This window comes from Castor canadensis, chromosome 13, assembly GCF_047511655.1.
Source record: "Castor canadensis chromosome 13, mCasCan1.hap1v2, whole genome shotgun sequence".
Taxonomy (NCBI): domain Eukaryota; kingdom Metazoa; phylum Chordata; class Mammalia; order Rodentia; family Castoridae; genus Castor; species Castor canadensis.
Genome location: NC_133398.1, coordinates 53,057,049 through 54,129,938, shown reverse-complemented (window position 1 = coordinate 54,129,938; position 1,072,890 = coordinate 53,057,049). Strand labels below are relative to the sequence as shown.

The window sequence follows — 1,072,890 nt, the reverse complement described above, 5'->3', positions numbered from 1 at the left end:
ATACCATGTGATTTACTTTTATTTTATTTTATTTTTGGAAGCAGTGGAGTTGATCTCAAGGCCTCACACTTGCAAGGCAGGTGTTTTACCACTTGAGTCATTCCCCTACACCCTGGCCACTGTATGATTTGATAAAGGCCAAACCAAGATTCATAGGTTCTGAGACTAGAGTCAGTTCTTCTGATTCCTGCTCCAAAGCCTTCCTCTGTGACACGTTTCTAAAATTAGAGTTTAAGACTATGGAAAAACAAGTTTCATTTTCCAAAATACTCTTTATGTACCTCTCTTCAACAGGTATGACACTGAACAGTGACAATTTGTGACTTTGGTTATTTGGAGACTACATCTAGTACAGAATAATCCAAACTCATTCACTAAGAGACCATTTGTTCTTTATGTCAGGGAAAAAGCAGGAGCTCTTAAGACTGGAACCATGGGGCTTTCCAGAATGGAGATAGCAAATTGGGGAGGCCAAATAAATGTGAGGCTGAGCAAGCAGGACAAGCCATGCCCTGTGAATCTTTGGTATAGATTAGCTCATAACTGTCCTGTACATTACAGTAGTGAAAATCTTAGGTACAAGTGACAGATACAAGTGACAGGAATGTAACACACACTAAAACAAAGGTAAAAATTGGATTTGTTGGTATGAGTTGGTACATGTGATCAGTAGGCTCAGAGATGGAATTCACCTCAGGCAAGGAGAGATGTAGAGGCTAGGCAGTGCCATTGGATCTTTCTGTCCTCTTTAGGTGGACAGAGCCCCACGATGATCCCAGATTTGGTAGGAGGAACTCAGTTTTGGGATGGAGAAGCTGCAGCCCCCAACTCAAAGAGTAAAATTAGATAATTTTTTAAATTGGTTGTTGTTGAACCTACCCTTATAGTCAATCTCAAACTCTCTCAATTGTTTTCTTCCTCTTTCCCCTTTGGTCTAGGTCCCAACTGTTTCTAGATCTTGGTTCTCTTTACCTTTTATAATTTCATCTGTTTTTGGTTCAGTGTTTATATTTGGTCCCCCTGATGCTTGAGTCTTGGTTGCACTTCAGTGATTATGGCTCAGATATGCTCCACCACTCTGCTTTGGACAACTGCTTGAGTAAGATTTCCTTCTTTGGCCAACCTTAAATCATTCTTTTGCAGAGCATCCACAAACTGCATTGCATGGCTATGGTTTTGTTATACACATGCCTAACATCCTCTTTGTTTCTAGTAATTTGAGAGCTAGATCTTGAGTTCTTAGCAAGAAAACTCCTTAATGTGCTTTTTCACTGGGAGGTGTTTAATCTTTGACAGGTTATCTGTTTTTGTGATTTTGACGTCCACTGATCATTCCTTGTTGATACTCAGCTTGCCCCTGTTTCGGCCAGTGTGAAGCATTACTGGATTCAACTTGAAGTCTGACCTGTTTTTATGCCACCCTAGGTCTCTCTCCTCATATCCTTGCTTTCTGGTGAGGTGAAAAGTAGTAGGATCTACTTAATTATTCTATTACTGTCTACATATAATATGTAATATGTAATATAATATGTAAGCTCTGAGTGTTACTAATTCCATGAAGAGGCTGTATAGATTTTTAGGAATTCTGGAGAGTATGTTCAACAGTATGGATGTAGCATTTCCTCCCCATTGCCTTTGGAAGTCATTGGGGGCTTCTCCCAGATCCAGGCTATTATTCTTCAACAGAGCTGAAGCTGTGTTCTGATGAAAGGCCCAGGGGACTACTGATCACATGAGATTTGCTAAGTATACAGAGAAATCAAGCTGTGCTTTCAAATATAAGCCTAAAATTGACGTTACTGGACCAGATGCTTCATATTTCAGACATTGACTTGTGTGAGCAAGGCATTTCTCACATGGGCAGCCCTATATAATAGGCCTCAGGAGGACTAGTAGCAAGGATTTATTTATTTAACGATGGTTAAACATTCACTCAAGCAGTGTGGGATGCCAGCCGGTAGGGAAGCTATTGCATAGGCTGCAAGTCCATACCATTCAGTCTGGGTGTTCTTTGTGTAGGTGAGCTGTGCATTTGAATCTCAGCCTGTTTAACCTGTTTCAGCTACTGTTCACTGTAATGCTGAGCTTTGCTGTGCTCCAACAGCTTGATGCAATTATTTTCTCATTGGGAGACTTCCTATTAGGAGGGCTGGGATGCACCCTTTCCCCTGGTCAGGCTCCCCCTTCCCTGGACATTTGGGAGACTGGGAAAGTTGTATAAAGAGCAAGACTCCTCTTTCAACATGAGTTAACTCCATCACCTCCCCTTTCAAAAAGATTGCATTTTATGATGCAGCTTGACTAAAGACTCCTGGAATCTTTATCTGGGAGAATTCTAGGCCTTGCACTCAGCATTTGTTTAAATGCATGACCACTTTGAGTGGCCCTTGTGCACACATCTAAAGACATTGTTAACTTTGCTTTCCAAGATTGAGTCACTTCCTTCTTCTGATCTGAAGACATACAAAGGAATCTTCAGAAGGAACAACAGATTTATAGAGCCAATTGACTTCTAGGTAAGAATGACAGATAACAACTGCATGTTTGGGCTATTATCAGGAGAAACTAAGAATATGGAGCGACTAAATGCAAATGATCGTAGCCCCTGAGATAGTGTGACTTTGTATGCTTTACCAGCTAATGCCAAAGCAATGCAAATCCTAAGTAGTGCCAAGATCATGTTTTAAATCCTCCCCAGCTCATAGCACAAGGCGGCATATTCCTATGATACTTTTGTGGAGGAAGTTTGGCTAAGAGCATTTACCTGTGGGGGGAGCACCTAACTTTCACCTTAGCTACTTTTTTCACTTTCTGTTCTATGGAGGAAAGGCTTATTAGGGTCAAAAGATGGCCCAATTGGGCCACCATATGTAAGAATGGAATGATGTTCTGAATATCAGATGGGGCTGGAGGTGGACAGGAAAGGGGAATTCCAACCAGTAGTGGGACCCAGATGGTACCCTGGGGGATGCTGGGTTATTTGATGTATCTAACGATGTTGACACCCCCCTCCAAGTCTGTGGGCTCCCACTCTTCTCCAAAGCACACCAGGCCCTGCAGGCTTGAAGAAAGACCATCTTGGAACTGGAGAACATCATCTTAAGTGAAGTTAACCTGACTCAGAAAGCCAAAAACTGCATGTTTTCTCATATGTGGAATACAGACCTAATACAAATGCAGCAATATTATGAAAAACAGGTCACCCTAAGGAGTGGTCACACATGGGAGATGGTAAAAGAAGGAAACTAAGAACTTGAATATGGCTGATATATTCTCTATACAAGAATGAATATAGAAATGCTAAACTGGCTGAAAGCAGCATATGAAAGGGACTTTGGTAGAATGAAGAAAATTAGAGGGGATAAACCATTTGGGGTTATAATACATGAATGCATGGAAATACCACAAGGAAATTCTCTGTGTAGCTACCTTTATTGCAAACAAGCTAAAATGTCATATTTTTCTTTTCTCTTTTCTCTTCTACAAAATCAGAGAACGGGAGGGAGGAACGGAGGGCTGTACTAGTAAGAGGGCAAGGTGACAAGGAAAGAGGTTAGGAGGGTGCAAATGTGTACACATGTATGCAAATGCAAAAATGATACCTGTTGAAACTATTCCAAGAATTGGGGAAGGGAGAATAAAGAACATAGAGGGGGTGAATTCAAAGATGATCTATTTGATACATTGTAAGAACCTGTGCAAATGCCACAATATACCCCACCCAGCATAACACTAAATGATAAAAAATGTTTCATTATGCTATATTTCAGAGAAAAGTAAAGAATGTCCGTCTCTGTGGCAACTGCTGTGCTTAACAACTGTAGTGTTTATTCAGATGTGTTGATACTGTGCTCGGACCCTTGCATGATCCTCAAGAAGCTGAAAGCCCCGATATTGACTGGGATTAACTTTTCCTTCAGAGTTGGATTTCAGGTGCTCTAGAAGGAGTTGTGATCTGGATTTATTTGCTGGGTTCATGGCTACAACTCCCTGTATAGAATACCTCACCCCATCAGACATCTACCTCTCTCAGACCTCTACCCTACTCCCTATGATGGTGCTTTTTCTTTTTTATCAATATATAAACATACTCAAGCTTCCAACATCTTGAAAAGACACCCTTGTCTGGGCCCTATGTACTCTCTAAATGTCCTTCAATCTTTCTTCTTCCTTTAATAGGTATCTTCTTAAAAGAAGGGTTGACTTATATCAACCCTTCTCTTCAATTAACTCAGTCTGACTTCTAAACTCAGTGCTCCACAGACCCATCTTGGCAAAGGTTATGAAGATGTTCTTCACTGATGCTATTTTATCTATCTCCTCTGAAGCAGGAAGTTTCCTTCTGGAAGCTTTGTGTCTTTGCCATTGGAGACACTTCATTCTCTTTTCTTTCTCCTTTTGCCATTTGGAGTCTCTATTGTGGCTTTTCCTCCTGTCTCTCTGTCAATGTTGTCATAGGAACTCTTCTCCAGTCTTCTTCCCATGTCTCCCTCTCTGTATGTGTGATCTACATTCATGGCTTCAATTACTGTTACATGTTGATACATTGAAACTCTTTAACTTTAGTCCAGAATTTCTGAGCTCAAGATAGAAAATTTGATGTTTGCTGAACATCACTTGTCTCCTCAATCCCACTGTGTTATAAACTGAATTCATCATTTCCATCCCATTCTTGACCTGGTCCTTCTCCTAAATTCTGTGTATCAAAAAGTGACCCCATCCACTTATCTCAATACCCAAGTCCCAGACCTGGGACTCATCCTTGATTCTTGTTCATCCCATCTACTAGCTCTCACCATGATTAAATGAATCCTGTCCATTTTACTTCATGTATATCCTATCTATTTCATTCCTAGCAGTTAAAATGTCAGGTCCTAATTTCTCCTCCAGCCCCTATGGCATTTATACCTTTGTAAGGACCCTAATTGGTGCTTGCCTCTTGTACTCTTTCAATTCATTCTCTGCTTGTTTCAAGCCACATCTTTCTGAGATGTATATTTTATTTGTTATAGCCTTTCTTAAAGCCCTCCACTGGTTCCTCATGCCATAGAATGTAAACATGTCAGTAAGTGTGCATTGGCTACAAAGAACAGAATACTTAACTACGAGTGACTTAAGCCAAAGGGTTATTTTTTCCCTCACAACCAAAAATCCAGATGTAGGGGATCTTGGGTAGTTCAGCAACTCTACTGTCAAGGGCTGCCCTCTTCACAGCATTGATAATGTCTCCATTCATGGTCACCAGATGGCTATGACAGCATATTCACACAGTGACTTCAACAAGAATATTGGAAGTGGTGGGATTTCTTTGTAGGTATCTGCTTTTCATCATGGAAAAAATTGTATCTCAGCTATCCCTCTGGCAAATGTCCCCTTATAAGTCATTGATCAGAATTGGGTCACATGGCCATCTTTAACCATCAAAGCAGCTAGGAAAATCAGCATCTGTCACTGTAAACCACCAAGAGGAAAGCGAATTAGCAAGGAAAGACAGATTGGAGAATGGTTATTGAAGAGGCAGTTAAAAGTAATTGCTCCGACTTTGAACACCTGGACCCCCATACACACTCTCGCTCACCTCGTTGCCTCTGCAGCTGTGACTCCATCATACATACATACATACACATCACATTCATTACATAGATGCATCATATGAGGAGCGCCTCATATGGCCAACTCATGCTCCCTTTTCAGTCCTTAGCTCAGGCATCACCTCATCCCCCTACATGCTGAATTATACGTCTATCTGTGTTCTCAATTGTGTCACTCATCCTATTCTTTTGTGATTCCAAATTTTTCTTCCTCATACCAATCTTCAGTCCTGAATATTTTCCTTATTATAGCAACAGCCCATTTTCTTTGAAGGGACTGGAATTTTTTTTTGTTTTAACAATTCCATTGATGGATTTGAATATAAAGCAACTTCCTCTCTGTGATTCCCTCCACCATAACTTTATTAGCTTCCATGGCCAGCAGAGGGCACTGTGGCCCTTAGCTAGATTGTCTTTCAGATGTAAAACTATTCCTGCTTTTATTTTTTCTAAAGGAAGTGCTGATTTTGAGTTTCTTATTCAAATGGTTGAACTCATGCATTATTTATGTAAAGTTAGATTTGCTTATCTATTGCACCCATGAACTATATTGCGGTCAGAGTGATGGCATACCTTCACTTACTCTTCTGGAGTTCATTGCTGAAATGAAGTACACTTTAAATTCCCCTCTTTAGACAGAGTAGGTGCAGCTACTCTGAGAGTAGCTAAGAGTGGCTGAAGTGGTCTGAAGAGCACAGTGTGGTATTTTGAAAAGGAACTAACTTCTTACCTGCTCCAAGCCCATTCCATTCCCTCCCTTTGTGGGTAAGGCTGGCTTGGCCCCTGATGTGGATATAAAGGCAAGTGTTACTTACAAGCTGGAGGGGCAATGAGTCTGGGTTAATTAGAAGATATTGTGTCATTCAGCCAGTCTTTCATGTCTTTAGTAAGTATTTGTGAATCTACTACGTGTCTGACATTATTCTAGGAACTAGGGCATAGAAGTTAAATGGAACAGATTCAATCCTTGTCTTCATGGAGCTTATAGTCCATGGAGGGAGACAAACAAATAAAAAAAACCATATAATAATATTGCAGGAAAATCCTATGCGGAAAACATAACAATAAAACATGGTAGGGAGGAGAAGGGGTTAGAGTACCTCAGAGGACAGAATATTCTAGACAGAGTTTAGCAAGTGCAAAGACCCTACACAGGAGAATTCTGGCAATTTGGAGGGACTGCAAAGATGCCACAGGAGCAGGAGTAAGGGAGTGAGAGGCAGACGAAGATGAGGTCTGAGAGATAGCAGGAGTGAACAAGGGAGGCCTGGTAGGTCCATTAAGGAATGGGATTTTTGTCACAATGTGTTGGGAAGTCTTTGAGCAGCAGAGTGACTTGATTTGATTTACTCTGCAAAAACACAGTCCTGGTTGACTGTGTGTGCATGGGGAATAGGTAGAGGAGCCTGTGGTCAACAGTGGAAGCAGAGGCCAGCTAAGAAGTTATCGCAGAGTTCAAGGCAGAGGCACTTGTAGTAGGACCTTGGTGGCAGTAGTAAGTGTCACATAATGGTCAAATTAGGTTGAACATGAAAGACTTTAAAGACAGAATTGCTGGGAGTTTTTTGACGGATGGTTATAGGAATTGTGTGAGAGAGAGTTGCCAAATCCAGAGTGTCAGTTTTTTCTATCTTTTCTGGGGGTTCACTTTAAAAAGAGGGTAAAGTAGCCATTCATCTTAAGCTCTTTTGTATCTCTAATGCCAAACCTGGCACCAATCACTAACAATGAGTAGCTCCTACATTATTCCTTGATGGGAAGCACCCTGTTAGGTTTGGTGGATCTGCAAGATGTAACTCAAACACTAGGGACATGACCATTCTGTAGTGTCCTTTGCCTGCCCCCCTCCCATCACTCTCTTTTGCTTTTTCATCTGTAATGACAGTTTCATTTCATTAACTGAAACAAGCCACTTTTTAAATGTCTATCCGTATGACCCAAGGAGGAAATACATTTTCTATCCTCTCTGAGGAAGTGCAATGTAAACTCAGTGTGGCATTTTGTTATTACTCCTAGACAGTTGGCAGAACCCCTTTTCAGGGCAGATTAATACTCTGGGTCCCATGCTTGTAATTCAGGGAGTTGCCACCAAGTGGCGCCTGTAACGTCTAATGGAGGAGGCCTTCCTAGGTTTCAGATCAGAGCAAGTAGAAACAGCACAAAGTCCAATGGATTGTTAAATTAATTTACTTTTGTTAAAAAAAAAAGCACGTTACAGAAATGAACGCCATCAAGAATTATACCAAATACATTGGGAAGAATATCTGTGTAGAAATTCATGATAATAAAGCTTGTCTTTTCACTTTTTCCTGAGTCACCTTCTCTGCTCACTGTCTTGCTACCTCTTTTGCATCTCCTCCTTCTCCTATCTCCTCCATTTCTACTAATCTTGGTTTCCTAATCACGGCTCTTTCCTCCATCCCCCCTCCAGTCCTTTTTTTCCTCCACTTCCATAATGGTCTTCTTAATCACAAGTTTGATCACATCACTCTCCAGCAAAATTTTTGCTCCTCTAGTCTACAGGATAAAATCTGAAATTTAAAGTCCTTCATAATCTGGGCATGACTGCCTTTATATTTGGATCTTCTCCCACCCTGTTTTTTTCAACCCCGTGTTCTCTGAACACTGGATATAGTTGGCTTGCTTTAGTAAGGAGGCAAGTTCAAGCCTTTGATTTTCTGTGTTGTGCCTTCTGCCTGGACCTCTGTTTCCTGTCCCCTTGGAATATTCTTCCTGCTCTTCCAATGCTCAGATCAGAGCTTATAGTCTATGGAGGGAGACAAACAAATAAAAAAACATATAACAATATAGCAGGAAAATCCTATGGGGAAAAGTAACAATAAAACGTAGTAAGGAGAAGGGGTTAGTATACTACAGAGGACAGAATATTTTAGACAGAGTTCAGCAAGTGCAAAGCCCTAACACAGGAGCTGCTCTGTCCCTTGTTAGGTCCTCCCTGTGCCTCTGTTTGAGCACAAGCTGGTGCTGTTTGTTAACATATTTCTGTGTCAGGGCCTCCTTTAAGCCTTTTGCATTTACAATAGTTGGAATGCATGTTTTCCATAAGAGACTACTTAAGATCAAGTTTTGTTTACATTCTGTAATTTTTCAGGGTTTAGTAATGTACCAGAGGCATATTTCATGCTCATATACTTCCCACTGAATAAAAAACCAAAGATTTTGTTTTTGACTTTGTTGGCTCTCAAGGACTTCCTGATGATTGTAAGAGTTCCTATATTCTATGACAGTTCCTATAAGAATTCTGAGAAGACAAAAATGTGCCCCTTTTCACTGGATGAGGTTTTGGAGAATGCTTCATTTCATAAACTATGAGCTATACTGCAATTTACGACAGATGGTAAATCAAATCACCCCTACCTTCTATCAAGAGCATTTCTGACTTTCTGGCATTAATTGCAGATTTAACATGCTTTGGATAGTAAGATGAAATGTAATTAAATTACCCAATATGCTGTAAAGTTTTATTCACATATGTGCTAAATAAATAACTCAGTTATTGTCTCTCCTTCCCCTTCTCCCTTGTGCAATTGTAAATGTTTTAGTAGTTCTGGTATAAAAATTGAGAGCAAGTGAAATATTTTCCCTGTACTCTGAAAAGTTTCAAGGGTTACTAGGAGTTTCTATGATACTCTGTTGTAATTAAGAATTTTATATAAATAGAGAATTGTATGGATTCAGCTTTCTTCTACTGCTGCTTTGTACTCAGGAGAGAATAGCAGCAAACACTTGCTTGGTCTTGCATCTATAGGAGGAGGAGGCTGATGTACCTGCTAGCAGGGCTATAAAGGAATGTTTTTCTTCTTTTCTTTTTTTTTTAATTTTTATTTTATTCCTATGTGCATACAATGTTTGGGTCATTACTCCCCCTTTCCCCCACCCCTCCCTTACCTCCCACCCCGTCTTTCTGCCCCCCACCCCCTCGCTACCCGGCAGAAACTGTTTTGCACTTATCTCTAATTTTGTTGAAGAGAGAGTATAAGCAATAATAGGAAGGACCAAGGGTTTTTGCTAGTTGAGATAAGGATAGCTATACAGGGAGTTGACTCACATTAATTTCCTGTGCATGTGTGTTACCTTCTAAGTTAATTCTTCTTGAACTAACCTTTTCTCTAGTTCCTGGTCCCCTCAGTTGCTTTAAAGTATCTGCTTTAGTTTCTCTGTGTTGAGGGCAAAAAATGCTAGCTAGTTTTTTAGGTGTCTTACCTATCCTCATATCTCCCTTGTGTGCTCTTGCTTTATCATGTGATCAAAGTCCAATCACCTTGTTGTGTTTGCCCTTGATCTAATGTCTGCATATGAGGGAGAACATACGATGTTTGGTCTTTTGGGCCAGACTAACCTCACTCAGAATGATGTTCTCCAATTCCATCCATTTACCAGCGAATGATAACATTTCATTCTTCTTCATGGCTGCATAAAATTCCATTGTGTATAAATACCACATTTTCTTGATCCATTCATCAGTAGTGGGGCATCTTGGCTGTTTCCATCACTTGGCTATTGTGAATAGTGATGCAATAAACATGGGTGTTCAGGTGCCTCTGGAGTAACCTGTGTCACAGTCTTTTGGGTATTTCCCCAAGAGTGGTATTGCTGAATCATATGGTAAATCAATGTTTAGCTTTTTAAGTAGCCTCCAAATTTTTTTCCAGAGTGGTTGTACTAGTTTACATTCCCACCAGCAGTGCACTCTTTCCCCCACATCCTCGTCAACACCTGTTGTTAGTGATGTTGCTAATGATGGCTATTCTAACAGGGGTGAGGTGGAATCTTAGTGTGGTTTTAATTTGCATTTCCTTTATTGTTAGAGATGGTGAGCATTTTTCATGTGTTTTTTGGCCACTTGAATCTTCTTTTGAGAAAGTCCTATTTAGTTCACTTGCCCATTTCTTTATTGGTTCATTAGTTTTGGGAGAATTTAGTTTTTTAAGTTCCCTATATATTCTGGTTATCAGTCTTTTGTCTGATGTGTAGCTGGCAAATATTTTCTCCCACTCTGTGGGTGTTCTCTTCAGTTTAGAGACCATTTCTTTTCTTGAGCAGAAACTTTTAAGTTTTATGAAGTCCTACTTATCTATGCTATCTCTTAGTTGCTGTGCTGCTGGGGTTCCATTTAGAAAGTTTTTACCTATACCTACTAACTCCAGAGTATTTCCTACTCTTTCCCGTATCAACTTTAGAGTTTGTGGTCTGATATTAAGATCCTTGATCCATTTTGAGTTAATATTGGTATAGGGTGATATACATGGATCTAGTTTCAGTTTTTTGCAGACTGCTAACCAGTTTTCCCAGCAGTTTTTGTTGAAGAGACTGTCTTTTCTCCATCAGGAATGTTTTTTTCCATGAGAGAATGACAAGGCAAATTATCTAGATATTTAGATTACATACATATATATGTAATGTGTGTACGTATGTGTGTGTGTTTTAATACATGTTATATATTTTTTTCTAACCCTCCAGTTCCTGGATTATGACACAAATAGTGTTGAGAGACCAAAAATAATGCCTGCCTCTGGGCTGAGTTCCCTGGTTATACAAAGATGGCCTCCTGAAGTACAAAGTGGGTATGCTGTAGTTCAGGGGAAAGTAATTCCTAATGTAAAACTAGGTAATACCATTCTGATGTCTTTCAAACACACCCCAGGAAACTTGGGCCTAAATTCCTCAAGACAGAAAGCTGAAATACTAGCCTAATAAGGGGCCACAAATACTGCCCTGACAGGAAGCCTTCCCCCTCAGTTCTCAAATTGTAGTGGTAGAAGTGAGTCAACAGCAGGTGTCAAAAGAATCCTCCCAATGGACAAGCAAAAAATAACATAGTGATCCAGAAGCACCTGGATGGCAGCTTTGAGGGAAATGAAACTTCACTAACCTGGGAGGAGCAGAGCTTCAGGCAACTTGGGGTTCTCATCTTAGTGGGTATCCAAAAGAAACAGAAATTAGGTTCCTTATTTAAAGATTAAGGAAGATAGGAAATGCAGAAAAGCACAAAGCACAGGAAAACTTCTGCATAAGGCATGCTGCCCGGTCTGTTCTTGCTCAGGCTTGGTTTGTCGTCACTGGTGTGGGGTGTGTGTGCACTGGGGAAGGTGGAGCAGGGCATTTCCTTTATCTTGTGTTCCATGCTATTTCCTGTGTTGGTCCATGCTCTGCTGCGTGTACATCTTTCTCTCTTGCCAGATCATGAACTATTTGTAGAAACTATTGTGAACACTTTTGTAGAAAGAAGTATGTGTTGTTCACTTTTCTACCTCTGGATTCTAGCTAGAACCTGGACTGCTGGTGAATGAATTAATTTAAGCATGAATTTTAGGTGAACAGATCAGGAAGAGGTTTGGCTCTCCCTCTGCCACTGAAACCTGATTCCACATGCTGCTTTCTAAAAAGCATTTTAGGGGTGTCTGAGAGAGTTTACCACTAACGTAGTCCTCTGCATTTTAGAGATGCAGGATTAAGAATAATTGCTTATCTATGTAGGTGGGGGTGGGAAGATCTGATTCATGGTTGACAGGCCCTTTCAGCAGTCATGACTTTTTTTTTTAAAGACTATTTCCAAAAACACTTTCAGGACTGTAGATGCAGCCCAGACTCATGGGCTGTCAACACAGCCCATGATACTGCAGCAAGGCACCGCATACCTCTAATTCAGCTATTTTACCCAGTACTTCATGTACTTTTCAGGCTCTGAGAAACAGGTGAGCCTAGGAAGTATGAAGAAATGTGTGTTCAAAAGCATGCAATAATTTCCTGCATGGAATTATAGACATCTATATAAAGTACAGTTGAGATTAAGCAAGTTACTAGTATGTTCTTATTTTGATGTTATTTGCTTTGTTTTATTATAAGCTTCTCCTCTTTGTCCTTTTCTTCTTCCTCTTCATCATCATCATCATCACCATAATCACTGCAATCATCAATCAACACCATCATTGTACTTGTGAGGGAAAATTAGGTTTAAGGCAAATTCAAAATACAGACATATAAGAGAATTCAAAAGCAGATAGTTGGTGGAGGTAATTTACACAGTCAGACCCAATGATGAAAATTAAATGAAGAGAGTTTGGGAGAAGTGTCTTTTCATAATGAGCATCGCTGTATCTCCCAAGTAATGTGGGAAATAACTTACCTTTTTTTGGGTGAGCTATGGGGAAATCTTGAATGAGATCTTTGTTGGCAAAAAACCAGCAACAACAAAATCCCACTCTTATTTCTAGGATAATTATAAATTAGTTGACAAATTTTTCTGATTCCAAAACGATGAGAACGTTTTACCACACTGCAGTTACTTTGTCATGTGCTACGGCAGAATTGTTTTAGCCTATAGCTGTTTTTCAGCACATTACAATTTCCCCACTAGGCTAGATTGCTTTAAAAGTAATTGGGTTTAAATGATTTAGTAGTAGTGATTAAGGTGTGCAAGTCTTTAACATCTAAGCTTCTAGAAAACACCGTGAGGCTTGCATCCTGTGGAGAGAGACTTACAGTTGACCCTGAAACTTCAGAACCCATTTGGCCTCTGCTCTGATCCCCCAGCACCTGAGGGAAGAGAGAGCAAGAGGACAGGTGAAGGACCTGCTGGGCCCTGACCTGGTGTCAGGCTAGACTGGGTTCAGAGTCTCACCGGGAGTGCACTGGCCTAAGGTCTAGGGGAGATGCCTTTCCCCAAGAACATATTGAAATCTCAGGTATTTGAAGCTTATCCTTATGTGACAGGCACAAGCCCAAAAAGTGCTCTAAGAAAGAGAAGAGGGCTGAATGCTTCCTGAAGCTTTTTAAACAAGAGATCTCATTCATTTGAAGTCTGATGAGTCAGGGCACAACCTAAGAAATCCACAGAGCTGCTAGGGTGGTGGGAGCTGACACCAGAAAACACTCACTTCCCCAAATTCTGTCTTCAACTTTCAGCCTACTTAGAAATTTATCTATTGCTAAAGAAAATAAACACACATCTTATCACACTCTACTGTTGTCAATAGCTTGAGTTATAATGAAATATAGAAACCCTACCTCACTTTACATCCATTTGCCCTCTTCTAATTATAATTGTGCTAAATAATATTAAAAATTTAGAAGAGGGGAGAAATTACCTAAACATTGTATGCATATATGAATAAAAGAAAAAAAAATTTAAAAACTGTCTACATACATTGACAGCCAAGCCAGAGAGGGTTTTAATTTTGCCTCATTATCAAGCATAATTTAGAAAACTCAAAGAGGAAAAGTAAAATTTTTCTTTATTCATATTTGTGTTCTTTCCATTGTTCCATCTTTCTGGATGCTCGGAGATTCCTCTTTTATCATTCCTTTCTGTTAGAGAAATTCCTTTGCCATTTTTTTAGGGTTGGGCTACTGGTAACAAATTCTCTTAGTTTTCCTTCAACTGACAGTATGTTGTTTTCTCTCTCATCCCTGGAAGATTTTTTTTTTCTGGATGTAAGGTCCCATTCACCTTTTTTTCCAGACTTATTTCCTCTATTGTTCAGAGTGGGTAATTTTATTTTTCTGTCTTTAAGTTCTGTCAATAAGTTCCAGTCAATAAGTTTCTTATTTGAATGATTGTATTTTTTGTTCTAAAATTCTAATTTGTGGAATACATTTCTTTGCTGAGGCTTTCTCTTTCTTTGCACAGACTAGTTTTTCATTTGTTTCAATAGTACTCCCAATTTTTCATAAAAGTACTTTTATGATTGCTGCTTTAAAATTCTTGTTAGATAATTCTAACATCGGTGCCATTTTGATGTTGGCATCTATTCATTGTCTATCATTCAAGTCAAGATTTTCCTGGCTTTTGGTCTGACAAGTGATTTTCAATTGAAAGCTGAACATTTTAGTTATTATGTTATGGATGTTGGATCTTATTTAACAGCCTCCCTGACACTGCTGCAATGGGGAAAGAAAGGTGTGACTTGTTGCTGACAGGTGGACAGGGAAGTCCAGGTTACCCAATGGCCTTCACTGATACCCAGAAGGGGTGGTGCCTCTTCGTTACTGCTGGCTGGAGGTGGCAGATTAGGATCCCCACTTTGCCTCTGCTGACATCATGAGTATCAGTGTTGTGCTATGTTATTCCTCATGGTCCTTTGCCTGCCTGCCTTTTGCTCCCTGCCTTTCAGTTTTCTTGGATTTCTTTCATATATAGTTTCCAGGATTTTTAGCTATGTTTAACAGAAACAATAGGGAAAAAGTGTGTCTACTCATATTTGCAGATGTGGAGACCTCAGAAATTATTTTGAACTTAACTTGTCAGAATTTGTGAGAGATAGCTGAAACAGTAGAGGAAAATATATAGCCCTAAAAACTTAGGGAAAAAAAAAGATCTACAATTGGTAAACTAAACCTCTACCTTAGAAAGCTACAAAAGAAGAGCAAATTTAATGTGAAAGTAACTAGAAAGAAGGAAATAATAAGGGCACAATAAATGAACCAGAGAACAAAAGAATAGAAAAGATGAAAACAAAAGCTTTGACAAGAATAACAAAGTTGATAAATCTCAATCTACACTGATCAAGAAAAAAAGGAGAGGAGGAAAAAATACCTTATTGGTCTATTCTGGTATTATATTTGCTTTGAAATACAAATTCTTTTCAGTGCAATTCATATGCCAGGAAATGCCTTGATTATAATGCATCTTCATGTATGCTCATGTATGATTTTATATGCAACAAACACTAGGTAAGTGCAAAAAAAACACTGCACCAAGATGAGCCAAGCCATGTAATATACACAAAATGCACACAGATACACATATCAGACATCTCCAAGTTACCCCACGTCACCGACGGTCTGAAGAGTTGGGCTGTCTGTAACGGGTGCAGAGGTTTTCCGTTCAGTTCAGATGACCTTGCTTCCCACCACTTTGACGCTCACTTTCATAGGCAGAATTCAGGTCTTTTTCAAGGTTAAGTGCTCTATTCATTGCAACACGTGTGTATTTCTTAGCCATTTCACATTTATGAAACTGTACTGCTGTTTTAGTAGGAGTCTAACTCTTCCTAAAAGCATGTCATGGACAGAATTTTTGAACCTTGCACTTGTAATCCCATTTCCTCTAAGCCTCATGGTTTATATTGTGCAATTTTGCATAGCATAGTAACTTTAAAGAATGTGTATGTGGCATAATAGCAGAACTTCAAATTCAGTGTCCCTAACAGTATAGCCAAATATCATATACCTCTGGATATGATGCAATATGAACCATACATTATCTATCACCTATGAATATTTTTTTCTGAAAATCTTGAAGCTGAATCTAACCAAGCCTTTAAGGTAAAGAGAAACAGAAGCAAGGTAAGTTAAAAGACACCAAAGGGAAACAGAAAAATGCAAAATGCTGTAGTCATCCAGACAGTTGGCTTACTAGTAATCAAATCTGATTTTAAAGAAATTAACAATAAAACCTATTTTTAGTACACAGGATAATTGACCAGACATCAGTGTGTTTTGTTTACTGAGGAATTGCGAATTTTAAGAATAACAATGTTATTGCTGTTATAAGAATATTCTTATTTTTGGAAATAAAAACTTAAATATTTAGAAATGAAGTGTCCTGATGTCTGTAATTTCCTTCAAAAGGCTTCAACAGCACACACACACACACACACACACACACACACACACACACACACACTCTTAACTCAGGCAGCCTGTGCCCATCTTCAGGATTCCTTGCATTCCTTTAGAATACTTCAGAATATAAACCTCCCATTGTATTCCCTTGTCTAGCTCCACAAGAGAAAGAGAGCATAACTTTCTTTCTTACTTAGATTTTTTTTTTTTGAGAAAAGGAGCAATCAGATCAAGGCAAAATCTGAAAAAGTAAATAGAGTTATACTTAATAGTCACCAAGAGAAGAAATGATGTATTAGAAGTTTGGTTTTAGGGGAAAAGAACCAAAGACTTTAACATGTATGAATAGCCCAAGGGAGAAGGCAGAGCCTGGAAAATGATTCTAAAATGAGTATGCCCAAAACCTGCTTTCATGTAAAACTAGGCACAACTCTCCTAACCTCTTCACAATTTGAAGATGCTGAGTCTGAGCCAGGACTGAAGGAAATAGACACCAGAGTATACTAGAGATAGGGACAATTCATGTGTGCACACTGTAGTAATAACAGAGAAGTCTTAGGTGAAAAGGGGGTAGAGACAGGAATCCAGGATCAAGGGAAAGAGTTAAGGACATTTAGAAATGTCCTTTTTCTCTTCTTTCTGTGTTTTTTGTTTTTGCATTTTTGTCCTTTATTTTTTTCACTGTAAGGGATGATTAACTGTTACCCATCCAGAAATAGTTTAAGCTAAACATAGCAAAGTTGGCAGGCATTGTTATAAAATAGAACTTGGGTATGGGAATGCTGCCTCTTAGCTGTAATCCTTCTCTTGTGCAAAGCAATGTCAATGCTGTGAACTCAAAACAAGGTCAACCTTGAGAATCATGTGCAAAGATATTATTATTTTACTTCAGGAGGAAAGTTCATTCTCATAGATATGCACCATAACCATCAATGTTTTTTATAGGTGGAGGAGACCATTTTTACTGTTTCTAAGAAGATTTCAGATTCCTGAATTTTATGGCCAAGAACTATAGAAGTAAGTTACCCAAATTCACATAGCTAGTTGGTGGTGGAGGTAAGACTCCCAGTTCAGTGCTCCTCCCTCTACAGCATATGGTTTCTATTAATTTAGCATTCTTTTCCCACTAGATACTGATTAAACATGAACACAAGCAGATTATGATTAAAACCCATAAGAGATTATGATGGCCCAGTTGAAACCTTATAAAACTTTGGTTAGGGTCTTGGGGGTCAGGAGAACACTGAAACTGGAGAGGGGACACAATCAGCAAAATAATCAGAGCCTTTGTTTGTGGCAAGAGCTGGGCTTTCCACCCCTTAGGTGGTGCGGATCTCTGGGGATGCTCAGAGATGACTCCAGGTGTGCCATCTGGGCATTGAATGCTTGGGTGCACAGGCAGGTAGGGACAGGGAACCAGTGTTCCCTGGCCATATGCATTATGGAATTAGGCCAGGAAACATTAGGAAAGTAGGAAATATGGTTGGGAAAAATCATCACTCTGGACCTACACTGTGTATGAGCAAAAAAAAAAAAAAAAATCTCTTCGTCCTTTCAGCTTTTCTCCAATTGGTTCTCTATGGGATTCTATGCAATTACTTTTTTTTTTTTTAAAGTACTCTCTGGAAATTTTCTATTTATTTATTTTGAAATCTTTAAAAAGCTTTGTATTTTGAAATGATTTTTGATTTGTATAAAGATTGCAAAAATGTCATGGAAAATTTCCATATGCTTTTAGCTGGGATTCCCAAGATATTAATGTTTTAATTTATCTTTCTCTCTTTCTGAATCATTGGAAATTGCATTTAAGATAAATGCCTCTCTATGCATAAGATTTTCAATGTGTATTTCTTGAAAGAAAGGTATTCTTTTACATAATGGAAGCACAGTTATTAAAACCAGGAGATTAATATTCATACAGCTATGATTATAATCTACAGACCTATTCAAATTTTACCAATTGTCCCAGTAATGTGCTTTATAGCAAAAGAAAGAAGTATTTTCTGATGTAGGTTCCAGTCTAGGAGAGCATGATGCGATGAATTGCCTTGTCTCCTGAGTTTCCATGAAGTTCCTCAGTCTCTTTCGTGAAGATTACTGGCCAGTTAATTTTTCATAGGGCCTTTTTTGGGGGGGCCTGTCTGATGCTCCTATATGATTAGATGCAGGCTATGCTTTTAGGAAGCAATACTATAGGAATAATGTTAAGTTGTTCTTGGTTTTTGCATCATTTCAGATATTTATTGCCCATTATAGGTTATATTAACTTTGAAAATTTGGGCAAAGTAGTGTCAGGGAGGTTTCTATACTGTAAAGATAGTATTTTTTTTTTCATAATTTGTTACCAGTCTTATGAGAGACACTTCCTATCTAAAAATCCTGCTTCTCATCAGACTTTGTCTTAGTTTTGCATTGATGGGTGATTCTTGCCTACAATAGCTATAACTATCATGGTTGCCAAAGATGATTTTTTTCTAATTCTACCACTTTCCTACATTTATTTTGATCAGTTTTTCTGTAGTTGGATTTCTTTGTCACTTACTTATTTACATATTTGCACAATATAGACCAATGGATTCTTAATGTATCCTAGAATTATAATCTATACTATCAAAATTTAGTTTTAGGCTCAAATTATCCCAGGTTGGGCCCCTTGTCCTTTTGACATGTCCCTAAATTCTGTGAGCACATTTATACTTTCTGGCCTAGAAAAATGTTTCAGGCTTATCTTGGATTTTTCCCAGCTCCATCCCTGGAATCAGCCATTCTTCAAAGAACCCTGGTTCCTTTTAGTGGAGAATGGTATTTAAATTTCAAGATCTGGGTGTTAGGCGTACTTATCTGTATTGAGAATTCTCAAATTAACACTTTTGCAAGCACTGCTTTTGTCATTTCCCTTCTAAGAAACAGTCTGGGCCTCTTTCTGCTAGTAGAGTCTGCCAGAATCCAGTTTTCCACCAAGACTAGTCCCATGTGTTGCCTCCTGTCTTCCTGGCAGAATCTTTTCTCAGCCTTTTCTTTGCTCAAAGTAACATCTCTTTTCCCAGTGGCTACAAAGGGAGATGATAGCCTCCCAGAACCCACCTTTCTAACCAGGCCCTATAACAACCATGTATTCTGAGACCCAAACTAAGAAATTATAACACATGATATTCTACATTTAAATGTACTTGTGGGTAGAATGAAATAAGGTAATTAAAAGCAAGGTTTTCCAAGAAATTGTGTCCATCAAGCACAAAAACTTATTCTCCTTCTTAAAATGGGGACAGAGACATGAAGAGACAAAATTGATAAATGTGGATAGAGCCCATTGTTTCCAAAAATTACTGACATACGTGTTACAGCTTGTCCCCTGGACTGTATTTCCCAGCCATATTCCTGAATAGGTTTAGGGTGAGTCTCTGCCTCTTCTTTAATTCCTGGTAGGAAAGCTCATAAATCTTGCTCTCTTTCTCATTCTAGGCATCTCAAGCCTAGATGACACAAAGCATTAGCTCTCCATATATATTTCCTAATGCTCTGAATATCAACCCACCATAAGATGACCAAATAGTGAGTGATGTTGGAAAGGAAAGGTAAATAGCATAACACACACATTTCATTTCTCTACTTCTGAAGGTTTGCCCTGGCCATGGCTGGCATGTTTATTATATCTTAATGTCACACTCTGCCCTCATTTCATTTATAAACACATGCTTTCTTTTAAACATGTATGTTGGTTGATGCCAGTAGTATATCCTGAGACATCTTCTTGGAGTGATAGTAGCTTTTATTAATTGCAAGAACTGTGGCCATTTCTAACTCAAGGGGAATCAGAAGCACAAAGGAGGCTTGTCAGAGCTGACTTCTGACACAGGGCTTGGTTGCACTGCAAGTTAGCAAACCGTGCATGCTGTGTACCATTTCTACTGCTGCCACCATCCACATAGTTACTGCAAGAGCTAGGAAAGGTACCTGGAAGGTCTCCACTCACAAGTAATTGATTGGTTACATTCACTCACAGTTCATTAGCCAGAAGTAGTCACATGACTACTCTCCCTCACCAAGTACCCAGTATGAAGGAAACATTTGTCAACAAGACTGATGACAACTAAATATCTAATAACTGGTTCTATCTTACAATTAGCAGTATTTTATCATATTAGTTGTATGTAAAATAATAATCCTATTATATTAAGACTCTTAGATGCCATGAAATCTGGTAGCTTTTATGGATGGTTTGAGAATATTATTCTGGTTTCTTTACCAGCCAGAAGGGGTAAAAATCAAAGTCTATGGTCATAAAAAGACTCATAGCCTGTAAATGAACTCAGAAGTTCACAGGAAATCCTTGCAGGAACCTGTGCCAAGGCTATGCCACTGGAATGTGTATGGAGGAGTTACATCCTCTGGCCATCACTGCTGTCACATTCTCTCTCTTTCCCCGTGTTCTTCCCTATCCTGTGGTCATTTTAACTGATGTTGCATGACCTGGGCCCAAAGTCAGTATAACTGTTTTATTCTTTTACTCCTGGGGGGTCTCTGTGGCTCTTGCCATGACTACTGCTTCCTTTAGGGACTTGGTCAAGTCCATGACCATTGGAACTAATTTTTCATGGTCCTGAGAGTCAATTAGCTCTGTTTCAGACAAGAATTGCACTTGCTTGGGGTCTGGACCTGATTGGCTCTCATGTCAGCCTGAGCCTGAGCCCTGTTGTGAGGCTGTCTGTCCCCTATCCTGGTGCTGGAACCTGAGCCCAATGCTGGCTTCCATCTAGTTAGGTTAACTCAGGAATTCTGTACCTTCACTATACAACTTGCTTTGCTCCAGCTGCAAACACCTGAACTACCTAGCAAAAGGTCCTGTTCTTAAGCATCCACGATGATGCTGAAGACTCTGTGTCTCCAGCTCCAGGCTGTTAATGTGCTTCTTTTAGGGAACAGAGTTCAAATGAGAGAGTATGTGGAGTACGAAACCCCATGCAAGGCTTAGCACATGCCCTATGAACAAATCACTTACTCTCCCCTCAGACCCACCTTAAACACCGCTGTGCTTGTATATTATAGTCAGCCATACTAAGCAGTCTGCAACTACACACTCTCCAACACACCAGGCTCTCTCACTCCTCTGGTATTTACATAAGTCTTCTGTTTATACTTTGTCCATTTGCTCTTACTCTAGCCCACTAATTCTTATACATTCTTCAATGTCAGGCCAAAGGGCTACCCCTTCTCTTGTACCTTCACCATTTTCTGCAGCCTCAGCCTCCCTCCAAATCCCATAGGCATATTAACCTATCATTGCATCATTTTACAACTGTGTGTATATGTGTCTTCACTATGACCTTGGAGGGGCAAGCCATGTTTTTGCATTTCTGTGAATCTGACTCTCTAGCACAAAGCCTAACATATTATAAAAGCTTGGTAAATGTAAAATGAATGCAGTTCCATATTCTTGATGAAGAGGGTGAAACAAAAGCCTTCAGATACTCAAACTTAAACGCCTTACCCCTGGAAGTCAGGGTGAAACCAAACCTTGAGACAGAACTAATTTCAGCCTCCTTCAAGTATGTTAAGGAGGGAAGTGATGCCAAACAGGGAAGATGGGACTTCTCCCAGCCACCAGTGTGTGTTAAGTGTGAGCTGTAGCAGCATTCCAGTAAGACAGTAGCCTCAGCCTGAAGGGCCCACTCTGTCTACAATCAAGATCAATTAGTGTACACCAGTGCTGTATTCCTAGCTGCCCACTGGATACTTCCTAGACATCACTGACTTGGGATGCCCAAAGTTGAATTAACTACCCTCCACACTTGGTGTACTTCCTCCTTCGTAATGGTACTACCACACACCCAACTTCTTGAGCCAGAAATCCAGGGTCATTCAAGATGCTTCTCATGCCCGTCTTTACACAGCTGACCCACCATCAAGACCTGTCAGTGTCTAGCTTGAGTGTCTTTGGATTCTGATTGCCAAATGTCTTTGTATTCCATCCTCTTCTCTCCACTATTGTGTCCCTTTCTTAATTCATACCACTTTCTTCTCACAGACTTGGCACTGACACAAGGATGGTAGAACTTCTCTCCTTTTTCTGAAGATGTTACTTCTCACTGTTGACAGGATGAAATCATATTGACTTAGCATAGATTAAGTCACTTTCATGATCTGACCTCTTCTTCAATGTCTCAGGCTTTATCAGTTAAGATTTTTTTCACCCACAGGTGACAGAATATCTTGATACAAAAAGGTCTTAAAAAGAATTAACCTAGAAGGTAACACCCATGCACAGGAAATCAATGTGAGTCAACTCCTTGTACAGCTATCCTTATCTCAACCATCAAAAACCCTTGTTCCTTCCTATTATGGCTTATACTCTCTCTACAACAAAATTAGAAATAAGGGCAAAATAGTTTCTGCTGGGTATTGAGGGGGTGGGGGAGAGAGGGATTGGGCGGAGTGGGTGGTAAGGGAGGGGGTGGGGGCAGGGGGGAGAAATGACCCAAGCCTTGTATGCACATATGAATAATAAAATAAAACAACAACAACAACAACAACAAAAACCCATAAATCTCCAAACTGGCAAACACACACAACTTGAGTGTGCACAAAATGAGCTATTAGAGTACAGAAGAAAATATTAGAACTTATTCTTTCCTAAAATGAAAAACCAAAATGTACTAATATTTAGTATAAGAATTGTATTAAATGTAATGCTATTATATTTAATATAATTATCTACTAGTGGATCACTCAGTCCTTATGCCACAGAATGGCAATTCTCCTATATAAGAGATAGCTTGAGGGAAGAGGTGAAATTCCAAATTGGGGAAGAGTTGACATAGTGTAGCCTGTATGTGCCTGACTAAGTGAATTTATAAAATGTATAAAAGTACATTTTGTGGGATTTCTTTGATTTTTGGAGGAAAGGAGGTTGGTGAGGACACTGAGATAATTTTCCCTTTAAATGTCTTTATTGAAGTATAATTTGTGAAACCAAAATAAACATTGATTAGTTTTACTTTTGCAGAATTTCTTCTAAACTTCATATTAATGGAGTCAAACAGAATACAGTCTTTAATGTTTGGCTTTCATTTTGCTCACTATGGTGTATTTGGGATTCATGTATGATGTATAATGCATATATTTTTGATTTCCTAAGGAATAGCCAATTCATTTTCCCAAGCATTGGTACTGTTTTTCACTCCCAATCAGCAGTATGTGATGGTTGAAGTCACTCCATATCTTCCCAAAATTTGATGCCATCATACATTTTAGATTTAGTTATTCTAATGACTAATTTAGTTAAATAGCATTTCAATAGAGTTTAAAATTCAATTTCCCTGATGACTAATGATGTCGAGGATCCTTTCATACACTTATTAGGCATTCATATATCTCTTTTTAAAAAGTGCCTTAAGTCTTTTGTTCCTTTAAAAATTTTGGCTGACCTTTGTCATTAATGTGTAGGAATTCTGTAAGTAGTACATCAGCTGTATTTATTGCAAATATTATCTTCTAGTCTGTGATTTGGCTTTTTATTCTGTTAGTAGTGTCATTGGATGAACATCCTTGAGTTTTAGTAAAGTAGAACTTGTATGTTTTTTCTTGTGTTACTTTTCATATCTCATAAAAGAACATATTGCCCAATTCTGAAGATACTCTTATGCCTTATTCCAGTGTTGACTGAGAGTAGAAAGGTACATAATCTCTCAGTATTGTTATGAAATTAGTTTGAATTTACAGACTCACTGAGGGTCTCATGGTAGCCAGGTCACACTTTGAGAACTTATACTCTGCATCTTTACGGATATTCTTTGTCTACTGTTCTTTTTCTACTGTTCTATCAGAAGTATGAAAATCTCCAACTTTAATAGTGGATTTCTCCCTCTTTAATTTTGGTGTTTTTTTTTTTTTTTGCTGTCATTTTTGGTAACTTCATGCTCCTTTCATGGAGAATGGTAAGCCAGAGGCTCACTCTTACAGTTTTTAGAAATGTTTATAAATTCTTCTAACTCAGGGAGCAGGAAACTACAACCTCATAACCTGGCCTACAGCCTGTTTTAATTCTACCAATGAGTGAAGAAAAGATAGTTTTTACATTTTTAAAGACTTGGGGCATGCAGGAGGAGTGGGAGGCTAGTTTTACAAATGCTTGATGCCTTTAAACTCTATGGTACATGTGCATTTGGCATTTTTATGTTTCTTGATGGATTAACCCTTTTACATGTCTTTCTTTATCTCTGACATTGTACTTTGCCTGAGAGTCTTATTTGTCTATTTCACGTATGGTACTCTAGCCTTTCTTTACATAAATAGTAATTGAACAGAAAATAGTAATTTTTCCCATCCATTTACTTGTAACCAATCTGTGTTAAAGTGCATTTCTTGTAGACAGTATGTAGTTGGACTTGCTTTTTTTTTTTTTGAGTATCAGTTGATCACTTTTTAAAGTTGGTGTTTAGTTCATTTACATTTAACATAATTATTGACATGGTTCTCCTGAAATACACTCTTGCTCTTATTTTAGTTCTTTTTTTCATATATAACATAAAATCTTTAACAGCATACTTTTATTTATTTATCTTCTGTACTATTTATTTTATCTTATTTTGTGTATGTTATATACCACACAAAGCATTGCTTTGTTCATTATACATATAATTATGTGAACCCTTTTACTATGCAACCACAGATTCATATTCAGCTCAGAAATATTTTCTTTTATGATTTAATTATGTTTAACGATGGCCTTACCTCTCTATCTTCTTTTTTTGCCTTTTGAGATTCATTGTTTCTCAAGTTGCCTCAATTGATTCTCTAGGCCTTTTATTTCTTACCTAATGAATTTTGAATTTATGTATTGTTATTCAGTTCTGTAAACCTTTTTCCCATGGTGTGGCTTGTGATTATTCTTTTGTCAATTCATGGTTTGAACTTTTAATTATCAATCCTGTTTCTTAGCACTGAGTGGTATTTTTGTATTGTCTTTAACCTTTATAGTAAGTGTTTCCCTCTCCAACCCATTGACATTCTCCTCCAGCAGCTCTCCTGTTGATTGACACACACTCTCATAACTGCTATTTCATTTTTCTGCTCATTTAGGCTCGTGTTTAACTGCTGATATATCTTAAGTGGAGTTGTCCCATGAACAATGGGAAACTTGGAAGCCTCTACTACTTTGAGCCAATGATGGAGCAAGAGGCAGTTTTTCAACTTCTGTTGACATGTCAGTATTAGGAAGAAACCTATCTGTTTCCCAGACATTTTAGGTTCATTCACCTTAAGAGGAGAGGGAAGAAAGTCCCCCTTTTTGATTCCTTTAAAGCCTTCCAGGGTCAGAAAGCCAGGTACACTTGTACAGGCCTAATTGCTCTTTTCTTGGTGTGACTGGGGTTGTAGTTGGCATTGCCCATGGATCTCAATGGGCTAAATTCTCCTTCTGAGGCCATACCTATTATAATCCTTGACTTATGGTCTCCTTGACCTTGACTTAAGGTCTCCAGTGCTACTTCCAGGTCCTTACCTTGCTTTGGTGGAAAATCTCTCACACACATAGTAATGTCCATCATTACCTTTGCCAACTACAACCATGGTAGTGCCTGACTTAGGAGAAGTAGCTGCATTAGAGAAGGGAATGAAGACGAACAAGACACACTCAAACTGCCATATTACCAGAATTCTCTACTGTAGGGACCATTGCTAAGCAAAGGAAGACAAACCACAGAGATTTCTAAACATCATGTCTCTATTGACTGGTCTGTAAGCAGTATGTGTCTGAAAAGAGCAGCTCTGGAGTCTTCCAGCCCTGAGTTGATATTCCAGCTTTGTCACATGCTCATAGTGGGCAAGTAACTTAAAATCTGTGAGCCTCACTTTTCTCCTTTGTAAAACAGGAAAAGAAGTGGCCCTTCAAAGAGCTGCCAAAATTAAAACAGTTGATACATGTAAAGCCTGTAACATATGCAAAACAGCACCTTGTAGTTTTCCCTTTTCTTTTTAAACCTCTTTCTGCTAACTTTTCCTTACTGTCACATCTCATTTCTCAGCTAAAAGATATATTTCATTGCTCAGAACAGGAGTATCTGTAAGATCTCAGCTCCAGTGCAACTTGTCCAATTTCAGCATTTTCCCAGGTGTATAGTCATTATATGCTCTTGTCCTGTGGACACCTGTGCATCACACTCAGGGTGTCCTGAAATAGGAAGAATTGACACTTTACAAGAAGCAAGGCTTGAGGTGATCTTTCCTCCAGCTCTAGACTTACATCTGGATGTAATATGTGAAAAAAAGTCATGTCTGGGGGCAGAGTGAGAGGAACCAAAAGCATGAAAGAGAATGGAAGATGACTTGGGACTGGTAAAAGGACAGAAACAATGGAGAGAGAGTGACTGGAATCAAGGAAGGAATGTGGAGCCCAGATGCTTTCCTCTGAACAGGCACTTTAGAGCATGCATGTACCTCAAAGAGAGCCTGGGCACAGTACCTGTACCCTGTGCCTGGCACACAGGCACAGTAGGCTACTAGCCGATGGCCAGGTTTCCTGAAATCTGTAAGGCTACCAGAACATGCCTGGTGAATCCCGAAAGGCAACTTTTGAACTAAGTGGAAGTGTTCTTCACCTGCTTTACTTTGCTCCCCATGTTCATATTTGCCCTACCCCTCATCTTTGTCTTGTTTCCTGTTGTTAGCTCTGCTCTTGACCTTGGTGCTCACTAACTGAATTTGTTTCCATGCATTGGCTTTAATACTTAGTAAAGAGTCTTAAACTCCTGACAACAAGGAACCTCATACCAGCTTTGGCACCTGTTTATGAAATGGGGGTTGACTATCAGCCTGATTAAAATCAGCTTTCCTTCCCAGTGTACTTGTTTATATTTCCTCTGCTCTTCCATGATTGAAAAAATGTCTTTGTTTTAGAGCCCAATTTTTCTGAAATATACTTCCTTTATCACCTATATCACCACCACCACGATAGGGATTGCAACTACTTTATATTTGGTTTTTTATTGTTACTTTTTTATGGTGCTGGGCATTGAAGCTAGGGCATGTTATATGAGCTGTACACACAGTCCAGCAACTACTGCTTATTGATCATTTACATGTGTCACTCATTATTTGTAGAACTTAGCAAAAATAATATTCTATTATATTACCAGCAACAATTGTTCAATCAGATTAGCTAATCTATCAGTAAGTCAGAATGTGGGTGGAAGGTAGGATAAAAGTTTCAAGAAAAGTCTGAGAATTCATGTAATTTAAAGAAGACAGCATTAATAGGTAAGAGAGGTTTTATGAAGTCCCATTTATCTATGCTATCTCTTAGTTTCTTCTGCTCAACAAAAAAAATGGTCTCTAAACTGAAGAGAACACCCACAGAGTGGGAGAAAATATTTGCCAGCTACACATCAGACAAAGGACTGATAACCAGAGTATATAGGGAACTTAAAAAACTAAATTCTCCCAAAACTAATCAACCAATAAAGAAATGGGCACGTGGACTAAACAGAACTTTCTCAAAAGAAGAAATTCAAATGGCCAAAAAACACATGAAAAAATGCTCACCATCTCTAGCAATAAAGGAAATGCAAATTAAAACCACACTAAGATTCCACCTCACCCCTGTTAGAATAGCCATCATTAGCAACACCACCACCAACAGGTGTTGGCGAGGATGCAGGGAAAAAGGAACCCTCTTACACTGCTGGTGGGAATGTAAACTAGTATAACCACTCTGGAAAAAAATTTGGAGGCTACTTAAAAAGCTAGACATTGATCTACCATTTGATCCAGCAATACCACTCTTGGGGATATACCCAAAAGACTGTGACACAGGTTACTCCAGAGGCACCTGCACACCCATGTTTACTGCAGCACTATTCACAATAGCCAAGTTATGGAAACAGCCAAGATGCTCCACTACTGAGGAATGGATTAAGAAAATGTGGTATTTATACACAATGGAATTTTATGCAGCCATGAAGAAGAACAAAATGTTATCATTCGCTGGTAAATGGATGGAATTGGAGAACATCATTCTGAGTGAGGTTAGCCTGGCCCAAAAGACCAAAAATCGTATGTTCTCCCTCATATGTGGACATTAGATCAAGGGCAAACACAACAAGGGGATTGGACTTTGATCACAAGATAAAAGTGAGAGCACACAAGGGAGGTATGAGGATAGGTAAGACACCTAAAAAACTAGATAGCATTTGTTGCCCTCAACACAGACAGATTAAGGCAGATACCTTAAAAGTAACTGAGGCCAGTAGAAGAAGGGGACCAAGAACTAGAGAAAAGGTTAAATCAAGAAGAATTAACCTAGAAGTTAACACACATGCACAGGAAATCAATGTGAGTCAACTCCCTGTGTGGCTATCCTTATCTCAACTAGCGGAAACCCTTGGTCCTTCCTATTATTGCTTGTACTCTCTCTGCAGCAAGATTGGAGATAAGTCAATAGCTATGCAAAGTAGCAGGATATAAAATCAACATAGAAAAATCATTAGCATTTCTATACACTAACAATGAGCAAACGGAAAAAGAATGTATGAAAACAATTCCATTTACAATAGCCTCAAAAAAAAATCAAATACCTAGGTGTAAACCTAACAAAAGATGTGAAAAACCTCTACAAGGAAAACTATACACTTCTGAAGAAAGAGATTGAGGAAGACTATAGAAAGTGGAGAGATCTCCCATGCTCATGGATTGGTAGAATCAACATAGTAAAAATGTTGATACTCCCAAGAGTAATCTACATGTTTAATGCAATTCCCATCAAAATTCCAATGACATTCATTAAAGAGATTGAAAAATCTACTGTGAAATTTATATGGAAACACAAGAGGCCACGAATAGCCAAGGCAATACTCAGTCAAAAGAACAATGCTGGAGGTATCACAATACACAACTTCAAACTATATTACAAAGCAATAACAATAAAAACAGCATGGTACTGGCACAAAAACAGACATGAAGACCAGTGGAACAGAATAGAGGACCCAAATATGAAGCCACACAACTATAAGCAACTTATCTTTGACAAAGGAGCTAAAAATATACAATGGAGAAATAGCAGCCCCTTCAACAAAAAGTGCTGGGAAAACTGGTTAGCAGTCTGCAAAAAACTGAAACTAGATCCATGTATATCACCCTACACCAAGATTAACTCAAAATGGATCAAGGATCTTAATATCAGACCCCAAACTCTTAAGTTGATACAAGAAAGAGTAGGAAACACTCTGGAGTTAGTAGGTATAGGTAAGAACTTTCTCAATGAAACCCCAGCAGCACAGCAACTAAGAGATAGCATAGATAAATGGGACCTCATAAAACTAAAAAGCTTCTGTTCATCAAAAGAAATGGTCTCTAAACTGAAGAGAACACCCACAGAGTGGGAGAAAATATTTGCCAACTATACATCAGACAAAGGACTGATAACCAGAATATACAGGGAACTTAAAAAACTAAATTCTCCCAAAACTAATGAACCAATAAAGAAATGGGCACGTGGACTAAACAGAACTTTCTCAAAAGAAGAAATTCAAATGGCCAAGAAAACACATGAAAAAATGCTCACCATCTCTAGTAATAAAGGAAATGCAAATTAAAACCACGCTAAGATTCCACCTCACCCCTGTTAGAATAGCCATTATCAGCAACAACACCACCAACAGGGGTTGGCGAGGATGCGGGGAAAAAGGAACCCTCTTACACTGTTGGTGGGAATGTAGACTAGTACAACCACTCTGGAAAAAATTTGGAGGCTACTTAAAAAGCTGGACATCGATCTACCATTTGATCCAGCAATACCACTCTTGGGGATATACCCAAAAGACTGTTACTCCAGAGGCACCTGCACATCCATGTTTATTGCAGCACTATTCACAATAGCCAAGTGATGGAAACAGCCAAGATGCCCCACCACTGACGAATGGATTAAGAAAATGTGGTATCTATACACAATGGAATTTTATGCAGCCATGAAGAAGAACAAAATGTTATCATTTGCTGGTAAATGGATGGAATTGGAGAACATCATTCTGAGTGAGGTTAGCCTGGCCCAAAAAACCAAAAATCGTATGTTCTCCCTCATATGTGGACATTAGATCAAGGGCAAACACAACAAGGGGATTGGACTATGAGCACATGATAAAAGCGAGAGCACACAAGGGAGGGGTGAGGATAGGTAAGACACCTAAAAAACTAGCTAGCATTTGTTGCCCTTAACGCAGAGAAACTAAAGCAGATACCTTAAAGCAACTGAGGCCAATAGGAAAAGGGGAACAGGTACTAGAGAAAAGGTTAGATCAAAAAGATTAACCTAGAAGGTAACACCCACGCACAGGAAATCAATGTGAGTCAATGCCCTGTATAGCTCTCCTTATCTCAACCAGCAAAAACCCTTGTTCCTTCCTATTATTGCTTATACTCTCTCTACAACAAAATTAGATATAAGGGCAAAATAGTTTCTGCTGGGTATTGAGGGGAGGGAGAGGGAGGGGGGGAGTGGGTGGTAAGGGAGGGGGTGGGGGCAGGGGGGAGAAATGAACCAAGCCTTGTATGCACATATGAATAATAAAAGAAAAATGAAAAAAAAAAAAGATTGGAGATAAGAGCAAAATAGTTTCTGCCTGGTAGCGAGGGGGTGGGGGGAAGAGGGAGGAGGTGGGGTGGGGGTAAGGGAGGGGGGTGGGGGGAGTGGGGAGAAATGACCCAAACATTGTATGCACATATGAATAAAAAAATAAAAAAATAAATAAAAGTAGGTAAGAGAGGGCTCTAGAAAGACACAATAGTTGTTTTATTTATGTGGTATGTTGCTTAGGTCAGGTAAGACTCAATGCTATGGAAAAGCTTTTCTTTTTATCATATTCTGGTTATTAATACATGAATAGTTCTTCAAGTTATGATGCTTCATTTTCTAAACTCCAAATTGTCCCAAGTACAAATTGTGTTAAAATTACTTTGTGTACACCAAATAACTTAAATTTTCATGTTAAGTAATAAAAAAGTGAACTCAATCCAAAGTAAGCAGATTAGAAATAATAAAGACTACAGCAGAAACCAATGAAATGAAAAATTAAAAATCAGATAAAATCAATGAAAATAAAAGTTGTTTCTTTGAAAAGATCATGCTGAGGTTTGAATATATTCCTCAAAATTCCTGTGTCAGAAATTTAATCCCCTGGGCAACAGCATTGAGTGGTAGGATTGAAGAGGTTACTAGGTCACAGGAGACTACCATCATGAATAGATTAAGGCCATTGTTATGGAAGTGGGTTATTTACATAAGAGGGGTGGCTTCAGTACCCTTACCTCCTCTTACTTGTGTGTTCTCTAACACTGTATTACCTTATGCTGTGTTCTAATGCAGGTGACATTCTTAGACTTCCCAAGATTCAGGATTGTGAACCAAATAAAATGTTATAGTAATTTACCCAGTCTGTGTTATTATACTATAGCAGTGAAAAACAGACTAAGATCAACTTTATCTAAACCACTGGCTATCATCCAGTCGTAAATGGGCCCCTCACAGGGGACATTTGTCAATGTTCAGGGTAATTTTTATCTGTCATACCTTGAGGGGGGTGTGTGTGTGTGTGTGTATTTGACTGATATCAAGTGTGTGGAGACCAGGGATACTGCTAAACATTGTACAATGTATGTAGCCCAAATACTGGGCCCAAATATCTCAGTAGTGCTGAAGTTGGGAAACCTGATCTCGTTAATCAACACAAGTAAGAAGACAAAACTACCAAAATCTGGAATGAAAGAGGAAACATTACTGACAACTTTTCAGAAATTAAAAGGATTATAAGGACATGTGTACAATGAATAAATTTATGCTAATTAATTAGGCAATTGAGATAACATGAAGAATCATAGAATGATAAAAATTAATGAAACTATCTGAAGAAATAGAAAATCTGCATAGGCCAATAATAAGTAAAGAATTTGATTAGTAATGGAAAATATTCCCTCATGGAAAAGCAAAGACACAGATGAAGTCTATAAAACATCAAATTTTCAAAACATTTTTGTTATGGTTTGAATATGAAATGTGGCTCACATGCTCATATGGTGAAGGCTTGGTCCCCAGCTTGTGGCACTGTTTTGAGAGGTGGTGGGAACTGTAGAAGGTGGGGTCTGGTTGGAGGAAGTAGGTCCTGGGCAGAGTCCCTTTTGAAGGGTGTATCTTGGCTTTGAAACTTTCCTGTTACTCTCTCTGCTCTGTGGTTGCCATGAGGTGGAAAACTTCTGCCATGTGTTCTATTGTCATGACATTCTGCCTCTTCTCAGGTTCAAACCATGGATATAGACAACCTTGGACTGAAATCTCTGAAGCTGTGAGCCAAAATAAATCTTCATCCCTTAACTTGTTATCTCAGGTATTTGGTTATATCAAGGAAGAGCTTATTAACACACTCTTCCACAAAATATAGAAGCCAACTTCCACAAAGATGTTATTACACCAAAATCAAAGCCAGACAAAAAAAATCATAAGAAAACTACAGACCAAAATTCCTCATTACTGTAATGCAAAAATTCTTAGTGAAATAGCATAATGAATCCAGCAACACACACACACACACACACACACACACACACACACACACACACACACAAGAATTATACACCTTGCCAAAGTAGGATTTACCCCAGATATATATGGTTGGTACTATATCTAAAATCAATCAATGTAGTATCACATTAATACAGTAATATGAATAAAAAACAAAAGACATGGTCCATCAGTGGATGCAATGCAAACCATTTGACAAATGGAACACTCATGACTAAAAAACAATCACTCAATAAACTAAAATGGAAATGAACTTTGCCAACTTCATAAAGTAACTATGAAAAATCTGCAGGTAGTGTCATGTTTATTGGTGAAAGACTATTTTCCATGTAAAATTAAGGAAAAGCTACATATTATAAAATTTCATTGATTTGAAATGTCTTACAAAGTAAATCTATAAAGGATTGAAAGTGGTTTAATGTTTGCTGTGTTGGGAATACAGAGTTTTCAGGCATGAGAAATCTTTGTAAGGTGATGAAAATGTTCTCAAATTGGATCGTGATGATGGTTTCACAACTCTGTAAATTTACTAAAAACATCATACAATTAAAATGGGTAGAAAATGAGAGGAATAATAACATCACTTTCCTTTTTTTAGTTTCTATACATTAAAGACTGCTTAAAGGGGATTGAACAAAGCTCTTTAAAACATCACTACACGTAGGATGTGCGGGGTGAGTATATGTGTGTGTGCATATGTGGAAATGATCAGAATTTCTGATGGCTTTGTTCCAGTCCTGGCCTTATCTCTAATTAGCACCTTAGTAAAATCCTTAGCAAAATCACTTTATTGTTCTAGTCTCAGTTTCTTCATCTATAAACTGCAGGGGCAGGACTGCTTGATTTCCAGATTGCTTTTCCAGTTCTAACATTCTATGCATTTCTGTGATTTTTTGTGAATTGTGGCTCATGGGCCAATTAACTAAGGATTCTATGGAAGGCTTCAGAGAAAGTGGTTCTTATCTGCTTTAGAAAGTAAGTTACTACCAGGATGGGAGAACATCTTGGAGAAAAATTTGGGTTAGGTTACCTTCTTTACCATATGGGTAGAGACATTGATTAGATGACTTGTCTAAGCCAAAACAGCTTCTTAAATAGTCCAGTTGGGATTAGGATTCGCTTATCAGAACTCTTCTCCCACCCCATGTCCGCATCTCTTTCAGGGGAAAGTTGTCCTTTTGTGTTTCTTTTAGTAGGAGTTTATGGAGGGTAAGAATGGGAGAAATTGTAGGCAAGAAAGGAGTCTCAAGTGGTCTATGTGTGTGGGTGATGTCTTCATGCAGATAGATGTGAGCCAGAGTTGGAGGCGACTGTGGATGGGTGGGAAGGGTGACACTGTATGTATGTCCATGTTTGTCCAGGCTCTGCCTTGCATGACTGTAAACACATGCTTCCCTTTTCTCACCATATGTTCCCACTTGTCTCTCTTTCATGGAGTAATGTCAACAAAAGCATAAACTTTCAGGAAAACTCCTATGTATTTGACAAATATTTTATTAAAAACAAATATAAAAGCCAAACAAATAAAGTAACTAATATAAAATACTGAAGCACAGAAACCTCCGATGAATCCATGGCCTGACTTCACAGCTCCACCCTAATTTGTTTCTTGTAATCACATGGCTTCAGGATCAATTCTTGCTCTCCTTTCATAGTTTACTGCTCCTCTCCAGGCTAGGTCCCAGAGAGTAAGTTGGAGTAACAGTATGTTTGCCACTTTGTGGTTAGAAAGATAAGCATGGAAAGTTTACATTTGACTATCAGGGTAACAAAACCCCTAATATTCATGATTGATGTTAAGAACAGGTGTCATTTATTAAACACTGTCAAACAGAATGGGAAGCTCTCTGTATGCATTAATGCATTTAATTTTCAAAACACCATGGAGCAGGGACTGTTACCTGCATTTGCTGATGAAGCAACTGAAGCTCAGAAAAGTTGAGTGCTCAGGCTTCCATAAAATGCCTGGGCAAGGCCCCCAGATGTTTCTGTTTCTAGAACTGAGCTCTTAGTATAACCATCACACCACTCTGCCTCAAAATTTATCTCATCCCAGTTCGATACCATCCAATGCTCACATCTCTTTATCACACCGCTCTTTATAGTCCATGTATGGACTTGACTTTACTATGGCAGGAAACTCACTACTGCCGAGGTGCCCATTCCATACTTGAGTGACTTCCTGTACCTTGTACCCAGTATTTGCATTGGAAGTTCTATACAGATAAGTTAAAAGTTACAAGACAATCACCCTGCCACACCCATCCCCACAGTACTGGGGTTTGAATTCAGGGCTTCTGGCTTGCTGGACAGGTGCTTTACTAGTTGAGCCATACATCCCCCAGCTGTTTCTTTGCTTTAGTTATTTTTCAGACAGAGTCTTTAAGTTTTGTTTTTTGCCTGGGGCTAGTCTTAGACTGTGATCTTCCTACCTATGCCTCCCAGTAGCTATCATAGGCATGTACCATCATGCCCAGCTTGTTGCTTGAGATGGGGTCTTATGAACTTTTTGTCATGGCTGGCCTTCAATTACAATCTCTGGATCTCCACCTCCAGAGTTGCTAAATTACAGGCCTGCGCCGCCTCACCTGGCCGAAATCATATGGGAATCTTTAAGAAAAATAAAAAAGGCATCATGTACTTTTGCCACTTACCTTACCCCACCCTTACCTAAAGCAGTCCCAGTTCTTGAACTGTTGCTACATGACAGATTTTGAATCTTCCTTCCACTCTAGATTGTTTCCTTTGAACATGGCCTTGGTTGTCACTATTCCCTCTTAAAGTGTGGTGTTTGGAATGCATAGCACAGAGAAATAATATCCTTACTTTCCTCTTTCTAGTTTCTCTACTTTCATTGATGCCCAAATTTTGTTTAGTTCTTTGATGGTAACATTATTTGATTAATTACCTTGGTATGTTCATTTTTCATCTTTGCATTGTTAAATAACGTAGATTTAGAAAGGATGGCTGTATATACCTTCAAGAAATATTTGTTAAGTGATATTCTGTATTCACTCATTTTTTGTTATTAACTTCTCATTTGTTAATTATTTAAATTATTTAAAGAATTTAATTTTTCTTTGATTTTTTTATTAGTGTACAGTAATAGTACAAGGAGTGTCATTATACTATTCGTAGATATGTACTTGAACACATCTCCCCCCCATTAGCTTTCCTCAGCCCAACTTCACCCTCCCTTTCCAAACGGTATCTGGTGGTTTTCATTGTGCTACCTTCATATTTACATATAACGTACGTCTATCCTTTTCACCTCCCAGGACCCTTTATTTCCCCCCTCCTTCCTACTGATGCCCTAATTCCAGATTAATTGAACATCTCTATGTCTATATCCACCTACGATTGCTGATGATTTTATTTGTCAACCTCATAATCGAAATTTGGCAAATCAAATTTGCTCTTTTTTTTTTTTTTAAAGAAAATTGCCCTTTCCCTTAGAGGAAAAAAGAGACAGACCTCTTTACCTCTTTGGGAAGAGCAGGGCTGGGTGGTGTGTGTTTGCTGAAGCAATGAATGCTGGGTTTATCTCTTTACCAATCACCAAGCTATGTATTTGATGGCAGAAGGTGTTGAGCTACTGTGCCCACTCCAAGTTTAGCCTTGATCTTGTTGAGCAGCAAAAATACTCTGCGTCAATGCAATGGCAAAAATGACCTAATCAGGCTCTCTCCACCCTGCCTGCAATTTCCATCATTTGTTTATCTGTAGTAGGAGGAGATCGTCTTCCAAAGTGGGCCCAAAGCAGACAGATTCAGCTCTATCCCCCACTGAGGCAAAATAATTTTCTAAATCTGCCTGGGACTCAAATTAGTTCTGGATGCTCTCCTGTCATTTGGGTAGAAGGCGCGTCCCCAGCATCAATAATGATGGGAGATATAAATATTACTCCTTATCCAGTTTTTAACCAGTCTATAAAGTTGAGTTTTAAGACCTACAAAGATTTAAAAAAAATAAAAACCAACAAAATTCTTTCTAGTTTCTGTATTTCTTGAAGCAGTCAATCAGTAGGTCCTCTCTGATGCCCCTTGGCCTGTAATTCCACCTGAAAGCAACGCCATCTGAGTTTGAGGTTGCTGCCCTCTTCCTAAGGACCAGGCTGAAGGTGATTCAGCAAGATGAAATCTGAGCCTTCCTGGCACGCCTGATTTTTAACACATGTCTAAAGCACATATTTAGCTGTCACCAGGAGATCTGACAGTTTATGGGAGAGGTGCTATGTACAAAAGACCAGCAGTGGGCACTTCCAGCACACACCCATGTAGGACATGCTGTGATCTGAGCTTCCCCTCTCTCCAGAGCCAAACACACAGAATGGAAAGGCGCTTGAACCACTGCAATAAAAAACAACCCATTTACAAGCCACTAGACTAAGCCACAGTCATAGCTTTCTTTTGGGACACCCTACAAAGATGCAGGTAGAAACAAGTATATGAAAGTGAGTTTGCTTGTCAAAAGTACATTTTCATGTCTTGGCTTAAAATGGTGCAAGGAATGTTTGATTCCAGCCATCATCAAAGGCCCTGGAACTTGAGCTACTTGGCATGGGATTTCTCATTTGTTGGGCTGCATCTGGGCTCAGCTCTAGACTTGCTGCCTCCTGCTGTCATCAAACTCTTGACAGGTACCATTCTTTATAATCTTATTCAGTCTTCAAAAACACCCTACCAAGTAGGCACTGTTAACCCCCTTGTAGAGGTAGGATAAATGAAGGACAAAGAGAAAAGGATCTACCCCAAAGCCACACAGCTAGTGATCAGGAGAACCTAGAAAGTGGAAAAGCAGCTGATGAAGCCTGAGCTCTCCTCTAAAAACCCCTGTTCCTTACTGCTATGCTCTTCTGCTCCCAATGGATCGTCTCAGTTCTGTGCCCTATCTCTATTCTGCCATGCCCATCCCAATTTAATGTTAGGATTACCCTAAATCACCTAATACTACTTCCCCAGAAATATACTGAGCTCTAAAAATGAATCTAAGTGTTGTGTCTGAGAAAGGAGACACTCTATCAGGAGAGAGGTGATCACTCAGTTGTCAGCTCATCCAGCCTTTCCCACTTCAGTTACCTACCTGGCCTTTAGGTGACAGCAGCCCTCGTTTGCCATCTGCCTACAGCTGCCCGGGTGGTGCCCTGTGAGAATTGCCCACCTGAGCCCATCAGTCCTGGAATCATGGAAAGAAAACTAAATTGTCGTTTTAAGCTACTGTGTGTTGGGAAGTTTGCCATGTGCCAGTGGGTAATCAGAGTACTACTTTTATGAATTGATACTTCATTTCACTTAGCCTCCAACAGTACTTATTGCCTAAAGTAAGGAAGTCTATACTTCCACTATCCAAAACAACTTTTAAAAACAAGTTCCAAACCTACAAAAGACCCTTATCTACTCAATTAAGTGTTGTGGTCATTGAATTGAGGGATGCTAATGACAACTTTTAAAAATTATCAAGCTTCCTATAATCCCAGATACCTGGGAGGCAGAAAACAAGTTCCAAACCTACAAAAGACCCTTATCTACTCAATTAAGTGTTGTGGTCATCGAATTGAAGGATGCTAATGACAACTTTTAAAAATTATCAAGCTTCCTATAATCCCAGATACCTGGGAGGCAGAAATCAGGAAGATTGGTATTTGAGGCCAGCAATGGCAAAAATGTTAGTCCCCATCTAAACAAATAAGCCTGGGGTGGTGGTTCATGCCTGTAATATCAGCTAGGCCAGAGACAGCGGTAAGAGTATCATGTTTGGTGGCTGGCCCCAGGTAAAAATGTGAGACCTTATCTGAAAAATAATGAAAGCAAAAGGGTTGGGGATGTGACTCAAGTGGCAAAGCACTTGCCTAGCAAGTGCAAGGCCTTGAGTTCAAATTCTAGTTCTGTTTTTAAAAACCAGCTTTTTACTCCTAGGTTGTTATTTAATGCAATAGAACAGGTCTGGTGGAGGTAGAAATAGGATAAGGTGGTCAAATTCAAGGTCCTTGTTTGTGTAGTTTATTACATGACATTTATACTTTTGAGATGTACCTTCAAACTTGATTTTCCTAAGGATTTACTAGGACTACTAAAGAAAAATTCACATGGTACCTCTCAGAGTAACTACATGGGACAGCAGTGGACAGAAAAAGGAAGTGTTTTACAAATGCTTCCTGGTGCACAGATATTACCTGTATGCCAGCAAGCCTGGGATGTCACCTTCATGTCCATGGGGAATAGGGTAACTTCTAGTTTTGCAGCTTGCTGGGGACATTGCTCAGGGTTATAGTTCGCTGGCTACCATCATATTTCCTGGTGTTTGGACATTTAGAGTAGTGTCCTAGATGACCTTGTCTCTTCCTTCACAAGAAATCCAAGGGCTTTGCGTATGAAGGTACTGATCTGTATGGTATCACTAATCTACTCCCTCCCCACCCTATAATTCTTAGACGTGTATAAGAGCATAAGCTCTTATTCATACAGGACACAGTGGTTCAATAATAACTATCAATTTTTAAAGAGATGTCAAAGAATGGTCCCTACCCCCAAGGAGCAGAGGAGGCAGCAAAGACCTCTTTATATGGCAAGAGGTGAACTTACTTGTTATAGCAGAAAAATCCGTTACGGCTTAGATGTGCAGTTACTCCATAACTGAGTTGGATTTCTTCTGATGGCCACTTCAAGATAGCATAGTCACTTACAGTTCTAAATATGGTCAGTTGTGAATTTAATGCTTTTAATTCAATCTAAATTCGTAGTGACTCTCTTGGCTCTGTTGACTGTTGCTGGGGCGACTCTTCCCTGCGAGGCTGTGCTGCAGTTTTCTGCTCCCTCTGCTAAAGTGTCTGTAGCTGGCACTGTTTTTGCAACTCATCCTGAGCCTCCATCTGCACCCTGCAGCCTCAGCCTCCTTTTGCTCTCAGTATTGCTCACTGTCACCTGGAGACCTGACTCAGCTCTCATCTAGTCCCTCAAGGTTGTGCCATGTCACTGAGTTTCCCAGTGCTCAGGCTGGAACATTGACTTCCTTCTACCATGGAAACTGCAGTGCTCATTAGTGCTGCTCAACAAATATCTGTGATTATACTTCCTGGGCCCCTTATGGGTGTTTAGGACCATGGGATTTCTTTGACCAATTAACAAAACTGAAGTGAGTGAAGCTAAACAGCAGTTGTAGGGTAGCATTCTCCAAAATCTTCTTTCCATAGCAACCTGCAATGCTCAAGATAGCTGTTACTCTATCAGCCTGGATCCCCGAGTATCCAAGATGAGCTGACTTCCTGCCATGTTTTCTCTTCTCTGGCTGCCCTAGGGTGCCTGAAGCAGCCTGTGAGGTGCTGCCATTCCCTAAACCTATTGAGTGTTTTTTATCCTGTCCTCCTCCCCTCCCTTCTTGGTGTTGACCTTGAGGAGTGAGGCACAGAGCAGACTCCCTCTGCACAGTTTTCTGTCTGCTAAGGAAGGAATTTTACCTCGTGTGATGAAATTTACTTGAATATAGTGTTCTGCCTCCTTCCTGTGGCTTCCTCCTGTCACCAAGTGGATGATTTCGTAGGCCTGTGCCCTAGTTTTAGAGGCCCTGGCTCATGTCTTCCAGCTCAGAGATTGGAAATTAAAAGCACTTGGGCTTCAGACTTGCCTTAGCCAGAGGCTGAGGAGCTGCATCATGGAGCCGAGAGCTGTCTTCCCGCTGAAGACTTTCAACTGAGTGTAGAAAGGCATCTGCAGGTAGAAGGAAAGAAATGGAAAATCAGCCATTATTCAGTATTATGACCTGCAACCCCTACATCTGCCCACCCCGCTTGGGCCAGCACCCTTCCCTGACAGAGCTCTGGGCCCAGCTTGGCCTTGCCCCTCACCCTCCTCCCCTATCTGCAATTTCTCCCTCTTCACTGCTTTTGTCATCTCAACAGTTAATCGTCTTTCCCCCAGCAAAACACTCAGTGAAATTCCTTGCTCGATTGTATGCCCTTTTCTATCACTCTCCTCCTTGGGTTTTTCAAGGAGGAACATACTCGCCATTCTTTATTTATTCACACCTCACTCCTTCCATTTAGGCTTATAAATCCACTGGGCTTATGTCAGCCTCACCTAACTTGACAGCTCAATTGCATTTATTCTTATGGTCACTAGCTTCTTTAAATTCCCTGCTCCTCTGGCGCTGCCTTTCCTGATGTCCTCTTACTCTCCGGCCAGTTCTCAGCCTCTCATCTGAGCACCTTAGCCTTTCCATGTTGCTGTTGTGTGTGCTCTGTCTGTGGCCCTCATTCCTCCTTATTTCCCCTCTCAAGTGAACTTGCCCACCCTCAAGGACTTAGGGACACCTCCTGTGCAGCTTCCTTCCAACTCTATAGAGTTTCTTCTTCCTCTCCCAGGAACTGGACTCTAGACACACACCTCCTTCACTTCCTGATGGAAAGCGGGCTTTCAGGGGGCATGTGGTGTGGAGGGAGGGATGGTGCTTCGTGCCTGGACAGTGCTTCATCCTCCCTGCACTCTCAAATGCTGGTGGAGTTTACTGGCATAGGTGTTCTCTGTGCTCTGGGGACCTCTGTTTGTCCTGAGCACACCTTTTCCCACAGCTTCTTGTAGGAGTGAATATATAGTCTCTTCAATTGTACACTCCCTGATGGTAGGAACCTTGCTCTTTCTGATATACAGGGGAGCTTAGGTGGTGAGGGTCCTTGGTCCACTCTTAGATAGAAATCAAAGGCAGACTCCAGCAGCAAAGGTCACAGAAGTTTTATTTGTAGAGAAGAGAAAGGAAATACTGTATGAAGTCATGCATCCGGAACTGGAAACCTGTGGCCCACTGAGTCAGGTTGGAAATTGGGTTTTATAGCTTTTTTTATTGTTCGAGGACAGAGATTTTGGGGGATGGATGTCTAAGGAGAAGTGTCTCCTTGATATGAATAGATGTTTCTTGGGAAGGAGAAGGGGCGTTTTTCCCCCTGGCTAATTGACACCTTTTGAGAATATGTGTGCCTCCTGCAGTCCACCCTTCAAGTCCCAGCTCTCAGTGACCGCCCTAACTGCTGTTAGGAATAGGGATAATGACGTCTATTCAGTGACTGCTTCAGGCTGATGGGGGTGATGAAGGGGCCTGCAGCATCAGGGTTGACTATGAGAGGGGTTATGGAAGGGACCCCATAGTAGATCGTTTTTATCTCCATCGGGGTATCTGTAGTTTGCTGGATTCTAGGCAAGAGGAAACAAACTTGACAAGTAAGTTTAAAATGAATGCAAGGCCCAAACCCAAGTAAGAGAATAATGGCAACTGTAGGCCCCAGAAAAGGTAGGAACCATGTCCTGGAGGGGAGCCAGGATTTTATTTGATCCCATACCTGTGTGGATATCTGTATTTCGAGGGACTGTTCTGAGAGCCACTTAACTTTTTGGAGAATGTAGTCTGCACGTTCCTCTACAATGCCTGAGTGTTTATATATGTGCAATAGGAAGTATTGGTGATGTCACATACCGCTCCTTGTTTAGCCCAAAGAAAATCTAGTGCCAGGTGGTGGTCCATGACCATATAGGCAAGGGATGACAAAGACCTTTGCATGTCCTTGATGGCAAGGCCTAACTGGTCTGAGGTGCCCTCTACTACTTTGGTTAGTTTTTTTTGTAGTTACATCATTGGCAGTCACCCCATAGCTTAGTCCAGCTAGGGCTGCAATCAATGCCATTATCCCTAAAACAGTAAGTTGAGAGTTTTCCAATCTAACAAGCAGAAGATTCTTTGTTCTCTGGGGTATGTTGGAAGATAAAAATTTAGCATATTATAATACTAGAGTTTTATTTTGAGCATGTAGATATTCAAAAACAGGGCAATTCACAGCAGGAGGTGGTTCAAGGCTCCCTGAAAAGGGCATGAGAGAATGGCTCTCATAGGGTGAATATGGAAGCAAGACAAAGAAAATGTTAGATTGGTTAAAATGGAACAGCATCTTTATTTGTATCATTCCAGTAGAAAGCCTGTTAGAGTAATTGGAGGTAATTTGGAAGCTTTTGATGGGTCAAGCTTAAATTTCATTTGCCTAGAAAAAGATAATGGGTTGGGTTTTTGTTTTGCTTATGTAGAAACTCAGGGCACCGGAACTGCCTTAGTCTAATGGTCTCCCAATTCATTATTTTAATTAGTCTCACCCATTTCTTTCAGAGAGCATTATAGCATTTGCCTGAACTTTTATTCTAGAAGCTCCCTCTGTCTGTAACACTCTTTCCCTTCCTAACCTACCTTCTGCATTTCTGTTCAAGTGTCACCTTCTCTGACCACCTTACCCAGCATCCCCCCATTACTTTCCATGTCCTTCACCTGGGTTTTCCCTTTTTTCTTAGCAAATATCACTATGTGAAATAGTTTAATATATTTGGCTATTCTCTTCTGTGTTTTAGAATGTAAGCTCAAGAAGGCAGATATTTTTTGCCTCTTTGCTCAGTGCTGAATCTCTAGTTCCTCAGTCAGAGCCTAACTTATTCAATACATATTTGTTGATTTGTAATTCAGTGCAATAGATTTTATTTTTTTTTTTGTTGAAACATTTTCTTGTGTTACATTATACAGATTTTCCATGCATTTTCTTCCACAGTGATTTTAAACTGCCTTAGATAAGCCAAATCAGAAACATGGGATTCACCACAGACTTTCCTCTACCCAACATTGTGTTCTTTCTGTTCAGTGTCTCTGAACTTAGCTCCAGTCTCTGCCTTACTTCCAGTTCAGATCCACATGTATTTCATCAGGTTGTAACTCTCTCTGATTTTATTTCCTCGCCCTCCACATCAGCCTTCCCACTATAGCCAGGGCGTGTTTCCAACACAAAGCTGCTAATGGCACTCCCTAGTTTAAAAGACTTCAAAGTCTTCCTGTTTCCCCCAGGGTAAACCCAACCTCTTTTTCATGATTTACCCTACTCTTAACAATCTGGATTCCACTTAAGTCTGTAGTCTCACCTGTAGTAGCTTTCTCCTTGGACTCAGAGCTCCACCCACCTACCCAACCTCCTTCACCTGGTTCAAGAACCAGGACATTCCAGAAATGCAGAGAAGCTTGGACTGGAAGGGCCATTCTGAGATGAAAGTCTCCATAGACTCCAAAACAAACAAAACACATCCCAACCCCCAGCCCTGTTTTATATTCACATAGGACTCTGTGTTTCCTTTTGCTAATTATGTAATTATAACACTTCATTGTAATTGTCTGCTTATTAATCTTTCTCACCCACTAGACTGTGAGCTCCTATGGACAAGATCTTCTGATGTTTATTTGCTCAGGGCCTCAAAGGGAGACTAGCACGTGGTAGGCATAGAAGAAATGTTGGTTGAAAAGTTGATAAATGAATATCATTTAAATAAACACATTAATTTCATTTATATAAATTGAAAGGAAAATTCAGTAGTCTTTTAAAAATGGGGAAAAAAACCCAAATTGTTTAAAGATAACCTCTTTTTTATTTAAACAATTTTCATGTTTTTCTTAAAACTTTCTCCAGGGCACACAGTGTTATTGAAAATATTATTTTGTAATTATATATCTACATGACTTTACAAGTGAATGTTTTAGTACAGAGCATAACTTGAAAGAAGTCATCCACATTGTGCAAAGACATTTAATTTGGAGGCTTTGAAAACTGAAGTGTGTTTGGTGTTCCTGATGCAGGTGTGGGGCCTGTGGGGCAGCCCTTTCTCTGGGCCACCTCCCCAGCATCCCTCCTTCCTGCCCTGGGTTGATGACACTTAGAAACAGAAGTGGTTGTACAGTCTCCAAGGTCTATTTAATCTTTTGCCTAGTTACTGAATTTGCCAAAAAAGAAAGGCAATTAGTTCCAGGTGTGATGCGGGGCTCTCTGATGTAGAACTTCCCTATTGGGAGGTTGGCTCACACCTGCCTGAAAATGGCTCCGACATCATTACCAAGCCTTTCTTTGCCTATAGATTGGGAAGGAAACTCTGTTCACTTGTTTTATTTCAAAGTCAGTGTCCCATATCTCCTTGAGAATCAAGAATGTATTTGGTAATGTTCCTTCCACAATGTGAGAATTCAGTGCTATTTAGGTCACACAAGTTACAAGTTAAGAAATTACCCTCTGTGAGATTCGATCTCAAAGCTTACTTTTGTTGGAAAAGAAAAAGTGTTTTCCCTTTTTTACTAGTTCAAAAGACATCTGTGTTGATGAAGCTGGTCTTGCCTCTCATTCATGGTGTGGTTCTTTTTTGCCCAAATGGGTGATTTGTCCCTAGGGAGAATTATGTAACAGTTTCTTTCTTTATGAAGGAGCATAAAGAGAAACCGTGCTGAATTTCACATACTGTAAACCCCTGCTTAATGCTTTCCAGCATAGAATGCTCATCTTATACACCCTTGAAATGTTCCCAATTACAGTGTTCTTTTGCCAGCCCCTGGGAAAACCAATTTTACTATTAGTTATACACACTGTGGATCCATGTTTTCATTCTCAACCAAGAATCATGGCAAATTCTCAGCAGCTGATGTATGTATGGGGAACTAACATTGTTCATTCTTTAAAAAGCTCCCTGTAGTATCAGAAGTAATACAAAATTCATGGGGGCAAGAAGGCAGCCCCAACTCTCTAAATGCCTATGGCTCACTTCGTTCATCCCCCTACTCCTGCCAGGCCCTCCATCCCTGTGGTTTAAACAGAGGCCTGTGACCTCAGACTTGAACCTTGGGGAGATTGTCCCCACCCAGATATAAAGAAAATCTATGAGGAGAACATGAGGATTTGATTAGAAAATGTGTTCAGGAGGTTGGACAGCTATGTACCAAGAAATGTACTCTCATTCTTATGTAATGCATAAAACTAGTGAACAATTTAGGACTGATTAAGAAATATTGGAATTCTATAGCATAGGATGTGAATTCTTTTCAAATGGAAACACAAAGTATCTTAATTGTACCACAAGAGTCTAAGTTAAAAATAAATCAAGCATATTTATAATTAGAGTGAGGTAGTTGTGCATTTTCTGCTTCTTAAAGATGACAGTTCTTACCCAGGTACTAATCTTAAGTAAATATTGATATGAACTCTAAAGACCTTATCCTTATTGGAGCTCAGGTACAACTGGACTGTTTTCATAGCATCAACAAGGAACAATGTAGCCACATCTTCTATTCTGTCCAATGTATTTACTTAGGGCATCAAATTTTCTAAAATTCCCTAAGTCATTGTGTGAAGCATGCTTCCGGTAAAGTAACACTGGAATAGAAGAAGATAACACAAAGTATAAAACAATATGACAATATTTCTGAGAGAAAAGAACTCCCTTTAGAGATGGAGCTTGCCTTACTCCATTCCTAAGGGTATCACAAAATACCACGGACTGGGAAACTTATAAATAACAGAAAATTTTTCTCACAGTTCTGGAGGCTGGAATGTTCAGAATCAAGGTCTGATAAAGGCTCACTCTCTGCTTTCAAGATGACATGAATATGCTTCACCTCCTTTGAAGGAGAGGAATACTGTGTCCTCAACAGAAGGGGCAGAAAAGAAAACAGTTCCTTAAGCCTTAAAACAGACACTCATCCCATTTATGTGGGTAGATTCCTCATGGCCTAATCACCTCCTGATGGCCCCACCTCTTAATAGTGTCACAGTGAACATTGAGTTACACGATGAGTTTTGGAGGGACTCAAACATTCAAACTATAGCAGTGCAAACAAATGAAGATGGCCAATTCACTAAATAAAATATATTAGCTTCTATTTCAAGATAAATTCAATTCAGGAAAGTTAGCATTTGGTGCTTTGTAAACTTCTTTTGATGAACACTAATCATAACTGATAAAATAAGATTCTTTTACCTAAACATTACTGAGAGATTAATTACAGATGGCAAAGAAAATTATCATTTATATTATCAGTGTAGCTCTGAGCCCATGGGAAATTCTGGGAAGAAAATGATCAGAACGATAGGGAGGTCAGTGCCATTCAGTAGTTCTTTCAAAGGCACTTGAAACTAACTCACTTGAAAGGCTTGTGATGTAGGTCTAGCATGTGCAAGGCCCTGGAGTCAATGCCCAGCACTGCAAAAATCAAAAATAAAAAAAAAATCAATGGAAAGATAGTATTTCAACATTCCCCTTCTGTTAGCAACAGAAGTCCATTGTTTCAATTGGTGGGTGCCACAGATTTTGGAAACTTGACTTCTTGGTTATGAATATCAGGGAAAACAGTGATACCTGTATTATGAGAGATTTATCTCACAACTACATGCATTGTGTGTATCAATGCACAATGATTCCAAAAGAATCTTTTGGAATGAAGTAGAGTGTGATATTGTTTAATAAAATACTAAGGCATAATTGAACAAAGATTTTTTTAAACATGTATAATTGATTTTAGGAAAATACTTTGATAACATTTCTAGATTTCTATTTATTTTTAGTTTTGTTTACTAGTGAGATTTTTTTTTACAACTTCTATTGCAGTAATTGAATTAACAATAATCACCCTAGTTATTTGGGAAATGTGATAGACTGGAGTGATTCCCTATAGGAATACAGAAATGTCCCAAGTATTTAAATTGGACAATGTGTCATAAATTATCCATGGATAATTTTAAATTCTCATCTATTTGAACAAATGTTGTCTTCATTTTAAATGGCCCTATGATTAATGGATCAGTAGAAAGCAAAGGTGTTTTCAAACACATTGGATAAATTATTCTGTGTATGTCATGCCCATATGCATTTAAGTGTCAGGAAAGATCTGGAAATTATTTATTATATCTTGCATTAATGTGCACTTGTTGGTCAGAAAGATTTTCTTAAGTTCAGATCTGTAATTGACATTTTTACTACTATCTGTTTATTAACACATTTTCTTGCTGTGTTGTTGTTGCTTGCTTTCTTTAGCCTTCTCCCTGAACAAGAGTCTGTCTGGCTATAGAATCCTACTAGCTACAAATCTTCTTGCTAGCCTTTTGGATATCCTGTTTCCTCCCTCTTCAATATTTCAGACCCTTCCTTAGCAGTCTCTTGGTCAGACGGCCACTTTACATGTTGGAGAGGAAGACAGAGTATGCTTCTCTTTGTGTTGGAGGTAAACTGAGAACAGTCTTCCAGCAAATAACTCACTCTCAACTTCTTCATCATTTTCTGAGCATCTCCTTTCCAAAAGCAAGAGTAATAGTCCATAACCTGGCAGGTACACTATCTTAGGACTTAAAACCTTTCTGGATCTGTGTTAAGGTTTGAATCTGAGATATCCCTGGTAGGCTAATGTGTTGGGGACTTGGAGGCCAGCAGATAGGCTTTGGGGAAGTGACTGGATCCTGAAGGTTCTGATCTTATCAATAGATTAGTTCCTTGATGAATTTATAATATGATGGCATTATTGAATGGCTGTGAAAAGTAGGAAGAAGGGCCCAGTGGGAGGAAGTAGGTCACTGGGATTGTATTCTGGAAAGATATACCTGGTCCCAGTCCTTCCTGTTTTCTCTCTCTGCTTCCTGGATGCTATGAAGTGAGCAATTTCCTCCACATCCTCCCACTGTCATGATGTTTCTGCCTTGCCTTAGAACCAGAGCAATGAAGCCAGTTGACCATGAACCAAACCTCTGAAACCATGAACCAAAATGAATCTTCTCCTTTTGTTTTTTTAGGTATTTGCTACAGCGAAAAAAAAACCCAAACCACTCTGTATTCCAGAAACTGATGTACATTAAAAGATTGCACTAGGAGCCCTCAAAGAAAACTCAAAAGAGAAGGAGCATTATCCAGGAGCCTCAGCTGGTAACTTTATTGATTGCTTCCTCACGAAGCAAGATGGCCTCCTTCCTCCCTTTGACCTAGGCTGGAAAATATCCCCAAGAATTGTGATGGAACTGGAGACAGAGGAGTACTTTTACCAGAGATTTGGAGTTAACTGTGCTCAGGGTTGGGAGCAAAAGAACACTCAGACCTCATATTATTGTTGGCCTGTGATTAGTTACATGTCTCTATAGAGGATGCTGGGGATTTTCCATAACTAATGTGGCATAGATAGAGTCCAAGTAGAGTGTGAGGGAGCTGTCAAGATACCAGGGAGGAATTGCTCCCTGCTGCATTCAGGTTCATGATGCTCTAGTCAGTCTCACCGAGATCTCACCCAAATGAGTGGAAGAAAAGGAGAAACCACCAGACTATAGGAGCCATGCCAACGTGAACGAAGGCTGTAGTCTTGGTCCATTTGTGCTACTATAACAAAATTTGCACAGCCTGTGTAATTTATGAAGAACAGGAATTTATTTCACATAGCCCTGGAGGCTGGAAAGTCCAAGATCAAGGTGCTGGGGTTTAATTTCTGGTATAGGCTCTGTATTTAAGGTGGCGCCTTGTTGCTATGTCCTTATATGGCAGAAGAAAACAAACAAACAAACAAACAAACCAACAAACCAAACCAAAAAGGGTGAATGCCCTCATGATTTAATCACCTTCTAAAGGTCCTCTATTTTTTTCCTTTGGATATGTTCTCACTCTTTTGCCCAGGCTAGTCTCAAACTCTTGGGCTCAAGTAATCTTCCCACCTCAGCTTCCCAAGTAGCTGCGACTACAAGGGCCCCGGCACGGCACCTGGCTGGGTCCCTCTTGATAATGTAGCATTGGTGATAAGTTTCAACGCATGAGTTTGGGGGGAAATTCAGACCACAATAGCTGTGGCAGGAGAACTGATACAGCTGTGAGTTGAAGTTCAAATGTTCCATTTCCCCACCCAAAATCAGTAACTCCCCTATTACGATGACACATGCTCCTGAAAATTATGGGGACCTGAGAGAGATACAAATTTTATTACACAAAACATTTTAAATATTTTTTGAGTGGTAATGAGATATGTATTCACTAATATTTGGCATTTTTGTGGCACTATTACAAAAGTGACTGTATTTCATTAGTAAAAGTGATAAATGCTAATAATAATGATAGTAATAATAAGCGCAAGCAACAAATCACACCAAATAACATCACTTGGACATAACCTATTGCTATAGTTTGGACTTGGTATAATTTTTGTTGTTGTTGGTAATGGGGTTTGAACTCAGGGCCTTACACTTGCTAGGGAGGCACTCTTACTGCTTGAGTCACTCTACCAGCCCTTACAGTTTGGATTTGGAGTGTTTCTCCAGGACCCATCTGTTAAACACTTGGTCCACATGAAGGACCTAATGGAAGGAAGTTAGGTAATTGTGGGCATGCCCTTGGAGCAGATATTGGGACCCTGGCTCCTTCCTGTTTGGCTCTTTGTTTCCCAGCTGCCATAAGGTGAATAGTTCTCCTTCACCATGTGTTCCTGCTATGATTTGCGTGCTGCCACAGGCCCAATGTAGCAGGGCCAAGAGAATGTGGGCTGAAACCCCTGAAACCATGAACTAGAACAAATCTTTCCTCCTTTGTTAAGTGGATTACCTCTATATTTTGTGATAGACAGTGAAGGAACGCTAACTAATACACCTATATTAATATCTGGTAAACCTCATTCTAGCTACTTCTGTATAGGAAATCAAAGATAAAAGAATGTAGGGATAAATAATTTTATTAAAACAAAAACAACTTTATCTATTATACTTACAAGGATTTATGCTTAATTTTTACTTATTAAAACAGTGTTTTTTGTTTGTTTGTTTGCAGTATTGGGGTTTGAACTCAGGGCCTTGTGCTTGCTAGGCAGTAGCTCTACCACTTGAGCCATGTCCCCAGTTGTTTTTATTTGCTTCATTTTCCAACTAGGGTCTCTTGTTTTTGCCCAGGCCAGGCTTTCCACTTATGCCTCCCACATAGCTGGAATAACAGTTGTGTTCTGCTATACCCCAATTTTTTGTTTAGATGGGGTCTTGCCAACTTTTTTCCCTGACATGCTCTTGAACCATGGTCTTCCTGATCTCTGCCTCCTGAGTAACTAGGATTATAGGTGTAGGTCACTGTCCCCAGGCAACATACATGTTTCTTTGTCACGAAAGATACTAGTTTATATAAAATTCTTTGAAAGTTAAGGAAGAAAAAATTAAGAGGTTGAAATTATTACATTTTGTTTATAACAATATCTTTTTACTTTATAAAGTATAAATTGATTCCCTATGGAAAAGATGAGATTAATATTTTTGTACTTCCTCCAACTCCACTTTCCCCAAGTCCCATATTGAGTTAAAGTCTCATCTCAATGACTACAGGTTTGATCGTATTACCTACTTTGGCCAATGAATTGTGACTGGACATGCTGTTTGCCTCTTCTGAACAAAAGGTTTCAATATGAATGTGTGCTTTGGCTTGGGGCCAACTAGTTTAGCATTCTGCAATGAAAATAACATATTCTAAAGAGAGCTATTCTTTCAGTCTGAATTGAACAGGGAGAAAATAAGTAGAGATGGACCCACCAGAGCCTGCTCTTTCTAATGTGAGCATGATAAAAATACTTATTTTAATCCAGTAAGATATTGGTTGTGTTTGTTTTAGCATCAAGGTAGTGTCATATTTGAAACATCATGTATTTATATTCTGTCCTATATATACAATTTCTCCATTTTTATTTATATATTTAAATGTATTTTTATTTTTACATTTAAAGGAATTTGGTGGTTTGTACCAGTCTTTTACTTTGGATTTTTCATTTCTGAATGATATATTTTGATTCATTTCTTAATTAGCTAAATTTTATCATCAATGTCCAGAAAGGTTCTATGTTTTGAGAGTTTTTCAAATTTGTGAATATATTCTTTTGGCCCATCTTTATTTGAATTCCATCTTGACTGTGTATAGTGTTGGTTTATAATTTCTTTAGAATTTTGACAAAAATGTTAAAACTAGGCTGGGGATATAGCTCAATGGTAGAGCACTTGTCCAGCATTCACAAGACCCTAGGTTCAATCTCCAACACTGGAAAAAAAAAAGGATAATGAGTTAAATAATACTATAGAAAAATTCAGGCTCCATACTGACATACTTTCCTTATATATAACTTTTTCTTTTGCCTAAATGTCTGATGCATTATTTTACTTCTTTGTTTGAACTTCAATAAAAAAAAAACTAAGGTGTCTTTATAGAAATCGATATGTATCATTTTTTTCCAAATTTGTGTCTAATTCTTTTATTTCATGGAATTTTTATAGCTCTGAATGCTTTTTCAGTTTTATTAATGGGATCCTCTACCTAAAGAACACTAAATTGTCCATATTTGACTCATTCATTCTCTAAAAATGTTTACTTTTTAATTGTAATAATCATACCAAATTTTACAATTTTATCAGTTTTTAAGTGTACACTTAAGAAGCATTAACTACCTTTACATTGTTGTGCAACCATCTCCACTACCATCTCCATAAATTTTTTCTCACAAAACTGACACTCTTTTCAACAATTTCCCATTCATTCTTCCACACATCCCTGTTAGCTATCATTCTGTTTCTTGTCTGTGAATTTGACTATTCTAGGTAACTCATATGGGTAAAAATCCTCCATTATTTGTCATCTTGTTACTGGCTCATTTCACTTAGCATAATGTTTTCAAGCTTTTTTCATGTTACAGCATGTGTTAGTATTTCCCCTTTAATGTGAACAATATTTAGTTGTATGAATCTACCACATTTTGTCTGTCTCTTCATCTGCCAATGGGCACCTGGGCGGCTTTTACCTTTGGCTGTTGTGAATAATGCTGTTACGAACATGGGTATTCAAATAGCTACTGGAGTTCCTGCTTCCAGTTCTTTGGAGTATATACCCACAAGTTGAATTGCTGGGAAACATGGCAGTTCTCTTTAATTTTTGGGGGGAAGCCATGCCATTTTCCAAAGCAGCTGCACCACTTTACATTCCCACCAGAAATACATGAGGATTACACTTTTTCCATAGCCTTACCAGCCCTGACTTTCTGCTTTTTGTTTTGTATGATAGCCATCCTAATGCACCAAGGGAATTATTTCTTGGTCTATTCTGTGTGTATACATAGCATCTTTTTCTATTTGTTATAATCACTTTATAATTCTCATGTTTATACACTATAATAAATGGAAGTCTTTCTTTTAAATTAAAAAATTAACATTATATTGTAACCAAACACAGTGTGTTCACACCTTGGTAAGTGCAAAGCCCAAATAAGCATGGCCAAGAAATAAAATAGTGAAGAAAATTTTATTATCCATAGCAGATAAGGCGAGCACAGGAAGTTCTTTCTAAAGCAATGCCCTCTTTAAATAAAGGAAGCATGGATATTTTATTTGGGGAGCCTACACATAGTCATATAAGAAAGTACTTTAGGGACCATGCACATTCCTGAGTATTCTCAGTTTAAGGTTATAATTCAAGGAGGAAATTGGTAGACACCTTTGGGTATGTTTAGCTCAAGGTCATGGAGCACATGTTCAAAAGGTTAATATGGCAGCCAGAAACACTTTTGGGCATGCTCAGCTAATAAAGTTTTAGTTGAAAAAAAAGGAAAGGACTTTTTGAAGGTGCCCCTAAAGGTGCTCACCTTACTTAGTAGCTATATATGTATAATACAATAATGTAATATAAAATATGTATATATTATATAGTACAAATATAATATCTATTTAACTATAATATCTATTTAATTAACAATCTCCGTTGTTAATTTCTTATTTGACATATCAAATTCTTATGTTCCTGTTTTGGTAATGTTAGTTTTCTTAGCATTTCACTGTATATTTTCAACTCTTTCTGTAGTTTTATTTTGTTTATAGAATTCAGTTATTTAAAAAAATTACATCCCACTCAGAGCATCTCAGATACTCCCCAAGGAGTATCATTCTTTTTCTTAGGACAGATTTTTTTTTTGAGACTAATTCATTATCCATCTTTTGCCTGCGATGGATTTCAAGTTCCTATAATTTGTGTGGAAACTATGAAGTTGAGTTGAGGATTTCTCCCTTTTGTTACGTTGGGGATCCTCCTCATCTGCTTCCTTTCTCTGGTGACACTATTTTTCATTTTCTTTTCTTTTTTCCTTCTATGTATGTTTGCAAGTTTGCCATGCTCTGCTCTGCTGGTTTATATTTAGTGTACAATGTAGCAGAATAGATAGGACAAGATGACAGGAAAATCAGGAAACATCTGAAAATAAGTTAGTGACAGGAACTAAAACTGAAAGCAGTTACTAAAAGATTTAAATATTTTATATATGAATAAAATGTCACACTATAACACTCCATTGGGAGTTATCGTGGCAAAGTGACTTTTGATTCCCCTCCCTTTACCCAGCATTCTAAAGTCCATAGCGAAACCACATCTAAATGATTAATATGTTAACTGCTAAATAATATTTCTGTTATTTTTTGTAGTAAAAGTAATAGTAAAGTTTATTAGGAAAGGAATTTAGCATAGCAGGATAAAAGTGGGGAGAAATGGGAAAAAAGGGAGAAATGTTGCCTGCTTCCCATGCAGGAAACGGGAGTAGAGATGCCTAAATAATCTTCCTTTTAGAGCAGCAAAAGTTACATTGATCCTTTAAAGAAAGTACATGTAGCCATTGTACTCTTTCTTTTAAATGTTAAGTGAGTTACAATCTCCTTAGAAAAATAGTAGGACCCTAGAAAAAAAGTTGTGCCTGGTGAATTAATTCTTAGATGGAAAGGAATGCTCAACATCCTAAGAAGCATCTTCCTATGTTGCTAAACCCATTGTCCCCACATTTGGGTAATAGTAAATTACCCTATTACTCATTGTCCCCATGTTTAGGTGATAACATCAAAACAGGAACTTAGAAAAATGCTTAAAGGTTACCAGGTGACAACCACTTATTTGGGAAAGGTTTTAACTAGAATTTCCAGCTTTGTCTAGAAGGTATAAATACAGCTTAGACAAGGACCATCATTTTGAGCCCCTCTGCTCCCACCCCTTCCAAGTCTATTTCCCCTTAATTTATCCTGATTTTCCAAATAAGTCCTTACTAAACTTCCATCTTGTGATTTTTCCTATTTGTGAAACCCCTTGAAATGCTTTTTGTCAGGTATTTCAAGTTCCTGTGATTTGTCCGGAAATTGGGAAGTAGTGTTGAGGATTTTCCTGCTTCTGGTTCATTGGGGATTCTCCTCATCGCTTTCCTTTCTCTGGTGATAATATTTTCTTTTTTCCTTCCATGTATGTTTGTGAGATTGTCATATCTCTGCTTTTTTGTTTATATTTAGTATACAGTGTGAGCAGTGCTAACCCATCTTCTCTTTCATTGGCGAGATGACTCTTACTTTTAGACATTCTTCTTTATTTTTCTAAGCTGATTTTCTTTCTTAGCTGCAGTTTGAGGAATGAATTTAGATTTCTGTCCTCTTTTCTGTAGCCTGAAGGCGTTGAGGTGAGGAGGAAAGGAAAGATTACCTTTGTCAGAGGACATGAACTCTGCTTTAAGAGACCATTACATGCCCTGTAGGAGATCTCACCTATCCAGAAATGTGCTCCACTCCAAGGCCCAAGCAGCACTTTTCTATCACAAGCTTGGATCTTTCAGGCATGTAGGGTCTTCTAACCTGAGCAGGTATTATTCCTGTCAGGTTGCCCTTGTTCAAACTGAGAACTATTTCTAAGAAATGCAGAATTTATATATTTTCTTGGTATAATTTCTAGAAGTGTGGGTTAGAAAGTCATCTGCAAAGTAACCTTTTTTTTGTTTTTCTTTCACAGACATTTTCTTCACGAGGCCTAAACCCTTTTTACTCTTGTGGCTGTTCATGGTTGTCTATTTGGTTATTAATTGTTAATGTATTTTTTTAGGTAGCAGAAATAGAAGGTTCCTTTTAATCAGGATTTGTTCTAATGTCTTTACCTGAAGTTCAATATATCTTTTAAATTTCTGTACCAAGGCCATGGAAAGCCTTACCTCCACCAAATACAAAGCAAAGTTTGTGGCTCTTTGACCTGAAGGGGACATTTCTTAGAACTCATTCCAGCTACACTGAACTTACATTTCAGTTACTGTGAATTTCAGTAAACTTACACCCTCTCCACCTACAGATTGCAAGAGGCCTACCTATTTCATTTGAATGCTGACCTCCTACATTTGCTGTGCATTTGGAGAGTGACTTTTGTCCCACTGAAATCTGGACTTCTATAGAAGGGGTGAGTTGAAGACAAGTTGGGTCAGGAGGAAATCTGGCTTTAGGATCTAAATTTATTTATCAGGTTGAAGTGTGGGGAAGCTGCTCCAAGATTCTTGGCAAAGGGATAGGAGATGTGGGAGGAAAGGTGGTGGGCTCTTATTCATGATGGGGTGGTATTGATTAAGCTAGATTTCTGCTGGCCTGTCTTCTGTATAAAACAGAAGTTGCAAATTCTTACTGAATTTGTCATCCTTTCATACCTGCCTTGTTGCTTGTCCCCACTGTTCCTTTGCTTTTCCAGTTCTGCCTCATTCCATATCTAGCTCCACTAGAAGTTTTAATTCCATAGTAGGCAATGAAGAAGTAGGATCCACCTCTCTCTCATACTGGATCTCGGCCTCATACTTGCTAGGCAAATGCTCTACCATTTGAGCCATGCCCCCAGTCCAGAAATAGATCATCTTTTTATTTGTATATTGCTATATATCCACTCTTTTAAACATCTTATTCTCTTAAATGGCTTGTGATGATTGGATCTGGGTGACTTATAAACAAGAAAACAGAGCATTTTGAATTCATATTCTGTTCAAACAATAAAACTTATTCACAAACAACTTAAATATCATAAATGCCAAAAGCCACCCAACTTATCATAGGAAAAAATGATAAAAATCATTCTGGTATGGGAAAAAAATAATATACCTGGGTGATTGATCCAATAATGGTATTTTGCTATTCTATCAGGTCTAAATTATTAATATCTTTTAGCATCATAAGTAAATAAATAAGTTTTGGATGTGCTGGAAGAGGTCCAGAGTCCTCAAAAATCTATGGAAAAGTGAATAATCCCAGGTCCCACTTGCTTGGGATTGGTTGTTGTGCTGGCCTTGGCTGAGACTGGCCAGATTGGTGCCTGTCAGACCTGGCCTCCCAGGATGACCTTTAATGATCCTATCCATTATTTCATTTGACTACATCTTGAGACCTTCCTCTGGGTGGCCTGGTGACTGCACAGGTAACACTGAGCTCGTTTTTCCTTCTGAGTAGTGAGTGATTCTTCCAAGAACTCAGATTTTGGTCTCATTCTTGCCTCTCTGCAGTGGGGACAGTGGGACCCTTAATAGGTACACAGGGTCAGGATGAAAGGCCTTGGGGAATTGAACAACTTATCTGTCCTGTGCTGGCTGAGAATTTTCTGAGGAAGATCTGGTGGCCTGGTGACCTTTTCTTGGATTCTCTGGTGGGACACATCATTTTTCAGTTCCTTTCTCTTAAAATGTAGTTTTGTGTCACTCAGGTACCAACAATGTGATCATGACTGTGTGTTTATGGTTCCTGAAAACTTCCATACCTTCTTGGTATCAGTAGTGAGTATCTCATCCCATCATAGCATAGAGGTGGGATAAAGTCAAGGCTAGAAGTTTGGACTATTCTATGATTCTAATAATAATTATTATCATCATAAAATAATCCAGTGAGTATGTTACATGAGGATTAAATTGAAACAATTTATGCAAAGCACATAGCATAGTTCCTGGCATATAGTATGCATTCAATAACAAAAATAAACAGGGAGTCTTGGAAAGTCACTGTAACCAATACATGTGCCTATAAGAAGGTTATTGGTTATTTTAATTATCTAACAAGCTAACCAACATCAAATTTGCATGGGAGGATTTTTTTTATTGTTGTGCTGGGTGGGGATACATTGTGGCATTTATAAAAGTTCTTACAAGGTATCAAATATAATCATACTTGAATTCATCTCCTCTACTGCTCTCCTTGATCTCCTGGGAGGATTTCTTACACCAATTATATAGACTTGCATCTTTCAACAATTCATAGGAAAGAAATACTACATGGGGCAAAATATGTTATATTTTATAATACATAATTATATAATTATTTTGAATAAACAAAATACATTGTATATAAATGAAAACATTTATCATTACTTAGTAATCATTTAAAATATAGTTCACCTATATAGTTCTGTCTTATGCCAGGTATTACACAAAGCATTTTATTTTATTTTTATTATTCATTTATTCACATGTGCATACATTGTTTGGGTCATTTCTCCCCCCTGCAACCCTCTCTCACTCTCTTCCCACCCTCCCCCCTCACTTCCAGGCAGATCCTGTTCTGTCCTTATCTCTAATTTTGTTGAAGAGAAGACATAAGCATAATAAGGAAGACAAAGCATTTTTGCTAGTTGAGTTAAGGATAGCTATACAGAGAGAGTCCTATTGCTTTCATGTACAAATGTGTTACAACCCAAGTTGATCTCTAACTGATCTTTACACTGGTTCCTGATCCCATTCTCATGTTGACCTCTGTCACTGTAAGGTTTCTGTATTAGTTCCTCTGGAGTGGGGCCACCAAACACTTTCATGTTTTGGGTTTTCTACCTATTCCTATATCTCCCATATGTGCTCTCCCCTTAGCATGTAACCCAAGTCCAACAACATTGCTGCATTTGCCTTAGATCTAAAGTCTGCATATGCGGGAGAACATATGATTTTTGGTCTTCTGAGCCTGGCTGACCTCACTCAGAATGATGTTCTCCAGTTCCATCCATTTACCTGCAAATGATAAGATTTCATTCTTCTTCATGGCCGAGTAAAATTCCATTGTGTGTAAATACCACATTTTCTTAATCCATTCATCGGTAGTGGGGCATCTTGGTTGTTTCCATAACTTGGCTATTGTGAATAGTGCTGCAATAAACATGGGTGTGCAGGTGCCTCTGGAGTAATCTGTGTCACATTCCTTTGGGTATATCCCCAGGAGTGGGATTGCTGTATCATATGGCAGATCTATGTTTAATTTTTTAAGAAGCCTCCAAATTTTTTTCCAGAGTGGTTGCACCAGCTTGCATTCCCACTAGCATTGTACAAGGATTCCTTTTTCCCCATATCCTCGCCAACACCTGTTGTTGGTGGTGTTTTTGATGATGGCTATTCTAACAGGGGTGAGGTGGAATCTTAGTGTGGTTTTGATTTGCATTTCCTTTATGTAAATGGTGAGCATTTTTTCACGTTTTTTTTGGCATTTCTTCTTTTGAGAAAGTTCTGTTTAGTTCAGTTGCCCTTTTCTTTATTGGTTCATTGATTTTAGGAGAGTTTAGTTTCTTAAGTTCCCTGTATATTCTGGTTATCAGTCCCTTGTCTGATGTATAGCTGGCAAGCATTTTCTCTCACTCTGTGGGTGATTTATTCAGTTTAGAGACCATTTCTTTTGTTGTGCAGAAGCTTTTTAATTTTATGAAGTCCCATTTGTCCATCCTTTCTCTTAGTTGCTGGGCTGCTGGGTTCTGTTGAGGAAGTCCTTGCCTATACCTATTAGTTCCAGAGTGTTTCCTGCTCCTTCCTGTACTAACTTCAGAGTTTTGGGTCTGATATTAAGGTCCTTGATCCATTTTGAGTTGATACTAGTACAGGGTGATAAACATGGATCTACTTTCAGTTTCTTGCAGATGGATAACCATTTTTTCCCAGCAACATTTGTTAAAGAGGCTGTCTTTTCTCCATTGTATATTTTTGGCACCTTTGTCAAAAATGACGTTGATATAGTTGTGCGGATTCGTATCCAAGTTCTCTATTCTGTTCCACTGGTTCTCTATTCTGTTCCACTGGTCTTCATGTACCATGCTGTTTTTATTGCTACTGCTTTGTAATATAGTTTGAAGTCAGGTATTGTGATACCTCCAGCATTGCTCTTTTTGCTGAGTATTGCCTTGGCTATTTGCAGTATCTTGTGTTTCCAAATGAACTTTAGGGTAGATTTTTCAATCTCTGTGATGAAAGTCATTGGGATTTTGATGGGAATTGCATTAAACATGTAGATTGCTTTTGATATTGTAGTCATTTTTACTATGTTGATTCTACCAATCTATGAGCACAGGAGATCTTTCCATCTTCTGTAGTCTTCCTTGATCTCTTTCTTCAGGGGTTTGTAATTCACCTTGTAGAAGTCATTCACATCCTTTGTTAAGTTTCCTCCTAGGTATTTGATTTTGTTTTTTTGAGGCTATTGTAAATGGAATTGTTTCCATATATTCCTTCTCAGTTTACACAAAGCATTTTAACAATGTAATCTCAATTCTACCTCAGCTCTTCTGGGTAGGAACCACTGATATTTCTGCTTTATAGATGAGTTAATGCTCTGTGTGAGTGTGTGTGCATCATATGTATTTCAGTGCTTCAGGGATCTTCCCTGTGCTCACAGGGAAGTGGAATAATTAGGATTTGAACCAATGATAGTGCTATGATTCTCTAAGCATCACTGATTCTTTTCTGGTTATTTATTTGCTGGGGTAATCTCCAGGCCATCACTTACAGATTCTCCACTCCTTTTAGGAGTTTTGATGTTGACTATAACTCTAAATGTTTGTTTTTTCCATCTTATTTATTCCTCTTAGCGACTCTGCGAAGGTAACTACTACCAGCACCATTTTACAGTTGGAGAAACAGAGACTGAGGGAGATTTCATCACACAACTTTTAAGTGGCAGAAACAGAATTGACCATGAGTCTGATTAAAGTCCTTCATCTTCTTTCCACTTTGCCACAGCTACACCACCCAACTACCACACACCCTCCAACTGGGATACCTCTCCCCTGTGTAGGCAGCAGGAAACCAGCAGAGTGAGGCTACCCCATGAGCTCCAGCCTCCTGGTCATGTATGTTCTGGAGTTTAATTGAAGAGGAAGAGGACCAACCAGTGAGTCAGTGGTATGGCTCTCTGGGGATGCCTGCTTTTTGACCCTCTGCTCCAGCCCAGCCCTACTAAGCTCATTAGCCCTGACAGCCCCAGAGCTGGAGATGTGGCCAGTCTGCCAGTGGCCTGATTGATGATATTTGTTATAGTCCTAACACTGGGTGTTATTGTTTTAGCACTTCATCTGTTTCCCTTTAGATGCTGGTGGTGAAGATTTTCATCATTGTCTTTTGATTAACCTCACGTAAAGAAGCTAGCAAGCACCAAACATGTTTGGAAGGATTTCAACCCCAATTAAGTGTGTACTCTAGCATGATGTGATCTGTGGGACATACATAAGGAATTCAGAATAAAGCATATCTAACATGGAACTGGGGACTAAACTTAGTTAGGTGCTTAATAGCCTTGAATATATGGTTTCCCAGCCTAAAGTTTCAAGCTGCTAGTGTTGTCTGATTCTCCAGATGTTCATAGACACTCTAAAAGTTTTCTTTTTTTTTCCCTATTGAACAATGAAAATAGGAATCACTATTTGGGCTCCCCTACTTCTATGCTGAAAGAATTGTAAGGAGGTCTGTTGTCTATACCCTGAATACAGTGTGCTGCCTCCATGCAAAGTAGCACTCCCTCTGTATTGCAGCCTACCTGCCTTCCCACCTGAGCCCAGGGAAAGCTCCAGGCCTAGTCCCAGGGTTCCTGAGGCTCCCCAGTTGGAGAGGTATGTGTTGAGGTATCCTATTTATACACATTGTGTCTGTTCTTTCTTTACATTCTCTTCCTTCACCATAAGGTGTAAAATTCACCAATATGAAATAGAAAACACAACAGTTTCTTCATTTTTGCTCCAATGAAGAACTCCACAGTTCTGGACAGGTTCTAGCACTGTCTGTGTTCTCTTTGACCTCTCTCCTGAGCACCTAGTCTCTAACTCATTTCATTTCTGGTGTCAGTTTTTCATTATTTATAACATAGGCTGAAATTCTGCTATCAATAGTTTCTTGGCAGTCCCTGTCTTTCCTACTCATAATTCATTTTCTCTTATTTGTTGTTTATGATTTTAGCTTCTTCTCAATAAGGTTTTTGCTCCTTTGTCTTCTTACTGAGGGTGAGATGTAGTTTTCTAAAATTTCCTTCTGGTTACTTTTATAAATCATGTTCAGATTTTAGTTCACCCTGTACATCTTTAGTGTCAGAGTTCCTTTTTTTGCTTCAGCATTTTTATAGGCCTGATGATACTCCTGTCCTCCTCATTTTTAAGAAAGGAGAGATACAGTATTTTCTAAAGATAAAGTTTGTGGTTTGTCTCCTCATTCTTCAAATGAGCAACTGACAAGCACAACATTGAGACCCATTCTCAAACTTTAGACTGTGGAATCTCAAGCGTATGTGCTAGACTGACAACTATCATTCCCCCTCTTGACACTTTGACCTTGATGGAAATCCTAGAAGTCTGCCATCATGAGTATGTGCGGTTCCTTGAGAAGTTGCCCAGCCTACTGTGATTTACTTTGGGGGATTGTATCTTTCATCTACTTTCTGGGAATTCCCATCTCTGCCTGGATATAAACAAAAGAGATGTGGGCGGGGAGGAAAGAGAATAAAGATGGCAGGAGGCCTCAAGGGCATCACCCACAGGGTGTTTATTTTGGGGGTGCTGGGAAATGGGTATAGCATAAAGATCATGGATTGTGTTTTTAACCCCATTTTCCCGGTCTTTCAGTTAAGGAAAGTTAATCCTACATTCTGAAAATAAGTTATTTAGTTCCAGTTTTGTTGGTAGCATAAGTTTTCATTTTTAAAAAATTTCTTTATAAGTATTTTATTGAGAGAGGCTGACTAAGAGAGCCTAAACCAGAGGCCATTTAAAATCTAACTTTATTCCAGTCTTTATTTCTTAAAAGTAGAAAGCCCTGTATTTCAGAATATGGTTATGTTGATGTCCTTGTAGATAACGCATCATGTACATGACAAGAAAGAAAGGCCTGTTCAGCTGGGACCAGTTCTCTAAGGCAAAGAAACATCTGATGAGGACTAAGTTTCATGTAACAAAGTTCCTCATTGTCTGGAGAAGCTGCATTGACCTAAAGACTACATTGATGAAACCATCTGATCTTTTAACCCATCCACCTTGTGTGGATGGATCTTGTAAATTATAATGATCTAATAGCAGAACTTGGAAACACCTGAATGGAAAAGACCCTGCAGCCCTGAGCACAGACTGTGCGTTCCCCGCTCAGGGGTCAGTTACTGTGGGATGCTGCCCAAGTCCCCTGTCTCTCCTGAGGATTGGTGCTGAAGTTCATTTCAAGCTTGTGCATTCAGCCCACTATGACTTCATTACCAGGGGACACTTCCCATATGTGGGATGGGAGGAGGAGTACCTTCCTCTAGTCACAGGGATGTTGACAGAGCTGAGTCTTTGCTGCAAGGGAACAGCGTGTGGACAAATGTTTGGCACTGGAACGGGGCTCGGGCTCCAACATTTGAGCTGCTGAAGCCCAGCAAAGTCCTACAGCCAAAACCACAGAGTTCTAGCAGCTTGCTTGACAAAACCCAAATTTAACAAAGTGTCAGTCTAGGCCAGTTTGATGGACTGCCCTGCACACTAGCTATTTCATGGCAGGGCCTCAGGATGAGTATGGTTGAGAGGAATAAAAGGGTGTTTGTGTGCTTGTTCCCACTGACCTACCTCTCTCTCACAAGAGCTTGAGGACTCTTAGCCAGGTTTTACTAGAACAGTTTGGTTGAGAGGAAGGGTCAAATAAAAAAATTTGAGGTATCTTTAAAAGTCTTTTTTTTTTTTTTTTGCCACATACTGGTTGTTTTTGTTTGCGTTTGTGATTTTTGGAATTAGGCAGATCACATACTGATTTTTACTTATTCTTTGTAGTACTGGGGTTTGAACTCAGGGCCTCACACTTGAGCCATTCCACCAGCCCTTTCATTGCTTTAATTATTATTCAGGTAGGGCCTCACATTCATGCCCAGAGTTGGCTTCATACCATTATCCTCCTTCCTAACCTTCCTGCCTAGCTGGGCTTACAGACATGAACCATTATGCTTACCTTATTTGTTGAGATGGGGGCCTCATTAACTTTTTGCTCAGGTTAACCTTGAACTGTGACCCTCCAGATCTCTTTCTCTCTGGAGTAGCTAGGATTACAAGCATGAACCAAAACACCTGGCTCCACATACTTATCGCTGAATGCTTAAAATAAGCATTAGATATTGCAGTTATCCTAGTGAAAAGGTGGTGGTAATCTATTTGCTCAGTGATACTCTATCATCCATACAGTTCTCAGTATAGAATTAAATATGTGAGAATGCTAACTAGACCTTGGCATTGATTGCACGGCCTGTAATTAAAACAAAGTTGTCATAGAAATCATTTGTAGGAGCAAGGACATGTGAATGTTTGCTTCTGTATGTGCGAAGGGGTTCTGAAGGACCCCTCATTTTTTCAGTCCAGTTGTCAGCTTTGTGGGCTATCTACGTACTTTTCATTTTCCTGTGTTTTTTCTTATATCCATTTTAATCTCCCTTGTCCACATTAAGAATGGGGAAGAGAAGGGAAAGCCTACAATCAAATCGAATTCTCCAGTTTGTTCCTGGTGATTACCATCTCATCAAGAACAAAGTCTTAAAACAGCACTTATAGAGTTCCCACCATCTCCTGGGAGGCTGAGCCCTGTGCTGACATGATGGAAAAAAGTCAGGCAAAAAATTCTGCCTCTGATTTGAGGCAACCAGTTTACTTCATGTTGGTTCTGGAATTTTCCCTGATGTCATTTGAGTTTCTCTGGTGAGACTTAAACTCTTGGTTGGTCTAAAAAATTTTGAAACCATGCTTAACAAAACTATCACAAGTTAGGGTTTTCTGTGGTATCAACCAACCTCAAACTCTCAACCACTTACCACAATAAATGCTTATTTCTCACTCCTGGTTTGATAAGTCAGCTGCAGCTCTCTGACTTGATTGGGCTCAGCTAGAATTGCGTCTGGGCTATAAGCTTGGTTCACATCTGCTTCATGTATCTTCTCATTCTACCAACCAAGCTAAAAGGGCAGTTGTAGTCTACAGCATGTTGTCCTGAGGGACGAGGGTGGAAGGACAGCAGGAGTAAGAGAAAACACTCTTGTTTGTCTCTGTTCAAAACTGGCATGCTGATGCTACCAGTCATAGTCCATTGGTCAAAGCAATTAATTCACAAGGCAAAGTGCAATGTCAATTTTGTGGAGGTGTGTACACTACCTACTAAGAGGTATGGGATAGATCAAAGGGTTGAAAATAATAATTCTGTCCTACGACACCAACCATTTAATGAACCATTAAATGTTTTACCATAGTTTACACCTATTTTTATTAGATGTTCTTAGTTTTCACGTAATATAATAGGCAACATAAAAGCAGAAGAGTACTTAGCTCAGTCATGGCCTCTTTTAATTTAGTCTTGTAAAGAACTAGAAAAGAGTTCTTGCACCAATCCCCACACCTAATGTCCCCATCTGATCATATATATATATACACTAAAGGACATATTTATTCCATTATGGAGGGTTTATTGTTTTTCTTCTCTGATGAGATATGTAGTGGAACTAGTTTGGGATCTATTTTCATACATATATGAGTTTCAATACAACTTAGGAACTTACTAGCTAAGAATGATCTTGGGTCATTTATTGGCCCTCCCAGCTCTCCATTTCTTTGTATATAACACAAAGGTCAAAAGACCTCATTTACTTAATTGCTCTGCAGGTTCAATGAGATGTATACATTATCTATTATGACTTCTGCAAAAAATTAATTTCATTTTCCTTCTCCTTAATCTTTTCTACCATCCAAGGGGAAGTGTATATCCCAATGACTTTTCTAAACCATCTTTAGTGTCCTCCTAAATTCACTGTGCTCCTTCTCTTATGAACTCTTATAGTTCTGTAGGGAAAGAATCCATTAACTAACTGCTTCTGGGTTCATGAATGAACACAAGAAGGTCATGGACTACCCCTTTCCCCTTTGGAATGACAGTAAAATGTGTGAATGAACCATGTGCATCTTTCTGGCAATAAGGATTTAGAAAAATACAGTATCATACCCACCAGGGGTAAATCCAGTCAAGCATTTTACAGCACACAGAGAAAGAAATCATTAGGAACAAAAGCAAGCAAAAACTTCTGTTGGCAGCAGAGTCAGTCTTTGGTCATATTCTGGTCTTGGCTGAATGGTGCCAACAGTCCTTTGTACCTTGTCCTATAGTACGTAATGTGAAAAGTTGCATTCAATGCTACAAATTGAAACCCTCCTCTCTTTAATTTCCTATTTTAGTGTTTATGAGTATGGCCACAGGTTGGAGCAGGGAAAGTGAGGGTATTGGAGAAGGAACATTTGATAGTATGTTGGAATAAAGCACAGTACTATTAACATACTCTTAGCTCTCTTCTTAAGAGGAGCCTCTCCCAATCAGGTTGATGTTTGGGTTCAAATATAATATGAAAAAAAGGAATAAAAGAAGAGATGAAGATAAAGGAAATTGGTGCCTGTTCTTTTTCTGTGAAACAAAATAAATATAGGGCTGATACCATGGACAGGATTGATAAAACCCACCTAAAGATATTTTTTTAGAAATTTAATTTTGAAACACTAAGGACCTTTACCTTATCGGAAGTACCAAGTAGGTAGGTTTGGAGAAGAAAGTATGGTCAGGAATCTGCAGAAAATGTAAGCATGTCATCAGAAGTCAAGGTGCTCTTGTTGATCCTATGGTTCCTTCTTATTGGTTATGACATTCAAGAGTCAAGTCTTTGGTTCCACAAGATTTTCAAAATGATTTCAGGGGAAAGCATCATCAAATGCAGTGTGGCCGTAGAACTCATGACACATTTTCTACATAAAAATTCACAAGCATAATATTCTCAAGTCAATCCTCTAACACTTTTGGAGGGCCAGATTCTTTGTGCCTAGCAACAATTCTATTTTTTGTGTGTTTTATCCTTCTTCTCAGCTTCCTTGCTAGGCTTTAGGGAATTATCAGGACTTACCACCAATTGGATTGCAGAGCTTTTTGGCCTGGAATGAGGCTTGCTATCATCAGGTATGTAAAATCTTGCCCAGTATAGTCAGAAGTTAAAATCAAACCATCATAAACCTGCAGGACTTATGACCCCAAAAGCCCAAGGGGAGTTTCCTGGACCAGACCTCAATGGAACTTTGCCCAAAACCCCAAATGGGAAATATATATGAACTGATTCCGTGCAGTGTGAAGGCTGAGGCAGCAGCAGAATGCTTTTATAGACTGATACAATGATAGATTAGCACACATTTAATCCTAGGCTGGGGGTTTGGAGTCCTCAGTCTTCCCAAACCCCTCCTCCCTCTTTGTTAATGTTGACAGTCCAGAGTGCTGGGTTTACTGGTAATGGGCATTTTTCTTTTGTGACACAATTGTTTTATATTGAAGCCAATTAGAAAGTCATTCCACAAAGAAAGGAAGTGCCAATAGGACACTAGTGTGGCTGAAATACTATAGGATTTTAGAGTTGGAAGGAGATTATGGGTAGTTTAATAGTTATTTAATGACAAAAATAAATACCATAACATTTTCAAGTATCTTAATATCACTGACTTTAACAAAGCTCACATACAAACTTATAGAACAGATATATTAGAGGCTATTATTTATAGGATAGATTTTTTGGCTAGCATTACTATAAAGGGTAAGTTTTTGGTTACATTTACTATATATTTGATTTTCCAAAAGCCAATGGGTTGGTGCATCAAGAATTTACTTAGTGTGAAGAACAAGCTACTTTGCAATAGTATTAGAACAAAAAAATTGCCATGTTGGAAAATAGTTAAGATGTAAACACAAGTTCTTGGCCATAGTTTATGGGGGAGATAGGATTTATATGGTTTCTTGAGAAAAGCTGAAGAAACAGACCCATGAAGCTGAGTCTGTTAATCTGATGTGAAGAATGTGCACCTAATGAGGTATTTTCATCATGGAAATGGCCTGGCCACACAGCCTGAATAGGAAATCCATAAGACACCAAAACTGTAGAATTTAGCTATTTTTGTTAGATTCCATATCAAATTCTATATTTCATCAAAACTTAAGCAAAAAAGTAATAACAAAAAACTAAATTCTAATTCCCTGAAGGAGACTCAGAAACCTCCTTTAGAGAAAAAAACTTATTTCTAACAATGAAAAATGTCTCTAAGACACCCAACAAACCCATACATTGACTTCTAGATATTTTAAGTTGTAAGAAGCATCAAACATCAGCAGTTACAGCTGAAGACTTCTACTTCTGTTCCCATGCTAATGGAAAATGAGAGGTAAATATAATTACATAGACAGTGGATGTTCCAGAAGAACTAGAAGCAATGACCCTTCTCCCTAAGGCACTGGGAAATTGCCCAGGGATCTATCTAATAGAGGAATGCTGGCTGCCTCAAGGCCTGCCATTTACCTGATGTTTTTTCTTCTGAGAGTTTTTTTCCCATCTCAGAGAAATGTTCTGGAAGTCATTAAGAGGAATGAAGTAAACCTCAGGACTCTCACTTAGTGACAGTGAGAGTTCAGAGTACTCTGTTTAGAGAGCAGACCCAGGTTTTAGCTCCTGGCTGGATCCAAGATTGCTATTTTCTTGGGTTAATTTGCCCTTTACGATTTAGATATGATTGGTATGAGCTCCGTGAAGAATCCAATGGTAAATGTGGAGTCTTTTCTAACATGCCTCTCTCTCTCTCTCTCTCTCTCTTTTTTTTTTTTTTTGCAGTACTGGGGCTTGAACTCAGGGCCTTCACCTTGAGCCACTCCACCAGCCCTATTTTTGTGAAGGGCTTTTTGAGATAGGGTCTTAGGAACTATTTGCCGGGCTGGCTTCTAACCGCAATCCTCCTCATCTCTGCCTCCTGAGTAGTTAGAATTATAGACATGAGCCACTGGCGCCCAGCTTCTAACATCTCTTGAGGCTCTTAGTGGTGGTGATGGTAGCAGTGAACAGAAGTGTGTGTCTGGGGTGAGGGTAGCTGGGGGGCTTTCTCACAGCTATCTGGCTCTGCATTCTTGGAATAAATTTTCTGGGGCATTGCGGATGTTCCATCCTGTTCCTTTCCAGCATCATGTCATCTCACTGGGTGCAATCTTAATCTCTCCTTATCAAAGTACACTGACTAGGTAGGGGAGTCCCACTAATGGTTGGGGGTTAGGAGTGCACAATACAAAAATCAAAAATGAAAACCTGACATCTTTCTTCTTAAAGTATTGTGGTGATCCCAGAAATCAGGAATTTTTGCTCATCCATTTTTCTGTCTCCAACTCATTCATCATTCTTTCTTTCTCCAGTTCACTTCTTCCCTTATTCTCTTTCCCATAAAATTCATATTTATTTTATATAGGGATCAATTTAACTAATTCTAAGTCTCAATTCCAAACCATCTTAAGCTAGGGTTATAGCTCAGTGGTAAGTGCTTGCCTGGCATAGCACATGGCTTTTGATTTGATCCCCAGCACCACAAAAGCAAAACCACAATGTCTTACTTGTCCTTAATTGCATTCCTAGATAAACCCACGAAGTCTTAACAAAAATGGTTCTGTTCTCAAAAAAATTCTACTGAGCAAGAATTAAATAACTGTTTTCAATGGATTATCATTTTCCAGCGTGGGCACACCTATGGTTCAATCTGTAAAGTACTTTTTGAGCACCTCTATGAGCCAAAATCCTGGGTCCTTTAAACTCTTGTTCACTTTCTCTGTGGACCTATAAGAACAGAGGCCCTCTCTCAATGAACCACACTATGTGTTCTGTTGGCATTTTTTTGTTGTTGTTGTTGTTTGAGTAAACCATATTGAAATTCTATTCTGGTTAAGTTTTCCAGCAGGCTCCTGGATTAACTTTAGGCTACAAGACTTGATATTGAGGGTAAGTGCTCCATTTCAAAACTCACTTTTGCCTATGATACATAATTAGCATTCCTAGTTGAATCTCTGTTCTGAGATGAGCCCATTAACCCCATGCTAAGGGCAACCAGTTTCTTTCCAGGGGAACCTCCTTCTTCTCAGGTACTGGGAGTAATTTACTCTGACTTTCTTCTTCAAGTGTCTCCATTTGTGCCTTGTTGGGGAGTGGGGAGAGGAGATGGAGTGGCTGTTATCAACATTTCTGCTGAAGTTTCCTTTTTCTCATTTCTGGGAGGCTCAGATACCTTGGTGCATATAACTTTCCTGGTGGCCAGAAAGCTTATCTTAGAGTTCCCAAGTTTAAATTCCAGTTTAAATTCCTCATCACAATCTTCGCTAGAGTGATAAGAATTAATATCAGGACTTGAAAAGTTATTCCTCCATTTTTCTCTAGACCTCGGTTATGCCACTGTTTTTCCATTCCAGGGGAATCACAGAGAAGGTGGGAGTGGAGGAGCTAGATATGATCCCAGATTAAACCTTGACTTGGACTGTTTGATACACTAATGGATCTCAAAAGAGCTCTGTTCCACTAATTTTATAGGATTTTGCCCTATAACTTAACCCAAAAGATGCCAAGTCTTTCCAATAAATGGTTACCCTGGAAACTCAAGGAAACCCAGGATAAACCCAGAGTATGAAATCATTGTTTAGAATGTCCCTGGCCTGCTCTTTCTAATTCTCTGTTAACACTTTTTGGACAGGCTCTTTGTTGCTGAGGAGGAGGTCTGAAACTATGCGTTTTATAAACAAATGGGAAGTCAGAGTGTTTCAGAGGCTACCCAGTTATCAGTCAATGCTTCTTGCATTGAACTTCATTAAACTGTCTCATTTAGATTTAATTTCATACAAAATAAAATTCAAAGTCTGCCTCTCTGCTGTGTACTCTCAGCCTGATACTTACTAACATTCTATGTTCTTTACTTGGAGAGGTGAACATTTGTAAGATCAATTTTGCTTGTGGAATTTTTATATGACATCCCATCATGAAAACAAGAAAGAGAGAATAAGGAGACAGCTATCTGCATCTGTGATTAATAGCATTTCCATGACATTTTTGTCATCCTTTTATTTTAAACTTTTTGTCTTTACATTAAGATTTATCTCTTTTTGTGGACAATATATAGTTGATGTATGGAAATCTCTGCCTTACTGTAGGTTGCATCATTCACAATGAAGGTGATTATTGATCCGGTTTAAATCAGCCATCTTGCTGCTTTTTAAAATTTATCACATCTGTTCTTTACTCTTTGTTTTTCCTCATCTTCTGCCTTCTTTTGGAATAACTGGGAATTTTTCATGATTTCATTTTATGGCTACTAATTGCTTAAAATCTTATTAGCTAGATGTTATTGGTTTAGTTTTAGTCATTTATCTAGGTTTACAACCTTCTTAAAAGTTTTTGCTTTCTATTTTTAAATGATATTATGCCATTTTGTATATAATGAGAGAATCATACAATATATTTCATTTATATTATTTGTACTTTGACTGTTGTGATCATACATGTTATAAAACCTATAATACATTGTTCTTATATTATTCATTTTAAATATACATATGTCATTAATCATACAATATATTGTTACTAATTTTGTTTCATCTTTTAAGTAAAATAAAAATAGAGAATAAACATTTATCTAAATACCTACCATTTCTGGGATGCTTCCTTCATATTTTTGTTAAGATCCAAGTTTCAATCTGGCATCTTTTTTCCTAGCTCTTGAGAAACTCCCTTTAACAAATCATGTAATGAATAGTGGCTGGAAATGAATTGTTTTTGCTTGTCTAAAAAAGTCTTTTTCGTCATTTATTGAAATATAATTTTGCTGGATCTAGAATTATAGGTTGTTAAGTTTCTCTCTCTCTTTTTTTTTTCCTTTTCAACTTGCGGCACTTTAAAGATGTTGCTCCATTGCCTTTCGGCTCATGTGGTTACTGCCAAAAAATCTATTATAGTTCTTACGCTAGTCCTGCTTAGATAATGTGTCGTTTTCTTTCCTGCTTGCTTTCAATATTTTTCTTCTGTGTCTGTTTTTTAAGAAAACTGATAGGCCTTGAGTAGACTTTTGTTTTGGTACATATTCTCCTCTGGGTCCATTGAGCTTTGTGTGTCATCAAATTCAGAAAAAATTAGCCATTATTTTTTCTGAAATTTTTATTCTTTCATTCTCCTTTCCCCTTCTGGGATGCCAAATATGCATAGATTATATCACATGCTTTTGTCTCACAGATCGTTGCATCAACATCCCACTTCATTTGGGTAATTTATATTACTATGTCTGCAGTTTCACTAATCTTTTCCTTTGGATGTCTAATTTTCCTCAATTTAGATATTGTGGGGTCTTTGGAAGTGCTCTTCTTGGTTTATTTTCATGTTTTCCACTTATATTCTCACTACGTTTGTGTATTTTGTTTAATAGTTGAATGTAGTTAAAGTAGTTATTTTGATGCCTGACAGCAATTTTGCCATCGCTATCATTTGTGGGTCTTTCTTACTGAAAATATTTTATCTTGGTTTTGAGTCACATTTGTTATATGTTAGACATTGTGACTATTGTCTCATCAACTCTCTGGGTTATTTTATTTTATTTTTGGCAGTACTGGGGTTTGAACTCAAGACTTCACACTTGCAAGCCAGGAGTTCTACCACTTGAAGCACTATTCAACTAACTCATTTTGTGCTGGTCATTTTTGAGATAGGGTCTCACTTTTTGCCCTGGACTATGATTTTCCTATTTATTTATTACTTATTTTTGGTGGGCCTGGGTTTTGAACTCAGGGCTTTGAGTTTACAAAAGCAGGTGCTCTACCACTCAAGTCACAACTCCAGCTTATGGTTTTTTATTTTAATCTTCTGGCTGCCCTGGGATAACAGGCACATACCACCATGCCCAGCTTTTCTCTGCTGAGATGGGGGTCTCACAAAGTTTTTTGCCCAGGCTAGCCTGGAACCATGATCTTCCCAAACTCAGCCTCCTGAGTAGCCAGAATTATAGGCATGAACCACCAGGATCCAGTTTCTCTGGACTTTATCGTCACCCTTCAAAGACTGTTAGTTCCTCTTCTGCTATAGTCCCTCAGTCTGCTATTCATTTTGATCCTCTTAAGACTTTTTATGACTTGTATTTAGGTGATTGTAGAATATCCTATATACTAGGGAGGTTTTTAACCTTCTGGGGTTTCTGCTAAGTGCCTGGAGTACTTGAGACTCTTTACCAGCTCTGGTTGAGTATAGAACGCCTCTTAGCTATGAGTGAGCTTTGTGAACCATTCAGCCCATAGCTGCTGAGCTGTTTCTGCCTGGTCTACTGAGTTCACACCCTATACAAACAGCTATGTTCAGGGAGGGACCCCCCCCTAGGTGGGTTTTGAAACTATTTTTTTTGCATAGGTCCCTTCCAACCCCTCAGAACTTTGCCTTGCAAAGTTGTAGGAATTATCTCTCTTCTTTCCCTTTACTCGGAGACCTAAATCCCTAGTTTTCTAGTTATCTATTTTGGGTAGGAAAATCAAATCTTTGCTTGAATTAGGTTTTACAGCTGTGATAAGTTCAGGTTCTTGATGCAGAGAGCTCAGTGTAATCACAGGTATCCTTTACATATGAGAGAAAGAGGTAGGAGAGTCCAAGTGAGAGAGGAAGATGTGATGACAGGAGCAGACATTGGAGTGGTGCAGTCATGAGAAAAGGAATGTCTGCAGCTTCTAGAAGCTGCAAGAGGCAAGGAACAGATTCTTCCCTAGAGCCTCCAGAGGAAGGCTGCTTTGCCAACACCAAGATTTTGCTCCTGTAAGATACATTTCAGACTTCTGCCTTCAGAGCTGTGAGTAAATCCATTTGTGTTGCTTTAAGTCACCAAATTTTTATAGTCTTTGTTACAGCAGCAGTGGGAAGCTAATATAATTCTGAGGAAGGCTTAGTCTCTATATTCACGGACACTATTATTAATGTTTAAATATTCCCAGTAAGCCTATTTTAACCATTCTCAATTGTTGTTTTTGTGTCCCATTAATATTTCCTAATTGCCAAGTATCTGTGCTTCACCATCATGACTTTTTAAAAAAATTATACCTTTACATCGCCTGCTACTATACCTGTAACTTTGGGGATTCACATCAGATGAATCACTATGTGCTACCAGCATCAGCTTCTCTCTAAGTAAATATGTTTGTAAAAATCACAAGATTGCAATACTAATTATATTCTTTTTGAGTGTGCCTTAAAAGATGGTCATGTTCATCACAATTAGTCTTTTTTTTTCTTTTTTTATTATATTCATATGTGCATAAAATGCTTGGGTCATTTCTCCCCCCCTTCCCCCCACCCCCTCCCTTACCCTTCTGCCCCCTCCCTCTCCCCCTCACCCCCTCAATACCCGGCAGAAACTATTTTGCCCTTATCTCTAATTTTGTTGAAGAGAGAGTATAAGCAATAATAGGAAGGAACAAGGGGTTTTGCTGGTTGAGATAAGGATAGCTATACAGGGAGTTGACTCACATTGATTTCCTGTGTGTGTGTGTTACCTTCTAGGTTAATTCTTCTTGATCTAACCTTTTCTCTAGTTCCTGGTCCCCTTCTCCTATTGGCCTCAGTTGCTTTAAAGTACCTGCTTTAGTTTCTCTGCGTTGAGGGCAACAAATGCTAGCTAGTTTTTTAGGTGTCTTACCTATCCTCATACCTTCCTTGCATCACAATTATTCTTGAATATACACTCCGTACTTACTTTACAAGCTGTCAATGGCACATCAGTATTTTGGACACCTAGTCCTACGCTGCCGAGCATTTAGCAGGATTTTCATGTTACAGAGCTTTACGTTGTGTCGAGACTGCAACTTGCTTTGATTAGGTATGGGTTAACCAAAGTGGCTACCAACCCATATAGCAGCAATGATGAAAAGATGCCAGGAACTTGGTTCCTTGCTGGCCTTTGAGGCTATTAGACATCAGTATTTAATCAACTCTCCTGAGAGGTTAGAGATATACGTAATTTGGAAAAGGAACACAATGCTTTGAAGTGTTTTAAACCCTCTGTCCCACAGGCAACTTCTCTGTCACTCCACATTAATACTTTTCCTGAATGAAGAATGATGAAAAATAAAAACCCACATTTTTAATAAACTGACTTTATGTCAGCATTCAAACTCCTGGAAATTGGTGTTCATTTAGGTAAACTTGCCAAATTTTGGCATGTCTTAACTAAACCAATGCACTAGAGACTAGAGAACAATGCACTAGAGACACAGCCCAAGTGAACACATGAGGCAATCCACTCCAAATTTTCTGCAGTCTTGGAATGAGTTGGAACTGTATACGGGAGGCTGTAGATTGTAGCTTCAGAAATTACACAGTTGATGAGACCAACCCAAGTGAATTTGGCAGGGTTTTGAGGACTGTGGTTTTTTAAACCCCTCCTTCTTTTATCCCCACAGAGCAAAATATTCTTGGACAATTTCTGATCTGCATGTGCCATACTTATTTTTCTGCCTCATGGACACAGAACGCTCTTCTTCCTCATCCCCAATGTATTGCATAGCAACCACAGTGAGGAAGACGTCATGTTTCCCCATACTGATCCTCCTGGTCTATTTTGGCAGAAAGAAGACAGGAACCATAAAATACAGATTACATGCCAAGTTTGGTCACATCCTCACTATATGAATTTAAGAAAGACCCTAAACTTTTGTGACCCTTTCTTCCTTTATCTATAAAATGCCAATAACAATACATTAGATTGCTTAGAGTTCAAATAAAGTTATACCAAGAACAAAAGGAAAATTCATGTGGAAAATTCATGCTCCATTGCTGTCTTGAAACACATTGTCCTCTAGTGTCTCTTTAGACAAATACTGTAATTAATAATTTCTTTACTTTCACAAAAGTGGGGGAGAGTGGCATAGCATTAGCTCCTATTGTTCCCGTCTTAAGTATCTTAATAGTTTCCGTTCTCACTTCAAATCAGCATCATCTGACCACTGCTTACCTCCCTGACTTTACTTCCCTTTGCCTTATGCCTTTCCAGCTACACTAGCTTCTGATATTTCCTGGACCAGACCAGAGGCTAGTCATTTCCATTTCCTAGCCTTTATGGCTTATAGTTGCTTTGACTGGAATGCTCTTCCTCTTGTACAACTGGTTCCTGTTTCTTCAGATTGAGCATGAACCTGACATTCTCAGAGTTCCTTTCCTCTATCTAAAGGGAGTGCATAATAGTATGTTCTGAATTTCCTTCATATGACTGCTGATATATTGTAATTAATCTGCATGTCAACCTGACAGCCAGTTTATTGTCTTTTGGCAGTAAAATGTAAGCTCCATGAGGAAAGGGGTAGACATTATACCTCTTCAGATATAAAAAATAAAGCTCAATGGATTAGGCATTGATTCCACCAAAAACTACCTAGGTGCTTTTGGGAAAGGCATAATAGCGTGCTAGGGGTGAGTTAGCAAAAGATTTGAGCCCTCTTCTGCATTTCTGTTCAGGAGAATGTGGTCTTCTAGGGAATATGTGTAGCTAACATTTTTTTATTGTTTATTCATTTACTGATATGTGCATACATTGTTTGGGCCATCTCTCCCTCTGCCCCCTAGCCCCCTCCCCTCCCCAACCCTCTTGCTTCCAGGCAGAACCTGCTCTGCCCTCTTCTCCAATTTTGTTGAAGAAAAAACATAAGAGATAATAAGAAAGACATAGCATTTTTGCTAGCTTGACACAAAGATAGCTAAACAGAGAGATTCCTAGCATTGCTTTCATGTACATGTGCATTACAACTCAAATTGGTTCATCTCTATCAGACCTTTTCACTATTTCCCAGTCACCTTTCCATAGTGGCCTCTGTCAGTTTAAGATTACTTTATTCGCTCCTCTACAGTGGGCACATCAACCACTTTCAAGTTTTGGGTTTTGTACCTTTCCCTATTCCTCCTGTATGCAATCTCCCCTTAGCGTGTGACCCAAGTCTAATAATATTACTGCATTTGTTTTAGGTCAAAAGTCCGCATATGAGGGAGGACAGGCGATTCTTGGCCTTCTGAGCCTTGTTAACTTGGCTTAAGTTGACGTTCTCCAGTTCCATCCATTTACTTGTGAAAGACAAAATTTCATTCTTCTTTGTGGCTGAGTAAAATTCCATTGTGTATAAATACCACATTTTCTTAATCCATTTGTCAGTAGTGGGACATCTTGGCTGTTTCCATAACTTAGCTATTGTGAATAGTGCTGCAATAAACATGGGTGTGCAGGTGCCTTTGGAATAACCTGAGTACATTCCTTTGGGTATATCCCTAGGAGTGGGATTGCTGGATCATATGGCAGATCTATGTTTAGTTTTTTAAGAAGCCTCCATATTGTTTTCCAGAGTGGTTTTACTAGCTTACATTCCTACCAGCAGTGTATGAGTGTTCCTTTTTCCCCGCATCCTCACCAACATTTGTTGGTGGTGGTGTTTTTGATGATGGCTATTCTAACAGGGGTGAGGTGGAATCTTAGTGTGGTTTTGATTTGCATTTCCTTTATGGCCAAGAATGATAAGCATTTTTGCATGTATTTTTGGCCATTTGGAGTTCTTCCTTTCAAAAAGTTCTGTTTATTTCAGTTGCCTACTTCTTTATTGGTTCATTGATTTTGGGGGAGTTTAGTTTTTTGAGCTCCCATTTCTTTTGTTTTGTGCAGAAGCTTTTTAATTTCATGTAGTCTCATTTGTCCATTCTTTCTCTTAGTTGCTGAGCTGCTGGGGTTCTATTGAGGAAGTCCTTGCCTATACCTATTGCTTCCAGAATATTCCCTGCTCTTTCCTGGACTAACTTCAGAGTTTCGGATCTGATATTAGGGTCCTTGATCCGTTTTGCGTTGATACTAATACAGGGTGATAGACATGGGTCTAGTTTCAGTTTTCTGCAGGCAGATAACCACTTTTCCCAGCAACATTTGTTGAAGAGGCTGTCTTTTCTCCATCGTATGTTTTTGGCATCTTTGTCAAAAATAAGGTGGGTATAGCTGTGTGGATTCAAATCCAGATCCTCTATTCTGTTGCACTGGTTTCATATCTGTTTTTGTGCCAATACCATGTTGCTTTTATTGCTATGGCTCTGTAATATAGTTTGAAGTTGGGTATTGTGATACCTCCAGCATTGCTCTTTTTGCTGAGTATTGCCTTGGCTATTCACAGTCCCTTGTGTTTCCAAATGAACTTTAGGGTAGATTTCTCAATCTCTGTGATGAATATCATTGGGATTTTGATGGGAATTGTGTTGAACAGGTAGATTGCTTTTGGTACTATAGCCATTTTTACTATGTTGATTCTACCAATCCATGAGCACAGGAGATCTTTCCATCTTCTGTAGTCTTCCTCAATCTCTTTCTTCAGAAGTTTGTAGTTCTCCTTGTAGAGATCATTCACAACTTTTGTTAAGTTTACTCCTAGGTATTTGATTTCTTTTGAGGCTATTGTAAATGGAATTGTCTTCATATATTCTTTCTCAATTTGTTCAATGTTGGTGTATAGAAACCTAATAATTTTTGTATTTTTTATTTTTTATCATATTTTTAATGTATTTTTGTTGATTTTGTATCCTGCCAAATTGCTGAAGCTGTTTATGGTGTCTAGGACTTTTTGGGTAGAGTTTTTTGGGTCTTTGAGGTATAGGATCATGTCATCTGCAAATAGGGATATTTTGACAGTTTCTTTACCTATTTGTGTTCCTTTTATTTCTTCCTCTTGCCTTACTGCTCTGGCTAGGAATTCCAGGACTATGTTGAATAGGAGTGGGGATAGTAGACACCCTTGTCTCATTCCTGATTTTAGGGGAAATGGTTTCAGTTTTTCTCCATTAAGTATGATGTTGGCTGTAGGTTTGTCATATATAGCCTTTATAATGTTGAGGTACATTCCTTCTATTCCTAGTTTTCTTAGCGTAGCTAACATTTTATTCTTTCTCAACATACTCAGCATCTAGCACAGCCTGACACACAGCTAGGCCTCAGCATATTTTGGTTTGTACAGAATGACACATGCCTATTTTTAGTAATGGACTGCCCAGCAAAGACATCGCTGTTCCTCTGGTTCAAGAGAGTGGTCTCCTCACGTTGGCCTCTTTGCCTACCTCAGCCTCTCATCATTTGATTATGCTCCATTCCTAGGATGACCTTTTTCTTCTCATTCATGCTGGTTTTTGCCAACTCCACCTAAGCCTGTGTAGTAACTGCAGGGGGTTCCCATCTTTTATGTTACTTACCAAAGGGGACACGTAGGCCAGCTTGTTAAAAATGAAAACAATTGCTGATAACACTCACAACATGAACTAAAACATTGTGTAACCAGGCACTAGTCCAAGAATTTTGTACATATTAATTTATTTAATCCTTACAACAAGCTTTTCTGAGGCAGGTTACAATTATTCTTCCATTTATAGCTGAGAAGACTGAGAGACTTATCAAGTGACTTGTCAATGACAGAGTTTGGACACAAGCCTGGAGCTTGACTTGATGGACTTTGGCTTAGCTATTCAGCTTTGAACATTGCAATCCTTCAATGCAGATCTTCTGGGCTCATCATTGACCTTCCCTAGGTCATATGGCATACTTAGCTTTTAACTGAATGTTTAATGTTTTATTTACATAAGCAATGCATGAGATAAATTCTTGTGTAAAGCAACTAAGAAATTCAGATGGTCCCTTTGGACCATCTTTTATAAACCCAAATGCACCGTTTTCCTCCAGGGATGGCCACTGTACCTAATTTTGGGTATATCGCTTCTAGCAGTGCTCTATGCATTTACATGTACCTATGTACCAATAGAAAATGCAAAATATTACTATGGTTTCTGTTTTAATCATACATATATAGTAACACTTACAAATAATTTTTATTTGTAAATTAAGCCCCTCCTCTGACAACACACACTAATATCTTCACTACCATAGGACCAAGTAATCAAAACCTCAGATGCATTGTGGGGTTGCTATTCAACCCAACAGTGTAGCCATGCCTGTAGCTAAAATTCTAAAACATTTCTGTATCATTTAGTGAATAGATCCTGCCATTCTCCAAGAACCAGAACCAGAACCTAAATGCATTAGGCAATTAAGACCCATGGAGCATCCAGAAACTCACAATATTTTAATTAAAAAAAAACTAAAAGAAAAATGAATATAGTATTAGTGAATATTAGTCTCCTGAGCCCTCTCCCTATGTTTAGACTGGTGTCCATTAAAACTCACCAATATCATTATATAGCTATGGATGAAATTTTTGAATATTGCTCATAACCATCTGAATTCTGAAGTACTAAGTGAGCTGCCTCATGCAGGGATATTTCTGAAGCAAGGATCAGAAATCTACACAGATGACCTTAGGCAAAGCTAGATGTGTGGAAACCTGAAACAGGACAGCCAGGCTACATGGCAGCCTGGAAAGGTATTAGAAAATTTCCCAAAAAGTCTCTTTCCTTCCTTGGACTGTGTGGCTACTTTTTGGACAAGGCTGTCACTCTTCCCTTAGGGTTCTGCCATTAATGAATTTGTCTTTCCCCAAGAGTTTTGGTGCTTCTCATTTCAAGTTCTAATGTAGACAGAGTCTACTGGGATGGCTTAAGGCAGATGTTTCCCACTTATCTGAGAAGTCAGAGCCAGGGGCAGCAGAGGTAGACCTAGTGGGACTTGCTTAGGTCCCACTAGGACCTAAGATGTCATTGTTATCCTGACCTTTGATTATCTAGTCAACACAACCTTCTGCCCCCACATATAATGCCACTGATGTCCCTGCCTACATATCGGTCAACCTTTTCAGCACATTTCTGAATATACCCCCTCTAATCTCAGGGGCAGCTACACAAGCCCTTCCAACTGATGCCTGCAGAGATAATGGCACAGCTCTGAGTCCACGATCTCCTGATGATGTTTACTCCTCAGTCCAAATTAACTACTCAGCAACTGATTAGCTAAATGATAAATGTGACCACCATGTGTAAAGTAGAGGGGGAAAAGAATTTAAACTGTGGAAATGTGAAGTATGTGGTCAATCTTTGTATACTTTATCAGCAAACATAGGACATGTAGAGATGATAGACCTACCCTGTGGGGAGCTGATTTATGAGAAGCCTATGAGAACTTGTCATAAGCACAGTTGTGCTTAATGATCTACAGGCTGAGTTTGGCATGGACCCAGCCGCAGAAGAGAGGAAGAAGGCGAAATGTAGCTCAGCTGCTTTTCCAAAGTTGTTTGCATTCAGAGAAGTAGGAAGGCAGGTTTCTCTTGTTTCAATGTCACGGCTCTCCCTGAAAATTGTAGCTCCACCTTCTTGTTTACCACTGGATATAAAAGACTCATTGAAGGAGGACTTGAGGTTTTTTGATGAGAGGTGTTTTGGTGGGGGATTTTGATTGGCTGCTGCTGCTGCTGGCTGTTGCTTCTCCACCGGAGCAGCTTTCTGCATGGAGAACTTTATACATATGCTTTAGAAAAGCTAAGCTAAAGAAAAACTAAAGAGAACAAGGGACAGTGCAAGTCTAAGGACTGAGACTCAGACATGAGAGTTATGCTAATGCAGTTTTCAGGTGCGGCCGCTGTTTTTGCAGGTCTGAGGGCAAAGACTTTAAGAGAGATTAAAGGGAACATGGGACAAAGTGAGTCTAAGGAAAGAGACTTTAAAGAATAGAAAAGAAGACTTTAGAAGCAACGTTTTAAAGAATAGTGAAATAAGGTTTTAAAGAACAGACAAGAAAAAAGACTTTAGAAGCAAGGCCTTAAAGAATAAAGATAGAGAAAAGAAGCAGAGTAAAGAGAAGAGAAGTAAAAAAGCAATGAGGCTGTTGTGTGTCTCCATCTGAGTGCCTAGCACACCTGGCCCCAACTTTCTGCATGTCTGTCTATCATTTGTCCTTTCTGCATCTCCCATCACCCCCAGTTAGGCCCAGTTAGGTCAGTAGTAACAGGAGTGAGAGAAAGCTCACTCTACTACCCTAAGTGGTCATAAGGATCTGGCTAATAATTTCAGTGAAAAGGAAAGAACTATAAATCAAAGAATGTTATAGAAATCTGCCTTTAGAAACTTTTCAAGTTTGTCTTCAAAATGGTAAGCAATCAATTGCTCTGTCATAGAGCTGATTTTTTTCTTTCAAAGTTCTTTCATGTCTTCCTTGAACTTGCTTTAGCTTAGCCTGTCTTAGGAGGCACTGTAATTTGAATTCTAAAGCCATCATTTTGTCTGGTTAGTGGCTTGAAGAGTCACTAATCTTCTTACTACCTTAAAACCAAATAATTAAAACCCCAGTCGTTGCTCTGGGGAATCTGTGGTTTATTCTAAGCATCTACTCAGAAAGAAGGGAGAAGTAACCCGACGTAGGAGACATGACCTCCTCTGACAGATGGGGAGACTAAAGCTAATAAATCAAAGGTGAAAATGGGACGAGTGTTAAATAAAGACAACATACAAGTTTGGAGAACTCAGTTTCTAACTATAAATAAAACCTGGGGAGTGGTTCAATCTGTTTGCAACATTTAGATAACTGGAATTATTTTGTTAACTGCCTATGAATATCTGAATATAATGCCATATTTTAAGTGAGGAAGAAATTTATGAGATAAAACTTGAAAATATTCTAATTTAATAGTTTATGGAATCTACAACTTAACCAAAAAAGATAAAGATAGCACTTACATATAATTTTTAAACTTTCATCCAAATAATTTTCCATTCTGATCATGAACTATTTGTATATACAAATCATGTTACAAAAACCAAAGAAGAAAAAAAAAATCCCAGCATGTCCCCACAACACAGATGGTACCACATAACTCTGTAATGAAGGTTAATGTTTTAGGATAAAGTCTTGGCGGAAGTATTCTTTTTTGTTTTCCCATGAGGATGGAAGAAATATGGGAATGTATGTAACGTTGTTATGAGACCACATGGACTGCAGCAACTTGGCACAAGGCAGCTGGCTTACAGGTGCTCTGGCAAGTGGTGCTGGGAAGGCTGCTTTTTTTTCTGCATCTCTAATATCATGTGCACAAAATGATTTTAATGTGCTTTTTGTGCTGGAGCATATACTGCAGGCATTTCCTTGAGCTGAGCCATTTGTCTTTGAGTGTGGGTTTCAGAAACAGGTGACAATTGCATTTTCTTTCTTAGGAGAATCCTTTGTTCTGGGTGGTGCAGGGATGCTAGCTGCAGGTCTCTTTTCCTTTCCATCAGAATGAAAGAAGGGAAAATTAAAGACAAAATGGGCCAAAAAGTTACCTTAGAAAAGATAAGCTGAGCAATGCAGTTCGAGAAAGTTATTTGAGGCCAAGACACATGGGTCATAAAAATTAGCAAATCTTTTATAAATGATGAAGCAATTAAACACATTGTTAGTCTTTTATTCAGAGTATTTCAATGTTTGTTTTTGAATCAAATGTACACAGCTTTTGCTGCTGGAATGCAGTCAGTCTGCTGGAAGAAGAATGATATAGACATCTAGGGGAATGTAGGGAAAATGTTTGCCTTACCTGGTTGCCTTGCTGTCCTGTCTAAAATGTTTCTGCCTGGAATATAGACAGCTAATTGCTGATCTTCAAGCATGTGAAATAAAGGAGAATAATAGCTACCCATACAACCGTACTGAAGTAGAACTGTTCTTCGTTAGATTCTGACCATTCCCCATTGTGCATTTTTGTTTGATGATGTAAAGTTGTTCGGGTGTGGGAAGTAGTACCATGAAGCACAGGAAATAGCTTAAATCTTTGGAAATATTTTTAAGGTTAAATAAATGGGGAAATGACTATAGTTAAAATTACCAACCACTTTAGAGTAATTTTGACTGACAGATTTTTTTTTTTCATTGTCCGTGTTCCTTTGAAAATATATACAACCAAGGTATACTGGGATGACCTAATCCATGGATATAGGACATGCTTTTTAAAAAGGTGGGTGTCTATTCTCTGATTTCTTTCAGACTCAACTCAGATGTAGGCAGTTTTCTGGGATGCTGATCACTAATTAGGCACATCTGACTGATCTGAAGGTGTGACTGGGATGTCTAGATGGATGATGAGGAGCTGGTGAGATTTTAGGGGTTTTGGCAAATGTCTATCAGTTCATTAAATAAAATCAACAGATACAAGTCTAAGCTACTTTAGTGGAAATCTTACACTTATTTTGTTAACTATTCAGATGTGATAAATGCAAGGAAATCCTGGAAAACTGGTTTTAATGACAAAAATCGGAATTCAAATCAAGTCAGAAAAAGAAAATAAAGCTCATGGGCTAAAATGCTTGAAAAGCTGTACCACCCTCTAAGGCAGAAGTAACCAATATGCTTATTTGCCTAATGATTTGCATGTGACCCTCATGACCACCAAGCCTTGAGAGTGTAGGCGTGGACAAACCAAGCTTCTTTGTGCTCTTCCTTTCCTTCAATATCCTCACATTTGATTGCTTGATCTCCAAAGAGTGGGGCAGGGAAGGCAAAAGCATTAATTTTAAGTTATAGTTGGTTATATTTCAGATTCTTAACTGGTGTTCTGCAACCGTCGTTAATCTTATTGATGGCACATATTACATGTATTGATCCTACTGGTCTGCTAATTCCTAAGGGGCTCTCATTCATGTTGAACTTTCTGTTTTCAGTACCCAGAAGGTTGCGTATAAATAGCAGGCTCTTAATGTTTGTTGAACAACTAAATAAAAAGTAAAAGCTAAATATAAGGTTAAAATATGGCTGGGTATTTGTGTAAGCCATTTACTCTGTCAAGGTATCTTCTTAAAAAACAGCTTTGACAGATACTTTGCAATTCATAAAATTCACGTTTTCAAAATGCGCAATTCAGCAGTTTTTAGCATATTAGTAATGCTGTGTGACAATCACTACTAATTTTAGAACATTTTTACCATCTCAAAATGGTAAAATCTCCTACCCATTAGCATTCATCCTTTTTACCCTTCTCTTCTCATGCCCTAGTAAACATGAATGTACTTTGTCTCTATGGATTCACTATTCTGGACTTTTTTCAACTATTAGAATCAAACAACATGTGTTTTTTCTCAGTTCCTTTCATTTAACATGTTTCAACTGTGTTGTACATGAATCAATACTTTATTTTTTAAAATATGGGGTCTTGTAATATAACCCTGACTGGCCTTGAACTTATAGTCCTTCTGTCTTGCCTCCCCATAGCTGAGATTATAGGCATCCATCACCACTCCTGGCATTCCATTCTCTTTTATGGCTGAATAACATACCACTGTATGGTATGTTATGTGTATGGATATGCCACATTGCGTATACATTCATCGGTTCATGGATACTTTGGGTGTTTTCACCTTGTGGCCATTATGAATAATGATGCTATAAACATTCAAATGTAGCATTTTAGATGGACACATGTTTTCAGTTCCCTGGAGCATAGACTATGAGTTTATTTTGACACAAAAGACCACATGTCATATGATTTAATAGTATGAAGTGTCCAGAATAGGCAAATCCATAGAAACAAAGTAGACAAGTGTTTGCTGGAGCCTGGGAGGAGGAAGCCATGGAGATGAATGCTAATGGATACTGGTTTCTTTTTGAGATAATAAATCACTGGGTCAGTTGGTAACCTTTCTGAGAAAATGCCAAGCTATTTTCCAAATAGCTGCACTATTTTATAATCCCATAAGCAACGAGGATTCAAATTTTTCCACATCCTTATCAACACTTGTTAATATCTGTATTTTTTATTATGGCTGTTCTATTGTGTGTGAAGTAGTATATAATTGTGATTTTGATTTGTATGTCCCTGGTTAATAATGATGCTGAACGTATTTTCATGTACTCATTGGTTATTTGTATATCTTCTTCAGAGAAATGTTTAATAAAACCCTTTGTCCATTTATAAATTGGCTTGTCTTTTTATTGTGTAGTTTTTTTTTTTTTAAGTTGTTTCTTTTTTTTTTTCATTTTTCTTTTATTATTCATATGTGCATACAAGGCTTGGTTTATTTCTCCCCCCTGACCCCACCCCCTCCCTTACCACCCACTCCACCCCCTCCCGCTCCCCCCCTCAATACCCAGCAGAAACTATTTTGCCCTTATCTCTAATTTTGTTGTAGAGAGAGTATAAGCAATAATAGGAAGGAACGAGGGGTTTTGCTGGTTGAGATAAGGATAGCTATACAGGGCATTGACTCACATTGATTTCCTGTGCGTGGGTGTTACCTTCTAGGTTAATTCTTTTTAATCTAACCTTTTCTCTAGTTCCTGGTCTCCTTTTCCTATTGGCCTCAGTTGCTTTAAGGTATCTGCTTTAGTTTCTCTGCGTTAAGGGCAACAAATGCTAGCTAGTTTTTTAGGTGTCTTACCTATCCTCACCCCTCCCTTGTGTGCTCTCGCTTTTATCATGTGCTCATAGTCCAATCCCCTTGTTGTGTTTGCCCTTGATCTAATGTCCACATATGAGGGAGAACATACGATTTTTGGTCTTTTGAGCCAGGCTAACCTCACTCAGAATGATGTTCTCCAATTCCATCCATTTACCAGCGAATGATAACATTTCGTTCTTCTTCATGGCTGCATAAAATTCCATTGTGTATAGATACCACATTTTCTTAATCCATTCGTCAGTGGTGGGGCATCTTGGCTGTTTCCATAACTTGGCTATTGTGAATAGTGCCGCAATAAACATGGATGTGCAGGTGCCTCTGGAGTAACAGTCTTTTGGGTATATCCCCAAGAGTGGTATTGCTGGATCAAATGGTAGATCGATGTCCAGCTTTTTAAGTAGCCTCCAAATTTTTTTCCAGAGTGGTTGTACTAGTCTACATTCCCACCAACAGTGTAAGAGGGTTCCTTTTTCCCCGCATCCTCGCCAACACCTGTTGTTGGTGGTGTTGCTGATGATGGCTATTCTAACAGGGGTGAGATGGAATCTTAGTGTGGTTTTAATTTGCATTTCCTTTATTGCTAGAGATGGTGAGCATTTTTTCATGTGTTTTCTGGCCATTTGAATTTCTTCTTTTGAGAAAGTTCTGTTTAGTTCACCTGCCCATTTCTTTATTGGTTCATTAGTTTTGGGAGAATTTAGTTTTTTAAGTTCCCTGTATATTCTGGTTATCAGTCCTTTGTCTGATGTATAGTTGGCAAATATTTTCTCCCACTCTGTGGGTGTTCTCTTCAGTTTAGAGACCATTTCTTTTGATGAACAGAAGCTTTTTAGTTTTATGAGGTCCCATTTATCTATGCTATCTCTTAGTTGTAGTGCTGCTGGGGTTTCATTGAGAAAGTTCTTACCTATACCTACTAACTCCAGAGTATTTCCTACTCTTTCTTGTATCAACTTAAGAGTTTGGGGTCTGATATTCAGATCCTTGATCCATTTTGAGTTAATCTTGGTATAGGGTGATATACATGGATCTAGTTTCAGTTTTTTGCAGACTGCTAACCAGTTTTCCCAGCAGTTTTTGTTGAAGAGGCTGCTATTTCTCCATCGTATATTTTTAGCTCCTTTGTCAAAGATAAGTTGCTTATAGTTGTGTGGTTTCATATCTGGATCCTCTATTCTGTTCCAGTGGTCTTCATGTCTGTTTTTGTGCCAGTACCATGCTGTTTTTATTGTTATTGCTTTGTAATATAGTTTGAAGTCAGGTATTGTGATACCTCCTGCATTGTTCTTTTGACTGAGTATTGCCTTGGCTGTTCGTGGCCTCTTGTGTTTCCATATAAATTTAACAGTAGATTTTTCAATCTCTTTGATGAATGTCATTGGAATTTTGATGGGAATTGCATTAAACATGTAGATTACTTTTGGGAGTATAGACATTTTTACTATGTTGATTCTACCAATCCATGAGCATGGGAGATCTCTCCACTTTCTATAGTCTTCCTCAATCTCTTTCTTCAGAAGTGTATAGTTTTCCTTGTAGAGGTCTTTCACATCTTTTGTTAGGTTTACACCTAGGTATTTGATTTTTTTTGAGGCTATTGTAAATGGAATTGTTTTCATACATTCTTTTTCCGTTTGCTCATTGTTAGTGTATAGAAATGCTAATGATTTTTCTATGTTGATTTTATATCCTGCTACCTTGCTATAGCTATTGATGATGTCTAGAAGCTTCTGAGTAGAGTTTTTTGGGTCTTTAAGGTATAGGATCATGTCGTCTGCAAATAGGGATATTTTGACAGTTTCTTTACCTATTTGTATTCCTTTTATTCCTTCTGCTTGCCTAATTGCTCTGGCTAGGAATTCCAGTACTATGTTGAATAGGAGTGGAGATAGTGGGCATCCTTGTCTGGTTCCTGATTTTAGAGGGAATGGTTTTAATTTTTCTCCGTTAAGTATAATGCTGGCTGTAGGTTTGTCATATATAGCTTTTATAATGTTGAGGAACTTTCCTTCTATTCCTAGTTTTCTTAGAGCTTTTATCATGAAATGATGTTGGATCTTATCAAAGGCTTTTTCTGCATCTATTGAGATGATCAAGTGGTTTTTGTCTTTGCTTCTGTTAATGTGGTTTATTACGTTTATTGATTTTCGTATGTTGAACCACCCCTGCATCCCTGGGATGAAGCCTACCTGGTCGTGGTGAATAATCTTTTTGATGTGTTGCTGAATTCGATTTGCCATTATTTTGTTGAGGATTTTTGCATCAATGTTCATTAAGGAGATTGGCCTATAGTTCTCCTTTTTGGAGGTGTCTTTGCCTGGTTTTGGGATAAGTGTAATAGTGGCTTCATAAAATGTGTTTGGCAGTTTTCCTTCCCTTTCTATTTCATGGAACAGTTTAAGGAGGGTTGGTATCAGTTCTTCTTTAAAGGTCTGATAGAATTCAGCAGAGAATCCATCAGGTCCTGGACTTTTCTTTTTGGGGAGACTCTTGATTGCTGCTTCAATTTCATTTTGTGTTATAGGTCTATTCAGGTGATTAATTTCCTCTTGGTTCAGTTTTGGATGATCATATGTATCTAGAAATCTGTCCATTTCTTTTAGATTTTCAAATTTATTTGAATATAGGTTCTCAAAGTAGTCTCTGATGATTTCCTGGACTTCCATGGTGTTTGTTGTTATCTCCCCTTTTGCATTCCTGATTCTACTAATTTGGGTTTTTTCTCTCCTCATTTTAGTCAGGTTTGCCAGGGGTGTATCGATCTTGTTTATTTTTTCAAAGAACCAACTTTTTGTTTCATTAATTCTTTGTATGGTTTTTTTGGTTTCTATTTCGTTGATTTCAGCTCTTATTTTTATTATTTCTCTCCTTCTATTTGTTTTGGGATTTGCTTGTTCTTGTTTTTCTAGGAGTTTGAGATGTATCATTAGGTCATTGATTTGGGATCTTTCAATCTTTTTAATATATGCACTCATGGCTATAAACTTTCCTCTCAAGACTGCCTTAGCTGTGTCCCATAGGTTCTGGTAGGTTGTGTTTTCATTTTCATTTTAAGAGTTTTTTTATAGATCCTGGATATCAGTTCATTATCACATATATGATTTAAAAATATTTTTCCCAATCTGTGAGCTGCATTTTCACTTTGTTGATGATGTCCTTTAAAGTACAAGTGTTTAATTTTGATGAAGTCTAATTTATTTAGTTTTTTATTTAGTTGCTTGTGCATTAATTGTCATATTTAAGAACAATCACCTAAATTGAGATCATAAATCTCTCTCTATATGTTTTCCTTAATAGTTATATGGTTTTACTCTTAAATTTATATCTATAATCTCAATTTTGAGTTAAGTTTTTGTATTTGGTATGAGGTAAGAATCATTTTTGATGGTCCAACTTCATTCTTTTGCATATGGATATTCAGTTGACCAAATAAGTTTTTAATTATAAAATGAATATATTTATAGAATTTGAGTAATATTTGAGATTATAATAAACTCAATAATTCAGATTCTACTGTAGTCAAAATGAATGGTAATTTGTATACTTTGTGTTACTTACAGACTTTACCAAGGAAATTATTAATAAACAGAATTTCACAGAGAAATATTATTATATAGAGAAAATTCTTCTGTAAATCCATCAAGTGCATCCATTAACTTTCAAGATGTAATTTATAATATTTTACTCATTTATGTTAAAATTTGTTGAGCACTTTGGTTTACATGGGCTCTTTGAGTTGCAAAGAACAGAGATGTTCTTATTACTCCTTAATAAAGAAGGAGTTTGCTGTAATAAATTGAAAAGCTATCAGAGTTCAAGTCCAGTTGCCCATAACCGTGAGAAGGCATTTTATTACTAAGTTCAAGTTTGGGAAGGAAAGGAGAACTTTTTGATACAATTAGATGTAAAAACTATGTAGGAAGGATATTATTCTGCATTTGGCCCAATGTCCTATTTTTCTTAAGAAAACTCATTCTGAAAGTAGAGTGTTTTATGCAAGGGAAAGAAAGAAAATGGATACAAATAGGAAGGGAAGAAGTAAAATTATCCCTATTTATAGACAATATGATCCTATAACTGAAAGATACCACCAGAAAGTTCTTAGATCTGATAAACATTTCAGCAAAGTGTCAGGATACAAAATCAACATACAAAAGTCAGCATCCGTTTTAATATACCTACAATGAACATGATGAGAAAAGAAAGAAAAAAAGTAATCTGATTCACAGTAACCTCAGAGTATGTTCCTAAGAATAAACCTAACCAAGGAGGTGAAAGACCTCCATAATGCAAATTATAAAAGAAATTGAAGAAGACACTGAAAATGAAAAGACTTTCCATGTTCATGCTTTGGCAGAATTAATATTATAAAAATGGTTTTATTACTGAAAGCAGTCTACAGATTCAGTGCAGTCTCTATCAAAATTCCAATAGCATTCTTCACAGAAATAGAAAAACAATCCCAAAATTCATATGGAAGAACAAAAGATCCAGAATAGTCAAAGAAATCCTGAGGAAAAAGAACAATGCTGGAGGTGTCACCATACCTGATTTTGAATTATACTGCAGAGTCATAGTAACAAAAGCAGTGTGGAATTAACTATCTTTTGTGACTTTCCTGTTTCATATAAAGCTCCTTCATTTTCTCCTTGCTTCCAGCATTGCCCATTCTCTCTTCTTTCTATGTAATTTCTGTAAATTATACATTCTGCATACTTATTATAATTTCTGACGAGGCTCTTGCTTGGTACAACCCCTGTTACTCTTGATTCAACTTTATAGTGCCTCTGCAGTCTTTCACATTCAGTTCCTGTGGTCATTTCAAATTCCTGAAAGAGGAAATTGGGTTGGTCCAGCTTAGTCTTTTGTACCAGGTCAAAAGACTCACCAGTTTTTTGGGGGGTTGGTATAGAGATTAAACCCAGGGCCTCACACATGACCAGATTTTAGGTTGCTTGTTCTTGGTTTTCTTGCTTACTCAGCTGTGGCTATCTATTAAGCTTGCATGGCCATCCAAAGGCCAAGGGTAAGGGTTAGCCTAATGACTTTCAAATCTAGTAATTGCCTACTATAGAATGGAAACTAAATATGTTTAACTTCTGGGTAAGTATGTATAAATGAATGTGGACATATTAATTTCATTTAAAGTTTAAATATTAGTAATTTGATCATCAACTTTACTAATTCAACCATTTCACGAATTACCCCATTAGTCAATTAGTGAGACTTTACATCTTTAAGAGCTTAATTATTTTAACCAACCATATTCTTTAATATTACAGGAGAATTGGTACTTTGTCTTTGCTATTTTTCTCACTTTTACCTCCTCTCTATGTAAGGGCATTCTTTTAGGGATAAAAGTGTGTTATGGACTAAAATGCCTCCTCCCCCACCCATTTTTTTGTTGAAGGCCTAATCCCCTATGTGAGTATATTTGAAGGTAGGGCTTTTAGGAAGATAATAAATATTAAATGGAATTCCTAAGAGTTTCCCCATAATCCTATAGGACTAGTGTCCTTATAAGAGAAAAAGAGATATGAAGTGCTTTCCTCTATATGAACAAAGAAGACAGCCATAAAGACATAGAAAGAAGTTAGTCTTCTACAAGCCAGGAAAAGAGGCCTGCTATGGTATGCAGTTTGTTTCTCCCCAAAATTCATATGTTAAAACCTAATCACAAAGCAATGGCATTAAGAACTGGCCCCTTTAGGACATGAATCGGTCACGAGTGCTCTATAAGTATCCCTATAAAAAAGGCAGGAGGAGGGGCTGTCTATCCTTCCTGTCATGGGATGACACATAGGAGACAATATCTATAAAAGAGGAAACTATGACCCTCACCAAACACTGAATCTGCTGGTACCTTGATCTTGGACTTCTCATCTTCTAGAACTGTAATAACTTTCTGTCACTTATAAACTACCAAGCCTAAGGTATTTTGTCACAGCAGTCCAAATGGAGTGAGATGAAGTCTCACTAGAAATCAACACTGAGGGCACAGTGTTCTTGGACATCTATGCTTAAGAACTATTAGAAAATAGCAGAGCTTGTCCAGGCTCTAGAAAACTAATAAAAAAAGGTGAAGCAAAGGCTGATAGAATCAATCTTAATCCTCCCCTACTTTGAGCCCAGTTTAACTTTCTTCCTAGGACTATCTGTAATGAGCTTGTTTAAGCATTTATTTTCATGTTTGCTACCAGTCCCTTTTCTATTTATGATGTAAACTCCTCATGGATAGGATGTGCCTATTTTGGTTACCAATATATTCCCAGACAAGTAGTAAGAAAAATTTGTATTTACCAAGTGAAAGCATTAGTTATAGAAACATTTTGGTATACATTTTGAATAAGAACACATGAGATCTTCCACCCAACCAAGTATTAGTATTTGACCCAGAAAACTGAGTCTTTCTTATGAAGTTTTCTACATTTGGCTTTTGGGAGAACAAAATGCTTATGATTTCATCTTTTGCCTAAAGAGCTGCTCCTTCACCATCTCCTTTGCCTGCTCTTCTTCTTTCTGACATGAAAATATTGGAACTTCAGGTATCAGTTCTGTTCCTACATCTTTCTTCAATGATGCAATATTAAATAGTGATTACAGTTACAGATTCTGAAATCAGATTGATTCAAATTCTGGCCCTATTGCTTAACTGATTGCTTGAAGTTGGGTGAGTGAATTAACTTCTCTGGACCTTATTTGTGCAATTACTTATAGGTACCTCAAAGCATTTTGAGAGTTAAATTACTATCTATACATATTACTGAATATATAAAGCACTTATAAGGATAATTGGTATATAGAATGCACTTAAGTATTAGATATAAGTGATTTTTATATTAATGCAGTTCTACCTATAGTCTACCTATTTTATCTAATCTCACAGCCCTGAATTGCCACTGAACTCTAGTCTTGTATAACCATCTTCTAATCAACTATAGTGGGGGAGGTTCTAATATGATCTCCAAGATTCCTGCCTGCTGGTATACATACCCTCTATAATCTCCTCCCCTTAATTATGGGTGGAATTTGTGAACATAATATCTCCTCTTATTAAGTTACTCATCAGCTAACTTGGAGATAATAAAAGGAAATTATCTTGAGTGGGCCTAACAATAAGCTGAGCCTGTAAAAGAAGGCAAAGCAACAGAGAGATGTGCTCCTGCTGATCTGGAAGAAATCAAACAGCTATGGTGTGAACTGCCCATGGGAGTCACATGGCAAGGAACTGTGAGCAGCCTCTAGGAGCTGAGAGCAATCCCTGTATGACAGCCAGCAGGAAAACAGGGACCTCAGTAATACAGCTGCAAGGAAATGAATTCTGCCAACAACCAGTGATTCTGGAAGAGGACCCCAAGCCTCAGATGAGAATCACAGCCCTGGCTGATACTTTAATTTCTGCCTGGTGAGACCCAGAGCAAATGACACAGCTTTTTCATGCCTGGAATTCTGACTTACAAAACTGGGAGATAATAAGTGGGTGTTGTTTAAACTGTAAGTTTGTGACAATTTGTTACACAGTAGTAGAAAACACATACACCAACTGCCAAGTTTACTTCTGTTTGTCAAGATCTAAAATAGGACTCTCATACTCTGCACATCCGGAAAGAACTCTCAGTTTTTCTTTGCTATCCTGCATTTTCCTTTTCTCTTCTCAGTAAGGCTCTTAGACCTAAGAACTAGAATCATCCTTGATAATTCTCCCTCCCTCAGATGCGACAGATGTTTCATCTGCAAGACATATAGGCTCCATCGTCAAAATACAGTCTGTATCTGGTCACTTCTCACCACCTCTCCTGCTGCCACCCTGGTGCAGGCCACCTCCATCTCCTCATGGACTTATGATAGCCTCCTAACTGGTTTCCTCATTCCATGCAGGTTATTCTCTTTCCTGCAGTCATAGCCAGTGGATGTTTTTATGTAAATCAGGCCATGCCACTGTATATAAGATCCACTAATGACTTCTCGTGGTACCCAATAAAATCTAGAATGTTTACTATGACCAGATGATTTGGTCCATGGTGGTTTAGTCCCTTCCATGCTATTGTAATAGGATACCAGACTGGGAAATTTATAAATAATAGAAATTTATTTTTCATAGTTCTGAAGGCTGATAAGTTTTAAGATCAAGGTTCTGACAGGTTTGGCTTCTGGCAAGGGCTCAGTGTCAACTTCCAAGATGGTGCCTTGAGAGGGTAGGAATGCTCTTGCAAACATAACAGGAGAAGAAGGGGTGAGAGATAGAAAAGAGAGAGAGAGAGAGAGAGAGAGAGAGAGAAAGAAAGAGAGAGAGAGAGTAATAGAGAAGAGAAAAGAGGGAGAGAAGGAGAGAGAGAGAGGAGAGAGAAAATGAGAGAGAAAGATGGAGGAGGGAAAGGGAGAGAGAGAGAGAGACAGAGAGAGAGAGAAAGAGAGAGAGAGAGTGAGCTAGAGAGCGCAAACTTACTCTTTTATAAGAACTCACTTCCTGGATAATGGCAGAGTACTCACAGTCTAATCACTTCTTAACAACCCCCCTCTTCATACTGTTAACACAGTATGAATCACATTTCAACATGAATTTTGGAGGTGTATTAAAATCTTAGTACTAGGGTACCTCCCTGACTTCATTTCTGGCCAGTGGACCTTGCAGTGTTTCAGCAACATGGGCCTTTCTGAGTTCCCATCATGATGCCAAGTAAGGTTGAATTCTAGGACTTTCCTTTGTGTTATTCCCTTTGTCTGCAATATACCATCCTAAATCATCTATGACTTCTTCCTTTAGTTCTTGAAGGTTTCTTCCCAAATCTTATTTCCTGCAATAGAACTTCCTGATTGTTTTATGTAAAATAACCAACCTCCCAGCGCTGTCTCCATTGCAGTTAGACTTCTGGCAATTTTGTATGTGTTATATTCCCTCTATTTTTTTTTATTTGTTTATTGCCTGTCTCCAGTGTTAGAATATAATTTCCATCAGGGCAAGGACTGTGACTTGATCATCACTCAATCTTCAGGCCTTAGGCCAGTCTCTGGCACCAGTAAGCATGCACTTAAATAGTCTGCATTGAATTAAGACCTTAGAGAAATATTTGATAAGTTTACATTAGATGCAGAATTGTAATCTCTGTCTTTTCAAAGAAAGTTGTTATCATGACATGAGTTAAAAGCAGGAATTGAGAAATCATACTGTATTGAATTGAGAAATGTTTGTGCTATCGAGTTACATGGTGTTTGGAGTAGTTTAATGCTATTGAAACAATACTAATGGTATTGCTGATGCAATTCTTGCTGATGTAAGGTTATGGGGGTTGAACTCCAAGACATGATGTTGTTCTCATGATGACTTTTTTTTCTCATTTTGGCAAGGAAAAGGTGATTTTAGTAATCTAAATGCTGAAATGTAAATTATAGTCCTGATCAAGACAGACATGAAAATAGGGCTGTGATGAGACTATGTCCTGATCAAATACAGCCTTGCTAGTCAATAGCAAATAGAGCTAGAAAATATCTGAAATATATGTGACATGGAAAATGAAGTTGTTTAGAGTTCATCTCATTTTTTAGATATCTGGATAGATCACAAGTTCAAAATTTCAGCACAACAACTAGATGCTATTACAATGAAGTTGATATTTTGGACAGATTTTGTGATCACTTAAGTGATCCAAGATGTATCAGTTTTCAAGACCAAATTTCCAGGTTTACAGTGACCATCTCTTAAATGTTCATACCCTTTCCTCCTCACAATGGAGATTGTCTTCAAAAAAAGTGAATAAGTAGATTTAACTAGGCCAGTAATGATTTAGCTCTCTGAACTATGGAAGATAGCAAATTAATGATGAAGAAAGCCAGTGCTTTCTCAGGGTGCTTTTTCAGGGTATACTCTCCTCCATATGATATCTTGGCTTTCCACTCTTTCAAAACCATCCTATCAACTCAAATAATGCAATAATGCACTTCTTTTTCCTAAACAGGTCATCTCTTTTGCCAGCTTAAGACTTTTTACAGCAATGTAACTATCACTGAATTTCTGAAAGGAATGTTTATTCTAATTTAGAATGGCTGAATCAAGCAAATCAAGTTCAACTTCCTTCTAAATTATCCTCAAAAGAAAGAAACTTTAAATTTTTAGATATGAAAATATTTACTGTTTACTCAAAAGGGCCTATGTTGAACTCTAGTCAAGTATGGAAGTATGCTATGAATTAAAAATCTGATCTGATAAAATGACACATAAATATTTTAGTAGGAATTTTGGTCCTTATGCCCAGGAGATGGCTGTAAATCTGCCTGTAATACAAAATTCTCTTTTGTTGGACAATTTCATAGAGCCAACTATTTGGGTATTAAAAACTCCTGCCCAGATTACTGTTAATGCTAATCCTGATGGAATCACTTAATAACTATGATTTTTATTCATTTTAGAATGTCATCTCTGTATAACTATTATATAGCATATCTCCCCTCTGACTGAATTCTGGCTTCTTCCATTGTACATGTTATGGTTTGAATGTGAAATGCCCCCCACAGGCTCATGTGTTGGATGCTTGGTCCCTAGCTGGTGATACTATTTTGGGAAGTTGTGGAAACCTTAGGAGGTGGAGGCCAGTTGGAGGAAGTATGTCCCAGGGGGCATAGTTTTGAAGGTTATACCTGGTTCCCAGTCCCTTCCTTGCTCTCTGTTTCCTATTTGCCATGAAGCAAACAGTTTTCTCCTTCATATGCCTCTACCTCCATATTTTGCCATACCCACTGGCCCAAAAACAATGGAGCCAAGGATTATGGACTGAAATCTTTGAAAGTGTGAGCAAAAATAAATATTTCCTCCTTTAAGTTGTATTTTGGTCACAGTTACCTAAAAGTAACTAATACAGTACACATGGTGAAAAATTATGTTCTGTTTCTCATGAAGATGTGTTTAGTTCTAGTTGAGTGAGTTATTTCTAGTGGGAAGAGCTATTTATTTTCAGTGAATGTCAGTGTTGTGTGTATGACTTAAAATATTCCTAGATTTTATTTAGACATAGAGTCAGGTTAATATTTTAACATAGAGTCAGGTAAAAAAATTAATGTTGAACAGAAACATACTTGGTTCAAATAACCAAAGCCTTAGTTAACAAAGTGGTTAAAGGATAAGGACTATCTAAGAACTTTCTAGATTGCCTTCACACCACAAAATAGCCGTTACCATTCAATAGATGCAAGCAATACAGACTTCCAGGAACTATCAGGCTACAATGAAATGTTCACAGACTGACCAACAGGTGATTTTTAGTGATTAACCCTTTCACCTTAGTATGCCCACACATTTCTTGGATGAGTAAAAAATTAGTCTTCATTCTACCTTGCTATTTGTCATGAGAGGTCCTATGACTCTTATTTAGGCTGCAGGATTCTCTGTAGTCTAGTCACATTAAATATGTTCAGTGATGATGAGCTAAAACTAGTGATCTACTGTGTTCAAATGGAATCATTAGCTTTAAATACCTTAAAACCTTTGTACTTTACTTTTATTTTCTCATCAATCTTCATACTACTGTGGGGGGGGGGTTGAATCTGTGATTTCCATTTGATTTAAACAGACATGGACACAAGAAGTGAGCTAAGGATATTTTAAATATTGGAAAAGCATTCAGGTAGGAATACTTTGTTCCAAAGTAGAACAAAAATATTGATAGACAAAAGAATTCAGAAAAAGATTTGACTATAGGGCTAGTCCCCACAAAATATATTGGAAGCAGCTATTTAGAATAGGGAATTGGTTAAGTAGCCACAGTTCATTCACAGATTGAAATATTAAGCCTTTTAAAGCATATTGTTCCTTGCTACTTCACAGCCTCTCTAGAAGTGAGATGAGATCTCTCCAATTACTGCCTGTTTCTCCACCAGGCATGACACAGGAAGTGTTTGGATGTGAATTTCTATGGGAGCTCTTCCTGGCATGGTAGAGCTTTTATGTAACACCCCTTTCCACTTCCTGTTCAGTGCTTTCTAAGAGCTGTAATCTTTGTTTGGTAGAAAGGTAGTTAAGAGGAAGCAAACAAGCACTCTCTTGTCTCCCACAAAAATAGTAATCCTTTGGAAAAGGATAGTTTGCCAGTTTTGTGCTTGGATGGGATATACAGGTCTCTCCAGGGACTGACAGTGGGTAACAGAAAAATGGCCCTGTGATTCCCCTAGCTCCAATGGTCTTGTACTTAGGACAACTATTTTTCAAATTCTGGCAAAAGCTTGACTGACGGTACTGATTACTATACTAACATACAGAACCAACATAGTTGCTGGTTTTCATTTAAAAATTTTTATTTATTTTATTTTTATATAAATTTTATTTTAAAATGTTATTTATTTATTTAATTAGTTATCTGGTTGTACTGGAATTTGAACTCAGGGCATTATGCTTGCTAAGCAAGTTCTCTACCACTTGAGCTATGCAAAGAGCCTTTTTTGCTTTTGTGGTAATTTTTTAGAAAGAGTCTCATGATTTTGCCTGGGCTGGCCTCAGACTGCAATCTTCTTACCTCTGCCTCCTGTATATGCAACATATGCCACCACACCTGGCTTGTTCTTTGAGATGGGGTTTTGATAACTTTTTGTCTGGGATGGACTTGAACCACAATCTCCTCCCTAGTAGTTGAAATTGCAGGCATACAATTCAACCACTATGCCTGGCATCATTGATTTTTGAGGAAAATCTGGGAAAGCTTTTTTAGGGACCTAAATTAACACATCTTACAAGATGAGAAAAATTCTTAGGCTGGTTATTGATTCTCTACTTTACCATAGTCTCTGCCATTTCCCTACTTTCTTATACATGATTTATTCATCTATTAATCTGTCTGGTCATTGATGTTTACCATCAGTGTTTACCATCTCTGTTTTATAAGCATAACATAAGTAGAAAAAGTATCACTTGGACAGATATTATGCTGCCATCAGGGATTTTTAACATTTCCAACTTAGAAGTCAGTAGACACTGACAATAAATTAATAAGGAATCACTTAATGTATCCTGAATGGATTCCTAGAAACAGGGAGGGAACTTCCCTGGTACCTGCAACCTTGAATGAGAGAAAGGAATGTAGGCCTTGCAGAGTTGATGTATGAAAGGATTAGCAAATGCAAGCTATCAGGAGTGACATGTCATGGGAATCTTGCCAAGTAATAAAACACTCACCTTTCAAGCCAGGCACTGGGCCCAAACCCACTAGCAATCCTTCAGGACTCAGATCCTCTTCATTTGGTAACTCTCCATCTTGCTAGTCAGCTCTGATGCTTTCCAAACATCTAGATACTGGAATGTAATCCCCCAAAGTGAGGGATTTCCTCTGGGCAGCCACCCTGATCTTGGAAAGAAATAAGATTTCAGACTCCACAGCCTCTTCCAGGAAAGTCCATTTCAGATTCCTTTCTGGTAGCCTAGGGGAATGCAGATGACTTAGGGAAGACCTAAGCCCTCCTATCATTCACTGGAACCCAAAACAGTGACCTCTTCTGTTTTCTTTTGGGAGAATTCATGTTCCATTGAAGTATCATGGGAGTATAGAGGAATCTATGATCTATATTGATTACATAATCCATTTTAATCCAAAGTATTTATGCCTTTTGTTTAAAAATATTAAAACAGAGAAGGGAGGTACTTAGATGTGAAGAAACACAGATTGGATTTAAAGGCATTAGGCAGTACCTGGGAATGTGCACTTTGCACAGGCAGGCTAGGTGATTCAGATGCAGATGTTCTAAGGACCACACTTCAACAAGCAGTAAGACTTTATCCACAGCTGAAATGCATCTTCAGACTTTCCACTGCAAAGTTTCAATTATTCTTATTTACAAGGTTATTAATAAATATCTTCTAATTATTTAGAACCTTCACTTCAGTCATTGATTCCAAGATTTTCCCAAGTGTCCATAACATGACAGAAGGGACTCTCCGGCACAGCAAAAGGAAAGAAGGGAATGTCATTGATAATCAAATGGAAGATCAAGTCAAGTTCATAGATGAATTCAAATTAGAATTCATCTTTGGGTGTTAAGCTTTTAAAGGCACAAAAACTCACACCAGAAAAGTCTTTTTATTGACATGTGATTTAATTTGGGATTTTCTCAGTGGAAAAAGAACACAAGAAAATCGTTATAAAATTAGAAGAACAACAGCAAGAAATGCTACTTGTAGTAAAACTTGAGGGTTATAGTGATTATATGAAATAATTTACAGAAATATGAATATACAGTTGCCAAATTGGCAAGTTCAATAAGACTGAAGTTTTGGATATAAATGATATTAACATGGTGTAGGTTATAATTAATAACTATTTCTTTGGAGGAGATTTTTCTCAGTCTGTGGCTTGATTTTGAGGTCTTAAGGACTGAGGTCAAAAGGAAAATTGACTCCTGTTAAAATAAAATGTATGTGGAAATGTTTAGAAAAGTGCAAATGTTGCATAAATGAGCAAATTCCTGAAATAATTCACAACTTTTAACTTTTTATGAAGTATTCTTATAAGCCATATACTTATTTTCTCAAGTCTAAAATTCACTTAAGATGATTGTTAGTTAGGAGCTATCTGATAAGACATCCAGACTTTGAAAAGATTCCAAATGTGGTTTCATCAGTGACTAAAGTAGTATACCTGTTTGCACAGCCAACACTGTATTTTGTACATGTAGTTTGATGAATACATTCATGTGCTCTTAGTGGCAGAATCTGGAGCACAGGGACTTCAGGAGGTTCTGTTTGCTCTTTATGTTTGCTCACAAATTTCTTTCTTTATCCTCTGGAAAGAGGATGGTGTTAGGCACATATAACAGTTACTACTAAAGTTTCTACATATTATAGTTAAACAAAGATTGCTATGCTTGTTCTATGTTCTTTCTCTATGTTTTAAATTTATTTTTGCATAGTGGCATATAATGTAAAAGCTTACTTGGCTGCATTTTTTTCTTTCTGTTTTTCTCCCAAGTATAAAGGCATTTAAAAATGTGCATTTATCACATTTTTTGTGATTTTCCCATCAATATATTTTCCTATACAACTGAAAGATTAAGGCCAATCTTTATCTTCCAAGGTTTAGCAAACTTCTGAGTTCTTGTGTTTCTCCTCTCTCCATTTTTCTTTTCATCTGCCCCTTTCCTCTCTTCTCTAACGAAAATGAATAAAAGCTGACTATGTGCCAGGCACTCTTCTGAGACACTTGGGGATACAGGGTGAGAAGATCTATTTCTTGCTCTTAGGGTACTTACAGTGCAGTGTGAGGTTTAAGGAAGTAGACAAGTACATCACAGTGTGTAATGACTGACCACTTTTTTAGGGGTAGTCTGAGAGGGAGGTACACACTGAGCGAAAGCGCCTGGGAGGATAGGATGTCTAACTCAGTCTTGTGGAGGAAGGGCAGATCAGATGAGGTTCTTCTAAGAATCTCCCTTAGGCTTTTGCTAATCTATGACCCTTTCTATTTTTAACTTTAAATTGCTTTTTACAGAAATATGCAGTTTTCTGATGTTCCCCTGACTGAAAGGACTTTTCATGTGTTTTCAGTCACCATTCTGTTGGCCAAAGTTTACCTTAAACAGCTATTGTTTCATGCTACAGAGATTTTGGGATTAATCTGTTCGTGGAGGTTACAATTTGCATCCCCAATCCCTAATTGATTCAGGACAGCTGTGTGTCCCAGCACCATGTTTCAGAAGCTGAGTTCCATGGAAATCCCATGGAAATCCCAGATTAAGCTAGAGAAGATAATCCCTCTCTTCCCTCCATTACTGAGCCCTCCATCCAGGTAACAATTTGTATCTCCTATGTACCCATTCCTTCTCCTGACTTCAATTCTGAATTTCCTCCTGTGATTCCTTCATGTCTTTTCTTCCCTTGGAAAAGTTTAAATGTGTAATTTAAAGAGGAAAAATACCTGGTCAAGAAATTTTGCTGCAAGAGGTAGACACTGTGAATGACAATTCACAGTGATATAGTTTCCTTTATCAATTATTTTTCTGTAGCACTTTCTGCTAATAATTATTATATGCTAATAAACTTCAGTGCATGTATAATAAAAATCTGAGCAAAATAAAAGACAACTGGGAAATTTTTCTGAATTCTGTCAAGGCCTGTAATTCTTTGTGCATAGAACCAGTGCACTTTTTCTTTGCATGATGGGCACTGCAATTTATAAGGTTTCATGACTCTTTGAAAGTTAAGAGCCAAATCTGTGGTTGTAGTTCTTTATGGAATGTGCATTTCTATTAAACTCATCCCTGATTCAAATTTAAAACCATATCCTTGTTTTTCTTTCTCATCCAACTTCTTTTCAAAATGGAAATATCTTTATTGCTTTATTCAATTATGAAATCAATTCATGCTCCAAGTAACAACATTCAAACAATACCAAAAAGCAGAGAACTTGAAATATCCCAATAATCCCCACACTGACACAGAGAATTCTAATGTTCTCACCTATTTTTAATTAGATGTCTTAATGTACATTTTAAAACATTTCTTTCAAAGTTGCCTTGGCTTCTTCTGGGACATATCATTTTAATCTCATGATTAAATATGAATAAAAGCATTCTTAATAGTGCGTCACAATTTACAAAGCATTTTTTATGTTCCAATTCAGTTAATCTTGCAAGCAGAGATCAACAGTATCTTTAAAATAGGGTCATTTTATTTTTGCCAAAATTTTGTTGATTTTGTAGAATTTTATTTTCTTGACAGTGTTTTGTTTGTTTGCTTCAATGCTCTGGAACATGCAGTTAGGAAACAAGTGTAAGTCATGCTTTAAATTTTATGCTTACATTCTTCTCAGTGAATGTGAGGTCATCAGTAGTTACATCTTTGAATAGGAAGAACAACACATAAGGATGCATAGTGCAGTGGAATAGGTAAAATTGCATCAGTCATACTTGGGGACAAAAGTAACAATTATTTTCAAATTTTTTATTCCATATCACAATTTATTTTAATTCTGATTCTGTGAAGAATTGTTGTACTCACAAGAGTTCATGAGAAGCATAAGTAAACCAATGCCTATGCTCTTAGTTTTTATTTTCAGGATGCTATTTTCTAGTACATTCCTGGAGACTCAGTGTTGAAGTTCTGATTGTTGTAGCAAAACTGTATCCACATATACAAGCTGGTCTTTCTTTAAAAAAAAAAAAAACAACTGGCAGTGTAATATATGTCACTGCCTTCTATAAAAGCCTGTAAGGAAACTGAGGTTGATACTTCAGTTCAATCTGTTGTTTGTTTCACTGATTTCACATAAATAACACAAGGTGATTATAACAAGCAAGCACAAACTGTGTCTCCAATCATAGGCGACAAATGAAAACTGGAATGTTGCTTACAAGATAGGTGAAAATAATTTGCCTTTGTTGTATCATTTTAAAGTGATTTTATAAGACATGGAAATCTAGCGTGAGGGAGTTATTTTGGAGGTTCTGAAACACAGTTAAGGAACTTAAGGAGCTGTATTTGGAGTACATACTATACTTACCCACCAGCTTCCTAGGGATGCTGAGGAACAGAGAGAGCGGAGACAGCTACTGGACCAATGATGGAATGAAGCAGACCATACCAAACCTCAAAAATATTTGGATTTCAAAATGGCATTCTTCTATGTGAGAACAAACTCCTATAATAAATGTCAAACTGTCTAAGATTTACCTCCTAAACCGCTAGTATTTTTATATCACATTTTGTCTTAGGGCCTACCACATCAACATGCTTTGTAATAGAATAAGTGTTCAATGCAGTTCATCAAATATTTATTGAGTGACTACTGTGTGGCAGGTTTTGACTGTGGAAGGATACCATGCTCTCAAGTGCTTATACAAAAATGAGAATTAATATTGTGGAGATATATGTATTTTGTGAAAATTGTTCATTTTGAAAGAACAGGGATCATATATTTGACTTCTTTTACATACTTTCAGAATGGTTAACAGAAATTGGGAACTTAATATTTTGGTTGACAGACTAACTTAATTATAGAAAAATTGTTGCCAAGTTCAGGTAAACAGTTTCTAAGGTCTCCAGAGCAGATGACAGAGTTAACATGTCAGCTCCAAATGTAATTTTGTGTTTCCTTTATAATCTCTGTTGTTCTTTGCTGTTTTACTTGCACAAATTCTTCAACACATGGAGAAAGAATGAGAAATTTTTGAAAAAGTTATTATTATATAAAATTTTTTGTGTGATGAAACCACACCCAATGGGCCTCACCCAGAGGAACTTATATATGTTATTAGACTCAGGAATGTTAAGTGTGTTAGATTCAGTCCCTGCTGGGCAGTCATATGACGCAAAAGTGACTCTGAAATGAAGCCATAATATATGGTTTAACCTCTTAACAGTTTGTGATGTCATTTTTTATGTGGTAAGAAAAACAAATGCTGTCACATTTTATACTTGAGACTCCAGCAAGCCAGCATCAAGAGATTAAGTATGCTCATTACGAACACACTATCATCAATGCAGTCAGATGGATGCCAGGAAATCACTGTGAGCTCAAACACTCCTCAGTAACTCCGTGTTACAGAACAGAAAGATAAGTCTGTTGATACGCAATAACCCTCAGGAGACATTACATTTTCCCTTAGAAGGGAACAAAGCACTTAAAATATTTTGATCTGAATGTTAATTCATATAACTATGTTTATTGAGGATTAGCTAATCTTTATGCTTACAGTATAAGAATCCAGCAATACAGTAGTCGAGACTAAAGAAAAATCTGTATGTTCACATAAAAGACAGAATTAGAACACAGATTAAATTGGGGCAGAAAGTAAGAAAAAACACTGGGTTCCAATGTTTGTTTTCTTGAAATATGGGTCTGAGTCATTTCTGTGCGATATAAACATACTACTTTATGTTTCCTATCATTTTTTATTATGCACATAATTTGACAGTTTGTAATAGCTGAAGCCACATGTCTCTGAGGACTGGTATATTATTGAAATGGCTTTACTCAAGGGAAGACATTTTTAACTGTATAATTTAGGTATGTATATTTTCTTTGAACAAAGCATGTGACACTCAACTTGTCTAAAAGGAACATTTTACTTGACTGATCAGCTTTTCTCTGTGTTTTCTTGTCTACTGAGGCAAACAAAGGCTGACTTGAAGGGCATTTACAGCTAGTTAAAGACCAAGAGGGGAATAAGATAGGATTTGAGCTAATTATCAGAAATTTCCTTTCTTGTTGAATATTACAAAATATAATGTACACATCATACTCATTAGAGATAAGTCTGTGGACTTTCTGGATATTTATTTTACATTATTTCTTATTTTCTTATTACTGAAGATACTTAGTTGATAACGAAGAACATAATTGGTTCTATACCACACACCTTTATATTTGTTAGAAGAAGGAAGAGTTGGCATGTTTTACTATCTATTTAAGAACTATATATAGTCCTATGGATTTTTGTTGGAAGCTTGTCTGGGAATTTATGTAATTAGGTAATCTCTTACTATGCTAGTAGATTCTATCCATTTATTTAGTAAGTCCTCCAGTCATGTATTTTGGAGGACCTGCTATGTTCCTTGGACCATCAAAGGTACAAGATAAAGAGAAATAGCACAGAATGCCTGTTCTTAAGGAGGTTTCCATCTGTATAGTGCTTATTGGTTACCTTTCCAGATCAGCCTCCTGAAACATGTGAGATACCAATTTATCAATTTACGAATTAAACAAATGTCAATTTTGTCAAACTTGGACTAGGTAGATTTGGGGAGTACAATGGCTAATTGTTCTCAGAATTTACAGCTTAGTAAGATAGGATACACTTTGTTAATTAACTGCATTAATACAAGTATAACCACATATTAAAATATATTATTTGAAGGAAAAGAATATAGATATATTAGTTCATATAAATACAAAATCAGAGATCAGTCATGAGTTAATTGGATCAGAGGATCTAGAGGTAAAGTGGCAGCACCTAAAAACGTCACGTTCCTAGGAGTAGCATCTGAGCATCTGAGCAGCCAAGGGAGGAGAATGTTTCAAGAAGGCAATAATCAGCTATATTTCATGATTTTGTGAGAAGGAGGAAGAGGACCATGCAATGTTTCTTGATGTGTTGCATGGAGGTGACTAGTGACTAGAGCAGGTTCTATTTTAAAGGAGTGTTGGTGACCAAATTATGATTGGAGTAGATTGAGGATTAAATAGGAAGGGAATAGGAAGTATAAACAAAACCTTCAAGAAATGTGGTTGTGACAAGAAGAAGAGGTGACTTTATTGAAGGAAGAATACTGTATTTTTTTTTATACATGGAAAAGGATTGAGTGTATCTGAACATTGGGAGATAGGATTCAGTGGAATATACTGTGCAAGGGAGGGACATTGTTAAATATACTGTACAAGGGAGAGAAAATTTGTGGTGCATTTCTTTATTAGATGAAGGTGAGATAGACTCAGAACATTCTAGAGGGACTACCCTCAGAGAAACAGAAGGGCAGGATGGTCGTGGATAAAATAGATTTGGTAGGAAAAGGTAGAAGTTGAAATTGTTCCCATGAACTGATTTAGTTTTCTCTGAAAAGTTGGAGCTCTGTATGTTTAAAAGGAGGCTGGGGAGAGGAAGAGTTGGACATTTGTAGAAAGTGGAAATGGTTTGAAGTAGTCATTGTAGTGGGTTGGATGATGTGACAGTGAAGGGATGGTGGAAATGAAGGATGATTGGTGGGCAGTGTTGGCCTGGTGAGAACAATGTTATATGACACTTATCTGTCCATTTGTCCTGTTCCCCTGCAATGGTCGTTGCTTTAGGGCAGGCACTGAGAAAGCAGGAAATTAAGTTCATTTTGGGTTAAGACATGAAGAAAAAGGATGGAGGGGATGTGGGCAATTGTAGGAAGGGATGGAATGTTGCTGAAATGATGGGCATTGAGAGAAAAGATGCTGGATAAAAAGGGACAAGAAGTGTGGGCTGAGGGAAGGATTGGAACATAGTGAGTAGTTAGTGCAGTAGAAGTACCACTGAGAAGAACAGGAAGAATCAGAGCCAGCCTTGGCATCCTGAATTGCTATGTTTCAATGGAGCAGTTCTTCTGCAGGTTAATGTTGCACGTCTCAGATGGAAGAGCTTGTGGTCCAAAGCAGAGGCTCTGGAAAGATTGGCAATGGGATGAAACAAAGAGCCATCAGGTGGCTGAGTTTTTCTGACACTCCATGTGGATCCTGGGATCTGAACAATGTGACTGACGTCTCTTAGTCTGCCTTGTGTCACGGTGAGGTTATAATGCTGCTAAATAAAGATATCTGTTTTAATGCATCCTTACATTTTATCAAGGATATTTGATCTTCAGTGTGCAAGAATAGTTTCTGCCTTCTCATTCAGTCATTTGTTAAACTATCAATGATGCATATTGATTGAAAGGAGTTTAAAACCTCATAGATTTTACTGGCTAGGGATGTAGCTCAGTTGTAGAGCACTTGCCTAGGATGCACAAAGCCCTGGGTTTGATCCACAGTATCACACACACACACACACACACACACACAAATACACACACAAACCCCCCACAGCTTACAGATTATAAAGAAAATAATGAGCATCCAAGACCATCAGCCTATTTGTTAATATTTGTGTCTGACACAAAGACTTGGAGTTGGACACTCAAAGGAGTTTCTATCTCCTCATATTATCAGTGGAAACAAGGCTGGGCTTTTCTGACACCCACTACCCAGAGTGCATCTCCTGTCCTGGAAGTCTTTAGGGCTTTTCTGACACCCACTACCCAGAGTGCATCTCCTGTCCTGGAAGTCTTTATCATCTTTCAGTTAATGTCAGCATTCTCCTAGCTGGTCTCTCCCCTTTGGAACTTTCTACCTTTTTTTTTTAACCCTATACTTAACTGTCCTATTACTTAACTCTAAATTTCTGTTGTCTTCTGTTACCTCATTGTTTAAGGAATAGAAGCAGCTCACTCTTTCCTAACCACATTAAGGTAGAAATGAATCCATTTGCCTTAAGATAAATGAGACATTTGACATGTCAATTTCCTGGGCCTTACTTTCTTTATCCATTTAAAAATACAAGGGTGTCTATTGGAATAGATGACCAAATTCTTTGGGGTTTGGAGTATGTGTTTGGATTTGAGCTCCCTCTCCACCCTGAAAATCTGTTTTTGTGTTCCCCTCCAGTGCCTCGTTCCAGCCTTAGAAGCTCCAAAGCCACTGAGCCGCTGTGTTCTTATGACAAGGTGGGATAAGCTACACCACTTTGAGGGTTGTTTGAAGATTTCATTCAGTTAGTGTTGCCTAGCACTACTTTCTTCCTTTCTTCCAGAATGGTGCTATAGCTGTCCCCCACCCACATGTTAGGACCACCTATCTACACAGCACAGCATTGCCTTTTTCTGATAAAACCTGTGGCTTTGTCACAGGGTTGCAAGACATTTGCAATCCTCCATAGGAAGTCTTTCCTGTTTCTAGCCTCTACTCTTTGTTCTTGTGTGTGTGTGTGTGTGTGTGTGTGTGTGTGTGTGTGCTGTTGTTAAATTTTTTAAATGTCTTGCTCTTTCCTCCATACCAATTTAGATTTAAAAAATTGGCCTAAAGCCCCTTTTTAAAAACAATCTGTAAGAAAACGTGGCTGGGAGGGATGCAGGATGGAATTAAAAGTGTTGACTTCTGAACTTTAACTTTCTGAGATGCTAAGCTCAAAGGGAAATTTCCCCCTACTTCTGTTTTTTTCTTTCACACTTTGAGAACTCAATAAATATGAGCATTATGAGCCCATAGGTGAGTTTTGAGTAACAGCCTCCTTTACCACACACAAGCACAAAACTTCATTCTGAACACAAATGATGTGGGGGCATCTAGTACTCATTTCCTCTAGGCACTTTGGCCCTGACTTTGCCTCTCATCTGTCAGCAGTTTGCCTCTGGTCTCTTTATCAAATTAAAATGCGCAGGATGAGTGTTGGTCTCAGTTGCTGACGGGCTACAAAATTTAAGCTTTTCATCTGGCTTGTAGTCAGAATTTAGGAGTGTGTGGATTGAGTGAATGGTTGCTAAGGAGTATGGCGGTCGTTTAATTTGATGTTGGGTTCATCCCAAGGAACGCACGTGGGAACTTCACAGAAGTGATTTCACGCGCGCGGGGCCTGAATCCCCTTATCTAAGAGTTTACTGAAGTGGGGCCAGCTCCCGCCTCTTCCAGTTTTGCTGCCAAAGTTAGAGAGGGGTGGAGTGGCCTGGAAGACGGTTGGAAGAGGGTGGGGATTTGCTTTCTTATAAAGATGCTTTGGGGGACTGGTTCTGGAGCACCAGGTTTTCAGAAAGAAATGAGCTTGGGTCCCAATGGCAAAGACCTACAATAGGGCGCGAGGTTTGTTTTCTGTTGCAGAGAAAGTCCAAAAGCCTTAAGTGTGATAAAAGTCGTGGCCCTAAGCAGAGGAGGCGCCCTAATTTCCCCGCTAGCCCTCGGTACAGAAAGACAACCAGCAAAGTCAGCCTCACTCAACCCATTTCTTGTGTTCCCAGCTGTGCATGGCTCGGATTCCTCGTCACTATTTCCCTACCCAACTGTCATGGGTCCGCGTTGCTCCCGAGCGCGCGGCTCTTTTTCCAGACTCAACTCCATGGGAGAATGTCTATGAGCGTCCCGGGGACAGGTCCTCACGATCAAACACATAATGTTCAGTTCTGTACCATTATGCGGGGTCATGCATTTCTTACTCATCATCTCCAGCCCCTGGAGGGTCTTGCGCAACACCCAGGGCAGCGACAGTCCCTGGAGCTCCAGGGAAAGCGCTCGGGGAATGACCCTGGGGATTCTTACTCAGGAGAGCGCCAGCATCCCAGGAGAGCTTTTCTTAGCTCTTGAGTTTGGCATTCAAAACTCCAGCAAGGTGGGCAGCGCGCGATCCTCCTTTAAACAAGTATAAATAAACAGAAGGCAGCGAGCAGCCCCGCTCGGGTTTCCCGAAGCGCGCACCGCGGCCGCTGGCGGGGCGACTGGGTGTCTGCGCTCCCCGCCTTCACTGGGCTGACACCGGAGGGGAGGAGCAGGAGCCGGAGGGGGTGCTGGGGCGGTGTGGGGGGGGTGTAGCTCGAACCATCCTGAGCCAAGACAAGCGGCACATTCACAAATAACGCCCCCACCCCCAGCGCACGCGCTCCCATTCAAAGCGGCCGGGCTCTGCGGCCACACAGCTGCTCCGGCGACGCACCGCGACCCAGGCGCAGCCCTGCCCCACGCGGCGCAAGCCCGGAGCTCCAGCTTCCAGCCAAGGGTCTCGCCGGGGATCCCCGCTGATCGCCGTTGGGGATCATGGTACGGGTGGTGGTGGCCCAGCGCTCTGGATTACTGGCTCGCCTCCTTGGCACCTGGTGTCTGCTCTGTGTCGCCGGACAGGTAGTGTCTTGCGTCCTTCCCGAACTTTTCTTGTAGTCTGTGCTGTAGCGGGGAGAGTTTCAGCTTGGGGTGTGCTCGGTTCCGCGAAGGTCGTCCCCGGGGTTGTGCTGCCACTCGAGTTGGGACAGGTGGCGCAGAGTTGAAACTAAAGTGAGCCCTGGCGGCAAGCTTCCCGCTGGTGGGGTCAGGCTCTGGGACCTTGTCCGGGTTTCTTGCCTGCGCCCAGATCTTGCTTCCAGCTGGGCAGATTGGGGCGAGAAGGCGGCGCCTGGGCGGGGAGCTGTCATCTCCTGGGAACCCGCGACCCCCACCCTTAAGGACTCCTTCTCTGAGCCCCTTTTCTCGCTCGGGCGCTGAGACACTCCTCCTCACTTCCGCGGACCCACTGAACTTCTGACACCGTCATCCCAAGGCCACCCGCCTAAATGTGCGTCCTAAAGTCTGAGAACCGCAGACCAGGTGGGCTCCCCGGCGCCTCCGCGGTGAAGTGGGCTGCGCTGGTGTGTAAGGAGGATTGGTCTGGACCACACCCCCTCCAAACACTGCAAGGGCTTCCCCCCTGGCCAGTCAGGGTGTAGAAATTGGGGAGTCCTCAAGATGAATAGACTGGCCCTGAAACAGAGTGTCTAATAGTTCACAGCTGGTGGTGTAATACTACAAAACCTTGGAGCAAGCTGCCTGAGGAAAAGGTCCAGTCAAAGTAAAGATGTGTGTGGCCTCCTTGGCTTGCTTTCCGCAGTCAGGTAACTTTTGATTAAAACCCACGATTTAGGCAGCGTGTCCGTAATTTAGCCCACATAGATTTGCTTTTCACAGGATTATTTAGGTAATTCTGGGAAAATGCCCAAAATACTCTTGGCGGGAATGATAGTCAGATAGCCTTCCTTTCCTCTGTTTTGCTTATGGAGACTTGTCCAATTTGGGGGATTTCCTTCCCTCACTTTACTTAATGTCTTGAAACTTGTTTTTACATCTCTATTTTAATGGTCACTTTCATGGCAGTTGTACACTTCTACAGGCTGAGGATCCAGAATGGATGCACAGAAGGGACCAGAGCCAGCTAGAATCTGAGGAGCAGTGGTCTCCCTAGTCAGTGATAGTAATTTCCAGCAAAGAACACCTGCCTAGATTGGAGTACAACAATTGGAAAAGTTTGTCTTAATTGTCAGCACATTTTATTCCCAGCATGCCTTTTTCTATGGCAGGACTCTTGAAACCTCCATTGCTAGGGTCACATCCCAGGCGGATTACATCAGAATCCTGGGGGAGGCTGGGATATCAGTACTTCCAAAGCTCCCAGGTGATTCCAGTGTGCACCTAGGTGGAAAACCACCTGAGAAAAATAACTTGTCTTATGGTGACCTGTTTTTACAGAATCATGGCCCCAAAAGAAAACAATAAAGAGGGCCTGAGGCAGAGGCTCAGGAGTCTTGACATGTAGCTTTCAGTCCTGGCTCTCTCCCCTACCAGCTGTGTCATTTTGGTCAATGCCCTTAACCTTCCATTTCCTCATCTGTACATTGAGGGTGTTCACCTGTGTTCTCCAAGGTTCTGCCAGTTCCAACACCACCAGACAGGTCCTTGTCACACCAAATCAAGGTGTTTGTCATTTGATGGTTAAATTTCAACAAGGGTTAGAAATTTTACCGTATCCTTAAGACGTCACTAAAATATCTGTTAATATTAAATCCAGCAAAGATGCTAAAGAAGAGCTTAATGTAGTTTCTTAGAGCTGTGTGTTTGTGTTTGATGGTTTCCTGCTTTGCCTGTTCAAATCTATTTTAAGTCATTTGGGGCTGTCTTGGCATCCTGGATAAACTGATTTTCCTAACATGACACACTTGTTCTTTTTTGCTCTGCTTCTCACTCATTTCTTCTGGATGGAAATGATGAAAGCAGAATTGGGCTTTGTATGTGTTGGAAGTGGTTTAATTCCAAATGGGTCTGTCTTATTCCACTCTTCAGGGCTACTCTCCACAGGGGAGGAGCCAGACTACACTTGTCAAGGAAGGGTTAAAAAAGAGTTTAGATAGGCAGATGGATTCCATATCCCCAGAATGCAAGACACCTTTGAGCAGTTGGTTAACTTGGTCAGGTGTTTGTAAGAGCCGCTGATCTAGTACTTAATGTGTTCACTTTTTTTTTTAAACCACATGGGCATTATAACTAATCATGGAATTAAATCAGACATTTGAGGGTTCATAATATCAAATCAAGAGGAAATCAGTCTACAACTAATAGCCAGTGCTAGATGATTTGAACATTGTTTGGAATTTATACATTATACATCCCTTATACTGCTTTTTAAACAAAATCACTGAACACAAAGGTAAGGCTTCCAGTGTTATCAGACCGCTCTTGTATACACACACACACACACACACACACACACACACATACATATACATACACATATGCTACAGTAGGCGGGGTGTGAATAAGACCTTCTGCTACCTAAACTGAATTACAAATAATTCCCAGTTTTAATGCAAATGAAAATTGTTTGGGAATCCCAGAATTTCTTTATTCTCACTGACTTTCTGCCTTCAGGGGTTATTCACCTTTCCTTCAGTTCTAACTAAATTACTTTCCTCTTCAGCTCACCCCTTAGGTTCTTATGAAACTGATTAATTTCTTAATTTCAAGCCAAACTCAAATTTATCCCATTACTCCCACATAAGGAAGTGTATGATGGTTTGGTTTTAATCAATAGGTATTACCATTGACTTAAATGATGTCGCCCTCCTGACTGCAGCAATCCATTGTACAATGAATGAGGTTGGTCAAGAGGCTGTGTTGTTAGATCAGCACTCATTCACTACTACTGTTTAAAAATGTCACTTTGTGGCAAATGGTGTCCTGTAGGTAGTACATCAAAGATGGCTCATTCAAATAAAAAGATTGAGTATTCTTGCTAAGAATTTAGTAGTGAAATAAATAGTTCCACAATGGCTGGAAAGAATTTGTGATTTTATGGATACATTTTCAGCTAAGGACCTTGAAGAAGACTTGCTTGTCTCATGTTATACCCTGGTATGTTCTTGCTGTTATTTTATTTATTGTCATTTTTACCATAATAATAACTATCATAATAACAACTATGCAGTTAAAAATAACTATCATAATAATAACTGTATGGATAAAAAATACTAAGGACTTAGAAATAAACAGCAATGTCTTGACCCAATGTTTTTCCTAAGCTCAGATGCCATGCCCAGAAACAACCATTTCTGTTTGCTCTGCATTATTTTGAGATATAATTGGTTCACAGTGAACTGTTTTACATTTGCAGTGTACAACTTGAGAAATTTTGATGGATATATATATACACAGCTACAACACCATTTTCCCAAAGTTTCCTCATGACCTGTTAGAATGTCTTCCTCTTACTTAATCTTCACATCCAACATCATCAGGAAAATAAGGATCTTTCTGTTACTATAAATTAATTTAAAAACTCTAGAATTTTATGTAAATGGAATCACTCCCATCTCTTTTACAGTTTGGCTTTTTTTACTCAGCATAATTATTTTGAAATTATCCATGTTGTAACATGTATCAAAATTCATTGTTTCTTATTCCTGAGTCATATCATATGGATAATCCACAGTTTGTGGTAAATCAACTTTGGCCTGTTGGTGGATAGTGTTTCTTTTCATCTTTTGGCTGTTGTTAGCCATACTGATAGTAGTAGTTTGTGCTGGGTTTTAATTTGCATTTCCCAAATGTGCAACAATGTTGAGCATTTTTACATGAGTTTATTTAGGCTCCATATAAGTCATGCAATGCTTAATGCTGGAGAGACATCTGAGAAATATAACAGTAGGGGACATTGTCATTTTTTGAACATATTATAGTATTCTTACACAAATAGGATTGCTACAATGCCACTAACCAATAAAATCTTACTGAACCACCATCAGATATGCAATCGACAATTGACTGAACTCCTCTTTGGTAAAATTTCTGGTCAAATATTTTGCTCATTAATTTTTTTCCTGTGGAATTTGGGGAATTCTTTATATATTCTGGCCATGAGTCTTTAATCAAATATATGATTTGAAAATATTTTCTCTTAACCTGTAGAATTTCTTCATTTTCTTAATAGTGTCTTTTGATGGGTAAGAATTTTAAATGTGGTGAAATTAGATTTATAAAATTGTTTCTTAGTGGGTGGGATTTTGCTCTTGTTTTGAAGAAACATTTGTGTGCTCCTGATCACAAAGGTTTTCTTATAAAAGTTTTATAGTTTTAAATTTTACATGTAGTTTTAGGTTCTGAGTTAATTTTTTATATGGTGCTGGATACAGTTTAAAGTTCGTTTTTTTGCTTATGGATATGCAATTGTTCTAGCACAGTTTTTGAAAAAATTATCCTTTATTCACTAAAATGCCTATGTATCTTTGTCAAAAAAGATTAGTTATCCAGATATGTGTGGGTCTATCTTTGGATCCATATTATAATGTCTATTATCTTAAATGCAGGAAGTGTGATTCCTCCAACTTTGTCCTTAATTTTCAAGGACATTGGTTTGGCTCTTTCATATAAATTTTGTAATTTGTCAGTTTAAGAACAATGTACACATGCTGGCCGGTTAGCTCAGTTGGTTAGAGCATGGTGCTGATAAGAACAATGTACACAGAAATCTACATCTAATTATAATGTTTTTTTCCCATTTTAGTTTATTAATATGGTGAATTACCTTCACCGATTTCTTAAATAATTTGATGTGTCTGAGTATATTTTCTATGCACTAGTTGTATATTTGAAATTCCAGTGCATCTACAATTTTGGTTCCTGTTCAATCACAGAATATTATAATCTTGGTGAACCTCTTTGTAACTATCATGAGGAGATAGTAAAGTTTATAAAATAAATAATAATTCACAATTGCTTCACTGATTTTTTCATATTAAACCCACTGTGTCTGCATGAGATTGAACTCAACTTGATCACAATGTTATCCTTCTTAAATATTATTAGATTCAATTTATTAAATTCTGTAGAATTTTTACAACTATGTCTGTGAAGAATAATGTTCTGTAGTTTTCTTGAAATGTCTTTGTCCAGTTTAGGTGGTTTGTAATGAGCAAGGAAAATGTTTCTTCCTTTCAGCTTTTTAGTAAAGTATTCATATGATTTTTTTTTCTTAAATGTTTCAGAATTCACCAGTGAAGTAATCTGGACCTGGTACTTACTTTGTGAGAAAAATTTGAACTATAAATTTTATTTCTTGGATACATATGGGGGTATTTTCTGGTTGTTTCATTTTGAGTTAGCTTTTTAAACTTATGTCTTTCAAAAATTGATCAGTTTCATCCGAGTTGTTGAATGTATTGGCATTCAACAACTCATAATGCTGTCTAATCAAATTTAATGTTGGGATATGTAGGTATGCCACCTGTATCATTCCTGATTTTGGTTATTTTTTCTCTGGATCAATTTGCTAAGTAGTTTTTTTAAAATCTATCTCAAAGAATCAGTTTTTGATTTAATGAATTTTTCTCTGTTATTTTTGTTTCTATTTCAGTTATTTCCCCTCTCATCTTTATTTGTCTTATAGTATTTTCTTTGTTCAACTTGGTCTTATTTTTTCTAGATTCTTAGGCATATGCTGAGGTCATTAATAGAATATGCTTTGTGTTCAAACATAGGTGCTTGAAAAGATATAAATGTTCCTTAAGTGATAGTTTAGGGCATACCATAAATTTTGACATGTGTTTTCATTTTTCTTTAGTTCAAAATGGTCTCTTATTTCCCTTTGATTTTTTTCTTTGATGAATTGGCACTTAGAAATTTCTTGTTTAGTTTCTAAATATTTGGGGATTGTCCAGATATCTTTGTGTTACTAATTTCTAATTTAATTCCAGTTTGGTCATATCTTTGAACATATCTTGTGTAACTTGAATCAATTTAAATTTATTGACACTTGTTTTAAGGCCTAGAATGTGGTTGATCTTAATAAATCTTCCATGAGTATTTTAAAATAATTAAATTTTCTACAAATTTGTACTTTCTGCCTTTTCCTGATCAGTATAGCTGTTGTTTGGTTAATATTCTGTAAATTTCAATGAGGTCAAGTTGATTGGTAGCATATTTCAACTCTTCCATATACTTACTGATTTTCTTATATACAATTATTGAGAGAGGTGTACTGAAATTCCCACCTATGGTGGATTTGTCTGTTTTTACTTGAAGTTCTGTTGGTTTTGCTTTATTTATTTTAAAACTTTGTTATTTGGTACATAAATGTTTAAGATTGTTAAGTTACCTCAGTGAATTGAGCCTTGTATTATTACTAAATGGCCCTCTCTCTGCCTGTGCTTCAAAATATACTTTGCCTTTGGCTATATTAATATGACTATTTTTAATCCTGTGAGTTTTTATGATAGTTACTTCCATAGCTCTTGCAGTATACCTTTAATGTAATTTATTGGTATAACATTTTAAAATTCCTATTATTTTGCGATTTCTGAATTCTATTACATTTTCATCATCCTTTTAATTGTCTCTTATTAAATTAAAAATCAATGGTTTAATATTAATGTCTTATAATGACTACAGTCTTCTATGTAGTTTATTCTTATTCCGTTTTTCAAGTACATTCCTTTTTTTTAAAAAAAAGCTTTATGCAATTGAAATTCATATACCATTTAAGGTGTACAGTTCCATCAATTCACCCATTTAAAGTGTACAGTTCACTGGCTTTTATTATATTCACAGATATGTACAATCATCACCATTGTGAATTTTACATTTTTGGTACTTCCAAAAGAAACCCTGTTCCCTTTAGCTAATATACTTTCATGTTAGCCCTAAATGACCACCAGTCCACTTTCTTTCTTTAGTCTGGGTTTTCATATGAGATGAAACTTATAATATGGGACTTTTGTGACTGACTTCTTCCACTTAGTATAATGTTTTTAAGGTTCATCCAAATTGTGGCATACTTCAGTATACCATTTTTATGGCCGAGTATGAATATGCCACATTTTATTTATCTATCTGTTGATGGAATTTTTTTTGTTTTTTGCCTTTTGGCTTTTGAATAATATATTGAATAATGCTACTGTAACCACTCACCCACAAAATTTCAAACAGACATATTTCCGTTTCTCTTTGCATATACCTAGAAGCTTAATTGGTAGGACAAATTCTAACTGTATGATTAATCATTTGAGGAACTACCAGAGTGTTTTCCAAAGTGACAACACCTTTGTACATTCCTGTTGCAGTGCCTGAAGGTTCCAGTTTTCCACATTCTCACCAGCACTCATTACAGCTGTTCTGAGTGGGTATGAAGTAGCATCTCTTTGTGGTTTTCATTTGTATTTCTCTAATCACTAATGATGCTGAGCATCTTTTCATTCACAAGATATCTTTTTTATTGGCATTAACAATTGCCTTTATTGAGTGAAAAGTCCTTAGTTAATATACCTCTCACTTTTTTTCTGCAGTTCTACTATAGGCCTTTCACGTGACTGGGAATACCTTTTCCAGATGCTGAGGGACACTGCCAGCCTCATTGTCCCTTTGCTTTGCTAGATGAGTTCTTTCACAGTCTGCTGTTGTCTTCATATTTGATTGCTTTCTGCCATAGCCACCCAAAGCTGTCAGATCAAAACTTCCCTTAGCTTTTCTTTTTAATCTGTTAAAACCCTTATTTCATGGATTCCATAACCTCCAGTAAAGAAAATGAGTATGGAGGTAAAATGTTAAATGATATTTGTGTCTGGAAGATTACTCCATTCTGACTTGATGATGCTTGTTTTATATGGCTTACAGTACTAGGTTAAAAACAATTTTCCTCCTTGCCCCCACCCTGCCCCTGTAAGTATTACTGCATTCATTCTCTTCAACAATCTCATTTTGCCATTGAGCATGCTGTGTCATTTGTAACCTAGTTCCTGTGTCTTCAGTCTGATTTTTTTTTTTTGGACTCTGGAAACTTCTGAAATATTTATTTTAAATCCCTTGCTCTAAAGCAGCAGTTGGTGAACATTTTCTGTAGATGGGAATATAGTAATGTTTTATGCTTTGTGGGCCATACTCTCCATGTCTCAGCTACTCAAGAGCCATGATGATATGAAAGCAACCATCAACAACATGTAAATGAACGAGCAAGTCTGCGCTCCAACAAACTATGGCAAAACCAGGCAATGGGATGGATTTAGCCTAGGAGCCACTGTTGGCTGACCTATGGTGTGGGTTATTTAAATTCATTGTTCTAGGTTGTTTGTAGGCCTTCAACAGATCTGTGTCTCTTAGTTTTGGGAATATTTGTTTTTATAAATCTTAGATAATTTTAGTCTTTATTTCTTTATTATATTATACTTTCTAAAAGGCTTTTTAAAAAAAATTTCAGTTTCTAACAGTCTTCTTTACATAGACTTTCAACCAATATTCCTAGTTATAGCCAAATTTTACCTCCCCCCACATTCCATAGCACCAGGTACCTTCACCTGTGAAGCATTTCTGAAGTTTTGCAAGCCAAATGCTCTTGCTTCTCATCATTCTGTCTCTCTACAGGCATAATTCTGTTAAGTCAGTTGCAATTCCTCCACCAGTTTTCCATATTCCAAAAATTTATTGGCATCTTTTTTCTGCTGTTGTCTCTATTCCAGTTCTCTTGTCATCTTTATTTATTTACTGTTATTTTAACAGACACTTGGAACAGAATGGAGAAAATATGGTGCTCAACCTGCCATGTTTAACTGGAAGTTAGCACTATTTATTCTCTTTCATTATTTCTATTTTCTTATCCTGATCCATCTCCAAATCCCATTATTACTTATTCTGGATATAATGCTCACTTTTCAGAGACTGATACCCTTTATTTCCCAGAATAAGTAAGACTTTGGTCAGTATTACAAAGCGAAAAGAACCTGGAAGGTAGACCTAGAGATCTAGGACCTGGTTCTGAATGTACAGACCCTCTCTGGAACTAAGAGAGTTGCAGAAGTTTTTGCAAGGAATGGAATTGTTGCTTACTAACTGCCTTCTGGTTGCCAAACACAATAAGAGGTCCTTTCTCCACCCTCATTTTTGTGTTTTAGTTTTCAGTTTTTCAGCAACTGTCCACTTCCCATTTTCTGCTTTAATAAACAAAGGCTAACTTATTTGCTGAGAGATGCAGCACAGAAATATGTTATTGTTTTACAAATTTCGGCATTCATATTTGGAAATAGTTTTATGAGGGAATGTGGACTTACCATGATGTAAAGATTTGGCCTTGAAATATCATACATGTATTAAAATGTATTCTCCAAGGTGTGATTGACATTCAGGCTATTTTGTTGTGGAGAATGAAGATAAGGTGAAATGAATGGGGAACTAGTTTTGACTTGTTATTAATTTCATATCAGTCTTAATATTTTGTTTTGCACTAGGGTGATCTCTAAGTAGAGAATTGTGCATTTTTTAGGTGGGAGCAGTAGACTGGGTGGTACAAGAGCTACACGTTTCTCACCTGCTCATGACCATGTGATTGTGTAGTTGGAGGAACTCTCAATTTCATGGTCACAGACCTCACTGCGCATGAGTTATTTCTGTTACATTGCACAATTCCAGAGGCCACTACAAAAGAGGGCTGTGCAAGTAAAAGTTGAGAAGCATTTTATGGCTGGTTCCTGGGCCTCTCAGAGATTCTGATTCAATAGGACTGGGACAGGCCTAGTAAGATGCCTTTTGGCTCAGGCACCTCCTCATCCTCTCACACACTACCATTCAGAAACCCATTGGCCCACAGACTGTATTTGGAGAAACACTGATCTGATATGCCTTATTTACAGAGGGGGGAAAAAAAAAGTCCTAGGAAATGGAGTGACTTGTCCCCGTTTGATGTTGGGAGAAGTGGGAGTGGGCCACATGTAGAGCAGACCCTATTATTTTAGTGTCCAGTTACATCATGAACTAAAGATATGAACCACCAGCTTAAAGTGTCTTTATTTGTAGTAACTCACTTCTTTTATAAATGGTTTTCAGATGTTTGAGAATAGCTTCAGCTCACAGTCACTCTGCAGCAGAGGAAGGCTCAGGAAAGGCAGAGAAAGCCCTCCCCCCTGGCCCCTTACTAACCTGCTGGAAACAGCTTCTGTGTATTTTCTGCTCCAGGCATCATGCCCCTGGGAGATTAACAGATACTGATTTAGAAAACAACCCCAAGCCTGCAGGAACTTGACACTCAAGGAGAAGGGGTACGTGCTGCTCAACACCTTCTCCCCGCAAGTGCGATGTAGCAACTGTTGCTGCGTTCCTGCAAGGGAGAAGGAGATATTTCATGTGCTATCATTTAGAATGTTCTCCCCATCTTTACTATAAACCAGCCAAACACAATACACATATGCACTCCCCAAGGAACAGAGTCATGCACAGTTGGTGGTGTCAGACTGCAAGTGGAAAGGAAAGTTTTGCTTACTGCTAATCGTCATTGTTATAACCCTGTACATTTATGAAGAAAACTCATTGTGAGCTTTCTTTCAGAAAAAGTTGCAGAGAAATGAAGGTTGTTTATTATTAAAGAGAGTCTTTTATTAACGTAAGCTGAAATTCAAATTCTGATATTCTAATGTTCCTTTAAAAACTCTGTGTTAGTTGGGATGGGCTAGATGACATGGTAACTAACATCCCCCAAGCCAAGATGGCTTGCCACCACCTATAGTTGTTTCCTCATGGGGCTACACCTTCAGTGCTGACCTTCAGGGTATGTGGTCTACAGTGTAACTTTGGGAATTGATGTTCACAGCAGGCAGCTCCATCCCAGCCCATTCTTCCATGGGATCCAGGGCAGGGAAGAGAGCATGGGGCTTCACCTAAACACTTCACTGAGGTCACAGAGGCTACTTCTGCTCACCTTTTACTGGTCAAATCAAATTCAAGAGGGTGCTAAGTGTAATGTCATAAGCCCAAAAGGCACATTTCCTTGCTTTGGTCTCAACCTTATCAGCTTTTCTGAAATTTTAGGCTTCTAAGATGTGGTCTAGGTTTCCTGACTGTGTGTGTGTACTTGGGAACACAGGTTTTCTATTACAGTGAAACCACTTAAAATTATTTTTGACTTACTCATTTAATATTTAAAAAATTATAATTGTGATAAAATATACAAAAATTATCATTTTAACCATGTTTAAGTATACGTTCGGTAGTGTTAAGTGCATTGTTACACACTCATCACTACCATCTGTGTCCAAAATTTCATCTTGCAAAATCGAAATTCTGTACCCACTCAATAACAACTCCCTGTTCCCTTTCTTAGCCCCAGGAAATCACCATTCTGTTTTCTCTGTCTAGGAGCTTGATTATAATTGGCAACTCTGTAAGCAGAATAATACAGTACATATCTTTTTGTTACTGTCTTATTTTGCTTAGCAAGATGTCCACAAGTTTTATCCATGTCAGAGTATCCAGAATATCCTTCATTCTTGAGCTGCATAGTATTCCATCACACACACACACACCCCACATCTTGTTTATCCAATCATTTATTGGCAGATGCTTGGCTTACTCCCACCTTTTGGTTACTGTGAAAAGTACTGCTATAAACACTGGTGTTTCACTCTTTGAGAACTTCTTTTTCTGTATAAAAGAGAAGCAACACCTGCCCATGTAGACCTTGAGCTTCCTATTTTTGGGGAAACCTAGGAGACAAATATTTTCATTTAAATATGGACATAATTGATAGGCCATCTTTGGTAATCTTCTACTAATGGTTTAAACCAAAGTCGGGCAAGATTCCAACCCACTTCTTATATAGATTCAACCAAATCCATAGAGCCAAGGGCCTTTTTTTTTTTTTTTGGTGGTACTGGGTACTGGGGTTTGAACTCAGGGCTTTGTTAGACAGGCACCCTATCACTTAAGCCACTCCAGCAGCCCTTTTTTGTGTTGGGGATTTTCAAGATAGTGTCTCTATTTGCCTGGGCTGTTCTCAAGCCATGATCCTTCTTATCTCTGCCTCCTGAGTAGCTAGGATTACAGGCATGAGCTACCATGACCCAGTTCTAAGGGTTTCTTGTATTTAATTCTTGTATGTAACCTATTAGATAAGGTACAATATGGGGCTAGGACACTATTTTTCCTGTAAAGATTCAGGGTCATGGCAAAATGAAATTGCATTATATTATATTCTTTTTTGTGCATGTGGCCTGCACTGTGTGAAGGGAGGTCAAATAGGAATGAACATGTAAAATGAAGACATGTAAACTAATTGCATGAGTAGCGTAACGTGTGAATGAACAGGGCAGAATTCTGGGTAGAGTGCTGAAAGTAATGGCAGGAGACCAAGATCCAAACTCTACTTACTCTTTGCTAAGTAAGTCAGTTATGTAGACTTCATGTGATTTTTAAAAAATCTGTAGAAGGAGAGGCTTGTCATACATTATCTAGTGGGTTAATATCAATTAACCATAAAGTTTTAAATGATGAAGAACAGGAATTTCCCCCTATTTGTAATATAAAATCTCTTTCTAATTTGTTTTAATTGGCATATCTGTTACCTTGGACATATGTCTTTGTGTTGTGCTGGCATCATTTAAAATTCTCTCTGCTAACTATTTTGAAATATCCAATCAATCATTGTCAACCACAGTTATCCTACTGGGCTACAGTACACTAGAAATTATTACTCCTATCTGACTGCACCCTATGTGCATTAACAACCCCTGCTCTATCCCTTCCTCTCCCACATCCTTCCAAGGTCTTGCTAACTACCATTTTATTTTCTAGTTCTTTAATATCATTGTTTTAATTTGTGCATGTGAATGAGAACATGCAATCTGTCTTTCTGTGGCTGTCTTACTTCACTTAACGTGCCCTCCAGTTTCATCCATGATGCGCAAAATGACAGAATTTTTCTTTTTTTGACTTTTTTTTTTTTTTGAGAGAAGGTATCATTACTTAGCTCAGGATGGCCTGGAATTTGTGATTCTCCTGCTTCTGCCTCCCAAGTGCTGGTATTTTAGGTGTGACCCACCATGCCAAACCAGGATTTCACTCATCTTATGCCTGAATAATATTTTATAGGGTGTATAAACCACATTCTCTTTTTCCATTGCTCCGTAGATAGACACCTAAGGTGATTCCTTATCTTGGCTATTGTGAATAGTGCTGCAAGAAACTTGTGAGTGCAGATGTCTTCTGATTTCAACTCCTTTGGATATTTACCCATATATGGGATTGCTGGGTCATACAGTAGTTTTATTTCTAGCTTTGTGAGGGACCTCCACACTATTTTCCATAATGGCTCCACAAACTTACATTCCTACTATCAGTGTGTCACAGTTCCCCTTTCTCTGCATTCTCACTAGGATTTGTTATTTATTTATTTTTTTGGTCTTTTCCAAAGTAGCCATTCTGACTAGGATGAGATGATACAGAAAGCCTGCTTTCTTTGTGGGTTTGTGCAGTTTTGACCAGGATAAAAAAGAAATTTCAAAAATAAATTTTAAATTCCTGCATGCATGCTCTGCGGTTCTCAGTTCATATATTATCATCAGTTGTATTTTAATCATTGTGTGATCTGTTGAGTGTTTCCCTGCTTTAAATTTTGTGAAAATCTGCCCCCCAAAAGAAAAATGGTGCCCCCAAGCAGGGTGAAAGTCAACGTGCTTAACGTTAGTGATAAGTCAAAACTGTAGATTTATTGAAAAGCAACAGGTCTTTAGAGGAAGTTGGATGGTATGTGGGAAAAATGAATTAAACCTCCACAGTGCAGCTCTGAACGCGGTTTTTCCTCAGCAGTGGCCTCTTTGGAGCCATATACCCATGGATACCAAGGTCTACCATATCTCCTTGTGGTTTTAATTTGCATTTCTCTGGTGATTAGTGGTGTTGGACATTTTTTCTTATGCTTGTTACCATTTATATATTCTCTTGAGAAATATCTATTTTCAGGACATTTACTGGGCTTTTGCTATTGTTTGTTTGATTTTGCTGCTGAGTTGTTCAAGTTCCTTCTATGTTCTGGAAATAAAGCCCTTGGCAGATGAATAGTTCACAAATACGTTATCTCATTCTGCAGGTTGTCTCTTCACTCTGTTGATGGTTTCTGTAAAAACGTTTTAGTGTGATATAATCTCATTTGTGAATTTTTGCTTTTGTTACCTGTGTTATTCGGGTCATACTCAAAAAATATTTGCCTAGACCAATGTGCTGATGAATTTTCCCTGTATTTTCTTCTGGCATTTGCAGAGTTTTAGGTTTTACATTTATGTCTTTATTCACTTTGAACTCCTTTATGTATAAAAAGTGAGAAATAAGAACCTATTTCCTTTCATATGGAAATTAAATGTTCTCATTACCATTTATTAAAATGGCTGACCTTTCTCCAAAGTATGTTCTTGCTAACTTTGTCAAAAACTAGTTGGCCAAGGTAGGCATGTTGGTGCACTTCTGTAATTCCAGTACTTGGGAGACTGAGGCAGGTAGACTGCAAATTTGGGGTCAAGGTGAGCTATTATAGTAAGACCCTGTTTCAAAAACAAATGAAAACCAAAAATTGACTTATTTCTGGATCCTTTGTTCTGTTACAGTTATCTATGTGCCTGTTTTTCTGCCTATACCTGGCTGTTTTGCTTACTATTCCTTGGAGGTATGTTTTGAAGTCGGGAATTGTAATGTCTGCAGCTTTATTCTTTTTTGTTCAGGATATAGTTGGCTATTCAGGTCTTTTGTGGCTCCATACAAGTTTTAGGACTTTTTTTGTTTGTTCTGTGAAGAATGTCATTGGTATTTTGGTAGGAATCACATTGAATCTGGAGATTACTTGGTATAGTATAGACATTTTAACAATTTTAATTCTTCAAATCCAAGAACAGGATATGTCTTTTCATCTTTTTGCATGTGTCCTCTTTGATTTCTTCCATCAGTGTTTTAATTTTTTACTTCCTTGGTTAAATTTATTGCCAGGAATATTTTTTTATGTATTGTGAATGGAATTCCTTTCATACAGTTTTAGCAATTTCATTATTGGCTTGTAAAAAAAGCTAACTAGTTTTGTATGTTGATTTTGTTTCCTGCAGCCTTCTGAATTTATCACTTCTAACAGTTTTTTGGTAGAGTCTTTAGTTATTTCTATATTTAAAATTACATCATCTGCAAACAGGGACAACTTGGCCTCCTCCTTTTCTATCTGGATGCCCTTTATTTCTTTTTCTTCTTTCATTGCTTCAGCTAAGAATTCCAATATCATCTTAACTAAAAGTAGTGAAAAGTGGACACCTTTGTTTTGTTCCTAGTCTAAGATCAAGAACTGCCTTCAGCTTTTTTCCATTGAGTATGATGTAGGCTGTAGGCTTGTCATGGATAGCCCTTATTATATTAAGGTACATTCCTTTTATACCTAATTTTCTGAGGATTTTTACCATGAAGGGATATTGAATTTTTTCATAAAGATAGTATAATGCTTTTATTAGGTGGTCCACCTTTGGCTTAGCCTCTTATGACACTGAGAGCTAGGACTATTCTAGAAATCAGTCCTATGCTTCGATGGTCAGGAGTAACTTCCAATAAACAGAAGTAACAGAACACTACATACACATATTCTCCCAAGCTATATTACTGGCAGGTAGTAACCACTAAGTGTTTTCTGGATAAACTAATATACATTTGAATGAAGGATACAGATAATTTAAAACACACAGGTACTTTATAGAGGCATTACTATTGAGAACACTTGGAACTTTCCCTCTCTTTAACTGTTACATTCAAGGCAATGGCAGTTGTACATCTTGATGGAGGTTTTAATTATCTTCAGATAACCTCAAAAGATTAGTGAAATGTCCAATTCTTGTTAACTAGGAAGAAAACTCCCTCACCTCACTACACCCTAAAATATAAAAGCTCACAGTTAGCCTTTTGGGTTTCATTATGGATGTATTTCCATCCTTCACTTTCTGAACCCATTGCCACTGCCCTGGACTGCCATACTCTCCAGACTCTTCATTTTCTTCTTTATTGGTAAGAGTCACTGAAGAAGTCCTTTTCTTGGATTCTGAACATTAGAAGGGCCTGGCATTTCTTCCTACAGCTGGATAAAACTGTGGAAAATCTTTACTATTATTTTACTTGGGTCTGCTTAAGGGTGTTGAAGTATAGGATATCCATGTAGAATCTTAAATACATGTAGTTCTTGTTGTGTTAGACAGGGGTACCCTGTGGCATTTACAAATATTCTTAAACATACCAAATACATCGTAGTTGAATTCACTGCCCCCTCCATCATTCTCTTCTATTCCCTCTGACCCCATTTGTGGTACAGTATTTTATCAAATATTTTTTTCTTCATCTATTGAGATGATCATATGGCTTTTAATTCTTCATTCTATTGATATATTATACTTATCAGTTGGTACATGTTGAACTACCCTTGTATCTTTGGATTAATCACCCTTGATCATGGTGTATAATCTTTTTATGTGCAGCTGGATTCAATTAGCTAGGATTTTGTTGAGAATTTTTCTATCCATGTTTATTAGGGATATTGGTCTGTAGTTTCCTTTTTCTTGTGTGTCTTTGTCTGGTGTTGGCATCACAGCAATGCTGGCCTGGTATAATGAGCTCACCAGGGTTCTTTCTCAATACATTGAAATAGTTCTATGAAGAATGGGTGTTCTTTAAAAGTTTGATAAAGCCATTTGGTCTTGAATTTTTTCTTTAGGTTTTCTAATTTGTTGGTGTAAGGTGCTCAAAATAGTCCCTAATGATCCTTCATATTTTAGTAGTATCAGTTATACCATCTCCTTTTCATTTCTGATTGTATTTATTTGGGTCTTCTCTTTTTTTCCCTTGGTTAGTCTAGCTAAAGATTTGTCAGTTTGTTTATCTTTTGAAAAGCTTAATTCTTTCTTTCATAGATTTTTGGTATTAAGTCTCTTTTTTGTTTACTTCTACTCTGATTCTTGTTATTTTTATTCTTCTACTAATTTTGAGTTTTGTTTCTTCTTGCTCTTCTAGTTCCTTGAGTTACATTGCTAGGTTGTTTATTTGGTGCAGGCATTTATTGCTAAAATCTCCCTCAGTACTAACTCTGCTATTGCTACTTTCCATAAGATTTGATAGTTTTTAATTTTTATTCAAGAAATGTTTAAATTTCATTTTTTTCTTCATCAACACATTGATCATTCAAGAATGTTATTTAATTTCCATATGTTGGCACAATTTTTAAAGTTTCTTTTATTTATTTCTGGTTCATCTATGGTGGTCAGAGAAGATACATGAATGATTTCAGTTCTTTTGAATTCGATGAGACTTTTTTGCAGCCTAACCTGTGATCTATCCTTGAGAATGTTCCATATGCTGTTGAAAAGAATTCTGTAGCTTTTGAATGAAATGTTCTTTAGATGTCTTTTATATTCATTTGGTCTATAGTATAGATTAATGCCAGTGTTTCTTTGTTTTTATTTTTTGTTTTGGGTCTGGATGGTCTGTCCATTGGTGGAAGTGGGGTGGTGAAGTTGCTAGCTATTATTGTATTCTTTTACATGTTGTTTGAGCTAATAATGTTTGCTTTATGTAAGTGGGTACTCCAACATTGAGTGCATATTCAGTTATAATTTTTGAATTGATCTCTATATCTTTCTTTTTTCTCTCAAGGAAGATTCTCATTATTCTGCCCACATTTACCTCAAACTTCTAGGCTCAAGCAGTCCTCCTCTCTCAGCCTCTTGTAGTTGAGACAATAGTCACATTTTGCTTGCTTGGCTTTGTCCCTATATTATTACATAATGACCTTTGTTTTTTTCTCTTTGTACATATTTTTCAGTGATGTGGATTGAACTCAGGAATTTATACATATTAGGCAAGCATTCTACATTGAGTTGTACATCAAGTCCCCCACCCCATTTTTTTTTTACAGTTTTTGATTTAAAGTCTATTTTATCAAAGTGTAGCTATTCCTGCTTGCTTTTAAGTTCCATTTGCATGGTATATCTTATTCTGTCATTGGTTTTGTTTATGTATGTCTTTACTGGGGAAGTGAGTTTCTCACAGGCAGCATAGTTTTGGATCTAGTTTTTAAAAATCCATTTAGCTAGTCTACATCTTTTACCAGGGGGATTAATCTATTTACATTCAAGGCTATCATTGAGAAGTAAAGACATATTCCTGTCATTATGTTAATTTCTGAGTATATATATATGTATATGTTTTTTCCCTCCTTTTTTTCCTCTCTTCTTGTTCATCTTTGTGGTTTTGTGTTTTTCCATATTAATAGGATTTGATTCTCTTTTTCTTTCTGTATGTGCTTTGCTGTTGTTTTATATTTTCTTGTTTTGTCATTCTTTCACTTCTAACTGTACTTATAGTTTTGTTTCCTTTTTGTTTTTGCTGAATTTATTATTTGCATTATGAATTATCCTAATTTTATTGAATTTTCTGTCTGTACTCTTGTAGCTCATTAAGTGTCCTTAAAAATCATTCTTTATCAAGGAGTACATTGATTTCCTTTGCTTTAGGGTTTCTTGCTAGAGTATAATTATGTTCCCATGGTGGTATCATGTAATCTTGTCTTTTCATGCTTCTTGTGTCCCTATATTGGTATTTGTGCATCTGGTGGGTCAATTTGCTTCTACCAGTTTTAGAGGGTGGTTTTCATAACAAAGAGTTTCTGTTGGAAATCTGTCTCAGGGTGTTGTTTGCATATGCTACTTTAGCTTTGGTTCCAAGTGAGCACATTAATGTCTATGTGACTTTTTAAGCTATAATTAACTGGGATTGCTGTAGGCATCTCAGTGCCCTAGGCAGCAGATGTTGTGGGATTGTATCACCAGGTGAGATGCAGCTTCCTCAGTTGGGGTGGGATCATTGGTAGCTCTTGGTGCCATGCACCTGGCTTTGGGTGTTGGTTGTGTGGGTATCAGTTTTCATAGTTGTGTGATTGTGGGACCACCCCACGGACCCTGATGGGCATGACACAGCATGACTTATAACAGGGTATGGTGTCTCTCTGATACCACTTAGATCTCAGGTGGGGTACTTGTAAGTATCTGAAGGTTGTGTGGGTAACTTATGTGGCCTCCAGGAGCTGACTTGCTCAGAGAGATTTGCCAGCTGCTTCCTAGGGTGGAGAATAGGTGGGTGGGATTATGTTCTTGCTTCTGTGTGGGCCAAGTTTCTGAGCATAGGCTGTTTAACTGCTTTTTCAGGCTACAGGAGGTTGGGAAGGACCACCTGTTTGCTTTTCTGGGGCCTCAGCAGGAGAGGCCACTCTAGAAAGACTAGGGATCAGCAGTTGTCTGGCTGCTTCACAGGACCTGGGGGAAGGCTTGGGGGAATGAGACTCTCATGATTGTACTATGCAGCAAGGGCCTGGGTTGGAGGAGTATATGATGTGGGCTGGGCTCCTCCTAGGAAATACAGTACTGTGCTCACCACAGTAGCTGCGTAGTGTAGTTTCAGGGCCACAGGGTTCTCCAACACTGAGTGCCTCAGGTGTCTGTGGTGTGAGTAGTCTGCTGGGGGTATGACTGTGCAAAGCTCCTTTTGGTTCAAAGTTGATATCCAGGGTATAATGTTAGATGCTGTGGGCTCAATTCTTTTCTTTATGAGGCCATTGTGCATCTCTATGCTCTGCAGTGCATATGTGGCATGCCCTCTGCACTCAATGCTTTGCCTCAAACACTGCAGTGCAATAATTGTTATTTTTTCCTCATTTGGGGCCTTTGTTGTGAAGGAAAGCAAGCCAGGTATCTCTAGTCAGCCATGTTGGTCAATTAACTTATAAAATGTTCTTAACACACAAAACCACGAATACTTCCTGTTTAATGGATTTTTGTGAGATCAACATTGGATTATGGCACTCTGTTGCTTAGTCTTCAGTAGCTTCCTGTTGCTTTTGGACCATTATTTCTTAGCCTTGTTTCTCATTATCACCACCTTAAAAAAACACTTTAAAAATATTTCTCCAACCCGTTCCCATCCCCATGAAATTTAATTCCGTAGATACACTGTTCGTTAACATGTGCTGTGGCCTTTTGTAGGCTACAAAACATTATATTATGTAAGTTCTCTCCTCTCTACTCACAAGAGCCAACTTTGCACCTATTTGGGGGACCGTTACTCCCATTAGGAACAGATACTTTTGTTGAATAACACTAATAGTCCTTACTGTGAACATCAAGATCAAGCCTCTGCCCACATCTGCACATTCCCTCCTTCTCTTCTTCCCTTTTCTTCTCCCTTTTCTTCCTCTTCTTCATGCTCACTGATGTTCATCTTGCTTTGAAGTCTTAATTCTTTAAGGGCATCAAGTTCATTCCTACTTCATGAACTTGAAACAATTTATTCTCTTCCTGGAGTTTTCTTTTTTCTCTTTCTTTTCTTTGTCCTTTCCTTCTCTTCTCTTTCTTTCTTCCTTTCATTTTGAGGTATGAGGGTTTGAATTTAGGGCCTTGTGCTTGATAAGCAGGTACATTGCCACTTGAACCATGCCCCCGATACTTTTTGCTTTAGTTTTTTTTTTATTAGCCTATATTAGTTGCACAGGAGGGTTTCATTGTGACCTTTACATATGTGCTTAAGGTCTTGTGTTTATGCCAGTGCTAGAAGGAACCATGATCCTTCCATTAAAATGTCTAGTGTGTGTGTGGGGATGACAGGCACGTGCCACCATGCCCAGCTTTTATTGGTTGAGATAGGTTCTAGCAAACTTTTTGCCTAGGCTTGGCCTGGAACTGTGATCCTCCCAGTGTTCACCTCCTGAGTATCTAGGATTATAGGCATGAAACACCTCACACCTGGCTCTTTCCTTTATTTTAATTAATATCTGCAGCTTAAATATCACTTCTGCAGGAAATCCTTTATCTCTACCTGTTGTACCACAATCTATATTAGATTACTTCTGTCATTTTCTCTTACAATGCCTAGTTTCCTTCATGTACTTGAAATTATTAATTATATACTTGTTTGTATTTTTGTTATATCTGTGTATGTTGTAAATTTGAGGACAGAGATTGACTTACTCCTTACTTTATGTATGTCACCTCTAACTAGGTGCCTGAAATTGTTGAAACAAGAAATAATGGAGTGTTTTGGGGGAAACTATGCTGTGACAAAACTGCCCTGATGTTGACATGGCTTATAAAATGAATGAATACATTGTTAATCGTGGCAACACCTATGTTTATGCATTAAGTAAAGAAACATTAGCTGGTAAGGCAAAAAAAAATCCTGAAATCTCAGTTTTAAGAGAGTTATTTATTCCTCATTCACCTAAAGTCCAATTTGCAAGGCTTAAGTGGAGATCATTCAGGAATCTGGTTGATGGAGGCTCTAACATCCTTAACTTAAGGCTACTTGGTACCTGGTATGTATGATAGATGGAGGAAGTGAATCAGAATGAATCGCTTCTCCTGACATTCTTTTTTTTTGTTGTTCAAATAGGATCCCAGACCTCATTGTCCCATCGCAAGAATTCAGTTCCATGGCCACACTTCCCAGCAAGAAAGGCTGTGAGGATATGTGTGAGCTCAGAAGATTATACAAGATAGCCTCTTCTACAGTACACTTGTCACACTTACATGTGCAAATACATAGTTGACATCTGGATAAAAATGGAGTTGCAAGTCACTTTCAAGAATTTAGGAGTCCTATAGTAGTTAGTCCAAGACTCAGAATGGAACCACTGAAAAAGGGAGTGTGTGAGTTTTATTTTAGAAGAGGTTTTTGCTTGCTTCATAGGGTAGAGGGAAAGGGGTTAGAAACACACTATATGTGACTACCTGAACAAAAGAATTTGTTGCCATGCAACAAAGTAATCTTCCCAGGCTCTTCTTGTGTAGCTGGTTCATGATATGCACAGATTAGAATCTTGTTAGCTGAATGTAAGCCCAGGTGGGGTTCTGGTTGGGCTGCCGGCAGCATTGTCCTCAATAAAATGGGCCCTTTCAACCAATGGACTATTTTCAGTGCCCAAATCACCTGATAAGTCCTAGTCTTTTGATGAACTACAAATTAAAACCAGTGTTTCATCTCATGGGGCTGTTAATAAAATAGAGTCTGTTTAAAGAAGAAAAAAGACCTATTGCATGTCTGCTTCGTAATACAACAGGCAATTGTAACTGGCCTGTGAAATCATGATATTGTACCTTTGTCTGAGCCAAAACTTACCTGGCTATCCTTCAGGTTTGCCATTCTTCCCTATGCTAGGGGAAGAGAGCAGAAATTTGAGCCTGGGTGTTTCTTTTTGCAGTTTGTGAGGCTCTCTCTTAATTTCTTAGCAGAAAACCATAATTCAGAGGTTGGTGGGTTTAGGTGGGTAAATGTCAGCTTTGCTATTTCTATTTCAACGTTGTTGACGAGCTTTTGAGACTTGCTCATTTCTTTCCCCTGTGTCATCTATTTAACTCTTTGAGCTAGCTGTTCTTTTTGAAAAGTTGGGGGGAAACCCATTGGAAGACAATATATAACTGTCAGTTAGAAAAAGGATACACATTTTAAATTCTAAAACTTTAAAGAAGTTAATTTGTACATTGGATGTTTGCCAAGAAGTCCATCTTCTGCCCCTTTCTGCTGTCATTTGTCTTTTTTTTTCTTTCGAGTAAGATGTGGTTTCAGATCAGCATTGTCCTATTTTTACTTCATCAAGAATGATCCTGATGAAGCTGTAAAGAGTTTGATTGACATTTATCAGAAAGTTATGGCAGCTGTAAACGTAACTCCAAAAGCATGTTGGTAAAGTCACATGGGCACCTTTCCTAATGCCTTAGTACATTAGTAAAGAGGTTTATGCTGCAATTCCACTGAGGGTCAGAGCTAGACAATGAGGCAGGTCCAAATCCAAGGACCTACAGCTTGGCAAAATCTTTATATAGTGTCACTGATCTGCAACCAGTTAGTGGATAATCGTCATCCCCTGTGTATTATGAAAAACGGTCTCATTTAGAACGAGGCCACAATATAGAGTCTGGGCAGAAAAGGCTCAGTGAAACCTCTGCTGTTTGGAGTACTGGAGTTCTATTTTATTCCAATCCACCTGTGCATAGCTTTGGATGTCCCTGTGTTTAGCAATGTACCATTGCATGCTAGCTTTTGTTCTATGTCTTCCCAAGCAGATCACCATTGAGAGGAATGCTAGTTGGGTGGTATTTTGGGAGTCTGTCAGCCAACCATGAGCTCAGACAGTTCTTCCTTGCAGCTGCCACTGTTAACGAGTCAAGAGGCACATCTGCTGAGAGCAGGGTGGTACTTTCAAGGCGACTGGCCACCTTTCCATCAGCTGCTCTAAAGAGGTTCCAGGGTACGGAGCAGATAAGGAATGCTGGGAATTTGGTTCTTTAAGGTGGTTTTTTTTGAGGTGGTTTTTGACACACAATGAGAAATGATCGAATTTGATATTGAGTGATTAGGTACTTAAACTTTATACTTAGGCTTTTTGTGTTCTGGTTGCTTTTCTTTCAATTATAAGATCATAACATTAAATTCATTTTGTTGAAAGTGTGCTGGAATTCTGTCCAGAACTGTAAAGGCTTCTTGGGCGATTTCTGATTTCTGAAGCTGGGATTTAGGAACAGATGGCAGGAAGCTTTTGCAATGTTTATTTCATTCATTTTAAAGTCTTTTTTGTGTTGGGTGGAGATAAATGTATTCCCTTTAGTACATGCTAAAGGGAATGTTTTCATTTTGCATACAGTGACCTAAATACTCAGTTTATTATTCTCCATGTTTACCTTTTTTGAAACAAATACAAACATGCTGCAAGATTATCTCTTACCTGGATGACTCCTATATGGTGAGCTGATACACAATCCATTTCTTCACATTCTTGACTTCTAATTTCCTGGATTTGATTGACCAATTCTCTCAGATCAAGTAAATTGGATTGTTAAGCCTTTGAGGACAGGACTAAACCGTATCCATGTTGGGTACAAAGTATGCAGCCCAGCACTGTGCATGGTAGACACTCCTTAGATGGAGTTGTACATGTTTCCTGTGGCTGCTATAATAAATTGCCATAATTTATTGTAAAGTAGCTAAAGAATTGTTCTCTTAAAGCTCTGGAGTGAGGAAATGCAACCTCCAGTGTCAGCACATCCCATGGCCCTGGCAGAGATTCTTGTCCCTTCTAGATTCTGGTGGCATACAGCTTTCCTTAGTTTTCCTTATCTTTGTGGTCACATCACTCCAATCTCTGTCTTAATGTCACCCTTTCTTCCGGGTGCATCAAACCTGCCTCTTGTGATGGACTCACCTGGTTGACCTAAAATCCTCAGCTCATGTAAAGACCATTTCTAAGGTAGGGTGTGACATCTTTGTGAGAGTCACAGTCAGTCTACCATGCCCATAAATGATTCTGCTTGGTATTATGGCCAGTCATTATCTAAAGCACTAAAGCTCAAACAGAATTGCTTCTGTCTTATTTTTGGTGAGCTGTTTGCCTCAAGTCACTTCTGCTTTAATATCATATTCTTGGTCTTTATTCTATTGTTTTTACAATATCAAGTTATAGCTTCGATATCAGCAGACTGTGACATTAATAGTGAATTTTCTATGCTATGGGGGACAGTGGAGAAGGCACCATTGAAACCCCATCACATCAAAAGGCAACTCAGTTATTTATGTGCTCAGACAAAGCACGGAAGTTGTTCTTGACTCCTTTTTCTCTCAATCCCACATCTGATTCACTGGCAATGCTCTTGGTTCTGCCATATGTAAGTATAAAGGCAAGGAAGGGACTTCGTATATCTCCAAAACATGGAGAATGATCAGCAGACTACTTAGGTCACAGTATCCAAAATGAGAACATTTTCCAGGATAGTCTGCACTAAAGGGGAACCTACTTAATTTAAATGATCTACATCTTGCTTGGATCATTGAAAAGTGCTATTCAACTGGTGTCAGCTTTTGCTCTTTTTCTCTGTTCAGAGTTCAGGTGGTCAGGTAATGTCATCTAATAGATACCCTATCTATCTGACCACCTCTGCTCACAGAGGTGAGTCCTACTGGTGCTCTTTTACTAACTGTTCTCCAGCCACACTGGCTTTTGTGCTGTTTCTCAAACATGGTAGGCACACTGCCTCAAGGCTTTGCGTTCAGTGTGTATGTATGTATGTATGTATGTACATATGAATGTATTTATTTGCTTATAGACAAGATCTCACCATGTAATCCAGACTGGTCTTGAACTTGCAATCCTCTTGTCTCAGCCTTGCAAGTGGCAGAGTTGCAGTAGGCATGCATCACCATGTGTAGTCAGTATTAACTCTTTAAACAAAACACAAATGACGTCTTCCTTTACTCTATTTCCACTCCCTGATTTGGAAACAAATGCACATGTGTATGTGGTATTTTTTTCCTAAGCACAAGTTCTGTGTTGTTTGCAAAGTAAAAATCATTTTTATTGAAATGAATTTACATATAAGATCATTGTGCCTTATTTTGCAAACTTGTTGTCTTCCCCTTTTGTGAGTTGAAATTCTCATTTTCTGTGTCTTTTTAAAAAATCATTGCATCTCATCTCATGCTCATGATTCTTTTGTCTTTCCTGTTGGGGTACACGCGATGTTCATTGACACTTTAGAGGTCAAAGATTAAAATTAGCCCTAACATCAGTAGAGGGTCACAGATGACAGGGCCATGATGAAGACCAAGTCTTTTCTCACTCAGGGTCTTTGGGGAGGGGACACAGGCTGAGTCCTACTACACATAACGGGCTGTGCACCCTCAGACCAAGCCATGGAAATCTCTGCAAGCCTTTGCTGTCTGTGAAGGGAAAGGGGGTTGAACAGTTATCTCCCAGGCCCTTTCCAGTGCATTATAACACACTGTGAATGTGAGCAGGGGCTCTACTCAGGCCATAAATACCTGGTAGATTATATTGTGTTCACTCCCTTTTCTTACCTACTCTTTGCCAGTTTTCATGTTAAATTTTTCCACCCAAAAAGAACACTGGAGGCAAGAGGCTTACAGCAGGTACCACCCCTGCTTACTGCCAGATACCTCCCCAACCCAGTCATGACCTACATGGATGGGCTTTTGCCAGAATTTGGACTGCTTTAGTCCCCTTCCTCAAATAAATTTTAAAGTACTCCCTTGAAGAGCAAGAAGTTGCCAGTATTATTGGCAGTGAGTTTTAGAATTATTTTTTGATGCTTTCCATGTGACATGTGATGTAAGGGTAGTAGGTCAGGGTTGGTTGCATGAAGGGGTTTCCTGTGGACATGCTTGATGCCTGTGGCTGTGCAGAGTGTGGGAAGCTCCTTGTTCCCTGGCCTTCTGCCAGCTGCAGTGTATACTGCCCGCTGTCTCTTCAGCTGTAACCATTACCAGCCATGGTTTGTGCCTCATTCATAGCTGCTGTGAGGAGAACCTCAGCTGACTAAGTTTAGACACACATTTTCCCTTGAATGGTGTTAGGAATACTGATGAGGAATGCCCATGACACCACATTGTTGTGGGCGTGGCTCTTTGCTGGCCTCGCCTTTCATTTCACAACGGCACTTCCAGAAGATACTTTATCCCCAGGAAAGGGTTGAGCTGAATGTGAACATAGACCTCCTGTCTCCACAGAGGTTGTTCTTTCTGCTGCTCCTCACTGCCTCTTAGTTATAACCAGACTGAGGTCCCTTGAGGTTAGTTCCATTTTGATGGATTGATCAGGAAATTAGATACCAGTTTTAGAACTTTGTTTTGGCAGTAGTAGAATTTGAACTTAGGGCCTTGAACTTGCTAGGCAGGTGCTCTACCACTTAAGACCTTTTTGCTTTAGCTATTTTTCAAATAGGCTCTTATGCTGGTTGCCTAGGGCCAGCACCCAGACCTTGATCCTCCTAATTACACTTCCCATGTGGCTGGGAGGACAGGCATGCACCACCACATTCAGTTTATTTGTTGAGATGGAATCTTTTACTCTATCCTCCCAATCTCTGTTTCCCAAGTATCTGGGATTATAGGCATGAGCCACCATGCCCAGCTGAATTTAGAACATTGTTTCTAGTGAAGAAGTGGATTCCTACTTTTAAACAAACTTATTTGGTAATGTTAACCTTTTGCAGGTAGAGGACTCTTTGATGTACTTGTTGATTTTAGTTCCATTTCTTGCTACTCTCAGGCACCACTTATAACAAATGATTAAGACAATTGAAATAAGTTGAGAATTGGCCTACTGTATATCAATGGCTGTATTAGGCTCCCTCGTCTGTTTATTGCTTAAAATAAAAAGCAAACATTATGCCACTAACAAAATAACAACTAAAAATTAGGAAAAGAAGGCTCTGCTACTATCCTTCAAGGCACATGGATCTTGAGGTTTGACTCAAAATGCTAGTGTTTTAGAATTCATGTCTGTTTGTGACCTGGTACACCTTCTTGCTCTTAAGAAAAGAAGCAGTAGAAGTATAAGGAGGGGAAAAGTGACATGGATACTCAATAACTCTTGTCTAGTGGTATCTTGATGAGTAGAGTATAAATGAATCAGAAACTGATGAATATTTTCCCCTTGAAATACACATGGGTTTAAAAACCAAGGAAAAATATGCTTGGAAAAATGTTCTTTGTTAAAGTCAAAATATTTGAGTTATAATTTAAGGTTCTCATAGGTTCCAGCAAGTAGTGTGCATTCATCTCTAATTTTGATGGGGTGTGTGCACGAGCTGAGTATTCAAGCTTTTCTGTGGAGCTGCTGTCAGGGAGGCGGAACAGTCCTGTAAAATGACATAAGGCACCAGGGCCCTATGTGCAAACTCGTTTCACATGGGTTCTTTGGTATTGAGTAACATGAGTTTCATGTAATTTGACTCTTGAAAATTTCATAAGGTTTTACCTCAATCTTTGTGTATGAAAGTAGAAATGGTTTCAAAGGGATACCTGCAGGTGCATCTTACTCTCTGTCCTTCTGCCAGAGTGGGGAGTCACCTCCAGGCTCTTGTGCATAATTGATCCTCTGTCACTCCTTCAGGTTTGTTTGGAGCTTATGGTCCCCATGGTTTGTTCCACCAGCTGCAGTTATTCCTAGGAACATTGACTTGACTTTGACTTCTTTGTAAAAAAAACTTCAGGAGGCTGTCATTTGGACATCCGTAAAGCCCCTGATCACAGGACAGAGAAGCTTGAAGACACATTCCTAGTCCTCCTCTCTGACAGCATCCGTTACTATTTGTTCTGTTGTCTTGTCCTGGGATCTTTGAAGAAAAGAACAACATTATTTTTTTAAAAAATTATGAAGCTGTCAATTCTAAGAACATCTATAGTTTGTCTCCTCACTTTCCATTGCTTTTTCCTCAAATTTCTGGCAGCTTCTTGCCCCCGTTATAAGTTGGAAATAGAGAAAACTTTTTTGTGGCAAATTATTAAACAGCTTCTCTGCCTAATGCCTTTATCCTTGATGGGAGAAAAATTCTCTGTCCCTATAGGAATCATTTCTTGGCAGTACTGAGATTTGAGCTCAGAGCTTCTTACTTGCTAGGCAGTACTCTACCAGCCCTTTTTGCTTTAGTTATTTTTTGAACAAGGTCTCACGTTTTTGCTTGGACCACAATCCTCCTATTTATGTCTCCCACATAGCTGGGATAACAGGGCAAGCCACCATTGCCAGCTTTTAGGTTTGAGATGGGAGTCTTTCTAACTTTTCTGCTCAGGCTGGCCTTGAACTGTGATCCTCTTGATCTCTGTCTCCTAAGCAGCTAGGATTACATGCTTGCACTACTCATGCTTGGCAAAATCCTGCTATTTCTTTCTCTCAAATGTCCATTGGTTCCCGTTTTTACTTTCTGCATGTATCATAATCTGATGCTTTATGTACGTAGCTTAGATATATAGCTAAGTAAGTCATATGACTACTTTGCTCTCCTTCCAGCTCTGAAAATTGTCCATCTACAAATCTTTTTCTTGTGTTTCTTATTTGGTCTCTTTCTTTTCTCTGGTTAACTATTGTTTCTTTTAGTATAAAAGTGAAATTAATTAACCTTGCAAAGCCTCCCTCTATTAGATGTCTTTTTTTTTAACTCTAATAACCATTGTCTAGTTTCAAGTTGGTTTCTTTGGTTCTAACCAAATGAGTCTCCTTTTGAGTCTATTTCTTTTCCTTTTCTTGTTCACGTTTTATGTTCTATACCATTGCTAGTGTCTGAACATTAAAAAATCTTTAAGATTCTTTAAAAAATAATGTGTACTTACTTGGTAACAATGATGAATGACCTGATATATCAAATTTCACCTGAAGGGAAACTTTATCTTATTTAGTAAAAAAAAAAAAAAAGATTCATTGACAAATGAACCTTTATGGGCTCTTCTTCATCTAGTTTTTGATGTGCAGCATTCATTCATCCTCTTACTCATGTAGAGGACATACTTTGAACATACTCTGTGTTAAACACAAAGGATAAAAGTACAAATAAGATGTGAACTCTGCCCTTGGAAAGTGCATAATCTGAGGAAAATAGACATGTATAAATTCTATTATAGTAAAGTGTGTTTATTGTGGTGAATGCTTTAACACAGCCCTGTGGGCATATGGAAAGGGAGACATAAAGTTAGCTCAAGCAAAGGAGGGTGCCATGGAGGAGTGAAATCATGCTTGAGTCTTCTTGGCTGAGTAGTGAAATGGTGAGATCTAAGGTATTGGTGGATAACAGCACTGCAGAAATATAATACTGAAAAAGGAAGGTGACTGGTGGGAAGATAAAACAGTAGATGTGTTTAGAATGTGGAGTGTAGTAGGGGCAATTGCAGGTGGTAGGTTAGACCAGATTGTGAAAACTCGTTGAATCATGGCGCTTGGATGTTAGTTTAGTTTTTGGAGGTTTTCAAATGCATGTGTGCATGTGCATGTATATGTCAGTTTTTCTTTAGGATAATGGATGATGTAATTTGGTTTTATATCATGGTGGGGGATCAATTTGAGAAAAGACTCCAATTGGAGAGATGACTTGAGAGGGTATTCTGAAGATCTGAGTGAGTGATGATGAGGGCTTAAAGTAGGATGTGGCAATGGAAATGGAAGGATAGATTTCTTTTCGTAACAGAATTTGCTAGCAGATTGAAGTCAAGGACCAGTAGACAGAAACAACTAATGACTCTCAGTTTACTGTGTTAGGAATACAGGAAGAAAAGTTAACTTGGGGCAGATAGAGTTTAGTTGCTCACATGTTGAATTGAAATTGGCTGGGAGGTATCCAAGCAAAGCTGTCTAGCTGGTAATTGGCAATGCAAGATGGGAGTGCAAAGGAGGGACCATGCATTAAAAGTAGCAACCTGTCATGTCCTGAGACTCTCATGGCCTGAACATGGCGTTTTTTTATATTCACTGAAAGTTATAAAAGACAGATTTTACTTATACTCACATAACTCTTATTTCCCTCAGCTATTTTTGAAATTTCTTGAAAATTTTCCATGAAGAGCTCTGACTACATGTTTTGATGCTAATCCTTTATTTTTGTCTGTTTTTTATACGAGTTGTGATTTTTTTTTGCTTTAACTTCTGCTCATTTAGAGATAGAACAATTTCATTTCTTTATGCCATTTCAAAGTTGTACTTTCTTGACTAACCATGTTTTTTCTGTGTCATAAAGTGAGAAGTGGAGCATGGTGTGGTTTTGTTTTCTGTTTTTGTTTATTTAGATGTTCCAGGCAGGTGATTTCACAGTTGTGATCTCCTGGACATCGTCCCATTCTCCTTATCTCACTGGGCAAACTTGAACCTTTCAAGGTATGTTATTTTCAATTTGTAGTTATAAAAATTTATGGTTGACTTGCCAGCTGAAGAAACCAATGTTGTAGTTAGACAGCTTGTTTGAAAAGGCTTTGAGCATTAATCTAGTGTTTGAATATTTAGTTTATTCCCTATTTGAAGAGGCCACTTTTTACACAGTTTCAGTATAGAATCTATAATTCTTTTTAGTTGTTACAATTTCCAACATTTGTCCTCTAAATGGAGAAAATATCCTGTATTCTGCTCTCAAGCAAGTCAGGCCTCATTTTTCAAAAAGCTTTTGAGTATGGAGTCAGTATTTAGGATCCTAAATACTTGCCTGTATAGTTATATGTACAGGTAAGTGTGTGTGTTTATTAAAAATACATTGCTGTCTTAGTCTGTTCAGGCTTCTATAACAAACTACCATAGGTTGACCTATGAACACAGAAATGCGTTTCTCACAGTTCTAGAGGCCAGGAAGCCAAGACATGACAGATCCGGTTGTGGTGAGGACCTGCGTCATTGCTCACAGTAGCTGTCTTCTCTCTGTGTTCTCACATGATGGAATGGGCGAGGGAGTTCCTTAGGACCTCTTTCATAAGAGCACTAATCACCTTCCTAAATCCTCTATCCTCATGCCTTCACACTGTAGGGTAGGATTTCAACATACAAATTTTAAGTAGACATAATCATTCAATCTTTAGTAATTACCTTGCAAATGTTGTATGGGTCTACCCACCCTTATGAGGTACATAATGGGCAAATTAATAGAGATAAAAAGGAGAAAAGAGGCATGAGGGGCTGGGAGAATGGAAAGTTATGGTTTCATGGGTATAAGTTTCTGGTTGGGACAATGAAAATGTTCTGGAAATGGGTAGTGATATGATAGTTACACAACATGTGAATGTACTTAATGCTTCTGAATTTTACATTTAAAAATATGCCTTATGTCATCAGGATAAAGCATAAATGTACATCACCAATACTTCTTAAATTATCCATTAAACAACTTAACTCATTTCTAAGTTATTTGTTGATGCTTAGGAATTGTTGGTGTGATCTTTGGTTGATAAACCCTGTCTCTGTCTAGACTCTGATATGATACAAGGAACTGCATTAAACGCTTCCACATTCTTCACTCAATTGATGGTCAGATAGGCGTCTGACATTAGTGTTTTGTTACACTTAAAATCTGATTTGGGGACCCTCATCTGGAAGCCAGTCCTTCCCACATGGCCTGAAAAGAATCTATACTTTGACCTTCACCAAAACATAGCTTCCTACCTTCCCATTGTCATCGTCACATGCATTCTGGAGCACATGGTGCTGCCAACACCTAGGTCATTTCAGCAGCCAGTGGAAGCCACTCACATTTGTATTGGCAGTGCTCCAAAGTCTGTTACCTGCTTCTTTGGCTGCCACTGGATGACATAATTAGGTAGCTTGTAGTCTCTATAAACATTGGATTTTTCTTACCAACTGCTGTGTAAGCATTTCAGTACTTTAACCATCAGTACATGGTACATACCATCTGAATGTCAATTCTGAATACGTATGACATATGTCCCATTAGAGAGTTCATATTAATAATCATGAAGAACAGATTGAAATGGCTTATTCCTCAGAGCTTTACACTGTATGGCTGGACTTGACTTAGATTTTGTGTTGAAGTTTTGCATTAGAATCATTGTTATTGATTTGGAGACAGGGTAAAGATTCCCATTTCCTCATATTAATACTGAGAGATCATTTTTGACTTCCTAAATAATCTTTCCGGAATCTCATGACAAGGGTCTCGTGACCTGTGCGAGCTTGTCCTAGAAATCTAACTGGGAGTGATGGGAGATTAAGAAAGGACAAAAGACAGAGACAAACATGCAGAAAGCTGGGGTCAGGTGGACTGGGCACTTGGATGGAGACGCACAACAGCCTTGTCCACCTCCAGTGAGTTTAGTATATACAGTGGCAAACAAGAAGGTGGAGCAACAGTTCTTGATGGGGGACGGTGTGACATTGTAGTTATTGGGAACAGGAGGAACCTGTGATTACTACTCTCTGCACGTAAACATCTTAGGAAAAGCAGCTGTGCTGCATTTTGCCCTCACCCCCTTCTGTGGCTGGGGCTGTGCCAACTCAACCTGCAGGTTATTGGGCATAGCTGTGCTCACTTCCTTCTGCAGCTGGGGCTGTGCCAACTCAGACTGCAGATTATATGACATAGCTGTACTTATGTCAAGTTCTCATAGGCTTCTCATACTCCTCTCCCCAACATCTGCCCCTTTTTTATTTCTTAAATGTTCCCAAAGAAGCCTGTCCCCCAGTCCAAGGAGCTGTCTTTGCATGGTGTAGCATCTGACTGAAAGAACAAGAAAACAGATGAACATTAACTCACTTATTCCTGCCAAATATCAGAAGGAGTACTTTATCAAGTTAAATGGATTGAACCCCTTGAATTCATTCAGGATAGTTTTTTACATTAGCTGGAGAAACAACATCATCATAAGCCTTTTGCATGGCCAATATTTGTTGCCTTAGTTGCCATAATCTACAGTATTGTTACACCAGATGTTCTGAGGAATGACCTCCCATGTGCACCATATCATTACTAAAGATAGGTACATAGTGACTCTGCCAAGTGATAGGATGCATGATTGGCAGGTTGGACATGAAAGTCCAATATGCATTGCCCTGGACAACACCCACCTGAATTGTGATTATGACCAATGCCACCAGCAATGTGACTATGGGATTCCCAGCCATCCCCAGGCTATTGGTTACCATTGTCGACATGTCCATTAGTTTCTTAATTTGACCCCAGGTGGGTGGCTCACTGCTCTGTGTCTGTCTCACTGGCAGCCTTCTCCTTTGCCTCACTCTGGTCAATCTCAGAGGTTCCCTGTCCTGGGGAGAATCTTCTAGTCTCAGCCTCCTTATCTTCTGGACCAGGGGGTCCATGAGGCTTGACAAACCATGATGGTACCCACACTTGGTGTTCTGCATCTTCAGGAAAAACACAAACCTGCCCTTAACCTCACATAGCCCAACAATGAGCGCTGACATGCTTAGTGGCCTCACCAGGTGTGTAGAGGCATAGATATAAATTGCCTGTGCAGGGCTGAAGCCTTTTGATGGTACAAAGCATGACTTAGGCAGCTTCCACGGGCGTGGCAGTTTGTGTGGGCAAACCTAAGGCAAGCCCAGAGACCAGGTTATCTGCCTGGGCACTATCGTCAGCCAGTGGGCCAGAGAGATTAGAATGTAAGCACAAATGGCTCACAAAACAAGGATAGAGGTGGGTTTGCACAGACTATGCAGCTAAAAGATAAGATTAACAACAGCATAAAGCTCCGCCTTTGAGCAGCAGCAAAAGTCTTGTGGCAATCTTTGGTGTAATAGGCAGCAGAACCACGCCCAAAAACATCAGTGAAAATTGTGAAAGCCTCGGACAGAGGAGAGGATAAAATAATTTTTTTTCATTTTTCTTTTATTATTCATATGTGCATACAAGGCTTGGTTCATTTCTCCCCCCTGCCCCCACCCCCTCCCTTACCACCCACTCCGCCCCCTCCCTCTCCCCCCCAATACCCAGAAGAAGCTATTTTGCCCTTATTTCTAATTTTGTTGTAGAGAGTATAAGCAATAATAGGAAGGACCAAGTGTTTTTGCTGGTTGAGATAAGGATAGCTATACAGGGCATTGACTCACATTGATTTCCTGTGCGTGGGTGTTACCTTCTAGGTTAATTCTTTTTTTTTTTTTTTTTCATTTTTCTTTTATTATTCATATGTGCATACAAGGCTTGGTTCATTTCTCCCCCCTGCCCCCACCCCCTCCCTTACCACCCACTCCGTCCCCTCCCTCCCCCCGCAATACCCAGCAGAAACTATTTTGCCCTTATCTCTAATTTTGTTGTAGAGAGAGTATAAGCATTAATAGGAAGGAACAAGGGGTTTTGCTGGTTGAGATAAGGATAGCTATACAGGGCATTGACTCACATTGATTTCCTGTGCGTGGGTGTTACCTTCTAGGTTAATTCTTTTTGATCTAACCTTTTCTCTAGTTCCTGGTCCCCTTTTCCTATTGGCCTCAGTTGCTTTAAGGTATCTGCTTTAGTTTCTCTGCGTTAAGGGCAACAAATGCTAGCTAGTTTTTTAGGTGTCTTACCTATCCTCACCCCTCCCTTGTGTGCTCTCGCTTTTATCATGTGCTCATAGTCCAATCCCCTTGTTGTGTTTGCCCTTGATCTAATGTCCACATATGAGGGAGAACATACGATTTTTGGTCTTTTGAGCCAGGCTAACCTCACTCAGAATGATGTTCTCCAATTCCATCCATTTACCAGCGAATGATAACATTTCGTTCTTCTTCATGGCTGCATAAAATTCCATTGTGTATAGATACCACATTTTCTTAATCCATTCGTCAGTGGTGGGGCATCTTGGCTGTTTCCATAACTTGGCTATTGTGAATAGTGCCGCAATAAACATGGATGTGCAGGTGCCTCTGGAGTAACAGTCTTTTGGGTATATCCCCAAGAGTGGTATTGCTGGATCAAATGGTAGATTGATGTCCAGCTTTTTAAGTAGCCTCCAAATTTTTTTCCAGAGTGGTTGTACTAGTCTACATTCCCACCAACAGTGTAAGAGGGTTCCTTTTTCCCCGCATCCTCGCCAACACCTGTTGTTGGTGGTGTTGCTGATGATGGCTATTCTAACAGGGGTGAGGTGGAACCTTAGCGTGGTTTTAATTTGCATTTCCTTTATTGCTAGAGATGGTGAGCATTTTTTCATGTGTTTTCTGGCCATTTGAATTTCTTCTTTTGAGAAAGTTCTGTTTAGTTCACGTGCCCATTTCTTTATTGGTTCATTAGTTTTGGGAGAATTTAGTTTTTTAAGTTCCCTGTATATTCTGGTTATCAGTCCTTTGTCTGATGTATAATTGGCAAATATTTTCTCCCACTCTGTGGGTGTTCTCTTCAGTTTAGAGACCATTTCTTTTGATGAACAGAAGCTTTTTAGTTTTATGAGGTCCCATTTATCTATGCTATCTCTTAGTTGCTGTGCTGCTGGGGTTTCATTGAGAAAGTTCTTACCTATACCTACTAACTCCAGAGTATTTCCTACTCTTTCTTGTATCAACTTAAGAGTTTGGGTCTGATATTAAGATCCTTGATCCATTTTGAGTTAATCTTGGTATAGGGTGATATACATGGATCTAGTTTCAGTTTTTTGCAGACTGCTAACCAGTTTTCCCAGCAGTTTTTGTTGAAGAGGCTGCTATTTCTCCATCGTATATTTTTAGCTCCTTTATCAAAAATAAGTTGCTCATAGTTGTGTGGCTTCATATCTGGATCCTCTATTCTGTTCCACTGGTCTTCATGTCTGTTTTTGTGCCAGTATCATGCTGTTTTTATTGTTATTGCTTTGTAATATAGTTTGAAGTCAGGTATTGTGATACCTCCTGCATTGTTCTTTTGACTGAGTATTGCCTTGGCTATTCGTGGCCTCTTGTGTTTCCATATAAATTTCACAGTAGATTTTTCAATCTCTTTAATGAATGTCATTGGAATTTTGATGGGAATTGCATTAAACATGTAGATTACTTTGGGGAGTATCGACATTTTTACTATGTTGATTCTACCAATCCATGAGCATGGGAGATCTCTCCACTTTCTGTAGTCTTCCTCAATCTCTTTCTTCAGAAGTGTATAGTTTTCCTTGTAGAGGTCTTTCACATCTTTTGTTAGGTTTACACCTAGGTATTTGATTTTTTTTGAGGCTATTGTAAATGGAATTGTTTTCATACATTCTTTTTCTGTTTGCTCATTGTTAGTGTATAGAAATGCTAATGATTTTTCTATGTTGATTTTATATCCTGCTACTTTGCTATAGCTATTGATGATGTCTAGAAGCTTCTGAGTAGAGTTTTTTGGGTCTTTAAGGTATAGGATCATGTCGTCTGCAAATAGGGATATTTTGACAGTTTCTTTACCTATTTGTATTCCTTTTATTCCTTCTGCTTGCCTAATTGCTCTGGCTAGGAATTCCAGTACTATGTTGAATAGGAGTGGAGATAGTGGGCATCCTTGTCTGGTTCCTGATTTTAGAGGGAATGGTTTTAATTTCTCTCCATTAAGTATAATGCTGGCTGTAGGTTTGTCATATATAGCTTTTATAATGTTGAGGAACTTTCCTTCTATTCCTAGTTTTCTTAGAGCTTTTATCATGAAATGATGTTGGATCTTATCAAAGGCTTTTTCTGCATCTATTGAGATGATCAAGTGGTTTTTGTCTTTGCTTCTGTTAATGTGGTTTATTACGTTTATTGATTTTCGTATGTTGAACCACCCCTGCATCCCTGGGATGAAGCCTACCTGGTCGTGGTGAATAATCTTTTTGATGTGTTGCTGAATTCGATTTGCCATTATTTTGTTGAGGATTTTTGCATCAATGTTCATTAAGGAGATTGGCCTATAGTTCTCCTTTTTGGAGGTGTCTTTGCCTGGTTTTGGGATAAGTGTAATACTGGCTTCATAAAATGTGTTTGGCAGTTTTCCTTCCCTTTCTATTTCATGGAACAGTTTAAGGAGGGTTGGTATCAGTTCTTCTTTAAAGGTCTGATAGAATTCAGCAGAGAATCCATCAGGTCCTGGACTTTTCTTTTTGGGGAGACTCTTGATTGCTGCTTCAATTTCATTTTGTGTTATAGGTCTATTCAGGTGATTAATTTCCTCTTGGTTCAGTTTTGGATGATCATATGTATCTAGAAATCTGTCCATTTCTTTTAGATTTTCAAATTAATTTGAATATAGGTTCTCAAAGTAGTCTCTGATGATTTCCTGGACTTCTATGGTGTTTGTTGTTATCTCCCCTTTTGCATTCTTGATTCTACTAATTTGGGTTTTTTCTCCCCTCATTTTCGTCAGGTTTGCCAGGGGTCTATCGATCTTGTTTATTTTTTCAAAGAACCAACTTTTTGTTTCATTAATTCTTTGTATGGTTTTTTTGGTTTCTATTTCGTTGATTTCAGCTCTTATTTTTATTATTTCTCTCCTTCTATTTGTTTTGGGATTTGCTTGTTCTTGTTTTTCTAGGAGTTTGAGATGTATCATTAGGTCATTGATTTGGGATCTTTCAATCTTTTTAATATATGCACTCATGGCTATAAACTTTCCTCTCAAGACTGCCTTAGCTGTGTCCCATAGGTTCCGGTAGGTTGTGTTTTCATTTTCATTGACTTCTAGGAACTTTTTAATTTCCTCTTTTATTGCATCGATGATCCATTCTTCATTAAGTAATGAGTTATTTAGTTTCCAGCTGTTTGCATGTTTTTTGTCTTTACTTTTGTTGTTGAGTTCTACTTTTACTGCATTGTGGTCAGATAGTATGCATGTTTCTATTTTCTTGTATTTGCTGAGGCTTGCTTTGTGCCCTAGGATATGATCTATTTTGGAGAAGGTTCCATGGGCTGCTGAGAAGAATGTATATTGTGTAGAGGTTGGATGAAATGTTCTGTAGACATCTACTAGGTCCACTTGATCTATTGCATATTTTAGATCTTGGATTTCTTTATTGAGTTTTTGTTTGGATGACCTATCTATTGATGATAATGGAGTGTTAAAGTCTCCCACAACCACTGTGTTGGCATTTATATATGCTTTTAGGTCTTTCAGGGTATGTTTGATGAAATTGGGTGCGTTGACATTGGGTGCGTACAGATTGATGATTATTATTTCCTTTTGGTCTATTTCCCCTTTTATTAGTATGGAATGTCCTTCTTTATCTCGTTTGATCAAAGTAGGTTTGAAGTCTACTTTGTCAGAGATAAGTATTGCTACTCCTGCTTGTTTTCGGGGGCCATTGGCTTGGTAAATCTTCTTCCAGCCTTTCATCCTAAGCATATGCTTATTTCTGTCGGTGAGATGAGTCTCCTGTAAGCAACAAATTGTTGGATCTTCTTTTTTAATCCATTTTGTCAAACGGTGTCTTTTGATGGGTGAATTAAGTCCATTAACATTAAGTGTTAGTACTGATAGGTATGTGGTGATTCCTGTCATTTAGTTATCTTAGTTGTTTGAAGGTTTGATTGTGTGTACCTAACTTGATGTTACTCTCTACTGTCTTGCTTTTTCTTATCCTGTGGTTTGGTGCTGGCTGCCTTTTCATGGTTAAGTTGGGTGTCACTTTCTGTGTGCAGGATCCCTTGCAGAATCTTTTGTAATGGTGGCTTTGTGGTGACATATTGTTTTAGTTTCTGCTTATCATGGAAGACTTTTATTGCTCCATCTATTTTGAATGATAGCTTTGCTGGGTAGAGTATCCTGGGGTTGAAGTTATTTTCATTCAGTGCCCGGAAGATCTCACCCCACACTCTTCTTGCTTTTAATGTTTCTGTTGAGAAGTCTGCTGTGATTTTGATGGGTTTACCTTTGTATGTTACTTGTTTTTTCTCTCTTGCAGCCTTCAATATTCTTTCCTTAGTTTCTGAACTTGTTGTTTTAATGATGATATGTCGTGGAGTAGTTCTATTTTGATCTGGTCTGTTTGGTGTCCTGGAGGCCTCTTGCATCTGTATGGGAATATCTTTCTCTAGATTTGGGAAATTTTCCGTTATTATTTTGTTGAATATATTACGCATTCCCTTCGCTTGCACCTCTTCTCCTTCTTCGATGCCCATGATTCTCAAGTTTGGTCTTTTGATGGAGTCAGTGAGTTCTTGCATTTTCTTTTCACAGGTCTTGAGTTGTTTAATTAATAGTTCTTCAGTTTTTCCTTTAATTACCATTTCATCTTCAAGTTCTGAGATTCTGTCTTCTGTTTGTTCTATTCTGCTGGATTGGCCTTCCGTTTTGTTTTGCAGTTCTGTTTCGTTCTTTTTTCTGAGGTTTTCCATATCCTGGCTGTTTTCTTCTTTATTGTTGTCTATTTTTGTCCTGAGTTCATTTATCCATTTATTCATTGTGTTCTCTCTTTCACTTTGGTGTTTATACAGTGCTTCTATGGTTTCCTTTATTTCTTCTTTTGCTTTTTCAAATTCTCTATTTTTATTGTCTTGGAATTTCTTGAGTGTCTCCTATACATTTTGGTTGACCCTATCCAGTATCATCTCTATAAAATTCTCATTGAGTACTTGTAGTATGTCTTCTTTTAAATTATTCTTGTAGGCTTCATTGGGTCCTTTGGCATAGTTTATCTTCATTTTGTTGGAGTCTGGCTCTGAGTTTCTGTTCTCTTCATTCCCCTCTGGTTCCTGTACTAATTTTTTGCTGTGGGGAAACTGGTTTCCTTGTTTTTTCTGTCTTCCTGTCATTGTCCTTGGTGTTGTTACTGTCCCTGTTCTGTGTGTAATTAAGTATTTTCTAGCTTGTAATAATAACAATGGTAATATTTAGAATGGAAGAGTGAGCTGAGATGGAAAGCAAGAAGTTAAAGAAAAGGGGAAAACAAATATACAGACAAGAGGGAGAAAGCAGAACAAGATATCAGACAAGAGAGTTTCAAAGGTATAAACAGGGAGTGTTAGTGTACTAATCGACAGTAAGCTGAACAGACAATAGAGTGACAGAGAGAGGATTGAAAATCAAAGATAAAAAAATAAAAAATAAGTATATGAAAGTAATATCTATTTATAAAAATGAATTAAAATAAAATGGAAAATAGAAAATTAAAAAAAAAAAAAACAAAAAACCAAAAAACTTCCAAGTTTATATGCAATGCAATTTCAGTCTTAATAATTTGGATGTCTGTCTCAATCTCCAGTCCTGGAGTTGGTGCCTCAGATGTTCTGTAGTTGTCTCATCAAAGGGGATGCATAAAGTAGAACAAAACTACACTCACATACACACAGAAGAAAGAAAAAAAAAAAAAAAGCCCCACCAAGTGTCCCCAGTTCAAATGCAATACAGTTTCAGTAAGTTTTTCGGCTTGCAGGTGTAATTCGGTTGTTCTCTCATCAAAGGTAGGGAGAAAAAGAAAAAAAAGCGTCTGGAGGCAGTTCTGAGAGTGGTATCTGCAACTGTGGCTTGCCTGCCTGCTGCTCTCAGCCTGTAGCTGGCGGTGTTATTTATGCAGATCTCTGGGGTGAGCTAGCACTCACCTGGTCCCACAGGCTTTGTTTGCTCAGAGTTCTCCTGTGCGGGGGGGGGGGGCCTCTGCCACAGGCTTTCCCCTTTCCAAGCACTGGGAAAGGTGCCACTGCCCCGCGTTGTCAGGCCTGCGTGTTTATTTACAGTTCACGTGGGAAGTGGGTCTTCCCTCCTCTCACAAGCGTCCCCGCTCCTGGCTGCTGGGCACGCCCCGCTCCCGCCAGAGCCTCTCCGGCCCACCCGGCTCGTTTATTTACAGTCCCGGGAAGGCTTCCCTTCCCCCAATCTTCAGCGCTCAGGGCGCCCCACCCTCTTTCCAGCGTGTCTTAACTGTTCTTATTGCTTAGTACTCAGTTTCTCTTTTTTTCCCGGGTGGAGGTCAGTCTGTCCAGGGGGCTATGCTGCTCTGGCCCAGGCTTGTCTGTGGGGGAACCGCGGTACCGCAAAGTTCACCTGGTCCGCGTCTTCCCAAGCCGTATGGGCGCCGGCCACTGGCGGCCCCGGGGGCCTCCTCGGTTCTCCGTTTAACTTTCAGTGGAGATTCTCTGCGCCGGCTGAAGGTGTGGAGGAGTCAAAGTTATGCCTTTTCTCGGTGATTATGCCTGCAAAGTGTGTCTCCAGCGTCTCTCCAAGATTTCACTATAGGAGGGTCGCTTTCTGCTTCCTACCTCTAGCCGCCATCTTGGAATTCGGTTAATTCTTTTTGATCTAACCTTTTCTCTAGTACCTGTTCCCCTTTTCCTATTGGCCTCAGTTGCTTTAAGGTATCTGCCTTAGTTTCTCTGTGTTAAGGGCAACAAATGCTAGCTAGTTTTTTAGGTGTCTTACCTATCCTCACCCCTTCCTTGCGTGCTCTCGCTTATATCATGTGCTCATAGTCCAATCCCCTTGTTGTGTTTGCCCTTGATCTAATGTCCACATATGAGGGAGAACATATGATTTTTGGTCTTTTGGGCCAGGCTAACCTCACTCAGAATGATGTTCTCCAATTCCATCCATTTACCAGCAAATGATAACATTTCGTTCTTCTTCATGGCTGCATAAAATTCCATTGTGTATAGATACCACATTTTCTTAATCCATTCGTCAGTGCTGGGGCATCTTGGCTGTTTCCATAACTTGGCTATTGTGAATAGTGCCGCAATAAACATGGATGTGCAGGTGCCTCTGGAGTAACAGTCTTTTGGGTATATCCCCAAGAGTGGTATTGCTGGATCAAATGGTAGATCGATGTCCAGCTTTTTAAGTAGCCTCCAAATTTTTTTCCAGAGTGGTTGTACTAGTCTACATTCCCACCAACAGTGTAAGAGAGTTCCTTTTTCCCGCATCCTCGCCAACACCTGTTATTGGTGGTGTTGCTGATGATGGCTATTCTAACAGGGGTGAGGTGGAATCTTAGCGTGGTTTTAATGTGCATTTCCTTTATTGCTAGAGATGGTGAGCATTTTTTCATGTGTTTTCTGGCCATTTGAATTTCTTCTTTTGAGAAAGTTCTGTTTAGTTCATGTGCCCATTTCTTTATTGGTTCATTAGTTTTAGGAGAATTTAGTTCTTTAAGTTCCCTATACATTCTGGTTATCAGTCCTTAGTCTGATGTGAGCTGGCAAATATTTTCTCCCACTCTGTGGGTGTTCTCTTCAGTTTAGAGACCATTTCTTTTGATGAACAGAAGCTTTTTAGCTTTATGAGGTCCCATTTATCTATGCTACCTCTTAGTTGCTGTGCTGCTGGGGTTTCATTGAGAAAGTTCTTACCTATACCTACTAACTCCAGAGTATTTCCTACTCTTTCTTGTATCAACTTAAGAGTTTGGGGTCTGATATTAAGATCCTTGATCCATTTTGAGTTAATCTTGGTATAGGGTGATATACATGGATCTAGTTTTAGTTTTTTGCAGACTGATAACCAATTTTCCCAGCAGTTGATAAAATAATTTTTAATCATTCCAACACATACCCCCTGCAGTTGCCAGAGTGCTCCTGTGGCAGTGGCTTGGGAATGGGGCCAGGCCTGGCGGAGCTGAGCTCTTTTAGGAGGTGGGTCCAATGCCATGGCTCCTCCACTACCCACCATGACTCTATCCCTCTTGGCCCGCCTGTTCCCAGCAGTAGCACCGTACTCCACAAATCCCATTCCTCCCCACTAACACCAAAGGCATATGTTGGGGAGTCAAGTCCTGGGCCCATTGGCACCAGTTGTTGGCCTGGCAACAAATCCTGAGATACCTAGCTGTATCTTCTCCTTGACTCTTAGTAAGAACAGGAAGTCCCTTAGCCCTTGGAGATAATGCCAGGTGCATGGTTCCCAGTACTTGATGGGCCAGAGTGTTCTCATGACCCTCCTCATCTGACACAATCAAAATCAGAATCATCTTTGGATTGAATTTTAATTTTATGTTTGCAGTATTAGCTGGTATCCTCATAAAGTGGGGCTGATGGTTCAGCAGCTCCACCACCTGCAGCATTTTATTCCTTCAATGGATACTGCCTCTCACAGTCCTGGGTGACTATTTGTAAGGGGTGATTCCACATCCTGGCTTGAATACTGAGGAGGAAAATCTTTGTTTATGTGAGTGAGTAGGCACCCCACAATGTCTAATTATAGACCACAACCCGAAAGTAACATAGATCTATTACCTTATTTCATATTTCTATTACCTTACTTACCTTACTTCTTCTCTATTACCTTACTTCTACTTCTAATATCTTACTTCTTTTATCTTCTCTTCTATTATCTTACTTCTTTTTTCTATTACCTTACTTCTTTTCCATTCTGTTCTATTACCTTATTTTTTTTCTATTACCTTACTTCTTTTCTATTTATGCGCACACTTCTTGGAGAATGTCTCCTCATTTCAGGCTTTAAGTTCCTGTATGGAATCTAAAAACTGCATTAGTATAACTCTCAAAGTCTTGGTCCTTAGACTCACACTGTCCCATTTTTCTTTAGCATAGTTTTTTGCTAAAAGCCTATATTCAGAGTTCTCGATCCTTTGATCTGTACTGTCCCACATTTTTACATCTCACTGTATTTAACTCACTCTCCCCCTCACCTTACTTATTTTTCTATTCCTTGCTTATTTTTCTATTCCTCACTCATTTTTCTATTCCTTACTTATTTTTCTATTACATGAGTGCTTCTTGGAGAGTGTCTCCTCATCTCAGGCTTCGAGTTCCTCTATAGTTAGGTCCCTGTTCAGGCACCACCTCTTGTGGCCTGGTGGGTCCCTGTTTAGGTGCCACCTCTTGTGACCTGCAGGAGTGCATCCTAGAAATCTAACTGGGAGTGATGGAAAGTTAAGGAAGGACAAAAGACAGAAGACAAACATGCAGAAAGCTGGGGTCAGGTGGACTGGGTGCTTGGATGGAGACATACAACAGCCTTGTCCATCTCCAGCAAGTTTATTATATACCATGGCAAACAAGGAGGTGGAGCAACAGTTCTTGGGGGTGGGGGTGTGACATTGTAGTTATCAGGAACAGGAGGAACCTGCAATCGCTACTCTCTGAACATAAACATCTTAGGAAAAGCAGCTGTGCTGCATTTTGCCCTTGCCCTCTTCTGTGGCTGGGGCCATGCCAACTCAGCCCGCAGATTATTTGGCATAGCTGTGCTTATGTCAAGTTCTCATAGGCTCCCCACAAAGGGTAATGCCAGAACCCCTGTTTAAAGTGATTTCTATCCACCTTAGCATAGACATGCATGTATGTCCTTTCTACAGGGGTACAACTCAAATAGCTTAGAAGTTGTGAGTGTGAACCATTTTAAGAAAGCAAAAATGAAGGAATACAAATAGGTAAAGAAACTGTCAAAATATCCCTATTTGCAGACGACATGATCCTATACCTTAAAGACCCAAAAAACTCTACTCAGAAGCTTCTAGACATCATCAATAGCTATAGCAAGGTAGCAGGATATAAAATCAACATAGAAAAATCATTAGCATTTCTATACACTAACAATGAGCAAACGGAAAAAGAATGTATGAAAACAATTCCATTTACAATAGCCTCAAAAAAAATCAAATACCTAGGTGTAAACCTAACAAAAGATGTGAAAGACCTCTACAAGGAAAACTATACACTTCTGAAGAAAGAGATTGAGGAAGACTATAGAAAGTGGAGAGATCTCCCATGCTCATGGATTGGTAGAATCAACATAGTAAAAATGTCGATACTCCCCAAAGTAATCTACATGTTTAATGCAATTCCCATCAAAATTCCAATGACATTCATTAAAGAAATTGAAAAATCTACTGTGAAATTTATATGGAAACACAAGAGGCCACGAATAGCCAAGGCAATACTCAGTCAAAAGAACAATGCAGGAGGTATCACAATACCTGACTTCAAACTATATTACAAAGCAATAACAATAAAAACAGCATGGTACTGGCACAAAAACAGACATGAAGACCAGTGGAACAGAATAGAGGATCCAGATATGAAGCCACACAACTATGAGCAACTTATTTTTGACAAAGGAGCTAAAAATATACGATGGAGAAATAGCAGCCTCTTCAACAAAAACTGCTGGGAAAACTGGTTAGCAGTCTGCAAAGAACTGAAACTAGATCCATGTATATCACCCTATACCAAGATTAACTCAAAATGGATCAAGGATCTTAATATCAGACCCCAAACTCTTAAGTTGATACAAGAAAGAGTAGGAAATACTCTGGAGTTAGTAGGTATAGGTAAGAACTTTCTCAATGAAACCCCAGCAGCACAGCAACTAAGAGATAGCATAGATAAATGGGACCTCATAAAACTAAAAAGCTTCTGTTCATCAAAAGAAATGGTCTCTAAACTGAAGAGAACACCCACAGAGTGGGAGAAAATATTTGCCAATTATACATCAGACAAAGGACTGATAACCAGAATATACAGGGAACTTAAAAAACTAAATTCTCCCAAAACTAATGAACCAATAAAGAAATGGGCATGTGAACTAAACAGAACTTTCTCAAAAGAAGAAATTCAAATGGCCAGAAAACACATGAAAAAATGCTCACCATCTCTAGCAATAAGGGAAATGCACATTAAAACCACACTAAGAATTCACCTCACCCCTGTTAGAATAGCCATCATCAGCATCACCACCAACAACAGGTGTTGGCAAGGATGCAGGGAAAAAGGAACCCTCTTACACTGTTGGTGGGAATGCAGACTAGTACAACCACTCTGGAAAAAAATTTGGAGGCTACTTAAAAAGCTGGACATCGATCTACCATTTGATCCAGCAATACCACTCTTGGGGATATACCCAAAAGACTGTTACTCCAGAGGCACCTGCACATCCATGTTTATTGCGGCACTATTCACAATAGCCAAGTTATGGAAACAGCCAAGATGCCCCACCAGTGACGAATGGATTAAGAAAATGTGGTATCTATACACAATGGAATTTTATGCAGCCATGAAGAAGAACAAAATGTTATCATTTGCTGGTAAATGGATGGAATTGGAGAACATCATTCAGAGTGAGGTTAGCCTGGCCCAAAAAACCAAAAATCGTATGTTCTCCCTCATATGTGGACATTAGATCAAGGGCAAACACAACAAGGGGATTGGACTATGAGCACATGATAAAAGTGAGAGCACACAAGGGAGGGGTGAGGATAGGTAAGACACCTAAAAAACTAGCTAGCATTTGTTGCCCTTAACGCAGAGAAACTAAAGCAGATACCTTAAAGCAACTGAGGCCAATAGGAAAAGGGGAACAGGTACTAGAGAAAAGGTTAGATCAAAAAGATTAACCTAGAAGGTAACACCCACGCACAGGAAATCAATGTGAGTCAATGCCCTGTATAGCTCTCCTTATCTCAACCAGCAAAAACCCTTGTTCCTTCCTATTATTGCTTATACTCTCTCTACAACAAAATTAGATATAAGGGCAAAATAGTTTCTGCTGGGTATTGAGGGGAGGGAGAGGGAGGGGGGGAGTGGGTGGTAAGGGAGGGGGTGGGGGCAGGGGGTAGAAATGAACCAAGCCTTGTATGCACATATGAATAATAAAAGAAAAATGAAAAAAAAAAAAAAAAGCAAAAATGCTGTTGAAGCTCCTCAAATCATTGTCCAGACCCCTTCATCAGTTCACAAAGATGGGCTTGGACTGTGCTGTTGCACACTAAGCTGATCTTCATCCTTTTGAAAATCAACTTCTGCCACACAGGATTTTTTGTGTTTAAAACTATATTGAAATATAAGTTCCTGTGTGTGTGTGTGTGTGTGTGTGTGTGTGTGTGTGTGTATACAGGTATACAAGGAAAAGGAAGTAAGTAGCATCACTCATTAAGTATTTTTTCATGAATGGTGTTCTGTGCTGATAATCAAATCCACATGGCTTATTTTATTATAATAATGATGATGAGTTCTAAGTTCATTTATTGAGTTAGCTGTTATGTTAAGCTTTTTAAAATTAGTTGTTTCTGGGGTAATCATAACATTTAAGGCTCAAAATAGAAAACCTTTTTGTGAGTGAAAATAAACAGTAAAAAATTTTTACTCTAATGTATGCTCAGTGGTAGAGTGCTTGCCTTGCTTGTGCCAGTCCCCAGGTTCAATCCCCAGCATTGCCAAAAACTCGTAGATTTTTACTGAAAAAATTTAATGAGCAGATTGGTTTTATTATGTTGATTGATCTATTTAAAAATTTTCTTAGGCACTCTAAAAATAAAAATAAGAAATTAAGAACTTTAAATTTGTTGATGTTGTGTTATGTTATGTGAACATTAAAATAACAGATGTAGAATAATTTTTCTTAAAACATATGCACAGAATTTAACTAGTTACCTTGACATTTTTGTTGCTAAGAATATAACTCAGGTATTCTTCTAAAGAGTACATTTTTTAAGGAATAGAATTTTATATATAAATAGTTGCATGAAAATATTTGTCAATTTCTATTTCATGGTTAATAATTTTGACATTATTGATGTTATTTTTATGGGCCTTAATATTTTTGATAGAAAACATATTTTGTCAATTAGTACTCAGGTACTTAAGTTAGAGAACATCCTGTTAAATGGAAAACAGTTTCAATTTCATAGATTTTTTTTCATAATTAATTCATAATTAAGTTACTTTAGCCACAATGAACTTTTTATTTTTGAAGCTCCATTTCCTTTCTTTCAATACTGGAGTTTGAACTCAGGACAGGTACTCAGCCACTTGAGCCACACCTCCAATACTTTTTTCTTTTGTTTTTTTTTTTTTCAATCAGATATGGTCTTGGGCTTTTGCCTGTGCTGGTCTTGGCCCATAATCCTCCTATCTCTGCCTCCCAAGTAGCTGGGATTACAGGTGTGTAATGTTTATTTTTGGAGATAGGGTCTCCTAACAAACACTTTTTCTGGGCTGACCTTGAACCATGATCCTCCCAGTCTCTCCCAAGTCCTTGTGTTTTATGCATGAGCCACCATAACCAGCCCTAGAAGCCCCTTTATTGACAAACTTTTTACAATACAAATTCCTGCCAAGTTATTTGCCTCTATTAATGATTTTTAATGATTATCTTAAAAATGCTTTGCAAATTTAGATTCTATGAAACTTTAGGCCTCTGAACTTTCTTTCATTCCATTCTTGAATGTAAAATTTCCAATTAGGGATAGGAGTTCTGGAATTCCATTAAGATACTCTTCCCACTGGTGTACCTAATCAAAGTAATGTAAATATTACTGTTTAATATTTTTATATGATAAAAGTTTCAATGTCTTCCTGTTTACAGGTTTTGATTTCATAATTGCCATTTGCTAAAATCTTCAAAAGCTTAACTGTTTGGCATTTCATTTACTGGTACTTTGTCTACTTTATTATTTATTTTGAACAGAATGCTATAATTTTATTGGATTTTTTTTTACAAAAATAGTTCAGTAACCTTGTAGAATACCAGGGCTGATTCACAACATAGTTGTACAAGTTTCTCATTCTCACTGACAATAGAGAGCAAGGAGAGAAAACAACACACAAAGATTTGTCACCAAAGTGTTTGTTTCTAGTTGCCTAATTATGTATGTGCATAAACCATGTAACTGTGTGTGTGTGTGTGTGTGTATGTGTGTGTATAGTTACTATATATTTATAATTACTTGGCTATATAACTATATATAGTTATATGATAATAACATATATAGTTGCATATATAAAATGGTGAAACAGTATCTGTAAAACTATGTGTGTGGTGCAGTCTCACCTTTCCCAGTGTGCTTGGAAAGGGGAAAGCTGTAGCAGCAGCTCGCACCCAGGAGAACTCTGAGTAAACAAAGCCTGCGGGGCCAGGTGAGTGTTAAGCTCACCCCAGAGATCTGCATAAATAACGCCGCCAGCAACAGCAGGCTGACAGCAGCAGTCAGGCAAGCCAAAACCGCAGATACCATTCTCAGAACTGTCTCCAGACTCTTTTTTTTTCTTTTTCTCCCTACCTTTGATGAGAGAACAACCAAATTACACCTGCATGCTGAAAAACTTACTGAAACTGTATTGCATTTGATCTTGGGACACTTGGTGGGGTTTTTGTGTGTGTGTGTGTGTGTGTGTAGTTTTGTTCTACTTTATGTATCCCCTTTGATGAGACAACTACAGATCAAAATCTGAAGCACCATCTCCAGGACTGGAGACTGAGACAGACACCCAAATTATTAAGACTGAAACTTCATTGCATTTGAACTTGGAGGTTATTTTTTTAAATTTTCTATTTTTCATTTTATTTTAATTCATTTTTATATATAGATATTTCTTTCATTTACTTATTTATATTTATTATCTTTATTTTTTTTATTTTTGATTTTCAATCCTCTCTCTGTCTCTCTAATGTCTGTTCAGCTTACTGTTGATTAGTACACTAATGCTCCCTGTTTATATCTTTGAAATCTTCTTGTCTGACACCTTGTTCTGTTTTCTCCTTCTTGTCTGTGTATTTGTTTTCCCCTTTTCTTTAACTTCTTGCTTTCCATCTCAGCTCACCCTTCCATTCTAAATATTACCATTGTTATTATTACAAGCTAGAAAATACTTAATTGCACACAATACAGGGACAGTAACAACACCAAAGACAATGACAGGAAGACAGAAAAAACAGGTAAACCAGTTTCCCCACAGCAAAAAATTAGTACAGGAACCAGAGGGGAATGAAGAAAACAGATACTCAGATCCAGACTCCAACAAAATGAAGATAAACTATGCCAAAGGACACAATGAAGCCCACAAGAATAATTTAAAAGAAGACATACCACAGTTACTTAATGAGAATTTTATAAAGATGATACTGGATAGGGTCAACCAAAATGTACAGGAGACACTCAAGAAATTCCAAGACAACAAAAATAGAGAATTTGAAAAAGCAAAAGAAGAAATACAGGAAACCATAGAAGCACTGTATAAACACCAAAGTAAAAGAGAGAACATGATGAATAAATGAACTCAGGACAAAAATAGACAACATTAAAGAGGAAACCACCCAGGATATGGAAAACCTCAGAAAAAAGAACGAAACAGAACTGCAAAATGAAACGGAAGGCCAATCCAGCAGAATAGAACAAACAGAAGACAGAATCTCAGAACTTGAAGATGAAATGGTAATTAAAGGAAAAACTGAAGAACTATTAATTAAACAACTCAAGACCTGTGAAAAGAAAATGCAAGAACTCACTGACTCCATCAAAAGACCAAACTTGAGAATCATGGGCATCAAAGAAGGAGAAGAGATGTAAGTGAAGGGAATGCGTAATATATTGAACCAAATAATAACGGAAAATTTCCCAAATCTAGAGAAAGATATTCCCATACAGATGCAAGAGGCCTCCAGGACACCAAACAGACCAGATCAAAATAGAACTACCCCATGACATATCATCATTAAAAAACAAGTTCAGAAACTAAGGAAAGAATATTGAAGGCTGTAGGAGAGAAAAAACAAGTAACATACAAAGGTAAACCCATCAAAATCACAGCAGACTTCTCAACAGAAACATTAAAAGCAAGAAGAGTGTGGGGTGAGATCTTCCGGGCACTGAATGAAAATAACTTCGACCCCAGGATACTCTACCCAGCAAAAGTATCATTCAAAATAGATGGAGCAATAAAAGTCTTCCATGATAAGCAGAAACTAAAACAATATGTGACCACAAAGCCACCACTACAAAAGATTCTGCAAGGGATTCTGCACACAGAAAGTGAAACCCAACTTAACCATGAAAAGGCAGGCAGCACCAAACCACAGGATAAGAAAAAGCAAGACAGTAGAGAGTAACATCAAGTTAGGTAAACACAATCAAACCTTCCAACAACTAAGACAACTAAATGACAGGAATCACCACATACCTATCAGTACTAACGCTTAATGTTAACGGACTTAATTCACCCATCAAAAGACATTGCTTGGCAAAAAGGATTAAAAAGGAAGATCCAACAATTTGTTGCTTACAGGAGACCCATCTCACCGACAGAAATAAGCATAGGCTTAGGATGAAAGGCTGGAAGAAGATTTACCAAGCCAATGACCCCCAAAAGCAGGCAGGAGTAGCAATACTTATCTCTGACAAAGTAGACTTCAAACCTATGTTGATCAAATGAGATAAAGAAGGACATTCCATACTAATAAAAGGGGAACTAGACCAAAAGGAAATAATAATTATCAACCTGTATGCACACAATGTCAACGTACCCAATTTCATCAAACATACCCTGAAAGACCTAAAAGCATATATAAACACCAACACAGTAGTTGTGGGAGACTTTAACACCCCATTATCATCAATAGATAGGTCATCCAAACAAAGAATCAATAAAGAAATCCAAGATCTAAAATATACAATAGATCAAATAGACCTACTTGATGTCTATAGAACATTTCATCCAACTTCTACACAATATACATTCTTCTCAGCAGCCCATGGAACCTTCTCCAAAATAGATCATATCCTAGGGCACAAAGCAAGTCTCAGCAAATATAAGAAAATAGAAATTATACCATGCATACTATCTTATCACAATGCAGTAAAAGTAGAACTCAACAATAAAAGTAAAGACAAAAAACATGCAAACAGCTGGAAACTAAATAACTCATTACTTAATGAACAATGGATCATCAATGAAATAAAAGAGGAAATTAATTAAAAAGTTCCTGGAAGTCAATGAAAATGAAAACACAACCGACCGGAACCTATGGGACACAGCTAAGGCAGTCCTGAGAGGAAAGTTTATAGCCATGAATGTATATATTAAAAAGACTGAAAGATCCCAAATCAATGACCTAATGATACATCTCAAACTCCTAGAAAAACAAGAACAAGCGAATCCCGAAACAAATAGAAGGAGTGAAATAATAAAAATAAGAGCTAAAATCAATGAAATAGAAACCAAAAAAACCATACAAAATGAAACAAAAAGTTGGTTCTTTGAAAAACTAAACAAGATCGATAGACCCCTGGCAAACCTGACTAAAATGAGGAGAGAAAAAAACCCAATTAGTAGAACCAGGAATGCAAAAGGGGAGATAACAACAAACATCATGGAAGTCCAGGAAATCACCAGAGATTACTTTGAGAACCTATTTTCAAATAAATTTGAAAATCTAAAGAAATGGACAGATTTCTAGATCATCCAAAACTGAACCAAGAGGAAATTAATCACCTGAATAGATCTATAATACAAAATGAAATTGAAGCAGCAATCAAGAGTCTCCCCAAAAAGAAAAGTCCAGGACCTGATGGATTCTCTGCTGAATTCTATCAGACCTTTAAAGAAGAACTGATACCAACCCTCCTTAAACTGTTCCACGAAATAGAAAGGGAAGGAAAACTGCCAAACACATTTTATGAAGCCAGTATTACACTTATCCCAAAACCAGGCAAAGACACCTCCAAAAAGGACAACTGTAGGCCAATCTCCTTAATGAACATTGACGCAAAAATCCTCAACAAAATAATGGCAATCTGAATTCAACAACACATCAAAAAGATTATTCACCATGAGCAAGTAGGCTTCATCCCAGGGATGCAGGGGTGGTTCAACATACGAAAATCAATAAATGTAATAAACCACATTAACAGAAGCAACAACAAAAACCACTTGATCATCTCAATAGATGCAGAAAAAGCCTTTGATAAGATCCAACACCACTTCATGATAAAAGCTCTAAGAAAACTAGGAATAGAAGGAAAGAACCTCAACATTATAAAAGCTATATATGACAGACCTACAGCCAGCATTATACTTAACGGAGAAAAACTGAAACCATTCCCTCTAAAATCAGGAACCAGACAAGGATGTCCACTATCTCCACTCCTATTCAACATAGTACTGGAAGTCCCAGCCAGAGCAATTAGGTAAGAAGAAGGAACAAAAGGAATACAAATAGGTAAAGAAACTGTCAAAATATCCCTATGTGCAGATGACATGATCCTATACCTTAAAGACCCAAAAAACTCTACTCAGAAGCTTCTAGACATCATCAATAGCTATAGCAAGGTAGCAGGATATAAAATCAACATAGAAAAATCATTAACATTTCTATACACTAACAATAAGCAAACAGAAAAAGAATGTATGAAAACAATTCCATTTACAATAGCCTCAAAAAAATCAAATACCTAGGTGTAAACCTAACAAAAGATGTGAAAGACCTCTACAAGGAAAACTATACACTTCTGAAGAAAGAGATTGAGGAAGACTATAGAAAGTGAAGAGATCTCCCATGCTCATGGATTGGTAGAATCAACATAGTAAAAATGTCGATACTCCCAAAAGTAATCTATATGTTTAATGCAATTCCCATCAAAATTCCAATGACATTCATTAAAGAGATTGAAAAATCTGTGAAATTTATATGGAAACACAAGAGGCCACGAATAGCCAAGGCAATACTCAGTCAAAAGAACAATGCAGGAGGTATCACAATACCTGACTTCAAACTATATTACAAAGCAATAACAATAAAAACAGCATGGTACTGGCACAAAAACAGATATGAAGACCAGTGGAACAAATAGAGGACCCAGATATGAAGCCACATAACTATAACCAACTTGTCTTTGACAAAGGAGCTAAAAATATACAATGGAGAAATAGCAGCCTCTTCAACAAAAACTGCTAGGAAAACTGGTTAGCAGTCTGCAAAAACTAAAACTAGATCCATGTATATCACCCTATACCAATATTAACTGAAAATGGATCAAAGATCTTAATATCAGACCACAAACTCTAAAGTTGATACAGGAAAGAATAGGAACTACTCTGGAGTTAGTAGGTATAGGTAAGAACTTTCTCAATGAAACCCCAGCAGCACAGCAACTAAGAGGTAGCATAGATAAATGGGACCTCATAAAACTAAAAAGCTTCTGTTCATCAAAAGAAATGGTCTCTAAACTGAAGAGAACACCCACAGAGTGGGAGAAAATATTTGCCAATTATACATCAGACAAAGGACTGATAACCAGAATATACAGGGAACTTAAAAAACTAAATTCTCCCAAAACTAATGAACCAATAAAGAAATGGGCACATGAACTAAACAGAACTTTCTCAAAAGAAGAAATTCAAATGGCCAAAAAACACATGAAAAAATGCTCACCATCTCTAGCAATAAAGGAAATGCAAATTAAAACCAGACTAAGATTCCACCTCACCCCCCTGTTAGAATAGCCATCATCAGCAACACCACCAACAACAGGTGTTGGTGAGGATGCGGGGAAAAAGGAACCCTCTTGCACTGTTGGTGGGAATGTAGACTAGTACAACCACTCTGGAAAAAAAATTGGAGGCTACTTAAAACACTAAACATTGATCTACCATTTGATCCAGCAATACCACTCTTGGGGATATCCCCAAAAGACTGTGACACAGGTTACTCCAGAGGCACGTGCACACCCATGTTTATTGCGGCACTATTCACAATAGCCAAGTTATGGAAACAGCCAAGATGCCCCACCACTGATGAATGGATTAAGAAAATGTGGTATCTATACACAATGGAATTTTATGCAGCCATGAAGAAGAATGAAATGTTACCATTCGCTGGTAAATGGATGGAATTGGAGAACATCATTCTGAGTGAGGTTAGCCTAGCCTGAGAGCACACAAGGAAGGGGTGAGGATAGTTAAGACACCTAAAAAATTAGCTAGCATTTGTTGCCCTGAATGCAGAGAAACTAAGGCAGATACCTTAAAAGCAACTGAGGCCAGTAGGAGAAGGGGACCAGGAACTAGAGAAAAGGTTAGATCAAAAAGAATTAACCTAGAAGGTAACACACATGCACAGGAAATTAATGTGAGTCAACTCCCTGTATAGCTATCCTTATCTCAACCAGCAAAAACCCTTGTTCCTTTCTATTATTGCTTATACTCTCTCTACAACAAAATTAGAAATAAGGGCAAAATAGTTTCTGCTGGGTATTGAGGGGGTTGGGGGGAGAGGGAGGGTGCAGAGTGGGTGGTAAGGGAGGGAGTGGGGGCAGGGGGGAGAAATGACCCAAGCCTTTTATGCACATATGAATAATAAAATAAAAAAAAACTATGTGTTTGTATAATTTTAAAAACACATAACAGTATAACTAAAAGATACAAGGCATTGACCTTTTTGACCTCATAGAACGTACATTCTCACACATTGCACTTCACTGTTGGTAATTTTATACACTAGAGCTACTTGATTGGTAGACTATTAAAATTTGGGCACACTTTTAAGTTATTTCAAGTATATTTCTTTTCTATGTATTTCTTAATTTAGTAAAGATATGGTTTTTCACCAGGATGCTATATGTTGTACTAAATTTGTGTTTGTGTTTTACATCACAAAACAAATACATTTTACTATCAATGTAGAAATTGAATTGCCTGGAAGCAAGGGGGTGGAGTGAGAGGAAGGGGGCCGGGGGGGCAGATGGGAGAGATGGCTCAAAGAATGTATGCACATATGAATAAATGAATAAATAAACAAAAAAATAAATTGAATTGTCAATAGCAATCACAATAGTGTTAGCTGTTTCCCTTAAGACAGACTGAACTTTCCAATGCTTCATCCTGTTTTAGGAAGCTCAAGAAGAGTCAAACGGTTTTCAGCATTTATTTATTTGACTTCCCTCTCTTTCTCTTTTTTGGTGGTACTAGAGTTTGAACTCAGGGCTTCGCACTTGCTTGGCAGGCACTCTACCACTTGAGCTATATCTTTAGCCCCTATTTGACTCCTCCTTGAAACATGTAATGACATAATGAGCCAAGTATTTAGGTAATGATATGACTTCATTTTTCTATGTATACAAGGAATCAAAATAAATGAAATTTGAGGAACTAATTTCCTAAATGAAAAGTCATGCCTCACAGAGCAATCCATAAACACATTTTTTGGTTGCATGTACTACACCATTATCTTCAAACATCATCTTCTCAATATGCCCATTTTCTTTTTCTATTTTTTATTGACATAAATTAATTGTAAAAGGATTTTATTGTAATATTTACAACTTGAGTATAATGTACTTTGATCAAACTCACTCCATCTAAATTACTCTTTCTTAACTGCCCTCCCTCCATCCCCATCCTTTTTAAACAGTTTTTGGAGGGTTTCATTCTGCTACGCACCTATAATGTACTTCTATACATGAAGAGTGACTCCTGTCACCTTTCCTCTCCCCCTCCTCCCACCCAGTGGTTCCCACCCATCAACAGTACTCTGTTACAGTCATATCATATTAAAATACCCCTTTTTGAAGTAGCTAGTGAGGCTTCTTGGCAGATTTGTATCGTTTAATCTTCATTGTGTCAGTGATTCATTGTGGCTTCATTGGTGGGTGGCAAATGTCCACAAACATTCTACTCAGGTTACATGGTCATCATAAATTTTCTTTTTAAATAGAAACTCAGAACTTAAAATTTTACAAAATGTGCATTTTCATTTTTTGAGCTCATTGCTGCCCAAAGGATTCATTGCAAAATTATACACTATGACAAAAAATAATGGTATCTTTCCACCAAAATGAATGATCGAAGCATGGTTGCAGGAGTGTTCAGTCTACTCTCTGCATGTGCTTCAGCAGCCCTGCTCGGTCATTATTTCCTATAGACTCTTCTCAAATACCTAATTTATACTTCTTACAATTTTCCATTGTCCCTACTGACTGGTAAATTAGCAGCTTTGTACCTTTAGCGACTGCATGGAGTGCAGCACAGCTGACCACTGCACCAGCTGGCTTCCTGACAAAGCAATTTAGTGGACCCACAGATACTCAAGACCAGAAGTAGTTATCTGAAGCCACTGGTATTAGAGCACACTTTATTAGTGTTACTGTCCTTGAGAGAGAAATATTTATTGTATCAAGAGAAGACAACAGGCTAGTTAAATATTGGTTGTCTCTAGATTTTACCATACATTACAGGGAGAACTCTCTTGATTGCATGAGTGTCTCACTTGCTAGATAGATCCATGGCAGAAACTTGAAGTACAAAGTGGTCTGTTGCAATATCAGAAGAAACTGGAAACTAGTGAAATCATCCTTGTTGAGGTTAATGCAAATATTAATAAAAATTCTTTAAAAACGAAAGCAGGAACACTAATAAGACAAGTGTTCTATTGGAAAGGATGCCAGGACAATAGGTGTGACCATGACTGTCCATACCAACTGGGACCTGTGACTTTGCTAATTATCAGTAACCCTCTCCCCATGGACAATATTATCCCTAATTACCTGGGAATAAACTGAAGCTCAGGCAGTTTAGCACCTTCTCCAGAATCATATAGCTAGTGAAAAACCATCTGTATGATTCTTAACTGTTCTCCTCTGTGTTACTGCCATATGTTAAACAATATATGAAAATCACAGTGTATATTATATTACAATACACTTACTTATTAACCATTATATTTGTGCAAGACAGTTACATACAGATTAAGTTATGATTGCTTTTCCAAAGAGGGCTTCTCCAGTGTGATCCATCAGGGACAGAGACAAAGAGGTTGTCAAGCCTGGGTGTGAAAGGACTGAGTGGACTCAGAGTGTTTGCCATACAAGTTTGCCCATCAGGCACTGATAGGTCAACTGGTCAAAGGAAAAACCAATTAGGGTATTTCTACATAAAGCAAGCAGGGTTTTGGAAGGAGAGTAAAGATCTTGTATTCAGTAGGAAGACATCCCAGTGCTCCAAGGAGAGGGCTCACTGGGGTTTTGTGTTTCTCTTTTATTAATCAGCATATTGTAACTATTTTAGTCCTTCATGTCTAGAATCCTGGCTCCTTCAAGTCATACTAGCCTTGTTGTCAGGACATAATGGTACATTTCTGACTTAATGGGCAGCATGGTGAATATCTGAATACGTTTTTTTTTCCTGCGACAAACATAATCCGTCTGTAGATATGTCTTGTGTGCCTCTCATAGGAAAACACATAGTCAGCATAGGACATTTGCTTCTTTGTAAAGATGGCCCCATGTGTTTTTAAATCCATTATGTGATTAATTGAAATGCTTCTAGATATGTACTGACTCCTCAATTCTACACTAAAAGATGGAAAACCAAAATTTCATTATATGCTGTTACCATGTTTTTGTTCTCGGATTTTTTTAGTGATACTTTAAAAATTATATTTAAAAATACAAATGAAAAATAATAGTAAGGATGAAGCCACAAAATGCTTATGTACAGACTATCTACATTTAATGTGAATTACATCTTGTGTACATTTCTTCTTATTTTCTAAAGTATTAACAATAGCAGGGAAATCCTCTTTCCATTCTTCTTCCTAATCTGTCCTTTCCCAAGAGCAACTACTAAGGTGAATTTCATAGGTTTCCTTCAATCTCTCTCTCTCTCCTTTTTAAGAAGTTTTAATTACTTTAGTAGAAAATAATTGGATTAAATGACTTTTACAACTTATGAATGATTTCCAATTCTTACCTTTTCATAAAAGATGTGTATTAAGACACTTCCACCATATATATTAAATTAAATTAAAAATTTATATGTACATATAAATAAATTTAATTAGTTCCATTTAAATTTAAAAACTGAAAAGGTATTCAAAACTTTGAATACTTTGACTCAAAAAACACTTTAATGAAAAATTATAACTTTGTTTTTGGTTTTTTGTTTTGTGATGTTAGGGCTAGAACCCATTGCTTCATGTATGCTAGGCAAATACTCTACTACTAAGTTATAGCCCCAGCCCAACCATTGACATTTTGGTGCTCAAATTGAGATGTGTTATAAGAACAAAGTAATTACCAATTTTATGGAGTTTGAATGAAAAAAGTAATCTAAAATTTCACTTCAATGCTTTTAATTTTGATTATATATTAAGTTGAAGATATTTTGGATGTATTGAGTTAATTAAAATATGTTATTAAAATTAATATCTTCTATTTCATTTTGCTAATCATTAATATGGCTACAATCAAATTTAAATATACTTGTGAAAAGATGTACTTGTGAAATTGTGTTTTCATTGGAAAACATGGTCAAAGGCATAAAGTCAACAAAGCTCCATGTCTTTTTTTGTTTTCTTTTTGTTGTACTGGGGGGTACATTGTGACATTTACAAAAGTTCTTACAATATATCATAGTTGAATTCACCCCTTCCATTATTCTCCTTTCTCTCCCTTCCCTTATTCCTAGACTATTTCAACAGGTCTTATTTTTCCACTTTCGCACATACGCACATAATTTCCATCATATTCACCCTCCTACACCCTTTTCTTATATCTGCCCCCTTTGGTGCCAACCCCCAGACAAGACCTGCTTTGTATTCATCCATAATGAAGAATGAAGATTTGTCATTTGCAGGTAAATGAATTGAACTACAGAACATCATCTTAAGTGAATTTAGCCAAATTCAGAAAGCCAAAGGCTGCATGTTTTCCCTCATATGTGGAATATAGACCCAATATAAATACAATAAATATGAAAAACAGGTCATCTTAGGGGAGGTCACTAACTGGAGAAGAAGGGTAAATGAAGGAAGTTAAGAAGGGGAACATGGCTGATGTACTTTGTATACATGAATGAATATAGAGTTTTTATTTTTTTTTCATTTTTTCCCCATTTTATTATTGTGCTGGGTGGGTGGGGGTACATTGTGGCATTTACAAAAGTTCTTATAATATATCAAATATGAATATAGAGTTTTTAAACCTGTTGAAATCATCATAAGAAAGGGGACAAAGGTAGAAGAAAAAAAATAGAGGGGAAGAACCAATTTGTGTTATAGTACATATATAAATGGAAATGTCACAATGAAACTCCCTATTTATCCATCTCTCTTTTTATACTTCTGTCACATATGTATTTTCAAATTCTGTACCATCTCTCTTTTTATACTTCTGTCACATATGTATTTTCAAATTCTGTACATTTACATACATTATGTATATTATACTGCCTGAACAAATCTGTAACTATTTTATGTTACACTGCTTTTGTGATCTACTCATATTGATACAAAGGAGATACGGTTCATGAATTGTAATGGCTGTATAATATTTCCATTACATGAATTCATTATAGTTTATGCATTTCTCTACTGATAAGCATATAGCTTTACATCCACCAGAGTCACAATTGAAAGCAGATGGCACACTAACATTCGGTAATTGGGGAGAGTTTAATAAGGGGACTGTTTACTGCTATGTGGGCAGTGTTTCAAAATACAACAAAAGAGGGTGCACATCACACAGAAGCAACATATTACCAACCCTAGCCCCCAACCAGGGTTATTGTTCCCCAAAGAGAGAGTTGTCTAGAAAAGTTCAAATGAACCATGTCCTTTATAGAGATGCAGCCATCTCCTTCATCTCCCATCATTCCTCTAAAAGAGAGAAAGGAATCAAGTACCTTGACTGTATTGTTTTCCTTCCTTTTCTTCCCCAGTCTAGTGGATCAAATCTAAGACCTTTCACATGCTAGGTAAGTGCTCTGCCACTGAATTAAACCCCCAGCTCTCGTTTATTGAGATAGGGTTTCACTATATAGCCAGGTTATACAGCTCAGGCTGAGCTTGTATACAGCCCAGGTGGCCAAGCACATGAGATCCTCCTGCATCAGCATCTTGAGTGCTAGGAGTATAGGCCTGAACCACCATGGACACCTTGTTCTTTCTTTCTGACTTCATGTTGGGGCTTCCTTCCCAATGGATGAACTCAACCGGAAGACAGAAGACAATGGAGTCCATTAAGTTTAGCTTCCCACATCTTCATGGAAAAGGGTGGACTGTGGCTCGGGAAGGATGAAGATGATATATGCAGCACACTATTGCTTTCTTTGTTATGCTATCACAGACAATGCTGTCGGGACATCTTTGTTACTCATCCACAGCCACTTATCTGGAGTCTCTCTGGGTACACATGTAGCCATGGAGTTGCTTAGTCTGTGGATGTAGATTTTTTTTCCTTTCCTGCATGTAGTCATCCTTTCCTCTGCAGTGGTGAATTCTCACCATCTCTGAATAAAGGCTCCTTTGTCCCATATCCTCACCAGCAATTGACAGGTTGTTGTTGCCAGAATGATGATTTTTGAGATGATATCTCAACACATTTTTATCACATCTTTTTTGACTACATGGGTTATATATCTTTCTCTATGTTAATAGATATTCTGATTTCTTTTTCTTTGTTTCACTGTTCATGGCCTTTGCTCATTTTTCTATTGAGTTGTGTCTTAATGATCTGCAGGAATTCTTTATGTCATGTGGATTCTATTCCTTCTGACATTTTTTTTTGTGACACTGAGGATCAAAGCCAGGGCCCTGAGAATGCTAGACAAGCATTCAGCTAGAGTCCTCCACTGAATCTGATACAAATATCTCTTTGTAGTATTTGGGTTATCTTTAACGTTGTTTATAATGTTCTTTCTCTAATATTTTGTATTTTTATGTGGTCAAAGGTGTATTGTTTTCCTTTGTGAAACATTTTGAGTCATGTTTCTGAACAAATTATGACTCTGGAGTCAAAATATTCTCATAAAGCATTTTTCTAAAGGTTTTATTCTTTTACTTTGGTCCATGTGGAATTTTTTGTTTAGTGTGAGGTAGATATATAATTATTTTTTTTCCATGATAAACTCAGTTTTCTCAACACAATTTTCTGACTAGTCTGTTATTGGCCTCCTGACTTCTGATGTCTTTGTTCTAACATCCAAATTCCCATACAAGTATGAGACCATGTGTGTTCTGCTCTGCTGAATTGATCTTTCAGAATCTTCCTGCATAGATACCACCAGGTTTTAATGACTACAATTTAAATCTATGTACTGTGATGAATTAAATATTGTCTGGACAGTAATTTGCTTCCATCTCCTCCCTTGCATCCCATCCTTGTCCTCTCCTACCTCTATTTGTACCTTTACACTTTCACATGAAGTTGATAATCAGTTTGTCTATTTTCACAGTTTTTTAAAATGGTACTGGTGGGTTGAGTCCACCAAAAATCCCACAGAGCTTTTCAACTATACCGACTGTCTACATTACTTTGGGTAGAAATGACATTTGTGATATTGAAAACCAGAGTTGCCTTTGGAGAAAGCTTCATCATATGACACTGCACTGCTAGACGTTCAGGGTGTTTTTTCTTATGCTGTAGAAGCTCAGTGGTCACAAGTACATTTGTGTCTTCATTTATTTGTTCATTCTACAATTTTTCATTAAACAAGTGCATGTTTTAGGCACTATACCAGATGTGGTAGCCTTCATGATAACTGAAGTAGAAACCTTATGGTTAGGGGATTCACACTGTGTTGGCAGAATCCATGGGAGATATCACAGAGAAGCAGAATCTGAGCTCTGCCTTATGTATTAAAAAATAAAAGTTTCCAAGGGAAGATTAGAATACCTGCTTTAAAACAGTGAGGTACTTATTACCTAGCAATTTCATTTATAACAATTTATTCTGCATATGTACATATGCAAAAATCTTTCACATGTGGATATTCATTGTTTTTAAGAGAAAAATAATGATCATTATCTAAATGTATGTTATCATGGGACTCATTTTATATTCTGCAAACTATACTAAGTATATAGGGCAGTGTACCCTGATTTAGAAAGCTATAGAATTAGATTTGAAATAAATATGATACAAGGCTCATGTAGGAAGAAAAAGGATGATACACGATATAGAAAAATTCCAGACAGACACTGTTTTAATTACCTGTTGTGTAAAACAAACCACCCAAGGATTACAAAGAATCAGTTTTGTGAGGAAGAAATTTGGACAAGACAAAGTTAGGAAGATGTGCCTATGCTTCATGATAACAGGGCTCTCAGGTGAGGTGGCTTGAGTGGATGACTTGCTTAAAGAGGCCGTATTTCCAACTGTTAGTTGGGTCCCTTGGTCCTTTTCTACACCACACCCATGTTTAATATGGCCACTTACTCACAAGTCTGGTGCCTAGATGGGATAGTTGGAAACCTTGTGTCTGGCTTGGGTGTTCATTTTCTCTTCCCTCTCCTCTCCTTGCCTTGCCTCATTGCTCTGTCTTCCTGTGTGCCATCTGCATGTGGCTAGCCTGTGCTTCCTACAGCATGGCAGTTTCAGGGTAATAAAACATCCTATAAGGTCTCACTGACTTTGCTCAGATGAGCTTTCCAAGAGGTCATATGGATACCACATAAGGCCTATGACCTAATCTTGGAGATTCCAGAACATGACTTCTGTCATATTTTATTATGGTGGTCACATTCTTAGTGATCATATAAATTACTAAGGCCAGTCCAGATTTAAGGAATTAGATGCCATTTTCATCTATCTTTAACCTGACTTAGGTAAAATGTTTATTAATACTGTAATTGTCTTGGAGAGAGACTCAAAGTCCAGTGTATTGGGGAGACTTAGATTTCATTGTGTTCTTTTGGTTTAATTATTTAAAAAGTCATCATCATACCTGCATGACATTTTCAATGGGAAAAACAGCTCTAGACCTAGTTATTGATAAAAAGCTGAAGGGGACATGAAATTGGATGGCTTGGTGAGGCATGGCAAGAAATTCTGCTCACTGTTTAATTGTTCCTTAGTGTGCCCATGAGGCATGTGCTCTCTTTCTCAAATGAGGGGCTTTGAATCTGAAAAGTAGAGACCCAGAGTTTTAGTCTGTTAACAACCTTAAATTCTAGAAGGGAAAACAAATTAAACATGTTAGGTAGTTTTCACTTAAAATGGATATCACTCTATACAGGAAAGATTCATGTTATGTGAATTTCTACTCCTTCCACTCAGCCTTTGATGATGGGACCATCTTGAGTCTGTCAAGCCAAAGGTGAAAAGGTACTGGACTGCTTTTTAGCTCCTGAGGCCCCTTGGGAAATGTTACAGCAGCACTCACCTTGAAAGACAGGAGTTAGACACAAATAGTGTGGCCCCAGTGAAAAATAATGAAGAACAAGGTAAATATACATATACGTGTATATGTGTGCATATTATGGCATACATACGTATGATTATGATTATTATGCACATCGAAAGGTACTCGGAGATCTAATCTGACACCTTTCGTTCATGCCATGACTTGTATTTGATAATACAGAAGGGCCTGTTTCTCATGTGACTTTGAATCCTGTGTTTGTTACCTGTGTTCTTCCAGTTGTTGCCAGCCTTTCAGGCTGTGCATCACCAAAGTGGTTCAACCCTTCCTGGGACCCAGACTACTACTAGTAATATACTGCCAGAAAAAGGAAAGAGTGGGGGCTTTGGTTTTCTTAATTTGCTTAGTTTGCCAAGGACTGGGTCTTAAAAAATTCCAAATTTAGAATTGTAGATACAATGTATTTTGGATTTCTAATTTTATGTTCCTTTATTTTCAGTTTAGAAAATCTTTTATTTTTAATCTGAGTGCTTTTAAAGGTGAAAGAATTTTATAATTATTTACTGAAATTTTTATAAATTCCAAATACCATGGAAAAATCCAAATAGTTAATATTAAATCAAAATATATTGTTATCCATGGGAATAATATTTTGCAAATCAAATGTTTTCTTCAACAGAAATTTGCATTTTTCCTCAATACATTTTACCTTGCAGTGCTGTGTGAAGTGGTTGTCTTTTGTGGAGACACATGCCATCTGAGGTGGTCCTTGTATTATAATCAATCACTTACATGTAAAGAATAACATCAACTTTGGAGGACTGGTGGAGTGACTCAAGTGGTAGAGCACCTGCCTAGCAAGTGTGAGGCCCTGAGTTCAAATCTCAGTACTATCAAAAAAGAATAATTTCAACATTTTGACAGGTGTTTGATTGTTTGTTTGACTGTAATACGTGGAACTAATAGTATTGATCACAATATTGATAGAGTATTGATAATATTGGTGGAGTGGGCAATATTCTTTGTAGTGTGCTCTTATTTTGACAGGAAATCATTAGAAAAACCTGCTGAGATTTCATTTGGTTGCAGTAAATGACAGACTTGAAGATGACATCAAAAACTGTTTCACAGTGAACCACTTTACCTGTGGGAAGCTGAGTGGCTGTGGCCTCTATTTCAGTAGTCTGGGTGCTAACATGCCTGAGTGTTCTCACAATGACTCAGTGTTCTCGTTCAGTTTCTCAGACTGCTGGAAAGCCTTCTCCATGAGCTGTTATTCTTGCTTTGGATTGACATTGAAGTTCAATATTCTGTTCACAGCTGTTCTTTCCTCATGAACTTTCAACAATTAAAAGCATCTAACTTTGGTACCCCTTAATTGTGACCAGGAACATACATGCTGAAATTGCATAGCTGTCAGATGATCTAGAATGTATATTTAATTTTCCTAGGATTTTGTCAAAATTAAAACAGATTTTAAAATTTGCAGTGTTCTGAATTTTAAATAAGAAAACTAGTATTAGAAAGGTTGCAATTCAAAAGACAAATGGACATGTATTTAAACTTACAAAAATCAGTAAGTTGTTCCAAAGTGCTTGCAGATTCATGTACCCCAAATCGTAGCAACACTGCTGGGGAATCAGAACTTAGAAGAGCTTCTTGTCTCCTCCCAGGGATGCTCTCCAACTGAAAATACTGTTGTTGATGCCTCTGCTCATCCTTATGACTGCAAGTCCTCTTTATCAGCATGCCTTAGATGCTAATGGACCCTGACCCATTCCATCACAGGGCATGGCTGTCACTCACTCACACCTTTAGGAGCTTCTGACACCTCCACTGCTATAGTTAAGATCTTTATTGTGCCCAAAAGTCTCATGTATTGAAGGCTTGGTCACCTGCCTGTGGTCCTATTGGGAGGTGGTGGAATGATTAGGAGGTGAGGCCTAGTGGGAGGAAGTTAGGTCATTGTAGGAGTGCCCTTGAAGGGAATTTTGGGACTACAACTCCCTTCTCTGTGACTCTTTGCTTCCCAATGGCCATAAGGTAAACAGGCCTCCACTGTTACATTCTCCCATTATGGTGTGTGATGCTGTTGTAGGCTCAAAGCAAGAGAGGCAGATGACCATGGACTGAAACCTCTTGAACTGTATGCCAAAATAAACCTTTTTTCCTTTTAACTTGCTTATCTCAGCCATTTTGTCACAGTCAAAGAAAGCTGACTAATATATCCACCCTCAAGTTTGCTCATCTCCATGGCTCAGGTCACTACTTTTCTCTCACTAGCCTAAGTCTTGCCTCTCCATAGGTTCATCTCCAATGGTCAGGGAAGTTGTAAGTCAGATGGGGGTCTTTGTTTCCTACTCTACTAGGTTGAATGGTCTCTCTCCAATTTTAACTCTACTTATAACCTTAGAATGTGACCTTATTTGGTAAAAGGGTCCTTGTAAATGTAATTTGATTGACGTTATTCTAAATTAGGACATAAATCTAATGACCACGAGTTCTGATAAGAGGAGAAGACATAAGAGACACATAGAAGAAGGCTAGATGAAGATGGAGGTACTAATTAGAGTGATGTAGCTGCAAGCTACAAGTCAGGTTACATCAAGGGTTGCTAGGATTTACCAGAAGCTAGGAAGAGTCAATGAAGGATGCTTTATAGATCCCTCAGAGCAAGTGTGGCCCTACCAACAATTTGGTTTCAGACTTCTAGCCTCCAGCACATATGACAGTCCTAGATAACTAAAATGCCCACCTACCTGAATATAGTGGTCTCACTGTGTTTTACTTTTCTCTAGCATCCCCCTGGAAACTGTCTTTTCTTTCATTCTTCCTTTTTGCATCTTCAGTTATTTCACCTCCTTCCATTCAAACCCCAGTAGTTAAGAAAGGGTGCATATGTTTGGCTGGAGAGGGTAAGCCATCCTTTTACACCAAACTGTCTTCCGAGTTCCTATTAACAGCAGTGTGGTATTTCACAACTCAGGACAACAGAGCCCAGTAAACGATGTCATGATCTGTTTTTCCAGTAGATGCTCGGATGAGATAATGGGGAAAAGAAGCAACTTGCAGAAACATTCCCTCCATCTTGGGAAATATTTAGCAGTCTTGTTTATCGAAGGCACAACTTTTGTGAGCAAGTTTATCTCATTAATTTTTATTACAGGAAGATTTTTTTTAGTTGACTTTTTTCTTCCAAGAAAAATTCATGGAGTGCTAACAATGTCTTAGACTAGATTTGAAGCCAAAGTAATTTGCTTACCCCTAGATGAGGAATGGCTCATTAATTGGGCATTGAACAAAATGTTCTTTTTCTCTCTTTGTCTTTAATTATATTAATTAGCTGTGATTTCTGTGGCATTGCATGCTTTATGTATAATATATTCCAGGGCAGTTCAAGTAAGGTGATTTAAAGCTTGGATTTGTATATCAAAACCAAAACTCACATTTCTTCCATGCCAAAGAAAGGAAAACAAATCTTAAAAGTTACATTTAAGACCATGTGAGATCTTGCCTGACATAAACAATATGTACTTAAATTCCTTCAGGCATCAGCTGAGAAGAGAAAATCACATCGGTTAGGTATGAATACTGTCATACTTTATGCCTAGTCAGAATTTGGCTTAGCCTTGATTAAAAAAATTTTTTTTTTAAATCAGGCCCCTAAAACTGTTGAGTATCTTACAAGTATTTCCAGATTTTGGACACTCTTTGAATGTATGTCTTATCCTATAATCCAACTTTTTCTAACTATGGGAATATCAACTTAAAATAGTTACTATTATAATGCATTATAATACTACTTTCAATTGCCAACAAATTCTCTACATAGTTTAAAATATGAAAAGGAAACTTGAAAGGCTTTATAAATATACTGATAGAAAGAAAAGACAAACTGAGAGAATGTCTCAAATTCCACAAATGACTAACAGTGTGGTCAGCCTTCCGTGAGACACCTGCTCTGGAACTTGGGTTCTACTTGTCTCTCATGTAAGCATGAATTGATTTCAACTTCATGAGCAGCACTGTGCTCTGTATGGAATGGAGAGAGAAGCATAGAATGCTGTCCTCTTTCTTAAGGTCTAATACTCCAGTGCATGAGAAAATATGTCTTGTTTCTCCATCTCTGTGTTCATCTCAGTCTTTTTAACATTTTAGTTCATCTACCCTAATACTCCAGTGCATGAGAAAATATGTCTTGTTTCTCCATCTCTGTGTTCATCTCAGTCTTTTTAACATTTTAGTTCATCTACCCATACACTTGATGAATTTAATTTACTTAGAGTCCTTCATTTCCATTCTCCACCAGTTGGTTGTGTAGTGCCTGGCATGAAGTAAATGCTCAGAGGACAAGTGGCTATGTCAGGCCTCTGGACTGTGCACCCCTTTTCCTTTCCTAATCCTTCATTAATGTGATTTTGGCTCAATTTTCAAAATATTTTGCTAAGTGTATATAATTCTGGAAACCAATAGTTCAGTTATGCTAGAAAATAATTTTAAAGTATACCTTAAACCATCTATCTACCTTTGAATTGAAATTTTTGAGGCAGCTTAGTTTAATGCATTAAAACTTTGCTATTATTTGGTCCTAGGTAAAAAGTTCATGTAGTAACTTTGCCTAGTTACTACATGAACTTGGACAAGTTTTCAAGTGCTCTGAGCCTCTGTTTTTCCATCTTTCTAATGGGTAATACGACTTCATAAATATTGTGATTATTTGTAAAAGAGATAGTGAAGGATGGAAATGAGCTACACTTGCCATTTTACTGTTGTTTTTTTGTTCCAACACTTTTCAATGAATATGTTAACCTTGCTGATTTGGCTGATTTTGCTTTGGAGCACCATTTGTAGTTGGGTGACTCACCAAGAGAGGGGCCGTACTGGGGTAGCTCTCTCGGTTGTTGGCAGCTCTTTCATCTGGAGAACTTTCCCATTTCCAACTGGTCTAAAGGGCTTGCAGGGTGGACCAGTGTGAGTGTGTTCTCCCCAGCGCTGGCACATCTTGAGAACCACAAGAAACTGGGTTCCTTTTCAGAACTCCCTGGAGAAAACAATTAGCTTTCACGCTAGTCCTAGAAATAGTAACCTAAGTTTATATAAAGTTTTATCATGTAAGGGACATAGTCCTTCCCAGCATTGAGGCTTAGTTATATTTTCTGTGCAGATTAAGAAAAAAGGAGATTTTTAGAGATTTTCCTACCCCATGACACAATGAAATGAAGGGCAGAGCCAAGGATGGGACCCAGGGATCCTGATGGTCACCTTGACTTCCAATTTATTGATCTCCCAGCTGACCAGTGTAGAAGGCCAACACAGGCAGTGTCTTACCATGGATACTTGGTGCCTGAGGGCTTTAATGAAATTGCACTCTAGGGCTGGGAGAGCGTGGAAGGCTTGACCCAGAAATTTACAACTGACTGTGCGTTAGCTTCATTATGTCCATAACAGGATAATTCTGAACAGTTTCTGGCCAGACTGTATGCAGTTTTTATCTTTTTGTTCTTTCATTCAATATTGAGTTATGGTCTTTGTCACTAAAAATAGACCTCGTTAAAGTTAATTTTTTATATTTCCCATTTGTTAGTACTCTGTTTTACCCTGTACATCAAATGTCACAGAAAAATCCTAGGACCAGAAGGATATGTATAAAGAAAGTTTCTTATGGAGAATGTTATCTGAATTATTAATGTGATCCTGGCACCAGCATGCTTAGAGTTTAGAAATTCTGAGTTCTAGGTATCTACTTATGATCTTCTTTGTGGAGATTCCTTACAGCAAGTATTCCCCCCTAGGATATTTTTAAAGATGATGATTGTTGATATAGGTGTATGTTTTCAAATTTCAAGTATGTTTTCATCTATTTTCCTTAGCACGTTCAATTTTTTTTCATTTGAAGACAACTCTGCCCAGCATGGAGTTGTTTCCTGGGTTGTGCAGTGACATCATACTGAAAGTACACAACCTTGTTGCCACGTTTCCTGGTGAAGTCAATGTCGGTTGGTATTCAAAGAACCACATCAGTTGAAACTATTTCTCATGATGTCAGGGCTGAGGTGCAGGAGATAGGATTCCCTCTGACCTTCAAGGCACTGAAATGTATAATTAGCTACCTTTTGGCAAAATGCCTTGGAGATAAGTAAAGGAGATTAAGAAGTCCATTTGAACAATTTTATTAAAGTCTGTTTTTGTTTTCAATCTATGATAATTAGCTCAGTTGTTTTCAATTCCCTTTCTGAGGTTGCAGTTTATTTTTTCAGAGAAATTTTAAACATACAGAATAACCAAAAGAATTATACTGTGAAAACCTGTGTATCCCTCTATGGATCCTACAAATAACATTTTTCTCTGTTTGGTTATCACATATTTGTTCATCTATCTATTCCTCTAAGTGGATGGAATTCTTTTTTTTTTTTCCCTTTTGTGGTGCGGGGGATGGAACTCAGGGACTTGTGCTTGCTGGGGCAAGTGCTCTATCACTTGAGCCAGGCCCTGGTCATTTTGCTTTTAGTTTGTCAGTTTGTTTTTTTCAATAGAGTCTCACACTCTTCCCTTGACTCCATGCCTCAGACTGTCATCCTCCTACCTATGTCTCCCAAATAGCCAGGATTATAGGCACAACCACTATGCCTAGTCTTAGGTGGAGTTTTTAAATACCACTGGATACTAAAGAAGGCTGGCTATTAGATTGGGTTCATTTGGAAAGTTTAAGAAAAAAATTAGATCATGGTTAGAAATCATTCAAGAACACATTTCATTAGAGAAAGAGCTATTGAGAGATAATTATTGTTCAAGTAATAAAATTTGGCACCAGTACCAGTCAGGTTGAGATGAAAGGTAAAAAGGAGTATTCCATGTTACAAAAAGTTGGGAATTAAGAGAAATCGCTGCCTTTCAGAAAGTTTTACACTCTAATGTAATGTTGTTGACTAAAGGCACACATGTTCAATACAGGAGCACAGTTCTGGTGGCTTCCTGTCTTTAACAATATGGTCACTTCTTTATGCATCATCAAGTAGTCCAGGATGAGATCCAAATGGAAGGGCACTAAGGCTGTCATGACCTTTATCCCTCTGGCCGAACAGAAATCCTTGCTAATAGATTCTTTCAACTTTACTGTTGAAAGATTCCCAGGAATAACAGAATTCTAACCCTGTCTCCTCATTTTCCTACCGAAGAGCCAATTTTTTTTTTTCTTTTTAAAGTAGCTGGAATAGACGTGCTGGCTCTCACTTTTCAATTCTCCTTAGTGATTGTTAGTTGTGCCTTTGACATACTATTAGATTTGTAGCTCTCAAATCGCTGTTTCTTTGTTAGTGGAATATATAGCTTAAAAATCAGACAAACTTTCACAAAAAAATAAAAAGACAAAATGGTGAATACATACTCCCCTAACTACCATCTTTGATAAGTGAGCAGAAATTTCACCAAGTTAAATATTGCTGGCACATTATACATATAGAAATAACTCATTCTGGGTAGTAAAAACATTTTCTCAGACACTTGACATAAACTTGTGTGCTTTAGGTGGCTTCAGTTAAAAATGGCTGCTGTCTTTTCGTTAATCTATGTCATCCTTGTATCGTCTCTTCCTAGATTTTGCCTATGACTTTAAATTTCTTTTACCAGGACTTCATATTGTCAAAATCCTAAAACCAATATTCCATACTGTAATATTCCATTGATACAACATCTATAAAATGATAAAATTAAGCAATGGAAAACAGACAGTGGTTCCTATGGCCAGGGAAAAGGAAGCAGATAGGGGGTGGGTCTGGCTACAAAAGAGCAGTGCAAGTGGCCCCTGTGTTTGTGAAACACTCCTGTGTCTTCACTATAATGGTGGATAAAGGAACATACATACGTGACAAAACTGTATGGAACTACATACACACAGACTGTGCCACTAAGCTTTCCTTCACTGTAACAGATAGCCAAGTAAAATCAACTTATATAGAGAGAAGGTTTATTTTGGCTCAGAGTTTTGGAGGTTCCCAGCTATGTTTGCTTTGGGCCTAGGGAGGCATATCATGGTAAGAGTGTGTGGTAAAGAAAAACCACTTACTTCATGGCTGGGCAGCAAAAAAAAAAAAAAAAAAAAAAAAGGAGGGAAAGGCAAAGAGCTGGGCTTCCACAATATTCTTCTGGCCTGCTCCTCAGTGACCTGATGGCTTCCCACTGGGCTCCACCTCTTAAAGGTTCACCACCTGCCCATAGCACCACTCCGCGAACAAGCCTCTAACACTCGGGCCTTTCGGGAACATGTAAGAGCCGCACTACACATTCTCACAACTGAGCAAAAGAAAAACTGGAAATCAGACTCAGGTGGATTATGTCAATATCAATACCCTATAGAGTTGTGAGAAACTCATGTTTCCACTGAGGCAAAATGAGTCCAGGAAGTACAGGATGCTCTGCCCTGCATGGGAATCTACAATGATCCCAAAGTCGAATTGGTTACTTAACATTTTTTATTCAGTGACTTTCTTTGTGGGGAAGGGAATATTTTTCTTATTCAAAAACAGCATTCACTGCATCTGGCAGTTTTCAATCTAGCATTTTGACAAAGACGTTGATGTGTTGAACAACTTGAAAATTAAATGGAATAGACATAATTTGGGGGAGGGGGAGGATTGGAGGCATGGCATTCTTAGTAAGTGTGAGGTTCTGAGTTCGAACTCTAGTACTTCAAAAAAAAAAACCCTTCAATTGTTTTTCAACCTAAGGGTAGTTTTTACTTCTTTTCTATTTCCTGGTATATATTTCAATATAAGAGTCCTAATTTAAACCTATGAACATTACACAGAAGAAAAGTTTTATAAAAGTGAGCCATTTATTTTTGCAAAAAGAGAAATATGATATAACCTAAATTTAGCATATTTTGTATTTTGTACCTCTAGAGAATATACTTATGTTAAATGCTGATGAATTATTCTACAGCATAAAGGCATGCATATTGATTTCTCATTGACTAAATACTGCTTGTGGCACTGTAGAATAAAAATATTCCATCAATGCTGATTACTAACTGATGTCCTATTTTTATCCTGCTTTAAAAAAATAAAGCAATCACACCACTTATTATTTTAAGTTTATCCAATCATTAGAGACAAACCAAAAAGGTACCCTTAAAGAAAATGACATTAAACATAGTAAATTGGGGTATGGATGTTATTGACAATTTCTATAACTAAAATGACATTATTTCAAAATTGCAATTCAACAATGCTTGAATAATTGATTCTGTAAGAGTTTTAGGTAAGTATCCATTCAAGTACCTATGGTTCATCTGTCTCTGTGTTATGGGAATACTAGATAATTTGCTCTCCTCAGAACTCTCAGATACCTTGGTCCTCTGGGTGATCCAATCCTACATCCAGAAGTAAAGTGAAGCAACATTTCTTTCTGATTACTGCACACTTATAGCCAGGGACTACTGCTGGCACAGGTGTTGTGTCCGCTCTGCTTTCTTATTATTCTGCCAAATATTAGACTAATAGAAAGCAGCACACTAATCTCTTGTTACTGAGAATCAATGCAGAGGCATAAAAGTTGTTAGTTATATTGTTCTGAATCTAGTTTGAAGTATATATATTTAGGAATGCTGAAGTCCAAGAGCTTCTAGGATAGATCCAGATTAAGTTGGGTTCAGGAAACCTTCTGAAACTAATGGATGAACTTCTCAAGGCACTGTTCATGCCTTAAGGAACAAATCCATAGGGAGGACAAATAAGAAATAAGTAATTATAATTAGTACTACATCATAGTACTATGATAAAAGAGGTTAATTTTATTTACTTACTCATTTTATAAAGCTTTTTACTGTAAAATAAAATACAGAAACACAAAAATCAAATAACTTGTTTCAATCTTCTTGTCAATGCAATTTGCAATGATTTTCCATTTTTATGTTTTAATTTAGATTTCTTTCTAAATTTCTTAGTATATCTGTAATCCTCTAAAGATGGATAATAATATAATAATAACAACAACTACCATGATGTAGGTATACTACACAGCACTTTATCCACATTTCTAAAAGCAGTTACTAAAATATCATTATGTCAACTTTATAAAGACAAAATGAGGTTTCGAGGAGTTAAGTGCTCCAACATAGACTTTACATGTACTGTTGGGTTTTAACTTATCATCCCACTTTATTTGATGTTGTTTGATATTTAACCTTTGCTTTTTTCTTTATAGATTTCTGTTTCTGATTTAGAGATCTTTTTGTATCCAATTAAGGATGCCAACTGGTTTTCTGAAATGTTCTTTTGGTTCTAACAGTGAATAATTCATAAATGTATGCACTTTCTACATTTTTTCAAAATGTTGCCTAATTTTCTTGTTTTGTCCAAGGTTTTTTTTCTGTTTATTCATCCTGGGATAATGAAAAGTCTATCCAGATTTGGTGTTTGCCAATAGACAGGGTGTGTAACTTGCTCTTGGCCTTCCTCATTGACCACTTATGAACTGAAACACCTCATTATCTGTTTTACAACTGGAGGGCAAGTTGCTACACACAGTTCTCATTCCAGTATTTGTTGAACAGACATTTGTCTAATGTCAGTAACTCTCTTCCTGGGTCTCTGAACCTGAATCCATTGATGACATAAAAAACTACAAACCTTAGTGTGTAGTGCTACCCAGTGTCTCAGGTTCATCATATCTTTATCTTGCATCTCATGATACTATAGATAATCTATACCAACCAGAATGCATCACACCACTAGCAGTTCCCACACTTCTTCAGAATTCTATGCATGTGTGTGTGTGTGTGTGTATTTTCTTCCTAAGTATAGTTTCTAAGTACTCATCAAAAGTGAAGAACTGAGAAGATAGGATGATAACTGTCTGCAGTGTGCTGGCTAATTCAGATGGCTTGCCCATTCTATGAAGGACTGGCTGCCCAATTTTCTGGTTACTTCAGATCTCCCATCCAAAGACTAGGCAAATGGGGGCAGATAAAATTATATCCCATATTCATAAAGATTGGTAAGTGTGCTTTGTTTCATTTGGTAAAGTAGGCCTTGGCTACCAGGATTTTTTAGTTTAGTTCCATAGGAAATTTAGTTAGTGTAATTTTCTCCCAGATTTTGGCAATGTGTTTTCTCTTCTATTGGAGGCTTTACCTGTTTGATTTCATCTACTTCTGGATCTTTTAAGAGAATTCAGTATGATGTTGGGAAAGGTTTGTTACATACTAGCCAGTCCACGTATTTGGAAATCAATGTCATGACTGAAAAATTCTAACATTGATAATCCTTCACTGAGTTTTTAAACATAATTTCTCAATCTCATTTTATACAGCTTTTTTTTTCTATTCCAAGTATCTCTAGTCCTTATAGTTGCATTGGCCCCTTTCCGAATCTTGGTTTGACCATTCATATGACAAAACTCTGTGCTTCCTCTACAGCTTTAGGTCTTTTTGTCTTCATGGAAATCTATTACTCATTACTTAGGATTTTTTTTTCTTTCATAAAAAAATGTGTTGGACAGTAAAGCTTCACTTGTTCTATTGATTGACTGATTTATTGTAGTACTGGCACTTGAACTCAGGGCCTAACACTTGCTCGGTAGGTACTCTACCACTTGAGCCACTCTGTCAGAATAGGATGTTTTTCTTTATGTGATTTATTGAGCCTAATTTGTATAGAGACACTGGCTTAAACACCAACCTGTAGAAACATCAAAGACAAATAGAACAGAAATAGATTGTTTATGAGGTTACCAGTTAAATTCTGATTTCTCTATGCTATTAGAAGAAGTAAGTTTTATAGGACATAAGAGATGTGATATTAGGGAACATTTCTTGGACAATTTTATCCCTTCAGAAGAGAGGACAATGTGATAATACTTCTTGGAAGAGGTAATGTGACCGAGTCTCAAAGAATAAAGCCCTGAGTAGAGGAGGCGGATATTGTCTTTGTGAGGTGTCTGGTTTCAGATACCTCATCCAGCCATATTTTAATAAGCAAAAAGGAATTATAGTCAGTAAATGCACAGCCTTTCATAGAACTTAAGGTCATATGCAGTGATATTTTTTCCTTTTAAATATCTTACCTTTTTTTTCCGGAGCTAAGAAAATATACATGAGTACTGTTGAGTGTTAAATGTTCTTTGTTCTCTATGAAATGAGATCAGAAGAAATATTTGAACAGTATACTAAATGAGGTAGAACACCTAGTTGTAGATTAAAGACATATGTCTTATCTGTACATTACTATTTTTTGAGAATGTTTTTAGAGAGTGTTTTAAATAAGTTTGATATTAGGTAATTTTTTGAAGTTTAATACTTGTAGTTAACAATAATAAAATAGAAAATAATTTTATAAAGGAAGAACTTATTTTAACCTTATACAAACTTTTGTTGATGATGAGTCCATATTATATGCTATATTAAAATATATAATGAGCTCCTTTGAAAAAGTAAAATCATAAAAGTAATCAAAAAATAATTCATAGCACCGAGATGAAAAGTCATAGTGATGAATATTGGCATACGAAACAAGTGCTTCACCCCATGGGAAAACTACATAACTTCAGGTAAAGCCTAATCAAGGCTCAGTTTGAATTAAAGGGACAATCAGATAAACTTTAGTGTCTGGACTTTGGAAAACATAATAGAGTATCATATTATATTATATTATGTGATTACATTATAAAGTACTTCAAATGTATGAACATTTTAAAGAGAATCATTCGATTCCTATTCCCTCAGATGCCCTTGTTAATATCTTCTGGCTTGAAATGTTATGTAAATTCAGAGACCTGCTCAGTGTATCCTTGGTATAATTGCACATGATAAAATAACAGGTAGCTCTCTTGCTTATATGATAAAATAAAAGCTTAGGGAAACATGTAAAAACAAAGGTAAAATAACTGGGACTTTCATGTAGGCCATATATTTTGTGCATATATACATATGTGTATATATATATATGTGACTTTGTATACAAAAAAATAAGTGATTTGGGGTTTACCTATGTGACAATATATAAATGAGAAGTTCTTTTGAAAATTTATTTTCTTTAGAAAAAGAGGGGTATGCTAGAGGAAGACATTTTGGCCATATTTGTCTCTTATGTTCTCGTCATGGTTTCAATGCAGTCAATGACATGGCAACTTTACTCCTCTCACCAGCCAGGCAAAACAGTGTCTTAGCTGCTGATTTATATGAGTGAGTTTACAGCCTCCTGGGACTTTAACTAAGTGTCCTCCTTTCTGATGCTAGCCTCTCCTTCTTTCAAAGTTTGCCCCCAAGTCCTTCCTTTTTATCTACCTACAAACCTAGAGGGAAAGAATTGAATAATCACAGACCACTGTTGTAATTGCACCCTATGCCTCTCAGATGATCTCAGTCATCAGCCTTAACACTGTGGCTGATCTTCAAGTGCTGTATTTGGATCCCTGATCTACATTTCAACTTGGGATTTAGGAACCACTTTCCTTTCTGTGACCTCATCTTCCTGCAGTTCCCATTCTAGATAATTAGTATTCCTACATCGATTAATATTCTACCATCCATTCAATTACTGCAACAAAAAACATGGGCCCTGTCATAGATTCTTCCTACAAGGACCAATTATATGTTACCCACAAACCCCTCAATACTGCCCCCTTCACTCTATCCTGACTGCCTTGCTGGCTGTTACTTGGCAATACCCTCCTTACCAAATTATTCACATGAGCATTTTCCTGTTTAAAACCCCTCAGTGACTCACCATTCCCCTCAGAGTCAGATGCAAGCGCTTGGATGTGGAATGTAGGCCTCTTGGCGACCTGGTGTGCCCCACCTGGACAGCCTTTCCCTTTTCCTGCCTCACCTGCAACTTGTTGCTCCAGTGATTCTTCAGCTGGGTGTAGATGTGAGGGCTGCAATAATGACCTCCCTTGGGCTTTTGATGTTTCCCCTGTTCAGAATATTTTCCTTCTCTGCTCACCCTTCTCCTCTCATGCATCATTTTCTCCAGGAGCTTACCTGCCTGTGTCCCATCAACCTCTTCAGTTGGATTTTACCTCCAACCTTCACGGATGCTGCATGCTTACTCCTGCGTACATGCTTACTCCTGCGTACATGCTTGCTGTGTGCCCCTGTGGCATTGTGCTTGCCAAAACTCTTCTGCTTGTGTGTCTTTCCTATGAAATTCTATATTTTATGGTAGCAATTGACTGGGTGCAGTGGCTCATGCTGGTAGTTCTAGCTACTTGGGTGTGGAGATTGGAAGAATTGCAGTTCCAGGTCAGCCAAGCAAAAAAAGAGCGAGAGTACCTCTCAGTAAATTAGCTGTACATGGTGGCATGTGCTTCTCACCCCAGCGATGCCAGAGCCATAGGTATGAGGCTCTTGGTCTGAAGCTGAACTGGATAAAAGGCAAGAGACCCTATTGAAAAATAACCTAATATACAAAGGGCTAGAGGCATGGCTCAAGTGGTAGAGAGCACAAAGCTTGGATTTCATATACATGCCACTATCAGCTCAAAAGAAACCCCCAAATCTCTAATGTGTCTACTGTGAATTTATATGTATAATTATAATATACCATGCTTTAAATGATAGATTTTTTCCTAAACAACATTTCTATATATGTTTGCTGTTTAGTAAATTTGGTCATTAGCACAATTGGTTTGCACACATAAAATATACATACAAACAGTTTATTATGGTTATGCATTAAAACTTTGATTTCTGAAATGTGGTCATTATTTTTTGATAAGGAGGGTCAGCTATGAGTAAATAAAAAATAACATCAGAACACTTTTTTTTTCAATAGATTTTTTGGGGGGAGATAAAGTAAAGGTGTCAAAACCATCATCAAGCAAATGGGCAACATCTTTTGAGAATTAAAATGAACTCCTTTGCTGGAGCTACTGACTTTGCAAAAGACTTCATTGTCTTTCTTCTGACAGAAGTAAATTCCTCAGGACCTGCCAACTAGGGAGGAGCTTTGTGACTTAAATTTGTTTTGGCATGTTAGTCTCTAAGTGCCTGAAAACTCGCCATGCTCCTTTAATTCTGGTTTTAAATGGACTTTTAAATCTAGGACACACATAGTCATAGTTAATTAGAAGTCTTAGAATTGGTATATAACAAATTGAACTTATGAGTATAAAATTTGAAAAGAGAAAACAGTCTTTAATCCACAAAATACTTGTGCTATTATTGGAAAAGTAAACATTTATATGACTTTATTAAAGTAATTTTTTCCATGTCAACAGCTGTTTTAAAAGTGTGGCCAAATCTAAGTAGCTCTGCAAATTTAACTAAATGAGGCTTTTGTTCAATTTGATTTTATAAGCTTTAGTTATGTTTTAGTGGTTCTTCTGCCTATTAAACTTAATATGATTGTCCACAGATATATGGTTAATTGCTTGAATGTGAGCATTGTCTAGGAGGAAATCATCCTTTCTATTTTCTGAGGGGAAAAGTCAATTTAAAGTACTCTTTTGTGTGCATTTTCCTTCTGCAATTCTAATCAGAATTAGATAATACCTTCTCTCTATTTTTTTAATGTTGAAATTTTAATTTTTTTCTGCTTTATTGGTGTATACTATGTTTGCTTAGGATGCATAATTTGATGGAGCTTTTTGGCAGTACTGGGGTTTGAACTCAGGGCTTTGTGCTTGCTAACCAGGTGCTCTACTGGTGTTCTACCATTTGAACCATGCCTCTAGCCCATCAGTGTGGTTTTTTAATGATTTTATTAGGATATTATAGTTGTACAGGGGGATACACTGTGATACTTACATATGCGGTTACAATATGTCTTAGTTACCTTTACCCCTTAATCGTTCTCCATCTTCGCCCCTACCCCCTTCTTAGAACAATTTCAACAGGTTTTATTCTTCTATTTTCATACATGATACAAACACATCCACTATATACACCCTCATTCTCCCTTTCCTTTGTGCCCACCCCCCTCCTAATGGTACCCATCCCCGGGAAAGATTTATTTTTCCTTCCTGCCTTTCATTTTTTAGAATTAAGTGTATTTTGATAGTCCAAGGAAGTTTTGCCTTGGTACTTCAGGTCTGTATATATTGTGTTTTTATCAAGTTAACCCGTTCCCCTCAATTACTTTCTCATTCTCTATCACCATACTGAGATCTTTTGACATAAGTATACATTATAAAACGATTACCACTTTTGAGTGAGTTAGCATATCCTTCGCCTCACAGAGTTAACTTTTTGTGCATTTGGTGAAAACATTTAAGTTCTTCTAGTCATTTCCAAGTATACAATACAGTATTATTAAGAGTCATTAGCCTGTACAGTGCGTCTCGAGAGTTTATATGCAAACTGAAACTTTGACCAACAGCTCCCTACTCTCCTACCCCACTCATCCCTGATAAACCACCATTTTATTCTCTGCTTTTCTGAGTGTGACTTGTTTAAATTCCACATATAAATGAGGACATGTGTATTTCTTATGCTGTGCCTGGTTTATTTCATTTAGTATAAGGTCCTCTAAGTTCATTCATGTTGTAGAAAATGATAGAATTTTATTTTTAAAGCTGAATAATATTCCATTTTATATGTATGTATGTATGTATGTATATATCATATTTTCTACATGTAGTCATCTGCTGATGGACATGGGTTGTTTTCAAATCTTGATTATTATGAATAAAGTACACTAAATATGGGAATGTCAGTAAATCTTTGGGAGAGCAAAGGTATGTCAAGAATTTTCTTCATATATATATATTTTTATATATAAATATACATACAAAGATAACTTTGTATAAAAGATATAGACATAAAATTATATATTTATATATACATATTTACACTCAGAAGTGGAAGTGACAGATCATACGGTAGCTCTACTTCTTACTTTTGAAGAACTCTCATATTTTTCCACAGTGACTATATTAATTTACATTCTCACCAAGAGAGCAAAAGGGTTCCCTTTCTTCCACCTCCTTGCCAACACTTACCTTTCATGTTTCTGTTAATAACCATCAGATATGAAATGATATTTCATTGTGGTATTGATTTCTATTTCACAGAATTAGTGATCTTGAGTACTTTTTAATATTCCTGTTGGCCATTTGTATATCTTCTGTGGAAAAATGCCCATTCAGTTCATTGGCCCATTTTTAAATTGGATTATTTTTCTTCTACTGTGTTGTAGGCATTCCATATGCATATTTTGCTACCTGGCTGTTTGGGCTTGTATAATACAATGTTACAGACTACATATTTTGTAAAGTACAGAAATTTATTTCTTATAATTGTAGTGACTGAGAAGGCACAATTAGATTTGGTGTCTCACCAGGGCTTGTTCTCTGATTCATAAGTGGCACCTTGAACTGTGTGTTCACATGTGGAAGGGGAATATGCTGAGGGCGGAGCCTAATTACTTCCCAAAAGGCCCTAACTTGTAATACTTACCAAAAGGGGGAGTAAGTTTCATCATGTGAATTTTGGGGTGATACAAATATTCAGGCCACAGTTGATATTATCCTTCTATCATAGAAATCTTCTTTCATTCTGTCAGCCTTCATTCTATAGGTCATTTAATTGACTTTCTTTGCTACTTATTTTTTTCTCTTGTAGTCCCAGTTTTTAGTGCTATTATCAAAAACCATTACCCAGACCAGTGTTAAGAAACTGCCCTATGTTTTCTTCTAGGAGCTTTACGGCTTCAGTTTCAGTCTATTTTGGGTTGATTTGTGTGTGTGTGTGTTTGGTGTAAGAGTCCAATTTCATTATTCTGCATGTGGATATGCAGTTTTCTAGCACCATTTATTGAAGGGACCACTCTTTGCTCAGTGTGAGTTCTCGGTAATCTGTTGTCCAGGTGACGCTGTGTGCTTGGATTTATTTCTAGGCTCTCCGATTCCCATGGCCATGTGTCTATTTTTATTCCAGTACCAGAATGTTTTGATAACTATAGAGTTGTGGTATGACTTAAAATCAGGAGGTGTGATACCTCTGGTGTTTTTTTTTTCTTGGTAAATGTTACTTTAGCTATTTGAGGCTCTTTCATGGCTCCATATGTATTTAGCATTTTTTTCTATTTAAAGAGTCATTGAAAATTTCATAGGCATTACCTTGAATCTGTAGATTATTTTGGATAATATAGGTATTTTGACAATATTGAATTTTCCAATCCATGAACAAGAGAAACCTTTCCATTTATTGAAGTGTCATCTTCTATTTTATTCTCATCAATATCATATAGATTTCATTATATAGATATTTCATTTCCTTGGTACATTTATTCCTATGTATTACATTCTTTTTCACCCAATTGCACACAGGATTATTCCACTGGTGTCTTTTTTTGGATAGTTAGTTGTTGATGTATAGAACCACAATTGTTTAATATATTAATTTTGCAAGTTTACTGTGCTTATTAGTTCTGATTTTGGGGTTTATTTTTAGTGGTGTCTTTAGGGTCTTGTTTATCTATAAAATCATGTCATTTGCAAAATTTTACTTCTTTCTTTCTGATTTGAATATCTTTTTTTTTCTTGCCTAATTGTTCTGGCTATGACTTTCCATACTATGCCGAACAAAAATAGCAAAGTGGTTATTCTTATCCTCTTTCCAATCCTAGAAGTAAAATTGTCAACTCTTCAACGCTGAGTAGGACGTTAGCTTTATGCTTATCAGCCATAAGCTTTGTTATATTGAGGCACATTCCTTATGTATCCAATTTGTTGAAAGGTTTTATTGTTCCAGAATATTGAATTTTGTCAGAAGCATTTGCTAGTGTACTACATAGCATTTATTAATTTTCATAGACTGAAACATCTTTGCATCTCAAGGATAAATCCCACTTATGTTGTATGATCCTTCTAATATTCTGTAGAATTTGGTTTGTATTTTTTTGAGGATTTTTGCACCTGTATTCATCAGGGATATTGAGCTATAATATTTGTCTTATAGTGTCTTTGTCTGGATTTGGCACCAGAGTAATTCTAGCTTCATAAATGAATTTAAAAGTGTTTCTTCCTACTACAGTTCAGATATGCTTTGAGTGTGTCACTCATAGCTTCCTGAGCTGTGACTGTGGCCCCTAGTGTGGTTGTGTTGAAATGGTGGAGCCACTTGGTACCAAGAGGGGTACCATTCTTGGAAGGCATTAGTATTGTTCTCACAAGATGAAATTAGTTCCCATGAAAATAGTTTGTTATAAAAAGGGCAATCCCGTGCCTCTCCCTCGCATATGGCCTACTGTCTTACCTTTCAACCTGTTCTGCACATGGTTGGCTCTTGCTAGGATGCCAACACCATGCTCTTGAACATACGAATCTGTGAGACAAATTAGTTCTTTCTTTTTAAAGTACTCAGCCTCATGTATTTTGTTATAGCAACCAAAAACACAAAAGACTAAGACATGTACTCTCCAATTTTTTGGAAGCGTTTGAGAAAGATTGGTACTAGTTCTTCTGTAATGTTTGGTAGACTTCCTCAGTAAAGCCATCTGGTTCTGGGCTTTTCTTTATTGGGAGAATTTGTTATTATTGATTCAACATCCTTACTCCTAATTAGTTTGCTAAGATGAACTCTCTCTCAGTGATTTAGTTTTGCTTGCATGTTTCTAGGAATTTTTACATTGCTCCTAAGTTATCCAATTTGTTGGCATACAATTGTCTCTTTTGATCCTTTGTATTTCTATGGTACTAGTCATAATGTCTTTTCTTTCATTTATGACTTTATTTGAATCTTGTCTTTTTTCTTAGTTTACCTAAAACTGTCAATTTTCTTTACCTCTTATAAAACCCAGCTCAAATTCATTGATGTTTTATATTGTTTTTCTAGCCTATTTCATTTATTTCTTCTCTGATTTTTATTATTTCCTTCCTTCTGCTAACTGTGGGCTTAGTGTATTTTTTAATAGTTCCTTGAGGCATAAAGTTAGGTTGTTTATTTGAGAGGTTTCATTTTTCTTAAGGTAGGTGTTTATTGCTTACAAACTTTCTTTTTAGTTTTTGCTGCATCCCATAAATTTTCATTTGTTGTGTCTATTTTTGTTCAAAGATATTTTTAAATTTCCCTTTTGATTTCTCCTTTGACCAATTGTTTATTCTGGATTGTGTTTAATTTTCTGTGAATTTTCCAGTTTTCTTCCTATTATTGATTTCTACTTTCATATCATTGATTTTGGTAAAGAGGATTGATACAATTTCAACTCCTTAAATGTACTAAATTTGTGATGGTTAGGCCTAACATACGATCTATTATAGAGGATGTTTTGTGTGCTCCTGAAAAGAATGTGTTTTCTGCAGCTGGATACAATGTACTGTAAGTCCGTCAGGTCTATTGAATCAAAAATGTAGTTTAAGATCAATGATTCCTTGTTGATTTTCTGTTTGGAAGCTATTCATTGTTGAAAGTGAGATATTAAATCTTCTATTACTGTGTTTCTATCTTGTTTCTGACTTCAGTTCTGCTCATTTTTGCTGGGGTACTGGTGGTAGTTGCATATATATTTATGATGATTATATGCTCTTGGTGAATTGATTATTGTTGTATAATGACTTGCCTTCTTTCTTGTTACAGATTTTACTTGAAGTCTATTTTGTCTGATATAAGTAAAGCTGTACTCCTTTTCTCTTTTGGTTTCTATTTGTATGGAATATTTTTTCTGTCCCTTACTTTTAGCCTACATGTGTCTGAAAAGCTGAAATGAGTCTCCTGTATGCAACATGTAGTTCAGTTATTTTGAAATATATTCATTCACCTACTCTATGTTTTCTGATAGGAGAGTTTAAGCCATTTAAATGTGAAGTCATTCTAGGATAAGGACTTCACATTGCCTTTTTGCCAATTGTTTTCTGACTGTTCTGCAGTTCTTTGTTCCTTTCTTCCTCTTTTGCCATCTTCCTTGTGATTTGATGGTTTTTGGTAATGGTATGCTTTGATTTCTTTCTCTTTTGAATATCTATTAAAGGCAAATGCTTTGTGGTTACCATGGGGCTTACATAAAGTATCTTAGAGTTGTAACAATCTATTTTGTGTGTGTGTTGGCAGTACTGGGCATTGAACTCAGGACCTCATGCTTACGAGGCAAGCACTTTACTGCTTGAGCCATGCCCCCTAGCCCTTTTGCTTAAATTTTAGTTTGTTTTTCAGTTAGGATTTAACACTAACTTTGTCAAGTCATTTCTTTAGGCTAAGTTACTGGTACTTTAACTTGTTTCTTTCATAGTGTTTTGTTTTCCTAGTTATCCATGATACTTGTGGCTTTTGTTTCTGTGCATTGGAAGAAATAGATCCCTTTCCCAAATGTTCTAGACTGGATTCAGCTGATCCCTTCACAGTCAGCCTATCTGGAGATTCTGGGTGGACCAGCCAGTAGCATCCATGTGGCAGTTCAGTGTTAAAGTCCTTGGGTGGGCCAACTGGGTGCTTAGGTGGCTGAACTTGAAGTTTGGGTGAACAGGGCAATTGTAATGTCTAAGGATGGGAGCACTGGCTTGGAGAGTAGGGTTATGGGGGCTGCTCTGAAGCTCAGATTCATTAGGGTGGGTCTTCTGCTATGGTTAGCAGTGAAGTCATGTGATCACTTTGGTCTTCTACCCCACATGGAAGGTTACCTCTTTTTGTACTGTAGTGCATAGGCTTAGAGAAGGGTGACATGGGAGTGTTTCACATTCCTTCTCACCTTCTTCAGTACATCTTATTTCTAGGTTCCACTCCGGCACTGTAATATCTTCCCTGCATTCATTAGCTTTTGTGAAGATATTTTTTGCTTGTGGACAATTGTTCAAATTGATACTTCTTTGAGGGAGTGAGTTCAGATAATTCCCATTGTACCACCTTGGTGGCATCTCTTTCTTTCTGTCTTTTCCTTATTGTCTATCATTTTTTTCTATGTCACATTCTGGACTGGTTTTGTTTGTTTGTTTTTGTGTTTGTCTTCAAATCCATGAATTCTCATTTCAGTTACTATACATGGAAATTTTTTACTTTTGGTAATTATATTTTTCACTTCTAGAACTTGCATTTGACTCTTTTACAAATCTTTATGTCACTGAAACAGATGACTGAATGGTTGTGTTCTTCCAAAGTTCATGTGTTGAAATCCTAACCTTCAGTGTGATAGTGTCTGAAAGTGGGGCCTTTGGAAGAAAACTAGGTTCTGAGAGTGGAGCCGTCATGAGTGGGACCAGTGCCCTCATCAAAAGAAGCATGACAGAGATGCTCTCTTGGCCATGTGAGGATACAATGGGAAGATGATGCTCTGCAAATAAAAAAAGAGTACCCTCACCCAGACACCATGATGTGCCAATGTCATAATCATGGGTACTGCAGCTCCAGAACCATGAGGTACAAACATTGTTGTTTAAGTCACTGTTCGTTTTTCGGTTACAGTAGCATGGATCGGCTGGGATTGTTACATTTTGTGATTTCTTTTCTATGTGGATATTGATAAGGTTGCCATTTATTTCATAAATATGCTGCTCATAGATATTTTAGTAATTTCAATCTCCAAAGTCTCTACAGGTCCCTTTTTGCCTTTTTTCTGCTAGTTCTTGGTCATGTTGCCTTATTTCTTTGCTTATCTCATTTATTTTAACTGCTTGCTTGTCATCAATTAAAAACTGTGTGAATCATTCATATGTTTTAGGTTGAATGTGGCATGATTCAGAAATGCTTTGCATTTTCTTCTGCCAGAAATGAGAGTATTACCATTAAAAATCCCTGTAGACTTATTGCTTGAGGATCCTTGGTATGCAAACTTGCCCATCCTTTGGTTGTAAATCTTGTCAAGGTTGAGTCTATGACCACAGATCCTTAGATCATTTGTACTTAGTTCTGTTTGTACTTTTTCTTCTTCTTTGCTCTTCACCAAAAGAACTTTCTCTGTACTCTCTAAATGCTGACTAGTGATGGAGGAAAGTTTAATTATAGGTCACTCTTACCATTAGGATGTAGCCATTTAGGGCAGTCATTTAGTATGTTTTGACTTTTGTTAAGTCAATTGACAAACACTCAAGTTGCTGGCATTGGTAAATGCCCTTGGGGCAAAGGTGGTTTATGCTTAGATGCTCCTGTAAAGAGAAAAGACACAATTCATGAATGAAGCACACTACTTGCTTATGCATTTTCTATAGGCACAATCATTTAAACGCTGGTATGTTTCCATATTATTTGACAGTTTCCCTTCCAGTTACACACGTTCATTACTAACATGATATGACATTAGTTTTGTGGTAAGGCCATGAAAATTACATAGCATTCAATCAAATATCATTCAAGTATTTATGACTTGTGGCCCTGTCAGACATGAAGACTATAACTAGAATGAAGAATAAAATGAGGCAGGAAATAAGACTATCAAACAGAATATCTGAGTTTGCAGGCTCAATTTAAGTGACAGAGAAAATTAATGTGTAACACCCCTACATAGGTAAGGAATGACATGTTTAAAGGGACTTAGACCTGAGTTTCATAAGAAACATTCTTATCATGGCCAGCCTTTAAAGCTCCATCAGAATAAGCAAGCGTCCTTAGCTTATAATCACTTGACACAGGATAAGCTCCTGGTTGGGATGGTATCATTTTCTTGGAGCAGAGGTTCTCAGCAGAGGGTGCATGTTACCATCACCTGAACAGCTTTGAGGGAAAAACAGCATCCTCAGAGGCATTGGCACGAGGCCTGTGATAATCCTAGCCCCCTCCCCACACCTTGAAAGAGTGTGTCATTGCGATTGAGAACCTCTTCCTTATTAGGCGTGCCCTTGACGTTTTATTATTAAATTCGGCAAGAAAAATAAATTACACACATTGCATTAAAATTTTGTATTTCATTTGAGAATGAACTCTATATGGCTAGTTTTAAAACTTTCTGTTTATATTTAAGATATTTGATGTTATGTAATTGACTAGCTTCGTGATTCCAATCTAAAATGTATAATTAGTTTTAGAATTTGAGATTTTTAAACTGAAATGTATGAGGTAATTTGGTTAAATTAATAGAATTGGAACCATATTTTTGTCTAATCGATCAGATTCATTTGGTTCTGTAACCCAGGGGCATTTTGTTTGTTAGGTGTTTGAAGTATTTTTTGTTTTTAAATTCCACATTTTAAAAATTAAAATGTGGTTTGAAATGTTTAGATGGGTTTAATTATCTAATTTTGTAAATGAGACCAAATGCTAATCAAATCTGTCCTTGAAGATGACTTTTGAGGTATATTGCTCGGTTTATAAATGGATAATGAGATCTATAACTTTAAGTGCTTAAATTTAAAGTGCTTAAATACTAGGTTTTTTAATTTATAATTTTAGTTAATTAAATATTCAGTTTCCATAGATGTCTTTTTTCTTTCTTTCATTTTTATGTTTAAGAATCATTCTCAGGATTGCAAAAAGCTGGGCTGAAGGTATAGTTCAAGTGGTTGAGTGCCTGGTTTGCAAGCTGGAAGCCTTGAGTTCAAATCCCAGTCCCACCAAAGGAAACAAAAAGAATACAAGAAACTAAGACTCTGACAACGGTCAGGTTCTTTGATGATCTTCTTTTTCTATGTTAAAATAGTTTTTTTCCTACTTATAAAAGTGACACAAAATTCAGAGTGCATAAAGATGCAAGGAATACAGCGAAGTTCACGCAACACCCAGGCTGCAATTGTGAACATGTGGCGAACCCATCACAATGATTGCATGCTGACTGATGAGCTTACATAATCCATGTTTATCTGTCATTTATTAATGTTTGATTGACTAACTGGGAGATATTACACGTGTTTTTTTATTTAGAAATATTTGGGTTTTTTTCCCTTTATTAATCTCTTTTGGATGTGTTTTTCTTATAAAATTTAGCACTAAGGATTGTACTCTATTCCATTATGGGGATTTATAAAAGTTTATATGAGCAGTGTACAATTGATAAGTTACTTCCAAACTTTTCTAATATAAACGTTATGAGGAACATGTATGACTATTTCCAGAAAATTTGTTTCTAGAAGTGGAAACAGCCCTCTGAGTTATTAATTTTTACATGTAATATGGAATTATACTTTAGAATGTATATAGCCCTGCAGGATTCTGAGAAATGAACCTGTTCTTCTGATGGCAAGTATTCATTTTCAGATTATTTCAATCTTTTCCTCCTGTGAAATGAATTGGTGCCTATACTCTAGTTCTGATTTGGGCTGTGCCTTAGTACGATAAGATTGGAGGTCTGGATCAAAGCCTGACCTTAACCTCATTTACTTTTGTAATTTTAAATGTTACTTAAGTTCTCAAAATCAATTTGATCATTCCATAACACTCTTGTTTCAGTGTTCCTCCAACACTGATCAAGACTCACATTGAAAGGTCAAGAATAATGAATGGTTTTAATTATCCTGAAAATTACCAACATGTGAAGGAAAATTCAAAATAAATTGAGGTGTGTATGGAAGTAGATGCTAGCAACTGAGTAATGTCCACACAGTTTTCTTCATCCTTGGATAGTACCTGGAGGCTCTGAGTTCACATGCAGAAAGGTGTTCAGGAGTATTTTAAGGATGTTTGCAATGTCAGTCCCACATCCCACTAAAGTAAATCGGTTTTTAGATGTGCTTCTCTTTTTTTTTTTTTTTTGTTCAAAATAAAATCTTTTTTTTTCATTTTTCTTTTATTATTCATATGTGCATACAAGGATTGGTTCATTTCTCCCCACTGCCCCCACCCCCTCCCTTACCACCCACTCCGCCCCCTCCCTCTCCCCCCCCAATACCCAGCAGGAACTATTTTGCCCTTATTTCTAATATTATTGTAGAGAGAGTATAAGCAATAATAGGAAGGAACAAGAGTTTTTGCTGGTTGAGATAAGGATAGCTATACAGGGCATTGACTCACATTGATTTCCTGTGCGTGGATGTTACCTTCTAGGTTAATTCTTTTTGATCTAACCTTTTCTCTAGTAATTTAATGGCCCAACTCAATGACCATTGTTCTTGGGATTTAGCTGCTGGCCCTCTGTTTATCCAGGTACAGGATGACCCATCCATTCAGTCCAGTTGCCCACATGGTGAAAGTCTGGGACTTTTAGAAGAGATTCTCAAAAGAAATAGTTTTAAATATGTCCCTAAATAGGAAGCAGGGGACAAATGATGGGGGGTGAGGCTCAGTGTGAACAAATACCAGTAAACAACAATTATCTGTATCCCATTGTCATGGTGTAAGTAAGTGTCCTTATGTCCCCTCCCTTTTTTTTTAACCTATTGTTTTCAAAGATAATATGCATGCCCAACTTAAAACTATGTTGAGTTTAAACAAGATAGGCAAGGAGACCTGTATAAAGTTCTGTCTGTACAGATATCTGAGTTTTCAGGTAAGCCCTCACCTTTTGCCCATGCTAGCAAATCCTGAGAGCATGGCATTGCAGCACAATAACCTATTTCAAACTCCAGGTGTGTATGCAGCACCAGTATTTGGCCTTAAAAAATTTATTACAGATGTCTGGAATTGAGACTGTTGACTAGGTGCAAACATTACCTCATACTCCATTTGACACTTGCACAGTTGGGGGGAGATTATAAAGGTAAATAAAAATGTGCTAAAATGTAAACTGTGCTATTTCTTCAGCAAATTGGGTTTTCTTGTTATAGCCATTTCAATGTTTTATGAGTCAGATAATAGAAATCCTGAAATTAAGTACAGATTTACAGCTTGTTAGGGGAACAGTTTCCACTAATCCCTGGGTTTTTTCTTAGTGTGAATAACATCTTTTATATCATGTCTCTTTGAGAGTTTTCAGAGTATCTGTAAATTTTGATTACAGACAAAGGATTTAGTGTCTGAAATTTAGAAATACAGAGTAATGACAGTGGCTGTTAACACAATAGGACAGCATCCATGCCTTGTTTCCCTAACCTGATGCTAAGTGTCTAGTGTTAAGCACCATATTGAAATTGACATAGCTCTCCTTTATCCACAGGGGAGAAGTTCCAAGACTCCCAGTGGGTGCCTGAATTCTCAGATGGTACTGACCACAAACACTCAGATGTGTTATAGATTTCCTATATATATACCTGTAACAAAGTTTACTTTATAAATAAAACATAGCTAAGAACTAATAGCAATAACTAATAATAAAGTTAGTTATTTGAAGCTTATAAATTGTTTATTTCTGGAATTTTCTATTTAATATTTTGGGGCCTTGGTTGACCATTAGTAAGTAAAACTGCAGGAAATAAGACCTCAGCTAAATGGGGACTACTGTATTTTGGAGGGCCAATGAGGCAGAGCAACCAGAAAAATCAGTTAGACCATCATCAGCAAAAGTGGTCATAGGGAATCAAGAATTATGAGAATGTGACATTGCTGTTTTATTACACAGGTTGAAAACTACCACACATATCTGATAGGTATGGTAAAGCAAAAATGATTTAAAAGTTTATGTTGAGAGGATAAGTGTTTGCATCATATTGAACTTGCACTTAGCATGGTCGAAAGCAGTTGTTTAGCAGCCTTTTTGAAAGGACTAGGCACGGGGAGCTATCTAGACTAATGAAGCCACCTGAAATATGCCTCTGATGTACTTGGTAATGAAAACATTGATTAACCATCAAGCCCTGCCCTGTTTTTGCTTATGAGCCATTAGCACCTTTTCCTGTCTCTCCTCCAAAAGTCAGTAAAATCAGGTTCGCTAGTGTGTGGCTTGACTGCCAGAGTCGAGTGCAGGTTCAGTCATCAGGAGATGAGACAAAGAACTCATGTTTAGTCATGGCTCTTCAAAGAACTCATGTTTAGTCTGTCATCTCTGTAATACCCTCAGGCATTCACACTTGTCCTTACTAAGACCCCACCCCAGAATCCAAGCTTACTTTTGCATCTTTCTTTGAATCACATGGGCTATGACAAGTATGTTTTGGTCTATTAAAATAGTAATTAAGAAAATGAACACTTAATTTAGTGCTGTGATTTTTGAATGCATGTTGCCAGGTGTTGATTTCTGATTACACTATTCTGACATTGATGGCTGTGTTTCATCTTGAAAGCCATGTATACTTGTGTCTGGGAGCTGGCAGATGTAAGAAAAGAGTAAGTGAAGCTTTATTGGCATTGTTGTATTTCACAAGATTCCTTTAAGAAGGTAAATTAAGAAATGTTGACTAAATTGGAAAGACAGGAATGTTCAAGCCTGTTAAAAGTAGGGCCTGATTTTAGTTCATATTTTACCCTCTTTAGATCTCATTGCTGTAGTGACAAATCTAATATTGGGTATCAAATACCTAATAATTCTTTTCCTCAATGAATATAACCAGTTAACACAGAATTAGAGAACACATGACCTCTCCATGAATATATGATAACTTTCCCTAGGGATTATTACACTGATGTGAAAAAAAAATCATGAGGATTCATACTGGACCCATGTGTGACTAGTTATATGATTATTTTGTATCCCTTTGTTCTTAAAAAAAGAAAGAAAGAAATCAGACTAGGGAACATGGTTCAAGTGATAGAGCTCCTGTCTAGCAAGCTCAAGGCCCTGAATTCAAACCCCACCATCACTAAAAAGACAAAAGAAAAGAAAAAGAAAAAAGAGGAGAAATCCATTTCTTGGAGAAGATGACAAGGAGTACCATCATCTTAAAGTAAAATACCTGATTTCACCTGCCAAGAGGAGCCAGTTTGCTATGAAGCTCTGTAAATGATCTTGCTTTTCTTTTGCTCCTGTCAGCATACTCATGCTGGTTCTGCATTCACTTGCAAGTGAGATCTTTGCCTTCTTTCAGAAGAAGAGAGTATATTCAGAAAATATGTTGGGATAATGCTTTCGGTTTGTTATAAATTATAATTTTATGCTTTACGTAAAAATTGGTAACAAAATTCCATTTGGTCTGGTGTAGTGTTTCTCAACATTTTTTTCATTATTGCACTGTAAGGAGCTATTTTTAGACTTGTTTTTAAAAACCCAATTGCTCTCATTTTCCCCTGCATGAAATTAAATACTAAGAATAAAATGGTTTGTCACAAACTACCAAGAACCAATTTTTACCTTTTTGGGGAAGGTTGTCCCTGCCACCCACTGAAAATGCATGGCTTATATAAAATAAACTTACATAGTAAACTACATTAATTTTTAAAGTTTCTTATTTGTTAAAAAATGTTCACTGCCAAAAATCAGGGTGTGCAATGTAAAGAGAATATAAAATACTCTATAATCACATCCATACAGATATAGTCCTTGATAATCCCTTTATGTATTTATTTATTTGTGCATTCTCATCTTGCTAGAATGTGTGTTTAGAATTTTAGACAAATAAAACAATAGATTCTATTATATATAATGTTTTTTAATTTGCTTTATTCATTTAATATTCTGTGGGATTTCTTTTTAGGTCTGCTTTTATATAGAATTATATAAAATCATATAAATCATTTTTACTGATTGAATGTTTGATTGCTTTATTATAATTTATTTAACCAGCACCTTATTTGATAGGTAGGTTGTTTAAAAAGTATTGCATTAACTAAAAGTCATTATAATTTCCTTGTAACGAAAGTTTTTTTCACATTAATTCTTTTTTTTTTAAATATAATCCTTTATTATTTTTTCTTTTTTTTTTAAATTTTATTATTCATATGTGCATACAAGGCTTGGGTCATTTCACATTAATTCTTTAAAAGATTTTTTTCAGAAGCAGATTTAAAAGTCATGCACTTTTTAAAGACTTTTTACAAGAATTTTGACTCAATATACATATATATTCTCAGCAGAATTGAGAGTGCCTATTTTCTTACTACTTCATCAACAGAGTATTATTACTTCTAGAATATTTACAACTTGATGGGCTAGCTACTTGATTTAATAAGCTTATTTAATTGGTTTATGTTTAGAAAGGGTGATCATTTTTTCATCTGTATTGGCCATTGATATTTTGTTTAGTCTTTTTCTAAATTAGAAAATGAGCATTTGAATTAGTGCAAAGGAAAGCTAGTGGGTTTTATATGTTGATTTTCGTATTCTCTACTTTGCTGGAATTGCTTATCAGATTAAAGAGTCTTCTGGTAGAAAAAAAAAGAAAATGAGCATTTGATTCTTTCTTAGGATGCAAGTGTGCAAGGTGATTGTAAAAATCTTCCTGATACGAGGACAGCCAGTTCCTGAACAAAAGTTCACATTAGGGCAAAACAAGTATTTGTATTTCAGACACAGACCCATTAAGTGGGATTAAATAAAACTTTCTTTGGAATAGGAGAGGATTAGGGGAATCAAGCAAGAATGACCCCCAAATTTAGGGTTTATTTAAATAAGTAATTTTCTCAAAAGACAGTTTGGAAATTGTAACATGGTACAGAAATATTATCTTCAATCTTAAGTCTGTAAGCTTACCTTTGACCTTTGAAGAGAGAAAAATAGCTCTTTTGGTTGGGATAGTTTGTAAATAACCATTGATGTACTTTAGCCTGTATCACTAATTATCAAAATCTTACATACATACTCATTGGGATATTTTGACTCCTTTCCTTTCATTTTTGGTCAACTAAGTCAACTCATTGACACAAAATAATTAGTTTATGCTGTGATTCTTCATGGCCATGACCAATTGCTCCACAAGAGGAAATCAAGGTTGGTGACTCTTTCACATTGTTCACGGTGGATTTATGTTGCAGAGTATGTTATAGCACACATTTTATTGGTTTCCTCTTGCGTTGAGCTCATTAAATTGTCATATTTAAATATTAAGGACCACTTTTCAACAACACTAGAAAGAGCCCAGAAAGCCATATGATTTTTAAATGAAATATCTAGACCATGACGTGTAACCATTGCTTTTATTTCCCCTTAAGCTGAGCTATGTCTCTGGGTGGTATTGTTTTGATTTTGTAAATTCTTCCTGTCCCAAACGCAATGATATCAGGTATTTACTCTTTCACAGAGGAGATTTTAACTGCTCTGCCATCTTTACCTAGTAGGAAGGTTTGAGTTTAAAAAAATTTGCCATTTATCTTTAGTTGGAATTTTTAAAAACTATTTTTAATAGAATACATTAGTAGTATATGGAGTTAGGGAGTTTTATTGTGATGATACCATGCATACATATGGTGTACTTTGAACAACTTTACCCCCTTTATTATATTCCCTTAACTCTTCTTTCCTTCTTTCCTTCCCTGTTTCAAATTGTGCTTGTGGGTGTTTTTATGAAAAATCTCAGAGACAAGGCAGCTAGTACAGTAAAATAGTGAAAACATTAAGCTTTGACAGGAAATGCCAAATACTACTTAGGTGCATGAATGCTTTTGTCAGGACTTGGTTTTAGATTTTAGTAAAGGATAGTGGGAAACTGTATGGTGTTCACATCTAAAGGTGCTGCCTTTATCCCTAGATGCTGTGCTGGGAGTTCACTGGGAATGATTTATCTTCACAACAATTTTATGACCCCCATTTATAATATGGGGGAATTGAAGTTTAGTGGGGATTGGTAATGTTCAGTTTTACGAAGACAATTTGTGGCTGGTGTGGAAGTAGTGTTGATTGTAAACATCTGTTCTTTCTAAGACTGTCTTTGCAACAGATGGAAATAGATTATTCTTATCAAAGCAATGGCCGGTGTTACATGATTATATATAAGAAGGTGGCTCTTCGAGGAGCCAGGGAGAGAGGTTCTAATCCTTTGACTGATTCAAGGACAATGTGGACACCAGTAGAGCACTACTATGATCCCATTGCCACATGTCACCCTTTTCTCAGACTTTCACAATGCCAAGTTTTCTAAGGCATAGCTTCTATCTTCAAGCTTGCCATTCTGGGTGGCCTCTGTTTGAGTAATTCAGGTTCCTACTTCATTTCCTCAAGTTGCAGCAAAAAGGATAAAAATTAACTTTAAAATCCTTGGTTTTACTCTTAAATGATTTCACTCTCCTAGGAAATCTAAAAATTGTGTCATAGCTCTTTGGCTATGAAGGTCACTCTCCCCTATGCAGACACACCTCTGTGACATCTGCTAGCTAGCTTTACATCATATAACAATCTAAAGGGAGAAAAAAACCCTGGATTTTCATCAAGTCCTTCTCCTGTGCCTGCTGTTTTCATATTTTGGTATTCCTTAGATTTTTTGGTTACACATGTGTTTTACTTTACATGTAAAGTAAAGTAGGCAAAGAGAAGTTTAGTCAATCATTCACCCAACTCACAAGAATTTCTTGCTTTCATTCAAAGGTTCTTCCATGAGAGCATGAGACATGGCTCTGTATCCCCAGTATGCTGGCCCATTTTCTGCTGCTTTCACAGAATGCACAGACTGAAAAATTTTGAACAATGGAAATGCATTTGACTCATGGCTCTGGAGGCTGGGAAGTCTGAGACTGAGGGACCACATTTGGTGAGGGCCTCTTGTTACAGGGTAGAAGTCATCACACATAAGGGCATGCACTCACACAAAGTGGTGAGGACTAAATTCCTTTTCATACCTAACCTACCCTCCACTCTTTTAAAATTCATCCACTCATGAGATCATGGCCTTAATCCATTCATGAAGGCAGAGCCTCTCTGACCTCTTAAAGATCCCACCTCTTCACACTGTTACAATGACAGTTCAATTTTTGCATTTGTTTTGGAGGGGACTTCCAAACAATATCATCCCCCTTCTCCATTTCTCCCTTCAGTAATGGAGGTCCCCAATTACCTTCTCTCATACCAGGAGGGATCTCGGACATGTGGTGCTATTTTCTGCCCTGCTTCCCATTCTACCTTACTGATGTTTATTTTTGTTCATTCTATGGGCATGGGGCCCCACTTCCTCATAGGCTGTACAAAGTTGGGGTAGACTGCATCCTATACAGGTTATCCTTTTCTGGTTAAATTCCAAGTTCCTGGGGAGAGGCTGGGGAGCACCAAACACTATGGCCAAGGTGGGCACCTCTGACTCGTGAAAGACTCTCCCCCCAAAACCTATTGTCTATAATTCTCATGAGCTGGGTATCTTCTAATATTTTTTGCTTGTAGAATATATTTAATATCATTCATACTGTTTAATCTCAGCTATCTCTATTTTCAAATGATTTTTAGAAAAAATTCATCAATGACAGTTTTGCTTTCTTTTCATAAAAATGCTTGTACTTGATCCCTTTAATATCTGGGAATTAGTTGCTAATTCCCTTATGATAAGAAAACTGAGAAGTCATATAACTAGAGAGCAAAGACAAGATTGAAACCAAGGTTGTATAATTCCCAACTTATTTTTGTTATATTATTTATGTTACTAGCCCATGTTATACATGACTATCTGATGAATTTGAAAATAAAATGGATTATAAAATGAAAATGTGGAGAGAAGACTTTTCAGCTGTTTGTATTTGATAATAAATTATCAGAGTAAATAGTCAACTTATGGTTTATAAATAATATAATCTATCCCAGTGCTGTATTCAAAAATTCACAGAGGCAAGTAATATATCCTTATTAGTATGGGATTTGCTTCTCTAGAGATTTAAATAGCAGCTCTTCATGCAAAGAAGAAAAATTGTAAAAACGCTGGTAGGTTATCTTGTCGGGTGGAGTTGTAAGAATCATGAAATCATGCAGAAGGGTGTGGCACACATCTGGTCTTTTATGAAGTTAGGGGAAAGTGTGACATTCATTCCTACTCAACACGTGAAACTACATATTTGGTCAGGACTTTTTCTCCCTAAATTGAAAGGTTTTTCTCTATGTATGTTTTCTAAGAATAAATGGGTCCCTCTAACACACTGGTGACAGTAATGACTGAGCTTCATGCCTTTCAGTTTGTTCATGGATAGTATAAAAAGTCTTTTGTAACTGTTTGCATAGAAATTCGTTGTCTCTTGGAAATATGTTTACATTCAAGTATTTCAGTCATAAATTTCCATTTTCCAGAAACCTGTTCCAATCCAATGATTCTGTCATTGTCAGCAATCTCAACTTAGCTATACTCAGCCTTCCTTGGAGGTATTTTTGTTGCAGGAATTATATAGCTGCTATTAATGGTGGTAAATTGAGGGATGGCTGACATTTTTCTAATATGAAGAGTTTTTGATCACTTTTGTTAATGAAATAGACTATTATATTCTGCAAAGTTTTGTTTGTATTCTTTAACATTTACAAATTTCTTCTGTTCCTGAATTTTGTAAATAAACTTGTATACCCAGATCTTGTGGGATTTAAGTATATTAGTAGGAATCTTACCTCCTTACCTTATTTTGTGTGTTCTCTGAGATATCAGAGAGATCTTCCAAAATTAACCCATATTTCTTAAACGTTTTTTCTTTTCTCTTTTTTGTTTTTTCAGCACTGGGGTTTGAACTCAGAGTTTGATAGGCAGGCACTTTTACTTCTTGAGCCACTTCCAGCATCCCTTTTCTGTGAGGGGTTTTTTTGAGATAGGGTCTCTCATACTATTTGCTTGGGTTGACTTCAAACCATTATCCTCCTGATCTCTACCTCCTTTGTAGCTAGGATTATATGCATAAGCCACTGGCGCCCAACTTGTTGAGGTGAGATATATATATCTATATATATATTTGACAGTGCTGGGGTCTTAAGGTCCTGTTCTTGCTAGGTAAGCACTCTACCACTTGAGCCATACCTGCATCCCCCTTCTTGAAGTTTTTAAAATTTGATGCTTCCCCATTTGGGGCCATTAGTAATATTTCACTGTGTTTCTCTTCATTGCAGATTCTCTCTCCACTTTGGCAGAAATAGTCCTTTTCTGTCATTCCATGTGGTCATCAGGGTGATTCTTAAAATATTTTGTTACTGGTTCATCAAAGGCACTGACCAACCAGAACAGACCCTCTGGCCAATGGCAGGGGACCCTATACAGATCTGGAATGGCGATGTCTATGTATTAGGGTTGTAAAGTGGTTGCTGGTTGAGCATCTGTCTCATAACTGTTTTGCCATTTTTGCGTTTTAGTAACTGTGAAGTCAGTATCATAGATCATTGAAAATGTTGACAGAGAATCCATAGCAATAATCATTTAAAGTGACATTGATGAGGATCAATTACAAAATAGCTCCTGTGTCATTTTTTGTATGGAAATGTAATAGTAAGATGGTTCAATGCAATTCAGAAATGCATTTATTAGATTTTTGGGTATATTCAGTTCTACTTTTGTGTTATCTTCTGCAAATGTAACAGAATTCACAAGTATTAATTCTGAGTACTATACATAATATCTGAGAATTAACTACCCTGTATTTAAGATAAAGTTGGCAAGGCAGAGAGATTAAATCTGAAAGCTGCCAATTTAGGTTCAATCTGAGGCAGTTTACTTAGAACCTTGATCTTTTACATTGCTCTGAAATCCAGGCATGAGCTCTTCTAGGTATATAGAATAGTTTGCTAGACATTTTAAAGGGATTTATTGAAGTGGATGCATCAGTATTTTCTATATGCATGAAATCCTTGAGAGATTCCACAATTAAAAAGGAAGTAGATGAGGCCTCACCCTTTACAGTACCAATATTCCCTTTGGCTCAAAGCAGTTTTGGAGGAAGAGATTGACTGTTTTTTAAAGAGGCATGCAGCCTGTTTATGTTTATTTCCCTTTGTATAACAGAGATGCCTTCTCATGTTAGAATGTGTTGCTTAGCATTACCTAGGGAATAACGAAATTTTCTACCTCCATTTTTTCTCTTTCCTTAACAGAACTTAAGCGCCAGCAGTTACCTTTTCTCTTAGCTACCCTTTGCATTAGCATTATATCTCCATGTCGGAATCAGATTCTTTTGTATTCCTTCCTGATAGGCATGGAAAGGGGAGATGAGACACACTGACCTCACAATTTACTATTGGTCCATTGAAGGTGTGAGGAATCATATTTCTCATGGGTAATAGGAAAATAGGGATGCTTTGGATAGGTAGATGATAAAGGTTGAGCAACCCTAATCCAAAAATGCTATGAAATCTGGAACTTTTTAAGCATCATCATGACAGTCCAAAGGTTTTGAATTTTGGAGCATTTTGCATTGCAGATTTTCAGATTTGGGATGCTCAGTCAGTAAAGTCTATGCAAATATTTCCATATTAAAAAAATTCCAAAATCTGAAAAACTTCTGGTCCCAAGTATTTCAGATAAGGAATACCCAATCTGTCTTAAGAAAAATGCTGTGTTATCTTTGCTGGCAAAAGAAGGTGCAGCTATGAAAGGCAAGGCAGCTAGTTTAAAGTGAAACCATATCGACACGAAAGACTCAATAAGGAGAAAATTGCATGTTTAGACTAAAGGAAATTAAATGTTCAATTGAAACAGGGTCACAAAAGTTCTTTACTTTGGGTTGATTAGGAATAATTTGGAGTAAATTAATGAAAAGATTGAAGAGTAAACTTTTAAGTAACATTATCTGTATTATTTAAAAATTGTAGTGATTTGTTTTAATTCTAATTTTTTATTTTTCTAATTCTTTGCCAAATTGTTTCATAACAGAAGTCATGCAGAAATGGGTCCTGCTAAGATTACTTATATTAATAGAAGAGATACATTTATAATTAGTACTATTTCTATAACAGGAATTTGAATGACACAAACTTATACGTACTGTATAATTTGTGGCACAGTGGATGAAACTGCTGGTTCTGGAATGATATGACCCAGGTATAAATTCTGGCTCTGCTCCCTATTGGATACTGACTTACAGTTTATCTGCCCCAATTTCTTCATTCTAAAATAGTATCTATAGAAAAGCCAAGCGCTGTGCTAGTTCCTTAGAATAGTGTCCAGTGAGTTGTGATTACTGAGTAAACATAAGACTTTTAAAACTGCTAATATTTTCATCATTTCCATTCTCATGAATAAACTTGTCTCATCTATGCTAAATGACCACATTTAAAATGACCGGTGTTTAGAGAGTGGTTTTAGTTTAGTTTTGTTTCTGAAAATCTTCTGTAGATTTCCTATTATTTTTAGTCCCTCACTCTCTCTCTACCCACTCCCTGCCCCTCAGCCTTCATTAAATGACCAGCTTCGGTATGTATTTTGATGATATCATAGCCTGTGACTTGTTTTTCCCTTAGATTTGTTCACTTCCTTGGCACATAGACCACGAAGTTAGACAAGATGGATTTGGGGATAGCTGAGACCCTTTCAGCAGAAGGTGGAGATGAGACTGATTAAGTCACAATACTATATTCAGTCCAGTAACAACTTCTTTGTTATTTGTTCACGATGAGCACTGAGGCAAAGATTAAACACAGGGGGATCCTTGGACAAGGCAGAATTAATTCTTGGAGAACTTTGTAACACACTGCACCATAGTTTGGAAAGGTCATCAGAGTGCTACTTAATGCTCCTAATGTAGTGGGTATTGTTTTCCGTATTGAATCCCAAAGTGCTTTTAGTGGCTTGCTAGTTGCCAATGGAACCAGAGTTTTTGAACCAGATTTCTCTATTCCTCTCTCTCCCTCAGTTTTCCCACCCCACAGCTCCTAATTTTTCTTTCTTCTAGATCTTTGTGTTCCACATTTAATTTCCTTGGTAGAATTACTACCCCTCCCTCTTACTACCACCTCCTTTTGCATTTTTATGGCAAATAAAATAATTATATCATGTGATCCCACTCGGGCAGCACAGAGCTTGTTTCTGCATATCTTTTGGGTAACGTAAGCCACAGAAGGATGATAAATACCCTTTTATTTACAAACAATATACAAGTAATTCCACTTAACTGGAGATAACAGCTTAGGTTGCTTTCTGACATAACCTCCTTGCTATTTCAGATAAGAACCTACATAAGCTTTCATTTGAGCAGGCATTTTGCCTAAAAATTGACCCTTTGATAGTGAACTATCCTGGGGTACTTCTGCATTCACTGGTGCCATTAGCCTTAGTACGCATGTTGAAAAGTAGCCTGTAGAGTTGGCTCTATCCCAATCTGTTTGGAATGTGGCTGAAACCTGTTCAAAGACAAAAACAATTCAATCAAGCCAATTGCTTTCAAAATACGTTTTCCAATTAGAATTTGAGGATTGAGGTTAAGGACCTTCCATTTTTATATTAATTGTATCAAAGTAGGGTGTTGATTACAATACTATAATGCCCAATTATCTTTCTGAATAAAGAATGAAGCAGCATTGGTTGTGATTAAAATTTATGGTGTCATATATGTGGGTGAGGGAATACACATGTATTATATTATAAATGAGAACATTTGTCCCTGCTAAATGCTCTAGCCAGGAAATTAATTCACTGGAAGTCTTATTTACACATCTGTTGGTAACATTTATTACTTGTTAATTCTAAATAAGTGCTCTACTTTCATTAAAGACAAGTTCCTGTTGAGTACTGACCTTTATAAGTAAGGTGCTGGCTCTGAAATTAATGTATCATTATTCCTACATCGAGAAAAAGGAGTAATAGTACTTACCATGAAGGGTGCTTTTAAAGATCATACATGTAGCACATCCAGTACATGTCACATGCTAGCATTTCACACATACCAATTAGTATTATTTTAAGAAAACAAATTTCCATACATATGGACATCAGTGGAAAAATCACGCTTTTCTTACTGGATCTCCTGTTTTCAAGCAACTGATACCATAATTTATTTATTGCCTCCAAGTACTGTCCCCAACCAAAGAGGCCAAAAGACTGTGACACTTTAATGTTATTTGGATGACTGGCCCCACTGTAGTCTCCATTAATAAGAATAGAAGTGGTATTCTCCATTAATAAAAATTTCTATTAAATACTCTCTATTAGTAAAAATTGGACCATTTAGGCATCTCATCTAGTGCTAGCTTTCCATTCTTATTAAGTCAAATAAACAAACCAGTCAATTTAACCTGATAAGTGGAAGCAGGCATTTGGTAAAAGAATTCATATTTAATATATCCACATATACTTACAAGTGTATGTACATACAATTGTGGAAATTCAAGCACTATATCATTTATTAGTATCTCTAAAGAAGTCAAAGCATAGTACTTGAAAACAGTGGAAGTGAGAGGCTAGGAGAAGAATCTGGTTAATATACTTGTGTTGGAAGATTGGGAGTCAAGGACTGGAAAGCAGGGCTGGTATACAGGGGAATGCTGAAGATAGAGACTGGCTTCTTAGCAAAGTAACCCTATGCTGCTGGTGCATGATACCAAGAAAAGTACAGAATTGTTAGTAGATTACAGGTAAAGCTACATTCATTGAGCAGCCTTTCTTAAAAGAAAGGAGAAAGTTCTTGAGCAGGCTGTAAGAATTTCAGTAACCTCACAGTATATTTAGCTATATATGATTTTTTATTTTAATAATAATCTGATATTATGAAGTCATCAAGGAAGGTAAATGATTTGGGAAGGGAAGTGGTAATGAGAGGGAAAAGTCTTAAAAGTCAGACTATGAAATGGGTTGGTGGTTTCTTTATAAGTATTTAATTTCCTGTCTGGAAGGTAGATTTCTGACTTGGTATCTTACTGGTGAGGTGACCTGTCAAGCATTTGCTGTGCTGTCTGCTGCCTTCCTGCCTGTTTTATCTCTTGGATGCCTGAGCGATCTGAGAGGAGACAACAGAAAGCAAGCATATGTTCAATACAAAGGTCCCATGAAATCTGTGAGCCTGCTGTGCATCAAGTCGATGTAATTCATTTGTTTTTTTAAAGTGGTGATGATACACTCTTTCCTTCGGATGACAAATTACAGAGCACATCTGAAAAGCCTTCTCTGTAGGGAAAACATTCTGCCTCTTTTTTTTGTTTTCTGCACAGTGTCTTTATTATGTATGATGAATAAAGAAAAAGTAACATTCGCTGAAAACCCAGAAAGAGAAAAAAACTTATAAAAAAGTAAAATTGAAAGTGTGATTATAATAATGAGCACAGAGGTAAACAAATTGTGCATATGTGTATAGATTGTAAATATAGCACAAAGCTAGGAGCAGCAGTGCTTTTATAGTTTTTTTTCAATTGTCTAAAATATGAGTTATGGCTAAATCCTATCATCTTTTCTTTGTATTTTTGCCAAAGACTAAACTAGTTAAGCCCATCATAGTAGAGTCCAGTTCATCTCTGTGGGGTCGAGTGAGTTAACTGCAAATTGTGATACCTCCCCAAGAACTATACCAACAGAATGGCTTTAAGTAAAGCCTCAGAGAGCTCCTCCTCAGTATCACTGGATTTTTGTTAGACATTGCAGATCTGAGTGATACTTACAATGGGAAAGATTTACCACTGAGGTTTTAATGTTACGATATATTGATATCAGTCTTCAAGCTTCCCAGTGATCGTCATCATCTTTGTTTACTTAATGAGCTCCCCAGAAAATCATTTCAGACTCATTTTCTATCTCCATAAAATCCCCTCTGTCCCTTCTCCCACCTAATAAAATTCAAAGACATCCCCCGTGATCACCCTCATTGGTCTTTTCCTTAACCTATCTATCTTGTGGAAGGGAAAGGGTGTCTCTTTTCTGAGCCATGTCTCTTTGTCTAACATAACTTAGACCTTCTTTCTTTATGCCCCAGGGGTTTTTCTGTTCATCATCTTGCTTTCTAGTGCATGGATTATTCTCTCCCAATTCTTCCTGCTTCTAGGGATTTTTAGGTCCCTTTTAACGTGGAAAAATCTTCCCTTTGACTCAAATGTTCATTAGTTATTCATTCAATAAACATTTAAATACTTATATGTCACCCAGAGTTGTTTGGTTGTAAACAACAGAAACAGACTTTGGTTACTTTGAATGAAGAAGAAATGTATCTGAAGGCTGTTAGTTGGCTCATGAAATGGGTAGAAAAGACTAAAGCTCTGACTTTGGCCGGTGCAGCTGAGGAGAATCAAGGTGACAAGCACTAAGGAAAATCTCTTTTGGGATAAGTCAAAGTTTAACCACTCTCACTGGCTGTATCACTCTTCTTCAAATTTAAATTTCAGGGAGTAACTCTCTGACTTTGGACACATTCCTGCCACTAGACATGGATTGAAAGTCCTACCAATCCTGCAGCTAATGGGGGAAATGGTGGTTCCCAAAAGAAAAATCAAGATACTATTGCTAGGAGAAAGAGAATGGGTGTCAGAGAGGCAGAAAAAAATGACTATCCTCTGTAGCCAACAGTATGTCAGGCAGTCTCCATCCTGGCCTTTGGAGTAGACCAATACAGGAAACTATGTTTACTAAAAAGAAAAAAAATATGATGAAAATGGTAGAATTGAATGTGAGATTATAAAAAGCCAGAGGATAAAAACAATTGTACACATACCATAAGATAGCTATATAGGAGAAATAGTCAATTTTCAAAGGAGAAAGAAACAATTGTCAAAACAACAGAGGGTGTCTTGGCCCAGTCACCCTGTCTTGTCTCAATGCTTGGACAAGAGACTGAAGCTGCTCCTAGGTTAATAAGATAGTACCTGTCCTCAAGGAACTCATAATCAGGGTGGAAGTCTGATGCAGAACAAGTAATTTTAAGAAAATTAAAAAAAAATAGAAAGATCTTGATATCATAGGACACAGAGAAAATGTGTATAATTTTAAAATGGTGGACTGATTCCAAGGAGTTTCAGGATGGAAAACTATCTCACTGGAATTTAAGAAGGAATTGTCTGTGGTAGAAGGAATGGTGTAGGATTGGGGTGGGGGACATTCTAGGAAAAGAGAATTGGAAGCTGAGAGACAGAGAAATAGACAAAAATGTGTAAATGAACTGGTAATTGCATGGAGAATGGGTTGGAGGGGCCAGAGCTTGGAGGTAAAGAGCTCCGGGCACTATCACAGCCTTTGAGGATCATAACAGATAAGGGCAAGAGGGTGGGGAGGGAAAATGTCTTTAGTTTTGGCAAGGAGGAAGCAGTGTACTATGGGAAAGAACAATTTGAGTAGGGAAGACCAGGCAGAAAGGAGATGCTAGTGACCCAGTAGTGGATAGGAGTTAAGGAAGCCGAAAGGAAGTAGAGACTCGTGCAGAGAGGAGTGAAGGGAGGTTGGCTCACAGCTGGGGGCTTGTATTTGTATATTTTGAAAGATGAAGTCAATAGAAAGGAAGTGATGAAGCACCAGAGGGAGAGTAACATCTGAAAATCAGGTGAAAAGGAGGCATGCTGACTGTTGAGTACAAAGATAACTTATTAACTGATACTAGAGTTGAGACATAAGAGTAGCTGTCAATTTCTAGAAATCTTGGAGTGGGAGGGAGAGAATGTTGATGGAGGCCATCATATATAGCCCCTGTTTTGTCAAAGAAATAAAAGACTAAAACATACTTTTGGATCAAGAAAAGAATATACCCATTTTCAAATTCTAGTTCCAGTACTGACAACTACTACCCCGACCAAAAAATGTCAAATTCTGGTTCCAAAATATATAAGCTGGGTGACCTCATCTGTAGAATGGAGACATTATAGAAGTAATTTTAAAGGGTTTTGACAATACCAAGTAGTATAATGTCTATTATTAATAGCATAAGTATATGGGGACATAGTATTTGATGGGCTACTTTATACTATGCATGATCTCATGTTTAAGAGTAGACTCTGGAGTTAGTGAGTCCAAGGTCTGTCAGTTATCATCTATGTGGCCTTGGAGATGATCATAGTATTTACCTTATAGGGTTATTGTGAGGACTAGTTAATTCATATCAGATACTCAGTGAGAATTCTATAAATGTTAGCTACTATTAAGAACTTTTATTTTTATCCAAGGCTCAAATGAGCCCCTCATAGTACATATTGTTATCTCTATTTTGTGGGACAGGGAGTCACAACACAGAAGAATTATATAGCCTATTCATTGCTCCATAACTAGAAAATAGAAGAGTTGGGTCAAAACCCAGATGCTTTGTGTCTCCAAATTCCATCCCCTTGTTTTTAGACTGGGACTGCTGACCCACTGCCAGCTTTGGCCTTTGACATCTGTCCACCATACTCTTAATTGCTCATCATTACATCCTCTGTGTGTTCATTTTGACCTGGCATGTCCTAGAGTCCAGCTCAGTTCCATCCTGACTGTTGTTTCTTGTCCTGCCTTTGTGACATGCTTGGCAAGCTATAGGTTCTCTGCACGTACAGGAAGAAGCATGGGAGCAAATAGAGATCAGATTCACCTAAGGGTTGTTCTGTAAGTGCATGATGAAGCTACAGATACTTAAGAAAGGTGATATGGATATTGTAATGCCTACAAATAATAGGTAATTACATTTATATCTGTAAATGTGCTGAAGTACATCTGGTCTGACCAGTTCCAGTGGGGCTGCACATCAGGGTATGTTCTACCCACTTGTCTGTCTCCTTTCTTATCAGCACAGGTAGTTGTTTTAGTGCAATAAGAATCAGCACTTTGGAAACACCCAAACACTTACTATTTAAATCGAAGCATGGATTCTAGCTAGATGATAAAAGTCTGACTCTATTTCTACACTTGCAGCAGACCTTGTGGAACTCTCCATTCTAAATGTAATACATCATGACTTTTTGCTGAAGGACAGTGGTATAGCAAAGAGATGTACTTAAACATTGACATTCAGAACATTCAAGCTAACCTTGTTCTTCATAACAGCATTAGGAGGAAGAATGGTCCTTCCATGTAATCTAACTTTACCATGTGAAAGAAAACTTGCATGAAAATCAAACTCTCCATATTTAGAAATGAGGTTCTTTGGGGTCAGGTTTTATTTAATTTAAATATACTTAGGTTTTACATTCATATTGTTTTCCCACTTCATGGCCTTAAACACTCAAATATTAAACTTGGAAAAAGAAATTCTAATAGTGTTTTAAAATAATTAAGCTGCACAATGTCAATATTTGGACACCTAAAAAGAAAATATTTCCTTTAATGATTGTTAATATAATCACTTATATTCCAAAGAAAGGGCCCATATGGGCCATTGAATTCATTAATGCTTTAAGAAAAAGCAGTTTTCATTTAACTGTGGAGGAAATGTTTCATTTCAACTAGGAATAAAAGGGTTTTATATACAAATGAAATGATTTTACAATGTGGGAAGGATTTGGAGAGGAAAAGAACCTTACAGATCAGAACTGTTAACAAGAAAGGGTAGGAGAAGGATGAGATGAGGGAGGGCAAGGTGGAGGGATCCATCAGCAGGGAAGGGCGGGGCTTCTTTTTAGCACTCTGACTGCATCTGTGGGGAACAAACCTGCTTCTGTTAGTGGCAAGCCAACTCCTACAGAGAGCCCAAGTCAGCCTCAGACACTGATGTGAACCCTGCAAAACACAAAAAGCAAAGGCCCCAAATGATGGGGCTGGTAATCAGGGGAGAGCCACAAGCCAGGGCCTATGGGAAAACAGAAAGGTACACACAGGTAAAGCACATGTGGTAAACCAGATGTTTGTTATACTCAGTTATCTAAACACCAAATGGTAGATGCCAATTTTAATAACTTAAGGCCTAGGATTTGTTGACATCCCCTCTAACACAAGTAGGAAACTGACGTTCATTAATCTCACAAGGGGATACAGAGTGGTACCTTTGGTTCATCGCATGGTCTGACTAAGGATAAGAACTTGGCGCCTACATTTTCTTGACTAATGTGGGAAGCTAGGATCATCTGTTGGAAGAAGAAATGTTGAGACAACAGGACTTACAAAATCATTGATAGAAGGGGGATAATTGAACAAAAAACTTGGTAACAAAAAAAAATAATGTACCAAATGTAAAGAATGGTCTAAAAAGTTCTAGTAAGATATTCATTTATCTAACAAATATTTGAAAAATACCTACAGTGCATTAAACACTGTCCTGGGCCCTTTGTGTACACTGGGAAGCAAGACAGACATAGTCCCTGACCTCACTGATTGCACAGGTAAAGAAGGAAGCTCTGACAATGAACTTTGAACTGTGCCCTTATGAGAAGTTACTCTCTTTTTTTTTAATTTTTCTTTTATTATTCATATGTGCATACAAGGCTTGGCTCATTTCTCTCCCCTGCCCCCACCCCCTCCCTTACCACCCACTCCACCCCCTCCCTTTCCACCCCCCCTCAATACCCAGCAGAAACTATTTTGCCCTTATTTCTAATTTTGCTGTAAAGAGAGTATAAGCAATAATAGGAAGGAACAAGGGTTTTTGCTGGTTGAGATAAGGATAGCTATACAGGGTATTGACTCACATTGATTTCCTGTGCGTGGATGTTACCTTCTAGGTTAATTCTTTTTGATCTAACCTTTTCTCTAGTACCTGTTCCCCTTTTCCTATTGGCCTCAGTTGCTTTAAGGTATCTGCTTTAGTTTCTCTGCGTTAAGGGCAACAAATGCTAGCTAGTTTTTTAGGTGTCTTACCTATCCTCACCCCTCCCTTGTGTGCTCTCGCTTTTATCATGTGCTCATAGTCCAATCCCCTTGTTGTGTTTGCCCTTGATCTAATGTCCACATATGAGGGAGAACATACGATTTTTGGTTTTTTGAGCCAGGCTAACCTCACTCAGAATGATGTTCTCCAATTCCATCCATTTACCAGCGAATGATAACATTTCGTTCTTCTTCATGGCTGCATAAAATTCCATTGTGCATAGATACCACATTTTCTTAATCCATTCGTCAGTGGTGGGGCATCTTGGCTGTTTCCATAACTTGGCTATTGTGAATAGTGCCGCAATAAACATGGATGTGCAGGTGCCTCTGGAGTAACAGTCTTTTGGGTATATCCCCAAGAGTGGTATTGCTGGATCAAATGGTAGATCGATGTCCAGCTTTTTAAGTAGCCTCCAAATTTTTTTCCAGAGTGGTTGTACTAGTCTACATTCCCACCAACAGTGTAAGAGGGTTCCTTTTTCCCCGCATCCTTGCCAACACCTGTTGTTGGTGGTGTTGCTGATGATGGCTATTCTAACAGGGGTGAGGTGGAATCTTAGCGTGGTTTTAATGTGCATTTCCTTTATTGCTAGAGATGGTGAGCATTTTTTCATGTGTTTTCTGGCCATTTGTATTTCTTCTTTTAAGAAAGTTCTGCTTAGTTCACGTGCCCATTTCTTTATTGGTTCATTAGTTTTGGGAGAATTTAGTTTTTTAAGTTCCCTGTATATTCTGGTTATCAGTCCTTTGATGTATAGTTGGCAAATATTTTCTCCCACTCTGTGGGTGTTCTCTTCAGTTTAGAGACCATTTCTTTTGATGAACAGAAGCTTTTTAGTTTTATGAGGTCCCATTTATCTATGCTATGAGAAGTTACTCTCTAATGAAGGCAAAGATTCAAGAGCACCTGAGTTCATAGAGTTTCACATAGGGCTTCTTAGGAGAAGTGATACTTGTGTGATAACTGAAGGAGGGAAGAGAGTGAGACAAAGAGAGGGGAGACAAGCATAATGGGACATGAGGACAACAGTGACTGGGAGAGCTCACCAGAGAAGTCAGCAGAGAAGGCAGTCTGCTGCTGCCAAATGAAGCGGAAACATAGGAAGTAGCATTTATCGAACCCTACAATGAGCCATGCATTTTAAGCACAGTGTCATGTTTAATTGTCCCAAGTAGATTTTGTTTACATGACATGGATGAAAGGTAAAGAAGTATAAAATGAATAAGTAACTTAGCTAAGCTAAGGAAACACAGTTTACTGCCTATCTGTCTAGCATGCAGCCTCGACTTGTCCCTTGGCCTTTTCATCCCTACCCCATATTACCTTACCTCCCTTGTTTTTTCAGTACTGGGTCTTGAACTCAGGACCTACACTTTAAACCACTCCAGCAGCCCTTTTTTGTGAATGGTTTTTTCGAGATAGAGTCTTGTGAACTATTTGCCCAGCTTGGCTTCAAACTGCGATCCTCCTGGTCTCTGCCTCCTGCATAGCTAGAAGTATAGGCATGAACCACTGGTGCCCAGATACCTCCCTTGGTTTTAAGGAAATAATAGCCTATCTTATGAAAATGGGTATTTAGATGCTAAACTAAATGGGTCTTCACCTTTAAGCAATTCCATACCTTTTCTTTGAAGTTTCATGTCTGGTACATTGTTAGTTAACAAATGAGTGATAAGCATATGGATCAAAGTGACCAGAACATGGTAGAATCAAAAATGTCCATAGTTTCCTATAGACATTTTCAGCATATCATCTGAACATTAAGTGTCATCATGTGATCATGGATAGGACTTTTGTCTTGTGGTTAGTTTTGCACAGGTCTGTGAAAAGCTTCTAGACATAAAATCTGGCTATAAGATTGTGTATGTGTAAATTTCTGGTCTTACTGTGTACTGTGGTAACGTACATTCCATGTATATTAGGTGAATGGAGTAGCAAAGTAGTAAATGTTTAATAACCTACCTATGAGGAAAAAAATCCTTCTTTGTACCATTTACCAATTTTCCGAGTGCAAACACTCACCTGATTTCAAGTTAACAATGTGATATCACTGAGTATGGATTTGGGAAGAGATACATCAGAGCATTCCTTCATGTGATGTTTCTGCTGTCCCCACATACACTAGATCTAAGCAACCTCAAAAGCATAGAAATGCAACAAAATAATTAGGATGTGCTGTGTTTTGATGCTTACTACCTTTAATTTCAGTACAATATACTTCATATAAAAGTTTACATAACTTAATTTTTAATACTGGCCATGTTTAACAATTAGCTTACAAAGTTTTTGATATTTTAGCAATTAGTCCTTTGGAGCTTGTAGCAGCTGACTCTAACACACCATGGAATCACAATTGTCTGAGATTGGAAAGTTCTTGTGTTCATCTTTGTGTTTTTAGGGCTTAATATAATGGCCTGGAGTTTAGAAGTTTTGGTAAATCAATAAATTGATGAATAAGACAATGAACAAAAGCAAATATAAAACCAAGTTCCTTATGCGTATGAAGATCTTGGATCTATTCTGTGGCCTCTTGTGGCTCAGTTTCCTCACCTGTAAGGTGAGGAACTTGGATGGATTTGATTGATACCTCTAGATATCATATTCTATATATTGTATTGATCAGAAACAAATTCTATGATTAGATCAACTATTTTCTTAGTCATATGCTTATATTGTGATAACAACATTTTAACTACCTCATTTGGGACTTAAATACTAAATGAACAGGACATTCAAAACTGATTTACTTTATCTTGATCAGAAATGAAGATTACTTAATTCACTTTTTTTAACTGTTGAATAATCGGAAAATTTGTCTAATGGTCTGAACACTTGCTAGATTAGGCATTATCATAAGGACGTATATATTTGGATTTAATGAAACAATCTGGCTATTTCTTAAAGAAAATAACAAAATAGAGAAATTCCTCATTTTCAAATGCTTAAAATTTAAATGTCAACTTTTTGGAGCTGTGAGCCTAAGATTAGTTTTGCCAAGTACTTCCTTTGAAGAGGAGATTGGAATAAACAATAGTTCATAACACAGTTTGAGATAGGTTCTTCAAACAAACCCCATTCCCCTAAAGGTTAACTTTGTGGAACTCTAGTGTTTCAGGGGATATGGTCTGGAAAATGCTGATTTGAATGCTTCTGTCTAATAAATAACCATAAAGTCAGTAAAAATTGCTTTTCGGAGATGCTTATATATGTGGAATATATCAACATATATAAGTTTATATCTTTTGAACAGTTTCATTTCTAAATTACTACTGTAGAATTCTACCTTTCCAGGTGCCATACTACCAAATCACTTACCCACTGTACAGTAGAAGGAAAAACCGAATGGTATATTAGAGCCATCTGAAAGTAAATGTAGACTCACTAAGAAACATTTTCCTCATTGATATTTCCTGAGGATACCTCATGTAATTTGCCACCTCACTCACCTTATTTGTAAAAATGAAGCAGGTGGATTGGATAAGCCCAAAGGTTATGATTTACATATTTTTATTCTTCCAGACTCCAAGTCTATGATTTATACCCTCAGTCCATGTAACCTGCAAAGAATACTCTGGAAAGGGAGGACTATGATCCTGAAGCCTTGAACATAGGCAGAGTGAAGGGGGAACCAGAGAGGAGTTTAATTAAGCTAAATGTTCTGATGTTTGAATGTTGACACACTCAACCACATTTAGATCCAAGAGATTTTTTTAATAACAAAAATTCCTGTGGGGAGAATAGGGTTGATTTACATGGTACTTCTTTCATTACATTCAGTGAAGCCTGCAAAACTTGCTAATGAAGGAAAATTATGAAGTATTCTGGCTCAATTTACTTGCTCTTTCCAAAATAATTTGGCCTCAGACCATCTGACACAGAATCTGAAGTAATTAGGTTTCAAAGAAATTAGTCCCTCATTTTTTAGCTTAAAATTCAAAGAAACATGTTTGTGCTTATCAGAAAGATTGAGAAGATACGGTAAAGGTGGATGGGTAATTTTGTTTCATTGAAAGACACTGAGGTTAGGTTAGACATGAAATTTTAATATAGTCTTAGATATCATTTAAGAGCTTTCCAATTTTTCTAGAGCAAGTTACTGCTGTGCCAGCCCCAGAAATGAGGACTAGAGTAGGTGTTTCACCAGAGGATGGAATGGTTAAATAAACCTGTGCTGTTCAGGAATGTGAAATTTTTATGGGGGGGCTCTTCTAATTCATTCTGAACTTTTCCATCAGAGCAATCAATATTAACATGCAAACCAGATTAAAACACTGCTTAAATCCCTTTAAAGAGATCCCAGTGCTCTCAGTCTGAGATACAAAGTCCTTAGCAAGGTTTTTAGGTCTTCCATAAATCAGTTTTTGTATGCCTCTCTCATCTTAAGTAAGTTAGGACAAGCTTTACATTTTGGTAAATTTTTCCTTGGTGTCAACAGCCCCAACTGTCAGGAGTTCAATGCCACGTAGATCACTCAGCACCAAGAACAGCTCAGGCTGCTGTGGAGACTCAGTCATTGTAGTCCACTCAAGGATTCAGCCCTGAATCTCTTTCATGAATGTTGCTGCTTGTTCCACCTGTGGCACAAAGCTCTAAATGTTCCTACCTTAGAAATTTGGTGCTGTGGCCTGGAAGTGACACTTTTGCTTTCAACTCATGGCCATCACCAGTCACATCACCTTATCCAACCATCAGGGGATCAGGAAGACAACCAGAGGGGGAGAAGAATGGAGAAGGGTAAGCAGTAGGAATGACTACCATAAACTCTATTGCTGGTTCCTCTTCCCTACAGATCTGCCCTTTGGCTCTATTTTACACTGTTTTTGTTTCACCATTCACTTGTCATTCTTGTCCTTAACCATTTAACTAGGTTAAACAGCCAACTCATCCATCTCCCCTACTTTTTATTGATGCATGGAGTACCCTTCCTCTTCTTTTCATCCTATTAGTTTATCTTCTGTCTTCTTTTACAGCTCGGTTTTTCTATCACTGCATCCAGGATCATTCTCTGACTGTCCCAAGAGAACAGGTTGATCAGTCTTTCTTTGGTCCTATAAATTTGGTATTCACTACTAAAATAAATCTTAATACGCTGTACTATAAACATTATATTTATCTATCTGTGTCTCACATAAGAGTGCAAACTTCTTGATTTGGGCACTGTGTACTCCAACTACTTTGGTGCCTGGCATTAAGTCAATTAATAAGAATTTAGTGACTCTTTTCTATTTGAATATATTACTTACAAGAGATTCTTTGTGAAGAACTTAGCATCATTATGTATTTGAGAAACTCCTTGTGGCTCATTTGTAGACTTACTTCAACTAAAGTTATCTGCTACAGGTCTGCTAGTTTTATTTTGATGGCTGAAAATATAGCTAGCCACAGAACCTAATTGTATAGGAAATGTGACTGAGTGACAGCATGCAAGATTAAGCTTAAATTCAAAGAATATTCTTTCTTAATGGACCTTGAAGCAAATGATCATCAAGCAAGCCTTTTTCTTAGGATCCAGTGTAGCAGGTAGAGGTACTCAAACACAAACATGCCAGTTTTCTTTATCACACATTTTCTTTCTCTGAACACTTTAGTAAATATTCTAAAGGAGAGAAAAACTATAAACATTTCTTGCTCTTAACTTCACAATCTTCAGAAACTTTCAACCCATGCAACAATGATATGGGAAATTTATACTCAATGTAAGACTAATGCTTTCTCATTCCACAACTGATACTGTGTGGGATAAATTACCCATTGGGGAAATTTCAAATACCAAGTGCCGTGTTTTAAAATTCAGTCTCATAATTTGCCAAGTTTCTCAGATGAAGCTCAAGCAACTCTAAGAGTTAACACAATCGTTAAAGCATATTCTTAAAGTATGAGCCTTAGAGATTAACTCTGAGATCTGCATGGTGGAAAAATGGCAGAAAATTAGGAGGGTAATACCATAGAAGTAGAAGAAAATTTTCCAACTCCCCACACCATGCCTACCTGTTTATATGTATATTAAATGCTTTAAAAGCTGGAGAGATTGCTACTAGAACATTAAAAACTCTAGTGAATTGTTTTATGGAAAAAGAACACATCCAAACTGAACATTAAACAACAAATTATTTAATTCTGAAAAAATAATTCACTTGATTCTGAAGACCTGTCTTGTTTTCTCTCAGAGCCAGAATTGGGAGAGATTAACTGTGAACTGGAGTGAATAAGTCCTCAGCCAAAATTCAACACTTGCTGAAGAATTAGTGTCAATTCCATGGGATATTAGGGAAGAAGGAACCACTAGACATCTTCAGTGCTGCCTCTTTGCTTTCTCAGCCCCAGAAATGGAAACAGCCCCAACAGAGTGGGTGGAGAGCTCACTAAGCCAAATAGGACTCTCAGGCCTACATTTATTCCATTTGGTCAGTGTAATTTTAGACCTAATGGTATTCTTTGCATAATTGCAAAACCCAAGCACCACTTTGCAATGTACTTCAGGACTCTTAACTTTGTATGCTATAAGTAGAGTGTATAATTAATTTCGATTGTGATTTTATGGAATCATTGTATTTTGATATAGTTATTTTATGTACGCTTGTTTAGATTAATTTCACAATTAAATTATTTGATAATATATTCATAATAATTTATAAATTGGGTTATTTTGTAATTTCTTTAAGTGGCCAGTTTCTGAAAGAAATGAACCTTGTGGCACTTGTAAACTAAAAATTCTGTTATAACATGGTTTTCGATATGTTATGGGTGATAAAAATCTGACCAGAAAAGTAATGGAAAATAAACTGTTCATAAAATGAGGTGAAAAGATTGAAAATGTTCTCAAAACTATATAGTCTAGAGCTAATGTTTGATCTTGGAACAAAACATATATAAGTCAGAAAAGATCTTTTATAACTATGGAAATAAATTTTAGGTACTTTGAAAGCTAATATTTATGACAGAAAAGCAATAGCTACACTTTTCTTTGAATTATTGTCATAATATAAACCTCATCTTGGTGAAATATTACCTAAGGATTTTAACAAAAATAACATTTAATATCTTAAATAAACTTTTGCTGGACCAGGGATGGGGGTAGGCAAATAACTCTTGTACTCGGTGGTCAGGAATGAATATTTACCCCTGAATGGGGTGCAGAGCGTCCCATTCATGCTCATGGGAGAAGGATGCAGGATAGGCGGCTGTTCTAGTGTTGGCTTAGGTTCTCATATTAAGAGGAGGTCACTCTGCAGTTTGCCTCCTACTTCTCTTGAGTCTTTTGCTAGATGCTCTTGAGCTACAGAGTTTAGGACTTACAAAAGCTTCAAAGAGGAAATGACACATGAGTTTTTGAGGCATCAAAAACTCAGTGTGTTAGAACTCAAAGAAATGGTAAGACCAAAGAGTCTACTGCCTTCATTTTACAGATGGGAAACTCAAAGCCAAAAAGGGTCCTTGCCCAAGATCACAGCAAGAAAGAAAGTCAAAACCCAGGCTCTTGACTTCAGCCTAGTGTATTTTCTATGACACAATGCAACACATGAGTCATCTGGAGAGAGGAACCTAGAATTACAAAGGTGGGGCAGCAAATGAAGAAAGATTTAGGTATGTAGATCTGGCACAGTTCTCCTTCTTAGAAAAAGAAGCCATTTTATGGAAAATGTCCCCTGTTTTAGCATTCAGAATTCTGAAATGCCCATTGGGATCCTTAGCTGTCGTGGTAAGTAGGTTCCTTCCTTTCTTGATAAGGAAATTGGCTTGTTCTGATAAAAGTCCAAGCATTGTAGGTGCTGTTTGGCCACATTCACAAATACTCTCCTTAGCTCATCAAAGAGAATCCCACTGAAGAAGAGTCTCCCCAGGAACTCTGACCTTCAGGCCCCCATGGCCTATAAGGAGGGTGACTGTGGGAAGGGGTGGTGCCGTCTAACAGATGGCTCCCATCTGACCACCAAGTCAGAACCACTTTTATGAAAAGACTGCTGCTTTCCAGGGTTTCTGGCTTGGCATTTCAAATGGATCAAGAACATCTGGAGAACTTGGAGCCAGCAACTCACTTAGGTCATGGCCTCTAGGCAAGCGATCAGCAAACTGAGTCATTGAAATCACTCTTTTATGAAGCATTAGCTGTAGGTCTGGAAGCAGCACCAAGGCAAGCCTGTGTAAGTGGAGTCTCCTTCTCTCCACCCATTTCCCTGGGCTGGGCTTGTATCAGAGCCCAAGTCTCATATGTGAATGCTGTGTTCAAGGATGGAATTTAAAAGCTTGAGAAAGAGAATGGTGATAGATTTGTAGGGAATTCTGAGACAGGTGGCAGAAGACCCAACCCTGAGCTCTTACGGTGTCTGTGGTGGGTATTAGAAAGGCACATGTGGGAGTGCGGGCTTCTCCCAAGAGATAGAGAGACCACTGCAATGTTTCAATTCTCCACAACATCTTTCACAGTTGATTAAAGATCATGGAGTAGGGGCTTTATCCTTACTCTTCCTTGTGTATTCTGTACCAGTTAAGAAAAAAATAAGAGAATGACAGGAAATTTAATGTGTGTAATATAAATTTTACTCAGAAACGGCATTTAAAGAAAACTATCTTTATGGTTAGAACTCTCCCTACCCCACCACCACTTATTCACATAACAGTTACCATTTTAGCACATTTTATTTTGTAACTTTCCATTTTCTTGCCTTTCTTATCCTTTAATTCCAAGAACCTTAAAAGTATTATTTTATGATCACCCATCCTGTACACTCAGCACCTGGAATTATACTTAGTGAAAGACCAAAAGTAATTATCTAATAAAACAAGAATGCTAATACTGGTCATAGTTATAATAATTATTCATGTGTAGCATTTTATACATAGCCTTGCAGACTGCTTTCACATATATCATATCATTTCACATTTGAGTAACCCTGATAGAACTTTGACTGTAACCCAAGTTTTTTGTCTCTAAATCAGGTGTTTTTAAGTGGTCAGGATATCTAGGCTGTATACTACGCCATCATCACAGCACAGACAGAAGGACAGCAATAGCTAATATGTATATACCATGAGAAATGGAGGTATGTAGAGGTCTTAAGTAAAATTTAAGTGTGTAAGTAAAATTTTAGAGTAACGAAATTTTATGTTTTTAAATGAAGGAAATTTATAATAGTAAAGATTCATTTCACAAACCAAACTAATAACAAAGACGCAAAGTGACTCTAAAACCTTAGATGAGAAAATTCCTGAGGCAAAATGCAGTTTTTTAGTCTCTGTTTCTGGTCCCAGTGCAGTTTCACTCTTGTTTATACCACATAAATAATTATTAATTATTCCCATCAGAGGAATAATGGGGTTGAATAAAATGGTGCCCCTGTCACTTGCCATGACAAAATTCCATGCTTCAGCTAGTCTAATTAAAAGAGTTGGAAAGTAAGCATTTAATCAAGTCTTGCGTTGCATAATGATTGTCAGTGATGGACCATGTATAACAGAATTTCAATTAGATTACATCCCCTGATTACACAGTAGCTCTTAGTTCAGTAACTATGTTTTATGATGCTCACATGATGATGAAACCACTTTCTACAAATTGATCTGAATGTCTTCCTTTCATTAAGCAAGGCATGTCTGTACCAAGCCTAGTGCTGGTGTCTAGTGGGACAATTATCCTGCATAAAGTTACTGAAAATGGTGCTAGCTAAGTTCCCCATCTACAGAATCATTTAGAATTAGAAGTCAAGGTTTGAAAGGTCTCTTTTCATTAGTCTGTTCACTATGGGAAAATGGAGAACTTGGGGGTCATGTTCCTGAAGCTTTTGAAACTTAAGGTTTCTCATGTTACCTTCCACAGATTACTGCTAGGTAAGAACACAGCCAACCACCTTTGGTAAAATTGCTCTGCAGATCATATTCCGAAATTAAGAAGTCCATTAAATACACATATTAACATCCTATTTATGCTGCAGCCTCTCCTCAACTCCAGGACCTGTGCCTATTGGCTGTGTGCCCCTCTTGGCAATCACTTTAAGGATGACACCTGAAAGCAGGACCAGTGCTCCACTGGCAAGTTGCAGAACCAGTAAATCACACATGGAACCTGAGGTCCAGTGCCATGTGAAAATTCAGTACTGTTTCCACAGTACTGTTTCCACATCGAAGTATAATTTGGAAATGGAAATCTTGCTTATTTAGGAAATGTAAGCATAATAGTTGTTCTTTTTTATTATAATTTTTATTAGATATATTCATTATACGGGGGGGATTCATAGTGACAATTTTGACTAGACTTATATTGTACATTATTTACATTGCCTCCATCATCCCTCTGCCTCAGTCCCCTCCTCACCCAATTGAAAGCAATTGAAAGAGGTTTTTTCGTTCTGTTTCATATAGGTATATGAAGTCCATCTACCTTAATCTCCTTCCTTCACTCTCCCCCCTCTGATTAGTATCCTCCCCCACACTGTGCCTATTTTACAGTCCTGGTTTTCATTATTAATATTTAAGTTGATGTTCAAAGGGGTGTCTCAGTGCATGCCCACTGTGGGTGTGCTTTACTTTGGTCTGTTTAATCCCTTCAAATACTCTCCTTTACCCTTCCCTTTACCTTTCACCCCCCGTGTTTCAACAGCTTTCAATACATATCCTTGTATTTACCTTCATATCTTATGGTATGTGATACTACTGATGCTCTATCATTCTCTTTTCCTTTCTCTCCTTCCCTGAGTTCCACAGAGTAATTCCACTGTTACAAACATGTTTTCATCTCAGTTTGTATATGATCATGCTTGTTTTTGTATATAAGTTTCTTGAGTATCTTCCACATATGAGAGAAAACATATGTCTTTTGTGGTTCTGATTCTGGCTTACTTCACTTAACATGGTGTCCTCCAATTGCATCCACTTACTTTCAAACCCCATGTGATTATTTGTTGTGGCTGAGTAATACTCCATTGTGTATATATACCACAATTTCATGACCCATTCATCAGTTGTAGGGCATCTGGGTTGTTTACAGAGCTTGGCTATTGTGAATAGTGCTGCGATGGACATTGGTGTATAGGTGTTTATACTGTATCCTGTTTTATTTTCTTTTTGATAAATGCCCAGGAGCGGTATCACTGGATCATATGGCAGTTCTATCTTTAGTTTTTGAGGGATCTCCATACTGCTTTCCATAGTGGTTGTACAAATTTCCATTCCCACCAGCATTATATAAAAGTCCCTGTTTTGCTATCTCCTCACCAGCATTTGTTGTTGTTATTACCCTTGAATATGCCCATTCTAACTGGGGTGAGATGAAATCTAAGTGTAGTTTTGATATGCATTTCTTTTGTAACCAGGGAAGCTGAACACTTCTTCATGTATATACCGGCCATTTGTACCTCTTCCTTTGAGAATTCCCTGTTTAATTCATGTGCCCATTTCTTCATTGGGGCACATTCTTTGGGGGCTGAGTTTTTTGAGTTCCCTGTAAATTCTGGATATTAGTCCTTTAATGAATGAGTAGCTGGCAAAGATTTTCTTCCATTCTGTGGGCTGTCTCTTGAGTGTGGTGACTGTTTCCTTTGCTGCACAGAAGCTCTTTAGTTTGATGCAGTCCCATTTGTTCATTGTTTCTCTAACATGCTGAGCTTTTTGAGTTCCATTTGGGAAGTTGTTCCCTATACTTGTCTTTTCCAGTGCATTTCCTATGGCTTCTTGGAGTTGTTTCAAAGTTTCAGTCCTTATATTAAGGTCGTTGATCCACTTTGAGTTGATTTTGGTATAGGGTGAAAGACAGGGATCTAGTTTCAGTCTTCTACTTGTGGATATCCAGTTTTCCCAGTAGTATTTGTTGAAGAGGCTCTCTTTTCTCCATAGTGTGTTTTGGGCTTCTGTGTTGAAGATCAGTTGGCTATAGATGCGTGGGTTTATGTCTGGATCTTCTATTATGGTCCAGTTGTCTTCCTGTCTGTTTTTGTGCCAATACCATGCTATTTTTATTGTTAAGGCTCTTGCAGTATAGTTAGAAGTTGGGTATTGTGATGCCTCCAGCATTAGACTTTTTGCTCAGAATTGCTTTGGATGTTTGAGGTCTTTGTGTTTCCATATGTATTTCATGATTTTTTTTCTATTTCTGTGCAGAATGTCATTGGAATTTTGATAGGGATTGTGTTGCACATGTAGATTGCTTTTGCTAGTATGCCATTTTCACAATGTTGGTTCTACCAATCTATGAGCATGGAAGGTCTTTCCATCTTTTGATGTCTTCTTTGATTTCTCTCTTCAGTGGTTTATAGTTTTCATTAAAACTATAAAACAATCTTTGCTTTCCTTTGTTAAATTTATTCTGAGGTACTTTGTTGTTTTTGAGGCTACTATAAATGGAATTGTTTCCCAGATTTCTTTCTCAGTCTGTGCACTGTTGATATTCAGAAAAGCTTCTGATTTCTGTATGTTGATTTTGTATCCTGCTACTTTGCCAAAAGAAGTTTATGATTCTGGTAATTTTCTTGTAATGTTTTTGGGGTTTTTTAGGTGTAGGATCATGTCATCTGCAAATAGGTATAGTTTGACTTCTTCCTTCCCTATTTGAATCCCTTTCATTTCTTGTTCTTGTTTTATTGCTCTGGCTAGGAATTGCAAAACTATATTTAATAGGAGTAGAGAAATCAGCCCTGTCTTGTTCCTGACTTTAAGGGGAACAGTTTCAGTTGTTCTCCATTTAGTATGATGTTGGCTCTAGGTTTGTTGTATATAGCCTTTATTATGTTGAGGAACATTTCTTCTTCAGGGCTTCCTAGTTTTGTCTATAATTCTCTTTTCTGGTTACATCTTTATTGTGTTTCAGAATGAGTGTAATACTGGCTTCACAGAATGAGTTTGGTAGTGTTCTTTCCTTTTCTATTTCCTGGAAAGGTTTGAGAGCATTGATGTTAGTTGTTCATTAAAGGTTTAGTAAAACTCAGCCATGAATCCATCAGGTTCTGGGCTTTTCTTTGTAGGGAGACTCTATTACTGCTTCAATTTCATTGCATGTAATAGGGCTATTTGGGTGGTTATACTTTCATGGTAACAATTTTGGTTGGTTATATGTGTCTAGGAATTTATCCATTTCATCTAGATTTTCCAGTTTACTTGAATATAAGTTTTTGAAGTACTCTCTAATGATTCTCTGGATTTCATTGGTATTTGTGGTTATTTTCCCATTTTCATCTCTAATTTTATTAATTTGGGTCTTTCCCCTCCTCCATTTTGTCATGTTGGCTAAGGGTTTGTCGATCTTGTTGATCTTTTCAAAGAATCAACTTTTTGTTTCATTGATTCTTTATATTGTTTGTTTGGTGTCAATCTCATTAATCTCAGCCCTGATGTTTATTATTTCTCTCTGTCTGCTGGTTTTAGATTTGATTTGTTTTTGTTTTCTAGAAGCCTAAGGAGCATCATTAGATTGTTTATTTGAGAGGCCTCTGTTTTTTAATGAAGGCACTTATAGCTGTAAACTTTCCCCTTAGGATGGACTTTGCTATGTCCCACAGATTCTGGTAGGATATATTTCATTTTCATTGGATTCCTGGAACTTTTTGATTTCTTCCCTTATTACTTTGGTTACCCACTGATTTTTTCAGCAGTGTGTTGTTCAGTCTCCAAGTGTTTGAATATTTTATGGGGTCTCTTTTGTTGTTGAGGTCTAGTTTTATTCCATTGAGATCTCATATGATGCAGGGGGATATTTTGATTTTCTTGAAATTGTTGAGACTTGCTTCATGTCCTAAAATATGATCTATTTTGGAGAAAGTTCCATGAGCTGCAGAAAAGAATGTGTATTGCCTAGTTGTTGGATGAAATACTCTGTAGATATCAACCATACCTGTTTGGTCTAATGTGTAGAGTAGCTCTGAAGTTTCTTTGTTGAACTTTTTTTCTGGATGACCTATCTATTGGTGACAGTGGGGTATTCAGGACTCCCATAATCACTGTGTTAGTATCTAGCTTTGCTGGTAGGGCCATTAGAGATATTTTATATAGATGGGTGCCCCTGTGTTTGTGCATATATGTTAAGGATTGATATTTCCTTTTTCATTAACATGGAGTGACCTTCAATGTCTCTTCTGATTGATTTTAGTTTGAAGTCTACTTTGTCAAATATGAGTATTATTACTCCTGCCTGTTTAAGGGGTCCATTTGTTGGAAAACTTTTTTCTAGCCTTTGACTCTATGCCAGTGTCTATTTTTTTTTCAGTAAGATGAGTCTCTTGTAAGCAACATATGTTTGGGTCTTGTTTTTAACCCAGTTTGCTATTCTGTGTCTTTTGGTTGGGGCATCAAGGCTATTTACATTCACTGATAATATTGAGAGGTTGTTTCCAGTCATTCTTGTTCCCCTGTTTTTTAGTTTTACCTATTCCTTGTTTCCTGGTCTGCTTGCTCAAAAGGGTTTATTCTTTCTTGAGTCTGCCTGTCTCACTCTAGTGTATTCTATATGTAAATGTCCTTCAAGTATCTTCTGTAGTGCTGGCTTGATGGTTGCAAATTCCTTTAATTTTTCCTTGTTGTGGAAGGTTTTAATTTCTCCTTCAATTAGGAAGGATAGTTTTGCTGGATAGACAAGTCTAGGTTGACAGTTGCTTTCTTTCAGGGCCTGAATTATGTCTTTCTTTGACCTTCTTGATTTTAGAGTTTGAGTTGAGAAGTCTACTGTTATTCTAATAGGTTTGCCTTTATATGTGACTTGTTTTTTCTCTTTTGCAGCTTTTAGGATTCTTTCTTTGTTCCATGTGCTGAGTGTTTTGATTATGATGTGTCTAGGGGTGTTTCTTTTTTGGTCCTGATGGTTTCATGTTCTGTAAGCTTCCTGTATCTGGGTGACTCTTTCTTTCTTGCGGTTAGGGAAGTTTTCTGCTATTATTCTATTGAATACGTTGTCAGTGCCTTTAATTTGTATCTCCTCTCCTTCTACATCCATGATTCATAGGTTTGGTCTTTTCATGGTGTCCCAGATATCTTTCCTTCCCTCTGTGGGAAATCTGGTGTTCTTGCTCTTTGACAGTGGAGTGAGGGCTCTCTTGCTGTCAAGGACAGTGGGGAGTGCTTGGCTTCCATGCTCTGTGGGGAGGGAAGCCTCCTGGCATCGGCAGAGGAGCAAAGCCTGGAGCCTGGGGTTCACTTAGGTGTGTAGTGGCAGGCTCCTTGCACTGAGTAACTAGTTGAGTGTACTCTTGGGCAGCAAAGCCAGCAGGCTTGTACCACCTGTTGCCCCCAAGGCAGCAGAGGTCCTGGGGATCACTTATATTGGGGTGTGGGCTTCTGGGAGCCACAATAATTGCTGCAGGCATGGGGTAACCAAGTCCTTGGGCAGCAGGAGCTCTGAGGCTCCAGAGGGATATAGCAGTAGTGCTGCAAGCACAGGGGAGTCAAGCCTTTGGGTAGCAGGAGCCCTGGGGCCTGATTTCCTACATGGGCTCCAGAGAGCACAGTTCAGTGGTGCTGCTGCCGACTTGGGAAAATCAAGCTTGTGGGCAGCAGGAGTTCTGGGGCCTGATTTCCTGCACAGGCTTCAGGGAGCACAGTTCTGTGGTGCTGCTGCCATGGGAACAGAACTTGCTGGTTTGTGCCTTCTTTAACCAATGGAGCAGCGGGAGCTGTGGTCCTGCTTACACAGAGGCACTGGTTTCCCTGGGGTTTCAAAGAGAAGGAAGCAGGTCATGTAGTAGGTGGGAGTATGGAGCTCTGAGTTGCTGTGTGTGCTGAAAAGTAGGACCTACTGCTGAGGGTGTGGAGACTTCTGGGGCAGGGATCAGGAGTGGGAATGAGTCATTCTTCCTGTGTTTAGTTGCTTCTCTATTTGCAGATTCAGAGAGGGCTTTGCTTCTCACTGGTTATGGAACACTGTGGGTGCCTTTTGAGATTCTCTTATCTTCCTTTTTCAGGGTAGTTAGTCACCACTGGGATATAGGAATATCAATAATCTGTCATTTTGCCCTCCCTCCCTTTTACTCCTAGAATCTGTGACCTGGATCAGAGCCAAGGATTTGCAGCCTTGTGGTAGTGCCTCCTCCCAATAGTTGTTCTTGTTCACACAGAAATTCTTAAAGGATATCTGTTTAACTCTGCTAGAGTGAGAACCCAGAACCTAGAATTATTCCAATAATAAAACTAAAATAAGAGCTATTGTTTGAGTATGGTTTGAATGTGTCCCCACAAGCCTTCATGTGTTAAATTTCAATCCCCATTATGAGGAATTAAGGTACAAATTTAATCCAATTATATGGGTTGAGGTGAGTCCTTTGAGAGGTGATAAGGATTAGATAAGGTGATTAGGTTGGAATCGCCATGATTGAATCTTGGTGGCTTTATAGGAAGAAGGAGAAAGACCAGAAGAGTCACACCCATACCTGCACTCTTCTTATCTCTTGACATGGAGTGCCCTCTACCACCTGGGACTCTGCCAGTAAGAAAACTACCTATCATTACATGTAGGCCCTTGACCTTGGACCTCCAGAACAATGAGAACTTTTATTCTTTGTAACTCACCTAGTATAACATACTTGCAATAGCAAATAGAATAATACAATAGATTAATGAAAAGGAATTCACTAAGAACTTACTTTCAAAACTGAACCAATTTTAATGCAAGTTGGGTATATGTGAAAGACCCAGAAAACTGTAGTCCGAAATCTTACTGTGTCCATCTCTTCATGCAAAGTATTTTTTAACTGTGGGTTTCAAAGCAAAGTTGTTAATGCTGGAGGATCATTTTGGATCAGTAGGACTTGCTTGCCGAGGAATTGTAGGGAGGCCAAGACAGTGGAGACTGTTGAAAACTTGGGTCTGAATCATCCATAATAGCCTCAGCTGATGTACCCAGAAACAACAGAATCATTTTCTCTTAGTTTTGGACTCATTTCTGAGAGTTCATAGAACTTGTGGAAAATCACACTATGAGATCTCCCTTCTCTACTAACATTTTTATTGAAGAAAACCCAAGTACAGTGAGCACCAAGAAAAAAAAACACGATAGAATTAATCTAGAGTAGAGATATCATGAAGAGTCTGTGGGTGACAATGGAAATAGTAGCAGTAATAACATATTGCTGTTAAAATATATCGAGAGATAACATGTATTGAGAATTCCCTATGTTGAGGAAAGCACAGTGAAATCTTATTTCGTTCTCACAACCACCATACGGGGTAGGTGTTAATGGCTCAATATTATTGAATTGTGGAACTGAGCATTGGAGAAAAGAAATAGTGTGCTCTGGCACACAGGTGTGCCTCTCTTCTGGTAGGCGGAATCTAATCAAAGGAGAGTAAGTGGCCTGAGGAAGCTTCTTGAGTAAAGTAGGGAATTTATATGGTGGTGATGATCTCACTTCATAGGGTAGTGAAAACAGAATGAAATTTTATCCTCTAGCTATGAAAAGATCCCTTTTCCTTCTTCAATTCCTGCCATTGCCTTGGGGGTCACCCAAAGTATTGAGCGGAGGCACCTTGAGCCTAGAGGGCATGTTATTTAGTGCTATTCCGAACTGTGTGTGCCCTAAAAATTGAATACCCACTGGACATGCAAAATTGCTTTTAACCTCGCTATGACCTAGGTGGGTATTCCCATTCTACAGTTGATAAAGCAGTCTTAGAATACTTGAGTAATTTTTGCAATGACTTGTATTTAGTAAGTGATAGAGCAGGATATAAACTGAGGACTGCCTATGTCTGAGATTTTTTTCCTCCAGGGCCAGGCTTCTTATCCAAGGCTGCTCACTGGAAACACCTAAGACTTCAAAAATTAAAAATGCCTAGATTCCTTCCCAGGCCTATCAAAAATATTGAGATCAGAGAGGATTGTCAGTACTTTTGAAAGCTCTTCAAGAGATTCTAATGCATGGTCAAGACTGAGGACTACTATTGTTTGCTGCCTCCAGCTATCTTGTCTTTTTTTTAAAAAAGGCTTCATAATTAGCTTCTTTGGGCAAGTGCTGTACTTGTTAAACCTCACCGCAGCCCTTTTTGGTCTTTTTGTATTTTGATTTTGAAATAGTGTCTCACTAACTTTGCCCAGTCTTGCCTCAAACTCAAAATCCTCCTTACTATATCTCCAGAGTAGCTGGGATTACAGACATGCACCACCTCATCTGGATGAATAGCTTCTTTTAGATACTGCGATTGACTTGATCACCTTTCCATAGCTTTATATGCTAGGTAAGCAAATTTTATCATTGATAGAATAATACAATAGATAGACAAAATCTGTTAAATTATTATAGAATCTGAATAGGCAGGGATTCTCCTGATACAGAGAAAATAGAGAGTGAGATATGTACTGAATATCCACCTATCTCAATGGCTGCTTCATCTTTCTAGTAGCGATAGAAATGAGATTAGTAGCCTGTGAATTCACTTATGTCCCTGTGATATCAGAATATCCCCCTCCCACTATGCTTACAAGGATGCTGAGGTAGCTGGAAAGTTCTTATCATTGTCCTGACCATTTGGGTCAATGAATGCCAGTACCTCTTTTCATGGTTTCTAATACCATTCATCTTTCTGCAAGATGATGGTCTACAGAATATAGTGGTGTAGTATAGACTTATTTATACTCATGACACTAAGAAACATGGAACAGAGTCCTGTGGACAAATATTTTCCCCAACATTTGCAAAGCACAGAGACTCTAATCTGTATGATATTCTTCTAGTTCTTCATCCCTAGCCCTGATTCCCCTTCCCAGACTCTAGACACATAGTAAATAATTATGGAATGGAAAAAATATCTATTAAAGAAGGAGAACTCAGTTGTGTTTTTAGATTCCCTAAGTATCAAGGTGTAAAAATATCTACCTAATGATTTGTGTTGGTAATGATGATGTTACATTTTGACATGGGTGAGTGGACAAAAGAATATGGTCTCTGGATTTAGAGGATCAATACTCTGGGTCAAGTTTTAAGTCAGGGGAAGCTGACTTTGCAGTTGAACTTGTGACTCAAATGATAATTGTTTTCTGAGAACTAACTATAAATAAGTTGAGAAGATAATAGCACTGCATATTTTCCTACTAGTTGATTAGCAGATACTTAGTATATGTGCCCCTAGTCTATCCTCCCATGCCCCTGGAGGACATTACTCATTGACCACTGTACTTTTTCCTCCTTTTTCTGGCTAAACACAGCCTGGGCTCAAATGTTTTCAACACTGGGACCCATACAATGACTACCAATACATCATATTTGGCTCAATGTCTAAAATATCTTTTCCATCCCTACTGTAGAGAGGTACATTTTATGGATGATATTCATACCCAATATCTTGGTAATATTATTCTTTGCAAAGTTAAAAGCCCTATAAATCACAAGGTTGTGGTGATTACATGGAAGATAGCAGGGTTCCTCATACTCATTTTGAATATTAGGCACATACTAAAGTGAATTTCTAAAATATTCCCCATGTTCCTAAATCTAGCGGGAGGAGTATCCTGTTTTCCCAGACCCACTTTTAACACCTACTTAGCTCAAAGTGCTGATGTTTTATTTTATAAACCCTCCCAAACTGGAGGAGCCAGTTGGCAAGAATCATGTTGAGGCCTTATAGGATAGATCTAAGAAATGAAAGCTTAATTCCCCTCACAACACATGGTGTTCACCTCTCATTCTTCTCTTGGATTTGGCACCACAGTCATGTTTAGCTCTGATGTGGACCATCAGCATTTAGAAGAAAATTCTGTCTTTAGAATTTAACATAAAATCATGATCAAATTTTCTCTTGATTCCAATAGTTCACATAATCCACCACCCCATATGGAATAGCTATATATTGACTAGGTTTCAACTTAGTCCACCCTAGTTGATATGGTTCTCTAGCTGCCCCATCAAAGCTTTGTTGGTAAAGGAAGATTGTGGCATTCCTTATACGAACAAGCTGTCTTTTCCTGGCATGTGAAGTGATGTCCCTTTGCTAAATGGCAGATCACACACAAGTAATGGGATCATTTATAATATAATGATTACAGTTTTCTTTGTTGCCCTCAAACTGGGCAAATCATGACCTGTGTGTTCATTTGATCCAGCTCTCATGCTAAGAATGGGTTTTATATTTTTAAAGCACTGTAAAACAAACAAAACCCCAAATAAAGCATATAGAAGAATATGCATTTGTGTTGCAAAGCCTCAAATGTTTACTACAGGCCCCTTTTTTATTGTTCCGGGTAGGGGTACATTGTGGCATATACAAAAGTTCTTATAATATATCAAATATATCATACTTGAAATACCCCCTCCATCATTCTCCTTTATCACCCCTCCCCATTCCTGGAATGATTTCAACCGTTATCATTTTTCCATTTACATACTTGTGGACACAGCATTTGTACCATATTCACCCTCCTGCTGGCCCTTTGTAGGATACATTTGCCAACTCCTGCTTAACATGGCATTATTATTACTAGTAGTAGTAGTAGTAGTAGTATCCACTTCTATTGACTAAGTAATATTTTAAACACTCTTTATGCTAAACTTAGTTAATCTTCACAGAAACTCTGTGAGATGGTGTGGTGGGTACTTTCTTCTGGCATTCATGGCTTTTTGTTTAATTCCTTCCCTTCAAGTGTAGGGTATATTTAGTGATTCCCTTCTAATAAATTGTGATTTCCTTCTAATAGAATATGGTATGGCATATAACATGTATGAAATATGCTTATGACATCTCACCAAGATTAGATTGTTAAAGACTCTGGATTTCTTCTCCAGTACATTCTCAATCTTACTCTGCCATTGATACATTGCTCTAGAAGAATCCAACTGCCATTTGGAGATGTCCATGTGGTAACAGATCCATGCTTGCCCTTTAACCCTATATGTGAGTGAGGGAGAAAATTCCTTTCCCCTTCACCTCAGCTGAGCCTTCAGAAGAGACTACAGCCCCAGTTACTGACTTGAATGCAATCTCAGAGAGACCTAGAGACACCCAGCTAAGTTGCACCCAGATTTGTGACCCACAAACCATAATAATAAATGTTATTGTTCTAAGCCACTAAGGTTTGGGGCAAATTGTTAAGTATCTACAGATAACAGATTTTGGTACCTAGAAGTGGAATACTATTAATAACAGACACATGAAATGTGATATTGGCTTTGAAATCAGGTAGTGGGCAGAGACTAGAAAGACAAATTTTTAGGAGAATGTTAACAAAAACAGAGTATCTGAAACACATTGTTCATAGAATTTTGAACTCTGAAGACACTGAGGTGATAAATTGCAGGGAAGTGAAGAAAATACGATTGGAAACTAGAGGCAGGAGGATCTTTATTCATGTAGAGGCAGAAAGCTTAGCAACACTGTGGTCTGCATGTAGAAAGTAAAAATTGTCCAAATGCACTGGGTGATGTTCAAGGAATGTGTTGATGATATTTCCTGTTTTTTTTTTTTCCTGGTAGAGGAAAATATGAGAGGATACAGATAAACTGGAGGAAGGAGTGTTAAACAAAAAGGAATTAGGATATGATCGTCTCAAAATTCTCAGCCTCACTGGCAAATGATGTTCAAATTAAGAAATAGCTCTGAACAAAGATCAAATACAGAACACTGTCAGGAAGACATTGTCTAATGTTAAAGTTAAAGGGTGTGACTGTAAACCTTTGTTAAGACTTCAGAGAGGTCACAGGTAGTAAGTACCACAGTGTACTTTTCAGTCACTCAAAAGGGTCTTTAAAGAGATAAATTTTATTCCTCACTCATCCTCAAAATTAAACAATAAGGTCTATAGAAAACTCAAGACTGTGAGTCTCATCCATGACAGTAGGAACCTGAGGTAGAGGAGAACTCACCCAGAAGAAATTTGCAGGTATAACTTTTGTATAATGCAAATAAACTCTGGTAGATTCATGGGAGACCCATTAAGTTCTTATAATAATTATATACACAGATATTGAACTTAGACTTAGGGGAATAGGGATAGTACAGAATGGAAAGAGATCATTGGATTCTCAGAATTCCCAGACTGGGAAAGCTGTTCTGCTGCAGATACATGCCACTTTTCATTTTAAAAAGGAAAGATGATTTAGAGAGTAGACCCCAAAGCCCAAACAGCATAGCTGAGCTGGGCGTCAGGCCTTGAAATGTGATCAGAGTACCTTAAGATGTGATTAGCTTGACTTTAAACAGAATTCTTATAGACCAGTGATCCTCTGTGCTTCTCATTTCCCCCTGTTTGAATAAGAATGTGTACTATCCTTTTGGGTATGTGTGGAGAGGGAACTTTTCCTTGTAGTTTCACAAGTCTAGAGTCTTCATGTGATCCACTATGCTCAGTAACACTTATAAAGTGAATTATCTGCACCTGGGTCTGATTTACATTATATGATATCATTGTGTGAAACAAGTAGGGGCCTTGAAAGTGGGTAGATGTAACTTCCATCTGGAAGGGCTGTGAATCATTGAGGGCCAGAAAGAGAGCTGTACTTGGCAGTTTCTAAGATGTTCTCTATCTACTGACATTCAATATTGAGTGGGAACAGGATTTAGTGGTTCATTTTTAAGAAATAGAGGATTACAGAAGCTATGGGATGTTACCTCTTATCTTAGGTTATAAAAAAAATTATGGCTTTTATCCTGAGTGATCTGCTTTTATTCTCTTTTGGCTGGCTTGCTCTGGGGAAAGTCAACTTTTGTGAGGAAGCTCTAGGTAGAGGGAGCAAAGTTTTGAGAGAGCCTAAGAGCAGATCTTCCCCTCTCCCTGCTCTCCCAGTCAAGCCTTTGGATGAAACCATAGCCCAACAATTTGTAGACAGAAAAGAAGATAGATTTATAAGCTAAGCTGCACCTGGAATGTTGACCCACAGGAACTGTGAGATGATGATTTTTTGTTTTATGTTGCTAGATTAAAAAACTAATACAGGTAGGTACAATTATTATCCACATTTTATAGAAGAAATTGATGCATAGAAACCTATTTAATTTCATGCCACTAACAAGGCTTAGAGCTCATATATGTACTCGGGCAGTCTTGCTTCAGAATCTGTACTTTCAGTCATAAATATCACAAAGAGACAAGTAGACAAGTCTTTCCATCTGTTGAATGAGTAGAGCATATAATCATTCAGATTCTCTTTGCTGGTATGTGTGAATGGGCATTTGAGCACACAAGTGTACAGATAGATTCATTGTGAACATTCTTAAAGAGTAGAGATGATATTTTTTAGAACTTACCCTGTTTCTAGGTGGTGCAGGGCACATAGCCTAAACAGGTCCTTTGATTTAAGCCATGCTATCTGAATACCCAGACTAGCTTTCTGCTAAAACCTGGGAACCCTAGAAGAGACTTTGGCCTCAAGCACTCAAAATTTAGGGCGAGTAGATGGGAGCAAAAGTGCTTAAAAGAACTGAATAGATCTAATAGCTCAGGTTCCCTCATCCCCACTGTTAACATTTATGGTAATGTACACATTATGAGTAAAACATAGATTTCAAAATGCTAATTGAAGTAACTTTTTGGCACGTGAAAAGGGTGATTTTCATGAAGTTTTGTGGCTCACATAGATAGGGAAGTAACAACATTAATCACTTTTGTGTTTTGATTAAACTAATATCTTTAAAAGTTTTAAATAGACTTTATTAGAGCAGTTTTAGTTTCACAGCCAAACTGAGTGGAAGGTACAGATGTTTCCCATGTACTCCCTGCCCCCTTCCACGCATGGTCTCCAAATAACGCCTTGTAAAAGTGGAGCAGAATCACCAGATTATCACTGAGATATCTCCAAAGGTACGATCACATACAAGTAATTTAGTCAGTTCTTCAGGGATTAATGTGCCAGGGACACATGTATTTATTTGGCTGCAGTAAACTACAATAAACTAGTAAGTGATATCTTCATTTCAGAGAATTTACCAAGCCTCGTTATTTTTATTTGCTCGTGCCGATCCTCTCCCTTTCTGTACAAGGTTCCACCATGAGAACATGATGCTGTAGGTACAGGGAAATAAATAGGTGCACACCTCCTATTTACTCAGTTCCCTTACCATAAAGAGGTGGGAGGAGAGGGGTTCTGTGATGCGAAGGAAGAGGGACTACAACTGATGGCTAAGGGATGCTGTCCCTGTCAGTCTTCTGATATTTAGACTTTCCTCAGTGGTTGGTGTGCTTTCCTGAATTCGCTAGAGTGGGTGACATGGAGGGGACCCCTAAAAATGTGTATTCACCTCACTGGTGTCACCGAACATCAATTTTGCTTGCATTTTGGTTAGCCATTGTTACAAGAATGAGCAAAGCAGCAGTAACTGAACCTCATTTTTCAAAGCCAGGATCATATTAAGGATAAAGATATAGATATCCAGCTAGGGTTGTAGTTCAGTATAGAGAGCTTGCTTAGCATGCCCAAGGCCCTGGATTCAATCACCAGCACCACAAAAATAAATAAGTAGATTAAATAAAGAGATTAAATGAATAAACAAATAAATAGATGCAGATGGCTGTGGTAGCCATGGTAGTATAAACTTCAACACCATCTTTTGTTCTGAAAACTTTGAGTGATTAGGGCTTGACAGTTCCAGTGCTATTCAAAAGGTGATCTGCACACAATTGTATCAACATCATCTGGCATCTTACTAAAATGACCAATTCTTGGACTCCTCTCCAGGTGTACTGGATCAGGCTCTTGGGGGCTCGGCTATGAAATTTGTGCTCTAACAGGTGCCTCTTATACACGCTATAGTTTAAGAAGCACTTGTGAGCCTGGACTCCAGTCTGATGGACTTTGTTGCAAATTTATAAAATCTGAAATACAGAGTTTTAGTGTTTTTGGCAAGAGTAACTTTTTCACAGTGAATTTTTCTCTTCACACCTCATTTTTTTCTCCTACAGAGTAGTGATATTTGAAATGTGGTTTGTAACAAATCACTTAAAAAGGGGAAATTCCTTAACAGAATAGATCAATGCTCGCATATAGCTATATTTTCCCTTCTTTGATCCTTCTGTAATTTTTGGTTGTCTGAGATCACTTTCTCTTTTCATTTGAAAAGTACTGTTAGCATTAGTAATTATAACAGCTTCAAAATTTAAGTTTGTTGTTGGAGCTAAAATATCTATTCTTAAATCTCCTCTTTTCAAAACAAGTGACTGTTGCCATGGTTCCAAAGGACAAGCATAAACTCCATGCCATTAGAAAACAATTATTAGCAAGTTTTAATAACCTCTTATTATAGATAAAAGGTTACTTGGTTATATAACTTCTTAGAGGTTGCTATTTAAAGGAAGATCACTATCTCCTTATCTATCTTGGGGTCTTCTCATTAATCGTCAGTTGAAATATGCCAGGAAGTTATCCTGCCATTTATGTACTATTTTAAGCTTATTGCACATGGGGAGCAGCATGTCAAGACTGGAACATTCTTAATCTTTCCTGTCTCCTAAAACAAGAAGATAATAAACACTTCTGACAAACTGTAATCAGAAACTGACTTGATATTAATGAATAGGTCAGAGGTGGCCATCAGGGATGTTTCTGAGGAATGTGCATAATGAAAGCTTATTGGCTTAAACCTATGGCTCCATGGAAGAGGTGATAACAGGCATTGGCAAGGAGAAGGAAGATTAAAGAGGGAATGGACTCCATGGCCTTCAGAATTCAGTCTTTGTTTTTCTCTCATTTTGTTCTCCTAATACTGAGTGAATCTGGGACATGTCTGAATCCCCTGAAATCATTACTACCTTGTAGAGCTACACTGACTTTTTGTGCCCCATGGAAGACTACCATACTTGGAGGAAAGAATCTGAAGTTGCATTCAGGAACTCCCTCTGCCTCACATTGATCTTGAGGAAGTCAGATATTTGAGCAACTCCTCTGGAAGGGATGTAGCACTTATACCCAGAAGAAGGCAAAAACTTTTCTTCTGTTTCCCTGCTCAGTTCTGTGAGCACAGATAACCCATGTCTTTCTCCAAGTGTACTAACAAAGCAGGAAGAAAGTCATAAATCCTCCAGGAACTCTTGCCCCCTTATCCACTTCCTCTAGGTTATAGCATAAAAATAAAATGTATCTTCAGGATATGAAACAAGGTCTGTGGATTTCAAATATGTTAATAGAAACAGTCACTTACTTAGTGATGCCATAAAGCAAAACAATTTCTAAAAATGTTAACAGCCTTTACACAACACAAATATAAGCAATATTATGAAAAACAGATCATGCTAAAGGGAGGTCACATACGACAGAGGGAGAGTAAAAGAAGAAAGTTAAGAAGGTGAATATGGTTGATGTATTTCCTATACAAGAATGAATATAGAATTTTTTAAACCTGTTGAAATCACCATAAAAAGGGAATTTATTTTTCTTTCAAAAGCAGAGAACAGGAAGGCAAAGCAGGTCCTGTCTGGGGGTTGTTATCAGTGGGAAAGGGGAGGACATAAGGAAAGGGTATAGGAGTATGATATGGTAGAAATATTATGTACTCACGGATGTTAATGGAAAAATGAGAACTTTTGAAACTATGCCAGGAATGGGGGAGGGGGAATAAAGGAGAATGATGGGGGAAGTGAATTCAACTATGACATACAGTAAATGTCACAATGTACCCCCAGCACAACAACAATAAAAAAAAATGTTAACAGCTTTTGCAACCAAAATACACACAGAAATATGGTTTGTGTATGAACTATGTTATTCTTTCCCATGTGAAATTTAAACCAGAATCCAGTGTTTTCTATTAGTTTTTACTTTGAAAGTATTTACTTGGGCATCTATTAGTTGATTATTTTGGTTCTGGGATGATCATAAATGATTTGATCCTTGAACTCTTGGGTAGGTAGAATTATCAAGGTCACTGGCTCACTAGTCTTTCTTCCTATCCTCCTTTTCCTTCTTTTTTCACTTTGTGGGTTCCTCTTATCTCACGCCTTTCTTTTTCCTTTCTTCTTCCTCTTTTTCCTTAAACATTTCTCATGTACTCAGTCTTTTAGGGACGTGCCTGGTTTGCAAGTCATTATGAAGTTGCTATTTCCTGTAACTACTTAAACATTATTTCTAGATTTCTATTTCAGGGCAATTTACTCTGTGTGTGTGTGTGTGTGTGTGTGTGTGTGTGTGTGTGTGTGTGTGTGTGTGTTTTAGCAATTTGGTTAGATCAACTGTTCTCAGATTGTAGGTTGCATTGGGATCAGCTAGAGGGCTTGTTAAACCAGGTTGCTGGATCCTACTCCCAGAGTATTAGATCTAGTAGATCTGGAATGGGCTCAATAACTTACATTTCTAATAACTCTCCAGATGATGCTGCTGCAGCTGTTGTGGAGACCACACTCTGGACCACTGACCTATTGTATTGCTTTAGGGGCCATTGGTTTGTTGATTTGTCTGTCTTTGTGGAATTACTAAAGGGAAAAATAAATTTATGGTAGAATATTTCCTGAGGATGAATGACCAGATGGGGTTAAGAACCCCCAGATCAGCTACTTTCTCCAGACTGTTTTTAATCTGCAGGAAATGCCCTGTATCTGGCTCGTTAATATTTAAACTTACATTCCTGTTGATGGAACCAGGGTGGTTGTTAGCTTGGGAAGTTTTTTTCATTAAGTGCAAATGGGGTAGCATTATGGCTTACATCTTCCTGAGTTTCTAGTATCCTGCAGATTGTGGTCATCTGTGCATAATATTCTAGGTTAAGACACATGTAGTTTTTTGTGTGTATCTGTGTAAAAATTCCAAGTAACTGTTCTTATGTCTCTTCAAAGATTATTTTAAAGACTGCAAGAAAACATAAAACTAGCTAAATGATTTGGGCAAAATGAAGTCATATAGAGACTTCAGAAGAAAATAGTTTGATAAAAGTTAAAATTGCTAAGGAATTTCAACTTATTAAACTATTGTATTCAGAAAGAAAAATGAAAAAATTACTTTTTTTATATTGAAACTTTCAATCAAATCGCTTTTCCTTTGAATTTCTTTATTCAAATGTCTTTCACCTTTCTAAGATGCTTCCTTACCTACCTTCTCTTTTTCTATCTTAAACTATCATTTTGTATCTGGTAACATCTTAAATTGTTAGTCTATTGCTTAATTTTCTATAGGTAAAAATGGAATGATAGTGTTTGTTGTTTGTTCTGATAATTATAAATATTCTACAATCCCTTTAATTATTAAAATAAGTAATCTTGTTAAAATTAACACAAAGGGACAATAGAGTATTAAAATTGTACTAAAATTATTGTTCCCTTATACCCTATGATAAATAGGTCTCTCTATTCTTCATGAATTATTTTTCAACATTAATGGATAGTAATCTTTCACTTTGAGTTAGCTAACAACAAGGTATTTTTTGTGTGTGTGTGTGTGTGTGTGTGTGTCAACAAGGTATATTTTTATGAGACCACTTTAATAAATCACTTAGATCTTCTCACCATGAAGAAACGATAAGTATGTAATATAATGAGTTTGTTAATTAGCATGATTTAGTCATTGTACAATATATGCATTTATCAAAATGTCATGTTGTACACTATAAATATACACATTTTTGTCAATTAAAAAATAAATCACTTTCTAAAGCCAACAGAATGTTGTAAATGGAATTTTAGCATATGGTCTCTACTTTTTTCCATGTTGTGAAGTTCGTCTAGTTGTCCAAAATCTGTTTCAAATAGAGATACTCATCTATGAATAAAAACACAAAAACAAAAAAGGTGGGGAGTTTAAGGAATATCCCGCCTGTTTCCTGGACACAAGATTAGAAGCATGACTCTGATGGCAAACATCCTCTAAAACAAAAATGGAAACAATCTCTCAACAAGGTGTCCCAATTTTGAACTTTGAGGCAACTGAGTTTCCAAGTTTCATATTCAGTCTGCAATTAACTCTTGCTGTCACTGTCCACCCACGTCAGTTCCATCTTTATACTTGTACTGTAATAAGCCTATGCTGAGGTCAACCCTTGGCCTAAGTCCTTAGGGGAAGAGAATCCCTCTTCCGAAGGTCTATGCTCCCCACACAGCCCATCGGAGGAAGGGTTTATATGTTCTCATTGGTTATTTTCTTCTCTTCAGTTTTGCATGTGTTTTAAAATCTTCCTCACTAACTCATGTTCCATCTATGTTCTCATTCCTGATATTTTCTTGCCCTCCTCCTCTCCTTTCTCAGAATAAGAGGTAAAAATCAAAGTCAGCTCTCTTTCAGAGTATAGTTTTCTCTGGTGTTCAGAATCTCTCTTGCTCCTTCAATTGCTTCCTTATTTCTCTCATTATTTTCTATAGGTGTATCTTTCTGTTTCTCACCTTGAAATAACCACAAAAACTTTTCTTCAAATCTCTAGCCCCTGATTTAGCATTCTGTTTCTCACCCTTCTCATTAACAACCTTCTAGAGAAAATTGCCTTCTCTTACCCATCATCTGTCCATTCTCTTCCAAACGTTTTTATAGCTGGGAATTTTCCATGTGGCTCTACTAAAACTATTCTTTTCTAATACTAGTCTTCCTAATCTCCAAACTGGAGCCTTGTGAGCCACCCTCCTTTTTCATACTCTTCTCTTTTGATTTCTTTGGCATAGCATTGTCTTGCTCCTACTGCTATCTCGACTAATATTCAGTTTTCAATTTCCTTGTCACCTCCCTTTTATGTTATTTAAATGTAGATATTCTCCAGACTTCTGCATCCTATCCATTTTGCTATTTCTTTCTACTGTCTTCCATTCATTTCATCTGCTCCCATCCCTCAACTTTCATGTAAATGATTGCTACATCTTTATCTCAACCCCCTAATTTTCTACCAAGCTGTTCTATGTTTCTCTCTGGTTCAGAAATATATACTGGTTCTTAACTTAAGCATGTATAAACATGAACTCATCATTTTCTTTCTCTTCTCAAATTGATTGGGCTGAGGATGATTAAGAGGAGTTGGCCAAGAACAGGATGACAGAAAAAGGAGATCTCTTTCGGGCACAGTTAAAATTACTAGTTCAAGGAATTGCAAGAAATTCAAGTGGCTGGAAAAAAATAGAAGGAAGACTAGTGCTAAAAAGAGGCAGGAAGGAATTTTGAAAGGCCTTTCTAAATTCTTCTGTGGAATTGTTACTTTTGCTAAAGGCCAAGAAACTCTCCATACGCTTTCTACTATCTCATGAAATAGGATGCATTTCAGAGTATGTGCTCTTCAAAGCACTGGAAAAATACTTTGTAAAGAAGCATGTATTGGGTCAAAATAATTCTCGGTATAATATCAAAATTTTACTTTTAGTATTGGTGGTTATGGAGCAGTCTCAATTCTGACCATGGTGTGTTTGACATTAACCAATGGCTTATTGTTTAAGTAATATTCAGATCTTTGCTTAAGACTGCATAGCACATTTTAGCATTAATCCCTAGAGTAATCAGATCAGTTGTATTAACTGGGGAAGAAATAAAATAGTTTTAGTATATGTCAAATACATGTTTTTGTTAAGAACCTATAATGAATGGTCTGGTTAATTGTGTGTTAAATCACCCTGCTTTCAGAATAAAAAGCAAATCTCAGACCACGTTGTTGAGATGAACAGAGGTTTGTTTTAAGACCTTCTCTTGATATGCCCTCTTACTTCCCTCTCCTTTTAGAGTTTCTTGGTGGACACATGAGTGTCTTTCTACTTTCTGGTTACTAGAGGGACAGCCTAGCCATCATCACTATATCATTACTGGAATTTTACCTCCTAAATCTGCCAATAAAAACTATAAAACTCACCTCTGTTCCATTCCATTCCTTTTGGGTCATACTAGGTCATGTATTATCCAATCTCCTGTGGTACTAATTTAGCCTATCTTTGTGACTGCCACACCTCTTTGAAGTATTTGCCTTTTAAATGATGGAGGCACCATATTAATTTATACTCATGCAACTTCAAGCTTCACCTAAGCTGGGAAAATCTTATTTTCCTTATTTCCAAGGAAAGCATAAGAATGCAAGGTAGGACTTATGGTCCTTTTAATTTGATGCAATGTAGCTAATATTTGGTCTATTTTTAAGGCTTTTGGTTTCCATGGAACCTATATTGAAAACCAAATGTCACAGGATCTTTATGACTCCTGTTTGTGGCTGATTGCCCTTATTTGGGAGATAGTGCTTGGCTGTTCAGAGTAAAAAAAAAAAATCAGTGTTACAGGAAGAGAGTGCTTGGCTGTTCAGAGTAAAAAAAAAAAGTCAATGTTACAGGAAGAAGACCGAGCTCTGGTTCAAGATAGTCATAGAACTGGACATGTTATCTGACTTGTTGGAGGCTTTTTGTTTGTTTTTTGAGACAGGCTGCCTTTGAACTCACAATCCTCCTGCCTCAGCCTCCAGAGTGATGGGATTACAGGTGTGTATCACCATACCCTGCTCTATTCCATGCCCTTTTATAAAATGCACTTCTTTCTCTAGAGAATTAAATAAGAATTAGATGATTGTCAAAGTATCGCAAAACTATGAAGTGTGTACAAATAGGAGATATAATTTAAATGCTTCCTTTAGAGTTCTGAATTTTTATTTGTGCAAGATTTAGGGTATGCTGAAGGTATTGCTTAAGGTTGTAATTGGATAGCAAGCACAATGCCTAGAATTCAATCTTCAGTTAACTCTCACCCCCCAACCAAAGTTTTAGAGTAGCTGCACTGAAAAATTCTAAGGTATTGGAACTTAAATACTGATATATGTAAATTAAAGTTTAAAGTCTTATGCTTAATATGTATTTAACTAGAACTCACAGTTATAACTACTTACTTGACTGAAGTAAAATTGTTCCTCATAAGAAAAATGCATCCTCTCCAAATAGAATGTGCAGGAATAGCATCTGAAGATTTATTACAGAAATGAAACAAATGGCACACAATTAAAATAGGCATGTTCTCCAGGAAAAATGTCCCCAGCAGGCCTCAAAACCCTGACTCTACTTTTGGATTTGTCTGGCCTGGCACATGTACTGAGAATCTAAAGTATTTTAGGATGACACAATCTTTTATTTTAATGATCATGATGATACAAAAATCAAAGGGCACTAGGGATAGTATGATTCAAAACCTGGCCTAAGGACAGGCAGTATCTGTGGATGTCATTGACCTGGCCTAACCCAACCTTTGGGTTGTTGCCATTATGGGTTTCAATTTTGCCTGTCTGTCACAGGCAATGTCAGACATGCTTGTCACCAGGTGCTCTGTCTGCATAGGCTACTTCTTCAAGTGTGAGCCTTGGTTGTTTATTCCAGAGTGGCTGTTAATGGGGCAGTGGCATGGGGATGTTTCAAAGTGGCAGTTTTGGCTGTTTTCCACCTCTGGGGATCTTAGGATAGTCCATTCTCCATACACTCCAAAGCCAAAATCAAAATCAAAACCAAAACCATCCTGCCAACATTTCAGTTAGGGAATCAAGAAGTCCCCACTCACCTAAAAGATTGACTTGGCAAAGATTTTTTTTCACTCTAAACAAAAGCCTGATTTTTGAAAGTATTAAACACATTGACAATTCTAATAGTTTTCAACCTAATGGAGATTTGATATTGTAACTGTTATATCTGGTATTGTACATACATAAAATATTTCAAAGGGTGTACAGAAAAAACGAAGAATAGAGAAATAGTGAAGTAGCATGATGTAGGGGAGAAAGTAGTGGTCTCTCCCCACCTGGCTTAGGTTGCATTCCTGCTCCCCTAGATACTCTCTGGATGATTTTAAACAACTTACCACTAACTTTTCACATGGACTTCTGGAGAGGATTGCTTGGATAATGAATATAAAGCACCAAAAGCAAGGTGCAGAATCTGTGTTAGTACCACTTCTTCATGGGAAAGCAAACATCATGGGGAAACCATTGTTCTAAATGTACTGATACTGTATCTTACCATGTAGTTTAAAGTCAGATTTCTGATAGTGAGTACCACTGAAACAGGTGTGAACACATAAGTTAAAGAATGAGTGGATCTCCTGCTATAAAACCTATACACTTCTTTTCATAGGAATAATAAATCTAGATATTTGTGAAATAAATATGGTAGCCTAGGACCTTCAGGCATACTAGCATCAAAAAGAAAAGAAGAGAGAAGAAAAAAAAGAAGAGAGAAGAAAAAAGCTAATACCAGCTGAGAAAGAATTTTGCAGGCAAAAAACTTGACATCAAATAGTCTGGGCCATTATTTTAGGAACAAACTGTGTTGCAATACAATGATATATTGTGCCATTAAGAGGAGACTGAATTATGTTTGGTATATTTATTTTATAATACTATTAAGTGATTAAGATTTGAACACATAGTAACCTTTCTGTATCTGGAAAATGTTATCTTTTGGAGTATCACATTGGGAGATTAAGGGTGTTATTATTGTTTACACCTCTTAATGATAATGATAGTATCTTTCTGTAGATTATCTGAAAGATAATTTCCCTCTCAAAGAACCAAGTAAGCCATGTCTTCTGGTAATTTTGGTGGGCTCAAGAATTGGCATGAGTATATTACTGGTGTATTCTTACTTTATGAACTTTTCTTGTTATGGGGTAAGCTTTTTTGTCCATTGAACAAACATTTCTCACAAGGAATATTTCTTCTCACAATACATTGTGCAAACCAAGTGATTTTCGAGGGTTATTACTTTTGAGAATTTGGAAAATTTAGACTGGAAAAACTCAAACTTACTTGGACATGTACACACAAACATCCACAACAAAATGGTCTGTTTCAGTCTGTTTCTCATACTAACTACCATATGAGAAATAATATTGTTGAAATTATAATCTTAGGGCATCCATTTTTAAACATTATCTTTATTCGTAAGACCAGGTAAAGCCTGGGTAAAGAAAGAAGGCTGATTGTGGACATATTTTCATACTTAACTACTTAATCATATATCTGAATTGTCTCTTTTATCACATAGAAATTGGCAATTTTCCTTTTTCATGTCTATGCTAATATCTATCTATCTATCTATCTATCTATCTGTCTGTCTATCAGGATTTACCATATAGCTTGGTTTTCCCAAGACATTCCTTGTTCGTGCCTTATGTTTTGGCATTTTATCTGGTTTAGAATTTATACAATATTATTTTATTTTTAAATTATTATCATTAATGTAATAACCCAGGTTGGGTTCTACCATAGTCTCATTTAGAGTTGTGAGATGCATGTGCAACAAGAAGTGACCTTTCATTAAGTTATGATTACACTAGAAAGTGATAACTTGCCTCTTTATTCCCAACCCTTCCTAGAAGCAAGAAGACCAACATACCTCCTTCAAAGACAGTGTGTTCTCTTATGAAATTGCAGCCTAGGTTGGAGCATGGCTCAAGTCGTACAGCATCTGCTTAGCAAGTGCAAGGCCCCAAGTTTAAGCTACAGTACCACCAAAACAAACAAACAAACCCCAAGAACCTTCTTGGAATTGAACAAACAGGGAGAGCTAATGGCTCTGGTATTAAGTGGTGGGGGAAGAACTTGATGTGGTGGTCCCTAGTGGCTCCTTGACTTTCTGGCTAGTTGGGCTGTAATCCATGCATGCAAGATGTCATTATTTGTTCTGTTATTTTTAATACTTAGAGTATTTTAATAAACTTGTTTGACACCATTGAACTTTAAAAATATTTATTTATTTTTATTCATTTATTCATATGTGCATACATTGTTTGGGCCTACCCCTTTCCTCTCCCCCAGACCCCCCTTGCTTCTAGACAGAACCTGTTCTGCCCTTTTCTACAATTTGGTTGAAGAGTAGACATAAGCAATAACAAGAAAGACGTAGTGTTTTTGCTAGTTGAGATAGCTACAAAGAGAGATTCCTAGCATTGCTTCCATGCACAAGTGTGTTACAACCCGAACTGATTCATCTCTACCTGACCTCTTCACCACTTCTCAGTCACCTTCCCATATTGACCTCTGTCATTTTAAGGTTACTGTATTAGCGCCTCTGCAGTGGGGACATCAAACACTTTCAAGTTTTGGCTTCCTACCTTTCCCTGTTCCTCCTGTATGTGTTCTCCCCTTATGGTGTGACTCATGTCTAATAATATTACTGCATTTATTTCATATCTAAATCCGCATATAAGGGAGAACATACAATTTTTGGTCTTCTGAGCCTGGCTAAATTTGCTTAAGACAATGTTCTCCAGTTCCATCCATTTACTTGCAAAAGACAAAATTTCATTCTTCTTTGTGGCTGAGTAAAATTCCATTGTGTATAAATACCACATTTTCTTAATACATTCATTGTATTAACATCTCGGTTGTTTCCATAACTTGACTAGCACTGAAATAAACATAGGTGTGCAGGTGCCTCTGGAGTAACCTGAAGTATATCCCCAGGAGTGGGATTGCTGGATCATATGGCAGATCTATGTTTAGGTTTTTAAGAAGCCTCCATATTGTTTTCCAGAGTGGTGGCACTAGCTTGCCTTCCCACCAGCAGTGTACGAGGGTTCCTTTTCCCCCACATCCTCGCCAACATTTGTTGTTGGTAGTGTTTTTGATGATAGTTATTCTAACAGGGGTGAGGTGGAATCTTAGTGTGGTTTTGATTTGCATTTCCTTTATGGCTACAGATGGTGAGCATTTTTTCATGTGTTTTTTGGCCATTTGAATTTCTTCTTTTGAGAAAGTTCTATTTAGTTCAGTTGCCCATTTCTTAATTGGTTCATTGATTTTGGGAGAGTTTAGTTTCTTAAGTTCCCTATATATTCTGGTTGTCAGTCCTTTGTCTGATGTATAGCTAGCAAATATTTTCTCCCACTCTGTGGGTGGTCTCTTCAGTTTAGAGACCATTTCTTTTGTTGTGCAGAAGCTTTTAAATTTCATGTGGTCCTATTTGTCCATCCATTCTCTTAGTTGTTGAGCTGCTGGGGTTCTATTGAGGAAGTTCTTGCCTATACCTATTGCTTCCAGAGTATTCCCTGCTCTTTCCTATACTAACTTCAGAGTTTTGGGTCTGATATTAAGGTCCTTGATCCATTTTGCATTGATACTAGTACAGGGTGATGAACATGGATCTAGTTTCAGTTTTCTGCAGGCAGATAACCACTTTTCCCAGCAACATTTGTTGAAGAAGGTATCTTTTCTCCATTGTATGTTTTTGGCATCTTTGTCAAAAATAAGGTGGGCCTAACTGTGTGGCTTCATATCTGGGTCCTCTATTCTGTTCCACTGGTCTTCATGTCTGTTTTTGTGCCAATACCATGCTGCTTTTATTGCTATTGCTTTGTAATATAGTTTGAAGTTGGGTATTGTGATACCTCCAGCATTGTTCTTTTTGCTGAGTATTGCCTTGGCTATTCACGGTCTCTTATGTTTCCAAATAAACTTTAGGGTAGAGTTTTCAATCTCTGTGATGAATGTCATTGGGATTTTGATGGCAATTGCATTGATCATGTAGATTGCTTTTGGTAGTGTAACCATTTTTACTATGTTGATTCTACCAATCCATGAGCACGGGAGATCTTTCCACCTTCTGTAGTCTTCCTCGATCTCTTTCTTCAGGGGTTTGTAGTTCTCCTTGTAAAGGTCATTCACATCCTTTGTTAAGTTTACTCCTGGGTATTTGATTTTTTTTCAGGCTATTGTAGATGGAATTGTTTCCATATATTCCTTTTCAATTTGTTCATTGTTGGCGTATAGAAAAAGTAATGATTTTTGTAAGTTGATTTTGTATCCTGCCACCTTGCTGAAGCTGTTTATAGTGTCTAGGACTTTTGGGGTAGAGTTTTTTGGGACTTGAAGATATAGGATCATGTCATCTGCAAAAAAGGGTAGTTTGACAATTTCTTTACCTATTTGTATTCCTTTTATTTCTTCTTCTTGCCTAATTGCTCTGGCTAGGAATTCTAGGACTATATTGATTAGGAGTGGAGATAGTGAGCACCTTTGTCTCCTTCCTGATTTTAGGGGAAATGGTTTCAGGTTTTCTCCATTAAGTATGATGTTGACTATAGGTTTGTCATATATAGCCTTTACAACATTGAGGTACTTTCCTTCTATTCCTAGTTTTCTTAGAGCTTTTATCATGAAGTAGTGTTGAATCTTATCAAAGGCTTTTTCTGCCTCTATTGAGATGATCTTTTTGTCTTTGCTTCTGTTAATGTGCTGTATTACATTTATACATTTGAGTATGCTGAACCACCCCTGCATCATGGGGATGAAGCCAACTTGGTCATGGTTAACAATCTTTCTGATATGTTGTTGGATTTGGTTTGCCATTATTTTATTGAGGATTTTTGCATTGATGTTCATTAAGGAGATTGGCCTATAGTTCTCCTTTTTGGATGTATCTTTGTCTGGTTTTGGGATGAGTGTAATACTGGCTTCATAGAATGAGTTAAGCAGTATTACTTCCATTTCAATTTCACAGAAACATTTAAGGAAAGTTGGTATTAGTTCTTCTTTGAAGGTCTGATAAAATTCAGCAGAGAATCCATCAGGTCCTGAACTTTTCTTTTTTGGGAAACTCTTTATGGCTGCTTCAATTTCATTTTGTATTATAGACCTATTTAGCCTCTTGGTTCAATTTTGGATGGTCATAAGTATCTAGAAATTTGTCCATTTCTTCAAGATTTTCAAATTTATTGGAATATAGATTCTCAAAGTAGTCTCTGATGATTCTCTGGATTTCCACGGTGTTTGTTTTTATCTCTCCATTTGCATTTCTGATTTTACTGATTTGGGTTTTTTCTTTCCTCATTTTAGTCAGATTTGCCAGGGATCTGTTAATCTTACTTATTTTTTTCAAAGAACCAGCCTTGAACTTTAAAAACATATTTCAATGAAAACTCATTTCTCAAATGACTGATAATCAAAGGGAAACCTATAGAAAATGCTTATTGACATTTGCTATCAAGCAGAATCTAATAATACTTGGTTATTTTCATTCAATTTTTGGAATAAAGGGGAAAATTTGGAAACAAAGTCTATTGAAGATAAAACATTTGATACCATTATAAATGCTGTTATAGATTTAGTTAAAAATTCAAACAAAGTGGTGAGATTATTTACTTTTTTTGTGGAACTGCAGTTTGAATTCAGAGCTTTGTGCTTACAAAGCAAGCACCTTACCATTGAGCAACACCTCCAGTCTGAGATTATTTACTTTTGCCATAATATAGTTATACATGGTGGAGTACTGAACCATCAAAAATGTTTTAATAAACTCACAAGACTAGAAAGCACAATTAAATGAAATTGGTTGTGGTATGCATGTAATTCATAATTATGTCCAAGTAAACTGATAACCTATCAATTATAGTCTACCAATTGTTATGGAAATGATAATTTTCAAAATGTATTTTGATTAAGAATACAGATTAAGAATAAGTGATTACCAAAATTAACTGATGTCGAGTAAAAATTAAAACCCAAATAAAAAAATTCAACACCTCATATAGAATTACATGTTTTCTTTCTTTGATGTCCATATATAACATTTTATAAATGTTCAAAAATTTGAAGAACCTCTTTGCATACCAACTTGAATGTCCTGTAGTTATGTTGAATTTTTTAGATAACTGAGTACTTTAAATTTCAATTATATGTTGCTCAGAACCAGTTGTGAGTAATGTCTTCGAGTAAATTATCCAATGCATGAAATGCCAAAACTTTTACTTTTGAAGTTTTTAGTTAATTGCTTTTACTGAAATGAAAAATCTTATAAACAGTAAGAAATTGAAATTAGTTTTTCCATAAACATGGGAGGTACTGGACAAATTAAATCATGGAGTTTAAAAAGATATACAAATTATAAAGTTTAGAATAGTTAACATTCATATGAAAGTCTAATGACTTGATTTAAGAAAAATTTCTTTACTTACCAAATACTAAAAAATTAAAGCTCTAATTGAACTTAGCAAAATCAATAAATTTATACCTCCAAGGAAACTTACGTATTTACTATTTCTTCTATACCAGCAACTCTTTAGAGACTATCTCAGTAAACCCTCATGGGAGCGTTCTGAGATGGCTTAAAATGATCTGTTCTCTAGATGAAGAGAGGAGGGGGTAGAAGCTAGGTCACTAGTTGAAGACCAATATTAGTTGGGATCTGAAACCAATATTAGTTGGGATCTGGAACTTGATAATAAAATTCCTCTCTTCCTTAATCTTTACGGCTCCATATAGTCAGATTATATAAGAGACATTCAAGAAAGGTCTTAAACCCAGAATAGTTCACTGTTACACCTTTTATTAGCTTTTTGTTTCTAAAAACCAGTTGAAATGGAAAGTTGTATTTTGTGGAGATTAGATTTATGGAAGCCTGGAGTTACACCTTCTACCCAATAGTCAAAGAATGCCAACAAGATACCATCAGAAGTCTTGCAACTCAGTTTAAGTCATGACTAACATTTAGTATAGAAGGGTGGAATTATGAATAGATACTCTCCCATGTTTGGGATGGTTAATAGCTCTTTAATCTTAGAAATTTGTCAGCCAGGAAAATATCCACAGGGCCACCTGTGTGATAGTTTCGTGGTAAGGAGTGGCTGAAGCCAATATAATATTGATAGCTGGATAATTAAATGAGGATTCTTCTGTAAGGCAAAAATAAAAGAAAAGAAAGTCACCTTGACCAAAAAACTTGAAAGGCTAACAGTGTGATATGTATCATTTTTCAAACCCGCCATGTATCAGGCCAGAATTCTCCCAAGCAATAGGAAGCTGCTATTCTTTGGTACTTAGGAGAAAAATTTTCTTGAGAAAGTGGTTGAATTCCTTAAAAATTTGTGCATGTTATGTGTACAGACATTTGGGCTGTTTAGAACCAGAGAGGCTTATAAGTAACTAGCCAGTTCAACTTTTCTTGTGCTAGTGGAAGCAAAGCATGCTTAGGTGATCTTGGCCTACTCAACCTCAAGGCTTGCTCATGGAAGGGCATGTTCCCCAGACAATAGAAGGAGGAGTTGGTCAGAAGTAAAGAGCAGATGACTGAATTTTACATTTGTAAATACATAAAAAATTACAGTAAATTGTTTAATGCCAATCCTCATGTAATCAGCTGTTTTCAGCTTATCAATAATAAATTACTTTGTTCAGTAAAAATATAATTCCATATTTTAGTGAATTCTTCTAAATTATACATTAAGATGATGAAAAGGGAAGGCATACACTTTAGATATAGTGAACAATTTTACTGGAACCAACTCTAAGTAATTTGATTATCATCCTGTCTCTTCATTTCTTTCATGTTCTTGTTCCTTATCCAATTTCTAGTCAACTTCTATCATGTTATGCCCCTCCTCATGAATAAATGCCCTCCTACCCAGTAACTTTCTATAATTTCTTCCTTTTGTCACCCTTGGAAACCATTGTTATCATCATGATCAACAACAAATATTTATTGAACACCTGCTATGTGTAGGCTATTGCCCTAGGCATAAAAATAGGTCTGTCATATTTCCTTTATGGAGTAGACTTTGATCTAGTTTGGGAAGTGGGCATTTGCCAAGACCAAATGCCAAGTGGCTGAGAACCAAACAGATGGTTAGAAAGGACTCGGACTAGGCAGATATGTGAAATAGTTGGGGCACAAGTTGAGCCTGGAAGTAAAAATGATGACTTCAGTTAACAGAAATAAAGATGGTATTGAGGTATCAACAAAAGCCCAGAGTAAGGAGAGGTCCTAGTGTCTCTAGGAAGTAGTGAGCAGACTATATGGAAGAATGATTGGCCTGTTTTTCGTAAGGAGGAGGGTCTGAGCTAGAAGTTTAGAACTGGGCTTCACAGCTCTTGGCCTATGTTTTGATGCAAGGAGTTTTAGGTGGAAAACAATATTAGTTATTTACTCATTTGGTTGGATTAACGTTTTATTTCTCCATCATTTCCTCTTTATTACTTCTACCACTTATTAGAAGACAGGGAGGACACTGAATATGAATAAATTTGAATTCAAACTGCCAAAGAAGTCACAATGTTATGGTATTCAGACATCTCTCTCTCAATTCTAGAATCATAGAATCAGAGACTATCAGGGTCTCTTAAGAGTATTATTCAGTCCTTTAATTTTACATTATCTGGATTTATCCAAGTCAAGAGAAAATTATTAGCAGTATCATACCTGGAGTGTAAATCAAGTGACTCCCAGTTTATAGCTCTTTCCTCAGCAAAGTGTGGCTTTCCTGAACCATGCAATATTAGAAAGTTTTATTCTTTTTTGATTTCTAAAACATATCTAATTTGAAAGAATTTGGCTAATTTTTACTTCTAAATTTCAATCTTGATCTTTTTCTGCAAATGAGTGGCAACCAGAGGGAGGAACTTTGTAGTGAGTCTCAGGGTCCTGGGTTCTCCTACAGACTCTGCCTGTGTGTGCTAGCCTGTGGTGACTTATGTAAGATCTCTTCATCCTTCTGGGCCTCCAGTTCCTCAGCAGCTAATAAAGGGTGTTATTAGTAGGTATTTAAGTACCATGAATCTTTATTTGCTCTGAATTTGAAAATAGTCTTACTTTTCAAAGTAAGACTATTATCACAACTGAGTATAATGTAGTTTGAGAATTTTAGAATTTATTTTCTTCCTAAATATATACTGATGTGGTTGGTTATTCTACTACCATTCAAGTATTTTTTAAATCAGCAGTTGGAGTTCGTGTTAGTGACGGGGAACCAATAAGTGTAGCTCTGAAGTGTTAGCACAAAGAGTGATTTTGCCTTCTTTTGCTGACTCTAGGCAAATTCAGAATGAAAGAAAAAATCTGGAGATGGCTGTGACTAAAGCTTGGCATTATGTTGTAAGTCCATCCACAAAGCTGCCCATTCATGATCAACGAATGCTTGTTAAATGGGATGAATGGGTAGATCCCAGAGGGAAGTTCACTGCCCAAATACAAAAGCCTGTCCTTCCATAGAAAATTTCACATATAGTGAAAGGTTATAGTTTTCTGCAGTGAATTTAACTCTACTTTATCCTCATATTCTCTAGTCATCTTCTTGATGCGTCAAACTCTCTGACTTAAAAAATAACCTTGGATTTATTTCCTTTAAGGAAAGGTTGTGTGTCTTTTTCCTACCCTTATGTTTACCTTATTTTCTGTGTCATATTGACACAGGTAAGTTCATATATATTAACATTCCAATCTCAGTCAACAATTTTGGAAGAAAAAAATTTCCTTATTTAAAGTAAATAGAGAAAAGAAAGGGTAGCTAGATATTGGAGAAGCCATTGCTATTTGCAATTAAAATTAAATTCCCTGTACCTAGGAATGAAAAAAAAATCTGTTTATAGTTGTGAGAAACTCCCTTGTTCCTGGATAATTTATTTTGTTATTTCTTAGTATTCAAGTTCATGAAAAAACACAGTATATTTTTAAGAAAATGTCAGGTTGAGGGGTATATAAGGGATATGTACTACATAGAATATAACTGTTATAATGGAGACTCAAAACAAGAGTAGCTTATATAAGATAGCAATTCATAGCAAAGGTCTTATATTGTGAGTTCTTGTGGTTGTTCCACAGTACTGAGGGTCTGGACTTTTTGCAGCTTGTTGACCTATTACCCTCAGTGCATGGTTTCCATCTGTTGGTTCACCTATGTGCTCTAGGCAGCACATAGGTATGTCAGTTAGCAGGAAGAAGAAAGGAAAAAAGCAGGTAAGCTCTTTCATGTTAATGGTTTGACCCTACAGCTATGCTATTATTTCAACTCACATCTAATTGTCTAAAATATGGTCACATGTTATGCTAGTTGTATATCTGAGATATGTAGTCTTTAGCTTGGTCACTATTGTGCCCAACTAAAAATCATTAGCATGTTAGAAAAAAATTGCAGTCTCTGTCACACAAAATAAAATTTGTTAAAATCTTACCTGGTGCACTTAACTACTTGCCTTAATAATCGTGGGCATTATAATAATAGTAACACAATCTTTTATTTATTAAACTTTTCTTGCTCCATTACTTCATGTAAACTTAAAGCTTCTATAAGTTAAACAGTTATTTTACAAAGAAGAAAATTGAGACTCACAAAAGGTAATTGATCAGCTTGCCCAAAATACATAGTGAATAATAATTTAATACCTTTGGAATTATAGAAAAATTCTCTGATTCCTGGAAATCTCTACAGACCAAGAGGTCTGGATTTTCTTTTTTAGGATGCCAGCAACTGTACTGAAGACAACCTGGTGAAAATCAGATTAGGAATGTGTTTTGGACTCAAGAAATATTGTAATGTGGAGAACTGGAGAGGAGATGGCTTAGAAGAAGACCGCATGGGATTATGGGACCTTAGAACAAACTGAATGGCGAAGACAATAATAAAAGCACAAAACAGAAGGTATTACTATAGAGCATTGCAAGGGTCCAGCTAGAAGACACAACTTACACCAGTTATTTGAACAAGGAAAATCTTGTTATGAAGTAGTGCTAAGTAGGTATAAAATCAAGTAGGAAGTGAAAGGGATGGAAAATACAACCCAAGGCAGTGATTCTTAGCCTTGAGTGATTTTGACATCCTGGAGAGCCTTTGGCACTGTCTGGAGATGTTCTTGGTTGCCATAAATTGGTAGGGAAGTGTTACTGGCTTTATAGGGCAGGAATGCTGGGAAACATCTAAAATATACAGGACAAGTCCATAGCAAAGAAACCTCCAACTTCAAATGACAATAGTGCTCAGACTGAGGAAATGTCCCAGAATTTACAGAAGGTATCGAGCACAGGGATCAGCAACACTTAAATGTTAGGAGATCAGAGGAAAGGCCTGTGCTGACACTTCACCCTATGCTGACTGGCTGGGCCTGATGTTTTGGGAGTGGGGCAATGAGACTAGTTTAGACAAATGTTTGAAAAACTACAAACTGGATCTAGCAGGTTGAGAGACTTTAAATGGGCAAACTAGTATACAGTCAGATACGGAGTGCAGGCAAAAAGGGAATAAAAAATTACTTTGAGGGCTAATGTTCTGTTACTGAGGGGAATATTTCCCCAATTACTTGATTTGGACAAAGCTGAAAAAGACGAGTTCTGTTTTAGATTGTTGACCTCCAGATGGAATCATGCAGCAGGCAGTGGAAGCGGAAGATTTGTGTAGAATCAAGGGTAGGATCTCAGTCCTCCACCCAGAGGTCAGCTCAGACTTGAAGCTCTGTGAGAAGATGAGGTCAGCGAGGGAGAAGCTGTGTGGCAAGAGGAGCAGAGGGCCGAGCACATAATTGTCAGAACTGGCCCACTTAGGAACAGGGAGTGTACACTTGACATCTTGCTTCTGGCATCATTGTCTTGGAGGAGTTGTTAGGCTTTTTATTTCGAAATGTTGCAGTTCTGACACTGAGATTGTTCTCTTGTATCACGGTATTTGCCAGGTCATTGTGGCCCTCATCTTTGGGCTATTCTTGAACAAAAACTTATTTTTTCATCAACCTATGTTTTTGGTTTTGTGAATCCATTCTACTCATGTTCCCTTTATACCAAAATGAATACACAATTTTACAATCTTTATAATTCTACTGCTCCATTTAATAAAGAAATTTTAAAAGATGAAATTCCAACCGATTTTTATGAACAATGACAACTGTTACATTCTGAAACAGAGGAAGACATTAGGTAAAAACTAAGAAAGTTTTAATAGAGTATGGACTTTAATAATGTTTTATGGAAACAAAGATGCCATATTGTAAGATGTATCATATAAATATTGTATAGCACAGCATGTAAAGGTAATTTATAAATTGTGAGTAATAGGGGAAATTGGGTGTCAGCTATATGGGAATTCTGTAGTACTTGAAAATTTTCTGCAAGTCTGAAGCTTAGGGAACAGTGCCTCAGGACCATGTGTCCAGTCCCAGAGGGTAGATCCCTGTGTCCATTTTCTAGGGTTGTGTAATGAAGTACCACACACTAGGTGGCTAAAAACACAAAAGCTTATTCTTTAACAGTTCAGAAGGACAGAAGTTCTAAGATGAAAAGTATCATCAGTATTGGGTCTTTTTGGAGGCTCTATGGGAGAATCCGGTCCATGTTTCTCTCCTAGCTTCTGGAGGTGTCTAGCAATCCTTAATGTTTCTTGACTTGTAGATACATTGTGCCAATCTCTGTAACCTTCTCTGTGGCTCTGATTTCCCTCTCTTTTCTCTTGTAATGACACCAGTCATTTGATTTAGGGCTCATTGTAAATTCAAGATGATCTCATCTCAAGATCTTTAACTTAATTACATCTGAAAAATCTCTGTTTCCAAATTTATTGCACTGACAGTTACCAGGGGTTAGGGCTTGGACCTATCTTTTTGGTAGAAATGATTTAGCCCACCATATCTCAGATGGTTGCAGTGATTCCACTCATCCTCCACCAGTAGTCATTTTAACATGGAAATTACTCAAAATTTTAGTAAATCAGATGGAAAGGAAAGTTTGGAGTATTCTTGCTTTTGTTTTTTGTGGTACCAGGCTTTGAACTCGGGGTCTCATGCTTGCTAGGCTTGCCTGCCTAGATTTCTTGCTCTCAAAAAAAGTAACACATTTCCAGAACCACCAAAAAACGTATCAGAGGGTAAAGATAAAGATTCCCTGTTCTTTCTTTGGACATTGTTATGTTTAGACATAATACCTAGAATGACATGGCTATGCAGACACCTATCCATTGATAAAGCTATTACATGGAGAAGGGCAGAGCCAAGTATAGAAAGAAGGACCCCTATCCTCACTAACCCTGAAGCCTCCTATATTCAGACTTCTTATTCTGTGGGATGAAAACGTCTTCATTTTATAAAGCATTTGGCTTGGAAGCTTCTTCCACTTGAAACCAAAGGAAACATGAGAGCTACATTATCTGTGTTTATGTATGTCTTTCAAGAAGATTTAATGACTCAGTCATCTGATGGATAATTTGAGATAGCATTTGAGTTTTCTTATAATCTAGTATGACAATGAATATAAATTAAGTTGTATGGTGTTAAAATCTCATTATATAGACTACATGAAATATCCTGCTTCAAGTATTGAAGATTAAAGTAAAAAAATGGTCTCTTAAACATTAACTATTATATTTTAATATAGCAAATACTTTTAAGTTTATTTTTCAATTTAATACATAGGTGATCCTTTCTAAAAGCAAGTGTAAATACCACTAGAGTTTATTTTTTACTTAAGTTAGATATCTGTATCAAATTGTTGAATATTTGTGTTAGAAGTCAGCAATATGATACCTTCCAAAAGTGACTTTTTAAATAAAAATTTCCCTAGAGGAATAAAGAAATCATTATCATCTGAGGAATTGTAGCTCAATTCAGATATAAATTTCTAAGTTGATACACTGCTTCTACATTGGAGGATCTCCTTATTTCATCAAAACAAACTCTGTTTGAAATAATATTGGAGCTTGAAATATATTTTCTGTAAGTTAGATGGTTGTACAAACTAGTGTGAGAAGTATAAACATTTGTAAATTGATTTGAGCACTGATTTCCAGACATTTACTGAAGTGTGAGCTTTCTGTTACATGTCACTCCTATTGAGACTCTGAAGAAATGCTAAAGGGACAGTGCCATTAGTGGTACACAGGTCAAAGCCTGACTCACCTCATGGAATGGGGAGAGTGAGTGATGAGGCTGATTGCCTACCACAGAGTGATTAGAGTGCCATATTTCCATGTCAGAAATCTGATTGGGGCAAAACAAGGAAGTCCTTTTGCAATATTGGTGTAAGTGATAGTGCATTTCAGTTGTGATGTGGTGTTTCTTTACACATCCTGGAACCTTACAACAGTGCTGGTAAAATCCCTTCTAATCAGTGGAGTCCTTTAACTTAATCCTTACGATATCTGTACCAAAACACTATCTACTGGGCATTTACTATGTTCCTTATGTTGGAGCTGATGCACCATATAGGAGGCAGTTTTCCATGAAAGGGTAGTGAATACTTGGGAAATCTGGACAAGGCTGGGTCTCATGGGGTCTTTTGTATCCTTTTGTTCTACTTGGCGTAAACCTCAGAATTGGGTTCTATTTGAAGAGTGAGAAAGGTGGAAGTATACAGATAACTTATAATTTAAAAAATATATATCTGGAACTCCTGCATTCTTAAAATATAATGAGGCTATTAATTTTGTATTTCCTATTTAGATGACACATGCTTCTTACGTCATTGTCCATATAGTAGTCTTCCTTGTACATGAGCAGAATGGATGAGAAGAAGTACTTGTTTTGAAGCTTTGGGGAGGAAGGGTCACTTTGTCAGAATTTGGGTCATCTCTATATTTTAAGATGGCTCTGCTGTTTCTGTGTTGGTAATTTTATTGCACCTCGTGTGCTTAAACAGGTCCTCAGTAGACCAAAGCAGCTACATTCTCACCTCATTAGCTGTCTATGCTCTTGATGGAGGCAAGCATCATGGAGTAGTAATTTTCAAATTATTCCTCTCACTAAACTTTCTCAAGACATCTTATGAGGAATTTCAACATACAGATGAATAAAGTGGAGTTCTTATTTTAGAGCAGGCAGAGTACACATGCAAGAGGACCAAGAGCATTTCACCCCCCAGGTTGAAAATCAGTTGCTGTAATTATTAAGTCAGTGAGCCAGGAAACAAATATTTATCCAGCAATTATATTTCTTTGCAGACAAGGCCCTTGCCTGTCTGGAGCTTAGTACATGAATGAGCACACACTTTACCCACTGAGGGACATGCCCTGAAGAAAAGGAATGAGTGCTGAAGCAAGAGAAGAATGGGATGCTTCCATTAATGCTGTTGAGTGGGTGAGTGACCAAGAAGGCTGTTTGGAGGCAGTGACAGTCAAGCTGAGACTGAAAGACTAAGTAAGTGTTGGGCCCATGGAGAGCAGGAGTTCAATGCTCCAGGTAGAGGTCCCAGGTAGAGCTTTGAAGCCCTTGAAGGGAACACATTTGCTGATGTTAATACATTGGAGGTTAGGCTAGCCTGGCCTAGATGTCTAGTTCTGTGCGTGATGGTTCTATAGTAAGGATCAGAATATCTGATGGTCTGTGCTTCAGGGTTTTGGCTGGAATGTGAGGTCAATAGTGAGCCTTTGCAGTCTTGTCCTGAGAACTAAAGATGACAACAGCTGTGTGTAGTAGAAACTGTACTAGCAGCAGCACCATTATTTCTATTTTACTTTTTTAGAAGTCTTTTTATTACGTTATTTCTAAGTTAATTCCGTTGTGTTTTTTACTGGGAGTGGGGTGACACATTTTTGAAAGTCAGAGCAGGGATCTTTTGAAAATTATTAGAAAACAAAGTAAACGATAGTGAAATCAGCTCTACCACTTAACCATCATTTCAGTGACTAGTAGGTTTGAACATGGGACTTTAATTGGGAAACATTTTATCATTCTTCAAGTTTTATCCCTTCTGTTTCCTCAAATTTATTATTTCTTTAAATCTTGCCTCAGTAAAGCAGGGTCAAAATCAAAACCTGTAAAGCTACAGAGATAGCAGGCATGCAGTTCTGTTCTTGCACTTCTGAGGGGAAATGGATCTCAGGACTGACGGGCATTGTGCTAAGACACAGGCTAGACTGTGTGAGCAGGGGCTTTGAGATGGGGCAGGCACATCTTGGGTCAGCACTGTCCTGAAGAGCACGCTCTCTGTTCCTGGTTTTGCCTTAGAGTGAGACAAAGAGGACAGGATAGGGAGGAGGTGTCTGTGTCATTGCTCATTATATTATAATTTTATTTTCTCAAAAAAAGTTCTATTGGGAATTAAAATTTTTCATGCTCTTTCATAGTGAGCAGATGAATTTATTTCCAAAAATTATAAGAAAATTGGTTCAATATGTTTCATACGTGACACTCTCTTAATTTTCAAAAATGAAGGACATATTCTGATTTCATGAAAAATTGTATATTGTCATAATCATATAATGTACTCCACCTTCTTAATTATCAACCATTCTTGTCTCATTCTGAATGTATCCTGTTGACCATTGCATGTCCAAATCTTTTTGTTAAGAAACAAAACAAAACAGAAAGACTGAAAACCATTATGATTATATGATTATCCATCGTCCTTTTACATTCATTTGTTAATTATTTGGACAAATGTTTACTGAGCACTTGCAATGTATCAGGCTCTGAGAAGGTTTCAAGGATAAACCTGAATATGACAATGGTTGTTTTGGTCTGTATCTTCAAAAACCTCACCATTATCACACAGGGTCCTTTGTAGCGAAAGTGTCTTTTTGGTCTTTCTGTAATAGTCAGTATTCAGCTTTAGTGATAATATGTAGGCCACTGTTCTGGTGGTGTTAAAAGTACTGCAGGATAGTTTACCACTTTTCTCTTTCATGATGTTTCAGTAGCCTCTATAGCTCCAGATAGAAAAGGACACAGATAATTATTTATTATAGAAACTGTCCACAACTTTTGTGAGGTATATTTTTCTGTTTACATAGGAAACATTTACTTATGTGTGTGAATTTATCATGTCTGTGTATACACAATATGTGTATGTGGATATACACACAGTGTAGAAAATTGAGAAACTAGAAAAGTGCAAAGAATTAAGGTACATTCAATCCTACTTCCAGGAGAAAAATCTCTCTTAACATTTGGGATTATAGTCATCCAGTTTTTTATAATATATCAGATGTGTGTTGGAGAAAGGTCATGTTTATTGAATCTTTCTCATATTTAAGATGCCATTGGGGGTGATAATGCCATAGATATATATTCCACGTATATCTAAATGCTTGGCAAGATATGGGTAGAACTAGAAATTGACATTGTTCTGTGTGCTGGAGGGTGCTTTGTAATATGTGAGGTTTTTTTCCCTTTGATTCTTTTTACTTAAGGAAGCATTTAAAAAAAATCTTCCTGTAAAACTTGTAAGTGAACTAGTCCAAATAGTTGCTTGGAGCTTTTTACAAAGTTCTGAAGGATATTTGTTTTGATGTCAGAGTACATGATCCATCCCACTGGCACTGTCAGAGGGAAGGGAATGGATGTGTGGCGTGTGAGGTGCTATACAACAGTGTGGGGCTGAATGGGGTGGGCAAAGGAGGCCCGTCTTACTCTGGGTGACACAGCACTGTGCATTCTGTGACTGGGCTGTGATACGCACATGGCTTCTCCCAAGAAGTTTCCCTAAAAAAGCAAGATGAAGGAACAGGACTCCATATCTCGATCAAAAAAGTAAGTGGTAACAGTATCTTTTTAGCACCTATTCACAGTGAGTTTCCTGAAAGCAGCCATACAGTTATTCTTACAGACTGAGTTGTAAAATACAAGACTTTGGTTCTCACAAGCACAGGTCAGTTTTATGGCTTTGTTTGCAAAGCATTTGTTTATAATCATCATACTTGTATTACCTTTTTTTTTTTTTTCCAGTAGTAAGTGCTGCCACAGGCCTGTCAAAGGAAGTGTGTAAAAGTAGGGTCAATCTCATTGTGTTTTTGTGGATTAAAGTTTTCTCATGGAAACTATAAAGGCTGGTCTAAAAAATCCTTCTATAAACTATAAATAAGCCCATAAGACCTACTTGAATGTCAATATATTAAATGCTAAATACACATACAAAGAGCAAAGTGATTCTTGCTTTTCTGTGATTCTTTCCTAAAATTCCACAAAGTCTTTCAAAGTAAGAGCCACACAGAGCCATAAGCTCATGCATCATTGGTATGTCACCTAATCGCTGGGGTATTTTGTCTTCCAGCATGTTCCACATAACATCACTGAATCTGCACGTGCCTGTGGCACTTTAGGATATTTACGATGGAGAAGAATAATGGGGTAAATCAGGATGGAGCTCTGGCTTTGGTTTTAAATTTCCAAGATTTTACAAGTCCAAGTCACTGGATTGCTATCCTCACAAGGTTTAATATTCAAAATACAGGCTTGAAGCTCTTGTGGGGGCAATCAGCTATTAGCTATGCTTTCATGTTTAGTTTTTTAAAAGTTTAAAAATATGCTCATTAATTTGAATTGCTACTATTGCAACACACACACCCACACACACACACACATATACATATATTTTTTTTTTGGAAAATTTTGCTGTCTGAGCTATTGACCAGACAACTCCAGGTAAAAGCACTCTCCTACCTAGGATCTGTTATACAAATCATGGGCCCCCTGCACATCTCACTCAGTTAGGGACAGGGGCCCCAGATTTGTAGGAAGGGTGACATTTTTCTCCTCTCAGCGTAAGTGTGAACTTTTCCCTTCTGCCCTTTTCCTAAGATTTCAATATATGAGAAAGCAGTCTTTTACTTTTAAGAAGAAAAAGAAAAACAAAACAATTTTTTCAAGTTATAAATGTTGATATGGAAAAGGAATTTCCAGTGAGGGAATCTGAATTTCTGCTTTTATGATGTGGAGGCAGGCATGGGTTCATGTGGTCTGTGCTGGCGTGACTAAGGCTTAGTTCGCATCTTTGACTCTTCAGGCTTGGCTCAGCCAGGACTCAGGCAGCAGCAGCTCAGAGGTTAATGTTACCCATAGCTCCTTCCAGATGAGTAATTCCACCTTCAGAGGGTGACCTGTTGGCACTTCCTCACATATTCTTGATATAAAGAACACATAGGCAGTGGGTTATTTGTTGGCAAGGTATTTTCTAGGGGGAGGGGAGGGAACAAAAAAAAGAGGCAATAAAAAGATACTTAGACAGTTGAAAACTACAAATCTCACCATGGCAGCAGTTCAGAGCATAGTAACTGGCCAAGAAGAATGAACTGAATTGCACAAGCACTCTTCTAAGATCTAGGACCCTCCAGGTAGAGCCACAGTGGGGAAATGTCCTGCTTCCTTTTATCTGTCACATGTTCTAGACCCACAGGGCAACTCTGCTGGGCTTCTGCTAGACCTCTGCTTATGGTGTTATTCTCAGTCCTCACTTTTCACATATCGCCCATTTTCCTTCAAGGCTGGAGCCTTAAAATATTTAAACCTCATCAGGGTTACAAAGGAATAATAGACATACCATTCTTGTCTGAGTCTCCCTTCAACCAACCAGGGCTCTTTCATGATGGAAAGGCTTTAAGGGGCATCTGGAAAGATCTGCATTGTCCTAATGGAGGTGTTTTACCCCGGCAGACTGGGGCAGCCTCTGGAATGTGGTCTTTCTGAGAGCTTAGAGAACACAGGCTTTGTATCCTCCACTTTGAAGAATAACTGTGCACTTAGTTTTCCTAGATGTGGACTGAAGTGAAGCATTGGGTTAAATGAATTCTCTCTCTCTAATGGAAAGAAAGTCTTCTAGAAATAGCCTAACAGGAAACTTATTTCCCTAACAAATTCCTTGTAGGAAATTGGTAATGGGGTGTTAGCTTATGGAATGATTTTAAAAATATTATTCATGAGAAAATAAATATTTTTTTAAGTGTAAAAATGGTTTTGTTCTCCCAGCACAACTGTTAGAGCATATCAGTGAAATACCTATGAAGACCCATAGTAAGTTGGTGACAGGTAGACTTGCATATTTCCTTACCTTACCTGAGGAACATATGTGACTCAAGTGTTAGAAACTAAAGAAAAATTATATATGCAAATTGAGTACCTGATTCCTTGACACAGAAATTAGTTTTTATTTAGAAATGAACATCTGACTGTGACCTGCCCATGGCCTGTAGGTCCGGTGTCATTCGGGCCCAGTCTAAATTAACTTCTTGTCACTACTACCACATTCTCTGGGTGCCAGCTCCATTTGGTGAACCCATCAAGTCTTTTCTTCCTCAGAATCTTTACACCTTGCCTTTTCTCCTCCTTTGTAATAGTCTTCCCAGCACTCTTCATTTGACTAATTCTTATTTTTAGCATAATTACTTTTTCATGCAGACCATCAAATAATATCATAAATAGGATTATGTGAACCTTAGTATTTTTTATGTCCTCACATTATCCATCTTAATTGTATACAGTATTTCTTTCTTAGAGAACTTATCACAAGTGTAACTGCATAGCTGTCTGCTTGGTGATTTATCATTGTCTCCTGGTTAAGCTGTAATTTATAAGGCCAGGGAAATTGGTTTCCTTGTTTATGGTTTTTTTCAGTACCTAGAAAAAATATGCTACATGGAAGTATCTATATGAACATTTATTGAATGATGGGTAGAATAATGGAATAGAGTGAAGAATGGAGGCATGGATAAAAATTGCAAAGTGTTTAGAATAATATTCTTTTAGCTTTCACACAGCTATCAATCTAAGTCTGATCATCTTAATTAAAATCAGTAGATAAACTCCCTCATCCCTAGAGAATGTTCTGCCAGACTAACGGTAAGTCTATCTGCTGGATGCCTGAAAATAAGATACCTACCAAGAGAAGACACCATATGGGAATACTACTTTTCTGGAGCCCATTGCTTAAGATATAACTCCCCCCATTTACTTTAGGCTTTGTCTAATAATAAGATTAATCACTGAAGACACAATATTACATCTCATTATTATGTAATCTATTTGCTATGGGTCAGAATATAATGCTCTAATATTGTACACATTGTGAACATGTTCCTTTTCCAATGCATATAAGTATAAATGAAGATATGGGGATGTGAATTTCACTCATACCATATAAATGCTGGCATGGCTCACATAAGGAAAACTGTAAAACCTCCACCTTTGACCCATGAAATGAGTCTTGCCAAGTCTTTTCAGAACAGAGAACTCACTTTGTCCTTATGTTGTGAATGCACAGAAAGACTATATTAAAGCATTTTTGTCTATATATCTATTGCATCTCTACATCGTTTTCTTTTATGAATAAGCCAAGGAGGAACGTTTGCCTCTCATAAATCTTTTACAAGAACAATTCCAGAAAAAGAAACTGCAGATGTAACTGCCAGTTTTAAGTTTCTAACAAATTATTCTGCCAGCCCCATGTGAGCTTCTAAGTTGAAAGCTTGCAATGCTTAGAAGTTTGGTGGAGATTTCTGCATTTTAACTTTGGGATGAAGTTTGCCAATTATAAGAGCACTTATTTAAGTCCAAGAAGTTATGTGGAGTTTAATTTTTACTCAAGATTGACCTCTACTCCTCTGGCCCTATTCACTGTCTTGCCCTTCTTTGCTTTCTTCTTTACAAATGTCCCCAATTTTTCATCAAATCCTGTGCTTTAGTGGTTTTGGAGGGTATCACAAACACAAACCCCTGATAGCCAATGTGTATGTATCACAGTTCCCCCTGAGGAAGTTCATTTTACTCCTGGACTGTCAGCTCCTTACAAAGATAAAATTAGTGTCACCCGGTGTTTGTAAAGCACCTACTGTCTTGATGCTCAGTCAATATTTGTAGAATTAAGGTATACTAAGTATCTTTTGTTGTTGTTTCTAATTCATTTGTGGTGCTAGTTTGATATGATACATTTTGTGAAATGTTGGATTGTATAGAAAATTGCCATTTCTTAATATAGTAGGGAAAATGGTGACATGGAAACTGACAGATTCAAACTTGGTAATATTTTGGTATATATGACCTATATTACAGAAAAATTAATGGTGCAACTTTGAGAGGTTTCAGGGGGGAGTGAAACTTTTTTCTCACAGACAATGATAATGAAGTGGGAGGCTTTGCACCCACACAACATGCACACACATGCTGTTAGGTTTAGGACTATGGATAAAAGCAAGTACAGGATCTACTCTTGAATGATTACTCTTGACCTTGTAAAAACTTATACCTGGATGTTTTTGTGTTCACTGTTTTTATTATTTTTAAGACATAAAGTTGGATTTTTAACCTTATCACATTAAATTTTGAAATTGAATAGCACTAGAGAAAGGAGTTGATTTTTCAGCATGTATTATAAATCTTACTTTGGTACCATTTTAAGATTTCTTTTTTGTTGTTGTTGTTCATTTATTCACATGTGCATACATTGTTTGGGTCATTTCTCCACCCTGTCCCTCTTCTCCATCCTTCCCCCCTCCCCTCCTCAGTTTCAGGCAGGTCCCGTTCTGCCCTTGTGACTGATTTTGTTGAAGAGAAGACATAAGCATAATAAGGAAGACAAAGCGTTTTTGCTAGTTGAGTTAAGGATAGCTATACAGAGAGATTCCTACTATTGCTCTCTTGTACCCATGTGTTACGACCCATGTTGATTCAACTCTAACTGATCTTTACATTGGTTAAGATTTCTTTATATTCATTTGTCCTACTGATATAAAAGTCCTTTTAAAGTTTCTTTTTAAAAGAAACAAAAAAAACCCCACATTCTTTTTTATTTATTAAATAGGGAAATTAATCAGCTATTACAAAATTTAAGAGGCACAAAATATTATAGTAAGTGTCCTTTCTCACTGTTGAACTCTGGCCCTGCAGTTTATCTCCTTGGAATTAACCACTCTCACGACTTATATATGCCTCCAAATTAGTTTATACTTACACGTGCTTACACACTCATATATTCCATATATATGACAGTGTGTATTTTTAACATTGAAGTGGTAGCATTCCATATATCATACTTTGCTCTCAGTTTCACTTTATAGAATATGTTTAATCCTGTAACCTGGGTCAGATATTTATGTTTACAGTGACTTTTCATCCATAAGTTCATGTAAATGTTTGCTGCAAATATGTTCAGTTACTGTTGTATGTCATTCAGATAATCCATAAAATGACCCTATGGGCTAAGCCACCTGCCATATTTTGTTTTCTTCATTCAAAAATGCCTACAAATTTGGCTTCTATCCATTGAGGGTCACAGTCTACATGATTATCCTTATTACCAGTTTCAGCTTCTGACATGTTGGGCAAGACTAAACACAAAACTGTTTTAGTAAACTGCCTATAGAAATTTGGCAAAGAAATAAGAAATGCTTGACATTTACTTCTTATTATACTCTGCCGGCCTAAAAAAAATGTTTTATTTTCTCTCCTGACATGTCTACCCTATTGACTTTAGTCAGGTTAACTCAATAATTCTTATTATCCCACCCTCAACTTTTAGAAATTCTCAGGTGTTTTTTTGTTTTATGTGCTCAGAATATGCTTTTTGACTTATTAAGGTTAAGAATCAATGTCATCGATAATCTTTCTGCATATTTTAGTATAGATAAACATACTATCTTGTTAATGATTTGCTTTGTCCTTGCTGAATCAGAAAATGTTAGTGATGGTAAATATGTACATATGTCTTTTGGCTCCTTTTTTCTTTACAACAACATTAAACAGATACTAAATCATTTAACTAAAAAAGTAAGTCAAACTGAATTATAAAATAACTCTACCTTGTAGGACTTGGGGACATGTTAAGGGGAGAGCACATACGGGAGGTATGGGGATAGGTAGGAAACCCAAGATAGGAAAATGTTCAATGTCCCCACTGCAGAGGAACTAATGCAGAAACCTTAAAGCAACAGAGGTCAATATGGGAAGGGGATCAGGAACTAGTGAAAAAGGTCAGGTAGAGATGAATCAAATGTGTTGTAACACATTTGTACATGGAAGCAATGCTAGGAATCTCTCTGTACAGCTATCCTTATCTCAATAGCAAAAATGCTTTTGTCTTTCTTATTATTGCTATGTCTTCTCTTCAACAAAATTAGAGATAAGAGCAGACCAGGTTCTGTCTGGAAGCAAGGCGGGTGGAGGGGAGAGGGAGAGGATGAGGGGGCAGCGGGGAGGAAAGTCCCAAATAATGCATGCACATGTGAATAAATGAATAAAAAATTTTTTAAAAAGGTAGTTTTCTGTGATTCGTACTCTTTTGCAATGAGAAGTAGTTTTAGTGGCCTTGTGTCCTAACAATGAATGTCTTGCATTTTGTTGTTTAGAAAAATCCAAATTTTGTATTTGTCAAGGGAGAGGGTGGGAGGAATAGAAGAAAAAGTCTTGATTTGGCTCTCAGACATGACTTGATCAAAACTAAATAGTTGTACCTAGGGCATCTAGAGGTATGACATTAGGTATTTTAGCATGCCTACTGGTGGTATAAATGACTAAGCAAAAATGTATATGAAATGCTTTGATGGTTAAGGTCTAGTAAGTTTTCTTTCATATAGCTTTCCTCTGTTTCCCATTGAGTTCTCATTTTCTTCTGTATTGTGCTTATATCTATTCACTGCTACCACAGACTATGATAGTCTTCCTGTGTAAAGTGATACAACTATGTTCCTGATTATGTCACCAAATTGCTATGGCGATCAAGCAAGGATAACATGTGAGACTGTGCCTGAAAACTTCAGATATACAAAATCAATGTGCTATTTTCTTGCATGTGGTCTGGAAATTGACTCTAACTGCTTCTTGTAGACAAATCTTGTTACCTCAAAGAATCCCAGAAAAGCTGGGATTGTGTATTGTGTACTGTACTCATTGCATTTCGTTCTTGTTGAAATGAATCTGTCTGAAGTTGATATCATGTCATTTAAAACAAGTTCCACCACTCTGTCTGTTGTAAATCATTCTGATTTTTTTTTTCCTATTTCAAAGACATCTGTTTATGGTCAGTTTGAGTCTATTTAACAGATAAAGTTCAATATGGATGACATTATTGCAGAATTTTAAAAAGTTTTAAATCATGGGTATTGACTGTTAAAATAACATCACAATAGTGAGTAAAATTATTTACAGAATCTGTTTCCACAGTTTAACAAAGTGCATGAGTCTTCATATGCAAGCTAAATTGGTGCCATCTTCACCTTTAAAAAATTGTTTACATTGTTTCTAATTTTGTGTATAAAGTAAGCCCAATATTTAATTGACAAAATTGTATATACTGTGCAACAGTGTTTATATATATATAGTGGAATAGCTAAATCAGGCTATTTACAGATACATTCCTTACTTAGCATTTTTTGGTGAGAACATGTAACATCTCTCTTAATTTTCAAATGTATGATATTTGAATTTTCAAATTTTCAAATATATGTTATTAGCTGTAATCATCAGCAATGTACAGTAAATGTCCTGAATTTATCCTTCCTGTCAAGCTGCAATTTTTGTTCTTTAACCAATATCTCCTCAATCTCTCTATTGTCGGCCTCTGGAACCCTCATTTTATTTTATGACTTCAAGTTTTTTAGATTTCTTGTATAAGTAAATGTACAGTATTTGTCAAAAAAAAAAACAGATAAAGTTCATTGGCAATTTCAAAATCTCCAATAATAGAAATATTGTGAATCACCAAGTGGCATATTCAGTTTTCAATAGAAAAATGACTGATCATTCATGCACAGAATCTGAAGATCAGCAAGACCTTACAGTGTTTGCTTTGTCACTTACTTGAAAACAGAACTGAGGAAATACAAGTTACAGTGCAGTGAGTTGGGTCCATTCACTAGCTATGTGCAACTATCTGACCCACTGGTTTAGGGGCACATCAATGCTGTGTGGATTTTTAGAAGCAGGAAGAATAGATGTTTTATGAACCATATAAGTTCTCTAAAGAGACATAGCTAAGGCCTGGATGGATGCTGGAAATTTAGAGAAATATCAATTATTTCATCTTTATTTCAGCTAAATGATTCCATTTCTGGAACATTTCAGGTTTACAACATTTTGTTCCGATTGAGAAATTTTATGATTGATTTGTATATACAATGAGAATTGTTCATTTTGTGTAAGTTATTTTCAGATAAAGGAACAGCAACACTGAGTTAAAGTTACTGAGTTACCAAACATTAAAATAATTTGCAGGATATCACAGAAAGCACTTGAATTCTGTTGTTAAAGAGTGAATAAACACCATAAGAAACACCTTTTATTTAGCAAATAGTTATTTAATGTTTGCTATAGATAGGCTACACAATGTGTTTTAAGCAATAAAGCCTTAATTGTGAATGGGTTGAAGAAGAAAGTTAGAAATTAATGAACAAAATAAGAAATCATGTGTGTGTGTGTGTGTGAGGGGATGGGGGTGGAGGGTTGAACCCAGGGCCTGACATACGCTAACTATGTATTCTACCTCTAAGCTACATCCCCAGCCCGAGAAGTCATTGTGAATGACTATTCACTGTAAGGAGACCAGTGATAACTTAAATATTTGGATTTAAGGAATTATACAAGATTCTAAAAATTTAAAGTATCTAATTGAATAATGGTACGATATCCATTCAATCTGTGGGGTGCAGTGATGGCAGGGAAAACAATTCTAATAACTTTAATTTTTAAAAAATCCTTTTGACTTCTTCCCTCTGATTTATGGTTAAATACTTTGAGAAGCCTTCCATTAAATATACCTGTGAACAGTGCCTCTGTCTTGGATTTTCTAATTTCTTTAAAGATAGTATCACTTTATTCCTTATGTTGTTGAAAATAAAATGTTTTGTACAGCATATTATGCCAAGAAAAAAATCATTTCACTAAATAGACTCGAAATATAATATATTCCTATCATATAAGATTTCATATTTTTCATAAGAAGGGGACTAATGTAGAAAAAAATAGAGTTGATAAACCAATTTAGGCTATAATACATATATACATGGAAATATCATGAGGAAACTCTCTGTCTCTGTATAGTTATCTGAAACAAACAAAGATGTCATCTTTTTTTTCTTTTACAAAATCACACAACAGGAGGGCTGGTACCAGTGGGAGGGGGGAGGATGTGTGGGTGTAGGAGGATGAATATGGTGCAAATACTGTGTACACATGTATGTAAATGGAAAATGAGACCTGTTGAAACTATTCTAGGAATGAGGGGAGGGGGTTTAAAGGAGAACAATGGAGGGGGTGAATTCAAGGCTGATATATCTGATATAAGAGCTTTTGTAAATGCCACAATGTACCCCAGCACAACAATAAAAATAGATTTCATATTTTTAAAAGTTGGTGTATCTACTTATTGACTTTGGAATATTTAACTAAGGGCATTCTTTTGTAATCAAGAGGAAAACATTATGTTCTTAAGAATATTAGACTCTTAAATCTATTTTCTCTTTTATCTAAACATGTTTGTGAAGGGCCCATTTTTAGTCTTGGGAGAGACTACAGGGACATTACATATTCAGTGAGTCATGATTTAGAGCTCTTTTCTGGTGGTGAAGCCAATATAGGGAAGGGCCAAGTTGTTGGAGACACATTGCAATTGGGGGAGTGCAACACCCAGGTCAGCACAGTGAGACTTAGCTACTGTGCCACAGGAAGAGCGCCTGGATAATTCATGGGATGTGCTTTGATTGGGTTTATTTCAATAAAATGATTGGAAAAAGTAAACTAGGGTCATCTTTTGAATATCTGACCACACATAAAGGTATTTGGGCTGAGTGACTTGGCTGCCACCAAACATCCTCTTTTGGATTTTTTTTCCTCTTGCTGTGGCAGAACATTTGGCTCCAGGCCTCCTTCAGGAGTGAGTGTTCTGCACGAGAATCAGGACTCCATTTTCCATGCAGATTCAGAATCAGCAATCATAGGAATCATGTTATCTCTAATGCCTATTGTCTCTGCCCTCGTTATGGCATCATGTACATTTTTTAAAATCTTCTCCCCTTCTCAGAGTTAAGAAAAAAGAAATAGGTAAACACAGATGCTCCTTCTGTAGCTCCATATGGAAACACACTTTCTAAATAAGCAAGTTGTAGATCTAGGAAGTGCTTTGAGTTGTCTTGAGCTTTACCCCTGAGAGTGTGCAGCTGGAAGAGATTCTTTATTCAAAAGAGCAAAGGAGAAGGGTGTGCATGTTAGGGGCATTCAGTGAAATGATCAATGTAGTCTGTGGGGATATGCATGGAGAAATCTGTACAATGTTTATCTCCTTTACTTCAGATGAAATCTCATCCTCTCCAGCTATAAGTCGACAGTAGCTGTCTACAACAACTTGGAATTTGAGAGCTTGGATTAAGTGAACTTCTTGGCTAATTTTTTTTTATCATTTACAATTTAGGTGTTCTATCTTGTCAGGATTAATTTCAAAAGGCTATCTATAGGAACATAAAGGGAACATCTATTGCTCCCTTCTTGAGCCATACTTTCTATATTCACTTTTAAGAATCAAATAGATTCATATAGATGAAAGGTCTTTGAGAACAGGAACAAGCTCTCCCTTCTTTTTGGTCTTTTAACATAAATCTAATAATGTGCACATGAATAGGTTTATGGGTTGATAAAAGAGAGATTATACATAATTTAAAACTAGTAATGAATGACTTCTTTCTGTGAAAAACATTGGCCTTGCTTCCTTTGATTTACAGATTTTAAACCTCTCTTGAGGTTATACATGCGTAATTAAAATTTTATATATATTCTTAGAAAATTTCATTAATATTAGGTAGCTTAATATTTTCTGGAGATATCTTTGATTGAATAAGTTAGAGCAAAATATCAAATATGATGTGACTCCTTCCAGTAATATCACACTGGTATTCCAAGATTGATTCTCACAGCAATATTTGGTATAGATTTTTTTTTTTTTTTGGCAAGCTTTGGGTAAATCTAGTAACAAACAGAAGATTGAAAAAGATACCAGATTTTTAAAATTAATATGTTTAAAGCTGTTCAGAACCTTGGAGAAAAACAACTTCAAACTTCCAAGAACTTTTCTGCAGTTGGGAAAGTAAATTCATATAAAACTTTTCTCATGCTTAACTCGAAAACATGAAGGCTGGTCTACATACACATTGGTTTGTGTCTTACCCAGAGGGACACAGTCCCATCTGTGGGGTTGTACCAGCAAGGATTTTTGTACCCAGGGGATGGAATAAGCTATTCCCTTTGCTGGCAATTTCTAGTAACAGAATAAGAAGACTGCACATCTTTAAAGATTTAGCTATTCACTCTTAAAAACAGTAGATTAATTCATCATTCCCTTCTTAAAGATCAAACATTCACATGCACTTCTTGTAAGTTTTCCACTTTCATGTGCTATCATGGTTTTGATACATTTTATCTAATCAGCTTATTTGTAACTCAGTTAAAGGTAAGCTTTATATCACTATCAAAAGTAACTATAAAATAAAAGAAAGAAATTAAGAACGTGAATATGGTTGAAATACTTTCTATACAAGAATGAATATAGAAGTTTTAAACCTGTTGAAATCACTGTAAAAGGGGTACCAAGGTAGAAAGGAGAAAAATAGAGGGGATGAATCAATCTGAGTTATAATACATATAAATGTGGAAATGTCACAACGAATTTCCTATATAGCTATCTTAACAAACAAAAATGTCTTTTTTTCAAAAACGGAGAACAGAAAAGTAAAACAGGTCCTGTCTGGGGTTGGTACCAGTGGGAGAGGGGGAGGATATAAGGAAAAGGTGTAGGAGGGTGAATGTAGTGGAAATTTTATATACTCATAGAAAAATGAGACATGTTGAAGCTATTCCAGGAATGGTAGGAAGGAGGATAAAGGAGAATAATAGAGGGGGCAAATTCAACTATGTTATATTGTAAGAACTTTTGTAAATGTCATCACATACCCCCAGCACAACAATAATATAATTTGAAAATGTTTAAAAAATGAAGAAAACAAAATGATGTCTTTAAATTCTTAAGGTCTGTTCACTCTTTCTGAAATGGGAGGTTTTTCAGGTGTTATAAATGAATTAAAGAATAGTACTATTGCAATAACCTACTATCCTTCATCTAATCAAAAGAATTTAAACAGATGAGAAAAGAACTAAGCTTATATTTATGTGATGTAATGTGATTTAATACAATGTCACTATGTTCTTTCAAATCATCTTGCATACTGTCCACAACAATTTGGGTGTACCCGAAATCCCAGGTACCATCAGTGCTGATCCTCAGTCTTGGGATCTCTGCTTTGTAATAAAGTAAGAATTTTAGCACAGATGCTGACGTGGCAATAATAAAGCAGTAATAAATTTATGTAATAACTTTCTCATATCTCTAGGATGCTAACATCACCAGTTTTAAGTCACACAGGGAAAGAGCTTTACAAATGTTCATGTAACATAGATTCATAAGGTAGGTTTATTTAATTCTGGTTAAATATAAGTTAACATTAAATATCTGAAATAATAATCTTTTGATCAAGTTGAAAATATACTTCTACATAATATGTACCTATATGGTGCTCCATGTGTGTAATTATTAGAAGACTGGCTCTTTACTGATATATAATTTCTGAATCTAGATAATCAACAACCACTCTTCTCACTGAAATATTTTGTTAAAATATTTCATTAGTGTTTGTTCCACTAATTCAACACCAATTCTTGGGGAGATTTAAAACTTTTTATGGCTATAAGGTCTTAAATAAAGGTTGTAGAAATAGATTATATAAACAAGTCCTTAGAAGCCAATGTGGTTGAGAGTTAGCCAGGCTCTATATCCCAATCCCACCTCTACTGTTTACTAATTTTGTAATTTCATGGTCAAGTTATTTAATCTTTTTATGACTACTTTCCTCCTGAAAATATTCCAATAAGAGTAATCACAGGGCATACTTTATTCATTTTACTTTACTTAAAAAATTAATGCATATAATATATAGAACAATCTCTGGGACACAGTAAACATTCAAAAACATCAGCATGTAAAACTGTAGCTACTATTTATCTCAGATAGGCTTGGTCATGATTTGAGGTGAGAAATATGAAAACATAAAGTGCCACATGTGCCAGACACAGGGGCATACACCTGTAATCCCAGAACTCAGGAGATAGAGGCAGGAGAATTGTGAGTTCAAGGCCAGCCTGAGCTACATAGTATGACTTGTCTCAAAACCAAAACCAGTAAACAAACCACATGTGCCATATTTTAATGAGTTTCAATAGTAAGCAATTTAAATTTAATACAAAAGTCTTCACATTTTAAGAATTACTGTCATGCTACTTCATATTCCGTTCTTCTTGAAGGCATTATATAATAAGCAGGGCTATTCTTCACAATAGATGGAGGAGCAGCGTAATTCTGGGCTCACAGAGCTGTCAGCTGTGCTAAGCTTTACTACAGCAGTAGGATAGAGGAACTTGGAGAGTCTCGTCTGCAGGCGGTGATTAAAAGCTTGTAAAATAAGATCTATGGAGGAAGGCAAAGAAATTTGGATTGCTTACCCAGGAGAAGAGAAGACTTAAGGGTGATTTAAAGTTGTTATTGAAGCATAAGAGGGGTTCTTTTCGAGAGCCTTGTGGTAAGCTTTCCTGTGGCTCCCCTGAGATTCGCGCAGGAGTGGGTGGACTGACAGCACAGTGAAAGGATTTAGAGTGGGTAGGAAGTTTTCAACAAGGGATTTTAAAAAACAATTTTAAGGGAAACTGTATAAGTCCTGTTTGGGGGAAGTTTTAATAACAAGAGTTATCTGAAGTAGGTTGATCTGGTTCTGCCTTGAGGCGTGGATATGGGTGTATTATCCAAGATGGCCCCTTCTGCAACTTATCCCATCAGAACAATGTAGATACCTGAAAATAGCAAATCCCACAGGGAAAGCCTAGGTTTATTATGAAGAAATACAAAACTATCAGTCCTGGGGATTGGGGTTTTTAGCTCAAGCCATAACTGTCTCCTCGGATCCATGTTTTCCATATTGAGAGTCTAGAAAACTCTCTATGTAGCAATAACTGTGATATGTTCTAAGGAGATAAAAGCAGGTAAGACACTTTCTTTTCCCTTAAGAAGCACCCATTCTCAGTAGTTAATGCAGCATGTAGAAGCACAATTGCCACAATTGTTACCATGTTTACTTAGGAGCATTTTGTTCTGAGACCCTAGAGGAGGGTAACTAACTTGACCTTGTAGAGTGAGGGAAGTGTCCAGAGGAGGTGGCCTTTGAAATAAACACAGAAAGATAAGTATGAATTTACCATATGGATTTAAAAACAAAGCAGTTCAATGGAGGGGTTTCAGGATTAGGCACAGGCATGGAGGACGAAAGCAGAAAGAGCACTGAGGTAGTTAATAGGATAGGTACTCAGACCTGTTCTATCAATACGTCACTACTGATGTGAATGTTAGGCATTTGAAATGCACCTCACTTAAGACGTGCTTTAATTATAACACATACACCAGATTTCAAAGACAGAAACAAAACAAGAATATATCTCTTGGTTTTATATTTGTTTCACGTTGAAATGATATTTTGAACGTAGTGAGTTAAAGCAAATGTTACTAGAACTAATTTTATGTGTTTCACTTTGATTTTTCTAATGTGGTTACTAGGACAAATTGAAATGTATATATGTTCACATGTTACAGTAAAAAGTGAATAGTACACTGCAATCTATTCCATCCATATTATAGAAACATTAAAAACTGAAGCAAAAAGGTCGTAAGTTTGCCATTATGCTTTGCAATGCACTCTGATATTGTCTATCCTATTCTAATTTTTTTTTACAGTACTAGGGTTTGAACTCAGGGTCTTGCCCTTGCCAGGCAGGGTCTCTACCACTTGAGACATGCTCCCAGCCTTTTGCTTTGGTTATTTTTGAGGTAAGGTCTCACTTTATGCCAGGCTATACTGAACTATGGTCCTCCTATTTATGCCTTCTGTGTAGCTGGAATGACAAGCATGTGCCACCATACCCAACTTTTATTGGTTGAAATGGGATCTTGTGAAATTTTTGCCTGAGCTGACCTTGAACTGTGATCCTCCTGATCTCTGCCTTCCAAGTAGCTAGGTTTACAGATGTGAGCCACAATGCCCAATCTATTTCATAGTTTTTAATGTTGGTTGAAACTCATTAAATTGATTTTAAAACTCATTAATTGGTGACAAACACTGAGATACTGTCCCATCACTAATCTTGACTTTATTCTTTAGCTGCTAAGCATGTGTTTGTTTTATCAGTACAATTATATGATTGGATTTATCTTTAGAATCTGTCAAGATGTGGAGGGCAGAATTGAGATGACTAGAAGAAAGACATTGAGTTGAAACTAACAGTGGATGAGAATGCTCACTCGAACACTGTAGAGTCTATAGTCAAGTCTTTGGTGTCTGGTTTGAGTGATGAGATGGACATGATGTCATTTGCAGTGACAAGAATACTGACAGAGCCTGTTTGGGGAGATTAGGAAATCAGATTTAGATGTCCTAGTTGAAGATGTCTATATCATCTCCAGTGAACCACTGAGTCAAATTGTTGATGTTTAGCTTACATATGACCAGACAACCCAAGGACAGGGTGTGAAAAGAGACTCAGGAGAAGGACTGAATTCAGAGAAACAGGAACATTTAAAGAGTCAGAAGAGTGATAAAAAGGACTGAATGTGGCAGCATGATCAAGTGAAGACAAGAGAGGAGAGAGTATCAAGCAGGAGTGTACAATTAATCATTCCACAGAGAGACTGTGCTGAGAAAGGGCCATCTGAAGTGATCTACGGAGTTGTCAGTATGAGGTACTTCACAGCAGCCTGGCAGAGGACTGCAGCTGGTTGGGAAACAACTAGAAAGTAAAGAAATGTAGATGATAGACTCTTACACAGTTTTAAAATAATCTTGGCTAGGAAAGAATGTGAAATACAGGAGAGAGGGCATATATAAGTATTATGTATATACATATATGCATACATATGTGTATATGTGTCCTGTTGGAGGAGACTAGGGGAGGAGGAAAAACAGAAAAAAATAACAGAGTGAATAATTTTGAAATACATTACATCTGTGTAAGAACAAGACATACCAAAACACACTGAAACACACAGAAACCTTCCTGCAATTCAGAACTTTCAAGGTCAACAAAGGTTCATTCTGTGCCAAATAGGCGTTTTCACCTGAAATGTTGAAACACATGTTTCTCTCACAAGAAACTCTCTGTGTTAGACGGTCCATCGCATAGAACATTATTTACCTGTGAGGGGAAAAGGGGGAAGGAAGAGCAATAGAGGGCAGATTGACTAATTAAAATATAATATATTTACAGGTAAAATACCAAGGCAAAACCGCATTGAACAATGAATGGCAACAATGAACAATGAAGGACAGAACTGTAAAACAGGTTATGACGAGGGGAGGGTAATAGTGAGGGGGGAGGGTAAATCAAGAGGTAAAGGAGAGTGAATATGGTTGAGATACTTTCTGTACATGTGTGAATATAGAACCTTGAAGTCATATTAAGAAAGGGAGTGAGGGAAGTGGGAGAATAATGGAGGGGATGAACCAAATAGGGACACTGTATATGTACATATGGAAATGTCATAATGAAACCCCCTATATAACTAGCATGTACCGATAAAAATATTTTAAAAGGGATGCATTAATGAATGAATGAATGTTAGAAAATGGAGGACAGAACTTTGACAGAGTGTCTCAGCTACTGCTTTTATTTTTTAATTTTTAAGAAGAGAAAGATTTGGGGTATCCTTATAAGCTTGATCTAAATGAACCAGCAGTGAGGGTGGGTTTGATAATATAACTATGGAGAGAATAATAAAATAAAGCCCATCAGGAGATGGAGGGGTATATCAGAAGCCATGAAACTCACTGTGACTAAATGAAAAGTGAAGAGGAAGGGGTTGGGTGGAAGAGTCGGGAAGATGCATGATCAGTTGCTAAGCTGCAGAGAAACACCCCCCATCACCACCACACTAGGGATCAAATACTCTGTCTGGCTTGTGGCTTCAGATATATGGGACATGTCTTTCTCTAACAGCACTGAGCCGCGCCAGCTTCAGGGGCAGGGAAGGAAGGTTGTGAGTTGATTCAGGATCAGGTTTATGCCAAAGCTGTAGACCCTGAGCCAGACAGGGCAAGAAAGAAAACAAAGCAAGAAAAAAATAGGAGGAGTCAGGGGACAAAAGACCTTAAGAAAGTCAAAGATCAAGTGGACTTGGAGGAAGAAAACAGAAAGGAGAGGAGATAGCATCTGGATTTAAGGTTTGAGATCAGTGTTTAGAGACAGAACCATTGTAGGGAATGGCACGTACTCAAGTTAATGATATTCCCATGAAAATACTGAGTAAGATCTAAAACTGCAGGGTTTTTTTTTTCCGCTATCAGATGTTTGCAGGTCCAAAATAGTTAAAGATTTGGCCAGAGAATATCCATGCGAAAACTTTATTTGGGGGGAAACAAGAACAATTTGTGTGTGTGTGTGTGTGTGTTTTCCTCATTCTGTCAAGATATTTAGAATGACAGGGATTCCTGCCTTTTTTAAATGAATCTCCGTGGTGAAGAAAAAGCTAAGTGAATCGTAGTTCAGGATGTGGTTAAAAGATTAGTAAGCAATGATTATATTGTTTTTCCAAATTCTCAAATGTGAAAAATGTTTTATAAATTATTAAAATATGGTAAAAACGTAAGAAATGCTAATGGGAGAGAGTGTGAACTGTCTTGAGCTGCTCCTCTATCAGATGTTTCCTTAAAAGACCTGGATGATGATCCCTCAGAGGACAGCCACGCTGTGTTTCCTGGTGACCGGTGCTTGGAAATCAGTGCTGCGCAGATCCTATGAAGGGTGATAAACAGTGAGAACGATCAGCTGCACTTCCCTTGTGCCCTTGACGTTGATCTCCATCCCAATTTGAGAAAAAGGACTCTAAGTTCTATTTTAATATGGGACAAGCTTAGCGGTTCCAAGTCTTTAACAGTGCCAGAAACTTCCTAAGATGCTCAGCTATTCTGGCAAGTTAGAACAAGAACCTTGCCCTTCATATGGCCAAGCTTGCATTTTCCGGGTGGTCTAAAAGCCACAGACCATGGGGACCTCATTTTTGGACCATTTTTGTCATTTTTCTTGTTTTTTGGGGAGATGATAGTTGCAACAGCAAAAACTTGGTTGGCTGAAGGCCTCTCCAATTTTTTTTTTTATTACTTTCAGGGGCAACTGATGGTTTGTATGTTTGTTACTACTTTTTATGCAAAACATGATTTTACATGATAGTCATATTGCCAGATTTGGTAAACCAGGAAGAAAATAAAAGTGGCCTCAAATGGGACTCATAGGAGAGCAGCCCAGACCTGGAGAGTATTGCTTACCTTGCAGTCTTTGACCTCTTATAGATGCTCTTGGATTTATATTTGAGGAGCTATGTACTGCTGATGTTGACCCATTCTGCAAAGCCAATGCAATTTGTTGGTGTATAATGTGAGTTGTTCGTAGGAACTCAGTTTAGTGTGTTTTTGTTTTGAAAGTACCAAACTATATTTTCTTATATACAATGTGCCTTAAACATTGGTGTTGCTAGAAATTGACCATCAGCTGATAGTTAGAATTGTTCATATAGGAAAACAATCTTAGATCACCTGTATTTTTTTATCCACTTGTATATTGTCCGCTTCTCTTTGATGAGTTGGTAGCTGTTATGCTGACAATTTTCACTATCCACGGAAGATAATGAAGAACATAGCATAATTCCCTAGTTCAGACTAGGCAGATCTGATATACGAAACTCTCCTCTTGTTGTAGGCAGTCTCGTCTTTCCAAAGACAAAATAGTTTTTTTCCTTTCTAGTAAAGATTAGGCCTGATATCCATTTGTAGTGTAGGGTCAGCATTGAAGATGTTTTTGTATATTTTCCACTTCAGTGTTTGCTGCCTGTTTAGGAAGTGAGGCAATGACTGTGATGTTGAGATTGTCTCTCTTTGGGTAGATTAATAGGGTTGCCATCACACTGTTATCTTCACCAATGAAGCACATTCAAGTTCATGACTTTATAAGAGACACAGAACAAGCTCACCATGCCTGCCATATGGTTCCTTCCAAATTCCAGGATTCCTTGGAATTTCTGAATTAAATACACTCACTGTCAACTCTTCAAAGTTGCCTCCTGAAGTCCATGACACAAAGCAATTCATAGCTTGAGTTGCGAGCTCTGCGAGTGGACTGTGGAGATAAGTGATTCAGCCATGTGGATGCCCAGCCTGATGAACACCCACATCTCAACTGGTTTTGCTGCTTTCCACTATGGTCATGTGAGTGCTCATGAAAAGCTGCTTTATAAATCAATCTAGATAATATTTATAGAACCATTAAGGGTATGTAGAGGTCATGTGTACTTTGCGTTTGTACTTTATACATTTGCAGAGGAAATTCCATGCCAGAGTGGTGTTTATGACTGGGAATTGGTAAAGGACTTTGGATGGGGTCATTGTGTGTGTGCAAAAGCAGCACAACTCAGGAGAATCAGGGTGCTCTCTATTCTGAGTGAAATATGGATGCTTTTATGCATAACTAAATCATGTTACTGACATTCGAGAAACACGTGCTCATTTTTATACCCATGGAACTGTACTAAGATGAGAGACAACATGGTGAATTTGAGGGAACCCTGTAAAGGAATTAAAAAATAATAGATTCTAACTTCCACTAAATGTATAACATGTAACATCTTGGAAGCCACCTAAATGTCTGGAGACTCAGTGTCATTATTTGTGAAGTAAGGTAGCTTGGCTATAGCTTCAGAATGTCATTTGGAAGTAGTTATTTTGTATAGGAATCTACAAGCCCTAATTTTAGCTAATGTTCTAAGAGTTAACTTCATATAAGAGGTTACCAGTCTATTTTATGCCTTGCTTTCATAAAACTCTAAACTTCAAACCCTTTAAAAGGGGGTAAGCATCTAGGAGGAGGCAGGTTTGTTTAATTTTCAGCAAATGGTCTATGTTTTTAGGCTTTTTTCATGGAGCATCTCAGAATTCTCCAAACTTTGAGCATTGGAGATATGAAATTACAAATCAAAGCCCTCTGCCATATTGCAGGTCCAAGGTGGCAACCAGCTAAGCAATATCACTTCTGCTTTGCTGAGCAGCAACTAGGGTTTCCCTTTGGCTTATCCATTTTTCTAAATTTCTGTGACTCATTTCTTTTAACAAAACTGTAAATGCAATGTAGGAAGCACCATTTGGGATGCCTGTGCCTTGTCAAAAGATGTGGTGTGGGGAACAGAAATGCCTGAAAATAGGGGCAGGTTAAACAGAGAAACAAAAAACAATGCTGTCTGTTGTCAGGTGACTGTGGAGGAAAGCTCACCAGCAGTTTTAAAAGCAGAGTGAAGGGAGTGCAGGAGAGTCTCAGGTTTTCAGAGGAGGTGTTTGGTGTAACATGTACATCCTGGTGAGGTTGTGTTCTGGAGACCCCTCTGAGTTCAGGCAGGTGGACTCAGGGTCTCCTGCTCTGCTGCATGGAGTTGTGTCCCAGGGAGCTGGGTTCAGATTCAACTTTTCTGTGAGTTTTCTGTGTTCATACAAGAAAGATTCAAATGTGGCAATAGCTTCAACCTTTCATATGCCTTCTTTTGCTTTCCACTTTGACCATTTTTTATTTTGCAAATGTATTCATTTGTCCATCATCAGAAAAGGGGTGATATTGTTGGTCAGGGAGAATGAATTTATTTGGAATGAACCTCCCTCCCTCGTTCCCTCCGTTTCTCTTTCCCTCCCTCCCCCTTTTTCTCCCTTTCTTCAATTCTTACTTTATAAAAGTTTTGTGGGAAGGAAAAAAAGCTTCTTACCCCGAGCCCTAATGCAATTTGTTTTACCACAATGACAATTGACATTTATATAATTTCTTATTTATTCTAATGATAATCATATAATAGTAGTTATTAAATTTATTTAAATTTCTATTCATGAAGAGGTATGAAAGGTACAATTTGTAAGCATTTTTTAAAACTAAACCCCTAATCTGAGGTGAGAGTTGATGTCCAAAAGAGTTTTATTTGAAGCAAAAAGCCATGGTAGTTAGACAATTGAAGCACTAAGGACTTGGGATTCACTCCACCCAATCCCACCCTTCTGAAGCTGTGTAGTTTGATTACTGTGTAATAAATGAAATATAATGTGTGTAGTTTGAAGAAGTCAGTTTCAATCTAAAGGTTTTTATAAAAGTCAATTTCATTGCTTTGTAACACACCAAAATCATTTAGTTCTGGCATGTGCCCTAGCTGACTACATTGATTTATCCAAGAAGAAACACAACTTCAGTTTGAAAGGAAGAAAAGGAAAAAGTCATAGCCAGCATCAGAAAATGGATCAGGGAAAGAAAGTAACCACCTTGGCCGGGTGACCCTGGAAAAGCCTGGAAGGAGGCCAATGCTCTTGTGGGACATCTCCAAGCTGAGAGTTGAACTAATATGGGGAAATGCCTGCTGAGGGGCAGCCCATATCTACTAATCAAGCTATTAATTAAATAACAAGAGTACCAATCTGGCTTTCAATTCATCTGAATTCCAAAAGAAATAGTGTAGTATCTACATAAATAAACTCAATCTGAGTAATAGTGCTGCACAACTTATACTTTCATCAAGTTGAAACCTCCATTCAAGAATGAGGATATTAGTTCTTCTCTTTTATTAGGTTCCTGTTTGGCTTCCCTAAACAATGTGGCATTAAACAATCATGACTTTCTCAAACCCTTCCTTCTACACAAAGGTTTATTCCTGTGGTTTAACCTTTTATTTTGTTCCCTTCCTTTGTGTCGATGGCTTAACCCCATTAAAGTTATTGCTGTATATGGGAAAGACCTGGGATATTTTGTGAAATTCAGATCGTGACCATGTTACTGTTATGCTACCATACTAGTACATTTCTTCTGCACATTGACTGAGTTCCTTCTGTAGGCTAGGTTTACATCATTTCTGTGGGGGTGGACACAGGTAAAAGTCAGTAACATATTTCTTATATTTAAGGGTCTTAAAACCTGGGGGAAAATATAAGTGAGCAGACCCATGCATAATCACAAATGGTGGTAAGTGCTATGATAGAAATCACCAGATGAGGTAGAGAACTGGACATGAAGTAAATGGTAATTTTGTGAGAAACTGGATTGTGAAGAAAAGCTGAGAAGTAGAAATATAGCTGGTAGGTGACGTGAGGCCCTGCTGACTGTGACAAAGACTGTGCTGTGATGGGACGATGAGGAAGGCCTCTCGTAGGAGCTGTGCACTAGGAGCTGAGTCTTGGAAAAGATCAGAAGCACCTGTGTTTGTACATGAGCACTTGGAATGTGTACTAGTCCGAGAGAACAGAACGTCTAAAGGCCTCTTAGGAGAATGTTCAGGCAACTGAGGTTGGCCATTTTGGTTACACTATGTGAGCGAGGAGATAAGCTAATGGCTGGGAGACAAAATTTTAATGAGTTCTTTGAGGGGCTTCTGTGTGCGCAGGGGTTGGGGATGATACTTACATTGCTGGAATTTTACTTTGGATAATGTGTGGAGGGTGGTATGGAAAAAAATAAGAGGCTTTTACACTAGGCCAGGTGAGATATATGAGGTAGAGATGGAGAGAAATCGACTAACTTAGAACGCACTTGGAATTACCAGTTGAAAGATGGTTATGGGAGATGAAGAGAAAGAGGGACACAAAATGATGACACAGGTTCTTGGTTTCTTTAAATGGTGGTGACATTTATTGACATGGAATGGGAGAAACAGAAACAGTCTGGGAGGAGAGGGGGAGGGTGGAGACTTAGTGGTGTATTTTGGACCAGTGGAATTTCTCATGCCTGTGAAACATCTAAACCAAGGTATAAAATGAGTGACTGAATATAACAGTCTGAACTTCCCAGGAGAAATTTGGAATGGAAATATAAATGTGGTAGTTATCGTATACAGATGACATTTAAAGACACAGAAAGGGACATTTCATGTAGAGAGAAAAGGAGGGCAGAAAACAAAGACACAAAGGTATGGGGGAAAGCTCTGGACTCTTCCCACATGAAGCGGTCCAGTGGAGGAGATAGCAAAGAAGAATGGGAAGAAGCAGCAAAATTCAGGAAGAAAACTTGGGTAGAGTAAAATCATGTAATCAGGAATAGATTCAATAGGGAACTGTGATATTGAGGTAATGAGTCCCATGATCAAAAAAGAGTGCCTTGGAATTAACAAGATGAAGTCATTGGTGATCTTGTTAAGCAATTTCAAAGAAGGGAGTTGTGGTTGGAGGCCACAGTGGAGGGTTGAAGAGTATGTGAGGTGGTGAATTACAGGCATGAAGGGAATGTAAGAAGCTAGATTGTGAAGAAAAGCTGAGTTGTTTTTACAATGTGTGTTTGCATGCCAGTAGAATGGGTAGGTGCCAGATACTGCTGATGGTGGAGTATTAGCTTTTGACAGAGGGGTCTTCTTTGGCTATAACAGAAAAGATGGGCCAATTCAGGTACTTTCATGATAAGAAGGATCACCATCTTGGAGTTTCTGGAGTCTCAGTGATGTCTGGCATATGTTTATCTTCTGAAAGAGAAATGATGGGAAGGGAAGGAAGTGGGATATTGGAGCTGAAAGAAATGATATAAAAGTCATACAGGAAAATGGTGAGAAAACAAGCCTAACAGAGAAATGTAAGAAAGCAGCCCTGCTAGGCTAATTGAGGGTTCATTTGGGGCTTGTGAATGTGGAATTCATGTGATACCAGTTTAGTCAGGACTTTCATATGCATGACTCATAATTCAGAGTAAGAATCAAACCATAATTTTTTCCTGTTGTCCTTTTTATAGTTGTGCATTGAGGAAAGTTTTCTCTCTGCCACAAGTTGAAAGCCCTGGGCAATCCCTATGTCTCCTAGGAAATAGAAGGTCCGACTGTGGTGGGAAGTTGAGCAAGAGTCTGTACTCAGAAATATGAGTGCTGAGTTCCCTCTTTTGTTATATTTCAGTATTCATTGAAAGGTAAGACTTCTTCCTGCTACTTCCTTTTGTTCCTATTTCCAGCCACAGCTTTGTGGGCTGTGACCTTCAGGTTCCTCCAAGGTTGGTGTTCAGGGAGGGAAAAGAGGAGAGAGGTGTATGGAGATTTCTGCTGGGTACAGGCTCTTGGGGGTTGTGGGGGGAGTGTATCATTTTATCTTGAGAACTTTTGTGGGCTTCCTAGAATCATCTTCTAAGCTCCATCCAATTGAAGCTCTTGCAATTTAGACATATTTTACCCTCTGGCTACCAGTCCTTTTTCAGTTTCTAGTTTTCTGGACACCTGATTTACTGATATTCTTCATTCAAGAATCCATTTCCCTGCCAACTAGTTCTCACAACTACAATCAAAAATGCTTCAAGCTGGTGCTCTTCTGTGGGACCCATTTCTGGTCTCAAGAACAATTACATTTCCTTTGCTCTTACAAATTGCAGGGTAGTGGATTACACGTAGCCATCTCTCTTTGGCTCCCACAGCAAAGCAGTATACCAGTTCATTTCTTTTGTCCTCAGTGTTTTTCAGATCGATTGGTATGATGTATTGAGGTCTTTTGACACGGCCCCCACTTAAGGGTGTGATATCCCCAGATACCTTTCTGTTGGTAGTGGGTACTAGGCATTCTAGTTGTCTTTATCTTCAAATAAAACCTTCCTTTATTTTATTACCATCCTTATAGATGAAGGGTTTTTAAGTGCTATTAAATTGCTTTCATTCTTTTCCTTGAAGATTTGCATTCTGGTTAACATTTCACATTGAAATTTAATTTCTATCCTGTTCTGGTACTTCAAGTCAAAATCTCAATTTAACATCTTTTTAAACTCCTTTATATAATTTTTAAAGTGAACCTTAGTACATATCCAAGAAGTAGCATGATGCAAGCATCCAGACCTAGTTTTTTCAGACAAGTACTATAGGCACATAAGAGTTGGATGTGTGACACAAAAGAAAACTGGACAGAAGAGGACTGATGGAAGTGAGTGAATCAGAAGTCATTTTGAGGTTAGAGAATTGTCATGGAAGTACTTTATTAGGTTTGCTAATAAGGGAAGAGCAAGTGGCGGCTGGAATGGATTGTTTACTGGAGATGAAAAGGGTCTAAATATAAATATAGAAGAGCATGGCAGAGGTGGAATGGAGAAAGAGGTAACTGGAGGTCAAGGAGAAAAAGTCAGAGTAACAGATGGTTCTTCTGTGCAAATGCTGACTGAGTTGAGAATACAAGGGAATACTGAACCAGAAGCCAAAATGCTAAGGAACAGAGTGCACTGAATGGCAAAGCTGGTAGAAATACACAAGAGATACAAGGTAGAGGATAGAGTATTTGGATGGAATGGGGCTCAGAGGAGCGGTGGGTTTCTTAAGGCTTGAAGGGGGGAGGATGGTATGGGAGAAAAAAGGACAAGCTAGGTGATTTTCTAAAGATGATTCTAAAGCATAATCTTAAAATGCCATTATGCACTATGAACTCTGATTATATCTCCTTTTTAAAGAATGGCTGGACAGTAAGAATAAGTAAGGTACACTGCCTTAAAACGGGCCATAAACAACAACCAGAAAGCAAATTGTGGTGTCTTTACAAATAACTAGCTTTGTGATCAAGAATGAGTCATTTAACTCTGGAAGTCAGAGCCACACATTGAAAAAGCAACATACACAGAATGTGTAGGATTGTTTATAAGAATACATATCCTCTGTGTCAACATTATTCTTCCTTTCACCATGACAGTAAGTCCAGGAGCATTAAATGACTTTTCCCAGATAGTGCAACTAGACTTAATTGAATGTTTTCCAGGTTCCAATTTGAGCGTCATTTCTACTTTATAATCATCCATCACTCTGGAATGGAAGTACTCATCTAGACTCATAAAACTTGCATTTTGAGTTTTAAAAATCCTCATTGTTACATCAGCCATAAAATATTTTATTAGTGGGTATTAATCTTACAAATGCTAGGCCATTGTGATATTTTCATACATGCATATAATATACTTTGAAATGTCCCCCTTTATTATCATCACTTACCCCTTCTTCCCCTTTCCCCCTGTTCCCTCCCTACAGTTGGTAGTTCCCTCTACTTTGATGCTATCTTCCCTGGACTACCCTCAATTCTATATATGAGAGAATACATGCAATACTTGTCTTTCTGAGTCTGGCTCATTTCATTTAACATGATGATCTTCAGTTTTATATATTTTCCTGCAAGTGACATAATTTCATTCTTTTATATGGCTGAGTAATGCTCCACTGTGTAGATATACTACATTTTCTTTATCCATTGATCATTGATGGGCATTTAGGCTAATTCTGTCAACTGGCTTTTGTGAATAGTGCCATGATAAACATGGCTATGCAGGTATCTCTACTGTATGCCAACTTTGATTCCTTTGGATATATACCCAGCTGTAGGATAGCTGGGTCACATGTTAGGCCTAGTTCCTAGTTTCAGTTATTTGGAGAGCCTCTGTACTGATTCTCATAGAAGCTGGACAAGTTTACATGCCCACCATCTGTGTATAGGGTTCTTTGTTCCCTGCATCCTCATCACCATTTGTTGGTTTTTGTTTTCTTGATGATAGCCATCCTAACTGGCCTACCAGGGAATCTTAATGTAGTTTTGGCATGCATTTCCCTGATAGCTAAATATGGTAAACATTTTTCTGTAGTTATTGGCCATTTGTATTCTTTTGAAAACTGATTAGTTCATTTACCCATTTATTTGATGGTATTGCATGTTCTTTTGGTGCCTATTTTTTTTACATTCATTGTATATTCTTGATATTAATCCTCTGTCAAATAAATGGCTGGAAAAGATTTTATCCCATTTCATGGGCTGAATCTGTTGATCATGTCCTTTGCTGTGCAGAAGCTTTTTACTTTAATGCAATCCTATTTCTCAATTCATGCTTTTGTTTCCTCGGATAATTAGAGTCCTGTTCAGGCAGTCATTGCCAATGCCTATATCTTGAAATGTTTCCCTTTGAAGTATTTCCTCTAGTAGTTTCAAAGTTTCAGGTCTTATATTTGAAGTCTTTGATCATTTTGAGTCTATTTTTTATGCAGGGTGAAAGATATGGGTCTAGTTTCAATCTTCTAAATGTGGATATACAGTTTTTTTCTCACCATTTATTAAAGAGATGATCTTTTCTCCACTGTATATTTTTGGTACCTTTCTCAAGAATCAGATGCCTGTAGATACTTGGGTTTATTTTTGTGTCCTGTAGTCTATTCCATTGGTTGATACACCTGTTTTTATGCCAATAGCATGATGTTATTGTTACTTTAGCTCTGTAGTATAATTTGAAATCAGGTATTGTAATATTTTCAGCATTGCTCTCTTTGCTCAGAATTGTTTTGGTTATTCATAGTCTTCTCTGCTTCCATATGAATTTTAGGTTTTTCCTATGTCTGTGTAGAATGTCATTGTTATTTTCATGGGGATTTCACAAAACTGTATAAAGGCATGACTTCACAAACATGCCTTTGATAATATGGACATTTTCACAATAATATTTCTGCCAAACCTAACCACCTTGGTTTATTCCTGGGCACTTTATCCTTTTTATACAGTAGTAGGGATTGAAGGCAGGGCATCGTGCTTGCTAGGCAAGTACTCTACCACTTGAGCCACACCCTCAGCCCTTTTGATTATAGCTTGCTATTCAGATAGGATCTCCTGATTTTGTCTGGATGTCCATGATCCTCCTACAACTGCTCTCTGAGTAGCGGGGATTATAGGCATTAACCTCCATGCCTGGCATTATTTTGTTCAGGCTATTGTGAATGTGATTATTTTCCTTATTTCTTTCTGAGTGAGTTCATTAATGGTATATATAAAAAGATTATTTATTCTTGTATATTGATTTTTGTATTTTGCTACTTTGCTAAATTTGTATATAAAATGTAAGGGCTTTTTGGTGGAGTCTTTAAAGTGTTTTAAGTTCAGGATCATATCATCTGTAAATAGGGATAATTTGACTTCTTCTTTTCCTATTTGTATTCATTTATTTATTTATTCATTGTATTGCTAAGTTTTCAAGCATTATATTGAGTAAGAGTGGAAAAGGTGAACATTCCTGTCCCTATCTTGGTTTTAGAAGAAATTCTTTCATGTTTCCCTCTACTCAGTATAATATTCACATGGGTTTGTCATATATAGCCTTTGTTATGTTGAGGTATAATCCTAGATTTTTCAGAAATTTTATTATGAAGTGTTGTTGAAATTTGTAAAATGCTTCTTTATCTATTGAGATGAGTGTATCATTTTGTAACTAATTCTATTTGAGTGGTATAATTTGCTTATTGATTTTAAATGTTCCTTGCCACCTTGGAATGAAACCAACTTGATCAGGGTGAATGATTTTTTCAAGGTATCATTGAATTCAATTTGCAAATGTTCTGTTGAGGACTTTGTCTATATTCATCAAAGATATTGGTGGTTTGAGATGCGTCCTTATCTAGTTTTGGAATCAGGGTAATACAAGATCCAACTCTTTGCAGCCTGCAAGAAACACACCTCATTTGCAAAGACATACATAAACAGAAAGTGGAAGGATGGAAAATGATATTCCAAGCAAATTTATTCCAAAAGAAAGCAGGAGTAACTATTCTTATCTCAAACAAAGCAGACTTCTAGCCCAAAATTAACCAGAGGAGATAAAGAAGGTCATACATATTTACAAAGGGAACAATATAAAGAAGATATAATGACTATAAATATATATGCACCAAATGTTGGTGCACCCAACTTCATAACAAACACTACTGGACATGAAGTGACAAGTAGGTGCCAACATAATAATACTGTTTGACTTCAATACCCCACTTTTATCAATAGCTAGACCACCCAGATCCTTCCCCCACCCCCAAAATCAATAGAGGAACTTCAGAATTAAATTACACTATAGGTCATATTGACTTATCGGATGTTCTACCTGACAACTGCAGAATACATGTTCTTTCCAGCAGCTCATGGAACTCTCTTCAAAAATATTTCATATTTTAAGACATAAAGGAAGTCTTAAAAATACAAAAAAAATGACATAGTCTTGTATCTTATCAGATCATAATAGAATAAAGCTAGAAATCAACAGCAAGAGAAACTACAGAAAATATACAAACACATGGAGATTGTATAATACATGTTTGAATGATCATCAGGTCATTGAAGAAATCTGGCAGGGGTGTGAAAAAATTCCTAGACTCAAATGAAATATCAGAATTGGTGTGATATAGCAAAGGCAGTTTTTAGAGGAAAGTTTATAGTATGAGCGTTTACATTAAAATATCGGAGCATGCTCAAATAAATAACTTAATGGTGTGTCTCAAGGTCTCAGAAAAAGAAATACAAGCTAAACTCAAAACCAGTACAAGGAAAGAAATAATAAAGATGAGCGCTGAAATTGCTGAAATAAGAGTCTTAAAGAACAATGCAAAGAATCAATAAAACTAAAAGTTGGTTCTTTGAAAAGATAAAAAATATCAATAAATCCTTAGTGAAACTAACCAAATGAAATAGATAGAAGACCCAAAATAATTGAATTAGAGGTAGAAAGGGGGCTATTACAACAGATACACTGAAATCCAGCTGATCAGGAAGGAATATTTGGAATAACACATATTCAGATACACTGGAAAATCAGGAAAAAAATGCATGGATTTCTAGACACATGTGACCTACCAAAATTGAACCAAGTATCCTGGAAACATTTGCAACAATAAAAAGATTCCAACAAAGAAAAGCCCAAGACTGGATGGTTTCACTGCTGAACCTTACCAGACATTTAAGGAATAATGCACCTCAAATTGTTCCATAAAACAAAAAGGAAAGGAATACTTCCAAACTGATCCTTTGAAGCCAGTATTACCCTGGTGCTAAAAATATTTTAACTGGATTTTTGAGTTAGTTTAAAAAATATTAATTAATTATTTATCTGGTGATATAACACCAACATAGAAAAAGCATTTCTAGTTCCTTACACATAAACATGACTTGGTATCTTGAACTAATTACTCTTCTGGAAAAAAATTGTAGAGTGTGTTATTATTTCTGCAGCTTGCAACTTTGAGTGGTGGAAGACTTTGGGGAAACTAGTATATCAGTTCTAGTCAGTAAACAGTGCAGTTCCAGATATGGCAAGTTGCTCACTTAGTTCCAAAGACTACTGAGAAAATGGCATCTAATCTAATGCTTGTAAATATAGTACTTATTCCTTAGCACACATTTATTCTTGATTTAGTATGAAAGGGTTTTTTTCAAGCTTGTAATACAAATATTTTTCCATTGTTTTTTTCTGTCTTATATTGCTCTCACTTTATAAAACATTCCCAATTTTAGAACAGTTAATCATACTACAGCTGACCCTGCACGCAAGAGTACTCAGCAGTCCTGTTAAACATTTAACAAGCCTTCATGAAAACTATACACAGGTGGATCAGGGCAAAACTCTTTTAAAGTCAGCATATCTGACTGACTGTTTTACAAATTCCTCTAGATTCAGTGCCTGTTATTTGCTGAAGCTCATCTTCTTGAACAACCTAAAATCAGGAACAATTTAAAAATGAAAAAATGAATTTCTTTCTCATTTTTTCCTACCTAATCCAAACCAAAAAGCAAAAATAGAGTCCCTGATTTCCATTTATTTATATTTTCAATATAATTTTAGTAGCTAAATTTATTATGAAAGAAGAGTATCTAAATAGTACCTGTGTTGTTTTAATCAATTGTTTTAATAAAACGAAAGCAAGTTATTATATACCTGTGGAAATAAAAGGGTGTATCTGTCCTGAATAAACACTGAAAAAATTCTTTAGATGATTTTATGGTGTAAGTACAGGTAAATACTGATGAAGATCTTTATTATATGACAATAGTTATGAATGGTAGCTTCGTATGTATTAAACTGCTTTTACTTTCCTTTGAGTGAATCACTCTTTGGAATATATTCTGTTAAATAAATTTATAAAACTAAGCTTATTTTCACTACCATTATTTTTAATGTTGAAAATTTTAGTTCTTATTTTAGCTCAGCAGGGTTTCACAAAGGCATAGCAATACCTTACTTTTGTCAATAACACACAGAGGACATATTGTATAGAATGATATATGTGCCTATATTAAGTTTTGAAGCAGTAGAAAATATAAAGGTGGACATTTGCTTTCTGATCATTTTCATTTATTTAGATATACATACCAGTTTTAGCTTCTTAAAGACACCTTATGGCACATATTATTTGACTGTCTCCCCACTTAGCCACTCCCCAAACAGGTCGAGTCCAAAGCTATCCACCTGCCTCTTCTGGATGGCTCCCTGCTGTAGACTCAAGCAGATACTAGAGTTGTTTATCCAGCATCCTTTTGGTACTGATGTGAAGGAGCCCACAGAGAAAGAAGCTGAAAATCAGAAGAGACAGAGGAAGAAAGAAGAAATAGAGAGGTAAAGGGACCAAGGAATAATGTCTGGCTACTATTACCTAAAGTCCTTGTGTTGGTGAGGATGCGGGGAAAAAGGAACCCTCTTACACTGTTGGTGGGAATGTAGACTAGTACAACCACTCTGGGAAAAAAATTTGGAGGCTACTTAAAAAGCTAGACATCGATCTACCATTTGATCCTGCAATACCACTCTTGGGGATATACCCAAAAGACTGTGACACAGATTACTCCAGAGGCACCTGCACACCCATGTTTATTGCAGCACTATTCACAATAGCCAAGTTATGGAAACAACCAAGATGCCCCACCATTGACGAATGGATTAAGAAAATGTGGTATCTATACACAATGGAATTTTAGGCAGCCATGAAGAAGAACGAAATGTTATCATTCGCTGGTAAATGGATGGAATTGGAGAACATCATTCTGAGTGAGGTTAGCCTGGCCCAAAAGACCAAAAACCGTATGTTCTCCCTCATATGTGGACATTAGATCAAGGGCAAACACAACAATGGGATTAGACTCTGAGCACATGATAAAAGCGAGAGCACACAAGGGAGGGGTGAGGATAGGTAAGACACCTAAAAAACTAGCTAGCATTTGTTGCCCTTAACGCAGAGAAACTAAAGCAGATACCTTAAAAGCAACTGAGGCCAATAGGAAAAGGGGAACAGGTTCTAGAGAAAAGGTTAGATCAAAAAGAATTAACCTAGAAGGTAACACCCACGCACAGGAAATCAATGTGAGTCAATGCCCTGTATAGCTATCCTTATCTCAACCAGCAAAAACCCTTGTTCCTTCCTATTATTGCTTATACTCTCTCTACAACAAAATTAGAAATAAGGGCAAAATAGTTTCTGCTGGGTATTGGGGGGGAGAGGGAGGGGGCGGAGTGGGTGGTAAGGGAGGGGGTGGGGGCAGGGAGGAGAAATGACCCAAGCCTTGTATGCACATATGAATAATAAAAGAAAAAGAAAAAAAAGTCCTTAAATAACTAGCAACATGGGAAAATTATAAGAAGAATAGGAAAAGCTCATACTTAGAGGTAATAACCAATGTGACCAAAGATAAATGAAAGTAGTATGTCACCACTGATACTGCTATGGATTTGGATTCTGATATGAACAATTACTATGCAAAATATTGGACATGGTTAGGATAAATGGAGAAATTAAAAGTACATCTAAAAAAATAAAGTACATCTTTATTGTAATAGCATTAGAGAGCCACATACAAAACTTAAGACTTAAGACAAAAAAGTATTTTATTTTGAGGATTTGGGACCAAACATGAAACTTGGTGTATAGGTTTGAATTATTTGAGGTAATAATTGAGGCCTTAAAACACTGATAGGCTGACAAACTTGTACTGGGAAGATAGTGGTAAAGTAAAGATAGGTACAGGCACTTTAAAGCAAGTTTGTCTTATTTGACTTTAGGTTTCAAAGTTAGAACTCTAACACTCAAAATGAGTATCTTGAGATACTCATCTTAAAAGGTCATTAAAGAAGAGGTTATGTTGGGTAATCTATCAGTATCACTGAGACATAGGCTTCTCTGGATAAGAATTCTCATAAGATTGACTATGGCGTACATCACCCAAGAAAAATCTATGCATGGTTCCACTGTTGACATAGATGGCTTGGTTCAGATGCTGTAGGTAATTTCAGGCTTAAACCTTTGCTTGTGTAAAGCTCTGAAAATCTCAGAGCACTTAAGAGTTATATGAAAGACAGGCTTGCAGTCATCTGGAATTCCAGTTCTGAACCTGGTGCAACCAAGGGCTCTTTATGAGAAGCAATTTGCTGTTTTGTGCCTGCTATTCAGAATTGTGTGAATAGTCCTGTCCATAAGACATTCAGTTTAAACAATGTTCTGGATATACTGCATAACTTGCAAATGTTATTTCTGTCATAATGTTGACACATATTGCCCCCCAACATTCTTGCTCCAGCCATAAATTTTGGGTTATTTATACCTTTTAAGTGGTTTGCTACCTTAGAAAACCTTTTTTAAAAAAACCATACAAAGAATTAATGAAACAAAAAGTTGGTTCTTTGAAAAAATAAACAAGATCGATAGACCCCTAGCAAACCTGACTAAAATGAGGACAGAAAAAACCCAAATTAGTAGAATTAGGAATGCAAAAGGGGAGATAACAACAAACACCATGGAAGTCCAGGAAATCAATAGAGACTACTTTGAGAACCTATATTCAAATAAATTTGAAAATCTAAAAGAAATGGACAGATTTCTAGATACATATGATCATCCAAAACTGAACCAAGAGGAAATTAATCACCTGAATAGACCTATAACACAAAATGAAATTGAAGCAGCAATCAAGAGTCTCCCCAAAAAGAAAAGTCCAGGACCTGATGGATTCTCTGCTGAATTCTATCAGACCTTTAAAGAAGAACTGATACCAACCCTCCTTAAACTGTTCCATGAAATAGAAAGGGAAGGAAAACTGCCAAACACATTTTATGAAGCCAGTATTATACTTATCCCCAAACCAGGCAAAGACACCTCCAAAAAGGAGAACTATAGGCCAATCTCCTTAATGAACATTGATGCAAAAATTCTCAACAAAATAATGGCAAACCGAATTCAGCAACACATCAAAAAGATTATTCACCACGACCAAGTAGGCTTCATCCCAGGGATGCAGGGGTGGTTCAACATATGAAAATCAATAAACGTAATAAACCACATTAACAGAAGCAAAGACAAAAACCACTTCATCATCTCAATAGATGCAGAAAAAGCCTTTGATAAGATCCAACATCATTTCATGATAAAAGCTCTAAGAAAACTAGGAATAGAAGGAAAGTTCCTCAACATTATAAAAGCTATATATGACAAACCTACAGCCAGCATTATACTTAATGGAGAAAAATCAAAACCATTCCCTCTAAAATCAGGAACCAGACAAGGATGCCCACTATCTCCACTCCTATTCAACATAGTACTGGAACTCCTAGCCAGAGCAATTAGGCAAGAAGAAGGAATAAAAGGAACACAAATAGGTAAAGAAACTGTCAAAATATCCCTATTTGCAAACAACATGATCCTATACCTAAAAGACCCAAAAAACTCTACTCAGAAGCTTCTAGACATCATCAATAGCTATAGCAAGGTAGCAGGATATAAAATCAACATAGAAAAATCATTAGCATTTCTATACACTAACAATGAGCAAACGGAAAAAGAATGTATGAAAACAATTCCATTTACAATAGCCTCAAAAAAAATCAAATACCTAGGTGTAAACCTAACAAAAGAGGTGAAAGACCTCTACAAGGAAAACTATACACTTCTGAAGAAAGAGATTGAGGAAGACTATAGAAAGTGGAGAGATCTCCCATGCTCGTGGATTGGTAGAATCAACATAGTAAAAATGTCGATACTCCCCAAAGTAATCTACATGTATAATGCAATTCCCATCAAAATTCCAATGACATTCATTAAAGAGATTGAAAAATCTACTGTTAAATTTATATGGAAATACAAGAGGCCACGAATAGCCAAGGCAATACTCAGTCAAAAGAACAATGCAGGAGGTATCACAATACCTGACTTCAAACTATATTACAAAGCAATAACAATAAAAACAGCATGGTACTGGCACAAAAACAGACATGAAGACCAGTGGAACAGAATAGAGGATCCAGATATGAAGCCACACAACTATAAGCAATTTATCTTTGACAAAGGACCTAAAAATATACAATGGAGAAATAGCAGCCTCTTCAACAAAAACTGCTGGGAAAACTGTTTAGCAGTCTGCAAAAAACTGAAACTAGATCCATGTATATCACCCTATACCAAGATTAACTCAAAATGGATCAAGGATCTTAATATCAGACCACAAACTCTTAAGTTGATACAAGAAAGAGTAGGAAATACTCTGGAGTTAGTAGGTATAGGTAAGAACTTTCTCAATGAAACCCCAGCAGCACAGCAACTAAGAGATAGCATAGATAAATGGGACCTCATAAAACTAAAAAGCTTCTGTTCATCAAAAGAAATGGTCTCTAAACTGAAGAGAACACCCACAGAGTGGGAGAAAATATTTGCCAACTATACATCAGACAAAGGACTGATAACCAGAATATACAGGGAACTTAAAAAACTAAATTCTCCCAAAACTAATGAACCAATAAAGAAATGGGCATGTGAACTAAACAGAACTTTCTCAAAAGAAGAAATTCAAATGACCAGAAAACACATGAAAAAATGCTCACCATCTCTAGCAATAAAGGAAATGCAAATTAAAACCACGCTAAGATTCCACCTCACCCCTGTTAGAATAGCCATCATCAGCAACACCACCAACAACAGGTGTTGGCGAGGATGCGTGGAAAAAGGAACCCTCTTACACTGTTGGTGGGAATGTAAACTAGTACAACCACTCTGGAAAAAAATTTGGAGGCTACTTAAAAAGCTGGACATCGATCTACCATTTGATCCAGCAATACCACTCTTGGGGATATACCTAAAAGACTGTTACTCCAGAGGCACCTGCACATCCATGTTCATTGCAGCACTATTCACAATAGCCAAGTTATGGAAACAGCCAAGATGCCCCAGCACTGATGAATGGATTAAGAAAATTGGTATCTATACACAATGGAATTTTATGCAGCCATGAAGAAGAACGAAATGTTATCATTCGCTGGTAAATGGATGGAATTGGAGAACATCATTCTGAGTGAGGTTAGCCTGGCTCAAAAAACCAAAAATCGTATGTTCTCCCTCATATGTGGACATTAGATCAAGGGCAAACACAACAATGGGATTGGACTATGAGCACATGATAAAAGCGAGAGCACACAAGGGAGGGGTGAGGATAGGTAAGACACCTAAAAAACTAGCTAGCACTTGTTGCCCTTAACGCAGAGAAACTAAAGCAGATACCTTAAAGCAACTGAGGCCAATAGGAAAAGGGGAACAGGTTCTAGAGAAAAGGTTAGATCAAAAAGAATTAACCTAGAAGGTAACACCCACGCACAGGAAATCAATGTGATTCAATGCCCTGTATAGCTACCCTTATCTCAACCAGCAAAAACCCTTGTTCCTTCCTATTATTGCTTATACTCTCTCTACAACAAAATTAGAAATAAGGGCAAAATAGTTTCTGCTGGGTATTGCGGGGGAGGGAGGGGACGGAGTGGATGGTAAGGGAGGGGGTGGGGGCAGGGGGGAGAAATGAACCAAGCCTTGTATGCACATATGAATAATAAAAGAAAAATGAAAAAAAAAAGAAAACCTTTTTAGTAGCTCTCATTTCTATACCTAAACCAAGACTGTTACTGTCCTATATTGTCAATATTGAAAGCATTCTAGATGGTTGTCAGTAAATATACTGACATTCTGAAAATTAAGAGTCTGATTAAAATATTCACCATTTCAAATATTTTCTTCTGTTCCTAAGAAAGAGAAGATTCCCTTCTCCCCAGTTCCTATTGTAAACAAGCTTTCCTACTTCCCAAGCCACCTCATAAAGCAAGCCCCAAGTGCTGTGTTAACTGAAACCCAAGACTTTTATCTGAAATTACTGCTTCTCACGCAGATTAGGAGAGTATGTATCTGAAGTCAGATTAGAGGTGGTGGTGGGGTTCTCCTAGGGTTTGTGTGTGTGTTCAGTTGGTAATTATTTCTTATGCTCTGAATAAAACTGATTAATTACAATACACAGCTCTAGCTCCCACCCTTGTCTTCCCCTTTTACCCATCCAAGTGCTAAATTCTGTTCTACATGCTAGAGACCACAGTAGACAAAAAAGAAAAACTCACTACTGGAGAATTTACATAATAGTGAGTCACAGAAATACTCCCAAGTAAAAAGCATACATTCTCAGGTGTTGCTGTTAGGGATACAAATAAAGCATACAAGGGAGTTAGAAAAGGAAGGGAAATGAACTGCAATTTCACCTAGAGCGGATGAGTAAAACTACAAATAATCTGGACATTTGAGAAAATCCTGTGGGTATCTAGAAGAAGAGTGTCTGAAGCTGAGGAAACAGTAAGTGTTAATATGCAGAGGTGGGAAGATGTGTGCAGGGAAAATAGAAAGGAGGTGGTGAGACGATGGGAATTTAGCAAGCAAGGAAATTAGTAGGTGTGTGTGTTGAAAGAAGGACAGATTGCAAGACTTTATAGACAATGTTTCAACTCTGAGGCAGGCAAGAACCCCTCCAGTTAGCACTAGAGAAACTAATGCCCCAATTGCCTGCATTTGAATCCCAGCCTTTCCATTTACCAGCTGTGTGACCTTGGGCACAATTCCTAATCATTCTGGGTCTCAACTGCCCCCTTTGTAATTAGAGATTAATAATAGCCCCTTCTTTGTAGAACTTCGGTGATGATAAAATGACTTAATATAAATAATACACTTTGTAAAGTATCTGATACAAAATAAACCATATATACATATTTGCTGGACTTTGGAAGACTTGCTCTGGTTGCCATTTAGAGAACTGATAATAGTGGGATGGGGATAGGAATAGGAATGACCCTTCAGAGACAATGTCAAATGCAGGCAAGAGATGACAGTGGCTCAGACCAAGGCAATGGCAGTGGAGGTGGTAAGAAATGGTCAGATTGTCAGATGTATTTTGAAAGTAGAATCCACAAGAGCAGCTGTAAGTCTGGATGTGAGATGGGAGAATCAAGGAGGATTCTGGGCCTTTTGTCCTCAGCAGCTAGATGACTGACACTGCCATTTACTAAAAGGACAGGAAGAATATGGGGGAAACAATTTTTTGAGGGAAACTATAAGTTCAGTTTTCCAGCATGGTAATTTTGAAGTGCCCATTGGTCATCTCAGTAGAGTTGACTTGTAGAGGTTGTCATTGTCACAGAGTGATGCAGGCATAAGTTGAAATCTAGACTGGAGGAACAGCGGACTTGTACAGAGACACTGGAGCCTGTGAGCACTCACCGATTGTGATTCCAGTTTAGAGAAATATAAAACTAATCTTAAATCAAGCAGAATGACTAGTGATTTGAATTCTGTTGCTGGACTTGGTACAAAGTAATTTATAATGTATAAAACAAAATAATCAATAGCCGAATTCAGTTTCTTTAAGAGCTATCATCTAATCCTCAAATGTTAAATCAAAATCTCCCATGTGCTGCTTCCCAGAATTTCAAGAGTAGGATAATTAAATTCTTCTACCTTCTGATTTCTTTCTATAAAAATAAAACAGATATTATTAAGTAGTAAGATAAGAACTGTACTGTACACTCTGATACAACAGCATATTTAAATTAAAGTCTTAAGTTATCAGTAACTAAGTCGCTTTGGCCAGTTGATTTAAATATGGTTTAGAAAGTGTTGAAATGATTTTATAAAAGCGATAATAGCTGATTAAAATAAAGCTTGTCTCTTAATGAAGGATGACTAAATTATATTTTAATTTTTCAGATGTATTAACTTTCTCTTTTAAATTTTTATTTCAATGCTTTAGAAACATTTTTTCATTTTTAATGAGAAATATTCACTATTTAGGATTTCAGATTTTGATGATGTATAATTGTTCATTACTTTAATTTTAAGAAAACTCAAACCTCGATCTATTATGTAACTCTATAATCAGCTACTTTTGTAAAGTTATCACTCAAATAAAATTCTCATGAGACTGAGTTAATTTTGTTATTGGATATTCAGTTCTTGCTTTGCTTGACTTGAGTTAGATAACCACTTTATTGCATTACTTTGATATTTTTGCTTTTGTTTTTCTAATTTATCACACATTGTAGTTAATGTCAGTCATAATCTTGTCTTCATTCCCTCCCTGAATACTTTTTTAAAAATGCCATCAGCCAGAAATTTGCGTGCTTAATTTAATCTCAAAGCACTGTCTTCTAGAAAATGTTAGCAAAGCTTATTTAGGAATGGATATATTTTATAGAAAAAAAACTTTCCATTTTTAAAGCAATTAAATTTTAGAAGTGTATAATTTTTGAATTATGAATTATAGGTTGGAAATATTCATGTGTTTAGCTAGTCTTTAATGAGGCATTCTTCTGGATCATTAAAAGATAAATAATATGGAGTGGTTGAGTTCTAAAAATCAGGTTGAATTATCGTAATTTTTTAAAGTTTTTATGTACTTCATGAAACATACTTTCTTATCAATAGATCTAGAGCTGTGTGGTTATATAGTTTTAGACTTTAGGATTAAAATTTTAAAGTTTTGGACTAGTAATACTAATAATAATCTGTGGTAATTAAAATGGTAAGTAGTAGCATATAAACACATATAGGGGCCAGTGGAACAGAATAGAGAGCTCAGAACCAAATCCACACATATATGGTCAACCAATCCTGGCAGAGGTGTCAAGAGTACAATGAGGAAAGGATGATCTTGTCAACAAATGGTGTGGGAAGAGTGGATAACCACATTCAAATAAATAAAACTGTACCTGTATCTTACACCATACACAAAAATTTTTTAAAACCAATTCTGAAAGTATTGAAGACTTTAATATAAACTCTAAAACATAAATAAATCTAGAAAAAAAACATAAGGAAAGAGCTTCATTAGATGAGTCAGACTACATCAAACTAAGGAGCTTCTGCACAGCAAAGGAAATAATCAACAGAATGAAAATGCAATCTAAGGAATAGGAGGAAATACTTGCGAATCATTTATCTGATAAAGGATTAAACTCCTACAACTCAATAATAATTTAAAAATTGGTTAAGGATACATGGAAATGTAATGAATTGTCCTGTATAGCTATCTTAAGCAAACAAAATATCTTTTTTCAAAATGAAAGACAAGAAGATTAAACAGCTCCTGTCTGAGGGTGGGTAACAGTGGGAGAGGGGAGGATATAAAGAATGGGTAAAGAAGGGTAAATATGGTAGAAATATTATGTACTGATGTTTAAGAATGGAAAAATGAAACCTGTTGCAACTATTCTAAGAAGGGATGATAGGGGATAAAGGAGAATGATGGAGTGGTTGAATCTAAGATATATTGTAAGCACTTTTGAAAATGTCACAATGTACCCCCAGTACAACAAGAATATGTTAATAAAAATAAAATTGGGAGCACCCTTTCTTGGGAACTTCCCCAGTTCTGGGGTTCTACTTTCCCACTTTACACTTTTCTATTTCAATAACCTCTCCCACTTTACACTTTAAAAAATTAAATTAAATTAAAAAATAACAAAAATTGACTATGGACTTGAAAAGACTTAAAGATAACATACAAATGGCTAACAGGTATATTAAATAATGGTTAAAAAATTTGCTCACTAGCCATCAGGGAACTACAAATCCAAACTACAATGAAATATCACTCATACATGTTTGGATAGCTGTTTTCAAAAGAAAAAACAACAATGAGTGTTGGCAAAAATGTGAGCAATGGGAACCTTTATACATTGTGGGCAACAAGACAAAATGGTGCAGCCACAGTGGAAAAGAAAATGAAGATTCCTCAAAAAATTAAACAGAACTATCATATGATCCAGTTGCCCCATTTATGGGTCAAACCATTGAATCAGAATGTCAAGATGTTAGTAGTGTTGTGTTCATTGCAGCACTATTCCTAATAGTCAAGATGTGAAACAATCTGAATATCCATCAAGGATGAATGAATAAACACAATATGGCATAAACACCTACAATGGAATATTGTTCATCTTTAATAAATAATAATATACAACAATGGAATAACCTTGAGGACATTACACTGGGACAAGTAGTACTGCATGGATTCACTTCTATGAGATATCAAAATAGTCAAACTCATAAGAGCAGAGGGTAGAATACTATTTTCCAGCGCTGAGGGGAGAGGTTAATTGGGAGTTACTCATCAATGTCTATAAAATCATAGTTATGCAAGAAGTTCTAGAGATATGCTGTGTATTATTGTACCTATGTTTAAAAATATTATATTTTACACTTAAAAATCTGTTAAAGGGCTAGGATTCATATTATATGTCATTGCCACAATAATAAAATACATAAAAAGTAACTTTTAAATGTTAATATTGGTAGAATATCAAGAAGTTACTAGCATATAATGGAGGGGGTGAACTTGTTCAAGTCTCACCATACACATGTATGAAATTATCACAATGAAACGCTCCCATATTAGTGATAATTTAAAATTTAAAAATAAAGAGTACCATATCAGAAAAAGTTACTTCAGTGTTTTCAGTATTTGATAATACTTTCATCTTCACTTTGAATACTCTTCATTTAAAAACTAATTGTCACACCTTTATGTGACTACAATAAAATACTTGACGCAACTAACTTATAAAGAAAACAGCTTATTTATCTTAAAGTTTTGGAGTTTTAAAGGCATGGAGCCTGTACAGCTCAGTTCTGGCATGGGCTGTGGATGATGATATGTCATGGGAGGAGTGCATATAGGAGCAAAATAGTCATCTCAAATCAGAACACAGAGAAAGAGAATAGGCAGGGTCCCACATTCACTTTCCAGGGCATGCCCCATGTAACCTAAGCACCTCCCTTGAGGCCCCATCTCCTAAATCCCATAGCATCACACAATAACACTGCCTGAGGGCAAACCTTTAGCATAGGGACCTTTGGGAGACACTGTACATACTTGAACCACAGCACATTATTAGGATGACTGTTGTAAAAAAGAAAAAGAAGTGTTGCTGATTATGTAGAGAATTTAGAACCCTTATTTGTTGCTGGTGAGAATGCAAAATGTGCAACTGGGAAGCAGTATGGTGGTACCTAAATAGTTAAATTAGAATTATCATATGATCCATCAATTCCAAGAGAATTGAAAGTAGAGATTTGAACCTATTTCTATACCAATGTCCATGGCAGCATTATTTACAATAGGCAAAAGATGGATGCAAAGTGTCCATTGACAAGTCAATGGATACAAAACTGTGAATAAACATATGATGGAATATTATTAACCTTAAAAAAGAAAACCTGACTGCCTCACGATGGATGGGCCTTGAAGATATTATGATAAGTGAAATAATTTAGTCCAAAGGCAAATACTGTAGGATTCCAGTTATATGGGGTACTTAGGCCAGTCATATTCTTAGGCAGTAAGAGCAGTGGTTTCTGGGTACTGAGAGGAGAGTGGAAATGGAGAGTGAATGTTTAATAGGTACATTGTTTCAGTCCATAAGCATGAAAATGTTCTAGAGATAATCATAAAAGAAATTCTACTCCACTCCAGCTTTACATTGGAGAACCTTTCCAATTTTATCCCAATCTTTTATCCTTCCTGCCTCTGGGGTGTAAAGATGCATTCTTGGTGTTCCTCATAACCACCTGACCCTGACCTTCTGGGTTTTTTTGGCTTGTGGACACCAGGAATGCACTTCTGCCTCTCACCTCCCTTCCAGTATCTGCTCAATGCCATAGTCTCCATTAGCATTTCTCTCCAACCAGAGAGAATCTCTTGTTGCACAGGTAGAACTCTGTATGTATTAATATACCTAATATAGAATCTGACAATCATTGATACAAATTGGATACCAAGCATTATCTTCACTGTACTCAGTTTTTGTTTGCTTGCTTATGTGTGTGTGTGTGTATGTGTGTGTATGATCACTGACCTAAGTTTTCACTATAAAAATGATTTCTTCTCTAAGCTTATACAATATCTTACCTACCTCATTTTTTCTATACTTTGTAAAAGGCCATACTAAAGTGTTGTGATAGTGAATTATCAAAGAAAATCAGGAGGTGAATCTTTGAGTTAATAAATCTATGTAAAGCCTTGAATTACTCAGGGATTTGAGAGTCAAAGTTATATGGGTGCTGATTCTAGCCTTGTCCTAGCTGGGTAAACTTGCCCAAGTCCCACAATTTTCTTTATTTTTAATTTTCTAACTTGCAAATGTAGATAGCTACTACATTAAACTTAGAGAAACATGGCTAAGGGAGATTGGTAAACTATAAGAAAAGAAAGGCACATTCTAGTTATTAAGGGATCGTCCCATCCAGGTAGTAAAGAGATAGCACTGTGCCTAAGATGATAAGAGCTACATGGGTGCTATGAGTGGCATGCATAGCACATGCTGGAGAGGTTGGAAAATGATAATATGGTACAAGACAAGCTTTTTATCTTTTTTTATTTTTACTGGTGGTGCTGGGGTTCTTCACTCAGGGCCTCCTGCTCCCCCACCCCGGTCTTTTTTGCTTTAGCTATTTTTCAAATAGTGTCTTGTGGTTTTTGTCTAGGCAGGCTGAACTGTGAGCTTTCTATTTATGCTTCCTTATAGCTGGGATCACAGGCCTGTGCCCCTACAACCACCCAGTTTATTTATTGAGATGGGATCTTGCTCTTTCTTCTGGTGGCTGGCCTTGAGCTGTGATCCTCCAGATCTGCACCTCCAGAGTACCTGGAATTATATATGTGAGTCACTGTGCCCAGCAAGCTTTTTATTTAAAAGAACTTCATGAACTCCCCTCCAGTTTGAATTGTTTGGGGAATAGTCTATATTGGGTTTTCATCCCATTTTGATATTTTTGTTTATTCTAAGATATTTCTCAGATACCTTCCCCCAGTCAGGTTGGGATTAGTGGGGGAAAAAAAAATTCAGCGTTTTCTAGGCATTGCTTGAAAGATGAATTAGACATTGCCTTTACCCCATGGATCAACCAGGTCAGTTGGGGAGGACTGACACATGAAAGGAGTGTGGTTTGCATAATGCAGGTAAGAATGCATGGAGACCCCCAAGGCTGTAAGAGTGCAGACTACAGAGATGAGACGCTGTCCCTGGGAAGGCAAGGGAGGCTTCACAGGGGAGATGATATTAATAGTGACTCATAAATAATCAGTGGATCTTGTTAGTTCAAGGAGGATGGCATATATTTCTAGGGAGGGAAAATGGCTTTAACCCCAGAGATGAGTCAGTGAAGTGGGGTGTGGGGCCATATACATTCAATCCAAAATCAAACACGAATACTTTGGGAAGTTATCTGCTGTCTTTGGTCGTCTATTGGCTACTTTTTTCTTAATGTGGATAGTAAAGAAATAATGGCAAAGGAGGTTTGGGAAGAAACTTGCACTTTGGGATCTTCCCAGTTTTTCCCCACACTCATGATCCAATGGGCTCCTAGGAAGGAATTTTTCATTTGCTCCAGAATCCCCCAGTTCCACCTCCCACAAAGATAAGTTTGGTCAGGATACTTTGGGGCCACCAGCAGAATAGAAAGTTGCCAAAATAAATGTTTTCCATCAAGATTTCACACTTGCACTTAATGAAATAGACATTTTCCAAACTGTTTCTTTAGAGCTAAGTTTTTCTTTAAGATTTGTAATGAAAATATTTCATGACCTGTTGACATATTCATATGGTGATTTTCAAAAGGCAGATTTCATTTACAAAACGGACTTGGCAACAGGAGGAATATCTGGGAAGTTGAACATGGCTGTTGACAGGGGAAATTAGGGCTGAATCGTGACTGACATTGTTTTGCAGCTGTGCCATATTTTGGCTGACCAATGGGACAAGGTTTATGGAGCCCTCAAGGCAATAATGCTGAGACTGGCAGGTAATGACCATTCATGGTGGAAGTGCATAGGTAGCAGCTGACAAGTACAGAATAGACATTCCCATAACTGAGTTTTCTTGGTGGGAAGAAGAAATGATGACATTTCAAATAAAGACAGTAGAGAAATCTATAATACTTTATAAAGAAATAAATAAAAGCACCAGAAAATATTCTTTATATTCTTTTCCCTACATTGTATCATTTGTTTTTTCCTTTAGATAGCTCTTTGGTTGATAAACTAGGTGACTAACAGACATGAAATTTAAATTTTTAGATGAAAGGCAGTTTGGATAGAATATATGCTGTGGATCTTTGCTCCAGTAATTGAAATCTCCAGACTGCATAAGACAGCATTGAAAATAGTTTTGGACATTCATTAGTTTCAAGTCTTTTTTTAGTTTTACGAAATTTATATTAGATCTATCACCATGTTCCCAAGTTTTGGCTCCTCATATCAATAAATTAAGAAATATAAGAAAGTATAAAGATTATTACTTAGAATTCCTTAGTGACAGACACAACTACAAGAATCTAATCAAATTCTCCAAGAACTGAGAAATCGGCTCTCCTAAAGTTTTTAGACATACCTGGCAATGGTATCAAAAGATTTTGGAAAGAACATGTCACTTGAGCTTTGGCCTTGGAGAAAAAAAATCACTTTTCAGTGAGGATTCAATCACAGAGGGTTTCTTGGAGAAGGTGGTATTTGAACCAAGCTATAAAGAAAAAGGTGGGGCTGGATGAGGATGGAGTTCACCTGGAAGAAAAATGTGGGGGTCATTGCGCAAAGAGGCAGCTCCAAGAAGAAAGGAAAGAAGGTAGGTGACTGTAAGTCAAACAGGGTAGAGAAAGGTAAGAGGGCCACACATGGAATTCTAGGAGTGGGAGTTGGTGTGTTCTTTTATGTTTTTCAGACACAGGAGATCATGGAGAAGGTAGTTTTGATTAGGCAGTGTAACCAGAGTAGATTTCAATGGCTAGAAACCAGAGACTAGAAAATCTAATGAATATTATCAACAGTTATTGTCTATTAAATGACATTCATTGTGATACAAAGCTTTTATATGTTTTTGCAAAGACTTACAAGAACTTGCCGCCATCTTTCAGATGAACAGGTTAAGGCTCAGAGAGAGAGTAAATCTCTTCTCTGTGATCACTCAGCCAATCGACAGGCTGAGACCAAGCAGATTTAACTCACATCAAATAGGTGATGCTTCCCCTGATCGCAGACCAGCTATCTACCACTGTGATATATGCTTAGTAATGTAGTTCTCTACCCTCATCCTTCCTTCTGGATTGGTTATCCATTTTGTGTGTAGAGAATTTTGTGTACAGCGTCTGTGTAGTCACAGAGTACTCTGTCTTCAGAATATTTTCTGACTTTCTTAAAGATGTCTCTACCTCATTTTATCAGGTCAAGTCAAATGCTACTCGTATCCAACTAAAATTAGAGTTGCCTCTGAAAGACACAAGTAGAATTAGGAAATTATTTCTGTTTTAAAACTAATTATTCCCAACCTGTCTCTTTATGCAGTCAATGTTAAAGCAAGAACCTTGCTACTAAACAGATGGTTCACAGACACAGTTTTCAGTGACATCTGAGAGTTGGTTGGACATGCAGGTTCCCAGACCCCGACCGAGAACTTCTTAGTCAGAACCTATCTTTTAACAAGATTTTGGAGGAATTATGCATGCATTCAAGTTTAAGAGCACTACTTCAAAATAAAAATCAAATACATGTATGTGCATGTTAAAGGAATGGGTTTAAGTGTCTTTGGTGAGTTTCAATCAATTTTAATTATCATAGTGTTGAAAGTTCAAATCATCACGAAAATGGCCAGGGGAAGCATCACCTATTTGATGTGATCTTGGTTATCTCTGATAACTTTCTTACTGCTGGTATAATAAATTATATTTCAGGCTCATCTTGTAGATTTCATGCCCTAGTACTGGAATTAGGCATTTCGCCCAAGAAAACCATGATTTTCTGGAGTGGGAAATGATATTTTAGACCTCAACCTGAAAGCTAGCAATGACTACTGCTGCTCAGTTGCTCATTGTATCTAGGTTTCCTGAATGTAAACTATGAGGTCACACTGATACTTTCAATCTTGATACAGGACCATGGGACTTTTTATTTTGTCTCTTCTGTATGAAAACCAACTGAGCCACTTGGTTTTTTTCTCATATGTGGAATATAGACCTAATACAAATGCAAGCAATATTATGAAAAACAGGTCACACTAAAGGGAGGTCACATATGAGAAAGGGAGGGTAAAAGTAGAAAGTTAAGAAGGTGAATATAGTTGATGTACTTCCCATACAAGTATGAATATAGAATTTTTAAACCTGTTGAGATCACCATAAGAAGGGGACTAAGGTTAGACAGGAGAAAAATAGAGGAGATGAGTTGATTCAGGTTATAATACAGATATACATGGAAATGTTGCAAGGAAACTCCATGTACAGCTATCTTAAACAAATAAACATGTCAGTTTTTTCTTTTACAAAATTGAAGTACAGGAGGTCCTGTTTGAGGAAATTGGTACCAGTGGGAAGGGGTAAGTGTGGGAAAAGGGCATAGAGGGTGAATATGGTGCAAATACTGTGTATACATGTATGTAAATGGAAAAATGATGAGGGCATGGAAGCTAATGGAGAATGATGGAAAGGGTGAATTCCAGTATGATATATTTGTTATGTAAGTGTCACAATGTACCACCAACACAACAATGAAAAAAACTGTGAATTATAAAGAAAAAATTTACAAATATACCATACATATTCAGTTGCACTATAAATATAGTAATGGAATATATGGTAGTTACTTACTATACTTCCTTTATCTATTTAGAATCATTTATACTAATAGATACATATTTAATGCTTACCAATAATCCTTGTTTTAGCATTTCTCTTCATTGCATTGTCCAATAACTTTCTTCGGTGGTGGAAATATTCCATGACTGTGCTATCCAATGTGGTAGCCACTGGCCCATGTGCCTGTTGAGTATTTGAAATGTGACTAATGGAACTGAGGAACTGCATACATTAGGAATTCACTTTGAAGGAATAAAATGGATGTGAAATAAATAGTGAAATACTGGGAGTGGAACCAGCAGAGGTGGGAATGAGAAAGAGAGGGTGAAGGGGAAAAATATGATCAAAGTTCATTGCATGACTTATGAAAAGGTCATGATGAAACCCATTGACAAAATTGCAAGAAAGATTTTAAAGGAAGGGGGTGGAAGGAGGGAGGATAAAGAAAAGTAATGGGTAAAAATGATTGAAGTATACCATGTGCATGAAATTTATAATGAAGTGCCCCCCATTGTATAATTAATTAACTTTAAAGGTTTTGACAAATATATACATTGTATCATTACTGCTGAATAAATATTAGAACATTTTCATCACCCAGAAACTTTCCAAGAACCCCTTCCAAGTTAGTTCCCCCTTATTCTGCCCCATATATCCGAATTCATTCACCCTTTTGTACGTCAGCTCTTTAACTCAGCAGGTTTTTAACAAATTTTGTTGAAATATAAGGTACATACACATTGTGTGCGTGTGTGTGTGTTCCTAGGTATTGAACCCAGCACCCAGCACATGAAAGCAATCATTCCACAAGGCGTTCATTTTAAGTATATATTTTAATGAGTTTTGAAAAATGTTCCCACTTTATCATGAAAAATATATTCCGGTTATCTACCTTCCCAGTTCATGACCCAGCTCCACTCCCAAGCAAACAGTGACTTGTTGCTCTAAACTCTAAATTAAATTGGTAATACAAATAGAATCCTGTGTTATATACTCTTGGCAGTGCTCCTTGGCACAATATAATATTTTTGAATGTTTATTGTTTTACTATGTGGCATTCCATTATAGACAAACACCATAATTTGTGTATCCATTCACCTGTTGCTAGATGTTTAGTGTAGTTTCCTAGTTTGGAACCATTAAGAGTAACATTGCTGTGAACATTAGTTTACAATACTTTGGTTGCTGTATATTTTCATTTCTCAAATGCTTAGGAATAGATATGTTAACTATATATTTAACTTTATTAAGATCCTTCAGGAGTATTTTTAGTGACCATACTTTTACCATAAATGTACAAAAGTGTAGTCACTTCATTTCCTTGTTAATACATTGTATGGTCAGTCTTTTAAATTTTCAGTCTAAAGAGCAGGTAGCATCTCATTACGGTTTAAGTTGGCATTTTCCTGATGAATGATGCTTAACATTTTTGCACATGAATATTTGCCACTTACATCTTCTTTTGTGAGTCTTTCATAGATTTTAAAATCTTCATTCCTACTATTAAGCTGTAAGAGCTCTTTATATATGCTAGACACACCAAATATATTTTCACTAAATGTATCTGTTCCATTTACCTCTTTTTCTTTTATATTTAACTTTTCTTTGTGCTTTGAGAAATTTTTACATACTTGGGTGATTATGATTTTCTCCTATGCTTTTCCAGAATTTTTATAATTTTAACTCTTAGATTTAGGTCTGTGATCCTTTTTGAGTTAATTTTTATATGTGATGCCAGGTAGAAGTCAAGGTTTATTTTTTACCTCCAGATTTACAACAGCATTTATTGAAAAGATGATTCACCCCACACCCGCACTGAGTCATATTAATGCCTCAATAAGTGAGTGTTTTCTGAATTCTATTTTGTTCTGTTTATTTATATGTTTATCTTCATTTTAAAGATTTTAAACATTGCCTTGGTGAATACAATTTTGTAGTAAGTTTTGAAAGCAAGCATTGTACGTCCTCCATCTTTGTTCTTTTATCAAAATTATTTTGACTATTTCTAGTTCCTTTGCTTTTTCCTATGATGTTTGGGATCAGTTGTAAAGTTACTCAAAGTCCTTTTGAGATAATAATTGGGTTTGTTAAATATAGTCATCAATTTAGAAGAAAAGGAAATCTTTTCAATTTTGGGTCTTTTAACTGATGAACATGATATATATTTTCTTTAATTTAGATCTTTAACTTCTCTCAGCATTGTTTTATAGTTTTCAGAGCACAGAATTTGGATATCTTTTGTAAAATTTATTACACATCATTTAACTTTTTTATTACTTTTTAAATATTTAGAAAAATTTGCATTTTCTAAAGATTGCTGCTAGTCTAAAGGCATGCAGCAATAGATTTGTAAAATATTAAAATTTTCAGTGCATATTAACTGTGCAATACAAGAGACTTCATTGTGATATTTCCATGTATTCGTATAATATACTTTGATCATATTTGAAATTTCTCTTTGTATAACTGAGAGTTTCTCAAATTTATATGCATGTGTGCTCATATATACATATACTATAGAGTATATATATATATATATTTATTTATATGTATTGAGAGCCTATGAAACTAGCTGGGAGTGGTGTCTCACACTCATAGAGGTAAGAGGATTATGGCTTAGAGGCAAGCCTGGGCAAAAAGTTAGTGAGAACCTAACTTAAAACAAGCTGACCATGGTGGTGCATGCCTGCAGAACAAACTAAAGCAGAAAGGGCTGGAGATGTGAATCAAGTGGTAGAGTGTAAGTGTAAGGCTCCAAGTCAAATCTTAGTACTGCAGAAAGAAAGAAAAAAAAGAACTAATGTTTAGAATATTCTTTAGGAGGCTAATTGTTCAATCTCTTCATGTTATGGTAAGCTGTGGCCTAGGAAGATTTATCAACTCTCTCAGGTCACACAGACTTTAACAGTGTTGTGTACCATATCTCCCAACTCCCAGGCCACTTTTCTTTTCAGTGATGTATACAGGTTAAACCATCAGCAGTGTTGTAACTATCCTTTTCCATTCACTCTCATTATTATAAACTTCTCTTCTATTAATAAACTTTTTACCCAAGTAGAAGGATGAAGTCAAGGATAAGAAGTTCCATCTCAATCACAAAGCCCTGGACTTCATTCTACCAGGCTTCACACTAAAAAGACTGAAGGGTCCATCATCTCCATGTTGGTTCTTTCCCTGACTCTCCCATTTCTAGTCACCAGTTGTGGTTCCTGTGACCTGCAGGTGACCATAGTCCAGGTATTAGGCTGTGTATTTGAAAAATGCAATCATTCAGACCTCCACATTCTCTTTGCAAGTCCCCCATATCCTATTCTTTCTTTGTCTTCTCTATGCCTCTTGGTCATGTTATCACTTACATGATGCTTCAAACTAAAGGTGAACATGAGAAAAGTAAGACAAATTAAACTTGAAAGCGTGAGTCAGGGTTTTCTCATTAAGTATGCCCTGACTATGAGCACATGATAAAAGCGAGAGCACACAAAGGAGGGGTGAGGATAGGTAAGACACCTAAAAAACTAGCTAGCATTTGTTGCCCTTAACGCAGAGAAACTAAAGCAGATACCTTAAAGCAACTGAGGCTAATAGGAAAAGGGGAACAGGTACTAGAGAAAAGGTTAGATCAAAAAGAATTAACCTAGAAGGTAACACCCACGCACAGGAAATCAATGTGAGTCAATGCCCTGTATAGCTCTCCTTATCTCAACCAGCAAAAACCCTTGTTCCTTCCTATTATTGCTTATACTCTCTCTACAACAAAATTAGAAATAAGGGCAAACTAGTTTCTGCTGGGTATTGAGGGGGGGAGGGGGAGGGGGCGGAGTGGGTGGTAAGGGAGGGGGTGGGGGCAGGGGGGAGAAATGAACCAAGCCTTGTATGCACATATGAATAATAAAAGAAAAATGAAAAAAAAATTAAGTATGCCCTGAAAATATTTATTTTCGGGAGAGAGATCAAGGTTATATGTTTTAATTAATTAACTAGGAACCTCTAAACATAATCTATAGGGGAGAATGACCAGAGGAATAAATATGACGAGTCAGAAACAATTCTGTTCTAATCTCTTCCCTTTAGTAGATGTGTAAATTGGTGCAAGAAACATCCTCTTGCATCCTGGTTATCTTACCTGTAAAACCAGTGAGCTACATGTTATCTTAGTTTCATTCTAGCTCTAATTTTCTGTGAGTCTATGATCTGTGAGTTTTAATTATCTGTGACTTGATCACTTGGATAATTGGGAGTTAGCTATACTTGTTTTGTCTGATAGCATCCTATAAGAATGACCTGGAAAGAATAGGAAAATCCAAATTTTCTTGGGGATTTCTCAGAACTTTGCCTAATCAATGACAAGTTTATGTTTTCACAGCCTCTCAAGCTATACATTTTATTTTTTACTTAATACTATAAAATTGAAATCACCTTATTGTTTATAACAGGGTATTTTAAGCTCCTTATTTTAAAAGACATCATCTTCTCAATTTTTTGGAGTGTTCTGACCAAGAGAGAAAAATATGGTACTTGAAAGAATATTACTATAGTGGGGAAATCACATAGCAACAAGAAAGTTGAGAGTAAACTGCCCTCATAAGAGTACGTTGAAGACCTTATCTGTAATGCCAAATGCAATAAAGGACCCAGGCAATTTTCATGGGGTAGATGTTGTAGAAAGACACAACCTCATTAGAATGTATTCACAGACATAATTCCATTTAAGTTAGTGACATCTTATACTGTATAATCATTTTTCCTTTTGGGAAAACCACACTGACAAATTAGTCAAGTAATCCTCCCTGGAGAGTAGATCAAAAAACACCAACCCTCTGTACCATGTCAGTGTTCCAGAAAACTAGGAAGGCTCATCAAACAAATTCACTGCAGGATAGGTTAAGTTACAACTGTCAGATGCTCCATTCTGTGACTATTCTGCAATATCAGTGAGGAGGGTCTTTGTTTATTCTCTATACAGATGTTTCTTATCTTGAACTTCGAGGGTGCTCTCATCACCTCCTTTCTTCTCTGTGAGCTCCTTGCACAGTTAGTTCAAAGCTATGGAGTCTACCACTAGACAGGCCAGTGACTGCAGGAATATTCTTGAGGCTAAGTGGAAACACACTGCTTAAGGCAAACATCTTACTTTAGACCCCTTACTCATTGTCTTGTTCTCCCAGCTTCTGAATGGAAGTAGCTAGCTAGGGGAGAGGGTGACACACACGCACAGGAAATTAATGTGAGTCAACTCCCTGTATAGCTATCCTTATCTCAACCAGCAAAAACCCTTGTTCCTTCCCATTTTTGCTTATACTTTCTCTACAACAAAATTAGAAATAAGGGCAAAATAGTTTTTGCTGGGTATTGAGGGGTGGGGGGGAGAGGGAGGGGGCGGAGTGGGTGGTAAGGGAGGGGGTGGGGGCAGGGGGGAGAAATGACCCAAGCCTTGTATGCACATATGAATAATAAAATTTAAAAAATTAAAATCAAAAAAAAAAAAAAAAAAGAATAGACACTTGTTTCCAGATCCAACGCTACATTAGAATTGCTGGCCCATGCCGTTTTGCATCAGCAGATGCTTTAAGAATGCAGTGAAAACATCTTATAAAGTGAAAACCTATCATTTGTAAAGCTGCAAAGAGGGAGCTTTGTTTGCCCACACAGCATTTCTCAATGCAACCCTGAGGCAATGGGTTTTTCAGGACAAGTTTTAACTCTGCTTAGCACATATTTATTGTGCTAAAGAGAAAAGGGCCAAATAAGCAAGACATACTATTGTGAGTCTTGTAAAGACTGCATGTGTTTGAGATCTCTGGCTGGATGTCTTTAAATTAAAGCCAATTCACAATTATTCATGACCAAAATGAGAGTGTAGATAAATGAAACTGAAGTCTGGGTTATCTCTTTTTGATGTTGAAAATGTCACCCTCACCTTCACTTATTAGTTATTTCTAACAGCATTTTCAGAACAGCTAGCCAGTAGTGACAATTATATATTTGACTTTTGTATTTTAGATGAAGTTCTAGCCAAGCAGATAAATGCTGTCAGTTTAGATGATAAAAATAAGCCTGGGTGTTTAATCCCTATATAATCAAGTAAGACTGCATTTTGCTAGAGCCATATTTTAAAAGATATTTTAAAAGATCTTGCAATCCCAACATTAAAACTTACCTTATTGGCAAATAATAATAGGATGTAGATTAGATTAAGTTGAGTTTTATGTAACTTAATTCAGCCTCTTTGGAATTTATCTCATTTTTGGTTATTCTTCTTCTCTACTCCCTTTTCTAGTCTATTTTTTATTAAGGCATACCTAATCTTTCTCACATGCCTGCAGAACTCTATCTTGTCCTAAGAGTACAGTGAGGCTGGATTAGATGTTTGTAAATTGCTTTGGTAATTTGGAGATCGAAGTGATTCATACACAGGTCTCTGATGGTTTTTATCTTTTTTCAGAATCTGTGGGCTTGATGCCTCCTAATTCAGTGATTGTTGCATTGACTAGCTCCATGTATGTAAAATGTGCGGTTTCAGAATCCTAACGCACATTTTAATTGTTAGTACCAGAATCCTTCTGCTGAAGCTCTCCTCATATGCATGAAGCCACAGCAAAACTGCCTGGATGCAAATCCAAATGCAAGCAGTATTTCGCTGTGATGCAGAGCATGACAGACAGTACTCTGGGCAACAAGGAGCTGAAGTTCCAGATGAATATGGAAATAATGTTATTTACAACCACTCTCCAGGACTTGAAAAGAAAGGAAGTGGAAAATATTGAATGATTTGGAGACTTGAAAATAGTCAACATAAAAATAAATCAAAAACCAAATACCCATTTCCTCAAAATTTAGACAGAAAGATCCATGAAGTCCAGATTGCTTCATGTGCTGCCTTTTCCCCAAATATTAAATCATCTTTGCAAATGTGATGTCACCTGTGTGCCTTTAGACATTCACTAGAAAGCAGATACATAACCTGGTACAAACAAAAAAGCTACATCTTCAGGAAGCCTGGTTCTTCACGCCCATAGTTCTAAGCCTTCAGTGGTTTCCTGCCGCCAAAGCACTCCTGATTTCTGGTGGGCAAATAGAATAAAATGATGCCTGAGAAAATCCTCTCTTTAAAATGTAAGGACAGTTTATTAAACTAAAGGTTTAATAAACCTTTATTAAACTAAAGGTTTTCCAGAGTAACAAGCTCTTTTGAAGAAAGAATTTGTGATGTTTGCCTTCCTCCGAGGCCCAAGAATCTTATATTTGAGAAGAGTGGCCAAAAAGTATTTACATTAACTCTTAAAGGTGAGAGATTTGAGAATTAAGATTTTATAGGCTTTTTTGAGGCCAGATCATGAAGACTGTTAAAGTGCAAAGTATTGGTTGGCTGCAGTAAATAGGAGGTTGGAGAGTTCCTGGAATTCTCTTCTAACTTCTTGCATTTATTTTTAAAAGACCGCATCTTCAATTTCAAGGGTGGTGTTTATCTTACCCCTACAACATTAAGTTTACCCAAATATTTAGTAAATCTTAGTTCATGGAATGAGACATTTAACATCCCCTAGTAATGCCACGGACCTTGGATGAGAGGTCAGGTAGTCCTCCCACAGGTAATTATCTCCTGAAATGAAACTCCGTAGTATTAACATCAAAATTATCGGAATATTCCAGTTCACTAGCAATTACCCATGAAAGCGTTGTTGTATGCAAGGTGGAGGGGGGTTCCATTTCATCATTGTTACTGATGGTAGTATAGAATTATTAGATATTTGAGGCCATAATGAATTGATAGGCATTACTTGACCCTCCAATTTTTTCACAATCTGCCACTAATTCTGTAAAATGACTGCAAGAGATAGTAGCTATCAACTGCAGTGTAAACATCACCAATTTGGAACTTGTTGCATGTAATTTTTTTGTGTTTTGACAAGTCTCTGTTCCTCTCAGAATTTGCTATTAGTGGAGGAAAGAAATTTTCATTATAACCGTCCTTCTCTTCATTCCTTTGTGTTGTGCCATCTTTGGGATTTTTTTTCCTCTTTCATTATAAAGGGACAAGGCTCACTCAGAAACATCCAGGTGTTTACTTCTAAACAGAGGTCATGTAGGAAGAGTTTGGAACCTGTGCACGAAAGCCCAGGGCATAGTTTACCTCAGGACTTCCTTGCATCATAAACTTGGCTACTATGGGGACAGTCTCAAAAATATTAAATGCCCCAGACTATGAATCATACTCCCGATATCTGTTATCTAACTTCTACTTTGGAAGTTAGATCTGCAGACAGAGCAAAAGTAGGTGGTCTTTTGCCTGTGTCTTTAAAATTCAAAGAGTATGACTAAAAAGAGGCCCTTGTCTCAGAGCTTAGACCCTTCAGATCCATGCATGCATCTTAAATTTGTGTTGAACGGTCTACTTCGCCAAAAATGTGTAGTCTAATTCTTAGATACTATGAACTTTATGTTCCTCTGAATTCTTAGCTGTTGACAGCATGGTACCCCTGTTGCAATTGTTTAGTACCTGACGTTCTCTGACATTTCTGTGGGAGTGATTCATAGTCACACTCCTGATTCCACTTGCCTCTGCCTGTAAAACTAAAGAGATCAGAGAAAAGAAAGACTGATACCATATTTTCTTTCATTAACAGTATTATCTTTCATAGTTCTGTACAAATTAGTTTGGGAGAAGAAAGAAGTAAAGAGTCATCCAGAAGCCAGAAGGTAGAACACAGGCAAAGGAGGTGTGGTTAAATGACTCCTCAAGGCCCAACCACTTAGGGATGATGTGAGCCCTGGCTTCCAGATGGTTTTGTTTATTCATTATTTCTTCGTTTTCCTCTTTCCTTAGAGACTAGTTTCGGTTGCTCAATTTTCTTTGAATTAAATTCTCCTTGTGGGTGCCTAAGGGCCCCTGTTCTCTGAATAATTTATATAGGCATTTGTTATTTGTTTTTATATCTGAGGGTAGTTGGCCATGGAGGGTGTTATTCTCAGTTTTTAGGCATCTGAAGGCTTACCCATAATCACTCAATCATTTTCAATTCAAGTTTCAGTTCATGTCCTTGAAAAAGAACTGGTTTTGTGAGCCTTGGTTCACAGAGAATACTGCAAGTAGGGAGGGCATTGGATTAGGCAGATTTAGTCAATCTGAAAATTCAGGCCACCAGGGACTAGGACTAAACCCTCAGTTCAAGGGATGAAGCCTATAGATAATAAACTCCTGTGACTCACCTCCTTAGCGATGCTCTTTGAATCAAATGCCACAGCTCCTATCAGCACACCCTAGGCTAGATGCTTCCAGGATCCTGATATGAGTCAACTGCTCACTGTCTCTTTTGAAGAAGAAACATGAGCCTGGCACCAATGGCTCATGCCTATAATCCTAGCTACTCAGGAGACACATATCAGGAGGATTGTGGTTTGAAGTCAGCCCTGGCAAATATTTTGTGAGACCCTATCTCAAAAAAGGGAGGACGGGGAGGAGAAGAAGAAGAAGAAACACCTGTGGGTAGAATTGCAGCTGCTTCTGTCCTTTCCATGGTGACCAGAATTTTGACTGTGACAGGAAGGCTTTCTAAGCTAAATGGAAATAGGCTCTTTATAATTCTAGAAAATGTGACTAACATTGACAAAGGGTCTTTAGCAAGCCCTAGGAACAGGTTTTTGTTTTGTTTTGTTTTTCTTTTAATCCTGCTTTGCTAATTACTTGTATGTGATAGGTAAGAAGCAAAAATTAAATCTGGCTCCACATGAACAGTATGAGTTAACACAACCCTACCTCTCCTATAATAAGTTGCCTCAGGGGAGCACACTTAGTTTTTGGGTTTTTTGTGCTAGAAATTGAACCCAGTGTGGCATGCATGCCAAGCACAAGCTTTACCACTGAATTATGCCCCAGCCTCTAAAACATAGTTTTTGTTCATCTTCAATGAATTTAAGTAAAGCAAATACCTTTCTTATCTACCTTTAAGCCATGCTTTCATTTTAGATGTGTAAAAAGTAGCAACAATTTCACTCTCTAAAACAATGCTCTTTCTGTGTGTTTATTCTTCAGAGTGATGCACAAAAGTGTTCTCTAAGCTTGTGAAAGATAGCAGTTAGAAAACTGACCTTTTGTTTTTAAATGATGTTGAAGAATTTTCTCCATCCAGGTTCAAAACTGTGTTCTCATAACCGTCTATACTATCTTCCCAATCATTAGATGACGGGCATTATTTTATAAATCAAGGGTTTATGTTGAAGCTGGACACATTGAATTGTAATTTGTTTTAATATCCTAACTAAAAATAATTTTGCAGTGGGCAAAACCCCAGATGTGTTTTGTCCGTCTCTCTTTCACTTAATGTCTAAAGCTTTATGTATTAAAGGAAAATTTTACCCATGTGTTTCTCATTTATTTACACTTAACTCATCAGTATGTTTAGTATGAGTTATTTGATGTCCAAGAAGCCATTTTAACCATTTTATGTACTTATTTTATGTGCCTGTGAAATGGGAAGTCATTTTATACCAAAAAGCAGACTGTATGAAGCCTGTCACCATTGTTCAGAAAATATTTACCCCTAAGATTTCAGATTTAAAAAACCTAAACAAATTTCTAATTCCATTCTACATTGACCAATAGAAAACTTACATCTATTGTTGACAGACAATCTTATATGTCCAGTCCTCTGCTAATTAAATACAGTCTTAAATAAAAAAAAAGGTTTAGGATCAGGGTCTTCATAAAGATATAGGTCAAGTGTTGATCCCAAGAATTGCCAACTACCTGCTATTTCCATGCAACTCTTCCTGAAGTATTGGGGAGTCCACTTCATCAGTACTGTCTCTACCAAGTCCCTTCCTAATATGGACAATAATTAGAAATAAATCATCATTTCAGGCATCTAGTCAGTGAGTTTTATATCTGGTATTTTACCAGAAAATTACTTCCTCAACAGTTGATCCTTTTTAGACTTCAGTGTTTCAAAACATAAAAGGGACATGTCACAAATATTTACTTCAACATATTGATGTGGTGGAGGTTTATCCATTCATTCAGCATGGTCAATCTGCCCCAGGAGCTCTGGCAAGTTCTATGGGCAGTGCATACTTGTGTGGTGCAGATGTGTAGTAGAACTGGGATGTGTAGATGTTATTGAGACCTGTCCTTCTTGCTTTGACCAAGCTGAGTTCACCTGTAGCTGGGCACATTCAAGAGCACCCTGGAAATGCCCTGGAGTGAATGTTCCCACAGAGCCATGGTCTATAAAATGGGATTAGATGCTTCAGCACTCATACTTTCTGTGTGGAAATATTGAGGTATGTTCCACACAGTTTCTAGAGACATGTCAGGGGGACTGAGCTTGAGTTGCCCATAGTAGCTATATATTCATGAGCACACCCTTTATTGGGTTTCTTCTCTTCTTTTTCTCACTTTTTATCACCTGTGCTTTCAAGATAATCTCTCTAAAAACTAACTGCACCCAAGTTCTTGTCTCATCACTTCTATGTGGGCTATTCCTAAGCTAAAGTACACAGAAAACTGATAGTTGCAGTACAGTGATATAAGCTGCAACAGAAGCCTGTACAGTAGGAGGGGGCAGTACTAAAACATAGAGTTGATATTTCATTTGATGGGGATTTACTAGCTCAATATCAATTCCCCTTCTTCAGTGTAAGCCTTATGAAGCCACAGGTAGTAGCCATTCATTGCTGTATCCCTAGAGCCTGGTACAGGGTCTAGTATTTTAGAGTTTAATATATATTTGTTGAATGAATGATAAATCTTTGTCAGAGGAAAAACAGATTGGAAGGGAATGGTCACTGGTAAGGTTAGTCAATCAGTATTGACCAAGCTGATACCGAATCCCAGCAGTTCTAATGTCTAGTCCAGGGATTATCCCCAACTCACTCTAGAAGCATAAGAAGTTAGCTAGAATGCTGTGGGGATTAGGAGTGGAGTCGGATGTACTAAGGCTTAGTTCTGAGTGAGTATGGTATATTTTGCAAAATAAGTCGTTTAAATATGATTGTAAAGGACAAGTAAAAGGTGGCTGGAAAAATAGTCATTAGAGGCAATACATAGGGTAATCAGGAAGACATGATATACCACCTAAGGAATTTGGCTTCTCATGGACTAATGACAGTAGTTGTGGTAGTGGGAATGTAATGTAAGGTTTTCACTGGGGACATCTTAGAAAGAAAACTCCAATTGCAAGTACTGAGGCTAGATAAGATTGGGCAAGTTTGGAGATGGCAGGACAGAGTCCAAACATTTCTAGAAAAGAGAATTAGCAGAGGTGATGGTGAGGTACGTAGGTTGAGGCTGAAGAAGTCAAGGTACAGGGTACCTGGCTTGGGCAAGTGAGTGGTGCCAATTCTAAAGACAGAGCGGGTATACAGAAATTGTAATGACAGATGATAAATCTTGTGGTATTCACAGAACATCCAGGTGAGGAATTGTGCTAGTCAGATTTCTGTCACCATAACAATATACCTGAGACAATTAACTTATATACTTATAAAGGGAAATAGGTTATTTTGACTCACAGTGTAGAGGATCTGATCTGTGATAGGGAGTGGAGAAGGCATGCCTTTAGGCTTCTTGTGGGTGTGCTGAATGCAATGGCATGAAGCATGTATAGAGCAAACTTCTCACTTCATGGCCAGGAAGCAAGAGAGAGAAAGAGGGAGAGACCAAAGTTCCATATCCTCTTTGAGGACATGACCCCACGCGAGAACCTTCCATTAGGCCCAACACCATACAATAGCGCCACCCTGGGAACAGCCTTTGACACTCAGGCCTTTGGGGGACATTGGACACACAAACTGAAAGAGATATGTAAATTCTAGAGAGATCTTGGTTGGAATGTGGATCTGGAAAACCATGAATATGAGGGTGGTTATTGAAACCATAGGAGCTGAAAAAAATTTAAATAGTGCTTACCTCTTGCTAACACTGTTCTGAGTACTTATGAATATTCTAACTGTGAAGCATACCTCACACTAATTATATTCATAAGAAATGCTGAATAACCATCAAGATAACATGAAATCAGCATCTAGTTCAGTATTCTTATGAGGTAGATACTGTTATTCTACTTTGTAGATGAGGAAACTGAAGCACAGAGAAGTTAAGTAGCATACTCACATTCACGTAGCTACGGATGGTTTAGTTGTGATCCCCTGTTGGGTAAACAGAGAAAGAAAATGCAGATGTCATAACTTCTAGGCATGGAGTGGGAGCTTGGGCAGATTAAGACCCATAAGAAGCATGGAGAGATAAGAAATTAGGAAAAAGGTAGAATTCTAGGAGATCAAAGAGGAAGAAGCTTTAGCTGGGGGACATGCCCCTGAGAGATCAATTAAAAGGAAGAAAAAGAGATATTCATTGGATTTCAGGTTGAAAAAGACCTTTATGACCACATTTTAATGAAATGATGGAGGTCAGCCATTCAACTCAAATACTATCCAAGGATCAAGAAAAGTGACTACAGACAAAGCTATACAAACCAAACAGCTTAAATAAACAGAAGGAGTTTTTCTAGAGAATGAGTTTAAATTGACAAGTTTGTGCCTCTGTGTGTGAGGAAATTTAAAATGAGCCAAACTTTGTGGAGGCTGCAGATATATACTCTGCCATAAGAAGACACTAGTCTTAGGTGGCAATAATGCTAAAAGGAAAGGAAAGAAAGGAAAACCTGAGTGAAAAACACAGTAAAATATAAACGTTAAATTTTTCTAAACAGTGTTTGCAGAAAGGGAGAGCACAGAGAGAGAAATGGGAGTATCATGGAGGGGGTGACCTTGTTCAGGATGCACTGTACATGTATGGAATTATCATAATGAAACCTCCTTATATTATTAATGTATGTTAATTAAAAATATAATAAAACAAATTTTTAAAAAGATTCCACCATAAAGAATTTTCTCAAAATTCTTGAGACTTAAATGCTTTGCTCATTCATGAAGAAATAAAAGTGTTAATATCAGGCTCTGGAGCTCAAAATACGAAGCAGTAGAAGAAAGAAGAAAGATTCACATTAAATCCCTTGCTGATGAATATTGGCAGTTTACAAGGAGCATGTGGGAGAAAGTTCTCCAGCTTCAAGTTCAAGTGCAATGACTTTTGCACATGCAGGAAAAATCATGTCCAAAGATAGTGGTGAAGTCTGAAGGGAATGTGGGAGTCAGAAATTGGTAGAGGCCTAGTGAGGTGGAGACAATTCTTTCCTCAGTCATATTGTAAGGCAAATCAAGAGCACTTGGATATAAACTGCTATGGTCAGCTTTCTCTGAAGGGGACTTTTGCTGATACCTGCTATGAATGCGTTAGTTGTCAACGATAATTGAATCAATTCAGGGTGTTTGCCTGGAAAGGATTCTACTTTCGCTCAAACTTGCCAGGTTTTAAAAAAACCAAACTCTAACTCGGTCAACTGAAATTGGTTTATGAATTGCTAGAAATCCCTGGACAGATTTCCATCAATTCGAAACATCACAGACAATCCTGTATTTGCAACGGGCTTTGAGTTATTCATGAAATCCTATTGAACATCTTTTTTGCATTAATTTAGTGATATTTCTCACTGACGTCAAGGTGATGAAAAATAACACTAAACCTTACTTGGCTGGGTACGGAGAACTTGGAACTCCACCAGGCATGCTGCAGGCAATTTCTGGAAGGCAGGCAGGAAGGCAGGCAGGGGGACCCGGCATGCCTCAGAAACTACCTCAGAGATGAGCTTGAGAGGGAAGCAAGTCTACAATTATGGGAATAAAACTCAAAAACATTGAACTGCTGCCAGAAGTTTCTTAAAAGCTTTAAAAAAAATATGAAAAAAGCATGTACCAATCACAAGAACAAGCAGGAAAAGGTATACTTTAAAGGAGAAAATTTAGTATTTTATATGTTCACTAAATACTTCTGTAGATTTTACTGTGTTGTGAACACTTTTCTAATGACTTCAGGAATATTAATGCATTTAATATTCTTGACAACCCTGGAGTGAGCATTGTTATCTTCATTTTACAGACAGTGATGGTGTGATACAGAGTGGTTAAGTAGCTTACTCATGGTCACACAACTGGTACTGAGCTAGGATTTAAACCTAGTTGAGTCTGGCCCCAGAGTCCATGCTTTTTGCCACCATCCATGCTCTCTCTCATAAATGAAAGCAAAGTGAATATATTTCCTTTCAGAAGTATAAACCTGTTATCTCTCATAATATTCAGAATGGCATTCTACATGGTACCCTCTCTTTGATGCTCATTTTACTAAGTTGTGCCTTAAAAAAAGCATTCTTTGATGTTGTGGAAGTGGCCATAGAAGCCACAGAACATGTCGTTCAGCATCGGTAGAGGAAGCAAGACACACGTCACTGGTGTGGTGTTCTGGTCTTGACTCCAGCACATGTTAAACTATAATAAACAGAAATCATCTCCAGTCTGTAAACTGTGGTTGTAGGCATTTATGGACAATTAATGGGCTACATCATTCTGATGGATTGTCTTCAAAGTAACTTCAAGAACGGGGAGAAGCAGAAGATGAGGAGGAACATGCAAAGAGCTTTCACACAGGATTTTCTCTTGAGACATACATTTTTGGGAACAAAACCATTGTGTTCACATCAGTTATAATGATTATTTTGAATGAGACTTAATGTTTCAGACATAATGGCTCTTGGTTCCTAGGATCTCATTTTACACCTTAATGTCAGGTGGAGATGTGGCTTAGAAATACTGTTCTGTGTGTGCTGTTATCAGGAACTCTTTCTTCCCATCATTTTTTTTCAGCCAACAAGTCATGTGGTTCATTAAGGAGAGGACTTGCCCTTTGCACAGTGGATGTCTTAATTGATAGCCACAAGAATAAGCCATTTTTATTAAAATGTCCTATCTGCAGTCCAAACTTCTGTCATTAAGACTCTGCTGTCCAGTTGTCTTCTTGACATCACCTCTTAAACTTCTAATGATCACATAGAATTTAAATGTCTAAAATGACCATCTTCCTACCTGCACCTTTCCCCCATCTTATCTGAGGAAACTCCAGCCTTCAAATTGCTGAAATCTACATCTCACAGTCATTTTGAATTCTCTCCTGTTCTCCTATTCTTCATCCAATTCAGCAGTGAATCCTGACTCTACCTTCAGAATATGTGCAGAATTCAGTCAGTCCTGTTTTGCTTCATGCTACCTCCTTTTTGAACCACATTCTTCTCCTTCTTGGATCACTGTAAGAATCTCTATGCTAATTGTTTTTGTCCCTTTCCAGCAGCCAAAGCAATTCCTAAAAATGTGTCAGCCAGTGTCATTACTCTGGTAAAATCCCTGTCATAGGCTCCCTTTCAGTGTGAAGTATTCAAATGGCCTCTATGGCCTGACACCATCTGGCCTCTACTACTTTCTTTCCTGCTACTTTCACCTTCACGTCCCTGGTTCTACCACTCTGACTCAGTGTTATAGCTTATCTACAGGCATGTGGATGAGCTGTTTTCACCGACTGGAAAGCTCTTCTTCCAGATATCCCCAAGACACATTTCCACAACTTTTTAATCTTACCTGAACTCACTTTGTTAAGGAGACTCACTATCTTATTAAAATAGGACTCCCAGGATTCCCAATACCATTTTTTTCTCCATAGTTCATATCATCTAACAAATAACAGAATTTTCTGTCATCCTTCAGTGTCTTAGGGAATTAGTTCCAGGACCCCTCACAGATAACAAAAATCCAAAAACATTCAAATCCCTTATATAAAATGTTGTAATATATGCATGTAACCTATGCAATCCTCCCATATACTTTAATTTGATTCTGGATTACCTATAATACCTAACAATGTAAATGCTACAGAAACATTGCTATACTATATTAGTTAGGGAATAATGACAAGGAAAAAGATGCGTACATGTTCGGTACATATGCAGTTTTTTCTCAATGTTTTTGATCTGTGGTTGGATGTGGAGGGTCAACTGTATTTATTTATTATATTTGTTATTTATTGTCTGTCTACCCTATTTAGAAGGTATTCCGATTCACTAAGACATTCTAAGTGCCTAAAATAGTGCCTGACACATAATAGATAATAAATATTTGATTGATATTTGTTTACAAATAAAGAATGAATTTTAAAATGCATGTTACATTGGCCCTCTCTAATAGCACCATCTTTGGCTATTTTGCTTCTCCATTCACCCATGACTAGCCACAGAAGTGGTACAAATTTGTGCTAACTATGTGTTTTGCTTTAATGCTTGATTATTTAAAAATTGACATTCTTTAAACTTTCTTTGAATATCTGTTTACAAGGTAGTCCTAAAAATAGCTTCGGCCATTCCAATGAAATCCATCCTGAATGTATAGTTATCTAAAACATAAAAATAAACTCATGTAGAAACATCTGGTAGATGGAGCTGGATTTGCTATCACTTCATGAGTTTTGTAAATTGCCTTTCTATTCTGAGAATTGGAAATGATCATTTGCATCTTGGTTAAAATAAAAAAAGAGCTATCCAGAAACAGAAAAAATGGGCAAAAATTCTTGTTCACTCAATGATTCTTAAAGAACAGACTTGTTGCCAAAGGATTCCTACCTTGCCTAAGGAGACTGGTACTGGAGACGGAGGGCCCAGTGTGAAATCTTCTTCTATTTTGATTTAATATACTGAGCAATAAACAGTCCTTGAAGCTACCAGTATCCAAGGACACAGGTCTAGTGTTTTTCACCTTGTTTGAATGTTCAGTTTAGGCAACACATGGCAGCTGGACTCAATCCTGTTGTTAGGAACATCCCTAAATGAAAGTGCCCGGTCATTACTCATGATCCAATTTGTATGCTTAGAGAAGTGGGCCAACCAGCTTTCAGCCTAAGATCGCCTTTAATGGGGGAGAGCGAGAAAACTTTGGAACCAAGAAGCAGAAAACAAAGATAAACATAGAAACAGCATGGCCAAATGTTAAAATTACAAAATGTAGATGGGACAGTTTTATACTTCTATGTTCAGCCATGGATTAGGTGGGACTTAAAAAGCTGTCCTGTCATCTGCACTTTCAGTTTGACACAGAGTGGAGCCAATTGCTCACAAATTCATCTGCCTTTATACAAAATTGTAGTTCATTTGAAGGTGGTATTATTCCCGAGGTGACTAGGAAGTTGTATATTTTATAACTGAGAGCGCAAATAACTCAAAGTCTGTCATTTTCACTTAACCAGTCCACTGACTTTTGAATTAATACTGTTTTTAACATAGCAGTCATTGACTATTTATGTGGGGCAGTATAGTTGAGAGCATGGAGTCTGGACTCACAGTGGTCCCATCACATACTTGATGGTATAACCTTAAACAAGTTAACTAACCTCCCATTTCTTCATCTGTGAATGGGAATAATCACTGAATCTGCTCCATGAATACATGAGAACATGAACCAATATATAAAAAAGTTTCAAAACAGCAATAGAAAACATGTAATCAGTTGCTGTTATTGTAATGAACCATTCTTGTCATCACAATGCTCTTGTTTTGGATGTAGGTTAGACACTGATTTTTACCTAGAAATTATGTCTCACATTTCTACGTATCTTTAACATGGGGTTGTTTTCCTTCTTTGCTGTGATACTGTGGAGAAGCAGGACTGCTTCTTCCTACCACTTTAATCACTGTTCAGTTTCTGGAGGAGGCCAGGTTGGGCTGCTGAACTGGAAGAGTTCATAGTGATAATGATGCCAGGATGGGCACTCAGGGTGTATGTGAGAAGGTACTGGCTCCATGTTCACCCTCTTCCAACACTGCTCTCTGAGTGACCTACAGAGACAGAAAGCTTAATAAATCATCCTGATCCACTGCACCACAAGTTCTTTCAACCATGGGAGATCAAAAATTCTATTAGAAAAAAAATCTCATGAGTTCTAGAGTCAGACCAGTTTTATATGAACCATTGCTTTCTCTCTCAATAGTTTTGCCCATGTGTTTATTATGTATTGTTTGTAATAAATCACCCACAAACATGGCAGCTTAAACAAATAAACTTTTGTGAACTCCTAGTTTGTGAGTCAAGAATCTGGAAACAGCTTGGCAGGGTGGCTCTGGATCAGGCTTTCTGTAAGGTTACAGATGTGGACTAGTCTGCAGTCTTGTTGTGACTTAACTGTGCTCAGGGATCCTCTTCCATGTTCACTCATTTGTTTGATGGCAGGAAACCCCTTTCCCTCAAGCCCTGATTCCTCTCCATAGGACTACTCACAACATGGCGGTTGGCTTCTCCCAGAGTGAATGAACCGATGAGAGCATGCAAGAAAGCCCAAGATGGAAGCCACAGTATCTCTTATAAATTAATCTTAGAAATGGTATTACATAAGTATTGTTCAATCCTATTAATCACAATCCCTTGTACAATATCAGGTGGGGGGTGGTGAATTGGTAGAGTATATAAATCCTAGACATAGGAATTATTTGGGGGTCAACTTAGAGGATTGGCTGCTACAGCCATATTTAACTTTTTTGGGGGGTGCAGTACTGGGGTTTGAACCCAGGGACTCCTGCTTGCATTCTAGTAGACACGCTACCACTTGAGCCATGCCTTCAGCCCCCTGCTGCTTTAGTTATTTTTCAGATAAATAATTGTCCAGGACCTGCCTTGGACCCTAATCCTCCTACCTATGCCTCCCAGTAGCTTAGATTGTAGGCAAACAGCAACAAGCCTAACTTGGTTGTTAAGATTGAGGTCTCACTAACTTTTTTCCTGGGCTGGCCTCAAACCATGATTTTTCCCAAACTCTGCCTCCCAAGTAACTAGGATTGAAGGTATGTACCACCAGACCTGACTGGTATTTAAATTTTCAATCAAGAATTTATGTCTTCATGTCTACAACTACAGAACAGTCTGAATTAAAATTAAAATGATGAAAATTATGTACACTGATGGGTATTATTTATTAAACTTTGTGATTTTGTCTGTATATGTATAATTTTATTGAATGTATATGCATACATACTTATTAGGGATACAAAATATTAGTTCTGTGCAAACTTACTGAATCAGAATGTACATTTTAAACAGATATTCAGAAAATTCATATATACATTAAGTTTGAGAAGCACCTGTGTAGATAGAATATATGTTGAACTTTTTCATTCATAAAACTTAGGAGAAGCTGAAGAGTAACAAAGGAACAGAGCTAACAAAACCACCTATCAAATTAATGTTTGATATTGAAGTTCCCTACCCATGGCCTTCCAAGACTCCTTCACCCAGCCCATTTTCCTACCCAGACTCTACACGGAAATGTGGTCTGGGCTTCCAGAATGTGGAAGTCAAAGCAAAGCTCTTTCTGTCTTTTCTTTTTTTTTTTCACAAGAAAATAGGTGGAGTTCTGCAATGACATTTCGTAAAACCATGTTTTAAGATAAGGTTTGTTTTTATTGATGGCAGATGCTCAGAGACTTCCAAAGAATACAGTTGGCTCTAAGAAAAAGAAATAGTTTTGAAATCATCAACTGGTATTTGGAAAATGTCATCAGGAACTTTTCTCCCCCTTCTAAAACAAATACAGACAATTCTACATAAAGAGAAAGCCTGTGTATAAAATTTAGCCATGTGTTTGAAATGATGCCATTTTTTATAAGACAACTTAAAGTACCATGACAGCTGTGCGGAAAAAACTCATACTACTTCGTTTTATGATATTAATGAATCTGTATTGTCTTGTTGGCTTTGAGATTAAAATACCCACCCAGACTTTCATTATAGGGTCTGACCCTAAAAGGGAAACTGAAGTAAAGACAATTATACATCCTGTAACCTATTAAACAAACTACTAAAATATGTTTCTCTAACTATGAAATTAATATACACATATTGTATAACATTTGAAAAATACAAAAACCTGTAAGGAAAATAGTTATATGAAATTCCAATGAAAAGGTGATAATTTCTATTAATATTTTGACTTATTCCCCATCAGTCTTCTCCTGTCATGTTCCTCAGACATGTATCATACAAGAGGAGATTCCTGCATGAGGAAATTAAAATAATGGTATGTTTTTGCTATGCAAATACAAACTTGGAAACAGGTGAGTTTCTTAGAGACTTTTTCTGCTCTGGAGCTACTATCAAGTTGACCTTACCTACAATACTTGCAACCATCATTACTCTTAAAACTTTTTAAAATACCTTATCGCCTGGATAAGAACTCCTGCACCATTTAGCTGTCATTTATGCTCTCCTTCTCCTGGATCCTAGTAACCACCTATCTGCCTTTATGGAGTTGCTTATTCTGAACATTTCATATAAAAATAAGTGTATGATGTATGACTTTTTGTGTCTGGTTCCTTTCACTTAAAATGCTTTCAATTTTCTTCTGTGTTGTACCCTGAATCAATATGATGTTCCTTTTTATGGTTGAATACTATACCATTGTTTGAATATACCATATTATATACGCATCATGAAATTGCAGAGATATGGATTGTTTCTGCTTTTTTATGACTGTACTTTTTTTTTTGCAGTATTGGAGGTTTGAACTCAGGGCCTCACACTTGCAAGGCAGGTACTGTACTACTTTTGCCACTCCATCAGCTTTTATGACTATAAATATTGATTCTGTGAACATATGGACATAGGTTCTAAATTCTTTTGAGTATATGCCCAGAATTTTAATAGCTATTTTGTATGAATGCTTTAGTGGACTCCATGTTAAACTCCATGTTCAACTTTTTAAGAAACTGCCAATACAATGAACCACTTAGACCAAGTACCCTAGAATTTCTCTCCCAAATCCATTCTTGTCACTTACCCTTCTCTGTAAGCAGCCAACTCCTTGAAGATTTCATTCCAGCATTACCTTCCTCCTTGACATCCTTCTCAAGTCTTCCATTTAGGACTCAGTACTATTCTGTCTGTTTCTGAAGCCCTCAGGCACAGTCGTTGTCACACTGTGTTGTGGCCTTCTTGTTTTTGTGTCTGTCTCCCTATTTTTGTCTGCATCCACTGCTCATGGCAAGTGCCCGTGCCCACCATTTGTAATAGGCACCCAATAAACCCCTGGGGAGTAAAATCAGTTGATGTCATTTGGAGCATGCAGAGACAGCAACTGTTTAATTTTAAATGTTATAATACTTCAAAACTCTTAAAGCAATGGTATTTTGGCATACTAGCATAGAAATGGAAGAAGGCTGAATAAATTCACGATTAGAGTAAATCTAACATTGAGTAATTATCCAAACAACTCTGTGGATTTTAATTAGTTGTCTCTGAATCTTTGTAAAAACGTGTCTATGCTTATGCCTCTGGATGCAAAAACAATGTGTTGAAAACTTAGATTGCAACAAATAGTTGCAGTGTGAGAAGACAGGGAGTTTCCTACACAACATATTTCAGTTTATCATCAGCGGCATGCATCATCTTAACCAGGGTGCTTTCTGCCAACCTGGGTGGGGAAGGAAAAGGGACAATGGAGACCTTCTAAACTGTATGTCTGTCAGGACATGATGCAGCCAGCAGGGAGGCATCTAGGAGTTGCAAAGACGCCACTTCAGTATGTAGCCAGGGACTCATTGTTAACCATGTGTGACACATGGCACAGCTGTGAGGGTTTTGTGCGAGGCAGGGTGAGTTAGTGTGAAAGCATGTGGAGGCCACCAGCCTATTTAGGAAAGCTGAAGGAAACCTGTGCTGCTTACTAGTAGGAAGAACACAGATGATAAAGACACTTTCCTTCACAGCATAGGTAAATAACTTTGTGATTCATGAGCTAGACCACCAGATGGATTGCACTGTAAAGCATCCCTGAGACAGCATTGTCTAATGTAATAGTCATGTAAAGTGGGTATAGACGAATGTGAATAGAATGGGAGTGGATTGGGGGAAATATTAAAGAGAATTTTAAACAAATGTAGATGTGGGAGGTGTGCACCAGAATGTATGTGAATATACACATGTGCACACACACATACACACACATGCACAGAGTTAACAGAAGGAGAATACAAACATTTTTATCAGTGCCAAAATATTCCTCTAGCTTGGTGGGCTTGAAAAGTGATACAGTCAGTTTAGACTTTGGCATGCTGTATGTGGAACATTTTCACATTTTGTCATCCTTGTTTTAAAGGAGTCTTTCCTGTCAGCACAGAGAAGCTTAGCGACCTCAGGATTGGGTGGGGAGAAAGGAGAGATGCAAGTCCTTTTGGCAGCCTACAGATAATCAAAAATGGCTATCAGGAAAATTGCCATGGTCTCAGAATGCTGTTTAAAGCAAAGACTAGCAGCATACTGTCACTTTTATTTTGTGTTCCCCTCACAGCAGGAGTCCTGTGTTTCTCTGGAGTGTCTGTACCAGTGATGTGGCAATGCAGCATATTAAGACTGGCCCTTTACCTTTGTTTAGAAGGTGTGTTTACAAGTAGATTAGGACTGACATAAATGATCATTGTAGCCATTCTTCATTAAAAGGTGATAGGTTGCTGAGTTCTATGTGCATTTCGGTCTAAAAAACGGCTAGTTATATCAAGTGTCAATCGGTTTGTATTATACCATGTCAATATTTTTAGTTAGGGAAAGAGACATTTTGCTATACAAAGTCTCAAATCTAGGTGAAATTGGAGGAGAATTCTATTAGATTCTAGTTTTAGAGAGATACAACAATAGAAAATCAGAAAACTATATTCTGTTTCCTTTCAAGCTATTAGTGGACTGTAGGTAATGAAATCTAGATTTATAACTATAGCACCAGTGTCAGTATTTCTGGATGCCTTCAGTGTTGGTGGGAAAAGTCTCAAGTTTTACAATATGAGCTAAGGTATTAAATGTAGTACATAAATTACCACCTGTAATAAAGTGGAGATTCACTAGGATTCTAGAAATTCATCTATGAAACAGAAATTAAGGATATCTCTTTCCCTCTCTCCGTGTCCCTCCCTTACTCCTTCCTTCCTTCTCTGTCCCTTTTCTCTTCCCTATTTGCATCAGAAAATAAGAAAGAAAATAAAGTTATTCCAGTTATGAACAACACTAGAAAGAAGGTAACCATAGAGACATTGTGGGTCTTATTGAAAGAATACCAAGGTACAAAATTATTACCTTTGGAAAAGAAAGCAGCTATATTTTGAATGCATTATAATAAAAACATGGAGACAATCTATAAAGTCCTCTATAAAATATATTCTGATACATTAAGAGTTTAAGTATGTCTCCCTCCTATTTTTCTAAATAACTTAAAGAAATCTCTCATTTTAATAACATGGTTTTGCCAGTGGCATAAACTGTTTCATATCTATGTCTAGTGAAGAATAAACTTTGGCCAGCTTAGCATAATATTATGATTAAAGGAGACAAAAAGCCCACCTGCTAAATATAGCTTTCCCTCCTACTAGTATTAAACCGTGAAATCCTAAAAGCCTTTTTTGAATGCAAATATTCTTCCTAGGAGTCTTATGTTGTCATATGAGTGAAGTTCAGAATCATAGACTGATAGAGTTGGACAAGAATTTGTGAGCATTTTTCACTATATTCCTTTTAAAGATGAACCTATTTCAGTCCAGAAGGGAACAATGGCTCTTCCAAGGTCGCATGGTTTATTGGTGTTGAACTGGGACTGGACAAAACTTTCCTGAAAGAAGTGAAGCACCCATGTTGTTTCCTCATTATCTTTTCAGTTTCATCTCTTTTTTTTATGGGTTTGTTTCTTTTAATTATATCAATGTACAGATTAGATATGAGCCCAGAAGTAATAAAACATGAGAATATATAAACTTCTTAGACTTCTGTATTTATTAAATTAATTTGATATTGAAGTAACTGGACCATGAGAGTTGGAACTTCCTTAGTCGAAGAACTCATAGCTAATGAACTGTTTGGATGTGGGGTCTAGCTGGAGGAAGTAGGTCACCTGGGGCAGGTTGCTGGGGGGCATGCCTATGAAAGGTACATCTTGTCTCTACTTCTCTCCTTCTCCTCCTCCTTCCCTTCCCTCTTTCCTTCTTCTTCTTCCCCCTTCCTGCTCTTCCTCCTTCTTCGTCCTCTCTCTCTCTCTTCCTCCTTTCTTCTCTCTGTCCCTCCCTCCCTCCCTCCTTCCCTCTTTTCCCCTTCCCTATCTCCCCTTCCTGGCCACATGAGGTGAACAACTTTGCTCTGTGCCATGATGTTATGCCTTACCCTGACCAATAAACAACAGAGCCAAGTGACCATGGACTGAAATCTCTAAAACTGTAAGGCAAAATAAACCTTTCCTCCTTTAAGTGATTTTCTATCACAGTGATTAAGAAGTGATTAGCACAGATAGTATCTGTTATGTACACACAGCCAATAAGAAGTAGCCTGAGGTCCAGAAATCTTCCCTTCTTCCCCAGGGAAACGAGGAGAAAAGGAAATTTTACCTATTACCCTATAACTGGTTCTTGTAAACGCCTGTTCATCTGAGTCACTCAGTGCCAACCCATGTAACCACTTGTAGTGGGAGTCTTGGTAAGGCAACATCTCTGATCTCAGGGTGCAAGCACTCTTACCATACCCCAGGGTACTGGCAGAAAGAGAGAGAGAAATGCAGGGCCCACCTCCTATGGAACATTTGGGCCTCCTGCTGACTTCTGGATCTTCTTTCAACTTTCTCCACAGGTCACTCTCACCTCTTCTAGGAAGGCATGGAGCACTGTGGCCTTCTTGCAGCTATTGCTTTCTGACCTGAAAAAAATTATTAAGATTCAGGCCATGTTCTTGAAATGGAGAAAGGAAGTATTTCAAGGAGAACAAATGTAAATTAATATTTAATAAGCACTGCTAGTGCACTCACTTATTTGCAGCTTTTATTTCATTAATCCTATTAACCAGTTGTCACACTGACATTTCTTATGAAAACTGGGCCAATCACGTATACACATTTGTCATGCCCTTCTGAATAGAATCAAGCTGGCGGCAGCTGGAAAGGAGTGTTCATTCAGTCATCAAATGAGAGTCAAAGCTTTCAAAAGCCTGTTGCACAATTTCCTTTATTTTGTAGATAATCTTTTCAGAGAGAAGATTGCAAGTTTTTAAATACTGTGAATAAATATTTTAGATGGCCATGAAAACACATTATTTATGTATCTAGAGCATCTCAGGAATACAAAGTACTAAATAAGATATAAAACCCACTATTACAACCAGACACATAAGGGACATTTTTCTTCCAACAGACAGTTGTCTCCTACAACTCCCTTAAGATACAATGAACAATCCATTTTCCTACCACAGCTTCAGATCATAAGCAGTCACAGCACATAGAAAAGGGCAGTCCACTTAAGGTTTGGCAGCTGAAGTATCCATCATCAACTTTTCTGGACTTTCTGTAAAAGTAGTTGCCATTCCTGGCTAGTGGTTTTACTCATCAGAACTAAAACCTGGGTGGGCTGGAAGCCTCACAAGCAGGTTAGGAAGCCAGAGAAACCAGGGTCCCTAAAGAGTAACCAATCACAGAAGTAGAAATTGTCTTAGGAATGGAGCATAGCCCAACTCCTGCTACCCTGGAGAAAGGCCTCATTTGGCTCCAGATCCCATGCTCTTTCTACAATACCACTCACCTAAAGCATAAGCCTTAATGTCCCTGGCTATCTTTGGGTCTCATTTATTTTGACTAAGTTATTTAAGTAAGCTTCAATAAGTTAAACTTTTCTCCCCACATTTTATGGTGTAGTAAATCATTTGGGGATTCTCTGGGAACAAAACCCCAAATTATACCAATATTTCTATGGGAAATTTGTCTCTGAATAATATTGTTTTAAATAAGGCTGACATCTCCAGGAATACAACCATAGTGTTGTTAAAGTAAAGTTACATGAGTACAGAGGGTCCTGAGAAAGAGGCGTGGTCAGTGTGAAGGTTTCTTGGAGAAGATCAATCTCAAATGAAGTTGCCAAGTGGCTGGGAGAACTAGTAGGAATGAAACTGTAGGTAATTGTCCTAGCTTTCACTTTGAGCTTCCAAGATCATTCGCTTTTTTGAAGCATTCTCTCCTATATTCCATAGGTGGATCCACAAAGGACTCTCACTTTTCCTATGTTTCACTTTACTCTCTTGTTTGCAGTCATCCTGTAGAGTAACTCATAGCTCTCATCTTTTCTCACTGTCATTTTCCCAGGAATTTTTGTATATATAAATCTAGGTAATAACTCCTGAGTCATTAAAATGAAGTTGAAAGACTACTGAGTTGGACTTTAGGAAGCCTAATTCAGCCTTCGGTTGACCTTGTATGAGCCACTTTGAGTCCCCAGGCTTGTCTACGGCCATACCACCCTGAACGCGCCCGATCTCGTCTGAGTCCCCAGGCTTGGTTTATTCTCTGAAAAAAAGAACATGTGGTATCAGGTGATCATAGTGAGTTCTTCAGGAAGAAAGTGAAACACTCATCTCTGGAATTCTATTTTGTAACATCAGCAAGTCTTCCTGAATTTATAGAATCCCTTATGACTGTCAGTCAAGGTCTGGTCTTCATTTCTATCTACTAAGTATTTGTCATTTTTCCTTATGTGTCCTTCCAGCCCTGGAATGCAAAATGTCTACCGTAGTAACCATATCTCCATCAAAAAAGATCTCTTACTTCACTCCTGCTTTCCAAATGTGCTATTCTTGGGCACTCAGGCCTAAGCCCACATGGTTTTCTTTAACCAATCTCTTTCCTTCATCACTTGAGTCATATTATATTCATGAGTCATAAAATATTTCATATTTTAATTTTGAAGGCTGTGTATCTTCCCTGTCTGTTCTATGTGTGTGGCAAATTATATTTAACACAAAATTTATCATTTTACATGCACAGTGTTTTCAGCCATCACCATTTCTCATGATCCCAAGCTGAAAGAAACTCTACCCATTAAACAGTATCTCCCTCCTGTCTACTCTCATCTGGCATGTTAAATATCAGAGTTACATGAACTCTTCAAGATAATCTACCAGAACCTTTTATTTCACAGGTTATATAAGGCAATCACACTATATACTCACCAGGACTTCATTTAACTACTTCTAGATTATAGAAGCACTCTCTTAGCTTCTTTACCTTGGCTTCCTCTAACTTCCAATATTTCACAATTATTGCTTTGATTTTATCATATTATACTCTTATTTTTTCACTCTATGCTCAGAAACTGTCAGTCACTGGAAAGTTCACGGTCAAATTTTACCCAAACTCCCACCATTTTTGGTCTTTCTGCCATTTTTGTTGCAGATTTTGTTTCTACTATTTCAGATTAGTATTCCCCACCCCACACCTTTCTGTGCATACATGATTGTAACATTCTTATTTTTCTTCCGAGAGTCAGATAGACTCAAGAATTTGCCCACAATTATAGAGCAAGGGTTCAGATCTCTCTCAAGGCCTAGGTTTGGCCTTCTCTGCAGTGAGGGTAGTGAGATCAGCTATGAGGGACACCTCAGCCATCTTAGCTCTAGCTTGCCATTTTACATGCACAGTGTTTTCAACTATCACCATTTTGCCAGTTCCAACTCTTGTCAGTGTTCTCTTATCTCCTTCTTTAGCAACAATCACCAGCATTATTGAATGGTATGGACCAGAGACTGAGGTGACCCTTTTCATTGAATCTCATATTTATCTCTACTTTACAAATCTGACAACTAAGTAACACTAGTGATTTTTAATTTTAATCAAACATTAAAATCATCTGGATGCTTTTAAAATTACCAAAGTCCATTCAGGCATTAGCCCTTGACCTTTTGATTGTGTTGCCTTGGGATAAGATCTGGAAGTTAAAGACTTATTCAAGTCACACAGTCAGTAATCTGTGTAACCTCCATTCATACTCTGAACTCAGGGGATCTTAACCCTATTTGTAGAGTGGAATCACCTGTGAATCTACAGAAAATACATATAAAGGGAGATGCCTGAAGAGGGCAGGAGGTATCTTCAATATTAAAAAACATAAAAAAAAAATCTAGGTAATTCTGTGGATAACTAGAATTGAAATGATGGTTTTAACCATTAAACCATATTACATCTTTTTTGGACCTGATTCAATGAATGCATAACATCTTATCCATTAATAAAACACGGAAAGGGGGCATGTTTGGAAGTGTTGGGGGAAGATAGAATAACAGTAACAATATTGTATTGTTGAATTTTCAAGAATGAAAATGAAATATGTAATTCCTTAACCTACATTTGTAAGCCATTATTTAAAATAAACTCCCATTAAACTGTTTCTGTGTGAGACAAACTTGGCCCAGTGCAATCATGCCATTTAAAAGGAACTTCACATATGGAAGTAGGTATCCATAGTGAAAGGAAAAGGGACTCTGAAAGGCTTTAGTGTAATGGTTTGTGGATGCTGTGAATGCAAGAACTGTCAGGGATATCCAGTATACTGCTACTTATTTGAACTTCTACAGAGAGAAGTTTGTTATTGATGCATGTCTTTGGAACCACTCGATTAGTAATATCATTAAGCTAAAATCTTGGGAGCTTAGCCATTATCTTGATTTTTCTTCAAGTTCAATTTTGGTTATAGACAAATGGTTGAATGGGGGCACAGGTCGATTTTGCTGTAAGAAAGAAGCCTTAAGTATATAATGTCTCTAAGGATCCTATAAAAACGGGCAGTTATATAATTTGTTGAGAAGAGTTAAGTGGTAATCATCCTCATGTTTGACATTTACAAATTCTTCCCATCATACTCTAGACATTGAACTTAAGCATATATTTGACACTGGAGAAGTACTGTTGTATGCAATGTACTCAAAACTTGCCAGTGGGGGTGGTATTTTTTTCTTTAGAGTAAACAGCTGCAGATTTACTAAAGCTGTAGATTTACTAAAGTCATTATAGAATACATGGAAATGAATTCACTAGAAAATAAAACCTAACCATCTGAAATGATACTTTGATCTTCAAAATAGGAAACAGAATGGCAGGGTTTGTTGTGGAGACAGATACTTCCTTTAGCAATGACAGCAAGGACATCAGCCAATATTAAAGACTTGTTGAGGACAACCAGGGGACTAAACATGCCACAGTTTTAACTTCTGTTTGGGAGGCAGTATCAGTACAAAAGTATACGATATTCCATCCAGGTAATCACACTGGTCTTTTCATTTACAGAAAAGTCATAACTCTGGGGGAGTCAATGCCATCTAGTCTTTCCTTTCCTTATAGTTGATGACACATGGTTTTTACCTATAGAATGCTCTATCTCTGTTTATTGTTTAGTTAAATAAGATATTTGAATATTGCTAATAATAAATATATAACTTAAACCTAGCCTGCATGTATACTCTATATATGGACTCTGTTCTAATTAAGTGAATAAGATAATACATTGCAGTAGGGAAATAGGCCATAATTGAATTCCTATAACTGAGTGTTCCATGCAATATTCATACAGATCAAATTGTCAAGGATAAATAAACTCAAAAATAGTACTCAATAAGATTAATGAGACTATTAGGAAAGTAACTATTGTGAAATATAAGTCCACAGACTCAAAATGTAAAATGCCTTTCAACAATATTTACTATGAATTGTATTATTGAAAGGAAATAGGGCTTCTTCTTCCACTAACCACATAGTGGAGAATTACCATACCAACTGCTTAATGCATCAAGAATATAAGTCTCTCTCTCTCTCTCTTTCTCTCTCTCTCTCTCTCTCTCTCTCACACACACACACACACACACACTGCATATTATATATGTCACACAAGTACATAATATGTGTATATTATATATATCATATGCATACTCACAAACACCACCCACAATGTCTCTGATAATTGCTCTGTGAACAACCAACAGAAGAGAAGCCTGGAATACTCAGTAGGAGACTTGATGACACCAGCAATGGAGAAAGAGGACATACTTTTTGTTAGATTAGTGCATTTCTAAAAGTTTTTTTTTTGCAGATTATGATGTTATAAAAAATTTGAAAGGAGTCACCATGTTAACATTAAGATGAGCTATTGTTCAGAAGTTCTCTCTGATCTTTTAACTGTGATGTTGAAGTTCTGTCTCTGTAGGAGGGGTGCACTCCACTTGTCATCAAGTCTTATAGTAAAGCAGCATCCTCTGTGCAACAGGTACTGTAAGGGCTTTCATCAGGGTGCTCTTCACTAATCCTCAGCAACATTCCCCTGAGAGATATGACACTTCTCTCATTTAAAATGAGGAATCCAAAGTGCAGATTCATTCATTTATTTGTCCAGCTTCATGTAATTAGGATGTACAGAGCCAAGATTCAAACTCTCTCTCCCTGCCTCCTGAACCCACACTGCCTCCCTCTCAGTCTTATATTACTGATGTGGAAAAAAGGTAGGAAAAGCATTTATAAAACTCAGTAAATTAAGTTGCATACTGGTTCCCAAACTTGGCTGTACATCACAATCACTTGGGAAGCTTATTGAAAATAAATATTTCCAAAGAATTCCTCAGAAAGTCTAATTAGGAAGGTCAGACATGTGCCTTGGGAGTCATTTTCCTAATTTCTCCCAGATGATTTCAATACATGCAGTCAACAGAGCATTTGGAAACTACTGAATTAGATAATAGACGTAAACAACATGCATTTATGTAAAAGGAGGCTGTACTCTCGAACAATACTTTGTTGATGGTATGCAGGTATTAGGGCTGTAAGGAGATAAAGGGGTACAAATAGGTACCAGAATGCAGAGGAAGCAAGAGAATCAATCACAGGAAAATAGCACAGGAGAGGGACTGCCTATGTTTGAGGGAGTCAGCAAAGACCTCACACAGGGGGTGGTATTTATGTGGAACTCTGAATTGTCTCTATAAATAAAGAGAAGGAATGGCATGCAAAGCAGAGGAGGCTATAAGAGCAAAGGCTGTGAAGCAGGAAATAGGACAGATATTTGTGTCTGGACTTTCTAAACTAGTGTATGAAATGATGGCATCCACTTTTCTAGGGAAGATCTGTTGTTGCTGGAGATGGTAATCCGAAACTTTCTTTCTATTTTACTGGCAGATTCCCTTTCCTTTTAAACAAGAAATGAATCAATGTAAGTCTGAAAACAAATGACAGTATAAATGACTTAATTTTTTTGAACTAATTATGTGCATAGAAAGAGAAGTGTGGTTCTTTATAATTTTAGTTAGGCTAAGTTGGGACTGGTTGAAGCCTTGAGCCTTCAGTATTCCTCTCTGGAAAACACATGAGGATCTTTAAAACATTAAAAAAATAATTATGATAGACTAATATTGCAAGTACCGGCTCCATTAGTCCCAGTGGTCAAACTTAAATCTCCTAACATGTAAGTCTTTCTGTAGTTGCTTTCCAGTAATAAAGTGGGTGATGGAATTTTTAAGAAAACATTTTATGGTTCTGCAATAGATGAATTTTTCCACTGGGATTTATATAATGACTTTGGAGAAAGCTAAAACAATGTATAAAATAAAACCCTGTGGAAGAAAAAATAATTATAAAGAATTCCCATCTGAAATGGTGGAATGCCTGTAGTTGTGGAGTTCTGTATTTTGTTTCACTATCTATTTAATAATTAAAAGTCCTTTTAGCAACCACAAGTTTCACTTTAAAGTACTTTTTTTCAAGGGTGCTAAGAATTCCATTGGTGGACAGCAATAACTTTTTCCAAATGTGGGAAGAGAAACATTCAAGAGAGAGGCATCATTAACCTAAGGCTCACTCAAAAGAATCTGGACAGGAAGTTCGTTCTTGTGGGTGATGGATCTCTTGAGTAAGAATCACCTGGACCAAGAATCAAAAAGGGCTGAGATGAAAAACTTTGGTTCTGTCTTTGAAAGGCCATAGAGTTGAGTTTAGGTCCCTGTTACGTCACTTGGTTACTCCATGTTCTTAGGCAAAACTTTAAACCGGATTTCACTTTCTTCCCTTGTAAGATAAGGGTGCTAGAACTTACATCATGGGAACATGGTGAAAACTAATTATTAAAATGAAAACAGATAATATGTGTTCAAAAAGCTCTGTAAACCAGAGAGTTATATAATTGTAATTATTACAATTTTAGAATTTTCTTCAAATAAACCCAAGTTTCACATTGTAATCCAAGTATGTGAATGCATCTCATGTTTTTCCTAAACTGGTGACTACCGGATTACTTCTTCTTCACCTACATACCCAACAGTTAAGGTTTTCAAGGAAGAGCATACTACTCTTAAGGAATGATGAACTCGAGGCTCTAGGTTTGTGTTATTTGCATTTGTAAGATGAATGATTTGCAATTATTAACACAACTAGCAATTGCCAGCTCTGTAGCCACAAAGTAGCTGGTGTGCTACCATGGGGTGTGGCTGTTGATACGAACCATAGATTTTGCCATGGAATTCCATCCATGGAAAGCTGATTTTGAAAACAAATGTTTTCATAATGTGACTGCTCCAAATCTACATAGATGAAAAAGGAAGCACTGTGGAGAGATACACCAGGCCAGTTTTAGGTGTCCCAGAGAACAAAGGCAGGTAAAGAAACAGAGGGTGGAGTTGTGCTTTTTATAACATCTTCATTAAGCCTTCCTGGAGCATCAACATTCCAATGAAATTCTTAAGCTTCAAGTGTCAGTGTCGTAGGTGGTCAAATGTCAAGATCTTGATCTCTCTGCCTCAAGTGGATTTCACCAAAGCCATGAGTCTCTTACGTCCCTGTGTGTATGTTGTGTACGTATCAAGTGTGTGTGAGAATGTGTATCTGTGCTTGTACAAGAAGACTGAGAATATGGGGCATGCATTCTGCTCTGATATCATCACTAAGGGACTATGAGTAATAAGAGGAGAGATCAACTCATCTATTTAAATTTAATTTCTCTATCCCAGAAGGTAGGGATTAGATGGGATGTCCTCTAAGATTTCTTCCTCTACATTTAATGAGTCAGTGTTGTGACCAACATCGAGTCACTAAACCTTGGGCCTTAAGATATTGTCATTTTAAATGCAATGCTGGAAGGGATATCTTTTGTCAACCTAGTTTCTGTTTCAGTGTTAATGAGGAATAAACTTTTTCTAAATCCAGGTTAGATTTTCTCCTCTTCCTCCTGAGGCAGTAGCAGTCATATATATCTAATTCTGCACAGTCCCCTACACCTTCAATAAAACTGATAACATCACTCATTAGATTTAATACCATCAAGAACATCTCCATTTGTGATGAATGAAAGCACTCTCAGTTGGCGAGGAGGAGCAAGCAAAGAAAGGGGAAGCCAACTTTCTTCAGTTGTGTTCTACCTTCTGCTAACTGTCCTATCCTGATAAGCTTCTGGGAAAATCCATAGAAGAGTTTTCAATCCCTCTAGCTTGGAAGCCTCCCAAGGAAACAAGTTCTGTCCAACTTTTAGGTAGTCAGGAAATCATGAATTAATAGATACTCAATGTGTGACATGTTACAAAACCTTTGCACAAAATGACAAATAAAGCTATCCTATGTGATTGCTATTTGGATTATATTTTAATCTTATAAACTTCACAAGTCAAGGCAAGATATAGACATGAAATCACATTTTTCCCTAACTGATACTGAACAACTAAAGTTTGAAATTTGAGTTTTACATTAGCAAATTTCAAAAGTATATCTTACAGTTCTACTGCTACATTAAGTTGTGATTCTTTCTTGTTTGTTTCCTGTGCTCTCAGCCAATCATCAAAGCTTATGTCATCTGTCTTTATAGGCTCATGGGGTTTGGGGATTCTGGAGGTTTGGAAAGTATTACTGTTCTCACAATAAGACAAGTCAAATAGAGGGTAGATTTCTCACAATAAGACAAGTCAAATAGAGGGTAGATGAGATGTTTGAGCCAGGCATTGTAATTGAGAGAAATATCTGAGTGACAATAAACCCATGTATTAGGTGTATTCTATGTGTAAGACATTGTACTGGGTGATGCAAAGTACATTATGCCCTAGCATATTGATGACCTAAAAAGGAAGTTAATCTTGGACAAAAAAATGACCAAAATACAAAGTAAAAAGAGCTGAGAGCACAAGAGAAGTACAATTGAATTAGGACAAGTGTGTGAGATTTTAGAAAAGCATCTTTGGGCTTACCTGCAATGTTGAGAGTTCCATTACTATCCTCAGGTTCACTAATTTGCCAAAACTCATAGGACTCAGCAAAGCTGAGGTACAAAATAAAATCAACAAAGGGAAATGGTGCATGTGCGAAGCCCAGGGGAAACCAGGAGCTAGATTCTGAGGTTCCTCTTCCAGTGGAGTTAATACAGGTGAGTTGATCTCCAGCAACAAGCTGTGAAAATGCAGATGAAATGTCATCCACCAGGGAAATCTATTGGAGACTCAGCATTTTGAGTTGGGGATAGTCACATAGGCACCCTCTGCCTTGTATATCACCAAATTTTAGACTCCTAGAAGGAAAGCAGGTATTAATCATAAATCACATTGTTTGTACAAGCAGTTGAGGCACAGGGAGATACTCTTTACTAGCTCTCAGAATTATGGGAACACTACTGAAATCCAAGTTCCCAAGATGCCAGACAAAGACCAACCCAGTAAGCAGGGCTGTCCAAGGACAGCAGTCTCTGGTCTGACATGGTAACTATTTTTTGTACACCATCAAAAATTATCAAAAACGCTAATGGAAAAATGGGTCCCAGTGTAGTTAATTTAATGTAATAGAGCTTCCTAAAAGTAGGCATTTGAGACACAATCAAAAGAGGCATAATTAAATACAACCATTTCATTCATCTAGTCATTACTGTGTCTGCATAGTATATGGTAATCTCTGGGGAAAAAAAAGCTTGAAAACAAGGATTTTGATTTACTTAAATCCACCATGAGTTAGCATCCTGGAATCAAAATGCTATTTCACTTAGAAATTCACAAATTTTCATTGAGTGATGGTTCTCTGCCAAACGCTGGACTAGGTATTGTCAGCATGTACCAGTCAGAGCAGATTCATGTCCTCCCAAAGCTCCCAGTTCAATAATGGTCAGCTCAAGCAGAGAAAAAAGGTTTGAACTCCTCATCAGGTACAGAGAACATGGTCCCCAGGGGACTGTAGGGTAGGAAAGAAGGCTCTGAGTAAACAAATCTGGACTCCATCAGTACTGTGTCCTGCCCTGGACCACCAGACCAGGCTTTCTAGGACACAGAGTCACTGGCCTCAAGGTTAAAGCAGTTAAAATAAACACCATGCACACAGTTAAAGAATTGAGAGAACTCTCACTCCACTCCAAGCAAACAGATAGAAGCAGGACAGTGGTGCCTAGCAGCCCAATTGCACAGAAGTGGCTAGCACTGTCTCCTGGTGGCCCTCTTTCTCCAGATTGGTAGCCTGTTCCTTGTGGAGACCTTTCTAATTGGACTGGAGAAATACACAACATCACTGGCAAATTCCTCACCACAGCTGCCCAACAGTATTTCCAGCAGATCAGATATCCTGGTAGCTCTCCATCACTGACTCCTTCACCAGCGGGTGTTACTGAGAAAGAAGTTACTATTCCAAACTTAGGGAACTTGCCAGGTCTTACATCTCCCCATTCATGTGCAGCAGAAAGTGAGGGATTTGACCTTTCTAAGTAGCCACCTCTACACTGAGACAAGATGATGCTTCCCAGGGCCTCTGATAAAGTAGGTAAACTCAGTAAGTGGAAATTTCATCCCCTTTCTTTGCAGTGGCTCATGTTGGATATTAGAGACACTGCTGAATCTTCCTTTAACTTTAGAACCACAGGATGAAGGAGTACACAGACTCTTCTGTTCTCCCACCTGTAGTGTCTTCTTGGTTAAGTTATAGAATAAATCTGGGGAGAACTATTATTTCAGTAGTTACACACACACACACACACATACACACACATACACAAACCTACTAGATACGTAAGAATAGTTGATGTTAAGGTTTACCTATGTTCCTCTCCCCAGTTATTTTTTCACCTTCCTTCTGTCTTTGTCTTTGCTAACAAAGAAAAAATTGCTGGATCAGGAACAATGAAATTAAGCTAGACCCTTCTTTTCATAATGATATGGATGTTAAATTATTTGTTTATGTAGTTATTGAGTGTATTTTAAAGACTGAAAAAATAAACCCTCTTTTTCATCTAACCCCTGTTACTCTTCCTTTGATCTCCATGGTCCAGCCGTCATCCTGACAACACTGCTAGCATTGACTTCCGCCACAAGTGCCACTGACACAACCAATCATTCCCTGATCAGAGATGTCATCCTAGTTAATTTCCCTTAGGTAGTTCTTCAACTCACCCTGAGAAGTAGGTTGGATCTTCAAATATGGTATTAGACAAGAATTCTTATTCAAAATTGTTTTGAAGGAAAGCGATACTATGTTAGAAAGCCAAACTGGTAATGTTTGTGAAGCTACATGAATATTTACTTTGGTTATGATAATAGGTATAATTAACAAACTGGTGTGAATTATTTTCGGTTCATATCTTGACTCTGAAGCAACAAGTATATTCTTACATGGATATTTTATTTTTCCCCTCGTGATCTGAAGAGTGAATGACTATTCTCAAACAAAGCCAAGAATGTACTTAAAAGAAGAGTATGACTCAAGGGGAAGAGGAGCAGATTGAGAATTGGGAATTATGGGTTGTGTTTAGTCTAACTATTGATTTAACCTCTGGGCAAGTTACTTAACCTCTTGTTCTCAGACACTCTTCCCCAACTCTTAAAATAATTCTTGACTAACAGATGTTTTAACAACAACATAAAAAATTGGCAAGATGATTGACTGGCTCCAAATTGATTGGCTGTGTCCATAAGCACAGCTCAGAACCATCAGGACTTAAAAGCAATAACATGACAGGACAAAAGAGCTAATGCTGGCCTCATTCCACTTTGTAAAATCTGTGCTTGTTGTAGTGCACCATGCTTCTCCCTCCTAAAGCAATGGGTATCAGGAAATGATTTTCATACTTTGTTATTACATATCCCTGTTTCATCCTAAAATAAACAATATTAGTAAAAAATGAGTATCTTCTACAGGCTAAATACCCCTCTAATAACTTGTCATTTAACATCAATTCTAGCCTCAAAACAACTTGTGAAATAGGTACAGCTGAAGAAACTGAGGCACAAAGATGTTAAATAACTTGCCAAAATTCCATAGCTAGCAAAAGACAGAGCTCAGATTTGAAACGAGGAAGCCCTAGAAGCTATGAACTTATCAGCTATACCATCCTGATTGTCTAAGAATGAGAATGGCCTTCAACAGGAGGAAACTAAACCAGGGTCACATCAAAACATCAACTTCTTAGCAAGTGACCCAGGCTATGTGTACGTGCTATAGTTCATATGAATGTTAACAACTCCCCAACTTTGGAATTGGAATGAGAGAGCCTTGAGCTCAAATCCTGGCCCAACCAGATTTTACTCCAATCTTTCTGAGCATCAGTTTTCTAGGCTATAAAATTGGATGAGTAATGCTTGATTTTTGGTATGGTTTTGAAGATTAAGTAAACTATAGGAATCACCAGTCTAGGTTTTGTAATCCAGTAGGGAGTCAGTAAATATTAGCTGTGATGAGAATGGAGAAAATCTATAGGTAGCAGTTTTGCTCTACCCTTGACTGGGTAAGCATTAGGCCTAGACAAAGTAGAATTGATTGATGTTTAACATGGTTGTAATTGTAGAGTTTACCCACCATCCACTCTCTGCTGCCACCTAGGAAAGTGAAGCCTGAGCCACAGGGTACATTCATGCATTTCCTCCAAAGGGTTGTGAGGAACCCCATGGGTCCTCTGGAGCAAATTCCTTCTCCTTCATTTAGCAAATACATATGAGCTCTAGTCAACAGTCTGTCATTGAAGAATTTTGAAAAGTGGGTTTGCAGCTTCTCTCTGTGTAGAGTGTATCTTCCTTTCCCACAGTCAGTAACTTCTAGTTCACTCCATAACAGTTGGGAATAGGGGTTGGGAGCAGGGCAATGTTGCTTAGCAGCGAATCTCAGAGCTTCTGTGTGCTTTTGTATGTTTTTTTTCAGCCAGGGCTTTTGTCATTCTGCCTGATGGAATCATATTGGCACCCTCCTTTGTAGGAACCCTGTGGGTTAAGTGTAGGCGTGTGCATGCTTTATAGATGGTTCCCCATTCCTGCCTGGTGCCTGCTCAAGCCGATGTTTGCTGCTGGTTTTGTTTAACAGACACTTCATGCTGCAAATTCTCAAGTGCAAATCACCTTTTGTTTCTTTTATCCCTAGCAATAATGAAGGGCTGTACTGGAGCTTAAATAATTCTTTCAATGAATACATTAAACAGGCTCTTTCATTATACATGTTAGAGGAATGAAAATAATTTGCACAAAGCCACATTTCCTTCACAAAGTTTTAAAAGGGCTGAGGGAACTGCCATTGAGGGAACAATTAATTTTGTTTCTGTAGGAAAATGGGGAGCGGGCAGATGAAATATGTTTCAAGACTTTCAAAAAGATTTCTGGTGGGAATGCTTAACAACTGAGTAAAACATTCCCTAGGGAAAGACAGTGCTTTTGGATCTGTGTTTTTGTGGTAGTTTCTTATTATCTTTAGAGTGGATGAGAATAGAATTCTCTCATTGAGAGTTAAACCTTCCTATAAAGACAAATAATTTTGAGAGTGATGTTTCTGTGAAGGCTATGGAAGGCACTTAGCACATCATAATGTTATATATCTCTTTATGGTTGAACTTACACAAATACAAAATTGGGTGATTTAGAACCTCCTTCTCCTATTTCAATGCCTCTTTCATCCTTCCTACTGTTTTCTAATTCCCCAGGTGCCTTTTTATTATTTATCTTCAATTTTAATTTAATTAAAACTGATTTTTGTAAAGATATTAGCTTTTTAGAAGCAGAGAACTTTAAAACTTTATCTTAAATGAAAGAATTAAGACATAGAAATAAAACAGCGCCACTCAGTTTAGATTGTACATTGATATCTTTCATTTAGGCCAATGCTTCTTCCAAGCTATGAGACCACTGATGTTACTCTGTTTCTCAAAACATTGGGACTGTGATGGGGGTTTCCAGGAAATGAACTCTGGACACTATGAGGAATTTGGAGCTGTTAGGAGTTCAACATCCTGCCCTTTAAAGATACAAACTCACAGATACAGACAATAGAAGTGTACAAACAGTGGCTGTGAGAGCAGCCATTAGGGTTAGAGAAATGAAGTGGCTTCGTTCTAGCTAAGTGTCTACAAGACCATGTATTTAGGTATAACCTAATCATTCTAACACCTAGGTAGATGAAACAACTCATAGGGTTTTTTAATGTTAAAAATAGACTGGTAAAGACAGAACACTACAAAAGCCAAAAAAGAAAAAGAAACCATAAGTAACAGAAGAGATGAGCCTTTAGAAATAAAACTCTATACATACCATTTATTCTATGTAATATGCCCAATTACAGCCACCATTTGTTTTTAGTTTTTTAAGGACTATGCAGTGATTTATCTGGTAACTTATTTGGTAAGTTCTACATCTACCGAGTCCCAGTTTCTTGCCTTTGTTAATGACTTACATTAATAAACCCCAGTGCTATGTAAACCTGAAAGCATTTTAATTACCATGTTAATTTTATTCTCTAAGCCACAGGTAACCATAAATAGCCTACAATGTTATTATATTCTACTGACATTAAAATTGCACATTTGTGATGCCAGAACTATTGGATATCCATATGCAATAAGATAAACTCACACACGGATATTTATACCTTACACAAACATTAACTCAAAAATGGAGCACAGACCTAAATGTAAACTGCAAAAGTATAAAACAGACTAAAGCATAGGAGAAAATCTCTATGACCTTGAGTTTGGTGATGAGTTTTTAGATATAACACTAAAAGCATTGTATGTGAAAGGAAAACAGCGAAGCCGGACCTTATTAAAATTAAAACCTTCTAGTCCGTGAAAGAAACAGCTATAAGAATGAGAAGGCAAGACACAGACTAGAAGAAAATATTGACAAGATACACATTTGATAAAGGACTTCTATATAACATATGCAAAGAGCTCTTAAAATTTAGAAGTAAACAAATAAATGGAAAAAGTCCTGAATACACATATCACCAAAGAGAACATACACATGGAAAATAAATATGGAAAAATATACTTAACATGATCTGCCATTAGGGAGATGCAAATTAAAACCAATGAGGTTTTATGGTTTAACTATTTAATAATTCAACAGTAATTAAAACCACTACATACCTTTTAGAATGACTGAAATCCAGAAACCTGACAACACCTATTCCTGAGGAGGACACAGAGCTAAAGGAACTGTCATTCACTGCCAGTGGGAATGCAAAATATTATAATAATTTTGAAGATACTTTGGCAATATTTTATAAGGTTAAACATAGTACAACTATATGATCCAGTACTCATTCTCCTAAGTATTTACACAACCAATTTGAAAATGTATGTCTACAATATTTCCTGCAGTCAAATGTTTATATATTTATTTATAATCATCAAAAACTGGGAGCAAGCAAGATTTCCTTAAATGAATGGAATACTATTCAACAATAAAAAGGAAGGTGATTTTAAGCCAGAAAGACATTGATGAATCTTAAATGTATATTGACAAGGGAAAGAAGCCAATCTGAAAAGGCTGGGTATTGTAAGATTCCAATTTTATGGCATTGCAAAAAAGGCAAAGTTATAAAGACAGTAAATAGATCTGTGGTTGCCAGAGGTTTTCAGAGAAAAGGAAAGTTTGAGTAGTTGAAGCAGAGAGGATTTTTTTAGAATGCTACAACGAGTCTGTATGATACTGATAGTGAATATGTTACACTAAGGAATATATATTTTTTTCATTTACATGTTATCTATGGCGTGTGTTCAAGAAATATTTGTTGAGCATTTTGGTTTATATGGATAGTGGTAGTGTACTCTTGTAAAGAACACAGGGCTTAAGAGACTTGTGGGGGGATGATAGTGGGGTTTGAACTCAGTGTTTCACACTTGCTAGGCAGGAACTCTACCACTTGAGCCACTCTGCCAGCCCTTAAGAGACTTTTATACTCCATGTTATCAAAAAAATTTACAAAAATGCCTTCATGCATTCATGTATTTACATGTTAAAGCATGAAATTTATTGTGTATGCTTTGTGTGATTTAGTGCAAATACAAAGCAAATCCATTATCCCACATTTGTAAGTAGTTACTACCTTTTCACCCTTCTCTCTGTCATTTTAGATTATATGTACATTTGAGAAAATGGATCTGATCTCTGAATTATTTACAGCTTATGCCACAGGGTTTTCATGTTTTTAGGTACTCAAGAATATCTATTAATACAACATATGTCTTAACTTTAAGAAAACACAGTCTTGGATTCAAATTCCAAGCTTTATTGTTGGAAAGAATATGGAACCTCTCTATAATTTAGTTTCATCAACTGTAAAAGATATAGTGAATTTATCTTGCTGATTTGTGAGAATTTGATTCTAACTCTAGATCACCTAAATTAATTACTGATATAAATTAGAGATATAATAGCTTTGGCAAAATTGATGGCTACAGATTGATGGAAAGAGATGGCATGATATTTCAATTAATCAGGAAAAAAAGGGTCAGCAGCAAGAACAAAAAAGATGTTGGCAGGTGGTACATTGAGGTATTATGTTGGCTCATTATCCAGTGTCTCTTCAGCATAGCCTTAATTTCTATTGGCTTGATCATTGCTTAGGACTGAGTTACAGCCAGTCTATCTGCATTATTGAATATTGGGCATAATTTGGAGGAATTCCCTCATTGTTGCTATTGGTAACAGTGCTAAAAGTGTCCAAGAAGTGGGTACCATATGAATCTAATTTTCACAGCCACTGATTAAGCAAAAAACTTTTCACAGAACCTTAGTATAAAGCTCAATGGCTATTTACTAATTGACCTATCCCCTTCTTCCAAAACACCAACACAGCCAAATTGCTTGTTATCTATAGGCTGATCCATTCTATTGATTGGGTTTTCCCTGGAGTTACATATAAGTGGGTATGAAAATGGACATGGATAGTTGCAGTTCTCACTATACATGTCATTATCTTTTGCAAGAAAGTGTATCTTACTATTCCTTGCAGGTGCACAGCAAAGAGCGTGTATCTCCATAGAGAAGATAGGACTCTCATTTTAGCACTGTAGGAAGCTGTTACCTTCCACTCTTTCTCCTATTAAACTGTAAAGTTGTGGAAGCCATATTTATTTTTGCATCTACTTTCCTCATCACTTGTCACAATTCTTATAACATGGTAGTAGTAGTGGTAAAGGCTTAAAAACCTTAGAAACACAGTAATGTTTTGACAACAGAAAACCTAAAAAAAGTTTGAGTTTAAAAAAATCAGAGTTTTGTAAGTAAAGGGAGTGGGCTTTTTGGAACTGAAAGGGAAATGCTCACATTTTTTCATGTCTACATAGTATAAACAAATGTAACATCCTATTTTCAGTTTGAGTTTGAAAAAGAATGTTTATTTAACATTCAGTCACCTACACTTCACTGACAGCCAAAAAAAAAAAGGCTGATTAACAGAGTACAGGAATTTATTTGGTAACTATAAAACAGAAATATCTCTTAAAGTCAAGATCAGATACTAAAGTTGAGCCAAATAGGAATCTTCAGATATATAAATAAAATCTGCAATATCCATGAAGAGTAAGCAAAATGCTGGAAGGATCCATGGATTCTGTTGAGGAAGTACAAGAATGCACAAATTATAAAGTGATAAGGAATCTTACCTTTAATATCTATTTTTTTCATTTTTCCCAGGGTATTGATAACAGTTGATGAGTAGGTTCCAGGCAATGAGGCTATAAAATTAATAAGCAGGACCTTCAAATGACTCATTAGCTAATCCTTCATTATTATCCATTCTGTAATGGGTGACACATTTAAAACATTTAGTAATATACTCAGGGGTACATTTAAATGGAAAGAGTTTGGTGAAGCAATTTGAAAAACATGCAAATATTTCATTAGTATTAAATTTGCCTAAATTCCTGTTTGTTAAACATAAGATAGTGTCTAATTCTGTATGTAGTATGTATATACATTGTATGCCTTTTCCTCATCTACTCCCACTTTGGTCTTCAACATTAAAAAAAAAGCTGCAAGACTTATCTCACTGAAATTCTTTGTTTTATGGTTATTAGCCAGCATGTTATATACTACAAAGTATTTATGGAGCACTGGGAATATTTAAGGGGGTTATGCTATGGAGGAATAGCTAAAATACCAATTCATCAAAGTTTGGAGACTACCTTGTCTGACCAGGATACTCTTCTAGAGTTAGGACTTTGGGGATGGGAAACCAGATTCTTCTCTCAAGGAGCTCATGCTCTGCTAGGGTAACAAACTTGTGAAGGTAGAGTTGTCCTGAGTAGATATTAACCCATAGGCTTCTATAGGTGGGCGTGCAAATTATATGGGACAGAGAGTTTAAGGCATAGAGGAGCAGTTTGTTTGGACAAACCATTCAGTGTTGTGAGAACATTAGGAACAATGAAAGAAAGGCTGGAGGAAAGGCTGCAGGGATAATACAGGCCCAATGAGAAAGGTGTTGGAGGTCTTTTAAAGGAGGTTAAGATATAATCTATAGAAACTTGTTACTTAAATGTGGTCCTTGAAGCACAGCATCAGTATCACTAGAGTATGAGTTAGAGATCCATCATCTCAGACCCCAATCCAGACCTTCTAAATCATAAATGATATTATGAACCCCCCCAGTTGACTCATATGTACACTAAAATTTGATGAACGTTGCATGTAGAGGTGACGTGTTATTGAAGCATGTCATGTCAGAAAGAGATATGATTGGAATTGTTTTTTAGAAAGCTCACTCTAGAAGCAAGGTATTAGACTGAAGAGGGAATAAAATTAGGATTAAAAAGACTACCAAAAAGAGGGCTATGGGAATGAACCTGAGGATGGATCAGATAAGTAGGAAGGACATTCAGGAGGCAGCAGTGCCAGGATTTAGCAATTAACTTAGAGACAGATTCTAGGCAAACCAACAGGTTTCTGGGTTGGATGACATGGGAGGGTGTGGTGCCAATATTGACAGAGTTTGCAGAAGGAAAAGCACATTTGGAAGGAATGAGCAAGATGAAGAATTCAATTTGAATTATTCAATTGGGTATAACTGAGATGTTTGGATCCTGAGTGAGCAACTGGGTGCATGTGTTTAGAATTTGGGCCAGAGATACATGGATTTAAAAGTTATCTTATCAATCCTATCTTAAACCATGGTCATGGAAAAAATTTTTAGGAATAACTTGTAGAATCAAAGAACAGTAGTATAAGGATGGAGCACTAGTGAATAACAAAATCTAAGGGGTTGCCAAAGGAATACCAAACTATGGGGGATATGGAAGAGAATCTGAAGGGTGTGGTGTCATGGGAAAGAAAGCAGAAGATGGTTTCAAGCAAAAGGGAGTAGCCAATTGGGTCATGATTCATTCATGTAAAATTAAGACTGAAGAATGCCTCTTATTTTGGTACCTAAATTTTGTTGTGTGTAATTTCATAAATTTAACCAGGGAAATTTCAGTTGAATGATGATATCAAAAGTCAGAGCTGCTGTCTGCTGAACTTGTGGAATTATTAAGTATACAGAAGACTTCTTCCTAGAGAAGTAGCTATGAAAGGAAGAAAAAAATGTTGGCTACAAGGTACAAAAGCACAGACTCAAGGAAAGGTTTCTCTCTCTCTCTCTCTCTCTCTCCCTCCCTCCCTCTTTTCCTCTCCCTCTCTCTCCTATATGAAGACATGAGCACAGAGAAAAGAGTCAATAGAAGAGAAATAATGACAACATGGGGAGAATAATAAATAATGGGACAAGATCCTTTGAGGACAGCGGGTGAATGGAATTCAGAATGCAGTTGGAGAATATTTTCCTTTGCCAAGAGATAAAAGCATACTAACCTGTGAGAGACATGTAGAAGCATGAGGACAGGAGCATGTAAGTTTGAGGAGGTAGTAATCTTAGAGCATTTACAGCTAAGAGATTCAATTTTTTTCTGTGAAATGGGTGACAATGACATTCTCATAGAAGGAAAAAGGACTAGTAGAAATGGTAGCCCTGAGGGAGCGGGGAGAAGGGAGGAGAAATGACCCAAACATTGTAAGCACATATAAATAAAAGAAATTTTAAAAAAAGAAAAGAAATGGTAGCTTTGGAGAAGAATGAGGAAAGAAGCTGACTGGAAAAGGCAGTGGGTCTGGGCAACATTTAAAACAATTCAATTCAGATTCTTGATTCTGGACCATGTATTATGGTAGTTTCTGACTCCAATGCATGGTCAAAGAAACTATTATTCAGATACCTAAAAACTAGACAGAGCCCCAAAGATCCTAAAAACACACAAAAAGACATTTGCACAACTGTGGTGTAGGGAAAGTAAATGTTACTCCCAGTTACTGAACATCTGTTTCTGAATCTGCTATTGTAAAGGAGGTGGGGTATGACAGTATAAGTAATAGCAATAATTTTGGCTAATTAATCCTAAGGTTCTCAGAGTTGGAAAGACTCTTAGAATTCATTTAAATGCTTTCTCAATTTCTGTGCTGCAGTCTTTCTCACCTACTTAGTAGCCAACTTCATGCTCAAGATCCCATTGCGGGGAAGAGGTCAGGAGGAGGTGGGAGGGGCAAAAGAGAGGGTATAGGAAAAACATGATTGAAGTACATTACAATGTGTGCACATATGAAAAAGAGAGAATGAAATCCATTTAAAAAATTCTAAGAAAGTTAAGAAGGGTGTTGGGGAATCAGAAATAGTAGTAGAGGGGATAAATATGATCAAACTACATCATATATATATGTGTGTGTGTGTGTGTGAATTTCACATGAAACCACTTACCTACACAATTAATATATGCAACTAAAATATTTTTAAAAAACAACATTCAAAAGATCTATTTTATCAGAATAAGGAGCTGATTTCCACTTCTCTCAAACTGAATGTGCTAAATTTATTTTAATTAAATTCAATGAATAAAAGTATATATACTAAGTTTAAAGTATTGTTCTTGGCCTTAGAGTGTGATCAGTAGGTCAGGGTCCTTGACCTTGTTATCTTTACAGCCTAGTAGTAGAGGTAAGACAAGTTCCCAGATGACTGCAAGAGAGATGAAAATACATGCCATTAAAGAAATAATAATATGCCATGCTTTTTTGTTTAAAAATGAGGTGCCAGGAGTCATATCTCAATAAATTATGACATGTGTTTCCTACACCCCCTCCCCAGTGCTATTTACATTGGAATGTCCACATGTTTTTCTAGCCAAGTGAGTCACTCAGGATGGAAATACCAATTAATTTGAGTGGACATGCTCTGATAGCTCATGATGAAAAAAATCCTGATGTTAATGATATTAAACTCTGTATAGCACTTTATTAGTTTACACATCACTTTTCATAATTATCCCAACTTTGTAAGGTAATTATTGTTGTTCTTCCTCATTTGCACATGGAAGATACACTTTAAGTAATTACCCAAATCACACAGCAGAGAAGTGGTGACCTTGGACTTGGTCCTATATCTCAGATCTCACTAGTACAACAGGACTTCTATGGATTCAGTGAGTGGGAAATTGTAGGTGCTCTGAGGGGCTCAGGAAGATGCATAGAAGAAGCAACCTTTAAGGATTGATGGTATTTCAGTATCAGGAGATATTAAGAGTGCATACCAGCCAGAGGACATAGTAAAGTTTAGAATATGTATGCAGGGATTTTGGAGATGCTCATGTAAGAGCCACAGTTCATATGGATTTGGGAATCATCTACCCAGAGGAGATGACTGACTCACTGATATCTGAAAAGAACTGCATGCAAGAAACAATAGAAGGCCAGATCTGGTGGTGTGTGCACATCTATAATCCCAGCTACACAGGAGGCAGAGAACAGAAGGATCACAAATTAGAGGCCAGCCAGGGCAAAAGTTAGGCGATGCTACCTCAGAAACAAAATACAAAAGCAAAGAGCTCAGGGCATGGCTCAAGGGGTTAAGTGTGAGGCCCTGGGTTCAATCCTCAGTATTGCTAAAAAAGAAAAAGAAAAAGAGAGAAGAAGAAAGAAAAAGAAACAGTAGAAGAAAAGATGATCGTGAACAGAGTCCTGGGATCACATCTAGTTACTGGTGAGAGCCAGAGGAGGAGCCACAGACGAGAAAGTGAAGGAAGGCCAGAGAATCAGTATCCTTTGCAACTATTCCAGAAACCAAAAGGTAGGAACTTTCAAGAAAGCGGATGTGAGCAACAAGGGAGTATGATGGAGGACCTGTGGGTGAAAGATGACTCTTAGTCAGCTTGGGAAAAGCAGAGAAGTGATGTCAGAAGTCAGAATGCAAGATGCAAATACATGAGAAGGAACTGAAGGGCAGAGGTGGGAGGAAGACAGTGGCAAGGAAGCCAACTCTCAGAGGTACCCTGAAGACAGCTCTCACATATTGTCACTTTTCCCTTTCTCAGGCAGAGTGCTCTTAACTTGGCTGATTGTCATTTGCTTTTCAGATAGTCACCATCCTTCTTTCTTATTAGAAAGTGTTGGTTTGTTAGTTTTCCTTCTTAAGTTTTGGCATCAAAAAATGAACTTTCTACCCCATGTTTACGGCCTGTGGAGCATAGAGTAGAAAAAGGCTATCTTATGTTTTGTTTTCTACACTGTATTTGCACAGCAGCCCACATTTATATTAGCCACGTTTCACTGTTGATTCATTGAGCTTACAGTTAGCTGTGATTTCACATCATTCACATCTTATACTTGTCAACTAGTTGTAGAGACAACCCAAACAAGTGATAGGGACAATGGAGCCTTGTGGTACAGAGGTCATACAGCTGGCATCAGGAAATCTGTGCTTGAGTCTGAATGCTGACACTTTTTAGATATACACACTTGGGAAAGTAAGTCTGTTCTCTCTGGGCTCCAGAGGGAGCTAGATTGGATAAATTCTAAGCCTCTGTCTATCTCTAAAAATTCTGAAATTAATAACTGACAGCACATGCCTTTGTTAATTCACTACTGAGATATTTATAAAACTCAATCCTGTGCCAGTCACTGCTAGGCTTTCAGAGTGCAGTGGTGAGTAATCACTATGTCAGTGGTGGTGGCCTGATCCATTGAGCTTGATTCCAAAGCCTTGTGGTGTCACTGTGAGGGTAAAAAATACTTGGGTAAATGAAGGGAAGAATGACTAAGGACCAAAAACTTGGAGAGTGTCCCAAAATCATTTCCTGCTAGAGAGTGGAAGGGTAGTAGTTTTGAGGACTGTCAAAATACTGAATGAAGAATAAAGTCTTACATTTATAATTATATACCAAGAAATAATAAGTTTATGTTTTTTCTTAGCTATCAAGTTTATATATGGAGCAACATTCTAAAGAATAGCTAGAATTCTTTTTCCAGAGACCTAGAATTTATAGGAACTAAAAACACTTATACTGAGGAAAAAGATGTTAATAGCTACACCATCCATGATATGACAGTATAATTACCTGGCTTCTACATTGTCTACCTGAAATGGAAAGTTAGTGAAGCATGTAAGAATATTCTAGCAGCAAGTAATATTGAAATTTATAGTACAAGACATAAAATCAGAGGGACCTACTAAAAGACTGTCCTTCCTTAGTTACCAGCTGAACATCCATCAGTATCCATGAGGATTTAAAAATTCTATTATTCAATAAATATAGACAACCTAGAAGGAAAAACATGCCCAGTTCTGTGGTTCTGAAAGCAAACATGGACTGTAAAGATGAATTTTTTCCTTTACCCCCTTCAACATATACTACCATAGTGCTTACCTATTGGTAGATTGTAAAGCAACCCAAAACTAGTAGTTTAAAGCAACACCTATGTTAGCCACAAGTCTGATGCCTTCATGTGGACAGCTAGAAAGCTGGATCAGTTAGGAAACTGGAATGTCTGAATCTCTGAACAGAGTCTTAGGACATCACCTTTCCCATGGAGCCTCTCCATTTGGCTACTTTATAAACATAGATAAGTGCCTAAAACATGCTTTCCTTTTGATACAAATACCTTGCTTCTCTAACAGGAAGAAAATAGTGTAAATGAGTTACAAGATAAAAATACACAAATATATTCAGAATTACTTTCTCTTACCCACAAGAAAGTGTAAGCTGAGTTTCAGAAATCACCTGGGAGTTGAAACACAGGTTTTGAAGAACTAGCTACCATCTGTACGAAGTATATCAAGAATGGAAGAAATAGGTGTGGAGGGAAGAGTGGAGATTTAAGAATTCTTGCTATGCATGAAGGAGGAACCTACCCCTTTGTTGGATATTTTCTTGAGATTCTGAGTAAATATTTGAAATTCTTTAAAGTACATATACAATTTAAATATTGATGCACATTCTCTTAATTTTGTGTGTTTACATTTTTTAGAGACTGTGACATGGAGTATGTTGTGGGGCTGATGATGGTACTGACCTCATGTGTATCTGAGTTACACTACTGTTATACTAAAACACATAGAATTGTGCTTTGAACATTGTTTTCTTTTGGTGGGGAAGGAAGAAGAGGGAGTGATACTGTGGCAAATTCCTTGAGTAATCTTCAGCTTGATTCAGAATGAGTGATACTCTAACTTCCAACTCCTCTTAGCTAAGTAACTTACTTTAGAAAAGCTTCAATAATTATGTTAATCTATATAAACATTTGTCAACCAAAAATGTTGATTTCTCTCATTGCACGTGCATGCAGACATTTCTATGTTCTTCCATTTTTCCTTCATCTTAACATTCTCCTTTAACTACTCAACTCTCTTGCTTAATTCTTTACATTGCAAGTGTATTTTATTTTACATGCAACATTAAAGCATATATATAAACACATATATATGATTTGAAGACTATTTGTCCTTTTCCTTAGATGTGACAAAAATGTCCCCATCCATTGAGGAGTGGAATATGAAAGATTCCACCTTTTCTGTCTGTCTGTCTCTCTCTCTCTTTTTTTTTTTTTTTTTTGCTATCAAAATGTAGAGCTGAACCACAGCTTTTATCTACAATGCTTTCTTATGTAGAGTGTCTTTAGAGCTTTAGAGCTGTGTGGAAACTGCACTGTTCCCCTCTCAATAGGAGTATGGTATAATACATTTCTAAGTATTTGAGAAAGATAACGAAGAAGAGAATTGGCCATAAGTTTTGGAAAAGTTGTTGCCTTTTTTTAGTGAATTAGTGGCTTTGCCATCTTACATATGTCAAGGGCAATAACTCAAAACCATGTTTTCTCTGTCCTACATCCTCAAAGGCAGCTTACGGATTGCTCATAGGAAAATGTGATAGTGTTGGAAAGCTGTCTCTGAAGGTTTCCCTAATGCTTTCATTCCAGTGCTTGTGTGATAGCAAGTTACAGAAATACACTAGCTTATTACAGATCAGCCATTATACTCAATGAAAACCCTCAGAGGGGAATTCTTTCTGCCACTTTCCCTTTACAGATTGCTCTGTAAATGTAAACCCTACAAAATTACTGCTTTTGATTTTATTGTTTTGTTTTTAGAATTCTTGTCTTGTAAAGATAGATATCTATGATAAAGATAGGTAGATATTTCTTTAAGTAAAACTGTTTATTCCCACATAAAGGTTACTTTGCTAGGGTAATGGAGTTTCTTTTCATTGACATTCTGGGACAGATCTTTAAATTCAGCTACATCTGGTCACCTTGCCTCAAACCATATTATAACTGTTCCTTTAAATCAGACCTGAACTAAGCAGGAACATCTGCACCAAGAATTATGAGGCCCAGCTGAACATTTTGGACCAGCATGTTCCATCTCACTTCTTTTAGCTCTAACCTTTTAGCAATTATCTTTACAATCCTTAGAAATGGTAATTAAAGTTGGTAGAAGAACAAACAGAATACTGAAATGTTTTTAAACTCCACACACCAGGTATATAAATGTCAGTGGCTTAAATATGGTTATAAGAATGCTTTTATTAACTACCCCCACCAATCTTGGGAATCATATTTAGCCTTTCCTTCAGGGAGTATAACACTGCTAATCAGCTTGCATAGTTGGCAGGCATTAGCTGGGGACACCTGAAGCTACTTCATGCATCATTCTACCCTCACTGCAGAAATCCTGCTATAGTGGTAATAGGCATGCTATATTGACATTGCGGTCTCTGTCTAAACAGCCAAACATATTTTGGAAGGTAAGCAGATGGTTTTCCAAGTGGACCCTTGCAGTACTGAAAGTAGGTTTTTTTGTAACTCCATCTCCTGCTCTCTGTATAAATGGCTGGTTCATTGTAAAGCTGGTTACAGGTTTGGGTGAGTTTGAGTGCATGCAGACCAGAGTTGCTGACTCTTGATAGGCTGAGTCTTTGGTGACTATGAGTTTGCAGACATTCACAAAATTTATTAGTTTGGTAGTTATTAACCTCAGAAGTACTTCTCCTACATTATAATGAAGGAATTTCTTTAGTATGATAAATGCTTTTGATTTTTTCCTATCCTTCCTAATTGTGCTTACTGCTCATTCATTTCCTCATTTCACTACACTAGAATATTCCAACCAGAAGTGGGGTTTTCTGGATTGGTGGGAAGTGGGCCACTGAGGGTAGACTTGATTATCCTTCATGGCATTTGGGCCCACTAGGATATTCCTGCAGGGAAAGGCTATCAGCTGTTAAAAATAAGGATACATGTTATCTACAAGTGGAATTGACTAATACTAGGCATTTGTTACTAAACAGCACAATCATTATTAAGGTTAAAAAGATCCATTTGTATTGCTATTTAGAATCTACTTGTTAGAAAATTTAGCTAAATTTATAAACTTCATTTGGGCCTGTTCACATTTTTGGCTTAGTGTAGCAATATTTTAATCCTTTGTCTCAGTTTCCTTCAAACTAGAACTTACTCACACTTTCACATTGATACAGAACCTCTCTTCCTTCCTTGGTTTCTGAAGCACTTTGATTTTAGGCCTGGGTGGAAGCAACATAGTGTGGTAGGACTGAACTGGGCTCTTTGGGTCCATGGAAATTCTCATCACTTCCTCCTATTACGTAGCAGTCATTCTCAGAACCAGAACAGGAGATGATTGTTTTGGCTCCAAGAAAATTTTCTGTTGAGTTATTTATCCAATAAATATTTGAATGTGCTTCTTGTGCCAAGAGCTCATAGCCCAATCACTGGCATTTAATATGGGTGCACATTCAGATAACACAGTGGCCAGTTACTAATTGCTTAAATCATTACTCTAATTCACTGAGAATGTATAGCTCCACTATCTTAATTCTTAGTAAACTATGAACTAAAGATGGGCATAAACCTACTTTGTAAAATCCTTTTGGTAGGAAAAAAAATTTAACAGTGTGGTTTTCAATGCTACATTTTGTAAGTAATGTTGAAACTTAAATCCTACCCATGGGATATAAACTTGGATACCTTTCAGTTTTCACAGAAAAAATGCGTGAAGGAAGAAGAACAATAAACTGATAATTTGAGGGCATGTTTGTATGTTTAAGCTTCAATTAATTCTCCTACTCTTCCTCCCAACCTAGAAGAAAGGGCAACCTCCCCCAGAATTATAAGAAAATTAAAGCTGCATGAAAGTTCCAGCCATAATCAGCTCTCATCATAAACATTACAATTGGTATAGAAATCATGATTCTTCTTTAATGATGGTAGATTCCAAAATGTGAACCAGTTGCTGTGCATTTCAACTTTCCACACTCCAGTCACAGCTCTTGTAGCAAGCTTATTGCAAATAGGAAAATCCGAAAGGGAAGATTTTTATCTTTTCTTATAACAAATATGTTAATTGTTAGCACATGAGTCATAATCCTAATCAGTGTTCTTTGGAGCCATTGAAATCCAGGTAAGTTATGATAATGGGAAATGTGATGGAGAAGGAAAAAGTATATGTAGACATAGTTTGAACGTCTGCCAGCTTCCTGAAGCTAAATGCGAAATGTTTTCATATTATCCAGTGAGTTTTTCTATATTTTTTTAGTATTAAATTATCTATACCTCTTTTCCCTTTAAAGTAGTACAGAATAGAGAGCTATTTGAAGCACTCCCCACTTTCCTGCATTTATCTACATCCTTTTCAAATATCAAAATATTCAAAATATGGTTGATTGTTGGGTCTCATTAAAGAGAATATGTACCACAACAATAAATTGCTTCCATGCCTTCCTCTGTCTAATAGGATTCTACTCTGAAAGCTGGTGTTTCTGCCTTCTTGGGTTCTTCAGAGAGTACTTTGGTGTGCCAACAGTCAGAAAGAAAGGAGTCACTGTTTGAAGCAGGAAATAAAACTGTAATGGACAAGCATTCTTCTTCTCAGGGTATTCTTCTTGCTCCTGTAGAAGAGTCCTGAGAAGTCTATAAACCCCATCAAAACAGACAGATGTTTCATAAGGATTATGTGTTCCTTATACAATTCCTGTGGGTAAAGAATAGAGCTTGAATCCAGCAGAGATTTGAGTTTTTAAGAGGTAATGTCTTCAGTCCCTATTCCTAACTCAGTCATTGGCCAAGCACACAATTCCTCCATTTTTCAGATTTCTGTTATCTCATCTGCAATGCTAATGCCACTGAGCCATAAATCCCCCAAAATTATAATTTTGATTCATTTTATGATATGCAAACTATGTTATACACAGTGGGTTTTTTTGACATGTCAAATATAAAGTATCCACATTTTCCAATCCAAAAATAGTCTGAGGATGGGAAACTGAATTTTTCAAATATGAGTTTATTCTGGAAAATATCAAAGTTCACTCAACATTTAGTTGAATTCAGAAGCTGGGAATTGATAGCCCAGTGATCCGTGCTCTCCTTGCCAGCAAAAAAGCTATTGCATGGTCATTAAGGTGTTTTAATAGCTAGTGGAAGGAAGCCTAAAAACCAAAGTTAACATGAGCTGGGTTCTCCTTGTTAATATTTTCTTTTGTTACAAATGAAATGGTTCCATGTTACATGTTAAATATCAGTGTGCCCCAGAGTTCTTATCTCAGCTCTTATGTCTTTTAACTCTCCATGCTTTTCCTTGGTAAGCTCCTTCACGGCAACTATTATCTACTCCTTATGCAGTGCCAATACTTGCGTAGCAGCTCCAGCCCAGTCTTTTTCTGGTACAACACCTGCATCTTTCACTCTCCAGGCACTTCAGATTCCACTTCTTAGAGATGAAATTCATGATCTAACCCACATACTTGCTCCTCTTATATCTTCTATTTTGTTGTGCATGCTATATCTACTCTGTTCAGGCAGAAAACAGATTTTTTTTTGATGTTCTAGAAATTAGTTATATATTTCTTTTTCTTTTATTATTCATATGTGCATACAAGGGTTGGGTCATTTCTCCCCCCTGCCCCCACCCCCTTCCTTACCACTCCGCCCCCTCCCTCCCCCCACCCCCTCAACACCCAGCAGAAACTATTTTGCCCTTATTTCTAATTTTGTTGTAGAGAGAGTATAAGCAATAATAGGAAGGAACAAGGGTTTTTGCTGGTTGAGATAAGGATAGCTATACAGGGCATTGACTCACATTGATTTCCTGTGCTTGTGTGTTACCTTCTAGGTTAATTCTTTTTGATCTAACCTTTTCTCTAGTTCCTGGTCCCCTTTTCCTATTGACCTCAGTTGCTTTTAAGGTATTTGTTGTTAAGGGCAACAAATGCTAGCTAATTTTTTAGGTGTCTTACCTATTCTCATCCCTCCCTTATGTGCTAAAGCTTTTATCATGTGCTCAAAGTCCAATCCCCTTGTTGTGTTTACCCTTGATCTAATGTCCACATATGAGGGAGAACATACGATTTTCGGTCTTTTGGGCCAGGCTAACCTCACTCAGAATGATGTTCTCCAATTCCATCTATTTGCCAGCAAATAATAACATTTTGTTCTTCTTCATGGCTGCATAAAATTCCATTGTGTATAGCTAGCACATTTTCTTAATCCATTCATCAGTGGTGGGGCATCTTGGCTGTTTCCATAACTTGGCTATTGTGAATAGTGCTGCAATAAACATGGGGTGCAGGTGCCTCTGGAGTAACCTGTGTCACAGTCTTTTGGGTATATCCCCAAGAGTGGTATTGCTGGATCAAATGGTAGATCAATGTCTAGTTTTTTAAGTAGCCTCCAAATTTTTTTCCAGAGTGGTTGTACTAGTTTACATTCCCACCAACAGTGTAAGAGGGTTCCTTTTTCCCTGCATCCTCGCCAATACCTGTTGTTGGTGGTGTTGCTAATGATGGCTACAGAAAACAGATTTTAAAAAATACAACTTAAGATGTATCTTCTTCTTTCATTTGGCTGCCAAGTCTTCTAATCCTTTCCTTCCTCACCAATCCCTCAAGGCTTCAGAAATTCTCATCTGATTACTTGCAATTATCTAAAAACCTTACTTCCAAGCTCACTGCCAGCCAGCTACCAGACTACTCGTCTCACATACAAGTCCCGTCAAGATTCTGTCTGCTCAAAATCTTTTAGGGACCCTGATTCATAATGTGACCTTGCCCCCTTACAAATTCAGCTCCCAGTACTTGCTCTTAGGTACCCCTTATTCCTGTCAGGCCAGAATTTTTAAAATACACCAAAGCAATAATGATGCCTTCCTTTCTCTGCCAAGGCTGTTCCCTCTTCCTGGGATAAACAAGTCACTTCATCACTCCCATTTTCTTGTCCAGCTGGTAAATCACTACTATTCCTTTAACTCCATTTTAGAGCCTTTTTTTAAATTTTAATTTTTTATTAGGATATATTCATTATACGAGGGAGAAGGGATTTGAAGTGACAGTTCCAATCAGACTTATATTGTACATTATTTACATTTCCCCCATTGTCTCTCCCCCTTAGACCCCTCCCCACTCCACCCTAAGTAAAGACTTTTATAATCCTTCCAAGTTGAATTAACACTCTTATTATATATTTTAGTGGCTTTTGTACTCATCTGGAATTTCTCCTTGTAATAATTAGGTTAGCCACAGTAACAAATAATCTTTCAAGTGGATAATGGCTCAAACATCGTAGACCTTTCCTGCATGATCAGTTAGTCTCAGTAAAGTCAGTAGTTCAGGAGTTTATGAAGTAGCCTCCTGCCTGCAGTCATTTGGAGAACAAGGCTAATGGAGGACCTGCTATTTTAATCATTGACTCCATGATTTTTCTGAGGCTATCTCCATCTCAGACGGAGCTGAGGCCAAAAGAACATAGAGAAGGGAATGTGGGAAACATTTAATGGGCCAGAACGAGTAGCAGCGAACATTTTTTCCACCAGCTAAAATCAATGTCAGTCACATTAGCTGTAAAGGAGGCTAAGAAATGTTACCCTGGTGTGTACACAAGAGGAGATGATGGAAGCTTTGGTGAGCAACTATCAGTCTCTTCCACATCCTTATATGCATTAGAATGGCTATGCCATGAAATATATTCTGTAGTGTTGGTACTTGTTAGGATTTAGTAAATGTGTGTACATAAGAATGAATGGAAGAATGAAGGAGTAAAAGCACTGCTTTAAAGAGTTTTTTTTAATTAGCTTGAATAGAAGTAGAAAATTTGTATATTTATGTCCCTTGATATCTCTCCTTCATTATAACAGTATCTCTAAGGCACACAAAAATGATTATCATTTGCTGTTAATAGATTCAGATACTGAAAACTAACTAAATATTAACCAAGTTAATTTAGGCATTTTAAATTGCTTAATTAGTAATAATATTCATAGGGTTCAATTACATTGAAAACTGATATGTACAAGCCATCTATAGGGGAAAATTATAGTAATTATATTCATTTGATATATATGTTCTTATCTATTCTTAGGGTTAAAATTGAATTTTAATATAATTAAGACCTTTTATATTGGTATCACATAAAAGTATTGAACGGTACTAACGGTACTTGGTAAATAAAATTATTTACCAAGTTGAGCATCTTGGTAAAAATTATAAGATATGTTAACTTTATTAGGAAGTACAAACATGAAGACGTCTTTCTTAAACTGATACCGTTATGACTGAGAATTAAAATATAAACAAGACAGACTATGATAAGCATTGGTAAGACTGAATACTCACTAATATCCTTCAGTTGTTATAAACATTAATGAGTATTCTGTTTCTATATATGACTTCTTACTGTCCCTTTTGGATAATATTTGAGTAATTTTTGTCTACTTCCTTAATCAGGTGACCAAAAGAAAGACAAGTTTACCGTCTGCACAAAAATTTTCTCAAAGAGAATGCACTGTTTTCTTTTAGCTTTTACAAACTCTGGCATTGAATAACTATACAGAGCTGACATTTTGGATAACAGACATAGAATTCAAACTGCAGGTGGAGTTTTAGAGAAATCATTCATAAAGTGTGAGATTCGGGAGTCAGCAGAATAAGTTAATCCTTTTGGAAACCAATAAAGTGGAAGCTCTTTAGTACAGGTCACCGTAAACTCAGTTATTTTTGTTTTTAGCTAGGTATTCAAGTGTCACTTCTCCTTACCTAGAACATGAAGTCCCTGACCTTGGTATGTACCCAGCAGGAAGTGAAACAGGAAAGAATGAATCAGAAAAGCTTCAGAGCAGGGAAGTTAGAGGGGTAAAACAATTTCCAAAGTGTATTTAACACATTCAAAGAACCATTGACTCTATGAGAAAAGAACTAAGAGAAAATGAATTTTAAACATAGCAGGAATAATTTAGGTCAGCTAGAAGATATTTTTCCAAGAGGGACTTTTTGCAAACTTTGCCTTTGCATATTTAATTTCAATTAGTTCTTACAGAGTGAAGGTAGACGAAACAAAATAACCTTTCATTGTGTCCTGCCTCTTAATAATTGCATTAGTTTGCAACTGATGCTGTAACAAATTACCACAAATTTAGTGGCTTAAAACAACACAAAAATATTATCTCACAATTTCTGTAGGTCAGAAATCTGTCAAGGCATGCTTGGATTCTCAAAGTCTCACTTGGCTAAAATCAAGGACTAGTCAATGAGATATCTGGGACTCCTAGAGCTTGGAGGCCTAACCAGGTTCACTGGTCATTGGCAGAACTTATTTTCTTCTCACACATTCCCTGTGCTCTCCTCTGTCTATAAGCCAGCAATGGCAAGTCCCTTTGCACTTTAATCTCTGTGACTTACCCCTCTGCCACATCTCTGCCTTTTGAACATTTGCTCCATGACCTTGAACTGAACATTCCCACCATCTTTCCTTGAACTATGACCTTAAACTGGCACACTGAGGAATGTCTTACTTAAATTGAGCATGCTGTCAAATATGACAGCCCCTAACATGTTTCCTCTGTGAATATGTATAGATTCCTCTGATAAAATCTGCATATTTCCTTTGTTCAATGACAGAATTGCTTTGGAAGTAACTCCCATTCTCTCCCTATCTGTCACAGGTAACAAATCTTTCTCTGTCCACCCTTTTATCTCTTGGTTGTAGCTTATTTATTTATTTATGGAATTCTTTTCTCCTCAAGATTTGAACCTATTGCATTTTGTTACACTTGTATCAAAAGTCCCACATTGTTATATTGAGTCCACCTAGATACTGAGATACTAACTCTATCTTGAACCTTAATTATATCTGCAAAGTCCTTTTTTCAAGTGAAACAACATATTCACAAGAGTGGCACCATGGAGGGAAAGTCTTGAGGGGCAACATTTTGTCTACCACATGAAACTGTCTACATTGTACACTAGAGACCATCACATATAAATTATAGGAAGTTATACTTTCCAAAAGCCTGAGGTTTAAAATAATTTTATTATGTATTATTTCAGACATTCAAGAAGGCATGAACTAAAATGAACACTCACATATTCATTGCTAACAATATTATAAAAAGGTATGAAATTCAAAAATTATAAAAGTTAGTAATTAAAAACACTATGATGGATATCTGTATACCCATTTTAAATATTGCTAATATGTTTAAAGAACTTCATGGGTGTTAAAAACTTAGATTTTTACTTTTTCCTTGAGTAGAGTATGCTTTTGACAATAATAATGGCTTTATTTACTGAAAATTTACTAGGTGCAGAGACTTCATTAAGCATGGTGCACATATGATCCATCTTCTGAGCAATCCAATAACATCGTAATCATTTCTGTCTTAGAATTAAGGCTAAGAGGCATTTCAAGGTCTAGGCACAAGGATCATCCCTTGAGTTTACAGGAGCTGTTTAACAGTTTGTACCTCACCAGAGGAGACTTGAGCAGCTCAGTAGCAAAATGATAGAATGAAAACATAGTGGGTTTAGTGTCAGACCTGTATTTGATTGTTTATTTCAACACTTGCTAACTTGGCAAATTCCTGAAATCCTCTGTGCCTCTAGTTCCTAATTTCTAAAGTGTGGCTAATAACAGACACCTCATGGGACTGTTGCAAGATAACATGTGTAAAGAACCTCATATGTGATAAGCTCTAAATAAAAGTTTTACAATTCATCCTTCCACATCAGCTAATGTGCATCTGGTTCTAAAGTACTTGAATAGCTCAGGAAGTCAGCTCAGGCCAGTTCCTCCTTATTTGGTAGACATTTAACAGAAGATCAGGACCAACTCACTGCTCAGATCTGTTGGATCCTTGAGGGTCCAAGCCCCCTAAGAGGTTCATATATATGGAGAGCCCATTGGAATGAATCTAGGAGCCTAACCCAAAGGACCTGGCCACAGAGATAATCTATAATCACTGAGTTTAAACATCATGTAGACACCAGCAGGTTAAGAAGTACCAACTTAGCAGGGGACTTTTCTGGCATCTATAAGAGGAACCACATGCTAGAATGTTCTAGTGGCTCTTGCATTAATATGTATTTGTGTGCATTGTTTTTGATTGCTCTAATCAGAATTGAAATGAACCCAAGAGGTTTTTACAACTCTGAGACATTAATCCCTCAGTGCCCTTTCCCTCCAGACTCTGTCTGAAGGCTTAATTCAGCTACCTTGTCTCTCTAGGTATGTGGAGACCAAAGCCAAGGGGCTGTTTTCCTGAGAGAATTTACACTGATTCGAAGAGAGAGCCTTCATGAAGATTTCCTGTCTGACCACTTGACTAGTCACAAAACTGAAGACTTGGTACAGTGTCTCTTCTATTTATTCATTGAAACGCAGGGATTCTGTGGCTAATCCTGACTTGCATTTTGTTTTGTTTTGTTTTTTAACGAATCTGAAGAGGTTTGGATGGTGTTTTCTCAGATTTATGTGAAAGGAGAGTGAAGCTAAATGGTAGGGCAGTGAGCAGGCTGGATGGGGGCAACTCTCTGATTTTTCCCAGATCTGGCAAGTTTTAAACATTTTGCTTAAGTGTTGAAGTTTGTTTGTGGCAGCCTGTGGGAGATTCATTTTTAAATAACTGATATTTTGCCAATAAGTCTGAATATGAGATGATAATAATTTAAATAAGTGAAGAAAAAAGATTTACATGTAAAGCTGAGATTGTTTCATGGGTCAATGGAAATTCCACCATCTTCCATTCCTGGCTTCTTTGTGGTTATTTTTATCTCAAAGTGTTAGTCATATTTATTTTATAATGGTTTATTTCTCTGATGGTGCTTTTGGGGAAGAAAATGGAAAAAAAAAGTCTAGCAAAGGAACTCTCAAATGAAGCAAGTAGTATAGTTGACTGGTAATGTCAAGATACTAGCCCCTTTCTTTTTGCAAATCAAGCTATGATTTGTAGTTGGTACTATACTGTAGAAGTTGGACTTCTGAACACTGTACATGTGGCTTTGTATGGCATTACCTTTGCACTCAGAAGTGTTCACTGGAATTAGAGGATATATGTATACAAACCTGTGGGGTTTTTGTACAACCATAAAATGGTAGGGTCACAGAAAAACAATACTTTAGAACACCTTCAAAGCAAATTTAGACACTGAGAAAATTTGTTCTCTCAGTAGCCATTCATAGGCCACCCTTTACAGTGTTTTTTTTTTTTTTTACTTATATCTTCTCCATGATGGGCATTTACACTTTTTTCAACTCTTGTACCCCAGTATGGGAAGGAGCAGTGGTGAAGGTTCCTAAGTGTATTTAATTAATTTTCATATGATTCATTTTTTTCCCCAGCAAATTCTAAAGATGTGGAACTTACCTTTTTATCTTTTGTCATGTAATCAAAGCTTTCTTTGTGACCTAATGGTACATACACATTGCCACCTAAATTTTATTACTGCTTCTTATGAACAATATCTTGCAATTATATTTTAACATCCCATTTGAGGTCATACAAACTGAAATGTGTGAGCTCATTTAACATTTGGTTTATGCAAAGTTTTGGCAAGTGTTGTAATGTGGATACATCATGAAAACATCATGAGCAAGACTCATTATTACATCACTTAAACCATAAGAAATTGAATAACATGAATTAATTATGAACATAATGCAATCAGTCATAGTAGTTCTACTAAAAACAATTATAGTCACTTGGAAAGCATTGAAGATTATCGCAAATATTACTAATAGATAGTATTACATTGATTTCCATCATAAGAAAACTTCATCCTTAGTCATATACTGAGGTCATAAGTAATCCAATGGACAGAAACATTTAACCTGAACAGGCATTGCCTACCAACACACGTAGCTAATGCTAGGGTTGTTACAAGAAAATGGGAGGGAAAAAAAGATCAAAGCTTCCTAAATACCAGACACTAATTTGGTCTTCTTAGAAGTTTATGAAATTCTAACAATTTCTGTGGGAGGTGTGTCTCTGTTCCGGGACTTCATCTGGCCCACAAAATATGAAACACTGTGAAAGTGTAACTTCACATTCTAACTAGATATTAAAAGATGAAGCAGTATAATCTCTGTTTGTTCTTGGGGAAAAATTAAACCTGAGTTTTCACTTGTACAAAAAATGATTATTACTTTCATCTTCCTTATTTTTGAGTTTCTGTCTGACAGCAGGGAACATTTGCAGCAGAATGGGGGGAATCTACAAGAATCCTTCCTGGTACAGATCACAAAACCTCTTGGCAAAGGCAGGTGCCAGAGAGGGGAACTATGGTTGAGCAACATAATCTGTACAATTCTATCTGCTCTTAAATAAATCCTTTCTAGTATCCCAGACATGTATGCCTCTATTTCTCCTCTCCTACCAGGTCCTTAGCTCTACTTCTTAGATACGAAATTCATGTGCTAATTCTCACCTCACTAGCACCTGGCCTAGCATTTCTTGTGATTGTACTCAGTTTGAGTGTATGTTTGTTGATAAGGAAAACCCACTATGACTGTTCTCTAGTGCCCTGTTGTTAGGAGCACATACTGAAAACACTCTAAGGATTCCAACACAGAATATAAAGAATGTATATTCTATTAATGTGAAAATCCTTCTAAGTACAAAGCATTCTTGTTAAAATCATATGAACAATTTCAGTTTTTAATGAGGTGATAAAAGAACATTTCAGATTATTTGCCATGATGCCCTTTCAAGCTGGTATATAGGTTTATCATAAATAACATAAATTCAGGGATGTTTGTCATCTGGAAATCCATAATGTGGAAGTAAGAAACTTATCACAAATATGTAGGCTCTTTGGACAGAAGTAGGATTAGCTGTAGGAAATACCTTGTTACACTTCTGGATAAAATTATTGCTATTCACTATTAAAGGGTATTAAGTTTTACTTTGTTTTAATTTTTATTATCTAATACCCTTTCTTCTTTTTTTTTCTCATACAAAAAAATTCTTTTAGAAAAAAAATCTTGTATGCACATATGAATAATAAAACAATAAAAAAAAAAAAAAGAAGACTACAGACGGTGGAAAGAGCTCCCATACTCATGGGTTGGCAGAATCAACATAGTAAAAATGGCTATACTACCAAAAGCAATCTACATGTTCAATGCAATTCCCATCAAAATCCCTATGACATTCATCACAGAGATTGAAAAATCAACCCTAAAGTACATTTGGAAACACAAGAGACTACCAGTAGCCAAGACAATACTGAACAAAAAGAGCAACCCTGGACGTATCACAATACCCGACTTTAAACTATACTACAGAGCCATAGCAATAAAAAAAACCAGCATGGTACTGGCATAAAAACAGGTACGAAGACCAGTGAAACAGAATAGAGGACCTAGATATGAATCCACACAGCTATGCTCACCTTATTTTTGACAAAGTCACCAAAAGCATATGATGGAGAAAAAACAGTCTCTTCAACAAATGTTGCTAGGAAAAATGGTTATCTGCCTGCAGAAAATAGAGCCATGCCTGTCACCCTATACTAGTATCAACTTGAAGTGGATTAAAGACCTTAACATCAGACCTGAAACCTTGAGGTTAGTACAGGAAAGAGCAGGGAATACACTGGAAGCAATACATTTAAGCAAGGACTTCCTCAGTAGAACTCAAGGAGCCCAACAACTAAGAGAAAGAATTAACAAATGGGATTACATGAAACTAAAAAGCTTCTGCACAACAAAAGAAATGTTCTCTAAATTGAAGAGACCACCCATAGAATGGGACAAAATCTTTGCCACCATACACCAGACAAAGGACTGATAACCAGAATATACAGGGAGCTAAAAAAACTAAACCCCCCAAAAATCAATGAACCAATAAAGAAGTGGGCAACTGACTAAGCAGAACTTTTACAAAGGAAGAAACCCAAAAGGCCAAAAAACACATGAAAAAGTGCTCACCATCCCTGGCCATAAAGGAAATGTAAATCAAAACCACACTAAGATTCCACCTCACTCCTGTTAAAATTGCTACCATCAAGAACACCAACAAGAATAAATGTTGGCGAGGATGTGGGGGAAAAGGAACCCTCGTACTCTGCTGGTGGGAAGGTAAACTAGTACAACCACTATGGAAAACAATATGGAGGCTTCTTAAAAAACTAAACATAGATCTGCCATAGGATCTAGCAATCCCACTCCTAGGGATATACCCGAAGAAATGTGACTCAGGTTATTACAAAGGCACCTGCCTTTGTAAACCTGAATGTTTATTGCAGCACTATTCACATTAGCCAAGCTATGGAAACAGCCAAGATGCCCTCTACTGATGAATGGATAAGAAAAATGTGGTATTTATGCACAATGGAATTTTATTCAGCCACAAGGAAGAATGAAATTTTGTCATTCGCAAGTAAATGGATGGAAATAAAGAACATCATCTTAAGCGAAGTTAGGCTCAGAAGGCCAAAAATCACATGTTCTCCCTCATATGCAGATTATAGACTTAAAACAAATGCAGTAATATTATTGGGCAAGGGTCACACACCAAGGAGAGAACATGCACAGGAGGAATAGGGAAAGGAAGGAAACCTAAAACTTGAATGTGGTTGATGTGCTCACTGTAGAGAAGCGAATATAGCAATCTTAAACTGACAGAGGCTGCTATGGGAAGTGGACTAGGAAGTAGTGAAGAGGTCTGGTAGAGATGAACCAATGTGGATTGCAATACACAAGTGCATGGAAGCAACACTAGGAATCTCTCTGTATAGCTATCTTAATCTCAAACTAGCAAAAAGGCTATGTTTTTCTTATTATCTCTTATCTTTTCTCTTCCACAAAATCAGAGAGCAAGAGGGCAAAGAGGGCAGAAAAGGTTCTGCCTGGAAGTGGTGGGGGGGAGGTGGCCCAAATAATGTATACACATGTAAGTAAATGTAAAAATGATAAAATAAAATTAAAATTAAAAAAATAGAGAGTGGGAAGAAATCAAAGGTACCTGCTTGCAAGGTTCTCACTGAAAAGCTGTCATAATTTAGACATTAAATGATGATTAAGTAATAAAAAAAATTCTTTTAGAACAAAAATCCTTTTAAAACTTCAAATAATTTTTGTAAACCAGAATAGATAAACATATCTTGTTGTGGAACTCCTTTATCAAAAAGCTTTATTTATTTTGACCAAAATAAATGGTCATGTTTGACCTTCAAGTGACAGTCCCTTAAACTTCTTCTCATCTGGAGCCTTTGGCATGAATTGACTTTTATGCTTTGTTAGAAAATCTTTCTAGCTGGCTTTCAACTGTTTGTTGCTAGCCTCTTCTCTGAGGGTGACTTCGGTTCTCCACACTCTAAGAAGCAATCAAAGCAGCTGATTTGTCCAAAAGGTATAGCAGGGACTGGACTTCTAGTCATTGCCTCAAACCCTGCTTGTGTGTGTTAGTTGCATTGTTTGCAGAGAAGAAATAGCTGGAAGGGTGGAGAAACAGAACACACTGGTTTTGGTTGTCAGATGGATACAACATCAGGATAATGATTAATATTAAATTCATTGCAGAATGTGATTTTCTTCAGTATGTAGTTAGTGAAAGCCTCCTCTGCCTATAGCGTTATGGTTCACAAAGTGGTTATTTAAACCACTATTACAACATTGGTAGAAAAGAAATGTTATTTAAATATTTATACCAATTGACTGACGATACAGTGTTCCTGTGAAAGACTGGTAACATAGGGGTGTCTTTTGTGCAGTAGTGGTGGGCATTTAGAGGGCATCTTCAGAAATGCTTATCTTAGGGCAAAATAGTTTCTGCCAGGAAGCGAAGGGGTGGGGGTGGGGGGAGAGAGAGGGGACATCAGGGTAAGGGAGGGGGTGGGGGTGGGGGAAGGGGGGAGAAATGACCCAAACATTGTATGCACGTATGAATAAAATAAAAATTAAAAAAAAAAAGAAATGCTTATCTTTAGTTACTGTGTGTGGAAAGAAAAGTTTTTTTTTTTAACAAAGTCATTAATTCACTAAAGTTCAATTGAGACAAAAATGCAATCTATTGACAATAGCTCTGTTTTCATGTAAATTATATTTTCTCTCTTAGTTGGATGCAGGGCAGAGAACTAATGGGGGGGAGTATTTCTATGAACTTAAAAAGTAGTTTAACAAACATATTTATACTTAAGTGCAGTGGGTTAAAACTATTTTCCTGTGCTTTTGAGATGTTCACCAACCTCTTTTCCAGCCCTGCTAAGGGAAAGGAAACAGCAAGTGTTAACATCTGAAGATAATAGTTTAACTCGCTGAATTATATTTCTAACTTGGCTGCTATGTTAGAATATTTAGTGGACTTAAATACAAGGGAAGTAGCAAGATGTCAAGAGCATTTGGGTTACCAGAGAATAACTCACCTTGTTGCTCTCTCAGCATCTTCCCACCTGAATCCACTCAGCATACTCCTAACAGAATAACATTTTCCCAAAAATAGAAGTTTGACCTAACTGCCTCCTCTATAAGTATTTGTGGAATAAAGAGAACCAACGTTAAATGTAAGTGTTCAGGAGCAAAGAACTAGCATTAAATGTAAGTGAATGCATGCTCAAAGCTGTTTATAACCTCAGAAAACATTAATTAATTTGTTATTTCATTAATTTAATCATTGTTAATTAATTAGAGTGACCACCGAGTGACCACCATGCTTTCCTTGATTGATTTTATCCAAGTAAAAAAACAATGCAATGAAGGGGCCAGATGTTTTAAAAGTGAAAGTACATTCCAATTCAACCTTTCCTATTTGTGTCATATTCACAAGCATAACTTGAATTGGCTACCAAATTCCTCGTTGGGTAAATACATAGAGCCAAAAAGAATAGATTTGGTTTATAGGAAATTTGGTAGATTGAGTTATATATGATTCCACAAAGAAAACAATCAGAACACCCTGCATAGTATGTAAAATACATTACCCTGTGGGGTTTTTAAATGTTATTATCTACTTATGTTTGTTAAGACTTATCAAATGGGTTATGAACTTCATAGTCATGAACTGTATATATTAGAAAACACCCTTTAAGTTCTGTACATAAATATTTTATGAAACTTCATATTTTGTAATTTTTGTATTCTAAACTAATACTCTATATCATTTTTACATTTATTTGGAAAGGATAAAAGAAGCTGAAGAAAGCCAACTGTATATAAGGAATTTATACCTGTACAAATATGTACAGGGATTTATACATATTCCTTACAACAACCTGAAGAAAGCAATAAACAGCTAAATTTTGCAATAGTAATAGCAAATTTGAAATATAATTTTAGAAAGATCCCACTTATAACAGTAGCAGAACTCTAAGAACTTAGGTCTAAAAGAGATACAAAATCTAAATGGAGTATCAATGAATAACTACGCAAAGATACACAGTTAATTAAGACCATTCTATCTCCTTGTGAACAAATGAAGCCAATGGAACCAATACTTAATTTCATCTAAGAAAGGCAAATGGGTTTAAATAAGAGAAACCTTAAAGAGGGGAGAGGCTGGTTGCCAATGGTTCATGCCTATAATCCTAACTATTCAGGATCCTCCTAGAGATCAGGAGGATCACAGAACTAAGACAGCCAGAGCAAATAGTTCTGTGAAACCCTATCTCAAAAAAATGCTTCACAAAAAAGGGCTGGTGGAATGGCTCAAGGTGTAAGCCCTGAGTTCAAACCCCAGTACTGAAAACACAAAAGGAGGGGAGAGGAAGAAGCAACATGATTACTTGAAATAGTTTGTTTTCACTTCTTTACTGTTTGAAATAGTAAACTGCTGATTCTCTAGCAGTTACCAGAGGCCAGCCAGTCTTCTACCTCTGGGAGACTAAATGGGTCATCTTATTTATTCTCTGGGAAAACATGAATGTTTTATTGTGATGCATACATGACAGGCTATCACTATACAGTGTTAGTGTCTCCATTTTTTATGCCAGGAATATATTACACTTATCAAAAATTTTCAGAATAAATCTATAAATCTTTTTGGAAGTATTAAAAAATTAAATGGAGAGCTATACAGTGTTCATGGATGGGAAGTCTTGATTTTATAAGGATGCCAATTTCCCCACAAATTCACCATTATATCCAGTGTGGTCAGAAAACTTTTGAAGAAGAAAAAGGACCCTTCTTTTAAAGAAAGATCCTTCTCTGCCAATATTGAGGCATATTATGAAGTTATAAGAATTAGAACAGTATAGTATTAGAACATAGACAAACAGAACAATATAGATGAGTAAAGACCCTATAAATAGACATACACCCAGAAGAAAACTTAGAATAGGACAGAAAGCTGTTACAAATAATTGGTAACAGAATTTAACAAATACATGGTCACTATACATAAAAACAATTTCCAGATGCATTAAAACTTAATGGGAAAAACATGATCTTCAAACTTGTCAATGAGAATGTATAATTCATTTATGGTCTTGCAGTTCAGAAGATTTTCTTTTCTTTTCTTAGTAGTACTAAGTTTTGCTAGGCAGGCATTCTACCACCTGAGCCAAACTTCCAGCCTTTTTATTTTCTTTTTTTGAGGCAGAATCTCACTATATGTATAGCCCAGGCTGGCCTTGAACTTGCTATATAGTCCAGACTGGCCTCCTACTTGTATTCTTCCTGCCTTAGTCTCCCAGGTACTGGAATTATAGGCATGTACCACCAAGCTTAGCTCAATTTTATTAATTAAGACATAAAAAGCCCCAACCTCTAAAGACAATATTGATACTTTTACCAGCATTAAACTTTTGACATGTTTTTAAAAACTCCTTGGACAAAGTAAACAGACTAGATAAAAGCTGAGAGATACCGTTTGTAATATATAATGAACAACAGTAATATTTACAATATGATATATATGATATAATATGATATAATTATAAATGATTTTTAAGAAAAGCAAAGAAACTAGTAGGAAAAAGTGGATCCCATTAGAAGAAGACATGCATGTCTAATATAAAGAGATGTTCACCCTTACTAGCTATCAGGGATTTACAAATTAAAATAACAAATCTATCAGGTAAATGGGTTAATAACAAGTGATTTATTCATATAAGAAAATACTATATAAGCAATTAAAATTAATAACTAGATCTATAATATTAACACAGGTGAATTAAAAAAATATGGTAAGGAGAATTGGTATGATTTTTACAGTATGATGCTATTTATATCAATTTTAATGTCACATAAATTTTTGCTAGATATTTAGAGAAAATTCTTATGTATATAAACACAATGGGAAAATATGCTCCAACTTTGGAATGCTGGTTACCCTCTGGACAGGGAGAAAGGAAAGAGAATTGAATTGAGACATTGTGGATAGTATACTTTAGCCACATTTATAATATTTTTAATAAGGAGAACAAGGTAAACTATTAGTATTTGTTTAAAGAGCTAGTGGTTACACAGATGTTTGTTTTATTCTCTATACCTTTTTATGATTGACATATTTTATAATGCACGCATATTAAAACCTTCAGGGTGATGTCTGACAATTAGCACAGCATCAGCAATGGGACTGGAAAATGATGAAACTTCATGTGATGAAAATCAGTTCCCAAGATTGAGTGTATACAGCATTCACATGTTTGTCTTAAGAAGTAATTAAGGAAGAGTCGAAAATATGACAGAAGAGCACAAGATCATGGGGCCTCCTATCAGTTCATGAACTGCTACTCCAGTAAATAATGTCAGGATGATGAATCTCAGTATTTAAGGAAAGAGACTTTTTTTTTTTTTTTTTACACATGACCTTTGGAATTAACGAAAACCATTATCCTTTAAGGGAGAAAAAAGATTTTTTTTTCTCTTTTCAAGTTGTAAAGGAAATTTCCTTACAGCTTATACAGACCCTATCTGTTGTTTATGAGATTTCTACCATTTGCTAGAATTCTGGCCTTTATTCCAAACAACAAATAGATATGAAGATTAATGATCAAAAAGACACTGGAGGTAATAAAATGTGAAGCATTAAAAATGCCAGTGCTAATGCAAACAGATTTTTAAGATCAAACAACTTCTAGAATATAAAACAAAATTTTAAGAAAATGTAACATCAGTTAGAAATATATAAATAACGTGTAAATTCTGGGACTCCTTTTTGAACATGTTTTTGTTTCACATTGTGAGACTCTTTCGAAACAGAACATTATCAATATGAAATTTTAATATTAAGTAAATCCTTGCTAGGTATGAGTTCCAACTTTGTTCATTAGTTTTCAAATTCTTGAGAACTTTCCTACTATAGTTATCCTTAAGAAAACTAGAGCACTGAAAAGAATTGCAAAAATTTTTATTAAAAGTTATAAATATAAGGAGGTGAAAATTTCCTGCTTCATTTTGTTTTATTTTCTTTTATTCTTTTTTTATTCATATTTGCATACAATATTTGGGTCATTTCTACCCCGTTCCCCCACCCCCTCCCTTACCCCCCCACCCTCTCCCTTTCCCCCCTCCACCCCTTGCCACCAGGCAGAAACTATTTTGCCCTTATCTCTAATTTTGCTGAAGAGAGAGTATAAGCAATAATAGGAAGAAACAAGGGTTTTTGCTAGTTGAGATAAGGATAGCTATACAGGGAGTTGACTCACATTAATTTCCTGTGCATGTGTGTTACCTTCTAGGTTAATTCTTCTTGATCTAACCTTTTCTCTAGTTCCTGGTCCCCTTCTCCTATTGGCCTCAGTTGCTTTAAAGTATCTGCTTTAGTTTCTCTACGTTGAGGGCCACAAATGCTATCTAGTTTTTTAGGTGTCTTACCTATCCTCACACCTCTCTTGTGTGTTCTTGCTTTATCATGTGATCAAAGTCCAATCCCCTTGTTGTGTTTACCCTTGATCTAATGTCCACATATGAGGGAGAACATACTAATTTTGGTCTTTTGGGCCAGGCTAACCTCACTCAGAATGATGTTCTCCAATTCCATCCATTTACCAGCGAATGATAACATTTCGTTCTTCTTCGTGACTGCATAAAATTCCATTGTGTATAAATACCACATTTTCTTAATCCATTCATCAGTGGTGGGGTGTGTTGGCTGTTTCCATAACTTGGCTATTGTGAATAGTGCAGCAGTAAACATGGGTTTATCTCTTAGTTGCAGGTGCCTCTGGAGTAACCTGTGTCACAGTCTTTTGGGTATATCCCCAAGAGTGGTATTGCTGGATCAAATGGTAGATCAATGTTTAGCTTTTTAAGTAGCCTCCAAATTTTTTTCGAGAGTGGTTGTATTAGTTTACATTCCCACCAACAGTGTAAGATGGTTCGTTTTTGCCCGCATCCTCTCCAACACCTGTTGTTACTGGTGTTGCTAATGGTGGCTATTCTAACAGGGGTGAGGTGGAATCTTAGCGTGGTTTTAATTTGCATTTCCTATATTGCTAGAGATGGTGAGCATTTATTCATGTGTTTTTTGGCCATTTGAATTTCTTCTTTTGAGAAAGTTCTGTTTAGTTCACTTGCCCATTTCTTTATTGGTTCATTAGTTTTGGGAGAATTTAGTTTTTTAAGTTCCCTATATATTCTGGTTATCAGTCCTTTGTCTGATGTGTAGCTCACAAATATTTTCTCCTACTCTGTGGGTGTTCTCTTCAGTTTAGAGACCATTCTTTTGTTGAGCAGAAGCTTTTTAGTTCTATGAAGTCCCATTTATCTATGCTATCTCTTAGTTGCTGTGCTGCTGGGGTTCCATTGAGGAACTTCTTACCTAAACCTAGTAACTCCAGAGTATTTCCTACTCTTTCCTGTACCAACTTTAGAGTTTGGGGTCTGATATTAAGATCCTTGATCCATTTTGAGTTAATGTTGGTATAGGGCGATATACATGGATCTAGTTTCAGTTTTTTGCAGACTGCTAACCAGTTTTCCCAGCAGGTTTTATTGAAGAGACTGTTTTCCTCCATTGTATATTTTTAGCTCCTTTGTCAAAGACAAGTTGGTTATAGTTGTGTGGCTTCATATCTGGGTCATCTATTCCATTCCACTGGTCTTCATGTCTGTTTTTGTGCCAGTACCATCCTGTTTTTATTGTTATTGCTTTGTAATATAGTTTGAAGTCAGGTATTGTGATACCTCAATCATTGTTCTTTTGACTGAGTATTGCCTTGGCTATTCGTGGCCTCTTGTGTTTCCATATAAATTTCATGGTAGATTTTTCAATCTGTTTAATGAATGTCATTGGAATTTTGATGGGAATTGCATTAAACATGTAGATTACTTTTGGGAGTATAGACATTTTTACTATGTTGATTCTACCAATCCATAAGCATGGGAGATCTCTCCACTTCCTATAGTCTTCCTCAATCTCTTTCTTCAGAAGTTTATAGTTTTCCTTGTAGATGTCATTCACATCCTTTGTTAGGTATACACCTAGGTATTTGATTTTTTTTGAAGCTATTGTAAATGGAATTGTTTTCATATATTCTTTTTCAGTTTGTTCATTATTAATGTATAGAAATGCTAATGATTTTCCTATGTTGATTTTATATCCTGCTACCTTGCTATAGCTATTTATGGTGTCTAGGAGCTTTTGAGTAGAGAATTTTGGGTCTTTAAGGTATAGGATCATGTCATCTGCAAATAGGGACATTTTGACTGTTTTTTAAAACTAATTGTATTCCTTTTATTCCTTCTTCTTGCCTAATTGCTCTGGCTAGGATTTCCAGTACTATGTTAAATAGGAGTGGAGAGAGTGGGCATCCTTGTCTGGTTCCTGATTTTAGAGGGAATGGTTTCAGTTTTTCTCTGTTAAGTATAATGCTGGCTGTAGGTTTGTCATATATAGCTTTTATAATGTTGAGGTACTTTCCTTCTATTCCTAGTTTTCTTAGAGCTTTTATCATGAAATGGTGTTGGATCTTATCAAAGGCTTTTTCTGCATCTATTGAGATGATCAAGTGGTTTTTGTCTTTGCTTCTGTTAATGTGGTTTATTTTGTTTATTGATTTTCGTATGTTGAACCACCCCTGCATCCCTGGGATGAAGCCTACTTGGTCGTGGTGAATGATCTTTTTGATGTGCTGTTGAATTCGGTTTGCCATTATTTTGTTGAGGATTTTTGCATCAATGTTCATTAAGGAGATTGGCCTATAGTTCTCCTTTTTGGAGGTGTCTTTGTCTGGTTTTGGGATAAGTGTAATACTGGTTTCATAAAATGTGTTAGGCAGTTTTCCTTCCCTTTCTATTTCATGGAACAGTATAAGGAGGGTTGGTGTCAGTTCTTCTTTAAAGGTCTGATAGAATTCAGCAGAGAATACATCAGGTCCTGGACTTTTCTTTTTGGGGAAACTCTTGATTTTGCTTCAATTTCATTTTGTGTTATAGATCTATTCAGGTGATTAATATCCTCTTGGTTTAGTTTTGGATGATCATATGTATTGAGAAATCTGTCCATTTCTTTAAGATTTTTGAATTTAATTGAATATAAGTTCTCAAAGTGGGCTCTGATGACTTCCTGGACTTCCATGGTGTTTGTTGTTATCTCCCCTTTTGCATTCCTGATTCTACTAATTTGGGTTTTTTCTCTCTTCATTTTAGTCAGGTTTGCCAGGGGTCTGTCGATCTTGTTTATTTTTTCAAAGAACCAACATTTTTGTTTCATTAATTCTTTGTATGGTTTTTTTGGTTTCTATTTCATTGATTTCAGCTCTTATTTTTATTATTTCTCTCCTTCTATTTGTTTTGGGATTTGTTTGTTCTTGTTTTTCTAGGAGTTTGAGATGTATCATTAGGTCATTGATTTGGGATCATTCAGTCTTTTTAATATATGCACTCATGGCTATAAACTTTCCTCTCAGGACTGCCTTTGCTGTGTCCCATAGGTTCCGGTAAGTTGTGTTTTCATTTTCATTGACTTCCAGGAACTTTTTAATTTCCTCTTTTACTTCATCAATGACCCATTGTTCAGTAAGTAATGAGTTTTTATGTTTCCAGCTGTTTGCATGTTTTTTTGTCTTTACTTTTGTTGTTGGGTTCTAGTTTTATTGCATTGTGATCAGATAGAATGCATGGTACAATTTCTATTTTCTTATATTTGCTGAGGCTTGCTTTGTGCCCTAGGATATGATCTGTTTTGGAGAAGGTTCCATGGGCTACTGAGAAAAATGTTTATTGTGTAGAAATTGGATGAAATGTTCTGTAGACATCAAGTAGGTCCATTTGATCTATTGTATATTTTAGATCTAGGATATCTTTATTGATTTTTTGTTTGGATGACCTATCTATTGATGATAATGGGGGTGCTAAAGTCTCCCACAGCCTCTGTGTTGGAGTTAATATATGCTTTTAGGTCTTTCAGGGTATGTTTGATGAAACTGGGTGCATTGACATTGGGTGCATATAGGTTGATAATTGTTATTTACTTTTGGTCTATTTCCCCTTTTATTAGTATGGAATGTCATTCTTTATCTCATTTGATCAATGTACGTTTGAAGTCTACTTTGTCAGAGAAAAGTATTGCTACTCCTGCCTGTTTTGGGGGGCCATTGGCTTGGTTAATCTTCCAGCCTTTCATCCTAAGCCTATGCTTATTTTGTCGGAGAGATGGGTCTCCTGTAAGCAACAAATTGTTGGATCTTCCTTTTTAACCCATTTCATCAAACAGTGCCTTTTGATGGGTGAATTAAGTCCATTAACATTAAGTGTTAGTACTGGTAGGTAGGTGGTGATTCCTGTCATTTAGTTGTCTTAGTTGTTTGAAGGTTTGATTGTGTGTACCTAAGTTGAGGTTACTCTCTACTTTCTTGCTTTTTCTTTTCCTGTAGTTTGGTGCTGCTTGCCCTTTCATGGTTATGTTGGGTTTCACTTTCTGTGTGCAGAATCCCTTGAAAAATCTTTTGTAGTGGTGGCTTTGTGGTCACATATTGTTTTAGTTTCTGCTTATCATGGAAGACTTTTATTGCTCCATCTATTTTGAATGATAGTTTTGCTGAGTAGAGTATTCTGGGATTGAAGTTATTTTCATTTAGTGCCCAGAAGATCTCACTCCAAGCTCTTCTTGATTTTAATGTTTCTGTTGAGAAGTCTGCTGTGATTTTGATGGGTTTACCTTTGTATGTTATTTGTTTTTTCTCTCTTACAGCCTTCAATATTCTTTCCCTAGTTTCTGAACTTGTTGTTTTAATGATAATATGCCGTGGGGTAGATCTATTTTGGTCTGGTCTATTTGGTGTTCTGGAGGTCTCTTGCATCTGCATGGGAATAGATTCCTCTAGATTTGGGAAATTTCTGTTATTATTTTAATCAATATATTATGCATTCCCTTCGCTTTTACCTCTTCTCCTTCTCAATGCCCATAATTCTCAGGTTTGGTCTTTTGATGGAGTCAGTGAATTCTTGTATTTTCTTTTCACATGTCTTGATTTATTTGACTAACAGTTCTTTGGTTTTTTCCCTTTAATTACCATTTCATCTTCAAGTCTGAGATTCTGTCTTCTGTTTGTTCTATTCTGCTGGATTGGCCCTCCATTTTGCTTTGCAATTCTGTTTCGTTCTTTTTTCTGAGGTTTTCAATATCCTGAGCCATTTCCTCTTTAATGTTGTCTATTTTCGCCCTGAGTTCATTTATCTCTTCATTAATCATGTTCTTCATACAGTGCTTCTATGGTTTCTTTTATTTCTTCTTGTGCTTTTTCAAATTCTCTATTTTTGTTGTCTGGGAATTTCTTGAGTGTCTCCTGTACATTTTGGTTGACCATATGCAGTATCATCTCTATAAAATTCTCATTGATTACCTGTAGTATTTCTTCTTTTAGATTGTTCTTGTGGGCTTCATTGGGTTCTTTGGCATAGTTTATCTTCATTTTGCTGTAGTCTGGATCTGAGTTCTGTTTTCTTCATTTCCCTCTGGTTCCTGTACTAATTGTTTGCTGTAGGGAAACTGGTTTTCCTATTTTTTCTGTCTTCCCATCATTGCCCTTGGTGTTGTTATTGTCCCTGTACTGTGTGCAATTAAGTATTTTCTAGCTTGTAATAATAACAATGGTGATATTTAGAATGGAAGGGTGAGAGGAGATGGAAAGCAAAGAAGTTAAAGAAAAAGGAAAAAACAAATAAACAAGCAAGTAGGACAAAAACCAAACAAAGAAACAAACAAAAAAATTTTGAAAGATATAAACAGGGAGATACAGTGTACTAATCAACAGTAAGCTGAACAAGCATTAGAGAGACAGAGAGAGGATTGAGAAAAAATAAAAAATAAATAAATGAAGAAAAAATCTCCAAGTTCAAATGCAATAAAGTTTTAGTCTTAATAATTTTGGTGTTAGTCCCTCAGCCTCCAATCCTGGAGATGGTGTCTCAGAAGTAGTTCTGTCATTGTCTCATCAAAGGGGAAAAAAAAACAAACAAAACAATACAAAACAAAAAAACACCACAAAGTGTCCCAAGTTCAAATGCAATACAGTTTCAGTAAATTTTTCATCATGCAGGTGTAGTTCGGTTGTTGTCTCATCAAAGGAAGAGAGAAAAAAAAAGAGTCTGGAGACAGTTCTGTGAATAGCTATCTGAGGTTGTGGCTCACCTGCCTGCTGTTGTTAGCCTGCTATTGCTGGAGGCTTTATTTATGAGATCTCAGGAGTGAGCTTAACACTCACCTAGCCCCTCAGGCTTTGTTCACTTAGAGTTCTCCTGGATGCATCAGCCACTGCTACAAGCTTTCCCCTTTCCAAACACACTGAGGGAGGTGACACTGCACACACTTTCTCAGGGCTGCATGTTTATTTACAGCTCACATGGGAAGTGGTCTCCTCTCCTGTGGAGTTTTCCTCCCACCGCCACTTTTACAAGCTTTCCTGCTTCTGGTTGCTGGGCATGTGCTGCCACTCCTGCCTTCTCCAGCTGGCTTGTTGTGAGGGATTCCCCCCTGCCTCAGCACTCAGGGCACCCCTCTCTCTTTGCTACGTGTCTTTTTTGTTGTTATTGATTATTATTCATTTTTATTTTCTTTTTTCTCGGGGTGTGGGTCGGTCTGTCCAGGGGGCTATGCTGGTCTGTCCAGGGGGCTATGCTGATCTGGCCCAGGATTGTCTGTGGAAGTACTGCATACTGCTTAGCTCACCTTGTGGTCTGTGTCTTCCCAAGCCATCTGGGCACTGGCATCTGGCAGTGGCACAGGAGCCCTCCTGGTTTCTCCATTTAATGTGGAGTGGGGATGCTATGTGCAGACTGGAGGTGTGGAGGGGTCAAAGTTTTGTCTCTTCTTGGTGATTTTTCCTGTAAGGTGTATCTCCAGCGTCTCTCCAAGATTTTACTTTAGGAGGCATGCTTTCTGCTTCCTCCCATTAGCTGCCATCTTGGAATCTCTTCCTGCTTCATTTTGGAATTGCCTTTTTTGTAAAAGCATACCCTAAATCTAGAGACTACAATTTAAATTACAACTCATAAAATCACTTGAGTCATCAAAGAATAATTTACTGCTTATATGTATTAAATGCCCTTAATATAAAGAGTTAATTTAGCTCATGGGAATGCAGATATCTGTCAAAGGAATACCTTACTTGTTCATAAGGTAGTGCTAAAACTTAAAATCTGTGTGATAAGTGCTTATCTCCAATAGGCCACTCAATACTTAGCGATGTATGGCCACACCATGAATCAGTAGTTGAAGGCAGCTAGCCAGGAATAGTTGGTAACTTATTCAGTAGACAAAGTCACTGACACAAGGGGTTTGCACATGGAAGTTCTGAATGAATTAGAGTGGTTGACAGTCTGATGGAATTCTGTAACATAGGGTCACATTACTGTCACCTGAATTTAAGAAAATGTAAGAGAATACTTTGGGTCATGAGCGCTGACAAAATATCCCTTTCGCACAGTACATCCTCTCTAAGTTTATGTTTTCATCTTCTATCATAGATAGACCTATTTTGGTTGTCTAGAGTAGGTGCTATTTCAGAGTAGGCAGAATGTAATTAGGTTAGCCAGTTGAAGCAAAGCATTAAAAACGTTATATATATATATATATAATATATATATATATACTAGAAAGAGCTCATCAAATAATTTCTAAATGTTGAATACAAAATTGAAATGATTTTCCTGTTAGTAGTCACTTTTAAGTGAGAAGAATAACATCTTACTTTCATTCAATTTTTAAAATAGTGGCATTATTTCAAGAGAGGGTCTTATGAAGTATTTTCCCAGGCTGGCTTTGAACCTTGATCCTCCTGATCTCTGTCTCCTGAGTAGTTAGGATTACAGTTCAACTTGATTTTGACAAAGAGGAAAATGAATCCAAGGGAAAGAATCAAGATCTATATTGCTTAACTATATATATGTAATTTGATAAGAGAAAGCACCTATATCTGTAGTTAAATTGTATTACCACAGCTAAAATGGGATTTTCTATCATTGTTTCTTTAAGCCAAGGAGTTGCTTAGGGGTTAAGTTCAGATAAATAGTATGACCTCCTGAACTTTTTTTCCTAACCTTAAAAATAAGAATGATCTTGTACCCTTAAAATATTGTGCTTCAAATTGGATATTTAATGGAAACCTTAAATTCCTTGGGCTGCTATTTGATGAACCTTTCTTATTTCTACTCAAAAATTGTTTTTCTATTAATGGTTTTAGGTGAAATCCAACTGATCTGAGAACCTTAAAGCTGACCTATAGTAGACTGACCTTCCTCCTTAGTTCTCTGTCAACATCAGTTAGCTGTCCATCCATTTCTACCTGTACTTTTAGCAATGTAATACTGTTAACAAACAATATCGCTTTGTAATGGGTACTTGTATGTCCAAGCCAATTACGTGTTTCAGCAAAGTTCCTCAAACACAATTTAACATCAAAATATGGTCTTCTGAGCTCTGCTGTACTCCAATCTTGATCTGACAATATCCACTTAGACATTTTCTTGCTTCAGTTTTCTGAGGCTGTTCTTTGCTCCCATGAGTGATATCAGCTTAGCACTCTGCTCCTGGGGATTCTTCTGCCTGGAATGTCTTTCTTCCCTCCTCTCTAGATCTTCATTTATTAACCAAACCCCAGTCCCATCTGCTCCAGGAAGCCAGCCCTTACCTTCATCCTCAGGGGGAGCTCCTCCCTCTGGACTCCTGGCTTGGTACTAGCTGGTGCCCTGCTTTTCAGGCTGCCCAGAGGACCTGACACAGATGTGAATGCCTTAGGGCAGTCCATTGCCAGGCTTTATCCTGCAGGGGCAATCTGCTAAAAGTCGAATATAAATTCAAGTCTGGAGAAAGAAGCAGAACTGTTGAGATCTGAGAGGGTAGCACATTGTAGAGGGAAAAGAGGAGGCAAAAAAAGACAAGAGAAGGCTTGGTAGAGGTACAGTGACAAAAAACTCAATCTAGCAATAATTTCTGCAGTTCTGCTCTAAGAATGCTATTCCTTCAATATAGCATCCCTGTTGGGGACAGTCCCTCCTGCCTTCTGTCTTCATTCACCTTCCAAACATAATAATGTTGGGCCCTGGCAAACCTCTGAGTGAGAGCTATGTTTTTTTTTTCTTTTATTCATATGTGCATACAATGTTTGGGTCATTTCTCCCCCTTTCCCCCGCCCCCCACCATTACCCCCCACCTCCTCACCCCCTCGCTACCAGGCAGAAACTATTTTGCCCTTATCAAGAACTATGTTTTACAATACTTGTTTTTCTTACTCACAGAACAGGAGCTTAAGTACAATAATAATAATTGCATAACAATAAGGGCAGTAAAATGCCATGCTAACAACAACAACAGCTGTCCTTAGTTACTTTGCACACAAAGCTCATTAGTTCTAGAGGAGGTAGGTTTTATACCTTTCTAACAGATGAAGAAATGAATAAGAAAAGTAACTTTCTCAAGGTCACAAAACTGACCTGTTACATATACAATTAACATAATGCACATTTAAAGAATAGTGAGTCAACTTGACAACCTTTTACTGAGCATCAGCTATATTCAACACACTAGTCTAGAAACTCCCGGGGGAAATAAATGCATGTTAAACCGTCTATGCTTTCCAGGAGTTTAGAATATTAACATTTAAATTCAGTAGATGTTTTCATTTTTGGGAAAGTTCACTGTGGTAGTGGTGGAGTGCTTAGACTAGAAGTACTATTAATTTAGAATGCTTCATCCTGTTAATAGGAAGGTCTTCAGCATTTTATTTTATTTTTTTTAAGCAATTGAACTTGATTATATATGAAACGGTTTCGAAGGAGCTAATGCACACACCAAATTTCAGGTGGACCTTATTTCAGCTATATGCCTTGCAGACTCTATCGCCTTTAATGGAGTTGAGTGTTGATATATAAATGCTCAGATGGCTTCTTACCTCTGATTTGAAAGTACAAAGATATGGATTGGCTTGAAACTATAACAAGTTACCATGGTCAACCTTCCATGTTTCTATGGAGACTGTTGAACTTTATATATTATACATACCTCAAAGTATGAGTGCGAGTATGTGGAGAGTATATAAAGAAGGATAAGTTAAACAAGTTGCTGAAAACTATCCCGTTCTGTACTTAACTACCAATTCAGTATAATAATCATTAATAGCAGGAGAAATTGTCATTAACTTTGCAAGTACCCTAACACTTTGGCAATTTAAAATGCATGTCACTGATGGGAAAATGAATCAATGGTCATTATTTAATATTAAGTCCACTGTATAACATGGAAACATTCCCGAACAGTGGCATAAACATAACCATTTGGTACAAAATTGCAAATCACTCAATTGTATACTTAAAAGGGTGAATTTAATGAATTACATCTCATTTTTAAAAATAATCCTGTAGTCTCTAAAGTTGAAATCTAAGAGAGAATGAAAAAGACAGAAAAACCTTTACATAATTACCAGAATGTAAGGAGCATATCTCAAAAAGAGAGAATGAAGGTTCTTACAGCCTGACTTGGTAGCTCTGTTTCATAAGGAGAGTGTCTCCCCAGTGCTATGGTTGATCTTGGACTGTAGAGGAGAGGGTAGGACTCCTGGCCAAACCATGGAACAGCTTGTGGTGTAACACTAAACCGTGATCCATGAAAAAATAAGGGAGAAGCTGGCCATTATTAAAATTGAGAACTTCTGGGGGTGAATCCAAGTATGATATATTTAATACATTGTAAGAACTTTTGTAAATGCCACAATGTACCAAAACCATCACAACAGTAAAAAAATTAAGCACTTCTACTCTGTGAAAGAGAATGGCAAGAGAATAAGAGGCCACACCAAAGACAGTAAATATTTGCAAAAGGCATATCAGAAAAAAACCTGTTATTCAAAATATACAAAGACCTCAAACATGTTGTACATACTATATACAAAGTTTTCAATTAAGCAATTTTTTAAAACCTTGTAAAACTCTACAATAAGAAGACAGACAAGTAGATTAAACACTCAAAATTCTTAACAAGCCCCTAAAAAGGAAGATATATAGATGGTAAATAAGAATATGAAAAGATGGGTTCAATCTTCAGCACAATAAAAATAGTATGAAAAGATACTGCACATCACATATCATCAGGGAAATTTAACTTAAAATAGTCATGAGATACTGTTACATACTTATTGAAATGGTAAAATTAAATAAAGAACACCTTCATTCATTGTTGGTGGAAACGCAAAATGGTACAATCACTTTGGAGGTGGTGTTTCTTACACAATGAAACCTATTCTTGCCATATATACAATCCAGCAATCATGCTCCTGGGAATTTGCCCAAGGTAGTTGAAAACTTATGCCCCCACAAAAACTTGCACCTGGATGTTTATATGGTTATTCATAAGTTCCAAAACTTGAAAAAAACACAATGTCTTTTAGTATGTAATGGATAAATTGTGGTAATCCAGACAATGGAATATTATTCAGCACTAAAAAGAAATGAGCCATAAGCCATAAAAAGACATGAAGGAAACTTACATTTAAATTACTAAGTACAGAAACCAGTTGAAAATTTCACATACTGTATGATTCCAATTCTATGATATTCTGGAAAAGGAAAAACTATAGCAACATTAAAAATGTTGGTAGTTGCTAGGAGTTTTGGGGAGGGATGAATAGGAAGAACACAGGATTTTTGAGGACAGTGAAACTTACCTGTATGATACTATAATGTATACTATAATGTTTACATGTTATTGTATATTTGCCCAGAACCAACAAACGCACAATACTAAGAATGAAGCCTAATGTACACTGTGTAATGTGGTTGGTAATAATGTGTAAGTGTAGGTTCACCACTTGCAGCAATGAACCGTTCCAGAGAGAGAGGTTGATCACAGGAAAGGCTTTGCATATTTCAGCAAGGTGATAACTGGAAAACCTCTGTACCTTCCTCTTAGGTTTTCTGTAAACCTAAAACTTCCTTAAAAATTTAAGTGCTTATAAAAAAACACATTTAAAAAAATTTACCATAAGATGCCAATCTAGAAACATTTGGCTCACAGATTTGTGTTTGTGTTTTTATTTTTTAATGACAGAAATAAAGTCTCATTGGTTATAATGGATACATGCCATTGTACATTTGCTCAAAACCATAGAATACATAATACCAAGAGTAGTTATGACACTTTACTTTATAAACAATGAAAGGACTCTTTGACTTTGGCAGAAAATGTCACCTTCTTTTATGGATTTTTGTGATTTTTGTGATAATATATATATTTTTAGTTAAATTTAATTATAGTTACTGAAGTGATTCTATGAAGGACTAGACATATCCTACCCCAGAAGTGCATCATTCATTTTCACACTAAAAATGCTGTACCAGGCTAATCAGTGACATGATGTCAATTAACAAGCCACACATGGCTAAAGATGGTGATCTGCCACATAAAGCTTGCTTTAATTAGATATTTAAAGCACATATTTCTTTTGTCAACCCTAATGTGATGCAATTAGTCAAATTTCTTCCATTTTTTTTTCTTCTAGGTGCTCCCATATTGTCCTGGTAATTGTATGGCTCACTTTTGACAAGCATCTTAAAAAAACAAAACAAAACAAAACCTGGATTGAAGTTTGCAGTTTTCTAACCATTTAGGGTATAGATGTTTATCTCACTCTTATTCCTGTAAGTGAAAAATACACATGAATCTAAACAGTTTGTTTTTCAAGGCAGTTCAAAGCTTGGACTAGAAATATTCTCTTTCATATTGTGTGTGCATGGAACACTTCTGCATGTAACACACGCTGTGCACAGAAAAGTACATATTCGCAGGAGGGTAACTTGGAGTGAGGGTCCTCTTTACGTGGAGATGACTTTGTACTATGACAGTACATAAGTAAAGTAAGATGCTTTACTTATGACATCTGATTGCATACCATCACTTTAGTCACCCTGTGAATATATTAGGGCAAACAGAAAAAAAAAATTCCAAATCTAATAATTGCAACACTCAAAGTCACACACAGAGATATACAGAAGGATGGTTTTCATGGAAAGACAGTAAAACTCTTTACCTGGCTTCTTAAAGTTTGATGAATGTCCTTTATTTCCAAAGAAATGGAACTTATTACACACCTTAATAAGCGTTTTTAAAAGTTCTTCAGAATTTATGATTTTGCCTACCCAAATACAGATTTGGTGATTACCAATGTACAAAAGAGTGATTTTGTTTTCTTTTTGGTGATACTGGGATTTGAACTCAGGGCCTCATGCTTGCTAAGCAAGCACTGTACCACTTAAGCCAAGCCTCTAGCCCTTTTGGCTTTGGTTATTTTTCAGATAGGGCATTGCATTTTTCCCCCAGGCCAGCATGGACCACAATCCTCTTATTTATGCTTCCTACTCAGGTAGCAGGGATTACAAATTGTTTACTCTTTATAATCAAATTTCATTTTTGATTCACATGTTCCTCCCCACCCCCCCACATATGGCCGATACATGAAGTTACTTTAGTTCTTTTTAGATAAATTTAGTCCTAATTAGTGATAGAGGCCCATGCTTCATGAAGCAGGTTCCTGCTAGGATATGTGCAACCCTTGTCCATCTGATAAAGCACTGACAAGAAGTAACATTCTGACAGAGGCCAAATTTCCCCCTGATAATCTTTGAGTCCATCTGCAATCCAAAGGATATATTATATGTGTCTAAAACCAAGGGAAAATAGAGTTGAGGGTGTGGGTGTGTGAATGTGGAATCCCTTGCCATTTCTTGCCTACAAAAGTATGCCATGTTACTATTTCTACACTGGCCATCCATGGCATGGAGGACTTTTCTCTAAAACCTTATGTGTCCATCTACTAAGACAAAATAAGCAATGCCTTTTCTGAGATCAACAAATGTAAAACTTAAAGTTGGGTACACTGAGCCCTTTTTATCTGCCCTTCTAGGGGACAAAAACAGTATATAGTGTAATTTCTAAACATGTCCAACTCTCTTGAAGTCATTCCATATTTTACTCCCAAGTTTCTATAGAAAATTCTCATCCTTGAAAGGAGTTGGGAAAATAAAACATGGAGGTGAAATGCTGTTCTAGACCACCCTATTGCCTAATAATTCATCTTTAACCTGAACCTCAGCATTTGAACTCAGAGCACAATAATTGAACTTCTACATTCTCTGGCCTGATCTAATATCACTTACTTGAGAGTTAATGGTGATCCCATGTCTTATTGAGCAAATGAAGATCAATTAATATACACAATAATTGTTATTCTGCACTAACTTAGGTCTAACGTTCAGAGCAAATTATGTAAAACTGAATAAACAAGTCAGATTGGTAAATAGACATAATTTTATTACTGTTGTAGTTTGAATATTTGTAAATAGCTGTATTTTTATTTATTATTATGGGATTAAATTTTACACAGTTTCAATAGCATAAGCTAAGTAAATATTGTGACTAGGGGAAAAAGTTTCACTTGTGATTTAAACTGTAAGACATTGTTTTTCAAATAAGATTTGGGCATAGTAAAAACTAACCATGTCGCCTCGTTTCCCAGAGCTGTCTAAAAGAGGGAGAGATCATTTCATCATCTAACAAATAACTCCTAAATGTAACAAATGCTGACAGAAGTGACAAGCATTTGGTTTACTTTGAATGGACTCCAAAGTTCATGTACTTGCTGCACAGGTTTCTTGTTCTCCAAATAACTGCTCAAAGGACTTTAAAGTTTGCTAGCAACTTTGGTGTAAAGTAGTCATTCACATTAAGTATTTTGCCTATGACCTCCACCTCATGGTACCCAAGGAGGTATAGGGAGCTGATCTTTTAATGCCTTCAAAGGGAAACAAAGTTAAACAAGTTTCAGATTGGCAGATACAATGAAGAAGATATCAATTTTATTTTAGTATTTCTATGTGTAACTCACAATGAGTTTTTAAAGATTATTACCATAATCAAAATATTCCATAGGCAAACTACAGTGTTTAGGAGTATAAGCCTGCTTTCCGGGAGTGAGAGAATAAGGGAGACTTTTACTTACACATTGTCTTCTATCCTGGGAATCTCAGCATAGGCAAATGCCTCACCTGGCCCACTACTGGGGTAGCATCCTTTAGTAACTGAGCATTAGCCAGAGACAGATTCAATTCACATAGAAACAAATTGTTTTAATGTAGCAATGACAGTGAATCAACCAATATAATCATAATGCCTCCAGAAAAGAAAGAAAATAGGAGGCAGAAATGTTCTTGAAAGTATTGACCTCTGGCTTAAGAGCTCATTCATCAATCTAAAAATCAAGTATGAATACCTGGACTATATAGAACATCGCCAATATTGTGAAATTACAAAAGTACTTAACTAACTACTTGGGCTCTTATTTTGGGTCTGTTACCTCTAACTTCCAATTTGATACTAAGTAGTTTGATGAATTGGAATGGCTTACAGACTTGAAGGTGGCTGCTAGCATATCCCTACCACCTGGTGTTCATAGTCTGGTTTTATAATTCTTTCCCTTTGAGGTTAGACAGGACCTGTGACTAGCTTCTAACCCATGGAACACGGAAAAGGCATGTTGTTCCCGTGATGATGTTGCTTACTTGAAGACTTGCATGAGGATGGGGCTTTCTCTCCAGCTTTGAAGAGGCAAACAACCGTAAATCCTTCAGACACAGTAATGAACTCTTCAGCAACTAGTAAGCTCAGAGGTAGACCCTTCCTATGTGAGTCACCACATGAGATCTCAGCTCTGGCTAAGACTTTGAATCGTTCCCAGACTCCTGACCCAGGAGACTGTGAGATAATAAATATGTGATGCTTATAGTTATTAAGTTTGGTATACATGCATTATAGAAACTAGACAATTGGTGTCTTAAACTATAAATCAGAGGTATTGCTACTTGAATCAGGTATCAATAGTGTCAGGAGACAGCTGACGAGTAAGGACTCAAATATGTCATATAAACAAAAGGTAAGAGCTCAAAAAAGGATACAGGTGCCTGAAGAAATTAGCATAGAAACCAGTAGACTCCTACACCAGGATGATCTTGGCAAGTATAACTGAACAATAATAAATGCTTTCACAATTATGACTCCAAGTCCATATCCATTGGCTTATCATGTAGAATGTGTTTTATGTAAGAAGGCGCAAGTCTACGTAATACTACTGTGAAAAAAGTTGCATAATCATTGATATGACATCAAGAAATGTTTGGTCATGAACCTTGAAATGGTTTGAGAATATGACACTTGTCCTAGGATTAAATCGAAGATATCATAAAATGGGTAAATATTTACGGCAAAAGAATTACATATGCCAGTGTAATGTGTCAGAATTTTTATTAGCATTTGAAGTGAGAATGTTAAGTTCTAAATAAATAAGAATGTAAGCACCACTTACTTCTGTGCACTCTGCATACAACTCAGCCCTGTTTCCCAGTAGAAAAGTTTCCTGAGATTGGAAACAATAAGGAATGTCTGGTGAGGTTCATGACCCAAAGACTGGCTTTTCCTCTGGAATGCAAGGTATAGGAAGGAGATAGGCTTCTAGATCTATAAAATAGCTGTAAGAGAAATAGTTACCATCTAGTTCTTATTTTTAAACATGTTAAAATTTGAATTATATGTAAAGTCTCCCCATAAGCCTGCTTGAAGTTTGTTTTTCAGTCTTTGCATTTCATGGCCCTTAGAGTAGAACAGTATCTTGTCAGAAAATATTGAAAATGTCTTGAATCAGGAAGTTGAAGCTATGTTATCAAGTTCTGGCTCAAACATGTCCTAGTCATGTTATCTGAGACTTAATTTTGCCAAATGTAAAATAGGAATATAATTATTTACCATAAAAGTAGAAATTTACTTCAGCCCACTTGACAGAACTGTTTATAAGAAAATTTTGTTGTCATAATTTTGTTGGGGTGGTGCTGATTAAAAAGGAAAAAAAAAAGCTGTTTGGTGTGTTTATGAAATCCCTAAGATGAAGAATTTGGGAGGAATCTCCTTATGTAATTTGAATTTGGTATTACAATTGAATTTGGTTTCACAGTTCTTGCATCCCATCACTGGTGGTTCTTGGTAATGGTGGGAGATGCGATCAGCTTGTGCCACCAGTGCCTGCTTATCTGTATTATCGCTTACTGACGAATGGAGTTATCTGGTTTAGAGTAGAACCCAGAATTGAGACTTGAACTGTTAATTCTAAATCCACATCTAACTCTGGAATATTTCAATGGAAAGATATCACTTACTTATAAACATGTGTTTCTGGGTCACCGTGCTGACTTGTCATAAGCAACTGTCAAATGTTCCCAGTAACTGAGTCACCCTTGGAGCCATGCAGGAGCTCAACCACAGACCCAACTAACTTTTCTCTGTCAATGCAGAGTTCAAGTAAACAAGGAAGCCTTGCCTTCATCTTCTTTCCAGATTTTCTTGCCATCAGAGTGTACTTCTCAGAGAAGATGGTAAAAATGTGGTCTTTTATTTGCATTCCTGGCATCCTGCAACTAGGTAACTCCATTCACAGTATTGTTCCTCTCTGAAAAACTGCATCAGAATATAAATGAATAATGAAAGTTTAAATACAATCTGTGCATATTGAGGATAATTCAATCATTAAATGATATATTTAAAGATCTAAAGGATTTAAATATGTAAATGTAATAGTACTACGTTAACTAATAACATTACATAGTAATACATGTGATGTGGTCCCTGACCTGGAAGGAAAAGAAAGAAAAAAAATTTATGTATGTGTATACATTTATGTGAGGATAGAGAAATGTGAAAGAGGAAACCAGATTATTTGTTTTCTTAGGTACATAAGAAGAAAAGGAATTTATTGATTTCTTTTTTTATAGACCTCTGGGTTTTCTTTATATTAACAAAGATCAAGTAGTAATTTTGCAATTGAAATGGTGGAAGGAAAGAAGAAAGTAAAAAAAGGAGGAGGAAAGGAAAATGAAAATTATTCTCCCAGCTCACATGGGAGACATTTTTTGTTTGTCATTATGAAGGAAATAAGAATATGCTGTGTATAATTATGTATAATATTTATCCTTTATCTCAGTCAATTGGTTTAATTACCTTATATATTTTTGTGACATCTATTCACTATGTTACTGAAATTTAAGAACATGAGGCTTTAATGGACACTGTAGAGTGTATAAAGCATGTGATAAAGCCACATATGCATTCATTCTGAGACCTGTGTGCAGGGGAACAAAGAGTGAACAAAATTATCTTTCCTACTGTGAAAAAAAAAAACCCAGAAGAGCTCACTGGTGGTAAATGGTGGGGACACCAACCACCTGCATTGCGCCATCCCAGCCTCCAGCACACACACTCCTGTAAAAGACTCTAACTGAGTATGTTGGTTTTTCCTCCAGTGCCCAAGTGTCCTTCAGATTCCCTCTCGATATTAGGCACCAGCAGTGATGGGAATTTGGTCGTCATTGGCACTGGCAGTCAGTGTTTAACAGAGTTCAGAAGTTCTTAGGAATTTGAATTCTATAGAGACTTTCTACCTGATGTGCTGTTGGTGCTTTGTCATTGGCAAATGAAATCAAGAACTGTGCAGGTGACTTCTGGTGAAAAAATATCTGGGAGTACAGTAATTGTCTTCAATAGCTTTATGGTAGACGATGAATTTGATTTTCACTAGATGAGAAAAAGGACAAATGAGTGAAAAAACCAATGGAAGATGACATTTTGAGGGTTTTAAGACTAATTTCTATGGGGGAAACTGCATAATCATCAGAGCACCACAGGAGGTTGTGAGTTCTTTATTGCCAAAGCTATTTGGGTGGATTCTGGCAGGGGAAAATTGCCAGGGATGTTATAAAGGGGAGATTAACCCTCGGTGTTTGCACTGTATCTTGTACATACCTTTTGTGTTGTCTTTATTTCATTTTTGTGATTTATTCACTTATTTTCTCATATTTTAGATGTCAATGATGACAAATTTGTTGAACACTGTATAGACCAGATAACGTTAAATGCTGATAGCATAGTTCTTCATTTAATATTCACTGTATCATGTACAAATGAGCCCCAATCAACAAGTGAAGAAACTGAGGCTTTGGAAGGTTTAGGAACTTGCCTAGGTCACAATGTTAGCAACTTTGTGCTCTTCAGCAATGCATGGACCAGTTTCCCAAGACAATTAGTGGCTGAATGGTGCTTGGTTGAGAATGGCAATAGGCTTGAGTAACTGGGGAAAGCTGTCTCTTAAGTAAATCATTTCTATTTCCCACCAGCTAATTGGAGACAGGCGTTAAGAGGAAGGAATTAGTTCCACTCCACAGTTGCCAGGCAGAGTTGTGTACTGCTTCCAACAGAGGTTGGGGGTGGAGGGTACAAGAACCTTGTTCTAATGAAGATCACAGAGAAAATTTCTCTTGAGATGGCAGTGAACAGCCACACTGAAAGTTTATTTGATATGATTTCACTAATTTACAAAGCTTAATCCTTTGGTAGATTTTGTCATTGTCATTCACAGAACAGCAAACCCTAACTGATCTGCTTGTTCTATAGTTGGCTGGCTATGTGGTATCTTCATTTTTCTCAAGATCACTGGCAACCAAAACAAGCCTTTATATCAAGCCTGGTCTTGAAAACCTAACAAGTCTTTTTATGTTTTTCCAGGGGACAGGATTTAATGCCCTCCTTTCCTAATTTCCTAAAATTAAGTTAATAACTAAAACAGAAAAGTTAAGGAAGTATCATGGACTGAAATTTGTATACCCTTGTCATTCCCCCTTCACACAGCTAGCTCCCTGCAAGTATAAAGTACAAAGCCTGATGTAAACAAATTTCTCTTAGGAATTGACTTTTACAGCTCCCCAAATTAGTTAGAACTGTGTTTGACAAGATGTGAATTTTTTAAGCTCGTTAAGTTTCTTTCTTTTATGCAAACCAGTTTTGTGGACTTTTGAACTGAATACGGCCTTTTGAAAAGTTTTGTGCTCTCTCTCTCTCTCTCTCCCTATCCTGTATTATTCAATAAATCATTCTCAACAAGTAAGTCAAATAAGCATATTAGTCTATGTGCTGTATTTAAACAGTCCTGTTAAACTGGCTGCATTTTGGCAGTTTGCCCAATTAAAGGCTGTCATAATGAATCTATCTAAAACAGGAATGAACCTGGTCCGGTTTCGAATTAAATGTATGTTTTTGTATAAGTAACCTCTAAAGGGACCTGACTCTGCAAATTGCATAATGTGATACAAAAGTCACAGAAGCTCAGAAATTCAGGGGAATGATGTGTAGCATAGTCCCCCAACTATGTCATATATTAATCAAAATGGTTTAGTGTCAGCTTTTGCTTTCAAATTCCAGTGACTAAGAAGACAGCTTATTTTCATAAGGATATCATGATGTGTATGTGTATTTTAAGTGGAATGTTACATGAATAAGTTACGCTTGTCTAACCAACTCCTTTTAATCCTTGACCATTTAAATGGAAAATCCATCTAAGCTGACTTTATTCCTTGGAAGTCACTTTTCAGAAGGGGAGATTAGGAACTGTCATTGTGACCAGCAGGCTCTTGCATTTTTCAACAGAGGACTCTTATTATGCTTGTCTGAATTATGTCCTTTATTTTGTTAATTAGAGTGGCTATTTTCAACCAGATTTCAAGCCAGGCTTTTATTGATTGTTCCCAAACAGGGAGAGAATTCAGCTCTTTACAAGATAAGCATTAATTTCTGGCACTGAATCTAGTGACAGCCTTCTCCAGATTTGAACCCATCAAATTAAGGGGGGGTTTTACTGAAGAATTACAGTTGTTATTTGAAATTTGATTTTAAGAAACTTATTGCATATTAATTTTTAAGTGTTAAGTTTACTTTATTCAGTTTTCTCCACTGCACTCCGTAATCAATCTCTTTGGTTTTATGGCTATTTTTCCTCAATATTCATAAATGCATAAAGACCAGAAAGAACAGTTCTGACCATGTACCACTAGGTGGCGCTATGCTTTTTGTCATTTCAGGGTACAGTCTTCTCCATCCATGGAGAAGAAGTTCCAAGACCTGTGAGGATACCAAAATCTATGGGTGCTTGAGTCCTTTCTATGAAATGGACTAGTATTTGCATATAACCTACATACATTCTCCTACATGCTTTAAATGATCTTTGAGATTACTTATTACAGGTAATAGAATATAAATAGATGTTATCCTGTACTGTTTAGGGAAAAATGACAGAACAATAAAGCTCAGTATAGATATTTTTTAAAAATTTTTTTCTTTCAAATTATAGTTGGTTGAATCTGTGGATGCAGAACCCGTGGGTGTAGAGGGCTGACTGGGGTGGGTTTTGATCTAACATACCTCTGGGGCAAACAAGCCTTCCCATTTTCTTGCTAACCTAACTGCAGGTGTCAAAATAATCCAAATTTCCACATGAAATCTAGGATGCTGTTACAAATAATCAGATGAAAATTATCCTCTTATAATCGTTTTTACAGTGGTAAAGGGAGCAGGAAAGGACTCCAAAAGCAATATTTAGGTCATACATTTCTGCTGGAAGGTGCCAGTGAGAACTGGGTTCTGTCAGGCATGCTTATGAACAGGCCTTGATAGTTTGGTCTGGTGGCTGCCTGCCAGGCAGTTATTAGCCTGATGGACAGGGATGAGGGAAAGAAGGAATTGGCTTGAGTGCTTGTCCTTTCCTGCCATGTGCCCTTAGAAAATCTGGTAGTCAGTGCTTTCATTGATGTACCTTAAAGTTTCACTTTTATCAGGCCATCCTCAACCACAGAGGCTACGAGAATCCCCAGACAGCGTGGTGGGGGACGGAGGGCATGTCAGGCAACAGAAGTTAACCACGGTAGGCCACCTCCTACCACAGTCACTGAACACACAAAGCTCTGTGAAGGAGTCTGGCAAGTTCAGTCCATGGTCTCAAGAGAGACCTGTTACCTTGGACAGGTCTGGGCTCTTAGCTGAGCCTTAGAACCCTAAGCCCAAGAAGGCTTCTTAAAGAATCTAAACTTGGCACGAGGCTTCTTCCCTGAACCTAATTACCAGCTTAAAGTTCCCACTTGTCAGCCTAGATTCCCAGCTTCCGTGAATTTCCAGGCCTGCTTATTAAGATGTCACTTAAGACTGTAAATAACTGTAGTAACTGGCATCCATTCTTAGAGGGTTTTGTGTGGCTTATTATTCCAGAGACTTGTTTTACTTTGTCTCTTGAAATATCTTACCATGCTCATATTCTTTCTCTAATTTTTGAAATTATGACACACCATTTGAAAGGAGGCATTAAAAGAAGGGAATAATAAAAGGGGCTCTTAGGACCTCGCAATGGAAACTTTAATGTTATTTTAGTCAGAATTGAATAACTGGCCTCATGATAAATATGGTTAGGATCTGCTTATGATGAAACAGACTGGGTATGATGGTCATGATGTTTGATTTGGGTGGTATAGTGTCTGTGAAAGTGGTGCATTTAAGGATTACTTTACTTTCTCATCTTGCTGTCTTCCATGCTTAAAATCAGTTAAGTCTATTCTACTTTTCTAATAGAAATATTTAGATTCTTGGTCTTTCTAATCATATAATGACTTATTCTATTATATTTCATCCTTCCATCATTTTTTCTCTTCTTACATTAATAAATCAGTAATGGTGTTCCTATTAGATCTGTTTGCCCACGTTTTATTTGCTATTGAAAACACCACTTGGAGCATATTAAGAAGGCCAAATTCTAAATGCAATTGCAACAATTGTTTATATTTCAGTTTCTTCAAACCCACTAAAAAAATAATACCAAGTTGACTGTCTGGATTTTGATTATAAACAGATCAAACACAATTCAACTTAAACATATGATGGAGGAACCTATAAATTCATCCTGCTGTGTGTGTGATATGGAGTGGTGTATTAAGCTTATTGAACCCTTTTATGATTTAATTTTCAGAATGGTTTTTGTTTAAAAGAAATAAGATTTTGGAAACTGTAGAAGTCACCAGTGTTCTTCCACGATAAATGGTAGTGACATGTTGTAGAAAAGACATTTCTAAATTCCTTTTACCATATAATTTATGGATCACTTAGCAAATGTTCAGTATTAGATTTTACTAGACTAAGAAAACATTTATAGCACTGTTTTAAAGAATAATTGATGGAGAAGAATTTGTGAAAATACATATAAGTAATGATTGCAGGGTTTTAAATAAAGAAGAAAAGATTTGGCTGACTTTCGACATTTATATCTTTTTATTCCTTATAAAGTTTTATTTATTCAATATACTGAATATATTGAGAAGCTTTTACCTCCAGCACCATAGAGCTATAAACACAAACTTCAAAAGTAGATTATTGATTATTTCCACTTTCAACAATTCCTATTTTAACTTTATGTATAATACACACAGGAATTATCTTATCAGAGAAATAAAGAATATTTAGACCACATGTTCTGATAAAGTTAAAGAGCATGCTAATTGGCCACTGAGTTCTACCAGGCCTGGAGTATCTTTTTCAGGTTTTCCAATTGAGCCAAATAAATAAATAAAACTATGTTTAGTTTTTTCTACTCCTCTCAGAAACATCACCAGAAGATTCAAACAACTTTTAAGGTTAGATTCAATCCTCAGGCATCAGTATGGATTTGTTAAGTCACAAAGGATGGAAGTGGTTTTAAATGGTTCAAAATGACTAATTCTGCTAGCTGTGAGGTTAAGACAGATGTAAGATGACCAGAAATGGGGAAGAATCATGTAGAAACAATGTTATCGCAGATGAAGCAGGGAGACATGATGACAATACCCAGAATGAAGAGGAGTAATTGTGAACAGCTCCAGCTTGATGAGACACTGACGGGAAGTGGAGCTGCCAAGAAAACCTTCTTGGCATTGGAAGAAGTCTCCCCCACCCTCCCTCCTTCCCTCCCAACACTTTCTTTTCTTAATCTATTAAACTCACACATGGCTGTAATGTCCAAATGCAAATGTCAGGAACTAAAGGAAGAAGGGCCAACAAACAGAAGAGATAGGAGGAAAGAAGGCAAAATAGAATTCTAATCTTCCACACACATCAGAAGAAAAGGATCATGCTGTTTATGGTAGACAGCCCCTCACTTAGCAATCTGCAGAGCATCATGGTTTCCCAACACTGTTTGGGCCTCTGGATGGAACTGAGAATTCAGCCTCTGTCTCTGTCTCTGTCTCTCTGTCTCTTTCTCTTTCTCTTTCTCGTCTCCTCGTCTCCTCCCTTCCTTCATCTCTCCCTCCCGCCTGCCATGGTCCTAGGAGCTCAGGGTGTGTGTGGGGTGGGGGAAGGCAGGGAAAGACTTTCCTTCTCCTTTTCCTCTCAGTATCTTACTGTTTCAATCTCTATATTCAGTTTGTGTGCATTTGTTGATTATCTTTTTCTGTGAGAAGAGGAAAGTGTCTTATAATTCTTTGCTATGTCTCTTAGCCTCATACACTACATTGAATGGTATTCAGTGGCTTCTTATTACTATGGATTATAATAACAATTGTACTTAGAATAGAAAAGAGCTATTGGGTTCAGTTGGGAAAATGTGATTGATAGACCTCGTGAAGAGGACAATCTGAGCAACAATGAAATTGAACAGATAAGCAATACATATTTGTTAAAAACCACACTTTGATTTTGATCTTTTTCTGGGCTAGAGATTTGTGGTGAGATATTTTGTCATGATGTGAGAATCAGGGTCCGTCATATGACCACAAGGGGAGGCAAGGATTCTCTATAGTACAGAGTGTTGAGAAACTAAGGTGTTGGGCAGGTTAGGTGAGATGCACCCTCAGCATATGATATTTTCAACTTGTGATGGGCTTATCAGGATGGAACCCCATAGTGTCTATAATTGGAAAACGTTAGAGTGCTAAAAAGTGAAGTGGGGGGGGAAGAAAAAAGAAGACCCAGAGTTTAAAGTCAGCTATTTTATGTCTTTGGGTTCTTCCTTAGAACTAGGGAAAAAGAAAAATAAACACTGAGAACTAAAGAATGGTAGAGTCAAGTGATTTTTTTAATAAAAGATTTCAATGTATATATTATTGGGGTTTCAGCTCAAGGTCTTGTGCTGACTGGACAAGTGCATAACCACTTGAACCACACCCCATGCCCTAGTTGTTTATGAGATGGGGTTTTGCTAACTTTTTGTCTGGGCTGGCCTTGAACCACAATCCTCCTATCTCTGCCTCCTGAATAGTAGAGTATAGGCATGGCCTAAAGTTTGACTATATCTAAAGGCAGAAAAGAAGAGAAGAGATATGAAATGTTGACAGGAGGGTGGCGTAGTTAATAAAATAGAGAGCACAGAGAATAGAAATTTAACAAAGACACTAAGTGCAGCCTCTGAGAGTACTGGTATCATCCTCTGCCCTCTGTGTCTTGGGTTCCCCTGCACTGCTCCCCCTAGTCAATCGGGTCAGTCATCATGTTGGCATGCCTTACTTTCCAATCCCACCTGATGAAGGAGTGGGAAGCCTCTCGGCAGAGAGCTCAGAGTCCCAGGAGCAAGGATCCTCCTTTCCTGCTACAGATGTTACCATCCCTGTCTTGTTCTTCCCCAGGCTTTTTCATCAGCCATGGCCATGTACACACCTCTTTCACCCCTCCCATGCCTCCAGTCCACGCTGCCCACCTAGACTTCCCTCTCACCCACATTCTTCAGGTTCACTCTCTCCAGCTGGGGAGTCCTCTGATTAAAACACTTGACATTGTGGAGTGGGTGACACATGAGCTTAATCTTCTCAGAAGTTATTAGTTCTACCAGAAATGGCATTGCTATAATGTCTAATTTATCATTGAATGGCTGGAAATCAGTTAGTCCTCCTTTAATAACAGTCTCTGGAAGACACTAAGTAATGTGCACAAGCACTTAATATGATGTCTGACATATGGAATGCACTCAATAAATATAGGTTGTTATTTATCCTATTATTGTTGTTGTTGGAGGAAGGAAGGGTCATATTCATGTTTGTCCAAAATGTTCAATATGTAGTCAGCATACTTGAATTCACAGTTTTTACCACTGAAGTGGTTCTACCCTCCAGTAATCCTTGTCTAGTCCTTCCTAGGGTGGGAAAAGATAGTATTCACCACCTCTGATGGTGAGGGGAGGCCTTCCATGTGCCAGGCCCATGCCAGGCACTTGTCTCCTTATTTCACCCTATCCTCCTGACAACCTGAAGGACAGGTTAACAGAGTACCATTTTACAGATGAGGGCCTAGTGTCTCTGCTGTAAAAAATGTGACCACTGTAGCCTACCAAACTGAGCAAGGGGTCATCTCTGGGTTCCTATGAGAATCTGGTTTTTTGTTTGTTTATTTTGTAGGAAAAGCCTCCTGATCAAGCATAAATGCAGAGAACCTGAGATTGGCTGGTCTCTCCAGCCTTCACCAGTAGGCAAGAATGATCTATTTGGCAGAGCCAAGGTTGGCAGTGTTCTCCAACTTTGAGGAGCTATCCTTACTTTTCAAGTTCCTGTTTCTTCCCAATTCTTATCACAGTCTCCAAGCTCTGAACTACATTCCATGCATATCTGCATGTCTCTGTTGTCTCACACCTCTCCTCCTTGCTCACTAACTCTAGTCCATGGGGTCCTCTTTTCAAGCCCCTTCTCACCTCAGAAACTTTTTCCCAAGCTGTTCCCTCTGCCTAAGATGTTTTCTGCACCCACCTCCAGCTATACTGACCTCCCTTTGCCCTTGGTCTTCAGCAAGGGTGTCACCTCCTCAAAGAAGCCTTCCACGACTACCCAATCTGTGACAAGTCTTTGCACCTCTACCACCACTTCACCTGGAAAATAATTGTCCTCACCTCATGCTCCTTTCTCCCAAAGTGCTTCTAATACATTTGGCAGTTGCATTTATTTGATCACTTACTTGTGTTTTCCTCTTTTTCTTTTACCAGTGAAGGTGCTAGGAAGACAGGGACTGTGACTATACATAGAATAATTGAGTGAATGAGTGAATTGATGAATGAATGAATGAATGAATGGTTGAAGAAAATACACTTAAATGCAGCTAAAACATAAATCTTATTGAGAATATGTATTCATCAAATGTATAAATCTTAACTGATTACTAGATGTAGCAGTGCATTTTTCCTTCTATATTAACTCAAGTGTAAGCTTTTTCACAAATAATACAGGGCAATTAAAAAAAATAAGTCTTTAGAAAGTGACCTATAATTATAAAACTATTCATATTTTGACATTTTGATCTTTTTCAATTTAAATGCTGTTCAATAGCACTTGAAATTTAAAAGTTACACACTCATGACTGAAAATTCATTGCTGAATAATATCTTTTGTTCTGAGTGTAAACATGAAATGAACCATGCTTGCTGTGATAGCTTAACGTTGGTAGATCTGTTTCTCTGGTTTATTTCTTTGCTTAGAGTTTTAACACATAAAGATATATCCTAAACCTTCAAAGTTGTTTGGTTTATGATGTAAGATTTGTGATTTCATCATTGTTGGTAAGGACCTAACTTAGGTATATGATCTTCAAAAATAAGCTTGCAGATAAAATGTTCCACATATTTGCTAAGTATTTTCCCTATTAGATTCAGAATCTGCAGTTTTGTCTTAAGCCTTGTAGAAAACAAACATATGATAAATATTGTGGTAGCTAGTTTTAAAGATGGACCACCAGTGAAACCATGCTCCCAACCCCAGAATCACATCCTGTTCAATCTCTTGACAGACTTGGTCTGACTCTTTATCTTGCTTTAATAATCAGAATGTGGGAAGGGTGCAACTGCCTGACTTCTGAGGCTGTGCAGCTCCTACTTAAGTCATTTAGAACTCTGTTCTTGGGACGGTTCCTCTTGGAACCCAGTCATCTCACAGTGAGAAGCCTGGACAGCACAGAGAGGCCATACGTAAGGCACTAATGGGCAACACTAGCCCAGCCCAAAGGGTGAAACTTCCAGTCCAGCTAAGTCCCCAGACGAATGTAGCCAGTGTTACCCAGAGCAGAAGAACCACCTGTCAACCCATAGAATTGTTGTCAGTCAGTGTTCTGATATATTTTTTAAAACATCAACAGATAGCCAGGAGTAACAGATTTTGGGAACATGGGAAATTTGGACCTTTGGATGTTTGGAGGGTTTAGTTTCTTTGTTGTTGGTTTCTATTTATTTCAATGTTTAAGTCTTTCATTGTTCATTGAGGAGGAGATGTTTTTGGATCCAAGTATGTAGCCCTGCTGAGTGAATGAGAGATATTCCTTTCTATCTGACAGATTAGGATGCATTATGCCCTTTCATTGACTTTGCCTTCTTGAAAAAGCATCCTAGATGACTCAAGCATAATCTTCCCAGGAGTGACTATTCTGGTATGCTATAATAACCATGAGTCTGAGAATTTAAAGAAGTGCTATGTCTTTAGAATGAGTGAAATTTGAATATCAAAAGAAGACCAACTGAAGTTTAAAAGCCTGATACTGCTAATGACTGAGATCTTTTTTGTAATGTCAATATAAGATGAAATTACTGACTACACATAGCCTGTGTTTTCTCACACCCCATCCTTGCCCTTTTTAATAGGACTGCATTATAGGGTTGGGTCCTGGTTAACTGAAATCATGTTTCAAATTGGATGCTGAGTCCCAACCAGACTAATTAGAATTTTCTGCTTTAAAGTTATTTTTATTCTTTTGGCTTTAGAAACTATAGTTGAAAACCTAGGCAAGACTGGGCATTGCATTGCACCCCTGTAATACTACCTACTTAGGTGACAGAGACAGAGACATAAGGTTTAAGGCCAGCCTAGACAAAAAGTTAGCAAGATCCTATTTCAAAAACAAGCCAGGATAGGTGATTCATACCTGTAGTCCCAGCCTATCTAACATAGCAAAGTTAGCATGAGGCCCTATCTAAGAGACTAACTAAAAGCAAAAGGACTGGGGGGCATGGTTCAAATGGTAGAGTACTTGCTTAGTAAGCATGAGGCCCTGAGTTCAATACCCAGTATCACAAACAAAAACACCTGCACAATACCCATGAGTGTACCATAGTTATTTTTTATATGTTGAGAAGCTATGTATATGTTGAGAAGTATGGCTCATATTTTCCTTGCAACCTTGATGGCCCTCAGTTAGATTTCCCCAAATACATCACTCTTGTTGAGAGAGAGGAGGAACTTGAACTAAAAACAACCCCTGTAAATGTGAGAATTATGTAATGTGCCACAATTCAAAAATGAACGGTTCTCTGTGGCTGTCTGAGAATCAGCCACCATCATGAATGACACAGTAACTATCTGGACCAGGAAATTCATGACCAACCAACTAATTCAGAGGAAGCAAATAGTCATCAATGTCCTTTATTCTGGGAAGGCAACAGTATCTAAGAAATTCATGAAAACCTAGCTAAAATGTATAAGACTACAGCACATATCATTTTTGAATTTGTATTCAGAACCCATTTTGGTGGTAGACAACTAGCTTTGGCATGATTTATGATTCCTTGGATTATGTGAAGAAAAATGAGCCCAAACACAGACTTGTAAGATGTGGCCTGTAAGAGAAGAAAAAGACTTGAAGGAAACAGTGAAAGTAAAACAAAAATAGGACGAAGAAAGTCAGGGGATCACAAAGGCCAGTGTTGATGCTGGTGAGAAGCCTAAGGAATAAAGATTCTACAATGACGTTATCTGCCACAATAGTGTGGATTTTTCATGAGGATTAATATACTGTAAACACTTCAAAAAAGTGCACTTGTGAAAGCAACCAGCAAATCAGAGAATGTGATTCTGTTTCTTACTGTTTTGTTTTGATTAGTATACTCTGCTTCTCTACTGATCTGATTCTCTTTTGGAACTTTATAGAGAAAACACTTTTTTTCCATTTGAAATCCCAGAGGGATTATAATGTTTGATTTAAGAAGAATTACTAAGTAGGAAGTTTACTGCATGACTCATTGCATCCCAGACAAACTCATCTTCACCAAGGAAAATGAGCCTGAGCACCTTTCTTGGTCTGTACTGTCACTTAACTTGCAGCTGCAAGTGTGGGTTCATGTGTGCGTCACTTGACTTTGGTGTACTTCAGTAATTGTTCACTCAGGTAAAATATTTCGCTTCTCGAACTGCTCTCTTCAGAGAAACATTGCAACAGATAAATAAACATAAAGGAATTATGTTTAGGTTGAAATTAATAGGTTTAATATATATGGGAATCATCACATATCTCCTTTTCTTCTTCATGTGATCCCAACAATGGAATAAAAAAGTAAACAAACTAGAAGATCAAAAGAGAAACATTCATGATGTCTTCTTTCAGTGTGTTTTTCTAGTAGCAGAAATAGGCTGGTAAATCTCAGAATCATGTAGTTTGTGTGGAATAGTTAGAAAACCATGCAATCTCCAATGCTTCAGTTCTAATCTTCACCTCTACTAATGTTTTTCAGCACTGAAGAAGCATCAAGCTATGAAATAGTTAACCTGGAAAAATTCCTGATTAGGTCCTTTTGAAAATTCATCTGTGTTGCTTGGTCACTATAACTTAAGATGCAGATTTATTTTAACTGAAGCATAGACAGTTTATCAAACAGTGTTTTGGAATTAGAGGAAAGAAATAGATTTCCCAAAGAGAGTGAAATGTAGTCCAGAAATGAATTCAGCACATTGACTTTGTTAAGGAAATGCTTGCCTGTATTCATTTGGGAATCTTTCGAAGCAATAAATTTGATGATCCTAATGGTGCACCTTCCAGTATGTCTACTGTGTTGGATAATGTTGGGTTATCTCTGATGATGGGATCATGCTTTATTATGCTATGTTGCTTTCATTGTTATTCATTTTTTGGTTCTTTTCATGTATTTTCCTGATATTCTATCTTAATAATAAGAGTCTACTTGGATTTTGTCAAATAGCTTTGGAAGGCTTCTAAGAACATTATTCTTTCACTTTTTGTCTTCCCTACCTTCCCCACTACACAGTGTTATGTCCTTAGAAGGAGCAATGGACTCAAAGCTTTTCATCTTGGTTATGATAAGAGCAGGATTTTAGGAGAATACTCCAGGGCTTGTGTATATAAGACTAATAAAATAGTAGAAAGAAGTTTTTTAACTCTGTTCTGGTCTTGTTCTTACAGCCTATATGTCAGAGCATGGTGTTTGAGATCAAAAAGAACCTCATCTGAATACTATGAATCTGTAGCTTATTGCCTGGATGACTTTGGATATGTTATCAAGCTCTGAACCCTTAGTTTTTTCATCTGAAAAATAGGAATAGTAATGTATATATCATTGTTTTGCTTTGCTAACTTACGGCGTAAAATATACATACATATAAAGCACTTAGGAATATTTGACATTTATCAATTTATATCACTTATCATTTATTTCTTTTAAAATCTCATGTTAAACTTATAAACCTCTCAGATAGACTTTTTATAAGAAAATAATTCAGTGTGACTTGCTGTTACCATACCACCATATTCATCATATATTTATACATATATATGTGTGTAAAATATGCAATGATTATGTAATAGATATGATAATGAAATAAAGTGAGTTTATAAAGTAATAGAAAAAATTCCATGTATTTTTCAGGTAAACACAACATGTAGAAAAACAACATGAGCGTAGAGTCAGAGAGAACTGGATTAAAATTCTGCTTATAACATACTAAACTTGTGTGACTAGAGTAATTTAGACAGGCTTCTTGGCTTCTTCAATTGGAAAGAACAAAAATAAATGAGGCTATATAATACTCAAGTATTGTCTTGAAGATAATGTTTGTTAAATACCCAAACTAGTATTTAAGACTCCATACATAAGTCAGCAATGTGAGTGTTGACATCTCAGTTTATGTTAACGTTCCTCCCGTGTATCTACTCGATCCTCAGTGGAGCCAGAATATAGTTCTATAAATGATAATCTCAAGAATATTTTGACTATCTTTCAAGGTGATCACCTCATCGTACCTTATTACTTTATGCCTCTTTGCCCACTGAAATATTATTTTGTCTCCCCAACCTCTTTTCACACTCAATTTGTAGATCCTTCCTCATCTTTCAAGAGCCAGGTGAAGGCTTTCCTGACTTCTTCCAGAATAGATGACGACTGTTGTGTGTCTCCACATCACCCTGCACCCACCTCTACCCACCACCTGTAATACTTCTGCCCCCTTACTTATTTGTATATATGCTTCTGTCTCTGAGGCTAGATGGACTCCTTGAAAGCTGGGATCACAAACTGCTTGATTTTTTTACTCTTTCCATAGAGAATGGAAGGATAAGAAAAATAAGCACATTATCAGATAAATGGTCTAAAGACCTTTTTCCAGAGTGCCTAGAAGTTAGAAATTAGTTGACTAGAACCAGGGGTGCTGTCTCCTTGCAGGAATGGCTATAGACAAATTCATTTCTCATGAGACACAAGGCTCTGGAGTTACCAGTGTCTCTAGGTGTCAGGTAGCTTCCTTTTCCAGCTCTTTCCTGACAAGGCTGTATCTAAGCTCAGACTTTGGTCCTAAAGCAGCCCATAGATCCTACAAGGCCATGTCCATGCTTGCTTTATACATAGATAGCAGAGAACTCTACTGTGGGTCCCCTGCTGAATTCTAGAATTATCATGCATTCAGCTGCACTTCAGCCATAGACTGCCTCTAATGAACTACTGAGGGAATGGGGACCTTCTGCCCAGACATGAGTTCCAGGTTGTACCATGGTATTGGTGTTTTCTTCAAGTTTCTTTAACAGAATATGGACATGCCAATTTGATTTAAACATAAAATTAAATCTATTACATAGTAATTAAAGAGTATAGGGTCTATGTAATGGAGGAGATTTACTGATAGAGAAAGGTAGGCAGATAACCATATGAAAGAGATTAGACAAGCAAAGAGCTGGGTATATAGCCCAAGGGTAAAGAGCTTGCTTAACATGTGCAAGGTTCTGGATTCATCCACAGCAACAAAAGCAGAACAGATAATGCACTGGATCAGAAATTGAGCACTAGGCTTTCAAAATCACGTGGTCCTAGAATTGATCCCATAAGAAAAAAATCCTGTTTGATTATGCATGTGTATGTATATACATGTGTATTTACAAAGGGGTTGAGGCAATTTATGAATTCACATGCATGATAAGATAGAAAAGTGAAATAATAGCAAATCAAGGACAAGTACAGGCTGTCCTGAAAGGTTAAGACTAGAGGAAAGAGAAATGAAGTTATAGATATAGATATAGATGATAGATGATAGATAGATATAAATAGATAGATAGATACCATGAATGCAGATGTGGGTAATGCAAGTGTGCTCAGGTTGGCCCAAGCCTCATATACAAACACTGTCAGTAGAAGAATCTACTCAAAAAGGGGACTTGTCCCTATAATTCTGTGTTAAAAATAATGTTGAGAAAGGAAGGGAACCTCATTTCCTACATGGTTGCCAAATTAGCAAAAGAAATATAGCTAATTGGTGGGGGTGATAGGAAGAGGTGGTGTAACTTGCTGAACTAGTCCATGGATGAAACCAGCAAATTCTGAGATTCTGCATCTTGAGGTGAGTGCTACATATCATCTTTCATTCTCTTAATGACATATGATAATTCAAGTAATGCTACTTAGCATCTGCTGTGGGCTAGCTGCTTTCTTGGAATTGTCTCATGCAATCCAGACAACCTTATGTGACAGAAACAATATTCACCTGTGAAAATGAAGAAGTAAAATTAATCTCTATGCCTTGCAAATAGATTCACACAGTTCTGTACGACATTTAAACATCACCAGCATTCCATACTTCTTCCAGAAAAATCCATCTGAATTCCTAATTTCTAGAAGCCTTATATTGTTGAGCATGATATATGTGAGTTTAACCTGAAATTTAAGACAAGAAAATCTATTGGCTGTGGTAAAGCAAAGGGTATCCACTGTACATTATGACATTTATAAGCACTGAGTGATTGGATTGAGTTTAGACCTGAGCATTACAGCTGACAAATGGCACGAGTACTATTACAACAAATCTTTCACAAGTTTGTCATAGCCTGAGGAAGAGCATCACCAAGTCCATAGTGCAGCCACCAGCTTAATGGACATACCTGTGTCTCCAAGCAGGACTTTCTTCTAAGGAGAGATCAAGTGTGCACTGTTTTGTTTCTGGCAGAATTATTGCCCAGAGTGACATATAAACATTGATCTTACTATTTTAAAACAGTTAAAAAATCACCAAAAAGACTTTCAGCATCAGTTATGCTTATATGCATGTAATGCTCTTAGGAATTCAGTTTGTCAATTTAATTGAACTCAGAACTAAGAAAGGTGAAAATGAAAATACACAATAACTACTTAGGATATGATTTTATAATTCTCAGAATTTGTATTTCCAAAACAAACATATTTTGTAGTTTACATTACCTTAAAATGAATACAGTAGTGGACTTCCATTCTTCCTTTCTTTTTGAATAAAAAAAGTTCTAGTGTCCTTTAGATTTTGTCTCTATTAGATGATATATATGTCACTACTGGGCTTCACTCTAATGTGGAGCTTGACAAGTAAAACGCTAGCATTCTCTTTTGAAATTGCAGTCTCATGAGACTTGTGATCAAAAGACAAAAGTCAAGTATTCATATTTTGACATGGAAACCTCCCCACATTAGTTTTTTGTGATCCTCTTGTTCAGTATGGATTACCTTTTCATTGCAGAAGTCACAAGTCAGAACCTACAGCCAGAAAGCTGTCCCTTAGAAGCAGATACACTTTTTTGTCCTTCTTCCTTGCCTTCTTTGATTTGAGGCATTTGATTTACTTTCTTAAGCTTGGCAAGTAACATCATGGAGCAAAGGGAGCTGGTTTCCTGGGGCCTGTTTTCTAGCTGCAAGTCCTGTACTACCCTCCTCTGTCTTTAATAAGCCATCAGTGAGAACTTGAGTCATTGGTTCTCTGTTGACTTCATTGAGTTCTTATAGTCTCTACTGTGCTTTTATGTTATATTTTCTAATTATTGTATGCTTCTGAAATGCCCTGTAGACATTCTAGCCCTGCAAGAACCTTATTGTGTCTAAATTATCTAGTTGCCAGTGTCTTTTTTTAACATGCTTTATCCTTTCCTCATATTATAGGTCTTAAAAATGTATTTATTGACTCTTCACTAAGTATACAAAGTTCTTAAAAAAAAAATAAGGAAGAAGCCATTGCCGGGTGACAATGGCTCATGTTGATAATTTTAGCTATTTGGGAAGCTGAGATCAGGAGGATTGGAGTTCAAGGCCAGCCTGGGCAGATAGTTTGTAAGACCCCCATCTCCAAAATAACCAGAGCAAAATAGACTACAAGTGTGGCTCAAGCTTCAGAGTGCCTGCTTTGCAAGTGTGAAGCCCTGCACTCAAATTCCAGTACTGCTGAGAAGAAGAAGAAGAAAGAAGAAGAAGAGGAGGAGGAGGAGGAGGAGGAGGAGGAGGAGGAGGAGGAGGAGGAGAAGGAGGAAGAAGAAGAAGAAGAAGAAGAAGAAGAAGAAGAAGAAGAAGCAGCCATATTTACTTATTTTGTATCCCTGAATTTTATACTGCTAAGTAGAGTTGATCTCTTAAAAATATATAGAGAAATCTCTTGACTTGGACAGAATTAAAATTTATCCTGTAGGTAACCAGTATCATCTTAACGTGCAGGACCCTCCTAAAATGGGGGGCAGAGTTAAACTCTCATGTGGGGAGAAATACAGGTCATGGTCCCAGGCAGTCATTTTACTTGCCATTCTAACATGAAATTCTTAGATTAACTTTGGATCTGTCCTCATCTCCATTTTCTGTCTCTGGTTTCCATCCTCTCTGGGAATTTTTATTTAGTTTGTATATTTGCATAAGCAGTCTCAAGTCTTTTAAAGCAATACAGAGTTTAAAAACACAGGATAAATATATCAGATACAATTTGGCTTTGGGAAAATGTAAAGTATTAAAATATAAACCAAAATAGGGTAAATAAATACTGTACAGCATAGCTCTAGGATGTAGTAATGGCTTGTTTGAGCGTAGGCTTTGGAGAAAGACAATACCTTTGAACCAGCTCAGTGGTGGTTTTACACCTACTCTGTGTCTTTGGATAAGTTGATAAATTACTCAGGGTCTCATGAGTTCTTCTTGAACTATAATATATACATATTGTCCCAGGTTAGAAAGAGCATATGAGTCCTCTCTGTCTTTGGATAGATGGCCATGAATTTATCCAACAAATGTACAGAAGGACGGAGTCCTCTGCTCCCTGGGACAGAATTCTGGGGGTGAGTGTGGGCATTGGTGATGAGCAGCCTCTGTCTTTCTGCAGCCTCTGCATCATCAGGTATGTGGAGACAGCAAATATCCAAAGAGAGCTGGGTCCTCGGGAAAATGTTTGCATTGCTAAGCTGAAAAAATTTAATTTTTGTACTATCTGCCACATGCAGTTTTAAGTGCTTTATAAATATTGTTACCTTTATGACAATGTTATGAGATAGGTGATATATTGATATCTAATTTGCAGGAGAAGCCATAGAGAAGATCAGTAATCTAATGCTATCACAGCCAGCAAGTGATGGACTTGGGACTCTCACTCAGGCATTATGGAATATTTTTATTGCAACAATGAATGAAATACCATAACCTTTTATGTATGTAGCTGAGTTATGTCTTGAGGCTGAAGCATGAAAAATAGAAACCAAAGATCTTGATTAATGTTTAGTTTTACTTCTTTTAAGTTCTGTGACCACAAACCAGACTTCTAACCTTGATTTCCTCACCTGCTAAATGGGGATGATGACAATGAATGACCTTGCAGGGATTCTTGAAGGTTGTATAGTCAGAGATGTGCTATGAATTGTGTCATGCTAGATAGAGGAAAGTATTACCTTCTGTTTGGAATTTAGGAATGAAATGATGCCAAGATATGTACATGTAGTCTGCATGTGTTGCAAATTCAAATCTCTATCGTAGAAACTGTCAGGAACATTACTTGTCTTTCTGAAATGTTTGCTATGTGTTTTGCTACTGTCAGAAAAAACTTTGAAATAACAATGCACATAAAATTCATATCAGACAGGCTTGATTGTGGTGACTTGGGCTTATTTTTGTTGGTGATATCAGTAGAGACTTCACTATTGTTCTGAATATAGCACATTTGTGGATTTTTGTTTACTCTGGAATGTGTAGTATAATGTTTTGTTATAGAACCTGTACCTATTACTCAGAGTTGTGAACATTCGTTGGATACCTATTACAAATTTAGACCTAGAATCCCAAACCAGATCCTGCTCAAACTTTGCCCAGAGTTAGTAAATGGAACTTAACTTCATGAAGCTATGTAGAAGCCCCAATCTAATTAACTTTATATCCTAGTAAACCACCTGAATTCACTCTAATTATCTTGGTTATTTCAATAAGTAAGTCGGTGATCTTTAAAAACTTTAAGTTTTAAGGGCCAGGCATGGTGGTGCATAACTATAATCCCAGCTACTGGGAGGTAGAGATCAGGAGGATTGCAATTCAAGGCCAGTCCTGGTTAAAAAAATATTAGTGAGGCCCCACCTCAACAAATAAGCTGGGCGTGGTGGTTCAAGACTGTAAACCCAGCTATGTGGGAAGCAGAGGTAGGAGGATTGGAGTCTGAGACCAGCCCTGGTCCAATGCATGAGACCCTATCTGAAAAAGAAAGTTGAAGTTAAAAAGGGCTGGGGACAGGGGTTCAAGTAGTAGAGTTCCCTGCTTATCAAGTATAAGACCCTGAGTTCAAACCCTAGCACTGCCAAAAAAAGAAATGTAAGTTTTAGGTTTGCTGATTTAATTTTTCCCATTAACAGATATCCATGTTCGTGTCAACATATCTCTGATTAGTGCTTGCCAAATAACACTGCCTTTCCTCCCTATTGCTTCCTCTTTGCTCTATCTGAGTGACTCCACAATGGAGAATTCGTTCATTTTGGTACATGGTGACTCTGGGATCTTCACGTGACATGTGGCAGCCTGCACGTAGGCAGTGAAAAACTGCACTGTCCTCTGAGTTATCTCAGCATAGCTCAGCATTTCTGGACTGTAGATCTTGAAACTGGGTGTGCTGGCCAATGTACAGCACATGGAAGGAGCACGTCCTGTTTTCCCCGTGTTATATTTCTGCTTCTGTCATTTTTAAAACAAAGTCCATTTTAGAAGAGGACAATATTGCTGTCCTGTGTTCAGTTCATGAAATGGATGCCTGCCTTCTCTCTCCCTCATCAACCTCCTTCTCTTAACACAACCACACAAGGTCACCCTGTCCCCAAGAACAGGCACATGTACTTTCCAGCTCAGGTGCCATTTTCCTTCTTCTTTTTCTCAGATTGGGGCTGATATTTAAAAATATAAAATCATGATTCTTCTACAAATATATAAATGAATACAAGTCAAAGTTTATAACTCCTGAATTAAGGAGGAGGACCTATAAAATGTTATAAGTGGTTTTATAGGGAACTCAAATAACACAGACATATAGTGGCAATCAGGAATGCTGAGAAGAATTAAATAGGTGCAGAATTAGTGTCACCAGAACAATCATCACTTGCACAGTCACCAACATTTGTTTGCATTTCTATGGATTCAGATTTGGCATTATCATCAGTTTTCTACAATTTACAGGGAAGTAAAGTAACTCAAAGGCTGTAAATGGCTCAGGTAACTCAGTAGGGTGCACAAGACAGGACACCTAGTAACCTTTTTTGCCCATGTTAAGTCCTTCACAATTTTTCTTCCCTTTCTTAAATACTAGTTGAGTGAATTACATAGTAATCGTTGACAAAAGTAAAATTTGTCACCATAAAGCTTAAAGCCCACTTACAGACAAAGAAAGAGACATTAGGAAAACATAAATAAATATATAAGGATACATTGTGGTATTAGAGATGGAACTGGATGCTAATCTCTGCAGCAAGATTTCTTTCTACTGTATTATGTTCCTGTGGTGTTCTAATTACAGATGAACAAACTAGAAATAAAGAGGAATGAAAGTCACTAAAATATTGGAATGGTAAAGAGTTTGAGAGCAAAGAGCCCATGATCTGATAGCTTTTCTATAAATGTCCAGCTTGGGTTTCTAAACTGAACATTCAGAACAATTGCATAGAACAATTCTATATCCCATGATCAAAAATTCAACCTTAATGTTGAAAAATCTCTGATATGGGATTCTTAGTTCCAACTATTCCATAATTTTTTCAAATTTCTTGGATTAGCACTTGCTTTTCCATCCTCTGGGGCCTTCTATGTTTGCCATTCTACTGGACAGCTCCCAGTCCATCATTCAAGTTCCAGCTCAGAATCTTCCCCAGCAACACTAGAATCCCCCATTGACAGTTCTTCTACCTCATGGTAATAAAAAGGACCCTCAGAGCTTCCATAATCTTGTATTTTAAATTTCTATGGACAAATCGACCCCTGTTAAGAATTAAGATTTCTGAAAGCAGGAATCAAACATATCCCCTTATCAGGGGAGGGTGCAGTGAGATGAGAATCACTAGGCCCAGCCCTTACCTTCTCCAAAGGCCTCAAAAGGTATTGCCATCCACTATTTGTTTATGTGCCCAGCCACAGAGACACACAGCAGAACAAAAAAATGTTTATCACATAACTGCCAATCTTCATCCTTTTACTAGGCCATATGGCTTATATAGTATTATAAAGTAACTTTTTTTCATATATTTGATAATCATTCTACAAAAATGCACAACCATATTTCATTGTGGTTTTGCATTAATGGCATTAATTTATGATAGATAAACATTCACAACATACTATGGTTTGGGCATTATTTTTTCATTCATTTTTGAAAATATACATAGAATCCAAAAAATAGAAGTGAGCTAGATCATTGCCCACCTCTGAGAGGTCTAGTTTTTAGTCTTCTCATTTTTATGTCTCCAGCACCTAATAGAGTAACTACAGATGTTGTTGAATGAGTCAGTGAATAAATGATACATTGGGCAGGAAGTAAGGATGGGTGCAAGACAAAGAAACATGCATAACATAATAACATATATGTAACATATGTGTTATAACATATGTTATATGTTTTATAACATAATAACAATGCATACCCTCTACCTTCATGACAACTCGTCTATGCTGTAAGACCATGGTTTCACCATCTGTGCCAATGTTTCTTGTGTGACATGACTAAATTCCAAGTGCCAAGTGTTCCCATGATCTTAAACTTTGTAAAGCCTTAGTATAGGTCACGTTTGACAAACGTATTTATTATTGGTTCCTGTTGACCTAATCCCCAAAAAAAACTTTAAAGAAGAAAAAAAAATTATCATTTTTTCAACAGCCAGACTTATCTTGCTGGTCTTTGATAAGATTGGGTTGACCAGGTTGAAATTTAGTGTTAACCATTGTAATCACCCCATGTGATCTTGTCTTTACAATTGATGTACAAATGCATAAGCAAATTTATATTAGTCCTTTAAAATGTATACATTTCAAAAGTATGACAGGTTACCACTAAATTATGTATTTCCTATAATTTTGTATTTAGAATTGGAGGTATCTTCCATCCAGAGGCAAGACAACATCTGGTGCTAGAGCAAATTTCATCTTTTATTTATTTTATTATTTTTTGTGGACAACCCTCGGTCAGGCAATACTGAGACCAGACCAGACACACTTCAGCATGCCAAAGAAGACAGTTCCCATTAGTTGCAACACTAAAAGATTTAGATAGAATGACATTTGAAAGGCATTTTAATTTTGCCTTTTTAAGAGAATATTCAGTTCATGGTTCTAATTACATCGTTCTAATTATATTATAAATATAATTTATAATACAATCTTTTACTGGTTGTATTTTAAAACATCAACTCATCCTCATTTTGGCAGAAATTCTCTCCTTCTCTCCTCTCTTCTTAACTCTCTTCTCCTCTCCTCCCTCTCTCTGTCTTCCTCTCTCTCTCTCTTACACACACACACACAGTCCATACCACACCACAAATCCTCTCCCCTGCATGATTTGACAGAAAGAAACAAATTGTATGCTGCTAGTTCTGTTACTGTTTTATTTGCTCTCCTTGGAATCTATTTAAATCTTTTTCAACTGGTTGGATGATAGACTATTAGCCCACGTGAGCCAGTGAGATGTTGTTAAATTCCCTTTCGAGTTCAGGTAAAATAGATCACTAATTTCAGCATCTTGCTTCCTTGAAGCTGTGATGACAAGGGATATGTTCAGACTCTGAACTGGAGTTGGCATCTTTCAGATAAATACTTGCTGGTCCTGGCTGAGGAGCCAGGAGTTGCAAGCAGCTAGCGCCCTCTGGCGTTATTTTCCCTGAGAACTCTTCACGAACCAAGGCTTTGATGGGACCTTGCTGAAAGGGAGGTTGACACTGGGACTCTTGGGTCCACTTGGGTCCAGTGAACTGACAGTAATGCAGAAGGGAGTCTTTTTATTTTCTACTGCTTCGTAACTGTAACTAGAAAACGAGTGCATTTTGTGTCTGAATTCTGATGAACAAACAGTCTGCGCTATGTTTTCAGGGACTTGGAGACCTTCGTGGTAGAGCAGTTTTACCTGACAGGCCTAAAATGCAGCGTCTCATGCTAAGGAAATGTAATCATAATTTTTAAAAAATGTATGTAACATATTTTGATTATCAGATAAAGCAGTCAGTTCTTGGTGAACTGTAGATTAATTTTTCACATTAATTTTTTCATGGATTAAATTATCATCCATTATTTCCATCTTGTCTTTCTAGCAACCATCTTCCTCTACTCCGCCCATCAATAGCACATAACTGCACTTACAAAGTAAATTTTAAAATTTCTTTTTAAAGTAAAAACTAATGAGAAGCATAGTCGTGATACATGTTACCATAAAATATATTCCAAAGTCAAATAAAATTTATTTTAAAGTAGCTTACTTATATTTACTTAGGACAGGGCTAATGGCACATGCATACAGTCTCAGCTACTTGGGAAGCAGAGATTGGGAGGATTGCAGTTTGAGAACAGAACAGCCTGCATAGAAGTTAGTGAGACTCCATTTCAACCAACAAGCCAGGTGTGGTTGTGTACATCTATAATTCTAGCTATACAGGAAGCATAGGTAGAAGGATCACAGTTTGAGGCTGACTCCAGGCAAAAAATGTGACAGCCAATTGAAAAATAACTAAAGCTTAAAAGGGCTGAGGGTGTGGCTCAAGCGGTAGAGTGCCTGTTTAAACAAGCATGAGGCCCTGAGTTCAAGCCCCAGTGCTACCAAAAGAAAAAACTACTTAGGACATTTGTAACTAGGAGGGGTGACCTCCAATGTGCCCACAGCAATGCCAGTCTTTGGAGCAATTCAGAAATGAGGTACTATTTTCTGTACCTGCTCAAATACGGAACATTTTGATAAAACACATCAAAATTGACCTTAGGGACACCTTATGGCAATGCTAACTAAATGTTATTAAAATATTAAATCAAAACTGGGAAAGGTGTGCAGGAAAGGTATGTGACATAACTGAAGATTCACGGAGAAAGTTCAAATTAGTCTTTGCAGAAATTAATTTTGAATTTATATCATCCCTGGTTATTTTGATGTAATTATTATCTGCTGTTAGGTTTACAAATGCTTTATTTCATAAAGCCCCCCAAATATAAAAATATGGTTGCCTCATTCAATAAAAGTCTTAAAATATTTTAAGATGTTTTTAGAGAAAAATGATTTATTAGATAGACATTGTGAAACAGCACGACAAAAATGGCATTGCAGTGAATAAGCACTGTTAGCTGGGGGACTTATGTGTAGTATAAATTGGTTTCAAGTTCACTACATGATTTTGCTGTCATGGAGGTATATTGGTCAAGGTGGGAAGCTGGAATAGTTTATGTAATGGCTTATTAGCTTGATTTATGGCCTTTTAACCACTTAGATTTGTGGCCTTTTAACCACTTAGATTTGTGGTGTGAGGGTTCCTGTGGTTCCCTGTCTCTGTTCTCTTGTCTCTGCTCTCACACATGTTAAGGCTGACCTGTAAAGTAAAAGTCTAGAGACTCCAACGCAGAAAGATGGCACCAAGAACTCTGATTCACTGTTATCCATGGTGGACAGCAGCAGTTAGGAGGAGAACAGTGTGTCAGTTTTGTCAACTCATCAAATGTTTGCTGTTGACCAAGCATCAGTGAGAACAGACTTAGGGTCTCCAATCTTCTTAAGTACTAGAAAATAGTCTGATAAAAATCCTGTGATGAATCATCACATAAATTAGAAAAACTATCTTAATTTATAGCTAAATGCATTTTCCCAATATATTCTGTTGATTACTCAAACCAAGATATGTCTCTGTTTGGTGAAAAGATCTTCAAAGCAAGTACATCCAATAATGATGGTGTCACACTAAAATACTAGGCTTGTGTTAAGTGAAAAAATGATAGCAAACATTTACTATTCCTTTTCAGGATGACTTATACAACAACCACCCTGGGTGTGTTCTGCTTAAGACAAAGGATTTGCCTTTAATCTCCCATTAGGATAGAGCATGCAGTGTAGGGCTATACTATTTCGTTTTAGGCAATTTGCAGTTAAGGCCAGAAAGAGAAATTCTTCCCGAACAGAGTTGTTGATCAAGCAGCTTTTAGCATGACTAATTCTTTTACACTTGCATTAGATGCCTGTAAAACAAACACATATAAAAAAGAAGAATTAGCATACATGTGAGAGGAGCCAACAGAAGCAGTTTAGAAGGCTGGAACCATCCAGCTCCCTTTGACAGGTAAACCCCTGGAGCCAAGGCAGGGCAGCCAGGACAAGCCAGTCCTCACAGGACTGATTCTGGCATGCACAGGACGAGCCACTCATGCCCTCCTGTCATAATCCAGCAGGCCTTCCTTTTTTTTCATTTCTTTCATGATGACAAGTATTTCATAATTCTCTTGTTTTCCTTTAGTCTTGTTTTCTAGTCCCTTCTTTGTTTTTAAACTCAACCAAATTGGACACAATTATTGCTGTTACACACACCAGTGTGACCAGGTGTACATTTATATAAGAGTCACAGTGTTTCTTATGTGTGAGAATTTCACTACTTTCTTTGATCCTGGAGAATTCTCAGCCATTATGTGCTCAAATATTGTCCCTTCCCCATCCTCTCTATTTTCTTATTCTAAAAGTACTGTTTACATATATGCTGAAACATTTGTCTTTCATATATTCTGCCTTAATTTTCCTTCTTTTTATCTTTCTATATTGCTGCCAGTTTAGTATTTAGTGCATCTTGTTTCAGCCTTATAGTATGTTGTTAATGTAAAAGTGTATCTATAAATTTTTCACTAGTAATTCTTGTTTGATTCTACATGTTTTGATATGTAGTATTTTACTATTCATTTCTAAATATTTTCTGTTTTCTATTAAGACTCCTTATTTAAAAACAGGTTTATAAATTTCTAAACATATTAAACTTACCATTCCGTTCTTAGCCTAGTACATGGCAATTCTATTTTCCAGTTATTGTTGTAGTGTTCTGTGTGAGTCCTTTAGATTAGCGGTCTTTTATTGTTGGTAGTGATGTTTGTCATATCTGTATCCTTGTCATTTTATTTATTCTGCTTGCTTTATCAATTTGTCAGGCACGTTAGAATTTCCCATCATGTTGATAATTTATAATTTTCTTCTTTAAATTTCCTTCAACATTTACTTTTTATATTTTAGGCTATGTTAATAAGTACATACAAATTTAGGATTGTATTTTCCTGATTAAAACTTGTGTACATATTTAAACTCTTTTTTAGTAATAAGTTTGCCTTGAATTGTGTTTTTTTCCACAGTAATATACCTATATTGGATTTATTTCAGTTTGCATTTTCTGCTTAAATTATTCTATCCTTTAACTTTCAATGATTTGTTTCTTATATTTGACATGTGTCCCTTGAACACAGCTAATTTAATTTTTGTTCTTTTCTTAATCTGGTTTGATCAACTTTTTAAATTAGTCAGTGATGTTTACTGTTGTCATCCTGATTCATTTATATTTCATAATTTCTATTTTTCTGTTATTTTATGTTAATTTTTCATCCCTTCCTTTGGGTTGGTTTAGTTTATTTTATTTGCTTCATTCTGGGTATTCCTTTAGTAGTTTGGAATTTACAATCTCTACGTTGTAGTTATCTTGAAAATTATACATATCTAAATTTTCAGCATCTGAAGTTAATAAACATCGTTACTTCATAAACAAGGGCATTTGTTTTTGTTTTTTTTAAATTTTATTTATTTATTTATTTTGGTGGCACAGGGGGTTTGAACTCAGGACTTCATGCTTGCAAAGCAGGCACTCTACCCCTTGAGCTACACCTCCAGCCAAACAAGGGCATTTGTAATACTTTACTTCTGATCTTCCTCTCCCATTTTGTTTGCTATTTTTTGTGAGACATTTTAGTCCTGTCTTGATTTTATTTTTACCCATGAATCAGTTATTTATACTATACACGCCCACTGGCAACTGTTTCAATTTACTCATCTTAATTTCTTGCTATTGCTTCTTTCTACTTAAAGCTAAGTTCTGAGATAATGTTCCTTCCTCTTGCAATATATATTTTAGAAGTTCATTTATTGAGTGAGTATGGGAGAGTGATGCATCCCTATTTGTTTGCCTGTAGAAATCTTTGATTTACCCTAATTCTAGAGCAATAGTTTTCCCTGGTGGAGAATTCTAAATTGACTCATTTGCTCTGCAGTCTTTAGATGTTACCATGCTGTGTTATATTTCCTTTTGTGGTAGTTGGTAATACAGTTGACAGCTTAACTGTAGTTCCTTTCTAGATAATCTGCCTTTTCTCTATCTACTTTTAAATCTTTTCTTTGTTATTGTTGCTTTAGTTTCACTGTGATATTTCTAGATTTACATTTCATTTTTATTAATTCTTTCTGGGATTTCTTTTGGACTTCTTAAAACTAAAGATTAGTGTATTTCATCAAATTCTGACCAATATGTCTCAAAACCTGCTACTTACCCAATATCTTTATTTTCATGTTTAAGAACGTGAATTTATAGATCAGAACTTTTCATCTTATTTCCTATGTTTCTTTACCACTATTTGCTTCTCTTGCTGCTTTTGATTTAATGGGTATTTATCTTTCATTCTATTCTCAAAAGTCTAATGTGTTCTTCAATCAAAAATCTGAGTTTTTAATTTGGTTAGTTTTCAAATATGCTTGGTCAATTCTGATCATATCTTGTTACTTCTTTATAGTTCTTTTCTTATTACTTCTTTTATTTGCTAAAGAATTTTGCTTTATTCCTTTAAATACAGTAAAAATGTCTATTTTATGCTGAAATTTCTAGAATATGTAGTGTACCTAGTTTTAATTCTGCAGATGTTTTTTCTGCTACCTCTCATTCACGGTGGCTTATTTCCTCATGAGTCCAGTGATTTCTTTCAGCTGTGAGTCCATTTTCTTTTGAAATCGCCTGTAAATTTTTGAGGCTAGGATTTAAAATGTGTTTCTCCATCTAGGTTGTATGTTTGCTTCTGCTAGGCATTTGGGAGTGTTCCTTACCTAGAACTCTGTTGTATTAATTTTTAAAAACCAGAAAAATAATATGAATGCAGGTTTCAAACCAGTATGCATAAAAGCTTGTGATTGGTGGTTTTTTTTTTTTTTTCTTCCTTCTACTGTTTCAGCACCAAGTCAAAGGCTGGAACATACATATTCCTCAGAAGTCCGGAATTTTTCCTGCTTTGTCTGTTGAGCAAGGGACCATTTGGGCAGTGTCTTAGTTCATTTCTGGAGCTATAACAGAATATCTCAGACTGCATAATTTATAAAGAATAGTAACTTATTTTTCAAAGTTCTTGAAACTGGGAAGTCTAAGATTAGGCACCACCAAGTTGCATGTCTACTGAGGGTCCCAGCTCTGCTTCCAAGATGACACCTTGAACTCTGAACCCTCTAGTGGGGCAGAATGCTGTGTCCGTAAATAGCAAAAGGTGGAATGACAACAAAAACAACAAAAAAGGCAATGAACTCTCTCCATCAAGCTCTCTTCATATCAGCATTAATACTTAACATTTACAATGAACACTTCCCAAAAGGCTCTCTCCTAACCCTGTTTCATTAAGGATAAAATCTCAGCAGCATGAATTTTTGGAGAGGATAACATCATTAAAATCATTCTGACTTTGCCCCACCCCCAAATTCATGTCCTTTTTTATAAAATGCATTCATTCCATCTCTGTATCTCCAAAAGTCTTAACCCATTCCAGTATCAACTTTAAAAAGCCCAATGTCTCAATTAAATAATATCTGGGTCTCCTAAAGGGCTACCTTTGTCACAAATAGCCATTTTTCTAATCTCATTTCATTTGTATATGGATTTTCTTATTATAATGTCATTACCATAGGTGAGAGTAAAATGCAGACATAGTTACATTCTTACCTTTGGAGATTTGCTTAGCTAAGATCTTACTATACTGAACAAGCTAGAAACCTACTTCTTTCATTTAATAATATGTGCCTGAAGACTATTAATGCACAGTCATTTTAACAAGTATATAGAGTTCTGTCACACTGGTATATTCTGTAATTTATTTTCCATTCTTTTCTTGCTAAAATTTCCCCGATTTTTTTTACTATTGTAAATATCTTATTATGAACAACTTCATGCATAAAGCTTTTTATAAGTTTCCTGTTTTCGTAAGTACATAAAATCAGCCCCATAAACTCTTCATTTTATGCATTTAATTGCTCTGGGATAGGAAACTTGATAACCAAGCTTGTTAGAAGCTAACGAAAGTTAAAAGTTAATAAGCTGTGAAGAAAGGTTAAATCTATGGACATTGTGATATTGCGGAAAGTCTTTTGTGTTTTTTTCCTTACTTCCAAAATGGTCCATATGGTGGGTGTGGGCTAAGAATACCTTCCTGAAAAGGAATGCCCTAGACTCATTAATGCTCAGACTTGGTTGAAAAGCAAAGGACTTTTGTGGTTCAGGTTGTTAATGTAGTTTACAAGAAGCCTAGCCATATAGTAAAACCTCATTTGTGGAGATCCCATTTGGTCATAATGTTAGGCAAAAACACACCTGGTCCTAATGAATAAATTAGGAATTAATTTATTAATTAATAAATTAATGGAAATAAATCATGTAAGCACTTTTAAAATTTAGTGTTTCTAAAAATACATATATATCTTTGTTAAAAAAACCTTCTAGCAGGCAATGCCTTATTAACATAGTTTGAATTGTTTTTCATATTTGAAAGCAGTGCAATAACATTTCTGTAAAATATTTAAAATTGTGAACTATTACCCATTTAGATGATCTTCAATTATTCTATTTACCGAGTTTCTATAAATTAGCTTGACAAAAGTATTGTTCCACTCAGAAGCACTTTTAGTGATGCTGAGGATAATTAATGCAGAAGGAAAAATTGAATTTTGCCCCTGGACAGTTAAAATTATGCATAATAATTCATCAGATATAATTATTTTGCTTAGTTCAATTGAAATCCCTAGATACGTATACTATATATTAAAATAACAAAAGCCTTCATGAGCTAAAGACATATTTTACTTCTGTGTATGTCTGATTAATCTTCTCTATCTCTGTAATTATTTGCTATCCCAGATGGATGGGTGCTAGTTTCATGGTAAAATTTATTTTTTAGAGGCCACCTTTGTGTTTGGTGGGCAGATAGCTCTTTTTAATTTAGTCATGCTTGCGTTTTTTTAAAGATAGTGGTGAAAAGGTGAAACTAGCAGCAGATAAAGAGTGTAATTTTTGAGGCAACCTGTATTGCGTTTCAGAGCTTGAAAAGATGTTATTTATATCCTTCATCCTAGACAACCATCTCCATCTCACCCACTCTTCTTTTTCATCCTTTTCACCTCCCAGCCTTCATGTTCTTCTGGTCAGCCAGGTTTGAAATGACAATTATTTGCAACCTTCCCTTCTCTCCGCTATTGAGACTGATATAAATTCTTACGGGTGCTACTTCCTTCATTTCACTTCTGTCCACTCTCTCTATACTCTCTAGAGTATGAAGATAAGTACTAGATGAAGGTCTTTTCATCTTTCCTGGATGGTGGCAGTCATACTCTAGCTAGACCTACTGTTTCCAGAACCTTCCTCCTCTTTCCAGATACAGGTTGAACATCCCTAATTCAAAAATCCAAAATCCAAAATGTTCCAGAATGTGAAGCTCTTTGAGTAATAACATGGTACCATAAGTAGAAAATTCCACACCTGACCCCATGTGACACATCACAGTCAAAATACGGGTACACTGAAAATATTGTACACAATTACCTTCATGCTGAGTGTATAGATATATAAGAAACATAAACATATTTCATGTTTAGATATGAACCCTATCCCTATGATATTTCATTATGTATATGTAAATATTCCAAAATAAAAATAAATAAATAATCTGAAAAACTTCTGAGTTCAAGCATTTTAGGTAAGGGATACTCAACCTGGATTGTCTTTTTCCTAATTTATTCACTTATTCACATGTGCATACATTGGGTCATTTCTCCCCGCCTGCCTTCTGCTCCCACCTCTTCTCCCCTCCCCCACTCGCTTCCAGGCAGAACCTGTTTGGCCCTTATCTCTAATTTTGTTGAAGAGAAGACATAAGCAATAATAAGAAAGACAAAGTGTTTTTGCTAGTTGAGTTAAGGATAGCTATACTTTTCTAGCATTGCTTCCATGTACAAATGTGTTACAATCCAAGTTGATTCATCTCTAACTGATCTTTACACTGGCTCCAGATCCCCTTCTCGTTTTGACCTCTGTCCCTTTAAGGTTTCTGTATTAGTTCCTCTGGAGTGGGGACATCAAACATTTTCATGCTTTGGGTTTACTACCTATCCCCATACCTCCCATATGTGCTCTCCCCTTGTCATGTGACCCAAGTCCAACAACATTGCTGCATTTGCCCTAGATCTAAAGTCCATATATGAGGGAGAACATACGATTTTTGGTCTTCTGAGCCTGGCTAGCCTTGCTCAGAATGATGTTCTCCAGTTCCATCCATTTACTTGCAAATGATAAGATTTCATTCTTCTTCATGGCTGAGTAAAACTCCATTGTGTATAAATACATTTTCTTAAGCCATTCATCAGTAGTGGGCATCTTGGCTGTTTGCATAACTTGGCTATTGTGACTATCGCTGCAATAAACATGGGTGTGCAGGTGCCTCTGGAGTAACCTGAGTCGCATTCCTTTGGGTATTGCTGGATCATATGGCAGATCTATGTTTATATTTTTAAGAAGCCTCCAAATTTTTTTCCAGAGCGTCAACCTGGATTTTCATGTCCATGCTTTCTTCTCAGACTGATCTTGAGAAGGTCTTCCTACTCAGGTGTTCTCCTGACCCCTTTCCACTTTACTGTGGCATTTAAAGCTCTCCTCATGTAGCCTTAAGCTCTCTTTCCAGACTCATTCTCTCCTACTCCATTGGGCCAGAGGGCCAATTTATCTATTAGGTCTGACAGCACAGTGCCTCAAGCCCAGTACGTTTCTAGTTGTTCATAAAAATGTTCTCATTTTAATGCATTTATTCATTAAAAATGAATATAATAAAAATAATGTGTAGTGATCATGAATACAGCTCAAATACATTTGACTTTATACCAGCACTGTTGTCAAGTATAATTAATATTTTGCAGTGGATAAAGTGATGCACAAATGTAAAAGTGCCTAGGATCCATGAGTTGTGCTGTGTTTCTATTTATATACAATAAGTCCTAGCCCGGTTAGGTTTCTCATTATCCCTTACATTCCTCTCCTGCCTTCTTGTTTTCATCATTGTTTCCTTTACCTATAAGTCATATCAGACTTAACCTTTGCTTTCCATAACAGAACTGTACTTCAATGCACAAATAATTAGTTTCCCTCCAGTCTTCCTTATTCTCTCACATGTTTTATGTTTCACTCTAAATCACTTACATTTTGCATTGTCATTTATTTTAACCTGAGTGATTATTTATTTACCATCTACCATTTGTTAGCTTCTATGCAAAACTTTGTGGAACCAAAAAAGAATAAGAATCAAAGAGGAATCCGTTAGTAGATTTTCCCATTAGAGGAAGCAGAAAGGTAAGAAAACAATTGTTAGAGTATCTTATGATAAACCTATAGTACAGGTACTTCCACGGTACGGCCTATAGATTGTAAACTCGCTGAAGGGACGTACAGCATCTTATTCATTAATGTACAAATGGCCCTTACCCTAGACACAAGCTGTATTTCAAGTTATTTTTAAGTCACAACCTCACATACTTCTAGGCCCCTACCCTATGGAAGACAGCCATCTATCCCCTGGATGGATAGCAAACCTCTGTGTCACTTCCGTGCAGGCTGCTCATCTAAAATGGTCCTCAGGTCCTTTTCTATTGAAGGCTTGGCTTAACCACTAAGTCTTGACAGTCTCTAACACTCCAGGTGGCCTGATCACTCCATCCCTTAACTGCCATAACACTTTATAAGGCATGCATTATGATGAATCACATCATAATTGCTTCAGAAGTGAAGAAGAAAGTGGCTTAGTTGGTAAGAAACTTGTGTCTTCATTTTGAATCATAAAGTCTGGCTTATAGAAGGTGCTAGAGGCATGTTCATTAAGTAAGCTGCTGAAGGAATAATAATGTCAGTTCTTTGGAATTCAGAATGTATTTTTCCATTTCAGTTAAAAACATAAAAGAAGGAAGTTAAGAAGGTGTAGTTTCTATATGAGGATGAAAATAGAATTTTTAAACCTGTTGAAATCACCATAAGAAGGGGACTAAGGTAGAAAGGAAAAACTAGAGAGGATGAACCAATTCGGGTTATAATACATATATACAAGGAAAGGTCACAATGAAACTGTATAGCTATCTTACACAAACAAAATGTCTTTGTTTAAAAAAATGGGGAACAGGAAGGTAAAACATGTCCTGTCTGGGGGTTGGTATGAGTGGGAGGGGGAGGATATAAGGAAAGGGTTTAGGAGGGTGAATGTAGTGGAAATATTACGTACTCATGTATGAAAATGGAAAAATGAGACCTGTTCAAACTATTCTAGGAATGGGGGAAGGGATAGTTAAGGAGAATGATGGAGGCGGTGAATTCAACTATGATATATTGTAAGATCTTTTGTAAATGTCACAATGTACCCCCAGTACAACAATAATATAATAATTTAAAAAAATTTAAAAACAAAAGAAACATATTATCCAAGGAGTTAGAACTCTCAGTCCATTATAAATGATTTACCAATACCACAACTGGAACAGATGTACAATAGCCATGTTCCACCTAAACACTACAGACTGTGTAGTATGTTTATATACAAAAATTAATCAAAGGATACCAAAACTCTTCTTCACTGGAGAACTCTGGAAATTGCTATCTGATAGAAGTAAGAAAGTCTTCCAGATCTTAAGGCTTGGCAATGATTCCTGTGAAATCTTGATCTCAAACTCCTGTCACCTTTCTGTCACTATGACACAATACCTGAAATAAATCAGGAGGAAAGAATTATTTTAGCTTCTGGTTTTAAAATTTTCAGTCCATGATTGTTTGGCCCTGTTGCTTTGGGGCCTGTGGTGAGCAGCACAGGATGGTGAGAGTGTGTGGCAGAGGAAACAGCTCACCTCACAGCTGCTGGGAGGTAAAGACTGATGGAAGAGGGGCTGGGGTTCCAGTATCCTTTCAAGGGTGTGCCTCCAATGACCTCACTTCCTTCCACTAAACCACACCTCTTAGAGGTTCCAGCACCTTTTAATAGCACCACAGTATGCTAACAAAATTTTAACACCCCAGCCATTGGGAGGACACTTATTCAAACTATAACAGCAGGTTATGGGCACCCGGGCACAGAAGGACCAGAGCTCTAACTTTGAGGAGGAGGAAAGGTGGAATCAGATCTTCCATTGATTTAGCACTTCTTCCTCCACACATCATCAGCCCTAACCAAGGCAAAGGCCACAATGTCTCATCCTGCTTGAATTTGCTTTCTCATACAAAAATAAATAATTTTACTCCTCTCTTTTTATATTCTTCTTCAGTCAGAAAATAGAAATATAATTGGAATTTCAATTCTATAAAGTATATGTGATCCTTATTTTATCACTGAGAAGAACACTGAGATTCAGAGTTTGGGGAGATCTTCTTTTCTATAATTTGCCCAGGCTTACACAGCTCAAGCTCTGTAGTCTCATGCATTTTCTATAGATGACATTCTTTATTCTCACTGAGATTTTGGGTTCCCTGCTGCCTCTCTGGTTATTGTTTTTAAGTTTTCTTTGATTATTTTTACTCATGCCCTTGATATAGACTTCCATTTCTTTTAAAGACTTCCATTGTAGCATCATCTAAGACTTAAGAAGGGTAATGATAAGGTGCCCCCTTTGCATAGGTACAGGATAGAGAAGGGTATGTCACAGTATATGTGGGAAAGAAAACACAATTGCTTCCCATAAATTGTCCTGGAATCATTTTAAGATGAAGGAAGCAGATCTGAGTTTCCCTGGATCATTGCATTCCATTTATATTCAGCATTTCAAGAAGACTATATAGATCAACTGGTTGCTATTTAAGGCATAAGAAAATATGATGTGGAGATGGTGCATTTGTCAGTGTGAAGTTGCATTGAACAATGAATTGTAGACATTTATGGTGGAGATGAGATGGCCAAGAGGATATGATTGTGGTCTTTAAATGCCTTAAGGGCTGTGGTGTGACACTAGCTTTACATATTTTGAACTCTCCTCACTCCACTCCCATTCCAGGAAATAAATATAGGAAATAGATTTTAGATCAATGGAAAGAACTTTCTATAAGAAATTGATGTCTAAAGAATTAAATCTTACTGGAAATTTTAAGACATGAACTCAGTGATTTTTTTGCCAATATGTTATGGAAGGAATCTGGGACATTAAAAAAAAAAACAACTAGACTTACTAAAACTACCAAGATTTTTTCCTACCCTTAAAGTCCTATAATCCTGACTCTTTTCATGCAATTTTTTATTCAACCAACAAATAGCCTACCACCACCCCCAGGGAAGCACTTGTAAGTAATATAGAATTTTCCACCCTGAAATAAAAACCACCATTTCCTGGGAAAGGCATTTATGGAGTCAGGGAGACAGTAGCAAAGACATAAGGACATCTTTGCCCAGGCTCTTCTCAGTCTGCTTGGAGCTCTTCATTTCTATACTTGCTGTTTCAATTTCACACACCTGTAGCTCTTTGTACACTTTTTCTGCATTCAGTATGTTACTGAATTTACGTGAGGGAGACTAGAATTTTCAGAGAATTCTGTATTGGAATTCTAGTAGAACAGACTGGGAGCAGAGAGTGGGGAAAAGGCCCTCTGGGCTTTGTGGAGCTGAGGAGCAATCTGAGCAAAGATCTAGAAGCCAGAGAGATAATGTCATACTTGGGGCAATGCCTTTGCATGGCTGGAATGTAGAATCCAAAAGAGAAAAATAGACACAGATGAGGCCCTGGTACATAATGTGTGTTTAGTAAATATGGAACATATGAATAAGACTGGAGAGAGAAGATGTACTATGAAACTTGCCTTCCTAAAACCTACTTGGTAATTATTGTAAGAAAAATTCTTAGGGCCATATGAGTATCAAATGTTGTCTCTATACTGGACAGATAATACAAAGTGTCTCAAGTATTCATGCACTACTTTTCTTTCCAAATAGTGTTTTGATTAATAAAACTCAAATTCAAATAAAAGGGTTAGTAAACTCATGATAGCTTTTTGTCATACAGTTTTAGGCACTAGATATTAAAATTGCATGTATTCTCTTGCAAGTAACTGAAAATATATATTATATTAAATGAGAGTTGAAAGACTGAAATTTGCCAATCTGGAATATACATTTGTGTCTACATTCTCTTCCTTTGGGGACATTTTTCTGTTCTCCAATCAGGGCCTACATCTTGAGCCACTCCACCAGCCCTTTTTTGTAATGGATTTTTCTGAGATAGGGTCTTGCAAACTGTTTGCCCTGGCTGGCTTCAAATCATGATCCTCCTGATCTCTGCCTCCTGAGTAGCTAGGATTACAGACATGAGCCACTGTGCCCTCTGACTCAATTTTGTTTAAGTCACAGTTTGCTTAGTGTACCACTTCCTTTCTTATGGGAAATGAAGCAGAGCTTTCTTATGTTGGACTTCCCAGTCCCTCACACTAGCTGTAGTTTCTTGATATCCTTTTGGAAATTTCTAGACATTTCACCCCTACTTCTTCAGAGGAACAACTTAGAAGCTACTGGTGCCCATTCTACCTGCTCTCTCACTTCTCTGTACCTAATGGTAACAAAACCTTTCAAGTATGTCCTGTGTTTTCTGCTTCCATTCAGACATTGGCCTCCTAATGGTTTCCACACTTTTACCCTTACTCTTTCCCCCCAAATTGTCCTCAGTATAGCAGTCAGAATGTAACAAAGTGATATGATCAAATCAGAGCATGTTACTCCTTGGCTCTCCATTTCACTCAAAGTAGATGTCAAAGTCAGACCAGTGGCTCTAAGCCCCCTAGGAGCACATCTGCTATTTACTCCCTGACCTTTTCTTTCCTCCCAATTCTTCCCCTAGCTCACTCTGCTCTAAGCACACTGGCTCTCTTGTTGTGCTCTAAACATACCTGCCTGGATCCATTATACTTTCTTTTCTCCCAAATATCCACAAAGTTTGTCCTGTTACCCAATTCATTTTTTTTCTCAAATGGCATAAGACTTAGTAGATCGTCCTTTGTAAGACCATATTTTGACTGCAATATTTAAAGAAGTTTTATTTATTTATTTTGTGGCACTGGGGTTTGAACTCAGGGACTCATGCTTGCTAGGCAGACGCTCTTACCACTTGAGCCACTCTGCTAGCCCATGACTGCCATATTTAAATCACAACTTCCTATCCTTGTTCACAACTCTCCCTCTTCTTTCTTTCTTTATGTTTCTCCATTTATCACTTGTATATAATTTATACAACTATCTTGTTTATTCCATGAGAATATCATATTTGTTCTTTTTTGTTTTCCATTGATGTACATGTAGGGCTCACGAATGTGCCTGTGCATAGTTAAAACTCCCATAAGTGTTTATTTATTGATTGATCAAATGATTAATTAAAGGATAAGTGAATTGGGTGGAATGAGTATCTATAGCTATACTTCTAGAGTTTGACTCATTTAAGTTCCTTCTATTTCTACTCTGAGTCACTTTGAAAAATAGAATGATTGGGTCACTAAACCTGTCTGTCTTTCTGAATACACATGACAGTAGTAGCATTGTTATCCTAATGTTAATAGGATCCTGCATCCTGCTCGTGTTTAGTGTAATAGAAAAATCACTTTGGTTATAGACAAAAATCTGCATCATACTTTACAATATTGATATATTTTTTATAAATGTATTTTCATCTCTTCTATACATTTTAGAAGAATTTAGGCTAGACTAGAGGAAGATCTTTCTAGATAGTAGAGCTATATCAGTAAATAAGGAGATCTAATCCCCTTCTTTCCAGGAACTTACAAAACTTTGAGGTCAGAGAGCAAATAAAGAGATAAAAAATTATATAATGGGGGAACTGCTGTGAAGAAAGTGAACAAAGAGCAATAAGCCATCGAGAGCCTTATTAGAAGGGGTGAAGAGAAGCTATCAGTCTCCAGCTATGGGCAAGGCTAAGGCAATAGTGCTGCAGACAGAGGGCAGAGCTCATGCACACTTCTTTGTACAGAAATAACATCTGTGTTTGAGGGCAAAAAAGGTTCTGCTGGCACTAGTGGGAGCAAGGATACCATGGATAGGGATTTGACTATTCCAAAATTTATGAGGAGTCTGTGAAGTCTTTTAAGTATGAGAAAACGGCCAGCTGATGGCTTATGCCTACAATCCCAGCTACTTGGAAGGTGGAGATCAGGAGAATTGTGGCTCAAGGCTAGCCCAGGCAAAAAGTTACCAAGACCCCCATCTCAACAAATAAGCTTGGCATGGTGGTGTATACTTGTCACCCAGCTACTCAGGAGTCATAGGTTGGAGTATCACAGTCTGAGGCCGGCCTTGGCAAAAAGCAAGAACATATATAAAAGATAACTAGAAAGCAAAAAGAACTGACAATGCGGCTCAAGTGGTAGAGTGCTTGCCTAGTGAGTACAAGGATCTGAGAAAGAAAGAGAATGACACACTCTGATTTATGTTTGAAAACTAGTACCCCAGGAAATCAGTGGGAGATTGACTGTGAGAGGCAGAGAGGAAAATTGAAAGACCTATGATTGGGGCAAGTTATGTGGATGTCTGGGGAAGAGCAGGTGGAACAGGCTGGCAGCAAGGCAGATGAAGAGAAGTGAACACACCTAAGAATTACCTCAGTTGGGAATGTGGCATATACTCCTTGGGAGGTGGAGGCAAGACGCAAAGTAGTGACACCCTTTCTCAAAAACAAATCCAAACAAAAGGGCTGGGGGGTGTGTGGCTCAAGTGGTAGAGCACCTGCCTAACACACACTTGAGGCCTGAGGCTCAGTCCCTAGTACCACAAACAAAATAAAGAACTATCTCATAGGTCCAAAGGACAAGTCCTTCTGCAGAATTGGATGTGGAGGCTGAGAGTGAGTAAGAGGAAGAAAACATGCCTCCTACATTTCTGCCGTAGTGGCTGGATGCCTGGTAGGCTGGAGGTGCCATTTTGTAAATTGAGGAAGTCTGGGAGGAAGACGTGTTGGCAGGGGAGCATTGGGTGAGAGATGTGAGTTTAGTTTGAAATATGTTACATTTACCATCTCTGGGAGACATCAGGCAGAGATGTCAGAGAGGCACTCAGGCAGCAGCAGCTGAAAATAGAAGTAGTCAACAAAGAAGAACCTGACATTTCCTGAGCATCGGCTGTTCTAGAGGCTGCTCAGATGTTCTTTAATATGCCCATGTCTTTGGGAAAGAGGTATACCTGTTTTAAAGACAAACACTCTGAAATTCAGAGTGTTACGGGGACTTATCCTAAATGGTAATAGTGGGAGTACCGGGGCCAAGACGTGAATCCCACTTTGCCTGACTTCAAAATGTACTCTTGGTTCCCATCAAGACTGGCAATTGTTCTCATCTGTTTAACATTTAACTGAGCTAGAAATGTCCATATGGGCATTCAATTAATAATGCTTAGAAATATTTAAGGATACACCAGTATATTCTTCATTTAATGCAACAGGTTTTATGATATCTGCCTATGGCCGATTCAGAAGCAGATTTGTCCTCAATCTCACCATTGCATCTCTAGTCTTCTATTAAATATCTCAAATATGTTGCCACTGTAGGTCAAATAACAAATTTTTATGGAGCTTATTTTTAAATAAACATTTTATTTTGGAATAGTTTAAGGTTTATGGAAATGTTGCAAAGTTAATACAGATAATTCACCTATACTCTGCAATCAGATCCTCCTGATTCATACCTGACATTATTATAGTACACATGTCATAACTAAAGAACTGACATTGCTCCATTGCCATTAATGAAATTTTAAATACTATTCTGATTGCACTAGTTTTCCCCTAATATCTTTTTTGGTTCAGAGCTCTTTTCTTCTATGACAGAGTCTCGGATCTTCCTGGCTCTTCATGACCTTGACATCTTGTGGACTGTCTGCTATTTGGGTTTGTCTGATGTTTTTATCATGACTAAACTGACTTTAGAGGTTCTTTGAAGGAAGAACATGGAAAAGAAATATCCTCTTTATCACATCACATCAAGGGTACCTGATATCAAACATGACTTCTTGATGATGTTAGCCTTGATAACTTGGCTGAGATAGTATTTTCTAGGTTACTTCACTGTCCCCTATGGAGCCTATTTTAATTGTTTAATTTTCTTTGTGTGTTTCTAGAGCTGCCATGTTGCACCTGCATAAGTATGAGCTCTAATAATGACTGAACACTGAGCATCTGCAAGAGTCAGACATTGAACTAAGGGATTATTTTGAGATAGCACCATATGTAGGACTAATAGTGTCTCCATGTTGAGAGAAGTTACATAATTTGCTCACAGTTGCACAGCTCTGGGACCCCAGGCAGTGTGATATCCATTTTTTAGCAGTGCTGATGACCCCTTCATTGATCTCAGCAGAGCCCAGAACACCATGGAAAGGCCAAGCCAGAGGCCCTGATGCGTTTGCTCTCCTCCTGGGAATTTTGCTTTGCCTTTGGGAAGGTCTTTAGCTTTCAACATTCTATTCCTCTCCTTTTAGCATTTATTTTTCATGACCACATTTCTAGAAACTAAGAAAAAGTTACATTCATGGAGGATATTGTACTTGTACCAGGTTACTGCTCTTGGAATAGAAACGTCTAGAATCTTTCATTTTCATAGCTTCAGTGTCTAATGGAAATGATTGTTTGAAGCCCCACAATGAATCTTGCTTTTCGTTTTAAATTCCAAATAATCAGTAACTGAATGCAAAATCTGCCAGTGGTGTTTTGACTATGCCAATGACACACTGTTTTGTCTAGCTATGTCTGTGCACTTCAGATTCCAGAACCCAATTGAATATTTCTGGATGAAAAGGCTCATGCAGTTCACATCAAATGCTATTTCATCCTCAGTAGTGCATGGTCCGGCTCCACTTTCTAGTGATGATGATGACGCAAAATGTAGGCTTGCACTTCTTATCAGAGTTGAGGAAAAATTCGACCTGATTATTATTTTTAGGCTTCTATAAGAGATATGAGGCTACAATGTTCTCTATTAAATTCAATACCGATGCATACAGCCATGATTAGATCTATTACGTTAATTTATTTCAGAAGCATGGAAATCAAATTAAGCCTTTGATAACTTTTCAGGGGACTGTGAAGAAAAATACACATCTCATTCGTATATATCCTCTTTGAAAATGCAAAATGAAGTGCAATGCAAACCATCAATATTATTGACATTCCAATGCTATTCAGTTTCCCATAATGTAATAAATGTCTTATCTTTAAACATAAAGGACTTGCTTCATGAAACTTCCAGATTTTATATGCATCTAAAATTACTGAAATAATCACACATTTCTAAAATTTTTTATATCTACTTCATTGTCTTTCAGAACTTTTACACAGATAATCCCTCTTCCAGAGCCTGACACTTGCCCTACACATTTTATGCTGCCTAATATTTAGTTATATTTTTGTGTCTCCAAGTGAAAGCAGATTCAGATAAATAAATGTCATATTCTATTCTTTAACTTTACATCCCATAGAATTTCAAAGAAGATGTCATATATCGGAATGTCGACCTCACTGTGGGAAAGGGGCCACCTGCCTGGTTACATCCCTGTAATTACCCTATGTGTCATCCATCTCCACATCCTCAAGCAGAGTGATATGGTTTGGCATATCTGTTTCATAGCTAGGAGTGACAACATGGAAATAGTGTTTACAGACATCTAGGGGCACTGTGTGCAGAGTGAATTGATTTACTCCATGTCAGCCCTTTTAGATCCATTTGCATCTGTGTTTTCATCCTTATTTTTTTCACTTTTCTCATATTGCATGCTCTTATTGTTTACCTGAATTGTTTTTGGTGTTTTCAGAAGGGCTTTGATATTCTTTATGTAAATGTTGTGGGTAACGCACTTTGAGCTCTTCAGAGAAAAGTCACTGTACAAATCCATTAAATCTACAATGTGTTCTTCTATATAAACCTAATATAGACTGCCACAGAGGCACAAATACTTGATTTAGCTCTTCTATGTCATACAAATGAAACATGGATATTTAGGAAATCTTAAGTAATCAACTGAATCTTTTCTGTTGCATTCAGAAAGATTTCATAACCCCAGGAAGTGGTCCTATTCATATATAAAGCATCATCATTGTCTCTTAAGGTTTCCTTCCTTTGTTAATATCTTTTTTATAAACACTGCATTTTATTTGAGGACTAATCAAATACAATGTATTCTGATAAAATTCACGATTTTCCCCCCTCATTCATTCTTTGAGCCTTTCATGTACTAGACCAGGCACACAGAAAGCATGTGGGACAGATAAACGGCATCAGTCATTGCTCACACTGTATTGCCCTCTAGTGGCAAGTTGAAGGAACTTCAATCCCCTTTCTTGAAAATCTACTTTTTATTTGAGTACTAAATATTTCTCTGAAGAAAGTCACTTTTCACTATAATTCCAATATAAAGTCAGAGGCCTAGCAGATTTTAATGGTGTCTTCCATTTAGATAAATGACACACTGTTTTCCTCAGGAGTCTGTGGAAATTTCTGTGAAATGTTCAAGGGTCTCACATGAAATTTTGATTTTTTAAATTTTATTAAATTTTTTTATTATTATCATATTATTGTTGTGTTGGGGGTACATTGTGACATTTACAAAAGTTCTTACAATATGTTCTAGTCGAATTCACCCCCTCCATCATTCTGCTTTACCCTTCCTTCCCCCCCATTGCTGGGATAATTTCAAAATGCCTCATTTTTCCATTTTCATACATGAGTACATAATATTTTACTACATTAGATAAGGTAATAGAAAAGAAAAGGAAGTAGGACCCTCTTCTTACACTGACTGTGATCCCATCTTGTACTGTGGCAGTGACTGAGAGACTCATTTGTAACCCAGCACCTGTGGGAGGAAGAGAAGATGCCAAAGTCACAGCACATCCCTCCATGCAGGTGACATCTGCTGTGCAGGGAGCCGTGCACATGGCTCACTCCATCCTGCGCTCTGCTATTACTCAGTTGGAATGGGCTTCCCGTCTGTGACGTGGGGCTGGCATGGGGTTGTTGGAATGGTAGATGAGGTCAGTCAGTACCAACATGTGATAGGTACCAAAAGTGAATAGCTCTTTCTCCCATCCCTTCTCTGGTACAGTAGAAGAGGAAGGAGCAGAAGAAGTCAAATGACATAACTCTTCAGTGAGGAGAAAGGGGAAAGGGTCAAAAGCTTCCTAATAATCATCCTGAGATGATTTCATTGAGGATCTAGTGTTTGAAGAGAAGTTATGATGTCTCCAGTAAGGGAAAACATTTATTCCAGATAAATTTGGTTTATCGATACTGTTTCCTTGTAACTTGTTTGTGTTGTAGACTATTCAAGTAGTGTGAAAATTTCACTGAAATTAAACTTTTTAAATTCCTAGTAGAGATAACTTTAGGCTTCAGGTAGGACTAACTCTCAATGTTCTAACATAAAGAAGAAATATACTTCTTCTTTGTATGTATGTATGTATGTGACAGTTCTGGGATTTGAACTCAGGGCCTCACATTTGCTAGGCAGGTACCTGAGCCAGGCCCCCAGCTCTTTTTGCTTTCAGTTATTTTTCAGGTAAGGTCTTATTTTTTTTTTCCTGACTGGCTTGTACTATGATTCTCCTGCTTAAGCTTCCCGTGTGTAATTGGGATTGCAAGTGTGAGCCACTGCACCCAGTCCATAGAGGAATATATCTTATTGGATTTAAGGGACCATTCAGAAGTTCTCAGTCAAAAAATTGGTGATAATGATTGACTTTGGATTTTTTTTAGTGCTTTATTGTAAGAGCATGTTTTCTGGAGGAGCCAAGCAGCTACAGTAATGTTGGCTAAGGCCACCTTAAACCCTAATACAGTAAGTGGTGGTGCCAACAGTAAGGTTTTAAGAGGACCAGAAAAAACCTCCTTATTCTAGTATATCCTCAACTTAGGTACGAGAGTTATTTCCATTACAGTCATCCCAGGAATCTGTGTCCTTTTGGTATGCACTAAAATGCAACAATATCATTAAGATTTTTTTATCTCATTTACAGTGAGTCATTACTGATTTTCCAATCCACATTCTTGCAGAAGGTGACATTGGGATAAAAGATAGTGCATCTCTCTTCAGAGATAAAAAGAGTTAAAGACATCAAGATAACAAATTTAGAGTGAGATATGATGGATCAAACAGGATGTAAACCTGTCTGTTTTATCAGTAAAAGTGTTTAAATAATTTATCTTACTTATGCTTAAAGAGGTAGCTAATAATAATAATTTCACTGAGTGAATTTTGTTGTTTTTACTGTTAGCAGAAAGATTTTTTTAATCCCAGTATTTTGGTTAGTAAAACATGCTTGGTGGGAAATTGAGGAGAAGGCTTTATTCTGATAGCATTTTAATTAAGTAGTGCTTAAAACAATCTTTAGGTCATAAATTTGCATTTTCAGCACTCCTCATATCCCAGATGTATAATAGTTTTGTTAGCATGAAAACATGAGTAGTAACTGATTTTAAGATAAGTTTTCAAAGTAAACACAGTGGTAAGGGTTAGACCATAGATATGCTAAGTGAATATCGAGGCTTTTGCAACTCTAAATGATTAATATTATACACACTTCTCAATCAGTATTATGTGGCCTCTTACAAAGTTCCGTAAAATAGACTCCCTTTCTCCCATTGTGGGGTGTATTTCATAGAGCCTGTTCTTGACAGTCTCTGAACCCAGGTGTCAAGTGTTTTCAGGGACTCGGGTTAATTACTGAACATGTGTTCGGTCAGTCATCTGCACTGGATCGCATGAACAGGACTGGGGTCTTGAGTCAGGCTGAATGGCCAGCAATTTCTGTTATCAGAATGAAGCCATTTAGAAGACTGATATTTCCAGTGGCCAATAAATATATTTCCCATTTTCTTAGAGATTCTTCATCTAAAGTATTATACAACAATACTAGATATTCACAATGGTTTGCTCATTCATTCCTTTATTCAGCAAACATTTTTCTAGCTCTTTCTGTCTGCCAGTTGCCACGATAGAAGACACAGTTCAAACTCCTTAAGACTTCATATAGCAGTCATGGGCCTAGACTTTGCACCTAGACGGGCCTGGACTCTAATCTGAGTTTCCCCATTCATACAGTGACTGGTAAGAAATTATTTACCTGCCCTGAGTTGCTAAATAGTCCTATTTACTTATTAGTTCTTTCTTCACTACTGCCTCAGAAGGTCCCTCTTCTGACCTTCTTTACTTTCATCCTGCCTGTGACCTTGATCACATCAACTGAAGTGTCCTAACTCATGTTCCATCAGTGAAACTTAGTCTAGGTTATCATTAATCTTGCCTTTTGTAGTGTAGAATTTCTTTTAGTTTACTAATAAGCCTTTCTCAAGTCTTCAATAGACTAAAAGAGCCAAAATGCATTCTTTCTTTGTTACCAAATTTTCTTATGCATATTTAAAGTGTACAACACTATGTTATGGGATACAGACAAACAAAATTGACAAATCCTTAATTAGCCTAACTCAGAAAAAAATGAGAAAAGGCTTAAGTAAATAAAAAAAGTGAAAGTGAATAAATTACAATAGATGCCTCAGAAATAAAAAAGACCTTAAGAGACTATTATGAGTAATTATATACCCAAACAAATGGATAGCCCACAGGAAATGGAAAATACCAATAAAAATACTACATACCTATATATATTCATAGAAAAAAATTCTACTTCCCAAGATCAGGAAGAAATAGACAGCCTGAATACAGCAATAACAAAGATACTGAAGAAGAGATTGAACAAAGAAAGGCCAACTACCAGATGACTTCATAGATAAATTCTACCAGACATTCACATAAGAATTAATACCATTGCTTTATAAACTCTCCCAAAAAAATGAAGCTAGAGGGAATACTTTCAAATACTTTTTATGAGGCCAGCATCAGTTCAATACTTAAGCCAGAAAAAGACATGACAAGAATAGAAAACAACAATCAAATTTCTCTGATGAACCACAATGCAAAAATCCTCAGTAAAATATCAGCAAACCGAAGTCAACAACACATCAAAAGGATTATATGACCAAGTGGGATTCATTCCAGGCATGCCAGATTGGTTTAATATACTCAAATCAATCGATCATATTAACAGAATGAAAGATAAAACCTACATTATTATCTCAATTGACACAGAAAAAAAATTTGACAAAGTCCAGCCAAAGGCATTATAGGTTAATATAAAGACTGAATTCATACTTGAAACTATGGGGATGCCCCTGGTGCCCTGGTTGAGAAACAAGGTAGGAGAAGCAAGTAGAGGGCAAGCATGGGCTCAGCCTGAGTATTTGTGTCACAGTTTATTCCAAAATTGCTGTAGTGAACACAGAAGAAGCTCATTCAAGTTTTGAGAGCCAAGGAACAAAATAGATCCTAATATCTGGTTCCAAAGTCTCAGATTCATGAGTACTACAATGCCTGTCTTTTGCTGGAAGGTTAAAACAATTCAGTAAAGATCATCTTGGAAACTTAGAACAAAGGATATTTACAAGGAAACTTGGCCAAATGTTTAGTTGGCTTGTTGACTTTTAAAGAAGGATTTACTTTTCTACTTAAATTACTTATTTGATGGCAGACATATTTACATATAGGTCAAATTTAGGGAAATTAAATCTTGTTAAGGGAAATAACAAATATTCACTGATATTCTTTCCCCCTACCCCTTCTTTGGAAGTCCAGTGAATACCAGTACTTACATGGGGACAGACGATGTCTACTTTGTTCTCTGTCAAGTCCATAGGACCCAGAAGAATATCTACCACAAAGTAAGAGTAGTCTTTATTTTTTTCAGCGAATGAATACAGTTAACAAGGGGCAAAGGAGCAAGGTTTTTATTCTCATAGTATTTTGAGCAGCAGCACTGGGTGCCCCTCTGAGTCTTCAAACGTTCAATCAAACCTCTGTGTGCAGAATTTCATTCCTGTCTTGTCCTTTGCAATCAATTAGTTACCACTTGAAAAACCCAACTATCATCACTTTTTTGGCCTTTCTTGAAATCCTTAAATATTTTAGACAAATTAGCAGGGACTATTGTTCTGAAAAAATTGGCAAAATGTTGCTGTTACCGTAAATTAAAATATATTCTGCTCCTGTGTCCCTCTACCAGTTGGTGTCGATAAATTACAGACACAGATTAGACACAGATTCTGCCCTTGGGGAAACTATAAACAATCAAGGCTTTTATTTTTTTAAATAACCATGTCACCCCAGAGCCATCTGGTGTACATTTAGTGTAATGTAATTTCTGCTGTAGCTTCATGATACTGATATTATGCAGCAAATATATTGCCATTTTGAAGAATAATTGGGTTAATTTCTGCATGTAATCCAACAGTGATTTAATCTTTCTTTCTGTGTGAACCGCAATAAATTCTGAATTAGTTCCATTTTTAGAAAAGTCAGAGACAACAGGGAACACTGAAAAGCTGGTGTGTATTACTATATGGAAGTTAAAGGTGGTTTTTTAAAATTGTTCATATATTAGGCTGGTCTACAAAAACCCAAATAAGAGAGAAATAGAACATTAAATAAAAGAAAAGTGGTATCTAAATAAGAATAATAAAAATCATTGACATTTGCTGATTTCTTATGTCAGGCAGGCTGTACCAGAAAGACGTTACCTACATCTTATTTCTTACAACAGTGATTTTTTGTTTTACTTTGTGATTTCAGTATGCTTTTTTTTTTATTATTCATATGTGCATACAATGTTTGGGTATTTCTCCCCTCTCCCCCCACCCCCTCCCGAACCCCCTCCTGCCCCCTCCCTCTCCCCCCACCCCCGCGATACCTGGCAGAAACTATTTTGCCCTTATCTCTAATTTTGTTGAAGAGAGAGTATAAGAAGAGAGAGTATAGGAAGGAACAAGGGTTTTTGATCGTTGAGATAAGGATAGCTATACAGGGAGTTGACTCGTGTTGATTTCCTGTACATGTGTGTTACCTTCTAGGTTAATTCTTTTTGATCTAACCTTTTCTCTAGTTCCTGGTCCCCTTCTCCTATTGGCCTTAGTTGCTTTTTTTTTTTCTTTTATTATTCATATGTGCATACAAGGCTTGGGTCATTTCTCCCCCCTGCCACCACCACCTCCCTTACCACCCACTCCGCCCCCTCCCTCTCCCCCCACCCCCTCAATACCCAGCAGAAACTATTTTGCCCTTATTTCTAATTTTGTTGTAGAGAGAGTATAAGCAATAACAGGAAGGAACAAGGGTTTTTGCTGGTTGAGATAAGGATAGCTATACAGGGCATTGACTCACATTGATTTCCTGTATGTGTGTGTTACCTTCTATGTTAATTCTTCTTGATCTAACCTTTTCTCTAGTTCCTGGTCCCCTTTTCCTATTGGCCTCAGTTGCCTTTAAGGTATCTGCTTTAGTTTCTGTGCGTTGAGGGCAACAAATGCTATCTAGTTTTTTTAGGTGTCTTACCTATCCTCACCCCTCCCTTGTGTGCTCTTGCTTTTATCATGTACTCAAAGTCCAATCCCATTGTTGTGTTTGCCCTTGATTCAATGTCCACATATGAGGGAGAACATACGATTTTTGGTCTTTTGGGTCAGACTAACCTCACTCAGGATGATATTCTCCAATTCCATCCATTTACCAGAGAATGATAACATTTCGTTCTTCTTCATGGCTGCATAAAATTCCATTGTGTATAGATACCACATTTTCTGAATCCATTCGTCAGTAGTGGAGCATCTTGACTGTTTCTATAACTTGGCTATTGTGAATACTGCTGCAATAAACATGGGTGTGCAGGTGCCTCTGGAGTAACCTGTGTCACAGTCTTTTGGGTATATCCCCAAGAGTGGTATTGCTGGATCAAATGGTAGATCAATGTCTAGCTTTTTAAGTAGCCTCCAAATATTTTTTCCAGAGTGGTTGTATTAGTATACATTCCCACCAGCAATGTAAGATGGTTCATTTTTGCCCGCATCCTCGCCAACACCTGTTGTGACTGGTGTTGCTAATAATGGCTATTCTAACAGGAGTGAGGTGGAATCTTAGTGTGGTTTTAATTTGCATTTCCTATATTGCTAGAGATGGTGAGCATTTTTTCATGTGTTTTTTGGCCATTTGAAATCCTTCTTTTGAGAAAGTTCTGTTTAGTTCACTTGCCCATTTCTTTATTGGTTCATTAGTTTTGGGAGAATTTAGTTTTTTAAGTTCCCTATATAGTCTGGTTATCAGTCCTTTGTCTGATGTGTAGCTGGCAAATATTTTCTCCGACTCTGTGGGTGTTCTCTTCAGTTTAGAGACCATTTCTTTTGTTGAGCAGAAGCTTTTTAGTTTTATGAACTCCCATTTATCTATGCTATCTCTTAGTTGCTGTGCTGCTGGGGTTCCATTGAGAAAGTTCTTCCCTATACCTACTAATTCCAGAGTATTTCCTACTCTTTCCTGTATCAACTTTAGAGTTTGTGGTCTGATATTAAAATCCTTGATCCATTTTGAGTTAATCTTGGTATAGGGCGATATGCATGGATCTAGTTTCAGTTTTTTGCAGACTGCTAACCAGCAGTTTTTATTGAAGAGGCTGTCTTTTCTCCATCGTATATTTTTAGTGCCTTTGTCAAAGACAAGTTGGTTATAGTTGTGTGGCTTCATATCTGGGTCCTCTATTCTGTTCCACTGGTCTTCATGTCTGTTTTTGTGCCAGTACCATCCTGTTTTTATTGTTAATGCTTTGTAATATAGTTTGAAGTCAGGTATCGCGATACCTCCTGCATTGTTCTTTTGACTGAGTAGTGCCTTGACTATTCGTGGCCTTTTGTGTTTCCATATAAATTTAACGGTAGATTTTTCAATTTGTTTAATGAATGTTATTGGAATTTTGATGGGAATTGCATTAAACATGTAGATTACTTTTGGAGTAAACATTTTTACTATGTTGATTCTACCAATCCATGAGCATGGGAGATCTCTCCACTTTCTATAGTCTTCCTCAATCTCTTTCTTCAGAAGTGTATAGTTTTCCTTGTAGAGGTCTTTCACATCTTTTGCTAGGTTTACACCTAGGTATTTGATTTTTTTGAGGCTATTGTAAATGGAATTGTTTTCATATATTCTTTTTCAGTTTGTTTGTTATTAGTGTTTAGAAATCCTAATGATTTTTCTATGTTGTTTTTATATCCTGCTACCTTGCTATAGCTATTGATGGTGTCTAGGAGCTTTTGAGTAGAGATTTTTGGGTCTTTAAGGTATAGGATCATGTCATCTGCAAATAGGGACATTTTGACAGTTTCTTTACCTATTTGTATTCCTTTTATTCCTTCTTCTTGCCTAATTGCTCTGGCTAGGAATTCCAGTACTGTGTTGAATAGGAGTGGAGATAGTGGGCATCCTTGTCTGGTTCCTGATTTTAGAGGGAATGGTTTCAGTTTTTCTCCAGTAAGTATAATGTTGGCTGTAAGTTTGTCGTATATAGCTTTTTATAATGTTGAGGAACTTTCCTTCTATTCCTAGTTTTCTTAGAGCTTTTATCAAGTGGTTTTTGTCTTTGCTTCTGTTAATGTGGTTTATTACGTTTATTTATTTTTGTATGTTGAACCACCCCTACATTACTGGGATGAAGCCTACTTGGTCGTGGTGAATGATCCTTTTGATGTGTTGTTGAATTCGGTTTGCCATTATTTTATTGAGGATTTTTGCATCAATGTTCATTAAGGAGATTGGCCTATAGTTCTCCTTTTTGGAGGTGTCTTTGCCTGGTTTTGGGATAAGTGTAATACTGGCTTCATAAAATGTGTTAGGTAGTTTTCCTCCCCGTTCTATTTCATGGAACAGTTTAAGGAGGGTTGGTATCAGTTCTTCTTTAAAGGTGTGATAGAATTCAGCAGAGAATCCATCAGATCCTGGACTTTTCTTTTTGGGAGACTCTTGATTGCCGCTTCAATTTCATTTTTGTGTTATAGATCTATTCAGGTGATTAATATCCTCTTGGTTCAGTTTTGGATAATCATATGTATCTAGAAATCTGTCAGTTTTTTTAATTTATTTGAATATAGTTTCTGATGATTGAAGTAGTCTCTGATGATTTCCTGGACTTCCATGGTGTTTGTTGTTATCTCCCCTTTTGTATTCCTGATGCTACTAATTTGGGTTTTTTCTCTCCTCATTTTAGAAATGTTTGCCAGGGGTCTGTTGATCTTGTTTATTTTTTCAAAGAACCAACATTTTTGTTTCATTAATTCTTTGTATGGTTTTTTTGGTTTCTATTTTATTGATTTCAGCTCTTATTTTTATTATTTCTCTTCTTCTATTTGTTTTGGGATTCGCTTGTTCTTGTTTTTCTAGGAGTTTGAGATGTATCATTAGGTCATTGATTTGGGATCTTTCAGTCTTTTTAATAAATGCACTCATGGCTATAAACTTTCCTCTCAGGACTGCCTTTGCTGTGTCCCATAGGTTCTGGTAGGTTGTTTTCATTTTCATTGACTTCCAGGAACTTTTTAATTACCTCTTTCATTTCATCAATGACCCGTTGTTCATTAAGCAATGAGTTAGTCAGTTTCCACCTGTTTGAATGTTTTTTGTCTTTACTTTTGTTGTTGAGTTCTAGTTTTATTGCATTGTGATCAGATAGAATGCATGGTATAATTTCTATTTTCTTATACTTGCTGAGGCTTGCTTTGTGCCCTAGGATATTGATCTATTTTGGAGAAGGTTCCATGGGCTGCTGAGAAGAATGTATATTGTGTAGAAGTTGGATGAAATGTTCTGTAGACATCAAGTAGGTCCATTTGATCTATTTTATATTTTAGATCTAGGATTTCTTTATTGATTTTTTTGTTTGGATGACCTATCCATTGATGATAATGGGGTATTAGAGTCTCCCACAACCATTGTGTTGGAGTTATTATATGCTTTTAGATCATCCAGATTATGTTTGATGAAATTGGGTGCATTGACATTGGGTGCATATAGGTTGATAATTGCTATTTCCTTTTGGTCTATTTTCCCTTTTATTAGTACGGAATGTCCTACTTTATCTCATTTGATCAATGTAGGTTTGAAGTCTACTTTGTCAGAGAAAAGTATTGCTACTCCTTCCTGTTTTGGGGGGCCATTGGCTTGGTAAATCTTCTTCCAGCCTTTCATCCTAAGCCTATGCTTATTTCTGTTGGTGAGATGGATCTCCTGTAAGCAACAAATTGTTGGATCTTCCTTTTTAATCCATTTCATCAAATGGTGCCTTTTGATGGGGAAATTAAGTCCATTAACATTAAGTGTTAGTACTAATAGGTATGTGGTGATTCCTGTCATTTAGTTGTCTTAGTTGTTTGAAGGTTTGATTGTGTGTACCTAAGTTGAGGTTACACTCAGCTTTTTTGCTTTTTCTTTTTCTGTAGCTTGGTGCTGCCTGCCCTTTCATGATTATGTTCGATTTCACTTTCTGTGTGCAGAATCCCTTGAAGAATCTTTTATAGTGGTGGCTTTGTGGTCACATATTGTTTTAGTTTCTGCTTATCATGGAAGACTTTTATTGCTCCATCTATTTTGAATGATAGTTTTGCTGGGTAGAGTATCCTGGGGTTGAAGTTATTTTCATTCAGTGCCCGGAAGATCTCTCCCCAAGCTCTTCTTGCTTTTAATGTTTCTGTTGAGAAGTCTGCCATGATTTTGATGGGTTTGCCTTTGTATGTTATTTGTTTTTTCTCTCTTACAGCCTTCAATATTCTTTCCCTAGTTTCTGTACTTGTTGTTTTAATGATGATATTCCATGTGGTAGTTCTATTTTGATCTGGTCTGTTTGGTGTTCTGGAGGCCTCTTGCATCTGTATGGGAATATATTTCTCTAGATTTAGGAAATTTTCTGTTATTATTTTGTTGAATATATTACACATTCCCTTTGCTTGCACCTCTTGTCCTTCTTCAATGCCCGTGATTCTTAGGTTTGGTCTTTTGATGGAGTTGGTGAGTTCTTGCATTTTCTTTTCACATGTCTTGAGTTGTTTAACTAATAGTTCTTTGGTTTTTTTCTTTAATTACCATTGCATCTTCGAGTTCTGAGATTCTGTCTTCTGTTTGTTCTGTTCTGCTGGATTGACCTTCCATTTTGTTTTGTAATTCTGTTTCATTCTTTTTTCTGAGGTTTTCCATATCCTGAGTTTCTTCCTCTTTAATGTTGTCTACTTTTGTCCTGAGTTCATTTATCTCTTTATTAATCATGTTCTTTGTTTCACTTTGGTGTTTATACAGTGCTTGTATGGTTTCTTTTATTTCTTCTTGTGCTTTTTCAAATTCTCTATTTTTGTTGTCTTGGAATTTCTTGAGTGTCTCCTGTACAGTTTGGTTGACCATATCAATTATCATCTCTATAAAATTCTCATTGATTACCTGTAGTATTTCTTCTTTTAGATTATTCTCATGGGCTTCATTGGGTTCTTTGGCATAGTTTATCTTCATATTGTTGGAGTCTGGATCTATGTATCTGTTTTCTTCATTTCCCTCTGGTTCCTATACTAATTTTTTGCTGTGGGGAAACTGGTTTTCTTGTTTTTTCTGTCTTCCCGTCATTGCCCCTGGTGTTGTTATTGTCTTTGTACTGTGTGCAATTAAGTATTTTCTAGCTTGTAGTACTAACAATGGTGATATTTAAAATGGAAGGGTGAGAGGAGATGGAAAGCAAAGAAGTTAAAGAAAAAATGAAAAACAAATAAGTAGAAAAAAACAAACAAAGAACAAAAAACTTTGAAAGCATAAACAGGAAGAGATAGTGTACTAATCAACAGTAAGCTGAACAGGCATTAGAGAGACAGAGAGAGGATTGAAAATAAAAAATAAAAAAATGAAAAATAAATAAATGAAAATAAATAAATAAATGAATAAAATAAATAAATATAAAAAAAACTCCAAGTTCAAATGCAATAAAGTTTCAGTCTTAATAATTTTGGTGTTCATCCCTCAGCCTCCAATCCTGGAGATGGTGTCTCAGAAGTAGTTCTGTCGTTGTCTCATCAAAGGGGAAAAAACAAAACAAAACAAAACAGCACAAAACAAAAAACCCCCCACAAAGTGTCCCAAGTTCAAATGCAATACAGTTTCAGTAAGGTTTTCAGCATGCAGGTATAGTTCAGTTGTCTCATCAAAGGTAGGGAGAGAAAAAAAGAGTCTGGAGACATGTCTGTGAATGGCTATCTGAGGCTGTGGCTCACCTGCCTGCTGCTGTCAGCCTGCTGTTGCTGGAGGCTTTATTTATGCAGATCTCAGGGATGAGCTTAGCACTCACCTGGCCCTGCAGGCTTTGTTTACTCAGAGTTCTCCTGTGTGTGAGCCACTGCTACAAGCTTTCCCCTTTCCAAGCACACTGGGGGAGGTGGCACTGCACCCGCTTTCTCAGGCCTGCGTGTTTATTTACAGCTCACGTGGGAAGTTGGTCTTCCCCCCTCTCCTGTGGAGTTTTCCTCCCACCGCCACTTTTACAAGCTTTCCCACTCCTGGTTGCTGGGCACGTGCATCACTCCTGCCTTCTCCAACTGGCTTGTGAAGGATTTCGCTGCCCCCCTCTTCGGCACTCAGGGTGCCCTGCCCTCTTTACTACATGTCTTTTTTGTTGTTATTGCTTATTATTCATTTTTTTTTCTCTTTTTTCCCTGGGTGGGGGTCGGTCTGTCCAGGGGGCTATGCTGATCTGGCCCAGGGTTGTCTGTGGGAGAACCACATGCCAGTTAGCTCATCTGGTGGTCCGCATCTTCCCAAGCCATCTGGGCACCGGCATCTAGCGGCAGCACGGGAGCCCTCCTGGTTTCTCCATTTAACATGAAGTGGAGATGCTATGCGCAGGCTGGAGGTGTGGAGGGGTCAAAGTTTTGCCTCTTCTTGGTGTTTTTCCTGCAAGGTGTTCTCCAGTGTCTCTCCAAGATTTTACTTTAGGAGGCTCGCTTTCTGCTTCCTCCCTCTGGTCCCCATCTTCAGAATGCTCACAACTTGCTTTTAAGCACATGATAGTCCCCCTTTTAAAGAAAAGGAAGGTGAACCAGAGAAAAATTAAACTACTCACCTGCAACTTGACAGCTTCAAAGTGACTTAACAGTGTAAACTGAGGCCTCTCCACTGTTCTTCCATATATTTTAATATGTGAATTCTAGAGGGATCATAGACACACACACAACAATATACACGTAACACCACAACTACATCAAAGTGAAAAGGTATGTCTAGGAAAATGGATTATTCAGTAGACACAATGGAATAGGTGCATGGTTGTGGACAGGAGACCGTCTAACTGATAATTACAAGGCAACATCCATGTAGGTCTTTTTATAGCTCAGTGACAGTGTCTTCCATACTTTGACTGGGCTTTAGAAAGTCTCAAGAACTCACCAATTTTCTATGGAACTTTGTTGTGTGTGTATGTTTTGTATGTGTATTCAATAGATTTAATTAGATTTCATCAGATTTGCAGAGATAAGAGAAAATAAAAAGGTTAAGAATAGAATTGGAGGTGTGGCTCAAGTGGTGAAGCACCTGCCTAGCATGCACAAAGCCCTGAGTTCAAATCCCACTACCATAAAAAAGCAGTTAAGGTTAAGAATGGCTTTATTAATAAATATAATACTGGAGAGTGTTGGAGGCATGAGCTGTACAGCATTTCATTCACCATAAATAAAATACAATATCAATTATACTATGTTCTAATATTAGTAGCAAATGCAGCCTTTCTATCTAAAGCTTTATCCATCTAGGATACTTGTAGAATTCACTAAGGTTCTTTGATAAAAAAGAACCTTGATAAAAAACAGGGTATAATCATTATCATAATTACATACATCTTTCAGAAATTGGAATAGAATGTCATTTATACATGTATTCATCCACTTTCCCAACAGTTTCTCACTCATATGTTCAACAAATCTGTATTGAGAGCTAGTATTCTAGGTTTTTAGCAGTGTCTGAAAATTCCTTCCTTCTCTTGTGCAGTTTACCTTGAGAGAGTGGCAACAGACAACAGGAATAAACATCTACCAGTAATTTGGCAGAAGGTACCAAAATGAAAATTGAATGAGTGAAGTTCAGAGAGAGTTGGGGAATGCTGGTTTTCATGTGGTAGTCTGCGAAGGTCTCTCTGCTAAGGGGACATTTGAGAAAAGGCCTGAAGGAAGTGAGGGGAAGGTCCATGTGGACCAAAAACAATGACTGTGAGGGGGCTGGTGTGGCTGGAGTGAGCAAGCTAGTGAGTGAGCAAGTAGTTGGCTATGGTGGGATAAAGAATAAAACAGAGGCAGAAGATCCTGGGAGGTTCTGTACAAGAAGATAGGAAGACTATAGGGTGTTTTGTGCAGAAGGGTGAGTTGCTCTGTCATCCTTGAGGGTAATTTTATTTCCCTTTTCTACAGACAAGGGAAGATATTCCAAAGCTGGTTTTTTATGTGCGAGTCATTTTAAAGTTTTCTTATTTTCAGATTGGCTGAGCGTATTTTGGTGGGCAGGAAATATCTTCTTTTAAGTTTCAGTTTAATTGATTTATAAAATTTGAGTTTTACTAGGTTAAAAAAAGGAAAAAACCTCACCAGTGCTAAAATTTCAATATTTTCATAAAAGCAGAAATCAAGCACTCACACTGCCCACACTTAGATGGCCATGCACAGCTGGCACGGGGGCTGGGGTGTGCCTCAGCTCACCTTCCTGAAAGCAGCATCAGGCAGTCAAAGATGTAAGCCCCTGAACTGTGTGCTGTGTGAAAACTGTGGCTTTCTGCCTGTGCTGGTCTGTCCTGTAGTGAGGCCAAGTTGTGTCTAAACACTCCCAAGGCTGTCCTGGGTGCTGTTGTACCTTATGCTCAGAAATACTAGCCCTGGCATTAAATGATGCACTGAGTACTTGACAGTGGCAAACTTTCATCTAGAAAACAAGTTAGTAATAATAAAACTCTTTAACCAAAGGAAAGGAAAGGAAGCAGTAACACAGAAACCAGAGTCAGAGTTTGGAGCTTCCGCAGGGCTTGAACTCTTTCAACATTCTGTTAGGTTTCATCTGTAGTCAAAGCCCTCCGTTAGGGAGTTCCCTAATGCCTTTTGCCTTGTGCTCTCTCTCTCTCTCTCCTTCTCCCTCTCCCTCTCTCTTCCTTTCTCTCCCTCTTTCCCTCTCCCTTTGTCTCATGGAAAAATAGATAAATCTAGTCAAGACTGTTTATGTGAATTTTGTGTCTGAAATGGTTGAATAATTCCCAACATTTGAACAAAGAAAACCAACCACTAGGTAGCATAGCAAGGAAAACTTGCAAATGCGTCACATAGTCTGAAAATTTATGTCATCAGTTTTTGCACAGATTCCAATATGAATTGAGAGGTAATAGACTATAAAGAGCCCTGGGCCAGGCAGGGTGGCTGATGACTGTCTATAATTCCTACTGCTCCAGACGCCACAATTGAGATGATTGCAGTTCAAAGCCAGCCTGGGAAAAAGTGAGCAAGATCCCATCTCAAAACCACATGGATGTAGTAAGACATGTCTGTCATCCCAGCTACACTGGAGGCAAAGGTAGGAGGACTGCATTCTGAGGCCAGTCAGGATAAGACCCTATCTGAAAAATAACAGAAGAAAGGAGGGAAAGGAGGAAAGACGTCTAAAGTGGTAGAGTGCTTGCTCAAACCTCAGTACTGTTGGGAGTAAAGAAGAAAGAGAAGAAGGAGGAGGAGGAAGAAGAGAAGAGCTCTGGATGTCTTAATGACTAGAGCTCTTGATCCCCTAGAGAGGCTCACTGTGGCAGAGTGCCTTGCTCTCCCTCCCTTCACCTTAACTGAGCAGTTGTTTGATTAATCCCAAGATATGAAGAAGAAGTTGTCAGTAAAAAATAGAAATGATGTACAGGTAGGACATTGTAAAAATATTCCCATTTGCTCACATCACAAGTACGCATTGCAGACCTGCCAAGTGGAAATTCACTGCCTATAAATGCATCGTTTGACTCTTGACTTATTACCTACAGAAAGTTATCACCTCTTTCAATGTGTCTTCTGAATTTAATACAAAATACTTTGAATCTATAGTTCAGAATAGTGAGGGACATTTCAAACACCATTATGCCCATTCCCAGATTTAAGGAAACTCTGTGTTTGCCTTATTATTCTTAGGTTCTTTTTTTTTTAATTAGGTCAAGGTAGCAAGAAATAATTTTTAAAAGATGATACTAGATCATGCCTAGTTAGAAGATTTTATATTTCATGGAAATTCTTCTATAGTATGGCTAAGGCACGAGGAATCAAGAGTAATCAAACATTATGTTTCTTGAAAACCCTAAGGACACACAGCTCTCAAGGCTCCGCATGTTACTCCAACCAAAAGCTAAAACCAAAGCCCGTCTCAGAAATTATTGAACTGAACTAATTCTTGGAAGGCATAGCTCAGGGCAGAGGCATTGGCCTGGGTTCAGTTATTGACTAGGATGCAATTGACAGGCAGGATTAGGGTTATCTGAATTGTTTGGTATTTCCCAATATATTCCCTGACAGCATCCTATATTATGAAGCTCCTCAAAAATACACAACTCTTACAAATAAAACAGCATACTCATATTATCTGAATTAAATACTATCTAATTTCTTACCCCTTTGTCTGTAATTGTGAATTATTCATGAAGTAGAAAAATGTTACAGGTTTAGCCTATGTTACATTTCTTGCTGACTTCTATCTACTGCTGACAATTCTCATTCTGTTTTGTTTTTTTCCAGTACTGGGGTTTGAACTCAGGGCCTACACCTTGAGCCACTCCACTAGCCCTTTGTTGTGATGAGTTTTTTCAAGATAGAATCTCAAGAGTTACTTTCCCAGGTTGGCTTCAAACCATGATCTTCATGATCTCTGCCTCCTGAGTAGCTAGGATTACAGGCATGAGCCACTGGTGCCAGGCTTTTTTCTGTTTTAAGTGACTTTGGAGTTAGACACAGAGGTCTGCTCTCCAACCATTTTGTACATTTTTCAATGTGCTTTTTAAATTTCTCATGGTTATCTTTGAGTTTCTCAATTAATGGAAGATAGCTGTGTGGCAAGTAGCATAAATGTCCAGTATTTGGTCTGTGGAAATCCAACAATGGATGTGTGGGGAAATGATTGAATGTCTCTTCCTGACCCTCTCTTTGGAAGAGATGCTGGAGGGCACCATGGAAAGTTGGGGTTCCATTGGGATCTCCAGGGACTAAGCAGGTAGGGGAAATGGTTGTCTTCATGCTGAGTAAGAACCTAAAGAACTGAAGCAGAGAAAAAGATTGTCTTTTCCTAAGACAAAGCAAAGCCCAGTTTTAGACACTATCTTCTGAGCTTTCAGGTGCTTGGGAACTCCCCACCACCAACAATAAAGTGACACCCCATCACTCCCCACCTGAATCCATGGTTTTTCTTGTTTGAACCAGTGGCTCTGAGAGGTGCCTCCTATGGAGGAAATCAGAAGTGTCCCCAGGCCTTGTTCCTGAAAAGGCAGGGGAATAGAGAAGGAGTTCTCCATGTGTCATGGAGGACTGGTAGACTATGTGCTAACTTGCTGGCAGATAGAAAGAGAAGAAACTTCTGTCTCCTTTCACTGATTGGCTTGCCACTGCACAAGGTATTTTCACACCTGACCTGTGTGAGTGCTGAAGGAGAGAACATGGCAACTCATGGAAGAAAAGTATATGATGTTAAGAGGGAGTCCTGGTGACCATCTTAGAATAATAGCAGGTCCCAGTGAAGAAGAATGGGTGGAAGAAACAGGAGAAAACTTTACAGAAAAGGAAAAAAAAGTAGATACCTATTAGGAAGATGTAATTACAGCACCGACATTCAATTCAAAATTCAATTCATTTCTAGAAGCAAAATAAAAGTTTATAATTAAAACTTAATAACTTGACCGGGAGAATAAGTACTGCAAAGAACCAAAAATGGAGTGAAACTGGAGTCATAAGAAACCAGATAAGAAACTCGCATGACATATGTAGGACATAGAGGGTATTCTATTAAAAGAAATTCTCAAAAAAGGGAAGTGGAAAGAGAAGAAAAATCAAATGATAGAAGAAAACAAAGTTTTCCAGAATGGAAGAACATCTTGAGTCGCTAAACTAGGTTTATTAAGTATGAAAAGAAGAAATACATTTTGACATTTCCCAGTGACTTTCAAAACTCCAAGCAGAGTGAAAAAAAAAAAAGTTACAGTCTTGCAGACAGAAAGAGAAAGCACAAAATTCTGACAGAATGCATTCCTGTGTGGCAGGAGAACTCCATAAATGCTTACCTTTTAAAATTATTTTTAAGTTGAGTTCATTTTATGCTACAGTATCAATTGAATGTTTGCTTTCTTTGTAGAAAGGGGCTGAATAAAATGAATTCAAGGCTCGCACAGAAGAAAAGGGATGTAAGAAGAGCCAAGAAAATGATAGGAAAAGAATAGGGTGAGGAAACTTGCCTTCTGGGATATCAAATGTTCTATAAAGCTACTGGAAACCAAACAGAACAGAACTGGCACAGGCACATGCACACGCAGAGATGTTAGTGCAACACAGTAAATGTCCAGAAATAGATGCAAACATATGTGAGGAATTAACATTTGACAAAGATAGCATTTCAATTCAGTGGGAAAAGTTTGGTTTGGCTAGATAGAATTGGATAGCATTGCTGACATAATGACTATCCCACATAGGAGAAAACAAAGTCTGATGGCCATACATATTATAAAATGAATTCCAGATCAATTAAAAGTATAAATGTAAAATATAAAATATTAAAAAAGGTTAAAATTTTTCCTAGCAAGACAAGAAACTAAGAAGCTAAAAGAAAAAATATATACATTCAACCATGTAACTTTTTTAATTGGATAGCAAAAGATATAAAAGAAAAAAGTTAAAATGAGACCTTGGGGAAAATGTTACAGTACAAATGAAAAATGAAGGGTTAATATCTTTAATATTAAAAGAGTTTCTGCAATTATTTTTAAATGATACATAACCCAGTAGAAAAATAGGAAAATAATATAGAAGTGGAATCCAGGTAGTCTTTCTGAACTTGGACAAGTTCACTGACAGCTCCCAGAAGAAATGCAAATTAATAAAATTTAAAATTAGATATTTTAAAAAATCTACCATATTAGCAAATGTTAAGTGTAAAAGTATCAGCCCAGTGTAGCAGCCCATGCCTGTAATCCCAGAACTTGGGAGGCTGAGGCAGAATGATTACAAGTCCAAGATCAGCTTGGGCTGTATAGTGAGACACTGTCTCTGAAAAACAAAACTGTAAAATTACTCATTATTAGTAAGAATGTCAGGGAGGGGTAGTGTTACACACTTCTGGTTGGATATTAATGTCACCATTTTGGAAAGTTATCTTGCAGTATGTGATAAAATTAAAAATCTATATATGGTTTGACCAGGCTGTTCAACTGTGGGAAGCAAAATCCAGGAAGTAGACATATACATCAAAGGTCAGTTTATTGCCTTACTGTCTTCCAGGACAGAAAAAGATTTTCTATCCTTAGGGAAATATTTGAATCAATTATGGCACACCCATGCTATGGAATATTGTACAGCTTTTTAGAAGAACATTATATTTATACCTGTCAACTTGGAGAGGTATCCATGATACAGTACTGATTGTGAAAAACAAATTGAAGGACAATTTTATAGTACCATATAATTTTTAACAATATCCCATACTGAAACTTCTCGTGTGTCTCTGTGTGAGTGTGCAAGCCTGGATGAGTGGCGTGAAAGCAGAGGGGTGGACACTGGGTGCTCACAGAGGTTACCTGGGGGGAGAGGAAATGAAAGGGAGTCTGGAGGGTGGAGGTGACTTACTTCCCCTTAACACATCTTTGATGATTTTACTGGTAAAACTTACTATGTCTTAATTTACCAATAAAAATAACATTAAGGAGGTAAAAGAAGATAAACTAGTTATCTAATTTTATCAATGAGTATAAAAAGTTACTACTGTATTTTCTTTCTGAAAGTCAAGGTGAAACTCTGTTTTACAAATTAATATAGGGACTGTTGATTACTTTCACAAAAGTGAATTACAAAAAAAAAAAAAACCCAAAACAAAAAAACAAAACACCAACTATATTCTGAGTGATTAGGGCCATATATCTTTTGCTACTCTGTGGGCAAAGTATAAAAATGGTGTTAAGAGCAACCTCCAAAATTTCCATGGCTATTCCTTTAATAACCATTGCCCTACTCTCTCCACTCAAGCAGAGCCTTAAGGGAAGAATCAAGCTGCAGTTCTTAGGTGGTGGGATGAGCAGACACTTTTTTTTCTAGCTTGTTTTGTCATACAACCTTTTGAACACATTACCAATCTAAACTTGAGTTCCCTTGGTATGAAATTTACATACCGATTCATATGCTAATCCGTCCATAACCTTCCAGAGTCTTCCATACATGGTGTCATTACATTTGGGAGGCATATTCCCAGCGTGTGGAAGAACCTGAGCTCTGAAGCCAGACTCTCTAGGTTTGAATCTCTCCTGAGCCACTCTGTGAGCTGTGGGCTCTTTGACTTGATTTCCTACCCTACAAAATGGGGGCGGTACCTCACTGGCTTATCTTGAGAGGATCGCTATAACACTTCAATAGGCAGTGTGCTAGTCATCATTATTATTTGATGTGCTAACATTTACTGAGAGGTAGTCACCTTTTCTTTTACTAGTGTCTTAAACAGCTGCATCTGGAGTCTTGCCTGACACTAATTAATAGACTTTGCAATAAGAAGTACAGGAAGAGGGGAATTGTGAGAGAAGCATTTTACAATAGAGCAAGAACAGAATCAATCAGCTTCTCTTATCCTGGCCCTAGGACCAATTTTTTAAAAGTCAGTCCACCAATAACTGATAGGTAGATACTGTTTGTCTATTCAAAGAGTACCCTCAGTGTATTTGCCTAAGATCTTTATCATAATAGTAAATACTGTTAAAATGTTTGAGTGAAAGTTCATATGGAAGACTTGTATTCATTTTTCCTTTTCATAAAACTTTGTATTGTTTGAAATTTTGTTTGGCATTATAATGTTAACAAATCCAAGCTTTCGTTGTTTTGTGTCCTGGCAGTCCCGGGATGAAAAGTGAATGGTCCCTTCTCTTTGAACATCTGTGGACTGTAACTCCATCCAGTAAGCACCAGGGGGCGCTGTTACATTCTTCACCCTCTAGCAGGCAAGGCAGTGTTCACTAGCAACTTCGTAACAGCTTAAAAAGCATGATGTGCATATGCACATACCTCAAAAAAAAAAAAAGAAAAAAGAATGAGGTTTTAAGAGTAAAAACAGATGAACCTCTCAGCAGGTTTCACATGTCAGTACTTAATTTCTGCAGAGTCAGAAAGAAGGCTTTGTGTTTTAGGCTGTACTCCTGTGACCAACTACTTATGTTAACTTGGACTCCTAGAAAAGCTTTGAGCATTTCTGTGAATCCCCAGTGCATTTAGCATTTCCTATGTAATAAGAAATAGGCCTTTTACATTACAGGATATGTATGAATAAAGGTGTGAAATATGAACCAATAATAAATTCAATGGTTTCCTCTCTAAAGGAAGTATCTATGTTTGCAAATCCAGAGACAGGTGAAAATGAGGACTTTGTGTGTTCATATGCCATTATTAAATCTTATTTATTTGGATGCAATTCGTCATTCTTTTGAAATCCCACTCCTTGTCCACTCCCTCCTCCCTCCTGTCTCTTTCCTGATCTTCAGAAAGCACTTTGTAAGCCTTCCATCTTCTCTGTTTGTCTGAAGGCAAGTGGAGTCTGTCTGACGGCATAACTGAGAAGCAGAGATTACAATCTCTTTCTAAATCTGCTTGTGGTCTTGTTTCTCAGATGCCACTGACTTTTGTCCCATCAAAGGGCCCTGTTTTTGATTTTTCACGTCTGGATAACAAACATTTTCTTTGGCTATCTTCCTTTTTCCTATTTTAAATGTTCTTCCAACCAAAATGTATTATTTTTCTTGCGCTTATCATCAGATTACATTTCTTAAAACTTCCTAAGTGATACTGTACCTCTGTGAGCAAGTTTGCATTCTGCAGCTTTAGACTGAAAGTCTCCTTTCTCAGTTTCCATGGCACATTATTAATAACCTCAAGGTCATAGTGTGTGTGTGTGCGCGCGCTGGAACAAGGGCAAAGAACATTGTGTAGGCAGTGAAATTAAACTAAGTATGAGGAGTTTGATAAAAATGGAAGATGCTAGGCAGACAATATGTTTATAAAAAAAAGAGAAACTTGGACCCTTGGTTTCTAAACAGGGTTTCCAGGAATTCTGCACAGGTAAGACATGGATACGGAACAGGAAGCATCAGAATGCAAGGTCTAAAAGACCCTAATGTTAGAGGATAGAGGTGCTAATGGAGCTTGCAGTAGTTTATTGTGGACTTTCTCTGTCTAAAACACTATTCTAGATATTGTGCTGTATTATGGGAAGAGATAGGTATAGAGATGAATAGAACGTGGTCCCTGACTTCAAAGGAGCTAATACCCCAGTGAGGAAGACTAGGACTCAGTGTTGTAGGAGGGGAGGAACTGGGAGACTTAAGAGCTAATTCTGGAAGCTACTAGCCTCAAGCAGTTTTACTTCTCGCCCCAGGATTCATTGCTTCCAGGTGGACCAGATGCACCAGCAGTCCTGCCCAGCAACCATAGTAATATACAGCCTGGGGCTGTGTTGGTGACATCTTCCTGTCAGCACTGCCTAGTCCCTGGGAATGTTTTCTTTGATTCATTTTCCCAAGAAATTTCATTAAGGCATGTTCAAAGCAAAAGAGTTAAACCCCCACTGACTCACCTCTCTTTTGGTCTTGTGCTTTCATTGCCAGAGAAATGCCTGGCACAGCTGTACCCAGGCCTCAAGCTTACTTACATGTTTTTGCGAACTTGTATTTTTTTGTTGATTAAAAATGATTTCTTGATACTTGCAACTCATTTTAAATGCACGCACAAAGTAAGCTTGATTGGTAGACAGATAGAAGTTTGGATAATTGATGGATAATCAACTATAATAAAGTCAAATATAACAAAATATCAATTATAGAAGCTAAGGTATGGTGTTCACCATATAATTTCTTCAACTTGTCTAACTATTTGAAGTTTCTCATAACAAAGTCTTGGAAAAACAAAATAATTTCTTACTTATTTCATTTATCAAGATGACCTTGCTGTAGACTGAAGGAGAATAAGAAAGATAAAATAGAAGGCAAGGAATTCCCCAAAATCCCAAACAATTCAATTTTAAAAAAGGGCAACTGACTTTAATAGACATTTCTACAAAGAAAATTCACAAATGTCCAGTAAATCCATGAAAAAAATACTGAAACTCACTTTTATTAGGGAAATGTACATCAATGACATATCAGTAGATTGACTATTGTCTAGAATAGCAATAATAATACCAACAAGCACGGAAAATGGTAACTATTAGTAAGCATATGGAGAATTTAGAACCTTCATGCATTCCTGATGGGACTGTAGAATGGGTTACCACTATGGAAAACCTATCAGTAGTTTCCCAAAAAAATTACATACGGAATTACCGTACTGATTCACAAAAACTAGGTTCCAATGTCTAAGACCCAGCTGCCAACTGTAGAAGGTGTTCTGAGACTGAAGATAGAAGCAGACAGATCCAGGATTGCACAAAATACAGCTTAGTGGAGATTTAGAAACAGAAGCAAGTCTTAGGTCACAGCAAGATAAGCAGATCCCTGCACCCCAAGGCAGGTGGAAGGGTTTTACATGATCAACTAGACAAAACTGGGCCAGAGCCCACCAGAATGTACCTGTCCTTTCTCAAAAACTATTAACATGCCCAATGTCAATTAAGAAACACCCTGAGCATCAGTGGCTAGCAAGACATATTCAGCTGACTATCTTAACAATTTCACCCTCTAGGGCTGGGGATGAGTGCCATAGTCACCTGGTAGGCAAAAATGGCAATTATGACCCAGATAGCTGTCATCATATTAAGCTGGATCCCTATGCATATTATTTGACTATTCTCTTTCTAGGCATACTCAGAAAAATTGAAAGTATGACCCAAACAGATCCTTGTACACCCATGTTCATAATTCATGATTCACAATAGGCCAATGGTGGAAACTGACTGTCGGTTAACAGATGAATAGATAAGCAAAATGTGATAGGTAGTTACAATGATCTTATTTGGCCATTAAAAAAGGAATGTATCTTTGATCTATTTATAATATAGATAAATCTTGAAAGCATTACCCTAAGTAAAATCAGGATAAAAGACAAATATCTATTTATGAGGCACTTAGAATAGGCAAATTCATAGAAAGTAGAATTGCAGTTGCCAGTTTTGGGTGGAGGGAAAATGGGGAGTTAGTGTTTAATGGGTACAGAGTTTGTCTGGGATGATGAAAATATTCTGGAAATGGATCTTGGCAATGATTGCACAACATTTTGGATGAATATACTCACGGTAACTGAATTGTACACTTAAAATAGTTAAAATGCTAACTTTTATGTTTTCTACATTTATTACAATAAAAAAGGCAACGAGTTCCTTTCTCAAACAAGATGTGTCCCTACAATAAAATAAATGAAAATGCAAGGCAATGAGCTATACAAAATGAGGTAAATGAATAGTTATTTGAAAGAAAAAGAAAATGATCTGGAGCCAACAGAACATTGGGAGGAGATGGGTCCTGAGCCAGGTAGTCATGCAAAAGAAGGACATGGGAAATGTACGTGGAGCCCCCTGCCAAATAAGCCTTTCTATCTGTAGCTCTTCATGTCTCTGCTTTTATTAATCTGCCCATCCTTGCCTCTTGCTGTTCTATTCCAAAGGATTCTGCCTAGCAAAGATGGAAAAAACACTTCTGTGTGGCCTGGATCTCCACATACACACCACTGCCACCAGAATCCTCCAGCACAACATTGTTCTTCTCCTGGCTCTTGAATTCTTCCAATAGTAGTACTTCAGTGTGCTGAGATGGTTCTCTCAAACAAATCAACAAAGCCTGCAGATCCTTTCTGATCTGCCAGCCCCAGGCTGTCACTCATCTTTCTCCTCCTCTTTATAACCAGGCATCTTCACTCGCCATTTATATGTCCTTATTTATTCCATCTTTGACCTAATCTGGTTTTTCTCCTGATCACCAAACAAAATTATTGTTATCCAGATCAACAATGACTTTCATCTCATCAAGTCCAGTGAATATTTCCCAGTCCTTACCAGAAATGCCACATTTGTTCAACACAGTTGATGACTCCCTCCTTGAAATAGTCTCCGACCTTGGCTTCCATTAAGATTGCTTTTCTTTCTCTTTTGGTGTTCATTGTTGTCTTCTGCTTATTTCTCCTGGCTCAATGATATATCTGCTTTCCTTCTGTCTTTATTCACTTCCTAGGTAATTTCATGTACTCACATGGCTTAAAATACAACCCATATGCTTACCCAAATTATAGACCCAGCTCAAACTTTGCTTAAGAATATGAGGCCCAAACCACCTCATCTAGCATCCCAAATGAAATGTGCTCGTGTAACATAGTTTACAAGGCTCTGAATGAGAATAACCCACTCAATCCTTTCTCTGTCCTGCCTCCTTTGACTCACGAGTCCTTTCTATTTCTCAAATGTCCCAAATGAACTTAATAACACCCAACCTACATCATTTTATAAAATGAAATAAGATACTATGTGATATAGGCAGAGTAGTGGGAAATGTTGAAGTGGTTGTTTTTATCATTACCATTATCCATGCTGGTTTTCTCAGGTAAAGAAAGGAGAACAATTAAGTTACATATAATTCATGATTACAGTTGTTTTCTTGTCACCCAGAGAGCATAAGACCTTTGACAATTATTTGGCAATTTTAACTCATTGAAGGAGTTGGAAGTAATTTGTTGATACTGCCTCCTCTAGAAAGCTTAGAAATTGTCCTTATTTTAACATTGAGAAAACTGAGGCTGGCAGTTAGACCATAAAAGGCACCAGCCAACTCAGGGTAAATAGTCACACCATTATGCATTGTACAGTCTTGGAAAAAGCTTTAATTCCATTTCAGCCTTCCAGCTAGCACTGTTGGCATCATGTAGACACCACCATAGATGCTAAAAATGGCGGCTGGCCAAGGAAAGCCCCCTGCTGTGTCTTCTACTTTCTGAAGTAGATTCCTTCCTTTCAGGCAGTGCAAAGCAAGAATGCTTCATATACCAAATCATTTGGCAGTCTTCAGTGGCATGAAAAACAACTGTTTGTATAGCAAATATTTTCCAAAGCTAGAAGCCCATAAAGATCTTTGCCTTCTTTTTAGTACACAGAAATATTCCACAAACATGACTCTCTCAGCTTTCTGCAATATGGCACTCAGAAGGGAGGCTCTCTCCACTCCTTTGTGGCATTTCCTACCTTGTTGTCAGCCCTTGGGCTAGGTGTGTCTGGGATCCTCCGTAGTGCCTGCTTACTCCCTGTCATCTGCCTACCAATCAGGCTCACAGTTGGTCATCCCAACTTAAAGAGAGAGAAAAATCTAACTTGGTACGGCTGGCCCCTCCCTGCTGATGCAGGAGCCTTGGCATTGTTTTTGCTGCCAGTCTGGTTGCCTCCTTGTTGCCTTTGGAAGCCTGCACTTTCTCTGTGGCTTTTGTGGTCGTTTCCATCCGCCAGTGTGGTCCCTCTCAGAGGCACTAGCATGCCAAACCAGCCTATTTGAATTGGTGCCAGGCCACTTACTGGGGAGGTAAAGCCAAATCCCATATATTTAAAACTGTAATGCTTCGCTTGTCCACCTAGCTCCTGTCTCCTGAAGTCATTAGTTGTGGTTTTACTTTACTGTTAAAACACTCTTCTTTTTTCCTTTCTCTCAGCTCTGGCTATTTTCAGCTCTATATATTTAGCAAGTTGTATGTAGGTGGAGATTCTGCTGTTCTACTTAAATCTCTTTTTTCCCTTCTTCTTTTTGTGTCCTAAGGAAAGAGAATGTGTTTCCTATTAAATGGGGGAGCCAGCAGGAAAAGATAGAGAGACCTGATGTTTGAGTAGAATAGAAAGTGAGGGAACAGTGGTAGCCTTTCCTGTAACACAGGAATGGGTAGAAGCCCATTTATTTGGCCACAGGGCAGATGTCATCTCTGATGTCAAATTTCTTCAGGAATATAATGGACCTTTGGTTGCTTGAGACAGGGCTTTTGTGCTTCATTTTGCTTGGCATATTTTGAGATCCTTAGAATATCATGGGGCTCCCTTTGCATCCTGCAATAGCTAAGGCTTTGCAAAGGTACAGCATGATTGTACAGTATAAGGCAGATAAATAATAACATTTCCATTCCACAGCTGAATTGAGAAAGTTAAGTGATTTTCCTGAAATCCCTCAGGAAGCTTGAGACACATCTAGGAACACAATATGCGAATTCTAAGTCTCAGACCTTTCAACCAGGGACATGTGACCTGTCTCTATTTACTCTAGAATTCTGCCCAGATGTTTTTCAAGTAAATATTTGAATCTTGGGTGTTTTGGGTAGGGTAGAGGGGGTTTTCAAACTTTATCAGAGGTGCTGGATTAACAGTGCTATAGACCAAAGTCTGCCATTTATCAGGATGTAGCCACATTTTGAATTGCCATGGTCCCATGGTGCACCTGGGCCTTTGCTGCAGTCCTAACAGAACCCATGTTTACCAAAAGCAAAAAGTGAAGCAATATAGATGTCATTCATAGTGTATATGTTTTCTGGAAGCACCCTAAATAATTGATAGTGAAACCTAGGGCATGAAGAAAATACCTCTCAGAGGGTACAAGACTGGTTTTGCAGACCTGTCTGGCAGTCCCACCTCCAAGACCTTCTCGGAGCTGCCTAGTCCAGGGGAATCTCCCTCATGGAGATCAGGAGAAGTCTGGATCAGGAGGAAGTGACAAATACACCCAGAGCTGACCACAGCACAGGAGAGAAGTGAGGGAGCTGCTTGTACAAAGGTGCTGAGGGAAGAGGGAGCTGAACCCACTGGAGAAGGTGAAGGAAGAAATGTGCTTAGTTGACCTGTTGAGTCTCCTGTAGTAGAACTCCCTACATGGTTGTTCGCTTCCATTGACTCTCCGATTTGTGTATTTCACAAGGAAAAAGCCAAACCTGAATTAGTGGGAAGGTGCTCCAGTGCCAGAGAATCTGGAGTACCTGGGGCCATCCCTCCTCCCAACAGCTTCTTCAATTACTGGTAGAAAGATACAGCCACAAGTTTGCAGGGTCACAGTCTTCTGGGATTCCTGGGAGCCTTAATGAATAATACTGAAGAGGCAGAAGCTCCTCGCTTCTGATCCCCTGGAGGACCAGACCCATTTAAGGTCTCCTCAGACAAAGCCTTTGTAACCTCCTCCAAGCAGAGACCAGCTTCCTCATCTTCCTGGATTATTTGAGTGACCCAATGGGCACTGACTGGTGGCACAACTTCTGTCCTCCTACATCTACCAGTACTGGAGAGGTCTCCAGGACATCTTTCCCTGTCCCATCTTTCTTCTACCATGCCTTGACACCATCAAGGGCAACACTCAATTATGCCACATGGTTGATAAATTCACGCAGCTGCCTAATAAATACTCACAGCAAGTGACTGCTATGGGAGTGAAGTTCTGGATTTGTTCCTTGAGGAGGTTCTGGAGCTGTCATGTCCCAGTACAGGGTCTACTCTGACCATGATGACCACTACCTGGTTAGCAAAGCCCAAAAGCTATATGAACCACCTGCGGGAGCAAATGGAAGATGCCGAAATGGAGTGTGACATGTGAGTTTCAAAATCCACTAAACTGAGGCACAAGATGGGAAACTGAAGGAAAGAATTACAATATGAATTTGAAGAATTTAAATACTTCATGGTAAGGTAGCAAGCTGCAATAAAGGCCAGGATACTTAGTGAAGAGAAGGTTATTGAAGAAAATACTAGTGGCAAACAGAAGCCAAATTTCAGGCTGCATATCCACACTGAAAAATCTACCAAGTGAAATAAGAAAGAAGTGTTTGCAACAGCTCTTGATTTGCTAAGAGGCACTGGAATCATTGTCAGCCGGTATAATCACATACAACTCCCAGCAGTTGTTTTTCATATGAATTGAAGGGGAGTTACCTGCTCCTTATGCATTCTTTTCATCTGGAAAAAAATGATCAGCACATTTCAGCCCATTAAATTTGGCATTAAGTCTTCAAACTTCCCACCTTAATCTTATTATCTCAAAAGATGTAGAAGTGTAAAATTAGGAATGATGAAATCAAATGGTATTCCCCACCCAGTTAATTTTTATGCAGCTGACCAGAGTCATGAGAGATTTGAAAGGGGTAAATATTTTGACAAGGAGAAGTGAAAGCACTAGTGAATGAATGGTCCTTAGGAACACGTAATGAATTGCTCTCCTTAAAAGGTCTTATATCACCTTATCTGGGCAATGACTACTCGCAAATTGAACAGTGCACAAATAGACGGGGACCTGTGCAAATCAGTTGGGCTGGCATTTTTCTGGACTATGAGTTAGACAGATGTTTCATTTTATTATTTGAACAGCAGATCCTATTTGTGTAATTTTGTGAGTAAGTTTACAGAAACACTTGTACCTTTTTTCACTAATGAATGTCTTCCAAATCTCTTACAATCAGTATTGCCAAAGCAGAATGGTAGAACTGCCTGGATGACCATTTTTGTGCGGCTATGTTTTCTTCTGGTGTACTTGAAGGTAACTTATAATAAAGATTCTGATTTTTAAAAAAAAGTCAATGATTAGCAAATGTGAATGGTACATGAAGGAAACTTGTGTCAATGAGTCTGTATCATAAAACTTATGAAATTCATCTTCTACAAATAGCAGGAGTTGTAAAAAGCAAGAATATGACTAATATATTACATGATTGATATGGTCAGGCAAATACTATCCTTCGTCCAGCATGAAAATCACAGATTCAAATATTTTGAGACACTCTTACTGTAAGGGAGTTATGAACCATATGCTTAGAAGTGGTAGAGATTATGGCAAAGTAGAGCACCCAAGGCCTTTTAGAAGGGTGCAGTGCCACAGCTCCAGCCTGTGCTTATCAGGCAGGAAGGTAGGCCTCTTTGTTGACATCATCTGATTTTTAAAAAGAACATGAAAATCCAAATTTTTATGAAAGAATCCCAGTATGAATATGTTGGAAACTTCTTTTTTTAATTTACAGTACTGTCTTGGCCAAAGGTAGCACATTCTACAAGACATATTCAATGGATAGGCTGCTATCAAATTTCTTCTATTCATTAGGATGACCATTTATGTGACAAAATAGAAATGTCTCGAGGAGTGAGTAGAGAATCCAGGAGTCAGAGGAGGAATGAGATGATTTGGTATAAGTGAGACATTCTCATATGATACTCACATTGACTTGTCAATAACAAGTCTATGAAAAATATTTCAAAAGGGGAAGAGGGTAAACTGAAGAGGGCTCATCTTCATATCCATGCACAAAAGAAACTCATTCTTGTTGATTTCTGCAGGTAGGATAGCAATGGTCTATATGAGGTGTTCAGGTGACAACAGAGAATACTTTCAGGATGGGCTGTTTAAAAGACCACATAAAGGTCATCTCTCACTAGATGCTGGTGGCTCACACTTATAATCCTAGCTACTTGGAAGGCTGAGGTCTGTAGGGTTGTGGCTTGAGACAAGCCTGGACAAATAGTTCCCAAGACCCTATCTCCAAAATAACCAGCGCGGCTCAAGCAGTAGAGCATCTGCTTTGCAAGTGTAAATCCCTGTATTCAAATCCCAGTCCCTCCAAAAACCAAATAAACAAAAAAGATCAGTTCCACCTCCTATACTGTCTTTCTCTTATCTGCTCTATCTCAATTACCAGCTTCCAGAGTCTCTAGAATGTTCATTTCTGCCTCTTTATTACATACTCAATCCAGTTATTCATGAAGTCCTATTGATTTTATCTCTTAAACACCTTCAGATATAGTCTCTTTTTCTTAATTCAGGCTCCTCCGTTTACAGGTCAGCTTCGATTTCTTGCTGAGATTTTCTCATAAATGATTTCTAACCTCTATTTTAGACTTTAATCCATCTTCCATCTTATCCAGAGTATCTTTTAAATCATCTGATTATGAACAGCTCTTATTCAAACACTCTTATTTCTGACCATTGCCTTGGTTCAGTGTAGAAGAGTCCTCAGCTGAAGACCTTCAGAAGAAGCTCCTGTTAGGATGGGAAGAGATGTCCCAACAGGAGTGAGGTAAAACGCATTAGGAAGCAGAGTATCAGGATGCCATTGGAGCTTTCCACTTCTAATTTAATGACAGTTTTGGTCACAGGTTATGTCCTGATGATGAATAAACATACATTCCAAAATTGGACTCACCATACAATTGTTTGAAGTTGGTAATTTTTCCCCATTTTTTTATTTTCATGTATTAGTTGTTCAAAGGTATTTCATTGTGATATTTCTATACATACAACATACCCTTGACCAAATTCACCCCCTTCCAGTCCCTCCAATCCTTCTTCCCCTTACTTAAAACAATTTCAATAGTCATTATTGATCTATTTTTATACATAAAGTGCTTCGACCATGATCAACCCTCACACAAATCTTCTTCCTTTGCCCTCCCTACCCCCTTCTTTTTGGCTGGTATCCACTTCCAAAGAGAATTGTTTTTACATTCCTGTCACTAATTATTAAGGGTTAGATTCTGCATATGAGAGAGGACATGTGATATTTGTCTTTCTGAATCTGGCGTATTTCACTTAACATTATGATCTCAAATTCTATCCATTTTCCTGCAAATGATATAATTTCATTCTTCTTTATGGTTGAATAACACTCCATTGTGTTTTTAATACCATATTTTCTTTATCCATTCATTGGTTGTTGGGCATCTAGGCTTATCCCATATTTTAGCTATTGTGAACAGTACTACTATAAATATGGGTGTGCAGGTATCTTGACTATATGTTGACTTAAATTCTTTCAGATATATACCGAGGAGTGGTATACCAGGATCATCTGGTAGTTCTATCTTTAGTTTTTAAAGAGCTTCCTTATTTGTTTCCATAGTAGCTATGCAAATTTACATTGTCACCTATAGTGCATAAGTACCTCCCTCTTCTTGTCAGCATTTGTTGTTTGTTTTCTTGATGACAGCCATTCTGACTGAATGAGCTGGAATCTCAATGATGTTTTGATTTGCATTTCCTTTATTGCTAAGGATATTGAACGTTTTACATTTATTTATTAGCCATTTGTGCTTCTTCTTTTATTTCATTTTATGTTTTGGTGGTGCTGGAGTTTGAACTCATGGCTCTGAGCTTGCTAGGCAGGTGCTCTACACTTGAGCCACTCTACCAGCCCTGTGCTGCTTCTTCTGAAAATGGTTCATTTGCCCTTTTATTAATTGGATTATTTATTCTTTAGGTTTTTAATTTTTGGAGCTCTTTATATATTCTGGCTATTAATCTTTTATCTGATGACTAACTGGCAAAGGTTTATAAAACACCTCTTTCTCTCTTTCTTTCTCTCTCTTTCTCTTTCTCGTTCTCTCCTCCTCCCTCTCTCTCCCCTCCCCCAGTCTCTCTTGTCTTTCTCTCTTTCTTTCTGGAATGCAGGACCTTTTTTTTTTGGTGGGACTATGGTTTGAGCTCAGGGCTTCATGCTTGCAAAGCAGGCTCTCTACCCTCTTGAGACACACCACCAGTCAATTTTTCTCTGTCTATTTTGGAGATGGGGTATCAAAAACTATTTACCTGGGTTGGCCTGGAACCACAGTCTTCCTGATCTCTGCCTCCCAAGTAGCTAGGATTACAGATGTGAGCTACCAGTACCTGGCCTGAATATAGGATGTTGATTCATACTTGATGACCTAGATTTAAATCCTGGGTTCACCACCCAATGTGAGACCTTGGGCAAGTGACTTTACCTTCCCAAGCCATTGTTTTTCTATTGAATGGCTATAACAATGACTGAATGAACATATTCAGCATAATGGTATACACCCTGTGAATGCAAAATATTCATTTAACAGTCTGCTAAAATAAGAATGTCTTGCTATGTATTGTTTGAAAACAGAAAATAATAGGCTAACAATTGTATTTACATGAGTGCTGAGAAATTTTAAACAAAAATGCCTTTAAAAATTATCTAAAATAGAATCTTTTTACATACATATGGTATGTCATTGTAAAAGGTAGGAGGACATTTAAATATTGAAGAAAATGCAATTATGGGGAAATGGGATTAAAGTGCAAATTATAAATTGTCAGATATGGCCCATGCCCAATCATATTAACCATATTAAAACCAGGTCCCAGTGGCTCACGCCTGTCATCCTAGCTACTCAGCATTCAGAGATCAGGAGGACTGTGGTTTGAAGCCAGCCAGGCAAATAAGGTTGTGAGACCCTATCCCAAAAATACCCATCCCAAAAAAGTGCTGGTGGAGTGGCTAAAGGTGTAGGCCCTGAGTTCAAACCCCAGAAAAAATAAATAAATGAAAATAAAACCTGTAATAAAGACCAGTACTTTGAAAGGTAGACCTAGCTACTGCCAATAAAGACACAAGGGAGCTCACGGTTTTAGGGTGATTTTTTTATGTTAAAACAAAATAATTACAAGTAAAAGATAATTACAATTTAAATAATGTAATTTAATGGGTTTTGAAAACATTTAAATTTAAAGAAACCATCCTAGTCTACAGCATTATTGATATAAGTAGAGAGAGAGATAGAGAGAGAGAGAGAGAGAGAGAGAGAGAAGTACCTTTTTATCTAGGTCATCTGTAGTTTGATGGAAAGAATGCCATAGAAGAAGATGTGTCTCATGTAGGTGTTCATCACCTTACCAAAGTCACAATGGACCAGGTCTGGTCTTGGTCCAGAAACTCAGTAGTGTTGGGTATTCTAGAGTTAACCAACCAAGACAACCAGTGAGACTCATTAATCAATCTGATTTAAGTAGACAGAGATGGATAGGAAATTTGTGAACATAAACATAAATGTTAAGGGACAATGAGTATGAGAACGAAGAGCTTATTCAAGGCAAAACAAGTTGGCCACCAGGAAAAAAACACAAATCCTGTTGCCCAGAATAAGTGCTGAAATGGTATCTGAGGGGTCTGGGTTTTATAGACTGGGGAAAAAAAAATAAAGAAAAAAGAACAAGAAATGGTTACAGGGCTGGGATGTAGCTCGGTGGTACAGCACTTGCCTAGCATGCACAAGGCCCTGGGTTTGATCCCAGCACCAAAAAAAAAAAAAAGAACTGGTTACAGCAATTCAGTTGTTGCTATTGATTGATTGACAAGAATGCAGAAGCTGTTACTAGTTGTCAGTCACTTGTGTTATACATTCTAGCTAAGAATTACAATAAGCAGGGAAGGTCTTTTGCTTGCATTATTTTTATGGTATTGGAGAATCAGCAGAAACCTGCTATGTTGGGTCAAAATGATCTACGTGACTGTGGTTTCATACCTTGTGTTGCCTCCTGGTGTGATCTTTTCATGACATTTTTAATCTTTTCCCAAAATAGATTTCTATTCAGAAACAAAATTGATACTCCAGAGCTTCTGGTAGTATATAAATTGTTATGTGAGGATTAAGCACCTTGCTTTATTGGGATGAACTCTAGGAAAGGTGAGCAGAATCAGAAGTTTTATTTGTTTGTGTTTTCACAAATATGAAGCCAGAAGGAATCCAGGTGCCTTCCTGAGTTGCTCTCAGGAAGCATGGTTTAGATTCGTCTTCTTCATTGTGGTGATAATCTTTCTTCAGCAGCCATAATGATTAACCTTATTGGCTACGACTGAGTAAACATGACTAACTCATAGCTCTTTGGAATGTTTCCATTTCTATGCCTCATGTTAGTGGTTCCTTTTTCTCCCATTTAGATATTTCTGTAGTCAGGTGAAATATGGTTGATTACATTTTATTTCACCAACTTATAATCAACCTGAGGTCTTGTTCCTAGAGATAACTACTCTTGGATCACCATTGGAATTGGATTGCTTCTGGTCTCTTTAGTGCCTCACTTGCAGACAAAGTGTACAACAGGTATGAGCTGCTCAGATGCAGGAGAGATTGTAGGCCATGGAATCTTGCTGCATGACTCTGCTTGATCTGACTTCTGTGTGCTTTGCCTAAAAACCTTTGGTGGTACTGAGTATTGACTGTACATGACACTGTCACCATCACTTTGTGGTACTTTACTCTGAAGTGAATTACTGCTGCTTTGAATACATGCCTAGACATGTAAGGCCAAATTAGGCACAAGCTCATCGAGGACTGTTTTCAGAGGCAATATAGTCAATCACGCAGAGATTTTTTTACCTCATAGTATGGGTATCAGTCAAGCTCACTTCCAGATGGTATTTAGAGGGTAACATTTAGAGCTTTTATCTTTTATAGTTATTACAGGTGAGAGAGCTAGTAAATACAAATCCTGAGTCTTGCAAGTGACCAAATTGAAGACAGATTACTTCATATTCAGAAATTTATCAGAAACACATTTTTCTTGCCACCAGAAGAGAGGACAAATGGCAGGAAATGTAAAATTTGTACATTACTATGCTTCAGCGCATGGTTTTCAGAAATAAGCCTGTCATAGGACTAAGTTCCACAGGAATTCTTATGTAAGAGGCAAGCACACGGGACTGGCAAAGTGGCTCAAGTAGTAAAGCACCTGCCTAGCAAATTCTGAGTTCAAGCCCCAGTACTGCCAAAAAAAAAAAAAAGAAGCAAACACACTATAAAAAATAGAAAGAAAACCCAAGAACTCAATTCTTAAATCATCTTTATAAATATGTTTTAATTTTTTTCTTTCAATTTAAAAAAGAGTAGGAAATTAAATTATGAATTTTTCAGAGTACCAAAAGCTATTTGACCCCCTTTTAAAAAATCATACTTAAAAAAAAATGTTGATCTCAGAAATGTAAGACATGGAACCGAGAAGCCAAATTCTGTTTTACATTTCTTTGACATATACATTTCTCTTTGCATGACAGATTCTGTAGAACCTTATCCTGAATTCTACTTTCTCATAACCTCACATCTCTCTCGAAGTAAACTCTGAAATAGATTTTTTTGTTTTGGACATTTAGATCTAGCAATTTCTAGGTTTTACAGAATGTATAGTTTTTTTAATTTAAATATTTTGCTGAGAACTAAAATTCATTTAATTACAAAAGGTATATATATATTTATTTATATGTCTATGTACATATATATGTATATATGTATATTTTTAATATCCAGGATGATGGAAACTTTCTGTTGGCATAACTTGCCACAATAAGTTATTTGTCTTTTAGCCTAAGCTTTAGAACCTGAACATTGCTCTCAACATTTGGAATGTAATTTACCTGAAGCCTTTGGAGTCTGTGTTTATTTAAATATATCTATTTTGGTTATTCAAAATAGTTTGTGTTTGAGTCATTGGTGCTTATACTGATTATAACAGTGTAACACATGAGCAAGATAGCCCTCTTTTATTGTGCATGAATCCCCCAATCACTGACATTTCTTCCCCTCCTGCTAGTTTCTTTTACTTTGATTTAGTAAGTCAGTTTTAAATTAAAAACCACAGTAGCTCCCCAAAAATACATATGATGAGACTTCAGACTTGCTCTTTTATGTCATTTGGTAAGATATTAGTCATCCAAAAATATTTAGGGGAAGGAGGAGGAGGAGACATTGACAAGAAAGCTATGATACACACGTGAAGCATTCCTATCCTCCCCAGGCTGACAATGCCTCCATTCATTTCCCCAGCCTCCTGGGAATATGTTCTTCCTTTCTTCCAGGGGTGTGGGTTGGCCAGGGAAAAAAAGAAGGAGAGAAGGGCAGTACAGTCCTCTCTAAATCATCGAATACTTTTTCAGCTGACAGACCGGCTCATTCTCAGTGTGTATTTAGAAAGAAGGAAAATTGAAATGGATTCTTTCTAAGTAACACATGATAGGGGCTTTGGAACTAAAAACTTTTGTTTATTCTTGACTGTAGAAAACAAGGAAATTGGGTAACAGGTCATTGGATACTTTCCTAGGTTTTCTTTTTTTTCCTTCCCATGGCATATGAAATATATACCAATCTCCTTCACAATGAGCATGTATCTCTCAATAAGCTAAACTTATTTTCAGTAGCATTTAAAATCTTAACTCTATAGTGAGTAGAACATATACCTAAAAAATAACATTTCTTATAGCTCTGAGATTTTATTTGTGTGTGTACATAAGTGAGTATGTGTGTATTCATATGCATATCCCAGCTTGTCTATGGTATCATATAGCTATAGGAGAGGATGAAAACTAGAAATGTATTAAAATTTTTGTTCATCATTACCTAATGATGATAAATAATTCTTTCTGTGCTAAGAAATATTCTATAGATTCAGGTAATATAATATCATGCTCAATAAAATTTGTAGTCTCTTACTTTATAGTTATTTATATATACCTCATGTTTCTCTAGCTACACTCTGAATTCCTTAAAGGAGGGGGTCAATTCAATTTGTATTATTCATAGACCTTAGAATATATAGAGACTTCTATCATAAATGCTCAATAAATATGTACCAAATGAAGGAATAACACTATAAAATCTTCCTGCATATATTTCTTAAGGCCTTCTGTACAGGTCCTACAAGTTAAGTTGGTACTTAAGTTTTATGAAAGTTCATTAAAAATCAAATAAAAATACCCGACAATTGAATACCAGTAAAGAATACCAAGAGAAGAAGACATGATTTCCTAAGATTAGATACGTATGGTCTCATTGTTGATAAATTTGCAATGATTTTCCTTCAAAACACAGAAACCACTAGAGCATAATTAACTTAGTTATTAATTGCCTTGATGAAAACATTTTTTATTTTATAACTGATGTACTTGAAAGTGTGGTGAACCATAAGGGGTCATTTCTATAGAAAAGAGTATGGAGAACCCCCTTGCAGTTTCCTTGGGTGAGGTTCAAAACCAGATGCTAAACCTTTCCCAGAACTTGAAACAAATGTTAGAGCTACCACAAACCAAAGTGGGAAGCTTGCGGACAGTTTGTTTCCTCTCTATCTTTTATTTTTTTATTTGTACATCCCAACTGCTTATTTAGATTTATCCTGTTCTCACACAGATATGCTATTAGTTCTGCACAGTGAAATCTCAAGAACCAGAACTTTGGAGCAGTAATTTTGGGGAAGTTTATAATCTGGTGCTATCTGTCCAAGATTCCTTCTCATAATAGGCCATGTGAGCTGACATAACAAAATACCACACACTGGTTACTACCCATAGACTGGGTAGCCTCAAAAAACAGAAATTTATTTCTCACAGTTCTGGAGGCTGGGAAATCCAAGGTCAAGGTGCTGACAGATTGATGTCTGGTGAGGCCCCATTCATGATGACTCAACCTTCATGATTTAGTTGCCTCCCCCAAAGCTCCACTTTCCAGTAACATCACCTTGGTGGTTATGGTTTCAACATATGAATTTGGGGGAACATAAACATTCAGACACAGCAGATTTCTAATGGGATATTTCAGCTGAAATCCATAAAGATCACATTATCTTAGTATCTTCCCCTAGACTCAGAAAGCCTTTAATAGAGTTGAGTCTTTGAAAACATCTTTGTAAGTTGGTAATTGAATGGAATGAATGGAGTGGAATTAATGACTCCTATATATAATTTATTAATATTTCTATCATAATCTAGTTAACCTATTGTCTTAATGGATCTTTTATCCAAAAATACAAGATAATTTAGATGTAATGATCTAAAACATATACGCTTTTAGAGATGTGAAAGGGACAGATGGTGAAAGTTGCATGTTCCCCTTGTACAATGTCAAGATGTCATGAGGAATTAGCTTCTCAGCCAGAGACCACATTTTTCAGCTTTCTTGAATCTAATTTGGAAATAGATTGGTTATTGGCAAAGGAAATACGAGTGGAAGTGATACATGTCATTCTGCGAAGGGATGAACAGAGAAATGTAACTTTTTTACAGCTTTTCTTACTGTTCTTAATGAGGACAACTCCAAGACTCAGAAGGGAGAAAGGCTACAAGAAGAAAGGAGCCTGAGTCTCAGCCTGATCATGTTGGGATTTAGGTAGAAAGCTCCCAGATTGTAAGTGTCCACATTAGTGTATATTATTAGCAAGAAGTAAAAGTTTACTGTGTAAAATCAGGGGCTTATCTGTTCCAGCAGAAACATCACTTTAAGAAAATAAACAAAAAATGTCATAAAAGTCATTGGAAAAAGTTATACTTGTTCCTATTCTTCATGCTAAAAGTTTAGGATTTAAGCAGAGAAAGCAGTCATACTGAAATCACAGGTTTTATAGACAAAGAAGGAAAATGTATCTCTTGAATGCTGGTCCATTCCTCTTCACCCCTTTACAGAAAATAGTTTGCCTAGACATCAAGAAGCCTATTCTAGATACTTCTGTCCCTTTTCTGTTCCTCTCCTCTCTTACCCATTTTTCCAGCTTGATGCCTTTCTCCTTCATGAAGTTTCCCTCACCACTAATTTCTTCCTTTAAGGCAATAGCAATTAAAATAGGAAGATGATCACAGGAGAAAAAAAGTACAGGACATATCACACCTCACTGTTATACCGGCATGTACAATAGAACTCTTTGTAGTGTTCCCAGAGAGAGCAATCTCTGAGACTTTCACTAACAAAAATTAAGACTTTCATTTAGAAGCAGAAAAGTGGAAATTAATCATGAGCAGTGCAGGTATCCCTAGTAATGTTGGCTGTGCAACCCACCCCACCCCCACCTTGCCTGGAGAGTTAACTTCCACATTTGCCAATATATTTTCAACTAATGTAGTCCTTGGCATCATTATTCTGCTTGATGAGAGTGTCAAATGGGATAGCACAGGATGGCAAGTTTTATGTGTTGATCCCTCCTGAAAGTTGAAACCAGCTTCATTCCACTTACAGTGCCAACCATGTGGTAAACCCCATCAGCTACTTGGATGTGACCTACATTTCAGTGGACAAAATGGAATGTGAAGCCTTCACATCCTGTTGCCTAATTCTGAATGACCAGTCCTCCACTGCTGGGTATCAAATATCTGCATTTATTCTACCAGATCTTAATCATTGTCAACTGTGTAGAAAGACCCTTAAAAGATTTTTATATGTGCTAAATTCAGGAAACTCTCAGGTAGGTTTCCCAAATAAGTGTAAGTCATGCTTCTTCATGTGCACACATACAAATCACCTTTTGAAAGTTCTATTTAACATTTAGGTTTAGGTGACTTGGAAGGTGCATCCAAAATGAAGTCATGGAAGAAAAACTGAATAAAAGGACTTTAGGTATTACAAAAGCAAGAATTGTGTATTCTCTTCTATGTAATTTAGTCCTGTTACTTCAAGTATGTTATGGGAAGAAAACTCAAATCATTATTCTTATCTAGAAACTTAGTTTATTTGAGACATTTATAAAATAATATATAATATCTAATGCTCTTCCCTACATTAAGCTTCTGATTAACATATGGTAATAATGCAACATTGTTGAGTTGTCCCACTCTTAAAAAGCATGAAACACAAAGTACAAAAGCACACATGTGGAAACTGAGCTAATATTTATTGGCCCCAAATAAATAAGTTTTTCTTCTAGACTCCTGTCAGTTACATAAATTGATCATATCCTCATGGAAAGAGCTGGGAGTTTGAAAAGGGTTCTGCAATGTCTGACTTATTTTATAATACAGCAGAAATGGGCAAAAGGAAAACAAAGTTTGTATTTGATGCAAAAAAGAAAAAAGATTTATTGTGCCAATGCAGAGAGAAATAAGTCTGAAAATTTCAGCACCAAGTTTAATTTTTATGATATAATAAGTGCACAAAAATAGTTTGGAAAAGTTGTGATTTTCTACCACTTGTAGTATAATATTACAATCACAACAAAAACTAAACTGAGGTGAATTGTTGCAAAGGAAGGATATTATCCCAAAAGATAGCAAGTAAACTCGCCTACCATTTATTATATCATCCCATTTGCAATGCTGCATTTGAGATTGTGTCTACACGTCCACTCTAAGCCTATACTTTGAGGAATTTGGAATTTGGCCAACAAAAGATCATTTTGAACTAAAAGTTGGCACAGAAAATTTCCTCCCATGAGAAAAAGTTGTTTTCATTATTTCTTCTTCATCGTTGTCTTCTCTTCTCACACCACCACCCCCCTCTTCACAAAATTCCATAAAACTTCATCTGGTTGCTTTTAAGCTTGGATATCTGAAGTAAAAGTTAAGTATAAGAGAGCCAAACCAGTGGTTTCAAGACAATACATCTTTTGTCCATCTGGGCAGAATTTGTATTTGGTGTTTTATATGAAGGAACTATACTATTCAGCAGGGAATATTTAGAGACAGAGTAAAAACTAATTTCAAAAGACCTCTCAGTCATTGCCTCTAATGATGAAGTTAAAAGGAATTAAATGAAAGTAGGAGAGATCTTACTCACTTATTCCATTTATTGTGCATATTACTCTGAAGCTATTTATAAAAACTAGTTCACAGCACTTCTGCATAGTTTCATATGCATTTAATTTTACAACCTTATTGATGTATAATTTACATACATTAAAATAAATCCATTTTAATGTGAGATTCTCTGAGTTTTGGTAAATGTATATAGTCATTTAACTACCGCCAACCACAATCAAGTTTCAGAACAATTTCATCACCACAAAATGTTCTTTTGTTTCACTTGGCAGTCATTCCCCACTCCTGACCCTACCCCAGCCCTAGGAAACTACTGATCTGTTTTTTGTCACTATAAATTTGCCTTTCTAGAGTTGTCTATGGATGAAATAAGGCAATATATAATTTCTTGTATTTGTATCTAACTTGTTTTACATAGTATAATGTTTTTGAGGGTCATCCATATTTTTGCACATATCTGTGGCATCCTGCTTTGTATTGCTGACTAGTATTCCACTCTTTGGATATACTACAATTTGTTAACCCATTAATGAATGTTAGACATTTTGGACTACTTCCAGTTTGAGAGCATTGTGAGTAAAACTGATAAACACTGTGTACAGGTCTTCATGTAGGTGTGCTTTCCTTTTTCTTGGGTAAATACCTGGGGAGAGGATTCTTGTATCTTATGTTAAGTGTATGGTGTTTTCCAAAGTAGATGTGCCATTTTGCATTTCCATCAACAATGTGTGAGAGTTCCAGTTTTTCCACATGCTAACTAAGTCTTTTTCTTTGAGATATTCTAGTGGGGGGGTAGTAATATGTCACTGTGCTTATTTGCCATTTGTACATTTTCTATGGTGAGTTGTTTCTTCAGCTCTATCTTCCTTTTTATTATATGTTTGTATTTTATTATTACTTGTTTTTATTATTTTAAATTTTTTTCATTGTATATTTTTGAAAAGAGTTCTTTGCCAGACATATATTTAGCAAATATTTTCCCTGAATGTGTAGCTTGCATTTTCTTTTTGTGCTGGGAACATATCTAGAGTCTTGTGCATGCAAGGCATGTACTCTACGTCTGAGCTACAAACTCAGGCCCTTTTCTTTTTTAAATGGTAATTTTGATAGCAATTTTTTTGACAAAGTCCAATGTATAGACTTTTTTTATGGTTCATTTACTTTCGTGTCTTAGGAAATCTAAAAAAAACCTAATTCAAGGTGTCTAAGACTGTTTGTGTTTTCTCCTAGTTTTATGGTCTTACCTGCTAAAAAGAAAGCTTGTATAGCATTGATAAACTTGGAGGATTTTATGCTAAAATGAAATGCGCACAATACAGAAAGATAAATACTACATGATCTTGTACTGGTTTGTATCTCTGATCTAGTTCAAATTTAATGTTTATTACATTGAAAGGTAGGGATGCAAGTTCATTTTTCTTCCCTGTATGATGTATAGTTGCTATAACAGCATTAATTGAAAAGACTACCCTGTCAATAATTACATTCATACCCTTCTCAAAGAATATTATATCAATTTCTTGACTTTCATTTCTGTTTAATAGATCTAATATGTATGTTCTTATTCTAGAAGCGCACTGTCTTCACAACAATAACTTTAAGTCTTTAAACCAGGTAATGTAATCTGTTCATTCTGTTATCTTAAAAATTTATTTTACCTATTCTAGTCTTCTGAATTTTATTTTAAAAATTTCCCTGCTTTATTAATGTATAATTGACAAAGAAAAATTATATACAAGTATATATTTATGGTATACAATGGGATGTATTGATATGTGATAGTCCTACCCTTCTCCCCCCACCCCACCTGTGGGGTTGATATCTATAAATTCAACTAACTGAGGATCAAATATATATATATATATATATATAGTATCTGTACAGAATGTGTATAGATATTTTTTCTTATCATTATTCCCTAAACAATACAGCACCTATTTACATAGCATTTGCATTGAATTAAGTATTACCTATAATCCAGAGATGATTTTAAGTATACAGGAGGTCATATGCAAACACTATGTAATTTTACATAAGGAACTTGAATACTTACAAGTTTCAGTATATGAGGGTGTCCGGAGGTAATTCCCCAAGAATACCCATGGACAACTGTATGTATACATTATGAAATGATTAAACCTAGCTAATTAACATATCCATCACCTCACATACTTACATTTTGAGATGAGTTCATTTAGATTGACTCAAGTATGTAAGATGTTAAGATTAACAGTCACCATCCTGTATACTAGATCTCTAGAATGTATTCATCTTGAATAAAACTTTGTATACTTTGACCAGTAGTCCCCATGGTCTTCTCCCCTCGCCCCCTAATAACTACCATTCTACTCTCTGCTTCTGAGTTTAGCCTTTTTACATTCTACAGATAAGATTGTCATATGCTATTTGTCATGTGCTATTTGTCTTTATGTGCTTTGCTTATTTCACTTCAGCATAATATCTTCCAGCTTTATCCATGGATTTCTTTATTTCAAGATATTGAATAATATTCCATTGTGAATGTGTACACACAGACACACACACTACATTTTCCTTATATATTCGTTCATTGATAAGACGCTTAGTTTGCTTCTGTATCTTGGCTGCTGAGAAAAATGCTGCAGTGACTACAGGAATGCACATATCTCTTCAACATACTTTGGATACATCCTTTGGAAATATACCCAGAAGAAGGAATGCTGGTTCGATTTTTAAATTTTAGAGGCACCTCCATACTGTCTTTCATAATGGCTGTGCTAATTTTCATTCCTACAAAAAAAGTACATGGATTTTCTTTCCTCCACACCATTGCCAACATATTATCTTTTATCTTTTTGATAATAGCCAGTCTTACAGGTGTGAGGTGACATCATATTGTTATTTAAATTTGCTTTTTTTTCTTGCCCTTATCTCTAATTTTATTGAAGAGAGAGTATAAGCAATAGTAGGAAGGAACAAGTGTTTTTGATAGTTGAGATAAGGATAGCTATATAGGGAGTTGACTCGCATTGCTTTCCAGTACATGTGTTACCTTCTAAATTAATTCTTCTAAAACTAACCTTTCTCTAGTTCCTGGTCCCCTTCTCCTATTGGCCTCAGTTGCTTTAAAGTATCTGCTTTGGTTTCTCTGCATTGAGGACAACAAAAGCTATCTAGTATTTTAGGTGTCCTACCTATCCTTATACTTCCTTTGTGTGCTCTCACTTTATCATGTGATCAAAGTCCAATCCCCTTGTAATGTTTGCCCTTGATCTAATGTCCACACATGAGGGAGAACATATGATTTTTGGTCTTTTTGGCCAGGCTAACGTCACTCAGAATAATGTTCTCCAGTTCCATCCATTTACCTGCTAATGATAACATTTCATTCTTCTTCATGGCTGCATAAAATTCCATTGTGTATAAACACCACATTTTCTTAATCCATTCATCAGTAGTGGGGCATCTTGGCTGTTTCCATAACTTTGCTATTGTGAATAGTGCTGCAGTGAACATGGGTGTGCAGGTACCTCTGGAGTAACCTGTGTCACAGTATTTTGGGTATATCAACAAGAGTGGTATTGCTGGATTATATGGTAGATCAATGTCTAGCTTTTTAAGTAGCCTCCAAATTTTTTTCCAGAGTGGTTGTACTAGTTTACATTCCCACCAGCAATGTAAGAGGGTTCCTTTTTCCCTCATCCTCACCAACACCTGTTGTTAGTGGTGTTGCTAATAATGGCTATTCTAACAGGGATGAGGTGGAATCTTAGTGTGGTTTTAATTTGCATTTCCTTTATTGCTAGATATGGTGAGCATTTTTTCATGTGCTTTTTGGCCATTTGAATTTCTTCTTTTGAGAAATTTCTGTTTACTTCACTTGCCCATTTCTTTATTGGTTTATTAATTTTGGGAGCATTTAGTTTTTTGAGTTCCCTATACAGTCTGGTTATCAGTCCTTTGTCTGATGTGTAGCTGGCAAATATTTTCTCCCACTTTGTGGGTGGTCTCTTCAGTTTAGAGACCATTTTTTTTGTTGAGCAGAAGCTTTTTAGTTTTATGAAGTCCCATTTATCTATGCTATCTCTTAGTTGCTGAACTGCTGGGGATTCATTGAGAAAGTTCTTGCTTATACCTATTAGTTTCAAAGTATTTCCTACTCTTTCCTGTACCAACTTTAGAGTTTGTGGTCTGTTATTAAGATCCTTGATCCATTTTGAATTAATCTTGGTATAGGATAATATACATGGATCTACTTTCAGTTTTTTGCAGACTGCTAACCAGTTTTCCAGCAGTTATTGTTGAAGAGGCTGTCTTTTCTCCATCATATACTTTTAGTGCCTTTGTCAAAGATAAGTTGGTTATAGTTATGTGGCTTCATATCTGGGTCCTCTATTCTGTTCCACTGGTCTTCATGTCTGTTTTTGTGTCAGTACCATGCTGTTTTTATTGCTATTGCTTTGTAATATAGTTTGAGGTCAGGTATTGTGATACCTCCAGCATTGTTCTTTTGACTGAATATTGCCTTGGCTATTTGTGGCCTCTTGTGTTTCCATATAAATTTAATGGTAGATTTTTCAATCTCTTTGATGAACGTCATTGGGATTTTGATGGGAATTGCATTAAACATGTAGATTACTTTTGGGAGTATAGACATTTTTACTATGTTGATTCTACCAATCCATGAGCATGGGAGATCTCTCCACTTTCTATAGTCTTCTTCAATCTCTTTCTTCAGAAGTTTATAGTTTTCCTTGTATAGGTCGTTCACATCTTTTGTTATTTTACATCTAGGTATTTGTCCCATAGGTTCCGGTAGGTTGTGTGTTCGTTTTCATTGAATTCCAGGAACTTTTTAATTTCCTCTTTTACTTCATCAATGACCCATTGTTCATTAAGCAATGAGTTATTAAGTTTCCAGCTGTTTGCATGTTTTTTGTCTTTACTTTTGTTGTTGAGTTCTAGTTTTATTGCGTTTTGATGAGATAGAATGCATGGTATAATTTCTATTTTCTTATATTTGCTGAGGCTTGCTTTGTGCCCTAGGATATGATTTATTTTGGAGAAGTTTCCATGGGCTACTGACAAGAATGTATATTGTGTAGAAATTGGATGAAATGTTCTGTAGACATCAAGTAGGTCCATTTGATCTATTGTATATTTTAGATCTAGGATTTCTTTATTGATTTTTTGTTTGGATGACCTGTCTATTGATGATAATGGGGTGTTAAAGTCTCCCACAACCACTGTGTTGGAGTTAATATACGCTTTTACGTCCTTCAGGGTATGTTTGATGAAATTGGGTGCATATAGGTTGATAATTGTTATTTCTTTTTTGTCTATTTCCCCTTTTATTAGTATGGAATGTCATTCTTTATCTCATTTGATCAATGTACGTTTGAAGTCTACTTTGTCAGAGATAAGTATTGCTACTCCTGCATGTTTTGGGGGGCCATTGGCTTGGTAAATCTTCTTCCAGCCTTTCTTCCTAAACCTTTGTTTATTTCTGTAGGTGAGATGGGTCTCCTATATGCAACAAATTGTTGGATCTTCCTTTTTAATCCATTTCATCAAACGGTGCTTTTGATGGGTGATTTAAGTCCATTAACATTAAGTGTTGGTACTGATAGGAATGTGGTGATTCCTGTCATTTAGTTGTCTAAGTTGTTTGAAGATTTTATTGTGTGTACCTAAATCGAGGTTACTCTCTACTTTCTTGCTTTTTCTTTTCCTGTAGTTTAGTATTGCCTGCCCTTTCATGGTCATGTTGGGTTTTTCTTTCTGTATGCAGGATCCCTTAGAGAATCTTTTGTAGTGGTGGCTTTGTGGTCACATATTGTTTTAGTTTCTGCTTATCATGGAAGACTTTTATTGCTCCATCTATTTTGAATGATAGTTTTGCTGGGTAGAGTATCCTAGGTTTGAAGTTATTTTAATTCAGTTCCCGGAAGACCTCACCCCAGCTCTCTTCTTGCTTTTAATGTTTCTGTTGAGAAGTCTGCCATGATTTTGATGGGTTTACCTTTGTATGTTATTTGTTTTTTCTCTCTTACAGCCTTCAGTATTCTTTCTCAAGTCTCTGTACTTGTTGTTTTAATGGTAGTATTCTGTGAGGTAGTTCTAATTTTGGTCAGGTCTGTTTGGTGCTCTGCAGGCTTCTTGCACCTGTATGGGAATAGATTTCTCTAGATTTGGGAAATTTTCTGTAATTATTTTGTTGAATGTATTATGCATTCCCTTTGCTTGCACCTCTTCTCCTTCTTCAATGCCCATGATTCTTAGGTTTGGTCTTTTGATGGAGTCAGTTAGTTCTTGCATTTTCTTTTCACAGGTCTTGAGTTGTTTAACTAATAGTTCTTCAGTTTTTCCTTTAATTACCATTTCATCTTCAAGTTCTGAGATTCTGTCTTCTGCTTGTTCTGTTCTGCTGGATCGGCCTTCCATTTTGTTTTGCATTTCTGTTTCGTTCTTTTTTCTGAGGTTTTCCATATCCTGAGTCATTTCCTCTTTAATATTGTCTATTTTCGTCCTGAGTTCCTTTATCTCTTCATTTGTCTTGTTCTTTGTTTCACATTGGTGTTTATACAGTGCTTCTATAGTTTTTTTATTTGTTCTTGTGCTTTTTCAAATTCTCTATTTTTGTTGTCTTAGAATTTCTGAGTGTCTCCTGTACATTTTTGTTGACCATATCCAGTATCATCTCTATAAAATTCTAATTGATTATTTGCAAGATTTCTTCTTTCAGAGTGTTCTTGTGGGCTTCACTGGATTCTTTGGCATAGTGTATCTTTGTTTTTTTGGAGTCTGGATCTGGGTATCTGTTTCCTTCGTTTCCTTCTGTTTCCTGTACTAATTTATTACTGGGGGGAAACTGGTTTCCATCTTTTTTCCATCTTCCCATCATTGCCCTTGCTATTGTTACTGTCCCTGTACTGTGTGTAATTCAGTATTGTCTAGCTTGTAATAACAACAATGGTGATTTCTAGAATGGAAGGGTGAGAGGAGAGGGAAAGTAAAGAAGGTAAAGAACAAGGGAAAAACAAACAAACAAACAAACAAACAAACTATAACAAAAAAACCAGTGCCAAAGATATAAACAGGGAGAGATAGTGTACTAATCAATGGTAAGCTAAACAGGCATTAGAGAGACAGAGAGAGGATTAAAAAAAAAATCCCCAAGTTCAAATGCAATAAAGCTTCAGTCATAATAATTTTGGTGTTAGTCCCTTGGTCTCCAATCCTGGAGATAGTGTCTCAGAAGTAGTTCAGTTATTGTTTTATCAAAGGGGAAAAAAACCAAAAAGCAAAACAAACAGAAAAAACAAACAAAAAACAAAAAACAAAACCAAAACCAAACAAAAATCCCAAGCTCAAATGGAATTTGAATCCTTCAGCTTCCAATTCTAGTTCTGTCATTGTCTCATCAAAGGAAGAGAAAAAAACGAAAAAAAAGGAGTCTGGAGACAGCTTTGTGAATGTCTATCTGAGGTTGCAGCTCATCTGCCCTCTGCTGGCAGCCAGCTGTTGCTGGAGGCTTTATTGATTGCAGATCTCAGGAATGAGCTTAACACTCACCTAGCTCCACAGGCTTTGTTTATTTAGAGTTCTCCTGGGCGCGACTGCCACTGTTATAAGCCTTCTCCTCTCCAAGCACACTGGTGGAGGTGGCGCTACACCCACCTTCTCTGGCTGGCTTTTTTATTTACAGATCACATGGAAGCGCCCCTTCCCCGCTCTCCAGTGGAGTCCTCCTCATGACACTGCTACAAGCTTTCCCACTCCAAGGTTGCTGGGTGAGGGCTGCCACTCGTGCCTTCTCTGGCCAGCTTGTTTATTTACAGTTTTGTGAGGGATTGCCCTCCCCTCACTCTTTAGCGCTCAGGGCGCCCCACCCTCCTTGCTGCATGTCTTTTTGTTGTTATTTATTATTCAGTTTTTTTTTTCACTTTTTTCCCTGGGTGGGGGTCAGTCTGTCCAGGGGGCTATGCTGATCTGGCCCAGGGTTGTTTGTGGAAGTACCGCATGCTGCTTAGCTCACCTGGTGGTCTGCTTCTCTTGAGCTGTTAGGAGCTGGCGTCTGGCAGCACAGGATCCCTCCTGATTTCTCAATTAACATGGAGTGGAGATGCTATGCTCAGGCTGGGGGTGTGGAGGAGTCGGAGTTTTACCTCTACTTGGTGGTTCTTCCTGCAAGGTGTTCTCCAGTGTCTCCCCAAGATTTTACTTTAGGAAGCACGCTTTCTGCTTCCTCCCTCTAGTCCCCATCTTGGAATCTCCCTTTACCTATTCTTAAAATCAGATTATTTGGGCTGTTGTTATTTTTGTTTCTGCTTTTGATTTTTTTCTACCAAGTACTTTCACCCTTACATATTTTGAAAATGAACCCATTATAAGAGATATGGTTTACAAATATTTTTCTCATTCAGTGAGTTTTCCCTTCACTCTGTCAGCCATTTCCTTTGCTGTGCAGAGCTGTTTAGTTTGATGCACATTCATTTTTTTTTATATTGGCTGTCCTTTTTGATTCATATTAGGAAAAAAATCTTTGCCCAGACCAATGTCAGGGACATTTTGGCCTGTGTTTTCTTTGAACAGTTACACATTTTCAGGTCTTATGTGTAAGGCTTAATGTATTTTGAGTTGATTATTTCTTAACCAGTGTGAGATAAATGTTCAGTTTTCTTATTCTGCATGTGAATATTCAAGTTTTCTGACATCATTTATTTGGTTTTTATAACTATGCATTTTTGACAGTTTTACTGAAGATCAATTGGCTAAAAGTCTACGGATTTATTTCTGCATTCTATCTACTCAATTGATCTATATGCCTGTTCTAATTCTCATACTGTTTTGATTACCATACTTTTGTAGTTTATTTTGAAATCAGCTAGTATGATGCCTTCAGCTTTGTCCTTTTTACTCAAGATTGCTTTGGCTGTTTAGGATTTTTTATTGTTGTTGCATATGAATTTTAAGGTTTTCTCTTCTGTTTATGAAAAATACCATTGGGATTCTGATAGGGATTGCATTGGGTCTGTATCATAGATATATATTGCATTCTGGATATTTTATAAATATTAATTATTCCAATGTACAAACACAGACTATCTTTCCATTTATTGGTGTCTTTAATTTCTTTCACTGATGCTTATTGTTTTTAGTATTCAGGACTTTTACCACTTTAAATTTATTCCCAAGCACTTTATTTTTCTAACACTATTGTAAATGAGACTGTTTTCTTGATTTCTTTCTCAGATAGTTTGTTGTTATTGTATAGAAATACTGTAATTTTAATATAGTGATTTGGGGGTCACAAAAGTTTACTGAATTCATTTATTAGATCAACAATTTTGTGGTGGAGTCTTTAGGTTTTCTATATATAAGATCATGCCATCTGTAAAGAGAAGTAAATTTATTTCTTCCTTCACAATTACAACCATTTTATGTCATTCTCTTGACTAATTGTTCTAGCCAGGACTTCCTACACTATGTTGAATGGAAATGGTGCATTTTTGTCTTGCTCCTGTTCTTAAATGAAAGCTTTTCCATATGAATAGGGTATTATCTGTGGGTTTTGTCAGATATGGCCTTTATTATATTGAGGTACATACCTTCTATATCTAATTTATTTACAGCGTTTATCATGAAAGGATGTCGAATCCTGTCAAATCTTTCTCTATGTCTGTTGAGATGATCATTTTGAGATGATGATTAAAAATATTCATTTTGTTGTTGTGATGTCTCACAGTTACTGATTTGCATAGGTTAACCCTCCATGTATCCTATGGATAATCCTCCACTTCATTATGCTCTAGGATTCTTGTAATGTACTGTTAAAATTAGCAGCTAGAATTGGGGTGCAGAGGCTGAGTCCATGGGTATTGGCCTGGAACTGGCCTGGCACTGAGTGAGCTTGGAGCTTGAGACTTCTATATAAACTTTAGACTCAGCATCTCTACTCCAAATAGAAAAATCCTACCATATTTTTCATTGGAATTGCAGTGTATCTATAGATAAGTTTGCCAAGAATTGCCATTTGAACAATATTGAGTCCTCCTATCCACAGGGATAGTATGTCTCTGTTTTTCATGTCTTCTTTAATTTATCTCAGCAATGATTTGCAGATTTCATTGTTTCAGGCCTTATTCCTAAGCATTTTGTTTGCTTTTGATGCTGGGGTTTGAACCCAGGTCCATGTGCATGCTAGGTAAGTGCTATCCCACTGACCTACATCTCTAACTTCCTAAGCATTTTAATTGTTTGATATCATTACAAATTTTAGAAAATGTTATTATCAGACTCACCTCAGATAAGTAGAACTATAATTGATTTATTTATTAATCTTATATACTGCAACCTTGCTAAATTCTCTTAATTGTTCCAGTAGGGTTTTCCCCCATATAAGCATTTAGCACACTAAATTTCATTTACGCACTCATTCTGCTTCACCCACAAGTTTTGGGGCTGGGGACATGGCTCAAGTGGGAGCACCTGCCTGGGAAGCTTGAGGCCCTGAGTTCAACCCCAGTGCTGCCAAAAAATATTCTGAGTTGCTGTTCTATTTTCATTCAATTCAATATATTTTCTCATTTCTTCTCTTACCCATGAGTTATTTTGAATTGTAGGAGTCTATGAGAGTTTCAGAGATGTATTTATATTATTGATTTCTACTGAAATATTGTTGTGGCTGGAGAAACTAATTTTAGCACTTTGATATTTATTAAGACTTGCTTTATGACCTAGCATATAGTCTATGCTGGTGAATGTTTATGTGCAATTTGAAAAGATATCTATGTCAGTTAATCTAGGTGGCTTATAGAGTTTTAAAATCTTCTATACCATTTCTGACTTTATGTCTACTTTTTCTTTTGGTGTTACTGGGATTTGAACTCAGTACTTCACACTTTCTAGGTACTTGCTCTACTGTTTGAGCCATGCTTCTAGCCCTTTTTGCTTTTGTTAGTTTTGAGATAGATTTCACTTTTTTTCCAGGACATCAGGGGCCACAATCTTCCTATTTATGCTTCCCAAAGTACTGGGAATGATAGGTACACAACACCACTGCCACCTTTTCTGTTAAGATGTGGTCTCAAAACTATTTTTCTAGGCTGGCCAGGAGCCATGATCCTCTGGATCTCAGCCTCCTACTTAGCTGAGATGACAGGCATGTGCCACCATTCCTAGCTATTGGTTGAAATGGAATCTTGCAAACTTTAGGTGCTGACTGGCCTTGAAGTTTGAGGCACAAGCCACCAGTGCCTGGCTTACTTTTCCTAACAATTGCTTAGCTAGAATAATTGAAAATTTCAACTATAATTGTCAACTCATCTATTTTATTTTCAACTCTGTTTATGATTTTGTTTTGGAGCTCTGTTATTAGATGCATAGGTTCATATATATTTATAATTGGTATATACTTGGTTGGTTATTTCATGTATTGTAAACATTTTCATGCAAATAAATATACAACTATCTGCATTATCATACTAATGGAAGGTTAGCATTCTATTGTGTGGATATGCTATAATTTACTCAATCTAAGAATAGTAAACATTTTGGTCATTTCTAGACTTTTCTATGTCTAAACAATTATACAGGAACATCTTCAGATTTGTGTCTTTCAATGTGTCTAATGATTTTCCTATAGTACATTATTTCAATGAATTATTGAATATAAAACATTTTTTAAAGTTTTTATAAAGGTGTTTGGTGCATCCAGCAATTTTAAATCTCCCTCCTGATAAATATATAAATTTAGTCTCAACAGTAGTTTATAAGTGTCCTTTCCTTTATAGTAGATACTGTATGTATCTACATTTTCTGCATATTCACTTTATAGTTCAATTGTATTCTAGCAAACAGATTCCATATTCTTGTGAAATCTGGAGGTAGATTATTTAACATAGTCTATATACCTAAAATCAAAATACAGTCATGATTCTGCATTCAATCTAAGCACATTTAAACTTATAAAAGCAAGAAATTAAATTGAATTCATGAAATACATTATTAGAGTTGGGGAATATGTGTTAACTTATTTTTATTGCCTTTGAATGTACATTATGGTATTAAATTTTCAATCTGTTCTCTCAAATTCTTGGTTCCTGTTTAACAGTTCTAGAAGGTGAACAGAGTAGAGACAGAAAGAAAAAAAAATCCTCATGACCCTGCAATAACTGAAACTGATCCAAAAATAATGACAGGTAGTTTGCATTTGTATGATAATTTCTGGTTTTTGAATATGGTCATTTAATTGCAGCATCCAGATTGAGGCAGAATAGATAGATGAGGTGACAGGGAAATTAATAAATATTAAAAGGGCCAGACTCAGACATTAAAATCAGGAAATAAAACCTGAAAAACCAGAGCAATAAGCTGCCCTTCCATCACCTCCTTTTAGAGGTTAAGTGACATCTGCCTTTCCATTTGAGATTTTAGGAGCTGCAAAACTCTGAATGGGTAGAGACAAAAAAACCAAAAAGGAAAAAGGAAGGCATATCTGGCTGTCCCTGTTTTTTGAGTTGGCCTAGATCATATTTCCTTCTTTTAGAATAATAATCACTACCCATCATGGCCACTCAAAATCACTGTCTTTAATGAGTAGGGGTTACTAGATGACTTGATAAATGTGTTTTTATAGAGGTGTTTGGTGCATCTAGCAACTTTTAAATCTCCCTCCAGATAAATATATAATTTAGTCTTAAAGGTAGTATATAAGTGTCCGTTCCTTTATAGTAGATATTGTATGTTTTGTATTTGCCAGTTTTATAGCAAAGAATAATAATTAATGGTATTTATTGGATGTTTAATATATCCAAGGTACTTTGTTAAATACTTCATCTAGGGGTTACTAGATGACTTGACGATGTGTGTGTATTACCCCATCTCAGAGCATATAGAATCCCCAAAAGAACTGCCATTTTTAGTGTGTCTTCCACCCCAGTACTTCTAGCAGGAGGTGCCTCTTCTCTCTCCCCTCTTTTTCCTATTTCTCTTTATTTTCATCCTATTATACTAAAGTAAATCCTTATTAAAACTCCCACCTATGAGACTCTCCTTTTTGTGAGACACCTTGAAATGCTTTTCATGTGTAGATCACAAGTTCCTGAGATATTGTAGCAATGAGAACAATATAAAAATAACAGGATCTTTCTCATAATTTTGTTCATAATTTTGGATAAATTCTTTGGAGTTATCTAAATGACCATGAGGATAATCAATTTAGTCAAGTACCTTCCCATATAAGAATTTTCTATTCAAGAAAGCAAATTTTTTTCAGCTTCCAAAACTAAAAAAAATACCTACCTCTAAAAATAAATAAATAATTCACCACAGTATTTTATAGATTCTTTGGATATGTCATAAAATACTGATTTTTTTCCTTCAATCTCCCTGAAGTAATAAACAGATGCTCCTTCAGCCTGCAATGTGTAAGAAACAACACCTAGTCTCTGTGACTCTATTAAAAACACATTACAGGACAAACTGAATAAAATACTGAAATGGAAGATTTGTGCAAGACTGAAAAGCTTCACTCAACCTTGCTAGTTTCAGTATCACAGTGTTGAGCCAGAGGGAAATAGGCCTTCTGGGTTAAGATGAAACTAGAGTCTTGTGAGATTCAGTCTGCTGTGCTGGGTAGGTTACAGCTCTTTTAACTCAGTAGCAGAGAGCTCCCAAGTCACCAAGTTCTTTGTCTCATGAAGCTGAAGAATGACCTTCATGCACAAAGGCAGAAAAGTTTATTAAGGGAAAAGACAAAGTCCCCACCAGAAAGGGAGAGGACCCAAGTGGGTTGCCAGAGACTATGTTCTGTCTAGGGATATTTATGCAGTTGAAGAGGGTGTTGCTTAATTGGATATGCTAATAAAGCATTGGGAATATACACTTTTTATTGGTTCCTTAATATAGCTTGACTCTTAAAGGCCAATAATCTTGTGGTAGACAGGGTGAACAGTCCCATGAACATTCTGCAGATATTCTTCAGTCTGGTCAGTCCTGCCATTTTCTCTTCCTCCTTGGTCCAGGGGTCAAATGTCGGTCAATCTTGTTTTTCTAACTTTATAGTTTACTAAATTCAGTCTCATGGCTGCCTCTGGTCTATTATCATGGGCCCATTTCCTTACTGCCTATTTTTTCTAGCTCCTAACCTTTCGATACTATATCAGTCAGGATAGACAAGAGAATGATTTTGTCACAAATAACCCCATACTCTCCGTGTCCAACTCTAACAAATGTGAGATTTTTCTTCTGATGGACAGTGGCTTTTCCTCATGAAAAGGAGGCTAATAGTGCCTCCTGGTTGTTAGATATTGCCAGTGTCGCATTAGAGGAACAAAAGAGTATGGCATACTACCTGCTAAATCTTAAACCTTCTGCTTCAAAATAACATGAATCATTTTGGCTCCCACTGCATTGGCAAAGCCAGTCACATTGCACAACTTGGCATCAATGGAATGGTCCTGCAGAGACGCACTCCACAAGAAAGAAGCAGAACCATAGTAGAACAGTAGTATAATCACAATAAATTATAGTACTGTAAATATATTCACTGCTTCTCTAACATTCTTCAAGTTTTTACCCATACCCTAAAGTATATGTAATTAATGACAAACTGGGATTAGCAAACTAAGTTATGTAGGATTTTGTTACTTGATAGTGCCTTCAAAGTGTCATGCTGAGATTCAGTTCTGCTTCAAATCACATCATGAACTGGGATTGAAAGAATTGGGCCAGAGAAGTAGCACCTCCAGTGGGATATTGTAGACAGAGGACGATGACAAATCTTAGCTGGGGTGGCAAGCATCAAGGCAAAGCTGATGAGACACATGATAGGGAAATTCAAGGCAAAAATAGAAATGAAATCTTATGTCACAGTTCACTCAACAACATAGGAAGTTTCTGGCAAGTAAATTGAGTCCAATAAGAAATCATAATATTGAATATTAAGACAGTCATCAAGTGAGAAATCCCAGGTCAATTGCTAAAGAAGTCAAAGAGGTTATCAAAAGAGCCAAACCATCTGGAGAAATTCCTCAAGAGGCTTAACTTACTACATATGTTTCTGTTTGTTTGCTTGCTTGCTCAGATAATTTGCTATTTTTCATTATTCTTTTAGTGTAACACTTCTAAATTTCTTTTTTGTTTTATTGTTGTGCTGGAGGTATATTGTGGCATTTACAAAAGTTCTTACAATATTTCAACTATATCATTCTTGAATTCACCCCCTTCACCATTCTCATTTATCCTCCTTCTCCCCATTCTTGGAATAGTTTCAGTAGGTCTCATTTTTCCATTTATATACATGTGTACACAGTATTTGCACCATATTTACCCTCCCCCACCCTTTCCCCACATCCTCCCCCTCCAACTGGTGCCAACCCTCTAGACAGGACCTGTTCTGCCTCCTGTTCTCTGATTTTGTAAAAGAAAAAAAAATGACATTTTTGTTTATTTAAGATAGCTATACAGGGAGTTTCTTTGTGACATTTCCTTGTATATATGAATTAATAACCTGAATTGGTTCATCTCCTCTATTTTTCTCCTTTCTACCTTAGTCATCTTTTTATAGTGATTTCAACAGGTTTAAAAATTCTATATTCATTCTTGTATAGGAAATACATCAACCATATTCACCTTCTTAACTTCCTTCTTTTGCCCTCTCTCTGTCATATGTGACCTCCTCTTAGCGTGACCTGTTTTTCTTAATATTGCTTGTGTTTGTATTAGGTCTATAGTCCACATATGAGAGAAAACATGCAGTCTTGTCTTTCTGAATCTGGCTAACTTCACTTAATATGATGGTTTCCAGTTCCATCCATTTACCTGCAAATGACAAAATTTCATTCTTCTTTTTGGATGAATAAAATTCTATGGTAGATAAATACCACATTTTCTTTATGCATTATTCAGTAGTAGGGCATCTTGGCTTTTTCCATAGCTTAGCTATTGTGAATAATGCTGCAATAAATAGGGTGCACAGTTGTCTTTATTGTAACCTGGCTTACATTCCTTTGGGTATATCCCTAGGAGTGGAGTTTCTGGATCATATGGCAGTTCTATTTTTATTTTTTTGAGGAGCCTCCATACTGTTTCCATGGTGGTCGTGCTAATTTACATTCCCACCAACAGTGTATGAGGGTTCCTTTCCCCCCACATCCTCGCCAGCTTTCATTGTTGTTTGTGTTCTTGATGGTAGACACTAAAACAGGAGTGAGGAGGATCTTAAGCTGGTTTTGATGTGCATTTCCTTTATGGCCAGGGATGTTGAACATTTCTTCATGTGTTTTTTAGTCATTTGGACTTCTTTTTTTGAAAAAGCTCTGTTCAGTTCATTTGTCCAGTTCTTCACTGGGTCATGATTGTTGGGGAAGTTTAGTTTTTTGAGCTCCATGTATATTCTGATTATTAATCCCTTGTCAGATGTATAGCTGGCAAAGATTTTCTTCCATTCTGTGGGCAGCCTCTTCAATTTGGTGACCATTTCTTTTGTTGATGGCACTTCTAAATTTTTTAACATTACAAGACCATAACCTCCAGAAGGACTTTCTTTGGTATAAAATATGTTTCTTAGTATTTTATATGGTACTTAGATAATGTTAACATTGGCTTTTAGGCATGTGATTTGAAATTCTCTAAGTTTTCTTTCTCCAAAAAAGAAAAGTAAAGAAACAAAAAGAGGTTACTAAAAAGAAAGAGAAAAGAAGCAGCAGAGGCTAAACTAGAAGCCAACTCTTGAAAAAATTCATGGGATAAGGATAAAGAGGAAAAATATACCTAGGGTTTTCAGCCTGAAGGTATTTCCCTCGACATTCCCAGGGTTATTTAACAACAATTAGAAACACAGAGTATAGTCTGCAGTGGAAGTTAGGAAACCAATGTGGTTTAAGTGAACGAGTTAACTATAGAAGGTTTAAGAAACATAATTGGCTGGCATTGTGAAATTATGAATCAGTTCCTTAATAATCTTTTTGGCCTTCAGTTTTCTTACTTCTGAAATGATTGTTTCAGATTACACTGAATATTTTTTTAATATCCATGAACTCCTTCTTTCTGTCAAGTTTCTTTCATTTTGATTCCAGTACTGACACCTAGAAATGAGTCAGGTCTTCCTTTATGATTTTTGCCCCAAGTATATCAACTGCTTCAAAGGAAGATTCAAATGAATCAAGGTAGGCTGGAACCTTCAACAGTTTCTAGTTCAGAAGCCAAGGGAAACAGCATGTAAATAAATGCAATAATTGCTAAAAACAACCAGCTAACAAGAGAGATTTGTTGTTTTGTTTTTGCATTGGAAGTTCATTACAGCAAATGGAGATGGCACTCCAGTGAGGAGAAAGATAACAAATCCTTCAGAGCTGATTCTAAGAGGATAATTTCTTTGTGGGAATATGCTGGTGCCTTCCAGGACCAAGATGACTACACTGGTATGGAATCTTAGTTATCAAAGAGTATGGGAAGATGATTGAGGTCAAGAATACATATTCTTTTTTTCTTTTTATGTATACTCATAGGCCACTTTAAAAATTTATTTATTTATTTTATTTATTCATATGTGCATACAATGTTTGGGTCATTTCTCTCCCCTTCCCCGACCACCTCCCTTATTCCTCCACTCTCTCCCATTCCTCCATACCCCCTCGCTACTGGGCAGAAACTATTTTGCTCTTATCTCTAATTTTGTTGAAGACAGATCATAAGCATTAATAGGAAGGACCAAGGGTTTTTGCTAGTTGAGATAAGGATAGCTATACAGGGAGTTGACTCGCATTGATTTCCTGTGCATGTGTGTTACCTTCTAGGTTAATTCTTCTTGATCTAACCTTTTCTCTAGTTCCTGGTCCCCTTCTCCTATTGGTCTCAGCTGCTTTAAAGTATCTGCCTTAGTTTCTCTGCGTTGAGGGCAACAAATGCTAGCTAATTTTTTAGGTGTCTTACCTATCCTCACCTCTCCCTTGTGTACTCTCGCTTTTATCATGTGCTCAAAGTCCAATCCCCTTGTTGTGTTTGCCCTTGATCTAATGGCCCCATATGAGGGAGAACATATGATTTTTGGTCTTTTGGGCCAGGCTAACCTCACTCAGAATGATGTTCTCCAATTCCATCCATTTGCCAGCGAATGATAACATTTTGTTTTTCTTCATGGCTGCATAAAATTCCATTGTGCATAAATACCACATTTTCTTAAGCCATTCATCAGTAGTGGGGCATCTTGGCTGTTTCCATAACTTGGCTATTGTGAATAGTGCTGCAGTAAACATGGGTGTGCAGGTGCCTCTGGAGTAACCTGTGTCACAGTCTTTTGGGTATATCCCCAAAAGAAGAATTCATATTCTTTAATACTCGGGGGATTCAACTTGGGCTCTCAAAGTCCTTTTTTGAAAATTAGTGCTGTCCATACAGCCCCCATTACCACTCCCATAAAGCAAGGCTGGAATTTATCTGTTTCTTAAAAGCTCTGCCAGAATTTTCTAGTGCTGCAGAGGTATGGACAAAGTGATACTGCAAGGTGGCAAAGCCATGAGAAAAGACAGCTAGAAGGAGACCTGTGTTCCCACAATTTATTATGCTGAAGCTGTGTAAGTTCACCATAGATAACATGGACACCAAAGAAGATGGCTACAGTTGAGCCATCTTATTAGAATCCCTTTCCCCTGACCCCCTCAGAACCACTAGTTTTGGTAGAGGTTTGGGATATGGTAAGAAAAAGGTCTGGCCTGAGATGGATCTCTCATACAGGGGCTGTGAAGCAAGAGGACAAAGTAGGATCTTCCCCCAACTAACACAGAAATTGCATGAAAGAACTAAATTCAGAACCTATGCCATCAGTGTTCAACGCAGAAATGCTGATACGCCACCAAAAACATACCACAAAAGGTATCATTTCCTCTTTACCCTACTATATCATAGTTGTGAGAGCTCAAAGTTGAAAGTTGATTTATGAATTGGGTGAGAGATCAGATTTTAGCATAAGTCATCTAGCTGGGGTCATGAGGAGGTGAGGAAGAAGATAGAATTAGAGCTCAGAATTATATGTGAGTTTAGTTCAAAAATGAACGAGACTAAATCCTAAGAATTAGAATGAAGCTCAATACCCATTGGTAGCAGTTATTGGAAAATTAAAACTGATTTCACATTTATACTTGGAACATGTCAAGACCCCTCCATACATCTCATAGGTCCTCAGGGATCAGAAGACAACTTATAAACTAAAGGTTCTGGTGCTCACATTTATTTATTTGTTCAATAAATATTTAATGAGCTCCTGTGCCATGCCAAGCGCTGTCATAGGTGAACATGTAGCATTGAATGCAGACCCCCACTGCCCTTCTCAGTTTGCTATTTTTAAATATCTTACCCCAAGGAAAGTGGATCATTTCATAAGGACCTTACATGGACTTGCTTTGTCTGTCTTTAAAATTAGCATTGACAATCTGACTATTGTATTCTTGCCATTGATCTGGGTTATCATTCCCTGAAAGAAGCTTCAGGTAACCTCCAAGAACTATTAATTTTAATACTAATTCAAGCTCTTGAGTCAGGACAAAGTAGATGAACAGCAGGTAATTAAGAGGGCTCTGGCCCACTCACTACTTAAGGGCTGGAATGGGTATCAAAGCAGTTTGATCAAATAGTAAGCAAGGTAGTTAATAGTAGCTAGGGTCATAGGCAGATTCTCAGTTGTACAGATTTCTGGGCAGTCATGGTTATTAAATAATTTACAACCAGCTGAAAAAAGAAGAGCATGCCAGTCATTTCTTCCTAACTTACCTCATTCTTCTCTCTCAGTAGCTCTATAAGGAAAGTGATCTCTTCCTTAACATGCCACAAGTTACCAATGATTAGATCTCAGGGCTAAAGAGTAGCATGTTATCATATAGGAGTTAAATCTTTAGGAAAAACATATCAACAACAATAGAAAACATGACACAACTACATGCAAGGCTTCTATAATTTGGAAATTAAACATCCCTTAGAGGTTCATGTGTTAAAGGCTTGATGCACAGGGTGGTGCAAGTGGGATGCTATGGGAACTTTAAGAGGTGGGACCTATTCAGAAGTCTTAGGTCATTGGTGTGTGTCCCTGAAGGGGATTATAGGTCTCCAGCCCACTGCTCTTCCTCTTTGGCTTCCTGCCATGCGGTGAGCAGTTTGTTCCACTAAGTAGTCCCTGCTATAATGATTCAGCAGCCCCAACAGAGGCCTAAAAGCAATGGATCCACCTGATTGTTGACTGTAGCCTCTAAAATTTGTGATCCAAAATAAGCTTTTTCATTGTGATAGTGCATGATAATCTCATATGCCCAGAAAAAGTAGCATTTTTTTCCTCAAAGGGGGCAACCTTATGTGTATTCAAGTTTGTTAAATAAAATTATGAGTGTACTACCTCACAAAGGAGAATTCATATATTAATTTTTTTAATTATTTAAAATCTATTTAAAAATAGCCTCATCCTTTAGATATGAAAAAAATTCAAAACAAGCTTTTTCTCCTTATCAGTTAATTATCCCAGGTATTTCATTGCAGTGATAGAAAATTGACTAAAACAAAGGCTCTTCCTTTGGGATGAGAAAACTAAACCCTAGAGAAATTAATCAATAGTGAAAAGTCATACAAACAGTAAATTATAGCACCTGGAAAAGAATCCAGGTCTTTCTTAGATCCAATGTAAGACTCAATTTTTCCCACTTCATGATTCTGCAAAAAAAGATGAACTAGTAAATGACTAACCTGTGGCTTCTTATTGTAGGAACATGAATGGCACTCAAAGACTGGGATCAAGCCACATTCATAGCAGTTAATTTATAGAACTGCATGTTCAGGAGCCAGGCAAATTTTTATAATCAGACTATCAGACCAGACTTTGAGGATGTCTAGTTTTTACCTTTGGAGTCACACCTTTGAGTTAAGAGATAGCAGGTGGTGCCCATATGTGTCAGGAAGGAATATGTATCAATGAAATAGAATCAGATATAAGGAATAAAATGTCAGATGAGTAGGGTTCTGTACACCAAAAAGGAATGAAGGAATGGCTGTTGTCTGGACCTAGGGTTGGCAAGCTTTCTATAAAGTGCTTGATAGTCATTTTAGGCTTTACCATCCAACTGCTCAAGTCTGCTGTTGTAGTATGGAAGCACCACAGAATATGTAAACAGAGTGTGACTTTGTCCCAATAAAACTTTCTTTAAATAAACGTGCGGCAGGCTGGATTTGGTTCACAGGTAGTATTTGCTGACTTCCAGTCTAGAAAGCCTACATGTATATGAATTGAAGAACTGGAGGCTAGTTAACTTGAGACCTCATATTAATTGACAAGACAGGCAGCCACCATTTTACAAAGAACATTGTCATGGACAGGGCAGTGCAATGAGGCCTCTTATAACAAAGAGGCTCTGGGTACCTGGCTAAGAGGAAAATGTCCAAAGGCACACAGGGCTCTGTGGCGAAGAGGATGAACTCTGCTGACCTCGCATATTTTCCTCAGGTTATGCCAGAGTGAATAAATGAAGAATTCTGGGGAAAATAAGATACTGAGAACCTCATATGTCATTTGCTCTTATTTTCCTTCTGCAGGATTGTAATGTGGGCTCTGGCTCACATAGGAAGGAAAATAAACTTCTGTTTAACTAGTTATTATCACAATGTATAACTTCTGTCCATAGAGTGGGTCTTAGTTCTAGACACTGCATGTGTTACTTATATAGACTATACAACTGAAGGATTTGCAAGTACTAAATAAGGAATATAATACTTCTAATCAGCCCAAAATGAGGTGGGGTGGAGGAGGAGGTGATATATTGTAATAGCCATATTAAATTGTACTAAACTTAAAATAACGGGGAAAATGTTTCCTTGAAGCTAATAGGAAAAATCAGTTACACGACTCAGAACCATGAATTTAAGTTGTCATCCAGCTGCACAGGCTTACCAAGAGAGTTCCTGTGCTGAGTTTTCATTATAAAATACAGAGGCATTATTGGGGATAAATGAGCCAATATGAATGAAATACCTGTAATTGCCAACTAGAAATTTCACGCCAAAAATCATCTGAATCCAAGGCTGATGTGGAGTGGTTTTGTTGAAGTTCAAACAGAATCCACTTTATTAGTGGAGTGGGATGCTTAGCCAGGGGTGTGTTTATAAACTTGGATCCTTCAGGTTTCCTCTAATATTGGAAACAGAAGGAAAGGGAAGTTCTTCATTGAATTGTTTTTCCTGCATGTACTTCTTGTATTCTTTTGTTCTGTTTGCTAAAAGTAACAGCAGTGATGATCACAGGGGCAAGGAGAGTCAAAATCCTGCCCAGGCTCTGGTGGTCCAGCTAGGAACCGGTGCAACTGTGCATGCTAATTCATCTGCCCAGGTAGATTGCCTTTTCTCAAGTTTGTACAAAGGAGCCACATAATCCACATAATCTAGTGGGAGGTTGGGCCCATTCTGGACCTGTTGAGAATGGTGAAGACTGAGGGCGTGACTGAGACATTTATAAGAAAACCTCCTAGGAAGAGTCAGCAGGATTCAGAAGGGGATCCAAACTGAGCTGTGTACCCCTTTCTCACATTCTGAAGTTCTCCATATTGCAGAACTTTGCAGAACGAAATCACATGATAAACTGAACCCAATGTAAGACTAATGGTAGGAGGAGGCTTAGTAAACAAGTGTTTTATGGGATCCCATGGATGGAAAGAGGAGATCTGCCATGTTTCTTTCCTTTTCTTATGTCAGACTTTGATACCCTCATTCATTTCCCTTCTGTCACTCTCCCCTGCCTCCTTTTCCCGATTCTCCCTTTCTCCTTATCAGGACCAGCATTAGTTTAAATCACTACAGTTCTCTCTCTCTCTCTCTCTCTCTCTCTCTCTGTCTCTCTCTCTCCTACTTTCAGGCACCCACTACTCCTATTCCTATTTCCTATTGCTCTGTGTATGTTATGCTGTTGTTACAATAAAGTTTTATTAATGTATTTATAAAGTATCAACCTACATGCTCGACTAAATCGTGGTCATTCAGCTTTGCCTTCTCAAAGAGAATACACAATAAATCATTGGCTTTATTGATTGGTCACAGTGCAAGAGGTACCAAATTGCTAGGTCAAGAGGGAAAAAATGGATGGCATTAAGATGGAATTCAAGATGAAACCTTTTACTGTAACCATTGTTTTTAATCAGCTTTGTGTGTCATCCTTTGAAAATTATATGGATTTCCTTCTCCTCAGAAATATGTCTACACACAACCTTTTGCAAAAATTTTAAAGCATGCATGTGCATACTCCAAGCATATCCATAGCTCTGGGGCTAAAAATTCCTATGCTACATGAGTCTATCATGATTTATACACAGTATCTTAAGTAGTATTTGGATTTTAAAATACACATATTAACAAAAGGAGAAAATGTACCTTACCATGGAAAGATCTGTAATTTGTCACCTTAAGTAACTAGACAGTGTCACATATAGTGAGCCAATTTTGCCTTATGTGTCTCCTGCCAGTGATGCAATATAACGTGAAATGTATAATCACCGGCATCCTGACCAAAAATATTTACCTTGTATCTGGACTTCAGACCTAATAATAGACAGAAAATTCAGTAAATAAAGGAAGTAGTTATTTGATACTTTGAGGAATCAGTCAGACCAATTCAAACTATGAAACATTCTATAAGACAACTAGTCTGATCTCTCAAGAAAGCCAAGGCCATTAAAAAGTAAACAAACAGGGACTGTTCTAGATTAAAGAGTGTGTGGGAACATGCAACCAAATGCAATATGTGAGCCTTGATTAAATTATGGTTCAAATAAACAAGATATTGTAAACAAACACACATTTGGATGACAATCAAGGAAAATTTAATCTGAATAGATAGTAGATGGTATTGGAAATTATTTTTATTTTCCTTGCATGTAATAATGGTATTGTAGTGATGTAGGAAGATTCATGCTAAATAATTCATTGGTTAGCTGTCATGATATTGGACACTTACTTTTTCAAATGGTTCAGCAAAAATTAGCAATATTTACATATCTATATTAACTTATGAATGCATATACATATAAATAAATTAAATATGGCATGAATAAATAAAGTAAATCCTTAAAATTGCATTGTATCCCTCTTTTAGCTTTTCTGTGTCTAAAATCTTCAAAATAAAGAGAAAAAAGAATGCAATAAAAGCATTTTAAAAAGGATAACAGCACAATGAATTATGTTTCTTAGTTAGGATTTACCAACTTAAAATTCATTTCTGGAATGGTGGGTTGTGAATAGATAGCAGAGCCAAGATTGAATATTTTACAGTTGATCATCCTTGATCAAGAAATCACAGTCAGCTCTCTTTTTGTTTCTCTCATTTATACCAGAGTTTAAATCTGATTAAGAATCTGCACCTTTAATGCTGAAAAGGCAGCACTTCTTTGGGGGACTTTGTACCTCACAGAGGCCTAAACAATTCCTTCTGGCAAATGCTGAATTTGAGTACTTTTTAAAGAAAATATACCACGACTGCCACTGGCCACCACTACCACCTCCATCAGGGTCCTGTGATGCCATAAAAGGAGATACATAAACGTTAAGGAAATGTTATCACCTGAGATCATATTTTCCAACTGGAATTCGCTGAGAAATAACACAGTTGGACTTAGGGAGTCACAATTTTCCGGCAACCCAGAGTCTAATTAAATCAACCCATATTATCTCATGTCCCGTCCAGCGCAGTGCTGTGTAATGCTGTAGATTACTGGGGATTGCCAGGGACTTGCTGCACAGTATTAAATTGTACAGATAATGACTTTTGGCATTTTTGTTAGAAGGGACTGGTTTCAATATGCAGTAAGGCAACATCGTTTAACTCTCAATGGTTAGTTCATCATCAACTTTTTCTTTTTTTTTTTAAGTCCTGAAAATAGCTTACCAAAGATTTGTCATTTCCTGCCTGGAGAAAGTTCTGGAGTATTTGTGTTTTTATAAATATCAGATGTGTAATCTCAGACGTGCACTTCTTATAACCAGCCCCAAGGCATCATGAACTTCAAGTTGCCACACGAAAATTAAAGGGGTCAAATTCAAAAGGGATGTGTGTCAAAAAGCTCTATAAAAGGTCATGGGTTTAATATGCATCCTTCAGATGAACCTGTGATTGCTACAGAACCTGCCATCTGTCTTTCACTGTAGGTTAGACTCCCAAATACCTTTTATAGCCCCCCAGTAGTGAATAGTGTCCCCTGGGCTCAATTGGAAGAAAAATATATTAAGTTGGCTCCTCTTAACTGAAGGGGAAGGGAGAGAAGTGTTTAAATGACTTACTATCTCTTGGGCTCTATTTACTCTGTTAAAAAATATTGTACCTAGTATTTCAGAAATGAGAACTCTTTGAACCTCAGTAAAAGCCTTTTGGGGGTCATTTGGTATCCTTTTGGAGCAGGGGACTTGAGGCTATTGTTTTATTGGCAGCATTTATCATTCAGCTCTACTTCCTATTTTACCTTTTTCTTTAACATAGCATGATAAAGTAGCATCATAAAAACAGACCTGCAGGTTTGAATTAGTCTCCATTCAGCTAACCCATTGTTTCTCAAATGCAGTCTGCTACAACTAGGCACCAATTCTCTGTACTAGGATTATGTCAGAACCAAGAGAAAAAAATTAACAGCTGGGATGAGGGTGGTGGCTAGAATAAAAAGTAAACTCCTGAGACACTCCAGTTAAGATAAGGACATGGAGAGTGGCAATTACAAGACAGGAGTGACCAAGTACCCCAAATGCCAAACACTGGTGTAGAAGAAAATAAAGGTATATGACCCATGGATCATGGGTTGCATAGAAAAACAGACTCCTCTCTTCTTTTTTAATTGAAAGAGACAGCAAGAAGACAAAAATGATTGACCCAAAAAAGGGGAAGGGTCCTACTCTGAATCTAGTAGCAGAAACTGTGTGGTACCAGGCACAGAATTTTGACCCCAAGACACATTTCTTTGTCCAGTTAGGTTGGCTCAAAATATTTAACTAGAACAGTGTGTGTTTGCCTATGTTTTATTAAGTACTTACTGTGTGTGTGTGGCGAAGTGTTTTGTGATCGTTTAACCATTTGCTCAAAATCACTCTGTAAAGTACAACCCCTCAGTATTCTCATTTTCCAAATGAAAACAAACAAAAAATCAATAAGACATAGAGAAAGCAATTTTCCCAGGTCTGCAATTAGTAAGTGCCAGGATAACAGAAATAGCCACCACTTTTGCTAAGCAACATTTGTGTTTTTCCCACTTAGTCTTCCTAATAACTGCAAACTCTAAGTACTATTATTATCACCATTTCACAGATAAGGAAAATGAAGCTTCAGAGGGCTTATGTGAGTTTCATGAGATCCAACAGCCAGTATTTGTGAGTGCCAGAATTTAAACCTGATGTTTAACTTTAGTGATTAGCCTCTGAACTGCAACTCTATTCTGCTTCATTATGAAGTTTTAAACCTATAAACTTGAGCTTTTCTCTTCTTAAAGTCTGTCTTTATTAATGGCAGAGAAAATGACTTATTAAAAAGTATTTTATATTTTTTTGCTTACATTTAGGCTAGGTTTTAAGCAAATTCCAGGAGACAACTATTGTCATTACTCAGAGTGGCAGCTAATGTCCTTGAGTGTTAGGATGTGGATATGATGTGACTGGTGGGTTGAACCAGGCTCATGGATTGAATGAACCAGCCAGTTGATTCAATCATCGGAGTGTGATTGGATGATGAGGGCTCTGATCTAATCAATGGAGTAGTACACTCATGAGTCATCATGTGATGGGATTATTGGGTGTTGGTTGAAATTTTCAGAAATGGGGCCCAGTTAGAAGAAGTAATTCATGGTGGGCCTTGGGTGCATGTCCTTATATCTTGTCCTGGGCTCCTCTGTGTGTGTATGTGTGTGTGTTTGTGTCTGTGTCTGCTTCCTGGCCACCATAAGGTGAGAACTCCTGATCCACTCTACCTTCTCTGTCATGTTTTGCCTCACCACAACCTAAAGCAATGAAGCCAGCTGACCTTGAGCTAAAATCTCTAAAACCCTGAGCTAAAATCTCTAAAACCCTGAGCTAAAGTAAATCATTCCACCCTTAAGTTGTTTATGTCAAGTATTTTGTTATAGTGACAAAAAAACAGACTAGCATACTGAGAAAAGGTATTAGTTATCTTTTTAAATGTTTTTAAGAAGTTCTGAACACCATGGATGAGAATAGGGACCTCAGGGACAGAACACAGGGAACTGGCCTGTTTCTTACTTCTACTATATCCTCTGTGGAGAAGAGAAGTCATGGGACAGGGGTACATTCTCTGTTTGACACCTGCAGTTCTTAGCTTGAATTGATACTCATGCAAAGCCCAGGTTGCCAAACCTGGGTGGTAGAGCAGAACCTGGGTTCAAGAATCGACCCAGGTGACTAGAAGCTACAAAATAGGTCTGTAGACCTACAGCCAGGCCAATAAGAGTTGCAGAGTAACAGAAATCTTTTAGGGTGAACATAGGGCAGCCATGTTGGGACCTCTCCCTCACAGGTGTCTTAATGGAAACTCCCCAACTGACCCCAAAGTCTGACAACAGGACAGCTGTTAATCTTTATCTCCAGGTGGGCACCAAAGACAGTTAAACAGATGGAAATACACCACATTCCTTATGATGCTGAATCAGAAAAACTTGAGAGCTGTTCTACACACTTAGCCTTTCACTATATGGGTTCTCTATTTAGATATGTGAATATAGGGAATACTTCTCTTTCTTTCTATATATTTATGCCTTGCCTCTGCAAGCTATAAAATGTGATCTAACCACAACTTGTGTTCCTTGGTTGCCCAGCATCAGCATCCCTTAGTGACCCAAAGGAATATTTTCCTACCCAGTGACCTTCCTGGTACTTTCCCACCAGCTCCTCCTATATCTACTTCAAGTCTGTATGTGGCAGCGGGTTCTAGCTCTCCTGCTGGAGACTCTCTCCACAGACTCTCTTTCCCTAATAAAGCCTGTCCTGCTGTTGAGCCACTTCCCGTCTATCCTTCCATACTTCTCTTCAGTTTAATAAAATTGGGAAGCTAAGTAATTAAAGAGGTTTGTTTAGAAGCACACTATCTGGTGGAATTTCAAAATACTAAGGAAAATGAAGAAATTCTAAAGTATTTTGGAGAATTAAGGTATCATAATTAGACATCTCATAAATAGCAGTATTACTAACTAGAAGATAGAAAAAAATGTTTTCATTGTGTAGAAAAGATTTCTAAGGAAGCTATTAGTGGATATATGCCACAAAAACTATAGAGAAAAACAAGATATGGGACCTGGTGAACAGGTGACTCAATACAGGAGCAAGGCAAAGGGGGGTCCTTGGACTACATCTGAGTAGAGCAACAAGCCCAGATTGTAGCAAAAGTGTACAGGACTCCAGAGGAAAGTTTATAAAAAACATTAAAGATTTCTAGATAGTTTGGGGTCACATAGAAAACTTTATTGCCTTTTACAGATGTTTGGGAAGAACTGGCTATAGGTTCAAAAAAATAAGCAATAAAAACTATTGGACCATTATTTTAGTGGAACAGGAAAAGTTATAGAAGAAAAAACATCATCAAATCATTACTTAGTCCATAGTAAATGTTTATAGAATCATAATAATGAAGTACTTAATATGAATTTAATAAGTTTCTTCATCAATCTTAATTTTAAGATGCACTATTATTTTAAATACTAGTAAGAAAAAAGCTAACAATTTCACAAATGTTAAAATATATAAGGACAACCATCTTGGAATTAATGAAATACAGTTTGTTAGAATGATAAGGGATAGAACTATGAAGAAGTTAAAATTATCATCTAAAATAATCAGAAAATAATAAATATTATTTTAATTTGATGAATCATAAGATTGCAAAGAACATAGTAAATATCAGAAGAAACTGCTTTTTAAAAGTGATTGTTTTATAGTGTAGGGTAGAGGGCTGAAGGGAAACTGTGTTTGAGTCTGTTGTCATTGGTTTTGAGTTATTGAGAACTTTGAAATTGTGTAATATATTATTTTGGTTAGAAATTATTCAAATGTGCTCTGCCTCACATTTCATACATCATGTTCTGCCTTATCCACAAGTCTAAACTTCAGACACATGATCACAGAGACCTCAGACTATATGCCCAAAGAAAAAAACTTTGAAGAATTGTATTCATTTCCAAAGGAGTCAAGGCTTTTTAAAGACTAGACAAGATTTATTTAGCAAACAGGATAGAATAGGAAGAAATGGAGAAGGCAAAGAAGAGCACCTCTTGCTTGACTCTCAGAGGGTGGGAGCAGAGAGGCTCCAAAGCTCTACCATCTTGAAGATTCAATTGAAGTTCCATTTCATTAGAGCTTGCCAGAAGGTCTGATGTTATGTGGCCTCTACTTTTTCTGAGTTTCTGTTGCTCTTTGGCCATTTGAGCAATTCTCTAAGACAGAGGGGATGATGATGGGAAAGGGAAAGGGAACATGCCGTACTGCTGGGGGCTATCAGGCTACCTGTGCAGCATTTTCAAATTACAATGCTGTCTGCATGAGTATTAGTACTTTTCTAAGAATACTCTCCACCCACCCGCCCCATGACATCGAGCTTCTACTGTCTAGAAGCTTTGCACTGTTACTGATAGAAATATAGCATGTTCCTTATGATGCTGAAGCAGAAAAACTTGAAAGCTGTTCCACAGCACTTAGCCTGTCATTATGAGTCCTCTATTTAGATATGTGAATATAGGAAAGACTTCTCTTGCTTGCCATATTTTTCTGTCTTGCCTCTGCAACAAAGCTCTAAAATATTTGATGGACTAGACTCATAGGCTCTGATGCCAAACAGAGTAGTAGGCAAATCACAGGTTATCTTTAAATATTTGCTAGTTAATTTCAATATGATTTAAACCTTTTCTTGCTTGAGGCTGATAAGAGTTAGCTGTACATACTATAGACTAATAACCATTTACTCAAATTGTCTTCCAATTCCTTTGTATTGAGTTTCTTACTAAAACTTCATTATGGTTAGATTTATAGACATCCTCTAAGTCCTGTACTTGGAAGGTTTGTAATGAGAAAATGTTCTCTAAAACAAGACAATTTGGTGCTTAACTTTAAAACATTATCCGGGATTTTTGTACTTTGGTTCTTACCCTTGTAATTGAGTGCATGCTATATATTGTAAGGAGCTAGATCCAAGGTAATGAGAGATCTGTCTGAAAATCATCCCATAAAAGAAAGTACAAATGCTAAGGATGATTTAATACATAAGAAAAGATCCATAGAAACCCACAGGTTTGCCTTTTTCCATTTATCAAGTATCCTTAAATGATTTAAAAGGATAGAGACTGGAAAGTGTGTGGCATTTTCTGGGTAGTCATTAGGCACTTACTAACAGAAAGTCATGAAAAAGATACTACATACCAACTTTGACATTTAAAGGAATCAGAAAACCATTAAAGTGAATAGCTGAAAATATATAGCTGTGATAACTTCTTGTTTTTAAGAGCTGACAATTTTCCCACCTCAAGTTCAATACCTTAGCCTGGAAATGTGCCTCCAAACTTCTGTCAGGAGACAGAGCTTCACAGGCCTTCCAACCTTGGCCAGAGAAGGACCTAGGCCTCTTCTCTTGAAGGAGCCTCGCTCATGACTTCCTCATATTGGGGTGCTCCATCATGCAAGGAAAGCCTTGGCCTTTCCTTTTTGCGGAGTATACAATGGTGGCTAATCCCATATAGCCCTTACAGACTTCTTTGACTTCCATGAAAGTCAACAACACAATTCTGAGTGGTTTTCATGTTCCAACACTTCTCCCTAGTTGTTGAAACATCCAGCTAAAGGAACATGGGAGCCCTAAATGAGAGAGAAGAATGACAAAAACCAGCAGAGGAAGAGAGAGCTTGAGAAAGGCAGTCATGAGTATGTGAAGTGGCTGACAGTGAAGGCAGTCTTATCTAATGAGGAGAATGGTGACATATTTATGGCCATTAATGGATTTAGCAGTGAGATTTTACTTTTTTAATAATCATGGAGTCCATTAGAAATTCTGACCTGGGCTTGGAATCTCCTGCTGTCCTCTCTCACCCCCTGCTAAGCTGTCTTCCTTTCCTCCCACAGCCTTTCAGCTCTTCCTTCCTCTATGAGACCTTCTCAGGTGGCAGAGTTGGGAGGTGACAGCTCCCTTCCCACGCTCCCCACCTCTTTAGACAGTTACATTGTCTCACACCAATAAAATGCATTTAACCTTGGCCTGTGGAGATGTAAATCTTTCAGGATTTATTTATGTATCAGTTTAATATTTTTATTTTCCTGCCCACATGTCCTCTTTGTGTCTGTCACTGTTGTAAAGCAGTGGCTTTCAAATGTTTTTTTCTCTATTACCCAACACTGTTCAAGCACATTCTTTTGTGGAACTCAATTTGTTTGTAAAGCAACACGAACCTGGAGTTCTTTGAAGGATGGTGTTAAAAAAAGGGGGAGGGGGCGTCTGGAGTCTGGTCCACATCTATACTCACTCCTACCCCAGCAGGCCAAGTCCTGGGGGCCTCATGGGGCAAAATGTTAAAAAGCTACTTTTTTCTTTATTCATATATTCATATGTGCATACATTGTTTGAGTCATCTCTCCCCCATGCCCCCCACCTCTTCCCTCTCCCCCCCACCCCCCTCGCTTCCAGGCAGAGCCTGTTCTGTCCTTTTCTCCAATTTTGTTGAAGAGTAGACATAAGCAATAATAAGAAAGACAAAGCGTTTTTGCTAGTTGAGATGGGATAGCTACACAGAGAGATTCCTAGCATTGCTTCCATGAACAATTGTTTTACAACCCTTATTGATTCATCTCTACCTGACCTCTTCACTACTTCCCGGTCACCTTCCCATATTGACCTCTGTCACTTTAAGGTTACTGTATTAACTCCTCTGCAGTCGGGACATCAAACACTTTCAAGTTTTGGGTTTCCTACCTACCCCCATTCCTCCCGTATGTGCTCTCCCCTTAGCATGTGACCCAAGTCCAACAACATAACTGCGTTTGCTCTAGATCTAAACTCCTCAAATGAGGTAGAACATATGCTTTTTGGCCTCTTGAGTCTGGGTAATCTCGGTCAGGATGATGCTCAGGATGAAGTTCTCCAATTCCATCCATTTACCAGCGAATGATAACATTTCATTCTTCTTCATGGCTGCATAAAATTCCATTGTGTATAGATACCACATTTTCTTAATCCATTCATCAATAGTGGGGCATCTTGGCTGTTTCCATGACTTGGCTATTGTGACTAGCGCTGCAATAAACATGGGTGTGCAGGTGCCTCTGGAGTAACCTGAGTACATTCCTTTGGCTATATCCCTAGGAGTGGGATTGCTGGATCATATGGCAGATCTATGTTTAGATTTTTAAGAAGCCTCCATATTGTTTTCCAGAGTGGTTGCACTAGCTTGCATCCCCACCAGCAGTGTACAAGGGTTCCTTTTTCCCCACATCCTCGCCAACACCTGTTGGTGATGGTGTTTTTGATGAGAGCTATTCTAACAGGGGTAAAGTAGAGTCTTAGTGTGGTTTTAATTTGCATTACCTTTATGGCCAGAGATGGTGAGCATTTTTTTATGTGTTTTTTGGCAATTTGAATTTCTTCTTTTGAGAAAGTTCTGTTTAGTTCAGTTGCCCTCTTCTTTATTGGTTCATTGATTTGGGGAGAGTTTAGTTTTTTGAGCTCCCTGTATATTCTGGTTATCAGTTTTTTGTCTGATGTATAGCTGGCAAATATTTTCTCCCACTCTGTGGGTGGTCTCTTCAGTTTAGAGACCATTTCTTTTGATGTGCAGAAGCTTTTTAATTTTATGAAGTCCCATTTGTCCATCCATTCTCTTAGTTGCTGAGCTGCTAGGGTTCTATTGAAGAAGTCCTAGCCTATATCTATTACTTCCAGAGTATTCCCTGCTCTTTCCTATACTAACTTCAGAGTTTCAGGTCTGATATTAAGGTCCTTGATCCATTTTGAGTTGATACTAGTACAGAGTGAGAAACATGGATCTACTTTCAGTTTTTGCAGGCGGATAACCCTTTTCCCAGCAACATTTGTTGAAGAGGCTGTCTTTTCTCCATCGTATGTTTTTGGCACCTTTGTTAAAAAATAAGGTGGGCATAGCTGTGTAGATTCATATCTTGGTCTTCTATTCTGTTCCACTTGTCTTCATGCCTGTTTTTGTGCCAGTACCATGCTGTTTTTATTGCTATTGCTTTGTAATATAGTTTAAAGTCAGATACTGTGATACCTCCAGCATTGCTCTTTTTGCTGAGCATTGCCTTGGCTATTCGTGGTCTCTTGTGTTTCCAAATGAATTTTAAGGCAGATTTTTCAATCTCTGTGAGGAATGTCATTGAGATTTTGATGGGAATTGCATTGAACATGTAGATTGTTTTTGGTAGTATAGCCATTTTTGCTATGTTGATTCTTCTAGTCCATGAGCACAGGAGATCTTTTCACCTTCTGTAGTCTTTCTTGATCTCTTTCTTCAGAGATTTGTAGTTCTCCTTGTAGAAGTCATTCACATCCTTTGTTAAGTTTATTCCTAGGTATTTTTTTTGAGACTATTGTAAATGGAATTGTTTCCATATGTTCTTTCTCAATTTGTTTGTTGTTGGTGTATAGAAAAGCTAATGATTTCTTAAGTTGACTTTGTAACCTGCCACCTTGCTGAAGCTGTTTATGGTGTCTAGGAGTTTTTGGGTAGAGTGTTATGGGTCTTTAAGATATAGGATCATGTCATCTGCAAATAGGGATATTTTGACAGTTTCTTTACCTGTTTGTATTCCTTTTATTTGTTCTTCTTGCCTAATTGCTCTGGCTAGGAATTCCAGTAGTATATTGAATAGGAGTTAGGATAGTAGGCATCCTTGCCTCGTTCCTGATTTTAGAGGGAATGGTTTCAGTTTTTCTCCATTAAGTACGATGTTGGCTATGGGTTTCTCATATATAGCCTTTACAATGTTGAGGTACATTCCTTGTATTCCTAGTTTTCTTAGAGCTTTTATCATGAAGTGGTGTTGGATCTTATCAAAGGCTTTTTCTGCATCTATTGAGATGATCAAGTAGTTTTTGTCTTTGCTTATGTTAATGTGCTATATTAAATTTATAGATTTGTGTATGTTGAACCACTCCTGCATCCCTGGGTGATGCCGACTTGGTCGTGGTGAATGATCTTTCTGATGAGTTGTTGGATTCCATTTGCCATTATTTTATTGAGGATTTTTGCATCAATGGTCATTAAGGAGATTAACCTATAGTTCTCCTTTTTGGAGGTGGCTTTGTCTGGTTTTGGGATGAGTGTAATACTGGTTTCATAAAATGTGTTAGGTAGTGTTCCTTCTCTTTTTATTTCATGGAAAAGTTTAAGGAGAGTTGGTATGAGTTCTTCTTTAAAGGTCTGATATAATTCAGCTGAGAATCCATCAGGTCCTGGATTTTTCTTTTTTGGGAGACTCCTTATTGCTGCTTTAATTTCATTTTCTGTTATAGATCTATTTAAGTGATTAATATCCTCTTGGTTCATTTTGGAGGTCATATGTATCTAGAAATTTGTCCATTTCTTCAAGATTTTCAAATTTATTGGAATATAGATTCTCAAAGTAGTCTCTGATGATTCTCTGGATTTCCATGTGTTTGTTGTTATCTCCCCTTTGGCATTTCTGATTTTTCTGAATTGGGTTTTTTTCTCTCCTCATTTTAGTTAGGTTTGCCAGGGGTCTGTCAATCTTGTTTATTTTTTCAAAGAACCAGTTTGTTTCTATTTCATTAATTTTGGCCCCTATTTTTATTATTTCTCTCTTTCTGCTTGTTTTGGGTTTTACTTGTTCTTGTTTTTCTAAGAGTTTAAGATGTAGCATTAGGTCATTGATTTGAGATCTTTCTGTCCTTTTAATATATTCAGTCATGGCTATAAACTTTCCTCCCAGGACTGCCTTTGCTGTGTCCCATAGATTCTGGTAGGTTGTGTTTTCATTTTCATTAACTTCCAGGTACCTTTTAATTTCCTCTTTTATTTCATCAATGACCCACTGATAAAAAGCTACGTTTTAAAAAGAAAAATCTTGTGAACTCCTGGACACTGGAAATGTCTATCTTATTTCCTCTGTAGTATGCCTAAGGATGTTATGATGTGATATTCAAATAGCAAAGCCTCAATTAAAATTTAGAATCAAATAACAGCACTATTCATAATAGCTAAGTTTTGGAAGCAGCCAAGATGCCCCCCTACTGATGAATGGATTAAGAAAATGTGGTATTTATATACAAAGGAATTTTACTCAGCCATAAAGAAGAATGAAAGTTTGTCATTTGCAGGTAAATGGATGGAACTGGAGAACATCTTAGGTGAAGTTAGCCAGGCTCAGAAGGCCAAAAAGCCACATGTTCTCGCTCATATGTGGATTATAGACCTAACACAAATGTAGCAATTACATGAGACACTGGTCACACTAAGGGGAGGTCACACACAAGAGGGATAGGGTAAAAGAAGGAAACTAAGATGTTGAATATGGTTGACATAGTCTCTATACAAGAATGAATATAGAAATCTTAAATTGGCTGAAACTACTATAAGAAAAGGACTAAGGTAGAATGAAGAAATTAGAGGAGATGAACCAATTGGGGTTATAATACATATATACATGGAAATATCACAAGGAAACTTCCTGTGTAGCTACCTTTATCTCAAACAAAAAAAATGTCCTTTTTTCTTTTTTTTTTCTACAAAAACGGAGAACAGAAGGGCAGGAACAGTGGAACAGGTCCTGCGGGAACCGGGTGGGGGTGGGGAATTGGTAGCAGTGGGAGGGGGGAGATGTCAGGGAAAGGGGGTAGGAGGGTGAATATTGTAAAAAAAAAATGTGTACACATGTATGTAAATGCAAGAATACCTGTTGAAATTATTTCAGAAATGGGGGCTAAAGAGAGCAATGGAGAGGGTGAATTCAAAGATGATATATTTGATACGTTATAAGAACTTTTGTAAATGCCACAATATACAATACAGCACAACAATAAAGGAAAAAAAAATAATTTAAAAAACCCTCCCAGTTTGTATAGGTTCACATTATCTTACATCATTATACAAAAGTATATATTATACAAAAGGTTTTCTTGAGAAATGACACAATTTAAAAAATTATAAACAGATTGTTTACCTACATTGGAAGAAGAAACTGCTTCCAAATGCAGTGAATGTAGATAAGCTTGCATATATGCTTGCTAACACAAGGATATGAATTTTTCTTTTTGAGGACTAGTATTTAGTATGCTAACAAGAAATCTTTTTTCCCTAATGAATAGTATGATTCACAAAAGAGCCTTATCTTAGTTACTGGTACTATACTTCATATTTGCATTAAATCAAAGTGAATCTAAGTTAGTGAAATTAAGTGTACGTTACTTTTAGAATAAAGTTTGAAAAAAGTTTTTCTTTTATCCAAAGAAAATATATACTTTCTGGGGGGGGTGGCTCAAGTGGTAAAGTAGCTGCCTAGCAAGTGCAAGCCCTGAGTTCAAACACTAGTAGAGAAGAAGAAGAAGAGGAAGAGGAAGAGGAGGAGGAAGAGGAAGAAGAAGAAAAAGAAGAAGAAGAAGAAAGAAGAAAGAAGAAGAAGAAGAAGAAGAAGAAGAAGAAGAAGAAGAAGAAGAAGAAGAAGAAGAAGAAGAAGAAGAAAATATATACTTAAGAAAATATGTGTGGTGGTGCACACCTGTAGTCCCATTACTCAGGAGACAGAGATCAAGAGGGTCATGTTTAGGGCCAGCTGGTGCAAAAGTTAGCAAGACCCCCATCTCAACAAATAAAGCTGAACATGGTGGTGCACATCAGTCATCCCTGCTATGTGGGAGGTATATGTTGGAGGATTGGGGCAGGAAGCCATCCCTGGGTAAAGTGCAAAATCCTATCCAAATACTAGCTAAAGCAAAAAAAGAACTTGGGTATGTTGTTCAAGTGGTAGAATGTCTGTCTAGCAAGCAGAAGACCCTGAGTTCAAACTCCAGTCTGGCTACACACACACACACACACACACACACACACCCCTTTAGAATGGCAGCTTTTACTATTCTCTTCTCCTTTCAAGGCTAATAGAATCCACTAGCACAGTTCAGTGTCACCATTGCAGAATATCAATGTACAGGAGGTAACAAGTATAACTACCCCAGTGCCTGGAAATAGAGCCAGACTGGCTCCCCTATGTTTGTTCAGTGTATACCTGTGCTGCTCCACACCTGAATGGGGAACCCTAATGGGATGCTGTGCTGAAGTCATTCACTGATCCCCTCAATAAGAGTTTCCAGGGTACCAGCAGGCAAGCCCAGAAGTAACAGGGGTTGGGCCTGTCTTCAGGACCCTTCCAGTCTAGTGAGGGTGGCTGAAGTAAGAACACTTATAAACAAGTGTAACACAGCATTGCAAGTTGCAGTAAAGAGTTCCCTCTGCCTACAGTGGTCTAGAGCTGCAATCGAAAGGGTGAGAAGGCACTTGCCAAATGGGCAGGTGAGCACAGAAGGTACCAAAGATAAGATGGAGCATGGAAAGGCACAGAGAAGTGCATATTTATTGAGTACCTATTATATGCTATTCTGGGTGCTAAGGATAAGACAACTTCCATGGAACCTCCATCCTAGAATGAGAGCATATGCAATATTCACATTGGGGCAAATAGTTCAGTGTAAATAAGGCAAAGATGAGGTCAGGGATTCAGGGGCTTGAAAGGCAAGTTTAGGGATTTGAAGTTTAACTTATCAAGTGGATCTGGAGGTTGATCATTTTATCCTCTGGACAGCAAAATTCATGATGACTTTCTATGGGTAAAACCACAAACTATATGTAAAAATCTCAGCAGTATTCATTCATTTGCTTGACTAAAAGTCCATGGGCTGATTTTATATTCTCTGTTGTGTGGATATTAAAATGGCACACCATAGCATGTAAGAAGAGAGCAAGACTTGTAGGAAATGACTATGCAGTGGTGGCTTTGTGCACTGGCCTTAGACTTAAACCTGCACTCCCATCACCTGCCAGTGGCCTGGAGTGTGGTCATGACTTCACCTGAGGTAGTCAGATGGAGAACAGCAAAGATGTTCCCACTGAGTACTTTCAATGCTGTCAGAACAACACAAGGCTTCTGTGCAAAGCCTGGAAATGTGTCACCAGGACACATTTTTCTCCCTCAGTTTGAAAACAGGGTTCAAACTTTTTGCCTCTTGTATGCCCCCACTCCAGCCTCTCCCACTGTCTTACAGTATCTTAAAAGCTCCCTACATAGAACTTTCCACAAGGGCGACTCATTTTTTTAATGGCAGTCATTCTAACAGCATAGCTTCTAGTAGAAAGAGTGTTTTTTATGATATTTATGTGAATGATGTGCTGTTTCTGGCCAACACCCACCAAAACATGAACATCTGTTCTTTCAAGTATTAATAAGGGGTACTGACTCATTCACACTGACCTTGACCAAAGGTCTGTATTAAAAGTATAGTCTACAGACATAATAAACATTCTTATTTTGTGCAGATTAAACCTTTTTTTTTTTTTGCATTTCTGTTTCGTTCTTTTTTCTGAGGTTTTCCATATCCTGAGTTGCTTCATCTTTAATATTGTCTATTTTCATCCTGAGTTCATTTATCTCTTTATTTATCATGTTCTTTGTTTCACTTTGGTGTTTATACAGTGCTTCTATAGTTTCTTTTATTTGTTCTTGTGCTTTCTCAAATTCTCTATTTTTGTTGTCTTGGAATTTCTTGATTGTCTCCTGTACATTTTGGTTAACCATATCCAGTAGCATCTCTATAAAATTCTCACTGATTACTTGCAGGTTTCTTCTTTCAGTGTGTTCTTGTGGGCTTTATTGGGTTCTTTGGCATAGTTTATCTTCGTTTTGTTGGAGTCTGGATCTGGGTATCTGATTTCTTCATTTTCCTCTGGTTCCTGTACTAATTTATTATTGAGGGGAAAATGATTTCCCTCTTTTTCCATCTTCCCATCATTGGCCTTGCTATTGTTACTGTTTCTATACTGTGTGTAATTTAGTACTGTCTAGCTTGTAATAATAACAATGATGATATCTAGAATGGAAGGGTGAGAGGAAAAGGAAAGCAAAGAAGGGAAAAAAGGGAAAAAATAAAACAAACAAACAAAAAACCCCAAAACAAACAAAAACAGAGCCAAGGAAATAAACAGGGAGAGATAGTGTACTAATCAACAGTAAGCTAAGCAGGCATTAGAGAGACAGAGAGAGGATAATGAAAAAAAAAAAAAGACAAAAAACCACAAGTTCAAATGTAATAAAGTTTCAGTCTTAATAATTTTGGTGTTAGTCCTTCAGTCTCCAGTCCTGAAGACTTCTCAGTGTCTGTGAAGTAGTTCTGTCATTTTCTCATCAAAGGGGAAAAAAACAAAAAAACCAAAAACAAAACAAAACAAAAATCCCAAGTTCAAATGCAATACAGTTTAGTTAGTCCTTCAGCATCCAGTGTTGTTGTCTCATCAAAGGAAGAGGAAAAAAAAAAAAGGAGAGAGTCTGGAGACAGCTTTGTGAATGTCTGTCTGAGGCTGCAGCTCACCTGCCTCCTACTATCAGCCATCTGCTGCTGCAGGCTTTGTTTATTTAGAGTTCTCCTGGAGCATGTCCCTTTTGTTTTCTCCAGTATACAGCCCTACCCACCTTTTGCAGTTGCTGTCTTTTTTGTGTGAGAGTGGCCCGCCCCCCTCTCCGGTGGCGCTTTCCACAGGACAGCCTCAGTTACAAGCTTTCCCCTCTCCAAGGTTTCTGGGCGGGTGCCTCCGCTCCTGCCTTCTCTGGCTGGCTTGTTTATTTACAGTTTGCCTAAGGGATTGCTCCTCCCCCACTCTCTGGGCCTGGGGCCTCCTGCCCTCTTTGCTACATGTCTTGTTTTTTGATTATTCAGCTGCTTGTTTGTTATTCAGTTTTTCTTTTTCTTTTTCTTTCCCCCTGGGTGGGGGTCAGTCTGTCCAGGGGGGTATGCTGATCTGGCCCAGGGTTGTTTTTGGGAGTACTGCATGCCGCTTAGCTCACCTGGTGGTCTGTGTCTTCCCAAGCAGTCTGGGAGCTAGCGTCTGGCGGCTCAGGAGCCCTTTTGGTTTCTCCATTTATCATGGAGTGGGGATGTTATGTGCCAGATGGGGGTGTGGAGGAGTCGGAGTTTTGCCTCTTCTTGGTGGTTTTTCCTACAAGGTGTATCTCCAGCGTCTCTCCAAGATTTTACTTTAGGAAACACACTTTCTGCTTCCTCCCTCTAGTCACCATCTTGGAATCTCTCCCAGACTGAACCTTATAAAAAGCTTTTTGCCTCATGTGAATTTACCCCTAACTTTGATCCGACGTAGCTCTCTACCAGTGGTTCTCAACTTTTTGGTGCACATCAGAATCACATGGGACTTCTAAATCATAACTTACTGGGCTGTATCCCCAGAACTTCTGATCCAGCAGGTCTGGGATGAGGACCAAGAATTTGCATTTTTAACACAACCTCCAACAATACTGATGCTGTTATTTCTTAGGATAATGCTTTGAGAACCATTTATCTTGTACCCAAATTTACCTGACTTACTGAAACAACCTTCAAAAGTGGGGGACTTAGATGTGGATTGTTTCCAAAGTTCTTAAGTGATCTAGTTGTCAGACACAGTTTCAACTCACACAGATAAGTTATATAATCTTTACTCCCAACAGCTTATTTCAATAATCATTTAAGGCAGGGATTCTCAACTTTAACCTCACACATTAGAATCTTCTGAGGAGACTTCTAAAAATGCTGATGGCTAAGTCAACTCTCTAGAAATTTGGATTTAAGTGATGCCCAGGATCTGGGCAGTTTTTGAAAGCCCACCAGGTATATCTCATGTATAATCAGAGTTCAGCTGAACATGTATTAAAAGGCCACTGACCTCCATCTTTATCAGACTCCTTGCTTGTGCTTGATCTCTGATCACCTCTGCAGGAAGCCTTCCTGTATATATTCATCCCCAGGCTAGGTTAGGACTTTTTTGCAGAAGCAACATATTCATCAACATGGTTGGTTATAAACTTTTCAATCAATGGGGATTTACTAGTCTCCCCTGTTAGAAAGTTAACTTCCTGAGAGCAAATATCCAGTCTGAATTTTCTCTGACTCCCAGAGCCTTGAGAATGGAGTCAGCTGGCTTTTGAAAGCATGAATAAGGCCTTTCTGTAATGACTAGAGCAGTGAACCATAAGGCACATCTGATTCTGCCACTTACCATTCCTGGACAGTGGGCATGTTATTTGGCCCCACTGAACCACCATCTCCTGGTGGACACCTTATGTTGTAATTATGAGGTTTAGAAGAGATTATCAGTGTAAAACATTTCTCAAGATGTAAAGCATATAGAGATTTGTAAATGTTGGTTATTTTTTACTCTATGATAATTTGCATGGTGAATTCATTGTGTGTTCTTTAACATCATCATTGCCAGACCAGGCCATAGTTTATCCACAACTAGCAGTGCATTTTAGGCAGTGGTTTGAAAATTTGCTTTATGGATGGGCACACCTGTTTTCTTTTATTATTTTCAAATGTTTAGAGTAGTGGTTTTCAAAGTGTGGTCCCTACCTGGTCCAGCATCACCTAGAAACTTGTTAGAAATGCAAATTCTTGGGGATCACACTAGACCTACTCAAAACCTGGGAACAAAGAGGCCCAGCAATTTTGTTTCAACAAGTCCTCTTGATAGTCTGGATATATACTGAAGTTTGTAAACCATTGACTTAGAAGTATCACCACATAAAAAACACTTCACAATCTGCTACACGATCCTAAATTGGAACCATTGGTTCCTGACCAGCGAGAGAAGGATAACTCACTTCTGTACAGTGTTGTATCAAATCTCCTAAGGACATGTGTGAGTTGAAAAAGTGTCCCAGTGAATTTTAGCACTCCTTCTAGCGGGCACATTTCCTGTACTGAGAATTTTTTTTTTATAAAAAACAAACTTGGTTTTAGGCCATAATTTTGAAAATCATTCAGGTTCAGTCAGTCTTACATTAAAGGAAGTTATATGCTACCCTATATACTGAGTGCTTTTGTGGGTGCAATTTTATTTAATGATAAGTCCATAATTTCATCAACACTTTCCAAAGAGGCCAAATATCAGAGAGGGTAAGCAACATGACTTTGATAACACAACTAACTAATAATAGACCTGGGATTTAAGCCCATATTAAGTCATTTGAAAATTATCCTTTCAATTACATTTGTATTTTCTGTTGCTTTTGAATGGTCTCAGTCTACTGATCTTTAGAATCAATTAAGCATAAAGTAATCTTAATTTGATCATCTGATTATTATCAATCACTTACCCACTGTGAAATATAGGAATAATGTTTCTTAAATTTTAAAACCAAAGCAAAGGAGGGGGAGTTTCCAATTTTGGTGATGGCTGATTCTTCCACTGATAACTATATAAACTCACAATGACAATAAAAAATAAAAATTTAAAGACACCAGAGAGACAAAAGGCTGAGAGGGAGTGGAGAGGATTTGATCCTTTGTAGAATAGTGCTACACTTGTTGACACACATGTCATACATCTCATACAGAAGAACAGCTATTGAAATGGCAGCTGAATTACCAGAAGGAGGCTATGAATAATATGCCCCTACTCTAAGATGTCCAAGTGCTAAAAGCTCAAACCTGTAAATATGTTACCTTACATGCAAAAAGGACCTTGCAGATGTGATTAAGATTTGGACCAGAGAAGAGGAAAAAATCCTGGATTATCCAGGTTGCCTTAATTTTTTTGTGTGTGGTGCTAGGAATGGAATGCAGGGCCTTACCCATGCTAGGGAAGCACTCTGCCACTGAGCGACAGCCCCAGCCCAGGCTGTGTGAATTTAATCATGAGTTCTTAACAGCAGAGAAGCTTTTCAAGCTGCAGTCAGAGAAAAAGAGGCAGGAGAGTTGTGAAGGGCAAAAAGACGTGAACTACTATGGCTGGATTTGAAAGCAGAGGAAGAGACCACAAGCCAAGGAATGCAGTGACCTCTAGAAGCTAAAAGTTGCCCTAACAGACAGACAGCAAGGATGAGGACCTTCGTCCTGCAACTGCAAGGGACTGGATTTTGCCAACACAATGAGGAAGGAAACACTGTCCTCTCTTAAAGACTTCAGAGAGAGTGAATATTGCCTGTGCCTTGGTTAAATTCTTGTGAGTTGCGATAAGGAACAGCTAACCCATGCTGACCTATAGAAGTGTGAGATAATAAATTTGTGTTTTCATAAGCCACTAAGTTTGTGATAATTTATTATGGAAGCATTTGAAAACTGATACTGCAGAAAATGTGTCAATATATTTAAAGTGCTGAAAGAAAAAACAAGTCTGCATGTAGTTCTGCACCCAATAAAAACATCCTTAGTAAATGAAAGTGAAATAAACATATTTTTAGATAAATGAAAATAGAGAATTTGATGCCAGCACACAGACACTGTAAGAAATGCTGAAAAGCGTTCTTCAAGGTAAAGGAAAATGACACTGGCAGAATTCCAAATCTAGAGGAAGAAATGAGGAACACCAGAAAAGGTAACTCTGAGTGAACGGAAAAGACTTTTCCTAATTTTGATGAAAGACAAATGAATTTACTGCAAAATTCCAACATGGCATTATGATGTTTATAAAATAGGTAGGAAATATGCAATAAACATTAACATAGGAATGGGAGATTAATGGAATTATATACTTGCAAAACACTTCTTGTGAAGTAGTATGATATTAATTCTAAATAGTCAGTGATAAATGTGCACAATCATGTGTAGTAATCTCTGGAGCTATATAGAAAATGCCATTAAAATCTTATGAAATTAAAATGGAATACTAAAAAAATGTGCATCCAAAAGAAAGCAGGAAGAGGGAGCAGAAATATAGAAAACACAGGAATTATAGCAAAGAAATAACATAATAATAAACATTAATACAACTGAATCAAAATTACATTAAAGGTTAATTGACTAAATTCAGATTGATAGAATTAATTAAAACTAGCACTGAATCTTATGCTATTTACAAATGATGTACTTAAAATATGAAGCCCTAGATATGTTTTCAGTAAAAGGATGGATAAGCCATATAAACAGTTTGCATAAGAAAGTCAGTGTGGCTCTATTAATGCCACACAAGGTAGACTTCAGGACAAGAAGTATCATAAGTGTTAGCTATTTCATAATCAGAATTAATAAGATGGCAAAGTTATTATAAATGTAGATTATCCTAATTATAAACTTAATACATGGAGCAAACAAATACTAAAGGGAAAAATGCATAAATCTTTAAACATGGTCGAAGGTCTTAAAACCTCTCTCTTAGTTATTGACAGAACAACTAGACAAAATCACCACCAAGGATGTGTAAGATTTAGTCAGTGCTGTCAACCACCCTGACCTGATTAACATTTATAGAGTATACACCCAACATTCTCAGATACAATTTCTTCCAAGGGTATATAAATCATATGCAAGGTCTTAAAATAAGCCTGTCAATTTTAAAAGATTAAAATATTACAAGGGATGATCTTTGGTGATGATATCCACAAAGACACACACAGGAATGTTCCTACTAGCTCTTTTCAAGCTAGCCTAATATTGGAGTCACCCCAAAATTTCATCAATGAACAAATAACTTACTGTGATATATTCACCCCATGCAATTAGGTACAATAGTATGAATGAGTTGCAGATTTATTTATTTATTTGTTTTTGCCAGTTCTGGGGTTTGAACTTAGTCAGGGATTTGCTCTTGCTAGGTGGGCATTCCACCTCTTGACCCACATCTCCAGCCCTTTTTGCTCTGGTTGCTTTGAAGAAGTCTCTCTTCATGTCCAGGCCAGCTTGGTCTGTGATCCTCCTATTTATCCTTCCTGCTGTAGCTAGGTGACTGGCACATGCTCCTATGTTCAGCTTTTTCTGTTGAGATGAAGTCTTGTGAACTGTTTTGCCCAGGCTGGCCTGGGACTGTGATCTTCCCAGTCTCAGCCTCCGGCATAGCTGAGATGACAGATGCACACCACTGCATCTCAACCCAGCTGTTGGTTGAGATAGGGTCTCAAAAACTTTTTGCCTGGACTGGCCTGCAACCACGAGCCTCCCAATCTTAGCTAGGATTATTGGGGTGAGTCACTGTGCATGACTCAGATTTTATGTTGAGCAAAAAAAGGATAAGCTAATAAATATTGCTTTTGTTCTGGTCTGAATATATGTGTCCCTCCAACAGTCATGTGTTGAAAATTTATCTCCAAAGAGGGCAGAACAGGTTCTGCCTGAAAGCAAGGGGGTTAGGGAGGAAGAAAAAGGGAGCGGGGGTAGGGGGAGAGATGCCCCAAACAATGTATGCACATATAAACAAATGAATACACAATTTAAAAAATCTAAAAAAGAAAATTTATCTCCAGTCTGGGGGTACTAGGAGGGGGAGCCCTTGGGATTCAACTAGGTCATGAGGGCTCTATCATAGTGAATGGAATTAGCACTCTTATAAAAGAGGCTTGAAGGAGGCTCATTGCCCCTTCTACCATGTAAGGACTCAGCAAGTACACACCATCTATAAAGCAGAGCAAACCATCACCAGACACCAAATCTGCAGGCGCCTTGGTCTTGGAGTATGAGCAACAAATTTCTGTTGTTTGTAAGTTACCTGTTACATACCCTAAGCTGTTTTTAATATCAGTAGATATAAACTAAGACAACTATGCAATATAACAATACATAAAACTTGCTATAGTAATTAAAATCAAGACAGTGGTTATTTCTGAGGGGAAGACTGACTGGAAGGACAAACACATGGGAATTTTCTGAGATGATGTATTGATTGCGCTGGTGGTTATATATGGATTATTCTTCTATCAAAACTTCAAGTTATACATTTAAGGCATGTCTTTTCCTATGTACAACTTTTTACCTCAAAAAGGGAAGAAAGAACAACAAAAATTTGAGACTGGTTGCAGGGCACCAAAGAGAAAAGGTCTCAGTGTATTAGGGTGATTGGGATTTTACTGAATGTAAGAAAATACATTTTATTATACATTTGACATTTAATATAAATCAAGCATCTTACATACTAATCAAAAATTGATTTAGAAACACTCGAGTATTAGCACATTCCTCTTGAGTAATGGATTTTCACACATTGGCCTTGTGTGGTTCCACTCATCCCTTCCACCTTGGCAAATGAATGCAACCTATTGAGGCTGTTTTGCAGATCAGCGCTCCACTTTCCATGTACTTGACCTCTCTACTGTATTTGATTATTTCTCCGAATGTGGAACTTTTATGTAAGAATGTCTCTAATATAGGGCTACTTGCCTTTATTTAAGTGAAATATGACCTGCTGCTTGAAATTGGACTTAAATGAAAAGTCAACCTTGAATAAAAAATTGAGACCAGTTAAATATTTTATCCAACAGTACTATTTTGCCTAATACAAAGGAAAGAAAGAGCCAATAAAATTATACATTTAAGATCTGTTTAGCAACCAAGGAATGGTTATTGGTTTTAGAATAGAGAGAAAAGTTAGTAAAGGCTGATAAAAATTTCAAGTTACAGATCCTCCACTTTTATTGAGTTTCAAGGGAGGTCACTTTCACTTATAGGCAGCTTCTTGCTAAAAAGGAGTGACACTCCTGTTTCTGTAATAACTGCCTGGACAAAAACCTTTTGCTCTTCTGGTATTGCATTTTACAAAATCGAGTGAAATATAAATGGAATTGGAATGATGGGTGTTTGGCATGATGTCACAGTATGGTTGTGTTACTCTTGACCTGAGTGACCTATTAGAAAAGAATGCAATGAAGAAATCCTTTAATGATCCCATGGTGGAGTCAAACCCCCTGGGCATACTTCCTCTTTTTATTTTGGGGATGGAGAAGCTGACTTTCCAACTCAATGTAGGAGAATTTGGGCTCCTTCCTTGGCAAAAAGGAAATTCAATCAGCCTACCTCACACTCTTTTCCCATTATCTATGGAAGGTAACAATATGTCAGAAATTTTCTTCCCATTTTATAGATGCAAACTATTAAGGAAAATAGTGGTGTGAGGGGTTTCCAAAGCCATACACACACATACACACACACACACACAAAGGGAGAGAGAGAGACAGACAGACAGACAGAAAACAGAGTCAGGCAACAATTAAACATGAGGTTCCCTGTTCTTGCTTTAATAATTTTGTTAGGCAATGGATTATTGGTCAGTTGGTACGAGTGACTTTGGGTTAATGTAAGAAGGATTACAAAAGGTCCTGACCTTGAGATTAAAAGATTAGAGAAAAAGAGGTATTTTTGAGTTCAAATGACTCAGAAGCAAACAATTAGAAAAAATATTAGGAGGATATGTAATTTGCTTATCATTCTAACCAATGTTGGCTTCTCGTTCATTCCAGTAAGTTCAGCATGGCTTTAGATTGCAAGAGTTTAAAAATATTTAAGGTGATTTTTCTCTTTCAAAGTAACTTACAATCTAGTAAGGATAAGATGTACACAATGGAAAACTTGCATAATTGTATAAGTCTTGAAGAATATTGGCACACATCTGTCACAGACGTGTCACAAGTCAATCAAAGGACAAAAGTGAGTAAGATGATTATATAAACCTTGACAAAAAAAACCCTGAATATCTGGAAAGAACTGAATCTTGTTTGTACAGTTTGCCTGTGTGCCTGCTTAACCAATGTGTTGGTTTTTACTACTGCGGTGAGTACATGTGTGCTGTCAGCAAATGTAAGGACCTGTTTTCTATTGAGTGTGCATGTTTAACCACCAGAGCTACTATTGTAACTCCTCAGACTGTATATTATCAGTTACTTTCCTATGTTTCTCCTCTACTCTGTGCTGCTGAGTACATGAATCATATCATGACTTAACAATAATCAACACTTCTTAAGCCCTTATGGGATACCAGCTATCATATTAAATTTCAAATATTTTCTATCTATTATTTCATTTAGTCTTCCTAATAACCTGATAACATAGATGTTATCCCCATGTTTACATATGAGGAAGGTGAGGCATGGGTAACTTAAGAATTATACCCAGGATATGAAAACAGTGGGCCAGCAGAGTAGCTCAAGTAGTAGAGAACCTGCTTAGCAAGCATGAGGCCCTGAGTTCAAACCCCAGCAACACCAAAAAAAAATAAATAAATAATACAAAAGAAGCATCCTGGCTGTAAGGGTCTTGCCTTAGTCTCTACATTGTGTCAAGGTGAATGGCACAGTATCAGTGGTTAGTTGAAGACATGGATGTTAAGTCATTTATAATTGTAAATTTTCCAGAGAAGTATCTAGGTAAGAAGACTAGATAAGCACTAATGGAACAATTCCAACAGGAGTCAACCCTGAAAGATACAGAACATAGAGATGCCCCCAGAAATAGCAGTGTGTCCCATGCCTTGGATGTCCTTATGTTTCCAGTCCCTCTTCTGTTCATTTGTGTAGCTACTGCTTACATTTTAGTATGGATGCATGTCTATCAAATCTTTGCTAAGAAACAAAAATCTGCTTTGCTATAGATTGAATGTTTGTGTTCCCCCAAACTCATATATTGAAACTTAACCCCCAAATATGATAGTATTTGAAAGCGGGTCCTTTGGGAGGTGATTAGGTCATGAGGGTGGAGCCATTATGAATGGAATTATTGCTTTTATAAAAGAGGCACGGAAAGCTCCTTTGCCCCTTTTACCACCTGAGGATCCAGTGAGAAGTTGACAATTTATGAACTAGGAAGCAGGCCCGTACCGGACACTGAATCTGCTGGCGCCTTGCTCTTAGATTTCCTAGCTTATGGTATTGTAAGAAATTTCAGTTTACAATCTATCCAGGTCATGGTATTTTGTTATAAAAACCTAAATGGATTCAGTAATTAAATGCCTAAAAATTGCATATGACATAAACATATATTTATAACTACATCTTTATATATTGACACCACTAAACGGTAAACTCCAAGAGCACCTAGCTGGAGCCAATTCTGTTCAGCACCGTGTACCCACTACCCAGTGCCAGCCATGGCAAATAAGAAATACAATACAAAGAACAGGATAATTAGTGAATGAATCCATGCATAAACCAGGACATAAATACACTAATAGAAGAATAGCATGTATTTGCAGGAAAGGCAGAGGCTTTAGTGTTGGCCAGAGCCCTTAGGCTACATGAGTAGATTAGTCTCCCTGCTAAATATAGGCTGCCATCTATTTAAATGAGAGATTTTTTAGACTGCCTTCATGTTGAGTACTGAACTATGAGAAAAAATATCCTTAAGTGACAGTTACTTTATAATATTTAAAAGTATATATGCAATGTACATGTAGTAGACACATTTTAGGGGACTCCTTGGGCCAACTCCATCTCTGGAAATTGGTCCTTCCTTCATCCTCAGTAAGTTTCCTTCCATTTTTATTTATCAGATTTCTCCTCATAAGCATGTACTTGAGTAAGTTTGAAGGTGTCTTTTACATAATGAAATGATATTTACTATAGATGAAATTTCCTTTTTAAAATTTAAAAACATAACCCAGAAATAGAATGTCCTTAGTTGGTTAGTTAACAGAAATGATAATGTTGACAGCTGAACCATTTGGCTGTTTGACAGATTTTCCGAGGCAGTCGGGTGTGGTACAAGCAGCCTGCCTTTTCAGAAACTGACATCATGAATTCAGACATCACTGTGTACTTAGCTGTGTCACCTTGGGCATCCTTCCTGAAATCAATAAAGAGAGACTGATCATACCTGCCTCACAAGGTATTTAGAGGACCAGAGAGAGTTTGTAAACCAATAAACTCTGGCTGTTACTTTCAGTTATCTTCACTGAACAAGAACCAGGCATTAGGATTCTTGGGTTTCCAACAGTCCTCTTTCTGCCCTACCCTCCCCTTCCTTCACCTTTCATGGTCTTACCACTCCCTGCCTTCACTGGCCTTGCAGTCACCCCTTCCAGCTCCATAGCTGAGGTGCACTTTGCCAACTAGCATCCCACACTCCATTAGTAACTTGTTTGGTTCCTCAAGGAAAACTAATGCCATTTGACCCATCCCCTCAGGGCCCTGTTTCCATGTGGGTGCCAGAGCCTAATGTTATCATCTCAGGAATAAATCTTACTGGTTTATTTGTTGAATATCAAGTATGTGCCATTTGTTTTATCCCTATGCTAGTCCTCCCAGAAAAATATGATTTATTTTATAGTCATGTGGGTTATTAATCCTAAATTCACACAGTAGAAAGTGGTGAAACTCAGATCTAAACTCTTACTGCTAAACACAACACCTACTAACTCATTTTGTTCAAAGTAAATCTAAGTTATAAAGAAATATAACTTTAGCTGTGGCACTAAATGAGCTAATTATTTATGGACTGTATTTTAGGAAATGTATGGCCCTCCTAAAAGAAAACACACAAAACCACTGATTAACTGATATTTGTTGCTGCCATTAACATGGTGGGGCCTGTTCTAGGAGATCAGCGTACAGAGATGGGTAATCATGATCTTGCCCAAAGGAGCTCTTGTAGCTGGGAGAGGAGAGGTTGGATAAAAAGATAGGCTGACTATTAAATAATTAGTTCAACTGGGATAGGAGATGGCATTGTCAGATCATATTTCGCATGTAGGTTTTGATGGAAGGTGCTCACAGGAAAGGAGAAAAGGTGAATCAAAGTTAGTAAACTGTGTGACAATGTGAAAAAGGTGTGAGAATATGGGAGTTATGTAAGGGGAATGAAAGAAGTAAAGTAGTTGCATAGAACAATCAATGCATGGGGAAGTGAGACACAAGCTAAGGAAGTGTGTTAGAGTGAGCCAAGATGATAGAAAGGTCTTTGATAGCAGGCTAAGGCATTTGGTCTTGAGCCTGTAATCGGTGAAGTGCCATAAAAATGCCTCCGTTTGGATCTATGTTTAAAATAACTCTGTGTAAGTATCATATAACCACATTGTATTGTCTTACAGTTTCTAAGATACCACAGATCAAACCATACTCCCTCCTAAATACACTATAGGGTGAAAGCTTAGTATAACCTAATCTGAAAGAACAATGGGAATTAGTCTGGATCATGCCTTGGTATTATAATGTACTACATATGGTGATGGAAAATAAGCCCCCTAGGAGCCATAAACAAAATGAATGAATTATTGAGGAACTTATGTTAACTTTATCTGTGGTGTAGAGATTGAACTATCCATTAAAGCAATTCTAGAAAGCAAACAAAGCTCCATTTGCCACAAGACCCCAAATTATCTACCCACTGCCACCTTTCCTTTTTGTAATGAGTTCTACTTTCAGCTGTAGCTTTCCGACGTCAGGTTCAGGAGCAGAGCATCAGTAGCTGTGGCATGGTTTGGAGTTGTCCCCAGTCCAGCAATGGAACTAAAATGAAAATAGAATTACCGAAAGGGCAGATGTGGTATCTTATATCACTTTTATTATATTATATTTTAGCAGCTGAGACAGGAGGGGAGAATATTATAGAATCAGCTTGCTGCAGTCTCGCCTATAATTATATTTTTCCTTGATAAGGCATTGGCAAGGAGCCTACCAAAATATTGATGTGAAACTTGATCTCCCAGGGCTGTGGAATTTCTCCAGCCCTGGGATTCAGAGTGAGAGGTTTTGGAAGTGTTTGGCAGCTGTAGTAAATTCAGGAGCTGGAGGCAAGGAACAATTCCTCTAGCACAAGCCCAGAGTCAATATATTATATAACTACAAAAGGCACACTCCTCACCATTCTCTCATACTCTTGATTGAATCTTATCCAGTCCATGTATGTTACATAGATGTGAGAATACACTTGAATAACACTGGGGGAAAGAGTGGGATGCTTATAAAGTTTTCATAGTTTTGTATTTAGGGATGAGGGTGCAACATATAAATAGAGGCGCCAATTCCACAGTTCTCCAAAAGCAAGTGACAGTAAAATCTTAAGTGCATGTTCCACACTATCACGTATTTTGAGTTTTGCACTCTCTTGAAATCTTTCTTTATAAGTTTTAGTCCAATTCTTCTCTTTAAAAATTGCTAAAATGCAGACATACAGCAAGACTAGACTTTGCCAAGGACTGGATAGTGATAAAGTCATTTAAAGTTGGAACTTACACAGTTATTTCCCTAGGTGAAGCAGTTGCCATTGTGTACCCTCACCCATCGCAATACCTGAGCTCAGTGTCCCTATAGTCAGAGGCTGCTAATAGACTGGAAAGAACAGTGTAAGCTTATGAATCAGACAGGTCTGAATTGAAGCTCTCTGCTCTGCCACGTTTGAACTGCATGAGCTTAGTGAACATCTGAGACTCTTATTATCTGTAAGCGTATGAAGAACAAAATGGGATTACATAGGTGAAGTGCCCAATTATTGGCACCTAGCTCAATCATACGTTCTTTTGCCCAATTTTCCTTTCTCTTTCTTACCTCAGAATGTGATCATTTTTGTATGAGTGGCCAGAATGCAGGAAATTTACATCACAAATTATCGAGCAAGTAAAAGATCTGTTTGCCAAGGTTTTAAAATGGCTTCAGATATGATTTTTTAAATGTTGCCCATCTATTTATGACAAGCCATTTTTGTAAAAATGATTTGTGATCGTTTTCAAATGTGATAGATGCAGCAAGCTTGACTAAATAAGAGTAGAGGGGGGAAAAGATAAAAAGACAAAGAATAATGGACTAAATACTCTTACCTAGTTTCTATAAGCGAGAACAACATTTGGTCAGGGAGTTACCATTGTGTATAGCTTCCATTATAAGCAAAAGGAGAGGGTGACAACTTATGGGAAAAAGACAGACTTTTTTGCCTGGTGCTCAAGTCCAGTGTTTGTATCTTATCTAGGTAATTTAATTGAGTCTATTTAAAGGCATTACTGATTTTAAGTGTAACAGGTGATACTACATTTTTTCCCTTTATTTAGAAAGGGTCTAACTCGGTTCCCAGGCTGGCCTGGAACTTACTATCTATCCCCACACTGGCCTCTAACTCGTGATCCTCCTGCATCGGCTTCCCAAGTGCTGGGATTATAGGTGTGTAACACCATGTCTGACTATGACAGGTGATTTTCTTAATTCACACTTTGAGAACCCAATTGGTGTGGTCATACTTGAGCAAAGCAGTAGGGTTATAGTGGGTCTGTCCAAGTCCTGGATTATAGGCCACAACTAAGAATCAACTGGCTTCAAACAAACATAGAGAAGGCACTAGCAAAGTAGAGATCTTCTAGGTTTTGAAGTGAACTTTACCTAGGTTCAAACCCAGATCAACCCCTCCTACTGTCCTTGAAGGCTTGGCATGTTTGCTTAGGCTCTCAAGTCAGCTATGAAAGAGGAGTAATGATACCTACCCCTTAGAGTGCTAGTGAGAAGCTGTTGAAGCAGGGTACGTAGACAGCAAGGGCAGAAGGGCTGAATGGCTTGCCTCTGGTCCCTAGTGTGCCACTGCACTCTCTTTTAGGTACAACACAGTTGTGTCATGTGAAAGCCTGACAAGTTCCACGTATCCTTGTATTGGAGATCCCTCAATAGAGGATGCTCATGAGTTACCACCTCCTCACACATGCTTGTCCATGTGTGCACACACATGCACACAGGGGATTGGTCTTCATATGTTTCCTTGTTAATCATGAAACAATATATAAAAAATTATTCTTATCCTGCCTCTTTAAAGTGCTTCTGTTTGCACTTTAATCGTGAAATTGTATTTTACATCACTGGCTAGGTTATAAACTTGAAGTTCTTCATCATAATAGTGGTGTTTTCCATATAATATTTCATGTTTGTTTTTCAACATTTAACATACTTTTAAGTCATTTTCTAAATAAGTTAATTCATTGCTCTAATTTCTGCTATTTCTTCCCAATTCACATGATAGGCAGAGTCATCCTTCCACAAGTATAATCTGTTATCAATTTAGGTCACAGTATTGGGACTTAGGGAAAACAGAAATCAAATAGAGTAAAGACGTCCCATCTTTATTTATTTTATTTAAAACTACCACTTCCATTATAGAAAAAAGTAAAGAGTGACAATTCACCAAAGGAGACAGATTTTTGCTTTGTATTCAATTCTTGAAAGAAAAAAAGCTCTTGCTTAATTTTCTTCTCTTTCTTTTTTTTTCAGTTTACACTTATTTTTTTTTTTTCTTCTATTATTCATATGTGCATACAAGGCTTGGTTCATTTCTCCCCCCTGCCCCCACCCCCTCCCTTACCACCCACTCTGCCCCCTCCCTCTCCCCCCACCCCCTCAATACCCAGCAGAAACTATTTTGCCCTTATTTCTAATTTTGTTGAAGAGAGAGTAAAAGCAATAATAGGAAGGGACAAGGGTTTTTGCTGGTTGAGATAAGATAGCTAAACAGGGCATTGACTCACATTGATTTCCTGTGCGTGGGTGTTACCTTCTAGGTCAATTCTTTTTGATCTAACCTTTTCTCTAGTACCTGTTCCCCTTTTCCTATTGGCCTCAGTTGCTTTAAGGTATCTGCTTTAGTTTCTCTCTGCGTTAAGGGCAACAAATGCTAGCTAGTTTTTTAGGTGTCTTACCTATCCTCACCCCTCCCTTGTGTGCTCTCGCTTTTATCATGTGATCAAAGTCCAATCCCCTTGTTGTGTTTGCCCTTGATCTAATGTCCACATATGAGGGAGAACATATGATTTTTGGTCTTTTGGGCCAGGCTAACCTCACTCAGGATGATGTTCTCCAATTCCATCCATTTACCAGCGAATGATAACATTTCGTTCTTCTTCATGGCTGCATAAAATTCCATTGTGTATAGATACCACATTTTCTTAATCCATTCGTCAGTGGTGGGATATCTTGGCTGTTTCCATAACTTGGCTATTGTGAATAGTGCCGCAATAAACATGGATGTGCAGGTGCCTCTGGAGTAAACTGTGTCACAGTCTTTTGGGTATATCCCCAAGAGTGGTATTGCTGGATCAAATGGTAGATCAATGTCTAGCTTTTTAAGTAGCCTCCAAATTTTTTTCCAGAGTGATTGTACTAGTTTACATTCCCACCAACAGTGTAAGAGGGTTCGTTTTTCCCCGCATCCTCACCAACACCTGTTGTTGGTGGTGTTGCTGAGGATGGCTATTCTAACAGAGGTGAGGTGGAATCTTAGCGTGGTTTTAATTTGCATTTCCTTTATTGCTAGAGATGGTGAGCATTTTTTCATGTGTTTTTTGGCCATTTGAATTTCTTCTTTTGAGAAAGTTCTGTTTAGTTCACTTGCCCATTTCTTTATTGGTTCATTAGTTTTGGGAGAATTTAGTTTTTTAAGTTCCCTACATATTCTGGTTATCAGTCCTTTGTCTGATGTATAGGTGGCAAATATTTTCTCCCACTCTGTGGGTGTTCTCTTCAGTTTAGTGACCATTTCTTTTGTTGAGCAGAACTTTTTAGCTTTATGAGGTCCCATTTATCTATGCTATCTCTTAGTTGCTTTGCTGCTGGGGTTCCATTGAGAAAGTTCTTACCTATACCTACTAATTCCAGAGTATTTCCTACTCTTTCCTGTATCAACTTTAGAGTTTGTGGTCTGATATTAAGATCCTTGATCCATTTTGAGTTAATGTTGGTATAGGGTGATATACATGGATCTAGTTTCAGTTTTTTGCAGACTGCTAACCAGTTTTCCCAGCACTTTTTGTTGAAGAGGCTGCTATTTCTCCATCGTATAATTTTAGTGCCTTTGTCAAAGACAAGTTGGTTATAGTTGTGTGGCTTCATATCTGGGTCCTCTATTCTGTTCCACTGGTCTTCATGTCTGTTTTTGTGCCAGTACCATGCTGTTTTTATTGTTATTGCTTTGTAATATAGTTTGAAGACAGGTATTGTGATACCTAGTGCATTGTTCTTTTGACTGAGTATTGCCTTCGCTATTCGTGGCCTCTTGTGTTTCCATATAAATTTAACAGTAGATTTTTCAATCTCTTTAATGAATGTCATTGGAATTTTGATGGGAATTGCATTAAACATGTAGATTACTTTTGGATTATAGACATTTTTACTATGTTGATTCTACCAATCCATGAGCGTGGGAGATCTCTCCACTTTCTATAGTCTTCCTCAATCTCTTTCTTCAGAAGTGTATAGTTTTCCTTGTAGAGGTCGTTCACATCTTTTGTTAGGTTTACACCTAGGTATTTGATTTTTTTTGAGGCTATTGTAAATGGAATTGTTCTCATACATTCTTTTTCAGTTTGTTCATTGTTAGTGTATAGAAATGCTAATGATTTTTCTATGTTGATTTTATATCCTGCTACCTTGCTATAGCTATTGATGATGTCTAGAAGCTTCTGAGTAGAGTTTTTTGGGTCTTTAAGGTATAGGATCATGTCATCTGCAAATAGGGATATTTTGACAGTTTCTTTACCTATTTGTATTCCATTTATTCCTTCTTCTTGCCTAATTGCTCTGGCTAGGAATTCCAGTACTATGTTGAATAGGAGTGGAGATAGTGGGCATCTTTGTCTGGTTCCTGATTTTAGAGGGAATGGTTTCAGTTTTTCTCCGTTAAGTATAATGCTGGCTGTAGTTTTGTCATATATAGCTTTTATAATGTTGAGGTACTTTCCTTCTATTCCTAGTTTTCTTAGAGCTTTATCATGAAATGATGTTGGATCTTATCAAAGGCTTTTTCTGCATCTATTGAGATGATCAAGTGGTTTTTGTCTTTGCTTCTGTTAATGTGGTTTATTACGTTTATTGATTTTTGTATGTTGAACCACCCCTGAATCCCTGAGATGAAGCCTACTTGGTCATGGTGAATAATCTTTTTGATGTGTTGTTGAATTCGGTTTGCCATTATTTTGTTGAGGATTTTTGCATCAATGTTCATTAAGGAGATTGGCCTATAGTTCTCCTTTTTGGAGGTGTCTTTGCCTGGTTTTGGGATAAGTGTAATACTGGCTTCATAAAATGTGTTTGGCAGTTTTCCTTCCCTTTCTATTTGTGGAATAGTTTAAGGAGGGTTGGTATCAGTTCTTCTTTAAAGGTCTGATAGAATTCAGCAGAGAATCCATCAGGTCCTGGACTTTTCTTTTTGGGGAGACTCTTGATTGCTGCTTCAATTTCATTTTGTGTTATAGGTCTATTCAGGTGATTAATTTCCTCTTGGTTCAGTTTTGGATGATCATATGTATCTAGAAATCTGCCCATTTCTTTAAGATTTTCAAATTTATTTGAATATAGGTTCTCAAAATAGTCTCTGATGATTTCCTGGACTTCCATGGTGTTTGTTGTTGTCTCCCCTTTTGCATTCCTGATTCTACTAATTTGAGTTTTTTCTCTCCTCATTTTAGTCAGGTTTGCCAGGGGTCTATCGATCTTGTTTAGTTTTTCAAAGAACCAACTTTTTTTTTCATTAATTCTTTGTATGGTTTTTTTGGTTTCTATTTTGTTGATATCAGCTCTTATTTTTATTATTTCTCTCCTTCTATTTGTTTTGGGATTTGCTTGTTCTTGTTTTTCTAGGAGTTTGAGATGTATCATTAGGTCATTGATTTGGGATCATTCAGTCTTTTTAATATATGCACTCATGGCTATAAACTTTCCTCTCAAGACTGCCTTAGCTGTGTCCCATAGGTTCCGGTAGGTTGTGTTTTCATTTTCATTCACTTTCAGGAACTTTTTAATTTCCTCTTTTATTTCATCGATGATACATTCTTCATTAAGTAATGAGTTATTTAGTTTCCAGCTGTTCGCATGTTTTTTGTCATTACTTTTGTTGTTGGGTTCTACTTTTACTGCATTGTGATCAGATAGTATGCACGGTATAATTTCTATTTTCTTATATTTGCTGAGACTTGCTTTGTGCCCTAGGATATGTTCTGTTTTGGAGAAGGTTCCATGGGCTGCTGAGAAGAATGTATATTGTGTCAAGGTTGGATGAAATGTTCTGTAGACATCTACTAGGTCCATTTGATCTATTGCATATTTTAGATCTTGGATTTCTTTATTGAGTTTTTGTTTGGATGACCTATCTATTGATGATAATGGGGTGTTAAAGTCTCCCACAACCACTGTGTTGGCGTTTATATATGCTTTTAGGTCTTTCAGGGTATGTTTGATGTAATTGGGTGCGTTGACATTGGGTGCATACAGATTGATGATTATTATTTCCTTTTGGTCTATTTCCCCTTTTATTAGTATGGAATGTCCTTCTTTATCTCGATTGATCAATGTAGTTTTGAAGTCTACTTTGTCATAGATAAGTATTGCTACTCCTGCCTGTTTTTGGGGGCCATTGGCTTGGTAAATCTTCTTCCAGCCTTTCATCCTAAGCATATGCTTATTTCTGTTGGTGAGATGGGTCTCCTGTAAGCAACAAATTGTTGGATCTTCCTTTTTAATCCATTTCGTCAAGCGGTGCCTTTTGATGGGTGAATTAAGTCTGTTAACATTAAGCATTAGTACTGATATGTATGTGGTGATTCCTGTCATTTAGTTGTCTTAGTTGTTTGAAGGTTTGATTGTGTGTACCTAAGTTGAGGTTACTCTCTACTATCTTGCTTTTTCTTTTCCTGTAGTGTGGTACTGCCTTTCTTTTCATGGTTAAGTTGGGTTTCACTTTCTGTGTGCACAATCCCTTGCAGAATCTTTTGTAGTGGTGGCTTTGTGGTCACATATTGTTTTAGTTTCTGCTTATCATGGAAGACTTTTATTGCTCCATCTATTTTGAATGATAGTTTTGCTGGGTAGAGTATCCTGGGGTTGAAGTTATTTTCATTCAGTGCCCGGAAGATCTCTTCTTGCTTTTAATGTTTCTGTTGAGAAGTCTGCTGTGATTTTGATGGGTTTACCTTTGTATGTTAGTTGTTTTTTCTCTCTTACAGCCTTCAATATTCTTTCCTTAGTTTCTGAACTTGTTGTTTTAATGATGATATGTCGTGGGGTAGTTCTATTTTGATCTGGTCTGTTTGGTGTCCTGGAGGCCTCTTGCATTTGTATGGGAATATCTTTCTCTAGATTTGGTAAATTTTCCGTTATTATTTTGTTAAATATATTACACATTCCTTTCGCTTGCACCTCTTCTCCTTCTTCAATGCCCATGATTCTCAAGTTTGGTCTTTTGATGGAATTGGTGAGTTCTTGCATTTTCTTTTCACAGGTCTTGAGTTGTCTTCAGTTTTTCCTTTAATTACCATTTCATCTTCAAGTTCTGAGATTCTGTCTTCTGTTTGTTCTATTCTGCTGGATTGGCCTTCCGTTTTGTTTTGCAGTTCTGTTTTGTTCTTTTTTCTGAGGTTTTCCATATCCTGGCTGTTTTCCTCTTTAATGTTGTCTATTTTTGTCCTGAGTTCATTTATCTGTTTATTCATCGTGTTCTCTCTTTCACTTTGGTGTTTATACAGTACTTCTATGGTTTCCTTTATTTCTTCTTTTGTTTTTTCAAATTCTCTATTTTTGTTGTCTTGGAATTTCTTGAGTGTCTCCTGTACATTTTGGTTGACCCTATCCAATATCATCTCTATAAAATTCTCATTGAGTACTTGTAGTATGTCTTCTTTTAAATTATTCTTGTGGGCTTCATTGGGTCCTTTGGCATAGTTTATCTTCATTTTGTTGGAGTCTGGATCTGATTTCTGTTTTCTTCATTCCCCTCTGGTTCCTGTACTAATTTTTTGCTGTGGGGAAACTGGTTTCCCTGTTTTTTCTGTCTTCCCGTCATTGTCTTTGGTGTTGTTACTGTCCCTGTATTGTGTGCAATTAAGTATTTTCTAGCTTGTAATAATAACAATGGTAATATTTAGAATGGAAGGGTGAGCTGAGATGGAAAGCAAGAAGTTAAAGAAAAGGGGAAAACAAATACACAGACAAGAGGGAGAAAACAGAACAAGGTTTTAGACAAGAAAGTTTCAAAGGTATAAACAGGGAGCGTTACTGTACTAATTGACAGTAAGCTGAACAGACATTAGAGAGACAGAGAGAGGACTGAAAATCAAAAATAAAAAAAATAAAGATAAGAATAAAAATAAAAAATTAGTAAATGAAAGAAATATCTATATATGAAAATGAATTAAAATAAAATGGAAAATAGAAAATTAAAACAAAAAACAAAAAAAACCCTCCAAGTTCAAATGCAATGAAGTTTCAGTCTTAATAATTTGGGTGACCGTCTCAGTCTCCAATCCTGGAGATGGTGTCTCAGATGTTGTTCTGTAGTTGTCTCATCAAAGGGGACACACAAAGTAGAACAAAACTATACACACACACACACACACACACACAAACCCAGTGTGTGTCCCAAGTTCAAATGCAATATAGTGTCGGTAAGTTTTTCCACTTGCAGATGTAATTCGGTTGTTCTCTCATCAAAGGTAGGGAGAAAAAGAAAAAAAAAGAGTCTGGAGACAGTTCTGAGAATGGTATCTGCAGCTGTGGCTTGCCTGCCCACTGCTGTCAGCCTGCTGTTGCTGGAGGTGTTATTTATGCAGATCTCTGGGGTGAGCTTAGCACTCACCTGGCCCCACAGGCTTTGTTTGTTCAGAGTTCTCCTGTGCGGGAGCCTCTGCTACAGGCTTTCCCCTTTCCAAGCACTGGGAAAGGTGACACTGCCCCCGCGTTGTCAGGCCTGCGTGTTTATTTACAGTTCATGTGGGAGGTGGGTCTTCCCCCCTCTCCTGTGCAGTTTTCCTCCCACTGCCACTTTCACAAGCTTTCGTGCTCCTGATTACTGGGTGGTGCTGCTGCTCCTGCCAGCCACCATGTTTGTTTACAGTTCACGTGGGAAGTGGGTCTTCCCTCCTCTCCTGTGGAGTTTTCCTCCCTCTGCCACTCTCACCAGCTTTCCCCCTCCTGGTTACTGGGCACGTGCCCCACCCCCGCTCCCGCCAGAGCCTCTCCGGCCTGCCCGGCTTGTTTATTTACAGTTCTGGGAAGAACTTCCCCCAATCTTTGGTGCTCAGTGCGCCTCACCCTCTTTCCCGTGTGTCTTTATTGTTCTTATTGCTTATTACTCAGTTTCTCTTTTTTCCCCAGTTGGAGGTCAGTCTGTCCAGGGGCCTATGCTGCTCTGGCCCAGGCTTGTCTGTGGAAGTACCATAGTACCGCAAAGCTCACCTGGTCCGCGTCTTCCCAAGCTGTCTGGGTGTGGGCAACTTGTGGCCCACGGGCCCTCCTGGTTTCTCTGTTTAACGTGAAGTGGAGAGTCTCTGTGCTGGCTGGAGGTATGGAGGGGTCAAAGTTATGCCTCTTCTCAGTGATTATGCCTGCAAAGTGTGTCTCTGGCGTCTCTCCAAGATTTCACTATAGGAGGCTCGCTTTCTGCTTCCTCCCTCTAGCCACCATCTTGGAATCTACCTTGGTTAATTTTCTAAGTGCTTTCCTCTCCAGTGCATTATATGGAAAATTTCTGTTTTCTGTTCATCATGACAGATGTATATTGCATATATATAATATGCAATAAAATTCTTGAAAATTTAGACTTTTGTAATCTAAAGGTTGAAGCACATTGTGAAAGTATGTCAGTATCACAGTGTAATGACAAACAAAAGAGTAATAACAGACCTTGAGTAAACATATATTCTTCTTATCCTTGGGGCCTTGAGGCAATGTATTTACATATTTTTGTATTGAACTTCCCTAAAGTTGCTCTGTTAAGACAGGTCAGCAGCATAGAGAAAAATATTCTAAGCTATTATTCAACTCATTTTGCCCTGGTTCTATATTTACCAGCAACCAACTTACCCACATTGATTTATTCTAAAATCAGAAAGCAATGGATTCCAGACTTTATTATGGAGTTGTCACACATGGTAATCTATAGAGGTGTTGTGTGGTTTTGGCTACTGAAACCCAGTTTTCTGAGGATAGATGACCTAATGATAACTGAGTAGAGAGGGATTCTGGTTATCCCCTAGGCATTCCAAACATTGTTAGGCCCTATTCAAGACAATATGCCTTTTTACTATCCCCATAAGTAGCCTCAGCGCTTTCTCATTTTTTTTTTATTCATATGTGCATACAAGGCTTGGGTCATTTCTCCCCCCTGCCCCCACCCCAACGCTTTCTCATTTTAGAACCAGGCAGTCTTCTTTGCCAGATACTCATTCAATAAGGAACTAATTATCCAGCAACTAAATATCCAGATCTACAGGGAACTCAAAAAACTCACTCCTCCATTTGCTGGATGCCGGTGGCTCATGGCTATAATCCTAACTATTCAGGACACAGAAATCAGGAGGATTGCAGTTCAAAACTAGCCTGGGCAAATAGTTCTGCAAGACCCTACCTATCTTGAAAAAAAGTCTTCACATAAAAGGGGCTGGTGGAGTAGCTCAAGGTGTATGCCCTGAGTTCAAGTCCCAGTTCTGCAAAACAAAACAAAACAAAACCCTCAACCCCCAAAGAATCAACATCCCAATGAAGAAATGGGCACATGAGTTAAATAGGGAATTCTTAAAGGAAGATGTACAAATGGCCAATAGATACGTGGAGAAGTGTTCAACTTCCCTGGCTATAAAAGAGATGCAAATCAAAACTCCACAAAGATTTCATCTCACCCCTATTAAAATGGCCATATTCAGGGGCAAAAACAACAATAAATGCTGGTGGGGATGCAGTAAAACAGGAACTCTTATATGCTGTTGGTAATGCAAATTAGTACAACCATTATGAAAAGCTGTATGGAAAGTCCTCAAAAAGCTAAAGGTAGAACTGCCTTATGATCCAGTGATAGCACTCCTGGGCATATTAGCCAAAGGAATGTAAGTCAGAATACGATAGAGACACTTGCACGCTGATGTTTATCACCGTACTATTCACAATAGTCAAGCTATGGAGACAACCCAGATGCCCTATAATTGATGAATGAATCAAGAAAATGTGTGTGTGTGTGTGTGTGTGTGTGTAAAATGGAGTTTTACTCACCCATAAGGAAGAATGACACCATGTGGTTTGAAGGTAGATGGATGCAATTGGAGGACAACATGTTAAGTGAAGAAAGTCAGGTTCAAAAAGACAAAGGCTGCATGCTTTTTCTCATATGTGGAAGATAGATCTAAAAGTAAATCTTTAAAAATGAAAATCTGAACTATTTGTGCCATATTTATATGAAAAGACATTAAAATTCAGACATCTTTTGGTTTCTGCAGGGGATTGGTTTCAGGACCTCCATGAATATCAAATACACAGATGCTCAAGTGCCTTCTACAAAATGTCATTGTATTTGCACATAATCTATTCAACCCTCTCATATGCTTTAAATCATCTCTAGATGATTTATAATACTGATTATGATATAAACGCTATGTAAGTAGTCCTACTGTATTGTTTAGGGACTAATACAAGAAAAATGTCTGTACATGTTCAGTATAGACACAATTTTTAAAGAACATTCTCTGTGGTTAGTTGAAGGAGTTGATGTGGATCCTTAAGAAATGGAGTGCCTACCAACTGTATATGAGTTGGTGACATTTTGAAAGTATTTGAAGGAACTGCCATATTTTACCTTTTTTAGTATTTTTAGACTTTCATAGCACAAGAAGATGGTTGTAAATTTGAAGATTTGCCTAACTAAAGTTGAGAGGTTATAGAAATATTTCCACAAAGACAAATGAACATTGTGGGCCTGTGATTTCCTATAGGAAGAGGTTGACTCTACAGTCTTACAGGAGAGACTAATTAAACTAGCATTAATGGGAGGGACCCTGAAACAAGTTTGTTTAAGGACAGTCTCACATGAAGTTCATATTAAGTAAAGCTAGCTAGGTTCAGAAAGCAAAAGGCCACATGTTTTCTCTCATATGTGGAATATAGGCCCACTACAAATACAAGCAATATTATGAAAAACAGGTCACACTAAGGGGAGGTCACTAACAGAGGAAAGGGTAAAAGAAAGAAGTTAAGATGGTGAATATGGTTGATGTACTTTCTATACAAGAATGAATATAAACTTTTTAAACCTGTTGAAATCACCATAAGAAGGGAACTAAGGTAGAAGGGAGAAAAATAGAGGGGATGAACCAATTCGGGTTATAATACATATATACATGTAAATGTCACAACGAAACTCCCTGTATAGCTATCTTTTACAAAGAAAAATGTCTTCTGAAAAAAGAGACACTTCGGAGAACAGGAAGGTAAAACAGGTCCTGTCTGGGGATTGGCACCGGTGGGATAGGGGTGGATATAAGGAAAAGTTGTAGGAGGGTGAATATGGTGAAGATATTATGTACTCGTGCATGGAAATGGAACAATAATACCTGTTCAAACTATTCCAGGAATGGGGGAGGTGAAATAAAGTGAAATGATGGAGGGGTGAACTCAACTATGATGTATTGTAAGCACTTTGGCAAATGTCACAATGTACCTCCAGTACAACAATAAGAAAAAAGATTTTAAAATGAATGAAGACAAGCAACCAAGTTCAGTTCTATTCCATTGTACATAGCATAAACTGGAACTAAAGAATTTATCCAAACTTTATACTAATTTATTAATTATTAATTAATTTAAATACATTCAGGTAAAATGTCTAAAGTTTGTGTTCCAGGTCTCTAGACCTAAGAGATAACTTAGAACTGCCTTTTGGAAGTATTGTTTTGGCTGTAAGACAGGCTATAAGATTATTTAAGACATTTATAAGGATCACTCATAATATTTAAACATTTTACTTTTAGGAGAAGTCCATAATTTCTATTTTTTTAACCACAGGTACCAAATTTCTCTGCACAAAGGATTATTAACCTTGTACACATGAATAGGTCTAAGCTGAAGTGGGAAAAATGATCTGAATACTTGAAGTCACTCAAGTTAAACACTTAGATATTTCAGTTTTTCAAAAAAGAAAGTCTAATAAAATTGCTCTGGAATTGTGAGAGAAAACAGTACAATATTCAAGATAACTATCTCTAGCACCAGATATGGTTTGTATCAAATTCTGCATACAATATACAGTCTTTATAGAATTTTTCATTTTTAATGTAGTCCAAGATCTATTTTGGGGAAAATGATTTGGCAATACTTACAAGTTAATGCAAATGTTGGACTAGAGTTTAGATTTCTATCTTTGTCTTTTCATAAATAAATATCAGATTGTGTTTGTAGAGATGTCCATATCATTGAGAACATATAGGAACAGAACAGCTCTAGTAATGGTATTATAATGATCACATGACCATTTAAATAAACCTTACTGTGTGCCAGACACTATTCCGAAACATTTAGTTTTATTAACTCATGAATTAATGCAACAGGTTGTTATTGCTCCCCTATTAGTGTCCTCATTTAATGGATGGGGAAACTGAGGCATAGTGAGATCACATAGTTAACCCGAGGTTACACTGCTAGTAAGGGACAAAATCAGGAATTAGATAACCAGGAGACAAATTCTAGAGTCTGCTCTATTTCTAACCATTATACTGTGAATATAAATTTAGAACTTTGACTTCTATAGGTTGAATATATAGCACAAACAGGCTCTAATATATTGATAATCACTGGTGCTATAGTTCATAGACGGTGCTTTCCCTCTGGGTGGTCTGCTGTGATTATGTCTTCAAGATAATGAAGAGTGGTAGAAGTGATAGATATATTAATGAACTTTGGGAATCAATCAGACTCCTTCCAAGAGAAATGGGAACCCACCTGGCTGGGTGTTGGTACCTCCGATAGATATAGGGATGGTTTTGGGAGTGGGGCAAAGATGAAGGAGCAAGGGAAGTCAAAGTACATTATATGCATTATGGAAATGTCATGATGAAACCCCTTACTCTGCACAATTTAATATATGCCAATTAATAAAAAGACTCTTCTGGATCTTTGGGATCAATGGAAAAAATCATACACTTTGCACATAACTTTTATGATAATTGCATAGTCTACTACCTCAGCTAGACCCTCAATTCTACCTGGTCATGAATCTGTTTTCCGTAACTGACTTTCTCTCCATGATGTTCCATAGTTAATAATTGGTTCTTTTTCTGATGTTTCTAAACCACTGGTCCGACTCTTCCACCTTATTCCTAGCACAGAGAAACCTGGATCTCCCTTGGTTTCCCAGTGCTAACCCATGAATTTCCCACATGGGCATATACCTTTGGCTCCTTTCCTAGCTCAGTGATCTTCCTTCCTGTTATTGTCTGACTTTCCTCTTCCATTCAAGATTCTATTCTTTCCGGGCTTCTCAGAGGCCTCATGTAGCTGACCTCTCTTTCTTCCACTTTCAGTCTCTATTCTCTAATGGCTCTTCCCACCAGCATTTAATTGTGTTCGAGGTACTTCTATTGTTTTATTTAAAACCTGTCCTTTTTCTACCTCACATCTTTCCCTGTGCTCACCCATCCTTTCCTCTACATTCAAACCTGAATTGTGCTCCCCTACTGCCCCCATTCCCTCACTTCCTGTCAGTCACCAACCCTTTTTCAGAATGGATTTCTCTCTTCTCACCTTACTGAAATTCTCTTGGCAAGGCCAACAGTGCAATCCTGGTTGATAAGTCCAGTGAACATTCAGAGCTGGTGTTATTCATCTCCTTTCCACATGGTCAATCATTTCCTTCTTGAAATCTGTCGGTGACCTTAGTAGATAGATATGCAAACAGGATGTTTAAGGCTTCCCAATATCACCAATTCCTTGACTTTATTCTGTCTTTCTAGTTGCTTCTTTCTCATCTCAGGACCTTTTCTTTTTCCCATTTCTTGGATTCTATTTTAGGCTGCCTACTTTCACACTCTGCATACTTTCTCTAAGTCAGTACATCAAGGCTTTAATTTATGCCGTTATTATTCTTGAATCTCTATCTTTAATTAGTTATTGATAATTTCAAATCTGAAGGTTTATCCAACTGTCTCACAGCTCTACATAGATGCCAAACTCAGACTATCCTAATCTTAATTCACAATTTTCTCTTATATTTTTAAACTCTCTTCCTCTTCCTGTTGTTCACCAGGCTCTCTCAAGTCTACTTGCCTGTTTTTCCAGTGTATTCACTTTTTTAGCCCCCTGCCACTATTGTCATTATCATAGACCAGAAACCCCTCCATCTCTCGATGGCTGACTCCTTCATTCTTCAGTCCAGTTCACTATGCTTAGGGCTTGTTCCAACTCTGCAGGCAAGATGATCTCAGAAATATAAACAGTGGGCATTTTAGGCCCCATTTCAAATACTTAGCAGCTCCAGATTTTCCTCTATATTAAATCCAAATTCCCTAATCGATTTTGCAAAACTCCTCACAAGATGGTCCCTGATCATCTCCCCATTTTCTTTTTCAGCATTCCTCTCTCATCTCTGGTCTAGTCATAACTGGAGGACTTTTCCAACCTTGAAAATTGTATGCCTTTTCTTTTATCTGGGTTTTTGCTTATGCTATTCCTTTTTTTTTTTTGAGTTTTTAAAAAATTTTTATTGTTTTATTATTCATATGTGCATATAATGCTTGGGTCATTTCTCCCCCCTGCCCCAACCCCCTCCCTTACCATCCACTCCACCCCCTCCCTCTCCCCCCTACCGCCTCGATACCCGGCAGAAACTATTTTGCCCTTATCTCTAATTTTGTTGAAGAGAGAGTATAAGCAATAATAGGAAGGAACAAGGGTTTTGGCTAGTTGAGATAAGGATAGCTATACAGGGAGTTGACTCACATTAATTTCCTGTGCATGTGTGTTACCTTCTAGGTTAATTCTTTTTGATCTAACCTTTTCTCTAGTTTCTGGTCCCCTTCTCCTATTGGCCTCAGTTGCTTTTAAGGTATTTGTTTTAGTATCTCTGCGTTGAGGGCAACAAATGCTAGCTAATTTTTTAGGTATCTTACCTATCCTCATATCTCCCTAGTGTGCACTCACTTTTATCTTGTGATCAAAGTTCACTCCCCTTGTGTTTGCCCTTGATCTAATGTCTGCATATGAGGGAGAACATATGATTTTTGGTCTTTTGGGCCAGGCTAATCTCACTCACAATGATGTTCTCCAATTCCATCCATTTACCAGCAAATGATAACATTTCGTTCTTCTTCATGGCTGCATAAAATTCCATTGTGTATAGATACCACATTTTCTTGATCCATTTGTCAGTAATGGGGCATCTTGGCTGTTTTCATAACTTGGCTATTGTGAATAGTGCTGCAATAAACATGGGTGTGCAGGTGCCTCTGGAGTAAACTGTGTCACAGTATTTTGGGTATATCCCCAAGAGTGGTATTGCTGGATCAAATGGTAGATCAATGTCTAGCTTTTTAAGTAGCCTCCAAATTTTTTTCCAGAGTGGTTGTACTAGTTTACATTCCCACCAACAGTGTAAGAGGGTTCCTTTTTCCCCCACATTCTCGCCAACACCTGTTGTTAGTGGTGTTGCTGATGATGGCTATTCTAGCAGGGGTGAGGTGGAATCTTAGCGTGGTTTTAATTTGCATTTCCTTTATTGCTAGAGATGGTGAGCATTTTTTCATGTCTTTTTTGGCCATTTGAATTTCTTCTTTTGGGAAAGTTCTGTTTATTTCACTTGCCCATTTCTTTATTAGTTCATTAGTTTTGGGAGACTTTAGTTTTTTAAGTTCCCTATATATTCTGGTTATCAGTCCTTTGTCTGATGTGTAGCTGGCAAATATTTTTTCCCACTCTATGGGTGTTCTCTTCAGTTTAGAGGCCATTTCTTTTGATGAGCAGAAGCTTTTTAGCTTTATGAGGTCCCATTTATCTATGCTATCTCTTAGTTGCTGTGCTGCTGGGGTTTTGTTGAGAAAGTTCTTACCTATACCTACAAAATCCAGAGTATTTCCTACTCTTTCCTGTATCAACTTTAGAGTTTGTGGTCTGATATTAAGATCCTTGATCCATTTTGAATTAATCTTGGTATAGGGTGATATGCATGGATCTAGTTTCAGTTTTTTGCAGACTGCTAACCAGTTTTCCCAGCAGTTTTTGTTGAAGAGGCTGCTATTTCTCCATCGTATATTTTTAGTGCCTTTGTCAAAGACAAGTTGGTTATAGTTGTGTGGCTTCATATCTGGGTCCTCTATTCTGTTCCACTGGTCTTCATGTCTGTTATTGTGCCAGTACCCTGCTGTTTTTATTGTTATTGCTTTGTAATATAATTTGAAGTCAGGTATTGTGATACCTCCAACATTGTTCTTTTGACTGAGTATTGCCTTGGCTATTTGTGGCCTCTTGTGTTTCCATATAAATTTAACAGTAGATTTTTCAATCTCTTTAATGAATGTCATTGGAATTTTGATGGGAATTGCATTAAACATGTAGATTACTTTGGGGAGTATAGACATTTTTACTATGTTGATTCTACCAATCCATGAGCGTGGGAGATCTCTCCACTTTCTATAGTCTTCCTCAATCTCTTTCTTCAGAAGTTTATAATGGTTTTCCTTGCAGAGGTTGTTCACATCTTTTGTTAGGTTTACACCTAGGTATTTGATTTTTTTTAAGGCTATTGTAAATGGAATTGTTCTCATACATTCTTTTTCAGTTTGTTCATTGTTAGTGTATAGAAATGCTAATGATTTTTCTATGTTGATTTTATATCCTGCTACCTTGCTGTAGTTATTGATGATGTCTAGAAGCTTCTGAGTAGAGTTTTTTGGGTCTTTAAGGTATAGGATCATGTCATCTGCAAATAGGGATTTTTGACAGTTTCTTTACCTATTTGTATTCCTTTTATTCCTTCTTCTTGCCTAATTGCTCTGGCTAGGAATTCCAGTACTATGTTGAATAGGAGTGGAGATAGTGGGCATCCTTGTCTGGTTCCTGATTTTAGAGGGAATGGTTTCAGTTTTTCTCCATTAAGTATAATGCTGGCTGTAGGTTTGTCATATATAGCTTTTATAATGTTGAGGTACTTTCCTTCTATTCCTAGTTTTCTTAGAGCTTTTATCATGAAATGATGTTGGATCTTATCAAAGGCTTTTTCTGCATCTATTGAGATGATCAAGTGTTTTTTGTCTTTGCTTCTGTTAATGTGGTTTATTACGTTTATTGATTTTCATGTGTTCAACCACCCCTGCATCCCTGGGATGAAGCCTACTTGGTCGTGGTGAATAATCTTTTTGATGTGTTGTTGAATTCGGTTTGCCATTATTTTATTGAGGATTTTTGCATCAATGCTCATTAAGGAGATTGGCCTATAGTTTTCCTTTTTGGAGGTGTCTTTGCCTGGTTTTGGGATAAGTGTAATACTGGCTTCATAAAATGTGTTTGGCAGTTTTCCTTCCCTTTCTGTTTCGTGGAACAGTTTAAGGAGGGTGAGTATAAAGGTCTGATAGAATTCAGCAGAGATTCCATCAGGTCCTGGACTTTTCTTTTTGGGGAGACTCTTGATTGCTGCTTCAATTTCATTTTGTGTTATAGGTCTATTCAGGTGATTAATTTCCTCTTGGTTCAGTTTTGGATGATCATATGTATCTAGAAATCTGTCCATTTCTTTAAGATTTTCAAATTTATTTGAATATAGGTTCTCAAAGTAGTCTCTGATGATTCCCTGGACTTCCATGGTGTTTGTTGTTATCTCCCCTTTTGCATTCCTGATTCTACTAATTTGGGTTTTTTTCTCTCCTCATTTCAGTCAGGTTTGCCAGGGGTCTGTCGATCTTGTTTATTTTTTCAAAGAACCAACTTTTTGTTTCATTAATTCTTTGTATGGTTTTTTTGGTTTCTATTTCATTGATATCAGCTCTTATTTTTATTATTTCTCTCCTTCTATTTGTTTTGGGATTTGCTTGTGTTCTTGTTTTTCTAAGAGTTTGAGATGTATCATTAGGTCATTGATTTGGGATCATTCAGTCTTTTTAACATATGCACTCATGGCTATAAACTTTCCTCTCAGGACTGCCTTTGTTGTGTCCCATAGGTTCCGATGGGTTGTGTTTTCATTTTCATTCACTTCTGGAACTTTTTAATTTCCTCTTTTATTTCATCAATGACCCGTTGTTCATTAAGTAATGAGTTATTCAGTTACCAGCTGTTTGAATGTTTTTTGTCTTTACTTTTGTTGTTGAGTTCTAGTTTTATTGCATTGTGATCAGATGGTATGCACTGTATAATTTCTATTTTCTTATATTTGCTGAGATTTTATGCTATTCCTTTTGCATAGTTAATGTTCCTCTCCATATTTTCTACCTTTCTAACTCATTCATTCTTCAAGTTCCAGATTCCAAATGACATTTTTTGGAGAGCATTTTTTGGCCTTCAGAATAAATGCCTCTCAATTGCCCTTTTGATTTCCTCAATGATAGCACTTATCACATCATATTATAAGTTCTGACCTCATGCTTAGATGAATAATTTATTAGTACAATAAATAGTTGAATAATGTAAGGTGACTAACACATTAAATTATCTCATTATTGTAGAAATCCAGTCAGTTAAACCTCTCATCTGTAACTCCACAAAAAATCCTAAATCCATTACACTTTTACATAATGTCATTCTGTAGTTCAGTGGCATTTAATGGATGAATGTTTTCCTACTGTTCATATAGATGTAAAAAAAGATACAACAAAGAAAGGATGGAGGAGATAACTGAATGAAGTGTGCATAATAACAAAGTATTATGTTGAATAAAAGAACATTTTTTTTTAGATAAAGTATATTCTTGGAAGATGTCTATCTTGGTTTAGTCCATATTTATTGGGCAAAAGATACCATATGATGCTATGTTCTTTCTGTACTGAACTCTTTAATGTGGAAGATATATTAAATAACTAAATAATGAATAAAGTAAAATTTCATGCTGCCATACTTTTTCCCTTGTTTCCTAAGTTTAACCCCTTCCTACTCCCTCATTCCCATGAAACTCTTCCCCAGTATCTATACATAGGGCTAGTCCCCCAAACTAAGAATCAAAAAGATATAGCATAGGCCCAATGTAATTACAAGCTAATTATGATGTGGGAAAATAAGGAATATTTTCCCTTGACCTTCCTTTGATTATTTTTATAACTGCTTAGACACTCCATATCAATCATTTCCTTTAATTCATATAGCACTTAGGCTGGTTATTAAGTTTCAGACACTGTTCACAGATATTAACTCAGATGGTAATAAATAAACATTAGAACTATAGAAATGGCAAAGACAGTAGGATAACAAAGGGGACCAAGAGGAGGATCTAATAGTTTTTATAGCTCATCTAATTTTAGTAGCAACTGTCTAACATAGCTATTTATATTAGAGCATGCTATCATGTTTTTACTTTTTAAATTATACGGATATATTTTAAGCTTTTCAACTGTTACCCTTTAACCTTTAAAGTAAATCTGATTATGGTTCGGTGAGATATTTTGGGTGCTGAGGAGATAGAAAAGTGACTAGCCCTATGTGGTATACTTCTTCCCCAACAATTGTGCCTGTTTTAAAAAGCTAAGACCTTTGAAATTCTGTGTGCTGACCTTTTTTTTTTTTCCCTGAGCCTTCATTTGCTTTCAGTTAAAATACTTAAAATCTTCTCAAGCCTTGACATAGAAAAAGTCCAGGACTGAGAAAGACAGAAGTCAAGAAAAGGATCTGCTTCACTTCAGCATTTTTTTACCCCCAGTACTATATCCAATGTCAATGGATTATTTCTATGTCTTGAGTTCAAAGGAACTGGACTCAGGGAAGATTTCATCCCAAACTTCTTACCTTTCTGCTTCTCTCTACCTTCAGTCTCTGGTATAACACCACCATGACAAGCTGTCCTTCCAGTTTAATACAACTGAGTGTGATTCTCACTAGACTACACATTATTTTTCATTGTGTTTCAATTTTTTTAATATGTACATGAGCTAGGTGGTTGGTTTTGTAGATCTTACGAATTTTAGTTCTCTTTTAGGAAAGCTTCATCCATCTAAATTCTTTGTCCTGCTTTCACTTTTCAAACTTGATTCTAAACCTTTATTTCTTTGCTTTCCTTTTCCCTCTCTGCTTCCCATGTTAATATCTAAAAATGAGGTTTCCTGCTCCTCTGTCTAAACCCCAGCAGTGATCAATGAAGTATCAATTACAAGCACTCATCCAGCAGGAGCCAGTTTGGCTTCAAATCAACCTTCCTTGGTAAACCAAGAAAGTATATAATCCTGATTGATTACTCCCAGAGAATATATTTGTGTCATTGGTAGTCAGTGCAATTGAACTAAATAGTTCTTAATTCTAAACCCTCCCCTGGATTTTTACCTTCTCACATGTCTATGCCACAAGCAAACAGTTTAAGAATGAGGAGATGAAAACTTGTTTCAAAGCTTGTACAGTAGTGACTAGGTAGCGCCATCTGAGCTCCTTATACTTCTTAGACTTTGTCTTATAAGATGTAATAAACTGTGATGTGTTTCATCTGGCCTGGGGCCCCTGTGCTTTAGGCTTGTAAAAATTCCATCTATTGAGTCCTTGACTCTGTAACAGGTACTCCAAGCTCAATCTATTACTAAAATAGCTTTACCTCATATGAATGGAATAGTCATGTTTGCTCTCCTGGGAAGGAGAGTCCATGATTCCTTGTTTGGAAATCACTTTTGAGGTCTTGCAGAATGTCTGTTGATGAAAGCCAATTTTATTTCTTCATCTTTAGTACTATGTACTACATCAGCAACTTTCCCCCGGAGATAATTCATCTGTTTTAAGGAACATTGACTAATAACCCTAAAGGATGTCCACACAATCTAGAACCCAGTTTTCTAGTCATGAGAGTGTAAAATGACTTAATCACCCAACTTTACAGTTTTTTCATCCAAACCCTGAAGTTCTTATGTTCAACTCAAATTCATCCAGCTCTAATGTATTTTTTTTCTGTTGATTCTCTACATCTTTCTCATAAAAACTCTTCAGAATAGTCTAACCTTTCCTGGATTGTACTGTTTTGTAACACTTTAATTATATCTAATGACCTATTCTGTACTATGCCTGGATGTGTCTTTTAAAATTGGAACCTATTAAGTGCATGGTGAACATGAGAGAATCACAAATGTGTTTTGTTGATGGTGATGATAGAATTAACTTGGCATCCTGCACAGAGGGGACCAATTCTGAGTTCTTGGGATGCCAAGGAATTGGGACTTGTTGAATTCCAGAGTTAGCCCATTAATATTAAGAGAGGAGGAGCAAGGCAAATCCTGAGAAAAGCATAAGTGGGTCCAAAAAGCTGGAAAGTGAGCAATAGTGAGGTGGGGGTGGAAGCATCAGTAGCAGCAGGTGCCAAGTGTGAGCGCATCACATTCTTGGAAAATAACATCCAAGAGTTGATCTGAGTTCAGAACCTAGGGGGTTGGAAGAAGCTCAGCAGGGGGGCTTGGAAACCCTGCAGTCATCCTAATGGAGCTGTTTAAGCAGAGTTCTCTGGAGGCCCTTTTGCACGCCTGCTGAATATGTCTCCACTGAAGCTCACGGGCATGGCTTAGTGAGACATGGAGAGAGCGGCCAGGTGATACAGAGCTCCTTTTTCTGTCCCTGGAGTTTTGTTCTGATCATCCAGAGACAGTGGTATACTTCACTCATCTTCAGCTACACCTTGACTTCCAGTTTCCTACTTGGATCCAGGTATCTGTAAGGTATAGCCACAAGTCAGGAAGCATATTTGCCCTGCCAAAATAAGGGGTACACATGAGTTAATGAGCCTGCCTCACAGAGGTGAGAGGAGCCGCTTTCACAGAAGCTACCACTGAGTTATACATCTCAGACGACACTGGCACCACACAGAACTCTGAACTGCCTTGGCCCCTTAGTACCCATAAGTGCACATGGCAACTGCTACCCCAAAAGAGTGATAGAAGGATCAAGGGGGCCCACCCAAGTACTGCAGGTAAAGATAAGCCAGGGACTTCAGACCACTTTGTGGAAATCAGCCTCGTCCTCTCACCTTTCCTATAGTTTTCTCTCTTGTCCTTCCTTGTTTCTGGATCCACCCACTTCTAACCTCCTCCAATTCATACCTGTCTTCTGGCACTTAAGACTACATATTCATTCTGCTTCTTGGAAGTTATTAATTATTTGTTTTAATTTAACAAGCATATCATAACACAGCAATAGTAATTACTCTGTGTCATATACTGGTCTGAGTAGTTTCTGAATATTAAATTACTCAAAAGTAATTCTTTTGCTATCCCTACTTTAGAAATGTGTTTACCCTCACTTTTAGTTATTCCTAGTCCTGAACACTGCATATCACCAACCCATTGAAGACCTAGTGTGACCAATATCAGCTTTATTAGTACCTTGACAACACTTACCTTAAAGCAGATTGGGCAGTGAGCATTGAATGATAACCAAAGAACTTGAGGTTTTGGAGCCAGGCAGAATAGGTTTGCATCAGAGGTTCTCCATTAGAGAACCTGAGTAGCTCTAGATGAATGAGAGTTTTCCCTTCTATAAAATGGGAATCATATCTACCTCTGAGCGTCACTTGAGGAGTTTCAACATTACATGAAGAAAACCCTAGAATAGTGTCTAGAACAAAAACATTTTAGAGAATAACTACCATTTAATATCTCACAAATGAAGAAAAATCTTGCTTGATTAAATTGCACTCAGTAGAAACTTTAGAAATGAAAGTGTCCTTAGATTTTGGTTAGTTAGAGTCTCTCCTTTTTGAATAAAGAAACAAAAGCTCAGAAAAGTTTAGACTGGTGTTTTCTTTTTTTAAAGTCATCAAGAACACAGAAAGAAGTGAGCCCACTAGATTCCTACCTGAGTCTTTACCACCACACACTGCTATTTGAAAGGCTCAGTCTAAAGCCAAAAATGCCCCAGACAGGAGATGAGCCATGAGAATATAGAAGGGCCAGCACCTTCCCCACCTCAGCCCACCACTTCCATTCTCCATTCGTTTTCCAGTAGCAGCACCTCCCTGTCTCAGAACTCTCTAGGTTCCTAGAATAAGAAAGCTATTGTTCAAGGACAAATACATCTAACTCTTGCTGCCACAGCTTGCTTTGTGGCCTCAGTGGTGTTTTGGCTGAGTTCTTCTATGTTTTGCAAAGGGAGTTACCTTGTTTGAAACAGAAACGATGCCCTAGTCTCACTCTCTTCCCCCTCCCTTACATGAGTGGTCACTCCTCCCTTTTAGAGCAAAGGGTACCTTCAGTAGATCATATTACTTTAGCATGCATCACATAGATTCTCTCCTGATAATTTAGAGATTGAAGTTTACTTCTTAGAGACAAGAAAATATTCCTGGGTATGGGACTGAAGTTGGACTATTTGATGTCTCTGGTAGCAAGAATTTGATTGTGGTAATATTGCTACCATATGGATAGATGCATAACAATTGAAAGCTGGGATGAGAATTCCTGGGCATTCTCTGGGACCACCAAGATGATGAATGACATATTCAATTCTAAGGAACTAAGGCAAAGAAGAATTCCACATTTTAAATTAGAGTATCATGTCAAAATGAAACCCTTATTATAAATAAAAGTACATATACATACAGGAACAAAACGTCTTTAGTTCTGGGAAGGATCTACATGCACCAGCATAGTTAGAATGTTTCAGAATTATTTAAAAAAACAATGAATCAGCAGAGCTGTCATCATCATTTATTCCTTTCTTCCTCTCTAATGTAGCCCTGCTCTTTTTCCTCTTCTAAATGAAAATTGGTTAGCACTGTCTTGAAATATTGAAGTATTTGGGGGAATGGGCCTTTTTACTCTTGATATTTATCATTGGGGGCCACTGATCGGTGAGGTGGACTCATTGTGCTCTGAGTAGCTTTTTTGTTTCAAGCACTGCTTTGTTTTAAGTTAGGTGTTGAATACAGCATCAAAAGTAGGCAAGCAGACATTCAGAGGCAGATGTGGGCACTTTCCCAAAAGTTCAGTGCCAAGGAAGGGCCTTGTGTTTCTTAACAGAGGTGACCTGGAAAGACTCCAAAAACAAGATGAAAAATACGAAGTTGAATTTAGTTAAAGAGAAGGAGAAAGGAAAGCATTGAAAGCTTGAATCCCGTTAACTTGAAAAGTTGAGTTCTGGCCTTTCAAAAGCTTCCTTCTAAAACAAAGCTGTATTAGTTTAATCTCTGGCCAATTGTAGATTTAAATTTAACTTCTCACTCTTATTAATCTTTTCAGGAGTGAAAATCATTGTTGCTAATAGTGAAATGATTTAGTATTTTCTCTTATAATGGGTTTTACTTTTGCTTGAATGGTTAAGAGAGGGACCATTGTTACTGTTCTTATTAATGAGTCCCTAGCTGAGCAGACTGGGAGTCACAATGGTTAAGACCAGCACACTGAATTAGCCCAACCTGAATATAATTTCCCTCATACAATTTAGGAACTTATGGTGTTGGGCAAGTTGTTTAATCTCTTTAATCCTCACTGTCATCATCTGTAAAATGGGAATGTTTTCTGACATTTAAGCAGACAAATGAATATAAAGTATAATGCTTGCTATATAGTGAGTACATTGTATATGTCTTAGACATGTTAAATTGCATAACTGTGAAAAGACAAGGAAGTAGTATCAAGACCCCTTACTGCTGACTTCATTTTATACATGAAGTAGCTGAAATAGAGTTGTTGGATGCTTCACCCAGGGTCATCTGGTCCATAAGTTGCAAAACCAAAGCCAAGTTGAAAACCTAAATCTTTACCTTCTTTCCATTAAATCCACTCTGTATAAATATATACAGCTCCTTTGTATTCTATTACTATAAAATTATTATTTTATAGTGATATAAAATATATACTACTACAGCTACAGAAAATATTCCAGCTATATAAAGTGATAATAACTACCATTTATTGAGAATGTATTACCAGTCATTCTAAGTGCTTGCCTATATTATCTAATTTAATCATTTTAGTGACCTATATTATTCCTATTTTTCACAGTTGAGGAAAGATATGCATGGAGAATTTAAGTATTTTGCCAAATTTGTGCATTTGCCAGTGGCAGAGACAGGATTTGAACTCAGGAAGTCTGTCTCTGAAATCAGCCCTCTTAACCAGAACATTGACTACACTGTCATGACTGTCCTAGGTAAAGGATACTTACGTGAATGGCTATCTGTCTTATCTCCACTGGCAAATTTGAAAACATCAAGGGCACACTGCAAACAACGGTACTCAGACAACCACATCTTGCTTGTTGTGACTTAATGGATTTGTTTAAATGACTGCACAGAGAACACCAGTAGCTGTCACTCATAAGGATGGTCATAAGTTTAGGCAACTGAGCTCTGTATTTAGATCCTGCCTCTGGGTTTTTGCTAGCTAGCCAAATCTATGTCCTTCCTTTGGTGAGCTTCAGTTACCTATTTTGTTAAGCGAATGTGAAGAACCATAAGGGATCACCAGGAGGATTTAATAAAGCAGAAATACAATTGCATAGAATGTAAGAGGGCTCCAAAGATGTCTCTGTTAGTAGAAAATGTTTGATGTCCTTTTCTAGTTTTTCAGAATCCTCTACCAGCTTTAGATAATTAAAAAATATTTGTTAAGTCTTATAACATATTTACCCATATTTGTCATGTCTGGATATATTTAAGATAACACTTGTTTATTCCTGGTTCAACCTGCCAGAGGCACAAACCTTAAACATAGGACTATGAACCATTGCCTGCTGTGGCTTAACTTAGATGACAGAACTTCTGTCCCACAAACTCCTTGGGGCATTTGGCTTTCAGAAAGACACTGGACCCAAATTTAGTGAGAAAAAACTTTCTAGCTTTTTTTGAGCTTTGATCTTTGAAGACAGATAGCATGGTGTGGATGTTAGCTTGTGGTAACCTGGGACCCTGCACAGCCAGAAATGGAAAAACACCCCCAAGGAGTTGGAGGAGGGGAGAAGCTTAGAAAAGAGGTTTAACTAGTGTGGCAAATGGCCCGTCACACACTCTCCTCTCTTCGTTTGTTTTGATCCATCCCCACCTGGTCCCCAGGTGTGCAAGAACCACAAAATGCAGTTCATGTCGCTGCTGTGGACCAGACTTGTGCTGGGCTAAGCACCTTGGAACAATGGTTTTATTCTTTCAGGTGCCCAGAGAGAGCTCTGAATATGTAAGGAGCTACTGCTGTTGCTAGGGGTGAAAAAAAAAGTCATATACATTGAGGAATTTTGTCCCAATGAAAAAGTGGAAAGTAGTAAGAATCTCACAGAGAAAATGGCTAGTCCTTCCCTCCGACCCCTCAACCTGCACCCCAAATTTGAAATAAATATGAAGGTAAATTGGCTGCATATAAAGAAGGGAGAGGAGCACAAGAAAACTTTTTTTTTTCTTTGAAAACCCAGGAGTTCAAGTCTTGCAATATAAGACAGTTGCCAGAATGGAAAGCTGGGGTATCCTCCACATATGGATTTGTAGGACTAAAACAAGTTCTGGAGTGTTTGTTTTGGCATTAATTATCTCACACTGGAAACCATCATAACAAAATGATAAATCCTGGAATTTCCACTTTTTTCTCACCTGAGGAGGATATATGTTTTCACTGTAGCCAGACAGAGACCTTACAAGATTAGAGACAGGAGTGAACTGGAAAGAACAGTTTTCCACCTCAGTCTTTTATAGAATTGGCAGGAAATCTTTATTAGTCCCGAGGCAAAATTCAGACTATGATATTTTCAAATTTTTCTATTAGAAGAAAAGGTGGCAAGAACTTCATAGAAGTCTGTCTGAGGAGAACTGGCAAAGTATATTATATAGGTATGTATGTGAAAATAAGTTTCTTATATATGGCTTTCAGCAATGAAGAAAAGTTGTATCTCACATAAATGGGATGGGACTTACTAGCCCACTTATAACTTCGTTGTCTTGGAATAACTAAATTTGCAAGGAGACATGAAATAATACGTGGCTTGCCTAAACACAGATTTTCAGGTTTGAAACAAATGCCTGCCCTGCATCTAGATTAATAAGATGAAGCAAGACACTACATCATTTGGCAGGGGAAGATTTAAAGCAGGTCAATTTCCTTAGGAGGAGAGAAAAATAACTTTTAAGATGAAAGACAAAAAAAAAATCTGTGTGTGGTCCAAACCTCATTTTTTTTTTTCAAAAAAATTTGCCAAAGGTGTTTAAGCTGCATGGTGATGGTTTTCTCAATGTTTTTAATGATTCGCTTGCGAGGTGTGATTAATCATATGTGTGACCAGATGAGGAATGCATAAATAAGAAGCATTTTTAACCACTGGTGTTTAATTCTGAGCGTATTGGGCAATGTGAAGAGGGAAGTTTTATTCAACAACATGGGTTCCCAAGGAGGCGTGAGAGGATGCTGGCAGATAATAGCATATTGTTCTTCAAAACTAAAAACGCTTAGTATGGTTAGACCAATAGGTTTAGACTGAACATTTTTGGCTAACAGAAGCCAGACCTCCCAGGAAGCTTAAACTTGACCTTCCCCTTTGTCTGCTGTTTTTGAATTCTAGACTTGCAGTGGAATAAGAACCCCTGAACTGGTAGCTCAGCTAAATCTTCTAGCTAGAAATATTTGCTATATTGATTGCTCTGAAAAACACATGTGCAGGTCTTTCTGAAATCATATTCTTTGAGGCAATATGTGGTTTCTGGTAACCACAAAATCAGAAAGATCTTTTAAAGAAGTAAGTTTTGTTGTTGTTTTTGGAGGTAATGAGGTTTGACTTAGAGCCTCACCCTTGCTAGGCAGGCACTACACCACTTGAGTCAGGGGCCCAGCCCTTTTTGCCTTTGTTACTTTTTGCAATGGGGTCCTATGTTTTATGCCTTGTCTGGCCTGGACCATGATCAGTCCTCCTACTTATGCTTTGCATGTTGCTGACAGGGCATGCATCACCATATCACCACACCCAGGTTTTTTTTTTGGTTGGGATGGTATCTCCCAAACATTTTGCCCTAGCTGGCCTTGAACCATGATCCTCCCAATCTCTACTTCCCAAGAAGCTAAGATTACAGGTGTGAGCCATCATACCTAAAGAGATAAATTTACATAAATATTTTTTAATGATTTACTTGTTAGTAAAATGCAACCTCTGTTATACATCTTCTTTGTTAGGAATCCTCTTATAGATATTCTAACATACATAATCAGATGTGTACTTTTGGTAGGCCCTCACTAAGCCTACTATAGACCCTTTCTAGTGTTAGGAATAAACCAAGACAGCTAGAAATTCCTTACACGGTAGAGACATAGACTCTTGAGTACTAATAGGATATGTGCACAGGCACTCCTGGAAAAGTAAGTCTCCTTTTTCTAGTAAGTGGGGTACTCCCTCCACATGGTTATCCATGATCTCAGAATACCAGGTATGCCTGCACAGGGAAACAAGGAAAGCACTACTGAATCCAGTTCATTTATATTCTTATTTCTTATTCTTTGCAGTGTTTCTTTATCACTGTGGCAAAAAGAATAGCAGCAGTGGTAAAATGACTAATACTTATATAGCAGCTACTTTGCACCACACTTATTCCAAGTATTTGCTTTCATTTAAAGCAAAGTAAAAATCAACCTCAACCTAGACTTGTGTTCTTTGTTTTCAGTGATCAAAACTGAAGTAAACTTTGAGCTTACTATGAAGAATGTACTCCCAAAGAAAGTGGATCAATAAATACATATTTTTAGATAAGTACATGGACATCTATAATTTTTTATTGGAGATAAGGGGATTTTTCCCCATTTAATCTCCCAAAGTATAAGCTAGGATAAATATGGATAAGTGTGTTCTTGGTTATAAAGTTTCACTTAATCTGACTTGAATTCAATATTTCATGGGTGAAATTTAGCCAGTAAGGATGCCCATTAAATTACTGTATTGTTCCACCAGGGGGCAATGGAAAGTCATAGTCATATTCTCTATCTTAACAGGTTATAAGGTAACAGTGGTTGCCATCTTTACATGGGTGGATAGGCAGTTGTATAAAATTCAATCTCCTTTCCCACCTAAATTAGAATAGCCTTATTATCTCTTCCAATTATAAAGCTGATACATGAAAACTGTAAAAACTTAGAAAATGCAATCAAATATAAAGAAAAATTAAAGATCATAAGCTAGCCACACAGAAATAGAAATCTCTCAACTTTTTAGTGTGTAGTAAATATACCAGACTTTTTTTTACCAGATGTATAGACCTATAGATACTACAATACGATCATATTTTACATATTTGTACAGTATGTATATCATATCCATCTGTCTCATATAAGCACACATGTAGATGACCTTTTAAAATAGTTGTATAATGTTCCCTTGTATTGATGTACCATAATTATCTAATCGTCTATACTTTCAGATATTTGAAAGGTTTTAATAATAGCAATAAGTACTACTATAAATATCGTAGTTTCCCTTTATATATGGCTTTGCATCTGTGGTTTTGGTATCTGCAGTCAGTGGTATGATGGGTTATGAATGGGTAATTAGGAAAAGAGACACAGCCCCTTGATATTGCCCACTCTCCTTCCTGTTGGCTTCCAGAGAACGCTCACAAAACCAGAGTGGCAGTGGCTTAGAGGCTGGGTGTGAGACCCTTACTGAGGAGTTCCTGAATCGTGCTCTTTCACCTCTTTGGGATTGCATCTGTTTTGTAAAGATGGTATCACATATTGAAAACTTCTAGAAGCACTTTTTTAATGATGGAAAGATGTAATATAAAGTATGGTATCTTAAATTTTTATTAAAAATATAAAGAAGACTTATCAAATGACTTAGCATGTCCCCATATGTATATTTTAGGCTCACTAGCAGAAAGTTAAACTGACTCTGCTGGGCAGCAGTGGTTCGTGCCTGTAATCCTAGCTACTCAGGAGGTAGAGATCCGGAAGATTACAGTTTGAAGCCGGCCCAGGCAAATAATTTGTGAAACCCTACTCAAAAAACCCTTTGCAAAAATGGGGCTGATGGAGTGGCTCAAGGTGAAGGCCCTGAGTTCAAGCCCCAGTACTGAGAAAAAAAAATTTTTAACTGACTCAAAAATCAAAGGTAGTATTTTTATCTATCTCAGTTGTCATTCCATAGCAAGGAGTGCTTGAGCCACACCTCCAGTCCATTTTTCTCTCATTATTTTGGAGATAAGTTCTCCTGAACTATTTTCCCAGGTTGGCCTCAAACAGTGATCCTCCCAATGTTAGCCTCCCAATTAGCTAGGATTACAGGCATGAGCCACTGGTGTCTGGCCAAGAAGGAGTCTTAAAATTGTGTAATGCCTTTTCAAATACAAGTAAGACTATGGAATATTCTAAAGCTACTTAATGTATTTTTGTAGTTATTAAAGGATGCTGATAAGAAATACCAGTTCCAAAACTCCAGTTTGTGAATATTCTTCAAAAGGAGTGCATGTTCCTGAGCTTACTTGATAAATTTTAAGTTTCTACTCTCAGCATACCTTGTAGCACCACACTTTGAAAAGGTTGTTTGGATCAGACTTAGGTTTTTTTTTTTCCTTTTCCTAAATATACCAAGTAATGATTCTTATTTTAAACTGATAAGAACAGATACTACACTTGATCTTAGCCAAAAGGCCGAGAAGCAATGATGATTCTTATTTTAAAATGTTATTATCTTTATCCTAAAATATATTATGTACCTACTCAATACATACTTCTAGAAAGTTCTAAAGTCAATAACTGAAATTGACACATATCAAGGAAAAGAGTCCAGGGTCAGAGAGACAAGGTAACATAAATGAAGAACTTAATACAAGCTCCTAACGAACCTCACAAAGAAAGAATGATCTGTGACCCATTAATTCATATTCTATAAAACATAAAGATTTTCATGTACTACACACATTGCAGACATCTGTGCTGAGTTTACTTTGAGTTTAAAAACTCCACCACCCCTAGTATAATTTTCCTTGGTTGGTTCCTGCAACAATTTCCCATAATGTTTATGTGGAGCTTTTGAATGCATAGTCAGCAACACTATCAAAGCTGAGAGGTCTTCAATTTGTCATTGCCCCCATCTCTCAAGCCTACACACATGGCAGCCGTACTGGAACATTGCTCTCTGAATTTGCAAAAGTTATTGGGTGTCTGAAATGTGTAAGAGAATGATTTTTTAAAGAAAGGGCCTGAGAGTATATGTCATAGCCAGAACCCTCTTTTGAAGGCTCTTGATTAAAAATATAAGTAGGAACTCTATGAGCAAATTATATTATTTCTATTAAATCAAAACAATTCTGTTGAAAAAAATTAAAGTTTTGATTAAGAGTCTTAATTAAAAAATGGCATTGGGATCAACAATTGGTAATCCCTTTGATAGAAGCATTTATTAACAGATTCCATTTTACTTCAGCAGAAAATTAAAAAGCAACGAAGATTGAGCTCCCCTGCCCCATGGATACCCAGAGGGCAAGGAGTTCTAGATCAGGGCTATTCTAACATAAGAATACCAAATGCATCCTAGGCTTTTATAGGGGAACTATAGCTAACCAGAGATTAGCTGTAAACATTCCTGTGACATTGCTATGTTTTTTTTTTTTTTTTACTATTTCAAATTTCCATATGGATCAAATTCAGAATCTGAATCCAGTTTTCTTCATCTGAATTTTATCCTTTAGTTATGTATTTGTTCTTAAATTTAGTCAAATATAATGCCAAAATTTTAACATCTGAGTATTGTCAGCTCCAAGGTAGAATATGTATTTCATTTGTTTTTCCATAACCTAGAATAGGAAAACATGAAAATGAGACGTTTCAATTATAATCTTGTAACCTACATCTTCAAATTTATTGTTCCAGTAGAAGTATGGTTCTATCATTTCAGACCCCGAGCCTTCCCTACTCTCCCCCCCGCTCTCTGTACACACTGCCCTCATGGATTAGACGTCAAGGAATAAATTTTACCTCCTGTTGCCCACTCTAAAGCTCCTTCTCACCCTCTTTTCCAAGGAGGCTATTTTGAATGTGAGTGAGAATAATAGTCTTTGATCTAAATTGACCTAAATAGTTCAAATCCTGGCTCTGCCGCTTGCTAGACACATGAACTGGGTACCAAGACTTTTGTAGTTTAATGTTCACCTCTAGGTCTCTGATCCTTCATGAGTGGATCTTGGTGAGGATACCAGTATACATTAGGGTTTAGTGAGAACTAAATGAGAAATATGTTAGTTACATTACAGTGCTTGACGTGAGGAAGAGTGTAATATATATTTCCCATATACTGAAGAACAGAGTATGGAGGAAATGATAGTTGGATTCAATTATTTTTCTGGGTTTTGTTCTTTCGGTGTGAAAATTACAACTATTAAGAACTTTCTTGCAAGTTTCATAGAAATAAAAGTCACGTAAGACTCACTATTTTAAAGTGTAAAATTCAGTGATTTTGGTATATTCACAATGCTGTGCAACCATAACCACTAACTGGAATGTTTCCATCATTCCAAAGAGAAACTTAAACACATCACTCCCAATTTCTCCCCTCCCTCTAGTCCTTAAAAATGTCTCCTTGCCTGTTCTGGACATTTCATGTAAATGTAACCATGCAACATATGCCGTTTTTTGTTTGTTTTTTGAACTTAACATAGTGTTTTCAAGGTTCATTCATGTTATAGTATATGTCAGTACCACAATCTTTTTTATGCTTAAATAATATTCCTTTTATATCATCATTTGAAGGACATTTGGGTTGTTTTCGTGTCTTGGCTTTTATGATTAATGCTACCATGAACATTCATGTGTAAGCTTTTTTGTGAACATATGTTTTCACTTAGGATTATTAAGAATTTGTTTCCCAATATCACTTGCTGACTAGTAGGGATTATTTATTATATACTACTAATAATTTATTATATACTACTAATACTACTAATAAACTACTATTATTACTAGTAGTTTTCTGAAACAGACATTCACATTCATGGGGGCATATGAAATTTCCGTTAACTTCGTACAGTTTGAACCCCTTTCCCCCGACCTCTTTCAGGGATATGCTACAAGCAGATATATTGCCATGCTCTTAGCCAGGACTGAGGTAAACATCAGTTCAATCATGAATTTATTTTTATAACAATTATGTAACATACATGAAAGCACAGACATAGGCACACCCAGAAGTGATTTTCTAGGACAAAGTAAAAGCTGATCCTAGGCCAATTTGTTTAGGAAGCTGGGATGTGAAGATTATTTCCTTCCCTCCACCTGGATCCTTTTTTGGATCTCTTCAGCCCCTATCTTTTCCATTACTCTACACCCAGAATCTGATGCTATCTTAAGAATGCTAGGCATCCATCATTTTTAAGGAAAAGTTACACAATTAAATAATTTATCAGGGGCTGGTGGTTTAACAATGTGCTTTGCTTCCCAGAAATTATTTCACAGTAGAGCAAGACAAAGAGTGAGGATAATGCTTGACACAAAGGATGGTTACTAATTGTGGCTTTTATTAGCCAGGGAGGTATGTGGGTGGGATCATGGCCAGTGTTCATAGCTTCTCCTAAGAGAGCTGACTGCTCTTTTGCTTTCATGAGCACCACAATTGTGTTTTCAGGTCTTCATTCATTTTAATCGTGAAAGTTGTATGTTAAACATGATTCATACTATTTAAAACCTTTCTAAGGGTGTTCTTCCTTAATGCGTGGGCATTATAAAAAAAAAAAAGTCTTTTCCCAGGAGAGTTAATGCTCTTCCACACCCTACCTGAATTCAATTGGTACACCTGAATTCAAGTCTTAAGTAACTGAAGTTTTTCTACCTCTTTCAGCCTCAGTTTCTTTGACACTAAAGGAATAATAATAATAGTAAAAACAATCCTCCAGAATTATTATGAGGATTGGAGATTACATAATCTAGCAAGGTTTTTAGCCCTTGATTCATGCTTAGTATATAGTATTTTGTATTACTGCTGGTGTTACAGTGAGGGTAAGCTAGATATGGTTTTCTAAGATCCTACCTTTGGAAGGATACCATGGAAGGCTGATGTGTGCAGTGTAGCTATCCTAGGATACAATCTATATCCAGGATCTCCAAACAGCTGCCCCTGTCTGCTTATTCCACTCAGTGGCTTTAACTCCAGACTGAGTTGAATTGAAGTGAAAATACAGTTGAAGCAATAATAACTTGAAGACTAATGATCAAGAAGGTATTCAGAAACATGTTGAAGGACTTCGAAACTAATTTCAAGAGCCCTGGTGTGGGTTTTGTGCACTAGGTTGTAAGAAGTTAGAAGAGCCAGAAGAAATTCCACTTCTGATTCTGACCTTTGCTAGGTGTATGATTCTGAGCAAGATTTTTAAAACTCTGAGTTTCTGCTTTTCTTCTGGTTGGCAAAAGCAGCTGCTTCATGTTTTGGGGTACCCCATATTAGTGATGGCCAAGGAGGGCAACTATAATTTTGTGGAAAGACTTATTTTCTTTACTAGAAGGAAAGGCATTACTGGTTCATTTGGACTATGGGAACAAGGATTCTACACAACTTACATTGTGGTACAGACAGCAAAGAACTATCTGGTACAAAATGCCAGTAGCATGCTGCAGTTCATGGATGTGTTCTGAAAAAGTAAAGCCATCAATCTGACACATGTATTTGAGTGGCAAGAGAGGGGTCTCTCTGTGTTCATTGACTATAAGATTCGAGCCTTTTGCTTTTACATTATCCCATAGGAAAATGGACAAAAACAACTATTTGTAAATTTCTCATATTCTGTTTTTCGTGACACCAAATAAATAAATAAATAAATAAATAAAATTTAATATGTGGAAATCTCAGGAGTTAACAATTGGTAAGAATCAGTACTCAAGAAAATGAGTAAGTGGAATCATGGGATGAAGATCGTGCTTCGAACCTATGGAATTGCTGGAGTTTTATAAAATACAAGATGGCACAGTTTCCTGAGTGTGGGTGCCTACACAAGTCAGACTGTCGATAAGCTTACATCTTACAATGCTGTATGAACAGCATGAGAAGAAACGTAACCATCTGCAAAGTATCTAAGGTTCTTTTCAATAGGTATATTTTTTCTATTATAAAGAGTATTAAAGTCACATTATACAAAATTTGGAAAATAAGAGAAAAGAACACAGAGATCACATATAATCATCCATTCCCAAAATAACCACTATTAAAATGTTGGTGTATTTCCTTTTAGTGAGTTTCCCTTGATATATTCTCAGTTTTCAACAAGAGTTATTTTTTCTCCCCACTGGACATTATATCAAGTATTTATATGATTCTTCTTGAAATTGGAAGTTGTTTTTTGATAAATGTCTGTGGCTACAGGCTTTGTTAGGGGAGGAGTGATTGTAGGCACTCCCATTTAAATGACTTTGAACTTAATGATGTGTTGTTCCTTAAAGCAAGGAATAAGGGAAATTTAATTTTTTAGCATCTAAAGTTGTTTGTGTTATACTCCCAAATCACCTTCTTTTTTCTAACTTTTAATCCCCTACAGTATTTCAAGGAGCATAACTATGAGAAGCAACATCAAGCTGATTTAGTTTTCATGCAGAGAAAGATTCTGGTGCTGGATTCAGAAATTTTTGTGAGCAAATAAAAGCTCCAGAGACTTTGTAGCTTAGTGAATAAAGGATTGGCTTCCAACCAAACCCAACTAAATGAATTTGGTGGTCTCAGCTGAGTTTCCAGCAAGTTTTAGCCTGCATTACAAATTCATCATGCACAATTATGTGCAATTTGGCACAATTTCCAATCCCTGCTTAGGAGAGGCCCTCTGTATGGGGTTGAAAGGAAGCACAAAAGACTTCTTGTGCCTGGAGGGAGTGGTTCTGTCAGGTGAAGGTTGTGTTACAGATGGAAAGGGATGAGATCAAAGTATTTTCAAGTACAAAGTATCTAGGGCTACATGGGCACTAGACATTGACTGTGTTTAGTATTTGAAATTCTTTATATTAATAATATTCATTAATTCCAACCCCAACAGACTCAAAGATTCTCTCCTAGCCATAATTAGTACAGATGAGTTAAGATGCATGAAAATGTTTTACTCACTTAACTCTGGAACATAGAGAAGGATGCAAAATTAGTTTAGAAGTAGGGGTGGAGAACAAATCCTCAGATCTGATGAGGTTCCTAATATGTTGGAACAAATGCATTACAAATCTCCAGAAATCTCAAATATGTCTAGTATTGCAGTAATGCAACATAATTGTTAGACGGAATATAGGCCAACTCAGGAAATGAAAATGATAACAATTAACTTTTTTCTTTCTGTAGTCCACTCCTCTTACATTTCATATTTTCAACTTGGATTTCTTCTAATTATTTGGAAGAAATTATGCTGAGCTGCAAAATGTTCTCTTCTTTGTGTTCTGGTTCTTAAGGAGTTGGCATTTTGCTGGCAACTCAGGGCGAATAAAACGAAGTGATTAGATTCCTAGACATACCATCACAACTCATAATGAGTGCTAAAGGCCATCTAATGTCATTCATAGCTATGTCTGGAGAGCAAGGTAAAGCCAGCCTGGTTATAGTGCCAGTTGATAAGCCATTATTTTCTTCCCCAAGTTAGTACTCTACCAGGGCTAAGTTAACCAAAACACTAAAACTAGAGTTCATGGGCAATAAGTCATAGCCCCTGGTTTTTGATTACCAATAATTGAAATTTTAATAATGAAACTAACAAACTGATGTTTTTGCATTATCAATAGTTGAAATTTAAATTACAAACCAAACTAACTGCTGGTTATTGTAATAAAGCAAAGAAATCCAGCCAACTAACCAAAGGAAAATAACCCAAATAAGCACAATGTTGACATTTCAATTCTTATTCCAAGAAAGTCTGTGATGGACCTTAAACAAATTGTCTTTGTAAATTAAGACCAAAAGGACCAGGCTGTTCATGGGGACATCAAGTGATAATGGAACTTCCTGTCTTCTCCCTCATACTTAAAAGTGGTATTGGAGGCAAAACAAATGATGATGAGACTAAAAGTGTCCTAGGGTGATTGGCTGAATGAGAGCTCTACCCATCTCCTTCCTCAGGAAAGTTAGTTCTTTTTTGTCTAGATGAAGTGTTGACTGAGGGACTCCACCACTCCCACCAACTCATACATCAGGCATCCTGCCACACATTGTTGGTGATAGCTGTTATTCTTCTGATGTCTCTCCTAAGTAAACAACCATAAACTCAGTTGTGTAGGCAATCCAGTTTCTTATTTGCCTACTATAAGCTGATCAACACACACAGGATTTAATTAATTCTTTGGGAGGCAGCATGGAAAGAATTTAGGCTTAGAAGTCAGATTAATGCTCAGTTTTACTTTGGTCCTTCTATGCTGTAAGTTAAATTACTTAACATTTTGTGGTTTAGTCTATTCATTCTTAAAACAAGAATAGATAGTTTCTCACATTTTTAGTAAGGAATGCTTATGAGTCATGTAAAAGGACATGGCACACAACTGTGGGTATATATTAAATTCTTGCTGTAGTACTTTTGGCAAATTTGTGATATAGGTAGGGTATCATGCAGCAAAGTCCTTCTGATTAATGCTTAAGGAAGGAGGAAATCAGAGCTGACAACTCCTTGCTAATATATTATACCCGCCCCCCCCCAAGTAGCTGCTTTAGTTCAAGAACATATGAGAGAGGGAAATGAGAAAAGGAATATGGAAAGTAAGAGCAAGAGCGAAGAGGCAGTTGCTAGAAACCATAGATAGAGGAAAAGCAGAATTAACACCACTTGAAATAGAAAGAGGATCACAGTTTCCAACAACATGGTCTAACTATCCTAGACAGAGAGAACAGACTAAAATATTAGGATCTCATTTTTAATGCATTTCTAAGCTGGGATTTAAAGTCTTACAGGCCAGAAATGAAGAGAAAGTACGGACCCAGCAGGATAGTGTGGGTTACAGTCATTTGCCAAGTTCTGATACCCATGTGCTAACTGGAGCCAGACACAAAGCTTGAGTCAGAGAAGAGCATGAAGTCGGAAGGGAGACTCTTTCAGAAAACTGGGGACCCACCAACCCAAATAGCAGTACTCTTAGAGGGGAAAAGCACCTGGCAGAGAAACCTCTTACTCTTTCTTATCTTTATCTTTACTCTGAAAAGAATAGTTCTCTGTAAGATACCTACTCACAAACACAGACATGGAGCCCCAAATAAAACTTAGGTGACAAGTTAGCCTGAACTGGCTCCGTGTTGCTAGTGCCCCAGGGGTTGAAGAAACCTCTCTTTTCTCTCAAGTAATATAATTTGATCTCTGATCTTAATTATCAGAAAAATGCATGGGACATGAGTCACAATCAAAGCTCATTAAATCTGTGTAAACCTTCATAAAATATAATCAAAGAACAACAACCTATATAAATAGATGTTCAAAATACTGGAGTTATCAGATACAGCAAAGTATACCAACGTTCTGTAACCCAAACGTGTACTCTAGCTAGGCTCTGACTTATATTCTTCTAGATATGTACAAAACTATTCATAGCAGCAATTTTCTTCATAGGGATGCATTCATATGTAGTAAAACTATAAAAAACAAAGTATTGATTGACAAAAAATTATAGTAGATATCACACAGTACAGGGGAAATAATGTTGGAAGAGACTATGAGACTGAATAAATGTATATAGTCATTTACTGTAAACACTTTATTAAAACTTTATTCACACAGTCTATATGTTGTCCAGGTGTGTGTTAATTTCACAACATTAAAAAATGTAAATAGGAGTTAAGAAGAGGCAAAAGGAGCAAGAGTGATTCTTCAGCCTAAGTTAGAGGGAAGAGTTTGGGAGTCTTAAAGTAGAAAAGGAAAATGTGTTTGAGAGAAAGAAAATGGGGGAAGATGATGTAGATTGCTGTATATTTTAAAGATAATAGCCTTTTTATGTTTTCTTGATAGTAATAATGATGTAACCTACTTCTTATTTTTGGATATGAGTGAAGTTTCTCTGAATGTAACCAAGCAGAAAAGAAGGGACTTTAAATTTATGTGGATTACGCAGCCTTTCTTTTTTGCTTCTGTTTGAATTTGCATAAATTTTTCAGTACGGAAAAAGCAGAGCCTTCTTCAACCTGTTTACATACATGTGGTGGAAGTCATCACCATGCTTCCTGATTTCCTCCTGTACCTTTTCCTTACCTGTATCTGTTCCCTTACCTCATTCTCCCATGTACAATAATGTTCATTTATATGTATTTCTAAGTCTCCTCATGTACGATTTCCTCATTTCTGAAGTACACAGGTTTTTATGTTATAACTCTTCAGAAAGTAGCATTTCATAATCAGCATGTATATTAACTGTGGTGTAGAATATTCTTCCCCTAAACAACAGAAAAACTTATTACAAAATGGATGAAGTCTCTTTAGTTGCCAGCCATTTAGAGTGGAAAACAATATGAAAATAACTCTTACTTTCATTTGTCTCATTAATACATAGGAAAATATATTTCCTCTTCTTTTGATTCACTAAGTTCTCAAATAGTAACACATTTTCAAAGAAGAGTCCTTGCTTTCTTATGTTTTCCTCTTTAACTCTCTGTTCAATCAACAGTCCTTAGAAAAATCTCCATTTCTTTCAATGCCAAAGTATTCTGCTCATTTAAAAGTTTCTATCCATGTCCAAACTCTCAAACGTATGTGATAGCAAAAAATAATGAGATAAACCACATGTAAATATAAGGTTTGATTTGAAACAGGTATAAAATGATAGTCCCCAGAAATACAAAAAGTTCAAGATTTTCCGCTTAAGATAGACTGTAAAAATGTAGTTATTGGAATTAAAGTGTTTTGGAAAAGTGACTCTTTCAGATAACAGCAGATGAGATTTTTCAGAGACACTGAGTGATCTAATGGGATGAACTGAAGCTGTATGAGAAATCTTGCCTGGGTCCAAGCCCTTGGGTTGCCATTTACCAGCCACAAAACTTGGAAGACCAAAATCTGTTTCTTAATCTTGAATAACATTTAAAAACATTAATAATATAAATAATTTAGTGAACAGCTACATGGTACCTTTCCCTGTTGCACTAATTACTTTACTTAGTAACCCCAAGTCCTCAAGTTTACCCTGTGAGCTAGGTATCGTTAATAACTACATTTCAAACAGAAGTGGGAACTAAGGCACAAAGAGAATAAATGTGTCATAGCCAGGTTTTCAATCCATGTAATGGATGGTTAGGTATGTGTGTGGCAGATATGAAAGGGCGTCTTCTATATACGAAGATGAGGAAATCTTTATGTGCACCACATGCATTCTTGCCTCATGATAAGAAAACTCAGTTAATGTTTTGTGGACACCAGATGCCTGTCACCTTGAATATGAGTTTCTACTCACTGCTTTTCCACAAGGATACTCTGCTCCCAGGCTAACTACTGTGGTACAAGAGTGTCCTTGCAGACACACCTGCAGGCCATGACCAGGAGGAAAGGCAGAGGAATTCACACTTGTTGCATAAGTACAACCTGTCTGGCATGTGTCCACTTTTCTGCATGTTTGGTTTAGACTGATTTTCTTTCAACATTTTATAGGAGGAAATTGAGGCTCAGAGAGGTTAAGAATTTGCCCCGTGTTCCACAACTCAGGTAGCAGGAGCAGAAGTAAAGGGCAGAATCATCTTCCTCCAAAGTCTGCATTTTTTTATTCTCATAATCTGCCTTCTTTTCAAAAAGTTAGATTTTTTTTTTTGCAGTACTGGGGCTTGAACTCAGGGCTTGCACCTTGAGCCTCTCCACCAGCCCTTTTTTGTGAAGGATTTTTTCAAGATAGGATCTTGAGATCTATTTGCCCGGGCTGGTATTGAACCATGATCCTCCTGATCTCTGCCTCCTGAGTAGCTAGGATTACAGGCGTGAGCCACCAGCTCCCAGCTAGATTTTTAATTGACAAATCATAATTGTATCATATTCTGCCTTCTGTGATGAGGTCAGGCACACAATTGCAGATGATGACTGCATTTGCTTCTGTTGAAATCAGTGTGTGATCTTCTCAGTAACATTCATTTGGTGCAGATATAATAAAATTGGAGATGTCAAGTTGTTACCAATAAGACCTTGTATCCTACTATTTGGTCCAGAATTTTATAAGGAAAACACAAAACAGAATATTTCACTGATGGTTCAAACTGGTGTATGTTCTTTAAATTTTTCCTTTTAACTAACTTTGTTTACACACAAAACAAGAATTCCATCTTCAGTGGTACAATATGTCTAAATATTATAATGAGAAGAACTGAAACTAAACAATACTGCAGTAATATAGAAGCTGATCAGATGACTGTAGTTTATATAGAAACTGGATTTGCTAAACTTAGCTTTTTGTTTTTTGGTTTTTGTTTTTGTTTTTGGTTTTTTTTGGTGGTACTAGGCCTTTGAACTCAGGACCTTGCACTTGTTAGGCAAATATTCTGCCACTTGAGCCACACATCTAGCCCTTTTTGCTTTTTAAGGTTATTTTTAGGCAGGGTCTTAAGCTTTTGCCGGGACAGGCGTGGACCATGATCCTCCTACTGACTGCCTCCCATGTAGCTGGAATTACAGATGCATACCACCATGTTTAGCTTCTTCGTAAAAGATGGGGTCTCACTAACATTTTTCCCAGGCTGACCTTGAACCACAGTCCTGATGATCACCATCCCAGAGTAGCTGGAATTATAGATATGAGCTAGCACTCTATTCACTAGATACAGCTTAGGGCCTTATCAGATTGCCTTGGTTGAACTCTCAACTACCACTTACTACTTGTAAGACTTCAAGAAAGTTAATTACAAAGCCTTAGTTTTCTTGTGTGTAAAATGGATAGAATTAATTGCGTCTATGTCATAAACTTGTTATAAATGGCATAACCCATACAAGGCATTCAGCAGAGTGCTGCCTGCATGCTAAGGGCTCAACAGACAATATTTGCTCTATTTCTATTGATAAAGTTAGTAACAGCAATTTCAATAGCCTTCACTTTACTTATTATTACTATATACCCAAGCAATATTGTCTCTTTGTGGTTGCATGTGTGCATGTATTTCATCATAAATAATATATGTTGTAGAGCACCTGCATTTAAGAGAGATGTGGCTCTTCCACACTTGACTCAGCAAGGCTAGTAATGAGCCAGGAAATTTTTCTAACCAGTTGGATATAGCTGAAGGCAATGTATACTGTGTTTGCTTCGGTTAATACAGAGAAAACGAGGTACATTAATCTCAAGTGATAATCTCATTATAAAATTAGCATGTGAGTTAAAGAAAATATTTACATGTAAATATTCTAGGTAGAGCCAGTTTTAATAGATCTTGCTTTGATTGTTACAAGATGCTACCTTGAAAGCAATTATGTAGGCAAAAGCTTTTTATGGGAATTCCCAGCAGTCTTCATGTCCAATTCTGTTTTTGTTTGTTATACTTGAATAACATATCTAAATTTGGGGAATTAATTCTTGCTTGAGGTAGCACATGGCTCCAGTAGAATGTGATCTGTGGGTGTGCAGTACTCATACAATGTTATCCGTGTTCTGATGCTTCATATTTTGAGCTGTAGGTATGTATATGCATGATCCATTCTGACCTTGTTTGAAGATCTCAATTTATGTTTGCTTTTTGATATAAAGCTCGGCATAGCTATCATGCATTCCATCATTAGAATAACACTTTATGATTATACACCAAATGTCTGTCTCCTGCAGTTGGTATTTTAATAAGGGTGTAGTGCATCTGAAACTTATATCACATTGCAAACTGCATATATTGCCAAACCTTAAAAACACACCAAGCACAAGAGGGAGGCTTTCTTTTTAATGGAATCTGATATTATCTGAGTTGTTACTCTTAGGTTTACTGGGTATTTTTATTTGCCTTATAAATATATGTTTGCTAAAGCATAATAGTTTTATTATTGTGATAGGTTTATACAATTCTTTGAACATATATTGTTAAACACAAAAGGATAATAAAGTTATATTAAACAAGGTTTTAGAATCATGAAATACATGCCACTATAAGCTTTATCAACTTTTTTATGATGGCCTGCATTTTAGAAAATGTATTTCACAATCACAAATAAGTGTGGGAATTAGGGTGTGAGAAGGCAAAGCTTATTCTAGTTTAAAATATCTCTCTAGAGCCAAATGCAATTTTGATGAAACCCAGAACTTGCAGGGTAGATACGTTATATAAATAAAACAAAGATTCTTCCCCACAAGGGCTCTGGGCTCAGCTCTGATATTATATCGCTGCACATTCATGACACAGTCTCACCATCAGACACCATGATAGGAATGAAGTTCCAGGTAATTCTAATGATATTAGAATTCTATTCATTGCCACAACAGGAATTTTTTAATTTTTACAAGAATATGCTTGGAAAACAAAGGCATTTGGAAGTCAAAAAGAACCCTTCAGCTGCATTTCCCTGTGACTGATTTAAACAGCAAAATAAGATTTGTCTGTCATCCAACACTTAAAAGAAGACAGAAAAAGGTAAAAAAGCCTGGAAACTGACTTAGGAAGGGAAGCTCCCAGGTCTATGTAGGACCAGCAAGAAAGTCACTAAATGTCATCACTAAAATTTGGAAGAAGAGAGAAGAGGCTTAGAGAAGTGTACTAATGAACAACCACATAAGGGTAAGGACCGTGCCCTGACTCAGGTTCTTTTGGAATGATAATATTGCACATGTTAATAGCTCTTCAAAGTTGATAGAGACCTTTAAGGTAAAATGACCACCTTATGAGAAAGACAGGGATTGCTACATTTTTTAGATGAGAGAAAGAGGGGATACAGAATGGCCCACAGTCTTAATAATGGGCTTAAACTGAGGGCTTCAGAATCCTAGTTCAGTGCCCTTTCTGTTACCACACAACCAAATTCCCAATTTTGCAAGTCTCATTTTCCTCTATTTAATGTGTGTGCCCCAACACTGTAAAAACACATCATCACTGACTTCTGTCATCAAGGTCTTTGGGTTTGGCTCTTAATTGAAGGCTTACTCCCATCTATTGTAGATATAATACAGTATGGAAGGGTTGGGTTACATGTGGGGCTCTCTAAAATATATGCTTTCTGTACACATAACCACTTCCTCATTCCAAGTGGAAATATGGGATAAATCATAATAAAACCGTAACCATCACAAAAACAACACTAAAATGCCACAAAGCAGCAAACTATGGAACATCTCACCTACCCACTTTTTCATGGTGCTTGGCCTGGTGCACATGATAAGTAAGACCCTGTCCTGGATATATGATAACTCTGTGATGAGAGTGGGGCTGGTGGTCAGGGAATGCTTTCTCTTCAGGAACTTGCTGTTATAATTTCTAAAATTGCAGGATTAAGTTGGATTATTTCTAGATTTCCTTCCCATCTAACTCTAGGATTCAATTACTTTTACTTGAGCTTCCCAGTCCCCAAAATTTTGGTCATGAACTCCTATGACATTTATTGAGAATTTTTTCTAAGATGATCACTGACCAAAAACCTTGACATTTTTCTGTGCGGTTATGTGAGATTTAGCTTAGCACAAACATGTAAAAAATATAGGATCAATTTATAAAATTATTTAATCTTGTTCCTGAGCCTCTCAACCCTGCTGGATGGATAATGTGGAAGAACTTAACTTGCTTAATAACATCCCAGTCATCTTTAAGTTTATAACAGACCTTTCAGATCTTCTCTCTCTTTTTCCTTCCCAAGATGATATCTGAGTCCTCTGCCTTTAGAGTTAGCAGAGGAGTCAGAAATCTGCAAGCTGTTTCTCAGCCATTGTCCTCCATTATCTACCTTGGCGCTGCCCACATGAACTTTTTTAGAATCAAAAGAGAATGTGAAGATCCAAATTCAGTACCCCTACCAAATCCACCAGCCTAACTATAACCACCAAAGACCTTACTCCAGTGCAAATGCTCCAGGTTAAGGCAAGGGAAATATGAGGCAATCCCATTCTAAAGTCCCAAGTTACAAGCAGGGAAATTTCCCTCTTCTTTGGCTTTTCCTGCAGTCCATAATTTTGTTCCTTAGGAGGTAGGTGAGACCATGATACATGTCTCCTGCCTCTATCCTGAGCTCCCCACCATCTCTAGACTCTGAAGGGAGGACAGCAGCCAACACAGGTTGGGCAGTTTTCATGGACTAGGAGCTGGGCTGGAAGCTTTCTATTTGGGTAGCTTTCTACTCCAGTAGAACTTTTGTCTATGGTTCTCAACCTTAACTATACCTTAGCATCATCCATGCAATTTTAAAAATTATAGATGCCCCGTTCTACTCAAGAAGATTCTGATTTAATTGTATTTGAGTATAGGCTGAGCATCAGGAATTTTTAAAGCTCTTCCTGTGAGTCTAATATGCAACCCAAGGTCAGAACCTCTGCCCTTTGTTTTTACCTTCTTTTATTTATTTATTTTTTGATAGCATTTGTCCTGGTCCTTCCTTAGAGTCATAATGAAAGATGCAGTTCCAAAAGAAAGACACTGGCTTACTAATTAGGGATCCTAATCTGACAGATTTTTAAAATATATTTTTCCTATTCACATATATAATATGATTATCATTCAGAGGAAATCCATTTTGTAAATGCATAACTTGTCTATTTGTATGACCCATAAAATAGGAGCAAGGAGTTCTGGTGTGGTATTGCACAGTAGAGTGACTATTGGTGACAATTATATTCTATCTATCTCAAAAAACTAGAAGGGATTTTCAATGTTCTTACCATGAAGCAATGGCAAATGTTTGAGGAGATAAATAACTTTATTTAAACATATGGACAATTAATGCATATATTGAAATATCACCAACCAAAATGTACTAACTCTACAACATATTTAGTATGACTCTTGCTTTTTCTTCTCCAGAAGTAACATTCTGTAAAATCTTCTCATGTAGTGAATCATGCATACTCTGCTCTTTTCCTTATTTCCCAAAGTGAAATGTTCATAAATAGAATTTTAAGAAGTTTAATATAAATCTTAGAGTTATAAGAATTTGTTCATGCAAAAATATTTATTGATGACATACTATTCTAGGAGAAAAGAGCTAAGTACAAATATCTATAACACAAAATTGAAAGAAAATGGCAGGAGTTGTAAGAAAGTTACTGGTATAAGGGTGGAAGTGAGAGGTGCGAGTGGGTTGGGGATAGAGACTGAAAGCAGCAGATGAGGAATTGGACAAAGTGAATCAACTCAAGAAATTTCAAAGAAGAAGAAAGAGAATTGGAAACAGCTGTTATCTTAAAGCACAGCAAAGTAGACATACTGGAACTAAAGTCTTAATGCTGAAGTTTGTGCAGAGTTAATAAGAGCTTTACCACCGGTTGACCATGTGTATATACCATTGCAAGTGTGCTTATAAATAGTTATTTAAAATAAAATATACACCTTTATTTTATACATGTGGCTAATCAAACACTATCATAGAAATTTCATTTTGATGCAAGAAATTAGCAACCAACTTGTGAAACTAAATCCTCACAATTGTCACATGGAGCCTGATAGACTTTTCTTCAATTTTATAAAATTCAAATATAGACTGAGAAGAAGCATAATATAGTGACCTTGGGCTCTGAGACTGAGTTCTGTGGATTCAAACCCTCATATGGTTTACTAGCTGTATGAGCTTGAAAAAGTTCTTTCACTTCTTTCAGAACTTCTAATCTATAAAATGAAGATAGCAATTATAATTTACCTAGTATGAAAAGTACCTGGCCATAATAGGCAGTCATTAAATGTTAAATTTTATTTCAGTAAGACTTTTCTGATAGTGGAATTGCCATCTTCATCTAGATATTGGAACCTCTATCCAGGTCAGCCTGGGCATAAATGAAAGACCCCATATGAAAAAATTTCTAAAGCAAAAAGAGAAATAAAATTATTAAAGAGTGACATAAAATGTTCAATTATTATTTTGTATTCATTAAATACATTGTGGACATCGGCTTTTTTAAGTACAAATTCATCAGGCAGGAGTTTAGGTTTGGTGAGAGTATTAGATTTCAATTGTGAGTGGTTGTCACGTAGAAATATATTTGGAAAGGCCAAATATATCTCCATCCTTGTGCTTATTAGATGAGGTAGATGAGATGTTTCTCAGCAGCCAGGAAACCCCTTCCAGTGTTTTGGCATTTGGCCTTCAATGAAACCCCTGTGTGATGAGAGGTTTCTGTATTCCTCCACACAAGAGGATAGCTTCTTCCATCCCTTTCTTCCTTTTCTGAGGAAAAGACTGGTAAGAGAAGACAGAAAAGATTGCTTTTGCTGATTTCTATTTGGTGTGTCTACAATATCTCTAAAGCCACTAAAGAAAGGACCTTATTTTATTTCTGCTTTTGACTTAGGAAATAATTCTTTAATCAAATTAAGATTCAAGAGTTGTTATGTGAGTCCTAAAGGAAATGCAGTATGTGAAGCTTGAGTGTCTGGCACATGTGAACACTTAATAAATAGTAGCTATTTTGAGCTATCTTCAGAAGTGTAATGAGACTGAGCAAAGAGAGACCTAACTAAAGAATCATTCATTCAAGAGTTTTGACATTATAGCCAGGAAGGAAATGGAATTGAGGGATTTTTTTTTAAAGTTTTGCTTATCTTTTATGTATTTTTTTTTAAAGATTGGAGATATCAGTATAACTTAGTGGAACCTGCAACTCCCACATTTGACAATTTTCTTGTTTTGTGTTACCTTAAAAGAAGTACATCCAAGTAGGAAAAGTATATCCTTACTGACATTCCTTTTTTTTAATTTTAATTTTTTTATTATTCATATGTGCATACAATGCTTGGGTCATTTCTCCCCCCTGCCCCCACCCCCTCCCTTACCACCCACCCCATCCTCTCTCTCTCCCCCCCACCCCCTCGATACCTGGCAGAAACTATTTTGCCCTTATCTCTAATTTTGTTGAAGAGAGAGTATAAGCAATAATAGGAAGGAACAAGGGTTTTTGCTAGTTGAGATAAGGATAGCTATACAGGGAGTTGACTCACATTAATTTCCTGTGCATGTGTGTTACCTTCTAGGTTAATTCCTCTTGAACTAACCTTTTCTCCAATTCCTGGTCCCCTTCTCCTATTGGCCTCAGTTGCTTTTAAGGTATCTGCCTTAGTATCTCTGCATTAAGGGCAACAAATGCTAGCTAATTTTTCAGGTGTCTTACCTATCCTCACCCCTCCCTTGTGTGCTCTCGCTTTTATCATGTACTCAAAGTCCAATCCCCTTGTTGTGTTTACCCTTGATCTAATGTCCACATATGAGGGAGAACATACGATTTTTGGTCTTTTGGGCCAGGCTAACCTCACTCAGAATGATGTTCTCCAATTCCATCCATTTACCAGCGAATGATAACATTTCGTTCTTCTTCATGGCTGCATAAAATTCCATTGTGTATAGATACCACATTTTCTTGATCCATTCGTCAGTAGTTGGGCATCTTGGCTGTTTCCACTGACATTTCTTATGTGATACCAAAGTAGATTCAAATTATTCCCCAGGCCGTACCTGTTCCTTGCACCCCATCTTCTTTAGAGCAGTCCCTTCATCCTCCCTTACCTCCCTACTTATGGCATTTTCTCCTTCTTCCCTCTCTCCTAACTCACAATACCCCCACCCTAGTTCTTTATTATGTACATTAATTTCAACATCTTTAGGTTTTATTTTAACTGATAGTCATATAAAAACTTATGAAGGCACAATATGATGCTCTGATCACATATATACCTTGTGTAATGATCAAATCAGTGTAATTAACATATTCATCTTCTTAGACATTTATCATTTCTTTGGGGTGAAACATTTTTTAAAAGCCTGCCTTCTAGCTACTCTGCAACACACAATTACATCTCTTTTTCTTTAAGTTTTTCACTTCCTCTTTCTCTTGGGTCATCTTCTGACTAGCTCCATTCCATGGACTTTTTTTTTTCTGACCCAAAGGTTAATAGGATCAAGACAAGGATGCAGTAAAAATGATTGATGGAGCAAGGTCCTTGAAAGAAGCAAGATTGAGAGTCCCAGTACAGGAAGTAGCTGTGGGCTTCAGGACACTTGATCATCTGAGACCAGAGAGAAGCAAAAATTGAGTGGAATGGCAAATTTCTCAAGGAATTAGGGTCTTGAAGGAGCTTCTTCTAGTTTTTTCTGTAAGAAAAGAGGCAGTGTAATCTGAGGGTAAGAGGACATCACTAGAGTGAGGGGCTTAATAGCATTAAACAAAATTAAATAATGGTGGACATTGTTTGGCCTGAGCTCTAGGAGTAACACCCAACACATCAGAGCAAACCAAAACGGTGTCACTTCTGAAAATGCCCCATAAGCAAATTAAAACTTTAAGAAAGTAGATGGATCCCTAAGCAGATCAATGTTTCTTGAAAACAGGAGATTCCAGTCTACTGAAGGCAGCATAAAGAAGTTTCCTTTACACTTACAAAAAAGTAACCTGACTTTACAATCAGCATTTCCCCATTGCTCTGTTTCCTTGTCCCCAGTTTGCAAAATGTACTGTTCTTCAGTTGCTCAGTGGGAGCTCTCATTCTAGTTTGTAAAAGGGAGGCTGCCCTGACTCATGAATTGCCAGTAAAAGCCAATTAGATGTACAATCAAATTTGTTGGGATTTTGTCTTTTGAAAATGGGGATGAATTGAAGTACCAGATAGCCACATGCAGTGGAGGGAGAGAAAGCCGGTGGGGTTGCCAAAGGATCTCCAGGCTGCCCGGAAAGTCCAGGGATAGGAAAAGGGAAATTGATTTTATAAGGAATGAGAGGATAATAGAAAAATGATGAATATGGGAGGAAGGCAAGAAAAGACATAAACTATGTCATGGAACAAAAGAAAAGGCATGATTACTGCAAGGAGGTGGAAACGTGAGTGAGGAAATTAGGAAATGAGCAGCATTTCCCATTTTTGCATTCTTGGGCCATTTCCTTTACTCCATCATCCCATCGAGGATTAAAGGCTTTCATTAAATTCCCCTTTCCTGTTTTCCCATTGCATGGGCATAAGAAATAATGCACATACTGAATGGGATAGCTGAATTTTGGGAGTACCCAGGGACTGCTTAAGTAGGAAATATTGACCACTTTCCTACTTTTCTCATTCTTTCTTTAACCTTGCTTTCTTCTTTCTGTGTTCCTTTTCTTCATCTATTTTTAACTATTTTATGATTTATCACTGTTTATTTCAATCACCTTTCTTCACTTATACTTATTCATTCCCTAAGCATTCCTTCTTTCTTTTTTTCACTTAAATTTGTTGTATAAGAATTCAAAAAGAAGATTATGGGGAAAGGAGGGTTAGAAAAAACAGAAAGTGAGAAGAAACTGGCTAAATGTAAATTGGAAGTTTTACAGCAAATTAGTAAAGCAGAAAGAGGGTATGTAAAAGAGGAAAGCAAAACAAATAAAAGATATGAAATAAAGGTAAAAATGAAAAATATTGAAGCGATAAGGAAATTATAAAATGCTTTAAGTGGATATTAGAAGGCAATTTGGAGTTTTATATTCCTTCTCTCTCTTCGCCCATTAATAACTGTAATAGTTATTTTTAAGTTATAAATATTTTTTTACTTGTTGCTTTTACATTTCTGGTCATCCCATCTGGGAAAAGAACATAAATAGTTGCTACCTACACATGAAGCAAAGAGCAGTTTAATGAAAAACTTGGGGAGAGAAGAAAGTGCACATTTTCATGAATAAACTTCCAAATGACTTGGTCAATCTGGAGAGTTCACATTTTATATATTAGAGCTTTTTTTCTTTTTCTTTTTTTTTTTTTAAGCATTCTCATGTTTTTCTCATTAAGGCTGAATTCACCTCCATTTCTTTCCATCCTATTTTCCTAATATACTACAGTCCTTCAGACGAATACAAGGCAGAGACCAACCCAGCATGGGTGTGATAAAATGAGAGAAAGGAATTGATCTTGTCCACAAGGAGAATCCTGTATTTGGAAACAGCCATAGACAGCTCACCCTGGCTTGAAGAAAAGCGCACGTGGGCAGCAGGTGGCCCCTTTTGTCCACCTCCTTTGTCCCACATGGTGTGCTAGCATGTTAGAAAAGTTACTTGGTTTTCTTTACACTGTTCAATTCTCCTCCTGGCTGCAATCTTGCAAGTGGAATGCACTTGAGGGGGTGGAGATAACATTAGGAGAAATAATAATATGTTTGACTTAAATAATGAAATTTACATTGCGCTGGAAAGTGGTTAAACCCAGTTTAGATCTTGACCTGTACTCTATCCTCTGACCTCAGGCAATTTAGAATTTCTTCAAGTAAGTGGCTGTAATATTTGAAAATGATAGTGAATTTAGGCTAATTAATACATTGTTCTTCCCTTCATCTTTTTCCTTGAGTTTAAAGATTTTTGTTCCAGCTGTAAAAAAAGTTAATTGCTCTTTGTGTCTTTTTTCAGGTACAATAATAGTATTGGTAATAGTTACCATTTACTTTTTGAGTGCCTACTTGTGCCAAGTAATGTTTGGATATTTTATCTTTACGGTTTTTTTTTTTTTTTGAGAAACTCTTTGAAGCAGATATTACTAATCCTATTTTATAAATTATATAGCTGAGACTTGAAAAAGTGAAGGTTCTTGGCCACGTTCACATGCCTATTTAGAGTAGGGACTTACTTTGATCCAGGACACTCTGACTCCTCTGTCATGCTGCCTCTCAGTGTGAGATTATCTTACATGGATGGTGATTTGGGGAAAACAGAGCAAAAGACTTTCACCTGAAGAAAAAGTGTTTTCTTTTTTCTTTCACAGAGAATGAAAGTTTCCTTTAATGAATGTGTATTGAAATCTAATATTTGCACTTGATAGGGGGCCATTGATAAGGGGCTTTATGAAGAGGAAGGGAAAGAAAACTAAGCACCTTTAAAATACTGTACATGACACAATGGAGTATTATTCAGCCATAAAGAAGAATGTAATCATGTCATTTGCAGGAAAACAGATGGAACTGGAGGACAGAAAGGCTAGTATCACATGTTTTCTCTCATGCTATTCTTTTGTTTTCAAAAAAACAAAACAAAACAAAATGATCTGAAAGTAGAAGGAATAGGGACTTTCAGGGAAGGGAAAGAGGACCTGGGAGGAAGATGGAGAGAAAGGAAGGAGAAAGAAGACAGAAAGAAAGGTAGACATGATCAAAGCAAGACACATACATGTATGAAAATGTCACAGTGAACCTATTAATTTTTATAATTAGTGTGTGTTAATAATTACAGTAATAAAGTATTTATTATATATGTTACTGAAGCTTATTTGGAGCAGAGAAGGGAGAGTTGGAGATTGATGCTTTTAACATTCTTCTGGTAAATCAGTAAGGATCATTTTCAAGACAGCCAAAGGATTAAAAAAAAATCAGTATTTGCACCTTTTATTTAAAGTGTACTGGTTTAGATTTTTCCCTTCCATGACCTATAAAACACTGCTTCTAGAGAGCCAATGAAATCATTTTCCTATATCATCTTGGCTACTTCCTGATGGCTCCTCTCCCAGTGACTCTTGGAGTATTGTGGCAATAAGCCACACTTGTGCAATAATTGTACAGACTCACGACCTGCTGATACAAAACTTTGACAGGTGACAAATGGCTTACTCTTCTTTGCAAAGTGCCTTGGAGAAATGACCACCTTTTAAAAGTAAACACTGGCCATGACTAGGGATGTCTTTCTAGGCTGGCAAGCACAAAGAGTGGCTCAAGAACAAAGATAATGTGAAGACTCAGGAAGTGATGATGAATCCATCTTTCTGTTGGGAAGTCTGGAAATACTCATATTATCAATTGCCAAGCCTACATCTAATAGTTTTGCCACGTGGGACTCTCTAATTTGGAATTTTTTGGAAATTTAAATTTTGCCAGAATCCTGTCAGAAAAAAGGACTCCAAAATACATGTCTAAATTTAGCCTCTCTCCCTTTCAACTGTGGTAAAAGACTTTTTTTTTTACTTTTTTTTTTTTAATAGCAAAAACTATTTGAGATTGGGAAGAGTGGGAGGAATGTTGTTTTGTAGAACCTCTCTGAGCACATGGAGTCTTATGGTACAGCAAAGGAAGAAATGTCAGTCCAAATCTCCAAAGAAACAAAAGAGCCTCAAAAATCAAGTGTTTGTTTAACAATATGTTAATGGTGGGAAGAAGACCAAGACAGGATGTGTCCTGAATATGTGTGCAAGGAACCTCAGTGTAGATCTTGTGGTTTCCTTGAAATTATCTCTCAACATGACCAAACGCCTATGGAAAAGAGTTCCCCCGCTAACCAAGTCCTAAATCATGATAAACAATACTCATTGTAATACAGCTCTTCAAGACAGGGTCTCCTTACAGAACGGGTTTTCACAAGGCCAAATTGAAGGATGGCAAATACATAGGAGAAGCATGTGAATAGTACGATAGGAATGTGTTCAGACAGAATATTAAGCAGCAGAACATAGTCAAGAGAATATGGAATAATAACCCTCGAGTTCTGTCCTTGCATTTCTTTAAGTGGTCTTTCTTAGAATTATATAAATGCACTGAGATTAACTGCCCTAATCTGTTAATCCTAAATTACGTGGTATGGGGTGGGGTGAATGAATATTAAATAAAAAATTTAGGTTACAAATATAGCAGTATGTTTTTAAATATTTAAAATGTTGCTGTTTCCCTAAACTTGTTGCATCTATTGTCTTTCCCTAATGCTTAACTCAGTATTTTGTGTAAATACTGCTTTTGCCTATGGAGTGTGGCAAGGAGAAGATGTACATATCATAGAATAAAGATTTTTATTTCCTTTGAGTACATGATTAAAGCCTGGAAATTTGGAATTTCAAGGTAAGCTCTTTGATGAACTGACCACAAAGATCAGACAAGTGAGCCCAGACCAGAAATGCCCAGCAGGCCCAGAAACTCGTGAGAAAAAAATTATAAAGTGATAGTTATTTTCAGCCTCTGCATTTGAGGGTCATTTGTTACTGAGCAATAAATAACAGATGTGGGACTTCTGAGGTAATGCAACTGTCCTGGTTGACTGTCCATGTGAGTAATGTTAGATTCCCCTTTAATCAAATATCTGTGCCTACAAGACTGCCTGAAACTGAAAGACCCACCTGGATATTTGTGGGGTTTGTGGGGGGGGGGGCTTGTACTGGGGTTTGAACTCAAGGCCTCACACTTGCTAGGCAAATGCTCTACCACTTGAGCAACTCTGCCAGACCCTGCCCTACCTGAAGATGACAAATATAAAGTAGTTTTTGTTTCCAAGAACTTGAGGGCTTCCGTTGAGGCTGAGTGCAGTTATGGAAAGATAAAATGACATTCCTGTACTTCTGAGTATCTTTGCATATAAACTAAAAAGAGCTCTTCTGACTTCACTGTGTGTCTGAATCCCCCCGGGGCTAATTAACTGCAGATTGTGATTCGGGAGATCCGATCTGTAGTTCATGCCCCAGATCTTGCAGTTCTTACAAGCTGACGTCACTGCTCACTGCTTTGTGGACCACACTGCTTGTGGACAAGCAGCAAGTAGCAAATGCTTGGTACCTGGTCGTGGGAGATGCTGTGCAGTGGATGTTAGCTCGTTCCTCTTCAGATGCCTTTTATGTGCCCCGGGAGTTCTCCTCCAAAGAGTTCTGAGTCCACAAACATCTTCACATCCTTCAAGAATGAAATGTTCCCACTCTTGTAACATATTCCTTTCCTTCCTTCAGCTCCTGTAGTCTCATGAGCATGCCTGTCAGCTACTGAATGGTGCTTGGGTCTCTGACATCTTCCTGTTCAAACCCGCTAGGATCATTTCCCCATGCCCTTTCTCCTTGGCATTTCTGCTCCACCTTGTCTCCTCAACTTGTGTTTACTGGGTTCTCTTGACTTTACTGAGTCATTTCCCAGATCACATTACTCTTTCCTTGTCTTCCTACCTTCCTTTCTCTTGTACATGCCTTGTAAACACCTTGCAGAAAACACCTCTATGTATATATATCTTCTAAATCTGTGCTTTGGGCCTGTATCTCTCATTCATCTTTTCCACTCAGTAAGAAAGAGTCATTGAGTACCTCCTGTTGTGCCAGACTCTCTGAGGACATAGAAATACAGCTCTTCCTACCCTCTAGAGCACACAGTCAAATGGGAACAGATTACAGGCAAAGTTTGGATGGACAGGTATATTTAAATTATGCAGAATGGAAAGCCTAGACCGTGTTTTCCTTTACCCAACAGAAAAAATGACTTTTCCACCTAAATCTTTTCACAGAATTAACCTTTTGCCTGCATTTTTTGGACATTTCTTTAATCCTTTGGTTTTATCATCTATTCAGAGTCCCAGATTAGCCTCCAAGATCTAGTGTTGCCAATTCCCACACATCAGTTGAGGGCAGGGGTGGTATTACTCATCTATGGCAAAATGAATCCAGCATCTCCATGGAAAGAGAGGAATTTAGTTTTCTATGACTTTAAAAGATTTTGTCATTTTCGTTGCTCCTTGAAATTACTTTGAATTGTACATTAGTTATAGTGAATTAAAAAAAAAACCAAACATGCTGCATGTTTACTTACTTTAACTTGAAGAAAATGTAATAATGAAGAATCATAGCTTCTTAGCCTTTCCTTTTACAATACCTTTCCCATACAAAAGTCCCAAAAGCTTTTAGTAATGTAAGCAGTAAAATGAATATTAAGATTTAAGTTCAGCTATGAAAAGAATAATTATCCACCTTTAAAATTTCATCCTTCTTTTTATAAAGCACAAAATTAGTTTTTAAATCCTTGATGCATGGTGAATTGTGGTTTTCCCCAATCCAATAGTATTGGCTGACATTTCACTTTTTGCTTGTCACATTTATAGTCCCAAACTAACAACACATGGTGCAGGAAGGGAGTTACAGGCAATTGGTGGCAGGATTTGTTTTAAATGATGTGAGAATGTGGGTTTCTTATTCTTGTTTCTCAAATAGCTTGCCCCCACCTGAGTCCTCCCTATTCTAAGCAAAAATAATTTTATGGTAGCATAGAAATGCCAGTGATGTCAAAGAATGTATAATAAAATAAGCACCCAAAAAGTATTAATGCATAATATCTGTGATTAGATTTTTTTTAATCAGTAGAATATTATTTTAGTTCTGCTTTCCTTTTTGTTGTAGGAGTATTCTTTTAAGATTCATTATCTATTTGGTAAAGAGTGCTGAAAATGTGATTTTCAAAAATGTTGGTTAATGAAAAATAATCGCTAGTTCTACCATTTCAAAATAAAGGTGGCAAAATGACAAATTGCTGAGTGGTTTGATTTGCTATGATTTGCTATGGTTCAGCTTTTCAGCCCTCTGATTTCTTAACCATGATGGTTAGTGGTGAGATCATTACTGGAACCAGCATAATTAGGGACTATCTCACATTGAAGGCACTGGGACTCTAGGGTTGACAATGATTTCTCTGTTCCAAGATAGCAACGTGCCTCCCCACAAATTTGCTATCAGATTTCTTTATGCAACATTTAAAAATATTTCTCTCCTTTCTGAGAGTCTCGAGAGTTTCTCTAGTAAGGAAGCTTCCTTTTCCCTTTTGTTTGTATATGCTTGATAAAGTGTTTACCAAGGTCTTTCCACGATTTTTCCTCGTTGTATTTCAAATCGCTTCTGTTCCTTGCATAAGACACTTAGCTAATTCTGTGATCCAATTTCTTCACTTTATGAAACTGATCATTTTACTTTGAATATAGTGTATTCTGATTGAGGTCACTGTATGTCCTTTCGTATTTTCCTCTTTAACATTTAGGATCATTTAGACTGACTTCAGAGGATTTCTCTGCTACTTTGTGTTTCTTCTCAGGTCTTTCTCACTTGCTCTCAGGTTTCTGTGAGCTGCATTTCTGTGAAATAATGTTCTTTATAATCACTTTCCTTTCTTTAAGCCCTAAATTCCTTTCATTGCATTGTTACCCAAATTCTCTATGCTTCCATGGTCAAAAATCAAGATGGTGTCCTAAGGAGCAATTTGTCAGTATTTATCAAAGGTCTTACAAATAATGTGGTAGAAGTATATTTATTGACATGGAAGGAATGTTCAGGAAATATTGATAGGTACAGAAATATCTTTCTGCAGTCAATATATACAGTGGGATCCCATTTTATATTTATATGGGAAGTAATTCATATTTTATATGATTATCTTTCGTATTTTATATGAAACATTTTATATTAGAATATAATATATTGAAAGAAAAATCTGTTAAGATAGACATCAACATAAAAATAATGCATTGTGAAATACTTTAAACATAAAATTGTATGGAGAGCTCATAATTCAAGGTTTTTAAATTCCCATGTGTTTCTATCTTTCTGATCTTGAGTTTGGATTTTGCAGTATAGTCAGAGACCACTATCTGTATGTGACAGTAATTCTTCAGGTTCTCTTCAAGCCTGACTTCAGGATCATTTTTTTTGTAGCTCTTCACTGTAGTCTTGGAAAGTCTATTCAGAGTCCAAAAGTTGGGTGCAAAGGTATGAACTAGTTGTTCACACTTTCTATGTTGTAACATTTTATTTTTTTCATCTATACACATTTTTTAAAACCTTTCCTCTAAAATTCTCACTTACTACAATTCTGGAAATTTTGCTAATGTATTTTCAGGCTGTAGTATTAGCATAAACATTGCTGTATCATTCTGATAAAGAATTTGTGCCTCAAGTTGTGCAATCAATCTAGGTGCTCATCAATGGATAAATGGTTGAAGAAATGTGGTATATACCACACACTGGAGTATTACGTGGTTATAAATCAGGTTGTTTGCAAGCAATGGAAGAAAGTGGAGATACTCATGTTAAGGGAAGTAAGGTAGACTCAGAAAGACAGACATAACGTGTTTCCTCTCAGATGTGAAATCTACATTTTTAATAAAAGATCTGAAACTAGAAGTGGGACTATTTGGGAAGAGGAAGGGGACCAGTGGGAGGGGGAGGGGAGACGAGAGCAATGGGAGTGAATACAATCAAAGTACATTATATATGAAAATGTCATAATATAACTAATTGTTTTGTAGAATTAATATATGCTAAGAAAAAAAGAAAGAATTTTTGTCTTTTTATGCTGTATTCTTCCTTGTGTCCATTGATTATTTTTGTCTGATATTTAACATAGCTAGGATTGCTTTATTTTGGATATTTGCCAACTATTTAGTCCTTTATTCATATAGTTCAACTTATGTCCTCAAGTTGTATACATTTTTTGTAAATAGATATCTAGATTTTGTTATTCATATCTAATCCAGAAATTTCTAATAAATAAGCTTAATCTATTTACATCTATTTTTATTCATAGTTATTTTTACATTCTTAATCTGTGCTTTATAGTTAAGATTTTTTTGTTCATTGTTTTATTTTTCATTTGTTTTTGCTTTCCTTTTTAGGCTTTCCTTTTTCTTCACTTTCACTGTTCAGTTTTTCTCCCTCCACTAGATTGGCAGCTAAATATCTCATTTCAATTTTTTGCTGAATAATATCAAATTTTAGCAGTTTTAATTTTGCTTTGAAATCTAAAGTCAGTACTTCTACCCTTTCTGAAATGATACAAAAACCTTTATTTTCTTTTTATTTCAACCATCTCCATTGCTCCTTCCTTTTTATAATTAAACAGTTTAACATTTTTTGTTTAATTACTGAAATATAAAGGCCTCTTTAGGGAGATGTAGTAGCCATGCCAATAAATTACTCCAAGAACTGTTTTCTTTATATCTCCTAGAAGATGCAAACTGTTAATGTACATAACCCAATCTCAGAACAATCACCAATTTAAAAATTAGTGCTGAGCCTGAAGTACACTTCCAGCACTGAGTCAAGTACAGAGGTGCACAAGGACCCTGCTACAGTTTCCCTTTCCCTTTTCCTATCAGAATTGCCACCTTGCACTGTAATTACTGAGACCACTTCATCCACAAGCAGTTTGGGCAGTTGCATGGTGCCTCTTGTTAGGAACTGAGCTAATTCTTATGGTTCCACCTGTGGTGTCATAGAGCCTCACATTCTTCTTGTCAACATACTGATTTCTGAAAAGAGGAGTCACTTTTAGTAAACACTTTACAAATAAATGTACAGATGACTACCATATTATTATTAGAACACAAGTAAATGCTCTGAAGGGAAAAGTAATCAAAATTACATTCTTACATGAAATTATTTTTAAGATTATCTAGAGACTCCCCAGAGAGAAGTATAAATTGTCTTTTCATAGTGATATCTCTGATCCGACTCGACTATAAGTTGCATTGTTCCAGAAATGGCTTTGAAGAGAATGTGAAAATATATATGCAGTGGGATAAAATAAATAAATAATAAGTATATGACAAAGTTTGGACAAGTTAAAAATTAGAACAAGGATATTTACCCTAAGTCAGTATTTGCAAAGCAACATTCATGAGAACCTGTCTGCTTATTAAAAGTGGTAAGCAAATTTGACTGCAGACATCTGAGCAGATGATAACTCTTTCTTAGAGAAAGAGTTACCATGATGTGATTCATGGTGTCCATGAGATTAAAAAGAATTTGCTCAGGGAAAGCACATCATTTCTGGCACAGACACCAGGCAGTCACTTTTCCTCTGGGTAACCATGGAGCACCAAAACATAAGGCAAAGTAATGTCAACCACTAGTGCAAGAAATTCTGCTACGAGACATACAGGTGCTTTTAGGATGGACAAGGGGCAAGAGTAAACGAAGGTTGTCTATGGTAGTGACTAAATCAATCTGAATTTGTTGAACTGTCCTTCTGGCAACTTAAATTTCCTTTCTCTTGATTGTCCTTTGCTTATGGGCTGCAGTGAACATTGGCTCTGTTACCCCATGGTAAGTATCTGGAGGGAGAGAGTGCAGAGCCATGTGCCAAAACAGTCAGCCACAGCAGGCTGGCCAGCAACCTCTCCAGAGTGTTAACATTCTTCCAGAAAGAATGCCTGAGAAGAAGTCTTCCCCACTTCCCCAAGTACCAAAACCAAGATACCTGTGTTCAGGAGCAATGTTTTCTCAGGAGGCAACTCAGAGCCCACTGTTAGACACAGATAAATATACAACTCCCAGAGCCACTCACAATGGAGTATCCATGGTACTTGAACCTTTACTAATATAAGTCTGTCCAAGGGAGAGCTCCAAGATAAACAGGGTGGGATAACAATGTACGCTGAGATACCGGAGGTGTTAATTTGTTTATGGCGGTTAACTATCGACTGGATGTTGGGGTCATCTAAGGAAAATGATTGCTTTGGCTGTGAGATGAATGATCTGCATGAGCCCTTCTTCCTGGCAGTCATGAGTGAGTTGGGTCTCTTGTCGATTCACACCATTGCTATTTAATACAGCAAAACCATGCCTTGTGCCTGGAGGTGAGGATCTCATTTATTTTGCCTGACCTGAAACATGGGGGGAGGGGGGAGGGGGAATCTAAAACCTTTGAGTGATTTTTATACCTTTCCCTGTCAAAGTTTTATATTTTCAAATCTACTTTCTTGCCTTTCCAGATTTTAAAAGTCTTTTCAATATATTTTTTTTTTATCAAAAATCACTAGTGAGACTTAGTGGGAATTATATTCTTACTGAGATAGCTAGCTAAATTTTGTAAAATTATGTTTTGTCTAGTCCAGACTTTTATAACTAAGATTAGTGAAAGTCATAAATACTAGACAAGATGTTACAGTGTAGTTGGTCAGTTTTTTTGAGACAGCGATCCTGAATGTGGTTTTCTTAATTTCCAAGAGAAATTTCTCTAACTCATTATTTTTGCATGATTCATTGTGAACATTTCATTTACACTTAGATGACAAAACAGCTCTAATGAAATTTTTTTTATTTCAAATATCACTGTTATGATTAATGAAACCTAATTGAAGAAATTCACAAACCAAATAAAGAGTACTTTGTTATGTGCATGCTGAGACTGGCTACTGAAAATTTTTATTCTTGCAGGTTTGCTAAAAATTTTGGCTTACTGGTCCTTCTTAGAGGACACAGTCTCCTCAAAAAAGAAGCTTAAAACTCTAACTCTCTTTTTCTTTTGCAAAACAGAAGTGTTTTCTTAGAAATATTTTAATTCCTACTCAAATGTAAATACTAAAAGAATTTTACTCAAGTTTCTAAAAACAAAAAATCATCCTTGTACGAAGAGTGTTTGGAAATTTCCTGCAACAAAACCATACTACTAATTCAGATAGAAAGGATTGAAATACAGGCTACTCTAGTCACATATATTGGCACAGGAATTATTCTCATACTTTATACTTCATTCTTCTTCCAAAATCAATTTTTGGGAGTACATTTCTATTTTAAAAACTGATTTTCTTTAGTTCTTAAAAGATCTTTTAATTAAAAAAGGAATGTGCTTCAGCAGAAAAGACAGTGACTAAAGACTCAAATGATTTTGGTTCAAGTTCTGAATGGATCAACTACTTCCTGGCTTACCTTAGACAAGTCAGCTAAATTCTCTGATCAGTTTCATTATTTGCCTTAAATATAATTAGTGATATGACCTCACTGCTATGATGTTCTGAGCCCTAAAATGCCATTGCATATATGAAAATATTTAAACTATAACATGTTGTCAACATGTAACTCTTGGTGATGTGGTTAATAGAGTGGACTTCACTAGCCCAGCTTTGTGACCCTGGGAAAAAGAACATTATAGCAGCTGGTGGAGTGGCTCAAGTGGTAGAGCATCTGCCTAGCAAGTGTGAGGCTCTGAGTTCAAATCCCAGTACCATAAAAAAAAAAAAGGATAAAGAACATTGTAGCAGTCATTTAACAAATCTTCTGTGGTCCAGAACCTATCACGCAAACAAAAGCACCTTTGCACCTGCTCTCAAAGGATTGCTTCGCTTAACCTTGCACTTTGGCCTGGTGTGTCCCCTCAGAAACACTACTCATTTCACATTTCTTGATTTTTTTTTCCTGTTAGAAATTTTCCATGCTGCTAGCCTTTATCTTCATGTCTGTTATTTACTATTTTTGGAACTTCTATCACTGGCTTATTAGGCTTCCTTGCTAGACTACCTATTAAGATAATGTTGCAATGAGAGAGAGAGAGAGAAAGACAGAGACAGACAGATACAGACAGAGAGAAACAGAGAGATGCAGACAGACAGGCAGAGGAGTAGGTTTATTGAGTGAAGCAATCATGTTTCCTGAGTATTCCTGAATGAATGAGTGGGAGATTGAACAAACAACCTCTAAAGTTTATGATACACACATGTAATTATTATTGAAAGTATACACACTTAGTATGCTGTTTTACTTTCATTAGAATTGTAATTTAGACATTAGAAAGTGCCATTACTGTTACATTTCACTTAATTTTCTGTGAATGCATTACTTCATGGCAACTTGGACCTAAGAGGGATTAAAAGGCACCTGGAGTGACAAAGTATCCAATGTACTCAGAACTCAGCACTAAAAGTCCATGTACTAGGATTCCCCTCAGTTTTGGGCAAATTAGGATAACTATTGCCCAGAGGCAATATGCCATTCTCTTTTCTCCTTGGGTCTTGCATCAGTAAATTTAGGGAAGATCAATTAAAGAAGACAGTGTGATGAGTGCTGAGCTGGACTCCTAGCATCCATTTTGCCCCAGTAAACTCTCATTCCTTTGCCAGTATCTGGTTAAAAGTGAGAAGGACTAAGCCAATTTGGGTGGAAGAGATGTGAAGAGAAGTCTGCTAAGGTCTTCTGGAAACAGCAGTTTTCTTTTAAGATAGAAAAATAAAAGATAATCTCCCTCTCCTGTTAAATGCCCAAGTATTCCCAGAAGTCATTCTGCAACCTTCCAAGGAAGTAAGCTTGAAATAAAACCAACAGCCAACAGCATAGACAAATAACAAAGAACCTGGGTCCTTGGTGATATTTTTTACCTGTGAAAAACATCAATCCTGAAGCCTGCTCTACCTCTGATGACTTGTTGGTGAACAAATATCCTAATATGTGGATTCAGCTTCTGGGTTCCTTGCTAATTTGTTCCAAGTGAAGGCATTGCAGTTTACGACTGCAGATCTTTAACTGGTGGGCTTCAAGATTGGGTGAAAATTTTAGCCTGGTATGAGAAGGTGAAGCAGAACCAGATAGAAGTGATTGCTTCAGCATTAAAAATACAATTAAGACAAGAGATGGGAAAAAAATGTGAAAGGAGAAGATGTGAAACAATTAGATGGACCATTTGATGTTACAAATTAGCTTGGGTTGCATTGTTTTAATTCCTGAAGTTGATTGCTAAAAGAGTAAAAAGTTTTTAAAGCCTATATGCTTTGTAAAGGAGCTAACATCCCTAATTTCAATAGCAAACTCTTCCCACAGCTTGCTTTTCTGGCCCCATACCTCAGTAAGTCTCCTCTGACCTTCAAATTATTATTTGTTGAATGGAATTAATATCCATAACCTTAGAAATTTGAGACCACTTCAAAAAGAACAGAGATACAAATGAAGGGATCTCAGAGAGAGAGAAAGAGAAGGAGGAGGAGGAGGAGGAGGAGGAGGAGGAGGAGGAGGAAGGGGAGGAGGAAAGGAAGGAGGAGGAAGAGAAGAAGAGGAGGAAAGGGAGGAGGAACAGGAAGAGGAGGAGGAGGAGGAAGAGGAAAAGTTGTCATGAGCTGTTCTACTTTAGCATTTCTAAAGTACAATGACAACAGGCTAAAATAATGGTCTTGAGTGGAGATAAAAGAAAGTTGGTTCGAAATTCAACATGAATTTGGTTATTCATTCTGTATTTTAAAATTACACTTACCATAAAGGCACACCAGAAAGTAGTTACCAAATCTCCATTTTAAACAGCATGAGACAGTATGGGAACAGCAGGTCTGAAGCAAAACAAAGCATTCTTTGCATTACACTATTAAATGGAACACTTAATCAGCTTTTTTGCCAAGAGAAAACTTCCCATTATGTTAAGTTATAAATAGGGCTGTGGGGAAAAAAAATGTCTGCAAACAGAAAGACCATGGAACTGCATCTGTTGTCTTTGCTTGTTTCAGTTAGCATTTGTCAGAAAGGGTAGCTCACAGGGTTTCTTGGAAATTTTGGTTTTAAGTAGCTCTGTTTATTGTTCTGAGGTTTGATGTCCCAACTTGGAAAATAGTGCATTTTTCAGGACAGATCTGTGAAGACTTTCTTCTTGTTCCCTCTTCATTCCTGCTTTGTCCTTAAGTCAGGTGTGTGAGTATTATTTCAGCTTTCCTGCATTATGTCATAGAAAAGCAACACTAAGATTTGTAAACTGCATTTCTAAACACTACTTACAGGAAGTCAGATTGAATTTACCCAGGCTTTGAAAAATGAGGCATGTGTTTGACCAGTGGTGGCTTTAAATCCTGCTTTTTCCACTACAGATAAAGAAATGAAAAACATGAGTATTGCTTGTTGCTAGGCAAGATCATGACCTGAAGTACATAGCATTCACGATGGAGTTAAACTCTCATGCTTTATTCAGAAACCACATCCACTGAGGAGTGAGATCATTTAGAGACAGGCCTGATAGACTATACCCATCCTCTAAAAGAAGCCTTTGAAATTTGCACTTTAAGTGACATAATGGAAATTGACCTGTGTTCTGACAGTGGATTTTTTTTTACAATATGAAATGAATGGAGGGTTAGAAAGAAATTGGTTTTGAAACTTCTGAAATAACCCCAGAGCAGAGAACATCCTGAACTGGATTTATCCAGACCTGGGCTTCTCCACTAAAGTGGGCAAAGAGCTCTGAGCTGGTGTATTTGCAACAGAACAATGGCAAAAAGCATAGTGAACTTAGGTTCAATTCAGCTTGGTTTCAGGGGGACACATTTTAGTTTCTTAGGGCCTCTGATACAGATGCCTGTTGAATGAGTGCGGCACTAGCAGCTAAACTAAAATTTACAAGTGTGCTGAATCTCTGTATAGGTGATGTGTACATCAAAGAGGAAATGTAAGATCCCTCTATGCTATCTTCTGCTCCCCAGATGTTCCTGAAGTTACTGACTCCCTTCCAGTCTGACTTTTCTCTAGAAGGAAACCTTTGGTGCTGATCAACATTTGAATTAGATCACTGAAGCTGGGAATTCTTGGGGCTGATCTTGCCTCAGAGGAAGATTTGGATGGGTTATCTACCTACTGTAACTCAAAAAAGCAGCAAGAACACATTTTATGCAACCTTGAGAGCACTCCCGTCCTTCGCATTAAGCTATGGCCTGCTCCTTAGGTGTTTCTGCCCCTGCACGCTCCCAGCTGATGTGAAGAGGGTAGGTGATCCTCATATAGCTCAGTATGGAAGTAGTCGAGAGGGTGACTGAATCTGCAATGTTCGTGTATGCCTCCTGGATTAATCCAATACAAAATTAGATTCTGACTTAGTTCAGAGGAAGTTTGCTCTTAATCCTTAAAACCTAAGTCTCTTGTGCTGCAAATTCTAGTTTCATGTTAACATTGCTTGGTACAAGTAGATTACGGGTTTTCGTCTGCTTAAAGACTATACCTGTTCCACAAAAATGTACCCTTGCTTTGCCATGATCTTAACAGTCAAAGTTTAATGACTCACATTTTCAAACACTTTTTAAAATTTACTTTGTCACTTTAAAGTATAGGGATTAAAACTCAGCACATTCCTAAAGAAGTCTTCTTTAGGAAATGAATGCTTTGAGTCTCTATGCACCATAGCTATTTGTATCATAGCATCAGTCAGGTTCTTTTACTTTCTAGCAGAATCCCCAACGATAATTTTTATTCTCCATGCCATACCGTTCACAGGGATCTGTTATTTTAAAAAAACAAATGCATAAAGTAGACCTTATCACTAAGTTTAAGTTTATAAGATTTCTTATCTGATTTTTATTTCCTTTCCTTCCCCACTCCTTTCCTTACACCACTCTTTGGTGTTCTTGAAATGATTTCCCAATAGCCCATGAAGTTATGAACTTAGTCTGAGTGAAAGTGCCTTGCTTCCTTTCCAACATGATAGTATCATCCCAGAAGGAAATCCTGCCTTTCTGCATTGCTCTTTCTTCAAGGAGAAAGGAACAAATTCTCTGAGCTTTGCAAGTACCATTATTTCTTGGGCCATTTAATCCAGGATGCCTTGATAAAGAATGCACCACTATTTTCTGTATGCTCTAAACAGAAAAATAAAGCTCAAAATAAAGAATCTAATCATAAACTTCCAAATTAGAGGGCTGTACCCTTACTGTATTAGTAAATGAAACAGACAAAACTACCATGTATAAAGAACAGCAAGAAAACCTGCATTTCTCAACATTGGCACTGGTAGAGGAAGTAAAAAAAAAAATTTCCCCTAATATTTGAACCAAAATCTAGTAAAGGTACAGGTTTGTTTTTTCTTTCTTTTTTATTTTAGTTTGAATTTATGAAAGTGATTGCTGGCTGCTATTAGATTACAAGACATATCTTAGTTTCAGATGCATGTAAAGAAAACAGTTTGTTTTAAAACCAGTGAAATATGCTAAATTGTTTAGCAGTTAGAGTTTGCCTATATTTTCTGAACTTCTAACAGTTTTGGGTAAGCATCTATACCTCATTGTCCTGCCCCAAACTGGATTTCCAGATGTCCTAAGGTCATTCATCATTGAGTAAACCTCTCTGGATTCAAATTGATGCTTTCTTCCAGCCTCCATAAGATGGAACATTTTAGAGGCTAATATCCATAATGAAGTGTGTACATTTTAAAGACCCCAGAGCAATGCACTATTGTCTTGCTCAAGGCAGTGTACAACAAGATGCAATTGAATGTAAAATGACACTGGAAATATATTCAGTCTAACAGCTGGCTTTATGATATTGATTTCCAACACTCTCTTTCCATCAGATCCTTGACAGACTATCATACTAAATTTCTTAAATTAAATGGAATCGGGCTGCTCATTCATAATGTATGGTAGACTCTCCATGATACCCTGATGCTTCATACGTGTGTGTGGTTGAGTCACTCTGCTACTGACATGTATGTCCTCCCATAGTGTCTGGCAAAAATAATGTTGTCAGTATGATGAAATAGAAGTATGAGATCACTTTGAGTTAAAATAACTTAAAATGTTTCTCTTCACACTGAGAATGGCCCGAACATTTGTTTGTCCATCATCTACTAGCTATATGTACCTCTTTTCAACTTTGATCTATGTTGGTATTTTTCTCTCTGGATCATTAATCCAGTGATTAACATTAATTAAATTTGGAAAATTCTGCAAATTGTGTTCTCTCTCTTTAAAAAGTCATGATATATATTTAATATTATCTGCCCCGAGAGTCACTGCTGTAAAGAGACCTACTTAACTTTTCACAGTCAACTTTTCACATAAAACTTATTCTTACTTCATGTTACACAGTTCAAAATATTGTTCTCAACCTGATTATTCCTTTTTTCTCCATTAAGAATGACTAGAGACAGAGGCATAAATTAGATTTAGTGAGACTAACAGGATTTTTTAATGGGAGCCACCAAATGGTTTCAGGTAGAACAATTGATCTAATAACCTGTGCAGTAGGAATAAAGAAACCAAATCCTTTTCATCAATGAAAAGTTCATTCATTTGTTTATTCAACAAATATTAAGAAGCATCTATCATATTCAAAGCATTGTGTTAGACGCTGTAGAGTAGAATTCAAGTAATATACCGTATTAATGTAATATGGTACAATGTTAAGATGATAAAATGAATGCCCTTCCCCGGGCAAGAATATGAAGGTAATATGTTGGAGAAGTGAGGATAGGAAAATTCTACTTAATAAACACACACTGCAGCACAAATGCACTACATAGACATTGCTTCCTGGAGTTACAGAGATGGATCTAATATATTCTGGGCTGTTGAGGAGCCTACAGGCTTGAAGAGCAATATTTGAAACAAGCAGAACAGTCTTTTCTTTGCTCTGAGATAGTTCATTAACTTAAAGACTGAAGGAGATTACAAATTTTTCCAATTCTATCCACTTATAGCAACTGACCTAATATTTCAGTTCCCATTTTAGAATACCATATGCCATAGCTCCCATAAAGAATGTAGCTTATTATCAAAGTTTATAGAAAAATAAGAAATTTGAAGAATCCCTAGCCATAGAGCTAAGCTTGCCCCAAGACTGGGAAATCAGTTTCCTAGGATTGTCTTGTTCCTAACAGATGTCTGCTTTTGATTACAGTCCCACATAGTTTTTTTTTTTCATTGTTATTTTGTTTTTTATTGGTGTTATTGTAGTTTGAACTCAAGGCCTCAGACTTGGCACTTGAGCCATGCCCCCAGCTCTAACAGTCTACATAGTTCTTACCCTAACCTCCATTATTACAGGAGATATCTCAGGAGAGGGTCTCTGTTTATGCAACAACAACCACAATAACAGCAACAAAAAGACTAATTAGAGTGTACCCTAGGTGATCCAGATGGTGTCTTCTGATCTTCTGTTCCTCTATAAGACTTATCCCTAAGTATGTGGATAATATTTTTTTTTATCACCCTGTCCTAGTTCAACAAACTGATAATATTGTTTTTATAGCAGCATAAATATGATTTAATCTTTCCTTCAGTGTTGTGAATCAGAACAATTGTATTTCTTTTGAAAGTTTCTGTTTACTTGAGAACTTAGCATTAGTATGTCATGTAAGGTTTTTAGGGTGTTGTCAAATTTACAAAGCCTTTTATAAGTTCTTTCATAATATTCTCTTACAGAATACTTGCTATTTGACTAATACTGCCATAGGCTTCTACCTTACAAACATAGAAATAACACTTTGCACTTACTAAAAATATCTGTTATATTTGTAATTGTATATAGAAAAATGCTTCTAGCCAGAACCGGGTTTATGTCTGTAATCCTAGCTACTCAGGAGGCAGAGATCAGGAGGATCGCCATTGAAAGCCAGCCCAAGCAAACAGTTCATGAGACCCTATCTCCAAAATACCCATCACAAAATAGGGCTGATGGAGTGGTTCAAGTGGTAGACCACCTCCCTTGCAAGCATGAGGCCCTGAGTTCAAGTCGCAGTACTGCCAAAAAAAAAGAAGAAAATGCTTCTAGCAGGAATTAATTTCCATTTTGACTTGATATCAGTGAAAACCAAATCCTTAGCTCAAAATTTTTTATATGTACCTAGTGAATGGAAGAATTTCCCACAGACTAGCTTCTCTTTCTCTACTTTCTAATCCTTTCTTCTCATTATCCACATATTCTGGTGTTGGTTGCCTCTTGGATGAGGGTAAATCCTGGTAGGCTCAATGGCTCTAATTTGCCATCATGACACTGTGTGAATCAATACAGAGGGTAGTTGGGAGTATTTCTAGAAATTCAGAACTGCTAGCAATAACTGACTTACACCCTAAAGTAATAGTAAACAACATAAATACATCTCAACCAAACCCAAACTACATCTACTCCAATTTCAACTTTCCCTTAGCTGGATCTCAAAAGTGCTCTTGTTCTGGCCAGTCCAACTTGAGAGAAAACAGAAGGGAGGGAAAACAGAAACAGGTACAGATGTAGATTAACTAATTGTGGTTTAAATATCATATTTTTTTCAATCAATAAATAATATATTTATAAAACTTATGCTCTATAAACACAGTGCTAAGGCGACCAGGGCCTTTGGGGGGGGTCGATAGGGTTAAGGAGTTTGAAGCTTAAATTCCATTAGCTGTCATCTCTGAGTTTCATCTTCTTTTGTTTCTAGATGACTTAGGGATTTGCTAACTGCACCATTCCTTTCCTGTATTGAATGGCTACTGTTATTTGGTCTCTGTTTGCTCACATGGAGTCCAGGTCCACCTTCTAAGTTCTTTCACTGCATCTTTTCCATTTACTCTGCCTCTTTTACCCCATTTCCCTCTAGAATTGGTTGCTTTTGGTTGAAGTACTAATTCTTGGGACAGCCACCAGCATGGGGGAAAGTTAGATGCAATACGATGTGATCTGTATAGGACTGCCCCAAGACAACACCAGCTTCTAACATCTAGAAAGTAAGAGTGAGTCAAGTAATAAGGACACCTGGGGTGGTAGCATCTCTACCATGTGGGCATCTGTCCACATTTAAAGTAATACCACTTCTTGACTACTATGTTCTTTACAGTCTTTCTTTCATAATGAATCCTTTTCATCAGAATATTAGCAACTGTCATATTGACATATTGTTTTTAAAATGATTATAAATGCACTATTGTGGGAGAATGATGTATTCAGGGAGAAGAACCTACTTCCCTGACTCCAGCTGTGCTCAAAGCACAGTTTTAAGGGCTCCCCCTTAAAACTATGGGAGGGTCACTGTCCCATACTGGGGTGTGGGGGCACACAGGATTCATAGTCAGCATTTCTAGTACATGTAAATATTACATATGCATGTGTCATGTAGGATTTCTCATCTTATACAGTTGCTTATATCTCTCTAAAGGAAAGCAGTGATATCGTGAGCTGTGATATATGAACATTTATCTTCCCCTCACTCTTCTTCTAATCCTGTGGGACATCTCCCAAATCCCTGCCTCCACCCAGATCCTCTGCCTCTGAGTTTCCCATGAAACTATCCAGAACACCCATTAGTCTAAAGGCATACATATTCCAGATCTGCTTTTGCTCCATTATTTATTTTCACAGTGAATACCACCACTCTCCTTCCATGCTTGCTGCCAAAGACACAGAGCTTGATTTGTACTTCTCCTTTCTCATTTCATTGGTCAATAAAATTTGTCTATTCTAAGTTTGAATATCTCATCATTCCATGATGAATTAAGGACCTGCCTTTCTAACTGACCACTCTTCTACCCATTTTATTTCCCTCATTCCTGGTCTAAACCATTTTGAATTAATATTCAATCATCTCTATAAATCAATAATTTCTTCTTGTTCTCTTCTGCTCAGAGTTTTTCAACAACTCTCTAGAGATTTCAGGATGAAGTTCAAATTTTTCATCATCCTATGATACACTTCCGTCTTTTCATATGTCATTCTAACACCTTTCAATCCATTGTGCAAGTCAATGCTCTTTCTTGACCTCAGGCCTTTATTCCTTTTTGAACTTCCTCCTGAATTATTCCCCTGCTCTTCATTACTAGCTTAGATGTGAAAAGCTTTCCCTGGCCTTACACCCCACCACTCAGTCTGAAATAGGAACGCCCAGGATATGATCTATGCCCACCTGTACCATGGCTGCTCTTGGGCTACAATCTCTATCAGAATTGTTGCTGCTATTGCTAACATTAGTTATTTATTTCATGGATATTGGGTTCTTTCCTTCGTATACATTTAATACTCACAAGATATTATGAGGTTGACTCCATTAATCTACCCATTTTATAGGTGAGAAAGCCAGGTCTTTGTGATATTAACTTGCCCATGGTGACATGGCTAGTAGGTGGCAGAGGTATGATTTAAATCTGGGTTGATCTAATGGATTCCAAAGCTACTTCTGCTAAGCTCAGTCTAACTGCTGCCCATTTATCACATTTTCTCGTAATAATCTTTTTTCCTTATTCTTCCCTATTAAACTTTGAGCTGGCTCCTATAGGGAGAAGACTGTCTAGTCTGTGTCTCAGCAGCACCCAACACAGGGAAAACTGTCACTAAAAATGTCTTTAATGCCCAAGTGGTGAATAAATAAATGAATTAATTAATAACTTTGGCATTCTAATGACATTGATTAGTTGGACACAGAACTCTGTGGTAGGTACTATTTTCTCCCCTTGCCATACCATCTCTTCCGTCTCTGATTTCTGTTTCCTAGTTGACTAAAACAATCATGTCCTTCGTTCCTTCTGGGTTGTTTTTCTTTATTTAAAATTTACAGCATTTATCATGCTACTCCTGAATATTTTAATCTAAATTTTTGTGCATTTCTACATATATTAACTGTTGGGGGATTGGAGGAAGGGGAAAGATGGTGGTACTTTATGAACCTTTTATGTAAAATTTTCTTTCATGAAATTTCTCAAATGTAGCTCCACATGAAAACATTATAGAAAGAGATAATGAGATTATAGTCTCCCTCCTCTCCTATCATTTCATTGCCTACAGTAAAATAATGCTCTAACTTTTATAAGGGCAAGGTTATTTATTATGTCTTTTCTCACAGGAACAGCTCTCATTAATTTGGTTCTGCTCCATCACACTAACTTCTCTATGTCTGAATCAACTGACTTTTATTTCAAGTACCTGAAATGAGTGTATGTGCATTTTTAAAGGTACTACTTTACAGAAACAATTTATCTTTTTACTTCATTCTTCAATTTATTTTTTAATTGGCATAATTAACTCTTGAATACTTCAAGCTTTTTTTACTGTTGTACTACCAAACAATAAAGAATAATCGCAGATAACAGTCACAAAGAATTTTATTTTATGAATTTTTGAATCTAAAAAGTCTCATCTCTCTTAGCCCAAAGAATGCAAGTTTAGCATGTTTCCAGATGCGTTAGTTCTACATCACATCAGGGTTTTGTTCACCAGACTCATGACCGCGTCTGAGGGGGCGCCCTGTTAGTCTTGATCTCCTCCCTAATGGCCAAATGATGAATTCACCCACGCTTTCCTTTTCAGCCACAGTTCTCTCAACCCACCTAGGCATCTTTCAACAAATAGTCTGAGTATCTTAATCAGTTTTTCTCCTCTCTCATCACCTTTCCTGTCAGGACCCTGGCGATATGCCCAGTGGAGAAAAAACAGAATATTTCCACTAAGCTCATCAGTGGGATTTCCATTAGGTTTCTAGGTACCACCATTGAGAGTTGTAAAGGCTCCCATTACCGGAGCTGAACAAACTAGGTGTTTTTGGCATTCGTGGCTCACTGGAATGGAAAACCATTACTCATGCCCTTATTCCATTTACCCTTTTCCAAGTTGTCTCCCCTTTCTCCACATGCAACCTCTTCGTCTTCTTTGATTCATCTCTCTCTCACTCACTTTAGCCAACAACTTTCTTAATTAGAATTACCTGAGTCTCCCTTTTCCTTTATTTCCAGAACTAGACCTCCCCTGTGGTCCCTCAGCACCCCATGTGCATGCTCCCTTCAACCCTGTGATGTAAGGGATAAGGTTCTACCTGCATATTTGCATCTTTTCCTCTGTGGTACTACACAGGTACATTCAAACAGTGACAGAAAACAAAACTCATTTTTTTCCCCCTTGAGGGCAAAGAATAACGTGACTTGACAACTGCGACAACTAGGGCAATACCTCTTGTTCACTGCCCTTCAGCAATAATTTCTCACCACTTCAACACAGATTCATGTTTTCTTCATTTATTTAGATAGCAGGCACCAAGTTTTCTCTAAGTCCTGAGTTCTGTGAGAAGGTGGGAATGAAAGATGATAGTGACAATATAAGAATGTCAGGCAGCAGGTGGCAGGGACACTTTTCCAACCCTCTATGAACATCTACAGTCTAAATCCCAGAATCCGGTTTACAGGTTTGACCTTGGACTACCTGTGTGCTGAACAGTTGTGGTAGGAGGGAAAGGGCACGACACTCTCATGTTCCTGCAAGTTTTCCCTTCAGAAAGGAAAAAAAAGAGGGAAATGGGAAAATAGAAGAATTGGAAAAAGAATTACATATGGCTCAAGTTGATTTAATACCAGTGTAATATGACTGTGATGATCACTTCTAGCAGTAACTAAGATTGAACACAATAGTGTATTATGTTTAGATGTAAGAGACCTTGAAAGATAGAGAACGAAAAGCCACTCATGTCAATTAATGTATTATGTGGGTATTCTCCCTTGCCTGACAAGTTCATGCCTTTAAATAGGTTGGTTTGGCTCTATTTCTTTTGAAAAAACAATTACTTTGGGAAAATATCCCTGCTTTCTCTCTAAAGTACTATAAGCAGAGAAATTTACAGAGAAGTTACTCAACTAATTTATCATAAATATCTTTAAACATCATTGCCTAGCTCTTCTTGGAAATATTAAGTCTTGAACAAGTTATATATCCATTATCAAATTGGCAAGACATGTAGGTTGTAAACAATCCAACCATGTTCCAGATAGTTCTCCCAAACGCATCTTTTCACCATCTCAAGAAGGCTTCGGTCTAAAGAGCTATGCTATATTCCATTTCTGAATGTACAGCAGAGGAGGGAAATCACGTGGCCTCTGGTGAAGAGTATTTCAAAGAAATACTCATGAAAGCAAAAATACAATGGTATGGCTTGTTGTTGTAAGCAACTTATCCTTTTCTATGGAAAAGTGCTCCTCTATCTCTGTTAGTCTTTAACTGATTCAAATAAGCAACAATTGTTAATATTTAATAATATACTCAAGCTGCTTAATTGTAATTTACTCCAATATAGTGACTAGAACCCTACAGATATAAAGTCCAGATAAAGGTACATAGCTTTGGTCTACCTTTAATTGTGGGTGCTATAGGAAAGTTTTGGTTTTTCTCATTTGTAAAATAAGGGTCATAATAATAGTATTTCCTCAGGGAGTGTATTAGTCAGCTTCACATTATTATGAGGCAATTAACCTGAGGCAATTAACTTATGAAAGTTTATTCAGCTTATATTCTGCAGGTTTCAGTCCAAGATCCAGCAGCCCATTGCTTTGGGTCTCTGATGAGGACCCTAGATGGTGATAACAGTGAGTAGTGGGGCAAAGCAAACAGCACACACCATGGGCCAGAAAGTAAAGAGCAAGGGGACTGAGTAGGATCCCACAATTCAACTTCAGGGGCTCATCCCCAATGAGTTAAGGACCTCCCACTAGACATACCCCCCTAAAGGTCTGCAGTACTTATCAATAGCACAACCTTGAGGACCAAACCTTTAACAAATGCACCTTTGGGGACACTACCCATATAACACCATGACAGGGAGGTTGTGAGGATTGAATTTGAGAATGCATGTGAAGCAAAAAATTTGCTTATTCAGTAAGTGTATTTTTGAGTCCCTACTAGGTACCATTTTCCTGTGTGCTAAGACTATTAAAATGAAACTCAAAGCCCACCTCTGTGACACTTTGGCATCCAGAAGAGACCAAATTTAAAGAGCTTCAAAGAGAAGATAGGCATTTGAAGGATGAGTAAAATATTGACAAATAACCAGTGAGTGGGGATTGATTCAGGAACAGTAAAGAGACTGTACACAGACTGAAAGGCATGAGGACCTGTGGCACTTTTATCACTAGAGCTGAGGAGAAAGAGTTGTGTAAAAAGAGATTGTCAACATTGCCAGATCAGCTGAGGGATGAAGCAAGAAAAAGGCTATGTGAAAACCTAGAGGTCCCAATAAGAGCCATGAAGAGGTGACATGGAGCATGATCACATTTTAAGGTGTGAGTAGGAAGTCAGTAAGTGAAAAAAGCAGCTGGGCATGGTAGCATATCCCTGGAATCTCAGCTATTCAGGAGGTGAGGTGGAGACAGGAAGATCATGGTTCCAGGCAGCCAGGGCAAAGTTAATGCAAGACCTTACCTGAAATATGAACTGAAAAAGCAAAAGGACTGGGGGTGTGGCTCAAGTGGCAGAGCACTTATTCTAGCAAGCATGGGGCCCTGAGTTTGATCCTCAGTGCAAAATGAAGGAAGAAAGGAAGGAAGGAGGGAGGGAGGGGGGAAAGGAAAGAAAGAAAGAAAGAGAGAGAGAGAAGAAAGAAAGAAAGAAAGAAAGAAAGAAAGAAAGAAAGAAAGAAAGAAAGAAAGAAAGAAAGAAAGAAAGAAAGAAAGAAAGAAAGAAAGAAAGAAAAAGAAAGAGAAAGAAAGAAAGAAAGAAAGAAAGAAAGAAAGAAAGAAAAAAGAAAAAGAAAGAAAGAAAGAAAGGGCGAGTTAAGTATTTGTTCCCTTTTGGTTCACAATAGAGAGAAAAACCTGTCATTGTGAAAGAATGATACGATCAAGGGTTTTAGGGAATGTTGACTCTTATTTCTCACAGATTGGCTATGAGAAAACAGAACCATTTATGGCTGTAACTAAGGAAGACACAACTATTGTAGGGAACATTTCAATTTTTATAGGAAAGACTTGAATATGTTCTATATTTTACATTTATCTACTTAACTTAAAAAAATTTGAGTCTACAAAATACATCTTAATGTCTTTTTCAATTACAAAGTGAGTATGCTTATCACAGAATATAGCAAAAATAAATTCCAGAACATGGGATAAAACTATTCCAGAAATGGGGAAAGGGAGATAATGGAGAAGGATGGAGGGGGTGAATTCAAGTATGATATATTTGGTATATTGTAATAACATTTGTAAACACCACAACTAGCACAATAAAAAATTAATTAATTAATTAATTAACAGGGAAGTATATTGAACACCTATGTGGGCCAGCCACTGCCCTAGTTCCTGGTGATACAGTTTGGACAAAGTATCTGTGCTTGCCAATGGTTTAATGGATGAGTCAGAGACCAAGGAAACGTAAAAACAATTATTTAAGCAAAAATGTGTTTGATTCCTGTCCTCATCTATGTATGTAGTCTCACATTTCCATCTTTCATCTTTTTAATATCACAACTATCCCCAATGCCATCCACAATGCTTTCTCATTTTATTTCAACAGGCATCTACAGGGCATAGAATATCACCAGAATCAGCTAGGCACATGCAGAAACAAGGAGCTGTAAGAAATAGGTTCCGCCATGATGGAACTTAGCAGTAATGGTGCAAGCTGGACCTACCTTTCAAGGGAAAGATATAATACGAAATCACATATAGGTTTAAATGAGTGATAGAAAAACTATTTCTATAGGAGTTCTACAGGTTTGCTATGATACACATGAAACTATCTTTTTAATTCTCCTATTTTGTCATTTTTATCTGATACATAATAATTGTGTACATATTTGTGGTGTACAAAGTAATGTTTGAATTCATGTATCCATATGGTGATCAAAGCAAGGTAATTACCATTTCTATCACCTTAAACTTTTTTGTGATTTTATTAGTATATATAATAGTTGTACAGGGGGATAGATTGTGAATTTTACATATGTTTAAAATATATCTCAGTTATATTGACCCCCTCCATCATTCTCCCTCTTCCCCTTTTCCCCCTTCTTAGAACAATTTCAACAGATTTCATCCTTCTATTTTCATATATTGATACAAAATATGTCCACCATATACACCCTCACTTCCCCTTCCCTTGTGCCCACCCCCATTCTACTGGTACCCGCCCCTGGAAAAGATTTACTTTTCCTTCCTGCCCTTCATTCTTTAAAAATTAAGTATATGTTGATAGTACAAGGGGGGTTTCACCTTGGTACTTTAGGGCTGTATAAATTATATCACCTTAAACTCTTGTCATTTCTTTAATTTCATTAAAAATTCTTTCTTCTACCTGTTTTGAGATAAACAATGCTTTGTTAATATATTCATTCTACTGTACTATAGAACATCATAAATGCTGACAGAAACTCTTTGGCCAACTCCTCCCCCTGCTCCTCCAGCCTCTGGTAACCACTATTCTGTTCTCAACTAATATGAGATCAACTTTTTTAAATTCCACGTATGATAACTTCTTTTTAAATTATTTATTATTATTATTATTATTGGCAGTACTAGGGTTTGAATTCAGGGCCTTGCACTTGCTAGGCAAGAACTCTACCACTTGAGTCATTTTTCAGGTAGGATCTCATACTTTTGCCCAGGACAGGTTTCTAACTACAATCCTCCTACCTCTGCTTGCCCATATAGCTGAAATTACACATGTGCACCACCATGTCTGGCTTGTTTTTTGAGATTGAATTTGCCTGCTTGCTTCTTAATGTTTTTATTTTAACTATTTTTTGTAGTAGCCACTTTTCCTGGCAACTGAAATTCAGATTAAAAAGCATTATTGAATTTAGTTTCAAATTTTTCACGTAAGAATTCTTCAGAGATGGTGCTGTGTGATACCCACTGCATCACATTGTAAGGTTCAGAGTATCTGATTGTCCCACTCTTAGTGATATTAAAATTAATCAATGAATCCAGGGAGAGCCATTGTAATGTTTCTTATTTAATAGTTTTAGCATCCATCCATGATTATTGTACACATCCACTATTTTATTAGGGGCTGTAAAATGGTGATTTTCAAATTCTATGATTAATTTTGCATTTGTTACCTAAATTCTTCTTCATATAGTTTTTTCCTCATCTACCTTTTATGTGCAATGAAATAGACTTCATACAGGAAATGTAGGATAAATGCTTCATTTCATCCTAATTTATTAATTTTTACACAGTGTGATTTTGTCTTATCAACTACCAATAATGACTAATGAAGCATTTGTGTTTTTATTTTTATGTTTTCAATATTACTATGGACTTGCATATTTTTACATTTCTGATGTGTTTTAGTCCAGTTGGGTTATTCTTTTTGATAATTGTATTATCTCTTATTAGGTCGGTAGGAGACCCTTCACTTTTTATCCTATGTTTTTTTGGTTTTCATTCCCATTCATCTGTAGAAGTCTCCTTACACAGCACTGGGAATGTAGCTCCATTCTACAGCACTTGGCTAGTATGTATGAGGCCCTAGTGATCCCCAGCACCATGGGAAAAATAATTTCCTTGCTTTCTAGCATAGCACCATGTTTCAGGCTAATGGAAATTCTGATTCCATTTGTGGGGTATGATTTGTTATTGTTTTGTATATGACTTTTTATTTAGGTTCGAGAGTGATATTGGATAAATAGGTTGGTAGGTATGTGGGTAGGTAGATGGAGAGAGAGAGAGATGTATTTATAGTCTTGTCATCAACATTTTAGTAGCCTCAGAGAAAAGTTCTATGTGGTTCCTCTAGTTCTATATTCTGAAACAATTTTTTATGTAAGAATGAAATTATCTATTCCTTAACTATTTGTTTATTACCTGTAAAACTTCTCAGGATGATGATTTCTTTGAGGAAATATGTTTATCTACTGACTCCATGCCTTAGCAATCATTTTACCACCAGCTTAGCTATGATTTAAACAAAAGAAATAATTGTTAATATTTTCCATAGCATTTTAGGTGTTTTCTATTGGAAGAGTTATCTCAGCACATCTGCTACAATATATTGACTCATTTTTTTTAAGTGAAAGAAAGATGGAAGAAAAAGTTTCAGTTACCCTAGAGCCTAACTCTTCATTCCCTTTTATTGTTGAATTGCTGTGGCTTCAAAGTCTTGGTTGTAAAGTCTCTTTCCTCACACCACTTCCCGTCCCATTTTTCTTACTCTCTATCATGGCAGAATTATTCAAGACATGTTTATGGGATTTCCTACAGAGTGCTAAAATAAAAGATTGGACACAGTATGGTATCCTGGCTAAATTTCTGTTTCTCAGATATTCAGAAGAAAAAAATAATATAATACCATCTAAACTACTAAATCTTTTGGAAAATAATAGAATATGAATTGTTGGAGCATCACAGTGAGTGGCAAAAAAGCAAAAGGAGTTTCCAGTTGATCCAGGATAATGAGATACTAGCTATGGTTGGTATTTTTTAATTGGTTTTACAAAGGACATTTTCTCTGCAATTGACTATTCAATATGAATTAATAAACTTTCTAAAGCTTTTATCATAAAATTCTGTCTCCTCATAAGTTTTAATTTCTAATTCTTCAAAAGAGGTTTATGCTTCAAAGAAACTATATCTGCAATGTCACATAAAATATGCAGATTAATGGGTTTGCCATCATCTTAAATATACAGTATATTCTTGCTGTTGGTTGATTCCAAAGAAATAACTGTAATGGAAACATAACCTTCCAAAGAATGAGTGATTTCTTAATTATGTTCAGATACAAGTTTAATTTATTTACGAATTCTTAAACATAAACAACTTCTTTTCAGGGCTTTTTAAAAGAAATGAGGGCTTCCACTTCTGGCCCAGGTAGGGTAAACAAAAACCAATTTACCCTCTTACTTAAAGCAACCAAACATCAGACAGAATAGGTACCAGACAACAAAGGGCAGTTATCTCTTACTGATGGTAAACATGTTAGGCAAGCCCTGTGATTGTAACAGCTTACTTCCTTGACAGACTTTCCAGAGTGTGGTGCAGAGAGGATGAAATTGGGCAGATCTTGGCAAGTCCCTGAGTTGAGAAGATGACTTTTGAATCAGGAAGACCAAGACAGAGACCACACAGTATTGACAAGGAGAAAACTGCACAGAGAAAACAGAACAGAGACTTGCAAACAGTCCCCTTTGACTATCCAGCTGAGTACTAATCGATATATGCATGTAGAAAAAAAAAAAATCCACCAATTGCCAGAAAAAATCCCCAAAGGATTAGAGAGAAAACTAGCCACACACAAAAAGCGGGGCGTAATGATGCATATTCCCACAGGACAAACTGTGAAGCTTCAAATTTTTCAGAGCTTTGGGTAGAATGCTAGGAGTCTTGCCTCAGTAATAGGGAATAATTAACCCTCATTTAAACATGAGTCTGACCTACCTAACAAATCCTAAGAGCAAAACCCAGAAAGATCAAACTATTTCCAAGTAATTTGAATGCAATCCAGAACAAAACTTCGGAAAGTTTACATGAATACAAAAATTCCCAGTATCCAAAAAGATAAAGTCACAATGTTAACATCCAATCAAATATTAGCAGCCATTCAAAGGAAGAGGGAAATACTTTCCATAAAAAAGAGCAAATTCAATCAATCAAAGCCATCCCAGAATTATCATGAATGTTAGGATTAGCACACAAAGACATGAAAGCAGTTTTTATAATTGTATTTCATTTGTTCAAAAAGTGAAGTTGAGATATGAAAAAGAACCAAATTGACCTTCTATGTATAAAAACTTTAATAACCAATACAGATAACTTGGGTGTGACTAATAACAGATTAAGTGATGCAGAAAAATATTATTCAACTAAAAGATAAACAAATGGAAATATCCAAAATGAAATAGATTTAAAAAATTAAAAAGCCTAATATACATGTAATTTGAGTTCCTGAAAATGGGAGGCTGGAGAGGAAATACTATTTGAAGAAATAATAAAAAGAAGTTTGCCAAATTTGAGTAAAAAATATTATAAGCCCCTAAGTTCAAGTATCCCAACAAAGAGACAAGAAACATGAAGAAAGCTACACCAAGGCATATCATAATCAAATTGCTCAAAACCAGGACAGAACATGTTAAATGCAGATAGAAAAAATGACATGTTTTGTATTGAAGAACAAAGGTAGATGACAGGTAGACAGCAAGATTCTCTTTGCAATCAATATATACAAGAACACAATGGAACACTGCTTTAAGTACTTGAAAAATATGTCAGTCTAGAACTCCATACCCTAAAGAATATCTTTCTCACACATAGGTGACATAAAAGCTCTTTCAGGCATAGAAACACCGAAAAAATCCATTACTAGCAGACTCCTACTACAAGAAATAGTACAGCTAATCCTTCAAGCAGATTAAATATTTTACCAACGGGAAACATGAAACTACACAAAGGAATGAGGATCACTGGAAGTGGTATGAGAGAATTTGCTGGGGAGAGGGGATTAAGAAGCTCTTCCATTATCTTAATGTAGTGATGGCTATGAAAATCTATGTATGAATTAAAACTCATAGAGGGCTGCACAACAAAATGTCACTTACATCCTATTATAATTCAAAAAATATTTCTCAAAATAAGTATCACCACCTAGAGGTAACCACCATTAATAGAGTTCCATTCTGTATGGTATCTGCATTTTTAACAAAATAAATGTTATTGTAGAGTCCACATATTAATTGATTTTATTTATTTATTTTTACTATACTAGGGATTGAACTCAGGGTCTGCGGCTTGCAGCACTCTACCACTTGAGCCATTCTCCCAGTCCTCTCTGCTTGTAGTCTTGTCTGCAGGTAGGGTCTTGGGTAGGGTCTTGAGCTTTTGCTTTGACTGGCCTCGAACCATGATCCTCCTACCTCCACCTCTCATGTAGCTGGGATTAAAGCCATGCATCACCACGCCTGGCTTTATAATTTTTAATGCAACAACTTATTTTGAGCATCTTTGCTTATAAATACACATCTTTAGCAAAAAACTTACAAAGATGCACATTTTTAAGAATATATACCATAACTATATACAATATAAAATATACTTTAGTAAAACTGTTATAAGAAGTACATGACTAATACCAAAGTCAAGCTTGCTATAAGATATTTGTATGGTGTTTGAATGAGGAAATAGAAGCCTCATTCCAAAACAGATGAATCAGATGCAGCAGGAACAGGTCATCTATGGTCACTTTAACTGAATGTTAATGGCCACATTAACATTCTGGGTAGAGTGGAAAATTGAGGCTATATTTGGGTTCCCTGAGAAAATCATTAATGTGTGCTTAGATCACATAGAAAGACTGGAGAACTGGAGGCTAAACAGAGGCTCAGGGAGAGGTCAGATGGAGACTGAGACCTTACCAGCAAAAGGAAAGTTGAAGCCCTGCAGGAGGAGATGCAGGAAGAGAGGCCACACATTACTGGAATCCTAGGTTTGAATCCTGGCTCTATCACTTACCAGTTCCATGATGTTGGACAAGTTTTTATAACCTTTCAGAACTGTGTTTCTTGCCCATAAGAGCAGAATAATAATAACTGCTGAAGTTTTGTAATAATGCAAATGTAGTGTATAATAAAACAGGTGTTCAATAAATACTAATTACTAAAAAGTTACTCAAATATAATTTACCCATGGGCTATTACTTTTCTATTGAGATAGACTATTATAAATGATCAGGTATTAAGAATATAATGTTAGCTTGGCATGTGGTACATCCCTGTAGTCCCAGGTACTGAGGAGGCAGAGATAGGAAGATCACTTGAAGCCAGCCTGGACAATATAGTGAGATTCTGTTTCAAAAAGAAAAAAATATGTATACATATACTTATATATATGTGTGTTTCTTTCATCAGAATTTGCTGGATAATCCTAGCAAAGTGATTTTAATAGTAATTAGCTGAATGCTGCTTAAACTGATGATAGCTTTTTGATACCAAGCTAAGTAAAAATAATGGTAGCCATTAAATGTTACACTGCCCATATCTGTTAAACATGTCATAAAATTGGCAACTTATAACTGCATCCGGCTCATCTCCATTTCATTTCTCCCTGGTGTCCTATAAAATCTCCTTGGTGATTTTCCTTAAAGTATAGTACGATCTGCTGTTGAATAATGTCTTACACACACTAGCAACCTTAAACATGGAAAGTGTATTTCAGATATTTGTCATTTCCTAAGTTTCAGTGAGGTTTCTAACCTTCCTACTCAAACCCAAAGAGGCCTGCTCTCTGATCTGACTTTTCTGCGTCTCCTGTGAGATGGTCATAGATCTCAGTGAGTCCCCTTCAGCTAGAGGAGAACATGTTCCTTGACTCCTCTCTGAATAACGCTAAGCTGTGTTTCTGTGGCTTGCAGACACACCCTCCCTGTGGGCTTTATGTGGTTTCTTTATCATCCCACGACCTGGCTCCCCCCTTCCCTAGCCTCACTTCTCGCCCACACATGTTCTGCTCTCCAGCTACACCATCTTTCTTGGACTTCACATGTAACATGGTCTCTTGTTCCTCGATGCCATTTCCCACACAGAGAATGCCTTTGTTGGTTCTCATGAAAAACCCACTCTTCAAGACCCAACTGAGGCATTCTCTGGGAAGTTTCCTTGGTGTTCAACAAAGGATGTGGATATTTCCTTTTCTGTCTTCCTTTGGTATCTGAGGTGGCAGCTATCCCAGCCTTTATCATATTTGGTGACTGCACGCTTTGCACACCTCTAAGGATAATCTCCTTGTGAGTAAAGGCTTTATCGCTTCTTTTTGAATCCCCAATGCCCTTGCCAGTGTCTTATACAGAAAAGAAAACAGCTAAATGCTGCTGAGTGATTAAATGCAATGCCTCGCCCTCTAACGTTCTCTCTCATGGCTGTCCACAGCGCTAAGTTATGAAATAGTGTTAATCAGGGAAGCTCTGGAGAATCCCACTTGCTCTCCAGACTTTGGTGTGTCCCGTGTGTAAGACCTCTGTATAGGATATGAAAACTACCTCATGTTATGGTGCCAATTTCTTTAATTTCTTTCCCCTTTCTGGAAATCTCTTTAATTAAATTTTCCAGGGCCTTTGCTAGTGACCTAAAGGCCCCAAGGGATTTCATGTGTAGGAGCTAACCTGGCTCTGAGCCTAAAAGTAGTTTATTGCTTTGGAGAGAGAAATTATGTTCTGGACAATTTAAACTGGATTTTCTTTCTGTGTATGCTTTAGATAATAATGGAAAAAAACATAAATTAACCAGAACCTAGGAAGGAAGGTTTTAAATGTGTTATAAGGCATAGGTCACCTGGATATGAATGATGATTTTAAAAGATACTCACAAAGAACTGACTACTCTGGAGTCTCTGATCCAACTGATTCCTTTTTAGATAGCACTTCTGTGTCCCCTAATAATTATATATTATTTGTTCACTCCGGAGACCTTTACTGAGAACCTGTCAGACACACTTTGAGGAACACAGATCCTTGAGAATAATATAGACCCATTTGGCAAGGTAAGAAACATGGAAACACATATTAAAGATGTCGAATGCCTTATGAGAAATATAGGGATGTGCTTTTGGAGGTCTGAGGAAGAGAAGGTCACATTTGATGAGCTGCATTTTAGAAGATTGGATGTTGAAGCCATGTCCGCTTGTAAAATGTGTAAGAAATCCATATCTTATTTGCAATGTAGGGAACAACAGGGTGGTCCCCATGACCTTTTAAAAGAATTTGAGGATTTTAAATGTATACATGCCTTCAATCCTAAATTGCATATCTTCTGTTTTCTAGCATGAGATTAAGATAAATATATCCATTAATGGCATTTATCCTTCATGTCTTTATCCCACAGGCTAGTGGGTACAGTTTTGGTATGTTAATAGAGCTTCTGAGTAAAAATGTAACTCCACATGAGAACATTTGACTTACTTATTCAAAGATATGCTAAATTTAACCTCAAAGAAATGATTACTTCAGTGGTATTTCTGAATGTCTTCTAAAATAAGATCAATTTCCCTCTGTCTGGGATATTTTAGATATGGCGTGGCCTAATGGTGTGGGAGTGAGCAAGAAGCTGAACTATTAATATTTCTTCCATTTCCAAGTCTCTTTGATGACCTTCTCAGCCAATCAAAGCACAAGCAAGTGGGGCTGGAAAACAATTGCCCTGTTGAACTCATGCTGTGAAAAGATGCATGCACTGCCCAGTGACACATCAGCACAGGCCCTAGAGTAAGCACTTTGCTAAGCAGAGGCTCTGGGAAGATGAGTCTTCTATGGTCTCCTTGAGAGTGTTCAAAGCTTAGTGGGGCAACAGTGAGCACACACTACCATAAATCAGGACATAACTTAATAAGACCCTAATGAGAGTGATGCAAAGCTTGTGGGGTGTGGGATCCTCCAGGAAAACCTGCATAAGACTGATGGCTTTTGATAATATGGAACAAAGAAGCCCAAAGCCAGAACTATAGAAGAATCAAAACACCAGGCATGTGAGAATTTAAAGCCCTACCACCAATGTACTGTTTATTACACAGAACTAAAATGATTCACCCACTTTACACTCTAGAAAGTGCTCTGCACTGTATTTCTGTTGATTCTCCTAGAACCATTCAGACACACCCACCCAGTATCACTCATGACCAGGTGGCCTTTACTTCCAGACAGGATGTTGAAGCTGTAGGAGGAAGTGTTCTAGAGCTACCTCTTTCTGGTCTACCTTGCTCTCTCACTGTCATGGTTCTTGGAATTACATAATTAAAAGATTTTGCCTTAGAGTCTTGTCATTTGGCTGAGCCATTAAAGGGGGTATTACAATGTTTTAAAACACTAATAGAGGTGCTAAGAGGAAGCATCAGTCTAATATTTGGTATTGATAATGTCTGTTTTGCATTTTTGTCTTAAAGAGCTCTCTCTCTCTCTCTTCACAAAATGATTAGTGTTAAAGGAATTCGCATACTAGGGTAAAGCAACCAGAGCAAGCTAGGAAGAACAGATACAATCTTATCTTCATAATTCCTTCACCAAATTTGCTACCCTAAGAGTTCTCTTTTGCCAATACCTCTCCCCAAAATATACCCTTAGCCAAACACCAGAAATTTATTAATCCCCAAACACTGCTAAAATGTCCAAGAGCATTTCAAATACTTGAGACTCTGACTGACTATAGTTCTCAGTTTCACGGTGACAGTTCTATGTGGATTTTAAAAAGAAAATTTTAGAGATTCTGAGAGAAAAAAGAGGGAGGTGAGGAGAAAAGTGTTATTATTGGAAGAGAAGACCATCAAAGAAAAAATTCCCAGAATGGTTCTTAGCCCTGTGAGTTAGCTCAGTCTGTAGCATCAAATATAGGCTGTATGTATTTTTCCCCTAATATACTCAGATTACTCTGTAACAGTATGGCTGTAGATATCCTAGTCAGAGCCCTTTGGTGACTTTTAAAGTTGTCAGAATCGTAAAGAGATCAGATGGTACAGCTTAATTCATGGCACAACTTGGTTAAGAACAAGAATTCCAGGGATGGAAGGGAGAATCCTTGCCAAAGGGTCTGTCTACTGGCCAACTACGATGCACCAGGAAATCTCCATAACCCAAGACAGCTGAGGACTGAGGTAGAAGAAAGCTATTTAAACAGCACCTCTTCATTTAGCATTCAAGTTATTCTTCCTCAGTAAAGAAATGGCCAGCTTCCCTTAAGTTAAATTGGCCAACATTTCCTTAAGTGTAAGAAAAGATGATGATGAAGTGTCAAAGGAGTATAAGAAATTCAGTATTTCTTCTGTGATTTGACACTCCATTTTTTGTTTTGTTTTCTGACTTCCTGGTGGCAACTATCATTATGAAAAGATCTAATATTATGAGCAACTACTGCTTGACAGCGTGCTACAGTTAGGAATTTTCCTAAGCATTTTAAGTACATTTTCACCTTCTGAAATCCTATCAGATAATAAAAGTTTAGGTAACCGACCAATGGTCACAGATTTTGTTACTTCAGATCCCCAGCTTGGATCTCAGGATGTCTCACACTTAGTCATAAAGCCATGCTGTCTCCTGTGCAGAAACTATGGCCCAGAGATATTTTTTACTTGCCCAAGATCACTCAGCTAGCTGGATTCAAACTTTTACTCTGAGCCTGTACACTTTCTACATCTCTGTGTTGTAGTCTGAGCTGAGCATCCCCAGTCACAAACCAAATGAAGAATAAGGGACAGTTTATAGTGTTATCTTTTCCAAAGAAGACTGTTCCTTAAAGAATCAGATCGAAATCACAAAGTATTTTATTGCCAGGCTGAGATATTATCATTTTTATCACTTGACATATACATCTCATATAATAACTTGCTCTGAAATTACAGTGCTCTTAAAAGACTTTAAGAAGAATGGCTATTTTTGCTGCATTCATGAATATAGTTCCCAAATGACTTTTTCTTCTACCTTCCAGTCTAGTCATTAAAGATAGATTTTCAAGCAAATTGAAAAACTTGAAATTAAATAAATATAATGCCCAGAACACAGAATTCTTAATTGCTTAAGAGTGGATTTGGTAATTATCAGCATTGGTTAGTAAGACTCTCACTTAGCTCTATATTAATTAAGTTGCTGAATTACTGAATAAGGATGTACTCAGTTGGATACACCTTTCAATGGATGCCTCCTCGTGTCCTTCTTGGGGGGGTTCTAGTGTTGGGGACTGAAAGCTATTTCATGGGCTGAGAAAACAGATTCTCTGACTATTTTGTTGATATCTGTTAATAAATGTTATGAAGATGACTTTTATATCAAAGCAAATTATAAAAGTCAATAGAAATAGATATCATGAAATTATAAAAGGTAGATAAAGCAATATAGTGCAGAGAGAAGCATCTTTTTTGAAGAGTCAACAATTTGGTGCCTCTTATCTAACAACTCTTCTTCTTCTAGTGCAATTTAGCATGCGATGGAGTAGCTAACTGCCTTTGCTAGCATTCTTCTTCTCTTACCTTCTTAAAATCTCAAGAAATGTTCTTGCTCAGACAGGAGCCCAGGATATGCCTTGAGGCTTGAAGTTTCAAGAGGGAAGCACAAAGCCCTGCAGGTTACATCTTCCTAAACCTTCCAATTAGCTTAAAAAAACGTTTTACTTAAGCTTGTGGCTAAGTGTTGATTCTCCATTCTACAGCAGGAGCAGAGCCTGACATGCCATTCAAAATGAATTTATGGAGATGCTGCAACTCGCTTAGTCCCCACTCCTTTCCCATGATTGTGCTCAAATGGATATGGTTTGTGCTTAGTACCTTGTAAAGAATAGAGTGCCCTTCCTTCTCTGTGCCCAATCCAGGTCTTTGAAATCTGTTGTCTGCAAAGTTCCACTCTGCTAGGACTGTCAGGCAGTCTGCCACCCTCCTAATCTTATCCTGCACCCTTACCCATGCCAAACTGTGTTACTTCTTGAGGGTCTTGAGGGTTACCTTTTGTTTTAAACATCTTCCAGTTCTGCAAGCATGATAAAGCAATTTTAGGTCATTATATCATTTTCCCACAAAATTCAATGGGCTTTTTATAAAATCTATTAGGCACCTGGCACTTTACTTGGCATTAAAGACAATATAGAAGCTATGTTACATGGTCCCTGATGCTTGCAAGGATTCTCTTGTTTGCCAAAAAAGGAGAAGGGGGTGGAATTATATATATATATATATGTGTACGTATGTATATACAATTGAACACATCATAAGTTAAAATGCACTCAAACGTAATATGTCATAGGAAAGGGTAAATTGTACAATATATAAAAAAGAGGCTATATACATGATTTTTGGTCATTTTGACTGTGTATTTCTTTAATGTGCATAAATAAAAAGCCTCAGTTCTTTTGAATGCCTTCTTTCTTACTCATTCTGATCTTTAGCATGTAATCCATAAAAGACCATTGCTCCTTTCATAAATCTTCTTTAATTCAAAGCATAACTCTCAAAGTTCAAAAACTGAACAGATTAGCCATTGCTGCTCCTCACTGAAGTTGTCGGGGTAGAAACATCTCCCTGGAGTCACAGCTACCATCAACATAAAAATAAATCAAATGCCTACTATAAGTTCAATGATTTATCAATGAATTATTTAATGGTGTGTGTCTGAGTTATAGCATTTTCACAAACCCCACCACCAATTGCTATTTTCATTAGTTCATAGCATTTTCAGAGTTTATACATGTATATGTATATAACATGAATATACATATGTGTATTTGTGTCTATAAATTTTACATTTCATAATGACATATTCTTTGCCACTAGAGCAGTTGTACTATTTTTGGAAATATTACTCTCTTTCCTTGGAAATCATAACCTCTTAGTCAATCTAAATATGACTTCATAACTTTTATGGCTTTTACTCCATACTTTTACAAAACCTTATTGTGATTACGAAATAGCCCTGTGTGGTTAAAGGAAAATAAGAGTAGCTTCTCACGATATGCCCTAAAAAATCCTTTAGGTTTCTGGTTGGAGTTGGAATCCTGATGTGTCTGTCATTGTGTGAGCAAAAAAATCTAAGAGGTTAAATATGAGAGTGTTTTTAAGCAAAATTTTTTTACTATTGCTTCTCCAGTTGCTAAATTAAATTAAAGTTGAATCACCCAAAATAATGCTTTCAAGGTTCCTGGGATCCTGGAAAAAAGATTAAGAGTAATTTAAAATGCAGAATGTCATTAATTTTATTCATTAGGCATAAGCAATTCTGTTATTAATTTATCATTCTCCTTTAGGGGCAGAATGTCTAAAAGTTTTGTTTCTGTTTTTAAGAAAAAAAACTAAAGTTTCTTTTATGAAAAGAAATTTCATTTCAGGTCATTCTTACTCTAGAGACAACCCACTTTCAGTCTATTGAAAGTATATCCTTTGCCTAATAAACTTTACTATTACTTTCACTAAAGAAATAGAAAAGAAAGAAATTTCATTGCAGTTTAATTCTCAACTGAACTTCTTTTAAACAGGAGCTTCTTTATATATATAGACATATAGAGATAGAGAGATAGATCACTTGAGGATCTTGTTAAACTGCGCACACTGATCCAGAGGGTCTGCAGAGTCCTGAGGTTCTGCATTGTTTAATGAGCAGGTGATGTACCTCTGTTGCTGGTCTGTAGGCAACACTTGGAACCACAAGGTTTGAATGTCATAGATATATATTACAAGCCTTCATATACTAGCATTATTTTTCTGTGGACCACAATGTCTTCCTGTGGCCTGTTTGCCTGAGTTATTCTTCTGATGACAAGTTCACACTTCTTACTCTTTGCATTGCTTCTTGTTTTCCAAAAAAAGGGAAGGGGGTGGAACTATATATATATATATATATATATATATATATATATATATATATATATAATTGAACACATAATAAGTTAAAACACACTCAGACAGTAATATGTCAATATTATGTGCAATATATAAAAAGGTGGCCAACCTAGAGGAATGCCCCAAGAAACCTTCTTATGGACTTGGATCTGATCTGGTTCTAACTTTTTTTGAGGTGTGTGTTTGTAAAGATATTGAAATGTCCCAGCTATGCATGTAAAAAACTAAAGCATGATCTAGACATATATTTTATACATCTATAAATCAGTTTTGTGTGACTTCTTCCTGGCATCTCATCCTAAACTGACCATCTATACTGTTTCCCTAACTCCCAAGCATCACAAAACTAAAAAAAAAAAAAAAGGCTCTCTGAACTCCATACCACAGAGCTGAGACAAGGCTAATCCACTATCTTTCAGTTGCCCTAGTCTCCAGAAAACCCCTTGCACCTGGCACACTCCCCTGGAGCTAAGGTGAAAAGTGTACATTTTAAGGGGATCAATGAATGTTTCCTGAATGAGACTGTGTTAGAGGGGCAGGAAGTGGATGCCACTTGTACCACTAACCAAAATTTGCAAGTAGTTTTAATTGGTGCAGGAAGTGGGTTAGAACAATTAGCCTTTTGGTAACTTAGCAATGAATTATCTAAAGACATAAAAGCACCAGGCTGAATGGGTCATGTGACATTTCCAAATATTTGGTCCCCACAGAGAAGGTAGGGAAATGGTGTTGAACTGTCCGGATACATGCACTAATCTTTGAATGTCAAATACACTGTGTGGCCAGATACGTAGAACAAAAGACACTGCTCATGTGTCAAGCCTGTGCTAGCAGCTCCCAGCCATCTACTGGACAATGTCAAAAGACATCACTCAAGATAGACCTCAGATTCAGAAATACCTCGGAGGTGTTTTTATTTGTTGAGTTGTGGAATCTACAGGTCCAGAATGCAAATACAAAGGATCAATGCTTACATTAATTTCAAGAGTCTGGAAACCTCAGAGGCAAATCTCATAAAATATCCCATTGCTGGAAGAAACTAAAAGTGTGTCAATGTGGCATATTATTCACAAGTCTCTTTTGGACTAAGTTTATACATGTCCATTTTGAGACAATTATGAGCATCCCCTGAGATGTTTAAAAACCCAGATCTTTGAGATTTGGAAGACATTGCAGCAGGGATAAGAATGTGTATAGAGCACTCTACTAAAAACTCCAAGTCTTAGAGTTGGAAGCAACATTAAAGGTCATTAGTCCAAACAGTTGATCAAAGCCAGAATCCTCTGTGCATCAACCCTTGGCAGATGGTCACCCAGCCTTTGTTTGAACATTTCCAGGGATGGGAAACAGCACTTTTTGAGACAGCCCATCTCCTATGACAGTGCCAATATGCTTTTCTTAAACTGCTACTTATTGATTCTATTTCTGCCATCTTGAGCCATAGAGAATAAGTCTTCCCCTTCTTTCGTTTGATGAAGAAGACCCAGCTGCCCCATGGTCTTCTCGGCTGTAAGTCAATGGCCCCAGTTCTTCTAGCTTCCTCTCTATGACCAATTCTTACTCATTTGAATGAACAGAAGGTTATCAGGATCCTTCTAAAAATGCAATCCCCAGAACTGAACACAATAATACTATGTGACCTCACTAGTGCAGATACAGCATACATAAACTGGGGTGTTTTTTTTTTCATTCATGGAGCATAAAATTATAATTTTTTCAGCAGTTCTGAAAATGACAGTTCTGACTTTTTTCTAAGTCTATAGAAAGCTGAAAATGTATACCATTTCCACATAAACACTATTCTCTTTCCCATTGCATATTGGATGACAGATTTCTCATTTCAGTCTAAATTCATCCAGAATCCAACATAACCCTTTTAAAGATCCAGCTGAAGCTGACCATGAATAGCTCACACCAGTAATCCTAGCTACTTAGGAGGCTGATATCAATAGGATTGCAGTTTGAGGCCAGCCTGGGAAAAAGGTTTGCAAGGCTCCATCTCAACCAATAGTAGTGGCACTTGCCTGTCATCCCAAGCCATGAAGCAGGCTAAGATTGGGAGGATTGCAGTTCCAGGTCAGCTAAAAAACTCTTGGAAGACCCCATCTCAATGGAAAAAGTTGGGCATGGTGGTGGATTCCTGTCATGCCGGTGATGCAGGGAAGTATCATGGTACAGGCAAGCATGGGCAAAAAGTGAGAACCCGCCTCCAAAATAACCAGAGAGAAAAGGGTTGGAGATATTGCACCAAACCCTGAGTTCAAACTCCAGTACCACAAAAAGAGGGATTGGCAGGGCACAGAGACTCACACCTGCAATCCTAGCTACTCACAAAAGAGAGATCAGGAGGATCACACTTAGAGGCAAGCTCAAGGAAAAAGTGAGACCCCTATCTCAATCAATAAGCCGGGTGTGGGTGATGCACATCTGTGAGCCCAGCTAGTGGGGGGAGTGGCCATAGGTAGATGGATCATGGTCTGAGGATTGTTCCCCGCCCCAGGGCAAAAGCACAAGACCCTACCTAAAATACAACTAAAGCAAAAAAAGAGCTGAGGGATGGGGGGGCATGGCTCACGTGCTAGAGCACCTGGCAAACAAGTGCAAGATCAAGTACTGCCAAAAAAACCAAAAAGAGCCAGCTGATTAACGCTCATGTGTTGTTCTAGTTGGACGAGACATTTTTTAAGCTACTCACCTCAGGTGCTAAATGTAGATTACATTTAAAAAAAAAAAAGCCTTCCTTGTCTTTCATCAAATTGATGAAAATGTGACTAGACCACATGGAGTCTTTCACATATCTCTTTATGTTGTCATTGCCTTTCCGTAGACATAGCAAAGAGCCAAGTCCATGGTTTGTGCTCAGTAAGCATAGTTGAACTGAATGTACAGGTTTCCCACATGTATACACTTCAAGTAGAATGTCATGTGCCTTATGGTGTTCTATCTTGCCCATAGCAAATCAGCAAAGATAATCAAATGCTTTGCTAAAATCAAGCATAGTCTTAGTAAAAATGAGCATTCAATTGAAAACATAGACCCCAATTTGAATGTTTACTTTTTGAGGTCCTTAATACCTCTTTTATAGTCTTTGCTTCCATTTTACTTTTAAATGCCAAGTTATTATATACTCATTATCATAAAGAGCAAATGTGATGATGTACATGAATGTGCTCTATCACTCCACAAGCATTGGGGTTTATTGTTATGTGTATCTACTGACCTGGCCTAGTGTTATTGCTTATGTAAAACAAAAAAATGTTAGACTAGTATCACTTGTTCTTAATGAAGCCACACCTGATGCTAGTAAGGATCTCTTTATTTTTCTGCATGCTCACAAAGCACAGATGCAATAATTCTGTATCTGGAACTAGCTAGTATCTTCAAATCTAATTGTGACTCTAAGGTATTTCTTCTTTTAAGCACACTGATTTCCTCCTGTTCTTTTTTAAACAGATGGTGAGGCTGACAGTTCATATGCATTTGAGATTGCTGATGCAGTGCAGCAAAGAGTGCCTGTTTCACAATGCCTGAGCCCATCATTTGCAGTACTTACAGTGACATCCATCATTCTATGATTTAAAATTAATGCCAGCACCTTTCATTGAGGGAGTTGGTGTCTTTAGATAGTAGCAAATGTCCCTAACCTCTTTGTTTCCAACTTTGGCTTGACTTTTGAAACTTTACTTATGCTGGGACATTTAGAAAACAAGAGCTTTTTCCTTTTATTTATTCAAGATACACCATACCGTGTCTTAAAGTGCTGGATTTGAAAAAGAATGTTTCCATCAATCTCATGTAACTTAGGTATGTGAACTAACTTAAATCTTTTAAATAATTCTGGGCTAGATTTTTAAGCCCCCCCCCCCAAAACTTTCCTGTTTGTTTTATTTTTAAAAGGAAAGGAAAGCAACAATCAGGCAAAATGAGAATAGAGACATAGGCCTCGTTACAATGCTGTTACAACTAAAAGCCACAACCACAAACTTCACTTTGACAATTTCATTGCTCAAAGGCTTTGAATAATTTCAATGATCATAAAATGATTCTTAATATATATTCTGTTAAAAGTCCCTAAGAGTCAAAATGCTATCCATGTAGTTATTTACATGGGTGCCCCTAAAAGGACAAATACCTTTATGAAGTGAAACATAACAGAATTATTCCTGGCCTAAACTAGAGAATTTTATTTATGAGCTATAATATAAATTATTGGACGTTTGCAGGGACTGCAATGAATTGATTGCATTTAATACTGCCATTTAAAAAAAAAAGACACTTTTGAACTTCTCTGATGAGCTGCAATTGGGGAAGCCAAATGGCTTTTAATAGACCCAATCTGGATAGATTTAAAAATGGTGATACACCTCAGAACAAACTGGGCAACTATTCAGAAAGGTCAAATTAAAGGCACAATTTGAAAAGGAAGCCATGATTTTATAACCAGTTTTATATTAATCCCAGAGATCTGAGCAGAAAATTCAGTTTATTCACACAAACCTAATTAAGCCTGAATACTGGCTAGAATCTAATCTACATACTTAGCAGTAGACTAGATGAACTTTCAAATAGTTCCACAAGTTTCAACAAAATGTCTTATAAAACTCTAACAGACCTGGTGCATAATGTGTGTATGTCCTGACATACAGAACATGGAATTTCCACTGGATTCAACATAGACTATGTCCACATGGTGCTTTGCTGCTTGAAGGAATGTTAATTGCAATTCTCGTATCTTTCCACCAACTGAAAGAACTGTTAGAAACTATAAATTTTAGTGTTTCACACAGGTGGGTTATGATAACAAGTTGTCTGGCAAGGAAATGCTGAACCTTTCTATAACTTTTTCAATTGAGGAAAGGTAGTGGGTAGATGGTAGCTCAGGCAGTTCAGAAGGGAGTAATCACAGAGAAAGGTACATACTTACATTTAGCCCTGCTCTTAGTTCCCTCAAGACAGCACTTAAGACACTCTCCACGTTTTCAAATCCTCTTTTCAGAGAACTTCATATCAAATAAACTTTGGACAAGGGTTTATAAGCCCCTTTCATGGAAAAACCAGGCAGCCATGGTAAGTTGGTAAAGAAGAAATATTATTCCCTGAGGCTTCTGCACACATCCCTTCTGTCTACCTCTCAACAACTTAAATTGAAATTCAATTCTGGCAAACTTTCATAGATGTCTACTGTAGACCAGGAACTATTCTATATATCCTGTAGCAAAGAACAAGGTGGACAAAACTGCTGGTCTTCAGAGAGACTGCATTCTACTGGAGCAAGATGGAACACATAACAACCTAAAATTAGAAAAAATAAGAGAAAACATTTATTGGTCATAAATGTTTTGAAGACCACAAAGCAGGTGATAGGATGTTACATTTGGGCAAATTGGGAAGTTACTCAGAAAATTCTCTATGAGGTGTCCCATCGCCAATCCATCCTCCATCCTGAAGACAGATTGATGTTTGAGGAGTACCTTTGGCTAATGGAGTTCCCACTTAGATCTAAACACTGAAATCATTTCTTCAGTCCTTAATAGGACTCACCTTGCTCTACCTACCCCTCCCATCTCATCCTGTACCCTTCCTCGATTTGCTATCATCAGTATTCATTTCTGTGTATTTCTTTAAGTACAAGCTCAGGGCCAAAAGATTTCATATATATATGATTCTTTAGTGTCTGAGTTTGCTGCTGCACTGGGATCTCCATAAAGATAGGGACCATACTGGGGTTGCATGTGGAAATCTGATCTACTTGGTTAACAAAGATAAAGTCTAGGGAGGTGTTCTGACTATGTCCAGGCAGAAATGGAAATGACTTGACCTTCAAAGAGGTCTGTGAGTCTAGGACAGAGAACAAAGAAGAATGCGGTGAAATAAGATCTGACTTTTTACTTTAAAGAATACATAGAAATTTTAAAGCAGATAGCCCTTATAAAGTCAGAAAGTCAGGCCAAAGAAATGGCAGGAATAAGGCAAAGCAGTGAGAATGGAGGACACCTTGGAGGGCTGGCAGTGGTGTGGTTTGAGGATTGCAAGTCTGAAAAAGATTAGAGGGGAATAAAGACAGAAATCTAGGCTCACACCTGTAATCTCAGCTACTTGGGAGTCAAAGATTGAGAGGATCACTACTGGAGGCCATCCAGGTAAAAAATTAGCAAGAACCCCACTTCAATCAATGAACGAGGTGTGGGTGGCACACATTTGTAATCCCAGCTATGCAAGAGGCCTGTTCCAGGCCAATCCCCATCTGAAAAATAAAGTAAAAAGAGAAAAAGGGCTCGGCTTAAGCGATAGATCACTTACCTAGCAAGTACAAAGTCCTGAGTTCAATCCCCCACACATACAAAAAAAAGTAAATTGTACAGGACCATAAGTGTTCAGAGAGGGATTTGGGGCTAGATTTAGGAAATGGTTTCATTCTCTCACCTCTTCTGACCCCTGCAGGCTTCTCTGCAGCCAGTGTCAGAGAAAGACATGGCCTCATATGACATACCCTCTTCTCCCTGACCTCAGCACATCATTCTTTTTATGGTCTGCTCTTTCCCCAGTAGCACCATCTTCTTACTGCCCTTGACTATTTGGCCTCAGTTCAGTTCTTTTCTGTTCAAGGGGCCTCGATCCTCTATTTCTGTATTCTTTAACTTGTACCACTTTATATCTCACTTAATCTTACAGATAGGATTCTTCTAACGGTAGTGTACATCCACTGCCTGCTTCCCCTTAGTGTTCTTACAACCTACTGCTCACATCTTTCTACCTGATCCTTTAAATTGCTCTTGCCAAGGTCACCCAGGACTACCTCTTTGTTTTCAGCAGACATGTGTCAGGCCCTATTTTGCTTTATCTCCATGTAGTGTTTGATACTCCAGATCTCTCCTTCCTCCTGGAAAAAAAATCCTCTTTAGCTTTGAGAACATCTTTTCTGTTTTCTCAGCAACCCTCAGGGAGTCCTTTTCCTCTGCAGTGTCTTAAGCAACATTCCCTGGAAGGAGACACAAAGATGGAGAGCTGCCTGCAAAAGGTTTGTTGGGGAATAGCCCTGGTAGATGTACCGGTGAGGAAGTGAAGAAGACAGGAGGAATACAGGGGGAAGCTGACCCACAGTGAGATTGTAGTCAGCCACAAGGGGAGCTCTAGCACTGAATAATTCTTTAGTTGTACCAAATTCAGGCTGGGGGTTGGGCCATTGTGTCTGGGCATCTGCCAGTCATTGGCTGTGAGCCACCATCTGGGAGAGTTGTGATCCTGGGCAAGGCAATAGCCTATGGCTGAGAGGGGTTCCCACTGAGGGACACTGGTTATTACGGAGACCTTACACTTCACACATCAAAACTGAACTCATTACTGTCACTGTGATCCTTTGGCAAATCTGTTCTCCAAAGTTCCCAACTTCCTTCATGAAAGTAGCAGTAGCCACCTAGTTACGTTGCTGTGTTCAGAAATTACCTTCTTATAATTCTGCTTCTCTCGTGTCCATGGCCAAATGCTCACAATGTCCTATAAATTTTATATCAATAATTTCTCATGCATTCAACCCCTTCTCTGCATTTCTACGGCTGCCTCTTTGGTTCAGACTCTCATTTGTCCCCCAGTTTCTCCCAGTAAGACCCCTTCTAGTCATGAGGAACAGCATCCTATTACTGTCTTGTACAATGATTAAAATCCTTAACTACCTTCTCACTGCTACAGGGTCAAGTCTGAACTCCTTAGAATGTCACAGAAGTCCTTTCTTGGCCTACCTCCATGCCTTTACCCTCCCTCACTGAATTCTTGAACAGTTGCTCCTAGCTAACTGGATATCTAGTGTCTGACTTACAGAGACAACGCTTGAGAGTGTAGGAGGCAGCCCACAAGGCAAGATCACATTATATTTGGAAGCAATTTCTTCTCAGTGAACAGTGATAAGCAAGGCATTTCACTAAATGCCAGTATTAATCCCCAGGGATCACATGACCTTTTGCACTGCCCAGCCTTGGCAAAGAGACAGCCCCTGCCTGCTAGCTAGGCTAATCTGAGACCTAATGTTGCCACTAAATCCTTACTGAGCATGACTTATGCACCCAGCTGTTAACACCAATACACGCTCAGAGCCAAGACCGGGACTATTCCCCAGGCACCTATACATCCCTGCCTGCTAATGCCCCCAGCTGCCAGGATGGCAAGGAGAGGAGCAAGGTCACCCCCAAGTCAGTGAGGGGCAGAGGGAGCTCTCACCAGCGTGTGCTTGATAGTGGCATGCTGTGTTGTATTTATTCTCCACACCAGGCCTGATAACATCGAGTAAAGTAGAAATTCCCTGCATTGGCCTGCCTGACAGGAAAACATTCATTGCTCCTTTCTGGTCTTAATCATGGAAGGAGAAAGGAGGGGGAGAGATGGAGAAAGAATTAGAATAGAAATAATAGAAGAAACAGAGGGGGGGGGTGGAGAGGGGCTGTCAACCAAACTTGTTATTCTTGAAAAATAACTTCTGGTGAAAACAGAGCCTCTCTCTGAAAAGTGCGGTCACATTTTGCCTTCAGAGCAGCCAGCGCGCCTTTTGATCTCTAGCAAGGAACCCAACACCGGCAGGGCTGCCGCCCCACGGACAGCTGAACTCGGCCTCCCGGCCCCTCGGGTGGCTGGGGGTGTTTGTCCTTTGGTGTCAGCAGGACCTGACGGCAGGATTTTGGAAGCACGGCTGGCTGCCACCTCCTCTCTCTGGCCCCATCCCCTCGTTCGGGTTTCAAGCGTGTCCTTTCCGCACTGCCCTCTTGCATTCGCTTTCTTCTGGAGCTTGTGAATGGTACCCTAGAGGGGGCTGCAGCACCGCAGGCTTCCTCCACGCCGCCACCATTTGCTGTTGTTGGCTGCAAGTCGGGTGCCCGGCGCCAAGCAGCTCGGCAGCTAGGAGGACCCCCGAGGAGGACCCCGGCTCCGCTACCCAAACAGAGTACTGCACCGCGCACCGCGCACTGCGCACGGCGATCCGCGCGTCCCTGCTGGGCTCTGAACGCCGGGCGCGCGCTGCATCAAGAACGCATTGCACTTGGTGTGTGGGGTTTGCGGCGCCAGGCACGCGTGCTGTGCTTCACACGAGTTCTGATCCTGGCAGAGCTTTCGTCCCCACGCGCATCTGGGCAGTCCCCTGCTGCATGTGCCTGATGAGTGTGTGGTTGGCAGGTTTTCTCCTTCCTTTTGTGTTTCCAATGGATCCATATTGGTCTTCTACAAAGTTTCTTTGGAAGCTCCTTGGGCACTATATTTCGATAATAGCTATTGAAACACAGTGTCATCTTCACCAGGTCATGACTGTCCCGACAGGGACTTGCAGGTCCTGCATAGGCAAATTCCACCTCCCTGATGCAACATGGTGTAGAAAGGAATCAGTGACTCCTGCGTCTTCGTTTTTCTTTAAGATGTTCGCGCAAGGAAGTGAGAAATAATAACACCCCAACCTCTGAACTTGCTGGTGTCACTCCTTACAGAATACATCAGGGTTTGGAAATACATGACACATAAGTAAATGGCAAATGCCATCGTAATAGCTAACTTTATGAAAATTGAAGATTTACAATATCCTTTGTTCACGACTGTTGGCTCAGACGGTAAAGTTGTTCTTAGTTCCTACTCACTTAATCAGTACTCGATGAATGAATGTCAGGCGATGTGCTAAGTACTTTACATAAGTATCCCTTCTCATCCTCACATGATCATCTGAGAGATGACAAAGTAGAGGCATAGAGAGACCATTTGTGTGCCCAAGGAAGTAGTAAATTCTTTGACCACCCCTACAATGAAGTCTGAGCCCAGGTGCTTAGCCTCCCTGTACACTACTTCATATCCTCCGTTAACGTGCTATTTGTATTTACTTTTAAGTATTCCCAATCAATATTCCTGAGGTGTTTCCACAGTAACACAGGCTCATTAAATACTGCAGATAATACTCAGAATTCTCTTTTTCATGGGATGCTCAGGCAGCCTTACTTACATTACTCCTATTACCACGCTTTTACATATACAGTTCTGCTCCAGTGCATCATGCATTCCTGGAAAACCAACCTTAGATTCTGGGAACTGCACCCTAAAACAAACAGGACTCATGAGAAAACTAGACCAAGGCAAACTCCTTAATGCCTTGGAACTTTGTGGATAGAACATTCATGAAACAATAACAAATCTGCAAAAACACTGGCATGATTTAAAAGGTGTATTAGATTCCTAATAACTACTACTATAAATATAGAACTTTACCTTAAAAAAAAGTAAAAGTAGCTTGATAAAAAGGGAAGATTAGGACGGGTTGAGACTGCTGAGTAATACAGGTAAAGACAAAATGCACAAAGATGGGCAGCACCATGAAGAAGCACTTCCAAGAAGAGTACATGACCCAATAAGGAGAGGAAGAAGACTGGGTAAGTGGGTGCGGTGCACAGCACTGTGGGCCTCAGCAGCTGGTTCAAAGCTGGGAAATCAGGTCTCAACCAAACCATCTCCTATGGCCTGACATTATTCATCCAGCAATTGCACATGCAGCATTCTGCAGAGGAGGGGCATGTTATACCAGGTCTCCTCCTCCCCCAGGGGGAGAAATTCTCAAAGGGACAAGGAACCTATTCTCTTCTTATAACTTTCCCTATTCCCAGTACCTGGTACTTACTATTCTTTCAGCCCATCTTAGCATGTGTTTCCCTCTCTCATCAAAGAACATATTCCAGGACATGTATACAATACTTTATATCATGATAAAGCAATATTATATCTTACCTCATTTAATTTATATAACCATCTCTGATACATATTTGGATCCATGTTCCAGAAGGCATAGAAGAGGTGTCAGTAGTATCTTTTTCCTATTTACACTTTAGTTTTGTATTTTGTAATATTAAAATATATGTGTCAACCCATGACAGGATGCATTCTCTATGAGCACTATAGATTACTCAACATCATAAAAAGATATAGTTTGAAATTAGAATCGTATCTGTCTGTTCATCAGTCCACTCAGTCAACAAGAACCAGACATCACAATGAGCACTTAGGATACCATAACCGTCTTAACAGGCTCACTTCTTTAAAAGTATTTTACATTAAATTTTTAGGTGAATAGAAACAAGGCTTTATTTTAGTAACCAGTATACAATATCAAGCATACAGCTCTTTAACTCAAAGTGAAATGCTTCTTTTAAAAAAAAAAATTAGGCTTTCCTAAAATTGTCTAAAATTTAGCATTATATATACCACCCTGAAGAGATATTTCAAATATGTTTACTTTTTCTAGTGATCATTCTTGAGAAGAGACAGCAGAAGAATAAAACATTTAAAAAGAGTTTTGGCTTATTTTTATATGTCCAAATACCAAGAATGTCTTGATTTCATCTATTTGGTTGAGCTACTAATATTTGGCATTTAACTTTGTGTTCCTGTTAAGACCATCCAATGACTCACATTAGTTACTTGCCCAAGGAGAGCAATAATTTATGATGAGTAATTAGAAAAGACAATTCTGGAATATTGTTCAACCATTAAAAGGAATGTAGAACTAAAGGTATTGCGACATAGATGAACCCTGAAAACATTATCGTTTATTATGTGATTCCATTTATTTTTAATGCTCAGAACAGGTAAATCCATACTGGTTCAAAACAAAAGTAGATTAGTGGGTACCAAGAGGTTGGAGGGTAGTGGAGACAGGGAAGAAGGAGGAGTGAATATTAACATATATAGGGTTTCTTTTAAGGGGAGATGAGACTGTTCTGAAATTAAATATGATGATGATGATGGCTGTGCAACCTTATAAGTAAAGTCAAAGCCATTCAATTTTATACTTTAAAAGAGTAAATTTATATATATACATATATATGAATTCTATCACATTTTTTATAAAGGAAAAAATACCAACTTCATACATTCTTGTGATAGCTGAATCTCTGTGGGAAAATCCAGACTAGTGGGAGATTTGCGTGGGCTGGCAAATATTAGTTCTTGGTCACAAGGCTGCTGTCTGTGTTTTACTTCTAATCAGTTTTAAAACAAGACAGAATTTCAGATCTAGTGTTTTCTTTCTGTTGAGGATAGAAAGGAAGACCTGGGCAATTCACCACGGACTGGCATGAGATGGGAAAGAATTCACTACAGAAAATACAAAGCTAACCCTCATGTGTAGCGTCAGAAGATGAAGAATGGCATGATGCCTCTTCAAAGGCCTGCTGAGTTTGTAAAAGGAATCCACATTTTTTCTATAATAGGAGATGCTAAGAGGACAAAAACTTTAAATACATGTGTGTCCCAGGAGGCCCAGAACACAATGATCTCGGCCTAGGAGGGGTAACACTGTGAAATACACTTTCTCCAAATGGCTAAACACGAAGTTTAAACAACGGCACCTAGAACAAAAGGTTTTCAGTTCTTTTTTGTATTTTGAGACAAGGTCTCACTATGTATCTCAGATTGATGTGGTCTTAAACCCACAGTTTTCCTGCCTCTGCCGCCCTAGTGCTGGAATTACAAGTGTGCGCCACTGTGCCTGGCTCAATTCAATTTTTTTTTTCATTTTTCTTTTATTATTCATATGTGCATACAAGGCTTGGTTTATTTCTCCCCCCTGCCCCCACCCCCTCCCTTACCACCCGCTCCACCCCCACCCGCTCCCCCCCTCAATACCCAGCAGAAACTATTTTGCCCTTATCTCTAATTTTGTTGTAGAGAGAGTATAAGCAATAATAGGAAGGAACAAGGGGTTTTGCTGGTTGAGATAAGGATAGCTATACAGGGCATTGACTCACATTGATTTCCTGTGCGTGGGTGTTACCTTCTAGGTTAATTCTTTTTGATCTAACCTTTTCTCTAGTTCCTGGTCCCCTTTTCCTATTGGCCTCAGTTGCTTTAAGGTATCTGCTTTAGTTTCTCTGCGTTAAGGGCAACAAATGCTAGCTAGTTTTTTAGGTGTCTTACCTATCCTCACCCCTCCCTTGTGTGCTCTCGCTTTTATCATGTGCTCATAGTCCAATCCCCTTGTTGTGTTTGCCCTTGATCTAATGTCCACATATGAGGGAGAACATACGATTTTTGGTCTTTTGAGCCAGGCTAACCTCACTCAGAATGATGTTCTCCAATTCCATCCATTGACATCGATCTACCATTTGATCCAGCAATACCACTCTTGGGGATATACCCAAAAGACTGTTACTCCAGAGGCACCTGCACATCCATGTTTATTGCGGCACTATTCACAATAGCCAAGTTATGGAAACAGCCAAGATGCCCCACCACTGACGAATGGATTAAGAAAATGTGGTATCTGTACACAATGGAATTTTATGCAGCCATGAAGAAGAACGAAATGTTATCAATTCAATTTTTAACGAAGTTTTTGGTACTATACAAGCACACAAATATTTAAAAGGCAAAAAAATATAATGGCAGGAAATTCTGATGTCAAATAAAGTATTAAAGACAGTAAATGTCTACTTTCAAATGGCCATATGATAATGGATAATTGCTAATATACATAGCAATCATCAATAAACTTTGGCTATGGAGAAGAGTGGTTAGCTTTTCATTGTGGCCTTGTATATTAAAAGCTTTCCCTTTAGTACTTTTGATAGATGGAACTCAAACTATCTTCTGAACACATAAACTAAAGTCTTATTCTAAAAGAACCACTGTATTACCAAGTTTGGTTTAAACTTGAAAAAAAAAATGTTATAAAAACACAAACTAGTTTAGGATGTGTAATAAATGTGTACTTTTATCTACATAGCATCCTGTTAAGTTCCTATGTTCCTGTAGTAAGATTTCCAAATATCAGAAAGAAAGAGAAAAACAAATATAATTTGCTGTTCTCTGGAATTTTGCCAGATATTTATTAAGGAGATGAATATCCATCTCTCTAGGTTTTTAGCCACATCTTCTATGCAGATTTTCAGAGGAAGTTATTAAAGTTCAAAGTTAGTAGACACGATCTTTTCAAATGACTCCAGAAATTGGCATCTCAATTGAATGCATGTTTTGCTTTTTTCCTAAAGAAGGAAACTAAATTGGCTCCTCAATTTAGTTATCTACTTCTTTAATATTCATTGAATCTCTTAAATGTGCTAAGCATTTCTTTTTGTAGTCTCAGAGAAGTCCTCAACTACAGGACTTCAAAATGAGTTTAATGTTATGCCTCCAACTGCAGTGATAAGGTGAATCTGACACCTTATTCTTTTCTCTTTAAACTTTTTAACAAAATGGGGCTCCTGACAGGTGAATTTGCCATCTCATATAAACTGGGTAGTAAAAGAGACTGCCACCTACTGGCATACAAGTTATTTAACTTGTCTCCTAGTGCTGCCCTCTAGGAGACAACAGGGCTAAGGAAAAGCAAAAAGGAATCGAGTCTGCACAGTACCTGATTTTATGGAACAGAATGATGGTTCCGGCTTCCTCCATGCCATCCCCTCCAGAGTCAGGGCTGGTGTTAAACTGTGTCTTTACAAGCCTGTGCTTACAATTTCTAGCCTCGCTATTGCCATCTGCTTAAGATGAAGCCTTTGGGGGCCTGGATATACCTCTTTCCAAATGGCTAGTCATGCAAGGCTTTGAAAATCTGGTCTTTGATGTATTTTATAGGGATAAGGAAACATATATTAAAGTCAGCTTTACTCTCCACACTAGGCCACGTAACTGGGTCAATACTAAAGTTGTAATTTCATCTTTAGTGTGTAGAGCTTAACTGTTCTAGTTCTCCCTCTGCTGATGACATCATAGGAAGTCATTGATGAGCTGACAGCTTTTTATGATCTAGCTGAGGATACATTACTTTATTCTTTCTCTTCCAGTGTGTAATGCATACCAGTGCTTGTGTAAATGTTAAAGAATTATCTGCAAGAAAAAAATCAAAGCTTCTCAGTTAGCCAGAGTAGATTAAAAGGCAAAACCAATGAGATATTCTTCCCAGGATTTTATCTTTTGCTCTGTAACAAGCTGTGGAGGTTAGAGGTACAGAACTCATGCAAAGTTGGAAGGTAGAGCAGAGGGAGAGTTTGCAAAATTGAGCATAAAGATTCTAGGAAAGAAAATTACTTCATAAATCAGTGCAGGGTGAATCAAAGGTCTGCTTAATTTGTAGTCCTTTTTCAGCCTAGGTGTGTACTGACTCCTAGAGTCTTGTTAGAAGTATGGAGAAATCCGATGTACACTGCGTCCCAACTCAAGAGTTTAGTGTGCATGACTTCCAGCTGTGTGTTGTTGAGGAGGGGTGGACCACTAATATCTTTGAAAGCTAAAAATTTCTCCTAACATAGATTATAAAATAATCAAATGCATACCAGAATTAACTTGAATATATTGTCTGTGTATGTCCTAGGCAGAAATAGATCTAAAATATGAAGTAGCAAAGCTTTCTTTTGTCATACTGATGAAATTGCAGAGTGTAAATAAGTAGTTGCAAAGGGAGGTCATTTTGTGTTCTAATGTCAGAGATATAAATTATGTTCAAATGTAGGTAAAAAGAACAATTGTGCTATTTGTATCTACTACAGAAATGACATTGTCCCTATGGCTGTGTCATTTTATCTGGAGGATAAAAGAAATTAAAGAAAGCTTGTGGGGGCTTACTATGGTATCAGGTGAAAATCACTTCATGGTTTCAGAGATTCTTAGAATCTTTAGTTTCCTAGTTATGCAGTGAACAAAGAAAGAAAAATTATTGAGAATCTCCTAAAAGTCAGATATTGTATAGCTGCTTCATAAATGCCGCCTTTATTTAATCTTTGTGTTGCTGTTTTGAACTACTGTGTAATATTTCCCTCTTCAGATGAGGAAATTAGAACTCACAGAGACTAATGAACTTGCACAAATTCGCGCAGTTACTAGGTGATGGGGACAGGATTTGAACTTTTGTCTTCCTGATACCAAAATAGATGTTCCTCCAACATGACTTACATGTGAACAAAATGAAAAATGTGTATCGTGTAATGAAAAATTCTATCAGCCTCCACTAATTTTATTTTTTCCCTTAAAGAATCCTCAGATCCTCAGTGCTTGACCTGTGCACGCCTTTTCTCTGTTGTAAGAATATTCACCTCTTGCTGGCAGATTATGTCTTCTGTCTTACCTTAAATAATTGGTGAAAGGAGAACAGATGCAGCTATTAATGGTAGTGTGAGTGAAGGCCAAATGGATTGTATGTAGACACAAGGATAGGAAAATATCCTTCAGATTTCAAGTACAAAAATGCAATATTTAAAGTCTTTTCTCTTACCAATCAAAAGGAAAAAGTTTATGAACTTTACAAAAGGACCAATAATATCAACAACAGCTTAACACCATGGAGTACTTACTTTGTGCTACATGTTTCTTTGCATACTTTATCTGTCTTCTTTAATTTCCTCTCAATAATCCAGTATGGTAGGTACTGTAAGTAATTTAATTTCACATGTGAGGAAACTGAAATTTGCCCAAGGTCAAATGGAAGGTTATAGATTCAGGAATCCAATTCAGTGTGCTGAACTGGAAACCTGAAGTTCTTAAACACTGTAATATTTTTCAGTAGAACAAATGAATGGATCCACTTTCCTTGATAGGAATGGTTCATCTCAAGAAGACTGAAATTCTTCTGGGGATGTTCTGACTGCAATAACTAGATTCTTTTTACCCTGGCTCAGTTTAGTGGTTTCTAAAACTATAAACTTTAGTTCTAGAACTGATGAATATGTCTCTCTCATTAAGCATCAAATATGTTTTCTGCTTAGGGATAAACTTGAATCATTAATAATGAATTCTTTGACTTTGCCCATTTAATGAGCAAACATGAATTGAGTATTAGACTTTATAGTCCACCTAAATATAAAAAATGGTAACCTTATGATGTATCTCTTAATCACAGTATGTTTAAAAGAGTTCTTCAATATAATTTTTTTAAATGAGCAATTAGTAGTAATCATTGGCACTTTCTTTATTCAAAGGCTTCAAAGTTTTATCATTCTATTTTACTGAGAAACTGAACACTTAAAGATATTAAAATGAATACCCAAAAAGAAAATATTAACTAAGATTCATATAAAAATACTGAAAATATTTGATTCCATACTTGATCTGAGGCATCTTGTAATTTTTTGCATGATTTTAATTGATTTTCATTTGCATGTATGTAGAGAAACCACTATTTTTTAAAAAAAACCTATGTTTCTGACATACCTACCAGAATAAGCAGAACAATGCAATAAAAATAATAATCAACATTCACTGTATCATGACACTATATCAAATACTTTTAGACATTGTTACATGTCATCTTATAGTAATCTTCTTACATAGGTATTCCCCCTCATTTCACAGAAGAAACTGTGGTTCACAAAGATTGTTACCTAGGAAGTGTTGGGACTGGGGTTTGATTCCAGATCTGATCCAGAACCCAAGATTTCTCCCTATTGTACCACCCACATATTAGCTCAATTGTGTGGTCAGCTCCAGCAGGAGGGCAAAATTTAACAAATGTCCTATAGAGTGGAGAAAGGGAAAAAAGAAACTCTACAATGATCTTTCAAGATTAAAGTTCCAGAAACACCACATGTGGGTTTACCTATAAGATGGAAACTAAATCTCACTCCCAAATTCTCAGTGGGAAGGTATGCCCAGGGGGTGGGGGAGGGGCGGGGGGATGTTGACATAAATATTAGTCAGGATTTGTGCTGGCGTGTGTACATGGTTCTCATGAAGCATTTAAAGAGGTGAGCTAAAGCAGTTTTGCTACTCTGGATTTATTTTTCTTTCTTTAAAATGCAAAAATAAGCAGGTATGGGTTTTATAAGCAGGATTTAGAATCCGTCAAAAGTCTACCAAATTATAAAAAGTATTCATCACAAAGAGTTAAAGAGCAGGGATGCTGATGCAGGCAGTTTGGTCTGACATGTTTATTATAATATGAATATGCAGAAAGTGGACCATACAGAGGCCAAGTGGGTCCAGTCCAAGTATGGACAATCTTTCCGAGCCAATGAAATTGGCAGATTTGTTCTTAAACTAAAGGAATCAGCAAAACCAGTGACATATGCCTTAATATAGATAAAAATACACCTAGGTGCGAACATACATTTTCTTCAACACTAGTTCTTACCTATTATCATTTAAAAAATAGTATTTTTGAACTTTTAGGTAATAGTGTTTGTCTTAGAGTAAAATGAGGCCCTCTCTGGACCTTATCCAAAGATAAGGCTTAGTTTCAAAAGTACCTTGAAAAGACTTCATTGTGAAATGACTTCCTTGCAAACACAGTCACCAGTATGGACTGAAGACAGCCCTGAGGGGTAGAAGCTGCTTAAAAATTTCAAATTGACATGAACTTTCTTACTCACGTGTTTTTTTAAAACTTTCCTTTGCTGGAAGGGGAGGTGAGGCAATCACAAGGTCTGGGCCACACAATCTCTGTGCTGATTATTTGCATAGTTTTTGACCAGTTTGGAACAATGGTAGTAGAGAGTGTTTTGAATTCTGTTTACCACAAGTAACAAAAATCAAAATAAATATTCAATTGGCTTCATAATGAAGCAAATATTTTCTGTATTATGTAGTAATGAAAGTCAGTGTACACTGTAAATAAAGTTTGCTCAAGGGCTATGTGGAAAAAAAAAATGTGGAATGACAGCCAGAATTCTACTACAGAGCAAAGAGAGATTGGAAATGAGTCACAATCCCTGAAGCTGAATGTTGCAGCGTGTTTGGTTTGGTGCTTTTTTATTTTGTAGAAAGTGTAAAGCGCCGGTAGGGTTGGCTTCATGCCCTTGGTGTCATTACTCATCGAAATAATGGGAGAAAAGGGGCCAAATCTATGGGGAGGTGGGGAGGGAGGGAGACACCACAGACCTCAGCTCAGTATTAAAAGAAAGGGAGAAAACAGAGCCACCAAAAGAAAGAAAAGTGATCGCATCGTTCTGAGGATCGCTAGTAAGCCAGTGGGGCTGTCTGATTGATCTGGTACAAAATAAAAGGTCTGGCGGCTAAGCAGGACTCAGGGTAGATTTGTCCTCTGGAGACCCTTCGGGACATCTATTTCTGTTCATTCTTTCTTGAAGTAGAGGGCCTTCCTCCGAAAGTGTGATGCTAAATGAGTTTTCTTCCCAACTCTACATGCATGCTCTTAAGAGGCCTGATGACAGGAGCACTCTGATGCAGTAGAGCCCAAATTTCGGTGTGTAGAAAATTGCAGGTGTAGGGTACACATGGTTGTGTGTTTGGAGGATGTGAGCAATTCAGTTTGGCTTGTTGGTTTCAGTCCAAAGCTTTGAACACTAGAAGACACTTTTAAAATCTCCTCCAAAACAAGAGATTTGTGGTGCCTCTCTCTCTCTTTCTCTCTTTCTTTCTCTCTCCTCTCCCTCTCCTATTTAACTAAAAAACAAGAAAGAGCAAAACTAATAAACAAAACCCCAAGCCTGCGTAATAAATCATCTTATAGATTTGTGAATACCCAGTTAAGAATCACTCCAGGTGTTTTGTTCCTTTATGATGCTGTTTTGAGCTTCTTCGGAAGAATGTCAAGAAGGGGTCTTGGAGAAAAAAAGTTGGCATGGAGAACCAAGGGTCTGCTGCCAGCCAGTCAAAGTGGGAAGGGCACAGGACACTGGATGAGCTAGTCATCCACTTGGTGTCAAGGGAAAATTATTGCTATTGTAATTGCAACTGAGAAGCTTGAAAACTAGAACAATGAGATCAGGGCCAAATGTCCCTACTGCCAGGGAGAAAAAGGAAAGAATTATAAAGGTCATGACCTACCTTTCAAAACTTTTACGTTTAAACCCCTAAAAGAAGTTACAAAAATTGTCTGCTACAGGCACATTTTTAAGTTGACATTTAAAATATGTTATCATAAATTAGAATAGTTGCAAAACATGTAATATCTAAAGGTTTATAGATTTTAGTAATTCTCCTGGAATCTAAATACCATACCAATTAGATACTCATAATTACCCCTTAAAATATATATATTAGACACTTATTTCATTCTCTTTTTTCTTTGTAATGTATATCCTAGTGTAATATATTTTGTGATTGAAGTTTTTCCTCTTTCTATAAAACAAAAAAGAACTAAAAGTATGATCACTCTCAATCATACTTTTGTGCAAAAAAGAAATATACAAATAAATATATATCTTTCTTAAAAGCTGATGTGATTACAAGCCTTTAAAGTTTAGAAAATTCATTTGAGTAATAATATTATTTCAGTTATTAATATCAAGCAATATTAGTTTCAGTAACAAAAAGGTTGCTAAGTAACATCCTTTATTGAAAATGCTTGTGTAAATAAAATATGCAGGGCTTTCTTTTTTTCTGTCATCTATCAGTAGAGAAATGTTTATTGCAGAATGAGATGTGATTGTTCACAAATCCTATTTCAACTTTTGCATTCATTCATGTAAGTGCTCAGTAGCTCTGGTTACATAAAAAGAATGCATTTAGATGCTCTAAGAGGAATTTTGTAATAGTGTAACTCATTTCTTTGAACTTGTTTTATATGCCAGAAATCACAGTAATTAAACATCAAAAATTATATTTAATAGTTTATTAAGTAACAGCTCAATTCTGTGAGTTACACATAAGGATTGTGACTAGTTTGACTTGTAAAATGATTTGTAACAGTCATTAGGGCTGTTTACCTTTTCACTTTCTGAAATGTATAGTAATAGGCTTAATCAAGACATATCAAATGATTCAATTACATCTGTGGCTTTTTCTCTTAGAGGCAACTTGTTTAAGTTAATTTATTCAGGAATAATTAGGAAAACCAAAATATAATTTATTTGCTATACCTTTGTCAATACAATATATTTTGATAAAATGTATTATTAAATCCCATGTTTAAACACTCTGTTGTCAAGCTTTGTCAGGGCTTGTGTGCAGAATATATACTCTCCCAACTCAGCAATAAAATGAATAACTCAATATAAGCTGAACAAAAGATCTAAACAGAGAACAGACACATGTGGCAAATTAGCACATGAAAAGATTTTCAACATTATTCATCATTCAGAAGAAAACGTATTAAAGCTGCAGTGTTATACTGCTATTATATACCTAGTAGTATGGCTGACATTTTAAAAACTAACAGTACCGATTGCTGGCAAGGATGCAGAAAAAGTGGAACTCTCTTACTTTGTGGTGAGAATGTAAAATGAGAGAGCCACTTTGGAAAACAGTTTAGCAGTTGCTTATGTTAAGTTAAATGTACTCAATCCCCAGATATGTGTACAAGAGAATAAAAATACATCTCCATGCAAATAGATGCAAGCATATATATATACAGCCACTTATGCATAACTGCCCCAAACTGGGAGCAACTCAAGTGTGCATTAAACATTAAATGGGCAAATAAATGTGGTATGTCCATATGGTTGATAGATATTTGCTGATTATGGGCGAAGAGAATTAACAAAGGGACACAAGAGAACTTCATGGGACAATGGAAATATTCTGTATTATGATTGTTTGGGTACTTGACCACATGTGTCTGTCAAAATTCATAGAACTGCAAGCCCAAAATGGGTAGATTTTACTGAATCCAAATTTTACCTCAATAAACCTGATGCCTTAAAATACTTTGTAGCTAAAGCTTTAGTTCACTCAATTAATAGAAAAATAGTTGTCATATAGCTTAATCAGCAAAGTCAGTCAGAGAAAGGCCAACTTCATTTTTAAACTGAAATGGATGTGTTATTACTTAGTTACATGAAAACCGTAATTTTTTAATTCTAGGAAGTCACTCAAACATACATTCATGCGTACATAGATAACTACATGTGCTAGTCAGTTTTCTGTCACTGGGTCAAAATACCTCAGATAATCTATTTAAAAAGAGGAAACACTTATTTTGGCTCAGAGTTTCAAAAGATTCAGTCCATGGTTAGTTGATTCTGTTGCAGCACTTCATGGTGGCAGTGACGGGTGAAAGAGGCTTGTTCATGATGGCTAAGAAGCAAAAGAGAGTAGAGGAATGACTGGGGTCACAAGGTCATGTCCCCAGTTACCTAACTTCATACCATTGGGTACCTCCTCCTAAAGGTTCCACTGGTCTAGTAGCACCACAGCCTGGAGACCAAGCTTTCAGCACATGGGCCTTTGAGGGTACATTCAAGATCCAAAAAATAGAAGTATGTATGTGTGTAGTGTGTGTATATTCAAGTACATATACATATGTATGCCATATATAGCAGAAAGGACTTTCTTGTGATCTAGATAAAAATAAGTTCATGCCCTTTACCAAACTTACCATACTCTTTATTTCCACTGGATGCCCATAGAAGTGGTTCATTACTTGCCAGTATGTACTTGGGGGAGTGAAGAGGTGATATGGTTAAATGAAAATTATCAGCATCGCTGTTGTCTACTCTCACGTGTACATCCAGATTCAGACTATCCTTACACAGACCAAAATAGGCTCTTTCTAAACCCAGGCTTTGTCTTTGCAGAAAGTTGTATAAAACAAGAAAAGGCAAGAACCCTGGTGTGGTTTATGGGGCCTTAATTGAAGGAGGATTTGTTGATATTTTGAGTCGTTCTTTTGTTTGGTGTCCTGAGTTTTTCCCTGGGGTTATGCAGTAAAGTAAGGTTCAAGTATTTTGAAATGCTTTAAAAAAGTAGAACTGGAATATTTGTCTATTGGAAAACACAATTGCATGTGCATTCTCCTGAAGTCCCATTTTTGGAAAGAGTGTACACAGGAAGTAAGAATATAGAAATTCCTCCCTTGAGAAAACTATCATATGTACAAATACCTTGAGAAGGCATTGGGTACCCTTGTGTGTACCTTAATGTGAAGACCATCTAGTATATTGACTTTTATGGTAAGAGAGCCACATACAATGATCTGCTGTCATCATTATTATTACTATTATTTCTTTTGCTCATCAGTTTAAATGTGATTTTATATCTAAAATTTCCATATGACTTATTCCGTATGATTTATACGGAAGCACATAGCTTTAACCTGTGTAGATGAGTCATTTTTGTATACCTACATTGTGGTCATGTGAATGTTAAAACAATAATTGTGTTGTGAAAACCATTATTGCATAACTACTAGCTTCATATTTGTATGACTCAATAGGCCCTTGTGTGAATATATTTGTTTATCTGGCTACCCCAGAAATGAAACTTTAAAAATTTCAGCTCCATGTGTTACTAATTTGCACTAACTAAACTCATTGTTTCATTGCATGCAGTTCTTCCTCAAGCCTGAAGGGGATGGAGACCAATGACTTGGTTCAAATGTCTTAGATGTTTCCCAGCAGTGTACACCCATCCCTCTCGGTTGTTATTCTGACAACTCCAGCTTGCATTTTCTGCTAGCAGACTAGGAATTTGAATCTCACCTTAGCTCTTACTTCTGGTTCCCAACTTTTCTATTAATTTGTATTATTCCATTTTCTTTTTAATAATGGAACCAGGACTAATGAAAATTTAACATTTCATCATATTTATAAAATAATTATTTTATACAAAAATGAAATTATTACTGATTAGCAAATAAGAAAAATGATTACAAACATATGCAAAGCAACCACCTTTACTTCAAAGAAACACATGAACTTTTTAGGCCTCCTAAACCTTGTATTGTCTATTATTGCTTCAAATATGGAGGGAAGAACAAAACAGAATTTTGTGTTTCACTAATGCTGCAATTCCCCACCCCTTGCACAATTCATGGAAGCTGAATAGTTGTGAGAATTATCTACATGCCTAATTGATAATGGTTTTTGTTACATCACTTCCTGTGGATCTCCTAAATTTATATTTACTGAAAACTGTTTAATCCATCAAGCTAAAATTACTGTTCACTGCAAAGTAAGGTCTAGGTATGAGAAATTTAATATGGAACCTGATAGCCTCCTACTTATTAACATTATGATTTCTTTCAGAGTTTTACTGCTTGCTTATAAATACATTTTTGTTAAAACAGAATAGTACATTCATAGTCACGATTGTATACAGGTACAAGTTGTTCACTTTTCTCAAACATTTGGAAGAAATACAAACAAAACCCATATGTTTTAAATATTCCACAGAATACCTTTCTCCCATTTGCTCATATGTTGCAAATGTTTTTTAAGCTGGTACTATTCCAGAGAAGTACCAATTACCCCCTACTTTTATGACAAGTATTCCTAAATATATTCATAAATGTATTTTTCACCTAAGTGTAGTTTTTTTAAAAAAACCTAACCTTAGACTCCTAATATCTCCCACCGCTCTCCCCTCATCTTGCCTCTCTCTCTGTCTCTCTCTCTCTCTCTCTCTCTCCCCATCTCCCCATCTACACCCCCCACACTCTCTCTCCCCTCCACCCCTACCCCATAGACGCAACTCTCAAAGTTTCCTAAGCATCTGATAAAAGGCGCTAGGTAGACATGAAACAGTATCTTTTACACTCTCTTCCTTCAGGTCAAGGTGCTCCTTGGTTGATCCAAACAGATAGAATATAATCTATTCTTAAAATAGATGATTTTTATACATTTTAAGCATAGGTCCAATCTAATAAAAATTATCATTTATCTTCCCAGAACAAAAAGTGCATGTACACACATGTACCCACAAAATTTCACATTGACGGGGTAAGACTCACTAACCACATGTATGTGGAAGAAGTTCAAAGATCTGAGGTTAGTAGCCCCTGATTCACAGTTAAAGAAGACTCAAAGTGCTTGCTAGGTAATTCACTATGTTTTGGATACTTTATAATTCAAAATTCTTATATGTAAAAGGCCTCTCATTTCAACTTGTTCTCTTCATTGAGGTCATAAAGAACAGTTCATCACCATTACCTTTCATATTCTTGAAGACCATATTAAGCCACACCTTGGATATGTCCTCACCAAGATAAATAATCCTAGCTAAGTAATTCCAGTTTGGCTATACCTTTTCTCAAAGGCCCCATTATTCAATTCTTAATCATCTTCGTTGACTTCCTCTGAATAGTCTTCAAGTTTTTCATATTCCTCTGGGGTTACTGAGGCTATAATTATTCCTCAGATTCGGAAAGGATCTACATAACGGCTGTGGTGCTTAACAAGTCTCATATAACTCACCAGCCTAAATTTCATCTCTACGCACCTTTCTCTGGTGACACTGGAAATCTCAAGAAAACATATTGCTGCATACTTCATCAGTGGTACTCTTGATTGCCCGGTCTACTAGATTTTCCTTTGCAATTCTTAAAAATCATTTAACCTGGCCACCAAGGTTGTGAGCTGCACCATCCAGAGGATAATTACAGGGGCAGTATTTATAGCATGAACAAGAATAAGTAGAGGACCTATGCTCAGTGCCTAATAGATCCATTGAAGAGATTTGTTTTATTTTTCCAGTCAACACATTTTGATTTCATTTTCTTTTCAAGGTAAGAGATAGGGTCTCATCAACCTAGGCTGGCCTCAAACTCACAATCCTCCTGCTTCAGTCTCCCAAGTGTTGGGATTACAGGTGTGATCTACCATGCTCAACTAGGAGATTTTTAAATAAGGGCTCATCAATTGCTAGTGCTCACACCTACTTGCTTTAATTTCTGTAGAAACTTGGACCATTCCTTTTTCATTGAGATCTTGCTTTAAAGGTCATTACTTTGGTGACAAACTTAATTTTCTTTATACCCCAATCCCACCATGAGGTTACTCTGGCTGTCTATTTATCATAGCCCTTACCACTAACTGAAATTACCTGTTCATTTATTTGTTTAATTATTTTCCGTACCTTTCTCTCCTGACTACAATGTAAGTATCACAAAATTGGGGATCTTATCCACTGTCTGACTAATTCCTGAGGCATCTGGAACACTCCCTGTAGAAGTATGTGATTTTCTTGTGTTTTGAAAGGAAACATTTCTTCCCCCATGCACCATTTTGTCACCCCACTTCAAAGTCTTTAAACTACATCTCTTCATGAACTCTATTTTACCATGCATGAGTGTGCATATCATTCACTATACTAGAATGCTTCCAAGTTATTGAGCTAACATTGAGGTTTTACTTTTAAAAACACTTAAAAAAACTATTTTGATAAATAAGAGGGATGTACTAACACATCCCTCTTATGTAATCCTGTAATTTGACCAGTTAAAGTCAAATTACAGGAAAAATGTTTCACAGACATAAAATTTATATAGACTGTGACCACATGTGATACACACACACACACTAGAAAGAGGATTTCTCTATGAAGTATTTCTAATAGAACATCCCTTCCCTGTCCTCAAGAAGCCAACATGGATGCTGAGAAATTCCTTAGACAGAAATACAGGACACTAAAGAAGAAGGAGAAGGAAAAAAATGTTGTACCTTTCCTTTCCTCTGAGGATAGAAAAAGAATTCCTGGTTGCACTACTTTTCTGTATGACATTTTGCTTCAGTAAAGAGCTTTTTTTTTTTTATTCTCATTTTGTTCCCAATAGGCCTATTCAGCTAAGTTGAAGAAACACATGTATCTATCAAACGAATATGATCGATGACAGAAGCAGGAGCATCTAGTGCCTTGTTCCATGTGAGAATTTTTTTTTCATTTTTCTTTTATTATTCATATGTGCATACAAGGCTTGGTTCATTTCTCCCCCCTGCCCCCACCCCCTCTCTTACCACCCACTCTCCCCCTCCCTCTCCCCCCCCAATACCCAGCAGAAACTATTTTGCCCTTATTTCTAATTTTGTTGTAGAGAGAGTATAAGCAATAATAGGAAGGAACAAGGGTTTTTGCTGGTTGAGATAAGGATAGCTATACAGGGCATTGACTCACATTGATTTCCTGTGCGTGGGTGTTACCTTCTAGGTTAATTCTTTTTGATCTAACCTTTTCTCTAGTACCTGTTCCCCTTTTCCTATTGGCCTCAGTTACTTTAAGGTATCTGCTTTAGTTTCTCTGCGTTAAGGGCAACAAATGCTAGCTAGTTTTTTAGGTGTCTTACCTATCCTCACCCCTTCCTTGTGTGCTCTCGCTTTTATCATGTGCTCATAGTCCAATCCCCTTGTTGTGTTTAAAAATCCCTCAGCTGCCCTATATTCTGTCTTAGCTCATGCACAATCGTCCTTAGGCATAGTTGACATCCACCCTCCACCAGGGACAGAGTAGAGGATATGTCTATGTCTCCAATCAGATCGATTAGACGGAAGAAGGTGGGGTCGGTGATCCTGGCTTCTGGTGTTCAAAATCAGTAAGTCCATTCAGTGCTTCCTTTCATTCTTTGAAAAATGAAATCTTTTCATTCACACCCTACCCCCTTTCTGCCATTATGTAGGTTGCCCATGGGAGCTTCAAGATTTTGAAGAAGTAATGATAGAATTTGAAAGGACTTTGGAAGGCTGTTTTCATTGAAACCAATAGTCTTCTAAGTGTTTTAATGTGTCCATAAGAAAAAAAAATTTTTCATGGTGACCTAGTAGATATACACATACAGTGACACATACACACACACACACACACACACACACACACACAAAATAAACTTATCAAATAATTATACCCTTACTATGTGTAAGACATTCAATATTGTTTATCCTACTACAAAGTATGTTTTCCCTCTCATTTTTAATGCTGGTTGTGCACACAGAATTGATTTCATGAGCAATTAGGGGATCACTACCCACAGTTGAAAAGTTATTTACACACTCCCCAGAAGCATAAACCAGAGATCTAAGCACCTAATTTTGCTCTAACTTTCTGTGACATAAGGTATCTTTCCTTATATAGGTGTCAGATTCCTACACTCAATGATGGTTCATGACAGCTTTTCCCTGGCTTATTTCACAAGATTGCCAGAGTATTCTTAAATGAAAACAGCTTAGTCAAGGCTTAATATAGTGTATGAGCAAGATTTGGGCCAGAAGATGCTGATTCAGCCAGGCGTTTCTGTCCAATGACAATGAAAACTCTGAGTGACTTACAAAGGCACTACTTCCCCCAGGGGTGATTTTTTTTTTTTTAAGCCAGGGTCATAAAATTTTGGAGCTAGAAGGGACTTTAGCAAATCTAGTCCAGCCCTTTGATTTTATGACCAAAATATTCCCTTGCATATTCTGAGGAGTACAAAGCATAAGTTTTGTTCCCTTATCAACAATATTTTTAAAAACAGAGTTTGCTGCCATGAGAAGATACATTTGAAATAAACAGAACCTTTAAAAACATAAAGATTTTCTGGTCTTATAGTTTAAAGGATGAAAACATTTATATATCTTTTTTTAAAGACATCACCAAAATAACTGAATTATAGTAGCCTTATACTTACCTACATATCTGCTTGAGACAATGTGTACTTGGATTTTCCATTAGTTAGACATGCACAAATATTATTTGAGAACCTAATATCTACTCTCAAGCAGACTATCGTATAGTGAAATATAGAATGTTTGTTTTATATGTTAAAAATTATGTTATCCAGGAAATGACACATAACAATGTGTCCTTTATAGCTCATTGGTCAAGACATTATCAGTGTTTTATTAGACATATTTGATGATACTCTGGATCTTAGTTTATTAGCATGGACTGCAACCTTTTGACTTCAAAAGGTTGCATTTGAGACTTTCCTTCACCATTTTATTCATGAATTCAGTAAATATTGATTAAATACCTTAGACCAGTTAAGCACTGTTCAAGATGCTTCTAGGGTTGCAGAAGTGATTAGGAGACACCAAGATTCTTCATTGAATGAATTTAGACTCAGAAGTTAATCAATTAACACATGAATTAGTTAAGCATGTTAATTAACTTAGCCTGTCTGGTTTAACCAGATTCTTTGGAAAAGTACTGAACTATGTGAAATCTCAAAAAAAAAAAAAAAAAAGATTCCCAAATCTACAACAGAACTAAGGAAACCAGTGTTCAAGAAGATGGATTCATTAAATTACTTAAAATCTGAGAGCTCATTAGTTACATTGTTGGGTGTTTTTGGAGAGCAATCCCAAAGCATGGTCGTTCCCATTTGATTTTAATCAACAAGTGACCCAAAAAAAAGGAGGAAGAGATGGATAAAGGAAAATGTGGAAAGGAGGCAGGCTACAGAGGAAGATGATATTCTTAGAATGAAGAAATAAGCAAATATAAAATCGAGATTTACCGAGAATATTATCTCAGTCAGGAATAGATATAGCAATGAGAAAACCTATTGATATTCTCAACTTGAACAGAGTGGGATCTAGCAGAAGTGGTGGGGAAGCTGCTGGCACTCTCAGTCCAGAATTGCATTGTTTTGGTGTTCTGACTCAAGTCTGAAGTATGACATCTCCTGATCAGCTAAGCTGCTGAACAGCCACGCCCTATTCTTGGCAAAAAATATATATCGTATTACATTACAAATGAGAGCACAATGGAAAGTTTTCTTAAAATAATAACTAAACACTGTCTTATTTATAAATCTTGTCAAGATTTTCAAGGACTTGCCCAGCTCTCTGGTGAAAACCCTGTTCGTTTGCTATAGAAGACACAGCATAAAGAGTAGTTGCCTGAACAGCAAGCTCCTTTTCAGTTTTGGCTTCTTCAACCCTGATGGAGGAGGACTATCTCTTTTAGTGGTAAAAGTAGATCCAGGTTTTATGTCTGGAGAGAGTCCAGGGCACTCAAAAGTGAAGCAGATGGTTGTGAAGAATTATTTATGGCAGATTGTGTGATGCCTGTATTGTGCTCTGATTTAATAGGGGAGAAAATGAAATTTGAAACAGAGTGAATCCAATTTCCAAATTTTACTAGGTGTACATGCAGGTTTTACACTGGGGTGCTGTGGCTACCTCCAGCTTCTTTTCATGGCTTTCATACTTTGCAAAAGTAGCTTCTTCCTTGAACAGTGGGTCACCCTCAGTGTCTCCAAGACAACAGTTGACATCACAGAGTGATCTTTCTCCTTATTTTACACTAAGAAATGCAGTACATAAATGAACATATTTTAATAAACATTAAGTATCTTCATTACACCTCATAAACATATAATTGTTGATAAAAATATTTCGTGTTTACCATCTTTTTTCTTTTTAGTTTGGTGAGCAAATTAAGTCATTGTATCAGTGTAGTCTTTTTAGTGAAAACTTTATTATTATTTCTTAAACATGTATCTTATTTTAACTGATAAGCTAAACATATGTGTTTACCATATACAACATGTTTTTTGAAATATATATATCTTTGGAATGGCTAAGTTAAGCTAATTAATGTATACATTACTTCACATGATTCATTTTGGCACTTGCAGCATTACTTATAGTCTTACACAATACACCATTTTGTTCATATATAAGGTAGATGTGCCTGAATTTGTCTTGCCTTTTTATTTAATCTACCAGCCTCCTTCATTATGAACCTGGTTTCCCAGAACGTATTTAAAGAAGGAATGAAATTGCATTCATTTGCAAAGCAGTATCTTGCCTCAACGTGTCTAATAGAGACCTCAAGTGTGAGAAAAGGGAGAAATAGAAAAGGTGCTGAACCACAGTAGTGGTCCTTAAGGAAGCAAGTAGAAGAGGCAGTAGGCATGAGGAAGTACCATTTTGCTCCATTGGTCTGTTTAGAGTTGGAAGACAAATATAAGTATCTTTATAAATAAAGATATGTACACACATTTATACAAATCAGTGAGTGTTAAGGTATATGTGATGTGGGTATAAATGCTATAGATGTGTGTGTGTAAAGTTTTAAATAAAATAACAAAATGTTCATTATCTATTGCTCAGCTTAAGAAGCTGAATGTTACCAAAATGTTTAATTCTGCCATGTAGAAATGAATTTATTCTTTCAATAAATACTTATTAATTCAAACAGTATTTATTGAGAACTTGCTATGTGCTAAGCTGAGCTTGATACTAGGACGTAGTAGTGAACAAAACTGGAATGGCTCCCTCCCTTGTGGCCGTTACAATCTACTGAGAGAGAGAGAGGGAAAGAGAGAGATTAAACATGTAATCTGACAAATGTAAATGCAAGTGCAAATACATGTATAACAGTGATCAAAACAAGTCCTGTGCAGGGCTAGAGGCATGGCTCAAGTGGTAGAGCACTTGCCTAGTAAATGTGAAACCCTGAGTTCAAATCCAAGTACTGCCAAAAAAATAATAAGCCTAGAATAAGTCCTATGCAAGAATGCACTAAAAGCAAATGATAGGAAGGGTCAGTTTAGATTGACAGATGTAGAATGACCTCTCTGAGAGAAGTAACGAGCCCTGGGAACACAGCCTCATATATATTTATGCCAAAAAAAACAACTCTAGCCTATATATATGAAAACTTAATACAAAGAAATCCTTCCCTAATTCTTGCTTTTCTTTTGAGTGAAGGTGGCATTAGTAAAGCTTGTGCCTTTTTCTTTAATTATAAGAACTTAATTAGACATGGTCTTGATAGCCAGTGTCACACTGAATTTCAGTCATTTAGCACAAGACTTAGGAGTTTACATCAGGTGATATAATTGGGATTGCTTTTACATTGGTAAATCTTTTTCTCTTCTTTCCAAATATTGTTTACTGTGATAAATACACATACATGAAATGTATCAACTTAAACATTTTAGGTATACGCAGTTCTGTGGCATTAAGTACATTCACATCATTGTCTATATTCTGAACTTTCTCCTCCTCCTCACTGAAACTCTGTACCCATTAAAAATTAATTTCCCATTTCCCCTTCCCCAGTCCCTACTCTCTCTCTATAAATTTGACTCTTACAGCTACCTCAAGTAATTGAAATCATACCTGCCTTCAAGTTTCATTCATGTTGCACCATAGGTCAGAGCTTCCTTCCTTTTTCAGGGTGAGCAATATTCCATTAAATGTATCTGTCTTTAGGCATCCATTTGCCCGTGAACATTTGGGCTACTTCCATCCTTGACTATTGTAAATAACAGTGCAGTGAACATGTATGTGCATATCTGTTTGAGTCTCTGCTTTCATTTCTTTTGAGTGTGTACTAAGAAATAGATCATTTGGTGGTTTTGTGTTTAATCTTCTGAGGACTCAAGCTTGTGCCTCTCTAATTCATATCTTTCTCAAGCATTAGATCCCTACAATGTGTTGGGAAGCTATGCCAAAGTTTGGGAATGAGCAAACCACGTGTGCTGCCTTCAAAGCTCACAGCCTAATGTTTGAATGATTTGTTGTTGTTTTATTTTGATGATGATAATGGTTTGCAATTTACTTAGTAACTCTATTTTCCCTGCTTCTTGATACTAATAATATATATTTGTAACCATGTATGGCAAAAGCATCTGTAGCACCTCAAGTTCATTAACTTGAGGCTGTGAACAACTGAGCCAACTGGAACTAGATGCAAGTAATACTTGGTCATGTCAGGACTCGGGCAGTCTCCAGTCCCTCTTCCATCTGTGCCACCTGTTGTAGGAAATGGAGGAGAAAATTATTTCAGCTAAATAAGAGATTTGATTACCAAAACCTGTACAAATGAAATTATAGTAGTGTGCAAATATAGTAGTATTGCTAAATGAATTCTACTAAGATATTAAACTTGATTATAAGGGAACTAATTTTTCCATTTGAATGACATTATTCCAATGGATGTAACTCATAAAGAAGATGATACACGTTAGATAAGCAAATGTGAGCCCTTTAATATGTAGGATAGCCTTGGAAAGTTTAATAAGTCATGATGGGTTGCAAAAATAAGTTTAGTCACTATCAAGATTAAAATGATGTTTTCATCACCATGAGATTCCTGTGTAATTCCACCCTCTCCTTGAGAGGGCCAGCTTCCCTTTTATAATCACAATGCTTTATTTTGTGTGTTTATACCCCCACCTTCTTCCAAACAAATTAAAGGATCATTTGGAATACAATTGCTGTGCAAGAAAGCCTGAATCACTTAAATGGAATAATAAATTATCAAACTCAAGAGAGAGGCCAGGCATGGTCATTCATGCCTATAATCCCAGAACTTGGGAACCTGAGACAATAAGATTGTGAGTTTGAAGCCAGCCTGGGCTATATAGTGAGACCCTGTCTACAAATAAATAAGTAAGTAAATAAATAAATCTCAAGAGAGAAAAGATGATAGAATTTTTTTTTAAATACAAGTTAAAGAAAAGAGTTAGTCAATGAGTACAAATATTGTTCTGAGCTTCCTAGTAGTCAAAAGAAAGATAGCAACTCAGGAAACTTTATGATTCTTATTAGCTAAAAAATAAAGCATACCAGCCTGTCAAAGACATTTTTTTTTGTATTTGACCACTTTTTTTGAGAATGTGCTATTCTTGTGGCACAGCTTCTCAAATTATTGAGCTGCATAAGCAAAATTATCCTAGATAATTTTATTAAATCTCAGAAGTATTCTGTATTGGTCATTTGTCATAACCTTTATTCATGGATCTTCTAAGGCAATTATGCCAGAGGCCAGTATGAAACCAGTTAGGTGTATGACTCTCTGAAGGTCTGACCTGATATGAGAATATAATTAGTTCAGCCTGTTCATTTAACAGTTTTACATAGTCATATCACTCATATGTTACTTTAAAACATACATGTGGTACTAAACATATTTCTTTTTCTTATCAAAGTCTATAGGTAGGCAATTGCAGGCCCCTGGCGATATTCCATACTGTCAGGAAGCTAGGGCCCTTTTTCTGGTGTAACCTCCTGGTTCAAGCTGGCTGTATCAGGCTTTGTGTCATCATTCCAGTCACAGAAATTGAAACAAGCACTTCTTTTTGCAGATATTAGTTGGAATTGTACTCACTTCTTTGACTTATATTTCCTAAGAACTTTTGTCTCATGATTGCACATATCTCCCAAGAGAAGCTAGGAAACATCTTCTGTCTGGGTGCCCATGTATGTTCATTACCAAAGAAGAAAAAAAAGAACATAGATATTGAGAAGCAGTTGATATTTCTGCCATAGATCCTTTCCTTAAAAATAAAATTCCCTAAAACACATGTTGCAGTTTTAAAAACCAAGCTGTGAGAGCAGAAACAAATGCCAACTATTATGATAAACATTCTTACAAAACCTTTCTGAGCCAGACAAAAACATTTCTATCTTAGTCCAGGTTATAGAAAAGTAGTTGGATAGAGGGAGACACAAGGAAGACAACAAATGTAACCAAAATCAAAAGCTAGGCCTGTGTGACCATTTTGACAAGGACATGCTTGCCCTCTTTAAGTCAGAGCATGAAAAACTATCACAGGGACCTTACTGCCTCCACTGGTGGTCCTCACATGGCATGCACCAAACTTCTTTCCCTCCTTCCCTAGCTTGCCTTAAACGCAAGAAACTTCAAGGCAGGCACTTGTGTCCTGTTAAGGTGTTTCTCAAAGCCTTCCATGACAGGCCACCATCTTACAGTCATAACAGGAAGAAGGGGCTTCACCTTTATCTTCAGAACCTTTTTCTTTTCATAATTTCTGGCTTCTTTGCTGGGAAACCAGTTTGGGATTTTAGCTCCTAAGAAATGCACAGTAGAAAAGATGAATCTCTGGATTCTTTCACCTCAGTTTCTCCTGACCACACCCTGCATACATGAGATATATTTTCTTGTTGTTGGCTTATATTCAGTTGTCCATAATCACTGCCTTATTTACTCTTTCCTTACTGCCATGTTTACCAAGTTCCAAATTTCTTCATGAAAGCCTTTTCAAAGGAAAGACCCGTACAGTTTCAAGGTAGGAAACATGAAATGTCCATTTTTACCTAGAGATTCCATGTCCTTTCTGGAAATCTGAAAAATAAACTCATCACAAGAAAATCATAAGTATGGAAGGTAATGCATATGTTAATTATATTGATTTAAACATTTCACATTGTTATATATTTTTTTTCCTTTTTTTTTTAATTCATATGTGCATACAATGTTTGGGTCATTTCTCCCCCCTTCCCCCACCCCTGTTATATATATTTTAAAGCATTATGCTATAATAAGTATATATAAGTATATATGATTTTTATTTATCAATTTAAAAAAATAAATAAACTTTACAAATTAATTTTAATTATAGATTCTTTCAGTATTTCGTTATTTAAGAGTTTCTATTTGTAACAGTATTTGTAATTGTGATATGAGATAATCTTTCTAGCTTTGCATAAAAATCACTAGTTAGTGTTAGCAAATATTAACCAACATATAACATATGATTTGAAGACCGTACAATGAAGCGTCAGACCAGTATTCTGATTTCCTATGACTTAATCGATTTTCTGATTTAAACTATATTTCTATTTCAATGTGCATTTTTTCTTAGTTTTCAGAGGCTATCTTTCTTTTGTAGTCCTTCTGCTTGCTTTTGTTTTTTATGTCTTGCTCTTCTTTTTTTCTGATACTCTGTAGACATTTCCTGTGCTAATTAATTCACGTGTTAATTTATCAACCATTTACCAAATGCTAATATGTACAAGACGTTGGCACAACACTTCATAATCTGATATGTGCCCTCACAAAATTCACAATCTAGTTGAAGGCAAGAAACAGACTCTACTTGCAAGAGTGCATGTGAAAAGTCCCTATCGACATATGGGAACAAATGTGTGGGGTGTAGGAATGAAACAATTACCACTGGCTACTTAGGTTGGCGAGACAATTAAATATCAAAATCCTAAATTACAAAAAATATTTACCATCCTGGGGATGGTAAATTCAAGCTTTAAAGCTTGAAGCAGTAAAGAAATCAGCAATGAAAGTGATAAATATAGCAAGCTTAAAACTTCTAACCAATAAAAACTCAAAAAATAATATTGATAACCAAACAATGGGGAAAGATTTTTTTTCTTTTAAAAGAATTGTTCCTATCTACGATAGATAAGAATATACCAAATACATAAAAATATCATAAGATTCCAGCAAGTAAATGAGCAAAGGTTTTTTTTAAAAAAAAAAATCTTAGAGAAAGGCTTTGTGGAGGAGTTGACATTGAACTCTGTCTTGAAGGGCAAAAAGGATTTTAGGAAGGCAGTGACAGGAGGGACTTTCTAGGTGAAAGGGACTGGATGAACTAATCCGCAGGAGTTGAAGTTCTTGAAATGCAGGGATAACGTGCATTGGGTGGGAGCATGGCTTTCTAGTACCCGGGATTGGAAGCAGATCAGGGAGGTCCTTGAATGCCAAGCTGAGGAATTTGGCCTTTGCATTTCAGTCCCACTCACTCTGCATTGTCTATAAATCTGTTAACAGTCTTTCACCTTATTGTCTGGCTCTGGTATAATTATTTTATCTGCAGAGGATGATGTCATGGAAATAGTAGAGAAGCAAGAATCAAGGGCCTTGTGTTTATATATTACACTTGGGTTTAATATATGAATATTACAGTCATAATTCAAACCTCTGAGATATTACATTGATGTCTCTCTATGTCAAAAAGGCTACAAAGGGCAGTGTCTCTGTAAACAGAATCCTCTAGAGCATTGTGCCCCAAACACAGTAGGTACACAGTAAGCATTTGTACAGGCCTCTAAGATAACCCAGCTATGTAGAAAAAGGAAGAACAGGGACTGCGGGTGGTCAATAATTCTGTCCTCCCCATTCAGTTCCGCTCAGTGCTCTGCTATGAGTTTTGTTTTGTGGTTTATTGAGGGAGGGAGGGAGGGTGCACCTAGGGTTAGAATTTAAATTATGATCATTTTTTCCCATAATTTTATTGGAATTTTCAAATGCACAGAAAAAACCAAGAGAAAAGTATAGTGAACACTCGTGTATCCCTAGAATAGTAACACTTTATTGAGCTCTCTGCATCGGGGTCTGAGCTAGACATTGTGCATACCTCTCACTCCACTGCCTGGTGGTGAGTATCACTCTCAATTTTCAAACGCTCAAAGCAACACAAACAAACAAACAAAAACGCCTGGGCTCAGAAAGTTTCAACCATGAATTTTCTGAAAGCCCTCCTGGTAATAAGTGGAACAACTAGGATTTGAACTGTCTGGCCCCCTAAATCTAAGTTGTTTTCATTACACCAATCAGTCTGCAGAAATCCTTTCTGCTGCTATCTGGGGCATAGATTTTAACCAAGTACCTATAGTATTATTACATGCCGGTGTCGAGGGTCCTTGCTTCACAGGGCAGAGAGCTGGCTCGTGAGGCAGCTGAATGATGGGCCAAGCTGGTATATAAAGTAGGATTTATTAGAGAGAAAGGAAAGGCTACAGCTAGAGAAGCAGAGCAGAGCCCGGAAGCTGGTGGCTCACTGCTCAGGTGAAGGCTGGGGCTTTTATGGACATCCCAGCTTGGGGTTAGGTGGGTTTTTCCTCATTGGCCATGGATTCGAGGGCTTTCTCAGGTGAACTGGTTTGGTTTGCACCTTTATTGGGGGAAGGGAACAATCTTGAGAGCATTTTGCTCATCAGCCCTGTGGCAGATCTGTATCTCTCCTTTAGGACGCAGGAACGCAGGCCTCCGTCTCCTCAGGATGCAGGAATGATATGGCCCTCCATGGGGGATGGGATACTTAGGTTATCACACGCAACAGTATGAGGAGCCCAGAAATAAGCACTGTAGGTGATAAGAAGAAAAGTTAGCTGACACCCTTGCTGCAGGCAGCTAGAGAGGAATCAAATCAGATGTTACACACTTTGAGGGAAGAGGGAGATCTTGGAACAAAGAAATTTAAAACATGCTTTTACCTGCAATAGTGTGGCCAGCTGAGTAAAAGCATGGGTCTAATACTCTGTGCCTTCTCTCTTTTTCCTCTATCATCTACATTCCTTAGCCTTTCCTGGGTTTCTTTTCATCTCCTAAGGGTCTCTAGACAGGACTTCTTCCCTTCCTATTTCTTCCATTTGGGTCTTCCTCATTGACTCCTCAAAACAGCAATGACCTTGGCCTGCTCTGAACTCCCATGACCCTTTGTGCCTCAAAGAGTATTGCTTCATGGTCTTGGACACAGAGTTTTGGGGGCACAGACCTTAGCCCTTCCCCTCTTTAGATGTGCAGTCTTGGGCAAGTTCTCTAGTTCTCCATGTCTCAATGTTCTCCTCTGTTAAAGAGGATGTTTCAGTCAACATTCTTGCAGAGAACAGAATTTATTCTTAGTAATTTAAGTAGAAAGTGATTTATTATAAGGTATAAAATAACATAGAGAAAATTGGAGATGCTGAAAGAAAAAAAATTTCTAATGTGAACCTCCCACAGGTAGCAACTGGCTAGCATGTTTGCAGACAGACAACATTGCTCTGTGGCCATTTTTATAATCATAGAGCAAAGTGTGGCCTCCACCTCACTTTTTCCTTTCAAATCTTATGATACTGCTTCAGAGGGGCAAATCTAAATTACATCTGATACTGTAGCTGCAAGGGAGCCTAGAAAGTGTGGTTTGGGGTTTTCTGACCTCTGAATGTAGGGCTGGGATGAACACTGACTGCTAGCGTACCATAAATAATATCTACATGAGGAGAATCAATGTACCCACCCTTAGGGTTGTCAAAAAGGATAGCAGGAAGTAATAAATTCAAAGTATTTACAATAGGGCCTGCTACATGGAAGGCTTTCAATAAATGTAGCTATTTTTATGAGTCAGTTCCTCAGGTAGTAGTCTTAGAGAAATTCAAACAGCCTTAGATAGGGCCCAAGTTTACCACCTGCTAAATGAATAACTTTATTGAGCCCATTTATTACATGAGCACATCCATTTCCTATCTTCAAGTTGTAGATACCTACTATCTCATAGTTTCTGCTTACAGCACATTAGGTCATGTGTGAAGATGACTTGAAAATTGTAATTGATGGTCAAGTGGCTCTGGTGTTAAATAGAAGCTAGGTGAATTGGAATTCACACTTATGTTCCAGTTCTGTCCCTGAGAACTGCAGTCTGCCTCCTGCAAGGTAATGTTACTCACCTGTCCACCATCTTTCTGCCTTTGACTTTCTGAATTAGCCAGGGATATCAAACAACTTCACTACGAACCATAGAAAAGAAGGCTCACAGGCTACCATGTCTGCCTCCTTAAAGAAGGGAGCTTAGACCCTACCCAGCTCTTCAAAGTCTTGCCCTGGAGTTCTTTACTCCTTCCAGAACACCCTCTGTCCTCAGTCTACCAGTTCCTGCAATTGCAGAGCCAAAGAAAGAGGCTCAACCTCAAGGACCAGACAGGTGGCTCTGGAGCGAGGCTTTCTCCCCCAGGAGAGAAATTCCAAAAGTTTAGCTCACTCTTTCCTGCCATAAAGCACACTGAATGTTAACAGCTTGCTTCTGTCCAAGCTGGTGTTTTTTAAATTAAGTATTGTTAAATCCATACCATTTGGAATGATGCTTCAGACAGTCCTGACACTCGGTCTTGCTGCTGCTTTCATTTCACCTAATATATTGTGCATGGAGCTGGTAACCAGGATTACGGCTGCCGTGGCTTCTGCTGCTGCTGTGCACAGACACTTGCAGCCGGCTTTAATTTAGATACCTGAAGAGGAAAAAGGAACTCGGCCAACGCCCTGCTCACATGCCATAAGGGGCTTTTCTCCAGCTGCCGTTAGTGTGATCTAGATTACCTAGAGTTTTATGTTATTTTCCCTTGGCACTGAAAAGGGTCTTAGAAATGACAAAGTTGGGAGACAGAAAAGCTATGGACTAAAATAAGATACCTTCCACCATCAGGTAATGCATACCCCCAGGAGACACAGTAGCTTGCCTTCTGCTCCTTCACCTTTGCTGTAAACATCCCCTTCCATCACATGCCCTCGCAGCCAGCTGCCAAGGTCTGAATCTGTGTGTATGTGCAAGTGTATACATAGAAATGTGCAGCTATGTGAATTTCAGATAGGAGTAGTCGGGGAGCCAGAAGACCCTGGTTCATGGGCCAGTGCTAACCTGAGAGGCCTTAGTCAAGCCATTTCACTTCTCTGAGCCTCAGTTTCAAACAGAAAGAAAGATTTAGCCTTTAATTAACTTCACAAAGAAGTCAGAAAGGTCAAATGAGATTGTGGATGTAAAATCATTCTGTTAACTTTAAAGCTATCACACAATCTATGGGAATTATCAAAATTAGCTCATTCCCAAAACATTCCCCAATTACTCTAACCCAACTTGATTTTGTTGTCCTTTTTCTGAAGTTATGGTAAACTTAGAGTTCCCTGTGCTGTGTTGATTCTGAACTGAGTAATTGCTTTTTCTCATTTCTTCAGGTTCTTCCCACAGAAAAGAAAATGCTATGAGCATAGATGAGAGCATGAGACACTGGGCGTATCCTCCAGGCATTCAATAAATGATTGATGACTTCACTTTAAAAAGCTGAGTTATTGTGGGGCACTGGTGGCTCATCCCTGTAATCCTAGCTTGGGAGGCTAAAATAGGAAGGTTCATGTTTCAAGGCTAGTCCCAGCAAATAGTTCTCAAGACCCCATCTACAAAATAACCAGAGCAAAATAGACTGCAGGTGTGCCTCAAGCAATAGAGTACCTGCTTTCTGAGCACAAAACCCTGAATTCAAACCCCAGTCCCACCAAAAAAAAAAAAAAAAAAAAAGTTGAGTTATTCAGGGACTTCCTTAAGGTGACCATCATGCTATACACAGTGGCATGCCCATCAAAACTCAGAAGACGGTATTCATTTCCAAAACAGAAAGGAATCTAGACTCCCATACAAGTGGTTGTTTTCTTATCATGACAATTTTTCCCCCCTCAACAAATGATACCTTACCATTAGCAATGTTGCTACTGTTCCTTTTCACACACCCCTTTGTTGCTTTGGCTCTGCCTAATGAGTGATGTTTTTGTGTAAAGAGGGAGGAAATGATGTAGGTAAAATGTTCCATTTTGTAGAACTAGTTGGAGCGCTTTAGTGAATGACCCTAATGGGAGGAAAAAAAACTTGCAGCAAAAAGCTCTGGTGTATAAAAGAGAGAAAGATAGCAGAGCTTTATGATTGAAAGTTTATTTTCATCACTCAACTTTTTAATAAAGTGCTGAAGATTTTAGAGAGCAGTGTAGCATTGTTACATCTATCTGTGAAGACTCTACTCTTACTTGTGAACATTAACTAGTTTTTGAGAGGTTTGTAAAACTAGTATTTCTGCAAGGGGAAAACATTTCAAAAATAGGACCCCCTTTTTTTATGGATTTGTACTGTCCATTTTCCTCCATATCAGCATGTTTGGTACTGAGGACAGAGGTGATTCCTTGTCTGCCCTTGACTTTTGTGACAGGTTGAATGTAGACCTTATAAAGCTCCTCCCTCTTTAATTGATATACCATATGAAGGAAGTAACCAAAATTGAACAACCTGCTTTTCTTTTGCTTTTTTTTTTTTGAAAAGCAACCCTGCAGGAATGTCTATTATGGCAACCAGGTTTTCCCTACTTGTGTATTTCAGATCTCTTGTCAGTATTTTTAGTAATGTATGCATTAAATCTAAGTGCCTTCTATTCCCACTGCATATATAGCTGAATTATCAGATCTGCAAAGGAATAACTTCCTGGTACCACACCCTATGGAAATGCAAGGTCAACTTTGCTATTTCATTGCTTCAAAACTCAATGATTTCCTTAGCAGATAAGGACAGAATAGGTCCTTGTCCAACACATAACACTTTTCTACAAGTAATAAAATCCTCCTTTGGCTGTGTCAATCCTTGCTTGCTGTGCGTTAAGCAGTCTCACAAGCTTCCTGATCTTCTGTTTGTGGTGGCCTGGCTCCTTGTCACTCCAGTGCTCCTTAGCACTTCCTCTAGAGCAGCACTGGACCTCAGAGGTCAACCTGTCCACCCTGTCCCATCCTGCCATAATGGGTGGGAGAGGAGGTAGAACCTGGTTCATCCTTTCCTGTAGTATAGCAGCTCCAAGAAAGGGCATGGGGTCAGGTAAGGAGGAGACTGAAAGTGTTGGTTAAAAGGAAACTTAAGGGTTAACCGAGGATTTAATTCACCCTTTCTTTCCTTTCTCCTGCTAAGGCAGATAGTTAAGAGTTGGCAAGGTGTCAAAACCAGGCAGTTCCTCAACCGCAAATTTCAGCCCCACTCATCCTGAAGTCTTTGTTAAGAGCTTCTTTTTAACCTAGGGGATCTAAATTTCTAATTGTGCCCTTGCAATTAGCAAACCTTGGATGTTTCAAATCGTCACTTTACAAAGAAACAACTTGCCTTTTTTTTTTCTTTTTTAAATCATGTCTTTGATAACTTATTCCATGGTTAAGTTTAGTGAGAAACCTTCAAAAACTTCTATTTCTTTTCCAAATCAAGGGTGGAAACAAGAACTTTATGGAAGAGGAAAAAGCAGTTGTATAGAATCCGTTTAAAGGACACATTACGTCTGCTTTTGACTATGGTTCTTTGCCTTTATGACATATGTTATATATTGACAGGGATTAAGTTTCTCTCCTGAATGGAACAATACACGGTCACAGCGAGCTACTGTGCTTTACAAAGCAACAGACATCAGGACAGGCAAATGGCAAACAGAAACGTATCTCATGAAGAACGAACCAGGTTAGTCAAAGGCACAGGGCTTTACTTCATCTGTTGCACTTCTGCATCCCTGGCATTTCTCTCCTGGCTCTGCTGCTGGCTCTCCTTTCTTTTCCGTCCTCTTCCTCCTTCCTTGCTCGCACTGTTACACTTTCTCTGTCCCCCTGGCTTTGTTATTCAGCATGTCTGATTAGCAGGAGCCTGATTGGCTGGCTGCCTGCTCGGAAAGAGATTCCATTCAGCTTACCCCCCACCCATCCACCCACCCACCCTCGGTCAGGAAATGTGAGCGGGGCTGATGGAAGCCGATAGGCAGGGCTGGAGTGTTAGCACCAGCCCTGGATGTGACAGCAGGCAGAGGAGCACTTAGCAGTTTATTCAGCGTCCGATTCGGATTCCGGCAAGGATCCAAGCATGGAATGCTGCCGTCGGGCAACTCCTGGCAGACCGCTTCTCTTTCTGGCTTTCCTACTCCTGGTAAATGCCTTTTCATTTCAATACATTGCTATTGCCATTTAGTCTGGGTGCTATTGAAGTTGGTGGTGGTAGTGGTGGTGGTGGTGGTGTGTGTGATCTTGATCTTAAAACCTCAGGTAAAAGAATTCACACGACTTTTTAAAAACTCCAAGCAAAAACCAACAACTAAAAAACACCCCAACTCTTTCTGGAACTTTAACCCTAACTTTCCAAACAAAGTGAAGTCCGCAAGGCTTGGTGTAGTTAGTTACAGGTATATGATAATACTGACACTGAGACGTGAACTGTAGGGTACACTGCATACAGCCTGTAAACTGTGGACTGTATAAATGGTTGTGTGTATGCTTGGAATTTGGATAACAGACATCCTGAAATCAAACTCACTCGCTGTGGTGTTTCTGGAATTTTTTGAAGGATAAGCTGTGAGGAGCAGTGAATGCCTTGTGTGAATTATTTGCCCTCTGTATACATGTACTGTGGAACCAGGTAAAAAAAGGAATGAGGACCCTCTTTGCAGCCAACCCAGATTATAGCTCATAATTACTTCAAGTCATTTATGGATGAGTTGATACTAGTATTTATGAATTGAGGATTAGAGTCTTTGATCTCAGATCTACTTTTGAAGAAGGAAAAAAGATGATGACTTTTTGTACAGCTGCTTTCTACAGCTATAGTGATAAGATGCTGTGCTCTTCAACATCAGCACACATTGCATTTTTGACTCAGAGTAAATGTTCCGTTGTGACTCATACTTGGTTTTATGGGCAGAAAATGCACATTTACTGTCCAAAAAAAATCTACACTGAAAATATTATTAGCAATGCACATTTTTTTAAACCAGAGTGTTCTGGGCATGCAGTTTAGTAAACCTCATCTGAAGGTTTGATTCCAAAATTTGCACACACTGATTCCAAACAAACGTGACTGTAGCTCTCCTTGTCACATTTATGGATGCTAGAACGCCCTCACAAGGTAGCAAGGCAAGAAGAGAACAGGTAAAAATGGAACAAATACAAAGTTTGCATTGCTCTATTGATGGCAAAGGAAATTTTGTTCTACTTTGATTCTGGCAAAATTTTGATTTATTCTGGCAATAATTTTGAAGAACAGAAGTGAACCGTTTGGTGCAAATTTAAAGAGCTCCAGGAAGATTCAGCAGATAGAGCGATCAGACAGTGACTATTTTATACAATTCTACATCTTAATAAATTCTTACGTGTTAATCATTTTAGTTAAAATTATTCTTCTTTGCAAATAGAAATTTATTTTCAATTTCTCATGGACATTTAAAGGAAAACCAGATTTTAAGCAAGAGTAGACTATAAGCTTTAGCTATTCTGAGGAGCATAAAAAGCACAATGTTTAGGTGGGCTTTATGACTTACAGAGTGAGCAATTTATAAAAGGTGTCTCATTTTTTCCATATGGGATATGTTACTGGTATATATACATCATTAGTTTGTCTCGTCTTTCCTTCTTTAAACAGTCTTGTTATTTTCCCATTAAATTGCATCATAAAGCAAATTACCAGTACACATTTCTTTTTTGATATTTTCATGTGGATGTATGAGCTCATTATACTTTAATAACACTCTCCCATTCAAGAATAGATTTATTTTCTACCCATTTGCTAAATGCATTATAATCCTCTTTAATATACTAAATATTCATATATGCATATGAGTGTGTAATTGTATTTATGTAGAAGAAGCGTTTGCTTATGTTAGAACAGTTTAACATAAGTTTGAATTGCAATAATTGTAATATAAAGTTAAAATGAAACAGGTTTGTTTTATGTCTATGTTTAAGTGATTGAAAAGCTGAGAGTTGTGCTAGCAAAGAAAGAACGAGATGTTGAGTGCCTGGACACATCCCCGTGTAGAGCAAAAACAGTGTTAGTATCAGCAGTTATCCATTGTGCATCTGAAGGTGGCCAGCACTAGGTTAGTTGTTTGAAAAGCATTACAATGAATCCTCACAATATTGTGCAAATAAGGCACTTATAAACCCATTTTACAGATAGGGAAGCATGCTCACATATGAACCAAAGGTCAAATAATGGAGAGAACATAAATTGTTTGCTTTGTCCTATGGCTGTAAATTGTTCAGCAGTGTGGGAGCAATGACGTGGGTTGGTCTGCACTCTTTGTTAGAGATATGTAGGCTTTTTGTATCAAGTGGGCCATTAAAGCTATGTATGATATTATGGACATGTGTGTACTTGCTCATTAATTGCCTTTATGTTTGTCACCAAAATGAATTATTGATTTAAGAGAAAGTGAACTTTAGCCTGACCTGTAGATGACTTAGAAGTTTGACATCGTCAGCTCACCCTTCAGGATTGATAGACAAGTGGAATTGGAGGATTTGATTTTCCTATAATTCTTTCACACATTACATGATTTTGTCTACTTGTAGAATTAATTTAAGCATTTCAAAAGATCAATTTAACTTAATTGGAAAACATACTGTCTATGTAGTGGCAAGTCCACTGGTTACCTCATCAAAACAGCCTTCATTTTATTGACAGCTAAATCATCTGTGTCAGCACTTGGTTCTTGAGTGTGTATAAATATTGAATGTCACCAAGCCTCACTTTTGTAAAAATGCTCCTAGAACATCATTCCTGAGAAAATGAGATTCCTGTGTCTTTTGTACCTACTTTAAGTTGCCACCCATATTTTCATGCCCAGAAACACATCATAGATTACTTTATACTCTGGACACTATAGGACAGTCATAGATTAAGCCATATAACATGACTTTCCCAATCTTCTGACTCTGCACCCCTTTTTTATTCCCCCTCCTTTGTCTCAATTGTTTAGTTCAAAATAAATGTGGCAAAAGCCATGCCCAGCATCGACATGTGTCCTTTTACACCTGAAGTCAAATCACTTGTCAGAAAGACATTTAATCAAATTTACATTTGCTTTTTGTTTCGTTTAAGTGCTTTTACACTCTTTGCCTGCTATTGTGAGAGTTGCAAGAGTCACAATAGGAATTATAATAAAGTACATGTGTTTTTCTGTTGAATTTCTTTTTCTCCTCTGTACTAATTTATACATGGAAACCAGTCAAACACAATAGCCCATTCCTTCAGTTCCTTTGGCACTCTTTTCCACTATTATCTAAGTGGATCTATCTTGGATGGCGAGAAGCACCATTAGCTTGTGGAATGAACGTTAAATCCTTTATTACAGCAGATTGTGGCCTGTTCCAACAGTGTGTGTGTGTGTGTGTACATGCACAAGCATTTCTACATCTATTTCTTACTCTCATACTGTCTTTAAATCAAGCTTAAGGCTTTTTCTCATAGTGAGCCATTTATCTTGAAATTCCTTTCTTTCTGTCTTTGGGAAGGCTCTTGCCTTCTCGAGCTCTTCGCCCCTAATGGTGTTCTCTTGTGAACTAGTTCTATGGCTTCATATAACTTGAGGGAAGAATATCCAATAGTGGTCACTAGAGAACTACAGAAGAATCCTATTACACCAGGAAAGTTTCTCCTTGAAAGATCCTATAAAAAGTGAAGACTTTTGAGAGAAAAAGAGAAGGAATAAATGAATCTCTGTGTTTTGACATTTATATGATTGTTAATAAGTATTAGTGTTCTTTTCTCAATATGTATGGATAAAATGGAAAGCAATCCACTGGCACAGCATCAGGTAGGCTAGGGCTCTAATTTAGGAGTGGTACAAAGCTTCTGGTCTCATACCAAATCTAAAGTCAAGATTTGGGGAATATTTTTAATCAGTGAAGTATATGCAAGGTACTCATTTTTTTAAATCTCAGTTTATTTTCATACGTTGTTCACAGGCATTGCATTAGAATGAGACATGATCTGGCGTATTGGTCCTCTCCTTTATTGTGGCTTAATCAAAATATATGTTTTAAGTTTCCCAGGAAAAAGGTAGTAGTGGCTTACAAACTTCTGCATTTGGTGCAGCAACTAGAAGAACACCTCTCTGTTTACGGACATCAGAAGTGCTTGAGAACTCAATTAAAAGGCAGAAGGACTTACAGAGAGTGCATTACATGACTCTGTCCTCCACATTTTCTGTGTTCTCTGGCTTCATGTGGATAGTCCCAGTTTCTTTGGTTAAGTGACAGTTCTGCTTTTAATTTGTGTATCTTTCAGGTTCCAGAAATGACACTTTTTCAGGTTCAATTATCTAAGTCCCATCCTGACCTTTCCTCAGCAAGCATATTCTACTGTTTCTATGACCTCATGACTAGAGTGACCCAGGAGTGACCTCTTCATAGCATGAGGACCAGAGTCTTTTCTTGAGTGAGAACATCCCTTCAATCACCATAAATAGCCTAATGGTTTAGCTTGTTAAGATAATCATAGAAAAATGTGTCTAAATCAAGTTTTACAGTCTTGCCATTATTGCAAATTTTCTTCAGAGAGCTGCCTTTAAGCTTGGTGTTTTCACCAGAAGGAGACAAATTCATGTCATTTTCTGTCTACATCATAAAAACCATACCAGGTGGTTGAATTTTGGCTTGATTGGAAGTACTGGCTCATGAGCAGCTTAGGACTGGCATACCAGAGGTGATGTCAGTCCAAAAGGATCCTAATTGAAATAGGCCAGCACAGCTGTGTGGGGAGCCTGCCTGCTAACTGGGGTAAGCTGTTGCTATCAACCCCTTCTTTCCATGAGTTCAAAAATAAGTGACAAAATCTTCCCAATTCCCAAACTTCAAGATTAAAGCCTACAGTGAATAAAGCTTAGCTGTTCTGCTTCCCCTCTCAGGGACTTTGCTAATGGGAGCAAACCAACATGGAAGGCAGTTAGTTAAAAGTGTTCTGGCCATGTCAAGAAGATGCCCCAATAGCTGTACTCTGCAGTCCACAATGACCTCTGGTTGTTCATTTGCTGTATTTCCAAGAAGCTCAGATTCATAAATCAGTTTGGCTGCTTTCCTGCATTCACTAGTATTCTCTGTTTTGGTCATGGAAAATTATCTTATCTCAATAACTAAGTGTAACCTTTTTAGAAGAAATACCATAATTTCTGTGTTTGATGATCACTACTCAAAATCCCACCAATGTTTAGTCAGTACTTAGTAATCATTTGTCAGAAGGCATCAATAATTAATTATAATATCTAAAATATTTTAGATGTAATTTGTGTAGTTCTCGTGTTACTTTGCATTTATCTCTCTCCTACTTCTGTTTAACTTACATTTCCATCTGCCCCACAAAGCTGTGGGGGCAACAGGAATTACCTGCCTCCACTATCTCTATCAGAATGGTCTGGTAATTAAATGTCAATAAACATGTTTGAGTGAATATGAAGATAAATAAAAAGGCCTCAGCAAGAAATTGTAAAAGGAGGGTAAAGCACAAGCAGAAAGGAAAATGCAAACATTCATTTCAAAGTGAAGCATTTTACTATTTTACTGTTTCTGGTTTTTGGTAAGACCAAGTCAAGAAACATTAATAAATTCAAAAGAGAAGGCGTATAGTTTGTATTTCTCTCTCTCTCTCTCTCTGTCTTTCTCTCTCAGTGACTATTCACTATACAGTCATATAGAGAACAACAATTGAACAGCAGTTCCTTTTGCGGATGTCATTTAGAATGAGTTATTTTGCACATTTCATATATTTTTTTATCCATTGAATTCTCAAGTATTTCTCCTTTCCCAAAACTTTTGCTCAGGAAGAACATGATATTTACATTAGCTACAGTTTTATAAAACTTGAAAGCATTTGTAAACTCCCATTTTAGCAGAGACCCCAAAACTCATTTCTTTTTACTACTGGGCACAAAGATAAACTGAACCCCAGCCTTCCCTGTGATTTCCATGGTGCTAGGTGATTGTGTTCTGGTCAGTAGAATATAGTTAGAGGTGACATATGGCTCTGCATGCCTGACCCCTTTCGTGATCCTCCAAGCATCACGCATGCTCTTTTTACCTGCCTGCCAAACGCAGAGAAGCCAGTACAGAACTCAAGACCCTAAGGAATGGGGACACCAAGTGAAAGACCAAGGTTCCTGAGGGACTACATGGAGAACAACTCCTAATTACAACTCTCACAGACATTCACTGAGAACATTCATTTGAGTATAAGTAAACACGTATTTATATATGTGTGTGCAAGAAATAACCCTTTGTTGTACGAAAACACTGAAATTAGTGAAATGTATTGTTCTACTGAAAACCTTTTAAAATAACGTATGCTTTGAACTTAGATGCCATGCATTCTAGTACTTACTTAAAAGTACTAATACCACTTTCCATTTATTACACAGAAAAAGAGAAATAAGAAGATGCCACATCACTCTACTGTTAGTTTAATTTTTGTAATTTGCAATTTACTCTATACTTGGAGTGTGCTTAATAATTGGCGGTATGTGTCTGTACTATAGGAAAATGAGTCAACTTTTCAAATGCAGAATCCCCAGGTGAGGGGAAAAGTGGTAAGGAATGAAGAAAGAAACAAAAGCAAGACAAGTCTTTAGTAAGCCAGTAGGGATCTCCTCAAACAAGGCAGTATCAAAGAACCATTCTAAGAACACAGAACCATACAGATCCAAGGGGAAAGCAAAGACACCTAAAAAAAAAAACAGCACCAAGAAAAAAAAAAAAAAAGGCATAACACTGAAGTTGCTCCAAAGACAGAATAGCAGAAAATCAAGAAGTGAAAAGTAACAGAGAAAAATACACTCCCAAATGCAAGGTAAAGAAATGTTTTGCACAGCATTGTATAAAGTAAAACAAACTTTTTCAGTATACCTGGTCTCAAACTATCTTTGGCATATTTTTTATGGAGGTGTCTGTATCAGCTTTTTGTCTCTATCACAAAATACTTGAGGCAGCCAACTTAATAAGAGAAGAGGATTATTTAGTCCATAGTTTTAGAGGGTGAAAAGTCCAAATGACATAGCACAAGCTCTGTGGTGAGGAATGCCTTTGGCTGTATCACTTCATGGCAGGGACAACGATGGTGAGAGAATGTGTGGAGAGCAAGCAAGATTACATCTCAAACCAGGAGCAAAGAGACAGTAGCATCCCACAGTCTGAGGGAGCAGGAAAGATCCATACCCCACAATGACCAAAGTATTTCCCACTAGCATCCCCTCTTTTAAAGATCCACACCATTTTCTAATACCACCATTTGGGGGTCCAAGACTTAAATGACAATGTACCTTTGGTAGATACTCAAGTCACACCCAAACAATAATAGTGTTCAATTGTGAAACATTTAATCATGTAATCCTTTGGGTTACAGCATTGATTCCAGCTCCATGACCTTGGTCAAGCATACAACTCCCTTCAGCTTCTGTCTGGGACATCCATGCACAATTGCCCAGACCATCCAATGCCCCAGGATGCTGGGAAAGGTAATGCCACCATCAGATGCTAAAGTGTGTTGCAAACTCAAAAGTACTATAACACTTCAAGTCATTTTTGTTTAGGTGAAAATCACCAACTGTCTACCAAACACAAAGCCAGACTCCAGAGGAGACAGGAGAAAGCTATATGGAAGACAGATTAAGACAGCATCATGGACTAGGGACATGGCTTAGGTGATAGAGCACTTGCCTGGCAAGCATCAAGGCCCTGAGTTCAAACCCAGTGCCACCAAAAAAAAAAAAAAAATCCTTGTAACGAGGACTTTGGTAAGTGTTTTTAGACATTTTGTTGTAATGGTAATTTTTAAATTTTTCCAGAAAACAACTTTTCTTTCGTCAACAGTTCTGCGATGGACATTATGACTCATTGTCTAAATAAAACTTCTGTACATGCTTAGAGGCTCCTTAACTGTTTCATCTATGAAGGCTTACCCCAGATTTTGAATCTGTTATTTTCATGAAACATTTGTGACTTCAAAGAATGTAAGTTATTCTTTCAATTCCTACAGTTGAGAATACCAATTTGTTTTTATTTATTATCATTTTATTGTTGTACTGGAAGTACATTGTGACATTTACAAAAGTTCTTACAATATATCACAGATGAATTCACCCCCTCCACCATTCTCCTTTATCCCCCTCTCCTAAGAATACTAATTTGTACAACAAAACACACTGGGATAGTTTCTTAGTTAAGAAACTAACTAAGATTAGTTCTTTAGGGAAAAACTTTTTCTCAAAATAAATTTTTAGCCAGGCATGGTGGTACATGCCTATAATCTTAGTCCTTGGGAGGTTGAGGCAGGAGAATTGCGAGTTCAAGGCCAGCCTGAGCTACAAGGTAAATTTGATGCTATCCTGGACTACTTAGTGAGACTGTCTCAAGGTGGACAAACAAAAAAGCAAATTTCTTCATTATGAGAATTATCATTACATATGACTAACATCTAGGCACAATAAAGGAGAGAATGAAAACATCAAATCACATTTCATTTGCCTCACTGCCACTGGGGCACCTTATATTTTCATGATGCTGTGTTAAGGTTACAATATACAAAATCCATATGGATTTCCATGGATTCCATTTGGAATTATATTTCTTGGAGTGCAATTACTATAGTAGGCTGCATATCCCATCCTCATTAGAGTTTTACCTAAAGTGTTTTTCGTTGGTTTTGGGGTTTTTTTGGAGATGGAATTTCGATACAGACTGGCCTTGAACTTGCAGTCCTCCTACCTCAGCCCACTGAGTGCTGGTATTATAGGTATGCACCACCATGCCCAGCCAACTGAAGTTCTTATTAAAATAATTTAATTATAATAAACCCAAAGTGATCTTATTCTTCAAAAGGAAGATAATTGAGAGAAAAGGAATTGCAAAAAATTCAAGTGTGAGGCATAGGCCATTTGTAATATGGATATAGTCTACTTCTGAGTAGTAGAATATTGAAGGACTCTAATAGTTTCACCACCTGTGAATTATTTGGGTGCACTTCATAAGTGGGTTCTTTCTTCTATTTGTTTAAAGAAATAAGTGGTATGTTCGCCAATTCTACACTACATTAATTTTCACGAAGTTTCCATTTTCATCTTCATTGCTTTTTCAGATTTTTTTCCAAAGCTTCTGCCATTCTGTAACTAAAGCTTTGGGTATTTTCCCTTCAGTTTCTGTCTAGGGACATTCTCTAAGTCAATTTCGTCTATTGGCATAAATGTCAAGACAAAGGAGTGATAACCTAAGACATCCTGACATAAATTCCAGGAGCACTAAAGAAATGAGACAGGAAATTGTGAGCAACTTATAATAAATTCAAACTGTCCAATAAAATAAATATACTTTGCTTTGTTCTCCTTGTAAGGTAGGGTCAGGTGTCTAATTTCTCAGCCTCCTTTGCTGGCTATAATCTCAATCACTCACCATTTGAAGTCTGGACATGTATTGTTCAGATATTGTACTTCATCGATAGGACCAGAAATGAAAAAGAGTAATGAAAACAATAAGAACTCCTACTGTTCAGGTGCTGAAGTGAGATTTGGAAGGCAAGTTTTTAGAACTTGCCTGTTCTTTCATTTAGTTGTTATAACCACTGGTCGTTGAGACCTGATGTAATTTCCCTGATGTATCACATGTTTGTACTTTTCATTTGGGGCATGTAGCTGGTCTGACATAACAAACATGCTTTGAATTTACTGTTATAGAGGTAACTTAATAGCATTTTGATTCCCAGGCCATACATCCATAGTGTTTCAGAATTAGAAAAAGTCTTTGAGGTGTATAGAATGGGACCTCCATTGAGTGGGATCTCTGAAGGCAAGAGTTTGGTGTTGTTTTCTTCTTGGCTATCTTTGTATCTTTGGCAGCAGGCAGAGTTTGATTTATACAAAGTGTTTACTGTTAGTTTGCCATTTGAGTAAATGAATTAACTACTATTCTAGTCCTTTTGTTAATAAAAATTGAATTTAAAGTATAAACATTTGCAAAGAGATTTGAGCCATATCTGTAGGTAGGATCCCTAACCTGGAATCTAGATCTCTTTTCCTTCAGTTCATTCTCCTACCTTTGAGGTCATTCTCTTTTTAATATACTGTGTGGTCACGAGAAAGACCTGAAAATCGGAGCCATAGAGCTTACCTTGGTCAGGAGTTGAAGCAGGCAGAAGGAACCAAAGAACCAGTGAAGTTTCTGGAAAACAATCTTGAGTTAAAATTCAAGGATCATGTTGGTTTAAACATCAAGGTTACCTGAACAGAACAGGGCACTCAAATCTGCAAAGCTTCTCTCTGTCTCTAGACCTGCATCATAGTAGTAAGGTGTCTTCTTTCTTACTTCCATATAGCAGTGAAAGCTGTGAATAATTTAGAAATATATATGTGAAAATAACCTCATAAAGGGCCTCCAAGAAGTGCTGGTTTCTTGCCCTTCTCTCAGTGCATGATCAACTGAGGACCTGCTGTGTATCAGGCACTGTGCTAGGTATTTGGCAAACTGTGTTGAACAGAGCAGATGAAGTGCAAAGATGCGTTTTTCTACATAGAATATCAGAAGGGATTTGGAACAGGGGCAAAGGAGACAGGAATTATTTGGCCAGTACTTTCTACTGGTTTTATGTTGCTGTCATGATACTATTTTCTTTAAACTGTATATTTAACTATTGCTGATGTAAGGGGGTCTCTGCCTAAAGAAATAGACACATTAATTCATTATTTATAGTGATTCAAGAAAGAATGTGTTAGAAAAACTCTTAACTTTCTAAAGATTTATAGTTCAGGTCATTTTTTTGAGGTATGCCTTTTTTTCCTTTGCTGAAATCTCTCTCTTTTTTTTTAGTAATACCGAAACCTAAGCTTAATGAGTATATTACTCTGTCTCTGTGTTTATTTGATACATAAACACCTGTCCTTTCAATCTGAGAGCTATGCTTAAGCAGTAAAACCTTTAAACCAGTCCCTCATTCTAGGGAATAAAGTCCAATGAGTCATATATAGGTTGCCACTGCTAGTAGCTTTCCCTGGAAAGGTTTGTGAAATTCAGTTGGGTAGTATGAGATTCCTTATGGTGATACTGTGTTGGTTGTAGGCTCCATGATCTTAAGAAACTCATTCAGTATCTTATGCCCACACTAGAATTATAAATAATTGAAAGAAGTGATTCCCAGATTTTTGCATTTCATAGGCCACTAAAAAATTTAAAAACAAATAAGGAATGATTTGCAGGTAGGAGCGGGGGACATAGAAAATGGATACAAGTTTCTAATTTTTACTATGTTATGTAAGGACATTAATAAAGTATCCCCATATTTCCTAAGTGAAATAACAATAGTTAATACTAAAGAAAGTGATTGCTCTCACTTAGTGAGAAGCCAGGAAGCCAGTGGGAGCAGCAGCAATGATGCAAAAGAGGGAAGAATCCAGCTGTAAGGCTACTGGTAGGAAAACCTTCACCTTCATCTTGAGGCTGAAAGGCTCTTAGACCTCCAGCTATGTGCTAGGAGCTCAGCAAAGAACCCAGAGCCTGATACCAGTAAGTGTTTGCTGAATGAAGGCATGAGAGTGAGTAATTCTACTGAAGGCAGCCTTGTTAAAAATTGTGACCTAGTATCAGGGATTATCTTTTCCAAATTACGCAAGGCCTTTGCAGAAACAAACGCATGGGCATCCTAAAAAGTTAAGAACTTTTTGTCACTTAGCCAAGAGTGAGTCCAGGGACAACCTTTCTGAAGAGACTGCTGCACGTAAGACTTAACCCTTTCTCCACTCTCAGTGGTTCTTCTACAATACAGGGTATTTACACAGGCACTCCTATGTCATTTCAAAGCTTTACACCCTCGTGTGGCACAAAGCCCACACCTTACAGTCATGTTTCTACCTTCTTGAGATAATTAGAGTCTGAGGCTTCAGCATTCTCCTATATGTACTCATTTATTTGTTCTCTCATCAACTAGAGGTCTATTTCAACTCTCCAGATTCATGTCACAATTAAGGATTTTTCTGTGGGACACCAGCAAATACCTTTGCCCTAATTCTTGCAGTTCCCACACTGTCTAATATGGGCTCCACATGTGGTCTTGCCTTGCAAGCAGCTGAAGCTCCAGCCAAAGATGTAGCATTAAGGAACTCAATTTAAGTTGTCTGCTTTGCTCAAATACTCATTGTGGTCTTCAGAAAATTTAACCATTTTTAGTAAAAAATGATGAATTTAGAGATTTCAGAAATATGTGAATTTTTTTTTCACAGTGCTATGGATGGGCCTTACACATGCTAAGCAAGCATTTTACCACCTAGCCCAAGTTTCATTCAAAATAAAATTAGATTTATAAATAAAATTTAATTAATTAATTAATTAATTTCTTTGTGAATCTGATTGCTGAGTCAGATTTTTAATCAGGTACTGGAATCCTTCATGTATATATATTGTTTTCTCCTCCTAATTACAAACAAATAGTCTCTATTGTGCACATAGTTCTTCACTACTGAAAATTCTTTAGTGAATTTACTTCTTCTTTAGTGAAAATTGATTATAGGTTGGCTTCACTTCATAATGTGGATTTGCTTTGGAACAGCATCAAACAGGTTTTTGTGTTTTAAATCATATGGTTCTTCTTTTATAATAATTTTGAACATTTACCACTTTTACTTTCCTTTTTTTTCTTCCTCAAAATTGACTGCAACTGCATAAAAATCTAGTCAGATATAGCAAAAAGAAAAAATGTGATTTTCAGGCTCTTCCTGTGTGCCAAGTACAGTGCTATCTATTTATACATGTTGGATACGCCTCACCACACCCATTTTATAGACAAGAAAACTGAGCACCAAAGCTAAAAGGTGGTGTGCTTTTTTCTGCTTTTTGTCTATGTGTATTCAATTTTTATAACAAATAAATCATATTAAAATATGCACTACAGATTATTTTCCATGTTGGTTGAACTATGTTTTTGGCCTCTTTTGGCAGAAACCTCCCCAACATGCTGAGTGATTTCTACAATTTCAGAACCAAGATCATGAGAGTTCCCAGCTTGTATTGTATTTCATTGATCCGAAGATACACAGTTTTTCCCCAACTGTAGAAACTTGGATGCACTTTAATTGATAACAGATCGTAATTCAGTGGGTGGCATTTCTTAAAAAATTGTAATGGCACATAAAATAATAATGTCACTTCAACTCTGTCACTGGAGATTCTATGTACTACTGTATTAGGATGTTTCCATTAAGTGATGAGAGCAAAGTAAGGCTTACGATTCAAGTGCAGAAATATGATTATGGACCCCTCTCCCACCCACTCACCATCCTCTGATGCATCCTGCCTTTGAGATGAGGCACTAGGCTCTGCACATGGAGCTTACCTTTTCTATCCCACTGATATCAATACCCCCACCTAAAGCCTCCTTTCTTATTAGTCTATGTGTGCCTCAGGTTCCTTATCTGTAAGCTAGGGTAGAGAGCAGTCCTGATGTTTTTCAGTATCAAAATCAACTGGGCACATGATAAAAGCTCTAAGAAAACTAGGAATAGAAGGAAAGTACCTCAACATTATAAAAGCTATATATGACAAACCTACAGCCAACATCATACTTAATGGAGAAAAACTGAGACCATTCCCTCTAAAATCAGGAACCAGACAAGGATGCCCACTATCTCCACTCCTATTCAACATAGTACTGGAATTCCTAGCCAGAGCAATTAGGCAAGAAGAAGGAATAAAAGGAATACAAATAGTTAAAGAAACTGTCAAAATATCCCTATTTGCAGACGACATCATCCTATACCTTAAAGACCCAAAAAACTCTACTCAGAAGCTACTAGACATCATCAATAGCTATAGCAAGGCTAGCAGGATATAAAATCAACATAGAAAAATCATTAGCATTTAAATACACTAATAACGAACAAACTGGAAAAAGAATATATGAAAACAATTCCACTTACAATAGCCTCAAAAAAAATCAAATACCTAGGTATAAACCTAACAAAAGATGTGAAAGACCTCTACAAGGAAAACTATACACTTCTGAAGAAAGAGATTGAGGAAGACTATAGAAAGTGGAGAGATCTCCCATGCTCATGGATTGGTAGAATCAACATAGTAAAAATGTCTATACTCCCAAAAGTAATCTACATGTTTAATGCAATTCCCATCAAAATTCCAATGACATTCATTAAAGAGATGGAAAATTTATATGGAAACACAAGAGGCCACGAATAGCCAAGGCAATACTCAGTCAAAAGAACAATGCTGGAGGTATCACAATACCTGACTTCAAACTATATTACAAAGCAATAATAATAAAAACAGCATGGTACTGGCACAAAAACAGACATGAAGACCAGTGGAACAGAATAGAGGACCCAGATATGAAGCCACACAACTATAACCAACTTGTCTTTGACAAAGGAGCTAAAAATAGACGATGGAGAAATAGCAGCCTCTTCAACAAAAACTGCTGGGAAAACTGGTTAGCAGTCTGCAAAAAACTGAAACTAGATCCATGTATATCACCCTATACCAACATTAACTCAAAATGGATCAAGGATCTTAATATCAGACCACAAACTCTAAAGTTGATAAGGAAAGAGTAGGAAATACTCTGGAGTTAGTAGGTATAGGTAAGAACTTTCTCAACAAAACCCCAGCAGCACAGCAACTAAGAGATAGCATAGATAAATGGGACTCCATAAAACTAAAAAGCTTCTGCTCAACAAAAGAAATGGTCTCTAAACTGAAGAGAACACCCACAGAGTGGGACAAAATATTTGCCAGCTATACATCAGACAAAGGACTGATAACCAGAATATATAGGGAACTTAAAAAACTAAATTCTCCCAAAACTAATGAACCAATAAAGAAATGGGCAAGTGAACTAAACAGAACTTTCTCAAAAGAAGAAATTCAAGTGGCCAAAAAACGCATGAAAAAATGCTCACCATCTCTAGCAATAAAGGAAATGCAAATTAAAACCACACTAAGATTCCACCTCACCCCTGTTAGAATAGCCATCATCAGCAACACCACCAACAATAGGTGTTGGCAAGGATGCGGGGGGAAAAAGGAACCCTCTTACACTGCTGGTGGGAATGTAAACTAGTACAACCACTCTGGAAAAAAATTTGGAGGCTACTTAAAAAGCTAGACATCGATCTACCATTTGATCCAGCAATACCACTCTTGGGGATATACCCAAAAGACTGTGACACAGGTTACTCCAGAGGCACCTGCACACCCATGTTTATTGCGGCACTATTCACAATAGCCAAGTTATGGAAACAGCCAAGATGCCCCACTACTGACAAATGGATCAAGAAAATGTGTTATTTATATACAATGGAGTTTTATGCAGTCATGAAGAAGAACGAAATGTTATCATTCCCTGGTAAATGGATGGAATTAGAGAACATCATTCTGAGTGAGGTTAGTCTGGCCCAAAAGACCAAACATCATATGTTCTCCCTCATATGGGGACATTAGATCAAGGGCAAACACAACAAGGGGATTGGACTTTGATCACAAGATTAAATCAAGAGCACACAAGGGAGATATGAGGATAGGTAAGACACCTAAAAAACTAGATAGCGTTTGTTGCCCTCAACGCAGAGAAAGTAAAGCAGATACCTTAAAAGCAACTGAGGCCAATAGGAGAAGGGGACCAGGAACTAGAGAAAAGTTTAGATGAAGAAGAACTAACCTAGAAGGTAACACACATGCACAGGAAATTAATGTGAATCAACTCCCTGTATAGCTATCCTTATCTCAACTAGCAAAAACCCTTGTTCCTTCCTATTATTGCTTATACTCTCTCTTCAACAAAATTAGAGATAAGGGCAAAATAATTTCTGCTGGGCATTGAGGGGGTGGGGGGGAGAGGGAGGAGGCAGGGTTGGTGGTAAGGGAGGTGGGGGAGGCAGGGGGGAAAATTGACCCAAGCATTGTATGCACATATGAATAACAAAAAAAAATTAAAAAAAAATCAACTGGGCATTTGCTAAAATTATGAAGACTCAGGCTCCTCTTCCCTCACTTCACTGAGCCTGGGCCTGGGTGTTTTATTAGCTCTCTAAGTGGTTCTGATACTCACCAACACCTGAGGGCCACTGGAGTAGTGGTTAAGAGCAATGCCTATTAAACTAGACTGCCTGGCTTCAAATCCTGGCTTTACCAGTGTACCCCTTCTATAATATCTCATGTCTCAGTGACCTTGTCTGCTAAACCGGTGTGGGTAATAAATAGCATCTACTTCCAAGGATTGCTGTGAAGTTTAATAAAATGATTCATGCAATGTCCTTATAGCATTTCACAGAGATAGCAAGTGTGAGTAGACAACAGCAGTCACTATTACTCTCTCTCTATGAGACCAAAATTCCTCTACCTCATTCCCAGAAACCAATCTTTTACCATTTAAGACAGCTGGCAGCTTTGACGAGTAACTAAGGGCTGTTCATGCCATCTCAGAGGAAGGAATTGAAAAGAAAAGCTTGGATTTCTTTTTAATTTGGGAGGGGGGTCTGGAGCCCATTGACACCAGGAAGTATACAACAGAATAAAGCAAACAGTTGGCTCAAGAAAGTCATCTGGTGAATGTACTCATAAATGCCTTTCTCATTCAGAGTCCTTCATATCAAAATCACTGAGAACTCAGATCTAAGAGCCTGGCTAGCCACCAGCTCCCCAAGAGATTCAGATACAACTGGTATGAGGAGAACCCAGACACTGGCAACTTAAGTTCCTAGGTACCTTGAATGCATAGTTCAAATTGACCATCACTCACCACTGCTCTAATTGAATATCAAAAAGGTTATAAACACCTTTCACCTCTTATGGGATTTGGCTCATTTTAATAACCCTTCCAGCCCCCAAAACTTAAGCGCTCCTTTTCCCTAAAGTAAGGATGATATATTGGTTCCAATAACTCATATAGATGATGTGAATGTTCTTTGTATGTAAATTGTAAATATGTATATGCATGAGAGAATTACAGTGCATAATGTGAAAGTGATTATCTTAATATGACAGAGCACACACCAAGAGCTCCAGAACTCTTCCAGTTAACAGGATTGAGTCATTTCTACTATAGTCTACTATCCATTTGAATGTGTAAACTGAAATCATTTTGTACAAGATAGGAACAAGAAACTGAGCCTGATTTGAAGGAACAAAATAAACCAGATACTCTGAGGGTATCCACCCTTTTGCATCTACTAGTCATCTAATCTTTTCCTTATTTTCCTGTTTTCTGGATGGCAAATTAATATTTGATCTTACTTCCCACTGCTCTTCTCATACAGTAAAGTTGAATTCCTGTTTGGATGACTTATTCCTACCCATCCACCACCCACTTAACTTAATTAGACATAAAAAGATTCTCAGTTTGTTGTAAGATGGATTTCTTGCTTATCCTTTTTATAATCATTCTTCATTTCCCCTCTTTTTCTGAAATGCCCAGAAACCTTTGGTGCCTGATAGCAGTATTATGAGGATCAAATAAATAGTGGAACTACTTTGAAAACTATAAAACCTCAATCATCTCATACTCTGCTCAACGGTCTTCATTGGCTCCAGCTGTCAATCTGTAGTACCAATCCCCAGATGGAACTCAAGGCCCCAGCTTATACCACCACTCCAACCGTACCCAGCTGTCTTGCTGTGTGTGTCTGAGCAGATGGAGAGTCAAGCTACAAAGGAACGGACCTGGCCAGGATTGGAAGTAGGCTGAGAGTCCAGTTGTGTACCATTCCATGACAATGGTTAGAAGAGTCCGTTCTAGGCTGCTAGCAGAAGGAATGGAAGAGGGAACAGAAAGTACATTGCAGAAGTATAGGCAATTGTTTGAGTGTGTGGATGAATGGGGTTGGGGGATGTAGAGGATGAAGGAGGCTTAGGGAAGGGAAAATGTTTTATAGCAATGCTTATATGTTTATATTTCTGTTAGAGGGAAGTATGGCTGAAAAACTGGAGCCCAGATAGTGAGTTTGGTTTTGAAAATGTTGAGTTTAAAGTACTAACACAGCATTCAATTGAGTGGAACTAGTATCCTGGAGATTGGCAGAGATGTTGATTTTTAAATCACCTAGGAAGACAGTGCAAGTGAGAGAAAGTGGGTAAGGTTAACAGGGAGTGGAGACAGAAGAGCCAGAGCCAGGGAAAGAACCTCATGATTCCAGCATTTACCAGTCAGGATGAGTAAGAAATGTGGGGAGGCTGTGGGGGGGTTATAGGCCAGTTCTCAGTGCCAGAGAAACCAGGGGAAGATTCCACAGGAAGAGGTGAGAGAAGGCGATAGGATGTGGTGAATGACAGGATCTGGATGAAGGCAGAGAAACCACGTCAGTCAAGGAGGGGGCAGAAACCAGATTACACAGCCTTCACGGAATTTGGGGGTATTGAGGAAGTAGGTGCAGTAGACATGGATTAGCCTTTCCAGAAGCTCCAAAGTGAAAGGAAGACAGGCAGGGGCCAGTTGAACGCTCATCACTGACCATGTGGAAAGGCAAGGCAAGAAAGCAGAGTGGGAACCTGGAGATAAAAGTGACCTTGGTTTTAATAAAAAGAGGAGAAAGTACATTTGTCTTAATAGCTCAAAGAATGCTACTAGCAGCCATGTGTGAAATTGATTTCTGAGGTACAGCACCACAGACAGTGAGGCCGTGAGGCAAACGGGGCAGTAAAGCATGATTTAGCACCGTCACTTTCTCTGCTTATTACAAAACAGCCTTTAAAAAAGCTGCCGGGGGTATGCCTCAGCAATCTTGATATTGTCTGCAGCCAAGATCCATTTTAATATGTTCCTGAGACATTTCAGTGACCATAGCGTGACTTTAGACATTAATCTATTAATGTTTCATATTGCTAGGCATGGTTAATGCAATACACATAAATATTATTCCTCCATTAGATAATACTGAATGATGCTGGAGGGAAAGAAAATCTTCTTGCTGAAAACCAAAAGGTGACAGTTTCAAAATGCTTGCCTATTGAAAGCAAAAAAAATCAGCTTTAGAAATTCTCAAAGTATTTGCTTCAATGTTTCAAAGCTCGAGAGTCAGAGAGGGCTTACAAGAATCACAAATATCAGATTATGTTTCAAATTCTGACATTTAATGAACCGTTTGACTAACAACACCTTGACATTGTTATTCAATTTACAAGTGATAGAAGATTGTATTACTTCCCACATATTTAATACTTGAATGAAAAATTTCAGTTATGAATTTTTAAAATGCTAACAGCACACAGGATTTAGCCAGCTGAAAAACAGAACTATTTCTGTTGAGCTTGACTAGAAAAATAGGAAAGGACAACTCACCATTACTATTTCCTATCTCAGTCTAAGTAGATCTGTCCTGTTTTATACAAGGATGACAAATTATAATGGACTAAGAAAGATGTGTCCTTTTAGGGAGCCAAAGTCTTTCTCACAGTGATTTAAAATTAGAGAATTATACTACAATGTACTCTGCATAAGAAGAAAGGAAAAAGTTGTAGGCAGTTACAATTGTGAAACAAATGTTCTTAGCTAGAGAATGCATGGGCAGATTGCAATAGTTAAATCCACCCCAAAGCAACAGTGTCTGACTCTCAATCACTATTGAGAAAGGGCATGCTGTGTGAGAAAATCTATCTATAAATCTAAATGCACATGAAAACAGCCATCATAAGTTCCACAGTAGACAGCCACAACAGCAATTTCTATTCTTTCTTTTTTAATTTTTATTTTTTTATTATTCATATGTGCATACAATACTTGGGTCATTTCTCCCCCCTGCCCCCACCCCCTCCCTTACCACCCACTCTGCCCCTCCCCCTCACCACCACCTTCTCAATACCCAGCAGAAACTATTTTGCCCTTATCTCTAATTTTGTTGTAGAGAGAGTATAAGCAATAATAGGAAAGAACAAGGGTTTTTGCTGGTTGAGATAGGGATAGCTATACAGGGGGTTGACTCACAATAATTTCCTGTGCGTGTGTGTTACTTTCTAGGTTAATTCTTTTTGATCTAACCTTTTCTCTAGTTCCTGGTCCCCTTCTCCTATTGGCCTCAGTTGCTTTTAAGGTATCTGCTTTACTTTCTCTGCGTTGAGGGCAACAAATGCTATCTAGTTTTTTTAGGTGTCTTACCTATCCTCATACCTCTCTTGTGTGCACTAGCTTTTATCTTGTGATCAAAGTTCAATCCCCTTGTTGTGTTTGCCGTTGATCTAATGTCCACATATGAGGGAGAACATATGATGTTTGGTCTTTTGGGCCGGACTAACCTCACTCAGAATGATGTTCTCCAATTCCATCCATTTACCAGCGAATGATAACATTTCGTTCTTCTTCATGGCTGCATAAAATTCCATTGTGTATAAATACCACATTTTCTTAATCCATTTGTCAGTAGTGGGGCATCTTGGCTGTTTCCATAACTTGGCTATTGTGAATAGTGCTGCAATAAACATGGGTGTGCAGGTGCCTCTGGAGTAACCTGTGTCACAGTCTTTTGGGTATATCCCCAAGAGTGGTAGCAATTTCTATTCTGATACAAAACAAAGTATGCCACAAAAATTGTTGGGATTACAAATATAGTAGAAACATCATAGGAAGACATTGTCTCTAACACTTGGATAGGAATAAAGTCAATACAAAAACTGAAAGCCATCAAATAAAGCTGGCTTTTATCCCATCATTTCAGTGACTTGCTTACAAGTATCCAAGGATCTTCAGAGAACTAACTAGTACTCATTTATTCATAAAAGGTATAGAGTATAATTTAGTATTTTTTTTACTTGCAGAAGGCATTTTAGGATTTGCTATAGTTATTGTGTAAGTAAAGAAATGGAGCCCCAAATGGAGAGTCTCTATTTTAGAGTTACTTTATCTTTTTTTTTTTTTAATGGTACTGGGTTTGATCTTAGGACCTCATGCTGGCTAGGCAGGCACCATACCACTTGAGCCACACCCTAGACCTTTTTGCATTTGCCAACCTGGACCACGATCTTCCTACTTCTACCTCCCATGTACCTGGGATTTCAGGCATGAACTACCACAGATGGCTTGTTTGTTAAGATGGGGGGATATCTCACTAACTTTTTACCTGGGCTAGCCTTGAACTGCTGTCTTCTTGATCTCTACCTCCCAAATAGCTGGGATTATAGGTGTGCACCACTATGCCTGGGCAATAATTATTTTTTAATAAAACAATTCTAAGGGATGAAGTAATAGAACCACCTCTACTTGAATTTCACTTAGCAATTGTACTACTCAACACTTTTGCATATATTAGCACTTTCATTTTTAAAAATATTTTTATAGCAAAAGTCACCCAAATAATGGGATAAAAGTCAGCTTTATTTGATGGTTTTCAGTTTTTATATTGATTTAATTCCTAACCAAGTGTTAGAGCCAACATCTTCCTATGATGTTTCTACTTTCATATTCATGTCAATGATTTTGAGTTAAGCCATGCAAAAATGCTCAAGTCTCATTTTATAGATTAGAAAATGGATCTGTAAATTTGCTTAAATGAAATAGGTTAATTTAGAATCCTAGAGATGCCTTAGAAATGATTTAGCCCAAATTACTTCTTGTGAAAGTGAGTAAACTGAGGCAGAGACAACCAAGTTGCCTAAAATACAATAATGGCAAAGTCAAGTTAAAGCAAAAATACCACAATGACCAAATCCTGATGCCCAGCCTGTATACTTGCTCAAAAGTTTTGCTACTGATGTTATTCATGTAACCTCTCTGAAATGTTTTAAAATTTAAAAGTACTCATAAAATAATCAGTGAAACACTAAATAACCCCTGACCATTAAACTCCGTGTTGGGCTCTGTGGTAGAGGCAGGGTATAATGCTGTATTGCCCAGTGCCTGTCTTCCAGGTCTTCACATTAATCAGTTTGCTTCTCTGAATGTCTTTTAATATCAGAGCACTGCTATTTGAATTTTTAGATTTATTTGAACATGAAATCTATTGTCTCTAGTGCAGAACTCTTTAAGAGTTCTTCAAGATTTACTTTTATTTTTCCTGCTTAATTCTGCTTAATTTAAAATCTTTCTATCATCTATACTAAGCCAACTTTTGCACTTATTAAAGATATAGTTTCAGAAGTAGTCTTCATTTTTTTTTAATTGGTAGTGGCCCATGGTTTTCATTAGGTCAGGTCTCCCTTGCCACCTACCCTGCTCTCATTCTATGTTGTCCCTCCTAATCCCAGTCTACTCATCTCCAGAGAGCACAGCTGCCCAAGAGCTACAGAGGGACTGACTGTTGTTTACTTGGTGATGAGAGCCTTTGGCACCGAGACATCTAGGACTTGGATTAGGCTAGATGAAGGCAAGATGTGGCAGGTTAATTATCTTTCAGCTTTCAACATTTTGGGGAAATTTAGAGTTGGCATAAAAAAGGCATGTGAATAAGCAGAAATGTAGTCATCCTTTCTCCCCCATGGGTCAGATTTATTTTTGTCCTCTTCCATTCCTTACTTATCTGCAGCTTCTGCGTGTTTTTTCCCCTTTGTCTTTAGAGAACCTGAGTGTATATGAACAGGAGCAAAAGCTCACAGCCATTAAGAATTAAGCACTCAACTACAACTTGTCTTAGCCCATCTTGTGCTAATTATTCATTTGATGACTAGTCACTGAAACTGATTACATGTCCGGTGTTCCACAAAGCACTGGGGCTACAAGGGCACACTGGGCTCTGATGTGGCCCTTAAGAAGCACACAGTCTATTTCTAGGGCCAGCTGTGTAATCGAGTTGGTACAATTCAGTGCCTAACAAATGCTAACTCAGTCATGGCATCAAGTCCTAGCAATGATCTCAAACCCACAGGAACAGCAGGGGTTGATTCAACCTGGAGATTAGAGACGGTTCCACTAGAATAAGACATGACACTTGCATTCTGAAGCTGGTCAAAGAAAAGAAAAAGATATAAGGAGGATGGAGAGGAGGGGGATCTAGGCAAAAGCAAGTTCATGAACTGAATGTGGGAAGTGCTTGCAGCACCTTTTGTACTGAGAGGCCATGCCACTTACCAGCGTGTTGAGGGCATGTGTGATCAGAAGTAGAAAGGAATGAATGCAGAAAACTGACTTAGGGTCAGGTTAGAAAGGGCCTTGTATGCCACTCTAATAATTTGGACTTTATCCTAAACCCAGTGGTTCTTAACCTTTTTTTGGAGAACCTGATGAAAGCTATGAATCCTATTTCCAAAAGTATAATAATAACACACATATGACCAAATCAGTGCACAGAATTTCTGAGCATTCACAGCCCACCTGGAATCCATTACTAGATCCCACCAGCTATCGACAGTGGTTCCACAGGAAGTCTCTTAGCAAAGAGGGCATAGGTTAGCTGTGGATTCTAGCAAGATAACTGGCAGCACTATGCAGGACAGACTGACCAGAGGAGAGGCCAGAGTTCAAAAAAATCAAATGGGAATTCTATTGCATAATACTGGAAATAGTAGTAGAACCAGAATTAGACTATGAAAGTGAGGTTGGAGGGAGTGGGAATGGAAGGGAAAAGCACTTCAGAAATGGAATTGATAAGATTTGATATCAGATTAAATATTCAGACTATTGAGCAATCAAATATTTTGTCATTGTTTATCTTTATCTTCCCACTAAATTATAAATTGTGTTGTAGTACCAGCCTGGACTTAGAGAAGTAAATGGAAGTTAAAAGAAATATGTAGGACTAGAACTTTGCATTCATGCCAAAGCATGAGTTCTCTCCAAAAAGTCAAGCTACAGCGGGCTATGGAGGCATGAGTTCAGAGACTGATACTTGCTGGGCAGGTAAGGAGACTCAAATAAAAAAGAAGCAAATGGTGAATCTTTTTTTTTTTTCTTTGTTTAGTAGTTTATTTATTTATTTTTTATTTTATTATTCATATGTGCATACAAGGCTTGGGTCATTTCTCCCCCCTGCCCCCACCCCCTCCCTTACCACCCACTCTCTCCCCCACCCCCTCAATACCCAGCAGAAACTATTTTGCCCTTATATCTAATTTTGTTGTAGAGAGAGTATAAGCAATAATAGAAAGGAACAAGCGTTTTTGCTGGTTGAGATAAGGATACAGGGAGTTGACTCACATTAATTTCCTGTGTGTGTGTGTTACCTTCTAGGTTAATTCTTTTTGATCTACCCTTTTCTCTAGTTCCTGGTCCCCTTCTCTTATTGGCCTCAGTTGCTTAAAGGTATCTGCTTTAGTTTCTCTGCGTTAAGGGCAACAAATGCTAGCTAATTTTTTTAGGTGTCTTACCTATCCTCACCCCTCCCTTGTGTGCTCTCGCTTTTATCATGTGCTCAAAGTCTAATCCCGTTGTTGTGTTTGCCTTCGATCTAATGTCCACATATGAGGGAGAACATACGATTTTTGGTCTTTTGGGCCAGGCTAACCTCACTCACAATGATGTTCTCCAATTCCATCCATTTACCAGCGAATGATAACATTTCATTCTTCTTCATGGCTGCATAAAATTCCATTGTGTATAGATACCACATTTTCTTGATCCATTCGTCGTCAGTGGTGGGGCATCTTGGCTGTTTCCATAACTTGGCTATTGTGAATAGTGCCGCAATAAACACAGGTGTGCAGGTGCCTCTGGAGTAACCTGTGTCACAGTCTTTTGGGTATATCCCCAAGAGTGGTATTGCTGGATCAAATGGTAGATCAATGTTTAGCTTTTTGAGTAGCCTCCAAATTTTTTTACAGAGTTGTTGTACTAGTTTACATTCCCACCAACAGTGTAAAAGGGTTCCTTTTTCCCTGCATCCTCGCTAATGATGGCTATTCTAACAGGGGTGAGGTGGAATCTTAGTGTGGTTTTAATTTGCATTTCCTTTATTGCTAGAGATGGTGAGCATTTTTTCATGTGTTTTTTGGCCATTTGAATTTCTTCTTTTGAGAAAGTTCTGTTTAGTTCACTTGCCCATTTCTTTATTGGTTCATTAGTTTTGGGAGAATTTAGTTTTTTAAGTTCCCTATATATTCTGTTTATCAGTCCTTTATCTGATGTGTAGCTGGCAAATATTGCAAATGGTAAATCTAAATGGGAAGTGATCATTTCAAGGTAGCACACAACTTGCTGGCTGCCAATTCTACCTTTGCTAGGGCTTCCTGGCCTCAGAGCATTTTCTGGATCACTGGTCTACTTGTTTGTTTTGTTTTACATTTGCAATGAGAAATAAAGGTAAAAAGGTACAGTAATTGAGAGAGTCATTGCTTTAAAATGAATTCCACTGAGTTACAGGTGCAAAGTTTTTGATGGGATTTGCCTTGCAGTGCGACAAGAAAGGAGTGGCAGTACTTATCTGAGCTGGAAAACAGAAGATAGTCCCTCACCCTGAAAACACTTGGGAATTTTAAGTAACCAGATATTTCCCACATGCTTTTTGTTCACTGTTTCCCCTTGTATTTATTCTGCACTCTACATACATTTTTGAGAAAAAAAATGGCAGAAAAGTAATTGAAGATTTCAAGCAAAGCACACTTTAAAAGCATTTCTTTACTACTAAATACTTGTTAAAATCTCCCAAACTTTCTTCAAAATGACATTTGTAATAATTATTTCAAATGTAAATGTAGGTAACTCAAAAAATAGAAAGCATAATCTCTGCCCTCAAAGGGTTTAAAGTCTAATTTAGGGAGATCATTGTCATGCAGAATGATAATCCTGAAGAGTCACAAAGTCTTGTTTTAATGTATTCTGTCCCATGAATGGAACATCAAGTGAGTGCAGGCTAAGCAGAATTATTAACTAAAAACTTATACATTTTCCAAGTAAAAAGAGCAAAAGTAGAAACAAGAATGTAGAAAAGAAGAAAACATAGTTTTGAGCCAGGGACAATGTTTTAGATTTCAGTTCCAAGCATTCATCCCATAGTATCTGCATGGGACTTGAGAAAATGTCCAATCATGAGTATCAGAATAGAATCTAAAGTACATCCAGAATCCCATGGAGCTTCATTCAGAACCATTTCACTAAATATTTCTATGGACTAAAATGGTACCATAGTCAACCAAAGAAGAGTTGGGTAAGTTCTGCTAAAACCTAAAGCTGACTCATTTGTTAACAACATGAAGTTAGGTAGTCATTGCTTCTGGCTTCTCTATTATCCAGTATAACTTGGACGTTTTTCCACCATACCCCAAGCCATATTAATTTCTTAACTTTTCAGTTTCCTCAAAGAATCACAAAATGAGGGTTTTTTTTCCTTCATCAGGAATTCTTTCTCCATGATTCCAAACCCCAGCTTTGCTTTCCAGAGCCTCAGATGTTTCCTTAATTCTACAGATGTTTTGTAAATTCATTTCAGCAAAATTTGCCAGTGCTGCAGAAAATATCTGTGGCTGATTGGACTCACAGTTTGGACAGAGTTTGAGTTAGATTAGATGGAATTGGAAACTGAAACTTCTCACCGGCTCACCAGGAACTCAGGAATTCACAAAAAAAGCAGAGAAGGAATTTTGGTGGAGGGGGAGTTTCAAAATGCCTGATTTGGGGAGTGGAGGGGCGTGGAAGCCCCGGGAGGTGACTCTTCTCTATTTTTCTTGGTGTTGGGCCTGCATACTATTTCCCACTGGAGATTTCTTTTCCTTTTTAAGTATAAGGAAGAAGCAACCACAGCAGCAACTGAGAAAAGTAGCTTTATTTTTAGAACTCCAGGTAAATGACTAATGGTTCACACCTGAAGTGAAATAGGTCAAAGGTGTCAAAGTATCCCTACAGTGCAAGGGCCAACAAAGTGCTGACTGCTGTCACAAATACAGGAATACCAAGTTTTAAAAATGGCTGCCATTCCTAAAGGATATGTTCTCCTGTTATCTTCTTTTTCTTTGTAGAAGAAATGAAATTTCTGACTTCAGACATCTACTAATTGCACAATGCCTAGATTCAGTAGTTAGGCTGTTGCTGTTACTATAAGCAAATTATTATGGTGGAAAAAGAAGACCAGACTTACAGGAAATGTCTAGTAAAAATCTTTTTAAGTCCTCCAGGCACACACACACACACACACACACACACACACACACACACACACATATAAACTTGGTTTGAAATCTCTATCAGAAAAAAAATGAACTATTTATTTATATTAATATTCTTTCAGAGCCAAGTGTGCATGTCCCAGCTACTCAGGAGGTAGAGGCAGGAGGATCACAAGTTCTAGGTAAACCTATGCAAAGTTAGCAAGAACCTATCTCAAAAAGCAAAAACAAAAGTTCTGGGGACATAGCTGAAACAGTAGCTCACATGCCAAGCAGAAGGCCCTGGGTTCAATTCCCAGTAACCCAGTAAATAAATAAATAAAGATAAAATTATTCTATCAGTATTCTGACAAAGCAATCTGTGATTCTACTTACTAAATTTATGCTTTTAAAGTAGCAGACACTAAAGGGATAGAATATTTTAATCTGTGCCTTCCCTTGAGATAAACTGATTGAGAGTACTTAATGCCAGCCAATGATTTCCTGAATTCTAATCTCTGGATATCAGCAGTTATTGGTTTTAATTCATCTAGCTGTGAAACTATGTTCTGGTGCAGCTTTCCAAAATGCTCAGAGGTTTCTCAGCTAGATGAGCTGTAATCCAGCCCTTATCCTTGGATAGAATACAAAAAAATCAACTTACCATCATTCCGAAAGAACAATCTTACTGAAGCATTTAATGTTGAGCAGAGTCAGGCTTTTCTTTCCTAAAGAGTAATGAAGCTGTTTCAGTTCCATCTCCAAGTTGTTATTCCCAGGTTGAGGAAGTGTGCTGAGGACCAAAAACAATTTTTAAAAAAGAAAAGCAACAGCTTTCATTTTTGTCACTTTTATAATGAATTCATGTCCCCATAAATACTGTTTAAAGGGAAAAGAAGGTCAAAATTTAAAGCTGAGCATAAAAAAAGAAGGTTAGTTGTGGATATAAATCCTGACTCTACCAGGTATTAGCTGTGTGCCTTGGTGGTGGGAGGTAGGATGTGAGGGCAGTGTGTATTTGTGGCCAGATAAAGTAAGCAGTGCTAATATACCACAATGGCATTAGATACTTTACATATGTTCTCTCTGTTAATCTTTACAATCTCCCTAATAAGAGAACTATCACTGTTCCCATTTCTGCAGAGGGAGAAATATTGGTCAAAGAGATCTGGCAACAGGCCTAAGTCAAGTTTACTTGTATCTGAATGATTGAGTCTGTCTGAATCCCAAGCCTGTGTGCTCTTTCTCCTGTACCATGATGTAAGTTGTTCAACCTCACTGATTCTTACTGTTAAAATGGGATGGGGGGAATATCCCATCTGACCTGGTTCATCCTGTGGTTTAATAATTTCTGAAAAGCCTGGCACACTCACTTCCTGGCACATAGGTACTTAATAAAACCCAGCTTTTTCACTCATCACTACTCCTCCAGGCTTAGGTGCAATTAGGCACCCCAACAGAAATGTGAACAGGGTGTGCTTGAATGTATGCATAGGCCCAGTGAAAGAAAAAGAAAGACAGATACTCAAAGTACCCTCGGCCCAGATAGAGTTTACATGCTGTTACGGAATTGACTTCTCAGTAGCAAGGGACAGGCTTCATGCAGTGGCCTCCAAAAGACCATGCACTGTGTCACTGGCAGGTCATCATATCCCCCAACAGTACAGCTATGATAAGAACCAGATGATCTGAATTTCCTAAGCAAAGCCAGCAACAAATGTTATCTGGGAAGGCGCATGCTTCACTGTCCATACACCATGCTCCTTAAGAAAGTACATCAAAAAGCTAATGGACTTTTACAAGAGCCCAGTTACTGCTTAATGTCTGGAAGCCCTCAGGAGCGGGGAATCACAACCTCTACCACACATAGTTGGCAGCAGCAGCGGTATTCCAAGTTGTTAAAGAAGCCAAGGATTAGATAAGATTTATAGCAACCTGATGTATGTAGGAGAGCTAAAAATGGTATCAGCAGATTCATTTCCAAAGCTTCGTACATACATGGACAGGATGTTGCTGTGTATACATTTCTCTACTCTGTATGGGCACACCACAGGGAAAAAATGGTTCTCTCATTATTGGAAGAGTTGCCCCTCTTTTTAATTTAGAGGTGTGTGACATCTATTTTGTATAGCCACATGCACGGCTCCAGATGGCTTAAGCTAAACTGTGTCTGGAAGGAGAGGAAAACCAGAGGCTCAGACCTTCTTGCTGATCTTACAATTGTAAGCACCACTCTTAGCTTTGTCCTGTAACCCATTCTGCTGCTTTTGAGGATCTGTTGATGTCTGAAAAACACTTTGCTTATAATATAACTTCAGCTGTTATAGGACTTCAATTTTGCAAACACCTATCAACCGTCTTCTCAGCACCTACTTTCATTTTCATTTAGTTCTGTATAGCTTGACTTCTTGTTACAACATTTGGAAAAAAAATAATTTTCCAAGTACTCTGTGTATATGTGTGCCTCTGAGCAAATGTAACTCTAGAGACTTTTATTGCTAATTTGTGCTTCATCCTCCAATACCATAAGTCTTTGATAACCTGTCCTGGTGCCAATGAAAGAGGTTTCTGGATAAATAGGTACATAAGAAGTCATTCTAAGGTTAAGTGTCTACTGGGCAGTGAAATGCAAGGAAAAATATTGCTTTATGAGATTGCACGAACAATTTAACTCTTGGAGCTTGGAGCTTGGAGTCATTCACCTAAGACTTTTGGTGTAATTGGTTCTGGAATTAACCACAAAACTATCTGATGACAACTATGTTTAGATAAGTCGATAATGGTGAGAAAATGACACATTCTGAGGTTGATGGATGTAGGGAAGCTCTTCTAACATTCCTAGGAGGTATGTCCTAATCAGCAACCACAAACTATGTCCCAGGCAATTAGTATTTACTGAGATTTAGAGCCTCTAGAGTGTCCTGAAGCAATGGATCCATGGTGTTGTGAAGTCGATTACTGAGTTTTCCAGTGAGAAAGCAAGTTGATTTAAGAGTCTCCCTCAAGGGAGAAATGAACCAAGCCTTGTATGCACATATGAATAATAAAAGAAAAATGAAAAAAAAAAGAGTCTCCCTCAAGCATTACATTTAAAAGTCAGTATGTGGCACCAAAAATATAGAAAGGACTAGATTTTTTTTTCTAAATTGAATAACTCAAAGAACATACTCAGTTTTCATGGGGTTATAAAACCAAGAGTCAGATCTTTCTTCTCTTAGTGTTTGCTGGATTTCTCAAATGCTGGCTTAAAACAGGTGCTAATTGTCCATTCTTACCCAACTATAAAGTAAAATACATGCTATAGTAATAAGAACGGGCTTCATAATGGCCTTTTCTTTGAAGTTCAATATCAAATACACTCTTGACTTTTTAATGATAACTCCTCCACAGGTAAAACATTAGCCTACAAAAAGAATTTCACAGTTATTGTTTAGTTCTCTGTTATTAAAGACTATTATTTCACCTGTCATTGCTGCATGGGATCAGGATAATCTGTTGATCACTGTCTTATATAGCATCCATGATCTTGTTTTTGAAACATTGAAATCAAAATATTGTATGATATAACTTAAATTAAAACATATTAGCTTGGTTGTATAGAAAAGCTTAGACTTTTGCTTTTAGAAGCAATAACACAGCTTTTAGGCAGCCCATTATCTATTCCTTATTTTTCTTCAACACTCAGTTTTCCATAATAGATGCAACTCAAAGTTTACACTTTGATAAAAATGCTGCTATAAAGTCAAAAGGATGGCACATACAAAAGTAAGAGAGAAATAAACATGAGTTCTACCAGAGCCTGACAAAAACAAAAGTTGTTTATATTGAAGATAGTCTTAAAGTCTGCAATGAGCAAATACTCTAGATTTTAAATGATCTGAAAGGCATGGCTGAAATGTTATTTCGGGTTGTAGATGTAACAATCTGGCACAGTTTAAAAGGAGGGAAATCACTTTCTCTAACATTAAACATGGATTCAGTTGAAATGAGTTATGTTTATTCCACTCACTAAAAGAAAACTTGGAATTTGTTCCACTTCGAGAAATAGGCACATGCCTCATTTCTCAGTGTGAGATCTCTTTCAGAGACATGTGGGCACTTACTATGTCTAACTGCTGAAACTTGTAACTTACAATGACATAGGATGTTTAGTAAGTAGAATTTCACCTTAGAGCCTTTTACTTCCTCTTCTGACAGGGCACATTGATAATATCAAGCAATTTACCACAGATTTTGAAACAATCTGTTTTTGTAGAAAAACAAAATCACAACCATGTATTATTTCCTAAATTCCTTACCCAGAGAACAGCCAGAGGGAAACTCCCCAAAGGATTTGGCATCGTGGTGTTTTTATCTCACACGGAAATACAGTTCACATGTGAATGCTGTGTGTGGGATTTTTTTTGTTGTTTTTGATAGAATAATTGGATAGATTCAAATATGTCATCACTCATCTCACTCATTTCAGATACTAGCTTTTGTGATATTGTTTTCATCTTAGTCATATTGAATTTGGAAAATTGCATCATACAAACGTATGTTTGTCACGCAAGCAAAATTTCAGGAAAATACTACCTCTCTCTCAGTAGTCCCATCTTCCAACCACGCAGAGAACACACAAAAGGTATCAGAAATATTCAATAAATGTTTGTTGATTGGGGAGGGGGTGGATTTAATGGTCATCTGAAGAACAGACTCGAGTATGTGTAATTCAATGTACTTCAGTAACTTCTTATATCACCTGTTAAATAATCACTCCATAGTGCAATGATTAGAGATTTATTTTACTAATCCTGAAAAACAAGCTTGGAGTTCAATAAATACTTTCTGTAGAAAGAATAGACTTAGGGATTATCAGAGTGATCCTATCACCCATGCTATGCCACATTTTATAGGAAACTACCACTGCTGGCAGATGACATCATCAGGTAGATGCACTACAACAGGTGGCAGCCAGACACTACTGGAGAAAGTCAGGGATTTCAAAGAGATGACACCCAACAGTGCAGTGACTCCACTACATTCAATAGAAAGAACAAAAAAAACCCACCTCTGTTCTTATCAGAGTACTTCCAGTAACCTTCCAGTTCCCACCTATGCTTATAAGTGATGTCGGAAATGAGAGAAACTAATGTTAAATAATAATAATAGCAACAAATGCATAGCTAGTGTTTATTGCTTAGGTCCTATGTGCTTTCCTGGATGTATATATGTATTTATTTTGTTGTAGTAAAATGTGCATACCACACCATTGACCATTTTAACCATATAGTTTAGTAACATTAAGAGCATTCACCTTGCTGCACAACCAGCACCACCAACCATTGCCAGAATTCTTTCATCTTCCCAAAATGAGAGTCTGTACCCATTAAACACTAAATCCTCAGGCCCTCTCTCCCAGTGCCTGTTAACTACCATTCTATGTTCTGTGTCTATGGGTCTGGCCACTCATACGTGTAGAATCATGCAGCTTGTGATCTTTTGTGTGACTTGTTTCATGTAGCATAATGTCTTCAAAGTTTCACCCATGCGATAGCATGCGTCAGGATGCCCTTTCTTTTTAAGGCTGAGTAGTGTTCCAGTGAGTTTATATGCTACATTTTATTAACACATTCATATACCCATGAACATTTGGGTTTCCACTTTGGGTTGTGCTTTTCAGATATTAACTCTTAATCCTCACAGTGATACAGTAGTGTAGGTATCTTTATTATCCCACTTTATGACAAGGAAACAAGCATAAAGAGATTATGTGTATGCCAAGTTTCTACAGCTAGGAAGCTCTGCAGTCAGTGACCCCTCACACTCACCCGAGGCTAAGTAGATCCACGGTGCCTGCTCACAACTACCGTGCTAGTCCTTCACCCCTTTCAAATGATTTAGGAATCTAAATACAGCATGTTCCAGTTTCAACCCCACTTATATAATACTGTAAGACCAGTTTTCTAATGTAATTTGTACAGGTCTTAAAAGTTCCAGGAACTAGTCAATTGAACAACTCCCCCTAATAGCAACTGTTTTATAGAGGATCCCATTATTGCAGAATTAAAACTTAGTGCTTTACTCTAGTACTATCTTGGTAAGTTCACTTAGCTAATCCTCTTATATATGTGTGTATGTGTGTCTATGTGTATTGTGGCATGATTATATCATCTCCATTTTGTAGAAAAGGAAATTAAGTCATCAGGGGGTTGTAAGTTACTTCATTCAAGAACACATAACCAAAATCAGATAGTTTCTAACCCTGGACTTTGCTTTATTAACAAATGTATTTTTCTCATCTCTGTGAAAAATGTGAAGTGCAACAAGGAGACCTGTATACTTAGAGTGGATGCAAATTTTCCTAGGAAGCCTAGAAACAACAAGCACTACATTACTAAAATTATCTCCTACAGTTAGTTATTTCAATTAAGTCTGAAAGCTGAGAACAAAGTTGCTTCATAAAAAATGTTAGTTACATACACTGTAGTTAGATTTGGAAAGCAGGGCCAGTGTGCACAAGTTTCTCAGAACGGACATACCTCTGTAAGTAGCTGCTTTCCACAATGATGTGAAGAATAGATTTGTGAACCCTGGGCAGTTGCAACTTCCATGCAATCAATCTTCCTGTTAGCCAGATTCCTATCTCTACATTTCTCTTCCATGTGGCCTTCGTCCAGTGCTCAGGGTCCTTTAACTTATATACATTATTAAATTGAAAAGACTCCAATGTAGATTTTCATTTCCAGAAAGGCCATTGTGGACATACATAAAGCCACCCACATTTTAAGATGTAGGTTTCAGGGTCTGGTGGGGACATATGCTCACCATACTCTTGTTTCTTACAGAGCTCCAGGACAGCACGCTCAGAGGAGGACCGAGATGGCCTCTGGGATGCCTGGGGTCCATGGAGTGAGTGCTCCCGCACCTGTGGTGGGGGAGCTTCCTACTCCCTGCGACGCTGTCTTAGCAGCAAGTAAGTCTGTCCCCGCTTGGGGGCTTGGTGAGAGCCAGTGGCTGCAAGTGGGGTTAAGCTGAACATTTTGGTGTTCACAAATCTAGATGAAAACAAGGAACAGAAGGAAGTACAAAGAATTGTCTTTCTAATCTCTATCTCTAGCTAGGCATTCAAATACTGTTATGTATTTGAACTTATTTAATGAGCAAATTTGTGTTGATGTTAGATCCAGAAGGAGAATTTATTTGAAATGGTTCTAGAATCATTAGCTCCATGATACATTGCACTTTTTAAAATCCCCTTAGTAGTTATGGTGACAATAATGGCAACACTAGCATTAATAGCGTACTCGGTGTATGTGGTCACTACTAACCCAATGACATGTTGGGTTAGTTCTAACAGCAGAAGCTTCCTAAGGTCATTTGGTTCAACAAATGATTGATTTTTAATATAGAAAGGTTTTGAAGGAGAGAAATTTCCATGGAATTTGTCACATCAACAGTGAGAGGGCTGAAGAGGTCAGAGGTAGAGGTGGCTAATGACTTCTAGGCTGAAAAGAAAAGGTCTGAGGCCTTAGAGTAGAAAGTTTTTACTAAGAGTAATAATAATTCAAAACTGCTTCTTGAGTTGTGTGGTCTATGACTAGATTTGTCTCCAAACTATAAAATATAAAGTACCATGGTAGTATTTTTTAATAAAAGATTTTATTTGACAGTGAAAAGTGTTAAAGGCAGCAAGAAGGAGGTCTGATCAAAATAACTGTACGTTATAAAACATGAAACAGAAGAAGAAAAAATACACATGCTGATTCTCCTAGACTTTTTAAACAAACAGCAGAAAGTAGTGAGAGGCAGGTTGAGGGAAATGTCAACTTACTTCAGTAACAGTGAGAATTCCTTAAAATCAAGGTCTGACTCTCATTCTTTTTCTGTTTCCCTGCAAATGGTCTTCACAGTGTTAGGAGGTTTAAGGAGCCCAATAGATGACTCTTCACTCAATCATTGAGCTCTAGAGGTCATTTTGATTCCAAACAGGTCTCAATGGAAATCCTGAGAACCGTGGCCCAAAGGCATATCTCAAAGGAAGATCAAGTCTAGTATTTGACCATGCTGGTTTTGGGGTCTGCATGAAGATAGGTCTATTGAATTGCCTCTACCAGCAAGTTTGTTTATCCTCTTTAGATGCCAGCTTCATATCAACCAGATCTGGAGTTTATAGACACTAGACCTTTTCAACATACGATTCACCTGTTTTCTTGATTTTAGAATTTGGTTTTTTTTTTGTGGGACCTGGGTTTGAACTCAAGACCTCGCACTTGCAAAGCAGGTGCTCTACCACTTGAGCCACAATCCTAGCCCTGATGTTTTCTTAATTTTAAACATAAACTTACTAAATCTGAAATACATGATGATAATATAACTGATAATAATCATATATCAATAATCCAAAATGTACAACTTTGGATTATAAAACTAGTAAGAAATACATGGGGACTTTCATATTGTCTCACTGATGTGAGGGTTACATTGTGTTAAAATCTTTTACTTAGTGAGAAATAAATAAACAATTTAAGGACTAAATCTAAGTCACAAATAGTTTTTTCATCCAGCAAATGATCAAGTATTGTTACTAAGTGAAATTCTAAAATACTAATTTTGCCACCTAATATGTAAAGGATACAATTGTTAGGATTTTAGTAAAATACCACGGGAGATAACAGTTGTTTTCTACTTATAATATATTTCTAATAAAAAGATTTAGAAAAGTGGAATGTAAATTTTTACAAGCATATAGAAGATATGTCTTTCTTTGACTTTTAAATATTGGAAGAATATATTCAGTTAAACTCATAGGTGCCTGGACAAGAAGTTAAAAAAAATGGTGGGCGAGGGAGACTGGCCATCCAGTCTTTAAGAATTTGACGAAGGGACTGGCAGAGTGGTTCATGTGGTTGAGAGCCTGCCTAGCAAGAGTGAGGCACTAAGTTGATGCCCAAGTACCATAAAAAAAAAAAGAAATTTGAAGAAAAAGCCACTAATAAGGTGACATTTCCAAATTTATGAGAAATATTAATATATGTTTTTATTTCTGGGAGGACAGTGCTTAATATAGAGCAATGTATTATGTACATGAAGATATGTTTTACTCTTAAAGAATTCTAGTCATTTTTTAATAAGTTGCAACTTGTTACCATCATTAAATTCTTGCATCTTACTATTTTGGCACCACACTTCACTTGGACTTCTGTTACGAGGTCAGTTTAGGCTGAACTGTGTTGATTCTGATCTTCTTGAGACAAGCAACATGAAGGTTGACTCACTCATTCAGTCAGTCATTTTACTGAGCTTTCTGGGAACGGCAGCCCATGATAGGACTTCATTAACTAAATTGTGCCCTAATGATCCACATATTCCAGCTATAGATTTCAAAAGGAGCAAAACAAACCACATTATCTCTGGAGGTGTATTGATTCTAGAAAATCTACATGTCCAAAACAATATAAAGATCCACAGTGACTAAATAAAAACACTTGTGTTAATATGCCACTGAGTGTTCAGAGATGTTACTTTTAGGATAACTTAGCTCTTATGGAAAGTATACATTTCTTTTTTGAAAGCACTTGATGTTTTAACCACAAAATAGATACTCATTACTTGAATGGTTTCTGCTGGAATTCAAGAACCTTGTATATGCTGTGTTTCAAAAGGAAGCATGTATAGATACTTACAAATACATCCACACTTGTATATTTGTGTGTATGATTCTGTGCTGTGATTGAAAATGTGTATCATTTCAGAAGTGCTTGAAAGCTGATGTTGCAAAGAACTCACTCTGGCAGGAGCCGTCTGGACACTGGTTAGGCCAATCACCCAGCAGGGGCCCCTCCACAATCAAAATTCAGTTTTCTTTACCATTGGATTGTTGTGTTTGGAATAAGAGAGCCCCAAATGTTTGTGTGCTCCTTGGCTTTCTCCTTCTGACACTCCATATCACTTCACAAGTTTTATAAATAGGATTTTAACTCTTGTATTATCTTTCTTTTTTTTTCTCATGTGAAATGAATCTGTGGAATAAGTTCCCTCTGTTATCTAAAGAGAACCAAACATTCATTTGGATGAATTCTGTTATTCTCCCTATATAATTTGAGTAAATCTACCCAGGATCTTAGAAAGAAGTGTAATAATCTTCAGCATCCTTTAAGTTTTCCAACTTCTAAGAAGCTATTTGTTTTCTTGGTATTTTTCTTGCAATAAGGATGTTCTTTCACTATTAACAGCAATTCCTGGAGTTAAACCTCATGTTCCAAAATGCTTTCAGCAGAGACCTAGCACCCAACTTTTCAGTTATATTCTTCTATAAAAATTAATTATCATTAAATAGATAATACTAATCAGTAAGAAATAATAAGCATATTATTAAGTAAAATATAATATTAACAAAATATCCTTAACTCATTAAATCATTACTTATTCCTAGGGTGGATTTGGAAGATATTTGACTCATATAACAGAAACATTTATGTTCTGAGGTATCTGTTCAGCTTCAAGACTAAAACAATTTGATATTAAAGGTTTTCAAGTTTTTTCTCAACAACCAATATCATTTATTTTAGTACCCACCAAAATCTTTTTTATTCTTTTTTTAATTATTGCTATACTGGGGATACATTGTGGCATTTACAAAAGTTCTTACAGTGTATCATGGTTTAGTCTCCTTGGATCATTGGCTGTAATGGAAATACTCATTGGTGTGTCATTTATCCAATACCACAATGATATGGCATATAAATCACCAAACCTCAGTGAAATATCAGATAAGGAGAGGTGACTCTTAGGACCTGGATCATATACGGAGGGTGGCTGATCTAGGCTGCCTTCATTTGGTTTAATTTGCAGCAACTCAGTTCTGAGATGGGGGTGGGGAGCAACGAAGGAGGGAAGAAGGAAGAAGAGGAGGAGGAAAGAAAGAAGAGAGATTCCTAATGCTCATCCCAAGTCTTTGTCTGCTGACATCCCATTATCCAAACTAAGCCACTTGCCAACCCCAAGGGTCAGAGTGGGAGAGCAGAAGTGTTACATGAAAAAGCAGGAGAGAAAGGGAAGGTAAAAAATTGAGACCATTGTTGCAATCTATCATAAATGGTCTTCTATGACTTCCTTACTCATTTTTAATGGGTCCATGAAATATACAGGTTCTCACTCATCTCTCCATTCCAGATTTAGGCATGTGAATTCAATTGAGTTGCCTGACACTAAAGAGAAAGGTCAGAAGTTATGAATGTATATATCCCTTGAGAGTGTGTAGTAGTCCTATGGTAAGCACTTAAATTCAGTTCAAATAAATCCCATCCACCTGTTGAATTAACTTTCCAGGCCAGTTTTCTAGCCCCTGGTCATATGATCTCTTAGGTTACTTTCAGGTCTGATTTTTTAAAAAATCTGTCAGCTAATAATTAGTTTATTCTCAATATGATAGAATTGTAAAGGGAACTACATTGCCCAAATTTAATGGACTAGATAACAACATCTTAACTTCTGGAGTTAATTGTGCTCTCTGATAGATTGGGAGATTATGAGGATCTTGTTTAGCCTTCTCAGTAGAGAATGTCCTCTCTTAGTGATCTTTTGAAGATTATAGGGGAAAAAGTGAGTGGAGGCAAAGCAGAGTGAAAATAGAACCTTCATTCCCAACTGGCAGTGCTTAATGGTTGGGGGAAAAACCCTGACTCAGGAAGGTAATGAGCAGAACCCTTCCCCTGGCTTCTCCCCAGTCTTTTTTCTGAGGCTTGCAGACAGTAAACAGGGCTCAATTCTCCCAATTTCTATACTGGAGCATTGGTAGTTGCCTTTACTGCAACCCTGGTTTGAGCAATAAAAGAACACTGCATAAACATCTCCTACCACTATGGATGAGGGAGAATGATGGAGGTGGTGAATCTAATTAAGGTACATTGTATGCACATATGCAACTGTCACAATAAATATATATACCATACACAACAAATATATGCTAGTATAAAAATTTTTAAAGATTATGTTCCATTCCCTCGAGTAACTCATAATGCTAATCTTGCATCACAAAGTGAAATTTTAATTACAAAATATTTCCTTCTTATTAATTACCAAAGGGACCATACCTACTTGTACTTGATGATGGTCCCATATTTTGTTTCTGGTGAAATAAGGAATGAACAGTTACCTTGGAAAGCTGCTTCTTCTCTTTCCAGTTCTATACCCTTCCCACTAACTACTCTGAAATAATGTTACAGTGAACTCCTTTGTTTAACTTTCTCTTTTAAACTTGATACTAAATATCTATCGAAACAGCCAAGATGCCCCAGCACAGACGAATGGATTAAGAAAATGTGGTATCTATACACAATGGAATTCTATGCAGCCACAAAGAAGAACGAAATGTTATCATTCGCTAGTAAATGGATGGAACTGGAGAACATCATTCTGAGTGAGGTTAGCCTGGCCCAAAAGACCAAAAATCGTATGTTCTCCCTCATATGTGGACATTAGATCAAGGGCAAACACAACAAGGGGATTGGACTATGAGCACATGATAAAAGCTTTAGCACACAAGGGAGGGGTGAGGATAGGTAAGACACCTAAAAAACTAGCTAGCATTTGTTGCCCTTAATGCAGAGAAACTAAAGCAGATACCTTAAAGCAACTGAGGCCAATAGGAAAAGGGGAACAGGTACTAGAGAAAAGGTTAGATCAAAAAGAACCTAGAAGGTAACACCCATGCACAGGAAATCAATGTGAGTCAATGCTCTGTATAGCTATCCTTATCTCAACCAGCAAAACCCCTTGTTCCTCCCTATTATTGCTTATACTCTCTCTACAACAAAATTAGAAATAAGGGCAAAATAGTTTCTGCTGGGTATTGAGGGGGGGGGAGCGGGAGGGGGTGGAGTGGGTGGTAAGGGAGGGGGTGGGGGCAGGGGGGAGAAATGAACCAAGCCTTGTATGCACATATGAATAATAAAAGAAAAATGAAAAAAAAAATCTATCTCTGAGAACTCTAGGTTTGCCTTTAGCCAGCTAACTTAACTTTACCCATAAGGAGTTCCAGATGCACAAGACTTAATACTGTGAGTAACATCACCTGTACCACTGTATTAGGAAGATGCCAAGTACCAGGTCAAGAGGGAAACTGAAGCCCATTTGATGGCAATGAGTCAAATAACTGCACACTCTTAACTACAAGGTTAATCATTGCACTGGCAGCTAAAAAAAGATTTAAACATCGTTCAGACCTTTTTTTTAACCTTCTGAAATGCCAGACTAATCTAGTCAATAAGTTAGGTTAAGAGTTATCTATTAATCTAATTATCTAATCTATCAACTAGATTAATAATTGATAGATTAATTGAATTAACCAAATTAATCTATGGGTAAGTAGGTGAATACTGTAGTTAATTAACACACTAAGAGCATGAATATTTTACTGAATCCTAACTGATTAAATGATTGGAGATGTGTGTGTGTGTGTGTGTGTGTAAAAAGAGAGAGCAGTCTACTTATAAAGAATTATAGCATTCTTCAAAAGTTAATAAATTTTAAATTGACTCCTTGAGTTGAATAAAATTATCAGGTGAACAAGAGATGAAAGTTATCACATTGTTGGGAGTACCCAAAAACAGTAAGATTTTGGTCTTACTACACAGAGACATGACTGTCAAAATGGTGTCAACATAAACACAGAAAAATTACAATAAATAGCTCCAAGGAGTCTTATTCCACAAGAATGAGGAGTACCATTCTAAAGTTCTCATTTCTTAATAGTTATGCTAGGAAAAGTAAGCTAACTTCTCTGAATTTTAATTATAAACATAGATTTTCTCCTATGAAAATATTGATATTTAAACTCATATAGGATTTAGTTAGCCACTAATTTCTACACCATATAATAATAAATACCAAAAGAAAAATTTCAACAGTAAGATTTGGCTACTTGGGCATGGAGTTTTTCTTCTTTTTAAGGCACCTCATTTCTATCATGACATCCAAATCAGATTTGCGGGACTTAGTTTAAAAGACTTTAAAACTTTCAACTCAAGTGATCCCCAAAGCAAGATTTATCTGTTATTCTTCATCTAGTGTTGTATGTTACTGGCCTTGTTTTCCTAGGAAATGTTTGAGTTTTTGTTTGAAAGAAAGATATACAAGTTCAGAGTGGGCCTACTCATGTCACTTATATGAGATGGCCTTTTCATTGTTTAAGAAGATTGCACTTTCGGAGGCATATGTTTAAGAGTTTGAGATTGTCTTTCCCTTACTTTTTTTGGGTCAAAGCCGAGCCTAAATGTATTACTATGACTTCTAATACTGCAGGCATATATCTGAGTGGAGTACTTTTCCAGAATCTGATCTCCTTTCAGGAGAATCACACACTAGGGCTAATGACTAACTGGTCAGGACTAATTTATGGTCTGGTTTATCTCATAAGCCAGTTTGTTGGAATTGTTGGAATAAAAAATGATTGGAAATGTGTTTGACTCATAACTTTTACTTGCCATATTGGGAATCCGTAAGTCTTAGTTGTTGTTGTTTTTTTTCCTGTGTACTTTGGTTTGTTCAATAGTGCTTCTAAGGATTTTATTTTCCCTCAATTATAATTAATTCACTCAATAAATATTTATTATTCCCTATGTATGAGACAAGTTAGATATAACTGAGAAGGGCAAGAGTTTTCCCTCAGGAATGAAAAACTCTTAATTTAACTACTGATTGTAGTTGCAAGATATTTTCAGATATATGAGAATTCCCTCAAGTTTTATTAAAAAATTCATCCATAGAACTTAGGGTTTGGGATATTTGTGTTTATTGATATTTTATTCTGTAAATCATTTTATACATTAATTAGGAACTCCTGTGTTTTTCCAAATTAAGTTATAAAGACTCCTCTTCTGTTTATTTTAAAGTGTTTAGCATATAGCAACACTCAAATGCTTGATAATTTGTTTTTTGAGGTGTTAGAGCTTGAACCCAGAGCCATAAACATACTATGCAAGTACTGTACATCTGAAGCACGCCCCTGCAGCCCTGTTTTGCTTAGATTACTTGGTTTTGGTTTTGGCTTGGTCATACTGGGGTTTGAACTTGGTAGGCAAGTCCTCTACCACTTGAGCCACAACTCTAGCCTCTGTGCTTTCAGTGATTTTTTTCAGATTGAGTCTCATGCTTTTTGCCCTGACTGAACTCAGACCAAGGTCCTTCTACCTGTAGCTCCTGAGTAGCTAGAATTACAGGCGTGAGTCACAACGTGACTCCAGGTATGAGTGTTTGCTTAGTTCTAATCACTGAGTTAGATAGAGCAGAGACAGAGATAGACACTTGATATTAAGAGTAAAAAGGATAGCAGAATGATATAGATGCTTCAACAGAAGGCAATAAATTATTACAGAACACTAGGTGAGATCAGATTTATCCATCATCATTAGCAAAATCCATAACTACATGTACCAATCTCAGATAATTGCAGAGACAGCCCCCATCTTTGGGCTGTGGTAAAATCCTTTCCTCAGAAAGGGGAGACAAAAATCACATGTTTCAAGAACATGAACTCCTACCAGTGAGTTCCACTGCCTCTGAGAGAACATTTATCTTACTTTATAGATTATTCCTTTTATTTTTTATAAAACTATTGATTTTGAATCTCGTCCTCACTATTTTCTAGTTGTGTGATACTGTGTTTTAGTTTTTCTGGGATGTAGTTTGCTCATCTATGGAGCAAGTGGGCAATGCCTGAAACAAAGAGCAATTCAACAAATATGTGTTGAATGAATGTCCAAATGCTCTTCAACACTAAAATTGAAATTTTGTGATCCTGAAAAAAAGGCATTTTCATTTTCATATATGCAGCTGAAGCCCATTTTGCTGCTAGAAAGGAAAAGGAGCAAAAGCTGTTCTTAATGCAAATGGTTTTATTTTGTTTCCTTTTTCCTTCTTTTTCTGAGGACCAAACCCAGGGCCTTGTGCATGCTAGGAAAACCATCCCACAGTCCAATACAATTGATTTTAAAGGAAAATATTGTGATTCTCCAGGACCTCATCTTTTACAACGAGCATTTGGTTGACATGAAAGGATTGAAGAATTTCTGTCTCTATCCAAGATAATTCACAAATTCCCAATTCAAGGGTTGTATCAGGTGAGGTTGTTAGAGTCTTAGAGTTTCATAATACACATTTTTCCTCATGGGGATGATGGAAAAATTGGACTTGGTATTGCTAAAACACATTTGTTTTTATTCTCATTCCTTGCCTCTTTTAACTACTGAGCAAATATAAGATAATTTGCAAAGCTTATGGCATGTGTATATGTATTACAGAAAGCAAGTTCTTCCTAGTAGTGAATCTCAAGCCAAAGGCAGCAGTCCCTTGGCCCCCACCCCAGCCATTTTTCAAAGGGTGCAGATGCATAGCACTGACAAACACAGTTAGAATAAATATATGAAAATAAACATACTTTTGGGAACAGAACTTTCTTCCCTTTGGTAGCTATTTAGTTTCATTTTAAACTTTTCGTTAGCTTATTATAGAAAGATTTTAATCAAGTCTCAGGGTTCAAAAATTGGAACAAATATGGGGCCAGAAGTTCTTCATGGACTGAATTTATCTTTATAGCTTTTCCTTCTGTTGTATTGTTTTATCTTTATTTTCTTTGCGTCTTCCTACCTTGCACATAGTAGATACCCAGTTGATGTTGGAAGAATTTACTGAATTGCATAGAGAGCAAGGGACTTACCATAGTAGTTTAGGATAAGAAAAAAAGCTTGTTTCTCAAATTTTCCTTTCTCCATTGACATTCTTGGGACTTCTCTAGCCCATATAAAACATTCCATCTAAGACAACTCTCTTGTAAGTTCTCTTTCTCCCTTTTTCAGATTCCTTCTGTATTTAGTATTCAGACCATACCCAATTAGCTGTTGACTTTACATTATAGTGTTTTATGTGCTATTCTGATTAATGTAGATTTGTTCCAACTAAATTATAACTTTGATAAGAGCAAGGGACATCATCATTTTGTATCTTTCACAATGCTTTGCTTCATGCTGGCTCAGACTGGATGCTCAATAAATGTGTTAAGTGACTGTAAATCAGAAAGCATTATACAAAAGCTTGTTAACCGGGAAGGGAAGCATTGCCCAGGGGCTCATTTTCACTGTGGGAGTGGTTATTGTACATTGTTTCCTTAGATGGCCTCAGCAATGCATTCAGAACAGTTTGTGGCTTCATTAGAGGCTGGCATGATCACTAAGGTTTACAACGTCAGGGTTCTTGCTTTATTCTTTTTCGTTTTTGTTGGTTACACGAACATGCTCCTCATTTTCATAATGCTGTTCCATTATTTCTGAATATTTGATGCTTTGTTGTAGCATGTTTTTCTTTCAAGAACAGGCAGAGATATGTAAAATCATACTTGTTTGGGGAAAAAAATTGGCAGTGGCTTTTCTAGTTGTAATTTAGAACATACCAAACACTCATAATAGTAAATAAAACAATTTGAAACTCATAAGACAAACTCCAAACTCTAGTCTGAGGTTCTTGCGTGGGTCTGAATGTTAGTTCAACAGCTCTGCAGGATTGTTTGCTCAAGAATCTCCTTGACAATTGGAGAACCTTCCTTATTCCCTCTGGCTGACAGGAAATCAAAGAATTGCAGGGTCCCCAACCCACCTGATTCCCATTTATATTGACTTAGTCTCCCCATTAGATTTTAGTAAATCTCTCTGTATACAAAAGTCAGGGCCTCCAAGTTGGCAATGCATTCAGTACATCTTTACAATGAGATTATTATAGAGCAGAAGTGTTGAAAGATAAAGCTGAGGTCATGAAAATATATTATCTCTGCCAAAGACCCACTTTTAAGTCTAGTTCACAATTTATGCCACTATTTTTTATATCCAGGCCCCCACTGTCCATTCAGTCAGTTTAAAATTGCTCTGAAAATGCAACTTTAAGGGAGTCTCTTCTTTTGGCTCATAAGGCTGCTTTGGCGCCCCTGGCAGGTTGCAAAGAGCTGGTGTGACCCCAGGCAGTATCTGTTCCCAACCAGGTCACCTCCTGACGGATGGGGCCTGGCAGCTTGCCTCCTTGTTGTTTGCTGTATTATTACAACAGAAAGCATTTTCAAAAGCTACATTTATCAAGTTGTCATAATACTTTGGCTTGTATATCTATCTATTCAGAAAAAAAAATAAATCTCTCCCTTAGCCCTAATCTGTTTGGGCCATGTGATGTATCACAGGCAGAAGAAGCAGTGGAAGACAAATGGACGTACTGCGTGGGACTCAGATGTGGGACTCAGGGACCTTTCAACCAAATGCTTAAGGGAAAGAGGTCTTTTTATGTGTCCTTTTCAAAGCCCCAAAGCTCCAAAGACCCCCATCTCCTCTTGGTTTAAAGTTGTTTTTCCACTGGTAGCTGTGTATATTGGGGATGCATGATTTCTAGAATTTTAGTGGTTTTGTCTAATGAAAGAGATTTAATATCCAGAGGAGTGGGTCAAAGATACATTTTAGGCAGGGTATGATGGCTCAAGCCTATAATATAAGCTACTTGGGAGGCAGAGTTCAGGAGGATTGTGATTTGAGTCCAGCCTGGGCAAAAAAGTTTGGGAGACCTGCTCTCAACCAATACCTGAATGTAGTGCCACATACCTGTCATCTCCAGCTATGCGAGGAAGCACAAACAGGATCACAGGTGAGACCAGCCTGGGCACAAAATGAGACCCTATCTCAAAAATGCTGGCAGAATGCCTCAAGTGGTAGGCAATCTGCCTAGTAAGTGCACGGCCCTAAGTTCAACCCTTAGTAAGTCCCCACCTTCCAAAAAAGATATGTTTTGTTATAGAGACTTTTGTAAGCAAATTTCTGGTTATTTGAGGTACCTGGTTGTCTGGAAGTACATGTCAGGGTGGAAGGAGGTGGTCTCAAAATCTTGTCCAGAGTAAATAAGGATTCATTTGGTGTTTGTTAAAAACAATTCCAATTTGTTAATATTAGTAAAGTCTCACTATAGGTTCATTCTAGAATATTTCTGGTTGTTTAGAGACAAAGTATGTAATAAAGATAGAATGTAAGCATGGGTTATTTGTGGATATTTTGGAAGAAGAGATAGTGCTGAATTGATTCCTCTTGTTGGAACCAAGCTCTCCAAATAATGGTTCCCCATAAAAAAGTTTCATTTTGACTTTTGTTTATGACACTGTCAATTAGAATTAACCATCAACTATATTACATATGGGGCAAAATCTAGAGCACTAAGAAATGACTTTTTAAAGCACAAATATGAAACAGAGCAAAGGGAAAGATGAGAAGGTGAATCTGGGGCACCCACAGGGATGGTGTGTTATCAATCTCCTCTTTCTCCCCCATGCAAGGAAGGACCACAAGTACCCGTCGGTTATGCACAAGCTCCAGGTCCAGCCCCAGGATTTTGGCATTCAGTTTGAACCATAGATGAGGACACTGAGCATCTGAGGATAACTTTACACACAAGATCCGGAGGTTCCTTTGACTTCCTTTCTAATGGTTAAGTTGATTGGTATCAGGTGGTGTTTCCTGGCAGACCCTCTTACGATAAGGTGTCTGTGGCAAATGAAAAGAAGCTTGGTAGTACTCTTGCACTTGACTCTCTGGGGTGTTCTCAGAACCACTGGCTCCTTGGGCGGCATGTTCCTGTAGTATAGCTCCAGGGAGTATTGAGAGGGTCATCTGAAGTGAAGAAGGACTGCAGTGGTCCAGGACCGTGGGGAATGAATTCCTGCTGTGGCTGAAAACCAACTTGTCTTGTCTAATCCACCCACATTCTAGGTTCCGCAAGTCTCAATGGACTCCCTCTGACTTGAATTGCTGACGTAATTTTATGTCTACTCTCTTAAAAAGAGCTCATCGCTTTCTCTGGGATGACTAAAAAAAAAAGAGATACACAAATATTTTAAAATTCTTTGCCTGTGGGCCCATACTAAAAAGACAGATGGAATTCAGGGAAATAATGTAGCCTGCATTTTTTTTAGGAACTGGGGATTTAACTTAGGCCCTCACAACACAAGTGCTCTCACACTTGAGGTACATCTCCAGTCCTTTTTGCTTGGCTTTGTTTTTGAGATAGGGCCTCACTAACTTTTCTCAGACTGGCCTTGAACTACAGTCCTACTATCTCCACCTCCTATGGAGCTAGGCATACCACCATACCAGGCATGGACCACTATGCCCAGCCTATATCCTGCTCTTACTTAACACGTCTTAGCTTTTTGGAAGACAGAGAGAAAGCTTGGGTTTCATGAGCCTAAAACAAGTATGGTTGTCCTTCAGGACTCTGGAGTTTTAAATGCTCAGTTACTAGATTTTTCATCATCAGGCTTATCAGGGATAAGCCTGATGATGTCTCCAAAAAGATCTGTTTGCATAGAGAGGTAAGAAGAATTTTATGGTAAAAAAGAGAAAAATTGAATGCACCGCTTTTCTTTCAAAGACTTACATGAACAGAATTGGTGAGGGATAAGAGGCTGACAAGTTGCTAAAGCCTAGAGAGTCTTAATTTCCATGGAAATTTACCTCCTCTAACATTGCTAAATATGATAACGGAAACTAAGATAACATCAGGATTCTAAGAACTGAAAGAGTCTGGAAGTTTGTTGTATGTTAATAAGAGATAAACCATGCATTAAATCTACGCTAATCTCGTTATAAGGGAATTAAAAGTCTGAGTAATTCACAAATGATAACTTGTAATAGAGGTGATTTTCATTTTCTGAGAGACGTTATCAAGACCAAATAAGAGACTGGTAAGAGTGAAGTACTGAAATAAAGGAATGGGGTACTTTCTAATTGGACTTGGATTGGAATATGTTCTAATAGTTAAATTTTGTTCCTTCATACTTGAGCCATTTTTGTGTCCCTAACTGGTACAGTATCTAATTCACTAAGCATCATCCTGTGTTTTATAATTTGCACTGAGAGAACACACTGACTTAAGTCCTGTTATCAGTGCTCTGTTACTTTTCTCATAAGCCATTTAGATTAAATTCCTAACGTTTGTTTTCATCTCCAGAGATGAATTTTAATTCATTTAAATGGGGGGGAGGCATTCAGCTGTTTTATATTAACAAACTTTTAAAAAGAAAAAGAGAGGGAAAAAGTATTTTTTACAACCTAATTCTCAGATGAGAATATTTGTGCCCAATATATGACTGGATGAAGAAATTTACACTTGGCAGGAATTAAATCCTGTGGTAGAATGGTCACTTTGCTCCTTATGCAAAATGTATCTCGTAAATTTGAACTTTTTTAAATGAGTGTCTTTGCACTGTAGTTTTTTTTCACATTGCGTCTTACTGATGAGTATGTTTCTCTTGGAGCTGTTCCAATGTGTGTCTAGGTTTGCTTTACTGGAAGTGGATTTACCAGAATTGAGAAGCAGCTGATAAACTGATACAATATCAATATGAAGCAACTTAGCCCTGGGCCAAATCCCTGCTCAGCCGCCCAGGTTTTTAGTGTTAGTATATTACATGTCTTGAGTACAGACTGTTCCTTTTCTTTTTGTTTCATATACTTTGGAGTTAGTCAAACCTGGGCTGTAAATCTCTGGTGTCCTCTTCTTTTGTGTGTATGTAGCTTTAAACTTCTCCAGTTTTCCTTGACTCTATTTCCTCATCTATTAAATGGGAATAATAAAGTTTTGCAGAGTTGTTTTGCAGTTTTTAATGGTTGAGATGAAATCTTGCAAACTTTTTGCCCAGTATAGCCTCAAACCATGATCTTCCTGATCTCCCCCTCTCCAGTAGGTGGCTTACAGGTGTAAGCCACCTTGCCCAGCCCAGGGTTCATTTTTTTAAAGCAAGAAGTCATTATTATATCATTTCTGTTTTAAACCATTCCATGATTCCCCTTTGCCTATCTTGAAGTTCAAAGTTTCATGTTTCTCTACTGCAATTTCCCATATAAACCCTAAGTGCTTTAAAAAAAAAAACCTGAAAATTTGCAAATGTACCAAATCTGTTCATGCTTTTATGCCTTTCTTGCAGTTTCTTCTCCATATATTATTAATCACCACTCAATTTCCATCATATTTTGTGTCTATTATGTGCTGAATTAATACATCAAATGCCTGCATAATGCTGACAATGTCCTAGGCATTCTATGAAGTGATTCACAATTATTAAGTTAATCCTCATAGGAGCACCAGGAGATAAGTAATATTATCCAATTTTTAGATAAAAATCTGAGGTATGGAAAGTTAGGTATATAGCCATGAGTTCAGAAAGAGGAGTTTGATTTCAGAGTAGTCTTAACTGCTGTATGTGTTCCATATGCACCAGTAATTGCAAAATGAAAAACCTATCACATTCAACAAGCACTAGTGTCTAGGTAGCACGCCACCAAAGGCCTCTGGGATCATAGAATTGCCTTGTAAATTTACTACGATCTGGAACCTAACTCTCATATTTTTCAGACACAGAAACTTGATAATTTTCAGAAATAGCACTAAGAATAGATCCTTCTTTTGGTTATGAACTCACAGTGATATATAATGACTTAGCCGCTGATATTAATGTTTTAAGCTGAGGTACCATCACTTGGATCAGAATACTTATGACAATGAGGCCAGCACTGCCCACTTCTCAGCAGTCATGGGAATCCAGATCAGCCTCAGCAAGCAGCTTAGTCAACATGGCATCATGGGAGAGATGTTCCTCACTTGAATTGAACATTGGTTGGCATTAGCTAAGTTACCAATCATTTATTATCAAAATAGCATTAATCCTGCCAATGGACAGGAAGGGATTGAAATTCACAGGCTCTTTGTCTAGGGCGTTGCTGGACTGGACACTGACCATCATGTCTTTCTGTTGAGTCTCCTTTTTTCTATAAGTCTAGTATGTTCCTTTTCTAATTTTAATGCATATTAATATAGTTAATCTGGTTGAAGTCAAATCTTTAGGTCTAAGATTGCATTTTTATAATTGTGCTTTAGATGACACTTTATTTTTTTAACCTTCTCAAGATCTGACACAATTACTAGATAGCATTTTTATACTGAATTATAGTTGTATGATTAATGTTATTAATAGCAACGACTAAGTTATATTCTTTATTCTCTGCATTCCCTAAAGTAAGTTCACTGCCCAGAATATAGTAAGAGCTGCTCTATGAATTAAATCAAGAACATTAATTAGGAGGCACTGAAGCATTGCAATTATAAGCTCTGCAGCCAGATGGTCTAGTTTCAAATAGCTCTACAACTTAACAGTTGCATGATTTGAGCAGGATACCTAGTCTCCCCTCTCTAAGCTTCAGTTTTCTCATCTGTAAAAAAGGATATAATGATGATATCCCATCTATCAGGAAATTTAGAAGATTAAATAAATTAGTACACATAACAAACTTAAAAGTATAGCTAGAATTCCACAACTATTAGCTATTCATATAATCATTCTCTCAAAATTCTACAGTACAGTTTGTTTCCTAAAAAGTGTGACTTAGTTTGAAAAGAGCAGTGTGCTATTGTTTATGGGTGGTCATCGTTGAATGTTTTATCAAAAATCAATTGTTTTTGGTCACAGGAATTCAGTAATATGGAAACTCCCATATATTGTTAATGGGAGTATATAATGTGCAACCTTTATGGAATGTAGTTTGGCAATAATTTTCAAGAACTTTGCAAAAGTTCATTCCATTTATTTCAGTAATTCCCCTTCTATAAATTTATCATTTTTAAAGACACAGTGGGAAACATGGATAAAATATGTGCATGGAGACATGGTTTCTTTAACTCTCATTTATTAAATCCTATGGAAATTATTTAAATGACAAATAATGGAGGAATGATTACACAAATTATATCATTTGATGGAATATTATGCAACTTTCCATGCAATATTATTAAAGTTTATTTGTGTGGGAAAATACCTCCAAAAATTTTTAAGTGGAGAAAAAAAAACAGGCTACAAAATTATATAAGTGATGTGATTTCCTCTGTACTGAAAATCAAAATAATAGTGATTATCTTTAGGTGAGGTAACCTCAGGAGATTTTTTTTTTCTTTTTGGTAAACTTGTTTTCAAAACTTACACAATGAGCATGTAATTCAGAAATAAAAAAATTATTTAAGAGTTAAGACTTTCATACCCTTGGAAGACATGTTGAATATTAAATTCAGTTTTATCATATTTAAGATATAAGTTTTTTTCACTGAAAAATCTCCTTAGTTTTATGTGAGAAATAATTAAGAATATAAGATTCATTTAATATGAGTATTTTTCAGAAAACTTTGCCCTAAAATTTATCTAATACATGCTAAATACTTATTTTGAAAAATTCTGATGCAAGATGAATACTTGGTTTCAACCTGTATATAGAGAAATCAATTATGATGTAAAATTTCTCTAGAGCTGCTTAATTTAGTTTTTAGTAGTAATACTTAAGAATCTATGCTCTATTTAGAAGAAGGAAGACTCTCCCATTACTACTAAAAGGAAATTGTTTTTCATAAGAAAATAGCTCAAAATTTGAGCCTTTCATAGGTAATAATAAGCTTTCTTTTTTTCTTTGTGTGACCTAGGAGCTGTGAAGGACGAAATATCCGATATAGAACATGCAGTAATGTAGTAAGTATGACATACTTTGATTTTGATAATGCTTTATTTTTCTAAACTGTTAAGATTTTTTTTTTGTATCTGAGCAGAAAATCAGTTCTTATTTCACTAAGTGATTTATCTCATACTGTAATGATTACACAGTCATTTTTAATGTTCCTCAATGTAAACTTTTAATCATTTTACCAGAATGAAACTAACTAGACTGTTTCAAAACAAGGACTCTACATTTCCTGCCTGCTCTCTGCCTTTTCACATACAGGTCTCATGAGAATTGAGTAAGAAGGATGACAAAAAGGAAAACACTTGAGTATCATGAAATAAATATGGTTAATCAGATTCAGATTTGATGAACTCCTTTATTTGTTGAGCATATTTTATTCAATGCCAACTATGTGTGAGGCACTACACTAGTAACAAGGACAAATAGCATGTGATCACTGTCCTAAACATCTGTAACATAGTCAGGGATATAGAGAGGGAAGATAGATGTACACATAACCATATGACAGGGCAAAATGTGACAAATGCTATTAGAAAGGAATAAAGTTGGTTTTGGATTAAAGCAGGGAGAAATCTGAAGGGCTTAAAGGAAAAGGTGATGTGAGATGGGGCATGGAGGGCTATGGCTGGCCCATGTTGAGTAACAGGGGATAACAGTCATTCCAAACAGAGGGGACTATGGGCAACCTTGGAGGCAGGACTGTGTAAGGTGTGTTGTGAACACTGATTTTGGTAGATTGTGTACAGAAGCATACAAAAAAAGAATCCAAAGATATTTTAAGGTTACACTGTAAAGAGACTTGAATGTTAAGCTTCGGAGTTCAGTGAATAATGGGAGTCACCAGAGGTTTGACTGAGATTAAGATGTAGAGTTTATTTTAGGAAAGTTAATTCTGTAGAGTAAGAGAGTTGCACTGAAATGAGAATGGATGGGGAGTAAGAAGTATGAGGGCTTAAATCAGGAACAAACAGGTCTAAGAGAAAACAAAATTAAGGCCACTCTGCATAATCTGACAAGCATTTGAGATTAGAGTGATGGGTTGAAGTGGGAATAAAGAGATATATGCACATTTAGAGCTTTTTCACTTTCTGAACCCTTGGTTCTAGAAGCTCTTTCCTCAATATTTGCATGATTGGCTTTTTCATTCTTCCAGACTTCACTCAAATGTTCCCTACTCAGAACGGTTCCCTTGCCCAGTGTATTTAACGTGGTTATCCTACTACCCAACTCCATCCCTCAAAACAGTCATTCACTCTTTCCTTTACAGCATTTCTCTCTACCAAAATTTATCTTATTTTGATTACTTTGTTTTCTCCTTCCCACTCTAGAATGTAAACTCTATGAGGGCAAGAACCTCATTCATCTCATTCACTCCTTTATCCCCGGTGCCTAAAGCTGTTGAGTAATATATGAATATACTAAGCACACAGATATTTACTGAATACAAGGTGAGTTACTCAGGCTTCTAGAAGAGTGGTGAATACCAGTGTCAGAAATAAAGCAGTTGGAAGGGGTTTGGGGAGAGTAAAATAATAAATTTGATTTAGGGGCACTAGTGAGTTAGACTTGCAGGCTCGAATTACAAAAGATACATGCAAGGAGGCAATGAGGATTCTAACCTGGGAAAGAGGCTAGGGCTCAAGCCATAGAAACACAAAATAAGCAGCACAATGTTTAAAGATTTGGAAGCCATTTGTTAGGTAGAAAGAATAAAGGAACTCAGGGTTTTTGTGGAATGTCTGCATCCAGATAGGAAAAGAATGGAGTCAAATAAGTACAAATGGCACCATAAAAAAGGTAGAACAAGTTAAGAGAGAATTCCTTAAAGGCGTTGGGTAGGAAAAATGTTGCCAAGAGGTTGAAGACTGAAAAAAGGACCAATGGGAGAGTGGTTTATATAGTGTGTTGGGAACTAATGCAAAGTTGGACAGAGTAAAGAAGTATATTAATGAGGAAATGGAGTGGATGGGTATAAGATGTTTGACTTGGTCCATTTTATGCTGCTGTAACAGAATACTGTAGGCTGGGTAATTTACAAATGTTACAAGTTTATTTGGCTCATAGTTCTGGAAGCTGAGAAGTCCAAAAGCACAGTGTCAGCATCTGGCAAGGGCCTGCATGCTGTATCATAATATAATGGCAGGACAAATGAACACGGTGGGGCAGAAAAAATTGGCCCAAGCTCATTGTTTTTACCAGGTGCCCACTCCTGCAATCCTTAACCCATCCCTATGCTAATAGCATTGATCCATTCATGAGGGCAGACCCTTCAGGACCTATCACCTCTTACAGCCCCATTTAATACTGTTGCAATGGCAATTAAATTTCAGCATAAGTTTTGGAGGGGACACTCAATCCATAGCACTGTTTCTATAAAACGTGTATTAGAGGTGCTTCATTTGCAGTCATAGAAGGCTTACTTGCTTACTTGTTTAAATGTGAGACCTCTGAGAGTTATGTGGTACAACACTTGTCTAATACGTGCAAGCCTTGTATTTAATTCTTAGCAGTGCAAAATAAAAGGTGATACTGCTGCAAGATGAGTTGATATAGAAAGAGAAATTGCTGATGTGAGGAGGTAGGATGTCCTTGATGACATGCCACAGGTCCCAGAGGAGACAGTGGTGACGAGAAGAGTAATCTTAATAAAGGAAAAGGTCATATACATCATTCTTAGAAGACAGAAGCAAGTAGAACATCAGAAAGTAAGGCCAAAGGCCTGGAATAACCACTAGGGCTACAAAACAAAATAGAAGAATCACTGGACAGCAACAAGGGCTAGACTGAAATTAGAAAGGCTGATGTTATAGAGAACATAGTCAGTGGAACTTCAAGGCTTAACAGTTATACTAACAAACACTGAAGCAAGAATACAGAAACTGGATGATGGAAGTGAGGGAAGGCCAGAGCACAGAAGAAGTAAAAGAGATGAAAATTTATGGGAAGTTCTGTGTATATATTTAATGCTAATTAATGAGAGTGCAAGGAACTAGAAGGTATGACCATTGGGACTGGGAGTAAGTATAATTATTCAATGGAAACTTTTGCCTTTTTTCTGTCTGTTTCTATTTAGGATACTAGATACCAGAAAAAACAACTAGTATCACTGTCCTCCACACCTCCCTCCTCACATACATTACTCAATTGGTTAATGTATGAAATTAAACAGATATTATTTTTAAATTATAGAAAATATTGAGAGTCTGTTTCAGAAGTGTTATGCGAAGATGTTTTGATGGAAATTTACTTTATTTAACTCATTGATGTTCATTGTCCTTTTTATGGTTGTAATATCTTAGATGTCAATTTTTTTTATAATTATGCTATGATATTACAGGCTCTCTTTAACTTCCAGTCCTTTTTTTCCAGCTTTAGACTAGTGAAAAGGGTCCAAACTATGCTCTGTAGATATGCCTAGAGCATCACAAGCAGGTGTCTGCCTGCCCTGACCTTAAAACTGTTCGGAAATTGCCCTTACTTTCTTGCTGTTGTCGAGGACAGATGCAGACTGACTCTGCCCTGTTATTTCTTTCAAGTCATAACATTACATGAGTCAAATCTTTACAGCTTGTAGAATTAAACCAATACTGATTTTTTTTTATGAGAACCCAGAGTCTTCAAATTGTTTGGAGATTTTTTTTTTTCCTGGCTTTTGACCATGAAAGAAGCAACAGTGCCAAAAAAACAAACAAAGAATCTCCCAAGAAAGGATCTTTTCATAATCACATTCGAATTTTTCAAACTGAGAAATTCAGGACAATTCAGTTAAATATTCCCCTTTAGCCTCTTGATTTGGAAGCTTGAGAGTTTCTGCTCAGCCTCCAGATTCACTCTTTTTGGGGACACTTCTGAACCACTTTGTCTCCAAAGATGCCACTCTTTCTATTTTTTTTGTACAGCCACCATATACACCATTTCTTTGGGTTCTTACTCCCAAAGGCAAAATAAAAAATAAAAAAATTCTCCCCACTTTTCTGATTTTTCTAGTTTTCCTGAAAAATCAGTTCACAAACTTTTAAGACTTTATTGTCAATCCCTCTACAGATAGAGTATATCAATGCAAGAAAGTCAAAGCTCTCTCATTGCTTGTACAGTTCTTCTACTCTTGGTCCTTACTCTATTTCCAGCTGGTCTAAGAAGACTATTTTTATTCCTAAGGGCAAGTTGACTTCCAAGGTATTTAAGAACTGTTTTATTACTTACCATCCTCAAGCATCACATAAGTTGGTATTTAAGAAATGGTGATCACAAAATGGTCCAAGGTACTTGTAATAGTTTTTGGTGTTCTTAAATCTTTTATTAAGATTATATTGCCCCACCGTAACATTTTACTATACTTAAAACAAAAATATTTATTGAACAAGAGACTTATTCTCAGTCTTGGATATATTGGTAAACGAGACTCAGTTTCTAATGGGGAAAAACAGATTATAAACAGGCAAACAAATTATTTAAAAATAGCAAAAGGGGTAGCGCTCAATGGTAGAGCACTTGAGACCCTGGGCTTGATACACATCACTATAAAATAAATAAATAAGAAAAGAATTTCAAATAGGTCAGTGCTTTGCAGAAAATTGAGGGATTGGTGGCCACTTTAGATTTGGATGATTAAGGAAGTTCACTTGAGCATTGACATTTGAATGATGGGAAGGAACTAGCTATGTGAACACCCATGGTAGAGCAATCTAGATGTGAGGGATAGGTAGTGCAAAGGCTCTAAGGTATGAAACAGTGGTATTTTCAGAGAATCAATAAAGCCAATGTGTCTAGAGTCTACTGAATAAGGAGGGAAGCTAAGACAAAGGAAGGTAGGCAAGAGCTAGACAGACTATGGAGGACACTATAATGTGTTTAGATTGTATTTTAATACGAAGCAAAGGTACTGGATAATTTCAAGCAGGGGAGAACAGAATTGGACTTATGGTTTAAAAAGATAGGTTTCACTTCAGGCTCACTCTGGAGAATGATGGGAAAGCATGGGACAAATGTAGAAATGCCAATGAGGAGATTATTGAGTTAGTTCAGGTGAGCACTAATATTTGGCTGGATCAGAATGGCACTGGTGAGAAGATCTGAAGTATATTTCAGGGATGGAATGTCTTTCCCTAAGCTACTTTGCCTCATCCTCAGTTGATACAATTCATTTTTATGGTTTGTAGCATTGTTTCTATGGAATGTCTTCTGGGTAGGATTCTCAAAGCAGATAAAGGCAGCAGTCTTTGGCCAGAAAGAACAGAATAAATTCTGGCATGTTTATAACTTTCTTTGGGTCTCAGTTTTTGCACCCAAAAAACTGAACTGAATAACCTCAAAAGGTGATTCAGGGTTGAACGGAATAACCTCAAAAGTCCCTCCCAGCTCTAAATTCTAGGGGCTTTTTGTTATTGTTGTTGATTAGAACTCAGTGCCTTGTAGTTGCTAGGCAAGCACTCTACCATTTCAGCCACAAGTCCAACCCTTTTTGCTTTAGCTATTTTTCAGATAGGATCTCACATTTGTTTGTTTGTTCTTTTCCCAGACTGGCCTTAGACCATGACCCTCCTAATAGATGGTCCCACAGAGACCCTCCCACATAGATGGGATGAAAAGTATGAGCTGTTGCACCAGGGTTCTAAAATTTCTAGATTTCTTAAAAAGCATATCTGGGCTACACTAGATTTGAATCAATGAAGATATCTACATTAACATAGTGGTCAGGAAAACCATAGTGAAAGAATTTATAACCAGTAGTAAAGTAGAGTCAGCGTGAAGAAAACCAATGTGAATAGCAGAAGCAGAACATCCTTGTTTCACTCCTTAACCATCCAACTTAACCAATAATTCTCATCTTTGTGGAATTCATGGCATCCATAGAGTTGTTCGCTTGGCTATCAGTGATGGATATAAAATAAATTCCCATTTGGCTCTTATGTCCATTTTTCTCATAGGGCCTTTTGCACAGTGTAAAGTCAGGCAACATTTGTTGCTGTATGCCAAGGGTCAAACACTAATATATGAAATGAGTAATAACTAATTAATTATGAATCAAATAAATAATATTTTTCTTTCAAATTATATGTATGTTTTTCAAACGGTACTAAGTTTTTAGGATGCAAATACTTATTAAGTTGTTTGGAACTTCCTACTGGTATGTATGTATACCTTTTGGCCTAGGGGTGTCATAAAAAACTATCAAGAGGGCTGGAGTCATGGCTCAAGTGGTAGAGCCATTGCCTTGCAAGTGCAAGGTACTGATCAAACCTCAGTACCACTATCAAGACATTAATGGTGCTGCGAACAAAGTTTGGAAATGTGTGATCTAATGCATTATAGGCTTTTATCACATGATGAATTAATGGCAACCTAAATAAAGTGACATTTGAACTGAGCCTTGAAAGATAAGAAGGAGATTTTTGAAACTCCAATGAGAGTGTCTTGAGAAATGGAAATAGAGTTCACTTAACAATTTCGATTGGGATCTACTAGGTGACAGGCACTTTTTCTAAGCACTGCTAAATGATGACAGAGAATGATAACATCCCTCATGAAGTTTATATTCTAGTGGAGAAGACATATGGAAAATAAAGAAAAATGACAATTTCATGTAGCAAAAGCTTATGAAGAAATAAAGTACAGTGTGTACAGAGGGACATGCAGAAGGCTGCTACATGGGTGGTGAAGAAATTTCCCCTAAGTGTGTGTGAAGGGTGAGGCATGAAGGAGGCCCTAGTGTGTTATTTTACAGGGAGTAGAATAAGCTTTATTATGAGGAGGGGGTGAGACTCTGGACTCACCTCAAATATGATTTTATTATGGTATTCCTAGCTTTGTTCCTGGCTTTGTCAAAAGACTCACTGGAAATAGGTTTGCTCTATCTACCCCTTCTTTGTGTTTCTCTTCTCCCATGCCAAAGCCACCAATCTTAGACACATATAGAAAAAGTAGCAGAAGGATTCCTTAACCCAAAGTATGAAGTCTCTTAAGAGGGAAAGAAATTCTAAGTGAAAGAAAATTGGTTTCTTCCTAATAAATGTTCAGAATACCCCACAACCTAGAAGGGCTTCCAAGGGCACGCTCAGCATCCTGGCTGGCTCTTCTTGCAACTGATTCATTCCCCTAGGCACTGGAGCCAAATCTATTCATGTTTTACTCCTTCTTGTCTTGTCCAGCTGAAAAACAGAAATTTCCCTGTTCTGCAGTCATCACTAACAAAGTCTTCTAGCACACGTCTTCTCCTAGTAGCTTTATTAAAGGCCTCAAATGAACACTGATCGAACAAAGTTCAGACTGAACTGTACTATAGATTTAGATTCCAAGTGCATTTTCCATTTGAACAGTTTCTGAAAGGCATCAAGACATGAATGTGAGTGGGAGGAGGACAGAGTGATTTAAAAGACTTATTCTTCACTATTCAATGGGAGGACATTGAGAATCTAGAGTAGAATTGTACAGCAGAAAGAACATGGCCTTTCCTGAGTCTGAGGGCTACCACTTATTAGTTATGTGCTTTGGAACAAATTTATTAACTTTCTTCAATTCAGTTCTCTTATCTGTCAAAATGGCTTCCTTACATATGTACAAATAACAACCATGAACACAATGTTTATGGTAGTTGGAAAACTGGAAACAAATAGAGGGGGCTGGCTACAATGACATGGAACACTATCCAATCATTTAAAAGAATGTGGTGAGTCTCTCTATAAAAACCTATTAAGCTCTTCCAAGTTTTTTTGTCAAGTGTTTACAAAAAAGCAAGTTTTGTGGTAATATCTATAGACATCTCAGCTTTTAAAAATACCTAAACTGAAGTAGGTCTAAGTGCATGGCACAATCCCAAGATCTTGAAGGACATTCATCAAACTTATCACGATGATTACTTAATCCAGAGCGTGGAAGGACTGAATGATGAGGGGGACTGTCATATCTTATTCTATGTAGTGTTGTAGTTTTAGAGACTATTTGCAATTAGTGCATATTCCTGCATTTGTAACATAATTTTAAAATGAAGTATAAAAAAGAAAATGAGGTTAGGAGAAATTATTTTTAATGTTACTGTATTTGTTTATGAAGCATTAAAAAAAAGCCCTATTTCATGAATTTTACTGAGTACAAAAGAACACACCTAGAAAGCACTCAACATGGTGCTGGACTTATTACATTGGCTCTGCTCTTCCTTATTTCATTGTGTCCTCCAAGTCATGTGCTGAAATCCAAACCCCTTGCAGTTCAAGATATTATTATATTTGGAGATTAGGTCTTTATAAGTCTTCAAATGAGGTCATTAAACTGGGCTCTAATATACAATATGACCAGTGCGACTTTCAGAAGGAGATTAGGATACAGAGACAGAGACAGAGAGAGAGATTGAGATGAAAACAGTCTTCCCCCAGCCAAAGGGAGGAGTCTTTGAAGATGCCAACATTTCTGACAGTTTGATCTTGTAATCCTAGTTTCCAGAATTGTATAAAAATAAATTTCTGTTATTTAATTTACCCAGTCTGTGGTTCTTTGCTATGGAAGCCCTAGTAAACTAATATGCTACCCTTCTTCAGCTTCCTCCCTTCTTCTGACAAAGTCTTAATGGGAGACATTATTTTAAAAGTAAAAATTAGATCACCTTGAAATTCTGAAAATCAGATTACTCTATATCATCAAATTAAAAGTTTCAGGTATGCTGGAATTAGAACATCAGACCTCATCTCTGGCTGAACTACACACAATACAATGCCCCTTCCTTCAGATGAGCTATAGAAAATCAGACTTTCTTACAATGCCCAGTTCTTAGGCTGGGGCAGTTAGGTCTTTGGCAGCTCTAATAGTTGGTTCTTCTTGGCCAGAGAAATAGTTGGTTGGAATTGCTATATAGTCTCACAATCATATCACAGAGGATCAATTAACATCTACCATATGAAGTCTTATCTTAGTTCACAAATACAGGACAAATGCAGAATAGTGACTAACCTAGCTATAGGACTTTGTGGTTTGTGTGTGTTTCTCTTTTTTGGTGTTGAAAGGAATTGGTATAGTTCGAAGAAAAGGATGTTCTTTTGGGAAAAATTTTTCAAAAACATCCTGATTTATTGGATATGGCCCACAGTTTTTTATTATTATTATTATTATTATTATTATTATTATTATTTATGACAGAATTAGATAACAAAGGAAAACAATTTTTCATAAGAGAGCAATGATGAGTGACTTTTGTTTCTCTAAGGACAGAAGTGCTATCCTATTTACTATAGCATCAATACTAAATAGGCTTTGAGCGTCCTGCAAATAGATTAATTTCTAAATTTTCTAAACGTATGTACACAGCCTGCCATATGAGTAACTGGGGGTTGATTTTTCATTCAAAACACATTGTTTCTTTTTCTCTAGTTAAATACTGAGCATGTAGAGTAATGGTTGAAGAAATTCTCAGCAATTAGTTTGAGGAAAAAATCCCTCCTTTTTTATGACTAACAGTTTTATCATTTGTGGCATAAAGAAATAAACATTTTTTAATGATTCACAGATCTCTTCGCTTGGTGGACCTGTGGCTACAGGTCTCTCTGCAGTGCTTGCTGCCAAGAAGCTAGCCAAGTTCATCAGGTGCCCCCACTCCTACTTAGTGGGCTGGGCTTTCTGCTTTTCTTCTCCCTTGGGCCTTCTCCTGACTGCTCCCTGCATTTCTTAATGTTTTTTCTGACATGTCTTTATTGAACTCCTCCTAATTCTCTCTACTTTTCCTTTCTCCTTAATGTGTTCTCAATTTCTTATTCTTTCCCTCAACCCTTAACTCTCCTAGGGGGTCTGATATGTACACTACTCAGTGGGAAAACACAGGCTTGAGAGCTCTCATATACTAGCTTTGTGGTTTGGAGCAAGCACTTTAACTTCGTGTAGCCTCAGTTTCCTCAGTATAAAGTGGAAATAGTAGTAATACTTACTTTACAGTATCCCTTTACAGGAATCACTGTAATAATGGACACACACGAGAGATAGGCAATGAATTTTGTTTTTTTCTTCCACACTACCTTGGCAAAATAGGTAAGTGACAGTCTTACAGGAGACAGACACCAATAAAATGGACTTCCACAGGATCCTCCAACATAAACATTGATTAAAATTGAATATTTTCCTCCAGAAGAGCTAAGTTCCCTACCTAAGGACAATTTTACTCTTGTCCTTAACTGAAAATAATATGAAGTGCTCCAAATTATTTGGAAGGATATCAAAGAGAATATATTGATATGACTGGCTTCTATGTGATGGTATCCTTCTGCTGTATTTTTCTCTATGTTGATAATAGTTGATTTTATCTAAGTCTGCATCACCCCATCAAAAGGGAATATTGGCAGTAGTTGAAAATAGCCTGGACTGCAGGATATTTTCTTCCAGTTCACTTATGTGAGTCTGACTGAGAAGAAATCAAAGAGTCCCACATAATAGCTATGCTGTTTTCAGGTGGATTGATGGCTAGTGACAAACATCTATCTTCTAGAGGCTCTCAGTATGAACAGGAGTTCTTACTTGGTCCACCCAGGATTTGTTCCCTTTAATATTGCCATGATCAGTTGCCTTACTGAACACTCTATGGTGAACATTCAAACAGATCCTTAGAAGGTGTACCTCTTATTATTAATGGTACCATACTAACTGATGGATTTTTGAAGAAAATAAAAATCCTTCATCAATGAAGTTTTCAACAAATAAAAAGAAATAAAATGTCAATCTCTCATTTTCCAAAGAATTGGGAATGGAGCTCCATATTCCAGCTCCCTCCACAATCTTGGACAACCAGCTTCAGTCTGTTTATGTTACAATCCTACCTACTTCTTGAAAACAACAGATAAAGACTGATCATACACCTCAAGGAATCCTGACAAAGTCATAAAGTCATAGCATATTAGAACTGGAGAGGAGCTAGTATGCTTTGAGATCCGTCATTTGCATGGTGCCTAATGACTTTCCACCCTAGAAATGATTTAATTCTAACAACCTCCTTAAAAAACGAGTATTCTTCCATTTTACAGATAAAGAGATAAGTAGGTCACACAGCTACACAGGATCCTGCCAAATTTGTGTCAAAGCCCATTTCTCCATAGGACAAGAAGACATATAAGTGATCTAGACTAACTCACTTAGCAAAGAACAAAACTGAGGCAGAAAAAGCTTAAGAGTCAAGCATTTTTACAACATAATACTTTTTTTTTAAAGAAAAGAGATGTTAAACAAGTTTACTGTAGCAATTATAATTCCGCAAGGCTAAAAGTATTTGAACTGCTGAGAACATTAAATGTGCAAATTAAATACAAGAGAAAAAGCAAATCCAACAATCCTTGCTGAAAACACCCCAAGCTCCCTCCCCTTTGAGCCTCTCTGAATGTCAAGAGGATGTAAATTCATTAACTCGGTATTCTTCAGAATCCATGTTCCCAAGTCCTTGTTTCTGAATTTCATAAGATATATGCTGGCCTCTAGTGAACCAAGTAGAAGCTTGAAGCCAGGACTTGACAGTGATTTAGAAAGAAATTACTACTGCAGTTCATCCCTTGGCAGAGTGCCCTGTGGAATGAAACCAAACAAGCTGCCAGGCACAGGTTACTAACTTGCAAATACTTGCTTGTACTCAGACTGGTTTCTAGGAGCCTAGAAATGATAAGCAACATCAAATCTTCTGATTAACACCAAGATGTGTTGAAACTAAAACAACAGCAGCCCTCTAGATGGTTCACATCTTGGTGCTGAGTACCATGAGTTAGGGCCACCATTTAATTAGTTAACTACCTTTTGAAGTGTATTATATATAATTTGAGAAATTTTATCCTTGATGTGCTTTTCTTTGCATTTTAAACACTGTTCTTTTTCAGAAGCAATGTGAAATTTAAAAAAGTTATCTTTGAGGGTTGACTCTATTTTTTCATTATAATCTTACTAAAAGCAGTAGTCATCATGACTCTTGCAGAATATTTAGCTCAGGTTTCTAATGCATTTGAGGGGTTTGAGTGAAATATGTTCATCACAGAGGAAAGGGTAAGAGGCATTATTTAGGTTCTTTTTTCTTTGTATCTTCACAAGTAACTAGGTTTCATGACTCATTCGCACTCATACCCTTCCTTCCCCAGATAGAAATTTTTATATAATATATCAGCATATTTCATAATGTATCATATACAATGTTTTAATTTTTTTTTCCTTTAAAATGTTGCTAGGAATTATATACTTTGAATTGTTGTTGTATCGTGGAAAATACTTTAGATAAACCTCCCTATTCTGGGTGAGAGAACCCAGCAACCAGGTTAATAGGTGTACCACCCCTATAATTCATCCAGAAGCTCTGCTTTTCCCTGATTTACTTATTAGCATCCTGTGAAAATTTTCTTTGTAGGGAAAACATTTCTGCAACACCAACAGAAAGAATTTGAATATATCTGCTTTATGATAACTGTCCTGAAAAGTCTTCTTAGCTTCTACATGACTTTTTTTGAGGGAAGAAAAATTTCCATCGTATGTATTTTTATACAATCTAGTAGCCTGAAAGATGTTTCTTGTAATGAATTAAATGTATTTTCTTGTTATTATTTAGTTGAATTCAAGTGGAATTCAATTGACTTGAGTTCAATGTAATTGTATTTTATTGACTATGTACAAGGCATTGCCCTAGGAGAAAATGAGAGTTTCAATGTTTGTGTAGGATTTTCTACTCTCAAATGTTTTGAAGTTGGGAGAGAAAATAAAAACATAATTATAGTCCAATGAAGAATAAGATAAGCTATACAAGAAGAGCTTAAGGGAAAAGGTCACAGGACTTCAATTCAACCTCTTCTCACCTTTCTAAATAAGCAACGATATCACATAAAATGATAAAAACCAATGGTATAACCAGGTTCAAAAGCATGATAAAAATGTCCATGGACCAGAAACAGAGCACAAATGCAAGATGGTGAATAGTGTTCATATCATAGCTTCAGGGCTCCAAGACTAGAAGTTTGCAAAGTTGGCAGGAGCTCAACTCTTGTAGGATGGCCAAAGTTAACCTTATTTTGCAGGAAAAGTAGAACATAAGCTACACAGAGCATTCAATGTCAGGGGCTGGGACAGGGTTCTCTGTTGTGAGGGAGGCTGAAGAATTAGGAAAAATAAATAAGCTGTTGCTTGGATGAAAGCACTATCTGTAATTGTGGATCTAAGGAAGACCGGTTGGTGGGTGTACATATCACACACAACACAAACTGAAACTTTACCAAGCCACACTTTTGCTCTGGAACTGAATTTTCAGTTCCCTCATTATGGATTAAAATCCAAAATTCCAACACAGTATCTGATTCTGGACTGAGGGCTATGTGAACCACATGAAGATAATAAAACCATTAGAATAAGCAGAAAAAAAAGGGAAAAGAATCCACTAAAAATGAGCCAACAAATAAAAATCCCAAAAGACATGAAAGAAGCATATCAAGAAAGCCAGCAAAATTAACATTCATTTGAATTAAAATAGTGTGAAACTGTTTGACAAAGACATTAAAATTGATTTATTCATGAATTATGCTAATTGTGAATTTGCCTACTCACTAAGATTTATTTGTAAGCCTCAAATAAATACTTGTGGTACTTTTGTGGTAATTCATGGACAAGGAAGGGCAGTGAAAAATCTGAGTAGCTTATTGGGCATGTGACACTCTGCCTTCTTGTTTCAGCTCTCATACTGTTAAAAAAAAAATCTTCAGGATCTATTTAGTGTCAAGTTTTTCACATTTATTTTTGTGACTTTGGGGGTGTGATTTTAGTGTTTAACATGGACCCCAAGTGTAGTACTTTAGTGTTGTCTATGGTTTCTAAGCTCAAGAAGTCTACGATATGTGTTAGATAAACTTCTTTCACGAATGGATTACAGTGCTGTTGAAAATGAGTTCAATGATAATGAATCAACAATATCCCTTAAGTAAGGTGTCTTTGCACAGAGACACACATCAAATAAGGTTATCTATTTATAAATTGACTTAAAATGTAGTGACCAGAGACTCAAAGGAGCTATAATTTTTCTGGGAGCAATAGTTCCATATTTATTAATGCAGTGTTTAGGGCAACTTTAAGGAACATAACTACCATAAGTACTCAGAATCAACTAAGTAACAACTAGGAAAAAATAGAATAAATTGGGGAGGAGGCAGAAATAAAACAACATAGATGGGTAATGAAAAGAAAGCATTAGAAATGTACAATAAAAGAATATAAGCATTGAAATAAATATATCTGTAAAGAATATAAACTTCAGACTAGAAACAAAGAGAGATTTAGGGAAAATTTGCAAGTAACAATCAAAAACTTTACCAAAAATGTAGTCCAAGGTTCTAGAATCTATAATATGAAGGCGCCAGTAAGAGATATAGAAGTGAATGAAAGTTTCCATTGTATATCTAATAAGAGTTTTCAAACAGAATGGAGGAATTGGCAATTAGAATACTCCAGAAAAGAAGACAAAAGTCTTCAAACTAGAATTGCACTGAAAGTGCTGAACAGGAAGAATAAAAAACATATTTTCTAGACAAATATTACAACATCAGAAAGTTGGTCTAACTTTAAGGATAAGAGGAAAATATTGAGAGATATCAGAGAAAAGTCAAATTGCTCATAGAAGACAAAAGGTATAAAAGACGTAATAGAGTCTAAAAGTTAATGAGTTCACATCTTCAAAGTACTAATAAACTATGAGTGTAGAATTTTGTACCCTCAACTATCAAAGAAGAGTATAGGCAAAATTAAAAAGAAATTATGCAAGGATGGGCATTTACTACTCACGGGCTTTTACCCAAATTAATTGCTACAGGATATACTCGAGGAAGCAAAAGGTGAATCTTGGAAAGTGGACATAGAAGAGAACAGTGATGAATTCAAAAGTAGGTGCTTCTCTAACCCTTGATATTAGGCATGACTTACATGAGTTGCACTCCACAGAAAAGCAATGGGAGCTGGGCACCAGTGGCTCATGCCTGTGATCCTAGCTACTCAGGAGGCAGAGATCAGGAGGATTAAGGTTCAAAGCCAGCCATGGCAAATAGTTTGCAAGACCCCATCTTGAGAAAACACATCAAAAAATAGGGGTAGCAGAGCAGCTCAAGGTATAGGGCTTGAGTTCAAACCCCAGTACTGAAAAAAGTTTTAAAAAAGCAGCTTGAAGTGGTAGATGTTCCCAGTAAGGACCAGTGTCCAAGATTTTTCCTTGCTCTAGTAACCAAAAAGATTATGTGTCCTAAAACCTTGCTTCTCAAAGAGTGGCTTGGGATCCAGCAGCATTAGTATCATCTGGATCCTGTCAGACATGGAAACTCTCAGTTCCTTCCCAGAGTTATATATAACCAGAATCTTCAGTTTAACAAGATCCCCAGGTGACTTATTGTACATTCAAGGTTGAGCAGCACTGTTCTATCAGGAGGTACATCCCCTGTCAGCCTGGGCCACTGAGTTAGCCCATAGATGACTACTGCTCTGGAAAGCCAGACATTGCATCAGAAAAATTAAATAAAGTTTTGCTATGTTAAACTAAAGAAATTCTGGAGACTATCTTTATTTGCAGAATCACCTAACTTATTCTGACAGCTACAGTCAAAAGTGTAGGCCGAATGGTCCCCCAAGATATCTACATGCCCTGATCTCTAGAACTTGTGGATATATATTATGTTACATGGCAAAGAGGAATTTAATGATATAATTAAGGTTACAGACCTTAAGATAGGAAGAGTACCCTGTATTACCAAATGGGCCTAATGTAATCAAATGAAGCCTTAAACTTGGAGACTTTCCTCAGTGGGAGGCAGAAAAAATGTTGCAATCAGAGAAAATGTGAAATCAGAGATTCTGAGCACAAGAAGACACTCTTAGACTGTTCCTGGCTTGGAAGTGGATAAACCATAGGAAAGAACCACAGAGAGGTTTCTGAGAGTTAACCATGGCTCCTAGCAGGTGGCTAGTAATGAAGAAGGAAGATCTGTCCTACAACAACAAAGAAATGAATTTGGTCAAAAACCTAAATGAACTTGGAAGTGGAATCATTTCCAGGGCCTCCAAAAAAGTTATTTAGCCTTTTCAACACCTTGATTTTGGCCTTGTGAAACTCTAAGCAAATGACTCATGGAGCTAAGCTCTGCCTAGACTTCTGTCTTACAGAATCGTGAGGTGATAAAATTATGTTGTTTTAAGCATCTAAGTTTATGATAATTTGTTGTGACAGCAATAAAAACTAATCCAGTTAGAAAATCAGCTATCACTGACAACTGTTTTTATTTAATATTCATGTATTAAATATTGTTGTTGCTTGTGGCAGAAGAAAGGAAAACAAAATAAAAAATAAGACTCTTAGAATTCAAGTTGAGTTGTATATTTAAAATTTTTAAGTATCCATTTTAAAGAATAGAACTGTAATGTATAACTTCCAAACTAGAAGAGGAAATACTAGAAAATAAGAGACTCTTAGCAACTTAATATAACAAAGAAAGGAGAAAAAAGAATTAAGAGAAAGGGTGGTAAATAAAAGATTGTATATATAAAACAAGATAGTGATTGTTCAAGCCTTATGTGATAATACAAAGCTTGTGAAAGAGAGTATTTTACATTCCTCCAAGCAACCTATGTTCTCTTTGTTTCATGTCTTTGCCAGGCTTTGATATTATAAGACCTTTTAATTTTGTCTAATCTTGTGAGTTCATTCCTGGAATATGCACAGCTTACTCAAAATATTTTGTTTACACACTTCTGATGTGGTTTTCTAATATTTCATTTAGGACCTCTCATTTCCATTTATGTATTGTATTTCCATTTATGTTATTGTATTTCTTATGCAATTCTAATCTGTTTTTGATAGGATGAGTTGGGAAATTCGATTTAGGTGGGATTATCTGTTCTTTCAAGGTTTAGTAGACCTTCTCTTATAAAATCATGAGCCAGGTACTTTCTTTATGGGGAAATTTTCAATTACTGGTTGAATTTTTATAAAGGCCCTAGCCTTTATAAAAAGACACTAGCATGGTGGTCAAGAGAATTAACTTTGGAGCCAAACTGTTCAGTCTCAGTTTAGACTTACTAGCTGTGTAGCAAACTATTTAACCTTGCTGTGCCTAAGTTTTCTCATCTGTAAAATGGGACTCATAGGAATTACATGAATTCATATGTATAAAAATGTAGCTTCTATGTGCACTTACTTTTATCTCTCTTCTTGAATAATATTTTCTCTCATTTGTTTAAGACTGTAGTCACACATATCTGCTTAAATTAAGCCATACTTTTCTGTTACTATTTTTTTTTTTCACTTTGTGTATACTTGCATGTCTCTCCCCTTTCACCCCTCTGCTAGTGTTTGGGATTTCTTTTTTGTTAATATTACTACTTAATAGAGTCTGTCAGAAGTTTATCTTTTGTCTTTTCAAGTACTGTTTGGCTTTGTTGATACTGTGACTTCTGTAATTTTGGGTGCCTTGATATATTCTTTCATCTACTTTCTTTAAACTTATATTATTATATTGTTTCTAATTCCTTAGGCTTGATGCTTAGTGATTTAAGTCTCACCCTTTCTTGATTTCACAGAAATGTTCAACTATATTCTGCTTTGATTGCATCCTACAGGGTGAGGAGGAGAATTTTTACTGTCATTTGGTCCTAGATACTTCTAACTTTTCATATTCACTTCAAATCATTATTAACAACTCTGTTTATTAACTTCTAAATAGATGGTGGTTTTAATGTTGTCTTCCTTTATTAATTCCTGACAGTTGCATTGGGATTTTTAAAAATGCTCTTTTCATTATATTTCTCTGAAGTTTAAGGCTTTGCTCTACGATCTAATATCCATCATGTACTCTTAGGAGGCAGAACATGTATTTCCTGATGTGGACATGGCTTTCAGATGTCCTACTTCTTCGGTGATTTCTTAATCTTGCTTGAGAGAATGAATTTTTTAAAAATATATTTTATTGATTAATTTTCTAATTTCATCTTGCAGTCTATTTGGGCTGTTTTGTACCTGGCTGTCTTGTCTCTCATCGCTATCTCTCAGCCTATAACCCAGGCTGGCCTTCAACTCATGATCTTCCTGCCTTGGCCTCCCAAATGCTGGGATTAGAGGTGTGCACCACCATGCCTGGCTCTTTAGAATATTTTAACTCTGCCTGAGACATTTCATCTCAGACACTTCTGCCTTAGAACATTTTTACAATAGAACTCTTGTGCTATTGTCAGCTGTTTTTTATTAAACCCACAGATCAGATGTTTTATACAGTGAATGTTTTATGTAGTCAGTTAATCTTTATTAATCCTACAGACTAGACACTTTATATTGTCAATATCTACTTAGATGTGCTTGAAAACTGTCTGTTTTCTTTGATCCCATCCTTTCTTAGCGCATAGAGCATTTAGGATCATTTTCTTTCTGTTGGAATAATCCTTTAGAAGTTCTTTTAGTGAGAGTTCATTCAAAGCAAATGGTCTCGGTTTTTTGTACTTTATAGACACAAATACCTGTAGTTGGTGACTTTTTCTTAAAAGTCAGTTTTGGTGTGGAATTAAGTCTAGGTGAACAGTTATCTTTGCTCAACACTTAAGGATGATTACCTACCGACTTCCAGCTTCCACTGCTGCTCTTAAGAAGCTGGTTGTTCTAATTGTTTTTCTTTATCATTTCTCTTTGATGATTTATTCATCATTGGCATTTGCAGTTAGATATGCTCTGTGGAGAGATGTTAGAGTTGTCAAAAATGTGTATCTTTAGTTATTTCCAGACAGTTCTCCCAAATTATTTTCTCTGTATAATCCATATCTCTAATTCTGCTCATATTTTCCATATCTTTGTCTTTCTGTGCAGATTTACTATTCATTCATTCATTCATTCATTCATTTGGGAGTTTTTGGGACAGAGTCTTGCTACATAGCTCATGATCCTCTTGTCTCAGCCTCCTGCGTAATGGGATCATAAGCATGTGTCACCATGCCCAGTAGTGCTGTGTTTTATATAATTTCTTCAACAGCTTTCTTCCATTTAACGATTTCTCACATCTGTAGCTGATACTCTTTTTATTCTACCTCTTGAGTTTCTTAAAACATTTACATTTCATTTACATGAATTAAAATCTCTTTGGTTATTTTTAAACTCCACATATGGTTCTTTAGTTATTATTGAAACATTCTTCTCTTTTCCTGTATTTTTTTTTTTTTTTCAATTCTGGGGATTGAACTCAGGGCCTCATGCATGCTAGATAAGCTTACTAAAAAGGTGAGCCAAACCCCTAGCTCTTGTGTTTGCATTTTGTTTTTTGAGACAGGGTCATGACTTTGCTCACCTGGAATCAAACTTTCACCTTTGGAATAGCAGGATTATAGGCAGACCCAGCTTTCATTTTTATTTAAAATGCTTACAAACGTATTAAAGTTTCCCATTTTTTATTGTGTTTGGGGGTTTGAACACAGGGCCTTGAGCTTGCTAGGCAAGTGCTCTACTGTGTCAGCCACACCCCTAGTACCCAAGCCCATTTTAAAGTAAATCACCACTATGCACACTGAATGAATTGTGTACCAAGTTCCCATTCCTATTTTTGGGAACTCTGAAGAATACTTCGACCCCTGCCCTTCACCCATAGCCAAGCTGAGGCAAGCATGTATCATTATTTCTCTGTGTGAATCAATGTGGGGTTTTGTTGTTGTTGTTTTGGGGTTTTTTTGTGTGTGTGCTTGGTTATTGGTATCACCATATGTGTGTGTGTGTGTGTGTGTGTGTGTGTGTGGTGCTAAGGATTGAACCCAGGGCTTCTCTCATGCTAAGCAAGTACCCTACCATTGAGTTTTAACCCCAACACCCATTTTATTTTTTTTAAAGAACCTTACTTTTTACAGCAGTAAAATTGATCAGAAAATACAAAAAGTTTCCATATACCCCTGTCCACCACATGTGCAGCCCCACCCACTGTCAGCATCCCAAGCCACAGTAGTACAATTGTTATAATCAATGAATCTGCATCAATACATCATTTCCACCCTAAGTGCATAGTTTCCACTACACCTCATGCTTGTGTTGTATATTCTGTGGATTCGGACAAATGCACAATTACATGAATTCACCATCACAGTATCATACACTAGAGTTTCACTGCCCTGCAAATCCTCCCTTGATAGGTAATCCATCTATTTATCATCTCTTCCCCCAGTCCTTGCAACCACCAATCTTTTTATTGCCTCCATTGTTTGGCCTTGGAGCTGAGTGTTTTTTCATTACCTAGTTTACTCTTTCCCTTAGGGTTTGCCCTAGAGTCTTTGCCCTATGAGAATATCTCATCCTCTTCTACAACTTGTTGTCCATAGACCTTTTGCTCTGTTCCCTTCACTTATAAGCTATTAAAGTTGAATATTCTAGCCCTCTAGTAATCAGCAAGTCCCCTAGAGTCAATTTCCATCAACTTTTTATTAGGATTTGTGCATTTAACAATTTTTAAACTTTTATTTAAATCTAATTCTTTTAGGTTGTATTCAGAAGCATCTTCAGAGTATATAGGCCTGTACCTTATCACAAATGGAAGTCCCTTAATTCATTCTCTGACAGATATTATTTAGTATCCATTTTGTACCAGGTTTGAATGAAACCCTTGGAATGTGATACAGTCTCATGTTTTCATTGTTTTGGAAGATGAAGACAGATAAACCAACAATGTGGGAAGTCCAAAAATGAAGGTATGCATGGGTTATTATGGTACCCCAAAAGAAATTTCCTTACATAGGCTGCAGAGAGGAAATTGTCAGACAAGACAAGTAGTACTACTAGAGCTTTCAAAGAGTCAACAAGGTGAATAAGAAGAAGAGCCTTACTGGATAACGTCAACTAAAAGATGAAAGCATCAAGGGAAAGGCAAATATCCCAATGTACAATGTGGGTTGAATGGTGAGAAATAGGAAGAAACTAGGCTAGAAAATGGACAAACTAGGTTAGCTCCCCTCAGAAACTTCCTGGGATATTTATTGCATTGGATGCCATAGAAAGAAGAAGATAGACAGAGGCAGCTCAAGTCTTAGGATCTGGAAGTAATACTGATGACTGGCAGGATGAGAACGTTTTAGCATTTCTTTTCTTTCACTACCTGGTCCAGAATCAGCCTTAAAGAGAGACAAAATAGGAAGAGAAGTTGTCTCTATCCATAGCCCTCCAATTTTGAGATATCTCCTACTTTGTCTGTAATTCTATCATTAGAATAAAAGCTTGGATTTTATTGGTCTCAGCATTATCTTCATCCTTTAAGTTATAAAAGGACTATCACTGACTTTTTACTAAAGCCTAGTATTTAGTAAATGTCTTTATGGTTTTTGAACATATGCAAAATGTCACCAGTTGCTGAGCGTGGTTAAGTGGAAACCGTTATTAATCATTCAAACCTTATCCAGATATGTTTAATCAGCTTGTTTTCTCCTTTAAAGAAGAAAAGCAATGATGAGGCTGGTGCTAAGAGGCTATGCTTTAAGCTTCAAAGGAAAAACTAAAAACACTGGTTTTAGAGGTCAGAAAATACATTTCTCTAATTCTTCTTAGTTTTCGAAAATAGGTCCATGCTCCAAGATCAACAAACTAAGAAGTATGAGCACATATGAACAAAATTGAGTTTTGTCATCCACTAAACTTATAACCCAGTAAATTTGGTGCAGAATATTGTTTGATTAGATTCATATGTTAAGACATTCATATAAGTCACCTTAATTAAATTTATATTTAAACAACAAAATAGTTCTAAAGACAGCAAGGCACAGGCTCTAACATCTAGTTTATAGAGTTTCGTCACCCCATCTATGATAAGCTTTCAGAAACCTGAGGATACTTCTTTTACAAGACCATTGTATGTATATTAGCCATAAGTTTGGGTGTTTGCAGTCCCACATAGAAGTTGGAAAGAGATTAGGGCGGTCACTCAACTTTTTTCACTTGATCCACAATATCCCTACCTTTCCCTCATTTTAAAGTCTGTAAGGAAAGACCTGATTAATATTCACTGGTGTCCTGTGATCATCTGAGAACACCTGCTTCCTCTCTTGGAAAATGTGACAGAAGAGCACCCTGTCCCTTGCTAGGAGAACTTGTGTTAGTGGTCAGGATTAGAGACTACCACCCCGGGAGGATTCTGGGTGAGAGGAGACTACTCCACTCCGTTGTTTGGAGACGGAAGTCTTTCTCTATGTACTTGGAACCTTCTCCCAGTTGAGAATAGCCTCCAGTGCTAGTATTGTTCATCAGTGAATTTATTCAATATGCTAATGATTTAAATAGGAGTCTGACCTCAGCTTGGCAGAAACTGACTGAGGTTAACATTAAATTGTATGCTACAAAAATATTGCCAAAAGAATACCCAAAGTTATTTCAAATCATTCATAGTACTGGGTTCTATGCCTTCCTCCCACCCTCCAAAGAAAAGAACCATTGATTAGACACAGTACCACAAAACCAGACTGCATTGTCAGGAGTAGGTGAAGTCTAAAAAGAAGTTAAGCCTGTTGGTGACTCAGAAGGAGAGACAATGACAAGAGAGTGCTGGAGTCTTCTCCAAATTGTCTATCGTGGCATTTAACTTTGATTACATTTTGTTTTAAATTTCAATGAAATCTTCATATTTGATTCTAATAAAGCCAACAATTCTACATTTTAAAAATAATGTTAAAAATAAACTAAATGTAGCTGCTGGCATTTCAGCATTTGTCTTTGAATTGGGATAGACCATGTCCTTTTCTATTTTTCTTTTAACTGACTGGCTTAAGAACGACATGTTCTGGGAAGCAGCTTCAGGCTTCATATTTGCACTCCTTTGTAATCTATCAAGCCTATCCTTTCCCACTTGTAAATAGAGACATAAAGAACTTGTTTTGTAACATACCCAAGCAGTAGTGACAGTTTAAGTATTCAAATGCTAAAATGTCACCCTTATATTTTCTTTCCTCTAACCTGACTCCACCACAAGTATTTTGTTAAATGCAGTCTGAGAACAAAACACTGTATAATTGCATGCTTATAAAATGAAATGGAATGTAATATTACAAAAACGAATTACAAATTACCTCTCCAAATATGTTAATTTTTTGGGATAGAGGACAGAACACTTATTTTAGACTGTAATAAAAAATAGTAAAAAGCCAGAAATGCTGATTTAAGAAAAGATACTGCTAAATTGGAGCAAATTCAAAGAAAGGAACTAAAAATAATAAAAAGCCTCAAGGAATGAATATTTTCAAAATTGAGAGAATTTAAGAGTCTAACATGACAAACTATAACCAGTCTTACAAATACCTCTAGGGAACTAGATTCCAAAAGTCTGCCTTGTTCAAAGGAGAAAAAAAGAAAAGCACTGAAATAAAAGCTACCCAAAGAGGGGAAAAAGTGAACTTTTAAAACTAAATGTCTTCAGCATTTTTACTTAGATCACCTTCTCAGATGCCTGGAGACATTAAAAACTAGCCGGGCAAACCATTTGTTTTCAGATAACAAGCTATAATAGAGCAAGTAGGGTGGAGCTGCTGACTTACTATATCATACACGTTGCATCTCTAATGTCTGGACCTGAATGAACACATTGGAACAGTCTAAAGCTGCTCAGTGCACCTGTAAACCAGCATCCACTATGGTAGAAACATGGTAGGGTGCACCCAAAGCCTGGAGAGAGAGAGTTCTATATTATTTTTACAGGGTCACAAAATTGTAAAGATATTTTATTGATCCTGAACATGATTCATAGTAAGGCATTAAGATGGTTAGTTTTCACAGTCACTCATTTCCCTTGAATATTCTGTTTCTCAAAAGTATTGAGAATTTGGGAGAGAGAGGGAAGAATTAAAACCTATAAACCTTTTGTACTAGGAAAAAAGAGAACAAAAACAAGGACTTTAAAAACTATTTCTAATATACATGAGAACATGGTATCCCAAGCTGTTTAGCATTTACTTTGAAAAAAAAGTCTACTGACTTTTTCAAAAAGGAGGGAAAAAATGAGCCAAAAATGGCCCTTACCCACTATGATACCACTCTCCAAACTCCACCCCATTTCCTGTTCTTTGCACTCGGAGTGATAGGTTAGAGATTTTAATATTATGCTCTTGAATATAATAGAATTGCATCCATACAGTCTGTCTAGACAGGGCTGGGACTGTGTCTGTTTAATTTCATTTTACATAGCAATGAGCAGTCTTGCACAAATAAATGCTTTTGGTGGTGATGTGGCTGTTAGTATAAACAGGTGGCCAGAATTTGAGGGATAAAGCTTGTTACTTTAACATTACCATTTTATAGTGCATGCATGTAACACTAAGTGTTTAATAAAGTTTATAAATGTCTGGCTATTTTTTGAATAATAAATGATTTCAGCCTATTTTATGTTTCTTAATATTGCCCTGTTAAATTTGTTTACAGGGGGAAGGGAATATCAATCTGCCTATTCAGAAAGTAGGCAAGATTCCATACTCAAATTTTCCTAGTATCTGAAGCATATAAATATTCTTGTACCTTTATTTTTAAAAACGAAAAGATTATTTTACATTCCATCAATCAGAAAACTATCAAGATTTAAATTACTGTGAGATTTAAGAAAACAGAATTAGAATTTCCACAATGAAAAGTATAACCTCTGTTTCATTTATTCAATGTGTTTGTCATTCTGTCAACAAATATTTAACTATGCAACATATAACAGCAGCCCAAACCCAAAGATTCTTGTCCTCCTGGAGATTATATTTTAGTGGAAGGAGATAGACAATAAAAAAGTACACAATAAATAAATAAAATGGTATACCCAAAGTTGATTAAGTGATATGGAAACTTGAGCAAGATAATGAAGAATCATTAATAGGAGTAAGGTTGTAATTTTATGTAGAGTGGCCTGTGCCTCACTGAGAAGTGATATTTGAGCAAAGACTTGATAAGGTGAGATAATTAACGACTCAGAATTTGGGCAAAGAGAATTCTAGACAGAAAATGGATAACATATGTGTCCTAAAGTAAGACTATTCTTGAGTATTCAAGAGGTGGCAGGGAATCCAAAGTGAGGAGAGCCAATTGAGTAAGGATGACAGGAAGTAATAGACTAAAAGAACAATTGAGCTTTTCCTTTGAGATGAGGAGTTGGGCTTTTAATGTGACTAATGTAGGGAGCTATTGTATGAGTTGTGGTAGAGCTGTGACGCTGTCTGCTTTATACTTTACTTAATAAGATCATTTTGGCTGCTATGTAGGTAAAAGTTTCCAGGAAAGCAAGGAACGCAAAAGTGAAGTCAGTTGGCTAGAATGCAGGCAAGACCCAATGGTGACTTGGCCTTGGTGATGGTCAGATTCTGCGTATTTCTGTATACAGAGTCAACGCTTGTCTAAGGCAATGGTTCTCAAAATGTGATTACCATGCCAGCAACATCAGCATCACCTGGGAACTTGTTTGAAATGCAAATTCTTCAACATCACCCCAGATCTACTGAATCAGGAACTGTGGAAGGTAGAGAGTAAGGCTCTAGCCTTCTTGTATTTAAAAAATGCTCCAGGTGATTTTAATACATGCTTAAGCATGAGCACCATTGATCTGAAAAGGGTAGAGTTGACATTGACTGGATGGGGAAGGCTGCAGGGGGATCAGATTTGGTGGGGCTCTGGGAAGAGTATACGATGTCTTAGTCATCCAGATGGCAAGTAAGTTGTTGTATGTATGAGTCTGGAATTCAGGAGAAGAGGTCTGAGTTGGAGGTTGAAACTGAAATATGGTTATGCTTTTAAGAACAAAATATCACAAAAGATTGGGTTGTATCAGTGGATAATTACTATTTAGGGGCTCCATCTTAACTTTCAATACAGAAACAGAAACCTAGGTAATAAAGAAAATATATAAGAGGCAACACAGCATCTACTTCAGTATGCTAAGCTATTGAGAGCTTTACCAGGGATGTGTTCCAGAGCTTCTATCCATTTATTGTAGTGGAACCTTTTGTGGTTATCTTTTCCTGTTTTGCCATCAGTAAATTGAGGATTCCTAATATTTTAAGGGTGAAATTTGGGCTGGTGGAGTGCCTCAAGTGGTAGAGTATCCGTTTAGCAAACATAAGGCCCTGAGTTCAAACCCCAGTACCAAAAAAAAAAAAAACAACGAAGGAGGTGAAATTTGGAACTGATAAGATCATCAAATAGCTGAAAAAGTTTCATAATTTTTTTTTATCACTAGAGAAGTGCTCCAGCATTGTTTAAAAATGAAAGAGTATATACCTTACTAAAAAATTCTAATTTTGTTTTCTTTCATCATACCTTTTGTGGAAGGTGAGTGATAGGACAGTATGAAGAGGTAGTATTAGATGTAGAAGAACAGTTCTAACAGAAGGAAATGAAGTGAGAAGGATAGTTGTGTTTTTTTTTTTTCAGTGACCACAGTGCGTATGGTTACCTGAATATAATTTCCAGTGTTTTCTTACTGCTATCAGGTATGACTATTGACTCTACAAATAAAAGCATAGGATCAGAATATGACATTTATATCATAACACTCATATAACAAATTAAAAGAAACAGCAAAGTTAATAGATTAGGCCAACCACTAAATATTTAAGGGCAGAGGTACAGTCTTCAGGCAAAAAGAAATGGCTTCTTTAAAAAGAATGAAAATAAAGAAAGTAATGCTTCTCTTGACCCTGAATCTACATTCTGTATATTTTTTCAAAGCCATTTTTAAAGGCCTTTCATATGCTGCCACCTTAGCTGCTGAGATATAATCTTTTACATGTCACCCAGTGAGTAAACTGAAAAACCTGGCCTCTTTTGTCCCACAGTGTAATCTGATCCACCCATCATCATCAGGGGACATCTGGGATCCATCTTATCTTTCCCACTGGCTAGTTGATTAACCAGAAAATGTTTTGAATTGGATTTATATAAGGCAGAACTCCACAGGACTGTATGAATTATAATGGGAGCAAATAAAAGGTCAGATTTTATTTTTGTGTTTTTAGAGAAGGAAGTTCTGACACAGTCAGGATTAAGTGCTTAAAAATTGGAGAAAAAGCTGTTATATTGAATGGCTAAATACAGTAATTCATGGGATCATCTTTACAAAGAAAATAAATTTTCACAGAGCAAGGAAGTCCTAGCCCAGTAACCTGACCCTAAACTGCCAATCAACAGGTATGTTAGAGTTTAGGAGCTTAGAGGAAGTTTTTTCTTTCCCTTGCTCCATTTCTACTTGCTGATGTTTTGAGAAGTGTAAGAGAGGCTAGAATTTGGGGATCTTTAGTCCAATTCATCACTCCTACCTCACATGTTTTACATGGTCCTTGGCGAGGGATATGATATGCTTAATCCAAACAGTCACTAGACTTTTCAATACTTTTGTCTTCATCATTACTTCCTGTTCCATGAAAACAAAGTAAATCATAATTTGTTTCCTTTTTCATGTTAAATGTCTCAACTGAAAGCTTATTATTCCGACATTAATGTTTCATGAGAGCTAAAATCCCCTGTTGCATATCTTCAGTACATTCTGCCTTCTGTACACCCTGAGGAAAACCACTCTCCTGCTCAGAACTCTGATGTGCACTGCAAAGCATCTCAGAAGCTTTCAAAAGATGATGCCCAGGAAAAGATGTAAAATGTATTTCCAAGCACTTAGGGCATCAGATTCTAAATGTTACTATCGGGAGGGTCAGGAAGATGCCAGTTTAATAATGGACCAAATTATAATTCACACCTAAAACTTTATGAATGGTAAATCTCTATACAAGTAAGAGTTATCCTATTGTTGTGGTTATTACTATTATTTATTAGTGCGCTATGGGACAGAGGCTACAATGACTTTTCCTTAAGTTTCTACTCCCAAAACTGGATGATTACAGACTCACAGGGGTTCTATGAATGTCTTGAACTATGCTTGAGAAGTTTTGGGTTCAAACCAAGAATCTTTTGCCAAATCCTTCTTCCCTTAATTTTTAAGCATATGTATTTCAAGGGAAATTTGATTCATATGTTTCTGATTCATTTACACTTAAATCATCAAAATGTTATTTTGTAAGTGCTATGTGATGTCCAAGAAGCTTTCTGAACCTGTTTTATAAGTCCGTTTAAGTCCTTTTCTTAAAACAGGAAGTTGCATTTTGCCAACTATAAATAAACTCAAACATTAAGAAGGTACAAGTTGAGTATCCAACTCTGAACTTCAGGTTTCAAGTGCATTCTTAATTTAGCAAATATATGTTCCCACCCCTACAAAAATATGTGTAGGAAGAAAGACAGTAGTGATAAAAGTGAGTAAAGGTATTCAAAAACATGATTATTCTCAGAGGTATTTTTCCAGGTTGTATGAAAAATCATACCACCTATAACAGGTATTCTTGAAACCATTATATGCAGGGAGACGGCAAACAGGAACATCCGTCTGCATGTTGGTGCTCTTTAAAGTGTCTCAATATCTTACAGGAAAGAAAACCTAAAGGCTTTAACATTTTAACTTTATTTTTACTAGCTTTACCTTTGTCTGCCTTTGAGTCTTACTTGTTTTAGAAACAATGGGAAGAGTCAACACACTTTGTCCAACAGAAGGGACTCAAGAGACTCTATAGGAGTTTTTGTTTGTTCTAAGATGATATAGCATCATCAATTAAGAAATGTAATTGGCCCTGTTTGCTTGGAATTGGAAAAATGCAGAAAATTATCCCTAGTTTATGCTGACATCTCTTAATTATATCTTACCCTTCTTACTTTAAGGCAAAGGTGATTCAGCCTGACCCTGGAATTCCCTTCTAGCTGGTTCACTTGTGTTTATAAAAAAAAGTAGCAGAGGTAATTACAAGAGGGATTCAGGACTATTTCAAACCACATCCTCAGTATTCTACTTTATTGAGTCCACTTTAGAATTTCTTCTGTACCACAGAGAACTCAAGTAACTGCTTGATTGAATAACAGATCTTATGCAAAAGAACATACTTGATTTAAACATTATTAATTATCAGTTCAACCTTGGATTCTCCCAATGCAATGACACCAGAAAACTTCTTGTTTAGTCAGTTTGCAGAGTAGCTTGAGAGAGATTCTGTATTATCTCAAATGGGGGGCTTAGGGAAACAGATTGCATAGTTTGGGTGTTGTGGCCAACTCTAGGGTTGTTTTAGGGCAGTAGTTAGTAAGTGAGATCTTAGCAGATTTTCATTGAATTTCTAAACTAGGACAAGTTGATATGAATTCGCATAAGGAGTTCATATCAAATCAGCTTGTCTGTGCTTTTATCTTGGAACATGTGGTCCAAACCATGCTGCTGTTAATACACTGAAATTTAGTTTGTGTTCCTACCATGATTTGATACAATTTACCTGGTTTGTGATTTCATAGCATAGTATTTTAGGTTACAGTTTTTGTTTGATTTCTCAGAATAAATAATTATCCTATATAGCATGCATATGTACCATTTATTTATTTGTTTATGGATCTTTAAACTTTTTAAAATTATATCCTATCATTTTAGAAGCTAATAGGAGCAGGGTTTGCTAGTACCTGACTGCAGTCCCAGCACTCAGGAGATTGAAGCAGGAAGATCATGAGTTTATGACCAGGATGGGCCATAACAAGTTCAAAAACACCTGGGCTGTATAGTGAGGCCCTGTCTCAAAATAAATAAGTAAATAAATGAAATTAATATGTAATGAATTTTAATCATGCTTTTTCCAGGCAATATTCAAAAATCTCTCAAGCCTTGTTAGGTACACATGCATCTACAATACGTGATATAAATTGTCCTTTTACTTTATTACTGTGTTTTATTGTGAGTAAACATATAATGCTAACCATAAAATATCTTTGAAACTTTGTAATGCATTTTGAGCCAGTCCATGATCATTCCAAATAAGTATTTAGTTATTTATATCCTACTGTGCCTAGAAAGAATTTGTGCTCTGCCAAATATCGGGGACTTGTATGCTACTTATTAGTATTAGTAAAGTTTTAGAAGAGTCAAGAATTTCCATTTTATATAATGGAGAGCAACACTGTTCTCTGAATGCTTACACAAATGTAAAGAGATTTTCAGAGAAAGAAACCTTGTGTAAGAGAACTCTCAAAATGATAATATAACCAAGAATGCTCAAGGTCACATGTAAATCCTTTGACAGAAAGTTATAATAAAACCTTTCCATGGCTGAGTATTCTAAAATCCTTATAGTAAATCTTATTCTGAAGGCATACAGAAGAAAATGTACCTGTCTAAAAGCCTTTCCAGGAAAAGCAATATTTGCCTTTTGAAGGATAAGTCTTATTTATTTTCAAAGAGTTTTATGCTTCATTAGGTAATAGCTATTGGTAGTCATAGTTTTACATTTTAAGTTGCCTTTTACGAAAAATACATTTAGAGGACTCTTACTTTCTTTTTTTTTTTTTCATTTTTCTTTTATTATTCACATGTACATACAAGGCTTGGTTCATTTCTCCCCCCTGACCCCACCCCCTCCCTTACCACCCACTCCGCCCCCTCCCTCTGCCCTCCCCCAATACCCAGCAGAAACTATTTTGCCCTTATTTCTAATTTTGTTGTAAGGAGAGTATAAGCAATAATAGGAAGGGACAAGGATTTTTGCTGGTTGAGATAAGGATAGCTATACAGGGCATTGACTCACATTGATTTCCTGTGCGTGGGTGTTACCTTCTAGGTTAATTCTTTTTGATCTAACCTTTCCTCTAGTACCTGTTCTCCTTTTCCTATTGGCCTCAGTTACTTTTAGGTATCTGCTTTAGTTTCTCTGAGTTAAGGGCAACAAATGCTAGCTAGTTTTTTAGGTGTCTTACCTATCCTCACCCCTCCCTTGTGTGCTCTCGCTTTTATCATGTGCTCATAGTCCAATCCCCTTGTTGTGTTTGCCTTTGATCTAATGTCCACATATGAGGGAGAACATACGATTTTTGGTCTTTTGGGCCAGGCTAACCTCACTCACAATGATGTTCTCCAATTCCATCCATTTACCAGCGAATGATAACATTTCGTTCTTCTTCATGGCTGAATAAAATTCCATTGTGTATAGATACCACATTTTCTTAATCCATTCATCAGTGGTGGGGCATCTTGGCTGTTTCCATAACTTGGCTATTGTGAATAGTGCTGCAATAAACATGGGTGTGCAGGTGCCTCTGGAGTAACCTGTGTCACAGTATTTTGGGTATATCCCCAAGAGTGGTATTGCTGGATCAAATGGTAGATCGATGTCTAGCTTTTTAAGTAGCCTCCAAATTTTTTTCCAGAGTGGTTGTACCAGTCTACATTCCCACCAACAGTGTAAGAGGGTTCCTTTTTCCCCGCATCCTTGCCAACACCTGTTGTTGGTGGTGTCGCTGATGATGGCTATTCTAACAGGGGTGAGGTGGAATCTTAGCGTGGTTTTAATTTGCATTTCCTTTATTGCTAGAGATGGTGAGCATTTTTTCATATGTTTTCTGGCCATTTGAATTTCTTCTTTTGAGAAAGTTCTGTTTAGTTCACATGCCCATTTCTTTATTGGTTCATTACTTTTGGGAGAATTTAGTTTTTTAAGTTCCCTATATATTCTGGTTATCAGTTCTTTGTCTGATGTATAGTTGGCAAATATTTTCTCCCACTCTGTGGGTGTTCTCTTCAGTTTAGAGACCATTTCTTTTCATGAACAGAAGCTTTTTAGTTTTATGACGTCCCATTTATCTATGCTATCTCTTAGTTGCTGTGCTGCTGGGGTTTTGTTGAGAAAGTTCTTACCTATACCTGCTAATTCCAGAGTATTTCCTACTCTTTCCTGTATCAACTTTAGAGTTTGTGGTCTGATATTAAGATCCTCGATCCATTTTGAGTTAATGTTGGTATAGGGTGATATACATGGATCTAGTTTCAGTTTTTTGCAGACTGCTAAACAGTTTTCCCAGCAGTTTTTGTTGAAGAGGCTGCTTTTTCTCCATCATAAATTTTTAGCTCCTTTGTCAATGACAAGTTGGTTATAGTTTTGTGGCTTCATATCTGGATCTTCTATTCTGTTCCACTGGTCTTCATGTCTGTTTTTGTGCCAGTACCATGCTGTTTTTATTGTTATTGCTTTGTAATATAGTTTGAAGTCAGGTATTGTGATACCTCCAGCATTGTTCTTTTGACTGAGTATTGCCTTGGCTATTCGTGGCTTCCTGTGTTTCCATATAAATTTCACAGTAGATTTTTCCATCTCTTTAATGAATGTCATTGGAATTTTGATGGGAATTGCATTAAACATGTAGATTACTTTTGGGAGTATCGACATTTTTACTATGTTGATTCTACCAATCCATGAGCATGGGAGATCTCTCCACTTTCTATAGTCTTCCTCAATCTCTTTCTTCAGAAGTGTATAGTTTTCCTTATAGAGGTGTTTCACATCTTTTGTTAGGTTTACACCTAGGTATTTGATTTTTTTGAGGCTATTGTAAATGGAATTGTTTTCATACATTCTTTTTCAGTTTGCTCATTGTTAGTGTATAGAAATGCTAATGATTTTTCTATGTTGATTTTATATCCTGCTACCTTACTATAGCTATTGATGATGTCTAGAAGCTTCTGAGTAGAGTTTCTTGGGTCTTTAAGGTATAGGATCATGTTGTGTGCAAATAGGGATATTTTGACAGTTTCTTTACCTATTTATATTCCTTTTATTCCTTCTTCTTGCCTAATTGCTCTGGCTATGAATTCCAGTACTATGTTTAATAGAAGTGGAGATAGTGGGCATCCTTGTCTGGTTCCTGATTTTAGAGGGAATGGTTTCAGTTTTTCTCCGTTAAGTATAATGCTGGCTGTAGGTTTGTCATATATAGCTTTTATAATGTTGAGATACTTTCCTTCTATTCCTAGTTTTCTTAGAGCTTTTATCATGAAATGATGTTGGATCTTATCAAAGGTTTTTTCTGCATCTATTGAGATGATCAAGTGTTTTTTGTCTTTGCTTCTGTTAATGTGGTTTATTACGTTTATTGATTTTCGTATGTTGAACCACCCCTGCATCCCTGGGATGAAGCCTACTTAGGCGTGGTGAATAATCTTTTTGATGTGTTGCTGAATTTGATTTGCCATTATTTTGTTGAGGATTTTTGCATCAATGTTCATTAAGGAGATTGGCCTATAGTTCTCCTTTTTGGAGGTGTCTTTGCCTGGTTTTGGGATAAGTGTAATACTGGCTTCATAAAATGTGTTTGGCAGTTTTCCTTCCCTTTCTATTTCGTGGAACAGTTTAAGGAGGGTTGGTATCAGTTCTTCTTTAAAGGTCTGATAGAATTCAGCAGAGAATCCATCAGGTCCTGGACTTTTCTTTTTGGGGAGATTCTTGATTGCTGCTTCAATTTCATTTTGTGTTATAGGTCTCTTCAGGTGATTAATTTCCTCTTTGTTCAGTTTTGGATGATCATATGTATCTAGAAATCTGTCCATTTCTTTAAGATTTTCAAATTTATTTGAATATAGGTTCTCAAAGTAGTCTCTGATGATTTCCTGGACTTCCATGGTGTTTGTTGTTATCTCCCCTTTTGCATTCCTGATTCTACTAATTTGGGTTTTTTTCTCTCCTCATTTTAGTCAGGTTTGCCAGGGGTCTATCGATCTTGTTTATTTTTTCAAAGAACCAACTTTTTGTTTCATTAATTCTTTGTATGGTTTTTTTGGTTTCTATTTCGTTGATTTCAGATCTTATTTTTATTTCTCTCCTTCTATTTGTTTTGGGATTTGCTTGTTCTTGTTTTTCTAGGAGTTTGAGATGTATCATTAGGTCATTGATTTGGGATCTTTCAGTCTTTTTAATATATGCACTCATGGCTATAAACTTTCCTCTCAGGAGTACCTTAGCTGTGTCCCATAGGTTCCGGTAGGTTGTGTTTTCATTTTCATTGACTTCCAGGAACTTTTTAATTTCCTCTTTTATTTCATCGATGATCCATTCTTCATTAAGTAATGAGTTATAAACAGCTGGAAAGCTGTTTGCATGTTTTTTGTCTTTACTTTTGTTGTTGAGTTCTAGTTTTACTGCATTGTGATCAGATAGTATGCACGGTATTATTTCTATTTTCTTATATTTGCTGAGGCTTCCTTTGTGCCCTAGGATATGATCTATTTTGGAGAAGGTTCCATGGGCTGCTGAGAAGAATGTATATTGTGTAGAGGTTGGATGAAATGTTCTGTAGACATCTACTAGGTCCATTTGATCTATTGCATATTTTAGATCTTGGATTTCTTTATTGAGTTTTTGTTTGGATGACCTATCTATTGATGATAATGGGGTGTTAAAGTCTCCCACAACCACTGTGTTGGCGTTTATATATGCTTTTAGGTCTTTCAGGGTATGTTTGATGAAATTGGGTGTGTTGACATTGGGTGCATACAGGTTGATGATTATTATTTCCTTTTGGTCTATTTCCCCTTTTATTAGTATGGAATGTCCTTCTTTATCTCATTTGATCAATGTAGGTTTGAAGTCTACTTTGTCAGAGATAAGTATTGCTACTCCTGCCTGTTTTCGGGGGCCATTGGCTTGGTAAATCTTCTTCCAGCTTTTCATCCTAAGCATATGCTTATTTCTGTTGGTGAGATGAGACTTCTGTAAGCAACAAATTGTTGGATCTTCTTTTTTAATCCATTTTGTCAAACAGTGTCTTGTGATGGGTGAATTAAGTCCATTAACATTAAGCGTTAGTACTGATAGGTATGTGGTGATTCCTGTCATTTAGTTGTCTTAGTTGTTTGAAGGTTTGATTGTGTGTACCTAAGTTGAGGTTACTCTCTACTGTCTTGCTTTTTCTTTTCCTGTGGTTTGGTGCTGCCTGGCTTTTCATGGTTAAGTTGAGTGTCACTTTTTATGTACAGAATCCCTTGAAGAATCTTTTGTAGTGGTGGCTTTGTGGTCACAAATTGTTTTCGTTTCTGCTTATCATGGAAGACTTTTATTGCTCCATCTATTTTGAATGATAGCTTTGCTGGGTAGAGTATCCTGGGGTTGAAGTTATTTTCATTCAGTGCCCGGAAGATCTCACCCCACGCTCTTCTTGCTTTTAATGTTTCTGTTGAGAAGTCTGCTGTGATTTTGATGGGTTTACCTTTGTATGTTACTTGTTTTTTCTCTCTTACAGCCTTCAATATTCTTTCCTTAGTTTCTGAACTTGTTGTTTTAATGATGATATGTCGTGGGGTAGTTCTATTTTGATCTGGTCTGTTTGGTGTCCTGGAGGCCTCTTGCATCTGTATGGGAATATCTTTCTCTAGTTTTGGGAAATTTTCCGTTATTATTTTGTTAAATATATTACTCATTCCCTTCGCTTGCACCTCTTCTCCTTCTTTGATGCCCATGATTCTCAAGTTTGGTCTTTTGATGGAGTTGGTGAGTTCTTACATTTTCTTTTCACAGGTCTTGAGTTGTTTAATTAATAGTTCTTCGGTTTTTCCTTTAATTACCATTTCATCTTCAAGTTCTGAGATTCTGTCTTCTGTTTGTTCTATTCTGCTGGATTGGCCTTCCGTTTTGTTTTGCAGTTCTGTTTTGTTCTTTTTTCTGAGGTTTTCCATATCCTGGCTGTTTTCCTCTTTAATGTTGTCTATTTTTGTCCTGAGTTCATTTATCCATTTATTCATTGTGTTCTCTGTTTCACTTTGGTGTTTATACAGTGCTTCTATGGTTTCCTTTATTTCTTCTTTTGCTTTTTGTAATTCTCTATTTTTGTTGTCTTGGAATTTCTTGAGTGTCTCCTGTACATTTTGGTTGACCCTATCCAGTATCATCTCTATAAAATTCTCATTGAGTACTTGTAGGATGTCTTTTTTTTAATTATTCTTGTGGGTTTCATTGGGTCCTTTGGCATAGTTTATCTTCATTTTGTTGGAGTCGGATCTGAGTTTCTGTTCTCTTTATTCCCCTCTGGTTCCTGTACTAATTTTTTGCTGTGTAGAAACTGGTTTCCCTGTTTTTTCTGTCTTCCCGTCATTGTCTTTGGTGTTGTTACTGTCCCTGTACTGTGTGCAATTAAGTATTTTCTAGCTTGTAATAATAACAATGGTAATATTTAGAATGGAAGGGTGAGCTGAGATGGAAAGCAAGAAGTTAAAGAAAAGGGGAAAACAAATATACAGACAAGATGGAGAAAACAGAAGAAGGTATCAGACAAGAAAGTTTCAAAGGTATAAACAGGGAAGGTTAGTGTACTAATCTACAGTAAGCTGAATAGACATTAGAGAGACATAGAGAGGATTGAAAATCAAAGATAAAAAAATAAAAAATAAGTAAAAGAAATATCTATATATAAAAATGAATTAAAATAAAATGGAAAATAGAAAATTAAAAAAAAAAAAACCAAAAAACTTCCAAGTTTATATGCAATGCAGTTTCAGTCTTAATAATTTGGGTGTCCGTCTCAGACTCCAGTCCTGGAGATGGTGCCTCAGATGTTGTTGTAGTTGTCTCATCAAAGGGGATGCATAAAGTAGAACAAAACTACACACACACACACACACACACACACACACACACACAGAAAAAAAAAAGCCCCACCAAGTGTCCCAAGTTCAAATGCAATATAGTTTCAGTAAGTTTTTCGGCTTGCAGGAGTAATTCGGTTGTTCTCTCATCAAAGGTAGGGAGAAAAAGAAAAAAAAAAGCGTCTGGAGTCCGTTCTGAGAGTGGTGTCTGCAACTGTGGCTCGCCTGCCTGCTGCTCTCAGCCTGCTGTAGCTGGCGGCATTATTTATACAGATCTCTGGGGTGAACTTAGCACTCACCTGGTCCCACAGGCTTTGTTTGTTCAGAGTTCTCCTGTGCGGGGGCCTCTGCTATAAGTTTTCCCCTTTCCAAGCACTGGGAAAGGTGACACTGCCCCGCGTTGTCAGGCCTGTGTGTTTATTTACAGTTCACGTGGGAAGTGGGTCTTCCCTCCTCTCCTGTGGAGTTTTTCTCCCTCCACCACTCTCACAAGCTTCCCTGCTCCTGGTTGCTGGGTGCGCGCCCTGCTCCCACCAGAGGCTCTCCGGCCTGCCCGGCTTGTTTATTTACAGTCCCGGGAAGGATTCCCTTCCCCCAATCTTCAGTGCTCAGGGCGCCCCACCCTCTTTCCAGCGTGTCTTAATTGTTCGTATTGCTTATTACTCAGATTCTCTTTTTTCCCGGGTGGAGGTCAGTCTGTCCAGGAGGCTATGCTGCTCTGGCCCAGGCTTGTCTGTGGGGGTACCGCAGTACCGTGAAGCTCACCTGGTCTGCGTCTTCCCAATCCGTCTGGGTGCTGGCGACTGGCAGCCCCGGGGGCCCTCCTCGTTTCCCCGTTTAACGTGAGGTGGAGATTCTCTGCACCGGCTGGAGGTGTAGAGGGGTCAAAGTTATGCCTTTTCTCAGTGATTATGCCTGCAAAGTGTGTCTCCAGCATCTCTCCAAGATTTCACTATAGGAGGCTCGCTTTCTGCTTCTTACCTCTATCTGCCATCTTGGAATCCCTGAGAATTTAGTTTTTTAAGTTCCCTATATATTCTGGTTATCAGTCCTTTGTCTGATGTATAGTTGGCAAATATTTTCTCCCACTCTGTGGGTGTTCTCTTCAGTTTAGAGACCATTTCTTTTCATGAACAGAAGCTTTTTAGCTTTATGAGGTCCCATTTATCTATGCTATCTCTTAGTTGCTGTGCTGCTGGGGTTTCATTGAGAAAGTTCTTACCTATACCTACTAACTCCAGAGTATTTCCTACTCTTTCCTGTATCAACTTTAGAGGATTCTTACTTTCTTTTGGTCTCTGCTGATATGATTTAAAATTCAAATTCAGAAGCTCTCCTAATTCTCCAGTTATTTTTGTCAGTAGCTTTTTTGAACAGTCATAATAATCATGACCATGTCTTAAGTTCTTACTTGAGCCAGTAAATGGCTGGCATAAACTCATGAACTCACAACAACAAGCTGAGAACTATTATTGCCTCTGCTATGAGCACGGTGAATGGGGGGGGGGGACAAGCTTAGGGAGACTCAGTGCACTGCTGCCACTCACCCATCTGAGGAGGAAGTCCCTGCCCTTCCCCTGTGCTGCACTGCCTGAACCTAAAACAATTCATGTATAAATGATGATCTCTTTTTTGTTTCTCTTGATCAATTATAGATACTATGCAACCTGAGTTCTAGAAAAAAAAATCACAAGCATCCCCACAAAATTTTTGAATGAAATTATAACTTTTTGCTGTTAGTTATTTAAATAAAGAATTGTTATAGCTCTAGCTATTGGCAAAACGTATGTATAATCCCAGCACATACATAGACAGAGGCAGAAAGATTTTGAGTTCAAGGCCAACCTGGGCTACATAGTGAGAACCTGCCTTAAAAATATATACATACAAAAAAAGAATTGTCATAGCTCTTGATGTCACAACTGAAAGGGACACAACATTTTCAACTAATCCAAGGTTCAGGCTGGTGGAGTGGCTCAAGTGGTAGAGTACCTGCCTAGCAAGTGTGAAGACCTGAGTTCAAACCCTAGTACCACCAAAAAAAAAAAAAAAAAAAAAAGAAACTAATCCCAGGTTCTATTAAGTTACAAGGAAATGATATCATAGTTTGGGGACCAATGACATTCTTTCAGAAAATATTTCAAGGTGTTTACTTTCCCAACAAATGTCAATCTGAAGATTTATCTCAAGCTGCTTACTTTCTCATTTAACTTCAATCAGAAAATATGTATCAAAGCCAATTATGTTCTCAGATTTCTATATTTTAAGGATGAATGATCATATAACTGCTCAAATCATATAGTAGAGTCAATCTATAGTGATCAGAACATTTGCTTTGTTCTCTATGACCTTCCAAGACCACATAGCTGCTCCAGTTTCCTATTTGGAGCTGTTCTCTTAATGTATGTTTGTCCCTTCTCCCTTTTCTCCAGGACTGCCCACCAGAAGCAGGTGATTTCCGAGCTCAGCAGTGCTCTGCTCACAACGACGTCAAGCACCATGGCCAGTTTTATGAGTGGCTTCCTGTGTCTAATGACCCTGACAACCCATGTTCACTCAAATGCCAAGCCAAAGGAACGAGCCTGGTTGTGGAACTAGCACCTAAGGTTTTAGATGGTACTCGTTGCTATACAGAATCTCTGGATATGTGCATCAGTGGTTTATGTCAAGTAAGTGCTGAATTCTTTTCATTCAATTTGTCCAAAGGGTCTAGGACCTTTCTGTAAGCAGATTTTGCAGAGTCCCACTATCTGAATCATTCAGTGTTACCCTTTCTAGAGTTTATAAATGGTAACAGATTTGAAAATGGAGGTTTAATTTCAGTGAAAAGTACAAGTGTGGTATTTTGTATTAAGGAAAAGTGAACTAGAGTTGTTCTTTTCTTTCCTGAGTTTCACTTAAATATGGAAGAATAAAAATTCTTGAATGTTGTCTCTCACATATGTACTAGACTTTGAAGTTGCCTCTACTTTGGTGTGTGTGTTTGGAGGCAATGATTTTCATCTATTTAGAGCTCCAGAATATCTCAGGTGAGAGTGACTAAAATCCCCAGGTAAATTGTAGGAGAGCTTCTTGCTTTTTTTCTCTGAGTGTATTGAAAACTCAGACAAATTGTAAGGAAAGGCATAGTAGCATCAGTTGGGTTGGATTTCAGCCAGTTGATACTGTCTTTAAAACAGGATATCAAAGATGATTAGCTGCCATCATCAATTTATCAGTGTCTACTTTGAGTAGACAGTCAGTAAGGTAACAAAGAATTAGTACCTTTGCCATACACTTGCCATCTTTATTTAAATTTCACTGTTTGGTTTATGATGACCAGCCTTGATATTGGAACAAGCAGTTTTCTGGTGTGCTTTTATTGACCATATATTTTTATGTTTTACAAAGCAGACATTTTAAGAACATTTGCCTTGACTAAGACAATATTGACTTAAATTATCTCTTTTTTAAAAAAATTTTATTAAGATATATTCATTGTGCAGGGAGGATTCTTAGTGAAAATTCTCATTAGGCTTTTATTTTACATTAGTTTCATTACCCCTATCATCTCTCCCCCTTGACCCTCTCCCTGCCCCACTTAAAGCAATTGTAAGAGTTTTCTTTGTTCTATTTCATATAGGTATATGATGTCCATCAACCATATACCTCTCCTTAATCCTCATTCACCCTCTCCCTTCCATCTAGTATTCTCCCACATACACTGTACCTGTTTCACGGTCCTGTCTTTCATTCTTAATATTTAAGTTGATGTTCAAAGGGGTGTCTCAATGTATCCCTGCTGTAAGTATACTTTACTTTGGTCCATTCAACCCCTTCCATTGCTCTCCCTTACCCCACTAACCTCCCGCCCCCCAATATTCAACAGCTTTCAGTATACATCCTTATATCCTCTACCTTCAGAGATTAGTGTTTTTAAGATATTACTGATGCTCTATCATTCTTTTTTCCTTCCCTCTTTTCCTGAATTTCATAGAATAATTCCACTATTACAAACATGTTCTCTATGACTTTGTATATGATCATGCTTGTTTTCATAAATGTTTGTCTTTTGGATTTATCTTCCTTGTATGAGAGAAAACATTTGGCCTTTGTCTTTCTGAGCCTGCCTTACTTCACGTAACATGATGTCCTCCAATTGCATCCATTTACCTTCAAACCACATGTCATTATTCCTTATGCCTGAGTAAAATTCCATTGTGTGTATATACCACATCTGTAACATTACAACAAGGAATATAAGAAAAATATAAAATGTGTTTCAGTGACTTATTTTAAATTCACATATTTATTTAAAACTAAAATTTTTATTCCAGTGCTTAAGGAAAAAGTTGCAATATAAATTATTTGAAGGGATATGAGATGTTAAGCCAGGTTTTATGTAAATGAGAGGGAAACAGACAAAGTAAACCTTCATTATGGTTAGAATCATGAGACAGGGAAACACACATGCAAGGATTCTCAGGTAGGAAAATGGGAATGATGTTCATATATCTGAAGTTTTCTTCATGTGCAAGATATATGGATCTCAAATGTAAAGTTCACTGAGGAATTCTATTTTAAAGCTAGGAAGGGCCTTAAAGATGATCCAAACAACACCTTTAGGGGAACATATTTGAACAACATCATTTGCAATATTTTAGAAATGTTTGCAAAATGATTTGTGATTATTTTTAAGTATACATTTCTAGTGGATAGACTCTTGGTGGTTTTCAAAAGAAATTGTGGAATGTGTAAAACTCTAGGAATAGCAAAGACTTCTAAAGCAAAAATATACAGAAAAGGGGCTATGTTGTAGGGAATAGCAAATAAAAGAATAATTCCTATATGTATCCACTGGGTAAAGGAAGATTTGCAATTTGTCAAAGCAAAATTCAAGGACCAGAATATTTGCTTGATCTTCTCAAAGTTATATCGTTGGTCATAGCTGAAATATGACTAAATTCCAGGTCTTCTAACATCCAGTCCGATGTTGTTTCTACTGTATTATATTGCTGAGTGAAGCAAAATAAACAAGATAGGTTAGTACATTAAGTTTCAGTTGTCTCTGTTGCATGGGAGCTCAACATGGTATGTTTTTTTCCTGGCTCCTCCTGCCAGATGGCCTCCTATACCTTGGTAACTGAAAGAAAATCCTATCTCAACAGCTGAAGAATAAATTTTATATAAGTAAACATGGGGAGAAATTGCTGGACTTTGGATACCAAGTGTAAGCATGCCTCTTCAACTTAGATTGTAATGATTATGACTTGGGAGATTTGAGAGCAAATGGAAAGTATATCATACTTGAAGAGAATTGTGACTTAAACCTCGAGGTTATGACTGGGCATTATTTTCTTCATTTATTTGTCTTGTAACAGGCAATGGTATAGTAATGTGATGGAAAAACACATTGCATTTGAACACCAACAGATAACTTAATTTGACTGGAGGGCAGACAGGTGCATCAGCAGCAAAGGGGTAGTTTGGGAGATAATCAGGGAGGCTTGAAAAGCAGGCAGGACTGTGATAAACAGTGGCTAAGAAAGAGTTGTAGTGGTGAAAAGACAGAATCATAATTCTTCTTTAGAAAGATTATTATCTGCAATTACATGAAATTTATACTAGAAGACCCTGGAGGCAAGGAGACCAGGTAAAGTGGAGATGCCAAGGTGAGTGAAGCATGAGCATTGTCAGGGCAATGACAGCAGGATCAGAAAGGAAAGGGAGTATAAAACAAGGACTCTGCAACTTGGATTATGACTAGGGCTGAGGGTAGAAAGCAATAAATCAAATCAATCACATTCAAGGCATCAAAAAATGTAACAGGCCTCTGTAAGGGGTATGATTTGGATCCTTTTTACTGTGACCAGCACAGCCTGTGTTTGCATAATTAAATCTGACTGGAATTCTCTAAAATGAATGGAAGATCTGAGGAGTACAAGATGACAGAGGAAAAGAGATGAGATACTTGAATGCATTCCACCCTTTTTTAGAAGGATAAGAGTGAAATTAATCAAAGAAAAGTTGGAGTACTTAACTCCTATGTTAAAAAAAGAGTTTAAATATATAAATTCCATTTTAATTAGATTGCATCTTTGTATCAATGATTAGTGTTTTCAGTCTTTGGTAAGAAGTATTAAGAAAAAAGCCTAATTTTCTTTTTGTTGTTGGTCTCCTTTTTATTATTAGCATATAACTTATGTACAGTAGAATATATTGGATATTTACATATGTGCTTATAATATATCTTAGATTTACCCCTCCATCATTCTCCCTCCTCCTCCCTTCCCCTTCTTGATCAGTTTCCAAAGATTTCATGTATTTTCATGTATGAATATAAAATACCTTTACTATATTCACCCTCATTCACCCTTTCCTTATCTACCACCCCCCCTCCCAGACACTGGTATCCTAGAAAAGCCTGCTTTACTTTCCTGGTCTTCATTTTTTTAGGTGTATATTGATAGTCCAAGGGAGTTTCACCTTGGCATTTCAGACATGTATATATCATGCTGTAATCAGATTAATCCCCCCATTGCTTACTCTTTCTCTATCACCAGGGTCCCCTATATTCAACAGTTTACAGCACACTGCACAATATTATATTCATATATAGAACAGATGTTTCAATATTTTTTATTCTCTAACATTTTCTTTCCCTCTCCCACTTCCCATAGTCCCTTCAGACAGACCCACTAATACAATCTTGTTCTTTCATTATATATGTGAATATATATACATATATATTATCATATATATGTATATATGTGTACATTTAACTTATAGGTCTAGCTTCCACATATAAGAGAAAACATGCAATCTTTGACTTTTTGAGCCTGGCATATTTCACGTAACAGGATGTTCTGCAGTTCCATCTATTTGCCTGGAAACAATATAATTTCATTCTTCTTTATGGAAAAAGCCTTTTTTGATGTTTTTAAAAACATGGTCAGGAATCTAAGTACTAACTTAAAATGTGTAGGGTTTTTATTTGGGTGGGAGTGGCAGTTCTGGGGTTTGAACTCAGAGCCTCGTGTTTGTTAAACAAGTGTTCTACCACTTGAGTTACAGCCCAGCCCTACTTTACTGAAAAAAATCATTTCTCCAGCCTTATTTTCCCCCTTCTTTCCCTTTTTAATCCCTTTTTGAGGATTCTCAGCTTTTCTCTGGCTTTGTTTTTGGTCTGATAATTTTTTATAAGCTGTCTCAAATATTTTTGGGCCTAGGAAAATACAGATTATAAACTGCAATAAAGAAGCAAATAGTTAGACAGTTTTGCCTTGATAGAAAATGACAGCATTTATAGAAATTTGTCATTCATAAGCATCAATTTATTGCAGTTATACCTATTCAACCTCTTCTAAGAGTCAATTCCTCAAAACTATTTGGGCCTTCAATTCTTTGACAGAATCATGCAGTTCCAGGCTTTTTAGAACCAAAAGATACCTGATCACTTAGCAAATATTGCTGTTTCACAGAGGAGAAAACTGAGACCTGAGGACTCTTAAATAAATGGGTTACCTGAATTTATTGTAAATTTACATCAGGAAAATCTAGAATTATTGCTAGTTACGATATATTCCTAATTCTTATTGAGTAATAGTAGACCATCAAACTGTATAGCATATTCACTCTTGCTGTAGACAGTGGCACTAAAAATATTAGCTTCCATTTTGGAGTGACCAGCATATCTAGGTTCTACATATATATTTTTCCAAATATTTATAGTCTGTATGTTAGACATCATTATGCTTATTTCATAGATGCAGAAACTGGGACTCAAAAAAAAAAAAGAAAGAAAGAAACTGGGACTCAAGTGATTATATGACTTCCCCAGGAAAACCCAGTCCTATCAGACTCCCAAACTCCTATTCCTCCTGGTGAAACCAGGTACACAGAGGCAAGTGTCATTTGGTAGTGGTCCCAAATGACTGCATTCTAGGCTCATCTAGAAAGCTGTTACACAACACAACTCTTAGGCCCCCTCCTCCAGAAATTCAGATTTATTAGTTTTATGTGTATAAAATACTATCCTTATGATTCCACTGTGAGGCCAGATTAATGAACCATTTACATATCAGAAAGCAGATAGGATTTAAAGACAAAAGACATGAAATGGAATCTGGCTATTCTTTACTGAACCATGAGATCTTGGTCAAATTATCTCACATCCTTAAACTCTATTTTTTAATCTATGGAAAATGAGATCATCTTACAGAGTACAGAGAACCAAGTAAGTTAACTGATAGGGAGATGTTTTAATAAACTCTAGTAAAGAGCTATGGATATGTAGAAGATCCTGAAAGTATTGAGATGGAAAATATATTAGAGTACTGATTCTCTGTACAGGTTTTCATAACCCTATAACATTAAAAAATAATAAAAGGTTTACAGTATGAGGTAAAGTAACCAATTTCTCAATTGACTAGGAAAGGACATTTTTAAAAACTTGGCTGGGGGTATATCTCAGTGGTAGAGCACTTGTTAGCATGCTTAAGGCATAGAACTACACACACACACACACACACACACACAAAGAACAGAAAGAGACCTTCTGTCACCTATGTTCAGTGTCATCATTTTATAATTGAAATGTTAATAATAAGAAGGGAATAAGAATCTAACTTCAGACTAAAAGAAACTCCTTTAAATTTAATGTGGTTTGCCTTATGTGAAAGTTACTACCTTGTACTTTCTCTTTTTTCTCCAGAACACAGAAGCTGTTATCAATAGGGAGGGCTTCACCCACCAGCTTTGGAAAGCACTATCTTTGAGATGCTCTAGCCTCAAGAGATATGGCTGCACTGAGTTCCTCAGATTTCATAGCTAGTTAATGGAAGAGGTCAGGGAGTAGCAGTGTTTCTCAACATTTAAAAATATGTTCCAACGCTATTTCTTTAGCATATCCCAGAAACTAAGATTTTGTCCAGTTTTAGTTCTATCATTAATATAATGAAAATAGATTTACTGATTACAGCTTTTCAAACCACTTTCTCCCTTTTCATTCCTTCCTACAATTTAGCAATCATCCCCCAGGGTCACTGTGTGAGTGTCTTCTCACCTTGTATCTTAGGTTGTGAAATGCTGGGATTTTTATTTGCTCATTATTCTAAACTAGATTAAATTGAAGATAAGGCAGAAATAGCTGTCATCGTATGAATAATTACAGATGAGGCACTGGAGTCATGCACGCTACCTGAGTTGGAATCTAAACTCTGTCCATCATTGGTCTATGACTTGGAGCAAATTTCTTACCTTAGTTTCCTCATCTGCAAAATGAGGATAATAATTGCAACTACCCGATAGGTTTGCTATGAAGATGGAGTAATCAAATGCACTTAAAGTGCTTACAATAAGCTCCATAAAAGCAAGCTATTACTAGTACCTAAGTTATTTCTTGTCTTTGCCTTTTTCCTCTGTGTGGCCTTTCTGAATGCATGGTTTAATATGTTTACTGACCCCCCCAGCAAATGAACAGGCCTCCTGTTAGTTTCCTATGCAGCTATCTTTAGCTAATAGTTCCACATCATACTGTTATCAACTCTTGATCCCATACAGTGAATTGCATGCTGTGCAGTTAATGAACTGTTGCAAATAGGATCAGCTTTATTAGCACTACTATTAGTCATTCATTTTCATTATCCAAATCACCCCATTTATATTTGTTGTAAAGAACAATGCCAATTTCTGTTTAAAACAGAGTGGCATTGTGGGGGAGAGGATGGGAGCGGGGGAGCAGGGGGAAGAAATGACCCAAACAATGTATGCACATGTGAATAAATGAATTTTAAAAAATGAAATGAAACAGAGTGGCATAAATTTACACATAGAACATGTGCTGCCATTAAAATGATTTTGAGGTTATTTTGAAGGCAAACAGAGAAAAGTATGTTTTATTTTTATAATTAATGGAATTCATTAGTTTGACACCTAAATATATATATCAAAAGGAAAATTGTGATTATAAACCAACCCTTTTATTTTTAATCCACATATTTATAAGATTGCTTATTGCTATTTCAGAAAATGATGCATTTCAAAAAGGAAGAAGAGAATTCCTTTCAAGAAATGCCGTAGATAATGTTTTTAAATGAATGATACAGTAAAGAAATAAGCAGTAAATGGGGTTGGGGAGTTTTGGTCTTTCTACTTCACTCTGGCAACATTAAAATGAACCATATTTCCAACAAAGAAGTTCTTTTCATTTTTAATAATTCCTGTGGAGAGTAGTTTGAAATGAAATTGAATGGAATGATTATTTCCCCATCTCTGTCTGTGACCTGAGTCATGAGTATCAAATGTCCACCAGTTGTTCCAGTGGTGGTGATGTCACAAGCAAGGAGCTGGCATCTTTTCTTTGTTTTATAACCTAATTCCACGTGGAAGCATTGTGTTGCCTGAAATATTGACAGCATGGTCTCTTTCTCTCCCCTTTGCATGACATGTTAACGATAAAACTAACTACTACTTACTCATTGGATTTGCTTAGTTAGAAAACCATGAATTTTTGTTCTTTCAGCAATCTGCTATATGTTAGGTACTGAGGATACAAAGTTTGCATAAAATCTCATCCCAGGAGTGACACCTTTGCAGGCTTATCTTGAAAAGTTCAATCATTTGTTTTTTATTTGTTCATGTAGCAAAATTTTACTTAAGAATGAATGAAATGATAGGCATTACAAATACATTGACTAGACAGAAAAATAAAGCATAGTCTCTGCTTTTCCAGTATTATGATCCAAAGGGCGATATGACATATAGACTATAATGTACTATAATTATACTACTATAATGTACTATAATGTACATTATAATGACTATACTCTCACTGTATAGTGTACTATAATGACTAGACTCTCACTGTAAATGGGGTGCTGTTTGTTTGGTGGTACTGGTATTTGAATTCAGCGTCTCACACTTGCTCTGCAGATTGCACTCTTTTGCCTTCAGATCAAAGAAAGCCCAGATTTCTTTACATGGTGGCTTTCTTTACAGGGTTACGTAAAACGACAGAAATTACTTTTCTCACAGTTCCAGAAGCTACAAGTCCAAAGTCAAAGTGTCACCTGGGCCATACTTTTTCTGAGGCTTTGGGAAGAATCCTCCATTGCTTCTTCCTAGTTTCTACTGCTGGCTCTCCATCCCATCCTTGTGATTCCTTGGCTTGCAACTGTATCACTCCAGTCCCTGTCTCTGTTATCCCATGACCTTCTCCCTTTTGTGTCTTCAATGCCTCTAATAAGGATTGGACTAGGACCTAATTTATACACTATGATCTCATCTTAGTTTGATTATATCTGCAAAGGCCCTATTTCCAAATAAAATAGTTCACCAGGATGAGAGATTTAGACTTTAACTTATCTTTTGAGAGGGGACACAACTCAACCTATAATTTACCCTCTTGCCCCAAATATTCACCCTGCTCCTAATACCCCAAAGGTTTTAACCCATTCCAATATCAGCTCTAATTCTAAAACATCATCTAAATATTATTCACTCACAAAGCTACAAATTTTTTTGTCTAAATCATTTATGGGTTTGACTTGCTCATCTTGGTACCCTATTCCTTTCCATTTCTAAGCTTGTGAAACCAGAAAATAAGCTATCTACTTCTAAAATACACTGGCAGGAAAGGCGTAGAAGACATTCCCATTTCAAAAGGGAGGTAAGACTGACGAATGGATTAAGAAAATGTGGTATCTATACACAATGGAATTTTATGCAGCCACAAAGAAGAACGAAATGTTATCATTCACTGGTAAATGGATGGAATTGGAGAACATCATTCTGAGTGAGGTTAGCCTGGCTCAAAAAACCAAAAATCGTATGTTCTCCCTCATATGTGGACATTAGATCAAGGGCAAACACAACAAGGGGATTGGACTATGAGCACATGATAAAAGCGAGAGCACACAAGGGAGGGATGAGGATAGGTAAGACACCTAAAAAACTAGCTAGCATTTGTTGCCCTTAACGCAGAGAAACTAAAGCAGATACCTTAAAGCAACTGAGGCCAATAGGAAAAGGGGAACAGGTACTAGAGAAAAGGTTAGATCAAAAAGAATTAACCTAGAAGGTAACACACAGGCACAGGAAATCAATGTGAGTCAATGCCCTGTATAGCTCTCCTTATCTCAACCAGCAAAAACCCTTGTTCCTTCCTATTATTGCTTATACTCTCTCTACAACAAAATTAGAAATAAGGGCAAAATAGTTTCTGCTGGGTATTGAGGGGGGGGGAGAGGAAGGGGGCGGAGTGGGTGGTAAGGGAGGGGGTGGGGGCAGTGGGGAGAAATGAACCAATCCTTGTATGCACATATGAATAATAAAAGAAAAATGAAAAAAAAAAAAAAGGGAGGTAAGGAAAAAGGGGTCATAGGTCCCAAGCATATCAGAAATCCAGGAGGACAGATTCTACTGGAGTTCAAGGCTAGAGAATAATCTTTGTGGTTTGATGGTTTGTATCTGTCCCTGTCAGGAAGGCAGCCCTGTCCTGTCAGTCAGAGTTAGTCCAGCAGCCCAGGACTCTGCAGCTGTGCCTCTGCCCTCACGGTCATTCTTTCATTTTGCCCTGTCTCTGTCCATTTACTCTAGCAGCATTTCTACTGGTGTAAAAATCATGTCAGTCTCCTGTGCAATTCATGAGGGCCCAAATCATTCATTAGACAAAGAAAGGGGTTCACAGGCTGGGTGGATGGCTCAAGTTGTAGACTGCCTGCCTAGCAAACATTAGGCCTTGAGTTCAAATTATCCTTGTACCACAGAAATTTTTTTTTAATTCAGGGTCGGGGGGTTCTTCTACAGCTCTTTCCTGCTTAATTGCATCTCTATTCCTTGCTCCTGCTGAGATGGTTGCTTAGATCTGTGAGTTGCATACTTAATTTCTTTGGCAAGTAGTTGTCTGGTCCAATCCTTGGCCCTATTACTAGAGCACACTATCTGGATAAGTTGAAGATTTTTTAAATCATCCCGTGTTGTTACTTTTTGCTTATAATTCATTATTCAATTTATCAGTTTCACATTTTACTATTAAATAACCAACCTATACCTTCCAAACTTTGCTTGGAAACCTACTCAGCTAAAGATTCAAGTTTATTGCTATACATTCTACTTTCCATTTGATGATTAAACATAACTCAGCCAAATTCTATGCCACTTTTAGAAAAGGATCAATTCTCCTCTAATGCCTAATAGTATGGTTTACAATTTCCTTTCAAGGCCTCACCAGAATTGTTTTTAATGCTTGTTATGATTAATTTTGTGTCATAGTGGCTGTATTTGAGGGGCACTTAAATAGTTGGTGAAGCCTTGTTTCTGGTGTGTTTATGAGGAGTTTTCAGAAAAGGTTGGCTTGTGAGTTGGTGACTAAGTGAAGATCTCCCGCAGTGTCAGTGGGCACTGTCTAAACAGATGGGCCAGATGGATCATAAAGGCAGAATGAGGGTGATCCCTCACATGCACTCTCATTCTTCCTCCCTTTCTCTAACTCTTTCTCTCTCTCTCGATTTCCTCACCCCCGCCCACACTTTCCGGATGGGATGGCATGGCAAGGAGGCCCTAATGAGATGCTAGTGCCTTAATCTTAGGCTTCTCAGCCTGTAGAGCCGGAAGGAAATTAATTTTGTTATTTATAATTACTCAACTTCAGGTATTTTCCTAGAGCAACACAAACAGACTAAAACAAATCTACATTTCCACCAGTAGTCTCTTTCAATCTTTTTGGTGGTACTGAGGTTTGAACTCAGAGCCTCATGCTTGCTAAGTAAGTACTCCACCACTTGAGCCATGCCCCCAGCCCTTTTGGCTATAGGTTATTTTTCAGATAGGACTCCATGTTTTTGCCCAGGACTAGCTTTGAACCACAACCCTTCTATCTATGTCTCCCATGTAGCTGGGGTTACAAGCATGTACTACCGTGCCCAGTTATTTTGTTCTGTTTTGTGTTTGTGGCGGTGCTGGGGTTTGAATGCAGGTCCTCATGCTTGATAGGCAGGCATTCTGCCACTTGAGTAACTCCACAAGCATGTTCAGCTTTTTTGTTAAGATGGAGGTCTTGCTAACTTTTTGCCCAGGTGGACCTTGAACCTTGACCCTCCTGATCTCTGTCTCCTGAGTAACTGGATTAGAGGTATAAGCCACCATGTATGGCCTAATTTTTTTCTAAGAAACATTTCAAATCTCCCAGTCTCTACTTGTTACTCAATTCCAAAGCCACTTCCACACTCTTAAATATTTGTGTTATTAGCACCTCAGTTGTGATACCAATTCTGTATTGGTTTCCTGGGTTTACAATAATAAATACCACGTACTAGTCACTTTAAAGCAACAGAAATTTATTCTGTCTTTCTTCTGGAGACTGAAGATTGATCAAAATCAAGATGTTACCTTGGCTGTGCTCTTTCTAACATCTATAAAGGAAGATCCTAGCTTGCCGTTTCTACCTTTTGACAACCCAGGCTTTTTTTTTTTTTGTTTCTGGCAGCCTAACTCCAAGTTCTGCTTTCATCTTCATGTGGCCATCTTCCTTCCATTTATGTGTTTCTGTCTTTACATGACATTCTCCTCCTGGTGTCTCCTTTCTCTTACTGGAAGGATGTAAGTGATGTTGGATTAGCGCCTCCCAAATGAAGCAGGATCTGATATCAACTTGATTACCTCTGCAAAGACCGTATTTGAAATAAGTTCATATTCACAGATGCCAGGAACTTGCACTTAAACATATCTTAAAGAGGAGCACAATTCAACCCACAATATCATATATCCCTGTTTATTTGTACATAATAAAATATATATACATATCCATTTATTTTTGTATACTGTGTAGGAGCCATAGTGGCAGAAGTGTGAACTGGGTTTAATAAGGAGGGATCTTTAACTGAGACATGGGTCATGAAATACTCAGAGGAAGAAATGATCAAAAGGTCCACACTAGTGCCTAAAATTGAAGGAGGGTAAAGAGATAGAAGGCTAAAGAGGCTGCTGAGACCTATGCCATGAAGACATGCAGAATTTAGTATAAGAAAGTTGAGGTTTGGTTGTATGGAGGGCAAAATGGTGCCATTGAAATAATTCAAGCATATAGAAATGCTGAGGTGTGTTTTAGCAAGAGTACTGTATCTGCAATGAGGGCAATGGATTGAAAAGGGACAAAAATCATATCAGGATAAAAAGAAAAGGAAAGATTTTGAGAACAAATTAGGAGGTAAAATCCATAGACTTGGTAACAAGTGAAATGTAGTAGGAAAATTGTGAGAATTGAAGATGATGCCCATGCTTCTAGTTTGTGAAAACTATGGAGCTTCACTCACTGACACATAAGAAATATGAAAAGGATCAGACATTGATCCTGAGCAATGATAGTGGATGAGAAGATAATGTATGTACAGTGTAGTGTCCGCCCTGTGATATTCACTCAATGAGGTTGTATTATCTTCTTCCATCTTAACTCTGTCTTTTAAGTTGAAAAGTTTGTTTCCATCAACTTGCATAGTCATTGGTCTCTATCTATATGATTAAAAGTGTATTGGGTTAGCCTTTTCTATGACCATATACAAGTTAGATAACAAGTGAACTTCAATATTTGTTTATTTTAGGAAAAACTAAAGTCAAAATAGTATATAATGTTTCAAGTTCCTTGAGATATCCTCTCTCTATCCTCTCTATTTGAAAATTAATGCATATAGAAAATGACATTCAGAGACTCATTCATCTCTTAATATACCCTTCCTCTCTCCTCAGTGAGGGTCTTCGTTTATGCAGGTAGTATTGCTACTCATGAAAAGAATTCCTCCTATATGAAGTCTTTTTTTATATCTAGAGATTCCATTCCTGAGGCAGTAGAGTTTCTATAGCTTCCATAAGAAAACTTTTTTGAAAGTTATATATTTAATTTTTCCTTTCAAATTAAACATAGGCTAAGAAAAATTTTTTTTGTAAAGCTATTCAATGAAATTTTAAAAAAGTACAAATCTAGTTTAGAAAAACAATCAAATTTTATCATTTTGAATACTGCATCCTTCACAGGTATACTTATTGCTTTTTTTGTGCCAGTCCTATGTAATAACTTCATTTACAACTTAGAAGCAAGAAGATTGAGACTCTTCGGAGGTCATTCAACTAGAAAGAGGCAAAGCTAGAATTCAAGTGCAATTATTTCTTTGTTAATAGAAATACGAGTGTGTATACCTCAGCCGGGAAGCCCCATGGCCTAACTCTGCCCCATTAAATGAAGCTCTACCAAGATCTGGCAACATTCTCGATTCATACAATGATGTGTTCTTTCTTAATACTACTCTGAGCCACTTGTCTGTAGAAACACTGAATGTGTTAAATGTCATCTAATCACTTTGAAGAGTTTTAGCAGTCTCCAAGGCCATTCTCACTTCTGACATCCACTTCAAGTTTAAGGATTTCCAAGACTGTCTTTAGGTTTGGTCATTCATTAGAAGGATGCACAGAAATTCATTGCAGACAAAAGATATTGATTAAAATCAACCAAGAGAAGAAGTGCATAGAACAGGTTACAGGAGAATTCCAGATGCTTCCAGTTGTCTTTTTGTAGCAGTATTGTATAGATAACTTACTTCTCCAGTAACAGTGTGAGACAATAAGCAGGGAGCATTGCCAAGCAGGGAAATGTGCCACAGCCTAGGTGTCTATAGAGTTTTTGTTGAAGCTTGGTACCATAGACCTTGTGGATGACCTGTTTGTCTAACCTTAGTCTGTAACATCTCCCAAGGTCAGGTTCTACAGTGTGTCCTGAGCTCCCACAAACCACATTTAAAAAAAAATAGTTCATTTGGCATATCTCAAGCATCCAAAAGAAGACACTCTTATTGGTCATGGCATCACAAAGACTTGGAGATTACATCCCAAGATCTGAGGGGCAAATGCTAGGCCTTTCTTTGGGCCTGGCAAAGAAAGTTAATCATTTACTGCACAGCGGCTTTTTGGAACTATTCATTCCAAAAAAAAAAAAAAAAAATCGAAGCTTACTATTATTGGTCCCTAGACCTTGTGATGAGAATAGAGCAATAAAAGGATTCAAGCCCTCCCCTCAAAGAGACTTCTACAGCAATTACAGATAAAGAAAAAAATTCCATATTTTTCCCTATTTACTAACTTTGGAGAATGTCCTGATTAATAAGAGGATTCCATAAGAATTCTGTAACATTCACACCAAATGGTCTTTTTTTTTTTTTCTTTTTACTGACTCTTGAAAAGTGGTGCAGAATGATGCAGGTCACTAAAAGTTTGCACATAACACAAGTGATAGAGCACATACCTAAAGTTACTATATGACCCAGTAATTCTACTTCTAGGTGTGAACCCAGGAGAGCAAAATCACACATGCACACAAAACAAGCATGTCCTCAAATGTTCATAAAACAAGTATTCATAATGCCTAAACATAGAACAACCCAGATCACATCCGCTAATGAATAAACAAATAAAAATTGTGGTCTTCTTTTCACAATGAAAAGGAATGAACCACAGGTCATAACATAAATTAAACTTCAAAACATTATGCCAAATGAGAGAAACAAGCAACAGTTACTACATAGTGAGATTTTGCAACTATTCCTTCATTTGAAAAGTATTTGGGGCTTTCTGTTGACCACTAGGATATATACTGGGGATATAGCAGTAAAAAGGATCAAGCCCTCCCCTCAAGGGCTACTATAAAAATAATTCATATCGATTAATTAGTAAGAATTGAGGTTTACTTAGCTCGTGGTTCTGGAGGCCAGGACGTCTAAGGGATGATGTTGGTATTTGCTCAGCGTCTGGTCAGGGGCTTCTTGCTGCATGCTAATATGGCAGAGGACATCACATCACATGATGATACAAAGCAAGCATGCCAGCTCAGGTTTCTCTTCCTATTTTTATGAAGCCACTAATGTCCTCATGGGAACCCCACCCTCATGACCTCATCAAATGCCAATAACTTGCAAAGTCCCAACTTCTAACACCATCAATATATTGTCAATTATTCTATCATCCCATTTATGTAAAATATTCAGAGTAGACAAATCTTTGAAGACAAAAAGTAAATTAGAAGGTACCTAGAACTGGGAGATAGAGGGCAACAGGGTATACGGGGGATATTTTTCGGTGTGATAAAAATGCTTTAAACAAGCCAGGTGCCAGTGGCTCAAGCCTATAATCCTAGCTACTCAGGAGGCAGAGATAAGGAGGACTGTGGTTTGAAGCCAGCCAGGGCAAATAGTTCTCATGACCCTATCTTGAAAAACTCTTCACAAAACTAAGTCTGGTGGAGTAGCTCAAGATGAAGGCCCTGAGTTCAAGCCCCAGTACCGAAAAACAAAAAAAAAGCTCTAAACATTTCTATGGATATGCTGAAACTATTGAATTACGTACTTTAAGTAGGTAAATTTTGTGGTATATGAAGTATATCTTAAGAAGGATATTCTTTAAAATGTAGTACAAGTCAAGTCTGTTGACTAAATCTAAAAACTGTGTTAGCTGTGAAAGTGACCTGGTCTCTCCCTTTGACACATTGAAAGACACTTACCCATTGGTCTAGCTAGGTATGCCTTCTCATTCTTATTAAGCAAGAAGTCATTTCTGACCTTAAGTATTTCATGCATTAAAACTGATTTTGAAATTAGCACAAAACAAATATTTGATGAGTGTGTGCTGAATGAATGGATAGCTAAGTCACAATTGAACAAAATAGGGGTTTTTTCTTTATTGATTGATTTCACAAAAGATAGTTTTGAAACTGAATTTGAAATCTTACATTTTATACTTAAGATATTTGAGGCCCAAGTAGACTGAATCAGTTTTTTTCTCAAAGCATTTTTATTGCATATATTAGTTGCACAGGAAGGATTCATTGTGACATTTCTGAATATGCATATATTGTGCATTTGTCAGTTTCACTCCTACCTTCTCTCCCCCCCACCTCCCTCCATCTAAAACAACTGCAAAAGGTTTTGTTGTTCTATTTCATATATGTATACAAACAACATCAACCATAACCACCCTCCTTCATTCATCCTTCTCTCTCCACAAGTATCCCCCCCCACACACAGGACCTATTTTACAGTCCTGTCCTCCATTTTCAATTTTAAAGTCAGTGTTCAAAGGGGCTTTTCACTATATCCTAGCTGTGAATATACTGTACTTTAGTCAGTTCAGCACCTTCTCTTACTCTCCCTAACTCTTTCCTTTTCACCTCCTATTACTCAACAGTTTTCGGTATGTAATGCTATAGCATCTACTTGCGCAGATGCAGTCTATTTATTTTTATTTATTTTTTTCTTTTATTATTCATATGTGCATACAAGGCTTGGGTCATTTCTCCCCCCTCACCCCACCCCCTCCCTTACCACCCACTCCACCCCTCCCTCTCCCCCGCACCCCCTCAATACCCAGCAGAAACTATTTTGCCCTTATCTCTAATTTTGTTGAAGAGAGAGTATACGCAGTAATAGGAAGGCACAAGGGTTTTTGCTGGTTGAGATAAGGATAGCTATACAGGGAGTTGACTCACATTGATTTCCTGTGCGTGTGTGTTACCTTCTAGGTTAATTCTTTTTGATCTAACCTTTTCTCTAGTTCCTGTTCCCCTTTTCCTATTGGCCTCAGTTGCTTTTAAGGTATCTGCTTTAGTTTCTCTGCGTTAAGGGCAACAAAAGCTAGCTAGTTTTTTAGTTGTCTTACTTATCCTCATATCTCCCTTGTGTGCTCTCGCTTTTATCATGTGTTCAAAGTCCAATCCCATTGTTGTGTTTGCCCTTGATCTAATGTCCACATATGAGGGAGAACATACAATTTTTTGTCTTTTGGGCCAGGCTAACCTCACTCACAATGATGTTCTCCAACTCCATCCATTTACCAGTGAATGATAACATTTCGTTCTTCTTCATGGCTGCATAAAATTCCATTGTGTATAGATACCACATTTTCTTAATCCATACATAAGTGGTGAGGCATCTTGGCTATTTCCATAACTTGGCTATTGTGAATAGTGCTGCAATAAACATGGGTGTGCAGGTGCCTCTGGAGTAACCTGTGTCACAGTCTTTTGGGTATATCCCCAAGAGTGGTATTGCTGGATCAAATGGTAGATCAATGTTTAGCTTTTTTTTCCAGAGTGGTTGTACCAGTTTACATTCCCACCAACAGTGTAAGAGGGTTCCTTTTTCCCGCATCCTCGCCAACACCTGTTGTTGGTGGTGTTGCTGATGATGGCTATTCTAACAGGGGTGAGTTGGAATCTTAGCGTGGTTTTAATTTGCATTTCCTTTATTGCTAGAGATGGTGAGCATTTTTTCATGTGTTTTTTGGCCATTTGAATTTCTTCTTTTGAGAAAGTTCTGTTTAGTTCACTTGCCCATTTCTTTATAGGTTCATTAGTTTTGGGAGAATTTAGTTTTTTAAGTTCCCTATATACTCTGGTTATCAGTCCTTTGTCTGATGTGTAGCTGGCAAATATATTCTCCCACTCTGTGGGTGTTCTCTTCAGTTTAGAGACCACTTCTTTTGATGAACAGAAGCTTTTTAGCTTTATGAGATCCCATTTATCTATGCTATCTCTTAGTTGCTGTGCTGCTGGGGTTTCGTTGAGAAAGTTCTTACCTATACCTACTAATTCCAGAGTATTTCCTACTCTTTCCTGTATCAACTTTAGAGTTTGTGGTCTGATATTAAGATCCTTGATCCATTTTGAGTTAATATTGGTATAGGGTGATATACATGGATCTAGTTTCAGTTTTTTGCAGACTGCTAACCAGTTTTCCCAGCAGTTTTTGTTGAAGAGGCTGCTTTTTCTCCATCGTATATTTTTAGCTCCTTTGTCAATGACAAGTTGGTTATAGTTTTGTGGCTTCATATCTGGGTCTTCTATTCTGTTCCACTGGTCTTCATGTCTGTTTTTATGCCAGTACCATGCTATTTTTATTGTTATTGCTTTGTAATATAGTTTGAAGTCAGGTATTGTGATACCTCCTGCATTGTTCTTTTGACTGAGTATTGCCTTGGCTATTCGTGGCCTCTTGTGTTTCCATATAAATTTCACAGTAGATTTTTCCATCTCTTTAATGAATGTCATTGGAATATTGATGGGAATTGCATTAAACATGTAGATTACTTTAGGGAGTTTAGACATTTTTCACTATATTGATTCTACCAAGCCATGAGCATGGGAGATCTCTCCACTTTCTATAGTCTTCCTCAATCTCTTTCTTCAGAAGTGTATAGTTTTCCTTGTAGAGGTCTTTCACATCCTTTGTTAGGTTTACACCTAGGTATTTGATTTTTTTTGAGGCTATTGTAAATGGAATTGTTTTCATACATTCTTTTTCAGTTTGCTCATTGTTAGTGTATAGAAATGCTAACGATTTTTCTATGTTGATTTTATATCCTGCTACCTTGCTATAGCTATTGATGATGTCTAGAAGCTTCTGAGTAGAGTTTTTTGGGTCTTTAAGGTATAGGATCATGTTGTGTGCAAATAGGGATATTTTGACAGTTTCTTTACCTATTTGTATTCCTTTTATTCCTTCTTCTTGCCTAATTGCTCTGCTAGGAATTCCATTACTATGTTGAATAGGAGTGGAGATAGTGGGCATCCTTGTCTGATTTAGAGGGAATGGTTTCAGTTTTTCTCCATTAAGTATAATGCTGGATGTAGGTTTGTCATATATAGCTTTTATAATGTTGAGAAACTTTCCTTCTATTCCTAGTTTTCTTAGAGCTTTTAGCATGAAATGATGTTGGATCTTATCAAAGGTTTTTTCTGCATCTATTGAGATGATCAAGTGGTTTTTGTCTTTGCTTCTGTTAATGTGGTTTATTACGTTTATTGATTTTCATATGTTGAACCACCCCTGCATCCCTGGGATGAAGCCTACTTGGTCGTGGTGAATAATCTTTTTGATGTGTTGTTGAATTCGGTTTGCCATTATTTTGTTGAGGATTTTTGCATCAATGTTCATTAAGGAGATTGGCCTATAGTTCTCCTTTTTGGAGGTGTCTTTGCCTGGTTTTGGGATAAGTGTAATACTGGCTTCATAAAATGTGTTTGGCAGTTTTCCTTCCCTTTCTATTTCGTGGAACAGTTTAAGGAGGGTTGGTATCAGTTCTTCTTTAAAGGTTTGATAGAATTCAGCAGAGAATCCATCAGGTCCTGGACTTTTCTTTTTGGGGAGATTCTTGATTGCTGCTTCAATTTCATTTTGTGTTATAGATCTATTCAGGTGATTAATTTCCTCTTTGTTCAGTTTTGGATGATCATATGTATCTAGAAATCTGTCCATTTCTTTAAGATTTTCAAATTTATTTGAATATAGGTTCTCAAAGTAGTCTCTAATGATTTCCTGGACTTCCATCGTGTTTGTTGTTATCTCCCTTTTTGCATTCTTGATTCTACTAATTTGGGTTTTTTCTCTCCTCATTTTAGTCAGGTTTGCCAGGGGTCTATCAATCTTGTTTATTTTTTCAAAGAACCAACTTTTTGTTTCATTAATTCTTTGTATGGTTTTTTTTGGTTTCTATTTCATTGATTTCAGCTCTTATTTTTATTATTTCTCTCCTTCTATTTGTTTTGGGATTTGCTTGTTCTTGTTTTTCTAGGAGTTTGAGATGTATCATTAGGTCATTGATTTGGGATCTTTCAGTCTTTTTAATATAGGCACTTATGGCTATAAACTTTCCTCTCAGGACTGCCTTAGCTGTGTCCCATAAGCTCCGGTATGTTGTGTTTTCATTTTCATTGACTTCCAGGAACTTTTTAATTTATTATTTTATTTCATCGATGATCCATTCTTCATTAAGTAATGAGTTATTTAGTTTCCAGCTGTTTGCTAATGTTTTTTGTCTTTACTTTTGTTGTTGAGTTCTACTTTTACTGCATTGTGATCAGACAGTATGCACGGTATAATTTCTATTTTCTTATATTTGCTGAGGCTTCCTTTGTGCACTACGATATGATCTATTTTGGAGAAGGTTCCATGGGTTGCTGAGAAGAATGTATATTGTGTAGAAGTTGGATGAAATGTTCTGTAGACATCAACTAGGTCCATTTGATATATTGCATATTTTAGATCTTGGATTTCTTTATTGATTTTTTTGTTTGTATGACCTATCTATTGATGATAATAGGGTGTTAAAGTCTCCCACAACCACTGTGTTGGCATTTATATATGCTTTTAGGTCTTTCAGGGTATGTTTGATGAAACTGGGTGCATTGACATTGGGTGCATACAGGTTGATAATTATTATTTCCTTTTGGTCTATTTCCCCTTTTATTAGTATGGCATGTCTTTCTTTATCTCATTTGATCAATGTAGGTTTGAAGTCTACTTTGTCAGAGATAAGTATTGCTACTCCTGCCTGTTTTCGGGGGCCATTGGCTTGGTAAATCTTCTTCCAGCCTTTCATCCTTAGCCTATGCTTATTTCTGTCGGTGAGATGGGTCTCCTGTAAGCAACAAATTGTTGGATCTTCCTTTTTAATCCATTTCATTAAGCGGTGCCTTTTGATGGGTGAATTAAATCTGTTAACATTAAGCATTAGTACTGATAGGTATGTGGTGATTCCTGTCATTTAGTTGTCTTAGTTGTTTGGAGGTTTGATTGTGTGTACTTAAGTTGTGGTTACTCTCTACTGTCTTGCTTTTTCTTTTCCTGTGGTTTGGTGCTGCCTGTCTTTTCATGGTTAAGTTGGGTTTCACTTTCTGTGTGCAGAATCCCTTGAAGAATCCTTTGTAGTGGTGGCTTTGTGGTCACAAATTGTTTTAGTTTCTGCTTATCATGGAAGACTTTTATTGCTCCATCTATTTTGAATGATAGTTTTGCTGGGTAGAGTATCCTGGGGTTGAAGTTATTTTCATTCAGTGCCCGGAAGATCTCTTCTTGCTTTTAATGTTTCTGTTGAGAAGTCTGCTGTGATTTTAATGGGTTTACCTTTGTATGTTACTTGTTTTTTCTCTCTTACAGCCTTCAATATTCTTTCCTTAGTTTCTGAACTTGTTGTTTTAATGATGATATGTCGTGGGGTAGTTCTATTTTGATCTGGTCTCTTTGATGTCCTTGAGGCCTCTTGCATCTGTATGGGTATATCTTTCTCTAGATTTGGGAAATTTTCTGTTATTATTTTGTTAAATATATTACGCATTCCCTTTGCTTGCACCTCTTCTCCTTCTTCGATGCCCATGATTCTCAAGTTTGGTCTTTTGATGGAGTCGGTGAGTTCTTTCATTTTCTTTTCACAGGTCTTGAGTTGTTTAATTAATAGTTCTTCGGTTTTTCCTTTAATTACCATTTCATCTTCAAGTTCTGAGATTCTGTCTTCTGTTTGTTCTATTCTGCTGGATTGGGCTTCTGTTTTGTTTTGCAGTTCTGTTTTGTTCTTTTTTCTGAGGTTTTCCATATCCTGGCTGTTTTCCTCTTTAATGTTGTCTATTTTTGTCCTGAGTTCATTTATCTGTTTATTCATCGTGTTCTCTCTGTCACTTTGGTGTTTATACAGTACTTCTATGGTGTCCTTTATTTCTTCTTTTGCTTTTTGTAATTCTCTATTTTTGTTGTCTTGGAATTTCTTGAGTGTCTCCTGTACATTTTGGTTGACCCTATCCAGTATCATCTCTATAAAATTCTCATTGAGTACCTGTAGTATGTCTTCTTTTAAATTATTCTTGTGGGCTTCATTGGGTCCTTTGGCATAGTTTATCTTCATTTTGTTGGAATCTGGATCTGAGTACCTGTTTTCTTCATTCCCCTCTGGTTCTGTACTAATTTTTTGCTGTGTAGAAACTGGTTTCCCTGTTTTTTCTGTCTTCCCGTCATTGTCTTTGGTGTTGTTTCTGTCCCTGTACTGTGTGCAATTAAGTATTTTCTAGCTTGTAATAATAACAATGGTAATATTTAGAATGGAAGGGTGAGCTGAGATGGAAAGCAAGAAGTTAAAGAAATGGGAAAAACAAATGCACAGACTGGAGGGAGAAAACAGAACAAGGTTGTCAGACAAGAAGATTTCAAAGGTATAAACAGGGAGCTTTAGTGTACTAAACAACAGTAAGCTGAACAGACATTAGAGAGATAGAGAGAGGATTGAAAATCAAAAATAAAAAAAAGGTAAGAATAAAAATAAAAAATAAGTAAATGAAAGAAAAATCTATTTATAAAAATATATTAAAATAAAATGAAAAAATAGAAAAATTTAAAAAACCAAAAAACCTCCAAGTTCAAATGCAGTGAAGTCTCAATCTCCAATCCTGGAGATGGTGCCTCAGATGTTGTTCTGTAGTTGTCTCATCAAAGGGGACTCATAAAGAAGAAAAAATCTACACACACATGCACAAAAAAACCCCACCAAGTGTCCCAAGTTCAAATGCAATACAGTTTCAGTAAGTTTTTCAGCTTGCAGGTGTAATTCAGTTGTTCTCTCATCAAAGGTAGGGAGACAAAGAAAAAAAAAAAAGTCTGGAGACAGTTCTGAGAATGGTTTCTGCAACTGTGGCTTGCCTGCCTGCTGTTGTCAGCCTGCTGTTGCTGGAGGTGTTATTTATGCAGCTCTCTGGGGTTAGCTTAGCACTCACCTGGCCCCGCAGGCTTTGTTTGCTCAGATTTCTCCTGTGAGCCTCTGCTATAAGTTTTCCCCTTTCCAAGCACTGGGAAAGGTGACACTGCACCCGCGTTCTCAGGCCTGGGTGTTTATTTACAGTTCATGTGGGAGGTGGGTCTTCCCCCATCTCCTGAGCAGTTCTCCTCCCACCTCCGCTTTCACAAGCTTTCCTGCTCCTGATTACTGGACGTTGCTGCTGCTCCTGCCAGCTGCCGCCATGTTTGTTTACAGCTCACGTGGGAAGTGAGTCTTCCCTCCTCTCCTGTGGAGTTTTTCTCCCTCCACCACTCTCACAAGCTTCCCCACTCCTGGTTGCTGGGTGCGCGCCCTGCTCCTGCCAGAGGCTCTCCGGCCTGCCCGGCTTGTTTATTTACAGTCCCGGGAAGAATTCCCTTCCCCCAATCTTCAGCGCTCAGTGCACCCCACCCTCTTTCCCACGTGTCTTATTTGTTCTTATTGCTTATTACTCAGTTTCTCTTTTTTCCCCGGGTGGAGGTCAGTCTGTCCAGGGGGCTATGTGCAGTCTATTTAGATATTGTTAACTCTTTATCATTCTCTTTTCCTTTCCCTCTTCCCTCATAGAATAGTTCCACTATTACATACATGTTCCATATATGTGTATGTGATCATGTCGATTTTTGCATATACATTTATCTTTTGGATCTATCTTCTGCATATGAAGAAAACTTGTGGCCTTTGTCTCTCTGAACCTGTATTACTTCACTTAACATGATGTCCTCCAGTCCCATTCACTTACCTGCAAACATAATTTCATTTTTCTTCATGGCTGAGTAGTACTCCTTTGTGTGTATAAACCACGTTTTCCTAGTCCATTCATTGGTTGTAAGGCATCTGGGCTATTTCCATAGGTTGGCTATTGTGAATAGTGCTGCAGAAAACATGGGTGTGCAAGTGTCTGTATTGTATCATGACTTATATTCCTTCAGATATGTGCCTAGGAGTGGTATTACTGGATCATAGGGTAGTTCTATTTTTAGTTTTTAAAGGAGCCTCCATACTACTTTCCATAATGATGATACTAATTTACATTGCCACCAACAGTGTGTAAGGGTTCCTCTTTCACTGCATCATCATCAACACTTACTGTCGTTTGTGTTCTTGAAGATGGCCATTCTAACTGGGGTGAAATGAAATCTTAGTGTAATTTTGATTGGCATTTATTTTATGGGCAGGGAAGTTGAGCACTTCTTCATGTATTTATTGGCCATTTATACCTCTTCCTTTGAAAATTGCCTATCCAATTAATGTGCCCATTTCTTCATTGGGTTGTTAATTCTTTGGAAGTTCAGTTTCTTGAGCTCTCTATAGATTCTGGTTATTAGTTCCTTATCAGATGAATAGCTGGCAAAGATTTTTTTCCCATTCTGTAGGTTGTCCTTAAGTCTAGTGACTGTTTCTTTGGCTGTGCAGAAAGAAACTTTTTAGTTTGATGCAGTCCCATCCTTCTCTTAATTGCTGAGCCATTAAAGTTCTATTTATGAAGTTATTGCCCGTGCCTATATGATCCAGTGTATTCTCTACTCTTTCTTGTGCTACCTTCAAATTTTCAGTTCTTTTATTAAGGTCTTTGATCCACTTTGAGTTGGTTTTGGTACAGGATGAAAGACAGGGATCCAGTTTTGGTCTTCTACATGTGAATATCCAGTTTTCCCAGCACAATTTGTTGAAGAGGCTGTCTTTTCTCCACCATATATTTTGGGTTGGGTTCCTTTGTCAAAAATCAAATGAGTTTAGCTACATGGATTTATTTCTGGTCTTCTGTTCTGTTCCATTGATCATCATGTCTGTTTTGGTCCCAGTACCATGATGCTTTTATCATTATGGCTCTGTAGTGAGTTTGAAGTCAGATATTGTGATACCCCAGCATTGCTCTTTTTGCTTAGGATTGCCTTCATTATTCGAGGTCTTTTGTTCTTCCATATGAACTTTAGGATTTGATTTGATCAGTTTTTAAAAGAAGTCTGCTCTGTGGGATTAAGAGATATGAATGAAAGTGTCATGATATCTTGTCTTTAAGAAACTTAGTCTAATAGTGAACAGGTTCAAACACAAACACCTGTTGTAGTCAGTAGTGCAGGGTATGAGCTTGAGATTAGATACAAGTTTAACGTCCTCCTTTTGAATTTACTATGTGTGGGATATCATAGATGAATTTATTAGGTTCTTTAAGCCTCAATTTTTTTCATCTGTAAAAATAAAGGTGACAATATCTAATATTGGTAAGAGCTGATATTTATGAGCACCTTTGTGCCAAACACTGTGCTATGTCAGCATTTTGTATATGTTACTGCATTTAACCCTCATGTGAACCTTTATGGGGTGATTGTTTTAATTGACGGAGAGAGAAGATGAGGTTGAGAAAGTACTAGGAATTCCTTCATTCATCATATATTTATTAAGCATCTACTAATGCTAAACATTATGCTAAAATTCTAGAAATGCAACTGTCAGTGTAAGATCCCATGGAAACATTCAGGAGGAACACTGTAACTCAGTTTCAGGAGTGGGAGAGGCTTTACTGTCCTATTCTAAGGCAACCCTCTTCCTCAGACACTCAACTAAGTCCCCCATTGAAACTCCCCAGGGAACTAATATTCATCCTGCTCTTGTCACCTGTTTTTCACTTATTTCCTTTGCCTTATGTTAAATTCCATGACCATGTAGCCAGTTAGACTGAAACCTTCTCACTGGCAGAGAGCACAGTTTACTCATCTTTAGTTTCTTTATATTGTGTTGCTCAATGTAACATTGCATGCATACATGGATCAACAAGTCAATAAATCTCTCTGTTAGCTATTTTTCTCCCTTGATGACCAAGCCCTTCCTAAGTCACATAAATTATTCATCTTAAGTGTCTTTTTAACCATTTGACATATTTGGGCCTTGTTCTCATTTCCTCAGGCTGTGAAACAAGAGTCTGTTTATGTGAGCTCAGAGGTTTTAACTAATATACTAGGCTAGAATTACTTTGGAGTTTGGGGGTTCCTGCCATCAATCCACTTCTTATTGACCATGGGTTAGGAGGTGACCTAGAGCTACCCAAAACCTACCAAAATATTTATCAAGTATCTACCAAGATACTTACTTATTCATTTGCTTAGTTTATCAGCCATTTCTCTGGATGAAACTTCATGATTGAAGTCAAAAAGTCTTTCCTGAAATTAAGTGTACAGAATGCAAGATTTTCAAAGGCGATAAACATCAATCAGTATTTCATCGTGATATAGTTTCTTTCATTACTGGTTATTAGGAAATGGATCTGGAGATTGTCTGCATCTATAGGATGTACCATGACTGAATGATATTTAATAATATCATTTTAATTATTGTAACTCTCTAATTTAATATGGGTATCAAGTTTTTGGCATAAAATGTTAAGTTTTCCCAGAAACTTGAAGTGCAAGGTTTAAGTATAAGACATTTGAAAGATTTAATACTTTGTCCTTGGCTTTAAAAAAAAGAAGTTAAATTAAAAATAGGCAAAGTAGAATTAACAGAGTGTTTGTGATATTGTATCTTATGACACTTCATGTAATTATTTTAAAATGTTAAGAATGAAGGTAGGCGTTGTGATGCACATACTTGTAATTCCAGCACTTGAGAGGCTAAGGCAGGCAGGAGGATTGCTATTCCAGGACCAGCCTGGACTATGCAGCCAGACAAAGTCTCAAAAAAAAAAAATTAAAAATCAAAATCAAGTCTGGAAGGCAATCAGTAATTATGCATTGGTTTATTAGCATATATTCAAGAAAAATATCACGTTAGATAAAGCGATGAGTTTTAAAGATGTTATTGCTACTTTAATTGTCAAAATCCTTAATAAAAACAATTTAAGGCATCAGGTACCTTCCAGATAATTTTACCCAAGTTTTAGCACATTCATGGTTGCCAAAGACTCTCCTAGAATAGCCCTAATAAGGGCTGCTTGCCAGAGTCAGGAAAATCTACCCAAGCACCTTAAACTAGTATAATAAGCCCCACCTGTTGTTCTGTTGCCTCTTTGGTTACACTGCCCCAAGGAGCCCAAATCAAGAAGGAACAAAGTGATTTTGCTGTAGGCTACCTACTTGTGATCCAAAAGAGCCCTTAAGAATCTAGGGAAAGTGGCAAGAAATGCTTTGTGTGGTTGAAAGAACAAAGAATCCAAGACAAATCCAGAGGTCTTGGGGGATATTTTGAACTGCTCTGCAAAGCTAATCACAAAGCAGAAAAGGACCTTGGGAAAATCACCAGCTGTGTCTCCTTATTTCATTGATCAAGCCATGGAACATTGGAGCAAGAATGTGACTTGCTCAAGGTCTCTCAATTAGCAAGTGGCAAAACCAAGAAGGCTAAAACCCAAGTTTCCTGGCTCTAAGCCCAGAGCTCTTTAATTTGTATTAAGTGAGAATATGCTTTTGTATGTGTGTTTTAAAGAACGTTTAAATAATGTACAATATAAGTCTAATCAAAATTGTCACTATGAATCCCCCATATTATAAATATATCCTAATAAAAAATTTATAATAAAAAAGAAACTTAATGAAAAGTTTCAAGTATTTTCTTTTTATGTAGTTTATTATTCACTTTTGTTAGTCTCTTTTATCATTACTAAGTGAATTTCAGTTCCCTATGTTTCCCTGTCTTATGGCCAAATTATCACAGGAACATTCCACTCACTTAAAAATAACTGTATTATAAAAGAAAATTCAAGTGGAAAAGCTTGCCAACAACCTAACATTCTAAAAACACAGTGTTCGCCATTTCCATTCCTACAGAAATGCCAGTGCAAAGCTACTGCACCTGCAAGCTGGAGCGTCTCACAGTGGCCAGCACCTGGTGGCTGACTAGTCCCATTTGCACTTGAGTTGATGACTGACTGCCCTTGAGTACAAGTTTAGGTTTTCTTTGCCAACATAGTTACAGGCAATTTAAAGAAAGAAACAGATATTTCGGGGAAAGGGGCATAGCTGGGGTGAGGAGGGAAGCTTGGAAAGAAGTGGCCAAAGTCACATTAAAATGAAAGAATAGACCCAGTGTTTTATTTTCCCAAGTTTTTAAATATACTTTACTTCTGTCTTCTCTATTCCTAAAGGTTTAATGGTGGAGGAGGATGTCTGCTTCCCCTTAGCTCCTGAAGGTAGCTTCCAACTCCTGAGGCAGAAACATCAACTAATGTTGATCAACAGAAAGATTTGTTAATTAATTCATCCATGCATGAGCCTTTTTTTTTTTTTTTGAGCATCTGTACAGCCATTTCTACTCTCCATTCTTATGTGATCTAAGCAAAGGAGGAAAGGTTTTTTCTTCTTTTTCCTCTTCCTTCTCCACATTTTCTGCATTTTGTCATCTTTCTTGAATAGGAGTAGTTAGTTAGGACTTATTCTGCTGAGGTAAAGGATAGAAGTTGGCTAATTTAGGAGGCAATGACTACCCCAGTGGTGAAGCAGGTACGAGTCTTCTGGCCCCTGTTTTTTCCTTTTCCATGAAGGTGCTTTGGGACAGGTATACGCTCATGTGCTGAGGACATAGATGCCTAGAAGGAGATGTCAAACGAGTATAGAGGACCCCTGACTTTCCTCATGCACACACTTTTTTTTAATTCAGGGAAATATTTCTACTCATTTAAAACATGTTCTCTTAGGCAATGTGTAGCTTGAATGGTTTTATCAGCAATGACTTCAGTCACTGATCAGAAGATTTCCAAATTCTTTTTGTCCCACATGGAAGCATCCAGTCAGGAAAACATGAGTGTAATGGAGTATATTATTTAGGGAAGGTAATTGCAAAAAAGGAAGGGAATTACAAAAGCTTATGGTGGAACCAGGTGGAAGTTGGAAGCAGAGAGGGAGTCTTTCTCTTTTCCAGGTGCTTTTAAAACTCCTATGGGAAGGGAAGAACCTGGTGATACCTATCCACTAATAATTGATGAGTGGGGAGGAGCATGGGTGGTCCCTGGGCCAGGTGAGGGTGCTTTGAGCTGTCCCCATAGCCAAGATATGAATAGACTACACATATTTGCAATTGAAAAGAAGGCTCAGAGAAGGAGAAGGTTCAGCCTGAAGTATAATATCAAGTCATATATATTCTAAGAGTCCCGAACTCTTCCTAATTCTAGCCTGCCTTAGTTTTGATGAGGCTATTTAGGTTTAGCCTTCAATTTTCCCAGTGCTATTCTCTAGGTTTCTCTCTATAATTCAAAGGGTATCTTTTTAGGTTTCTTCCCAGGTGATTTTTCATGGCTTTCCAGCATAAATTGCAAACTAGCCACCTCCAGCCAAATACAGCCCACTGGCAACTTGAAGTTGGTACACTGAGTTGGGTTTTGTAAAAACTTGAATTAGTTGCTAGTATTTAAGTATAATACTTGAAATAAAATATTCAAGATGTATCACTTATAACTCTGATCCCAACATTTGATCTACTCATACAACCAACAATTGCTGAAGAACAGCTGGTGCCTTCAAAAGCACTTACACTGTGGAGCCTCTTGCATATATGGCACTGCCTGACCTGCAGCTATTTTCTGCTGCTTCCTCACAGAATGCATGGCTAGGTATCTCTAAGGGAGAGGAGATAGCATTAGTGTCATCACTTATGTGATTAAGAATAATAAAATAATCATACTCTTATTCTGAGCTCTAACTGTAGCAGACATGTATTGGGTACTTTCCATACCATTTGAACTTGACAGAGACCTCATCTACAGCCCAGAAGTTACATAGCTCATGGGTGGCCGAGCTAGGATTTGAACCCCTATAGGTTTGACCCTGAGGCCTATGCCTTGAATTTTGCCGCTCTGCCCTCTTGCATCACGCCTCTCCCCAGACAACCCTTCCTGATTTTAAAGCCTATGAAAATCTCCAACTAGATATCAACAATCTGAGGTCCTACTCGCCTTATGTCTTGCAGTTTCTATAGGAAAAAGAATAAGGAGAAGCTTGACTATCATTGGTGAAGCTCTTTTTCCTCTGATCTTAGGCCCCAGCGAAGGAATCACTCTAGGTATTAATGTGTATGGCCATTCTCTTAGGTAAAAGGAACACATGCAATACTCTTGGTTTTCTCTGTGACCTTAAAAAAACCCCAAAACTCCAGAAATACATTTCTTGACAAAATTTCCTTCCATATATTCAACCCTGTAAGAAAATAAATGCCCCTCCTGCAAAATACATTGGATCTATTTTAAGATTCCTTAAGCTACAAGCAATAGAAATTTATTCTTCTTATTCTAGTCTCAAAACAATGGGTTATTTAAAGGATACAGACCAATGATAGGAACATCAATACTTTGTTAAATAAATACTTATTGGGTAACAAGAATCAAACAGAAGGACTAGGCTAGAACAGGTGAGGGGGCCTCAGGTATGCATAGATCTGGTAAAAGAAAGATAATTCAATCATATTCAACCTTATTCATATTTTCTCTCTCTCTCTCTCTCTCTCTCTCTCTCTCTCTCTCTCTCTCTCTCCCTCCCTCCCTCTACCCCCTCCCCCTTTGTCAGTTTGCAAATTCCCAGGATGGAGCATCTGGGGACTTCTTGGGGCTGCTCTACATGGGCATGGCATGTTTTTCTTGCATATTTATTTCTCAGTTAGGGCTTTGGTCTATATGAAAGTAGATTTTTTTTGAGTGTGCCTCTGTATAAAGAGAAAAGTTTGCAGCTTCTGAAATATAGTAAAATTATTCAGCATAAAGTTCTTAGAATGTTTAAAAATCTAAAATTTTGGTTGGTTAGAGGTTCAGTCTGAGAAAAATTGCAATTCTTTTTCTGTGATAGAAAATAATTATAATGTAGTTGTTTTGCAAATCACATTAAACCTCTACTGGCTGCCTGTTAGTACTTGTAACAGGGCGATGTAGCACAGGCATAAGAAATGTCTTTCTAGCTCATAAATGGATATGATTTTGCTGTTGCCTGTTGCCATGAGAGGAATTACACCTTGATTCTCTCTTCTACTCCAGGGACAGTGACTTACATCTTCCATGCTCTGATAGGTGAACATGACAGGCTGGAAATGCTCAGAAGTTAATGCTGATAAACAAGCCATGGAAAACCTCTGTCTTGGTTCATGCTAAAATCTTTTTGTACTAGGACAAGATGAACCTTCTGCTGCAAACATGAGCTTCCTCTCTTCTTCAGCCAAAAGTTCACCAGGGTTCAAACAGTTTCTTAATGGATTCCAGCAAGACTTTTGTGGGGCTCTAAGAAAGAAGTTTCTGGTTTGCAACCTAGAGGAATATGTTTAGCACAGTACCAGCACTGAAATCAGGACCCACCTGGATTCAAGCCCCAGACCAGGTTTCCAGTCTGGTTCCGATTTGGGAGGGTGGGGGGGTACTTGGCAACCTGCCTTTATTGTTCCAAAATATCACTACCATTCTTTAATTCACAGCTCACAGCTCACCTCCTCCATCAACCCTTCCCAGGCCGATGAGAAATCAGCCCCATCTGTACCCCAAATCTGGTATAAAAGACCACTTTATTCTCAGTCAAACAAGTATGTCAGATGCAGGCAATTCTCAGTTGTCTATCCTGATAAAGGACTATGTTCCTAGACATAATCTGTTGTTATATCTAGTCTGCTGAGACTTTCCTTTCTCACAGAGAGGTGCATGACACATGAAGATAAGTCAGTCAGACACTGAGAAGTAGCAGGACTAGAAGGCCACAATGTGTTTATAATGATGAATTTTCTCTGAGTTTTTCATACCTAATCTCTGAATAGTCCCATTTTTCTTATTTGTCTTAGATCAGTGGACACCCTGTGAGAGGGCAAATTGAGTCACTTGAATAATGACTAATAATATTTTTTATGTAAAATGAGAAGTCAAACTTTGACTTTTGAAGAATGCCATAGAACAATTTTTAAATACATATTAGTATCCTTTCTTTCCTTTCTTCATCTAACACCCATAGTTATAATTTGTTGTTGTTTTTATAACTAATAGCAATAGTAGCTGCTCCCTTGGTTAAATTGTACATTCTTTCACAACAAGAGTTGAAGGTGTGATTGGTACACTTTACAGATGAAGAAGTCCAGGCATGGAGGATGAAGTCACAGGAACAAAGCCATGCATCTATTAAGTGACAGAACTTGGATTCACTTTTATATCTATCTTGCTCCAAAGCTCATGCTATGATATACGATATGTACCATACTATTACCAATAATAACATAACATAACATAACTAGTATAATATAACAGTTGGGTCCATATAAATCTTGCTCAGCAGAAGAACAAGAACAAATACACTGGGCTCTGTCCATATGTAGAAAGAAGGAGGCCATAGGACCAGCTGGTGGCAGAATAAAGACATCATTCAGAGCTCCATAGAACAAACAAACATAGTATATATTTACTATTCTATATGCATTTAATATTCAGTTATATCTATGTATTCCTTGCTAGTTGTTTACGTGTCTGTTGCTTTTGTGTCTCCTATTCTTCTTATTTTATTATGATAAAATATATATAACATACAAGTTACCATTTTTACCACTTTTAAGTGTATAGTTCAGTAGTATTAAGTACACTGACATTGTTGTACAGCCATCACCATGATCTGTCTCCAGAACTTAATAACTTTCCCAACTAAAACTCCATACCCATTAAACATTATCTCCACATTACTCACCTCCCATTAGCTCCTGGTAACCACCATTCTGCTTTCTGTGTATATGAAATTGACTTCTCTAAGTACATCATAAAACTAGAAACACACAAAATTTGACCTTTTTGCCTGGTTTATTTCACTTAGAATGATACCTTCAAGGTTCATCCATATTGTAGCCTATGTTGGAATTTTTTTTTATAGTTGTATAACACTTCAATGTATGTGCATACAACATTTTGCTTATCTGCTCATCTTGGATGGACATTGTGTGCTTTCCTCTTTTGGTTTTCATGAATAATGCTGCTGTGAACATGGACTTACAAGTATGTATTCAATCCTTGCTTTCAATTTTGTTAGTTCTATACACAGAAAAGGATTGCTTAATTCAATGGTAATTCTATCTTTAAAATTTTGAGGTGCTGCCTTACTGCTTTCCACAGCAGCTATACCATTTTGCATTCCCATCTGCTTAGCCTACAGTCTTACACCCATACTTCGTCTAAAGCACAGCTGTGACTTTTGAGTCTTTTACCCTTTAATACTAGCACAATACCATTCCCATAAAGGATGTTGAGCAAAGGACTTGTTCATTGTGATGGAGATCATGACCCTGGGACTTCTGGGAGTTACAAATAAATGTCTGGGCATGGAATTCTTCTCCTCCCTATTCTTCCCCACATTTTTCCCCCTCTGTTGCTCCCAAACTCAGAAAATAACCATGAAAATAGTGACATGCATGTCTGCAGAAAAGAAATAAAAGTATAACTGCCTCTTGGCATACTAATGAGGTGTTACACAGAATGGCAGCCTCCTCATCCATGCAGATGTTGATTTATGATTGCACATACAGGTTGGGTCAAGCTGAAGCCACATTTGCAATTTAAATGAGTACTTAGAAAACTGAGCCTTCTGGTTGTTTTGTTGTTGTTTTGCTTTTTTTGAACCTTAATATCTGGTTAGGCCCCATGGCTAGCATTGTAGTTGAAAGAAATCGGTTAGTTCTAAAACAAAGTTTTAATCACTTGTAGAACTATCAGCTAAGTAAGCACTTGGTTGTGTATACAACCTTGATGTTACGTACATTTTAAAGCAACAACACATCTGTGTATAGCAGCGGATTCTTCACTTTATGTATGGAAAATTTAAACAGAAACAGGGTAGGCTGCTTTTGTTTCAGTCCTTTGATTTTTTTGTGGGGGAGGTACTGGGGCTTGCACTCAGGGCCTACACCTTGAGCCATTCCACCAGACCTTTTTCGTGAAGGGTTTTTTTGAGATAGGGTCTCGTGAACTATTTGCCCAGGCTGACTCAAACCATGACCCTCCTGATCTCTGTCTCCTGAGTAGCTAGGATTACAGGCTTGAGCCACTGGGCACCCAGCCAGTCCTTTGATTTTTAAAATTTGCATATACCCTTGGTCTTCCCTTTGTCCAAGAGGGATCAGAGCTGTGTGTAGAAGTGGTTTGAGAATGGAACACATGGGTGCTGGGACAGACTCAGGCCTTAAGGAGAGCATGTAGGAAGAGAGCTTCTCACATAACACTTCCTATACCTTCTTTTTGTACTTGCATTACCTCTGCTACTGTAATCCGAAACACTTTGGAAGCTAAAGCCACCAATTTTCTTACTTTTGTGGAATTCTGTGAGGTTCCCAAATAAAGCCTAATGTGAAAATACTCTGCCCATGTGCTTTCCAAATGTTTGCATTTTACCTTTGACTGCGAGGGGTCAGAGCTGGGGTAAACAAGATTTGATAATGGCACATGCTCTCTTTGCCTCAGACCTTGGGCCTTGACCCAGCCTGCAGGTGGAAGTAGAGGTGGATGCTATTGTGTGGACTATGTGTGCAAGTCAGGGTGCTCTGGAATTGATGGGATCATTCTGGATTTGCTTCTTTTGGACTCTGTGTGGTACAAGTCAGAAGTTCATATTGGGATCATAATCCGTGGCTTTTGGCAGGATTTGGTGAGACAAAGTCTCTGCTTGGGCCGAGTCCAGTTTGTTTCTGTTCTCTGGCCTTTCACTTGTCTACCCCTTTCCTGTTTGTTACCCATTCCAGCTACTACTTAGGATGTTTTCCCCTCTCTAGTTAATAAATCAGTCAGTACTGAAGCCAAGCATCACAAGTAAATTTGCATAGGTGGGAATTGGGGGAAAGAGTTTTCATAGCATTATAAAAAAGCCTTGGGATCTTTTTTGGAAGTTTTTGTCTCCTGAGAGAGAACTGTGGGAGCATCTTCTTTTTCTGAGTGCCTTTGGGTTGGTGCTAAGAAACAAAGAAAGTCGGGATTATTAAGATGTCACTGGTGGGCTAGGCTTTCAGACAGAATGCCAAAACATTCCTTCCAAAACCATTTCTTTAATAGCATGCTCTTATACGAGTAATGACTAATACCTCTGGTGCTGTTCTGGCTCTTTTGAGTGTTGATTTGAGTTCTCTGGTGTCTCTCTGGTGACCTAGAGTAATTGGAAGAGTATATTAGAAGGAAGGAGGCTGAAATCCCATTTTGCCATTTTCTAAGAAGTTGATTGTCTTTGTCATATGGCTAATCACGGAGTTTGTTGTTCAGTCTTCAGAAACTCTATAAAACTCCTGACAGTACTTAACCACAGAAGGTGCTTCATAAATGTCACCATTCTTTTCCCTTCACCATTTATTTATTCTCTCTTCTTGCTATTAGATTTCATAAGTGAGAATTGTTCATTGCTACAGTCTGTAATTTCTGAACATAGATTTTCATTCTTCAAAATAATTCTGGCTTCCAGTATTTATTTTCTACCATTCTGCCAACTCAGATACAACTGCCATCCACTAACTACAAAACAGGGGACTTTGGGACTTCAGCAGTAAAACCCACATTATGCCAGGTCAAGGAACAACTTCTAACTGAAGTTGCAAATCATCTGATAACTCAATACCCAAATGTTCTGGGAAGAACCATTCTTTTAAAAATTCTCATACAGGTAGAAGCACTTGATTTCAACTACTCTTTGATATGTATTCTTCTAAATGACTTCCCATAACATGCCTGCATCTATAAAAAAAAGTTGAACTTTAAATTGTAAAATTTTTAAATTGAAAAATGTTACAAAGACTGAGTTGACACTGTGCCAAGAATCCATTTGAAATAACAACACTTGAAAATCTTAAAGCCAGCGGTCATATCACATTTTCCTACAAATGTGGTGTTTGACAGACCCAACCTTATAGAATTTGAGGACTTTTCCATCTAGATTCACATTGATATATTGAAAAGGATATACTGACTATTTTAAAAATACAACAGTTATCTCAAATTACATACTTTATACAAAATGCATGCAGAAGAAATGTTTCATGGTACAATATAGCCAAATTATGACTGTTGCATGAACCACACAAGTTTGAAATTCTTTCTCTTTATGCGTTGATCCATCAGGAGTCAGTAAGGTACCGGCATAAAAGCCAAACATTGGGTACCTTTAGAGGGATTAGAAAACAGCATATATATATCTATGTGAAGATAATGTCTTTGAAATAGTTGGAGAAAATTGACTAAGAATCAATTATAACTAAATAAAAGCATACATTTAAAAATATTTCTAAATTTAAATATTCCTATTACTGTATGATTCAGTTTCACTCTCAAATTAGACATATGCTGAGTATTACATTCTGTCAGATTTGAAATTTATAGTTTCAGCTAGATTTAAATTAGGACCACAGTAGGAAAGAATAATAATTCATTTCTATGTATGTGAGTGGGTAATTAGTGGCATTTTCTTTTTTTCTTAATCTTTCTGAACTGGAAAAATGTATACAGTCATTTCTTTTCATCTCAGGGCCTTTTAATGGATTTGTTTTTGTCTAATATGTAAGAAGAAACAGCTCATTTTGCCCTTGTCATAATAGTGCAGTGATTCAGCAGAAAGCAACTGATTATCCAGAACCCACAAGCCTGGAGTTTTAAAGGTGTCCAAATTAGTGACTGTAGGCCTTTGTCCAGCCCAGTCTAGTCACCACATCCAGCAGTTAACCTTTCATCTGACTCAGAAAATTTGGAGCCCATTAAAAACCAGCCAGTTCACTTTTCTCTTAGGATTGTGACTCCTGTTTATTGAGTTATTGCTAATTCTGATTAATAAGTAAATCAAACTTATAGCTTCAAGGTCTCTACTTTACTTTTTCTTAAAAAAAATGATTCATTTTTAACTTGTACTTTCAGATTCAATGATTCTTCCCTCATTAAAACACATTCATGTCTAATTTTTCCTTCTATCTAGATTGCTGAGTACTGGCTTTCTGTCATTACATTCAGCTGTCATCTCCATGCATTCATGTGAATAGAGACTGCAGAGGAAAAAAGCAGATCCCCAAGCTTTTGTTTTTTTGGGAATCTCACTGATCCCTAAATTAACTCTGAATGAGTGGTCCTAGAAATGGAGAACTAAGGGAGGATATTGCTGGAGTCCTAAGCATTCTTCTCTCATTTGAGTGGTCTTCAGAATAGATGATATGTTACTCCACAGCAATTCCAAAGACTTTTTCGTTTCTAACAGAATCCTTGAAACCTCCCAGAGGTAATTTCTCAAAGAGCCAATCACTCTTGCTGCTATTCCATTGGCTATTTAGTTGGGTAGAGAGGAGTTAGGAACTATTTTCCAATGAAACGCCATCCATTCTGAATTCTAAAGCATACCAAATTTGTTCTGTAGGATCATAGTTTTGATCTTACTTCACATCTGCTGTTGTCAAATTCAGAGGAACTGAAATGGATCTGAGCCTTTTCAAACTTGACCATGTGAGACAACCAGTCTATATCACTAGTCTACATCACTAAGGCACCTTGACAGTTTCAGACACACATCAGATGTTGAGCAAATGCCTCCTATTTGCACAATGACTACGTATCCCTCTAAGACAATCAGCACACGTGGTTTAATAGTTATGGAGACTATGAAATAGAAGATTTGAAAATAGAATTGTCTCAGAAATTCTAAGACATATGGTCAGGGGTTTATGTTCTAGACGATGTCTTGGATCTTTTTATATATTGTATGAACTCCTTGCAAGTACATAAAATAGATGTGATTTTCTTCTTATAACTCATGAGAAAACTGAATCTCATACTGAGAGTGTGTGATATGCTCAAGGAAGTGGTAATCAGTCATTTGCCATAATGTCATTCTGCCTCTTATAAGACATAGATTTTTAGGGTTATTGGGAGGAGTGATGTTTCAGAGTGAGAAGTGGCCAAGGAAGTGAAAATGTTGACAAAGCACTGAGATATATTATGATCTCTTTAGTAATAAATGTAGTATTTTCAGAGGAGGGACAAATGTTTTTAACAACTATAAGGCTCATGATAGAATTGAGGGTCATGTCATAGCTCTATTTATTCTGTGACAAAGCAAAACCCTATCTTTTTCAGTAAAAGAAGTTTGTTATTTTGTTAAAATAGTTTCTGCTATGCCTTATTCCTCTTAGAAAACTCTTGGATGAATAACCTTTGGTGTTTTGCTGATTTGAAAATTTGGTGCCTCTTCTGCAGCATTTGAGCCATGTGGACACAGGTTTAAAGTTATTTTGACAATGATATTTTTGCATAAGCCCTGCTTTAGACATTCAGTGTGGACAGACAGAAATGGCAGTAGAGAACCCAGGAAGGGAACACCATATAAATGTATCAGTTAGGAACATCTTTGACAGACTTTGAAACAGAATACAGACAGCACTACTCATGATACTTCAAATTAGTATATAATAATATATTTGGGGAAGTAATCAGTGATTTGAAACTAAGGAATAGCAAAAGGCCTCTTAACTTAGGGATTTGAGACTCCAGAACACTTATAAAAGGATAATTGTTTAGGAACATAGATCTCTTGCCACATTTCCTTTTCTTTTTCTCCTTAATTTTTTGGTAGTACAGAGGCTTAAACTCAGGGCCTCATACTTGCTAGACAAGCATTATGCCATTTGAGCCATTCCCCCACTCCTTTTGCTTTTAGTTTGCTTTTCAGATAGGGTCTTATACTTTTGCCCAGATCTGCCTCAGGCCATGTCCTCCTACCTCTCCTCCAGAGTAGCTGTACCTACAGGAATGTGCCACCATTTCAAGCTCTTCCTTTTTTTAACTCTCTTGCCTTGACACACGAATAAAGCCAGCATACTATTGCTTTTGGAATAGTGACTTCAGATAAAATATCTAGACATGCAAATGAGAGTTTATTGTGTGTAGAATTTTGCTGAATTATGATCCATATCTGGAATTTTGAAATCTTCAGTTGCAGATTTCTACAAAAATTTTCAGAGCTACATATGCAAGTTCTAGACCTCATAGAAGAATGACTGCTTTGTGGTGACTTATTGAACAGACACATTCCACTAAGATCCACATTTGTACCAGGGCAGAAGACCAGCTGCTATCCTTTCTTCTCAAGAAAGACTCTTGTGTTTGAATAAAAACTATGTATTGTATGCCCAGAAGCAGAAGGGAGTCTGAGCAATGATGTCAAAGTATACCATGATATCACCACAATTCACAAAGAATTACAGTTAATGCCATGTGAAGTGAGGCCAAATTCAACACTTTCCCTCTTGGGTACTTCATAGTCTGAGAGACAGAGGCATGGCCAGAGGTCAGGCCTTTGTATAATTTTGTTTCACATTCTTCAGACACCCTAATTTTGGAGCAAGAGAGGGAGAAGACAGCCTGTTGAAGTTCCCTTACCATCTGCTAAGAATGAATTCTACTGTCTGTACACACAAATGTCTATACTCGGTTCTCAGGATTTCTGCTGAAGACTAGTAGATAAACACATTTAACTAAGAATAATATGCAAAAAAAAAAAGTCCAGATGTGTTTAGCAATAAATTTACAAAAGAATTTGGCCCAGACCCTGAAAGAGAAAAGTAATTCAGACTGGGAGCACCTAAAGGTTTAAATACATGTTGGAAATGAGACCTACTCATTCTCTTTTTCCCTTTTGGAGTGTTTATCTGGTCATCCGACAGATTAGATTCCCAAGAAGGGCAATACAGAAAAAATTCTTTAAAAGCTTGCATCTGATAAATTTATTACTCTTTCTGCTGTCTCATGATGCTAGTATTCTCAGAACCAGTGAAGGGCTAAGAGTGTCTCAACCTAGCAAGCACAAGGCCCTAAGTTCAAAGCCCAGTACTACCAAAAATTTTAAAAATAACTAAAACTCTCAAAACTGCAAAACCAACTGAGTTCACCCCTGTTCTCTAGAACTGCACAGTGACCATGCTAATAAGGAGCTTATAAAGCGCATAGATGGTACCCTAAAAAAGATCCACTTGGAAAAATATCTCATTCCTATATGCCCAGGTCCTCCTCCAGCATTTAACTAGAGAGTTTGTGGAATTCCCTCCCTTTGGTGGAGGTGAGAGCAAGTGGATTGGAGGTTAGACTGTGGCTCTGGTCCAGCCAGACAGCATGCCAAAGGTTTAGCGCTCACACAGGATAATGGTAGAATCAGGCCAGGAATTGCCCCAACCCGATATCCATTAGAAAGAGCTAAGAATCAAGTGCTGGAAAGAGAAGTACATGGCAAATCTCTAGATCCAGAGTTGGTGTTGAAGCTAGGGCATGAAGCCCAGAGCACTGTGCCTAGTGGGAAAAAAGTTCAGAAGGAGACTCCTTGAAAAAAAGTGAGCATTTATACCCTAAGACAATTCTGGAATAGTAGTAATGGACCAGAGACAGAGCAGGCAAAGTGACAAGTGAAAATTAAACTCTCAGATTACAATACTACAACACGGTGCACCCTTAGAAAGAGTTTACTTTTTCTCTCTTTTGATTTTGGACCCAGTAAAACAGATTTTAAATGGTGATGGCTGTTATGCTGTAAGTTGGGACCAAGAGGAAAATTCTTTGAAAGCACAATATATCCTTGTTACCTGTGAGTTTGCTTGTAGACTGAATTCATTCATTCATCTAATGAATGAATATTTTCTTTTTTAAATCCTTTTTTATTATTGTTGTACCATTGGTACATTGTGACATTTACTAAACTTCTTACAACATATCATAGTTGAATTCACACCCTCCATCATTCTCGTTTATTCCCCTCCCCCCATTCTTGGAACAGTTTCAGCAGGTCTCATTTTTCCATTTTCATACATGAGTACATAATATTTCTACAATATTCAGGACCCAGAACTGCCAAAAACAAGACAGTACATGAATGATTATTTTCTATATGCCAAGGCACTGTTGTAGTTGGACAGTGAACAAATCATACAACTATCCGTGAGCTTGTGGTGTTACATTCTAGTGAGAGACAGAAAATAAATAATAAACTTAATGCATATTATATTATATCATATCATATTGTAAAATAAATGCTGTTGAACAAAAAGAAAAAATGGAACGATAAGAGGACTTGTGACTGGAGAGGAGTTCAGCTTCCAAATAGTCTGGTCAAAGTAGGTCTTACTGAAAAGGTAAGCATCTTCTCAAGCAAAGACTTAAAGAGGCAAAACAACTGCTATAGAAGTGTCTGCAGGAAAATGACTCAGCCATAGACAGCAAGCAAGACTCTCATAAGATGAGAAAGTGCTTGGTGTGTTTGAAGAACAGCTGGGAAAGTGAGCCAGAGAAAGAAGAGGTTATTCAGATGACCTGGAACCTTATGGGCCATTGTAAGGACACTGGAGAACCCACAAGGAAACCAACTAGTCTTAGCAGTGAATGATAAACTCCAGTGGAGAGTGTATGACATATGGGGAGGATTTCTTTGGAAAATATTTGCCTGGAGGAAAGGGAGTTAATGTTGTTGTATAAATTTGTATCACATAGTGCTGTGTTAGAATGTAGTGGAGCTACATCTCTTCTTATGTAGTCAAACAACCTATGGGTATTTACCAGTATTTCCCATTGGCATGTATGTAAAACTGGAACAACAAAACCAAAAGTTTATTTTTTAAAATATACCAAATACTCCCTCAAAAAAATCCTGTCCCTACTTTCCAATTACTGGCTGCAAGTAACCCACATTTTCCCCACCCCCGGGGTTCAATTTCAGTCCTTAGAGTTACAAGTTGTTGCTTTTGGCAACAAGGTGAGGCTGACAGAAACATGTGCATCCTCCTTCTTCCTGTGTTTTCACTGTGATTATAACCCCAAAAGGGACACAGTATATCATAGAATAGAGGATTGCTCATTGATAGCATAGCGCTCCTCTGTCTGGATGTCATCTCCGGCAAACCATGTCCTAGTAATGTGATGTTTGGTAAATTTTTTTTAACCTTTTTGGTCTCAGTTTTATTTTTGTAAAATAGACATAACTTTAGCTAATGTTTAGGGTTATAAGAATTAAATGAGATGATATATATGGTTCCTAAGTATAGCACCTTTTTGGCAAGGACTAGTTCAATTTTCCTTGTTTTTCTCCTCTTCTGCACCCCTTTGACCTTTAATCTTCATGATTTTTACTCCCTTTCTACTCTCACCTGTTTTGAGGAAATGATCTGATTAACCCCATTCTGATTAATTCACTCTAGATTGAGACCATGCCTACCACTTGTATGTATTCCCCACAGCACCATAACATCCAGCATAATGCCTTATACTCAATTGATTTCTTTTAATTTAAGTTCAATCAACAACTTCATGTGTTACTCCTCCCAAGTGCATTTGAACAACAAAGAACTACACGAATGGTTCTCAACTTTTTAACACAAAGGCATCCTTTATCCTTTATTATTTTTTTTCCCTATGAACCTTGTGTTTTGGAAGTTTCCATCTACTCAAAACACTGCATGTATTAATAATTTGTTTTATCATTTTATGACTTAAAGGCCTGAGTTTGCAATTAAGAAGTAAACGCAGCAAAGATCAGCATTCAGCTTATTTGTATAATGAAATGGTTGGGGTTTTGGTGACCTTATGTGGTTTTATTGCAGGTAAATATGTTTCCATTAGGCTTTTGGAAAGGGTAAACAAAGCTCATATACCACAGTTAGCACCCTTGTGACTTATTTGGGATCTTATTTTCTCATGTTGGAAACTTTAGTTGTAAACCAAAGTTTATAAAGAAGGAACTTTGGCCACTCATAACAAACCATGATATAGAAGAAGAGGTTTAAAGTACATGTATTTGTGTATGTATGTGTCGAGGTGAGGTGTATACCACAAGTTTAGATGGGGAGTGGGTCCTTCCCATTCACTTCCCATATGTGATTCCAAGTCACATACTACAGATGAAGCCATCTATTCATCTCTGTGCACATGTCCTGCTGTGGCCATGATGATCTTGATAAGAATTTCAACCTTGTTATCACAACTTACCATTGCCATGTAAGGATTGTACAGTAAGCGTCTTATGCTTAATGGGTGTCCTACAAGACACCATTTTGGTGTTGTTTTGCCTTAGTGAAGTTATCTTCTCAACCTCAGTGTTATAATCTGTACTTGAAATCACTCAAATCTTAAGAGAAGTAATATTAGTGGAGAATTGTCTAAAAGGGAGATGGCCGATTCATTTCTCGGACTCTGGAATGGTGACATGATCTAGTCTCCTCATATGACAACTATAGTCTATTGGACTTGGCTTCTAGAAAACAATGGCATAGAGGATCTGGAGCCACATAAAAGCTCAGAGGCAAAGGATGCTACAGTTTATTAGCAAGGCCTGCTGTGGGTCTTGACAAGAGAAATAGCTCCACATGTGCCATGTTTTTGCCAGCTTAGGATCAAGTGCTCTAAAGTCCACCCTTGGATTATGTCAGACTATCACAATGCTTTGTACCTAGATGATTTGTTTTGGCTTCTTAAATTTGTTTTTCCAAATGTTCCTTGACCATTATTAGGCTTCATCAAATGTTACTGGAAGCCAGCATTTTCCAATTTGTTTTTATGTGCTCAGATGTTTTGGGGGCATTGTTATATGGCATTGTCTTTCATAAGTCTCACAGGAAATACATATCTAGGGTTTTGGTACTTTAAGAAATTGTGGTTCTCCTGCACCAATTTTTTTATTCATTGTTACACAGATACTTAGTATGTCTACTACAAAGAATATGCTACCTATACATTTTTTAAAAGATTCACTAGATAAGCTTTTTGACTCTTACAATTACTAATGTTATTCTATTCTACAGTATTTAAATTCAGATATGTGACTTCTCCCTTAGCAAATGTATAGGACCAAATGGTATGTACTGTGTGTAATTCCCTCATTTTTGGCTTTTCTCTATCTTTCTTAACTTTGTATTTTCTCTTTGCTTCATTGACTCATTTTTTAATATTTTTATTTTATCAAATGCATATATTATAAGTCTTTTTATTAAAAAGGTTAATCATTAACAAACTGTCTACATCTTTGGAAAATAAGGTTGAAAATGTCATATATTCCTTCTTTATTAGCAGAATTTAAAAATGAGGTATAATGTGTATAAAGAGCATACTGTTATCCATACAGTTTTGTCTGAATTAAATAATCATAAGTAAGAGTGGCTGTGATCAGATTTGCACAGTCTAATTTTCCATATTTGTCTTTCCCAGCTCTGAAAATAAAGGGATTTAAAAGTATCTTACCTCATGGTGTTGGATCAAGAAAAGCTTGACATCACTGGCTCAGTACTTGAGGTCTTTATGGGGAACCATTTGAAATGGGGCCAGTATGAACCCATCTAAGAATATTAGTCTAGGGTATAGTATCTGCTTATGGATTATGTTTATTTATATTATCAAAATTACTAGGGTATTGCTCTTGCTTTCTCCTGTGACTTCTAGTGAAGCTATTTTTATATGTATTTCATTATCTAGAGAATTTCAGTCTTCTAGTTCTGTTTCATATAGGTATATGAAGTCCATCTATCATATACCATCACCTTAATCTCCTTCCTTCACTCTCCCCCCTCCCACTAGTAACCCCTCCCACACACACACACTGTACCTATTTTACAATCCTGGTTTTCATTATTAATATTTAAGTTGATGTTCAAAGAAGTTTCTCAATGTACGCCCACTGTGGGTATGCTTTACTTTGGCCCATCAACCCCTCCCATTACTCTTCCTTACCCCTTTACCTCCCACACCTCATTTTTCAACAGCTCAGAACGCATGTTTTTAAGACATAAAAGCAAAATTTAATGGCCCACTATTGGCTTCTAAACAACAAAGACAATAATATTAATAAACCTCAGGGTGCTATTTCTCTAAATTCTTCTTAGAGCTTCTTACTTTTTATGTCACCTGAGGTTAAAAAAATTGTAAAATAAGCAACATTTAAATCATTTGGGAGGGGGGTGAGATTAGACCCCCTCTTCCAGCTGACATTTAGTAGCAGAATACTAATAAGCTGCATTAAGCCAAAACACTTCAAATTACTAAAAGAGTCCATAAAGTTGCCAGAGCTGTGAGCAGTCATTATCTCTTTAATGTTTTGTCCAGAATGGGGTGGGTCTGGGAACTCCATGACCTGAACACTGCCTTCTGTGACATTTTGCTAATAATGAATATAGGTGCACTTGGGAAATAGTCTTTAAAAACATAGCAGCCCTTTATAGTAATGCTAGTTCATGCATCAAGACAGAGGTTTAGATTCGGCCTCTAGTTGTGGTAGAACTGTTTATTTGTGCAGAGATACAAACACACACACATTTTCGCACATGTGTGTGTCAACAATGACCACAGTATAAGTTGCTGGTCTGTTAGCTACATCTGGATTGTTAGCCAATCATTAGTTTGGATGTTTTGTATTTCATTGATTTACCAGCATTCAATGTGCATTTCAAATGTCCAATACTATGCTGAGTAGCAGAAAATCAAAGACTCATAGAATAAGGTTCTCAGGTAACCCATCATCTGGTATAGACAGGAACATATTTAACTTATTTAACTGTGTGAATTGGATATAAGTAAAAGAAACTCCAAAATAATAGTGACTTAAACACATAAAGGATTTACTGTCTCACAAAAAGAAGTCACAATATAATCAGTCCAAATATGGTACAGGAACTGGTCTCTGCCTTTTGTTCTGCGCCTCCATCCATAATACTAGGCTTCTCTTCTCAAACATGTCTCATTTTTCAAGATGGCTGCTGGAGCCAACAGGAAAGAAGGCAGAGGGCAGAAAAGGGCCGTCCCTTGCTGAGCCTGCTTCTTCTAAGAGGCTTTCCCAGAATACACAATGCTTCTAATTTTATTTCACTAATTGCTGTTGGTTACATACCGCAGAGAAATCCATGCTTTTAACTTGATATATTGCCATCCCAATAAAATTGGAGTTCTGTTACAGAGAAAAATAGAAAAAGATAGATATTGGGTGACAACCAGCAAGCTCTACCACATGGAAATATAAAGAAAAGGATAAGAAAGTATAGAGCAATAAAGCAGTTAGTTCTAGAATCTGGAAAAGGCTTTTATAAGTAAGAGATAATTAAGGGTTTGAAGGAAGAATAGGAGTTTTACAAATAAAGAACTGATCAAGAGGATTCTAGGCAGAAATAATAGCATTACAAAGGCACAGAAGGATCTGGCATTAAGACTGCCAATATAGCCCATTTCCGCAGTCCTAGCTTTTTTTGTTGTTGTTGTTATTCTTGTAAATAATAGGTCTGAAAATAACAGTTTAACTAATTTTTAATTAATCTCACAGTTATTCAAGGTCAACAGATTATTTCAAGAATGATTATCCTCACATAATTGCAAACAATTTTCCACTTGGAGCAAAATAAGAACATTTTATCTGATGATAAAGTATTCACGTTTTAAAAATAATTGAGTTAGAATATTTTGGCTTCTTAAAGGGGAATTGATACAGAGAACAGAGAAAAATAAAAACAATTGTGTCAGGGAGATGTTTGGCTTTTAAACATTGACGTTAAACAACGCCCAGTTAGAACTGATATCGTTCATATCCTAGGGTCCATGAACGCACACTGAGAGCTAGGTCAGGGGTCTGGCCAAGCTGGCCTTAGAGTATGTCACCTCTTATTTAGCTTTTCCTAATGTGAATCTTAGTTTGGATTTGTGACGCTGAATTATTCTTTTCTTAAAATGGTTTTGGAACCATAAGAAATCTTTAGGATTAGAGAGGGATTTTCCTGATTATCTCCTCTGGCTCTGGTAAAGATATCAGAGTCCATTAGAAATTTTTCCAGAGAAACTTCAATCTTTTGAAAAAACCTGAAATTGCTATAATTTAAGGAGTAAATCCAGTTAGGTTCAAGATGCCTGAGACTACACATTCCAATATCCACTACCCTTCTTGTCCTTTCACATACTTGAGGATCTTGTAAAATTAACCCATCTCTCTTCAATTTCAAACATAATGCTTTGAATGCTACCTAAATTAAGATTGCCATGGTTTCCTCAAAGGATTTGGTCCGAATAAGGCAATTGATGATTTAGTTTTATCTAATTTTTTTCTTTTTGCCAACTTTAGTTTTTGTCTCCTTTCTAATTAGTTGTATCCAGGCATTTCTAAAGTAAGTGGGAAACTCAGGGAGACACCTCCCCTTCAGTTGTTAACTCCAACTCTTCATTCATTTCTCAGCTTCAGGTATTCTTCTTAGGTCAAGTCTTCTTTAGACTCACTAAACAAATTTTATTTTACTTTTATTATATGTGAGGTTTGAGATAATATTTGCCTCACCTACTAGACTGGAAGTCTCATGAGAGAGGGCAAATACATATTTAAATTCACCGTTGCATCTTGCTTCTAGCACACTGCCAGGCCCATAGTAAGTGGGCAACAAATGAATGTTTTTTAAATAGGTACTTCTTCCATCCCATTTCACGCTATACTCAGAATGTTAAGTATGAGTACAGAATTGATAAGCTTATGTACGGATTCACCTATAGATAAGAATTACGAAAATAATTTTACCACAGTAACACAGAAGCAAACCAAAGATGTCTTAAGCTGGCATGTAAAAGCAATTCATTGGCTCCTTATGAATGAAACTTGCTAGGATTCTGATAATTGTTGCAGTCCCTGAATACCCTGAAGTGAAAGGCTGCTTGACCACATTGAAGCCACCAAACGGAGCCAACCTTTGCTCCTCACTTTAGAAGACACGTTTAGAACTCACTTTAGAACCACGTTTTCCTGAGATCTGTGCATTTCAAAAAATGTGCAGGGCTTGGGGCTGTAGCTCAGTGGTAGGGTACGCTAACCTAACCATGTGTGGAAGATTCCATCTCTACCAACACATGTTGAAGGAGTTGTTTCTTTGTATCTATTTTAAGATGTGTTTGGTTTTTTAATGAAAAAATACTCATTACCACAATTTAAAAGTAGAGTACATATATAGCACAATGCTAAGTAATTATATTTTTAAACCTTTGCTTAAATTAATGTTTATAATTACTAACAAAAGATACAAAAAGGAAAATCAAGCCTCAAAGAAGACCAGATTTTTTAAAGCAAGACAAATTTTGTGGGATTTTTGGAGATAAAGCCCTTAGAAATGTCACTCTCTCATTTTCTTTTGTCAAAAACAGTAATTGAAAAGTTTGGAAGTGGAGTAAGTCTTTTGGTATGAACTCAAATTAGGAGTATGAGATGTACAACCTGGTGCCATTTGAATTTAACTTTTTTTTAACTCAGACATTTGAAAGAAAGAGTAAAGATACAAATGAGTTTGCCCACCTGCTTTGTAAAGGCTTGTGGTTTTGTTAAGCCTGATTTGGACTAAACCTACATGTTTTGCTAGAAGTATTTAGAACTTGGCTGCTTACTAGCTAAGTGGCCTTGGGCAAGATTCATGGCCTCAACTATAAAATGGGGATATCTTACATGATTGTTTTGAGAATTAATGAGACATTTGTATTGTGCCTAGTACAGGACAGGCCAGGAAAATAGCAAGGTCTTGGCATTGATCATCTCTGCTGTCCTTCAGGCCAACCCTCCACTTCCTTCCTGTTTCTTTTCTCTTAGCTGAAATGCTAGTTAGAAAAAGTTAATTATATTTTCATTATCACACTGCAAAAATTGATTAGCCTTCAGTTTACCATGCATTGTTTCAGTGGTTTGAAATATATCAAACACATGAAATCCAACCTTTATACACTTTGCATTCTAATGAGCATATAGAATATACTACTTCTAAAGTCTTCCTGCTACAGTGACCTCATGGCTATATTTTTTTGTCATTTTGGTGAATCATAATTATTGACCCTGGGAATTATTTCTGAATTAAGGTTCTAGACATTAATAGTTCAGGAGCTTCTTCTTTACTCTCTCTCTTTCTCTTCTTCTCTATCCCCAAACCCCCATTCTTTCTCTTTTAGCTTCTTTCTGTTTGTATATTTGAGCTGTAAAGGTATCTTTACCCATGCTACATTTTTTTCCTCCTTAGCTTGTTCAAATTCTAGTTTAACTCAGTCCCTTTCATAAGAACTATGTTTTATGCCCTTTGGGGAGAAAGGGTGGGCCATTTGGTGGTGATTGGCCTTACCATGGATCCCTGTTTTGGTAGGTGCCCAGTTGAATTACACATTTCTCTTTCTTGTTAGATTGTAGGCTGCGATCACCAGCTGGGAAGCACCGTCAAGGAGGATAACTGTGGGGTCTGCAATGGAGATGGGTCCACCTGCCGACTGGTCCGAGGGCAGTATAAATCCCAGCTCTCCGCAACTAAATGTAAGACACTATAGAGATGGGGCAATCTTTGGAGTTGTTGACTTGTTATCCTCTCCTGGCTTACCTCTGACTCCCTTGCAATTGAGGGATAATACTCTACCAAACAGGAGAAGGATCTGAAGATGCAATGGATCATGCTCCTGCTTTGTGGATTAGCAGAAATGGGACAAACCAGGCTATCAGTTGCAACCCTAAGGAGGAAATTTTCCTTCTGAGGCACAGCAGGAGCAAACTAGATATGGGTCTAGAGACACTCTTTGTGTAAACATGAGCATCCCAGCCCCTAACTGATGTGCCTGGTGGAACATAGCAGGGAGAGTGGACAGATTGGCACAACCTCACTCCTACCACTGTGAAATCACATGGTCTTCTTTTTTTTTTCTTTTTTTAAAAATTTTTATTTTATTCATATGTGCATACAATGCTTGGGTCATTTCTCCCCCCCTCCCTCCACTCCCTTATTCCCCCTCCCCACTCCCACTCTTACCCCCTCTTACCCCTCGCTACTCAGCAGAAACTATTTTGCCCTTATCTCTAACTTTGTTGAAGAGAGAGTATAAGCAATAATAGGAAGGACCAAGGGTCTTTGCTAGTTGAGCTAAGGATAGCTATACAGGGAGTTGACTCACATTGCTTTCCTGTGCATCACATGGTCTTCATTTACAAAGGACTCAGTGCTGACACAGTGTCTTTCAGAATTAATATTGATCAGTCATTATGTGAAGCCCTTTATTGATCTTTGTGTCCCAATCTCCCTACACAAGCAAATAAATAGGTGCTTATTCTACCTGTGAATGCTGGGAAGTTCACATGATCATCTCATTTAATCTTTAAAACAACCTCGTGAGAAAAGTAGTATGAATTTCCATTCTGAAGGAGATGACTAAGGCTTAGACAGATTGTGTGACTTTCTCAGAGTCACGTAGCTGTAAAGAGCCAAGATTTGAGCCCAGAGTCTGATGCAAACCCTAAGCACTTGCCATGCCTCTGCAGTGTCTCAGAATGCTGATCACTGTCTCTGAGGTGGGACATTTATAAAGCAAAAAGGTAGATCAAATTAAAAGGCCTCAGCTGTCTTCCCAGTTGAGTCTTGCAAGGGGAGATGGTATAAACTCCATGGTACCTAAGTAAACAATGGAGTCACTCATTTATCTGGGTCATTTTTAAGACTGTCTCTCACGATGGCCACTGTTCTAGGCACAACAGCAGATACAGACATAAGTAAGGCAGCCCTTGTACTCAAGGCCATGTTTTTTGAAACCTTGCTTGGCTTTTTGTCTTCAGATTTTGCCATTATCTAGAATTCCTCAATATATCCTTGATTGATTATTTCTTTCCACATGTCTCCCCTGGCTTGGGAAATTAGATGGAATATCTTTACTGAATGTGGTTTTTGTTCTCTTTACTTGTTGACTAGTTGGAGGAAAACAATTGACATATGGTGAGTTTGTGGCTTTAAATGGACTTGTAGATCAAAAAGAAAGACAGATGCAATTATTCTGGTGTGCACTGGAGAACTACTCAGAAAAGTCACAAAAAGACAGCTTGCCAGAAGGCAGAACCTGTAGGGAAGAAGAGGCAAAAAGAAAGACCAGGGATTTTTAAATGGGAAAAATTGGAGATGCCAGCTTAGGGAGTTCTCCACATTCTAACTCCCCTAGAGGCAGTGAAAGATGTGATTCTGTAAAAAATTAAAAATTAAATAGACTCTGGCAGACACAATGAAGGATGAGGGTAACTTAGACATTGATATAGTGAATTCAGGCAAGGTTTTTCTTTGGTCATGTATATTGGTAGCTTCTTTTATAAGACAAAAATTTAAAGAATTTAGAAGATGGAAACCAGAAATTGGTAGAGGCATAATTCTTTTGTAAATCTCTGAAATTATGGTTAGATAGTTGAAAAAAATACATTTAAAAGGTCGCTCTTACAGAGTTCTTTAAGGAATGCTGGAAGAATTAAAACCTTTTGAACTGTCACGTAATTGAATCTGTGCTCATCATCTAAGAATATAGGAATTCTCATTAGTCACAAAGGGGTGCCGTGTATGTGTGCAGCAACTGCTGTATGGCACATTCTAAGAGCTTGTTTTAGTGATGAGAGTCCTTCTTTATCTCATTCCCCCTACCTTCCTGTTCTCATAGAGGAGCCGGTACACTGCTCCTATAAATACTCCTCCCGTCCTGTTGGAGAGTGATCACTGACCCTTGGGATCTGAATCACTGGAACAAAGGTGGAGAAACTCTGAAGAAATAAACTGAAGCCAATTGAGAGCCATATGTCATCTCCAGACCTGCAAATACATACCTCAATGAGAAGGGCTCTATTCAAGACCAACAGTGGGTAAATTATATAATACACAACCTGATGATTACGCATAATGACAAAATGCAATTGATTCGTTTACCTTAGCACTGATGATGCCTCATGACAAAATGATTTATATCAATAAAGCCAGCATATGCACGCATCTCACCACAATCTATAGCAGATGCTGAACAAACTGCCTTACTTATGTTTTCTCCACCCCAGAAGAATCTTCCACCCTGTGTTTACAGACTGTGAGGCAACCCACAGGCAGGGAAGATTAGGCTGCTCTGCGGGGTCCAGTGTGCTGGCCAGGTGAGCTGCACTCCACCCCTGTGGTTCTGGAGGATTCTGCCAGGTCTCTCCTCAGGTTCTGCCAAAAGGAGCCATAAGCCAGCCATATGCTCTTTTCAAACTCTTAGCACTCAGATTCCCCACATTGAATTCATTTTCTTTCTAAATTTATATCCAAGGTTTTTTTTCTTATGTTATCAAGACTTAGGGGAACAAAGAAAAAAAACAGAAGAGTGGAGAAAGACCATAATAGAAAGTGCCAGAAGGAAAAAAGAGAAGAAGGAGGAACTTACCAAACAGCAGTCATTTGCCAATGAATAAAAAGGAGACCATCTTTATGAAAAGATATAATTGCCTGTTACAAATGCAGACCAGGGAAAGAGCAAAATTAAGATTTTCTTTCCTCCTTTCAAAGGAAAAGACTATCTACCAATTGTGCTCAGCCTTTCCATTTTTCCTGGTCACTTCTTTTTGACTTCTGCAACCCAATAGAAAAAGAATCAACTAACTAACATTACCTTGCGTTTGATTCTTGAAATTCAAAGTCTCATTTTGTTTTAAGCTTTATTGACTTGAACTCTATTATGTATTTCCAAATATGCTTAGAAAATACTTAGAACTAGAGACAGCCTGTTTGCTATCAATTTAATTCCAGTTTGCAAACCTCTTATATGTATCTGTATGTTTCGAAGCCACCTGAGTACCCTAAAGCCTTCTCTCCACATTCCCTGAGTGGCAAGGGCCAGATAAACTAATTTATGTCAAGTATAATGGAGCTCCTTATACTCAAGGATGTGTTTCTCAGACTGTGGCTATCATTCTGGCTCAAAGATTTTGAGGTAAAATACGTTTATAATAAAACGCAGGTCTCTATGTTATGAGTACAAAATGCTTGTGAATTTATTTTTAAGAAAGCACAATGCAATATAGAAATTTCCACTTTGTACCTGACTCAGGCTGTACACACAAATCATTCAAGTTTGTATACTCATTCATCTAACAGCAAACATTTGCTGGGCACAGGTTGTGTGCTAAGAACCTGTTCTGGGGGCTAGAAACACAGCAAAGAACAAAACTGACGAAACTCCATTTCTTACATGAAATTTCCGTGTGAGTGTGATGGACAAAGAGATAAACAAAATGTGTCTATGTCATAAAGCGGTAGGAGCCATGGAACGGAGTCAAGCAAGGAAAAAGAATTTGAGATGGGATAGGCTGCCTGCCAAGGGTTTCGGAAAGAAGTTGCAATTTTTAATAGGTTAAGTAAGGGACACCCGATAAGAAGGCATATTTAAGCAAGGAGTACGAGGAGGGCACAGTGCACAAGTTGGGGACGAGAGTTCCAGGCAGAGAGAAAAGAAATGCAAGAGGCCTGTGGTGCGTACCTTTGTGATGTACTTCCTGAAGAACAAAGAAGCTGGTGATGGAAGTGAAGAGTTTCAAAAAGACCAGAGGAAATGGTGAAGACAGGAAGGTTGTGGGACAAAAGATGACATAGAGGTCACAAGGTTTTGTAAGGACTTTAGATTTTAGTCTGAATGACATAAGTAATCCTGGAAGATTCTGAGCAGTGGAGTGACTTTATGGGATTTACTTTGTAAGAGGATCCCTCTGCCTATGGTGAAAGGACTGTAGCAGAGCTAACTCCGGGGTAGACAAAGCAGTCAGGAAGCTGCAGCAGTAAACCAGGCTAGGAATGATGATGACTTGGACCAGTAGCTGTGATCTGATTCTGCCTCTATTTCTTTGACTCTAAAATGTCATGGATTAAAACATTAAAAAAAAAAAGTCGCCACTAAAACTAAGACACAATATTTCTGGTAACTTAAGGTTTTTACTTCATAGTTTTTGGGGGGTGGATTTGGGGGCGGGGAGGAAGGAAATAACACTGGAAATTGAACTCAGGGCCCCGCACTTGCCAGTCAGGCATTCTGCCACTTGAGGCTCTTCTCCAACCTTTTTTCTATTGGTTGTTTTTGAGATAGGGTCTCACTTTTTGCCCAAATCAGCCTAGAACATGGCCCTCCTATTTATGTTCCTCTAACAGCTGGGATGACAGACACACAGCCATTGGTTGAGATGGAGCCTTGTGAACTTTTTGTCTGGGCTGGCCTTAAACTGCCCTTCTCCCAATCTCTGCCTCCCAAGTAACTAGGATTACAGTCTTGAGCCACCAGGCCCAACTACTTCATAGTTTCTAAAAGCTCTATATTAGATTTAGAAATGTTTCAAGCATATATTACTCTTGTACACACAAAAAAGTAAAATACCACTGATATAAATTGATAAATAAAACGAAAAACTTTCTCAAACTTCAACTCTTTTTAATCATTTTTGCTTCTGTACATCATCAGGAGCCCTGGTGACACATCATAAGAAGAATCCACAAAAGAAAGAAAATTCTTTGGTACTGATCCTTTAAAAAGAAAACCTTTTGTTGAGGTACAGTTTGCATTAAATGAACAGCATATTTAAAGTGCACAGTTTTGTAAGTTTTTACATATGCATACCACACGGCCAAGATCAGGAATATATCCATCATCCCAAAAGTTTCCTGTGTCATCCCTCCTACTTCTTCTTACACCCTTCCTTTGACAACTACTGATGTTCTTCTGTCACTACAGATCAGATTGCATTTTCTGCAGTTTGATTTACACTACGTACTCTTTGCTGTCTGGCTGCTTTCATTCAGCATAACTGTTTTGAGCTTCATTAATGTAGTTCATTTTATTTCTGAGCAGTAATTCCATTGTATAGGCATACCACACTTTATTTATCCATCATCTGTTGATAGATATTTGGTTGGCACCATTTTGAGTCAATTACAAGTAAAGCTGCTAAGAACATTCGTGTACATGTCTTTATGTGTACATATGCTTTCATTTCTCTTGGATAAATCCAAAAGTAGGAAGGCTGGATAATATGGTAGGTATATATTTAACATTTTAAGAAATCGCCAGGCTGTTTTCCAGAACACAGTTTTTCATTTCTTCTAGCAGTATGTAGAAATGAACCAGAGTTCTGCTTGCTTTTCTATCTTGCCATCACTTGATATTGCCAGTACTTTTAATTTTTAGCCATTCTAATTGCTATGTAACAGTATGCCATTATTATTGTAACTTGCATTTCCTAACACCTACTGATGTTGAACATCTTTTCATGTTGTACTAGTTTGCACTTGCTGCTATAACAAGGTTAGGGATTTAAAGTAATACAAAATTATTATTTTATAATAATATGGGTCCAAATGGGCTTCATTGGGCTAAAGTCAAGCTGTTAACAGGGCTGTGTTTCTTCTGGAAGCACTAGGGGAGAATTCATTTCCCTTCTATTTTGGTTTTCCACCTTCTGAAAGCCATTTGCATTTCTTGGCACCTTCAAAGCTGGTACCACAGCCTCTGAGGGTCTCTCTCTGACTCTAATCCCCTTCTTCTGCTTCTCCCTTCTGTTTGTTGCTTTGTTTTGTTTTGTTTGTTTGTTTATGGTACTTGGGTTTGAACTCACATTTGCCAGGTAGGCACTCTACTACTTGAGCCACTGCTCCAGCCCCCTCAACTGTTATAAAGAACGTTTGTGATTCTGTTGAGCCCATTCACATATTCCACAATAATGTCTTTACTTTAAGCAATCTTAGTCCTATCAACAACCTTAGTTCCCTCTTACCATGTAATATAACATGGTCATTGGGTTGTGGTCATCTTTGGCAACATGTATTTGTTTACTCTTTAGTGTAGTATCAACTTAAGTCTTTTGCTCATTTTTATAGCTCCTTTGGTTTCCTCCTCTTGAGTTTTGAGACTACCTTATATATTCTAGGGACAAGTTTTTTGTTCTATATATGATTTGAAAACATATGCTCTCTGTCAGTAGTTTTTCACCTCAAATTGTTTAACATTATCTTTCATAGAGTAAAAAATCTGATTTAGATGAAGACCAAGTTATTAATTTTTTCTTTCATGGATTATGCTTTTAGTATCATATCTAGGAACTCTTTGCCTAACCCCAGGTCCCAAAGATTTTCTCCTAAATGTATCATATTATTACATTTTTGCCTCTAGACCTATGACTTCTATTCAGTTGTTTTAGTATAAGGTGTAAGATTTGTATCTGGGTTGATTTTTTCACATGATGCTCAATTCTTTCAGTACCATTTGCTGAAAATACAACCTTTTCTCCCTTGATTTGCCGTCCAATATTTGTTAAAAATTTATTGCCATTTCTGTGCATTAATTTCTGTACCCTCTTTTCAAGTATATGTATCTATCTCTTCACCAGTACCATATGGTCTTGGCTACTATAGCTTTAAAGTAAGTCTTAAAATCAGGTAGGGTGATCCCTACTAATTTATTCTCTCTTTCAAACTAATTTTGGCTATTCCATTCTAGTTCTTTGTCTTTCCATATATGGTCTGTTTGGCCATACCTACAAAAAAAACTGGCCAGAATTTTAACTAAAATTATGTTAATTCTACAGATTGATTTGAGAGGGAGGGAGTAATTGACATCTTTACTATGTTAAATCATTTATCCTATGAGCACTGCATGTCTGTTCATCTGCTGAGGCCTGCTTTGATTTTTTTCATTAGTCCTTATTAGTTTTCAGTATGTAAATCCTACACACTTTAGATAAATTGATACCTGTTGTACTTTTTCAGCTGTTGCTGATATCAGTGTACCCTTTATTTCCAATTGTACCTTGCTAGCTTATAGAAACATGACTGATTTGGGGTGCATTGGTTATATATTTTGCAAACTTGTTATACTTGCTTTATTGTCTTCAGAGTTCTTTTTGGTAGATTACCAGCATATTCTTTCTAAACAATGATATTTACAAATGAGAAAAGTTTTGTGTCTTCTTTTCAATTGGTAAGCCACTTCTTTCTTTTTCTGGCCTCTATGGTTCTGGGTCAGGCATCCAATACAATACCTAATAGATGTGGAGAGAATGGACATCCTTGTCTGTTCACAGTCTTAAGAAGAAAGCTTCAGTTTTACACCATTGAGGGTGATGGTAGCTGTAGGTTTGTCCTAAGTGTTCTTCACCAGATTGAAGAAGTTTATTTCTTTGCCTGTTTTGCTAAAAACTATTATCATGAATAAATGTTGAAATTTTCTTTCAGCCTCAATTGATATGATATTGTTCCTTTTTTTTTTATTGTAATGGGCTACATTAACTGGTTTTCAAGCAGGAAACTAACTTTTGTTCTTGAGGAAAACCTACTTGATCATAGTGATAACTGGGATAAACTGGCCCTGAGATAAACTACTTTGCAGTAGATATTCTTCATATAAGATTGTTGGTTTCACTTGCTTTTTTTTTTTATTGTTTTATTATTCATATGAGCATACAAGGCTTGGGTCATTTCTCCCCCCTGACCCCACCCCCTCCCTTACCACCCACTCCGCCCCCTCCCTCTCCCCACCCCCTCAACCCCAGCAGAAACTATTTTGCCCTTATTTCTAATTTTGTTGTAAAGAGAGTATAAGCAATAACAGGAAGGGACAGGGGTTTTTGCTGGTTGAGATAAGGATAGCTATACAGGGCATTGACTCATATTGATTTCCTGTGCGTGGGTGTTACCTTCTAGGTTAATTCTTTTTGATCTCACCTTTTCTCTAGTACCTGTTCCCCTTTTCCTATTGGCCTCAGTTGCTTTTAAGTTATCTGCTTTAGTTTCTCTGCGTTAAGGGCAACAAAGGCTAGCTAGTTTTTTAGGTGTCTTACCTATCATCACCCCTCCCTTGTGTGCTCTCGCTTTTATCATGTGCTCATAGTCTAATCCCATTCTTGTGTTTGCCCTTGATCTAATGTCTTAGTGTGGTTTTAATTTGCATTTCCTTTATTGCTAGAGATGGTGAGCATTTTTTCATGTGTTTTTTGGCCATTTGAATTTCTTCTTTTGAGAAAGTTCTGTTTAGTTCACTTGCCCATTTCTTTATTGGTTCATTACTTTTGGGAGAATTTAGTTTTTTAAGTTCCCTATATATTCTGGTTATCAGTCCTTTGTCTGATATGTAGCTGGCAAATATTTTCTCCCACTCTGTGGGTGTTCTCCTCAGTTTAGTGACCATTTCTTTTGATGAACAGAATCTTTTTAGTTTTATGAGGTCCCATTTATCTATGCTATCTCTTAGTTGCTGTGCTGCTGGGGTTTCGTTGAGAAAGTTCTTACCTATACCTACTAACTCCAGAGGATTTCCTACTCTTTCTTGTATCAACTTTAGAGTTTGTGGTCTGATATTAAGATCCTTGATCCATTATGTTGATTTTATATCCTGCTACTTTGCTATAGCTATTGATGATGTCTAGAAGCTTCTGAGTAGAGTTTTTTGGGTCTTTAAGGTATAGGATCATGTCATCTGCAAATAGGGATATTTTGACAGTTTCTTTACCTATTTGTATTCCTTTTATTCCTTCTGCTTGCCTAATTGCTCTGGCCAGGAATTCCAGTACTATGTTGAATAGGAGTGGAGATAGTGGGCATCCTTGTCTGGTTCCTGATTTTAGAGGGAATGGTTTCAGTTTTTCTCCGTTAAGTATAATGCTGGCTGTAGGTTTGTCATATATAGCTTTTATAATGTGGAGGTACTTTCCTTCTATTCCTAGTTTTCTTAGAACTTTTATCATGAAATGGTGTTGGATCTTATCAAAGGCTTTTTCTGCATCTATTGAGATGATCAAGTGGTTTTTGTCTTTGCTTCTGTTAATGCAGTTTATTACGTTTATTGATTTTCGTATGTTGAACCACCCCTGCATTCCTGGGATGAAGCCTACTTGGTCGTGGTGAATAATCTTTTTGATGTGTTGTTGACTTCGGTTTGCCATTATTTTGTTGAGGATTTTTGCATCAATGTTCATTAAGGAGATTGGCCTATAGTTCTCCTTTTTGGAGGTGTCTTTGCCTGGTTTTGGGATAAGTGTAATACTGGCTTCATAAAATGTGTTTGGCAGTTTTCCTTCCCTTTCTATTTCATGGAACAGTTTAAGGAGGGTTGGTATCAGTTCTTCTTTAAAGGTCTGATAGAATTCAGCAGAGAATCCATCAGGTCCTGGACTTTTCTTTTTGGGGAGATTCTTGATTGCTGCTTCAATTTCATTTTGTGTTATAGATCTATTCAGGTGATTAATTGCCTCTTGTTTCAGTTTTGGTTGATCATATGTATCTAGAAATCTGTCCATTTCTTCAAGATTTTCAAATTTATTTGAATATAGGTTCTCAAAGTAGTCTCTGATGATTTCCTGGACTTCCATGGTGTTTGTTATTATCTCCCCTTTTGCATTCCTGATTCTACTAATTTGGGTTTTTTCTCTCCTCATTTTAGTCAGGTTTGCCAGGGATCAGTCGATCTTGTTTATTTTTTCAAAGAACCAACTTTTTGTTTCATTAATTCTTTGTATGGTTTTTTTGGTTTCTATTTCGTTGATTTCAGCTCTTATTTTTATTATTTCTCTCCTTCTATTTGTTTTGGGATTTGCTTGTGTTCTTGTTTTTCTAGGAGTTTGAGATGTATCATTAGGTCATTGATTTGGGATCTTTCAGTTTTTTTAATATATGCACTCATGGCTATAAACTTTCCTCTCAGGACTGCCTTAGCTGTGTCCCATAGGTTCCGGTAGGTTGTGTTTTCATTTTCACTGACTTCCAGGAACTTTTTAATTTCCTCTTTTATTTCATCGATGATCCATTCTTCATTAAGTAATGAGTTATTTAGTTTCCAGCTGTTTGCATATTTTTTGTCTTTACTTTTGTTGTTGAGTTCTAGTTTTATTGCATGTGATCAGATAGTATGCACGGTATAATTTCTATTTTCTTATATTTGGTGAGGCTTGCTTTGTGCCCTAGGATATGATCTATTTTGGAGAAGGTTCCATGTGCTGCTGAAAGGAATGTATATTGTGTAGAAGTTGGATGAAATGTTCTGTAGACATCAAGTAGGTCCATTTGATCTATTGTATATTTTAGATCTTTGATTTCTTCATTGATTTTTTGTTTGGATGACCTATCTATTGATGATAATGGGGTGTTAAAGTCTCCCACAACCACTGTGTTGGCATTAATATATGCTTTTAGGTCTTTCAGGGTATGTTTGATGAAACTGGGTGCATTGACATTGGGTGCATATAGGTTGATGATTATTATTTCCTTTTGGTCTATTTCCCCTTTTATTAGTATGGAATGTCCTTCTTTATCTCATTTGATCAATGTAGGTTTCAAGTCTACTTTGTCAGAGATAAGTATTGCTACTTCTGCCTGTATCCAGGGGCCATTGGCTTGGTAAATCTTCTCCCAGCCTTTCATCCTAAGCATATGCTTATTTCTGTCGGTGAGATGGGTCTCCTGTAAGCAACAAATTGTTGGATCTTCCTTTTTAATCCATTTCATCAAGCAGTGCCTTTTGATGGTTGAATTAAGTCCGTTAACATTAAGTGTTAGTACAGATAGGTATGTGGTGATTCCTGTCATTTAGTTGTCTTAGTTGTTTGAAGGTTTGATTGTGTGTACCTAAGTTGAGGTTACTCTCTACTATCTTGCTTTTTCTTTTCCTGTGGTTTGGTGCTGCCTGTCTTTTCATGGTTAAGTTGGGTTTCACTTTCTGTGTGCAGAATCTCTTGAAGAATCTTTCGTAGTGGTGGCTTTGTGGTCACATATTGTTTTCGTTTCTGCTTATCATGGAAGACTTTTATTGCTCCATCTATTTTGAATGATAGTTTTGCTGGGTAGAGTATCCTGGGGTTGATGTTATTTTCATTCAGTGCCCAGAAGATCTCACCCCATGCTCTTCTTGCTTTTAATGTTTCTGTTGAGAAGTCTGCTGTGATTTTAATGGGTTTACCTTCATATGTTACTCGTTTTTTCTCTTTTACAGCCTTCAATATTCTTTCCCTAGTTTCTGAGCTTGTTGTTTTAACGATAATATGCCATGGGGTAGTTCTATTTTGATCTGGTCTGTTTGGTGTCCTGGAGGCCTCTTGCATCTGTATGGGAATATCTTTCTCTAGATTTGGTAAATTTTCCATTATTATTTTGTTGAATATATTACGCATTCCCTTTGCTTGCTCCTCTCCTCCTTCTTCGATGCCCATGATTCTCAAGTTTGGTCTTTTAATGGTGTCGGTGAGTTCTTGCATTTTCTTTTCACAGGTCTTGAGTTGTTTAATTAATAGTTCTTTGGTTTTTCCTTTGATTGCCATTTCATCTTCAAGTTCTGAGATTCTGTCTTCTGTTTGTTCTATTCTGCTGGATTGGCCTTCCGTTTTGTTTTGCAGTTCTGTTAATGTTGTCTATTTTTGTCCTGAATTCATTTATCTGTTTATTAATTGTGTTCTCTGTTTCACTTTGGTGTTTATACAGTGCTTCTATGGTTTCATTTATTTCTTCTTTTGCTTTTTCAAATTCTCTATTTTTATTGTCTTGGAATTTCTTGAGTGTCTCCTGTACATTTTGGTTGACCCTATCCAGTATCATCTCTATAAAATTCTCATTGAGTACCTGTAGTATGTCTTTTTAAATTATTCTTGTGGGCTTCATTGGGATCTTTGGCATAGTTTATCTTCATTTTGTTGGAGTCTGGATCTGAGTATCTGTTTTCTTCATTCCCCTCTGGTTCCTGTACTAATTTTTTGCTGTGGGGAAACTGGTTTCCCTGTTTTTTCTGTCTTCCCGTCATTGTCTTTGGTGTTGTTTCTGTCCCTGTACTGTGTGCAATTAAGTATTTTCTAGCTTGTAATAATAACAATGGAGATATTTAGAATGGAAGGGTGAGAGGAGATGGAAAGCAAGAAGTTAAAGAAAAGAGAAAAACAAATAAACAGACAAGTAGGAGAAAATGAAACAAGGAATCAAACAAGAAAGTTTCAAAGGTATAAACATGGAGCATTAGTGTACTAATTGACAGTAAGCTGAACAGGCATTAGAGAGACAGAGAGGATTGAAAATAAAAAATAAAAAGAATAAAGATAAGAATAAAAATAAAAAATAAGTAAATGAAAGAAATATATATACATAAAAATAAAATAAAACAAAATGAAAAATAGAAAATTAAAAAATAAAACCTCCAACTTCAAATGCAATGAAGTTTCAGTCTTAATAATTTTGGTGTCCGTCTCAGTCTACAATCCTGGAGATGGTGCCTCAGGTGTTGTTCTGTAGTTGTCTCATCAAAGGGAATGCATAATGTAGAACAAAACTGCACAAAACAACAAAACAAAACAAAACAAAAAACTCACAAAGTGTCCCAAATTCAAATGCAATACAGTTTCAGAAAGTTTTTCAGCATGCAGGTGTAGTTCAGTTGTTTTCTCATCAAAGGTAGGGAGAGAGAAAAAAAAAAAAACAGTCTGGAGACAGTTCTGTGATGGTATCTGCGTCTGTGGCTTGCCTGCCCGCTGCTGTCAGCCTGCTGTTGCTGGAGGCGTTATTTATGCAGATCTCTGGGGTGAGCTTAGACTCACCTGGCCCTGCAGGCTTTGTTTACTGAGAGTTCTTCTGTGTGCGAGCCTCTGCTACAAGCTTTCCCCTTTCCAAGCACACTGGGCAAGGAGACACTGCACCCACTTTCTCAGGCCTGCGTATTTATTTACAGCTCACGTGGGAAGTGGGTCTTCCCCGCTCTCCTGTGGAGTTTTCCTCCCACTGCCACTTTTACAAGCTTTCCTGCTTCTGATTACTGGGCGGTGCTGCTGCTCCTGCCAGCCACCATGTTTGTTTACAGCTCACATGGGAAGTGGGTCTTCCCCCCTCTCCTGTGGAATTTTCCTCCCTCTGCCACTCTCACAAGCTTTCCCACTCCTGGTTACTGGGCGCACGCCCCCGCTCCCACCTGAGCCTCTTCTGCCCGGCCAGCTTGTTTATTTACAGTTCTGGAAAGGATTCCCTTCCCCCAATCTTTGGCGCTCAGTGCGCCCCACCCTCTTTCCCGCATGTCTTTGTTGTTCTTATTGGTTATTACTCAGTTTCTCTTTTTTTTCCCTGGGTGGATGTCGGTCTGTCCAGGGGGCTATGCTGCTCTGGCCCAGGCTTGTCTGTGGGAGTACCGTGGTACCACTAAGCTCACCTTGTCTGCATCTTCCCAAGCCGTCTGGGCGAGGGTGACTGGCAGTCTGGGGGCCCTCCTTGTTTCTCCGTTTAATGTGAAGTGGAGATTCTCTGTGCCAGCTGGAGGTGTGGAGGGGTCAAAGTTTTGCCTCTTCTCGGTGGTTTTGCCTGCAAGGTGTGTCTCCAGCATCTCTCCAAGATTTCACTATAGGAGGCTCGCTTTCTGCTTCCTCCCTCTAGCTGCCATCTTGCTTCACTTGCTTTTGATTTGAGGTTTTTACATCTATGATCATGAGACATATTGGTCTATCATATTCTTTGTATTGTCTTAGGTTGGTTTTGGTATTGTTACTGGAAAGGTTAGCATTGGTACTTACCTCATTCTTTGCACTCAGTGAAAGAATTCAGGCAAGATGCAAAAATATAGTGAAAATGATAGCAAAGTTTATTAGGAAAGAAATTATTATAACAGGATAACAGTAGTGAGAAATGGGGGGGGGAAGGGAGAATCATTTCCTACTCCCCATGCAGGAAATGGAAGTAAAGACTCAAAATGGTGGTCCTCATCTCTAGTCTTATACTTTCCCAGCTGAGGAAATACACATGGTCATGTCTGGCAATAGAGAAATGTCCTTGAGGCCTACCCAAAACACAAGGACAATAGGTGTGCTTGAGGACTTCCCTTTGCTAGACATGCCTTCATTTATTCTTTTTGCCCCTTTACCTATCCAAAGAGCCTTGCAGCTTGTTTACATTTCAAAGAGGAAGGCAGAAGCAGAAGGAGGTAGGAGGGAAATCCCTGCTCTGGCTTTTTAAGTTTATTTTCTCTGTCCAGTGTCTGAGTCTGGCTCTTTGAATATTTGTTAAAAATAATACAATTTCCTTGTCTCCTTTTTCTGTCTATCCTGCCTCACCTATCACTCATGGCTAACTGCTACCTAACAGTATCAGCATAATTTTAGCCTCACACAATGAGTTGGAAATGATCCGGCATCTCTGTTTTCTGGAAGAGATTGTATAGAATTGATGATTGATGTTATTTCTTCTTTAAATGCTTGATAGCATTCACCAATGAAACCTTCTGGCCTGAAGTTATATTTTTCAACGACTTAACTTTTTGAACATATGGAATACAGTTATAGTAACTATTTTCAGGTCCATTCTGTGTTTGATTGATTGATTTTTTTACTTCAGTATGGGCTATATTTTTTGGTTTCTTTAGATGCCTGGTAATTTTTGACTGGATGCCAGTCATTGCAAATTTTACTTTGTTGGGTACTAGATGTTTTTGTATTCAGATAAATATTCTTGAGCTTTGTTCTGGGAGCAGTTAAGTTACTTGAACTCAGTATAATCCTTTTGAGTCTTAAAATTTGGCAGGTCAGACTGAAGCCTAGAATTAATTTGTACCCTTCTACTGAGGCAAGACCCTTCTAAATACTCAAAGTTCCATGAATTATGAAGTTTTGAAATCTGGCTGGTGGAATAAGACACTATTATCAGCCCTGGAAAAGCACCACGTATTCTTCCTCATAATTCTTTGTATTGTTCCTTCCCAAACCAAAGGTCGTTTCCTCACATTCACGTATTGATCAGTATGCTGCTGGATACTTATGTATCAGAAGATCATAGGTCCCCAGGGTTCTCTGTCTCTGTAAATTTGTTTCTGTCTCTCTGTTTCTGTCTCTGTCTCTGTCTCTCTCTCTGTCTATCTGTCTCTCTTTCTCTGTGTTTGTGTGTATGTGTATATGTAGCCCTCTCCTTTCTGGTACTTTATCCCATAAATTCTGCTCTGGTTCCTTGGACTCTTAGCTTTGTCTCTTCAACTCAAGGAATCTACCAACTTGTACCAGATATGCCACTTCCAAAGCCATCTCTAGATGGCTGTTTCAAGACCAACTTGTTCAAGGCAAAAATCTAAGGTACTATTAGAATTTACCACATTTGTTTTCTAACTCTCAAGAATTATTGCCCTCCTTTGCCTGATGCCCAGTGTCTTCAAAATCATGGTTTTGAAGTTGGAGTTTTAGGCCCCAGACCCAAACTCCAGGGGTTCCACATGTCAGGTTTGATCACTCATGCCTAAATGCCAGATAAAGAGACCTGGTGAAGGGCAGAGGAAAAAGATTTACTACATGGCATGAGCTACTGTGGGAAGAAGCAAGATAGCATTTCAACCCATCTTCAGGCATCCTTGGGAATGGACCTGAGCTTACTTAGTTTAACTAGACAAAGAATTGGGGCAGGAGATGGAAGGTATGCATAATTAAACAGTCCTAATCACAGGTGTGTTACCATAGATCATTAATGCCTTCTTTGGGGAGGGAAAGTTGTTATCCTGTTATCACCTGAGGACAACAATCTTGTTGGGATAGAAAAGTCATTGTTGCCTGGCAGGTGAGCTGCCCCGAGGAGGCTCTGCTCTTCCTTTCCTTGGTAGCAGTTTTGTCCATCTCTATCCCTCCTTTTAAACATGTTATCTTTCAGTCCTTTTCTTCCTAGATTCCTAGGTGAATCTTATCAACAGATCTAAAAACTGACTACAGAAAGAACAGCTCAGCACAAAGAACACATATACAAAATGGAGACAGAGAGGCCAATCTTTTCTCCTGTGTTTAGTTAATTCATGGGTCCAAGCAAGGAGTCAGTGCTTTTCGGCAAAGCAGCTTTTAAGTCCTCTTACAGTTTCATATAATTTTGCCTGACTTTTTGGTTCTTTCAAGGAGGATGTTAATCTGATCCCTGTTACTCCACTACTCAGAAACAGAAGTCTTGGTTCTGGACTCCTAGTTCATCTTTATGAATTGTGTACAGCTAAACAGCTTTTGCCTCCCTCTCTGGGAATGTGGTTAAGTACCACCAGTTCCTGTCTTCCTAATACCCATAATCAATTAATTCCTAAGGGTTAGATGAATGTGCTCCACTATTGTTTTGAAATTTTATTCCCAGTTTCTGACACTCATTTTGTAGGTTTGATGCTAGCTGTTTTGATGGTAGCATCTGTGCAGGCAAAGATAGCTGTGGCAAGATTACTCACTACTGGAGAAAAAATTTAAGATAGTATTCATGGTGAGAAGTGTACTGATTTCATGTATGTTTAAATATGAAAAGTTGTTCCTCTTAGAATCAATTGAATAGAGATTTTGACAATAGGACTTTCTAACTGGTTATATAAAAAGAGAGAGTAAAGGATGGCTTTAGAGTTTTTGGTGTAAGCAACTGGAAGGATGAAATCTCCAGTTGGGGATAGGGAAAGCATCTTGTTTGGCCTATACAGCATAAATCCTCCATTACATAGTTATTGATAAACTGAGGGGGGGGGCATTAAAAGGCTCAAGTGTTCAGTTTCCCCTTATTTTATTGGCTATATTTTAAGGGTAGTAAAACTGGCATGAAATCTCTTGACTATTGGCAGTTTTTAATATGTAGCCAATTGTAGTTACAACAATAGCTCTTCATTTAAAAAAATAATAATAAGTATTAGCCCCATAGGTTTAGATGGAAGATTCCTTTAAAACATGAATTTATCAACAGATCTAAAAACAAGCTAAACTCAGATATCTGAACAGGAAATTTGTCTTTTCACAATATTAGTATTATCTCCTTTCTCTGATACACTAGTGAATCACACAGAATGTCCATAGGACTTAAAAATCCATATAAAATGTTCTAAAAAGAAATTATAGAATATGCATATTAATATAGGGTTTTAAAGAAATTTTTTAGGTACAATCCTTAGTAACAGTTTTCTTGCAACTCATATTGTGAATGACAGAATTTATGATTCCTGTGGATAACCTGTCCATTTAACTAAGAAAGTGGTTATCTAATTTCTGAAGCATGTCTTTTAGAATGTTGATTAATAACCCAGTAAAGTGTCTCAAAGACTGGCAACATGGTTCTGTCAACAAAGTCAGCATAGATTAGTACAGATGCACTTGATCATAGAACTATTCCTTTGTGGGAAAGGATACGTGGAGGAATTCACAGCATGGTGAGAGAGGTGTGGCTACCTGCCTCACCAGCCACCCAGTTACCTTAATCACATAGGAGGCAGGTGTTGCAAGGTACCAGGTTACACACACAGTCTGGGATCTTTTAAATATCTGTGCACAACACTACAGTAGATACCAACTAAAAGATCTCCCAACCTTCCCCAAATCACTAAGAATTCATCAGCCAGTGAGACAATTATTTATACATATGCGACTCAAGGAATAGCTGGCAGAAAATGAAATTTTAAACTTTTTTCCTATTTTACCTTTTGTCAAATCGAGGGCACCATTTCTTAAATTAAGTTCTGAGATATATCAGGGGACATTAACAGTTGATATATGTGAAAAAGTTCATGATATATTGGGTATACCCTGAGTTAAATAGAGTGAAATGGGGAGGGGGGAGGTTTTTGGTTCAAGACTGTTAGGAAATTAAACCATTTGCTTTGGAGATTTCCACAAGTAGGGTATAGAATGTAGAATTTCCCCCACATGTTTCTTCTTAGGTTCTTTGTTCAGACACCATCTTGTGGGGCTGATGGTTTATTTGCCTTCTCTGAATTCCTAGTTCCTAATGTGAGCCTGACACTAAGCCATCCTTAAAAACTATTTGTGGAATAAAGTAATAAATTTATTGATCTCCTAATGACCTGACAAGGCTCCCTTAGACCTTTTCACAATAGAAGAGCAGGCCGTGACTCTTCTGACCTCTGCGCTGTGTTCTGCCAACCACTCAAGTTAGTGTCAGCCCAAGTTGCCTATTTTCCTCTTTGACTAGACAAGTGCAGAAAGGCATCAGAAGATATTCTGCTCTTGCCTGGTCTGCCTTCTCCATCCTACACTCTTCCCCCAACAATCTTCTAGGTTCCTCCCCTGCCTGCTCCCAGGATTATGCAAGTGTTGAAACCTCGTCCAAAAGCTAGGGTTCATGCCTCAGCCTGCGGAAAGTGAGTCACTTCTCAACAAAGCAAGAGTGAGGCCCAAGAGCTGTGTGGGGGTCAGAAGACTGCTGCTGAGCACTCAGTGCCAAACAGAAAGCTTCCCTTTGACTTGCACTTTATTTGACCTGTGGATAAACAAAGACTTTCTATTTCTAGAAAACCCATTGTTTTAACTGCTTTGAATTTCTTTGCAAAGTAAAAAATTCACGTCTTTACACAAGGCATGTAAAACTCTGTGAGCCCAGTCTTCACATTTTTGTGTTCCTTTTCCATATTCCCCTTGCATCATTTTCTTTCCTATGTGCCACAAAATCTTAGCTATCTGAAATTCACACTTCAGCAATGCATAACATTAAAAACAGCTGTAATGTGTGAATAGATTATTCAATATGGTAGGCAAAACTCAATATACGGCACCTCTTCAGGACAGACAAGACAGACTCCTTCCTCAATTAATGGATAATGTGCTAGGGACCTTAGGGTATTTAAAAACACAATAATAATAAATAGTCTTTCAGCTGCCTTTTTTTTTCTCTTTTTTTGATACTGGTGTTTGAACGAAGGGCGTTGCACTTGCTAGGCAGGCTCTCTACCACTTGAGCCACTCTGCCACCGCCCAGCTGCTATTTTTAAGAAGATTTGGAATAGGAGGAGGAAAATAAAATTTGTAGAATACCTGCTGTATTTCAGGCACTACGTCTACATATCTATGTCTGCATTTATGTCTAGTCACAACAGTATTATTAGTTAAGTATGGCTTTCGTTGTGTTTATTTTATTTTTCACATTTTTTTCTATTGTTGTGCTGGGTGGGGGTACATTGTGGCATTTACAAAGGTTCTTACAACGCATCAAATATATCATACTTGGATTCACCCCCTCCACTGCTCTCTTTCATTCCCCCTCCCCCAATTCCTGGAACAGTTTCAACTGGTATTTTTGCATATACATGTGTACACATTATTTGCACCATAATCATCCTCCTAGATCAGAGAAGTTAAATAACTTCTGAGATTCATTTTATCTTTTGAAGATAAGATGATAATGTTAAGGTTCCAGCAAAATTGAGTAAATTCTGGGGTTATTTTATTTAAATTAAATTATTCTAATAAGATGACAATGCCCAATGTTGGAAAGACATGTATGAATAGAATTCCATAGAGTTTCTGAGCACAATGCTGCGTTTTGAAGAACTTGTCTTCTGGAGTGCCTTCTTATCCATTTGCCCTTGGATTACCCATTATACTTCTCAAAGACTGCATTTCTTCATTATAAAATACTCCTTGCCTATGTCACAAGTTGTGGGTGAAAGAGTAAGTGGTATAATTTAGGTGAAAGGGAAACTCTGACGTGCCATGTAAATATCTCACAAATGGAACTCTGAACAAAAATGCATATGGTATAATCAGGGGACATGTAAAATATTTCTAATTTAAAAAAATCTCCTAATAAATTTAGGCTCCATTTGCAAATAAGGGAAGAAAAAAATCTATAATAAAATGATCTGTGATTCATCTAAATTTTTTTAAATATTTCAAAACAGAGGGAATATACATGTAGAAAAATTAATAACCGTCCATGGGACAAATGATGTAATTCTGCACCACAGTATGTAGGATTAAGTATGGCCAATGTGAAAATAGTCAAGAACTAGAAGGCAGGATTTCTGCCCTTGAGGAGTTTAAAGCACCAAAGAAATATATTTTCCCCTCCTCTTATCAGTCCTAATTATCTGCCAGAGAGACATGCAGATTCTGATATAGTAAATTCGTGCCTTGAACGTTAGAATTTATTTTATTTTTTAATCCAATGCAAATACTCTAACCCAGGAAATTTTGGTGATCTTTTAAAATCAAAAAGGAAGACTTGCAAGTCCATTTTTTATCATACTGAAATTCATATTTTCTTTAAAAGGCCAAATCCCTGCTAAGTTAACCAGCATATTTTATTTTAAGGAAATCAGAAATCGTAATTTCCAAACATTGGATTTCACATTTCAAACATTGATTACAACAGTCGTCATACTTTGAGATATTTTAAGTCACTGACTTTGTATGGGAGGCAATGAATAATTTTGTGGCAAATTATGTGTTTTTCAATCTTTGTTTTGTTTCTCTCTAGTGGATGATACTGTGGTTGCCATTCCTTATGGAAGCAGACATATTCGCCTTGTCTTGAAAGGACCCGATCATTTGTGTGAGTAAACTCTGCTGTTTTCCTTTGGGGATTACGAATTTTAGCCATTATTATTTATTTTTGTTCTCAGAAGGGATTAAAACACAAGAGTACAAATCTCTCTACTCTATCATACTAGGATATTTTGAGTGCTTCTGTTTATCTTTTGGCTGCCTGATGAGATGGCAGAAACCTCTGCGGTCATTATCTCTCACCACAGTCATCCTGAAAATACAAAATGGATGGTCCCCATGGGTTATTCATGGGTTAAGCACATGTTTATGCTTTTGTGAATATTTTATCTTATTCTCTCTCTTCTTTCTCTACAGTCAATCTCCTCTTCTTCTTCTTCCTCTGCTTTCTCCTTTCTAAGCCTCCCTTCCTCTCCTGCATTCTTTTTCTTCTTCTTCCTAATTTCGTATTCTGTTACTTAATCAATCCCCAAACACACAGATGTAGCAAATATCCTTAACACTGTGGCAAAAAAAAGAAAACCACTATGGGATAACTGAGCCTTGAAGATAGCTTTTGAGATTCAAGATTAAAAGGTAATCATAATTCCAAAGATCAAATGGTAGTTTGGCTGCCGAGGGATTGTGAAACAAATGGTCTTCAGTCATGCCAAGGCAACAATACACCCACATCTTTTTTATTACTATTTAATGTTCTTTAGATGTAGATCTGTTAATTACAAGCAGAAAATTATAGGCTGTAAACAAAGGCAAGGGAGGAAGAGGATATGCTAGCATTTTCTATAAAATTCAGTTTTGCTGAAAGGCTTCCCTTCAGTTGGTCCCTTGAGCATCTCTGATCTCCTCCAGTCTGAACACTCTTGAATTCCCACAAAGTCATCTGTCATCTTCCCTTCTCCTCTCCCACACACATGCCCATAAAACCAATTTAGGTAGCAAGCATTATTTTTTGGCAATGGAATTATAAAGGAAATCATGCTGAAAAGATAAATAAGAGGAAAACAAATCAGGGCCTGTGAAAGTAAATATAGCTTCTGTAGTCTTTCCAAAAATAAAAATAGATTCATTTTATCAAAGAGGTGGGATTTGAGGGTCATGTGAAATAAAAGAATCAGTGAGTTACAGTTTAGGTAAAATCGAAAAACACTTGCAAGTCACCTTATATGGACCCAACTTTTTTCTAATCCTGAACAACCCCATAAAATATAGTTTTCACATGTCAAAAGGTAATATATGTGTGTACACTAATACTATTCATATGATTTGTTTTTCCCCTTGAGAACTGAACAGAGCTAACTGCTGGTATCACAACCCCATCCAAAATAGTATTTTTGTGAACAGTGACAAAGACTGAAAGAAAATATTCAGGCAAGATCATCACCAAGTGGGGGAATGACTCTTGATTATAGAAGAAAGATTTAAAAGACAATTTTATTTTTATACATGTATTAGTGTTCCATATTTCCTAGTTATGTGATCACCAAGAAGTAAAGCATTGCCTTGTGTGTTGTAATTGTCCCAAGGAATGGATAGGTAAAGCTTCAAATGATACTCATAAGCAATGAAAAGCAATATAGGATCCTCTTTTTTTCCCACAACAAACATGCTATTGGTAGCATATGGTAGCTAAAGAATTTTTGGTGTGATTTGTTCTTTTTATATTTGGCATGTAATTCAGCAAAAAAAAAAAAAATATGGGTGCCCTGTTTCTCCTGTAGCTCCTTTGCCCTTCATTCTAAGATGTTGGTCAAGTATGGAAACAACCTAAAATATTTAGGGCCAAATCAGAACAAGACTAAGCAATCTGACCAAACCCCAACTCATCTTTAATTAGAAGTATCTGGAAAAGAACAGCTAGATGGACTCTTGTTAAATTGAATCATGCTCAGATCCAGCCCTAGACATCCAGACTTATTTCCAAAACTAAGATAATTCGTGTCCGGGGAGTTTCATCAACTGCATACAAGGTAGCTTGAGGAATGAAGGCTGGAAAGAGGACATTCAGCACTGTTACTTTCCTCTACTGACAAGTGTGATTTCTGCTTTCCAGTGTTGCCTTGATATCCTATGTTGTCCTGTAGGGCCCTCTCTGCTCAGGGGTATGGTCAGAAAGTCTAACATACTCTACAAAAAGGACTCCACAGTGAACTTCAGATGAAGCATTTCATTGAACACCAACATTTCCCACCTGTTGATATTCCTTATAGTAGAGAACTCAAAGTAGATCACACCTAGAATAATATCTAGTGCAAACACTTTAGGTAAGTTAGTACCTCCAAAGACCTTAAATTAACCAAGAATTTCCATCTGTAAAGCACATTAGAATGGAGCCATTCTGAATGAAGCTGAGATCAGAGACCCAGACCCTCACCCAGGCACTCATCTGTCTGCTGAAGGGTTGCTGCCAAAACCATGGTTCTTATGCAAGTTTTGGAAACCAATTGCCTTCATCCATCGTCATATAGCAAGCAATTATTCTAAATCACCTCTCAATCATACAAGAACTTAGTGTTCTCTGAAATACGCATTGTAATCACCATCATCCCCAATATGATCTGATTTCCTACAACAAGAGATGTTTCACAGGTGTTATCATTGGCCAAATTCGGATTTGAATGCTCCAGGATCAAGTTCTTTTTTCTGCCTTACGCACATATATGAATTAAATTGAATTAAGTATCAAAAGTGATTTCTAAAAGAGAAAGGACTAAAAAAAAAAGAGTAACCACCCCCTTAGCTACTATAGTTTCTCCAATTTGAGCAATAGCATATATACAGTGAGCAACCTGAAAGTACAAAAAACACATGTTAATGCATCAACATAAAGCCACATAGATGCTGAAACAACACAGAGATGCACCTGGATTTCACAGAGCACCAAGTACACTGGAAGGTAGAGATGGCTGAGAGCCAACCAAACAGAGATGAGTAAGATTATGTAGAAGAGTTGATTTAGTCATATGATTATAGCAAAGTGGAGTGGCCAAATGAGGTCACTTGAAAGTCAAAGACTTTTTGAGAGGAACCTTAACTACTTGGCTAATGAGCTTTAAAATAATTTCATTTACAGTATAACTGCTTATTTAGTCCAGCAATACCTGTATATTTTGTGTCTCAATTTCAATATTGTCAGCTATATTAGGAATGATGCTTCTTTACATAACTCAAAACTTGGTTGCATGAAATGCGCTTGCGTGTGATCCGTGGTAGCCCTAGGAACATCCTTCTCTCCTCTCCGTGTGTTTGATTATATAGATTTGGAAACCAAAACCCTGCAGGGGGCTAAAGGTGAAAACAGTCTCAGCTCTACAGGCACCTTTCTTGTGGACAATTCCAGTGTGGACTTCCAGAAATTTCCCGACAAAGAGATACTGAGAATGGCTGGACCACTGACAGCAGATTTCATTGTCAAGGTGAGCCCATTTTCACATCACGTTCAAACTGATGGTACTTATAATCACCCACGGAAAAAGAGACTTTAGGTTTGACATAAGTTTGGAAAACCTGTTTGTCATCTAGGAAATGTTTATTTCAAAGGTATTGAGTTAACTACATGTTGGACTTTATAAGAATATGTGACATTTTTGAGGAATATCTTAATATATGTATATTATTAATAAAATGTCTTCTCCTAAGCAGTAAACATATTGCTAGCTGAGGAATATTAACTGTTTCTAAACAATTAGTACATAATCATTGATTAATATAGGGTATCATCAGTACAAGTGAAATACAAGCTGATGATACAGACCTAGTAACTAGTCATGTGTCCATGGCAAATTCTGTTTTTTCTTATACTGGCAATAAGACTAACTTGTTTCCTTCTATCAGCGCTTCCCTTCTCTTCAACATAATATAAAACACATTGCTGGAAGCAACACGCACATTCTATTGAAAAAATGCACACACTGGGGGAACATTTGGGAATCACAATAAAATAAAACATATTTTTTTCCTTTAGTAGGTCAGGAGGACCTGAAGGATTTCAGCTGTAAAGTTGTAAAACTTGTAATGTGTCCAGGACTCCATAAATTTTTTCATCATGAGACCTAGAGCCAGAGGACATTTGATTTAAGCTAAGACTTGATGACCTCTTGGCAACTGGAAATAAGAATGAATATAGGAAAATGTGATAGGCAGTGGGGTTAGATGGAAGAAGGGTTCCAGAACACTGTCCTCTGTCTCTATCTGCATGGTAGCTCTTTTTAATGCAGTCCAGATGCCAGCCACATGAACATGAACAAGACGCTACAAACCATTAGAGATAGCTCACAATAGAAAGGATGCTTTGGGTAGTTAAGTAATTTCCATCAAGCGAGAAAAGCCAGTATAGAAGTGATACGTATCTTGAATCGTTCATAGCAATTCTCTAACCCATTTCATCTATCTAGTTGCTCTCTGCAGAGCACCTTTTGGATATCCTGTAAGTACAATGAGTTCAATTTATTCAAACTCAAACATGTCTAGCTCCAGAAACTTACTATCTTCTTTATTTCTTATCTACTAGATAAGAAATGTATTGTCTATACAAGCAAGTCAGAAACCTTTGATTCACCCTGATCACTCCCTCTCTTACATGCCTCTAGCCAAACACTAAGCTTTGCCAGTTCTTCCTCCCAATGTCTTTCAAGATCATTCTTTCTTCTCTAACACTGCTGCCTTTCCATTTTCTTACCTGGTATGTGTTCTTGGTGATTTTGTCAAAAATCAATTGACCATAAATGCCTGAATTAATTTCTAGGCTCTCTATTCTGCATCATTCATATATGTGTCTTTTTTTTTTAAATGCCAATACCATGCTGTTTTGATTAGTATAGTTTTGTAGTAGATTTTGAAATCAGGTACTTTGATGCCTCCAGCTTTGTTGTTTTGGGCTCAAGATTGCTTTGGCTATTCAGAATCTTTTGTGATTCCACATGAATTTTGTATTTCTGTGAAAATGTCATTGGAATTCTGTTAGAGATTAAGTTGAATCTATAGATCACATTAAGTGGTAGGACATTTTAATGGTATTAATTCTTCTAATCCATAAGCATGATAGTTCCATTTATTTGTGTCTTTCCTCCATCAGCATTTTGTACTTTTCCCTGTATAGGCCTTTTACCTCCTTGGTTACTTTATTCCTCAGTACTTTTTATAACTATCACAATGAGGTTATTTTCTTGATTTCTTTTTGAATAATTTGTTTTTAGTGCATAGAAATGCTATTGATTTTTGTATGTTTATTTTGTATAAACAGCATTTAAGTAATACTGAGTTCACTTATTTTAGTAGTTATTTGAGACAATGCATTATGTATTCATTAAAGTGGTATCTTCCTTTTTGAATAAGATACATAGGAATCAGAAGGGCTCCTTGTCAATATCTCCATGAAATTTTATTGCCAGAATACCACTTTGGACTCTTTAAAAGGAAAAGGCACTTTTTGCACAAAGGGGAGATTTTCTCACAGTAGAGGAATTGTTATCTATTGCCATTGGTTACCAAAATAATGTTCCTCCTTTTCTGACCTTCTTTAAAACTAGACTAAATTCTTGTCTTGCATCCTATGGCAGCACTTCTTCCAGGGATTTAAACTTGATCCATTGGCTGTACCCATATTTTTGGCAATGCTAGTATAGTGTGGAAGAATAGACAAGCACTCTAAAATTTGGTATATTCTGCTGCTTACAGGATGTGTGAGCACTGAATACATTACTTTGCCTTCTTAAACCTGTTTACTCAGCTATAAAATGGTAATATTACACTGGCCACTCCCAATAGAGCCCTTGTGAAGGATTAAATGAGATAATGTGTTCAAATTGGAATCTAATTACTTCCTTCCTGTCTTTTTGGAATGCTTTAACTTCCAGCCAAACCAATCACAATACCCTCTACATAACAATCAAAAGCTACTTCTCTAAAGATGGTCAGAGGATTATCAACTTACAACTGGTTTGCCCAGAAACAATTTTTTCAGATGTAGGCATTAAGATAAATGGGTGAGAAAGCTGACTGTTTACAATATTTGCCAATGCATTAGTCATTAGGGGTGATCTGGGCTATTTGCTGGCTAACTGGGTGACTAAGTAACCCCTTCCTCCCTAACCATGTCATGTGCATCTTTTCTGAAGCTGCAGGCTCAGTGAAAGGTAATGACTTTCCTAGACAGAAGAGAGTCGTTGTTAGTCATAGGTCCATGCTTCTTTAGAAACTCCAACTGAGCTCTGCTTATAAAAACAGTAAAGGTACTTTTGTATAAGTTTTAGTTTTGCACTACTTAGGCAATATTTGAAAAACTTAGGCAGGAATCCGGATTAGATAGAGAGGAAAATAATGGGTACCTAAGTTGTCAACACACCAAAAATATTCATCTGAAGAGACTACAATAAGCATATACAAAGCTAAGAACACTGACTCACAACTCATGCACCAGTGACTAGAGAACAGTTATTTCCTGAAGAGGACAATTTATAAAATGTATTGAATTTTTATAGTTAAGGAAGTTGGTTAGAAAGATTGGCATCATCTCAACTTTTTGCCAAAGTGACATTTTTTGTGTATATTTTTAAAATTAACAGATAGCACTGTATGCTTTCATCATATATGTAATGTTTTGAAATCTGTGTACATTATGGAATGATTCAATTTAGCTAATTAACAACTAGTTATCAATTCTGTGGTGATAACTTTCACCACAAAGAAGTAGCCTTTTGTCGGTATTCTAGGGGAATATAAAACTCGTGGCTTACACTTATATCAGTTAACAGTGTTAAGCAGAGACAATGCCTTTGTATTTTGTCCTGGACAGCCTTAAGTACAACCCTATACATAAGTTAGCACCCTAAAAGTTGTTTTTATTATAAGGGAAATTAAAAGAGGAGCCTAGAAAAAAATAACATGAACAAAGTAATGAAAGTTCACTTTGTCCAGTAAGTTTACAGGACTTCCATATGTGTGTGTGCATACATTTAAGAAATGATTTATATAACTGAATACAGAAAATTAAAAGGACAGATAGTAAAAGCTATAGATATTCACTATGTCTAATGTGATTAAGAAAACCTTTGAGAAATGGAAAGCCTGTGAATTCCAAGAAAAAGATTGAAATGATTAATTCTTTTCTCCACTGCATGCTGGCCATTACTAAAGCTTTGTTGCCAGCCTTCGTTTAAGATCAGGTTGGTTTTGCCTTGCTACCTGGCCTGACCTAGATGGCCTTTCCATACCAATTAACTGGTGTGCAGAAGAGCGAATAATCATTGTCCTAAGCCAAGTGTTTTTGAGAGGAAAAGTTTAGGTCAACTGTAGGAAAGCAAAGAAGCCAACAGTGAGTAGTGATTCTTTTTCCCACCCCAGTTTTACATGTAGTAACTCCCCCAAGAAGTATCCCCCTTTTTGCTAATAGACTTCAGGAGTTTAGAACTGAGATGGTTAGAAGACACTGCACTGCTTGCTGGGTTTTGCAGATTGTTTTGCCAATCACATAGTGAGGTTTCAGACAGAGCCAGAGAACTGGCCCCTTACTTCTCTTATGGCTAAGAGTTGTAGCCTTTGCATAGCTCTGTCCTCCCTGACTGTACTTTGATCATTTGTTTCCTTACCTTCTTTCTCCTTCTGAGCACTAGGAAAGTCTTCTCAGGCTCTGGTTTGCTCTGTCTTGCAGCATTTCCTTCCTGGCCAGTCTTTTCCACCTCTTTGTCTTTAGCACACATTCCAGCTCCTGTTCCCAGAGACATCTCTGATCCACTGCCCTACTGCCCAGCATGGTAGAGAGCTTTAACCACAGCCAACAACCCTCATATAACCTGACTTAGGGACCTATAGGCTGAACTACAATGTCTTCCAAACTGAGGTCTGAAGTTCTAGGAGCACTAAAAGCTCTAAGAAATCTAAAGGTAAAGTTGAGGACTAGCAATTTCACAATCATTTTTATCTAATCATCCCTCATCTTAGGCATCATTTCCAGTTGCTAAAATTATCAGGTATTTCAAATAGCAGGATGACTGAATCTGTGTTTCATTCCAGTAGCAACTAGTGATTTTTACAAAACCTTTCTACTACCAGACTATCGGTGTAATAAGATGGCCATCAAAAGAAAGTGGAAAGTGCTCTTGGGTGCAGTTGTTTTATAATAATTCTGCTTCTTTTCATGAAATTTATCATTTGATGGAAGCAATAAGTAACATCTTTAAGAAAACTGGCAGATGTGTATAAGGGGATGATAATGATTCTAAAAATTTATCACAAATAATAGTTTATAATTCCAAAAATACTAGAAATAACCATGATCAGTATACAATTTGTTTGCTCATTTATGTACTTACTTATTTATCAATTGTCTGGACACCTGCTGAGGGCCAAACATTGGAGATGATGCCAAAGAAAAAAGGATGAGCAAGATAAATGCTACCTGCTTCCATGGAGTTGACAGACATGGAGAAGGGAAATGAAAGAACAATTGTACCCAAATTAATCATTCATAGACACATAGTGCTATAAGGAAGATTTGATTATTGTTGCATATCTTGAAAGCTCAAATAAAAGCATTTAAAATATTTTATAGCTTTTCTTGATAGTGACATCACTACCAACTGCTAAAACAGCCCTAAACCAAGTGAAATAGACTGAGACATCTGATAAGCATAAGTACCTGTTTGCATTTTATTCTCTTCCTAGCAAGCATTTCTTGGCCCTCCCAAGTCATGACAGCCCATTGCTCTGAGAGACTGTCACCAGGTCAGTCCTCTGGCTTGTGTTCCAGCTCAGAGACACTGTAGCAGATCACCCATGGCTCCCTTTTGCCCACTTGTCCTCAACAAGTTGACTCTACTTTGCCTCAGAGCAACAACTGAACTACAGCCATGGTGGGTTAGGGGGACCCCTGACTGCCACTACCCTTAGCTACCTGTCTGGCAGAGTTTCTGCAACACCAATGCCAGCGAGAGAAAATACTTGACTGGGCAACATCTGAAAGCTCACCAATTGTCCTTTTCTCAATAGAGAAGAAGATACCTTCATAGTGCTTTATGTGGGAGAGGGTCATTGTGACCTTGATGTTGGCTTAATGTGTTTATAATTTCTCCTTGGTTCCTTTGGATTTACACAGAATCAAAACTAAACTAACACACACACACACACACACACACACACACACACACACACACATGCATTCTGCCCTCCAGCTCTGCCATCACAGTGCAATCAGTTTCTCTGCAGAGGGCCCATATTTCTATTAGCATTGATTATTGTACAAAGGAGTTTCATTGTGATAGTTACATACATACATATAATGTACTCTGATCAAATCACCCCATCTACATTACTTGTTCCTAATATCCCACCTCCCCACCTTTTAACAGTTTTTAGTGGGTTTAATTGCGCTCTTTTCATACATATATAAGGTACTTCAATCCCATTCACCCCCTATCACCCTCTCCTTCCCCCCCCCCCCCCCCCGCTCCCCACCACAGAGTCTCCTCAGCAGTAGCACCTTTTACAATCAAGGGGCCAGTTTTAGTCTTCTCATTTATCCTTGTTTGCAGTGCTGGAGATTGAACCCATGGCCTTGCACATGCTAGGCAAGTGATCTACCATTGGGCCACCCCCTCAGCCCCTTCTCAGTTACTTTTAGTGTGAGAAGTCATTATGTTGAATTAGAAACACTGAGACATTGTAATTGGAGGCAGAAGAGCTTGGTTCTGAAGATTCTTTATTCGTATTAGCATAAGGAGGTCAAGATTGCATATGCCAGATGTGTCCGGCTCCCTATACCAACAACCTAAGGTGTCAAACTGAAGCTTTCAGCATGCTCCTGAGAACAAGCATGTGATGTTTGAGAATTCAAGGTTTATGGAGCTACAGAGCTAATGATAACAAGAGCCAAGCCGCCTGCAACAAAGCAACCAGAGAAAGGGCTCATCTCTATGAGCAACAGTTAGGTCATCAAAGGTAGACTTCTGTTTAGACTCTTCTTTCTTTATTTTAAGCAACTTTTTCTACTTTAAAATGAAAAATTAAAAAGATACTAAGACAAGGATACAACTAAACATAAGTGCACAGCGCCACTGTGGAGATTGCCTGACTCCATGAAAAGAATGGCAGCTTTACAGATACGTAGATCTGAATTTAAATTACTCTTTACTAGTTTGGGTCAGCAAGCAAGTCAAGAGAGAAAATGGATACTATATTTCTACTTAAAAAAAAAAAAAAAGCACCTGATGGAAAAAAGACCAAAAAAAAATGTTCAATTGACAAATTCAACTTAACAGCAACAAAAAATCCAAAGCTAAGGAAACATGGCGGTCCAAGGCAGTTTAGGTTAAGGTGTAGGATAGTATGTGATAGTCTCAGAAACTTCCAAAATACCTGCTCCGTACTTCCTGACCCCCAATGAGGTAGTCGGTGTAAAGAAGTAATATTGTCTGGGAAGATGTCTTTTCTCTGTCCTTTAAACATTTAATACATGTGGAAATCATGCCTAATACCCAAATTGATAAATTATATTAAAAAGAGACAGAAAATCATTTCCAAAAAAGAAAATAAATTACTCTTTACTGTTCCTTAGCTGTGTAGCCTCAAGCAAGTTACTAAACCTCTCTGAGCCTCATTTTTCCCATTAACTTAAATGTGGATAATAATTAGTTTTAAGATCAGATTTAATATAAATGAAGTATACCTTACACTTGGTAAGGCTGTAATAATGTATTCTTAATGTATTATTAAGAATGGAACTATAGAGATGGGAAAAGCAGAAGTGTTATGAATGTAGTCAAAACTATGCAAGATTATATGACCAGAGGTTTGCGTATTTTATGTTTGGTTTTATATATATGAAATAAAGAGGTCCCATTTCACATCCAATATTTTTAAAATGTGAGCGTACAAACTCATAATTTATGCTTATTATACATCATTTTCATGGGACTTACCAAGGGCAATATTCTTTTGAAGCAATTTGCTTTCTTTCCTTCCACATGGTGTCTGCTAACCCTCCCTCTTAACACCAGAACTCCTCCTTGTCATCTGTTTCTTCCTAGTAGGGCACATTGATAACTTCTAGAGACCTAAGAAAAGAACTCGCTCTACCTTTTGCCTTTTAACCAGACCAAATCAAGCCCTGGCACTTGTAGATATTCCAAAACAAGGCCTCCCAAGCCTGGTAATGTCTCATCCTCTGCACTTTGGCCTTAAATAGCTGTGATTTTCCTCCTCATAGTCCCAGGATTCAGTTTCTGATAGTCGAAATGACCCCCGCAAGAAAAAACTTTCCCTAGATCTAAACAAATTTTCATCTTTTCTAGAAAGTGGAATTCAAGTGAGAATCTTCTAATAGTTTTCCAGTGTAGTAACCACACATCTCAAGAGAAGGAGAGGCTTTTGTGAGCTTAAAACAAAATCAGAGATTTCCAAAGAATGTGATTAATGTAATATCCCTAAAGCAGCAATTGGTGCCTTTGTATCTGACACATAGTACTGATTAATATTAACTTGCAGATAATACTCCCCTTTTGTGACGGACATGTATTGCTTCAGCTGTTTTTGTTTTAAAGGAGGAAATTATATCACTGTTTATTCTAATTAGAAAAGACCCACGTGCTCCATGGGTTAGAGCCCCAGTGTCATGTCATATGAGATAATGTGTAGGTTCCCCCCCCTTTCTCTCTCTCTCTTCTCCAGCTCCCCCAGATTTCTGAGGAACCTTTCCATTTCCATCTAAACTCCAAAGTCAGATCTAGAGGGGGTTTTTGGCACTTCCTGACTTTCCTTAGCCCTGTTCGTTCAGTATTCCTCTTTCTCCTTGCCTCCTAGGTATTTAAGCCTCAGGTTAAAATCAGTAGCAGAGAAAGAGAGCTATCTTTAAAATAATCTGAAGGCCAGACCCATCAATTTTCCCTAGATTCAGGACAGTTGAGACCTTGGGAAGGATTAAAAACACTTAAAGACTGGCCATGGGATTCAGTGAGACTCTGATAGTTTTCTAATTGCTACAAGGTAGCTAGAGTAAGAAGTGACCCACTAAATTGTTCTTGGAACAATCTTTAACATATTAAATAGTCCAAACCTTGCTAAGCAGCCTAAATATTGAAAGGCACCTCATCTGCCTTCATGAACTATGGAGAGGCCCATGAAATTAATCATCCCTATTAAGTACTTCTTTCATCTCTTTCAATTTGAGCATGTTTTCTAAACCTTGTGCTTTTAAGAACCATTGAAGAATTATTGTCTTACTTTACTCCTTTAAAAAAAGAATTGTAATTTCCATAAACACCAGTTTTATTTAAAAGTGACTGCTTTTATAGTATAAACTGATGTCTTTCAAAGTTTGATTCTTAAACTACCTAATTGGAATTGCCTAGATTTCTGGACATGGGCTCAGTAATTTGCATCTTAGTAAGCTTCCGGCTGGTAATTTTGCACATTCAAATATATAAATAAATGACAGGAAGCTTTATGTATGTTTCTGAGTGGGAAAAGCTATATGATTCTTGGACTCTTCTTTTTTTTTTCTTAACCACAGACAATACCTTTCATTTTTAGCAATATATGGAATTTATCATTTTCATAGAACAGATTGCCTATTTCTGAATTTACAATTAAAAGCCCACACAATTTTATCTACTATACCAGAGAGGATGGAAATACAGGAGGCAGTGACAACTTAGGACCAGATAGTGGTGCAATCACAAACATTGCAGTCTTTGTTCTGTGGCAACAGTGCTGAGAAAAGGAGGACAGTTAGGGCACCTGTAAAGACCATTCACTGGCTACCTGGTAATATGGAATACTGCCATCACCACTCCCCTCCTTTTGTGGTCCCCCACACACCCCAAGGTCTTCAGCACCATCAGGTGTCCTTGTCCAAAGTTGCTGGGGACCCAGAAAACACCCCTTTGTTACACTCATCCTTCAACTTTCTTGTTGTCTCCTGCAGATCCATGACTCAGGGCCTGCAGACAGCACGGTCCAGTTCATCTTCTATCAGCCTATCATCCACCGATGGAGGGAGACAGACTTCTTTCCTTGCTCAGCAACCTGTGGAGGAGGTAATGATACTCACTTAGCCTAGAACCTGCAGGCTGTTTTGAGAGCGGAATAACTTCAGCATGGAAGAAAGTGGGAGTTGTGGCAGTTCAGATCCCTTCTGAATGGAGCCAAATCCCGAAGCCTTGCTTTAGGGCAAATACTTCAGTTGGGATGCCCCATGAACTCTTTGTTCCTTAGAGTCTCATTCTAGAAACTCTTCTTTCCTTGATTTCATGGAAAGCCAGGACTAGGAATTTCATCATTTGCTGACAGCTTTGTCCCAAGGCACTTCTACTCATTTGAGTATTGAACTACTCCTCTGATTGAGGTGAAGTCATTTATTCTGGAAGCAAGTGAATAGTATTTGTCAGTCTTACTTAATTAGAGGAAATAGTTTATTACCAGGAAAAAAATCACTACCCTGTAGATTGACGCTCAGTTATTGTTTTACCTGTGCTCCATTATCCATGCATCAAAAGAAATGGCACTTACTTTACATATTCACTAAAAGCCATCACTTCTGAAAAGTCACAAAATGAATTCCTTTGTCCACTCTATCTGTCTGTCTTATGCACAGGCTTTTGTGTGGCTGCAAAAGGGTTCCCCCCCCCTCCCCTGCATTTTCTGCTCTTCTTAATTATAGTAGTTATATAATTGCTTTGAATTATTTTATAATCATTCATTAGTCATTTCCCTGTAGCAGATCACTTAGTTCATGTAGACTTTTATACTACTGTAATGTGATAAATAACTTAGTATTTAAGTGTTGTTCTCCTTTTAAGCTGGTTTCTAAGGGTAAGTACTCAGCAGTAAAGTTACTCAACAAAGGAGTTCAGAATTTTTATGGCTAGTAGCAAATATTGCCAGATTCTTTCCAGAAAAGTAACAAGCAGCATGTGACTATTTTTGACCCATTGCCAACATTTGTGGATTATGTTTTAAATTTTTTAATTAATGGGTATAAAATTGTGCATATATTCCTTTGAAAATTAACACATCAGATAAATTCTAGCTCTAGTGTCATGGAAGCCAGTTAAGTGGCTAACTTTAAATAGTTCATCCACTTAGGTATCATTAATTTAATTTGACAAAAGATAAAATGGTGGTATCTCAAAATGGAGACAAATGATTGCCCATCAGTTTTATAAAACAGTAAGAATCGATGATGTAATTCATCTTTAGCTGTGTTATCTCTGTCTGCATAACATGAACAAGCCACTAGGAATGTGGTTCTGTGGACCAGTGTTGGATTTTAGCTGAAAAGCAGTGGGTCAAACAGCCATCAAGTATTTCACTCGGTTAAATAATTATTAACTCAGCATTTTACACACTTCAGTGGGATAGCACTTACAATTGCTCTGTCCTAAATAGAAAATTATTTTGGTTAAAAGAAACTGCCAACTATTTTGATGTTTCATGGAAATACATTATTTTGATATATCTATTAATGACTAGCCCAGAAAATAGTTTCAAAGAAAAAAAGTCTATGGAAATTTTTTTCTTTTTTTTTTTTAAACAAAAACCATACTTTGTGAGAAATAGCAGTTCACTTATAAGCATACTACACCAACTTCGCCTTGAGTTTCCGTGAAAGTATAATTTCAGTAACTTGATAATAGTTTACAATAAAATAAGGCAATTAGTGTTACATTCATAAATATCCAACTCCTTTGGTCTTCATTTTCCTCACATTTAAAAGTAGAATATCCATGGCTTTCAAGTATTTTCAAGTATCAAACCTTTGTTCAAAGGAAATATTACCAGGATAAAAGCAAAAGTGTTGTCAATGAAGGTGGGCAGGACATGGAGACCACCCTTCCTTCCTCTCATTTTGTGCACCAGATTGAAAATGACAAAGGAAATAATCTCTTAAATTCCGTTCCCTGTTTCTGGTTTCAGAATTAACTGCCTGGCCCTTTTACCACGTGGAAAGAATTACTACTCCAAAGCACCTTGTGAAACTTCAGAACACAATATTATTTGAACACTTTTGTCATTTACTTCATTTTCCTTTCTAACTTTTCACTTTATACACTTAAAGAAGAGCTTCAAAGCAATGAGTGCAGATTGACAAATTGTGATTTTGAACAAGCATAATCTCAGATTTATAACTCATTTGTTATTTATGCCCACATTTTACTACATGATAAATTCTGTCCTTAAGTAGAAATTGTTATATGGAAAATTATAAAATGTTTATCTTATTATAAAATTAGCTGGTTTGGAGCACAATGGATTTGAAAAGTAAATATTAAAAATATCATTTTGCTTATTAATTTTCCTATAAAGCAAAAAATTATATGGAGCATGTGTTCTTACCCATTGCTTTCATTACCTTCCATGCTTTTCATCTTTCCAGTGGAATTTTAAGAGGTCTTTTTTTTAGGTCTTTAATGAACAATTAATTTTTGTGGGTGGTCTGAGAATTCAGCCTGCAGCCAGGAAATCTGTCTTAAAATCCTCCTGATTTCCTAAAATCTTTTGCAAGTACCTTATAGTTTTAAATCTTGCTTCCTAATACTTATTAAGCAATAATCAAACTCATCCCCATGCTAGGGAGATATATTTGGGGGGTTGACTAGGATTAGAAGGATACAACTTTTTTAATTCTCTATGTATACCTATCAGACACCCCAAGAATCAAAGTCTTGATCACTACCCTTCCAGAAATGTACAAGACAATAAAAAAGCAGGTAAAGGTAGAGCACATTATGAAGAAAATTATTATTACCCAGCAACTTTTTAAAAATAGAGGCAGCTATAAACAGTGAAAATTTGCAGATAGAGGCTAAGAAGTATGGGCCAGAGGCTTAATTTAAAGAGAAATGTCAAATGACTTTTGGAGAAAGTAGAAGTTAATCAGCAGGAAGGAGTTATTTTGGTTGTTGTTATTGGATTTTTTTCTTAAGTTCTGTGAAAGAACAGGATTCTTGGTGGCTGCTATTGGGATCTTAATTGTCCATAGATTCAGTTCAACCCATTCAGGTTGAATTTAGGCAAAAATAACGTTGCCTGGCCATGGGTAGGGTCTGATCCTGTGCTATACTCTATCAATCCTCATTGTCCAAAGTGGCAATGTCGGTATCGATTATATTTATTTATTTGAGAGTTTATTCTTTCTAGTGCCCTCAGGTGCTAAGGAGGCAAGTTAGCATCCTTCCATAAGATGGTTGGTAAATAAATACAAGTGGTCTTTTTTGGATGCAGAATTCTGCGTTATATTTTTATATTGCACAAAAGCAACAGAGTAGCTCTTCCCACCAAGTCTTATAATCTGGCTATGCCCTTATGTAATTCAAGCCCTATAATACAATTTAATTATTAAAATGAGTGGATTTCTTGAGAAAAATCCAGTATTTGAGGCCAGCAAAAATTAACGAGCCTTCCAGTTATATGTCTTTTTTCCCATTGGAAATGACTGAGGCCTGGGGGGATAATTTCCATTAATGTGAGATAGCCAAAAATCAGAAAGAAATGTATTGTGTTGGCCTGTGCTTTTAAACTTGCCTGGTTGGTTTGATACCTGCAGGTTACCAGTTGACATCGGCTGAGTGTTATGATCTCCGGAGCAACCGTGTGGTTGGTGATCAGTACTGTCACTATTACCCAGAGAATATTAAACCCAAACCCAAGCTTCAGGAATGCAACTTGGATCCCTGTCCAGCCAGGTCAGTCAAATGTACTAGTTCATTTATCATAAAGACAAATCAGGTTTCAAATCAGCTTCTTAAGTTAAAATGAATTTTTCATAAAAGTAAATCATGAGTATCATGAGTACTGGTATCCAATATCCACTCTAATTCTATGTTACTAGTCCCCGTGCTCCTTGCTCTTTCTGCCATGTGGTGCTGTCTCAAGACCTACGCACTTCCTTTTTAGGTGAGACACTCTTCAAAGTCACTTTCTCTTCTGATTTCTTTTCATTTCTTGTTTATTTACTTAACAAAGTCCAGGCCTATGAATGACTCGACATTCTTAACCAATGTGATGACACAATGTTCTCAGGTTTCTTTCCATCTTTTTCCGTTGTCTCTGATCAGGTACATGATCATACAGCTGATCTATTCTAACCTAATTAGTCTACACTGATCAATTAGGTCAGAACCAGCCTTAGAATAGTTCTACCTTTGAATAAACTCATTCTTCACTAAATAGAAAGCAGGACTTATTTCCAAGGTCAGATTTTTTGAAGATCTTTTAAATGAAGAATTTTAAAGAGTTAAACATTGAAAACTTTCACATATTGTTTGTTCTGTGGAAACCATAATTGGCCCTCAGATTATTTGCAGGATCATTAAACAGCTTGACAAATGAAATACCTTAGATGATAAGTAATCACATTTGCTTTAACACCTGCTACATGTGCTAGTGGTTCTTTTTAGCAACAGTTTAGTCATTTTCAACTCATCCTTCTTAGGGGGTCTAAGAAAATTCTTCCCCTACAAAAACAACGAGTGATCACAAAGACCAAAAGGTCAAGTATCCTTGCCAAACTCCTTAGATTTCTAAGACACACTTGACCACTTGAATGTTATATTTTAAAATCAGACTCTACTAATTATATAGGCATGAAAAGAAAGTTCTGAATAGTTAAAATACTACATAGGAAATACTGCATGGGATGCAAATCATTCTGTCTTTAGAGTGTAGACAAGGCAATTTTCATTTCTGTTTTCTGCTATTAATTTTTAAAAGTTTATATTATTGTATTTTTTTCTATCTTATCTTCACAAATTCTACATGTGATGTGATATTGTTATTATTAATTAAATTTAAGGTACCAGAAGTTAATTACATTTAAGATACCGTAAGGTACATCATAAGTGAACTCATTAAAGGAAGAGAAAGAATAGACATTTTTATAGCTATAAAATTTAGGTGAAGTTTAATTTAGTTTCATATTATATCAGTATATCATGTATTTAAAAAGTTGGATATGATATAAAAACTAAATAAGGTGTTAAATTTTTTCTTGGATTTATTTTGGAAATATTAGGTATTTGAGATATTTTCAGCTATGTTGACACAGCCCCATGCAATTGAACTCTTTTTAAAAATTATTCCATTTATGCATTTTTATACATAACTACAACAGAAGGACCAGTGTGTAAAAAATCATATTTATTCCAATTTAGACAGGTCAGCTCAGCCATATAAAGACTTTGAAAGTCCTGTTTACACATTTCTATGACAATTTGTATACGTATTTCTAGGAGAGATGAAGGATTCATTACCCCACAACTCCATAAATCTTTTCCCTACCAGGAAAAAAATGAAGAAATGATTATAGAAGACAGTTGTGAAATAAAAGTATTTTGTTAATAATTTAAAGAAAATGCTAAAAATCAAAAATTTATTCATTGTTTCTGGCCTTGGATTTTTACCCATTCTTCTCTGCGGGAGTACAGTTTTGGCCCATTTCTTATTATCCAAAAGTGAAAGACTACATTGAAAAAAATCTGCCTGTGCAATTTATGCTTTTTCTATGTCCTGTGTTCTTTTAAAACATCTAATGTAGCACATGTATAAATGTTGAGACAGGTGGCTATTTTAAAAAAGAAGAAAGAAAAGTGAGAAAAGGAAAAGGAAAAAAGAAGGTAGAAGCAAATGTCAGGAAGTTGCTTTTTTACTGAAGAAGTAATTAGACAAAGCTGTACAAATTAAGACTTACCAGTAGGAGAGGCTTAAGAGAAAACTGCCTTAGGAAATGTGGAGTATACCCTAAAGGTACTTCAAGAATGGAATGAAAGTCATTAGCTCTTTTGTGGTATTGGAAGCCACGCAACTGTTCTGAATTCTGAGAGAAAATTTCTGAGAAAAACAGATAGAAGAGACTCTAGGTCTGCTCTCCCAACTTTCAGCAGAATTAAACCGTCGAACAACTGTTCTATAACTACAGTCGAATAGTAAAACCAAGAGTGACATAATGACATTAAACCAAATTAGAAAGTCTCAAAAGAGCTTTCGTACTAAGACGTTCTTAGTATAAATTCACATATATTTGAATTTCAAAACAAATTAGAGCAAGGTGTGGTGGTGCATGTCTATAATCCCAGAATTTGGAAGGTGGAGGAAGGAAGATAGTGAATTCTAGGCTAGACTGAACTACATAGCAAGTTCTAGGCCAGCCTGGGCTACATGAAGAGAACTTGTCTCAAAAGACAATAAGGAATTAATATCTAGTCATTGAGATATTCATTCATTTCCCAATACATGCTAGAATTTGGGGCCTACTATAGGTTTTAGAAGCAAAATCCCATTCAGATAGCCAAGTTTATTACCTCTTGGGAAAGACAAGTATCATGAATGGCAAAACGGGCACTAAATAATTTTGCAACTTTAAGCTTATTACTTTACCCTCTGGACCTCAGTTTTCTCACCCACAAAGTGGAGGTGAGAGGACTATTTATTGCATTAAATTCTTGGATTACAAAACTGTGCCCATAGAACTTTTTGTCCCACAGAGTTGTTTCATTAAGTTTCATTTTACATATTTTAAAGAATTGTTAAGCAGTAATTCACAAAAGATATAATCAAACATATTAAACAACTACTTTTAACTGATTCAAGCTGTTAAATTATAAAAATTGTTATAATTATATAAAAAGTACTAGTAAAATAAATACTTACCAAGTTCTTCTACTATGTTTGATTGAAAATTTAAGTATCCCAAAATTGTAAGAGAAGCTGTTAAAACTGTTACCCTTAGGAAACTTCTATGTTGTAGTAAGAATTTTCTCATTTCTATACAGCTAACCTACAAGAAAGCAGAAATAAAGTAGATTTGATCACCAGTAGCCAGGCCCCCTGATCCCTACTCTTTGTGTTTCATAGTAGCTTCACTCTTCTCATTATTTTGCTTTCTTATAAGTAAACTTATACATTGGAACGAATTATCTAAAATTATCTAAATTTCCTTGGTGTCAGATTTACTTACCGTGGTCTTATTTGCTATATGAAACCTTTTAATGACCACAATATTTCTAAATCCTGCTTCATCTTGTGCCCGTGATCCTTCCAATTCAAACTCAATAATTGTAAGTACCTGTCATCATTTTAGTTTTAGGAAATTGAACAACTTCTGGTAATTGTCCTAAATCAGTAGCAATCCAGGATAGGATTGGATCACTAGTGGCCTGTAGAGTTTCAGGAATACCTGAACTGGACCTCTGTCCAGTTTTAAGTTCTTGGTTCTTTCTTTTCTTCCTTCATTTTCCCATCACATTTTTTCACTCTTCCTTACTTTTTTGTCTCATTGTGTTCCCTTTCCAGTGATGTCCCCTGGCTACCATGGTTATAGATTAATTCATCCCCTGGTTCTTGAAGCTAAAAAGATAGAAGGCATCTAACCTATTCTCTTCAAAATATATTTTTTATGTTTTATAGCATTTTTAGACAACTAGATACATTGATAAAAAGTTATAGGGAGAATAATAAAACTCATTAATAATCCCCAGTGCCTACAGATAACCATTGTTACTGGCTTTTCTGTGTTTCTCTCCAATCTTGTCTATAGCTCATTGTATAGATGAGATCATACTCTATACAGTGACACCTGGAATTCAATATTTAGCAATTCTTTGTTTCCGCTCTTCTAAAAGCAAGCCTGACCATCCATGACGTGTAGTAACTTGTGGTTTTCTGAGGCAGGAATTTAAGACCATTGCCCTGTAAGACCCAACAATTGAGCCTACCCAGCTGCCCAGTGGTTTCATCCCATGAGGGCTTTGTTGCTCTCTGCTGGTGTCACTTATGCAGTCATTTTTTATGAAGTGATAAAATACTTAGTTTCCTCTAGCCAAAAGTGGTCTCAAAAAGGGAGCCAACACTTAACGCTAAGGAAAGTGAGAGAAAAATGAGGTATAAATATTTAATGACTTTTAGCTAAAAGTAATACTATTTTTCACTGGCAACTCACAGCTATGATGTCACTAAGTGATTACATGCTCTATATACTCTCTGTTGTATGTTCTGGTGGTAGTCCCAACATGGGAATTCTCAGAAGTCCAGAGACGTAACCCTCCTGTTTATCAGGGATCTGCTGTATATTGTTTTCTGCTTTGTACTTTTTAACACTATGTTATGAGTCTTTCCCATGTAACTAAGACATGTGGGACCTAATCAAATTAAAATCCTCTCATGTGCCTACCATTTATAATCACAGCTTCTATCTTATACCAAGGGGAGTGTTTTTGAAGTATATGCAGCAGTGTATGCCATTTTTATCTCTTGAGTGAAAGGTCAAGCCTATTGTGTGGCCAGAAAGCCTCAAAAAACATGCCTATGGTTCAAAAACAACAAAGAGGCATCATTTTACTTTAGCTAATAAGGACCTTATGTTTTCAGAGCAGCTTCAGCTGTAAAACATGCAACATTTGGCCTTACATATCTTGGTCTGAGATAAGGATGGGTAAGACTGTTAGGTTGTGGGGGGAAATTGTGCAAGACACTGCTGTAAGAAGATCAGAGAACCACCTTTTCAGATTTGTTTGGCATAGACCTTCAGTTTTCCCTCCAAGGCGGTAATGAAGGGGGCTTAAATTGGCAGGGGTTGGACAAGTGTGAAAAGCTCTCACTCATCATACTATCATGGCCACAATCATTAGCAAACAAATCTGTTCCTGGCTTAAACTGCATCCAGATCCCCCATTCCCTCAAGGAATTCAGAGCAATAGTCCTAAGCAAATGCCCAAACTTGTATGCCCCAAGTGGCAGTTCTGAATGATTCAAATGGATTTGTTTTTTGGTCCAGTTCCATTTAGTTTGACAGTAAATTCCATAAATTATCCCTGGCTAGAGGCCAAATTATGAAAAACAAGTATCAGAACTGAATTCTGCTGTAACTGTAAATTGATACTGCACATGGGGAGGGACAGTACACGTAGTGGCATATAAAAACCTTGGGTCTCAGGATGACTTGATGACCAAGCAGTCAACAGCAACAGAACCTTGTAGTTAGGAGGAGGAGCTTTGGAATCAAACGGCCTGGCTTGAAGCCCTGGCTCTGCCACTCACTAGTTGAGTAGCCTTCGGCAAATTACTTACTCTCCCTAAGCCTCAGGGTTTTCTTTTCATCCTGTGAAGTGAGGTCATGAAGTCGTCATGAGGAATAAATGGTGTAATACATTTAAAGAGCTTAGCAGAGTGCCTGATACATGATAGCCACTCAGTAAATGTCCGTTACCGCGGTTACTATCACTAACATCATGGTTATGATAATTACGTTGATGTTACCTCAGAGAAACCCATAAACTCTCCAGAATCATCTTTCTCATCCATGAAAGGAGAAGATGGAACTCAAGAATTCTCTTTTAAGTCCAAGAATGTAATTCTCTGCTGGTTGTTGTAATGAGAGGAAATAAATTCCTAGGAAAATATTATCTTGGAAGTAAGTTACAATTATCAGAGATTTTAAATATAAATGATCATGAGAAATTAAACTAGTAACTCCTGAAACCTCAGTACACAACTGTCCATTAACTCCCACTTAACCGTGAGACATTGCTGTTCAATTCTCTTGGGATTCATGCCATATATGTGTCCAAAATGGAAAACTTAACATGAGGACCAGAAAATGGTTCACCTATTTAGCAATTAGGTGTAATGAAAGTTTCCTTAATCATGGAATAGCTAGTTTTATTGCAGTAGGTAAATAATTTAGAAAAGTAGCAACTTCCTTCTGATCAATCTCATTTAAATATACCATTTTGAATAGCTAATGAATAAACAATTTAAAAAAACCACCCTAAAACCAGATTTCCATTTTCTTGTATTATTTATAATGAGATTAAATAAAGCAGAGTCCTGGTGCTTTTTAAGATGCATTTTCATAGCTGGGAGATACAGCACATATTATCTGACAATCAAATAATCAGCTATAACTCAGTTGTCAGGGCAATTCATCTACCAAGCAAAACTCATTACTAGTAGTAAGATCATTTCTCATATTTTAAATATTTTGTGTAGTTTTTTGAATTGGCTTATGAGTTAATGGTATAGTATTGTCATTATAGTTATAATCCTCATTTCTAACCTTAGTCTGTCAGTTTGTAGCTGTGTCACTTTCCTAGCTAAGTCTGTACTTTACTTAGCAATTCTTTGCCTGAGTTTTGTCATCTTACTCATGTCACAGAGTAACTGAGAGGATTCAGCGAAACAATACATACTAAGCTCTTAGCAAGGTACCAAGCACTCAATAAATTTTAGTTATCATTATTAAATTGAGACCCAAACTAGTAAAATGACTTGCGCTTTCTCACTTCTATTTGAAGTTTATGAGATACTTTACGTGCATTATCTCATTTTTGTTTTATAACACCTAGGAATCTCAGAGAGGTTAAGTGACCCGTCCCAAGTTGGGGTGGGCAAAAGCAAGCTGGGATGTGGATCACAGTCTTCTAGTTCGAGAATCTTACACTACAGAAACACAGTGAGCCTGGTCCCTGGCTCAGCCCCCTGCCATAATGTCTCACAGCAACCTTTGTTCTACATGTGAGGAAAATTTTATCATTTGATTAAAAACTTTAAAACTCTACAGTAGTTAGTTTTATAGTATAAAATTAACTTGTACCTAAAAAACTGTTTTCAGATCTTGACAGTGAAGCAGTCCCCTTTGGTGTGGTTCCAGGGCAACTCTGGTCAATGAATGTTGCTTCCAGTTAACTGTGGTTTTAAAAAATTGAGACCATTTTCTCAGTTCTGGATTCCAACTTGCTTCTCTAAATTTTAGGAAAACTCATTGTGCTTCAGGAGGTTGACAGGTGTTAGCAGAGGAAGAGGAATTTTGAGTTCAGTAGTTTTCAAACTGTGGGCCACAGAGCTCTGAGTTCTGCCTTCGGCAGCCACAAAGAAGAGAAAGGTAAGATAGAATCCAAGGGTATGAGTTTCCAGGCTTTGTTTCTTACTTCATCTTAAAATGCCTGGCCTCACCCAACACTTAGATTTTACAAAGTCCAGATGCAATGCATTCAAGGATAAGTTAAATAGAAAGAAAGCAGCAAGAAGACCATGTACTAACCTTCTGTCTCTCAGGAAGTCTTTTCCTCATTGTGCTCCAGTCCTTTGGTCTCTGCTACTCATGAAAAAGCGAAGTGCTTGAGGCTCTCTCAACATTTCATGAGATCACTCCTGTCCCATCCTGAAGTGCTACTTAGGAAGAAGATGGTTTCTATTCTTTCAAAATTGTCTGGAGAAGATGGAGCCCCATAGTCTATGCCAGAACTCACTTTCCCACCCATAATTTCATCCTTTTTTTTTTTCTGTGCTTGGTGCCATGAATCAACTAGAGTCTGGGCCCCAACTCTATCCAGGGTGAGTTGAGTTGCACAGTTGTGAAGCAGCATGGTATTTGAATGACACAGGAGATAGAAAGGGAAGAGATTTTTATAAAGCTTTCATAGTTACTTCCAGGAGATACCCAATGGAAAGATAGAGTTAAGCCAAGCAGGCTAGGAGCACAGTTCCTATTACTTTCTCCTTTCTCTGCCTTATGTCAACCAGTCTTGCTTCCTAAACTACCAAAAATGTCTCCAAACAGATTGCCCTATCTCAAAGATGAGAGAGGTAGCAAAAGGCAAGGAGGAGGCTTAATATGTGACTAGCAAGTAATGGTTTGGGAGTTTCTTTCCCTCCTTTTTAAACTATCTTTAAACCTTATTCTCAGTTTTTGTTCTTCATTCCTTTGTTTTAATGCTGAATGGTAGTTGCATTGCTTACCTGCATCCACACACCCAAGACGTGAACTCGCTCAGTGAGTGTTTGCTGATTACTCAAATGCATGGTGCTATCCTGAGACATACAATAAAGAACCACCTTGGATTCTGTCTCATGGTGTTAAACTAATGAAAAACCTGCGAATCGTTTGAAGTTAATATATAGCTAAAAGTTCTAAAAGTGATGAGAAGAGTTAGTGTTTAGGTGTTTGGAAGGGGGATAGAGAATGTCTGGCTAGATGTTAAAGGAAAAAATAGAACAAGGCTTTAGAAAATGTAGCATTTTACAGGGAACTATGGGTTCACTTAAGATTTTTAAATTGGGAACTAAAATGTCAGTTACATGACAGCAGAAGTCAACTCCTATAGGTAGAGATGGTAGGAGACTGGTGTGAAAGAGCCTGACATGACCAATGTTACTGGTATGAGGTGGCCACAAGAGTTAACTGCCCAGAGGGAACATGGAAAAGAAAAGAAGCAAAAATGTCCCAGATTATGTAGGGGTGGGTAGGAGAATGGCAGTGCCCTGAACAATGGCAGTCATCATGAGAGAAGAAGCACTGTTCAGGAGAAGATAAAAAATTGTCAGGGACAGACTGATCTCCAAAATCCTAGAGCACATGCAGCTGTCAGAAGTCAGGAATGAGGATCTGCAGCCCAAGAGAAGAGGCAGGAGGTCATGAGAGATTCATTGAGAGGGTCTCCTGATGGTTCATGTCCATGCTAGAAAGAATCCCATAAATTAGGGGCCTAGGGAGTTAGTTGCATTAGGATTTTTCCATTAGAGAGAGATTTATCACAATATGTAAATTCCACTACTGAGTAGTGTGACCCTGATTTTGGCTTGATTTTTAAAGTCAGGGATATTGTTCTGGCTTGATTTTTAAAGTTGGGGATACTGTTCTAAAGTAACCTCTTGGTCATTTCTGTACCAAGATTCAATCATCTTTAAGTAACACATGGAATTTGAGGTGATGGTCTCATTTCATCCACTCATGTCATAGTTCCAAATGTTCCTGCCTTATACTTTTTTCAATTTGAATGCTTAGATATTTTAATTACTGATATTTTCGTAGGTGATACATTATTTAAAAATTTGAAACACAGAAAAACATTTACAAATCAAGCAAAAATATCCATAATCCAACTAACCACGGTTGTTAGATGTTTTCCTACTATATTAATGAGAATACATATATATATATGTATGTGTGTGTGTTTGTGTGTGTATACGTGCACACACATGTGGACACACAAATTTACACAAGCTTTATGGAAATTGTCATATAGGTGACATAGGAACACACAGATTTTCTTAATATTGTGGGTTGTATTGTACTTTCTGTTTTCAGTTTTTTTAGTTACCATCATAGCTATTTTCAATGTCATTAAAAGTGGCTCAAAATTTTTATGTCCTCATGATAGGGCACCATGTGAAGCTGTCATAACATCAAAGCCTATTCCATCATCAGGCAATTCACTAAAGGCACGTACTTTGATAGGATGAGGTAGGATGTGCCTCACACCACATTACTCCGGAATGCTCACTTTTTCATCCTCACCTCTTCTGCTTTTCTCTGTCTTTTTAAATTGCAAATTAATTAATGCAAATATATTAACTGTAGAAAGCTCACTCTCTTGTCTTACCAACACAATCCCCGATGATGGGAAACTTTAGGTGGAGTCATGTCTGTCCAAAATGAAAAACATGAGAGTGCTCAGGATAATTAAGGTGCTGGAGAATGCGTAGTTTTATCCCCAACTCTTTCTTATATCTTCCCTTTGTAGTCATTTTTAAAGATCACTTCTGCCTCCTTCGCCACTCCCTGCATACTCAGACACACATCTGAATGTATATGCACAAACATGCATACCTAATCTAGATCTAAACATGGGGAGAAGTTCTTCAAGTCCCTAAATTGCATCCTTTTTCACGATTCTTCATAATGTATGCTTTACCTAAGGAAAAAACAGCTCTTAAAGATAAGCAATAGGAAGTCAAGCTTAGGCAAGATTCCCTCCCCTCTGTGATAGTGCAGCAAAAGGCCAGGACTGTGGCATGAGCTTCAGGAAGGAACAGAACCTGACACACGAATATGCATTAGCAGCACTGGACAGAGCACCATTGTTTTGATAGATTTCTGTTTTCACAGGTGCCATAGAGTCATTTTATGAGTCTTCACCATGACCCATGCCACAGAAAGATAAATACAGCTATAGTTTTGCTGAATCCAGGTTTAAAGCTCCTTGTTCAAACAAAAACAGAATTTCTAAATCAGTCCAAAGCACAGCTCACATCTTGAGTTCTGTGTATTCCCCATTTATTCCCTTTCTTCGGTTCAACTTGACTCTTTCAATATTACTGTCTCCATTTTAAATATCATCAGCTGATAATTCAGTTGACAGAGATCTGCAACAGTTCATTCTAATATTGAAGATGACAAATTATAGTCATAAATTTTTTCAGGAGAAAAGGCAATGGTATGCATTTCTGCATGTAGAAATTGATATACACACATAAAGATAGCAGGGTCAGGAAAATGTAACTTCCCTAATTGATAATCATTAGATAATGGTGGATGTTTAAAGTTATTAAAAGAACTTTCAGAAGCTGTCATTCTTTAAAATATAGACCTTTTAGGAAGAAAATTCCCTGAATTACTAGATATAAGACTTACTAGAAATATATCATATGATTCTAACAAAAGGCAAAATTAGGCTTTCATCCAACTTCTTGTCTTTCAGAAGAAAGTAGAAAAGAATAGGTCATTTAATTCCCAAAACAGAGGCAAAAGTTCACAATATTCATCTCATTCTTATGTTAAAAGGTCCATGAGACTTTGAGCATGCCCAAAGTCAGCAGCCAGTTTCACAAGCACTAGGTGAGAGCGTGCAGATATGTGTGCATGCACATACAGTAAGAAAATTTCATCACACAAGTGAGTTCAAAATATTTAATTGTACAAATAGAAATGGAAAATGTAATCATGTAAAATAAATTTAAAAATTAGCACTCCAGTGATTTTCCTTCCTGTGGAATCGACTTCACAACTTTTTTCTATTTTCTTTCAAACAAATCTAGTTTCTCTTATGCATCTCCATACATTTCAGCAATATCTTCAGAACCCATGCAGTCCTCTTCATCCTTCTCTCCTTTTTCCTCATCTTTCATGATCTCTGGTCAGTGTTATTATTTTATCTTTCCGATCCTCAGCATGCCCAGTCCACTCTTTTTACCAAATGCTTAGTTTTGCTAGTTTATATAAAGCAAACATCCTGTATCATCTTATATCAGAGATTAGGGTGAAAATCAAATGTTTATCATTAAATGAGTGATTTACTTAATGATAAGCATACTGAATATAAGGACATAATTATAGAGAGACATAAATACATACCTATCTACCAGTCTTAGGTATACAGATAGAATACATGGGCTCCTTCAGTACTCAAAAGAGGGGTTTCCTAGTATTTGTTATTTGCAAATTAAGCATCTTCTGCTTATGTTCTACCATGCTCGGCATCCATATTGAGCTCTCTTCATCTCCCAATCTTGTTTTTTCACCCACCACTCTCTGCTACACTAGTCCTCTTATCCAAAATCTATGAGTCATAAATCCTCCAGAAGCCAGCAGATCAGGCCTCAGCAAGGACCCATTTTTACCAATTAGAGGCTTTCACTGAAATCAGCGAAATAGTTTAACATAGCTTATTGGAGTCCTACAGACCTCCAGGGACTCCCACACAGTCTATAATGTCATTTATTATAATGTCATTTATTGTTCATCCTTTAGCCACACAGCATATAGTGTCATTTCTTATAGCTCTTTTGGCCTCTATTCTGTTTCTAAACCTCAGCGGTTTCCCAGGGGACTCTCTCTCTCTCTCTCTCTCTCTCTCTCTCTCTCTCTCTATATATATATATATATATAACAACAGCCACGATACTCACAACCAGCACTATAAAGCAGTTAACGCTATGTAACCAAAAGAAGAACTTTCATATTTATGAAAAGTTTTCATAACTTTATTTTAGTAGAGATTTTGCTTTTGCTAATAGTTGTCTACCACATTTAGTAGTTCCTGTCTCCCTTTTTAAACTATCCTAGTGGCTCCTCTCCAGGTATTAATAAGATCTCTAGATCTGCCAAGAGAAGAAAACTATTTGCTACTGCATGTCACCTAGTATTGTTAATTCTGAGGTACATACTCTCCTGCTTAAATAGCTTTCTCTTTCATCAGAAGTGAGACAGTAACTGTAATTGCTTGGTAAGCATCTGGAAGTAACATTAATAATGACGATGGTAATAATGACCTCATAGGATATATAATTTGAGGGATTAAAGAACATTTACAAGTTTATTGTGTCATAGTTAATGATGAGGTGCCAAGTTTTCTTGCCACCTCCCTTTCAGTGGTATTTCCTGCTTGGATCAGGGAGCTAATTACAGTAAATGGTGTCCTTTCAAAGAACCTGCCCCATGCTAAAGCATATGCTAGCATAAAAATATTGAACTGTTTTATGTTGCTTTGCAGAGATGATTTATTAATGTTGTTTTGCAATTGTATAAAAATTTTGTATAATGTAATCATTTAGTGTTTATTTTATTGTGTGTACCTTCTACTCAGAGGGTTGGCATTATTGTTCCTAACAGTGACGGATACAAGCAGATCATGCCTTATGACCTCTACCATCCCCTTCCTCGGTACGTAAATCAATCATCCAATGTTAGAATTAGCAAATTAGTCTTCTGATGCTTTTATATCTATAAACATATATACACAGATTTTGTGTTCTTCTGTACAAATAAGATGGTAGATGGTATATTTTGCAATCCCTCCTGAGTTCTGCTTTTGGATCATACTGTCCTACTTGTATGCTTGTCAGACTTGTAAGCTTGTCAGCCAAAATCCATTTTAAGAGAGGATATATGACATTGCAGTGGGCATAGTAACTCGCTCTGATTAGATGCTGTGTATGGGTTTCTTTTACGTCTTTCTTTCTCTGTCTTTGTCCTGTTCTGTTTCCTCTGCAATAGGACCCTGGTCTTTAAAGCAATGTTACTAATTGTTAAACAAGCATTGCCTGTATTATCACAACACCTTGAATGTGGAATTCCAGATGTGGAATTACTATGCACATGGCACTAAATGTCCTCTTTTTATTTTGAAGAAATTATAATTAAGTACAAAAGTCAACTTTTTCATATTCTTGTTATCTGGAACATTTTAGAGGACTTTTTTCTAAAACATAAAATTCAATGTGCTGAGTTGCTTTTTAAAATTATAATATTTTTTAAACCAGAAAAAAGAATGAAAGTAACTAGGACACTCTTTAAAGAGCTTGTTATCTTCATAATGTATTCATAAGAAAACCAGAGGGGCTGAAAAATATACCAGTTACTAAATGTCTGCCACATTGGAAGCAGCTCCACAGATAGCAAAAATTAGAATTGGGCTTAAATACATCTTTGCTCTAGTTTCTTTACTAATTTGGCCCTCAGAGACTCACCTGCTATTTAGACCTAAAGGTTTAAATCAGAACATAAGTAATTGGAATAACCTGTAGTTGTTTCCTCAATCCAAAACTAAACTAAGCCCAGAATATAATTGTATCCTGAGCAGTAAAATTCAGCAAATTTGATTAAAAAATCTCCAAAATCCAGTGAATCAGGATCTAAATAGGGATCCCATGAGATCATCAAGTTCAACTCCCAGTGATTCCTCATTTCCTGTTCCTTTCCCAGCAATCCCACCTGCACACCATAGATATGTAAGCATAAGTATTTACACAAATTAGAACTGATGTGCATTTAATGCATATGTATTCATACATCTATATATATATATACATAGATAGTTACATAATCCATACACACTAACACAAGTTCTTATCCAATATCTACTTAAATACTGTCAGGAGAGTCACTTTTTACCATTCCAACAGCAACATGCAGAAACGGAGATCTGATTTATACTAAATGTAATTGCTATTACTAAGTTCTTTTACTAAATGGCTACCTCAGTAGTCAGCTCTCTCCACTTTTCTGTAACTATATTGATAAAGACAATAAATAAGTTTAGAATGATCCCTATGTATCATTTTGCTGATTTAATCCAACAGCCTTCTTCTCCTTGGTAATTTACTGAAAATATCAAAAGATCAATTTAATTGAACCAGAATTCCCTTAGATTTCAGTTTTTGTACCTGTAAAATAAGTAAGTATTCATAAGACACATGTATCTATTTGTATGAACCTATACATTTCAAGGTAAAAGCAAAGTTGAGTATCAAGAGTGAGCAACATGAAGTTTATATTTTTCCTGTAATGGCAGCTCCTAGATTTTGGTCACATCTTCTATAATCTCTCTTACTTGTATTTCTCTGGCATAAGCAATGCCTGTCTTAGGTTACAGTTGCTCTCTTATAGAATAGGACTTCCCACAAATGTCTTACACTCAATGGTATATTGAAACAATCATCCTTGAAGTTTACACCATGCCCTGTGAATGCATTTGGTATGTCCATGTATCACAATAGGAATGCACAATTAGCAAATGAACAGACTATCCTTCTTACCTCTTGAGCTTCTGTCACTGAGCTAATTCTAAAGGTAGAAATTCTGCTTTACTGACAAAGTCCTAGTAAATGGAAGCCATTTCTATAAATGTGTTTTCATTACATAAAAATAATTAAGGTTCGACTTTAATTTCTATTCTTTTGAAACTTAGAGAAAATTACTTCTTAAGCCAAAAATAATGCAGTTGTATTTTGAGATAAGGATTCAAATAGATTGTTTATGAATTATCAGATAGCATATACTCACTAAAAATTTAATAAAACCTACTATAATGTAAAAACATTAAAAACTTAAGGTTCTAAAATGGTTCTCAAATGACAACTACCCACGAATTAAGGTAGAAAACTTTATTTAAAATATTTATATACATTTAAGACTACAAGTAAACTACAACACACAATTAAAGAATTTTTAGCCTGCTTTCAGTCTTTGACTTAACACGTAACTCAGTGTCATGTAAGAATGTAGTTTGATGAATTATTCATAATTAGTTTATGCCACAGTTCTACATCTTTTTTTAAACTTTGGCAATTTATTAAATACATTATATGTTTAAAAAAATTAAGAGCCAAAGGAGTTAAAATATATAACATACAACGTGTATACTCTTTTTTATATATAAATGGATTCATGTTTATTATTTATTTTAATGTAAATAATATTTTATTTTAGTCTAACACTTAGCCATAAAATTTAACTTGTAAATAAAATATTTCAATGTGCCCCAAGTACATATATATATGACATATATATGACATACAAATTTGTGCAATGTTCTTCAGGACAGAGGGACAGAGTTCTTAGATACATCTTCTTGTATTCCAAGTACTTACCCTGGCCACTGTTTAAGATTTCTTCTTGACTAATGTCCTCTCTCAGCTTTTCATATACTTTAAAGCACCCAAATGTACTTTGCTTTAAATTTCCATGTAACTCTATTATTACACAATTATTCCCATATTTCACATATAGAGGTAGGTCATATACTGGAACCCATACTACAGATTGTCAGGATATTAGCCTCATTTTTCTTTCTGTGATCAGTGACATTGAAAAGGATACTTAATTCTGTTTGTGAAATTACACTATGGTCAGGTCTGAGATTTTACACAGAAATTAATCACTCTCCCTTTAGAAGGGTTAAGTTTAGGGATTTTGAGTACTTACTAGAAAATATGCTCTTTTATAGTATCTTAATATTCTAAAAGATTAAATGTATATTAAAACATATTCCTACTTCACTGTCAGATTAAATCCAGTGTAAACATGTACTTACATATTCAACCCAAATTCAGTCTGAATTAGATCTATGATCTTCCTCTAGAAGGAAGCCCTTCAGAGACGGAGACAAATGAAAATTTGTCTTACCCCTTTGCAGAGCTACTTCAGTCTTGAAAGAGATCAAAAACATTTCCTATGGGTTAAACAGAGGGGCTCAGTTTCCCCCATAATAACAGTTTCTTGTGTGTCTCCTGGGGAAAACACATAGGAAAATGATGTATTTGACAGCATATATTGGCTGTTGGCGGTGGCAATAACACTTGTTGCCTAAACTTTGAACAGTGTAAAGAAAATGTGAAGATAAGCCCTCTTAACTGGGAAATACACTTTATTCTGACTCATGAACAAATCAAGTTCACAATGTATGTGAAATCCTACTTAGAGAATAATTTATGTCTCCATGAGGTGTCTGTGCAATGTTTTTAAGTTTAGCTATTCAAGTGGATCAATTTGGTGACATTTTGTTTCTCTCTCATTAAAATGATAGCTCATAATCCCAAGAGAAATCGTAAAACTCCTTTGCAGTCCTCATCAACAATCAGAATACATATAAGACAAGCTTAGCCCATTTGGTCCCAATGCTTCTACATTTAGAAATTCCTCATTGTCTAAATCCACAGGAGGACAGAGAAGAATTAGGCAAAGATATATCTCTGCATCTGGTCCCAAATGCTTCAGAACTGTGTAGAGCTCTGAAAAAAAATCAATGGAATTCCCCCTAAGTGTAATTGGCAATATTGTTATTTTTCTGCCTTAGCTAACTATATATCTAGATTCAGATGCTATAAACCTTTCAGCCAAAATCATACCTCTTCATCGTTCCAGTTCTTTACTGGAGGAACTCTGTCAGTATCCCTGATCAGCTAGAGAACAGATAGATTAACACTTATATTAATACATTTGCCCCTCAGCTTAATGATGGTGCCATCTGACCATTAGAACTGTGAAATATATAGAGTCCCAAAGCTGACAATTGCAGAATTAAGGGAGAAAGGGCTTTTTTTTACATCAATCTGGTATACGCATCTCCTATTTGAAAAAAAAAACAGAAGTTAAGTAATAAAACAGGACATTGAAAAGTGTTCACCCAGATGCAAACCATTATTGTTAACTGATTATTTAACTTTAGTCTTGCCACAGGCACTTAATAGGATTTAGGGAAAAATAAACTTTAATACATACACATGTGCATGTATATATATATTAGAAATACAGTTATTAGAAATATATATATATATATATATTAGAAATACACATCCAGAAATTTGAAACTATGAGGAGGACTACAGACTGAACTTCCATCACTTCAGTAGGTCACAGACAACATAGATGTCCTTGTGAATGGTTCTCAAAACTGTAATCTCCACACAGAGGGAAGCTTCACAGAGCTCCACAGTTTACAGTACACTTTTGCCAGTGTTGAATTCTTCTCTCTTACCCATCAGATGTTAGGCAATAGATGGCTTTTGGTTCTTTGGACCATAGCCTCTGAGAACCCAATGATCCCAATAGGCTTAGGGAATGGGTTGGTGTGTCAGGTCACTGAGGAGGTTTGGCAATGTGCATGTCTGCCCTGATAACTCCCCTTGCTTCTGTAGGTGGGAGGCCACCCCATGGACCGCGTGCTCCTCCTCGTGTGGGGGGGGCATCCAGAGCCGGGCAGTTTCCTGTGTGGAGGAGGACATCCAGGGGCATGTCACTTCAGTGGAAGAGTGGAAATGCATGTACACCCCTAAGATGCCCATCGTGCAGCCCTGCAACATTTTTGACTGCCCTAAATGGCTGGCACAGGAGTGGTCTCCGGTAACCGTGCCCTCTTTCTTTGTTCATTAGGAGAGTGAGTCCACTCTCCCTCTTGCCATCATGGCTCCACCCTTCTCCTCTGAAGGTGTCTAGACGCCTACCAGCTCAGCTTCTGGAGTAGGAATGCCTCCACTCCATTGTAACCAAAAGTAAATGATTTTTTTTAAGGCTTTTCTTCAAGTTACTTCAAAGAAAGGTCTACTGCTCTGCTCTGTTAGGGAAAAAAATGCTTTTCAATAGTAACTGAGGCTGAATGCTCCTGAATCTGTGAAGGCTACTCTGATGATAGAGCTCAGTAGACCAGAGTTCAATTTCATGTTTTATTGATTATCCTCTGTCTATATCCATAAAAGGCCTGAGTGGATTAAAGTTGAAACTATGTATGTGATTCATTGGAGGAAAAAAGGATTAAATGAAAATAGCTCAATAATTAAAATGAGAATGAAGTTGAATAATTAAAACCAAAAAATTACAGACCTTAGGAAGCCTGCTGTAATTATGCTTAAAATGTTATTCTGGTTTCCTGGTTGCCAATGCAAAAAGAGAAGTGGCAAAGGAGTTAAAAAGATGTGGAAGTAAACCATTATGCCCTTATCCACAGAAATGAAAAAAGACCCTTCACTAAGCCTGTGACTTTGTGGGAGCAGATCAGAACTGTGATGTTTTCCTGTATCTAGACATGCTACCAGTCAGGTAGAACCATTGAAGGTGCTGTCTACATCTGGCCATTAAATCAGTTCCTATAAACAGTTTTTTCCATTACAATATAATCAGTTCAGTTGGTCATACTGCAGTGTACATTAGCTATAATAGCAGTTTAAAAATCTCTTAACATCCATGGGGGAGCTAGTATTGCCCATATTTTGGGACATTGTAGTCATTAGCAAAGTAACTAAGGTGTTGGTCTCTGAACTTGAGCACATGCTCTATTTTCTTATCTCCTTTTTGGTATTTGATTTAGACTGTATACACAGTGGGTGCTTCAAGATTGCTGACTGATTAAAACACGCCTATGAAATTGAAAATGATTTAATTTTCAGCCAGCTTCATCTCAAATAGCCAAACAGAACAAATGCCCCATGAGTGGTAAGAAGTGGTATAAATCTACCAGGAGTCCTCATATCCAAACAGGAGTCCTTATGTCAGGATGGAAAGTGAAAAAAAGTAAATAAGGCTTTACCTATGAGTCTCCTCTCTCTTATGATATCTTTCCAGTGCACAGTGACCTGTGGACAAGGCCTCAGGTACCGTGTGGTTCTCTGCATTGACCACCGAGGGATGCACACAGGAGGCTGCAGTGCGAAAACAAAACCCCACATAAAAGAGGAATGCATCATACCTACTCCTTGCTACAAACCCAAAGGTAACTGGACAGGTGTTCTTTGCCTATCCTTCTTCATGGATTTGTTGCAGGTGGTTTTGACCAAGCATGGTCAAAAATAATAATAGATTTTTAAAAACAGATGAAATTGCAAAAACAGAATTTTTAATTCCCATGCATGCATTACACAGTTCGGTCAACAAGGAAAAGCTCTCAGTCTCACGTTATCATCAGCTGAGTTTAAATAGCATGATGTAAGTGTTTCCCTGCCCTTAATTTTGTGAAAATCTGCATTCCAAATTCAGATTACCAAAAGCAAGGTAAAAGTTTTGGTAATCCTCCTAAGCCAAAAATTAAAACATAATTTTCCTAATTTAAATGATAAAGTGAAAATTTGAGATTTTTGAAAAACAGCAAGTCTTTAGCAGAAGTTGGGTGGGTAACATTACAGGGAAAATGAATCATCTGCAGTATTATACTGAACTCTATGCATTCTGGGCATTCGTGACTTTTCCTCAATGGCGGTATCCTCAGAACCATATCTCTGCAGATACCAAGGGTCTACATATTATGGGTCATTCAGGTGCTGCTTTAAACTCCTTGGAATATTTTTAAGCATCCTAAGTTTTCTTAGTAGTGAGTCTTTATAACTTAGACTCTACTGAATGGACTTGACTTTTTTTCAAACCTTACAAATGGTTTTGATTGCAAATTTTTTTAAATGCAACATACAGAAATCTATGTTTAAATTATCTCCCAGGTCAGGAAGTTGTTTAAAAACCATAGTTGAAAATACCATATGCATCATCTTGATGGGAGGCTAGATTGTATAGAAATAGATGTGTAAGTTAATGTCCACATTTCTTGCTATTGAGGATGAGAGTGAATCTACTTTGCTAAACCTGACATACATTGGAAAGTGTCATACTTCAAACTGATGAATAGAAAACTGCTCGTTTTTTAGATTGAAAAGTAAAACATTAATATAAGACTAAATTCCAGAAGCATAACTTGAAATACATCAGAATTTAATAGATACTGGAAAAACTTTTTTAAAAAAGAAATTTCAGAAAACTTCTACTTTATAAGCAAGATATATTAAAATTATACAAAATTTCTCAGATTAGTTTGAATACTAATTTGATTTCTGTGCTAGTATTGTTGCTAGTCTATGTCAATGAAGTAGGAAAATTCAGTCACAAACCATTTAGATGTAAAGAATTATCATAAACATCTTCCAATTTTTAAGGTCAAGTGGGCCTCCATTTCTTCCTTAATTTATTTCTTTAAACCTTTAAATTTCTATGTAAAGCAGCTACAATCTAGCTCTTCATTGTACCTTTTATGTGAATGAGTCATATCATAAAATCTAAATTAATGATGTAAAAGGAAACCAAAATACCCATGCCAGAAATCCTGATTACTTTTAATAAATGACTCTCTCTCTAACCCTCAGTTTTCTCATCTGTAAAATGCAGAAAATAAGAGTATCCTCCCCAGAGATCATGTGATAAAATGTAACTAGAGTACTTAGGCTGGTACCTGGGATATAGTAAGTTCTTTCCAAATGTTCCCTTTAAATATTGGCTCTTGTTAGCATCCTCAAATATCAGATGAGGTGGCCACAGGAACATCTGACAGGATTTACTTCAGGTCAACAGTAAGATATTGGAAACTAATATTAGTGCCCAACTGAACACTTTTCCATTGAGAGGCAGCTTGCGGGTGCTGTCACAGGCAGCTTCATTGACTGAGTCATCTAACTGGGATGGATGGCAGGATTGTAAAATGATGTATGCACACGTACCGCTCTGGTGTGGTTCAAATGTTAGCAATCCATTTGTCTTTGGCAGTTTTATATTCCTCACTTTATTTTCTGACTATAAACAATAGCTGCATGTAGAAGACAAGTAGTATTGCCCCTAACTAAAAATAGTCAATCATTTATTAGTTCTATCTTTACCAAGCCACTTCAGAGAAAGAAAAGCAGTTTGTGGTTAACTATCAAGAAGAAAATAGATATTCACAACTAAGTAGTGAGCTTGGCTCTCTAAACATCATTAAAACACCATATAATTCTACGGTCTATGCATATGTGGATATATTTCTTTCATCTTTGCAATTATATGTTATAAATTGGTGATAGAACTTCACTGGCTCATACTATAAAGGCAAATATGCCCATAAATGACCCTAATAAATATGTCAAAAATGGGAATCTTGGCAGTTACTTCTGTAGGAACAGTTAGAACCTCCCTATTTCTTTGTCTCCTCCACATTTTTTCCCCAGGAAGTAGTTAGGAAGCTTGTTCTGAGTTGTTTGGCTAAAGCTAGATGAATAGGTTAAAAAAAATAAAGTCAAATTATGGGCTATGGACTCTAAATTGCCCATATTCCTATTGTGCATGGGTCTTGGGGTGAGATAAAATAAGTCAGAAATCTAAAGCAATATTTTGCAAATTTCAGAGTGGCTGTTTGTTTTTGATAATGTAGCATAAATCAAACTTAGCCAAAATGCAAAAAAATGAAAGTATCAAAATACAGTTTCTTATACATTTTGTTTATTTTTAATGTATAAAAGATGCTCTGATGATTTTTATATGGATATTGAGTTGATGTTCCTAGAGTATGACTTTCATTATAAAAGGACTTTCCTTTGCTCTTCAACATAATAAAAAATCTGATTCTACTTTTCTTAGTATAATTACACCAAAGGTAGCAATTTGTCTAAGCACTTATTTGCAATTATCAACATAGTAACTTCTAGGTATAGTGCAAAATGAAGAACTGGTGACAAGAATGAGGAATTTCCCCCAAAATCTCAGGTTGGTTCTAACCTCTTCTCTTTTATGTGCATGCCCTTAATTCTCAGAGAAACTTCCAGTAGAGGCCAAGCTACCATGGTACAAGCAAGCTCAAGAGCTAGAAGAAGGAGCTGCCGTGTCAGAAGAGCCCTCGTAAGTTCTGAACGTGCAGATTGTTCTTTTGAAGGTGGTTGGTTAAAGAAAGCCTCATTGCTGTGGTGTTCCTGGGTTCTGAACTTAGTGTGATCACCCTCCCAGTGGGAAATGAAGCATCTTGGCTCTCCGATCAGAAAGGTACCCATTTCAAAGTGTTGATGAAAACTGATTGTATTCAAATGCAATTTAGAATTTTCCCAGATTCATCCTGTTCGAACCTAAGTACTTTTCAATTTTGCCTGATGTAAGGAAATGCAGGTAGAGTGATTCTGACCCTCTCTTTTTTCCTGGCAAGAGGCCAAAGGTGAGAAAATCCAGGCTTCATTTGATTATATAAAATAGATTTGCTGTGGAAATCTGGGCAGCTTTTCATACTCCTTATTTCCAAGTTTTGTAGTATAGCCACTCACAAAAATTAAGGGTAGGAAAAACATATATGAGGATAAAAGAAGTATAGTAGCTTTTATTATTGCTTTTTTGTTAGGATTAGTATCAGGGGAACATCCAGATGTTTGCCCAATTGCTCATGGTCCCACACCTGCTCAGTTTTATCAGTCATGAAATCAATGAGACCATTAGGCATAGATTTGCCATATGCTTCAGAAGACAAAGAAGAGAGACAAAAGCATATTAATTGATTAACTGATCAATATATGTTATTCTACTAGACAACACTGATAGGCACATCCATATTTTTACATATAAGGCAATGCACTTTACTGACAAATTTTGTCTTGTACCAAAACAATTTCTCATGTTGAAGATTTTCTATATTAATTCATTTAATGTAAGTACTAGGTTCCATGTTAGCTGTGAGTACATAAAATATGTTACCCACCCTCCAGGAATTCACAGTATAGCACAAAAGATATGAAATGGTTTACAAATTTAAGCCATAGTTTCAATTTTGCTAGGGATATAAATGAAAACTATAACCTGTATATTCAAGTGCAGTTAAGAATTTTCTCAGATTCATCCTGCTTCAGTCTAAATCAGACGTGGTTTTCCAGAACACAAAATGAATCTCACTCAAAACAGCAAGAGATTCAACAAGAAATCCAAACTTTACAAATCAAGATTTGTAATAACCAGAGGTCCTTTGATTTCATAGAAAAATGGTACATGTATTAAGTGACACATTTTTTACTTAAAAGGAGAACTAAACAAAACATAGATTGTTTCTATACCGCAGTTACTACAGCAACATTTTCTACATTGAGAAAAAGCAACTAACCATGGCAGACCTTTGTTAGCCATGGTTAGAGATCACAGTGCAATCTTCAAGTGAATATAGGACAGCTTAAAATGTTTTCCTCTCCTTCCTGCCAGTACATAGTTTGACATGCCTTCTTATAGTTGACAAGGAAGTGAGCAGTTCATTGTAGAGGGGCATCAACAAATTAATCCATGAAGGTCCTATTTAAGACCCAGAAAAATGCCATGTAATTAGAGCTGGTTACTCCTTATATGCATTCTTTGATTAAAGATGTTTAAAATCTAATATGAGGTCATGCACAGTAGCTCACAGTTATAATTCTAGCTACCTGGGAGGCAGAAATTAGGTGACTAATGGTTCGAGGCCAACCCAGACAAAAAAGTTCACAAGACATTATGTCAACCAATAAAAGCTGGGTTTGGTAGTGCAAGCCTGTCATCCCAGCAACATGTGTAGCATAAATAGGTGGATCACCTTCCAGGCTAGTCCAGGCATGAACACAAGACTTTACTCAAAAAATGGCTAAAGCAAAAATGACTAAAATGTGGCTCAAGTGGTAGAGTGCCTGCCTAGCAAGCACAAAGCCCTGAACTCAAACCCTGGTACTACCGAAAATATAAAAAACTAATATTTTCTATTTTACTTAAACTATCTGTTCTCCTTGCACAATATATCTTGCCATACAACCCAAAGCATAATCCTATGTATGTTATTGCATTCTTTCTAATGTTAAATAATATTGTAAAGTTGAAAATAAATAAAAACATCTTGCATCTATAATTACTTTTCTTTCTAAAATCTCTCAAATGAAAACCATAAATTGAATTTAATGCTCCTCCACACAAATTACCTAGATCATCATCACCCATATTTTGCAATGTGTATTGTCCATAACAGTCTGATTAAGATGCTTTATGCTTAACTTTATCCTTAATAAAATCCCCCAAGTAGTTAAACACAGTTTTAGCCACTGAGACAGTAGCCATATATCAGACTACTAAATTATACCCTTAGTGTAATGGAGTTGCCATCTCAGCATGATTAATCTGAGTCAAAATATATTGTAATTGAACTGCTAGTTCAGCAAAAAGGAAATGTATACAGTTGTGCTCAGGACAACGATTACTTTTATACCAAAATGAAATAAATGACATCTGTAGAACAATGCAAGGAAAGTATATGGTTTCCACAATTTAATACATTTCACATGTTTAGTACACCACACCCAAGGAAAGGTCCTAAGTGTCACATTTTTAATTGATTTTGAATTAAACAAACATAATTCTTCATGGTCTTAATTCATTATTTTATTCAATCATATAGGGCAGTTTCCAAATGTATATAGCAACTTATAATTATTCTTCAAAGTATAATGAAAAGATTATATACTGTCAGCAAGTCTCCCACCAAAGAGACTCACATTGCTTAAATTAAATGGTCATGTTTAGAATCCATGGCTGTCACTTCTGAATTACTACAGTGAAGGAAGAACAGTGGTCCAGAACAATTATCTGTTTCATTGCCTCAGAGTTCTATAGCAAAGCAGCAAATACCATCTATTTCCCCATATGGAAAATGGAAACATTATCAACGGCTTGTCTCATTAAATAATATGGGAACATCACTATAGTTAAGTCTTTAGCATATGGAGATATCCTTATTGAGTGTTAGATACTTTTAGTAACCCCAAAATGTAAGGAAAAGATTGGTTAGCACTCTAGCCAAAAATATGTTGGAAAGCAACCTGTCTGTGATATGTTTAGAAGAAAACTGTGATAAAATACTAAAAACTGAATTGCCAAAAAACAACTAAAACTTTATATAAGAATGTACTGACATCATGGTTTCACTAAACTAAACACCGTGCGGAATATACAAATACATAGACCAGTCTCCCGGAATCACTGAAACAACCAGGCATATTGGAACACGTCATGTCATATACTTTTAAATATAGATTCACTGTACAAAGCTGCAGCTTCAGTTCAGAAATACTTTGAGATGTTAATGGTTTCGTTCTTCAACAGCAGATGGTGTATTTAGGATGTATCTGAAACATGTGGTATAAAGGTAGGAATACTGTAATGAGTATCTTTTCCTGATGTGCAGTGAATTCCTAATGGGCTTGTGGGAGGCAAACCTTCTGAGCTGAGTTTTCACTGGTGGCCATGGTTTTGTCTTTCCTCAGACACATGTTTTTATCAGGGTCTCCTGACAAGTCACAGTGAGAATCTTTAAGCAAGATATTTTTTCTCTCTCCCATTGAGCAGAGCAATGCAAATAAGACTAACTTGCAAACTAAGACTAAGCAAAGGGAGGCTTTAGCCAACAAAGCTCATCAAACACCGACAGTCTCATAAATACAGCAATCCAATGTAGTAAACTTGCAGCAGAGGTTGTCTGCTGAAAAATTAATAAAATCCTTGCTACCCAATTAACACAGAAGAAGGTGGTTAGAGACAGACTTCTGCAATTAAGACTCTGGAGAGTTACATTTTTTTCTGAATGCTGATGGAATTATCTCTGTTATGATTCAAAGTATGCTTTTTTTTTTTCAATTTGCCTTCACCCAATGAGAATGTTGTTAGATTAAGAATACATCCTTTATACAGGCAAAGACTTCCTCAATAGAACCCCAGCAGCCCAGCAACTAAGAGAAAGGATGGACAATTGGGACTTCATAAAATTAAAAAGCTTCTGCACAACAAAAGAAATGGTCTCTAAACTGAAAAGACCACCCACAGAGTGGGAGAAAATATTTGCCAGCTACATATCAGACAAAGGACTGATAACCAGAATATACAGGGAACTTAAGAAACTAAACTCTCCCAAAATCAATGAACCAATTAAGAATTGGGCAACTGAACTAAAAAGAACTTTCTCAAAAGAAGAAATTCAAATGGCCAAAAAACACATGAAAAAATGCTCACCATCTCTAGCCATAAAGGAAATGCAAATCAAAACCACACTAAGAGTCCACCTCACCCCTGTTAGAATAACCATCATCAAAAACACTAACAACAACATGTGTTGGTGAGGCTGTGGGGAAAAAGGAACCCTCATACACTGCTGGTGGGAATACAAGCTAGTGCAACCACTCTGGAAAAAAATTTGGAAGCTTCTTAAAAATCTAAATACAGACCTGCCATATAATCCAGCAATCCCACTCCTGGGGTTATACCCAGAGGAATGCGACACAGGTTACTCCAGAGGCACCTGCACACTCATGTTTATTGCAGCACTATTCACAATAGCCAAGTTATGGAAACAACCAATATGCCCTACTATTGATGAATGGATCAAGAAAATGTGGTACTTGTACACAATGGAATTTTACTCAGCCATGAAGAAGAATGAAATCTTATCATTTGCAAGTAAATGGGTGGAACTGGAGAACATCAGTCTGAGCAAGGTTAGCCAGACTCAGAAGACCAAAAATCATATGTTCTCCCTCATATGCTAACTTTAGATCTAGGGCAAATACAGCAATGTCGTTGGACTGGGATCACATGACAAGGGGAGAGCAAATATGGAAGATATAGGAATAGGTAGAAAACCCAAAACATGAAAGCGTTTGATGTTCCCACTCCAGAGGAACTAATACAGAAACCTTAAAGTGACAGAGGTTAACAGGAGAAGGGGATCAGTAACCAGTGTAAAGATCAGTTACAACATGAATTGTAACACGTGTACACGAAAGCCATGCTAGGAATATTTCTGTATAGCTATCCTTAACTAGCAAAAATGCGTTGTCTTCCTTATTATGCTTATGTCTTTTCTTCAACAAAATTAGTGATAAGGGCAGAAAAGTACCTACCTGGAACTGAGTGGGGGGAGGGGAGGAGAGGGGAGGGGGAGCAGGGGGAAGAAATGACCCAAACAATGTATGCACATGTGAATAAATGAATAATTTTTTTAAAAAAGAATACATCCTTTCAATACTAAATTGAGCCCACCTGGTTGTCTCCATTGACAAATATATGGGAATAGCTTCTTTTAAATCCTCAAAACGTTACTTGTATTTGGTGATGGGTCAAAACTGCAATGTGGTAGTATAATTAAATTTGTTAATCAGGTAGAAACTTAAATTACTGGTAAGATTTCCCATTTCTTATTTTTATATTATACTTTCAGTCTTGGTTGAGATGGATGCACTAATATCACTACCACTTTGAGCAGGTATACATTATGACCCCTTTTACAGCTTAATTTCTTGAGGAAAAAATAATGTAATGATGATCTCTGGAACATTCAAAGAAATGTTGAACCGGAAGTCATTCAGCTGTATCTTAAAAAGCCTGATCTGATGTGGGTAGGAAGGAAACTGTTCATTTCCTCAGTTTTTTCAGGCCACTAACAAACTCCTTGATGGCCCTACAGGGTAATTTGCTAAGGGAACCAGGCTTAAGGAAAAAGGTATGGCCTGGGTACTCCAGGGGCTCTACCTTTCCAGACTTCCTGATATCTAAAGCAAGATATCCCAAGTACAGAAAGTAAAGACTAATTTTGCACTGTGGGAAAGCCAGCATCTTTGTAGACATATTTCAGTTGTTGGTAGCTCTTCTTCAACAGTTCCGAATAAGCAATAGGATACGGTGTTTCTTTTGGACTAGGTGGCCAACTGGAAAATTTTAGCCAGCTATGCTTTCATCAAATAGCTGGCACTGACCAAGTGGAGAACTTTAATGTTGCTGTCCTCCACTGAGATTGGATACCCTTTATGCTTGATACAAATTTTTAGTTACCTTAGTAGATTTTCAGTCAATAGTTTTACATGGTTAGGAAGTTATTTGGGGATTTCAGAATAATAATCAGGCCTTCAATGTATTGTCATAAATAACCTTGGTGTAAGCTATGAAGAAGCAAGAGAAAAAGAATAAGAAAGAAAGCAGGCAGAAGGCAGCAGTAATATCTGGATACCAGATGGTATCAGGTTAGCAGTGGGGCTGATTCAAGAAGGAACAAGGGGGATTTCTTGTCATGCATCTGTGTGAACAGAACCCACAAGGATTTAGATAGAGAGAGAACCAATGAGAGTCACCATGGTGATCCTATAGTCATTAAATGCCTTGTCTACCTTGTTGAAAATAGTATTTAGATATATTTAAGCATATGTTTATATTAGTCCACATTTATACCCCATACGTTGTTGGACAATGTAGATGGTTTAACTCAGTGCTTAAGAATGTGAATTCATTAAAAGCAAAACTGGCTAGAATTCTTAACTACGTGACACTGCATTTTTATATTTCCCCCAAAGAATATGTAGTGAGTTAAACATCAGTAGTCGATCCAGATACAGTTGCTGTTTGTATTCTCAACATAACATACCTGAGCTACATTCTCTTCATGAGTCTTAGGCTATGAAAAATAATAAGGAATATCTTGCATATACATAGAAATAGATATATTTCCTTTTTTTCTTTTCTGTGGAACTGGGTATTGAACTAAGGGCTCTACCACTTGAACCACACCCCAGGTTCAGATATATTTCTTAAGACTCAAGACTCATCTCATCTAAGTAAAGAAATTTAAGCAGTATTTGCAGGTCATTAACCAAGAAAATGGATGTTCGAACAGCAACAGGATTAAACATTAGAATAAAGAAAGCACAAAACATTTGATTTCAAGAATTGGCATATAGCAAAGCTAATGACCCTCACTGGGCAGTAAAACCAACACTTATCCTCCCAAGTCTTGACTTCTCTCTCTTCTACTCCTCACCTCCTAGTCACATCTTCACCAGCTAAAATCACTCTCATCTTTCATATTCTCTGCAATAGCAAAGAGAATGCTTAACATAAATTCTGTGGCTAATTATGTATTTTGGGAGGGTAGTGGACCTGCTCATTGTTCACACCTCCTAATGGTAGAAATTAATTCAGCTGGGAATCACCTGCTCAGTGCAGTGGCTTTGCAGAAGATTCAGCTATTGTAAAAGCGACCCAAAATATTTTGCCCTCAAGAAAACTTTAGTATGTTCTTATCACAGAAGCAATAGGATTGTGACCTAAATATTGAGTATTGGCCATGTATGAAAAGATTGCTAGTTGTTTTAAAGAAATGATATCTGATGTTGAATGTGCACAGCATAAGAGTGTTGTTAATTTTTAAAGAAGTGTAAGATACTTAGTGAGTTCCCAAGTTCTCTACCACCATGTGTTAGAATTGCATCTGAGCTAAAATATCAGACTAGTTAAGCTAATATGTAGTGATACATAAATATAAGAACTAAATGAAAGAAGAATATATTACATGCACTGAAAGGGTTTGAGGGGGCTGTTGATGTGAACTAATGTTTGGCAGCTTATTTGAATCTGGCTTTGACCACAAAACTAGTACTTAGTTATTGATTCATCTTCTGCAGCAAATGATCAGATCTTTTATATCACTATTTGTTCCTCAGTGATTCCTACCTACACATTGAAAACAAACTACAGGGCTATCAAAGTGCCTCAAACAGTAGAGTAGCTGCCTAGCAAGCATGAGTCCCTGAGTTCAGTACTGGCCTCCTCCCCCCAAAAGCTACGAAAACCATAGTTTCCTAAAGTTAATTTTTTCCCCAGATACATTGAGCTACCAGCTATGTGAGTTGCTGAACGGTGAGTCTGTGCATCTGTATGCACCAACAAGGACATAGCCCTGCAAGGATCAAAGTCAAAAACCATGCAATCATCCCTCCATGCAGAGCAACTGTGCATAGTGGTTAAATGTGGTCCTTAGTGAAAGACTGCCCTGTGTGAATCTTGGATCCCCATTAGCAACAGTGAACCCTGGGCCAGTCACTGGCACCCACAGATCTCAATTTCCTCATTTGTGAAATGAGCATAATAATAGTGTCTACATCAGAGGGATATCAAGAGGATTGATATATGTGAAGTTCCTGGTATGTAGGAAGTGTTGCCTGTGTATTAACTGATGTTGTGACCACTTTCCTAGCATCATTCATCTTCCTAGAGAATCTCTAAGGGAGTTAAAATGTATAATAATTGCCCATTATAAGTTATAAGTGAGGAAATTGAGGCAGATGTTGTATCCACCTCATACATTTTATTGCTAATGACATTTGAGCAAGAGTCACAATATTTAGCTCAAAACTTACCTTGCAGTTCCAAGCTAATCCTACCTCACTGCCTTGTCTCTTTTGTTCTTCTAAGGCTGTTTGAGTACTCATTAAAAGCATCACTTTTAGTTTGGCCCAGAGTTTATTCTATGGGAAAAAGTTTAGTTATTGTTATTTCAATAAAAAGGAGATTCATGGAAAATTGGAACAATAAGTAAGGAAAGTTCAGAAACTGTTTAGGTAGAAAAGCAACATCCCCCAACTCTGAGTTAAATACCCTTGATCCTCATAGATTGCTCCCAGCATGCACAGAGACAGCAAAATCAATAACAAACTCAAGATAGCAGACAGAGCCATTTTTATGTAGTCAGCAGAAAAGCCTTTATTACAATCCAAGAAGTTCTAAATCTGTCAGCCCCTCCTGCCGTCACCACTGTTGCTCATTCTGTAGCTACTTTCAGAGAGCTAAATCTGAACTGTTGCTCAGCTGAACCCTAGAGAGTGACAAAGACAAATTAATGGGATCCTTTTGTGCCAAAATAAAGTATGGACCCTGTCACCACCAATATATGTTAAGTCCATTAAGGTCATTTTTAATGAACTGAACTTTTCATTGGAAATCTTTGGCAAACTTGTTGAATTAAGGGAAAGAAACCTTTACAAAGTTGCAAGATAAACTAATTTCACTCCATTTGAAGAAGAAATGGTTCATGAAAAGTATTCCGTGTTTACAATATTTTAGATTTGTATCAAAGTCAGAAAAAGTAATGTGATTTTAAAACTTCATTCTATATTATGTTGAGAGCTACAAATGCACTGGTAGGATTGTCAGCTATAATGGCATCTGAGTCCCTTTGGGACCTGGCTTTTTAAATAGTCAGATGATCCTCATGCCAAGCAAACTTTCAAATCATGTTCTGTTAGCATAGGTCAGAAAAGCACGGGGAAAGAAAGGTGGTCTGAGACAAGGGTCGTGTCCTCATCTTTCATTTACAAAGAGAGTAATTTGGCTCCCTACATGCAGTTAATAGTCTGCCTTCTTTTTTCCCCCAAAACTTTGTATATGTTGAGTTTTAAAGAGTAGATAAAAAAAAAGATAAGAGCTCTCCACGAGTCCTTCTAACCTAGGAACAATTCCAAAATGCTCCAGAGCTTTCTCTGTTGAGTAGCTGGTGGTAAGATAAGGCAATGGCCAGGGGATCATGTATAAATTACTGAGATCAGCATCTGTTTCAAAATCCTTTTCCTCTATAAAATAACATTTTTATTGAGATTTTATTGAAGTGTGATAGGCACAGAATTTAAACTTGCCTCAAACTACATGATTACCAAACAACCCACCAAGATGAAATGAAACCAGCACATACTGCCTAAGTATCACTCCAAAAAGTATGAATGACTAAGTGCACTACAGCCACTAAAGCAGGGTACAATAACTAGAAAAGACCATAAGGAACTCCAGCAGGAAAAAGTTTTTGTTTCCTTATGCCAAAGCATACAGCAGAGAAGTGTCATTTAATCTCTTACTTTTTTAGGCTATTGCCTCAGTCTGTTTGGTTTCAGTCATTGGGTCCAAGAACAAGCCCAATACCAAGTCACTCATAGCAGCAACTATTTTTTAATATTCATTTGATAAAGTATTAGCAACCTGTTATATAAAATTATCGTGAGGGAGATGGTTATTGCATAAGGATTCACAGTATGATTATCAAAGACTGGCAACTCCTATCAGAAAGAAAAAGTGCTCTCTGAAAGTCTAACAAGGAACCCAACAAGCCTGAGAGTCAGGGAAGTCCTCTTTGAGAAGAGACCTGTGAGCTGAGGCCTGAGGATAAGTAGGAGTTATTCTAAGCTGAGATACATGGGAAGAGTAATAACTAGGGAGTGACCCATACATGTCCAAATCTTGAGTCGGAAAGAACTGTACTCATTTAAAGAAATGAAAGAAGACAACTGTGGCTGGAGGGTAGTGAGTGGGAGATGAAGAAAGAGATGTAGATGAAGGATGGCATAATGCAGCCTAAGGAAGGAGTTTGTCTTTTCTTCTTGCCACAATGTGAAGAATAGACTGGTAAAGAAGAGACAGACCAGCAAAAAAGTTCATATTTTCCAACAGACAGAATCATTTGCATTGATGTGACCGGGAAAAAGTTTCCATCATTATGGACAAGAAACATCTGCACCATCACCAGCCCTCTGCAAGGGAACTTCTGTCTCTCTGGAGTTACGAATGGACTAGCCAAAGACAATCCAAGTCTCCCACTCCTGTGTGAGTGTGGAGGTCAGAGAGTTAGACCACCTTTGAAACAGTACTGGGTGATGCCAGCATTTTATTGACAAGACAATCAGTAGTTTCTTTTGCCCAATTTACAATGTGTACAACAATGCCCATCTCCCAAAAATGTTATGAGTTATGTATGCAAAATACACAAAGCAATAGGTATAAATGTTAACTGTTATTGTCATTGATATATCAATACAAGATGGTAACAGTGGAAATGAAGAGAAGTAAATCATGTTAAGATTTACTTTTCAGGCCCAGAATGGTAGCACATGCCTATAATCCTAGCACTCAGGAGGCTGAGGCAGGAAGACTGTGAGTTTGAGTCCAGCCTGGGTTATATACTGAGACCATATCTCAAAACAAACACACACACACACACACACACACCTCTTATTTTTAGGGAGAATGACAGAATTTGGCTATCAGTTGGAAGTGAGGAGTGAGAGAATTTGAGGAGTCAAGAGTAACTCCTGATTTTTTTTGTCTTATTTTGGGTGGCCAGTAGAAACGTTTTCTGTCCCTGTGATGGAGAAGGCTGGAAAATGAATTTGTTGCTGCAAAGGGAAATGAAAAGTTCCATTTTGGATATTTTAAGTTATAGACGCCATGGAAATATGAAAGTAATCCTGTCAGAACAGGTAGCAATGTGCAGCAGAGAACGCGAAAACTTCCTAGCCATGCGAGCTGTGCCTCAGCTTCCTCATCTATAGACGAAGTGGGAATAATAATAGTTCCTGTCTTATCACACTCTTTTTTGGATTTAACAACTTTGATTTGTAAAGCACTTCTAATGGTGCCTGGGATTTAGGAAGCACTATGAATGTTTTTGATTAATGAAGTTAATATTTACCGTTTACAAAAAATGTTCTAAAAATAAATGCTTAGAAGTTTCCTGTCCATTGATGGTACTTGGAACTAGGAATCACTGATAAATCGATTGGCAGACAGGACAAACCTGAGTCCTGAGGAAACACGAACAACACTTAGAATCTGAGGACAGGAAAAGGACGTAGGAAAGGATACTAAAAAGGTGGTGACCAGAGAAGAAAACAAGAGAGAGTTTGGTGTGATGTAACTCAAAAGGAGAGAGTGCTTCAGAAGAAAGCCATGGTCAGCTGTGTTGAATGTGACTGGGAACAGGACATTGATGGGGTTAGCTAGCAATAGCAGACAAAATGAGGCCAATATTCACAGAAACTAATTTAACTCTTCCTGCTGGTCAACAGATCCCCTATTTGCTAGTAATCTGATCTTGTCTGAACCCAGATCAGAGCAAGACAAGGGAGAACTACAAGATAACTTTAGCAAAGTTCTCAGATCTGTATGAAGTCCTTTGAAAAAGCCCAGTCCTCTGCATGCATTGGAACTTTCAGAGAACTCCTCCCCATGACATTTCCTTCTGGTAAAAAGTCTCTTTGAAAAAGAAATGTGCTCTTTAAAGCAGTCAGCTTTTCTTCTCCTACTTCTAGCACTGAGCATTTTCTGCAAGTAAGCTATTAAAGCATTCCTACAAAGTCCAGCCGCCTCTCAAAGAACCCTAAATGAATTTCATCAAGATGGCATGTAGAAGCTTGCTACTTGAAAAATGCCACTAAATCTAGCCCTCCCAATACTGCCCTGTGTGTTTGGGATTTGTGTCCTTGCATCAAGTGATTACTGGCTAGCAGCATTAGACAAAGACAGCCACTGCCTGCCTTTTTCTTCTCAAATAGTTGTAGATGGTTCTATCAAAATTGCCATTGGTCACTGTAGTTTCATTCTGTTCTTGGGAATGGTACTGAGGCAACCTTTCAGTGCAGATGACCCTCACAGTGCAGGCATGATGCTTAGGGATTTAAGGAACCTAGAAAGAAGTCATACTGCCAGAGGTTTTGTGGAGTGGTATCCTGGACACCTGTGAAATTTTTTTCTGGGAGACCTCAATATGAGTTACATAACTAGCACAAATTATTTGCAGCTATAGAGAAATGTAAACTAATAGTGCTTGAGAAATACTTTCATAATTCCCTAAGTAAAGATCTTACATACCAAATTAGATTCTCATTTATTTGGAATGATTTAAATATGGTTCTAAGGTAATGTACAATGATAGTTTGGGTAGCTGTTATCCTAAAACTTTAATCCTTTTAAATAACCGTTTTTAAAATTGCCTTAAAATTTCAGATTTTACCAAGTGGCTTGACTGAAGAGTGTCTTTGACTTTGTAACATTTCAAAGATTTTTGGTTTACTTATTTTGAAAGGTTTTTTTTTAAATCCTCCCTTTTAATTGCACTGAGAGACATTAGATAATTACAGTTTTATGTAAGTCTTCTGACTTCGTGTAAAAGCAGGGAGTAGATGGATGTAGAAGCAGGGACAAAGCCTTTGTTTTCCAAGCTTCTTTTCTCACCCAGCAGCCATTTTTTCCTCCTATATCCAGTGCCTCTTCAGGTGTCCAAATATCCAGCTTAGGTTTAAGTAACTGTACCTGTCCTAAAGAGTTTTCAATAGAAATATTTCAAAGATTACCTAGAACCAGAAGAACCAACTTTTCACATTTAGGACAGGAAAAAAGGAGATTGGGTTAAAAAAAAAAAAAGATGAGACAATATCAAATAACATATTATTATCAATAAAGTCTGTGATTTTTTTTTTTTTTACTTAATTCAGGGTAAAATTACTCATAATATTTTGACTTTCCAATATACTATTTTCTAGATCCCTCTGTGACCACTAGTTAATAGAGTTTTAAAAAAGGAAAACCCATGATTCTCATGCAAATATAAAATGAACATCTGTCAAAATTCTTTGGTACAGTGATCCCCCTTATCCACAACGATGTGTTCCAAGACCCCCAGTGGATGCCTGAAACCACACATGGTACTGGATACTCTATTTTTCCCAATTCATCCATACCTATGATAAAGTCTAATTTATAAATTAGGCACAGTGAGAGATGAACAATAACTAATAATAAAATAGAACAAATAATATACTATAATAAAAATTATTTAAAACTTATTAATTGTTTATTTCTGGAATTTTTCCACTTACTTTTTTTGGCTCATAGTGGGCCCCACCTAATAGAAACCATGGAAAGTGAAACCTTGAATAAGGACTACTGTATTATTAGCTTTATTAACTAATGAAGGAAACAGTAAGATGTTATAACCAATCCAAAGAAATGTTAAAAGAGCCATATAAATTTAGGTAAATAAGAATGCAAAAATTAACTTACAAATAGGTGTAAAAAGGGGTATATTCACAGGGCAACAGTCAATTGCATTCCTCTAGATAAAGAGCTCCCTTTCTTAGGGCAAGAATCATTTCATTAGCAGTTTTCTGCAAATGCTAGAGTGTTGATGAAAGTCTAAGCTAACCAGGAAGGATACAGTTAACAAGATATCCAATCATCTTTTGGGTTTATTTTAAAGTCTTATAATTTTCCCCCAACTATTCAATGTATTACTACCTCTCTCTCCTCACTGTGCTATCATGACATTATTTTCATATGTAAACATATACTAAAAGAAAGAGGTAAAGAGAAATCTACAATCCCTATAGATCCATAGCTCAAAAATGTACGACTACCAAAATTGAGTCTTTTTCTTTTTGCAAAACTAGGGTTTGAACCCAGAGCTTCATGCTTGCAAAGCAGACCTTTACTTCTTGAGCCACACCTACAGCCTATTTTGTTCTGGTTATTTTGAACATGGGATCTCTCAAACTATTTGCCCAGGCTGGCCTCAAACAGCACTGAACCTCCTAATCTCAGCCTCTCAAATAGCCAGGATTATAGGCATGACTCACTGGTGCCCAGCTAAATTAAGTACTTCTAATATGATTGATTCCCTGCCAATTTCAATTTGTGTTTTGAAACTTGAGCATGAGACTAGTGACAGCATCAAATAACACACCTGTAAAGCTTTTCTTATTTTGAATAATCCCAATAATATTTTTTAAAACAGACATGTATATGGAAGAGGAAAATAACAGGAGACAGGGAAAGTCAGCATGTTAGTTACAGACCATGTGCCCATAAAACTCTAGCCCCACTCCAGCTAATGTCTGTGATGTTATAAGATTAATTAACCAAGAGTATATTGTTTCTATTTAGCAGTGTATTAATAAAGTGATTACTTTTATTATTTCAGTGCATACTTCTGACTCTAAAATAGTCACAATTAAACTAAACGAGGGATTTTACAAGTGAATTTGACTGTCACTGTTTTCTATTTCATAAAAGAGACTGGTAATAACTTTAATTAAAGCATAAGCTTTTTGTTAATAAAATGAACAATTAAACTTGAAAATAGAAGACCAGCCAAAGCATAGATCATTCACTTGCCAGATGTCTTTTTTTTTTTTTTGATTTCCTAAAGATAGAAAAACTATATGTAGAAATCATGTCATCACTCTAAGGTTTACATCCACTTTTTAAAGAATTCACTTGACCAGTCATATATCTTGATTCATCTGGCAATACTGCTGCTAACAAAAAGAACTTTTAAATTACCCAAGTTAAACTTCCATAATAAGAACTTTTATTGTATATTTACACATCAAAATGATTAATATACTGATTTAAGAAAACAAAACAAAAATGATTGCACTCGGTTTTATAGGACCCACTTTAAAGACTCTGGGTCAGCAAATGCTATTAAAGATGAGACTTCTATTTAAGCCTCCGAACTTGCCTGCCCTCTCGGCGACCTCGCTTCCTCCCACTTGTGGCCAGAAAACTCAAGACAGTAAATACAGGGTTGGAAGATCTAGAGATGTGGGGAAAAGCTTCATAAGAAAAACGGTTATTATTCATTTAGCCATTTGCACGATCAGATATTTTTCTTTTGAAATCTAATCTTCTGCCATCAACAAGAGAAGAATATATTATATCACACAGGGTATGCACTGGAGAAATGAAGCTGACTGCCAAGAGACAACACCACTTAAAATCCAAATTGTTTTTAATTGGTGTGAACCTGATGAAGACCCACGGATAATGGGTTGGGAGACAGGCCAGCCAGGCTGTTTTGCATTTGATAAGACTCTCATTGGGAGAAAGAGAGCAGATGCTTATTTATTTATTTTTGCTATTAACCCTAAGTGTCTAGATAGTTAAAAATTCAAACACACCTGGCACTGGTGGCTCATGCCTATAATCCTAGCTACTCGGGAGACAGAGATCAGGAGGATTACAGTTTGATCACTATCAGCCCAGGCAAACAGTTCAAGAAACCCTATCTCAAAAATACCCAATACACGGAAATGTCTCAAGGAAACTCCCTATATAGCAATCTTAAACAAACAAAAATGTCATCTTTTTAAAACAAAATTGGAGAACAGGAGGGCAGAATGGGTCCTATCTGGGAAGCTGGAACCAGTGGGAGGAGGGAGGATGAGGGGAAAGAGTGTAGGAGGGTGAGTATGGTGCAAATACTGTGTACACATGTAAGTGGAAAAATGAAACCTGTTGAAACTATTCCAGGAATAGGGGAAGAGAGATAAAGGAGAATGATAGAGGGGGTGAATTTAACTATGATACATATTATATAGTATAAGAACTTTTGCAAATACTACAGTGTACCCCCAGAACAATAGTAATTAAAAAACTAAATAATGGGCTGGCAGAGTGCCTCAAGTGGTAGAACACCTGCCTAGCAAGCATGAGGTCCTGAGTTCAAAACCTCAGTACCACCAAAAAAAAATTCCCATGCACACATACACATTTTTCTCATGTAGACATACTGCCTTGTGATAAATGTGTTTCAACGGTTGCAATAGTTGTAGGGTGTCAGGGAGCAAGCATATCTTTTCTATTTTGTGAGCTTTGGGTGTATGGTCATGGTGTTAGAAAGAGCCCAAGCGTAAAGTCAATCATGTTGGAGCAAGGAGAACCGAGGGTCCAGTGTGTACATCATTTACATTCTAGATTTTGTCTGGGGTTCATCTTAGGAGATAAAACACAAACCAGTCAAATTGGCTATACACCATTCTACTTGCTTACCTGTGTGGGAAGTGATTACCTATGAACCTCAGTGTTTTTGGCATCTTGACCAAATGTTCTATCCTATAGCTGGGGTTGGAAAATTACAGCCCACAAGCCAAATCCATACCCTTTCATCACCATCCCATCCCCACTGCCCTAATAATTTTATTAGAGCCCAGCCTTACTCCTTTGTTTGTTTATTTTACATAACAATGGCAGCACTGAATAGTTGCAACAGAGACTACCTGGTCTGCAAAATCCAAAATATCTCCTAGCTGGCTCTTCACAGAAAAGGCTTGCTGGCCCTTGTTCTGTTATGATAGTCACTGCAGAGGGCTCTGATAGGTGACACAACAGTAATCTTCACTGCATAGGAAAATTGAACAGACTCACTTCTTTTTGAGATCTTGCCAGCTTTTTCATTCAAAAACAAAATTTAGTGCACAGTCTTAAAGAAGCATTATTCACTACACTGTTGTCAAAGTAAGCAAGCAAATTGTTTGCTTTCACGTCTTTCTTACATTCAAAGTAGCTTAATATGCATTTTCCTTTATGTCTACACCAGTGTGGTAAAATTCAGTGCTTGTGTGTTTGTCATGATTCTTGTTCCAGGAGCCAGGCAGGTGGCTGAGCATGTGTAATAAGAGAGTTAAAGTGGTTTTGGTTGTACATTTTGGTTTTATATTCCAAGATGGCTCCTGCGAGCAACTTATTTAAAAAGAAAAGACTTTTAAATCTTTTTAGGATACTGTTTCTTCCTAAATTCTCTATATGCCAAAAGATAAAGAAGTCAATAGCTGGGCATAGCTGGAATCCCGGGTACTCAGAGCAGAGATTGGAAAGGCCATGGTTTAAGGTCAACTTAGGCAAAAAGTTAGTGAGACCCTCATCACAACAAGGAAGCCAGGCATAATGGGCACTTCTGTAATTCCAGCTACTTGAGAGTCATAGGTAGGAGAATAGTGACTCAAGGCTGGCCCTTGGCAAAAACACAAGACCTTATCTGAAATATAACTAAAGCAAAAAGAGTTAGGGGGATGGTTCAAGTGGTAGAGTGCCTGCCTAGCTAGTGCAAGGCCCTGAGTTCAAACCCCATTACCAAAAAAAAAAAAAAAAGAGTCAAAAACAAGAGTGGGAGACGAAATCATGATGAAAAACTCGGGGGAATAATTCTAGGTGGTCGCCCTATCCCTATGCATCTATCTGACAGGGCTGCACGGTGACCTTTGTTCTCTCTTAGGGGATAGCTCTTCTAAGAGGCAGGCCCTTCTGGAGATTCTCTTGCCATTCCTTAGAGCAAGTGTGTGCTTAAGGGAGGGCTCTGTACACGATGCCCAGACTCAGGCCCAAGAAACCTCTTTGCTATGTTTCTTACAGTGTGAAAAGTTTGGTTGGTTTGCTGTTAGAATTTCAGTTTCCATGAACTAGATATGAACCATTTGCACTTGCTACAATACTACAGGCTAATACTATAGCCTTCTTATCAGTTCTTTCCTGCCAAAGTCAAGGTTAAGGAGCCAGGTTTGCATGCCTCCTCAGCATGACTCTCTATGAGGAAAGTAATAGGATCATGGAAAGAAAAATTTATAAAAAGAAATTGTCCCAAAGTATTTTCTCCAAATTATTATCCTAACTTTTTGAAAATGTTAGTGGTTCCCTCTGGGCTTTTTCCCCTGGGCCCCCCTCAAGGTCATTGTTGTTATGGCCATGGTTGATTAATGAGGAGGAAAAGCTATTTTGGAATTTGGATATTTTCCTACGTTCTGGAAAAACTCAAAGAAAAACCAAGTTCTTACTAGTGTAGTTTCTTTCAGGGGCTGGGAGGAGCAGGTTGTTGACCAAACTTACATAATTGTAGAACCTCTCGTTTGCTGTGACATGGCTGTGGATTTAAATTTGTAGTGTGCCTTTCTCTATAATATAAAAACAGTTGGAGTTCAGACAAATTCAAAGAATGTGTGAGGAACAAGAGTGCACCATTCTTGGAAACTTACAAATAAAAAAAAAAACTCCTTTATACATATAAATAAATCTTGGGAACCACATCGAGCAGAAAAGAAAGAAAGTTACAGAATATGAGATCCAGACTTAAAAAAAAAAATACTTCTCCCTTAAATATCTCCAAGGGCTTATTTTGTTATAGTCTTTAGTGTCAGTATTAGTCTGCTACAAGAATAGCCAGTGTCCCACAAGAGACACAAGTGCTGGGATTCAGAGGAAGGAGAACCCACGACTTCCCTGCTCTGAAGAACTGTCACTGTGGGTGCAGAGCCCGGAGTGAGCAGGTGGTCTGGGGCTGGAATGTCTTGCAGCTGGGAGCTCACGTGACACTCACAAAGCAAGCAATCCAGAATCGGTGACCAATGAGCTCACGAACTAAACTGGAGTTCCCATCCCAGGCCAGGGTGCAGGAGCCCTGAGCACATCCTGGGACAGCTCTGGGTGGTGAAGGCAGGTGCCATGCAGCCCCTCACAACCCCCAAGGTCTCCTGCCTGGGGCTTCTCATCCTGTCCTCTTGTTTGCTTGCCAACTGCAGGTTCATCCCAGAGGCCTGGTCAGCCTGCACAGTCACCTGTGGTGTGGGGACCCAGGTGCGAATAGTCAGGTGCCAGGTGCTCCTGTCTTTCTCTCAGTCTGTGGCTGACCTTCCTGTTGATGAGTGCGAAGGAGCCAAGCCAGCATCCCAGCGTGCCTGTTACGCAGGACCCTGCAACGGGGAGATGCCTGAGTTTAACCCAGACGATGCAGACCGGCTCTTGGGTGGCCTGCAGGATCTTGACGAGCTGTATGACTGGGAGTATGAGGGGTTCACCAAGTGCTCCGAGTCCTGTGGAGGAGGTAAGGAGGATGCCCTGGCTTAGACCCTGCCACCTGCCTGTCCTGTCTCTTTTCTCCCTGCATGCAACTGTGCCATGTGACTGCCCTGTCCCAAGAATGCTAAGCAGGAGCTGGAAGGGAGACAGCCATTCTAAACGTTAAAGCATACAGAGAAACACTGATGAATTTCTTTTGGCTTGAGTATTTCCCCAACTGTCAGCTGTGAGAGGCCAACAACGGATGCCTTTGCTTTTAGTTGTCATTCTGATGCTGTCTTCTCAACATTCAGTCTTACTGGTGCCCTTGCTGCAGTGCATACGGTGTGAACTAAGACCCAAAGTATTCTGCCAGTCCCCAGAAAAGGTAAATTTACTCAGCTGATTTTCCAGGGAGAGAAAGGATGTGTAAAGGGGACCAGCAAAGTGTCTACTTGAAGCTGGAAAGGAGTTTAATGATGAATGTCAGATACCACCCCGTTTGCAGAGGAAACCAAGATGCAAAGAAGCAGAGGGACTTGTCCAAGATCTCACAGCTGTGAGTGACAGAGTGGGCCTACGCCAAGGCTTCTATTCTCTGTCTATAATTTTTCCGTACCTCACTGCTTTTAGCACATGGGAAATTCCTGAGCTTTCTCATTGTAAATATTACTTAACTAGTGTCAAATATTTCCATGTATATCACCCGGGCTCTTGGGTATATTATATGGTGATATAAAAATAACTTCAGTGATTTTAAAATTACTTTGTTTACTGATGACTGGTAACTGCATGTATTTATGGAGTGCAATATAATGTTTTGATGTTTGTGTACAGTCTAGAAAGAGTAAACCAAGCTAATTAGCAATGATTATTTCAAGTGTTACGAACAGGATTGTATAGAAAAAAAGTAAATTCTTCAAGATTATAATCTTTCTTACTATTAGATAGATTAGATTCATATTGTCCCTGTGTCCCACCTCTAGTCCCAAGAGAGATGTTGACAGGTGAGGAAGCACTGACTGATTCCTTGCCAAATTCGCACTGGTCAACAGTAACCCCTTTGGGCATGTGGAAGTTCCACATTTCCAGCCACGTTTCTTACTTAACCAGGGAGAAGGAAGTACTGAAATTGTTTCCCCAAATGGTTTTCTAAACCATGACACTCGGGGAACTTTGGAAAGGCATCTTTGGTCATGACGGAGAATGTGGGAGTAAAGGTACCACATTGCTCGCACGCAGCTGAAAAGGAATGAGTAGTAGACCAGTGCGAGCTAACAAAGACTCCATTTTCTCCGCCAGGTCTTTTCATGCATTTGACAGTTCTGACCTTGAGGCTCTTGTTTGTTTCCACATCTTCCAATTTCAAGCCCTGGATTTGGGAAGTGTTTTAATAGAGAGCCCTGGAATGTTAAAACCTAAACTCTTCCAAATGATTCTGGAAGACAGCTTCTTGGACCTCAACTAGTGTAGCTGTATTCACGTGGTGCTCTTCACTTGCTTTGAGGACTGATAGATTTCTTTTCTGCCTAACGAGGGAGAAGTGTTAAATAAGCTTTGGTGATCTCCGAGCCCTGCCAGGGCTGAGAGGTGGGAAGGGGATGGAGGGGGCTGTATGTAGCTGGTGGCTGCAGTTGCTTTGTGTTTTGGTTTGGTTTTTTGTTCTTTGTTCTGTTTTTGTTTTGTTTTGGTTTTGAAACAGGCTCTCACTGTGTAGCCCATGCTGCCCTCAAACTGGTGTTCCTTCTCAACCTCCAAAGTGCTGGTATGACAGGCACGTGCCACCATACCCATTTCTTTCTTTTTAATATAATTAATGACTCAGAATTCAAGTGGTTGTGTTTTTATCCCCAGTTTCCATGATCACAAAATTGAATGACCATTATTTCTAGTCAAAAACAATATGTTTTGAAAAAAAATCATTTCTGGACTCTCATTTATAGTTCCCAGTTACAAGTTAAGCCTGAAATTTTATGAGCAGGTGGAAAAAATAGATGGAGTAATAGGATATATATAAATAACCAGATACCTTTATCTTGAAGTCTAACCATTCTACTGACCAACGAGGACTTTAAAATTGAAAGTCTAGAATGTATGTGGACCATATTAACTTTAAGTGTTCTCAGAAGAAACTGATTTAGAAATAAGATTTGGATGTTTGATATACAATTGATCCCTACCTGTAGGGATTGAGTATCTTTATAGGACATAAATTGCTCATCCTTTATGTCCAAGGGAGAGCAATGTTACTAGAAATTATTAGGCCTTCAAATGTCAACAACTGAGCATAGTCATGTCACTGTGCCAAGGTAATATATTAACACCTAAAATGTTAGAGTTGAAAATTCCAAAGTGGCGAAAATATACTTGGGTTATATGATCCATATGATGCCCATATGCACTAACAAATCATTTCAATGTAGGGGACTTGTATATTTTCAAGGCATTGTTTGGCAGTAACATTTTGTGGTATTATCAACTTTGATCTTTCACCAAAATATAACCCACAAGATTTTATATATATATATATTTTTTTTTTTTTTTAAATCGTTCTTGCTGAAACCAATCAAAAACACACAGAATTACCAAATAGATTGTAAATCAATTTTGGGTTGCAGAGCTGGTCAGACTAATTTTATTGTTTCTATAATGTCATGAAATGAAATTGGATAGACACAAAAGTAACCTCTCACCTACCTGAGGTAGCAACCAGAAGGAACTAGTTAGCAATTTAGTCTGTACTTGGTGGCTGCGTTTCTCTGAGCTGTCATCAAATATCATGTAACAATTATGCTACTCTGGGAGATATAAACACAGAAAATCCCATTTTCTGGAAGATTGAAAGTGAGCCCAACCTGCTCAGATCTGTAGTCTGGGTCTCACTATCACCTCCTTGTTGTATTTTAATTTCCATATGTGAATTGATAGGTATGGCCAAGGGAAGCAGTTTTGAACCTGAGTGGCATTCAGATATTGAACTTCTAGATGCTAAAACCCACATTAAAATCTAGCTGAGGGAACACTTGAAGCTGACTTCAACAAAAATGGAAGGTGAAGTCTTGTACCCTTTTCCTCAGGAGTCCTCTCTCCTTTTACTTCTGTCTGTAAAGGAAAACCCAGAATCAAAACACACTGTGCTTAAACATGGGTTCTCTGTTGGTTTAAAATGTCAGTTGGAGATCATTGTTAGCCTTTCTGGAAAGAGCACTAACTAGGTGAGCTAATGTCTGTCTCACACCTTTGCCTGCCTCCCCGGCACCAGGCATCTGGTGAACCCAAAGGCCAAGTCCTCCCAGTTCTAACCAGACTCCCCACTCCAGGCAGCTTCTTGCTCCAGGGTCCCTTCTTCCAGGCACCCCATTTGCACCTTCCTTGAGCTTGAATTTCCTCCTATGCTTAGAGTGCCCTGCCCTTTAGCCACTGCATTTGTTCATCCTAGGAAAATTTGCTGTTGACCACATGACTAGGCCCAGACACTCCTACTTCTGCTTTGGGTTTCCCCCACCACCCAACATCCACCTAAGAAGTGTCCCATCACAACAGAGACAACTACAGTGCTGCAGAGCCTAAGGATAGTTGGCTTATAATACCCTACATTAGAATTCAGTAATTCTGCCAATGCTTCTTAATCTCAGGTGATTTTGATCTTTGGCTATGATTAATGCTCGGTAGTAATGTAAATTTGTATTTTCTTTTTTAGGTGGTACTGGAGTTTGAACTCAGGACCTCACATTTGCTGGGCAGGCCCTCTACCATATGAGCTACACCATTTTTTGCTTTAGGTTATTTTTCAGATAGGGACTTGAATTTTTTGCCTGGGCCAGCCTTGGATCAGGATTCCTCCTGATTTCTGTCTCCAAAACAGCTGGTGTTACAGGTGTTGGCCACCACTTCTGGCCCCTAAATTTGTATTTTTGACATCTAAGAGAGGAGATTACTGATGTTCTATTGGAAATTTAACCCTTAATACTCCATTTCTTGCAATCATAGATCTAAAGACTTGAAACAGGTTACATCCCTCACACACCATAGCAAGCACTTTTGAGTAAGACATGTAACAAGTCCTATGGTTACTTCCTACCTCAGATCTTCAACCCAACTTCAAAAGGTTTTCAACAGCTGAATAAAGTCAAAGTATACCTTATCTTAGAACATCATTTAGAATCTCTTAAATACTACTAAGTAGGCAAATGATAGAAAATGGTATTTCTAACATGACCACAGCTCAAGATTCTGTGTGGAGCAGTAAGGTACATCCAGTGGCATGTCACCATGACCTAAGTAATGCCAGACAATTTCAGGGAGAAGTCACAGATGATATCAACAATTTCTTGTGAACCTTTTGCTGTATCGTCATAACATGAATTTCCAGTGGTTCATCTAGTTGCAACTGGGAGATTGTTCCGGTATAAAGCATGATGAAGTCATATGAATATCCAATATAAACCTCAAATACTACACCCCAAACTGGCTGTCGTATTTGTCAATTAAATTGGGAAGCTGTAAAAAACTTGGGAAAAAGAAAATGTAAGCTGGGTATGATAGGGCACACTGCAATCCCAGTACTTGGGAGGCTAACATTAAGGGAATCGCAACTTCAAGACCAAACTGGGCTACAGGGCAAGACCCTGACTCCAAAACAAAACCCACGAAAAGTTAAGAAAAACGTCATGACCCAATCATGACCTGTGATTGATTAAAACAAAAATGTTTGATTTATCAGACTCAGAATAAAGAAAGTCAGTCGATTTGAATTGCAGCTTTAGAATGTTGCTTTTTAAATAATGCTACTGCTGAGTGGCCTAGGTCAGCATTGCACTGGCATAAGGAAGTATCCTCCTGTGGAGTACAGGGAGAACTTGCTGGAGCAACAGGGTAGATAGGAGGAAGGCAGCAATGAGAAAAAAAACAGTGGGCAAGTTGTTAGATAGTATTCAATGAAGAAATGCAGAAAATAAAAAGAATGTGTGTGTATTTATATGCTTAACTACATGGATAGTCACAGACTGCTATAACTATGTATGAATATATAACTATAGATATCTTTAGATGGAGGTATCTTTGTATACATAACTATGTATGGCTGAAAGCAAATTAGCAAGAATGTCTTGTCTCGCCTCCTCCCTTAAACTGAACTCTGCTGAAATGATTCCAGACAAATGTCTGGGTTATTTCTGAAGCTCTCCAGGGGAACAGAGAGGACAGCCTCTTAGTATTTTTAAATGCTAATACTGTCAGTAAGTGCACAGCTACCCTCAGCTTCACCATTTAGTAACTGCATGACCCCAGGCATGTCTTTTTTACCTTCTAAGTCTCAGTTTCTATTTCTGTAAAATGGGGATAACCTTGTGAAATTGTTGCGAGAATTGAGTGATGTATGCCAAGCACTTAGCTGTGGTACCTGGCTGCTGATAGGTACTCTGTGGGTGTTAGTTACTGTTCTTACGATAGGCAGCAGAATGAAATGTCTGGTCAATACATGACCCACTTTCTTCCCTGCTCCATGAAAGTCTTCACAAGAAGACCACCTTGAAAAACCTGCCATGTAACCCTGTGCCAACCACTGCTCAAAGTCCTGTCTTGCTATTCATAAATCTAGGGTGTGCATGTGTCTGTGGAAGCATTGTTTCTATGGTCATATTTATTATGCATCTTATTCTCTTTGTTCCAACTTCCAAAGTTTCCCTAAGTCACTAAAGAAATGAATCAGAATCGAAAGGAAACCAGCCAAGGCTGGAATCCTGAATGCAAGGCCCCAAGAGAACATCAGTTTACAGAATGTTGGATCTTAAAACATGGCCTCAGTCCTCCCTTCCAAATACAACAGTCTCCTGTTGATTAAAATATAGCATGTGAATGTCTTAGGACCCTGGGGTTGTTTTTTGTTTGTTTGCTTTGTCACCTTATCACCCTATACTCTTTCTGTATTAAATTATCACATTTCACAATCAGCGGCTATATAGTTTGGTGGCATTTTTAAAAAGCATCTCAACGGTATTGGCAGCAACCTGTCTTTTGAGAGAGTCGCCTTCTTCAAGGGCTAAACTTATACAGGCCACAAACTTCTGAGTACCTCCTTTCATACTGAACATTGCTTTTGTTTTTTTCTTTGTGGTGCTGGAGATTGAAAACCAGTGCCTTGCACATGCTAAGCAAGCACATTACCACTGAACTGCAATCCCAGCCCTAGATCAAGTGATTCTTGACAAGATTGGCAGTCCTAGGCTTTAAGCTACAGCTCCTCACAGGCAGCAAGAGTCCTACCAATCACAGAGACCTCCCACCAGCTGCCTTGTCTACATTTCATCACCCGCCCCCATGCCCACTCTGCACTCTGGCCTGACAGTGTGATTTGTACACAGGTGTCCAGGAGGCTGTGGTGAGCTGCCTGAACAAACAGACCCAGGAACGTGCTGGTGAGAACCTGTGCGTGACCAGCCGCCGGCCCCCACAGCTCCTGAAATCCTGTAATCTGGACCCCTGCCCAGCAAGGTAAGTGATGTTTTGCCTACCCTGCCAGCCAGAACTGGGTGCATCTCTCCATAGGCAAGACTGGAACGCTTATTGTTACCCAGTGTTTTGAAAACCAATTAGCATCAGCTCAAACTTCTAGTCAAATCCACTTAAATTTAATTGAAACCAGGGCTTTGGAATTCTAGCCCAGTCAATGGTCATACAGAGTCCAGAGGGCTCTATGCACTGAAGCGAGCTTATGGCATGGATGGTATGTACACGTGCCACACTATTGCTTTCCCCTAAAGGGAAAATAAACTGACCACAGACTTCATGGTCTCTGCCACTCTCTAGCCTGTGACCCAAGCCCTCACACCACAGTAATGAACTGACTTGTGAATGACAGGGTATAAGGAACTGAAGCATCTGGGTGGTATAATTGACCTGCTGTGAAATCTGTATGCACACAGCATGCAGATTCATTATAGCATGCTTGGGGGCGGGTATCATTCCACATGCATAAAATCAATTAGAGCATTTCAGTGTTCAGCCCTGTCTGGGTCTCATTTTTTGCCCAACCTTGAGTCTTAATCAATCCAATCACTGCTTCAGTTCATATAATTTTATGGTTTCTCAAGAAATTTGCTTTTGAGATACTTCTTTCTGAGCGGACCTCATCTATGATTCTGGTTTGGAAAGGAGAGTTTAAAGAACCAAAAGCCAGACTCAAATCTGCTGATGGGGATGATGAATGTTATAGAATAAGGTCACATCCTAGATATGAAAGGAATGCTGTTTCTGAATGATCTCTCTCCTCTTTCTGCAAAGCCTATAAGAAACAGTGTATTGCTTTCAGGCATTAACAATAGTGCTGCATGTCTTCTTTCTGAGCCAGCTAAATTCCTTTCTTTGGGACTTAGAACTTTCTCAAATCAGATGGAGAGACAATTCCACAGTGACACTTCTACTTGCCACTAGAGTAGTGTGGTATATTGATCTAAATAGTGGGCCTGGGTTTTCCCTTTCCAGTACAGAAGCAAAGATGTGGCTACTAGTGCCACATTTTCCTAGGCAACCAGAAAAGCAGTCAGCCACTTCTTGGAGCAGCACTCCACTCATAAGAACAGCAGCCAGTAGAATAGAGTCAAGGTCTAGACCAAGTAAAATTCAGATCCAGTGCAAAGAACCTACATAGACTATCCTGTCACACCTGATCCTTCACATCCATCCTAACTTCCCAGCTCTCCAGTTGGGTGAGCCTATATCTAAGTATAAGGGCAAAGGGTGAAAACTCTATCTGACCACAGGTCATATAAGAAGAAGCAGAATAGATTCAGCATGGACAGCCTGCAAGGCCCTTAGTTAGAAGATCAGGGGGCCTGCCTTCTCATCCTACCTCTGTCACCAACTAGCTGGGAACTGGCTGACCTTGAGCACGGTGACTGCTCTCTGTCTCTACATCTGCAGGATGACCTGATTGTACAAGATGTTCTGAGGTCACCATGTCCTGCTCCACTATTCAGTAGACAGAAGCATCAGATGGCCACAACTACTTCTTTGTGCTGATAATTGGTATCATTTGGGTTCCCTTGAAAAATAAGAAGAACCTTGCTAATGTTACAGTGTTGTAGCAGCATCCACATGTTATGCTGAGCAGAGGCAATACCAAGGAGTCAATACTTGAGCCTACTGGCAATCTGCTAAGATCTGTGGCCACTAAACCCATTCTCTCTTGAGCAGCATAAAGAGTGTAACAAAGGCTGATATTGCCCATCCCCAAAACGCTAACTATGGGCAAATTAGAGAAGCCTAAAATCACTCTAGGACCTTTTTATTGACTCACACAAAGATCATTATTGGGCTTAACAGCACTGAATTTACTCTGGATAAACTCAGTTCTTTGATTTCCCACCAGCCAAGTATCTATTGACAGGAAAATCTCTCACAGCCAGGAATTTCTTGGGTTGACCATACACAGTTGAACATTTGTAGAATCGTACTAATTAAAACAATAAAGGGGGCCAAAGTACAGTGACCTCATATGATTCACTCTCTTCATCTTTCATCCAAGAGCCAATGTAGATTTTCAACTGAAAAGTGAGACATGTATAGCAGTGCTCTCCTGTGGAATATTTCACTCTAATGTCAGGAAAAATCTCTCCTTCCCTCTCCTGGGTATAAGATGCATACAGTAGAAGGGTAAATGTGATTGGTAGGGGCACAAGAGTGTTCTGTTTTCCCATGCATCTTCTGTCCAGTTGGGAGTCATTACATCTTTAGTTCACAGGTCTTGTTCTGCATGGATCAGTTTTCTCATCTTCTGAGGGGCCCCACCTTTCTATACACAGTCTCTTGGTCTCTTAGGTTTGTTGACATCTAGGTGCTTTAAAATGGAAAAAAGAAAAACCTAGCCTATATGTGGGACATGCAGAAATGTTGCAAGTCTTGGCTTTGGTCTCTGTAAGGCACCCTGAGTTATGTCACTTTCCCAGCAGTTGTCAGGCCTACTAAACACCAATAAGAACTGACCACTTCTTGCATGTGGTCAGTTACCCAATCACACAAAACATACCAAAGACCTGACAGGGCAAGTCATATCCTTTGGGACAGCCTTTCTGAGACTAAACTTGGTTCTTCCTGACCTATTCAGTGTGAAGCACAGCTTGTATCAGAAGCACGTGTCTGAATTTCGCCAGGTTTGCAAACTACCTGGGCATCCACATTAGGAAGGCTGTGCTTTCAGGATGGAGAGAGAGAGAGAGAGAGAGAGTGTATGTGTGTGTGTGTGTGTGTGTGTGTGTGTGTGTGTGTGTGTGTGTGTGTGTGTGTAGGGGCATGTGGTGATTCTTCTATTTTTTAGGGCACATTATTAAAAAAAAGTTCTCCACTAAAGAAGACTAGATTTTAAATTCCTTCCTACCAGTTTATGTCTTGATCTACCTCTGTACATGCCTGGCATATAGAAATTGACACAGAGCAGTTGCTTATTAAATATTTATTTAACAAATATATATGAAATACTAGGGCCATATTTATAAGTAGTGATAGTTAGGCACATTGTTAATGATAGCTGAAAGACCTCAATGTTCTCTTCTCTATGCTCTTTACCGTCTCTTGCCATCTTCCAGGTGATGCTGAGAAGGCCATTATTAGAATTCTTTTGTTAAGCTTAAGGCCTTAAATACCAAGTCAAAATGCAAGTTACTTTAGGATTATAACCCTTTATGTTATCAGCCTTATAAAGCAAACTATCCCGAAAGTAAAGGTCCAAAGACAAGCTTTGAAGGAAGGGAGAGGGACAGATGGAGGTTGAGTGAATAGTAAGCATAACCCAGGAAGGAGTTTGATTGTCAGGAAGGATGGGAGATAGTGTATGGAGGACACATGTTGACCCGTTTGCAATCTTACCCAAAATTGGCCATGAGAAATTTTCAGTGTTTATGCTTGGGAGCCACCAATGAGACTGTTCCCTTGAAGCTGATAGCAAAGAAGTTATCATTGGAAGAAGAAACATTTTTTGTATAACTTCACCACTAAGTAGCTTGGGTCTAGAAGTCACATTCTTTGCCAACTCTTCAGTAGTGAATTAGATAAACTCAAGGGAAAACTAACCAAAAAGGAATTAAGACCTATCATTAGGAAAGAAGCCAGTCTCCTGTCCACAATAAAAAGTTTGCTAAGTGTTCTAATTATGAAAGTAATACATGAAGAGTCCCATTCTTTAAAACTCAAGCACAGCAAAAGTAATCAGTAAATAAAGGTGTATACTCTCCTTTCATCATCTTAATCTATGGTTCTATCCCTTCTTCTGCCCCCTAGATGTAACCACTGCTGATAGTGTGCTACAAATTTTATCTATGGATTTATATACAAAGCACTTTTGTAATAAATGTCACAGTGTACCCCCAGCACACAATAATATAATAAATAAAATTTTAAGAATTTATATACTTTTATGAACATACAGAAATATATTTTTCCCATTATAAATGAGATTTTATTGCATAAACTGTTAAGCAACTCTGTTTTTTTTCTTTTTCACTTCATAACATGCACTAAAGATCTTTTACATCCTTGGGGCCCTCAAAATAAAGGGACTGGGAGGTCTTTGATCAAAGCCTGCTCTGTCACTTTTAGCTATCTACCTTTCAAGAATCCTTTTGGATCCTCATTTTCCTCATTTTTAAAGGATTGTAGTAATCATCCAGAAAACTGCATTGTCTTCTTTAATTTTTTAGTGAGAAATGCTTGTAATTTAACAAAAAGCATGATTTAAAAAAAATTCAAAGACTTAAATTTAATTAGATTTTGTTTTTATTGAGCTAAGTCTTAATAATTAAGTTCACTAACTATCTCATTGGTTTATAATAGCAATGTCATGAGCAGCCCAAGAAAACCCAAAAAGTACTACCTTGAAAAAAAGTGTATGACTGTTATTAATTATAAGCATTGGATAGCTTGGCCAGTGTGTGTTGAAAAGATTTGGTAAATGTATGTGGAGGAGGGGAACGAAGTAAGCAATGAAAGCCAGATGGCTGAAAATGAAGGAAATTCCAGGCAATTTCTGCAGCTTTGTTCTAACATACTTTTTAAACTAAACTTTTATTTCTGTGCAACAGAGAACAGCTGAGTGGTACAGAATAGATAAACAGTTGGGGGGTGGAAAAGCTCATAATGCCAGGAACAAAACTTGATTTCTTCCCTCCTGCTCCCTCCACCCCCTACTGTAGCCTCAATTCTTTGCTCAGACCTAGGATGGTTCTTAGAACCAGCAAGAACCATAAAAAAAAAAAAAGCTTGAAAATCCCTATTTGAAAAGAGAAAGTGCAGGAAAAACATCTTAAAGGTCAGAGTCTCCTCTTTAAAAGCACACTTCAGAATGCCCATTTTATTGTACACTAACACAATCCATACATACTCACAACACATGATTTCCAGTTCCAAATTTTCTTTTATATTGGCTTAAAATGGTTAGAGCAGAAGGTGTTGCCTTTTAATACAACCATGTTTTCATTTACTTGATGGACCTTTCAAAGCTTTGCAGGTTCCCTTGTCTTTGACAAATGTTTTAAGGGTTACTGTTTCAACATGCTCTTTAAAGACTGGCTTATCTTCTGCTGTGCTCCCCAAGTTTCCATATGCTGCCTTTTAGCTCTGTTCATACTAACTTTTAAGTGCTTCAAGCAAAAGCAGACCAAAGCTCACTAGCATCTAGAGAAATTGAGTCCAGATTTGAAGGCCTTTGGAAAGTTAATGGTGTTACTACTGTTGTCTTCTTTGGCAAATCCCTTTTCTTCCACTGATGGATAGACTACAAAAGAGGAGCCTACTTCTTAACTACTGGGACTCATTGGGCCAATAGGAGCCTCTGTTGTTTCTCCACGGAAAAAGTGTTGGCCCAAGAATTACATTACCCCAGCAACATTTAGATATCAACAAGGGTAAAAGTCCCATGTATGTTTGCCTCAGGACTAAAATTGCTTAGTATGTATAAATGTAGTTGTTTCATGAATCTAGGGTAAAAATCAAAAGATTGGATCTACTTTACCAACATGTCACATGAAAGTATATATGATTCATTTTAAAAAGATGAAAACATAGATTTGGGGGACATCCATTCAGTTAAGGTCTAAGAGGGATGCTTTCCTGATTGCTTAACATCTGTATAATTGGACATCCACTTAGACCACAAAATTCTACCTAGACTCTGAAAAGTCTGTATACAGACCATTGACTGAAGTTAACCTTCTGCACAGAATTAAAGCAGAGTATTTTTACATTTTGATTCAGTAAAAAAATATAATGAACATATTCATGTCCAAAAATCTGCTTGTATTTGGTACTTAGAATGACTAGAAGACAAAACCCCATCCTAAAGGAGTGATCAGTTAATGGGAAAAGATTTCAAAAAGTAATTGCTGTGAATAAGACAAGCACAGGATTCTGTGGGAGTGTGAGGCTCAGATGTGACTTCTGCAGGAAATAATATCTACCCTGAATGGTAAGACATAAGTAGAAATCATACAGGTGAAGAAAAGAGAAGACAGGTGCTTCAGGCTGAAGAAAAGCATAAGCACAAAGGAAAGAACTAGAGGTAGGAGCCAGTGGTAAAGAATGGGCAGGGACAAGACCGAGGGCTGCCCATAGTGCTAAGTTAGGTTGCTTAGACTTTATTTCCTATAGGTAATTGATAGCCAATGAAAGACATTAAAGTGGAGTATAGAAAAATCCAGATTTGCTTGGAGAAAGATGACCCTGGCTGACCATCCAAGACAGCTAAAGTGATGATAACAGCAAGCTTGTATTATCTTATAGGCATCAACACTGTTTTTCATATATAGAATCACAAGTAGTATATACTGTGTGATCTGAACCACTGACAAAAGCAAAGACCTCTTATACAAGGGATGTTTGCTCCTTCCACTAGCCCAGTATGTGTTGACTCAGCCAGTCCACCTGTCACAACGATAGAGCCCCAGATAAGGATATCATAATGGAAGTTATGAGCAGTATAGATGTCTGGTTCCTGAGGGCTCCCAGCTCTAATGTTATATGAGTCTTTGAAGATTAGGATTATTATATACAGAATTAAGCCTTTTCAAGAAAGAAAGAAAAGGCAAATTCTATTAGAAAAAAAATACCTTGAGTTAAATTTAAGACACAAAAATCTCTATTCATCATAAAACAGAACCGACTTTACCTACAAACTAAAGAACCATGAGAAGTCTAGAAGGAACAAGATTTAAGATTCCCTAAGAAACATTTAGGTGAAAATATTTGGGATTTAAGGATGGTTAAACATTGAAAAAAGTTTAATACCTTAACGGCATTTGTGTGAGAGGGGGTATGAAATATTCTGCGTCCCTCTACTTAGAATTTCATGATGCCCTTCAACGTAACCAGAGTTTCTATTTGTTCAGTCTACATTGAACAAATATTTATGCTTTCTTTGTGTCAGTCATGTGCTAAAGATGCAGTAATGAACAAAACCCACTTGTTCTCTGAAGCAGGGAAATGCAGAGTTGGGGGGGTGGTCTAGGCTTTGTATTTTTGGCATGACCATTATTTGGCTTGTTTGAGTCTTATTTTGTTTTGTTTTGGTTTTGGTGCTGGAAATTCAACCGAGGGCCTCCAGCATACTAAACACACTCTTACCATTGAGCTATATCCCCAACCCCATTTAAAAACCTTGGGTGTCTTATATGTTGCCCTACTCAAAATGGCTACTAAATAGCCTCCTGCATCCTTCAGTACATAAGAACTGATGTATCTGTACCAGTCATTTCTGCCACTGTTCACGAGCACCCTGGGATTAGAAGTACCACTAGAATAGAAGTACCACTACCAGACAGCTTTTTCCTATGGATGTGGTGAGTTCACATTGGAGTTCAAAAACTTTCTAGCTTTCTAGTCATGGTGCCACACATCTGTAGCCCCAATATTCAGGAGGTGGAGGCAAGAGGATCATAAGTTCGAGGCCATCCTGAACTACATAAAGAAATTTTGTCTCAAAAAAACCAAATTTTTCAACTTGCAAATCAACCATCAGAACTAGAGCGTAGTCTCCCAAAGTAAACCTTTTCTACATTTAATTTTTTTTTTTGCCTTTCCCTATAAGTTAGTATTTCTAAAGTCCTGAAGTTACAATTTAAGGGCAAGCAAGGATTTGGCCAACAATTTGAAGTGATTATTGTTGCCTAAGTGTACAAGATGCCTTCTTTGGAAGTTAACCAGAGGACATCATGCACAATTCAAGATGAAGAGCTTTTCTATTGACCTTAGGGTTAGAAACATCTATGTTATGTTCCTTAAACTAGGAAAGCAGCTGAAAAGAGAGTTGAAAAGGAGATAAAGAAAAATCAATATTTAAGAACATAGAAATGAGTCAGTAAAAGAAATAAGCTCTGATTTGTTCCCAATAATCTGAGAATACAGGTCATAAAGAGTGCATTTTCTGAAAATATTGCTGTCATGGCACCAGCCCTTGGTCAGGCAGTTCTGAAGTTATCTGCCACAGTTGCTAAGAGGTCTATCACAAAGTAGAGCCCAGCTACCACTTCTTGTCCTATGGAGTCTGTATTCTTCCTTCATTCCTGTCTTTGGCATCACCTCTTTTTCTTCATTATTTTGTTTAATTTTCCTCACCTGGGGCTGCAGTGGATTTTGGTGTTTCTATCGATATCACAGGAAATCTAAGGAAAAAGTGTCATTGGATTAGCACAGCTCCCAAGCACAAGCACACTAGATGATCATTGCTTTGAATTTTACTTGGGTAATTATTGTCATTGAGACCTAGCCAAACACAGACTCAGGCCACCAGCTGCGTGGTACAACAGCAGAAGGTTGCACATTCTCTGTAACTTATGCTATTCATGTTGTACCCTGAGTAAATGCACATAGTCACCTTATGTGATTCAAGGAGACAAGAAGTGTCCTCTCCCAGGTTGCCTAGAACTTGACTCTTAGTCCCCTGTCAGTGATATTGTTAAACACCAAAGCAATCATTTGCTTTGCATGACGCACCTGCCCCTGGGAAAAGTGACTCATTGTCATCTCAGCATATTTTTATTTTTCTTAATCAGACAGCATTTTTCCTAATAGGAATCTTCATGACAGTTGAAAATGGGGGAACTTCAGGAGGCTAAGAACCAAGAGGAGACTTGGCAATGCCAAAGCAAAATTTTCCCCACCAGGAAGAAGAAGATTGCTTGACATAGGGGGAAAATAATGGGGCTTTGAGGTTAGACAGATGTTATTTTCTTTGTGGTCTTTAACCTTTGTAGTCTTTGTGACTATTTTAACCTCTATTATACTCAATTATGCTTATCTGCAAAACAAAGATAATTATCCCAACCACAGAGGGGATTTGTAATGATGATCACCTATGTAGAGCACTCAGCTGGTTCCTGACTCATTTAGTAGACACTCAGCAAAATAGGGATCTTCCAGCCCTCTTATTGCCCTGTGCAGGAAACCTAATGATATGAAACCTTAATATTTATTTTATATTTATTGTAGTTTGTTTCAAAGTTTTCTCTCTCTTCCTCCTCACCACTCCTTCTCCTCCTTCTCTCTTCTCTCTTCCTCCTCCTTTCCTTCTTCTTCCTCTCTATTTCTCTCTGTCTGTCTCTTTCCCTCTCACTCACTCTCTTTCACTCGTTCACTCACTCACTCAAAATCCTCCTGCCTCAGCCTCTAAAGTGCTGCTAGGACTGTAGGTACATGCCACCATGCCTGATGTTCCTAATTTCCTTAACTAGCTAATGTGAGAGCAAAGTAAAGGGCAGCTCTGGATAGAATGGAGCTTCAAGTCAACCTTCTGCTTGAAAGATTTGGATTAGGCAGTTCAGGAAGCAGGGAAGCTGTCTTTATGGGGTCTACCAAGCCTGCAGAAGATAGGACTTGTAGGACTTGTTGTGATATTGATGTTATCACCTCATCCAATAATGTGTGTTTTAAAGTACTCTAATGAGATGATGAAATGGGGGCAAAGGAGATAGAGTCCAAATATTCCTTTAAAAGGTAATATCCTATGTGACGTGACTGAAGGATGTAAGGCCCTTGGGCAAAGGGAATGAAAACCTGAAATTGAGCAGCTGTGTCTTGATGGCCGGAAAAGCCTGTGATAAGTCAGGAAGACATCAGACAATTATATAAATTATGTTATTCCAAGCTAGTTGTCTCCCAAAATCCTTGTGGGAAGGAAGAGGGAAGGAGGAAGGAAAAAGGAACAAAGAGAAGAAAGAAGAAGGAAAGACAAACTCCTAGTACAAATAAAGTGCAGGCCATCTTGCCCCCATTAGACCTGTTAAGCTTCACAGTCCATCTTTGGGCAAGGTATGTTCTCCCTAATAGCTTACATTATTTGGAGATTTCACTCGCAAGGCATGGTAGCCATCATTTGTTGTTTAATCTTCCCCATAATTTTATGAGGATGGTCCTATCTCTATCCTTATTTTACAGCTAAACAAGCTAAGTCATTAGAGATGTGTAACTAGCCCAGTGGCAGGTCCAGTGTTGGCACAAGCAGTTACTAAGAGCTTAAGAGTCAGTCCTTCCCTTTATCAATAATAATTATAGATTCATTCATCACTCCATCTGTCACCTATTCTGTTCCAGGCACTAGCTCTACACACACAAATTACAGTGAAAAGAACCAATCTTAGTCTCCTAGAAGCTTATAACCTAGTCACAAGTCAATTGTGTCTTCTTTCTTCATATCCATTAGAGAACCTTCTTCTCATACTTTCAGTTACCAAGAGCAGCACTCAGCTCTTGATGAAAATTAACACTTAAGGAACAGAGTCAAAAGTTTATTACAGCAGACTGAAGGTGTGGTTCAAGCAGTTACAGAGCCTCTTTTGCAAGCACAAAGCCCTGAGTTCAAACCCCAGTTAGTCTCAAGGGCTGGAGGTATGGCTCAAGTGATAGAGCACCTGCCTAGCAAGCATGAGGCTCTGAGTTCAAACTCCAGTACTGCAAAAAAAAAAAAAAAATCCCAAACTCCAGTCCCACCAAAAATTTATTTATTTACTTACTTACTTATTTCTTTATTTATTAGAGCAACACTTCTCAGGGCAAAGCCAAACACCAGGAAATGAAGCATTCTAAAGCAGGAATAGGACAGACCTACATGAATACCTTAAAACCCAACACTGAGTCATTAGCAAAGAACTCATTTCCAAAAGAAACACTTCTTATGAAGAAATACTAACACATCCAGAGAGATGCAGCCTGGGCTAATGAATCTGGAAGACACTGAGGTTGCTGTCTTGGAGGTTTGCTCTGCCGTTGGTCTACTTTATGCTTAATTGATGGTTCAATCAAGTTACAAATTACCAGTGCCACCTCTCACCCCTTCCCATTGTTCTTTCCCCAGCACAAATTGTGGGTCCCCGCCTCCTTTTCTGTGCCATTCTCTTTTCTGACTTTTCTAGTACCTCTTCCCTTTCTTCCCCCTGTGGCTTATTCTTAATCACCTTGCTTCCTTACTATCTAAATTCCTAGCTGATCCTTCTTTACTTTTTGAACAGAGTACAATATCCCCATTTTCTTCAAACACCCCCATGTCATTCATTCAGTTCAGTTCAACTAAGAATTAGGAAAACAAAACTCCCTAAGCTAATTCACAAAGCAAAGGTGTAAGTGACCATCCTCAGCTCTTTATTCCAGTCTTGAGAGCATAGACCTGAGACTTGCACAAATTATGTTTAAAATCCAGTTCATATAATTAACTGGCTATTTAACTTGATACAGGTTGTGTAACTTTTCCAAGCTTCAGTTTCTTCCTCTCTAACCCTTGAGGGGTTTGTTGTGAGGATATTACATCAAGTGCTTTGCATGGTACCTAACACATACTAAGTACTCTGTAAAGAGAACTGGTATTGGGTTTGAGGGTAGGTTTTTTTTTTTTTTTTTTTTTGGTGGGTCTAAAGTTTGAACTCGGCTTCATGCTTGCAAAGCAGGTGCTTTACCACTTTAGCCATACCTCCAGTCCATTTTGCTCCGGCTATTTCAGAGTTGGGGGTCTTGAGAACTATTTGTCTAGCCTGACCTCAAACAATCCATCTCCCAAGTATTACAGCCATGAACCACCAGTGCCCAGTCCAGCTGGATATGGGAATGGGTATGGGTATATATATATTTTTTTTATGTATTTTCACCTGGTTGGAGAACATGGGCGATTTTTGTGCACTTTAGAAAATTGGGGTTCCCAAGAATGCCTGTCTCCTGACCATCTCCCCTTTATCTATAGCCCTTGGGAGAATAGTAGTTTTCTGTAGATAAGGGAAAGTCCAGCTCAGGTAAGTAAACAGTTATTAATACTTGCTGTGCTGTAGCCTCTGGACAAGGAACAAGTCTAGGACTAACAGCTTATTGAGAGACTGCTATGCAAAGAGGTCATTATAGTGCAAGGCTAATAGTCGTATTACAGAATGAACCAGTATCTTACAGGAAGTTTATAGGAAGTCATCTAATTCAGATCAGGGAAGGTGACCACCTAGCTTAGTCTCTTCTTACAGATGTTGAAGTTTTTTTTAAAAAAAAATTTCTAGCCAAGCATGCTATTAATATACTTCTTAGACTTTCTTCCAGATAGTCCTCCAAGTACAGATTTTTCAAAAGCCTTCAAGGTAGTTTTGTGCCCTTTCTTCTGTTCCCTTTTAACCTCTCACATAAGCCTCACAGCACTTGATTATTCTAAGTAAGAGTCTCTGTGGTTAGGCTCAATGACTGTTACATGTCTGTAACCATGTAATATAATAACAATTACGCCAACTGGTAAAAAAAAAATAGATTAAACTAACTTACTGCAAATTTCACTGAACTTCTGTCCCTGTGAAGCACACTGGAGCTTGAAGCCCCCTACCATGTGTCTGTAACTTCCATGCACTCTCCAAAATACTGTGTTGCCTTAGACACAGTTGCCTTAGACAACTGTAATGGCTCAAAAGATACAAGAGAGAGACCTAAAAGATAAAGCAAAGTGTTTTTGTTGCATCTTCAGGCAATGGTGGAAAACTATGCAAGATAGAGGGCTGTTTGGTTCATGCAATCCCAGTACCTTCACATTTTCCTCAGATGTAAACTCCAGGATCATGAGTTCTTAGATTAGAGTTAGGCAAAGGTCTCAGATTTCTGTGAAACTTTGTGTTATGTAAATACAAGATGCTGAATTACTATGTCTCTTCTTATTTGTTCCTTGAAGGCATCCCTTCATCCCTTGCCACATGAGATATTTCAGTAGGCTTGTTTTCAGGGCCCCACTATCTGATCAGTCTTCCAAGTGCTTGCTTTTGGGCAGGTGTCATCTGAAGAGTTGCTTAAAGCAGAGAGAAGACAGTGTTACAGATAAATGTGTTTAGGAATTGACACTCAAGTTGCTGTGAAGTTTATTATTATTTGTTGTTGTTGTTTTGTTGTTGTGCTGGGTGGGGGTACATTGTAGCATTTACAGAGGTTCTTACAATGTATCAAATACATCATACCTGATTTCCCCCCCCTCCACTTCTCTCCCTGTTGTGACTTTAAAGAGTAAAGTATCAGGAAATTTATGCATTGGTCTTTGTAAAACCCTACATGGTTGTTCCTTTATTAGCTGCAGAAGTATATATAGAAGCACTCTGTAGATCATTCCAGAATATGCCCAGGATGCTCCTTGAGAAACTGAAAAAATTTTTAATCACAGAAAATGAAGCTTGTGTAATAGATGCACTTACCAGGGAAACTCTCTGGAATTTAAAAAATAATCTATGGACAACAGACCCCGTCCCCTCACCATCTATCACAGTTTTCCTGTTTCAGTGGCTTCCTTCCATGAGCAAGCCAGCAAAATCAGAGAAGGCTTGCACAATTTTAAGCTTCATCAAGCTATGGAAAAATCACAGAAGGAAACTGTTATAAGCAACGTATTTATGGATGTAAAATCCACCACAACGAGACAGATACCATTTATCAATGCTCTTTTTGTAAGAAAAGTGCTGCCAGAATTCTATATGGGAGAGACGCTGGTAGGGAGCCAGATCATCACAAGATGCCCCACCATCGACTTCAGCTTTGCAGCTTTCTGGAATAGTAGGCCATTTGTTTGCAATTGAGGAAGAGACAGTAAGTTGACAGTTTGGGGGCCAGGAAAGCTTCCATTTCTCTTTTCTCTTTGTTACCTGCTAGACATTTCCACAGGCTCGCAGGCACATCCTGGGCACACCTAGAAACACTTCATGTGAAAATGGGCACTGTCATACACTTTAATATAGTGATACTTGAGGACACAGCTAACCCATGGTGGAGTGAAATGAAACCACATGTGAGCTGAATTGACCCTGCCTTTGGATAGAAAAGAATAAATGCTGTTTTCTATCTCACCGTCTTTTCCAGGAGGGTAGATCTGAGAACAAGGTTGGCAAAAGGTAGACTACTTTTTACCACTCATGATCTTGCTGCAGCTGTGTATTACACACATGGGAAAAGTGTTTCAATGGGTTGTATTCCTGTCTCTTGACATAAAAGCTGTACGTTGAAGTCTGATGTATGTGGTGATGATACCTTGCTACAGTTGTTTTTGTCCTCAAACGTGTACAATTTCCTTTCCATTGGTTCTCAGTGACAGGTAAACTCTCAGTGAAAGCCCACCACCAACATTTGTGCTAGTTCTATAACTGCTTGTTTGCCATCTAACACATTTTGGGAGCCCCAAATCATATTCTATATATAGAACAGTATCTACAATGGATGGATTTCCTGAATATTAAATGTGTTCAATTTTCCAGAGAGCACTATAACTACCTGAAAAGACAATTTAAAATATGGGCTTTCACTCCACAGCCTATGTCCCATGTGCCAGACCCTATGCCCTATGCCAGGTAATATGGATGGGTCAAGTCACTTCACCAGTGAGTCCATAATCCTCAAGTAGCATTAGGAATCCATATTTGTTTTGGACCAGAGTTTTGCCAGTCAGTATCTAGATTATGGCTTCATTAACTTCTGGCGATTGGGGGATCATAGTCACATGAAGAACATGGTGGGCATGTAATTCTCATCACTTCCCAGTAGGCTGTGTCACCACTATTAGTAATATAAATACTAAAAGATTATAGAGCTTCATTCTTCAAACCCTAAGAAGCCAAAAGGCAGCAAGAAGTTTGGCTGATAAACTTGAGTCTAAAATCTAAAATTTTGACAAATGAGTCTCCCTCGGTGCTGGGAGTTATAGAGTATCATAATGCTATTTGGTTCAGCTCCCATTTTATCTGTGACAAAAGAGAAGCCAAAGGTATTAAGTGATTTGCCCAAGTAGACATTGGCTTGCAAGGCTCAAACAAAAAGCCTGAAAATGTTTCCCAACTTTGAGCTCAGTGTTTACCATTAACAGGAAGAGCCAAAGAGCTGCTATATTGAATCAGAATGTAGCTTCCAGAGCCAGACTTTCTGAACTCAAGTCCTGGCTCTGCCACTTATTAAGGACTGTGTCCTTGAGAAAGTCAATTAAACTCTTTCTGTCTTCATTTCTTATCCACAAGAATTAAATAGTACCCTACATCATGTGGGTTTTGTACAGATTAATGAATTAGTATGTGTAAGGTACATATATGAGTACCTGCTTCTAGTTACTAAAGATCTCCTAAGAGGCTGACAGAATAGGGGGATCCAGATTGTCACAGATAGACATTATATATGTCAGTAAGAGAAGACAGATTTTCTTACCCCACTTCTTCAAAATGTTTTTAATCCTTTCTCTTTACCTTCGTCTTTAACATCATGAAAGCGAAGTTACTGTAATGGGTACGTATACCATCCAATGGTTACAGTTACCACAAGCACAAATCTTTTGTTTTCCACAGACATTCATATCCATCATTATGGAAATTGTTCCTCAGTATTGAAGTGTGAAGAGTAGAGGATGAAGGGTCAAATGGGAGTTGAAAGAGGGAAAGAAAAAATGACTGTAATCATAGTTTTAAGATTTTTCTACTAATTTAGTATTAATAAAGAGTGAAGAATGGGAATTTAATTGACTCCTGTGTAGCAGGGGTAAAACTCTCAGTTTTTACAAGCTGTATGGATTCTACTGTTACTCAGAAATCAGTTGTTGGATCACCCCACTGGCTGAATTTTCTGAGCTAGAAAAGTAGATGATGTGCTTTGAGGATAATGAGGGCAACTGGGAAATTCTCTGTGGCCTGGGGAATGTTGGGCTGCATGAATTCCACCTGTTCATTACTGTATGTGGGAAGCAAGTAAAATTAAATAGAAGAATAGTGACTTTAACTGGAGTATAGCAATAGCAGTAATTCTAAGAACACACAAAAAAGAAACCCCAAAGACCCTTTTTCTATTCTCTCTTATGCATAAGAAATAATTTAACAACAGTGACAACACTAATGATGGCAGCTGCCAGGAGGCATTTTGCTAGCAGGGAAGAACACAGGTCAGAATTCTGGAAGGAGACCACCTAAAGGTCAGCTCCTGGATCCTTACTATGTGATCTTGGTCAGTTTATGTCAAGTGCCCCATATGTAAAGTGGCATGATAATAGTGCCCACATCTTATGGTTGCCATGAAGGTTAAGTGAGTTTGTACATGGGCACTTCTTATCCCAGTACCTAATACATAGAAGGTGCCCAGTAATACTAGAAGCTATTATGACATCTGTATTATAGATAAACAAGTTGACATTCAAGGAGGATAATTTACCCAAGATTATAATATGTACATGGAAGGAGATTCTAACCCTGGCATTTTGCAGTCCAAATTTCTGGTCCAGTGTGGTTTCTTAGATGTCATGTTCATAGTAAACATGACTGACGGTTTAAGACAATTTATCAGTCCTATCAAGTCCAAGTGTGTTTAAAAATAGTACTCCAGGGATAACAATCCTAGCAAACAAATGAGCATCAGGATAATCAAAAACAAATGAGGGATTTAATAAGCCAATATAAATCCCTCAATTTTTAGCCTGACAATAATCCCTTAACCTCGCCCTGAGATAACCAAACATCAAAGAGTAAAACACATTCTCCTTAAAGAGAGCTTTGAACCTAACATGAAAAATAGTTTTAGATCATGTTTGTGTGGCAAAATGCAGAAACACTTGTGAAAGTGAAAGCCCTCACCCTCATTCCCTAAGTAAAGGAACTTGAGTTCTAGAAAGAGCACGGGCTGCATCCTGTGGGTGGGACACCTGTGGGAATAGAGGCATTCTAGTCTGTAGAGAAGTTTGTGTGTGTGTCTGTCTCTGTGTATGTGTGTATCTTTGTTGAACATCTGTGTGTGTTTGTGTGTCTATGATTCTGTGTGCACGTGTGTCTAACATCTGTGTATGGGTGTGTGCATTTGTGTCCCAGCACTGATGGAATTAATTACCCCCTGCATCAATAGCTGGCTGCTTCCTCTTCTGTCTCCTCACATATAGAACTCCCGAGACAGAGAGAGGAAATGTCTCCAAGGAAAACAGCTCTATCTTTTTCTTTCCTCTGCAAGCCAGGCTTGAATTGGAATTTTAGTTTGACCAAGCCAAGAGGGTGGAGGGCCTTCTTGCACCATGTAACCCTGTGCCATAGTCCTGTTGGAATTGTCACTAAAAGCTAACAACTCTTGTGACAGACAGGAAAGGAGCATGCTGGCCATATCCACCCTCAGCTGACTAGGTGTATTCCCTTCAATATTGTCCCAGGGGCTGTAGGTTTGGAGTACAGTGATCTTAAGTCATCTTTGTCATTAGGGGTTTGGCTGCCCAGAGTGTCTCTGCTTTCCAGTCTCCCTTTCATACCCACAAATACATCAATAAAAACAGAGATGAGTAAGAACCAGAGTTTTCCAAGAACTTACGATACTAGGCTTTCTGCTCAATATTCTTTCCAGCTCTGAACATGTAAATAAAAAAATTTAATTCCCCAAGTGTATTTCTTACACCTTCTTTTACCAAGAATACTTGTCTTTACCTCTGTCTTTGCCTGGTTGCCTCCTAATCCCCCTTCAAGACTCAGTCCAGGTATCACTGTCTCCAGAAAGCCTTCCAGGTCTCTACCTCTTCCATCTTCCAGTCTATATTTTTGTGCCTCCCTAACGCCTCTTATTTATCAGTCTTATAGTCTGGACTGGAAGCCCCAAGGAAATAGGGTTTATATCTGTTTCATTTACTACTCTGTTCCATCATATAGAGACTAGCACACAAAAAGTATAACACTAGTGGATTGAAAAACTAAGTAAATAGCACTTGTTACAGTGTCTCATAGTTGCCTCTGAAAGCCCTTAAGAAAAGAATATTTTTGGAATGTCTGTCCCAATCACTAAAACTTGTGCAAGTGCACATATGTGGATGGCTAAATAGGTGGGGGAAGAGAATAAAATATGATGGGAGAAATGAAGAGGCAGGATCTTATAAAAATAATAGAATCAAGTCTGTGGATCCTGGCCTAAAGGGTTGGGATTCTCAAGCAGTCCTTTTTTAGAGAAAACTCAATAAGTGTGTAGCAATTTTCTGTTTGCAATATAAATGGGCAGATTAAAAACCACTCATGAGAACTAACTCAAGGGAGTATATTCATTTGCTAATCTACCATAGCAAAGCATAAAAATCTGGGTGGTGTAATGACAGAAATTTACTCTAAGGCTAGAAGTGTGATGCCAATGTGTGGAAGGGCCATGCTTCCCCTGAGACCTGCAGGGAAGGGTGCTGATTGCCTTTTCCTGCTTCTGGTGCTTAGCCAGCGATCTCTGGCATTTGTTGGCTTGTAGACTCATCTCTCTAATCCTCCTTTGTGTGGCCATCTTCCTTCTGTGAGTGTCTATGTCAGTGTCCAAGTTTACCCTTTCCATAAGGACATACACCATTCATGTTGGATTAAGTAAGATCCATTCTAGTGATCTCATTTTAAATTGATTATCTCTGTAAAGACCCAACTTCTAAAGAAGATCACATTCTGATATACTAGGAGCTAGTACTTTAACACATTTTTAGGAACACAATTCAATTCATAACAAGGAGAGATAAAACTTAGATTGATATGGTTTTGGAGGACTACCACCTGCAAATCAGTATATAGGTAGAAACATTTATGTCCTGATTTGATGGATATCAAATTTTCTCCTTAACCATAAAACATTGATCCCAAATTATAAAAGCCTTATAGTATACTTGGTGATCACTAGAGAAAAACATTTAAGCAAGTAGAATTGCCCAGGAGAAGATGCTCTGGCACTTGACATAGAACAGCTACATTACAAGTGTTATAGAACATAAATAATGGTCAAGTGACAGCAATGAGATGCGTTGGGATGGTGAGGTACATCTTCCCAGAGACAAAGCACTTGAAGCAGACCTTCAGGTAGGAGGAATAGGGAGAACCTTTGGGGCAGGAAATGTTAGAAGCAAATCCACAGATGTAAAAAAAAGAAAATGGCATATTAGGAAGCCAACTAGTGACTGAGCCCAGCAGAAGCTCACTCTATTTGAGGGAAGTACTTCTAAAAAAGGAAAAGGGTTCCTTTAATGGAAGACCTTCATTGTGAGGATGCTAGTCAATTAAGGTAAAACAGAGAAAAAGTGAAATAAAATGGAAAAAAACAATAGATAGCACTACGTTTATGATCCAACAAATCTGTTATATAATTTGACCATAAGGAGAACAACCCTACCTAGAATTCTACCCAAGCCAACTAAAAGTCAAACTCCTAAGGATAAAGAAATATTTTCAGTTCATCTACCCTACTAATCTGTTTCTCAGGAAACTCAGATCTGAATTATAACAGCCAACAGGAATTCTTTCTTGCAATTTTAATTGGCATATAATAATTATACTTATTTGTGGGGTACAATATATATTTCAACACATGTGTACAATGTACACTGATCAGATCAGAATAATTGACATATACATCACCTCAAACATTAATCATTTCTTTGCGTTGGGAACTTGCAAAGTCCTCTTTACTAGGTATTTTGAAATACCCAATTCATTGTTGTCACTAGTTATCCTACTGTGCTACAGAACATTAGAACTTATTTCTTCTATCCACCTACAATCCTCTATCCATTAGCTATCCTTTCTCTATTCCTCTCTCCTCCACACCCTCCCAGCCTCTGGTAACCACTATTTTACTTTCTATTTCCATGAGAGCAACTCACTGAGCTTCTGCATATAAGTGAGAACATGCAGTATTTGTTTTTCTGTGCCTGGCTTATTTCACTCAATATAATGACCTCCAGGTTCATCCATGTTGTTACAAATGACAGGATCTCATTCCTTTTTATGGATGAATAATAAGGAATTGTACCTCATTTTAATGTACTATCAAATATATAAATAACCTATGAAAGAATGTGATCAGAGAACAGCAGCCAAAGTTTAGAAGGTGTAATTAAGCTGTGTGGGGGTAAACTGCACATGGCTGTTTTGAGACTGTGGAGTAGCATTAGAGAAGAGCAGTGGGTGTGAGAGAAAACTGAAGACACTTTGTGTAATTGACTTTGATCTTGATACTGTTTTGCCCTTTGACATGCTCCATGAAGGAGATAGGTTTAGAGGCAAGTGTCACCCTGCTAATGAGATGGTAAATGTACACCTTATTACAAGTGTCACTTTTTGTCAAGAGCTACTCATTAATTTAAAAAATAGCAAAGAGGCTTTACAAGAATCATTTGTAAACTGGGCATAGTGACTCAAGCCTCTAATCTAGCAATTTGGGAGGCAGACAGAGATTAGGAGGATCAGAGATGGAGGCCAATCTCTGCAAACAAGTTAGTAAGACTCCATCTCAACCAATGAATGGGCATGGTGGTGCACACTTGTCATCCCAGCTATATGAAAAGCATAAATAGTAACCACAGCCCAGGCTGGCCCAGCCATAAATCAAGACCCTATCCCCAAAATAACCAAGGTAAAAACGGCTGGGGGGATGGCTCAAGTGGTAGATTGCCCCCCTACTGAGTGCAAGGCCCTGAGTTCAAACTCCAGTATTGCCAAAAAAAAAAAAGTCATTTGTAATGTGGTAACCTTAATTTGTTTAATTTTAGAAATTATTTAGGTGAGGCAAATTGGCATGGCTAAAGCACTCACATTGATGATACCAAGCTCAAAAGGATGTGAATGCCTTGCCTTCTCGGGTGTTTGGTAATCTTGGCTATAACTATTTTTATGGAGCCAAAATCTTATGCCAAGGAGGCTGACTTCCAAGAGAAGTATGGCTCTATCTCCTATTTCCTGAGCTATGTGAATTACAGTTTCATAGACAGCCCTGATCTTCCTGATACTATTTATCATATATTCTTTTGGTTAATTTTTGATCTAGCTTTTTATTCTCTAACATCCCCTTTCATCTTTTATTTTTTTCTGGATCCCTGTAAGAGTTTTCCTAAAACGCAGTGGCTATGTGTGAGCGGCAGCAGAGACATCTGCTGTGTGAAACACCTTTTCTTCTAACCATGTCTATCTTCTTTCTGTAACTCTTCATGGTCACTTCTCTGGTCCTTAGAAAGGGTAGAAGGGAAATGGGAGTTCAAGTTCCCATCCCAACTTTGGAGAAATCACTTGTTTCTGGCCTATCTATAAAAATAGAAATGATCACACCTGCTTACCTCCTTCAAGGGAAGGAAGGAGATCCTGGGCCAGTAGTCTTGGGGAACTAAAGTTGTCCATATAAATACAGTGGTGACACATGCACACTGCATGTCTTCTGAACTTCTGCAGTCTTCCTGGGTTAGCCAAATGGCTTAGCAGCCAGTGCATTACTGTTACCAGGAGTTTTGCTATGTCTCTGAGTTTTTGTCAGTGCTCCCCCACCTTTGTTGAAAGCATCTTGATGGAGGTGAGCACTGTTCCCACTTCGGTATCATCACAGAGCTTGGCAGTGCATGCTAAATAAGTTAAGCATGTCACAAGTGCTTTTTCTCTCAGTCTCTATGGCTCCCTTCTCTGACTCAGCAAGCCTCTCACATAATTCATTTAGTCCTTGTCCTCATGAGTTACCCATATATCAGCCAATATTTAGCAAGCACTCAGCAATGACAGTTCCTCTTAGCTCATGTTTATGGAGCCCTTTATCTGTGCAAGGCACTATGCTCAGCCCTTTAAAAGGTCTTCACTTAGACCTCAGAACAATCCCATGATGTAGGAATTGCTGTTATTCCCATTTTAAATATGAATAGTTGTCAAATAACTTTCCCAAGATTGTTCAACTACGGAGTGGCAGAGCGCAATTCATGAATAGTCTGCTCCCAGCGGCCAAGGTCCACATCATACCACAGGGCTTTCCTGAGCACCTACAGCATACCAGGCCCTGTAGTAGTTGCTGGAGATTTTATAATGAGTGTGGCTTCTTGCTGCCCTCATGGAGCTTACAGTCTAGGGAGGAAGATAGGCCAAGAAACAGATAACTATAGTGTAATGGCAGTAAGGCCGAGGGAAGAAGAGAGTGCCGTTAGAAGGAAAGAGACAGTGGCATGTTGTAGAAGAAAAGGACCACTTTTGCCTGGTGGGGAAGGAGATCAGAAAAGTATTCAGAGCAGACAGGGATGTTTAGGATCCAATCTGAGAAGAATGAACTCTACTAGAGTTTGCCAGTAGAGTTGAGGGGTTCAAAGTTGAGTAGAGGGAAACCTGAATCTGAACCAGAAAAGCATTTCAGATTTCTTTGTGAAGCACATTGTAGGCTAGCCAAGGAGTCAAAACTTTGCCTGTGGGTGACAGAGAGCCAAACTGATGCTTCTTATAACCTTCATTTTAGAATAATTACAATTTTTAAAAACACTACATAGTGTTCCCTTTTACCTTCAAACTCATTTCATTAGATTTGTTTTTTAATCATTTGAGAATAATGTCATATTCTATCTCATTGCATCTTTATAATTCAGTATTTATTACCTAAATACATGGATAGTACCCTACATAACTAAATACAACCATCAAAATCACGAAATGACAGATTCCATTCCAATTTTGCCAACTGACCCATCATGTCCTTTGTAGGTCCAAGACCCAACACAGGATCATATGTTGTATATGGTTGTCCTTTCTTTTTTAGACTCCTTCAATCTAGGACAGTTCCTCTGTCATTTCTTACTTCGTATATCCACTGAGATTTTTGAAGCATATAGTCAATTGCTTCATAAAATGTCCTCCCGTTTGGCTTTGCTTGATGTTTCCTCATGATTTTTTTTTTTTTTTGATGGTGGTACTAGGGATTGAATTCAGGACCTCGTGCTTGCTAGACAGATGCTTTACCACTTGAACCATGCCCCAGTCCTTGGGTTTGAGTTTGATATAGGGTTTATTAGAGATAGGGACCTTGAACCCTGTGCTCCAGAGGGAAGGAATGTCATGTGGTCACGTAACAGGAGGCTGAAGAGTGGGAACAGCATGAATTCCTTCTGTCAAGTCTTCTTTTAATGACATTAATGCATTCATGAGAGTAGAGAACTCATGAGCTAAACACCTTCCAAAACATCCCATATCCCAATTTGGCTGCATCAGGGATTCAGTTTCCAATGCATGAATTCTGGGCAGGGAGGGCACATTAAGACCAGAGTAGAGAGATAATCTGATCCTAAGTAGATATCCAGTTGCCCATCAGCCTTTCATCCACCAGATTCAGTATTCTTTGATGGTTTTTACCTGAGTTGATTATTGTTATTATGTTTGTCAAATGGTAGCTTTATAAATTCTCTCATTCTAACTAATTAATAGACATCCAATTGTGGTTGAGATTTCTACTCTTACTTATTTCCACTTTATTTAAAGGGTTAAATCCCTGTCAAATTGTCCCAGATATGACCAGTGGGAGCCCTTTAAAACTGGCCCCTTTATCCTTTTGACACATATTCTATCATTTCTGTAGCATTTCCCAGTTTTCTAGTGTAACAAGATGTGCCAGGCTCATTTTTCCTTTTCCTCCTCTGTGCCCCCTGGAGTCAACAATTTCTTAGGAACTGGATGCTTTTACTAGAGACTAGAACTAAATTCTCTACTGTAGAGGTTCTGAGTTCTGGGCACTTGATGGGCTTGATACTACTAGGATGTCATTGCTTTTAGGGCTTTCAATGAAAACAGCTAGAAATCGCTATGCACATATATGTTCATTTGTATGTGCCATTTATATCTGTTGATTTACCTGTATCTCTACATATGTGGTTTTTCAAAAACACAAGTTCACACTTTTTTCAATACCAATCCAATTATACAAGGGTTATTCTAGACTTCCTACTTTCCATACTTCTAACTCCCCTCACAGCCAGTGAGAAATCTGGCTCTCATTATTTTCAGGTATTTATGTATTTGTTCAATCCTTCCTAAATGTTGGCTCCTAGTTCCCCTGGCCCAGAGCTGAACCCTGTCACATGCCAATGAGCCACTCCCCACCAAACTCAGCCTAAAGTTCATCCCTTACAAAGGGGGAAATAGAAGGAAAGAAGAGGAAAGAGGAAGAGCCAGTTAGAAAGTTCAGCTCCAAACAAAACAGTGTTCTTTCCTGCTCCTGAACGAAAGCTGAGCCCTGGACCTGCTGGCTTCTGGTCCCCACTGATGGCTCATCTCTAACTCCAAGAAGATTCCAAATCAGAGGAAGTACAGTGACCAAATTTACATTTTGGTGGCTGGAGACATGGAGATAAATTGGGAGCCATTAGTCCCAGTAACTGAAGGTGAGATGGGTCCTAGAAAGTGTTTATTTCCCCTACCTTAAACTTGCTACAGTTGGGCACAGTCAGGAGGCTCTAATCTGTTACTATTGCTGCCCACCTCCTCACTTCAGCAGCATTCTAAGGGAAATAAATATCTTTGAGGAACTTCTTTTTTTTTTTAATCACAAGATAAAAATGGTAGGCAGAAGTGTCAAGTTGGATGGTTGCACACCAGCTTTAAGGAACACTTCTAATACTTCCTTAAGGTTTATAATGATATTTTTCCTCTTAGTAAAAAAAGCATTTTAAATTATTCAGAAAAGAAGCCTACATTTCTACAAATGCCAAGGTAAGAGAAAGAGCTTGGAGTGGGACATGTCTGCTGATAGAATTTATGTGCATTCACACCAGCTGGAAGGTGTGAAAAAGTAGGGGAGAAAAACCTTGGCAACTCACAACTGTCCAAACAAATGCAAAAATTGTTCCTTTTGTATAGATAATATAAACACAAGCTGCTAAGAAGGGCCAACTGCCATGGGCCCATATTACCTCTGATGACCACCTTTACCAAAAAAATAAACAAAATTTAAAAAAACATCAGACAGATCTCTTGGGTGAGAGCACACTGCTTTTGCCCATTTGGCTGCCAAGGTTCACTGCTATTTCACTGAAATACCAACTGTAGGTGTGTGTGTGAGACCCTGGGTGGTACTAGCATGTTTGTTTCTATTTAAGAATACATCTGTCATTCTGTTATTTATCATTTTCTGAAACTCTGTGCACTAGGAAGCCTGGCATTGGCCTCTCAGGTCTACCTGGCTCTGCTGTGTTCATTATCCTGGCCTTAACAGACCATATGATGTACTAGTTAGGCATGCAGGACTCAGTCTACCTGAGTTTGAATCCTGACTCTCTTCTTCACTGGCTGTGTAACTGGACGGATCACTTAATGCCTTAGAGCCTCTGTTAGCTCACCCTATAAAACAGGGAAACTCGGTGTGTCTTTTTCATAGGGCTGATATAAGTAGTAAATAAAGCCACATATGTACCCCACATCTTAGGGGAACTTAGCCTTGGGTCTGGGGGACCTCAGTGAAAGAAGCTGGGATGATGCAACACTGAGGCTGACAAATCCACTGTGATGCCCCCATTCTCAGTGCCCTTCTATCCAAGTCAGGGTAGACTTAGGCATGATCGGTTGACATTGACATCTTGCAACACCCTGCAGCAGGCATTTGGGGCCATGATTTGACTTTTCCAGGCTTCAGCTCTTTGTTGTTAAGATGTAGATGATAATCATGTCTATCTCACGGGGTGTGGGGAAAGGATCAAAGGATATAATGCATCTAAGCAACAAGCACAGGCTTATGCTTAATGCTGTATAAATAACCACAGTTAGTATGACCGTGGTTCTTGGTGATAGATGTGATGTTAGTAGGATTGCTGACACGTCATGGCATATGGAGAAAGATGTTCTGCCCAACCCAAGAGTGAGAGGACTGGTATAGTAGGCTAGCCTTCAGACAGAGCTCCAGCTATCAGGGAAGCAAGATGGGAATTAGGAAGCCAAGTTTAAGGCCAGCCAAAGAATTTATACCACACTGAATCCAGCCACAATGGCAGGTAAGATGATAGCTCAACCCAGGCACCCCTGTAGCTGAGCCAAGCACAGGCCATTAAAGTGGAAAGTAACCCTCTGTCACTTTCCTGTCCTTGGTTAGGTATCAGTTAATCTGGAGCTAGACAAAGTCAAGCCTAAGCAAGCTATCCACTGTGACCTGTCAGTTCACAGAGCCTTTCCTGCAAGCAGATTTGCATAAAAGGAGAGAAGGGTTCAGAGGAAAGAAAGAAGTATAGGAAAAGAAGACTGGGGAATTCAGAGTCTCTCTGACAGGGATGGCAGAGTGGTTCAAGTTGTAGAGCAGCTACCTAGCAAGTATGAGACCCTGAATTCAACCCCCAGTACCACTAAAAAAAAAAAGAAGCATACAGAGTCTCTCTGACATTTTGGCCAAGAGCCCAAACATGTAGCTAAACACCTAAAGCCTAGAAGCTGAAAGAAACCAGAGCCATGAGACTTGTCACCCTCCTTATATAGGGCCCCTATCCTCTAGCCAAAACCATGGGGCAGATGGATTTCAGAATTCAGAAATTTTTTATGTTTTAAAAAGATGTTAGGATGACTTAAGACATAAATTATATAACACTCCTAACAGTTTTGGGGGAGGGGAAATGTCATTTTAACAGCAGGATAAAATGTTGCTGTAAAATGTATAAATATTTATATGAAGTAGAATACAGCCTATCAAAAGCATGTCAACTTAGTTTTGTCACCAAAAGAGTTTACACCACACTGAAGAATAATTTATGTTGTTCAGCACTATGGGGACTTTGACACTGGGAGTGAGCAGTTGTTTAGAGGACAGAGAGATGTTGACCAACCAAGTAACTAATCCAAAGGTGCACACACAGTTCACTGGACATTCAGTTCCATTTGAGCTACTACATCTATGTTCCAAGCACCGCACTAGGCCCTGTGAGTACAGTGATTTCATTTCCTAGGGCTATGGTAACACAGTTCCAAGGGGTTGCTGAAAACTACTGAAATCTACCATCTCACAGTTCTGGAAGCTAAAATCAAATCCAACATAAAGTTGTCAGTGAGGCCGTGCTCCCTTTGAAACCTGAAAGGAAGAAAACTTCCTTGCGTCTTCTAGCTTCTGGGGATGGCTGCCATCCTTGGCATTGCTTGCCCCAATCTCTGCCTCCATCATCACATGGCATTCTCCCTGTTTGTCCCTCTTTCTTGTTATAAGAACATCAGTCATATTAGATCAAAGATCCACCCTACTCTACTACAGCCCATCTTAAGTCCTTATTTTTGCAATGACCATATTTCCATGAAAGACCACATTCTGGGGTATTAGGGGTTAGGGCTCCAACACATTTCTTGGGAAGGGGACACAATTCCACCCTTAAGAACTACTCCACTAAAAATAGGCATGGCCACATGCCCTCATAAAGCTAACAGTTGAGTTGAGGTAGTCAAATTATCAGTGTGTTGAGAATTTCCAAAGAGGAAAGCATTAATGGGACCATATGGTGGGAGAATTTTACACATTGAATTTCCCCTGGAGAAGTAACATTTTAATTGTAGTGAAAAGATGAGCAAAAGTCACATAAGCTAAGGAAGAGAAGAGACACTAACGCTCTCACTCTCTGATGCTCAAATCAGCTCTCCAGACCTCCTCAGCACTGGACTTATGCTGAAAGAAAGCCCAGAAGGGCTGGCAGTGTCCCGTGTTTTCAGCCACAGCTAATTTTGCCCCCAGCTGGCTCCCACTGGTCTGCAGCCCCTCCATCTGAAACAGCCAAATATACATAGTGCAAGTAGCAGATATCAGCAGCCAGCAAGGTCAACAACCCACAACTGCAGGCTCTCTGCCGGAGAGAAATAGGGGGACAATCTCTGCTTTCCCTTTTTTGGCCTAAGTTCATTAAAATATTTTTGACCCAGAATCAGCAAAGTACTTAATACACAGACAGCTTCTGCTGATCTCCTTCCTTGAGAATGTATAATTTTCTTTTATCAGGGTAGGCAGATAGGTCTGTTTTGTGAGTTTCTCTGAGCAGGGTTTAAGTGGCCTCATAACTGCCAAAATGCCTCTGCTTCAAGGTCCCAGTGGTTGAATTTCTGCCAGAGGTAGGGCAGGAGCCAGGGGAGTAAGGACGTAAAGTCTGTGCTCTGATAAGCCCTAACCTCGGAGCAGAATTAACTGTGCAGGCAGATCCTTTATGAGACAGACAGAGTACCTGTCAGCATTTTGAGGGTGGTAGGACTCTGTCTTAGACCCACCACATTTCAGTATTTCACCTAAAGATGAAGAGAGAAGTCTTTCTTGAAACATAACAAACACACAGAAAAGTGCACAAATCCTCCTCATACAGCTTAGTGGTTTTTAACAAAGTGAGCCCAGACCCAGCACCAAGATCCAGGTAACAACCCAGAAACCCTCCCCACTGTGCCCAGCTCCTACGTGCCAAGGGTAACCAGAATTCCAACTACTAATTCCACAGATTGATTTGCGTTTTTGAGCTTTTATAAATGAAATGAAACTGTATGAGTCTTTTTGTTGTGGCCTCATTCACTCAATTCATGTTTGTAAGTTCCATCCATGCTGTATTATTACTATAGTCAATTCTCATTGTTTTGTACGGCACTGTATGACTATATCATAATTTTTTATCCATCCATTAATGAACATTTGGGGAGAGGTAGATACTTACTTTAATTACCCGTTGCTACATAATAAATTTCTCCCCAAACTTAGTTGTTTAGAAGAATGAATATTATTTATCCCCCTTACAGTTTATAGAAGTAAAGAATTTGGAATGAGCTACCCAGGTAGTTCTGGCCAAGGTCTTTCCTGAGGCAGTAGCTACTCAGGCCAGCCTGAGTCTGGATGATGTGTTCTAGGGTATCTCATGCACATGAGGGGCAAGTTGAGTCTGCAGGTAGACTTTCCTGAAAATTGCCTGAGTGTCCTCCCGACATGGTGGCTGGCTTCCATACCACCATGAATGAGCAACCAGGGAGAGCACCAAGTGGAAATTATATCGTATATGATCTGCCTTGAAGTTACATAGCATCATTTCTGCCTCATTCTGTTCATGGAAAATGAATCTCTGAGTCCAGTCTACCCTCAAGATTACACTTTTAGAAGGAAGGAATGGCAATGAATGTGTGAACATATCTTAAAAGCACTTTAGCACTACATTTTAAAGCTTATAATTATTCTAGAATTCTATACATGAGAAAAGTTTATAAGCATTCACACACAAATCTAGAAGAAATATATTCAATCCAACCTCTGTTTTTCTTCTATTCATACAAAATTTTGTGAGTAATTATAGAAGAGTTTTCAAGGTATGAATATTCATCCACTCTCACAGTTTTGCAAGACTGGCAATAGCATGGTCTTTGGAGTCAAATGTGCCCAAGTTTGAATCCTGGATTTGTTAGTTACTAGTGATGGGTACTCGGACATTTCAGCCTCTTTGATTCTTAGAATCCCTTAATTATAAAATGAGGAAAATCCATGGATACTCTCTCTCCAGTGGTAATTAAATGTGATATGTGGCCTCTGTGATGGTAGGTCCCTTCCATTCATTCATTTATCAAAAATCAACTAACCATCCACATTAACCACCTAGATGGTTCTATGATGGACCCTGTGAGTGATACAGACTCTGACACAGGCCCTACTTCAGGAAGTATATATTTTAGCAGGCAGGCAGAACAACTATAATACAGTTGACAAAATGATCAGTGTTTGGGGCAGGAGTGAATGCACTCTTTAATGTGGATCACATTCGAATATGTTGAAGTGGGAGAAATTTTGAGGAGTAAGGAAAAGGCAAAAGGTGTTCAGAATTAGGTGTACAGCTGGCATAAAGACAGAGCTAGAAAATCATGGGACATACCAAGATAGTAACAACATGGCTCACTGTAGCTGTGACTAATCAGAGGGAAGATGAAAGGAGGTAGAGGAAAGGGGGCTAGAAGGTAGTTACATGTTAGAGTAGCAAGAAGAGATGACAGGACACACTCAGTTTTACAATCTGATGTAACTCATTAAGGCCAAAGATTTTTAAACCAATTTTCTGAGCTGGCTAGAAAAGCTAGGCAGGCCTAGCTACTGAAGAATCTATTGCCTTGCTTTTCTTGGCTAACTCCTGTTGGTAGAATATTTGTGGCTCAGATTGTAAACAGAACTAAAACTGACCATTGGAGAACACTTCTGAGTCACAGTCCAAGCAACTGAGCTTTGTCCTTATCATTGCCATTTTGGAGGCTGTATCAACAGGGAAATGCAGTGGGGTTGTTTTTACAGGCATGTAGCTCACTATAAATGTATTTCTTAAGATGTGGCCATTTGGAACTAGCCAATTCATGCACTCAATTCATCTGTGTATTTGACTTCTATGTCCAGATAATGAGCTACTCACTCCACTTATTTCCCTTCAAGAAGACTGATCTATTTAGCAGCCTCTACTTCTGTTACATTATCCAGTCCCAGGCAGTGATGATATTTATACATAAGACAGAGACATTTCTATGCTATGATGGAAGGCTGAAGGAAGTTGGAGCCGATGACCTTTCACTTTGAAGCCAAAGAATAGCAACCACAATTCTTTCAGTCTTGCTACAAATGGAGGCTGGAGAAGCAAAAAGGCTTCTTTTAGCCATTCTAGCCACTATGTGATTCCCAACCTATGTCTTATTCAGCATACCACCCTTGCTTTGATGAAGTTTTTATGTTCCATTGAAATAGACATGGTCATAACCATTACTAGTGACAGCATAAGTAAATAAAGACTTCCATTTTATCACTCTTTTTGCTTTATTTAAATGAATTCTATGATCACGAAAGGAGAGGATAGGTTCTAGGCTTAGAATAGAATTTCTAGCCAATCTTGGGCTGGAACTTCCCACATTCACAGTTAGGAGTTAGCCACACTTGACTTCCTGGAAGATGTTCTCTGCGCAGGGACTAAAGCAGTCCTCTTTCTCTCTGATTTCTTCTCAGGTGGGAAATTGGCAAGTGGAGTCCCTGTAGTCTCACATGTGGGGTTGGCCTGCAGACCAGAGATGTCTTCTGCTCCCATCTACTTTCCAGAGAGATGAATGAAATGGTAATCCTGGCTGATGAGCTGTGTCGCCACCCTAAGCCCAGCACAGTGCAGGCCTGCAACCGCTTCAATTGCCCCCCAGCTTGGTACCCTGCACAATGGCAGCTGGTGAGTCCTGAGGTTACTCAGTACTGGAGTTTTGTTTGCAACAGTGATTTAAGACAAGGGATACTTTTTCAGAGTAGTTTTTCCCCATTAAAGGAATATGTGAGGTCTGCTATCCCTCCCTTCTTAGTTGACCCCCTAACTTTACTCACATCTATATCTTTTAATTAGAAATACCTGTTCTTTCTAATGTGCCACGCCCCAATGATAAATAAAAGTAACTCAAACTGCCCATCTGTTAACCTGAGTATATTCTTGACAAAGTTGCCACCAAGCTAAAAAAAGAATTTGTAAATATAGACAATACGGTGGATTTTCCACAAAAGTAAATTTATTATGATTTTATTGCTATTTAAAATTGTAAGAAATAAGGGTATGAAGTAGTGACTTTCTATTAAAAAAAACCCACTGCTTAGAAAAGTAAGCTAAAAATCCTGAATCAATTTCTAAAAGTATGGGAACCATTGTTTCAAAGCAGGAGTTGGCACATTGCAGTTTACAAGCTAAATCTAGCTCTCAGCCTTTTGTAAATAAAGTTTTATTGGAACACAGCCACACCCATTATTTTACATACTTTCTGTGGATGCTTATCTACTATAATGACAGAATGATGTGGCTATGACAGAGGCCATATGGATCACAAAACCCAAAATATTACTTTCTATTCCTTTACAAAAGTTTGTTGATTCTGCACTGAAGCATATATGATAATAAAAACATGACTATTCTATTGTAACACCCTATTAAAATTAATGTGTATTTCTCAAACTTTAATCTTCTTCCAAGCCTTTAAAGAACACAGAAGGATTTTAAACTGATTGGATAAAATCATATTTTGCAATTTGTTCCTCATTAGGACATCAGACCTAGCTTTAGACAACAAAGGTCATTAAAAGTTAGAAGCTACACATACCCCTGTTTGACTGAGACAACTCTAAAAACATCCCAGATTGGATGATAAATTATGTAGTCACCCAACTGAAGAGAGGGGCAATTTACATACTTCGCCTTAGTCTGAGAGAAAGGCTACCAGCAACAGAAAGTCACAAGTCCTCCATGCTTTTCCCTGCCCATCTTAGGTTGTGCTTTAGTAAAGCACTCAAAGAATCATATAGTGCCAGATAGGGTGGCTCACACCTGTAATCCCAACTACTCAGGAGGTAGAAATTGGGAGGATCACAGTTTAAGGCCAGCCCAGGCAAAAAGGAAGCAAGACCTCCACCTCAATCAACAAGCCACCTGTGAGCCCAGCTACATTGGAGTCTATAGGTAGGAAGACTGAGGTCCATGCCAGCCCAGGCAAAAACACAAGACCCCACTGAAAATATAAGCAAAAAAAAAGAGAAAGGGCTAGAGGTATGGCTCAAGTGGTAGAGTGCCTGCCTAACGAGGCCCTGAGTTCTAACCCCAGTACTGCCACTAAAATAAAATACTGGTCGGTGCCCAGTATCTGCAATTTCCACGTCCACAGATTCTACAGCCACAGATTGTGTACTGTTTATTTCAGCCCTATAATAGTTGCATCTGTACTAAACGTGAAAGACTTGTTTTCTTATCTTTATTCCCTTAACCATATAGTATAATCACTGTTTACCTAACATGTGCATTTTATTAGAAGCAATCTAGAAATGACTTAAAGTATGCAGGAGAATGTGCATAGATTATATGTAAATATTACATATTTTATATACAGATTAAGCATCCATAGATCTGGATCCTGGAACCAAGTCTGAGGAGGACCTGGAACCAGCCACTTGCAGATTCTGAGGGACAAGTGTATAAGGAGGCTAGAAATAGACATTGACTATAAATTTTCCTTAAGAGCTTAAACGTATTATGGCTACGTTCATCAGTTCCATGCTACTGTGTCATAGCTTGTGGAAGACAAGGCAGTGTAGTGTATTTTCAACACCTATGTACCAATATTTTACTAAGAAATATACATTATTCCACACCTAGTTGAATTCTCACAACAATCCAGTGAAAAATAGGTTTTATTGTCCCATTTTAGGTTAAAAGAAATTGAGGTTCAGACAGCTAGAAAATTTAGGGGTGGCCATCAACCTACTATACAAAGCCCTACTATTATATGAACAAAAAGGAATCATATATGGGCACCTTATGAGCTCCTTGTTCTACATAACTATGGACATAACTATGGACTACATGTAGCCTTCCCAAGATCATGCAGTCTAGACTAGAACCCAAGCCTCCTGATTTCTAAGCTGTCTCTAAGTAAAGAAAATTATTGACCTTAAACTGTGCCATTGACCCATGCCAACCCTAAGAAAGGATGAGAAAGCAGCTCAAATCAACCTCCACTGTTGAGCTGCTAAGACCCTGTATTATTAGCTCATGTTGTCATTACACAATTATGGATACAGTGTTTATTCTATTACAAAAATGAATGAGTAGATAAAGAATACCTCCCTTCAGGCCCTGAAATTCTGGCTTTGTCCCTTACTGGTACATTTATTTATGTCTATAGGTTGGCCATCATATGGTCTAGCAGTGACATTCAGTGAACCACCACCCTCTTTTCAAAAGCCACACTTGCTACTGAACAATGACCTTGACCCAAAATGCTTTTCCAGTTTTTAGTGCACATCCATACACATGACCTTTTGTGATCAATTGCTGCCACTCCCTGCCCCACACCCAGTGCTCTTTTTGAAACAGCATATGCCCAGTGAGTCATTTATTCTTCCATTTTCCATTGACCTTGGCCTGTGAAGACAAGCTTTTCCTATTTCCTTTCACTAGTGAGAAGTCTTTAGGGGATGAGACAGATTTCAGACCATTTTTCAAAGAAACTAATATTAACAATCCTTTGAAGTTCATCCAATGAGTCTGTGACTGCATTTTGATAGGACCTTTGGAAAGCATCTTCCTTCATACCAATACATAATAATTATGAAAAATATTCAAACATTATAAGAAATAAAGAATGTAGAAAGTGAAAGTCACCAGTGACTGTATCTTCCACTGGAGCCTCCATCAATAGATTGGTGCACAGGGTCTTTTTTAAGGATCCTTGGTCTCTTTTAAGAATCTCCCTAAACTTGGAGGATAAAATAGACTATTCTTCCATTACTTCCTAAAATCCTACTTTGAGAGTTTAGCTTTGTTAAGCAAATTTAGCTTACTAAAAGAAAGGAAAGGATGTCATTGTTTATGCTGTATATGGACTAAATCAACAGTAAATTCGGTGTCTTTAGGCCAATTGGTGGTGCTCTTAGGATAACACTAGATAGGATATCAGCTATTAATCCATTTGCCTGGTTAGCCCTCTGACTCCTCAGCAACCTTTGCTGGGACAAGGGACCCTGGTGTGCACTATGGGCTTTCTCATTTAGCTGTATGGCTCTACTAAAGGAAAATGCTGAGGGCTCTAGTCTTTCCACGCCTAGCCTACAGGCTTTTCTCATATAGGAAGAAAAAAAGGAGGAGGGGAAACCAAATCCTTCATCTAAAAAACCAACAAACAACCTGATGGGCAGCCTGTTTGAGTGGAGAAACTCTTTCTCCTTGTTGTTAGAACACAGGGTCACCACGGACCTCACATGTATACTTCTCTTCCTGGAAAAGTATTAATTATATAAATTGTCATCTGCTAGATAGGAACATGACCTCCTTTGTTCTATGTAGAACATTTGCCTGAAAAATGGCAAATAGCCAATATTATACATTCTGCAGGTCTGTAGAAGATCAAGCGTGGAGTCTAAGTACTCAGGTTAAAATTTGGTGTAGAGCTAAGCACTGTGAGGTCAACACAGACCCCAACTTCATGTAGTGCTCTTCTTGCATTTTCTCTTTCAATCCTCACAGCAATCTTGTAAGAAAACAAGGCTCAGAGAGGGTGCACCTGCCCCAACTCATGTGGCTAGAAAATGGAAAAAGATGGTCCACATGTTTAGAAACCTGATCTCTTGTCCATGATGCAATGCCACTTTCCCAAGACATCTTTACTATTTGCTCTGAAGTATTGAATTGTTAGGAAATTTGACAGCAAAACACTTCACATAAAACCCAGTACCTCTTCCCTATATCCAGGGCTTTATTTGTGTATGAGTTTCTTTGGCTGCTGCAACAAATTACCACAAATTCAGTGGCTTAAAACAACACAAATTTACCATCTGAAAGCTTTTCAGAAGCCAAAAATTAGTTTTAATGGCCTAAAATCAAGGCATGGGCAGACCCACATTCTTTCTGGAGCCTCCAAAGGAAACTTACAAGGACCACTTTGACTAGGTTAAGCCTACCAGGATTATCTCCTCATCTCAAAATCGTTAATCCGATTGCATCAGCAAAGTCTCATTTACTGTGTGAGGTAACATGTTTACAGATTTCGGGTACCAAGACATGGAGATTTTGGGGGTCATTACTCAGACCACTATATTCTGCTTGATTGTGGGGTAAGAACAGGTCCTGAAGACTGAAAACCTACCTTCTATTACCTCTCCCCCACCACTGTGCACAGCACCCTGGGCATCAGTATTCCTTCATTTGTTTGTATTTTTAAAAATAAAACTTAAAAAGGTATACGGGGGAGAAAGGAGAAAGATGTTGAAGGTTTAAACTGAAATTAATTAGCCCACTCTGGAGCATTATTTTATACTTCCCTATTCTGCCTGTGTTTTATATTCAGAAGTGTTTGTAACTAGCTGTGCATACACACTGCACACATCTGTGTTGAGACTAGCAATCACCACAACCCCTAGACACACACACCCAGCTTAAAACTGACTGGGTTGGTATTTTCACGTAAACGTTTTTTTGTCAGGGTCACAATTCAAAATGCATATTGTTTGCTGTATAAAAAGGCATACAAGAGAGGAATCTCTGCTGGTAATATTAAGAAAAAAGAAAATTTTAATAATAATTATAAATGTTTGATAAATAAAGTTTTCGTTTTGTAGACTTAAGCATACACATAAGTAATTTTGGTCTGGATTAGAAAACTGAACTCTGTTATCAGTCATCAGTTATATTATATCCCACTGACTAAAATATAAATACATAAGCTAGAGGCCATATTTAATAAAATTTTATTTCACAGGGAGAGAAATAAAACTATTAGGATGTTTAACTCATTTTCAATAGTGTATTTCATAAGATAGACACTCCATCCTATCTTTAAAAAGCAACAATAAATATCACAAACAGATCAAAAGTTAAATTTCACATGTATGTTATTTTTATTTTGATTCCTTCAGCAAAATGCTCTTTGGCATAATCGCTCTGAATCTTAGCCCACCTGTGTGTCACATTGTAACAAGAATATTAAAACTAGAAATTTCACTGTGAGTCCCTTGTACTTCTAGAGGGAAGATGAACAAGATAATTCTAGTCCACAAAATGGTTGGGGTAAAAATTCTGCCCTCATTTTAACAATTTTGTTCAGTTGTTGAGATCCCAGTCCTTGTTTTTCTTTAAAAATTCTGCCCTCATTTTAACAATTTTGTTCAGTTGTTGAGATCCCAGTCCTCGTGTTAAGCCCTAATTTAGTTTGGCTAATTTCTGGCCTATGTTAAATACCAAGCAAGGTCTCCTGCTGCCTTTGGGATTTCTCAGTCCCCAAAGATCTATACCAAGCTTCATGCACACCTACCCACCCATTTCCAGCAAACCTGGTCCTCTCTGTTCTTTGTAGTATTGTGTCACTGCTTTCTATCTCATTCCCCACCAGGAAGCAGGAGCATTTCCAGCCTCATGTGTCCCTCACACCCAGTCAGCACCCATGTCTTGTTGATTCCACCTCCTACCATTTCCCCTCAGTCTCTTCCTTTGTAATCCTTCTTCTCACGGTCAGCCAATCAAACCATTACACATGGCCTTTGGCACCTACTCCCAGGTTTATCTTGCCTAACTCTCATCCAGTATTTCCCTACCTGGTATCAGGGTGCCTTATTACAAGCCCTCACTTGAGCCTTTAAAATATTAATGTGCCGAGAATTCTCAAGTAAGGGGTACAGCATGCATTGTGACCAAGAAGCTTTTTCTCCATGGCATACTTACTAGGATTCCACAGGGCAGTCCTCCTCAAAACCTATTGGCCGATGTTGTCTGAGTCATTCTGTACAAGTTGAACCATGTTATCTACTCCTTTAAAACCTCCATTTACATTCCATGATTTTAAGATTTGTTCAAAGACCTTTCAGCATCTGCCCCTCATCTTATTCTCATTTCCAAGCTAGTCTTCCTCATGAACTCTAGGCCCCCATCCTCAGGGCTACTCTGAGCTATGTGAACATGCCATGGTCCTCATGCCTTGGGTGCATGGACACACAATCAGACTCTGCCCCTATGCCTGTGCCTCTGGCCAACCTCATCTGTGGAGCTGCCCAACCCCCATCTTTTCTGCAAAAACCTAATTGCACCTCTATTGTATTCCCTCTTTTGTAAAACTCATCACATTTTGCAGTAAGTTTTTCTCTCTCATTGGATGGCGAATCTTGTGACTTAGTTAAAACTACCTTTTTTTTTTTTTTTTTGGCAGTACTGGGATATGAACTCAGCACCTCTCACTTGCTACATAGGCGCTTTATGACTTAAGCCACACTTCCAGCCCTTTTTGCTCTGGTTTATTTGGAGATAGAGTTTCGCTTTTGGTCTCAGCCAACCTGGACCTCGATCCTCCTATTTTATGCTTCTTGCCATTACTGGGATGACAGGTGTGCACCACCAGGCCCAGCTTTTATCCTTTGAGACAGAGTCTCACAAACTTTTTTGCTGAGACTAACCTTGATTATCTTGATCTCAGCCTACCAAGTAGCTACGATTATAGGCAAGAGCTATTGGCATCTGGTTTAAAACCATTTTTATCCATTTTAAATCCCCAGCACCTAACACAATGTGCGGCACTCAGCAGGTACTCAATAAATGCTTGATGAAAAAAAATGAACTAGTAAAGAAATGAGTGCAATGAGCTAGAAACATAATAAACAGAGCATATTCTATTAAACCTGGAAAATTGCCCTTAGAAACAAAAAATAAACATCATTTTGTATTCAGTTCAATAATATGATTTAAGGTACCAAGAAAATGAACTCAGCTCTCAATAAATTAAACTACCAAGATGAAACACTTAAAAATATCAGTACAAGCAGAATTTATGAATATGCTGATCCTGGGAAAATCTTCAAAAATACAGGTCACTTGAGCCAGATTATATTTTCTGTATAGAAACATAATTTCTAAGTGTTTTTCTTATTATGTATTTCTTTTCTTATGAAAATAATGAACCCATGACCTTATGTCATGAAACATGTATGGCAGCTAGCATATGCAATCTAAATACTATTTGTTATTTATTTTTATTGTATATATTTTAAAATAATATCCCTTACCAGAAATTTACCTCTTCATACCAAAATCCTATTTTAAATGATGATTCATAAAGGCAAACATTTTACCTTTAATTTTATTAAATTCCTCTTGCTATTGCTCCTTTTTAAACATGTTTGTCTTTGGATTCTGCCTCTTACCTAAGGACCCTCAGCCTCCCCAGGTAATGTCAGCATGATTACAAAGTCATCACAGACTTTGGACCCTTTATTGATTTGAAATTTCATCCTCCACAATTTTCAAAAAAAAATACACAAGTATCTTTTCATCCATGTAAGCACACTGGAAAAAATTTTTGAGCAAAGATGAGATCATCATTTTAGAAGCAAGGTCCTTGACAATATTGCCACAGCTTGAAGGTCCTCTCCCACACCTGGAGTGTCAAAATATCCCACAGCACATGCTGCCACGGGCTGAAACCCATTGCTGATGCCCTGAGAAGCAGCTTCTGGCTAAGGAAAGAAGAGCCTGATAAAGGGTGGATCAGCTTATCAGCTGGACATTTGTTTTACATCTTGGAAACATCTGCATTTGGGGCTTTTTTGTTCATCCAATCATCAATCCAGCAAACATTCATGAGGTGCATGCTCTTTTGCCAGACATTGCACTAGGCACTGGGGAATATAAAGATGAATAAATTCCAATTCCGCAAAAGACTCTCCTAATCCTGTGTGCATGCAAGGAAGTGAAGGAAGTAGCAGACGCATGAACAAGGAGCCCTTACAGAAGAGATACAATACCCTCTGGTCAGGATGGGGTAGAGGTGACCCATATGCCAAGATGCAGAGGGGTCAGAAGAGACTTTACTGAAGGAGCTGGGCCTTCAAAGGGTGTCTTGGAAGTTTCTGATGAGCAAAGAGCTGAAGAGCATTGCTCAAACAGTGAACAACCTTGTCAAAGGCCTGAGAGAGAAAAGCTCTGTGTGTTTAGGGAAGGAAAGTGTCCATTGCAGCTAAAGCCCTAGCACATGGCAAAGTCTTAAGGAACACTCCACACAGTAAGTGTGAGGACCCTGAAGGACATTTTCAGGAGGCTGGACTTTATCTTTTGGGTACTGAGAATCTCCTAGAAATTTTATGCGTAGGTGAAACTTCAAAACAAGATAGTTTTTAAATTTTGTTTTCTTTTTTTTTTGTTTTTTTTCCTTTTTCTTTTATTCATATGTGCATACAAGGCTTGGGTCATTTCTCCCCCCCCGTCCCCACCCCCTCCCTTACCACCCACTCCGCCCCCTCCCTCTCCCCCCCACTCCCCCAATACCCAGCAGAAACTATTTTGCCCTTATTTCTAATTTTGTTGAAGAGAGAGTATAAGCAATAATAGGAAGGAACAAGGGTTTTTGCTGGTTGAGATAAGGATAGCTATACAGGGCATTGACTCACATTGATTTCCTGTGCATAAGTTTTGTTTTCTTTACAACTGTTTTGTCATCATGCCCTTACAGACTTCTGTACAGGGACAGAGGGAATGATCTTAGGTCTATCCCTTAAATCAGGTCCAAATCCATAGGCCAGCTGCACTATTTATGTGGTGTCTCTACAGGACCATTTCATTATGTCTGTACCCTTGACATAAGACCAATTTTCATCATCTACTTCCTCAATATGAAAGAGAGAAGAAATTACCCTGAAGTTTTCCTTATTGCCGAATTTACTAAGAAACTGAACACTTAAATCTGAAAACTGTTCTTATTCAGCTACTTGTTTCTTTTTGGAGCATTTATTCAAACTGAACAGAAGCTCATGTCCCTCATAAAATATTTAGAAGAAGAAAATTTCAGTCATCAAGCATGGAAGTGATCTGTAATTCCACAGATTCAACATCAGTAGGGAAGTATCTAACAACCAGCTAACAACCTGGTGTATGGAGCATGTTCCTTATGCTTGGTGAGCTCTCAGAAGAACCTAAATTCCATGGGGAATTTGGCTGTGAGTTATAATCAAAGGCTATCTGTGTTTTGATGTTATTTTGAGGCCTAGAGGGTAATGGTTATATGAACAGCCAGTATTTCTCTCATAGAAAAAATACATTGCATTTTCAGCAGCATACAAATGAATTATATCAAAGCATCACATACCTTTAGAATCCATTATAAAATGTCACTCTACCATTCAGCTCATACACCGACCACTTCTTAATGGGGAAGCAAATGAGTCAAGTGTGAAATAAAGAAAAGGTGTGGAAGGAAGAAAACGAGAGGTGGATCCATTTAATCCTATGGGCTTTTATCAAAGATATAACAATAGATAGGGCTGGTGGAATGGCTCAAGTGGTAGGAATTATGAGGCCCTGTTTTCCAACCCCAGTGCTGCCAAAAGAAGAAAAGATGTAACAATATATTGGGGGAAAGTTTTGAATGCAGATCTGAATCTGAAGCATTTAATATGAGCAACAAAAGAAGTAAGATCCCTTCCTTTGTATATTTAATAGAATAATGTGTGATAATTTCTGAAAGAATGAGAAGTATTTGGGGCTGGGTATATGGCTTAGTAATAGAATAAGCCTAGCATACATGAAGCCCTGGGTTCAATCCCTAGCACTACAAAAAAAAATGCTATTTAAAAAAAAAAATGAACCAAACATGGTGGTACACACAACACATGGGAGGCTGAAGCAGGAGAATCTCCAGTTTGAGGTCAGCTTGGACTACATAGTGAAGTCCTGCCTCAGAAAACCAAAAAATCAAATTTTAAAAATAAAAATGAGTAATAATAATAAAATGACCTGGGGTATAGCTCAGTGGTAGAGTGCTGGCCTAGCATGAATAAGTCCCTGAGTTCAATCCCTATTTATTTGTTATTTATAAGTAAATAAATAAAATGAGGTAATAGAGATTGATTTTGGATGTCATGGATGTTTCTGGATAAGCAAAAAGCTGGACAGCTAGGATAGCATTTCCATACAGATTATAAATGGAGTTGAACTTGAATTAGTATTAGAAAGGATCAGTTACATGCAGATCTAAGAGAAAAATGGTCCAGGTAGAGCCAATAGTAAGTGCAGGGCTAGTGGAATGGCTCAAGTGGTAAAGCATCTGCCTAGCAAGCCTAGGAAGCCTGAGGCCCTGAGTTCAAACCCCAGTACTGCCAAAAAAAAAAAAAAAGTAATACAATTACCTGTGGGAGAAACAAGCTTGGCAAGTCTGAGGAACAAACAAGTACAAGTGCTGCTAGGATACACAGGGAAAGAAAACTAAATAGATGAGACTGCAGAAGGTAGAAGCACACAGGCTTCTGTATCTTCACCTAGAGAGAACCATGCTTGGTTCTCTCTGACTGCTCCCTGACTGGTATTTAATAAATTTATGTGGAATGAATGAAGATGGAAGGATTTGAGTTTTCATCAGGACTAGAACTTGCAGAACTTTGCAGGGCAGGGTTTCGAGGACTTGCAATTTCATTCCAATTGCAAGGAAATACCACTAGAGGGTTTTAAGCATGGGAATTATACTACCCAATTTAGGCTTTAAAAACATCACTCTTGCTACTGAGCCTAAAATGGACCGCTGCGGAGCATGGTGACTTGCTGAATACCTTCCATTACTCCTCTCAGTGCACTTTCTCCCCTTCTCCTCCTTTTCCCCCAGGAGGCCTGCCTGTGTAGATTGCATTAGCTTCCTTGTCTCTGGTTTCTAGGTGTGCTCAACCAGTATGGTTCCCAGCAGTCATCAGGGGAGGGAAGAGCTCTCTTCAAATTATCACATTTGAATGTACTATCTATATCCTGCTAGGCCCTGTCTGAAAAAACTAGAAACTGTATCTTAGTCCATTAGCGCTGATGTGACAGAATGTGATAGACTTAGTAGCTAAGCAATAGAAGTTTATTTTTCATAGGATCTGGAGGCAGGGAAATCTAAAAAGGATGCCTGCATACTCAGTATATGGTGAGGACCCTCCTCGTCATTCAAGATAAGTGCCTTCTAGCTCTCACTTGTTGGATGGGATAAGGCGTCTATCTCTCTGGGACCTCTTGTATAAGGGCTTAATCCCATCCTTGAAGGCTTCACTCTTATGACCTAATCACCTCCCAGAAGCTCCCCACCCCTACTCCAGCACATACATACGCTTCCTAATCCCATTATTTTGGAAGTTAAAATTTCAGTGTGGGAAGGCAAAGGATCACAACCATGCAGACCATAGCATTGGGAAACTGGTGAGAAAGCCTGGCAGTAGTCCTAGGTAAGAAGTCATGACATCCTGATTTATTATTTAGTTTGGAAGTAAAGCTTGTTTTGTAGGGAAATCTGACAGCATTTGCTCACAATTTGGTGTTAAGAAAGGGGTGGTGAGCAAAAGCAAACTCAAGGGTACTGCCTATGATTTTAACCTGGATGTGGCACACTAAATAACTGGGAAAGACTTGAGAGAAGAGCAGTTTGGGGTGAGGTTGTAGGGGCATTGTCAAGACTGTGGTTTTGGATGTTGAGATGCCTACTTGGTTTTAAATGGACATGTTGAGTAGGCATAAGGGAAAAGTCAGAGCCTAAGATTAAAATTCTTGATTTGTCACCATAGACTTGTTTTTCTTAGACAATTGTGGCTTCTAAAAATTACATTAGGTCCATGGAAAAAATTTACTTAATTCACAGAATGGAAAGTATTGTGGAGAACACAGTCCCTCTGTTTGGCAAGTTCTTAGGAGTTAGAAATTTACGTGGTTAGTTGTCTAGTTATAAAAGAATTCTGAAGAAAGACTGAATGCTAAAAGGTTATAACTAATCTGATTATATATAACTGGTTGATTAGAAAGGAGAATTTACAGAAATAGGAGAAGGCTGAACCTAAGAAATCATGCAAAAAACTATAAAACTAAATTTGAAGCCTTTGTTATCCATAGTCACCAGAAGGGTTATTCTAAGTAAATAGAATCCTTAGCCACTGATTTAAATTTCTCTGAAGTACCAACTTCAGTTCAGTGCCACAAATATTTGAGGACTTACACCCACAGAAGGCACTCTTCTGGACAGTGTGGGTATAAAATGAATTTAAGTGAAATCCTTTAATATTTTATTGAATTGCTTCTAACTAAGAGCTAAAATTAAAAATTGCTTCTCTAACAAGTGAAAATTCCAAGGAATCACTGAAAAAAACCAAAGGTCTGAGACCATAGATTTTTTTTTTTCCTTAACCAAGGCCAAAAGACACTAAGAAAGCCCTTCAAGGGAATTTTGAATTTATGGCAAGTAGCAAGAGTTCTGCAGACCACCATATGTGCTCTAGCTTCAGTGTGTTGCCTAGGAGCTATGTTCAAATGCAAATTTTCAACTCAGCAATGAAAGGGTTTAGGAGAACAAGTTTCCAGGGTCATCAGAATAACCTGTTTTACAATGTTGGGCCCCCAACCTGGATCCTTAGTTACCTCCATCAGTCAGGGATAGTCACAGGGTGGGGGCTAAGACTTGCATCACAAAGCACCCCCCCTCCAGTGGGGTGAGGGGTGAGGGTAGGCTCTCAACGGGCCTGTGGGTCTTGACATGAAGCAGTGTCAGAGAACCTCCCGTTGGTTCTGCATGCAGAGAGGGATCAGCTACTTGAGAGGCAGAGATAGGAGGATCATGGTCTAAGGCTGACCTGAGCCAAAGCACAAAATCCTATTTGAAGAAAAAACTAAAAGCAAAAGGACTGGGATATGGCTCAAGTGGTAGACTGCTAGCCTAGCCAGCACAAGTCCCTGAATCCAACCCTAGAACTGTCAAAAATATATTTTTTCCTAGGGGACTCAATAATGTTATTTTCATTTTGAATTTTTTTAATTATAAATTTGAAGTAAAAGGTTGATCACAATTGGTCAGGATCATTTGAAAGGCTCTGGAATTGAAAACCTAACTAAAGAAAATTGGTGGCTTTTCTAATGTCATTATCCCGTAGCTGTGTGACCTCAAGCCATTCACAGCTGCAAAAAACATGGTATTTGCTTAGGTGGGGTCCAAACCACCACTGCTCCAAAAAGAGGACTCTCTGGGTCCTTTCCTTTCTATGTTTATTTGATTCCCACCGGGAATAGTGGAGGGCATTGATTTGCAGAGATGGTCCGTGGCTCTATCTACACAATAGAATTATCTGGGGGACAGTGACCTAGGAAGTCCTTTTAAAAACTTCCAGAATGTTTGATCTGATGGTCTGAAGTGGGGCCTGGGCATCAGCCCCCCCCAAGTGTTATGAACATGGACCCACTATCAAGACCATGAGCAAGAGATGACATATGGGCTGTAGGATCCACTCTTTCAGTGCAAACACTCAGGCTTTCAAACCCAGGCTTAATTTCTCAAGCTCAAGGATAGCACGCAAAAGACTAGACTATTCCTGAAAAAAACAAAACAAACAAACAAAAAAAAACACACAGCTCCCTGAAAATTTCACAATAAGCTAGCCCCAACACCAACTACTTGTGAGTTGACATGTTAGCTGGGGTTATATCTGATTTAAAAAAAAAAAAAAAGTGATAGAAAACCCAAAATAACAATAGCTTCAAGAAGATAGAAAGGTATTTGTCTCACATAAACACAAGCATACCAGGGCTTCACAAACAGAAAGTCAGGCTGGTCCTTACTAGTCCAAGATGGAAGCTGCAGTTTCAGGCATCTTGTATATGTTCTAGCCAGCAAGAAGAGAGGAAAGAGGATAGATGTCACCCTCTTTGCAGGAGTTCCCTGAAATTGCCCCTGACTCTTTTTTTAATATCCCATCAGCAAGCATTGAGTCAAATGGTTGTGTCTACCTTCAAGAGAGTTCACCAAACACAGTCTATGCTGAAAAGTCATGTGCCAAGCTAAAAACTGGGGACTCTTGAAAGAGAAAGAGCAAACAGAACCGACCAACAGTCTGTGCCTCAAGGCCTTGCTCCCCGCTCATGTGGCTGCATTATAACTATTAAGTTACATGTAAACAATGTGTTTTACTGGGGTCCCTCTGAAAACCACTGACAGGAGGCTATTTTTCTTGCATCCCTAATTTCAGCCCCACTGGCTCCAACTACCCTAAGAAATCACCAACCCAGCAAGAAAAATATTCCAAAGAAGTTCTTCAGAAAACCAGGTCCTAAATTTAATGCCTCCCAGAGTGGTAGAGTGAGAGCTCACATTTGGAGGGAAAGGACTGTCCTCTCTGCAAATTCATTTCTCCAAATTGATTCTGATGGCAGGAGCTCGCTCTGGTTCACTCTGCAAGCAGCACAGATTATTTTCACTGGATCATAAATATGTTAAACACTTTATTATACTAACCTTTTAAACCAGCTGTGCTGGACAGCTACAGATCACAGTTCAGGAGCAAATTTCTAAGATTCTGAGGCCCCTGAAATTCCGGGATGCTCAAGTTAAACACCTGGGATTAAGAGCACAGAGTATGTAGATTTTGCTACAAAGTTCATTTCAAAAAGAATCCTCTGGCCTGACCCCTGGTTTGTCTTTTTCTTTTCTTTTTCTCCCTTAAAAAAAAATGTTTTTAAACACACTCTCTACTGAGCCAAGGTGAGGATTGACTCTACTGCCTCTCCTTTCCTACATTGACTCTACTGCCTCTCCTTCCTCCCCTAGTGTTCCAGGTCCTGTGGGGGAGGTACCCAGAAACGTGAGGTTCTTTGCAAGCAACGCATGGCTGATGGCAGCTTCCTAGAACTTCCTGAGACCTTCTGCTCAGCCTCCAAACCGGCCTCCCAGCAAGACTGCAAAAAAGATGACTGTCCCAGCGAGTGGCTTCTCTCAAACTGGACAGAGGTATGTATGCTCCCCAGGAGGGGAGATAAGAAACATGAGTGGGAAGAGAAGTCCCCTCAAAAATCCATAGAAAAGACAAGAGAGAACAAAACAATTCCCCTAGCATTATGGAACAGTGTTTTTGTAACCGTTTATGCCATAGTGTATAACTAGTTTTAACTAGGCTTCGAGAACCTGTGCTGTGCAGACAGCCCTTAACCTAACAGTCCAAATCTTGGAACTATAAATGGGCTTTCCTGGAAGAAACCCAGAGCACTGGGTTCTTCTCCCTCTATCTCCTCCTCCTCCTCCTACTGACCTCTCTGAACCTCCCACTCCCAGATGTTTCTAGTCCCTGCTCAGGAAGGGCAAAGCCTCTTTAGTTCTTCTCTTCCAAGTTACTGGACAATAAAGGATGTGATTTATTAGGAAAAGAAGGCCAAGGAAATCCTGCCTCTTTACTATTAGTTTCCTGGCTCTAAAACTTCAACAACTTCCCAGCAAGAATACTTGATTTCCCCTGCTGCCCTACATTTGGGAAGTGATTGCTCAGCATTCACCATTCCAGGCATTCCTTTGTAAGTTAGGGATCCCTGACTTACATTTCCAAATAACTTGTTTTTCTAAGTAATTCCTGTTCTAACGCTAGCATGGATATTTTTACTTTTTATTTTCAAACACTATGACTTCTTCAAGTTGTCTCTCACCCCCACCGCTCCATAGGCCCGTGCATCCTTCCATAGAGAAGTTCTGAAATATCACAAGCACATTGAGCCAAGAACAGGACACTAGGTCTGAAGTGAAAAAATCGGTGTTAAAATCAGATTCCAGCTGAGTGTGCCCACCAGCACAGCACTCAAGAGACTGAGGCAGGGTGATCACCAGTTTGAGGCCAGACTGAGCTACATAGTAAGACCCTGTCCCAAAAAATAAGAATAAAAAACCAAGAGCAAAACCAAGACCAGATTCAAACCTTCCCCTTTCTTACATAGAAACATTTGAATTAGCCTTCCTGACTCCATGGCCAGTCTTGTATAATCCACAACTCACAGGATGGAGCTGCTGCTAGTCGAACTGCACATACAGACACTTGCTTCTAGAGATGAAATTTGCCTACAAAAATTAAGATGCCAGCCCTTTCAACACGCGTTCTTACAATTCTTGCCTCATATGTTATCAGCCTATATAGAGTCGATCGGATGGTGCCTGCGAAAGGTGTTGCAATTGACAGGGAGGCTACATTTCTGTAGGTTTTATAATTTGGCAGTAAAATTACCTCTGACAGTATCTTACCCCAGATGTTTCAGAACAGAAGGGAGAATGATTATTTTTTTTTCATATCTTCGCAACAATGTGATTTTAGCAGGATAAAGGATTAAAAGAATGGAGAATGAATTGTATATATTTAAGGACGTGTACATATGTGTATGCATGGACATGTTAGTGACAATTTTTTCATGGGAATTGATTTAGTGTGTGACATCATACATGAAAAAATCAAACTAAAAAAATAGCAGTGCAGGAAAGGGCCCTGATATATTTGCCATCTGGCTCTAGGTAAGGCATCCTCCCAGTAGAGTATTGTAAAAGGTTTTGCGCTCCTCAGTCTATCAGTCTGTCATGAGTGGGATGTCAAGAAAGCAATGTATATGTATTACAACTGTCCTCCCATCTTCCTGGAGTTTGTGGGCTTTGGACGATGTGGGATGCAGAGAACTGAAAATGTTCTTTTCTGCCTGCAGATTTGAAAGTGAGACCTTTGTGATTAGGTACTAGGAGAATGAAGGAATTGAGTCAGGTTTTAGTCCTTAGAAAAGTATCCTGTGAAGGTAAGAGTTCAGACCCAAAGACAGGCAAACCTAGCTTCAGATCCTGACTCCTCTGACACTGACCGGCTGTGTAACTGGGGATATTTATTCTTTCTAGACCTTAGTCTGCTTATCTAAAAGATGGAGATATGCAAGTGTCCACCACATAAGCAGTAGGCTTAAATTAAATCATGCATCTCAAATATTTTGTGCCTAGGAAGAGTTAATCTTTGTTATTATGATGATTCTCTTTCAGTAGGGTTCATTGTCAGGAGAAGGATAGGAAATAAAGAAAGCTCTTGCCTTGACCAACGAGACTTGAGGCCACAGCCTTGGTCTCCCACAGACTGTTTGGAGAACTAGGAAGAGTAGTCCTGATCCTAAGAGTCTAATTAGGTTCTCAGCTATCTAGGTTGATGACTAGAAATCCCAAACATTGTGGAGGAGCTGAGAATGGCAGTAAGTAATCACTGAACTTGGATTAAACTCAAGCTGGCACCATGGGAAAGAGCTCCTGGGGGTGCTTATCAAGACCTCACATTAGGTGAGTCAATGCCCTGTACAGCTATCCTTATCTCAACCAGCAAAACCCCTTGTTCCTTCCTATTATTGCTTATACTCTCTCTTCAACAAAATTAGAGATAAGGCCAAAATAGTTTCTGCTGGGTATCGAGGGGGTGGGGGGGAGAGGGAGGGGGTGGAGTGGGTGGTAAGGGAGGGGGTGGGGGCAGGGGGAAGAAATGATCCAAGCCTTGTATGCACATATGAATAATAAAAAAAAACTTAAAAAAAAAAACAAAAACAAACAAAGAGTAACAGCAGAGAAGAAAAAAAAAAAGACCTCACATTAGGGTGGGGGGAAGGGAGGGGGTGAAGGGGGGGAAGGGGGGAATAATGACCCAATTAGTATGCACATATGAATAAAGGTTAAAAAAAAACCTCCCGTTAGCCCTGTCATCCTGAGGGCTGTTCTGTAGCCCGCTGGCTGAGAGGAGGTGTGCATTCCACACCCACAAGACTCCTTTGGAGAAGAGAACCTGGATGATCTATGGGTGTTTCTTCCTCGCTATCTATGGTTACTGCACAGACTCCCTCAGAGGCAGGATTAAGCCAAAGTTTTAGACATTTAAATTAAAATGACTTGCAGATTCTATTCTGTAAGTAAACCTCTGAAAAGGCCCTTTTTTTCTTCTTTAAAAGAAACCCTTCAGGGATCAGGAACCAGTGTGAAGATCAGTTAGAGATGAATCAACCTCAGTTGTAACACTTTTGTACATGAAAGCAATGCTAGGAATTTCTCTGTATTGCTGTCCTTATCTCAACTAGCAAAAATGCTATGTCTTTCTTATTATTGTTTATTTCTACTCTTCAACGGAACTGGAGAAAAGCACAGAACAGGTTCTGCCTGGAAGAGAGGGGGGAGGGGAGGAGAGGGGAGAAATGACCCAAACAATGTATGCACATGTGAATAAATGAATAATTAAAAAAAAAAAGAAACCCTTCAATCTCCTAAACAAGTTAGTTATTAAATATTTTTAAATCATATTTTCATGGAAGTTATCCCCCCCAAAATATAAAATAAATTAAAGTTAGTGCAGTCAATTTTAGCTGTAAGGAACTTATAATAGCCTATAGTCAGTTTTCTTTTAAAAGGAAAGCCTCAGAAGCCTTTTATCAAATGAAATGTTAATATAAAGATAAAAACCTGAAATAGATAAAACAAGAGCTGTTTTGGTTGAAGTGTGGGCAAAAGATTCAGATCTCCAGTGGCTTGAGTCTTTCCACCATCTGAGAAGCCCCAAAATCACTTCCTTAACAGAGTCACAGAAGGAACACAATTTGAAAATCCCTGCTGGGGTTTAGCTTCTCACTTCATAGGTATGGAAAACAAAGCTCTCAGGTACCAGACCTTATGATAAAGTTACAACCCTGGTCTTCTGTATTGCAGCTTGACTATTTTTCTGTTTTTAGTGTTTGGCAATACTAAAACGACCAAGGTTTCCTGCCCGCATCCCACCTGATCTTTGGATTTAGTATTGTCATTTACAATAAAATGAGGGTGACAGGTGGAATCTGGAGTCCACAGTCATCAGACAACAAAAGTAATAGGTTGGATTCTCATCACCATCTTTTGCATCTTCGATTTCTTTCTGTCACAGCACATCACACAGATTAATGTCATTTCAATGTGCTAGCATGTAACACTTGAAAATATAAGATAGCTTTGTGTGTCTTACCATCATTTTTCAACTTAATGTGGCAAGCTGCCATGACTTGAGTTCAGGCCTTCATCATCCCAGTCCTGGACAGCAGGGCGGCTCCTCCACTGGCATCCTGCCTCACATGCTTTCCACGCACTGCTGCCAGACTCACCTTCCCCAACACCTTTTTCATCATGTCACTCCCCTCTTCAGTGTTTCCCCATTGCCCTGAGGACAAATCCAAACCTGCTGTCTGAACATTAAAGATCTCCAACATCTGGCCCCAAGCTACCTCACAAGCTCCTGAACAGCCTCATCTTGGCCTCTCCGTTCAGTAAAACTGGTTTAGTTCTGCCCCAAGCCTGAGTTGGATGTCTATGTTGAATTCTTCTGCCTTTGTTCTGGGCATTTCCCCACCTCCCATGCTATACCTACCCACACTCCACCCATCTCCGGGACCTAGGTCAGGAACCCCCTACTGTACCGTAAGCATTCAATAACATTAGCATTAATCTTATAATATTTCACTTGTCTTCTAGTTTTATATTCTTGGTACCTTCCTTAGTTATTAAATTCTGCAAACAGCTTTATTGAAGTTTAATTTACATATTATAAATTCAATTTAGCTTAATGCTTTTAAGGTTTATCCAGGTTGTAGCACACATGAGAACATCGTTCCTTTTTCTGGCTGGATAATAGTCTGTTGTATAGCTACACCATACTTTGTTTATTCATTCACCAATTGATAGATACTGGTTGTTTCCCCTTTGGGGCTATTATAAATAAGGCTGCCACCAACATTCACATTCAAGTCTTTGTATGGATATGTATTCTCATTTCCTTTGTGTAGAGTAAAATTACTAGGAGCAATTATAAATTAGCTAAACTATTAATAGGATCTATTAAACTTATAAACTGTTCTCAGCAGAGGCAGAGGAGGGGTGGGTGGCACAGGGTTTGGGGAAAGGTGGCACAAATAATGTATATACATATAAGTAAACGCAAAAATGATACCTGTTGAAACTGTTCCAGGAATCGGGGAAGAGGGATGAAAGAGAGAAGCAGAAGAGGTGAATTCAAGTATGATATATTTGATGCATTATAAGAATTTTTTGCAAATACTCCAATATACCCCCACCCAGCACAATAATAATAAAAATAAATTAAGAAATACAATAAACTGTTCTCAGAAGCAGTATCATTTTATATACCCATCAGCAATGAATAAACATCCTAATTTTTCTCCATCCTCACCAGCCACCTATTATTGTCTGTCTTTTTTAATATGACCAGTCTACTGGACATGAAGTGATATCTCATTGTCATTTTGATTTATAGTTCCCTAGGATACCCTTTCCTTTTAACAATGCATTTTGATTTTTCTTCTTCATTTGAATGACAGCTACTTGAGGCTAGGAGCTGTCTTGCACCCCACCTCAAACACTTAGATTCATAACAATTATCTTATGGCAGGCATTACAATATTATTTATTTGTGAAGGGAAGAGACGGGGATTAGCATTAGTTGTTATTTGTGAATGGCATTAACATTTTATCTCATTTAGCACCAAGACTTGCAAAATAAGCATAAGAAGTAGAAACGAACAGAGAGTTTAAGTAACTTGCCAACTATTGAAATACTGAGCTGGGATTTGAACATAGGACCCTGTAGTTCTGTAACTCTAAAGCCAAAGCCATATAACTAAAAACAGATAAGATGCCTATAGGAAACCTTAGAATAAAACATCTTGCCTAGTGGCATGGCTCAAGTGGTAGAGCACCTGCCTAGTAAGTGCAAGGCCCTGATTGAATCCCCAGGACCACCAACAAAATATCTTAGAGTGAAATGCGGCTATAAGATATATGTGTATTCCTTGTTGTTATCATAACTAATGTTTCTTTTATACTGTCTGTTGCTTTTCCAAACATATTTTAGTAAGCTGGAGAGTCCATACAAAACAATGATTAGCCTCAAGTCCCCAAATTTTTATGCAATTGTCCTTTCTTTTCCCATCAGTGCTCCACGAGCTGCGGGGAGGGCACCCAGACTCGAAGTGCCATTTGCCGGAAGGTGCTGAAAACTGGGGTCTCCACAGTTGTCAATTCCACCTTGTGCCCACCCCTGCCTTTCTCTTCCTCCGTTAGGCCCTGCATGCTGGCAGCCTGTGCACGTGAGTATGTTAGTGTGCTGGGGATGGGCAGATGGAATCCCACATAACAGTAGCTACAGCCACCACGCAGTGGCCTTCTCTGAACCCAAGACCTGTGAGAGGCTGTGGGGCAGCAGAGCCCTGTGGAGGACTGCAGGCTGGAGAGCCCAGCTGGAGATGGAAAAGGAATCTTAACCACACATGGCCAGGCTGGATTCTCTTCTCCACTGGAAAAACAGTCTGCAGGCGGTAGAGCAAAGTTCACTTGCTGGCACACAGAGGTCTGGTAGCTGAAGGCAGCATATTACTAATGAGGTCTAATGTTATTCACTGGGGTTTTAAAGTACTCTAAACAGATTTGTTCTGCTTCATATTAATCCCCAGAGTGGTAACACCTCTGGGCTCCCCTCCCTGTGTACATGAGGACCCTGAGTGCCTTGCAGGACCCTAAAGGTAGATATTTAATAGAGGACATTTGTCTGATTTGTCTTTTAAGTGCTTCTAATGAAAGGAACTGCCTTTTCCTTGGGCTCTTGGCACCTAGATCTCAGCTTCTAGGGGCACAAAGACCCAGCAGGGTGAAAAGCATGTTACCACATTGCACCTCATTAGTGCTGTGGTTTTTGATGGTGGGGCAGCTTGATGGTCCACAGCTGGTAGTCTGCTCCTCTGGTTAACCATGAGGCAGGGCAAATAGACCCTGGCCAAATCAACTCTAAAGAACCTTGTCATGCCTTTGGTTCCTCTGTCCTTTCTTGTCACTGCATCTCAACTCTCATTTTTCCTTGCTCTCACCCTCTTTTTCTTCTTCTTTCTGGACTCCCTCTCGTCCCAGGGCCTGGCCGGCCATCCACAAAGCACAGTCCTTACATCGCAGCTGCAAGGAATATATACATCCAGACACGCAGGCAGAAGAAGTTGCATTTCGTCGTGGGAGGATTCGCTTACCTGCTTCCCAAGACAGCAGTGGTGCTCAGGTGTCCCACACGCAGGTTCCGCAAGCCCCTCATTACCTGGGAGAAGGATGGGCAGCACCTCATCAGCTCTGCTCACATTACTGTGGCCCCTTTTGGCTACCTAAAGATTCATCGCCTCAAGCCCTCAGATGCGGGCATCTACACCTGTTCTGCAGGACCCGCACGGGAGCAGTTTGTGATTAAGCTCATTGGAGGCAAACACAAGTTGGTGTACCGGCCTCTGAGCCTAAGTAGGGAAGAGGCCCTCCCGGTGAGGAAGGCCAGCCCAAAAGAGACCCTACAGACCCACAAACACCAGAATGGGATTTTCTTGAATGGCAGCAAGGCTGAGAAGCGGGGTCTCGCCGCTGACCTGGAGAGCCGCTATGATGACATTGTCTCCCGGCTGCTGGAGCAGGGTGGCTGGCCTGGAGAGCTCCTGGCCTCATGGGAGGTACAGGACTCCATGGAAAGGAACACGTCCTCAGAGGAGGACCCAAACACTGAGCAGGCTCTTCTGCATCTCCCCTTCACCATGGTGACTGAACAGAAGCGCCTAGATTACATCCTCAGGAACCTCTCCCAGCAGCCCGAGGAGCTAAGGGACTTCTACAGCAAGTACCTGGTGGCCCAGCTGGCCCAGGAGATCTTCCGTAGCCACCTAGAGCACCAGGACACACTCCTCAAGCCTTCTGAGCAGAGGTTCCCCCCTGTGGCCATCCCTCCTCATAAACATGTGTCCAGTTTCAGCAGCTCCCTGAGGACCACCTCTGGGGAAGCTGGGGGCAACTCTCGCAGGCCACACCGCAAGCCCACCATCTTACGGAAGATCTCAGCTGCACAGCAGCTCTCAGCCTCTGAGGTGGTCACCCACCTGGGGCAGACTGTGGCCTTGGCCAGCGGAACACTGAGTGTGCTGCTACACTGTGAGGCCACAGGAAACCCAAGGCCTACCATCAGCTGGGCCAGGAATGGAGAAGAGGTTCAGTTTGGTGACAGGTGAGCCTTGTAGATACCTGATCAAAGGAGGGATAAGAAGAGGGAAGAGGACTAAGGGGCCATATCTTGCCCAAACTTGGCTGTTCACACATCTTTCATAGAGTTTCCAAAGGTAGCTCCAGAACACAGGGCCTCAGGAATCACCTCCTGGGTTTTAGGCCCTCTCTCAGTGCTGACAGTGTTGGAGTAAAGAAAAAGTATTTAGTAACTCTCAATGATATGTTCCTATCTTTATAATGGGAGAGCAGCATTGCCTATCTACCCCACTACCAAAGGATCCCAAAGATGAATGAGGTACTCCCTGGATAACTTTGAACTTTTGGCAGAAAGCTACTGTTCCAGGCCAAAGCATTATTACTTTGAGAGACAAGCCATTGAAAAGCTTGGGCACCAGGACACTGTCTCCATGTGTATGGTCCCCCAGGGTCAGGGAGAATGCAGCTGGCACCTGCTGCTCCCAGTGGGTCAGTCTGTCCTCTGTCTGGACTGGACAAGGGTATTTGTTCCAGAAAGCATTGATTCCCAGTCAAATCTTTGATTAATTGTCCTAATATCTCCTGGTGTGTCTGTTCTGATGTGTCATTATTGGGATGACAGTACGTATTACTTACTGGTCTCCTTGGGCCATTGCCATTCATAATGTTAAAATCAATAATAGTAGGAGAAATAGTAATAATATTTTTAGCAGTACCTGTGTGCCAAGCACTGTATCCCTTTTAAACCTACAATGGCTCTAACAACAACAATGGCTCCTGGCATAATGGAGTAGTGATTATTTGCCAGGCAATCTCCAAGGTGTCTTCTACCTCCTTCACTCATTTACAGATGGCCACAGAAGGCCAAAACCCATATGCTGATGGGGGTGGTAAGAGTCTTGAGCACAGTAACTTCAAAATTTGCTGCACAAGTTCTGAGTGTTTCACATGTGAGAGGTTCAGTGACCCCATGAGTTTGAAAAGTGCTCCATTAAAGTTCAACAGATGTATTTTCTGTGCATTTTATGTCTATTTTTAATATAACACTTGATTTTCATATTATAAAAGGGCTATAAAATAATTCAGATGACATCCAAATCTATAAAGTAGAAAGTGCAAGTCTCCCTCATCCTTCAATCCCATTCCCCAAAGGTTACCACTCTTAATAATGTAGTATACATCCTTTCAGAATTCTTATATATTTAATTGTATTATATAAAAGCTTATATACACACATAGGATTTGGGGGTTTTAATGGAGTTTTAGTCATGTTCAGAAATTTTGACTCTTTATTGCATATGTCTAGGAGACGTGTTCATAAATACTATGTAGAGCTCTATATCACCTTTTTAACAGCTGATTACTGATCCTGAATGCATTTAACTAGCCCCTAACTGAAAATTATTTGGGGTTTTTCCAATTTTTTTTAGCTCTTTTATGCATTCCAATGTGTGTTGTGACTCTCCAAGTGGACAATGTAGTATGCAGTATTTTTGAAGTACTCCTTTGATCACTAAAAACTTTTGGCCCTGTAATCTCAGAAATACCAATAATTCTAAGGAAACACCACCTTATCCTTTTAATTTTTACCTTGACAGGTATTGAGAGTCTAACCTCAGTGAATTTAAGATGGAAAAGGTTGAGTGAAATCTTGCTAGAAAAAGTGACACAGCAGCCAGGTGCTAAGGATGCTAAAACAGCAGAGGTCTAGTCTTGGATCTTCACTTACCCAGGACATCGGTCCAAGACATGGTAGCATTAAGAGGAAAGGCACCCTGAGGGCTATGGACAAATAGCTTTTATCACCATCAAGACCTTTATTTTTTCTAGATCTAGCCTTAAAAATGCTTTGCAATGTAAATTAATTGCAAGGTTTCTAACCTTTGACATTATAGTTTTTCTATTTTACCTGCTAGCTAGTAACAAATATGGCTGGAGCTTAGTTTTCTATATAATTTTCCAAGTTCTGTCTGAGAAAGAGAATAAATGTGTCATTCAGAGCATGCAGGAGGCACAGAGCTGCAGTTGGGACTGCATCACTTTGGGCTGTTAGTGACCTCTTCTGTGTTCGGTATTGTTGCTTGTCATCGTCACTGTGTCTGGTAGCAGCTTAGAAATGCTCATCTATTTTCAAACAGAGAGGTGCTGAAATGCCCTGTGTTACAATTCAGTTAGGCAGTTTTCTGCTTAGTGCCCAAATCCACCTTTCTGGGAGTCTGCAAGATTCAGCTGCCTACTGGTCTGTAGGTCTTTACAATTTATTAACGTATGCTATAAATAGCCTGAACTAGCAAGAGCAGATCAAGGTAGAAAGAAAGTGGCTGAGAGTACTCTATCATTTCTTTGGCTTTTAAATATGCCAAGACCTGATTTGAAAGAAATTAGTTTTATGAAGGGATCACTTACAAATCAGATACCACTGAGTCTCATGTGCACAATTTACTGGTTGAAATGAATTCACATGATTCCTGAAAGCACATGTCAACTTCTCAGGCAGTAGTTTCAGGGTGTTCCTGAGTGTATTATGACAGTCTTATTCACATAATTCCCACTTTCTTCTTTTATTCCACAAATACTCTCATGGCAGACCCCATGTTAGATATTGAGGATTAGAAAAGAAACTGATGAAACTCAAAATCCAGTTTGGAAGCCAAAGGGTAAATGCAGTATTGAATGTTCCAAGAGAGAGGTATGTGTGATTATCCATGTACATCAACTCTCTGGGAGTATTGTGATGGATGAAACAGAAGCTCAAGTTTCCTTACAGTTGACTTGCATTTTAGAGTTCTTCTCAAATGTCACACATCATTGATAACTTCCCTGACCACCCCGTCAAAAATAGTACCCCCATCACTCTCTATTTTATTTACAGAATTTTATCATCTGTTTTATTACATATTATTTGTTGATTGCCTGTCCATGAGGGTAGAGACTTTTTTAACTACTTTATCCCCTCCAGTACTAAGAATAGTAACTGATACCAAGCAGATCCTAAATAATAATTAATTAATTAATGGGGCAAGACCATAAACACAGAAAAGTAAGCAAGAAAAAATACCAGATGCTGATAAGTGTTTGAGCCAAAAACTACAACAGGGGTATGATAAATAATGACTTGGTGACCACTATAAACTTGTACTCTAAGGACATTTCCTATAAGCACAGATCTGAACAATGACCAGTGTCTAGAATGTGCTATCAATTAGGGAGAGCCTTCTGGGCAAATGAAAGCTATGCAAAACCCTAAAGGGAAAATGAGTTTGGTGTGTTGAAGGATCCTAAAAGAATTTCATTTAGCTGGAGTGTGGGATAGAATGAGGTTTGAACCTAAACAGCTAAAGGAGTTTTGGGTTTGAGCTGAATAGTCTAAGGCCTCAGGGAAGTTTTGGGAAAATATTAGGCAAGAAAGTGCATGATCTAATTTCCACATTTACAGATTCATATGGGTTCTGTTGTGGTATAAGGACTGTAGAGGAGCATGGTTAAAAAGTCCATTGTGATAGTCCCTTGAATGCCATAAAGATTTGCTGGGCAATAGAATGCCAGACACTGAGATGTAAATAAAGTGAGATGAGGAGCTGGGGGTGTGGCTCAAGTGGCAGAGCACCTGCCTGGCAAACCCTAGGTTCTGAGTTCAAGCCTCAGTACCACCAAAATAAATAAATAAATAAATAAATAAAAATAAAGTGGGATGATAAATCAAGCAAAAACACTGACCTCCAGTCAGTGTTAACTCCAAAGTGCTAGTGTAGAGTAAAAATAGCTGAAGCCCCAGTTTGTATGAAAAATCCAACTGGCAGAATACTTTTCTTTAAACTTCTAGAGCAGGGCGGGGGGGGTTCCCAAATTCAATGTGCATGATAATTATTACCCAGAACCAGTTAGAATGCAAACCCAAACATTCTCTACTAGCCCAGAAACTCTTAAACAAGTGTGGTTGATGATTCTGAAGCCAGAGCTTCTGGGACTGTTATTGAGCACTTGTACTGAGAAAGAAAGTAGGGGAGAAGGTGAATCTCAGGGTGGAAATCCACACTTGCTTTTAGTTCTGTTACAAGACTTGGTGGTATAGACATATCTCCCTGCTAAAATGACACTTCAGAATTGTGGTTCACTTTCCAAGCACTCTCCTGCCTTCCGTCCCAAACTCCCACCAACCTACAAACTCACACATGGATTGTATTTCATTCCTGCGAGGCCTTGAATTTGAGAGACCTGACCATGAAAATTCAAGTGCCTGTGTGTAAAGGAGGCAGGCACAGTAGAAGTTAGACTCCAACCTACTGCAGTGTTTTGGGAAGGTTCTAGACTGGGTACAGGTTAAAATAACTGAGTGTGACCACCTGGTTCAGCCTGAGCACCAAAAGGCAAATCTGCACTTCTCCCCACAGCCATTGGGCAAGTTAGTAAATTCTTTTCAGAGGGCCTTGTACCACTTAATTTCAAACACAAGAGAATTTGCCCTCATATTCTCTGTTTTCGTGGCTGAATCCTTTTGGCTATTGTGGATCTGAAACTGGCTTCACCGTGTTGCCTCCCTTCAAAGTTCATCAGAAGAGAAGTGCACTAGCTTTACAGTATGAGCTAAGTACATTAACGGTATCTGAGTAGTGTGAAATATTAATATCAGAATATTACTGTGATTTTATAGTCCTGAAGTAACCAGCTTATATCACAAAAATATTTTGCATGTAAAATGCCACTTTTTATATATTTACTCCCACAAGGTCATTAACTATGAATTTTTAAAGGTCTACTTAATATTTCTACCAATCTATTGTAGAACTGGCTTCTACTTGCTCATCTCACATTCTAAGCATACAATAAGCCCTTCCCTCCACCCACCCACAAAAGTTATTTGTTTGCTCAGAAAGAAGAAAATTATCTCTCTCAAAATATCCTTTACCTAATTTGACCTCTTGGCAGCATTCTACACAAGCAACTACCTCTTCTTAAACACACTTTTTGGCCAATCAAATAAATCATTTAAATCAATATATTTAAAATTAAACTCCTCCAGAATCCCTACCTTAGTAAAGACTGCTCCCATCCACCCAGCTTCTCAAACCAGAGTACTTTTCCTTTCCTTTTTAGTCTCTAAATCTAGTCTGTACTTTCTCAGGTGGTTCTTCAATCCCTCTGCTTCTCCCTCATCTTACCACCTCTGCTGCGGTTTGGGTTTGCCTTTGTCCGTTCTAGAGCATCGCAACAGCTTTTAACTCTGTAGTTACCTTCTTTAGAGCAGGGGATGGCAAATTATAGCTGGTGTTAAAGGGCTATTAGGAGTGGCTTTTAAAGGATTATTAAAAGAGTTAGTGAATTGAGCACAAACCTGTTAATCTGTTCAAGGTCTTACACTTAATAAGTGGTAAAGCTGGGATTGAACCCAGGTTATATAAAGAGTTAATTTAAAAAATTTTTTTATATTTTTTAACATATGCACATGGTTATTTATTGAGCATGATTTGTATAAACAAGTATAGGATCAATTCACAAAATAGTTTTTACCTTTTAAAAGGAATTATTTGAAGCAAAAAAAAAAAATAGAATATATATCAAGGACAATAGGTGACCTCAGAGTCTGAGTGTTTACTCTCTGTCCTTTGACGTTCCATGCTCTAAACCATTCTCCATGCCACCCCAGAGTATTTTTCTAGCAAACCTGAGTGTGCTGATCCTAAGCCTAAAACTCTTCTATTGTTTGTCATTAAAAGCTCCAAATGCCTTTGCATGATATACAGCACCTTTTATCTTCTGCTCTTTGCCTATCCCTCTTGCTTCATTTCTTACCATCTCCCTCTTCATGGCACTGAACTCTGCCCTTTAGCAGTACTCAGTTTCTTGCCTTTTATGAATTTTCCTGAGACCTTCCAACCACTGTGTCTCACTAATTCCTGCCCTTCCCCAGGGGAAGCCTACCCCTAAGGGCCACCAGCTGTCCCCCATGATCCATTTGTATCCAGTCTTTATTTTTAGCACTTACCACTGTTTTTTAGAATTAGCTAATTCAGTTTTTTCAATTATGTCTTTTGGATTGTGTTAATTTTCTCCAAGGGCAAATGTTTAAGAAAGTGTCTTATCTTATTTTCTCTAGATTTCTAAGAATATAGTAGACATGAAAGATGAAAAACTGATGAAAGAGTGAGCAAAGGAATGAATTGATGGCAGGTTTCTAATTGCTGGGAGACTGTGACCTGCGTGGCTTTGCTGATTTCCAGTATGTAGCAGGGTTCCAGAGTGACACCCACTCCTAACTAAACATTTTCGTCTTGCCCATGTGTTGTCACCTAGAGAAGTTTTAGGAAACTCCAAGATTCTGTGGCACAAAACTGTGCAGCTTGAAAAGCACTCTTGTAGAGTGGATAAGGACAGAGTCAATGTCTTTGGCGTCCTCTCTCCCGCCACATGTGGAGCTGTGGAGAAATCACCATGGTCTCATTATAGCTAATAGAACACTTACACTGAAGTTCAGGTATTCATTTACCCTTATCACAACTATCCCAATTTTACAGAGGTTGAAATTGAAACACCGAGATGCTGGTTTAATTTACTCAAAACCTCACACTTAATGAGTAATGGAACTGGAGTTTGAACTCAAGACAGTCTGAATATTTCTCTTTACTGATGTTTTGTTCATTAAATACATGAAATTGCCTTTCTTTTTTTTCCAGTACTTAGGTTCAAACTCAGAACCTTGTGCTTGCTAGGCAGGTGGTCTACCACTTGAGCCTTGCCTTCAGCCCTTTGCCATTGTTTTATAAGGAAGCCACTGGAGTCAAATAAACCTAACATAAATTAGTATTCAGTGTTCTAGCCAGTTAGCTTCCAATTTATTTTCATTTTTGCACATCTGTTTTGGAGAAAGCCTTTTTTCTATTGGTAGTTTTACCTTTGCAAATACATAAGCAGTTACAAATGTGTACCATGTTAGGCACTCAGTAAACATTGCAATTGTTAACATCTGTGTGTCTCTGTGTATGTTTACAGTATTGATGGCCTATGTGTAAGAGTATTAAGACCAAGACCATAAGCAAGATGAAGCTAAGTTATTCATTGCTTTCCAGTTACTCTGGGTAAACACCGAAATCTCCATCACATTTCGAGTTGAGATTTAGGCAGAAGCATTCTGTAATTTGCATGTGGATAGGGAATAATGCTTACCTACATCTCTAGCTGAAGAATCTGGTCGATACCTCTTCCCTTCATCTCATACCAAGAGGCCTATATCCTATGGACAAATATGTGTTCAATATTCCTAAACCCGATCCACCTGTAGAAATAATACCTGTAAGGTCCATGCTGACTTTCTTATAAAAAAGAAGAGCCAGATTCTCCAAAATTGGCACCATAGATTCAGTTACCAAATTGGGATGAAGACTGATTTGTTTTTCCTTCCAAGAAAGATCTAAATATTGCTGATAGCACCAAACTGACAAGGAAGTCCTTATTGACTAATACTGTTGAGCTGAGAGTGAGTCAGAAGTCACATTCTACCTATAGCCCAGCTGATACATATCTTAAAGCATTTGAACAACACCTTCCTCAAGGTTATGGGAGTTTGCCAAAGGAATGCAGGTGAACATGAAGACTAATTTGCAACTAAATATTTTAAGGAAAAAATTTCTTCTTAGGGGTGGGAAGCAGCTCATAGGTGATATTCCACCTACACACAATTTTAGGGAAAGGGCTAATGCCAGAGACTTTCTGTCTTTTAATCCCTAAGCCTATTCCTGTTCTCCTTGTCTTCTGAGTCTGAGTGTGTCCACCTTATTCTCTCTATGCCATCATCCCAAGGAGCAACCTGACCATGCATCAGCTAATACAGAGGAAAGTCCATGGCAGTAGAGACAGTAAAGGAGAATCAGAGCAACTTTGTCACAAATCCAACTTCTACCACTTAATATTACAAGTCTGCTTTAACCTCTCTGAGCCTTGGTTTTCTTAGTAGTTAAATTGAAATGATACTAGCAAAACCAGACACTAAGTTTTTTCTGCCCTTCAGAATAGCAAGTTAGTCAGCTTTCCATCACTGTGACAAAATACCTGAGATAATCAACTTAAAAAGAGGAAAGGTTTATTTTGACACACAGTGTTAGAGGTTTGAGTAATAGTCACATGACCCCATTCTTTGGACCTGGGGTGGCACATGGCAGAGGAGGCTATTCTCCTCACAGCAGTCAGGAAGCAATGAAAGGAAGGAAATGGGATCCCAATATCCCCGTTGAGAGTACACCCTCCAGTGACCTAACATCCACCCATTGGGCCCCCACCTCTTAGAGGTTCCATCACTTCTGAAGAGTACACCAACCAGGCTGTCAACCAAGCCTTCAACACATGGGTCATTGGGGACATTTACCTAAACCATAGCAGTGGAGAGTAAAAATAATGTCTGTAAAGTACCCAACACACAATGGAAACTCATATCCATTGGATAGTCCTGACAAATGCGTATCCATCCTCATTATCATTTGAATCTGGAGATATTGTCTCACACCATCTTCCTGGACATCACAGAGCAAGAAGTTTTGCTCTTCTTGTGAAAACTATCTAGGCAGTAGTTTAAAAAGTTGGAATAGAAAGGTATCTAGGAAAACAGTGATGGAGAATTATCGGCCCAAATCCAGGAATTGGAGGAGGATGCTCACATCCTACTGACATTCTTTGCTACCATTTCTGATCTGGTAGGAAAGAGAAATCTATAGGTTTTAAATGTTTATGCTTTCCAAAAAGCCTTGGACAATGTTTCAAAGTAGTGTTGAATAGGAGATGAATTAAGGGGTATTTGGAAAGCTTTAATTTAAGTAACACAGAGTAGCCACAGACGGAAACTTCTCAGAATGGAAGAGAGAATCAGATGGGAAATTAATTCCTCCAGGGTCAATTTCAGCCATCATTGTGAATAATGTATATGAAAAGTCATAAGCCTACAAAATGCAGTTCCCAAGTTTTCAGGTAATATAAAAACTGGAGGCAGGGAAGATAGAAAAATAAACCAGCTTCAATTTGGTTTGGCTTATTTCCGTTACTGAACTAAAGGAAATGAAGATGACAAACATTTCTCCTGGTTGAAAAGTGTAAGAGCAGCAAGCCAGAGAAATAGGAAGCATCCCAATAGATACTTATGCTTCAGCCAAAGAGAATGATCGGGAGTCAATGCCAAGGTCCCAGAAATGATCACTGTGACTCGGGCAGGTAGAGTATCACAGGATACCAGACAGTGACAGCCAGATAGCACAAGTAAGTTAGTCCGTACTATCTGTTCCCTCAAAGGCTGAAGGGAGGAGGGGAGCTCCAAAGATCCCACATACAATTAGTCATTGTTCCTACAAAGGTGGTCTTAGCAAATGGCAGAGTTCTTTAAAAAAAAATTCACTTTTGCATTTTACATTTATGAGGAAATCATTGAGACAAACCAGAAGTGATAATTCTTTTATGTTGAGGTCAGAGGTCAAGAAACCTTTCTTGTACAGGGCAAAATAGGAAACATATTTGGTATGCAGACTGTCTCTCCTATTCAATTCTACCTTCATAGCATGAGAGCAGCTATAGACCATACTTAAACTGGTATGGCAGCATCCCAGTAAAGCTACATTTACCAGAGCAGGTGATGGCTAGATTTTGAAGACCCCTCATCCTGGGTGAATAAGAAACAAGTCAGAGTCATTTCATACAGAGGTTTGTAGTTTGAAATGAATTACCCAGCAAACAGATAAACTACATAGATTAGCAAATTCAAGACATCCTGTATTTTTAAAGAAACAGAAGCTAAAAATTTTGGCAAAAAAAAGTATGAAGACAAGTTTAAGAATGTGTAATCAGGTGGCCTTTCCCATTCCAAAAATAACTCCTATACTTCCGTCTGAGCAATCAGGAAGCTTTTGGCATTCAATAACTTTTAGCTGGCAATTACATTAAAAACAACAAAGATTTTTTTAAAAGTCACCCTAGCCAAGTTGATGATATGAAATTCTTTATGAACCTCAAATCAGTTCCCCAAAATATCTGTACAAAATAAAATTCCCTTACAAGCCTCTGGGCTACCATAATTTTGGGTTTCAGAAAAAAAATCTTGCTTGTAGAAGTCTTCTCGTAACATTGCTTCTACCTCCTGTTTCAAACTATTTAAAATCCAGAATTCAGTGATTGTCTGTTTCCTTGAGTAACTACAAACCTTGGCACAAATTACTCCCCACAGAAAATGAGACCAAACCACAGGGCTTCCTATTGGGCCCTAGTGGAGTCTGGGATGTGATCAGTTTAAGAAAAGGTCAAAGGTCATTCCCCCTTCTTGATTCTGGCATGCTAGCTAAGCAAATTACTTCTCTGAGTTTTTGTCTCTTCTCTAAAATGGGGAAAGAATGTCAATCTAGTAACTTGGTAGTGAGAATAAAATGATGTACAGCATGCATACTTGTCTAACAAATATTGACTCCCCACTCCTCCTGTGTGGTATATTTTATCATAATGTAAGGAATCCCTAAGCAGGAAAAGACATCTTCATTTCAGAATAAGGAAAAGGCCTTGCTGTCTGTTCCTATAAATAGGAGTTTTAGGCTAACATGTCTTGCTCAGGCTGATTTTGCTTTGCTTATTTGTTCCTGAGTTCAGTTTTCCAACTCTCCTTTTTTGTTCTTTTTTATATATTTTTCTGAAATTTCAGAATTCTGGCTATTTTAGTGTCTAAAATTTCATTTTTGGGTTGTAGTGCTAGAACAGTTATGGAATACCTAGTTGTCCTGATTCAGAGAAGGCAGTTGCCAACCCAGTGTGTTCTGTGCCTTTGTTTTCCCATCTTCTTTTCTACTTCCTGATCTCTCATACAGAAAAATCTCTTGTTCCCTCCCTCTATCCTTAGTTTGTGTTATGTCTTGAAGTTCCTACAGCTCTCAGTCATTTACCCATGTCAAAACAGCTCTTCACAACATCTGAAGAAGGAACTATAAAAGAAGTAAGAGTCCCTACCCTTGATACAATCATTTATAACCTACCCAAGGAAATGAGACCCTGTGGATTATAGAGAACTTTATAGAATGGCTTAGAATTTAACTAGGAGATCAGGAAAGAGAGGGATTCTTATAGACTATGGTAGCACAAAGAAACAGAACTTGAACGAATTCTTAGGGATGGAGAAGAATTTGGAAAGGTAGAGAGGAAGTGGAACAGCCTTCTTCCACCCTGAGCTAATGACAAGAAGAATCAAAGAGGCCATCTTGACTAGAGTGACAAGTTTGTTTTAGGATATAGGACATTAAAATTTGAAAATGGAGCTACTGCTCTAAAAAGAAAGAATACACCTATGATTCTCAGCTTCGAGTCCTGTGTTAGGACTAAAATTGGTTTAAGAACATTTACTAGTGCAAGAGGTCTAAGAGTATTGTCATAGCCTATGAGAGATAGGCATTTCTCTCTCTCTCCCTCTCTCTCATTCTGTGGTTTGAACTCAGAACCTTAGATTTGCTAGGCAGACACACTACTACTTTAGTTATAACCCTAGCCTGAGACACACGTTTCTGATGGGAAATTCCAAAAAGACTACTTAGGTTACTACTACCTAAACCATTATAAAGAAAAACAAACAAAACCCTCACTAATTTATTAAATATGTTATATCTAAACAGATGCCTATTTACTTGGAAAGCAGAAAGAATGAGCCCGAATATCCCTGTATACCCTTTTATTTTACCTTCATAAGAACTCCCGGGTCACTATAATCCTGTTTACAGAAGGAACTTAGAGATTCACATAGTTAAATAACTTGCCCAAGACTACATAACCCCAGACTGGAATTCAAGTCCCTTGATTCCAATTTGGGATTCGACATTGCAGTTTCTCATGGTTGGTCATGGAAGTCAGTCTGAGAAGAGGGCTTGCCCAAGACATCATGGTCACAGTTGAGCCAAGGATCAGGAAAACATCATGATGTCACCCCACTCACAGAATTGTTGGAGACTTTCCTTTTTATATCAGAGCTGCCTTCTTTTCAAGTAAGAGCATTGCTCACTGCACAGTGCCAATGCAGAGACGATGGCTTAACCTCAAAGATATTGTACTCATTAGGACTGACCCATGCACAGTTTCGCCATATCTTCCTCATATGCATGACAAGGAATTTTTACTTACATAGCTAAAATGACTTTTGTATTCTCTCAAGTGGTTCCTACTTAATTTGTAGAATGTTTAAAAGTCATGTGGTCACAAAGAAGTTTTAAGGTCCCCAAAAAGCAAAATTGCTCCTTTACTTTCAGGCTAAAAATGTACTCAAAGAAATTAAGCAATAGGTTTTAGTCCAGAAAACCAAAAAAGGAAGTGAGGTGTAGGTGTGGGGGAAAGCAGGGGGTATTAACATACCTAATGTGGCCCCAGTACCATTTGCTGTGTAGGCCGTAATTATGCCTATTCTGTGTCCCCTCAATTTCTGATTTCTTAAATTCCAAAATAACCCCAGAGAAATCTTTCTGGTTTTACTTGGAAAGCAGCGCTATGGTTCTGTGCCTACGCACTCTAAAACAGGCCTGTCAAATCTGAAACCTAAATACAAGCTGACAGAAATCAGCTACTAACAAATTAAGTTAAATTAATAGAGTAGATGCCTGAAATGCAATGCAAATATCTTCCTCAAGAATCTTTCTCTCTAGTTGCCTGTCTAGATGGAGAGACTGCAGCAAACCTCAGTCTCCACAACAACCCCTTTCCCTTTCCATTGCCTTGTCGTGCTTCCTAGAGTGCCCTATATGGGAACCCTCTCCAGAACTCTTGCCCCCCCACCAAGTGACAGCCTCCCAATCCCCATCTACCAATTTTGTGGGCAGATTGTAGCAACAATGGAAGTCAAATCCTCTCCTACCTCTAAAAGAATTTATGCCTTAGTAGACTAACTGATAAGAAAAGAGGTAGAATATTCAGATGGGCCAAATGTACCTAAGATACTTATAGATGGCTTTCTGACTTCAAGAAGAAAACATGAATAAAAATGGAATCTTTTGGTGGTGCCAAAAATATCCTAAGAGTGGGAAAAAATGCAAGAAAGCCTGTTTCAAGTCCTAACTCTACTTCCAAATAGCTGCGTACCTTTGAGCCAAAGAACTTAGTTTTATGACTGTAAATAATTTATAAATGTATGCAATAAGTGACCAATTCAGGACCATCGAGGGTTTTTCTTAAGATAATATTTAAGGCAATCATGAAGGCATGATATTTTTGCATACACCGTTTACAGGATAAAATCACAAATAAATGTTAAATCTCACTACGTCTACTTTCCCTTGCCATTTTCACCACTGCTATCCTGCTTTAAGTCATGAGGGTTTTGTTCCCAGTGTGATGGATCATCTCCCTTTGCTTTACCACATCTATATGATTTTTTTTTCCAGGCTACAGAGTTGGACAGAAAACCTTATGTCTTACTCTGCAGCGCCAGTTCCAGAGGAACTGATACAGATATAAAAGCTAACCGCACCTATAAAAAAGTGGTTCAGGCCAAAAATGGGAAAGAGGTTTATAACCTCTGCATGAGGTCAGGCAGGTATAGTAGTTCTGTGGAAAAGCTCTAATAAACTAGGGGAGATTGGTCAATATCACATACCCCTCCCACTTCCTGAAAATCTCCTCACCCCCCACACACATTCAACCCACCATCCAGGGTTTCCAGGACTGCTAACAAGAGACATTGGGCAACTGCCTCTGCTGAATAGGAAAGCATACTTCACTGGGTTTTAGAAGTTGAAAAACTGAAACATAGAAGTGAAGAGATTTGCCAAAGACCCTTACTTAAATCATAGGATGACCAAAATAAATTTCTAAAGAACTGTCTTCTGGCCTCATTGTCCAAGTGTTTAAGAACCCCTTTTTTAGAGAAAAAAAAAAGATGTTCCCAGTTGTAGGGAGACAACTGTCCTTTTGGATTTCGAGATTTAACAAATTCTAATCCCTGCTTTCTCAGAGTGATGAAATTAAACAGTGATCTATTAAGTTCAACAATCCTGAGAAGCTAAATTTGTTAAAATTTGATGATGTTTGCTTTCATTATTCTTATTTACAAAATTATTATGAAAGCATACATATTCCTGGAATAGCAAAAAGATTTAAATAATAGTTAATTTTTACTTTGAAAATCTCAAAGAGCTTGAACACCTAAACAGATTTAGCAATAACATTGTATTATGTTGCATTTGATAAGGTTTTATGCATCTGATAAGAACCAGTGACACTATTATCTAAAGTTTTGTATGGTCTATCAAAGATAAGTAAATAGTACAATCATCTTTCTTTTATTAGCTTTCTTAAAGTAAGCATGCAACTGTTCAGCTTTGAAGAAAAATTAACTAATGATTTGTGGATGCGTGGATGAGTTACACCACAATCTCTTACAGTTTTCTTGTCATTCCTTACCAAGTTTCAATCCTTATTCAATGCCACAAAACCTTCAGTGCCCTCAATAATACTGGTGATGGTCTAGAATGGTACTGATCAATTGTAAACCATCCAAATATCTCTCTCTAGCTAAGGTGTACTGTTTCTGTCCCCCATTTTTATCAAGACTGTCCATACATAACTGGATTGATTAGACATTAGCCTTATTTCTCCTACTGCCTGCCTTTCCTCTGACAGGAGGTAAAAACAGCATTGTAATAGACCCAATGTTAAAAGCAGAACTGAGGAGACTATTCATTGTTAGACTAGTCACCCCCTCAGAAACACCGAGACATAACCAAAGATGGTGTTGAACTGCAAAGTTCATGGTCTAGAGTGGCCCAGTGAGGGAAATGGTAAAGAAAGAAAAGAATTATATACTTAGAGATTGTTGCTGGGGCAGATCTACTAGTCTTAAATTCATCACCAAGTCTTATGAGTTCTCCTGATCTTGTGGTATTTCTCCCCATTTCTTTTTTTTTTAAGCTGAAATTACCCAAAGTCTTTATTAAGCTATTTATTTATATATTCTGGGCAATTATTTCGTACAAAAGGTTTGTTTTCCTTTATTGTTGTGATGGGTGGGGGTATACTGTGGCATTTACACTGGTTCTTACAATGTATCAAATATATCATACATGAATTTACCTCCTCAACAATTCTCCTTCATTCCCCCTCCTCCAATTCCTGGAGTAGTTTCAACAGGTATCACTTTTGCATTTACTTACATATGTATACATTTTATTTCACTGTATTCACCCTCCTACCCCCTTTCCTCACCACCTCCCTCCTCCCACTGGTGCCAGACCTCCCCCCAGGGCAGGACTTGTTCTGCCTTCCTGTTCTCTAATTTTGTAGGAGAAAAAAAGAGAAAAGAGAAAAGAAAAAACATGACATTTTAGCTTGAGATAAAGGTAGCTACACAGGGAGTTTCCTTGTGATATTTCCATGTATGTATGTATGTATTTTAACCCCAATTGGTTTGTCTCCTCTAATTTTCTTCATTCTACCTTAGTCCCTTTCTTATGACAGTTTCAGTCAGTTTAAGATTTCTAAATTCATTCTTGTATAGTGAGCATGTCAACCCTATTAAAGTTCTTAGTTTCCTTACCCTCTCATGCATGATCTCCCCTTAGTGTGACCAGTGTTTCACAACATTACTACATTTATATTAGGTCTATATTCCACATATGAGAGACAACATGAGGCTTTTGGCCTTCTGAGCCTGGCTAACTTCACTTAAGATGGTGTTCTCCAGTTCCATCTATTTATCTGCAAGTGACAAAATTTCTGCCAACTTGCTTGCTAGGGATGGATGTTAACATAATTTTGGGTAATCAGTTCTTCGAGCCTTTTGAAGCTAGGAAAGTAGAAAGAATCATTAAGGAGGAAATTACTTGCTCTGGGAGCCCAAAGGTTGCCATAAAACCATTTCTGTTGTTCTAAGGCCCTGTCTGGCCTCAGCACTAGATCTCTGAGTTTCCCATCCTGTCCTTTCCAACCTTTCTAGATTCCCACCTCCAAATAAGCATTCCAGTTGTCATCAGCCTAAGTCACCAAGGCATCAGCTTCAAGCTATCATTAGTCATTAATCTGTTTCTCTACAGAGAGCCCTGTGTAGTATTGTGAGAAAAGTAACAAAAAAGACCTGAGTTTTGTGTCCATAATGTTTAAAGGCTAATGAAGACAATTAATATATATATATGAGTACCTAAAAATGAGAGATGGTTACACAAACAATTTCCTTCAAATGTGTGCATCAGAATACTCTTGTCAATATTTGACTTCTGGCCTCCTCTCTCCCACCTCCAAACCTTAATTGATGCCATTTTTCCATATCTTGAAGCCTACCTTCTTTCTTCCATCCAACCAAATGCTACTCCTCCTTTTCTTTCCATTTTCCTTAGTAAGACTTCCCCAGATCTACCTGCACCACTTGTTCTAGCATCCCCTCTCACCCATGGTATTGTGTGTGCTATATGTATTCAATGCATGTATGTCATCTTCTCCAACTAGCAGCAGCTAGATCAAGTAATCAATAAAGCTAAAAAGCAATCAAAACCTCATTATTTGTGGTTGCCATCATAATCACACTAATCAAAGTGACAAGAGAGCCTGGGTTCCCAAGTGTCCTAGCTAGCCTATCTTGGTTGTTAAAACACTGTCCTGAATATACCCTGAAGTTCCTTCGTACCTTCCCAGTATTGAATGCCAAAAAGGAATCAACTGACTTAACCAGGTCTACATTTCTTTTCTATTACTCCAGGATTCTTCTACAGCCAGATGATTCCTTACAGATCTTGGCACCAGTGGAAGCTGATGTGGGTTTCTATACTTGCAATGCTACAAATGCCTTGGGCTCTGACTCTGTCTCCATTGCCGTCACATTAGCAGGTAACCTGAAAAATCCCTGTTTAGTTCTACTCAGAAACCTTTATTAAGTGCCTGTATGTCAAGGAGGCTGAGGGCCACATAGACAAATGTGATCCATACCCTTCCTTCAGGGAGTTTATTACCTACTCACAATGGAACTGAAGTACAGTATGAGGTAGGATGATAATCAAAGAGTATGCAAAGACAGTTCATCCCTTCTGGGAGTTCTTAGAGCTGGAATGAGGAGAATTGTGTAAATAGAAATGGGGAAAATATTCAGGGCAGAAAGACCAGCATGAGCAAAAGTGATGTGTGCAACTCAGTGACGTGTTAGAGCATGAATTGTAAACTATGGTCTTTGAATGCTCTTTTGGGATCCTGTCATTTCTCCTTATTCCACCTGCTACCAAAAAAAAAAAAAAAGAAGAAGAAGAAGAAGAAAGAAAGATTTTAAGACCTATGGATAACTGGAATTCTGTGGTCATGACTTGGAGCAGGAATGTTCCCCAGAATTTCTGTTTCTGCTGTACCTCAACCTATGACTCTAATATACCTGCCAGTATTTTGCATATACCATAGAAGTTAAACAAAACATCTGCACATGGTGACTTTAAAACATTGCAACTACTCAGAGTAAAATGTCTCCCAAGTCTGTGGTCTTATAGCAATGTCCTTTTAGAAACCCTCTGTACACGGGACAAGTCCTTGCCTTTGAAACTGAAAGAGATCTTGGATATCACTGGACCAATATCCTCATCTCTCAGAGGCCAGGCAACCTGAAGTCACACAGCTGCCCAGTTAGTGGTGGGGCCAAGAAGGGAACTGAGGTCTCCTAATGCCCTGTTTATTGTTCTCTCTGCTGCCCCACTGATCCTACCAAAAGAGGATCCTTTTTCTCAAATCTGGGCCATATGATCTTTGTGGCAGTGTGTTGCATGTGTTTGTATCTGTTCTTTTCAATGGTTGCTCACATCAGATGATTCAGTAGATGCTAGATAAGCCAACATCACCCCACACTGACCTCATCTGTCCATGTGGGGATTATGTTGTCACACAGGCTACTCCCTTGCATATCTGTTTTGCAACAGTATTTCTGCCCCATGACCTAAGGCTGATCTGGGAAGGGACCTTTAGCAGGCAGCTTTGCAGCAAAGATGAAAGTCGACAATGAGAAAGGCAAGCTAATGGGCCCTGGGCTGGATTAAAGACTGATATTATTAATGCCTGCTTTTTTGTGACTGAAACATTTGCTTTTCCCCTAATGTATTCCAGTTTCGATCTTTATTCTCCTCTTTATACAGAGTCCAGATGCTCAGCACCAGTCTTTTTAAAATATCTTCTATCTTCCACCCTCCAAACTACCTTAGCAAGGGCACTGCTGACACCCTTCCAATCACTGGCAAATACTGGCTCTTACAGGATTAACTCTCCTTTTTATATTTATCCACTTAAATACCCTTGTTCACCTGAATTTACTACGATTAATGGAAACCTGTCTGGAATTAAGCAAGGCAATTGTAATATCAGGATTGTCTTCATCTCTTTGAAGAACTATTGGAAGCTGCCAACAGGTTCAAAGCCAGAAAAGAGAAACAGAATGGCCAAAGAGGCACGAGGGAAGGGGAGGAGAGGGTTGACCAATGAAATATGATCGCAAAAACCACACCCAGGGTTTAGGGAGCCGCCGCCCTGCACTTCAGCTGCTGGGGTTTGTTCAGGTCTGCTGGCAAATTGGCCAAACAGCCCATCTAAAAGTAGAGGCTGAAAATGTGCATTGTAATTGTGTCTTTATCTGGGATTATCACTCACACCTGTGCAATGTCTGTGCTCATAGTGTTGGGTGGCTCACCAGTTACTGTTTTGAGCACATGCTGTCGATCAAGTATTGTGAGACATATAACAATAAATAAAACTGGAGTTTTGTGTTCTGTGATGCTCATAGACTAGTAAAAGGCAATAGATAGGTAAATGCCTACCTAGAATTGAGAAATTGCTCAATGTAGCTTAAAAGCATGCCTCAAAATCCTGCTCCAACCAGGTTTGATGGTGCATGCCTATAATCTCAGCACCTGGGAGGCTGAGGCAATAGAAGGATCCTGAATTCCATCCCAGCCTGGGCTATGTGTTGGATTCAAGGCCAGCCTGTGTTACATAGCAAGACCCAATCTCTAAAAGAAAACAAAAGCTCCTTCTCTGCAGTATATGTCATATGACCTAAATATAACCTAAATTGGGGGGAGAGGATGGATGTCAAACATTTCTAAATTTGATTACCAATTATACTGCTTATTAACTATGTGATCTTCAACAAAGTATATGACATCATTGAGTCTCAGATCTTGATGAAATGAAAAAAATGAAAGTAATACTCTTTTACAGAATTGTTGTGAGGTTAAATAAGATTGTAAGTATGAAAAAGAGCTTAGACCAATGCCAGAAACATTGTTCACACTCAATAAACATTAGCTTCCTTTTCTTTCTCTAGCTCTTCGAAATGAAATATATCCTGAAAACAATCCTGAGATGTGAAAAACATGGCGTTAACTTTGCTTCTATGTATTTTTCAGCAGCAGTCTTAACAGTAATATTTTTCAAGTGTGCACTTAGTTCACTTGCAATCATTAAATCTCTATGTTGCTGTACTTTGAAATTAATAGCAGAGTTTTTGTCTGGACTTCAATCATAAATACAGCTCAAAGAGAAAAAGAAAACTGATGCTCAAGATAGTCAGGTGTCCCCAGGATTTCATAAGAAAAGTATAGACTTTGGACTTGCCAGTGCTCCTACGTTAACCAGATTCAAGAAAAACCGTTCATGGTGTTTCACCAGAGCAGGCAGGCATGGCACAGCCCTTAAGCCTGTGGATTCTGAAGCCTAGGTGTGCATTTGAATCATTGCTCTGTCATTTCCTAAGCTGTGTAACCCTGAGCAACTTCTTTAAACTTGCTGACTTCATTTCTCTCTCTGTGAAATGGTGATGATAATCGTACCTGACCCAGAAGGAAACTCAACGCACTCATTTATATAAAATGCTTATAATTGTGCCTGGCACATAACAAACACTCAATTGTTAGATAGCATTATTATTATTACTATTATAAGGATAATGTAGCAAACCAAAGTCAACTTATTTTTACAGTAGAGGAGACCTCTTTTCAGAGATCAGAATTCTCATAAGCCCATTTTTTAGTAGCTTTCTCTCAGTGTCCTAGTGGCAACTGGAGAAGCTGAATTAGCCATCTGGAAAGTGCTTAGAGTGCCTGGAGACAGAGCAAGGGAGGTGGCTGGTGATGAGGAATGTCTCACAGGGGTCACAGGGAAAGAAGCCTGATGAGCTCCTGCTGGCCTACAGCACGAACTCTCCTGTTGAGTTTTCCCCATCCCCTAGATGCTGTCTACTGCAGATTCTGCATCTTAGACTCATTTTAGTTCCATTGCTTACTCTCTACACAATTTTCCTAAAAACACTATTTAGTTTCAAACATACTAATTCTACCAAGTCTTCTGTGTTCTGCACTGTTTTGATCTGCAAAATATTGTTTTTAGTGTTTTTCCCCATTCTCCTAACACATCCATTCTGTGTTGATTTTATCTTCTAAGTTTCAGAGATTTGAGAATACCTTGCATATGTGTCTCAGCATGAAGAACGCCAGTATTTCCTTATTTCCCTCCCTGGGAAACTCACAGCCACATAGACCCAGTGGCACACAGCTCCTCTACCCTAAGTTTACTTAACTGGGTACCTGTTTCACAGCTCATGTTGCAGGAGAGAAGCTTACAGTAGAGAGGAGGATATGAATAGAGGGTTATAAGAATGTAACTGAAATGTTACAGTCTCACATGTTGAGTATTGATTACTGAGTGTCCAGTTATAAATAGGATTGGATAAGAAGGAATTTCTGGTGTATGCAAATAAAAGCAGAGAGATTGGAGTACCATCTTGGCCAGTCATATTCCACACTCAGTTACTTTGCTCAGAAACGTTTGAATGGCATAGGCAGTGTTTTTAAAGGAAAGCAGTAGTTTCCTGATGAATCACTTCAGTCTGGATCAGTGGAATTTGTTCCACTTACCAATGTAGACGAGGACCTCTCCAGGTGTAGAGCATTGACGAGGTCCTAGCCAAAAGGGAAGCATCTTTGGTTGTCATTGATTTTATAAGATCACAAAAGAGATACTGTAGGATCTTCCGAACATCATCAGCGGAAAATGAGATGAGGGCTGAGGGATGGGTGTGTCTTTCATTGAAAGGAGATAACTTGGATGAGCTCATCTGAAGTTTTCACAGGAAAGGAGAGACAGAAAATATTTCTCCTTTCCTGGCATGTTTTTTGTGTCTTTTTGTGAGTGGAATAGCTGACACACATTGTGTCTAATAAAGAGATCTGGGAAACCTCACTGAGAAAATAAAACTAAAAGGTAGTTTTTTAAATTCTTCTTTCTGTGCCCCTCCTCATCACGATTTAGTAGCTGCAATAAATGACAAGCAGTTATGTAAGCGTCTCATAATGTAAGTCAGTTCCAATTGGCATTTCTGAGTTTTTCATCCAGCAGTTGTTAATCAAAGGAGGGCTTTCTTCATAGTGAGTTAGGATTAGACAGGGTCTCCTCACCAGAAGCAAAAGCCGACAAAAGAAAATGTGCCCCAGTGCACTAGATCAAAAGGAAAGGTACACAGATTTGACTGTGTCCCAATGGTACTCTAAGCCACGTGGTAATAGTCATTGACTGATTCCAGCTGCCATCGAGAGAACCTCATTACCTGATAGAAGGCTAAGTAGCCAAGGCCTCAAGTTCTCAAATATAGAAGTGCTGATAGCCCATTCATAGACACTGAATTTTAGAGACTTTACATAAAATAGATGACAGTATAGCAGAAAATCCAACTTACTGTACAAATGGTCCAAGCAACCCCATCTCAATCCCAGAAAAGCAGTTCTTATCTCTATCCAGTTAGGATGCAGGAAGGATGGGGGGGTCAAACTTGTAGTGGGATGTATCATGCCCTAATTAATAATTTCTAGCAGAGGCTGCAACATAACATGTCCATGCTAAGTGTGGGATCCCTTGTCTAGAACTCTCTAGTGGAGCATGCAAAAGAAATTATAACAGAACCACTTGCTTCCTTATTCTCCTGAGGGATCATCAACTTCAGTTGAAGAATTAAAAGAGGTGTTGGTGCCAGCAACCTGAGGAACCTGGCAAAAAATAGCTAAAGAGAATAGTAATGAAATCAAGGATAGGAGAGGGAAGCCATGCGATCTGGGAATGTTCAAGAAAGGTCCGACTAAGTCCTACTCATTTCCTATGTTCTCAGGACCCAGTGATATTTATTCTAGACATACCAGCTAAGCAGAATCTCAAGGTCAAAGAAATTCTAATTCTTCCTCATTTTTTGTGCAAGGTAATTTGTAGTTGCAATGTTGACCCTGAATAACCAAGAAAAATTTTAAACCAAGTTAAAACTGAGTTTTCTGTTTTCTTGAGATCTAATTTACATATAAAATATATCCATTGTCCTGTGAATGCTAATACCGTCCACCAACTACACATGCCAGTGACACAATAGATGCCAACACTCTCTGTGTTCCCAGGGTATGCACATCAAGGAAGGGACAAATCTCTTTGATGAATGTCATTGGAATTTTGATGGGAATTGCATTAAACATGTAGATTACTTTTGGGAGTATAGACATTTTTACTATGTTGATTCTACCAATCCATGAGCATGGGAGATCTCTCCACTTTCTATAGTCTTCCTCAATCTCTTTCTTCAGAAGTGTATAGTTTTCCTTGTAGAGGTCTTTCACATCTTTTGTTAGGTTTACACCTAGGTATTTGATTTTTTTTGAGGCTATTGTAAATGGAATTGTTTTCATACATTCTTTTTCCGTTTGCTCATTGTTAGTGTATAGAAATGCTAATGATTTTTCTATGTTGATTTTATATCCTGCTACCTTGCTATAGCTATTGATGATGTCTAGAAGCTTCTGAGTAGAGTTTTTTGGGTCTTTAAGGTATAGGATCATGTCATCTGCAAATAGGGATATTTTGACAGTTTCTTTACCTATTTGTATTCCTTTTATTCCTTCTGCTTGCCTAATTGCTCTGGCTAGGAATTCCAGTACTATGTTGAGTAGGAGTGGAGATAGTGGGCATCCTTGTCTGGTTCCTGATTTTAGAGGGAATGGTTTCAGTTTTTCTCCATTAAGTATAATGCTGGCTGTAGGTTTGTCATATATAGCTTTTATAATGTTGAGGTACTTTCCTTCTATTCCTAGTTTTCTTAGAGCTTTTATCATGAAATGGTGTTGGATCTTATCAAAGGCTTTTTCTGCATCTATTGAGATGATCAAGTGGTTTTTGTCTTTGCTTCTGTTAATGTGGTTTATTACGTTTATTGATTTTCATATGTTGAACCACCCCTGCATCCCTGGGGTGAAACCTACTTGGTCGTGGTGAATAATCTTTTTGATGTGTTGTTGAATTCAGTTTGCCATTATTTTGTGAGGATTTTTGCGTCAATGTTCATTAAGGAGATTGGCCTATAGTTCTCCTTTTTGGAGGTGTCTTTGCCTGGTTTTGGGATAAGTGTAATAGTGGCTTCATAAAATGTGTTTGGCAGTTTTCCTTCCCTTTCTATTTCATGGAACAGTTTAAGGAGGGTTGGTATCAGTTCTTCTTTAAAGGTCTGATAGAATTCAGCAGAGAATCCATCAGGTCCTGGACTTTTCTTTTTGGGGAGACTCTTGATTGCTGCTTCAATTTCATTTTGTGTTATAGGTCTATTCAGGTGATTAATTTCCTCTTGGTTCAGTTTTGGATGATCATATGTATCTAGAAATCTGTCCATTTCTTCAAGATTTTCAAATTTATTTGAATATAGGTTCTCAAAGTAGTCTCTGATGATTTCCTGGACTTCCATGGTGTTTGTTGTTATCTCCCCTTTTGCATTCCTGATTCTACTAATTTGGGTTTTTTCTCTCCTCATTTTAGTCAGGTTTGCCAGGGGTCTATCGATCTTGTTTATTTTTTCAAAGAACCAGCTTTTTGTTTCATTAATTCTTTGTATGGTTTTTTTGGTTTCTATTTCGTTGATTTCAGCTCTTATTTTTATTATTTCTCTCCTTCTATTTGTTTTGGGATTTGCTTGTTCTTGTTTTTCTAGGAGTTTGAGATGTATCATTAGGTCATTGATTTGGGATCTTTCAATCTTTTTAATATATGCACTCATGGCTATAAACTTTCCTCTCAAGACTGCCTTAGCTGTGTCCCATAGGTTCCGGTAGGTTGTGTTTTCATTTTCATTGACTTCTAGGAACTTTTTAATTTCCTCTTTTATTGCATCGATGATCCATTCTTCATTAAGTAATGAGTTATTTAGTTTCCAGCTGTTTGCATGTTTTTTGTCTTTACTTTTGTTGTTGAGTTCTACTTTTACTGCATTGTGGTCAGATAGTATGCATGGTATTATTTCTATTTTCTTATATTTGCTGAGGCTTGCTTTGTGCCCTAGGATATGATCTATTTTGGAGAAGGTTCCATGGGCTGCTGAGAAGAATGTATATTGTGTAGAGGTTGGATGAAATGTTCTGTAGACATCTACTAGGTCCACTTGATCTATTGCATATTTTAGATCTTGGATTTCTTTATTGAGTTTTTGTTTGGATGACCTATCTATTGATGATAATGGAGTGTTAAAGTCTCCCACAACCACTGTGTTGGCGTTTATATATGCTTTTAGGTCTTTCAGGGTATGTTTGATGAAATTGGGTGCGTTGACATTGGGTGCGTACAGATTGATGATTATTATTTCCTTTTGGTCTATTTCCCCTTTTATTAGTATGGAATGTCCTTCTTTATCTCGTTTGATCAATGTAGGTTTGAAGTCTACTTTGTCAGAGATAAGTATTGCTACTCCTGCTTGTTTTCGGGGGCCATTGGCTTGGTAAATCTTCTTCCAGCCTTTCATCCTAAGCATATGCTTATTTCTGTCGGTGAGATGAGTCTCCTGTAAGCAACAAATTGTTGGATCTTCTTTTTTAATCCATTTTGTCAAACGGTGTCTTTTGATGGGTGAATTAAGTCCATTAACATTAAGTGTTAGTACTGATATGTATGTGGTGATTCCTGCCATTTAGTTATCTTAGTTGTTTGAAGGTTTGATTGTGTGTACCTAACTTGATGTTACTCTCTACTGTCTTGCTTTTTCTTATCCTGTGGTTTGGTGCTGCCTGCCTTTTCATGGTTAAGTTGGGTGTCACTTTCTGTGTGCAGGATCCCTTGCAGAATCTTTTGTAATGGTGGCTTTGTGGTCACATATTGTTTTAGTTTCTGCTTATCATGGAAGACTTTTATTGCTCCATCTATTTTGAATGATAGCTTTGCTGGGTAGAGTATCCTGGGGTTGAAGTTATTTTCATTCAGTGCCCGAAAGATCTCACCCCACGCTCTTCTTGCTTTTAATGTTTCTGTTGAGAAGTCTGCTGTGATTTTGATGGGTTTACCTTTGTATGTTACTTGTTTTTTCTCTCGCAGCCTTCAATATTCTTTCCTTAGTTTCTGAACTTGTTGTTTTAATGATGATATGTCGTGGAGTAGTTCTATTTTGATCTGGTCTGTTTGGTGTCCTGGAGGCCTCTTGCATTTGTATGGGAATATCTTTCTCTAGATTTGGGAAATTTTCCGTTATTATTTTGTTGAATATATTACGCATTCCCTTCGCTTGCACCTCTTCTCCTTCTTCGATGCCCATGATTCTCAAGTTTGGTCTTTTGATGGAGTCAGTGAGTTCTTGCATTTTCTTTTCACAGGTCTTGAGTTGTTTAATTAGTAGTTCTTCGGTTTTTCCTTTAATTACCATTTCATCTTCAAGTTCTGAGATTCTGTCTTCTGTTTGTTCTATTCTGCTGGATTGGCCTTCCGTTTTGTTTTGCAGTTCTGTTTTGTTCTTTTTTCTGAGGTTTTCCATATCCTGGCTGTTTTCTTCTTTACTGTTGTCTATTTTTGTCCTGAGTTCATTTATCCATTTATTCATTGTGTTCTCTCTTTCACTTTGGTGTTTATACAGTGCTTCTATGGTTTCCTTTATTTCTTCTTTTGCTTTTTCAAATTCTCTATTTTTATTGTCTTGGAATTTCTTGAGTGTCTCCTGTACATTTTGGTTGACCCTATCCAGTATCATCTCTATAAAATTCTCATTGAGTACTTGTAGTATGTCTTCTTTTAAATTATTCTTGTAGGCTTCATTGGGTCCTTTGGCATAGTTTATCTTCATTTTGTTGGAGTCTGGCTCTGAGTTTCTGTTCTCTTCATTCCCCTCTGGTTCCTGTACTAATTTTTTGCTGTGGGGAAACTGGTTTCCTTGTTTTTTCTGTCTTCCTGTCATTGTCCTTGGTGTTGTTACTGTCCCTGTACTGTGTGTAATTAAGTATTTTCTAGCTTGTAATAATAACAATGGTAATATTGAGAATGGAAGAGTGAGCTGAGATGGAAAGCAAGAAGTTAAAGAAAAGGGGAAAACAAATATACAGACAAGAGGGAGAAAGCAGAACAAGGTATCAGACAAGAGAGTTTCAAAGGTATAAACAGGGAGTGTTAGTGTACTAATCGACAGTAAGCTGAACAGACAATAGAGTGACAGAGAGAGGATTGAAAATCAAAGATAAAAAAATAAAAAATAAGTATATGAAAGTAATATCTATTTATAAAATGAATTAAAATAAAATGGAAAATAGAAAATTAAAAAAACAAAAAAAACCAAAAAACCAAAAAACTTCCAAGTTTATATGCAATGCAATTTCAGTCTTAATAATTTGGATGTCCGTCTCAATCTCCAGTCCTGGAGTTGGTGCCTCAGATGTTGTTCTGTAGTTGTCTCATCAAAGGGGATGCATAAAGTAGAACAAAACTACACTCACACACACACAGAAGAAAAAAAAAAAAAAAAAGCCCCACCAAGTGTCCCCGGTTCAAATGCAATACAGTTTCAGTAAGTTTTTCGGCTTGCAGGTGTAATTCGGTTGTTCTCTCATCAAAGGTAGGGAGAAAAAGAAAAAAAAGCGTCTGGAGGCAGTTCTGAGAGTGGTATCTGCAACTGTGGCTTGCCTGCCTGCTGCTCTCAGCCTGTAGCTGGCGGCGTTATTTATGCAGATCTCTGGGGTGAGCTTAGCACTCACCTGGTCCCACAGGCTTTGTTTGCTCAGAGTTCTCCTGTGCGGGGGAGGGGGGCCTCTGCTACAGGCTTTTCCCTTTCCAAGCACTGGGAAAGGCGACACTGCCCCGCGTTGTCAGGCCTGCGTGTTTATTTACAGTTCACTGGGAAGTGGGTCTTCCCTCCTCTCACAAGCATCCCTGCTCCTGGTGGCTGGGCACACGCCCCGCTCCCGCCAGAGCCTCTCCGGCCCGCCGGGCTCGTTTATTTACAGTCCCGGGAAGGAGTCCCTTCCCCCAATCTTCAGCGCTCAGGGCGCCCCACCCTCTTTCCAGCGTGTCTTAACTGTTCTTATTGCTTAGTACTCAGTTTCTCTTTTTTTCCCGGGTGGAGGTCAGTCTGTCCAGGGGGCTATGCTGCTCTGGCCCAGGCTTGTCTGTGGGGGAACCGCGGTACCGCGAAGCTCACCTGGTCCGCGTCTTCCCAAGCCGTATGGGCGCCGGCCACTGGCGGCCCGGGGGCCTCCTCGGTTCTCCGTTTAACGTGAAGTGGAGATTCTCTGCACCGGCTGGAGATGTGGAGGAGTCAAAGTTATGCCTTTTCTCGGTGATTATGCCTGTAAAGTGTGTCTCCAGCGTCTCTCCAAGATTTCACTCAAGGAAGGGACAAAGAAGAAATGGTATTAAAGACACCACAGGGACCCAGTGGTAGCCAGGTTAGTGAGGAGCACAATTGATTGAGGAAAGGGACAACTAGGTAGCCAGGGCAGCAGCACCAAGGTAAGGGTGCCATTGTGTGCACTACACAAAGATACTCATTTCTCACAGTTCTGGAGGCTGGAAGTCTGATATCATGGAGCCAGCTTGGTTTGGGGCTAATGAGGGCCCACTTCCTGGTTGTGCATCCATCACCACACTCAATCTTAGAACACGTTTTCTTTATACCCAAAATAACCTGCACATCCCTTAGCCATCACTCCCTAACCTCCCCGGCCATTTCCCCAGCCCTAGGCAATCACTAATATACTTTATATATCTACAAATCTGCCTGTTCTGAACATTTCTAATGAATGGATCTTATAGTACATGGTCTTTTGCTACTGACTTATTTCATTTAGTGTAATAATGTTTTTAAGATGTGTCCATGTTGCAACACAAATGCTACATTCTTTTTATGGTGGAATGGTATATTTGATAGAATATTATTCCTCTTTATGGTGTATATAAACCACTATATGGATAAACCATTTTCATTCATCTGTTCATAAGATGATGGTATTTGAATTGTTTCTGCTTTTTGGTTATTATGAATAATGTTGCTATAAAGAGTCATGTGCAAGTTTTGGGGTAGACATATATTTTGTTTCTCTTTGGTACATGTACCTAAGGGTAGACCTGCTTAGTTGTGTGGTATGGATATGTTTACCATTTGAGAAACTGCCAACTGTGTTTCACAGTGACTGTACTATTTTACATTTCCTTCAGCAAGTGTTAGGGCTCTAGTTTTTCCACATCCTTACCAACACTTGTTATTGTATATCACTTTTATTATAACAATTCTCATTAAGTAGGAAGGGGTATTTTATTTTTATTTTTATTTACATAATAATGATGGTGCACATCTTTCTGTGTGCTTATTAGTCGTGTATATACCATCTTTGTTGTAGTGATAACTTTGGTGGTGTACACAGTGTAAATTTGTGAATTCATTTTTTATTGCTGCCATCACAAAATCACCACATACTTACAGATCTAAAACTGCAAACATACCGTGACTCTGTAACTCAAAAGACTGACACTGGCTAAAGTCAAGATGTTGACAGGCTATGTTCCTTTCTGAAGGCTCTAGGAGAAAATTATTTTCTGTTCTTTCAAGTTGATGCCAAAATTTAGTTCCACATGACCTAGAATTGTGGTTCCTTTTCTTCTTGCTGGTTATAACTAAATGCCATTCCTCCATGTTCAAAGCCAGCGGTGGTGGAATGAGCCCTTCTCATGTTGCCTCATGCACTCATTGGTTTGACCTCTCTTCTGATTGTAAGAGCTCATGTGATTAGACTGGGCCCACCTAGATAACCTAGGATAATCTTTCTGGTTTAACTTAGCTGATTAGCAACCATAAATCCGTCTGCAGCCTTAATTCCCTTTTGCCATGGCACAGGTTCCAGGGATTAGGACACAGACATCTTTTTTGCAAGGTCGTTATTCTGCCTATCATACTCTATCTGAAGGACACAGCTCATTTTCATCTCTCTGCTGCCAAAGAAAAAAGTGCAAATCAGTGTTGCTAGACCTTCCAATTTTTCCAGAGAAGCAAACCAAAAATATTTAAAAATCAAAACACATTGTTAAACTCCCCATTTTTGACTGAACTCAACAAATTCCAATTTTTAGAAATTCTTTTTGGATTAAACATTGTTTGTGCTCTGAACATACCCTGGGGGCTACCAGTACCCTCTGGTTAAATGCTCTTTTTTCTATATCTCTGCTCTCATATATCATATATATATGTGTGTGTGTGTATATCTTGTTTCTCAAAGATAGTAAAGTATTATAAATGTGTAATCTCAATTTACTCAGTTATACTAATTAAAACCATGGAGTGGTTTGAGTGGGAGAGAAACATTTTTTTAATACTACTCAAAATGTAGCTTATTATAACACTAGAATAAGCTTCTAGGGAAAGTATTTGCCTCATTACCAAATTTAGAAGCAAATTCAGAACTATAAACACGTTTCCTAATTATAGAGATTTAAATACATGTGTTCTTTGGTCTCTTTTAGACTTAAGAGTTCTGGCAATATCTTGCACACCAATAAAGCACAGCAATGCCCACCCACCACTACCAGCTATAAGTTCCCCTTACCTGCAATTCTAGCAATGAAAACTGACTCCACTCATCATTTGGAGGAACAGAAAAATGAGATGGCAAAGAAGTACATCTTTTACAATGAGGTCTTGGGCAATAGAGGAGGAAAGGAAACATTCTCTAAAGGTCACAGAGTAAATAGAATTGACTCAAACCTCAATAACTGAGTCAGAAGATGGAAGTGAAGAAGACCTTCAAAGAAACACGGCAGAACGGCAAGAAGTTAATTCATCAGCTATAAAATGTGAAAGGCGTTTAGAAAGAAAATAGGACTAAGAGAAATGTATGCATGTTGATAGAATTGTTATCAGTGACAAAGCAACTCTGGTTGAGGTTGCCAGGTGGCAAGATCCTAAAATGTCTTTGGCCAACAAGGACTAGCAACTGGACATTAACAGGCAGTATTCATTATTACTAATGTCAGGTGTGTAAGATGATGTTGAGATCTGTAAGAACTTTCATAAGTTCAAACTTATCTTGGTCCCTTATTATAACTAATCAGTCTTTAAATTCTTCAGCTGAGAATTCTTATTTCAGGGAGGTTTTGGAGGCTTAACTCCAGTGGCCCTTCTAAAAGACCTGTAACGGTGTATTGCAATATAAGGCAGAGGCTAGAATTTCTTAAGGTAGTGCTTTGTTATACTCACTCTGAGGCATTATCTAAATTTAATATAATCTGCTCAGTTTTAGGTAATGAATTTACAATAGTTCATTGCTTTATTATTATATTTTCTTGTATACTCAAATATTTTATTTAGAAGGCACCACTGTCATCTTTACATTTCTCTTGAAATTGAGACTTGGGTCTGCCATGGACATCACAGCTGTCTTCTTGAACAGCCTCATGGGGATCACCAGTCAGCCTGGCATGTGTGGCTTCATAGCTTTTGTGGAAATGGGGACTTTTGGGGGTCTCCAACATGGTCAGCTTCTTGTGACTTCTAACCTCTCTGCATCTGTCCAGATACACAGTTTAGGGAGAATCTGTAATATTTAAATTATTTCTTCTTCTAATTATATTGAAATTCTGAGTTCTTCAAATTAGATGCAATTTAGTTCCTTCTATTAACAGATTTGTTCCCTTTCCTCTCACCCATCTTCTTCCCTTCATGTTGTGAACCTTATCCTTTCTGTGTTGTCTTATTTTACCAGAAGTTCCAGCACTGCTTCTATGGTATCTCCTCATTGTGTTACAGCAGAGATAAAGCTGATGATAGCTCCCACCTACTGAAACATCTCACTGTGTTAAGGCATTGTCCTGATAGCTTTAGGGGCTGTCTTATTTCTCTCAGCAGCACCCAAGGTGTAGAAACTAAGGCCCAGAGAGAGTAGACAACTTGCATAAGGCCATGTGGCCATATAATAAATGAAGTCTAGACACCTGACATGTAGGCCTCACTCCTCACATCCATGCCACTGCAGGCACCACTAGGTCACCATGCATTTTGTTTTTATTGTTGTGCTGGGTGCAGGTACATTGTAGCATTTACAAAGGGTCTTACAAGGTGTCAAATACATTATACTTGAATTCACCGGCTCTATTGCTCTCTTTCATCCTTTCTTCCCTGATTCCTGGAACAGTTTCAACAGGTATCATTTTGCAGTTACATAAATGTGTATACATTATTTGCACAGTATTCATCCTCCTACACCTTTCCCCACCACCTCCCCTCCCACTGGTGCCAACCCCCTATCCCCACCCCAGGCAGAACCTGTTTGCCCTCCTGTTCTCCAATTTTGTAAAAGAAGAAACCATAAAAGATAAAAAAAAATATGATGTTTTTGCTAGTTTGAGATAAAGATAACTACACAGGGAGCTTCCTTTGTTGTTCCCATGCATACATGTATTACAACCCTAACTGGTTCATCTCCACCAGTCGTCTTCACTCCTCCCTAGTCCACTTCCCATCACCATGCATTTTTGCTGCTCGGTTCTTGTGAATATATCCCCAATGTATCTGACCAGAACTCTAGAAAGACTGCCAATCACTACATTTGGCTTCACAATTTCTAACCAACTTACACTGATGTGTCCCTTCTGGAGTAATCTCCAAACCTGCCTCCTAAAGTCCTGTTCCTGTCATTGCTTATTTTCACATTCATCTGCAGCTAGTCCCCATTCTTGAGAATGGCTGCACATGTACACTTCTTGGCCTAGATTGCCTCTCATTAAACAGTGAGAATCTGAAGACTTTGAAGTATAATTTATTTTTGATGGCTAAGGGTCGAGAAAAATCACTTTCAAATGATATTTGTGATTCATAATATTGAAAAATATAAAGAAGATCCATTTGATTCATTTAATCAGTAAAAAATGTTAATTGGTACTTGTTAACTGCTACAATAAGCAAAAATATATTTATATGATGACTAAAAAAAAAGTTTATTTCTTGCTCACATAAAAATGTGAAACAAAGACTTGCACAAGAGAGTTTTTGTAGTTTTGGCCCAGAAGTAAAACATTCCATGTCAGTTCCTATTCCATATGCTAAAACTCAGTCCCGTGCCCATGACCACAGAGAGGTGGGAAATGATCTCTCTGTGCACCCAGGAAAAAGAGGGAAAGGGCTTGGTCACAGCAACTGAGTCTCTGTTATAATGTCTCGGGTTGGTTGGTTGGTTGTTTGTTTTGCAGTGATGGAAATTGAACTCAGGGCTTTATACATGCTAAGCAAGCATTCTACCATTGAGCTACATCCCCAGCCCTTAGTTTCTGTTGTAACTTCTAAAAGGAGGTATCTTGGCATTTCAAACAAAGTTTCTACTAGTAGCAACCTGGGAGTAGTTCTGAGAAACTTATTTACAATGTTCTTTGCTTTTTGCTTCACTCAAAAACACAACCCTTCTATCTCCTCTGTTTCTGTCAGTCGGTTTTATAGAAAGACAAAGAGATTTTTTCAAGCACATATATTCACATTCTTTTCCACACTGGATTTTGATTTCACTTGGAGTTGTACATGAGGAAAAGAGACCTAAGTGAGAATCCAGCACGTGCACAGGCATGTCTTTCTGAGCCTTTGCTCCAGGGGCTGTCATCTGTCCAGACTGTCTCTGGAGAGGCTTGTTTTTTGGGAACAGGGCATGCCTCATTTGCTGAGCACTTCTGTTTAAAGATATCATGAGGTGGCGCTCCTTCTGGGGTGGCGCTCACATCTGTGGATGGTGATATGCAAATTTTAGCTCTACTTCAAGTTCACCCTTTTTCCCTGACACCCTTGCCTGCCAGTGAGGCTCTGTCTTCCCTACACACATTACCTCTAGCAGTACCCTCAGTTCAAAGGCTAAGGGATATGATGTAGTCTGAAGTTGCTGAGCAAAAATCGTTCTCTTACTGCTCTCATTTCTGTGTCTGACTCTCTTTGAGGGACTTAATTATTCATATTAGGCCTGACACATTGAAATGCTTGTCTCTATTTCCATTTTCTTATTTTTCTTAAATTTAGACAGATATAAACTTGGCCTAATCTCCTTTTGTATGCAGTTGCCATTCAACTACAACACAAATAAATTTATAGAGTAAGCAAATGAATAATCTGTAAACCTTATTAATTTCTGTAAATTTACACTAATTTAATCCACAGCCTAATGTTGATTTACTAAAACTAAATGACTGCTCACACAAGGGCACAGTACTGACTGCCGGGTGCAGCTGAAGCTACACGGGGCTCTGTGATGGGGCTTGGTTCTATGGTTCTCTTTCTGTTTTACCTGTTCTGTTTCTGCCATGACCACTTTTAGCATTGTCTTCACACAAGCACATTATTTATCATTTCACTGTTGCCCTGCATCTTTTTCTTTTTTTTTTTTTTTTGTTTTGTTTTGTTTTGCTTTGTAGCACTGGGTGTTGAGCTCAGGGTATTACATTTACAAGGCAAACATTCTTCCACTCCAGCCATGCTCCCAGTTCTTTTGCTTTTAGTTTGTTTTACAGATAGGACCTCACACTAACTTTGCTTAGGCTGACCTTGGATGGCGATCTTCCCACTTCTACCTCCCGAGTGTCTGGAATTGCAGACATGTACCACCATGACCTAAATAAGCCTATGTTGATTTATAATTTTTAGCTGGCAATTGAAATAAGAACTCCAGCTTGAAAAATTCTAGTGGCAAACCAGAGATGTCACACACACACACACACACACACACACACACAATCTCTCCCCAAGAAGCAGAAGAACAAAACTGAGACAGAGCACGGAATGTTAAACCTGGCTTCCTGTCAGTCACCCAGGAGCATTCTTAAAGTAAATATTATATCTTCTGCCACCCCACACCCAAGATTCAGATTTAGTACATATAGTATGAGAATTGATACATATTGGTATTTTTCTAATAGATGTATGAAAGTCAACTGATTAAGGAACATTGTTTTCATCATGAAGTTTTATTGATTATAAATACTTGGTTAACTTTGTGCTTTGTCTTTAAAATGGTTCATGAAGCTAACAGAAACGTATGAGAAGTAGCCTGTGCTAATAACAGCACCTCTCCTGACAGGAAAAAGGGCTATTACCTTTCAGTAAAAGCTCAACATAATTAATTAAGGGCTGGATTTAATTCAGTGACATTTGAATTTTATAGCTATACACTTGCAGCTATAAAAACCACCTTTATTATTAAAATTCCTATAGGAAAAATAACTTGGTAATTGTGAGTCTAAAACCCTGGTCCCTAGCCTCATTTCCCCATTGGCACAGTTGTTTTTATAATACAATGAGGCAACTCTTGTATTGAAACAGGACAGGTTATGTATTTAACAAGTGCCCTGGGGATTCTGAGGCAGCCAGTCTGCAGACAAAGATTTGGGACCCTCTGTAACTACCACTGGACTTTAGGTCAAAGATCTGAAGTCCAGTTCAACCTTATTACTTGCCAACTTTGTGGTCTTGGACAAATCATGGAGCTTTCTGAGCCTAAGTTCATTGTCTATATAAAAGATAGTATTTTATCTGCCTATCTCTCGGGGTTTCTATGGGGAAATTTTTTCATATAATTCACATAGCATAGCATATATGCACATTTTTTCATTTAATAGATATTTAATGAGGAATACTATGTGCCAAGACTGGGTGTCAGGAATAAAGAAGAGAGATGTGATCCCTGCTTGTATGGAGATTAGATGGTAAGGTGCAGTGGGGGAAGAGGGTGCAGAGAACACACGAATAAAGATAAATTCTGATAGAGGTCATCTCATGAAAGCAGTAAGCTTAGCAATGAGATACATAGCACCTGGCAGGGGAGCAAAGCGCACATGTTGTAGATGAGGTGCTTAGGGAAGGCCTCATTAGGTGGTATGATTTACACAGAGACTTGACTGGCCAGAAGATAGCCATGTAAACATCTGTTGGGAGATGATGTCAGGGGCAGGGAACAGCCAAGGCAGACCTGCTATTAGGTTGGAGAAAAGGAAGAAGGCTTGATGACAAGTGTGGTCTTAGTGAGCAGGAGGGGCAGGCTGCTGGGCCTCGCCTTGTAGGAGATGCTTGGTCATGAAAAGGAGCTAGAATTTTGTGTGGATTACACTGGAAAAGCACTGGAAATCTTAAGCAGAAAAGCTTTATGATCTGCTTCACATTTTAGAAAGACCACTCTGGCTGTCATAAGATACTGTCTTAAAGCAAGAGTAAGAACATGAAGCTAGGCATGGTGGAACAACACCTGTAACCCAGTGCTTAGGAGGCTAAAGCAGGAGGCTCATGAGTTTGAGGCCAGACGGGACTACATAGTAAGACAGTGTCTCAAAAAAAAAAAAAAAAAAAGTGGAAGCAAAGAGACCAGTTATGCTATGTAATTGTCCATTCAGCAATAATGGTATCATTAGATTATAGCCACAGAAATTCTGGTTAGACCCATTGTACAGTTAATATGCACTTATAAAAAATTTAAAGATATGCTAGTTAGTTGAAGCTGGGTAGCTTCCTAAGGGTAGGGAGATAGGTAAGTAATAATTCAGTGTTATTCTGTCTAGTTCCTCCCTTTATAGTCCTGCATTTATTATATAAGCAAATTGTTCTAGTACTGAATCACTCATCTTCACTTTAGGTCTTGCATACATAATCTCAGGTGTATGGAGGGCAGGTGAAATAAGGGAACAAGTCAATCATAACAGATATCGAGTGCCTATTCACATACTCACAGGTGAGTTCCTCAGACTGCACTTGTTTCCATTCTTAAATTAAGCCAATGAGTTTAATCACCTATGCCTAGAGGACATATTACACGGGGGAGGAGAAAAAGGAGCGACAGCTTCTAATATGAAGCCACGCAGACATGCAAGAAGAATAAGAGATGAACAGATAAGGGAGGGAAAAAAAGTATAAAAAGCAGGTGTGCAACTCCAAAAGCATTCCTGAAATGAGGTTTTCTTCACAGTTAGTGAAGGCAGAGAAGAGTGAATGCCACTATAGAATGTCCTGCCTATAAAATGGTTAAAACAAAATTAAATCCATTCGCCTTACAAAAGATTAAGCTTTAGGTATATGAAAATGATCTCATGTGGACCCTTATTTCCCCAAGGTGCTCAATAAATGAATCTTTTTGTTGTATTTAATGGTCACGTGCATGCAGTACTATATTTTTCCCCAGCTGATAGAAGCCTATTAAAACATAACATATGCAGAACTTCCACTTCCGGGAAGAGAACATAAATGGCAAAGTTCTACTCTTCCCTACTCCTCCTGCTAAGTACAACTAAAACCCTGACCATTATATGTGAAACAAACATAAGACTACAAAGGGACAAGAGAAAAGAAGATTGACTAGAAGCCTTAGAACCTGAGGAACAGTTCACACAATTGTGAATTTCTCGGGCTTTCTTTTTTTTTACCTCATAAATCCCAGACTTGGAACTAAAGAAGCCAGCTACCAGGAAATAGCAATGAGTATAAAAAAAAAAATTCCAACTAACCAGATGTGGTGGTACATGTCTGTAAATACCAGCACTGGTGAGGTGAAGGCAGGAGAATCATCAGTTCAAGGCAGGCCTAGGCTGTATAAGCAAAACTCTGTCTCAAAAAACCAAAGGCTGTGTTGTAGCTCAGTGCTAGAACACTTGCCTGGTATGCACAAGGCCCTGGGTTTTATCCCCAGCACGGTGGGGGCTGGGGCATAGGAAGATGGGACTAAAAGCTTATTCTTTCCACCAAAAGGACCAGAAAGAGGCAGCACAGCAACACAGAAAATGTTTAGAAAATACTGTTCCTCTGTGGCCAAACATCACAGAAAACACTGTGATCCACCTCCATACCAGCAGAGGCTGAGTAGGAAGCCTAGACTTCCCCTCCAACAGACTGAAATGAGGTGTTACCAAGACCACCGTGGTGGTCAAAGAAGTGGTGGTGTCAGAGAAGATGAGGATTTTCATCCCCAATAGGGTGATGTGCAGACCATGTGGGGAGCCTGCAGCACCCTCCTGCCCTGCTTATGGAAAAGACAGGAATTTAGCAGCTCCCAATGGTAGTGAGGCTTCTCCCAGGTGGTGCCAGAACTCTTAGCCCTGCCCAGAAGCAAGGGAACAGAGAAATCCAAGTGGGTAACTTGGACTTCTTCCTCCCAGTGGTAACAAAGTAACACCTCCCCATTCCCATGCCAGTGTGGTTTTAGAAAAATACAGCTAAACCAGAAGAATTAAATCAGATCCAAAGTCTAGTAACAGGATACAAAAATATCCAAGTTGCAATTGAAAATCACTCATCATTCAAAAACCTACTTTTACCACCTTTATACACTGGAGTGCCAGAATATCTGCCCAGTGTAATAACACAATAAAAGGAAGCAAGCAGGGATACAGACTGAAAAGGAAGAAATAAAAATATATCCCTGTTAGCAGATAAAATGATTATCTACATAGAAAACCCCAAGGAATCTTAAAAAAAAATAAAAAAGTCCTAGAACTAATATGTAATAGGAAGGTAATAGGTTATATACACACAACCACATTTCTATATGCCAACAATGACCAATTAAATTAAAAATGAAGAACACTTCACTTACTAACTCTAAGAAGAAGCAATTAGGCATAAATCTAACAAAACACACCAAACTTGTATCCCAGAAACTATAAAATAATAGTGAAAGAAACTAAGAAGACAGTCTTCCATGGATTGGAAAACCCAACATAATACAGAAATCAGTCTTTCCCTAGTTGATAGACTAGTTTAATATAATTTCTATCAAAATCCTAGCAAGACTTGTACATGTGGATAAGAATATTCTAAAATGTATATAAAAATACAAAGGAATTAGAATAGCAAAGAAGAATAAAGTATGAAGAATTAGCTTTCCTTATTTAAGATTAATCTTAAAGCCACAATAATTAAAATTATATTATATTGTTGGGGGGGAAAGATATAGTGAAACAGAATAGAGAACCAGAAACAGATCCTCACAAATATGCACAACTGATTTTGACAAAGGTACCCTTTTCAACAAGTGGTGTCAGAGCCATTGGACAGAGGCAACAACTTGACAAAGTCTCACAACTTAACAAAAATTAACACAAAATGTAAAACACTGGGACTTTTAGAAAAAACAGGAAAAAGTCTTCATGGTCTAGATCTAGGTAAATAGCTCTTAGATTTCATGTCAAAAGCATAATTCAGAAGAAGAAAAGTTGATAAATTGGATTTTATTAATATTAAAAACTTAGGTCTATAAAAGACCTGAGACCTTTTGTGAAGATGAAAAGAAAAACTAGTTTGAGAGAAAGCATTTGCACACCACATATCTGACAAAGGATAAGTATCTAGAATGCAAAGAACTCTTAAATTCAATAGTAAATAATCTAATTAGAAAATTCTGAAATAACATGACATTTCACTGAAGAGGGTGTGTGTGTGTGTGTGTGTGTGCGCGCATGCACACGTACATCAAATAAGTACATAAGAGATATCTGACGTCATTTTCGATTAGGGAAATGCAACTTAAAACCAAAATGAGATGTCCCTCCCTGTACACCTATCAGAATGAACAAAACAAAAACTAGTGACAACACCAAATGCTGACACAGCAGCAGAGAAACTGAATAAATGAAACATTGCTGAAACTGAACAAATGAACCTGCATAAATGAAACGGGCATGGGAAATGGTATTGCCGCTCTGGAAAACAATTCAGCAGTTCCTGAAAAGCCAACTAGTTGCATTTATCCCAGAAATGCCTAAATTCCTAGGCCTTTATGCCAGAAAAAAATGGCAGCTTATGTTCCCATAGAAAGCTGTACCAGAATGTTTATAGCAGATTTATTTGTCAGAATCTAGAAACAACCTGTTCTTCATGCCCACAAACTGGGGCATTTAAACCATGGAATAATGCTCACTGATAAAAAGGCACAAACCATTGAAAAATGCAGCTGTGATACTATATGAGACTTGGAACAATCTCCAGAGAACTCTTAAGTGAAAAAGCAAGCCAATCACCAGAGGTTTCATACTGTATGATTCCATTTATATAACACTCTTGAAATTATAAAGTATAGAAATAGAGACCATATTAATGGTGCCAAAGAATTAATGAAGAGTTGGGGACATCATGAGGAATCCTTGTAGTGATGGCAATGTCCATAATTTAACCTTATCAATGTCAATATTAGGACCATGATATTGTACCCTAGTTTTACAAGATGTTTCCATTAGAGGAAACTAGGTAAAAGGGAATATAGGATTTCTCTGTATTGTTTCTTATATCTGCATGTGAATCTATAATTATCTCAAAGTAAAAAGCTTTTAACAATAAGCCTTTAAAATGTAACTTATACGGCTGTTTATTATCTTAGTAATTATACGCGTAAATCACTCTCACTTGTATAGCATGCTATCTTCAGATTCTTCAACCCTTGCTCTTTTTCTGACAACTCTCATAGGCACATAGATGGATAGATGGTTTATGCTGGACAGTTACAATTTTTTCAAGGGAAAGCACCACTTTTCAAGTGGAAAAGGCCTGGGTAGAGCATCTGTTCACTGGTTAGCCTCTGCTTCAAGGGAATGCCGCAACTCCACAGCCACTGTCATAACATCTCGAATTTTCTCATTTTCAGGAAAACCACTGGTGAAAACGTCACGAATGTCTGTGGTCAACACAGAGAAGCCTACTGTCACCGTGGATATAGGAAGCACCGTCAGAACAGTGCAGGGAGTGAATGTGACGATTAACTGCCAAGTTGCAGGTGAGAAATTCATTACTGGGTTCATTCATTTCAGTATTAATAATACCTATTCAGGTTGGGGGATGCAAAAACAAATTTGACACCAATTGTGTTGTCAGGGACTCAGTTTAGCTTTTTTAGAAAAGCTAAACCTGAATCTCAATTATTTGTGAAGTGCTACAGAAATTTAAAGGAGGAAAGGTTAATTCTGGCTTGAATACATGAGGTAAAAGAGGTATTGGGGTTTTAATGAATATGTTTATTGGACAAGTCCTAATTGTATACATTTATGGGGTACAATGACATATATGGGGTGAGTTGATTAAATCAAGCTAACTAATATATTCATCACTTAATTTACCTATCACTTGAGGTATTTTTGTTCTGCTTTTTAATCTTAGCCTCCATATTGATAGAATGGGAACATGCAAGGATGGGGGCAGAAGTGCTCCAGGTAGACTAAAAGAGTGTAGAAAAAATTCATGGAAGCTGGAAAGTTGGAGGCTGTACAGAGATCAGTGTGAGCTTCAGTCTGGGTGGAGCCCACAATGAAGTGGTATGGAGTACTTAAACTTTAGTTTAGGTTGTAACTACCACAGGAGACCTTGAATGCCTAGCCAAGGAGTTCAGACAAAAACAGACAGTGATTCTAGGAGTAAGGCAGTGATTCCAAACAGCAAGCTGCCCATGATGCATAAAATGAGTTCAAGAAAGGATAGTGGGTCAAAGAGGCAAATTAAGAAGCCATCATAGTGGTCCAGAGGAGAAGGAGTTGGCCTAAACTCATGGCAGTGATTGTGTAAAGGTGAGGAGTGAATGAGGATGAGAGAGATGGCAGAGGTAAGACCAGGAGCTCACTCACATCACAAGTGGGCAGGGGTCATCCAAGAAGACAGCCAGTAACAGTGTGCTATGGTTATGTAAGGGACTACCATTTAGAAAAAGATAGATGTAAAGAAGATAAAACTATTATTTTTACAATTTCCTGTGAGTTTGTAATTAGTGCTAAATAAAATGTATCATAAAAGGCAAAAAAAAAAGAAGAAGAAGAAAATGGCCAGAGCTATTAGGAGTAGTTACAAAGGCACAATCCTTTAGTAGGCTGTAGGGGCCAGCAGGCAGCAGGAAGTCACAGGGAAGTGGGGAGTAAGGGACACTGAGGGTGGCAATTATGACTAATTTATAGCACTATGTGATGAAGAAGTGAATGGTTTGTGTGCCAGTGGCAGCAACAGCTTCCTGATTGCTGTTGTCCTTTATAGCCTCCTGTTGCATGTCCACACCCAAACCCAGGTTCCCAGATTATACCGTCTGCAAAGTGGGCAAGCTTTGCGGACATACCCTGCTCTGGGGAGCATATTCATCTTAGTTCTCAACCTCATCATCCGAAGGTCTATAACAACTTGTAATTTGTAATGGCAGAAAACCCATTTAGAAAAAGGAGGAAGATTTCACTCTAGAGCATGCTGTTTTGCAAAGAATAGCCAGGTCTGATTTTCTTTGGAATGTCCTAATAGATTCAGCATACATGAACTATGAATCTATTTTGCAGTTGTGCATTAGCTTCTCTGTTACACTTCCTTTGGCCTATTCATCCAGCCTCCTCAGTGAAGCCTTCTGGAACCAAACCCCTGAAGTTCTGCACTGCTAGACAGGGGGTAAGACAGAAGCTATGACAAGGCTTGCCAGGGTAGGCTACCCCTCTGTGCAGACGCTAACGGTACTAATAGGGCCCTCTCTGCAGAACAGTCACTCCCCACCTGATCACTGTGAGCTCGGGCCTCAGAGATGAAACACTGTCTTGAGGTATGACAAACCATGTGTGTCTCTTCTTGAAGGCAGGGATTGGTAGGGGTAAGAGTGGAGGGATAGGAAGCAAAACAAATGAAATGGCATTTGAAGGACATTGAGAGAACCAGACATAGGTGAGAAAGTATTTACCATGGGGGATATTAAGTGTGACCCACCTTCCATGCCACCTGGACCCTATCCCTCAAGCTTCATCCAGAAACTCACTTGGTAATCTCAGAGGGAGATCTTAGATTGTTATATCCAATTTTTGCCTAACTATGGCATTATAGTTTTTATTTTTGTTTTTACCCATAGAACTATTTGTATTAATTTTGATTAAGACAAATAAAATTTGTATTATTTATTTGTAATAATAATAATTTGTAAATAATATTATACCTGTTTTTAAATAAGACATTTATTCAAAGTGGGTGGGAAAGAGCCTGATTTTAATTACGCAGTGAGTTTTCTGTACAAGGAAATCAACACACCAGCAATACTGCTAAATGTTAAATGGCACACGGAACTACTTTTACTGTCCTGTTGTCAGTGCCTCCTATGGGCCCCTCCTACCACATCTCTAGTCAGAGGCTTAGTGACCTCCTGAGTGACTGGGTACAATTTTCTAAGCCCTACTACCATTACCAGTGGTTGACAATACTTGCCTGAGAGCTAACAACCCAGGCCCTAGTGACTCTATGAGGGCCTGCTTAAACAAGTATTTTGTGTCAAGTTCATTTGTGTTATTCATTGATAATTTTTTATTGACTATTTAGTCCAGGTGATCAGCTATCTCCTAATTCAAGGATACATAGATAAATAAGATAAAACTTTTGGGAAGCTCATGGTCTGGGAAGGAAAGAAATTATGAAATATATAATTATAATATAATGTAATATATAGATATGGTTATTTTCTTATTATAAAATACTGGAGTATACAGAAACCTTTAGAAAATACAGAAAAATAAAGAAGAGGCCAAAAGGAAGAAAAATAACTTGTTCAAAGTTACTTTTAGACATTTTAGAATAATTCCTCATTACATGTCATCCTGCTTCCTTTCCACTCAATAATAAACATTCATCTGTGTCATGAGCTGGATTTCAGTGAGTATTTAAGTCTATTTTAAGATACTGCATAATTTACCTAGACTGACTCATGTCCTTACATGTTTGAATTGTTAGCAGTTTTTCATTAAACAATTTTTTCCACACTTGTGCTCTCAACTTGTAAAATGAAGCCTCACAAATTCTTCCCAACCCTTAAGCATAAAAAGAATTAAGCAATAGGTATGATGGAATTTTTTTTCTTGAAAAGTGGTTCAATCCATTGTACTTTTCTCATATTTGTTCTCTATTTAATAAGAGTTCAGGAAACTAAGTAGAAGATTAAAAAAAAAGAAGAAGAGAGGAAGGATTGTGAAAAGCATTGAAGCACACTGCATTAAAAAAGTGAAATAGGACCAGTAGTATAAAGAGCAGAGAAGAAAGAGGCATGGGGCTGGGAAGTGGGGTTGGTAGAGGCTAGAGCTTAGCCTAGATTTTGGTACAGTTTAGGTTTGTATTCTAAGCAAGGAATGCTTTTGAAGGACTTACCTGGGGGATAAAATTAGCAGAACTAGTGATACAGACATGATGGTTCAGGAGCAATCTAGTAAGGAGCATATTAGGTTAAACTCTGGTATCAAGGAGGAACCACCCCCGCCAAGAGTGTAATGTCTCCAACACAGCAGAAGTTTACTATTGCTTCCCTTAGGGTCCAAAGAGTTATTCCTGGTCAACTGGAGAGGATTGGCCCCCACAGTGTCTTTGTTATATTAAGAGTGGAGGACAGTTGGGAAGGTTCTGAAAGACCACACCTTAAGCACATATTACTATTTTTCACTTTCCTTGGCTGTGTGGTCACTTAACAACTGTAAGAGATATTGGTAAATGTACCCTCACTGGATACTCAGGACAAAGAAGAAACAGGTTTTATGAATTGCTATCAGTGTCTGCCACAGTCGGTGTGGAGAAGTGTGGAAAGGAGGCTTAGCCATGGTTCTTTAGAGTAACTGCCAATGCTGACAAATTTGAATTTCTTTATCCTTTCTCTTTTCTTGCACCAAGCCACTCTCCCCAACCTAACAAGCTTTGAGAACTTAACGTGTAAAAGTACACCTTTGGATGCCCCACCTCAAGATGCTGACAAGCTGCCATAGTGCAAATGGCCTTCCAAACATAACAAATGGTCCAGTTAGCAAGAATATCCTGTCTGGGATATTAAGGGGAAAAAAAGGCTATTATAGCATCACGCTTCCTGGCAGCTCAGTGGAGATTAAAGGCACTAATCCTTATAAGGGTATTCCATTACAGCCCGTTCTGACTAGACCCATTTATTGATCCTTTCAAGCCACAGGGAGAACACTGTGTTGTTGGTAAGCTATGCCACAAAGGGGAAAAGCAGACATGGGTTCTTTTGCTTCATCTTTTTAGAAACAAATAACACCAGGCAATCCAGAGTATGGGGCCCAGCCATACAACTGATCAACAGCAACATAGCTGCTGACTTTGTTCTGTGGTCAAGGGTATTTTCTACCATTTTGCAGGCGTTTCTCTCTATAGAATGTGCTATTGCATTACAATAGGTGAGAAAACAATAATCTCCACAACCTGACCAACCTTTCCAATAAGAAAGAGCTGACAAAGCCAGAACTATGGATTCTAGAAAACTCCCTCCTGATAACAATCTTTTACTATGACAGCAGAAAGGTTAATTCTGAAAGTGGAAAGTATTTAAGGATTTGACAGTTGAGAAATAGTAACACAGCAATTCATATTATCTCTGAAGAGGGAGTCTAGTGTCATGGCAGGCTGTGGTATATACTTAAGATGGGAATTCTTGACACCAAAGGTATCTCAGTTTAGATCTCCACCCTGACATTAGTGGAGTACTGAATGGCCAAAGGGTGGGAAATAGGAGGAAACAGGGACTCTGTCCCCATGTAATCACTTGGGGTTACAAACTAATGTGACTTCAATCAAATTTCTTAATCTCTCTGAGCTCCACTTTTCTTATCTATTTAATGAACTTAATGATAGTATCTGTCTCGTGGAATCATTGTGGAAAATAAGTGATTATAGCTCAAAAAAGTTTAGCTTATATCAAACTTTCAGGATATTCTTTTATAGCTCAGTATACTCCCAAAGTCAAGGTGTCCTGAAGGTGAACATTAGGCAAGTATGTCTGAGACATTCCCAAGGGACTCTGTCACATCAAAGGAGTGGTGAAGGTTTCCATAGCATCACTGTCAAATCTCAAGAAAAAAGAAAAATGAGCTCTGGTGTCTCAATTGTCTTCCTCCTTCATTATTCTAAGTTTGTGACATCGGAGCCAGTCATGGGCGGACTGGTTGTCATTCCAAACATCTTTTTACTGTCGTTCTCTGCCTAAAGCCCACAGTTTCAGGCAGGAAGTCCCCACAATGTGGCACTGGCAGTAATCCATTGGCAAATGCATGACACTGGTCTGTGCTCAGGTGAGCCTGAGAGAGGTTTGCTAATAAATAGATCAGAGAGTGATTCCCACATAATTTCTCTTCCCCAGGGACCGTTGTCTCTTTTATGGTTCTAGTTTTATAGAAACTGGAAGTGACTTCCTTCCATACTTTGCAATCATGAGCAATTCTATTTCTCCCATCTACCCCGAGCTCTTACCAGAGGAATACAACCCTTTTGGTGTATATGCAGTCTCGCCCTCTTGAGCAAGTGCAATTGTATGGGAGCATGAGGCGAAGGGTAATACAGGGAAGGGAAGGAGCTTACAACCAATTCTTGGGGAAGTCAAAAGTAGCTCCCAGGTCTATTTCCTCTCTGGCTTCTCTCCTCCCTCCTCCTTTTCCGCCTTCTTTTGTCACTCTGGCTCTCATTTTGTCTCTCTTCTGCATCTCTCTGCCTCTGGCTGCCCTGCAGGAATCCAGGCCCTGAGAAGAAGACACTTGCTGCTAGAATGTCAGTGTTACACACAGAGAAAGCCATGATGGTTGTCTCTGGGAACATGCACCCCAGGTACCAGAGACACAGTCATGGGTGTGTTCACTCCTCTATTCACATAGGTAGCCTCCTTTTGTGATGGAACTACAGCCCCATTGTGTCCAGTTCTTTTGCCTTGCCTGTCTTGTTCTAGAGCAGCCTTTAGTTCCTATTGGAGTCTGGGTGCTTGCTTCCCACAGCTCCCCTGCAATTCAAGGCAAAGAAGATGGATACTTGTAGAAATGGTTTGTAGGACCTCGTTTGCCCCTGGGCTTTGGGGCGAGATGTGATGGGAGGTTTATTTTTTTTCTTCACCTTATTTTCCTGAGGTTTCCTGCTGAATGCGGTGGACTTTTTCTTTTTCCTAATGTAAAATCTGAGCTCAGGGTCCGAAGTCCAAGCTGGCATGGGCAGGCACCGTGATGCTCTTGCTCTCCCTAGTGGTGCTCCAATGAAAAATCAGTTTTCGATCCTCCACCTGTATCTCATTTAGAGCTGATGCCAGCTGGCCCCGCTTGTGTACTTCAGCATTGTGTGTCATATCATATCATTCAAGCTGAATTAGTGTATTCTTCTTCCTGCTGTGACAAGGCTGCAGTATCCAAGTCTTCACCCTCTTTCAGTAGCCCTGCCTCCCTTCCTCTAACCAATTTCCAAGACAAATAACAGATACATAAGTAACTCCCTCAAGACTTCGGTATCCACAAAGGTCAGCCATAAAGGAAACATTGCCCTTGCTCCAAGGTAAAAATCCAGCCCTGACTCAGGAAAAGCACTGGACCAAAGGTCTGGCTTTTCTTGGCCTTGACCCCACTTCCCAGCATTTGGCATTCTAAACGTACCCTACTTATATGCTGGAGAGTTCTATGTGCAAACTCTGTGAGCAGGGTCAGTAGGCTGGGTGACGTAAGGGATGAAGCTCTGCTCCCTGGAAATGTACAAGTCAATGCCCCAGACTTCCAGTCTCCCAGCTCTCTCAGAGCCTGGCCTCCTGGGGAGCCTCTACAAAGACTATCTGGGAAGGCTTGCCCTAGGCTGCAGCCCACTCACCCACAAATGACCCAAAGAGAAATCTCCCAAGTAGTTCAGGCTGTCCCTAAAACACAGAACCTGACTTCTACAGACACACACTCATCCCACATCAGCATACAACCTCCCAGCTCTCTCAGAGACAATAAATGGATTGTGAAGAGGGCAGAATGTTCTCCTTTGGTCCCTTTTTTGTCATGCTATTAATGCCACCATCTTGTGCTCTCTTGCTGTGAGAAGATACATAGGTTTCTGTGTTAGTCACCTTTCTGTCATTGTAACAAAATACTTGAGATAATGAACTCATAAGAAGAAAGGGTTAACTGGGTGCAGTGGCTTGTGCCTGTAATTCCAGCTACTTGGGAGGCAGAGATCAAGACCATAAGTCAAGATCTGTCCAGGGAAAAAGTTCGTGAGACCTTCATCTCAACATATAATCCAGGTATGGCGGTAACACCTGTGATCCCAGCTATGTGGGAGGCATGAGTAGCAGGATCATGGTCTAAGACCAGCCTGGACAAAAACACAAGGCACTATCTGAAAACTAATCAAAGCAAAAAAGGATGTGTGTGGATCAAGTGGTAATGTGTCTGCCTAGCAAGTGTTAGTGCATGCAAGACAGGTGGGGGGCGGTATTGTGACTCACAGTTTTGGAGGTTTCAGTTCACAATCATCTGGTCCCGTTCCTTTCAGCCTACCATTGGTGAGGCAGCAGTTGATGGCGGGAGCGTGTGGTAGAGCAAACCTATACATCCCGTGGCCAGGAAGCAAGAGGATGAGGAGGGTTTCAGAGTCCCACAGTCCTATCAAAGGACACATCCTAAAGACGCCTCACTATGCCCTTCTTAAAGGTTCCACCCTCTTCCAAAAGATGCCCTAGGAACCAAGCCTTTAACACATGACCTTTGGGAGACATTCAAGAGCCAAACTATATAGCAGATTCCCAAAATGCAAGCATGTTTTCTACTTAGAGTGCCAACTCTAGTAAGAATCTAGCAGCTTTCATTGATCTAGGTCATATATATATATATATTTTGATGTTTCAAGATTTTAACTTTTTGTTGAAATATGATAGCTATACAGAAAAGTGTACATATCATAAAGATACCAATTGAATATTCCCCACTAAACCATTCCCAGATCAAGAAACAGTATTACCAGTGGCTCAGCCCCTTGTCCCATCTCTGTCACATCCCTCTACTTCATCTCAACTCAGAGGAGCCACCGCCCTGAATACTAACAGCAAAGATTAGCATTGATAGTTTTTGTTATCATTTCCAGAAATCATACAGTATGTATTCTTACATCAGCTTTTCTTATTCAATTTCATATTTATCCTATGTAGTGTTAGGGCCTCCATTTTATAGAAAATATGCATTTGTTTTTTATAGTTTTATAATGTTTTCTCCAAAGAACTTGGATATTCTTCTTCTACCTTGGCAAGTGTCCTTTGCCAGCTGCCTCTGTTTCCTCCTTCCTGCCTATCTGTGGAAGTCTTAAAAGGCAAAAGATCTAAAGACAACTGAGAGGTCCAAGCATTATTTAGTTTGGCCAACAAATGGTAGAAGACGCCTAGGCAGATGCTTCCTGCAGAGCAGCCCCAGGGAGCACTGGCCAAGAGGCTGTAAATGTTCTCAGTTCACCTGAATATGTTTAGTTGATGAGTTTATCTTTTTTTTTTTTCCTAGGTGTGCCTGAAGCTGAAGTCAATTGGTTCAGGAATAAAAGCAAACTGGGCTTCTCTCACCATCTGCACGAGGGTTCCTTGCTGCTCACAAATGTATCCTCCTTGGATCAGGGCCTGTATTCCTGCAGAGCAGCCAATCTTCATGGAGAGGTGACTGAAGACACACAGCTCCTGATCCTAGGTAAACACCTCTAAGCCACCACCTTGAGGACTCTACAGGGGTGAATATCTAACCCACCCACTGCATCTCCATTTTTCCCTAATTTATGATACATAAAAGGTAGATTCAGAATCTCTTCTCTTCTCCTGACCTTCAGACCTTCTAACAGAAAACACACAGGCTTTGGGGCCAGGCAAACCTGAGCTCAAAGCCATAGCTCTACCTCTTATAACTGTGTGGCCTTGGGCAAGTTACTTCACCTTGCTAAGTCTTAGATGTTGCAATTCTCTGTGGAGAGCTGCAACATAAGAATTGCCCACACTTCAGGGGCAAGCAGAGGTGTTATAGAAACACAAGTAAAGCAATTATTCTTATTTATTTATTTATTTATCAGTACTAGGATTTGCACTCAGGGCCTCATGCTTCCTAGGCAAGCACTGTACCATTTGAGCCATGCCCTCAACTCTTTTTGTTTTTTAACTTATTTCTCAAGTAGGGTCTCACACTTTTGCCCAGATGGCTCTCGGACCATGATCCTCCTACCACCACCTTCTAAGAAGCTGGGATTACAGGTGTGCACCACTGTGCCTGGCTAGCACAAGTATACTTAACTCCTCCTGTGCTAAGAATTTCATTGGCAAGCAGATGAAAGTATAGATTAATCTCTCCAGAAAAATTCATACGTGTGAAATTTTTCATACAATTCCAGGAAGTTTATAATCTATACATAACATTTCCACATGCATGTCCCAAAATAAGAACTGTTGATTAAAGACTCTAGCATGTTTCCTGGCATAAAATAGCTACTTAGAAATAAGAACATGCCAAGCACCAGTGGCTCACACATGTAATCCTAGCTACTCAGAAGGCAAAGATCAGGAGGATCACAGTTCAAATCCAACCCAGGCAAATAGTGCGCAAGACCCTATCTCGAAAATACCCATCACAAAAATGACTGGTGGAGTAGCTCAAGGTGAAGGCCCTGAGTTCAAGCCCCAGCACTGCAAAAAAAAAAAAAAAGAAAGAAAGAAAGAAAGAAGAACAATGGCCGGGGCCACCATCCACCAAATAATGTTGCCAGGTTCTGGGCTCAGCCATGTTGCAGGCTATCTGCCTTTTAACCTTTTTTTCCCCACCTTCTGCATTTGTTCCCACTGAGTCTGGAGGTTGATGAGATAGAGTTTAAAAAGCTTTGGGTGGAAAGGACTTACCCTTTAAAAACAAGGCAACTATTAGTGCACGTAGGCTAGCTTTCTCACCAAGAGAAAGCCATCATTCTAAGTAAAAATGTGAGAAATAATAATTGCATGTCACACATACATAGGTAAACATACATTATGAGCTTCCTCAGAGGAAAATAATTCAATTTTATACTTCTACTTTCACACCCAAAGTTGATGATATACCAAAATATAGGTTCTCTAGCCCCTGACCACTCAGATTTCCAAGGCTCACCTGGGCTTTCATCTCACTGGTGGTTACATAAACTTCCAGCCATCATCAGGAAGCCACAGAAAATTGGCTCAGAGAAAGAAGGATGTCATTTGTTTTGTGTTGAGTTTCATGCGGCTGTGCCGTTTGTCTGAAGCCTACAGCCCAGGGACCATTGTCACACACTGAGTTATGGTGCTTACTGATGGCATCTTCCTCCTTAATAACACTCCCTTGTTGTCTCTGCTAACAGAGATGAAAGTCTAAAGATGGTAGCTGCTACTGTGGTATCACCAAGGAAGTGTGTGTGTTCTGTGAGCCAGTTCTCACTGCATTCCGACTCTAATGCAGTGTGACTATGGACATGGTATTCAAAGAGCATGAAGACGTCCCCATGTTAATCAAACTTGATGCAGGACGAGGAGGGGGAAGAATCACTGCTTAAACTCTTAACTTTAGGGTTTTTCTTCATCAAAACTCTGGGTTTCTGAATTAAAGAGTGTTAGTTTTTATAGGTAGTGTATGAACACAGAAGTAATGTTAATCTCAAAAAATATGGTTTAATTTATAAAGCAGGGATTTTGTGTATAAAGCTGAAATTTCATCCCTAGTTCTGTGACTTAACCTGTAGCATGAAGGTTTGAAGTATAATGAAACAGATTTTCATTTATTCACGTAGTCACTGGTGACTATTCATTGAGTGTTACTTGCACGTCTGTGTCAGCTAAACACTAGTAGAATTTTGGGAGAAATATGAGATGACCTCTGCCCTTGGAGAATTTACAGTTTCACTGGAAAGATCAAATATGCATATCATGTACCAAAAATAAAAAATACCATAGAAGCATAAGACGTTAGGAGGAGCTGACTTTTGGCCCAAGGAGAGTGGCTTGCTTTGCAGATGGGACATAGCCTCTCCTTTTGTGCTTTTAGTAAATCTTGAATTTTGAGAGCATATAGTAAGGAGGAGGGGAAGAGAGTAGCCTACCATCATCAATTCCTAAATCCAGAGGACAAAGAGATCTTGGAAAGGAACCCACTTTATAGATGAGGAAACAGGCTTGGTGGGGGTTAGCAACTTGCCCAAGTTAGTGAATGACAGAGCCATAGTTCAGACTAAGGAATCATAAATCTAAGCATGGTGTTTTCCCTGTAGCATATGAAGAAGGTTTTTTTAAAATTGGATTTCATGTACAGATATGTAATCTCAAGTCCATCATTGTTTTCTTTATGTGATGATCTTTGGCAGTCAAAGGCAGAAAGTCAGAAGATAGATTCCTGAGGTAGACTAGGCACCATCATTCTATTTATTTACCATCCCTAACAAGTGCCAAGCACAACTCAAATGGCCATCGATTAAAAGAGCAATACTCCTGCTTCTCATTCCACTCCAAGTGCTCTGCCGAGAAGAGTGGCAGCTGGCCTTTGGTGTGAAAATGACAGTGCTCCAGCAGAGGAAGGGAGAGGAGCAAAGAGATTCTGCTGTTTCTCCAGGAGAGTCTGGGTCATTCTCCCTGGGCTTAGTACGTAGTAGCCTCATTATCTGTCGGTGGACGGTGGAAATGATAAGACACTGTATCTCCCATTTCTGGCACTTACAGCTCTAGTCAACATGACCTCTGGTGACTTCAGCCCTGACTCTTTGTAAGATTTTTGAATGACAAAACATCCCATAATAACCTCTTTTTGTCCTGTTTATCTGGGTCCTACTTGAGCGTAAAAATCTAGACCACAAAGAAAATTAACTCCACAGCTGGATCTTTTTTTTTTTCATAGAAAAATCCCTCATTAAATCCTTTTAAATAAGAAATTCCTGGAGAGTATTTCTTTCCATGCGGGCAATAGTAAAATGTCTCACTCTACATGATGTTATAAGAGCTAACTGAAAAATAACATTAAAACTGTTTATCTCACAGCCTGGCGTATAGGAAATGCTACAGTTGCCTCTTAAAAGAAAAAAAAATCATGTCTTTATAATATGGTTTAATTTATCTACAAAGTTATAAGGATCTAAGAGTGCTATGGTTTACAGTGGTATAAAGTAAGGATCTCCTGAAATTAACATGCCTGGTTCTTAATACTAATCTTATACTTTCAGGCATCAAATAGTAAGTTTGAAATTCCGACTTTTCTTGATAGGTGTATCTTCTCTACAGGAAAAATGATGCTAAGAGTCAAATATAGTGATGCCGGTCTTGCACACACAGGTGAACATGCCCACCACTTCTCTCTCCCCCTTAATATAGCCTGTGTACTTTAGCACCCTGATTCGCTGTCTTTTTGCAGATCCTCCTCAAGTCCCCACACAGTTGGAAGACATCAGGGCCTTGCTCTCAGCCAATGGACCAAACCTTCCTTCAGTGCTGATGTCTCCTCTGGGAACACAGCTGGTCCTGGATCCTGGGAATTCTGCTCTCCTTGGTGAGTCCAACCCTCTGAAACATTGGGCAAAAGTCCAGGGCTGGACAGGATTTATGGATGGGTGACTGCTTGCAGGTGGGAGGGAGGCAGCAGTGGGGGGTGGCCAACAGGAAATCACTAAATTGCCTACAGAATCCAGACTCACCAGTGGAAACTTGGCTGACTTTCCACATGAGGTGTGTGCAGCTCTTAGTCTGGACTCTATAGCTTGTCTGGATTCCAATATGGCCCCTTTCTGAGTCCTTTTGGGCTGATGCCATGGCCCAGATCCTCTCCATCAGGGTGACTCACTGAACTCTGAGAAAGGTACAGCACTGAAGAACCACTCTTGTGTTCCACCCCTTACCATTCCCCAGTGCTCCCAACAATCTCCTTCCACAGAACCAGAGCTATAATCATCTTTCATATACAAAGCTACAATGTCAGCACCCACCCACCCTTCCACCCCCCGCAAAAGCCAGTGATTCTGTATGGGCCAGCCTTCTATAACAGAACTTGAAGGCGGTCCAGACCGACTCATCAAGACAAAACCTCCCCTGTCATTGAGACCTGAGGACTTCACCAAGTAATTGCCTACATGCTAGTACCCTCTAATAGGTAGAGAATTGTGCAATCAATCCAAAATCATGGAGATCCAGGAAGCTTTACACATGACTGCTGAATACAATAAAGGTGAAAGGAAAAAAACCTTATTTCTTCCAAAGGCTTGAGGCATGGGGAGCAGGGTGGGTGTATATGGGGATGAAGAATATATGGGAAATCTCTATACCTTCCTCTTGATTGTGCTGTAAACCTAAGACCTACAACTGATTAAGAAAAAAAAAAAAAAGTTTAACCACTCTTATAGACAACACAAGAAGACCAACAAGTAGAGGAAATCTTTATGCTGACTCCATGCTAACCCAAATGTTAATACAGTAGCTAGAATTATTGCCTTAGCTCAGAGTTTAAAGTTTTTCTAGTCTTCTACTCAAGGCCTCTATCCTTCTAGCAAGGAACAAAGGCCAACGGTTTAGCAGTCACATTGGTGATGAGTTATCACCATGAACAAAAGCCTCATGAGTTTGGAATTTGAGAGCACAAAGATTGCCTTGAATTTTCATTATCATCTGAAATTAGTGAAGAGACCTCAGAGTTTATCAGTATATGGGAAAAGTTTCTGATTTCTCTGTTTGTGGTCAAGGTAAAAGCAAAGACACAGATACTCTGAACAAATAGCCCTATTCTGTTTCCCGTAACTTATAAAAGCTTGGCATTCAGTTTTTCCATATCATGCCAATCAGAATTCATAGAGGTTTCAAATTACATAGTTTCTTTGGCTTACAAATGGTAAACTTATTTCGAATTAAGTGTGTGCCTTGTGAATTTCTTTGCTTTAGACTCATCACTAAAAAAATATCATGACTGTCAATCCTAACTAGCAAGATGTGCACCAGTTGTTTACTGTCAGGTTGAGTAACTCTTTTGGGCCACTCAGGTGCTACTCAACACTTGCTGGAAAAGTTCACTGGCTCCTATTTTTCCATGCTAACTTTACTTTCTTTCTCCTCTATTCTGGAATAATATTTTGTCTCATTTTAGCATGGGCAATAAGAATTTATTGTGCCTTATGCTGCTGCATTCCTCTGCAATTTTATAGTGCATTGTTACCTCAGACTGGTATTTAAATCCAACAGTCAAAAGACACCTCAATATCCCAGTCTACATCCAGACTGCTCCATTTGAATGAGATGGTGGGTCAGTATCCATAAAGTCCCTGAATATAACTGCCTGGGAAAAATGAACTCTAGTTGTGAATGTCAATGTCATACCAGCACTGTAAAGCTAGGGGACATCTACATGGAATTGTGGAGAGGAATTAGGGGATGATGTCAAATATCAGGACACTAAGATGTAGATTATTCCAGACAAGCCAGAGCTTTGGAATGAGTACTGAAGGATGGGGGATGGGGATTCAAATAGGAAAAAAGAGGAGAAATGGGCACTCAAGATAAAAAAGGATGCCATGAGTCCTGAGACAAAAATGCGCAAGATGTGAGCTAGGTATCTGTTCAGAAACAGCTGTATAACACCATTGCTTTAACAGTGATTTGTCCTGATCTGTTAGTTCAGTGGCTCCCAGCTGGACAGGCCCCCATTCCTGCTCCTCTGTGTAAACTTTTCTCACCACAGTGTGTGCTCTGCATGCAAGAAATATGCAGAGAGGCAGTTTATAGAGGGTTAATAAGACCAGATGCTGGTGGCTCACACTTGTAATCCTAGCTACCTGGGAAGATCAGATTGGGAGTGTCATGGTTCCAGGCCAGCCCAGGGAGATATTTGTTGAGACCCCATCTCCAAAATAACCAGAGCAAAATGGGCTAGAGGAGTGGCTTACATGGTAGAGTACCTACTTTGCAAGTGTGAGTCTCCTGCATTTTGAAAAGATTGTCCTTTTTTCACTGAATTGCCTGAACTAAATCTCATTGATATATTTGTGACTTCACACCAATACCACATTTCTACCTAATGCCCTAGGTTTCCAAGTGTGGCTAGTGGGAACTTGCACCATTTTCTTCCATGTGTAAAAACACCAAGCACTGTTAAGCCCAATTCTCTTGCCTAATGCTTTCCTCTGCCTCTGTTTATACGCATGCATTCTGCTGAATATTTGAGGAATCCTCTCCAGATTTCCAAAACTACTTGTTTCATAGCTAAAATTTTATTGTAAGACAGACCTATTCAATCACCAGTGTATCATCTGTAACTGTGTTCATGCCACAGGGGCAGAGTTGGGTATTGCAACAGAGACCATTTGGCCCACAAACTTAAAGTATTTTCTATCAGTTCTGTACAGAAAACGTTTGTCAACCCTGATCTAGTCCTTCCACCTTGCTATCAGAAAAGGTACTTAAGTCTACAATGGTGATCACACATCCTGTTCCCAAGAGTCACATTCCTTTCTGCTGTGTTACTGAGTTAAGCATTCTCCATGAGGGCATAGACTCTGAAAATCCAAAAAGAAAAAGAAGAAGAAGAAAAACCTACAGGAGTAGAGATTGTCCTGGGAAGTCAGGAGAGGAAGAAACTCTGTGTTCTAAAGGCCCTGGATTGTTTTCAGAATTAGATGGACTCAGGTGGCTCCAGCAACACAACCTATAACCACATGTGGCTTGCAAAAAGCAGTCCAGTACCTTTTTCTTGTCTAAATAATTAAGAGTGACTTGTAGAACATACAGTAAGGTTTGGCCAGCCTGCTCTCTTTAATGACACACTCTCCTTTGTGGGTGAGCAAGCTCCAATGCCCCAGCATGAACACTGCTCACAACATCACTGCTGGACCCAGCCCTGTGGAGTGCTGAGTGGCACTATAGCCTTTTCTCACGCTCTGTGATTTCCCAAGACCAGGGAGATGCCAGAAGTCATTCCAACCTGTGTGTGCAGAGTCAAGCCTTCCCATGAAGCAAGGCATTGTGCCTGGCCCTTCTCCCCAGTGGCACTCGTAGGACACCGCCAGCCCACATAGAGCCCCCCAGCAGCACCTCAGATGCAGAGCCTGTATGCATAGCGGCTCTACTTCTCAGCCCCCCTCCAACTCTAGTGAGGCCCAGCAATGAGACCAAGGCCCACAGGCTGCAGTCAGGCAGTGGTGTTTTCGTTTTGGCCCCCGGAAACAGGTGACTTGCACTTTCTCTCTGCTCATTTATTTCTCTGCTGAGAATTGCAGAGCCCAGCTGGCCTGAGATGTCTCCGCTAAGAGCAATGATGTTCTTGTTGATCTGAAATCTCATGCTAAAAATGAAAATTTATTTCATTTTCCAACACGAGATTAAGACTGGGTCACTCCTACAAATAGTATCATAGTGGTGAGGAAACCATGCCTGGAATATACAAGACCAGGGTCTGGAGCCTCAAGGTGGAGCTTAGAGCATTCACGTGTTAAACCCCTCAAAGTAGGAGAGATATAAGAAAACAGTTTGGTAAATGTAACAACTCAGATTTGGAATTCCTAATAAAGGGACAAGACAATGTCTCAAAGATAGGTCCATTTACTCATTTAACAAATATTTGTTAAGTACGTACAATGTTCCAAGCACTGTGCTAGGGCCAGAGATACATAGGCCAAACCTAGCATTTACTCATGTATGCAAGGAAGGTTTAATGAGCACATATTTACTATGCACCAGGTACTGCTCTAGGTACTAAGGATTCAGTAATAAGCAAAAGCAATGATGTACTTATTCATGTAATTCGATTGCTGTGCAGGCCCTTACAACATGGGGGTGCAGTGTAGGGGGAACAGAAGTACAGTGGAAAGCAAGAATTAGGGCTTGTGGCAAAACAACTCCACTGGCCAGAGCTTTGGGCAAGTTTCTCTGAGGGAAAGCTGTTCAGCAAAATCAGTAGAAGTAATCCAGATGAAGAGAAGGGAAGAACACTCCAGGCAGAGGGACCAACCGAGGTTGTGCAGACAGGCATAGAGCATTTGAGGACCTCTACAGTGGGAGCTAAGAGGGACTAGCTATAGGTAAGACTGAAAGCAGTATGAAGCAAATTGGTGGCACTCTGCATGTATTGGTAAGACTTCTGCATTTTGTCTGAAGTTTTTAGGTGGTCTGAAAGCAAGAGAGAAATCTTCTGATTGATATTAAGAGAGATGGGTGATACCTATGTGACAAGGAGGATGCAGGCTGAAATGAGCTGATCAGGTCAGGACACTCTGAGAACATAACCCTTGAGTGATTCACATGTCTACAGGAGGACAAGAGCATCCCAGGCACAGGCTGTACAAGCCCAGTATGTTCCACAAACAGCAAAGAGGCCAGGGTAGCTGGAGTCATTGAGGACATCAGAAGACCAGAAGAGGTAACAAGGCAGAGGGCATATTGTGTAATGCCCTGTAAATGCTCACATTAAAACATCACTGAGAAAAAAAAATCTATAAATGTCCAGATTTATAAACAGACTCAATATTGCATTGAGCATCCTGAGCTTTTCCAGGATTAGGCAAAGGCAGGCAGAAGTGGTTTCTTTTATTGGAAACCATGTGGCCAACTGAATTCTATATAGCTGACTCTAGTAAACCACAGGCTTATCAGGCTGGCTCTGGTACAAGCCAGTATTGTTGATTTAATTTGACTCACATGTGTTGGGTACCTGCTTGGTCTACCTAGCCCTGAGCTGCTGCAGGCACGTGCCTGGCCATTTCCTTCATCTAGTAAGAGGTTCCCAATTGGACAACAGAGCCACCTGGGAAGTTTAAAACAAATTCTAACGGAGGCCAATTAAGGCAGAATATTGGGGGGTGGGGAGGCAAAGCTTTAGTACTTTCAAAAACTGAGGGCTTGAGTGGACTTTAAAAGTCACTTCCACATCCTCTATTATCCATGTAGAATGGATAAATGGCATGCTTTATCATTTTGAATATTTTAGTCTAGATTCAAGGCTCTTTGCTGTTGAAACCTGGCCCCTGCATTCATCCTCCCATCCTAGTCCTGTCTCAATCTCTCCATGACCTTGAGCCTTCTGTGACTTCTTTGCCTCACCCCCATCCTCTCTAGCTAAACCCTGTGGATCTTCAAGGCACCATCTGAACCCTCCATGAAATCTTCTTCAAGTCCCCCAACCTGAAGTGATCATTCTCCACTGAGCTCCAAAAGCACCTCTCTAGACCAGGATTGAGAAAACTTTCTTGTAAAGGGCCAAATGAGAAATATTCCAGGCATTGTCGGCCATAGGGTCTCTGTTACAACCACTCAACTCTGCAATTGTAGAATGAAAGCAGCCCTAGACAGTAAGTAAACAATGGGTGCATTTGCATTCTAATAAAACTATTTACAAAAGCAGGACCCTTACTTTATCAAACCCTGCTCTAGGTCACTGATGTGACACTTATCCCACTTTGCATTACTGGAGATATTTCATATCTATGCAGTATCTCCCAGTTCTAGCAAGAGAAGAGGCTTCATATATAATGTCAAGCAATTTAAAACAGAACTGGGGAAAAGGGCCTTGACTTAGGAGTCCTCTTGAGTCATTTCCATCTCTCATTTGTATTCTAATTACAGCTTTATCATCTGTCCCATGTACCTACACCCTCACCCCACAAAAGCACAGTTCTGCTGTGCATAGATGGGCTCTGATACTTTCAAAAAATCCAGTGCTGAGGAAATGCACACAGTGACATCAGTGAGCCTCGCAGGCCACATGTGTTAGGAAACCAGTTTTCATCATGATCCTTTGGAAGACTGGGATCATCAGTACTTCCTCTCCAAAGATAGCTATGGGAACAGCAAGTCCTAATGGTCAAAGGTTAGGTAAAAATTAATGCACAATGGGGGCCCACCCAAGAGGTGACAAGAAATGTGATGCAGAGGAAGGGCAAGGCGACCATGAAGGGCAGGACCAGCATCCTTGATGAGGAGAAGGAAAGGAAGGAGATATTTATCCTGACCCTTTTCAAAGAGACACAAGTTGGCATCTGTTTCCTCATTTACACTGGGAGGCTGAGATTTTATGACACAAGGAAAATGCTTTTGATTTCCTATTGCATTGCCCACAAAGAGAATATACTTTGCTAAGAAGAGAAAGGTCAGCATTTTGTAGTTATTCATAGCACATGTTTATGTACTTTTGTCTTTAAAAAAAAAAATAGGTAAAATCCAAAGTGGAGAATAGGGACTACAGAAAACCTATAGCACATTTAGTGCAAAACTAAATCAGTATTTCAGAGGGCACTTGTGAGGAAGCCACAGGAAAAAGTAGAGCAGTTCTTTGGATGGAGTGCACATCCATAAATATAAAAAGAGATCAGAGCATAAGTGACACTTAAAATAGTTGGACAGAGAGAGCAAAGCAGTAAATCTCCCTGCCTAGCCACTATTCCAGGCCATAGCAAGCACGGGCTTATTTTAAGACTCTAGATAGTCGTGAAATGGAGATCTTGAGAAAACTCACTCACACTTGCTCCTGCCCTTTCCTGGCACCAGGACACAATTCCCAGGCCCGAGTGCCCTCCCCAGGATGTCTAATAGCAATGACGTGAATGAGACTCATGTCCCTGAAATAAACAGGTATGGAAAGACCATCAGTGGGAAAATGAGGAACTCTACACTTTCCCTAATAAATCCTTCCTTGATGCTGAAATGGCTCTCAAAAATATCCACTCTTGTTCTGTGACCCCTTGTGTTTGTGTGGTGCTAGAGTGGCAGTTTTACTGCACTCACAGACTGTCTACAGAGACAGACTGTAGAAGAGAAAGGGCAGAATGGTGGCCCAAGGTGTTTGCTGTAATCTGTGAAAGAAGAGACAGATCCTCCTGCCTCCATCCCCAGCCAATTTTGCAGAGGACAGAGCACCTCAGTTAGAAAACCTGTGTCCAATCCTCAGCATCTTGTTCCTCCTTCATAGATAATACCCTGCATGTGGAACTAATTATAGTGAGAACTAAATGAAACAGCATATGTAATGTGCCCACTGTAGCACGTAGTACAAAGTGAATGATAATATATGATAGTTTTTTGTCTGCATCACTTCCTTCATTGCTCCCAATCTAAGAAGCCCATTCCCTTCTGTGATCTATCACAAGTTCTTTCTTAGATTATAGGATCAGATCCTGACTGCCATAGTGAGCAAATGACTGATTAAGAAGTCATTCAGAGAGATGGGTACCTTATTGGAGGGTTCATCTATGGCAGGTTCTGGGTAGGAGTAGAGATGCACTTACCCAGGTGTGCTCTGGACATCAAGGAGCTTCTTATTTAGAGAGAAAAGATCGACTCAGAAGGAATGGTGAGAAAGCAATGTAAGTGGGTGAGGAAGGGGAATAGAGTGCTGAATAGCTGCTTCATGAATTTATAATAGAAGGCCAAGACTCTGTCCTCTCCCAAAAGTCCTCGTCCCTCCTGTCCATCTATCTTCATGTGGAGTCCCTCACAAATGCCTAGCACGGGGATCAGGAACAGTCTCTGGGGCCAGAATTTCTGGCTCTCGCCTCAGCCCTTCTCTTCTTGAAGTAGAAGAATGGGGAACGTTAAGAAGACACTAGGGGGTTAGGTCCTGGAAGCAGGGATAAAGAAGGTAGGTAGATTCAACCTTTAGTTACCTACCTTTTCATTAACTTGTCCAATTTGTGCTATTCTTATTTCTTTTATTATTTACTAGTAATTTAACTTATATTTTAGTGGAGTTCTCTTTGTGAATTCCAGCTTATCTCAGGTAAGAAGGAACAAAGGAAGGATTTTTTTTTTTTTTTTTTGGCCCACTACTGAACTAAAAGGATGAAACGAGCATGAACTGGGATAGTTCTATGGTTTAGTCAAATAACTTGTGTAAGTCTTCCTTTCTCATCAGTAAGATGGGTTATAACCTACCTGTCAGGACTGACTTAAGAACCAAATGAAATTAAGCATAGAAAGCATTTTGCAAACACTCTTTAAAATTCAGTGGCTGCCTTATTTCTAGGGCTGAAGCAAGAATGGTCACAAAAGTAGAATTCCTAGGACCCCAAGAAGGCAAAACTCTCAGGGAAGATGCCAGACCACTTACGAAGCCCCCATCTTCTAGCTAGGAGCAGATTCATTTGTTCTTTGCTGTGCACTGGAGGATAGATGGTGGTGTTTCTTCAAGAGACCCTGAAGAAAAGGGATGCAGATTGTCATGGAAAATGTTACTCATAAAATACAGGAACCTCATGGCATCTGAGTGGACCCCGTGGGAAAATGGGACCTGTGCAGCAACAGGAAAGAGGTATGGGATTAGACAGGCCAAGAAAGGAACATAGGTGGGAATTACACACTCCTCCAGGAGAGACCAGGAAAAACATAAAACAAAGGGACACATTCCTGCTTTAAGTCCAACCCCTGGCCTATGGAGTCAGATGCTTGGATTCACTTTGTGTGTGCAAACAGTTGGCTGTAATGGAACAAAACGCAGAGGGGCAGGAGCTTGCCACCGATTACCTGTTACCACTGGGATAGGTTTCAAGTTCTCCATCTTTTCACGGCTACATCCTGCTGTGCCTGGTCAAAGTTTGGAAAGATTGAGTTTGGCTCATCTGTAGAAATAGAGGGAGTTTCACCTCTTACCATAATTAGCTGTGTTATCTATCTTTTATGAAGCCCAAGAAATACTACAGAGCTTCCGATTTATTATACTTTCTTGTCTTCTGCACAAGAAGTTTGAAACCGTCCCACCACACTCATCTTTACCTTCCTTTCCTTGCTGCTCATGGATGCTTAAAAGGCATGGTTAAAGGTCCTAAAACAGTGGCTCAAGTCTGGAATCCTAGTTTCTCAGGAGGTAGAGATCAGGAAGATCCCAGTTTGAGGCCAGCCGAGGCAAAAAGTTCACAAGGCCCCATTGCAACCAATAAAAGCTGAGCACATGTGCCTATCATCCCAGCTGAGTGGGAAACATAAGTAGAAATATCACGGTCCAGACCTTCCCAGACATAAATGCTAGACACTACCCAAAAAATTACTAAAGCAAAATGGCTGGGCGCATGGCTCAAGTGGTAGAGCAGCTGCCTAGCAAGTATAAGGTGCTGAGTTCCAACACTGGTACCACCAAAAATATATATATATATGTATATATATGGTTAAAAAGATTTGAAGCATCAGTTTAGATTAAAATATTATTTTTTATTTCAAATAGATATCCTTTCAATAAGAAACTGGCAACACTGGTTGCCTATGACGAGAGTAACCAAGTAGTTGAGGAAAATGGGTATAAGGAAGAACTTTCACAGTATTACCTTATGGTACCCATCAAATTTTGAACCATGGTGTACTAAAATGAATAAGCTTGGTGCCAGTGGCTTATGCCTGTAATCCTAGCTACTCAGGAGACAGAGATCAGGAGAATCAAGGTTCAAAGCCAGCCCAGTCAAATAGTTCACAAGACCCTCTCTCAAAAATACCCAGCACAAAAGAGCTGGCAGAATGGCTCAAGCGGTAGAGCACCTGCCTAGTAAGTGTGAGACCCCAAGTCCAAACTCCAGTACTGTCAAAAGATAAAAAGAATAAATGAATAAACTCTGGAATGGAAATTTTGTTTAATCTCACATATGTCGCTTGCACATCTATGGTATCTTGACTCTCACAGAATGAAGAAATTGGATGTCCCACTCCACAGAACCTGAGAAGCAGCACTGACAGCTTGGAAAACACTCTCCCTATATGGTAGAAAGGAGGCCAGAAAGAATGAGCCAGAATCACATTGTGACAACATTAAAATCCCAGGAAGGAACATACTACTACAGTTGGGTTTTGTTTTTGTCTAACTGTTTTCATTCTGGAAGACACATTTTGCCAAGATTTCCCCATGCAAGTGTTGTGGGTAACATTTCGTACAATAGAAAAGGATTTTCACTCTTTTTGAAAAACCATACAATTTAAAAAACAGGCCTGCTGAGTATCTGCTGTTTCCTACCTACTATAGCCTATCAAAGCAAATCTTAAAAAGTAGATCAGGCCAAAGATAAGTTAGGCCAAAAGAAGAAAATTATTATGACAATAATTGCACTCTCTTTTGTAAAATATAACCTAGTCTGTTATAATATGTCTGTCTCTGATAAGAGTTCAAAGTCTTTCATTCTTCACCTTCAATACCTTATCTCTGAAAGGTATGTAGAAAGACAAGATCAACTCCAAAAATACCATTGTACCAAGAATCTTTTTATGTGAAAATCCATTATAATTATGGAATTCTTCATTTCTCTGTTGGCAGTGCAGCTCAGAAATAATGAGCTCCTTATATATTTTGTTGCCAAGGAGATAAGACCAAAAATTCATTCAAGGCCCTTCTGGAACCTGGCAGGGGCCATTGTTTGTGATTTGTGACTCTTTGAAGTGGTATGAAGAGAGATAAACCAGCAGAAGCCTGTGTGTCTGTTGTCCTGCCAGCTCCAGCACCCAGAAAAAGAATTTAGGCCCAGAACAAAATGACCATGGCATTCCTATATGCACATAAGGACTGCACATCCTCTTAGTTCCTCTCCTTATAATCCTGTTGTTCTCTACTTAGTGAACTTCCCTGGCATCTCAGAGCTCCGAGCATGCCACAGTTCAGAGACTGGCTGGCTCATCACAGTTAATTCAAAACATTTATCAGGGAGCTCCAGAATGCCACAAGATTTTGCTGAAGAGTTTCTGCTGAGCACACTGAAATCATTCCTAAAATGGTACCATTCTGAGAGCAAAAATACATAAAAAGTTAAAGAAGCCAGGTACTGGTGGCTCATGCCTATAATCCTAGCCACTTAAGAGGCTGAGATCAGGAGGATTGCAGTTCAAGGCTAGCCCAGGCAAATAGTTCAAGAGATCCTATCTCCAAAATAACCAGAGCAAAATGGACTGGAGATCTGACTCAAGCAGTAGAGTACCTTACAAGTGTGAAGCCCAGAGTTCAAACCCTAGTCCCGCCAAAAAAAAAAAAAAAAGTTAAAGTGAAGGGAACATGAAGTAAAACAAAGCTTTCATTAAGCAGTCATTGCAGAGGTCTTTTTTGTAAAGAGGACCCAAATATGTTTTATACAAAACTTGATTTGATTAGGAAATGGTGCATTTTGATCTATTAAAATATAGTTCGCCCTCTGTATCCATGGGTTCCATGTCCCAGGATTCAACCAACTACAGGTCACAAATATCCAGGAAAATATTAGTCTGTACTGAACATGTAAAGACTTTTTTCTTATTATTTCATAAGCAATACAATATAACAACTATTTACTTTGTATTAGATATTATGAGTAAGCTCAACATAATTTCAAGTATACAGGAAGATGTGAACATGTTATATGCAAATACTATTCCACTTTATATAGAAACTTAAGCATTGACAGTTTTCTATATCCAAGGGGCCCTAGAACCCATCCCCTGTGGGTACTGAGTGACTATTGTTTAAGTTTTGCTTATTCAGAAAATTATAGCTTGGCATTAAACTTCATTTTGAAGAATTTTTAATTTTGTGATCAACAGAACACTCCAATGACAAATTAGTTTTTGGCTAGTTTTAAGAAGATTTTATTAAATTGGAGAAGAAATCACCAGCATTCTAATAAAACAAAGCTATTATGTTGCAACATTAAGTTGTCTCTAGTATTTAGTAGATAAAGAACACACTCATTTCCAGCACACAAGCTGGGTGGAGAAAGGAAGGGAATTGTTCAGAAGTCTTAGGACACAAGTGAGATGAAAACTCAGAATAACAGTCCCATTTCTCTGAGTCATCAGCAACTTTGCTGTCTTGGATGCTTTTATGTTCATCAATTGTCCAATTCTCTAAATCCAAGGGTTGTGGCATACATAGCTGGCTTTTCTCTCTCCTTTCTCACTATTTTATTTCTTCATCTGGCATAAGAATTTCTTTTTAGTTTAAAGAGTCACAATTTTATAAAAAGGTTGGGAGTATAATTCAAAGAACTTATTCTACCTTAGTCCATTTGAGAGTAAGTTGCTGACCCCATCACCCATTGTATAATCAGGGTTTGTCATTGTCCCAGTAATGCCCTTACAGCAAAAGAATTCAACCCCAAATCACACATCGCATTTAATTGCCATGCCTCTTACATCTTTCTCAATCTGGAACAGTTCCTTCGACTTCCTTGGCTTTTATGACCTTAACACTTTTGTAGGTTACGGATCTGTTATTTTAAAAAATGTCTGATGTCATTTCATGATTACATTCAGGTTAGCATCTTCTGCAGGAACATCTCAGAAGTGATGCTAGGTTCTTGTGGCACCTGATCACAAGATCTTAATTTCACTTGTGCCATCACTGCTGGTGTGAGTTCTGATCACCTAATGGAGTTGTGTCTGCTGAATTTTTCCATTGTAAAGTTATTCTCTTTTTTTCTTGTTATCAGTATTTTGTGGGGAGGTGTTTTGAGATGATGGTAAATATTCCATCTCTTGTTGAGCTTACAATTTGTGTTTGTATGACTCATGGATTCCTTGTCCAATAGTGAGCTATAATCTTTTGCTATCCTCTTTTGTTTTGACATTAAAAATTTTCCCAGATCCAGCCAATGAGACTAAAATAATGCCAGTATCTTTTGACATATCCTTATCATTCTTTGAGAGCTTCAACACTTCCTGGCACAAGAAGACATTCTAATTCATCTTGAACTTTACCTGCTCCAGCCTTGGAGAACCATATTCAGAAATTAAGATCTCATTGTTTGTTGCTACAGGAGTGTCACTACTCTCAGGGTGCAGAAGTAAGGACATATGTATATTTGTATGTATATGCATATATACACACACACCAGTATAATCATTTCTGTATTTTTCTACACATCAACCATGAGTCCTCCCTTGTATCTCTCATTCTGATCCAGCACCATCGGATTTTTTGTATTTTTTCTCTTCCCATATTTGAAGTTCCCACTATTTTTAATATTATTTGATCAAACCCTCTCCACATAAATACCTCCTTTCACTGTTACCCCATTCCCACACATACACCATTGTCACTCCACTCAAATCAGAACTCCTTACCAGGTTACAACTGTAAGTATCATAGTCCACTTTCTGTTGCTATAATTAAATACTTGAAATTTGGTAATTTAAAAAGAAAAAAAGATTTATTTTGACTCACAATTCTGGAGGGTGAAGGTACAAGAACACAGCACTGTTATCTGCTCAGCTCCTGGTAAAGTTCACTCACTGCTTCAACTTATGGTAGAAAGTGGGAAGGCAAACAGGTGTGTGAAAGCAAGGAAAAAGGGCCAAACTCCCCATCTAGCTAACCCATTCCTAGGAGATAGGCATTGATCTATTCATAGGATTTTGTTAGCATGGCCCAAATACCTCCTACTAGGCCATGCCTCCTAAAACTGCCTCATTAGGGGGAATAAGGTTTCAGCACATGAACTTTTGACCTTGGGGAACTGCCCTCTTCACTGTACTCACACTCTTACCCCACTACCACAGCTCCCCACCTCCCTATGAACATTACTTCCTTTAGCCTTACCCATGGGTTTTGAACTGAATTGTTAAGAAAGGAAGGAGAAAAGGATGAGGAATTGCTGGCACAAGACTTTCTCAACAAACCAGATTGCTTCCAGGTTAGAATCTAGAGGGCAAAGCCATAGACAGCAAGAGGAGTGGGTTCTAGGAAGTACCCAGCCTTCATGCTCCTCAAGCAAGAAGCATCTGCGTGGACAGCCCTGATTACTGCCTCTAACACAGGCACTTGTTCACAGCATCAAGTCGTACCTGGTGCCATGTGAGAAGTACTCTCATGTTTTATATTTCTGACTTTGAGTAAGACAGTTTCTAGCACCCTTTTTACTATTGCTGTCTAGCTCAGGAGTTCTTAACCTTGCATCCGTGAGCTTCAGATAATTTATAAGCCTCTAGTACATGACTGCAAATATGCCCTTCTCTTGATGGGGCTTGTTCTTCTCATAGAGATCCCTTATACCCCAGGGCATCCCACATGCCCAGCCCATCCCCCTTCGTGGTAGCTTCAGGACCTGGCTCTGGCCCACTCATGGTCTTTCTGCATATCAGTATCTCTAAATATACTCATTGACCCATCAATGCAACTTCAATAACATAACATGAGGAGCTATTTGGACAGAGACATATGTGCTAAGACATTCACCAGAGTATAATTTATATTAGTGAAAAATTGGAACTAATGTAATTATCTATAGAAAGGTGAGTAAATAAAAGATTCTGATAAATTCATGTACAGATTTTTCCCCATACTAGAGTTTGAACTCAGGACCTTGCACTTACTGGACAGGCACTCTACCACTTGAGCCACTCCCCCAACCCCTTATCTTAAGCAGTGGTTTAAAGGATGGTGTAACTAACTATTGCTGAGATGTCTATCCAAGATTTACTAATCTACCCGGTAGTATATCTGCTTCTGTATGACTGGAAGGAACATGGATTGGTATTTACTAAGCAGCAAATTGACCCTTTTAGCTAGGAAAGGAGGAATTGAATTCCTCTTTCGTCCCTTATGAAAATGACTGTTTTCTTTCAAGGTGAAAATAAGGCTTGCACAGGCATTTAGTGGTGTTAGATCATTTGTAATATACATAAACTACCCTAGACCAGAAGGTGACTGTAGGTCCTTTTTATAAAGTTTTATTTGAGCACAGCGATGCCCATCCATTTACATATTGCCTATGGCTGCTTTCAAGTCACAATGGCAGAGTTGGGTAGTTAGTAGTTAGAAAAAAATTGGAAATAATGTTATCTACAGAGAAGTGATTAAATAAAAGTTCTGATACATTCATGTATAAAGTCGTAAGCAGCAAATTAAAAGAATGATGTTGATCTATCAGAAACCATATGGCCCACAAAGTCTAAAATATTTACTAACTAGCCCTTTACCAAAAGTAATTCACCAACTCCTGCTCTAGACTTTCTTACCAACCACAATTTTAAAAAAAATCTTCCTACCAATGATTTTTAATAAAGTTTCTGGCACAGCAGAGTCAGATAGCTATATGTTCAGGCACTTTATTGTGAATAATTTTCATTCTGCACTTCTAACCTCCAGCCCTATCATAATCCAAAAAATGTATTTTGGGGGAAAATGATTTCATTGCAATAGGAAAAAGTAGATTTTCCCTCCCTATTTACTAGGATTTCCCAGAGTTAGTCTTTAGATCTAAAAGAAAAACTCTAACAAAATGCTAATTCCATATATTAAAGTAGAATATAGGTATTAAAGTTACTGAATAAAAGGCATAATCCCTCCCCAAACTGAGTGCCCTTGCTGTGCCCAAGTCTGGGCCTCTTGGCTTTCATTTCTCTATTATGCTTGAAATGTCTCTGAGAAACTCATGGGAATGTTAGTTCTCATTTCCATCACACAGAGATCAGCCACACAAGCCTTGTAAAAGGCATCTTCCACTCTAGATCCTCAACCTCCTTGGTGTGCTGTAGAAATAGTGAAGTCCCCAAACAACAAACTTCATCAAGAAGTTTCCTATTTCCAGCCAAACATCACATGCTTTAACTCATCCAGGCCTAGGCTGTCCGGAATCCCAGGTTACCTAAGGAGACTGTATTTAGGTTTTCTGAATCCAAGTGATTCAAAGGTCAAAATTGGGCCTGGGGATCTGACCCATGCTACATCTCCCTTAAGCCTTCGGGGAGCCCACTAAATTCTCCAGAGGTATCTCTGGAGAGACACCCAAAGTATGGCAGGAGCGTAAAACAAATCAACACAGAAATGTAGATTATGAGACAGATGTCAGGCATTTGGACAGCCACTGTCTGCTCTTTCCATGCATGTCCCATTGCTGCCATGATCTTCTGAGTATGGGCTATAGATTTCTGACCTCCTATGCAAGGGATATCTCTATTTATGGGTTTTTGAAAAAACATACACTCTTTGAGCTTGGCTGCCAAAGGCCAGACATGACCTGCCAGACATATTACTATCCCAAAAGAAGTCAGCCAGTAGCAACCTTACACACACTCACTGCAGATCACCTCTGTCCTCACTTCTCTTGAGCCTCATCCCCTGCTTAACTCTCCCTCTTATTCACTTCACTCACTTTGTTTATTATTTTCTTTACTTTGTTGAGAAGTTTCTGGAGCCTCAAAAACCCAGGAGACTTATATGAGAATAATAAATTCAGGAAAGGTCTTCATGTTGCCCCTGCAAATCCACCTCTACGGTGCACTATGGAATTCCTTGTCAGCAGCTGCTCCTTCCTGTGACTTCCCACTGAACCCTGGGTCATGCCCCAGTGAGGCCTCTCAGGATACCTGCTATGAATATTAGCCATCCTTCATCTCCGCTGCTGTTCTGTGGCTTTGGTTCAGCAGAAGAGAGTTGAAATGGGGTGTATACAGGGCTGTGTGTAAAGGCTCTTTTTTTGTATATGTTTTATTTCTTCTGCAAAGGCTTTTGTCCATACACAGAGCCAAACCTAGCCTGAGTTCATGAAGGCATGCTGGCTCCAAGCTGCTGCTGGCTTTTTTTTTCCCCCCAACTTAATCTGTATATTTTCTAGCTTGCCTCTCCGCTGGCTAGAGTGGGGAGTAGAAACAGCTATATTGCTCACGGGAAGAGAATATACAGACAGTCCAGAGCTAAACCCCAAAACTGCTGTTTGCCTTGCCAAAGCAGAAGTACCTTGACTATTATTACACAGGGCTTCTTAAAGTCCAAATGTGAATCATCATTCTCATTCCTTATAATGTCTAGACATGGAGGATGTGACAGATAAGTATACAGAATGGGGAACTCTGACTGAGGACCCTCCTCAACAGGATGGTGTGGCCCCAGTATGAGTCCTATTCTGGGGTTCATGAAAAGATTGTTGCATCAGTGGACTGAAACTCCTTCCTCAGCTCCAAGCAGCCTGCAACTGGGCCTCCTCAGGGCCTCCCTAGTCTTGCCTCTTGCAGGACAGGTAGCACCTGCCAGCAGCCTGAGGGTAAAGTCAACCAGGGATTTATAAACCCAGAAAGTTGAAACTTTTAAAAAATGCTGATGTGTTTTTAAAAGGTGAATTTTATGCCAAGAGCCTACTGGCATAGAAGGAGACATGGGAACCCTGTATTATCCACTTGTGATAAGTTAATTCCCAAGCATTTTTTACTATGAATTTTTTTAATTAGACCAATTTTCTAGAGCCTGCCTGTCCCTTCCCCCTTTCAGAGGTAGCCCAGGCAATCCTAGATAAGCTTGTCATTCAATGCCACCAAACTCGACCTTAGTTGATGTGAGCCTATTTTAATAGCTAAGACTGTATGTGCACACGTGTCAGACATGGGCATCTCACCTTCTTTACCTGTGAAAGAGAAAACAGGTTCTAGGCTATGGGTAAGGGAAGTCACCAAGCAGTAACTAAATCATTTTTGAGAGAACAAGGCCTTAATAAAGTCATAAATCTGGATGGAGCTACTTTTCACGCTGAGAAATATATCAAGTTCTTCTACCAGATGCCCACAAGCATGGGGGACTTTAGTATACCCCCTGCCAATGGAAACCCAATGCTTGCCCTAGGGGTAAAAAGACATTTGGGGAATGGAAAATGGGCTTGTATAGTTCCATGTTTCCAGGAATGTTTTAAAGTTAGTTTTCTTTGGGCAAATATACATGGGAATAGTCTTGGCCTGGTTATTTGACCAGCTTATTGGGAGGTCCCAGAAATGGGAGTGAAAATTAAACTTGCTTGTCTTCTTCCACAGCCTTCTGAGGTCCAGCTGACAAATGGGAGGGTGGGTAGGGAACTGAGTTTTTCCAATATAAATTAATCATTTCTCCCAACCTGATGCCAGTTCCCACTCGTTCTATGCTGCTTTAGAGACCATCTCTGTTGCCCAAGGGAATGCAAACCTGAAAGAAGCAGGAACCAGAAAATGTACCAAAGCAGGTTCCCTGTCTGGTCCATCATCCCATGGCCTCAGAGTGAGCACCATAGTCCTCTGCACTTAGACCATGAGCAGACTGGAGAGCCTTCTGTAAATGTTAAAGTACTGAGTGAGTGTTCTCCAATTTTGTAAAATTCAATTAAGGAACGGACTCCCAGACTGACTACACTAAGTGCCAAGTTTCATCCTAACACACATCATTTTTATAGTAAGTTTTAACTCCGTGAAAAACACAGGATTATAATGAAAATGTGGACCAACCTAAGGCCAGCTCATGAAGTAATAATGCACGTCTTTAATATTTTCACACAGCATGCCCTAATCTGCCACAGCTCTCTTCCTTTAGATAGCAGTTAAATAAGTGAAAATTCCCAGAGTACTATTTTTTCTTCTTCTCTTTTGGATTGTATATTTCCATTTTGAAACCATTCTTCCTGGTGAGCCTCTTTCAGTGCAGTTTGAGGTTTTACTGCACTGTAATTGGTTTATCAAGCTCAGCTGCCTTTTTTGAGGTATTTGGCTGAAGAGGGAGAAGATATGCACTCAGAAATCAGGCTTATTCATTAAGGATAAGAACTCGTGAAAGTGAACTCTGGATATGTGGCTCACTCGTGTGATAGAAAGCTAATGAATGCCAGAGTTGGCTTGATCTGTCCTACAAAGAAGCCTACAAATCAAGCTGCTTGCCAAAAATCCCAGTGATTTTTAGCCTTTTAAGTCAACAGCAACAGAAAATCCACTGAGTAATCACATTGTGAGGTCAGAGCTTCTTTTGAGAGAGGTGCCTCTAAGGCAACCCTATCCCACCATGGTAAACAAAGTCTTCTGCACAGGGTGCAAGGAAGCTGGAAGCCAGGGCTGCCTGGTCTCCCAGTTTTCTATCCCTATGCTTCTCTCACACATCAGACTTAGGCTGTTTCCCTGAGTCAGCCTACAGAAAACAATGTGAAATCAGGAGACAATGGTAAAGAAAGCCAGTGAGGTCAATTTGATGTACACAGGGATGTCAGCCAGACTGATGCCCAGTCTGAGCTGGAGGCCGTTGACTCTGCCATGTATTGGTCTTTGACATATCCTTTCCCAAATATGAAAGCTCTGCTTCCTCTCCCCTATTTCATGTCAGTTTGTAGGGATGCTGGAACCATTAGGAGAGATGTTTTTACCCACACTTAACATAAAATCACAAATAAAAAGAGGAAATTTCTTATATCATTTGATTTTGTTATTGGCCACATCTCCCCCTTCTAAATTTTTCTCACAATCCAGCCAATGTGTTTTTTTTTTTAAAGTAGATAAAACTTGGGAGAATAAACCTCTCACATATGTGAATCACACCTGGCTTTGGCTCAACTGAGAACCACAGTGGGCCTAGGAATGGAGGCCTAAAGGCAATATTTTCTTTCGCTGGTTAACAAGGGTTGCTAGAGGGAGGTTTTCTGCTGCCAGAACTCTCATTAGTTAGGCAGCCTTCCCAAGTGTTCCTTCCTCCTCAGCCACCTAGCAACTCAGAACCCTTAATAGCTGAGGTCTGAGGAGTGAGTGCTGTCATTCCTGCTGATTGTCCATTTCCTGGGGTAGGCATTGAGGTTTGGCACATGGAAGTGGTTGGCACTCATGGAGCTGGGAAGGAGACAGAAAAAAAAAAAGAGAGAGAGAGAGAGATGCCAGCCCCCTCCATTCAATACTGCTGACTTCCTCACTGGAGCAACATCAGGGGCTTGCTGGGGGCGGATATTATTTAGCCTTTTTGGGGGTGTGGAATACATTAGCACACAGTCTTGAATGTCCTTGTAAAAGGCACACGGAGAGATTGCTTACCTTCAAAAAATGATTGGTATATCTTTTACTTTGACAAATGAGAAATGTCCGTGACGGAAGGGACCCTGTTACAAGCCAGGTTTTCTCATTAGCAGTGAAACATGGATAATTAGTCACTGGGAACACACACAGTGGGAATTCATATTAGATCCCTTATTTTTGACTATTGCTGTCTGCAAATCCTCAGAGACCACAGTATACACACAAAGACATGCACATAAATGTGTACATAAAATCACATGTACTACAAGGGGCCTGTACTACATGTGCATGAAGAAGAATACCACTTCTGAGTTCACAAGTTTTTAAGGAGAATAACCTATCTGTTCAGTTAAAGATTGAAAGGCAGATTCGACCAATGACTCCCAAGTTTGTTCATTTACTTTGGTTATAATACATTATTTTGGTCTATCCTTTTGAAACGTAGACCAAAAGCAGACTTTCCTAAAAGCATTTTCTACCCAAGATGAGTGCTCACACATGTTAAGGAGTACATTCTGTATGGGCACTGCCTGGATGTGAAGGAAACACCATCACCTATTCAGCAGTTAGAGTTTAGGAGTAAGAGTGTGTTTTAGGAGTATGGTAGTTGAGATATACATTCAGCAACTTGTAACCTCAAATAACAGAACTTAAACGAGGCAGGACATTCCTGTTTCAAGTCATGGTCTTAAGGAAGATGTTCCCGGCCTGGTCTGGCAACAGGCCATATTGGTTAGGGTCAGTGGTATAATTTCTTCAAGTTCTTGTGTCTCTGCTATCCCTGGAGTATTGTTCTTCTCTACCTAGCCAGTATGGCTGGTTGTACCTACAAGTCCTCAGCCATAGGATGAAGGAAGGGGGAAGAGGAGCATGTCCTTTTCTTTTGTTCCAGGAGGTGTGCTATCACTTTCCCTCTCGTTTGCCTAAATATAACCACATGTTCCATACCTTATTGCAAGGCAAGATGGGAATGTCCCTATTCTGAGCAGCTGTGTATCAAAAATTCAGTGGTTTATTCACTCTAAAGGAGAAAACAAAAGTGAGATGGTCGCAATTTCTGCCTGTAGAGCAACCAAACTAAAATTGTTAACATCAAAGGTGACAGAAATGCAAATGGAAACTGATCTCTGACTTCAACAGAGCTGAATGAATGAAGGTAAACCAGCAAGAATCTTTAGGTTGAGCAGATTAGGACATATTTGGGGAACCTTTGCAAATAACAGGCTGTACTAGTAATTATTTTTGACTTGGTTAAAACCTTACAGAAAATCATATAATTGAATAAGCAAAATATAGGAAAAGCAATTTGTATGGATGTTGAGTCATTCCTGAAGATAAATGATTTAAACAATGAAAATTTGTTTTTATTATGTCTAGTGTCACATGTTTAAAATGTGACCAGTACAATGAACCCCATGTCCCTATTTTCCAGCTTAAATAAACAACATTCTGCCATTCTTAACTTCATTTTTGCTCCCACTCACTCCCCCCCTCCATCCCTGCTCAATTATTCTTTTAGGTAAAATTTATATGCAGTGAAATATGCAAGTCTTAACTATATAATTTTAACAGATACACCATGTAACTACATTCTTATTTTACTACCTGATTTTTTCCAGTATTTTTTCTCTCTTTGCTTTCCTTTGACAAATTCCTATTACTGTATCTTCAGTTTCACAGATCTTTTTACATGTATAATCTTCTATTAATCCTATTGAGTCAACTTTTCATTTCAGAAAATATGTTTTATTTCTAGAGTTCATTTGATTCTTTTTATAATTTCCATTTTCTTCCTCAATATATGCATGTTTCTTTATCCCATAAATACTCCAAAACCTATAGGAGGCAGATTCTAGTCTAGGGAGAATGGCTCAGTCTCTTTCAAGAGGAAAATCTTATTAATTCCATTATGGGGACTTGGTTACAAGTAGTTCAAAGTTAAAGTTCATATTTTCTAAATTTAGTGCCTGTCTAGAGTAGCCTGTAGGCTTTTTAGGAGTCTCTACTGAATGTCTAAGAAGACCAATACCCTACATTAGCTCGTCAGAACTTGAAGGTCTTCTAGCCTTATTTGAATTTCGGGAAAATATTAAGCCAAGTTCTCTAGTAGCTCTTTGCTCAACCTTGTAGTTTAACTCTATGCATGTACATTTTCACTTGGGCAAAAATCAAGAGGAATTAACAGATTTCTGGAGCTCTTTCTCTATATACACACTCATCTCCAGAATTCTCTCAACAACTTCCAGTGGCCTCAGCTTCTTTGCACTCTTCTTTGTCCTATCACTGTTATGAGTTGACTTGTGTTTCCACAAAAGATGTTGAGATCCTAATCATGGTACCCTTGAATGTGCCCTCATTTGGAAATAGTATGTGTGTAGATGGTGAAAGTTAAGATGAGGTCATTAGAGTGAGCTGTAATCCAGTGTGACTTATGTTCTTATTAAAAGGTGAAATCTATATACAAAGACAGATTTTTTTTTTTTTTTTTGCAGTATTGGGGCTTGAACTCAGGGTCTTCACCTTGAGCCACTCTACCAGCCTTTTTTGTGAAGATAGGTTCTTGCAAACTATTTGCCCAGGCTGACTTCAAACTGCGATCCTCCTGATCTCTGCCTCTTGAGAGCTAGGATTACAGGCATGAGCCACCAGTGCCTCACTCTTGCGAGGCAGGTGCTCTTACCACTTGAGCTACTCCACCATCCAATGACAGATTTGAAAACAAAGGAGAACACCGTGTGTGTATGAAGTGGAGACCTCCGCCTGTCTTACATAGGCTCCATATATAACATCTCTTCCATGAGCCCTTCACTGGCATAATTCTTTCACCATACATCGACCCAAGCAAAACAGATTAAATAGGTCTAGTTTGTTCCTGTCACTCGGCTATGTGGGGGATACAAGAGGAGGGGTAAGGATGATGACATTGAGATGTCGTGAAATTTTGGAACCTAAAAGCACTTAAAGATCATCTCATTGGAACCTGAATGTATATCAGAGATCATCAAATGCTCTCATTTACAAATTAGAAAACTGAAGCCAGACAACTCTATTTAAGCCTGTAGTTCTCCGTGAGAATCATGATTCTGTGTAACTGAATGGGAAAGTAACAAAATGTGTTTTCTTCTTAATAAACTGAGCTTTACCCTGAGAAGTTTCAGAGTTGAGGGGCTTTATAATGAGGGCAGCTTCTCAAAGACCTCTGTCCTAGCTGCTGCTTCTCGTGAGTCTTTGGCTATCATGATAATGCTGCTGTGAGCACTGGTGTATAAACACCTTTGTAAGTCGTTGCTTTCAATTATTTTGGAAGTAGAATTGCTAGATTCTATGATAATTCTGTTTAATTTTTTTGAGAAATTGCCATGCCATTTTCCAAGGAGCTGCTCCATTTTCCATTCTCACTAGCTTTGCATAAGGGTTTCAATTTCACCACATCTTTCACCAACATTTGTTATTTTGTTTGTCCTTTTATAATAGTCATACTGATGGGTGTGAAGTAGTAACTCATTGTGGTTTTGATTTGCATTTTCCTAAAGATTACTTGAGCATCTTTTCATATGCTTATTGGACATTTATCTGTCTTCTTTAGAGTAATAATAATATCTTTCCCCATTTTTTTAACTTGGTATTTGTTACTAAGTAGTAAGAGTTCTTTTTTCTGAATCTTAATTGCTTATCAAATCAATGCTTAGCAAATATGTATTACTATTCTAGAGATTTCCGTTTCATTCACTTGATAGTCTCCTAAAATGCACACAAAGTTTTAATTTTGGTAGAGTCCACTTTATCTTTTGTCACCTAGATTTTAGTATCATATCTAAGAAATCATTGCCAAATTCACTGTCCTAAAGATTTTGTTCTACGAGTTCTTCATAAGATTTTTATGCTGTTAGTCTTAAGTGTAGGTCTTTGATCCATTTTGAATTGATTTTTAGATATGTTGTAAGGTAACGGTCCAGCCTCATTTGTTAGCATATGAATATCCACTTTCTCAGCCCATTTATTGATGGGACTGATCTTTCCCCGTTTAATGGTCTTGATCCCTTGTAGAAAATCACTTGACTGTATACTTAGGTCTAGCCTGTTCCATTGCTTTTTGTATATGTCTTTACACCAGTGGCACACTGTTGGAATTATTGTAACTTTGTAGTAAATTTTGAAATCAGGAAGTATGAGTCCTTGATGTTGTTCTTCTTTTCCAAGATTATTTTGGTTATTCTGGTTCCTTTGAGATGCCATATGAATTTTAGGATGAGATTTTCTATTTTTGGAAAATGTCAAAAGGGATTTTAATTGGGATTGCATTGAATTTATAGGTCTCTTTGGTCAGAATTAGTATCTTAACAATATTAAGTCCTCTGATCTATGAACATGAGATTTCATTCCATTTATTTACAACTCCTTTCATTTCAGCAGTGTTTCGTGTACAGTCTTTCACCTCTTAGTTTGCTTTGTGCTATTGTAACTAAATACCTGTGACAGGCTAATCTGTAATTTGCCGTGATTCTGGCGGCTGGACAGTGTAAAGTAATGGGGCCAGCAGTTTTGGCCATTCTCATTCCAGATGGTGCTTTGAATGCTGTGCCCTCCAAAGATGAGGAATGCTTTGTCTTCACCTGGTAGAAAGCAGAAGGACAAAGAGACAAAAAGGAGACAAACCCACTCTTTTATAATCCCACCCAGGAAGGCAGAGCCCTCATGCCTGACCACCTCTTAACAGTCTCACCTTTTACTACTGTAACAATAACAATTAAATGTCAGCATTAGTTTGGGATAAACACTCAAACCAGAACAGCCTGCTTAGCTAAGTTTATTTGTATGTATTTTGTTCTTTTTGATGCTGTTATAAGTGAAATTACTTTCTTAATTTTCTTTTCTCGTTATGTACTGTTATTATAATAGCTGTCTCATTTTATCTGCCAAAGAAGTCACATGGCCATACTCAATACAGCCCATCCCTCGTGGGAGGGCAAAGTGAGTGAATTCAGAGGGAATGAAGAACTGGGTCCTAGAAGCTCTGTCCCATACTGACCTTCCTGGCATCCATATTAGGATTATTTTTCCAAGGCACTCCTTTAAAATAGTCTGCTCCCTCCCTGTCACTATACACTAATGCCTCTTTGGGAAAAGAAAGTGAGGGGGGGAAAGAAGTGAGCAAGAAAGGAAGATGGTAGCAAAGTCTTAGGTAAACTGTTGATGCCTGGCTGAACAAGGAGCAGGTCTGAGCAAAGGAACACAAGGCCAGACAGAAGACCTGCCACATGATCTTAAGAAAATCTTCTAACATCTCTAGGCCTCAGTTTCTTCTTCTGGTGGTGGGCTATAAGATAGCTAAGGGCCTTTTCTAAGGTAACCCTCCCATCTGTACAAACAGAAAAATCAAGCCAATGTCAGGAAATTCATTCCCTCTGCAGATCCACAGGTACCAACACATCCACACAGGTGGCCATCTGTCTTAGCCCATCTGGGATGCTATAACAAAACTACCATAAACTAATAGCTAATGAAAACAGAAATTTTTTTTATAGTTCTACAGGCTAGGAATCCATTCTTCATAGATGGTACCTTATTGCTGTGTCCTCACATGGTAGAAGGAACAAGTCAGTTCTTTGTAATCTGTCTTTTAAGAACATTAGTCACATTTATGAAGGCAGAGCCCTCATGACCTAATCACCTCCCAAAGTTCCCTCCTTACAATACCATCACCTTGGCTATTAGGATTTGGTATATGAATATATGGGGGGAACAAACATCTATACCATAGCACCATCAATTGTATCACATAGATCTCACCATTTTCTTTCCTACCTCACAGTTTTACTAATGTGCTTTCTGAAGTGTATGAATTACACAAAGGAATACATTTCTTTGATATTTTCATATGTGCATGTAATATAATTTAATCATATTCACTCCATCACCATTTTGTGTCCCCCCCCTCTCCTTTATCTCATTCCACACCTTTAATATCCCCCTTTTACTTTCATGCCCTTTTTCTTCTCAATTCACATATGAGAGAAAACTAGTATATGCCTTAAAAATTCTATATTAGCTCTGGTCTCCTTGGAAGAGGGGAGGCAGTTTTAGCTCTCTTAAGTTTCCCCAGGACGAATAGTTATTTTTCTATCTGAACTGAGGGCAGACCTCCAGAGTCTTTAATTTTTAATGATTTAGCGTGTATTTTAATCTTCCAAATAAATTTTCTATGGGAGCTAAGTCTCTGAAATTACAACAGCACACTCAGCAAGTATTCCAAATTTAGAGAAAATGTGTTTTCTCTCACAATAGTAGTCTGTCTGTCTTCTTACCAGTTCTATGCTACAAAGGCTTAGGTAGACTCTATGTTCAGTTTAATATCTTAGAATTTTAATGTACCAAAATGTTTAATGACTGTAGAAAAGTGTGGTATTATACATGTATAATTCACACTTAATGAAAATTGTCAAAAACCAAGATTCTTTATTTATGGAGAAATTAGATCAATGATTAAAATGGTTTTCCTAATTTCTGTTAAATTTTCACTTCAAAAGTCATATAAGGAGTAAAACGGAGTCAGAAACTAGACTTTTATCAATTAAAGTTTGATTCTTAACTATTACCATGTAGTATGTTTTTCCAACATATTACATTTGAAGAAGCACTTCCTTTGCAAATATAATCAGTGTAGGAACTAGTATGGCAAGTGTTCAATGAATGAATAATTGCATCATTTTTTAATAATTAGTACAGAGGTGTAAACAGAAATAGTCACTTTGTATTCTCTAAGAATTTTTACTTAATTGCATAATAGACACCCTCCCAGAAGTCCAGAGAATGAAAACATCTCCTGTTTGCTTGGGAATGGCAAACATAATAAAAAATGTCACAGGTAAAGTCACATAATACAGAAACATGAAGACAACCCACTGGGGATGTCTTTTTTTGGCCTTAGCAATGACCTACTTCTCTCTTCTTCTAGGCTGCCCTATCACAGGTCACCCCACCCCCAATATCACCTGGTTCCACGATGGTCATCCAATTGCCAGTGCCACAGGACTGACGTATCACATCTTGGCAGTGGGACAAATCCTTCAGATCACAAATCTGAGTGGCGAGTCTCAAGGGGAATTCAGCTGCCTCGCTCGGAACGAGGCGGGAACGCTCGTGCAGAAGGCATCATTAGTGATCCAGGGTAAGGAACCCTTCGGGCTTTGGGCATCAGACTAAACTTTTTCAATAAGAACTATCCCTCCTCCCTCCAGAAGTCTAATTCTGTAATAGACAAAGTGATTTCTGATTTGCAGTGGGCTGAGCGATATTTCTATTCAGTGAGACCCTGCTTCTGACAACATAGCCCTTCAGAAGAGCAGCCAAACCCATGTCACAAAACCTGAAAACGTCAGCCCTGCCCTCCGACGGGCCATTCCCTCCTAGTGCTGCTGGCACTCAGGCCCAGTGCAACACCACTGTTTACCAGAGCTAGACATGTCAGCTAGAGAAGATACACACACACACACACACACACACACACACCACAGACACACCACACCACACACACACACCACACACACACCACATACACCACACACACACACCACATACACCACACACCACACACCACACACACACACCACACACACACACCACACACACCACACACACACACCACAGACACACACCACAGACACACCACACCACACACACACACACACACCACAGACACACCACACCACACACACACCACACACCACACACACACCACACACCACACACCACACACACCACACACCACACACACACACCACACCACACACACACACACACACACCACACACCACACACACACACCACACACACACACCACACCACACACACACACACACACACCACACACCACACACACACACCACACCACACACACACACACCACACACCACACACACCATACACACACACACACACACACCACAGACACACCACACCACACACACACACCACACATACCACACACACACCACACACCACACACACCACATACACCACATACACTACACACCACACACACACACCACACACACACACCATACACACCACACACACACCACACACACACACCACACCACACACACACACCACACACCACACACACACACCACACACACACACACACACACACACACACACACACACACACACACACACGTCTTCTTTTTGATTCAGTTTAAAAACACGTCTCAATCTGACCAGTTTGGTCACTGCCCCTGCCCTGCCTGGAGAGGTGGGGCTGGGGTCACTAAGCACCCCAGAGTCGTCAGCCATCATTTCGTGCTAAGGGCTCGCCAGGCGTCTTCCCTTTGGCGCTGGTGAGAATGGAGATGCCTGTGTGGCTCACACGTGAGCCTTCCGGAATACAGGTCAGAAAGCCCATGGGCGGGCCTGGCATTCACTGAACCAGACCGAGTTGTGAATGAGCCCAACACAGTGGGAAGAAAGCCAAACTGGCCCCTTTATAGAAGCTATGGGAGGCCCTTGAGCTTTCCACAAGCTAGTTCTACCCTGTGACCTATATGTGATACTTCTAAGGAAAGCATGTATTCCAAAATGGAGGAGTCCAGGGGAAGGGACAAGGCACAAAAAGGGAGATTTTTCTCAGCACATAGGTTTTCCTTTTAAAAATGTCCTTCCCTGCCATTTGGCTTTCCAGACATGAAAACAAATGTTCCATTTTCTTGCCAGCCAGCTATTCTCTGCTGAAAACCAGAATCCAGTGCCTATCAGTAATTTCTGTAATATGCAAGCACTTACAAATATCCACTCCAAATTTACCAGCCCACATTTTATTTTTAACAGCTTTCCTCCCCCATTGAATCCCAGACCTCCAAACAGAAAAACCAAAGAAATTGGCTTTCTCACTGATGTCATTGTCTCACGTAAATGAGAACTCTCTGGATGGGCTTTTTAATTTTTTTCGTAACATTTACAAAATCCAACTCAAATCCGCACTTTCAAATATGATTAAGTATTTCTGATGTATTTATATCTCTCTATAGAAAAATAAAGTCATTTTCTGGTGATCCAATAAGAAAAAAAGTACTTTAGCCAGTACGTTTAAAAATAATAAGCCCTATGGTTGTCAACTGAATATTCTCTGTGTGCCAAGCACTGAGCTGGACCCTTCACTTTCATTATGACCAGTCCTCACAGAAATTTGATGCGGTGAGGGTTATTTTACTCATTTTGTGGATGGGCCAACTGAGAATCCCAGACACCACAGGGCTTGCCCAGGTAGGTTGGGGATGGTGCATGCCCAGGGGTAGAACCTGCCCTCTCCCCGCCCTGCCCACAAGGTACATTGTGGGGAGTAATAGCGTCCTCTCTTCACCTCTGACAGATTACTGGTGGTCTGTGGACAGACTGGTGACCTGCTCAGCATCTTGTGGTAACAGGGGCTTTCAGCAGCCCCGCCTGAGGTGTCTGCTGAACCACACAGAGGTTGACCCTGAGCGCTGTGTGGGAAAGCCTCGCCCTGCTGTGCAGCCCATTGCCTGCAACCGGAGAGACTGCCCTTCTCGGTGAGTGCAGCCTCCCCACCCACAAGGTCTGGCCATGACTCCTAGCCAAGTTGATGGCCACCCCTTTTCTAGTGCTGCACAGGGACAGACACAATACAAAGAGCTGTTTCTTCCTTTAGGCACGGGTTTGTCAGGCCTCCCCTCCATGCTGAAAATATCCTCAGAATGGGCCTCCTCCCTCAGCTGTTTGTTCTCTCACCACACAGCCAGCCAAGGGCTACCGGGCTTTCCCAGTGCCTAAGAGGATCTGCTCAGTCAGCAAGTGCATACCAGGCAGTAATAAACTGACTCTGGGTTGTTTGTAGGAGAAAAAGTATTTTCTATTGAAGTACTGAGGCAAGAAGGACTACTGGGCTCTACCCTGATCCCTCTCTTTTTATCCAACTTTAAATGTCTATGCTACTTGATTTAACTAAGATCTTCTTTTCTACAAATGGTTACACCTCATGGAAGTTGGACTAAATCTCCATTTTCTATAGTCGCCTTAACTTTGGCTATACACTCCCTGCATGTGGGTCCCTTATTTACCCTGGGACGATATCCAGACTCTCTGTCTCTTACAAGTTGCACATACTTGAAGAAGTTGTGAGTCCCACTGAGTACCTGACCTCCAGTCTTCAGGCCACAGCTAAAGGCATAATGGATGGGCTTGGAGTTGACACCAGCATGGCACAGGCTCAGGAGACTGGCTGGGCCCTGAAATGCCCTTCACGACCTATCTGTGAGGACTTTCCTATACTACTCAGGCAACTGCTTTATGCTTTGCCAGCTGAGTCATAAGGAGCAGCTGAAACCAGGAGAGACTCCATGAAATATGAAACACACTCATTAATATCTGACTTTGACTTGCTGACGGGAAGGTTTCCACGGGAATGATTAATGTCCTTTTATACCCTTCCTGAATGGTGACAGAGCCCACATCTCTCCTTTCTCAAAACCCCCACCCCAGCTCCTGAAAAAAAATGCTGAAATGTCTATTTAGAAATAAAAGTTGATTGAAATTCAGGCCTGACATTCACCAGGGGCATATAGGCTGGAAGACTGCCCGCGCCAAGCTGTGTGAAATGATGACGAGGACTTTGACGTGCCAGGAACTTTTTGATTTGATTTGGTGATGGTCAGAGTTAATCAGTCTAATTTACTTCTGCAAATGAAATAATAATGGCAGTGTCTTCTTTGGTTTCAATGCCTCCAGGAGCTTTAAAACACCTCATGCCTGCTTCCTAAGTGGCCTACTCCTGTGGGCTGGAAATCTGCACGCAGTCATCCCTCTGTGGGCCAAGGGAGTGGAGAAATTGCCACAAAACTAAATAAGTCACAGATCCTGATGCCAGAGGAATTTGCTCCCCTTCCGCTACATGCCTCTCCTGAAAGCCAGATGGCCAGGAAGAGCCCATGGGCTCACCTTTGACTAGTCTCCTGCCAGGCTTTGGGGGCACGTTAGCATCTGCCTTAGGACACACAGAAGTGCACTGACCATCTTTCTAAATCAAACTGGGAAATACTGCTTGAACCCAGGTAGCTGTTAGAAACATCTCACACTAGATAATTACATACACACCCCAGGCAATAAAAACAGTGGGGATTTTTCCTAGACTGCATAAAATGGCTGAAAAGCATTATGTCTCTTCTCATTATTGTCCCAAAACTGTGCTCTTCCTCTTTGAGAATGATGCCTGGGTGCATACATACAAAGAGAACTCCTGCATGTTTGTGTATGGACCAAGGACTTTGCAGCGTTCCCAGATCACATCTTGGATAGAGGACAAAAGCCCGTTTCCATAATCTTGCTTAGTTTCACTTCTGGGGGCTCGGGTTGTAGTTGGAGCCTAACATTCCAAAAACAAATATTTCTACCGTGGATACAACCCTCTAAGACATATAAAACTTATACACTGATTTGTGGAGGTGGAAAAATGCCTCAGAAAGTTGGAAGAAACTTTATGTTTCTGAAAGATGAAGCAAATCAAACAGTGAGATAGAAAGCACAGAGTATTGCCAAATAAAACCTTGACCTGAGTGTGACTTCACTTGCTGCCTGGGACAAGAGGTGATGTGTTTGTTTGCTAGGAAGCCTACTGCTCTGTCACATGAGGAAGTACCAGAACTACAGTATAGTGTCACTAGCTAACAGACTGTCATCCAGAACATTCTATCTGCTATCTCACCACCTTTGGGACAGCTAAGGCAACCAATCTTCAAAATCCTCTTTCAAGATGTATGCTTTTCAGGACCTAGGACTTAGCTCGGTGGTGGAATACTTGCCTTGAGTTCAACCCCAGGATTACAAAAAAGAAAAAAAAAAATCTTTCTACATCTTTCAATGTCCCAGGTAAATTAGTTTCTAAATTAGTTTCCTGAGGCTGTCCTAACAAATTACCACAAACAGTGGCTTTAAAAAACTACTGTTTTTTAAGAAATTAATTCTCTCACCATTTTGAAGGCCAGCAGTCAAAAATCAAGGTGTTAGCAGGGGCACACCCCTCCAATGGCTGTAGGAGAGAATTTGCTCCTTTACCCTGCCATCTTCCAGCGCCTTCAAATGTTCCTTGGCTTGTGGCTGCATGACTCCAACTTCTGACGCCTGGTCACCCTGCCTCCTCTTCTTCCCCATATGTAATCTCCTTCTGCCTTTCTCTTAGAACATGTGTGATGAATTCTACAGCAGATATTCTCATCTCAAAATCCTTATGTTGGTAATGACCTTTTTGCCAAATTGGGTAATGTTCAGAGGTTCCAGGAATTTGACATGGGTATCTTTTGGTGGGCCGTTTATTTATGTAAATACTGTGAAAGGGGCCATGGCCCCCAAATTAGCACCTGTGTGGACAGGAATGTGCAAGGCTCTTTCCCGTAGACCTGATCCTCTTCTGTTCTGATCATGCTTCCTCTCCCTAGGTGGATGGTGACTTCCTGGTCCGCCTGTACCCGAAGCTGTGGTGGAGGTGTCCAGACACGCCGGGTGACTTGTCAGAAGCTAAAAGCCTCTGGGATCTCCACCCCTGTGTCCAATGATGCGTGCACCCAACTCGCCAAACGGCCTGTGGACACCCAGGCCTGTAACCAGCAGCTATGTGTGGAGTGGGCCTTCTCCAGCTGGGGTCAGGTAAGGGGCCCGAGAGGTTTTTATTTGAAAGGTGTAAACCCTGCCACAGTAGGAAGTAAAATGCTACCATTGCCACCTCCTCTGTGACAACTGATCTCTCACTAACCCTACTGTCACTAACCCAACCCAGCATCATTCCCAAATCCCAGAGTTTAGAATATTCTTCTCTACTGTCAACACACTGCTCACACCCATTATACTTTTCCTTTTTATTTCCCTCCCTCGGGGGTCTTCTTCTTCTCAGATCAGACCCTCAGACACTTTCTTCAGATTCACATTCCATAAGGTCACCCCTTCTCACTGGCTTTGCTGAGGATGACATGTAAACTTCAGCAGAGAGCCACCTGAGGACTGCTGTGTTGCTTGGGGCCAGGGGTTCTCCATCAATTGCACAGTTAAAATCACTGGAGAAACTTTTTTAAACCACCAGTGTCCAGGCTTACCTCACAAAAGGTCTAAGTCAGTTGCTCTGAGGTGGGATCATGGGTACATTTTAGAAACTCCCCAGGTGATTCTGATATGCAGCCTGGGTATCACTTTGAAACCATCACCTCCTTTCTCAGTCTTCTGCCTAGAGGTTAACAAAAAGGTCCCAGGTAAGCTCAACAGGAGCAGAGGGCCTTGCCTGACCCCAGAAACCTAGGGATTGGTCCTCTTCTGAATATAATGGAGGAGCCATGATAACTCTCTCCTTTTGGAGAGGAAATTTAATTCAAGCGAGAGGGGCTAGGGGAAAGGGAGGGGACGGGAGGAGAAATGGCCCAAACAATGTATGCATATATGAATAAATGAATAAAAAAAAGACTTAATAGAATAATCCAAAAGAAGGAACTAGCATATTACCCAATACATTGTCATAATTCCTATTATTATCACTACTCAAGTACCAAATAATTTGACTGCATAAAAGTTAGACTTGTCTATTATTTAAAAAAAAAAAAAAAAGAGTAGGGGGAGGCAACCTGAACAATGACAGACACCATGCCATGACAGCAGCAGTCCATGGGGTGAGGTACCCTTGTGCTCTTGTTATTTCTGGGCCAGATGAGACTATCACTCAGGTCCTCTGGTCACTAAGGTCTAGGTTTTCCCCAGCCCATACTGTTCAGGCCTATGTTAGGCCTGATAGAACAGTTATCCTACTCATTTAACATTTTAGAATGTTTCAGCACCAAAGGAAATCAGGTAGACGTGCTTGGGGAAAATGATACAATTTTGCGTACTGTTTCTCCCAAAGTCTGTGTTCAAAACCAATTGGCGATCTCCCAGACATGCTAAGAGCTGCCTTCTGGGGCTGCTATTCCGGTTGTAGTAACGCCTACGTAGTAATATCTGTTCTTGGTTTGTCTGGGACTGGTGCTAATTGGTAGAGTGACTATTCTGATTAGTCAGGCATAGTTTCTGGTTGGTCAACTGGGACACCCCAACAACAGCCTTCTAATTCTTTGTAAAATTGTATGACCAATGTGATTGAATATTTAGGGATAATTAGCAACTTCATACTTGTTGGAATTGGCTGTCTACATATTGCTGCATGCATGTTCCTCCACTCCTAGCCCCCGTGTGAGCTTTGGAAAGCAGCCACTTGTACCTTCCTAGTAGGTTAACATATATGCCATGTCCATCTCTAATGAAAATCAAATGTTATCCCAGGTGAGTTAGGGGCTGATGCCAACCTGGCCGCTATGACGGGCCAGCCCTCCTTATTCCCAGGGGCATAAAGTGTGCGCTTCATAACAGAGCCAAATCTGCTTTTGATAGCTTTCCTTCAGTTCGAGGTAGCCCTGCCCCATGTCCTCAAGACTAACTAACAGTTTGTGAAATTACAGTTGGAACAGCTCTGGCTTCACATGGGAGATACATCTGTATAGTGTCCTCCAGGTCATGCATGAGGATATGTGGCACATTTGACCATTCTCGGTGATTCTTTTGCTAACAAAAGAGAAAACACAAAGGGCTTTCTCCATTCTTTCTCTAAAACCCTCTAGGCTAGTATAGCTCAAGCTTGAAAGTGCATCACCTGGGGATCTTGTTATAAATGCAAATTATGGTGTGGTGCATCTGGGCAGAGCCTAGGATGTTGAATTTCTAACAGGTGATGCCAAGGTTACTGGTCCATGAGTCATACATGAAAGAGGAGAAAGCTTAAAGCATTAAATATTACACTGAACTGTTTGATGTCATAAAAATGTGCTTCAAACTGTAGGTGCCCCCCCAGGCCTCCACATTCCACACCAGAATGAAAATAGTGATCATTTCCGGCAAGAAAATCCTTTAGGGATTGTATCATACAAATATGTTTCTTCATTTGTTTACCTTCATGAAGTCTATGAAAGCCATCCTAATTTTAGTGTAAGTAAGACCACCTTCTTACTTAAAACTTCATGTAATAATCCAGCTTTCTTCTAATCCAACATAGATTTCTGGTGCCTGTCTTGGGTTGGGAATGTTTTTCATATAAACATGTGAAAAAATGAAGGCAAAAGCAGCCCAGAATGTTTGCTGGAAAGCAGGTGCTAGATCATGAAGTGTCTTGTATGCTGCACAAGGAGTTTGTATTTTACTATGAGTACCACTAGAATGGTTTTTATTTCATTATTTGCCATTTACTAAGGTGTATTAGTGGGCTCAATGTGACATTTCCACACATGCATACGGTGTACACTGATCAAATCCACCCACCCTTTTTCCACTTCACATTCTTGATGTCACTATTCCTAATAACACTATGCTCCTTTTAGATCAACTGTTTTGTGGTTTTTACATATGAGAGAATGTGCTGTACTTGTCTTTCTGTGTCTGGCTTATTTCACTTAATGTAATGTCCTCTAGTTCTATCCATCCATTTTGCTTCAAATGACAGGATATCATTCTTCATTATGGTTAAATAATACTCCATTTTACATATATTTGTCCATTCATCCTGACCTAGTCCAAGGCCATATCTTAGCTATTATAAATAGTGCCACAATGAGCATGAATATGCAGAAATCTCTTCATTATACCGATTTTAGGCTTTCTAGGTGTATATCCAGGAGTGGTATAGTGAGATCATAGGGCCAATCTATTTTTAATTTCTTGAGGAACCTCCATAATGGCTGAATTAATTTATATAAATAGCAGTGTATAAAAGTTCCTTTTTCTCTGTAGCCTTGCCAGCATTTGTTATTTTTTATAGAGGCCATTCTAAATCTCACTGTAGTTCTGAGTTGCATTTCCCTGATGGCTAATTGAACATTTTTATATATTTATTGGCCATTTATTGTTCTTCTTTTGAGATGCATCTATTCAGGTCATTTTCCCATTTTCAATTGAATTACTTGTTTATTAATTGGAGGTGGTTCTTTATATATTTTGGATACTAACTCTGTCAGAGGAATAGTTGGAAAATATTTTCCCCCATTCTGTAGGCCATCTCTTCACTCAGTTGGTTGTTTCCTGTGCTTTTGGAGTCCTATCCAGAAAATTGCTGCCTGTACCAATGTCTTAAGTGTTTCCCCTGTTTTGAGAGTTTTAGGTCTTCTATTAAAGGTTTTGATCCATTCTAAGTTAATTTTTGTACTGAATGAGAGAGAGAGGTCAAGCTTCTGCATGTGGATATACAGCTTTCACAGGACCATTGGTAGAAGAGGCTATTCTTTCTTCAATGTGTGTTTCTGGCATCTTTGTGAAGAATCAGTTGGTTCTAGGTACATGAGTTATTTCTGGGATCCCAGTTCTGTTTTTATCTGTTTTTATCTCAGTGGCTTTGTAGTATAATTTGAAATCAGATATTGAGATACTTCCAGTGTTGCTCCTTTTGCTCAGGATTGCTTTGGCTATTTGAGGTCTTTTTTGCTTCCATCTGAATTTTAGGATTCTTTTTGTAGTTCTGTGAAGAATGTCATTGGTATTTTCATAGGCATTGCAATGAATCATCTTGGTAGTGTGAACATTTTAACAATATTCTTCCAATCTATATGAAAGATCTTGCCATTTTTTTGTATCTTTAATTTCTTTCTACAGTGTTTTATAATTTTCATTTCTGAGGTCTTTCACTTCATTGATTCAATTTATTCCTAGGGTTGTGGCCTTGTTGTAACTATTGTAAATGAGATTGTTTTTGTGATTTCTTTCTCAAGTTCATTATTGATATATAGATTGATATATAGAAAACCTACTGGGTTTTGTGTGCTGATTTTGTAACCTACTTTACTGAATTCATTTATCAGTTCTAATAGTCTTTAGGTGGAGCCTTTATATTTTTCTATATATAGAATCATCATCTACAAACAGGGATAATTTGACTTCCTCTCTTCCTATATGTTAGAGGAAATGGTTTCATCTTTCTCACATTCAGTATGATGTTTTGCTATGGTTTAGACCTGAAATGTTCCCCCCAAAGGCCCTGTGGCACTATTAGGAGGTAGCAAAACCTTTGGGATTTGGGGCCGTGTCACTGAAAGCAATATTGTAATGCTGGTCTGTCTTTGCTTCCTGGCTGCCATGAATAAGCAAATTTGCTTCACCACATACTACCCCAACGTGATGTTCTGCCTTCACACAGACCCACAGGCAATTGAGCCAACTCAGTATGGTATAAAACCTCTGAAACTGTGAGCCAAAATGATTCATTACTCCTTGCACTTATTTATCTCAAGTATTTGTTCACAGTGATGAAAGCCAAAATGTGATGGTTATGAGTTTGCCATACACAGCCTGTATTATGTTCAGGTATAGGTCCTTCTATAGCTAATTCGTTCAGGGCATTAATCATGAAGAGATGCTGAGATGATCATGTGATTTTTAACCTTTATTCTGTCAACCCACCCTTGCATCCCTGGGATAAAACTAACTTAATCATGGTGAATAATCTTTCTGATGTGCTGTTGAATAGGACTTGTTGTTTTTACTAAGAACTTTTGCATCTGTTTATCAGAAAGTTTGGTCTATAGTTTTTGTTATGTGCTTGTCTGGTTTTGGTAATGGGAATGCTAGCCTCATAGGATGAGGTTGGAAAGGTCCCTCCTTTCCAATTCTGTGGAATAGTTTGAGAAGAATTGCCATTTTTTAAATTATTTTATTATTCATATGTGCATACAAGGCTTGGGTCATTTCTCCCCCCTGCCCCCACCCCCTCCCTTACCACCCACTCCACCCCCTCCCTCTCCCCCCACCTCAATACCCAGCAGAAACTATTTTGCCCTTATTTCTAATTTTGTTGAAGAGAGAATATAAGCAACAATAGGAAGGAACAAGGGTTTTTGCTGGTTGAGATAAGGATAGCTATACAGGGAGTTGACTCACATTAATTTCCTGTGCGTGGAGAAGAATTGCCATTCATTCTTTTTGGTAAGTTTTGTAAAATTCAGCAGTAAAGCTGTCCAAGTCTTGGGCTTTTCTTTGTTGAGAAATAAAAGGCATATTACTGATTCAGTCTCATTATTAGTCTATCCAGGTATTTTGTGTCCTCATGGTTCAATTTTAATAAGTAATGTGTGATATGTGATTTGGATCTTTTCTCTTAAAAATTTTAATATACTGTCTTTGTAATGTGCTTTTGACAGTTTGGTTATAATGTGCCCTATTAAAAAATCTTTTTTGGTTATGTCTACTTTCTCCTATAAGCCTCCATACGAGGATACCTGTGTCTGTCCCTACCCTAACAAAGTTTTGTGTTATTTCACTGAATAGGTTTTCTATGCCCTTGACCTATTTTCCTTACCTTTATATTCCAAAAATGCAAATATTTGTTTAATGGTGTGCCTTAAATCTCTTGAATGTACTCTTCGTTACTTTTTTTTTTTTGGTCTGAATAGAGTATTTCAAATTCAGAAATCCTTTCTTTTTGATATAGTCTGTTGTTGGGGCTTTCAACGATATTTTTATGTGACTTATTGAGCCTTTCTTTTTCCCTATTTTATTGCTGAACTTCTCACTCATACCTTGCATCCAATTTCATTTAACTGTTCGATTGTTCTTTTTCATGTGAGTACCTAGTGAATCAGATATCTCTACCACTTATATGGAGTGGCCTTCTTAGTATGCAACTTTCTCCTGAAGATGTATCTTGGGTGTCAGTTTGTTATGTAATGTTGACTTTGAGTCTAGCTAACTTCTTTGGCTATGATTAGTGAGTTTGGTCATGGTGTCAGAGATACCGATTGTCTCTGCCAATCCCACAGAGTGGGAACACTCTAGCAGGTATAGTAATAGTATAGTGATAGTACAGTGTAGTGAGCAGAGGATATAGTGAGCTCGCTGTGTAGCTGCCCCTACAAATGAAAGTAGTGGCCCTAGCAGGCAATGGGAGTTTCCACCAGTACTAATACACCAAAACAAGGTAAGGATATGACAAAAAAAGAAATTACAGACCAATTTCCTTAATGAATACAGACACAAAAATTCTCAATAAAATATTCACAAACTGATTTCAACAACATATTAAAAAAATCATACACTCTGATCAAGTGGGTTTCACTCCAGTAATTCTTTTTTCCATTAAAATAATGTATATTATTTTTAATAATAGGGAAATATATAAGCTATAATTCTGAGCAATAAGTCAGGATATTGAATTATACATTGTTACAATGTCAAAGGCATTTGTAAAACTATTGTAAGAACTTTTGTAAATGTTACATTGTAACTCCAGTACAATGATAATAAAAAATTAAAATAAATAAAAGAATGGATAGAAACACATTTCAATTATTAATATGGTTTGCTCTGGGTGTGGAGATTTTGTATGACTGCTTTTATCTCCATTGTATTTTAGAATGTTTTCCAGTAATTCCAGAAGTTAATCTATTATTTTTGTATCAGGGAACAATTTGATTAGACAAGCTTCCCAAAAGCAGCCTATTTATTGGTACCCTCCAAAAGTGGTCTTCCTGATGATAAGTTGTTAGGATAATCACCTTTTTACCAGCCTTTTTCTGTTGCCTGCTCCTAAACTATCATTAGGACAAGCAGAGTGGATATATAGCTGCCCCCCCTCCTGTTAGTTATGGGGACTATGCTATAAGACCCCAATGGATGCCTGAAATTGTGGTAGGATATGTTAAGGAATTTTCTATACATACACCCATACATTTAATGCTTTTGTCATCTTTTTTTCCCCTACCTTTCCCTATTCCTCCTGTATGTGTTCTCCCCTTAGTGTGTGACCCAAGTCTGATATCACTGCATTTGTTTTAGATCTAAAGTCCACATATGAGGGAGAAAATGTGATTTTTGGTTTTCTGAGCCTGGCTAACTTCGCTTAAGATGATGTTCTCCAGTTCCATCTATTTACTTGTGAATGATAAGCTTTCATTCTTCTTCATGGCTGTGTATAAATACCACATTTTCTTAATTCATTCATCAGTAGTGGGGCATCTTGGCTGTTTCCATAACTTGGCTATTGTGAATAGTGCTGCAATAAACATGGGTGTGCAGGTGCCTCTGGAGTAGCCTGAGTCGCATTCCTTTGGGTATATTGCTAGGTCAGTCCAGTGATTCTTTGCGAATGGCTCAATATTCACAAATCAGTAGGACAAAAATCACATGATCACCACAATAGATACAAAAAAGGATTTGACGAAATTCAACATGCTTTCATGATAAAATCCCTGGAGAAACTAGGACTAGAAGGAATGTACTGCAACATAAAAAGGCTATTGTATGACAATCTATAGCCAACATAGTACTAAGTGGGGAAACACTGAAACCATTTCCTTTGAAGTCAAAAAACAAAATTAAGTTGTCTACTGGCTCCACTCCTCTTATTCAATGTAGTGATTGAATTGTTGGCCAGAGCAATAAGGAAAGAGAAAGAAGGAAAAGGGATACAAACAGGAAAGGAAGAAGTCAAATTATCCCTATTTTCAGACTATTTGATCCTATATTTCAGAAACACTAAAGATTCTACCATAAAACTCTCAGAAATACTTTGTCAATTCCATTCACAATAACCTCAAAACAAGTAAAATGTCTAGGAATAAACGAGTGAGGTAAAAGACTTCTACAATGAAAACTACAAAACCTTGAAGAAAGAAATTGAAGAAGATATTGGAAGATGGAAAGAGTGCCCATGTTCTTGCATTGGCTGAATTAATATTGTGAAAATGTCTACACTACCAAAAGTAATCTATAAATTTAATTCAATCCCCATCAAAATGGCAATGCCATTCCACACAGAAACAGAAAAATAAATCCTAAAATTTATATGGAAGCACAAAGACCCCAAATAACCAAAGCAATCCTGAGCCAAAAGATAAATGCTAAAGGTAACATAATACCTGACTTCAAAATATACTACAGTCATAGTCATGAAAACAGCATGGTACTGGTACGAAATAGACACCTAGACCAATGGAATGGAAGACCCACACAGCTACACCCATCTGATTTTTAACAAAGGAACCAAAAATATACATTAGAGAAAAGTCAGCCTCTTTAACAAATGGTATTGGGAACACTTGGGTACATTGGGAACGTGTAGAAAACTGAAACTAGATCCCAGTCTCTCACTTCAACAGAAGTACAAACGAAAGATAAATACATGAGGAAATGTTGACTATCCTTAGCCATAAAGAAAATACAAATCAAAATGGCATTGAGAGTCCATCTCACCCAAGTCATGGCTATCATGAAGAAAACAACAACAAATGCTATCAAGGATGTCGGCGGGGGTGGGGGTGGGGGGGTGTAAATTAGTTCAGCCACTATGAAAATCAGTATGGGCATATATCCAAAGGGATGTATATCAACATACAATACAGATACCTGCACACCCATGTTTATAGCAGCCTCATTCGCAATAGCCAAACTATGGAATCAGTCTAGGTATCCATCAGCAAATGAATGGATAAAGAAAATGTGGTATAAATGCACTGTGGAGTATTATTCAGTCATAAAGAATGAGATTTTGTCATTTGCAGGAAAATGTATAGAACTAGAAATCATAGCCAGACTCAAAATGACACATATTGAATGTTTTCTCCCATAAGCAAATTCTAAACCTGAAAAAGTTAAAATGCCATTAAAGTAAAATGGAGGGGGTCTTTAGGAGGGGAAATAGCAGAAGGGTGAAAAGCAAAAGGAGAAGGTGATGGGTGTGAATATAATTGAAGTACATTGTATGCATGTATGAAAACAGCGCAATGAAACCCATTAAGATTGTAAAGAAACAAAAGGGAAGATAAGAAAGAGTAACCGGAAATATCAAAAGAAACCCCTTTGTACAATTAATATACATTAATAAAAATATTTTAACTGAAACAATGGAAATTCAAATGAGGGATAAAAAGATGTTAAACTTCATTAGTAACCAGGGGTATGCAAATCAAGCCAAAATGAGGTACAATACATAAGTACTATATACTTACTAGAACACATAAGATGTGAAATATATAACCATTCTGAGAATTTCCAAAGGTTTAAACTTAGTGGAAATCCATACAACAGTGGTAGGAGAAGAACTGGCAGGAGGGACTTTGGAATTCTGTTTGACAGCATCTCTTAAATTTGCATACTCATTTCTACTTCTAAGTGATACCCAACAATAATGCATGCATAAGGGCACCGAGGAACTTTTTCAAAAATGTTTAAGGCAGTATTATTGGTATTAATTAGAATTATAAAAACTATAAAGGAGCTAAGTATTAACCAAAAATAGATAGAAAATTAAAATTTAAATCTTGACAGTGGTTGTGTTTGGAAAGGGGGAAAGAGTGAATAAGAACAGGCACAAAGGGACTCCTGAGTTACTAGCAGAGTTTTACTTCTTTACTGGCCACCTAATTTGTGGAGCCACTTATCCAAAAACTATAATGAATGGCAAAATGGACAACAAAGCACTAAGACAAGTAGAGGTCCTTTTGAGGACACACAGCTGACCTTACTTCTACATTTATTCGGTAATCGCTCACTTAGAGGCACCTTATGCTTTAATCACATTTTTCTATGTAGTCTGTGCTTCACAAGAAAGTTAGTTTTAAATTATTAAAATGATAAATTTTGTCATGTATATTTTACCATAAAACAAAAACATTCCAATTTTTGGTTTTATGTTTTGCCCAACTCCCTTTGTCTTTGTGAACCATAGTGTCAACCGAGCCCTTAAGCACCCAGAAGAACAATAACTGACCCGGGACAAAGGTGTTGAGTTACTTTCAGGTGTTCTTCACCTTTGAGGTCAAAGATCCCACTGAGCACCTGATAAAAGCTGAAAGGAACCTCTTGCCAGAAAAATTACAGCAGAGAATTTCCACTTAAAATATTAAGAGTTGACACCCCCAACCTCCCCATGGGCCTCTAGAGATTCAAAGTCCCCAAAGTTAAGATCCTTTGTTCCAAAGTGACCTCCCAGGGATGTGTGTCCTCTTGTTCTAAAATGGCAGCTATTGGCTCAGGGCCTGCTGCTTTTGTAGTTTACAGACAAGTGTTATTAGGGGCGTTCAGTGGAATAGAGTCAGGCCCTTCCTCCTCCATGAGGATTGCCTATACATACAGCTGTCCTGGATTTGACCTGAAGAAAACAAAGGTAAGGTTAGGAGAAAATTATGGGCGTGGTTACTTGCAAGAAAATAATAAACCAAACTATCTTCCACACTGAAGCAGAGAAGAGGAGCTTAGTAGACAGCTTTAGCTCTGAAGATTGCTACCACATTCCCAGCGTATAACACCAAGATATTTTTCATATGGTTTATCTAGAGGGGGATTGGCCGTCTGTGGCTAGATCCACATTTCCCCTAGCCATTTTTTAGCAGAATGTTCACAGACCACGGGAAAGCTAAACTGCCCTGTTGTGGAATAAAAAAAACATGCCAGGGAATGCCCATTAGATGGCACAAAGAAGAGAGAGATGAATGAACTGTGGGCCTCCAACAAGATCCTGCACAAGGATCCTGTGTCCCATGTGGCCTGAACATTGCAGCTTCTCCTTCGACTTGGCTAATATGTACATCTCCTTTTTCTGCTTCCCAGTGCAATGGGCCTTGCATTGGGCCTCGCCTAGCTGTGCAACACAGACAAGTCTTCTGCCAGACCCGGGATGGCATCACCTTACCATCAGAGCAGTGCAGTGCCCTTCCCAGGTAAGACAAAGCCCAAGACCACCTTTCCCCAGCCCCTTTCTCAATAGCACAATAAGATGGTTGTGAGAGGGTGTTTGTCCCAGGGGACTGCTCTGCCCTCTCACCCGCATCACCCCAGGCCACTGGCCTCCTGCAAGGTAGATGGCTCAGTGGTGGCCTTCTGCTTACGGAATGGACCAGGTTTCACCTTCCCCTCTTAGGGATGAAGCAGGCATGGGTGTTGTTTCTCTAAGAGAGACCTGATTCCACTTATCCCATGGTAAGCAGGATGTGAGATCTGTACAGTGGCCACCAGGCCTCAAGGGTTCCACCAGCTACTCATTCTAGTTGACCTGTCTGTAGAAGTTAGGCTGAGATGAGCACTCTTGTCCCTGGGTCTCAACCAGCCCCTATCCTCTTACCTTGTACAAGTCCTCTGAAAGAAACGCTCATTACCCCCAACCTAGAACCCCAGCCCCCAAGCAGGCTCCATATTCCACCTCTGCAGCTTCTACACTGAGTAGAGCTCATTCATGGGTCATTCAGGGAATGAAGATCAGACAGAGTCCCAGTTAGAGGAAGTAGCCTCTTAAGATCTTATAGTCGTTCAGCAACAGAACCAAAATCAAAATCCCAGCCTGGTAACACTGAAAGTTCTTGAGAAGTGAGTTGCCTGACCTCAGTGGGTTTGTAGTTGACATTTACCCCTTGAACTGGTCCCCACAGAGACAGACCTTAACCTTAACCCTGCCACCCTCCTTCCCTGCAGGCCTGTGAGCACCCAGAACTGCTGGTCAGAGGCCTGCAGCGTACACTGGAGGGTCAGCCTGTGGACCCTGTGTACTGCTACTTGTGGCAACTATGGCTTCCAGTCCCGGCGGGTGGAGTGTGTGCACATCCGCACCAACAAGGCAGTGCCTGAGCACCTGTGTTCCTGGGGACCCCGGCCTGCCAACTGGCAGCGCTGCAACATCACCCCCTGTGAAAACAGTACGTTCCAATCCCAAAGAACATTCTGCAAATTCCCCATGGTGCATCGGGCGCAGAGGGCAGTCCCTGAGACTGCACCTGAACACAGGGCATTGGCTCAGGTTCCCCGAAGATTGTGAGCAGGGGCCAGAGTTGAGCATTTTCAGTGGGGTGCATGGATGTGTGCACGGAAGCGTGTACACATGTCCAGGCCACAAGAGATAGCAGGGAGTGCCCCAAGGGCTTCCACAGTCTCCACCCTGGCCCTGAGAGAACCAAATGCTGTTGGCCAAGTGCTGGATGAAACAGACTGGCTGGAGTCACAGGGGATGACAAGCAGTGGCTTGCCGGGACCACACTACTAGAGAAAGCACTGTTACCACTGAAGAAGCACACAGGGCACCTCCCACTCAGACGGCTCTACACCCATCACTGCTCTGCTTCTCACGGAACCAGGACCTGCTGATCACCTCCCTCCTTCCCAGCCCATGGGCAGCCACAGGAACTGAGCAGGAGTGCACACCCTTGGGATTTCATATTCATTTTGCTCCCTCCTTCCTTGAGTCTGGAGCCTCCCGACACCAATATTTGTATCTGAGTTGGGTAGGGATCCATTTTCTCTTCCTCCAAACCCAAATTAGAGGTGCTTCCCCACAAGGAAGAAGACAAATCTTGAGGCAAAGAATAGGAAATTAAAAGCAAATATATCAATGCATTTTTGCAATAGATTCCCAACCCCAAGGCAGATGCCCTATAGGCACGTAGCGCATTCCTTTTGGTACACTGGGAGGGGGTGACCTTTGTACTGTGGTGAAATTCTGACCCATGCTTATGTCAAAGGTAGTTAAGACACTTAGCAGATCAAATGTACCCCAATGCTTAAGAACCATCTAGTCCAGAACTGTTTGCTAATAGAGTAAATGCCTTAATGTATGCTTCACAGTACTCAGCCATTAAAATTTGAAGAAGAAAAAAAGAACCATCTAGTCTCCACCAATGAAATACCATGGTGTATTAAGACCTGGTGGGTTGCAGGAGTTAAAAGACCTTAAGAAAGCTTCACAGAGAAAGCAAGGTCCAAGTGCCTGAGGTTAGAGCCTCACTTGCATGTTTCCTCAACATGAAGCAGAATTCATTCTGGGAACTATATTTGGGGGAGACTCATTTCTAAAGCATCAAAAGCATGGGAAAATGCAAACGAGGAAGTGAGGTGGTTCCAAGAGGAAAGGACAATCACATCAGGAAGTCGAGAAAGGTCTACAGCCATACCACTCTGAACGTGCCCTAACTCGTCTGACCTTGGAAACTAAGCCGGGTTGGGCCTGGTTAGTACTTGGATGGGAGGAAGATGAGGAAGGAAGTAAAGGGAGGCTCGAGATAGGCTTCATCATTCAGCCTGCAGGTAGGTAGGTGCCACCCCTGCTATTGGCAGCCTGGGGGGCAAGAGGCTAGAAAAAGGGCTGTCCAGAAGGGCTGGAGAGTGGTGGCCAAAGCAGACCCCAGCAGGCACCCAGCAGCCAAGTGCCCAGGCTACACACAGCAGCCACATCTGTTAGCCTCTGTTTCACATCTCCTTTCTGTCCCCTTTCCCACCCTCCTGCCTTCCTAGCCGAGTGCAGAGACATCACCAGATACTGCGAGAAGGTGAAACAGCTGAAACTCTGCCAACTCAGCCAGTTCAAATCTCGCTGCTGTGGGACTTGTGGCAAAGCGTGAAGACAGGGCACGGGGAAGAGCTCTACCCTGGCCACACAAAGGACTCACGCAACCACCTTGGACAGAACTTATGCTTTCTCTGTTTTATTTATTTATTTACCCTTCCCTCTCCACACACCCACCTCCTCCCCGACCCCTGAGGACCTCAGCATGTATTCTCTTTCAGTTAGTTGGAGGACAGTGTTGGGAAAGGAAAAGGACGGATGTCTAAGGAGGGTGCAGAGCAAGCCAGACAGACAGCAGCAGCACCCTTGTGGAGCTGGTTCCCTGCAAACCTGGGGCTCAGAGATATTGGAAGAGGGAGCCATGGCCCCTCAGGCCAGCAAGGAACCAGGGAGGTTGATGCAAACATTGGACAACCAGCTATGTCTTTCCAGGAAGCTCCCTATTGAGGCCCCCTCAGTGGTAGTGAAGACAAAGGGGACCCCATGCTGAGACAGAAACCAACCCAGAACTCAGCTCTTCTGGAGGGGGACACAGAGAGAAGAGAATTCAACCATGGATAGTTAACAGTAAAGAGGGAGACGATCAAAGTAGGTCTCAGGTGCACAGTGATGCAGGAAATGGAGGGAAGGGTCAGAAGCAAAGAGGCCTGTGTGGAGGCTTGAGGGGCTTTGGGGCAGCCATGTGAGGCTCACCAGACAGACTCTGAACCTCAGTGCATGCAAGCACCCCTCTAGGTTCCGTGAAGGTGTGGGTGCCCTCTCAGAGTGCCCATACTGGGTGATGGGAGACACGCCCCAGTGGGGCTAAGAGTCTTCCCCACTCACCACACTATCTAAGGAAACTTTCTGCTTTTGTAGCTGTGACAGAGCCAGCAACTCTGGCTGTATAGTAAGGCTGTCCCAGGCATGTCTTTATTTAAATCCAGGGTCCCCTAGCCCTGAACTAACTGCTGCTGTGGGCATTCTGAGCATGAGGGAGCCAGGCTTTCTGCCTGAATAGCATTTACTGCTCCACTTAGGGCCAGGACCTGGGGTATATTGGTAAAAATCAATTCATTAATCAATTTGCCAGAAAGCATCAATGGCAAGTTGTAATAACCACTTCGTACCAGAGCTGGCCACGGAATAGGATGAGACAGTGGGTTTGCACATGCTCACAGTATACCCTGCCTATAATAGCCATCACCCTAAGGTGATGGGTTCCCCAGGCCCCTCCCACAGCACCAAGAGCTGCTGAACATGGTATTTATGCAGCAGTTGGGCAGGGTGGTGAGGAGATGTGGCAAAGCCAAAGGATAGCTAAAAACTCCAAGATAGTCCTCAAAGGCTTTTCAACCCATCCTCCCAACGCAAGGAAATAATATGCACCTTATGGTAATTAATATGCCAAATTTGGTGATTCAGTCACTCAGCAGGCAAAGCAGCACACGTGTTTCAGCAACACACACTGGCTATCATGAGAGATGGCTACAGCAAAGTCAAATGGGAAAAAACTGAGAGACGATTTGGCAAATTGCTCATTCCACAGAGCAACTTTTCGTGAATAATTTTTGCTTCCTCCCCCTGAGTGGCCTCAGTTTAGTAAGCAGGGCACCCAGAGCCTTTACCCCTCAGATAAGCCACCCCTCACATACACACTCATGCAAGGTCACTCACACCAGAACCCCCACTGACATCAGGGCTGCATTTTCCAGCCAGCCTGGAAGTAAAATTTGGGAGGAAGATGATATTAATCTATGTCCTCTCTAGACAAGCTATGGACACTTAGGGTGGGTCTCTTTTTTTCCTCACCACAAAACAGACTAAGAAATCATGTTACTAAAAAATCAATGTAATGTTTATTTAAAAATAAAAGAGAATGTTTTCTATGTATATCTTTTGTGAATATTTATTAGAATTTCTTGTATAAAAAAGTGCAATATTAATAATTGTACATTGTCATCCAGAAAAAAAATATTGAGGGATTGTTTAATGAACTTCCTGCAGCTGTGTTCCTGTAAACTCAGTGGTGATAACTGTATTCTTCCTAACTCTGGATCCATTACTCACTGTGTACAGAATACATTGTAAAAAGTACCATGGAATACTGGAGCAATAGAGTGGATTCATTTGTGACACGATCGTCACACATGAAATGATGAAGACAAATTCTATAATACAATGTGGTTGATTATTCCAGTTCAATAGTTATTGAAAATCTGTGGTCAATATTTACATCTCCTAAAAAGCAGACATCTTCCAGCTCTGCCACAGGTCAGGGTGTAGAGTTGGAGGTGGATTTCAGAGCAAGTTGGAGAGCGTAGGTTTGGGGTGGGTAGCAGGGTGCTCCTTCATGAGATGAATGTACATTTAATGTTTGTTCTGTGAATTGTGACTCAGCAGTACCACAGATTATTAGGGCTGCTGGATAATGTGGAAGGAGGCACTTCCTCCTCTAAAACACAAAACTCTATTTATATTTTTTGTACAGATAATACAGCTTATTTATTTAAATCTTGTTGTCTGAGTCTCTATTAAGCTCATCCTTCCCCTTGGTTTTCTGTAGTGGGTGAGAAAAATTCCTGTCAACCAGATGGTTCCCAGCTAGTTATGTGTGTCTGGCTGAAATAGAATAACTACACTTTGCAGCTTTGCATGGGAAGCTGAGGGCCCACACCCAGGAAGACCTGCACACATTCAGGCTGAGTGATGCCAAAGGAAATGACAATCTCCTCATTTATAGCCCTAGTAGCTTCAGGGAGAAAAGCAAGTGAGGGTATCTTTTGGGCTAGATGCAGATTGTGGGTATGGGCATATCCTCTCTCCAGGCCAGGCTTCCTGCTAATGGGAATGCATGGTGTGAAGCAGCTGCATGATGAAAATTTGCATATACACTACCACTAGAGGATAATCTTTATAGATTATGACATTTAAGCCTCACATCCACCCTATAAGTATCCTCATTTGCATATGGGTACCCTTGGCACACACACCATTTTTCCCTACTGTTCTGAGGTTGATAATTGACAATAGAACATTTTGCAGGAGCTGTTGTTTTCTTCTGTCCTAAAATCAATTCCTTTGGTTCAGAGAGCTCCTAGCTTTCTATTTTTAAGGGTTATAATAGAAATATAGCTACTGTGAGAAGTGCAGAAAAAACCAAGCACACATTTGTAGAGTTCTTCATAAATAGTCTGTAGTGTTGAAATGGCAGCATATTCCCAAGCCTGGCTCCAGCCTATTTTCTAGCTACTCATCCTAGGACATCACATTCCTGTCAAGCACTGTGAAAATACACCTAAAGGCCCTTCTTGCAATACCAATTCTATTCTAAGAAATGTTAGATTTTGCTTTAAAGAAAGATCCTATGCTAGAACTACATACTCACATACCAGCAACCAGTGCCCTACAGCAGTCCCCTCCCTGGGGACAGCAGGGAGTGAGAAACCAGAGATGCCAGAGGAAAAAAATCCAAGAAGGTTCAAATGGTGAGAAGGATTCAAACAGAATGTATGGAACTCTTTCCAGGCCAAATCACAGACTTCAGCAGAGAGAAAAAGAGAGATTACTACCAAGTTGCCACTGCCAGTATAAACCTTTGGAATCTTAACCAAAGGCCACTCCTGGGGTTACAGCTCCTCATGCTGACATACCTGCTTACCCTCATAAGTGTCCAGGACTCTAATAAGATAAACCCAGGAAATCTGTGGGACCATTAAGATCAGAATAGTCGATAGTCACCAAACTCATTCATGCCTCCCTCAGCTTCCTCATTTATAAAAGTAGGATACCTCATAGGGTATGGTCGTTGGTGAGAAAAGTGTAAGTCAATTCCTGTTGAGAAAATATTAGGGTGCTGACTTTTCACTGAAGCACTCTTTGAATGTTAACTGCTATTATCATTGTCCAAACTACCCTGAAAAGGGAGGGAGATGAAGGACAGGACTAGCACAATTTTTGCTATTTCATTTCATTTCCCATTGTCACCTCTGAAAGACTCTCCTTTGTGTTTCCATTTTATTGAGAAAGAAATGAGTCATTCTTTCTTACTACCCAATAGGATAAACAAGAGAGAGATTAGTGAACCAAATTTCAAGTTTTGTGTCTTGGAAGAAAACAAATCATTCCGTGTAACCAACTCATAGACTCATCAAAATACAATCTTCAGAAATACTTCCCAGGACACAAGTTATCTTATAATCTCAATGTATAGCCTAGTCTCAATTCAACACATCCAAATGTATATATAACTGCCATTTCTTATAGGTTATTATAAAATACATAGAAGTACTCATTCATGAGCAAATACACAAATAAAGTCAAAGCTAAAATTAAGGATATCTCACTTGCCAAGTGGCAGAGTTTCTCATAAACAACATACTAGTATCTCCTCACTTCATCCTGCAAATAAACTCAAAGGAAATTACCCAGCTTTACTAATGTCTCTCAGCTAACATGAGACAAGTTCAGTTTCAATAATCTGTCTTTGGGGCTTCCAAAAGTAATCAAAGTCATCCACAAAGGGTAGGAAATGGTGAAGTAGAGAAAAGGATAGATCTCTTGAGAAATAATCTAATGAAACTAGACTTATCAGGTGAATTAACCCATGGAAGGCTAACCTAGGGAGCAAAATAGAGTACAGCCCTCTTGGTTTTGTATCTGTTGCTCATTTTCTTCAGTGAACCAGCTATGATTTATAGATTTCATGACCCAGTATTCAGGAGATGTGAGTTAAATCAGGGAAGTTATCTACCAATGGCACGTACAATTAGGAAAATATCGCTGTTGATATAAGCCTTGAAGTAAACAGTAAAGAACTGAACATAATTCTATCAACCCTCTAAGTTTAATCGAAGACTATCATCCCACCCACCCATCCTGTCCACTTAGTGATGCTTTTACAGGTCAAGTATGTGTGGACTATTATGTTTGGCCATACCTCAGCTTCTTATTCATAGAACCCCAGGTTTTTCAACTGTTTTGTTGCCCTTCTTAAACTGAAAGGCAGATACTGGCAATCAAGCTTTTGTTAACAAGAATCAGACTGTCACCTTACTTGTCAACTAATGGTTTACAACTTCACTTAAATGGCTTCTGTGAGGCCACCTGGTCCCAATCAACTACACGTGTCATGCCTCTGATAACACAACAAACAGCTGTCATTCACCTCTGTGTTTTCAAAAGGCAAAATTCATTTTCAACCAACCATTTCCCAGGCTGCTCCTAAAGATACGGTTTATATATGTATAAACAGAAGTTAAATGTACAGTTTTATGTGAGTGAGGAGAAGGCAGACAGCGGAGAATGGTTCTCTGGCTGAACGTAAATAATATTTGTATAAGCAGACTGCTTAGGGCCTAAGAGATTGCACAGTCAGCATTCAGAACGGAAAGCATGCCTAGGAAATCTGCCTCCTCCTCCGAGACATCATGATGGCCAGGGCTGACCTTGCTACAAATCCCATGAAGGATAGTGGACAAGCTTGGTTAACAGGCAAGAAATTCTAGGAACTGTTTAATGGCCAAGGCCTTGGTTTTCTTCCCCTTGGTTCCCCAAAATCATTCTAAAAATAACAATGAAAAAACAGGAAATGGCTTAGCTGATGTCAGAGAAGCATGACAAAGCTGTGCAGTCAGTCACCCATGCAGTACTGTGCCATGGGTAGAGATCAGCATGTCACAATGCCAAGGTGTAGAGCAAATGCCAGCTCTGTGGACTCACGTCCAATTTCTTCAGCCTGCACAGGCCCCTCTCTACCAGAATGGAGAGATTCTAGGGAACCACCTGAGAACAGGGCCCCATGACCTGAATCCTCCACCCTCTGCGCTGTTTACTGTCACACTTGTGGGACATCCTTATCTGATGCTAGGGATTCTTGCTCTACCTCCTCTCTGCTAGATGGGCTTCTGCCCCTCTCATCTTATCTCCTCCTTCCTGTTTTTCTTCTCCACCACATTCCTTTACTCCAGTTTGTCAAACATCCTAAGTCATCAACTCCTCTGGGCAAGAGGACACAGGGTAAGCCTAGTCCCTGCCTTCAGGGAGCTCACAGTCCAATTAAAACCTGACACAACCCACAACAAATGACCATATGTCCTACTCCAATTGTGAAGTCCAAATGCTGGGTAATCACTATTTGGTTCCTCCCACAGTCGGCACCTAGTGTCTCATTTTGTCTGGGGCTTTTGCAAAGGTCTCCTGACTACATGCTTTAAATCTCCAATCTTTCTTTTTTTTTTTTTTTTTTGTATTTAAGTTTTTTTTTTTTATTCATATGTGCATACAAGGCTTGGTTCATTTCTCCCCCCTGCCCCCACCCCCTCCCTTACCACCCACTCCGCCCCCTCCCTCTCCGCCCCTCTCAATACCCAGCAGAAACTATTTTGCCCTTATTTCTAATTTTGTTGTAGAGAGAGTATAAGCAATAATAGGAAGGAACAAGGGGTTTTGCTGGTTGAGATAAGGATAGCTATACAGTGCATTGACTCACATTGATTTCCTGTGCATGGGTGTTACCTTCTAGGTTAATTCTTTTTGATCTAACCTTTTCTCTAGTACCTGTTCCCCTTTTCCTATTGGCCTCAGTTGCTTTCAGGTATCTGCTTTAGTTTCTCTGTGTTAAGGGCAACAAATGCTAGCTAGTTTTTTAGGTGTCTTACCTATCCTCACCCCTCCCTTGTGTGCTCTCGCTTTTATCATGTGCTCATAGTCCAATCCCATTGTTGTGTTTGCCCTTGATCTAATGTCCACATATGAGGGAGAACATACGATTTTTGGTCTTTTGGGCCAGGCTAACCTCACTCAGAATGATGTTCTCCAATTCCATCCATTTACCAGCGAATGATAACATTTCGTTCTTCTTCATGGCTGCATAAAATTCCATTGTGTATAGATACCACATTTTCTTGATCCATTTGTCAGTAGTGGGGCATCTTGGCTGTTTCCACTGACATTTCTTATGTGATACCAAAGTAGATTCAAATTATTCCCCAGGCCGTACCTGTTCCTTGCACCCCATCTTCTTTAGAGCAGTCCCTTCATCCTCCCTTACCTCCCTACTTATGGCATTTTCTCCTTCTTCCCTCTCTCCTAACTCACAATACCCCCACCCTAGTTCTTTATTATGTACATTAATTTCAACATCTTTAAGTTTTATTTTATTTTTAACTGATAGTCATATAAAAACTTATGAAGTCACAATATGATGCTCTGATCACATTATACCAGCTAGCACTGTTAAACAACAAGCCTGTAAAGACTTTAGCATAGCTCATGTTTACATGAGAAATTAACTTTACATTTATACTCAAGGAATAGTTAGCTAACATTTAAGTCACCCAATCATAAGTCCACTTTCCAGAAGTGAAGCACTTCAAATACTGTTATTTAAATCAGTACAAGAGGGTTCATTACAAAGAGCTCATTAATTACATACTGCTAAGAAGTACAGGACAGGAAAGAGTACACACCACCACTTCCCATGTACAAATAATTTAAGAGTCCAGCTTCTCTGGCGTCAGTGCTCCTCCCTTTCAAAGGATGCAGAGGTCAAAGTGCTAGTGATCACAGGATGTAGGCGCCTTGATCTTGAATTTCCTAACCTCCAGAACTACAAGAAATGAAATTTCTCTTCTTTATAAATTACTCAGTTTATAACTGCAGAAATGGATTAAGACACCAGCAAATCCAGCAGGTTAATGCTCCAAGTCCAACTAGAGATGTCTTGTGTTCTATATACCAAAGCCTGCTGGCCACTCAGCAACCAAATGTCCCATCCCAGCCCTCCCCAATTTCAAAAGATGGCAACTCTCACTCTGCAGTCACTCAGACCCAAAATTCTGTATATATACTTGACTCCCTCTTATTTTCACCCCACCTCCAACCAGCATCTCCATGTGACCCACTTTTGAAACATATCCATGACTCCCCTCTTCTGCCCTCCAGGGGTGAAACTGCATCACCCTCTATGTAGGAAGCCTCCCATCAAGCCCTACTTCTGGTTGGCTACCTACAGCCTCCTCAATCAGGGTAACTGTAGAAATGATTTTCTCATAAACTAGGTCTTGGTACTTCCCAATTCCAAGCTTGACATTGGCTCCTCTTGACTTACCTCTTTTCCTCTCCCTGAATGCAACTAGACAGAAATGGCCCCAAATTGGGGCCTTTCCCTGATATCACTTGGCTCCCTCCTCCAAATCTTTCAAATCTCCCCTTCTTAGAGAGGTCACTCCACTAGCTACATCCTCTCAAGTCACTTCATCTTGATGACATTTTCCCATGTGTTTATTGCCTTTTGACATCTCATATACCTATTATGCTTATTACTTATGTGTTTATTTTAACTGTATGTTAAATGTTATTATATAATTGTTCATTGCTTATTTTGCTTATTTATTATGAACAAACGCCTACCTCCCCACTAGGCGATAAGCTCCACAAGAGCAGGATCTCAGCCTGGCTTTTCTACTGACATAGCCCAGAGTAGCCCCAAGAGAACTTGGCACCAAATATACATCTTCTAAAGGAATGGAAATGCACATGAGTATATACAGATGGATGGATGGATGGGCAGAAGGGAAGGATGGCGCAGAAGTGAGGTCAATGCTATGAGAGGTAGGGCCTCCCATCCATCCCCAGTGATGGGAGCTAAGACAGCCAACATGGGGCTGAGGAGGAGGAAGAAAAAGGCATATCGAGGAGGAAGAGGCATATTGACAGGACACAGAAGACAGGGTTTCAGAGTCACCACCCAACACACAGGGAACTCATCTGACAAGCAGTAGAACCTGGTATCAGAGAGGTACTGTAGAGCACCTGAGGGCCACCTGGGACACACTCCAAGGGCATGAGTGTGCTGAGGAGGACGGCTGACCCAAAAGTCTGGACAGAGGGCTTGACAGGCCAGAAAAAGGCACCATGACAGCTGCAAATCAGGCAGCCTCTTGGGCTCATGGCAAATAAAGGTGGAAGAATCATGGAATCCTCTTAGGCCTGTTCATCAAGAAGGAAAAATATCCTCCCTAAATACCATCATTTGGGGTTTGATAATGAGACAAACACAGAATATGTGACCAAACTGCAAGTTGAAAATAACTTGTTTCTTCAGTAATTCCGAAGGGACCATTTTCCAGAGTACAGAGGATCCAGGCTAAAGTCATTTAATGTTTCAAACCAAGAGCTTAACAATTTAAAGATCCTTCAAATAACCCTTAGCTCCTGGATGTAATCATTCCTTCTCCTATATAGACTTACGTATTGTGAGCAAATGTGTGTTGTATAAAGAAGCTCTATTGCAATCTAATCAACACTTTAGTATCTGTGAGTGTGTGAGTATGTGTGTGTATGTGTGTGTGTCCAGAAGGGATTACTAAATAGGTTTGGAGGTGCACGCATGTGTGTGCGCACACATACATACACACACACACATACAAACACACACATACACACACACACACACACACACACACACACCACTACCATTACCCAAAGTTCTTTTAACATAATTATTTAAATCACACACCTGCAAGTTCTCCTTTCAAAACATCCCAAAACTCATTCTTTGCTCTCAATCTGAATAGCCTTTTGCTTCTAGTACTCCTCTTCTTCCATAGTGCCACTTTAACACTTCTTTACTGTCCACAAATCTTGCTTTACATTGTTTCTTCTAATCTCCTGAGCATCCCTGTGAAGGATTTGCCAAGTTGCTTAACCTCTCTAAACCTGAATTGTTCACCTTGGCCTGGGGAAGTAGGGCGGATACCAGCAACAGAGAAGGATGATCCCATGAACTAAATGAGATCGCCCACACTGATGCCTCTGCACTCTAAAGGACCAAACATGTGAGGAGATACTGAGTCTGGTCCATCACAACTGAACTTTCCCATGCTCTCTGTGTCCTGCTTTGGCTGTACCTAATATCCCATTTATCAAGAAGTCCCATGATGGAAACAGTCAATGGCTAGGCTGTTTCAACACTCCGTTGACCCTGAAGCACTGCAGGGCACTGCAGGATCCAATAGGATTTTGGAACCATCAAAGAAAGACTGAACCACACGTTTGCATGGCACGTGTATTTTAATTGTCTTCCAAACTCAGTTGAAAAAAATTATGATGAGAACTTGGCAGTGTTTCTCAATGTGTGTTCCAATAGGTTTTACACAATAAAAAGGACTTAACTGACAGAACTTAAAAATGGTTTGCCTGCTCAGCATTCATCCCTACCTTCCCTGGAAACTACAGTTCAGTTTTCCTCCGGGGACCAGCCCCACCCAGTTCTTTTCTTGTTCGTGTAGTTCACATGGGCTGACCCCACACACACACTGCTCCATGCAGAGGTGGTCCCCAGTTCAGGACTGGACAGTAAGTATTTTCTATTGCCATTACGTTCAGTTCAGGAATCAGCACGAGACTCTAACCAGCAAGAGAGACTCAACTCAGAGGTTTTTACTGGACCCACTGGGATTGCTAGCGAAAAGGAGGCTGTAATCTTAGAATCACTAGAAATCACATGGACAGAGTCCACCTTAGAAAGCAACACTGAAGAAAAAAAGCCCAAAGATGGAGACCAAGATTTCCTCTTGTCATTGGAGCCTCTGGATCTACCGAAATCTAAGCCAACAGTTATGAACCAATAAATTCTCTTTTTTGCTTGAGAATTATTGCAAGAATGCTAATTCTTACACTGGGTTACACAAAGTTAAAATTTCTAAACTCCAGGGCTTCACAAAGTCTTCAAAATATTAATACACAATATGAATGTGCATCAAGGGAATATATTTGAAGCATTTCCCAAACTATGTATCTAATGAACTTTTTGTTTTGGACTATATCATAGGTTTGTAATTCACAGAAAACACCTTGAGAAAGGGTAATACATATTACGTATAGGTTAACCTAGTGTTAAAGTCATGTAAATTTCCCATTCCCTTGTTATTCTGGATACATGAGACAAATGGGAATTCATTTATCCAACAATGCTGATGCATTTTTCAAGCCTTTAAAAATGTATGTGTATAATTTTTATTCATTTTACTAAATTGGGGTCATAAGCACAAACCATGGTATATTTTTCCAGACTTAATAAAATGTGTGTATATATACAGACTTTTCTTTATTATATTGGGGTCATAATTCCTAAACAGCTGTACTTTTTTAAGTTCTCCATTTTAACATATTTTTAGCCACTAGCCTCACTGCCAAGCTATCAGCTGTCATTCCTTTTTGTTGTAAATATGTCTAGCTCTACAGTAACTCTCACACTCTGCAGTGGCATATCCAAGATAAGAGAAACTCATTGTAACTGTGTGTTTAAAAAGAACAGGGCCCAGTAGTCTCAGCGTGAGAGCCGGGCAGGGGGTACACTGAGTGCCTCTGCTACTATCAATGATGGTCATATCCGTGATGATTTTGGCACCTGAACAGCTGCTTATTTCCTGGTTGGAACAGCTAAAGTTTCCAACTGACCTTTGAATATGGAAGTTTTATAATACTTAGCCAAGAAACGAACCACTCCAACTTGATAGTAAGCTTTGGTGCAAACTCCATCTAAAAACTGTAAAATTTAAAGTTCTTTTTTTTTTCTAAACCCAAGAGAACCCACAGTCCAAAATATTCCATTTCTTAGTGTATAAGTCATCTATTGGCACAGAAGTCAAATTGCAGTCATTTTTCAAGTATTTTGTCTGCCTAACACTCTCAAGTTGCTGTTTGCCTATTTAAAGAGTGTTTGTTTGATGATCTCATAATGGAAAGGATGGGGACCTGGGACAATGGGAAGTGACTAGGTGCTCCTTTGTCATTGAAAGTGTAACCTTGGCCCTGAGCAGGTAGGCAGGAGCACAGGCAGGCTGGCTAGTTAGTATGAACAGTAAATATCTACAAAAATCAGTTCTCTATTCAGTCAGAGGAGTAGAAACTTTCTGAAACCTTTTGGCTATCATCAGGCTGGGTTTGCAGCCACACTTTGAGGCCTGGCAAGGAAAACACATCAGGCCTTCTTATGTCCAAGTCTAAAAGATCCAGAGGCAAGGACTGTGGTCACCTGTAGCCTAGTGTATGACTTAAAAGAGTAGCCCAGCCTAGCATAGCCCTGAAGTCTTTCCCAGAGTCCAGAGTACATGCTCTGGAAGGGGCATAGGCTTCAGTACACTGCACCACCAAAGTGGGGAGGAGCCAAGCACCTGCTCAGACAGCCATAGGCAAACTCAGGGTCTGCTCTGCCAAAGAAAACACCCCTGCCTGCCCCTAACCCCCAGCATCTATGCTCAGAAGGGCCTCTGTCTTCCTACTTGGAGGTCTGCTGACCAGATGTGGGCTTGGGTGATGGCTGGAGGGGCCAGGGAGTCATTAATCTGCAATTAGGACTGTGCCTGCCCACATGTGCCCTGCCTGCTTCCTCTTGACAAATATGCAGCTGAAAAGCACTTTTGGAGAAAATGGATCCCTCAGTTCATCTTCAAGATGAGTCACTTTGGAAACCATTGCCCTGGGGCTGTTAGCACCATGCCTGCCTCAGAAGCAGAAGCTTCTAAGTTGTTCATACTGGGTATTTTAAACAACTTCAGGGCAGCGAGACTATAATCAAAAGGCATTTAGGAGACACCACTTGACAGCAAAACTCTAGAAGAGAGCAGTGACTGCTTGCTCCCCTAGCCACCCTCAGCATAGGCCTGAGCCAGGAATGAGGCCCCTCTCTGCTCAGGTGAGGCAGCCTCTGAACCCCTGGTAATACCTGGGAGGAGCAGAAAGGCCGGGCAGTTGGGGATAAGGCGAGAGAGAGGACTGTGCGATACCTGCTGCACAGTCTTGGGTAATGTCCTGCGTTGAAGGTTGATGCAGGCTCCCTTCACAGACAAACATCCAGTGGCCTTGTTCTTATTCTATACCGTCCAGGTCCAGTGGCCTGCCTACCTGTGCTGAGCTCCTCCTCACCCTATCCCCAATATGCATATTAAACAACAGTAAAGGAACAATGAAATCACACAAAGCCATAATGAAGAAAATAGGAGAGGGTTCTCAATGAACAAGAGACTAAGAAATTTGAAGAAGGTGAATGGTGGAATGATGACTTACAAATACAGAAGAAGGCACTGCCAAGAATACACAAGCAGCAAGAGACCAGAAGCTGACGGGGTAACAGGCTTTTCAAGCAGAACCCCGCAGGGACTTAGAATCTGAAATACCAGGTATGACATAGGGCAGGGTGAATAGCACCATCCACTAACAATGGACACTGCAATCCCCATCCTGCAACCACTGCTCGGCACAAGAGCACGAGCCAGGAGATAACGAAAGGGAGATTGTTCTTAAAGACTTCAGTTCATATATGTATATATACACAGATATTTTATTCACATGTTAATTACACAAAGGGGCCTCATATTTCCATACATGCATATAATGATGTCCATTGATCAAATGCACTCCCTCTATTATTGTTTCTCATCCTCCCTCTCTCCCTTTTTAAACAACTTTTAGCAGCTCTTCTTATTTTCATGCATACATAGAAAAGTACTTCAGTCATATTCACTCTCCTCTTTCACCCTCCCACCTTCTACTGGTTCCCACTCCCAACCAGTCCCTGTTTTACACTCCTGTCACTCATTTTTTTAAGGTCTAAATTCCTTATATGAGAGAGAACATGTGATATTAATCTTAGTCTGGCTTATTTTACTTAACATGATCAAATCTCTAGTTTGAATTTTCCTGCAAATGACAATTTCATTTTCTGTATGGCTAAATAATGTTCCATTGTGTATATACAAATTATTTCGATCCATTCATTGGGTAATGGATCACTGAGCTGCTTCCATAGCTTGGCTATTGTGAATAGTGCTAAAATAAACATGGGTGTGCAAGTGTCTCTATTGTATGCTGACTTACATTCCTTCAGATACATGCCCAAGACTGATGTCACTGGGTCATATGATAGCTCTATATTTAACTTTTTAAAAAATCATGACTGCATTAATTTACATTCCCACCAACAATGTATAAGTGACCATTTTTCCACAGCCTCACCAACATTTGGTGTTTTTCTTTTTCTTCTTTTTTGTTTGCTTCTATTTTATTATTATCATATTATTGTTGTACTGGGGATGCACTGTGACATTTACAAATGTTCTTACAATAATCATAATTGAATTAACTCCTCCATCATTGTCTTTTTTTTTTATTCACATGTGCATACAATGCTTGGGTCATTTCTTCCCCCTGCCCCCACCCCTCCATTACCACCCACTCCGCCCAATCCCTCTCCCGCCCACCCCCTCAATACCCGGCAGAAACCATTTTACCCTTATCTCTAATTTTGTTGGAGAGTATAAGCAATAATAGGAAGGACCAAGGGTTTTTGCTAGTTGAGATAAGGATAGCTACACAGGGAGTTGACTCACATTAATTTCCTGTGCCTGTGTGTTACCTTCTAGGTTAATTCTTTTTGAGCTAACATTTTCTCTAGTTCCTGGTCCACTTTTAATATTGGCCTCAGTTGCTTTTAAGGTATCTGCTTTAGTTTCTCTGCGTTAAGGGCAAAAATACTAGCTAGTTTTTTAGGTGTCTTACCTATCCTCACCCCTTCCTTGTGTGCTCTCGCTTTTATCATGTGCTCAAAGTCCAATCCCCTTGTTGTGTTTACCCTTGATCTTATGTCCGCATATGAGAGAGAACATACGATTTTTGGACTTTTGGGCAAGGCTAACCTCACTCAGAATGATATTCTCCAATTCCATCCATTTACCAGCGAATGATAACATTTCGTTCTTCTTCATGGCTGCATAAAATTCCATTGTGTATACATACCACATTTTCTTGATCCATTCGTCAGTGGTAGGGCATCTTGGCTGTTTCCATAACTTGGCTATTGTGAATAGTGCCGCAATAAACATGGGTGTGCAGGTGCCTCTGGAGTAACCTGTGTCACAGTCTTTTGGGTATATCCCCAAGAGTGGTATTGCTGGATCAAATGGTAGATCAATGTTTAGTGTTTTAAGTAGCCTCCAAATTTTTTTCCAGAGTGATTGTACTAGTTTACATTCCCACCAACAGTGTAAGAGGGTTCCTTTTTCCCCACATCCTCGCCAACACCTGTTGGTGGTGGTGTTGCTGATGATGGCTATTCTAACAGGGGTGAGGTGGAATCTTAGTGTGGTTTTAATTTGTATTTCCTTTATTGCTAGAGATGGTGAGCATTTTTTCATGTGTTTTTTGGCCACTTGAATTTCTTCTTTTGAGAAAGTTCTGTTTAGTTCACGTGCCCATTTCTTTATTTGTTCATTAGTTTTAGGAGAATTTAGTTCTTTAAGTTCCTTACACATTCTGGTTATCAGTCCTTAGTCTGATGTGTAGCTGGCAAATATTTTCTCCCACTCTGTGGGTGTTCTCTTCAGTTTAGAGACCATTTCTTTTGATGAACAGAAGCTTTTTAGTTTTATGAGGTCCCATTTATCTATGCTATCTCTTAGTTGCTGTGCTGCTGGGGTTTCGTTGAGAAAGTTCTTACCTATACCTACTAACTCCAGACTATTTCCTACTCTTTCCTGTATCAACTTTAGAGTTTGTGGTCTGATATATTAAGATCCTTGATCCATTTTGAGTTAATCTTGGTATAGGGTGATATACATGGATCTAGTTTCAGTTTTTTGCAGACTGCTAACCAGTTTTCCGAGCACTTTTTTTTGAAGAGGCTGCTATTTCTCCATCATATATTTTTAGCTCCTTTGTCAAAGATAAGTTGCTTATAGTTCTGTGGCTTCATATCTGGGTCCTCTATTCTATTCCACTGGTCTTCATGTCTGTTTTTGTGCCAGTACCATGCTATTTTTATTGTTATTGCTTTGTAATATAGTTTCAAGTCAGGTATTGTGATACCTCCTGCATTGTTCTTTTCACTGAGTATTGCCTTGGCTATTCATGGCCTCTTGTGTTTCCATATAAATTTAACAGATTTTTCAATCTCTTTAATGAATGTCATTGGAATTTTGATGGGAATTGCATTAAACATGTAGATTACTTTGGGGAGTACAGACATTTTTACTATGTTGATTCTACCAATCCATGAGCATGGGAGATCTCTCCACTTTCTATAGTCTTCCTCAATCTCTTTCTTCAGAAGTGTATAGTTTTCCTTGTAGAGGTCTTTCACATCTTTTGTTAGGTTTACACCTAGGTATTTGATTTTGTTTGAGGCTATTGTAAATGGAATTGTTTTCATACATTCTTTTTCCATTTGTTCATTGTTAGTGTATAGAAATGCTAATGATTTTTCTATGTTGATTTTTTATCCTGCTACCTTGCTATAGCTATTGATGATGTCTAGAAGCTTCTGAGTAGAGTTTTTTGGGTCTTTAAGGTATAGGATCATGTCATCTGCAAATAGGGATATTTTGACAGTTTCTTTACCTATTTGTATTCCTTTTATTCCTTCTGCTTGCCTAATTGCTCTGGCTAGGAATTCCAGTACTATGTTGAATAGGAGTGGAGATAGTGGGCATCCTTGTCTGGTTCCTGATTTTAGAGGGAATGGTTTTAATTTTTCTCCATTAAGTATAATGCTGGCTGTAGGTTTTTTCTGAGATTTCCATATCCTGGCTTGTTTCCTCTTTAATGTTGTCTATTTTTGTCCTAAGTTCATATATCTCTTTATTAATCATGTTCTCTGTTTCACTTTGGTGTTTATACAGTTCTTCTATGGTTTCCTTTATTTCTTCTTTTGCTTTTTGAAATTCTCTACTGTTGTTGTCTTGGAATTTCTTAAGTGTCTCCTGTACATTTTGTTTGACCATATCCAGTATCATCTCTATAAAATTCTCATTGAGTACCTATAGTATGTCTTCTTTTAAATTATTCTTGTGGGCTTCATTGGGTTCTTTGGCATAGTTTATCTTCATTTTGTTGGAGTCTGGATCTGAGTATCTGTTTTCTTCATTTCCCTCTGGTTCCTGTACTAATTTTTTGCTGTGGGGAAACTGGTTTCCCTGTTTTTTCTGTCTTCCTGTCATTGCCCTTGGTGTTGTTATTGACCCTGTACTGTGTGCAATTAAGTATTTTCTGTCTTATAATAATAGCACTAGTGATATTTAGAATGGAAGGGTGAGAGGGGATGGAAAGCAAAGAAGTTAAAGGAAAAGGGAAAAACAAATAATCAAGTAGAAAGAAAAAAACAAAGCAAAGAAGCAAACAAAAAAAGTTTCAACTATATAAACAGGGAGAGACAGTGTACTAATCAACCATAAGCTGAAAAGGCATTATAGAGACAGAGAGAGGATTGAAAATAAAAAATAAAAATAAAGATAAGATTAAAAATAAAAAATAAGTAAATGAAAGAAAAAATATATATAAATAAAATAAAATAAAACAAAATAAAAAATAGAAAATAAAAAAAAAACCTCCAAGTTCAAATTCAATGAAGTTTCAGTCTTAACAATTTTGGTGTCCATCCCTCAGCCTCCAATCCTGGAGATGGTGCCTCAGATGTTGTTCTGTAGTTGTCTCATCAAAGGGGATGCATAAAGTAGAACAAAACTGCACACACCCAAAAAAAAGAAGCCCACAAAGTGTCCCAAGTTCAAATGCAATACAGTTTCAGTAAGTTTTTCAGCATGCAGATTTAGTTCGGTTGTTTTCTTATCAAAAGTAGGGAGAGAGAAAAAAAAGAGTCTGGAGACAGTTCTGTGAATGGCTATCTGTGGCTGTGGCTTGCCTGCCTACTGCTGTCAGCCTGCTGTTGCTGGAGGCAATATTTATGCTGATCTCTGGGATGAGCTTAACACTCACCTGCCCCTGCAGGCTTTGTTTACTCAGAGTTCTCCTGTGCGGGAGCCTCTGCTACAAGCTTTCCCCTTTCCAAGCACACTGGGGGAGGTGACACTGCACCTGCTTTCTCAGGCCTGCATGTTTGTTTACAGCTCACATGGGAGGTGGGTCATCCCCTCTCTCCTGTGGAGTTTTCCTCCCTCCACCACTCTCACAAGCTTTCCTGCTCCTGGTTGCTGGGCGCACACCCCCACTCCTGCCCTCTCCAGCCAGGGCCGACTTGTTTATTTACAATTCTGGTAGGGATTCCCCTCCCCGCCTCTTTGGCACTCAGGATGCCCCACCCTCTTTGCTATGTGTCTTTATTGTTCTTGTTGCTTATTACTCAGTTTCTCTTTTTTTCCCGGGTGGGGGTCGGTCTGTTCAGAGGGCTATGCTGATCTGGCCCAGGGTTGTCTGTGGGAGTTCTGCGTACCACTTAGCTCACCTTGTGGTCCGCGTCTTCCCAAGCCGTCTGGGTGCGGGCATCTGGCGGCATCCCAGGGGCCCTCCTGATTTCTCCATTCAACGTGAAGTGGAGATGCTCTGTGCAGGCTGGAAGTGTGAAGGGGTCAAAGTTTTGCCTCTTCTTGGTGGCCTGCCTGCAATGTGTGTCTCCACCATCTCTCCAAGATTTCACTTTAGGAGGCACGCTTTCTGCTTCCTCCCTGTAGCTGCGATCTTGGAATCCCCATGGTGTTTTTCTTGATAACTGTCTTTCTGACTTGGGTAAGATGGATTCTCAATGTCATTTTTTGATTTGCATTATCTTATGGCTAAGGATAGTGAATATTTCTTCATTTGTACTTCTTTTGAGAACTGTTAGATTCATCCTATATGTATTAAGTGGATTGTTTGTTCTTTTGGCACTTAATTTTTAGAGTTCTTTATATATTCTGGGTATTAATTCTTTGATAAATAGCTGGCAAAGTTTTTTTGGAAAGCAGAAATTTTTAATCAAATATATGCTATATATAAATATATGTGTATTATCAAAACACAAAAATCTAAAAAGTACTAATAAATTGTTCATATTGAAACATATATAATCTGTATATCTCTTATATAAAATATGTATATATATTACATCCTATGCATATTATATGTATTATTTATGAAAATGTACATTTATAGGCCAGATTTGTGTCATAGTGGAACACTGATGGGATTTTTTATTGTGCTGAGTGGGGGTTCATTGTGGCATTTACAAAAGTTCTTATAATGTATCAGATATATCATACTTGAATTCATCTCCTCCACTGTGCTCCTTTATCTCCCTCCCCCATTCCTGGAATAGTTTCAACAGGTTTCATTTCTCCATTTACACACATGTATACACAGTATTTGAACTATATTCATCCTCCTACACCTTTTCCTCACCACCTCCCTCTCCTGCTGGTATCAATCCCACCCCCAACCCACCTCTTGTTCTCTGATTTTGTAGAAGAAAAAGAAAAAAATGACATT

The 1,072,890-nt window shown here is 37.8% G+C and overlaps 1 protein-coding gene and 2 pseudogenes across 6 annotated transcripts; 2 read left to right on the top strand and 1 right to left on the bottom strand.

Annotated features, from left to right (window-relative positions):
- The first annotated feature begins 109,830 nt into the window (after positions 1-109,830).
- Adamtsl1 (ADAMTS like 1) lies at positions 109,831-1,056,128 on the top strand. Of its 6 annotated transcripts, XM_074051741.1 has the most exons (30): positions 109,831-110,133; positions 378,076-378,195; positions 709,587-709,714; positions 727,279-727,324; positions 766,153-766,389; positions 815,391-815,517; positions 836,210-836,284; positions 839,491-839,648; positions 849,149-849,260; positions 852,770-852,908; positions 865,607-865,657; positions 870,412-870,616; positions 871,832-871,979; positions 874,810-874,894; positions 893,968-894,269; positions 900,586-900,715; positions 931,385-931,595; positions 946,474-946,653; positions 952,658-952,811; positions 953,626-954,745; positions 971,396-971,523; positions 994,560-994,688; positions 1,003,186-1,003,365; positions 1,007,062-1,007,196; positions 1,034,287-1,034,499; positions 1,036,699-1,036,879; positions 1,039,778-1,039,985; positions 1,050,936-1,051,045; positions 1,051,794-1,052,014; positions 1,053,603-1,056,128. In XM_074051741.1, the coding sequence occupies exons 1-30, from the start codon at positions 110,050-110,052 to the stop codon at positions 1,053,707-1,053,709; spliced, it is 5,424 nt and encodes a 1,807-aa protein (XP_073907842.1). In that variant the 5' UTR covers positions 109,831-110,049; the 3' UTR covers positions 1,053,710-1,056,128. The 6 variants fall into 6 exon arrangements, with proteins under 6 accessions (XP_073907842.1, XP_073907844.1, XP_073907841.1 ...); XM_074051743.1 differs by lacking the exon at positions 865,607-865,657; XM_074051740.1 differs by having other exon boundaries at positions 1,051,794-1,056,128.
- LOC141415424 (small ribosomal subunit protein eS24-like) lies at positions 411,672-423,527 on the top strand (annotated as a pseudogene).
- On the bottom strand, positions 573,463-573,591 carry LOC141415866 (U2 spliceosomal RNA; annotated as a pseudogene).
- Positions 1,056,129-1,072,890: the final 16,762 nt, after the last annotated feature.

What these genes read in the sequence shown, in the direction of transcription:
- Adamtsl1 (XM_074051740.1), top strand. Translation starts at nt 110,050, where the DNA reads ATGGTACGGGTGGTGGTGGCCCAGCGCTCTGGATTACTGGCTCGCCTC. An exon ending in GTCACAAAACTGAAGACTTG is followed by an intron (nt 378,196 to 709,586) that starts GTACAGTGTCTC and finishes TGTTTCTTACAG; the next exon opens with AGCTCCAGGACAGCACGCTC. An exon ending in ATAGAACATGCAGTAATGTA is followed by an intron (nt 727,325 to 766,152) that starts GTAAGTATGACA and finishes CCTTTTCTCCAG; the next exon opens with GACTGCCCACCAGAAGCAGG.